This window comes from Capra hircus, chromosome 3 (genome assembly GCF_001704415.2).
Source record: "Capra hircus breed San Clemente chromosome 3, ASM170441v1, whole genome shotgun sequence".
In the NCBI taxonomy this organism is placed as follows: domain Eukaryota; kingdom Metazoa; phylum Chordata; class Mammalia; order Artiodactyla; family Bovidae; genus Capra; species Capra hircus.
Window position 1 is genome coordinate 15,856,241 of NC_030810.1, and position 1,118,995 is coordinate 16,975,235.

The 1,118,995-nt window shown below is 46.2% G+C and overlaps 7 protein-coding genes, 1 non-coding gene and 1 pseudogene across 12 annotated transcripts; 5 read left to right on the forward strand and 4 right to left on the reverse strand.

The window, feature by feature from the left end:
* On the forward strand, nucleotides 126,614-148,325 carry FOXO6 (forkhead box O6). Of its 2 annotated transcripts, none has more exons than XM_013962879.2 (2): nucleotides 126,614-127,484; nucleotides 146,125-148,325. In XM_013962879.2, the coding sequence occupies exons 1-2, from the start codon at nucleotides 127,071-127,073 to the stop codon at nucleotides 147,412-147,414; spliced, it is 1,704 nt and encodes a 567-aa protein (XP_013818333.2). In that variant the 5' UTR covers nucleotides 126,614-127,070; the 3' UTR covers nucleotides 147,415-148,325. The 2 variants fall into 2 exon arrangements, with proteins under 2 accessions (XP_013818333.2, XP_017898087.1); XM_018042598.1 differs by lacking the exon at nucleotides 126,614-127,484 and adding an exon at nucleotides 136,910-137,145.
* EDN2 (endothelin 2) lies at nucleotides 254,698-260,634 on the reverse strand. The gene is made up of 5 exons (XM_005678617.3): nucleotides 260,488-260,634; nucleotides 259,978-260,140; nucleotides 258,349-258,471; nucleotides 257,207-257,305; nucleotides 254,698-255,424 (listed from the first exon to the last, which is right to left on the reverse strand). The coding sequence occupies exons 1-5, from the start codon at nucleotides 260,540-260,542 to the stop codon at nucleotides 255,331-255,333; spliced, it is 534 nt and encodes a 177-aa protein (XP_005678674.1). The 5' UTR covers nucleotides 260,543-260,634; the 3' UTR covers nucleotides 254,698-255,330.
* On the reverse strand, nucleotides 287,342-803,295 carry HIVEP3 (human immunodeficiency virus type I enhancer binding protein 3). 3 transcript variants are annotated; one of them, XM_018042607.1, is made up of 10 exons: nucleotides 803,225-803,295; nucleotides 684,527-684,638; nucleotides 466,001-466,079; nucleotides 390,418-390,616; nucleotides 341,650-347,249; nucleotides 337,445-337,590; nucleotides 305,195-305,370; nucleotides 298,848-298,934; nucleotides 293,719-294,617; nucleotides 287,342-292,217 (listed from the first exon to the last, which is right to left on the reverse strand). In XM_018042607.1, the coding sequence occupies exons 5-10, from the start codon at nucleotides 346,708-346,710 to the stop codon at nucleotides 291,408-291,410; spliced, it is 7,179 nt and encodes a 2,392-aa protein (XP_017898096.1). In that variant the 5' UTR covers nucleotides 346,711-347,249; nucleotides 390,418-390,616; nucleotides 466,001-466,079; nucleotides 684,527-684,638; nucleotides 803,225-803,295; the 3' UTR covers nucleotides 287,342-291,407. The 3 variants fall into 3 exon arrangements, with proteins under 3 accessions (XP_017898096.1, XP_017898114.1, XP_017898104.1); XM_018042625.1 differs by lacking the exon at nucleotides 803,225-803,295 and having other exon boundaries at nucleotides 287,342-292,214; nucleotides 684,527-684,886; XM_018042615.1 differs by lacking the exons at nucleotides 466,001-466,079; nucleotides 684,527-684,638; nucleotides 803,225-803,295 and adding an exon at nucleotides 422,142-422,193.
* On the forward strand, nucleotides 607,071-607,142 carry TRNAC-GCA. Its single transcript has one exon. It is a non-coding gene; the product is annotated as a tRNA-Cys (tRNA).
* On the forward strand, nucleotides 799,626-814,940 carry LOC108635616 (translation initiation factor IF-2-like). The gene is made up of 3 exons (XM_018046484.1): nucleotides 799,626-799,663; nucleotides 802,665-803,316; nucleotides 814,823-814,940. The coding sequence occupies exons 1-3, from the start codon at nucleotides 799,626-799,628 to the stop codon at nucleotides 814,841-814,843; spliced, it is 711 nt and encodes a 236-aa protein (XP_017901973.1). The 3' UTR covers nucleotides 814,844-814,940.
* LOC102181183 lies at nucleotides 866,724-867,669 on the forward strand (annotated as a pseudogene).
* Nucleotides 894,273-897,470, forward strand: GUCA2B (guanylate cyclase activator 2B). Its single transcript, XM_005678616.3, has 3 exons — nucleotides 894,273-894,385; nucleotides 895,499-895,685; nucleotides 897,355-897,470. The coding sequence occupies exons 1-3, from the start codon at nucleotides 894,293-894,295 to the stop codon at nucleotides 897,414-897,416; spliced, it is 342 nt and encodes a 113-aa protein (XP_005678673.1). The 5' UTR covers nucleotides 894,273-894,292; the 3' UTR covers nucleotides 897,417-897,470.
* GUCA2A (guanylate cyclase activator 2A) lies at nucleotides 901,031-904,066 on the reverse strand. The gene is made up of 3 exons (XM_005678615.3): nucleotides 902,912-904,066; nucleotides 901,655-901,844; nucleotides 901,031-901,288 (listed from the first exon to the last, which is right to left on the reverse strand). Exons 1-3 carry the CDS (start codon nucleotides 902,984-902,986, stop codon nucleotides 901,224-901,226), a joined length of 330 nt encoding a protein of 109 aa, XP_005678672.1. The 5' UTR covers nucleotides 902,987-904,066; the 3' UTR covers nucleotides 901,031-901,223.
* On the reverse strand, nucleotides 913,286-1,064,419 carry FOXJ3 (forkhead box J3). Of its 2 annotated transcripts, XM_018042640.1 has the most exons (13): nucleotides 1,064,254-1,064,419; nucleotides 1,041,915-1,041,975; nucleotides 1,015,044-1,015,368; nucleotides 1,003,258-1,003,332; nucleotides 962,331-962,414; nucleotides 949,695-949,796; nucleotides 935,752-935,880; nucleotides 932,271-932,445; nucleotides 929,726-930,160; nucleotides 928,406-928,507; nucleotides 927,860-928,051; nucleotides 916,602-916,709; nucleotides 913,286-916,295 (listed from the first exon to the last, which is right to left on the reverse strand). In XM_018042640.1, exons 2-13 carry the CDS (start codon nucleotides 1,041,956-1,041,958, stop codon nucleotides 916,180-916,182), a joined length of 1,887 nt encoding a protein of 628 aa, XP_017898129.1. In that variant the 5' UTR covers nucleotides 1,041,959-1,041,975; nucleotides 1,064,254-1,064,419; the 3' UTR covers nucleotides 913,286-916,179. The 2 variants fall into 2 exon arrangements, with proteins under 2 accessions (XP_017898129.1, XP_017898131.1); XM_018042642.1 differs by lacking the exon at nucleotides 949,695-949,796.

The following is a 1,118,995-nucleotide window of genomic DNA, read 5'->3' on the forward strand; positions in this document are numbered from 1 at the left end:
AGAAAGAAGCTTATTTCAGGCAGAGGGATGGATGTGTGCAAGGGCTTAAAGACACATGATAGCGGATGGCTGGTTGGTGTAACTGGTGGCACGGGAATATGGGAGACTGTGGATATGGTGCTGAAGGAGGTTTTTGTGTACCTAGAATGACAATTAATGTCCTTGTATGTAATTTATTTTATAGGCCAGTGGTTTTCATAGTATGTAGTTCTGGTACTCCTTGGTGTCCCTGATATCTTTCAGAGGTCAGTGAGCTCAAAATTATTTTCATAATAATGCTAAATGTGATTTGCTTTTTTCACTGTGATTCTCTAATGAGTGTATGGTGAAGTTTTCCATAGACTACAGGACAGATGATATTTTCAACACATTAAATGCAGAAACAGATTTGAGAATCCAGCTGTCTTCTTTAAGCCAGGTGTTAAAAAAAACTTGTACAAATGTAAGACACCACTTTTCTCATCAATATTTTGTTTTAGAAATTACAGAAATTTTTAAATTAAAATGTGATTATGTTAACATGTAATGGGTTTATTGTAATTTTAAGTGAATTAATAAAATTTTAGAAATTTCTGTTTTAATTCCTAACATGGTAAGAGTTGTTAGAAGTAACAAACAGCACATGAAAAATCTCTTCAAGTTCCTCCATAATTTTTCGAGTGGAAAGGGGTCCTGAGCCCAAAAGGCTTATGAATACCTGCAATAGCCAGTAAGAGGCTATTGAAGTTGTAAGTAGGAGAGTGACTAAATCAGATTTTCATTTCAGAAAGAACTTTCAAGATCCAAGCCCAGCCTGGAGGGGTGAGCCCACGAAGCGTAGGCATGCTAGACAGAAGGGCAGAAACAGAGAAGTGCGGGGCGGGTAAGCAACAGAGCTAGGACCCAGATGAGACTGGTCTTTGTATACTTCATCTGGTACCCCTCACGCCCTGACAAGCACCAGAGGGAGTGTTTTATTGCTTCATTTCCACTGAGTGCTGTGTAGGGAGGCTTCTGCTCACATTTGCGATGGACATTAGGGCCCTTTCTGACCTCAGCACGCTGTTTCTGCTTCTATTGCCCACTTTCTAAGCAGTCAAGTGAGGTAGGCAGATGAGAGGAAAAAAGGAGGTTACCGATGGTCTTGTGAGTGAGCCTGAGAATCCTGGCAGAGGGTTCCGCAGAGCTACACAGCAGGGTATCCTTCACATACTTTGAGGGCTCACAGGTGAGGGGAAAAACAATTGTATCAAAACCTCTGCTGTCAGGAAAGCTATTTTTGAAGTGAAGTTCCCCAAAGTTTTGAGACTCTGTTCCTTAACATTAAAAAAAAAAAAGTGTCCATATCCGGTGAGAATCTTCTTTTTTTTTAATTTGTTTATTTATTTTTTTTATTTTTTAATTTTAAAATCTTTAATTCTTACATGCGTTCCCAAACATGAACCCCCCTCCCACCTCCCTCCCCACAAGATCTCTCTGGGTCATCCCCATGCACCAGCCCCAAGCATGCTGCACCCTGCGTCAGACATAGACTGGCAATTCAATTCTTACATGATAGTATACATGTTAGAATGCCATTCTCCCAAATCATCCCACCCTCTCCCTCTCCCTCTGAGTCCAAAAGTCTGTTATACACATCTGTGTCCTTTTTCCTGTCTTGCATACAGGGTCGTCATTGCCATCTTCCTAAATTCCATATATATGTGTTAGTATACTGTATTGGTGAGAATCTTCTAAAGGTATATTATAAACTTCCTGCTGCTGCTAAGTCGCTTCAATCGTGTCCTAGCCATCCTTATTTAAGAAACAGAAGTAAACTTAGTATTTTCTTGATTTATTATAAACATGCACTGGTAGCAATCAGGCTTTATTATTAAGGAGTCCTCTTGGACTATAGAGTTAAGGACTCTATTTCACCTTATTGAATGGCCCCAGAAGGCTGTGCTTTGGGGGTTCCCATGGGGGGTTCTTAAAGTTTCTGGCTTTCAGTTGCCACTTCTGCTGTGATTATGCCTATGCCTTTTATACCTGCTTCTAATTTGCTGAAGCCAAGAAGGTGCACAGTCTAAGCTTACTGGAGTTGCATCAGATAGCCTCTAAGCAAGGGTCTGAGGGACTGTCCTGAGATGAGGCACTAGAAAGGTCAACTGCACAGACAGTAAAGTGGGGTAGTTGATGAACTGTGGCCTTAGCGTTAACCTATTTGGTTTCACTTTCTTCCACTATAAGATGGGGACAGTCACATACAGTACCTATCACACTGAGTTGCTAAAAGGATTAACCCAAAGCATTTAGTTTGTATTATCAGTTCTGTTCACAGATCAATTTATTCTTAGCTCCAGTTCCATTAGATAATTCCATAGGAGTCCTCAAACTCTGTGGGTTAAAGACCAGAATCATGACTTTCCATCCTAAACCTTCTCTTTCTGTTTGTGCTCCCCATTTCAGACAATGCCACCACCATACGCCCAGTCACCCAATCTTAAAACCATAGTAGTGCTTCTTTTTAAGTCTTTTTTTTTTCTTCTTCCCTTTTCCAGCCATGCTGTGCAGCTTGTGGGATCTTAGTTCTCCAGTTGGGGCTTGTACCTGGGCCACAGCAGTGGAAGTGCTGAGTCTTAACCACTGGACCACCAGGGATTTTCTGGTAGTACCTCTAAAAATTCCTCCCTGTCCTCCACATCCAGTCAGTTTTCAAAGCACACTGCCTTTTCCCTAGTCAAGGTGCGGTTCCCTGGACTATCAGAGATGTAACCTAATTCTTGACTCTCTACTCTCTATTTGCCTTCCACAACTGCCAGATCCTGGAAGCATCATTCCTGCAGGACAAATTCCACTCTTTTTAGCCCTATCTTCAAGGTTCATTGGGCTTCCCAGGTGGCTCAGTGATAAAGAATCCCCCTGCCAATGCAGGAGACACAAGAAACGCAGCTTCTGTCCCTGGGTGGTGAAGATCCCCTGGAGGAGGAATGGCAACCCACTCCAGAATTTTTGCCTGAGAAAATCCTATGGACAGAGGAGCCTGGATACAGTCCATGGGGTCGCAAAAAGTCAGACACAACTGAGGTCATTATGATCTGGCCACAACTCTTTGTTTCTAAATTTATTTCTTTCCTCCTTTATTTACTCCTTGATTCACATGTAAATTTTCTACATTTTTCCTTAGCTGTCCTTTTTGACATATGTTCTTTGCTTCTCTGGGTTTTTCCATATACTGTTCTGTCTTCTAGAATACCTTGGTCTCCATCTCTGTGTGTCCAAACCCTACCACTCTTTAAAAACTTTGATTCCATGCTGCCTTCAAAAGCCTTACGTGATCCTCTAGCTTGTATTTGCCGTGCTTAGTTGCTCAGTCGTGTCCGACTCTGCAACCCTACAGACTGTAACCCCCACCAGTCTCCTCTGTGCATGGGGATTCTCCAGGCAGGAATACTGGAGTGGGTTGCCATGTCCTCCTCCAGGGGATCTTCCCAACCCAGGGACTGAATCCAGGTCTTCCACATTGCACGTGGATTCTTACCATCTGAGCCACCCAGGGAAGCTTCCCCTCCAGTTTGTATAATAAAAGCCAACAATTATGTAACGCCAAGGAAGAGCCAGGAACTCTTCTGGGTGCTTTATGTGCACTCTCTTATTTGATTTTTATGACAATTTAATTTTCACAGCAAATCTATGCAGTGAGAGTTGCTATGATCTGTGTTTTACAGATGAGAAAACTGAGGAACAGGGAGCTAAAGTGACTTGTCCAAGGTCACAGAGCTAGTAAATGGTGAAGCCAGAATGGGAATCCAGGCAGCCTGGCTCCTGCTGGCTCTCTGGTCAGGGCATGCAAACCTCTCTTAAGGCCTCGGTCACTTTCTGCCTCCTTATTGGTTAACATGACTTATCTTGTCTACTTGAAAGTGAAAGTACTAGTTGCTCAGTCGTGTCCACTCTTTGCAACCCCACGTGCTGTAGCTCACCAGGCTCCTCTGTCCATGGAATTCTCCAGGCAAGATACTGAAGTGGGTAGCCATTTCCTTCTCCAGGGGATCTTCCTGACCTAGGGATCGAACCTGGGGTCTTCTGCACTTCAGGCAGATTCTTTACCATCTGAGCCACCTATCTTGTCCACTTATACAGTAAACTTTTTGAGAGTAGATTGAAAAAAATGATCTATAACAGTATCTTCTGAAGTTCTTGAACTGGTAAGTATTTATTTACCAGTTCATTCTATACCAGAACATTCTATAGCAATAAAAATAAATGATCCAGAGCAGGATTGACAAACAATGGTCTCTGGGCTAAATCTGACCCAATTCCTATTTGTGTATGGTCCAAGAGCTAAGATCTTTATTTCCAAATTTTATTTTTTTAAATTATGGAAGTATGATAACATGTTTATAGGAGACTTGGAAAATATAGAACAAGGTTACATATAGTTCCACTGTATAATCATTTTAAGTAGATAAATTAAGACTTACAGTTGGAATTTCAATAACAAACTCTCAAATTATTGGAGTGAATATGTAGAGAAGTACAAGGATAAAGTGTTTCTGCTTTATTGACTATGCCAAAGCCTTTGACTATGTGGATCACAATAAACTGTGGAAAATTCTGAAAGACATTGGAATACCAGACCACCTGACCTGCCTCTTGAGAAACCTATATGCAGGTCAGGAAGCAACAGTTAGAATCAGACATGGAACAACAGACTGGTTGCAAATAGGAAAAGGAGTACGTCAAGGCTGTATATTATCACCCTGCTTGTTTAACTTCTATGCAGAGTACATCATGACAAATGCTGGGCTGGAAGAAGCGCAAGCTGGAATCAAGATTGCCGGGAGAAATATCAATAACCTCAGATATGCAGATGACACCACCTTATGGCAGAAAGTGAAGAGGAACTAAAAAGCCTCTTGATGAAAGTGAAAGAGGAGAGTAAAAAAGTTGGCTTAAAGCTCAACATTCAGAAAACAAAGATCATGGCATCTGGTCCCATCACTTCATGGCAAATAGATAGAGAAACAGTAGAAACAGTGTCAGACTTTTTTGGGGGGGCTTCAAAATCACTGAAGATGGTGATTGCAGTCATGAAATTAAAAGACGCTTACTCCTTGGAAGGAAACTTATGACCAACCTAAATAGCATATTCAAAAGCAGAGACATTACTTTGCCAACAAAGGTCCGTCTAGTCAAGGCTATGGTTTTTCCAGTGGTCATGTATGGATGTGAGAGTTGGACTATAAAGAAAGCTGAGCGCCGAAGAATTGATGCTTTTGAACTGTGGTATTGGAGAAGACTCTTGAGAGTCCCTTGGACTGCAAGGAGATCCAACCAGTCCATTCTGAAGGAGATCAACCCTGGGATTTCTTTGGAAGGAATGATGCTAAAGCTGAAACTCCAGTACTTTGGCCACCTCATGCGAAGAGTTGACTCCTTGGAAAAGAGTTGACTCTGATGCTGGGAGGGATTGGGGGCAGGAGGAGAAGGGGACGGCAGAGGATGAGATGGCTGGATGGCATCACGGACTCGATGGACATGAGTTTGAGTGAACCCTGGGAGTTAGTGATGGACGGAGGCCTGGCGTGCTGCAATTCATGGGGTTGCAAAGAGTTGGACACGACTGAGCGACTGAACTGAACTGAACTGAGACCTGAAAAGCACTGTGAACTGATTAAATATAATTAATATTTATACAATTTTTATACAACAGCAGGATACAAATTCAAGTTCCCATAGACTGTCAACTAGGAGACATTGGAACATATCCAGGAACATAAAACAAGATGTGAAATTTCATGGTCTAAAGGTATTGCAATCATACAGAGTCTGTTCTCATCACTGGAATTATGTTAGAAATCAATATCAAAAGGTGTTTGAAAGTAATCCACATATTTTCAAGTGCAATATGACATTTACCAAGAGAGATCTTTGACTTAGCCATTGAAAGCCTCCATAAAGTTAGAATGAAAAAAACAGAGGGTGATTGCAGACAAAAAAGCATTTACATAAGCAATTAGTATCAAAATGAGAAATTAATATTGAGGATACTTCCAACAAAATCCCATGTACATGGAAATTAAATTAATTTTACACTTTTTAAGTGGTTGAAAAAAGAATATGCCATGACGTGTGAAACTTTAATGCCAATAAAGGTTTATTGGAGTCCAGACAGGATTTCTATGGCTGCTTTTGTATCACAGTGGGTTTTATGACATGTAAAGCCTGCAGTATTTACTCTTTGGCCATTTATAGAAAAACTTGCCAACCACTGACCTACAGCTACATGTAATAGCATGAAAATGTCTTTGAAACAGCACTGAACAAAAAAGTATAAGCAGTATGCCACTTATATAAAGCTTAAAAATAAGCAAAACAGTACCAGTTTTGTTTAGGGACCCACATGCAGTACAAGTATAAAGACATGCATGGAAACAATAAATAATAAATTCAGGGGAAAGGTTATCTCTAGGGGTTGGGGTGGGCATGCCTTTGGAACAGAGTCCACAGGGAATTTTAACTGTTTGCAAGCAAGGTGGAGGGTATACAGCATTCCTTGTATTAAAAATTAAAACATAAGAGATGTAATACTGACAAAAATGTTTCATAAGAAATGAATAAATGAGGTTCAGGGACTTTTAACTTCTATTTTGGCTGATTGAAAATATATTTGGCTTTTACCTATAGCTAAGGTGTTATGGTTGGAGAAGGCAATGGCAACCCGTTCCAGTACTCTTGCTTGGAAAATCCCATGGACGGAGGAGCCTGGTAGGCTGCAGTCCATGGGGTCGCCAAGAGTCAGACACGACTGAGCGACTTCACTTTCACTTTTCACTTTCATGCATTGGAGAAGGAAATGGCAACCCACTCCAGTGTTCTTGCCTGGAGAATCCCAGGGACCGGGGAGCCTGGCGGGCTGCCATCTCTGGGGTCACACAGAGTCGGACATGACTGAAGCAACTTAGCAGCAGCAAGGTGTTATGGTAAAATATAAAACTGAAGTCTCCTGCTCAGGTGGTGTGGAGTTTTCTCAAATTCATGTCCACTGAGTTGGTGATGCTATCTAACCATCTCATCCTCTACCATTCCCTTCCCGCTTTCCCTTAATCTTTCCCAGCATCAGGATCTTTCTGATGAATCGGCTTTTTACATCAGGTGGCCAAAGTATCGGAGCTTCAGCTTCAGCATCAGTCCTTCTAATGAATGTTCAGTGTTGATTTCCTTTAGGATTGACTGGTTTGATTTCCTTGCAGTCCAAGAGGCTATCAAGAGTTTTCTCCAGCACCACAATTCTAAAGCATCAATTCTTTGGCACCCAGCCTTCTTTATGGTCCAACTCTCACATCCATACATGACTATTGGAAAAACCATAGCTTTGACTATATGGACCTTTGTTGACAAAGTGATGTCTCTGCTTTTTAATACACTATCTAGGTTTATTATAGCATTCCTTCCAAGGAGCAAGAGTCTTTTAATTTTATGGCTGTAGTCACCATCTGTAGTGATTTTGGAGCCCAAGAAAATAAAATCTGTCACTGCTTCCACTTTTTTCCAGGAATCTCAGGGGCCATCTTAAAATTCTGCTTCCTACACCTAGCGAGATGTGTTCTCTTAAACACTTCTCTATGAATTCTCTTGGCAGTTTGTAACTTTTTAATAGCACAGTATGCATTGTATCACCATTATTAGGGCACATTTAAAAATTCCTTTTCTAGGCTGAAAATGTCTTGAAATCAGGAAACTTGTCTATACCTGCAGCTCTAATGCTTCAGACGAGGCAGTTGCATGAAAAGGCTATTCCTACATGTTTGCTGAAGAATTAAAAGTGTGCATATTATCGTTTGAATCCTTGCTTCTTTTTTAGATCCAGATCAAAACTCCTCTGACACGTCTCAGGAAGAATTAATAGCTCCCTCCCTGTGCTGTCACTTGATATCATCTCTGTATGAAACGTGTCACCTTGAAGTATCTTAAATTAGACTTTAGTTTCTTGAAGGTAGCACTTCACTTTTATTCCACTTTGTATCCCGGAGCACAGCACATCATAGATTTCATTAAAGAAAGTGTTAAGGGCTTAAAACTGGAGGCAGGTGTAGAGTAGATTTGGGCTATGACCAGACCCTTGGAAAAGAGTCACAGGTGGGGAGAAGCCAAGAGATACAGAGACAGTGGCGAGGGAAGAAGACAGGCAGATCTGTCAGGATGTGCTACAAAAGGGGTGCTACAAAATCCCAAGTCTGCTGTTTTATATATCTCATTAAAGAGTAAACCTGAAGAGCGCTGTATAAAGGACAGCATGAAGGAGCAAAGATTATTCCGGGACTGACAATTGGGGAACAGTGTTTTATCAAGTTGCTGGGTGGATAGTGACCCTAAGGGAGAGTTGGTAAATGAAAAGGAGAAATGGCTTCTGGTGCTTAAAGAAAGTAGGGATGGGGCTTTTGGCAGGAGACGCTGAAAAAACCTGCAAGCTCTTAACCTACTCCTGGATTTGGAGTTTTTTCTCTTGCACATCTTCTTCTGGTTGTTGGCCTTCTGTGACTCCTATTCTGCTTCATGCCTGCCTAAGATCATTAAAAGGCTTCCCAGGTGGCTCAGTGGTAAAGAATCTGCCTGCAGTGCAGGAGATGCGGGTTCGATACTTGGGTCAGGAAGATCCCCTGGAGAAGGAAATGGCAACCCCCTTCAGCATTCTTGCCTGGGAAATCACATGGACAGAGGAGCCTGGCAGTCTACACAGCCCATGGGGATGCAAAAGAGTCAGACACAACTTAGAGGCTAAACAGCAGCAACAATAAAGATCATTAAATGGGGCAGTTTAAACAGATTTTATCTGGATACTAAGTTTGGGATCAGATGAATGGTTGGACATTTTCTGACTAATGCACCAGGAGCCCTGAATCTTCTGGAAACAGGAGGATGGGATAACAAGTCCGTTGTTGGAGTTAGAGGTGGGCTCGTTACCACTGAAAGGCATGCCTTGAGTGTCGGGGAATAATGCTGGAGAACCAAGGATGACGGAAGAACCCCAGTTCTCCTTAAATGATAGTCAAAGACAGGTTCATTTAGACCTTCCCTCCAATTCTGTTGCTCACAACCCATGTGTTTATTGGCTGGCTGGCGAGTTATACTCCCTGTGCAAGACTTGGGAGAGACCCCAACAGGGCACACTGCTTCCCCTCAAGGAGTTTACAATCCCACAAGAAAGAGGATTATCATACAAGGCAGGAAGTTAAAGTACCCTGAGGGAAATGCAGTCAAAATGATGCATGTTTGGAAGAGATTGTTTCATAGAGAAGGAGGACTTGAATGATGGGTAGGGGAAGTTGGAGATGGTGGAGAGAGTATTAGAGGAATGGGGCATTGTATGGAGAAGGTATAACGAGCTAAGGACAGAACACACTGAAGAAATGGCAAGTAGTTTCATATGGCTAGACCCAAGGATTCTTATTAGGGAGACACAGTCAAAAAGCTGGACAGAGAGAACGAGGCTTAGCTATGGAGAGTCTCAGCTGTCAGCTAAGAATCTTGAGCGTGTGTTGGGTAGGGTGAGCAGAGGATAGAGGGGTGGAGGGGCCTTGAGGGGTGGTAGGGGCAGATGGGGAGAGCAAAAGTACAGGTTTTGGTTGCTTTTGTCAGTCTCTAGCATTTCTTTGCCCAGAATGCCTCTGCTCAGCCTTTTCTCTGATGTTCTGTGCATCCTATGTCCATAACAAAGCCTTCCAAAAAGCCTTGCTTTGACCCTCCAAGATGACTGTGACCTCTCCCAATTCTGAGCTCCCCACAACTTATCTGACCCTTTCCACTGACCTTTGTCACAGCCCACCTGCCAGATAGCTATTTTAATCTATATCTATTTTATATCCTACCCATATTATATACTTAGTAAACATTTTTAAGTCTGATAGAATTAACTTCCCCTTGAGTGTTTGGCACATAACTTGGGAAGCAGGGTCGTGAAACTTGATGAACCTAGTATTTTGGTAAACATGGTGGACAGACCATAGATCAGAGTGCATTTCCGCTAAGGCCAGGGGCTGAGACTAGACAGGACCTTGGAATTCACTTGCACCTTATTTTACTAGTGACGCCCAGAGAGGTACAGTAACTTGCTCAAGGTTACACAGTGAGTTAATGATCAGAAACAGTGTATGTGAGGATTTTATCACAGCGCCTAACACAACAACAGGCACTCCGTGCTTCCTCTCTAGCCTCTTGAACTTAAATCAAACACCAAGCCACCTGTAATTTTTTTCCATCCTTTATGGAAACTTTATGCTGTTTCTTGCATTTGAGGTTCTGCTTGTACCTGGAGTGAGTGAAAGCTGCTCAGTCGTGTCCAACTCTTTGCAACCCCATGGACTATACCGTCCATGGAATTCTCCAGGCCAAAATACTGGAGTGGGTAGCAGTTCCTTTCTCCACGGGATCTTCCCGACTCAAGGATCAAACCTAGGTCTCCCACATTGCAGGCAGATTCTTTACCAGCTGAACATTTCCCTTGCTCAGTTGCATACGTATCCTTTGCATCTGTGTCTGTCTGCCACCTGAAGATAAACTCAGAAGGTTGGAGCTCTCTGTGTATTCTTTGGTACACACTCAGCACCTCACACCATACCTGGAACATAGCGGTGCTCAGTAGATCTTTATAGAATAAAAGTGCAGAGAGGGGCCATTCCAGGCCCAGGCCCCAGACCAGAGAGGCAGGCTCCTTATCATTCCTCTGTAACTCACAGGGCCCAGACTGGATGCTCAGATTCTAATGGTGTGAGGGTTTTGCAGAGGAGTGCTGAGCCTCAAACCTCACTGTTTATCTAAGACACTTCTACTCTTGTTCCTCTTATAAAATACCAAATAAAAATAGTTCCAGGAAGCTAGTGGCTGAGAAATTCCAGGCTCTGTCTGAGCTCCTAGATAAAGGCTGTTATTGTTAGGAAGTTGGTCATTAATCCAACCTGCATTCTCTCTGTGCTTTCGTTCCACATCCTTCTAAAGGCACTGATTCTTTTTGTCCTCATTTGCCCTTAAGCCTGGTAACTGGAAAAAAAATTAACTTGACAGCAGTTGATGTAAAAATGATCTAAAGGTATCAGTTGGCTACAAGCACACTTTGTGCTCTGGGCTTGTGGCTTTAACTTACTCTCAAAGTACTTTACCAGATGGCTAGCATCCTCATGTAAAAGATGAGAGAAATAACACCTACCTTGACAGATTAGTGCAAGAGTGAAAGCAAGTAAGATAGGCAGAGGTTCCTGGCACGTGTGCTCAGTGGTGTCCGGCTCTTTGCAACCCCGGGTACTGTAGCCCACCAGGCTCCTCTGTCCACGAATTTCCCAGGCAAGAGTACTGGAGTGGGTTGCTATTTCCTTCTCCTGGGGATCTTCCCAACTGAGGGATCGGACCAGTGTCTCTTGCATCCCCTGCATTGGCAGGTGGATTCTTTACCACTAGCGTCACCTGGGTACAATAGCAACGGTTAAAGAAATGTTACATCTTAATCAGAGGTTGTGACCCCCTTACTATGTTATGCTGTAGTCAGACTTCGTCTGGGCTATTAAGTTTTCTCGGTGAGGTTCATATTTTTGAAGAGTGATGTTGACAAATTATCACTCAGAAGCAAACAACGAAGATGATAAGAATCTAGGAATCAGACTTTATAAAAAACAGTTGAAGGAGTTGGAAATATTTAGCCTAGGAAAGAAATAACTAGGGCTAGAATGGCACAAGGCAAGGCTGTAGATGGGTCTTCAAATAATGGAAGGGTTAACACTTGGAAACATGAGACACGGGTTCGATCCCTGGGTCAGGAAGATCCCCTGGATAAGGAAATGGCAACCCACTCTAGTATTCTTGCCTGGAGAATCCCACGGACAGAGGAGCCTCACCAGCTGCTGTCCATAGGTCACAAAGGGTTGGAACCAAATGAAGCAACTTAGCATGCAGGTAACATTTGGAAAAGAGTTATACCTCATTTCTATTCCATAAATATTTATGGAACACAAGTTACATGCCAGGATCTGGGACTGCAAAAAATGCCACGCCTGCCTCAAGGATCTGAGACTACGAAGGACCGAGACAATGCAAAAGAGGCTGTTTTAAGAGGTGTTCAAGGTGCTGAGAGGAAGAACGGATTCTGCAGAGAGGCAAGGGAAGGATTCACCAAGGAGGTGACATTGGAATGAATGGTAAAAGCAAACTAGGATTTCTTCAGGCAGAGAAAGAGGGGAAGGGCATGCAGGCAGCAAGTGCAGCGTGTGCAAAGACAGGTTTCCTCCAGGAGAAGCTGGGATGAGCAGGAAGAGGAGAGAGAAACGAGCCTGTGCCGTCCTCTCAGGGCCAGATTGTCAAGGACCTTGGATATTAATCTAAAGAGTTTGGACTATTTAGCTTGAGTGGGTATTGAAGAGCCATCAAAGGCATTTAAGCAGGGGATTTTTATTTTAAAAGGAAAGCTCCAGAGTAGCGTGCTAAAAGGGCTTCATGGAAGAGAGAAGGCAGGGAAATGGGGCATCTCCGCGCTGCAGAGAGTTACACACTGGCTTGACTTTTCCACTTATTGTGGGTGAACTTGGGCACATTATTTGAACTTTTTTCCCTTATATTGGGATGATCACATCAATCAGTGCCTTCTCTTTCTCTTGAAGGACAGAGTAGACAGAGAAACAGAATTCTGCTCCATGAACCTTAAAATCATGGTAAAACAATGGAATAAATTCCCTCAGGAGAAATAGATATGTTCCCTGGATATGGTGGAAGGGGAGTTGAACCAGATAAAGCTCTAAAATCCCTTTCTACTCTAAGATTATGTCAATGTCAGAGTGGATGTACTAAGGATATGGTCCCGAACCTGAGTTTTGACATAACCTTTTAGTATGGAAAGCAGAGCATTGGACCCAAAGGAAATGAGTTGTTTGTTTGTTTGTTTGTTTTTTGGCCATGCTGGGTCTTTGTTCAGTCTTGCTCTAGTTGTGGAGAGCGGGTCTACTCTCTAGTTGCAGTGCACGGACTTCTCATTGCGGTAGCTGCCTCTGTTGCAGAGCTCTAGGCCGCGTGGACTTCCGCAGCTGAGGCATGCAGGCTCAGTAGCCGCAGCCCCCAGGCTCTTGAGCGCAGGCTCAGTGGTTGCGGTGCATGGGCTTAGTTGCTCCTCGGCAGTGGGATCCTCTGGAGCAGAGATCAAACCTGTGTCTCCTTCATTGGCAGGCAGATTCTTTACCACTGAGAGACCAGGGAAGCCCTGGAAATGAGTCTTTAAAATGAACATCTATTAACTGAAGTGTGCAGATTGAAAAGACCCAGCCTCAACTGACAGCAGTAAGAGCAGGTAGCCATAGGAGAAAGAGAAAGAGAAAGTTGGAGAAAGCGCGCTGGATATGAACCTTAGAGGTCTAGGCTCCAGTGTCAGAAATTAAGGCTTTTGCTCTATGGTCCTTGGCAGCTCATTCCCTATGTCTTGGCCTCAGCTTCTTCATCAAGAAGATGTAGAGGCTGAACCTCTGAGGGGTCTTCTACTACTAACAGTCTAGGATTCTTGGAGTCTTGAGTTATTAAGGCCGTGAAAATTATGGCTATGAAAATATTAAGAGATTCTAAGGATTCCCATAGCAGCCGTATCACTCACAGGTTATACACATGTCTCAATTTAACAGCATCAAACTCCATAAAATCTATTCAAAAAAGTGTCACATGCCCTGGGAATGAAACTCATTTAGCATTCTCCTTGGAATCAGAACTTTGGAATTCAGTGCATTTTAATGCTCGGCATTAACTTAGCTGCAAATTGGATTATTTCATATTTCTGGTTGAGAGAGAAGGCACATTCACCAGTATGGCACAGAAATAAAAACGTCAGTCATCTGTCACAGAAAGAAGAGATTGTTTGATCTCTGTGTTAACTTCAGAGCGCTGACGCAGCCTCATCTGGCAGCAACCAAAAATGAAGATCAGGCGCTTGTGTGTGTGCCATTTCCTCTGACCAGCATATCCTCCAGACCAACCCCTGCTCACCCTGTTTGAAGTTTCCCCTGCCTCCTTTCCTGGTCAGTAGAACAGGTCCCCTCCCCTCACTATGCTTCCTCCTCTAGCACCTGGTATCCGTCACAGAGGGCCTTCATCTTAGTGTATGGAAAGTGTTGCCTGCATGACAGCAGTTCTCTAGGCATGGGGACCGTGCCAGTTGCATACAGCTCTCACATTCCACACAGCAGCGTTTATGGAGCAGGCACCGTTATCCCCAGTGTAACTGAGGATACTGGGGTCAGAAAAGTTAAATCAGTCTCTCAAGATCATGCGACTAGGAGCCCGGCTTTGAATCATGCCTTTCTGACTCCAAAGCCCAGGTGCTTTAGATCTGTCATGCCCTTTCCTTGTGCTATTCATCACTGTAGCCTGAACTCTGAGTAGAGGCCCAGCCTTGGGTATACGTCAGTTGCAGTTGTCGAATGACTATCCAGTTCTGGTCAGTCAGTAACTATTTACTGAATGGGGCAAAGTGCTGGGGGCGGGTTTGGGAATTGTGGGGATGGAGCTACAGAGGAGAATAATTGGGTGGGACTGAGCTAGCCTTTCCTTGAGTTGCTGTGAGCTTTTGGAGACATCTGCTTTGAAATAAATACTCTCATTAGCCTTTGAGATGTCTCAGCTCAGCAGGAGAGGCTGTGGCAGTCTCTTGACAAGGGCAGCTGGCAGGATAGACCTGTTTAAACCAAATTAGTTTCACATCTTTCTAACAACCCTGCCTTAAGGTCCTGGTGTCATAGGAGAAACAGAACTCAAAAACAACTATTAATATAAGGCATACAAAAAGAGCTTTATGAAAGGTTGTCCAAGATTCTGAGAGAGCAGAATGGAGGACGTGATTAATTCTGCCTGTAAGAATCAAGGGGGCAATGAAAAAAACTTCAAAAAAAAAAAAAAAAAAAAGAACGGAAGGTTTTACAGAGAAGATGGCATTTGAGCTGGGACTCAAGGGATAAGTAGCTGTATTTGTTGGTTTATCTATTTTCTAGACACAGAAAGGGAATGGCATTCCTGATGGAGAATACGCCAAGGAAGGGAGGGACCCCACAGGAAGCTGCAGATGGTTCTCTGGGAGCGGGGAGGGAGTGGCAAGAGGTGAGACAAAAACCTCTCCAGGTAGACAAAGGGCCTTGCTGAGTACTGTGCTAAGGACCTGGATTTATTCTGTACGTATTCCAAGACATTCTAGTGTTCAGTGAGCTACATCTTCAGAGCCACCTTACCTTTTGTCTTTTGACCCCAAAGTTCTGACAATAAGCAGGAAAGCAGAAGTAGAGTATGGTGAAAATTAGGAGCCAGAGGACTTGGGATCGAGTCTGATTCTGCTGTATTCTTACTGGTGACTTGGTCTCTCTGGGCTCGTTTCCTCATATATTAAGCAAAATGGCTAGAAGATTTTTCAGAGCACGACTATGAGCCTGTCGGCCAGTTTCATAAGGAAACTCCTTCACAAAATTCAGGTCCTGTAGTGGACCGACCCTTGAGGCTGCCTACCACCCTGCTGATACCCATGGCTTTATGTAGCTCTCTCCACTTGACTATGGGGCAGGGCTTGTGACTTGCTTCTAACCAACAGAATACATCAAAGATGATCAGATGGATGGAGGCATGTTATTTCATAAGTGATTACATAGTTACACGACAAAATTATAGCACCCATCTTCCTGGAGTCTCTCTCTTACTCCCTGATTGGCTTTGAAGAAGCAAGCTGCCCTAATGGGGGGTGCCTATCTTGGGGGGCCCACATGACAGAAGGAACTGCAGGCAACTTTAGACAGCTGACAGCCAGCAAGAAAGTGACAGCCCTAGAACCGCAAGGAACTGAATTCTGACAACAACCCAAGAGAGCATGGGAACATCCTTCCCCAGTTGAACCTCAGATAAGACTCCAGCCCTGGCCAACACCTTGACTGCAATTTTGTGGAACTCTAGGCAGAGGACCTAGCTAAGCTGGGCTTGGGTTCCTGACCCATAGAATCCATGGAATAATATGGGTTGTTTTCAGCCTCTAAGTTTGTAGTAATTTACTGTGCTACAGTAGATACAGTTTCCCACTCTTAACGCTTAAAACTCCTGACCTCAGGCCCTGTGATCTACTCACAACTGCATGCCACCTCTCTGTGAGTAATCCCATACCAATATCTACGTGTATTTATGTGTAGGTGGTTTTATCTATGCCTACCTGTCCAATACTTTGGCCACCTGATGCGAAGAGCTGACTCATTGGAAAAGACCCTAATGCTGGGAAAGATTGAGGGCAAGAGAAGGGTGGGTGGAGGATAAGAGGATAAGATGGTTGGATGGCATCACCAACTCGATGGACATGGGTTTGGGTGGACTCCAGGAGTTGGTGATGGACAGGGAGGCCTGGCGTGCTGCGGTTCATGGGGTCCCAAAGAGTCGGACACGACTGAGCGACTGAACTGAACTGAACCTGTCGATCATACATTCATTTTCAATCACAGACCTTCAGGAAGTACTTATTATGTATGAAGCACACACAGAAATGGGTAAGTCCAGGGTTTGCTCTGAATCGCCCACACCCTGGTCAGGGAGACAGTCCACGGTCCTAGAGCTGAGGAGGGTCCACCTGCAAAGGGGTTGGGGGGAGGGATAGAGAGCTCAGGAAATAAATGTGCCTCTAGCACTGTATAAATGAGTCTGCTTTCCCAGTGTCATCTCATTAGAGTCTCGTAAACCTCTAGGGTAGGTGCTGATTTTACAGAGGAGGCAACAACCCCAGAGAAGTTAAAGGACTTGTCTTAGGTCACACACTTAATGTGGGTCAGATTCAGGACTTGAACCCAGTTCTGACTTCAAATCATTTGCATAATTAAGCGTTAACTACACATTTCCTGGGCCTCCCCCTGGCTCAGCCATAAAGAGTCCCGCCTGCCATGCAGGAAATTTAGAGACTCGAGTTTGATTCAATCCCAGGGCTAGGAAGATCCTCTGGAAGACAAAATGGTGACCCACTCCAGTATTCTTGCTGGGATTATTCCATGGACAGAGGAACCTGTCCATAGGGTCTCAAAGAGTCAGACAGGACTGAGCAGACACATTCACATACGTTTCCTGTGTGTTACTATATTCCAGTGGAGTGTCTAGTGGGAGTACTTACCTAGAACTGTCTGGGAGGTGCCGTGGTAGAATTCTGTCTGATTCCAATGCCGATGGAATAGTGAGCTTTCTACCATCACGTCAGGGATGCACAGCCAGGCCTGTCTTCACCCACGCTCAGTGAGCACTCAGAGCATTTTCTGTGAGGGCCTAAACTTGGCCTTCTCTGTCTGGAGTCATTTTATGGTGATGAGGATGCAGAACAGTGATGCTCAGGAACCAAGAGAATCTGAGACTTGGTAAAATGTAGATTCTATGGTCCTGCCTCCAGGGATTCTGATTCAGCGGGGCCCAGGAAATATCTTCAACAAGATCCTCCCTGATTCTGACACAGTCACAGCACAGAGCACATGGACCTCGACGATAAAATTGCAGCTATGCCAGGTGAGGTTCTGTTCGCCTGGATTCATGGGAGCTGGTCCTGATCATCACCCCACTAATGTTTATAATTTCCTTACAGCAGAAGGGAAGCCCACAGTGTGCTGGTAAATGTTTTAACAACTAGCTCTCTGGGGAAAATTTTAACTCAAACACAGAAAAATCCCTGATTTATAGCATTTGCCAATATCTATGGTGTAAATATTTATACTGTGGCCGATACCAAGGACCAAATTGACAGCACTGAGCCCTGAACTGGGAGGAAATACACACCACTGGAGGTGTACACCGTTGACCCTTGCCAATGGTGGGAGCCAGCTGGGAGAAGCCAGCTCCAGCAACTGCTGGAGGAGGCCCAGAGAGGAGAGAGGGCTTGCCTCGGGGACCCTCAGTTTCTCCACTTAGAAAATGACAACTCATGAAGGGCTTCTGGTCTGTGATGGATTATGCTTTACTCATGACTCAGTTATTAGGCCTTACCTGGAATGTTGGGGCTAGAGAGGATGAATTCAGGTGGCCAGGTTGCTAAGGCATGCAAGGATGGAGGGCAGAGAGCAGGCCAGCTCTGTTCATCCCTTCTTTCCTGGGAGAGTACAGGAGCTCATGGATTGGTGAAAGGAGTCAGCACTGCTGCAAATAATGGCCCGAACATTTACCCTATCTGTCAACTGGGGGGAATAATGTTACGCTTACCCCACAGAACAGTGGTGATGATTAACTGAGATAAAGTCTGGCATGTGGTTATATTTCTGTGAATGTTCATCTCTCTCCTTTCTCCATTTCTTCCTTCGCCCATGACATTAATTTCTCAAATTTTTCTTGAGCCCAGTTAGACCAAAGGGCCAGTTTTGTTCATAAGCAAAATAGTAAGTCACCCATACTATATAATTGAGGGAAAGATGCTTCAGACAAAAATTTATATGTATTGATGTACACACATGTACATTTTACATACATACGTGTGCGTTCCTCTGTTATTCATTCCGTCTATCAAGAGGGCTGAAATTTTGTACCGTTTAAATCTTGGTCAGTGCCCCGCAGCAGAAGACCACCAGGAACATACCTGTCGTCAACAGAGCTGGGTTTATTACTTGCTGCACAAAGGCCATGGCCCTCCTTGTGGAAGCCCACCGTGTCTCAGAAAGGCCAGCAGAGGGGGCTTGTTACCAACAGGAGTTTGCTCTGGGTTAGGTGCTGTCAGACAGCAGAGGCAATGGGGTGATTGGTATCTTCATTTTTAATCAGAGGGCCTGGCAGAGGGCAAAGGCTGTGATTGGTGCAAAGACTCATCACTCATGTTGCCCGGGGAGAGGGGGATGTCAGTCATTTTTGTGGTTCTGTTTTCGCCTGTATTTGAAGGTGGTGCTGTACTTTTTGTCTCACTGCATCACTGTTTTGATGACCTTGTCTGGTGTTGGTGTCCTATGAATTTTATGTTTGCAGGAGGATACATTGTCTAGCTGTAATGGCCAGGCTAGCTGACGGTTCCCAGGGCTGCTGTTGACTTTATATATTCACAAAACATTTACTGTTGTCTTTTAGGCACAGTCACAATACTATCTCACTGAAACCTTATAATCCTGTGAGAGATAATGATCTCCATTTTATAGGTAAGAAAACCAAAAGGTGAGTGAGTTTCCAAATTCACCCATTAAAAGACGAACATACACAGATGTTTCTGGAGACTTGAATCCAGAACTCTGAACTCTGAATCCAGGAGCTATTAAGCCACTGTGCCAGGAGTGAGTCTCTGAGGAGGCCAAGACTTCCTTTGCTATCTGGAAGTGGCTGCTGTTCCTGGCAGGACTGGCCTGTCCCGCCAAGGCCTTGACCACTCAGAGTGAGTGCTGGGCACAGCAGAGGGGCACATGCCTGGAATTCATGGGCACAGTGATTTGTAGAGTGGGGAAGATGGACACCTGGACTCTTTCCCCCATGTGACCTCAGATAAGTAATTTCCCCACTCTGGTCCTCAGTTGCTTTGTCTAATGTTCTAAGAGCCCCAGAGCTCAGAAAGCCTACAAATAAGTGTTTTTGAGTGAATGTGTGGATGAATGAATGAATGAGAGTCTACCCAGAAATGGATCTTCTGCAGTCAGTGTTCTGTTGCGATTTCCCATCTTTCTCCTTTGGTTGGTTCTATCCCCTGCTTGGTTTCTGCTTCTGCTGCTCTCCCAGACCTCCCTCCACTGTCTACGCCCCTTTCCTGCTGGCCCAGCAGCAGCTGCTGACACGACTGCATCTCCCCGCAGCCCCTCAGCCTCAGCGACCTCAGGCCTCATGTCCAGCTGCTCCAGCCATGGGTCTGTGGCCAACTCCAACCACCATTCCCTGCAGCCCCCTCCAACCCTGCCCAAGTTGCTTAGCCAAAAGTCTAAAGAAATTGTGGTACATATACACAATGGAATATTACTCAGCCATAAAAAGGAACACATTTGAGTCAGTTCTAATGAGGCGGATGAACCTAGAGCCTATTATACAGAGTGAAGTAAGTCAGAAAGAGAAAGATAAATATCGTGTACTAATGCATATATTCCGGAGAAGGCAATGGCACCCCACTCTAGTACTCTTGCCTGGAAAATCCTATGGATAGAGCAGCCTGGAAGGCTGTAGTCCATGGGGTCGCTGAGAGTCGGACACGACTGAGTGGCTTCACTCTCACTTTTCACTTTCATGCATTGGAGAAGGAAATGGCAACCCACTCCAGTGTTCTTACCTGGTGGCACAGAGTCAGACACGACTGAAGTGACTTAGCAGCAGCAATGCATACATTCAGAATCTAGAAAGATAGTACTGAAGAATTTATTTGCAGGGCAGCAGTGAAGAAACAGGCATAGAGAACAGACTTCTGGACACAGAGAGGGGAGGAGAGGGTGAGATGTATGGAGAGAGTAACATGGAAACTTACATTACCATATGTAAAATAGATAGCCAATGGGAATGTGCTATATGTCTCAGGGAGCTCAAACAGGGGCTCTGTATTAGCCTAGAGGGGTGGGATAGGTAGGGAGATAGGAGAGAGGTTCAAGAGAGAGGGGACATATGTATGACATGCCTATGGCTGATTCATGTTGAGGTTTGATAGAAAACAACAAGATTTTGTAAAGCAATTATCCTTCAATTAAAAAATAAATTAATTTAAAAAAAAAGAGAGAGAGTCCTGGGGAGGTTGGGGCCTGCCTTGGATCTGACCCCAGAGTCAGACACGACTGAAGCAACTTAGCAGCAGCAGCAGCAGCAACCCCCTCAGGCCCAGAGAGGGGACACAATCTACCCATAGTCACACAGCAGCTGAGCATGAGTCACAGTAGAACCCAGGCATCCTGATCACTAGTTACAGCCCCTTGTCTTCTGGGGAAGTCCTTTTGAATTGAAACCTGCAGATGGTTGTACATTCAGTACATCGATTTCACCCGCCTTTGTTGACTTGTCTCCTGTCGTGGTTCTGGAGATGGGAAGAAGAGAACACCGTCTGTGCTTCCAAGGAGATCCTAGTCAAGTGGGGAGACAAATAAACAGATCACTGCATTGTAAGTGCTCTGGTAGCTAAGCAGACAAAATGCTGCAGGAAGATGGGGAAGTAACAAGGATCTGCCGGGGACAGTAAGAAGCTCATGATATTTGAGTCGGGTCTTGAAGTATATGTGCAAGTTTACCAAGCAGAGGGGGTGAGTGTGGAGTAGAAGATCACGGCAGTCAAGAAGAAGTGCTTGACCTAAAGAAAGCATGGGGCCATTGAAGAGCGTGGCAGAAGTTACTAAGCATGATTCAGGGGGGAAAATGGCCTGGAATAAGAAGGATTTAGGGACTTTCCTGGTGGCTCAGATGGTAAAGTGTCTGTCTACAATGTGGGAGACCTGGGTTCGATCCCTGGGTTGGGAAGAATCCCTGGAGAAGGAAACGGCAACCCACTCCAGTACTGTCGCCTCGAAAATCCCGTGAACGGAAGAGCCTGGTGTCCGTGGGGTCACAAAGAGTCAGACACGACTGAGCAACTTCACTTCACTTCACTTCAGCCCTGCCACAGAGTCACTGGGTGCCTTTCAGCAGGGATCGTTTAGTCTCAGTGTCTCAGTCCCTCCTCATTTTGCCAGAAGGACACCCATCAAGCCTTCCAGCCGTAGAGCTGCTCTGCCCGACATGGTAGAGCACACTACCACAAGACACACGAGCCACAAGACACTATTTAAGCTTTAATCCATTTAAATGAAACGTGATTTAAAGTTCAGCACCTCAGTTGCACTAGGCACACGTCAAGGGCCCAAAAGCTACTGACAAAGTGGCCAGCCTGTTGGCTAGCACAGGTGTCAAATCCTTCCATCATCTCAGGAAGTGCTTTGGGCCGTGGTGCTCCAGCGCCCTGGGATCCTGACAGCGGAAGGGAAATTATCCTGATCTGTCGCAAAGCAAGCTCTCCAGCCTCCCCACCAGGCTGCTCAGGAGATCCCTGAGAAGACAATGGAGAGGACACACAGTTCCACTGCCCAGCCCTGGTTCCTGCCTCACAGTGACCTAGTGGGAAAGAATAGGGTCCTTGGTCCCTCTGTCAATACATGCTATTTTCTTTTTTAAAAATATTGATTCATTTATTTTTCGGTGCTGGATCTTAGTTGCGGCATATGGTATCTTTAGTTGCAGTGATACATGCTATTTTCTGATTGGCTACAGGAAAACATATTGGAGTACCTGACTTGTAACTTTGTATATGATTAGCTAGTCTATCCCCACCACCATTCCCTCATGAGGAAACAAGTCCAGAGTAGCCCAGTTTAGGACCCAGGCTATCTTGAATGATGGAGCTTATGTTATAATAATGGTCTTTGGGCCTCAATTCATCTGAAGCAGTTCAGATTTTAAGTTGTAGCCCACACAATCCTACGAGAAACCAGTGTGTCAGACAAATGATCGTTAGTATTGTCTGAATGGCAGCTGCATGTATGATTGTGTCCTGGAGCTTGCAGGAATTAAACAATGGAAAACCTTGTTTGTGATGCACAAGACTGTTATGTGATCTAGTTTAATTAGGTAGCAGGTAGAATGGATATCGTTTTTAAAAGAACAGGAAAATATTAAGTATCCTGTACCAAGCAGTGTTTTGAGAGATCCTAATAGATAATAACCCTTTGAGGTCAGGAGGTGAGCAGTCTCTTTATCTTCGCTTTACAGACGCGGAAATGGGGGCCAGGATGGGTGGCTCACCCAAGACCCCACAGCTATTGTGCGGCAGAGCTAGGACTCACCTGTGCAGTGACTTCAGAGCCTAGAATGTTACCCCTCGTCTAGAGCCCTCTCAGCTTGGCAGCTGTTGAACATCAGGACTTGAGGGAGGCTTTGGGACCATGTAGTCTTATCCTTGTCTTTAATTATGGGGACACCAAAGACCACAGAGGGGCCCTCATTTGCCCAAGGCAACTTGACAAACTTTTCACGGCAGACCCAGGAGTGTGGATCTCCTGACTCCTGTTCAGTGTTCTCTTTGCTACAGCACTTTAAAAGAGCCTAATAAGTAAAATGACCCCCCTGAGCATCTTGTGTACTCGATGCTTTGTAGAAAAAATTTGCTCAGGCGAAGAGAGGTCCCGGAATCAAATCTTACCTTGATTGTTTACCCAGTGACTTTATCACCTTTAATGTCTCGGCCTCGGGTTCTTCAGATAAAGAGTAAGGATGTAATTGCCTTAAGGATTAAAGCAGAGTGCCTGGCACAAAGTAGTTGCTCAAGAAAGAGAAATGGATTCTGAAGACCTACGTCCTGCCTTCTACAATCTGAATATGGAGGCAGGATTGTCATGCCAGGAGGGATTCAGAGAGTGGGCTTTGCTGGCAGATCAGACAATGAATGTTTGGACACTTACTGTGCTGTTGGCTCCATCTGGCAAAGGAGTCTTTAACCTTCAGGTGATTGATTCACAATGAAGACACCATCCAGGAAACGCAGGCCTGCAGGAACAAGACTGGACACTAGGTGGCGCTGGCAGCCCGTCTGGGAAATGAAAGACCAGCTGGCAGCCTGGGGAACTGGGTGAAAAGCAGTTTCACTCTTTTTGCTTCAGTCCTATGCCCTACGGAGGGAAGACCCTGGGGGACCAGAGGGTCAGGGCGCTGTGTGCCAGAAAGAAAGGTAAACAGGAATTTCACACTCTGCCTCATTACTCATCCCAGCCACCCTTTCAGGTATTATGTCAGTTCTATGCACAAGGCATCATGACTCAGAGAGGTTAAATAATTTCCCCAAGGGATGCTATTAAGAAGTGGATCTAAGGGACTTCCCTGGTGGTACAGTGAATAAGAATCTACCTACCTGCCAATGCAGGGGACACAGGTTCTATCCTTGGTCCAGGAAGATTCCACCTGCTGTGGAGCAAGTAAAGCCTGTGCGCTACAGCTACTGAGGCCTATGTGCCTAGAGCCTGTGCTTCGCAACAAGAGAACCCACTGCGATGAGAAGCCCTCTCCAAGCCTGCACACAGCGACAAAGACCCAGTGCAGCAGCAACAAAAGAAGACAACCGCGAGCCTAGGGTTTGAATGGAGCCCATTGATTCCAAAAGCCCACTCTCTTTCTAGGGAAATCAGTTTCTCCCAGCCAGTGGAATCACTCTATCAACAGAGGTTAACCAGACTGATAAGGGAGATCACACCAGAAAATCAGAAGAAGAAATTAAAACTGCTTCCTGCCAGTGAGCCGCAGACCAGTTCCCATCCCCTTTTCACCCCAACACAGCAATTTCTTCCTAATCTATTTCCCTCCTTCCCTTCTTGCACCCCTAAGCACTCTTCCTCAGAGATCAATGCAAAGAAATAGAGGAAAACAACAGAATAGGAAAGACTAGAGATCTCTTCAAGAAAATTAGAGATACCAAGGGAACATTTCATGCAAAGATGGGCTCAATAAAGGACAGAAATGGTATAGATCTAACAGAAGCAGAAGATATTAAGAGGTGGCAAGAATACACAGAACTATACAAAAAAGATCTTCACGACCCAGATAATCACGATGGTGTGATCACTCACACTCACCTGGAGCCAGACATCCTGGAATGTGAAGTCAAGTGTGCCTTAGGAAGCATCACTATGAACAAAGCTAGTGGAGGTGATGGAATTCCCATTGAGCTATTTCAAATCCTAAAAGATGATGCTGTGAAAGTGCTGCACTCAATATGCCAACAAATTTGGAAAACTCAGCAGTGGCCACAGGACTGGAAAAGGTCCGTTTTCATTCCAATCCCAAAGAAAGGCAATGCCATAGAATGCTCAAACTACCGCACAGTTGCACTCATCTCACATACTAGTAAAGTAATGCTCAAAATTCTCCAAGCCAGGCTTCAGCAATACATGAGCCGTGAACTTCCTGATGTTCACAATGGTTCCTGATGGTTTTAGAAAAGGCAGAGGAGCCAGAGATCAAATTGCCAACATCTGCTGGATCATCGAAAAAGCAAGAGAGTCCCAAAACACATCTATCTCTGCGTTATTGACTATGCCAAAGCCTTTGACTGTGTGGATCACAATAAACTGTGGAAGATTCTGAAAGAGATGGGAATACCAGACCACCTGACCTGCCTCTTGAGAAACCTGTATGCAGGTCAGGAAGCTACAGTTAGAACTGGACATGGAACAACAGACTTGTTCCAAATAGGAAAAGGAGTATGTCAAGGCTGTATATATTGTCACCCTGCTTATTTAACTTATACGCAGAGTACATCATGAGAAATGCTGGGCTGGAGGAAGCACAAGCTGGAATCAAGATTTCCAGGAGAAATATCAATAACCTTAGATATGCAGATGATACCACCCCTATGGCAGAAAGTGAAGAAGAACTAAAAAGCCTCTTGATGAAGGTGAAAGAGCAGAGTAAAAAAGTTGGCTTAAAGCTCAACATTCAGAAAACGAAGATCATGGCATCTGGTCCCATCACTTCATGGCAAATAGATGGGGAAACAGTGGAAACAGTAGCTGACTTTATTTTTTGGGCTCCCAAATCACAGCAGATGGTGACTGCAGCCATGAAATTAAAAGACGCTTACTCCTTGGAAGGAAAGTTATGACCAACCTAGACAGCATATTCAAAAGCAGAGACATTACTTTGCCACCAGAGTCTGTCTAGTCAAGGCTATGGTTTCTCCAGTGGTCATGTATGGATGTGAGAGTTGGACTGTAAAGAAGGCTGAGCGCTGAGGAATTGATGCTTTTGAACTGTGGTGTTGGAGAAGACTCTTGAGAGTCCCTTGGACTGCAAGGAGATCCAAACAGTCCATCCTAAAGGAGATCAGTCCTGGGTGTTCATTGGAAGGACTGTTGTTGAAACTGAAACTCCAGTACTCTGGCCCCCTGATGTGAAGAGCTGACTCATTTGAAAAGACCCTGATGCTGGGAAAGATTGAGGGTAGGAGGAGAAGGGGACAACAGAGGATGAGATGATTGGATGGCATCACCGACTCAATGGACATGGGTTTAGGTGGACTCTGGGAGTTGGTGATGGACAGGGAGGCCTGGTGTGCTGCGGTTCATGGGGTCGCAGAGAGTCAGACACGACTGAGCGACTGAACTGAACTGAACTGAAACGCTCTTCTCCGCACTGATCTTGTTTCAGTGAAACCACATCGCCTTGTTTCCTAGTTCAAAACCCTCTGATGGCTTCCCATTCCAATTAGGGCAAACTTCTCCCCACACCGACAAGCAGTGGTGTGCTGGGGAATGCTCGACAATGGGCTCTCAGGGATGTGGAGCCCTGATTTGCAACGTTTGCTAACTGCAGTATACGTTCTCCCTCCACGGCCAGTTTCAAGCTTCTAACATCCCATCACTGAACAACAAGCGCTCCGGGGCCAGTCTGAGCTGGCTCCACCCCGCACTGCGCCAAGGCCTCTCTGCCCTGGCTCACTCTGCTGGATCCCTGGCCTTTTCTTGGCTTCTTGAACATAACAAGCACACTCCTACCTCAGGGCCTTTGCACCTGCTCTTCCCTGTCGGGATGCTATCCACCAGATCTGTGCATAACTTGCTATATCTCCTCATTCAGTGCTCTGCTCAAATGTTACACAGAGGCCTTCCCTCATCAATCTGCCTAAGATATACAAACCCCCACCTATGCAAAGTCCCCCACTTTGACTCCCTTGCTCTGCTTTAGTTTTCTCTAAGGTCACCAATCACTGTCTGATAATCAATGATAGACTTATTTATACTTTAGGAGAAAAGGGCAGCAGGGTTAGATAGCATCACTGATTCAATGGACATGAACTTGAGCAAACTCCAGGAGGTAGTGAAGGACAGGGAAGCCTGGCCTGCTGCAATCCATGGGGTTGCAAAGAATCAGACACAACTTAGTGACTGAACAGTAACAATTTATACGTAGTTGTCTGTGTCATCAGTGTAACCCGTAGGACAGGCCTGGTTCAAAGAAGGCACTCAGTAAATATTTGTTAGATCAGTAAATGAGTAGCTACCTCTCCTCTACATATGACGAGCTCCATGTGAGGCCAGGGCCAAGCCTCATATGGTTCAGTGAAGGGACATGTGAAACTCCGACCAGCATCACAGGATGAGAGCCTTGAGTTATGGGCACCAGACCAGTTCTGGATGGGGTCCCAGGAGTCCAGGGAGGAACCAGCCATCCACTAGGCAGGGTGAGTAGGCAGAGAAAAATTGATCCCACATGAGAAAAAACTACAAACTAAAATTCTGATGTGCAGGGGAAAACTAGTGAATAAAGTTGAGAGTAACATCCATCTATGAAAAGATAATAATGAATTACAAATTAAAAATAGGCAGAAATGAAACAAAACCATTTAGAAACACTGGGAATGAGAAGTAAAGTTATTGAAATAAACTAAAGAGACAGACTACATCTAGACTGGATGTGATAGAATATAGGATGAATTATATGGAGGAGAAAACTGGGGATTTCACCCAGGATGCAGCAAGAGATTGAGAGATGAATTATGGGAACGAACAGTACAGACGTTAGAAGGGTTTTAACACAACAGGTATGTTGCAGACACTGTTGGTGCCTGACCAACACCAGCAGTCCCCTGGAAATAGAGCTGTGCAAAAGAACAGCTCCCTGCATCTCCATTTGAGTGCATTTTCTGGCTGCAGGGGCATGCTGGTACAGGGGCAGGAAGAGTTAGCCCTAGAAAAGACCCTCAGGCAGAAGGGGACAGTAGTTCAAGGATAAACGCTCCGGCTTCCTTGTTCCTTGGTTGGGTAATTACACAGACCGCTTCACGTAGTTTCCCATACCCAGCAGGACAGAGTCTGTAGCTGAAAGAAAGACTGAGAAGCGTAGTCTTTATTCCAAGTGGTCATGTGCCTAATTAAAAACCCGAGATTCTATTACTAAGGAAAAAGGGGGAAATGGACACTGAGAGATAACTGATATTCTATGCCCCAAGCAGTTAAGAGACATGGAATATCAGTTGGCAGACTGCTACGCAGGAGTTCCAGAACAGAGGGGATGCGAAAGAAGCAAGATGAAAGAATAAAGGCTGAGAATTTTCCAGAATTAAAGAGCGATGTGAGAGCTCAGATTCAGAGTGCATACTCCATGCTGAACAGAACAAATTAAAGTAAATTCACACCTAGGCATGCTGCAGTGAAACTAGAGCATATCAAGGGTAAAGGAAAAACACAAAAGCTGCTACAAAGCAGCCCCAGACTCCTGGGACCCCATCCAGAACCAGGTTTCATGCTGATGAGTCTGGCTCTCATCCTCGATGCTGACGGGGGTGGTCACACCCAGTCACTGAGCCAGCGTGAACCTTGGTCCTGGCCTCACACGGGCCTCATTTAGCCTTTTCTCTCTGAGGGAGCCTAAGTCCTGACTCCTAACTGCTCCCCCTGCTTCCGTGCCCAGATCTGTAGCTTTCATGCTACCGAGCTCTTTGTGTGCCTGTTGCATTTCTTGTCCATAAAGATGTTTATCCTGGTTTGAACGTGGTTATTTCTGCGTTGAATTTCTCTTTTTAGGTCATTTCTCTGAGTTTTGGGCTCCACAGGTGCTTCCCCAGTGGCTCAGAAGTTAAGAATCTGCCTGCAGTGTAGGGGCCACAGGGGACGTGGGTTCGATCCCTGGGTTGGGAAGATCCCCTGGAAGAGGGAGGGCATGGCAACTCACTCCAGTATCCTTGCCTGGAAAATCCCGTGGACAGAGGAGCCTAGCACACTCCAGGGGGTCACAAAGAGCCAGACATGATTGAAGCGACTTAGCACACGTGCTGAGTTTAGTGCGTGTAGGTGCGATTCAGAACAAAGACCTACAGAACCATCTTGACCAGAAGCTTCTGGGCCATCTGAATCCCCGTAGCGTGGAGAGAGTCTGCCTGTGATAGGACCGTATTCAGCAGCTAGAAATGCAGATATGGGAAAGGAAGGAGTCTGCCTTTCTAGATGCTTCTTTTTTCTTTTCCAAGGAGACACAGGCCCTGGAGGACCCCAAACACCCCTGACTAAAGCACGCGGGGCCTCCCGGCCTCCCTGCCTCCCGGTTCACTGCGCCCTGACTCTCCCAAGTCATTCCATCACGGGGCTTCCTGCCAACACTCCACCTCAAAGGTCTCCACTGACGTGGGGCTTGAGGTGTTCACAGCTATATTTGAATTTCAACAAGGAACTCATCAAGATGTTTTCATCTTTGAAACGTACAGGAATGGAATTCAAACAGTGGAATGACAGGCTGTGTGTGGGGTCGATCGGCTGGGTCAGAGACATCACACCTGGCTGGCGGGGAGAGCTTTCTGGCGACAGGAGCTGTCCAACAAGGAGTGGGCTGCTGTCACTGAGGGAAGTCAAGCGGGGGACAGCTGACCCTCCCCTGGGCACCAGGTGGGGCCCTGGATGTGGGGAGGATTCTGGGAGAAGCAAAGGCAACAGCTCCGCAAACCTTCCCATGCGCTGAGAGCCATCCTAAAACGTTCTTACTGTTCTAAGGAGCCATACTGCTACTCTGAAAGCCAGCCTCCCTCCTCATCCTCATGAATTTCCAAAAGCACACCCTCCACTGCCACCTGTGCGCCCTGAGAACTGGGTGTCTCATTTCCCTTTTGGGGGTCTCATCTGTGGAGGAACGGGTTGAACTCAACCCTAGCGATTCTTGGAGGCTCCACCAGCAGAGAGAGCTCAGAGTCTAGGTTTCGTGGTGCGTCCACACGGCTCCCGAGACCTTGGCCTCCTCCTCAGCCTCCTCCTCAGTCACCCCATGTGCCCCTCAGGTCACCCCGTGCACCCCTCAGGTCTACCCACCTGTGTGACCCACTCTGAAGAGGTGACCCCACCTGCCAAAGTGACTGTGCTTCAAAACCTGTGCTAACATTAGTGTCTTACAGTTACCATAGCACTGAGATTTACTTTCTCTTCTTTTATAATTTAAAAATACTAACGGAATTGCTGTTTTGGTCTGTGTTTTAAAGTCACAGCATTTTCCTCAATGCTACCACATTTGTGATGCCCTTAAATTTTACTCTAAAGGGTAAATACAATGCCAGAAAGACTTTCTTGGGGGAAAATGCATTTCCCCTCCCGACTGTGGTGGGGCTCAAAAACTTTTATAGCATGACTGATAGCATATAAGAGATTTTATAGCATGATTGGTGACATTTAAAAGGAGATCAGTCCCGGGCGTTCTTTGGAAGGACTGATGCTAAAGCTGAAACTCCAGTACTTTGGCCACCTCATGCGAAGAGTTGACTCATTGGAAAAGACCCTGATGCTGGGAGGGATTGGGGGCAGGAGGGGAAGGGGACGACAGAGGATGAGATGGCTGGATGGCATCACTGACTCGATGGATGAGAGTCTGAGTGAACTCCGGGAGTTGGTGATGGACAGGGAGGCCTGGTGTGCTGCGATTCATGGGGTCGCAAAGAGTCGGACACGACTGAGCGACTGAACTGAACTAGACTGAAAGGACTTTTCTTAAGGGCCTTTTTAGCATTAATCTCCCTTACTGGCCTCAGCAGGTGAAGGTTGGGTCCCTTGCAGGCCAGTGTCCTTGTGGCTATTTTGAGAAAGGAAGGGACTTCAAATTTATGGAGCACTATTTGCTTCAGAAATAAAGCAGAAATAGATGTTTTTCTGGAACTCTCTTGCTTTTTCGATGATCCAGCAGATGTTGGCAATTTGATCTCTGGTTCCTATGCCTTTTCTAAAACCAGCTTAAACATCTGGAAGTTCACGGTTCACGTATTGCTGAAGCCTGGCTTGGAGAATTTTGAGCATTACTTTACTAGCATGTGAGATGAGTGCAATTGTGCAGTACTTTGAGCATTCTTTGGCATTGCCTTTCTTTGGGATTGGAATGAAAACTGACCTTTTCCAGTCCTGTGGCCACTGCTGAGTTTTCCAAATTTGCTGGCATATTGAGTGCATCACTTTCACAGCATCATCTTTCAAGATTTGAAATAGCTCAACGGGAATTCCATCATCTCCACTAGCTTTGTTCATAGTGATGTGCAAGGAGGTCCAACCAGTCCATCCTAAAGGAGATCAGTCCTGGGTGTTCATTGGAAGGACTGATGCTAAAGCTGAAACTCCAATACTTTGGCCACCTCATGCGAAAAATTGACTCATTGGGAAAGACCCTGATGCTGGGAGGGATTGAGGACAGGAGGAGAAGAGGACGACAGAGAATGAGATGGCTGGATGGCATCACCAACTCGATGGACGTGAGTTTGAGTGAACTCTGGGTGTTGGTGATAGACAGGGAGGCCTGGCGTGCTGCGATTCATGGGGTCTCAAAGAGTCGGACACGATCGAGCAACTGAACTGAACTGAACTGATATGCTTCAGAGTGCTGTCTCTTGCAATATGTATGGGGATCCATTTTACAGATGAGGAATCTAGGCCCAGAGAAGTAAAGTGACTTGCTCACAGCCACACAGCTGAAGGGCAGAGAGCACTACCTTCTCAGCCATACTCTCTTCAAATCCTCCGGTTGGTTTCTGTTCAGGCTTCTATTCTGCCGGAGGATTTCTGCTTATGCAAGAATTTCTATTTGGATTGTAACCCATAGGTAATTACATAAACTGTAGGTAATGACATATGGTTTTCCAGTAGTCATGTATGGATGTTAGAGTTGGACCATAAAAAAAGCTGAGTGCTGAAGAATTGGTGCTTTTGAACTGTGGTGTTGGAGAAGACTCTTGAGAGTCCCTTGGACTGCAAGGAGATCAAACCAGTTAATCCTAAAGGAAATGGACCCTGAATATTCATTGAAAGGACTGATGCTGAAGCTGAAGCTCCAATACTTTGGCCATCTGATGTGAAGAACTGATTGATTGGGAAAGACCCTGATGCTGGGAAAGATTGAAGGCGGGAGGAGAAGGGGACGACAGAGGATTCTCAAGATGGTTGGATGGCATCACTGACTCAATGGGCATGAGTCTGAGTGAACTCTGGGGGTTGGTGATGGACAGGGAGGCCTGGTGTGCTGCAGTCCATGGGGTCGCAAAGATTCGGACACGACCGAGTGACTGAACTGACTGAATGGTGTATTAGGGCTTCCCAGGCGGCTCAGCAGTGAAGAATCCACCTGCAATGCAGGACACATGGGTTTGATCCCTGGGTCAGAAAGATCCCCTGGAGGAGGGCAGGGCAACCAATTCCAGTATTCTTGCCTGGAGAATCCCATAGACAGAGGAGCCTAGTGGGCTACAGTTCATGGGATTGCAGAGTCCGACGCAACTGAAGTGACTTAGCATAATGACACTTAACACTTTGAGATAGCTTTTCTGACTACAAGAATAATATGTGATCTGTTTCTTGCTAACTTTATCTGGGTAACTTTTTATGTCCAAATTATTACAGATTTATAGGAAGTTGCAAAAATCATACGAAGAGGTCACATGGCCCTTCGCCTAGTTTCCCACGGTGTTGCCGTATCAAAGTCAGGACACGGACAGTGCCTGTATTGTTTTATCTCAGGCCCAGGTTTCTGCAAGCACTGCTGCTCTCAAGGCAGAGAACTATTCCAGCACCACAAAGAAATCTCTTCAGCTACTTGTAGAACCACTCCTATCCACTTTCCTCCCACGATCCCTCGCCCCGGGCAATTATGACTCTTCTCCCCATTTCCACAATTTTGTCATTTCTAGGGTGTCATATAAATGGAATCATGCAGTAACCTTTGGAGACTGATTTTTTTTTTTTTCTTCACTCAGTGAAATGCCTTGAAATCCATCCAGCTGTTGCACGTAGTGATAGTTGGTTTCTTTTTATTGTTAAGTAGTATTCCATCTGTGGACAGTTTTTTTTTTTTTAATTGCAAAGACAGAAAATATGCAAATGTTTGTATACAAAATATACAAAAATATATACAGAAAAAAACCCCCAAACACCCAGATTAGGGTGGGGGTCGGGGAGGTCTCCTGACTTCCTTTTTGCCCAGATAACAGCCTGAGAAACCCAGGGCCAACTGTCTGCAGATGCGGAGGCCAAGACATGGAAGACAAGGCAGAGAGAAGACGAGCCGTCTACCCCAAGCCCTGCCGCTCCCTCTTCTCAGCTCTGTGGGACTCCATCTGGCTGCTGCTGACTCTCCCCTTGCATCTCTGTCTCTTTTCTTTTTTCCCTTCTCTTTCTCCTCGCCCTGTGTGTCTCCATCTGTCTCTGAGTCATTCTCCCTCTTTTTCTCAAACCACAAAACATGGCTAAATGCAATTTCCATTGAGTGCAGAATCTTGTGTCTGTACTTCATTATTCTGTCTGGCTTCGTACATGTTTTCAATTGCATAATTCCCCTCCTTCCTCATTTTCTCCCCAAGACTTTCTCCCACATAATATGAGCATTTGGGGGCCAGCTTTTGACAGTTCTGCCTTTGAATGCTGTAAAAAGTAGAGTGAGTGCCTCTTTCAGTCCTGCGCCACCAGGGAAGCTTGGTTGGCAAGTTCCCCGGGGTTCCTGCTGGGCTTTGTCCCTTAGGCCAGTCCTTGGGGAGGGAGGCCCCTTTATCCGCTCCTGAGAAGGCCAAGGCTTCAGCTGTAGCACTGGCCTTGGAAGAGCTCAAAAGAGCATCCTGATGGCCAGCTCTAGACCTTCCACCTGCCGGTGACCACGACATCAGGTTCAAACTCCCCTCTCTGCTCTTTAGGGCCTTTAACATTTGGGCTGAACCTACTCATTTATTCTTTCAGCCAGAAAGGCTGGGCAGTACACTAGCTTCTTGCTCCAGTAGCCATCACAGTTCTGAAACGGGTTGATAAATAATAACCTAAATATCTAACAAGAAGAGAGTAACTCAGTATGTTGTAAGATATCCTAAAGGAACAACAATTACAAAATCATTAAAAAGTCATAGCTTAGAGAGTTTTCAGAGTGGGGCGATACTCATGATATGCTGTGACAGTCCTAATGATGTAAAGATACACAGGCATGGAAAAATGACTTCAAGAAAAGGCACCAGAGTGTTAACAGCTCTTATTTCTGGATTGTGGGATTATAGATGACTTTTAAAATTTTTCTTAATGTTTGCAATAAGCACATTTTATCTTTATAATCAGAAACAAATATGCATTATTAAAACTACATGAACTCTGCTGGATAAAAAGTCATTTCCACAGCTTTCTGCTCAAGTGTTGGAGGGCTTCCGTGTCTATCCTACCCCGGAACTCCGAGGGGAGGGCAGACCCCTGTCCAGGCATCTTTCCTCCAGCTCACGCCTCCACTGCTGTGCCAGGGGCGGGGGGCGGGAGTGTAGGTAAAGTGGTCTGCATCATAACCATGTGGCTGCCCTGTTCCCACCCCAGCTGTGGTGACAAACGGAGTTTGCAGAGTGGGCAGGTCCTGCCTAATGTCTCTGCATCTCTGCATCGCACTTCTGAAGTCAGGTGCTGCCCCACTCCCCGGATGCAGTGTCCTTGGTCCTCCTCAAAGTTGATTAGACAACCCCCGTGGCCCCTGTGTACCCAGCACACACCCTTCAGAAGAGCAGCCATGCAGTCTTGACCTGGCAGCTGGGAGCTGGCAGGGACATGAGCCTTCCAGACGTATCTGGGTAGCCCAGAGGGTCCCTGGTTCTAGCTCATTGTACTGGAAAGAACACTCTAGAAATCCACAACTCTGCCATGAACCCCTGCGTGAGAGGAGAGAACCCAAGAGAAGGCTCCCATTTGCCGTATGGAAAGTTACCTGCAGTTGTGTGGGGCACAGTTTTTTGACCGTGGGATTTTTGAGCCAGTTCTGTGGGCAAGCCACTGTCACCTGTAGTCTGGCCGCCACAGGGACGGCTTGGGGCTGGGTTCCGGAGCCAGTCTGCCTTGATTCCTATCCTAGCTCCACGACCTCAGGCAAGTTTCTTCCCTTCTCTGTGCCTCGGTCTCTCCAACTGAAAAGCAGGGGTAATGATAGTACCCACTTCCTAGAGTCATTATCAAGGTTAAGCTGATTCGTGCAAAGGCAGAGAACAGTGCCTGCCTCAAAGTAGGCTGCAGTGAATGTTAGCTATTATTCTTATTATCCTGCCATGCGTTCATGGGGCATGGGAACATTAGACATCGGGGCTCTCCCAGGAAGACCCAGATGTAAGTCTCTGTGATGAATGCCAAATGAGGATTACCAACGAAAAGCTCTGCCTCCACTCCATTCCTGAGTTGGGTGGGGTATAGAGAAATACAGGCTGGGCAGGGAAAATGGACCAGGCTTCGTCAGAAATGGTAGAATCCTAGCCAGGGCAGGGAGTCCATGCATGGGGGTGGAACAAGAGATAATTTTCAATCTGTGCTTGCAATGCCTGTCCATTCACAGACGCTATTTTCTTATACCACCCTGCAGGGCAGATTCACATTAGGTGAGGAAACTGAGAAGGCTCAGATTGGGCCCTGACTTGTTCTGTACCCTGCACCTGGGACGGTTGGAGCTGAGATTTGAATCCAGGGCATGCCCGTTTATGTGGACCTTTGCTGGCCCTTGCCTGGGCCAAGGAAGCCTCTGTTCCAGGCTGGGGGTGGGCAGGGCTGAGGTCTGAGAGGGGACACCTGGTGGGGAAACCCAGCCCCAGGAGTGGTGCTGGGCAGCCCCAGGAGTGGTGCTGGGCAGCCACAGGGGGAAAGAGCACAAAGTAGGTCAGTCAGGCAGGAGACAGAGCGTGAAATTAACAAGCACATGGGGCTGGAGGAGTCACCTTCCAGGAGGGTGAGCAGGAAGAATGCAGTCCCTGGGCAGAGTGGGGATGAGGCAGGGGGTTGCTGAAGGGCTGGAGCAGGTGGGGGAAGTAGGTTACCCTACCAGTGTTTTCTTTCTTTGGCCTGACACTGGGGGGCAGGATGGGAAAATGATGGGGGAGTAGGAGGGTAGAGAGTGGCAGGCGGGGCCGCCAGATACAGGCTCCCTGAGGGCAGGACGATGTTTGCTTTCTTCATGGCTGACGGATCCTTTTTTTTGGCTGCATCGGGTCTTGGTTGCAGCACGTGGGTTTTTTTGTTGCATGTGCCAGTTTAGCTGCCCTGAGGCATCCTTGACCAGGGATCGAACCTGCATCCTCTGCATTGGAAGGCGAGTTCTTAACCACTGGAAGCCCCCTAGGGAAGTCCCCATGGCTGACCAACTCTTGCTGCCTAGGACAGTGGCCGCATACAATGAGCATATCTGAATGTATATCTGTTCAGAAATAGCTCTGCTATGTATACTATCAGTGACTCGGGGAAATAAGGCTTTTGTTCCTTGTTGGTACTGAGGAGCTTCACCAGAATTTGGTAGCATTTGCTGAGTACCTGCCGTATACTAGCCCCAAGCTAGGTGCTGGGGACACCAGCATGTACAAGATACACGTCTTCCCTTACAAACTTCACCATCCAATGGAAAGACAGGTTAGCAAACGATTGTAATACTATGTGCTAAATATGATGCATAGTTGAGACACAGAGAAGAGACAGTTCTGCTGGGAGTGTGCTCAGAGCACAGCTTCTTAGAGGAATGACTCAACAGGTGGATTGAAGGTTGAGGACAGGCCCATATTATGACTTTCATGGGTTCTAGGCACTTTTGTCTTCGTGTGCCTCTTCGTACACACACACACACACCTCTCTCTCACTCATGCGCGTGCGTGAACAAATGCCAAGTAAGCACTATTTTTTAAAACTAAATATTTATTTGGCTGCACAAGGTCTTAGCTGCGGCACACAGGATCTTTGATCTTAGCTGTGGCATGTAGGATCCAGTTCCCCTACCAGGGATCGAACCCAGGTCCCCCACATTGGGAGCACGGAGTCTCAACTAACGGATCACCAGGGAGGTCCCTATATTACTAAAATTAAATAATGCACAAATGATGCCCACACACATACAATTTAAACAGTGTATTTTGTGACCTTGCCGGCATAAACACAGATTATTAATGCTACATATTAAAGCATTTTCTTTGACCTAAAAGTTCATTTATTTCCTTCTCATTTTAAGAGAAGTGAAACATTTCCGTGGATCTCTATACGTGCTGTCCCTATAAGACATGATGGAGCCTGCCATGCCTAACAGGCCAGCTGGTCCAGGTTGAGAAGGACTTGGCTCAGCTCAGCAGACGGGCAAAGCAGGCACAGTAGAAGGAGCAGCTCATGCTCACAGATGAGCTCTTTCCAGCAGGAGCACGTTGTCCTGTGAGGCAGGACACTGAGTGTTTGGAAAGACTGGCAGGAGTTGGAATAAGAAATGTTGGGTGGAGGCACACAGGCTGGAGGCCCTGTTATGTGCATGTTCAGCTCAGGCTTGAAACAATTGCAGAGGTTCTGGAATAGGGCTCAGAGGTCGCCGGTGAGACCGGCAGATTTCTGAACCTAGATTCCGGAAAGCCCTGTTGGGAATGGTGATGGGTGCTGGCTAAGGTCTCTCCCAGCTCTGTGGACTCCCCACCCACACTGGCTAGGGCAAGGCAGGGCTGGGGTGGAACAGGGGGAGCAGTGAGAATTCAGCTGGCTCCTAGTTTCTCTCCACAGGGCAATTTGGGGGGCCTTTGGGCTGGAGTGACTTTCTAGAACTGCTTCTGAACCCCGGACAGAAGGGATGCAGGGTGGTTTGGTGGAGAGGCCGCGGGCTCTGATAAGAGGTTGACCAGAGCTCAAATCACAGAGATGCTACTTATGAGCCAGGTGAGCCTGGACACAAGGCTTCATTATGCGAGTCTCACTTGGCTCCTTTGTGAACAGAGGATGTAGCTCCTCCCTGTGGGCTGTTACAGGGATTCCATGGGGTCTGTAGAAGGCTAGGACGGGGCGCAGACACAGACGGGGCTCCTTCAGGAGAGTCAGTGAGCACACACTTGTTCTGTCAGTGTTCGCAGAAAGCTTCCGGGTGCCAGAGGTTACGGCAAGCACCAGGGATGTGGCAGAAACCGCACGGGCCCTGCTCTGCTCCCGAGGAGCTGCTTCTTCACCCTGCACATCTTCTCAAATCATCGTGGCCTGTTACTCACCTGGGCCGGATCCTGCTCCTCCAGCACCCCACTGGCTGTGGCCTACTAGGGCTATGGTTGACAGAGACATTCCAGGAAGCCATCCTCGCCAGTAGGGCCCCTGAAACTCTCCACCCAACCAATCTGTCACCTTCAATAGGAAGATTGTTCTATGTCTGTCCAGTACTTAACACGTGTTCACAAAGCCCCGTAGGGACTGGTCAGGGATTGTGCTCCTGGTTTACAGATGAGGGAGGGAGGAGAGGGGATATATCCCAGGACACAGGGAGTGAGTAGAGAGCTAAGACTTGAACCCACGTTGGTCTGATTCTAAAGCCCAGGGCCAGCTCTGATTCAGGTGTGATTGTGGTCTGTGACCCGAAGGGAAAAGTGGCCCCATGGGTAAAGGTGGTTTGAGCCCCTTCTCCTGGGGCCTTCTGACCTCCAGCCCCATCAGCCCTGCCAGCGAGAAGGAGGGTGGGGCCTGCAGGGTGGAGTCAAGGGTTTTAAACGATACCCTCCCAGAGTCAGGGGACCCAGGGGTTCCTGGTCTGGTCTTCATCCATCAACAAACACTTCTGAATGGCCTTACATGTGCACAGCGGGCACTGGGTGTGCACAGCAGAATCTGACACTTCTTACCCTCCAGGAGCTCACAGGTGCCTCACCACGGCACTCTTGACGCTTGAGGCTGGACAGTTCTCACGGGAGGCTGTGCATTATAGGGTGTGTAGCAGCATCTCTGGTTTCTACTCACTAAATATACGTGTGCATGCTCAGTCACTTCAGTCGTGTCCGACTCTTAGTGACCCCATGGACTGTAGCCCGCTAGACTCCTCAGTCCATGGCAGTCTCCAGGCAAGAACACTGGAGTGGGTTGCCATGCCCTCCTCCAGGGGATCTTCCTGATCCAGGGATCAAACCCATGTCTCCTGTGTCTCCTGCATTGCAGGCAGATTCTTTACCACTGAGCCACTGGGGAAGCTTCTAACATCCTCAATGTGACACCAAAAATGTCTCCAGGCACTGCCAAGTTCCCCCTGGTTGAGAACCACTGGCTTAAGGAGAGAGGGAGGCTGACCTATCAAGGCCGTGTGTCAGCTGCTATGCCAGAGGTGAGCGCGAGTGCCTTCTGACCCAGAGACAGGAAAGGCTTCTGGAAACCGGAGCTGACGGTGGCAAGGTCAAGGTCGTGCAGCAAGCGCCCAGGATCCCTGGGTCCTGCTCTGTGCTTCCCTCCTGGCCCCCTCACGGCTCCTCTCCCCCAGGCTCCTCTGACACAAGTGCTTTGGCTCTGGGAAGCAGCCACACTGGTCTGAGCAGTCTGGCTTTCTCGGTCCCCACTTGGTCTCATGGTCCTGCTGTCGAGTGGGTGCCCCATAAGCTTTCACACATGTTAAGAAAGACTCAACTTGTCCCCTGGGATGGCCCTCCGCAAGCTGACTGGGTGGCCACTTAAGTACTGTGCTTATGCTAAGAACAACTCTTCAACAAGCGCTTCAGCATAAGCACTTCCAGGTCCCTGGCTCCCTGGGAGTTGTTGAAACGTGGGAAGGAGAAAGCTCTGCGGCCTGCGAGCTAGCACAGCACACTGGGCTCACCCAGTTCGTCCCTGGAAGCAGCTGTGTGACCACCCAGATGTAAGCCCTTCCTTCTGCGGAGCTTCTGCTTCCTCATCTACCAAGCGGGCACAGCCACCTCCCCACCCAGGCTCCTCCCAGTGTTACCTTTGGGGGTAACATTGTTTCCTAGGAAAACCTTTAATAGAAAAGTCTTCTCCATGTTCATTGTCGTCTGAGTTTACAAGAGGCAACACAGGGTCAGTGTCCTGGTTTTGTTCTTTCTTTTAAAAATTGTGATTTGAATAGTCATCCATACATTTAACAGATTTATCGAGCCCTAATTGTATGCCGAGAACTCAGCAGTGGATGCATGGAACAGGAGAAAGGCTGAGAGGAGTAAGTCAGGTGTGTTAGGCGGTAACAGAATGCAAGAGGAGAGAAAACAGAATCGTGTGGGAAAGGTGGGGTGGGAGTGGCGGGGGGAGGTTGAAATTTTAGGTAGGGAAGACCCCTCTGGGAGGTGAGATTTGAGTAAAAACTCAAAGGCAGTGAGAGAGCGGGTTATGCCAATGTCATTCCAGACGGAACATCAGACCCTGCACCCAGATGTTTGGAAACAGTTAGGAGACCAGCGCGGTGGTGGGGGGCGGGGTGGAAGGGGAGGAGCGCGGTGGGGGAGGAGAGGGGGAGAGAGGCGTCCAAGTGGCTGCTCAAGGCCGCTGTGTGGACTTCGGCTCTTCCTCCAGGCTGGAGGCCAGTGCTGGGTTCTGGTGGAGGAGCGACGGGACTGCTCTGAAGGACTTGCTGAGACCAGACCTGCCTGGAATCAGGTGTTTCTCATACTTTGTTGCTAATCCCCTAAGAACCCAGTTTAAAAAGTTCATTCCACCTCGCAGGTAGTTCAGAGCTTCTCTTAGACGGGGTGGGGGGTGGCTTGGGATGGTCCAGCTGAGCCCCTGACAGAGCCAGGATTTGACCCCCCCACACTCTATCTGAACCCCCAGGGTTCCTCCAGACCATTCCGCAGTGCATGGCCAGACCCCGCTCCATTCTAAGGGTCACAGCGATTTAAGACTATTTCTGCCCCACTAAAGATTGGGGGCAGGAAGAAAAGGGGACGACAGAGGATGAGATGGCTGGATGGCATCACTGACTCAATGGACGTGAGTCTGAGTGGACTCCAGGAATTGGTGATGGACAGGGAGGCCTGGCGTGCTGCGATTCATGGGGTCGCAAAGAGTCGGACACGACTGAGCGACTGGACTGAACTGAACTGAACTGAAAGAGGGGTTGTTGAAGACTTACTCATCTCTTATGTGCTAATAATGGTCACTCCACCCAGACATGCCCTTGGGAAAAAAAGACAAAAAGACAAAAAGAGCTTGCTAGAATCAGGAGGCTGGACCGGAGCTCTGGTTTGGACTCTGCCACATGGTTGCAACTTGGCCTTCTTAGTTTCCTGGTCTTGAAAATCCCTGACCTGCCCTCCTCAAGGCAGCAGTGATGACAAAGAAGACAGATATGATCAGGAGCAGCTCTGATAGACAGACAGGGAACCCCCACATCCGGTCTGCCTCCCTCCGCAAAGCTGCAGTGGAGGCAGAGTGCCCCTAGGTGGCGCAGTTTTCCTAATATGAACCCCAGCTGCTGCAGTTTTCCTAATATGAACCCCAGCTGCTGCTGCCAAAGCTGGTAGGAAGATTTGGGGGAGACAGAGGGGCAAAAATGATACTGGTAATCTACGAAGTGGGAGTTGGAGGTAGGATTCTGCAGCTGGTGATCTCTGCTGTTCTTCCAAAGGGTGCCATGGGAGTTAGCGGGCAGGGAGGCCCAGCCACCCGTCCTGCTATGAGAGTCTGGAGGCTGCAGCCCTTTGGGTCGTGGGTCGAAGAGCTGAGGGTGTATGCATCCCTTTTCTTGTCCAGATGAGGAAGCTGAAGGCTGGAGACGAGGGGGCTTGCCTAGCCACCCTAGAAGTCAGAGGCAGAGCTGCTGCCAGCTGGCTCCTCTACTGATTAAATGCTCCTCGTTAGGACCTTTGGTGAAAGCCTCTAGTGCCACCTCCTGGGGTGGCCTCCATTCCTCCCAGCATTTCTTTCATTTCTCTCCTTCCTCTGCCTCCGTGGATGTTCTCAGGAAAGGCTGGGAGAGCAATCTTTAGCTCCTCTTATAAAAAGTTTGGTCTCCCATCCTGGGAGGTCATGTCTTTTTCCCTCAGTGGCCTCCGGGAGTGACCCTACAGACTGGGACTGTGGGCTCCCCAGCAGGACCACCCTCCTTCAGAGATAGTTCTGGAGGCATGAGGGAGAGAAGCTCTTCCTCCCGTTCATGGGGTTGAAATCATCTATGTATCCAAAGGGTGTTCCTTCCGGAGCTTGATTGCTAACCACCTGGCTCCCTGGTCAGACAAGCCTCTCAGTGACCTTGGGCTCTTTCCAAAATCAAATCTTCCTTCAAAGGAAACAGGAGGTTGATCACCACCGAAGAAATTCAGAGAATGACAGCTGGAAGGAAGAGTCTGGGGGGAGGTCAAGATGCACTGATTCATTGTTAGCCAGCCAGGTGAAGGCCCTTTCCCATATATTAGTTAATTTAACTCCATTAACCACAAATTAAGTATGACAATTCCCTGTTTTCAGATGAAGAACCATTGAGGACATGAGTAATTTTTTCCACAGTTGCACTGTTAGGGAATGGAGAAGTGGGGGTCCGATCCAGGTCTCTGAGTCCACAGCCCACCCTGGTGTCACTTGAAAATGCTGAGGGGTAACAGAGCCAGGGTCAGCAGGCTTGGACACTGGCCCCAACTTTTTACAGTAAAGTGACAGCTAACCTTGATATATTTTATAGTTTCCAAGTGTTAATCACGGAGAAGGCAATGGCACCCCACCCAATACTCTTGCCTGGAAAATCCCACGGATGGAGAAGCGTGGTAGGCTGCAGTCCATGGGGTCGCTGAGGGTCGGACACGACTGAGCGACTTCACTTTGACTTTTCACTTTCATGCATTGGAGAAGGAAATGGCAACCCACTCCAGTGTTCTTGCCTGGAGAATCCCAGGGACGGGGGAGCCTGGTGGGCTGCCGTCTATGGGGTCGCACAGAGTCGGACACGACTGAAGTGACTTAGCAGCAGCAAGTGTTAATCATGCAGAATCTTGTTGATTCTTAGGTTAGCTCATTGTACAGATGAGGAGGCTGAGACTTGTGTGCATCTAGTGGCCTACCCAACTGTGGTCACCCAGTGGCTGGGCTGGCTTTGGATTAGGTCTTTTGCCCCTTTGGTGTCTGTGCAACTCATAAAGAAAGCTGATTCTTTGACAAATCAATCTTTTTCTCTTGGATTCACTTTTCCAGTCTGTGACAATAAAGGATTGGATCAAATTATTAATAGTAGGCAATTAGTAGTTTCCAGACCCTTTTATTTTTTAAAAAATTGTGGATTCATAGAATTTTGCAACTTAAAATTTTGTCCAATAAGAATGCTTTAAAAAATAATATTTTACCTTCAAAAAGCTAGGAAGATATAATCTTACAGCAGGGAGAGAAAAAAAAAAAACAACACCAGAATTCCTCTAAGGAATTAACTAAGTTATGTTTAGCCTAACACTTTGAGGAGCCACTGAAGTAAGACCCATTAGTTGTCTGGGCCTGGCTAGAGTAGGCTGGAAGGGAAATAGAACCAGAATAATTTTCTACGAAAGAAGTGGTTTATAGTCAGCGGTTTGGAAGCATGAGCAAACTGGTGACCCCACGAGGAGAGGCTGAATGGAGAAGTCTAGACCCAGAGCAGGGGACTCGTAGCTCCAGAGACCACTGCTGAAAGTTCCCTGCCTGGAAACCACAGACTGACCAAAGCTCCCCAAGGAGAGTGATGTCTAGTACTTGATTTCAACCAGCAGGTGTCTGGTCTCCTGTACCAGTCATCCCGCTGATATCCCAGACCTTCCACCAAAGTGGCCTTGCTCAATTCATGGAACCCTGGCAGTTGAAGGTTAGAGGTCCCCTGGTTAGGGGTCCTTGGAGTCCAGCAGACCTAGCTCCATCACTTGGCAGTTACACAAGTGCTCTCAGCTTCAATTTCCTTTTCTGTGAAATAGATATAACATTCCTGCTTTGGAGGCAGCCATGAGGAGGAAGTGGGACCATGAACTTAGCCTAGTACTTGCTACTCAAGTCCTCAATAGTTAGCCACTAGCTGCCTGCTATCATTAAGCATGGTTATTTGGATATTTCCAATTTCATTTTCTGTTGGAGATTTTTGTTCGGGGAGGGGCTTGGCTTTTGCTGCTCTTCAGTCCAGCCAGGATCAGGCAGGAGTATCATCTGGAAACAGGGCGGGAGATGGGGTATCGCCTTCCGCCCCAGTCCTTCCTGCGTTTTCAAGGCTGAGTGCTCTCTGTGTCTGAGAGTCTGCTCCCTTGGCAATGACAGCATCTCCTCCCAGGGCTGAGCCCAGAGGGCAGGGCTCCCGCCAAGGACAGGCTGAGGGCTGACCGGAGTGGCAGAGGGGAGGGGGAGAGAGCAGGAGGAGATGCGAAGAGGAAGGAGAGGAGCTTCCAGACTGACAGTCAATCACAGAGGCGGAGGGTGGAGTGTGCTTGCACGCGTGCATGAATGCGTGACCACACTCGGGCATCAGGTAGCAGGTGCATGTGGTCGGCGTGTCTGGGCGTGACTGTGTTTGAATGAGTGTGTGGACACGTCAAGGTATGAGCATATCAGCGTGTGACTCTGCATGTGAGTGGCTGGCAATGTGTGTGTGTGTGTGAGGAGTTCACATGCACGTGTACCTCAGGCCAGCGTGGGCAGGCTGGGGTAGGGAGTGAGGCTGACTGCGTGACCCCCTTAGTGGGTGTGGGAGGAGGCTCTGTCCTGGAAAAGAACAGGGCTGGGTGTAGGAGGGGCGCTGACACATGGGAATGTCTAGAAGGAGGGACTTCCCTGCGGGAGCCCTGAACTCCCCACTCACCTCACCCCCACAATTGCCTGTGTCCCCCCCATCTATACCAGCATCCCTTGTACCCCACCGCACCTCCTGCTGGCTGCTGGCCTCCACGGTGGGGTGGGAGGAGAGAGGGAGGGAGGGAGGAGGAGGGGAGTGACCGGGCCTCCTAGCCCCAACCCTTGGTGCTGCCAGGGAAACATCCTCCTCCCGCCCCCACCCCCCAATCACCGTGAATCCTGCTGTGAGGGAGAGAGGAACCCTCCGTTTCCATGGCAACATAGCAGCCCTGCTTCTCAGCCTGAGCCCAGGCTCCTCTGAGCCATGGAAGAAGTGAGAAGAAAGCCCCTCCTCGGTTTTTGAGCCCCCACCAAGTGCTTCAGCTCACCCCGTATATCTGGTGCTCCTGACCCCACTGGGACTCCGGAAGCACCCACCTGCCCCCCCCAACCCCCTCCAACGCTCCCAGGGTCTGGGGACCTGTCTCGTCTGCACAGAACTGGATCTGAGCACGAGCTCTGGAGAGTGACAGGATGGGGCTGAATTCCGGTCTCTGCCTGTAAAATGGTACTCATGTTACTACCTCTCAGGGCTCTTGTGAGGAGCATTTAAAACAGTGCTTGTGGAAGTGCTTTGTGAATTCAGAGCGTGGGGTCAGAGTGGGCCACTGTGGAGTAGAGATTGGCCCAGCCTCTTCGAAGGGACGGCCTTTCCCCTTGCAACTCCACTCTAGTCCGCCTTCCTGTAGAAACGCATGTGTGCGGGCTCTCGGTGCACATGGGGAGGGGGCCCTGTAATCGTGAAAAATTGGCAACAACCCTTACGTCCATCAGTAGAGAAGTAGTGAAATAAATCGTGGGGTGTCCATGGTCTTACAGCTCCTCAGAAGGGCATCTGTGAGTCCTGCCGAGGCACAATCAAAAAAAATCAAGCTGAAGGATGGGTGCGCTCTGATCCCATCTGTTTAGCAATGTCGTCAGTGTGCGAGCAAGTGCTGGTGTGTAAATGCCTGGGAGGGGCTCCCATGGTCGGGCCAGACTGTTGGCCATGGTTACCTGGAAGAGGAGTGGGGAGAGAGGGCACAGGAAAGGGGAAGTTTGACTTTTGCTTCTTTATCTCTAATCTGTTTGCTGATATGGCAAATATAATTTTAAAAATAGTGTGTCACTGTTGTTGGAGTTGAAGAAAGTCAGGAGGGCTTCCAGAAGAAGGTGAGCTGGATTTCAGAGCAAGAGCAGAGCCGAGACTTGGAGCAGAGGGGAGGGCAGCCCCGGCAGAGCAGGAAAGAGCAGGAGAGAGGGCGTGTGTTCAGGGGAGAGGCGTCTCAAAACAGGAGAAAAAGCAGGGGAGCTGTCCTCGCATGACTTCAGGCAATTCCCATCTTGGCCGCACCCTGAAGCTACAATCGTGGTTATTAAATCACTCTCACTGTTGGTGTCTGTATCGTCATCTGGAAATGGAGGTACTGGTGCAGCCTTGCTAGATGGCTGTGAAGTCTGTTTGATGTCAGTATAGGGGAAACTGTATTCTACCGATGGGAGTGTGTTGTTGCAGTTTCCTCCAGGGGACAGCGAGAAGGCAGACTAGGTTGAAGTCAGGCTGTTTGTCAGTTCTTCACAGATCCTGGTCCACCCTGAACCAGCCTAGCTTGGTCAAGGCTCACACTCATAGTGGTAGGCAGTTTGGAGCCAGCATGGACTCTTAAGCAAGGCAAGGAAGGTGAGTTCCAAAAATACTATATGTCTTTAGGATTCACATTATGCCAACCATGACCTATGTATTTTAATATATTTATTCAATCTTCACAAGTACTTTATAAGGTGAGCATACCTATTTTTATAGGTGGGGAAACAGAAGATCTGAGAAGTTCATTCATTTGCTCAGCAAATACTGTTTGAGTGGCTCCTGTGGCTGACACCATTCTACTTACTGAGTAAATGAAAAGTCAGTGTCCCTATGGAGCTTACAGCCTGGTAGGGGAGATAGACATTAAAAAAAAATACATCTATGACATAATGTCAGGTGATAATGAATGCTCTGCAGAAAACAAAGCTGAGTAGATACCAGGTGGCTCTGACTTTTAAGCAGAGAATGGAATGAAGGAATTTTATGAACATTCTGAGCAGACACAACAGCCTGTGTAAAGGCCCTGAGGTGGTAGCATGTTGGCCGTAATCAAGTCGGGGCAAGAAGGCTGATGAGGTCATGATATGATGGGCAGGTAAAAATGAGAGAGAGGACGAGGTTGGAGAGAAGTGAGGGACGTGAAGGTGTAGATTGTATGGCGCTTTGGAGGTCAGGCAAGCACTAGGATTTAATTCTATGTGTGGTGCAAAGCCGTTGGTTTGACCTGGAAAGTAGCATAATCTCAGATTCATGTTTTAAAAGGACTACTCTGGCCACTGAGTGTAGATAAGACTATAGGGCCATATGTGGGAGTGACTGTATAAGTCCAGGTGAGAAGACAGACCCAGTTTGGAACTCAGTGGCAAATGTGGAGGTGGTCAAGAGCATTCAGATTTGAAACATATTTTAAAAATAGAAACAACAGAGTTTCCTGATGGATTGAGCATGTGCTTGAAATAACGAGAGGAGCAGAGGCTGATTCCAAGACTGTGGACCTAAGCAACTGGGTCAGTGTTGGTGCCATTCACTGGGATGGGGAAGATAGGGGCGGGGCAGGTTTGGGGACAATCAGGACTCATTTGATTTTGAGACATCATGAGTATCTAATTGGAGATGTCAGGTAGGCAGCAGGATGTATGAGATGGGAAGGGAGGATGTCAGGACTGAAGATGTAAATTGGGAAATTGCCAGCATAGAGATGTCTAAAGCTGGGATATAGGATGAGATCACGCAGAGAGAGAGTGTATAGATGGAGGAGAGCAAGCGTCCCTGGGTGCTGCAGCGTTTGCAGGGCTGGAAGTGCAGGAGGACCCAGAAGTCTCACCTGGCATCACCCTGGAAAAGCTTCTCCCTTGCCCAAGATGAGAGTGCTACGCAGCACAGTGCCTCTCAGAGTCTTTCAGGCTTGTTAGCAAGAGTGACCTCCCCACCCCCCAGGTAGGTCTGGAGTGGTGTCCAAGAATTGCAGTTCTAATAAATTGCTGGGTGACGATGCTGCCCCTGATGCTGCTGGCGTGGAGGCCACACCGTGCGGTTCTGCTGGTTAAGGGGAGGGCAGACTTACAGCTTATAGCGAAAGCACAGCTTCTGGGGCCAGGCAGAACTGATTTCAGATCCAGGTTCTACCTGTGTGATCTTGGGCAAGACAGCTTCTAGATTTGAGCCTGGACAAGCTGAGGTCCGGGAAGTATTGTCTCTATCCTGGGGAAGCTCTGGGACAGGCTCTATCCTGGCAGTTGTCTGCTGGAGCCAGGGGAGAGGCAGCGGGGGTGGAAGGCTTCTCCGCTTCGAATCTTTGCCTCAGGACGGTCCTGAGATGTGGGTCCCGCGGAAGTGGGCAGCGCATTGAAGGCCACCTCAGCCCTGGACTCCATTGTCCCCCAGGCACTTCCACCATCCCTTTCTCCTGTGCCTCCGGGATACTACCGAGGGGCCCTCACTGCCCTGGCTCTTGGCGAGCTCTTCTTTCCTTTCACCTCCTCCTGTCTCCAGTGACAGTGACCCCTGCTCCTCACTCTCCACCCTGCTCCCTGGACCTTGTCACTCAGCTTCCCCTGCAAGGGAGTGTGGCTCGCGGATGAAGGCACAGCGGTCAGGGCCAGGGGCAAGCTGTCATCTCCACGGCCAGTGAACCAGAGGTGTTGACGCTGTCTGCCAAGGGCTGCTTGGAGACAACACAAAAGAGTATGGGGAAAGCCCCAGATTCACATTCTCCCCGCCCGTCCTTCTCTCCACTCTCTCCCCACCTCATGCCAAAGCCTCCCTCTTGGGTAGCTGCAGAGCCAGCCCAGGCCTGGCTGTGCTGAGAGGAGGCTGGCTCCCCCCTCGTCACCCCCCATTGCTATTTAATGCCGTTAACAATGGATTCATTAACTGGGATTAATCTCATATACCAGCTCTCTATCCCCTTGGCTATTAATCACTCACTTCATTAACAGGACAGCATTAGCCAACCTGGGAGCGAGCCATGGCTCCCATACCAAGCACCTGTGTCTGCACCTTCTCAGCTCCTCCTCACCCAGCTCCTGTCCTCTTGGCGCCTTTCAGCTTCTGGCCAGTTTCTTTCTCAGTCAAGCAGAATGCATATGTCTCTGTCCCCCTCTTCTTACGCATTGTGGCCTTATCTCTGCCCCGATACCTTCTAAGTGTCCATTTCTCTCTTTTTCCTTCCAATCTGGAGCCTAATGACTCATAGGTTCTCATTACAGGTTGGCTGAACAAAGTGTGGAGAGATACAAATAAGGATATGCCAATTCCAGGAGGCTCATTTTTGAAAATTGTCTTTTCTGTTTACAAAGATAATATATGCTCACTGTACAAAATCCAAACAACACAAGAAAGGAAGAAAGGAAAAGATAAAAATTCCCTGAAATCCCACCATCTCAACATAATAACCTTTAACGTTTTGGTGAGCATCCTCTCAGATCTTGAGTGATATATATATAATTTTACCTAAATGGGATCCCACTATGCATGCTGTTTTGCAACCTGCTTTTCCACTCCACAATATGTTGTCGAAATCTTTCTGTATCAGTGAATATAAATATACATCATACTTTTTAATGGTTGCATAGCATTCTGTTTTATGGAAGGAACATAATCTATTCAACAGATCTCCTACTGATGGACATTTATATTGTTCCCATTTTTTTCCTCTGATATGTTTGACAAAGAGAACCACAGCCTTGTATATGCATCTTTGTGTGCTTGCCTAATTAACTCCTTAAGATTGATTCCCAGGAGTGAAATTTCTAGGACAAAGGATTTGCATGATTAGCATTTTTTGGTCTTGTATGACATAGTAGAGTTTAGATGCCTAGGATTTCATATCAATGTCAGTTTTGCCCTTTGCTAGTAAAGGTATCTTGGGTAAACTATTTAACCTTTCTGGGCTTCAGTTTCCTCATCTGTAAAATGGGGAGAAAAATACAATTTACTTTGCAGGAGTGCTGTTTGGAGGAAATTAGTTATTAAATGCAAAGCACTTAGAATGATGCCTGGTGTGCTGTGCTTAGTCACTCAGTCATGTCCGACTCTGTGACACTATGAATTGTAGCCCACCAGGCTCCTCTGTCCATGGGATTTTCCTGGCAAGATATCTGGAGTGGGTTGCTATTCCCTTCTCCAGAGGATCTTCCCAACTCAGGGATCAAACCCAGGTCTCCTGCTTTGCAGGCAGAATCTTTCCTGTCTGAGCCACCAGGGAAGCCCAATGCCTGGGATAAGCCCTGTATATATGAGCTCTTGCTATGGACACATTGTCTCTCTGGCCTCCAGAAACTCTGAAACTGTTCACATCTCTCTTACTAGCAGTGCAGGGGAAACCTCCTTTCCTCACACCACTGCCAATGATAGACACTCTGGGAATTTTTTTTTTTAAGATTTTTCTCTCAATTTAAAAATTATGACAAATATGTGAAATTTATCATCTTAATCATTTTAAGTGTATAGTTCTGTGGCATTAAGTACATTCATATTGTTGTACAACCATTACCATCATCCATCTGCGCAATGCTTTTGATCTTTAAAACTGAAAGTCTATACCCATTAAGCAATAAACTCCCTCCTTCCCTCAGCTCCAGCAACTACCATTCTACTTTCAGTTTTCATAATTTTGACTATTCGAAGTACCTCATGTAAGTGCAATCATATAATATTTGTCTTTTTGTGACTGGTTTATTTCACTTAGTAGAATGTCCTCACATATCAGAATTTCCTTTTTTTAAGGCTGAACAATATATTTTGTATGTATATACAACTTCTTGCTTATTCATTCATTGGTAAATGGACACTTGGGTTGCTTCCACATTTTAGCTATTGTAAATAATGCTGCTGTAAACATGAGTGGATCACATGGTAATTCTATTTTTAATTTTTTGGGGAACCACCTGACTGTTTTCCACAGTGACTCTACCAGTTTACATTTCTATCAGCTGCACAAAAGGCTTCCAGTTTATCTATATCCTTGCCAATGCTTGTCATTTTCTGCTTTCTTGATTGTGACCATACTAAAGGGTGTGAGTGGAGAAGGCAGTGGCACCCCGCTCCAGTACTCTTGCCTGGAAAATCCCATAGATGGAGGCGCCTGGTGGGCTGCAGTCTGTGGGGTCGCTAAGTCAGACATGACTGAGCAACTTCACTTTCACTTTTCACTTTCATGCAATGGAGAAGGAAATGGCAACCCACTCCAGTGTTCTTGCCTGGAGAATCCCAGGGATGGGGGAGCCTGGTGGGCTGCCGTCTATGGGGTCGCACAGAGTCGGACACGACTAAAGCGACTTAGCAGCAGCAGCAGCAGCAAAGGGTGTGAGAAAGTATCTCACTGTAGTTTTGACTTGTATTTCCCTAATGATTCTTGAGATGGAGCCTCTTTTCATGTGCTTATTGGCCATCTGTATATGTTCCTTACAGAAATGTTTACTCAAGTCCTTTGTCCATTTTTGAATTGGGCTGTTTGTTTTTCTGTTGTTGAGTTTAGGAGTCCTCTACATATTCTGGATATTAATCTCTTATCAGATATACAATTGGAAAATATTTTGTTTTGCATATTCTGTGGATTGACTTTTTAGCCTTTTTACTCTGTTGACATTGTCTATTGATGTGCAGTTTTTAAAATTTTCATGAAGTCTGAATTATCTATTTTTTCCTTTTTGGCCTATGCCTTTCATGTTATATCCAACAAACCACTGCAGCGTCATGAAAGTTTGCCCCGACTAAGAGTTTTAAAGTTTTTAGATTTAGGCCCTTGACCCATGTTGAGTTAATTTTTGTATGTGATGTTAGGTAAGGATCTCCATTCTTTTGCGTGTAGATATCCAGTTTTCCCAGCATGGTTTGTTGAAAAGACTGTTCTTTCCCCATTGAATCATTTTGGTGCCGTGGTGGTCATTTGATCTTATCCATGAGGGTTTATTTCTGGTCTGTCTACTCTATTCCATTGGTCTATATGTCTGTCTTTATGCCAGTATCACCCTCTTTTGATTACTAAACCTTTGTCGTAAGTTTCAAATTCAGGAAGTCTGAGTCCTCCAGTTTTGTTCTTTTTTTTTCAGGATTTTTTTGGCCACTTGGGGTCCCATGAGATTATGATGGCTTTTTCTATGTCTTCAAAAGCATCATTTGGAATCTGATTTGGATTATATGAAATATGTAGATTACTCTGGCTGGTATTGACATCTTAACAATATTAGGTCTTCCAATCCATGAACACAGTGTAAGAGACAGCCTCTTACCTTACACCTTCTTGTCAATTCTAAACAAAAAAACAAACAGAAAACTTTTGCCCACCTTATAGGTGACAGTTCATACCTGTTTTTCATTGGAAAGTCTTCGATCAGTATTAAACTGGAACATAGGCTTAATTCTTAATGGGCATTCATATTTCTTTTGTGAGTTGTCGTCATGTTCTTTGCTTATTTCTCTATTGGAATAGTTATCTTTTTTCTACTTCATCGTGACTTTCAATCTTATTTATTTTTTTGTCCTTCTTAAGTACTTGATTTTTATGTGGTTAAGTCTACCAGGCTTTTTCTTTATAACTTTAGTATTTTCTGTCATGCATAGAGAGGTCATTTTTTCTTTAAATAATAAAAATATTCACTTTGCTTTAGTACTTGTGTCATTTCACTTTTTACACTTTATGTTTTTCTCCCTTTGAATTTATTTCTGTGTAGAGTGAGTATGACTCCAACCTCTATTGTTTTCGAAATGGTTGATCAGCTATCTCAGCACAATTTGATTATTCGATCTTTTTCCCAATGAGGACTCATGAGGGAACAAGGGTAAATAAATAATCTTCCAAGACAGAAAAGGATGCCAATAGGTCAAAACAGTAGTTCTGACAGGATTCCCCAGAGTCTGCTACCAGTTAATCCCTGAGGAATCCTCTTCACTGTGGTCCTTCTTGCTCCTCATGGGCAGAGGCAGGCAGGATGTTAGCGGGACAGAGCCGGAGCCTGCACTAGCAGAAAGACCGCCTTCCAGAAGGCTCTACATGTGCAAGACACCTTGTTCCCAGCTCTCAGCAATCCAGGAAAAAATTCTTTCTTTTTTGAAGTTAACAGTGAATTGTCTTATAACTTCAGATCATTGTCAGCCTCCCCTCCTATTCCTCTCCCCTTATCATTACCCAGGTCCTCAGCACTGCCGTGTTAATATGTGAGTAATTCATCTGTGTTCTTCGTCTGCACCGCCACTGCCCTGGCAATGAGCATCAGCCTCAGAGGTGGCTTAGGAACTGCCTGTCCTCAGGAAGGTTGCCCCAGAGCTGGGGCAGTCTGTGTGTGTGTGTGTGTGTGTGTGTGTGTGTGTGTGTGTGTGTTTGGGGCTAGGGAGTAGGGAAGGTCAGTGATGGGAGCAGTAGCTTCCAGGTTGCTGGTGTGGCAGGAAGCCTGGATTCTCACCACTGATGCCTGTACCCCAGGTTCAGGCTGCTGGGGTCCTCTTTGCCAATTTGTTAAGGCAGGCAGGATTTGACTCCGGTCTGGGTGAAGAGAGATGTTTGTCCTGGAGCCCCTGGCCAAGTGCTCAGCCTAGGGCATACTGGAAGACACAGAGATGATAGAAACATCTTGTGGTCTGGGAGACAGAGCTTTTCTGTGACCTCCACTTCCCATACCTCATAGATGCAACTTAGCTCTGGGGCCAGGAGAACAGGCACAGACAAGCCTGGAGTGTATCAGGCAAAATGCCAGGCTGGGCAGTCATGTCGTGGGCACTGAGGGTGAATTATGGCCCCAGGGCCCACGGAGGTGGCACAAATCACGAGGCTGTCAGGTCCGGGGAAAAGCAGCGACTGCCCTCCTCCCCCAGCAGGATTGATGGGCGCAGGGCATGGGTCTGGATTCAAGATGGTTAGACTTTACGATGTTCCATTTCTCCAGAATTCTCCTGGTGAAATGCTTGTCACCCGAGACCATGTCTGCGTGTGTGTGCATGTCTTTATCGTAACACATGACTTGATGTCACTTCCCAGGAGGGTTTGAGCTTCTGCATAACTCTCTGTGTGTTCCCTCTTTCTCTTTTTAAAATTATTTATTTATTTGGCTGCATTGGGTCTTAGTTGTGGCACGTGGGATCTTTCATTGCGGCGCAGGCCTCTCTCTAGTTGTGGTGTGGGCTCAGTAATTGCCGTGCTTAGTCGCAACTAAGGAGGGCTTAGTTGCCCCGCCAAATGTGGTATCTTACTTCCCTGACCAGGGATCGAACCATGTCTCCTGCATTGGAAGATAGATTCTCAACCACTGGAGCACCAGGAAGTCCCCCTCTGGGTGTTCTGATTTTATTCCTGTGTGACTGACCATGCCTCCGAATTTTGTAGGAATTTTGTGAGATGTGGCTGAGTGACTGTTCACAAGGAGGCAGCTCTCATGGAGCTGTGGGATCTTCGAGTTTGTGTGTGGCTGTCAGATGGTGCTGCTGGGGGACGAGTCAGGGGTCTTGAGTCTCTGAGTCTGGGTGGCTGATGGGGCTACAGTCCTAGCATGGTGAAACAGGAAGGAAAGTAGGTTGGAAAGGATGGCTTTGGGTGTGATGAGTCTGCGGTCTTGGCAAAACATCAAGGGGAAACCTCTAGAAAAAAAGAGTGAGGCTCGGGGAGAGTAAAGGGCAGGAGGGCCTTGGCTCAGGCTGTCTTCCAAATATTTTCAGATGACAGTGCATTGGAAAATGTGGCTTTTGGCTAGAGAGCTGAGTGCATGTGCACACACACACACACACCCCTACCTCTCAAGGCCGAAAGGATTAACTGTGTTAATCCCAGATGGACAGAGTTCAATAGGAAATTTCCAAGGGTTGTTGGAATGGCATAAAATGTGCCCAGTGGTGAAAGTCAGGGAAAACATCCTTGCGAAGGAGAATATTCAGTGAAATCATAAGGAAAATAGAATGCAGATGGAAGAGGTGTTTTATCTTTAGGGAGGGGGCCTAGGGACAGATTCTCCAAGGCTAGGGGCTGGGACAGCAGGCGATTTTGATAACAATGAACTCCTGGATGGCAGGAGTTGCTGTATATTCATCATGGTATTTCTAGCACTCTGTGCAGGAGTAGGAATGTTGAGTTGACTTGGAGTCAAAGCCTCAACCCCTGTCTCTAGGGAGAGTCCAAGTAGCTTACTGCAGGGGAATCTACATAAGACACTGGGTGAGGACTGATCGGACAAGGAGGGGAATGCTAAGAAGGTGCCCGGCCCTGCCCAACTCCCAACTTGGCAGATCTGCTTACACACCTTGCACTGTTTTTTTGTCCAAACAAACAGGCCTCTGAACACTTGCTTCCTCTATGACCTGCCACCTATGCTCTTGATCCTAAGCCACCATCCTTCTTTCCCCTTTCTCACTGCTTCCTGATCATCCCACGCTCCGACCTGGACTGTTTCTTGATTACAGCCTTGCCCGTCTCAACACCTCTAACAGTTTCTACGTGATCTTTTGCTGAAATAGGCCAGGGGACCAGATAAAGGTCTGGGAATATGGGAAGAGCCTGTTAAGCCTCAGTTATAAGGATGTGGATTTAATGCAAAAGGTTACAAGTTATGTCTGAGGGGTTCAAGGCCTAGGACAGGGTATAAGGCCTACAACTGGCTTCCTGCGGCTGGAAGGAAAGAGGGCTACAGTGCCATAACCAGGTTGCCAACAAAGTGGGTGTCCTAGTAGGTAAGAAGGGAGCCTCACGGGTGCACATCAACAAGGGTCAGCCTCAGAGACAGAGGGGGTGCCTCTGACCTGAGGTTCAGCATGTTTTGGGGTACTAGTAACAGAAGACCTCAAAGTCAGAGATGATATGAAAACACATTATCTCACATAACAGGAACCCCCTCCAGAGATGGAGGATGAGCTCTTGTCCAGTAGTTCAAGGATCTGGGTTCTTTCTATCTTTTGCTGTTATCCTGAGCATGTTCATTTTGCCCTCAGAATGACTCCCTTCATAGTCACAAAAGGGCTGCCCCAGATCCAGGCCCTTCATCCAGGCACCACAATGCCCAGTGGAAGAAGAGACATTCTTCTGCTGGGGGTCTCTGAGTGAGAAACCTTTCCCATCAGGCTCCTCTTTACATGTCTGTGCCTAAGCTGATCACTAGCAGGGGAGTGGGATGGCCAAAAATGACTCATGGCACTCAGGATTTTCCCCTTGGACTGGGACCAACTTCTCTGAAGCACAGGCCCCATATAGGAAGGGGGATTCCTTGAACACACAGACTTCTGTTAGGGACAAGGGAGTGAATGTTGAGTAGGCAATCAATGATCTCAGTTCCAACAGGCCTCCATCAGTTCCAAAGGATAATGGGTACCAGACAGAGCTGCAAGTCAGTTGTCAAGGCAAGAGTTTCACATGAGAGGCCAATCTAGGGACTGATTATTTCAGATGACACCTTGTGTCCAAATGGAATCAGCAGACAGGTCAAGCCACTAATTAAACCTTCTCATCACTGTTTCTGCTCTAATATATCCCATGCCTACTTCAAAACCAAATTTCTCATAAGGTCTGAAAAGTCCTACATGATCTAATCTCTGCCTTTTAAGCCTCATCTGGAGTTCTTGTCCTCTTTTTGCGCCTTTCTGCCTCAGGCCCTTTGCACATGCTGCTTTCCCTCCACTTTTCCCCTTTCACTGCCTGCCTCCTTCATCTCACTCTTAACTTAGGTCATTTCCTTTTTTGTATATTCCCATAACTCCCTTCAGACCTCTTTGGTGCCCTTAGGGAGCTTGTCCATCTACACTGCTAGGCTGCAGGCTCCTTATGGCCCAGAAAAGTGTCTATCATATCATACACTATGCTCTTCTTCCCAGCACAGTGCTTGGCCCACAAGTAGGCATTTGATAAATATTTGTTGGATGTATGAACAAATGAATCCCTGTAACTTGGTGTTATCCTGAACTTTGGGCAGGGTGGGTGGGTGTAGTACTTATGAGAAGCCTGGTCTACTGGAAACTCCTGATGGTTTCAGAGCACAGAAACAGTAAGATCTCCAAGGGCTCAAGGGCAGGGAGGACACTGATGTGCACAGGATGGGTAAGAAGGCCAGCCAGGGCCCTGAGCTCATCATCCAGACACAAGATTCTAGCCACAGTACCACTGTCCAGAGAATTGGTAATGACATTATAGACACAAGAAGGGTTGGAGTCGTGGGTTACAGTTGGGGGTTACTGTTCTGAACCGTGGTGCCAAAGGCCAGGTGCAAAGTGAGGAGGGAAATTGTATCTACTTTACAGGGTTATTAGAAAGAGTGAACAAGATGAGGTGTATCGAGAGCTTAGTCTAGTGCCGGTACTTGCTGTTCAGTCTCTAAGTCGTGTCCGACTCTTTGTGACCCCATGGACTGCAGCACGCCAGGTTTCCCTGTCCCTTACAAACTCCTGGAGGGCCAGTAGGTGCTCACTAAATAATTAAGCCTTAACTGCCCTTACCAGCTTCTTAAATAATCTAGTATCCCCAGTCCCCGTTCCGAACCAGTTCTGATTTAGCCCCAGTCCTCTTTCTCATCCCGACAAGCGGTTCCGCATGAGATGTACCAGAGCTGTGCTCTCTACTACGCTGAGCCTTCCTGAGCCTCTGTTTCTTCTTCTGGTTAAATAGGGATTAGTAGTGCCCCCTCACCTAGCTGTCGTGAGGGTCAAACAAGATAACACATTTTAGGGTGCTTTCAAAACCGTGAAGAGCTGTGAATGTGTAAGGAATTACTATTCTTATTATTTTGTTGGAATTGGGCTCATTCCTCGTCCTGGCATCTGCTCTGACTTTCCCAGTTCCTGTTTCTTGCTCAGTCTCCGTTTTCTTGTAGCCACCCACGATTCTGGCACTGATCGTATAGAGACATAAGACGACATCCAGGGAGTTTGAATGTAGAAGGAAAAGAAGGAAGTGCAGCAACAACCAGCAGCCCCCTCTCTTATTCCTTGACTCAGGGATGACCTCAATGCCTTTCTAAGTCAGCCAGACCCCAGTCCAGGCATCATCCATCTTTTAGTTAACTGTTGCTGTGTAACAAACCACTCTAATACTAAATGACTTAAAACAAAAATTTACCCTGACCTCTCATGGCTCCAAGGATTGACTCAGATAGGTAGCTCTAACTTGTGGACTTTGGGAGGATTATACAGAGGGCAGCAGGGGTGGAAGTCTTCCAAGCCCTGACCAGATGGAACATCTGGGACGGCTTCCTTCACTCACATGTCTGGTGTCTGGGTTGGAAGGGCTGGAATAGCTAGGAAATCAACAGGCATCTCTCTCTTCATGTAGCCTGTCTATCTTGGGCTTTCTCATAGCAGAGTGGTAATGGCATAGTTAGATTTTTTACATGGCTTTTCCAAGAATGAGTATTCTAAAGGACCCAGGTGGAACTTATGGCTTCTTCTGACCTAGCCACAGAAGTCAGGAGGCGTCACTTTTATTGCATCTTATTGGTTATGGGGCCAGATTGGGTGTGGGAGGGGCATACACAAGGGCCAGGTACTGAGGGGGGTGTCTTGCTGGGGAGACATATTAGCAGGATCCCGGTCCAGATGGAAACATTGCAACGTGGAGTCCTGTTGAAAGTCAGGGACTGGGAGAGGAGACAAGGGTAGCAGCAGTGAAGGAAACTGAGCCACTAGGACTCCAGGCCCTCAGCTTAATATTTCATATTTATTTGTCATTTAATTTTGGGGATCCAACCAGTCCATCCTAAAGGAGATCAGTCCTGGCTGTTCACTGGAAAGACTGATGTTGAAGCTGAAACTCCAATACTTTGGCCACCTGATACGAAGAGCTGACTCATTTGAAAAGACCCTGATGATGAGAAAGATCGAGGGCAGGAGAAGGGGACGATTGAGGATGAGATGGTTTGATAGCATCACCGACTCAATGGACATGAGTTTGGGTGGACTCCGGGAGTTGGTGATGGACAGGGAGGCCTGGCGTGCTGCAGTTCATGGGGTCACAAAGAGTCGGACATGACTGAGCGACTGAACTGAACTGAATTTTGGACTTTTGCAAACAGTTAAATGTAAATTAAGTTTTGAGACTCATTTGCCAAGCAAGTGATATGGATGGTAAATAAGCATAAGGAAATGTGCTAAACAGCATCAATCATTTCGGGAAATGCACAATAAAATCACATGAGATCTTACCGCACACCTATTAAAATGCCTTAAGTAATAATATTTTTAAAAATCTGATAGTATCAAGTGCTAACAAGAATGAGACCAGCTGGAATTCACACACTGCTGGTGGGAAAGCAAAATGGTACAGACACTTGGGAAAACAGTTTGGTAGTTTCTTACGAAGTTAAAAGACATTGTTATGAATCTAGCAGCTTCAATCTCAGGTATTTATCCTAGAAAAATGAAAAGATATATCCACACAAAGACCTGTACGTACATTTTCACAGAAGCTTTATTCGTAATAGCCTCAAACCAGGGAAAAAACCCAAACCCAGGTGTCCATTAGCTAGTGACTGAATAAACTAATTGTGGTACATGTGTACAATGGATCTGATAAGACAGAGTGAACTGTGGATACACACAGCTTGATGGGTGAATCTTTAAAAGCATTATGCTGAGTAAAAGAACTAACCCGAGAGGCTATATACTGTATGAGTCCACTGTGATAATCTGGAAAAGGCAAGACTAATAGTGACAGAAAGCAGATTAGTGTTGCCAGGGGCTGGCAGTGAGGGAAAGGGATGGAGTACAAGGCGGCACTAGGGAATTTGTTGCGTGATGGAAGTGTTCTAAGACTTGATTGTGGTGGTGGTTACACAACTGTACACGTTAGTCAGAATTCATCAACTGCCAATGTAAAAAGTGTGAGTTTTCCTGAACATAAATCTTCTTGCAGGCTAGCAGTTTGAAAATGCAAGACTCCTCTTCCTGCTACCATCAGTCCCAAGCACTTCCCTGAACCTGTTTCCAGTCACCTGTGCACTCCACCCCGCTCATATCTTCCATCTTGGTGCCTTTTTGTGAATGCGCTTTTTTCCCTTCTCATGGCCTGGATAACTCTGATGCTTCAGGCTTCCCGCTAAATCTCACTTTCCCAAAGAGGCCTTTCTCTCTCTCCCATCTAAATCAGGCATCCTTTTAACCTGCAGATAATGTACTTGCTCTTCTTTCTTTAAGAGAAGTTATGCTCTATAAGGACAGGGACGATTTTTTTTTTTCCTCTCATGCATAGTTAGAACTTCGTTTCAAGAATTAATAAACGCGAGGAGAATGTTTTCACATCCTAGTTCTGTACTGCACAAATTTATTTTTTCTTTCTTTTTTTAAAAAAAAAAAAAAAACAACGAACCTTTTTTGTCTGCTCAAATTATGTATTTATTGTTCATTTGACTGTGTCAGGTCTTAGTTGCCACATGTGGGAGGATCCTTTGTTGAGGCGCACAGGCTCTTCCTTGCCGCACTCTTTTCGCTTTAGCTACGGTGCGCTGCTTAGCTGCCCTGCAGCATGTGGAATTTTAGCTCCCCCATCAGGGGCTGCAACCACGCCCTCTGCATCAGAAGGCATATTCATAACCACTGGACCACCAGAGAAGTCCCGATAAATTTTTTTTTCAAAAGTATGCCGTCCTTTTTCAGTTTCATGTATTTTTAACCTACTTGTTAAGAACTGATAGAATTTGAAAGTACATAGACTAAAAGGTGGAAGTCTTCCATATACAAAGTTTTTAAAAATAAAAATAAGGTTCTGTTTTTCTTCTCATTGGACATATATATTGCATTTCTTCTTTTTAGTAGCCATATAATACTTCACAATATGATTATACCATTTTAAATATTATTCAATCATCAATGGGCATTTAAAGGTTTTCCCTTATCATGTTTCAGTGTTTTCTTGTTTAAAATGCTGAATCATACAGCAGCACATACATGTGAGTATTGCTGGAGGATGGATTCCTAGAAATTTGAGCTGTTAGGAGAGAAGTTACATGCATTTTAGATGTGGGGAATGTCTACCCTGTTCCAAAAAGACGCACGCAAATACATGTTGTCACTACCGTCTATGAGCAGACCCTTGCCCACATCTGCAACCACCCTGGATAGCTTCAACCCTGCCAATTTCCACCAGTCAGCTGACAAAATAAATTTTCACATATTGAGGTATGAGGAAGTCATTCTGGCTTATATATGACTTAACTTAAATTTTATGCTCACTAAAACAGCCTCTTTGTGGCCTATCAAACATACATTATGCATCTGCTTTAACTGTTAAAGAAAAGGGCACGTTGACCAGAAGTAATGAATGTCCATGTTAAAAACAAAGATTAGATGCCTCCCTTCCTGGGATGCCAGTACTGGTCCTCCTTTTAATGGCACCTCCCTTCCCAGGTGCCAAGGCCATAGTGACCCACTGTGTATGTATGTGCTGTTTTTTTTTTTTTTTTAAACCTTGAAGGAATGTATCCCTGATTTGTTTAATGTTCTTTGTCCTGACAAGATATAAAACTGTGCTGAAAACCAGGCTTCTCTAGAGCAGTTTCACAGAATAATTTGGGAATCTGGCTTCTGGGCTAATGTCCTTACTTTGGCTCAGATAAAACTCTTTTCTATTCTTATTATTGACTATTTATTCATTAGTATTGTCAACACAGGTTAACATGCTCTCTCATCACTTATATTTACAATTCCCGCATCATTACTGAGGTTGTACATATTTTCATATGATTGTTAGCTATTTGTCTGTTTTGTACTGTGAATTCTTGGTTTCATCCTTTGCCCCTTTTTATGGGCTTGTACATTTTTGTCTTATTGGTTTGTAGAAACTCCTTGTGTATGTATGATATGGAGATAATCCGTTTTGAAGTTATAAATAACTTTTGATGGTGATGGATATGTTCATTCTTGATTGTGGTGATGGTTTCACAGGTGTATACTTATGTCAAAACTCATCAAATTGTACACTTTAAATATGTGCAGTTTATTGTATGTCAATCATACCTCAAAAAAGCTGTTTAAAAAAGAAAGTTATGTAATTATTAATATATTTTCTCCTAGTTGTCCTCTTTCTTCAAATTTTATTTATTTTCTTGATCATATATAAGTTTTCAAATAATATTTATTCATTTATTGGGCTGTGCTGGCTTTAGTTGAGGCACATGAAATCTACAGTTTTTACTGTGGCATATGGAATCTAGTTCCCTGACCAGGGATCGAACCTGGGCCCCCTGTAATGGGAACTCAGAGTCTTAGCCACTGGACCACCAGGGAAGTACCTCTTGGTCATACTTAAGTTTTATGTGTCACTTATTTATCTATTGTTCTGGAGTTATCTTAGCTGTGTGGCTTTAGGCAAATTACCTAGACTTTCTATAACTTGGGATTTCCTGGTAGCTCAGAGGGTAAAGCTTCTGCCTACAATACGGGAGACCCGGGTTCGATCCCTGGGTCGGAAAGATCCCCTAGAGAAGGAAATGGCAACCCACTCCAGTATTCTTGCCTGGGAAGTCCCATGGACCAAGGAGCCTGGTAGGCTACAGTCCATGGGGTTGCAAAGAGTTGGATACAACTAAGCGACTTCACTTCACTTCTATAACTTAGTATTCACGTGTAAAATGAGGCTAAGAGTACCTACTGCATAAGGTTGTTGTGGGGATTAAATGAATTAACATGTATTAAAGGTTCTTAGAATGGTGACCATCACAGGATATCATGCAATAAATATTAATTATTTGTTTGGAATCTCGTATTTTACTTAGAAAAGCCTTCTTCTTCCCAATATTATAGAAATACTCTATCTTCTTCTAGTAGTTATATAGTTTTTAACATTTAGGCCTTATAATCTTTAAAGTTACTTTCCTATATGGTTTGAAAGTGAAAGTCGCTCAGTCATGCCCAACTTTCTGCAACTCCATGGACTGTCTGGAATTCTTCACGCCGGGATACTGGAGCCGTTCCCTTCTCCAGGGGTTCTTCCCAACCCAGGGATCAAACCCAGGTCTCTCACATTGCAGGTGGATTCTTTACCAGCTGAGCAACCAGGGAAGCCAAGAATACTGGAATGCGTAGCCTATCCGTTCTTCAGTGGATCTTCCTGACCCAGGAATCAAACTGGGGTCTCCTGCATTGCAGGCAGATTCTTTACCAACTGAGCTACCAGACGGTTTGAGGCAAGGCTAAAATTTTATTTTTCCCCCTACTGGATAGATAGCTATCCCAATACTACTTATGGCATTACCATCTTTTCTGCACTAATTTGAAATATCATCTGACTTAAATAGTAAATTCTCATGTACAAACAGTTCTGTTTCTCAATTCCAGTCAGGCCCTTTGCGCTACGATTTTATTCCTCTGGAATATTTTCTACTGATAAATTCTAATAACTCCTTCCCAATTCTAATCCTTGGTGACTTCAACATTAAATCATCTTTCCACTACATTGGTCTCTCAGTTCCTTGATTTCCACCATGATCTAGTATTCCACGTACCTCACCCACTCATGCCTGTGGTCATCCATACGCCTAACCATGACCAACCACTGACATCTCCATAATCCAGCTGAAGCCATTCACCTTTCTGATTACCATTTGTCATGTTCCCAGCTCATACTTCATGTTCTTCTACTTCAACAATTCTACCGCTCATCAGGACCTACAATCTCCAGTGTCTTTACTTTCCACCCTGGCCAGCTTAGAGCCTATGGTTCATCATCATTATCCTCTAAACTCCCTTGCCCCTTCCTAGGGCAACTCTCAACCCTGATGAACTCCAGTTCTCCTTATACTCCCTGCTTTCCCTGGGCAACAGATGAGTCTGGGGAAAAAACCAAAGACATTCTGGCCATTCTCAGTTCAAATTCATGAACCCTAAGCTCAAGTGGACTCCTGGTGTTGCAGGTGAAAGTGAACATCCTACCCCATTCATTCTTTTTCTCTCCCATTTAACACCTTCTCATTTCTCTTCAAAAGACTTGAACAGCCACTTCATAAAAGAAAATGCCCAGATAACCATTAAATGTATGGAACTGTGCTCAGTCATATAAGCCATCAAGAGAATGAAGATTACAACTTTGATGGGGCATCATGACATACCCATAAAAAGGGCTAAAATTAAAAAGACACGTGACAGTACCAGGTATTGACAAGGATATGTGACAATAGGACTGCCCTGCTGGTGGGAGTGAAAGTGAATACAACAGCTTTGGAAAACTACTTTGCAATATCTACTAAAGCCGAGCACACAGTTTACCTATGATCCAGCAATTCTATACCTACTGTATATATCAAACAGAAATGCTCACACTTGTGCACCAAAAGACATGCCCAAGCATCTTCATAGTAGCATTAATATAACAACACAAACAGTAAACACTCCAAATGCCCACTCATCAAGAATAGAATGGATATAGAAGTTGTGAAACCGTCATAAAAGGGCCTATTATATATCAATAGAAATGAATAGACTGTTGCTACATTCAATATCTTGCAACCATTTGAGTGAAAGCAGTCATACTATGTGATTCTAGTAAATAAGATTCAAAAACAGCAGAACACATTTATGGTTAGATTAGTGGTTACCTTAGAGAGGAAAGAGCGAGTAATCACAGGGCATGAGGGACCTTCTGAGGTGCTGGCCGTGTTCTCTTCCCCAATCTCTGGATCAATGAGCTTATGAATACCTACTGAGTTTTACACTCATGATTTGTACACCCCTTTTAATGTATGCTATACTTTCACAAAAAGTTATGTATTGTGCATGTGTATGTGTGTGTGTGTGTACAAATGTGTATGTATTCTTCCCTTGACCCCACTTTTATTTCCAACTTTTACACAATTTATCTCCTGCACTTCTAGCAAAACTAAAAAAAAAAAAAAAGGTTTTTTTAATGTTTATGATCTCCAAGTTTTTAACCCCAACATTCTCCTGCAGTCGCACTTGTTAGAGTCACCAGTGACATCATATAGCAAACTGCAATGGTCAGTCTTAGACCTCATTATACTTGACCTGTAGGCAGAACTTGACATCTATGATCCTTCTCTTAGGCACATCTTCTTCAACTCACTTCCAGGACATTGCGCTTCTGGTTCTGTGACCTCTCTGAACACTCAGACTCCTTTGGCAGTCCCTCCTCATCTCCTTTTAAACATTGATGTGCTCCTGGATTTAGTTCATAGAACTCCTCTGTATGTAGATTCACTCCACTGGTGTTCACTGATGGGTTTCTCAGCTTTTTTTGCCTGTACATTGTTGATTCCCACATTTATATCTGCATTTTGTGTCTCTTTCCTGAAAGGCTTCATATATCCAACTGCCAATTTGATATAGTTGCTAGGATGTTTAATGGGGATCTCAAACTTAACACATCCCCCAAACTCCTGTCTCCTCCCATCCCTTCAATCTGCATATTCTCCTGAAATATTAGGCCTATTCTAGGTGTTCAGGTCCAAGACCTCCCAGTAATCGTCAACTGCTCTTTTTCTCTTACTTCCTAATCCCAGTTCAGTTCAGTTCAGTTGTTCAGTCGTGTCTGACTCTTTGTGACCCGTGAATCGCAGCACACCAGGCCTCCCTGTCCATCACCAACTCCCGGAGTTCACTCAAACTCACGTCCATCGAGTCCGTGATGCCATCCAGCCATCTCATCCTCTGTTGTCCTCTTCTCCTCCTGCCCCCAATCCCTCCCAGCATCAGGGTCTTTTCCAATGAGTCAACTCTTTGCATGAGGTGGCCAAAGTATTGGAGTTTCAGCTTTAGCATCAGTTCTTCCAATGAACACCCAGGACTGATCTCCTTTAGAATGGACTGGTTGGATCTCCTTGCAGTCCAAGGGACCCTCAACAGTCTTCTTCAACACCACAGTTCAAAAGCATCAATTCCTCAGCTCTCAGCTTTCTTCACAGTCCAACTCTCACATCCATACGTGACCACTGGAAAAACCATAGCCTTGACTAGATGGACCTTTGTTGGCAAAATAATGTCTCTGCTTTATAATATGCTATCTAGGTTGGTCATAACTTTCCTTCCAAGGAGTAAGCGTCTTTTAATTTCATGGCTGCAATCACTATTTGCAGTGACTTTGGAGCCCAGAAAAATAAAGTCTTCCACTGTTTCCACTGTTTCTCCATCTATTTGCCATGAAGTGATGGGACCAGATGCCATGATCTTCGTTTTCTGAATGTTGAGCTTTAAGCCAACTTTTTCACTCTCCTCTTTCTCTTTCATCAAGAGGCTTTTTAGCTCCTCTTCACTTTCTGCCATAAGGGTGGTGTCATCTGCATATCTGAGGTTATTGATATTTCTCCCGGCAATCTTGATTCCAGCTTGTGCTTCCTCCAGCCCAGCGTTTCTCATGATGTACTCTGTTAAATAAGCAGGGTGACAATATGCAGCCTTGACGTACTCCTTTTCCTATTTGCAACCAGTCTGTTGTTCCATGTCCAGTGTTAACTGTTGCTTCCTGACCTGCATACAGGTTTCTCAAGAGGCAGGTCAGGTGGTCTGGTATTCCCATCTCTTTCAGAACTTTTCACAGTTTATTGTGATGCACACAGCCAAAGGCTTTGGCATAGTCAATAAAGCAGAAATAGATGTTTTTCTGGAACTCTCTTGCTTTTTTGATGATCCAGCAGATGTTGGCAATTTGATCTCTGATTCCTCTGCCTTTTCTAAAACCAGCTTGAACATCAGGAAGTTCACGGTTCACGTATTGATGAAGCCTGGCTTGGAGAATTTTGAGCATTACTTTACTAGGGTGTGAGATGAGTGCAATTGTGCGGTAGTTTGAGCAGTCTTTGGCATTGCCTTTCTTTGGGATTGGAATGAAAACTGACCTTCTATAAGTAAATTATTTGTCTCTATCACTTTCCATCACCTCTAAAACTATTACTCTGGAGAAAGCCCCTTCGTTTCTCAACTGAATGATTCCATTAGCCCCCAAATAAGTTTCCTTGTTTCTGTCCTTATCTTCTTTCAAGCAAGATCTACTCAGGAAAACAGAAACCACTCTATGAAGCAAGGTGATACTAGAAACTGGTTACAAAGGTGATAAAAGAGCTGAGAAGACAAGTAGGGCGTTGGGAGGCAGCCCCAAGGCTATCAACAGCAGGAAGCTGTGATCACCCATAGATTGTAAGAGAAAGCAGGAAATGGTATCTGCACCCAGGGGCCAGAACTGCCCTGAAAAAAGCTGCAGCCAAGGCAGGCTTGTTTGTCAGGCGATGGCGGTACAGAGCAGAGGCTAACAATGCCTCCAATGGTGGGACGAGGACTTGGTTTCTCCCTTCTTCCAGCCCTCTAATCTCCCACCAGACCCCTCATCCCTTAGAAGAAACAGAATAGCCATCATAGGCAACAAAAGAGTCCAAAATGTAGTACTTGGATGCAACACCAAAAACGACAGAATGATCTCTGTTTATTTGCAAGGCAAAGCATTCAATATCACAGTAATCCAAGTCTATGCCCTGACCAGTAATGCTGAAGAAGCTGAAGTTCTATGAAGACCTACAAGACCTAGAACTAACACCCCAAAATGATGTCGTTTTCATTATAGGGGACTGGAATGCAAAAGTAGGAAGTCAAGAGATATCTGGAGTAACAGGCAAATTTGGCTTTGGAGTACAGAATGAAGCAGGGAAAAGTCTAATAGAGTTTTGCCAAGAGAACACACTGGTCATAGCAAACACCCTCGTCCAACAACACAAGAGAAGACTCTACACATGGACATCACCAGATGGTCAACATCAAAATTAGACTGATTATATTCTTTGCAGCCAAAGATGGAGAAGCTCTATACAGTCAGCAAAAATAAGACCAGGAGCTGACTGTGGCACAGACCATGGATTCCTTATTGCCAAATTCAGGCTTAAATTGAAGAAAGTGGGGAAAACCACTAGACCATTCAGGTATGACCTGAATCAAATCCCTTATGATTATACAGTGGAAGTGAGAAATAGGTTTAAGGGCCTAGATCTGATAGACAGAGCGCCTGGTGAACTATGGACAGAGGTTCGTGGCATTGTACAGGAGGCAGGGATCAAGACCATCCCCAAGGAAAAGAAATGCAAAAAGGCAAAATGGCTGTCTGAGGGACTCTTACATATAGCTGTGAAGAGAAGAGAAGTGAAAGGCAAAGGAAAAAAGGAAAGATATACTGATTTGAATGCAGAGTTCCAAAGAATAGCAAGTAGAGATAAGAAAGCCTCCTCAGCCATGAGTGCAAAGAAATAGAGGAAAACAATAGAATGGGAAAGTCTAGAGATCTCTTCAAGAAAATTAGAGGTACCAAGGGAATATTTCATGCAAAGATGGGTACAATAAAGGACAGAAATGGTATGGACCTAAGAGAAGCAGAAGATATTAAGAAGAGGTGGCAGGAATACACAGAAGAACTATAAAAAAAAAAGATGTTCACAACTCAGATAATCATGATGGTGTGATCACTCACCTAGTGCCAGACATCCTGGAATGTGAAGTCAAGTGGGCCTTAGGAAGCATCACTACGAACAAAGCTAGTGGAGGTGATGGAATTCCAGCTGAGCTATTTCAAATCCTGAAAGATGATGCTGTGAAAGTGCTGCACTCAATATGCCAGCAAATTTGGAAAACTCAGCAGTGGCCACAGGATTGGAAAAGGTCCGTTTTCATTCCAATCCCAAAGAAAGGCAATGCCAAAGACTGCTCAAACTACCGCACAATTGCACTCATCTCACACGCTAGTAAAATAAAGCTCAAAATTCTCCAAGCCAGGCTTCAGCAATATGTCAACCGTGAACTTCCTGATGTTCAAGCTGGTTTTAGAAAAGGCAGAGGAACCAGAGATAAAATTGCCAACATCTGCTGGATCATTGAAAAAGCAAGAGAGTTCCAGAAAAACATCTATTTCTGCTTCATTGACTATGCCAAAGCCTTTGACTGTGTGGATCACAATAAACTGTGGAAAACTCTGAAAGAGATGGGAATACCAGACCACCTGACCTGCCTCTTGAGAAACCTGTATGCAGGTCAGGAAGCAACAGTTAGAACTGGACATGGAACAACAGACTGGTTCCAAATAGGAAAAGGAGTACTTCAAGGCTGTATATTGTCACCCTGCTTATTTAACTTATATGCAGAGTACATCATGAGAAACGCTGGGCTGGAGGAAGCACAAGCTGGAATCAAGATTACTGGGAGAAATATCAATAACCTCAGATATGAAGATGACACCACCCTTATGGCAGAAAGTGAAGAGGAACTAAAAAGCCTCTTGATGAAAGTGAAAGAGGAGAGTGAAAAAGTTGGCTTAAAGCTCAACATTCATAAAACTAAGATTGTAGCATCCGGTCCCATCACTTCATGGCAAATAGATGGGGAAACAGTGGAAATAATGATGGACTTAATTTTTTGGGGCTCCAAAATAACTGCAGATGGTAACTCCAGCCATGAAATTAAAATACACTTGCTCCTTGGAAAAAAAGCTATGACCAACCTAGATATCATATTAAAAAGCAGAGACATTACTTTGCCAACAAAGGTGCGTTTAGTCAAAACTATGGTTTTTCTGGTAGTCATGTATGGATGTGAGAGTTGGACTATAAAGAAACCTGAGCACTGAAGAATTGATGCTTTTTAACTGTGTTGCTGGCGGAGACTCTTGGGAGTCCTTTGGACTGCAAGGAGATCCAACCAGTCCATCCTAAATGAAATAAGTCCTGAACATTCATTGGAAGGACTAATGCTGAAGCTGGAACTCCAATGCTTTGGCCACCTGATGCAAAGAACTGACCCATTTGAAAAGAAAGATTGATGGGAAAGATTGAAGGCAGGAGGAGAAGGGGACGACAGAAGATGAGTTGGTTGATTTGCATCACTGACTCAGTGGACATGAGTTTGAGTAAACTCCAGGAGTTGGTGATGGACAGGGAGGCCTGGCGTGCTGCAGTCCATGGGGTCGCAAATAGTTAGACATGACTGAGCGACTGAATAGAACTGAACTGAGACCTCTCATAGGCTAGATTCTGCCAGAAGGCAGATGACACAGGAACCCTGGAAACAGCTTGCAGGGTTCTTCCCTGCAGAGCTGAGCAGTGGCAAGAAATGGATATAAGACAAAGATGCCAAAGAGTAGCATAGCCCCGCCCCCTTTGCCTATTCACCCCCAGGACAGATCCAAGTCCTGTGGCGCAAACAGTATTTATGGGTTTTCATTATGAAGAAAATTAACAGATGAAAAACACTAAATTAGGAATGAGAGTAAATCTTTATTTAAATGAAAAACATCACATTAAAGTATAAATTTTTAAAAGGCAAATAAATACCACAAATATCTGACATAATTCAGAAAACAATAGCAATATTTTTATTAACGAATTGCCTGGCATACTTCTATATTACCTTTTTTGCTATATGTTTTGGCTTCATGTTCTTTGTCATATCGTTTCATGTGACAAGATGTCTTCATAAAAAGAATACACAAGTCTTCCCTACTAGAGTTGATTATTTTTTAAAGTTATCAGTAGTTTAGTAAAGCTTCCTCCACTTTCTATAATTTGTTACTGGTTGAGTAAATTTTTAGAATTGTTAAATCAGAGAAAGCTGTATCAAATGTCTTTTATATATGAACTCTAAAATTTCTAGGTCTTTCAAATTTTCTTTGTGCAGTGACTAATTTTTAATAATTCTGTGAGCTGACAATACTCAGTTAGACCTCTAATGTCAAGATCCTGGTAAGTCAACACAGTGGGTGGTAGTCTGATTCCTAGAAGCCATTCTCGCTCCAGGACAGCTGGCAATCACTCCCAGTAATATGGAAAGAACTGTGAAACACACAAACGTATTCTGCTAAGCTCAGACTAAAGGTATTGCCAACCCAAGTTTCCCTAGCTGGCTCCCCCAAATTCCCATGGTCATTCTAGCACCAAGAATTGATATGGTAGTAAAATCAAGAAAGAGATCAAGCGGTCTTAACCATGACTGTGGTCACAGCATCTCACTTATGTAAATTTTACAAAGCATATGACCATGTGATGAATTGCTGGGGTCTTGGCAGGGGCCGTTGCAAGTATAGAGTTCTGAAGTTTGAGTTTCATGTATGATAAAGCGATCTCCTTGACCACATTCCTGGTCACCAACAGCAGACAGAGTGGTCATTTTGAACTGTAAGGTGAATCATGACCTCTCTGCTGGCTCAGAGGTAAAGAATAAGTGGTAAAGATGGTGGAAAATCTGCCTGCAATGAAGGAGACATGGGTTTGATTCCTGGGTTGGGAAGATCCACTGGAGAAGAAAATGTCTACCCATTCCAATATTCTTGCTTGGGAAATCCCATGTATCCTGGTGGATCCCATGTATCCTGGTGGATCCCATGTATCCTGGTGGGCAACAGCCCATGGCAAACAGTCAGACATGACTTTGTGACTAAACAACAACTGCTCTAGGCACTCAAGAGGTTCTACATCTCAGAGTGAAGGCCAAAGTCCTTACAATACGAGGCCCACCCACCCCTCGCTGACCCAGCTCCCAGTCCCCTCGCTCTGGTTTCTCCTGCCCAACACACCCTGGCCTTTTGCTGTTCCTTTAGCATTCCGACCACAGGGTTTTGGCTCTTGCTTTCCCTCTATTTATTGCTCAGTTCTCAGTTCTCCCAGATACATGCTTGTTTAACCTCCTCTCTTCCCTCAGATCTGCCAAGTTAAGAAACAGTCACAGCTTAAAATTGAGAGTTCTGTCTTATTTGATGGGAGTTTTTAAGACTGCAAGCCTGGGAGACAACATCTCAAGTGACCCCAAGAGAATTGCTCTGAGGAGGCAAGGGGAAGAACCAGGTTATATAGAAGTTTTACAACAAAGGGCAGGTAGTCTTAACATCAAAAGAGTATTGTTAGTTAAAGAAAACCAGATATCCCAAATTAAGGAATTGAGTGCTTTTCTACATATGGGAAGATGCAAGAGTCTGGGCTCACTGAAATCATTCCTTTTATATGCGTCTCGGCTATCTGGGGCCAGTATCCTGTGTTGATCACATCCTGATCTCCATTAGGGCTCACCGTAGGGAGTGGCTGCAGCCCTGATGGCTGCCAGACCACAGGTATTCTTCATTTTCCTCAGTGCCCTTAGGGCTCACCAGCTTACACGGGAGGCTGGAATCGCTGATGACTGTGACATCCTTGTTTACTGATACGGCAGGAAATACTCTAATTCTCACTTGTAAGCATCCTTCTAATTATATTGAACCCAGTTGAATAATCCAGAATCATTCCTCCCTCAAGAACCTTAACATAATCACAAAGTCCCTTTTGCCATGTAACCTAACATAGTCACAGGTTCAGATGTTAGGACATGGATATCTTTATGGGGAAAGGGACATTGTTCTACATATGGCACCATCCCACTAAGACCCTCTCTGATCATCCTTTTAAAATGTTGGACATAGTGGGCATCTTGTCTTGTCCCTGCTTGAGAAGGAATGTTTCTTGTGGTCCACAGATATGTATGATGTTTCCTGAGGTTAGAAACCTGTATTAGTCAGGGTTCAACCAGAAAAGCAGAACTACTAGGAGATACATACATATGAAGAGATTTATTGCAAGGATTGGTTTATGTGATTGTGGGAGCTGGCGAGGCAAGGCCAAAGTCTAAAGGAAAGGCTGTCAGGAAGGGCAGGCTGGAACTCTTGGACATGAGTTGAATGCACACCCTTATGCACAAGTGGAATTTATTCTGAAAAGTTTCAGTTCTGCTCTTAAAGACTTTTAAGTAATTGAATCAGTTCCATTCAGATTGTCTAGAACAATCTATCTTAAAGTCACTTGATTATGGACTTCAGTTACCCTGCAAAATACCTTTGCAGCAACACCTAGATTAATATTGGAATGACAGGGGACCAAAGCCTCGCCAATCAGACCCATAAAACTGACCGTTGCAGGATTCTTTATCGGATTAAGGCAGCTCAAGGTAGTTTACAACAAAGTTTTATTATATTATGGACATGATCATTTAGCTCTCTTTCTTTAATGTACCACTAAAGTGAATTAAAAACTAAAGTTTAATTTATAATGTTAAGATCTGTGTGTGATTCTTGGGGTAAAACCTATTTGGTCATGATTCATCACTCTTATAATATGTTGGTCTATAACATATAGCAAGATTAAATTTGTTCTCATTTTCTTTATGAGTTTTACATCATGTAATTGTGGTTGGGCTATACTTGCCTGGGTGTCACTAATGGTAAAAAAAACCCCACCTGCCAATGCAGGAGGCATTGGAGCCCTGGTCAGGAAGATCCCTGGAGGAGGGCATGGCAACTCACTCCAGTACTCTTGCCTGAGAATTTCATGGACAGAGGAGCCTGGCGGGCTACAGTCCATAGGGTTGCAAAGAGTTGGACACAACTGTAGCAACTTAGGACCCACATATGCATACTTGCTTGTGTATGCTGTCTTCCTTCATTTTGGGTATGTCAAGATTAATGAGTTCTGCAGAAAATGACAGAAAATTCAACTCTAGCTGATTGAAACACTGGTTCAAAGAGCTGACGGGTACAGGGGGAAGGTGTACCTGAAGGCGTGGCTGCACTCAGGGCTTAAATTTGATAATCAATGCTTATTTTCTCTCCATCTCTTGGTTCCACTTTCTCCCTGTGTCAGCTTTAATCTCAGGGTCCACATGGCAGGCAAATGGTTGCTCCAGGATCTGCAGCCTTAGCATCAAGGACAACCTCTTCCCAGAAGTGACTGAAAATCTCTTGTGTTTCCTTGTCCTTGACTGGGTCACATGGCCATCCCCAAGTCATTCTCAGTCATTCAGCTCAGTTCAGTCGCTCAGTCATGTCTGACTATTTGTATCCTCATGGACTGCAGCACGCCAGGCCTCCCTGTTCATCACCAACTCCTGGAGCTTACTTAAACTCATGTCCATTGAGTCGGTGATGCCATCCAACCATCTCATCCTCTGTCGTCCGCTTCTCCTCTCGCCTTCAGCCTTTCCCAGCATCAGGATCTTTTCCGATGAGTCAGTCTCCGCATCAGGGGGCCAAAGTATTGGTGTTTCAGCTTCAGCATCAGTCCTTCCAATGAATATTCAGGACTGATTTCCTTTAGGATTGACTGGTTGGATCTCAGCCATTAGGGAGAAACAAAGCTTGATGACTTTTGGGCACAGGCCTGAAACTAAGGATGATGTCACCTTCCCCGGAAATACGTGGATTTAGAGTAGGGTGGAGAGGGCTCCCTCTGAGGAAAATCAGGATGTGTTTACTAGAAGGATGAATGAACTCTGAGGAACAAAATAACAGATGCCTCCTCTCTTTGCTGCGCAAGCCCAACAAAATGGATTGGGAAGTTTTCCTTCTTTGTTTCGTGCTTTATAACAAGTTAAATATCAGGAATTATTTGTTCCTTGAAGGTTGGATATAACTCACTGTTAAATCCATTCTGGGCCTGATGCCATTTTTAGAAGTATATCTTTGATGATCTGATTTCATCCATGGGTATTAGCATTTTTACCTCTTCTTCAGCCATTAAGGAAATAAATGAAAGGAGCAGCATTTGGTTTTATTTACTAAGTCTACATTTGTTTCTCATCTCATTAATTTCTGCTTTTATCTCTATTAATTCCTTATTTCTATAGAGGTTTTATTTGTTCCTCCTAGTTTTCCTTTTCCCAGCTGCTTGGATTCAATTCTCTTTCCAGGTTTGTGATAAATGTATTCAAGGCTATACATTTTTCTATAAATACTGTATTGGCCTTGAGAATTTGTTTCATTATATGATGCTCTCAGTGTCATTAGTGACTAATCAGTCATTTCAATATTGAGTTTCTCTTTAACCCAGGAATTATAACAGTGTTTTAAAATTTCCAATTTGCTGAGCTATTGTTATATTGTTTTGTTATCCTTTTGTCTGTTTCTTGTTTTTGTTTTTGTTTTTTTTTTTAAACACAGTAGTCAGAAAATGTAGCCCAAATGATTTCTGCTTTGTGGAATTAAGATTTTGCTTCTAAGCTAATTTTAAGTGATGGTTTATTTTTGTAAATGTACCATGTGCCTGCATGTACACTTAACTGCTCAATTGGGTCAGACTCTGTGACCCTATGGACTGTCACCCACCAGGCTCCTCTGTCCATGGGATTCTCCAGGAAGGAATACTGGAGTGGGTTGCCGTGCCCTCCTCCAGGGGATCTTCCTAACTCAGGGATCGAACCAGTGTCTCATTATGTCTCTTGCATTAGCAGGTGGATTCTCTACCACTAGTGCCGTCTGGGAAGCCCTAAATATACCACAGATACTAAAAAAGAACATATAAATGTGTATTCTCAGTTCAGTAAAATTTCCTATATAACTCTTAAGCCAAAATTTAAATTACAATCTTCAGATTCTCCTACAGCTTTTCTTATTTTTACTTGACCTATCAATTCTTGAACATGCATGCAAAAATCAAGTATCATTACAAGTTTGTCAGTTTCTCTTTGTAGTTATAAATCTTTTTCTTTTTATATTTTCAAACTCAGATGTTTAGTACAAAATTTACTTGATTGTTATATCTTTTTGGTAGATTATAGTTTTATGAGTACTTTTAGCTTCTATTTAATCAGATACTAATAATTCTGTGGCTTCATTTTTTGTTTTATTAGCATTTATTCATTTCCATTATTTTATTTTTAGTCTTTTTAGCATCATATTTTTAAAATGTGACTCTTTAAAATAATTACATTGTGTGAACATGTGTGTATGTATATTTATGTATGTTGTTGAGATTTCTTTCACCCATTCTTAGAGTCTCTGTCATTTAATAGAGCAGTTTAAACCATTCACATTTATTAATGTGAATTTTGATGTTTGAATTTCTTCCCTGCTTTCTGTTTGATTGATCAAGTTTCCTTTATTTCTAATTGTTTTTCTGTTCTTTTTTTTCTGCAAGCTATAATTACTATTGCTATTATTCTATTATTCTAAATTTTTAATAAATTTATTTCAGGACTTTTTCTTCCAATAGTATCTTAAACCTACTCCTATCTTTTATATTTTGTTGAAACTTTAGTTCCAAGTGTTATTAGTTTATTTTATTTCTATATTTTTAAAATAAATCATTTCTTTAAAATTGGATGATGTTTTATAAATTCATTTTCACTTATTCAGACTCTTAGACATTTACTGGTTTCTTTTCTTTAAAATTAAAAAAATTAACTTTTCTTTTTTGAATTCCTTTTTTGTTGTTGATCTTTCATAGTATAAAATTATTTGTTCAGAAGGAGTGAATGGGTGGTAAATTTCCTTTGTCCTTTATTATCAGAAAATATGTTAGATTTACTTTAATGCTTGGAGAAGGCAATGGCACCCCACTCCCTTACTCTTGCCTGGAAGATTCCGTGGACGGAGGAGCCTGGTGGGCTGCAGTCCATGGGGTCTCGAAGAGTCAGACATGACTGAGCGACTTCACTTTCACTTTTCACTTTCATGCATTGGAGAAGGAAATGGCAACCCACTCCAGTGTTCTTGCTTGGAGAATCCCAGGGACAGGGGAGCCTGGTAGGCTGCCGTCTATGGGGTCACACAGAGTTGGACACGACTGAAGTGAGTTAGCAGCAGCAGCAGCAGTCTTTTATCTCAGTCTGAAAATTCTTATAAGATAAATATAAGGTTTAATATTGTCTCATATTTTTCTTTATCTCTTTGTGTTTTCACTCTAGTTCCTAGGAGATTTCCTTAACTTTATCTTCATGTTTTTAATTTTCAGGGATAATTTCTCTTTATTTGATTGCTTCTTTTCTATAAAATCTACTCTTATTTCTTGAATGCAAATTCTTATGGATATCTCTGAGGATACAATACCTAGAGCCAACAGAGATACAACACCTAGAGCCAGACATCTTAGAATGTGAAGTTAAAAAGCTAGTGGAGGTGATGGAATTCCCGTTGAGCTATTTCAAATTCTAAAAGATGATGCTGCGAAAGTGCTGCACTTAATATGCCAGCAAATTTGGAAAACTCAACAGGGGCCATATGACTGGAAAAGGTCAGTTTTCATTCCAATCCCAAAGAAAGGCAATGCCAAAGAATGCTCAAACTACCACACAATTGCATTCATTTCACACGCTAGCAAAGTAATTCTCTAAATTCTCCAAGCCAGGCTTCAACAGTACACTAACCAGGAACTTCCAGATGTTCAAGCTGGATTTAGAAAAGGCAGAGGAACCAGAGATCTAATTGCCAACATCCCCTGGATCACTGAAAAAGCAATAGAGTTTCAGAAAAACATCTACTTTTGCTTTATTGACTATGCCAAAGCCTTTGACTGTGTGGATCACAGCAAACTGTGCAAAATTCTTCAAGAGGTGGGAATACCAGACCACCTGACCTGCCTCTTGAGAAACCTGTATGCAGGTCAGGAAGCAACAGTTAGAACTGGACATGGAACAGCAGACTGGTTCCAAATCAGGAAAAGAGTATGTCAAGGCTGTATATTGTCTCTGCTTATTTAATTTATATGCAGTATACATCATACAAAATGCCAAGTTTGACGAAGCACAAGCTGGAATCAAGATATCTGGGAGAGATATCAGTAATCTCAGGTATGCAGATGATACCACCCTTATGGCAGAAAGCAAAGAACTAAAGAGCCTCTGATGAAAGAGGAGAGTGAAAAAGTTGGCTTAAATCTCAACATTCAGAAAACTAAAATCATGGCATCCAGTCCCATCATTTCATGGCAAATAGATGGGAAAAGAATGGAAACAGTGACAGACTTTATTTTGGGGGGCTCCAAAATCACTGCAGATGGTGGCTTCAGTCATGAAATTAAAAGATGCTTGCTCCTTGGAAGAAAAGCTATGACCAACCTGGACAGTATATTAAAAAGCAGAGATATTACTTTGCCAACAAAAGTCTGTCTAGTCAAAGCTATGATTTTTCCAGTAGTCATGTATGGATGTGAGAACTGGACCATTAAGAAAGCTGGGTGCTGAAGAATTGATGCTTTTGAACTGTGGTATTGGAGAAGACTCTTGAGAGTCCCTTGGACTGCAAAGAGATCCAACCAGTCAATCCTAAAGGAAATCAATCCTGAATATTCATTAGAAGAACTGATGCTGAAGCCGAAGCTCCAATACTTTGGCCACCTGATGCGAAGAACTGACGCATTTGAAAAGATCCTGATGCTGGGAAAGATTGAAGGCCGGAGGAGAAGGGGACAACAGAGGATGAGATGTTTGGATGGCATCACCAGAGAAGTGAGGATATAAGTTGGAAGTCTTTCAAAGTTTCCCTCTGTCTCCTACATTATCTCCAGTTCCTCTAGAATGGATTATTTTGATTATTCATTTTGTTTCTTCCTCATGCTCCTGGTTTGCCTTAATGGTGATTCATGTTGGTCATTTCAGATTTGTAAATTTAAAATTAGGTTGTCTAATATATTCGGGAAACTGGTATGAATTTCTTTTGGCTGTGTAGTCTTGCTTCCAGGATAGGCCTTCCCTGGAAGGGAGACTCTCTGCAGCTCTGTGTAAGTGAGAGAGTGGGAGGGACTTGCATACTATTGGATTTCTTTTAGGAAGAGTGAGGAGACCATAGACAGGCTGGTGACCATGTGGTTACCAAAGTAAGGAAGACTTTCTCCTCTGTGTAAAGTACTTTAATAGACTTTACTGCTGAGCATGGCTGCCTGATTGCCTTCTCTTTCCCCTTCCCATGTTCACTGCAGAGATTTGACTCTATTCTTCTCTGGCCTCAATATCAACATAGTCATCCTCCCTGTATCAGTTATTGAGTGCCATATAGCAAAACTTAACTTAGTGCCTTAACCCCCATAACTTAGTGCCTTAAAGCAGCAATGATCTGTGAATTCTCATGACTCTATAAGTTGCTTTGGGTCATTCTTCTACTCACGTGACATTGGTTGGATCCACTTACACTGCTGCGAGCAGCTAGGCTGGGTTGGAAGGCCCAAGAAAGCCTCCCTCTCGTGTCTGGGGGCTCGGTGCTGTGTTGCTTGTCTGCTGAAGCCCCTAGTTTCTCCACCAGGTGGCCTCTTTCTCTACATGGTTTTTAATCCTCCAGAGCCTCTTTCCAGGAGGACAGGACCGACTTCCTTACAGAATGGTGGCCAGGGTCCAAGAGGGAGTATTCTATGCAGATAAGCCCCTCAAATTGCATCAGGCTTGCTGATATCCTAGTGGTCAAAGCAAGTTATATTGCCAAGGCCAAAGTCAGTGTATAGGGAACTCCACAAGGATATGACTACTGAGATGGATGCTTCACTGCCACCAAGGTAACAGTTTATCATACCTCCTAAAGTAGATCTTTCACCTTGTTTAGAAAGCAGTCTACCAAACTTCCATATCAGGGGCAAAATCCACAGCCAATCATTCTATACATGTTGGGAGAGGAAGGGGCTGGCCAGCCATTTGTTAATTCAACAGTTCTTTATCTGATGTTTGCACTGTGGCCTGCTCCCTACCCCCTGTACTTGGAGTCTCTCCAAGGCTCTGCTGGAAAGGACAGTTTACATCTCTTTAGCCAATTTCTTCTCAGCTGATTTAACCACTCTGTTTTTCTCCATAAATCTTCTGTCTGCTTTTTATCTTCCAGAAAGTGTTCCATTTTTTAAAATCTCCTATGATGCCATAATTTCCAGTTTTTTTGGGTTGATATAGATGTATTTTTTTTGCATATTGTTCTACTATTTCAATGGAACTTGAAGAAGAATGGGAGGATTTGTATGTGCTTCAAAACCCATCTCGGGTCACAAGAACAAGTAAAACCCTGCAAGGTGTATTCATTTTGTAAAAAGGAAAAGAAAGTAGTGAGATTCCTGCCACTATGGGTATGTATTCACATGACAGGAAGATACGTGGTGGTTGGAATACATGACCGTTTTGCCTTTTGCCAGTTCTGAGATGTTGGAGGTACTTCAGCTTTTTCTTCCTCAGGAATCAAGGTTGATGCGTTAATGCTGATTGTTGTGATACAAGGCCCTGCTGGGACCAGGACTGAGAACTTGTGGCTGGCTTTTTAAATGATATAGTTCAGACTGCTGTTTTGCTGTTAAAGAAACAAGGCACAGGGATGGGAACAAAAGCCACCCCACAGTTTAAAAGCAGAACTGGGATTTGAACTTGGGCCCCGAGGCACTTAACCTACAATCATTCCACCACACACTTTCCTGCATCTTGCCCCCATTTATACCTCTGAGCACCCTTAAGGGAAGCCCAGGAAGTCCCTCCACCCCAGAATACCCAGAGATGAAGGATTTGAGCCTAGAGGTGCCCCAAATGAGACAGATGTCTGTCTGACTCCTCCCCCCACCCCACCAAAAGGTGATTATTTGAGCTGGAGCTGACAGCATGTTCGGATCATACATTCTCCATCCCCCTCCAGCACCATCTCTCCCCAACTTGGTTATCTATTTACCTATCTATTTACGTGAGACTTTTTTTTTTCCCAGTGAATTACGTCTGCAAGGCAGTAAAATGTTATGTATTTGCAAGGCCCATAATCTTTAAAAGCCCAGTGATGCCAGCTCCAGACAGCAGCGAGCTCCCTCCAGTATGTTAATAGATAGTATTAGGGCAATAATGAAAACACTTGAGACAAGTAAGCTCCTATCAAAAGCTGAGTAATAGGGCTTCGCCGAGTGAATCACAATGCAGAAGAGATTAAGACGTCTGCCGTTGCGCAGTGTCTATTCAGACTAACAGCTGCTCCGTTTCTGATTAAAATGGGGTTGGGGAGACCTTTTCGAGCAAGTCCCCTTTTTATCCTGCTCTGTCCTCATCCTTCCCACCTTCACCCTCACGCAGAGGCACCTTCATTTGCACTTAGCCACGGCCGTTCAGACACACACAGACTAGCAGAAGAGACTCACAGACACAGCCTGCAGCGTCACACACACACACAGCCACAGTCGCACACACAGCCACCGGCACCAACACACAGCTAAACGGAGGCATCCAGGCACGTACACACACAACCACATCCTTGCGCACAGGCGCACATGGAACAGTCTCACACACTCATGGCCCCAGTCAGTCTCTCACACACATTAAATTACAATCTGTCACAAACATAGTCTCACATGTGCATTAAATTCCAATCTGTCACACACACGCTCTGCACACACGGAGTCACAACTACACACTCACAGACAATCTAACCAGAGCCACGAACCCACACATACCTGGCTGGACACCTCTGCACAGAGCCCTAGCAAGCTCTTCACATGCAGAATCACACTTGTGACCACAGTCAGTCATATGCACACAGGCAATGGCTGTGAACCTTCCTACCCACATACAGTCGCGGTCATAAATACTCACACGCAGTCAGGGGCTCACACACGACCCTAGCCTGGGCACGTAGGAAAGGAGGCTTTTCCTTACCTGCAGATGCAGAGCTGGTCTGCACCCCTGCAAACCCCCAGCTGCAAGTGTACACATAGTACAAGTCAAATATGCATCCAGGCACACGCTCAGGTGCAGATGCTGCTCTGCACACTCCAGATAGTGACCCAAGATGGAAGACTTGATCTGCAAGCCATGGGCTGCCTCCTGAGCTGGTTCAGTGGCCTCCTGAGAAAGAAAGTCCTCAGGGGGCAGGCCCCAGGTTCTGGCTTCTCCAGTCCCTGCAAGGCCGTAGCGTGAAGGGAGACCTGGAATCATTTCTGTGGTACCTAAAATATAGATCCTTGACCTTGAGTGGAACTGTAGGAAAACTCAGAGCTGTCCAACTGGCTACTTCAGGAGGCGGTGAGTGCTCCGTCAGTGGAGGCGTCATGTGCAGGCAGGCAAGGATGAGGAGGAGGGACTCCTGCACTGCACCAGGTGAAAAGGATGCTCTGAAGGTCCAGCCCAATCCTGATTCTGTGCCCCAAGTTTCTGTGAGTCTTCTTTTCCCAACCCCCATCCCACCAGTGACTCCCTTTCTCTGCCCCAGCTCTCCAGACTGGACCTTCTGCTTCTCTCTCTTGACATGGTTTCTCTTCCAAGATCACCTGTAAGTGATGATTTCAACCTCTTTCTTTAAACCTCTGAGACCCTGACTTTAGGCTCCAGGAGAGATGCAGGTGCAGGAACGTGGGGAATTACTCAGATCCTCAACCTTCATCTTATCCCAAGGGGCCAGGCAGGGCCTTTGAGCCTGACTTGATTGTCTTTTGGTTGGAAGGTGCTGAGTTCACAGAGCCAGGAACACCAGGTCTGGGCAGCTAGGAGGATCTTAGGCAGCTGACCAGCCTCGGGGCAGGCTTTAGAAAAATCAGAGGACTCTCTGCCTAATGCTGCACTTGGCAGGCTCCAGACTATAGCTAGTGGCTCTAGTCCACTCCCCTTCCAGCCTCCTCTCCTTGAGCACCCATCTCACCCTGGGTGACATCTCACTACACCTTTCCCCCTAAGAAGGCCATTCCCTCATATTGTGTGCTTTTGCTCATGCTCAGCCCTCCATCTGGGATGTCTTCCCCCAGAGCCTGCAGCGAAATCTGCACTTGCCCCAGATCCACCCTCCCAGCCTGAATGTACCGTACTCAAGAAGAGGTCTCAGAAGCCCTGGGCTAGAATCTATTCTGCCCACTCTCCATGCTCCTATAGCCAAGGTTTTACTCCTGTATCATTTGTCATCCACCCAAGGGGTGGGGCTAAGTAGAGTATGCATGCTGCTCAAAGGGGGAGGGGCAGGGAGGCCTCAGAGCTGAGTGGACAGGAAGGAGAATCAGCTCCTTGATGAACAGACTCAGGGCCTAGTTAGGAAAACAATGGTCAGATTCAATTATGGTGTGATCAGGGGGCCTGGGAATTGAACCTGAAGGGGCTTTGCCATAGTGGGGTCCATTAGCTGAAGCTGGCTGTAGTGGAAGAGCTTGTATGTGACCCAGAAAGTCAAGGTCCTGAGTTGCCCCACACAAAAGAAGCATGACTGAGATGAGGCTCATGTGTGAGCAGGTTCAAAACAAGCCAGTGGTGTCTGGGATGCTGGCCAGGAGCTCTACTGAGGTCTGCAACCCACCTTTAGGAGCCTGTAGGAATGATGGCCTCAAAAGGTCATGGCTTATACAGACCCTATGGGTCATATTCAGAGGGTGAGGTCAAAAGCAAGAGAATAAAGAAGTAAAGTTCATCCAAAATCAGAGACTCAAAACCGCGAGGGCTCAGAAGAGCCCTTCGGAAGGAAGATCTTCTTTTCATGGGGCCTGGGTTCCAGGAGCTTGTCTGGGCCCTTAAAGGAGTCGTGAAAGATTGGCACTGTCTACCATGCACCTGGAGACCTGTCCATTCGTCTCTCCCATTAGATGCGGGGCATCTCCAGGAAAGACTGTGATTTAGGGCTTTGGGTTCTTCCCTCTGTGCTTTGCACAATGCTTGGCACAGAACACATGCTCGGCAGGGTTTTGTGACATTTGAATTCTGCCTCGGCCTCTGAATCCGTGGTCTAGACTTGACTCTCAGTCCCCGCCTGGCCTCTGAGTCCTCCTCCCGCCGCAGCTTCCATCACCTGATTTACCTGCAATGGTCTCCTCCTGTTTCCTGGAACCAATCCTGCCTGACCTGAGACTGGAAGGGTTTAGGGCCTCCAGCCTGGATTTTGGAGGCTTGACCCCCAAGCATCCTTGGCTACTACTGAATTGGCATCATCAGCTCCTTCGCTCTCCATGAGGTCAGTCGCTACCCCAGAACCCCATCTAGCACTCTAGTTTATTCCTGATTTATTCATCCAACAAGTATTGATTCTACGTCGTCATTGGCCAGTTCTCAGCCCTCGTCTTACCCTTAATGTCGATGACCGCTTTCTCTTCCTTGACACTGTCTTCACTCGTCGTCTTGGGCACCATGCAGGCCTGGCTTCCCTCCTTCTAGACTGAGCTGCCCTGCTCAGCCTGCAGCCTTGGTTCCCCTTATTCCATCTCCTCAGTGTCTTAACGTTGCTGTGCTCCACGTTTAGTCTTTGTCCCTCTTCTCTTTTCCAGGGGATCTCCTCCAAGTTCATGGCTTTATCTACCTGCTGACAGCTCTCAAGTCTCAAGTGTATTTATTCAGCCCTGATCTCGGCCTTGAACTCCAGACTTGTGTATCCACCTGCATTGCTCAACATTTCTACCTGGACATCTATTAGGCATCTTCAACTTTAAAAAATCTATTCTTTACCACTTTCAACCTTCTTCCCTGACAGTTACTCAATCTTGACAAGTGATAACTCCATAAACGGTCACTTCCAGTTGCCCAGACCAAGGACCTTGGAGTCACCCCTCGACTCCTGCTCAAACTCAGTCCGAGTCACCCTCATCTCTTGCCGGGATCACTGCCATGGCTTCAGACTTGCTTACCTGCTCCTGTCTTTGCTGCCAGTTCCCAAGGTTTTGGTCACTTGCTTGGGTACCTACCCCCTCTCCTGACATGCCAGTCGTACTGCTATGGCCCTGACCCACCAGCACCTCTCTGTCTTCCTTGTGTCATCCCGACCCCTCATTCCCATCAGCCTGGCTTGGATTCCTCCTGTATCCAACTGCTGGATGGTGATGTCATCTAAGCTGAGATGGAAACAACTCTTCTGCCCCCACCTGCTCCATCTTTTCTGTCTGCACTCTAGCACTGTGGTCCCAGCCTTTCTGTGCCCACACTTAGCAAAGAAAGACCAGGCCTAACCCAGTCCCTTGACCAACAGCTTGAATCCAAGAGCATAGGGGTGGGGGACCCTGAGAGGTTGAAACACTTCTTTTGTGTTAGACCCTTACATTCCTCTCCTCATTTAATCATCACAGTAATCCTGTGAGGCATGAGTAATTGCCCCTGCCTAGAGGTGAGGAGACAGAGAAGGCAATGGCACCCCACTCCAGTACTCTCGGCTGGAAAATCCCATGGGCGGAGGAGCCTGGCAGGCTGTAGTCCATGGGGTCTTGAAGAGTCGGACACGCCTGAGCGACTTCACTTTCACTTTTCAGTTTCATGCATTGGAGAAGGAAATGGGAGCCCACTCCAGTGTTCTTGCCTGGAGAATCCCAGGGACGGGGGAGCCTGGTGGGCTGCTGTCTATGGGGTTGCACAGAGTCGGACACGACTGAAGTGACTTAGCAGCAGCAGAGGTGAGGAGATAGAGAAGGCAATGGCAACCCACTCCAGTACTCACTCTCGGCTGGAAAATCCCATGGGCGGAGGAGCCTGGCAGGCTGCAGTCCATGGGGTCTTGAAGAGTCGGACACAACTGAGCGACTTCACTTTCGGTTTTCACTTTCATGCGTTGGAGAAGGAAATGGCAACCCACTCCAGTGTTCTTGCCTGGAGAATCCCAGGGACGGGGGAGCCTGGTGGTCTGCCGTCTATGGGGTCACACAGAGTCGGACATGACTGAAGAGACTTAGCAGCAGCAGCAGCAGAGGTGAGGAGAAGGAGGAAACACTCGCTTGACCATAGCTACACAGCTGGTCCGGATCTAAACCTACGCTAACCCTGAGTTATCTGACACCAATGCTCGTGCTTCTTCCCCTCCACGATCCTTAGAGATCAAGTCACGCTTTCCCCTGTCCTTTCAGCCCATCTCATCCCATTTATAGGAGAGGGCACTGAGATCCAGAGGTGGGGAATGTCTTTCCCAAAGCCACAGAGTGACTCGGTCTCCAGGCTCTGCTCTCCCCAGCGGACCCACAGGAGGGACAGGCAAACAGAACAGACTCTGCTCGTGCGGCTCAGTCCCTGACTCCCAGCCTGAGGTCTAGAGGCCTAAATAGCACAAGCAATGCTATCTCCCTTCTTGGGGAGGGAAGACAGCTGTGGCAGTTGTGGCGGGTGGAGAAAAATTTCCCCTTTCTCTAGATTGGATCAGTCACTCTCAGAATTGATGGCAACGGCTTCATCACGAAGATCTAATGCTTTAATTATGTTGTGACATGACCTGACACGGGGGTGGCATTTGATGGATTCTCTGGTGTCATCAGCATGGCCCTGACACAGGGAAGCAGCAGAAGGCAGGGGATGGTGGGGGAGAGGAAGCGTTCCCGGTGGGAGATCTGTCCTCTCAGGCTGCCTTCACCTCTCCTTGCTCCTCGTTGTCCAGGGCAGTTCTAGCCACAGTGGGGACTCGGGAGAGGAGGGGGAACAGTTTCTGGGCTGAAGAGGGTTGATGCACCCTTCTGGGTGCTGGGGGGGCCAGTGGGAATGCATATATGTGTGTGCACACGTGAGCACGTGCCTAGATACAGAGCGATATGTCTGAGCAGGTGAGGGGATTCAGATCCCTGTTATAGAAGCAACAGCTGAATTGCTGTCTGGCCTGCAAAGAAGGTCCAGGAGGTGGGGGTAGGGGGGCAGGGCAGGGCACTGGGTTGGTCTGCAGGTCCTGGGACTGTCATGAGGCAGGAAAAGCAGAGGCATTCATGTAGCTTGGAGGGCAGAGCTGGAACCGAGAGAGGGAATCTCCAGGGAGGCAGGCTTCGCGCAGCATGTGCCAGGGCACAGAACAGGCAGCCTTGGGAGGCAGTGAGCAACCTGTTCTGGGATTCCCTGGAAGTCCAGTGGTTAAGACCTCACGCTTTCCCTGTGTCTGTTCCATCCCTGGTGGGGGAACTAAGATCCCACAAGCCACATGGCATAGTCAAAAAGAAAATAAAAGAAGGAAAAAGTGAGCAGCCTGTTCTGGAGGAGGCTGCCAGGGCTGCTAGGGAAAGCATCCCTGTCCTTGGTGGATGCTTCATGGCCCATGAGCTCCAGGCTTGGGTTCCCTGTTATCTGTGGGTGAGTCAGTGAATGTGTGTATCTCCCTCTCGTTTCCCCCAGCCCGACTGCTTGCTCAGGACCTCACCGCACCCTCAGTGTGGCAAGGATGAGGAGCAAGCTGCTCTGGTCAGCCCCAGCTCTGTCAGGATGCTGGTGTGCAAGCCCCTCCCCTGACCACTCTCTCATCTAGTTCCTATGGCCAGCCTTCCTCCCTAAGCCGGGCAGGCTCCAGGGAGTCCCACTTGTAGTAAAGGCCAGAAAGGGAAAGGGGTGGGGATGCCTGTTGCTGGGGATCCTCTGGGGCGAGTGCTGTCCCTTCTTACGCATGGCCTTGCAGGGTTTTCATGACTACCTGCAACCAGGAACAAGCGGTTATCCTGGTCTTGCAATGGAAGACAGTTAGAGAGAACTCAGAGACCCCAAGCTGCCTGCCCAAGGCTACGCAGCTAGGAAGGGGTGGATTGGATTGGTTTTCACAAATGTATGGTAAGTGACTCCTGTATGCCAGATCCTATATGCTTCAGATCCAAATGGAAATCCCTGCCTTTGAACTTGGTGTGTGCCCACAGCTTTATCTTTCTCATTCAAACATCACTGCTCTTTCTGCTCTGCCTTTGCCAGGGCCTGGAGTCACCAGCCTGGAGTGGAGTAAGAAGACGTAGAGCAGGTGGCAGGAGATTAGGGTTCTCAGCCAGGAGCCCTGGCCTTGGGGCAAAGCAGAGTCCAAGAAATGTGAGACTAGAGGGGGCCTTTGCAGCTCTCTTCAACACTTTCCTCCTCATCCCACCCCGCCCCATCCACCCTCGTGGTGCAGTAGGAGAAACAGGCCTAGAGAGAACAGATGCGCCCAAGGTGTCTTGGCATAAGCACCAGAACAAAAATTAGGGACCAGGGCTCCTGACTCTTGGGTCAAGACTTGACCATTCCAGGAATGGTCATGAAAGGCTTTGGGGGGCAGTCTTGAGTTTCTTCTAGAAAGATGAGTTTATTTCCAGCCAGAGAGGAAACTACCAAAGGCTGCTAGGATTTTCACAGTCCAGAGAAAGCTCCAAAAGTCCACGCCAGCCCTAAACCCACCCAACCGCTGCCTCCATGAAGAAGGTAGGGGGCCTGACTGGTTCAGTCTGAGGTTGGTTGCTGCCTGGCCTGTGTCTCAGAGATGTCAAGGTGGGAAAGAGGCAGGAACCATGGTTTGGCTTTTCTTGAAAATTCTGGATGCTCTGAAATGATGCTCGAGGAAGGCATGAGAACAGAAGGACCTCACAGAGACAGGGGCTGCAGCAACACACGTCTGGGCATGCGCAGAGATGGGCACTCGCCTGTGTGGTCCAGAACCTGCTGTCTGGGGGTGATGGTAAGACTTTTCAGCAGGCTCATGGGTATAGGATTGGGGGTCTGCACAGGTAAGGGTTTGTGAACAAGAGCTGGGTCAGAGAGGAGCCATACATTCTCCCAGAGAGGTCTGTGTCTAGACGTCACTGGTATTCTAGCATGACTGCAGTACCATTATATGCTTTGCTGTGCCCTGCCGGCTGACCACTACCCAGGACTTAGCTGTGGCCAGATATTGTTAGGTGCCTCTAACGGTGTGTGAAGGTGTTACCTTGCCATATCTTCCTGTCTGAGCACTCATGCATATAGCTGTGAATACCAGCCTGACTATGTGTCTGGCTGTAATTATGTGTTACAAGACCCACCAGGCAGCGTCTTGGCGTGCAACACAGCACTGCGCCCGGTTGCAGCCTCATTTGCGTGGAATTGTGAGGCCCAGTTTGACACTGTCTCTGGGATAGCTTTAGCCCTGAGGCCTGGGGCTCTGGGTTGCTGGGGTCTTCAGCAGGTGGTCCCCCATCACAAGGGAACCATTCATCTTCCCAAAGCTCACTGCCAGCAGGTTTCCAGTGTGTGGGCAAAGGGGCTGGGAACTGGACCCAAGACTCCCTTGGGCAGGCCCAGCCCCTTCTGCCTCTAGGCCCCTGGGAAGTCCCAGGGCTTCTCTCAGAGAGAGAGAAGGGAAAAGGTGTCATGAAAATCCTTCCTCTTGAGTTTCATGGGAGAAGCCCATAGCAATATCTCTTCCAACAGCCTCTTTGACAGATGGAGAAATTGAGGTTCGACAGGAAGTAATCTGCCCTGGATTGAATCCCAGGACTGTATGCCAACCCTAAGATAAAGTTGATGATACCAGTGTGCAAATCACATTTTACAGCTTCAATTCAGGCCTTAAAGTGCCCATTTGACAGATGGGTATTAACAGTACATATTAGAACTGCCCTGCCCTGGGATTCTGGTCATGACTTTATCACTTACCTGATGTGTGACTTTGGGTCATTCACACCTTTCTCTGGGCCTCTTTTTCTCAATTGTGAACTGAGGGAGTTGTCATGTTCGCACTTCAAATGCCCTATTTCAGCATGAAACTTCTCACTGCTGGAGGTTGGAGGTCAGTGCAATCTGGGGGGATTGTGTGCACCAGCTGGGTGAAATTACTCAGGGCTTAATTATATCTGGGTAGAAGGGAGAAATGGTGATTTTGTTTGTGTTTTTTTTTAAATATAAATTTATTTATTTTAATTGGAGGCTAATTACTTTACAATATTGTATTGGTTGTGCCATACATCAACATTAATCCGCCACGGGTGTACACGTGTTCCCCATCTTGAACCCCCCTCCCACCTCCCTCCCCATGAATTGGTGGCAGAGCCAGGATAAGAAGGAAGGTAGGCCTCCTGACCCCACTCAGTACCCATTGCCCCTACCCAGTAGTGCCCCGCCCACTCCCTAAGACGGTAGATGTTAGTGTCTCATGGATACAGCTTGCCCTCCCTGAAACTGTCTTGCCATTTCCTGAGGTTGTGTGCCTCTCATGTCCATGCCGGGCAGATACTATGCTAGAGACTGTCTTCCCCATTCCTTTATTTTGTTCTGCTAGGAGCCCCATTTTACAGATGAGGAAACTGAGTCCCAGTGGAATTAAGAAATAATAATTGCTACTATTTTTGAGCTTTCTTTGACTGAATGCAAGATTCCACACTGGACACTCATTGAGGTGAGCAGAAGGTGACTGGTCCAGCCTCCAAAATATCCCCTCAAAGAGCGCCGAGACCTGCCAGGGTTCTGCCAGCCTGATTTAGACAGCAATTTGCATACAATTTACCCAGAAAGCTGCACTGTGAAAAATATAATTACTTTTTTAATATTCTCACTCTGATGTGAATGCTTGCCGCCCGGTAATGAATTACTTGCTTAATGAAGATAAACCTGAATTGGAGATGCACTTCGGAGAGCTGCTGGGGCAGCCTACTTGATGCCATCATTTGCAGCTGTTAATCTCTGAAATTGATGCCCTTGTTGGTAGGATCATAAATCGGTGGGGGGAGGAATCTATGAGCTTCAGCACCTCCAGGAGCTTTCTCTGTGGTATGGTAGGACCGCAGAGCCTCACTGTGACTCAGTTTTCTCATCTGCAACAAGGGCATGGGGCAAGATAGAATCATAGAAATGTAGGCATGGAATGGATTGTTGATATTCAGGAATGATTAAGCATCTACAGTGTGTCAGGTGTAAGTTAGAGGGAGGAAGTGATATTTTTCAAAGACACATAAACCAAGGGGCTTCTTAACTAGAATGAGTAGACACTTCTTTGATACCAGGGCCTGGATCTGGATCACTTCTTCTAAGGTAGTTGACCCCTCAGCTATCTTCCAGCTGCTGGTGATAGAAGAGGGAGTTAGGCTGGAGTCAGACCTGGGTAGGAGAGAAAAAAACCCCATGGGCAAGGGTAGCCACCGGAAATTATCTGTTCTTATACTTGATGCTTGCCAATCCCAGGGACCAATCAGAGGAGAGGCCAAGATTCTTCAAGCCCCCTTTCCCAACAATTTCTCAACACATACACTCAGGTCAGGGCTAGGGATTCCAGGACGACAAATCAACAATTTAGTACATGTATCATCTATGACAAGGTGTTCTCTAAGGACACAGCTGTGAATAAGTCCAACAAGGGCACTGGCACAAAAGACCTGAAATTCTGTGTGGCAGATATCAGGTAGAAATAATGAGTTAACTAATAATAAACAGAACGTCAGATCATGATAAATGCTATACATTTTTAATGGCTAATATAGAATGATTGAGACTATTTTGATTTGCTGTGCAAAAAGACCTCCCTAAGGAGGTGACTATAGGGTGGTGTCCTCTGCATATCTGAGGTTGTTGATATTTCTCCTGGCAATCTTGATTTCAGCTTGTGCTTCATCCAGACTGGCATTTTGCCTTATATGTACTCTGCATATAAGTTAAATCAGCAAAGTGACAATATACATCCTTGACATACTCCTTTCCCAATTTGGAACCAGTCTGTTGTTTCATGTCCAGTTCTTGACCTGCATACAGATTTCTCAGGAGGCAGGTCAAGTAGTCTGGTATTCCCATCTCTTGAAAAATTTTCCACGGTTTGTTGTGATTCACACACTCAAAGGCTTTAGTGTAGTCAATAAGGCAGAAGTAGATGTTTTTCTGGAATTCTCTTGCTTTTTCGTGCCAACAGATGTTGGTGATTTGATTTCTGGTTCCTCTGTCTTTTCTAAATCCAGCTTGAACATCTGGAAGTTCTAGGTACACCCCCACCCCTTATGGCAGAAAGTGAAGAGGAACTAAAGAGCCTCTTGGTGAAAATGAAAGAGGAGAGTGAAAAAGCTGGCTTAAAAGTCAACATTCAGAGCACTAAGATCATGGCATCTGGGTCCCGTCACTGCATGGCAAATAGATGGGGGAACAATAGAAACCGTAACAGACCTTATTTTCTTGGGCTTCAAAATCACTGCAGAGGTGACTGCAACCATGAAATTAAAAGATGCTTACTCCTTGGAAGAAAAGCTATGACCAACCTAGACAGCATATTAAAAAGCAGAGACATTACTTTGCTGACATAGGTCTGTCTAGTCAAGGCTATGGTTTTTTCAGTAGTCATGTGTGGTGTGAGAATTGGACCATAAAGAAGGCTGAACACCAAAGAATTGACACTTTTGAACTGTGGTGCTAGAGAAGACCCCTGAGAGTCCCTTGGACTCCAAGGAGATCCAACCAGTCAATCCTAAAGGAAATCAGTCCTGAATATTCACTGGAAGGACTGATGCTGAAGCTGAAACTCCAATAATTTGGCCACCTGATGTGAAGAGTTAACTCATTTGAAAAGACCCTGCAAAGAGATGGACATGACTGAGCAACTGAAATGAACTGAACTGAACTGACGCTGGGAAGACTGAAGGCAGGAGGAGAAGGGGATGACAGAGGGTGAGATGGTTGGATGGTATCACCAACTCGATGGACATGAGGTTGAGCAAGCTCTGGAAACTGGTGATGGACAGGGAGGCCTGGCATGCTGCAGTCCGTGGAGCTGCAAAGAGTCGGACACGACCGAGCGACTGAACGACCACTACAAGGAGGTGACACCTGGGCTGAAATCTAAATGACGTTAAGGAATCATCCTAGTGAATATCAGGAACGTGGGTCCAGGTGAGGTCTGTAAAGCAGGCAGGAACCAGATCCTAAAGAGCCTTAGAGATTATGAAAGTGACTTTGGATTTTCTTCTTAGCACAAGGAGAAGTCATTGGAGGTTTCCATAAGGGAAGTGATATTATTTCTTGACATTTAAAATTATCATTCTTTTTAAAGAAAAATTAGAAAATCTGGATATCTCTAAATCTATTAAAGAAATTGAATTCATAATATAAAAAATTTCCACCTAGATGGTTTCACTGGTAAATTCAATCAAATATTTAAGGACTAAGGGATACCAATGGCACACAAACTCAGAAAATAGTGGGGAACACAATTCTATTCATTTATAAGCCCAGCATAAATGATTCTGCTAGTTATTTATTTCCTTTTAAAACATTTTTACTTATTTATTTGGCTAGTTGCCACACGTAGTGTCTTCGATCTCCAGTATGGCATACAGGATCTCCTGTGAGGTCTTGTAGTTGTAGCACATGGAACATTCGGTTGTGGCATGTGAACTCTTGGTTGTGGCATGCAGGATCTAGTTCCCTGACCAGGGACAGGACCAGGGCCCCTGCATTGGGAATGCGGAGTCTTAACCACTGGACTGCTGGAGAAGTCCCCATTCCTGTTTATTTCCAGAGACTGTTTGTCTGTCCCAGGCCTTGGGATCACTTGGCCCAAGGATCACAGTTCTTGCATGTGACACTTGGAGGTAGAGATGGGAGGAGGGCAAAATCCCTGATCCTCTCCCCTCTCATTCTCCCAGGCCATTGTCAGCCTTGAGACCGCTCAGGTGCAGGGTGTTGGTTCTGGCCTGAGGTGGGAGAGGCCTTGTGGGTCAGGAATGGCCCTTCCAAACCTGTGCTCCCAGCTGGGGTTTGTCCCATGGAGGCTCAGTATGCCTCATGCCATCTCCTACAGCCCCCACCCCCAGGGTTGCTGTCAGAGGCTGGTCTGGGGCCCCAGACTTCTCACCTGAAAAGACTGAGGTGAGCCTGGCCCAGTCTTCCCATCACCTGCCTCCTCTCCCTCCCTTCCTGCCAGCTTCAGGGCCCCTTCTCCAGGCTTCTCCAGACTCAGGCCTCTGTGATGGGACTGGGCTGTGGGAACAGGCTTCTCTCCACCGCCCTGCAATGGCCACTTGGCCTCTTGGCTCACACTCAGCAGCCTGCTGGGCTCAGGACAAAAAGAAATCTGGGTGGGGTGAGGCAGGAGGGTGTGTATGGATGTGAGTATGTGCTTGTGTGTGTGTGTGTATGTGTGTGGTTGGAGAATGCGAGGTGTATCAGAGAGCAAATGGCACACTGGTGTCACAGCCCCTGAAAGTGCTGATGGACTAAGTGTGTGCAGGACAGACTGCGTGAGAAAGGGTGTGGGGGAGGGGTGTGACTACAGGCATTTATCAAGGGCGCAGTGTTAACCAGGCAGGATACTAAGTGCTTTGCTCAGATTATCTCATTTAATAAGTGTGACAGCGTGTGAGAGGGTGAGGGAGGCAGGCGCAGAGGGGCGGGTGGTCAGGAGGCTGCTGGCTGGAAACTCTGGTGGAATATCCCCTCCCCCGATCCCAGCAGAGGGCCCCTCAGCTTCTCACCCTCTGGAGACTGTTGGAGGTAAGGGGTGTGAAGGTCGGGAACTATTCCCCAGGTTCTCAGCCCACCTCCCTGCCCTACCCTCATCCCCCAGGAATGAGCTGTTTCCCCAGGTCTTCTCTTTTATCTTGGCTGTGCTTAGTACAGGGCTGGGCATTCCACAGGTGCTTGGTCCATCCCTGTTCCTTAGCAGAGGACAAAGCAGACCCTAGGAGCCATCTCTGCATTGGCTCTGTCTGGTCCTTACTTTGTAAAGCTCCCATGGAGGAAATGAGAGCCCCCTGGGGCAGAAGGCAGGCCCCAGAAATGAAGGATGCAGTGTCTGAAGGGGACCGAGCTAAGGCTGAGACAGCTAATCAGGCCCATACATGTGAGAGAGTGGGACTTCTGTGCCCCAACAAAGTCTTGGTGGCCCACCTCCGACACTCACTGCTCTCCATCACTGCAACTTGTCATGGGGTTTCAGGAAAGCAGCAGTGCTTAGAAGTGAGGACTGGGGTTTCTTGTCACCCAGGTGATCACTTTTCAGGAACTGATGGCAAGGATGCCTTGGATTTCTAGAGGAAGAGTGACCAAGAAGGAGGGAAGGAAAAGCTGGAGGGAGAGAGGGAGACCACGGACATGGATGGAGACTCTCCTGTCGCTCGTGTCAGTAACCAACCAGGGCAGAACAGTTACTTGGAGACAAGTTATTGAAATGTCAGAGGGCCTTGAGCAACAGCAGCGGGGAGGGCTTCCTGGAGGAGGCAGGCTTGGGCCCTGAGGCACAGGATTGCCCCAGGGAGGGGAAGGGGAGAGCTCCAAGAAGCAACAAGTCTTCCTGGAGGTCAAATGCACGTCCAAGAGAGTACGTCACCTCCTACACGCTCTCTGTGGTTGTAATGACAACAGTAGCTACAATTATTGAGAATTTTCAGAAAACACTAATGTTAGATATCATTCATGGAGTATTTTGAAATAAACGTCACTGTGATTCCCACACTTCCCACGTGGCACAAGTGGTAAAGAGTCCACTTGCCAAAGCAGGAGATGCAAGAGACTCAGGTTCGATCCCTGGGTCAGGAAGATCCCTGGAGAAGGATATGGCAACCCATTCCAGTATATCTTGCCTGGAAAGTTCCACGGATAGAGGAGCCTGAGGGCTACAGTCCATGGGGTCACAAAGAGTCAGATATGTCTGAGCATGCACACGCTAGATGATTGCCACATGAGGAAATTGAGGTGCAGAAAGACTACAGCACTTGCCCAAAGCCCCATGTAGAAGCAGTGCTGGGATTTGAACCCAGGGTTTTGGCTTCAGGTTTCATATACTGACTTATTTGTATTATACTACGTCCCAAATCTCAAGCCCACTCCCTCCCAGGTCTTGGAAGCCTGGACACTACCATATGCTTTTCCAGTGGTCATGTATGGATGTGAGAGTTGGACTATAAAGAAAGCTGAAAGCAGAATTGATGCTTTTGAACTGTGGTGTTGGAGAAGACTCTTGAGAGTCCCTTGGACTGCAGGGAGATCCAACCAGTCCATCCTAAAGGAGATCAGTCCTGGGTATTCATTGGAAGGACTGATGTTGAAGCTGAAACTCCAATACTTTGGCCACCTGATGCGAAGAGCTGACTCACTTGAAAAGACCCTGATGCTGGGAAAGATTGAGGGCAGGAGGAGAAGGAGATGACAGAGGATGAGATGGTTGGATGGCATCACTGACTCAAAGGACATGGGTTTGGGTGGACTCCGGGAGTTGATGATGGACAGGGAGGCCTGGCGTGCTGCCGTTAATGGGGTCGCAAAGAGTTGGACACGACTGAGTGATTGAAATGAACTGAAGGGCTCAAAATCTGCCATGGTCCACATCCTCCTCTACCATTCACCACTTCAGGCAGGCACCAGATTCTAAATATCTTTGCTCCTTAGGGACGGAATCAGATCAACCTGGGTCCCAGTTACAGCTTTATCACTTGTTAGCTGTGTGATCTTGGGCGGGTCGCTTAACCTCTCTGTGCCTTAGTTTTCTGTACTGTACGGAGGGGCTGATAACAGCTCTTCAAGGATTATAGGGAGAATGCAACTAGTGAATGCGCATGAAGAACTAAGCACCAAGTCTGGCAGAATAGACAGGAAACATGAGCCTTTGTATTTCCACTAAACTATATGCTTCCCAGATGAAAGCTGTGCCTCTAACTTAGCACTGGAAATTAATTTTCTCACAGTCCAGAGGCTTGATGAGCACTGGGTGTCAGCAGATTTGGTTTCTCCTGAGGCCTCTCCCCTGGCTTGCAGGCGGTTGCCTCCTTTCTGTGTCCTCAAAAGGTCTTTCCTCTGTGTGTACACCCATCCCTACGGCTTCTTTGTGCATTCAAATTTCTCTTCTTATAAGAAACCAGTCAGGTCGGATTGGGGCCCATCCTGATGGCTTCATTTTAACTTAATTACCTCGTGAAAAGCCTTGTCTCCAAAATACAGCCACACTCTGAGGTACTGAGTTTTAAGGCTTCAGCATGTAAATTTGGGGGAAACACAATTCAGCTCATAATACTCTTCTCCTTCTCTGGTCTTTGCTCATATTGCCTTTCCCTCTGCCTGCAACACTGTTCACATTCTTTCTTCCCCCCACTGAAGACATGCTACTCATCATCTGAAACTCGACCAGAGGATAACCACTCGCAAGAAGTCTTCCTGGCTAGACCGCTGCCTCCTCGGGGCTCCCAGAACTGTGCCTGCCTATATGGCATGGACCACGCTCTAAGAATTGTCTGTTTATATTGCTTGTCTCCCCTGCTCAGGTGGATGCCTGCTGCTTTGATCTGTACAGTGTCCCTTGCCCCATTTGATAAAAGCATCCTTGAAAAAATGACATTCCCGCTGTGACTCCACTTGTTTTTCTGATGGGACATCAAATTGCAGTTCCTGCTTCTTGCCACCAGGATGAGCATGTGACTGAAGCCGAATGAAATAGCGTTCTTTGAGGTTTTTCGCTTTTTATCTAAAAATGCTAGGTGAGAAAATGCTTCTCTTTTTTCTGGAATCCAGAATGATATGAGCCAGGAACTTTGTGTGGCCATGCCTCACCCTCCTCCCATTTATAAAGGATGTCCATCTGTAGGGAAGAAAATGAGGCCTACATCACAAGCAAACACCTGCTAAGGGCTAGATACAATACTGAAATTTTGAACTTTTTGTGTGTCAGTCTTTAGTGTTTTGGGTAAGCAGCACATTTAAATGCTTCAAAAATCAAAATAATATAGAAACTATACAATAAGTATCAGTTATTCCTGTTCCTGTCAACAGCATTACCCATCTTCCACCATATTAGTAATCACTTAAAGAATTCCTAGTTGATTGCAGTATAAGCTAAGAATATATATTCTTATTTCTTCCTTTTTCTTTTAAAAAAGAATATATATATATCTTGTTTATTTTCCTTTAACAATATATCCTAAGGTACCTTTCATGAATTGCTCTGTGACCCTCTCTTTTTTATAGCTGCATAATATTCCATAATGTGGATGAACTACACTATTCCCAATGATGAACACTGAAGATTATTTCCAAACTGTTACAACAAACAGATTTTGTATGCATCATTTCCTATAAGAGTGTCTGTAGGCTTAACAATAAAATGATAACCAAGTTTTTAAAATTGGCAAAGTATTTGAATAGACATTTTTCTAAAGAAGATATACAAATGGCGGATAAACACATGAAAAGATGGTTACCACCACTAGCCATAAAAGAAATCAAATCAAAACTACAAGGAGCTATCACTTCACATTCACTAGGATAGTATAATAAAAAAAAAAAGACAGACAATAACAAGCATTGGGTTTTTTTAGCAAAATACCACAGACTGGTTGGTTTAACAATAGACATGATTTCTCAGGGTTCTAGAGGCTGTGAAGTCCAAGATCAAAGTGTTGGGCAATTTGATTTCTGGGGAGCCTCTCCTGCTGGCTTGTAGATAGCTGCTGTCTTTTATGTGTGCTCCCATGGACTCTGTGCATACGCACAGTCATACACACAGAGAAAACACTGCTGTCTCTTCTTTTTCTAAGAGTACTTACCAGTCTTAAATAATTAGTCCCCTACCCTCGGGCTTCCCCTGTGGCCCAGCTGGTAAAGAATCTGCCTGCAATGTGGAAGACCTGGGTTCAATCCCTGGGTTGAAAAGATCCCCTGGAGAAAGGAACAGCTACCCACTCCAATATTCTGACTTAGAGAATTTCATGGACTGTATAGTCCATGGGATTGCAAAGAGTTGGACATGACTGAGTTTTCACTTAATGACCTCATTTAACCTTTCACCTCCTCATAGGACTGTCTCCAAATATAGCCATACTAGGGATTAGGGCTTCAATATATGAACTTGGGAGTTGGTGGGGTTGGGCGGGGGCAAGAGACAAATATTCAGTCCCTAACAGTTGGTGAAAATGTAGAGAAATTGGACCTCTCATACATTGCTGGTGGGAAAGTAAAATGGTGCAACCACTTTGGAAAACAGTTTGGAAGGTCTTCAAAGTGCTAGACATGGAATTATCATTTGATTCAGAAACTCTGCTGCTATATATACTCAGGAGAAGTGAAAACATTATGTCCATGCAAAGCTTGTTACATGGATGTTTATAGCAGAATTGTTCCTTTTGGGCTTTTACTTACTTTATTTTGAAATAGTTATTGCAGTATAGTTGATTTATAGTGCTGTGTTAGTTTCACATATACAGCAAAGTGAATCAGTTACACATATACATATATTTACTCTTTTTTTAAGCATCAGGCAGGAGATGGCAAGAGTGAACATTGACATTTTAGGAACCAGTGAATTAAAATGGATGGGAATGGGTGAATTTAATTCAGATGACCATTATATCTACTACTGTAAGAATCCCTTAGAAGAAATGGAGTAGTCTTTACAGTCAATAAAAGAGTCCAAAAGCAGTACTTGGGTGCAGTCTCAAAGATGACAGAATGATATCAGTTCATTTCAAAGGCAATCCATTCAACATCACAGTAATCCAAGTCAATGCTCCAACCACTAATGCCGAAGAAGCTTAGAGTGAACCATTCTATGAAGACCTACAGGACCTAGAACTAACACCAAAAAAGATGTCCTTTTCATCATAGGGGATTGGAATGCAAAAGTAGGAAGTCAAGGGATATTTGGAGTAACAGGCAAGTTTGGCCTTGAAGTACAAAATTAAGCAGGGCAAAGAATAAGGGAATTTTGCCAAGAGAATGCACTGGTCATAGCAAACATCCTCTTCCAACAACGCAAGAGATGACTTTACACATGGGCATCACCAGATGGTCTATACTGAAATCAGATGAATTATATCCTTTGGAGCTGAAGATGGAGAAGCTCTATACAGTCAGCAAAAATAAGACTTGGCACTGACTGCAGCTCAGATCATCAGATTCTAAATGTAAAATTTAGGCTTAAATTGAAGAAAATAAGGAAAACCACTAGGCCATTCAGGTATGACCTAAATCAAATCTCTAATGATTTTACAGTGGAGGTGATGAATAGATCCAAGGGATTAGATCTGATAGACTGCCTGAAGAACTACGGATGGAGGTTTGTAACATTGTACAGGAGGTGGTGACCAAAACTATCCCCAAGATAAGGAAATGCAAGAAGGCAGAATGGTTGTCTGAGGAGGCCTTGCAAGTAGTTGAGAAAAGGAGAGAAGAGAAAGGGAAAAATATACCCATCTGAATGCAGAGTTCCAGAGAATAGTAAGGAGAGATAAGAAAGCCTTCCTCAGTGATCAATGCTGAGGAATAGAGGAAAACAATAGAATGGGAAAGACTAGAGATCTCTTCAAGAAAATTAGAGATACCAAGGGGGTATCATGCAAAGATGGGCACAACAAAAGATCAAAATTGTAAGGACCTAACAGAGGCAGAAGAAATTAAGAAGAAGTGGCAAGAATACACAGAACTACACAAAAAAGGTTTTAATGACCCAGATAACTATGATGGTGTGATCGCTCCGCTAGAGCCATACCTCCTGGAGTGTGAGGTCAAGTGGGCCTTAGGAAGCATCACTGCAAACAAAGGTAGTGGAGTTGATGGAACTCCAGCTGAGCTGTTTCAAATCCTAAAAGATGCTGCTGTTAAAGTGCTGCACTCAATATGTCAACAAATTTGGAAAACTCTGCAGTGGCCACAAGATCAGCAAGGTCAGTTTCCATTTCAATCCCAAAGAAGCGCGATGGCAAAGGATGTTCAAACTGCCATACAGTTGTATTGATTTCACATACTAGCAAGGTTTTATTCAAAATCCTTCAAGTTAGGCTTCAGCAGTATGTTAACCATGAACTTTCAGACGTATAAGCCAGGTCTCAAAGAGGCAGAGGAACCAGATGTCAAATTGCCAACATTCACTGGATCATGAAGAAGCAAGGAAATACCAGAAAAACATCTACTTCTGCTTCAGTGACTATGCTAAAACCTTTGGCTCTGTGGATCACAACAAACTGTTGAAAACTCTTGAACAGATGGTAGTACCAGACCACCTTGCCTGTCTCCTGAGAAACCTGTATGAGGATCAAGAAGCAACATTTAGAACTGGACACATAACAACTGACTGGTTCAAACTTGGAAAGGAGTATGACAAGGCTATATATTGTCACCCTGCTTATTTAACTTATATGCAGGATACATCATGCAAAATTCTGGGCTGGATGAAGCACAAGCTGGAATCAGGACTGCAGGGAGAAACATCAACAACCTCAGATAGTCAGATTATACCACACTAATGGCAGAAAGTGAAGAGGAACTAAAGAGTCTCTTGATGAAGGTGAAAGAGGAGAGTGAAAAACTGACTTGAAATTCAACATTCAAGAAACTAAGATCACGGCATCCATTCCCATCACCTCATGGCAAATAGAAGAGGCAACAGTGGAAGCAGTGACAGATTTTACTTTCTCGGTCTCTAAAAGCACCTCGGACGGTGATCGCAGCCATGGAATTAAAGGACACTTGCTCCTTGGAAGAAAAGTTATGACAAACATAGACATTACATTAAAAAGCAGAGACATCACTTTGCCAACAAAGGTTCATATTAGTCAAAGCTGTGGTTTTTCCAGTAGTCATGTACAGATGTGAGAGTTGGGCCATAAAGAAGGCTGAGCACCAAAGAATTGATGCTTTTGAACTGTGATGTTGGAGAAGACTCTTGAGAGTCCCTTGGACTGCAAAGAAATCCAACCAGTCCATCCTAAAGGACATCAATCCTGAATGTTCACTGGAAGGACTAATGCTAAAGCTGAATCTCCAATACTTTGGCCACCTGATACAAAGAGCCAACTCGTTGGAAAAGACCCTGATGCTGAGAAAGATAGAAGGCAGGAGGAGAAGGGGACGACAGAGGATGAAATGGTTGGATGGCATCACCAACTCAATGGACATGAGTTTGAGTAGGCTGTGGGAGTTGGTGATGGACAGGGAAGCCTGGCACGCTGCAGACCATGGGGTCTCAAAGAGTCAGACACAACTTAGCAACTGAATAATAATTCTTTTTTAAAAAGACTTTTTTCCCCCATATAGGCCATTACAGAGTAAACATTGTTCTTAAGAGCCCCCAAAGAGAAAGAATCCAAATGTCCATCAAGTGATAATGGATAAACATGTCATATAGCCACACAATGGAATATTATTCAGCAATAAACAGCAATAAAGTACTGATACATGTTACAACATAGATGAAACATGGAAGTGTCATGGAAAGTAAAAGAAGCCAGTCACAGAGGCTCACCTATTACGTGATTCTACCTATGTGGAATGTCCAGAATAGGAAAATCTATAGAGAAATTAGACTAGTGGTTATCTAGGGCTGAGGGAATTGGTAGGAAAGGGGAGTGCCTACTAATAGGCATGGGCTTCCCGGGTGGTGCTAGCGGTAAGAATCTGCCTGCTAGTGCAGGAGACGCAAGAGATGCGGGTTCAATCCCTGGATCAGAAGGATCCACTGGTGGAGGGCAGGGAGCCCAGTCCAGTGTTCTTACCTGGGAAATCCCATAGACAGAGGAAGCTGGCAGGCCACAGTCCATGGGGTCACAAAGAGCCGGACATAACTGAGCACTGAGCACCCTAATAGGCATAGAGTTTCTTTGCGGGGGAGGTAGAAGTCTTTCAAAATTAATTGTAATGGTTGCACAACTCTGTGAATAAGTCATGGAATTTTACATGTTAAATGGTGATTTGTGGGATACAGGAATTGCATCTCAAAAAACCCATTGAAAAACAGAGTTCCAGAAGCGGGATTGTTGGGCAAAAGGATAAATACATTTAAGTTTTTTATAAATACTGACAAATTTGTCTCTATGGGGGTACAGTTGTCTCTCAGTATCAGCAGGGAATTGATTCTAGGACCCACCTGGAAATCTGAGGATGCTCAAGTCCTGTAGTTGGCTCTCCTATCTGCTGGTTGCACATCTGTGTATTCAACCAATCACAGACCATAAACATAAACAGGCTCTGCAGTTGGTTCCATCTGTGGGTTGGAAGCTGTGAAGAGCCAACCGTGTTACATTTTTGACTACCACTAGCAATACAGGTGCACCTTGGAGATATCGCGGGTTTGGTTCCAGATCACCGCAATAAAGTGAATATTGAAATAAAGTAAATCATATGAATTTTCTTTTGGTTTCCCAGTGCATATAAGAGTTATTTTTACATTTTACTGTAGTTTATTAAGTATGTAGTTTATTAGTATGTCAAAACAATAATGCACATGCCTTAATTTTAAAATATTGCTCAGAAATGCTAACCATTATCTGTTGTTATTGCTGTTCAGTTGCTAAGTCTTATCTGACTCTTTGTGACCCCATGGACTGCAGCACAGCAGGCTCCTCTGACCTCCACTCTCTCCTGGAGTTTGCTCGAATTCATGCCCATTGAGTAGGTGATGCTATCTAACCATCTCATTCTCTGCTATCCCCTTCTCCTTTTGCCTTCAGTCTTTCCCAGCATTGGGTATTTTCCAATGAATTGACTCTTTGCACCATTATCTGAGCCTTCAGCTAATTATAACCTTTTTGTTGGTAGAGGCTTTGAAGTACTGTGAAAATTACCAAAATATGACAGAGACATGAAATGAACAAATGCTGTTGGAAAAACAGTGGCTATGGGCTTGATACAGCGTTGCCACAAACCTCAAATTGTAAAGAAAAGTGCAATGATGTAAAGCACAGCAAATCAAGGTGTACCTAGACATGAAAATGCAAGGCAAGTACCATTATCTCTTTTATTATGTAATACTTGAGGAAACTGTGATATGGACAATCCCAGATCACATAACTAATAACATCCTAACTGTGGGTGAAATCTGGATTATCAGACTCCAAAGCTTGTGCTCTGTTGCACCTTATTCACTGGTATTTTTCCAACAATCATTGCAAAAAATGATCTAAAAACAACAGCTTTTGCTTGTATAGATTTTCTCTATTATTTTTCTGTTTTCTACCTCACTGATTTATGCTCTATTCTTTGTTATTCTTTTCTTCTGTTGATTTGGGTTTAATTTACCCTTCTCTTTATAGTTCTTAAGGTAGAAGCTAATGACACTGATTTAAAATCTTTCTCTTTTTCTCATTATTAGGTATTTAGTCCTATAAATTTCCCCCTAACTTCTGTTTAACTGTGACTTCACAAATTCTAATATATTGTATTTTCATTTTCATTCAGTTCATGATATGAATGTCCCATCTAATTTCTTCTTTGACCCATGGGTTATTTAGCTGTATCTTATGAAGTTGCTAAATATTGAGGGGATTTTCCAGATATCATATTGTTGTATGGTATTGTGATATCATATTTTCCAGATATCAAATATCCTATGCGTGTACTCAGTTGGGTTCAACTCTTTGACATCCCACAGCCTGTAGCCTGCCAGACTCCTCTGCCCCTGGAATTTTCCAGACAAGAATACTGGAGCAGGTTGCCATTTCCTACCCCAGGGGATCTTCCTCACCCAGGGATTGAACCTGTGTCTCCTGCCTCTCCTGTATTAGCAGGCAGATTCTTTTCCACTGCAACACCTGGGAAGCCCTTTTTAATTTCCTTTTGTTAAATGGTTGATGAGAGACATGAGATATTGTATGGAAGGCACTTGAGAAGGAATGTGGTTAAGTGCTTTTTGCTGTTGTTCAGTCGCTAAGTTGGGTCCAATTCTTTTGCGACCTCGTGGATCAAAACCCCCTCCCCCCAGGCTCCTCTGTCCATGGGATTTTCCTAGGCAAAAATACTGGAGTGTGTTGCCATTTCCTGCTCCAGGGAATCTTTCTGACTCAGGGATTGAACCCGTATCTCCTGCATTGTGAGGCGGACTCTTTATCACTGAGCCACCAGGGAAGCCTGATCATTCTCAAACTCATGTCCATTGAGTTGGTGATGCCATCCAATAGTTCCAATAAATTTACTATTAGTCAAAGGCTGATCTATTTTTATGGTCAGAATATGATCTATCTTGATAAATGTTTTATATGCAGTTAATTCTACTACTGTTGGGTGAAGTTTTTATAAATATCAATTAGGCTAAATTGGTTGCTCTAGTTTACTGTATCCTTACTGATTTTCTGCCTCCTTGTTCTATTGTTTATTGAGAAAGGGATATTGAAATATTTCCAAATATAATTGTGTATTTTCCCAATTTCCCTTGCAATTCTACCCGCTTTTACAGAATTTAAGTTTATATTCTATTTAAATTTATAAATGGGTTTCTGCAGGCAATACATGGTTGGATCTTGCTTTAGATAAGCAGTCTGATCATCTTTTAATTGTGGTTTTTAGACCATTTACACTTAGTGTGATTATTGATATGATGAATTTAAATCTGTCTTCTAGTATTTGGTTTCTATTTGTCTCAGTGTTCTTCAATCCCTTTTCCTTCTTTTTCTGATTGGGTATTTTTTAAAAAAAATTTCATTTCATTTCCCTTACTGGCTTAATTAGCTGTATTTTTTAAGTGGTTACTTTTGGGTTTATAGTACACATCTTTAGCTCATGCTACTCTACCTTCAGTTAATATTATACCACTTCATGTTTGGAATAGGAATCTTATGACAGTATGAGATCTCCCATCTCCCAGCTTCTATGCTATTTTTGTCACACATTTTATTTATATGTATTTTGGGTTTATAATATAAAAATATCTTTGTTTTAACCATAAATTATGTTTATGTATTGGTTTAAATTTTAACCAATAAATTACGTTTTCTTATTTTAAATACAAAAAGTACTTGATATTTTCCCACATACTCACCATTTGCAGAGGTCTTTATTCTTTTGTGTAGATTCATATTTCCATCTGGTATCACTTTCCCTTCTGTTTCAAAGGGCTTCCTATAATATTTCTTACAGTGCAGGTCTGCTAGTGATTAATTTTTTCATTTTTTCATCATTTTGTAAAGAGTACTTTATCATTGTTTTTAGATAAATTTTCACTGGATATGATATGGAATTCTAGATTAATGGATTTGGTTTTGTTTTGTTTTTTTACATTCTGTACTATAAAGATAGTTGTACCATTGTCTCTGACTTGAATTCTTTCCAATGGGAAGTCTGTTGTCATTCTTATCTTTATTCCCTGGTATATCATATGTCTTTTTCTTTGACTGATTTTCAGATTTTTCTCTTTGTCACTCACTTTAAGCAACTCTATTATTATAAAGTTATAATAATAAACTTTCATTGGTAAAGTTTTATTCATGTTTCTTGTGCTTGATTTTCATTGAGATTTTTGAATCCATGGTTTATAGCTTTCATCAAATTTGGAAAAATTCAAATTATTTCCTTGGGTGTTCTCCTGCTCCCCTCTTCCTTTGAAAAATGAGAGTAAAAGTCACTCAGTTGTGTCTGACTCTTTGTAACCCCATGGACTATACAGTCCTTGGAGTTCTCCAGACCAGAAAACTGGGGTGGGTAGCCTTTCCCTTCTCCAGGGGATCTTCCCAACCCAGACATAGAACCCAGGTCTCCTGCATTGCAGGCAGATTCTTTACCAGCTGAGCCACAAGGGAAGCCCAAGAATACTGGAATGGTAGCCTATCTCTTCCCCAGGGGATCTTCCCAACCCAGGGATCGAACTAGGGTCTTCTGCATTGCAGGCAGATTCTTTACCAACTGAGCCATCAGGGAAGCCCTACTGGGGACTCCAATTACATGTAATGTAACTCCTCTTGGAGTTGTTCCACAGTTCATTGATAATCTGTCCATTAAAAAGTTTTTTTTTCCTCTCTATGTTTGATTTTAGATACTTTCTATTGCTATGTCTATGAATTTACTAATCTTTTTTTCCTGTGTGATCAAATTTGCTGTTAATTCCATCCTGTGTATATTTTTTTTCAAACTTTTTTTTCATCTCTAGAAGTTTGATTTGGGCTGTTTTTCCTAGTGTCTATTTAACATGATCAATCTCTAGCTTCTTGAGCATGTGGGATATAGTTATATTGTTTTAATGTCCTTGTATACAAGATCATGTCATCTGGTCCCATCACTTCATGGGAAATAGATGGGGAAACAGTGGAAACAGTGTCAGACTTTTTTGGGGGGCTCCAAAATCACTGGAGATGGTGACTGCAGCCATGAAATTAAAAGACGCTTACTCCTTGGAAGGAAAGTTATGACCAACCTAGATAGCATATTGAAAAGCAGAGACATTACTTTGCCGACTAAGGTCTGTCTAGTCAAGGCTATGGTTTTTCCTGCGGTCATGTATGGATGTGAGAGTTGGACTGTGAAGAAGGCTGAGCACTGAAGAATTGATGCTTTTGAACTGTGCTGTTGGAGAAGACTCTTGAGAGTCCCTTGGACTGAAAGGAGATCCAACCAGTCCATTCTGAAGGAGATCAGCCCTGGTATTTCTTTGGAGGGAATGATGCTGAAGCTGAAACTCCAGTACTTTGGCCACCTCATGCGAAGAGTTGACTCATTGGAAAAGACTCTGATGCTGGGAGGGATTGGGGGCAGGAGGAGAAGGGGACAACAGAGGATGAGATGGCATCACTGACTCGATGGACACAAGTCTGAGTGAACTCCAGGAGTTGGTGATAGACAGGGAGGCCTGGCGTGCTACAATTCATGGGGTCGCAAAGAGTCAGACATGACTGAGTGACTGAACTGAGATGATACTAATTCTATCCCCTGTTATTTGGGGGTCTTTTTCTATTGATTAACTTTTCTCCTCCTCGAAGGCTGCATTTTCCTGCTTTTTGGCATGTGTGGTAGTTTTCGGCTGGATGCCAGATGTTGTAAATTTCACCTTGTTGTATGCTGGCCATTTTAGCATTGTATATTCAGTATTCTTGAGCTTTGTTCTAGGATGCAGTCAAGTTACTAAAAAAGAGTTCAATTCTGCTGAGACTTGCTTTTCAATTTTATCAGGCAAGACAATTACCTTTTTTTCCACTACTGAAGCAATACTCTTCTGTGGAATCAACTTGAAGCCCCACATTTTATGAGGCTTTCCACTCTGGTTGGTAGGAATACAAACCATTCCAGGTCTTGTGTGTACTTTGGAAACTGTTTCCCTTGCTTCTTTGAGATGTTCTTCCTTCAAACTTGGGTAGTTTCTTCACATACAAGTGCTATTAAGTATTCAGTTGAAGGCTTGAGGGGACCTCTCTTCAGATTGTTGGAGCTCTCTTCTCTGCAATTCTCTGCCCTGTGAACTCTAGCTGCTTTGGCCTCCCCAGACTCCTTGCTCTGCCTCCTGAAAGCAAGGAGACAGCTGGGACCCTGCCCCCTGTGCTGCAGCCTGGAAACACTCCCCAGGCAGAAGCTGGCAATCGCAGGGCTCACCTCATTAGTTTCTCCTCTCTCAGGGATTGCTATTTTGTGCTGCCTGATGTTCAGTGTCTGAAAACTGTGGTTTTATTTACTTTATCTATCTTTTCAGTTGCACGAGACAGAGGGTAAACCCACTCCCTGTTGTTTGATCTTCCCAGAAGCCCTATAATTATATTTTCACATATAATTATCACCATAATCTTATATATTAAGTAGGATTATCCCCATTTTACAGATTGAGGAGAATTGGGACTTAAAGAATGAGTTATAGTAGAGCTGAGAGACAGGATAATATGATAGATAAAAAGATGGATTATGTAACCAAACTTCTGGCTTTGCCTCTCAGATTACCCAGTTATTAGTTGTGTGATATTGGACAAATTATTTAACCTCTCTGTGCCTCAGTTTCCTCACCTGTAACAATGAAAGGATAATAATAAAAGCTACCTTATAGCATTGTTACGAGAATTAAATGAGATAAAACTGGCTTATAGTTACTATATAAGTATTGAAGCTATTGTTACCAAGCAGAGTAGCTAAAAATCTAGAGCTGAGTGACAGACAAACATTTTGAATTCCAGCTGCATCGCTATATACTATGGAATCTTTGCCGTGTGTATCAGCCAGGGTTCAATTAAAGAAGCAGAACCATTGAAAGATTCTAACCAGGACTGAAGAGGAAAGGGAATTCTGGGAAATGTAGTCCAGCTGAGGCAAGTCGACGCATTGCAAAGCCACCTCCTCAGGCTGTTTACTTAACTGCTCTGAGAATCAAGTTCCTCACCTGTGAGACGGGATAATACTCATCATTGCCTGAAATGAGAAAACGCACTTGCAGCACCGGGCACATTGTCTTTCACAGGGTAGGGTTCAAGGAATGGTTCTTACCATAGCTGCTCAGGTCCTCACAGCTATTAACTGCCAGAGGCATAATCTACCCCTAAAGCCTGTTGCTCTTCAACTTCACCTGTGCTGGACCTAGGGGTGTGGAAATGAGCAGAGCAGTTCCTCCCCACAGTTCAGGAGAGAGTAGGCCAGGGACAGAAAGAAGTATAGTATGGAGTAGGACAAGGAAAGCAGTCATTATTTGTTGGGAACCTTCTGTGAGGTTATGTAAGTGCTTGTGGTTCAGATGGTAAAGAGGGAGACCTGGGTTCAATCCCTGGGTTGGGAAGATCCCCTGGAGGAGGAAATGGCAACTCACTCCAGTATCCTTGCCTGGAAAATTCCATGGACTGAGGAGCCTGGCAGGCTATAGTCCATGGGGTCCCAGAGTCAGACACGACCAAGCAGCTTAACATCCTAACTTCTGTGAGGTTGACTCTGAGCTGGATTCCCTACACAGAGAAGAGAGAGGAAGGATCCAGGATTTACTGCATACCTGCTGGGCGCCAGGCAGTCCATGTGACGATCACATTGAAGCACCACAATTGGAAAATGAGCTGGATGTTATTATTACCCCCAAAATGGAGATAAAGGAACTGAGACCCAGAGAGATTAAGTCATCTGCCTTAGGTCACAGAGTGGGCCAATGACCGAGCCCCTGGTGTTTCTGGAGATGGCCAGAATGGCAGCGGAAGCTGTGCCTTGGGGTGTGCCCTGGGACCGTTCAGAGACCGGGATTCCTCTGAGCTCAGAAGCCAGGGCGGGCTGGGCGCCCCTCCCAGGCCCATCTCTGCGCCTGTGGCTGCCCGTGGGCGGCGGGCTCGGCGGTGGCTGCAGTGCCGGTGGTGGTGGCTGCGGCGGGCGGCAGCAGGGAGACAGTCACACCTCGCTGTTTTGTAAACTGTTTCTCACAGCTTGTTTGTTCCGGGTTAGGGCTGGAGCGGCACCGTATGGAAGTGTGACTCATTGTTTAATGTGGCAGCTCATTAGCAGAGCTTGTTGCTGCCTCTGATTTCTCTGCTCTCACTAATTGGAGAGCCCAGTGGGGCCCTGGCTTCCCGTGAACAAGGAGCCAGTCCCCCGGCTCCGCTGGCCCTTGCCCCTCTGGCTCCCCAAGGAGGCCACCCCATGATTGTGGGCACTGCTGTCAGCCAGACCAGGTTCAAATCCCAGCTCGCCCTGGCAGTGTAACCTTGGACAAGGCTCTTGTCCACTCTGAGCCTCAGCTTCCCTACTCTCCTAATGGGGCAAGTAGTAGCCACCTCATCAGGGTGGGTGAGAGGGAAAGTAATAATGTGTGTACATAGTAGATGCTGGTACATAGTAGATGCTCAATAAGCTGTTATTGTAGTGTTATGTTTATTAGGTTGGAAGCCCAGCAACCCCTCTGTCCTGACTTCCCTGGCGCAGCCACCCAGCCCAGAGGTGCCTCAGAGCCTCCAGGTATAAGGACACATTTCTTTGTAGGTCATCGAACATTTCTTCCTTGCATGCTAAATCGCTTCTGAGAAAAATCCACCAGGCTCCCTTCACCTTCTGCACCCCTGGAAGAGGCCATCCAGTCCAGTTGAGGTCGGTCCTGGCCTGCCTGGGAGGAGAAGTCTGTGTTCCTGGAGCTCTTCCTGAGACCTCAGCTCTCCTCTTTCATGCCGCACAGAACACATCTGTTCTCTTGGCCCCGTGACTGTCCTTTGCTATTTGGAGACAGGGATCAGGTCCCCTCTCTAAGTCTTCTCTCCAGGTGGAACCAGTCCAGGTCCTTCAACTGTCCCTTCTGTGACATACTTTGTGGGGTCACTGAATACAGCCCCACTGGACTGTGACGTCAGAGATGCCCCTGGGGTTGTGCAAAGCTGTGGCCTCCTCCTGTGGCCCCTGCTCTCTCTGGATATGCCCCTCCCTCCCTTCGTGCCTCTTGAGATGTGCAGTCTAGAATTCTGCACAGAGAAGGGCAACCCCATCTCCTACATTTGAGACATGTGTGGTCCAACAGCAGTATAAGGTAGGCAAATTTTCTAGTAGCCACCTTAAAAAAGGTAGAGGATGGGAATTCTCTAGAGGTTCCCCCGGTTTTTAGGACTCCGCATTTCTGCACTTCTACTGCTAAAGGGCTCAATCCCTGGTTGGGGAACTAAGATGCCACAAGACCAAATAAAAAAGTAATGTGTATAGGTAACATGAACTTAAAACTATATTTTATTTAACCTAATATATTCAAAGTATTATTTCAACATAAACCATTCAGCATAAAAATCATTAATGAGATATCTTAAAATTTTTCTTAAAATTAAAGAAATCTTCAAAATCTGGTGTTTTCACACTTGGAGCACATCCCATTTGGGAAAAGCCACATTTCAAGCACTCAGTAACCACCTGTGGCTAGTGGCTGTGGTGGTAGACAAGTGTGAGGCAGGTCTAGACTTCACCTCTATTAGTGTGGTCTGAATGGGTTGGGTGTTGTATCTAATGCATCACCCCCACCCAGGAGGAAAGAATGTCAAGGGCTGGGGCTTCTGGCTCTCAGGAGATCTGGGTTCCAGTCTTGGCTGTGTCACCAGCTCACTTGATATGTGACCGTGGACAAGTCACTGCCCCTCTCTGAGCCTCAGTCTCCTCATCCAACAAGTATGAGATAAGAGGAAGAATCACGTGCTCTATGCCAGGAAGCCTCCAGGTGCCCTTTATGTGTTCTCTTACATATTTCTTGGGAAAACCTTGTGATGTGAATTTTCTTACGTTTATTTTTTTTTTTTAAGATATTTTTGATGTGGACCATTTTTAAAGTCTTCATTGAATTTTTTACAATATTGCTTTTGTTTTGTGTTCTAATTTTTTGGCTGTGAGGCATGTGGGATCTTAACTCTCTGACCAGGGATCAAACCTGCACCCTCTGCACCGGAAGGAGAAGTCTTAACCACTGGAGCTCCTGGGAAGTCTCAATGTAAGTTTTCTTATCTCTGTTTCCCTAGTGAGGAGACTGAAGCTCAGAGAGCTCTGACCTTCCCTACTCTGGAGAGCTTGTGTATTCACCTGGCTGGTGGGCAGGTTGCTCCTGGCTTCCTAGCCACCATAGATACCTACTGGCCCAGTCTCAGGCACGCGGCTCCCAACCCTGCCTCCTTCCTCGTCAGGACTCCCTCCCTAAGGAACAGACACAGGACAGGCGATTGCAGCATTTGGAGGTGTGTTTGCAGGTGGCGGTCTGCTAGATGGAAAACCTCCATCTGCTCTGATGTCTGGTCTGTCTCTGCAAAGCTGTCCCACCAACAGTAGGTGGCTGTGTGGTCGGGTCCCAGCCCCTCCCTGTGCTTATTCCCGCTCCACACGGATTTATTGGGGTAAAACCCAGACATCAGATTGCCCATGACTCCCTCCCTTCATCCACTGCCTTCCTAGCTTCTCAAATCCAGCTGGCCCCTCCTTCCTGTCCACAGACTTGCCTTCCAATCCCAGAGCCATCATCTGTCATCCGTGGGACTTTGAGGAAATCACTTTTTTTGGACAGAGTTTTGGTTTCCATGTCCCTTCTTCACAAGTTGGTGGGAGTAATGGCTGAGATAACCTATGTAATGTGTCTTTCTCAGTAATAGGTGTAAATGTTCATTGTAACCGAATATTTACAGGTCATTTTAGGAATGACTTAACTTACTTTCATAAACTTGTCCTCACCCAAGTGCCTCTTGTTAGGCTCTGCATGGCTTTCTTCCCTCTCCCTCAAGCCATTGGGCCTTTTGGCCTGGCCAGGCAGGCTCCCCACTGTTCTCAGAATGGAGAGGTCGATCACAGATGGCCACTTCTCTCGGGAGAGCACGGGGTAAGGGGGCTGAAGGGGAGCTTGGAGGTCATGCCTGGGGCAGCCCATCACCAAGCCTTCAAAAGTAAGACAGGTGTGACAGTGTGAATCTTTCTCAAGCATTCCCTGTGTTCTCTGAAAGAGGAGACTTGACTTGAACTTACCTTCTTCTTGATTTGGGATCATCATCAGGGATAGACACTTTTATATTAAAATAAACAGTGACAGTATGAACTTATGTTGGGTGGCCACGCTCTACCAAGTCTCTCGTAAAATGATGTCATCCAATTCTTACAACGCTGATGTAAAGTTTGCATATTATCCCCTTTACACATGTGAGGAAATGGAGGCTCACGGCTGTTTAGAGATGTGACGGGGCCTCATGCAGAGGGATTCAGCTCTCCTACGTCTACACTGCCTCTGGAGGGCCTCTGGGCTCCACTTTGAGGTCCTTTAATGCCTGCTATTTCTTATGTGAGCTTTAGAGGTTAGCCTTGCTCTCACTGGGGGCTGGTGGTGAATGCTGGGTGTAGCTGCTGCCTCCCTTTCTGGCTTGCCCAAGTCTGAGAAAGTATATACCGTGGCACATGCTTTAAGCTTGGCTTTCTTGACCCATGTGCTATATCTACTGTTTACCACTTGCTTCTTCTTTAACCTCTCTTTTCTCTTGGTTTTCCAGAGTCCACCATTTCTTAACTCCCCGGCTGCTCCTTCCCAGACTCCTTTGAAGTTCCCGGAATCCTTTGCAGTCTGCCCGTGCTCTGCTCCCCGTAATGTGCTTCATCACCCCCTTGGATTCTCTGCTCTCTTCACATCTTGCTCCACATCACCCATCACCTCAGTGTCTTAGCCCTTTCCATAGTTTCTCCATCTTGGTGCCAAGGATTTAAGACCACATTTCCTGTCCACACCTCTTCTCAGAGCCTTGGACTTCATATCAATGTCTGCCAAGCGGATGTCCTCCCTGGCTGTCCTACAGACACCTCCACCTCAGCACTTCCAAACCAAAATCCATCCCTTGCCCTCAAGTGCCCACACCCTCTTGTGATCCCTGCCTCAGTGAACGCCCTCCCTGCTGCGCTATGCTTTATGAAATATGGGCTTCTGTTTATCAGGGGCTTACAGAGTGTAGGCTCCAAGCTAAGTGATTCCATGGCTCTCCTTGACCCTTCATCAGCCGAGAGAGGTGGCCATTGTTTTATCGTCATCCCCATTTCACAGGTGAAGATGTAGTAATAGGAGTTTCTGGCACACAGCAAGCACTTGACAACTGCTGGTTCCCTTTTATGGCTTTCGTTTTTTCAGCCATCTAAGTTCATAAACTAAATCAGCTATGCTCAAGCCGTGCTGGGGTACACAGCCATTGTTCCCACCTGGGACATCTTCACACGTCCAGCTTGCTCTATGACTCCAGCTTGGCAAACTGCATGTCTTGTCCTGAAATATCTCATCCACAGATGCTCCCAGCAAAGCCCTAGACCTTTCTTCAAGAGGAAGCTTTGGTCTGTGAAGAGACTGTACAGAAGGTTACCCAGGAACCCAATTTTAGCCAGGCCCACCCCAAGCCTGCTCCCTTTCTCACCTCAAGTTACAGCTAAGGCACAGGTGACGGCAATGTTTTCAGGTGTGTTTGCAGATGATAAGTCTGCTTGATGGAAATGCCTCCATCTACCTGGGCATCTGGTCTACCTCTCCAGAGTGGGTCTATCTGGTGGGTGATTGTGGGGCCAGGTCCCTGCCCTCCCCTATGTCTGCTGTTACTATTGTTGTCATTATCATTCACACAATAACCCTGTGAAGTAGGTATTATTAATGTCTCTTTTGAAAAAACAGTATCTAATTGACATATTAGTTTTAGGCGTACAATATAATGATTTGATATCTGTATGTATTGCAAAGTGGTTACTGCAATAAGTTTAGTTACCATCCACACCACTCTAGTTACAATTTTTTCTTGTGATGAGAGATTTCAAGATCTACTCTCTGTTGTTGTTCAGTTGCTCAGTCATTTTCAGCTCTGCAGCCTCCTGGACTGCAGCATTGCCGGGCTTCGCTGTCCTTCACTATCTCCTGGATTTTGCTCAGACTCATGTCCATTGAGTCAGTGATACCATGCATCCATCTAATCCTCTCTCACCCTCTTCTCCTCCTGCCCTCAATCTTTCCCAGCATCAAGGTCTTTCCCAATGAGTCATCTCTTCACATCAGGAGGCTAAAATATTGGAGCTTCAGCTTCAGCATAAATCCTTCCAATGAATATTCACGGTTGACTTCCTTTAGGGTTGACTGGTTTGATCACCCTGCTGTCCAAGGGACTCTCAAGAGTCTTCTCCAGCACTATAGTTTGAAAGCATCAGTTCTTTGGCACTCAGCCTTCTTTATGGTCCAACTCTGACACCTGTACATGACTACTGGAAAAATCATAGCTTTGACGCTATGGACCTTTGTCGGCAAAGTGATGTCTCTTTGCCAACAGATTGACTCTCAGCAACTTGCTAAGATCTACTCCTGGCAACTTTAAAAATATACAACAATAGTATTAGCTAAAGTCATCACACTGTACATCACATGTGCAGGACTTATTTATCTTATAACTGGAAGTTTGTACCTTTTGAACACCTTTATCCATTTTGCCTACCCTCACCTCCTTTAGCAACCACCGGTTTGTTCTCTGTATCTGTGATAAGGTTTTTTAGATTCCACACATAAATGAGATCACACAGTATTTGTCTTTATCAGATTTATTTCATTTAGCATAATGCCCTTAAGATCCATCCATGTAGTCACAAATGGTAGGATTTCCTTCTTTTTATGGATAATATTCTACTATATATGTGTATGTCTCATTTTTTCTTCATCCATTCATCAATCTATGGACACTAAGGCTGTTTCTATGTCTAGGCTATTGTAACTAACACTGCAGTGGACATGGGGGAGCAGAAGTGAAGTGAAGCAAAAGTCGCTCAGTCATGTCCGGCTCTTTGTGACCCCGTGGACTATAGAGTCCATGGAACTCTCCAGGCCAGAATACTGGAGTGGGTATCTTTTCCCTTCTTCAGGGGATCTTCCCAACCCAGGGATCGAACCCAGGTCTCCTGTGGTGTAGGTGGATTCTTTACTAGCTGAGCCACAAGGGAAGCCCCGTGACAGCAGATGTCTTTTCAAAACAGTGCTTTGGTTTCCCTCAGATAAATTCAATGCCTCTTTATAACTAAGAGAACTGGGACTCAGGGAGATGAAGTGAGCTGCCCAAGGCTACAGGGTTAGAGCCAAAATCTAAACCAGGTCCTGATTCAATGTATGTGCTCTTCCTATGTTCAGTTTCAAGGTGATTAGTTGGTTAAGGAGAGTAAGATTGAGTTGTTCTTAAGATGACTTGTTAAATGTAGGTATATAAAAAAAAGACTGTTAAGATTCAGTCAGTGAAGTTTACTGAAAGTAGTGGATAAAGCACATTCACATATGTTCACATTTATTGCCTTGGTTGTTACTAAGTTGTCACAAAATTGCCTCAAACTTGTGAGGATGCAGGAATCTCCCCAGCCCAAACATGGAAACTGAGATTCTGCCAAGCACAGTGATTTGCTCAAAGTCCCACATGTGGGATGACCCAGACAGGTGATGCTCTAGGTCTGGAAGGAAAGTCTTTGAGACTCCAAGTCCAGTGCTCTGTTCTGGAGACTGTGAGATGGTGGTCAGGAGCGATGTGCTGGGGAGGAAGCAGATGGAGAGAGGGAGCCTTAGGCAAAGTAGTCTGGAGCTTTAATTTATTATGTTCTGGTAGGGCAGGAACAAGTATACCAATCCATTTGGGGGGATAAGGAAACTGAGGCTTGCAGGGGTGCAATAACTTGTCTAAAGCTACGCAGCTAAGGTAGTGATGCTGGTATTCAACTCAGATCTGTCTGACTCTTACGGCTTGGCCCTCTGTGCCACTCCACACTGTGGTTGCCAAAGCCTCATACCTCCTCTTTCTGATGGTCTCTTCTCCCAGCGATAACCTTGAGGCCCATTAGGAACTCTGGATCCTTTCCTCTCAGGTAGAAAGGCCTTGAGTGCCTCTATCTTATAACTCCAAAGACTGCCAGGCACTGTATGGGGTAATTTACCTGTATTATTTCATTGAAACCTCATGATAATCTTGAAAGGTTAGAATTACTATTATCCTCATTTTTGTGATGAAGAATGTGAGGCCTAAAGAGGGCATATGATTAGAAATGGGGGAAAATGGAATTTGTATCAGCGACTTACTCCAGACCTGAGTTCTTAACTGCTACCTCCCTCCACCTTTTTTTTGCCTGGACTGGTGTCGATTTCACTCTCTGAGATATATAAAGCCACAAGCCCTAAAGACCAGAGTCCAAATCTCCAACTACCCTTGTCCCTATCCATAAATTCCCATCTCTTCTTAAAGACGCCATTCACCCTGAATGCCACAGATAAAGTCCTGCTAAGCTTGTTTGTACCAAGTCTTCAGTTCTCACAATCACTCTCAGCTTGGTAGTACTGTCTCCATTTTCCTGAGGAGGTTGTTGAGGCTCTAGGGTCTCAAGGGTGGGCATCTAGGTCTAGAACCAGGTCTGTGTGTCTTTCAGACCCATGCTTTTTCTACCCACCATGCCCCTCCCACCCAGGAGGCTCTGAGGGAGCCTGGAAAATCTCCCACTTAGCATCATGATGCCTGCATTCTGGCCAGCTCTGCCCCTACCCAGATATCTCACAATGTCTCAGGGACTTGGTTCCCATCCAGTCCCAGACCAATAGGATGAGGCGGCAATGGGCTTGATAATTTCTAAGGCTCTTCCTGGTCTGAGAGCATGGGGTCTTGTCCATATGACTCCATCTCAAGGCCCACAGGGAGAACAGGGCTCAGCTCCAGCACAGGGTCAGCCTCCGAATACTCAGGGATCTGAGATGGCCCCTATGTCTCCAGAGGGGTCACCAGTCACATCCCTCCTCAGTGGCAGCTTAAGTCACCTGGTCTTCCTGGTTTCTGGAAACTTTGCCAAAGGTCTCCTCATTAGACTCTGTCTACCTGGGCTGTGCACCCAACAGGCCCGTCCTGGGGCAATGGAGGCAAAGAGACCAGATCGCTGGACCGCTTTACTGAGTCACTGTGCTTGTCAGCTAAACTTCCCAGGGCACTCATTACTCATGGCAGAATTTACCTCTTTTTTCCTTTACTGTTCTTCATTTGTTGTGTGTGTGTTAGTCGCTCAGTCGTGTCTGACTCTTTGCCACTCCATGGACTGCAGCCCACCAGGCTCCTCTGTCCCTGAGATTTTCCAGGCAAGGTTACTGGAGTGGGTTGCCATTTCCTTCTCCAGGGGATCTTCCCAACCCAGGGATTGAACCTGAGTCCTGCACTGCAGGCAGATCCTTTACCAACTGAGCTACAAGGGAAGCCCCTCACTTGTTGTAAAGCTATTTAACAATACAAAACTATATAAAGTAAAAGAGGGGGCTTTCCCTAATCTTCATTATTAGCTCTTGATTGGAACTAATTAATCTTAACAGTTTGGGCAAATCCTTCACACACACACACACATAAATACATGTATACACGCATATATATGTATAGGACTTCTATATACGTGGATCCATACATGTAAGTATCATGCACATGTATGGTATTGACAGAAACAGAATCACATATTATACACAGTGCCCAGCATGCTGGAGGCACTAGTACTCTTCTGTCACTTTTTTCGCTTAACGTGACATCATAGACACCTTTCTGTGTTAGCACACGGAGGTCTATTTACTCTTTTTAAGAGCTGCGTAGTTTTCCTCTGCGTGGTTGCGGCAGAACGTAATCTCCTCCAGGTGGCCGCCAGTGTTTCCCTATTATAACCGCGGCTGGCACTTTAGTAACCATCACGTGCCTGTCTCTGTAGGAGGCCCTTTAGGTGCATGTTTTCTGAATATGTCATTCTTGGAAACCTCGCTTGGCATCTAATAAATGCTCAGGAAAGTATCAGGAGACCCAGCTCAAGCGTTTCACCTTCGTGAAGGCTCTCTTGCCCCATTTCCCCACCCCCCTCCAGCCCACCATTCAGGTCCTGTGCAGGATCTGAGACATGAGTGGGAGAAAACCCAGTGCGAGAGGACCTCACAGACCAGTCAACAGATGTGGGAACAAATGTTCATAATGACAGGCCAGGGTGAACAGAACAAGAAACAGGTACCAGCAACCGAGGAGAAGGGACTGACCCGGCCTCAGGGGTCTTGGAGACTTCTCCGAGAAGGGAGGCTGGAAGTGTCAGGTGTGTGTGGATGATGCTCCGGTTCTGTTCTTACCCTTCCTGTGGCTTACTGCCTGCATCTGTTCTCCTCTCACTCACCGTTCCTATCACCTTGATTCCAAAAAACGGGACTCGGGGGCTAGCCCCGTATTTAGAAAATGGCTCATATGCCAACAGCAGCATGATTAATTGCAGGAAAAGAGTAAGAGTTTTGTTACAAAATGGGTGGAGTTGAACCATAAACCTACACTGAGGATAGTTACTGCAATAGAATACAAGGGGTAGCTATGCTTCCTGGCAGGCAAAGAGGGCCGTACCTGCTGCACTGTGGGGACCAGGGGCCTGTTCAGCCCCATCAGTAGCGCCACGTCGCCTCCTCTCCACACCTGACCCTTGGTTGGTTCCCAGGTTTGTGGTTCTCTTGTATATTGGGCTGGTCAGGATTTGGGGTTGATCCTTAACTCTGACTCATTCACATGACTAAACTGGATGGAGAGGTTGTGGACCAACAGTTTTGGAGTATCTGCTGTCTGCCACTCCTTTCCAACAACCCCCCTCTGAGACACAAACAAAGCAACTGTGGTGCAGAAAAGTTCAAAGAAACATCGGCAGGGCTGGCCCTGGGACCACGGCCCCTGATCCCAGCACACCCTCTTCACAGGTTCAGCTAAGCTGGCCTGGGGATGGTATATTTCAGAAGAAGGAAGCAGCCTGGACATGACGTTTGCCAAGCAGGAATCGCACAGCAAGCTGGACACATATAGATATCCCAAATGGGAACAACGGTTGTGTACCCTGGGATGACTTGAGTGTAGCTGCTTTAGTTTATGAATTTCACCTGTTTAAAAAAAACACACAATGCTGTGAGACAGAGCTTGTATTTGTCAAGTGCCTCCTATGTGCCAGAAACTTGTTACTACGTCTTCACCTGTGAGATAAGGATGACAATAAAAGCAACCTCTCCAGTTGATGAGGATCAAAGAGAGCCATGGAATCACTTAGCATGGAGCTAGCCCTTGTCAGACCCTTGATAAATATTATTATCTTTGTCATTATCATCACCATTCTCACAGTAGTTCTGTGAAGCAGATGTTGCCAAATCTGCCTGATGCCCGAGGAACTGAGGCTCAGGGAGAAGCACCCAAGGTCACCACCAGGACATTAAACCAGGGCTGCTGGGCTCAGCTCTTGTGCTCTGTTCATGCTGAGCTATAAAGGAGAGGCCAGGAGATAAAATGAAGGCTCAGAAGGAGCACATAGAAGGCAGCCAGGCCTGGGGCAAGTGTGTATGGCATTAGGTCCCTCTACTGGGCGAGGAGGCCTCTGAAAGGCAGGTGCAGAGAACATGGATAGAGTCAGCTGGCCTGCACCTACAGCCACAGTTACAGCCGCTTCATGTAGGCCGTGCTCAGGCCCTGCAGAGCACCCAGAGGACCAGCAGAGACAAAGTTGCAAGGCAGACTGGGGCTGAACCCAAGTCCCAGGGTGCTGGGCATGGGATGGCCAGGGCACCTGAAGGGGCCATCTCGTGGAACCTGGGTGATGAGAGCTTAGGAAAGCTTTATCATTTGCATGGACCACATTTTTGACTTGTTCTCACTTACTCTTATCTAAGTATCACATTGCAATGATTAAAAAGTAAAAATTAAGGAATTTCCCTGGTGATCCAGTGGTTAAGACTTCTGCTACGTGGGGCATAGGGTTTGATCCTTCACCAGGGAAATAAGATCCCACATGCTACATGGAGCATGGCCAAAAAATAAGTAGAAATTAAGGGTGTGGACTAAACACGTTTCACAAAACGTGGATGCAGATGATGGCCTATCCTATCTGCTGCCGTGTTGGCCACACTTGGCATGGGCAGTGTGTACCACCCATGTGACATCACTCATCTATGCAGGCAGCAACCAGGTGAGAGAAAACAGTTGCGGGGGGAAAGCATCAGCTTTGGGGCTGGAAAACTCTGGCTTGGCTCTTTGCTCTATGACCTGAGGGAAGTTACTTAACTTCTCTGAGCCTCTGCTGCCCCCTCTAAAATAATGCCAACCTCTTAGGATTAATTAAGGATCGAGAGAGAACCATGGAATTAATTAGCATAGAGGCTACACTTGATAAATAAGTAAGATAAGGAAGCACTTGATAATAATGATGGTGATGATGAGGGTGATGTTTATTAAATATTATTATTGTTATCATACTCACAACAACCCCAAAAGTTTTCTCCAGCAGATACTGCCCCAATTTCCTCAGCAGATGCCCTCAGTGTCCCCATCTGTAAAATGGGAATAGCACCAATGGCTCCAGAGTGTGGCCATCAGGATGAAATGAGCAGGTGCATACGGCCCAGTGCCTGGCACACAGGAGGCCTTCTGTTACTTAGCCTCTCCCCTCCTCCTATTAGCTGGCACATTAGTGGGGCTGGTTGCTGTCACTATTCTGACTTGCTGGGAGTCTATGGCCTTTCTTCCCAGCATGCTTCATTCCAGAGGGGCCTCAGTCTGAAAGTAAGGCTGGGGAGGCAGTGATGGGCCCAGGAGACAGAGGGCAAGGCCATGCTGAAGGCCACAGAGAGAGACTTCCTTACAATGCCCCAGAGGTTACGCAGCTCCTTCTCCATGTCATCTTCTTTCTTTCATTCTTCTCCCCCCTCTGGCGGTAGGTGCATCTCCATTTTGCAGGTGGGGAAACTGAGGTACAGGACCAGGCCCAGGTCCCACAGGGAGGCCATGATGGAGCTGGCATTCACTGCCTCTGTCCACAGCTCCCTGCCCTCCAGGGCTGGGCTGGGGCTGCAGCCGAGGTCAGAAGCAGCCAACCCACGGGGCTCTGGGTGAATGTCTGGGGGCTCCTCACAGGCAGAGGCTCACTGGCTTGGGAAATCTGCTGCCTCCCTGGCCTGGTGGGCCTTCGGGGACCTGGTGAGAGGGGGCAGCTGGAAGGTCCTAGAAACCTCATTCCTCTCCCTAGGAGTCTTCCCTGACCAGCCATGGCTCTACAGAATTCCAGACGACTTTAGTATTTTGTGAGGAGATATCAGGGCACTGTGAACGTTGGCTTCCAATGGAACCTTCGAGATCATCTGATGCAGGCTTGTCACCTGTTTGATCAGATAACAGAGGCTCTGAGGAACAGAGTAGTGGCTTAGCAGAGCCAGGAGCAGAACACTGTCGCCCAGCGATCTGATCGGATCACTGGGCCAGGAAGATGACAGGCCAGGCCAGGACAATCCCGAGGAAGGCCACGTGGGCAGGAGGGCCAGCCCAGGCAGGAGGCCACGTGAGATGCTGGGGTCTTCTGCCAGGCACTGCTGTCCAGTCTCCACTTCATCTTTTCCTTTCAACATCCCAGGGAGGTCGAGTTGCTGTCCTCATTCTACATGGTAAGAAACAAGACTCAGCGCAGTCTACAGTCCAGACTCAGTGCAGTCTACAGTCCAGCCTCCTGGTGAAAGAGGCAGAATCTGAAGCCATTCCTGCAGGTCTCCAAGCCCCCCACCTTTTCTAGTACACCTCTTGTAGTGGGTTGAATAGTGTTCCCCACCCCTGAAGTTTACACTCTTCCTGAAACCTCAGCTTTGAATTTTTTTTTTTTTTTGAAACAAAGTCTTTGCAGATGTAATTAGTTAAGATTAGGTCATAGTGGAGTAGGGTGGACCCTAAATCCAGCGTGGCTGGTGTCATCGTAAGGAGGAGACAGACCCAGAGAGGACAATGCCATGTGAAGACGGAGAGAAGGGACGGGAAAGCCTGCTGTGTGAAGACAGAGGGAGAGACTGGAGTGATGTGTCTATATGACAAGGACTGCCAGGATCACCGGCAAGCCCCAGAAGCAGGAAGAGGCGAAGACGGACTCACCCCCAGAGCCTTCAGAAAGAGTGTGGCCCGCCAGCATCTTGATTTCAGACTGCTAGTCTCCAGAGCTGTGAGACAATAAATTCCTGTTCCTTTAACCCGCTTAGGCACTTTGTTGCAGCAGCCCCAGCAAACAAATACACCTCCTTCCTGCTGTACAGAAAGAAGGGAGACTTGCAGTCATCATGGGTCCCAGGTGTGGTTGTGTGGAAGTTTAGAATATCAGGGCTAACTCAAGGAGGAGAAGGATGAAAGGAGCATATATTTGTCTGACATTTGACTTTACACAGATGGACTTAATCATCCCCAACATGTAAATATAGTCCCATTTCACAGATGAGGAAAGTGAGGCTCAGAAAAGGGAAACGATTTGCCTCAAAGCTCAGTTTTCCCCTATCTCTAGTGCTTGGGGAGGAGCAAACCCAGGCTCTAGTTTGAATTCCAGGAAAGCAGACTACTCACTTCCCTTCTCTGAGCTTCGTTTTCTTCATCTAGAAAATGGGAATAACAGTGTCTGCCTCTCAGGTGCTTGCGAGAACAAATGAGTTTATCCTGTTATCCAACAAATGTCTATTGAAAGTCTCTGTCCCAGACCCTGCTCTGGGTCCTGGGGGTACAGCTGCGAACAAGATAGGCAGGGTTCTTGCCCCCAAGGATTATCATGCTTGGCAGGGTCTCTGCAGGGGCTGGCACTGAACAGATGCTCATATATATATACATACCTATGGGTGATTCGTGTTGAGGTTTGACAGAAAACAACAAAATTCTATAAAGCAATTATCCTTCAATAAAAAAATAAATTTTAAAAAAATTGATGGGGATAAGGATACAGGATTGAAGGGGGACGATGGTTGGGACAGGTTTGGCTTATAAGAGTAGACCACTTCAGCACTACTTCTCTGCCACTGTCGGTGGTGGTCCAGCTCCCTGGCCCAGGAGGACACAAGGTCCTCTTGGTTGGAGTCTCATGTTTGGGGGCATTGAGCTGGTCTAAGTCGCCTCCCTTAAGCCAGCAGAACTCTCTGTCCCAGGCCGGCACTGTGGAGGCAACTGCAGGAGCCTCGGTCTTGTCACAAAGCCCTGCCCTGCTGTGCTGCCCCCCTCAGCCACACAGCCTCAGCTCAGCCCCACCCACTCTCTGACGCCGTCCCTGGGCCAGGCCCGAGCCTGCCCTGGAGGCTCTCCCAGCTGTCCTGATGTCCCCTCTGGCTCCTACAGACGCTCCCCCTTCCACCCCTGGAGGCCTCAGCTGGGCACCAGCCCCTCCCCCTCCAGAGGCGTCCCCAGACATCACCCCTGTGCTATTCTCTTTTCCTGACAACTGTAGCATCAGATGTCAACCAGGCTCTGCTCAGCATCAGCAGGCGGGGACAGGGGGGCAGTTCTTGATAACTGTGTGGTTTAGGAGGGGGTCCCCCAGGAAAGGCTAGGAAGGGCTGGTCCTGGTCTGGCTCTGCTCCCAACTCTCTGCTCTGCCTTGACCAAACTCCTTCCTCCACAGACCTCAGCTTCTCTGAGCCACGAAGGGGAGGCAGTCCTCTCTGGGCTTTTGAGGATAAAAGGGGACACAGGCAAAATCCTTCAGGGACTGGGAATGTGCTGGGCGAGTGGCAGTGGGTTCCAGACAGCTGACTGTCTTCTAGGTGGGTTCTGGAAGGGGGTTTCCAGGGGTGCAGAGCAGCTATGCCCGTCAGACCTCAGTGAAGCCTGCCCTTCTGTCCTCACTTGCCCCGAGTGAGCTGGGACAGCTGGCACTGCGCTGGGGAGGCAGGCTCCGGCGGGCCCTGACAGCTCAGCAGAGGCAGCGGTGGAGGTGGCGGCGGCCACAGACGCAGGGGCTATTCTGAGAGCTGGGAGGGCATGGGGAGCTGAGACTGGAGGAGGGGAAGCAGCTAGGAGACACAGTCCTGTGGGGGTGACAAGAGTATCACTGTGTGGACTGAGAAGGGGTCTGCCAAGGGCAGTGTGCCTCAGGAGAGCTGGGGAGTACGTGCTCATCGCTGGGAGGGATGGACCCGCTGAGGTACGAGACATCCCCTGGGATTGTTTGGTGTGTGTATGTACACAAGTTTTGTGATCCAAGTACGAGCTGACCCGGTAAAGCAGGCGTCTGAGTGTGACTGAGTGTGTGTCCACTGGAATGCAAGTGAGTTAAGTCCAAGGGAAGGTGTGAGCAGAAGCAAATGTACTTGTGTGTGGAAGGGGGAGGAGAGCAACGGTGAGCAAGTGGGGGCTTGTCTGTGAGCAGAAATGAATGTGGGAGTGGTAGGGAGGGTAATTGGGAGCTTGAGAGCAGGTGTGGGGGAGGGGAAGGGAGAGGAAGAGGGCCCTGGGGGTGGGACCAAGGAACATGAGGGTCTATGTAATTGGGACACATGTGTGAGGGACATAGACAGGTGTGCCTGCGAGCAAGCCCGAGTGTCTGAATGGACACCATCGTGTGTGTGGTGACAGCAGGTGGGACAATGTGACCTGGGACAAACAGGGAGGGAAGGTAACACCAACAGTAATAAAAAATGCTAGGATTATTGAGCACTTACTATGAGCCTGATGCCGACATTCATGATTTTACTGAATTCTCCAAACAGCCTCTGAAATTTGTGCTATGATGTTACTCATTTATAGATTAGGAAATAATGGATTTGGGCAGTTAAGGAACTTGTCCATACTTTAATCAGTAATGTTAGACTGCCTCACAATGAACACGTAAGCAGGAACCAAGTTGTGAGTAGAGAAAAATGAGTCTCCGTGTACATGGTGGGGATGTGTGTGTGTCTATGTGGAGTGGGGGCTGAGTGTGCCAGTGTGGGACCCAGACTAGAGTCCAAGCAGAAGCTGTAGACACCGGGCAGGGCAGGGGCCAGAGCAGAGCCTGAGTCAGCCTCTAGGGCATCTCTGCCAACCTGGCTTCCCAGTCCCGCAGCAGCCTGTGCCAGGGCCCCCAGCTAAGGATCCTCCCTGCTCTGGTATGGCCCCCAGCAGGCCCCGTCTCACAGAGCAGGCTAAGCCAGAGCTGAAGACTAGCAGGAGGCCTGCCTGGCTTCCAGGGAACTTGAGGGGGCAGCCTCCAGCATGGGCTCGCCAGGCAAGGAAGGCATATGAGAACTGCGGGAGGGAGTCCAGCAATGATTTCAGGGCCCTTGTGTCTCTAAACTGAACCACCTGGAGGGTGTGTATACGTAAGCAGAAGGGGGGCAGCCAATGGTTCCCATGCCCACCCTTGCCTTCAGAATGTGACTCAGGCAGATGACACGCCAGGCATTTGCAAGCTGGACCTGCTCCCGCTCTGGGGGGGTTGGCGAGGAGGGGCCTCTCCAGCCCCACCCCCATCCTCACCCTTGGCCCTACTCCTTGGGACCTAGGCTGAAAGGAATGAATTTTGGAGAGGACTGTCTCCTGTGGCCTGGGCCCAGTCCTGCACAGAGAACTTTCTCCAAGTTGCAGTGTCCAGCCTCTCCAGGAATGTGGTACTGGCTGGTTTGCCTGAGTCTAATCCTGGCCATTCCATCTGGTCAATTCACTTGCTCACTCTGGACCTCAGTTTCCTGATTGGCAAAAGAGAAATATTGTCCTAGAGGGACATAGAAATTACTGGCAGAGAAGAAAGTGATCTGCACAAGCAATGGACAAGGACAGTGCTGGGAGTTGCGTTAAAGAAGGGATCAGGGATGGGTTAAGCTGAGTTTTGAAGGATGGGAGAATCTCTGATGACAGCCTCTGAGCGGGGGAAAGGGTGTTTTAGGCAGAGTGGATACACAAAGCAAAGGCTGGCAGGTGGAGTATTGGCTGGAAACCTAGCCTAGGGCCCTGTGGGATGAGATCATGGGCTGCCCAACTGCTCAGCCGGCCTTTCTTCCTTCTGAGGCCATACAGTGATCTGACAACACCTGACTTCTTCACAGCCTATGCTGTAGGGGCCTCATCTATCTCCATTGCTGCTCTCGCCTTAGTAGCCAGAACAGTGCACATGCATCAAAGGTGCTCAATAAATATGTTAAGTGAACGAGAAACTTCTCTCCAAACAGGATGAAATTTGAGGCAAGTGTTTGTTCCAACAACCCTAGCAACAGCCTCCAACAGACTCTAAAATAGTGGTTTGCAAAGTGTGGTCCAGGGTGCATCACCTTGGACCTTGTCAGAAATGCAAAGTCTCGAGCCGCAACCCAGACTACTCTGGCTGGGGCCCAGTAAAACGTTTTAACAAGCTCTCCAGGTTGATTCTACTACACTTGAAACCAGGCACTCTGAATGCCTACGAAAAACAACTTGCAGATGGAGAAGCCAAAATTGTGGTCAAGCCTGACCCAGAACTCAGGTGTTCTTGACCCTCTCCTTTTCCCCAGTCCAGGGCACAAAGAAGAGAACTCCATCATCCACCCCACCAGGTTTCTGGAACGAAGATTTGGAAATACCAAGGGTCTAGAAACAGAGGGCGGGGCATTCCTCCCGGGAATAGAAGGCGGGGCCATGTGCTCTGAGCCCCGCCTCATCCCTGTTGCCCCGGGAAACCCCGGGTTGTAACAATAACCCGCTGACGCGCTCAGGGGAGGGATCCTGCCGAGTCCGTGGGCGGGACAGCCCTGCTTCGGACCAATGAGAGTGCTCGGGCCCCGCCCCCGCGCCCCCTCCCCTAGAGCAAAGCAGGGGGCGGGGTCGCGCCCGCCTCGTCTTCCCTGCTCCGTAGGCGGCGCTGTTGCATGCAGGGGCTGCGGCGGGGTCGCCCCCGGCCGGGAGCCCCGCGCCTCCGCCTCCAGCCCGCAGGCGGGGCACCCGGCCCGCCAGAGGATTCCGCGGCCGCGGGCGGGCACGCCCCGCCCTCTCCCGCGCCGGGCCCGCCCCCCTCCCCGTACCCCGCCCGTCCGAGGTGCAGCCGGCGCTGAGCGCGGCAGGCGCGGGAGCTGGCGCTGGAGCCGGAGCGGCGGCGGCATTCACGGGGCGGCGGCGGCGGCGCGGGCTCCGGCACGGGCTCGGGCTCCGGCATGGTGCAGTCCGGCTTCGTCCCGGGAGAGCGGGGCCCGCGTGCGGGGTCGGCGCCGGGGGAGCAGCGGCAGCGACGGTGGCGGTGGTGGCTGCAGGCACAAGCAGGCGGCAGGTGCTAGAAGCGGGGCTGGGCGAGGTGTGTGCCCGTTGGGCTCCGCGGCCGCCGCTCTCTCACTGCCCCCCTCTTTTCCTCCCTTCGGGCTTCCCAGCGCGTCCAGCCCCCTGTCTCCGCGACCTGGCCCATGGCGCCCCGCGGTTGAGCCGGCGCCGCCAGGGACCCCTCCCGCGGGCCTCCCCGGGGCGCGCAGATCCCGGAGCCGCCCGCCCACCCTCCGCGGAGCCCCCCTCCTCTCCTCGCCCGAGCCGGGCGGGACCATGGCTGCGAAGCTGCGAGCGCATCAGGTGGACGTGGACCCGGACTTCGCGCCGCAGAGCCGGCCGCGCTCGTGTACCTGGCCCCTGCCTCAGCCCGACTTGGTCGGCGACGAGGACGGAGCGCTGGGTTCGGGGGTGGCCGAGGGCGCCGAGGACTGCGGGCCGGAGCGCCGGGCCACGGCCCCGCCGATGGCCCCAGCGCCGCCGCTGGGCGCGGAGGTCGGACCGCTGCGGAAAGCGAAGAGCTCCCGGCGGAACGCGTGGGGGAACCTGTCCTACGCCGACCTCATCACCAAAGCCATCGAGAGCGCCCCGGACAAGCGGCTCACGCTCTCGCAGATCTACGACTGGATGGTCCGTTACGTGCCCTACTTCAAGGATAAAGGCGACAGCAACAGCTCGGCCGGCTGGAAGGTGGGGGCGTCCGGCTGGGGACGGGTGCTAGAGCCGTTGGCTGGGGCGTCCAAGGGCTGCTAGATGTCCCTGGGCACCTGGTGGGCGGTCTGGAGGGAAACCCTGGGGCATCCCCAGGGGTCACAGAGTGTGTGCCCAGGGCGTGGGGCCGGCTGGCCGACAGGCGGGGGCGTGCTGGGAGCAGCTGTGTGCATAGTCTGGATGCAGGGTGGGAGGTCTGGTGGGGTGACAAGCGACTGCCACTTTGAGGCACCTCTGAGGGATACCCTCACCCCATCCTTGGGGGCATAGCAGAAGAACCTATTCTCAGGCCTCAGACGTTGGGGACCCCTCTGTTACCCGCCCGAGTTTGCTTTGTGTTACTCTTGTTTTACCCTCTCCACCAGGGCACCCTCCTTAAAGAGCTGAAATAATGACTTGGGGCCAGTGGCTGCTTTCCTCCCAAATCTTTCCCGCTGCCCTCCCTGAAGCTGGCTTCAGGGTGAGGAATGCGACCCTAGGCCCACAGTTCTTTCTGTAGTGCCAGGAGTTCACTCTAGGGCACCAGCCAGTCTGAGGTGGGGAACTGGTCAGGTGATCTGAGTTCTCCATGGGGCAGCTGCTGTCCCCCCCTTGGCTGGATCAGCATGGTGGGCTGGTGATGACCCCTGCTGGTGTGAGGGCAGGGTGTTGAGACCTGGGGATCTGTCTGTGCCCACCCCAGGCTGTCTGTCTCCCACTTCCCTGATTTTCTGAGCTCAGATGCATTTGGGGTGGGGGAAGGGGGAGGGGCACCCCAGGGAGGCCTCAGTACCAACCACTGGAAAGGGGAGAGCCATCTTGGGAGAGGACGGGGTCTTGACTGGATTGTGGCCTCCCGACCCTTCCCTGGCTAACTTGTTGGGGAATGGGGACAGTCGATGCCTTTGGAGGAGAGGAGGCTGGGGGGTGGGAGTGGTCAGGCCATGCCTAGGGCCTGTAAGCTGCCAGGCTCCCTGTGGAAGAGGGGGTCTCTATGAGGGAGACATCCCTAAATGGAGGCAAGGGGCTGTGGCTGGTAGTGGTAGGCAGGGTCAGGGGAAGGAGGTGTGCCAGTGGAGGAGGGGAAGCTCGTGGACAGGAACAGCACGAGATGCCCAGCAGCTGTGCTGACCTGGGAGTTGACCTGGGAGCCCACAGCTCTCAGGCTTTATGCTGGCAGCTCCTCTGTCTCTCTGGCCACTGCTGGGTGGGGATGCAGGCTGGAGTGGCAGGCCTGAGTCTTCCTCTCCATCCTTTAGCTGGTCCCCCTTGGGCTCAGCCCCCAGCAGAACACTTGTTCCTCCTAAGTGGGTCCTGTACTTTGCTCCCACCTCCCTCCCCTGCACTGTCCCACCCTTCGCTTCTCCTTGTGGATAGTCCCTGTCGTCAAGGGCACAGAGTTCAGACACCTCTTCCAGGAAGCCTTCCCTAACCCCTTTTAGCTAGCGCAGGACTCCCTCATCTCTGGTCCTCTCCCTACCTGTCATAAGTCTTAGTCTTTTGTGTCCTGTCTCATTTCCCTTCCCCACCCTCTTTGGAAAACAGTGGCAGTAGTTAGATCAATCTCTGTGCCCATGGCACCAAGCATAGCGCCTGGCACCAGGAGCTACCAGTGCATATCTGGTAAAAGAGTAAAGAAGTGAGTGGATGGTGCAGAGGGTGCTGAGACCAGGGAGGATACTGTGAGTCAGAGCAAGCCAGGAGGGCTTCCTGCAGGAGGCAGAGCTCCAGTTGGAGTTGAAAGATTAGGGATGATGGGGAAGATGGCAAGAGGGAACATGAGGCTTGAACCCGGGAAAAAACTGCAGTGCACTGAGGGTCTCAGGGCCAAGCCTTCTGCCAGGCAGCTTCAGGCATCTGTGCCAGGTGTCACCTTTAATGCCCTCTGCACTGCCTGAGGTGGGTTTTACTGTCACTACTTATAGAACTGGGCCCTGAGGCACAAACTGGAGAAGCAAACTACACAAGGTCACAGTCAGGAGATGGGAAGGCTGGATTCCAATCGAGGTGTGTCTCCCTCCAGGGACCCAGAGCCTCTGGAATAGTGTCCTGCTTGCCCTGGTTGTGGGAGGGGGACACTGGCAGCTTTCAAACAGGGATGGATCTAATCTGAGAATGGGATTGGGAAGGTACTTGGAGATAATAGAGTCCCATGAGTTCATTTTGCAGACTGTGAGACTGAGGCCCTGGCAGGGAATGGGACTCTCCTCAGGTCATCAGTGAGTGGCAGGCCCTGGATGATGGCCCAGGCCTCCCGCCTGCCCGTTGGATGCAGTTTCCTCTGCACCACACTGCTGGGGACACACTGCTTCTCCCTGTGCCTGGGCTCAGGAAGGCTTGCCCTGGGCTGGGGCATTGGTGAGGGGTCCTCAGGCTCCTCACCTAGACCCTGGCAGAGACCCCCGCAGCAGCGGAGGAGGGCTGTTCAGAGAGGCCTCTGGCCTTTCCCATCTCATCCCCTCAATGGCTGTCCTCCTCCTATCCCACCCGCATCCAGCTCCCCAGGGAGCCTCCTTCCCCTCTCATTCCCGCCCCTCCCACCACCTGTTCCCCCATTCCCAGTCTGTCCCTCCAGGGGCTGGGTGGAGGGGCCATTCCCAACTCCCAGCCACCCTCTGGTTACAGAGCCTGTGGGACACCTCAGGTGCCAGGGTTGGGGCCAGGGACCCATTGTTCCTTCCTCCCTCCCCTCCCCCACATAAGGGTTGCCCTTCAGCCCCTGGGGTGTACTGAACCCTGTGATAGATAGAGTGGGGGGACCAGTGGGGGAGGCATTGGACCTACCTTCAGGATGCATCAGGGTTACCCAAGCCCTGTGTTTTACAGGCAGGAAGGGCTGGGGAGTGGGGACTCGGGGGGACAGGGCTGGGGGACAGGGGTGTGGTGAAAGCACGGAGATCCGCTGGGGAGCCAGGCAAGCCCTCCCAGAGAAGATGGCACTTGATCTGGTCTTTCTTCACTGGGTGGGGAGGGCGGGTAGAATTGGGGGGAAAGACTTCCAAGGGATATTGACTGCGTATGCAAAGACAGGGAGGTGGAATTCATACACTGGGTTTGGGAGACTGTTGGGCATGCCAGGCTGGAACTAAGGGCTCCTGGAGGTGGCAGGGCTGTGTTATGGGAAAGGCCGAGCGGGCCAGATCAGGAAGGGCTTGACCTTTGCCCTGTGGCCCAACCAGGGATGTGGGATGACAGTTAGAGGTGTTGCAGAGAGGAATTGGAGGAGGCAAGATCAACAGCAGGCACAAGGCACCGAGCAGGCTGAAGCCCGAAGAGAGACTGGGCTTGGTGCCGGAGAGGCTGGAAGAGTTGCCATCAGGGCATAGGGTCTCCAGGTCCGGGTCCGGAAATGTGGCTATCCCACCATCCAGGTTGTTTTTGTTGTTCAGTAGCTAAGTCATGTCGACTCTTTGCTACCCCCATGGACTGTAGCGTGCCAGCAGGCCTCCCTGTCCCTTACCATCCAAGGAGGGTCTCCCACTTCCTCTGATACTCTAGCCCCTCCTTCCCTAGTGCTGGACTCCTCCAGGAAGCCTTCCAGGCTGCTCTGGATCCTGGAGCTCCTTCCACTTCCACCCCTGGAGTTGCTCTGCCTGCTTTTGTGTTTCCTGACTGCCAGCTCCCCTGGGAGCTTTCAGGCCAGGCCTGGGTGCCTCCCATTCCTGTCCCCAGGACGGGTCGGGGAGGCGCCCAGTGGAGGGGGACTTCCCTTCTCCCTCAGTGCCTGGAGCACCTTGGCTGTTGTGGGGTGGGGTCAGGAGGGGTGGTGCCCCCCCCCCACTCCCGCCCAGATCCCACCCAGGCCTGCCAGTAGGTCCTAGGTGGGGTGGGGTCTAGAAGGGAGGGGCTGCTCCCTGAGGCCAGGAGGAGGGTCCTGCGACAGCCCGGCTGAGCAGTTTTTTGCTTGCAGGGCTCCCCCTTCTCTCCTCCCCGCAGCCCGTTCCAGCGGGGCTCCCTCCTCCTTCTTTGTCCTCCGGGGATCCCCAGCCCCGAGGGCTGGTGGGGGTGTGGGAGGAGGCGGTGTGAGCCCGGGTTGGGGGGTGTCCTCACCCCCCGCGCTGCACGAGCGGGGGGCTGGCAGCTGCCCGCCTCCTGGGCACAAGCCCGTGCCAGCCGCTCCTGGCACAGTTGCTGGCACGCCCGGCAGACTCCCACGGCCACCTGCTCACACCCACCCACGAGCGCTGGCGCGCGGCGGGCCCTTCCGGCTTCCCGGGCCTCCCGGCGCCCCTCCCCCGCTACCGCGCCCCGCCCCCCCACCATCCCCTCCCAGTCCTCTGCTCCACGAAGGCCCCCTCACTTCTGCCAGCCGTGTGCGTGGCCCCCCGGGCCGCCCCTCCCCAGCAACTTGGGGAGCTCGAGCGGCAGGGCCGCCAGGAGGCCCCTGGGATAGCTGCACCTCTGCGGGGAGAAGGAGGGGCGGACCCGGAGGCAGGCAGACAGACCGACAGACAGGGTGAGGGCCCCCGCCTGCCACCTGGCGCCGCTCCAGCGGGACGATGGCGGGCAGCGCCGTGCCAGGCGGTAATTGCAGACAGACTAATTTAAAGAGATGAGACGGTTATTTTTAACTCCTGTTAAGGTAATGAACGGCGCAGGGAGGGGGGTGTAGAGGTTCGAAAGTTCAGCGTCCCCCCCACCAGCCCCCACTTTCTGCGGGTTGGGGCTCCCCTGTCTGCAGGCCCTGAGGACCCAGCTTCAGGACTGAGTGGAGTGGAGGGGCTCTGTTAGGGAAGGGGAAGGGCTCAGAGGGCTGGGGAGCAAGCACCCACAGGTCCAGGCTAGTGTTAGCATCCCACTTTCCCAGGTGGAGAAGTGACTTGTCTTAGGATCACCTCCCTAAGAACTGGCATACCTGGGAACTGAACCCCCTTATACACCCCAAACTCACGTGTTTCCTCCTGTACCATTAGGGCTGGGGTCGGGAGGGATTTGGAAAGGGGGCAAGCTTGTTTCTAGCAGCCCACCTTCTCTTCTCTTTGAGTGGAGCTGGTGGTGGCTGCTAAATGGGGTCCAAAGAGCTTTGGAAGCCCCTCTGTGTCTTGTGAGGAGTGCAGGTATGGTCGCGGGCTTCGCGTGTGGGTGAGGGCTTCTAGGGTATGGCTGTAGCAGGGAGAGCCCCTCCGCCACTGTCTCCCTTACCTCGCAGCTGACTCTTCAGTACCCCTTCCCTATCTGAGCCTGTAGCCTGCCTACCATCTTGTGGATGGGTCCCCAAGAAACAGGTTCACGTTGGTGCCTACTCCTTTCACATCCAAGTCTGACTTCCGTCTCCAGGAGAACTGGGGAGTCATGGAGCCCATTACCTGCTGTCAAGCCTCCTTCCTAGATTACTCCCTTTCTCACACACTCCTAGGTGCTGGGAGCTTGCAGCCTCCAGCACTGCCCATTCTGTTGCCAGACAGACCTTTGGGTGGTTAGGCCTTTCTTCCTTCTCTCTGGCCATGGCCCATCTCTCTGGAGCATTGCTCCAGGTGTCCTAGCTCAGGCCTTCAGGGTCTGTTGGAGCTATGGAGTTGGGCGTGGGTGAGGGGTGGGGAGAGCCCCTGTAGGGGACCTTCATCTCGAGTGTGTTGAACTGGAGCAAAGCTCTCTCCCGTTCTGGTCCTCTGTGTTCTCATCCATAGCCAAAGGGCCTTAACTCACCCTGTCTCTGGCCCTTTTGGGGGCTGTAACTGGATAAACCCTCTGGTTCTAAGAGCCGTGATGGGTTAGTTGGGCCTGGGGGCGCAGAGTACTGATGGGGCTTCTCATGGGTGGAAGCAGGTGAGTAGCAGTGTGGATGCGCTCGAACTGGGGACTCCTGTTTGGGGCTGCCTACCCTGCCCCTGGCGGTACCCAGGTGGCAGACATACTCTGAGCACAGTGAAGGGAGTGCTCGTGGCAGTCCCAGCTGTCCCCCCAGAGCAGGCAGATGGGGGTCCAGGGTGTTAGGTGGGCATCAGTGGAGACTCTGGGGCCCGGGTAGGGTGCTCAGGGGGGACAGCTGGATCTGGAATGCCCCCCTTCCTCCTGGCACCCTGGTTACCATGGAAACCAACTCCTGTTTGGGAGGGTTTGGCTGTTTGCTGCCTCTCCCCACCCCTCAACCCATATGTGGAGGTGGGAGGGGGGCCAGGTGGCTTGTGCGGGAGGGGCCTCCCACACCCTACCCCCCCAGGGCCTCCATCTTTGCAGGGAAACCTTTCTGGTCTCTAAGAGGGATGCCTCTTGTGGGAAGGGGAACAAGAATTAAGAGAATTAACTCCTGGATGCTAGGCAGTCATTTGGGCACTTCACATAAATCTTCCCATTTCATCCTCCCTGGGTTCTGCCAGGTATGTGATAATAGCCCCATTTTGCAGCTGAGGAAATTGAGGAAAAGACGAAGTCTCTTGCCAAGGCAGCATAGCTGAAACGAGGCTGAGCCTGGGTTTAGATGCAGACCTGTCTGTTGCTACCATGTGTCACCATCTCCCAATGCCAGTGCAGTGTCAGCCCACATCCCAACTAGTCCTCCTGCCCCAAGGATCACTCATGCTCACTCCAGAACTCTCCAGAGTTGCTCAGTTCCCTTGGGAGCCAACCAAGCCCAAACTGCTCTGTTCGGGCCCCTGAGCCCTCTGCTGGCCTTGTCCAGGCCCTGCCCTCGGTCCCATTTTCCCTGCTGCCTCTGATCCCACACTGCCCTTGCGCTGCCATCTTTATACCTGATGCTGGAGTTGTCAACCCAGACCACTGCTGTTGTCACCTGCTCGCCAAGACTGCTGCCTGGGGCTCAGGGGAGTTTCATTTCTCAGCCACTCTCGGGGGCTGATACCTGGGGACACCCCTCAGAAACTAGGCAGGTGCTTGGGTAGTTAAAACAAAAACCTACCTACTAGGTGATTCTGAAACCCAGTGTGTCTTTCTGAGAATCCTGCCTCCAGTCCTTAGTTGTTGGCAGAGCTGGCTGATGATCTGAGTCACCTAGTAGCTTTTAGGTAGTACAGTCTGCAGCCCTTGTCTGAGACCCTCTGTATCAGACTGTCAGCGGGTGAGCTTTGAAATCTGTATTTTAACAGGTCTGTCTGGTGACAGGTCAGATTCTGAACTGATGCCTTAGATGGTATCTTCCCTGACTCCTGCTTGTCCCTCCTGTCTTCTGTTCCCAGGGTGGACCACCTTCTCCCCCAAGCAGGCTGCTCAGATTGAGCCCACACCTCTCTTCCTCACTCTTTCTGGGTCCTCCAGGGAGTTGAGCCCCATGCAGTCAGCTTCAAGGGACTGAAACCACTCCCACGCCTCCACCCCCAAGAATCCATTCATCCGCCCCGCCCTGCCCTCCTGTGCTCTGCCACAGAGCGTTTGGCTGCAGGAGGGAGGGGAACGGTCATCAGCACAAATCCTCAGCACGAATCCTCAGCAGGCAGGCCTCTTTGGCTCTGGCCCGTGAGGAACTGGAAAGTCGCAGTCCCTGCTCTCTGCTAGTTCCCTGTCTGGTGGGGGAGGTGAGACCACGTGTGCTGTTCTTACAGGGACCAGTCCTGGGGCCTTAGCCACACCAGGTCTTGACCTCCTGGCCCCAGTCAACCTCTCCAGCCACATCACTCACCCCTCTCGTCTTCTGACCTTTGCTTCAGCCACACACAGAACTCTTCCAACTGGAGATGCAACCACCACGTGCAGTGACACGCGTGCTCCCATTTAATTTTCACAGCAAACTGTGAAGCTGGTACTGCTACTGTCCCCAGTTTGCAAATGAGGAAAGTGAGGCTGAGAGACACAAAGTAGGCTCTCATAGTATCCCACTGGCAGTGACAGAAAAGAAACTCCCCTGGGCCATTCCTCCCTAACCCGGTGCTCCGTCCAGGCTAGTGCAGGCTGGCCTCCACCAGCAACATTGTCTCTCTGATTTATTTCCCTTGGAGTTTGGCCCTGAGGCTTCCAGCCTGGGGGTTGGCTCTGGGATCCTGACTCCCTTTCTGCAACCCAGAGCTCCCAGAGGGAGGGAGCTGACATCGGCCCCCTCTCCATCTGCAGGTCCTGGGGCTGATGGCTGCTTCCTCCACTCACTTTAATCCAGGCCTACACCCACTGGGCACCCACTGTGCAGCGCTGCTCAGAGGAACCAGACTGGCTCCCTGCCCTCGAAATGCCTGCAGGTCCAGCTGGGGAAATAAGATGAGGATAAAAATGACCCAGGGTCATAATGGAGGGACAGATAATACGCTGTGGGTATTTGGAGGTGAGAGAGGAGAATGAGGCAAAAAAGTTAAACCCTCAGGATTTTTTGGGAGCCTCACAGGGTCTGGCTATGTTAGCCAGAGCCCAGCAGGACTTGACTGGAGAAGCAAGCAGAGGCCGGCTGGTGGGTGGCCTTGAATGCCACACCAAGAAGTTGGCACTCCAAGCTGTGGGGGATGAGGAATGACATGGGCAGAAAGGATAGTATGGAGGGTTGGGGCAGGGGAAGAGACTGGCTCAGAGGCCCACTGTGGGCCTCATACTGGGATTCAGGATAGAAGATGAATCTGAGAAAGAGTAGAGGCCCCAAGACTCCCAAGATCCCAGGCCTGACGTGCCAGGCAGCACGCTTTGGTGCCTTGAAGATCTCAGAGGTAAGACAGTGGTGCGGGTAAGAGTCTCGAGGCAAGCAGGGAGGAGCAGTCCTAGTTTTGCCACTCACCCTCTGTGTAGCCTTGAGCATCCAAGCCTCAGTTTCCTTCTGCAAAATGGGATAATAATAAGATATGTCCAAGCTTTGCTGTGAGAATTACATCTGAGGAGAGTTACATGTAAAGTCCCCACTGAAATCTGAGCAAATACTGTTAGTTGCTCATCGCTCTGGCAAAGGAAAGGAGATAACTGTCCGTGCCCTGTGTAGGGTGGGGGTCCTGGGCCCTGATCCCTGAGAGCCACTGACTTGTATATGTGTCGGGGGTGGGGGCAAGACTTCTTCTTCTAGTCCCTCCCTTTCTGTCCCTGGGGTGTGAGGGAATCAGGAGGTTCCATATGCTGCTCTCTAGCCTACAGAGCTTTCCCTGAGGCCTTGAGGGCAAGAAGGCAGGTTTCAGGCCCTGTGTTTTCACAAATGAGGGCAGTGATTTACCCAAGGTCACCCTTGAACTCAGCACTGCTTGCCCCTAGATGCTGGCCCCTCTTTGCCCACTGGCAGGCTGTGTGACCTTGGGCATGGTCCTTCCCTCTCTGGCTCTGAGTCCCATCTAGGGACCTGAGCTCCCCTCCCCCAACACTCTGGGAAGCTGTGAGGCCTCCTCCACCCCTCCTGTCCCCTCCCCCTGTCCTCAGCTGGCCTTGCCTCCTTTTGTAACCTGAGCTGGGGCTGTGGGGGAAGGGGCTTGCCCTCTGCCAGCGGCACCTGCCAGCTGAGCAGATGTGAGGGGATGGAGGCCCCCATCCCCCAGGGGATTGCCTGCTCTTGGCTTGGCAAGACTGGGGCTGGGCCAGCAGTGCTCAGCACACCCAGCCCTGGCCTCTGGTCTCTGCCCCCGAGAACTTACCCCGAGCATTTGTTCATTTTTCAGTGGACATTCGTGCTCCAACGTGCCCTGCAAGGACCTCTCAGGCTCCGGGAGAAGACAGACGGCAGATGAGGGCTGGTGCCCCAGTCTGGGTGGGCTGCGTGGGCCTCCTGGAGCCCCTTGGCATGGGGACAGAGGGCCAAGGGCAGACCCTGGGGGTAAGGCCAGTGTCTGTGCGGGTGGCCATGCCCCTGGGAGAGCAGATGGTTCTCTTGGCACCATGCCCACTCTTCCTTTCCACCCCCCCCCCACCCCCAGCCAGCCTGCAGGGCTGGGGCACAGCTGCTGAGCCCTCCCCAGAGCCGGGCCAGGGCAGGGCTGGGTGAGGTCACTGCAGCTGCTCCCAAGGCCTGGGGCAGGGGTGTGGGAGGTGCTGCCAGCAGAGCGAGGGAGGGGATCAGAATGAGGAGGGGCTTGGAGGGGCCTGAATGGCTTGGCAATTGGGGATCCCCTTTAATCCTGGAAGAGAGAGGAGATCTGTGCAGGGGTTGCTGAGCCAGCGTGGTAGTTCCTGGTGCCCTTTCCCCAGGAGAGTTTCTGTCTGGCCTAGGCTCGCCTAGAGGTGTCTCAGGGTAGGCGGAAGAGCACAGACCTTGGTGTGAATTCCTGCCGCAACACTTACCCCCTGGTAAGTGGGTCAGTTGTTCCCTGAAGCCTCAGTTTCTCCTCTGTAAAATCAGAATAATAAACCAACTCAGAGGTTTGTTACAGATACTCAGTAAGACTTAAACTGCTGAGTGCAGCATGTGTGTGAATGCTCAGCAAATCGTAGTGTCTTTCTTTCTCCACTTGTTGAAGTCTCCAGAGGAGTCAGCAGAGAGTAGGGAGGTGGCAGAGGCACCAGGAACTGGAGGAAAAACCAGGAGGAGGAGGAGGAGGAGGAGCCAATACCTGGAACTTCAGCCTGAGGTTTGGTGGAACAGAAATGGCAAAGTTGCCAGGCCTGAGTGGTTCATGGCTGCTGAAAGTTCCAACCTATATGTTGACTTACCGTAAGCCAAGGATTGCCCACAAAGTTCTAGTTGGGAGGCAGACTCATCCACAATTACACTCAAGTGCACAGGTAGATTTTTGCAGTAGAAATGGGGAGGGAATAGTTATCTTTGGGGCTTGCAGAGGGGAAAGACACCACAAAGCTCGCCTTGATAGAGGAGGACCCAGTTGCACAGAGAGAAAGAGAAGGGCACAGGGAACAGTGTGCGAAGGCAGGAAATGTGAGATATCCAGGGTGGCTGGAGTTCCAGATGGGTGTAAGCAATGAAGGTGACAAGGCTGGAGAGCATCAGAGGCCCTTGATTGTCAGTCTGGAGTTGGACCCAAGCCCTGGGGGATGAGGAACCATGGGTCTTTGAGTAGGGGTGAGCTGGGACTTCTGCTGTTGGCTTGTTTGCTGTCCAGGCTGAGTGTGTGGGCTCTATTGTCTCTGGGGTGGCAGGGCTGGGGGATGCCAGGGCCTGTCTCTTGACCTCCTGCCTTGCTTTTGCTGTTTGGTTCCTCCTGGCCCCTGGCTGCCCACTTCTGTTCCACTAATGACTCCAAGCCATTCACCTGTCAACACGTGTGGCTCTGATGCTCCTGCCTGCCCTTCCACCCCTCCTTCCCTGCAGACCCTAGTACCAAGGGTTTGCATGTGGCCTCAGGGCTCTGAGGTCATCTAGGTCACTCCTTCTCCCAGGAAATCTGTCTGGACTGAGTACTCCAGGCAGCAGAGCAAGCGACCCTCCTCCTCACCTAGCTTCCCCACCCCCAGTTTTGTGGCTCTCTCTGAGTCAGGTGTGTTCCTGGGCCAGAGGTGGGTGGGGGATTTAGGATGGTACAAGAGTTGCTCCTGGGCCTGAGACAGGGACTCCATAAGATGTGGGATGTTGTGCAGTTCCTGGCCCCACTCCCTTTCCCATGGATGTTGGGATAGTTACTATCTTTTACAGGAGATGCTCAAGGTCACATGGATGAGGTTGGGATTCCAACTCTAGCCCTCAGTACTTCTTCATGCAGGAAGGGAGGGAAGGAAGGAGGGAGAGAGGAAATAGGAGTCACAGAGGGAATCAGAGCCCTCATGCAGCCCCACAGGTGATCTCGGTTCTGGGAGGCACCAAAGGGAGGAGCTGGGTCACATCCCCATTGGGTAGGTGGGGCCAGCTTCCTGAGGGCGGGGCCAGGCAGAATCTTGGACAGCAATGGAACCTGGAGAGGCAACCATACCTGGTTTTAGGTTGGATGGATGGACACAAGATCCAGGACTGAACTGGGAGAGTCCTGGAATCCCCTCGGTACTAGAGGCCAGGGGTAGCACAGGGCTTGTTATGGGTGGGCAGCATAACACTTGGGTCTCCTGTCTCTGATGAAAGCCAGGAAGCTTGGGCTTGAGAATCAAGGCAGGGATGGCCACTGAGATGGGCAGCAGGGCAGCATTCCCCACCTCATTACGGATGTGAGTGAGAAGAACCTTGGCTTTGGAATACAACAGCCCTGAGACCCAGACCTAGCTCCATCACTTCCCAGCTTTGTGGTCTCAGGAGTCATTTAACCGACTTGAGCCTTAGTTCCCCTCTCCACCCCGACTTCATAAAATAGCATTGCCTACCCACAGTGGTGTCAGAGAAGACTCTTGAGAGTCCCTTAGACTGCAAGGAGATCGGTCCTGGGTATTCTTTGGAAGGATTGATGCTAAAGCTGAAACTCCAGTACTTTGGCTACCTCATGCGAAGAGTTGACTCATTGGAAAAGACCCTGATGCTGGGAGGGATTGGGGGCAGGAGGAGACGGGTATGACAAGGGATGAGATGGCTGGATGGCATCACCGACTCAATGGATATGAGTCTGAGTGAACTCTGGGAGTTGGTGATGGACAGGGAGGCCTGGCGTGCTGCAATTCATGGGGTCGCAAAGAGTCGGACACAACTGAGCAACTGAACTGAACTGAACCCACAGTTTGGATGGTTTTTAGAATTCACAGAAGAAACCTATCTAAAGAACCTAGCTTATGTCTGGCATGTGGTAGGTGGTGCCCTTCTCCCGCTTTGGTATGTGAGTGTGTGCCAGTGGTGTGTGAGAGTGGGCTTGCACTGGCTCGTGAGAGCTGATCAGGGAGAACTTCTTCCCAGTGCTGCGCTCAGTGACATCATGCTGCCAGCTTAAAATTGGCTACGATGGGAATATCCATACCACAGAAACCAGCAAATGCTACAAATCGAATCAGGTGGAGTTTTTTCCTTGCTGGAGAGCTGGAAAAAAAAAAAGTCCATCCTGTGGGTTCTCTTTAGCCATCAAGGGGACCAAACAGGAGGTGGGGGGCAATGGTGGAGCACTAGCTGGACCATGCAACCTTGAACTCAAAGTCCAGGGGCCTGGGAAGATTGGATACAGTCATAGTGCCAGGCAGCCCTCCATAGGCTGGGGACAGCAAATGGTGGGAGCCGCCTTCTTGCTCCAAACCCCTCCTCTTCTCCCCCCACTCCCTAGCCCTGAGATCTGCTAGGCTCTGGCTGGAAAAGTAAGATTGGATGAGGTTGAGCTATCAGGGAATGAAGCTGTGCTGGGAGGAGAAATGAGGTTGAGCTGGAAGATAAACGAGGTTGTACTGTCAAGGAATGAGGTGGTACTTGGAGGCAAGGTGAGGCTGCATTATTAGATAAATGAGGTTGTACTATCAGGGGATGAAGTGTGCTTGTAGGAGAGATGACGTCCTGCTGGATCAGGCGGGTTGCACCATCAGAGAACACAGCCACACCACAGGAGGAAGGAGAGCCTCCGACTTGGAGGATAAATGAGGGTGTCCTGCTGGATAAATGAGGGGGCCCGTCAGGTGAATGGAGTGCTGTTAGCAAATGAGGTTGTACTTGCTGGATAAATGGGACTGGTGTGCTGGATAAATGGGGTTGTGTTGTCAGATGAATGCATTACTGCTTGTGGGCGAAGGGTGTCCTGGGAATAGATGAGGGTGTCCTGTTGGATGGATGAGCTGCCGCCACCAAACAGCTCAGACCCTGTCCACGGAGGAGACACCATCAGCAAGGACGAGGTTATTCTGTTCCCCTGGGGGCTCCTGAAGCATCTTCTGGCTCAGATGGTCCAGGCTGCGAGAGACCTTGGCTGCAGCAAGCCCTGGGTTACCCAGATCTGTTCGGGCAGCAGGAGCGAGCAGGGTAGGGGGCCAGGGCGCACAGCTGCCTTGTTCACGCTGAGAGCCCTACTTTGCTTCTCACCAAAGCCCTTCCTCCTCTCTGCGCTCCCCTCTGTGGCCCAGGATGCTCCTGCCTTTCTCTACCCCCTGCTTGCCTGCCATTCTGTCCTGTGTTCTCTCAGTTTGGAGCAGCCCCTATTCTGTGCAAGCCACTCTGCCAATCTCATTCATTCTCCCTGCAAGACGACGTTACCCTCCTTTGCTGTCTCTCATTCATTCACTCAACAAACATTTATGAAATGCCTGGCATATACCAAACACATGGGGTCTGGTAAGAAAAAGAAAGGGACCGAAATGCTTCATGGAACTTAGATTCTAATATAAGGGAAGCCAGATAACAAATTAATGAACATAATATAAAGAAATTATACGGTACTTTAGAAAGCGCTAATTGTTTTAGAAAACCTCGGAGCAGGGTTAGGGAGCCAAGAAATGGCAAGGCAGAGGAACATCTGTTAAGAGCGGGCACGATAGGTCTCATTGTATAGGTGACGTCTGAACAGAGTCTTGACGGAGCTGAGAGACAGACGGTGGGTATCTGGGCAAGGTGGGATGGTACCTGGCAGGTTCCCGGAAGGTTTGAAGAATGGGAGGGATCATGCAGGACAGTGTCAGGAGAGGACCCTAGGAGGTCACAGAGGGTCTTGTGGGCTATGGAAAGGCCTTTGTTCTCTACTCTGAGTGAGATGGGGGCATCCGAGTGTTCTGGGCAGGACTGGACCATGACCCAGGTTATTTATAGCATCCCTCCAGCTGCTGCCTGGTGGAAGGCTAGAGGGAAACAAGGGTGGAGGCAGGTAGCCTGTTTGAGGAAGTGGAGGTTCAAAGCGTGCGGCTCGATTGTTTGTGGGTGTCAGAGCCAAGACTGGAATCTGGATCCAACACCAGAGCCCTGCTCTTTGTCCTGTACCAGCCTCCTCGCCCTGCTGACTAAGGCCCCGGAGGCTGGCCTCTCACCCAGGTTCTGTAGGACAGTAGGCGGTGCTGGGATGTAACCCCTAGTCCCTTCCCTCTGTCCCCACCCTCAATGGTCTCTCTGAGGCACCAAGTCAGGGAGGTCCCATCCTGGAAACTGCACCAGGCCCGCATGGAGGTGTGAGGCCCCAGAAGCCCAGCTTGGGCACCAGGGGAGCCTGGGCATGCCGGGGCCTTGGCTGTGGTGGTGGGTTGCTAGGCAACTCTGAGAGGGAACCCTGGTTACTGCTACCTGGCAGAGGCGTCTCCTTGCCCTCCCTCCCTCATCTCCTCCATGGCCTCTGGCCTCCCAGGAGGCCTTGTGGGTGAGATGTGATCAGTGCTTGCCACAGGATCTTGGCTGGGAGCTCTGATGGGTACCAGGTGGCTGGGCCCTGAGGAGCCAGAATGAGCTGCAGGGCCTGGCCTGGCCTCCTGGGGCACAGCCTGGTGCACACCTGGTGAAGAGCCCTGCTCAGCAGACCAAGGCCTAAGTCTTCACCTAGCTCTGGGCCACCTCCCTGGGTGATCTTGGGCAAAGAATGGCACCTTACTAAGCTTCAACCCCATCCAGGTGGCCTACAGAATTCCTTGCCAAGGGCCATTTTTTGTAAAAGTGCCAATGGAGGCTGCTGAGCAGAAAAGGTTCCAGGTTACCCTCACCCCAGCCCCACTGGTTTGAGTGTGGAACACTCATGTTTTATGTTAGATTCCATTTACTAAAAGAGTTCCACTACTTTAAAAAGTTTGAAAACCCCTGGACTGAACAATTCCAAGAACTTTTCGTTGTCAACTCCAAAGGTGCCTAGAGTGCAGTGGCCCATCTCATCAATTTCTGGGGAAGGAAACTGGCCCAGAGAGGAAGAGGGAGTGGCCCCAGGTCAGGCCTGCTGGAGGACAGGGAGGCACCCCAAGCTGCAGGTCAGGAGGCCTGGGCTCAAATCCCAGCTCTGCCACCAGGTCCTGGGTGACGCAGGGCAAGTCCTTTTTTCTCTCTGGGTCCAACCAGCTGTGGTTTCAGGCTGGGGCTTAGGGGTACCTGGCTGGGCAAGGAACAGAGTGGGGAAGGATAGAGACCTTCATAGGCCTGGAACGTGTGTTTTTGACAGTGATCTAAAACATTTTTATTGATATTCAGAAAATTTTGGAAGTCTCGTGGAGTACAAGCCAAGATTCCCTTGAATTCTAAAAAGGAAATGCAAGACTCTTAGAGAATTTTGACCTTTTAACATGCCCCCGGCTTCCCAGGCTACCAGCTTCTAGGGTTGATTACATCATGGAAAGTTTGAGAAGAAATGGAGGACTGGTTTCCTAAGATTCTTTGGAAATTCTCTGACTTGTTCTCTCTCCCATGGTGGAATGTGAGGTCCTTTAGACTCAGAGTGAGTCTAACCTGAAATCAGTGCCTGGCTCTGGCACTTAAAACTGTATGATCTTGACAACTTACATAACCTCTCAGTCACCTCACCTTGACACAGTTGGTGGTTTAGTCAAGTCGTGTCCGACTCTTTGTGACCCCACAGACTGTAGCCTGCCAGGCTCCTCTGGCCATGAGATTCTCCAGGCAGGAATACTGGAGTGGGTTGCCATTTCCTTAGCACATCTTGAGATAGGGCTCACAGTCCCTGAGTTGTATGAACACTGACAGAACGATCATAAAGTACTGAGAATGAGATAAAATACTCCCAATACCAGGGCTGACCTGGCAGGTATCAGGAGGTGCCCTACTTGGTGACATCCTTCCTTCTCCTCCCACCCTCTAGCACTCAGAACCGGGCTGGCACATAGTGACATGGATAAAGAGGCGTGGCTTGACTGACCTCCAGCTGGAGGGGCTGCGAGGTGGAGCCTCTGGCTAGGCAGTTAGTCCCACAGGGGTTGAGACCTGAGGCCTCAGAGGCCCCTGAGCACAGGTGTGAGGGAGGGGCTGGGGAGCCAGGTGCAGGGCCGGGAGCGGGAAAGGGGGTTTCTACTCCAGGGAGCACCACTCCCTGGGGGTCTGTCTCCCCTCCTCTCAGGGCACCAGGAGGAGCCAGGCAGGGCAATGCTGGGAGGTGCCTTGGGGCCCCAGCCGTTGTCTCCCAAGACCAGAAAGTGCCAGAGATAAGGAACCTGGGGTCCTGAAGAAGTCAGGCACGTGCCTGGTGCTGGGGGTGAGGGGCACCTCAGCAGAGCGGACCCCTCCTTCTGCAATCAGGTGGGAAGGAGGCAGCAGGGAGAGCCCGCACGGATCAGAGGTTCTGGGGCTGAGGGGATGAGAGCAGGTCCGTATGCTGGGCAGACCTGGAGTGGTACCTGGCATTGCTGCCTGTGGGACCATGGGCAAGTTACATCATGCCTCTGGGCCTCCACTCCCTGGTACAGGAGATGGGGTAATGCCGGCTCCCCAGGGTTGTTTGTGCCCAGCACAGGTACACTCAGGGCCTGATATTAAGGATTGTAGAGAAGGAGTAAGTCTGTGGAGTGATCTAAGAAGTGAGGTCTTCTGGCCAGAGTAAGGGATTTAACCAACATTTATGAACACCAAACACTTAGCACGCGCATTATCTCAGGTAATGATCTAACAGCCTTCCGAGGTGGTTACTGTATGTTGCCCATTTTTTCAGAGCAGCTCACTGAGGCATGCGCTCCTAGAGATTGAGTCAGCAGCCATGGTCACATAGCTAGGTGGCTGAAAAGAGCCAGGCATCCTGCCCAGCCCTTCAGATACCCAAACCCCTGCTATCTCCACAACAGTGCCAGAGCCAGGAAGTCCAGGCCACCAGCAGGGAGGCCCCCGAGGTGGGGCGGGGTGGGCTTGGCAGAAGTCCTAGTCCTCCACGTTCTCTGTGAGGAGCCAGGTCAGTGGAGCTGTGGACTCCCCTGCCTCCCTCTGTCCCCAGCCCAGGCCTGGCAAAAGCAGGCGGTGATATGGAGCCCAACAGAAATTTACAAGAGGATATGTGTAGGTGTGGCTAAGGTGAGGCCCCAGGAAGGACCAGAGACAGCAGGAGAGCTTTGTGGCCTCAGGCAAGCCACTTCATCTCTCTGAGCCTCAGTCTTCTTGTCTGTAAATGGGCATGATGTCACCTGCTTTGTGGGGATTTTGTGCAGTTTCCATCAGGAAGGGGGTTGAGGGCAAAGCTACTTTGCATGAGGTGGGTGGAGAGGGAAAGGAACTGGGCTGACCTGAAGGTGGGTACTGAGCAGCTGTGGGGTTTGAGGTCTCCACGGCTGATGGATGTGCTTTGAGGGGCTTACTGGGATGGGAGGCCTCTGTGGAGTTCGCAGAAGCTCCAAGAAGTTGGGAGAAAATGTAGGCCTCTGCCCACCTTGGGGACCCCCAGCTGATTCTGCTTATCCTGGCCAGACCCTCCCAGCAAAGGGTTAACAGTCTTCTCTACCTGCAGTTGCATTTTAAAGACACGAAATTAAAGCAGGTAATTTATTCTCCCCACACACGAAAGAGCAATTAGTTCTAAACAGGGCTTAATCAGTCACCGCGAGATTGATTTCTGGAGCCCTGGGTTTTCGGGCTCCTGGCGCCACGCCAGGCTGGTGGGGTGGGGGGGCGGACAAATGAGCCACAGCGGCATGAGCCCTTACATAATCTGTTGGGGGCCCCTAGCAGCCTGGCTAGCCCCGGGCGGAGCTTGGCTGAGTGCGGAGGGGGGTCTTGCTCCCCTGCTGCAGGCGGCTCCTCAAGAGTAGCCTCCCTGGCAAGACTAGACCCAAAGCTCCGGCCCCATCCTACAGACAGTGCCTGTGCCGGCGGGAGCAGGGAGGGTAGGGCGGTTCTGGGGTGGGGGATGGATATTCTGAGTTTGTCCTACCTGGTACTTACACCTGTTCCCCCTTCTTCCCCGCTCTACCCTTTCATCTTCCCTCTTTCCTCCCCTTCTGCTTTTTGGCGTTTCTTCTCGCCTTCTCTCCTCCTCTCCTCGATTTCCTCCCACTCCTCTTCCCATCACTCATCCCCTCACTGCCACTCCCCCACCCCTGTCCTTGTCTCTGGCCACAGAACTCCATCCGGCACAACCTGTCCCTGCACACCCGCTTCATCCGCGTGCAGAACGAGGGCACAGGCAAGAGCTCCTGGTGGATGCTGAACCCCGAGGGCGGAAAGACGGGCAAGACCCCGCGGCGCAGGGCCGTGTCCATGGACAACGGGGCCAAATTCCTGCGCATCAAGGGCAAGGCGAGCAAGAAGAAGCAGCTGCAGGCACCCCAGCGAAGCCCAGACGACAGCCCCCCGGGCGCGCCAGCCCCAGGGCCCGTGCCTGCCGCGGCCAAGTGGGCCACGAGCCCAGCCTCGCACGCCAGCGACGACTACGAGGCGTGGGCCGACTTCCGCGGCAGTGGGAGACCCCTGCTCGGGGAGGCAGCTGAACTGGAAGACGATGAGGCCCTGGAGGCCCTGGCGCCGTCGTCGCCGCTTATGTACCCGAGCCCGGCGAGCGCGCTATCGCCCGCGCTGGGTGCACGCTGCCCGGGGGAGCTGCCCCGCCTGGCTGAGCTGGGGGGCCCGCTGGGCCTGCACGGCGGCGGCGGCGGCGGCGGCGGTGGCGGCGGCAGTGCAGGGCTGCCCGAGGGGCTGCTGGACGGCTCGCAGGACGCGTACGGGCCGCGGGCCCGCGCCGGGACGCCCGCCTACTTCGGCGGCTGCAAGGGCGGTGCCTACGGCGGGGGCGGGGGCTTCGGGCCGCCGGCACTGGGCGCTCTGCGCCGCCTGCCCATGCAAACCATCCAGGAGAACAAGCAGGCCAGCTTCCCGCCGGCCGCCGCGCCCTACCGCCCCGGGGCGCTGCCCGCGCTGTTGCCGCCGCCGCCACCCGCGCCCAGGCCCGGCCCCGTGCTTGGTGCACCCGGGGAGCTGGCCCTGGCGGGCGCTGCCGGCACCTACCCTGGCAAAGGGGTGGCCCCGTACGCGCCGCCGGCGCCCTCGCGCAGTGCCTTAGCCCACCCCATCAGCCTTATGACGCTGCCCGGCGAGGCGGGCGCGACGGGTCTGGCGCCGCCGGGACACGCGGCCGTCTTCGGGGGCCCCCCCGGCGGCCTCCTGCTAGACGCGCTGCCCGGGCCGTACGCGGCCGCCGCCGCCGGGCCGCTGGGTGCCGCGCCCGACCGCTTCCCGGCCGACCTGGACCTCGACATGTTCAGCGGGAGCCTCGAGTGCGACGTCGAGTCCATCATCCTCAACGACTTCATGGACAGCGACGAAATGGACTTCAACTTCGACTCGGCCCTGCCGCCGCCGCCGCCCGGCCTGGCCGGAGCCCCGCCCCCCAACCAGAGCTGGGTGCCAGGCTGAGGGCCGCCTGCCGCGCGCCCCAGGTGCCCTGCCCCGCACCCCGCCAGGGGCCTCTGTCTTCCCATCCTGATCCCGGGGTCCCCACTCCCATTTCTGCTCCACAGGGCGGATCCAGGAGGCAGCCCCAACCCAGCTAGAGACAGCCCGCAGAAGCTGACCGCTGAGGGAAGTGGTAGGGAGGCGCTGGAGCACCCTGCTAACCCCCAGAGGCCCGCTCTGCCTCCTCCCAAAGACGGAAAGCCCGCGGGGTGGATGCTGGGTTCCAGGCTGGGTGGGAACGGGGAGGAATGAGGTGGGACGCGCTGGTCTGGGAAGTAGACTGGTAGATGCGACAGGGGGGGCGTCTCCGAATCCTCAGTATCATTGGTAGGGCTCTCGCGTGACTAATCGCCCACCCAAAGTCGGGGCTGATTCCCTATTGACACTTTCCCACTGGTCTTTGCGTCACCCACCCCAAGCCAGGAACCCCTCTCCTGAAAACACACCCACACCTACCTATCGGCTGTTCACCTTGAGCTGTCCTTCAAGTCCTGAACCACCCTCCGACCTCCACCCCCACGGTTCAGCCCTTCCCACCCATCCTCGCCTGCCCTTGTTTCTCCCCTCCGGGTCGAAGTCCCTCTCCCCTTCCACCCCTGCCCTTCCCCCAGTACTGGTTTCAGCCTCTCCAGCTAGCCTCAGCTCTGGATCCACCCCCCAACCCACCACCCCTTTCTCTGTGCCAGTCCTGGCTCCTCTCTCCCATATTTATAAGTGTCCGGTCGGGGCGGGCTGTGGGCGCGGTGTCCCCGGCGCATATCGTAGGCAGTGTACCGTGGCCGTGCCGTCAGCGTGTGCGTGTGTGCCGTGTCGAGGCCGTGTAGAGTGCATTGTACAGCATATTTTCATGAATAAAATTGTTTTAAATATTTCCCGCGCCTTGGGCTAGTAGGAGAGTGGCGGCAGAGGCAGATAATTGGCGAGGATCGCGGAGGTGGGGGTCCCTGTCCCTGAGCCCATTGTGACTTTGTGTCTGCGTCTGCGTCAGCATTCACAGACGCTTGTCTGCTCAACACACATTGGTTAAGTGCCTACTGAGTTCTGGATGCTGGAGATGTGCCTGGGTGGACTCTCCACCTGTTTCTGTGAACATATGCCTTGCAGGAAGTTTCTGGTCTGGGGATATTCTGTCCCCAAAAAGCCAGAGTTGGAAGAGAAGGCACAGGTATTAACTGAGAGTATGTCTGTGTCAGATCCTGGATTAGGTGTAATTTTTGTTCCCATTGTACAGATGAGAAAACAGGGTCGGAGCAGGAAAACACACAGACTTCTGTTTGAATTTATCCTCTGTTTTCCAGTCGTGTGACCTTGGGCAAGTTTTCAACCTCCGTAACCTTGCTTTCCTGGCTGGCACACCTCGTGAGCAGTAAATGAGAAGAGAGATATAAAGTGGCAGCACAGGTCCTGTGCCCACTCACCCATCCATTCATCCATGGAAGATGTAGTGAGCACCTGCTATGTGCCAGGTCTTATACCAATCACTGGGGCTGCCATAGAGACCAGCACAGGCACAGTCTCTGCTCTGAAGGAGCTTAGAGGTTTGAGGGGGACGGAGATGAGTTCCTGGGCAATTTTAGATCAGAGACATAATGAATGGAGAACCCAGTGACACAGCCGCACACATCTTGGGCCTGAGGACTCGGGGAAGGTGCCTGGAGGGGGCGCTGTCTCAGCCAAGCCTTAAAGGCTGAGTTGTCACTGGGAAAGGAAAGAATTCAGAGGGAATGGCTTGATCAGAGATCCAGAGTCAAGAGATCATTTGGTTTCCAGAACAAAAAGCAATTTAGCGTGGCCAGAGCTCAGAGATAGAAAGATGACCAGTGATGGAGAGGCAAGTGGACCAGAAGGGGCAACAATGGGAGAGGGCCAGTGGCCAGGCCAGAGGGGCTGGTGGCGATTCACCAGGAGGGACAGGCGAGGGCAGTGGGGCTGGAGGGGAAAGGATAATTTCACACATATATTTTGGCTCTAGAGTCATTGAGACTTGGTTGTAGGTTAGACATAAGGAATGAGGATCATATGATGCCTGATTCTGGTTGGGCACTTGGGCAGACAGGGCTCTTTCCCTGAGAACTCTGACGCAGGAAGAGTCCTGGGGAAGACAGTATGCTCAGCCTCATGGGCTGACTTTTCAGTGTGTCCTATAGGACCCCTTGAGATTTGGGGGGGATGTTTGGGAACATATGTATTGTGTGAATGGCATTCCCTGGCATTGGGCAACATGGTGACCCAGTGATGTCCAGCTGGATAATGCGGTCAGAAGCCCAGGAAGGTGTGGGCTGGACAGGGAGGTCAGAGAAGCAAGAGCATGGAGGTTGTCACGGAGGTGCTGGGAATGGCCTGGGGGATGGTGCAGAGTGGGAGGATCAGGCCACCCCGGTCTGCTCAGGTGAACACCTCAGAACACCTTGGCACAGGGAGAGAAGGAAGACCAGGACTCTGTGGGCTCCTAGAGTTCGTGAAGTTGCATGGTCTTTGAAAGCTCCAATGCGCTTACTCTTGGAGCCTCAGTTTCTAGGTCTGGAAGATGGGGCAGTAGCACCTATCTTAGATTTGTTTTCAGGGGCATATGAAATTGGAATTATTCCCCAAGGTCAAACTCCTGGCAAGGGGCAGAACTGCCCAGGCTGTCCTGTGGCCCCCACTGACTGTGGAGGTGGCTGTGAGCAGAGAGTAAAGGAGATCGGAGCCAGCAGAGCCTGTACTGGTTCTGGTCTCGGTTCAGGGAGGCAGGACCTCCCTGTGGGGTGTAGGTGTCATCCTTGCTGGGTGGGGACCACCGAGATGAGCTCTCTCCAGGGACTGATGTCCCAGTCCCACCCCACACCCAGACTCAGGGACAGCGCAGCTGGGTCTGGGCTCCATATGGGTTGCAAAACTGCCCGCACCCTAGGCTGATGGAGTGTGGGCGGCTGCTGTGCGTGTGCAGGTCTGTGTGTGTCCATGAAGCACCATATGCATTTGTCTGTGTGGGCCCGTGTGTGTGTGTGTGTGTGTGTAAGTGTAAGTGTACTGGGAGAGGGGGTGGGCTGAGTGATGGTTGGGGTCTCCCTGTCTGAGTGTGCACACGTCTGAGGATTTGTATGTGTGTGCGCACGCATGTGTGTGTGTGTGGTAGGAATGACAGTGTTTCCATCTCCGAGTGTGCCCACATGTGCGCCCCGGGTGGTAGAGACCATGCCTGTGTGAGTTGTGTGCGCTGCCCGCCTCCCTCTCTGGGTGTGTCTTCCCGTCTTGGCGCACCCCGTCTCTCTGGGTGGATGAGAGCTGGTGTCCCCCTGCCAGGAGCGTCTTCTGGGCGGCTCTGCGGTGGGAGGGGAGCAGAGCAGAGGGACACTCCCAGCCCTGGGATAGGCTGGACTCCTGCGCAGGGAGCAGCAGGACCACCTCAGAGGAAGGGCTGATCTCCTCCTGGCTCAGGCCAGTGGTAATTCCAGAGACAGCTCTGTCCTGCTGGGCCCCATGAGGAGAAAGCGGGCAGTACCCCTGTAGCCGGGGGTCTGCAACCGGCCCGTCCCCGCCAGCCTCGGAGCCCAGCAGACGCGCCCCCCTCCGTGCCCACTCCCTGGGAGTCGTCTGACACATGATTTATTCATAAAAAGCCATTATTTGTGCCAAAGAAGAACTGAGCTGCTCGCTTTTTAAGTGCTGATAATGCTCTCAGCCTCCTTGCCTCTCCTCCTCGCCCCTCCCCTCCTCTCTTCTCTCTCCTCTCTTCTCTCTCACCTCCTTGGGACTTCCCATCCTTTCCGCCCTCTTCCCCTTCTGTTCTCCCATCCCTTTCTTGCTCCCCCCACACCTCTTCCTCTCTCCCTCTTCTCATTCCCCTCCTCTTTCACCACACTCACCTTTTCTCCAACCACCACTCCACCATTTGCGGAGGGAGGCAGGGTCACCAGAGCCTCAGAATCTGTGGTTCCCAGATTAGGCAGAGCCTCAGCCTTTGGACCCCAGTGTGACCTGCCTTCCACCTCAGCCCCCACCTCTTCAGGGCCACGGAAAGGTTGGGAGGAAGAAGAGCAGGCTGAGAGAGGCTGGGGATTTTGGGAGGCTGTCAGGATAGCTCCCCATACTAAACGATATGGCTTTAGCCCCCTGTCTTTATTAACACCAGCCCCCCAAATGAACATTCAGTCTAAATAAAAATGGTGTACTGGCTATGCAAATGCAGGTTCAAGTTAAGCTCCCGAGGCCTGCTTTTCCTACCAGATGCCCCATATAGAAATTATGGAGTCACCAGTATTTAGGCGGTGCCAAGGGAGGCTGGCTTCAAGGAGGCACGTGGGGCCTCATCGCAGAGCACCTGCAGAGCACAGCAGGCAGCAGAATGAGTACCATAGATGTGAGTGTGCACCCAGACACAGACGAGGTTCTTAGAAGCAGACAGCACAGATCCACATGTGTGTGTGCCCTTATGCCCACAAGTGCGTGCGCGCGTGCACACAAACACAGTCACACACACAACCACACATCTGTGCCTACAGATGGAGAGTCATTCCTCCCCTCATCACCTGCAGTGGGGGCTGAAGCTCTTTTCCCATTCAGACACTTCTTCATTCATTCATTCATTTGCTCCATCAACTTTGCTCTCACAGCCCCTTTGTGCCAACTCTAGTGCTAGGCACTGTGGTGGCAGAAATGAACAGGATTGAGGCACAGGGGGAGGAGACTGCAGCCTTGGACTGGGGGTTAGGCGCCCAGCAGGCAAGGGGTTAAGTCATTTGGCATCCAGAGCTGGAGCCATTAGGCCTCCTAATTATGAAATTATCGAGGTCCTCAGGTGACTGCTAATTTCACACACACTGTTCCTCTCACGGCTAATGAACGCCCGCAGAACCCACGCCTTGTCTTTCCTGCTGAACGGTGACCTGCAGTTAATGAGCTCAGGAAGGCAGACAGGCCGCCGGCTGGGTGGGTGGGGCGCCAGGCCTGGGGAGGGGGCCTCTTGGCCCTCCTGCCCCTCCTGGCTCCCTTGTTGGCTGCCAGCCCCCAGTGAGGCCTTCAGGGCCAAAGCCCAGCCCGAAGTTTCTGCAGGACAGGCGAGGCCAGGGGCTCAGGGGAGCAGGGAGGGTTACAGATCTGGGAAGGGCTTCAGGTCAGATGATCCTGGAATAAGCCCCGAGGGTGGGAGGAGAAATGAAATCCACAGGGTGGCAGAAGACCATTTCTGCTTGGTTTTGGGGCCAAGTCCGAGACACTAATGAAGGGCTGGGGGTAACCATAGTTTAAGGGGTGGGAATTGGTGGTGGGGGCACAGTCAGACTGATGCTGGAGATGGTGATGGCTCTGGGGGAAGGCAGTGTTAATGACAGAGGCAATGTTGACTGGCAAGGGAGCAGGGCTGCTGCTGCTACTGGTTGTGATTTTTTTTTTAAGTTTTCATGTTTCTAAAATTTTACTAAAAAGTAGCATTAAAAAATCACCCTGCAAAATATGAGGGGGGAAAAATAATACATAGTGGTTGCAGGAGCCCAGATCTAGAGGGGATGTTTCCCAAAATCGGGACACTGTGACCCAGGGGCTGACCTCTGGGTGGGTTTGAAGGCCCTATGACCTGCCCGTGGGGAGGACTTTGCCCCGACCCCTGATTCACCAGCCTGGTCGGTGCCAGTGAAGACTGTGTGGTGAAGGAGGAGAGTAAGAGATGAGAATCCCGGCCTGCCTGCTGGGGGCTTCTGCTCTTTTCTGTCCCATGTCCTTGAGCAAGCTTCTTCCCCTCTCTGTGCCTCAGTGTCTCAGTGAGAAGATGACATGGATCAAACACAACTAGAGCTGGGTTTACAGAAGGGACATGGCTGGGCACCTTGGGGGTGGCAGTACTCACCCTGAGTGCCCAGCAGGGAGGCACCCCAGGCTGGGACAGGTAAGGAAACCCCTTTGCTCTGAGTCATGTGTTGGTGCACAGGATGCACGGATGTGTGAGTTACTCCATCCTTCTGAAGCCGCCCCCTCTCCCTTGGAAATGAGGGACGCCCTAGCTTCCTGCAGCTCAGCTGTAGGCTGTCTTCTGACAGCAAGTTCCTGCTCTGCCACCAACTCCCACCTGCTTCTGCACCTCAGTTGCCCACCTATTCAAAGGTAGGTCATAAAAGTGTGAAATCACTTTGGATGTGATGAAGATCTCAGAGGTTGTAGCTGTTACTGTGTGGTCTGGGCCTGGCCATTTCTCTCCCCAAGTGCCCAGTGTCTCTCCTGGGCAGTCAACTCCGTGTTGAGGCCAGACGGGCTTGTGTGTATGTCTATACACTGTGGGTGTTCCTAGCAGTGAGAGAAAGATCGGACTAGCCCCTCTACGTGTATTATCTCATTTGATTCTCAGAACAGCAATATGAGATAGATGTTTTTATTATCCCCATTTTATAGATGAGCAGATTGATGATTAGAGAGGTTCAGTGGTCATCGCAAAGTCACACAGCTAGAAAGTGGCAGAGCCAGGTCTTGAACCCAAAGCCTGTGGGCCCTTGACTATTGAATTACACCTTTCCTTCACACAGCATATGCCCAAGTACATGCATGCCATGTAGATCGCCCAGCCAGAGATTCCCTCATCCCTCCATGCACACAGACGCACGTGTCTCCCCTCCCCTGCACTTAGGCATGCAAACCCATGCACCCATGGGTACATGAACATGTACCTTGCTAGTCAATTTGCAAAAATTCGCACGTACCGGCCTGCCTGCAAGCAGATATCCACGCACAAACATGCAAAGCATACGAGTGCATGCATAAACACATACAAGCTCTGTCACGTGGGTACACAAACACGCCCAGGGAAATGTACAGGCGCACAGTGCATACTCCCACAGGCACAGATGGTAGTGTTCACCCATGCACGTGCACTGACATACAAGCAAGAAGATACACAAGAGATATTCCGAAGGAGTTTTTATACCCACGTGCACATATATGTGCAGACATGTCCTCCACATATAACATAAGGCACACGGCCCTCTCCCGTGTGCGCACAGGAGCCGGAGCACCGAGGCTGGGCACCTTGCTGTAGGGAGGTGAGCCACCCTCTGTACCAAGGGTGTGATGGATGGACCCATGTCCTAAGTGACTATCAAAGTGTCGTGGTGTGTGAGGTGCAAACACCAATTAGTGGGGCCTTTGAAAGCATCAGCTCGTTAGAGAGGAAGCAGAAGAGGCAGGAATTGGCATAAAACATGGAGCTATTTAACTACTGTGGGGCTGGGGTATGTGTGCTGTGGAAAGGTCTTTGGGCACAGCTCCCCCCTCCACTCAGCACTTGTTAGTGGAGAAGGACCCTCACGAGGGGCCTTGGCAGGCGGCTTTGATGCTCCTTGAAAGCGGGGGGTGGGGGGGGCAGCCTCCTGCCAGCGCTGGGCTGGCACTAAGCGCGCGGGGGCCGCGCCAACTGGCGATCAATTTCATGCACATCGTAAACCTAAGTGCTTTCTGGAGAGTCGGGCAGATTGCACATAAAGTCCCCCTTCTGTCCCCAGCACACGGGTGGGCGGGTGAAGCAGAGGCTCACCCTAGTAGATAGACCCCTGCCAGACTGCAGGAGACCTGGATACCCTGGTTCCCAGTAGGAGGTACCCTTGGGGACATGGGGAATTCTCTCACGAGGCCTGGCACTTCTGGGGGCAGCTGGAGATGTGGACGTTGTATGAACCCTGGATCTGCCAGACTCTGCTACCTAATGGCCGAATGACTCTGGGCATTCAAGTTCTCTGATGCTGGTTTCTTCATCTGTGAAATGGGTTGATATAAGAACTAAATGAGTTCCTGTCTGTAGCATGATATGTCACAAGCTGAAGAGCCTTTGAGAATGTGAGAGGTCATATTTGCATTTATTATTATGCTCAAAGGATTCAGGCTCGGATTTGTCCTGCCCAAACTCCTGTTTATGCCCATTTGCCACCCTTCAACATGTGTGGAGAATCTTCCCTTCTGTCTCTCCCATCAATGCCAGGCCGAAGGTGTGGCCCCTGAATATTTCAAATGCCCTGCCCTTTGGATGCCACAGTGCTTCTGGGGTCTGTACCGAGGCCAAGGTAGCAGCAGGTGGGGGTTACAGGAATGGAAGTGGTGAAGGGGGCTGAGTTCCTGCTCGGCTCTGTGCCTTGTGCCCTGGGCCCCAGAGAGCTGTGCACATGTCCTCTCAGACACCCCCATAAAATCAGTTTCTTTAGCGTTTGCCCTCATCCTAACCCTGGAAACTCAAATCCAGGCCAGGTCCTAGGTAGGGGAGGAATTGCACATTATCCTCATTTTAGGAGCCCAAACAGGAGAGGGGTTAAGAGCAATTCTGAAACCAACACGCCCAGATTAAAATCCTGTGGATGTGTGCTAAGTCACTTAGCAGTCATGTCCAACTCTGTGACCCAATGGACTGCAGCCCACCAAGCTCCTCTGTCCATGGTATTCTCCAGGCAAGAATACTGGAGTGGGTTGCCATGCCCTCCTACAGGGAATCTTTCCTACCCAGGGACTGAATCCACGTCTCTTATGTCTCCTGCATTGGCAGGCGGGTTCTTTACCACTAGCACCACCTCGGAAGCCCCAGTTCAAATCCTAGCTTTGCTATTTATAAGCCACATGATGCTGGGTAATTTATCTCTGACTCAATTTCCTCATCTGTCTCATAGGGCTGCTGTGAGAAATGAATGAATAAATGTAAATGAAAGGCTTGGGGTAGCACCTGGCACGTAGCAGCACGATGTGAAATTTTCCTGACATTACTATTTTTTATTAATACTATGAAATCATAAGCATTGTTCCTGTTTCTCCTGTGCCTTTTTCAAGCCCCCTCCCCACCCCCAACTCTTCCTCTTTATAACTACAAAATTAGTGTCAATGTTTATCAGTGATTTAAAACAACACTCTAACTAGGAGTACGACAGGGTTACTAGAGTTCACAGCTCCAGGGAGTGACTTCCACATTATAATCCTTGCCAGTGCTCCTCCCCACTGGGATTGTTCAGTACCCAACCTGAGCAGCTGAATGCAGCTATCTTCTCTTCTCTTTCTGATAAATGGACCCCTGCTGTCTTAGTCTGCTTGGGCTGCTATAGCAAAATACCATAGACTGGCTATCTCAGACAACAAACATTTATTTCTCACACATCTGAAGGCTGGGAAGCCCAAGATCAAGGTGCTTACAAATTCGGCTTTTGGTGCGAACACTTCCTGGCTTGCAATGGCTTCCTTAAGATTTCCTTTTCTCATGAGCACACTAATACCATCATGGAGGGTTCCACACTTATGACCTCATATAAGCCTAATTATCTCCCAAAGGCCCACCACCTTCAAACACCATAGTAGTGGGTCTCAACATTTGAACTTGGGGGTGGGGGGGGGTGGTCAGGACACAAACATTCAGTTCATAATACTTTTCCAGCTAGGAGATCTCATAGTCAGGTACTTATACTGAGTCTGACATGCAGCAGGCACTCAGAAGCTGAATGTGGATGTTTTAATACTTCAATTCTCACTACCACCTGGTAAGGAGCAAGAGGTTATCCTCAGACAAGAGATGGGACAATAACACTCCAAAAGGGCTGTATTAGTCAGGATAGGAAAGGCTATGCTGCAGTAACCAACAACCCCTCAATCACCGTGGATAAATACAACAAAAGTTTATTTCTTGCTTATACAAAGTCTGCTGCAGGACCAGGCATCTGAGGGCTCTTGTCCTTCATGAGGGGACTCAGCTTTCCATGCTGCTTTGTTCTTGAGGCTCCACCATCTCAAGAGGTTGGTTGCTGTGGCAGCTAGAAGATTGCACACTAGCTCTTGTATGCTTTGGCCAGGAAGTGACCATTTCACCTTTATCTGTAGCTCATTGGCCAGGAGCAGTCACATGGCCCACTTACCAAGGAGCCTGGGAAATGTAGGTGACCATGTATATAGGAGGAAGAGCGGAGATGATCCTGTGTGTCCAGGCACGAGACAAGAAGGGTCCATGAGCTTAGGGTGGGAGAAGGTTTTGCCACCTGGGGCAGAGGGAAGAGACTGCCTTGCAGGGAGCTGCAGCTAGGCTTTTAGGAAGAGGGGCAAGATGGATTTGACATGGGTTAGGCAAAGAAGAGAAAGTGAGCATTCCATGTGGGGATAAAGAGTAGTAAACACTTGCAGGTGGAAAAGCATTAAGATGCCTCCAAGGGAACAATGAGAACATCTTGGCTTGAGCAGATCTGCCTAGGGAGGATGGGGAAAGTGAGGGTGGACTTTCAAGGCTTTATAGAAGAGAATATTTTGGAGGCAGACTCTGTCGTCTGTTATCACCCGCTGTGTGGAAGTGGTGGGGGCAAGGGGCTCTGGTTTTACCTCCAGGTTTCTGATTTGGGAAACTGGGAGATGAAAGTGCCAGTCATCCAATTGGGGAACCCAAAAGGAGAAACAGGCTTGAAAGGTCAGGGTTTGGGCTGCTCTGGGTTCGGGAGGGCCATGGAACATGCAGGGAGGGGCCAGGAGGCAGTGAATAGTTGCGTCCTAAGCTCAGGAGAAAGAGCTGGGCTAGAGCAGAAGGCCAGAGGTGTAGACACATGTGTGACTGAAGCCTGGGTCGGGGGAGCAGGGCATGGATTAAATTATTTAAGGAGCTGTACAGAGGGTGAACGGAGAAGAGGAGCTGGGCCAACTCCGGAGTGTGCAACTGTGAGGCCAGGGCAGAGGTGGGATCCAGGAAGGGGCAGGCCAAAGCGGTGGAGACAAAACCTGGAGGCATCGTGCGAATAAGGGGGAGTCAAGAAGAGAGGAGAAGTCAATTGTTCAGATGCTGTCCGGGCATCCAAGTAAGGTGTGATCAAGGGGGCTGAGTGATGAGAAGGTTGCTGGTGACCTTCCTGAGGGCTGTTTCTAGGGCCTGAGGGGTGGTACCGAAGCCAGCTTGGAGGGGGTCAAGAAGCAAGAGTAGATTGCTCTCCCAGAAGCTTCCCTAGAGGATGAGGAGAGAAAGGGGCGGTGGTAGAAGCAGTGGGGCCACGAAGGAGAGTATCTCTTTAAAAGGCATTTTATTATTATTATCATTTTTAAAACAGGAGAGACTTGAATGTGTTGACAGCTAACATGAAGAAGCCAGTAGGGAGGGAGATGTCAGAGATTCAGGGATCCCTGAGGGTGGGGGGCAGTGAGGAGGAAGCCAGGCTGGGGTAGGGAGTTCGATTTACCTAGCAGGTCAGCCTCAGGTGGCCTGGTGGGGCAGGACCAGCCAGGGACAGGGATGGGGAATTACAGATGAGCAGCTGAGGCTAGAGGGTCCCAGGAGACCAAGGACATGATGGGGGTGGGTGGGGGTGGTATAGGATACGGAAAAGGAGAGGTTGGGAATAAAGGAATGAGACTGAGGAAAGAGGTAGAGAGCGGGAAGAGACACAAAAACAGCCAGAGGAAGGAGAGGAAGCAACACGGAGGAGGGAGGAGAAAAGGCCAGGCTGAGGCTCGGGAGAGGACGGCTGGCTTGGAGCCAGCATGGGCGCGCCGGGCGGGGCCGGCGGAAAGAATGTATTCCCTTCTCAGGGGACCCTGAGCTAGCTCAGAGCTCAGACCCTCTACCAGGCCCGACGAGGGCCCAGCCCAGGAGTCCACCTGACTGTGGCCACACAGCTGCCTCCCCTTGGGGGTGGGGAGGGGGTTCTGCCAAGTCCAGGAGCGCCAGCCATGCCCCTTAGCTCCTCAGTGCTGCAGGTCCTGGGCAGAGAGGAGCTTGGTCTTCACGGGGGCCATCCAGGCGGCTGGCCAGCCCGCAGACGTTGGGCCAAGTCTGGACAGGCCCTGAGGGAGATGAAGGTGGCAGCCAGGCCCCTGCCCCTCACCCTGCATGGCCCCAGCCCCAGGCCCTGGTCACCCCGTGGGGCCTAGGCCACCCTGACATTCACCTAATTGTCTTCCCGCTTTGATGAGTGGCTCCGCAGAGGCGCCGCCACGGATCAAATTAAATGTGAGCCAAGCAGGCAGTCCTGCTGATGAGACACGGGAAATACCACATTTACATAGCCCAGCACCGGGGCGGGGAGACCCAGGCCCAGAGAGACAAGATCCAGGGACCCAGGGAGAGACAGAGGGAGTCAGAGAGGCAGAGAGACGGGAAGGGAGGGCGGAGATGGCACAGAAGGTGGGCGGGGTCCCAGGCATTGTTGCTGAATGAAGGGAGTGGGCAGGCGGAGAGAGAAACAGGTAGAGGCTCTGGCCACCTCTAGGCAGGTGACCTCCTCCCTGCCCAGCTGGGCCAGCTGGCCCCTAGAGGTAGAAGGGGGCCTGAAGCCAAGAGACAGCTGAGAAGCCCTCCTGCCCGACTCCCAGCTGGGTCTCCAAGCAGCTCCCCTCGCCCGCTCCAGACCCCACAGCTGGCCTGCAGGTGCCTCCCCCAGCGCATCCCCAGAGGGTGTGGCCAGGAGCTTCCCCTTGGTTCACATGGGGACATTCTGGCTGCATCAGGGTGTATGTGTGCGTGTGAGCATGTGAGATGCACATACAAACGTGACAGCAAGAGTGTGATCAGGGGTGGCACCTGCATGGGCGCTTCTGTGTGCAGGTGTGTTGACTGTCACTAGGCCTGGGCCCTGAGGACATTAGTGAGCTGGGTGTTCCCTCTGCTCCACGGGGAGTAGGTCCTAAAGGCCTAGGGCAACCCGGAGGCTCCCACCCTTGGTCCCTGACTCTGTGCAGGACAAGGGTGGGGGGTGAGGGATGGTGTTCCAGTCAGGGCGATTGTGCCTTAGCCCCTCCCACTCCTAAAACACCTACCAGGAGCAAATTAATGTCACAACCTCGGAACAACTCCTAGAGGAAGCCACTGCTGTCGTCCCACTTTACAGGAGAGAAAACTGAGGTTCAGAGAGGGGCTGTAGACACTGCCTGACTAGCTAGAAAGCGCACAGCCCAGACACAACCCAGAACTATCTGATCCGTAGGGTGGGTCCTTCTCTGCTTGCTTTTCTGTTCACTTCTCTGAGTGATTAGGCCCCAGAGGAAGGTTGGGTCTGGGTGGGCCCAGAACACTCTGCACAGAGCCCTGTGTCCAGCCCTGCAGGCCCTTCTGGCCTCCTTGGATAGTACTTTCACTTTACTGAGCACTTGCCGTGGGGCCAGGTCTGAGGCTAGCCCCCAACACGGGTGTCACTGAACCTTCGTTTCAGCCCAGGCGGAAGGCACCATGGGTAACCTCATTTGAGAGATGTGGAGATGGAGGCTCAGGGATCAGGGAGGCACACGCTGTTGAGTGAGGCTCTACTTGGGTTCAGGCCCCCTTTCCCTGAGTCCCCACCCTGTGTCACACACACAGACCCAGAGCAGCAGAGGGGGAGGAAGGAGAGACTTCCCCAATGTGTGACTATATGAGCTTGCAAGTCCACAGAGGCGTGTGTGAGTCGTGAGTTGTACCGGGGGCTGCTTCACCTCCTTGACTCCTCACAATTCTGCTACTTAGGGATGGTTATTCCCCCATTCTGGAAAGAGAAAACTAAGGCTCAAAAAAGGAGAAGTGCCAGCAAGTCCCACGGCTGCTGGTTCTGAGATCCAAGTGTCTGGATTCTCTGCCCTTTCCAGCCCCTTCCTGCCTGCCTGGGGAGCTCCCATGAGGCTCCCTCACCCCAAGGAGCGGGGCCCACAAAAGTGCCTGTTGGCTCCACTGAGAAGCCCTTCCCCCTCACCCACGGGGTCCAGGGCGGCTTTTACTGGGAAAATAATTAGAAATCTAATTCTTATTTCTCCCACTCCGCTAATTGTCTGTGGACAATTTGATTGTAACAGTCGTCACTGAAGCAGAAAAACCACCTTATTTCTGCCAGACATCCTCCCTGCAATTAACACCAGCAACTGCCCAGCTCCCCTCTCACCTGCAGAGATTCAGGGCCTGAGGGGGCCTCACCTCTCTTCTTCCCCTCTCTGGCAAAGACACACCTGGGAGCCAGGCCCGCCACCGGTGGGGGGGTGGGGGGGGCAGGGGGAGATGGAAGTAGGGGCAGGGGTGGGTGTTTAGAGACCTACAGGGCAAGGCAGAAAGAGAGACTGGGGGTGGGGAGAAAGAAGCTGAATATTTGAGCATCTGGGGAAAAGGAGAGAGAGACAGAGAGAGACCTGGGCTCAGAGAGAGACAGAGGGGCAGGGAGCCAAACCCAGTGCCCAGAGCAGTGTGGGGGAAGGGAAGGCAGAGGAAGGAGAAAATGCCCATTGGGAACCAGGCTGAGAGGGCAGGAGCCAGGACCCCTAGCCCAGACCAGCTCTCTGCCAAGGCAGGGGACACACCTCTGAGACAAAACCAGACAGTGTTTCTAGGAGGCGGCTGCCAAGGGCTCCCCAGAGAGCTCAGCCTCCTGTGGGATGTGGCTGATTAAGAATGGAAGGAGGGGATGGGGCAGGAGTGGTAGGGGGATGGGAAGGGTGAAGGACCGGGACCAGACAAGAATGCGGTAGGGAACAGATTGAGCAGGAGGCTGCCCGCAACCAGGACTGACCTGTTGATCAAAGCTGTGAGGGCTCCCATCTCCTACCCACCACCCCACCCCGCCTTCCTTCCCTGAGAGCACAGCCCTGGGGGGAGGGAGGCACCCTCCACGTGTACCCCAGTCCCTGCAGCCCCACACCTTATCTCCAGAGTCCTCATTGCCATCCCTGCCACCACCACCCTGCCCTGGGCGGGAGCTCTGATCCCATATGGACTGGCCCTTTCTCGGGGGTGCAGGCAGAAGAGCTCATGGTGACCCACCTTGGCCACACTGAAGCCTGCCAGGGGTGGGGACAGGAGGGTGGCCTGCTGGCTATGTTGGCACCACCCACTCTCAGATGTCCAGGGTGTCTGCTCCTGGGTGGGTGCCTATGGCTGGTTTGCTGGGTGCTCCCTGAGAGGCAGGGGTAGGCAACCCAGCCTCACCTCAAGGGAACCTTGGCAGCCTCCTCTGCCATTGCCCCGGGGGGCTTTGCTCCAGCCCCCTCTCCCAGTGCTGGGCCAGGAGGGAGAGTGAAGGAGGGCTGAGGGGCAGGCAGACACGTGGTAGGGCCTGGGGCCGGCACAGGGGTGGGAGAGAGAGAGAGAGAGAAAGGGAAGCTTCAGTGAGAGCCTCCTCCGCCTCTTCTTCCCTCCGTTCTCAGCCCTCCCCACTCCCCCCTTCCCAGGCCCGTCAGGGAAGGATATGGGGGGGCGCTGGGGGCTCCTGTCAGTCTCGAGCTGGAGAGCTCCCGAGCTTCATTAACATGCAAATTAGCAAGTTCTGACTGGCTGTGGCAGCAACGGGCAGCCACCCCTCCCAGCCCCGTGAGTGTGTGTGTGTGTGTGTGTGTGCGTGCATGTGTCTTGTGCAGCCGGTCTGGAAGAAGAAGCAGCTCTCATTGCCCTGGACTCCACAGACAGCAGTACACGTATGTCTCCACACACACACACACACGTATCTACACAAAGATACGCACACATGCAACTTACATGTATATACCTATACATACCATACACGCATATACTCCTGCTCACAGCCAGCCGGCTAATTATCTACACCTTATAGATACCCATGGACACACAGTCACACACATACAACTTCAGCCGCAGTGGTTGCCCCCTAAACCATCTCAGATAGGCATGCCAAGCTCCGCCCTCTTCGAAACACACTATTTCACACTGTCACACAGAGTCCCTCACAGAAACAAATCCACAAATACACCATCCACCACACAGCCAAACACATACACACACACACACACAGCCCCAGTCAATTACACAAAGTCACACCCAGACACACAGTCCTGTGCGAGGCAGGCCCTGAGGCTCCACAATCTGCCTTGGAGTGCAGCCGCCAACCCCCTGGGTACTCCCTGCTGTCTCCTGGCCCACCCTCATGGCTGAGTTTCTTATACAGTTGACCCCTCTGCTTGGACCTCTACCCTGAATCCCCTTCACCCAGCCCACCTGTACTAACTTCCAGTTGTCACCGGCCCCAGCAGCAGGCCTTGGTTTCCCTCCTTGGGTTGGGCCAATCCTGCGCACACTTGTCCGCAGGCTTCCCTAGAGAGTGGCCCTGGTCTCTCTGCACTGAGATTGCCTGCTGATGCAAATGCCTCCACCAGGGAGCGAACTCAAGGAGGCCAGGGTGGCAGCAGTCAGTCTGGGGCACCCCTCTGTCCCCAGTGCTTGGCTCACTCCTACCATCCAAGCTACTTCCCAGTGGGGTGGTCCAGGAGCCAACAGAGATGAGAACCTGAATAGCTGATACTTATAGGGTCCTAAGGGCTTCCCAAGCGATGCTAGCAGTAAAGAACCTGCCTGCCAACGCAAGAGACATAAGAGACGCTGGTTCGATTGATCCCTGGGTCGGGAAGATCCCCTGAAGGAGGGCATGGCAACCCACTCCAGTATTCTTGCCTGGAGAATCCTGGCGGGCTACGGTCCATAGGGTAGCAACGAACTGGACATGACTGAAGTGACTTAGCACGTGTGCATGGGGCCCAGCACAGAAACAGTGCCCCCAGCCCCCACGGGTCAGTTTCTGTTATAATTAAGCTCTCTGTTACCAATGAGGAAGCAGAGGCACTGAGGAGTGAAGGAGCCTGACCAGGATCACCTAACCATGAAGGCCGCTGCAGAACTGGGATCTGAACTCTGGTCCAAGCTCTGCACAGCGGCACATCCTCTTCTCCAGGCAGAGACTCAGAGGGTTGGGGGTTGGGGGGGACAGTCACAGGGGCTGGGGAGACTGAAGAGGGGAAGGTGAAGAGCAGCCGGAGGATTTTCCCTGTCCTGAGGAACAGAAGGGGACCTTGACCTCTGAGAGGAGGGTCTGTGGTTGCTCATGCCTGTCGTGGAGGCTTGGGGCCGTGGGATCCTGGGACATCAGGGCCGGGGAGATGAACCAGGACACCCACCCATTTTAGAGAGGGAGTGACTGAGGACAGAGAATTGACTCTCATTCCTTCTGTACCTGCTGTGTGCAAAGCGCTCTCGTCTGAATGGGCTCCTTTAATCCTCAAGATAGCCCAGTGGGGCTGGCACTCTCGTTACAGGTCAGAGAAGTGAGACTCAGCCTATGTCCACCTGCCCAACCAAGGTCAGTGTTGCGGACTTTGGTGGTTTTGTCTTCAGGGAACCATTTCCCCCCTATGCTCACCCTGCTCTGGGAGTGAGAGCTGCCATTGTTTATAGACCCCTACTCCTGGGCAGCGCTGATTGGCGTAGTGATGGACTTCTGATTCACACCAGGCCAGCTGGAGTCCTGGCTGGAGTTTTGAACTTGGGCCCAAGGTGAGTTTTAGAAAGGAGACTGGCCAATGTGTTAGGGGCAGGGAGGGGCAGCCCTGTGGCTTCAGCATGACCTTGGCTTGCTGGCAGTCTCCTCTCAGGCCTCTCCTCCCTTCCTCTATCATCCCCTGCTTGTCTAGGGCCCATCTTCACCCAGGGGGCTCACAAGTGTCCTGGGGATAGAAGCCGGGCAGGATGGTGCCATGTCCATTGGGTGACCTAGGGTGCTGCGGAGGCAAAACTCAGGGCACCAACAACCACCCTCCTGCTGGACAATTGCTGGATAAATGGCTGAGGACCACCACTGAGTGACTCTCATGTCCTCAGCCTCACCCTGCCCAAGGCCAGAGTCCTTGTCGCTCATCCACTGTGCCCAGAACAGTGTCTGGCATACAGAAAGCAGTCGCTGTCCATCTGTGAAAAGAACGAATGGATGGGTGAAGGTGCCTCGGGCCTTGCTGGGCCCAGAGCTCACTCTCCAGTGTCAGGGCTGGGCTGGCAGTCCTCCCTGCTGACTTATCCTCTCTGGTCCCTTTCGCCACCTTCTCCCAGCCTTTGGAGTCTTTTATCCAATCCAGGGGGTGGGTGCAGATGGCTCTCTCGACGTGAGCTGCATCTGAGTTTTTTGGTCTGAACTTAGAACCTGAGTATCTTTTGAATATAAAAAAGGCCGAGAGCACACACCTGTTTCTCTGTGACCCCAGTGCCGCAGCATATGGTGGATCAGGCTATGCATGGCAGTCCTGAGTCCGGTAAAGCAGCAGCTCAAACCAAAGCCTGACTGCTGAGGCGGGGCTGGGGGTGGGGCTGGAGTGGGGAAGGAAGCAGGGGGAACGGCGAAAGAGCCCTGGAGCACAAGTAAAGACTCTTGGTGAGAGCGCGTGGGAGAAAGGGTGGCCTATTGATTAACCACTCAAAATATCATCAGACCCCATGTCAGCTGTCAAGCCGGAACTTGAACTCAGGCCTCCTGAAAACCAGGCCCTCACAGTTGCCTGTCCAAATTCCTTGGAGAGGATTCTTTGACTGACCATTTGCTCCTGACATGTGAGGTGTCAGGGCTTCCTGAGTGTGGCCCAAGGCATCCTGCCCTGTCCCCTGGGCCCCTACCCTTTCCTAGACCCAGTGGGGGCCCCAGGTGAGGTTTGGCCGTGACCCACCCTCCTGGCCTGAACCTTCTTCTCAGTGGTTTTTAATTCAGGAGGGGGCCTGGGGTCTCTGGAGAGAAAAGAAAGGGCCAGGCCGGAGGCCCTGAAGATCCTTTGAGCCTGACCCCAGATTCCACTGAGGCTGAATGGAGGTGTCTGTGTTTCTGGCTCTGGTTCCTCAGCTGCTGCCAGCACTTGGCACAGACAAGGCAGGAGCATGGCATTCAGCTGGGGGCCCCAGGGCTGAGTGTGGTCGGCCAGCCAGGGGCAGCCCTTCCCGGCCCTGGCAGCGAAGGGTTAACAAGCTGGGGAAGGAGGGAGCAGCAGTCATTTGGCTAAGGAGCCTTGTTAATTGATTCCCTCATTCCCATTTGTTCCTGCTAAAGAGAGACAGATGAGAGGGAGCCCGCCAGGCCCGGCTTGGCACCCGGCAGCTTGGCTGGGCACAGCTGTGCTCCTGGCGTGGGTTTCTCTGTGGGGGAGGGGCCGGTCACAGGGGAGGTGAGGAGGTGGGGCACCTCACGGCCAGCCCAGTGCCCCTCTGCTCGCCCTCGGCACAGACACAGAGACCAGCTCGGAGCGCTCCGAATGCTCGCAGGGACAGGTCTCTGCTTTCACCTGTGACACTCCTTTGATCTTCTGGCCAGCCCTGTCACCACCCATGGCAGCAGAGGCAGCTCCCTCACCACGGGCTCACCGCAGGGCCCCGTCAGCGTGAGGTGCAGGCGGGGCTTCTGCCTGGAAGAAGGTCAGCCCTGGCCTGGCCTGGCCAGTTCTGTGGCTTCACGAGGCAGGCTGAAGTCCAGGTCGCCAAGCTGGAATCCTTGTCATGGCCACAGGCTCTGTCTGAATCCCTTGCTCCTGTGCTTCTTCCAATTCATCTCTTTATTTGCTCCTGCCCCACCCTCCCCTCAGTCAAGTCCTCTGGTGCCTGTTAGACTGGGCCCTTGTGGACTGTGCCAGACAAGGGCCTGTCCATTCAGAGCATCGAGTTTGCATGTCCCAATGCAGTCGTGCGTGGAGACCCCCTCAAGTTCAAATCCTGCATCTAGCATGCTTACTAGCAGCATCACTGGGGCAAGACATTTTTACCCCTTTGAGTGTCAATTTTCTCACGTGTGAAATGGCAGTGATACCAGTGGTATACTGCAAAGGAAGGAAAGTGAAAGTTGCTCAGTCATGTCTGGCTCTTTGTCACCCCATGGACTAAACAGCCCTTGGAATTCTTCAGGCCAGAATACTAGAGTGGGTAGCCTTTTGCGTCTCCAGGAGACCTTCCCAACCTAGGGATCGAACCCAGATCTCCTGCATTGCAGGCAGATTCTTTACCAGCTGAGTCACAAGGAAAGACTGATACTGCAAGATCAGCCGCATTTCTCCACCCCTTTCTGAGCCCACTTGATGCAATCTAACCTTGAAGCTTCTCCCCACCGGCTTGAATCTGGGATGTCCCTGTGACCTGCTCTGGCCAACTGGATGTGGTAGAAGCACCAGCGCCAGTTCGGAACCCGAGCCTCAGGAGGTCTTGCACACTTTCCACATGTTCTCTTGGAACCCTGCCCAGCTGCTCTGTGAAAAAGCCCGGGCTACTCTGCTGGGTGAAAAAAGACACACGGCTCAATCATCCCCATCACCCAGATGACAGCCAGGCAACCCCCAGAAGTGGAGCCACTTAACTAGCAGCTGACTGCAGATGTATGAGCAGGCCCACCAAGACCAGAAGAGACTAGCTCAATGTCCCAACCATAAAATCAGGAGCTTTGTAAGGGGTTACTGTTTCAAGCTGTGAGTGTGGGGGCGGTTTATTATGCAGCAGAAGCTAACCGATACACTGTCTCAAGTCATCGCTGGTAATGCTGAAGAGTGAGATAATAGAGGTAAAGTACCTAGCCCAGTGCCTGGCACTTAGCAGGTGAATCAGAGGGTAAAGCTGCTATTACAACTGCCTGGGGTGGAGTCAATGCCAGAAATGAAAGCCTCCTGTATTCCAGCTGTCCTCTAGGAGGCACTCAAAAGTTAAAGGAAGGACTTCCCTGGTAATCTGTCTGCCAGTGCAGGAGACAGGGGTTCAATTCCTGGTCAGGGAAGATTCCATATGCCTCGAGGCAGCTAAGCCTGTGGGCCACAGCTACTGAAGCCAGTGAGCTCTAGAGTCCTTGCTCTGCAATGAGAGGAGCCTGCATGCCGCGACCAGAGAGTGGCCCACGCCTGTTTCTACTAGAGAAAGCTCACCCACAGCAACAAATAAGTGTTTAAAAAAGTTTACGGAAAGCTCTCAGACTTACCCACTTCACACACCTCCTCTGTAGCACTGACGAAAGCATTAGATGGTATTATTGGGCACATACTATGAGCCAGGCTCTGTAGCAGGTATTTTCCTGGCATTATATCATCATCTCTTCACTTGGCCTTATGAGAGAGGCACTCTCCTTTATACATTATTTAATTTTACACTTTCACCATTTTCTTTATTTTAATTTGTGCACATTCACCATTTAAAATCAGAGCAAATGGAGGCTCAGAGATGTGAAATCTAACTTATCCAAGACTGCATGGCTAGTGAGGGGCTCGAGAGCCTCCCACTCATTAGCAGGCTATTGACTAACTTCCACTTTTGTCTGCTTTGCCAATTCAGGTTCCATCCGCAAGCTCTTTGACTGGCAACGGCAGTCTCTGGGGGGAGATAAGGGTTTACCAGATATTACAGTTGTGCATCATTAGAACCCTACTCAACCAGTTCAAGTCTGGACACTGTTCCTCTGGCTTCTCACACACACAGACAAACTCCATCAGGACAATGATTTTTATCTTCTGCTCTCAGTAGATAGCTTTGAGGGCCGTGGGGATTTCTCTGGCTGTCCTTCCTGGAACTCCAAGTAACAACTGCTCAGTTCTCCAAAATTTGCAAATTTTTCCTTGTTCTCATGGTTCCCTTTCATCTTTCTGGCTGGGAATTCTGCTGACCCGTATCATGCAAAAGAGCATTGTCTAATTATCTCTGTCTCTTGGGCATCATAGCCCTTCCTTAGTGTGAGCTGTGGACATAGTGTGAGCTGCCATATTCTTATAGAAACCCCACCCTTGGCATAGCTGATTGGCCCAACAGTGGCATATAATTCAACCCTAGCCAATTAAAATTCTCTAAGTTTTTCAACCGGAAATGAGAGTCATTGGAAGTTACAGAATGTAAAAACTGAGAGGATGTTTTATAAATTTTTTCACATTGTATTTGTCCTGTTTTAGACTAATTTTACTACTTTTGTATGTGAATCATTTATAGAAGAGTGAAAGTTTTTACTAAGTGTGCTTTTGGAGTAGTAAACAAACTATTCCATTTGTGTAGTAGTTTCATTCATAAACTTCATTGTCATGTTTCTTAATATTTTTAGACCAAAGGTGGTCTATTGAAGAGAAAAACAATTTTGAAAAAAGTTGATTCTTCTTTGTTAAAAATTCTGAGGATTCAGTGCTTCCTGCCTTGGGGAAGAAGTTGGTTTGTGGTTGGAATGGAAGAGCTGGGATGTGGGAAGAGGCAGAGAGGAGAACAGGCCCAGCTGCTCTCTGGTCCATTCCCATGGGTTAATTCCTTGCCTTCTGCAAGCCACTAAATCCTCCTTTGTGCCTATGAAATTCAGAGTTATGTTTCTGTCACTTTCAAAACAGAGTTCTCACCAAGGACCGTGGCCATGTAGCCCCTCCAAACACTGCTTCCGGAAAGGCTGGAGCACTGCCTGGGGACAGTGGAGAGGAATGGCCCATCCTGAAGGTTTCTCTGTTAGGAGTGTGGTTTCCACCCTGGAGAGAGGACTTTAGCCCCCTGGGCTTGTCTCATGAACATAAGCCCTGTCTTTACAGGTGATCTACAAACTAATCAGTCCTCCTGATTTTAGAAACTGATACCACTAATCACCCACTTTGGACCCCTGATGGGAAGAGGCAACTCATCAGAAAAGACCCTGATGCTGGGAAAGATTGAAGGCAGGAGGAGAAGGGGGTGACAGAGGATGAGATGGTTAGACGGCATCATTGACTCAATGGACATGAGTTTGAGCAAACTCCAGAAGATAGTGAAGGACAAGGGAGGCCTGGTGTGCTGCCCATGGGGTCACAAAGAATCGGATACAGCTTAGCCACTGAACAACAGCAAACAACCCATAAACTCAAACCAGAGGCCCACGTGTTATCTTTCTTTCTCTACTTTCCCTTACCTCTCTTATATGGACCAGAAACAAGTCCTGGAGTTTCTATCTCCAAGAGTTTTCTTGACGATGGCTATTTCTCTCCTTCTCTGTTATTACCCGTGGGTTCACAGCATCTTCCTCTGTGCTCTGGACTTCAGCAGCGGGCTTCTTCCTGGTCTGGCTGCAGAAGGCCCGTTCTCCACTCGGCAGCTAGAGCTTTTGTACTGGAAATCAAATCACGGTGCTTCTTTACTCAAAGTTCCTTGACTTTCCACTGCTCATTGCATTTGGGATAAAATCACCGTTCACACTTAACCTGTCTGCCCTACTGTCTTCACAGTGGTCCTCCTTCTGTTCTTCAACCACATCTCAGGATTCTTCTCTTGCTGTCCCTGGCCTGGTACTCTGTCTCTTTCATTTGAGAGTTCAGCCCTTGCTCATCACTTAGGTCTCAGCTGAGATGTCATCTTCTCAGAAACTCTGTTCTGATCATCCTTCCTAAAATAATCCCTTGGCCCAGTTGCTCTGCAGCCCAGTTCCTTGTCTGTGTTCTTCAGAGCCTCATCACAACCTGAGATATTTTGCTGGTCTGGGTACTTGTTTTGGATCTGTTTTTCCCACTAGAACATAAGCTCAGAGAGGGCAGGAAATGAGTCTGCCTCATTTACTCTTGTGTCCCTAGGACCTAACTCTGTGCTTGGCACATAAATGGAGCTGATAAATATTAAATGGCTAAGTGAAGAGTTGAATGCAGTGGGGGAGGCACTATTATCCCCATTGTACAGAATAGAAAGTTGGTGCTGGAATGGAACCAGAATATAGCCCAGGAGGGACTAGAACCCAGGTCTGCATGAGAACTGAGCCTTCAAGCTCACCCAAACATCTGTTGGTGTCAGGTTTGAATTTACAAAGCAAGCCCCTTGATCTTTATCATCCAATCTATTCTCCCAGTTTCGTAAATGAGGCAATAGGGGCTTGGAGAGGACTCATGGCTGGTTCAAGGGCCAGCCTCACCTTCAGTGGGGACCTTTAGGGTTTCATGAGCCTCTGGAGCCCCTAAACCTGTCACAGTTGGAGAGATTCAGCCTGAGCTGTCCCTGCCCACAGGGCACCACATCCCTCTGCCTCTGTGCAGGCCACCCGCCTGGGTCTGTCACATCAAGTTCAAGTGATTCATGTGGCAGCGGCTCCTGGTCTGCCTGTCGGCACGTCAGCTAGTCCTGGTTACCATGACAACGGGATACAAGGCACCAGGGCATCAGTGGGCTGTGGCTCTTGGAGGGCAGTGCCATAGCAAGGGAGGGGGCTTTTGCATCCTCCTCCTGTGGGAAACTTGGCAAGGGCTGGAGCCTCCGGGGGCTGGGTGGCCCCTCCCTACCTCCATGCCTTGGCATTTCCTTCCTGCCATCTGTGCTGGAGCTGGGGGAGGGGCTAGAATGCCATCTCTGGTGGGAGGGGTCTGGGAGCAGATGGGTGGGAGGAACCGCCCTTCCCATCTGAGCTGTGCCCCTACCACCCCTAACACTAAAGACTCTCTTCCAAGGTCCCCTCCTTAACCCCTCAGACTCCCACCTCTGTCTCACCACTCTGTGGCCTTTCCTGGACACAAATGGGAAGTTCAAGACCCATTTCTGCCAGGAAATTAGTCTCTGGGTTTGGAATGGAACCCTGGTGTCCTGACTGCAAGGGAGGGGTTCTAAGGGGACTAACCTGCTTTGTGCCAGTGCCTGACTAGGACCTTGTCTCCCTTACCCTTCCTGGCAACCCTCTGGGTTCAGTATTATCATAACCATTTTACAGGGGGGAACACTGAGTTGCAGAAATATGGGGCAACTTGCCTCTAATCAGCCAGCTGGAGAGTAGGAGCACCAGGAGTCAAACTCCCAACTTTGCTCTTGTGGGAACCACGGCTGCTGTCAAGAGGGGAAAGGATTCTTCCCTGTCCCAGCCGCTCCATCAGTCAGCTCATCTCTCCTGGAGAGAGGATGGCCAAGGGTTGAGCTGGTGGAAGAAGCATTGGCCTGTGAGTCGGCACCCAGGTTTGAGGCCTGGCTTTGCAGCCAGCCTGCTTGGGGCCACAGTCTCCACCCAGGTACTGCAGGATGGCTGGAGTGAATGTGCCTCTCAACAGTGGACATGAGGCTGTAGGGTCCTGCCACAGAGAGAGGGTTGGGGCCTGGGGTAGTGACAAGGACAGGGGTGAGGCCAAAGAAGAAGTCAGGGCCAGCTGGAGAAGCAGGGGCTTGCTTTCATAATAGGCTGTCTGAATGGGACACGACGTACTTGGAGTGCTTAGAGAGTAACTAGTGCCCAGAACTCCCACATTTTAAATGGGGATGTAGATCTCTTCCGGAGAAGGCAATGGCATCCCACTCTAGCACTCTTGCCTGGAAAATCCCATGGATGGAGGAGCCTGGTAGGCTGCAGTCCATGGGGTCGCGACGAGTCAGACCCGACTGACTTCACTTTCACTTTTCACTTTCATGCATTGGAGAAGAAAATGGCAACCCACTCCAGTGTTCTTGCCTGGAGAATCCCAGGGACGGGGGAGCCTGGTGGGCTGCCGTCTATGGGGTCGCACAGAGTCGGACACGACTGAAGCGACTTAGCAGTAGGTCTCTTCAAGCCTTGCAAGGTTGGTGCCCCCAAGTTGGTTCTGTGACCCTCAGTACTCACTTCCAGGCTACATAAAGGAAAGTGAGAGTGAGGAAGGTGAGGCAGGGGGAGATGGGCAGTGACGAGTGTGCCCTGCTACCCTCACTTTGATTGGGTGAGCAGTGGGAGCTTCAGGGGAAACATTTGGAAAAGGTGACATGTATCCCCAAGCATTGGGTTGGCACAGTGGCCAAGGCCTGACTCTGGCTTGAAAAGAGTCTAGAAGGGGGTGGTGACTTGAAGCTGTCTAGGATGGTCAGGGAGAGTCTGGCAAGCCCAGGCTCTTCTGTGGGTCGGGGCGACCACAGCAAGGCATGCTGCAGGAAGGGTCTGCCTGTCAAGGCCAGGTGACCTCTTGGAAACTGAGTGGGATGAGCCCCAGAAGCAGGAGCATCGTTGCACATGTCAGGGAATTAATAGCTGAAGGATCCCAGTGAGGGGGACTCCAAAGTCCCACCAGAAATGCTCCACGGAGAGGATCTGGTAGCCCCAATATTCTGGAGGATCAGACCTTCCATCCCTTTTGAATGCTTCTTAGCCTGGGTTGGGCCTGAGCTAGAGAGGGAAAGAGCAAATCTAGATTGAATGAGAAATTGAAGTTTTGATGCTAGATTAGATTGGAAATTTTAACTCATAAAAATGAGACTGATAGTGCCTGAGAGTGTCCAGAAAAATTATGGGATATGCTCAGATATGGTCCAAGAGGAGGGAAACAACAAAGCAAGCTCTGAAAAGAACCTCAGCAATGCTGAGAATCAATTATCCTCTGCTTTAGGCCCTGCCAGGCCCAGCCATTCCAGACAACGGGTCCCCTTGATTGGGTCCTGAGGCAGGAATGGGGGGTAGTGGTCTAACTTCAATCCAGGCCCCTCTTCTCTCCTCCCACTCAGATCACTCTTCTCTCCTGGGACAGCCTCCCATCCACTGCCCCCTTACAGGCTTCCTGATTCCTGTTAGCCTAGCCCCAGAAGCTAGAACCCACAGTTCCTCTTCTGCTGGCTCTCAAACTTCCCCTTGTCTGTTTCCTCCCCTTGCCCACTCTAGAGCTGATTCTGGCTTCTTGAAACTGAGCTGAGGAGGGGCTGGATCCGGTACACTCAAATGGACCCGTACATCCACTGATCTTGTATCCCCTAATATGGATTGGAAAACTGAGGTCCAGGAAAGCAAGGGAACTTTCCCAAGGCCACATGGCAACCCCACCAAGGCCAGATTGGAATCTAGGCCATCAGCGCCCTAGTGGAGCATCTGGGTCTCCCAGGGAGAGAGAACCAGGCCAGGCCAGGACCCTGGCAGGTCCCACTTGCCACCCCTCCCTAGCTTCCAAAATTATACCCAGGGGGGTCAGAGAGAATGAAGGGCTAGAACGATTCCTTCCCAGGGGAGCTCAAGCCCAATTCCGATTGGCAGAGATGTCAACACCTGGCAGCTACCCTCCCTGCCACACCCAGCCCTTCAGTGAGCCACTGAGACCCTCCGGGAGCTAGTGGTCACAGCCACTTCTGCCAAGGGCATCTGCAGTGGCTACTGCCATAGACTGCAGCAGGTGGGGTTGAAAAAGCATTGGTTCTGGAGTTAAACCTAAGTTCATGGCCTGTCTCTACTAATTAGTAGCTCATCTTTGGACAAGTCACGTGCCCCTTCCGAGCCTCATTCTCTCCTATGTACAACGGGAATAAGGCACCGGGATTCAGAGTGAGGATAATTTGCTAATGCACCCAAGGCACGTATCCCAGTGTCTGGCCTGCCAGGCTGCTTGCCATCCCCCGCCGAGAGCTCTGTCACCTCAGACTTTCCCCTCGAACAATGTGGTCCAGGCCAGGGCGGTGACCCCTTCTATTGCCCCTGCTCACCCTGCAGGAGCCCCAGAGTCACCCCATCTATTTTTATACTTTTTTCCTCCCTCCGGCCCACCATTTCAACTCTTTATATCCCCCTCCCCCTTTTTTTAGAAATGACATAATTAGAGGGATTTAATGTTCTGCTGCTGAAATCTTCATTTTCTTGGGGTAATTTCCACTATTTCATCAAGGAATAATTAATTGCATTGTCTTTAATCAATTGTTTTACAAATCCAGCAGCGGGAGGAATTCTCCCACCATCTCTGCAGCTGTTCTCCCCTCCTGGGTGAGGTGCCAGCTCCTGCCCGAGAGAGAGCTTGGCTGCCAGAACGAAGCTGGGGGGTGACTGTAGGGGAGGGACCCAGAGCTTCCCCAGCCTCCGCCCTGGGATAGAGGGCAGAAAGTGCAGGCAATTAGGAATCTGTCCTGCAGTGTGGGACCACCCACCTGCTGCGCAGGGCAGGGGGAGAGACTGTGCTCACCAGGGAGCTCCGGGCTCCATTGCCTAGACAGCTGGGGAGGGTTGGTCCCTCCTAGCAGATGTGGAGGCTGAGGAGAGGTGGGGAAAGACTCATGTCTGGCAGGCTCTGGGCCTCAAGAGAGGGAAGACGAAATCTCTGTTGGAGCTGGATCCTGGTGTTGGCCCTTTCCAAGCGGCGCTGTGCTAAAGAATCCACCTGCAAAAGCAGAGTTGGAGATGCGATTTGGATCCCTGGGTTGGGAAGATCCGCTGGAGGAGGAAGTGGCAACCCACTCCAGTATTCTTGCTTGGAAAATTTAATGGACAGAGAAGCCTGCTGGGCTACATACAGTCCCTGGGGTAACAAAGAATCAGACATGATTGAGTGACTACGCACAGCACAGCACATACATATTTTCCCTCCCTCTAGAGCCTCCCTCCCATTTTCCACCCCTCTAGACTGTCACAGAGCAACAGGTAGAGCTCCTAGTGTTATACAGCAACTTTCATTTTACATATCAGTTCAGTCGTTCAGTCGTGTCAGACTCTTTGTGACCTCATAAACTGCAGCATGTTAGGGTTCCCTGTCCTTCACCGTCTCCCAGAGTTTGCTCAAACTCACATCCATCGAGTCAGTGATGCCATCCAACCATCTCATCCTGTCATCCCCTTCTCCTCCTGCCTTCAATCTTTCCCAGCATCAGGGTCTTTTCCAATGTGTTGGTTCTTCACATCAGGTGCCCAAAGTATTGGAGCTTCAGCTTCAGCATCAGTCCTTCCACTGAATATTCAGGATTGATTTCCTTTAGGATTGACTGGTTGGATCTCCTTGTGGTCCAAGGGACTCTTAAGAGTCTTCTTCAACACCACAGCTCAAAAGCATCAATTCTCTGGCGCTCAGGTTTCTTTAGAGTCCACCCCTCACATCCATACATGACTGCTGGAAAAACCATAGCTTTGACTAGATGGACGTTTGTCGGCAAAGTAATGTCTCTGCTTTAGGTTGGTCATAGTTTTTCTTCCAAGGAGCAAGTGTCTTTTAATTTCATGGCTGCATTCATCATCTGCAGTGATTTTGGCGCCCAAGAAAATAAAGTCTGTCACTGTTTCCATTGTTTCCCCATCTATTTGCCATGAAGTGATGGGACTGTATGCCATGATCTTAGTGTTCTGAATGTTGAGTTTTAAGCCAACTTTTCCCCTCTCCTCTTTCACTTTCATCAGGAGGCTCTTTAGTTCTTCCTTGATTTCTGCCCTAAGGGTGGTGTCATCAGCGTATATGAGGTTATTGATATTTCTCCCAACAATCTTGATTCCAGTTTGTGCTTCATCCAGCCTGGTATTTCACATGATGTACTCTGCATGTAAGCTAAATAAGCAGGGTGAACATACTTCTTTCCCAATTTGGAACCAGTTTATTGTTCCATGTCCAGTTCTAACTGTTGCTTCTTGACCTGCATACAGATTTCTCAGGAGGAAGGTCAGGTGGTCTGGTATTCTCGTCTCTTGAAGAATTTTCCAGTTTGTTGTGATCCACATAGACAAAGGCTTTGGAGTAGTCAATAAAGCAGAAGTAGATGTTTTTCTGGAATTATCTTGCTTTTTCTATGATACGACAGATGTTGGCAATTTGATCTCTGGTTTCTGTGCGTTTTCTAAATCCAGCTTGAACATTTGGAAGTTCATAGTTCACGTACTGTTGAAGTCTGGCTTGGAGAATTTTGAGCATTACTTCGCTAGCGTGTGAGATGAGTGCAATTGTGTGGTGGTTTGAACATTCTTTGGCATTGCCCTTCTTAGGGATTGGAATGAAAACTGACCTTTTCCAGTCCTATGGCCACTGCTGAGTTTTTCAAATATGTTGACATATTGAGTGCAGCACTTTCACAGCATCAACTTTTAGGATTTGAAATAGCTCAGCTCAAATTCCATCACCTCCACTAGCTTTGTTTGAAGTGATGCTTCCTAAGGCCCACTTGACTTTGCACTCCAGCACGTCTCGCTCTAAGTGAGTGATCACATGATGATCGTGGTTATCTGGGTCATTAAAATCTTTTTTTGTGTGTGGTCTTCTGTGTATTCTTGCCACCCCTTCTTAATAACTTCTGCTTCTGTTAGGTCTGTACTATTCCTGTCCTTTATTTGCTCATCTTTGCATGAAATGTTCCCTTGGTATCTCTAATTTTCTTGAAGAGATCTCTAGTCTTTCCCATTCTACTGTTTTCCTCTATTTCTTTGCATTGATCACTGAGGAAGGCTTTCTTATTTCTCCTTGCTATTCTTTGGAACTCTGCGCTGAGATGGGTATATCTTTCCTTTTCTCCTTTGCCTTTAGCTTCTCTTCTTTTCTCAGCTATTTGTAAGGTCTCCTCAGACAACCATTTTGCCTTTTTGCATTTCTTTTTCTTGGAGATGGTCTTGATCACCACCTCCTGTGCAATGTCACCAACCTCTGTCCACAGTTCTTCAGGCACTCTATCAGATCTAATCCCTTGAATCTATTTGCCACTTCTACTGTATAATTGTAAGGAATTTGATTTAGAGCATACCCAAATGGTCTAGTGGTCTTCCCTACTTTCTTCAATTTAAGTGTGAATTTGGCAATAAGGAGCTCATGATCGGAGCCACAGTCATTTTCCCTCTGCTGCTGCTGCTAAGTGGCTCAGTCGTGTCCGACTCTGTGCGACCCATAGACCCATAGACGGCAGCCCACCAGGCTCCCCAGTCCCTGGGATTCTCCAGGCAAGAACACTTTTTACCTGTGGTAATGTATATATTTCAATGTTACTCTCTCAGTTCTGTCCCACCCTCCCCCCGCCCCACCCCGCCCCGTGTCCATAAGTCTGTTTTCTTGGTCTGAGTCTCTGTTCCTGTCACTGGCCCTGTTTTAAGCATTTTACCATCACAATAACCCCGAGAGATAGGTCTTTGCATTACCCTCTACTATTATGGAGAGGAAGCTGAGCTTCAGAGACAAAAAGTAACTTGCCCAAGGCCTTGTGCTAGTAGGGGATGGAGCCGGGCTTTGGCTACACGAATTCTGACACTAGGGACTGTGTGCCTTTTATCTACTAAAGGTACTGCTCATCTGCAGCCCCCTATAACAGCATCCCGTCTCACTCAGGAAAGACCAAGCCCTGGCTGACATAGTGGCAGTATGGTCTGCTTCTTTCTCTGAAAGACTCTCTCTTTCCAACACTGCCCCTGGCTCACTGCCCCAGCCCACTGGGCGCCTTGCTCTCCACCTGCCCCAGGACAGTAGCTCCTCCCTTGTGTTCCTGTGCTCTCCTCTGGGATTGCTCCAGATTTTGTTTACATATTTGTTTGAACGTGACTCCCTCATCCCCAACCACACATCTCTTTACACTATTTTTTTTTTTCATGGTGCTTAGCTAAGACTCTATCCATAATGGGCATTAGTGCTTTCTACCAAATACACTGCACTTACATACATCATCTGGGTGCAGAGTAGGACTGCGTTCCCCCACCCCTTGCAGAAGATGAACATAACCATGTTACTAGTTGGCGGGAAGTGAAATGGGATAGTTGTGTCTTGCGTACTTTCAGGGCTACGTTCGGGGCTTTTGGACTTTGGTGCCATTTGCCATGTGCCCTTTTAAGAGTCGGACAAGACTGAGTGACTTTACTTTACTTTTACTTTTGTGGAAGTTCTGGATGGAGCCTCCTTCAGCCTGGGTCCCCAGATGGGGACAGCTTGAAATGGGCTTACAGGGATTTTCTCCAAGAACATACAGTGTGAGTGAGAAATGACTCTTAGTGGCTTTAAGAATCACTGATGGCAGCAACAATTGTGCCCATTCTGACTGAGATACTGCTTAGTACATTATTATTCATTTATGCGTCTCCCGCCCCAGAAAGTCAGCTCCATGGGACTTGGGCTTTGTCACGTTTGTGGCCACAGCCCCAGGTCCTGGAACAGCTGGCTTGTAGAAGGTAATCAGTAAGTGTTTGTGCAATGGGTGAATGAAGGCCGTGTTCCCCTGGGCAGCACTTTAGAACTAAGTTCTTTCTTTTCACATTATTTTTGTTAATCCCACTACAACCCCATGATGTAGGGATTATCCCCATTTCAGGGCTTCCCTAGTGGCTCAGATGTTAAAGAATCTGCCTGCAATGTGGGAGATGTGGGTATGATCCCTGGAGAAGGGAATGGCTACCCCCTCTAGTATTCTTGCCTGGAGAATTCCATGGACAGAGGAGCCTGGCAGGCTATAGTCCATGGGGTGGCATAGAGTTAGACATGACTAAACAAGTAAAACTTTCACACATATCCCCATTTCACAGATTCTGAAACTGACACCTAGATTGACTAGTTGAGTTGCCCCTTGACATGCATCCAGTTAGTGGAAGCTGGACTAGAATCCTCATCTCTTAGTTCATTGCTCCCCGCTCTACCCTCATCTGTCTGCTTGCTGGATAAGATAAACAGAGCTATTCCCACCTATCCAGTCCCCCTTTCCCCAGCCCACCCCAGCGGCCCTGCTTCCTTTTGCCTCTGGCACCATGCACTTTGTCTCTGATGAGGGAGTGTGGGAAGGGAGCTTTCGGAGCCCAGGGTCCGAGCCGCCTCTTTGTCCTCCCCTGTGGAGTCATCTGCCTGGGCGTGAATTGCCTGCAGGATCTCTTGGTTATGCTGACACTTCCCTCCACTAGAACCACCCCAACACTTCAGTCTCTCCTTAGGACATCTGTCATATCTGGGGCACAGCAGAGGTAGGAGGGCCACAAAGTCCCATCGTCCCGCCACACTCCCCCGGGGAGCAGTGCTCCCAGGTCTCAGGCCAGGGCTGTAACTCTTCCTTTCCATGTGATTCCATCAAGTTTGGTCACCTGATCCTCCTGCCTCCAGTGGACCAGAAGTAACAAACTAGAGGGGTAAAGTGGGGGACAGGTACACTGGCCTAGTGCTGAAATGGGATGATTATAAAACATACAGAAACCTTAAAGGACATTGACTAAAGGGGCCATTTAGTGCTGTGGCAAGGCAAGGGCTTGAAATTCTTGAGCAAAGCAAGGAGGTCACCGTCTCGCAGCCCAGATGTTCATTAATGTTCGTCATGCAAAGTGCTTGGGCAAGTCACTTGATCTTTCCAGACCTGAGGTCCCTCCTCTATTGGATGGCCTCCAGGGCTCCCTCTGAAAAATCCTGGGTCTGTATTGACACAAACCATACACTGGAGCAAGGTTCAGTCATGTCCCATAAACTAGTTTAAAAAGGCAGGAGAGTCTGTAATACCTTTTAGAGGTATTCCCATCCAAAGTGGGTTTTAAATGAGTTGACCTTAAAGTTCAATCTAAAGGTCTTCCATTTTAAGAAATTTATGGATTCTGTATGCTGGGACTGAGCAAGGTACTAGGGATATAGAGATGAAAAAGACACATCCTGCTTTCGAGGTTGTCACTTTGTGGGCAAATAGACACGTAAACAGTTTGTTGTAGTCCAATAAGATGCAGTGAGAGACCAGCTCCTTACGGAGAATCAGATGGCTAGGGCTTGACAGATTAGTAGGAATTTTCCAGGTAAAGAAGGGGAGGGGAATCCAGGTGGAGAGAACTGTGTGAGCAAAGGTGTGGAAGCATGAAACTCTTGTCTTCCAAGAATTGCAGGTGGCTCAGTATCAGTGGAACACTGAGACAAAGAAAAACTAGAGATGAGGCTGGAGAGGTAAGGGGTAGCTGCTAAGTTGCTTCAGTCATGTCTGACTCTGTGTGACCCCATAGACGGCAGCCTACCAGGCTCCCCCGTCCCTGGGATTCTCCAGGCAAGAGCACTGGAGTGGGTTGCCATTTCCTTCTCCAATGCATGAGAGTGAAAAGTGAAAGTGAAGTCGCCCAGTCGTGTCCGACCCTCAGCGACCCCATGGACTGCAGCCCACCAGGCTCCTCTGTCCATGGGATTCTCCAGGCAAGAGAACTGGAGTGGGGTGCCATTGCCTTCTCCGGTAAGGGGCAGGGGCAGATGAAAAAAGGCCTTCAAAGCCAGGCCAAGGAGTTTGGGCTTTAGGTAACAGGGAAGCCATGGAAGATTAATGAGCAGGTGAACATCATGATCAGATCTATGTTTTAGGAAGTCCCTCCCTCTAGCGGCCAGTGTGGAGGATGGATGGGTGGTAGGAGCAGCAAGGATGGAGGCGGGGAGACCAGAGAGGAGCCACTGATCTGGCAAGAGAGGGTGTGGCCTGAGCTGGGGCAGGGCACCTGGGCTTGGTAAAGAGAGGGAGGATTCTAGAGATGGGCAGCAGATAAAAGAAGCCGGGTTTGTCAGTGGCTGGATGCTGGAGATAAGGAAGGCAATAATGCACACCGCAAAGGTCCATCTAGTCAAAGCTATGGTTTTTCCAGTAGTCATGTATGGTTGTGAGAACTGGACCACAGAGAGGGCTGAACAGCAAAGAATTGATGCTTTCGAACTGTGGTGCTGGAGAAGACTCTTGAGAGTCCCTTGGACAGCAAGGCGATCAAACCAGTCAATCCTAAAGGAAATCAACTCTGAGTATTTATTGGAAGGACTGATGCTGAAGCTGAAGCTCCAATCCTTTGGCCACCTGAAGCGAAGAGCTGATTCATTAGAAAAGACCTTAATGCTGGGAAAGATTGAGGGCAAGAGGAGAAGGGGGTGACAGAGGATGAGATAGTTGGATGGCATTACTGACTCAATGGACATGAGTTTGAGCAAACTCGGAGATGGTGAAGGAGAGGGAACCGTGGCATGCTGCAGTTTCTGGGGTTGCAGAGTTGAACCTGACTTAGCGACTGAACAGCAATGCACACCGCGTATCTGTCTTTGATTCTAGAGGAAGCCAGTTGGCAATGGCTAATTGTGGAAATAGATGAGGGGATGTGATGAGCTCCTCCCTGAACTTAGTTGAGTTTGACATTGGTGACACCAATCTGGGGCTTCTCTGAAAGACCAGTGATTCTGACCAGAGCTTTGGGGTAGGCAGCAGAAGGTGGAAGCATATTCGTTACTTTATTTTGTGTAGCCAGTAACCTTAAAACTTCGTGGCCTTGAACAATCAGCATTTATTATCTCACAGAGCTTCTAGGGATCAGGAATCTGGGATTGGCTTAGCTGAGTGGTTCTGGCTCAGGGTCTCTCATGTAGCCAAGATCTTGGCTGGGCTGGGGTCAGGGGCTGGGGTCGTCTGCAGATTTGCCCGGGGATGAAGAATCTGCTTCTAAGGTGACTAGCTCCCTCACCTGGCTGGTTGGCACTGTTTGTTGGTGGGAAGGCTCCGTTCCTCTCCACTGGGCTGCTTGAGTGTCCTTGCCACATGGCGACTGGGTTCCCCAGAGACTGATCAGAGGAGCAGCAGTAGCCTTCCTGTGCTGTGCGTCAGGAGCCCTACTCTCACATGCATGCCGCTCCATCTGTTACACTGATTCAGTCTCTTCAGCGAGTACACAGGGTGTGAACACGAGGAGGTGACACTCAGAGGCCTCCTTGGAAGCTAGACAGACAGAGATCACCCTTTTTAACTCCCCTGCAGTGCAGGTGAGGAAGCTGAGGCGGAGATGGGCACGGACTTGCCTGGGGCCACACAGCAAGTAAGGACCCCAGCCTGGGATAGAATCAGAGTCTACATGGGCCCAGAGGAAAGGGGCCTTGTCCCCTGGAGGTGCCAAGAGGAAGGAAGAGAGCCCTCAGGAGGCAGAGGCCAGGCATCCAGCCCAGAGCCGGGGCCAGAGGGTGAGGACGTGAGGCCAAGTGACCTCTCTGAGAGCTGGCTGGTGGGGTGTGTGAACCCCCATTCCCCACCTCCCCCTGGAGGATGAGCAATAAACCAGGGCTGCTTCTGCCGGACCCGGCAGCTCTCCCGACTCTCTCTACCCCATAGCTCTTTGTTCATGCAGGCGTGTAGGAGGAACATCCTGCCTGTTCATCTCTCCACCCTTCATTTATTCACCGAGGAGTTACTCACACTCTACTAGGTGCCCAGCATCTCTCCGACTCGTGTTGGACATACAGGGACATATGAGTTCCCGTGACCTCAGGCAAGAAGCTTATGCTCTAGTGGGGAGACTTATATGAGGCAAATAAAGACGTAAAAGGATGTATTCAGGCAAACTGGGAAACGTGCCTTGGAGACGAATAGCAGGGATGCTTAGTCTAGACTGGGAGTCGGGGAAGGTTCTCTGGGGCAGGGTCACTGAGGTCCAGCACTGAGGGGTCAGGCAGGCTAAGAGTTTCTGGAGGAGACATCGCAGGCCCAGGGATCTGAGGGTGCAAAATCTACAAGAAGAAGACAGTGGGAGTGATGAGAAGGCAGAAAGAAAGCAGAGTGGTCTGGGTGCCGTGAGTGAGGAGAAGGCAGAAGGTGCTGATGTGGACAGGGAGGGCGGTGGAGCGTGGGGTGTGGGGGTGATGCCAGCTCTCTGAGCTCCCACTGCAAGAGCAGATTGACATAGGTCTGACTGCTGTGTGACCACCGAGCTACTGGGGCTCCGGAAAGGCAGCACAGGGGACTGACATGCAGGCTGCACTGTTACCCAGGTGGTTCTGAGCAGCACCCCTGGCCCCAGGGGATGGACGGAGGCAAGGTAGGTCTTTCAAGAGTCAGATTCCAGGAAACCTGGGATGGTGGGTGGAGGCAGGAGGCAAACAGCCGGGACCCCCTTGGGGGGTTGGGGCTCCAGAGGAGCCTTAGGTGTGAGAGCGGCCTGAGTTGAGTGAATTCTGCCACTGACCTGTTGTGTGATCTCCAGAAAAGCCCCCTCCCTCTCCAAGGCCTCAATGCCCTTCACCATCAAATGTGCAGTTCAGATCCCCACCTCAAAAGAGATTGTTGGGACCAAAAGGGATCACAGCCAGGAAAGGGCCTTATTGATGGAGAAGTATCCCTCTCAAGCCCCAGTGAGGATTTGGGGTTCATTGTTACTAATTAACCTGCTGAGAGCCAGCTTGGGAGCCCATGAGCCTCTGCTGTGGTGCCCCCAGGCCAGCTGAGAGTGGGCAGGGGCTGCCTCCACCCAGGGGCCGGGGGATTCAGCAGGAGCTAAGAGGATTAGAGGGTCCTCGTGAGTGCACAGTGTGATCAGGTCCCACTCAGCTGGGCCTCCTGGAAGGAAGGAAGCAGGGAGCGGTAGGGGCTGAGGGAGACAGAGGGAGGGAGGAGGCAAGGAATCAAAGCGGGGAAGGCCGCAGGGGAGCCAGGAAGCCCCGCCTGAGGTGCCCCAACACGTTCCTTCACGCTAGCATGTATATGCTTGCACTCACACACGTGTGCATACAGCACGCCCATAGTGTACTCATATGACATAGACACAAGAGTATGTACACATGCTATGTGCCCACACACGTATGTGTGTACACAGCACACGTAACACACGTGTGCACATGCACACATGTATGAACACACATGTGAGCAATGCACACAACAGAAGCACACCACACACGTGTGCACAGAGACACACGTGAGAACGTGCACACACACTTGCATGCTTACGTCCCTCTTCCCCCAGCTGGCCTGCCCATGGCCTCCCACACTCTTCCATGGGCTCGCACAGACAGCCTGAGACTTAGGACCACAGTCTCCAGATCATACCTGCATCTCAGATGCCCCTTTGTCTTACATCAGCCCCATGCACAGCCCTGTGACTTGCACAATGTTGAATAGCTAGAAAGAGCTGAAGCCAGGCTTTGAGCTCACTTTGGAGGGTGTGCCTGTCTGGGGGGCAGGGAGGCAAAGCAGTGGGAGGTGCATCAGGAGCCCCCGAGACCCACATGCCAGACAGCAGGAGGGTGGGTGATGCTGGTTGAAAGTTCACCCAGGAAGCCATCCAGACACGTGGCTGACACATGTGTCCCCCTACTCCAGGTGGCTCCCAGTCCCCATCCCACCCAATGTCCCCTCTGGTTCTCTTTTCAGCTCCTAGGACCCATCTCCTGAGGCCCAGGCAAGGCATTTCTGGCCAGGGGCCCAGTGTCCCTGGAAAAGTATCCAGAAGGCTCCTGACCAGCCTGACTCTGTGCCCAGTGCCCATGGTGGGGAAGAGGGAATGGAAGGGAGCTGGCATCTGCGGATGGGCTCATCCTGGCAGCCTGGCGTGGTGCTGGCCTCTTTCATCTCATTACATTTTTAAGTGAAAGGTCAAGGAGTTTGTATGGTTCAGGGGGCCAGGGTAGGAGAGGGCTGGCCTCGACCTCAAGCGTCTATTTCCACAAAACCATGGGCCTGACTTGGAAGGCATGAAGCCAGAAATGCTCTCACCCCGTCCAACCCACACACTGCCTCGGACTGACACTGCTGAGGTCCGAGGCAATGAAGTGACACAGGCAGAGAACAGGCCCCAGGTCAGGGACTTTGGGCTGAATGCCCAGTGTGTAGGTCCTGGAATCCCAGAGTATCCTGGTGGAGCGCCGCCTTAGCTGGGGCCCAGTTCTTAGATCCCCCGCCCCCCAAGTGGGAGCTCCAGCTGGCTGGGGAAGGGACTCCTCTTGCTGGTGTGCTCCAGTGCTCCCTGGAGCTGCCCCCTGCCGCCTGCAGGGGCCTGGCCAGCACTGCAGCCTCAAATTTATCACTGAGGTGAGCCGCAGCCTGGAGGCGGACGGTAAATCAAAGCTGGGAGGCCCAAGCTGCAGCCTGGCCTTGAGCTGGCTCTGCCTGCAGCCTTCAGGGCATCCTCACTGGCCTGGCCCCGGAGCTGGAATGGGGGCATGAGGGGTGAGCCCAAGCCCTCTGTCTTCCCTCTCCCTGTGGGGAGCCTGACACCAGGGTTGGAAGTTAAGAGCTGGGCTCTGGAAGCCACCTACCTGCATCAGCTGCATCAGACATGCTGGTGAAAACTTGGGCAAAGGCACAACTCTTGCCTCTGTTTCTTCATATGTAAAATGGAGACAATGGTCAGACCTGCCCATGGGCCAGCTGGGCCTGGAAGCTAAGTTGCTTTTACATGCATGCCTGCTAAGGTGCTTCAGTCGGGTCTGACTCTTTGCGACCCTATGCGTAGCCTGCCAGGCTTCTCTGTCCATGGGACTCTCCAGGCAAGAATACTGGAGTGGGTAGCCATGCCCTCCTCCAGGGGATCTTCCTGACCCAGGGAGCAAACTCTCTTATGTCTCCTGCATTGGCAGGCAGGTTCTTCACCACCAGCACCACCTGGGAAGCCCTGAAGTTGCTTTTATCTAAGGCCCCAAAGCAGCACACAGGCCCGAACAACCATGTGGGTGTGGTTTTGCCTGGGCCCCTAGTGTTCATGTCTCCTGGTATCTGAGTTCCCTGGGAGGGTCTGGGCAGCCCCTCCCCCTGAGGCTGCTGTGAATCAGACTCTAGCCTGCTCAAGGAGGTGCAAAGGGGAGCCAGGGACTGCAGGGACTGCTCCCAGCTGCAGCCCAGGTGGCTCAGGGATGGAGCTTAAAACCAGTCTCCCATCCCGGCCGCTGTGCCCTCTTTATAGCTCTTCCTCCTCTAGAGGACCCTATGAAATGGATACTGGTATTATCCTTGTTTAAAGATGAGACTCAGAGCGGGAGAGTGACTTGCCCAGAGGCACACAGCTGGTAAGAGGCAGGCTGAAATTTGAACAACCTCCCTGCCACCTGCACCCAAGCCTGGGAATCCAGTGTGTCTCAGGAACGCAGCAGGCCCTGGGGCCTGGGGCAGGAGCCTGGGAGGCCTGGCAACTGGCTGGGTCACCAGGTGTGCCTTCCGTCTGCCAAGAAGATACAGGGCAGAGGCTGTCCAGGGCCAGGCAGGGTGAAAGCTGGGGGGAATCCAGGTCCCAGGTGAGCCCCCAGGTGAGGGTTGAGCCTTGCCCTAGGAGAGGCTCGGGGGACAGGCTGGGGCCCTGGGCTGGGTCTCCTAGCAACAAGGCCCCAGGGACCTGCCTGTCTGCCTTAGGTGCCCTAGGGAACCCAGCTCAACCACCTCCCCCAAGAGGCGGTGTCTATCTGGCAAGCCCCGCTGGGGTAGGGGGTGTGACAGAAACGCAAGGGCGAGAGCTCTGGCTGAGTGCCTGGGAGGAGGGCATGGGGGCTCCAGCCCGGAGTGCAGCCGCCTCGGGTGGCCCTGCAGGAGGACGGCTGTCTGCTCCCCGCCCGCAGGTCCTTGCTGCTGGGTCTGCCTCCCGTCTCTCTCTGTCGCCGTGACCCCGTCTCCATCTCTCTTCCTCCGTCGCTCTCTCTGCCTCTGTCTCCATCCTTCTGCCTCTGCTTCTCTCTTTCCCTTCTCCCTCGGGGCTCCCTGTCTCTGTGCCTCTCCCCTTGCCTGTCTCTTTCCACCCGTTCACTTTCGCGAGGGTCTCTCCTGCTTCTCCTGTCTTCCATGCCCACCCTGTTTCGCCTCAGGTTCCTTTGTCTCGTCCTCTCACCTCCAGCACTTTCTCCAGGCCCTCCGTCCTTGAGGTCTCCCCACCATTAGAGGTGCTTCTTCCGCTGGTGTCTCTCCTCTGCCCAAGGAGTGTTGGGTGGGCAGGGGTGCTGGCTCCCAGCCTTGGTTGTGGGGGTGGGCGCCACACCCATAGTGTTTAGTGGGGTGTACTGGGAGGTCAGTCTGAGCAGGAAGGCCAGAGTTCACCTCATGACCTGGAGCTGGCGTCTCTCAGGCCTCAGTTTCCCCATCTGTTCAATGGGTCTGATGGCTCTGAAGGGAAGGATTAGGGACCCTAACTGAACTGGGTTGCTGTTGGTCACAGACGGTGCTAGGAAAGGGCAGAATATCAAGCCAAGGAGGTGCGGGCATCTCCTGCAGAAAGAACTGCAGGTATCCAGGGTATCCAGGCCCCACCCTTGCCCTCCTAGCTGGCAGGCTTCTGGCTGGCACTGCCGCTCAATCAGGGAGCCCTCGGCTCAGCTGGGCGGCTTTGGCTGCGTCATGGTGCCCTCTGGTGGCACTAGTCAGGCACTGCTGCTACAGTTGGCTCCACCAGCAGGTCGCTGATGTGGACTCCCGAGCCTTGCTGAGGGACAGTGGCGCTGGGGGTACCACTCGGAGCTAAGTTCTCCTAAGTGCTAGCCAAGCGCCAGGGGCTCTTCCGGCTGCTTCTGTACACTATCTCACTTCATCCTCACCCTGCCCTACTGTGATCTCCATCTTACAGATGAGGAAGTCGTGAACCAGTGTTTCCAACCCAGGCAGTCTGAATCCAGCTTTCACCACCACTCTTGGAATTCTGCCTCTAAGCGGCCTGCAGCTGATGTCTACCGTTCCACCATCAGTGGTGACTCATTCTTTGGGGCTAGTTATTTATCTAATAAATTTTTATTTACACCAACCGTGGGCAGTGATCTGCAGGAAACATCCGAGCCGGAAGAGTCCATTGAATCCACATAGCCTGATGGGGCTCTTACAGACGGAGGAGCTGAGTCTTGGAGGGGAGGGGTGCTTGTCGCAGGCCACATGCGGGAGCCTGTGGGCATGAGGGAGCGCTGACCTCCTGCTAATAGCTCAGTGTGGAGGCTCTGGGTTGCTGTGGGGGCTGAGACAGTGCTGGGACAGGGACAGAAGGCCAGGACAAGTGAGGCCACAGTGGGTAGGGGCTGGAGGCACTGGGAGAGAGTGCAGAACCGGGAATTCTGTGTGCCTGTGATTCCAGGATTCTGGGAGCCAAGGCTTGGGGGTGGTGCAGGAGCCCTGCGGGAAAGAGGTGTCTGAGCATTGATAGAGGCCTAGCTGGGCTGGGTGGGGGTGTTGCGCCTGCGTGCCCATGTGTCAGGCGTCCTGCAGGGGGCTGGGGGCTGAGAGTGTGGTAGACATTGAAGGAAGCTGGAATGATGAGCCAAGGAGCCTCATCACGGCAGCAGTTGGAGCAGGGGTGCAGCCTGCAGCCACCTTGTCCTTCCTCCCACAGCCCTTCCTGAACGTCTGCTCTGTGCCAGGCACTGCCAGCCAGCAGGACAGCCCAGCTGCTGTCCTCAGGGGTTTTAGTCCAACCTGATGAGCACAGAAGAGCTGCTTAGAAAGAGGCCTCTCCCTTCTAATCTGTGGGGCTAGAGGTCTGCTGAGGGAGGCCGGGGAGGTGCAGTGAGTGGGGGGCTTGACTGGGGGCTCTTTGGGGTGAAGGAAATGTGTTAGAGCTCAACAGGGTGGCAGTTACATAGGGTCCACACGGGGCCTGTGCAGAGCTCTTCACTAAATCCAGTGTTCTTTATGGAGGCTTGGGAGGAAGAAAAGAAAAAGCAGGCCCCTGCTCTGAGTGGGAGGGGAAGCTGGAAGGGCCAGTAGCTGTGGCCTCTCCTGGGTGAAGAGGACCAGGATGGGGAGAAGCTGGTGGAGAATTCTATGGAGGAGTTGCTGATGGGAGCGAAGGCTGGATTCCAGCCCTGGGTGGTGGGGGGAGGAGTTCTGAGGACACTCAAGGGAGGAAGCAGTAAAGATTTGGGGAGGCTCAGGGATCCCTGGGCACCTTGTCTTGGGAAGAACCCCCAGCCCCACCCTCCCCTTCCTTCCCCCCACCCCCCCAGAAGTCAGCAGAGGTAGGAAGGCACAGACCCAGGGCACTGGGTAAATCTGCAGGACGCCTGGCTCCCCATCTGCTGATCTTCTGGGGGTGGAAGGGAGCCCCCGCATGTACATGTTCACAGGACTCCCCGGGGACCCTGACTTTGTCAGGCTGCAGGCCAGTGTAAGGAAATCACAGCCCGAAGTTCTCTCCAACACTTGGCTTCTGGGATTCCAGATCCCGAGATCCTCTGGATGTGAAGAATTGTTTCAGCTCACAGCTCAACCCTCCTCTGACCTGGAGAAGCCGAGTCCCAGAGATGGGAATCACTTGCCCTGGCCTCACAGGCAGCTCGCGGCCTGAGCTGTAACCGTGTCTGGGTGGCTGGGCCAGGATCCCAGCCTTGAGAGGCTGGCTGGGTCATGTGGCAGGAATTCCCAGCTGTCAGGGGCCTCGGGAGAGATGGGTGAGGCCTAAGGGTGGGCACAGGGAGGCTGGCAGCTGTGGGTGGAGGCTCCCCCCACCCTCCAGGTGCCCTAGGTCTTGAGGTTGGTTGGAGGTCACCTCAGGTAGGTGGGCTGTGGCTCACCTCCTGCCTCTGCAGCCCAGAATGGGAGCCCCTGGGTGGGCAGGGTGCTCCTGAACTCCAGGGGAGGGGGCTCTGGCTTGGCCCAAGGTGTGGGAGGCTGTTATGTAGATGGGCCACCCCCAAAACATCTGCCTTCAGGGCCTCACTAGGATGTGAGTGATGCAGGTTGAGCTGTCAAGGTCTCTCTAGTCACCAGAGAACAGGGTAAAGGTGAGAGTGCCCACTGCCAGCCCGGGCACCGTGCCCACTGACCCCTGCAGCCTCGGGCCCTCTGCCCCAGGCAGTAGCTTGCTCCTGGTCCCATCTCTGTCCCAGTAGCCTTCCCCTTTCTCTCCTCCTTCCCTCTCTCCCTGTCCCTGCCCTGGGGGCTTTGGCTCGGTGACTCCCCTTCCATCCGGACCCGATGGGGACAAGGAGACCTGGTTTGAGCCTCAGCTCATGCCCCGCTCACACCCTCCCCTGCCATCACAGCTCCTGAGCTCTGTGACCTTGAATAAGTGGCCAAACCTCTCGGATTCTCTGTTTACTTATCTTCAGAGTGTAAGCCATAGACCCTATCTCCTGAATGGATTGAATGCTGGTTGAGCACTTATCCTGTGCCAGGCACCACGTGGCTGTGTTGCATGAATTATCTTAACTGTTTGGGGTAGCTATCATCATCACTCTCATTTTGCTGAGGCTCAGAGGAGGAAACGGAGGCCCAGAGAGAGGGCACCTCCTTGTTCCTGATCGTGCACCTATTTGTGCAGAGCTGAGCTCTGGAGTTTCAAGATCTGTGTTCTTTGCCAGGTACCAGGGAATTGGCGGAGGGTGCAGGGCCGCGGGCAGAGGTGTGACCTCACCAAGCCAGACCTCAGCGAGACTGGGACCTGGGTCACATGCATAAACACAAGTTAAGATGCTGCATTTTGGAGTCAGGCCTGAGTCTTCTCACCTGTGGAATGGGCAAGGGGGAACCCTCCCTTGGAGAGGCCGTGATTGGTAAAGGGCAGAGCTTGGGATCAAATCCAGCCTCCCACACACTCGCCTGCCCCAAACAAGAAGGACTTTGGGGTTGCTTCCATTGAGATGGGGCACAATCCTGCTTTATGGAAATGGTTGTGTACATAAGCAAATATTGGCAAATTTAATCCCATTTTTCCTACAACACTATTACAAATCCTGAGATCTCTGCCCAAGGAATGAAAATGCCTGCACACATCATTCGAAGTCCCCACCCCAGGCCCTGAACTTCCCTCTTCTGAGTCATGCTTCGGAAGCCCATCAGAAGAAGTAGCAGCTTAGAGTGGGGCCCGGGCTTGGCCCAGATCCCACAGCCCAGGGTGGCCGAAGTCCCGTCCGTCTCACCCCACATGGCTTTCCCTCTCCCTGGGGCCTTAAGGGAAGGCAAAGCTGGCTCCCTGACCCTGAGCAGCTGCCTTCATTAGCATTCTGGGATGTACCCACCCAGGTTGCCATGTGTGGCTGAGGAGTTCACAGCTGCAGGTTCTAACTCACCCTAATTGACCCTGCAGAGAATCCTCCCAACTCCAGGGCTTTTACAGCTTATTGGAGCTTTATTTTGGCTTAAGAAAAATAGTGCATTTATGCCAAACGTGCAGTGTTATAAATTGATGCTGCTTTGACTTACTGCAAAAAGGCTCTCGTGCTGAGTGGCCAGGGCTGTAGCGCTCCCCTTGTGTGGCCAGGCCCTGGGCTCAGACATTCCCCCAAGAGCCCCATCTTCTAGAAGTAGCTGAGGTTTGGAGAGGACCATGGTGACAACAGCAGCTGGCCTGTACTGGCCACTTACTGTGGTTGAGCTCTGGGCTAAGTACTTCGCAGACAGAAAGTAAAATTGCCCACGATCTAGATGCTTGTCACCATCTGGTCCAAAGGCCAGCTTGGCCAGGAAGAAGACGTTCCAGGCAGAGCCCATGAGCTTGTTCTGTTTATGGTGAATTTGAGGCTCTCGTGGGATCTCCAGAAAGGAGACCTTGGCTCAGGGGCTGATCAGCTGTTCACCCTGGGCAACTTTCTCTGTGCCTTGGTGCCCCCATCTGCAAAATGGGGATAATAATAGTACTTCCTTCATGAAGTTACGTGTCATGATTAAGTGACTTGGATGGGGTTGACCCACACTGAAGAGGCAGTTGGATCCGTGGGCATGGAGACTGGCCTTGGTGAGTTTGGGAACATTGGTACCGGGGCAGGGGGGTGGTGGTGTGGGATGATCATGTGGGGCTAGAAGAGAGCTCCATCCTCTGCAGGACAGGATGGCAGAGGGACCTACCGGGGGAGTAAGGAGCAGCCAGGAGGACCTTCACTAGGGCGTGGGGCCGTGGAGCTGAGCAGTGGGCGGGAGAGCAGGGCGCAGCTGTCTGGCCCCAGCCTGGGCTGGGAGCCCAATGCTCTCAGGATGTACCATGAGTGATTGATGAGAAGAATTTTGGTGGACTATGGTGCAGAGGGCAGGGGGCTGAGGAGGCAGAGATGAACAGACAAGTAATGCTTGAAGAGCTCCACCAGGCTGGGGAGAAGGAATGGGGCCCAGCTGGAGCCATGTGCAGGGCTAAGAAAGTAGCTTGAAAGATCATTATCAAGAGGTGAGCGTGTTTGTTGATGAAAGGAAGAAGTGGGGAGAGACGAGGCAAGGGAGGGGGACCTTGGGGCCTGGGGACAGCTGGGATCCTCTAGGAGGAGCGCTGTGGGTCTGCCCCAGGCTGGGCCTTTGCAGAATGGGGTGGGAGATTTTTGAGGGCTCGTGCACTCAAGACTCTGGATGCAGAAAGGTCCCTCGGGCTGTAGGCTGGATAGGGAGGGAGTCCAGGAGGAGGAAAAGGGGGTGAGATGAGGTCAGAGAGTGGGGTCAGGAGAGTGAAGCCAGCCCAACCGGGAAGGGTGGAGGATGGTGGACAGAGAAGTGGGTGGGAGGGGGGGAAATATCAGGGGGCGGTGCTGGGGGCAGGCAGTGTCCGGGGTGGGGATGGCTGGGAGAGTGCAGAGGAGGAGAGGGCCGTTGGTGCTGTTGGACCTCAGAACTGAGGGGCAAGGGGTGGCTGGGTCACAGGGGTATGAAGAACATCACCTGGGGGTCCTTGAACGGGGAAGTCTGATTCTCACCACTACTGGCATGAATGAGGGGGAGAAGCCTCCTCCATGGCCCCCAGGCTCCCTCTGCACCCCACTGTCAGTGGCTGCTGGTGGAGAGAGGTGGCCGCCACAGCCTGAGTCCTGCTTCTAGAACTGCACAAGAGGCCCTGAGTGGCCAGGAGGGTCAGGGAGCACTGGGGCTGGCCTCTCACTGCGCCACTAGGGGAAGAGGGTCTCAGGGGGGCACAGTTAGGTCCTCGAGGTGCCTTGAGGCGCAGGTGCCAGCCCTGGGCTCGGCTCCAGGCTGGCAATGCAGAAGGCAGCAGGCTGGGACCCTGGCTGGTGCCCCACTCCCTCCAGCCAGGCTCTGCTCAGTCTCTGAGCTCTGGGCGCCAGGTGCTGCGCTGGAGGCCCAATGGACTGTGCCCGGTGTACCCAGAGGGTGGTGACCCCGCCGTCTCTGGTCCCCATAGAATCGAGGAAGCCCTAGGGGGTACCCATCCTGAGAGAAAGGGCAGGAAGTCTGGTGGAGGGCTTGGCTCCATGAACACCCATAACCAATCACGACCCAGTGGTGATTCCTTGATGAGCCCACCATGCCTTTGTGATGACCGGGTGCTAGAGGGTGCTGGGAACCGGCCTGGACTCGCCCTTGGGGTGCCCACTCCTCCTACCCACATGGGGCCAGTTTCTCCCAACTCACGAGCTCCCCCTGGGCCCAGAATGGGAGGCCAGCAAGGGCCACTGTGCTACATTTTTCCTTGCAGCTCAGCTCCGTGGTTACTCCCCTCAGGAGACCCTGACACCCCTGACTGGTCAGGGGCCACCGGCCCTGAATGAGTCACGGGCACCTTGTCTGTCTCCCCTTGGGTGGTGGTCAGTCCATGAGGCCGGGCCTGGTGTTCACCTCTGCCCCAACTGAACAGGTGGGAAAGCTATTGGGTGAACAGGAGAGGGACGGAGGTGGCCAGAAGCTCCTTTGGGAAAAACAGTTTCCCCAGGACACAGCATGGTGAGGGGAGGGGTGGATTCTGGGGCCAAAGTACTGGAACTAAGCTTTGTGGCCTCTGGCAAGTTCTTAACCTCTCTCATGCCTTCCTCCTTCATCTGTGAGTCAGAGGATGAGGCTGCCTCATGGGTGTATAAAGGGCTCACGGCTGGGACCTCTTATTCATTACTGTGATTGCCCAGAGAAGTGTCTGGTCTTTATGGCACAGGGTGACTTGGGGGAGCCAGAATCAGGCTTGGTCCCTGCCCTGAGGACTTGAGTGCTGCTAACCCCCTGTGAATTGGTGCCAGGACTCTCTCCAAAGCTCTGCCAGCACCCAGCACCAGAGGGAATAACTTGCTCCATGCCGACTGCTGTGTGATTTAGGCAAATCACTAAACCTCTCTGAGTCCATTCTCTTCATCGGTAAAATACATCACCATTGTCATTCAATTAGTGTGTTCCTGCGCTTGCTCTGCAGATGTATACTGAAGCAGGTAGTGTTGCCGTCAGATAAACAAAGAGCTAAAGTGCGGATGGGGCTTTGCCTGGGGGTGGACGCAGGTAGCTGCATCCCACGCCCCGGGATTCAGTCCCAGCTCCCAGGCCCCCTCCCAGGCACAGCTCCACCGCGCTCCCTGCAAGGTGAGGCTCGGGCGCCCTCTTGTGGCCGCAGACCTCGGAGCACCGCCCCTCCCGAGGGTCCAGAATCCCTGTTGCTGGGTGTTTCCAGCGGAGGGAGAAGCCCTGGGCACCATCCCCACCTCCCGCCACGCATGGACTGCCCAGAAGAGGCGCCGGAGGCCCTGGAAGTGCTGCAGCCTGTTCTGGCCTCACTGTGAGCGGAGGGTGGCCCTGGCCTCCTCCAGCCTGGCATCCTCACCCTCCTGCCCCTCCTCTGTCCTCTCCTCTGCCCAGACCACCCTCCTAGAGGCTGCCTCTTCCTGGCAGGACACCCCAGGGCAGCCCGGGCCCAGCATCCCGGCTAGCTGGTGGGCAGGCCCTGGAAACTAACAGCTGGTGCGAGTGGGCGATTGGCGGCACTGCCAGGCCCAGGCGCTCGCCAGCTGGCGGCCACCACTCCACCCCGCACCCCCACTTTAGGCAGCCCTGCCCAGTGGGGTGCTGTGGCCCCCTGGGCTGCTCCTTGCAGTCCCGAGTGTGTTAGGCTCAGATGCCTCATGATGCAGGCAGGGCACACACCCTCTTGGAACCTCAGAAAACAGGTCCTGAGCTTTCTTCTCAGGCTCAAGCGGAGCCGGGCTGCACCGAGGGGTGTGTAATAATGGGCCGACCTAGGGGCCCCTTCTGGCCCTCAGCCCGCCTGAGCCGCAGGCGGCTGCGTGTGTTGTGTGCTTCTCCGCGTGGCCGTGTCCCCTGCAGGCCCTCGGACTGCATCCATTCATCCATCAAACGTAACTCGAGCCTGTCCCGGGCTCTACTCCTGCTCACAGGGAGAGCCAGGCCAGAGAACCGCCAGGTGGAGAGCAAGTGTCACGGGGCTCTTGGAGCCAGAGGGAGGACCAGCTGCCGGGTCAGGCGGCCTGCAGCATGGGAGGCGGGTGTTGAGAGGCAGCCGGGAGCTGGCCAGTGCCCGTCAGTGCCATGTGCTGAGGCTGCTCTGAGCCGGGCGCTCAGCATGGCCCCACCCTGGTGCCCCATGGGGTCTTCTTGATGAAGGTCATGGCAACCTTGCTTCCTAGGTGAGGAAAGAGCTCAGGGAGGTGGTGTGACTCATCCAAGATCACACAGTCACCAAATGGCCCACCCAGGATGCAGACCCAGACCTGGCTGATCTGGAGCCCAGGGTTTAAGTTGCTCTGTTCCAACCTCAGTGAGGTGAGTGGGAAAATCCCCCCAGTCTCCAAGGCCAGGTTGGGGAGGGCAGTGGGGCTGACCTGGTCGAACTTGAGTTTTGGAAAGATTCCCTTGATAATTCATGGGGCGCATGCATGCATATGTGTGTGTGTGTGAGAGAGAGAGAGGGGGGAGAGAGAGGAGAGAGAGAGAGAGAGAGAGAGGGAGACAGAGACCAGTGCGTAGATCAGAGGAGTGGGTGACAAGGACTTGGCAGCGATCCAGAGGGGCAGTGGTGGCCTGGATTGGGAGGGATGGGGGACAGGGTGCGGGATAGGTAGATTACAAAGGTTCGGGAGGTAACTTGGGCAGGACTTGGGGGGTGAGCAGGAGAGGCAGCCAGTGTCTGACTTGGGAACCTGGGTGGTTGATGGAGCGTATTCTCTGAGGTGGGAGGAGCAAGCCGATGGGACTGGTGATGAGCTCAGCCTTGGAGCAGACACATGGGGCAGAGCTCCAGCTCACTGGGAGTCCCGTGTCCCTCTTTGGGCTGCCGTATACACAGCCAATCCCTTGCCTGTGTTCCTGGGGCAGTGCCCAGCCTGGCACTGACAGGGAAGCATCAGGGTCTGGAGGGCAGTGGCTGTGTGTCTGCCTTACCCTGATCACCCCCTATCACTGCCATGCCGTCTCCTGGGGGCTGCAGGGAGCAGGGGATCCTAGGTGCCACCCTATCAGAGACTTGGCTCTGGCCAAGCCCCTCTGCCAGAGGGTCAAGGACCCGCAGCGCTGGGACTCTCAAGGTAGATAGCTCTATGCCTCATGCCACCCACTCTTTTCTTCCAGATTAGACCCAGGTCCTTTCCTGCAGCCTCGAGTCCCTTCCGATGTCAACCTGGGATCCCTCTGGCTAGACGGTACGTTGCTGGCACCTTAATCTCTCTCCCTAGTAGACCCCACCAGCTTTTCTAGGGCTGAACTCTCCCCTCCCCCAGCTAGCATCACCCCACTTTCAAAGTGCCCATCTGCCATGAATACAGCATAGCGCATCATGGCCCCCTCTGAGCCTCAGTTTCCTCATCTGTCCAGTGGGCTCAGTGGGCCGGACCTGGCAGAACCATGGTGGGTCTAGTCCCTGTGATGAGGAAAGGGTACAGTCCACAGAATGGGGGTGCTCTTGTCTTCCTGTCAAGGTTCCTCCCTGCATGTTGGGGGGTGCCCTCCTCCTGCTACCCTTTCCCCATCCCACCCCGGCAGGCTGCCAGCAGCTCTTTCAGGCTAATTAAGTTATTTTGGACCGACTTTGGAGGGTGGATTGACATCTCAGCCATTGGCTGAGAGCTGTGATGGTACCAACCCTCGGCCCCCACCCTGGTGCCTGGCAGTTCTGGAAATGCCAGCGAGCCCAGGCCTTCCTCTTGGCACTGGGCTGTGACTGCCAGGCCGAGGTCACCCTGGATGGACCTGCTCATCAGGCCAGGTGGTGTCTGCTGACCCATCTCATGTCCTGGAGGCCTTCCACACCAGCCCTCCTGGTTGAGAAGGGGCACATGGCTCTCCTTATGGGTGAGGTCAAAGCTGAGGCATCCCAGTGGGGAGAGCCCAGGCCCCTCTGCGGCCATCCCATCTCTCTGCTTCGACCTTCCTGTGTGTCTGAAATGGCAATGAAAGCCCTGAGTCCTCACTTGCCACAGCCAGCTCCAGTCTGAGAGGGGAGGGCACCTGGGGGGTCTTGTTCCTGTCTGGTTAGTGGGAGCTGAAGCCGCCCGCCTTACGGGGCCGGGGGGAGGGGTGGGCACACCGACCCGCAAGCTGGTGCACAGCAGCGCCGTGGTGAGGGGCTCTGTGTGCCACACTCTGTCACAAACGGGCCTCAAGGCTCAGCGCTGGCTTGGGAGAATGGCTCTGGCACTTTTGCGGGCCTCAGTTTCTTCCTCTGTAAAATGGGGATGATGACAACACCGCCCTTGGAAGATTCTGTGAGGTTTCAGGCATAGAGGCTGCCAGGTCTGGAGGAGGTGCTCACGAAGAGCAGCCTGGGTCCTGGGGCTTCTGACTTTCACCCATGCCTGCCTGCTTGGGTCTTGCCTGGGGTCTCCCTGTGGTCCCTGGCCGTGGGGTGGGGGGAGAGCTCCCTGACCACACTCCCAGGGACCCCCAGGCTCTGGTAAGGTGTTAGGGGTAGGGTCAGGAGACAGGAGCAGGCCAAGTCGGGCTCCTTGGGAGGGAGTCTAGGCTGCCTTAAGCCCTTCTGGTCAGTTTCTGGCTTCTGGAAGGGAGCTGTGCAGCCACCACCAAAGGGAGTGTCGGGAGGGGCTTCCCAGGGCCCTGGAAGACACCCGCTCCCATAGATAGGTATGCCCTCCTCCAGAAGCCCACCTCTGCCTCCACACCCTGACCCCAGGGGCAACTGTCCACACCTGTCCCCTGAAACATTCCTGGCTGCATCTGGTTTTATAATTGCAGGTGGGTGACTCATTGGAAAAGACCTTGATGCTGGGAAGGATTGAAGGTGGGAGGAGAAGGGGATGACAGAGAATGAGATGGTTGGATGGCATCACTGACTCAATGGACATGAGTTTGGGTCAACTCAGGGAATTGGTGATGGACAGGGAGACCTGGCGTGCTGCAGTCCATGGGGTCACAAAGTGTCAGAGGGCTCACGACTGAGCAACTGAACTGGGTGCACACACACTCACACACACACACACGTGCACACACACACACACACACGCACACCACAACTCTCCACTATGAGAGCTCTTGTACAGGGCAGGGCTGTGTATCCCACCTCCTGCCCACCCCCCTAAGAGCTCTCTCATCCCAGGCTACACCTTCACCTTGGGGAAGGGCTTGGACAAACCTACATGTCTGGGTTCCCATTTGCTCTCCCCCTCTCTGTGGACCCCGAGCCCATCCACACCTCTGACCTTCACAGACCAGCCTGGCCCCCACTCGTCACATTAGGCATGGTGGGCAGAGCACCAGGAAGGTGCCTGGTGATTTCAGATGCACCCAGGCAGCTGGGAGAAGGGGCCCTCTGGCCTTTGGATCTGCGGGGAAAAGGAAACTTACGTAGAATGAGCACCCACTGGGTGCACTGTGAGTTCACCTGCTCTGTCTAACAAGTCCATAAGGCAGAATGGGAGCTCCCACTTTACAGAGAGAAGCCTGAGGGACAGAATGGCCAGTGGCCGTGGACACGCAGATGTGAGTGATGACTCCAGGGCTGGACCTCAGTGCTGCGTGAACCCCGATCCTGGGGGTTGGGATGGGAGGTTTCTGCGGAAGTTGGAGCCAGCATGTTGTATAGAGCTAGAGACAGGCTTTGTCTTCCTGGAGGAGGCTGTATTACCCAGAGCTGCCCCTGGGGCCCCATCCATAGATAGTGAGTTCCAGAAGATTCCAACAACGTGCAAAGTAAATGACTGCCACGCCCTCTGCAGTTGACAAGGAGTTCCTTCTTATCCCAGCGGGCTCCTTTGCTCCCTGGCAACTCTGGGAGGCAGAAATCATCCTCAGTCCCATTTAGCCCTGGAGAAATGAACACCCGGAGAAGTCAGAGGACACCTTTTGGACTGAAAGGGCTATGCAGCTAAAGTAGCCATCTCTAGTTCCAGCCAACAGTTCACGGGGTCACAAAGAGTCAGACACGACTTAGCGACTGAATAACAACAATGGTTCCAATGTGCTGACCACTTACAGTGCTGTGGCCAACTCTGGGCAGAAGGCCTTACCTACATCATTTCACTTCATGTGTACAGCCACTGGAGGAAAGTAGGTGTCATTATCATCTCCACTCTCCAGATGAGAATACAGGCTCAGAGACAGGAAGTAACTTGCCCAAAGTCACACAGCTAGTCAGTGACAGAGACAAGACCCCCATGTGTCTGACCATGAACCCCAAAGAGAAATCTCCAGTTGATGGGCTGCTTTTTCATACATGAAGCAAACGTGAACCTCTGTCTCCTCAGGAGCCCCAGTCCTCTTTCCAGGGCCACTGGGGTGACGCCCGCATCCTTGTGGGCCTTGAGCAGAAGGGAAAGTCTCGCAGGTATGTCCTCTGGCCATTTTGGGGACAAAGAACGTGGAGGGCTCCCAGGATGGGAAGCATGGTCCCCAGCTCTCCCAGGCTCCTAGAATCATCCTGTAAAGAGGATCTTCGGATGGAGCGCCTTCATCCAAAGGGGATAGTTCAGAACGTGGGAAAAGCTTCCGGCACACACACAGGCACTCATGGCAGGTGTATTCAGAATAGCAGAAGATGGAAACAACCTTAAGACTGTGAGCCAGGGAGTGGCCTTTGGGAAGAGGAAGGACTCAGAGCAAGAGGAAGATGCTCACGGAATCTTAACTGTGCTTAGGGAGACAGCAGAGAGTGTTCTAAAGTCCGAGGACAAAAGGAAGTCACTAGAAGGCTGAAAGTGTTGGGGGAGACAGGGCTGTGTGGTTTTGCTTTGTAGTTGCATTTTCCCAATTTATTATGTTAACCAGAAATAATGTTATACTGAGAGGGAAATACACCCTCTACACACACACACACACACACACACACACACACACACACACACACCCCTCCCTTTTTATGCAACTAAAATTGCTCCAGATGCAAACAAGAACCTCTGGCGACAGCATAGGTTTTCCAGCTGCCAGACCCCACCAGGCAAAGAGATGTTTAGTCACTGATCTTGTCCTTCTCTGAGGCACATTGGACGTCTTGGTGAAACATGAGGACACAGGCTTGCCAGGAATTCCTTCCTCGGCACTTGCGGTCTTACCTCAGGCTTGGCTGTGGGGCATCCTGGCAGCTCTCTTCCGCATCTGACTCTTCCTGTTCTCTCCCCAAAGTCCTTTTTAATGACAGTACCTTCCCCCCTGCTGGATCATCCTGCAGGCTGGGGAAGGGGAGCCGTGGGTCTGGCATTATAGCTGGCTGATTCCGTGCTCTTGTGAAGGCAATCCAGTTTATCTGATGGCTTGATCAGGGAATTTAATTATAATTTGGGCACCTCAGGTCTGGGAGTCCCTTCCAATTTCAGCTGAGCCTCTGACCTCCCTGTGGCCAGGGGAATCCAGCAGTGCCATAGACCAAGACATACGCCCAGAACAGGCCAGGGAAGACTTCAGCTCGCTGCGTCTCTCTGCCCAGACAGATGCAGGGTCTCCTGTGTTCCCAGATGCAGAGCTTCCTCAGCTGGAAGATCTGCTTCAAGGACCTGCAGGAAATCCTCAGGGGAAACTCAAGGGCATCTCAGCTGAGCTCCTGCAGCCTCAGGCCCGGGCAGGGGCTATGCTTCTGAGAAGCTGCAGCACCCTTCTGCAGAGCAGCTTCTTGCCATGCTTGTGTGGGCTAGTCTCATGGATTCCCTGGAGAGGGAAGCCTGGGGGTCAGTCTCTGTGATGGAGCAGGTGGAGGTGAGAAGCAGAGAAAGGCCCGGAATGCTCTGTGTCCGATGCTTAACTCCTCCCCCCACACCCCCATTTAAGGAAAGGGAGCTTGGTATGAGCCTTGGACCTTGACCTTGCTTGAGGTCATCCAGTCTGCAGCAGTGCCAGGGTTATCAACCAAGACATTAGGCTTCTGATGGTGGGGGTCAGGACCCCAGAAGGGCCCTTCATCACTGACAGCTTGCTGTGAACTGAGGACTCTGGTCTCAGATGAGCCCATTATCAAGAAGGAACAATCAACCTGCCCTGAGCTAGTCTGTGCTCTAGAAAGAATATAGGCTTTGGAGTTTGATGGACCTGATTTATATTATGTGATCTTGTGCAAGTCACTTAACTTCTCTGAGCCTTTCCTTTGCTGTAGCTGGGTACCAATACCAACCTCACAGGGTTAGTTTGTAGCAGAGGAGCTTTCTTTATGAAAGAGAAAGAAAAATCATGTATTGAATCATTTAAAGTGTTTCCTGTGTTCTCCTAGCAGGCCCAAGGGGTCCGTTTTCTAACTGAGGCATCTGGGCCTGAGAGGGTGGAAAGTGACTTCCTCAGGGTCCCAGGGAATTAAGTAGAAAGCCTGGATGTGAATCAAGCCTTGTCAGCTCCAGAGTCTCTGGAGCAGCGGCCTTTGCAGGAAAGCGCACAAGAGCGGGAAATGCCCTCCTCTGCCGCCAGCCCACTCCCTGACCTCCAGCCTTCAAGAGCCTTTAACTGCTAAGTCACAGGTCATCTTACCTGTGGTGGTAGTGGGGCCTTGTGGCTCAAGTGGCACCAGGATGTGTCCAACTAGTGCAACCCAGGACGGGCAGAACCCGGCCCCACCCGCCTGGGGCCACCAGGAGGTGTCACTGCCTGGGCTTGTGTGCCTTCTCTCCTGATACTTCTGTGCCTGGTACAGAGCCTGCCAGGGGGCAGGCGCTTGATGATCAATTTGTTGAGCAAATGAAGCAAACCTGGCAAGTGGCCAAGGTCCCAGCTCCATCCCTGGTGCGTTGCCTGGCATTCTGTCCCTGAGGGCCCTTCTTCCTGCACTGAACCCCCTCCGGCTCTGAAGGAAGTGGGTACCCACCCCAACCTGTATGGGAAGGTAAAGGACTCTGGGTCAGTGGCTGGGGGTGGCGGGGGAGGGCGGGTGTGGGCATCCTCCAGCCAGTCCTGATGTCTGAACGCAATTTTTGTTTTTTATGAAGGACTTTGTCCATTTGCTGGGGACTTACTGCACGCCAGGACCCCAGGCTGGAAGTGCAATGAGCATCTTCATGTTACGGAGGTGGACTGAAGATCAGAGAGGAAAAGACTTGCCCAAGGCCACCCAGCAGCCCCCAGGATTCTAACTCATCTGTCCTTGCGGATTCTGAAGGCTGGGCTTTTATTTATGACACCATCCTGGGCCCCTTATGCTGGGGTCGTGCTTCAACAGCCAGGTATGATAAGTGGGTGCCTCTTCATTCCCTGCTCTAGCGTCACGTTCTAGCCCTGGTAACCTCCAGACTTGCGTCAAGGCCTGCAGGCTCCTTGCAAACCACCTGCTTGGATTTCTGTTGCACCGGTGACCCCTGCTGGCCAGGACCCCTTCTGCTTCATCCTTGTCCCCAGCATCCCCCCACACATATTTGACCCTCGAAGCTCTGCCCCCTCCTTCCTGTCCCCTGGGGTCTGCAAGGAAGCAACTGTGCAGTTGGGCCTTCCCACCACACCTCCAAATCCCAAGGTTCACAGGACAGGGTTGGCCTTCTCCAGGGCATGGTTTCTCCAGGCTGGGCCAGCAGTCACCCTCCTGTGGGCCACAGGGTTCCTGTTCCCTCCCCGCTGGGACTGGCTGCTGCTTCTTGGTCTCGGTCCCCTTTGCTCAGATCTCTTCTGAACAAAGGGACCAGAGGGTCCAGCACCGACGGGACTACCCCAAAGGCCCCAAGAGGAGGATAGCTGAATAGACAGGCATGGTGGGGGCAGGGAAAGACCTCTGTCAGCCTTCTCCCTTCCCCTGCTTGGGCTCAAGAGGCTGCCTGGCTCTGGGGGTGAGGGCAGTTGGGAGAGTGAAGAGATGCTATTGGGGATGCTCAGGTGGCCACAAAGGCTCTCAGAAGCTTCCTGGCAGACCCAGTCCCATCCCTTCTCCCTATCCCCTCAGGTCTGCACCCTAGAGGCCCCAGGGCCCACTGAGGGGTTGATGGGGGATAGGAGGGACTGGGTAGCCCTTGAGCCCAGGGCTTCTCACTCTCTGCCTCCCCTAGCTGCTCACTAAACCCGTCCAGTCCTTGGAGAGAGTGAGCTGGGAACCTGGAGCCAGACATGCCTGGCTTTCTGCATTTGGCCATGAACTCACCTTGACTATCCTCTCTCTGGGCCTCTCTTTCCCCAGCTGTAAAATGGGGGCAGTAGCAATACTTTGGCCACATGATGTGAAGCCCCGATTCATTGGAAAAGGCCTTGATGCTCGGAAATATTGGAGGCAAAAGAAGAAGAGGGTGGCAGAGGATGAGATGATTGGATAGCATCACCAATGCAATGGACATGAACTTGAGCAAACTCTGGGAGATAGTGAAGGACAGGGAAGCCTGGCATACTGCAGTCCATGGGGTCTTAGTTCAGACTGAGCAACTTAACAACAACAGCACTTCTTCCTGGGTATGAAGGGCCCAGCAGAGTAAGTTTGTATAATGCACAGAAGGAGCGTGAGTTTAGTGGCCCTGACCACGGGGAGGGGGGGCCCTTGCTCATCTCCAGGCTGCCTTCCTAGCCCTTTTCTCCTCTGCACAGGAAGCTTCCCACCAAGGGCCTGTCAGATGCTTAAAGCTCCGTGTACTCCCAGCTGTCTATGTGGGTGGCTCTCCTTTCTCCTCTGGGCCAGGTTTGAGCCAGAGAGGCATCCTGGGGCAGCTTGAAGTGAGAAAAACTCAGGGAGGGCAGATCTTGGCTCTGCCCGGTCCTCACTGCGGAACTCTGTGTAACCAGTTTTCCAGTCTGAGCCTTAGTTTCCTCTTCTGGAAAGTGGGAGCAGCGGCACCTGTCGTGTTAAAGGAGCTACAGAGAAGATGTGGCTCAGAGTAGCTGCCTCAGGCCTGCACTCACCACACGATCCAGGTGGCGCCTCATTACCCCCTCACCTCTGGTCTCTAGCTCCAATGGACTCCAGTCTCTCAGAAGCATCTGCAGCTCAGCCTTTTCCCCTCTTCCCACACTGCCCCCAGCTTGGTGGTTAACCCCTATCTCATTGCACAAACCAGAAGCCTGGCGAGGGTTACCTTGACTCCTTCCTCTCCCTCCACTCTGTCCCCAGCTTGTCCCCCACCCGTCCTAGCACTCCCCCAGGAGATTCCATCCTCAACACATTTCTTGCTGGTCCCGGCCACCACCACCCGGACTGTGGAGGAGCCTCTCAGCAGGCCCCACTTTCACTGGCTCCCTTCCAACCCTTTCCTCATACTGCATATGTACACAGTTTCCCTGCTGAAAACTCTACAGTGGCTTTGCAGTGCTTTTAGAATAAAGATCAAATGCCCAAGCCAGAGGTCCTGCATCACTGGGGCCCTATGGCCTCCCTGCTGGATCTCAGGCTACCTCCTCACTCAGAGCTCCAACCATTCTGGACTTCCTCTGCTGGACTGTGCCCATGCCAGGCACCCTGTCTGGAACGTTCTTCCCTGCTCCACTTCATCTAGTTGCTGTCTTCCACTCTCCAGATTGCAGCCCAGGCCCAGCATCTCCAGAGAGGCCTGTCCCGGGCCCCAGGTGGGGTTAAATGTCTTTGTCACAAGGTTTCACCAGCCTGGGGCCTCTTTTTTGAAGGTTCTTCTTGGTTTATCTTGGAACATACCTCTGTGTGACCCTGTGGTGGGTCCTTAAACTCCCTAAAGGCAGGGCTGTGTCTGTGTCTGCTGGTCACAGCATTCCCAGTCCCAAGCAGCAATCCAGAGCAAGTAGATGCTGGATAAATGCGATGGGGTCCTTGACCCTTCTGAGGCCCTCAGTCTGTGTCTTTGGTTTGGCATGTGATGATGCCTGGGCTGGTTATTGGTTAGTGAGCTCACAGGGTGGTGTTGAAAAACCCAGTACTAGATGCAGGAGTCTCAAGTTCTAGTCCTGAGTCTGCTGTGTGACCCTGGACCAATCGTTGCCCTCTCGGAGTCTGTTCCCTTACTGTAACACAAAGGGGCTGTGTTATGTGAGCTCAGAGCAATCCCTTCCGACATGACTGGTCCAGGAAGACTTTTTGGAGAGCAGTCCTTTGCAGGGGCCGATGGAAGGGCAGGATCGAGTGAGTGGGAAAGGCCTTCAGAGTGGGAGGAACAGTTGTGCAAAGATGAGAATGAGTGAATCACTTGTGGTTGAACAGAGGTAGGGATGGGGCCCAGGGGAGACAGGAGTGGGAACGGAAGGAAGAGTGCGAGACAGGGCTGATACCCCCTGCCAGAGTCAGCTGGGGCCTCCGACTGAGCAGCCTCTCCATCCCCTTCCTGAGAACTCTGGCCCGGATTGAAGGCACAGTAATTGCAGGGCCCCTTAATTACCTGCCCCGCCCAGCCCCCCCTCCCCCTGTCTCTGGCTGGTGGGTTAATTTCCTGCTCCCTGGAGCTGTCCTGTGAACAGTCTTGCCTTCCTGTAACCGACAGCTCCCTCATCAGATAGCAGGGAGGACGAGTCCTCTGGGGGAATGGGAGGCTCCTGCCTGCCGCCCTCCATTGCCGGAGAGATGGCATCACCACCCAGGAACGCCGAGCCCAGCCCCCCTCCTCGTTCCCAGCTCTATCTAGTCTGGGATCTTGTGTCTGGCTCTGCCATCTCCCAGCCATGTGCCGCTCCTGACACCCCCCGCCCCACGCACTGTCCCCCAGAGCCGGCTCCTCGGTTGGTTTGGGTCTAAAGGGCTGTCCAGCTTGGTGTCTGGAGCCCTTTTGGACCAGGCTAGAACCCTGGCTTCTGGGTTGAGGTTGGAGTGGGTGCTGGGGTCTTGGCTGGGGGAGGACGGGCTGAGATGCTGAGCTGCTTATGCTGGATGCAGCAGGCTGAGTTTGCAGAGCTGACTGAGATGGGCAGAGGCTTGCTGCCAGAATGAACCAGGATCCTGAAGCAGTGGGGACTGGGGAGCAGGCAGTGAGTGTCTCACTCTGAACACTCAGCTGGCCTTGGAGGCCCAGTGTCCAAGCAGAAGGGAGAGATTGGGGCAGGTGAGACCAGCAGAGTACCAGGTACTCTCCCCCTACTCTTCAGCCACTCTGGCCACCTGTGTTTCTCTGTAATTCCAAGTTTGTCCCTGCCTCAGGGCCTTTGCACTTGCTGGCCTCTAGCTAGGAACTTCTTCAGCCTGCTCTTTGCATGACTATCTCTTTGCTGCTTTCAGACCTCAGCTCACATATCACTTGCTCAGAGAGGTGCTCCCCAATCACCAGTCGTTCTCCTCTGTGTCCCCTGGTTTTTCTTAACAGCATGTGGAACCATCTGAAAAGACTCCCCACACTTATTTGTCTGTTTCTTGTCTGCTCCCCCACTAGATTATAAATTCCATGAGAGTGGAGACTGTGTGTTTGTCTTATTTGCAGTATCTCTCCAGGTCCTACCCCCACGTCTGTGCAGAGTCTGTGCTCAGTAAATATTGGGGCCCCACGTTCCGGCCTTGAAAGTCAAGCTGATTTGTCTTTTTTGCAAACATGGGGGCTGTTTTCCATCTCTGTGCTTCCATACGTGCCATTCCTTCTGTCTTGAATGCCCTTCCTTCAGCTTTTACCTGGAAAAATGGCTTCAAAACCCAGCACAAATGGACAAGAGAGAAGGTTCACCTCAAAGTGCTCCCGTAAGTGTGGTTGTGTTACAAGGCAGACCTCTTGTCAGGTCTATACCCATTTCTACCATCGAGGAGTTGATTACCTACTGAGTTAGCCTGCTCCACTGCCATTAGGAAGGTCTGTCTTCTTTTGGGAGTGGTGGCAGTCTTCCTGACTGCCAGCTCTGCAAAATCACACCCTCTTGAGAGAGGGGATGGGGGAGAGGTGAGGGGTGGGAATCAGAAGCACGAGGACCGAGTGGACTCTGGTTGCTGAAGAAAGTTGGTAATGGAGGAGGCTGTTTCAACAAGTAATGAGCTCCCTGTCAATGGAGGTATACTTTCCCAAGGGTCTCACTTCCCCTCCCTAGCCCCTCGCTTTTCCCCAGGAGGAAGGAAAGCCTCCCTCGTCTCTGTCTCTCCCCTGTAGGGCTTAGTAAATAACATGACTGGGGAAGTTGCTGTTAGGGTCTAATTTTAGTGCCTCTTTCTGTGGGTTTAGGTCATTTCTTTAGACTCTGTCCTCAAGCAAAGACAGAGATTGGTTTTATAATTTTGAAAACAGGTAGTCATTCGTTTATCCATTTGTTTCCTAAACCTCCACTATAGGCTGGGTCTTGGGTCAGGTCCCGAGGTTCCAGAGGAGGAGGTGTAACTGCAGCCCTGGAGTAAGACCCGGAGTAGCTGGAGGCAGGGGGTGGGCAGACGACGCCCAGACAGTCTTAGTGCAGTGGGCCCCCACTGAGGCTGGTGTGCAGGTGATGGCGGGGACTCATGGGGACACTGGGCGACTTCCCCTGAGTGTAGGGGAAAAGAAGACACAAGAGTAGGGGGAGAGAAAGGGAAAGAGCATCTCAGGCAGGGACAGAGAGAGAATGGTACATTTATTGCACTAAAAATAATTCTGTGTGTCTGAATATATATAACTCAAGGGTTATAACAAAAACAATAATAGTGATAATTAAGGTCTCTCTAGGGCTTCCCTGAAAGCTCAGTTGGTAAAGAATCTGCCTGCAATGCAGGAGACCCCGGTTCGATTACTGGGTCAGGAAGATCCGCTGGAGAAGGGATAGGCTACCCACTCCAGTATTCTTGGGCTTCCCTGGTGGCTCAGCTGGTAAAGTATCTGCCTGCAATGTGGGAGACAGGCGTTCGCTCCCTGGGTTGGGAAGATCTCCTGGAGAAGAGAAAGGCTACCCACTCCAGTATTCTGGCCTGGAGAATTCCATGGACTATAGTCCATGGGGTCACAAAGAGTCAGACATGACTGAGTGACTTTCACTTTCAAGGTCTCTGGCTCCAAAGCACCAACACTTACACATGTGCGGCCCTTGACGATTTACAAAGCCCCTTCCTGATCCTTTACCTTATTTAGTCTTTCATTCAAATATTTCTTGGGCCCATGCTCCATTTCATGCAATTTTCTAGGTGCTGGGGAAACAGCACTAAGCAGGTAGATGAAGTCCTTGACTTCACAGAGCCTACCATCAGAGGTTAAAGCGTCTGCCTGCAATGCAGGAGACCCGGGTTCGATCCCTGGGTCGGGAAGATCCCCTGGAGAAGGAAATGGCAACCCACTCCAGTATTCTTGCCTGGAAAATCTCATGGACAGAGGAGCCTGGTAGGCCACAGTCCACGGGGTCGCAAAGAGTCGGACACGACTGAGCGACTTCACTTTCACTTTCACTTTCACCGTCTACTGGAGGAACATTAGTGGTACCTTCACAAATAAATGTCTCATTATACGTTGAACTAAGTCCTATCCATGAGAAAAGGGGGGTGTGGGAGCACAACACGTGAGGCTGGAAGAATGGATATTGTTCCCATTTTCCAGATGATGAAACTGAGGCCCATCCAGAGATGGTCAGAGAGTTGCTCAAGACAACACAACTGGGTCAAGTTGATGACAGAGATGAGATTTCAGCCTGGCATAGGTCACGTCTAATTTAGTGCTAATTACCCCACAAATCCCATAAGAGAGCTACTCTCTGGTCCTCCTCTGCTTCCTACCTGCATGCATGCTCCTGCGCGCGCGCGCGGGCACACACACACACACACACACACACACACACACACACACACTCTCTCGACTGCCCAACAGAAAGAGTGGCCTAAGGTGCAGCATCACTAAGGATCATTGTGGTGGGACAAGATGTTGGCAGCGACACCCCCGGAGCAGCTCCTGGGGCATCATTCCTGTGGCAAGACCTCATCTGTGTCTCTCTGGATCCTGCCTGGTCTTCTCTGGCTTCTGCACAGGCTTGAGGAACATCCTGATGCCTGTGTGATAAGTGTATTTTCAGTGTATGTCAAACCGAATTTCTCTCTGTTGTTTGCAAACAAGTACCCTGATTAGTAAAAATCTTGGTGCCGTAATTGGGGTGCAGGCACAGACCCTGAGGGAATCCTGGGAATCTAGGATTGGCACCTGCCCTAGTTAGGGCTGAAGGCTGGGAGACAACAGCTAGCACAAAAGGAGGAGACCCAGAAGCCCATGGTCCCCAGTGCTGAAACAGCTAATTAAAGTGTCCCTTGTGGTTATCTAAAATGAAGTACCCATGGAAGGCAAGCCATCAGGGGCTTGGACGACCTGTGCCACAGAGAAGAATAAAGGGCAGGAGGAATCTGAGGACTGTGGGGTGGAATGTTTGTTTTTAATGGCGCTGGATAGCTTAAGGAAAGGAAATAATGAACAAAAGTCCCTAGAGCCTTGGTTGAAGGCATGGACTGAAATTCAGGAACTTTCTATGACTGGGAAAGAGTCTCATCTTTTATTGAGGCAGGGCTGGTCTGTTCTGGTGAAAGTGAAAAGCGTTAGTTGCTCAGTCGTGTCCGACTCTTTGTGACCCCAAGGATTGTAGCCCACCAGGCTCCACTGTCCATGGAAGTCTCCAGGCAATAATACTGGAGTGGGTAGCCATTCCCTTCTCCAAGGGATCTTCCTGACCTGCAACCTGGGTTTCCTGCATTACAGCCAGATTCTTCACCTTCTGAGACACCAGGAGCTTCCCTAGTAGCTCAACAGGTAAAGAATCCACCTGCAATGGAGGAGACGCAGGAGATGTGGGTTCAGTCTCTGGGTCGGGAAGATCCCCTGGAGGAGGGCATGGGAACCCGCTCTAGTGTTCTTACTTGGAGAATCCCATGGACAAAGGAGTCTGGCGGGCTGCAGTCCACAGGGTTGCAAAGAGTCGGACATGTCTAAAGTGACTGAGAATGCTCACACCTGGAAAGGTTTGTTCTGGTAGTTGCTGAAGTCTAATGGTTGAATCCTCAGCCTTTGCAGGGTTCTTCCATAAAATTGAAAAAAATAATCCAAAAAAGGTGAGAACTGAGAATCAAAATGGAGCTAAGCCCGAGAAAGACAGACTCAACAATCCAGACTCCCGAACCCCAGGAAGCCCACCATGTTGGCCAAATTGGCCCTGCTCCCCTGGTAGACAAGACTGGCCTTAGTTAAAGACTCCTTGCCTAAGGGTGTTACCTTACAAAGGGAAACCAACATTCCTCACAGTCCCCCAGGCTTATGACTAGATCAGATTCCAGTATGTTCCTGGGGACAAATTACAAAGGCAAACCTTAGTAGAGAGAGTTTACTCCCTGACATTAGACTTTGCTAATGTATCTTGGCCAATTTCTAGGGAATATCCGTGGGGATGCGTTCTCAATCTGGATGAATTTCCTGATGTTGCTGAGCTCTGGATTCAATGTTCTGGTTTTAGGAGCTGAAAGAATTTCTTGATGTAAGGAATTCAGAAGAAAGAAGAGTCCTCTAAACTTTGACTCCGTAAGAAAGCCTAGAAGGACTCCCTTCAGCAAGACCTTGGGGGAAAGACACTGATGAAGGAAGTGCCAACCCCTTTGAAAAACCCCTCCAATGGCTGTGCTCTGTGAGCTGGGCATCCTGGCAGAGCCTGCCATAGCTGAATGGGCCCCTGGTGTCAATGGAAATGGGAGGATCGTAGTGTGGCAGAGACCATGTGGTAACTTCGAGGTTAGAGGCTGGGTGTGCGGTGACCAGCATAGTGAGCAGAGTACAGGCAAAGACCCTAGATATTTTGAGAATTAGTAGATACTAGCCCTGAATGAAGGGGCTTTCCTCGCGGCTCAGAGGTTAAAGCTTCTGCCTCCAATGCAGGAGACCCAGGTTCAATCCCTGGGTCGGGAAGATCCCCTGGAGAAGGAAATGGTAACCCACTCCAGTATTTCTAAAGAAATCAGTTACCCCTGAGACTGACCTGATTAGATTAGGGATTTATTTGGATCAGATGATAAATGGAACGTTGATCTGAGCCTCTTCCATAGCACACAGCAGTACTATCTGTGGTTATTTACCCAGATTCTAAGTGTATAGTTAGAATAGATAACCCCAGAATTGGCAGGTTTACTACACTGGCTCCCTGACCCATGGAACCTAAGTGAAAGCCGCTGTAGGTTTTCAAACAACATCAAAATAGTAAGTCAGTGCAATGACACTTCTTTAGTGGGACCACAAAGCTTAAAGCTAAGGTCAAAATTTTCTAGTTTGACCAATGCATAAGATAGATAAGTCTTAAAAATGAACGTGGGATTGTTATCATTAACATATATTGGTAACTCCAGTTATAGTTCCATGATGCTTCAAATACGGTTTTGTAGCTGTAACAACTTAATGCAAAGCTGACACTCAGAGGATACTTGCGCTCCTCTGTGGTGGTCGGAGGATGTCAGAAGCGTGTAGACTTCTCCAGGCAGGGACAGCAGTGCACCGTCCGCTTTGCCATGGCTGTGCCAACTCTAATCCCATGTCTGGCCCTCTAATGAGCTGGTTCATAGGGATGTCGGTCATGCCATCATTCATCTAGAACACTGGTGATTTTTTGGCTGCACAGTGTGTCATGTGGGATTTTAGTTCCGAGTACATCATGAGAAACGCTGGACTGGAAGAAACACAAGCTGGAATCAATATTGCCGGGAGAAATATCAATAACCTCAGATATGCAGATGACACCACCCTTATGGCAGAAAGTGAAGAGGAGCTAAAAAGCCTCTTGATGAAAGTGAAAGTGGAGAGTGAAAAAGTTGGCTTAAAGCTCAGCATTCAGAAAACGAAGATCATGGCATCCGGTCCCATAACTCCATGGGAAATAGATGGAGAAACAGTGGAAACAGTGTCAGACTTTTTTTGGGGGGGGCTCCAAAATCACTGCAGATGGTGATTGCAGCCATGACATTAAAAGACGCTTACTCCTTGGAAGAAAAGTTATGACCAACTTCGATAGCATATTAAAAAGCAGAGACATTACTTTGCAGACTAGTCAAGGCTATGGTTTTTCCAGTGGTCATGTATGGATGTGAGAGTTGGACTGTGAAGAAGGATGAGCACCGAAGAATTGATGCTTTTGAACTGTGGTGTTGGAGAAGACTCTTGAGAGTCCCTTGGACTGCAAGGAGATCCAACCAGTCCATTCTGAAGGAGATCTACCCTGGGATTTCTTTGGAAGGAATGATGCTAAAGCTGAAACTCCAGTACTTTGGCCACCTCATGCGAAGAGTTGACTCATTGGAAAAGACTCTGATGCTGGGAGGGATTAGGGGCAGGAGAAGAATGGGACGACAGAGGATGAGATGGCTGGATGGCATCACTGACTCAATGGATGTGAGTCTGAGTGAACTCTGGGAGTTGGTCATGGACAGGGAGGCCTGGCGTGCTGCGATTCATGGGGTCGCAAAGAGTTGGACACGACTGAGCGACTGAACTGAACTGAACTGAACTGAACCAGGGATGGAACCCGTACCCCCTGCAGTGGAAGCATAGAGTCTTAACCACTGGACTGCCAGAGACGTCCTGGTGATATCTTATTCATAGGACACAGAGATCAGAAGATCACAAGTATCTTGAAATACAATTGTATTTGGAGGGGCATGGTGAAGGAAAAATAGTCTGAGAAAATACAGGGAACTCAATTAAGCTTCTGAGAAAATATCAGCCTGGGAAATTCAGAATATCCCCTTCAAAGTGAAGAACAGGCTGTGACCCTCTACATTGCAGATCATTAAGACAGGGACTTATCACCTAGTGGGCTACTTTGGATTTTAGAGGCAACGTCTACCACACTTGTGTCTACTACTTCAAGCCAGCTCCTGAGGGAGCAAAAAAGCTGTTGGCTTTAAATGGGATCTGAGCTGGTTAAGACTTCAAGCCAAGTTTTTGTAATGCACTAGATTCAAAGGTACTGAAAGTTTGAGGCAGATTGAGATGCTGCATGGAGTCTTTTGGCAAGACCAGAGAGCAGCATCATGGTTGGAGATGCTTTGTTTTTGGAGCAAGACCATGCCTCTCTGGCAAATGTTCACCTCTTGAGAAACGACTCTTGGCTTGCCCCTTGGCTCTGACAGAGGCTAATCACCTGACCATAGACAGTGATGCAATCGTTTAGTCCACGAGAGCTGCCGAGCTATCAGCTCCACCTACCCACCAAATTGAGCACACTCAACAGTGCTCCCGCCTCCAGTGGAGATGCTGAAGTGGTCTGGACCCAAGCAGGTCCCGAAAGCACAAGCATGTTGCATAAGCGGTGGCTCACACTTGCTGGATACTACATCTTTCTCAGCTGACACTTAACGCTCTCCCAGGAATTCCCTATAGCCAATGTATGGAGGAGAAAAGCATTCTGAGCCTGCTTAACAAAAGGCTCTGCATGTTATGCTGGTAGAGTGTGATGCGGTATGATTACAGCCCCATTTAGAGGTATCCCTGGAGGACAGAATAGAGAAATTCCCCCCAGCGAGCAGCACTTTGGTGTGTCTCATTGTCTTGGTCTGGAAGAACAGAGGCTTACGTTCTACAGTGATTTATGGGAAGTGGCTAATGATTTGGTCAAAGGGACAGGGATTGGGAAGAGACAGGATTGAATGGTTGGTGAAAGAGAAGCTTGGAGAAAAGGCATGCGATTGGACCCTCAGAATGGATCCAACATCACGAGTTTACTTGTGTCCTATAACGCAGCTTGAAGACCCTGGAAGAAAGGGCTTTAAGAAACGGGTGGTCAAGATGACCTCCTTGTGGACGCCTGTTAGTGTCTTTTCCTGGTCACCCCAGGGCTTGCTCAATGGACTCAGTGACAAAGCAGCTGTGGATGTCACCTGGTGGTGGGGAGATGACATCAGATTCTTTCCTTCATGGGAGGAACAGCAATTTTTCTTCGTTGGAACAGCTACTTACTCTGGATTTGGATTTGCTTCCCCTGCCTGCCATGATTCTTCTAGCAGAACCATCTGCAGACTCTGTGAACATCTCATCCACTGTCTTGATATCCTGTGCAACGTTGCTGAAGATCAAGAAATCCATTTTACAGGGAGAGGAGTAAGCCAATGGACTGAAGATAATTGGATCCATTGGTCATCCCGGGTACCCTAGTAGCAAGAAATCAATGGACCTATAAAATTATGAAATGACCTAATGAAAATCTTGGTTCCAGAGCCAAAGGGAATTAAGAGACACTGTGATGTTGGTGGTGGGGAAGGGGCATCCTATAAGGTGCTATATTCACTCTTAATCAGCTGGCTATACATGGTACTATTTCTCCCAGAGCTAGAATACAGGGTCAGGGGCTGAGCAGCAGAAACAGCAGTGGCAGAGCCCACAATCCCGCCTAATGACCTGCCCCTCAGACTTGGGGTCAGAAGTTTTGGTGCCCAAGGAAGGAACTTTTTCACTAGAGGATGCAAGAATATTTGCATTCAAGTGGGAGTTAAGAATGCCAGCTGACCACTGAAATCTCCTTATGTCTTTGGGAAAGCAAGTAGAAAAAGGGGTTTTGGTGTGACTGGAGTTACTGCTTCTGTCATGGGGAAATCAGCTTTCTGATTCTCAGTGGGGGCAGTGAGTAACAGAGGTGGAAAATGTCTTAGGCTAAAAGTTAACTGAAGACTGCATCACTGATTCAATGGACATGAGTGTGAGCAAACTCCAGGAGATAGAGAAAGACAGAGATGACAGTGAAAGACGGTAAGCCTGGCTTCCTGAAGTCCATGGGGCCACAAAGAGTCGGACACGACTGAACAGCTGAAGACTGCGGTAGCCTTAGTTGGGCGGGGCCTCCAGGGTTTCAGATCCTTGGGTGATTTTTGTGGGTAAAGAATTCTGCCCAGGGAAGAAGGAAACTGATCAATCAACCCCAACTATTATCTCACGGCGAGCAGCAGAAGGAGACCTGAAGCATTTGCCTCTGCTCCCTTTGTCCCTCCACGTCAGGTGTATGTTAATGAGAGTTTCCTAATCTCTGATGTGGATGCAGATCCTCTAAGGACCTTGTTAAAAATGCAGATTCTGAATTAGGAGGTCTTGCTTGAGGCCTGAGTTTCTATATTTCCAAGCAGTCTTTCCTAACCTCTTTATGTAAAGTCAAGTCACTCTCTAATTATCCTGCTTTTTTTCCCTTTCATGTAAGTGATCACAATCTGCGATTATTTATTCATTTGTTTATTCCCTCATTTATTGCTTATCTTTTATGCTGCAGGTAAGCTACGTGAGGAAAGAGACCTTGAATTTCTTACTCTGTATTCTCAGCCCTGGGACAACACGTAGCATATAATAGGCACTCTGTAAATATCTGGAATGAATAAATGTATATAACTTATGTAATCACTTGGACTCCTGTGTATACCTAGAAATGCACACACACAAGGGCACACACACATGCATGGACACATAGAGTTGGAATTAGACCTAGTTAGAAGCAAACACACACAGAGGAGTATAGAGATTCACATACACAAACACACGAATATGCGATTTGCATATATATATGTACATTGCAGCATCATACAAATGGACATAAATGTGTACTCCCCTAGGTAACCCAGGCGCCTGAGTCCCAGGTACTGCCGGCCAGTTGCGGCTAGATTCTTCTTACCATCTTCCAGTCTCTTCTGGGTGGTCAGAGTTTCCTTAACAGGGGCAGAGAAAGAGCTTAAAGCATGGATCTTCCACCTTCTCTCTGGAAGTACTCTGCTGATCCCCCGACCTCCACTGTCTTTCCCTGACCCTGGGTCTGAACCAGTGTGTGTCAGTTGGTGCCACTGGGTACAGAGTGTGCCCTCCTTCCTGGGTGTCTGGGAGGTAGTGTCAATGCCTCCTTCTCCCCAGTGCTGGCCAGGTGCAGAGTGGATGTCCAGTGGGTTCTCAGTTTGCAAATGGGAAGCCTGCGGCCAGAGAAAGTCAAAGCCACCAGCATCATCACTGAGAAAGCTTCTGAGGCCAGAATCTTAGCTGTTCTGAATGGGACTGGTTCCTTGTATGACTCAGGGCCCTGCTGCCTGCTCCTGCATGCCCCATCCCAGGCCTTTCTCTAATATAAGAGGGGTTTGTAGCTGCTGCCCAGTCCCCGGTCTATTTTGTTTGCAATTATCTGACCAGGAAGCCCAGAAGCTGCTCTGAGCAAGTTTCAGCAGAGAGACCCATGTCTCTGCCCAGAGATCCTTGCTCCTGATAATCCCCCAGGAAGCCCTGCAGCTCACCTCCTCCTTGGAGCCCGCCCCCGACAACAACCTGCTTTGCTTTGAGCCCCTGAGCAGCCACCACTCAGGCCTGACAAGCCTCCTTTAGCTATGGCTGGAGTCCTGCCCAGGTTGGGTAGGTGGGGATATATGGTCAGGGCATGCTTGTACAGGGCAGGGAGCTCACCACCTTGCAAGGGGCTCAGTTTCCCCAACCATTGAGAGTCCTGCTTTCCAGCAACCCCAGTTTTGTGCCTCCCATCCCACCTGCTCCTATAGTTACAGGACAGCCCTTTAAAATTTGGAGATGGGGTCTTGTGTCTCTCCTGGATTTTCTCCTCTCTCGTGATCATCTTGACTTTTCATGCCATCCAAAGAGGACATGCTTTCAAGTACCCATTAACCATCTACTCAATCACTCCTTCAAGCAATATATTGGGTTCCACCATGTGCTCGGCCCTGTGCTGGGCCCTGGGGCTCAGTGGTGCACATTGCTCATTATGCGCTGTCTCGTGGGGCCAACGTTCTCCAGAGAGAAGCAGATTAAAGGAATTTTAAAATACAAGTACAAATGAGGTTATGATCATTATGATAATATTCTAAGAAAGGAAGAAATATTGTCCAGATGTATAGATGTCATGGGGGGGGTGGGAAACACACTGTAGGTTCTGGGGCTCAGAGGCCTCTTTGAGGAGGAGATGGCTAAGCTGTAATCTGGACAGGAAAGAGTCAATATGAGAAGGGCTGGCCCTGTGTCCTCAGGTTTCCATTCAATCTCGTGGGGCACTGAGCAGAGATCATCTCAGTCCCGGGTCCAACACTTCCCAGCTAAGTGAACTTGCACGTGTCTTTGACTCCTTGGAACCTCAATTTTCTCATATATTTATGCCTGCTTGTTGAGCTGTTATAAGGAACCAACGAGATCGTCAAGTTCTATGCTGTCACCAGAACCATGCACCTCACTAGTTTGGGAGGACTGGTCTCATGTCTCTTAATTTTCCAGTTAATTGCTCAAATATCTGCCTGTGCAACTTAGTAGAAGTGCAGTGTCTCCTGACTGAAGCCATTGCTGGCCCTTGTCCAGAAGGACCCAGAAGGTTTCTCTGTCCCCAGGGAAGACTCCTACTTCCAGTGTCAGGAAGAGAGAAACTACTTCTCACCAGGCCTCAGTGCTAACTTCTGCTGCTAACACATGGGGGTGCTGTGGAAGACATGCTCTGCTCAGCTTCGCGGACCCTTGTGCTTCTTTTCAGTGGAGCCTGTGCTCCTGCGATCTCCACACTCTGCGTCCAAGGTTAGAACTTTCTTAGCCATTGGCCTCAAAGCAAACCACCATGCCAGGCCACGAGAGGCTTCTACTTCAGCCACTGGAAGCCAGAACCAGCTCTCCTACCAATATCCCAGACCTTGTGCCGAGTCTGGTCCTCCTTTCAGACCCTCCCTTCCCTCATGGAGATGGGGGCCAGGTATTTGGAGTCTTTTCTAGACAATGGGTTATCCCAACTTTTAAGACACAGTACTGATCATACAAGGGTTTCCCTGATGGCAAAGAATCTGCCTGCAAAGCAGGAGACGTGGGTTTGACCCCTGGGTCGGGAAGATCCCCTGGAGGAGGGCATGGCAACACACTCCAATATTCTTGCCTGGAGAATCCCATGGACAGAGGAGCCTGGCGGGCTGCAGTCCATAGGGTGGCAAAGAGTCAGACACAACAAGTGCCTGAGCACGCCTGCCGCACGCAGGCCCTGATCGTGGAATCTGTTTGGGCCCCATGCAGACTTGCCCACCGATGCTTCTGAGGCCAGCTCTGTGAGCCAGTGGCGTAGTAGAAGCCTTTGTCAGGCCACGGGGACCTCCTGGCTTTGTGTTTGGGGAGTTAAGAGGAGTGTGCTTCCTCCACCCTGCCAAGGGAGATGTACCTGAATAAGGAAGGTCTGTTCTAAGGGGCACCTCTGTTTGTACTTCAACAGAGAACTAGCTGGCAGCCTCTCTCACCGTGCACCCCTAACACAAGCTCAGGTAGTCTGGTGTGGATGTAGCTTCCCACTCTGTCCTCACAAACCACCCAGTGGAGACGGAGCTATTGCCAAGACTGACTGGAATGATGCGTGATTTGGGCTGAGGAGAGAGTGGCTGCCTCCTGGATGGCAAGCCTTTCTGTTTTTCTCCCAGTGCTGTTGGGCTCCCCTTCAGCCCTGAGAGCACACCTCTTGAAGATTGCTGGAGACCTGCCTTCTTGACCCGGTGCAGTGGCCTTCCACACCTCCCTAAGACTTGCCCCCTGCCCAGTGTTCATCGTTCAGATGGACCAGCCAGGTCTTCCCCAGCCTCAGGGAGAGGGAGGGCAGCGGGGAAGAGGCATCTGGGGTGGGCGGAAGCAGGCATTCCGTTTGAAAGGCAGGTGGGCAGGCAGAGCCCCTGCACCAGGCTAAGGAGAGGCCAGAGTGCAGAACTCAGCTGGAGAAGGGGGAGCAGACAGTGCCTTGCCTCCCAAGTCCAGGCTGTTCCCATAGTGAACCCAGCCCACAGTCCCTTCCTCAAGGATGAATAGCAAGTAGAGGCCGTGCTCCGCCCTACAGCATGGTGTCAGCAGTGGCTGGGCCACCTCCAACGGGCGAGGGCCCATTTGTGAAAACAATGTCCATTTTTTTGGTTGTTGTTGGCTTCAAGACCCCCAAATCTGTGTTCTTCAAGTCAAGGTAGGGGACCAGCTCCAAGGTCAGGGGTAAGTGAGCAAACTCCCCTTGGTTCTCTGAAAGATGTCACGGAAAGAGGTAAAGAAAAAAAGCACTGATCTGTTGTATGTTTTAGCAAAGTCAGGCCACCTCTGCTGGCTGCAGTGTTCTCTCCTCTCAAATGACCTTTGAAGTTCCTTCTGGATCTTATATTCAATGGTATTATAATAATAATAACAAAAACCATCATAATCACAGTGATAGCCAGCCCTGTGATATCTTGTCTGATCAAATCCTCCTAGTACTAACATTGTCCCCATTCTATAGCCAAGGGAACTGAGCTTAGAAAGGGTAAGTCAATTGTGCAGCATAACCCAGTGGGTTAGGGCCAAAGCCTGGAATAAATCTGAGAGCCTCTGAGTGCAGAGCCCGACACACTTAACCCGTATACTATGCCATCAGGTTTGCCTTTGGAACAGTGCTGAGATGATCTGACCAATGCTGGTCCATTGCTGGCCTTTTGCTGGGGAAAATTGACCCATCCCTCACTCTGGCTTTGTGCCCTATGGCTTTAAGAAAACTTTTCCTCTCTTTCTGCTATAGTTTCTGAAGAAACTGGCTGAGCTGGCTCAGAACCACCAGCCGAAAGAACTCCATGTGTGTAAATCAAGCAGGCTCTTGCCTAAGAAAGCCGATGTGTGTGTGGAGGGGAGGGACCAGGGAGTAATTAGGGTGATATCTTGGAGGGGGAGACGTGCCTTCTTGGGGAATATGACAGGCCCATCTGTCAACAAGGCCTTCATGACTCCCTGCTCCGGGCTGGGCACCATGGGGGGTACAGGGATGTCAAGAGCTTAGAGATCCCTCCCAGTTCTGGATGCTCTGACATGAAGACATCTCACCACCTTCTCCCAGCATCACCTCCCCCATACCCTGAAGCTCAAACTCTGTTATGAGAGATAAGATTTATACACATGAAAGTGAAGAACAATGAGATGATTCGTGCCAAGTGTGTGGTCTATCTATGCATTAATAAGCATTTATTGAGTTTTCTTGGGACCAGGCACTGAGCTAGGCAAAGGGGAAACAGAGATGAAAGGCACCCAGACTCCCCTTTGAGCATAGGACCCATAGGAAGGACAGGTTCTTAACCAATTAGGGCCTTGATAGAGGAAAGGAGCTTGGAGCTTCTTGGTGCCAAGTGCTGGGCTAAATACTTCTTGCGGATTTCCTTATTTAATCCCTACAAAATTCAATGAGCTGGAGACTCTTAACTGTTCCCATCTTACATGTGAGGAAATTGGGGTTTAGCAGAGTACTCGCTCAAGATCCTGATGTTTGTAAGAAATGCTAGCAGGGCTTGAATCCAGAAAGGCCAAGAATCCTTTAACGGCTAAGTCCTCTCATGCCAGATTACTCTCGTGTGGGTGGTGGAGATCCAAGAGTGTAGGCCGGAGCCAGATTATGGAGAACCTCAAGTGCCTTGTCATTTCATCCTGAAGCTAGGGAGGATGTCTGTCAATCCAAAAGAAGATGGGCTGTGTGGTCAGGGAACAGAAGCATCATTGGAGAATGGCGAGCTTGAGGTGGCTATCGCTGGATGAAGATCATTAGAGAAAGAAAGATAAGAGGAAAATGGGGGGAGCAAAGGGAGGAGAGAAGAGGCTCCCCAGTGTGGATGGGGAAGGTATGTGTGAGGGGTTAAGGATGGGGAGTTTTGGAAGGGTGAGGCCTTGAATTCCAGCCTGGAGTTGGTCTCCGGGGAACTCAATGCTGGCTTTGTGGACTTGGGGTAGCTTAGGCAGGTGGGGTTCCGGGATGCTGTGGGCCTGGCTCAGTGTGGCTTTAGGATGAGCAAGACAGACATGGCCCCTGGCCTTCATGATTTGCAGTCCAGGAGCCGAGACAGACATGAATCAAGCAACCACAAGCACCCAGGGGTGAGCGCAAACAGCCTGGCAGCTGTCGAAATCCTAGAGGCCCTGGGGGAAAGGTGGGAAGCAACCCTTGGCCTCATCTCTTAGGGATGGGTTGGTGGGGTTGCTGAAGGAGAAGCATTCTGGACAGAGAAAACAGCAAGAGCAAAGCCTCAGAGGCAGGAAGAAATACAGCAGATTGAAAGAAAAGCTGAAAGGCCAGAGTGGTTTGTGCTCAGAGAGCTGGCGGGGTGTGGGGGGTGGGTGGGGAGGGTGCAACCAGACGCCAAACATCTGGAGGTTTCACTGGAGAACATTTGGCAGACAGTGATGAGTTTTAAGTAGGGAAATTACATAAAAAGATCTGTGTTCTAGAAAGACCCCTCTGGCTGCTGTGAGAATGCAGTGCAGGATATGTGTGGCTTTGAGAGACCCGTTAGGACTCTCCACTAGGGGAGAGGTGGGGTGTCTGGACTGAGGTCGAGGTTGCTGGACTCAGGAGGCCTGGACAGGTTGTACAGGCTTCTGGAAGATGGACCAAGCGGGACGTGGTGACAGATTGGGTGTAGGGGTGAGAAAGAGGATGCACCAGGGACTCCTAGGTGTTCGACTTCAAAGACAGGGTGGGTGGTGGGGCTGGATGTAGAGCTGGGGGCTCGGGAGGGGATTCACAAAAGAGAATCATGAGATGATTTGAGATGTGCTCGGTTGCCGCTGCCTTAGAGACACCCAGTAGGGACTAAGACTCTGCATCCCCAATGGCGAGTTTGATCCCTATATCGATCCCTGGATCAATCAATCAATCCGGGTTCGATCCCTGGTTAGGGAACTAGATCCCACATGCTGCAACTAAGCACTTGCATGCCTCAACTAGGTCCCAGTGCGCCAAATAAACAAATAAATAAACATTAAAAAGACAAGCGACATCCAGTAGAGGCAATCGGGTGCCCAGGCCTGGGCCTCAGGAGACAAGTTTGGGCTGGAGGTGGACTCTAGCAATCATTGGCTAGAGGTGGAACTTCAGCCTATAGGAAGGCCAAGGGAAGGAGCGTGGGGAGACAAGAGGACCCAAGATAGAACGCCAAGGTTTGGATGGAGGAGGAGCCCAACAAAGGGCGCTGAGAAGTTACTGGCAGGGCTGTGGGGAGACAGTGTCAGACAACCCCCAAGAGAGAGCACTCAGAGGGGAACCTGAGGCAGACAGATCAGGCAGATTGAAGGCTACCCAGAGCCCAGCAGACCTGGGGGAAATGGAATCACTGCAGACCTGAACAGAAGACACAGCAGAGGCAACCCCATGGGTTGGCGAGTAGGAGATGGAGCCAAGGAGATGGAGCCTGGAGATAACAGGTCACCACCGAGAAATGGGGCTAGAAGGAATGGGGCCAGATTGAAGGAGAAGAAGGTAGAAGAAGGTTTGCTTTGTCTGCTCCTTGGTTGTTTTTTAAGATGGGAGGAACTGGGAATAGATAAAGGCTTTGGAGAGGGTGATTCTGGTTTTCTCTTACAGAGTAGACCCTTGAGGCTAAGAACAACAACACAATTCAGAAAGCGAGAACAGGCAGTCAGCTTTTTAGCTGAGCAGCAAAAAGGCAAGCCGGCATTTGCCCTTTGGCTCTGCCAGGGAAGGTCAGATAAAGGCCTCTCCAGGGATGGAGAGAGAAAAGAGGTGGGGAGAAAGAGCAGCTGGAGGAGTGAGCTTTGCCCAGGAGGAGGAGGGGAGGGAGGTGTGTTCTCTGAAGGTACATAGGAATGTTCAAGGGGGGACATTAAAAGTGAGAATAAATAATAAAGGTTCTTATATGGAGCAAAGGTTTTTCTTCTTGTATACACTGAGACTATCAATTAAAGTCTGGCATCTGAACTTGGCTTTTAGCAGTGGCAGCTTGTAGGGAAAGAGTTCTGGCTTGGAAGTCAGGAGATGTGGCTTCTGGTCTGTTCTGCTGTTAGCTGGGCTTTGGGCTCCTGGGCCTCAGTTTCCCATATGTGAGTTGAGTTGGAGGCGAATGTTTCTCATATTATCATGTGAAGTTGGTTTGACAGACTTGTAGCCTGCCAGTTGCCTGGGGCTTAGGATGCTTGCTGTGTGGGACTGCGTGAGGTAATAACAGCACTGATTCTGATAAACAATAGCTAAAGTGAAAGTGAAAGTCACTTAGTCTGACTCTTTACGACCCCATGGACTGTACAGTCCATGGAATTCTCCAGGCCAGAATACTGGAGTGGGTAGCCTTCTCCAGAGGATCTTCCCAACTAGGGATCAAACCCAGGTCTCCCACATTGCAGGAGGATTCTTTACCAGCTGAGACATAAAGGAAGCCCAAGAATACTGGAATAGGTAGCTTATCCTTTCTTCAGAAGATCTTCCTTATCCAGGAACTGAACTGGGATCTCCTGCATTGCAGGCAGATTCTTTATCAACTGAGCTATCAGGGAATCTAATAATAGCTAAATAATAGCTAATAATAGTTCTGTGATCTGCACTGTGCCCAGACCTTTGAATCCCGTGGAAGGATCACCATTCCCATTTTACAGATGGGAAAATTGAGACTCCCTTCCCCAAGGTCACACTTCCAGGAAGTGATAGGGTTGAGATTCCCCTCTACCATGGCCCCACTGATTGGGGCAGACACATGGGTCACCTGCCATTCAGAGGAAACCATGCCCACTACCTGGAAGTCTTTCCTTGACCACATTGCTAAGGGCAATGACCAAACTGGGCTTGACAGACCAAATCCAGATTGGAATGAGCAGTTCCCATGGCAAGAACATCCCAAGACAGAGTCATGTTTGGGGCAAAGGGGAGCAGTAGGTTTGAGGTTGGAGAGCAGATCACAGAGATGCTGAATGTCAAGTCAAGTAGTCTGAATGGCACCTTGCTGACATGGGGAGCCAGGGAGGGTTTGGGAGGAATGGTGAGCACAACTGATGGGATGAGGCTGGAGTCCTACAGGGAAGGAGGGAAGAAAATAAACCCAGAGGGGATTTGCTGATGCATTTGGATGGGGAAGGAATAGAACTGGCCTGAGGAGGGCATTAGCCTCTCCAGGTCCAAGGCTAAGCTGCCTCTTTCTTGGAAAGGGATGAGGAATCTGAGCAGGCCAGCTCCAGCTCTGAGCCCATCAGAGAGATGAGTTAGGACATGTCTGAGGGTGTTGTGGGATTTTGTTGTCTGTTTACAAACTGATCTCCTGTCTTTGGCTGTAGCTGAACGTTTTTGAAAGCTCTTAACCTGCAGCTGGCTGTGTCTCTCAGCTTTGCTGCCTCCGGGGTATCTCGGTGGGTCACCTAGCCTCTCCTCCTTCTGCCACACCAGGCCTCAATTCCAAGGATGCTGCGGGCCTCTGTGCCACTGACTCGGCAGAGCTGGAGGTCGCTCAGACCCCGGTGGAGGCTTGTCCTGGGCTCAGGCTCCCTGGAGCCCCCAGATGCCACATCAGTGTATTCTCTGCCACCAGCCTCACCTGCTCAGAAGTCAAAGCTGTGCATCACTGAGGCCATTTAATGCTCTTCCAACCCGGGGAGACTCTCAGCTGAGCCGCAGGCCCTGAGCCCCGCCTCGTGGCTGGTTATCAAGCCAGAACCAGAGGCAGGAGTGGAGAAGGCAATGGCAACCCACTCCAGTACTCTTGCCTGGAAAATCCCATGGACGGAGGGGCCTGGTGGGCTGCAGTCCATGGTGTCGTGAAGGGTCGGACACGACTGAGCGACTTTCCTTTCACTTTTCGCTTTCATCCAGTGTTCTTGCCTGGAGAATCCCAGGGACGGGGGAGCCTGACAGGCTCCCGTCTATGGGGTCGCACAGAGTCGGACACGACTGAAGTGACTTAGCAGCAGCAGCAGCAGAGGCAGGGGTTCCTCCTGCTGCTGGAACCCTCCAGGGCTGGGCTGGAGAAAGGCCCGAGACACAGGACACTGGGGTCCAATTCTGGCCCTGACATCCCCACCGTGGAACCCTGAGAAAGTCCTTCCTCCCGTGGTGGGGGTGGGGGTGGGCGGCAGGTGAGGAAAGGTGGATTGGATGATGCTTACATTCTTCTCAGTGCAGAGCCTTTGGGAGAGTGAACCAAGTCCTCTGTCCCGCAAACATCCCTTGGCCCTTCTGCGTGGCCGCCTATGGGGCTGGAGCCGTGTGGGAGACCTGCCCTCAGGGCCAGCATGACTTCTGTGAAAGGCCTGGCTCCCAGGGTATCTGGTCACAGGACATAAAGAGGGGGCACCCGAAGCTCACCAGGGTTGGTAAAGGGAATCTGAAACATGTCAGAGACCCTCTAAGCCCCTCTGTTGACCTCTTCTCCTTCCTCCCTACCCTGTCCCAAGCCTTGTTCTCAACCCACCTCCACCATCCACTATGTAAAACCATACTCTTCAGCCTTCCTTCTCGGGGTGCTTTCTCCTCTTCTCCTGGTCCCCCCAGCCTTTCCTTCCTTGCCTTCCTCTGCTGTCTCTTCACCAAAGTTCAGCATCTCCTTGAGGGGCTGGCAGGGAAGGGAGAGACTGCGGCCACAGAGGCAGGCCCCATGCAGACGTACAGAGGACACGGAGCAGACGCTGCCTGAGTGGCCTTGGGCCAGGAGCAGGGGCTGCGTGTTAGGGGACTGAGTGTTGCGGCTTCCTGACTCAACCTCCGTTCCCCTGCCTAAGGGCTCCTTGTCCTCCTCCAGTACATGTGTCTTCAAGCCCAGACCCACTGTGTCCCCTCCGCCACCCGGACCAGTGTGTGATGAGGGGTCAGCAGGCAGAGCCCCCGGTTGCTTCCTGCACAGGGGAAACCCGAGATAACAGTGTTCCTGGACTCAGAGACCACCAGAACCAGAAACATCTTCAAGTGTGCCCTTCCCCCATTTTACAGATGGAGAAACTGAGGTCCAGAGAGAACTGAGATGTGTCCTAGCCGAGGTTTGCAGCCAGTCCTTCTAACGTTCAGGCACGGTTCCCTTTCATGGCAGAATGCTGTCCTGGTGACATCAACTATTAGTATTATTACCGGTGTAGCCACTGTTGTTAGTTACCACCGCTTACGGGTGACACCATATGCAACAGACAGTCTTACTCTCATTTTACAGATGAGGAGCCCAGGAGGCTTGGGATGGTAAATGACTCACCTGCAGTTTCCCAGTCAGTAGGTGGCAGTGTGGGGAAGCGGTCCCAGAGTGTGGAGTCCCAGTTCCTGTGGTCAAACTCCAGTTCTCTGCTTATCAGCTATGTGGTACTGGGTCACTTACTTGCTTTAGCTTCCTTTCTTGTAGAACAGAGCTACCTGGGGTGTGGCTGTGAACAGGCCTGGCCACACCATTCACGCCCCGGCCCATCACTGGCTGTGAGCCCTCAGCCAGTCCTTCACACTCTGAGCTTGGAGGCCTCACCCAGGATGCAGAAAGCAACATCCACTCTGCAGGGTTAGGGTGGGGGTTACCGTGGAGCAACTGGCAAGAGCTGGTGCTCAGTAAGCCACAATCTATCTGAGCTGCCTAATTTCTAAAGTGAACAGAGCCCTGTTGTTGGGCATGCAGATTTCTTCCAGTGATCCACCATATTGTAAATAGGCCCGCTGTGAACACGTTTTCGGCTCTCTTGGATTATTAGGATTTACTCGTAGGAACGAGTAAAGTCCTGGGGGTTGAGTGTTGCATGGGTCAAAGGGCAGGGCATCCATGCCTCATATGAGCTTTTTGTTATGAGCAGAGCTCTGGCATCAGATGTACCTGGGTGTGAATCCCCCGGGGGAGCCGTTTCCTAGCGTGTGGCCCTGGGCCAGTGACTTCACCTCCCTAAGCCTCAGATCTCTTATCTGTACATCGGGGATAATAAAATTGCCTGTCTCAAGGGATGACTGCCTGACATGGAGAATGTGCTCATAAACCTCACCTTTTATTGTGCTACCGACTTGCTCTGATCACTGTTTCCCCAGTTAATCGATAGGAAGACCAGGGCCGAGGGAGGGGGCCAGCTGCCTGACCACGATCACACTGCGCACAGTTGGTGGCACAGATGTATTTGGGGTCTGCTTCAGCCCCTCCTCTGGGAGACTCTCTGGGATTCAAGCAAGGGCTGGAATTGAGAGGAGGTGGAGCTATGGTGGCCTAAGACCCTATGCAGGGACAGGTGGTAGGAATGTGGGAAAAGGAAGGGGACACTTAGATGAGAGTTCCAGGTGGCTCTCCATGTCCTAAACATGACTGCTGACTCCTTGCCGTTTCCTTTCCCACCTCCATGCTTCTGCCTGCAGTTTGCTCCACCCAGAATGGTCTGTGGTGGGTAGAGTCACCTTCATCTTTTTCTCCATAAGATACCACAGTCCTCAAGGAATGTCGACAGAGTAGAATGAACTTGGGCATTTTGAAGCTGGTCTGGACCCTATTGTTTTCTCTAATGGAGAAATGGAAGCACTGAAAGGAGATGATGCCCAAGGCCCCATAGTCCACGCATCCATCTGCTTCTTATCGGCCTACTAAGTGCTCAGTGCAGGTCACATGCTCGGCCAGGAAGGATGGAGGTGTGGCAGAAGGAACACAGGTTTGGGGATCAAAAGACTCTCAAGTCCCTTGCCTATCATTCCTTTGCAGGGCCCTGGGCTTGTGATGGCCCCCCTGGGCCTCTTCTGCACCTGTAAGACTGAAGTGATAACCCCGTGAATTTCGTGAGGCTGCCGTGAGGAAGGGGTGGAGACGCTGTGCCAGTGGGTGGTGGCCTGGTGGAGGGGTGGGCCTTCTGGGAGACAGGCGCCCAGGTCAAGGCTGGAGGCAAGCCCTAGCTCCTCCACTTTCCAGCTGTGTGACCTTGGAAAAGTCACCTCTCCTCTCTGAGCCCAAGTCCCTCCCCTGTGAACTGTCACCTCCATAGAGAGAGCTTCCCCGATTCCTTTATCCCCAGCCTCCTCCCATCAGCCCCTTCACTTCCTCCACAGCACTGATCACAAGTTGCAGTTAAACTGTTTCTTTTTTGTTGTTGCCTGTCTTCCCCTTCTAGAACATGAGGTCCACTAGAGCGGAGATTTTTGTCTGCTGTCTTGGCTGCTGCGTCTCTGGGATCTAGCACAGCGCTGGCACATAGTAGGCACCCAATACATACATACCTGTCGGATGAATGGAGGGATGACTAAGTGGATGCAATGGAATTAGTCATTCCAGCCTCTCAAGGTCGGGGGTGGGGGTGGGTTATAGATGAAAAAGACAAGATGTGGAATGTACATAGCCCAGCACACAGTAGGTTCAACCTGTAAGGATGGTTGGAGCTGCCATTATCAAACTGAACGCAAACTTGGCAGCTGCCTCCCAAGGAGCTGGGCCCTGGTGGAGGGAGGCTCAGCAGCTCTCGCAGAGCGGCTTCCACATCCTGGCTTCAGCCAAGCCCTCTAATTGCTCCGTCTCCTTGGCAGCCTCGGCAGCTGTCTAATGAGTTTGCACCCAACTGGCCCCTGCCCATCTGCAGGCAGACAAAGGCCCTCTGTCCCTGGGATCTGCCTCCTGCCCACCCACTGCATCTCTCACACGCTGAAGTCCTGGTTGCTAAGCTCCGCATCTGTGGTGGCGGAGGAGCCCAGGACTCCTACATGGACCTGGGGCTCAAAGCAGAGTGGAAGGAACATCTGCCTGGAGAGGGGTGTTCTGGGTCCAAGCCCAGCTCTGTCCCAGCTGCTGGGTGACGTGGGAGACCATGGGATGTCATGATCAAGAGCACAGCTTTTGAAGCCAGACAATCCGGGTGGGAATCTTGCTTTCACCACCCACCAGCTGTGTGACCCTGGGAAAATCATATATGTCTTTAATCCTCATCCTCAAAGCAGGAAGAGATGATGTGAGTGAATGGGGATAGGTTCTCAGAACAGCTCCTGGCACATATGAAGAGCTACTTGAATTATTGGAGACCACCTTTTGATCCAGCATCCTCACATATTAGTCCTCCCACCTGTAAAAGCAGGTAGCTTAATCTTTACACTGGGCTTTCCCAATGGCTCAGTGGTAAAGAATCTGCCTGCAATGCAGGAGACCTGGTTTGATCCCTGAGTTGGGAAGATCCTCTGGAGGAGGGAATGGCAACCCGCTCCAGTATTCTTCCTTGGAGAATCCCATGGACAGAGGAGCCTGGAGGGTTACAGTCCATGGGGTTGCAAAGAGGCGAACACCATGCCACCATTGATCTTTTAGACTAGGTCATTCTTTGTCGTGAAGGGCTGTCCTGTGCACTGTAGGATGCTCAGCATCTTTGAATTGCTGGCCTCAACCCATTCAATTGGGAGGTTTCCTGTCAAATTCTGAAATTCCCTGATTTGCTTCAGAAACCCCAGGATCTCCCCCATGATCTGAACCATTATAAAACAATCTTGGTTTAAAAACACCCACTTGGAAGTGTTCGCACCAAAATAACCTCCCTAATTTGGGTGCTCCAAAGCCTCAAGCTGCTGGTGGTGAGTATCAGGGCTGGGAGGATGATGGTGACTTTGTGGAGAGAAGCCAAAAGCTCAGTTATGCAACAGCTATAGCAGGACACAGCCCTGAGCACCCTAGAAACTCCCAGACATGTTCCCTGTAGCCTCCCATCTTTCCTTCTGAGACACGCAGCGCCGCCAGACCATAGTCCTTGTGCCTCACTCTGCTTACACCCTGCTGTGTCCCCAGCCCCCGCTCTGCCAAGTCCACCACTCAGGCCCTGCGTTCCCCATGGCCCCACCTCCACTGCACCCTCCCCTTGCACTCCTGTGTCCATCGAGGCCACCGTGCTTTGGCTGCTGCCGGCCCTCCTGCCCCGGGTGCCCTTTCTCCTCCAGGCCTGGCCCTGTGGTCCCTCTTCCTGAGGCTCTCCCAGGCTCCTCCATCAGGCTGTGCCCTGCCGGCCCAGGCTCCAGAGCCAACCCTGAGCTCACTGCATTGCTGGAACACATGTCTGCCCAGCATGGCATCGGGTTTATTTACGAGGCTGTCTGCCCCGGGTCCCTGGAGCCCTGGGGCAGTGCCCTGTCTGATTCATGGCCCAGCGCAGGGGCTGGCCAGCATCGGGAGCGTGTGCTGAGCGGTGCTGACGGCAGCTGGCTCTGGGAGGAGGCATCGGGAGGTCTGGTTGGCACAGAGCTCAGGCCCAGGGGTGGTGGGGGCTGGCTGCTGCCAGGGTGCTGGAGTGAACTGAAACCCTCATGGCTCTCTCTCCTTCACAGGCTTACTCCCCCTCCCCCTCACCCCAAGTCACTGACTCATTCTGCTCATTCATGCATCCGCCTGCTCCTTCACGTATCCCTCACTAACGGCAAGCTCATCCATTCATTTCTCCACTTACTCCTTTATCCATCTGACAGACAGTTCCTGAGCTCTGATATTATACCCAGCCCTGCTCTCTGTAGAAGCCCTGGAGGCAGAGACCTGGGCCCCAGCCCAGTTCTGGAGATCTTCTGTTCAGCAGTGGAGGTGGTGGTTGGGGCAGGGGCCACAGACACATAAACACGTGGCTGCAGCGCCCAGTAAGATCACATGATAGGCAATGTGCCCACGAAGGGATCTGAGCTGGCTTCACAGAGGAGGTGACATTTGAACTGGGCCTTAGAGGTTAAGCGGAGAAGGCAATGGCACCCCACTCCAGCACTCTTGCCTGGAAAATCCCATGGACAGAGGAGCCTGGTAGGCGGCAGTCCGTGGGGTCGATAGGAGTCGTACACGACCGAGCAAATTCACTTTCACTTTTCACTTTCATGCGTTGGAGAAGGAAATGGCAACCCACTCCAGTACTCTTGCCTGGAGAATCCCAGGGACGGGGGAGCCTGGTGGGCTGCCATCTATGGGGTCGCACAGAGTTGGACACGACTGAAGCGACTTAGCAGCAGCAGCAGTTAGAGATCAAAAAATACCAAGGCAGGGCTGGGGAGGCTGGGCTTAGAGTCTGGGGAGGACGAGGAGGAGAGATGACAGAACAGGAGAAGAGACAGCTTCTGCAGGTCTTGGGGGTGGCTTGGCTCAGTGACTGTAGGGTAGGAGGGACAAGAATCCAGCAACCACCTTTCATGCACTAGGGAACCCACGAATACACGGTCAGTGCCCAGACAGCATCCCAGGATCTGGGTATAAAAATGACACAGATACTGCCCTCCGAGAGCTTACACTCCAGTGATGGGAGCGGATGACTGGAACAGCAAATCGAGCATGTAATGCTAGAGGGCGATAGGACCGTGGAGCAGGGATTACTGGTTAAATCCTGTGAACAAGGAGGACCTCTCTGAGCGATGCTGCATCTGGTGAGGGCGTCTGCACAGACCACTGCTGGGAACTTGACCTGCTTGTTGGGGAAGAGGCTGGTGACCATTCAGTATCACGTCCCCAGCTGGCGTTGGGCCCAGCAGCTGTGCAACCCATGGCAGTTACTGTGGCTGCTTTCATCTGGCCATTGTCCACCTGCTGTCCCCTGCTGCTCACTGTCCTGCAGCAGGGACCTGCCTCATCTCTGAACCTGATGCCCAGCACAGGGCCTGGCACATAGGAGTCTGACTGGGGCAAGAGACTCGGGGTATCTGCTGCTCATCCAGGCAGAGGTCAGGGCAGATGAGGAGGTTTGGGACATTTGAGGGTTCTGGAGACCCATGGGGAAGAGGTTGTCTTCTAGTGGGTGCCCAGCCCTTCATGGAGAAGGTGAGCATGAAGGAATCCCAGACCTACCCCAGGCATGTCTGGGCAGGGGAGTACTGAAGTCCCCTATACTAGCCTTTCTGAGAGTTGAGATTCTAGAATTGAGGCTCACACTGAGGCGTTTTTCTGATCTTGGAACCAGAGGCTATAGAGAGGGACGGAGTCCAGGGACCAAGCACAGGGACAAGATCCCGGGAAGAGAGGGTGGTGGACAGGAGTGAGCGGTGCTGGCAAACGGCCTCTTCTTCAGCCCTTTCATCTTTCTTCCTCCTCGCCCCAGGCTTTGAGCCCAGAGCCCAGCCTCTCCAGCTCTTACTGGTGGGTATGGGGTCAGCCCTGTGGCTTCTTCCGGTCAGGGCACAGGCTCTTTCCACTCACTCTGAGGTTCCAGGCTTCACCAGGTTGGGGGAAATGCCAGAGACAGGCCAGCTGAGCTTGGACGTTGCATCAGGACTAAGCCGAGAGGAGAACCCCTAGGGAGTGACGGGGACCCTGGGGCAGAGCAGGGGGCTCTTGGGGCACTGGGGTCCGGGCTGTGGTCTCTGGCCCCCAGAGCCTGGAGACCTCTCTGGAGATACTGAAGGTCCTCATCTCTGTCCAAGGAGGTGTGGCATCCTTTTTGCAGGAGGAGTTTGCAAGGAGGCCCTTCAGATCTCAGAGAGGCATGTGCGCTTTGTGCCGGAGATTCTGGGATGAAAGGGAGGAGCCAGACCTTGGCTGACTCAGAGCTGCAGCCCCTCTCCTGACCCCAGGAGACTCCAAAGTCCTGCTAACTACCACTTGGCAAAGATCTGGCAAGGGTTTCCTGTGGTGGGGAACATTCACTCAGCTAGATCAGTGTAAGTTGTTGAAAACAAAAATCTAACTTGTAAAGAAATATTGTAACTATTCTTCTTAAGTCATTGCTTTGTTCCACAAATAAACTTTCTGCAGGATTGACAGTTGAGCCATAGAAGGCATCTGGGGAATTCTGGATGCCTCGGATGACGCTAATCCTCAAGATTTTAAATTAAAAATATAATACATGCTTACTCTAGAAATTCAAATATTACAGTGATACCAGCCTAGAAAGGGAGACCCACATCCCCCAAGTTCTCTTCAGCTGCTCCTGCTCACAGTTTAGAAGTTCTTCCCCCAGGTTTTTTTTGTGTGTGAATGTTAGGGTAATGTGGATAATTTCTTTGAAATACAGTAACATGTATTTTTTCTCAAGCTTCCTTATGTGAATTTTCCTTCTATTGAGCCAGAGGCATCCATCTGCCTGAGGGAAGATTAAAAATTGCTAGAATAGTAATGTAAGAGGAATAAGGAACAATGCTTAGTTAGTTTTTGACTCCCAAAATAGGATCTCAAAATCCATAACAAGACAATAGTTTTAAAAAACTGGCTTTGGCAAGTGGTATATTGGTAAGATGCTTTGGGATGCAGGTAACAGTAAGTCTAACACACAGTGGCTTCAACAATGAGTTGCACTGGCTCAGGTAACCAGATTCCAGAGATAGGGTGGGCTTCAGGACTGGCTTAATCCAGCAACTCTGGCCTAGTACTCAGCAGTCCCTTGGCTATGCTCTGTCTGATGGCTTCATCCTGGGGTTGGCTCCCCTCAGAATTGCCAGATAGTTGAGGCACACATTCAGCACCAGGACACCAAGGGAAAAGGGGAACATGTCCCTTCTGGTGGATCCTTCTAACAGCAAGGAAATACCTGTTTCCAGCAGCTCCCAGTACATTTCCCTTTGCATCGCGGCTGGTGTTGCATGTCTATTCCTGCGGCCAGAGATGCGCCCTGCGCTGGCACTCAGGCTTGGGTTTCTGGACCACGTGGGAGAGATTCCATGACACCAGCTGGAGCAGCCCCCAGAGCTGAGGCTGGGGTTAGCCTCACCTGAAGCACGTGGGTGGGGTGAGGGCAAGATGGACTCCGGAATGAAAACTGGGGCATTTTAAAGAGATGGAGCAGGGAAAGAGAAGGGAGGTAGAGAATCAGCAGCACCTACTATAAGAGAGAGAAAGCAGAGTTGTCTGCTCCCAGGACTTCCTGCAGATGCCAGGCACAAACAGAGGACTGAACATGGAGTTTTACTGTAAGGCACGGGTAGAAAGAGCTTATGGTGCAGTGCAGGGTGAAAAGCCTGCCCAGCTCGGGACCACGTGGGCACTGCTTCCGTTTCTCAGAGGAAAAACAGATTCGTAGGAGGAAAGCGTGATGCAAGAGGCTGCCTGTGCCTCACCCTTCTCTCTGAGCCCCAGCCTGGGAGAGGTTGTAGAAAAGCTCGAAACCCCAGAGGGGACTTCTGCCCACTTCTAGAACTCTGTAGGATGCAGTCTGGAGGGACACTTGGTCCATGCCCACAGTAGAGTAGAAAGGAGAGCGGGAAGGTGCATGAGTTCCTTGGGCTGCCATAACAAGTGGTTTAAAAATTTATCCTTTCACAGTTTTGGAGGCCAGAAGCCTGAAATCTCAGTACTGGCAGGGCTATGCTCCAGCCCTGGGGGGCAGCCTGTTGCTTCCTCTTCTGGCTTCTGGTAGTTGTCGGCACTTGGTTTGGCTCTGTGATTCCAGTCTTTGCCTCTGTCTCCACACGCTCCTCTCCTCCGAGTCATCTCTTCTACGTCACATCTTCCTTGGACCTTCTCTTGAAAGGCCACTTGTCATTGGGTTTAGAGCCCCCACCCCTAGATAATTCAGGATGATCTCATCTCGAGACCTAATTTAACTATATCTGCAAAGAAAGTGAAAGTCACTAGTCGTGTCCGACTCTTTTCAACCCCGTGAACTCTGCAGTCCATGGAATTCTCCAGACCAGAATACTGGAGTGGGTAGCCTTTCCTTTCTCCAAGGATCTTCCCAACCAGGGCTTGAACCCAGGTCTCCTGCATTGCAGGTGGATTCTTTACCAGGTGAGCCACAAGGGAAGCCCAAGATACTGGAGAGTGGGTAGCCTATCCCATCTCCAGCGGGTCTTCCTGGCCCAGGAATTGAACCAGGATCTCCTGCATTGCAGATGGATTCTTTACCAACTGAGCTATCAGGGCAGCCCCATATCTGCAAAGACCCTTTTGCCAATTCACATCCACAAGTTCTAGGGGTTCGGATGTGGACATATCTTCTGAGGGGTCAGCATTCAAGCCACTACAGTGTTCAGTCTTCTCTATGGAAAAGGCAATGGCACCCCACTCCAGTACTCCTGCCTGGAAAATCCCATGGACGGAGGAGCCTGGTGGGCTGCAGTCCATGGGGTCGCTAAGAGTCGGACACGACTGAGCGACTTCACTTTCAATTTTCACTTTCATGCATTGGAGAAGGAAATGGCAACCCACTCCAGTGTTCTTGCCTGGAGAATCCCAGGGACGGGGGAGCCTGGTGGGCTGCTGTCTATGGGGTTGCACAGAGTCGGACACGACTGAAGTGACTTAGCAGCAGCAGCAGTCTCACACTTGTCTCCTGTGTGATGCGAAAGGGTTGCCTTGGTTTCCCAGCCCCTCAGGGGACACAGAAAGCCACTGAGTTCTGGTGTGTCACTTGCCAGTCAGGACCCTGGACAGGGTCACAATGTCCCCAAGTCCTAGCCACACTGCAGGGATCCTGATCAACACTCCTCTTCTGGAGCTTCTACAGTCTTTGCCAGGTTAAAACCAGCCCTGGGCTCTGCCTGCTGCATAGGTAATGGCAGCTGGGATGAGAACTGAGACTCAGAACCAATAGGATGAGACATTCTTACAAGAGAGATGTGAGGCCAGGGAGGGGCTCTTCCCTGAAGTCCTGAAGACACCCCAACTTTTAGTTCTTAGACCCCCAAGTTTCTAGTTCATAGACTCCGAAGCTTATACTTCTTTCCTTCTTGGGAAATAGCTTGTGAAGGGGAAATAGCTCTGATAGGGAACTAAAGTTTGCATGGATTGAATCGTCCAAGGAGATTGAGTTACTTTAATTGCAAGTTGTTTTTTCCATCCCTTCCTTCTGACCTCCCCCACCTAATCATATAAATGACAAACTTTTGCAAGTTGTAGGACTGTCAGGTATTATTTTTTAATGGGCATATGTTATACATATTATTCAGCAAGTTGATTTTTTAAAAACATCACTTTATTGAGGTGTGATTGTGCAAAGTGCACTTAACACTTCATACATTAGACATATTTTTATGATGGTATATTTTAGAGCTACCTTACTTCTTTTTAAATCCATATATTATAATTTATTTAACCAAACCCCTATGGTTAAATACATTTGGGTGGATTGTCGAGCTTCATTGAATTAAATAAGTCAAGTCAAGCAATGTGCAATATTGCCCATTCAGGCTGGAGTTGCAAAAATGCTCTATTTTCTTCCCTTTCTCCAAAGTCTATATAACTCTGACCCCTATATTTCAACAAATGAAAGAGTAATTAATCCTGACTGTTGGTCAGAAAAATGTACCTTCCAGAATGCTCTGAGGAGTCAGGCAGAGGGCAGCTTGCCAGGACAGGTCTTCCAGTGGGAGTAGCATTCTGAACTCGAGTGTAAGCTGTGGGCAGTGTTTACTCCACTTTGAGCCAGTCAGTTGTCATTTGGCAAAGAAGGGCAGCAGACAGGGATCTTGGCCTCATTGCAACATTCCAATTGCAAAGGCCCTTTTTAAAGAACTCCATGCACATCTCTGAGATATGAAGGTGCAGAAGGGGCTTGGTTGTGTTCTCACCCAGCATTTTCATCAGATCCTTCCAGACTGCAAGCATCAGAAACCCTGGTGAAAGATAAACACAGCAGGAAATGTGTTGGCTCATGCAAATGAGGAGTCCAGGAACTTCAGACATGCTGCACCCAGGTGCTTAATTGACACCACAAAGACTTCTCTCTCCGTCTTCCAGCTAGGCCTGCCTTTTTTTTTTTTTTCTTTTTTTTTCTGGGCAGATTTTCTTTATCTCACAAGCTGTCCACCAGCTGTTTCCATCTCTTCTTTACAGCTGAGGATCTTAGCATATGAGAGAGTTTCCAGACATCTCTAGTAAAAGTCTCAGGGGAGACTCCTATTGGCCTGGCTTGGGTCGTGTGTTTATCCTTGAGTCAATCACAGCACCTGGGGGTGGGGACATGGTTGGCCAGGCATGGTTCACAAGTCCCCCCAACTGGGTATGGGGAGACTGCCCCACCCAAGCCACATAGAGCAGGATTAGTAGGGGAGACATGACTTGCCAAAGTATGGCTGGACTGACAAACAGATACTCTTGATGCCTGGCCCCTGTCAGGTTACACTTCTGCAGATGAGATGCCTGTTATTTGGATACAAAACTGGATGTGGCTAGACTCCAAACTGATAGCTCTGCAGAGCAGTCAGAGCCTGCTCAGACCTGTCTTAGGTTCCCACTTCCCAGTTCCCCTCAGGTCAAAATGGTGGTTAGGGGGTTCTCATCCAAGCCCACACCCCTGGGCCCCGCCTCTCCCTGACCCTCTGCCTTCCTGGTTTAGGCTCTGCAGATCCAGGTTCTTAGGAAATTTTGTGGAATGTTTAAGAGTTACTGAAATTCATTTTTGGAATATTTTCATGGAGAAGGAAATGGCAATCCACTCCAGTGTTCTTGCCTGGAGAGTCCCAGGGACCGGGGAGCCTGGTGGGCTGCCATCTATGGGGTCACACAGAGTCAGACACAACTGAAGTGGCTTAGTTTAGCTTAGCTTAGCTTAGCTTAGCTTAGCTTAGCTTAGATAGTGTAAACACTCACAGCTTTTCTGACCTAGGAGGACACTGTAGAGGATCAGCACTGTCTGAATTCAGGTTGCATGGGGGTAAGTATAAGCAGGCCTTTCTCGGGGCTTCAGGACCCCATAGCTTAACTCAAGGTCCTTTGTTAACGTCGACCTTGAGATCTGCCTTGACTGCTCTGATTCCCATCCTGTGGCCTGGGTCTCTGTTGCCCTGGGAACGCTGGTCCCTTTGTCCTTGCTTCGGCCCTGACCTGGCTTGCAGCCTCTCCGCTGGGAACCTCATCTATGTCTCTGGCTGTGGGAGGCATTCTGGCATTCAGTGCTGCTTGCAGGACATAGTCAGGATTTGGGAGACTCAGAGGACTGGGGGCCCTGGAAGACCGCATTCTGAGATGGTCTTCAGGACATGGCCCAGCTTGGGTGTCTGAGCAGATATGCATACGGATGCTGCCTCATCTCAATGGACCCTCAGGGTACAGTTTCTGCTGACCCTGCCTCGGTCTCATCCCTCTCCCCTTCCCTGTACAGCCCCAGACTGGACAGCACGGTTTCTCTCCAGGCCTTTGTCCACAACGTTCCCTCTGCTGGAATACTCTCTCCTGTCTGGCCCATCAGGACACGTCCTTCAAAACTCAGCTTCAAAAGAGTAACCACTTCACTCAAGTGAGGATTCGACCGTTACTAGCATGTGAAGACGCGCCGTAGCCTATGTACCCGCAGCTCTGAGCCTCAGGGCTTCTGCGAGCCTGGGAGGCACCAGGGAGTTAACATCACTGCCCACCCCCCCGCACCCGCCCCGCACCCGCCCTGCACCCCATACCTTGAAATAGGCCTCAACCAATGACCGACAGGAGTCAGTGTATAAAAGCCCACCTCCCCGGCGCCCTGAGTGGGATAACTCTTGAAGGCATGGTTTGTGTGGTTTCTTAGAATCTCCCCGTGGGATTCAACTCTAGATGCCCAGGGTGGCGACTTGCTCGTGGACACACACTTCAAGAGCCTCCTCCTGCACGCTGTCACTTCTTCACTCCCTTGTGAGTTTTCCTAGGATCCCTGCGATGGACTGAATCATGTCTCCCTACCTTCCCAAGTGACTGTATTTGGCGATCAGGCCTTGAGGGAGACAATTAAGATTTAAACTAAGTTATAAGCCTGAGGCCCTAACGGTGTCCTTACATTGAAGGGGAGAGGAAGACACACTGGAAATATTGCTCTGCGTCTCTACGCACACACAGAGAAGCAACCATGTGAGGTCTCGGTGAGAAGGTAACCACCCGCAAGGCAGGGAGAGAGGCCTTGCCAGAAACGAAAGTGGATGGCACCTTGACCTGGACTTCTAGCCTCCAGAACTGGGAGAAAATAAAGGTCTGTTGTTATGACACCAGTCTATGGTGTTTTGTTACAGCAGCCTTAGGAGATGAACACACCTGCCAACAAAACTACTTGCTCTCAAATCCTTGTCTCAGGGTCGCCACCTAGGGAACCCAAACTAAAGACAGGTGCGCAACTTCGCTAGGCAGCACGGAAGTGCAAATTATCCCACATCTGCCCGAATGGCCAGACGAAGCGTGCTTGTGCTAGTGAGAATATGAGGCTGCCATATACAGCTGATGGAAGTCCAAAATGGTAAAACATGTTGGAAAATCATTCAGTTCAGTTCAGTTCAGCCACTCAGTCATGTCCGACTCTTTGCGACCCCATGAACTGCAGCAGGCCAGGCCTCCCTGTCCATCGCCAACTCCCGGAGTTCACTCAAACTCACATCCATCGCGTCGGTGATGCCATCCAACCATCTCATCCTCAATCGTCCCCTCCTCCTCCTGCCCCCAATCCCTCCCAACATCAGAGTCTTTTCCAATGAGTCAGCTCTTCTCATGAAGTGGCCAAAGTACTGGAGTTTCAGCTTTAGCATCATTCCTTCCAAAGCATTAGGGTCTAATAAAGCTGAAGATGTGTGTATCCTACGACCTAGCCATCCCACCCCTAAATATACCCCCAGCAGAAATATGTACATTTGTTCATCAAAACTCAGGTGCAAAAACTGGTCAAAGCAGCACTAATTTGTAATAGCTCCTAGACCATAAACAACCCACCTTCCATCAACAGTAGAATGGATGAACCCATTGTGGTCTATTCAGGTAATAGAATACTACACAGCAGTGAAAAAGAAGAACTCTTGTTACATGTCACAACATGGATGAATGCCAAAAATAACAATGTTGCACAAAAGAGGCCATCACAGAAGAGGGCATATGGCTAAGATTCCAACACAAGATTCAAGAGCATAATATTCATATAGAAAAGTGTACAGATCGTAAATGTACAACTTGAAGGATTTTCCCAAAACAAGAACACCCATGCAGCCTGTAGCTATATCAAAAAAGGGAACATGACTGCTACTCCAGAGGCTCCCTTTTCAGTCACTGCCTGCCCTCATTCCCCCAAGGGAAACCACTTTGCTGAATTCTGGCACCACTAAAACTGGAGATATATAGATATATATGGATATAGATATAGACATACAGAATCTTAAAGCATGGAATCTTGTTTTGTACATTTTGTTTGTAAGATCATCCATATGATTTTATTTGTTGTAGTTCAATTTGAAGAAAGGAAGTGTTAGCTGCTCAGTTGTATCCAACTGTTTTTGACCCCCAAGGACCCCACCAGGCTCCTCTGTCCATGGAATTCTCCAGGCAAAAATACTGAAGTTTGTTGCCATTCCCCTCTCCAGGGGATCTTCCTGACCCAGGGACTGAACCCCGGTCTCCTGCATTGCAGGCAGATTCTTTACCATCTGAGCCACCAGGGGTCAATTTACTCATTCATTCTACTGTTGATGCCCTTTTGCATAGTTTCCAGTGCTGCTATGAACATTCTAGCATATATTTAAATTTTAAAATTTTATATTGGAATATAGTTAATTGTATTTACTTCTAATTAGTTAATTAACTTCTAGTTAAGGGAAGATCCCTTGGAGAAAGGAAAGGCTACCCACTGCAGTATTCTGGCCTGGAGAATTTCGATATGCAGAGTACATCATGAAAAACGCTGGGCTGGAAGAAGCACAAGCTGGAATCAAGATTGCCGGGAGAAATATCAAGAACCTCAGATATGCAGATGACACCACCCTTATGGCAGAAAGTGAAGAGGAACTAAAAAGCCTTTTGACGAAAGTGAAAGAGGAGAGTGAAAAAGTTGGCTTAAAGCTCAACATTCATGAAACAAAGATCATGGCATCTGATCCCATCACTTCATGGCAAATAGATGGGAAAACAGTGGAAACAGTGTCATACTTTATTTTGGGGGCTCCAAAATCACTACAGATGGTAACTGCAGCCATGAAATTAAAAGACGCTTACTCCTTGGAAGGAAAGTTATGACCAACCTAGATAGCATATTGAAAAGCAGAGACATCACTTTGCCAACAAAGGTCCGTCTAGCCAAGGCTATGTTTTTTCCAGTAATCATGTATGGATGTGAGAGTTGGACTGTGAAGAAAGCTGAGCGCCAAAGAATTGATGCTTTTGAACTGTGGTGTTGGAGGAAACTCTTGAGAGTCCTAGTCCATCCTAAAGGAGATCAGTCCTGAGTGTTCTTTGGAAGGAATGATGCTAAAGCTGAAGCTCCAATACTTTGGCTACCTCATGTGAAGAGTTGACTCATTGGAAAACACTCTGATGCTGGGAGGGATTGGGGGCAGGAGGAAAAGAGAATGACAGAGGATGAGATGGTTGGATGGCATCACCGACTCGATGGATGTGGGTTTGAGTGAACTCTGGGAGTTGGTGATGGACAGGGAGGCCTGGCGTGCTGCAATTCATGGGTTCGAAAAGAGTCAGACGCGACTGAGTGACTGAACTGAACTGAACTGATAGTCCATGGGGTGGCAAAGAGTCGGACATGACTTAGCGATTTTCACTTCACTCACTAATTGTGTTAACTATAGTTAATTACATTAACGAGTTTTCTTCCCTCATAGGCAGTTGATAAAGAATCTGACTGCAGTGCAGGAGACTCAGGTTCAGTTCTTGGGTCGGGAAGATTCCCTGGAGAAGGAAATGGCAACCCACTCCAGTCTTCTTGCCTGGAGAATCCCATGGACAGAGGAACCTGGCAGGCAAGATTCGGTCACGACTTAGCAACTAAATCTACCTACCTACCTATAGTTAATTAACAATGTTGTGTTAGTTTGAAATGTAAAGCAAAGTGATTTAGTTGTCCATATACATATATCTACTCTTTCTCAAATTCTTTTCTCATTTAGGTTATTACTGTATTGAGCAGAATTCTTTGTGCTATACACAAGGTCCCTGTTGGTTATCTATTTTAAATACAGCAGTGTGTACATGTTGATGTCAAACTCCCCCCACAAGTCACCATAGTTTGTTCTCTAAGTCTGTGAGTCTGTTTTGGTTTTGCAAATAAGTTCATTTGTATCATTTTTTTCATCAAATAAGTTCATTTGTATCATTTGTATAAACAGTATATGGGGCATCACTTATACCCCATATAAGGAATATCATATATTTGTCTTTCTGTTTGTGACATACTTCACTTAGTATGAGACTATTATAAATAATGTTGCTATGAGCAACCTTGTATATATCTTTACATGAACATATCTAGGCATTCCTTTGGGGTAAATACCCAGAAGTGGAATTGCCAGTCCGTTGCTTGCTTTGAGTCCATTTTTTTCATCTTCTGCTGTCCTGATTCTTATGGAGGATAACCAAGGAGGCCCCTGGTTTCTTTTCCTGGATGAAATCAGTGGCTCTCAGTTTCTCTTTGTGGCTGGGCCATGCCTGCCTTGTCCAGGTGCTGTGAGGATTTAAGAGCTTCTCAGGATAAAGTCCAGGCCCTTTGACCTCTTGGCCCAGTTCCCAGCATTCCTGAGGCCAAAGATATTTATCCCAGAGGAATGTTGATACTGAAGACCCAGCCCTGGCTAACTGTGGGCCAGGTGCAGAAACCGGGCAGTGGGTGAGTCTCGGGTCAGGGCTGGGCCACACAGGGCAAGGGTGAAGCGGACAGGGCACAGCCCAGCCTCAGAGGCCCCTGGCAGGGGGCAGCAGGCTTCTGAATCACTCTGGACCCACCTGAGCAGGAGCTGGCCTCCTTAGTGCCCATCTGCTCATCTCTGGAGTTACTTCCTCACCAGACTGAGGACTGAAGGAGATTGAAGATGCTTACCTGGGGCCAGTGAAAGCGAAAGTCACTCAACCGTGTCCAACTCTTTGCAACCTCATGGACTATACAGTCCATGGAATTTTCCAGGCCAGAATACTGGAGTGGGTAGCCTTTTCCTTCTCCAGGGGATCTTCCCAACCCAGGCACTGAACCCAGGTCTCCCGCCAGTGGACATTGTCAACTTATTTCACAGCCAAGGAAGCCAAAGCTGAGGATGAGGGGCTTTTCTGTCTCCAAGGATTTGAGCCCAAGTCTGGCTCTACAGCCTGTGCTTTTTCTGCTTCATGATGCTGCCTGTCTGAGAGTTGACATGGTGTGATTTGAGGGAAGGCCAACCCCTAAAATCAAGCCATGTCTTTTCCAATGCTTGAGTTTCCACCGTTAGAACTTGATTCCTCTGGGTTAAGTAATGTGTGTGCATAGTAAGTCACTTCAGTCGTGTACGACTCTTTGCGATGTCATGGACTCTAGCCCACCAGGCTCCTCTGTCCATGGGATTCTCCAGGCAAGAATGCTGGAGTGCCATGTCCTCCTCCAGGGGATCTTCCCGATCCAGGGATTGAACCCTCATCTCTTTCATCTCCTGCACTGGCAGTCAGGTTCTTTAACACTAGTGCCATCAGGGAGGCCCACCTCTTCTGAAAGGCGTGGGGAAGCGAGATAGGCCACATCTAATGTTCTGTGTGCAAACGATTTTCCTGGCAGAGTCAGAGAACAGGGGTCCTCTGAGATGCTGGGATCCCTCCATTCACTTCCTCAGCCCTACCAGGGCCCTGTGCCATTTCTTGAATGGGAAAGACAGAGAGGCACAGAACTGTACAGATTTGCCATCTAGGACATTCCCCAGGCAGCCTCCCTGCTCTGCCAGGACCCAGGCCACAGGTGCTGAGCAGGAGAGGGCCAGCTGGGAGCCCTGTTGTTTTCCAGCCGGGGTCTACCCTAGGGCTTGCCAGGGCACAGGTGTTCCAGGCCCACTTCTGCAGAAGGGAGGGAGGTGTGGGTGTGGTCTCGGGCCCTGAGATAAACCCTATTCCCATCAGCTGCTGTGCTCACACCCGTGCCCTCTTTACCCTGGGGCACCTGCGTCCTCATGTGCCAGCCTGACGCTGTGCACAGCACGGGAGCTGCAGTCAGGCTGGCCTCCCGCCTGCCAGGGCTCCTCCCATGGATCTGGACCTGCATGCGTCTCTGGGCCTCTGTGGCCGAGGCCTCTTTGCAAGAAGGTCCTCCTGGCTTTCCAGGACTCACAGTCCCCGTGGCTGCTGCCCCTTGGTCTCGGGTTGGGGTCCCCAGAGAAGACCTGGCCTAAGATTCGAGGGCATGGAGTTTATTTTCGAGGTGATTCTAGGAATCCATAAAAGATGTGGAAGGGAGACAGGGAGGGCAGCCAACACAGACAAGTTAACGAGCAGCAGGCGGAAACAGGGCTCAGTCCCTCCAGAGACCCCCGGGAGAGGGTGTGGAAGCAGCCTTGGAGTAGCCCCACCCATGGTGCAGGTGAGCTGGTGTGTCTACCCACCACCCCAGTCCTTTCTGATTAAAGGCTGCTCCTGAGAGGGGCTCCGAGGGCATCTTCCAAGCCCTTGGGACAGAGCCACAGACACCTAAGTGCCAAGAATGTGGGCAGGGCTTGTGACAGAGAGAAAGAACCTGGGGGGAAGAGCCTGTAAGAAGTGCTGAGTCAGGAAGGCTTGAGTCCCAGCTCTGCTGCTGACTCACCTTCTGTGAGGGTCAGTTGCTGCATCTATAAAATGGGAATAAAAATACTGCTTACTTTTCAGCTGTGTGGTGGGGATCAAGTGCGTGGCTGATGCTGGCACCAGGTGGAGACTGATAAATGACGCTTTTCCTTCCTCCTCCAGGGCAAGGGTCAGGCTGACTCACCCCGTCTTGGGGCACCCAACGACCTGCCGTGTTTACCAAACGTTGCTGCGCCCAGGGGCTCTCCCTTCCTTCTCCTCTTATCTCAGTTTCTAAAATCAGATAGTGAGTGATATCTAAGCTGTGCCAGGTTGAGGTGGGCTCTGGGGACCCAAGAATGTCCGAGCCTTCCCTACCCCAGGAGTTCACAGTCCAGCTGGGAGGACAATTGTATAGCTGGGTGGTGGCACAGGCGTGGTTTTGGACCAATGGGTAGAAGTCTGCGGGTCAGGCCTGTGGCAAGGAGGCAGTGCAGGCCAAGAGAGAAGGAGAGGAGCTGGGGGTGGGAGGCAGAAATTGTTCTGGGAGGAGGAAGGAGGTAGGCACATGTCGGAGGTTATATTTTGAGGTTCTGTGAGAAACCCCAGGTAGGTATGACTATCTTAGAGTTATAGGCCACGGAAGGGAGAATGAGAAGGGCCTTGCCTTGACAGGTTGCTGTCAGAGCTGGTCTGACATACTCACTCCCTGACTTCCACTCAGGCCAGATTTGGGGCCCTCTGGGCCCAGAATGATGTCTTGCTGGATGGAGGTAGGGATGGAGGTCAGGTGTGGACAGCCTTGGGAATGGAGGCAGGGCTCTCTGTTCTGGCCTCTCCCTCCCTTGCCTTCCTGAGCCCTGTGTGTACTTGGGATTGAAGCCCTCCCACCCAGACTGGGGTGGAAAATCCTGTACTTCCATGCTTCTTGTTCAGATTCCATATGCATTTTGCATCTATGATATAGCCATTTTTGTTCTTAAAAGCAGTAAGCTTTACAATGACTTACTAATTACTAAAATAATTAGTCTTCCTGTAAGTAAAGCAATGACACTGTCCTTCTGTTGGCTCTTCAGTGTGGGTTGAGGGGAGAGGTCCTGGCCAGGTGGGATGGGCCCTGAGGAGATGCCATGGTTTGCAGACGCTGAGGTGGCCCCTCCTGGGTGCAAATGCAGTCTCGTGTGTATTCACTTCAACAGAGCTACACTGTGATAGTTCCGTACATAGCTATGCCCACATGCACACTGAAGCCCTTCTAGACCCATACATGTGGACGCACTCCATCCACACTGTGGATACTCTACGCACGTGTTTCGAGATGTGCTCAGACACAAATGCACACATCAGTGTGTATGCTTGTGTCACTTGCACACCCACACACCTGTAATCTCTAATCATAGCCTTGTGCGCACATCCTGCAGGCTCACTTGCACCCTCACCCATGCACACGGGTTTAGGCCCATGTGTGCACACACGTCTAGGCTTCCCTGGTGGCTCAGATAGTAAAGAATCCACCCCCAATGCAGGAGACAAGGGTTCGATCCCTGGGTTGGGATGATGCCCCAGAGAAGGAAATGGCAACCCACTCCAATACTCTTGCCTGGGAAAGCCCATGGACAGAGGAGCTGGGTAGGCTACAGTCCATGGGGTCGCAAAGAGTCAGACATGACTGAGCAACCAACACTCTCACAGGTTCATGCAGACACATCTGGGCAGCCACAACCAGGTGAAGATTTACGCGCTCAGGGCACTCAGGCACGCATGCTTGTATGTGTTGACATGCACAAGAATGTGCACACACATGGGTTGTGTATGGACACTCATCACCTGAGCTGCGAACCTGAATGCCCAGACTTGAGCAGGAGGATCCCCGGTCGGTATACAAGAACGCACTTCACACGTCAGTGTGCCCTGTGTCTGTGCTCACACAGCCTCACATTAGCCAGGCAGGACTCCACTGTGCCGAACTCACCATGTGGCATCAAAGTCGTCCGAAGGGAGCCTCCCTTTTCCTGCCTCCATGCCCCTCCCCTGCCCTCAGCCTGCCAACTTGGGGGTGACTCATGCTCGTGGTGTGGCAAGTATGGAGTCTCCAGAGGGAGCAGATTCGGCATCTACCCTGTAAAGGGATTCCTCCAGCCTGGCAGCCGGGAGCCCGGAGTCCAGAAAGGACAGTGACCTGCCTGGGTCTACACAGCAAGGCCTGGCAGAGGCAAGACCCAGATCTAGTCTTTTCCAAAACGTGAGTTTGGATGGCAGGCTGAGAGGCAACCAGGATGTCCCAGGCTCCCCCATTTGGAACATCTGCAGGTTCAGGTGCCAGAGTCCCCCCCTCGCCCCACACACACATGCTTTCCCATGATGACGCTGTCCCCAGGAGTGCCTACTCAAAGACACATCTATTAGGGGAGGCTGGGGCCAACTGAGCAAGAAGACTGGCCAGCCCCTCCTCCATTCTTGGCTCCCTGAGGGCCAACCCCTGAGCTGGACTGAGAGACGGGGCCCTAGAGCCAAACAGAACCCTGGAGAGCCGTGCTGGAAGGCCCTAGAGGAGCTCTTTGCACCAGGGGGCAGAGTGAGACAGTGGAGCACCTCCAGGCCCCTCACCCTCCTCATCCTGGGTGGCATCAAGCAAAGCTCTTTCGCACATCGTATTCCTTATGAAGAAGTGGTTTTGCTATCAGGGCGGCAAACAGTAAGAGTCGGATAAAACCCAGTGCTGGAAGGCTTGTGAGGAAAACGGCACTCACACCCATTGGGAATAGGAATGCAAATTGGAATCTCATTCTTGGCAGAATACTTAAAATGTGCTCATCCTTTGACCTGGAAATTTCGTGTCTAAAAATCTGTCCTCTGCAGACAAAGATGTATAAACAAGGTGCTTACTGTAGTGTGTTCATGAAAACAAGAAACGGAAGCCATCCCAAAGGCTTCAGTGGGTGGATGGTCAAGTAACAACTGCCTGTCCATGACAAGGGCCACGTGGAGCTGTTAAAATTAAGAGGGGGGGGTAAAAGCCTTGTATTGGTCTGGAAAGATGCCTTTGATGTGAGAAAAAAAGGTTGTAACATAGAGAAACTTATGTTGTTGCGCATAATTTTTAATACCTCTAAAACGTGAGATAGAAAACATACCTGAATCCATAGAAAAAGCCTATTTACCCCACTCTCAGAGTTGTTGCCCTGGAGTAGGGGCCCTAGAAGAGACACTTTATTTCAGATGTTCCTGCAGTCTTTTCATTATTTTAAAGCCACAAGCCTTTGTGTATATATTGTCCTATTTAAATTGCTTTGTAATTAAAAAGGAAGTGTTGAGATTTCTTGTCTAATTATTTAGTGGATGGAGGCCTGAGGAGACAGAGGCCCATTCAAGGTTCCATGCAGCCTCCACGGCAGCTCTGACCTTGACCTCACCCAAGAATGCTGCCTCAGTTACTCAGTGTCAGCGCCTTGGGGCCAGGAGGGCAGCCATGACTCTGTAGGTGGGGGTGGGAGGAGAGATGGGCTCTGGGATGCAGGCCAGAGATGTGCAGCAGAGGGGTCAGTGCCCACCACCCCCCACCAGGTGTGGAGAGATGTCCCCATTGCTGGAAGAACCACCCGTGTGCTGAGATACTCACTTTTTATCATTGGGTGTCCAGACACTCTTGATCTAGCTTCAGGCCCTGCCTGGCAGACCCTGGCTCTGACACTGTCAGAAATGCTGCTGAGGAAAGCCACCCTCTGTTAAGTGCCCTGTGGGTACCACCTTTGGCACAGTTGCTGTGGGTGCTGACCTACACTATATTACTTTGACTGAAGAGGAAGTGATGCTCAGTGGTTAAGGCCATTGTTTCTGCAGCCAGACTCTTGGGGCAAAGCCCACCACTGCCGCTCACTAGCTAAGTGACCTGCATGGGTTACTTGACCTCTCTGGAAGTCAGTCTTGTTGTTTATATGATGATAAGAGAGCACCTCCCCATAGGGTCACTGAAGGCTAAAGTAAAGTGCTTAAGCCAAAAAGTGGAAACAACGCAGACAAATGGATAAACAAAATGTGATCTGTGTGTGTGTGTGTGTGTGTGTGTGTGTGTGTGTGTCTGTGTGTGTTCAGTTGTTAAGTCATATTCAACTCTTTGCAACCCCATGGACTGTAGCCTGCCAGGCTCCTCTGTTCATGAGATTTCCCAGGCAAGAATACTGGAGTGGGTTGCCATTTCCTTCTCCAGGGGTTTTTCCCAACCCAGGGATTGAACCCACATCTCCTGTATCTCCTGCATTGCCAGGTGGATTCTCAACCACTGAGCCACCTGGGAAGCCTGATCTGTTTCTATCAGGGATTATTCAGTCATGGAAAAGCATGAACACCTGCTTCAACATAGACAGACCCTGAGGACATTGTGCTAAGTGAAAGAAGCCGTACACAAAAGGCCACATATGTTATGATTCCATTGATAGAAAATGTCCAGAACAGGCAAATCCATAGGGACAGAAAGTAGATTCGTGGTGTACAGAGGCCGGGGAAGTGAGATCTGGGGACCAACTGCTGAAGGGTGAGGTATTTCTTTTTGGGATGATGGAAATGTTCTGGAATTAGATAGTGGTGATGGCTGTGTAACTGTGAATATATTTTTAAAAAACCCCACTGAATTGTACACTTTAAAAGAGTGAATTTTATGGGGTGTAAATTATGTCTCAATAAAAGATATGCAGCAGAAAAGAATTAGGAATGAATATAAAATTTGTGCATAAATGTAGCACACAGTGTTTATTGCATTGGAGGGAAGTGGGACAAACTAAAACACACACCTACGGAGGAACAGATGCATATGGTGCAGCCTTATGGTGATATGTTCTAAAGCCATGAATAAAACCTTGCTTTGGAAAATTTTTAAAAATTAAGTAAACTACTTTGGACAGTGCGTGACACATGAGTGAACTCCAGGACATGACTATGGGGCTTCTCAGGTGGCCCTAGTGGTAGAGAACCTGCCTTCCAATGCAGGAGATGCAAGAAATGTATGTTCGATCCCTGGGTTGGGAAGACCCCCTGGAGAAGGAAATGGCAACCCACTCCAGTACTCTTGCCTGAAGAAGCCCATGGACTGAGGCGCCTGGGGAGCCACAGTCCACAGGGTCGCACAGAGTCGGACAGACTGAAGCAACTTAGCCTGCATGAATGCAGGACAAGACTATACAGTTAGTGCTCTTACGCCCATACAGCCGATGAGAAACCGAGGCCCAGAGAGGGGATGGGATGTGGCTGCACTGCCCTTCTCCCGCTCTGCTGCTGAGGAAGGGCAGAGTCTTGGCTTCGGGCTGATCTGAGTGCCCATCTTGTCCTGGGTCTGCCACTTTCTAGCTGGAAGGCCCTGGTTCAGCCATACCTGCACCATTCTGAGCCTGCCTTGGAGGGGATGTGCTTCCGTGGAGCGGATGGATAGGGGGGCTAGGAGGAAGCTGAGAGCAGGTCGCCCAGCTGCCAGTGCTGCAGCGCCACTGGGATGAAATGAGCAGACACCCCAGGGAGACGGGATGCCTTCCTCCAGCCCCATCTGCCTGGAGTAGCGAGTCACATGTCTGCGAGGATGACCTATAGGCTGCGACAGGAAAAGCCCTATGAGAAACTTCAGGAGGAGGCAGTTCAAGCAGAGGACAGGGGTGGGGTCTTTCTTCCCTAGTCAATGTCCCAGGGCCTGTTTTCAGTCGGCTGTCCCCGGGAAAGGTATTGCTCCGCCCTGGGCCTCCATGTCCACGCTGGGCTGGCTCAGCAGTGCTTATGACAACATGCTTGCGGGGCCCAGGCTGCCTACATCCCTAGCTTCCCTGCTTGTGCTTTTTGATTGCAGGATCCCGGCCAGGGAAATTCACCCATCTGAGCCTCAGTTTCCTCATCTGCAAAATGGAGATCGTAACAGTTCCCCTGTCACTGGTCCTTTGTAATGAATAGATGAGAAGTGAGCATAACAGGCTTTGCACAGAGTCTGACACACTTTAAGCCCTCAAGGGCTGTTGGCTATTATTACTATTATCTCACTATTTGCTGTGAAGGGGCTGGAGGACACGTGTGTACCTAGAGGCAAGGGGCTGGCCCCCTGGGCCCCTGTCTCCAGGCTTCCAGCCTGCTGTCCCCAAGCACTGAATGATAGACGGGCTAGGCCCGTGGCGTCCTGGCAGGCCTGTCCTGGCAGCTGCTCCCACAAGGCGAGGCCCTCTGAGCTTTGGAGAATTAATTAGGCCACATTCCTCTTCCAGGGTTCCTGGCGGGCCCGCACATGGCCCCCTTCCGAGCTGCTGAGGGCTCTTGGCTCCGGTCCCTGGCAGGCGGAGGCAAGGCCCACACTTTGTCTCTCCTGCGAGGGGCTGGGAGGGCCCCCTTGAGCTGGAAACCCTGGCCGGGGAGGCAGGAAGAGCCAAGGATAAGCCAGCTGCCCAAGGCAAGCTCCTGTCCTGGCTCTCTCCCCTGATCAGCCACCTTCACTGGCTCCCCATCACTCAAGTTCAGATTCCTGGCACTGGATGCTGTTCCCAGCCTGGCCCTTGCCAATCAGGCTTGCTGCCTCTTTTCGGATTCTTCTATGCTCCGGCTGTTTCCCTCATCCCAGGGTGTGCAAACACTACTCCTTCCCCAAGCTTTCCCTGTGAGCCCACAACAGCACTGGGATGAAATGAGCAGAGATCCCAGGGAGACAGGAAGGGCACACAGCTGGAAGGAGAGCCCGTAACCTACCCACCTCCTGTCCCTTCACTTTGCCTTGTCTGTCTTTCTTGCCAGTCTCGGGAAACCCCAAGGGGCACAAGCGCGGTTTGATCCAAAGGTGTGCTTCAGGCATGGCAATATTCTCCAGGAGGACATTGTCTGAGGCTGTCACGGGATTGAGGGTGAGGTGACAGCAGCTGTGGATTTCCCTGCTTGTAGCCACCCCCCACCCCCGCCCTGCTAGCAACCCCTCTCCAGCCTTCCCCATGCCCCTCCTTCTTTTGTCCCTGATAGGGTCTGAGAATAGGCTTCCTGGGTAGCTCAGCTGGTAAAGAATCCACCTGCAGTGCAGGAGACCTGGGTTCAATCGCTGGGTTGGGAAGATCCCCTGGAGGATGGCATGGCTACCCACTCCAGTATTCTTGCCTGGAAAATCCCATGGGCAGAGGAGCCTGACGGACCATGAGGTCCCAAATAGACAGGATTGAACGACTAAGCACAGAGAATAGCTCCCTTCCTACACACTGTTCCCCCTGCCTGAACACCCTTGTCCACCCCCTCCTTCACTTGATCAACTGTCACTTCCTCCAGGAAGCCTCCCAGACTCCCCCACCCGAGGTGCTCAATCATACTGTGGATCTATCTGCTTAGAGCAGCAGGACAGCATACAGGCCGAGAGCCTGAGATTTAAATCCAGCTCAGCCACATGCTAGCCATGAGACTGGGTGAGCTGCTTAACCTCCGTCATCTCTTTTCTCAGTTGGGAGAAGCAGTGATAGAACCTGCTGTGTAAGCTTGCTGCAAGGATCCAAAGAATCCATGTGTAAGAAGAACTTGATGAGCACTCAATAAATGTGCTTTCACTTCTGCCTTCATAGAAACAGTGCTTTGTTGAAAGGTTCTCCTCTTGGCCTGTGAGGGCAGGGGCTGTGTCTGCCTTGTTTACAGGAGTCTCTGAACGGTGATTGTTCATAATTGTTGAACGCATGGATGGCCACACTCCAATGATTCATTGCCCTGATAGGCAAATGACTTTTCTCAATTGAAATCCCTGAGGTTCAGAGAGAAAGAGTGAGATGGCAAGAGTGAAACTAATTCCTTGGGGTTCTTTGTTGAGTGAGAGGGTGGAGGGAGAGCCAGTCCAGGACAGGAAAGGGCCAGTCTGTAGCCTGGATATGTATCAGGCTGCATGGTCCTGGACGTGGAACCCCACTCCCCTCTGACTCTGCTTCCATGCATGCACATAACCCGAATAAATCTGGGTCACCCTGTGCCCCCTTCTGGCCTATCTCTGCCTGGTGTTCCAGTTAAGAGGAACACAAGTTTGACTCAGAAAGCCTTAACCAAACCTGTAAGTATTTATGGAAAAGGCAGAAAAAGGCAGGAAAAAGGGACAATTTTGTCCCATAAAATCCAGATACACTTTCTAAAATGTTGACGCCTTTCTTCCCAGGATTCAGTTTGATTTGGCAACAGTTCTTCATAAATTTTCCTCTGCTTCTTCCAAACTCTATCCCACCTTCCCCCACACTTCTGAGGCCCCTGCTACGTGGAATGTGGTTTAGAAGCAGGCTCAGACTTTGGGTATTCATGACCCCTCACCCTGCAAACTTCTCATTTGGGGAGAAAGATATGGCTGGCAGAGGGCTAGAGTGCAGGGCCCAAGCCAGGGGCCCCCGTTTCCTGAGAATAAGGATCCTGGGGGTTATGGTATCGCCTTGCCTTTACCTGCCTCCTGGGCCTCCCTCTAATTGTCTCTTACTTAATCGTTTGGTTGCTTTATCTCTGAACTCTGACCGGGACAGTGAATGCCTAATTCCCTGGGCCTCCGACACACCTTCAACCTACATCCTCTACCTGGTCTCGATCACTCCTGCCAGGCTGGGGTTGCCCCACACTGCTGCCTCGCCGGACCATTGGCTGTTGCTTTGGGATTTCCATGGGGGCAGGGTTATTTTGAACAGGATGCTGGGGAGTGAGATTCACCTGGCATCAGGCTCAGTGAGATTTGAGAGGTGTGCTGGAATCCTGGGTAGGAAGTGACTGGGTAGCTCCATCGCCAACCCCAGCCACCCAGGCTGGATACCTAAGGACCAGCGGTTGACTTGCTTCCCTTCCTTCTGTCTCCCCATTCAGGCTTCCCTTGTGCGGCCCTCTGGCATTTTTTCGAAGTCTGGCTTTACCAGGTCCCTGCTGCCCACAGACCTTTTGAGGGTCCCCATGGCCCATGAGAGAAAGCGCAGGCTCCCTACTTTGGCCTCCAGAGAGTCCTGGTTTCATTTCCTGTTGTTCTCCCCCCACCATGCGCCAGCCACATGGGGTCCTCCGTGGGAAACGCCTTTGTCACTCCCATTGCCAAAATCTTTTACCCTTCCTGTCTGCTCTGTCTGGGGCTCCCTCTTTACTTTCCTTCTATTGATGGGAGTCTCACTCTCCTTAGGCTATGGGAGTGGCATCTTAGTCATGCATCTTTCTCTGACCATGCCTCTTCACACCAACCAGCCCCAATCTCCCCCCAACTCAGGTCCTGCAGCTTTGTGCCTGTCCCTCTTGCTACATCATCACTTCTAATGGCCTGGCTTTCAGCCTTTGCCTCTCATCAGGCCCAGGACTGAGCCCAGCACCATAACTCATCCATTTAGGGTTCACAACCAGCTCTACAAAGCGGAAACTACTGTTTTCCATTTTATAGGTTAAAAAACTGAGGCTCAGAAAGAGGAAGATTTGTTCAAGGTCATACTACAATGGTGATCCATGAATTCAATCAACAAATATTTAGTCCGCACATATAGACATGTGTATTATACACTCTGGGTTCAAATGCTGATGCTGCCACTTACGTGCTGCGAGACCCCAGGAAAATTAGTTGCCTTCTCTGTGTGTTAGTTTCCTCATCTGTAAAATGGGAATAATAAAAGTACCCATATCGTGGGATTGTCATGAGGATGAAGTGAGTTTATCTGCATTAAATGCCAGCAAACAGTAGGAGTTCAATATGCGTCAACATGTTCTTCTCCCAGGAGGGAGCTGGGGCTGGCTCCACGGACAAGGCAGGTTTAGAGTAGTGTGTAAATAATTATTTTTCAATAACTGGCTCAGGCCACAGCGTACCATTCCCAGCAGAGGCTGGCCAGGGGAAAGGGAACAGCTTGTTCGCAGGGGTATTTGGCAGCAGTGGAGGCTGTCGGTCTCAGGAGCTGCCAGCGGGGGTAGCTCTGGCTTCTGGCTGTCCCTGGGACTCAGGTGAGCAGCTTCCTGGGGTCTTGGCAGGATCGGCCAAGCCAGTGCTAGAGCCCTGGGCTTCTTGAGTGAGAGAAGTGTTGAGTGCCCCCAGCAGGGTCTGTCCAAGCCCAGGGTGAGGGACAAGGACCAGCCTATGACTCCATCACAACAGCCATCCCTGGCCAGTAGGGCTGCACACAGCCTTGGAACAGCACACAGCCCTCACTGGACAGGTTTGCTCTGAATCTCAGGGGTGGCAACTAGAGCAGAAGTGGGTCCTCGTAGTCTTGGCTCCTATGAAACATGCTCTGGGGAAAGGCCTGGCCAACACTTACTGTCCTGATAGAAACACAGGTCCTAGAACCCTGGATATCAAAGCTGCAAATGGCTGTCTAGGCACACGATAGGCAAAAGTCCAGAGAGGGTGGGTCAGCAGCCAGCGATGCCCAGCCGGGGTACAGGGGTGTGGAACTCAGGGCTCCACACCTGCCTCAGGCTCTTTCCCCCCCGTCCCTTTGTTTCCTCCACTTCTAAGCAGCCCCTTCCTGAAAAGTGCCTCCCAGCTCCTGCTCAACCAAGACCAAATGCTAGAGCATTATTTTGTTGTTTATTACAAACATAAGTTCGCAGGTAAATAATTGAGAGTCTAAAAAAATACGTTAAAATAAATAATCGGAATCATCAAATTTCTTAGAGCAAATAAGTTATATACAGACAGGTGAAGTGGCGCAGGCCCTTCTCACCAAGAGTGTCCCGAGGGTATGAGGGGAGAATAAGGACATTGGAGAGGGAGGGCTGGAGGGGAGAGACCAGGGGCGGGGGGTAGGGGGCGGCCGGGACTTCAACCCTGGAAGGACTCGTTCGGCCTCTGCGGCTGGCTGAGGTGTGAGTGCCCACCACTGCACATTGTTTCTGGTTCACAGCCACCAGACAGGACACCTCCAGGTTAGCACCTTCCGCATGCCATTCCTTTCAGCAGGGCCTTGGAACTGGAGCCAGTGTGGGAGGCCACGCTGCAGCCTGGGGCCTGATGACTTGCCTGGTGTCACGGAGCTGCCTTGAGCGAGGCCCCCTCCCCAGGGCGAGGAGGCCAGAGCTTGTGCCTGCTCCAGCAGCTGGGTTTTCTGGCCCAGGAAACAGGTCGGAAGGTCTCCCAGCTCTGGGATGCCCCTCTCCTCCTGTATCCACACAGGCTTCCTTCCCAAAGTTCTCCCAGAGTCGAGAGCTATCTCTTCCTCTGCCTGGAGTGTGTAGATCTGGTTTCCCTCGTCGTCTTCTGCTGTTGCCTAGCAAAGTGGATCTTGGTTGCAGAAATAACCCTGAAATGGAAAGAGGTCACTTGAGCATCTCTGGAGATACAGATCACTTGAGAGTTCCCCATGAGAGGCAGCGGTCATAGGGCTTGGATCCCTTATTCATGGCCAGGAGGTCAGAGGGTGGTCACAGCTGACCCTGAAAACAAGGCCTGAATATCAAGGAGAGGCCAGGGCGGGTTAGAAGCTTTTCTGCCCACAAGGAGCTTTGACAAAACTGATGTTCAACATCAAGCGCCACCAGGGTGACTGGACAGCCAAGAGTAGCCCAGTGGCTCTCCCCTGGTTGCCCTCTCACTTCCACACCTCTATCCCTGCGGCTCCTCAGGCTGTTGACACCCCATACTCCATGTCCTAAAATTCCCATTCTTCAAGGTCCAGCTCAAGGCGGTCCAATCCAGATATGGGTCCTAACAGTCCTTTGAATCTGGCTGAGACCCTGGTGGGGACTCTGCCATCATCTAGGTGGCCTCACTCTGGCTTAAGGCATTCTAGCCTGGGAACTGGGAGGCTGGGTCCCAGCTTTGGGAACTTGGGCAAGGGTCTCAACCTCTCTGAACCCCTTTCTTGGTCTGTAAAATAAACGCAGGCCTGAACTGGTGTGAGGGTGAGTACAGACTGGCAAAAACATGCTTTGCTGATTATGGAATGCCAAGTACTTGCAAAGTCTTATCTTGAAGTTTTTCATCTTAAGACATTTCCTGGCTTTCCCTAGTGGCTCAGATGATAAAGAATCTGCCTGCAATGCAGGGCATCCAGATTTGATCCCTAGGTTGGGAAGATTTTCTGGAGAAAGGAATGGCTACCCACTCCAGTATTCTTGCCTGGAGAATTCCATGGACAGAGGAGTCTGGTGAGCTGCAGTCCATGGGGTCGCAAAGACTCAGACAGGACTGAGTGACTAACACTTTCACCTTATTATTTTTTTTAGAAGGCAGTTCCTCAGTATATCCTGGGTCCTGCCCAGCTCGCCATCCTGTCTTTTTGCCTATGTTTCCGCCTCCTCACAGAGATGTGGACCCTTGAGGGGCTAGGCTGCACCCCAGCACTGGGAAGCCCTGAGGAACCCTCAGGTTGGGGATGGCTAAAACCTTCAGAGCTCCCATAGGGCCTGGGCTTTCTTGAGGCTCTTCATGCATGTCAGCTGCTCTAACCTATAACGAGCCTGTGAGATGGATAGCACCGGTGTCCCTGCCTCACAGAAAAGAACCAGAAGCACAGAGAAGTTTAGTGAGCAGACCAAGGTCACAAAGCTTGCTCGTGGCAGGGCTGGGGCCTTCTAGCTCAGATGCTGCCCCTTCAGCCACCCTGCCGCATGACTGGCTATTGGTTTCTGTTCTCAAGTCAGTTTGGTTGGACAAACGCTCATGGGCACCTCCTGGGTGCCAAGACTTGAGCTGAGCCATGCTGTAGCTACCAGGGAGACAGCCCAGTCTGGGACCCAGGGAGGAAACAGGCTGGGTAGCATCTGTTTGGACCCCAGCATGTGGGAGATGCTTGATTCAGACACAGCCTGAATGAACACCTGGGGACCTTCCACAGTCACAAGCCCTGAAACCCTCAATAAAAGTCCACTTCCAGGCCTGGTGGTAACAAAGAGCATAGTGGTTAAGAACACAGGCTATTGAGTCAGCCAGATGCTGTAGCTTGCTGTGTGACCTTGGGTAAACACCTTCACCTCTCTGAGCTTCTATTGGGTGCCCCATAAGGACCCAAGGCGTCATATGGAGAATAAGGGAAATGTGCAAGGCGTACAGAAGGCACTCAATCAGTGTAGGGGCCCCTCACCTCAGGCGCTGGAGGAGCTCTCCTGCCGTGGCCCTCGTCTTGCCATCCTGGAACGCAGCTGCAGGGGACCCGCTGCGTGGGACTGCCACCGCATCCGTCCTGAGTGAACAGCATTAGGGCCCAAGTGAGGGGCTGTCCAGGGCCCCAAGGCTGCCTGGCTGCAGGCCCAGCCCAGCCCCCCGCCCCAACCCGCCCTCAGGAGCAGATCCATTTCCACCCTGTGCACCTGGGATCCTGCTTTTCCCAGGTGGGGTGGGGCCTGAGGAAAACTGAGCCACGGGGAATGTGTTCTCAGCCTCAGAAAGAGGCAGCGGGGTGGCTGGCTTTCTCAGAATCTGGCCACCTGCAGCCAAGCAGAGCCCTTGGCAGGGAAACTGAGGCAGGCTGCAGCCACGGCTAAGGTCTCAGGGGAGGAGTTTCCCATAGGTCGTCATGGGAATGGGAGGTAGGGGAGGGTGATGTCACCATTTGCTTTCCCAATGCTCTGTGTGGAGGGAGGGAGGTCCAGAGGGCTGAAAGGCTGGCAAGGCGCTTTGTGACAGCTCAGGGACGGTGCCATGGCCTCCTAACTCCAGCTATTGCTTCTCCACTGAGAAAGTTCCAGAGTTCCCTGAGCCTCAGCGACTAAGGCCCAGCTCTCGTCTGACTGGCTGTGTAGCCTGACAGGACAAGTCCTGTTTCCTCTCTGGACCTTTGCTGCCTCAGCCGTCACCTGGGAGGATTCCTCCTGCCCAGGAGTGGGGACGCAATGCTCTTAGAAGCCCCCAGAGCTGGGGGTAGTAGCAGGGGGAAGACTCAAGGGTGACTGGCTCCCTGCAGGAAGGGAGGCTGCCCCACAGTCCAGGGCAGCCTCTGGGCCCCCAGGACCCTGCTCCCCTCACCCCTTCTCCACCATTTAGCCATGCCTCTGCTGGCCTCCCAGACACTCTGGAAAAGGGAATGGTAACTCACTCCGGTATTCTTGCCTGGAGAATCCCAGAGACAGAGGAGCCTGGCAGGCTACAGTCCATGGGGTCACAAAGAGTCGGGCATGACTGAATGACTAACAAACACTACTGCTGGCCTTCCAGACACCCTGCCCTCCAGAGCAGGCCCAGGCCAGCAGTCACCTCTGGCCCCTTGCAGGCTGGGTGCCCACTTACCAGGGCCTTTGATGGCAGAAGGTGGCACAGGCGGGGTCCCTGGCACTGTAGCATTCACAGCGTCTTGGCAGAGAGCGGCGCCGGCGTCTTGGCGGGTTTCCCAGGCCGTAAGGAGCTGTCTGTCTGTGGGCGGGCCGCCAGCAAGGTAGTGGTGTAGGGTGGAGAGAGACAGAGAGAGGATTAGATAAACCAGGACCATTGGCAAGCTGGGACTGTCCACACTGCGCACTGGAATAGCCATCCATGCCGCCAGGGTGGCAGCAAAAGTAGCCAGCTCCTGCCCTCAAGAATTCCCACTGCAGCTTCCTCCTTACATGCCAGGGAGCCTTGGGCAAGACCCTTACCCTCTCTGGGCCGCTGTTCCCTCCCAGCTCCCCTGGTCCTGCTCAGTAAGACACTCAGCATGGGGAGGAGGGGTGGAAGCTGTCCTCCCTGCCCCTCTCCACTCCCAGAGAGCGATTTGAGCTGACGGAGTCAGGCTGGTCCCCCTCTTCTCAAAGACGACCCCCAGCTAATCTGGAAGGAAGGGAGAGAGTACCCTCTCACAGAAGTGAACACTCAGGCTCACAGCTCAGCTCACAGCTCCAGTCACAGCTCAGCTCACAGCTCCGGTCACCACTTGCCTGGAAGGGTGACCCAAGTGTCTCTTAGAGTTTTGACTTTAAAATGGTGAGTGTGCCTGACCTGCACGTGTGCGTGTGTGTGCATAGGTATGTTAGATTGAGCTGAGATCAATTTCAGATTCAGTCTGAGGCGGGCCAGGTGAAGGGCAGGGCCCTGTGGCCGGTCGGACCAGCACCTCGGATGCCCGAGCTAATTTTAGACATTGTGGTTGGAGCTGCAGAGACTCCAGGTAGACCCAGCACGCAGGGACTGGCAGGGTTCCCGCCCTGAGCCAGTGTTTGGATGCGGATTAGCTCCACACACGCTTACGTGCCGGGCTTCTCTTGTCTTTTGCAATTTGGAGAAGGAAAAAAAAAAAATACAAACACACAGAGAAACTTCAGCTTGAAGTATGCAGTGGCCCGGAGGCAGTGCGGGTGCAGACAGCACAGACAGCCCTGGGACCCCACCCTAGCTCTGCCAGGTGACACGGGACAGGTTTCTCGTCTGTCATTTGGGGACAGCAGCAGTCCCCGCTTCATTGGGGAGGATGGGGGTGCGTTCACGAGGTGATAATGCACCAGCAGTGCTTGGCATAGGGCCTGGCACAGTCAAGACATGGGTGCTGTCATTAATCATATTATTCTTGGAAGATTATACAGAGGCAGCATGGCAGAGCTGCTGTGCGCTCTGGCATCTGCAGACCTAGGCTGGAGCCTCCTACCTACCACTTACTCCTTCCTGTGTTACCTCGGGAAAGGCACCTAACTTCTCTGAGCCTCAGTACCCTGATCTGGAAAATGGAGCCAACACTTTCTGACCAGGCTTTTTGTGAGGATTCTCATGAGACAGCCCTCTGTCTGGCTCAGGCAGCCCCCACGTGGGAATTGAAGCAATAGCTGATTGCTATTGTTGTTAGCCCCACACTCCCAAGAGAGAGCTGCAGTGTGCCAGGGCTGCCCCAGCATGCCAGCATCCCCCACCCCTGGCCCCTGCAACCCCTCTTGGATCCCTCCAGCAGCTCACCCGGGAGTGTTCACCCAGATGATGTCCAGGTGGCAAAAGTAGACGCACTCCTTGTCGAGCCAGGAGCTGCAGGAGCAGCGTCGAGTCCGCAGGTGGGAGCCTCGGGCCCGGGGCAAGGGCGCTGGTTGCTCTGGGATGGAGGTGGTAGCGGCCTGGCTCTTGCCTGCATGCACAGGAGGGAGAGAAAGTGAAGAGGTGGGTCAGGGCGCCTGGCACAGCGGGGATGGGGGACCTGCCGGGCTCCTCCTCTTGCATAATCGAGGAAGTTGGCATTCTCGGGGCTCAGGAGCCCTGGGCCAGCCTGGGGAAGCCCCAGCAGCTCTGGGTTGGAAGGACCGGCAGCTGCCCTGGGACGGCAGCACCTCTAGTAACACAGCCTCCTGCAGCCCCCAAGCCGCCTGACTCCTGCTCCTGAAGGCCCCTGGCTGGCTTGGGGGGCACAGAGCCCCAGCAGGAGACACAAACAGCCTCGGGGCTGCTGCTGCTGCTGAGGCCGTGGGGGGTGCTCACCTTCGTGCAGGGCCACGAGCAGGGCTAGAGCGATGGAGCACAAGGCGGTAGGCATCGCGACCACGGCGGTAGAGGGGTGCTCAGGCTGGGCTGGAGTGCGGAGTGTGCCTGCTGCCAGCGTCCTGCTGCCAAGCTGAGCGATAGCTCATTGCCTCGGTGCCCTGGCTGCCTCTTATAACACCAGGCATGGCTCCGCCCCTGCCCGTCCAGCCCTGCACCGGTGGGCAGGGAGCCAGGGACACCGCCTCCTCCCAGGGCGCCAGGCCCGCCCCAGCCTCTGCGGTAGGGAGGAGGGCAGGATGAGGGAGGAAAAAGGGGGGAGGATGCTCCCTCTGAGCCTGGAGTACCTCCTGGAGTCCTGAGGCTCCTCTGCTGTCCCCAGGGACTCCTTTCAGTCCCACTGGATCCCCTCAAGTCATCCTCCAAATGCCCCGAGCCCCTCCCCCACTCTCCATGGGTCTTGCCCTGAGCTCAGAGTTGGGAGGGAGAGGTCCCATGGGCAAAACTCTCCCTTTCCTTGGAGGAGACCCTGCTTTCCTGTCTGCCTACTGCCAACCAGGTGGAGGGTGTCCCTTCTGCTGTGTGGGAGGTAAATGACCTACTTGGGGCTGTGCGGACTTGGGAGAGTCAGAGCCTTCTCTGGGCCTGCTTTCCTCAGAGAGGGACACAGTTTACCCCTGACCAGCCTGGAGCCGCCTCCTTCCCCCCTCTCCCAGGAAGTGCCCTTCTTTCCTTCTTCTTAACCTATGTGGTCCACAGATTTCCTTGATGCTAAGAAGGGGCCTTCAGAGCCCTTTCCAGAAGGGTAGCTTGTGGGTATGTACACCAAAAGCCCCTGGGAAGACCTTCCATCTTGGCCAGGACAGGATGTCTTGGCTCACCTCTGCGACTTTCTGCAAAAACGGCATAGTGATGGAAGGCCTCCCTGGGGGCCAGCATCCTGCCCCTCCCCCTCAGCTGGCTCAGAGTCCCTCCTTCTCAGGGACCCTGTCTCCAGGCACAAGAGGAAAGGCCCTCTCATTTCTCGGAACTCCCAGAACCCGTGCTCTCATGCCTGACTCATGACATTGGGCTTATCTCCCCAACAATCTCGAGGTCCAGAGCTCCAGAGAAGGCCGGCCCTGGAGCCCTTCTGGCACACAGTAGGAGACTCTGAGTGAGTGCTGTCCGAGGGAGGGGGCGGTGAATGAATGAAGGCCTGGATTTGAACTGGAGAAATTCAGGAACCCACTAAAGCCCGAGTTTTCGTTCCTGTGTTCAGTTGGGATTTTATCATTAGACATTTAGGAAGGGAGAAATAGATGATGGTGAAGAAACAGCTTTGTTTCTTCCCAGGGCATGTGTGTGTGTGCGCGCATGTGTGTGTGTGCGATCCCTGTAGAGCACAGCAGAACCAAGGAGGGAGATACCAGTTAGCATCCCCTTCCTTCCCTCCGACTGGCTCAGGCTGCAGTGGAAGCAAGGAAAACATTTCAGAGCACCGACTGTGTGTGCAGGGCACCAGCATCCTCTCTCCTTCACAGCCTCACACACAGCTGTCCTCATCTGGGTACCAGCTTCACTGCTGGCCGGGAGGAAACAGAGACTCTGACCGGAGGCCAGCTGGGTCAAGGTCACACCGCTGGTGTACGCAAGAGCCCACAGCGGAACTTGGGTCTTGTTCTCTCCAGTAAACCACAGTGACTCCCCGTCCAGTGCTCACACCCTCCCCCGTGTGGTGCCTCTCTAAGAATTTAGAAGAGTTATTTCTGGAATGAGGTGAGCAATGCTTTCAGTCATTTCTATGAGACTCCAGGAGAATATAAATACGGAATTAAGCAAGGTTAGGGTTGTGGTGGCGGTGGTGGAGGGGGGGAGAAAGAGGATTCAAACTGCTGAACTGTGAAGAGATGACAGAGGAAAAGCAGGTCAGCAAGGAGAAGGAGGGGGTCAGGGAAGGGAAGAAAATAAACAGGGAGGCTGATAAAGACAGGTAGGGAGAGAGAGAGAATAAGGAAGCAGAGCGCAGCGAGAAAGAAAGAACTCGGATTTGAGAAAGTAAAAGAGAAAGACCATCGGAGTGAGAGCGAAGGTTCTAACCTGTCTAATCTTTACACAAATGCAAAGTGCCTGCTCAGGACAATAGGCAACCAGAGGCTCCAAGTCTGGGAAACACAATAGAAGAATTAAAGAGACCAGGAGACAGGATCCCTCTCTGCTGTGAAAGGAGGATGACGACAGGACAGGGGCCACCGCCCGGCCTCGCAGGGTCAGCTCAGGAGGCTGCGCCCAACTCCAGCTCCCCTCCTTCCCTGCCCGCTGCTTCTCGAGAGCTGGGCGAGCAGGGCTCCTGTGAAATGGAATCGCCGGACCTGGGAACCTGAGCGAGCCCAGGTCTTAGCGGGTGAAAGTGTTCCGGGAACAGCACCACCTCACTGGCAAGATTGGTTTCCAGGTAGGGAAAACTAAGCTGAGTTAAAAACAGCAGTTTTCTTTATTCCCTCTTCCCTTGCCTTTGACATGAGCATGGTTTGTCTGCACAAACCAACTGCTCTGACACACACATGAATTTCCTTTAGTTCCTGGCCCGTGGGCTTCCCAGAGGGTTCAGTGGTAAAGAATCCGCCTGCCAATGCAGGAGACATGGGTTCGATCCCTGGTTTGGGAAGATCTCCGGGAGAAGGAAATGGCAACCCACTCCTGTATTCTTACCTGGAGAATCCCATGGGCAGAGGAGCCTGGCAGGCTTCAGTCCATGGGGTCACAAAAGAGTTGGACATGACTTAGCAACTAAGCAACAACAAGAACAACGAGAATATCCAGCCCCAGCCCCCTAGGTCTCTTAGCCTGGGCCCCGACAGTCACCTCTATGCCTCCTGGCTGACCTGGCTGCATGGACCCTCAACCCCTTTGCTCTGGCTCCTACTGACTGTCCCTGCCAGCTGCTCTGCTGCACTGCCTCAACCCCACCTGGCCCCGCTCCCTGCCTGGGCTGGTAAAGGCTGCAGACTGAGGGACAGGGATTCACAGGAGGTCACCCTGTCAGAAGCTGGAGGAATTGTTTTGCACACAAAATAATTTGCTCCACTTACACTTGGCACCAGCCTAATGCAAGAAGCAGAGATTTGTGGGGAGGGCGGACTGGCAGAAGAGGACAATTGGGGTGTATTTTGGGGTGAAGAAATACACCATGCTAGGAACTGCTTTCTAGAAATTCTCTCTGGTTTTCACACCCTTTGGGCAGATGAGATAACTGAGGTCCAAGAGGGGGAGCAACTTGCTCAAGACAGTGATGGGCTGGACACGCTCTCTGGGCTACTAATCCAGACTCACCTTTTCCTGCACACCAGTGTAGTTCCCAGGGGTCCAAGCTGAGCCCCTCTGGGTCCCTTTGAGAAGGGCTGTCAGGAAGGATCCCACTGGCAGGAAGGCAGGGTCATTGGGATGGGCCTAGGCCACCTTCCTGGGGACCCCAAAGCTCCTTTGATCGCCCCTGTACTAATGATAAATTTGGTCCCATCGACTAGCTGTCCAGTGGCATGGGATGGAGGATGCGCAGGAGTGAGGGTTAAACATCCTTCTGGTGATGCCCAACAGGGCAGGAACGGGCTGGAGCGGCTCCCTGATGTAGTAGCAGTGGGCAGCTTTGTCCCCAGCTTTGCTATTCATGCTGTGTGGCCTTGGGCAAGTCCTGTCCCTTCCTTGGCTTCCCTGGACAGCTTTCCTCTCTTCCCATTGACTGTGAGGGGCCTGCTCAGCTCAGATAGCCTATGACAGGCAGAATCAACCTGCCCTGAGTTTCCAGCTCCCAAAATGCAAGCTCTGCAGACTCCGTGACTTCATTGCTATCACTCCTGCTCCCAGCCCGGAACCCTTTGCTCTTTCACTTTCTGGAAAACCAGTCACTTCCCTGTTGTCACCTGGCCCCACCAGCTTTCAGGAAGCTCTCCTGTTTGCAGCCCCAGTGGAAGGGACACAGAGTCTCAGTCGCAGGCACACACCGTGCAGGCAGCGTAGCAGAGCGAGCAGCTGGGCAGATGGGGCTGGCCAGGGGGGATGTCTGGACCCTGCAAGGAACGGGGTCTGGGGAGGGCTTGGCCCCGTAGCCAGCCTGAGTTGGGGATTTCGGGACTGAGGGAGCTTAGACATTCCCATAATGACCTGTCCTAAGTTATGTCCTCAGGGCTATAGGTCAGGACTGCCCCCACTCAAGCCTCAGGGCCTCCTTCTGGTGGGTGGTCTGGGCCTCCTGCCATCGGCCGCAGCTCACCCTGAGCTGGCAGGGCCTGCTGCCACCCACGGCATCGTCCCCATGCTGGGTCTCGGTCCTGTGGGACCAGCTCTCCTGGTCCTCGCAGCTTCCCTGGGAGGACACCCCCTTCTAAATTCTCCTCCTCCTTACAGCTCAGCCCATTGGAAAGATTTGTAGCTCCCACATGAACTACTTTTAAAGGAATAATTCATGTGCCCAGTCTGCTATTAACCTAAGGGTAATCAGAACAGGGTCAGCGAGGCCCATGGAACTGCTGGAATTGCAGCCAAAACCAGACACTGTTTAGTCAAGGCACACTTGTCAAGGAGAATGTCAGTTCCACTGAACTTTTTGAAATAAGGAAACTAATCCAGGGACTGAGCATTCAAGATGGAGGTCTCTAGACTTGAAGTTTTGGACTTTTCTTCAAAGTGCTAGGGGCCCAATTCTGCACTTGGGTACACATGCATTTAATATATTCTCTATGTTAGGTGGTTACCTACATTATGTTCATTAATTGTCATAACCTGCCTAAGGGGTAGGTACTATAATTCGCTACTATTTTATAAATGGGGAAACTGAGGCTCATACCTTGTCCAATGTCAGACAGCTAGGAAGGCGTAGAGCCAAGGCTGGAAGGCAGATCTATGTAACTCCAAAGCCCTAATCCCGAGCCCTGGGTGCTCCCTTGGTGAGCCTATTCTAATTACCCTGAGATGAATAACAAACAGATCAATCACTCCTTGACAAGTACAGCGTATGGGGAGCCTCTGGCAGCAAGGCTTCTGCAGAGGTCACCTCCTTTGCTCCTAACCAGGGAGAGAACTCTGTGCAGCCTGGAGGAAGTGGGAAGCCTAGGTACACACCTGCATCCATAGGGGGGTCACTCCCACAGCAAAAACACTTCACATTGCCTGTGCCTGCGAGGTCACTGACTGAGGACTAGTCACTGCCGATATGTAGGCATGGGCAGTCCATACCTCTCTCACCGGACACTCACAACAAACCTGGGATGCAGGCTGGGCTCATGACTCTCACTTGACAGGTAAGATCTTTCCAGACAAGATGATCACTCTGCAGCTAAAGAAGTGAATTCTTCAGGGTCACACAATGAACAAGAGGAAGGACTGGAACTTTCCCCTTATACTCATCTGCTGTGGGACCAAGAGCCTAAATCACGCATTCAATGATTCCCCCCCGCCACATCTATTCACCTCCTCATCCATTCATCCCTCCCTCCCTCCATCCATTCAACCTCCTATGTCTACAGCCAGCCATCCATCCTTCCATCCATCCTTCCTTCTATTGATCCATCCATTTATCCATTATCTGACATTTTGTCCATCCTTCCGTCCATATGTCTATACAACCAATCTCTCACCCATCCATCCTCCATCATGACAGATGTGGTTAGAGAGATTGGAAAAGTCAAAGAGCTTTGAAAGTTATGTTAAATTTGTCCTGGAAATATCTGGTTATTTCTGGGGGAGAGGTGTCTCTCCCCCAAAATGATGAACTCACTGAGACACAGTCTTCTTTGCAATCCCAACCCCAGGGCCTAGCACACAAGCATGGGCACATGGTCCAGGCCCAGGCACATGGTCCAGGCCCAAAGCTGGAGTGAATATGCAAGATGACTCAATCTCATCAGACAAAACTGCCCTTGCAGGGACACCACTTAAGATGAAGAAGATTTATGTCCCCTTTTCTGCCTGATAACATCTTCAAAATGCTCTAATGATGAAAGCTGGGACATAACTTCTAAAAGCAAAAGACAAGCAGCCAGAGAGGGAAAGTCCCTTGGCCTACACCTAGATGAGGAAACTGAGGTCCAGGGAGAAGGAACAGCCCGCCAGAGATCCTGGAGATCCAGAATGCCTGGATTCTCCTCTCTGAGGCCCCTGCACTTGGAGGGGCTGGAACCTCAGCCTTCTCCTTCCTCCACTACCACCAGCCAAGACACGCAGCTGGTGGTTTTGCAGAGTCACACCCACCCTGTTGCTTAGAACCCATACTTTCCGGGGCACACCCAGCGCCCCACCAGGCGGCTGTCTTCCCTCTGGGAAGGGGTGAGCCACCCGGAGGCCAGGCCATGCAGAAATACAGTATTTCATTCTTCATTTAACAGCTATCCCCAAGTGCCTAGTTGCCTCTGACATCAGGCTGGTGAGGTCCGGGGTTCCCACTGTGACTCTAGGCCTACATTCCTGAGCAGAGGTGTGCCTAGGATACCTCCTTGCCTCAAGGCTTTGGCCCTGCCCGCCTAGCTCCTGGGAATCCTGAGCCATGAAAGACCCAGGAGGGGCCTCGCTGGGCTCTGGCAGGCAGGAGGGCGGCCAGGAGCTGAAGCCACCGCCTGGGGCAGGCTCAGGGTGTGGGGGTGAGTCAGGGGCCAGCCCACCCCTGGAATCTCTGAGGCTCCGCTGCCCTGGCTGTCAGCTTCACAGCCCTGTGCCTCAGACTCCAATCCTCCGCTTACCCCCAGTGCCCAGCACTATGTCAGGCCCTATGGAGCTCAGGGCAGGGGCAGCCAGTCTGCGCTTTCATTTTGCTGCTCCCCAACCTCGTGGGCAAGGGCATAGCCCTGTTTAATTTCCTGAGTATCGGAGGCCGCATCCATCCGAGACTCCTAAGGACAGAAGGCCTACCTCATAGCTGCGAGGAGGCCTTGTGGCGGAGCCCGTGGAAGGCTCGGCCCATCGCCTGGCACAGGAGCTTCTGTCAGCAAGCCTCTGCTATCCCTCCCTCCCTCACCTCGGGCTGCAGGGTGTGTGAGGGCCTCTTGGTGTGGACACACTCCTGCAAAAGAGTGATGTGTGCATGTGTGTATTGCGGGGATGTTAGTAGAACCTGCATCTGTACACCATGCTCCAGCTGCACTGTGAGCGTCCCTTCCACTGCCCGGGTCACACTGTCCCTCCAAGTGCCCGAGGCCAGCCTGGCTTGCTCCACTCACCCACGTTTGCCTTGGCACAGTACCTGATGCCACAACAGACCTGAGGTGTATGGAGACTTGGGTCAATGTTGCCTTCCTATGGAAACCAGGCTTCTGGAGCCAGGACCTGGCCTGGTGTCAGCGTGAAGCATCTTGTTCAGTCCAAATGCCCACCCTGGCATCAGGCCTGCTTGGGACCTGTCTTGGACCTATTTTTCCTTCCTTTTCCCACCAGTGCTGACCAGAGTGCCCACAGCCTACCAGCCCCAGAGGCCTGTCACTTCCTGAATACACTGCATGCTTTCTTGCCTCCCAGCTTCTGTGCAAGGTGGGCTTCTCCTCCTCCTTCTGTTCTTATTTGATTTATTTTGCCCAACCTCAAGGCCCATCACAAAGGTGGCCTCCCCCAGGTGTGTGCGTGCATGCTCAGTCATGTGTGATTCTTTGTGACCCCATAGACTGTAGCCAGCCTTCCCAACTCCATCCAAGACATGAGATCTAACTCATCTCTGAACACCCACAATATTCTCATCCATAGCCACCTTTGCAGATGGCACTAGTGGTATAAAGAATTTGCTGCCAATGCAAGCGACATAGAGATGCAGGTTCGATTCCCTGGGTCAGGAAGATCCCCTGGAGGAGGGCATGGTAACCCACTCCAGTATTCTTGCCTGGAGAATCCCAGGGACAGAGGAGCCTGGTGGGCTACAGTCCATGGTGTCACAAAGTGTTGGACATGACTGAATCGACTTAGCACACACGCACATAACCACCTCTGGCTAGGCTTTATTTCACGTTTCTGAGGGCTGGCTAGTAGCCAAGGGCTCTGATTCTGGTGTCAGAACCCCTCTTCCCCATCACATATGCCCTTTCTTCCTTTTTTGAACTTCAGTTTGCTCATCTGTAAAATGGGTATAATCACAGTAACGTGGCTGTGTAAGGATTAAATGAGGAAGAGCTCCATCGGTGGTAGCCATCATTATTACTGACTATAACTATTTATGGGCTTCCCTGGTGGCTCGGAGGTTAAAGTGTCTGAGGGTCGGGAAGATCCCCTGGAGAAGGAAATTGTAACCCACTCCAGTATTCTTGCCTGGAGAATCCCATGGACGGAGAAGCCTGGTAGGCTACAGTCCATGGGGTCACAAAGAGTCAGACATGACTGAGCGACTTCATTTCCACTTTCATAACTATTTACAGAGCCTGGTCACACTTTTGCTCTCACTTCATCTTTACAGCATAACCCTTTGAGGCGTGTCAATGCATCTGCTTTCAGATGCGACTTCAGATTCTGAGAAGTTAGAGAGCTTGACATGTAATGGTTGGGGTTTGAATTCAGGTCTGTTTTACCCCAGGGTCAGTGTTTTTTCTGTCCCCTCACCCTTCACGTATGCGACTTCCCCCAGCCTCTGTTCCCTCATTCAGATCACATGCTCAACACATCACCCATTGAACTGGAAATGAGGAGATCACAGAAGTTTTCTCCTGGGTCCACTCCTCCTCCACTGGCCCCATGGCCCAAGGAGCTGCCTCTCAAGCATTACAGGGAAAGACAGAGACAAAGATAGTCTCCAGTGTGCAGACAAGCTCTGAGACTCCCCCAGAGTGCTCTCTGAGACTGGGAGGTGAGGGCATCTCTGGTCCAGGGAGGCAGCTCCCAGGCTGGGAAGAGGGGGACACAGAGGTGCAGGCTTGGGCTCAGCTTCCAGCGGGGTGGCTGCAGACAAGCCCCTTCTCTTGTCTGAGCATCAGCTTTGTCCTCTGTAAAGTGAAGTGCTTCTTGGGTGGCCTGGTAAACTGTGAAGCCAGCCCCAGCCAGAAAGACCTCTTCAGAGAGCCTTCTGGACCCACTGAGGGAAGTGGGGTGGTCAACCTACAGAGGGGACGCTGGAGCTTTCCAACCTGGGAAGCCCTTCCCTGATGCTACTCCATCATCCAGCGAAGAGCCAAACCATTACTCTCCATCTCCCCATCATTCATTAAAACCATCCTGGGATCACTTAACGCCTGGCACTTTTTTTTTTTTTAATTGAGGTATAATTGCTTTACAATGTTATGCCAGTTTCTGCTGTACAATGCAGTGAATCAGCTATATGTATGCATATATCCCCTCTTCCTTGAATCTCCCTCTGCCTGCTCCCTCCATCCCAGCATCCCCCCTCCGTCACCGCAGAGCACTGAGCTGAGCTCCCTGTGGTATATAGCAGCTTCCCATGAGCCCCCTGTTATACACGTCACTTTAAGATTTAATTACATCTGCTGTTTATCCACATAAACATTTACCCATGTTTGGTCCCTGGGTGCCAGACATGGCTTGACCTTTTACGTGTCTTATCACATTTAGTCACCACAGCAGGAGGGCTCTCTTCTTGTTCCCATTTTGCAGGTAAGGAGCCTGAGGCTGAGAGAGGCAAAGTGGCTTATGCGAGGCCATACAACCATCTGAATCTAGCGCCACCTGCATTTTTAAGCAGGATCCTGGCCTCGGTGGTGCTGTAGGAAATCTTCATGGGATGCAGCTGGTTTCACTGTTGCCCTCCTTCAAATGGAGGTATCTTGTACAAGGTCACCCATCTAACAAGGAAGGAGCTGGAATTTGAGCCCAGGTCAGTCTGAGCCCTGGGCCTGAGGCCTCAGTCTCAATTCTAGATTTTCCTGTCAAGGCCAGAGAGTCCCTGAAAGCAAGTTCTGGGGATGGACCTCAGGGCTGAAGTCTGGGGACAGCAGGAAAATTGCCCTCACCCCTCAGCCTGGCTCCTGGGCCGTAGGGAGCGGAACCTTGGGAGCCTAGGGGAGGGGAATAGTCTGTTTACGCAGTGAGCATTGTGCCGGGTGGTGAGGTGAGCAGTGACTCAGGGTGGGAGGCCCTGAGAGGGTGGGCAGGCAGCGGGAGCAGCTCCGGCCAGGCCAGACCATTGCTAGAGTTCCCTGGAGGAGGAGGTTTGGGGAAGGCAAGGCTGAGTCACAGCAGCGAGAGCCGACAGGGAGCAGGGATGGCCCAATGACCTCATGCTTCCATCTGAGCCTGGCCAGGAGCGTTGCGCCCAGGTGGGTCTGGTAGGTCCATCCTGGCAGGATGGGTACCCTTTCTCTTTGGCCACCCATAGCCAGGGGGTGTCTGTGAAACCAGAGGGCTGCCCTGCAGGTTTCCTGAGGCTTGGTGTTGCTGGAACCCCGAACCCCTACCATCCTGGGGAAGCAGCTGTTATAGGGCACAGACCAGGGTACGGGAGACTGAGCCTCACACAACACTGTGCTGTGTGACCAGGCCAGAGCCAATTCCAGCTCTCGGAGCTTTGACTTCCTCCTCTGTCTTACATTCATGTGAAGATCTCATAAGCTGGTGACTGTTGTCCAAGCCTTGGCACAGAGCTGGTGTCCTAGGGTGTAGGGAAAGAGTGTTAGTAGCTCATTCATGTCTAACTCTTGCGATTCCATGGATTGTAGCTCACCAGGCTCCTCTGTCCATGGAATTTTCCAGGCAAGAATACTGGAGTGGGTAGCCATTTCCTTCTCCAGGGGATCTTGAACCCAGGTCTCCTGCATTGCAGGCCGATTCTTTACCCTCTGAGCCACCAGGGAGGGAAAGAGAGAGGCAGCCGTCGCCAGCCAGGAGGCCACAGGAGAATGGAGGATTGCAGTAGGTGGGCCCTGAAGACCGTGGCAGGGTCACATGCCTATGTCCTGGCTATTGACTGTGCTGCCTTAGGTGAGGGCCTTTTGATCTCTGGGCCTCATTTTTCTCATGCATCAGATAAAAATAGTAACTCCAGACTCTAGGGAGGATACTGGGAGTCCCACCACCTTAGGTCAGTATCAGGGAGGGAGAGAACAGGAGCCATCCCTCTGGGGCCCAAAGCAGTGGGAGAGTCCCCCCACTAAGCACCTGGAAGACACACTGGGAGCCTTTTGAGGTCACTACCTGCCCCCCACTCCGGAACTCCCCAAGGCTGGTCCAGAGAGGGTGAGTGTTGCCAACGTCACACAGAAGCCAGTTGAATGGATCCACCATTCAAGGGGAGGGGGCCTTTATCTCCCCAGATAAGAGGCCCTGAATGGGCCTGGAAGGCCTTGTGGTCTCAGATTTGGGTGACGCCTGGGGGTAGGAGGAGAGGGCCAGAGCTGGGCTGGCTCAGGCTGACCATAAAGCACCCACTTCTCCCAGTGCCTCAGCCTGAGTCAGCCTGGGGCTGCGGCTGCTTCTGAGTTCATCGCCTGCCTGCCCGCCTGCTGCCCAGCCTTGGAGCTCCCCCCCAGGCACAAGGCAGGTCCGTAATAATGACTCGGTGATAATGACAGCTGTGTGGGGAGCTGTGCCCACGCGCCAAGCATTCTCTCTGCCTTCATTCATTTGATCTTCCAAACAGGCCTGGGAAGTGGGCAAGGAAAGACCTGGGAATGAAGAAGTTCAGAGAAGCTATAGAAGTTGCCCAAGGCCACACAGCCAGGAACAGAAGAGATGGGTCTTCAGGCCCCAACGCCGTGCCTTTTGCCATCGTGCAGTAGACAGGCTGAGCCTGCTCTGCAAGACCTGGGCTGGGTCTGTGGGTCTCTATCCCAGCTGGGATTTGGGGGGAGGGCCCTTGAAGGCATTTTCTTGGAATAGGGACCCAGGAGTGTCTGTGGGATAAGGGCCAGTGTGTGTTCTGTGTCAGTCTTTGTGTTGGCCAAAAGGGGAGGACAGACAAAGAGCTACAGGACCCCAGAGGAGTGAGTGCCTGCCTCTGCCTGAAAGGTCAGGATGGCTTTCCAGCAGGAGACATCCAAAAGAGGCTATGAAGGTGAAGAAGGCATTCCGGGCAAGAGGTATGGCGTGGGGAAAGGCTGGGAGGCCTGAAAGAGCATGGCATGTACTAGGAGCTGGACTGAAGAGTGTGAAAGACCCGGGGATGAAAGGAGCTTGGAGGCCAGTGTACAGGCCTTGCACACCCAGCCGGAGCTGACCTCTTCCTGAGTTTAAAGTGGAGTCACTTCCTGGCTTCCCAGGTGGTGCAGTGGTAGAGAATCCTCCTGTTGATGCAGGAGATTCAGGAGCCATGGGTTTGATTTCTGGAATGGGAAGATACCCTGGAGCAGGAAATGGCATCCCACTTCAGTATTCTTACCTGGGAAGTTCTATGGACAGAGGAGCCTGATTGGCTATATATAGTCCATAGGGTTGCAGAGTCGGACACAACTGAGCAACTGAGCACGCAGAGCGGAGTCCTGCGCATCTCTGCCGTGGCGGCCCAGACCCGCTGGGACCCAGACCAGGCCTGGCTCTGGTGGTGGTGGTGGTGGGGGTGCTGAATTCCTTCTAGGGCCTTCTCTGGACCATCAGACAAGCCTCAGATGGCAGACACCACAACCTGGGGAAGAGCTGCCCAGTTTATTTTGGTACCTGAGAACAAAGCCACCTGGTGGCCACCTCATCCCTACAAACTCAGGGCAAGCCTCTGACCCTGACACAGGACAGATCCAAAGAACTCCACCTTCTCTGAAATCAGGCTGTCAGGGGAGAGAGGCCAGGCTGGCAGAGGGAACATGGCAGGGCCCCTCCTGCTCCCTTACTTTCCCAAGGAGTACAGGCAACTCCGTGCTCCCCAGAACCCTGGGGAGGCCCAGACGAATATGGCTTGGCCTGGCTGGTGACCCCAGGCATAGCTCGTCTCCTCTCGGTACTTTGGTATTGTCCTAGATGACCAAAGGTGGTTTGAAGGCTTGTTGAACCAAACCTACCTTTTCTTCCACAGATCACACTTGAACTTTCAGTGTAATTTCCCTGACAATCCCTTGAGGGTGTCCTTCACAGTCACCCCACCTTACAGGTGAGGGATTAGAGGTTTAGTGAGGTGATGTGAGGGACCTGGGCTCAACCACCAAGGGTCAGGGCACAGTGAGAACACCTGCTGGGCACCAGACATTTCAATTGGCACTTTAGCATATAGAGGATACATGCAGATTCTGGAACCTTACAATTCGTATTTAAATCCCAGCTCTGCAGCTGGCTAGCACTTGTGCCTGGGTGAGTGCTCAGTCGTGTCCGACTCTTTGCAAACCCGTGGACTGTAGCCCACCAGGCTCTCTGTCCATGGATTCTCCAGGCAAGAATACTGGAGTGGGTTGCCATGCCCTTCTCCAGAGGATCCTCCCCACCCAGAAACTGAACTCATGTCTCCTGCCTCTTCTGCACTGTGGGCAGATTCTTTACCACTGAGCCACCAGGGAAGCCCACTAGCTCCTGACCTCAAGCAAATCAGTGTCTGTGCCTTAGTTTCCCTACCTGTGAAATGATGATGATAACAGTATTTCCTCATAGGGTTGGTGTCAGGATACGGGGAAAGAACTCATATCAAATGTTTAAAATGGTAACTGGCACACACCCATTTTGCAGATGGGGAAACTGAGGCTCAGAGACAAGCAGTGCCTGCATTTATGCCTTATCCCCAGCCTGCCACCTGTGCCTGATCATGCGCCCACCCCCATGGGGTGGCCCTGGCTATCGCGGGGACTGACGTGTCCCCCAGTGCCTCTTGCTTTCCTGCCTGTTTCGGGAAATCCTGGGACTGGGGGCCCCTGGAGAGCACGGAGCAGGTGAGTGAGCAGAGGACCCCAGGCGGCTGTGTCTGGTCCGCCCCCCGCCTCCCGACCAATTTTGGGCAAAGCAGCGGCTGTGGCTGCGGCTGTACGTGCAGGCGATGAGTCAGCTCGCAGGAATGCGCAGGACGCTTTGTTCTCTGCTCTGCCGGCTCTGCGAAGGAACGTGCTGGGGCCCGGGTGTGGTGGGCCTGACATCACCGATGGGCAGCGCCGCCACGTGCCGCTGGGGACTCAGGGCTGAGCTGCCCTGCTGGGGACCCCAGGAGACCTCAGGAAGGCCAGCCCCCTTCCCAAGTCTCAGCGGCTCTGACTCTAAAAGGCCCTGGCAGCTGGAGCTCCCTGTGTGGGTCACAGGACAGCAACCCCTGGGGGCAGGGCCGGTGGATGGGACGAGAGGTCGCTTAGCCACAGCGAGACCCCCAGGGTCCCCTGGGGACACTACGTGGGGTCCAGGGCCTGTTCTCTACATGAAGCTGGTATGGGAGAAGTCCTGCCTCCTTGTGTGCCTCCCCCAAGTCACTCCCCCTCTCTGGACCCAGGTCTGTCCAGCTGACAAGTGGGGTGACGCTGGCTTCTTGTTTTTTTTCCTTCTCTGAGTCCTGTGCTGGACGATGCGGTCTCAAGTCCAGGTGTGCCTTGGGAAGGAGTGCAGAGGCCTAGAGAAGTCTTTGGAAACTTCGGCGGGAGGTGGGGGGGGTGGGTGGGGGTGGGGTGGGGGGGGGGTGGGGTGGGGGGGGTGGCACCTGAGAGGCTTTTTGTGCCAGGTAATGCTTTGACCTAAGTTCGATGCTATTGGATGATGAGAACAGCCTTGAGTGGAAGGCACTGCTGTTTGAAGAACCAGAGGCACAGAGAAGCGCAGTCATCTGCCCCGGGGGCAGTGTGCCTGGGTCCCTATTCTTCCTGAGAGTTAGAGGGCAGGCTCGGCTCCCCAGGGCAGCCCTGGTGAGTGTGGCATGACGCCTTGAGGCTACGCATCTGGTTGTCCCCAGAAGCAGCAGTGGTGACAAGTCAGAACCCTTCTGCCCTGTGTGGCCTTGGGCATGTCACTTGCCTCCTGGTCCGCCCATGACGGCACTGTCATTTTCCCATTTTTCCCTCAGCAAGTAAATGGCCAAGTCTGTAAACAGAACCTGCAGGGGGCAGGCAGCATGGCCAGTGGAGTATAGGGAAGGTCCCCACATGGAGTTTTTTCAAGCACTGACTCCCTTTTTCCTTCCCTCATCCATGAGGTCCTGAGCACCAGGGCCTAGCCTGTTCCTCTCCAGCAGTTCCACCCAGCAAATAACTAGAGCTGGAGGGTAAGGGACCTGGTTGGCTCGGGGCCCTTTCACAGGAGGCCGCCGCTTGTCACCCTGGCCTCGGAGACTCAGGAACTGGAGGCCGGTCTCCGCTGGGGCCCTTGCCAGTCCCTCCCCCTGCTCAGTCTCATCTGGAACCCTTTGGTCTCTGCTCCTCTTAGGCCATGTTTTCTATATGCAGGTGGAGAATTACCTCTCTCCACCCCAGGGCTGAACTTGCAAAGGCCATGTCCCACCTTCATGCCTGCCATTTCTTGGAACCCTGACATGTTCCCCAGCTTCAGCTGGTCCCCAGGGATGGCTGCTGCCAGAAGAGGCCAAAAGCCCAGATGGCTCTCAGCCTCCCCCTGCCATCTCTATATAGCCGTGACCTGGGAGAGCCCTCTCTGCCACCTGGGCTGGAGATCCCTGCATGTGGGACAGTGGCTTTCATGTGCCAGCAGTGCTTCAGCCTCATTTGCAAACCTCTCCTCCAGGGTGTGAGATGTGCCCCTTGACAGAGGCCGCATGGCCCAGTGGTTACATACTGGTGTCTGGAGTCAGCCAGCTAGGGGATCTGGGTAGGTGACGCCGCCTCTGCCCCTCAGATTCCCCATCTGTACATGGGAGCAGGGGCCCTTTTGTAAGCACTCAGGGAGTTGCTAGATGCAAGCGCCTTACCTAACATACACTGGCTGCTGAGTCAGTATGAGTCCTGCCTGAAGAGTTCTGGTGACTTCCACATTGTCTCCGTCATCTCTGACTGGAGCCAATGATGACAGTAGAGGCTGTCATACAGAGTGAAGTCAGAGAAACAAATATTGTATATTAACATATATGTGTGGAATCTGAAAATAATGGTGTAGGTGATCTCATCTATAACACAGAAATAGAGACACAGATGTAGAGAACAAGCGTAGGGACACCAAAAGGGGGAAAGAGTGGGGGATGATTTGGGAGATTGGGACAGACATATATACACTATCGATACTATGTATAAAATAGATACCTAATGTAGACGACATCAAGAGAAACACTGGGCTGGAGGAAGCACAAGCTGGAATCAAGATTGCTGGGAGAAATATCAATAACCTCAGATATGCAGGTGACACCACCCTTATGGCAGAAAGTGAGGAAGAACTAAAGAGCCTCTTGATGAAAGTGAAAGAGGAGAGTGGGAAAAGTTGGCTTAAGGCTCAACATTCAGAAAACTAAGATCATGGCATCAGGTCCCATCACTTCATGGCAAATAGATGGGGAAACAGTGAGAGACTTTACTTTTTCGGGCTCCAAAATCACTGCAGATGGTGACTGGCAGCCATGAAATTAAAAGATGCTTACTCCTTGGAAGAAAAGTTATGACCAACCTAGACAGCATATTAAAAAGCAGAGACATTGCTTTGCCAACAAAGGTCCGTATAGTCAAGGCTATGGTTTTTCCAGTAGTCACGTATGGATGTGAGAGTTGGACCATAAAGAAAGCTGAGCACCAAAGAATTGATACTTTTGAACTGTGGTGTTGGAGAAGGCTCTTGAGAGTCCCTTGGACTGCAAGGAGATCCAACCAGTCCATCCTAAAGGAGATCAGCCCTGAGTGTTCATTGGAGGGACTGATGTTGAAGCTGAGACTCCAATACTTTGGCCACCTGATGTGAAGAACTGACTCGTTGGAAAAGACTCTGATGCTGGGAAAGATTGAGGGCAGGAGGAGAAGGGGACGACAGAGGATGAGATGGTTGGATGGCATCACCGACTCAAATGAACATGAGTTTGAGTAGACTCCAGGAGTTGGTGATGGACAGGGAGGCCTACCATGCTGCAGTCCATGGGGTCACAAAGAGTCGGACATGACTGAGCGACTGAACTGAACTGAATGAGAATCTGCTCATTATTAGTAGCACCATTCAGTGCTCTGTGGTGACCTAAATGGGAAGGAAATCCAAAAAAGAGGGGATATGTGTATACATATTGCTGACTCACTTTGCTGTACAGAAAAACTAATGCAACATTGTAAACCAACTATATGTTAATAAAAATCAGGGAAAAAACAACAACAACCCACTCCTCTTCTGTTGATCTCTGTGGTCATAGATTCTTCTGGGTCATAGATTCTCCCCATAGATTCTTCTGGGGTCATAGATTCTTCCCCAGTGAGGAAGAAAGACCCCAAGCCAAGAATGACCCCTTCCAGCTGTGACCAGGCCACCGCAGCCCAGAGACCCAGTGCTCTGCCAGGCAGCAAGGCTGTGCAGGTGGAGCCAGCTGGCTGCCTTGGATGGAGAACGGTGGTCTGTGCAACCCTTCAGCCTCTGAGTCCTAGAGGCTGAGGACACGGGGTGGTGAGAGAGGAGACTGGAGCGAGTTAGAGTCTGCACATGCCTCCCCGCACTTCCTGGCACCCTAGGGCTCCACCTCGGCCTGGAACGCCTGCCTGGATTCCTGCCCGTGTGGTTTCCCCTGGGCCTCTCCCTCACGTCCGCTGGCAGAGCATCCCCAGCTGTCTGCATTCCTCTGCTGTGAAGACGGCCACCTCAGGGTCAGGCCTGGCTAGGACACCCCTGACTGTGGGAGCGTGCGTGCTGGTGAGGTGCACAGGGACACACCTGTGGGCACCAGCCTCTCCGAGCTTGCACACAGCTGTGCCCTATGTGTCCATATATGCATGCATGCGTGTGTGCAGGAATGTGCAGAAGTGGCCTGTGTGGATACGCACGAGTGCATGAAGAGCACAGGGGGAACTTGTGGATCTCTGATGGCCCCAGGGACCCGTGGGCGTGAGCTCGTGCATGATGTAGGGGCTGGTGAGTGTTTCCCATAACTGAGAACTCTTGCATGTGTGAGGGTCATGCACCTCTCCTGGGCTCAGCTCATAGCCACTGAGAGAAACTGGAGGAAACAAGAGACGGGGCTCAGAATGAGCTCAAGCGTAGAGTCCATTTGCCTGGCTGAGCTGAGAGTTTCGCACTTGTTCCCCTGTTTAACCCACACACCAATCCCAGGAGGGATAAGAGGGGAATTTGAGGCTTGGAGAGGACCAGTTACTTGCCCAAGGTCACACAGTCTGTAAGTGGTGGCAAAGTGAAAGTCACTCAGTTTTGTCCGACTCTTATAGTCTATGAAATTCTCCAGGCCAGAATATGGAGTGGGTAGCCTTTTCCTTCTCCAGGGGATCTTCCCAACCCAGGGAGCGAACGCCTGTCTCCCACATTGCAGGCAAATTCTTTACCAGCTGAGCCACAACGGAAGCACGTAAGTGGTGGAGCCAACCTTCAAATCCATGTCTGCCTGACTCTTGAAGCTTTCAGGCAGAGCAGGGAGCTGCTGCAGGGGTCACAGAACAGGAGAGACCAATGCACCAGGCAGCTCAGGGCTGAGCTCTTCCCTTGGAGGGCAGTAGACTTTGAGACACCCACCCATGCCTCTTGCGCCCAGGCCTCCACCTGCCCCAGTGAGTGTATCATAATAAACATCGCGTGGAGTCATTGCTCTGGGTCAGGCCCTGGGTAAGTGCTTTGTACTAATCTCACCTAATCCACCCCAACACTCTGAGAGGTTGGTATTATTATTAGGCTATTATTATTATAATGACATGTAAATAATACATCTACATATATGTGCCTGTGTGCTCCACCACTAAGTCATTTCTGACTCTTTGTGACCCTATAGACTATAGCTCACCAGGCTCCACTGTCCATGGGATTTCCCACTCAAGAATACTGGTGCCTATGCGCATGGTAAGTCACTTCAGTCGTGCCTGACTCTTTGTGACCCTGTGGACTATAGCCCACCAGGTTCCTTTGTCCATGGGATTCTCCAGCAAGAATACTGGAGTGGGTTGGCACTCCCTCTTCCAGAGGATCTTCCCCACCCAGGGAACTGAACCTGCATCTCATGTCTCCTGCATTGGCAGGAGGATTCTTTACTACTAGCGCCACCTGGGAGACCCAAATGTGGGAAGACACACATGTCTACATGTATTAATACATTTGTGTATACACATATATGTACATGTATATACGTATACATATACATGTACGTACATACAACATCATACTTGTGTTCAACTCTTGCGACTCCATCGACTGTAGTCCACGAGGCTCCTCTGTCCATGGGATTTTAGTATTATAGACAGTATTATTTGGGCTTCCCTGGTTGCTCAGTAGCGTTAAAGAACCCACCTGCCAATGCAGGGAACACAAGGGACATGATACAACCCCTGGGTCAGGAAGATCCCCTGGAGGAGGAAATGGCAACCCACTCCAGTATGCTTGCCCCCAAATTTGCATGGACAGAGGAGCCTGGTGGCCTACAGTCAAAAGGGTTGCAAAGAGTCGGACACAGCTGAGTGACTAAGCACAAGAATCCTGGCGTGGGTTGCCATTTCCTTCTCCAGGTAATCTTCCTGACTCAGGGGTCGAACCCATGTCTGCACCACTGAGCCATCCAGGGGAGCCCAAATAATACTGTATATATTATTTATTATATAGAATAATAATTCTAATTATTCTCATATTAGAGATGAGGAAATTGTGGTGCCAACATGTTAAGAAACTTGCCCCAAATCTCATGGCTGAAAATGGTGGAGGGGGATATTGAGCCCAGGCAGTTTGGCTCCAGAGTCCCAGTGCTGAAGCCCTATACGTGCGGCTCGGGTCGGCATTTCCTAGTGCTTGAGCCGCCCGCTTCATCCCCTTTCTACTGGGTGGCCTCCAACTCTACCCTACATGCAGGCTGAAGGGCGTTGAGGGCCGGGGGTACCAGGTCCCCATCTCACAAATATGGAAACTGAATCTGGGCTGGTGTGGTGCCTGGGCCTGATAAATTGACTCCCCCAGTGCAGCCCTAGCGTCATCAGCTCCTAACCTGCTGTGGGATGTGAAGTGGGTGCCCTGCTCTCTCTGGGCCTCAGGTTCTGCCCTGCCCCCAGAGGGCAGGCAGGAAGGGCTGTCCTGAAGTTTGCAGGCGGGGTGTCCTGGGAACAGGCGGGGCAGGCCTGGCAGCAGACACCGAGGGGGCAGGCGGGTGAAGGTGAGACCGGGCCAGGGCTGAAGTCGAGGTTCGGAGCCGGTTTTCCCAGGCTGTGTCTGAGTAATCCTGTGTCTATATTTATCTCTTCCTTTCTTGGTTGAGCAAACAGAGACCGATGCCAGCCTGGCCTGCCACCCCCCAGGCCGGCACGTTTCTCTCACCTGCCGGGTGGCCCTGGGGAGTACCGCAGTCTTGGCTTTGAGCTCGGCTTGGCCCACGTAGGACACACAAGGATGTTGGAACCCAGTGACTTCCGTGACAAATCTAATTGACAGTAGTGGCCTGGGATGCTCTGCAGGGGCCGCAGCATGCCTGAGCAACCCTGACCAGGGCCTGGGCAATGTCTGTGCATGGGGCGTCTGGGAAAGCCCTACCCAATTCAGGAACAAAGGGCCCCCTTGGACTCCCTGATGGTCCAGTGGTTGGGAACCTGCCTGCCAGTGCAGGGGGTGTGGGTTCGATCCCCGGTCCGGGAAGATTCCATATGCTGCAGGGCCACTGGGCCTGTGCACCACAGCTACTGAGACTCGTGTGCTCTAGAGCCCGTGCTCCACAACAGAAGCCACCGCTATGGGAAGCCCATGCACCGCAACGAAGAGGAGCCTCCAGTCGCCACAACCGGAGAAATCCTGTGCACAGCAACGGAGACCCGACACAGCCGAAAATAAAGAAAGAATAAACAGACACACAGTTCAAAGAACGGGTCCTCTTATCTCAGACAGTGACTTTCTCGCCTCCATTCACTCTTCAGTGTAAATGGCAGCCCCTGGTCCCTCCAGGATCTGAAATTTCTAGGGCTCTAGAGTCAGACCACTCTGGGGCTGAATCCTGGCACTCTGGTTTCAGACAAATAACCTCTCTGTGACTTGATTTCCTTGGTTGCCAAACAGGGCCAATAGTTTCTACTCCTCAGGGGTCCTGTGAACTCATAACACTCAGGTGTTATGCACTGACAGATGGGATGGGCTCCACTGGGCAGGTGTCACCGGTCCCTACCTGCTTCCACCATCCACGGCCCAGACCCATGGCAGTGACAGTGGACCCACAAAAGACCACCAGCGGGGCTGTACGTGCCTGACTCTCACAACATGCACTTAGTAATGGATGCCCCAACTCTGAGAGGCGCGTGCAGCCTTAGACCCTGGATGCGTTAGATGAGTTGGGACTTGGACCCTGAGAAGACCTCAGAAGGGACCAGGTACTCACTGCGCTGAGCCCCGTCTCCATGGTCAATGGGGATGGACAAGCAGCCAGTCAGGCCAAAGGGATGATGGGAACAGAAGAGCATCTTACGGAGAGATACAGCTCAGCCTGGACCAGATCTGGGCTCCATCCCTGACCCCAGCCAGGATCTCTGATGGCTGGCTAGGTCTTTGCCCCGATTCTGGCCTCTGCCCTGGCAGTGCCACCTTCCTGACCCTGGGGAACCCTGGGCCCGGTGCACGTGCGCCGCAGCCCTCCCTGCTCCCAGGTTGGATTAGGCAGAGTCCGAGGACGTGCCGGGCTGGCAGGCTCCCGGGCGGGGCGGCCGCCGACGCTGGGGCTGCCCTGTGGTGGCTCGAGATAGGGCTGCAGCAAAGCCTTGTATGGCTCTGGCAGAGTAGCTCAGCGGCAGCACCGATTGGCTGGGCTGGCACTCCCAGCCAGGGTTGCCCGGGCCCCAAACCACGGTAACCAGAGCCGCTGCCGGGAGCTAGTGGATTAGCATGGTTGCCTGCCCACCCCCCTGTCCGCCACTGGGGCTGCTGTTTTCCTTTCCTAAAAAGGCGAGCTGGTCAGGTGAACTCAGACCTGGGGTAAGGAGGGGTGGGCGGGGTGGTCCAGGTGGCTCTGCTGAGGGTTTCGGAATCCTAGCTCTGGCCTTGGGCCAAGCTCTTCCCGGCTCTGGACATCAGCTTTCTCATTTATAAAAGGGGGAGGTTGGTAGCTGGGTCTCTGTAAAGTGGCTGAGGCTGTGATGGAATTAAAGGATATGTCTGCTGGGGTCCCCCAACCCAGATTTCAGGACTAAGAGGTAGCCAAGAGGCCCAGATTCGCTTTCCATAGTACCAACCACTCCCTGAATGTATGGGCCTGGTTTTAAGTCCCTGCTCTGCCCCTGACCACTGTGCCCTTATGAGCAGCATCACCTGTCCAAGCCCCAAGCTTCCTCCTCTACAAAGTGACGAGGTGAAAAGTCTCTCCCTGGGCCAGATGGCAGTGACGAGCCCCATGCAGGGCAGCCCTGGGCTGCTCCCTCCTCAGTCGCCCCCATCCTTACTTGGCTCTTCTTGCTTCCGGCTTCTCCCTGCTCCTGCCCATCTCAGGCTAGCCTGCCTTCTGAGGCCATCCTGCGAGCCGTGATTTGTCCCTGGGAATCTCTAGGAGTTCGTCTCCAGGTCCTAAGCCCAGAGAGGGTCTAGGCCTAGGGAGAGGGCCCAGCCCCGGATGGGGAGTGGCAAGGCTCGGCCCAAGCCTTCCTGAGGTTCTGGGTCAGGCGTGACCCAGGTCAGTGGCCCTGCCATTTGCCAGGGTGCAATCTTGGGCTCTACTCTTCTGTGAAGTGGAGGTAGGTGCCCTATCTCCCTCACTTCAAAAGGGAAATTGCCTCATGAATTCCAGAGAGGCCATGGGAGGCCTGGTGTGAGTGACAGGTGGGCCTGGGCACCAGCAGCAGGCTGGGGAGTCAGGTTCTTCAGAGAGTTTGCATGCACTTGGCATGCTCTCGAGCACTGAAATCCCAGCCCCTGTGTCTGATGGTCCATTCCTACGCCTTCAGCCTCAGACGTGGGGACCCATGGGGCTGCCCTGGATGGCTGCTGAGAAGCCAGGCAGCTGCTGGGAAGAAGCCTTGGCCTGGGCCTACCTCCTCCCCTGGGTTCCTGGGGAGAAGGAGGTGAAGAGTCTGAGATCCAGGGCTCCCCTGGGGCCAGAGCACAGGGTGGAGATGGGAAGGAGGAACTTGGGGCTCCCAGAGGCGCTGCACTAGAGTCAGACTAGAGTCAGTCTCACGTAGCCTCTAACCAGCCCTGCATCTCTGGTTGGTGGGGGTCCTTTTGTTTTTAATATTTCTTTCTTTCTTTATGTTTATTCATTTGGCTGCACAGTCTTTGTTGTAACTTGGAAAGTGGATCTTTCCGAGATCCACTCAGGATCTTGGATCTTCTTTGCAGCTTGTCGGATCTTTAGTTGTGCCATGTGGAACCTTTAGTTGTGGCATGGAGACGCTCAGTTGGAGTGTATGGGATCTAGTTCCCTGTACAGGGATCAAATCTGAGATCCCTTGCGTTGGGAGCACAGAGTCTTAGCAACTGGACCGCCAGGGAAGTCCTTGGTGGGGGCTCTTTGGAACTTCCACTTCCTTCTCTAAAAACGGGGACCGTAAGTCTCATCTCCCTGGGTTGTCATTGGGGACTGTAAATTGTTGTTTAGTCAGCCATGTCTGACTCTTGTGAGACCCCATGGACTGTAGCCCTCCAGGCCCCTCTGTCCATGGGATTTCCCAGGCAAGAATACTGGAGTGGGCTGCCATTTCCTACGCCAAGTGTTCTTCCAAACCCAGGAACTGAACCTACCTCTCCTGCGCTGGCAGGTGGCTTCTTTACCACTAGCCACCAAGGAAGCCCAAGGACTATAAACAGGGCTTGTAAAATGCTGGAGGCGGGACTTGGCTCCATTCTGTGCTCTTCTTCTTCTGGGCCTTTTTGAGATTCCGCTTTCCCACTGGTCTTGACTGAAATTCAGGATCTCCCCAAGGACTCGCTCCCAGACAGCTGCTCCTTGCCTTCCACACCCCATGATCAAAATGCTAGGGGCCATCTTTCCTTCTGGGCCTCCTTCCACACCATTATTTTTTTCACTCCCTGTAAAAACCCAGCACCTTAGAGGCCGATGCCATGAGGCCCTGTCCCTGCCCCCATCCCATCGTTGACATCTGCTCAGCCCTTGGGTGTTTCTGACACTGAGAAGTCGTATCCTCGTGTGACTGTTACACATATTCCTCATCTCTGTCACTAGGCACAGCCATATGACCTGCTTTGGCAGGTGAAATTTGAAAGGAGAGATGTCTTCTCCTGTGTAGAGCATTTAGTCGTCAATGCAACATTTCACAGCTCTCTCCTTTTTTCTGCCTCTGAGGTCACAGGTACATGGGATAAAGCATCCATCAGCCTAGGTCTCCAAATGATGAGGATGAGTACAATTCAGCTGCTGACCCACATCGGACATATGGCAGAAGGGAAGAGTTCAGCTTTTACTGTTTTCAGTTCCTGAGTTTCTGGGTTGGTTGTCTCTGCAGTGTGACAGCCCATATCCTGGATTATAAAGCCTAGCTCACAGCCTGCGTTTCCAGTCCAGCCCTGCAGTCAGCAGAGACGAACATACAGGTCACTGGCACCATGGATACTTGCTTCCCAGCCTTTTCATCTCTTGTGCCCAGCACCCACGCCTGTGTGGTCCACACTGCCTTCACCCACAACTGTCCTGCCTCTGGAGTAATGAACAATTTCCAACCTTTTCTTCTCTGTTCTTATCCAAAATCCCGTCGCTTGACCACTGGCTTTTTTCTGTGTCAGCCACCCCTGTTTGCATCCTTCCCAGCCTATGAATTCAGGGCTATCTGTAACCTCACCTCTTCATCAGCCAGCTCTCTCACCTCCCATACTCCACGCTTCTGTCCCGTGGTGGGGTAAAACCTCCACCTGGAATGGATCTACTTGGCTGCCCTCTCCATGCCTTTGAGCACTGCTGAACAAACCACACCATTTATCAGCAGCAGTGCCACGCTGGTGATTCTCTTTCCCTGGCCAGCTTTCTCCTGCTCCCCTCTCAGGCCATTCACACTTTCTCAAGTATTCGGTCCACACACCCACCCTCCACACCCCGCTACCCGCTACCCCGTACTGGAGCTTCCTCTTCCCCTCTCGGCAGGTGACAGAGAAAATTCCTTGGCAGAAATGTTCTCAACTTCCTGTCACTGTTGTCACTTGCCCCTCTTCCTTTGGGTCACACTGGGAGAAATTTCTGCATCTGATACTTACATCTCCTCCTGATCAAGCAGGCTGGGGTCTCACCACCTCATTCCCATCTCGCTTCTTCCCTGGACTCCTTGCCGCCCTCCAGCTGCTGCCCCAGCTCTCCCCTGCCCTCCCGCAGGTCCTGGGAGGATGTCTGGGTCTGCCGCCCCACTTCCCTCTTCTCCTTCCTCCCCAGCCGCCACCCCCTGCCTCCACAATCCATTCAGCACTGGCAGTGTTTACAAAGGGCCTGCAGGCCAGGCGCTGGACTAGGCCGGCTTTTCCCCAAGTCAGCAATGATCCTTCTGCCGCTGAAACAGGCAGGTCCTCTTAGGTTCTTAGTGCTAGACTTGCGTCCAGCATTTTACCCCGAAGCCCTCTCGATTCGTCCACGTACCTCTTCTTCTGTCTGCTCCTATCACGGCTTCCCCTCCACTCCACCTCCACCTGCAGCCCTCCCCACAACCCGCCCAGGCTCCAGAGCCCACAGGAGTTTTAGGACTTACTCTGTATGAGAGCTTTGTTCTCTCCTGTAGCAACAACTATGGCCACTGGGACTGAGGAATTAATGATGTCATTATTTGCTTAAGGATGGCCTCTCCCATTAGAATGAAAGTTCTTTGAAGGCAGGGTTGTCTGTTTTGCTCGCTGTTGTATCTGATGATTAGTCCCTCACTGGTGCAGAGCAAGTCATTGTTGCATACAGAAGGTGGGGACTTATACCTGTCTTTTTCATCCTTGTAACCACAGCACCCTGTGTGAGGTCTGCTCAGAGGACATTTGTTGAAGCCTTACCATGTTCAAGTTCTATTAACCATGCTGTATACATGCCTCCCAGGTGGTGCTAGTGGTAAAGAACCTGCCTGCCAATGCAGGAGACATAAGAGCCGCAGGTTTGATCCCTGGGTCAGAAAGATTCCCTGGAGGAGGGCATAGCCACCCACTCCAGTATTCTTGCCTGGAGGATCCCCATGGACAGTGGAGCCTGGTGAGCTATACAGTCCATAGGGTCGCAGAGTTGGAAATGACTGAAGTGACTTAGCACTTAGCACATACAGTCTCTCATTTAGTCCTCACAGGAAACCCTCCACTTCACAGAACAGGAAACAGAAGCCCAGAGAGGTTGTGTAACTTGCCCAGTGTCACACAGGAAGTGAAGAACTGTCATGATCAGATTACCTTGCAGTGAGCTCAGTGGTGGCCCCTCAAGGTAAGTCCATGTCCTAACCCCTGGAACATGTAAGTGTGACCTCTTTTAGAAAAGGAGTGTGTGCAGATATACTTACGTTAAAGATCTAGAGATGAGATCATACTGAATGAGGGTATTCCCCAAGTCCAATAACGAGGACCCTTAGATGGGACACACAGAGAAGGCAGAGGCAGAGATGAGAGTGATACTATGACAAACCAAAGGTCAAGGATGGCCTGCAGCCTCCAGAAGTGAGGACAGAGGTCTGGGACAAATCCTCCCTCAGAGCCTCCCAAGGAACCTTGATTTCAGACCTCTGGCCTCCAGAAATGTGAGAGAACACATTTCTGCTGTTTTAAGCCATTTAGTTTGTTCATTTGTTCCAGCAGCCCTAGGAAATGAATATAGACCCCAAACCACATGGCCGTGTTCCCGTGCCTCCTGCCAAGCCTGGAAGGGAGGGCCCTTGGAATCCCAGGCTGTGTGACTATGGCCTGGCCACTTGCTTTCCCTGGCCCTGATTTCTCTGTAGCAAAAGAAGCACTTGGGACTCCGAGTGTCCTTCCAGCTCTGACATTCTACAGCCCTAAGAAAAATCATGAGCCAGGCAAGCAGGGCTCTGTTGGGATTTTCAAATTTATTCCAACGTGCTGATTTTTTTTAAAAAATATCCTCAGGCTGAACACTCAGCCAGAGCTATAATAAAGGCAATTATTATACTTGTAAAAACTTCTCATTCACAGTACAGATGTAATTTACAACAAAGGTCACACATCAATACTGAGCAGTATTTTTTTTTGTACATCAGACTCTGTGCTTTAGACCTGTGGGAGTTTTTGTTTTTGTTTTTGTTTTTCCTTTTGCACTGATATATATACCATACCGACATTGCAAGATGCAAGTAGAGAAACTGGAGTTTAAATAAAATTACAGGCAAAACTACCCCATCCCAGTGTGGTTGCTGTACATATCTACAGTACAATTTTTGGAATGTATTGCCATTTAAGAACATAGAAACTCTCTACAGACAATTTCACATACGGAATACATACACCTTTTAGGGAAAAAAAAAAGGCAAATTTCTATCTTACAGGGAGCGTGTTATCTTACATTTGCCTATACATTTCTTTTTTCTGTTTCTTTTCTCTTCCTTTTTTGACACTAGGCTTAGTAAAGCGATCATAAGTGCCGAAGCAGTTTTCTGATGGAAAGCAGACAGGATTCGCGACTCAGGAGCAGAATTGGTGCGACAGGTCTTTGGGAACTTTCTCCCCTTGATCAGTGCTGCAGATCTGTCTCCAAGGATGGCTGCCCAGGCAGGACTTTTACTTTGAAGAGGTTTTGTCTGGAGAAAGGACTAGAAAGCAATTCAGCTCAGTTATCTTGCTTATTCCTATTCAAAAGGGTTGGGTGAGGATGGAGCAGAAATTAAATCTTTTAGACTCGTTAACACAGAGAGAGGTGGAGGGACTGCTGGGTCTGGAGGTGATGGAGGTGGGAGAGTGGGCAGTTCGCTGCTGTTGACTTCCTGGAGGGTCTTAGTGGTCGGGGCCTTGGCGGGTGGTGGGGCAGGGGGAGTAGGCTTGTAAAAGGTGCCTTGGAGAGGAACAGGTTAGTGCCCAGAATGACCCTGAGCTTGTCCTGAGGGTGAAGGGCATCCTGGAGGGTAGGCCTGGGGGCCAGCTGGCTTGGAATCCCCATGACAAGGGCTGGCTCTGAAACCCCAGCAAGCTGGTCTCCAGCCCCCAAGGCTGCCAACACCCAAGGACCAGAGCCGGCCTGTATCCAGGAATGACTACCCTGCACATTTTGGCAGAACAAGCGACAGGTGTCTGTGCCGACAATTAGCACTGCTTTCTCCACTGTGTCCCTTAACAGGGACAACAGTGTCACAGCAAGCTGGAAGTGTGCACGTGGCTGGGAGCAGGGCAGGAGGAGAGGAGGATGTGACGTGAGAGTCTGTCCCTTATCATGCAGGTGTGTGTGTGGGCTGGGAGCTCTGTGTTTGGGGGAGCAGGAGTGGAGTGTGGCAGAGGGAGTGAGAGCCATGCCCAGTGACACACAGCCCAGACGGGTGGCATCAATTCCATTTCTCTGGGTGCCTGTGTAGGGCAACCGCCTTTTGGCTAGATCGCTTGCACATTGTGTCTGTCATTGAGAAATGGATCTCTGATGACTCCTGGTCCCCATCCCCTCTGCCTGTGCCTGACTCTCCCCTGCTGGCCACCACCAGCCATGACTAGGCCTCCAGGAAGGAAACCTTAGTAGTTGGCTGTTTGAGTACCAGAGGAATGATGCCCTGGGGAGAGCTGTGGGGCAGGGCTTGGAGGAGGGGCCTGGCTACCCCCAAGGCCAGGGGCTGCTCTGGCAGAGCCCCCTGTTTGCTGCTCTGTAGGTTGGGAGCTGGAAGATCTTGCCCAGGAAGATTTCAAGCCTGGGCTGAAGCAATGCCCTTTATGCAGCTCCTAGGCCTCGGCCCGTGAAGTCTCCAGTCCTTAGGCAGCCACCTTCCCATGCCCCTCACCTCTGCCCAGGGGTAACGTTGGAAAGCAAGGGTGAGGAAAAACCCAGCCTCTGGTCAAGTCTGTGACTGGGGCCCAGAGCTCCTTTCAGCTTTCTGCCAGGACCCACCAGCGCCAGCATAGCCAAGGCTGGGCTTGTTAGCCTTCTTCCAGGGGGACCAAGAGCTTCAGACCCTGGGTTAGGCAGCCAGGAAGTGCTGGTTAACCCTAGCCTCAGCACCCTGGAGCCCAGCTGCCGGCCTCCCAGGGAAGCCCTTCCCTGTTGTCCCCTTTTTGTCTTAGCCAGAGGGAAATGAACCAGGTGGCCTGGCTAGCTGTCCTGGCAGCAGAGTCCAAGAGGGGAAAGGTCCTGAACTGGTGGAAGAGGGAATTACGCCCAAGGGTAGGAGCCCACAGGGGCGCCTCTGCACCTTATGGTGTCCTGTCTAAATAACTTCAACAGCCCAGGAGCCCCCTCTGGCCACAGGAGTCATATAGCCTGGCTGAGGGATGAGGACCGGCCAAGGAAGTCCCTGCTCTGCGGCATTAGCACCTAGACTGGCTGGGCTATGACCGTGGTCCTTGTGCTTTCTCCTCCTGGTAGAGACGAAAGAAAATCATTTCTGGAGGTTGTGGAAAACCCCACCTATCCTAGGGCTGGGTAAACGAGCTAGAGTTCAAGTTCTATATTTCAACTTGGGATTTTAATTTCTAGGCATGTTATTATTATTTATTATTATTTCTTACAAAGCAGGCTTTTGCCCCAGAAAATAACAGGGCAGCTTCTTAAAGGAGGAGATGGGGATGAGGAATGAGGCACTAGTTATTCTTGATTGCTTTGGAGAAGAACTGAAATGACCTCGGACAATAGGAGGCTAGGGGAAATATCAAACACCATTCTCTTTCTAGACATATATATATATACATATATATATATATATATGTATATATACACATATATAATTTTATTTTTTAAAAGAGATTTAAGCCAACCAATAGGAGGCCTGGGCAGTTCCCACCAGTCATGGTTCTGGGTACTTCCTGGGGATAGCAGAGGCCTGACAGTGTGTGACACAGCTATAGGAGGACCGGTCCTGCTGCAAAGAGGTCCAGAAGTGAGTCCTTGGAAACTTCCAGTGCCAAGTACCGGAAAAGCCCAGTCATGGAGGAAATAGAGCCCTTTATACCCCAGGGACCAAATGTGAAATGAAGCCCAAGCCTGGCCTTGGGAATGGCAAGGCAATGCACCTTGGATCTTGACCCCCAGGGGTTAGGCCTTGTCCCTTCAGCCTTGCGGGTAGTTACTAGAACAAAGGCGCAGCAACAGCTGGGGCCCTGAGAGCAAGGCCGAGGTCAGGTGCTCAGGAACCGGGAGACGGGTGGTCAGGGCTCCTTCCCCAGTCCAAAGGTTGAGGGCAGGGTGCAGAGTAGAGGTGCCAGGGTGGGGGGATTTGTCTACAGGTCAAATGCCAGAATGGGATTATGATTCAGACCACCAGGGTGTCTGGGAGCCCTGGGGACCCAACCAACTACTACCTTCTACCTGCTCCAAACAGTTTGTGTTGAAATCCTAGGAAAATTTACCTTGTCTTTGGAAAAGGAAAGTTGGAGTTTTCTGGGCCTGCCCATGGAGTCTCCCAGCCTGTCCCTCTGCCTTGGGCCGCTGACCCTTCTGCTAGCAGCCAGGGGAGGCCACTAGCTGGGGTGGGATGAAGCAGCAATAAATAGGAACCATAAACTCTGTACATAGGAGTGCTTGCTTTTACATTTACTTATATATTTTTAAAAGTTTCTTTTTTTTTTCCTCTGTCTCTCCCTCAGTGCATCCCCTTTCTTTCAGCAACTGACTGCCTCTTGCCAGCTTTGTGGGTGGCTACTGATCGCAGTGGCCCAGGGTGAGGCCCCATCTAAATATTCACAGCCTCCGTCTCCTCATGGGGTTTTTTTTTTTAAATGTCTGTGTGTGTGTTGTTTCTTTTCAAGCAACAAAAGGTCATAGAAAAAGGCACAGGTAACTGCATACGAGGTGGGAAGATAAGACAGACGGGGGCTGAGCAGAAGCTGCTTGGAAAGATCAACAGATGGGACACGGAGCCCGTGACAGCAAGATGACTCGAGGAAGTCAGCTGGAAATGTCTGTTGCCAAACACCAGAAACCAGATGCTGAAGTGGTCAGGGAGAGGCTAAGTGCTCCGGGGCCCCTGGTCCTCGGGCTGGTGTGGAGGTGCCCCGGGCCCCCCACTTCCCAAGGGCTGGGGGGAGCCCTGACTGGTCCTGGGTTCCCCGGAGAGGTTCCTCCTCCGGGCTGGGAAGCGAGCAGCGGTCTCGGCCAGGCAGCCCACGGAACTGCTGCGGTCCAGCGGTGGGGTGGTGGAGGCCGCAGGGTTGGCCGGCAGCCGCGGTGACTCCAGGCGGGGGCTCCGGGACTCTGCCCGGTGGCCTGGGGGTACCCGGGGTGAGGTCTCCGGTGGGGTGCAAGGGCTGTGCGTCAGCGCGGGCTCTGTGGGCACTTGGGCCACACAGGGCTCCCAGTCGGGAGGTCTGCCCAGGCCCCCTCTCGTCCTCCCCCTCTCCATGGGGTAGTCCCTGGGCTCCAGCTCCGAGGAGAGTGTGAATTTGGAGACCTTGGCCACGGGGGACACAGAGGCTGACGAGCTCTCACTGGGGCTCCAGCGGCCTCGCTCCTGGGCCTCCCGGGACCCCGTCAGGTCGCTTCCGCCCCCTGAGAAGCCGCTGACCCAGGCTGTGCTGGGCCCGGGGAGCAGGATGGGGTGGGCCCCCGGCCGGGCCTGCACCATCTGGATTCCGCCGATGGGAATCAGGGGGCACGGGGCGCGGGTCAAGCGCTGGGAGTGCAGAGGCAGGTGGCTGAAGATGTTCTCCGTCCGGGCCGGGCTGTGGCCGTGGAAGTCATGGGGGGCCGAGAAGGGTCGGGAGAAGAGAGGATGAGCGGGGGCAGGTGAACAGGACGGACTTGGCGACTCGGCCTTCTGCTAGGGTCAGAAAAGAAGACAGAGGAAGGCGAGGGTTACCTGCTGGGCACCTGCAGACCCTGAGGACTAGAGTGAGGAGGGGGCTCAGTGAGATCACAGAGCAGGTCCTGGCTGAGCTGGGCCGCCACTGAGTCCCAACCCTTGCCTACGGTGGTGCCCTGGGTGGGTGCCCTCTCTGGAATGGGCCATCCCCAGCCCTATAGTGACCATAGGCACACTCAGGAGCCAAGGTCGCCCCGCTTCTGGCTGGCGCGTTCGTCTTCAGAGAACGGGGCTGCCCGTTCTGTTGGCTCCCATGTGCTGGCCCTCTCTCTTGGTTCTGCCACCTCTCTTGTTCCTCAGACAATACTGACCCAACTGCACCCTTGAACATGAGTTCCCACCCAGGCTCTTAACCTCCTCCCACCACCAAGAATCTGCCTGCAATGCAGGAGAATGGGTTCGATCTCTGGGTCGGGAAGATCCCCTGGAGAAGGGAAAGGCTACCTACTCCAGTATTCTGGCCTGGAGAATTCTATACAGTCCGTGGAGTCACAAAGAGTCAGATATGACTGAGCGACTTTCACTTTTTCACCACCAAGAATTTTAACTTGAGCCCCAAATTAAAAAACAAGTTAAGATTCCTGGATGGTGCTACTCCTGGAGCTCGAATCTCTTGAGTGATGGTGCTGATGCTGCTGGCGGTCGTGACAGCCAGTGACAGAAAAGGTGTTGGGAGGGGAAAAGTAAGCCGACGATGGTAGCGGGGTCGGTGCTGGGGATCGTGACTGTGGTGGTGACAGCGATGTTGTGACAAGGGTGATCAAGCTTATGGGGGGGGGTGCTGGAGGGTACTGACAGCAGATGGCTCCGGCGATGTGACGGTGATGGTGTTGGCTGAAGTGACTCGGAGGGTGCTGGTGGCTCATGGTGGAGATGTGGAGATTTTGGTTGGGCTCTGCCATCTGCTCAGAGAATACGTGGATATGGGGTGGGAGGAGATGGCATGAGTATTTATACCCACATCTAAGGCCACACTGCTCGTAAGTGACGGAACCTGGATTTAATTCTGGGTAGTCCAGAATTAAAAAACTACCAGGTAGTCCCTGGTGGCTCAGACGGTAAAGAATCTGCCTGTGATGCCGAAGACCTGGATTCGATCCCAGGGTTGGGAAGATCCTCTGGAGAAGGACATGGCAACCCATTTCAGTATTCTTGCCTGAAGAATTCCATGGACCGAGGAGCCTGGCCAGCTACAGTCCATAGAGCTGGACATGACTGTGCAACTAACACTTCCACGTTCACTTCCTTTTAGTCCAGCTCCACAGTCCATGCTCTGCTGCTTCTGACACACGACTGACTGGTTTCAGGCACCCAGCACAGTGCCTGGTGTAAGTGGTGCCCAATGCACGCCTTATTGGTAACCGCTGAACTGGCAGGGGTGCAGCTCCGGCAGTGACCCTCAGCGAGGTGTGAGCTCGTGGCCCCCCACCCATCAGCCACTTGGGGGACAGGAACTCACCCACGTGGAGGTGCAGGTCTCCGCTGGGCTTCTGCCGAGAAGCTTGTGAGGTAGAGGCGCGGGCGGGTAGAGAGCCCGGGGGGCCAGCCCTGAGCCTGGGCCACGCTCAGCACCCGAGGGGCTGCCCGGCCCCACCAAGGCCCACTTCCCTGGCAGCGCTGACCGTGGTGGTGACTCGGCCTGGCCTGGAGACCATCTCCTGGTGGGCGAGTGTCTGGGGGGGCCTGGGTCTGCAGCGCCCTTGCGTTCGGGGGGCAGGCGTGCTCGAGGAGGCAGTTCCCTTCCCAGGGGGTGGAGGGCAAGAGGAGACAGCTCGAGTCTTGGGGACCTGCAGGGGAGAGGGCCCGTCTGGGGGCCAGGCGGGCTCGGGGCTGAGGCCAGTGGCTCGCGGGCCGGTGAATGTCGCTGGGGAGACAAGTCGCTTTTGGTTAGTGAGTGTTTTGGGGTGAGTGGTAGGTGGCTGCCTGCTTCTTTGCTTGGGGACCACGGCCTCCTCGGGGACAGGGCCTGGGAGCTCAGGGCCGAGCCTATGTCCTTCTCCACGGGGCCCCGGGGAGCCGGTGCCAGCCGGGGGAGGCACAGGATGCTTTGGCTGGATGTGGAGCAGCTGCCGGGTGCCGAGCGCTCGGCTTCTGAGACCGAGCTGCCCCGGGTGGCCTCTGTGGGCTGAGGGCCCTGAACAGGTGAGGAGTCTGCCGGCAGCGTGGCTGGCGGGCCAGGCGGGGGCGCCTCCGAGGACGGGCCTGATGGCTCGTCCTGGCTCTCCTCCTCGTCCTCATCCTCGTCTTCGTCCAGGTCCGAGTCTGAGTCCGAGTCGTCCAGGTCTGAAAACTGGTGCTCTGCCACGGCCTCTGCGCCCTCTCGCCCTTCCGAGTCCTGGAATGGGTCATCACTGGTTCCTGAGGGACAGACACAGGAGGCCCGAGGTTACAGCCAGCCCCCATGCTGTTCTGTGCCACAAACCCCACCTGACAGCCATGATCGTTGAGGGTATGGGAGCGCTTTGTAAACAGAGCAAAAATGACCTTGTATCTACCATGTTAAGGTTCAGTTCTAGGGCCTGCATGTGCATTAATTCACCTAATCCACAAATAATCCTGCCCGGTCGGCACTATTCCTATCTTCATGTCACAGACAGGGAACTGAGATGAGAGGGTTTACCTTACCTTGCCCAGGTAAAGTAAGTAATAGGGCTGGCATCAAACCATAGCAAACAAGACAGGCCTTTTCTTTCTTTTTCTTTTTGGTTAGTATTCAGTCCTGGCTTCACCAAGAGCAAGTTAAGTCACTCTGCTGGGCCTCTGTCTCCATCTTTGTCAAATGAATATGACAGTCTCATCTCATAAGGTTTGCTAGGAGGAGGAAACACAAGCCTGGCGCATATCAAGGGCTCAAATATTAATAACTGTAGCCACTCAACGCATTCATGGAGACATCTATTATTCTGGGACACAGCAGCCATGCTGGCAGGTCCAGCAGCACTGGGCACGGTCAGTTTACTTACACACCTGCCACTGGGGCCACGCTGCTGATGCCTGGCACAACAGCATCTGGCAGGTGGCAGGCCTTGTTCTCTGGGAAGGTTTGGCTAAGCTGACCTCAGCCTGCAGAGAGGGCCTCTTCCCAGCCACTCATGTCCAGAGAAGGTGCTTGTAGAACCCCTGGTGCTCCCAGCTGGGGAGGAGAGTAGAGCTTTGAAATACCAGCCTCCTGGTCTGACTTCTGGTGGGGCAGCCCCACCAGCGGGGTCAGCTATAACAGGACACAGGCCAAGTTTGGGCATCTCTGAAGTTGGCAGCAATCAGGACTCTGGGGAGAGCTCCACTAACATCTTGCCCACTTGGCAGGCTCCTGAGGGTTTGGGTCCTGCTGGCCCAACACTAAGCTCATGTCAGCACCCACTCAACTATTAACTAAGAGAGCTGGACACACGAGCTGACTTGGGTCACTGGTACAACCATGCTTCTGGACCCCACTATGCCAAGCTGCACTGGGACCAGAAAGCCCAGCATTTGTGCTTTCAAACAGCTCAGCGCTCAGCAGTAAAAGGCACACAATGGAAGACAGTCGGCATGCAAGGGGATGTAGATCAAAGCCTGTGGGGTGGAGCTGGAGCTGTCAGGTGAAGGGAGGCCAAGGGCATGACTCCTGGCAGCTGGGAGCAGAATGGCCAGAAAGGGGGAAGGGGCTGGGGACCAGAGAGCGGGGTCGCGAGGGGGGAATAAAACGTACCTTAAAGCTTTGCCCTAAGACTTCAGCCCCAGGAGTTCACCTAGCCTCACCTCTTGTCAACCTGTGGGGAAACCCATGCCCAGAGCAGGCAAATGTTTCCCCAAGGTCACCTAGAAAGCAACGGCTGAGTCAGGACTAAGGTTTATAACCCCTACATCATTACACTGCCAGTTTAAAAATGTTTTTATGCACCAAGAAGCAGGAAATGGTCTGGGTTTGAATCTCAGTCCCACCCCTTCATTACTGTGCAATGTTGAATAATTTACTTTTTCTCTCTGGGTTCAGTTTCCTTGTCTGTAAAATGGGTGGGGGGAGGGGTAATAAAAGCCATCTCATGAAGCTGCTGGGAGGATTGTGAGGGTCTGACATCTAGTAAGTACCCAATAAACCTCAGCTCTTGTCACCCCAAGTACCCCACAACCTCAACACACAGGCAGCACGGCGAGCATGTCATGCTGCAGTTGAAGGTCAGAGGGGTAGTGCTACCAGTTAGGGAGTCAGGATCAGCGGCTCCTGATACTAAGCAGGGAAGATCCTAAAGTCTCTTTGTAACAGATGAAGACGCTGCAGGACAGAGGGCTGATGCCCTGCCCTAGGCACCCAGCTCAGGAGTGACGGAAGCCAAGAGCCCCCTGCCCAGCACAAGGTTCGCCAGGCCGCCCACATCTGGGCTCTTGCAGAGCTCTACGGGAGGCCCCTGCGGATCAACCATTCGTAATGCCCCTCACTGTCAATCTCCACAAAGTCCCGCCTCTCTGGGGCCAAGGGACGGGTGGAACGAAGCGCGCCGGGGCGCTGAGGGGGTCTGGCCACACGGTGGCGCTGGTGCTCAACCTTCTCACCCTCAGGGGCGGGGCTGCGGCGCCGGCCTGGCCACCTCCCAACCACTTCGCGTCTAACAGACAAGCTCCTCCCCGAATCTTCATTATCGCGGGAAATGGCAACTCCATCCTTCCAGTTTCCTAGGCCATAAACCTCGGAAATCATCCTTGGCTCTTTTATTCCCGTGCGTTCACCCTCCACCTCCCCCCGCCCCGCGCCCTGATGTGTCAGCAAAACCTAACAGCACGTTTCTCCACCTCCCTCCGCCCACCCAGTCCAACACGTGCTCAGCCTGCATCACTGCCTCCAGCCGCGCCCCCTACCGGCCATCCTCTGCACACAGAGTCAGGGCAGTCGCTCCAGCAGGCGGCTAAATCCATCCCTTGACCTTCACAGCCACAGCGGTCTCTGACTTCCCCGGACTCTTGTCCTGAGGGGCTCTGCACCTGCTGCTCCACCTGCAGGGAGAGCCCTTCCCCAGGCTCCACTTGGCTTCCTGACCCCCTGCCTCATGTTCGCGGCTCACATCACCTGAACATTCCCTACCTGTCGTGGATGCTTCGTTTCCTACCCAAGGCCCTCGCCCTATTCCACATTTGTTCACTACCCGGCTCCCCTCTAGAATGCAGGCTTCCTGAGGACAGGAACTATATTTCATTCATCGAAGAATCTCTAGCACCCAGAGTAGGACGCAGAATAGGGCTGGTGCTGGCAGGAATTATTTCTAGAACGATTGCACTGATTTCATGCATTCTCAAATAAGATCATCTGGTCATCATTTTTGGCCTCACTGGGAAAATGAAGCTGAACATACCCAGCGGACCCCTGGTGCGGTGCTAGAGGACACACCCTGCCTCCCACCCAGGCAGGGCTCTGGGCTTGGGTGCAGCTACCCTGTCCAGCCCACCAGGCACTGGAGTGCCATGGTGCCACATGGAGTGGTTTCTGTCTGACCTCAGGCAACTTCCATAATCTGTTTGAGCTTTACTAAATGTCTTCAGTTTAAAAAGGAGTGACACAAGTTTCTACCACAGTTATGAGGACTTAATAAGACATCTGTAAATGGCTTGATGTACTTTCTTGATCAACTCAGTAACCCCACATTCTCATTTTGGAGGCCACAGCTCCGAGTTCACTGTATTCTGTTCAATAAAGCTGATTCATTTCACCTAAAAGGAAATATGATCTAACTTGTTTTTAAGACTGCACATACATTCCCAAATCAGATAAACAGAAAGAAATAAGACACAGGAACACACACCTTTTTTTTTCCACACTCTCTTGACTCTGATTTTAGGGGATCTGGTCAAAGGTTTGCTCACTGCAGAAGGAATATCTCTGGTTGCTTATCTACCCCCAAAGCTGCTCTGGCCTCCTACTTGGATGCTGAGGCCCGACAGGGCCCATCCAGATATGCTGGCTTGGACTCACCTTCCACTCTGCCTTGTCTTCACAGAAAATGGCCCTAATGTGGCTCTAATCTTGCTACTGGGGACTGAGGCTGGGGTGTGGGGCTGGGATGTGGGATGGGATTGAGAGGTGATAGGGGGCTGTCAGGTCTGCCTGGCTTTAGGTTTAGCTCTAAAAGACCTGAGCATCAAGCCCCTGTCCAGAGTGTGGAGGTGTGAGTGTGGGGTGTGGAGTGTGGACCTCACTGCGTCACTGTGAGGATTTGCCAAGATAACCACGGCGTGTGTCTAGAGCATGCCTGACAGAGTGGATGCTCAATCAATGTTGACCATAGTTACTCATGTATTGATGTAACCACCACACATTCACTGAGCGCCCACTGGGTGCCGGGTGCTCTACCTCCGTGACAGACAGTGGCGCAAGTGCTCTGGCTCCAGGCACGTGCTGTAAGAAGGAGGGGCGTGGGTGCCATCATTCTGTAAACTTAGCCTTTGCCTCTTTGATTTGGGAAGACTGGAGAAGAGGGTGAGGAAGAGGGTGAGGAAGGAGAAGGGGAGTAGAAGCAAGGAGGACAGAAAGAAGGGGGAGGGAGGGTGAGGGGGGCAGGGGAGGGAGGGGAAGGTGGGCAGAGGGGGAGGGGGAGGAGGGAGTTGGCAATTCATTACCTTCTTCGGCTTCCAGCTCCTCCAGCACCCCCGTCTCTTGGCACTTTTTGCTGTGGGCCTTCGACTTCATATGCTTAGTCAGATTCCCTGCAAAGGAATGAGAACAGACTCAGGCATTGCTGGAGGGCTGGGGGCCAGGGTGGACAACGCTCTGCCCGGGTGCTCAGGTCGGGGGGCGGGTGCAGCCACGGCCGCGGTGCAGGATGGTACAGAGGAGCTGGGTAGGGTGGGTGAGGGGCTGTGAGCAGACAGAGGGTATAATGAGGAAGTGAGATGCTGGTTAAAAAAACAAAAGGAGATTAAAAGACAAGTCATATGCAAAAGTTTTTTCCTGCCTTTGATTTAACCCTGGGCCCAGGAGCTGGTGACAGGATTACTGACCATTTCAAATGCTGGGATGAGAGCAGGAACCCAGCCCACGAACTAGCATGGGAGTGGGTGCTGAGGATGTCCTTCTGGCTGGGGACACTGCTAGGCCAGCCCACAGGGAGGGATCTTAGGGTTTGGGGGGAGGAACCAGGACAAAGTTACTGCTGTTAATAGACATAGAGAAAGGGCAGAAGGAGTAGCGAAGTCTGCTAGACAGGGACCTAGGGGCCACAAGGCTGGGGTCCAAGTCCTGACTTCCTTAGAGAGTCATGTCCCCTTCCTGGGCCTCCAAAGTCACTGCCATGCAGACATGGCCAAGGGTGGTGGACACAGGGAAGGCTGAGCAAAGGCTCCGTCCTCCCCATGACTACAAAGCCCTCGAGGGGTGGCTGTCTCTGTCCACAGTGGGCTGAAGAGCAGAGGCAGCAGCTTGTGGAATCAGGGGAAACTGCGACACCGATTCTTCCTGACGTGTGCACAGCGCTTCACAGGTCACAAAGCCCTATGGGCAGGAGCGCTCTATGAAGGACCAGAAGAGGAGCCCCAGCTCGCCTCAGGATGCAGGCCAGATGCCTCAGGATGTCCCTTTGGGCTCACCAATTGCCTCCAACTGTGATGTGCTCACTGTTGCTCTAGAGATTGCTATATTTCCAAGTGGTCCTTCATATAATAAATCACAAGGCCCTTGAGTCAGGAACTCTGTCTCACTCATCTTATTAGCAGGTTTGAACAGAAGGATGGAAGAGAGAAGAATGGACTCCAGGAACAGATGCATAGAAAGATTGGTGGACAGATATATGGATGGATGGAGAAGTGGGTAAGAGGGGATACAGAGTGACAAACAGGATGAAGAGGAAGAGTCCAGACAGATGGGTAGGATCCTCAGTGAGCAGATAAGCTGATGGATAGACAGATGGAGGATAAAAATAAACAGAAGGATAGATGGAAAGTAGATCACTAAACATACAAGAAGATGGAGAATGGGCGAGGAGACCTGGGCAAGTGGGAGAGGGCTGGTCGGATGGAGGGATGGAGGCAGCACACCTAAGTGGGAAGGCGGACAGAGTGGAGGACGAAAGGACGGGCAGGACGAAGGGTGGATGGTGGGAGAGGCGGAGAAGCAGACAAAAGGGGAAGACGGGAAGGCAAATGGCGAGGAAGACAAGCTCCTAGGATGAGAGGATGGGAGAAATGGACCAACGGGAGGATGGGTGGGTGACTAGGGAGAGAGCACCCACGCAGGAACCAAAGGGTTTTTCTTAATTATTCTGAGAATTTTAAGGAACAGGAGCCTTAAGTTGAGGCTGCCTGAGGTGTGCAGGTCAAGGGCAGCAGCAATGGAGAGAAGCTGTTTCCTGCCTCTTCCCTCCTGCTCGTCCTAGTCTCCATCCTTCCCTCAGGTTTTCTTCCTTTAACTGGACAGAAACCTGAATCTTCTACTCCTGGCCAAATGGGGAGCAGCGCCATAACTTCCAGAGTCATCCCAGGGCCGGAGGACCCCCAACGTCCCTGTCCAACATCATGGGCCTCTGGCCCCACTGTTGTGAGTAGGCAAAGCCTGAGCAGGATGTCAAGGGGCGGTCAAGGCAGCTGCGGTGTTCCATAGGCCAGAGAGACCAGATGTCCCCTGAGGTTCTGAGATCAGCCTGCCATTCCCTGAATACCCCAGACCCCAGGGGACTATCCACACTGCTCATTTTGGCTATGACGTTATTGTTGGACTTGTTCTGTCTGGAAGGGTTGGGTCTCTTACTCAACCAGGTTAGGTGCTGAGCACATTATGGGCGCATAATAACCATGAGTGGGAAATGTTCTTCTCATCACAGAAGTAAAGTGATGGGAGGAACCTCACAGACCATGTGACCCATCCCCTACCAGGCCCAGGGTCTTCCTGCTTCTGTTCTGACTCCTGGCCCAGGTCCTAATGATGCCCCTGGACGAGATAATCAGCTGTCTCAGGTGACGGGATGCTCTGGGACAGCTCCTGTTCACCATCACGGAGAACCAAACAGCCAAAGCCACATTGCCAGCTAGTGCAGAGCCCCGTCTGGAGCCAGGTCTCAGGACTGTAGATGCCTTGCGTGCTCCATACTGGTGGAACAGGCCAAGACATGTAGGAGCTTGGTGGCCTTGGGTCTGAGTCTGGGCTCTGTCACTTGCTAGCTATGTGTTCTTGGGCAAGTGTCTTAACCTTTTGAGACCCAGTTTCTGCAACTGTAAAGTTGTACCTACCTCATGGGGATGCTGGGAGAAGCTGACAAACACCTGTTGAGTGGCAGCAGAGCATGCCTGGCAGAGAGCAAATGCCACTGTGTGGACCCTCCTTCCTTCCCATACTGTGTGTTCCCCACCACCCGTGCCCCCCAACAATCAGTGTCTACTGAGCACCTGGGAGACTCTGCCACAGCCATGCACTGGTTGTGGAGGAGAGAGAGATGCTGAGATGATGGCTGAGATGTAAATGCCTTCACCAGTCTGTCTGGGCTCAGCAATCCCAGGAGAGGGCGCCAGGCAGCCCCTGGACGCCAGCTTCTCCTCTGCCCCTGCCCCGGAGGCTGCAGGGAGGAGCTGGGAGTCCGCATGGCTGCCCGGACAGGCCATGGGGACACAGGGGCGGATGCGCAGCCCTGAGTGTTACCCAGCACCCCCCTGAGTATCCCCTCTGTAGGCCTGCCTGCTCCTCTGTGAATTGAAGGAGGCGAACCAAATGGCCGCAGGTATCTTTTTTTGGCCTGGACACCATTTCCTTGTCAAGGGTCAGAGCCTCAGCTTTCCAAGCAGAGTTCACAGCTTTTCACATCACCCCAGCCCTCTCACCCCAAACCTGACCGTCCTGGAATGAAGGAGGAAAGGCAAGCGGATGGAAATGATGGGCGTCTGGAACACAGGTGGATCCTCCACCAAGAGCATCAGCTGAAGACCATGTCTACCCCATTCGGTTTTGGGCTTTGACCAACTACCCTCCCTCAGCCCCTGAGGGCTGCTCCAAACTGCCAGCTCTGTCCGTAGGCGATCGACGCAAGGGCCTGTACCCAGCACAGCCCTTCTGCTGGCCTCGGGGAACCTTCTCAGCAGAGGACACAGGGCCCCAGACCTCCACAGGGGCATCCCAGTGGGTCTTCCCCGGCCTCACTCACTGAGACAAGCCGGTGCTACACCCAGGACCGGAGCTGCTGTCACAACGTCTGACACGGAGACGGAGACACAGACGGGCAGACAGAGACGGACAGGAAGGCTCCCTAGCCGGTGCCGCCAGGTAGTGGCGACGGAGGGCCCTGAAGACCACCGGGCCCAGCTTCATCTCTCATGCAGCCTGGTGAGTCTGAGCCCGGGGACGAGGGGAGGGAGGAGATGGAGGCAGCTGGACAGAGGCAGGAGCCCTGAGAAGAGGGTGGCTCCTCTGGTATCTGTGCTGATGGCTGAAGGGTCTGGGGAGCTTCAGCGTCTCGTGGCTTCCCTCACTCTCCTGCCTCGTGCAGAGAGAGCCAAGAGTGAGCTGGCTCTGCTTCCATCTGTTCACGCCCATATGAGTCCCTCTCTACCTCCCAGAGTTTGAGATTCCACTATCTCAGATGCACTCACTGCTCTGGCTCTGGAAGGCTTTTGTCTTTCAGAAGGTTCTAGGAGCCTTGGCAGAGAGCTCAGCACATGCCCCATCACAGGGGGCGAGGAAATCCTCCTAGGCGGGGCCTTCAGAGCTCCACCCCCAGGTTTCATCCCAGGCTCTGCCCCCTGGGCACTCAGAGGGCCCACTGACACTCCGTGGGCCCACTGAGCCCTCCAGGGCTCAGGGGGCACCCAGGAAGGGGCTGCAGATACCTCAGCTATGTGGCTTCCAATGCAGAAATCTCCTGGAAAAGGGGTGTTCCTGCCAGAGACCCAGACCTCTTTCAGACTTGGCAGAAAAAGACCAGGCCTTTGCTCTCAATAAAACCAGAGAGAATTGAATAGAGGTTGCTCTGGGAGACTGCTCTGGCTGGGGACTCGGCTCAATGGATCTTTCCAGTCTCACATAGAGGATGATGGCTCCCCGAGGTGGTGGGCAGCTCTGCGTGGCCTTGGGCTGGGGGTCGGGGGGAGGGGGCACTCTCAGGACTGGGCTCCTCACGCTGAGAACGGGATGGTATGGTCCCCTGGACAGCCTGGGAGTTGGGCCAGCAGTGATCCACTCTGGAGGCCACCTGGTTGGCCACCTGATTTTGCCAGTCCCTCCAGACAAGGGGAAGAGAGAAACGTGGTGGGGGTTATGCCCCAGAGGCAGGGGTCCCAGCTGATAGTTACAGCTCCAGCTTTAACAGTCATTTCTGGCTTGGGCGGGGTGGGGAGGGGACTCATTTTCTTTACCTTCATGGCGGGGCTTGGACAAAAGGCTTTTGGCGTTCAGAGTCAAAGACCATTCTCTGAATTGTTGGTCAATGGCTATCCAATTGTTGAATTTCCACCTCTCTCCTCCAGAAAGTCCCAACTGGCCCCCTAAGGCCAGAGGAAGTGTGGCTGAAGGGGGCGTGTGGGGCATGGAGCCCACGACTAGGACCGAGGCCCGCTAGGTGACCTGTCCTGCACATGGCGGGCTGCAGGCCTACTGGTCCTCTCTGGGCCCTCTGGGCTGCTGTTGATGAGACACCAAGAAAGAAAAGGGTCAGGGCAAGGAAGGAGGATGGTCGCCTGTATTCAAACCAAAACCCTGGCGGAAAGGTTAGAGTTCCACTCGGGAATGATGGCGCCGAGGACAGAGGAGGACAGGCTAACGGGGTCAGGAGACCAGAGATGAGCACCCAGTCAGAGAGGGGGCTGTGAGCGAGGGGGTGAGATAAACTGCCTCCAACCTAGCACTGAGAGAATGGAAGGGATCAGGAGGAGGAAGAAGGAAGACTCAAAGTCCAGAGGGGCCTCCTCAAAGCCACTCAGCCTCTCTCTCTCGGAGCAGCTATACCCACAAAAGGAAGGCTAATGGGCACCAAAGCCAAACCTGCTGTCAAGTTGCATCCACTGAAAAACCACGTGGCCCTGGAGGGGGCTGTCGTGGAGGCCCCCAACTTGCCCGAAGGAGAAGGCAGGACCTTCGTGCCCAAATCCTGAGCCAGGAATCTGCCAAGCACAAGAGGTTGAAGCCACCAGGGTTACTGAGAGCCCAGGCCTCCCTCTGAGGCACCTTGGTCTACTCGGCTACCAGGAAAGAAGAAGTGGGTCACAATGCCTTTTCTGCCCTGTAGGAGCAGCCGGTGGAAGGAGTAGAGAATAGCTCTGTCCAAGTCTCACGGACTCAGCCTCACTGGTTCACGCCTGGGTCCTGGGTGGCTGCTCGCATCATCCAACACAGCCCTCTGGATTCACACCCTCACTGGCCAGTCTGCCTTCCTCTCACAGGTGACTGCCAGAGCCTGAGCTGACCCTGAGGTGCTGCGTGGCCTGGGCAGGAATGACAGGGCTGCCAGTCAGGGTGAGGGGAGAGCCGGGCCCAGTGCTGAGGGCTGCGGAGAAGCTGGGCAGAGCCGGAACTCGGTCTGAGTGGTGAGGCGAGGTGGAGGCAAAGTCTGGCATGAGAAGTGACCATGCGAGTGTGTTAAGTGGCTCGGGGTGGAATGGATTTCCAAACTCAAGAGTGGCAGTGACCAGTGTGGATGCTGGAACTCATCAGGCCGGTGGATACAGGGCTAAGGAGGCATGCAAAAGGAAGCGGGGTGATGAGATCAAATACAAAACCAGGAGCTGTGCGCTAGAGTGCCACCGCCTGGCCGTGGTGGGAATCGCATGGGTGGAGGGTGGGTGGGGCCAGTGTGGGCTCTAAGAGGACAGGCTGGGCAGCCGATGGTGCCATTGACCCGTCTGCAGCGGGCTGCTCTGTAACTGCGGAGCCCGGAAATCAGGGCTGCTCAGGCCCCAGGCAGAGAGGCCCAGGCCCCGGGCTCTGTGCTGGAGCTCCCAGAGGGGAGCTCCCTGCAGCGGGCAGGGCCAGTGCTCCGCTGGCCGTCTCTTACCTTTGGTTTTAAAAGCAAAGTGACAGTGCTTGCACGCATAGGGCCGGACGTCAGTGTGGGTGCGGATGTGTTTCTTCAGCATGCTGGGCTTCTTGCAGCGAATTCCACACTCCTCACAAACATATTTCCCTCGGCCGCGGCCTCGCACATACACATACTCTTCGTTTGATTTGTACCTATGAGCAACAGGCGTCATGGTAAAGGAACAAAACAGGAGGAGAGGAGGCAGGTTCCCACCTCAGAAGATGCACGCGCTTCCTGGCCACATCCGGCTCTTAGGGGCGGGGGAGAGGGGGACGCGGAGCAGAGAGAACCAGGGGTGGGAGCAGAGAGAACCAGGGGTGGGGGATCCGCCGTGGAGCCCTGCACCTGCCCTGACCTCAGACGGGGGCGGGGGGCGCACCCCCTCCTCTCCCTCAGAGGCAGCAGGCCCTGGTGCTCCCAGCCGGGAGGGAAGCTGCAGGGGCACAGGGGCACAGGGGGTCTCTGGCCCAGATCCAGCCTCAGCACCAGCTTCTGCTTCCAAAGAGTAGCCGCTCTGGGCCACCGTGTAACAAAGAGACTAAAACAGACGACAGCCACAGCTTCGGCAGCCACCGCTGAGCCAGTGCTCACCCCTTGCCGGACACCTGCCCACACTCAGTCACAACCTCCACGGAGAGCCCGAGGCTCCCACAGCTAGAAAGGGACACAACTTCTGAATCTGCCTGCCCCAGAGCCTGTCCATCCCCCCCGAGGGGCGACCAGCACCGAAACAGTCCGCTCGCAGGCCCGCCAGACGGCGCACGGAGGGCGCTTTATTTCCTGGTCCTCAGAGTCAAGACACCCGGGGCCCGAAGCTCTCTCCCCAGTCTTTTCCGTCTTGAGGCGAGCGGGAAGCTCTCAGGACCCAGATTCCAGCCACCTGGCCTCTCTCCGGGGATCACCTGGGGTCCTAGCAGAAAGTACCGACAGCTTGCAGGAGCCTCCTGGGGCGGCCTGCCTGCCTGCTGGGCCTCAGGGCCACTGCGCTCTTGGCTGTGGATCAGAATGCTCTTATTTCCACTTAGAAGGAACCCATGAGTCCCACAAGCTCACTCGATACTGTCCTTGTCCGAACGCCACGTTGGCCTAACACTGTAGATGTGCGAGTGTCTTGACAGGGATGGGAAGGCTGCGGCAGGGCCCATGGAGGGAATCCTGGCATAATTCCAGGAGAAGAGCTTTCTGACTGTGAGACCCAGGGTCCGAGGGCATAGGTGCCTTAGGAGAGGTGCGGCTTTCTCAGCCTGCAGAGTCTGCCTCCTATGCCAAGCAGAAGGCCTGCCTGTGCCCACACTCACCGGTACATCTCCCTCCCACCCAGGAGGTTTGGCACCCAGCCTCTAGGTGCGGCTTCAGAGAGGCAGGGCGGGGACTTGGGGTAGGGGAAGGCGAGGAAGTGACAGCGGCTGGGACTCAGTCCTGCTCTGCTGGGACCATCAGCTCACAGCTGAGAGGATGTCACCAGGATGGGCCTGCAGGAGGGGACTCTGAGCGAGGGAGCTGGCAGGCAGAGGCACAGTGATCACCAGCACTCACGCTCAGATACACGCACACACCACACCACTTCCACTCTGCCCTGCTCAGAGGTTCCGTGACAGCCTCTCCCCTCTCACTTCCAATCACGATGGAGCCTATGGGTCCCCTGTCTTTCCCCCCTCCCACCCAGGCCTACAGCTGCCCCAATCTCTACCGCATGTGCACTTCCCTCTGTACATAAGACAGCTCGGAAGCAGGCAGACAGTCCATCGACCTTGGCTACTCTCAGCCCCTTCCTTCTCCCTCAATAGCGAGTTTAAACCACAGGTGGGCGCCCAAAGGGAGACACACATGTACACAGAGGAAGGACTCTGCTCGAGCCCCCAAGGGCGGTGCGTGACTTGGAGGGTGGGGTGAGAAGGCAGGTACGCAACCCCGGACGCCACTTTGTCACACTGCATGGAAGGTGCCAACCTGCTGGGGACACAACGTTGGGTTGGGAGAGGCTAGAAAGGACGCTGAGAAATGGGAGGCAAGAAGGGAGGACCCCAGGCAGGGACCCCAGCAGCACAGGCATGAGTGTTAAGATGCCTGGAGAGTTTGGTGGGCAGGGCAGACTGGATCACCATCAGCCTTGGATGCCATGCCAAAAAACTGAGACTTGGTTAAAGCTGTCTTAAAGGTAAACGTGAAGTCTCAACAGAAGATACTTCCTTGGTGCCATGAGGAATGGTCTGCAAGAGGAGAAACTGGGTACAGGACACGCATGTTGTACGACAGGGATTCGAAGCCTTCTGGATGTAGAATCCATACACCCTGGTGGCTGTCTGGATGATACAGGGGGCACCAGGCAGGAGGAACAAAGATTTCAACTTAGCCAGCTCAGGTGGTACCAGCCACGGGCTTCGAGAGAAATGGTACAGGATTCTAGTCCTTAACTACTGAATGTGAGATGCTCATGAGAGAATTGAAGAAATGTCCACACACAACCAGAATTCCATGGGACTCAGGATGGGACGTGTAGCTTTGTGAGGAGGCAGGTGACTATTCAAGGGAGTATGAAAACAGAAAAAGGATAGTGAGAGGGCCCAGAAAGCACCCAAAGGTGAGGGTGGGTAGAAAGATGGTGCCAAAAGCCACCCCCAAGCAGAGAGACCCTGATAAGGAACCAGAAGAGAATGTGATTGGGGAGCCAGAGAAAAGAGGTGAGAGAAGGAGGCAATCAGCAGGGTCCAGGTGATGGAGATCAGGGGAAGGTTGGCCCCTGGGCTCCCAGGACTTGGATAGGGCAGTTCTGGTTGGCCAGCCTGGAGCCTCTGACTTCTCTGCTCCTCAAAGGCCAGTACTGGGGTTGTGCAGCTTGGTGGTTCCCAAAGGACCAAGTCCAGGGACAGGTGTGGGGCAGCTGTCCGGTGTTGGCTGGGCCCTCCTCCCCTTCCCAGCCCGGGCTCAGTCCCTCCAGTCGGCGCTGGAGGTTGGATGGTCCCTTATAGGGATCACCCTATAAGATCCCACCCCTTCCCCAGCAGCTTCAGGTCTCCACCTTTGGACACATCCACCACTGTGCACATGAGCGTCCTCTTGGTACCAAGCAACAGCAGCTCCCGCCCCCCAGGCCCCAGCCGGCTCCAGCGACCACTCCATCTGCTTCCCTTCTCAGCCCAAGTCTGGAAAGGGCTGTCCTGCTGGCAGTCACGCCTCCTCGCCACCCCATCCCAGCTCCCCTGCTGACTGTTCCTGTGACTGTCACGGGCTGCTAAATCTGACTGACAGTGGCTTTATCCTGTCAGCCCTGTTGTCTACCATCTGGAGATACCTGCTGGCTTGGTGACCGGGTCTCCTCGGCAAGTTCCTTCTCTGCACCCCCACGCTCCCTGCCGGTGCCAACCTGCACGCTTCTCCCCTCACACCTGCCTCCAGGTGAGCTCCTCCACACACACCTGACTTTCCCCCTGGATGCTGAATGTCTCTCCAGCTCTGACCGCCCTGCTGTACATCCAGCTGCCCTCTCGGAGTCTCCCGAGTGGTCTTCAGGCACCTTGCAGCCCACGTTCCCAGAATCCTGTTTCCACGCCCCCAACATGTACCACTGCCTCCTGGGTCCCCGCATCAATAAATGGCAGGCACACCCAGTGGTGGCCAGGCCAGCATCCCTAGTGCCCCCACATCCTTCAGTCTTGTCGGTCAGTCCATCACCACGGCCTGTCAACGGCACATGGGACATGCGTTCCAGGGAGGCCCACCTCCCGGCGGCCACAGGCCAGACCACCATCCTCTCTCCTACCTTGCTGCGTACTGTCTTCACAAGACAGCCAGAGGGGACTCTCCCCAAATACCGCCCATCCTGCCGCTCCTCCCAGCCCAAGGGCCCACCCACTGCGCTCCGGATAAAGCTCCACCCTCACTCAGCGGGTGCTGAAGGCCCCGGGGCACCTCCTGGTCCAGCTACCCCTCCAGCTCTTCCCTTCACAGCACTTCTCTGCCAACCACAACAAGTGTAATCCTGTGCCTCTGAGCCCCTTTCCTCTGGCCTTCCACCTCCCCCTCCTCTTCCTCCCCCGACCCTTGCCACCACCTGCTGCTGTCTGTCTGTCTCCTTCAGGGCTCTGCCAATAGGCCCCTTCCTTCAGAGCCCTCTCTCATACACCCATGGGCCTGGGGGTCCCACCCACTCCTCCTTCACAGCACTGTCAAGCTGTGTGTACTGTTGTGGCCTCTGGCAGGGTGGTCCCCATTAGCCCCATGGGGGGGCACATCTGCCTCATCCACTGGTGTATGCCCCGGGCCGAGCACGGTGCCTGATGCCCCGTAAGTGCTCGGTAGGCACTGCTGGACAGACGGGAGCCAAGCCAGGGCCTTCTTTCCTCATGTCTGCTGGAGACCCTCAGCCAAGATGCTCTCATGAGTCCCTGAGCACAAGTTCAGCCTGACACTGTGGGCTCCCCACGGACGCAGCACACAGCCAGCCCCTCCCAATCACAGTGGACTGGCTGCCAGAACACTCCCCACTTTCTGGTAGGGACCGCTCTGTGCATAGAGAGGTCAGCGTGAGAGCCAGGTCTGAGTCCTGGCTCCTGCGTGAACGTGCTGGGCGACCTTGGAAAAAGCACTTCCCTTCCAGCGAAAACAGTCAAACTTTGCCCTTAGGTGCACCAGTCACTGCCACAGGCCTGAGGTCATTCAGCCCTCCCACCAGCCCTTGGCCACTGTTCCCGTTTTATTCAAATGTGAACCAAGACTCAGGGAGTTCAAGTGATGTGGACAAGATCACACCACCAGGGACTTTTCCACTTTGTCCCCCTATCCCTGCACAGACGCTGCCTGGATGCTTTTAGGTGATGCTGACCAAGGTTTCCTTAGCACCTTCCTTCTCTGGGGTGCCCAGGGGCCTGCAAGACTGCAGACAGAGGGAAACAGCACTGCTCTCCTGCAGCCCTCCTGAAAGGCTGCCAGCGCTGGGTGGGACCGAGGGTGTTGACAGCTGCAGAAAAATGCCCTGCAAAGAGCCAGGGAAGGAAGCCAGAAATGCATGGTGGGGCGCCCAGGGGCATGCTCCTGCTTCCCAGGTCTGCTGGCCCCTCCACCCTCCAGCTGAGGCAGCCCTTCGGCCGCAGAGGAAGTGTCCTCCCAGCCCCCTGCCTGTGCCTAGCCTGCAAGACAGTTCGCTGCCTGGGTACAGCTGACTCACGGCTGTCTGAGCCCCACCACCTGCCTGTCTTCTGCTCTGACGAGCCAGGGATGTCAGCCAGTCTGGAAAATGCTTGGTTTCGTCTTAAAAAAAAAAAAAAAAAAAGCTGTTTCTGCGGATTCCAAAATGTCTTAGAGAGACCTTGAGCTTGACTGCCTGAGGCCCAGGGCTGTGGGGGCCTGAGGTCACTACTCAGCACCAGGGGTCCCAAACCATTGCCTGGAAGCAGGTTTCCTGCTCCACTGCCCTGGGTCAGGAGGGGAGTGAGGCTTCCAGGAAGGGAGTGGAGCTGCCAGAATCTTCTGGGTCTGTTTTCATTCTTATGCTGCAGTTCTGAGACTCACGGATTCAAAGGAAAAGAAAGAGAATCTTGCACAATCCCTTCTTCAGGGGAGTCTTATTATTTTCATCTGAAGGAGAAGGAAACAGAAGCAGAGATGTTGTGTATCTTGCCCAAAGTCACAAAGGCAGCTTGAAAGTGGCGAAGCAGGAACCGGAACCCAGCTCTGACCCCAGTGTTCTTACGGACGACACAGTCTGACCCCCTGCCTTCAGCAGCTTCCCCTCCAGTCCTGCCACTGGAGATGCTGAGCTGCCTGACTCTGACCATTTAGCACGTGACCCCTTGAGTTGTGGCTCCAGCCTTTTTGTAGTCATTTCTGAAACCTGAAGTTTTCCCCAAGCACTTGAGAACTCAGCGCACAGCTCTGAAAGGAGATGGCATATCCCTCTGCTCTGGATTCCAGGAGAGGGGATTGGTGGAAATTAAATGGCATCTCAGGCAAGGTGATAGGTGAGTTGTTCTTGGACTCTGCATAAGATGAAGACTCAGCAGTGAAACAGTGAGCGGCCTGTCGCTAGTGCTGTTCACCCAGAAGCCAGGCCGGGAGGCCCTGGAGCAAGAGAATGAGTGGTTATGGCAGCTCAGAGACAGAGGGGCTTTCGGGGCTGTAAAATGGGTATATTTACCCTCTGAAAAAAAGCAGAAGTCCCTCAGTTGTGTCCAACTCTTTGTGACCCCATGTAGCCCACCAGGCTCCATGGCAGCTCAGAGACAGAGGGGCTTTTGGGGCTGTAAAATGGGTATATTTACCCTCTGAAAAAAAGCAGAAGTCCCTCAGTTGTGTCCAACTCTTTGTGACCCCATGTAGCCCACCAGGCTCCTCTGTTCATGGGATTCTCCAGGCAAGAATACTGGAGTGGGTTGCCATCCCCTACTCCAGCGGATCTTCCTGACCCAGGGATCAAACCTGGGTCATATGCATTGCAGGCAGATTCGTCACCATCCAAGCCACTAGGGAAGCCCCGTTTATCCTCTAAATTTATCCAATAAACAGAAATACTGCTTCCTGACCAAATAGGGGGCTCAGGGCACTAGAAGGGAGGGAGCGTGTTGAGGAGGAGCGGTGAGCTGGCCACACGACTGAGTGAGACAGAGGGGGTACAAGGAGGAGGGAGAGGTTGGGGCTGAAGTGAGCTAGAAGGCAGGGCACAGTGTCTCTAAAGGGAAGGTGGCTACACTTTTCCAGCCAAGTGTTGTATGAGGCTGTCAGATCTTCTGGGTTTTCAAGAAAACCACCAATCCAGATTAAAAATAATAATAATAATATTAGCATACCCTTAGATAGCTCCTACTGGGTACCGAACACTATTTTAAATGCTTTGCATACCTTTCCTCATTTAAACCACAAGGTAGCCCCACGACACACGGAATTTAATATCCTCCTATACACATAAGAAAATGGAGTCACAAAAGCTCAGTAACCTGCCTGAGGTCACAGACAGCAAGTTAACAGAATCAGAATTTGAACCAAGGTCACATGTTGCAAAGCTCAGGCACTTAAATGTTATGAAATTCTAAGACTTAAAATCTCCTCTTTAAAAAATCAGTTTCAGGCAAGCAAAATGGAAGATGCAGATTTAGCCCAGAGCTAAACTTGTGGCTCAAAGTAAATTCCCCAAGGTCATGTGGCTAGTAGATACCTGTCTTGACCTTTAAACCCATGACTTCTCTTTCCACCAAGCTTCATTTTTCTCTTGAATGAGGGGGATAAACTCAATGACCTCGGTGTGACCTTCCTAATTTGAGCTCTGAGGAGGCTGTTCTGAATGTATATTATTGATGTTTTCATATATTGTTAATATTTTATCCTAAAAATTCTCAACTCTCCTCCAGATTTGGATATTTTAAAGTCTTGTCAAAATTCTGATTTTATTATGACCTTGTAGCCAAATATGCTTTCCCCCAGAGGCACACAGCCTGGGTATGATCATGCAAAAGGAGAGGAAGACGCACCAGAAATGTGCACCCTGTTCCTCTGAGGCGACCCATGTTTGCGGGCAGCCTGTGTCCCATGAAGCGAGGCTCAGGGTTGGTTCCTGGCGGTCACTGGCCCCCCGGAGGTCCGGCCACAGTGAGCCCACCAGCTTGTCTGCCGTGACTCGTTGCTCTCTGGGTGAGGCTCAGAAAGGAAGGGATGTCTGTGGGAAGAGGAGCAAGTGCCAGGTGGCACTGCGCTGTGTATCTGCTAAAAATATTCTGTTGCCAAGAGGTTGGGAACACACCCTTTGGTGACAAGTATACTGGGGAAGCTGAGCTGTGGGTCATGGGGGAAGTTCACGCCGGGTTCTGGGCACATTACAGACTCTCATTTTGTCAGGGTTCTGCAGAAATCATGTCACACCACTACATCTGGGGTGGCTGTTGTTTAGTTGCTAAGTCATGTCTGACTCTTCTGTGACCCCACGGACTATGAATTTCCAGACTCCTCTGTCCATGGGGTTTCCCAGGCAAGAACACTGGAGTGGGTTGTCATTTCCTTCTCCAGGGATTGATTGAGGGTCTCCTGTATTGGCAGGCGGATTCCTTACCACTGAGCCAGTAGGGGTGGGGGGGCATTTAATGCGGGGTCCAGGGACAGACCTGCTGTGCCAAGAATTCCTCGGCACATGTGTAATACAAGCATAGGCTCAGAGCCTGACAGCACAGGGTCTATTTTAAGCAGCATTCTGTGTATTTACTCGATAATACTTACAAAGGCCTGGTCTGAGCCTGGCTCAGAAAGGCAAAGCTAAATAAGACTCTGACTTTGGTCTCCAGAATGAATAACAGGTACTTAAAAGATGGCAACATAAAGACAGAGAACCTGTAATGCAAACAGCTCACAAAGTGCCACGGAGGATCGGGTGGGTCTTAGGTGGCTTTTGTGAGGGAATTGGGTCTCACTGGGGAGACTCCTGTTTTGGGAGTCCCCATCTGGTGCAGGGTTGGGGATGGAGTGGGCTGGGAGGCCTGGAAGCTGGGGGATGGTGTTGTAATTGTATGGAGCCCAAGATGGGGCAGAGGCAAGGGCAAGAGGAAAGAGGACACAGATTCCAGGAGTCCAGGCCGCCTGACAGAGACATGAGGGGAGGGCAGGTCAAGAAGCCTTCCTTTACACTTTTCAGAAGCACTCCCACCACGGAGGCCAGTCCATGTCTATTTTGCAGGCTTGCATCTGTGCCGTTTGGGCGGTTTTCTCGATTTTTCTGGTCTGATTTGTCATTCTAGGGGGACAACAGCAAACAGCATCAGCTGCCCTGAAGATAGCAGCTCAGGGGTCTGCACACAGCACTCAGGCCTAAAGAGAGGAGGCGGCTTTTATTCTAAAGGAATCAATACGATAACTTGAGATGCTGTGCAATGAATGACTGAGGCAGAAGCCTAAGAACCACTGAGCAGGCACCCAGCCTGGGCTGAAACCAGCTCAGGCCCAAAGAATGCAGCCAAGGCCCTGTTTCCGACCAGACAGTGACATTAGGGAGGGAGGCAGGACGCCAGAAACTGGGCCTGTTCAGAGAAGTGAAACTACCACCAAGGAGCGCACTTCTTAAAGGTGCCCATTTACATGGGGGAGCCCCAGCCTTCAGCAGGCCCTGACTTGCAGGGCCTTTCATGCTGTGCTCAGGATTTATGCAAGGGGAGGCTGAGCAGCAGGGCTCTGGGCCCCCGTGTCCTCCATCGCATTGAGCTGTTTTTCAGAATAGGAATCTATTTGTAAAAAATAGTTCTGTGAATTTAAAATCAATTTGAAAATCACTGTTAAAGCACATTCATGCTGGGAAGGACCTAAAAACCTTCAACTTCCTGGGTGGGAGGGGCCTTGTGTACCCTCTGATGAGGTCATTCTGAGGGCAGCCCATCCACACCTTCCTTGGGCGCTGGCACCTGGGGTCTCATGGTGTCCCAGGTAGCACCTTCCACTCTGGGCAGATCTCCCCTTAACTAAGCTAAAGTTGACCTTCTGTAGTCTGAGCACAGTTCAGTGCAAGCCCTCTTGCACATGAGGGTCCCTAAAGGATGCTGCTCTACCCAAGATTCCTCTGCTCCAGGCCTCAAACAGATGTGCTCAAGATGGATTCCAGATTCCTCCCCAGACCTTCCCAACCCCTCCAGGTTGTCCCTCTTAAGATGGGATGGCCCAGAGCACCCAGAGGCCTCCTGTTGTGACTGGAGCCAGTCCAGCCTGATGCAAGACTATGGTTGGCTGGCTCTCCCAGCTTCACTTCCTTGTTCCCCAGACAGGAAGCAGGTCAAGACTGGGGAAGTGACCAGATCCTGGAGATTGGATGCATGTTTTACTCTTTACTAAAAAGCACAAAAAGAACGTCAGCCAGGATCAGAGGTGTTTCTTTTGTTAGGGAAAAAGAAACAGCTAGCATTTGTGGCGTATTTACTCTCCGGTAGGAATGTATTATAGGAATTATAATCAAGCCTTGGTGTGACTCTATATGGCAATTCTGTATGGCAAGAAGCAGGGATGGAAGCTGGTTTAGACAAACCTCAGGGGCCAGTACAGAAGCCTGGCTTGTGTCTTGCAGGCAGAGGGGATGGGGACGGTGTTCTGTTACAGCCGTGCTCTGGAAGCACCCCCTGAGGCTGGCATGCAAGGGCAAGTTGAGGGGAGCCTGACCAAGGCCATCTGTGATAGCAGCTGATGAAATATGTGTAGACACTGGGCACCTGATCAATGCCTACAGGCCAATGGCTATGAGGCGCCGTGCCACCATGCCCTGGGGAGCCTCAGGGTTTCCTCAGTACTCAGAGATTTGTATGCCTCAAGTTGCAAATAAGAAAAGGCAGTGAACTATACCAGATTCCCACAATGAATGTCAGGTGTCTCTGTGCTGGGGAATAGCTGCGAGGTAATGACAGCAAGTTGCCAACATCCGCTGGATCATGGAAAAAGGAAGAGAGTTCCAGAAAAACATCTACGTCTGCTTTATTGACTTTGCCAAAGCCTTTGACTGTGTGGATCACAATAAACTGGAAAATTCTGAAAGAGATGGGAATATCAGACCACCTGACCTACCTCTTGAGAAACCTGTATGCAGGTCAGGAAGCAACAGTTAGAACTGGACATGGAACAAGACCGGTTCCAAATAGGAAAAGGAGTACGTCAAGGCTGTATATTGTCACCCTGCTTATTTAACTTCTGTGCAGAGTACATTATGAGAAACGCTGGGCTGGAAGAAGCACAAGCTGGAATCAAGATTGCCGGGAGAAATATCAATAACCTCAGATATGCAGATGACACCACCCTTATGGCAGAAAGTGAAGAGGAACTAAAAAGTCTCTTGATGAAAGTGAAAGAGGAGAGTGAAAAAGTTGGCTTAAAGCTCAGCATTCAGAAAACTAAGATCATGGCATCTGGTCCCATCACTTCATGGCAAATAGATGGGGAAACAGTGGAAACAGTGTCAGACTATTTTGGGGGGCTCCAAAATCACTGCAGATGGTGATTGCAGCCATGAAATTAAAAGATGCTTACTCCTTGGAAGGAAAGTTATGACCCACCTAGATAGCATATTCAAAAGCAGAGACATTACTTTGTCAACAAAGGTCTGTCTAGTCAAAGCTATGGTTTTTCCAGTAGTCATGTATGGATGTGAGAGTTGGACTGTGAAGAAAGCTGAGCGCCGAAGAATTGATGCTTTTGAATTGTGGTGTTGGAGAAGACTCTTGAGAGTCCCTTGGACTGCAAGGAGATCCAACCAGTCCGTTCTAAAGGAGATCAGTCCTGGGTGTTCTTTGGAAGGACTGATGCTGAGGCTGAAACTCCAGTACTTTGGCAACGTCATGTGAAGAGTTGACTTATTGGAAAAGACTCTGATGCTGGGAGGGACTGGGGGCAGGAGGAGAAGGGGATGACAGAGGATGAGATGGTTGAATGGCATCACTGACTCGATGGGAGTGAGTTTGGGTAAACTCCGGGAGTTGGTGATGGAGAGGGAGGCCAGGCGTGCTGCGATTCATGGGGTCACAGAGTTGGAGACAACTGAGAGACTGAACTAAACTGAACTGAATGACAGCAAGGCTTTCCCAAATATTTGAAGGCACGAAGGTAGCTACTGCAACCCATCAGACCCCTTTTCAAGAAGGGGTCAGCTGGCATTACTGGCTGCTTCAACCTGCAGAGCACATAAGGGGGCTGTGTGTTCGGGCCCCAGACTTACAGACTCAAATCTTACAGGGTAAGAGAAGAGAGTTCCATTCTAGTTGTCCCATGATGGCAGGCACCTTCTTGGCTCTTGTTCTGAGATCTGCTTTCTACCAGCTAGGAGTAGAGGAGAAACCAGGCTCATAGAAAATCTGTCCACAGATGCCTCGGGTCACAAGTACAATTAATGCAGTCTCCTGGGAGGTGGTTCAGTCCACAGGCAAAACCAAGACAGGCAGGAAGATCTGGGTTCATTTTAAAAAATAATATTCCAACCCCAGAGCTACAAACTTGGAGCAAAGCAAGCTTGAGTGGTAGTGAGCCCCCCACCATGGATAATGTGTAAGCACAGACTAAGAGTCAGGTTTGGGGCAAAATAGATTCCTATGGTAGAAAGGCTGGATTTGAGGTGGGCCTAGTTGGAATCTAAATGGACAGTACCCAACCTGGTGTTCCAGCTGCAAACAGCCTGCAGGGGGATAGGGTGAGAAAACAGGAAGGAAGGATGTGGTCATGGCTCAGAGGGGGAAAGGACCTGTTTGAGGCTGCACAGCTACAGTGTGGTAAAGTTGGGATCCACTTGCTTTGTTTGGGATGCTGCAGAGTGCAGTGGTTAGGCATGGGTTGGGGGGTGGGTAGGGTCAGACTGCTGGGGTTCAAATCCTGCCTCATTGCCACCAGCTGTGTGGCCCTGAGCATGTTCCTGCCCCATGGCAGGGTTGGTGCTGATGACTCAGCAGCCCGCTGTGGCTGTGGTACGGCTTTATCATTATACCTCTTGGCTGAACCCCTAGCTGTGTGATCCTGGGCAGGTTACTTAACCTCTCTGTGCCTCAGTTGCTTCATCTGTAAAATAAGGATCACGTACTGTTTCTTGACTTGGGGGTAACTGGACATAATTTGTATAATTATACAAAATTATACATCATTTTCTAATAACTCATAGAATGTACTTTTATGACTTGGATTGTTTTTGTGTGTATGGTCTGTTTCAATTTTTAAAATTACTGAAAGTAATAGTATATACTCACAGGGTTAATTTGAGGTTAACTTTGTTAGTCTAGGTTACGTGCTTTGAACTGTGCTTAGCACATAGCAGGGGATCAATCTGTATCTGATCTGCTGTCTAGCGCTCTGCCTTGAGAGCGCTCATCACAGTTAGGTTTAATTTTCAACAATATAAGGAGGGACTTCAGTGCTTAAGACTCTGTGCTGCCAATGCAGGGGGCGTGGGTTCGATCTCTGGTCAGGAAACTAAGATCTCACATGCTGTGTGGTATGGACAAAAGATTAAAATAACGTAAGGAAAACAAATGTCCCCAGTTTTGATAGACTGAAGCATGGAGATGTCCTTCCCTCCCAACTCTAAGGGGAGGTCATGGTTTGGGGCTAAGATGCCAATGGAATGTCCATCCCCGGCATATACCGACCAGCTGATACAGGAAGCAGTAGGGCTGAAGCTCCATCATCCCCTCCTCTACCCCAGCCACAGGTAAATTTACAAAGGAATTCAGAACATGCTGATGAGGATGAAGCCCTTGTAAGCCCTCTGAGACCACAGGCAAGAGGAGGATGGTGAAGACTAAATTTCAGTGATGAAGATGGAATTGCTGACTTGGAACATGAAGCATTGCAGCATCCATACATGGATACTGAATCCATGGCTGAAGGCATCATTTGGTCCTCCCACAACACATGATCCACCAGACAGGGAGTTTGTACCACTCATACTCCAGTAGTCCATGCGAGACAGCATTTGAAGTGGAAATCAATGTGATGAAAGATCAGTTCAGTTTAGTTCAGTCGCTCAGTCGTGTCCGACTCTTTGCGATCCCATGAATTGCAGCACGCCAGGCCTCCCAGTCCATCACCAACTCCCAGAGTTCACTCAGACTCACGTCCATCGAGTCAGTGATGTCATCCAGCCATCTCATCCTCTGTCGTCCCCTTCTCCTCCTGCCCCTAGTCCCTCCCAGCATCAGAGTCTTTTCCAATGAGTCAACTCTTCACATGAGGTGGCCAAAGTACTGGAGTTTCAGCTTTAGCATCATTCCTTCCAAAGAAATCCCAGGGCTGATCTCCTTCAGAATGGACTGGTTGGATCTCCTTGCAGTCCAAGGGACTCTCAAGAGTCTTCTCCAACACCACAGTTCAAAAGCATCAATTCGGCGCTCAGCTTTCTTCACAGTCCAACTCTCACATCCATACATGACCACTGGAAAAACCATAGCCTTGACTAGATGGACCTTAGTCGGCAAAGTAATGTCTCTGCTTTTGAATATGCTATCTGGGTTGGTCATAAATATCAAGACCCAATAAAGAAAATGCAGGGTCAATAAAAGCCTCAGTGAAGTTAACCAAACTGTCAGATTCATATCAGGATGATAGCAGTGCAAGATGGCGAACAGATTTAGAAGAAATTCTGAGTTTAAGAATAAAGAGATTTGGTTATTTGTACTTGAAGAATAGAAAACAAGGCTTCCCTGGAGGCCTGGCAGACTGGACCATGTGAGCTTTACGTTTACAGGTAGCCTTTCAACAACTTATCACCTTCAATGACTGACCAAAGCTGCAGCCAAATGAGGGTCCTCACCACTGGAGGGTGGGGCTGAGGTCACAGGAATGGTCTCTGGACGGCTTGAGCGCCTGCTGGCTGATCACATCTCATCTTCTCTATGGCTAAAAGCTTTGAATGCTTTGGATAGTTCCTAGCATGATAGAAGGTATGGGCACTTTGCATAGAGGGAGGCAGGGTGAGAGATGTGGCTGTTGAAAGCTTCCAGAGCTCATACATTTAGTTCAGACTGTTGCCACCACTGGCTGAGTTATCCTTCAGAAATGCCATGTCTATGAAAACTTGTCAGAAATTTAAAAATGTGCTGACCAGTTAGCAGAGAACATCTCATCTGCTTCCAGTCCAGTGAACCTGGCCATGATCAGGCACTGGACGTGAAAAAGCAAACCCAAAGAACGAACGTGAGGTGCTGGCCGCCAGGGACATGGCTCTTCTGGAATCATCTAATGTAAAGGGGAAGTGGACGCTTCTGAACTTCCCTGAAGATATTTTTCAAGGACTGGGAGTTACACCCCAAGCACACAATGGGCCATCTCCTTGAGGTCTTCCTCGTGTTCCACTCTCCTTGGCCCTGCCCAGCCCTCACCTTTTGGAGCTGGTTTCCTCACTTCTGTTCATTCCACTGCTCACCCTGGGGATGCAAGTCTCAAAAGATTACAGCTTCTGACACAGCCTCCAAAGAGTCTTCTTTATGAGAGGGGAGAGGATACCTGCCCCTGCCAACTCCATCCTTCACCACGGGCCCTGGGGTAGCCCCACCACCACCAACACCACCACCATCACCATCATCTCTATCCACAAACATTGAGTGGGGTTCACTCAGGGCCTGGCTAGGAGCAGGTGGAGGGGCAGGAACAGGATTCAACTGGGATTTGCCATGCAGGTGACTGAGAAGCGGAAGATGCAGAAAGCAGGGTCCCCAGTTAGTGGCAGGGGGCTGTGAAGGGAAGAACCCAGGATCTGGAGCCACAGAGGTTTGAATTTGAATTATAGCGCTGTTTCTCACTACCCAAGTGACCATAGTCAAGTTCCTTCGCTTCTCTGAGCCTCAACCCCCTCATCTGGAGAATGGGTGTATGTGTGTGTGTATGTATATAAATAAATAAATAAATATATATGTACACTATTCAGCAAGGGGTGATGGAATTAGAAATTATATTTGTGAAGGGTTTAGTGCTGAGTTCTGTACCTGGGGCACAGCAAGCCTTCAATAGGCCACGGCTGCTATTATTGCAGAGAGGGTGGGAGAGGTTGATGGGAGGGTAGGCGGGTGCAGGGGAAGGACAGGATGGCAAGGGGACTGTTGGAGGGGACAGGGCTCAGTCCAGGCGGCCACGTGCTGCATTTCAATCAGTGGTCACCAGAGGTCAGTAAGTTGCCTGAGGTCCCCCCTCAAATTCACACAGGCATTAACAGCAGAGGGCTTCCCAGGTGGCTCAGTGGTAAAGAATCTGCCTGCCAAGCAGGAGACTCTGGAGACAGAGGTTCGATCTCTAGGTCTGGAAAATCCCTCAGAGAAAGAAAAGGCAATCCACTCCAGTATTCTTATCTGGGAAATTCCACAGTGGAACTTGGCAGACTTCAGTCCATGGGGTGGCAAAGAGTTGGACACGACTGCGTGACTAACATTGACAGCGGAGCCAGGACCACTCCCATCTCCAAAGTGGGGCTGGGGCTGACGGAACTGGGTGTGGCCTCCTCAGAAAGGAATGCTCCATCCCGATGAGTCCACACCTCCCTGCACCAGGCCCTGCGCCAGTAGAGAACTGAGTCAGCGCACAGCCCCTCCCGGAGGCCTGAGGACAGCTCTCTAGCATGCTGGCCCTGGAGCATCACTTACGCCTGCCGTTCACAGCGCGTGAAGCGCCTTCCAGAGCAACCGTCGGCCAGAAGGCAACCCTGTGGTCAGAATGACACCCAGATGAGATGTAGAATCAGCTCAGAGCGGCTGGATGAGAACAGAGCCTGCTAAGGTTTCCCACAGCTCTCCTCGGTGTTTGCTGAGACTGGAGGCAGGTACCACACGTGTCCTCCAGCCTTCTGGCTTCACAACATCCTGGGAGGCAGAGATGGCTGTCTGTGCTCCAGAGATGGAGAAACTGAGCCCAGAGATGCACAAAGACCTGCCCTCAGCCACACAGCTAGTGAGTGGCACCACAGCATGCCAAAGATCACTCTCAGCAGCCCACTGCCTACATTTCAAAATTTACAGCTGTGAACTATAAGTGCATTTTATGAAAAGGATTTCCCCTGCCCGTGGGCTCTAAGGCTGGCCATGAGCGGGAACATGCATTTTTCTGAACCAAACAGAAAATAATGCAAGTCAAGATAAGGTGAGACAATGGGTCTGGGGGCTTCGGAAGAGGAGGCAACATATGGCAGGCAGCAGCAGGGTGGGGAAAGGTCTGGGAGACTCCATGGAACAGGGCCATTTGACCCGAGCTCTGAGGACAGTCCACTGTGGGGATATGGAGCTAAAGAAGAGGAGAGGTTCCTCCAGGTGGAGGGAACAGCAAGATTAAGAGCAGAGGCAGAGAAGTCTGGGATGTCTGGAAGGTTGGGCTGGGGCACTTAGGGAAGTAGTCTGGGGCCTAATCAAACACGGGGTGCTCTGGAGGGGACTGGGGAGCCAGTCAGGGTTCTTTCTGAGCCAGGCTTTCTGGCCAATTGTCTAATGGAGTTTTGGAATAACAGGGGATTTTAAAATAGCCCCAGTGCATGGAGTGTCTATAAAATTTATAGTTACTTTTTCATTTGTGCGTTCCCATTTAAAAAAAGGGATGAATAATATGGCCTTTTCCATTTAATGGAAAAGCGACAGAGGTCCTTCCCCATCCCCACTGACACCTGTGACCCCATGACCCCATCACAGGCCCCTCCACAGCTTACTCATCTCCCACTCACTGCAACTCCTGTCCCTCTCCAGCCTTGCCAGCACCGCAAGCCTCTAGCCTTGGGCCAGTTTGTCCATCTGGAAAAATCTTCGCTCCTCCACTCTCTGCCTTTGTTACCTGCCCCTCATCCTCAGCTCACTGCTGCACCGAGCTACTTGTGCAAAGCCGGCCCGGAGGGGCCAGGAGCGGAGCTGTGGGACTCGCCAAGCTGCCACGTTTATGTGCTCAGTCCTCAGAACAGCCCTTGGTTGTGTCGGCAGAGCTCTCCGCACTCAGCAGATGAGAAAGGGGGCACTGAGGGGCTGAGCAACTGCGCCAGGTCACACACCCAGCAGTGATGGAGAAGGACCCGGCCTCAGAGGCCACACTCCTGATCCCTCCCCGCCGCCACCATTCCTGCCTCTGTCCTGCCTGACCAGCGTCCTTCCAGGCATGCCAGACTCCATCTCTGGACACACTGGTTCCACGCCGCTGGGGCAATGCGATCGAGGCTTTCTCATTTAATCCTCACCTCAACCCCAGGAGGCGGCGCTGTTCCAGTCACCGCCCCCCCCCCCCCCCCCCCCCCCCCGAAGAGGAGCAGCTGCACAGGTGGGCCAACAGTTTGTCCCAGATCAGACAGCTCATCGGGGCAGAGCCAGGGTGGCTCCTGGGTCTGTCGGGCACAGTGATCTTCCTCGAGACCATAGACGACAACCCAGACCAGCATGCCCAGTCTCCCTCCCAATTATCCCCCCACCCGACCCACCCACCAGAAGTGATCTTCCCATGAACTGCATAAAGGCCTGCAGTAATGCTTCTCCAAGCCAGGTGCCTCGGGCCCTCCAGGCATGTGAGCTCAGAGACAGGCTTGCCTGAGCAGAAGCCCAAGGTTCCTGCCCCAAGGGCTCACAGTCACAAAATCACAGGTTTCACACGCTGGTTACGTCTTCCTGACACACATTAGCATAAAACATGACAAATGTAATAAGGAGCATTTGTGGGAGCCGCCTGAAATCACCCTGGTGGTTTGTATTACAGCCTGCAGGAGGTTCTCATCGGGTAGCGGCTATGCAGTGGGCCAAAGTGGGTGGGAGCCAAGGGCCCAAGAGTCCAGGGAGGGGACAAGACACAGGAAGGATTCTTGCGAGGATGGAAGCAACCTTCCCAGCGTGGTGTGGGTGAAAGCACCCTGATTCCTTGAGAGGAAAGGGACGGCACCCAGGCCCACCCAGCAGGTGGGGTGTAGAGAGGGGTCCCTATGGTGCATGGCCAGGTCTATGTGCACTGTGTGCCTGCCGGAACCCCAGCCTCCTCCTTACTACTTCCTGCAGGACCCAGTGCTTGAGCCCATCCAGGAGTCTCATGGATGTACTAGGGAGAAGGTCCAACACCTGGGGCGCCCAGCTGGCCGCTTTCAGTGTATTATCTCTGCTGGGATGGCCCTTCCTGGCACACTGGGCAGAGGAGACCCAGGAAGAGGGTGAAGGGGGAGGATTCTTTGGTGAGGATTTGAGCAAGCATGATGGATGCCCTGTCCTGCCGGACCCCAGGTGAGGCCCCACTGCGTTCACAATAGCCTCTCCCCAGCCTCAGGTAAGGGCTGGCTGACTAAAGGCACTCTGGCCCCTAGAACGGGGAAGGAAAAGAGCCTGGACCAGCATGGGGACATCCGTGGGTCACTGCTGGGCCTTTTCCTACAGCAACAAGACTCCACGGGCATCCTGCTGGAGTCCAGGTGGGGGACGGCCCAGCCTGTATGAATCCACAGCACGCTGGCTCCTGCAGCCTCAGCTGGAGCTCCTGGGTCACCGCTTAGCCTATGGCTGGCTCCTCAGGGACCCTCTGTTCCCCTGGTCCAGACCCATCCAAACCACCACCTCCTCTCAGCCCCTTCCCTCCTCCCTCCCGACCCCTGACCACCCAGGAGGAGGAGGACACGTCCTCAGCTGCCCTCCTCATGGGAAGGGTTCGCCACTCGTCGGCGAAATCAGAACCGACAGAGGGCGGACACTGGGAGGTGACGAAGCTCAGAAAAATCGTGGCTGGTAGGGTCTGGGCCCGAGCTCCCGAGCTAAGCAGTCTCAGACGCTTCCGAGAGACAGCCTGACTGCTCCGTCTGCTGATGTTTAGAAAGTTGGTGGGAACTGGTCTCTTCCTCTCTGCTAGGGGGCGGCTCCTCTTCTTCCTGAATCAGCCTGGGCTCAACTGGACCGGCTGGGTGAATACAGTGTCCTCCCAGGCCCCTGGAGGTCCTGCCTCCCAGCTGAGCAGCATAGCCGGCGGACCAGCCTCTCCACCCTCTGCCCTGCTGGCCGTCTCTACTCCTTGCAGCCTTCCCCGGGGAAGCGCCCTGTCTGCTCCTGGCTCCAGTTCCCAGAAGCCCGGCCTGCCCCTGGCTGGCCGCCTCCTGGCCCCAGTCTGCCAGCTGTATTGCCAGTGGGTCCTAAGGCCTCGCCCACAGCCTGGCTTCTCCCTGGCTGCCTTGGGTTTGTTTTGCCTCCTGTGTCCATCCTGTCTGCTGTCACCATGCTCCTGGGAACCGGCCTGCCCAACACGCCCGCCCCCTGGTACCCAGGCTCCAGCTGTCTGCCTTCTGCTGGCTGCTGTGCCCCGGGACCCACCTCCCACCAGCTGGGCTGTCCTTTGGTCTGCAAGCCGCCTACGGTGACAGAGGACGCCCGTCCACAGCACAGATCCAACATTCTGCTTGGAGTTCAGGCCCGGCTCTTTCTTGGCCTTGGCTGATTCTGCTTGTTCGGAGATCTGCCCGGCGGCCCCTGACAGCCTCTGCCCTTTTAAACTCTTTCCTCAATTCCTGGCTTCCCTGGCCTCCTTTCTTCTGAACCAAACTACTTCATTCTAGAATCTTTTTAAAGTATTTATTGTGAAATAATCACAAACGTGTTGAAAGTGTAGTTCTAAAAAAATTCTTTTTTTCCGGAACTGCTTAAGAGCAAATTGCCAACCCCATGAATCATCAGCCCTGAATTCTCCAGGGTATGCTCCTTCTGGCCAAGGCCACATCAGGCCTCTCTGTCTGGTCGGGCTCTAACTCTCCATGTAGGGTCCAGCCCATGGCAGAGGGAGGCCCTCCTTAAACCGCTAGGGTGTGTCTCCCCAATCAGGCCACCCTGTTAGCTCTTGAACACAAGGGATCCTCTGGAGTCAAACGTCTCTTTTCATGGGAGCTGAAAGTGCGTCAGAATCCCAGCCTAATTCACCACAATGCCACCTCCCTGCCATCAGCATGGCCACGGCGAGATGGCACAGATCCTGTGGCCTCATCCACACTCAACCACACAGCCTTCCTCCCTTCTTCCTGTTGGCGTGTTCTGAGTGAAGGCCAAGAGGCTGGCTTCTATTATTCCTGTGCTGTGTTAATGCCTCCCTGGGCTGTGGTTTCCTCATTGGCAAAGTGAGGAATTTGGATCAAATGATTTCTAGGGACCCTTTCAAAATAATGATAACAGTGGACTTTGATTAAGTACTTACTACGCACCAAGCACTGTCAATTCTTTACATGTGGCTTCTTAGTTAAGCCTCATATGAACTCTTTGAGGTGTAATTGCTATTATCGTCCTCTTCCTGCAGATGAGGAAGCTGAGGCACAGAGCAATTACCTGACTCACTTATGATCAACTGGTTGCCGTGTTAGAGCCAGGCTTCCCATGCAGGGGGTCTGGCTTCAGCACACCACAGTGTGCTTGCAGAAGAGGGGGACACCAGCTGACTCCTTACTGGAAGAGGCGGTCATGTAAGTGAATACTGACCATTCACGGCAGATTAAGAGGTCCAACACTATGCTGGGTACATGATACACAAACATCATTTCCTTTAATTCTCAGCGTTGCTCAACAGGTGCTGTTATTATTCCCATTTTTCAGATGAGAAACCTGAGCCATAGAGATGTTATGTGATTTTCTGATCAGTGGCAGAACCAGAATTTGAACCCAGGTCTGGCTGATGCCAAAGTTATGCTCTCGTCACCATGTTCTGCTCAACTGAGATACAGGGCTCTGCTCATCCCCTCTGTTTGGCAGTGCAGCGGGAGGGGTTGGGCCAGACCCTGGACAGCTGATTCTATTTAATGTGTCTGATTCTATTTAACATTCACAGTGGCACGAAGAGGTACCTCCGCTTCCAGGGAGGCACTGAAGAGCATGATTGAAGATACTCAGGTGGGCAGGCACAGGTGGCAGGATGTGGCCTCTGGAGGGTATCCCAGAGGCTGGGCCTTCCCCACTGTGGGCAGCAAGGAGCAGCTGATACTTGCGAGGGACAGACCACAGCAGGGACCCCGCCTCCAAGAGACTCCGGTCCAACTCTGTCTTAATTTTTCTAAGCTCCTCATTTTTCTGGCAAGCCCTAGAGATTTGATACGTCTATTGCCCCCCTCATCTCCTCACCTGTGTGTGTCCAGGCAAAGCAGTACACAACAGCCAACTCTGGGCTCCGAGAGGAAATTCTTCCCAACAGATACCTTATCTCAGGCCGGGGCACACTGCCAAGGACTCCTGCCCAATTCGGCTTAGGTTTCCTGACCTTTAGAGAAGGCAGCTTCTCTGAGGGAGGGACAAGGACTTGCGGCAGCCCGCATAGGCCCTTCACTCAGACCCCTCCCTGTAAACTGTCTCCGAGCAACATCTTCCTCAGTATTGAGTGCAGAGCTGAAACAGCTCACTGACTGACAAGAGCTGGAAAGACCCTGCACATCACGTCATGAGAGCCAGAGATGGTTCACCCAAGCCACACAGTGACCACTCATGCTACAGAAGAGAAAGCCAGGCTCACAAAGAGCAAAGGCCTACCCAAGGCCTCAGTGCTAGTATAGACAGAGTCAAGATGCAGCCCCCAGTCCTGGACTCCAAGACCCAAGCCCTTTCCCACATCCTCCAGTTACCAAGGGAGAGACTGCAGTCCAGAGAGAAAAGATGATTTGCCCAAAGTCTCCAGCTCTGGGACTCACCCCACTTACCTCCCTCCCTCCGACAAGGAGGCCTCATTTCAAACAACGCCCAAAGATGGAAAAGGTAAAATTTCCCATGATTTGCAGATAATAAAATGCAGGGGGACCCATGCTCAGCCCCGGAGTCAGACTTTCCACCTGCCCAACCCATGTGTCATTTCTCTTTTTTGATTTCACTTTCATTGTCCACAGATTAGCCTCCAACTCTCACCTTCTTGATACACTGTTCACACACCGCTGTCAGAGACAGAGCCTGGCTTACACCTTCAGCAGCTCTTAGTGCCTGGGGAGAAAGGCCACGGGAGCCTGGGGAAGATCACAGTCATGCTGGAGAGGGAAGGAGGTGGGAGCAAAGGAAGATGGAAGGAGGGAAAGAACAGTGAAGGGGGAAGGAAGCAAGGAAGGCAGCAGCCCCTTTGCTAAGCACTTCCTATATGCCACAGTAAAGAGCCCATAGAATCTTAGCATTTAGTTCTCACTACGGAGCCTACTTTAGGGACTAGCCAGTAATTGCCAGAGGTGGGCCTAGAATCTCATTCTGTCTCAGGCCAATACCCAGAGACTTCCCAGACTTTCTGGAACACCAACACCTTCCCCCCTGTGCTCCTCTGAGCCCAGAAGTTCAAGGAAGTGCCACAGGGGCCCCAAGGACCTATAGGAAAGGCTGTAGGGTGACCTTCTCAGAAGAGCTATTTGGAAAAATGAGTTCTGTGCTTGAAACATTCTAAAAAACAACCCTATTAGTCGCCTGTTTTAAAGATGGTGGGGAAACAGTATTTATGTTTCCTTTCCCTTTGCTTCTGTCTCTTGGCATAATAAACACACAAAGAAGAGAAGAGCAGGAGAGGATACTGGCAATGCAGTCTTGGAAACTGGAAAGAGATGGATGACTGAACAAGACTTTGCAGACTCAACAGAATGGAATCTAAGTTGACAGCAGGTTATATGAGAATAAACTCGACTTATGCCCCAGGGCCCCTCAAGGACTCTAGAGGTGCATACGGGGAGAACCAAGATAAGGACAACTGGTGGAAAGTCCTACTAGAAGCAGTCAGACCTCACCCCTTTCTCAACTCCAGCAGCCAGGAGATCACTCCTGGAAATGCCTGGACGTTTGTTTTCTGCAAAGGGTGAGATGGAAGGCCTTTGCGGGGGTTCAGGCCAGGTGATGGCAGGATGGGGAACTGCAAACAAATGAAGGGATGAAGTGAATGCACCACTGGAGGCTGAGATTCCCCTTCACTCTGCCTCCCACCTTTTTCCTTTCTGTGGCTCTCAGACTACGGGAAATGAACCCTGCCACCTTCAGATGGGAGGCTGGAGTCCTCATCCAAGAAGCAAGACACAAGACTCTGCCACTGCAGCCTCCCCAGCAGAACAGCCTAGTCTCAGGGAAGCCTTGCTCTCACACTCAGGTGCCCAGGCAACTTTGAGCCTCCCACTCTTAACGTGCGAAGACACCAGAGGTTATCAGATACCGGAGAGGAGAGACTAAACAAAGACAAGGGTGAAGGGAACCTGAAGGACACAGAAATCAAGAGGAAAAGAGCACTGAAGACAAAACAGCGAACATTAACAGCTTCCGAGCGGCCTGGAATCAGTCAAATAAGAACAGGATACTTGGTACAAATGGACTTATCTACACTACAGAAATGAGATGCTACATCTTATTACACGGCAGAAATAAGATGCTACACTACATCTTCACCGGTGTAGAAGACAAACTTATTGCTACCAGGGTGGCAAAGGGGAGGAGGGATAAACTGGAATATTGGGACTGATGCATACACAGTACTATGTATAAAACAGATAACTAGTAGGGACCTACTGTATAGCACAGGGACCTCTTCTCCACACCCTGTAAAGACCTAGATGGGAAAAGACTCTAGAAAAGAGTGGATCTATGTACACGCATCACTGATTCACTTGGCTGCACAGCAGAAACTAACACAGCACTGTAAATCAATTATACACCAATAAAAACGTTTAAAAGTCATTCAGCTTAAAAAATAGAGAATATTTTAACTAACAAAAGTACATAAATAAAGATATTCTCAATAAAAGAGAATAGGCTACTACTAATATAAGAGGAACATGCAAGGAAAATTAAGAATGTGATAGCTGAAATGAAAACACGAATGGTTGGAAGACAAAGTAGAGGTCCCCAGAAAGGAGAGCAAAAATACGAAGAGATGGGGATTCTGGCAGAGAGGCACAGACATGAGAGGAACGAGCCAGGACTTACTCAACGCCTGAATAACAGGAGTACCACAGAGAGGAGAGAGAAAACCAGAGGAGAGAGAATCCTCAAGGAAACCATTCAGGAAAGCTTCCTAAAGCAGAAGTCCTTGACTTGCCAGATTGAAAGCATCAGCGAGTGATGAAAACTGCTCCACACCGAGACCCAGGCTTGAGAAGTCGCCACTCTAAGCAGGAAGAGAAGACCCTCAGACAGTCACAGAGGATGGAACAAGAATCAGGATGGATCTGGAATTCTTGAGAACAACGCAGAAGCTTGAGGAGAAGGGAGCAATGCTTTCAAAACTCTAAAGGAAAATGACTTCCAACACAGAATTAGACACTTGAGCCAACTGAGGAACACAATAAAAACACTTCAATCCATTCACTCATGCAAAGCACTGAAAAGGCTCACCTCTCACAGGCCCTTTCTCAAGAAGATCATGCTGAAGGATGGTCTCTGTGAAAACGAGGATGTAAACCAGGAAAAAGGAAGATGTACGGCTATGAGGCGATCGAGCATAAGAGACAGGAGAATCTCTAGGGTGAGAGTGAGGGAGCCGTGGGGTGACAGCTGTGTTCCAGGCTGAGGGAGCAGCCTGTGTGGCCTGGAGTCCACAGGATCCCTCAGGGAGGGACTGTGTCCGCAAGATGATTTACAGAGGACCCGATGCATCGGAACGTCTTCAGGGGAGAGTTGGGAAGTGAGAATTTGGGGGTTGAATTAACAATAAATATATAGACAACTGGGGCTCCCCTGGTACCTCAGCTGGTGAAGAATCTGCCTGCAATGCAGGAGACCTGGGTTTGATCCTCAGGTTGGGAAGATACCCTGGAGAAGGGCATGGCAACCCACTCCAGTATTCTCGCCTGGAGAATGAACAGAGGAGCCTGGTGGGCTACAGCCCATGGGGTTTGGAAAAAGTCAGACATGACTAAGCGACTAAGCACAGCACAGCATATAGAAAACTGATGAAGTTAACACACATACAACTTTTACTCCTAGAGAAAATAAAAGTTGTATATGAAAGCAAAAGTATCATATAACATAGCTGTGAAGCATAGATGGTATGACTCTGATGAGAGGGTGTGGGATGAGGGGTCATGTGTGGACCAGGGAACGGCTTGTGAGTCACTAGCTAGCACCTAAAGCTGAAAAGCCCAAGAGTAGCAACCCAGGCACATTATTCAGAGATACAAAGGCTAACCAAGATAATCAGCTAGAAGAGATGAAAGTTATTGCTTCTGGGGTGGGGGTGGGGCAGGGCAGAAAATGTAGGGAAAAGGAGGGTACTATCGTCTTCCATAACAAAGTTTATAGAGATGTTTGGCTTTCTCAACTCTGTGCATGTACAATTTAGATAAAAATAAACACAGGGGCTAAGACTCAGCGCTCCCAGTGCAGGGGGTCTGGGTTTGATCCCTGGTCAGGGAACTAGATCCCACATACCGCAACTAAGAGTTCATATGCCACGATGGAAGCTCTCGCACACCACAACTAAGACCTGGCACAGCCAAATAAATACGTGAATAAAAATGTATTTTAAAAAATAAATAAAAAAATAAAGACTGAAAGAAAGAGGGAGAGTGTGTGCCACTGTTTGCTAAGAGGCCGCTTCCCTCACAGGAGAGAAGGGGATCCCCCAGGACAGGGAGGAGGCAGGTGGAGACTCAGGCAGATGTGGTCCAGGCCCAGGGGATGCCCAGTTCTCACTGCAGCCGCCGGCGGCCATCGCATGCTAGGGTCGGGGGGGGGACTCCACTTCCCCACCCCCACCCCCTCAGCTGAGTCTCTTGCTGCCTTAGACCCTACAGCTAAGGGCCAAATTAGCTTGAGAAACGGATTCTCCTTTAAATTTTAATAGGATGCATTTAGGTCTTCCCTGACCATCCTCAAGACTCTGGGGATTCTGGCCCCAGCAGACTCAGACACTCAGTCTGCCCCTTGATCAATATGTCTTTTCTTTCCTTTTTTTTTAAACTGTCGGTGACTTGGGTTTCATAGAGACATAATCAGTTTTGTCTCATGCCTGGAGTGAGTGTTCCCTGTGAAGTCCTTTGAGTGCTCAGTAGAATGATGCTAGGCCAGCATGGAGAGTCAACCTAACTAGACTGCTTTACATCTGAGATAGCTTTTCGGAGGATAATCTTTACAAAGGAATAACTTTCCCAAGAATCTAAGTGGTTTCCTAGAAACAGACATTTCCTGGTGTTTCCCCCCCGCCCCCCTCCGCCCCCCGCCCCAAACAGCCATTCACAGATCTATTGTTGAGAATGTAGGTATCTAGGAACAGTGAGAAGAGGTCTGGATGGGGGCTGAGAGGACCCTCCCCTCTTCCCCCATCCAAACCATCAGTTCTGCCTGCAGTGTGCCAGCATCTGTCTCCCCTCACCCCGCACCATTACTCTGGAAGCACCCCTTCTCATCAGTGCTTGACCCCAGGCCTTGCACCTCCTCTAGGACTCTGCCTGCCCTCAGCCCCTTCCCTCCCAGCATCATCCTCTGCCAAGCCCTCCCCCGCCCACCACTACTGTCAATCATTCCTAGCAGCCCAAGCCGAGGGAGGATCTCTCCACGTAAATATCGTAAATATCGCCTGCTCAGCCTCACACACGTGTCCAGGCCCCGCCTCTCACCTCCTTGTGATTCCCTCCTTCCCTCCATAACCAGACTCTTGGGACAGGTTTACACGCGCCACCTTCAGAACTCCATCTCCCAAAAGAGCTCCCGTCAAGGTCACCAGTGAACCCCACGTGGCTATATCCCATGGACACTTGCCTGGCTTCCCTGTCCTTGGCCTTTAAATGGCCCTCAGCACAGCTGACCTTGAATTCCCTCTGCCCTTGTCTTCCAGGATTTCTCACTCTGCCGGGTCTCTTCTATTCTTTTGGCTTTTCCTTCTCAGACTCTTGCAGCTTCATCTCTACCTGTCCTCTGGCACATCCCAGCTCCGTCCTGGATGCCCTATTCTATTCTTTCCATTTCCCCAAGTGATCCCCCATCCAGTTGCATCCTCCTAAATAGCATCCATGCACTGAAAAATGTGAATATCTACGCATATCTCAAATGTATCTTTCCTGTCCTCTGTAGGCCAGGCTCAGATATCCAATTGCCACATGCCTTCCTGAACACTTGGATGTCTGACTGGCATCTCAAAGTGAACGCTGTCCACCAAGCTTTAATCCCTCCTTCCCCAAACCTCTTTCTTACTCTCCTTCCCATCCTTGCCCATCTCCGTAAATGGCAGCTTCATATATCCTTGAGCCAGAAACGTGGCAGCCATTCTCCACTCCAAGCTTCTCATCCTCACCCTTTGTATTCGATTCACCAGGTGTCCTCTAGCTCCACTCCCATCTCCACCGCCACCTCCCTGGTCTGGGCAGTTGAACGTCGCACCTGTACTTTGCAATATCCCACCCTCCTCCTCTGCGTCCACAAAAGCCCGGGTCATATTCCCTAGGAGAGATGGAACAACAGGGTTTGGGAGAAATAGAAAGAGAACTAAACCCAGTGTGGGCACATGTGATAGGAGCTGGACAACTTGCTCCTGGCCCACAGGAGCAAAGCTGGCCACACGCAAAGCTGCACTTCTACACTCCAGGGAGAAGCCTGAGGATTCAAGAGAGATCAGGGCACTGAGTCAGAAAGAAGACATGGCCCTGATGACCTGGACTCACCCAGGAAGACAGTGGCCTGTCTCCAGAGTTGGGTGCCCAGGACCACTCCTCTCTGGCCCCCAGGACAGAAAGGATCTACTCAGAGCGGGCACTGGCCAGGAAGCTGGTAGCCCATGAGCCAGCCCTTTTAGGAATCATGTTTCATTTTTCACCTGTAACACTTGCAAGGCAGGTCAGCAAACAAACAGCCTTGGCTCCCAGCCCCAGGTGCTTGCCCCATAGCCGAAGCCACCTGACTTCACCTTCCCAGGCCAAGTCTGACTTCAGGTTGGTGGCTTGGCCCTGACTGTCTGTCCTTCCTCCTTCCTGAGACCCAGAGTCTCCACTGCGCATGGATTCTAAGGGCTGCTGAGTTCAGGGACACAGCCCCTCATCTGAGGTCTCAGGTAAAGAGAGAGTCCTTCAGTTAATAAACATTCACCAGCGCGGCCTACATGCCAGTCAGCATTTTCAGCACTGGGGATACAGCAATGAATAAAGCACAATGCCTGACCTCTCACAGGGTGTATGTTCTGGAGGGGGAAACAGAAGTAAACTAATAACTGGGGAAAAATAAGGCGGGGGAGGGAAGCTGGGTAAGAAATGCTGGAGGAGGGTACACAGGGGATGATCTGGTTAAGGCTTCTCTGAAGGGTGACGGAAGGAAGTGAGGGAGCTGCGGGACTCCGAAAAAAGTGTTCAGGGCAGAGGGTGCAGCAAGTGCAAAGGCCCTAAAAGCAGCAAGTCAGACAAAGAGATCTTAGGCTGGGGCACAGGAAGCAAGGGGTAGGAACCTGCCGATGCAGGGACACAGGTTCAATCCCTGGTCTGGGAAGACTCCACACGCTGTGACGCAACTAAGTCTATGCACCACAGCTACTGAACCTGCACTCTCGAGCCCGTGGGCCGTAACAGGAGAGGCTACCACGGGCAGAAGCCTGTGTACTGCAACTAGAGAGTGGCCCCTGCCTGCTATAACTAGCGAAAGCTCATGTGACAACCAAGCTCAATCAATAAGTACGTAAACATAAAAATTTTTAAAGACCTATTTAAAAGAAAAAGGAGAAGCAAGGGGTAGAGGGGCAGGCAGAGGTCAGGGAGCATCTGGAGCTAGAACACACAGGCTGCTGCTGCTGCTAAGTCGCTTCAGTCTACTGGAGGTCTTTGAAGGGCGCAGAGTGGGAGTGACAGGGTCTGCTGATGTTAAACTGGATCGCTCTGGCTGCTGGGTTAAGAATACATGATAGTGGGTAAGAATGGAAGCAGGAGATTCTAGCAGGAGACTGTGACGATCCAGATGAAACTCAGCAGTGGTTTGAGCTGGGACGTGGGAGAAATGGGCAGATTCTGGATATGGTTTCACAGGGTGAGTTGACAGGATTTGTTAATGGAGATGAGACAGAGCTGTTCTGAGACTAAGGATCTGGTTCCCAAGGTGGAAGGAGATGCTGTTGGTGGTACCTGTAGGGCTTGGTCAGCATATACCGAGTTTGAGGTGCCCTAGTCTTCCAGGCAGAGGTGCCCATGAGGCATCAGAAGCAATGGTCTACAGTTCAGGAGTAAGGTCCTAGCTGGAGATTCACATTTAGCATCCTTGGTGCAGGGATGAAGTTTAGCCAAGGAAGCGGACAACACTGACCAGGGAGACCATTCAAGGCCACAGGAAACTAGTCCGACTGATGAGGTGCGTGAGTCACCAGGACACCCAGACTGCCGTCTGACTCACCTTTCCTCTCTGCCGGTCCCAGTCTCATATACCCTCCAGGCCTAGCCCACCTCCTCCAGGAAGCCTTCTCTGGCTACTTTGGGCCCAGGGGTCCCTGCCTGCTCGGAGCATCTGAACACTGATGGTCCACACCTCAGCTCCAGGCCTTCTGCTACCCCTGAGGCCAGCCTCCTTGAGAGCAGGATCATAGATGACCCTCTTGGCTCTGGCTATCTTCTGGTACAGAGCACTTGTAAGTTCTGTGACAACCCCAAACTTTCAAGTCCACATTTGCAAACCCTCCTGGAGGGTGACACCAGCCCTCAAAGAACTGTAAATATTGAGAGGTCACCAGAAGCGAAGGTGGGAGGTACAGTGGGGGCCCAGATGGGACAGCGGGGCTGTGGGAGAAGATGACCTGACTGGTGGCATTGCATAACCCCATTCCCCCTACCAAGGTGATGAAATTAAATGTGACAAGTGGAGAGAGTGAGGGTGATGTTCTTCACAGTCGACAGAGGGAGATTATCCTGGAGGGGATCAAAACAATGGACACAAAAATGAAAAAATACTCCGATACCCATTTTTTTAGCACCATGAAGTGTGCTGGTCTTTACATAGGGCAGCACAGGATCCCCCAACAGCCCATAAAGTATGTAATTATCCCCTTTTACCGATCGGAGGCAGAGCTGGAGAGGGGAGGAGACTGTCCCAGTGGAACAGGTTAGTGGGAGAGCCACTCTGGGGCAGGGATGCTCGACCTGGCAAGACAGGGAGATTCTGAACAGAGAGGGTGGGACTAAGTGATGACCTGGATGGAATGGTGGGGATGGGTTAGAGTGGGGACCCCTGGCCAGACCGCAGGAAGAGAAGAGGACTCAGACGTGGCCTTCACCTCTCAGCTGAAGGTAGATCGTGGGCAGAGACTCTGGGAGGCGGCTGGAGCTGTGAACTAACTGGGCTGGGGAGAGGCTCCTGCCAGCTGCCCTTTCGGGGCTCAGAACAAGGGAACTGCCTCGGGGAACCAGATCTCCAGTCTGGGGGCTGTTGCCTCTCAAGGCAGAAGCAGACCCCTTTGTTCACACCAGCTGACATTCAGCCGCCCCTGGGACCCTACAGATGGTCCTTGAAGCTGCGGGGAGAAGGCTGTGACTGATCCACCAATCCTGGGGTGAAGTCTTACGTGGCCTTTGGAGGATCCGATGATGTGCGAACACGGAGACACAAGGGGGCGCTCTAACCAAGTAGCAGAAGAGGAAACCCGCCAGTCCCTGGGTGGAAAGACAGTGCTTGGAAAAACCCGCTGGTCTAGTGTTTCTCAATGGAGCAGTTACAGGAACTCTGGGCAAGATATTTCTCCCCTTTGGGGATGCGTCCTTGCCACTGCAGGAAGCTTGCCATCCCTGACTCCCCTCCCTATTGCTGTGACAACACAAGCCCCCAAGTTCAGTTTTCAAACACCCCTCCTGGGAGACCCTGCTGGTCAGTGCCGAAGGATGCCCACCAGTGGCCTCGGGAGCTGGGCGTGGTCTCATCTCCCAATGCTCCAGAGGAACCTGGCACCTCCCACTTTGATCTTGTGAGTTGCACACTTGCAAGTGCTGGAGGTCTGTAAGCCCCAGTGACATTCCATGTTCCTGGGGACATGGATTCCTGGGGACCCTCCTCCCTGGGAGGCAGGTTTTCCTCCATGCTGTTCTCCCTCAGGACTGGGTAGGAAGAGGGCTGCATTGATGACACTGGGGACACAGACACAGGACCCTGAGACAGACACCACGGGACCTGCATACAGACACCCACATCCCAGGGAGCACACACGTGGTCACACAGAACACAGCTCTCACGACACTTCCACAGAGCAAGCCTGGAACCAGGCAGCCTTCTGGGAGCCCCGAGAGCCCCACAGCTGAGAATTCTGAGAAGTTTCAGTCCTTAGGTTTATGAACACAAAGCACCAAAGGTGAAAGACTAGGGGTGTTCCTCTAAATGTTTACAAACCAACGAGTCCTGGACCCAGCCAGTCCAAGAAGAGACCCGGAGACTGGTATGTACAGCTGATGAGTGCAGTGCGCCACCAGCCCTGTAGACATCCCAGCTGGCAGAGCCCATGGACACCAGACCTGTCACCGTGGCTGCTTAGGCAGGACAGAGGTGACTTCTGCAGAACATGCACCAACGTAGGTGGCAGTCCGCACAGAACCCGGGAGGGTCACTATCAACCCCAACCTGGGGTCTAGGAACCCAGCCAGCATCTGAGGCAAGAGGGGCTGGGGGAAGACCCAGACGGCTCCTGTCCCCAGCATATACCTGGTGTCCCCGAGCCCCCACCAAGGAGCCAATATTCCTTAACAGAAGTGGCCAGCAAGTCCCACAAAGATGGCACTTCCTGGGAAGGTGGAAAGCCCAGGGCTCCTGTGGGCACAGTCTTGCCCAATGAGATGCTCACCACCTCTGAACACAGACCACCATTCTGAACACGGAAGGCAGGCACCACCCCCAGCCTGCGGGCGGGCGCGAGCACTTACTGCATGGAGAGCAGACTCTGCAAACCAAACATAATTCTTACCCTCCTTCGAAGATTTTGATCCTCGCCGGCTCCCCTCTCTTGGAGGCGGGAGCGTCCTCCTCCGGCTTCCCTCTCTTCTCCTCTTCTTTCTCCACTCTAGCTATCTCTTTCTGTCCTTCCGGGGAAACCAGCGAAGGGAGGCGAACCTGGCCCACCGCAGGAACGACAAAGTCACTGCTGGTTAACACGTCGTCACAGAATGATGCCCACGCTTCCCCGTGGCCCACTTCATTCATTCTCCCTCTGCCCAGTGACAAGATGCTACTAGCCCCGCTTTACAGAAGAAGGGAAACGAATCCCCAGAGGGGAAGTCAGAACTGGGACTCTGCCCAGGCCTTCCCACGAGAGCTGCGTCTCCTCTCTTTTTTCACACTAGTCTCGGGGCTTCTGGGGACAGGTCCTCGTCTCGGTCTCCCGGGCCACGCCAACCTCAGAGAAGGTGTGTGAGGAATGCTGCATACGGAAACAAAGACTTCACCTTTGAAGATTAACTGGCCCAGTTCTCCTTTATACATCAGAAAGTCAAGGCCACACAGCAAGTCAAGGGCATTTCTAGGAGCAGAAAGCAGGTCTCCTGAAGGCCCGGACCCCACCCCCGACTGCTGCCAGAGCTGGACACAGAGAGGCTGTGCTGCCCACTGATGGGCATGTGTCTGGGGGATGGGCATTTTAGGGAGCCCATTCTCTTCATGAGCTATAGGCCTTGGTGTTAAGGGCTGGCTGGATAACCTGTCCCCTAGATCCTCTGATGGTGGCAGGGATGGGTGCACCTTTAATAGGGAGCAGTGATGCTGGGCTGGGGGCTGGGGGCTGGGGCTGGCAGTGATATTCTCATCCTACTCCATGCCATTCCATTAAGGTCAGGAGGAACTGCCCTGTTTATAGCCAGGAGGAGCAGCAACTGTGTCCCCTGGTGCTGGAACAATCTAAGGACAGAAGTCCCTGCTTCAGCCACCACACCTGCTCCTACAAGCGGCTGAACAGAAAAGTAGCTGATTGGAAATCAAGGAATCTGAGTTCTTGCATTACATAGGCCACTGCAAACTGAGCCAAACTTGGGTGGATTACTTCACCTCTCTGAGGCTCAGAGTCGAGATTAGACCATCTTAAAGATTCATTCCAGGGTCAGCTTCAATGATTCAGTGACTCCTGACAATCTCTTCAGAATTGGAGATGGGGAGTGGCAACCAAGAGAGGGTATGGTATGCCGCTTCAGCAGAAGATCGCTGATTTTATGCAATACTCAAAGGTTTTCAGAGCCTGCTGTTTCCACTTCCATGTCAGCCTGGCATCTGGGCCACCCATGGAATGACCACGAGGCCTCCCTCAGGCTGATAAGTGCCTTCTGTCTTACAGCCGGCTGTGATGTCAGAACCAAGCTGGAGGAGGCTGGTGTTGGTGGCAGCAGACACTCTACCAGGAAACATGGTTGGACTTGAGCAGGGGACCAGGGATCCACTTTAAGTTTTAAAGATGATAATGTGAGTAACTGCAGATAGTGATTATCAAGCTTCAATGTGCCAACCACTGTTCTAAACACACCTTACATATTTTAACTCATTTAATTATCTCTGCATTCCTATGAGCTAAGTATTTGCTGTCTTACAGCTTTTTATCTCTGTCTTACCAATGAGGAAACCAAGGCACAGAGAGGTTAAGTAACTGACCCAAAGTCAGTTAGTAAGTAAGTGAGTGAGATCGGGGAACTCAAATTCGGGCAATCTGGCACTGAAGCCCTTGTTCTTAATCTCTTTGCATTAGTGCATGCGGTTGTCAAAATTATCTCCAAGGAGAAAAAAGGAAGGAGAGACGGGGAACGAAACGTGGCTGCAAAGTGAACTCTTGTATAAGCTTGGGTTTCTCCAAGGTTTAGATATGAAAAAAAAAAAAAATGTATGTGACCAAACTCAAACCTGACTGGGTGGTCTATTCCTGCATAAAGATGGTTAGGAAGAGCTTTGAAATCGTGGTATCACCCAAAGGGCCTTTTCAGAGCTACTAACAGTGAATGGAAGCTATGGGATGACAAATGTCAGGTCAATATAATAGGGAACTTTCTTAAGGCACTGTTCAAAGATGGGTTGGGTTGTACTAAGGGGTGGTGAGCAGCCTATCACTGGAATGCAGGCAGAGACCAGAGAGAGGGATGATTGCAGAAAGGCATCAGACCGTGAGCTGTGCAGTTACAGTAATGTACCAGACTGGTGAGCTTCTGGTAGGAAACACGCTAAGTTTACGTGTTTAAGTGAAAGTCTTCAATCATGTCTGACTCTTTGCGACCCCATGGACTATACCGTCCATAGAATTCTCCAGGCCAGAATACTGGGAGTGGGTTGCCATTCCCTTCTCCAGGGGATCTTCCCAACCCAGGGATTGAACCCAGGTCTCCTGCATTTGCAGGCATATTCTTTACCAGCTGATCCAAGTAAACCAAATGAGATAGTCCAGGAAAAAGTTGCAGCTTATTTTAGGAAAGCAGCATTTTAAACAAATGGTTGTCAGACCCAGTTAAGCCAAATTAATTCTTTGTTTTTCTTAAACCACCTTTCAGTGTTCAGTCATTAAAACAGAGGAGCAGTTCAGATCATCCAAAAGAACTTTAGAGTGAGATCTAGTTTTGAATCCAGGCCATTTAACTATGTTTGGGACCTTGTGCAAATTGCCTGACTTCTTCATGCTTTGGTCTCTTTATCCATCAAATAATGATGTAGAAACCTGCCAATGTGGTTGTGAGGAAAAAAGTCATGTTGGGCATAGTACTTGGTACATAGTAGGTGCACAATAAGTTCTAAGTATGACTATAATTACCACAGCATCTTGGGAGTAGCCACAGCCAGTAAGAGACACTGGAGAGAAAATCAGTCGTAATGTTTATAGCAAAAGTGGAAACCTCATTTAAGGATGTCTATAGACTGATGAGGATATTTAGAGAATAAATTTGGGAAACAGTTTGGTACAGAATATCCAGGCGAGCTAAGGAGAAATTCAATGCACAGGCATCACTCACTCAAAGAGGAGGATGCAAATATAGAAGTTAATGAACATAGTTTGTTCATTTATCTACAATCAGGATTTACTTGGTCAAAGGATCTGTTCTAAAGACTTACTAATGAAGATCTTTAAATTTGCAGTCACTTTTACAGTCTTCTTTCCTCAAATAATTGAAAGAAGAAAATAGACTCTCTGGAGTCAGACAGGTCTCGGTTCAAATTCTGGGTTTGCCAAATACTTGCCATGTGCCCTGGACCTCTCTCACCTTCTGACTCTCAGTTCCCTCATCTACAGAATGGAAATGGTACTGCTACCTTACAGGGGGCTATGAACATCAACTGGATTCAAGTGCCCCGAACAATGCCTGGCACAGTACTCAACCAATAAGACCAACTGTTATTCCACAAATATCAAGTCAGCATAGAACAGCATGACTTGAATCCTTACGCTGGCCTTGTCACCTGACAAGGTGACACCAGGATATGGAGGCATCACCAGTCTGAAACAAACTTGGAATTATCAAATATCAATCTTCCTGAACTTACAGAGATCAAGATTTCATGCCTCCTATTGCAGCCTCAAGTCAGAGGCAAAGGAGGAGAAAACATGAGCATAGCCAGTGTTGTGCACTACCATCAGCAAAGATGAGTCAAGCTGTGGAACTGTCACCTACTGGTAAAGAGGGATACTACAGTTAAGGTCTATTTGCTCTTCTACTCACAGAAAAGAAAAAAAGAATATTTCAGGAGTCTTTTTTGTCAAACTCTAGACTCTCTGAGAAAATCTCAAGTGGCACCAGAGAACAGAAATAGTAGATGCAGAGAATAAGAAAAGCAGGAAAAGACTAACACTGTAAGGAAGAAATATATGTTGGAGTGGCATAAAATTCTCAAACTGTTGCAGGCATTCCCATCAGCAAGGTTTACCAACTCAGTCTTTTGGATGAGATTGTTTCTTTGATAGTTCAATAGAAGCTAATGGGAAAGTGGGTCCCTTTAAAGTTCACTTTATTGAAATGCATCTAGTCCAGTGATTTGAGGGACATTGACAAAGAAGCCCAATAAGTAAGGTGGCCAGTCACAGCTGATAGAGAAGAAATCTGTCCACTCAGTTGGCTCTCGTTTTGTAAATGGGCCTTGAGGAGAATGTGGCTTTAAAAGCTCAGCAAAGGCTTTTACAATCAGGCAGTAGAAGAAAAACAAGATTGAACTCACCTCTGTCATGCGGGGCTTACGGGAGCTGGATGGCACAAGCCTTCCTGTCTCAGGATGTGGAGCTGTGGCCATGGTGTATGTCTCTTTGCTCACCTTCTGCTTAGACCTCAGGAGGGACAAAGCAGCTTTAGTGGAAACCCCTGGAAGGTTGGGGTTGTACAAACTTATGCACCAACCAGCGTAAACAGAGGACCTCCTATCTGCATGCTGGATGTGATTTGGCTTAATGTAGTTTAAATAGCACCAACTGACATTAGTGGTTGTGTGGAGGCTGGGGAACTGCAGTACCTTCTTTGAGTCCGTACCTTCTTGTAACTTGGCTGGTCTGGGGGATGTTTCTGACAGAGGTTGTGAGCTGGGAGGTGCCAGTGGAGGGAGGTCAGCTTGTTCCTTGGAATCTTCTTTCTTCACACTTGATGGGAGTAATCCTCTTCGGTGAGGTTTACCAGATGGTTGGGCATATTCTTTCAAAGCCTCTGAGCCTGAGGCTGTCACATGGGGCAATGAGGGCTGAGGAAGGGGAGGAATTTCCTTTGGGTCTGATAGATCTGAAGACAGGCTGGAGAGTGTTTCTAGTTCCCTCCTGCCCTGGCCCTGGCTGCCCAAGTGGGACTTCTCTGATCTCTTGCTATCCTCGGTGCTGCTAAGCACCACGCTACATGGTTTCACAAGTTCAAATTTTTCATCTGCCTTAGAAGCCTCCTCTTCCTTCACCCTTTTTTGCTGCTGGGTTTCCATGGTAAGTTCAAGGCTGCCAGCTGGTGAAAGGACACGTTTGCTTCCTCCCACTGTTGATGAACTCCCCTCCAGGCTCAAGACACTTTCTGATGCCAGGGAAGTGCCTTTTCTTTCAGGTAATGTCACAGGCACTCTCAGGAATGGAGTCGGGAAACCTCTGCTCTGTTCTTCACTTACTCCAGCCAGTCTGGGCCCGACCTCATACACATCTGCCCCACACACAGACGTCCCCTTGCATGAGGGCTCCTCAAACTTGGGAAGAGCCACAGTTGCTGAGCTGCCTTGGGACTGGGTAACCAGGATCTGGGAGAGAGTGGTGTACATGGCACTCCCATAGGATGGCATGTTGGTCTGGATGCGGACGGGCACAACTAGAGACACCATGGTGTCTGGACAGGCAGGCAGGGCCAGTGGAGGGGCTGATGTGGGTGCTGAGCAGCTGGATGGGGGAGCCACAGTGGGCAGCTGGATGTCACTGCTGTACTCTGTGCTGGGGGAGAGGCCAGGGGTTCCTGTTGCCAGTGTGGCCAGGCTAGTTTTGATCTGGGGCACGTGGCTTTCCACTTCACTGGGGAGCTGAAGGGTGAACTGGGATTGCAGAGGCAGGAAAAACCCAGAAGAAAGTGCTGAGGAGGCAGGGTAAGGCATGGGGAGAAATGAAGGGGGTTGTCGGAATGGGATGTTGGCTGGGTGAGGCATGAGCTGGGGGAGGTGGAGTTGGCCCGGGTGTAGAACAGCAGGTTGGAGAGGAAGTGGGGGAGCTTGAAATAAGGAGGGAGGAAGCGGGGGCATGGAGTAAGGTGTGGAGAGCAGGCTGGACATGGCCTGGGTGGGGAAGAACTCTGAAGACTGTCCTGGCTCATGCTGTAGCAGGTGCTGGAAGGAGAGAAGGGAGACGGGTGGGGGCAGGTAGGGTTTCTCCTGCAATGGGAGCTGAGCAATGGGGTGGGGGAACACCTGCAATGCTTCTGTGTAGGGCGGGGTGGCCCCCAGCGCTGGTCTGTCTTGCACCTGGCTCTTGCCTCCCGGGTGCCCGCTGTGCGAGGTGGCTGCAGAGGAAACTGGGGGCAATGCGCCTTTGGCCAAAGATTTACTGGATGAGGGTTTTGGTTCCTCACTCTCCTGTCTTCCCTTGGGGGTGGCCTCTGGCTCGGTTTCGGGAGGCCTGCTCAGAGAAGCCTGTCTCACCAAAAAGCATTTTCTTCTTTCTGGTGGGGCTGCAGAAGCCACTGGAGCTGCCGGAGTTGGTGCCGAAGGGCCTGTCAAGGACAAGCTGCCATAGTCGAAGGATTTGCTGCGTGTCTCGGTCATATGGGTGGAGTGGGAGACGTTGGGGCTCTGTTCTGAGGCTGACCTCCGCATCTCACGGGCATGTGGGTGGTGGCTGGGGACGGTCAGCATGTGAGTGCCCAAGGGTTTGGAGCGTGTGTCTGACGAGGGCCCAGCGGCTTCAGCTTTCCCATGGTCATCTCTCTCAAAGGAGGCAGAGCGGCTGGACCCGCTCAGTGAGACACTGCTCTCCTGGCTCGGGCTGCGAGACAGAGGCACGGAGGACTCAAAGCTGGACTCCCCCGATGACTGGGCCATCTCTGCCAGGCGCAGCCTCTTCTTCTTGGGTGGCAGCTTCTCAGCTGGGAGCTGGGCAAGTGTCTGGCTGCGCTGGGGCCACTGGAACTCCTCTGTCTTCTCCGGCTCCTTAGGGGGTGGCTCCGGCTCTGTGTCTGGCCGGTCGGGCTCCTCGGTCACCAGGATTTCAGGAACTTGAATATTGGGCTGGCGGACCAACCTGGGCTGCAGGGAGTGGGCCGAGCGTCCGTGTGGGGTGGGCGGGGGTGATGAGAAGGGGGCCGCAGACTTGTCTTCCCCTTCCAAACCACCAGGCTGCTCCAGAGAGTCAGATTTCTCAAAGGAGCTGGTGTGCTGGATGACAGAAATTTCTTTGGACGTGGTTCTCCTCTCCTTCCCTGATTCTGAACTGGACCCTGGCTTAGGAGTCCTTGGCTGGAAGCCTGCGGATCCCTCCAGGGAGGGCACTGACTTACTTGGCTCTGCTGGTGACTTGCTGGACTCCAAGGGAAGGTTCCGCACAGCCTCTGAAGGCCCAGGGCTGCCGAATTGACTCTTTGCGGACTCAAAGGCAGGCGGCTCCTCCTCATCCCCGAGGCTCTTCTCTTTCCTCCTTTTCCTCAGTGGAGTGAGTTCCAAGGTGGTCCCCAGTTTGTAATGCATCATCTGGGACCAGGGCTCATGCTCAGCCTGGCTCTTTTCAGCCTCCGAAGACACATGAGCACCCACGGTGACTGGCTTTGCCATCTGAAGCTCTGAGCAGTAGTACTTTTTATGGGCCTCATAGTTGTCCCTTTTCTTGTACCGAGCACCACATATGTTACATTCATAGATCACCCCTTTCGTTTTCAAACCCTTCTTGGTCTTTTTGGTGAGGTCGCTTTCCCTGGGTTCCGGTTCATCTGCAGGCTTGGAGGCTGTGTCTTTGCTGCTGGGCCCTGCCTCCTCAGAACTGTATTCTCCGCCCAAAGGTAGTTCGATGGCCGGCTGGCGCTTGAGCATCCGGGGGTGGGAGGTAAACAGTTGACTGCTGCGGCTCAGGGCTTCCGAGTCGGCGACGTGGTCGTCGAAGGAGTAGCTGCCTCGGAAGGTGTGGTGGGGGGTACTGAGGGTGCAGGTGGCAGAAGGCATTGAGTGGCTTCTCAGCAGAGGCACAGGGGGGGTGGTGCTGGGCGGGCGCTGGAGGCTCAGCAGTGATTGTTCGGGCTTCGCTTTCTCGCTATGGGAGGCCAGTGGCTCCCGGTAGAGGCTGGATTTGGGTGACTCCATGCTGCTCCGCCGCGACAGTGAGCTCCTCCTGGGCTTCACGCTGTCTATCTCGCTGGTGTCCACCACGGCCTCATTGATGGTGATGAGTTTGGTGATATGCTCAATCACCTGCGTCCGGGGCACGGACAGAGGTACCAGGCTGGGCTTGTCTTCGGTGGACAGGGGCAGGAGGGGCTGGGTGGAGGTGGCCGTCAGCATGGCAGTCCGCTGCCCGATCCTCCCACACTTGCCAAAGATGATCTCGGCGTAGGACCTGGCGTTGGTGTTTGGGGGGCTGACCTGCTGTTCGGCACTCTCAGAGCGTGAGAAATATCCAGATTCGGTGCTGCCTTTGCTGCCCGGGCTCAGGAACGCCTGCTCGTCAATCACCTTCTTCCTCTCGCTCAAGCGGAGGGCCAGCTTCTGCTTTATCGTGTGGGTGTCTTCAGGTTTATGGCTCAGGGGGTGTTCGGATGAGGGTTCCACAAAGGGAGCTGGGTCCTCGAGCGATGGGGCTGAGCTGGACTGGGACAGGGAACAGCGTTCGTGGCTGGAACCCTGGCTCCCGGAGCTATACAAACTGCTGGACAGGAGTGGGTGTTTGGGCCTCGGGGAGAGCTCTGTGGGGTGTGTGGAAGTGGTGCCCGTCTCCTCTTCTGAATCTGTGCTTTCTCCCTCCGTCGGCTCCTCAAACTCTTCCCCAGGGATCCTCTCCATCTCCAGCCCTGGGGGATACATCTCGCCACCCATTCCCGAGGCCAGGCCGGCTTTGATACGGTGAGCATGGGACTTCCTGTGCTTGTAGAGGTTACTCTTGGTCTTGAAGGAGAAGCCACAGGGGCCGCAGGGGTAGGGCCTCTCGCCTGTGTGTGAGCGGATGTGTTTCTGGAGCACACTGGGCTTGGCACAGGGGCGGCTGCAGTATTGGCATATGTACTTGCCGGGCTTCTGTGGTTTCCTCTCCTTCTTGTGTGCCTCTTCCGTGGGCTTCAAGGAGACCTGGGAGGGACGGGGCACAAAGACTTTGGGGATGCCAGGCAGGTCCTCGGGAGGAATGATGGAAGCATGGGAAGGGAGGAGCTGGCTTTGAGGATGGAGCGCAGGGGTCACAAAAGAGCCCGAGGGTCCAGGTCTCATTGGGTCGACCAGCTGCCATGTGGACCCCTCCAGGAGATGCTCGGGTTTGCCGGGCGACATGAATGCTGGTGTCAGAGGGTGCTGCGGAAGCTGGGAGATGTGGACCGAGGCTTCGATGGAAGACCTCTTGGGGGGCTTCTGCGGCTGGCTGGTTTTCTCCTGAGAGCCTTCCCTAAGAACCGATGAGGGGCCTGGGAAGGGCTGCGGGGCTAGTAGCTCTTGGAGGGGGCCCTCTTGAGTGGCGGCTGTGCTGCTGCCAGGGTACGGGGCGCTAGATGAGACACTGGTCTGAATGGCCTCTCCTTTGGTCAGCCGCTTTCGGGGACTTCCCTCAGCCTTCTTGGTGCCCTTGACACTTTGTTCAGGATCCATGACCTCCACAGGACTTCAGATGCTATTAAGGGAGGGTCGGAGCAGGCTGCATTTATGAATACCCCAAACGTCCCAAGGAGGCGTCTGGCTTGGGTAACATTGGTCGAGAGCTACGGAAGTCAAACCCAAGGTGGTTTGGGGAGTTAAAAAATTTTTTTCCAAGTGTCACTGGCTGCAAGTGGACTCAGGGCAGGTCATCAGGGCCCAGACTATTCGCATCGGTGAGGCATGGCCCTCTACTTCACAGACAGAAAATGCACCAGCACTTTCTGCCTGAATGTCTGTCGTGGAAACGTCATGAAGGATGTCAGAGTCGCCATCGTATTGTTTCAGTTGGCAGTGGCAAGTGGCCCCCCACAAGTCCCCCGTGTGCTATGCGATCCGTGGACGGCTAGAGACGGCTGTGTGCCTGGTCCAGGCATCCCTGGTCCCGGCACGAGAGAAGCCACGCTGGGTGCCGTGGGCAGCTCCGTCCCGCCTCTTCTGCCCTTTCGTCCGGTGTTGGAGATGATCAGTCGCAGAGGGGAAGTCACGCTCTTCTACTTGACCAGAGCACACACAGAGAAATACACAAAGAGAAGAGAAGAGAGGGTTACTGAAACTCATCCACAGCTCATGCAGCTCTGGTGAGACCTGGTGCGATCCCTAAAGGTTCACGAGGGAGACGCAACCCAAACCCATAGCCCCGGACCCTGTGCACCAGAGCACTCTTGGCACCTCCTTTGCCCACATTTCCAGAGGCGCTGGTGACTCTGAATGTCCACTGTTGTTCTGAGGACTGTGGCTCTGTGGGGCGTCAGGAGCACAGTAGGCTCTGGGAACGATGGGGCACTTAGGAATGGCAGGCTTGGATTCCAGTCTTTGCTCAGAGAGCAACTCTGAATGGGTTTCAGCTCCCTAAGCCTCAGTTGCATCACGTATGAAATGAAATAATGTCTATGAAATAATAGCAATTCCTGGCTCAACTCCATCTCGAGCTGCAGTGCATCCAACGTGAAGATGGACATGGATACCACTGGGTGAATGCTGGCTGGCCCCGTGGCCAGCGCAAGAGTTGGGGCTGATCGGTTATCTGGAGATGAGTTTTCTAACTGTTCTCAGGTTAGTATCTCTCTCTCTATCTGGCCCTGGGTTCTGAAGGTATCCAGGCTTATGGCTTTGCAAACCGTTGCTAACCCACCTCCCAAGCCTGGTGTTTAATGAAAACGCTGAAACCACCATCCCTGCGGTGGTTCACAGTGTAACACAGGGTGACCACCACAGCCACTAAACAATAGCTGGAAGGTCATTCTGGAAGCTTCCTCCACTTTCCAGCCTCTTTTTGTCTAGTCAGTGGCCCAGGGATACCCTAGAAGTGGCTCAGAATAGAGGTCCTTGTCAAACTGAGGGGTAAAGCTGGTCAGAGTGGAGCCCCAAGTGTGTCTGCTCTTCCAGGGTCAGCTAAAAGTTGGCCAGCCATGGCTTCCTGGGCTCTGAGGGCGTTGCAGGGCCCTTTTCCCCAAGAGCACAGCCAGAATTTCAAAGCTGGAAGTCGCTGTGAACTTTGTCCCGCCAGCCATCTTACTTTCCAGTGGATGACACTAAGGACTGCAGGGGGAGGGTGGCCTGTTAAGTTCCTATGTTCTTAAGAGGTAGGGCCCGCACTTGAATCCAGGCTCTCTACTGCCAGATTTTATTCCCAGCCACCTCGCAGGTGTCCATACCCGGGGTGAGGGTCTGGGAGAGCGACCAATGTGTCTCTATAACCTTCTTCCCTCTCGTGTAGGCATGCTCTGCCCTTGGAAAACTGACCACAGGCACCTTCCATGACCTCACCTTTATTTTCATTGGGTGTTTGCTGATACAGTCTTGAAAAGTTCCCACTTTCTACTTTCCTAGAATACTCTGAAAGACTCAAGTAATTGTTGCTCAAAGGACCTCAGACGTAGTGACACGCCATGGAAGGGCAAGGAGTTCAACAACCAGCTGAAAGGTATATTCTACAAATTTATTCCTTTTTTGTTTCCTTTTCATCTTGGTTCTACAAAAAGTTCAATATCACTATAATAAAATTTCATAAATATTTTTAAAAGAGTGACAAGCTATAAATCCAGATTTTAAAAATCTGTAAATAAGAATGACAAATCAGAACATAGGAAAGGGAAGATAAGGTAGGAGGTCAGGACTGGTGAGATGGAAAGAGCGCTGATAGAGCAATCACGAGGGCTTACAGTGCTTCCACAGTTCAGCTATACACTGATATCTGAGATTCTTGGCAGCCAATGAGAAAAGGGAGACATGGTCCATTGTAGAGTCATTATAAACCCACTCCAGTGCTCTTGCCTGGAGAATCCCAGGGACGGGGGAGCCTGGTGGGCTGCCATCTATGGGGTCACACAGAATCGGACACGACTGAAGCGACGCAGCAGCAGCAGCAGCAGCAGCAGAGTCATTATAACCAGCAAAGAAGAAAATATGTAAGTTCCTTGCATGAGGCAAAGCATTAACTTTTTCATATGGTACTTCAGACAGGGTCAGCGAATAATGCATGAGATCACCTATGTCTTCAAATAACATCCCTCCAGCAAATGCTATGACCAACCTAGACAGCATATTAAAAAGCAGAGACATCACTTTGCCAACAAAGGTCCGTCTAGTCAAAGCTATGGTTTTTCCAGTAGTTGTGTATGGATGTGAGTTGGACTATAAAGAAAGCTGAGCGCCAAAGAATTGATGCTTTTTTTCCTCCAACTTTGGTGTTGGAGAAGACTCTTTAGAGTCCCTTGGGCTGCAAGGAGATCAGACCAGTCAATTCTAAAGGAAATCAGTCCTGAATATTCATTGGAAAGACTGATGCTGAAGCTTAAACTCCAATACTTTGGCCACCTGATGTGAAGAACTGACTCACTGGAAAAGACCTTGATGCTGGGAAAGATTAACGGCAGGAGGAGAAGGGGACGGCAGAGGATGAGATGGTTGGATGGATCACTGACTTGATGGACATGAATTTGAGCAAGCTCTGGGAGTTAGTGATGGACAGGGAAGCCTGGCATGCTGTAGTCCACGGGGTCACAAAGAGTCAGACACGACTGAGCAACCGAACTGAACTGAACTGAACTGAGCAAATGCAGTGATTGAGTTTCTTCAGTGGAAGGTCACAACTCAGCAAAGGCTATTCTTTGAGCAGGCAAAGGCCTCCTCTGACCTAGGCAGAGAGCATCCTCCCAAAGCAGGATGAATGTGGGAAAGACAGGGAAACTTCATTCCATCATATTACCGTCAATAAGGTGGCCATGTAAGATGTCACCCAAACTAGGGCACTTTGGAGAGTAAAAGGGGTACAATTAACTATTCTGGAGGAGCAACAGGAATAAACCAGGTCATCTCAGGCAAACCAGAATGAATGGTTACCCTTATGACCAACATTTACCTTGTGATCCAAACCAGGCACAAGCGCCATCTCTGGAGTCTGGCATAAACTCTGATCTCTGCTATGAGGACTGAACTGACACCATGGTCTCCTGTGGATTCTCAAAGACTGGGCATCTAGTCTCATTCCCTCACTTGACAAATGAGGAGACTGAGGCCTAGAGAAATAGGATGATTTTCCCTAAAGACTGCAGAGTGATGGTGGACGAGGCAGACCACCCTGGGCCACCACCCGCTTGCTGGCCAGAGTTCACCCCCTCCTCCGAGAATAACTGGGCACCATAGCCTACGGCTCTGTAGCACATCCGACACCACAGTCTATGGCTCCCTGTTCTGTGAAGGCACCGGCTTGGCCCCACAGGAGGTGGCTATATCCCTGGCGAGGAGTGACCACAGTGTCTGGAGGCTTAACAGTCAAGGGGGGCCTTTCAACTTATGTCCTAACCTCGCTGTGGCTCTTGGATGGCAGAAATGGGGAGAAGACTGAGGTTGGGGAGTCCATCCTGGTGGCATTACCCCAGGCCTTGCTTATCCAAGCTAATGTGGGCAGAAGCTCGGAGTCATGGAAAAGTCAGATGAGGCAGCCAGCACCTGCAGTGTAGACAGAGAACTGTGCTCTGGGCTGGTCTGTGACTCCTGCGCTTGGCTGTACCTGTGTGAGGGGAGGAGGCCCCTGGGTGCTGTGGATGGATAATAAAGCATTGACTCTACTTACTATGTCTATTGACCCTTTCATGCAAGGATCTCAATGTACCCCCCAAATACTAGCTAGTGGTGAGCTTCGCTTCTCCTGATGGATGGATGGGCCCCTCTGCATGACTGAAGGGGAGTAATCAGCCTGAGTGACAGTCAGTTGGCCAATGAGGGCCCTACACTGTCGAGTCCTGTGTTTCTCCCTTAACCGAGCCACAGGGGTGGGTGGGGAAGTGCCCAGAGGCTGGGGCTTGGAGCAGTTCCCAGGCCAGGCAGGAGGGTGGGGTGGATGAGGGAGACAGCCAGGTAACTGTTGTGTCATTAGGTGACTCACTGGGCCAGCACCACCTGCCTGGGGTCAGCACCTGCCTGGCTGCACCTGTGAGCAGGGCCCTCCTGCTGGCAGCCTCTGGGGCAGGAGCAGGCAGGACACGTCAGCACCATCGGCCACCTAGGTCATGGAGTCAGGGAGGCCTGAGAGCCGAAAGGCCCACCCCTTCATTCTGCACAGAGGGCACCTGAGCTGCAGGAGACAATGACCAGCCCAGGCAACACAGATCCTCAGACTACTGGGCCAGTGCTTTCTGCTGCCTTGTTCCATACCTCATGACACATCAGAGGTCCTTAACACAAGAGGCAGTGGGAGGGGGCAGCTGGGACCGGCTGCAGAACTGGGGAAAGCCTACAAGAACTAAGAAGGCTTCAGGCTTGGAATGGGTTACAATTCACAGTGGCTTCAACATTCTTTTACTTAACTCTTTAACCCCTTTAGAAGGACCATTTCCAATCTCTGTGACCAAGTGATGCTAAGAAAATGGCTCTTTTCTACATTCTATGCTTCTGAAGGTGTGTGTAAAATTTTAATACTAGATAGAAGTAACAAAAGGAAAAGTTGCCTCTGCAGAGAACTGGTGAGCATACCTGTAAAAATCACCAGTGACATGAGGTCAGAGGTAGGGGGCTTTCCCTACAGGCCCAGAAGCTGGGCCAACAGGAGTCTGAGCCTCAGGGCAGGGGAAAGATGGATGTCCTCTGCTGATGGTGGCAGAATGGACCTGGAGTCCTCCTTGCCTGCTACTAAGGTCACAGCCCTCAGAGCTCTGGCTTAGAAACCAGCTTAGAACCATGAGAAGAACCTGAGTTTTAAAAGCCAGCTGGCTAACAGACAACTTGGCTTTCATTTCTGGAGGCTTCCATAGGTCTAGCTAGTAGGATATCCCAACACGGAAGAGAGTAGGGTGCTGGGGCTGGAGCCACGAAAGCCTCAGGGGAGGGGGATGAGGGGCAGGCAACAGGACTGAGGCCTGAAGTTCTGCGACCAACTGGACACCTCTTCTGGATCCAAGGCGTGGGGACAACAAGGCTGTTGCCCAGAGTGGAGCCCCACAGAGGGAAGATAGGAGATGGGCTCTAGCAGGTGGCCAGCTTCACTAGTCCTGGCAGGAGGCCAGCCTGAGTCTGCATGAGCTGTAAACTAGGGAGCTTGAATCACCAGCCAAGATAGATGAGACTCAAGCAAGACAGGGACAGAGGCCTGGTGTTCAGAAGGCTATTGGGTCAATCTGTCCCAGGCCTGGGGCATAAAGTTCTTATAATTTAGTTACATATACCCATGGATGCATGCACCCCAATATCCCAAAATCAGGTAAAAATTTTACTGACCATAAGTAACAAAACACACTGATGTTAAAAACACCAGGAAAGTAAACCTTTTGCTTATTTTCAGAAGCTGAAACCCAGCACAGAAGGCCACAGCCTAGATGGAAGGCAAGCAGCGTTTTCATTTAAGAACCCAACATCAAACCAGTGGCTCTTCTGAGAATCTGCGTGTATGACACTGTGTTTGCGTGTGTAGGAGATGGGGCAGAATTCTTATGCAGCAAACAAAAGTCAAAGTGGCTGGGGGCTCAGATGGTGGCAAGAGAGGGTAAGTGTGAAGGTGTGGGTCTGGAGCCTAACAGGAGAGGTTGTCAGAGAGCCAGTGAAGGAAGTCTGGACAGAGTGGCCAAAGCCAATGGTGGGGCTCTGGCTGGTAACGGGGAACAGGGCGGAGCCTGAAAACATCTCCCACTAGCCACTCCCCTTTTTGTTTTAGCAACTGAAGCCCCTGAGCATCAGCTGAGTCTCTCGTCACCCACCTAGGATACATTTACCAGCATCCTTTGCAGCTAGTGCTGGTCAACAAGTGTAGCTTGCAGGTCATGGCCGGAAGGAACAGTGTCTGCCCTCCACATCCTCATTTGCTCAGGAAGGAACCTGGAGGCAGTCGTGGAGGTGAACCTGACTATATTTCACAAGGCGCATAGTGATTCCTCTAAGGGGTGTGAGCAAAGTAAGCTGAAAACCTTCTGGAAAGGATTCACCATTCTAGATGCCATTAAGAACATGTGTGGTTCATAGGAAGGGGTCAGAATATCAATAGGAGTTTGGAAGAAGTTAATTCCAATCCTCGTGGATGGCTTAGACTTTATGGAGAAAGTAACTGCAGATGAGGTAGAAACAGCAAGAGAACTAGAATTAAAAGTGGAGTCTGAAGATATGACTGAATTGCTGCAATCTCATGAGATTTAACAGATGAGGACTTGCTTCCTAGGGATGAACAAAGAAAGTCGTTTCTTGAGATGGAATCTACTTTTGGTGAAGATTTCGTGAGGACTGCTGAAACAACAATAAAACATTTAGAATATTACATAAACTTAGCTGATAAAGCAGCAGCAGGGTTTGAGGGGACTGACTCCAATTTTGAAATAAGCTCTATTGAGGGTAAATTCCTTTCAAAGAGCACTGCATGTTACAGAGAAATTGTTCATGAAAGGAAGCAGTAAATTAATGCGGCAAACTGCATTGCTGTCTTACTTTGATAAACGGCCACAGCCACCCTATCCTTTAGCAACCACTACCCTGATCAGTTGGCAGCCACCAATATCAAGGCAAGACCCTCCACCAGCAAAAGATTATGAATCACTCACTGAAGGCTCAGAAGAGGGTTGGCATTTTTTAGCAATAAAGTATATTTTAATCAAGTTATATACATGGATTTTTTTTTGACATAATGCTATTGCATACTTAGTAGATTACACTATGTGGTGGTTTAGTCACTAGTCATGTCTGACTCTTGCGATCCCATGGACTGTAGCCTGCCAGGCTCCCCTGTCCATGGGATTCTCCAGGCAAGAATACTGGAGTGGGTTACCATTTCCTTCTCCAGGGGATCTTCCCAATCTAGGAATTGAACCCAGGTCGCACTGCAGGCAGATTCTTTACTGACTGAGCTACAAGGGAAGCTACAGATTATACTGTAGTGTAAACATAGCTTTTATACGCACTAAGAAACCAAAATATCTGTGACTCACTTTATTGTGGTGATCTGGAACCAAACCCACATCTTCAAGGTTTTCCTCTAACTGGCACACAGCTGATGCTCAAGAAATAAGAACAGATGTTGAATCTAGAGGTCAAAGCAGGGTCTGCAAAGAAGTCAATATGATGCTGAGCCACCCAGCTAGTGGTACAGCCTTTCTAATTTCCCCAGACAAAAAATACATCGGTTCCCGAGCGGGGCAGGACAGTGGGGTCAAAGGCAAAGGCAGGAGGTGCTGCCACGGATGGTGGCAGATTTCAAGGACCTGACGGTCTGGGACACTTATCAGCTTGAACCTTTCTTACCAACCTAGGGCTTAAGCTAGAACGGAAGACACTCATGGATTAAGTCATTACAATCTTGACACGCAGATTGGCTGGCCCATCCCCCTGCCTCCACGCTGCACTAGATGGTTCTGCTGAGGCTGGAGATTCTGGAGCCTCCAGTGTACCTTGTGGTCACTGGTTTCCTGTGAAATGATGACAGGTCAGTGAAACCCAGGGCAGGGAAGCTCTCAAGGGGCCTGAACCCGGGCTTCCATTACGGTCAAAAGGATGAATTGCATGAGTACATCCTGTCTTCAGACTCACAGCACTTTGTACCCATCATCTTCATTTGCTGTTGGGAAGAAACTGAGGCCCAGAGGAAAGATGCAATCTGTTCATGGAGAGCCAGCAAGGAGGTGTTCAGGCCAAACTGGAGAAAATTCGTGAGCCCTCCAATTTTCTGTTTGGGGCCATGTACTCTGAATGGCAGGGATGGCTTGATGCTGATTAAGCTTCCCTGGGAGCTCCCCAGGGGCAGACAGATCTAGGCTGCAGGGAGGATGGCAATTAAGGCACTTGAAGAGAACCAGCGGGCAGAACACCAGGACTCCTCACCATGGCTGGCTTGCTTCCCAAGATACTCCCCACCTTTCTCAGGATCTGTGAGTTCCCTCCAGCAAGGGCAGAGGAAGAGGCCTGGGGTCAAGATGCCTGCCATGGGACCCCGTTACTTGTAGAGGAAGCCCCTGACACAACTCTGCTATGTCCCTAGCATTTTCTTGCTTTGTCCACCTGTGAGAGGTTGCCTGCACCCCTTGGCACCTGGCCCCTTCCATCTTCAAAGCCAGCAGTGGCTGGCCGCATCTTTTCACACTGAGTAACACTGACTGCCCTACCTCCCTCTCACCCATAAGGGCTCTTGTGATTATGCTGGGCCCTGCCTAGATAATCTATAGGGCTTCCCTGATAGCTCAGTTGGTAAAGAATCTGCCTGCAATGCAGGAGACCCCAGTTCAATTCCTGGGTCAGGAAGATCCACTGGAGAATGGATAGTCTATCTACTCCAGCATTCTTGGGCTTTCTTTGTGGCTCAGCTGGCAAAGAATCCACCTGCAATGTGGGAGACCTGGGTTCGATCCCTAGGTTGGGAAGATCCCTTGGAGAAGGGAAAGGCTACCCACTCCAGGATTCTGGCCTGGAGATTAGATAATCTATAAAAATCTCACCACTTTCACATCCTTGATTTAATCACATCTACAACATGCCTTTTTTCATGAAAGGCAACATGCTCATAGGTTCCAGATGTTAGGATCTGGACATCTTTGGGAATCATTATTCTGCTTATCACAGTGTTATCTCAGTATTTTTTAAATCTGTATTGTTCTTTAGTGAGGCTTAGAACTTTGCATAAACTTATTAAGCAATTATTTCATTCAGTGAATTATTTTTCATATCCTTTGCTTATGTTCCTAGTGAATTATATATTTATTTATTTATGCAAACTCTTTCAATATTGGGGATAGTAATCTTTTCAATATGAACTGCAAATACTTCTATCATTAGTCTTTAACTTTGCTGAACAGGAAAATTTTGTTTCTATGTGGTCAAAGGCATCATCAATCTTTCCTTTTATGACTTTTAGGTTTTGTGTCCAAGATTATTTTTTTAGAATGTTGCCCACTTTTCTTCTAGTCCCTTTATGATTTTTTTCTTTCCTCTCTCTCTATCCCTCCACCCCTTTGTTCCTCTGTTCCTCCTGCCATCCTTCCCTCCCTTCCTTTCCATTTCTATCGTGGCTCCATCTGGCATTTATTTTTGTGTAAGGAGTGAGGTAGAGATAAAGCTTAGTACTTTTTTTTTTAATATAGCTAACCAGTTGTCCTAACAGTATTATTGAATAGTCCACCCTCACTCTGCTGAAATATCCTGGGGCATCTAAAAGCACAGGTTCTAGCCCCATTCAGATCCACTAAGACAGTATCTATGGGAAAAGGGCCCCAGAACCTATATTTTTACAAAACTCCCTATGTAAAAATCTGACATAAGCTTCTCTACAGTCCACTAAGCTTCTTTACAGTCCACTATTTGGGGAAACTGATGGAACTCCTCTAATTGCCTCCTCTAACTGATCACCTTGCCTCTAGGTCCTCAGAGTTCCTCCACTCCACCCCACCATTTATTGCAGAATGTGAAATCTCTTTGATTGCCAATCTCACCAGGCCTCTCCCTCTGTCAAGAACTCTCAATAGCTCCCAACCACAGGGAGATGCAGCCAATGGTGTTTCAGCCTCATCGCAATCAGGCCCCTTCCAGCCTCCTCTCTCCACCCTGTACTTTGACTTTGCATCAGCTCAAACCCACATGCTCTGGACCTCTCTGCTTAATCACATTGCTATTCCCCAGAGAACTGGCAAAGAAGGGAGCCTAGGAGGCCAATTCCACAGAGGAGTCAGGGAATCCTTCCTGAAAAAATCAGTGCTTGAACTGGGCCTTGAAAGATGGGGACAGTGTTGAAAGAAAAGGATTCTAGTCTAAGAGAGGGGTACAGCACACGCAGAGCTCAGGAGGCTGGAATGTGGTCACAGGGACTGCTGCATTTGCGGCCTCTCTTTCCTCCCAGGCTTGGGGCTCCACATATGCAGGCAGGGGCTGCACACCATGCTAGACGTGGGGCTCAGGGCAGGGGCAGAAGTTTTCACAAGTTCCCTCCTAGGCCCTAGAATGACAAGAAAAAGCCTCAAGCTATGGACACTTGGTGCTGCTAAATAGATCTTCCAGCTGAGCGGGGGTGAGTGCTGACCCTCAGAAAGCAGGTAGAAGGCACAGTCTGGTTCTATGGGGGTGGCCAGGAGCAGGTTACTGGGCTGGATCAGGTTTCCAGGATGACTAGTCCCTCACAATAACTCTCCAGCCCAGATTCACTCATGGAAAAACAGGCACTGCCTCGAGTCTGATGGATTGCCTATGCTAGGAAAAGAAAGTTTTCCACTAATCCAACAGGTCAAATAGTGCTACTTCCCTGAGAAGCCTGAGACATCTGCCTTGGATCAGACCTGTGTCTAAACCAGTTCATCAGCACCTTCCTGGGAAATTTGTCTCTCTCTGGACTGGGCAAAGGCTGGGCCTTATTTACCTTTGAATTTCAGTGCTGGGCACTGGACTCAGCCTTAATAAAATATTTAAAATACTTTAAAAGTACTTAAGTGAGTATCTGCTGCATGCCTAAGCTATTCTAAACATGAACATATTGATCCTCATACAGGTCTCCTTTTGCAGAGGAGAGGCCTGAGGCTTATAGAGATGAAGCTATTTGCTTCAGATGATACAAGAAAGGGCAGAGGTAAGATCTGAACCTTGAGTTTAGACCACGGCCTAGAAAACCCCCAAGAGTGCTGACCTTGGTCAGAAGGGCCCAGGTGGGTTCTGCCTTCCTTCCCAGCACCCCAGTTCCTCCAGGAAGTCTTCCCAGTTAACCACAGCCATCTCCACTTGCACCAGTCTCCTCCCTATGCGCAATCACTCTGCATGACCCTGTAAAACTCAGGGCTGAGTTTCTTGATACATGCTTTTTATCAGCTATGAGTGGTAGATTATTCACTGTCTGGGCAGCTCCTAAATCATTTCCTTTGGATGACTGTCTATGTTCCTACTTTCCCTTCTTCTCCTCCCTTCCAATTCCAAGACCCAGACAAGGTTTGAAATTTATGCACTCTGGTTGAGAAGCAAATTCTATTTATAGCGAAGAGAAACCTAGGTAACTCCAGGTGAGCTGTATCTGGCTAATATTTGTCTTCCTGTTAGAAAGCCTAGGGATTGAGGGGGAATTAACATCATGGGGGAAGCACTGGGCTCAAGAAACATCCCCAAGAGAGGAGAAACAGGTTAAGACCAAGCAACAATGCAGTCAGAACTCCACTCTGCCCGACCTGAGGAAGCCCAGACTTAGCACTGTTTATTTATGGTTGTGATGAATAACGAAAGGATGGTCCTAACAAATGCCTTGTATCTAAACCAAACAACTGAACTTTTAATATGTGTCAGGGCCATTCTTAGTGTTTTACACAATAACTCTTGTCAGGCAAGGATCATTATCATCTGCATTTTACAGATGAGGAAACTGAGGCACAGAATCACAAAGTTGGTAATGGCAAAACTGGAACCTGAGCCTGGGCCATCAGTGACCTCGGCCACGGAGAACTTCAAGGCAGCCGGGGCCATGCCAGCCTTGTGGACAGGACTCAAGATTGAGTCGCTCCCTCCCAACACTTCAGGTCACCAGACACTGTTCCTAGCGAGTCCCTCCCATCCTGTGCACTAGCCTTAAGGAGAGCTTTTTTCTCCCCTTGCGCTTAAAAAAAGTATCTACTGTGTTTAACTCTTGTTCCCACTGAGACTAAAAATGAACTAAGGTCAGGAACTGTAGCCTGAACTCAGCAAGGGCCCAGTGAAATCTAGATGATTGCAGTTCATTAATCTATGAAGATATCTACTGTTAAAAGTCTAATTATCTATCCACCCACCTATCTTGTTATTTATTTATGACCTCCTTGTTCCGGTAAGGATTAAAAGAGCCTCCTGGACACCTGTGAGAACTTCCTGAGCTTCTGAACTTAACTAAACCTGCTTATCTTCAATGGTCCAGGAAGTACTTACGGGTGAAAGAGCCTGAAATGAAAGCTGAGCACAGTCAGGCAGACTTGTGTTCCAGCCTTTCACATCCTGCCAGTCGCTCATGGATGCTGCTTAAGAAACACCGGCACTCCACGTTTGTCCCAGTGGCCTCTCTCTCATCGCCATCCAGCGGGTCTAGCTGTTCCTTTGACGTCCTCTTGTTTCTACACAAATGTCCACGGTACAAAAGGAACACCTGCCTACAAGCTTCCTAGGTAGTTAACTAGGTCCTTTGGTTCACTCTAAAGGGTGATACATAGAACACGCTACAACACACAATACACCTTATAGAGTAAACTCTATACGGACAAATGACCGGAGGGACTGGGCAACCTCCTCACAAGTGGACAGTGATGAAACAGGGGCTACCTGTGGCCTCCACCGCTCCTGCCCACATGGCAAGACGGCCATAACTGCGCTAGTAATGATAGAGCAGTTACAATGGTTGCTTTGAAACTCATTTATTCATTACTCAAGTACTACGTGGGCCTTCTCAATGCCAGGCCAGTAATATGGAAGCAGACATAAATTATAGACCTTAGTATCCATATGAAGCTACAGTAATCAAGATGGTGTGGTCTCAACCCCAGAGAGAGAACAACACCACCACAATCAATGGGAACAACAGAGGAAGAAAACAGACCCCAATATACACAGTTACCTGATTTATAACCAAGGTACGACTGCATTTGCTGAGGGAAACGTTAGTCTTTTCAGTAAATGGTGCTGATGCAATTGGATCTATGTGGAAAAGAATAAACCTTGGCTATACGATATACAGAAATTGATGTGGAAAAGATGACTGGTCTGAATGCAAAAGATTGAAAAATGAAGCTTGTAGAAGAAAACACAAAAACATACCTTCATGAACTTGAGGCCAGCAAAGATTTCTTACACAGTTCACAAAAAGCAAAATCACATAATCATAAAAGAAAGGATTGGTAAACCGGGCTTTATTAAAGTGGAAAATGTCTTCTCATCAGAAGATAAGAATAACAGAGTAAAAAGACAAGCCAGAGACTGGGAGAAGATATTTGCAATACATATTCAACAAAGGACTCATCCTTTTAGAATTTTAAAAAATCCTAAAAATTAATTTTAAGAAGGCACACAACCCAACTAAAAATGGCCAAAGTTAACCCCAAATGTAGGAGCTAACTGCTACAAATCTCAGAAGAAAACATTGGGGGAAATCTTCATGACATACCAACAATTTCTTGGCTATGAGACTAAAGCACAGGCAACCAATGTGAAAATAAACTGGATTTCATCAAAATTTAAAACTTTTGTGTACTGAAGGACATAATTCAGAGTGATAAGGCAGTCTACAGAATGGAAGAATATATTTGCAAATCATATATGTGATAAGGGGTTATATCCAGAATATATAAAGAACTCCTACAATTCAAGGAAAAAAAAACCAAACTACCAAATTAGAAAATGAGCAAAACACTTGAGTTCCTCCAAAGAAGATAAACTAACGGTCAAGAAGCACATGAAAAGATGCTTAGCATCACTTATCATTAGGGAAACACAAATCAAAATTATGAGATACCACCTTACACACATTAGAAGGGTTACTATAAATTTTAATAGAAACCCAGAAAATAATAAGTATTGGCAAGGATATAGAGAACATATATAATACATATACATAACAATCCTTATGCATTGTTGATGGGAATCCAAAATGGTACGGCCTCTACAGAAAGCAATCTGGTGGTCCCTCGAAAATTTTTTTTATGTACAATTAGCATGTTACCCAGCAATTCCACTTCCAGATACATACTACAAAACAGATTTTCAGGAAGATACTTGTACACCTCTGGGCTATTCACAGTAGCCCAAAGGTAGAAATAATCCAAGTGTCCACTGATGAATGAATGGATAAGCAAAATGTGGTATATATACATGCATAGACTATTATCCAGTCTTGAAAGGGAAGGAAAATTTGATCCATGCTACAGTATGAATGAATCCTGAGGACATTATACTAAGTGAAATAAACCAGCTACAAAAAGACAAATAGTAAACAATTCCACTTATATGAAGTACCTAGAAGAGTCAAATTTGTAGAGACAGAAAGAATGGTGGTTATCAGTGGTTGGCAGAGAAGGGGCAAGCAGATTTGTTGCGTAATGAGTACAGAGTTTCAGTTTTGCAAGATGAAAAGAGTTCTCGAGATTCACTGATATTGCACAACCATGCAAAAATACTTAATATTACTGAGCTTAGAAAGGGTTGAGTGAAAGTCACTCAGTCATGTCCGACTCTTTGCGACCCCATGGACTGTATAGTCCATGGAATTCTCTAGGCCAGAATACTGAAGTGGGTAGTTGTACCCTTCTCCAGGGGATTTTCCCAACCCAGGGATCGAACCCAGGTCTCCCACATTGCAGGCAGATTCTTTAGCAGCTGAGCCACAGGGGAAGCTAAAAAGGGTTAAGATGGTAAATTTTACGTTACGAGTATTTTACCAGAATTTTTTTAAATGGCAAAAGATTTCAACAGGCACTTTTTAAAAAAAGATTTTTTATGTGGGCCGCTTAAAAAAAAATGCCTTCATTGAGTATTTTACAATATTGCTTCTGTTTTATATTTTGGCCATGAGGCATGTTGGACCTTAGCTTCCTGACCAGGGATCTAACGCTCACTCCCTGCGTTGCAAGGCAAAGTCTTAACCACTGGACCACCAGGCAAGTTCCTCAACAGATAATTTACAAAGAGGTTATCTAAATGGTCAACAAGCATATGAAAAGGTGATTAACACCATTACTCATTAGGGAAATATATATCAAATCCGCCACACATTCACCAGAGTGACTAACAGGAAGCAAAATGACACAAAATGTTGGGAAGAATGTGGAGCAAATGGACCTCTTCCAGTACATTGTTGGTGGGAAGGTAAGTAGATGCAGCCATCTGGACAATTGAATGGCAAAATCTTCAATGGCAAACACACACCTACCCCATGACCTAAAAATTCCACTCCTAAGAATATTTCCTACAGAAACGCATATATATATATCTGCTAAAAAAAAAAAAAAACCACAAGAATGCTCATAGTAGCTTTACGTTATGAAGCAGCAAAAATCCGGAACCAACCCAATGCCAACAACAAACAGAGAAGATAAATAAATTGAGGTATATTTACACAAGGATTATCACACAGTAATTAAAAAGAATGAAGTACTGCTACAGACAAAAATGGCTCTCACAGATAAAATAATCAGCAAAGGAGTTCAGATACAATAAACTATATACTGTATGATTCCAGTTTACTTAAGAACTGGCAAAATTAATTTTATTGTACTAGAAATCAGAATAGTGATTAGTTCTGGTGGGGCAGGTGCAAGTATTGATGAGGAAGAGGCACGTAGGAGTTTTTGGGGTGATGATAGAAATGTTCTACATCTTGATTTGGTTATATATATTATATGAGTTGAACCTTTTTCAGCAAAGGTCCATATAGTCAAAGCTATGGTTTCTCCAGTAGTCATGTATGGATGTGGGAATTGGACCATAAAGAAAGCTGAGTGCTAACAACTGATGTTTTTTAACTGCGGTGCTGGAGAAGACTCTTGAGAGACCCCTGGACGGCAAGGAGATCAGACCAGTCAATCCTAAAGGAAATCAACCCTGTATATTCATTGGAAGGACTGATGCTGAAGCTGAAGCTCCAGTACTTTGGCCACCTGATGCAAAGTGCCTATTAACTGGAAAAGATGCTGATGCTGGAAAAGATTGAAAGCAGGAGGAGAAGGGGACGGCAGAGGTTGAGATGGTTGGATGGCATCACCGACTTAATGGACATGAGTTTGAGCAAGTTCCAGGAGATAGTGAAGGACAGGGAAGCCTGGCATGCTGCAGTCCATGGGGTCACAAAGAGTCAGACATGGCTTAGCAACTGAGCAACAAAAATATACGTAAAATCTATTTGAGTTGTAACTTTGTGATATGTGTTCAGAATTATATATGTTATGCCTCAATTTTAAAAAAGACATGGACTTTTGCACTTGAAAAATACAAAGCCTATGAAAAGAGAGACACAAACAAAAATAGATTATAAGGTATGGTAGGCACTGTGTAGAAAGAGGTTCTGAATATGGGCTGGGGATGGGGAGGAAGGACTCATTGCAGGGAATCTTTAGAGGAGGTACACTGGACTCTGAAGGACGCAAGAGATTTTACCAAGCAGAACAGGGGACTATGTGAGCAAAGGCAGGATGATGAGGGGGGAACCTTGAGTGTGTGAGAAGGGCGCTCAGAGTGGTTAGAGGGCTGGGGGTGTACAGCACCGTTAGTGGCGGGAGAGGAAGCTGAGGACATGAACCAAGTCAGTCTTCAGATTTGTTCATTTAAACGAGCTCCCCATAAACACTTGCTGAGTGAATGAGTGAATGAATGAACCTTCCCACAGGTACAGCACATCTGATGCCTGGGGTAGCGGACATGGCATGTTTGCATGGCAACAAGTAGTCATGAGATACATCCCTCGTGCGGTTGTGCAGCCCATTTCTTCTAAGATTGTTAACTTCCCCGAAGTTCAATATCTTCTAGGTCCCAGAATTAGAAAACATCCTCACTCAGTTAACAGTACTGACTCTGCTGTGAACACTGAGGGATTTTTATTTTTTTTTATAATTTACACTCTCCTCCAACTTCTTTCCATACCATCTCACCATTTTTGATAATTATATATTTTAGGTTGTTTTGGCAGTTGCCTTTAACATCTTCTAATGATACACTTAAATTGCTATTTCCTGGTCTGTCAACTTTTGACAGTATCTATTCATTTCTATGAACAATGAAGAAATTTGAGCATAATCCCTCCTTCCTACCTGGTTTCTTCTGTCCACCTTTAAATTCCTGTTAGTTTAAAATTTATTATTTTTACATTGTCAAGTTTCATAACATTTACATTCTCTTCTATATTATCATTGAGCCTAGTCTATAGGTTAATTCCTATAGTCTTTCCCTGAATAGTCACTGGAAGAACTGATGTTGAAGCTGAAGCTCCAATGCTTTAGCCACCTGATGAGAAGAGCTGACTCACTGGAAAAGACCCTGATGCTGGAAAAGATTGAAGGCAGGAGGAGAAGGGGATGACAGAGGATGAGATGGTTGGATAGCATCACCAACTCAATGGACATGAGTTTGAGTGAACTCTGGGAGATGGTGAAGGATAGCAAAACCTGGCATGCCGCAGTCCATGGGGCAAAGAGTTGGATATGACTAAATGACTGAACAACAGCAACAACAATAAGTTAATCCTAAAAATTGAAGCTAATAAACAATACAATTGCAAAGAGATTATTTCCTGAGGAACCACTTAGTATGAATAGTCCCCAGAGAAGGAAATGTAATTCTGGGGTCGGACATGACTGAGTGACTTCACTTTCACTTTTCACTTTCATGCATTGGAGAAGGAAATGGCAGCCCACTCCAGTGTTCTTGCGTGGAGAATCCCAGGGACGGGAGAGCATGGTGGGCTGCCGTCTCTGGGGTCGCACAGAGTCAGACACGACTGAAGTGACTTAGTGGCAGCAGCAAGACTTTGTCATAAGAAGAAAAGTCTTCCACAAGTAAGAACCAAGCAATCCTCCTACACAGTAATATATGCCTTCCTTCACTTCTTGAAATCACATCATCATCTTTTTGGATTGCTTTTTTGATTGACAGAAATAACTCCAGCTTTTTTTCCTTTCAGTAAAACGGATGACTGAGTGATAAACTTTCTGAACACTTACACATAAAAAGTCTTTATTTTGTTTTCAGAGTTTGAGGAGATAGGATTCTTAGTTCAAAATCATTGTCCTCCAGAATTTTGAAAGCACTGGTAGACTCTCCTTGGGCATCTTTTTCTTTTTTTTTTTTGATTCTCTCTGGAAGCTTTTTGTTTTTTCATCCTTAATGTTCTGAAATGTCAAAAAGATTGAATGTCTAAATGTTCCTTATCACTGATTCCTGTCCTGCATTCAATGTGATTTTTCCATTTTAAAAATCTGTGCATGTTTCTTCAACCCAGGGAATTTTCTTTTGTTACATCTTTGTAACATCCTTCTCTCTCTGTCACTGTCCATCACCTTTGTTTCCACATTTCCTATTTAGTGGGTCCTGAACATTCTGGATCCATCCGCCAACTTTTTCCCCTTGATGTTTTGCTCTACATCCTGGGATATTTCCCTCGTTGGAACTTCTAGATTATCAATTTGGTATTCCTCTATATGGGCTTTCCTTGTGGCTCAGCTGGTAAAGAATCTGCCTCCAATGTGGGAGACCTGGGTTCGATCCTGGGTTGGGAAGATTTCCTGGAGAAGGGAAAGGCTACCCACTTCAGTATTCTGGCCTGAAGAAGTCCATGGATTGTATAGTACATTCATCTATATTGATTGAGTCAGTTCACCCCCTGTGTTTTTGTAAAAGTCATATTTTAAAATTTCAATAATGATTTCTTTTTCTCTGATTGCTCCATCTTCATAGCAACTGATTCCTTTCTATTAAATGAGATGAAATACGATGATAATTTATTTTAGGGTTCTCTTACATTTGAAGTCTCTGTTGCCCTTGGAGTGAGCTCTTCTTTTTCTCTTTTTTCCATTTTCTTCTTGGTTTTCTTCTAAAGCTTGGTGACCTTGGTTGTCTATGCTTAGTTGCTCAGTTGTGTCTGACTCTTTGCAACCCTATGGACTGTCGACCTCCAGGATCCTCTGACCATGGAATTCTCCAAGCAAGAATTTCCTCCTCCAGGGGTGGGTTGCCATCTCCTCCTCCAGAGGATTTTCCTGATCCAGAGATCAAACCCCTGTCTCCTGTGTCTCCTGCATAAGCACGAAGATTCTTTACCACTGAACCACCAGAGATACAGATTTATAAATGAAGAACTGCGTTGTGAAAATAGTGTATGTGTTCAGTCAGTCAGTCAGTTCAGTCGCTCTGTTGTGTCCGACTCTTTGTGACCCCATGGACTGCAGCCTGCCAGGCTTCCCTGTCCATCACCAACTCCTGGAGCTTGCTCAGATTCATGTCCATTGAGTCAGTGATGCTATATAATCATCTCATCCTTAGTCATCCCCTTCTCCTCCTGCCTTCCATCTTTCCTAGCATCAGTGTCTTTTCCAATGAGTCAGTTCTTTGCATCAGGTGGCCAAAGTATTGGAGCTTCAGCATCAGTCCTTCCAGTGAATATTCAGGACTGATTTCCTTTAAGATTGACTGGTCTGATCTCCTTGCAGTCCAAGGGTCTCTCAAGAGTCTTCTCCAATACCACAGTTCAAAAGCATCAGTTCTTTCTGGGTCCTCCTTCTACAAAATCAGCTACTATATGTGGCATTTCTGGAAAGCTGATTACAAAATTCTTTACACAACAGTTGAGTTGTAACTGGGATTCCATTCTTTTTTCTCATGCCTTTCTGATAATACCAGAAAGTCCAACCCCCATCCTAGGAAGAGATACTCTATATAAAATGTATGCTTCAAATTTCCCTTAAGCAGGCTCTTGCCCGCATCCCCAGCCTCTTCTCTTCCTTCTTTCCTTTATGTATTCTGGCTACTGGGAGCTGAAAAGTTCTCAGAACACATGTCTTTCCTGTCAATCCAAATGCCCTAACACTTCTAGACATGTGAGAAATTCCTTCAGATGTCCCCTAAAACCACTGTAATGGTGCCTTGGCTGGGCCATTGTACCCAGATGTACGGTCAAACATTATTCTAGAGGCAGGTCTCTTTTAGATGAGCTTATTATTTAAAGCTGTAGACCTTGAGTAAAGCGGGTTACTCTCCATAATGTGGATGCTGCTGCTGCTGCTACGTCGCTTCAGTTGTGTCCAACCCTGTGCGACCCCATAGACGGCAGCCCACCAGGCTCTCCCATCCCTGGGATTCTCCAGGCAAGAACACTGGAGTGGGTTGTCATTTCCTTCTCCAATGCATGAAAGTGAAAAGTGAAAGTGAATTCACTTAGTCGTGTCCGACTCTTAGTGACCCCATGGACTGCAGCCTACCAGGCTCCTCTGTCCGTGGGATTTTCCAGGCAAGAGTACTGGAGTGGGGTGCCATTGCCTTCTCTGTAATGTAGGTGAGCCTTACCCAATCAGTTAAAGGCCAACCAGAACAAAGACTGACCTCTTCCAGCAAGAAGGAACTCTGCCAGCAGATAGTCTTAGGACTCCGACAGCAGCTCCCCTGGGTCTGCACTCTCCCAGCCCACCCTGCAGATCTGGGACTTGCCAAGCCTCCACAATCATGTGAGCTGATTTCTTAAAATAAATATCTCTCTCTCTCTATTTAAGTCCTGTTGGTTCTTTCTTTGGAGAAGCCTGACTAATACATCACCCCAGACAGCAAATCCTTCAGCAAGCTTTCTGCGACCCTTGTGCATTCAGTCAAACACTTCTGTACTTCTCACACCATGTTTCAATTTATTTATGAGCTTTTCTCCCCGTAAGAGACAGACTTCTTTTAGGCCAAGAGCCTTTCTCATTCACCATTGTATCCCTGGTACCTACTGCAGTGGCAGGCATACAGATCAATAGTTCTTAATAATAGATTAATACTTAATAATACTTAATAATAATTAATACAGATTAATAGTTCTTAATGTTGGGCAAAGGGTAGGTAAATTAGTGAGAATAAGAGAGGGTCGAGGCAGGTGGAAGTCTTACTGGATAAGGGAATCAGGTCAGACTCTTGAAAGAGACCCTGTAAGATGGGCCAGAGAGGGACAAGATAACTAGTTCCCGAAAACCAGTCTCATTGCACTACTCCTAAATATAGGTCATCACGAGGGCCTCTATGAGTTTAACCTATGGGAGGACTCTGTATGGCAGCGTACAACCAGCCGAGCTTCTCCAGCCCCAGGGAGCTCGGCTTAATTTAATACTGACTAAATTCTAAACTTAATCTCTTGTTAGAAAGTCTCACTTTGGGGCCTGATCTGAGTCTTCCTTTTTTGATGACAGCAGAACTCTGCAAGCACTGGTGGAGGGGCACTGTGGCGTCCTGGAGGGTCACCTTCTCTAACCCATCCCTAGATCACTCAGGCTCTGTCCTCACCAAGCAAGAAGATGTAGTCAGGTATAATTTTCTGAGACCTCATTGCAGAAAAAAAGGCTTTTACAATCTGTACATCCTTTTCTCCATCTGCACCAGATGATTTTGAAAATTCCACAGAAGATCATGGACCGAGGGTGCAAGACAGGAGGTAGATTCTTTGGGAATCTGGACTCTGTGTTTCCCCAAAGTCCAAGCACAGGTTGCTGGGTCCCCAGTGAATCAGGTACAAATGAATAAGTGAATGTATAGAACAGACAGATGCTAAATTCAATGGATTATAACATGTCCCAAGTTCCTCCCCATTAAACAAGCTCAGGCCAAGAGCATTTAACTCAGGAAAAAGGAAAAGAGCCAGAAGAAAACATAAGTTGGATATCGTATCAAAGGGATTGGTGGTTTAAGAAAGATGAATCAGATCTTGTGACGAAGAGACAAACTGGGGATCAACTTGGATAACTTCAAAAGCTGACGTTACTAAATGCTATGTACCAGGCACTCTGATAAGCACTTGAAATACACAGTTCCGTGAGGTAGGAATGTTTTTAAGTCCATTTGACAGATGAGGCAACCAAAAGGCACATATTCAATAAAGGGTGGGCTGGGAGTCCAGGCAGACAGGTGGCTCCCAAGCGTATGCTCTGCTTGTAACTGCCTCCCCATATAAGTTTCACACCAGCACATTTAATCGAGGAAGTAAGGAAAAAATAGAATTCTGCTCAGGCTGGGGATCTAGAGACACGACTTTGTCCCACCTCACTGAGCCACCAGAGTAAGTCATCTCAGATCTGTGCTATCTGTTCCCATATTTGAAAAAGAGGATATAGACCATAGTTGGGCTCGGGGACCTTACCCACCCTGATATTCTGGATGCTTCTGCTCCCTAACCTGGGTCTGCCAGCTGCTCTGAGGCCCACTGTCCCAGAAGGTCTGAGTCTGGTCCTTCCCGAGCCTTCTGACAAGACCTGTGTGGATAGAGACCAGCTCCTACCCTTTCTGGACACTCGGCTTCTTTACAGCACCAGACCCTCCTGCTGGCCGAGATGCTCCACCCTGAGCCCTATGTCCTTCACCTCTTCAGCTTCCCAAACCCCTACTTCTACTCCCTCTCACCTCTGTCCCCCTCCCCCAGCTCTTTCTGCCTCCTAGCTGGGGCTCAAGGCTCCCCTCAGCCCTGCTGGCTGGTTCCCCTTCTTCCCTTCTTTGTCCAGTCAAATCTTATTTGTCAATATTGCCAGCTCCTCCCTGGGGTCTCCAGGGTCCCTGACACAACCAGATCCCCCCCTTCCTCTGAGTTGTGCTTACACCTCTACTTCAGATAATAATATGAATAATGCCCCCTTTATGGGTGCCATGATTATAGCTCAGTAAAGATTTTTATAGTCATTCTGTTTTCTGATTTTACCAGGTTCTTCCTTGCAGAGATGACCTACTGTTTATGCTACCTCTCCCAGCTTAGACTGTAAGCACAATGTCTGAGCATCACATCACATCACAACAGAAAAGCTCCTCAAGAGCGCCCTCTGGTTAGGGCCTTATCATCGCATTTTGCAGATGAGGAGATAGAGGTTCAGTGAGACCACTGGGCTGGAAAGTAACCAGGAGGGATCCAGAGCCCAGGCCTCTCATTTTCAGACCAAAGCTTCTCAGGGGTACCTTACTCCCGGATATGCACCCAGGATTTGACTCAGTCTCATATTCCTATCTTGTCCCCTCAGCTCTGACAAAATGCTGGTGTTCTGAACTCAGGAACCAGGAGCAGTGTGTTGATATGAAAAATTAATTCATGAGGGCCTAGAATCACCTTCCAAGTAATTCCCTCCAGAGCCTTATGATGCTAGCACCACCCCCTCTCTTCTCTTTACACCTTGAGAAGACGGGCAAAGGTGGGACCTTGAGAGTCTGACATCCTGGTCCCTTTTTACTTCACCCAGAACTTCAGGAGACCCAGGGAGTGGCATTTCTTGTTTGTCATGCAGAAATAGGGCGGCTTCTGTTTGTTGTTCCCTTGAGTCTGGCAGGATTTATACTATGTCCCCTTCCAGGACTCAGGCCGAGAGGCTCTGGGGTGCCTGGAAGGGGGAACTACAGGGATGCCCTGGGGAGGGAGTGGTGGAGGTCAGCCAGGACCACTGACTGCTGAGTCACCTCCCAGGGTTCCAGGCAAGACAGAGCCCAGCTCACTGGCCTGCAGGGACTCCCCATTCCCTTCCCAAGAACTCCAAGTCCTTCTAACGTGCCGCAAACCTCTCCAAATGGGTTTCATAATCGGTTTTGGCCCAAGTGAGTGATTTCTTTTTCCCAAACAGGATCATATCCCTGTCTCCCTGCCCAGGTCATTCCTAGCTCCCTTTGCCTATGGCAAATACTGCTGCCAATTCTTGACTGCTTAGTACGTGCTGGGCTCAAGACAGTTTCTGTTGTATCCGTCACTGTACTGATAGTTTCACATGTCATATCCCCAGCTATAGATTTTAGGGAGCCGAGCTGTGTTTTAATCCCCTTGATGTTCTCTGCGCCTGCCCAATGGTAAACACTTATGGGTGTTCATAAGTGAAAGAACAAACAAATGAATGAAGTTTTAATCATGGAAAACCTTAGCTAATGGATAGTTTACAGAAGTCACTTTGATTCCTTTCTGGAAAGAGGGGTATATTCATTTTCAAGACTAGAGAATATAGTCAGGCCTATCTGTCCATGGGATTCTCCAGGTAAGAACATTGGAGTGGGTTGCCATGCCCTCCTCCAGAGGTCTTCACAACTCAGGGATAGAACCCGTGTCTCTTATGTCCCCTGCATTGACAGAGGGGTTCTTTATCACTAGCAGCACCTGAGAAGCCCAGAGAATATATTAATCTATTAATAAATAGAATTTTCTAAACTCTGAGTGTCTCTGTCACGAACATGTTCTATTTGGAACTTGCTTTTTGGAACCTACTCTATCAGATGATCTCTAGTATAATTCACATACTGTAAATTTCACCTTTTAACATGTACGATTAAGTGGTTTTTAGTATATGCACGAGGTTGTGCAACCATCATTGTGCAATTTCAGAGCATTTTCACCATTCCAAAAAGAAAGCTCATACCCCTTAACAGTCAATCCACCCTCCCCTCCCCTCCACTCCCTGGCAACCACTAATTTATCTACTTTCTGTTTCATATAAATGGAACCATACAGTATGTGGTCGTTTCACCAGCATAATGCTTTTAGCCAACTGCTTTAAAAATATTAGCAGTCTATGGTGCTTCTCAGAGCACCCTGGCCCCCAGAAGTTCTGAGGCCATAATGCCAGGTAGATTATGAAATTTGGAGGGGGCACTGTGGGCCATCAGGACAGCATGGGGCCTGACAGCAGATCTGTGGAGACGAGAAGTGTGGGAGTCAGGCAGAAGATGGTGTTACAGCCTGCACAGTCTGGGGTCAGCAGCAGAACCGGTGGGAAAAAGCCAATTACACAGGGGGCTTGAAGCCCTGCAGTGTACTCAGGGATGCCTAAGGGAACAGTTGCCTGCAAACTCCACTCTCTGGTGGGGAGAGAGGGGTGTCCAGCCCTGAGTCTGGAAGGAGAGTCTCACTTCAGAGGTGGCTTCAAAGCTGAACTCCTTAAGGTGTGAATCCCCAGGCCTTGGCTGGTTCAGATCGAGGGGTGCAGGACTGGCTGTGGCCACCGTCTCTGTGTAATCCAGGCAGAGCTGGGAAGCAGCGCCTCTCGGCAGGAAATCCCAACAGGGTAGGTAGAAACATCAGTGCTTTGGTCTTAAGCAGCTTGTATAGGAATGGATTAATTCATTAACTAGTTGTTTCATTCAATTTTAACTTGCCCCCAATTTTAACTTGCTTTATTCCACAGAGGACCTGAGGTAGTTTCAGTTCAGTTCAGTTCAGTTCAGTTACTCAGTCGTATCCGACTCTTTGTGACCCCATGAATCGCAGCATGCCAGGCCTCCCTGTCCATCACCAACCAGCTCCTGGAGTTCACTCAAACTCACGTCTGTCGAGTCGGTGATGCCATCCAGCCATCTCATCCTCAGTCATCCCCTTCTCCTCCTGACCCCAATTCCTCCCAGCATCAGAGTCTTTTCCAATGAGTCAACTCTTCGTGTGAGGTGGCCAAAGTACTGGAGTTTCAGCTTTAGCATCATTCCTTCCAAAGAACACCCAGGGCTGATCTCTTTTAGAATGGACTGGTTGGATCTCCTTGCAGTTCAAGGGACTCTCAGGAGTTTTCTCCAACACCACAGTTCAAAAGCATCAATTCTTCGGCACTCAGCTTTCTTCACAGTCCAACTCTCACATCATACATGACCACTGGAAAAACCATAGCCTTGACTAGACGGACCTTTGTTGGCAAAGTAATGTCTCCGCCTTTCAATATGCTATCTAGGTTGGTCATAATTTTTCTTCCAAGGAGTAAGTGTCTTTTAATTTCATAACTGCAATCACCATCTGCAGTGATTTTGGAGGCCCCAAAAACAAAGTCTGACACTGTTTCCACTGTTTCCCCATCTATTTCCCATGAAGTGATGGGACCAGATGCCATGATCTTCGTTTTCTGAATGTTGAGCTTTAAGTCAACTTTTTCACTCTCCTCTTTCACTTTCATCAAGAGGCTTTTTAGTTCCTCTTCACTTTCTGCCATAAGGGTAGTGTCATCTGCATATCTGAGGTTATTGATATTTCTCCCGGCAATCTTGATTCCAGCTTGTGTTTCTTCCAGCCCAGCGTTTCTCATGATGTACTCTGCACAGAAGTTAAATAAGCAGGGTGACGATATACAGCCTTGACGTACTCCTTTTCCTATTTGGAACCAGTCTGTTGTTCCATGTCCAGTTCTAACTGTTGCTTCCTGACCTGCATATAGGTTTCTCAAGAGGCTGGTCAGGTGGTCTGGTATTCCCATCTCTTTCAGAATTTTCCACAGTTTATTGTGATCCACACAGCCAAAGGCTTTGGCACAGTCAGTAAAGCAGAAATAGATGTTTTTCTGGAACTCTAATTTACACAAACGAAACTGGAGCTTAAGTTAAAATTGACACATGGACTAAGGGAAAATGGAATATGTAAGGTCTAGAGCAGAAGGGGGGTGAAGAACATAGATTAGAAACTTAGGAGCCCCATGTGCTGGCTCTGTTTGGGCCCCAGGTCAGGGCAGGGCTTCCTGGCAGTAAAAGAAGTGAGGACGACACAGTGAGCCGTACCTTCCCAGGGTCCTGACAATAAGCACAGCAGTTTCTCAGAGAAAGCGCAGCCCTTCTTGGCATTAAGATCTGAAGGGAATTTCTCTCGTGCTGTTTCAAATAGGGAGCCATTCATGGAGTCATTCCTCTAATACTTTTTGGGCTGTGACGCACCAGCTCCAGGCTAGCTCTGCTGGCCTCTAAAGATGCCAGGTGGGCCCCACCCTTTACATCATTAGCTCTTGTTTGGGAAATTCTGTGCCATTTGGTGTCCACTGTGCCCCATTTCACCAGAAACACACACCATCCGTACCTTTATTTGTATAAAGCTTTAATTTACATTGACTTGAATCTGACTTGTTAAAACACAGCCTCATCATAGGAATAGGGATCATAGGTGTAACTGCCAACTCTAGGTTTTTACTGAACTGTCTTAATACTACTAAGAAATTACTCTTAAAAATAAGGGATTTCATGGTGTATGATTTGTCTAATGTGCTGGTGGATTCTGTTTGCTAGTATTTTGTTGAGGATTTTTGCATCTGTGTTCATCAGTGCAATTTCTGTTTTGTGATATCTTTGTTTGGTTTTGGTTTCAGGGTGGTGGCCTCATAGGATAAGCTTGGGAGTGTTCCTCCTCTGAACTTTTTCGAAGAGTTTGAGAAGAGTAGATACTCGCTCTTCTCTAAATGTTTGATAGCATACACCTGTGAAGCCATCTGGACTTGGACTTTTGTTTGTTGAAAGATTTTTCTTGGAAAGATTGTAAAATCATAGTTTCGATTTCATTACTGATTATTGGTCAGTTCATCTTTTCTATTTCTTTCTGGTTCAGTCTTGGGAGATTGTATAAAAACTGTATGATCATCTCAGTAGATGCCGAAAAAGCTTCTGACAAAATTCTATACCCATTAATGATAAAAAAAAAAACCTCCCCAGAAACTGGGCATAGAGGAAACCCACGTCAACATAATACAGGCTATACTCAACAAATGTCAGGAAACATCATTCTCAATGGTGATAAGCTAAAAGCACCTCCTCTAAGATCAGGAACAAGATAAGGATGTGCACTCTCATCACTATTATCCAACATGGTTTTGGAAGTCAGGCCACAGCAATCAGAAAGAAAAAGAAATACAAGGAATCTAAATTGAAAAAGAAGTAAAACTGTCACTGTTTACAGATGACATGATACTATACATAGAAAATCCTACGAATGTTACCAGAAAACTGCTAGAGCTCATTAATGAATTTGGTAAACTCACAGGATACAAAATTAATACACAGAAATCCCTGGCATTCCTATACACTGACAATGAATGATCAGAAAGAGAAATTAAGGAAAAAATCTTGTTTACTATTATATCAAAAAGAATAAAATACCTAGGAATAGAAACCTACCTAAGGAGGCAAAAGAACCATACACAGAAAACTATAAGACTCTGATGAAAGAACTCAAAGACAACATAAACAGATAGAGAGATATATCATGTCTTATATTGGAAGAATCAATATTGCAAGAATCAAAATGACTATACTGCCCAAAGCAACCTACAGATTCAATGTAATCCTTATCAAATTACCAGTCGTATTTTTCACAGTATTAGAACAAAAATTTTTACAATCTGTATGGAAACACAAAAGACCCTGGATAGCCACAACAATCTTGAGAAAGAAAAAATCGAGCTGGAGGAATCAGGCTCACTAAGTTTGGACTATATTACAAAGTTACAGTAATCAAAACAGTATGTTACTGGCACAAAACCAGAAATATAGATCAATGGAACAAGATAGATAGAGATAAACCCACACACCTGTGGTCACCTAATCTATGACAAATGGAGAAAAGACAGCCTCTTCGATAAGAGGTATTGGGAAAACTGGAAAGGTATTAATACATGTAAAAGAATGAAATTAGAATACTCTCTAACACCATGAACAAAAATAAACTCAAAATGGATTAAAAATCTAGTTAGGCAGAATACCCTTTGACATAAATCACAGCAAGATCTTTTTTGCTCCACCTCCTAGAATAATGAAAATAAAAATAAAAATAGACAAATGGGATCTAATGAAGCTTAAAAGTTTTGCACAGCAAAGGAAACCATAAACAAACACACAACCCTCAGAATTGGAGAAAGTGCTGGCAAAAGAAGCAATCAAAAAGGGATTAATCTCCAAGATATAAAAACAGCTCATGCAGTTCAATATCCAAAAATCAAATAACCCAATCAAAAAGATGGACAGAAGATCTAAATAGAAGTTTGTCCAAAGAAGACATATAGATGAACAAAAAGCATATGAAAAGATGCTTAATATCACTAATCATTAGAGAAACACAAATCAAAACTAGAATGAGGTATCACCTCACACCAGTCAGAATGGCCACCATCAAAAAAATCTACAGACAAGAAATGCTGGAAAGGGTGTGGAGAAAAGGAAACATTCCCACACTGTTGGTGGGAATGTAAATTGGTACAGCCACTATGGAGAACAGTACGGAGGTTTCTTAAAAACCTTAAAAGAGAACTACCACGTGACCCAGCAATCCCACTCCTGGGGTATATACTTGGAGAAAACCATAATTCAAAAAGATACATGCACCCCGATATTCACTGAAGCATTATTTACAACAGCCAGGACACGGAAGCAACCTAAATGTCCATCAACAGATGAATAAATAAGGAAAATGTGCTACATATATATATATACATATATATATGTATATATAAATATAAATAGAATATTAGTAGTAAAAAGAACAAAAAAATGCCATTTGCAGCAACATGCACGGACCTAGAGATGGTCATGTTGAGTGAAGTAAGTCAGACATAGAAAGATAAATAACATGATACTGCTTATATGTGGACTCTGAAAAAAAAACAGGGTACAAATGAACTTATTTACAAAACAGAGGTAGAGGCACAGATGTAGAAAGTAAACTTATGGTTACCAAAGGATGGTGGGGAGGGATACATTGGAAGATTGGGACTGATATATACATACTACTATATATGAAATACATAACTAAAGGGCCTGCCGTATAGCACAGGGAATTCCACTCAATACTCCGCAATAACCCATATGGGAAAAGAATCAAAAAAATAAGAGTGGATATACGTATATGTACAACTGGCTCACTTTGCTATATACCAGAAACTAACAGAAACTGACTGTATAGAGCTTTTCCATCTTTGGCTGCAAAGAATAGAATCAATCTGATTTCAGTATTGAACATCTAGTGATGTCCCTGTGTAGAGTCTTCTCTTGTGTTGTTGAAAGAGACTGTTTGCTATGACCAGTGCATTCTCTTGGCAAAATTCTGTTAGCCTTTGCCTTGCTTCATTTTGTACTCCAAGGCCACATTTGCCTGTTACTCTAGGTGTTTCCTGACTTCCTACTTTTGCATTCCAGTCCCCTATGATGAAAAGGACATCTTTTTTGGTTGTCAGTTCTAGAAAGTCTTGTTGGTCTTCATAGAACTGTTCAATTTCAGCTTCTTCGGCATTAGTGGTTGGGGCATAGACTTGGATCATTGTGATATTGAATGGTTTGCCTTGGAAATGAACAGAGATCATTCTGTCATTTGTGAGATTGCACCTAAGAACTGCATTTTGGACTCTTTTGTTGACTATGCTGCTGCTGCTGCTGCTGCTGAGTCGCTTTAGTCATATCCGACTCTGTGCAACCCCATAGACGGCAGCCCACCAGACTTCCCTGTCCCTGAGATTCTCCAGGCAAGAACACTGGAGTGGGTTGCCATTTCCTTCTCCAATGCATGAAAGTAAAAAGTGAAAGTGAAGTCGCTCAGTTGTGTCTGACTCTTAGCGATCCCATGGACCACAGCCTACCAGGCTCCTCCGTCCATGGATTTCCCAGGCACGAGTACTCTGAGGGCTACTCAATTTCTTTGAAGAGATTCTTGCCCTCAGTAGTAGATATAATGGTCATCTGCATTAAATTCACCCATTCCAGTCCATTTTAGTTCACTGATTCCTAAAATGTCGATGTTCACTCTTGCCATCTCCTGTTTGACCACTTCTAATTTACCTTGATTCATGGACCTACCATTCCAGGTTCCTATGCAATATTGCTCTTTATAGCATCGGACTTTACTTCCATCACCAGTCACATCCACAACTGGGTGTTCTTTTTGCTTTGGCTCTGTCTCTTCATTCCTTCTGGAGTTATTTCTCCACTCTTCTCCAGTAGCATATTGGGCACCTACTGACCTGAGGAGTTCATCTTCCAGTGTCATATCTTTGTGCCTTTCATACTGTTCAGTAGGAACAGTACTGTTCATACTGTTTCATACACCACCCTTATGGCAGAAAGTGAAGAGGAACTGAAGAGCCTCTTGATGAAAGTGAAAGAGGAGAGTGAAAAAGTTGGCTTAAAACTCAGCATTCAAAAAACTAAGATCATGGCATCCAGTCCCATTACTTCATGGCAAATAGATGGGGAAACAGTGGAAACAGTGAGAGACTTTATTTTCTTGGGGTCCAAAATCACTGCAGACGGTGACTGCAGCCGTGAAATTAAAAGACACTTGCTCCTTGGAAGAAAAGCTATGACTAACCTAGACAGCATATTAAAAAGCAGAGACATTACTTTGCCAACAAAGGACCATCTAGCCAAAGCTATAGTTTTTCCAGTAGTCATGTATGGATGGACTATTAAGAAAGCTGAGTGCTGAAGAATTGATGCTTTTGAAATGTGGTGTTGGAGAAGACTCTTGAGAGTCCCTTGGACTGCAAGAAGATCAAACTAGTCAATCCTAAAGGAAATAAGTCCTGAATATTCATTGGAAGCACTGATGCTGAAGCTGAAACTCCAGTACTTTGGCTACCTGACATGAATAACTGACTCACTGGAAAAGACCCTGATTCTGGGAAAGATTGAAGGCAGGGGGAGAAGGGGATGACAGAGGATGAGATGGTTGGATGGCATCACCGACTCGATGGACATGAGTTTGAGCAAGCTCCGGTAGTTGGCGATGGACAGGGAAGCCTGATGTGCTGCAGTCCATGGGGTTGCAAAGGGTCGGACACGACTGAGCAACTGAACTGCACTGAACTGAGAAACTAACATAACACTGTAAATCTACTCTACTCCAATAAAAATTAAAAAAAAAAATAAGGATTCCACCTGCGTTTCCCTAAAACCACCTCATGTTCTACTAATGATTTGTGTCCGGCACAAGAGCCCCTCCTCCCTTTACATTCCCAATGCACTGCGGTGCACCCCTTTCAAGAAAAGCAAAGCTGCCCATTACCCACTCTGCCTGCCAGAGTGATGGAGCCAGTCCTCAGGCAGATGTGATTTAGGTTCCCCCATCACATCCCATAATCACAGAGCTGGAAGGACCCAAGAATGTAATCCTATTATAAGCCCATGTGTGACAGACAGACATGCAGGGGCCCAGGGAAGACTTGCCACTGATCACAAGGCTGGTGATGGCGGTTGTCAGGACTTCTTCCAGCCTCGCCTTTATCACTGCCACAGATGGACAGGTGACCATTTACATAACAAAAGATTGATGCTCACTGAAGGCCTCTATAAGAGGGACCGGGGTCTCACCCAACTCCACAGCAAGCCCTGTGAAGGTGGGAACCATGTCTGTTTTGTTCCCCAGGGTGAAGTCTGCTGGGCACATAGTAAGCGCTCAGGGAACAACCCTGAGATGTTAACACCAAGGTCTGCACGATCGTCTCCTCTAGGGGATTTGGTCAGGGAACGGTCTGCAATTGCAAAGAGATATGCAGTACCTTCTGCTATGTTTGTTGAAGTCTTTTTAAGTGGGATGATGAGTTTACTGTTGTTTTTCCTATTATTGTGTGCTTTGTTGCTGTTTGAAATATTTTTAAAAAATTAAATATATTTGTTAAATATTGATACATGAATAAATCAGTACTAAATGACAACCCACTCCAGTATTCTTGCCTGGAGAATCCCATGGATGGAGGAGCCTGGTGGGCTGTGGTCCTTGGAGTCACAGGGAGTCGGACACAACTGAAGTGACTTAGCAGCAGCAGTGCTTTGTAGCAAATGTGCCTTCTCTCTGCTAATATAATGCTCTGTGCCCACCTCACACCTCTGACCCCTCTTTTCCAAGATGACCCTGGGATGGTTGATGACAGTCCTCTTTCCCAGTTTTCCCAAGTGTTCCTCTGATCACTGGAGAAGGCAATGGCAACCCACTCCAGTACTCTTGCCTGGAAAAGCCCATGGATGGAGGAGCCTGGTAGGCTGCAGTCCAGGGGGTCGCTGAGTCAGACTTGACTGACTTCACTTTCACTTTTCAGTTTCATGCATTGGAGAAGGAAATGGCAACCCACTCCAGTATTCTTGCCTGGAGAATCCCAGGGATGGTGGAGCGTGATGGGCTGCCGTCCCTGGGGTCGCACAGAGTCAGACACGACTGACTTAGCAGCAGCAGCCTCTGATCACATGGTTGGTTGTCCCCTATGGCTGGTCCGGATACCTCTTAAAGTGAAGCATCCTCTAGAATGACCTCCTCCCCACTGAAACACACACAAACACAGAGGGGTAGCATTTTTGCTGGTGTGAACAGTGCAGGAGGAGAGATCCAAGTCAGTGGGGGTTCAGAGTTCCTATTTCAGTTTCCCCCAATTCACACACATGCCTTCCTGAGAAAGAGGCCCTTTGTGAAACATTAAAGGACAGACCAATTCTACCCTCACCCAATGAGAAAATGGACTTATTCTTCGCTTAGAGAAAATGCCAATAATTTTGGAGCCAGATAGAACTTCACATATCTTCCAGCTCAATACCTTATTTTATGAAAGAGCCCTGGAGGGCAATGACCAACCCAGGTTCACACACCGGGTGTGCAAAAGCATCTCTCTGAGCCAGGAGCAAGGTCACTGGGGGGCACTTTTCTCTAGCTTGTCTGCCTGCTGGTTCCTAGGAACCGTCTTACTAGAAAGGCGTAGTGTAAATATTTTGCTAAGCAGCCAAGAGAGGAAACTTACCCAGGCTGAGCTGCCCTGCGCTGGGTGCTGGCCATAGACACAATGCTCAATGAGGGCCATTATCTGGGAAGGGAGGCTGTTTGTTCCGCTACGGGTCGGTGCCAGAGCCCGGAGCCACCAGGCTTGCCACTCTGGCTGCCACACAGAAGAGTCTCCTTGCGCTCAGCAGACTCTGCGGTTATGCAATGCCGGGCCAGGAGGTGAACTCTCCCCGGACAGCAGCCAAGCCTTGTTGCTTCCTGCCTGAGTGTATCCATCTGAACAGGCTCAAAATTGAGGGCCTCAGTGTTTGCAGAAAATGCTCGGGCCCTGAACCTGCTGGTTTATTCCAGAGGGCATAGCTTGCCCATCCCTGTAGCCCTGGCATCCTCCTCACGTGGTCCTGGGCCCCAGCACCACTCTCTGGCCTCATGACCACGCTTACTAGTCTGTGTTCCAGCCATTTCCTCTGCCCAGAACTCCCCTCTCCTTTCTCTTTCTCGATCAGTTGTGTCTGGTCTAAGCCCCCCTTTTAAAGCCCAAGTCCCACCTCACATTCTCAAAGCCTTCCCTGATCACCCTAGCCACCAGTGACTTAAGCGGAAATGGTGAGTTTTCAAGCCAGAAGAGACCTGGAAGTCATCGATTCAATGGCCCCATTTTCCAGATGAGGAAAGTGAGGCTTAGAGAAGCTGAGAAGCCTGAGAGCAACGTGAGCAAATGTGAACACCAGCAGGGCTCTCCTGCCTAATCTCCTTTTCTCACACTACACCTCCCATCTGTTGGTGTATCATGTGGGCTCTGCCTCCAGACTGCACGCAGAATCCAATCACTTCCCAAGGCTGCCACTCTGGCCACGCTATCACCTCTTGATGACAGCACCAGCCTGCCACACTAACCTGGCTTCCTGCAGTGTGGTCTTCACACGTAGCCAGGTGGCCTTTCTAGAACATTCAGCAGACCAGGCCACTCCAGCGCTTGGACCTCCAGTAGCGTCTCAGTTATCTGCACGCGTTCACCCTCTGCCGTCACCTCTCCAGCCTCTGCTCCTCCTCTTCCCCCACCCCTACCCCTCCAGCCACACTGGCCTCCTTGCTGTTCCCATCTGGCAGGTTCCCACCTCTGCCCAGAACACTCTTCCCCAGATGCCCCAGGGCTCGGGCCCTCACCCCTTCGCTATTGTTTGTTATTTACTCTCTAAGTCATGTCCAACTCCTTTGGAAGCCCAGGGACTGTAGCCTGCCAGGCTCCTCTGCCCATGCCCAGGTCTTTGCTCGATGCCACTTCTCAGGCAGGCCCATCCTGACCACCTGATTCCTTTCCTGATGCCATCTTGCCACTGTCACCACACACTTCATATAAGTAAAAGATAATGTCTTTGCACTTCTTTTATAGACAATAGATTCGTATCCTTAATAGCTCATAAATCAGTGTGTGATAAGGTGACAACATATTTGTCTATTTTCCCCCTGCAAGAGGCAGGCATTTGTGTGTTTTGTCACCTTAAATGGTTGTTGCTGTTGTCCTTGTTCAGTCTCTCAGTCATGTCCAACTCTGTGTGTGTCTTAACGACTTGATGACTCTTAAAACAGTACGTGGCAACTTCTGTCCAGGCAGGGTGGGTTTTAAGGATGATACACCCCTGTTAGGGTAGATACTGGTGACGGAGGTCCTGGTGGCCTTGTGGCATAGTGTGTGTGAGTGTGTGTGTGTGTGTTAGGAGTCAGGGGAGGGGATGAGTTTAGGGGCACATGCAGGATCAGCGAAATGAGAGACTCTGAAGGCTCCCGGGAGGCCAGCTGGGAGAGTGCCCAGATGCTATACTTACAGGGACTTATGGGGGAAACACCCAGACACCCGGGCCTCAGTGCTTCCCCAACCCGGCCCAGGCAGAGCTGACCCAGAATGGCTCATTCACAGAGGCGGCCACACAGAGGCTGCCCAGAGGGGGGTGTGAGGGCCCAGGCACGACTGGCTCCTCCCTGCTTTGAGGCAACTTGAATCTGCAAGCCCAGGAATCTTTCTGTTTCTTGAAGCTCTCTAGTGGGTGAGTGGTAGGCCCTACTGGGGTTGGGGGCCTCAGCTAAGATCCTCTGCACAGAGCTCTATTCCCCCAAAGAAATATCTGTCGAATGACTAAAGAGGAAAGTGGAAGGGAAGGGGAACAGTTAGGCATAGGAGAGGAAGGTGAAGCCTCCGAGCAACAAAGGGATCCCCAGCAAAAACACGCCAGCCAGAACCGGCAGAGCCCAAAGGGCAAGGCTTGTCCTGACAGGTGGGACAGGCGGGCCCAGGATTCACTCGCTCGCCCATACCTGCAGCTCCGCTGGCCGGGAGCACAAATCCCAAGCAAACAGAAACTCGTGATTTGGGTTTCATTTGGGTTGACATTTTTATTTACCTATGGCACAGTTTTTCTGAGGTTGGCTGGTTTCATTCTAAAGAGGGGCCCAAGCTGAGCTACCCAGGTGACTGACTGTTGAAATCTCTCTTTTCTTTGTCCTGGCCCATCCTGACTCTGCCCCTGGCCCTCTGAGCACTTCTCTGACTCTTTCACCCAAGCCTTTTCTTCCTGGATGCCTGTGCTCAGTCCTCAAGCTTTGGTCCTTAATCCCCTACTTGTCTCTCTCGGCATTTCTCACCTTATCCCACTGGCAGCTTCCTTAGCTGCGTAGAACACCAACCCTATTCCTGGAATTCCCCAACCCTGCATTTCCAGCGGCCATCATCTTCACTTGGCCTCCTGCTGGCCTCTCAAACTCAATATACTTAGCACCAAACTCATCTTTTCTCCTCCTCTGCCTCTGGTATGACCATTCTCCTAAACCTCCAGGTTTGCAACATCAGAACTACCTCAGAATTCCATTCTCCACTGCCCCCTTATTGTCCATCCATCCACCTGCCCCACCCATTCCCTCATTTGTTCAACATCTGGGGGCTTCCCTGGTGGCTCAGATGGTAAAGGATTTGCCTCCAATGCAGGAGACCCAGGTTCAATCCCTGCGTTAGGAAGATCCTCTAGAGAAGGGAATGGTACCTACTCCAGTATTCTTGCCTGGAGGATTTCATGGACAGAGGAGCCTGGCTGGTGCACGGGCTCACATAGAGGGGTGCACAACTGAGTGACTAACACTTTCACTTTCTCGCTAACTTGACACTGGAGACAGACCCCATGAGTCCTCCTCCCTCTGCGAAACCTCTAGGATCACCCCAGGCCATGTTCCAAAACTAGTCAGGCCCATATCTGCAAGTAATTTGCAGTGTGACCTCGGGCAAGTCATTTGCTGTTTCTGAGCTTGGGTGTCCTCCTCTGCTTTGGGAGAAGATAAGAGTTCCCAGCTGGCCTCTCCTCAGCCTGGCAGTGATACCCACAGGTGATATCCATGTGAAGATCATCAGTTTATGACCATCACCCCAAAACGTGTTGCAGCCTCTTACAGACCATGGCCTAACTCCCCGCTGCAGCTCCTAGCCTCCAGTCTGAGACAGAATCCCGGAGGCTGCAGTTTAAAGTAATTGCCCAGGAAATTCTGTTCAAGTAGAGAGAGAGAGCTGTGGATCACACTTAGGGAAATTCTGGCTCACAGGAGAAAGCCCAAACTCCCTCACGACCCACCCCAGCCCCTGATCAGACCCTCACCCTACTGGTCTGTCCATTCATCACCCTGAACCCAAAACTGAGTCTGATCTTCTCCTGCCATTTCCCCAGCACAGAAAGCCTTCCTGACCTCCCTGCCTCTGATAGTCTTTTGTCTACACTGTAAGGTCCGACTCAAATGCCTTCTCCTTCCTCTGATTTGTAATCAGTACCCTGGTTGGCTTTTCACCAGCTCACATTCTAGCTTCCTATCCAGCCCGTAAGCTCCCCGAGGGTACCCATCTGTCTCACAGATATTTGTGTTCAAACACAAATGCTTATTGAGCATCTACAAAGACCGAAGCTTCACTGCAGTGTCATAGGAAGGAGGAAAGCAGAGTCCTTGACTGGGGACGCCCTCTCCAACAGTGAAAACAGAGTAGAAGTGAAGACAGGGGACCACAGGATCCCAGAGCAAAGGTTCCTAATGTCAGGAGGGAGGGTCACACTGGAGGCAGAGGAGGAAAGTCCAGAAAGAATGTGCAAGGGGTCAAGCATGAGGAGTTCCACCAGAGCCGGGGAGGAGGAGTAAGCTGGATGGAGAAGACAGGAACTGCTGGGCTGGGAATGCTGAGCTAAGGAGTTAGACTCGTCCTGTAGGTCAGGGGCTGGCAAATCCAGCCTGCTGCCTGCTTTTGTCCATGAAGTTTTACTGGAATTCAGGCACGCCCATTCCTCTACACATTGCTCATGGTTGCTTTCGCGCTACAGTGGTGAAGATGAGTAGCTGCAAAAGGCTGTACGGGCAGCCGAGCTTGAAAGATTTACATTTGGCCATTTTGAGAAAGTTCTGCAGATCCCGGCCATAGTGGTGGAAAACTGTGGGTGGATTTTAAGCAAGAGGCAGCATGGTCAGATTGGGGCTTCATCTTTGTGTTACTCTGGGCCAGCACAGGGATGGGCTGGAGCAGACAAGCCAACAGGAGGGGAAGACAGCTGCGAGGCTGCTGTGACGAACTGTCCAGGTGAGGGGATGGCTATCACAACTGCTGTTGTTGATTAGGAGGGTTATTAACAGTTGCTGCATGCCTGCCTCAGGCTAAGCCTTTCACATGCACTCCCTTACTTAATCTGCACAGCCACTGCAGGTAGTGCTATCCCCATCTCACGGATGGGGCACAGAGAGGTGGAGCAGCTTGCCCAGAGTCACACAGCTGAGAAGCAGCAGAGTTGGGATGCAAAATGCCAAGCTCAAAGTCTCTGGGCTCCAGCCTGTTTGCTTGTTGATGGATCCCTTCAAGCTTAGCTGAGAATTCATGGAACACAAGTCCTCAGCAGGAGAAAATCGATCTGAGTCGAGTCAGGCAGGAAGTGGGAGGCAGGCGTGTGGCTATTTTGGAAGAGCGACACGAAAAACCACGAAACTTCCTACCTGTCCCGTTTTGCTCCCATCTGTCCTCGGAAACAAGGCTGCCCCTCTCTTAGATGAAAAGGTGTTTCTCCCCACACAGTGGCTCTGCCGCTGGTGGTGGGAGAGAGCACTAAGCTTAGCACACGCTGGCTATTTTTAAAGGGCTATATAAACAAACAGGGCTATGTAAATAAGAAAAAAAATGAGGTCATCCTTTTAAAATCTAAAAATGTTCTTTTTCTATGGGGTGAGCAGCAAAACCTCAGAAAGAACTCATGCTTTTTTATCTCTGAGAGGCCTTCTCCAGCCCACAGCCTCCCAAAGCCACCAGCCTGCCCCTCCCTTCTCTGCGCCCACCAAGGGAAGGCAGGGGGCCCGGGAGCTGGGACTCCTGGGTTTTATTCCTGGCTGTGTGGGCTTTGCCTCGAATGCCCAAAGCCACTGTCCAACCCCAGTCACCCCCTCCTTGGGGCCTTGACATCTGTCCCCATTCTGGTCACTGGCAAGTATTGCCCATGCTCACGTGTCTGCTGCTACTGCTGCTAAGTCGCTTCGGTCGTGTCCGACTCTGTGCGACCCCATGGACGGCAGCCCAGCAGGCTCTGTCTGCCTCCTGCATAAACTGATTTAGTGAGCTGACCCAGAGGACCCCTCTGTCACCCCTTTTCATCTCCCTGCTCCCTTCCCCTGTCTTGATCTGCTGACTGGCCTCAAAGGTTCTCAGCATGATGATTAGAAGCGATTTGTATGTGCCTTCCACATCCTCCCCTAACATTTCTTGGAGCATATTTTAATCTTCTGCACCTTTTCTTCCAAGCCTATGGCTGGAAGCTTTCAGAGCAGCCCTGGAGAACTGTGTTTAGGTCATCAATTGTTAGGGGACACCTCCCAGCTTCAGCAGGGGCTCCTGGGACTTCTCTGTGTTTCCCAAGTACTTTTTCCATTACTGATGCCCCTCCCCTGCCCCATGAGCCTCTCTGCCATTAACAGCATCACCTCGCTTCTGTCCTCGGCCATCTTTCACTACTTTCTCCTCAGCCTTCCAACCCCAACCCTCAGCATCCTTGGCTCCACCGTTGTCCTTCAGCACAGAAAAGAGAACCACCAATATTTGCCAAAGGACCAGTTTTCAAATCGTGTTCTGCAGAGGGGTTTCAGAGTTCTTCAAATGTCATGTGACAATTTTATCCTAAAAATATAGTTTGAATCCATTAAAACTGTTAGGGAAAATGGACCTGCACATCCAAAGGTGTTCAGTGGCACACTTAACAACGGGTGTGGCCAGCTGAATGTGGTTTGTGCGGATCTTGGTGGATCTGGAACTTCAGGATCCAGAAAGATTGGAGCTCTTTACTGGGCATCTTTATGTTGTTGTTTTTGAAATTCAGGATGATACACACCTTTGTAAAACCACACAAACAAGTACATGCTAAAGCTTTCAGTGATATGAGAATGGATTACATGGATTACCACGAAGATGTCACAAATGACTGTATGCTTCCTGAGTGTTGTAAGAAGAAGGAATTCAAGCAAATGTTTGATACTGTGAGTGATGCAAACCAGAATTCCCGTCTCTTCCTCCCCAAATGTCCACATAACATTAAACGAAAGGCCCATCCTGGCTGCACGGTCGGCTGTTACAAATCTGTTACCAATTCACATCGTTTTATTGACATGATTTAGAACTTTCTTAATACCGTGCAACCAAGCCAAATAAAACAAAAAACGACACAGAGATCCTGGATGTTACAGCTGATACACCGATTCAACGACCATCTAGAACAGACACCAGAAAACTTCTTCTATACAGGGCCAGAGAGTAAATATTTTTGGCTTTGTGGGACAGACAGTCTTTGTCACAGCTCTTCAACTCTGCCATTAGAGTGGGAAAGTCGCCGTAAGTGATGTTTAAACGCGTGGCATGGCGGTGTTCCAAAAAGATTTCATTTACACAAATCAGGCAGCAGCCTGCGTTACGTCCATAGACTGTAGTTTGCTGATGCCTGATCTAGACCCTGAGCTTCTAATGTTTTTATGCATCAAAGCTGAATCATTGCTCTGTTAATGGATGCTCATAATAAATAGATGTTAAAATTCTGAACTTAGAAAATAAATGGGTGTTAATAAACTACCACTTTAACTTGGCATTCCGTGCAGGATTTGACTTTTTTAAATGGCTTCTAAAACTCTGAAAGCTTGAAAACTACTAGCAGAAAGCTTTGCTGCTGAGAAAATGCTTTCATACCCATTTCCAAATTAGATTCACCCTCTAATCACTCATTCAGAAATCACATTTATTCTGGAGAGAGCCCCAGTCCAGGACTGTACTAAATGTGAGGGGCCACAACTCCACAGATACGTAATGCAACATATTCATTTCCAAGCCTCAAATGGTGCTAATTACCAACCCCCATGACCCCCGCCACCCCCCACCGCCCCCGGCATGAGGGATTCTGCAAGGCCCCTGAAGGCTGGCACATGGTTGGCTCCTGCCTGGCACCCCTGCCAGCCTGGGCCTGAGCCCTCCACCTCACTCAGATGCCAGGTATTCTAGCTTCCCCGCTGGTGGCTGGGTGAAGCTGTGCCAGCAGTGGGCCCTGTGTGCCTGGACACTCCAGGAGCACTGAGTCAGTGCCCCATTAGTCAGTCACATATGCTTGTATTCCCCAGAGGGAGCACGGGAAGGGGTGGACCAGATTTCTCGCTGGAACTGATAGCTCGTTTCCCTCTGGGTCAGTCCCGTCTCCTAAAGATTCTTCCATGCAGCTGGCAGGGACTCCGTGGACAGAAAAAGAGTCTGTGAGAGTAAAGTAGGAGAGGGCTAGTGCCAGGTCTGGGGAGGATTCTCCGTCTGCATTCTCCGCGACAGTGTCCCCATCTCTCTGCCTGCAACTCTCAGAAGTTTCTATTTCCAGCTTAGTTTAGATATCTACTGTACACCAAGCTGCCTAAATCCAGACCCTGCCCCGAGACTGCCAGTGGAGCAGACCATGTACAGCTAACTGCGATGGATATGAACGGAGACAAATGCTAAACAAGGCACCACAAGGTATCCCAGGATGCCGAGGAAGGGGGCCCCATTCGTACGTATTATGGTACTACTGATTTCTATTAAAACACGGATATCCCTGGGGCAGGAGTCAGCCTTGAAGCTGTTACTGCCATTCTTCAGGAAGCAGGTTAGTGGAGAAGAAAGTACTGTACCTTTTGTAGCCAGAGGCTCTGCTCCTTGCTAGACTGTGTGACTGTCTTTAAATTACTGGACCTCTCTGTGCTCAGTTTCCTTATCTGTACAAAAGAGGCAATAGAACCAGCCTCGCTGGGGTTTCTGCAGGACTAAATCTTGTCTGCGATGTGTCCAGGTCCTGTGTGCAGCATCGGCCCTTAATTTCACCCTGACTCTCTCTGAGGAACTCAGGCACTGGGGCCAGGTGGCAGAGCCTGGCTGACTCATCACAGGGCTACAGTGAGGAGGGCGCAGTGGCAGCAACCTGCTTGCGTGAGCTGGAGGGCTGCCCATCTTGGGGAGCCCTGGCTAGGTGTCTGGGAACATTCCAGGGCCTCACCAGTACCTCCCCACAGCCCTGTGTGGCAAGGGCCACGACTCTCCTATCTTCCAAGCAAGAAACATGAGGCAGAAACTAAGCGACCTGCCTCCCAAACCAGTAAACGCTGAAGCTGTGATTGAACTTGGGAAGATCCAGAGCTTTCACTATTAAGTTCCACATTTACATATCCCCTCAAACTGGGGCTCACATGCCAGGGCACCCTTCCTTAGAGTCCGGGGGATGATTCTTCCACCTCTGTTGGAGAATCCTGATCATAGTCTGGGTCTAGGAGGTCCAAGAGGCACTGCTGAGGTGTATGCAAAGGCCCAGGCCCAGGCCCCTCGCAGTTCAGGCAGCTGTTTCTGAGAGTTGCCAGAGGCCCTATCCTCCTCTCTGTAGGTGGGAAAACTTTTGCCTAGAGGAAGAGAAAGAGCACCGCTCATGGCACATCAGGCTGGGAAGCACCGGCTAGGACTCACAGCTGAGCCCATAGACCCAAACACAGGACAGACATCTCCAGGGGCCCCAGAGAGAGGCCCGAAGCACCCAGACCTTGGCTAGACCAACATAAAAATACAGATCCCTGTGTCCCCAGCCCCCAAGAGCCTGATGCAGAGAGCATGTCTGGGTGGGCCAAGAAATCTATTTTCTTCCTTTTTTTTTTTTTTAAACCCAGGTACTCCCTCACTCCCTCTTCTTCTCCCTGGATGATTCTGATGTACTCCACGGCCAGACAAAGCATCCAGAGATTTATATTCCTGACCCAAAGAGCTTCTAACATTACACACCTAACTGAACCACAGCCTGAACTTATAACCTGAAATCACAACTCATACCTGAAGATCTAAAAATGAATTAAATGGATATATATATATATATAGATAGATAGATAGATAGATAGATAGAGAGAGAGAGAGAGAGAGAGAGAGAGAGCGCCTAGCCATGCTGGGGCCTTTCCCAGGTAGTCAGTCTCTCTGAAGGTGGGGCCCTGCCATTGGAATCTTTAAAAACTCCAGGTGATTCTCATATGCCGGCCAAACCGAGAACCCAATATCCTTTCATTTCTCCACATCCAGGAGGACCCTGAAAGACCCTGCTCTGTTGTGATCCTCTGACTAGGCAGGGGGTTTTTTAGGCAAGAGCCATCGGGGGGTGGGGGGCACAGAGAAGTGGGTGGAGCTCTGGCAGCAGGAGATACAGTGAGGCTGGTACATAGGGAGGCTGTGGTCCCTTAAGAGGAGTTGTTGCTGAGGACAGACTGGAAACTGAGGGGCTGGAGGGACAGCACTGCATCTCAGGGGAGACAGTGTGTGGAGCAAAAGAGTGTTGATTTTCAAGGTTTCTCCTGTACTCCTGACCAAGGAAGTCCCGAGGAGGCCCAGCTTTCACAGAGGCTCAAGGGAGGCTTCATCATCAAACCTCATCACCACCATCATCCATTTTGCCATCGTCACCACCATCATCATAACCATCATCCATCATAAAGAGGAAGGACTCTAGCAAGCTCAGCAAGGAAGACCACATGGAGCCCCCAGCAAGGGTATTTGAGGACCACCCATTTCCTACCTGTGTTGAAGGCACCACTTGCGATGACCAAAACTAAAACGCTGTTCTCTTTGAAAACCAGCGTTCATGTCCACTCCTGTGGAAGCTGCCTCCTCTCACACTCTGTTCTTCCCTCTGCAAGGGATAGCTCGCCTGGCCAGTATCTCTCGAGGCTCCTCCATGAACTAGTTGGAGGCTGGCCGGGCTCGTGTTTCGAATCCTGCAGGGGATGGTCAAGAAACATGATCAAAGAGTTGCCCGGTCAACTTCTTTACACAAAGAACAATGTCTGCCTGGTCCCAGATGGCCCAGGCCCCCGGCTCCTCCCAGCCTGCTTGTCTTGGGGCAGGGACAGATTCCCAAGTGGCCTGGGGAGATGGTGTTAGCCCCGGTGCCTACCATGTTCTACCTCGTATCAGACACCGAACTTCTCTGAGCCTCTATTTCTTCATCAGCAAGCAGGCAGAATTCTAAGATGGTGCTTAGGTTTCCCATCTCCCTGGGGAACACATCCTGCATGATCCTCAGGACTGTGAATATGATGAATCTTACTCTTACAGTTACATTCTGTTATAGGCACACTTGACCTTAAAACAGGGAGATTATTCCATGAGCTTGACCTAATTGAGAAAATCCTTTAAAAGCAGAGTTGTCTCTGGTTGGTCACAAAAGAGGAAGTCATAGGGCTTAGAATCAGGGGAAGGATTCGCCATGCACTTGCTGACTTGCAGATGGAGGAGGCCATCTGGTAAGGACCCAAGGGCAGCCTCTTGGAGCTGAGAGCAACCCCCTGCTGAACCCCGGCAACTCCCTAGGACATGGATTCAAACAAGCGAATGAGTCTGGAAAAGTGAAATTTCCCTCTGAGCCTCCAGATGAGAATTCAGACTACAAAATACCCTGACTGCAGCCCTGAGCAGAGAACCCAGCCACTCTGTGCCGGACTTCAGAACGATAGGACTTCGAGCTTACAAAGGAGGCTTGTCTTTGGCCACTGGGTTGGAGGTAATTTGTTACACAGCAAGAGAAAACCAAGACAACATGCAAAAGTGACTCACAGCGGGGCCTGGGTGAGAATTAAACACAATAACAGACATAAGAGCTCACTGTATCCCCCAAATCACCAAACAAAACAGAGCACTGAGGGCCAAGGGAGGCAACGTTTACCGCATCAGTTTTTTTTTTTAATTTATTTATTTTTTGCATCAGTTTTTAATTACCAGCTTACCAGGCTGATTTAAGAATCAAACAAGAACATGCAGAGGAATGTGTTTCATGATCTAGAAAGCCTAGGCATTCTAGCTGAACCTAGAGTCACCACTCTGTACGCCGGTGTGCTTGCGGGAGGCAATGTAGACTGGCAATTGAGAACGGGTACCCTGGCTCCTAGGGCCGGGATACCTGGGTTCTACTTAAGGCCTTCTCCTCGTTACCTCTGCTTTGCAACGTTGCTGAGCCTTGCTGTGCCTGATAAGAGGGGCTAAGAATGACAAGTGCCTCCCAGGGGTTTAATGATTCCATACACCTGAAAGGTCTGGACCAATGCCTGGCACGTGGTTCAGTCCATGTCATACTACGGATACTATTGCGTTATTCTAGTAATCTAGGTCTGGGGCAACCTGCATGCAGGGCTGGGCACTGCCACCTTCCTTCTTCCGGGCACCATGTTTTTATTGACACAGCTTTCGGGTAGCTCATGCTTTGGCGGCTACATCCTACTGCTGATTCCTATGAAAGCACAGCTAACCGAAGCCCCTCTGCTGTCCCCTCCCTGCTTTACCCACTGCTCTCAAATCCAGCCCGCCCCATCCCGCACTCCAGAGCAGCGTCACACCGCCACACGGCAGTGCAATGGAACTTGTGCTGGGGCTCCTGTCCAGTCTTTCCTGATTCTGTTGTCCAAGTCATCTAAACTTTTCACGACTTCACATTTTTCTACCATCCCCAGATCCGACCTCATGCCCTCCAATAGATCTCAAATTATTAATAAAAAGAGCTAGCTCTATCCCTCCCAGTATAGAAACACCAAGGTCTCAGAGCACGTTATCCTGTAAACACAGTCCAGGCTCCCCCACCTCTGAACCTGGTTCAGCTCACATCTACTCTCCTCCCCATAACCATGTCTACCTGGCCAAATCCTCCCCACCTTTCTCAGAAAGCTCAGCCAGCTCACCCCAAACTGGACTCAAGCCCTGCCTCCCCAGAATACCCACAGCACATTTGCTGGCCTCTCGGAATATGTAACGGCACCCTCTATGCCCACAGATTCCAGGAGTCTTAAAAAGCCTTGGTAGGGCTTCCCAGACAGCACAGTGGTAAAGAACCTGCCTGCCAATGCAGGAGTCACAGGAGATGTAGGTTCAATCCCTGGGTCAGGAAGACCCCCTGGAGGGTGGCATGCCAACCCACTCCAGTATTCTTGCCTGAAAAATCCCATGGACAGAGGAGCTTGGCAGACTATAGTCCGTGGAGTCAAAGAGTGGGACAGTACTGAGCAACTGAGCTTGCATGCACGTGTAAACACACACACACACACACACACACACACACACACAGCATACACCTGGGACGGGCCATCTGACTCATTCCCCTACCCCTGGAACTGGCATGGTGTGTCACACACAGTCAGCATAGAACAGTTCTCTTTAGAACCTGATTTGGCTGTTCATTCATTTAACTGATGTGCATTCAGCACCTATTTGGGGCCAGGCTGGGTAGCAGACCCTGGAGATTAAAGACAGAAAAGATTCGGTCCCTCCCTTCAAGGGGATCACAGCTGGGGGTAAGGACGTGGGAGGGGCAAGAAGTCAAAGGGACGCATTATAGCAACCCTGGTTCTAAGCTGCTACGCGGTAAAGGTGTACAGGAAGGAGCAGTCAGTTCTGACGACGTGGAATGTGGGAGAGAGAGGGCGTTTCAAACAAAGGGCGCGCCCCCAAAGTGACCGAACGTTCAAGAAATTGCACTCTGTCCCTCTGGTTAGAGGTGAGGGGCAGTGATAACTCATGAGGGGAGAGTTGGGAGGGAAAGACCTTGGTATAGGTGAGAGTCTGGCCTTGATCTTGTAGGGGAGTGAGGTCACTGAACCGTTTTAGTCAGTGAGGTAATGCGGTCAGGCCCAAGGGTGTGGCTGGAGGAGAAGATGGGGTGAGGCGGGAGGGCTGAGCCACAGCTCTCCTCTGTCTCATTCAGCGTCACCTCAATGCCACTCTGGCCTCTGGTGACCCGTGGGAGAGGTGGACGCGCCTGCATCGGGGTCACCAGGAATGTTACACACACCTAAGGTTCTGTAGCGCAGACCTGGCACATCCATCCACCTCCTCTCCCCCAAACACCACTGAAATGAAGAGAGACATGTACAAGAAAGAGCAGGTTCATGGCAGCATCAGCTGGCCAGCAACCCTGAGGAAAAGTGGATGAGCAGGAAGGACAGAGAATCTAATCAGAGCTCAGTCGGTCTCACCCAGCATGGACAAGGGAAGGCCCCCCTGCCGAACACCCAGGAAACTGGCACAGAGGCAGCGGAGCCAGGGCAGGGCGAGAAGGATGGGATTCCTGAGAGCCAATGATAATGAGTGAATGCTTCCAGTTGCCAGAAACACCAAAGTTGGGGCACAGGGCAGGGGACAGAAACCACCAGCCCAGACACCTTACTGCCTTCGTGAGCATGATTTACTTCCACGAGACTCCAGCCCTGGCAGATGGATTGACTGTTCATTACAGAAACGTGCTGAAGGCTCCATCAGCTCTTCTCTGATTCTCTTGCCTCATCTCAACATTCCTTCTCACTGTTTCCACTGGTCTGAGACTGCTGTAGTGTACTCCTTACACGATCCTAGCCAAGCCCTACGTTGACATACCTGTTTTAGAGACTTCCAACCGTCAACAAATCCCGATCTTGCCTCTTTCCTCCAGACATGCCAAGACGCTATAGAAGAGAAGTTCTCCCTTACCCAGTGAGTGATGAACTCAGCTTCCTCTCCAATAGCGTCTATACAAAGTTTGAGAATCAACTTGACTTTGGCCTTGACATCTACATCATTAACTGCTAGAGGGCAACAGAGCCAAGACTACAGAGATCGAGGGGAAGCAGTTACAACCCTGAGAACTGTTTCTCAGCCGAGTGTCAAAGCCAAACAGAGAAGCACTAAAAATAGCATGCCACCCACTTATCTTTTCTTTAAAAAAAAAAATTACTCAAGGAATTACTCCAACAAAATAAAAACTGTATCAGAATAAGTAATTCAAGAAAGGTCAAGGCAGGATATGCAGGAAACAATGATGAACAGTAAGAGTAGAAAAATGTACAGTCGAATCTAAACAAATGTGGGTAATATTGGTCTCATCTTGTTGGAAACTAGACAACACTGAATTCCTGACATTGACATAGAAACACGGGTTTTAGTTTTTTATTTAAGGGTAACCTGGGAGGGATTGGGGGCAGGAGGAGAAGGGGATGACAGAGGATGAGATGGCTGGATGGCATCACCGACTTGATGGATGCGAGTCTGAGTGAACTCCGGGAGTTGGTGATGGACAGGGAGGCCTGGAGTGCTGTGATTCATGGGGTCACAGAGAGTCAGACACGACTGAGTGATTGAACTGAACCATTTCTAGAAGGAAGATAAGATACAGACCTTTTTAAACCACTGTGGGGGAGGGGGGATAAATTCAATTAATCCAGCAAGAGTTGGTAAAGGGAAAAGAACACAAGAAAGGAAAAGTATAGTAAACAAAAGATATAAAGTAGGAAGAAACATCATAAATACAAGAATGTAAACAAATTAAATTACTTTAAGACAAGAGATTATGTAGGGGAAAAAAATCTGGCCGCATGCTATTTATACAAATTAATAAAGATTGAAATCAAAGAAACAGCAAAAAAGACATCAATAGGCAAAATAGTGACAAAAAGAGTGCAGGTAAGTCAGTATTGATATCTGACAGAAACGCAAATATGTTAGAATAAAATGGGGCATTTTATATTGCTAATGAGTCTTTCTCCAAGAAGAAACAAAACTCCTGAACCTTCACCTTCACCCTGGACAACAGAACCATAAAGTATATAAAATAACACGTTCTTAGCACTACAAAGAGAAGGCAGAACAAAACCAAAGCAAAACAAGCTCATGACTCAAGATTTGATGGTACAAGTAACCTTATATAAGAAAAATACAGAGGATTAGCAGATAGTAAGCTCAGCTTCATATATACTCAAGAAGCAAAACATCGTTTTCTTAAATGTTCTTGTACTAGACTACAAGAAAATCTCAGATTCCAACATAGGTATCACAAAGTCAGTTCTCAATACCATAGAATGAGAAGCTAACAAGTAGCAAATAAAAAAGCAAATTACACAGGACAACGTTACAGCGCTTTGCTAACTAAATCTGAGTCAAAGAGGAGAGCAAAACTGAAAGCGCAGAGTATTTATAAACACACAAGATCGAGAATCCTACTTAAAAAACCTGTGGAATGTAACCAAAGCTGCATTTAAACCTTAAATGCTTTCACGATAGAAGAAGGAAGACTGAAACAGAAGGAATCAAGCATCTAATCCAAGAAGCTGAAAAATAATAAAATAAAGCAAAATAACCTAGAAGGAAGAAATGAATAAAGTTGAAAGCAAAAACGAATGAATGAGAAAAGTACAGCAACCACAATGAAAGAAATTGGTTCTCTGAGACAAATAACACGGACAAACCACAGGCTAATCTGACTAGCAGTGAACAGTAAAATCACAAATAAGCACTGAGAAAGACATTATTAACACGTATATTAATATGGCTTTAAATCTAAGGGGATTTAAGAGTAATTATTTTAAGTTTCAATGCATAATTTGATGTCAATGAATTTGAAAACTGATGACTTTTTAGAAAATTATAAATTGTATAACTAAAGAAGAGGGAGACAATATGGAAAGGCCAATAACAATCGAAGAAACAGGAAAGGCTACCAAAGACGGAATTCCAAATTAGTGAGAAAGAATGGAGTATTTAAATAAGATAACGGTGACAACTGGCTGGTTGTATATTCGTTTGACAAACATTTACTTAGTGCCTACTCTGTGTTAGGCACTATTCTGGCACTGCATATGCAGCAGTGAACGAAACAGAAAAGGTCTCTGCCTTGGGAGGTGCTGAGGGTCTGGCCAGGGCAGATGAGCAGGAAAGAAACATGCAGGCAAAATAAAAGGTGTGACGATAAAGTGGGATACAGCTGAGGGAGGATGGAGGATTCTATTTTAAATAGAGTACATGCACCACAGTTACAACAGAATTAAAGACAGAAACAAAATATATAAGCAAATCCATGAAAACACCAGAACTATTAGAATATTTGTATAATTTAGTGCTGGGGAATAACATTCAAAGCCTGAAGCAGATCTCAGTGCTCTTAAAGGAAGAGATTAACAAAATTGACTACACACAAAAACATTAAGCACTACATATAACAGAGGACCCTGCTGACGGTTACCAAGTAAATGACAGATAAATGTCCGCAACATACATAAAACAGGGTCAATATCTATAATATGTAAAAAGCACCCATAAAGCAATAAGATGAACAGCTAATGAAACGGAGAGAGGAAAGAAACAGATCATTAGTCAAGAAATTAAAATGTGTAATAAGTACATGCAAAGATGCTTGGCCTCATTAATAATCAAAAGATATACATTAAAAGTCAATATCACCTTTTGCCCATTTGACTGGCAAAGAGGAAAATGACTGCTACCACCCAGTGTTGGAGAAAAGCAGTGATTACAATTTATGTTGATCTAGCAGCTTCACAAGTGCACACACACAAACACACACAAATCATCTGACAGAGATGCACACACGATGGCGGCATTATCGGTGAGTATGGAGACGACCTTAATATCCGTCAGCAAGGAGTTGGTCTAATAAGTAAATGATGAATCCACCCAGTGGTATAATAATGGGACAATATTTTTTCTTAATTAAAAATAAATACACACTCTGACTGATGACAGAAATTCATCGTGACTTTATGTGTTGAGTATTGGGTGACCTCCCTTACTTGCCACGGCCTGCTGGATGGAAGGCACTATCGCTGGTCCCACTTTCCACGTGAGACTTAATGAGGAAAAGAGACCTGACAGGTGGTGAACCTTGGTTCCTGTCTCACTCCAGAGCCTACACACTTAGCTGTGACACACACTTTCCCTCAACGCGTGTGTGTGTGCGTGCTCAGTCACGTCTGACTCTTTGCGACCCCATGGACTGCAGTTCGTCAGGCTCCTTTGTCCACTGAATTTTCCAGATGGGAACACTGGAGCTGGTTGCCGTTTCCCACTCCAGGGGATCTTCCCTACCCAGGGACTGAACCTGCATCTCCTGTGTCTCCGGCATCGTCAGGCAGATTCTTTATGACTGCACCAATGGTATGGTGTGCAAAAAGGGGGAAAGCAGCATCACAGACACACGTGTATCTGTGTAGCTGTTCATGCTACAGAGGGCCTGCAGGATGAAGTTGTCAGCACATCCTAGGGGTGAGACTGCATGAATGGGGCTCAGACCATGCATTTTCTTCCTTACACATTCCTATACTCTTTTCCCTTTTTTTTTTTTAAAAAAAAATCACATATGGCTTTTAGAATTTAAAAAATTGTAATTTTAAGATGATATAAAACTGTCTTCCTTTTAGAAAGCAGCTGAACAAGGCAGGTCTTCCTAGGGCAAGAGGGGCCCATCTGCAAGGTGGTATCCACCCAGGGCAGGAACGACCAGGGCCAGCTCTTCTGCCAGCCCCACCCAAAACCACAAGGAGGGAGGCCCATCCTCTCCCCTCCCCACCCTCCTTGTGGAACCAAAGCATCAGAGCATAGCCTCTGCCGGCAGGTGGAAGGCACCCCACATCCGGCCTGGGCACTGGAGGTGCGTCCCTGCAGGGGAAGTTCAGCTGATGAAGAGTTAAAGAAAAACCCCAGATGCCCACAGGGGCCAGCCTCACTAGAGCACAACAAAGCCACTTTCTAAGGGCTGGCAGGAAAGCCTGGGGGCCTGGGATTCCAGCAAGGGGCCTCACACCCCGATCCCAGAGGAAACGGACAAGGCCAGCTCTGAGGCCACGGCTGCCCTCCTGACACACAGCCTGTCCTCCGCTGTGAATCTGCAGAGAGGGCTGGCACATGGATAAGCTGAGTCTGATCTGCTTGGGGCAGGGAACTGCGGGATGGATCGTTGTTATTTTTATTTCTGTTATGGTGGTCTGTAAATCAATAAGAAAACCCCAAAATCCAGGACACTGGGACACACATGCAAAATCCCGTGGAATAATCTTGGGAGATCATGAGGGGCTACTTAGCAATTGGGAGGGGAAATGGAGAGAATTACTGCCTCATTTACCTAACATTAGAGAAGTAGCACAGGAAAATCTCAGAGGAGCTTGGTTTCAGACAGACCCTGGTTTCATTCACAAATAGCTGTGCAACCTCGGCTAAATTACTTAACCTCTCTGAGCCTCTTTCCTCGTGAGTGAAAAAGTGAAGAGCATCACCCCTCCCAATGTTTGTTGTGAGGTCTGGATGAGACAAAGTGTGAGAGATCTAGCGTGGACCCAGCTTACGAGAGGCACTCGGTTAACACCTGTGCTCTTCTTCAGTTACAGTGGGAGACCTTCCAAGCCATCCTCCCTGTTGGCCACCTTTCCTCGTTCTGGATCCTGTTTTGAGATCGGCTCCGCAAGGTTTCCTGCCTCCTTCCCTGTGGTCAGGCTTCAGGCTTTAGGCTGACAGACTTCAGGCGCAGCTCCCTTTGCTGAGATGCACACCTTTGCTTCAAATGCGTGCTTTCCAGTCTGAGAACAATGCCACATACACTGGGCCACCCCTGGATCCTTCCTGGCTCCTGACCCCATTCTCCAGACAAGAAGCAGATTCTCTCTCTCATGGAGTAATGAGGTGACCCCAAACAAGGAAAATGAGCAGAAAGAAAGGCAGGGGAGCTCAGAGCCTTTGAGATAGACAGGACATACTTTCAGAAGACCTAGGAAATGTTTTCCAGTAAAAGCAGAGTTTATAAAAATAGAGGACGGTGATATATTTCCACTTGTATTGGGGATAGAGAAAGAGGAACTTCAAGTGCAGGGTAATGGAGTCCGTTTAGTGATAGGTGGGACTATCTTGTCCTACAAACTATACGGGGATTAGGCAGGAGAAACACTCAGGGTTTTCAGACACTGCAGGGAATGGGGAGAGAGGGACACTGAATGCATGTGGAGGACCCTCAGCCCAGGAGTCTAGGAGAACAAAGTGCGGCAGGAAGAGGAGGTGCAGATGAAACCCCAGGGACTGCACGTGAGGCTGGGGTGTTGAGAGCTGCCAGGGATAGAGGGGTAAAGGGCTCGTTTCCTGCCATACCAGGCCACACCTAGTGGAGGCCCTCTTTCACCGGAAGTCTCCTGCAGCTGGGTACAATAGACAGCCCATTGGACTGGTCCACACTCGAGGGCCAACCGCATCCAGCCACCTTGGACAAGACGCTCCCTGTCACTGGGCTAGACCCTAGGGTGCAAAGGTGAAGAAGGACTGGCCCCTGCCACAGGGTATTCTCCAACTAGTAGGGAAGCTGGGCCAGAAAATCAGTGATGACCACCCTTTCTCCCAAGGAGCCCCACATTTGGGCTGTTTCCCGCCTTCTCCCCACCTGGAAGGCTCATCACATACCTCTAGTCTGCAGAGACAGAAAAAAGGGGCAGGGAAGGAAACTCGCATTTGTTAAATGCCTACCACGGGCCAGCGTTAGTCCTATCACCTTACTGTCACACTGATGCTACCCCATCTGACAGCTGAGGAAACACAGGCAGGCATGCGAACAGTCCTGCACAGCCGAAAGAGAGCCCTAGGCTTTGGTGTTAGACTAGAACCAGGCACCACTGGTCTCTGTTGCTGTGTGGCTTGAGGCAGGTCACTTAACATTTCAAGTCTTAGTCTTCTCATCTCTAAAACGGGAGCAATAGTGCATAGCCCGGGTGGGTGTAAGAACTGAATAAACTTTCCAAAAAGTGACCTTCTCTTCTTCCTCTTTCGGTTATTACCGATCTTTTAGCTTTACTTATATTGACAGTGATTTTGTGTGCTAAGTTAAGATGATTTCAGATTCCAAGACTATGGCAACTTATTGACAGGGATGGCACAGGAGGGAAAAAAAAAAAGCAGGTTGAGGCCCTGGGAGACCTGGGGACTGTGACACCCCAACCACGGGCCCACAGTGGGAAGGCATCACAATCAAGGCCCTCGGGGCAGAATGAAAAGCAGGGTGTGTGTTTGGAGGAATTATTGCTTTCTGCATTCACATGGCTGCCCACTGAGCTAAGAGGGGAAGTCTGATGACCCCAGACCCTCCAGGGATGGGGCCGAGCTTCTGGTCTAGCTCTCCATCAGCCCAGTGCTGCTGATCCCCTCCCCCCACCAGCTCAGGAACTCAGGCCAACAGAAAGGCTGTGCCAAAGGAAGCTGTTTGCTACAGAGCCCTCTGGGTCTGCTCTGCTGTTCTTCCTTTTTTTGGACTTTGTGGCTGTTAGAGCCGGTACCTTTTTCCATAGAAAGTTTCCATTGCATCAGTTATTTACATTGTTACCACCTATATACGTAGGCTGTTTCGAATCGGTGAACCAAACAACACCCAAGCCCAGGCTCTGCCCTGCCCCCAACAGAGGGATGGGGAGCGCCAGGGTCAGCCCTCAGAGCCAGAGACCCCACCTGGCTGGGGGTGTGACAGGTGGGAGGACCTGTCTCAGCCCCAGCTGGGCCACCTTTCATTGGCTCCATCCCCTTGGGAAGCTATTTCTAAGGTGGAATTTAAGAGGACAGGCCCCAAGTTCAAATCTCTGTCTCCTCCACATCCTCGCTGTGTGATCTTCCTAGAGATAGGTTACTTACCTAACATCTCTGAGTCTCAGTGAACTAATGTGTAAAACAGGAAAAACTGTAGCACCTGCTGGACTAAGGGGAGGCTCAGTTTATCCACATAAAGTGCTTAGAACAATGCCCAGCCTAAAGCCTCAATGAAAGTCAATAAATATGGATAGAGTCCTCTTTTTCCATCACTCTGTAAAGACCTCAGTGGTCATCCCCTCCTCTGGACCAATACATTGCAGCTTCTGAACTGTCACCCTCTCCATAGGGTCATAAATTGTCCCAACAATCAGCTCTTACCATGCCCTTTCCTGTCCCAAAGTTCTCAGTGGTTCTTCCTATAAAGTCTATACTTGGGATCTCCTCCACTAATAGCCTAGTTGCCCCTGACATCAGTGCTCTCCTAGACAACCCCTGCTCCAGCCAAACTATTATGCTCACAGTTTGTCTGTTTCTGTACAGCCCTGTCTGTGTGAAATGCTCTTCTCCATTTCACTGTGGCCAAATTCAACCACAATCACCCAAGTGAGCCTAGCTCATATGCCACCTCCTCCACGAAGCCCTCCATGCCCTTCCCTCTCTGGCCAGAAATGACTTCTAATTTACAGCACGTGGTCCCTTTCCTGTGGCCTTTCCCTTTTCTCCCCTGTGTTTGTGGAATATTAATACTGATACAAATGCTTGTCAGCATCACACACAAACCACACGACCTTTGGGGACAGGACTAGAATGTGTGTGATTCATCTTTGTATCACACACAGAGCTTTGAGCATCATTCATGAGAATGAATGAGAAGATATACTCTTGAGTTCTCTCACTTGACCGCCCCTGGGTGTAGGTGTGCTGGTGAAGATGAATCAACAACTCCACAGCATCCACATGTTCTTCTTGAGGGAACCAGCGGACAAGCCGTCAGTCAGGACCTCCATGGGCTCACAGCTCCAGCCCAGCCCTAGTTCCACTGCTGAGTCCCAGGTAAGCAGTCCATCGCCCTGGACGGGACCCTGAACCTCAGCACAGGGACCCCACGAGGCATCCTAAGAAGTCCAGGAGCCATGGCTGACTTCTTCCTTTTCCACACCCCCGATTTTCCCCAGGTTCCCAGTGAATTCGCTTTGTAAGAGTCTCTCAAGGCCCTGGGCTCCTGTGCACCCACTGCCCCTGGCTCTACGCTCCATGCCATGCAGAGTGGTGTTCCTACATTGCAGAGTTAGTGGGTATCACGGTGTGCTGTAACCACTTCTGATGCTTGCTGACCACCCTTAGAAATCCAGATTCCTTAAGAAAGTGTCAGACCCTCTTCTCCACGGTGACCATGACCTTCCAGCCTCACTCACCACATGACACTCTTGCTCACTCCTTACCCTTCAGCTACCTAATACCTGGACATGCCACCTTCTACCCAGGTTCCAAATTCTGTTCAGGAAGGTCCTCCCTCCCCTCTCCGCCAGGCACACTCCCACCCATCCTTTGAAAGCTCAGCCCTGGCAATGCCTCCTTTTCCCTTAGCCCTTCCAACAGCCAGGCACTGGGCTGGAACCTCTTCCTCTCTTGCTACTGACTCTCCACCCAGAGCTGTGGTGCAACACTGATCCCATTACGCTGTGATATTATCTTCCTGTAAGTCCGTCTTCCCCGCAGACAGCGAGTGCCTTTAGGGCAAGAACAACGTGTACCATCTGTGTACCTCCGTGCTTGCTAGCACAGCGCTCGGTGTGCAGAGTGAATGTGATGAGAAACAGCCAGTAAACAACCCCTACTGGCCTGCCTTCCAGGGTGTTGCCCCTGACATCATCACATTCAGGAACTCACTTTCCAGGACAAGCAACAGGTGACTCTGCCAAACCAGCAGGCTCAGGGTCCCCCGAGACCAAAGGGCTTTCCCAGGGTTCCCAATACCTCCGTCTATGCTGCAGCCCCAGACCTGGACAGCCTAAGGCTTGCCTTTGTGGCGGCTGCACATCCTGGGAACCTGGAGTTGGGCTGAGGCTTTGGGGCGCTTCCAGGAGGAGGAGACTCTAAAGGGTGTTCCACCTCTGGCTACTCAGAACCGAGACTGTCCATGCTGTTGCCTCCCTCCTGCCCAGCCTGAGCACTCCTGTCCAGACTGTGCCCACTTTCTAGTCCTCTTGCTCCTCACGGGGGCCACCCTCTTGTTTCCCTGCCAGGCTGAGTCTACCTACCCATTCTTTAAACAGCTAAACTCACAGAATATAGGGGAGGGTGTGGGGCGCACAGGAGGTGGGCAGGACCTCAGCTCTGCCTTTAACTGGCCATGTGACCAAGGAGAAGCCATGTTCGCCCTAAGCCCCCAGTTTCCCCTCTGTCAAAGATTAGAACAGGCCCGCCTCTGAGGTCCCCTTCTGTTTCAGCTCCCTACCAAGGAGCTGATTTATTTACTAGTCAGAATAACTCTTCCCAGTTAAAGGAAAACAAGCAGAGAAAACCATGTGCCTTTCTCAGCGTCCTGTAAGGCAGGATGGATCTCTCACTCTGGAAATACATTATATGGTCCTCTGATTCTTGAAGGAAAGGCCTCACTGGGTGGCAATTTCTGGGTCCATATAAACCAGGGATTTATATGGACCCTTACACACATCGGTTCTTCCTTTTGAATTTGACAGTTTGGTGAGATGGGTCTTTCTCACTTATCTAACAGATAAAGTGAGGCTCAGAGAGGTGAGGAGATGGTTAAAGTTCCCCAGCTCATGTGGGAAAGGAGTGGTATGGCCCCTAGGATGTCACAGCACAGCTGCCCAGGAGCTGGCCTTGCCCGACAGACAGCCAGGACAGCTTAGAAAAGCAACACCCAGCGGCATGCTCTTCCGTGTGCTTCCTTCACACACGTGGACACATCCAAAGGATGTGTGGAGTACAAGGCCACGCAGGACGCTGGTGGGAGGGAGACGCCGAATTTCTAGAAGCCAGGCCCCTTCCAGGCCCACTATTCTAGAAACCAGATGATGCTGAGGGCTGGACAGACAACTCTTCCAAGCAGAGAAACCTTTATTTCTGAAGATTCCAATCCCACCTGCTATCACAGGCCTCCATGCCTTTGAACCCTGTCCAGGACAACAGAATCTCTGCCCCCCAAGATCGGGCAATGCCTCAATCCTCCTGGTCTTCCAGGCCCTCTGGATGCAGGGCTCCTCCCCTGAGACTCCCAGTGAGGGCTTGACTGCATGTGATCTGATTATCAAACAAGGTGGGAGAAAAGGCCCAGAGCCCTGGGGAAGAAGGGACAAGTGCTGCACTTCTGGTCCCTGCTTCCAGCCTGCTGTTCCCACTCGTCATCCATGATCTTGTACTGGTGCTTTAAGCACTGGTCCGGTCTTCCAAATTATACTGTAAACTCCCTGTTGGAGGCCCCATGCAAGGACCGCTATGCACAGTTGTGCGGTACGCAATCTGCACAACCATCCACAGCTCACAACTTCCGCTCAGTCCCTGCGTAGCATTCATCACCGTGGTAATTAAAGACCTACCTTATTATTCTTTCCTCACAGAATATACGTTCTCACGGAAGGACCAGACTCTGTCTTGGTCCCAAGCTGAAGCCCAGACCCTAGCATCCTATTAACACAAAATAAGTTCTCCATAGATAGGTGCTGGAGTAATAAAGTCATTCAGCCACTCGCTGGTGCATTTAATTGGAAGCAGAGTGGACCTGCCCTGGAGCTGAAAGTGAGAGACGTCCGTTCTGGTCCCAGCTCTACCACCAGCCCCCATGTGCCCTTGAGCGAGGCCTCAGTTTCCTTGTCTGTTAAGGGAGGATGGGGTTAGCTGTCCCTGCCTCATTCACCTGATGCTGAAGGTGAGGATCTCTGGAAATTTTGCACTCTGGGCACCTCACTAGCCTCACCTACATCCCGACCCTGGTTCTCTATGTATTGTGTGGGCTCCCCCAGGGGCAGGAGTGCAGGAAGTGTCTAAATCTAGTGGAGAAGGGCTCCAGGCAGGGTGGAGACAGATGCCATAATGCGGAGGGGAGCTATACCTGCTGGATTCTGCCTCTGACAGAAAAGCAACACTGATCGCCACACTCACCAAGACAGCAGTGTTGTCAGAGGCTTTCACACCAGCCCTCTTTACCTGCCCATCTGGGAGGAAGGAGGGAAGTGATCTGGCCAGGGCCGAAGGTCCCGGGCACCACAACCAGGACCGAACCCCGGGCATCCTGTGTTCAAGTCTGGGCCCTTTCAGCACACGGCACAGAACACAGCTTCTACTAGTAGGGGGCACAACTGGTTTCAACAGGCAGAAGTCACTCATTCTCTTTTTTTTCAAAACTTTTTATTTTGTATTGGAGTATAGCTGATGAACACTGCTGTGATAGTTTCTGATAGTTTCAGGTAAACAGCAAAAGGTCTCAGCCACACATACACATGGATCCATTCTCCCCCAAACTCCCCTCCCATCCAAGCTGCCACATAACAATGAAACTAGGCTAGAAGTCACTTATTCTTCACCTAGGTTCTGGCAATGCCCTAGGCCTGTGGCTGTTGGGGAGCGTGGGGGTGGTGGGGAGAGGGGAGGGTAGAGTGTGGGGGGGGCAGCAGCCTGCTGGTGGTTAAAACAGACAATGCAAGGTCCTCAAGTGAGTGACATAATTCTAAAGTGTGTTAGCTGCTCAGCTGTGTCTGACTCTTTGCAACCTCATGGACTGCAGCCTGCCAGGCCCCTCTGTCCTTGGAATTCTCCAGGCAAGAATACTGGAGTGGGTTGCCATTTCCATCTCCAGGGGATCTTCCTGACCCAGGGATTGAACTTGGGTTTCCTGCATTGCATACGGATTCTTTACCATCTGAGCCACGAGGAAAGCCCCATGAGTGGCACTAATGTCAAAGGAAGGAGAAGTCAGTTAGAGAAGACAGGATAGGGGGCCTTCAGGAACTGGAGGGCTTATGGAGGGACATGGGGGTGGCATTCTGGACTGAACAGATGGGCATCTGCACAGGCCAGTTGCAGGACACCTTACTCTGGGGTCTGAAGAGCTGGGTGCTTACTGAGGGGACAGTCACTTTCCCCTCAGAGAGCAAGCTAGTCAGAGGGGACCTGTGTCCAGAGTAAGGCAACAGGCAATGATAAGACCCCAAGAAAACAAAAGATCATGCCTGCAGCTTTCCTCTCTGAGTACCTTTCCCCATGATAGGCTCCGTCAGCCTCCTGGGTCACTGCCTGCGGCCACTGTAACAAACACCCATCAGTGGCTTAAAAAGCACAAATGTATACGCTTCCAGTTCTGGAGGTCACAAGCCCAAAATGGACCACTGGGCTACAGTCAAGGTGCTATCAGGCTCTGTTTCTTTTGGAGCTTCTTGGGAGAGTCCACTTGCTCACCCTTTCCAGCTTCTGGGGTCTGCCTATACTCCTGGTATCACAGCCCCCTCCTCCATCCTCAAAGCCAGCCAGGGCAGTGGAGCCTTCCTCCCATCACATCCCTGACACTGAGTCTCTGGTTTCCCTTTCCACACTTAAATCCCTTTGTGATAGCACTGGGCTCAGGTGGAGTGTGTGTGTTAGTCACTCAGTCGTGTCCAACTCTCTGCAACCCCATGGACTGTGCCCACCAGGCTCCTCTGCCCATGAAATTTTCCAGGCAAGAATAGTGGAGTGGGCAGCATTTCCCTTCTCCAGGGGATCTTTCTGACCCAAGGATCGAACCTGGGTTCTCCCACATTGCAGGCAGATTCTTTACTGTCTGAGCCACCAGGGAAGCCAGGATAATCTCCCTACCCAAAATGCAGCTAATTAGCAGTTATATTTCCCTGTGAAATCTTAATTCCTCTTTGCCAGGTAGAGTGATGTATCCACAGGTTCTAGGATGAGGACACGGGCTTCCCAGGGTGGCTCAGTGGTAAAGAATCCACCTGACAATGCAGGAGCTGCAGGAAACGTGGTTCCGATCCAAGAGGAAATGGCAACCCACTCCAGTACCCCCTCCAGTATTCTTGCCTGAAGAATCCCATGGACAGAGGAGCCTGGTGGGCTAGAGTCCGCGGGGTTGCAAAGAGTCGGACACGACTGAGCACACACATGCACAGAGATGAGGCAGACATTCTCTAAAGTTCCTTATTCTGTCTACCTATCACGCTGCAAGGAACACATCTCCCCTGAATACAGCTCCAGGAGAAAGGCGGCCCAGGCCGAGAGAGAAGAAGGTGGGGAGGGGAGAGGCGGGCAGACACACACACACCCTGCCAGTGGTGGCGGCAGCTTCCTGGCCGGCTGGTTAGTTGCACATCACCCTTGAAAAACTCGTCATGTTTCTGCACTGAACCAGGCACGTGCAGTTTCCACAGTGACTGCAGAAGCAGAGCCAGAAATAGCCCCACTGAGATGGAAAACATCCCCTCCTCAGAGCCACTCACTCTCTCATACTCACAGTCCCCACCCCGTGGCACCGTGGGCACAGGAGGTTCCAGCAGGCCCCTCCCTGCAGTGTCCCAATCTTTCCTTCTCTGACCTCTTGCCACGAGCCACTAGGCACCCCCTTGGGCCTGAAGCCCACTGCTCCTATCTGGCCCCATCCTCAGGCCTCTGGTATGGGGCTGGGCCCTGCCCCAAGATAGCCGGGTCCACAGAGGCAAGTGGCTACTCACACCAGCCCGGCCTCTGCTCTGGGGTGAGCCCCGCCAGGCTGCTCTGCGTTCCTGCCCTGTGACTCCCACTTGGGAATCTTGATCGAAACCCTGCCCTCACCCCCCAGGGAGTTTCCCCTCTTAGAAGAGCTCACCCCCTTCATGGGCTCAACATTTTGCTGAAATACATAGACCCACAAATATGCAGGCCTCAGCGTCCACACCACTCACTCATTCACATGGTATTTTTAGGGCCCTGGGAAGTCTCGGCCATGCTGGTTAATTTCTCATGTGGTAGGTCTTATCCTGTCAAAGGAAAACAAAACTCACCACATCTTCTACCTGCAAGGCATGGTGCTAAGCGATCTGTGTGCACCAGTTCATTTCATCCTCACCTCAACTCAAGTACTATTCCCCCCACTTTGCAGAGAAGAAACTGAGACTCAAAGAAGGGGAACAATTTGCCAGGGTCACAAAGCTGGAAAGTGGTGGGGCCCAGTCTGAGCCCAAGGTGCCAGACCTCAAACCTAGGCTGTAGCCACCTGTCACATCTAGGGGTGGGGTGAGCAGAGGAAGCACCCAGATGATGCATGCTAATGCGACATGAGGTGTCCCAGGCTGCCTCCTAGAAAGCTCTGAGCCACTCCTGGCACCTCCAGTTTTGTCTCTCTGTACATAGTAAATAAGATTTTATTGGGGCCATGAAGAAGTGAGGGTGAGGGAGGTGCCACTGGAAATCACTGACTGTAGCCAACCCTGTCCCATATTGATAACTAGCCCAAGGCTCAGGAATAGAGGCGACTTGCCCAGAAGCAGGGCAGGCCTCCGGGCTGAAAGCAGAGAGGTCCACGTTTCTCCTATTTCGGGGGGGGGAATCATCCATTTTCTTCCCCTCAGCCCCCTGCCCTCCTGGCACAGAATTTACAGTCAGATGTGCTGTGGGTTGTGGCCCCTGCTTTGACAACGTGGCAGACTTGCTGGCTGGGTGGTGAGATCGCGGTCTCCGTCCCCTATTCTGTGAAGCAGGGCATATGTGGATGCACGAGGGCAGGGACAGGCCTGCGGTGAACCCGTCACGGTGGAGAATGACAGCTTTTGGCCCTGAGACACCGCTACCCAAGATGGCAAGAGTCCTTCACTTCCAACCAAAAGCCTCAAGCCAAGTCACATCCTGCTTTGATACTCGCCACTGTGGATACTGAACCACCCACACAGAGAAGATGGACTTTTCTGAGTCTTAGCTCTTGGAGACTACAGTGTCTCGGTAAGGGGTCGGTAGGAGTTTGAAATGAGACAGCACGTGGTAATGCTGGGGGCACAAGCATTCCCTCGGTGGTGGAATGCAGGCTGGTGATGCTACAGCTGGGGGGCAGGACCCAGGAATATGCATTCCCCGCCCCCTCCACCCCTACGGTAATTCCACTGCAGGTAATCTACAGACCACGCTTGGAGAAATCGGTCTAGAAAGCGCTCAATGTGTGTTTGTAGAAGACAGGGATCTGTGAACATCTGTTGAGCTGCACATGGCTGCTGGAAGACATGGGCTGGAGGAAATAAGTAATTTTCTCCAAATACACTTCCTGTGAAGCCCAAATGATGGGAACTAGGTTGAGGATTCTAGGACTGAGAAGATGACGCAATAACTCCCTTCCCCGAGGAGCAGACTTGAGTGCTTCCTGTCAGACGAGAGAGACCTGGCTGGAGAGTCAGGCTGGGGTGGAGTAGGGGTAGGCCGGGGGTGGGAGGGTGCTCAGGGTCAAAGGTAGGGAGGGGTGATCCCGGGGGCCCCCAAAGGACTCATTCCACAGCCTGGTCTCTTCAGCATCTTCATGCAGACAGGAAAGAAAGAACTGAAAATATGCTCATTAAATCTGCATCTGGCACCCAATTTGGCAGGGTTGCCAAAATTCTGTAAGACTAGAATTAAATTAGCAAATTGGAAGTAAAATGATTTTAAGCAGACATGATGGAATTCATCAGAGCCAGGTGGAAGCTAGTGGGGGAAGGGACCCAGGAAAGCCCGCACACCCGCCTGAGGGTGGGAAAGCCTGGCCGTGAGAGGAGACAGAGAAGAAACAAGCCTGTGAGCAGACCTGACTCAGGTGACTAGATTCACCCTTGGGATGTGCTCGGTGACAAAGCCAGCCCCATGCTGTGAGGCGGTGAGAGGCTCCTTCCAGGAGACAGGAGGTATGGCCGGTAGCAACCAGTGACGGAAAGCAGCCTTTCACAAGAAGACCAAGAAGAAAGGACCCAGGGGATGGCTAGGAAACGAGACAGGCTGGGGTCCCCAGACCAGGGGTCCCGGGGTGGTGCACACAGCGCCCTGTGTGCTGTGCAACCTGTGATCCCCATTGTGTGTTAACTGAGCTCATGGTTTGCAGAAAACACCAGGATGGACTTGGAGGGCCAGGGGTGGCACAGAGTCTATGCAGGGATAGAAGCATTGGTTGGGTACTTAGTAAGCATCAGACACCATGTTAGATGTTTGCCAAGCATGACCTCATTTCATCTTCTCAATAATCCTGTGCTATAAAGATTAGTCTTTGCTCTTTATTTTCCTGGGCTTTCTTTTTTGCTCTCTTTGTTCAAAAATAACTTTTTTAAAAAATACAGAAGTACATCAAGTAAAAACGTGGACCAGTCACCTTTTACCCTCCCAATTTCTCCTCCCCAGATAAAAGTACCGCTAAGAGTTCCCTGGTATTTTCCCATGTTGTTTCCATGAACACAGAATCTCATCTACACATGCACACACATATACAACTGTTTAGCAATTTCTGCATAAAAATGGGATCAGGTAACACATATCACACAGAAAACCTTTTTTCCAGTTAAGAATATGTTGTAAACGTCCTCCCGTGTCAGGACCTACAGATTCATTTCTTTCTTTTTAAATGGCCAAAAAGTATTCCGTGGTGCAAATTCACCATAATTTTCTTAAGCATTGCCAATGCTGGACACTGAGGTCATTTCCAAGTTCTCTCTATTGCCAACAATGTGCAAGGGAACACCCTTTGTGTGTGTGTGTGTGTGTACACACATATACACATATATACATTTGCGCCTGCGTGCCCAGTTGTGTCTGCCTCTTTGTGACCCCATGGACCATAGCCCACCGGACTCCTCTGTCCATGGGATTTTCCAGGCAAGAAGACTGGAGTGGGTTGCCATTTTCCTTCTCCAGGGGAACTTCCCAGGGATCAAACCTGAATATGTGCCTTTATCATTTTCACTGACACCAAATTAAGCTCAAAGTGCCCTTGACCGTTACCAGCACTAGCTTGTCTCTATTTTTTCACATTTTTGCCGTCTAACCATTTTAATTTATAATCCTTTGTTTTTTAGTAGGTAGAGCATCAATCATACGTTTATGAGCTGTTTTCACTTCTCTGAACTACCTGTTTACATCTTTACATCTTTTTTAAACTTGGCTGTATTTTTAGTTGATTGATGGAATTTTCATCATAAGAATAACAACTAACACTTTCTATGCATCCAGCGCTGGTCTAGGCTTTCTGCAAGCTTCACAGCATTGAATCAAAACTCCAACAGGGAAGTGGTAGTGTCAGTCCACGTTTACGGTGGGGGAAAGAGAGGCTCGGAGACTTCAAATGACGTCTGAGGTCATGCACGTCCAATGAGGAACAGGCCAGTCTGAGGAACTAGCAGAACCAACCATTTCATCTTCAAATGAGACATTTGAAAAGCTGCTCCCTAACCTACAGAGAAAGAAAATTCCCTCTTTAAATTTTCCCTCTCTCTGTTATTTGTTCTTCACTTTATCTGTGGAATCTAAGTGCATATTGATTTACTATTCCAGGTAGGAAACTGAAGTTCCGTTTCTAACAGAGGCAATAACAACATGGAATTGGACCATGTACCTTAGGCGGGACAGGGAAATGCTGAGAACAAGCCTGAAGTGAGGAGCAGGATTTGGGTGGGGGCAGGACTTATGCATAGGGGTAAGTGTCATGGGACGTGGAGGCTGAGGCAGGACCCCCTTCTGTGAAAGGCTCCAAAGGGCAGGCAGGCAGTTTCCAGGACTCTCCCTCAGGGGCAACATGGGGTGAGAAAGTCTGGGACCAGGGAATAGGGTGAAGATTAGCTTAGCTAGAACTCATCACCTAATCAAAGGGCGATCTCACCTAGCCCAGCACATCCAGTGACCTGGCACTAGGAACAGTAAAGCTGCTCATATTTCAGAGTGACAGACATACCTGTGTATGTGGAAGTGCTGGGGATCCCTTGTGTGAAGTCCACGCTTGACAGAGGCAGACATTTGGGTTTTAGTGGCACTTTTAATGAGGCTCTTTTTTAACTCCCAAAATACCAGTGTTGCATATGGGTTTCTGGGTTAGAGACCTACCACCAAGCTGTCACATGGCTTGGCTACCCTCATCTCAGGGAACACACGCAATACTTTTGACTTCCTTGGATACAACACACAGTGGAGAGAGAAGGATCATTTGCATGCCATTTGCCATTTTTCTTCTGAGAAAAGAGAAATTAAGTTAACAAAATAGGAAAAAATGTGGGAAACTGACTTGCTAAAACTAACATGCAGAAACAAGTTTTAGAGGCACAAATTAGCATTCTTTTTTTGTTGTTGTTGTTACTGTTGTTCAGCTTTGACCTCAGATAACTTTATCATTCCCAAAATATTTTTGTATAGAACTCGAGCTCAGCAATCTTATATATGTGTACATCTTCCTTATATACACACACACACATAAAGTCTATTCCTTAAATGTACAGATAAATGTATATATTAAAAAAACCACATAGATACTCATATGTATGGGCTTCCCAGGTGGTGCAGTGGTAAAGAATCCACCTGCCGGTGTAGGAGATACAAGAGACATGGGTTCAATCCCTGGGTTGGGAAGATCCCCTGGAGTAGGAAAGGGCAACCACTCCAGTATTCTTGCCTGGAAAATTCCACAGACAGAGGAGCCTGGCGGGCTACTGTCCATGGGGTCAGTCAGGTGTGACTGAACATGTACACACGTACTCGTCTATATATGAGTTCTTCGATTAATCAAGCTTGGAAAACTGCACACAATATCTACCTCTACAAACACACACACACACACACACACACACACACACACTTTCGGGGAGATTTTCAATGCTGTCACGTATTAAAGACTCAGAAGTCCTGCAGTGTATAAGGGTCTATTGATTTGGCTATTGCACTTTTATTTCTTCCCATCCATGGCACTTGTGTTCTAGAAAACACACTACAGGAAACGCCAGACTTTACTTCACAAGATCAGAGCCTGCTTTAAAATAAAGAGTCTATCTTGGAGTGACTGCCCTACTCTTTTGAACATTAGATACTTTCTAACAGACTCATGGTGATGGTTTCCTGTTCATTTGAGCATCTTCTGCCTTTCCTGTATTTCAGGGTGACACCAAATCCCACATGCCAAGGCACAGGCCTTCTGGAAACTGTAAGGAGATCAGGTCACCCAGACAGGTTAAGCTGTGTCTCCCAAGCGGTTGCACAGAGAAGCTGGACCAGTCGCTTGCTCTGGACTCAGTGGTTTTCAGCTGGAGACTCATCTAAGTTAGGTTGCTTGCTTTGTGAGTGCAAAATCACTGAAAGGAAGCTCTTGACCCTGGTCTCTTTCCTTCCTTCCAAAAGACACTATTCCCTGACCCTGATGGTTTTTACCATGAGAGAAAACTAGCTTAGGATTACACCTTCCCGCTCTGATTCTGTTCTCACTGCCTCACACCACTGCTTCCATTACTCACTCCGATTCATATAATCACATGAGGCAGCCCCTACAGATAAAGCTAGGTTCCCATCTGTCTGCGACAGCATCAGTTGAAAATGAGTTAGTGAACTTTCATCACATGTGAAGGGCATACTTGGTATAGCCTAAATACATGTTATGTGGTACGGGAGACATTCACCTGGGAGCAGTCTCCGGGGGAGATACCTCCCAGGGAACATTCCTCCTTCATCATGGTCATGTGCTGCTGCTGCTAAGTCGCTTCAGTCGTGTCTGACTCTGTGCAACCCCATAGACGTCTCCTTCTGGTGGCCTGGTCCCTGGGATTCTCCAGGCAAGAACACTGGAGTGGGTTGCCATTTCCTCCTCCAATGCATGACAGTGAAAAGCGAAAGTGAAGTCGCTCAGTCATGTCCGACTCTTCGCGACCCTATGGACTACAGCCCACCAGGCTCCTCCGCCCATGGGATTTTCCAGGCAAGAGTACTGGAGTGGGGTGCCACTGCCTTCTCTGACGCATTGGTTTATAATTTTGCTCCTTCTCACACAGGCAACTCTAGGGGTGACAGTAGCCTTAGGGATTCAATTACCTGATGACCCTTTATGACTCTCCTCATTAACCTCGAGGAGGCCAGCTAGTTGGAGTGTATGTGGATTTACTCATTTATTTTTCCATAAAATTTTCACTTTGGAATAATTCTATATTAACAGAAAAATTGCAAAGACAGAGAGAGTCCCCATACACCCTTCATCCAGCTTCCTTTAACGTTCACATCTTACATAACCAATGCAGGTTTATCGAGTGGAAACTGACACTTGTAAGTTACTATTAACTCAACTACAGACTTTATTCATATTTTACCAGTTTTTCGGCTAATGTTCTTTTTCTGTCCCAAGGTCCAATTCAGGATCCCATATTGCATTTAGTAATCATATCTTCTTAGTCTATGGATTTGCTTTTGTTTTCAAAAAAATAAATATCATCCTCCACTGCACGCAAGGTGGTATACTGGGTACCCAAATGCCCTGTCAGGAGAAACACAGATCTGCTGGGCAGCAATGTCTGGATTTGAGTGCCCACTTTATCCCTCACCTGGGGAATGGTCCTGGTCTTGTCACTCCATATACAGAGTTCTTGAACCACAGCTGCAACGTGGAGACAGTACCTTTTCCTTGTTAGAAGGCTGACAGTCTATGTGGACAGGCGTTTTGAAGGTTTAAAGCCCAATTAACTTAGAGTTCTATCCAGCCTACTGTTATGACAGGGGGATCATGAATTAGGTTTGGTATCCTGTATCTACAGCAGGGTCCAGAGTCTGAGCTGCCTGGCTGAGCTGACCATTTCAGCCGCAAATGAGATCTTTCCATAGGCTCTCAGGTACACCATAAAGAAAGACAATTCTGCTTAAATTAGTCTATTCATTTCTATACTTCCTTCATGCTGCTGCTGCTGCTGCTAAGTCACTTCAGTTGTGTCCGACTCTGTGCGACCCCACAGACGGCAGCCCACCAGGCTCTGCTGTCCCTGGGATTCTCCAGGCAAGAACACTGGAGTGGGTTGCCATTGCTTTCTCCAACGCGTGAAAGTGAAAAGTGAAGTCGCTCAGTCATGTCCGACTCTGTGCGACCCCATGGACTGCAGCCCACCAGGCTCCTCCGTCCATGGGATTTTCCAGGCAAGAGTACTGGATGGCTGTGCTCAAATGTCACCATAGTGATAACTTCTCCAACCAGCCTGCATACATCCTGGTATCCTTCCCCTGGCATTCTCTTACTTCTTAGCCTATTGGTTTCTCCTTCACGGCACTTGTCCCGTTTGACATATTACACATTCGTGCACTCCTTTGTTCATGGTGTGCCTCCCTCTGCTGGTCTATAAGCTCCAGGAGAGCACTGACCGTCATCTGTTTTGATCACTGCTTCATCCCTGGTCTGAGGACTTGGGAAGCATTCGACAGATATTCAGTAAATGATTGGATCTCCAGGGTTCCCCTGCAACATTTTGCCTCCATCCCAATCATCTGTAAACAAACTGGTCCCCATCCAAACATACTGTTAATTCAAATGGGAAAAAGCTATTTGGGAAGCAGGTGGCTTAGAGCCTTCTGGGTCTTCTTTAAGGGGAGGAAGAAAGGAGTAATACCCTTCCTTTAATATAATTTCATGCCATTAATGTCCCTTCACCTACCTCCCCTCCCATGAGCAGTTCTGCCAATTAGAAACCACAGTCTCTTCCTTGTCCAGAGTCTGTCTGCTGGCTTCTCCACACAATCAATTCCTGTGGAGCCCAGGCTGGAAGAAGCTGGTGAAACCCCCACAGCCCGCTGTGGTGCTCCATTATTGAGGCTGTTCAGCATGTACATCAAAGGCCCACAGGCTTGTCAGGGCAGAGAGATGCCAGGGGATCTGGAAGACTGGCCTTAGTGAGGACAATAAGATTCAGTGAGGAGCGGGAACTGGAAATTGACACACAGTGACCTTGTGGCAGGTTCCAGACAGAAGCCAGGACTCCTGACTTTGCATCCTGGTCCTGCTTCCTCTTGGGCTGGAACCACCTCCCCAGTCACCACGAGGGGCAGGTGCTTATTTCCTTGAGCACCAGGCTGGCTGTCTACCTGCCCCTGCCTGACCCTGGGGACCTGATGAGCATGGGCAGTGGTGGGTGGAGGTCTTGTTCCAGAAGCAGCAAAGCACAGGACAGTCAACAGCCAGATAGAAAGGAAATGGGGGTCACATTTGCTGAGAGCCAGGTTCTCTTTATCATCGTCTCACCTCATTCTCACAGTGCCCTGCGACATAAGTGTCATAACCACATGAGATGAGCAGGGAAAAGGAAACACAGAGAAGCTGAACAATGCAGCGAACTGCACAGCAAGCACATGGCAGAATCTGAAGCAGAGGGGAGGTCTTCCTGGTTCCGAAGCCCTGGCCTTCGCCCGCCAGCTCTAGGAGGGACCCTGAAACCTCAACAGCACTCCAGTGAGGGCCAGGGCCTCAAAATACCAAACTATGCCCCTGGTGAAGGAGCCAGAACAATCCCATTCTGGAGATGAGGAAATTGACATCTGGAGAGGAAATGCAACTTGTCTGTGGCCACGTGGCTAGGGAGTGGTTGGATCAGCTAGACTCTTGAGTTTCAGGAGGACGCAGGCACACTCCTAGAGCTTAGGCCTGCGCTGAGCCCTCGGAAGGACTCCACCCACTGTCTGTGAATACATGAATGAATGACAGAGTTGGTATAGCATCCTGTGACTCCCACATGCCATGTGCTTGCCCCTCAACTGTGACCTCAGGAACTCAAGACCAGGCTGATGTAGGCAGGCACCACCTGAACTCAACAATGACTTTCAAACCCCACGTACCCGTGTCTGGACCCACACATCTACCAGAAGCATGGTTAGTGATGCTGGCGCTGGTCCCCATGCAGCCTGTGGCTCCCCACCAGAACTGGAACCGAGCCATAAAGAGGGGCGGGAAGACAGCCAAACTGGTCATTCTTTGGCCTAAGCACTGATGTTTACAATGTGGACTGGACCCTCTTTTCAAAAGTCTGGTATTTGCAGCAAATCAGTCTAATTTTAGTGAAACTTTCTGTTGGTGTTTAGTCGCTGAGTCATGTCCGACTCTTTTTGTGACCCCATGGACTGTAGCCCACTGGGCTCCTCTGTCCATAGGATTTCCCAGGCAAGAATACTGGAGTGGGTTGCCACATCCTTCTCCAGAGGATCTTTCCAACCTAGGAATGGACCCTGTGTCTCCTTGGCAGGTGGGTTCTTTACCACCAAGCCACCAGGGAAGTTCAGTGAACCCTTTAGTAGCAACCAATTCACAAATACTGCAATTGGTTTTATTACTGTAATTCATTTATCATAATAATAACCAAAACTATTGTTTCCTGTTCACCTACTATGTGCCAGGCACAGATCTCTCATAAGATATCTGATGTAAACGGTCTCCTGTAACCCATTCAGCCACCCTGTAGGGAAGAGTGAGGATTCCCATATTATAGATGAGGACACTGAAGCTTGGGAGAGGCAAAGGAACTTGGCCAAGGTACATAAAACAGGAGATGCAAACTCAGGTCTGTGGGGCTCCATAGCAGTGCTCCTGCCACGTGGCTGATATGAGCTGGGGACTGGGGGGTTAGAGCCATAGCTGGGGAGGCAGACGCAGGGCCTGCCAGGGTGCCCACACACACAGCTGGCCGAGCTTCTCATCCCCAGGCTGAACTTCTAGCGCCAGGGGGCTTCTGCATATGCCCAGAAACCATCCCTAGAACCTCTCAATCAGACAGTGCGGGTATAGCTAGGAATCCTTATGTTACAGGCCCTCAGGTGACAGGAAAAGACACTCATGGTTAAACCACTGCTTTCAATTCTCAGGGGGTCATGCTTTCACATCTACACACTCTTCCAGAAGGTTCCAACATGTTTCTTAAGATGTTCATTGCATTATTTACAAAGGATATCACGCCTCAGAACCCAAGACCTTACAATTCTTGAATTCTCAACAAAGCAACAAATAATTCTGATCATCCACAGATGGGGTGTGAAGATCTTTGTTAACCACGACAATTATTCCCAAAGAGTGTGATGCTGACAAAAAGGACTTGGGAGCCCAGAGCCTTGGGTTTGAGTCCTAGCTCTGCCCTTTATTACCCATGCAGCCTTAGGCAAATCAGTTCAACAAAATAGTTATTCAGTGCTCTGGGCTGAAAGAATGAAGACACAGGAGTGGGCCAGAAAAGACACAATGCTCTCAGCTCTGAGCTCCTCATCTGTAAAATGGGAACCAACAGCTACCAAGTGTATATGACAGCATGCAGGCCCCCACATGCCAATGGGTTCTCACTCACAGCCCCAGGGCCTCAGGAAGCAGGCTGTCCTGTGTCCTGCTCTGCAGGTGAGGAAGCAGGGATTCACGGGTGAAGTGGCTTGGGCTGAGCCTACAGCAGCATCTGTGGCGCTATCTGTGGTCTCTCTGCCCACCGCCACCACCGCCCCCCCTCTTACCCATTTTCCACTTGGCAGATGAGTTCCCAGAGTGAGTGGATAACAGGAGAGAATGCTCTGCAGTCCATCAGGAACCGCACAGATGTATGACATCATGGTTATTAATAATGGAAGTGGCACAACAAATTCGCCATCCCTGCAGAGGGACCACCTGAGTTGCTGCAACCCTCCCGCACACAGAGCATCAGATTCTGTCATGGCAGAGCTGGGAGGGGTCTTAGGAGTCCAATCCTTTCCTCATTTATAGGGGTGGGGAGTGGGTAAGATGGGAGGGCAGCCCTCTGAGACAGCAGACGCAGCCCTGCCTCCCAAAGCCCCGGGTGTTTCGAGTTTGGCTTCTGTGACTGAACCACCCAGATAACCCGACACCAGCACTTGCCCACCCCGAAGGGTGCTGGTAAGCGAATCAGCAGTGGCTGTAACTGCGGCCTCTCCATCGACCCTCAGCCCAGCTGCAGGGCCTTTGTACCTGTTGTTCCTCTGCTTGGAGTACTCTTTCCCCAGATCTTGACATGACATCACACGTTCATGATTCAGGTCTCAGGTTAGCTCCTCAGAGAGGATGTCCTAGACCCCAGCTTTGGTTTTCCCAGTTCCTCCCTGACGCTCCCCATCACACAGCCCTGTCTTCACCGTGTCTTCACGGTGTGTATTATCTTGTCCATGACTATTCATTCTCTCTTCCCACTGGAATGCAAGCTCCATGAACAGAGGATTCACTCACTTTCATTGTCTTAGTCCCCAGAATGGTGCCCAGGTCCCAGTAGGCACTTAGCAAACATGCTCAGCGAGTCCCCCTGGACACCAGCCTGGGTCACCGGCATTCTAGCAGCCAGCAGTCCTTCACGCGCTTGCTCACCCACTCACTCACTCATTCACTAAATGCTTATTGAACGTCTCCTCCGTGCCAGGCATTCTCCTAGGAGCTGGGGATTCCAATCCAGCTGAGACAAAGCCCTTGCCCTAATCAAGCTTTGACAGTTGATTAAAACAATCGACACAATAGAAGGCAGAGCTGTTTTGGTCACATCATGTGTGACCAGACAATAGCTGACCGAAGGAAAGTGGCGGGGGTGGGGGGGAAGTATGGCAGAAAACAGGAGAAACGAGAAAACACTGGGGAAATGCAAAGAGACTGGCCTTGCCAGGGCCTCCCATGTGCTCAATACAGTACTCATCTTGGGGAGCTGGTGCCAGGCAAGCCCCCACCACCCCAGCTTTGGGGGCATAAGGACAAGGGCACATGCCCATTGCCACAGGTGCCTCCTGGCTGCAGCCTGGAGCACAGCAGGATGGCTACACGTGACAGCATGGACAGGAGTGGATGTGAGGGAGGTGAGACCGGTGAGTGAGGGTGTGTATTCATGTGCAGTGGCACATGTGTGAGTGAGTGAGTGAAGTGAAGTCGCTCAGTCGTGTCCGACTCTTTGTGACCCCATGGACAGAGTAGCCTGCACCAGGCTACTCCATCCATGGGATTTTCTAGGCAAGCGTACTGGAGTGGGTTACCATAGTATATGGGGTCAAGTATGTAAGTGTGTGGATGGGTTGAGTATGTGAGAGTAAACATGTGTGTGTGTGTGTGTGTGTGTGTGTGTGTGTGTGTGTGTGTGTGTGTGTGTGTGTGTGTGTACTCTGGTACCATTACTCTTCAGCACAGTTTCCACATCTGGTAGAACTTTACCTGCTCAAGATCGCCCCTCCACCCTGCAAATGACGCATAGTAGGGACCCGATCATCATCAAATCCATTTAAGTCTCTATGTTTGTCAAATATATTCCACAGAGGGTCCACATCAAGCAGCAAGACTGGTTTCAGAAGAGAATAGTCAACTTCTGGCCATAACTGAATGGAATGAGAGCATCGGATTAGGAGTCTGGGTTTTGTGGCCTGCTCTACTGCTAGATTACTGGGTAATCTTGGGTCACTGTTAGGCTGTGATCTCAGGTAAGGCACTCAGCTCCTCTGGGCCTCTGTTTACTCTTCACTCAAGAAGGCAAGTAGAGCTCAGCGACTGGATGAAAACACATCATATCTACGGGTAGCTACAGAAGCACTGTTTCCTGGGAGAGCATGTGTGACCCGAAAAGAGCAACAGGATCAACCAGAGGAATGCTGGGTCTGACAAAGCTAAACAGGTTCTTTTATTGCAGCACTTCTCAGAGCCTTCAACTTGCCAGTATGGATTGTGACTGGCTAGCAGGGTTATAGAGAGCTTGCAGAATTTGCCGGACTTACTAGCACGGGGAAACCTAACTCGTGGCACAACTTTTAGAACTAATGTTCCACAGAACCTACTTTGCGGGATCTGCTAGCAGGCACATGGGACATTTCTCAAATGCCCCCTTTCTTGCAGATGACACAACAGAAATGGTGTTCAGTCTCCCTAAATCAGAGAGCACAGCCATGGCAAATATCAGCCCAGAATCATCCAAACCACAGCAACTGGCTTGTACACAAGGCTTTATATCTACAGAACATTTCCACTTATATGATCTCAGTCTTCCCTGACAACATTCCACTGAGGACCTTCATCCCCATTTTGCAGATGATACAATGCAGCCTGAAAGAGATTAAGGAATCTGCCCAGAGCCACTAAATGATGGACCCAGTACTTGCCTTTATCATTTTTCCCTATGACCTTAATCAAGCTGTCAATAAATACGTCCTACATTTTATAGGTAAGCAGTTGTAGCCACTTTGCAGAGCCCCTGCCAGAGCCGAGGCTGACACCCTGCACCTGTTCTGCAGCAGCCACCGCTGCTGTCCAGGATCCCAGGCAGCGGGTCCTGGTTGAGAGGGGTGGGCAGGGCGCTCACAGAAAAGCCCAAGGAATGAGAGCCGCTCTGGAAACACCCAGGCTGGGAGGCCGGGAGTCACTCCCTGCCGGTGGCCACACCCTCCCCACCATGCCAGGTACATTCCCCTCAGGGCTGTACACCCCCCGCGCCAGGTGCCACTCTGCAAGAGGGCAAGAAGAGCCAGATCAATGCTAATTTCACTCACTCCCATAAGCCGGAGAAGCCCAAGTCCGATCTGCTCTGACAGTCTGAAACTGCCAGCGCCTCCAGGGGGAAGCGTGGCCAGGACGGCCAAAGCCATTCAGCGGTTCACACCGGGGTGCCTTGTCCCGCCTTGTCCGGCAGTGAGAGGCCCGAGAGGCGGGGCAGGCTGCGGGGCTGCTCTGGGCACAGGGGCCGAGTGAGGCTGTGCCAGGCGCTGGTGTGCGCGAGAAGTGTGAACGCGGGAACGCTGGTGTCACCCCGGGTTGATGACAGAAGTCGCGTCTGGGAAACGCAGGCGAAGAGCGCGTGCACCAGGCAACCCCAGGCTGCGGAGGAGTCCCGGAGGTCCGGGGAGTTGGCCCGACGCGCTCCTGCACGCGCCCGCGCCCAGCCCTCTCTCACCCGCTCCGCTTCCGAGGGTGGCCCCGATGCGGGCCGGTCGGGCTGCTGACGCGCTTGGCGGTGCCCGGCTCCCGGCTGCCAGGCCGCGGCGGGATGGGGGGCGCGGGCGCTCGCTGCTTACCTGCGGGCGGCCGCGACTCCGCGGCTCCGGGCTGCGCTGCGCTGGGCTGGTCTGGGCTGCGCTGGGCTGCGCGCCCGGCCTCCGCGCGGCTCGGCAGCGCCCGCTCGCTCGGCTCCGCCCGGCTCGGCTCCGCCCGGCGGTGCCCGGGGCTCTCGCTGGCGGCCCACGCGGCGCGGGGTGGGCGCGGGGCGGGCTGGCGGGCGGGCGCCGGCGGCGGGCGCGGCTCCGGGCCGCCCCGCGGCCGCTTGGAAGCTCCTTATTTGGGCAGTGATGTCAGGGGAAGTCGCAGGGGCCGGACCACCCACTTCTTTCCATTCACTCCCCAGAGTTTCCTGTCGCCGAGCCCGGGGGACCCCGGCGCCCGCAGCGGGCGCCTCTCCGGCCGGCTCGGCCCTGGCGTACCCGGCTTCACTGTCGGCCGCTTTGGGGTCCCGGCGCGGCCGGGTCCAGGAGGGCGGTCGGGCAGGCTGCTGCCCGGGAGGGTCTGCGTCTGGGGAATCCCCGGCTCCCGGCGGCCGCGGGGAGGGTCTGTGCAGCGGCCTCCGCGGTGACAGGCCGTGTCACTCCGGGCGCCGCCCCTCCCTCCGCGCCCGCCCCGGCTCCCGCGCTGTCATTTCCTCCCGGGCCCTCCGGGAAGGGCAGTCAGGGAACCCCGGTCGTCGCCGCCGCCGGGGCCGTGCCCCTCCGGGCCCCGTCTCGGCTGCACCCGGCCCGGCGGGCGTCCATCGCCGTCTCCAATGTGCCGGGTCCCCGCCTGCTCCCGGGTGCCAGCCCGGCTCCGGGAAGCCCGTGCCTCCCAAGGCGGGAATATGCCTTCGCGAGTGCTGGGCGGGGCGGGCCTGGCCGGGCTCCCTGGGCTCCAGCCTGGGGGTGGGGGTGGGGATGGGGGCTCCCCGGGGCTTCCCAGTGGCCTGACTTGGCAGAAGAGATCGGATTCCAAGGCTTGGGACCTGAGTCGCTCTGGTCTACCTTTGCACCAGCGCCCACCAGGGCCCCCACTGGCCTGCTTCCCGAGGGAGCAAAACTGGCCACCAGGATCTGTATTTTACAGACGCGGCACACTGAGGTTCTGACTTGTCAGGTGACTTGCAGGAGGTCAACTCTGCTGAACCTGGGCTGACCCGGGGCTTGACTGGCTCCAGGGCTGGCCTCTGCTGCCTGGGAATACGTTGTGGGGCCTGGGACCAAAGTCAGGACAACTGAGTGCCTGGAGTGCCAGCTGAAGAGGCACTCCCTCTCCAGGTCACAGAAGTTCAAGGACCCACAGGGTGACTGACAAGCTGACCTGGGCGAAGCTGATCAGGGCTTCCAAAAAGGCCTTGGAGGCTCCAGGCTTCCTCTGGCTCTGAAGTGATGGCCTAAATTCAAGGCCCTGCCTGTCACAGGGAGTGGGCTTCCTCTAGGCCCAGGGGACAAGCTAGTGGCTCTGGGGATTTCTGTGCCTTCCTCATACAGCAGCTTTCAGCAGAGCCTCTTCCCTCCCTCCAAAGCCAGGGTAGAGCAAACAAGCCCCTCCCAGACCACCAGCTTTAGTAGAGGGATGGCAGCTTCCACAGGGGAACCTCACTCCTAGGTGCCTGCAGAAGGAAACCACAAGGCCATAGCTTGCAGGGGGTGGAGGGAGGTGTGATCACAGCTGGACATTCACTGTGCCTGCGCACTCATGCATACAACTGCACACCCGCTGGCCTGTTGCCAAGGCTCCCAGCTGTTCTGTTGATCACCGGCCACTTCAGTGCCCCATCCCCCATCTTCCAGTAGCGCCCAGAGCTCCATCTCAGCTCCAATTGGGTCATCCTGTTTCTGACAAAGCTCCAAAGGGAAGGACCACACTCTGATCTGGCACGCAAGGCCCCTCAACCAGCTGCACCTCCCGTGGTTCAACCCTCCACGTCCTTTTCCAACACTCTCTTCGAACTTCCACCAGCATTCACTTTTGGAGAGGGCTTTGCATAGATTTTCCTCTGTCTGAAATGCCCTCTCTATCAGTCCTGTGTCCTTTACACCCCAAATCAAGCCTGCCTTTGATATAGTCTTCCTCTTAATTAGAGCAAGTGAGACAGGGTACCCCGTGGAATAAGACCTTTCCCTCTCACTCCACTCCTGTCCTTCCCTCTCTGCCCAGCTTACTGTCTCTGGCTGGGAGCAACTCCAGGTGGGAGCAAGTGGGTGTCTTGTTATAATTCATATGCCTGGAGGGGTGACATTTTGTCATAGGCAGAAAGGCTCAGGTGACAGGCTTGTTCCTACCCCAGGATGAGTATCCTCTCCACCTTTGAGGGGTGGCCCTGACCCCACCGCAAGCTCCCAGTGGATTTAGTCACCCTTCTTTGTTGCCACTGGCAGCTCAATGCTTCCTGCCTCTAAAGACGTGCCCATCACCCCAAGCTGCAGTCAGCTGAGACAGAGCTTCTCTCTTTCCAGTCTGGAAGCTGCCAAGAACTTTCCATCTTGGTTCTTCTCTCCTGCCAAGACTAAGAGGTCTACAAACGTTTGTTAAGTGAATGAATGATCCTGGGGGGTGGAGGGAAGCAAATGGAAAGATAAACTAACCATAGGAGCGGCAGAATGATCCAATTCAGAGCTGCAACTGAGGTTCAGGGGCCCTGGCTAGGGTCCTGGCTAGGTGGGTCCTCAGACTGGACTGGATGCTTAGGAAGTGGGCCGGTGTGCCAGCCCTGCAGAGGCTGCCCTGCCAAGGCCCTTTCCTTGGACTGCTCCTTTGTTCCAACTTTCTGTGGCTTGGGATTTGTCTTCCCCGCCCTTCTCTCAGTAAACTTCTGCACCGCCCCATCGAGGCAGGCTGGGACATTCCCATCCCAACCTTCAAACATACAGTCCAGACTGGCTATAGCAAAGTAGAAAGGAAGGCATGAGAAAAGTGTTTTATTGAGTCCTTTCGTTGTGCCAGACACAGTCACTCTGGATTTTCTGGAACTCCCCCCAAAGACCCTGCTTTTTACCCCCTAGGTCACACTTCCCAGCTGGTAGCCATCCTCCAAGCCAGGAGTGTCGACCCAGAAGCCCTCACTCAGCTTCTCCTTCATCCAAAGCTCCCAATTTCCTGTCTTGAGATTCAGCCTCCATCCCAGTTCGGTGCCAGTTCTCACCAAAGGCCAGAAGGCCTTCGAGGCTCCAGCCTCAGAGCTCAGGGATATGGGATGCAGGCAGGCAGCGCTGCTTCAAGGCAAGAAGCCTGAGCCCAACTCTGCTCCGTGAGCCATCACCCCTACCCTGGGGCCCCAGGCACCTTTCCCACCTTGCAGCTGGACGGGCCCCAGGTGAGAAGGCAGGTGGTGCCAGGTGCCAGTTCCTTCCTGTCAGCCCTTCCCCTGCATATAGCTGGGCCAGGTCTTGAGAAATCCCCAGAGCTTGGCCCTGGGGGCTTTCCTACATTCCTTCATTCCTCAAACATGAATCAGGCTCCTTCTCTGTTCTGGGAACGTGCAACACTCACACAAACCTGTGTGCTAGGAGCTCCATCCAAGGATGGAGACTAGCAGGTAAACAGATCATCCCAGTGCAACTTGCTAAATGCTACAGCACTGTTTGCCAAGCCTGGGGCAGAGCAGGGGCATATGAGGTGAGAGATAAGATTTATTCTACTTCTGGGGCTACAATTCAGGGAGATTGTGGTCCAGGTGTCCCAGGCTAGATTGCTGAATGCTTGTTTCCATAGAAACAGTACACTACACACACACACACACACACACACACACACACACACACACACACACACACTGGGCTTGGTTCTGCTGTGAAGCCAATATCACGCTGTAGAGAATTTATAGACTAAAAGAGATTGGAGCAGAGGAGATGGTTGGCATCGGATCTGTCATCTAAGAGGCTGTCTCTGTGAAATTTTCCTTCCAACTCCTAACAACCAAATTACAGATACAGTTTTGGAACACACCACGATTCCAAAAGGTTGGGGACCGCCATGGTCTTGGGAGAGCTTTCAAGGTGGAGCTAAGCAACCTGCCCAGTAGGCTCTCCAGGTACTTTATGTTTGGGTTTTGCACTTACTTACCAGCCACCCCTTCACCTCCTTTCCTCCATGGCTCTGAGTCCCTGGACTCGCATGCTTTGTGTCGTTTTACTGTTTGTTGGGGTGTGTGTGTGTGTTTGCCGGGTGCTCTCTTGATAGATCTGTTACATCAGTCCTCACTTCTCACAGAGGTAGCCATCTCTCTCCTAGTACAGAGGCTGAGGGACTCTTACCGTTTACGGAGATCACCTCCAGGGGTCCCAGAGAACTCAGCCCCAACCTCCCTTCCCAGCCTGAGAGCTGTGTTTCTGGCTTCCTGTCTCGGTCAGGCATTCATTTCATCCTTCATCTGATGCTGTGGGTAACAGCATGGGCCTCAGAGCCACATGGATCTGGCTTCAGCTCCCAGCCACACTCACTGTGCGATCTTGGGCATGTTACATGATGTTACTGATTTTGACTTCCTTATCCTAAAGAACTGCTGTGAAGATGTGACAAGAAACCTCAATGGAGCTCTTGGTGGAGTACCCAGCACCTAGCAGGTGCTTAATAAATGGAAGTAACGGTTGCTTTATATTGTGACCCAGAATCCTGCTCCTCCCTTATTGTTTATCTTCACCAGTGGGGACACCCATCATCCCAAGCCTGAACCAGAATCCCTTCTCCATTCTTGCTGCCCCAGTCCAGGCTACCATCACCTCCCAGTTACAACAGCCTTCTGCCCAGTCCCCCTGCCCATCTCCTGCCCTCCCCCTGCCCTCTGCATCCGTTCTCCACATAGGCAGAACTCTCTAAGACAAATTCAAGTGGGTACCTGTTCAGCTAACTTACCCTGTCTATTAGCGCCTCTTTTAACAGCTTCAGTTCACCTGCCCAAGCCTCCCTCTTTCTGCACAACCCCCATGCTCCCATCATACAGAACTGCTCACTGTTTCTGAACCTGCCGAGTGCATTTTGAGCATTCAGTCCTCAGTACTGTTCCCCTCATTCATATTGCCTGGCTGGCTCCCATCCAGCCTTCCAGGTCAGCTCAGAGGCCACTTCCCTTGTGAAAGCCTCCTGGGTCCTCCAGGTGGCATTGGCTGCTTCCTTCTCCGTGAATCTCCAGCATTTGGAACAGATGTTCTGGCTTGTGCCCCATTATGTGCAGTCATTGCAATGATGTATCTGTTGCCCCTTTAGTTTCTGCAACTCCATGCACAACCACGTCTTATTCGGTGTCGGGAATGTCACAGGTATGCAGAGCACGCCCAGGGTAGACTTCTGTGCCACTGGCCATCCTGTCCAGTAGGCAACTACAAGAGGCCACATGGCCTCCAGGCCACTGACCAGTCTCCCCCAGATGACAAAAATGTCCTCTTTTCCTACACTTCAGACTGAGGCTCTGGCTCAATCTGAACCCCAGGTCTGCCTCATTCTGGCTTTCCACCAGCATTTCTGGGGACTCCCGCCGGGCCCACTGAATCCCAGGTGGGGAGGGGGGGGCCTTTGGTTCCAGGAAATCAGATTAGTCACTCCCCCTGGCAGCTGTGAGAACAGGTTTTCCCCAAGCCTAGGGGCCGACTTGCAAGATCACCAATAAGAAGCACTATTTACTCTGAGTATGGCTTCATGTCTGCCAGTGGGAGGTACATCAGGAGAGCATCAGCTTCTGAGGCTTGGATTAAGACAGCCTGTGTGCAGGTCCTGGCTCTGACACTTACTAGCTGCTTAACTCCCCTGAGTCTCAGTTTTCACAGCTGTAAAATGGGGAGGATAACGCATCTCAGGGAAGGATCATGAAGAGCAAATGAGAGCTGATGAAATTAAAGGAGTCAGTGCATTCTGAGTATCAAGCAGCTGGCTGTAGTAGATGCTCAGTAAAGGGAGCCCCTCCCACCACCTCCATTCAAGCTCTTTGGAGGGTATCCTGATGCATGAGACTCAGTCATTGATAGTAGCTCATAAAGTGAGGGAAGGGAGGAAATGAGAATTTAATCAGGCCCCATAAACATTAAGACAAGATAAACCGTAACAGATCTGACAAGAAAAAGTTTCAGGAGCAGCAAGAAGAAAAGGGAAGTTCTGGGATGCCATAAAAACATCTCCCCTTGTGTGAATTTTATCCACCCTATATGGCCAGCAGAGTCTGAGAGCCTGAGGATGGGCAGGGGGTGGTCAAGAAGAACCCCCCAGGCAGGACCAGTGAGGTCTGATGGAGCTTACGCCTCTGCCATCTGGTTCCCGAGAGGACTTGCACACTCAGAAAATAATTGCAATAACAGTGAATAAAAGCAATGGATGGTGCAGAAGGGATGGGAAAGAGCTGCGTATAAGAAAGAGTGGGGCCTGTCCTGAAAGCCTCCACTAACAACTATAAAGAAATCTAGCAATGGTCTCACTTCACCCCTGTTCAGGCTCCCTCCCGCTGTGGTCTTTCTGATCTCTCAGGGCAGGTGGTGAGAACCCCAAACCTCCATCCTTTGGTCTTGGAGTCCTTCTGCAAGGAGAGCCTTTCCTGGTCTAGGTCATTCACTAGTTCCGGAAATGCAACAGGAATTTTCACATCCCATGCCTTGGCTCATACTGTTCCCTCTGTCTGGAATGCCCTTCCTTCCTCCCCTAGACTGCCATCCACCCTTCCCCCTCAGCTGTCCTATTAACTCTCCTTGACTATTTAGCGAACTCCTCCTATAAGGCTTCCTTCAAATGTTCTATTTTTTAATTTTTTTTTTCTGACCAGCTCCTACCTTCAGTAGAATTAAAAGACCACCTCCCTCAATGTTCCTGTAACTTGCTTTGCACGCATCATCAGAGTATCTATCACATAATAACAAAGCATTTGTGTCTCATGCCCCAACTAGGTTGGAAGAGCTCCAGGGGTCTATGCCTGGCAGTGCTTGACATACAGCACCTGGATGGCTTCCTTCCACACCTCCCAGAACTGGGGAACACGGCAGCATCTTCTGTTCTGCCTGGGTGTGTGGACAGAGCCCTGCTGATCCCTTGAGAGCTCCAGACTTTTAAAGCAATCAGCCATGCTCCTTCCAGCCTGAAAATGAGCCCTCTGAGGACTGTCCCCCGCCAGGACTTCCTGTTGACTTTGTGCAGTCCACTCTCAACCCTACCCTGAATCTGACTGGATGAGAATCCCAGCAAGTATCCTGGGGCACCTGGTGGGTGCCACATAGAAGGAGCCGAGTCAGGGGAGTGTGGGAGCAGAGGCAGCGTCTTCAAGGGCGGCAGACCGGAAGAGCTGGGGACCTGGGGAAGGAAAGGTGGGCACGTGGATTTGGTGGCTGGTTCTGAGCTTGGGGTGAATGGTCAACAGCGATCTGGAAGTGGGGAGGATGATGGGATGGTTAATTTTATGTGTTAGATTGGCTGGGCCATCAAATTCTGGGGTGCCCAGAATTTGGCCGAACATCAGGGTGTTTCTATAAGGCTCTTTCTGGATGAGATTAACATTCAACTCAACAGACTGGGTGGAGCAGGTTGTCCTCTCCAATGTGGGGGGCCTCATTCAATCCATTGAAAATCTGAATAGAACAAAAAGGCTGAGGAAGAGGGAACTCCTTGGCTGCCCGACTGATTGAAATGGGACACTGGTTTCCTCCAGCCTTTGGACTTAGACTGAAACATCAGCTCTTTTTGAGTCTCCAGCCTAGAGGCTTTCAGACTGAAACTTATACCAGCAGCTCTCCTGGGTCTCCAAGTTGCCAACAGCAGATCTTGGGACTCCTCAGTGTTCATAATCACAGTCAATCCTTATAATAAGTCTCAGTCTCTCTCTTGTATGTCTGAACTTTATATGAAAGAAAGTTGCTCCCTCAGTCATTTGTGTCTGGCTCTTCGATCCCATGGACTGCAGCCTGCCAGGCTCCTCTGTCCATGGAATTCTCCAGGCAAAAGTACTGGAGTGGATTGCCATTTCCTTCTCCAGGCAATCTTCCTGACCCAGGGATTGAACCTGGTCTCCTGCTTTGCAGGCAGATTATTTACCCTTTGAGCCACACTATTTCTGATATATATATATATATATGTGTGTATATGTGTGTGTATATCTTATTTTCTGATTCTCTACAGAACTCTAACTACTATAGAAGGTGAAGGTATAAATTTCCCAAATCTCAGGAGGGTCCCACAATTGCTTCTCTTTGTCCAACAGCTCTCTAATAATGGGCATTTCCTATCTTCCTCACGTTGGAGTTGGCCTCATTAGCCTAGGAGAGCTTCTTTGCAGCTGGGGATACAAGCTGGCACTCCTCTGGGGACTCCCAGCACTCAGTACGGGCCTAGAGCCCAGTGGGTTCTCCGTGTACTAGCTGAACAAAACAGATACCTTACACTGATTTTGGTCAGGTCAGTTCAGTCACTCAATCATGTCCGACTCTTTGTGATCCCATGGACTGCTGCATGTCAGGCTTCCCTGTCAATCACCAACTCCCAGAGCTCGCTCAAACTCATGTCCATCGAGTTGTGATGCCATCCAACCATCTCATCTTCTGTTGTCCCCTTCTCCTCCTGCCTTCCATCTTTCCAAGGATCAGGGTCTGCTGGGTAACTTTTGATAGATTTGGGCACAATCACACCTGGTCCTTTATGTCATGGCCAAGGCTCTACAAGAGGCAGGAGAGGGACCATCAACCCCTGTTGCTGGATGAGCAAATGGAGGCCCAAAGAGGGCCTAGAGGTACCCCAGCAGCAGAGGGCCAAGGAAGGATGCAGCCCTGGGTCCAGGTGCCACTGCCTCATCTGAACACATGCAGCCTCTAACAGATGCTCAGTGAACACCTAATACAGGCTAGGCCCTATTCTGGGGACTTGAGAATAAGTACCTCGGTGAACAAAACAGACGAACAGCCCTGCTCTGTAGAGCTTACATTCTAGAAGGAAGAGCCAGACAATAAAGAAACCGAATAAATAAGTGAGTCATATAACATGCTAGCAGGAAGCATACACTATGGAAAGTACAAGGTAGAACAGACTTAGGGAATCAGGAATGCAGGGGTGGAGATGGGCCATGAATTTAAATAGAGTAGTTAGAGTAAGCCTCATTGAGACGGTGGCGTTTGAGCAATGACTTGAAGCAGGTGAAGGCTGAGTCCTGTAGATATTGGGGGAAGATCTTTACAGGCAAAGAGAACAGCCAAAGCAGACTCTGAGGTGAGAGAGCGCCAGGCATATATGAGGCCTTGTAGGCCACTGTGAGAACTCTAGCTTTTGGAGAAATAAAGGCTATGGCTGGGGGCTGGGCCCCCTCAGCAGGTTTCCAATGGTTACCCCTCTTCCCAGAGAGCAGGACCCAGCTTGGGATGGCAATGAAAGGGTTTGAGGATGTCTGTAAGGAGGAGGGAACAACAAAGAAGAGGCCCAAAGAGGTTTTCCTTGATTATCACCTTCCTCGGCTTCAGCCAGACAGCTGGTGACTTTACTTGCATCATCCCTATAGGCCTGTCTTCTTGCTGCTGGAATTTGATGTTGGGTTCCAGAGCAGCTTGGATTCTCCCTGGTGGGGATGGTACTGGACAGGTTAACCTCCTAGGGGAAGCATTCAGAACCAAAGTCAGAGAGACCCAGCTCCTGAGGGCTGTTTGCGAGGGGACACAGCCCTCTCAGGGGATGTGGGAGGAGTCAACCAGCGAAGGGGCGGGAAGCACTCCAGGCAGACTGGACGGTGCTGGCCCCTGGCTGGCTGTCACGTCGCCACTCAGCCTCGACGGGGAGGCAGGGGCTCCGCTTTGCCTCCACTACACAATGACAGATGTAAGAAGCAGATCCATGCATGCAGCCTAGATGGGAGTCGCAGTCAGCAGCCTAATTTTAGATGGAGCATCTGCTCTTCTGTCCCGGAGACTCAGCTCTGTCTGGGATTCACTCCGTCTGGAATTGCCAGAGAAACAAATTCTGTTCTATAGGTACAGACATGGGTGGCGTCCAGATCAGAGCTGGCCAATGGGCCCTTGCCATGGGGAGGCCCCAGGAGCTACGCCGCACCAGGGCGTCTGTGTCCTCCTGCTGGTCTCACGTCACACACCGACAGCCGTGGGGTCCTGTGATGCCATCTTGGATTTCCAGGCTGCCTCCCAGCAGGTGCATCAAGTGTGGGTCTGCCGACCTCCTGAGGCTTCCTGGACATCCTCCACCCACTGCTCCCAGCTTAGGCCCTCAAGGGTTCAGCCCAAGTACATACAGACTAGAAAGACGAAGACCAGGAAAAGCGCTAAGGAAGGCGCTATTGTTTTGCAAATCTTCCCAGAAAGGCTTCTCAGAGGAGGTGATTTTTAAGTTGGACTTTGAAGAATGGGTAGGTATTTATCAGGGGAAAAAGCCACCATGACAGGGGAAACAGGTGAAGAAACAAAAGCTCAAAAGAGCATTGAATGTTTGGGAATGACCCAAGGGAGAGAGGGAGGGGAAAGTGGGGATTCCGGGCGTGTTGGGGACCCTGGACTGCACTCCAGGCTGAGGAATTGGGCTGGTGCCTGCGTGTGGAGCGTGTGGAAGAGACTTGGAAGGGGCCTCTGGAGCCTGGGCTCCAACAGATGAGTGTGGCAGCCTTCAGGGGCAAAACCCAGGGCCTCCGAATCTGGGAGGGCCACCTTCCTTGTCCCCTTTGTTATGGCCTGTAGGGTCCTCCTCTACGACCTCCCCCTCACACACCTAAGCAGGGAATGCAGGGCGTGCCTCCTCCCCTCCCGGACTCCCACCTGAGCGCTGGGCTGAGCCTCTCCAGGCATCATTTACTGCCTCTACTCTCGGGCCACTATGGTCATTGTTCCATCCTTGCCTCAGCCCCCGAGTCCCGTGGGCAGGTTCCCCCTTGGTTTCTCTGGACTCAGCTTTGCCACCCAGTGCTGCCATCTGAGATTCCTACAGAAGGACCCTGCGGTCTGACATGGCCTGCTCTAACCTCAGTAATGCAATGTGGCACACGGGACGGCAACCCATGCTCTCCAGGCTACGGGCATTGTGTGCGTCCTTGTCTAAGTTCTCTAACAACCTTTTCAGATGTTTATTACGTATCCCTTTTTGCAGGTGAGGAAAAAAAGCTTTGATGAGGTGAACTAGCAGCTGATCACATAGCCAGGAAGTGGTGGAGGTGGGGACGGATCCCAGTCTGTCCTTCTTCCTTTCCCACCAGCATCCTCCCAGCCCTGAGGGCAGGACCTGGGCAGTCGGTGCCCAGAGCATAGGCGGTCACAAGACCTCTGGCCAACTTGGGTGGAGAATGGAAAGCTGGCATTAAAGGAAGCCTCTCTCAGAGATCCCACCTTGATGCCCTTGAGAAAGAAGGAGTTAAGAGCTTATGTAAAGACATTTGCAAATAGAATCTACAAAACAACATTTGGATGATTTAAGTGTTAAGGAATCAGAACCATATGGATTAAATGTCCCTGACGTTACGTATGGTTTTAAAAAATTAGAAGGAAATGTACTAGGAACACACACACACACACACACACACACACACACACACACACACACACAATATGTAAGGCCAGACCACATGTTTAGCTTTGTGAACCTGGAGATGTTTGAAAACCATGAAACAGCGCTTACCTAACAGCTCCGCAGCTGGCCCTCCCCAGCTTCTGTCTTTCCCACCACCAAACAGGGTTCAGTCCTGCCCTAGGATCCCAGCCTGAGAAAGAGGCTTCCCAGAACGGCCGGCCTGTTGCTCTAACCACAGGACAGTTAGTGCCAAACAGCTGGGCCGGGAGTGGCTGGGGTCTCCCAGAGACCAGATGGGTGGTCACAGGTGGCAGGAGGCAGAGGGGTTGCCAGTTTCCCAAGAGGGAAAACCGTAAGTGCTTTCTGAGAAGACGCTGTGAAGCGCCGGGGAGACAGGCACTCTGAGGTGAGGTTTCCGTTCATAAATGCTTCTGTACCTCACTCAATTCTCCCACCCCCACTTCACAGGAGGGGAAACTGAGGCTCAGAAGGGCTGGGTGCCCCACACAGCTGGCAGGCAGGAAACCAGACCGCAGCCTGGATTTCCTTGTCACACGCCCAGGGCTGGTCCCACTGTACCTCGCTGCTTGAAGCAAACCAAAAACGGGCGCCTGGGTCCAGTTTAACTCTGCAAGTTAAAAAAACACAAAGCAAATCCTGATTGTGTCAGCTGCTTAAAGTTGAAGGGTGTTTTGGGGGACTCCCCAGATACAAATATATCAGGTTTGGTTGTGACTGTAAATTGCACGTGGTGTTGAGCTGGGGGGAGAGGGTCTGTGATGCTCAAGGGGAAAAATTAGACCATCAGAAATTGCCAGGTCTGGTTCTAGGGGAGAAGAGAGAGGATGAAAAGGAAAGCCGCTGCACACTGTGGTGGATGCCAGGAGCGTGGCACCTCCCTGGAGCCTCACCCTGTCTAGAAGGCAGAGTTGATTTTCTTCCCCAGAGAAGGACACCCAAGTGCAGAGTCGAGGTAAGGCTCCCAAGAGTGCACTGTTGCATTCCTGAACCAGGCCCCTCCGACAGTAGGCCAATGCCCTCGTCCTAAACTCTTACTCTTACCTCCCCCAAGCCAGCCAGGGCTTAACCAGAAGCAGGCTTGTCAGGAGAATCAAATGCTACACAGACACAAGCCTGGCCCAGCATCAAGAGGGCTGGCACCGAGTCTGTCTCATGCACGGCCAGGTCCCTTGTGTCCAGTCTCACTTCAAATGCTTGTTAAATGAGCATTAAACATATCAGTGGGCAGAGAGGAAGGGGGCATCCTCACCCCTTCTCTTTTCTCCATCCCTCACTCACACCATTGTTATGTGGATGTAGGTGAAGGCCTTCATGCTGATGTATTTATTTAGCTGACACTTTAGCCTCTTCAATGGGACACATACTTACATCCTGCCAGCTTAGCTCTAGGGGTGCTGATTTTAGGCTTAGGATATTCTAAGGATGTGGAATAAATTCTCAGGGCAGGAACCAGGGAGAAAAGGAGAAAGGGCTCATGGATGAGGCAGAGAGGGTATGACTCTCCATTCTGGAGCTTCCTCACTCTCCTATACTCAGCACTCTCTGGAAAGTCTGCAGAAAGGTCTGTTTATTGATGGGTTTCTTATAATGGCCTGATACCAGGTATCTTTATAACTTGTCTCATCCCAGGCTGACCTGGCCACAGGCCACAAGGGCTGTGTCCTCCTCTCAGGATCAGATCAGTCACTTTCCAAGTATCTCTGGGGACTGTCTTTGCCCTCAGCCCTTCTCATGGTCAAATATGTTGGGGAAACATGATAAAACTGATTATTACACAGACCTCCTGGAGATTCCCAGCGTACACCCACTGACAGATGAAAATGCAGAAGGGAGCAGGTAAAGAAAACTGCTCATCTTTAATCTACTCTTATTAGAAAAAGATTCCTCTTCTCCCCACCAGAGTTTCCATCCTCTGCACCTGATTTTTAAGCACACAGGGTTCTTGCAATTCTGGGCACGAGTTGCCTAGAAGGCCCCTCTGAGATCCATCTTCCCATGGGCATCCCTCTTCTCCCGCCAAAACACCGAATGTTCTCTCTTCCACATCCTCATGTTCTAATCCACATCCCTCATGGGCCCCAGACCTGACCTGCTTAAATCTTCTCAGTGGCTTCCTTTTGCTCTTGAGACCAAGACCATGTTTCTTCCTTCAGGGACCCTGCCTGCCCTTGTTGCCTCATCTCCCCCTTACTTTGCACAAGGCATAGGGGTATTCTTTCAGTCTCCTCTGCCTCAAGGCCTTTGCATGTGTCATGTCCATTGCCTGGGATGTCCTTCCTGAACATCCCTTCTTTACCAGTTAACTCCTCTCCAAACTTCCAATTTTACCTTGCACATCAGCTCCCCAGGGAAGCTCTCCCTGACCCTATGTTCAAGTATACACCCTCTCTACATGCTATCACTTCCTGGATCTAGCCATGCCTGATGTTCACCCACTTGTCCGTCCAGTACACCTGTGTACTCTCATACCTTGCATACGCTTGCTCAGCATCACATGCTTCCTCTTCAGAGCCCAGCAAGTATCAACATTTGTAACTTCTTTTTATTCCTGTAAGTTTTTGTCTGATGACAGTTCCCTCTCCGAAATATAAGTGCCATGATTTGGGTGATGGGTGTACTCTGCTCACCACTAAATCCCCAGAACCTGCCATGGTAGCTGCTGGCCCACAGGTTTTCCCAGCATGGCCTGAGGGCAGCAGGGGATGGTGAGAGGGTCACAGTGACCTCAGTCTCCTCCCCGTGCCGGGTGAGGTGGAAGAATAGGGGACCCAGACTCTAGCCTTGTCTGTTTCAGAAATTCACCATGAGAGAGTGACAAGGTTACAGAATGCTTCTGAGCCTGTTTCCTAATCGGCAAGATTCAAAGGATGTGCCAATGCGGAATGACTCCCATTTTTGTATCACATTATTAACTCAGCTCTTTCTTCCAATCCCAGGGTAAGAGGCACCACTGCTGGGTGTCTGTCTGGTATCCTTTCCTCCCTTTCTCCTGGTAAGAGCTCCTCAGGGAACTGTCTTCCTCAACTTCAGTCGTGATTCTGGCAGGGGTCCACATCACAGGACCCCACCACCCTGTCCATGGCAGGCAGCAGCCTACCTACTTGGCCAAACACTGTTGTCTGCTGGACCAAGAGTAGTCAGATGACCCAAGCAGGGCCAGTCAGAGCCACCTCCCTGGGATTCCTCCCCCTGTAACCGCTTGGAGAAAAGGTTATGTTTCTATCTGGAGTCACCGGCTGGGATAGTGAAGGCCAGAAGCCTCCCACTGTCATGCTACGTGGAACAAGAAGCCCAGAGGCAGCAGACACGATTGAGGTCAGCACAAGGAGGAGTAAATACAGGAAACATAGGGAAAATAGGAGTCTGATGACCTGATGACATTGTATCACTTCCTGGATCTAGCCATGCCTGATGTCACCCACTCATCCATCCAGTAAAATGAGACGGTCAGGCAATACCCAATCTCTTTCCTCCTCTCTCCCAACTCTCTATCTTTTAAGGCAGATGGAATTCTGTATCTATTGCGTTTGAAAGAACGCTGCCTAATACACCCAGGTCCAAAGTCATCCCATAGTACCAAACGAACAGTCTCCGATAAGGACAGCAGTAGTGAAGACGAGCGTGCATTAAGAACTCTGTACCACTCTAACATGGCTCATGTGTGCCATCCTGTCCAATCTTCACAACAAGCCTACACAGTAACAGAGAGGCACCATGGTGCGGTGGGCATTAGGGACACTGGAACAGGGTGTTACAGACCTCAGCTCTAACCGCGGCTTTGGCGTGCACTAACTGTGATCCGGAGCTGGTTTCTTGAGCTCTCGGAGTTTACCTTTCCTCCCCTATGGGTAGCGATGCCTGTGTGGAAAGCTGCCATGAGGAATGGTGAGACACAAGACAAACAGACAGCGTTTCTGACTGGGAGAGCCTTCACACACATCAGCGGAACCTGGCACACCCAGAAGTCGTTTCTAGAAGGATAGTTCTCCATGCCTCACTTATAAGAAGCAGTGTTGGTCATGGGTAAAAGAGGAGAGGCATGTGTGGGACCCTCCCAGCTAGAGTTCAATATCTGGAGAACCTCTGACGTTGGCCACTGGCTGCCAACTGTTGGGGACACAAGGTTGGCTGATGGGTCTCCTTCCTCACATGCTGGGCACTCAGACGTGTCCATAGCGGTGGCAGCTCCAGCTGAGTGGTGACAGGTCGCCAAGGCAAGGAGCCTGGTTATGGCTTCCACATGGGTCTAAGCTGCTTCCAGTTACTCTGGATGGTGGGAAACGATGGTCCAGGGCTCTGCAAAGGCTGAATTGACCCTGATTCCCCATCTAATGGGTTGTCGGCTTTATTGGAGTGAGGGTAGGGTATGCCCCTTTGGGCTGGGCTGTCTGGGAAGCTGGACAATCTGTGTCTCCTTCCAAAGAACAATTCTGAAAACTGCTGCTCCGAATAAATATTTTGGTTGCATTTTGCGATGTGACTGTGGGGGAGATTTCCATTGAATGTGGTTTGCAAGGCAATTCTCTTCGGTTGTTTACTCCCCGAGATCCCCACGGCTGGTTCCTGGCAAGCAGCTGTGTCTGCTGCACTCCTGGGCCGCTGGGACCTGGATACTCCTCCTCACAGAGGCTGTACTTGCTGGTCCTTCCTGGGGGTCAGATTACAAAGATGCCCTAGGCACCAGCCACCAGACCCTCCCCACCTTCGGTTCCACCTTGCCCTCCTTTGCCAGCGCTGGCCAAGGCTGGTGCTCTCCTAGGAGCCTCGTTCCCACCAACTAGGGGGAAACTGTAATTAGCTGAGCTGCTCTGGGCCAGGGGCTTGGAATTCCTGTGGGCCTAGAGATGTGGCCTCGGCCGTTTCCTCTTCCCAGGGTGGCCTCCTGCTCCTGCTCCTCTCCTCCCACTCACCTCTTCCCTGGAGCCACAACCACAGAGCAGGCACCGTGCAGTCTGAGCAAGGCCACTGTCTCCCACCCATCCCCCACCCGTCCAAGCCCTCGAGGGAAAACCCATCCCCGAGGGGCCAGAACATACCATGTCTCCTGGATACAGTGACTGTGACAACTATCCTACCCCTCCGAGGCCAGGTTCCTAGGGCTGCGGAGACCCTGCATGCCCGGTGTTTGTGCCCGCTCAGATCACGAAGTCCTCCAGCCAAGAGGTCATCTCTAATTGCAAAGAGGAGGTAGGTAAAAGTGGAGGCATCAGGCCTGCTTCTGTGCCTGCTCACCCTAGGGCCTGCCCCCTGCTCCTGCTGGGGCTGGATTTCTGGGCAGAGAGGAATTCGTGGGATCAGGGTCTGGCAATCAAAAGAGAGAAACAACAAAAGTGGGGGGAAGGGACATTTCTGGGGACGAAGTAAGGTGTTTGTAGTACAGGACCCAGGAGAAGATGCTTCACCAGGGATGGACCGTGAGGATCCTGGTTAGGGGACCTCATGGCACGGCTAGGCATTTGGAACGTTAAAGATCCTTGTAGGGGAGGCATCCTTGAGGCTGGGTGGATATTGTTTTTTCTCCCACTAATTTTTTTACCTCTCCAAAGCCGCTCCCCAATTCCTTTGACATGCGTCCATTTCTGGACGGTCCAAGAGTTACCGTGATATGGACCTCTTAGAACTCCACCTCATTTTGTGGGTGAGAAGCTGAAGCTTCCGGAAACCTAAGTTTACACCCAGGGTCCCAGAGTAGGATGAGGCAGAACCTGGATTTGGACTCATGTATCAGAACCCCTAGACCAGGACTCCTGCCGTGGCACCGTGGCTGCTGTCAAACAGAGAAAAGACAGAGTCTGTCTCCCCAGCTGGGTGCCTTGGGACTCTTGGGCCTGTACTTGCAGTGAAAGTTGCTGGTCTCTCCCCACCTTCTCCTAGTGGTCCGGAGACCAGTTGCAGGCATTTAGGAAGGGGGCTGGTGGGGGTGGGGGACAGTCTGCACCCCTGGAGCGGCAGGGAGCTGACCAGCCCACATGGCACTGATGTTCTGCCGGCACTCTGCAGACCAGGGTGCCCCTTCTTCCCCGCTAGCGCCACTCAGCCCCAGGCTCTGGGCTCAGCACCTGAAGGTCCAACCCCGCCCCTCGCTGAGCTCATCCTGCCCCACTCTGGGAGGATGTGGGAAACCCAGTTCCACCCAGGGCTAGAATTAATTTTCTCACCATAAGCCACATGACCTGTGGGTGCCCTGGGCTTGCCTCGGCTCACCTGTCACAGTCTTATTTTAGTGCCTTGGGGGGCAGGGGCAGAGCATCTCCCTGGGGTTCTGACCTGAGGCTGGTCCTGCTGCCCTCATCATGACTTGAGTCCAGCTCACTTCACGGAAAGGCTGGCACCTGGGCCTCATACTCATGGCGATGAGGTCTGGACGCTGCCGTGAAGGGAGAGGGGCCAGGACTGCTGAGTCCCCTTCTAACAGGCATCGACTGTCACACTTGAAGCACACACACAGGCCTGGACAGTCACGGCTGTGACACCAGCATTTCTCTGCAGGCCACCTTGGAGAGCAGGCCAGAGACCAGGCCATGCCTCTCTGGCCTGGGGAGGGGGAGACCCCCCTACCCACCGGGTCTCCTCAGTATTGAACAGATCCACAGTGACAAAGGGGTCACTCTGGCCTTGGCCTTGGCCCCGTGCTCTAATTTCCATCTTCCAAACTCTAACTGCAGCAGGGTGTCACTCAGAGTGCCAACACGGCGGGAACAGCCGGGCACTAAGCTACACCCAGGCATGTAATGTGTACAGGGTCTCAGCCTAGTCACCTGGTCTGGCTCAGCCTATAGATCAAGGCCATGTTCCATCTTATTTCTCTTTGAACTGACTGCCGGGCTGTCTGAGTCCCAGCCTGGAGAGAAGGGATGTCTTTTCTGCTGGTCCAGGAGGTACAACTTGCCTTTCTGCCCAGAAATGGCTTTGTGCCACCTCATTCTTACATTGGTTACTTACCCCCACCCCAATCTTTTAAAACAGTATGTCAGTATGCAGAGAATAAGTCAAAAAGGACAAACCCTTCATGGGCTTGTCTTTTATAGAAATAATCACTGCACCAATTATGGAGCGCTTACTATGTGCCAAGCTCCACGTGAAAATTTCACCTGTATTGAATCCTCACAATAATCACCCCAGGAAGCAGTACTAACATTATTCCCACTTTACAGGTGAGGAAAACAAAGCTCAGAGTCCATATTTAAAACTCTGAAGTCCTGCCCATCCCCCAGTAGCTGAGTACTGACCTATGTGTTTTATCAATGGCCTTTGGGAGCTGTTTCTTGGGAACCGGGTGGTCATTCAAAGTGATGATGCTAAATTGTGACATGCCCTCCCCCAGCAAGCAAAGCAGAAGTGCTCAGCCGGCACGTACCTGCTTCAGGCCGCCTGCCCACCTGACCCTGGGCTCAGGTTAGGAGCCACGGGAGACAGGAGTCCTCACACTCGGCCACGGACACAGCTCGCTCAGCACACATCTTCTGGGCCAGCCTGGTGCTGAGTTGGCCTCTCCCCACCCACTGTGCCCAGAGACCACCCTAATGGGATGGGCAGAGGCTCCAGCTGGCTGGGGCATCTGAGAAAGGACGAGCCAGGAGAGAGATCCTGTGTCTCAGTCCACGCGAATCCCATTGTCACAACCTGTGGCTGATGTGTACGCTCTTCTTGACAAGGTCTGGCTGCCCCAGCTTGCATATTCTGACTATCTGCAAATCTGGCTCATTTACGAATCTGCTCCCAGCTCACCTCTGGGAACGGTGGAGCCCTGCTCAGACACATCAGTTTTCCCTCTCAGGCTCTCCCAGACACTATTTCCCGAGCTATTGCATAATCCGGGGAGCCCAGCCCCCACCCACCAGGTCTTTAATTGGAAAGCTCTTTCCCAAGGGTGTTGGGTAAACTTGTGCCAGCCCAGGCCTTCCTACATCTCAACCCCCACTGTGGTCTCTCTTTCTCTCTCACACACAGACACACCCAGGCACCCTGGAGCAGCTGAGGCGGCATCTTCTGTCCACGCAATCGGCCATGCCCAGTAGCTTACATGCTTTGGCTCACGGTGAAATACGATGCGCTGGGTCATTCAGGCCCACTCGCACCAGGAAGTCCTCTCTGACCACTGGCTCATGGCTGGTCTCCTGGCTCCCACAGCCCTGTGTGCTCCCCATGTGCATCTGTCTGCCTAAGGAGGCTATGACCTCTCCAGGGAAGGGACCAAGTCAGATTCCTCCCTGTGCCCCCAGCACCTGAATCTGTCTGGTCCTGAGTGGGCACTGGCAAAGTGGACGAGGGGCTCAGTGAATGAAGAGGATACCCTGTAATAGGCGACCTGGGGAGCAGTGTAAAAGCAGCCTTACAGACTTCCCAGAAGCACCATATAACATCAGCTCTAGAGAGACTGAGAAATCAATCCACTTTTCAGGGCAGAAACTGAAGCCCAGCTGGGGACAGGTGGTGGCTAAGGGTGCCACCTGTTCGTGGCAGAGCCAGGGACTCGTCCCAGCTCCCCCCAGGCCTCTCCGTACTACCATGCTGCCCCTGAACCTTGATAACAGGCTCTGGGGGATTCATTTCCTCAGTAGTAAATCCACCATCCTGGGCTCAACCTGGGACACAAATGCCACCAAGACCCAGTCTGGTGTTCAAGTTGCTGTGCAGACATATACCTAAAGAGCTACAAAGCAGGGTGAAAAGGAAGCAACAGAAATTCATACAGAGGGATCACCCAGGGGGATGCAAGAGGTCAGGAGAGACATCTTGGAAGGAGAGACATCTTGGAAGGAGTGATATCCAATTTGAGTTTTAAATGAGAATTTACGAGGAGGACTCAGTTGGAGATGAGAGAGAGGAGAGGAAGTGGTGGTTCAGTGAAACAGAAATGTGCAAAGATACAGAAATGTGAAATGATACAGCAGGATGGGGAACTGCACAAGCCCAGGGTGAGGCTGAAGCCCTCAGTACAGAGGGAGCCTGCACTCGGAGGCTGGCACAGGGGTCAAGGCCACATCAAGAAGGGGCTCGAAAGCCATGCTCACCCAACTGGACTCCAGTTTGCAGGTAAAAAACCTTATCTCTGGAGTTCATATACCCCACAATCCCCCTTCCTTTGTCCTTCCACCATCTCCAGTGAGGTAGGATGCTATAACCTTACTCGGCCATTTACCCAGGCAGTCCCTCAGTTCAGTTCAGTTCAGTCGCTCAGTCGTGTCCAACTCTTTGCGACCCCATGAATCGCAGCACGCCAGGCCTCCCTGTCCATCACCATCTCCCGGAGTTCACTCAGACTCACGTCCATCGAGTCAGTGATGCCATCCAGCCATCTCATCCTCGGTCGTCCCCTTCTCCTCCTGCCCCCAATCCCTCTCAGCATCAGAGTCTTTTCCAATGAGTCAAATCTTCTCATGAGGTAGCCAAAGTACTGGAGTTTCAGCTTTAGCATCATTCCTTCCAAAGAACACCCAGGGTGGATCTCCTTCAGAATGGACTGGTTGGATCTCCTTGCAGTCCAAGGGACTCTCAAGAGTCTTCTCCAACACCACAGTTCAAAAGCATCAATTCTTTGGGGCTCAGCTTTCTTCACAGTCCAACTCTCGCATCCGTACACGACCACTGGAAAAACCATAGCCTTGACTAGACGGACCTTTGTTGGCAAAGTAATGTCTCTGCTTTTCAATACGCTATCTAGGTTGGTCATAACTTTCCTTCCAAGGAGTAAGCGTCTTTCAATTTCCCGCCCTGGAATAAGCTCTTCTCAACTCACAGGCCCTCTTCTTGGCCACAGAGAGCTTTGCATCTTAGATGCTGGAGGAGCTGTGCTATGCTAAGAATTGCTACTAGCAGAAATGAGTTGATTTCAGAACATGGTGTTCTTAGGAATAAGCCTGCCAGGCTCCCCTGTCCCTGGGATTCTCCAGGCAAGAATACTGGAGTGGTTAGCCATTCTCTTCTCCAGGGGATCTTCCCAACCCAGGGGTTAAACCCAGGTCTCCTGCATTGCAGGTAGATTCTTTACCATCTGAGCCACCAGGGAAGGCTAGGGATAAGCCTCATCAACAGGTTTGGAACTTTAGCCAAAGCAGCTTCTCTTGAGTCTGAGTGAATGAAAGGGTTTTGCATGGCCCAGGGCTCCAAGGGGATTCTGTTTGGAGCTGAGAGAAGACCCATTCTGGCCGCGCATTTCCCTACAAGACTGTACCTACACAAGAATCCTGGAGGAACTACTTGGACCTTCACCAGGCTCCAGGACTCAGAAAAACTCAGAAGCATTAACCACAGAAGGCTGGCAAGGGATGGAGCTAAGGAAGAAGAGGCTTCGGTAGCTTTGTGGCTGGTAGCCCGTGTGGCTATCACCATGCCAGCGTTTGGAGGGTCTGCCCACTACTGCCCTCTTGGCCCCAGCACCTGAGGGTGACACGTGGGCTCCATGGCAGAACCCAGAGAGTTGTATGGGAACCAAGGGCTATTTCCATGAGGCCCCATGGCTCCTTTTTCTATTTTATTTACTTACCTTTAACGTGGGTTATTGTTAAAAAGTCTATACTGAATTTGTTACAATATCACTTCCGTTTCATGTTTTGGCTTTTTTTGGCCATGAGGCATGTGGGATCTTACCTCCTCCACCAAGGCTTGAACTTGCTCCCCTGGCTTGAAAGGTGAAGTCTTAACCACTGGACCACCAGGGAAGTTCTTCTTTTTTAAAAACTGAAGTATAGTTGATTTACAATGTTGTGTTAGTTTCAGGCATGCAGCAAAGTGATCCAGTTATATACACACATATATTTTAAAATCACATAGTGATTATCCAGTCCCTACCCAATCCTTAACTGATCACCAGCTGAGTGACCCTTGGTCCTAAAACGTCTTCCAGGAGGCAATGCCCTCGGAAAAAGCCCTTTTCCTGACTTGGGAGATGCAGTGAGGCCTCCTGTGTGACAGATGTGGAAACTGAGCCCAGGCAAGGGGAAGTGGTTGCCTAAGGGTCACGCGGTGAGGCGACTGTGAGGGTGCAGGAGGACCCAGGGCTCCTCACTCCCCACCTCACCACCCGACTTCCTGGAGGTGACTCAGCAAGACAGTCGGCACAGGAAGGAAGTGGGGAAGGGAAGCCCAGCCCGCTGGATTCCAGGTCACCACTCTGTTCGTCCAAAGCCACCAACCACCTTGGCCTTGCGGCTCTGCCTGGTGTCCGTGGCCTTTTAGCCCTTCCTTCCCAAGGCCACAGCTGCTGACCATTTCCTCCAGGGTGAGACTCACTTGACCTCTCTGGGGTCTCCAGGGACTCCCGTGGTGCTTCCCTCTGCTAGGTCAGGGGGTCACTTCCACAGACTTGGCGAGTGGCCGAGCCTGTGTGGGTCAAAGGCTCATGAATGAAATGAAACCAGGAGGAATTACAGCCTCATGTTTCGTAACTGGAGCTCTGGAGCCAGTATCCTGGGCGCATCGGTTGCTGTCTCTGGGTGCTTTGGTTAACTCAGTTTCTTTGTAAATCTGTTAAGAAAAAGTGATCCCACCTACTTTGTCAGTTGATTGGAGGATGAACTGAGATCTTACATATGAAGCCTCCCATAAACTAAGCCATTCATGGTAGCCCCTGTCATTGCTGCCTTTGCTAGGTAGATTGCCACACATCGTCTCATTTAATCCTCATGGCAAGCCTGGGAAGTAGATCAATTATTCTCACTTAACTGGAGAGACACCCAAAGCTCAGGGAGGAGTGGGCACCTGCCTCATGGGTGGTAGAGATAGAATTTGAATCTGGTACAATCTGATTCCCGGGCCCAAGTATTTCCCCATGAGTTACAGCACCTTCTCTTGATGTTAGGTGTCCTTTGCTGGTGTTTGCACTCCTGGCTACAGGCTTGCGTGGGCAGGGCCTCTGTCCCCTCCCCCAGGACTAGAGTCTTGGCTCTGCCACTTTCTAAGAGTGAGACGGGGGGTCTCCGAGCCTCTATGGTCCCATCCACTGCCTGGAAATTGGCTCTCTCCTGGCCCTCTTCACACAGGAGGAAATGAAATGCCCCAAGCTTGCAAACCATGCTGTCTGAACTCACAGTGTTTTTCCTGCAACCAGAACAACTACTGGAACTGTGATCAGTGCAGCCTGAAGCTCGGGGTTCAGGAAGACCAAGCCTCAAGGAGAGTCTATCTTGGTCACCAACAGAAAATGCCACAGCTTCTTTAGCCTGGGGGCTTTCCATATGCTGAGAACAGGCCTCCGAGAACAAGGAGGAACAGACTGTAAATACATCACAAGCCTCTCTGCTTCACTGGACTAGAAGTTCCCCAAGGGGCAGGACCAGCTCACAGCACAGGCCTTGGATGTTGGATGGAGGACAGTCTGCCCCCAAGCTCCAGCCACATGGGCCACCTGCTGGGTCACCAAGCAGACCATCACCACCACCTCTAAGATCCCCTGACTCCCCAGGGAGAAGATAGCATCCCCTCCTTTGTGAGTGCCCATCCCCACCTCAACTGCAGCATATTATCATACCATATGTCCTATTTCAACCTAGACTTCTTGTTGGATCAAGGGAAGGATTTGAATAAATAAATACACTTAAGCTTAATTGTTTTCCATCTGTGTCTCTTGCTGGATTGCAAGTCCCTTGAAGGGTCATTCTGCATCATATTTATAATTCTCAAAGACCAGCAAAGGGTGCCTGTGGGGGTTAGTGGTGTGGTTCTCCTTCCATCCATGCAGCCGGTGTCCTGTTTCACCATCTTCCCATACCCCCAACTCCCACAGGCTGCGCATGTATCAGAGTGATGAATAAAACAGATACTGATAGATTCCACTACTAGCGAAAGAGCTGGTTTATATATATCTATCTTGACACATTCTGGGCTTACTTTTGGGATCTGGGCTATATTTTCAAAGAGCAAAGTCCTTGTTTAAGTAATCTTTTGCAGAAAAGTGAGCTGATATTGAGGATCCATTGTGGGATGGCAATAAGGAGCAGGGGCTTCCCTGATGGCTTAGTGGTAAAGGATATGCTTGCCAATGCAGGAGATGTATGTTCAGTCCTTGGGTCAGGAAGATCCCCAGAGAAGGAAATGGCAACCCATTCCAGTATCCTTGCCTGGAGAATCCCATGGACAGAGGAGTCTGGTGGGCTACAGCCCATGGGATCACAAAAGAGTCAGTCACGAGTTAGCAATGAAACAACAAGGAGTAGGGATTCATCAAAAGCCCTATAAAGTTTTCTTTTCTCTTTTACTTTGCTCCTGAGAAGAATGACTGGCCACTTCTGGGACATACCAAACACTGTCTCACCTGCATACAGTTGGATTGTGAGAGTTTGCTGTGGCCTTTTAACTACTGACTGTACCATGCACAGACCCCGCCTCTTGTCTGACTCAAGGAACCCTGGGAAAAGCAGTATCAAAGGCTTCCAGGGGTGGGGGTTGGGGAGAGCAAGCAGAGAGCAAGAGTTTCTTAGACCCCAGAGCCAGGAAGTGGTTCCAAGCTTCTATGAGTCTCTGGTTGTCACCTGGGAAGAGGGAGACTCAAACCCTCCCTGCAGAGTTCCTACAGGACCAGTATGAGATGATAGGATGTTCAAACAACTAGCTCAGAGCACAGCAAGCATCAATTTAGTCATTCCACAAACATTAATTTAGCATCCACTATGGGCCAGGTGGGCTTTCCAGGTGGCACTAGTGGTAAAGAGCCCGCTTGCCAATGCAGGAGGAGGAGATGCAGGTTTGATCCCTGGCTCAGGAAGATCCCCTGGAGGAGGGCATGGCAATCCACTCCAGTATTCTTGCCTGGAGAATCCCATGGACAGAGGAGCCTAGCGGGCTACAGTCCACGGGGTAGCAAAGAGTCAGACAGGGCTGAAGCGACTTAGCATGCATGCATGGGCCAAGTGGTGCTCCTGGCACCAGAAATAGTATACAGACAATGGCATGCGAGTGCATTAAGACAAACAAAGTGGGGAATAGGATGCGGGCAGCAGGAGGCATGGCCATTTTAAATAGAGGCCAGAGAAGTCTTTACCAAGACTTCTTTACATTTCAGTAAAGCCCTGAAGGAAATGAGGGCGTGAACCTTGTGTACATTTTTCCCAGAAGAGGAAACAGCAAGTACAAAGGCCCTGAGGCCACTCTGAAGAACAGTATAGGGGCCAGAGGATACGGGGTATTAGAAGTTATTGGTGGCTGCATCACTGGGGCTGTGGAGCCATTTATAAGACCTCTGGCTTTTACTCAGAGACAGGAAATCACTGGAGGCTTTCCAGGTTGACATAACCTGACTCTTATAACTGATCAATACCTTTCTGCCACACCTTCCCTTCAAAGTCTTATTCAATACTCAGACCTCTACCACTCCAGCTAATAGGCTTTCTCCTTTCTTACATTCTTCCAGTTTTCTAAATCGACCCAAACCAGGAGGACCTCTGCTCGTTCTGCCAAATGTGGGCTGGAAAGGGGCCTTGCAGGGACACTGTGGTTGGAAAGAGAGAGAAACAGAGAGAAGCCTTCATCAGGGGATCCTGCTCTCCTTCGGTGCTTGGAAGCCCTCTGGGCCTGGTTCGGCTTCAGTAAGCACACACACTGGGTGCCCACTGATGCCGGGGACACTGGCGGAGTCCCCATTGTCACTTCATCATCTGAGACAGCTTGGCACAGAACTAGGAATTTCATTTAGTACTTCCTTGCCCTGTTTGTTTACCAAAAGGTGAAAACAATTATTCTAAAATGAAACAATTCCCATCTCTATCAGTGGTTCTTAACCTTTTGTGGGTCACCTGCCCCTTTGAGAATCTGCTGAAAGTTAGGCACTGTCTCTTCAGAAAATGAACGCAGAACATAACATTCATTCTCTTTTAACTTCAGGGCTTTCACAGGTCCCTGCAAACTCAGCAATGAAACTAATGTCTATGCTGACAATTTCTCAGTCTGTAGTGCCAAGGGAATGAATGAATGAGGCAATGAATAGACAAGTGAGGAATAAAGAATTTGCATGCTTGGGGGCACTCAAGGCAGGACGAGGACAGACATGCAGCACCTCTGGACACCTGGATTCTTGCTGATAGCTCCTGCAGGCTTCAAAGAAGCCAACTGAGATGTACTAATAGCATGTGGCAAATATTTACTGGATAGGTGTCCTCCAGAGAGAGCACCTCGTTTCCTTTGTTGTTGCTAAGTCGCTAAGTCATGTTGTCTGACTCTTTGCAACCCCACGGACTGCAGCATGGACTCTTTTCCTTCAATTTTATCCATCACTCTCGTCCAGCCCTTCCGAGTGACCATCTTTCTCAAAGGTATCACACACTTTCCTGCCATTCCCAGGGTGCCCTACACAAAGCAGAATCTTTTCTGGGTAACTACGGAGCAACACGGTAAGCATAAATTCAGACATGTATAGGTAAGCCATTTCTTCTTCCTGATATACAGCTGAGCCAGCTGAGACCTGGAGCCCCAAGTCAGTCCTTCCCCATCATCACCCTCCTGCTGGGACCCAGGCTTCCAGCCTCCCTCTTCATTTTATTATTCTGATACGTGTCCTGAAATGCTGGAATGAACTTTCAACTCATTCTTAATAGCTGCATCTCTCCCTGTGAGGCTTTTAACATAATCTCATTTTCTTCCAATCACTGTACTATATTATGACAGAAGGAGACCTTCAGATGTGACTGGAGTGAGTGGGGATCTCTGCCCAAACATGCAACAGCCCCAGAGAGTTCTGCTAGAGCAGTCTCCAAGGCCCCAGGGACAAGGCTCTGAGGCGCCTCCCACTTCTCTCAACGGTCTCCCTCTCTGCCCTCCTCTTGCCCCCGCCCCACCCCACCCCTCAGCACCAGGCTCTGGCCGCCTGAAGCTGGGAAGTCCCCAAACAAACCCGCTGTTTCCCAGCTCTCTTCCTTTGCACGTGCTGTGCCTGCCACCTCACACAGAGGCCACCACCTGCTTGCCTTCCAAGAGCTCCAGTCCTTCTGCGCAAGCCTCACCTTCCCAACCTCCTCAGAAGATCTGTTTCCTCCCTTTGCAAATCCAGGGTCCTTTCCTCAACTGTGGCGCCTGTGACATTGTATTTCTGAACTCAGCGCTTCTAACAATGCATTTCCAACCTCTTTTTTGAAACTTTTTCAGGAGAAACAAAGGTAGAGCTTAGATAAACACAACTGTTTACCTGTCCATCCCGTGACCTGTGTCTTATTTATCTTTATTTCCCCAGCAAACAGCACAGGGTACACACTGATGCTTCAGCACATATTTGTTAATAAATGTGTCCTTTGTAGAGCTGTTCTCTCTTTACCCTAAGAGCTGGGTTGTCTGTTGTAATCTCAACCTCCTGCCCTCCCACCGCCTCCACTTCCATTCTGCTGGGAACTTGTTAGAACTGTGTGCAAACCATGAGGAAACAGGCACTAAGGGATTCTCTTAGGAGGAAACTGATGGACTTCTGTTATGGACTTAGGTTATTGCACCTTAAATGATGGCCATTCTGGTGTAGTTGTGCCTTCTGAGATCCAGTGGGTGAGGTCACTGGATGGGAAAACTCCTCCAGTCAGTTGTCATAGTAACCATGACTTTAAATTTCATGCAAGCAAGTCCCTGAAAGGAAAACACACCAAGGGGTGGGGGAGGAGTGGTAGGAATCCATCAAAGGCGTCCTAGCATTGTCCTCTCATACCCTTTTCTTTGCTTCTTGCTGGTTTACACGTTCAAGGTAGATGCCATTATGTGTGGGCATCTGAGTAGAAGCCGCTTAAAATAGCCACCCGACTATTTCAGGGAGCAGCTGAATATGCATGAAGCTATTTTAGAAAAGATGTGCCCAGCCCAGCCAATCCCAACCCCATCCTTTCCCTTGGAAATGCCAAGAGGAGCTGAATGGGACCTTTCTTAGTCTTCCCCACTGGGGTGGGGGTTTGTCAGAGGCCGCAGAAACAACACCTGGGCTAATGTTGGTCTAGCAGCCCTGTCAGCTCTGCCTCCCGATCCTGCGGTCACAGAGGCTCCAGGCCAGACAGCTCAGCCCTCCAGATCCTCCAGAGCCTTGGCAGCCTTCAACCACAACCGTGCTACAATCCAGTTGGCCTATATTTGTTCATTTACTCCTTTAATACACTTTTATGGATAGATGAAATGAGACAAGTTCATTTGAGGGGGTAGATGGACAGGTGAGTGGGGACGACGGCCTTGTGGTTCCTAAGCAGAGGGGTGACCCGAAGAAGGAGCCCTCAGTTCTTCCCGATGACTTGAGAGAGAGGGGGATGGTTGGATATAGCTCGGGGTGGGATGCCCTGTTGGGAGGGAGGGTGTGCCTGTAAGAAGGCGAGAAAGAAAGGGGAGCCAGACTGTGGGGGAATGGAGTGCTAAGCTAAAGCATGCCAATTTCTCTGAGCCCCCGGGCTGGGCCAGGAAGGCTCCATTCTAAGCCAATGGGGCTGTTGCACCCCTGTTGCTGTGGTCAATACAGACCGGAAGTCCCTTGGTCAGATTCTCCTTGGCATCTATGCAACCCAGAGCCAGGCTAGGCACTGAGCAGGTGCTCAGGATTTTGGTTGAAAGCGTGGATTCTGGAACCAGACTGCCTGGGTTCTGATCTGAACTCTGCTTCTCACTGGCTCTGACCTTGGGCATGTTATCTGCCTCTCTTTGCCTCAGTTTTCTCACCTTAAAATGAGGATAATAATAGTACCTATCTCTTTTGGTGAGAAGTACATGAATTAATATATGTAAAGGGCTTAGAAGTCTATGGGGTGCCTGGTAAGAAACATCTAAAATTATTAGCTGTTTTTATTATTCTACCGAATCTGGCTTTTATCTTGACAATGGAATGCCATCAGGAATGCTATTTTTATTTTCTTTCCGAAATAAAAATAAGTTTACTGCTTTGCCTGATTTTACTTACACATGTCTACCATAAAAGCTGAAGCGTTATAAGTACAAGGTAGAAAGAGGGAAACTATCTTTCACGCTGACCCGCAGATAACTATCATTAACATGACTATCTAGGGACTTCCCTGGTGGTCCAGTAGTTGAGAATCCACCTTCCAATGTAGGGGACTCCGGTTTGATCCCTGATAGGGGAACTAAGATCTACACGCCTCAGGGCAACTAAACCACTTGCCACAACTAGATAAAGCCTGAGTACCACAAAGAAAGATTCCCACATACCGAAACAAAAGATCCCACATGCCGCACCTGAGACCTGACACAGCCAAATAAATAAATGAATATTTTCTTAAAACATGACTAATTTTTTAGAGACAGTTGACTGTCATTATTCAAGGACACTGCAAATTCACTGACTCACTGAAGTTGGTTTATAATCTCGAAATCAACACTCACCGTGCCTTTGTGCATTTGCAGACACACACAGAGCAAAAGATTTGAGTCTCTCCACGTGCATGTTCCCAGCTGAGGCCGAAAAGGTGACACTGCCTGTTTCAGCTCCCCTATGTCAACAAGTGTCCTTTTTACAGTCTCTTTAGTGCCATTTTTGTGCTTTTTGTCAGTGATCTCACTGTGATGTGCCTCACAGAGACAACACGTGTGTTAGATAAGCTTCTTCCAGGCAAGGGCCATTCGCCATGAGTTCAATGTCTTAATATTTATATATATATATATATAGAGAGAGAGAGTTCAAAAATATATATTCAATAAACTGTATTTGATAGAAACACACATAAAACAAGGTTATGTATTGACAGGTTGACAAAAATGTCCAGAGGCTCCCAGGCACCTAATGTTATATTTCCCCTAGGAGCAATGGTTCAGTGCTCACTGAGTCAGTGTCTGTGGAACTTTATAGAACTTAACAACTGTGAATAACAAGAATCAACAGAACTTTTCTAGATACACAGATGTATACCATTTGGACCATACTTTCCACATTATTTTGACAATCTAAAAAAAAAAAACTAGTAATCAGGACATCCCTGGTGATCCAGTGGTTAAGAATCAGCCTGCCAATGCAGGGGACACAGGTTCGATTCCTGGTCTGGGAAGATTCCACATGCTGCAGGGCAACTAAGGCCTCGAGATGCAACTACTGAGCCCACACACCGCAACAGTCGAAGCCTGTGTGCTCTAGAGCCTGTGCTCCATAACAAGAGAAGCCACCCCAGTGAGAAGCCATGCACTGCAACAGAGAGCAGCCCCCGCCCGACGCAACTAGAGAAGGGCTGCCTGCAGCAGTGAGCACCCAGCACAGCCAAAAATAAATACATAAAATTTAAAAACCATATCCTATTATGTGAAAAGCAGCTTTCTGGACCCATAAATACATACAGGTCTCTAGATGGGTGCATTTCCATGGCCATTCCTTTACTTATTAACCTACTGATGGACGAATTGATTGCTTCTGATTATTCACTATTATAAACAACATTATGATAAACAGTCTTATTGGACATTTATTCAGCGCTTACTCTGGTATGCACTCTGGTATTCAGTGCTTACCCAGCACTCTGCTATGAGTTTTATAAGTATTATGTCATTGAATTTTATTTATAATAAGTATACATGTAAATTTATATATACATATATAAATTATACCTATGGTTTTTATAAGTATTATCTCATTGAATATTATCTCACAACAAGCCTATGAAGGTGGTATTATTATTATTATAACCACTTTACAGATAAGGGATCTGATGCTTAGAGAAGTTAAGTAACTTTACAGGATCACAGGGCTTAAAACCAGGTCTCTCTGACCTCTGATGCCTCTTTCTAACCAGTATGCTCTGCTTCCTTCTTATACACACGATTCCAGGCACTTTTGACTATTTCCTTAGGATATCTGTTTAGAAGTGGGCTGATGAGTTGAAGGCTATGCACATTTGAAAATGTTGATACATATTGAACAGCGGTGATAAGGAGATACCCCTCGTCCAAGGTAAGGAGCAGCGGCTGCGCTGTGCTGGAGCAGCCGTGAAGAGATACCCCACACCCAAGGTAAGAGAAACCCAGGTAAAATGGTAGGTGTTGCAAGAGGGCATCAGAGGGCAGACACACTGAAACCATACTCACAGAAAACTAGTCAATCTAATCACACTAGGACCACAGCCTTGTCTAACTCAGTGAAACCAAGCCATGCCCGCCGGGCAACCCAAGACAGGTGGGTCATGGTGGAGAGGCCTGACAGAATGTGGTCCACTGGAGAAGGGAATGGCAAGCCACTTCAGTATTCTTGCCTTGAGAACCCCATGAACAGTATGAAAAGGCAAAATGATAGGATACCAAAAGAGGAACTCCCCAGGTCATTAGGTGCCCAATATGCTACTGGAGATCAGTGGAGAAATAACTCCAGAAAGAATGGAGGGATGGAGTCAAAGAAAAAACAATACCCAGCTGTGGATGTGACTGGTGATAGAAGCAAGGTCCAATGCTGTGAAGAGCAATATTGCATAGGAACCTGGAATGTCAGGTCCATGAATCAAGGCAAATTGGAAGTGGTCAAACAAGAGATGGCAAGGGTGGACGTCGACATTCTAAGAATCAGCAAACTAAAATGGACTGGAATGGGTGAATTTAACTCAGATGACCATTATATCTACTACTGTGGGCAGGAATCCCTCAGAAGAAATGGAGTAGCCATCATGGTCAACAAAAGAGTCCGAAATGCAGTACTTGGATGCAATCTCAAAAACGACAGAATGATCTCTGTTCGTGTCCAAGGCAAACCATTCAATATCACAGTTATCCAAGTCTATGCCCCAACCAGTAACGCTGAAGAAACTGAAGTTGAATGGTTTTATGAAGACCTACAAGACCTTTTAGAACTAACACCCAAACAAGATGTCCTTTTCATTATAGGGGACTGGAATGCAAAAGTAGGAAATCAAGAAACACCTGGAGTAACAGGCAAATTTGGCCTTGGAATGTGGAATGAAGCAGGGGAAAGACTAATAGAGTTTTGCCAAGAAAATGCACTGGTCATAGCAAACACCCTCTTCCAACAACACAAGAGAAGACTCTACACGTGGACATCACCAGATGGTCAACACCGAAATCAGATTGATTATATTCTTTGTAGGCAAAGATGGAGAAGCTCTATACAGTCAACAAAAACAACACCAGGAGCTGACTGTGGCTCAGATCATGAACTCCTTATTACCAAATTCAGACTCAAATTGAAGAAAATAGGGAAAACCGCTAAACCATTCAGGTATGACCTAAATCAAATCCCTTATGATTATACAGTGGAAGTGAGAAATAGATTTAAGGGCCTAGATCTGATAGATAGAGTGCCTGATGAACTATAGAATGAGGTTCGTGACACTGTACAGGAGACAGGGATCAAGACCATCCCCATGGAAAAGAAATGCAAAAAAGCAAAATGGCTGTCTGAGGAGGCCTTACAAATAGCTGTGAAAAGAAGAGAAGTGAAAAGCAAAGGAGAAAAGGAAAGATACAAGCATCTGAATGCAGAGTTCCAAAGAATAGCAAGAAGAGATAAGAAAGCCTTCTTCAGTGATCAATGCAAAGAAACAGAGGAAAACAACAGAATGGGAAAGACTAGAGATCTCTTCAAGAAAATTAGAGATACCAAGGGAACATTTCATGCAAAGATGGGCTCGATAAAGGACAGAAATGGTCTGGACCTAACAGAAGCAGAAGATATTAAGAAGAGGTGGCAAGAATACACAGAAGAACTGTACAAAAAAGATCTTCACGACCCAGATAATCATGATGATGTGATCACTCATCTAGAGCCAGACATCTTGGAATGTGAAGTCAAGTGGGCCTTAGGAAGCATCACTATGAACAAAGCTAGTGGAGGTGATAGAATTCCAGTTGAGCTGTTTCAAATCCTGAAAGATGATGCTGTGAAAGTGCTGCACTCAATATGCCAGCAAATTTGGAAAACTCAGCAGTGGCCACAGGACTGGAAAAGGTCAGTTTTCATTCCAATTCCAAAGAAAGGCAATGCAAAAGAATGCTCAAACTACCGCACAATTGCACACATGCTAGTGAAGTAATGCTCAAAATTCTCCAAGCCAGGCTTCAGCAATACGTGAACTGTGAACTCCCTGATGTTCAAGCTGGTTTTAGAAAAGGCAAAGGAACCAGAGATCAAATTGCCAACATCCGCTGGATCATGGAAAAAGCAAGAGAGTTCCAGAAAAACATCTATTTCTGCTTTATTGAGTATGCCAAAGCCTTTGACTGTGTGGATCACAATAAACTGTAAAATTCTGAAAGAGATGGGAATACCAAACCACCTAACATGCCTCTTGAGAAATCTGTATGCAGGTCAGGAAGCAACAGTTAGAACTGGACATGGAACAACAGACTGGTTGCAAATAGGAAAAGGAGTAGGTCAAGGCTGTATATTGTCACCCTGCTTATTTAACTTCTATGCTGAGTACATCATGAGAAACGCTGGACTGGAAGAGACACAAGCTGGAATCAAGATTGCCAGGAGAAATATCGATCACCTCAGATATGCAGATGACACCACCCTTATGGCAGAAAGTGAAGAGGAGCTAAAAAGCCTCTTGATGAAAGTGAAAGAGGAGAGCGAAAAAGTTGGCTTAAAGCTCAACATTCAGAAAACGAAGATCATGGCATCTGGTCCCATCACTTCATGGGAAATAGATGGGGAAACAGTGGAAACAGTGTCAGACCTTATTTTGGGGGGCTCCAAAATCACTGCAGATGGTGACTGCAGCCATGAAATTAAAAGACACTTACTGCTTGGAAGGAAAGTTATGACCAACCTAGACAGCTAACTTGCTGTCTTATAGTATGTTAGGGATCATTTGCCTTTCTGTCTCTAATTTTAAACACCGTGCTCACTTCCACCTACTTTTTTTTTTTTTAATATTTTTTTTTAAAATTTTTATTTATTTTTTTATTTTTTAAATTTTAAAATCTTTAATTCTTACATGGATGCTCTGTTCTTGTCCATCAATCCACAAGCCTATTCCTTTACCAACACTGATATTTTTTTCTCAGCTATTATCCAAGTTTATCCTTCCAGATATACTTTATAATTATTTAATGGAAACACTTTATTGGAATTGTGGTTGGAATTTCATTTAACTTATAGACTAATTCACAATGCCTTCCCAAGTTTATTCCTGGAATTCTGTGTCTTTGGAGACTGGAGTCTTTTCCCTCTATGCCTTTCCCAGCTGTCTCATTCTGATGCCACCTTCTTCAGGACCCTGTTCCAGCCAACCCTGCAGGAAGCAACCACTCTCTCCCCCAACACTTCCCATGTCATTCTTACATTTTCACCCCGAATGACAGTTATTAGTGAGACAGCGGGCTCTCGGAAGGCAGGGTCCCTGCATGGTCTGTTTGTGCACCTATCGCCATATGTTGGTAGATGGTCAAGGCCATGGAGATATTTGCAGAATGAATAAATGAATGAATCAAGAAGTGAATGAGGACTCCCCTGGTGGTGCAGTGGAGAGGAGTCTACCTGCCAATGCAGGGAACACCAGTTTGATCCCTGGCCCAGGAAGATTCTATATGCTGGAGAGCAGCTAAGCCCACACGTCGCAACTACTGAGCCTGTGCACTGCACCTATGGTGCATCTACAGCTTTTGCTCTGCAGCAAGAGAAGCCACCGTAAAGAGAAGCCTGTGCATGGCAACTAGAGAGTAGCCCCCACTCACCCCACCTAGAGAAAAGCCCACACAAAGCAATGAAGACCCCATGCAGCCAAATATAAATAAACAAAATTATTTTTAAAAAAAACAAATGAAGGAAAGACATATTTCTAGAAAACTGAAAGTGAAGTAGATTTTCTATCAAAAAAAAAAAAAACCCTCTACTTTTCCATAGACTTTCATCAGAAAACAAAAGCTTTGTCTTCAGCTAAATTCCTGAGACCATGCCAGAATCAGAGAAGTGGTGGCGGCTAGGGTGATGTGCCAAGTGCAGCCTGCCCCAGCACCTCTCCCCAGAGACTTCCACCCTTGCCGAGCAGCCTAGGCACTTCTCAGGGAGGCTCTCAAGGCCTTGGGACTTTCCAGAAGGAGGAGCACAGGCGTTCATGCAGTGCCTGCTTGCACTTTTCTGGAAGATACAAAACTTCTAAAAGGTTGGTATCACTAGTCCCATTCTGTGGTTGGAGAAACTGAGGCTCAGAGAGATGGAGCCTTGATCTAGTAACTTGACAAGACTGGCAAGAGCTGAAGCTGTGGAACTCTAAGGGCCTGGCCTCTCCCACAATAATATCCAGAGCCCAGAGTCTGGGAGGCTAAGGGGCCCAGAGAAGAGTCTCACATGGCGTTGGAGAGAGAGGGTCCTGCCTTCACTGGCGAAGATAGTCCCTCAAGAACTTTTTTCCTCCAGAGCAGCAGTGATGCCTATGGGCTGTGCCTGAAGAGCATTGAACTCCAGTCTAAGAGCCAGTGTCCAGGCTGGGGATGTGTTCCACTGGTCACGCTGTCACCCTGGGACTGGGGAGGAGATCTGGGGTGGAGGTGGAAGATTTGCCATGGGGGAAGGGGCTGGTCTCCAGCACACATCTGGGGACGCCCTTCCGTTCTCCTCCTCCCAGTCTGCCCAGGGTTGACGTTTCTCAACTTGGCCCTGCAGGCCCCTCCTGGGAGTCCGGCCAAGCAGCCACTTCCTTATGGGGCTGGCAGCTGCTGGGCCAGTCTCGGCTCACTTCTAAGCCTGGATCAAAGCTCCAGTTTCTTATGAAGGACTGTGGGTTGGGGATCGATACATTCAACTGTCTTGGCACTGTGTCTGACCCCATGTGAGCCCCAGGGACGTGGAGATGAGTAAGCCACTGGCTTCCTCCCTTGTGGCTCCATTCTACTCAGGAGGCAGAGTGTGCAGAAAGTTTCTAGCCCTACCTTGGTGCCATGGTAGAGATATCTAAGTGCTGGGGGAGTCTAGATGGGAAGAAAGTGGGGAGACGATTCAGCAGGCACCAAGCTGTGAAGGTTAGATGTCAGGCTATGGCACGTGGACTTTACTTTGAGGACAAAGGGAGCTGTCCCATGTTTTGAAGCAAAAGCCTCCCACAAACAGGTTTGTGCTTCAGAAACACACCAACCCGATAAGTGTGTGTGTATATATATGTGTGTGTGTGTGTGTATTTCATCTTAACATAAATTACCTATTTTAAATTAAAACAATTATATTTTCCAACAAAACTTTAGAGAGTGGCATTATTTTATATTTATATATTATTTTATATTTTGGTAATGTCTTAAAAGAAAGCTGGATTTTTGTATATGCCTCTATACTTGATCTTTATTTTCAATAAACATGTATAGTTTTTAAGGTGAAAATTAAAGCATCTCCATTTTGCAAAAATAATACCAAACCTAAGAGAACACAGAGCAGATGGATATGAACCCAGATGAACCGGTGACCCATATGGTGCCTGGGAATGGAAAGAACCCTAGACTTCTGGTTCACAGTCAAGTTCCTGCCGCTGACATGCTGGATTACTTTGACCAAAGTACTTCCCCATCTCAACCTCAGTTCCTTTGCCTGTAAAGTGGGGATTCTCTTACCTCATAAGGACTGCCATCAGGACAAAATGGGGTGTCAGAGGACACTGTATGTTTGTACACATTTGCCAAAGGTAAAACAGAGATGTGAGGGTCTGGAAGGCTCTCTCTACATGCCCACAGATGTTTTAGATACCCTGCTGCAAACTCACCACCCATCCATCTCTTGAGAAGTCTCTCTCTCAGCTGTTTCAGCTCAAACTCAAGCCTGTCCCGTGAAAACGTGGCCCTGTCCTGAGAAGCGATCGTTCACACGTTCGCTGGGCCACCTGCCCGCCAGGTCCGGCCTACTGGGCTGGGAACGTCAACATCGGCCCCTTCCTGGTGAGAGAAGGAACAGGGAGCCGGCTTGTTCTCCGAGAGCAGAAGACGGGCCGGCGAGGAGGAACATTTTAAGGTGGGACGCTTCCTCCTGCACCGTTGGCAGCTGTCTACATAAGGCATCCATTATGCGCTGCCCCTAAGGCCAGTGGGCCTGAGAGGCTAGGCTAAAATTAGTGTAAAAATACGCTCCTGCCAGAGACACAGAACATCCGAAGGTCAGATGCCTCAGCCAGCCACCCGGGCAGGAGCTGGGAGCGGGCACAGAACAGCTGTGGCAGCATTGGCCTCTGCTTCCTCTCGGGCATGGGGACGACAGTCCTGCCCAGAGTCCTGCTTCCACAGCTCGGCTTGAGTTGAAAAATAGGATGCAGAGTACAACCCCAAACATGTTTTTCAAAAAATCTGTGTACATTCATAGGAAAAAAAAGGTGGGAGAGGAATTCACTAAATATCCAAGAGGAAGTATTAAATATGGAATAGTGGCTGAATTGTTTTTCTTTTCCTGTACTTTCCAAAACATTCTCAACAAATACATACTACTTTTTCAATCAGAAGAAAACACAGTTGAACTACCCTGGTGGTCCAGTGGTTAGCAATCCACCTGCCAATGCAGGGGACACAGGTTTGATCCCTGATCCAGGAAGACTCCACATGCCACAGAGCAACTACTGAAGCCTGTGCACCCTAGAGCTCATGCTCAGCAGCAAGAGGAGCCTCTGCAATGAGAAGCCCCCACAACTAGAGAGTAGCCCCCACTTGTCACAACTAGAGAAAGCCCACGCACAGCAACGAAGAATCAGTGCAGCCAAAATAAATAAATAAATAAATACATAATTTTTTTTAAAAGAAGAAAACACAACAAAAGATGTCATCTATTATATGTTTATATTAAATATAATTTTGCATATATCTTAAATTTATAAAAGTGATTAAATTGTATACATTTTTAAGTCATATAGCAAGGGCTTCCCTGGTGGCTCAGACTATAAAGAATCTACCTGTAATGAGGGAGACCAGGGTTCAATCCCTGGGTCAGAAAGATCCCCCTGGAGAAGGGCATGGCAACCCACTCTAGTATTCTTGCCTGGAGAATCCCATGGACAGAGGAGCCTGGTGGGCTACAGTCTATGGGTTGCAAAGAGTCAGACATGACTGAGTGACTAACACACACACACACACACACACACACACACACACAGAGTCATATAGCACATGTGTATGTAAATGTGTTTAGGTATCTAGTCCACTGATGCTCATCGCTTTGAATTCCAGAATATCAAGCCTGACTGGCATTAAAGAGAAACATTCTCCAAGTCTTCTTTTATGGAAGAAACTGAGGTTGCAGAAGCAAAGCAGGATGCTGAGAAACATTCACTGATCTTCATTCTGACAGGAGTTTCCCCAAATCTTGCCCACTTTAATTCTGTGGTTGTTTTCACTCCCACTTTATGGAGATAGAAACTGAGGCACAGAATTGATTCACCCCACAGCACCCAGCTAGGAAGCCACAGAGCCAAGTCCCAGCCCTGCTTTCCTATCCAGAGCCCATGGAGCTGGGAGGAAGGACCTGTGGAAAACACTGGCTCCCTACTGTAAGTAGAGCTTCAGTGAACGCTGGGGTGCATGTGTCTTTTGGAATTATGATTTCCTCCCAGGATTAAGATTGCTGGGTCATATGGTAGCTCTATTTTTAGTTCTTCTTAAAATTTTTTTTTTATTAAAGGATAATTGCTTTACAGAATTTTTTTGTTTTCTGTCAAACCTCGACATGAATCAGCAATGTAGGTATACATATATATCCCCTCCCTTTTGAACCTCCCTCCCATCTCCCACCCCATCCCACCCCTCTAGATTAATACAGAGCTCCTGTTTGAGTTTTCTGAGCCATACAGCAAATTCTTGTTGGCTATCTATTTTACATATGGTAATTAAGTTTCCATGTTACTCTTTCCGTACATCTCTCTTCCCTCTCCTCCTGTCTCCCCATGGCCATAAGTCTATTCTCTATGCCTGTTTCTCCATATTTTCAGTTTTTTAAAGAATCTCCATACTGTTCTCCATAGTGGCTGAACCAATCTACATTCTCACCAACAGTGTAAGAGGGTTCCCTTTTCTCCACACCCTCTCCAGCATTTATTGTTTGCAGATTTATCGTTGATGGCCATTCTGACCGGGAAGGACATGGAAACAAGCTTTCTGTCCATCATTAGAGGAAGATGTGGTCCATATAGACAATGGAATACTACTCAGCCATATAAAGGAAAGGCATTACGCCATTTGCCAAGAAGTGGATGGACCCAGAGCCTGTCATACAGAGTGAAGCAAGTCAGAAGGAGAAAAATAAATATGGTATATTAACACAACTATGTGGGATCTAGAAAAATGACACGGATAAACATATCTGCAAAGCAAAAAAAAGAGACACAGAAGTAGAGAACAAATGTATGGGTGCTAAGGGGGCAAAGGGGGAGGGCCGGATGAATTGGGGGATGGGGATTGGCCTGTATACACTACTATGGATAAAATAGGTAACTAATGAGAACCTACTGTAGAGCACGGGGAGCTCCAGTGCTCTGTGGTGACCGAATGGGAAGGATTTAGGGTCCAGAAAGAGGGGATATCTGTGTACATACAGTTGATTCACTTTGCTGTGCAGTAGAAGCCAACACAACATTGTAAAGCAACTAGACTCCAGTAAAAATTAAAAAGCAAAAAAAGAAAAACCACTAGCTCCCTGAAGCCTCAAGCATTCAGTAAGCCATCCCACACAGGAACATGTTTTGACCGTCCTTCCTGAGACCTTTGGGTGGGGCAGGCCTCCCCAGCCTCTGGAGCCTTTGAAGGAACAAGCGCACAGAGTGGTGTGGGGACACAAAGGTCACGGTGCCCCCGCTTTCTCCACGTGGGTCAGGTTGGGTGGGGAAGGTTTGCAGGGGAAGGCAGGCAGGTGCCAGGTCTTCAGAACGGGGAAGCTGACCCTCAAGCTCTGCATCCCTTCACTGGCCCCCTCCAGCTTTCCAGTGTTCCAGCTCTGGAAATGCCTTGAAGCCACTTCACGTGCTGGTATCTGAGGCTTCTGCTCCAGCTGCAACGTCTGTCTGCAGTGCCTGTCCCTGTCTCCATCTACTGTCCCTGCTCTTTCAGGGTTTGGCACATCCCTGCGTTTAAGCATGCTTCTTAGCAAACACATTTCACTGAGTGCCTACTGGAAATGGCAACCCATTCCAGTATTCTTGCCTGGAGAATCTCATGGACAGGGGATGCTGGTGGGCTACTGCCCATGGGGCAAAGAGTCGGACACAACGGAGTGACCAGCACTGACACTATGCATTAGAGCAAGACACAGTCCCAGCCCTGCCGGCGCCCTGAGTTCTTAGAGAAGGCTCAGTGTTCAGGCTGCACCAGGTCATTCAAGCGAGGGCTCTGAGGTCAGACTGCCCAGGTTTAGCCTGGCTTGGCCACTTCCCAGCCGTGTGTGCCCAAGACAGTCACTCGGCCTCTCTGCATCAGCTCTCCTCGTCTGTAAAAGAGGATGATAACTACCTGCCTCATAGCACTGTTGTATAGGTAGAGTGTGAATCTATATAAAATTCTTGGAGCCTATTATACAGAGTGAAGTAAGTCAGAAAAAGAAACACCAATACTGTATATTAACGCATGTATATGGAATTTAGAAAAACGGTAACGACAGTTCTATATGCAAGGCAGCAAAGGAGACACAGATGTAAAGAACAGCCTTTTGACTCTGTGGGAGAAGGCGGGGGGCGGGGAGATTTGAGAGAATACCACTGAAATGTGTGTATTACCATATGTGAAATAAATGACCAGCGCAAGTTCGATGCATGAAACAGGGCACTCAAAGCTGGTGCTCTGGGACAACCCAGTGGGATGGGATGGGGAGGGAGGTGGGAGAGGGGCTCAGGGTGAGGGGACATGTGCACCCATGGCTGATTCATGTCAATGTATGGCAAAAACCACCACAATATTGTAAAGTAATTATCTTCCAATTAAAATAAATTAATTGATATAAAAAATAAAGGATTACCTCTTAAAAATATTCTTAGAGCAGTGCCTGGCACATAGCAAGTGCCCAATGATCATTTGTTATTATAATTTTTCTTCTTATTACTAGCATATTTCTCAGGTTCCCTCCTTATGATGGCCCCGGCTCCTGCCTTCTAGCTACATCTCCTCCACAGCCCCTTAGAGCATCAGTAGCGCTGTGATACGGGCCTTTGAGGACGATGCATCCTCATATTCCTGTATGTGGTGCAGGGACCATATTTACTCATCTCTATCCCAGGCCCTGGCACAAATACAGCAACAGTGTCTCCAGGACTACTGTCAAGTTGGTGGGTAACACATGCCCTCCACTCCAACCAAGAAGTTGGCTGGAGGTGGGTGTGTGGGAGATGAAGACCCCCAGGCATAGGCGGTTACACCGCTCCCCAGGGGAGTGACAAGACAGGGCTGGAGCCCAGTGCTCTGGCCCCCAGAGCCTACTCTTCCGTCTCTCCCAGGAGACAACAGATGTGAAGGCGTTTCGAGTCCTGCCAAGAGAGGAAACTGCAAAACTACACAATTGCAGAGTGTTACCCGCCACACAGAAGACGACTCCAGGGCGGGAGCCACCTGGGTATGTAGTGGAGGGGGGAGGGCTGAGCAAGAAGGGCTTTAGTAACAGTACTGCGTTCTTTCTCTCTTCCTTTCTTTTAAATATTTATTCATTTATTTGGCTGCGTGGGGTTTTTTGCTTTGGCACATGGACTCTCTAGGTGTGGCATGTGGGCTTGGTTGGCCCACGGCCTGCGGGATCTTACTGTCTGGACCGGGGATCAAATCCACGTCCCCTGCATTGCAAGGCAGATTCTCAACCACTAGACCGCCAGGGAAGTCCCTGAATTCTCTTTTTAAACAAACAGTTCTTTTTTTGCATTTTTAAAATTTTTGCTTTTAATATTTTTGGCCGCATTGCATGGCATGTGGGATCTTAGTTCCCCAACCAGGGATCGAGCCAGCACCCCTTGGATTGGAATTAGGGAATCTTAACCATTGGGCCACCAAGGAAGCCCGACACTGCATTCTTACAGGACTGCTGTCTGGGGGGAGGCGGCCCAGCGTTCTTCAGCGGCGGGGGAGGAGGGGAACCAGGTCGGGTGGGAAGAGAGGTTCTGATGAAGTTCAGTAGCCCTGCACTAGAGAGGCTGCTCTTCACTAGGAGATCTGAAAGGCCCCAGTGGGGCACAGACAGCTCAATGAGAGGTTCCTGCACTGGGCCTCCCATGGCTGATGTTCAAGGTTCTGACACAAGCATCTCCTTGCTGCTCTCAGCCTCTCCCAGGGGCCCAGAGTCTTCCCCTGGCACCCCAGACTGACCATCTGCTTCCTTCCTCAATCATATAGGGCCCAACCTGAGCTCCTTAACCTGGCATTCAAAGGCCCACCTGCTTCTCCCAGGCTCACTTCTCCCCACTCTTTCTCTGCGCCTACTAATCCCAGTTATTCCACCTTTGCATGTGTTGTCTCCTTACCCTGGAAGGCCCTTCTTCCTGTTTTGCCTGGTGAACTCCTATTCATCCTTCAAAGCCCAGTTCAAGTTTCACCTTCCAATAGTCCTCCCTGAACCACCCCCACAACCAAACCCAGACAGAACGGACCCCTCCTGCCTTCACAGGTTTCCTCTACAGTGGCTATTTACACATTGTCTCCTCCTTCAGACGGGAAGCTTTTTCAGAGCAATGATGTGCTTTATTCTTCTCTGAGCCTCAGTGCCCTCTGGTCTTATCTCCTGGGCAGCTCTCCTGGGCTTCCTCGCAGATCAGCCGATAAGCTTTGGCCTTGCGCTCACTCCCACACAAAGAAAGGCCCTGCTCTTAGGTTAACCTGCTCTCCCACCCTTTGTTGCCTTTCACCCAGCTTGATCTTCACACCCACACTCTGCTGCGGGCCTGCCCACGCTCTCCGCATGTGTGGGCCGCCTTCGCCCTTCCCGTCTGGGCACTGCAGTCTACCGTGACCATGATGTGCTGTGCAGCCGTGACAGGGCCCATGCAAGGCTGGTGACTGTCCATGTTTGAATCTGACTTCAAGCACAGTTCGCTGGAAGGTCCTGGCCCCCAAAGCACACATGCATACACAGGGCACACGCGAAGCCCAACCCAGGCTCCCCGTGGACGGGAGGTCCACAGAACAATCAAATAGGAGGTGAGCCCTAGGGCAGTGGCAGACAACTGCTGTGCCCTTGGTCCCTCCTCCCAGCCCAAGCCCTTGATCAGAGCCTGGAAGAGCTGACTTCTGGCCTGCCCCATTCACTGAATCCTATTCCCTCACATTCACACAGAAAAACAGAAACAAAGAAAGGCAGGTTCCTGTCTGAGATTTTCCTGAGTAGTGAAGGCTGACATGGTGTCAGAACCAGTTCCCTGGCTCCTCTCCCAGGACACGTTCCTAGCGCCATATGCTGCCATGGGTAGAAATGCCAGCTGCAGGACTCTGGACATTTGGCAGCGTTTTCCTGAAGTCTTGGTAGAGTGCGGGGCTCCATTCTCCTGCCAAGGCTGGAGGCAGCACCACCTCCCTCCTGGCCACACACACGCCCATGGTCTTAGGGTTGTGCTGAAATGGCTCCACGTCCCATGGTGGGAGGGAGTGATGGGGAGCTTACCTGCTAAGGGCCAGCCGTGGTCTCATGGTCGAGATATGTCAGTTTTTTAAGAGCGTGCAGGGCTGTGCTGGAGGGAGGCCTGTGGGAAGCAGAGAATGTGAGAATATTATACCACCGCCATCTGTCAACTTGCACTTGAGTTTGAAAAATGCATCCCCACATGGTGAGCACAGCCTTGCTGAGAAGAGCTTCACAGCTGAGCTCCAGCCACCACCCCTTCTCCAACAGGGTCATCCCAGGGTCAAGATCAGACTCCCCGGGGGTGCCATCGTAGCCTCCTGACCCCGCTCCCAGAGCTGGAAGTCTGGAGTCAACAAGCCCCCGCTGGTGCATCTGTGTTCTATTTCTGCTTCCCAGTGGAGGAACTCTCGCTTTCGAGCACTCCTTGAGAAAAACCTCCCCTCACGGGCTCCCAGAGCACCAACCGTTGTAATTCACTCATTCTTTCTCCCATTATCCATTCATTCATGCCAGCACTCCCTAGCCACTTGGGGAAGCTCTTAGTGTTGCTGTGAGGTCTTATGGAAGCAGTCACGGAAAGGGACAGCTCAGGTCTGGTAAGTCACTTGTATACCCAGCGCAAATGCCACAGCTCCCAATCCCCAGCCTGGTGGGCTCCCCTCTCTGAGTGATCCTGTGCTAGACATTGGGCAGAGCCCTTACACTCCATGCAGGACCACAGGATGCTTCCCATCAATTTTAGCATGAGGACTCCTTTTCATGCGCAAGTATTCCTCAAAATTCCCCACCCCTTCACTGTGCACTTAGTATCTTTTCTTTGAAAAAAAATACAAAAGCTACAGGAATGTTCTAAGTCCTTCCAGTCATGTCCGACTCTTTGAGACCCTATGGACTGTGGCTGGCCAGGCTTCTCTGGCCATGGGATTCTCCAGGCAAGAATATCGGAGTGGGTTGACATGTCATCCTCCAGGGTATCTTCCCAACCCAGGGATCGAACCTGTGTCTCTTACGTCTCCTGCGTTGGCAGGTGGGTTTTTACCACTGGCGCCACCTGGAAAGCCCTACAAGAACATAACGCCTTACAATTAACTTGTATTTTAGTGATCACAGCACCACTACATCTAGTTAGATAATGGTTATATACACTCGACACATGTTATTTCTGTCTTCCATGTTTAAGGCTTTGACCCCTTGGAGAGCCATTCATGCAATATTTGTTCAATGGGTATTTAAGGGGCATCTCTGGGATGCCTGGCTCCGGGGCCACACTTAGGAGTCCAGGAGGGGAAAGAGCAGTGGCTCTGCATGGTGGGGTGCTTAAGCTTTAACCCAGCACAGACTGGACACGAGCCCTAAGCAGGCCACGTGGCCTGCCTCTAGCCCAAAGTCCTTATGAGTAAAGTGGAGATGATCACCCTGACCCTGGAAAGTCATAATAGGATGAAGTGAGGTAGAAAGCACCCAGGTCAGGGCCTGGCATAAAGCAGAAGCTCAACAAATGGGCCCCAGAGGACTTGTATCATCATCGACCGTCAGCCTCATCATCATCATTGCCTTTATGATCGCCACCACCACCATCGCTGTGAATATCCTCATCGTCAGACCTCCACCGCTGCCACCACCACATCATCCTTTCCATCTCCTGCTGAGCCCCAAGAGGCCTGTCCTTGCCCCTCCAGTAGGATACACTGTAGTCTCCACCTTATAATAGAGAGGTGTGTATGCACATTTCCTTTCTCAAAGTCATGTGCTGCTCTATAATTTCAGAGCTGTGTGAAGCTGGGTAAGGTACTTAACCTGTCTAAATCTGTTTCTGCATGTAAAAATGGGACACATTTTAGTAACTCATGGAATTGCTGCAATGTAAATGCATATAAAAACTCAACACACTATCTGGGATTTGGTAAATGCTTAATAATTGCTGGTCATTATTACTGTTATTATTACACTTCTCCTCCTAGCCTCTGAGCCCCTGCGAGCAGAGACCATGCCAAATTCATCTCAGTCTCCCCACAGAGTCTAGCACAAGGCTTTTCTCCCAACAGACATTAATGAATGTTTGCTAAAACAGTCTTGGAGGCCTACACAAAATGAGATGTAAAATAACTCAAGGGCCAGGACATGGAATATGGTCAAGGAGAGAGAAGGATAGAGCCCTGATGAGACTCTGAAAACTTCCAACAGATCTCCTGAAGGGAGCCATTTGTTACCCGGGGAGCCAATCGGCAGACCTGCTAGGACCTTCAGCCATTCATTCATTCATCAAGCTGACCAAACTCTCATTTGGTTCAATAACAAATCCTTGCCCAGTGCCTTTCCCCCCCTATTTAAAACCTTGCTTCCATCTGGCACACCAGTTGGTCTTCACAGAAATGCTTGGAGGCAGTTAGAACAGGTAGGAACAATCCATTTTGTAAATAAAGAACTGGAGACTCAGAGAGGCGATGAGACTTGCCAAAGGGCACATGACAGTCAGGGACATGGTGGAAAGTAGACCAGGGTCCCATTCACTACATTGACTCCTTTCCACTGGCCCCATGACATCAAGCACTCTACAAACCCGGAATCGCTCATTCTCACTGCCCACTTTGCTTCTCAGCAAACAAACCTGAATTAAGTTATTTTGGCGCTATTTTAACATGCCTGTTGGAAAAGAAAGACGAGCAGTTCCGTGAGTCAGGGACTATGAGAGCCACAACAGTATAGGGGCAATGAAATGTATGGGTGCTGACCCCAGATGGCCTGGGTTCAAATCCTGACTCTGACATTCATTAGCTGTGGGACATGGGACAGAGCACTTAAGCTCTCTGTGCCTTGATTTCTTCATCTATAAGGAAAACTCATTCCAGCTCTCTGCAGGACTGTGATGGTTAAATGAACTAATTTGTGTGCAGTATCTAGAACAGTACCTGGTACATAGAAAGGGTTAGGTGTAATCATTATTTTTAATACTTTTTATGTTATAAGTTTCTATCTTAATATTTTAAATTATTTCGATGTTGATGTATGACGGCACTGAGTCTGTTGCTGTGCACAAGCTTTCTCCAGCTGTGGTGAGTGGGGGCAGTGCACAGGCTCCTCATTGCAGTGGCTTCTCTTATGGCAAGACACAGGCTTTAGCTGTGTGGGCTTCAGTAGTTGCTGCATGTGGGCTTAGTTGCCTCACAGCATGCATAATCTTCCCAGACCAAGGATCGAACCCATGTCCCCTGCATTGGCAGGTGGACTCTTTACCGTATCACCAGGGAAGTCCTGTAATCATTATTACTTATGATGCATGCTCTGCACCTTGAACAAGGCCTGGCACAGAGAAGATCCCTAAAAAACATTTGTTGGATGGTTTAATGCATGAAAGACTCCCTGGAAAGAGGTCGGTAGCTGTGCCTCCAGGATGGATAAGTCAGTCACAAAGGGAGCTGGAGTTCCGGCCTCAGAGAACCTAGGGTCCCCGAGTTCCTAGGCCAGACAAAACCAGGAGGAAGGAGATTGGTTCAGGAGGCTTTATGTGCAATGCACCTCAGGCTGTGCATGCGCTGTGTGCTCAGCTGCTCGGTCGTGTCCGACTCTTTCCGACTCCATGGACTGTAGGCCACCAGGCTCCTCTGTCCATGGGATTTTCCAGGCAAGAATACTGCAGTGGGTTGCCATTTCCTCCTCCAGGGGATCTTTCCAACCCAGGGGTTGAACTGGAGACTCATGCATTGGCGGGTGGATTCTTTACCACTGCACCACCAGGGGATCTCTTATGAAGAGCAGTAAATATGACTAATGATAGTTAAGAATACGGGCTCCAGAGTCACTTAAATTCAAGTCCTCACTCTCACTCTGTTACTACTAGTTGCGTACTTACTTCCTAATATTGCCTCAGTTTCCTTATCTGTAACATGAGGATGCCTACCTTGATGGAAAGTTGGGTTGATCAGATGTCCTATGGAGGAGGTAAAGCCTCCTATACCCAGCCCTGGTTCAAAGAAATACTGATGATGAGCCTAACAAGGTCAACAGCAGCTGACCATGATGGCACTCGTCCCAAGGGCCAGTTCATCCTGTGCCAAGTGCTGTTTCTACCATGCTGTCCCTCATGTGGCCTTTGCATTCCTCTGCTACAGCTGTGACATGCTAGAAATTCTTAAGCTGCAGCCTCGGCCAAAAGGCTGCTGAGAAAAGGCAAATTCTCTATTTGGTCCCAGCGCAGATTGGAATCCATGGAGGTGACATGGCTCCTTGGGAAATGGTCCCCTGGGAAAGGTGGTCTCCAAAGAATCCACCTGGGGTGTCCCTCCCAAGCACCAGTGCAAGCATCTCACAGTCACCATTCAGGGGCCTCCAGGGCAGTCCCAGTCCCTATGGGGGGTGCAGACCCTGCTGTGCTCAGTGTCTCTGTTCAAGACCCCCAGACTCACCAGTTGGCCTGCTTATGGGAAGGAATGGACATTTGCTGAGCCAGAAACTTTACAATCTTGATTTCATGTAATCCTCACAGCAAGCCTGCAGGTGGGCACCCGGAGGTCTCCGTGGACCAGCTACAAGACCCTGAACAAACTACTCAGTCACCCATGCCTCCGTTTTCTCACCTGTGAGCACTAGGCAAGTATCCTTATTCAGTAAACCTATTTTGCAGAGGACGTTGAAGCACTGTGGGAAGGGAGGTGCTCTGTTCAAGGTCATATAACTAACAAGTGATGAAGCTGGAGCTGCATGACTTCACAGTTCCATCCATTCACTCATCATCAATTCTGTTTTGAAGGCCCACCCGGTACTGCGTACTAGATCCAAACTCCCTCTCTTTTAAAAAAACATTCATAGATGGTTTTATGGTATTATACTGAAACTGCATTTTTAATTTTCTAAAACCACAGTGACTTAACAGAAGTCAATATATTTTTTATCTTTGAATAAAATTGTATTGACAGGTTCTAATAAGTTTTTGCTTATATATTTGTTATTCTTTATTTCTTTTTTAGATTTTTTTAGAAATAAATAATAAAATAGAACCATTTGGAGAAATAAAAAATATTCAAGATGCACTGGGACAGAAACAGTATAAGCCCAAAAGACTAAATTGTTTACTATCTGGCCCTTTATAAAACACGTTTGCTGACCCCTGATCTACTTGAAGCGACAAACAGATTCAAGGGATTAGATCTGATAGAGTGCCTGAAGAACTGTGGACAGAGGTTCATGACATTGTACAGGAGGCACTGATCAAAATTATCCCCAAGAAAAAGAAATGCAAAAAGGCAAAATGGCTTTCTGAGGAGGCCTTAAAAATAGCTGAGAAAAGAAGAGAAATGAAAGGAAAAGGAGAAAAGGAAAGATATATCCATCTGAATGCAGAGTTTCAAAGAAGAGCTAGGAGAGATAAGAAAGCCTTCCTAAGTGACAATGCAAAGAAATAGAGGAAAACAATAGAAAGGGAAAGACTAGAGATCTCTTCAAGAAGATTAGCAATACCAAGGGAATGATTTCATGTGAAGATGGGCACAATAAAGGACAAAAATAGTATGGACCCAACAGAAGCAGGCAGCATGGGCCACAGCCTGGTCTAACTCAACGGAACTGTGAGCCATGCCGTGTGGGGCCACCCAAGGTGGCCGGGTCACGGTGGAGAGTTACGACAGAATGGGGTCCACCGGAGAAGGGAATGGCAAACCACTTCAGTATTCTTGCCTTGAGAACCCCATGAACAGTATGAAATGGCAAAAACATAGGACACTAAAAGATGAACTCCCCAGGTGGGTAGGTGCCCAGTATGCCAAGGGAGATCAGTGGAGAAATAACTCCAGAAAGAATGAAGAGATGGAGCCAAAGCAAAAACAACACCCATTTGTGGATGTGACTGGTAATGGAAGTAAAATCTGATGCTATAAAGAGCAATATTACATAGGAACCTGGAATGTTAGGTCCACAATTCAAGGCAAATGAAAAGTAGTCAAACGGGAGATGGCAAGAGTGAACATCAACATTTTAGGAATCAGTGAACTAAAATGGACTGGAACAGGTGAATCTAACTCAGATGACCATCATATCTACTACTGTGGGCAGGAATCCCTTAGAAGAAATGGAGTAGCCATCACAGTCAACAAAAGAGTCCAAAATGCAGTACTTGGGTGCAATCTCAAAAACGACAGAGTGATCTCTGTTTGTTTCCAAGGCAAACCATTCAATATCACAGTAATCCAAGTCTATGCCCACTAATGTCAAGGAAGCTGAAGTTAAATGGTTCTGTGAAGACCTACAAGACCTTCTAGAACTAACACCACAAAAGATGTCTTTTTCATTATAGGGGGCTCAGGGAAAAACTTGTGGGGAAAAGCATCAATGGATCCAATAAACCCATACACTTCCTGCAGAGAATTTTTTTCTCGGAAAACAAAACTTACATTGAAGACCAGTGTGTAAACTAGATAAAGATGAGGCGCCGGCAGAAGTTGAGCAGGGCATGTTTCAGGTCGCCCTCACAGCTTTCTCCAAGACTGCCCCAAATGGGGCTCTGCGTCACCCCTCGGCATTCTTGGAGCCCAGCTGGCAAACGGCTCCATTCGACCACCCCCTGGAGACCTGTAGAGCCCTTGGTCCTTTGCCAGGTTGAGGGCACTGGTGAGAGCACCAGAAAGGATGCTCTGTGCTCACAGAAGGCAGCGCCATGTCCTGCGGAAGACACAACTGCGAGCGCAAAGACAAGGCTTCACTGTGGGTGTTAAAAAGTACAAGTCAAAACTGTGCTTCCATGAAGGGTGTTGGGTTGGGTAGGAAAGGACTCAGCATTCTGCAATGGCAGTTCTGGAGCCATCTGAGGCTCTGACGGGTGGCAGGCTGATGCCCCAGAGGAGGAGGGTCTTTGGCAGGTGGATAAGCCTACAGGACAAATACATGAACCAAGGCTACAATCTCATTTCTGTTTGAAACCTGAAGAACAAAACATAGCTAGCAACAGGATGTGGGACAGTACAGTGAAGTGGTTAAGAGGGGGCTCTGGATCAGATTTGAATCCTCCTCTGCCACTGACTTGCCCATGGGGAAATCACTAACTCTTCCCAAGCCTCAGTTCCCTCTCCTGTAGAAAAGGAAAATGGCAGCCATATGAGAGAACAGTTGGAAGGATTAAATGAAATAGTGTCTGCCAAGTGCTTACCGCCTTACCTGCCCCATAGTAGATGCTCTGTCATGGTTTGCTATTTGGCCCAAGGGACCTAGTCAAGCCTGTAACCCATCCTTCCTGGAGTTTGGTTAACCTGGGCATGGACCTCTGATTCATGCAGTCTTGAGGAAAGCCTCAGGGATGTTCTGGGGCTGTCACCAGTTCCCTGTAATTGATGAGTAGAAGAATGTGGAGAGCAGATGAGAGGAGCCAGGAGCAGCCATCCCTCAGGTGAATGTCTCAGGTTGCCTCTAGAATGACTTGACAGAATCCTCTGCTTGTCAGGGTGACGTCAGAGGGGGCTGCCTTCGTGGGGTCATGACGGGGTGCTCATGCGTCTCCTGCTCTGAGTGGCCATCCCGATGCAGTCAAGCTCTTGCAGCTTTTCCTCCACATGATGGACATGAAGCGTGCCATCTCTGCTTTGGCTTTGGGTCAGGCATCACGGGCTACTGTGGACATTTGCTGGGTTTTGGCCACGCAACTCCCCCACTCCCTACTTCTGCAATAGCACTGTGCTTTCATTTTGGAGGAATGAGCTCTCCTGCTCTGGATGGACAGTTAGGCAAGGCCCCCTGCAGCCCAAGGGATGACGTGAGGCTGAGCTAGGTATTTTGTTTGCTCCTCCCATGCCTCTGAATCTTCCACCTCTGCAGCCAGGACAGGACTGCCAGTGATTCGTTCCCGTTTTCTGCGCCTCCAAGGGGCCCTGGATCCTTTTCTGAGCCTGGTTCTCCAGCCTTCCTACAAATTCTGTGAGAGTCTCATTATCCTTCCAACTTAATCCTTTTTCAGTTGCGGTATCTAGTCAGCTTCTGTCACTTACACCTAACAGCCCTAACAGATGCAGAGAGGGAGAAGTCAAATGGCTTCCCTGGCTACAAAGGGCTGTGACCAGGGGCTCTGGCACCAAATGCAAACAGGAAAAGTTCAAGTGGAATCCAGAAGCCTTCCTTTGTTGGGGCCAGCCCTTCCCCATGCCCACAGGGTAAGCCATCAGTCCAATTCTGTAACGGTAGTTTCATTTCACTTTCTCGTGAGTGGTTCGGGCATAGGCATATGACTCAATTCTGGCTATTGGGGCCTTTTATTACCATGTTATAGCTAAAAGAAGGATCTCTGGGATAAGAAAGAGATTTTGGAAAAGATGATTCTTTTCTGCGCCATCCACCATCGTGCCTGCAAATGGCCATGGGACCATCTTATGACCTGGGTGAGAGAATGCTGAGTCGGTGGGAAGGTGGGCAGAGCAGGAAAAGCAGGGAAGGGATGGGTCCTTGTCATCATTGGGCTGCTGGGTTATTCAGATCTGGAACTGCCCGTATCTCTAGGCTTCTGGAGTTAATAAACCCCTTTTATTAAGCTGGGGCTTCCCTGGTAGCCACCTGCAGTTGGATTTCTGTTATCTGCAGCCCACAGCACACTTGTACCCAGCTAGAACTTCAGATCTGGGAGCATGTACCTACCAGAGGGCTGGGGTGGTAGCATCAAGGGCCAGTGGCAGGAGGAAGCCTGGGGAAGGGAGTATCCAGCGGGTGGGTAGGTCCAAGGAGGGCTACTCATGGGTAGGTATGGGTAGCCTCTGGCAGTGACAGTCTCTGAAGTTAGAAGAATGGCCGTGCCGTTTCCTGACCGTCTTCTTAGTTTGGGGCAAGAACCCAGCCAGAAGCTTGAGGGCATAATGAATAAGGTACAGCCCAACATATGGTTTGGGTGGAATAGTAAGAACTAGCCAGAATCTCATGGTATGAAGTTCAAATGGGGCTTTGACCCTTGCAGGGAATTGAAGGTTAAGACAGGGAAGCAGAGGCAGAAAGAAGCACACCCAGTTATGTAGAGTCACCAGCAGGGCAGGGTTTAGTGGAGGCTGAAACTCCATAAATATTCCCCTTTCACCACCTCCACCCACAGGAATGCCAGCAGAGCTCAGGGCAACCATGCCAATTCCAGGCCAGCCCCCTGGGCACTCCTACTGGCTTTGGCTCAGGCATTGGACTGGCACCTTGGACGGATGGCGCCTAAGAGAAGCAGGGAAGGCAGGGACTAACAGAGGCTGAGTTCAGGAAGCAACTTCCATCAGGAGCTGGGAGATCCCCGGTGAGACCTCCAGCTATGCCACTCTGCTTCTGACAGTGTGTAAGCAACCTCATGCCTCAGAGACCCAATCCTGTTCTAGTCTAAAGGCCCAGCAGCTGGACCACACTCCTCCCGCCATCCTGTTCTTTATGCATTAGCCAGGGATCAGGCGCTTCCTCCCGTTGTATCCTCATCGGCGTCTTCAGAGCTCCCACCATCCTGAGCCAGCACTGAACAAACCACAGAAAGTCTTTAGGGGCCATTTTCCTGGCTGCAAAGATCTTAAAAAGGTCATCTGGAGTGCCAAAGGGGAAACAGAAGCGCAGAGAAGAGGGGCATGCTCTTAACCTGCTGTGTGACCCTGGGTGGTCAATGACATTGCCAGCTTGCCTGTTCCATGGTCCAGCTTCAAAAGGACAAGCATGTGTGAAATGGTAAATTAACTCTTCAGAGCCAGATGGAATGGCCCCTCCCTCAGCCCGAAGTGAAGGCTGACTCCTCCCCCTCATCTCTCCTCCTCCAACAGCTGGGTCCCCTTCAACATCTGAAAGCTTAGTCCCACCCCTTGTTCCACCCCATCATGAGTATCATCTAAGGAAACCCTGGCTCAGACTTTCCTGCCCTAACACTGCGCTGTATTTCTGAAACTGTCTCCGCCTTGCTCCCAAGACCCGACACACCTTACTTCTCAGCCTTGGCTCAGCTCCCAGTGCAGCCCCACGAGCCTGATGCTGAGACTGCTCAGAAGGGCTGTGAGATGGCAGTGGCCGGCAGTGCCGGTAAAGCACGTGCTCCCTGCCAGGTGCCCATATGAGCATTTTGCAGAGATCACTTTAACAAATCCCCAAAGAGGGCCACGTCTGGCAGTTGCTATCATTCCTCCCATTTTATAGAAAAGGGAGCTGAAGGCCAGCTTACCAAAGGTCACCTGGCTGGTAAGTGGCAGTGCCCTGATGCCCCCCTGACAGCCCGCGTTGGCGGTTTCTCTGGTCCCTGCTGCAGGCCTGGAATGGGTTTTCCCTCTGCCAACCCCTGGGCTGGCCTTGAGTGCCTGCCCAGCCCCATGGGCGTGGTTGATCTCAAGTCCCAGGCCTCTCTCTCCCTAGCATTTTAGATTGCTGTCATGTCCTTCAGAGAGGACGTGAGATTTCACAGGACCTGGAAGAACACACAGAGGGCATGGAGGTAGGGCGAGAGGTGAGACCAAAAATCAAGTCTGGTTACTTGCAAATGTAGACCCCACGAGTATATCCATGAGTTGGTCCCCTCTTTTACCCACTCACCTGCAGTCACTGGGCTAGAGCTTCAGGGTGTTGATGGCACCCACCAACCAGGGAAAGCCGAGCAGGACAGCGAAAAAGCTCGATGACCCTGTGTTCGGACCCCAGTCCTGTCCCTCTGTGTTCTGTGAGCTTGAGGCACACCCAGAGGGAGGGTGCCCTCTCAGCGTCCGAGCCCCATCCGTGACATGAGGCTGATGACACCAACCTTGCAAAGCCTTCCTGAGAGATGTGAGATGCCTTCCACAAGCGCCGGGCTCTCAGAGGTGCACGCTCCTCTTGGCTCTCTCGGGGCTGAGAAGTCCGCGTGGTCCCAGTGATGCCCGCCACATGGCTGGCAGCGCCCTGAGAACACTGGGCATGCACGCTGGAGATAAATACAGGGTCCAGGCACCTGTTCCTGAACAAAGGGCTATTCTGGGGTTTTAATTGCTCATCAGGGGGAAGTCAGGCTTTGGCCAGTGACCAACCCTGGGGTGTTAGGACAAGCACTGGGGCATCACACACACCCGGGGGCAGGTGCAGAAATGCCAGCCAACAGGTGACAAATCCCAGACTGTCACCAAGGGAGGGCGCTTAAAAGGCCTCTGAGCATTCTCACAGTCTACAAATAGGGAAACTGACGCCTGGGCCGGGGGGAAGGCTTCCATTCACCGCTTCCACGAACACTCATCAAGCACCTCTTTTAGGCTTGGCTCTGTGCTCAGACCCAGGAACCTGACAGCGTAGGGGAGACAGAAGGCACACATGCAAACCCAGTGCCTTGTGACAACTGCCAGGAGGAGGCACGGACAGAGCCGGCGAGGCAGGAAGGAGGGACGCCACCCCGATCACGTGGTCAAGCGTTCATTCATTCATTCACTGTGTGCCTGGGGCTTGTCTGTACCAGGCGCTGCTTAGGTGCTGGAGACACGGCCCTGAATAAAGTTCAGTCCCAGCCCTCGTGGGATGTACAGTTTCACAGCAGAGAAAGGTAGTCACAGATAAATGAAGAGGAATATGATAGAATGTCAGGGTGCTACAGAGAAAACAACCAGGATAAGGGAACAGTAGGCACTTGCTGCTGGCTGATGTTTCAGGTAGAGACAGTCAGATTGATGCCAACCATGAAAAATTAACTTGACCGCAAGAGATACACAGGGTAGTGAATACTTTGCCTTCGGAGTGAAGAGGGGAACCAAGGCCCGGAAATAACCTGCCTCAGGAGTCACAGAGGACCAGCCATGGACTCAGAAACTGCCCCAGGTCTCCCCTCCAGGGCATGGCACGCCCTCTGTGCCCACAACCTCTTTCCCCACCTCTATCCTCCCCCAGGGTTGGGGAAAGCGCCACGCAGCTCTGCTGGGTGGGGGCCAGGCCCCTTCAGTCACCACCTCCTGGCTCACCAGTCGCCACATCTGAGACAATGAAGACTGACAGCCAGACCCTGGGCCATCCAGACACCGTAGGCTTGTCCCTCCCCCGTCACCTCCCACTGATGTCCGTGGTGCCTTGGTGTCAGACGCACATGGTGCCTGCACTTCTGAGTTGTATGACCTTGACAAATTCAGCACAGCATCTGTTGTACTGCACTCACCGAGCAGAGGGGGATTAAATAAAGTGAGGTGCTAAACGTCCACAGGAATCTGTGGCCCACAGGGGCCTAGAGAGGGCGGCCACCTTCCCTTCCTACATTTGCCCCCTCACAACCTGTACCTGGGCTGTATCCCAGAGCATCTCTCCCTCCTCAAGGCTCCCACAACCCTGAAAGTGCTCATGGTCTCTTCCTGTGTCTGCTGTTGGTCCCAGCTGGAGAGAAAGATCTCCAGCACCTGGAGCAGCCTCTGGCTCCTGCATGTCTCCAAGCCACTGGCTGGGGACTCAGCTTAAAGCCACACTCAGCACTGCTCCATAAACAGCCCCCACCATGCAGCTTCCAGCATGGAAAACTGAACTTGAAGAATCATGAGGAAGATAGACAGGCAGATTCAGAGTCAGCTTCTTATCAGCCTAATGACACTGGGCAAGTTAACTTTTTTTTTTTATGAATGAGGATAATAATCAGAGCAAAGGTTCTGCAAAATTATATGGTGATTTTAATATTATTGTTTTCATTATAGGATCATAGGTTGAGGCCAGAGTTTATTCTACTTGTAACCTAGTACTACAATCCTTTCCACAATGTCCTGACCCCTGGGCAACCTCTTCTAGTTGACCTCTCCAATGATGGGAAACTTACTCCCTGATGGGCAGTCCCTACCATATTTTGACTGCTTCTGAGCATCAGAAACATTGATGCCTGTTTTTCGAAGCCCTGTCATGCTGAGCTCTGGAATACAAAGAGGTGAGTGGGTGGTGAGAAAGCCTGGGGGAGGGTCTGGGGAGAGGTTTGAGATGATGGTGGGAGTGAGTCAGGAGTCAAGGGCACCTGGAAATAACATTTCCTGCTACTGGGCCAGAGAGCACTCTCTCATGTAGCCCCTCCACCGGAGGTCAGCTCCGCTTCCCAGGTAACCTCCCACTAATGGTGTCTTACTCTGCCCAAGGCTTCAGAGCCAGCCCGGCCCTTCCATAAGACGTCCTGCCTGGGCTGCCTTCTGCCTGGGATTGCTCAGCAGCTGGACCACAGGGCCCTGGGTTCTCCAGCCATGATGCATGATTAATGACTCTGATGAGCTCACCAGCCCACGGAGGGAGGGTCGATCGAGGGGAGGCCAGAGGCAGGCTGGTTATGGATTTTAACCCTCTGATGTTACTGGCTGGGAATTTAACATCAATAATTCAAAGCAGTGGAGAGTAGGGGTTGAGAAAAATGCAAAAGAGAGAGGGAGGTAAGGACAGAAACAGAGAAAGGAAGAAAAGGGATGGGGGAAGGGAAGGAGAAAGGAAAAGAAGCACAGATGATTTACTGAGTGTCTCCCAGTGCCATTTCCACCTCTTTTAGCACCTTCGAAGCCCCACTGAAATCTGGGAAGCATATACCATTCCCGCCATCACCCAGCCCAAGAAACTGAGGCATAAAGAGGAAAAGTGAGGGTCTCAGGGGTTGAGGGGCTATAGAAAGAACCTGGGTTCTGTCTGCTACACCTTGGCTCTGGTAGTGCCACCAGGTGAGGGAGCACAGAGAGGGTCCCTGCCAGTTGGAGGACAGTCAGCCCCAGCTTTACTCTGGGGCTGACATCCGGTGAGATGAGTCTGGAGGACTCTGTCCCAAGGAGAGAAACCAGTCGTCGGCCTTCTGGACAGCACCAGAACTTTGTTTCTGGAGCTGAAAAAATTAACTGCTATATTTAAAAGCATTGTTCGGTTGCTATGGCAACAGAGGGGCTAAGAATAATATAAAAAGAAGATGATATGCCAGGTTGTCACTGGCAACCCAATTTTAAGGGTGTGTGTATGTGTTTTAAAAGAGGGAGGGGGTGGGGAGGAGAGGGGAGACAGCATTTAGACCGTCCTCACTACTCCCTCTGGCACCAGCTGCCTCCGTGATATGTCCAAGATGCAGCCAGGCTGGGATCTCACAGGTCTGCCCGCGTCAAGGGAGAGCTGGCATGGCCTGGCCCTGAGCCTAAAGATAAAGGTGGTTCTCATTCCCAGATTGCTGTCCCCTCCTGACAGCCCCCCACTGCCTGGGCAGCTTCCCTCAGCTGTGGAACCCCAGCCGGAGGCACCTCTCAAACAGATGGCCCCAAAATAGCTTCTTCCCTCCAACCTGGGAGATAGCAGCCAGCCTGGCAGACTCCCTGGGGACCACCAGGGAGAACAGATGGTCGGGAGAGAAGAGCAAGAGACGGATTTATTGATCTGCAACGTGGATGTCAGGCTTGGGCACACGTGGGCACAGGGTGGCCCTGGCTCTCTGAGGAGTCCTGCAGAGAAACCCTAGGTCTAACCTTGGTCTGGAGCCTGGGCCCAGGTGACCTGGAGGATCCCAGAGCAAGCCTGACCAAGGACAGGAAGGTGGATGGGGACTGTGGCCCCTTGTACATCAGCCAGATGCTTGTCAGGGCTGAGACGGACGCACCCATGGGAGACATGGAGGGACTAGACAGCCCAAATCCCCAGGTAGTTCATTAGCAGTCACGTTTTGGAAAGAGATCTATTATTTTTACCTCTGCCACGATCATGTACTTTGGAGGGAACTGTGAAATCAGTCAGCCAGGATCCCTGTGCCACATCTGCGGCATGACCTCGAGCCAGGCCCTCAGCATCTCTGGACCTCAGTCCTGCCATAGGTAAAAAGACAGTGACTTTTTTTTTTTTTTTTTTCAGGACAGCAGGTAGGCCTAAGTAAACTGGAGTTTATACAGCAGTAGGCCTGGCTCACAGAATATCTTCAGCGGATCACACCTCCCACCAGGAGAAACTCTTGCTTTAGCACTTCTCCCTTCAAGCCAACTCTGAAGACCATGGAAACATCTGTGCGAATGAATGAGGAATGAGGCACAGCTGGGGAGGTGCCATCACACAGAGATGGTCACAGAGGCCCTCAGGGCAGCTGGATGTGCCTGGAGGGTCAGGAAATTCTGGAGGAAGGGGATGGTCTCATAGAACAAGGAGGAGAGGGAGAAGGAAAGACATTCTGGGCAGAGGGATGACTTGAACAAAGGCAAGGAGGAGGGTCTGAGAGCAGGGGACAAGCTCGTGGGGCCGGAAGCTACTGGCAAGGAGAGTCACTAGAGGAGGGAAATGATCAGATTGGTGTTTCAGAAGGGCCCTGTGTCTAGCTCAGCAGGGATGCTAAATGGGCCAGGTGACTGGAGGCAGGGAGGCCCACAGAGATGTTGGTGGAAGAGTTAAGGCAAGAGATAAAGGGGCCTAGGCCAAGGTGGGACAGGACTTTACAGTTTACAAGGCGCACCCATGACCTCATTTGATCAAGCCCAGGAGGGACAGAGGGAACAAGTCCTTTTCCCTTCCTGCCTATGGGGCTTCCTACAGGGGAAGGGCACCCACCATGTAGGGAATAGCTACATATTGACTCTCAAGCATCCTCTAGAAGCAAGCAAGTCCAGGAGAGCTGGAGAAGCCCAGACAAGGGATAGGTCTCTGGGTGGGTGTGGTCAGGGAGGGCTTCTTGGAGGAGGAGCAGTGGAGAGCATTCTGGGCAGACAATATGGCACAAATAAGTAGAGTTTGGCGAGAGGACTGGTCTAGTGCATTGGGGAAAGTAGCTCTGGGACCCTCACTGCAGCTGAGACCTCTCCTAGGAGAGCTGGGAAAAAACAGATTGGCGATCGTGGCAGGGCTAGGTCACAGAGAGCCATGAATTCCAGGTTGAGAGTCTGCATTCTCCTGTGGGCAGTGAAGACTTGTGTGGAGCTGAGAAGAGTCGGGGAAGGATGAGAAGACGTGAGTAAAGCAGTTTCAGGAAGCCCAGAAGGGTCAGATATGTTATTCCTCCTTACTCTCCTGACTCTCAAATATAGGACCCTCCTTCTTCTCTGGCTGTGTGAGTGACAGCAACAGACACCAGACCTCAAGCAACACACCATAAAAAATGGGTATATTTTCCACCTGGGCCTCATGGGAGTTCAGGCTAAGTTAGCCCCTGGGCAGAGAGCTGTCCCAAGCGGCTCAGCATCTGGGGACCAGAACTTGGGCAGAGGTCTCAGGGCCAGGGCAACTCCACAAATCTTGATCTCTGCCTTTTCTCCTTCCCTCAACAAATATTACTGAGCACCTATTATGTGTCTTCTAGGCCCTCTTCTAGGCACTGAATCAGGTAAATGAAACCCCTCTTGGAGTCCAAATTCCAAGGGGGGAAATAGACAACAGTAAATGAATATGGGGAAGAGTCTTTCAGGCAGAGGGAGTGGTACGTGCAAAGGCCCTGAGGCAGGAAGGAGCTTGGCATCGCTCTGACTCTTCATCTAGTCTTCATGGGGGAAAGAGATGCTTAGGAGGTTAGGTGACTTGCCTGGAGTCATGTTGCTGGTTAGTGGCCAAGCAGGGCTGGAGGGCAAATTTGTTGCCTGCTGGCCCAGAGCTAGTGCATCACTGGCTAACTGGAAACATTTCAGGACATAGGCTCCAGCCAGAGTGTGGGCACGGACTACTGACCATAGCGGGAGGCAGAAGTGGGGGTGGGTCAGTCATTCAGCCAACAAATACTGACTGATGTCAAGTGCTGGCTGTGCTGGGCCCTGACTTGTAGCAGGGGATGTACGGATGGACAGAAGTTAATGTCCTCATGGAACCTATATTCTAATGAACATTGAAGGGTACGGGGATCACAGGATTCCAGGATCTTAAAGTCTATGGCCAGAATCCAGGAATCACAGAATGAAAATGACTGCATCTTAGCGTCAAGAATTCAGAATCAGTTTCTCAGCATGTGACAGTTGGCGGGGCCCTTCAGCAGCATTTGGTTCATTTTAAGGAGGGAGAAACTGAGGCCTGGTGCAGTGAATGTCCCACAGATGGAGACTAGCGGGAAAGCCAGGACCTTACACCTAAGAGTCCAGGCTCCTGAGCCATAGGATTCTTTTGGGCAATGGAGATGAGCGTGGGCTTGAGGGGCAGACAGACTGCTGTGGGTCTGCACCCTTTGCTTGCTGTGGCATGGAATCTTTCTGAACCCTGACTTCCTCATCTGAAAATTCAGACTAACAAGACATCTACCTCAAATCGATCTTGGAAAAATTAAAATAACACATGTAAAATGCTTAGCATGGTAAATGCCCTAGATACCTGCAGCTGTTGTTATAATTATTAGTGAGCCTTTAAGGACACTGGTATTTGTCTTTATAGGTGACAGAGATTGGACCCTGCTGGAATCAGAATGGCTGGCCTGCTCCAGCTCGCAGACTTAGCATCCCACAGAGGATCTGTGGGGCGTGTTAGCTGATGGAGAAGAAGGATTGCTTCACTCTCACCTCGAAACAGAAACATGGCCTGTGTGGCCTGGCAGGAGCCTGCTCCCTGCTCCAGCCGCCCCCCTCCCTTCCCACTCACTCTCTGTCTCTGTGTTTCTCTGTATCTCTTTCTCCCCTCCACTCCCCCCCTCACCCCTCAACACACAGAGGCATATGCTGCAATTATAACCATAGACCTTGACCCACCCTAGGGCAGTGGGAGCTGAGACCAAAGGGAAGCAAACAAGCTTCCAGCGGATTCTAGTCAGGGATCTAGGTGCGTGTTCCAACTCTCCCTCTTGACTGTGCTGAAACTAGCCTTGATGGTACCAGGACCTACCCGAAGATTGGGAGGGCAAGAGCGCATAATTAAGTGAACTGATAAGAAACACACCCTTGGCATGGTGAGAGACCAAGGCCAGACAGCTGCAGCAGAGGGCTCAGAATGCGCTGCAGCAGCCGTGGAAAGCAGCTGCACAAGGGCTGCTGCTGCTGCTGCTGCTAAGTCGCTTCCGTCGTGTCCGACTCTGTGCGACCCCATAGACGGCAGCCCACCAGGCTCCCCCGTCCCTGGGCAACCAGGCCTATCTAAACCCAGAGGACTTCCTCAAGGAGGAGGAGGAAAAGGAGAAGAGTTTCATTTGAGCTTTAAAGAATGGGGAGGATTTGGCTAAACAGACTTCATTGCTCAATATGGAAAACAGTGACACAAGAAGAAAACAAAATGAAACGAGACAAAAGTAGAGAAGCACAGAGGCTGGAACTTCCAGGGCAGAGAACAGCAGCGAGGCTCCACTGACGACCTAGACTTTTTCTAAGTTGGAACTAAAATGTGAGGGGGAAGGTGAGCAAGAATTTTGCCTCTAATTTTCACGTTTACCTTGAGTGAACAGTGGTTCTTTCATTCATGTGAGGAACTCACCTACCTAGACAGAGTTGAGGCAGTCTAAGTGAGTCATTTTTCCTTCCTGTGCCTCAGTGTTTCCATCTCCCAAATGGGCGTGTCCTTGTCCTGGGAGGGAGACTGCCCCAGGGCACTTGTTCCTGACCAAAGGACGGACCTCACTGGCCCGCGCTGCTCAGGAGGCCTGCAGCAGAGTCCCTGCTGGAAGTCTTAGCTCATCTGAAAGCCCTGGACTAGCTGGGACATCCATCTTCCTGGAGCAAAAGCCACAATATCAGAGAAGGATGAGGCAGTGCTCGGACTCAGAGGGACACAGCATCCTTCCTAAGCTTCATCTCAACCTCATGCAGCCCCAGTTGGGACAACAACTCACATTTGTACCACATTGGGGAATGGAATCTTTGAGGAGCTCCATGTCTCGCCTGGGTCTTCCAGCCAGGTCAGTAGCAGAGTCAGGATCCGAATCCAGGACAATGTGACTCCCAGCCCCCAAGTCCTTTCCATCATGTCAGGCTGTCTCTTGCCTTAAGCTGCCCAGGCTAGGGGCATCCACCAGGTACAGACAGAGTAGCCTCATATCTATACCCAAGCATCCCTTAGAGGAGAAGCTAAGACAGGAAGCAATTTACTCTGAGTCACACAGGACTGGGATTTGCAGGCCGACTGGGGCCCAGCCACACCTGCCATGCTGGAGGCCCAGCCTCTCTGAGACGGCAGACTCTGGCCCTGCTTTCAGTCAAGTGTCCTTTCCAAGCCACCATGGACCCTCCTGTGCTGCCCCTGTCCACACTCATTCATCCTCCCAGACCCTCCTCTATGGCCCAGATGCTGAAAAGTCTCCAGAGAAGCCAGGAAATTCTCTTCCCAGAGCAGCTTGCTAAACCCCATGGGCTCGCAACACCACCTCTGTGCAGTCTCCTGGGGCTGCTTTCAGGTTCCAGACAGGAACTCTTGAAGGCCAAGAGGAAGGGAGATGCTGTAGTTTTCTTCACTGGGACCATCCCACAAATAGGATGGTTCGTTCATAGGTTGATTCCATTTGGACACACACAGAATAGCTTTGAATCCATCTAGAAAAACTGTGTTCATTCAGTCCTGGCTCACCCAATTCAAGCACTGAATTATTATTACTAATCCACCTTTCCAAAGCATATGATGTGCAATTCCTATGCCAGGTGTTGAGGAACCTGCCTACAGAACCAGAATCAGGCTCTGATGCCAAGAAGCTCATAAGTAAGGAAATTGGAACCCTTGTCTGCTGGTGGTAGGAATGTGAAACGGCCTGGTCACTACAGAAGACACTATGGCAGTTTATGAAAAAAATAAAAATAACTACCATATGATCCAGCAATTCCATGTGAGCATTTATCCCAAGAACAGTGAAATCAGGATCTCAAAGTGGCATCTCACTCTCATGTTCATTGCAGCATTACTCACAATAGCCAAGAGGTAGAAACAACTAGGGGTCCACGGACAGGTGAATGGATAACAAATAGGTGGTGTCTACACATGGCGCCCCACTCCAGTACTCTTGCCTGGAAAATCCCATGGATGGAGGAACCTGGAAGGCTGCAGTCCCTGGGGTTGCTGAGGGTCGGACACGACTGAGCGACTTCACTTTCACTTTTCACTTTCATGCATTGGGGAAGGAAATGGCAACCCACTCCAGTGTTCTTGTCTGGAGAATCCCAGGGATGGAGGAGCCTGGTGGGCTGCCATCTATGGGGTCACACAGAGTCGGACATGACTGAAGTGACTTAGCAGCAGCAGCAACGCATGATGGAATAGTACTCAGCCCTAAAAAGAAAGGAAATCCTGCCGTATGCAACAACATGGGTGACCATGGAGGACATTATGCTGAGTGAAAACAGCCAGTCACAAATGGACAAATATTTAGGATTCCACTTCCACGAGGTACTAAAATAGTCAGACTCGGAAGCAGAGAACAGAATGGTGGTTGCCGGGGGGAGGGGGAGGGGAGAAGTGGGGCACTGCCATTCAACAAGTATAAAGTTTCAGTTCAACAAGGTGAATAAGCTCTAGGGATCTGTTGGACAACATCATGCCTGTAGTAAATGATAATGTGCTGTAGGCATAAGATTGTGTTAAGTGTACTAAATGCTCTTATGAGGACTTCCCAGATGGTACAGTGGTAAAGAATCCAACTCCAATGTAAGGGACACAAGAGACGTGGGGTCAATCCCTGGGCCGTAAAGATCCCCTAGAAGAGGAAATGGCAACCCACTCCTGTATTCTTGCCTGGAAAAGCCCATGGACAGAGGAGCTGGTGGACTACAGTCCATGGGATCCCACAGAGTCAGACTGAGTGACTGAGCTTATGCGCACAGAGCTCTACAACAGTGAAAAACAAAGCTCGTAAACTAGAACAAGAGATTCATAGGTGCACAGGCTGATTAATAATGCTGGTGGAAAGATTTATACAATCTGTATCCTGTGCCAGGCATAGTTCTGAGTTGTTAACTGTATTAATTCATTTAACACTGGCAATGATACTATGGAAAATGGATTACTATCATCTCTATTGTACAGATGAGGAAACTGAGGCATTGAGAGGTTGAGGAACTCGCCCACCATCACAGTTACTCTGCTTACAGGTGCAGAGCTGGGATTGGAACCCAAGCAGTCGACTCCAAGGTCATGCTCCCAGCCCTACATGGGGCAGTGGCTTGGTAAGCGGGATTATATTCCCAAACAGGGCTGTGCATTGGGCAGTATAGTGGCATGAATGAATGATTCCATCCAGGGAGTGATGCCTGACCTCGACTCTCAAGAGAAACCCATCGCCTCTGAAGACTAATGGAGCCAGCAGAGACACATGAACGCAAGAGGAGTCTCCGCTCCCTCGATCCCCACCTTCCCCACCCTGATGTTGGGTCGCCTCCCTCCAGATGCAAGTTCCCAGGGCTCTTGGTGTGTGTAGTTTGCAGCATGGACACAGTCTGCTTTGCTGTAGCTGTAGGCTCGTCTCAAATCCCTCCAGAGCAGACCCCTTGTCCCACCCCCTTCTCCCTCCTCCAGCACCCAGCGCAGACCTGGGGTGTAGCTGTGCTCGTGAGCTATAAGTTGAACTGACATGAATTTCTTACAAGTGACCACGCTGGCCCTGTCTGGACTGTGAGATTAGCCAAATAAAGTTGAATTCCTCTTTCTTTCTTCCTTCCTTTCAAGAGGTATTTGCTGAGTACCCACTACATGAAGCAGCTGGGATATGGCAGGACAATCCTATTCTCCAGGTACTCACAGTCCAGTGGAGGAGAGAGACCAGCAAAAAGATGATGGTAATGTGACTAGTCCTGGCATGAGTGAGTCCATGGGGCATAGGAGGACACTGGGTGGGCAATGTCAGGTGTTGGCAGGCAGTCAAGTCACTGGGCATCTAAACTGAGATCTACAGGAATTAGTCTAAGTGCTTGTGTATGTGCGTGTGTGCATGCGTGTATGTGTGTGTGTGTGTGTGTGTGCGTGTGTGTGTGTGCGGCATTGCCTGCCAGATGAGGGGAGTGGTCAAGTCCAGAAATTTCCAGGAAGAGGGAATCATATTTGCAAAAGCCCTGAGACACAGAGTTGGATCACATTTTGGGGTAGGTATAGCACAGAGGTGGAAAGGGAGAGGGAAACAGTGGGATAAGATCCCAAGGGCCCTTGCAAATCACACTAAAAAGGAATCTGGTGTTTATCCCTGGAGGCCACAGGGAGCTACTAAAAGACTTTATGCGTTTATCCATTCTTTTTCAGATTCGTTTCCCCTATAGGCAATTACAGAGTGCTGAGCAGAGTTCCCTGTGCTATACAGTAGGTCCTTGCCGATGATCTATTTCACACATCGTAGTACGTATATGTTAATCCCAAACTCTTTTGTTGTTGTTGTTGTTTGAATATTAGATTGTGTATTTATTGAAAAGTGAATGCAGAGTTCTCCTTTTACATAGTTTTTTTTTTCATTTTAAATAAATATTTGATTTGGAAACAGAGAATCCTTAAAAATTATGTTGAAATGGTACATCAGAGAACTGCCCCTGTAGTTTACAAGCATTAACCAATCCTCAAGAATTAAACTAGAACTGAGTGGTTTCTTAGCAAGGAAGTTTGGAGTTTTCCAACATACCTTTTTTCTTTTACCTCATTTGCAAATACTTATCTCTGATTCATTTATTATTATTTTTTTAATTTATCTCCCTCCCCTTCCTTTCCCCTTTGGGAACCATAACTTTGTTTTCATAGTTTGTGAATCTGTTTCTATTTTGCAACAGAACCACTTTGCTGTATACTTAAAACTAACACAACATTATTAATCAACTATATTACAAGATAAAATAAAAATTAAATTAAAAGATTGTTTACAAGGGACAATGTAACCAGATTGGTGTTTTTGCAAGATTCCTCTGGTGTGCTGTGGAGAAAAGACTGGAGGGCCACAGTGGTGGTGACAGAAACAGCTACAGAAATCTCAGTGAGACAAGGCTGTGAGAAGCAGGAGAGGGAGGGGCAGACTTGAAAGATCTCGAGCCACCAGGACCTGACAGCCTAGGATGGGGTGGAGGGTGTGTCGGGTGAAGTCCTGAGTTTGGGGCACCCCATGCCTCCTGGGGCCCTATCTTCTCTTTGCCACTATGTCCATCCTCATCCCGTTGCCCAAACCAGAAGTCATGGAATTCTTGGGGGAACTCTACACAACACCAAACATGAGCTCCATCCCGTGAACTGGAAACAATTTTACCAGCAGAAAACGTACCCACACTGTTAAATCATAACCCGCATGTGCACATACACCCTAAAAATATGCTGTGAAACTCAGCAGAACTGGCTGACTCTGATAGTTCTCATTAATATTTGTTTGTGACTTGTACATTTCATTTTACTTCCCGGGAGCACTCACTAGCCGTCAAGCAGGTGCCAGGAGCTTAAGAAAAACCAACAGGAGAAAACCGAAAAATTGAGATAATTCTAAGTAGTCATTTTGTTCTTTAGTGCAAACTGGGAAGAGATAGATAACAATTTAGTTTACTAGTGGGACATCTCAGCACAGTTTTCAGAGTGTGAGGTGAAGCCCTCCGATAGGTTTCTCCCAGTCATCATTGGACAGCAATCTGATTAAGTAGTTCATGCCAAAGAATGAATTACCAGCAGGGTACCTGGGCCCCTCCTGGAGGTACTAGCAGCTTGGTTAAGGGATGGAGGGCAAGTAGCTTTCCCTACTTCTTCAAATGCCATCATCGGCCTGTCCACCCAGAGAACACAGCCTTTAGTTTCACCTGGGATTACAGCAGCCTCAGGGAGCCCTAACATGAACCTTCCTCTCCATGTTTGCAGGGGTAGCATCAAACAGTGTCTCGGGGTGGACTTTCGCTTCCATGCCATCGCCACTGTCATCTTCCAAAGCCACTCCAAGAAAGCAAACTGTCTCGGTTCCTCCAGACCACTATAACAGAAATCTATAGACCAGGTGGCATATAAACAACAGAAATTTATTTCTCATAGTTCTGGAGACTGGGAAGGCCAAGATGGAGGGGCTTGCACACTCAGTGTTCGGTGGGGACCTACTTCTTGATTCACAGACAGCAGTCTTCTTGCTGCGTCCTCACATGGCGAAAGGGACAAGAGTTCTTTTGGTAAAGAATCTGCCTGCAGTGCAGGAGACCCAGGTTTGATCCCTGGGTTGGGAAGATCCCCTGGAGAAAGAAATGGCAATCTACCCCAGTATTCTTGCCTGGGAAGTCCCATGGACAGAGGAGCCTGGAGGGCTTACAGCCCATGCGATTGCAGAGTCAGACATGACTTAGCAACTAAACAATAACAATCCTGCTCATGAGGGTTCTACCCTTATGACTTTAGCACCTTCCAAAGGCCCCACCTCCTAATACCATCACATTCATTAGGTTTCAACATACGAATTTGGGGGAACGCATTCAACCTATAGAACAAACACAAAATCTAGGTTAAAAAGTATGCTGACTCTGCAAATGCAGCTTGAAGATAAATCAATAGGCTCTCACTTCCACCAGAACACTGCTTGCAAGATCTTCCTCTGAGAACAGCTGCTGGGGCAGGGGGAGACTGGTTCCCCCTGGGAGAAAGAGGCTGCCTTCACATGTAAGGTCTAGGGCTGAATGAACAAAAGAATGGGCTCTTTTCCTTTACGAGGTATAATTGCTGCCAACTAAAGTAAATAAGGGCTTCCTCGGTGGCTCAAAATCTTCCTGCAATGCAGGAGACCCAGGTTTGATCCCTGGGTGGGGAAGATTCCCAGGAGAAGGGAATGGCAACCCACTCCAGCTTTCTTGCCTGGAGAATTCCATGGGTAGAGGAACCTGGTGGGCTACGGTCCATGGGGTCGCAAGGAGTTGGACATGACTGAGTGACTAACACACAAAGGGAATAAAACTGTCCATTGAAGAACAGTCACTCTGCAGATGGGAGACGATGACCAGAAGGAGTCTCACAGCTGTCTCTTTGAAGTGTAGAAATTCACAATGGCACATAGGTAGCAAGGGGCTATGCAGGGATCTGAACTGGGAGAGCCACGCTCTAGAGTTCAAGATCTCAACTATTCCACCACACTGCATCTCAGACTAGGGCAGAGGGATTTGAGGGCAAGACTGGAGCAGTCCAAGGGCAACATTCAAACATCTGGAACAGTGAGGGCAGGAGGGAGTGGTCCTGTGGGGATGGCCAAAATTGGAGATTGAAGTAAAGACGGGCAGGTCTCTGCTCACTGGAAGGAAGAACTTTCTAACAAGCAGAGCTATCTGGCAGTGATGGGCTGTCCTGGGCAGGACCAAGCTCCTTGCCATAGGCAGTTGGCAAGGAAGGAGGCCTGTGTGCCGCACAGGGTGGAGGGAATTCCTGAACTGGAAAGAGGGCTGTACTTAGAGGTCAAAACTGATAATACTCTCTTCCTTTCCCAGACTGTCCCTCTGTGCAGGCCTCAGTGGCTCGTACAGAAGGAAGAGATGGCAATTTCTGCCTCCAGCCAGATGTGGGGCCCCAGCGAAGTCGTGTTTGTGGGAGAGATGACCACAGACACAGAGGAGAGAACTCAGAAGCAGACCCTGGAGACACAGAACGGGCATTTACTGAGTTTTCCTAAGTGCTAGTTATCTGCGTGTTGTCCGTGTCACATTCTTCTCCCCTCACATCTTCTGAGGTTGGTATTCTTACTCTCATCACACAGAAGAGGAGCCTGAGACCCAGAGAGGCTAGGCAGAGAGCCCGGGGGGCCCAGGGCGCCTGAGAGCCACCTCGGTGTTCCCTCTGTGGGAACAGAGGCCCAGGCAGGCTTGGGGCCACTGGGGATCCCGAGGGGGCAGGAGGGTTGGGTGGGGGGGGGGGGTGGCGGGCAGCCGAGTAGAAAGGATGGGTGGGGGTGGGCTGGGGAGACACTGCCAGACGGAAATGAAAGTGGCCTCGAAAAAAAGGAAGGAGGGAAGAAAAGCAGAAACTAAAACAAGTGACAAAGAAAACGAGAGTGTCCAGAGGAAGTGGCCGGGGGGCGTGGCGCCGCCAGAGGAATCCCCCACTGCCCGGTGTTTCCTCTCTTCTCAGAGACGGGGGGCAGGGGGGGCCCTGACCAACGGCGCCGTCTACCGCGACACCTTGGGACAGAGGCTGCCAGGCAGCTTTGGAGAGGAAGGCCTCCTCCCGCCAGCCCAGAGGCGAGCAGCGACACCGAGCCCAGAACCCCAGGCGGAGGCTGGGCTGACCACGTCCTGTTGGCCGCTCTGGGACATTGATTAGACCTCACTGGGCCTGTGTCCTCTCTATAAAGTGGGTACAGCCTCCCAAGCTCACAGCACAGCCGGGAGGGCTCACTGAGCCCGGAGCAAAGAGAATGGCACGCAGGAGACAGCGTGTGGCAGGATGTGCATCGGCACTCCTGGGAGGCGCGCGCGGAGGGGGCGCTGTGGAGGGAGGACCCATCCTCTCATTCTTGAACATGTATCTATTGGACGCCTATGGGTCCTTAATCTCTCTCTGCGCTGTTGGCCCTGGAAGCAAAAGGCTGAGAAGGGTGAGTCTATCCCCAATACAGGCTCTGCAGAGGGACTCCCAGCTCCTCCCGACTCTTCCACTTGTTAGCTGTGCTACCTCGGGCAGTGACTTGACCTCTCTGAACATCCCTCCTCATCTGTTAAGCGAGAACAGGAAGCCTACCTACCTCCTAGGTGGTGAGGATTCAGTGAGACTGTGCAGAAAACACTCAGTCCAGAGCCAGCCACAAATCCATCAGCCTCAGTGGGGCACTGCCCAGCCCGGTGGGAAGCTGGGTGCTCTACAGGGACACGGGCAGCTCTGTAATGGCAGGTACCACCGAGGGCTGGAGCACTCAGGGCTCTGCAGGGAGGCAGGGCTGGCTCTGCCAAGGTGTCAGAATGGACAGAAAGGAGATGGAGCTGGCTGGGCGAAAGCGTCCAGCAAAGGGAACAGCGGAAGCAAAGGCCTGGAGGCCAGGCAGAGGGTGAAGCGTTTGGGTGCAGCGGTGATAGATGAGGCTGGGTTTGTCCAGGGTGAGAAGCTTTCTAGTCCAAGGATCTCCAACAGTACCCAGACCAGCCCCAGAAGTGAAACAGACATGCAGCTGGGGATGCTCTGGTCAGAGAGGCTTCTAGGGCTGGTTCATTCAGCCAGACGTTTGCTCAGGCGGTGACTGCCTCCAGATGGACCCAGGGAATTCCCCAGGGGGTGCACATGGCTCTTGTCAACTGGTCTGGCCTGAGATTCAAGGCCAAGAATGAGGGCAGCTGCTGTGGTGAAGGTGTCACACGGCTGGGGTCATGGGGGGTAGACAGAGGGGCTTTCTCAGCCATGCTTTTGCTCCGTGCTCCAGGCCTTGTTTGCATAGAGGACAGCTGCCCCTCTGGGGCCACATCACCTGCCTCCATATAGCTACGTTCTCACTCTCAGTCACAGCCCCCACTGAAGGCCTGGGGGTTATTCAGGCTGCCTTGGCCATGTGGCCTTCCAAACAGCCATCCAGGAACAACCAGAAATCAGACCACTGGCTCTTCACCCTTCTGCTCACTTGCCCAAGCATCAGGGTCTCCATCTGTGAGATGGAGATAATAACCAGACCTACCTCCCAGGAGGGCTGTAGGAATGAAAAGAGGTCCTGAAGGAAATGCACTTTGCAGAGAACCCAGAGAGGGGATCAGCCATTGGGGGCCCCTCCCTCTCTCACCCATCTACTTCCTCCACCACATTCGAGGGACTGGCCAGACCCAGGCCCATTCTCTCCCTCGCTCCAACTCTGTGACTTGAGGCAAGTGTATATCCACTATCTATATATCAGTCTGTTCACCCGCGAAGTAGAGAAGAAACAGCGGCACTGTTCCTCAGGCAAAAATAGACAGTTGGAAAGCTCATCCCCTCAAGCCCTCCTTCTACAGGAACCAGGTGCTTCCCAGGACTCTGATCCCCCTTCCCAAACTTGCTGTTAGAAAAGGACCTAATGTTAGTCATTTACCTTTTAGTCTAAATAAGCCTCTGGTACCTTTTAAATTGGAATACTTTTTAGAAGGACTCTAATCTCGCCCCACTCCCAACTCCAGACTCATTTTACAGAAGGAGAAACTGAGAAGAGGGGGAGAAAAAAGGCTGTGACTGGGGTCGGTGGCTTGTAAATAGCAGGTCTGCACTTGAGACCAAGGCCTCACGAATATTACAGTCCTTGTAGACTCACAGCCACTGTGCTCACTCCTCTTGTTATTTCAACGCAACTATAAGCCAAGTAGCCCAACAGTTGATTCTGCATTGACAGGTACGAGGTGCTGGAGACCAAGAAAGAGAAGATGTGTTCTTGCTTTCGATGTGCAATCGTATGTTACATGAGCTCCAGTCTCACCACTCCTGAACCTCACACCAGCCCAAGGAGGGAGGCAGGAATTATTGGGCCCATTTTCCAGATGAGGACACTAAGGCCAAGAGAGGGAGAGCGATTAGGCCAAGGTCCTACAGCCAGTTGGTTTAAACCTTAGAAAATCCAATGGCAGAGTAGGGTGCTTTCATCTTACCTCTTCATGTGGAAAGGAGGAAGCCCCCACCTGCCCAAAATTCCCCTCTGTCCACTCGAGGAGGCCTGGTCTAAGGCTCAGAAGTTGACAAGGCTCTGCTCAAGGAAGGCTCAGTGTGGGGAAAGCGCCAGGAAGTTGGCTTCTACCCCACCTTGCCATGACCTTGGACAGGCTGCTTCCCTCCTGGAGCCTCTGCCCTCCTTCCCTGCAGAGGTGAAGAGTAGATGAGCTGATCCTTCAACCTGCTCCCCTTGCTGACCTGGATGTGCCAGGCCTGCCCAGGCTGCAATCCCTGGTGTCAGTCAATGCTCCCAGCTCCTGCTGCTGCAGGTACTGGGTACCCAGAAAGCTAGTTCCCCCATCTGCACTCACTCCTGGGGCCAGTCTAGGAAGGGGGCATTACTGGACCACCAAAAGGATGCTACCAATGCTGAAAACTAATGTACCGGGGACGCCAGGGTGTAATACATCCACGTGGCTCTCTCTGCTCTCTCCACATTAATAATGCACGCACAGCCGGCATGGGTCCATCACAGGCCTGAGGTCAGGTGGCATTAGGAGGCTCCTAATGGTCCTGATTATGTGGGGAAGGCTCCCAAGTGGAATGTGGGCAGCATGGGCGGGAAGCCAGGATTCCGGGCACTTAGATCCTACAGGTGGGAGGCAGGGGGTGTAAGAGGGCAGCTTCCACAGCCCATAGCTCCATTCAGAAGATCAAATGGGGTGAGCTGAAGCTTCCCACAGGGGGCTGTTGATGAAGAGGAGGAAGGACCCCAACCTCTGTGCACAGGTCACAAAGAAAGGGAGGAGTCTTAGAGATCAGGGCTGAGAGAAGCCCAGTCAGAATCTCTCCCTGGTGGCCCCTCTGCCCAGTAGCTCTGCAGCCAGTGCTTGCATACCCCTAGGCCCAGGACACTCACTACCTCCAAGAATGACACACAGCCTATCTCTGAGCAGGTCTGACTGTGGAAACAGAGACAGCTGTACACTTCAGTCCAGAGCGCAAGTGCCACTAAATATTGATTGAAGAGTCAGGAAGCTGGATAAGAGCTGACAAGAGAGACAGAGGTCCTGAGTCCTATTCCTGAGACTCCTCTTTGTCCTCAAGTAATTCCAGGCCACCAACCTGGCCAGTTTTCTGGCCTACCCTAGTGGCGAAATCCCTACCAGAAGCCCTGAGCCCATGCAGGGCCCCATGAGCCCCTGTGAGCTCTGCAGCCATGAGCAGATGGGTGAGGAACTGAGGGCTGGGTGGGCTTGTCCCCAAGCACAACCTCACCTGCGGGCTGAGCCCCACTTCTCAGAAGGATGTCCACCATTTATTCCTATGGAGCTTTATGCCCAGGCTGAACAAATCTCTTCAAGCTCCGCCCCCTCCCCATCATCCAGCTCCTGGACCAGGAAGCTCCACCCTCTAGGACCGACCCCCAGTTCAGGCCTGGTTGCCCCTCAACAGCACCACAAACATACAAAGCCAGAGACACTGTCCAGAGCCCTGTCTTCACCAAAGAGCCCCTGCTGGGGGGTTAGATGTAGCTAGGTCCTGGGATGGGCAGGAGAGCACAGGACATCCAGGTTTCCAGCCCCCATAGAAAGTGAGAGCGTTCCAGCCGGCCAAGTTCAAGTGTTCGGAGCATTCTGGGAAATCACAGGGAGGAAATGCCGTGGCAATGAATTTTCATGTTGACCCCTGGCAATCCAAGTCTCTTCTGTCATCTCCCCCAGGGGCCACTGGTATCTTCCTGGCTGCATGGCCAACAGGCCATATGGGCTGTGCTGAGACCAAGTGGTTGGGGTGGGAATGCGGAGGATGAGAACACAGCCAAGGAGGAGCCAAGGGATGGGATATCCTTTGATTCTGAACTCCCAGTGCTGACAGCCAGTTGCCTGACACCAAGGTACTGAGTGGTAACTACTGTAAAAAGCCAGGACAGTGAAGAGTGGAGCAAAATGCCTTACTCCATGTCCCCCACCCCCTGCCTTCACATCACAGGCCTTGTGCTGGTGGGAAGGGCCCTCTGGGGCCACCACCCAGCTCTCCCTCAAGAGGAAACTGAGGCCCCGCCAGGGCAGAGGCTCCTCAAGGTCATGTGAGAATTGGTGATGGAGCCAGATGTGGAAGCTGGAACTCCTGTTTCCTGTTCATCACCCAGCAAACATAGATGGAGCCAGGAACTGGGACCTATGACGGCCTCAGCCCTGGTGGGGAGGCAAGCCTGTGCCCAGAGAGTCTGGCCACTGTGGGGTAAATGATACAGGGCAGATTGTGCTTGCAGAGAAGGTTAAAGCCCCAATACTTGGGACACCTCGGAGAAGGCAATGGCACCCCACTCCAGTACTCTTGCCTGGAAAATCCCATGGATGGAGGAGCCTGGTGGGCTGCAGTCCATGGGGTCACAAAGAGTCGGACACGACTGAGTGACTTCACTTTCACTTTTCACTTTCATGCATTGGAGAAGGAAGTGGCAACCAACTCCAGTGTTCTTGCCTGGAGAATCTTAGGGACGGGGGAGCCTGGTGGGCTGCCGTCTATGGGGTCGTACAGAGTCAGACACGACTGAAGCGACTTAGCAGCAGCAGCAGCCGCAGCTTGGGACACCTGATTGAAAGAGCCAACGCATTGGAAAAGACCCTGATGCTGGGAAAGACTGAAGGCAAGAGAAGAAGGGGACGACAGAGGATGAAATGGTTGGATGGCATCACTGACTCAATGGACATGAGTTTGAGCAAGCTCTGGGAGTTGGTGACGGACAGGGAAACATGGTGTGCTGCAGTCCATGGGGTGGCAAAGAGTCGGACATGGTTGAGCGATTGAGCAACTCTCCAAGAGGTGAGTTTGTGCAGCCAATGAAAGAAGGACAGTGGCTGTGAGGGATGCTTCAGAGAGGACACGGAAGTGGAGAAGGGTGGGGAGACCTCCGTGGCGCCTCACTCTGTCTCTTTACTGTCCTGTCATATCCTACTTGGCCACCAAGCGGGTGTCCCACAAGTACGCTTATCCTCATCATCTCCAACTGTCCCCTCCATCCTGCTCCTGGCTCTTGGTGGGTACAGAATCTACACCTGCCCCCTCCTCTCAGCTCACGCCGTCACCCCCACTCCTCCCTGCCTGGCAGCTGATCACGCGTGCATGCAAAGTTGCTGTGTCTGACTCTTTGTGACCCTATGAACCCTAGACCGTCAGGTTCCTCTGTCCGTGGGATTCTCCAGGCAAGAATACTGGAGTGGGTTGCCATTTCCTTCTCCAGGAGATCTTCCCGACCCAGGAATCAAACCTGGGCCTCCCACATTGCAGGCAGATACTTTGCAGCAACGGTACCTGGGCCCCTTGGTCTGGATGGGGTGGGGGAAGCAGGGAAGAGAATATCCATCGACATGGGTGGCTGCAGATACTGCCAGGTGAGATGCAGAATGTAGCAGAAAAGCAAATTGAGGGCTATGGGCAGCAAAAATGATGCAACGGTGTGTTTGGCGTTGGGAGTGTTAACAGGATGTTCCTAGGGCGTTCAGGGTGAGTTGTGGCCTGCAGGCACAATGTCTGTGACACCAAATCCTACATTCCCTCTCCGGTATCAAGTGACTGCCTCACCAATATGCTCTAACACTAGTGAATAGTTCACCAGCTCTCTGACTTCTTTCAAGCATTCTATGTGTTTCAACACATTTAAACCTCTAATAACTCTTTGCCAAAAGCACTATTATTATCTCCATTTGACAGATGAGAAATCAAGGCCCAGAGAGGTGATGTGATCTTGCCCAATAAGTTACCGACCAAGCAGAAAACTGGAGTCAGTTACAAATAATTGTTACTGAGCACCTACTGTGTAGGAAATCCTTTCATTTTATAAGGACTTTGACAGTGCCTGGCACATAGTAGGTGATCTATAAATGCTTGCTATGTTGGGGATGATGATGGTGAAGAAGATGACCGTGCTGATGGGGGAGAGCTGAGAATTCTCTTCTATTTGATTTAATCCTGTGAGGGAGAAGGGTTAGGGTCCCCTAACTGAGGAAAGAGCAGCAAAGGCATGTGAGATCGTGGGTCATGAGGAGGTGAGCTCAGATTGCACAGACCAGCATCATCTTTGGGGCTTGCTCCTTGCTCTAAAATAGGAGCATCCCTCCCCACAACCAGCAGCCTGCTCCCGCTGTGCCCTGCTCCCACCAGGGGCTGCCTGCTGGGGCCCTCTCTTCCCAGCCCCATACCTGGGACCCAGGCTTCACCAGAGGATCAAACCCATCTCCCCTTCTCCACCAACACTAGGCAAGCTCCGTGACAGGCGGCTGAAGGAAGTCTGCGTGCTCCCCGCCACCCACGTGCTATCTAAATTCACTGCCAGACAAAGCCTTCTCTTTGTCCTGGCGCCTCCCTCCCTCCCTGCCATTCATGCGCTGAGAGATTTCATTTCCAGTAAGTGGAGGCTGGAGAGAGAAGAAAGCAAGCAGGAGAAGGAGGAAGAAGAAAAAAAAAATCTAGAAGGGAGGCGGGAGAAAAAGGCAACAACACTGAATCAGGGCCAAGACTCAGCCCCATTGTCCAAGTGACAACTCATTAAAAATGATTTGTAGGTTGTGCGGGGGAGATGCTGCCTCCGAGGACCTACGTCTCCCTGTTCAGTGAGGCAGCATCAGAGCCAGTGCCTGCCCAGAGTGTCTGGGAGCCCGTGGTTATCACACCAACCCTCATACTCCCATACAGGGGGACAAACCGAGGGTTCCCCCATTCTGATCCCATCTTGCTTAGAAGTAAGGAGCTCCTGGGCTTAATGCCTAAGAACTGTTCAGTTCTGGGCTGCCCCCACCCTCCATGGTACCCAGAGCCTTGCTCTCCTATAGCACCTCGGGAGGTGCATCTCCCACAGATGAGACCAGGCCAAGCTCCCTGGGCAAAGTGCCAGATGCTCAGCTCCTCCTGGAAGGGGTGGGGTCCTGGGATGACAAGGCATCCTGGCTTGGAGAGGAAGAAGGTGGTCCCACTGCTCACCCAGCTCCTTCTCCCCTCAGGGAAGCAGGGCGACCCCGGGAACAAACATTCATCTCTCTGGACCCCAGCTTTCTCACCTGTGAAAGGAAAGGGATGAACTACAGACATGCCGTCCTTCCATGCCCTGCCGCACCGCACCCCCCGATTTTGTGAGCATTCACCACAGGCAAAGGCAGTGCTGGAAACCACTGCATACACCTGCGGCTTCCTTCAACAAACATTCATTGACTACCCTGGAGGCCCAGGGCTAAGACACGGAGGTGACCACACGTGTGGACTGCAGCAGTTCAGACACAACAGCCCGTCAGAGGTGAGGCCTTGAGGGGAGCAGTGAAGGGCCAGAAGGAGTTCTGGTTCTTTCTCTCCACAGAGAGGCCAACATGGCTGCCTGAGGCCCTCTGTGTCCCCAGGGCCAGCCCCTCCAGACTCCAGCCACCCTCTGCTTCTCAGACCTCAGGCACTCTCCCCACTCCCGGCACCAAGCACCGAGTGAGGCCTTCTTCACGTTCTCCTTTATCTGCTGAGAAACCCCAGTCCCTTGTTCCCAGCTCGCAGGAGCCCCCAACTCTGGAGCATCTGGGATCTCAGTGGTCTGCTCTGAAGCCCATTGGAGCCGCTCACAGGCTAGCTGGCCTCCAGCAAGCTGCTTAATGGCTCTCAGCCCAGTTTTTTCATCTGCAAATAACTACTGGTGGGTTGCGTGCAGCCTTAATTAAGACGCTGTGCACACAGGGTAGAGCTTAGCACGGCGCCTCAACTTCCTCTGTGTCCGCTGTCTGCCATGTCCCAAAGCCCTGTTTTGGTTGGCTTTCTCCTGCCATCCTACCCATCTCAGAGGAGACCCCATCTCAGCTCTGAAAGGTCTCTGACTCTACAAGCCTGGTTGGTATATCTCTTTGTCCCCAAAGGGCCCATGACATACCCCTGGACTTCCTGTCATTGGAGTTCCTGTCCCGGCTGCAGCAGCCCCTTGACTCATCCATTGGTCCCTAATCTTGGGCATCTTGAAAAGAGCCTAGTTTATAGTGACTCGTTAGCTCTAGAACTTTTGGCTTATGAATGAAGAGGCAGAGGTTCAGAGGAGTGAATGACCTGCCGAGGTCACGTGGTTAATCACGGGGATGGTGGGGCATGGAACTTGGCCCCAGCATTTCTTTGTCACAATTGCATTTTAACAAGAGCTGTCCAGGCCTTAACCCAAGGCCTCGGTGACCCTGAGAATCCCAGACTGGTGATAAAACTGGGGAGGGAGATGTTTTCGGAAAAGGGGCTTTTTATGGGGAAAGGGTTACAGATTTGTGGGACTCTGCAGTCCTAAAATATAACAGGCATCCTAACCTGTCCTGGCACATCCTTCATGCCAGGCTGTGATGGGACCTCTCACACCTCTGCCTCTTTCGTGCCACCATAATCCTATGATGAAGGATCTGGATCCATGTTCATATCTACAGAGGACCAGGAAGTTTGTGTATGTGATTTGCCCAAGGTCATAGCTGGTGGCTCAGATGGTAAAGAATCTGCCTGCAGTGCAGGAGACCTGGGTTCCATCTCTGGGTCGGGAAGATCCCCTGGAGAAGGAAAAGGCTACCCACTCCAGTATTCTTGCCTCGAGACTTCCATGGACAGAGGAGCCTTCTAGGCTACAGTCTATGGGGTCACAAAGAGTCGGTCACGACTGAGCAGCAAACACTACTGCTACTACACAGCTAGTAACACTGAGACTCATATTTGGTGCTGGCCACCCTTGAGAGAGTCCTCTCCCATCCCACTCTGGCCCAGGCCTGAGTCCCGCACTGCTGCTGGCTGGGATGGATGCCCAGTGCAGCAGACCTGCCCCAGGCCTTTCCCTCTAGGAAGGAGGAGCTGGTCAACCTCAAAGGGAACCTTGGCGTTGTGCCTGGAGCATATGACGCATCTCAGAGCACCATGTCGACATGGACGTTTAGCGAAGAAACAAACACAAGGTCTTAAAAAATTAAAACAAACTCATAAAGTCGTGGCGAAGAACACAAAACATGAGCATGCTTACGGGAAAACACAAAACTTTCAAGAAATTCATTTTAACCTTCTCTGCGGAAAAGCTTGAGAAATACTGAGCTACTCCAATCTTCACATGAGACAGAGAAAGAAACCGGAGCCCAGAGATGTCAGGTGATGGGCTCAAGGTCACACAGCAGTTCTCTCCCAGGACCTGGATGAGCCCTGGTCGTCCAACAAGTCCCCACTGAGCCCAGTGGATCTGTGGCTGGATTCCAGGTAAGGTAATGCTGCTTATGAACTGTCCTGCCTGGGGTTGGTCAATTCTCTCCCCCATGCCTCAGTCTCCTCATCAGAAAAGTGGGGCCACAGTCTCAGTGGCATATGTACCAACACTGTAAGGATTCATAGTCTCGCTTCAAACAGCCAGCCTGCCCGCCCTCCTTTGTCCCTGTGAACAGTGTAAAGAAACGTGTGAGCAGAGAAGTGCAGGCATCAGCACTCAGATCCCCAAGAAGGGGGATTCCGGCATCCTGCCTCCTTTTGTAATGGACTGTGGCACCATCACACCACAGCCTTCCGTGTGGGCCCCCAGATCCAGCCTCCCTAGGATGATACTGCGCTCAGAATAATCTCAGAGCCACCGGAAACCTGAGTCCCCTCAGACGCCTGCCCGCTTCTCCTCGCGGGGGAAACAGGAACTTCTGACAGCAGTATCCGCATAGACGTCCCATGTGGCAATACCCAAGGAGTGTTCACCGCCCCAGCGCCATTGGCCCGGCCGACAGGGGGTTTCCGGGGAGCCTGGAGTAGGGTTTCGACATCTTGAGCTGGAGATCACATGAGCAGAACATCGGTAGCGACCAGGGAACTCCAGGAAAGCAGGCTGGGGGCGCACTTGAGCAAGAGCTGAGTGAGGTCAGAAAAGCTCTGCTGTCTGCGGTGGCCAGAGGGGCCAGCCCCGGGCCAGCCAGCCACTTCCTCCAGGAGCCGGGGCGAGCAAGACAGGCTGTCCTAGAGACCACCCTCCCAAGCCCTGGGCACCTGTACGTCTTGTCAGATGGTGACAGGGAGGCTTGGGGTGCGTGAGTAGTGGAACCTTGGGAGATTCGCAGCTCTTGAGAGAAAGAGTCAGGGTTCCCCCTTCCTCCATCTGCCCTTCTCAGAAGGAAGCCCGGGCTTCTTCAGACCCTTCCGCAACTGGGCCCAAATCCAGCTACTATTTCGAAAAGTACTTCTCAACCACAGATGCCCAATCTCATCTCACATGGTTACAGATGACCCTGGAAAGGCAGACAGGGTTGTCATGTCCACTTGACAGATGAGAAAACCTGAGGCTCTCAGAGACTCTGTGGCTCGCTTAAGGCCAAGATTCAAGTTCCGGCTCTCTAATCCAGCCACCCAGCTCACTTCGGAAGAGGGGCCACCAGCACAAGGGCAGCAAAGCCACATTCCCACATGACCGTGACTCAAACGTCTCTAAAGTGTTTTCACAGCCACCCCAACATCCAGTCATGGACAGCCCTTTCTGACCCACAATCCCCATGGAAGTGGGAAATTGTCTGTTCCCATATTAAAGATGACAAAAAGGATCAGAGAGTTATAATGACTTGCCTAAGGTCACACAGCTAAAAAGCGATAGGTCTGGGTTTTTTGGGCTCCAAAATCACTGCAGATGGCGACTGCAGCCATAAAGTTAAAAGACACTTGTTCCTTGAAAGAAAAGCTATGACAAATCCAGACAGCATATTAAAAAGCAGAGACGTCACTTTGCCAACAAAAGTCTGTCTAGTCAAAGCTATGGTTTTTCCTGTAGTCATGTATGGATGTGAGAGCTGGATCATAAAGAAGGCTGAGTGCTTGAGAACTGATGCTTCAGAATTGTGGTGCTGGGCAAGACTCTTGAGAGTCCCTGGACAAGACTCAAGACTGCAAGGAGATCAAACCAGTCAATTCCAAAGGAAATCAACCCTGAATATTCACTGGAAGGACTAATGCTGAAGCTGCAATACTTTGGCCACCTGCTGTGAAGAGCCGACTCATTGGAAAAGACCCTGATGCTGGGAAAGATTGTGGGCAGAAGGAGAGGGCGGTGACAGAGGATGTGATGGCTGGATGGCATCACTGACTCAATGAACATGAAGTTGAGCAAAGTCAAGCAGATGGTGAAGGACAGGGAAGCCTGGCTGGCTGCAGTTCATGAGGTTGCAGAGTCGGACACAACTTAGCAAGTGAACAACAACTAGGACTCAAACCTACAGCGTCCAGCTCCCCCATCTCTGTTCACCAAACCATACTCCTGGCCATCTTCATACTAGGGGGATGAAGATATGGACCCTGGTGACAGTGTGGCCCCGGTCCCCTGTTCTCCCAGGCCCCATGGCCCTGAGCCACTATCCCCAAGGCCACCAGAAAGCAGCCTTTGCAAGACCTGCTGGGGGCAGGGCAACCAGGAAGCCTGCAAGGGCACTCAGGTGGGCAGGACCATCGACAACACTCCCTGCCCTCTGCAGCTTGGCCATTGCCCACACATAGCCACATTCGGAGAACCGGAAAGAGACTTTTGGGCATTCAACAAGGTTCTGGAGTGACACTGCCCACTTGTCTCTCCATTCCCGGCAGGGTGACACGCCAACAGCATTTTAGGGGGCAGGGAGTGGGGAAGGAGAAAACTGACCTGGACAGAGAGCTCAGCTCTGGATGAGGTATCCTTTTCATTCATTCACTTATTCTACAAATATTAATAAACACCCTGAGTAGGAGCTCTTGCACTTCCTCTTTCACTGATTCCTACAAGCAGCACCAAGGAAGCCTTTCACCACACCGATGCTGAGAAGGCAGAGAGGTGGGATAACTTGGGAAGCAATGCTGCAGGAGGGAGGAGTCTGTGGTCCTGGGGCTGGCCTGGCTCTGCCACTCATTGCTTGCTGTGTGATCCTTGTAAATCTTGTGCCCTTATGGGGCCATGGGCTCATCTCTGAGGCTTCTGGAAGGTTCACTTTCAGAGTGCATGAAGTAGCCCCTTCTCAGACGTCACCTGTCATGACTCGTGGTCTCTGCCCTTGGGTGGGCAGAAGCATCCTTGGTGAGGACAGCCAGGCCCATGAGAAGGAAAGAAGCAGTAGGGGCAGCTGGCCAGAGAGAGGGCTCATTCTCCCTGACCCCAGCCAAAGACGGGCACTTTTCTCTCTCATCAGACTCAGCCAGAGAAGGGAGAGGAGAAAGAGGAAGGAACTTCTGGGACTACCCTGGGTTAGCCCTAACCAAGCATTTTCACAGAGTATCTTGTCTAGTTTCTAAGATAACCCAGGGAAACCCAAACTGAGGATCAGAGAAGGAAAGTGACTTGCCCCAGATCACACAGCTAGGACAGGGAGGGCCTGCAGTAGGGACACAAGTCTGTTTGCCTTCAAAGAAAGAAGGTAAGCCGCCTCTTCTCTTTCCTTCGTCCTTGTCCCCCAGCCCTCCCCCTCTTCCCTCTCTAAAGCTTATCTGTGTTAGACGGAACTGGAGGAGCAGTGGAGTAACCTGAAGGGAACCCACTATCCCCCACCCCTGCACTCTCCAAGTAGAATCTGGGTCCCTGACTGGCTCTCCGTGGTGGGAGTCTGCTCACCCCCACAACCCTGACCCCTCCCCCCAAACTTCCACCCACCCCTGCCTCAGTGACTAACCAGCCCTGGGGCTGACAAAGCCACCCTCTCTGGGCTCCCCAGTGGAAACAAACCCAAGCTCCTTCCTTTCTCTTTAATCGTCACCCCCATCTCCTTGACCTTGGGTCTCTGGCAAGGCCCTGCATTGCGCTGGGAGATAACCCACAAAACAGGTGAGTCACAAGAGGCTGCAACCACACCACACGGGTCTGCTGCTTGAAGAAACGTTGCCTTATTTGTCTGCTTTCCTGTGCACGCTGGGGGAGGGGGAGGGGCTGTAGAAATGGACAACCCTGGGTTTGTCCATTGCTTGGGTTATCTGAGCAGCCTCAAACTCCTGGTGTGCCAAATGCAGGGCTACTTGGAAAACCAAAAGCCACAATGTCTGTTAAATGACAGACACATAGCAGGTTCTCAGCAAGTCTCACATCTTTCCTTCAACTGCCTGAGATGTCCTAAGAGGACTGAGGGGTCTAGGCATTCATTTACATTGGCCATCCAAGAAAAGTGATAGAAAATGCTCTCCTTATGCCTGATTTTATTTGAGAAAAGATAAACAAGTGCTTTTTAGAACTGATCTTGATTCGTAATTTAGCCCTTAATTCTAAATCACCTTGAATTGGTCCCTGAACACATCTGGCCTCTGAAATCAGAAGTTCTGTATAGGCACCAAATTTCATCTGTCCAGTCTCTGACCATCAATCTATCTACCTGTCCACACATCCGCCCACTTACCCATTCTTACATCTGCCCATTTATTTATCCATCCATCTTTCCATCTGTTTGTCCACCCATCCAACCACCCAACATTTGAATACCTACTACACGCCAGTCATAGTGGAGGCTATAAACAAAAAGGAGCTTCTAAAGCTTCCCCATTACTGTTGGCTCAGACCCACACCATAGGACAGTCAATTACTTTTCCACTGGTTGGATATGGAGACAGAAAAAGGACTGCCTCCCTTCCCAGAATCTGGCTTGCTCGACATGGCCTTCCTTCTGTTCCCCATGGGAGTCTCCTGGTAAGAGTCTTTCACGTGAATAATTATTTCTCAGTGAGCAGGATATTCCCTGTAAGGGAGAGGGTTTCACTGAAGTAAACATCACTATGTATGCACACACACACCACATAAACCTACCAGCTCCCAATTTTCAGTGGCATGTCCAGAGTACCTGTGTGCAAAGCACAGCCAGGGACCCGCTGCTGGTTCTCATTACTCCTCCTTATCGCCCCGCTGGGCTCAAATAATGCTTCACAGAGGAAACACTCCATCCTGCTATTATATCATCTTCATTTATTTTCAGCATAGCCTCCCTCCCAGCTTAGAATCTCCAGTTTCTGTGCTTATTTGAGAGGCTATGTGATAGAGTAGTCAAGAGTACAGTTCTGAAGCCAGGCTCCTGGGGCTCGAATCCATCCCTCCAACTGTGTGACCCTGAAGAAGCTGCTGAGCATCCCTGTGCCTCAGTCTCACTACCTGTAAAAATGGGCATCAGTAACAGTGCTTTCATGAGGTGGTTGGGAGGATGAAATGAGATCATGTCATATTTCCACTGGGGGGCAGGATCACATCCTGATAAGGCATATTTAATCGTGAGTGGGTACTTGGGTGTTCCGATGACTGGAGTGGGGCACGGGGAAGAGTGTCACTGACAACAGGGCGCAGAACAAGAAATACTAAATCTTGCAACATGCTAGTCAGCCTGAACAAACAAACAACTGCCCTGAAAAGTGCCAGCTGCACCCCACCCCCCGAGAAACTCTGTATGGAAAGTGTATGGTAGACGTCACCACGATGGGAGCTGTGACTTGTTTACTGTGCCCTGCCATGGAAGCTCCATGAGAGCAGGAAAGGCCCTGGTCTGTCTCCTTCCATGTTGCCAAATTTCAGCACTTAGGACAGGGCCCAACATATGGCAGACACTGGATGTGAAGGAATGGTATGCGTTCAGTCAATAACTGGTGGGTGGCCAGTTGGTGAAACATCAATTCCAATCGCAATTTGTGTTTTCAGACTAGCTCCAGACCACAGGAAATGGGGAGGTGGTGGAGGAACAGCTTCCCCCTCCTGCACGTCTTCTCCCAGCCTCCTTTGAGGCCTGAGCCTGCTGGAGATGGTCCCTGTGGGGCTGGCAGCTGCCTTTCACCAGTGAATACTGTCTGCTCATAAAGGCTCCTGACTTCTCCCCAACCAGAATGTGCAGTAAGGCCCTCCTTGCTTCCCCCTCTGTTCCTGGACACAGAGGACCTAACCCTAAGTAAGGCTTGGCAGATATCTGAGCAGCTGCATTTTCCTTCTCTTCCCTGCATGTGTGCAGTCAGGCACCATCACGTTAATGTGGACGCACCTGATCAAGCCACGTCTTTAGGAAATGGAAAGGGTAGAGATGAGAGGAGGGAGCCCCTGAATATTCTAAGCAGAAATGGATTAGCCAGAAAACTCCCATCAAACATTTTTCCATCCTTAGTCCCCTCTCCTCCTTGGTAACAAATAGAGTCCTTCCCTATCGTGTGGAACTCAGAGGCCACTGAGCTTTTGCTAAGTGACTGTTGATGCAGTGGAAAGAGGTTCCTGCTATTGTAGGTTCCCAGTCTTTGGGGAGACAGCCAGATGCCAAGAAAGCCATGATCTGAATGTGCTGGCCAGACAGGCAGGATGGAGAAGCTCTGAGAGATTATGTCAAATGGGGGCTGAGTCCCTGAAACTCCTCGGAAGGTATGTTTTAGGGGTAGAAAGTTTAATAGGAACTTGAGTCTTTGCATTTAGTTGTATTTTTCTTGTTCATTTTGATTTTGGTTTTCTGCAAATTCTGTTTAATAGATGATATTGATCAGTAAGATCCTCGCTAATCCTGGTTTTATATGGTATCTTCATTCAGTGAGTGAACAAGAAGATAGTCCATGCCCTCCAGAGCTCAAATCCCAACACACGCCTACCTAACCTGTCAGGTCCTGCCAAGTGCCAGAAGCAGGCCAGCTCTGTTTGAGGATAATGGGGCAGATGGTGGGGGGGGGGTGGGTGGGCAGGGTGAAGGGGGAAGGGTAGCCAGGGAGGCTCTCTCTGATCAGGTGCCATGTGAGCAGGGGCCTGAAGGAAGAGAAGGAGTCAGCAGCATAGATCTCAGAAGAGCTTCAATGTCAGCCAGAGTCTCATGAGTCCTAGTTCTGGGAAGTGCTCAGCTCTGGTCAAAAGCTAGGAGCTCCATGGATGCATGCTACATGTTAAGTTGCTTTTGTCATGTCCAACCCTTTGCAACTCCATGAACCATAGCCCATTAGGCTCCTCTGCCCATGAGACTCTCCAGGCAAGAATACTGGAGTGGGTTGCCATGCTCTTCTCCAGGGAATCTTTCCGACCCAGGGATTGAACCCGCGTTTCTCACATCTTCTGCATCGGCAGGAGGGTTCTTTACCTCTAGCGCCACCTGGGAAGCCTCACCACCAAAGAAGAAGATGGATATTTTCCCTGTGTCTCCTCTCTGTGTACTTTCAGCCCAAATGAGCCCTAAACAGTGATTTCCTTCCATTCTCTCACAAGTCTGGCACCCTCCTTCCATGCTCACCCCAACAAGGAGGTGGAACACAGGGTCACCATCACCTGAATATCACCCTGATGATGTTCCCAAATCTTTCCATCAAAGAAACCCTAAGAAGGGAGGACACCAGCAGGTCTCCCTTGGGGAGGTCTGGCGACATGGGCCAAAGCAGGTCCCACAAGTCAAAATGCCCTTAGTCTCTTGTTTATCCGTAAATGCACATATACAATTCTACTTCATGATCTATGCATGTGACTCTCCATGTGATGAAATATGCCTGCACTTAATCATTCCCCTGAAAGATGAGCTGAGCTTACATGTGATTCCCCAGGCCTCTGGCATCCTGCATGGACTCCAGGGACATGGGCACCCAGAATTGAGACGCACAAAGCAGAGGAACCCCAGCCTCGGGTTCTAATCATCACTTGCTGTGGACACACTGTGTGTCGTTGCTTGAACACAGAGAGGGGCTGTTGTGCCTCTTGGTTCCACCTTTCTAGGCAGCTCATGACTCCGAGGATCCCAGTGGAGGGAAGCACGAGGTGGATGACCAAAAACCTGAGCTAGAGGTGTGGGTGCAAGAGTGGGGATCTGGGAAGAATGTTCTGGCCAGAGGCTCTCCCCTCTCCAATGGAAGGAATCTAGCAAATCCCCTAAGAAGGGGGATGTAGAACCTGTGTCAAAGGCCTCCTGGCTGGGGATCAACAACTGCCAGTAGCTTCTAGGAGATCTGGTACCTAGCACAGTCCTTGCACATAATAATCCTTAATCAACACTTGTTAAATGGATGGATGAATGAATAGTGAATGAGTGAGTAAATAGCTACATCACAGAGAACTAGTGACTCCCGCCAGCCTAGATGATGCCAATCCTTTCTGGCTCTAAATAGCGTATTTGAGGTGCCCATACCACCTCTCCTGTCCCCACTCTAAATAAGTAATTTGATGCACTGCCTGCTGGCCCCATGGTTTCTCTCTGTGGCTAATGCAGTAAAAAGAGCAATAGATTATAAACCGCTAATTATATTTAGACAAAAATCACCTTCCATAAAAACAACAGTAATAATAGGTACCAAATGCCTGGGCCTCTGCTAATCTCCTCACATCCATTATCCAGTTATTTTTCACAACAACCTGTCATCAACACCATTTGGGGGTTAGAAATCAGGGACTTCACAAGGTGGCATGTTTGCCAAGGAAACAGGGCCCTGAACTGGCCATGAAGACCTCAGTCTGTCCTCGGTGGGAAGCCAGGCGGTGGAACTGGCTCCCCTTCCCCTTCCAACCTCCTGGCCATGGTCCTCCTGAGGAGAAGAGTCTAAGGGACTTAGTACTATTTAAGCCCATGAGCATGGGGCACAAAAGCTGTCCAAGGAAGCCATGCATGGAGGTGGCAGGTCCTAGTTGGGCTGCACTGGCTCCAGACTCAGGGTACCTGTCCCCAGCTTGCTGTAACCCAGGAAATCTCACGCAGGGGGGCCATGTTCCATGGGGGTGATGGCACTGGGTTAAGCCCACCAGCAGCAGATGCTGTCGGGGCTCTGTCCATCCTACTTGGCCCCCTGGTCATTTCTTTGCACACCAGCCTGACCTCCGCAGCCAGCACTGCGCCTCAGTCTCTGGAACTCACTTTCCCGCCTGCACTGAGGGCTGAAAGGGCCTGGGAGCTGGTGCGTTCCCACCCAGGGGCCAGCTTCTATCTACTGGCTGATGGGTGCAGGATATAAATACCCTGGCTCTCTCACAGACACTCATACCAGGTAATGAGAAAGTCAGGCAGGGCCAGCCTGCGACCTGGGGCAATGGCACAACCATGGGCCAGGGGCAACACAGACCAGGATGAGCAGTAAAAGGTAGAGTGCAGACCTCAGGGTTAGGAGGAGGAGGAAAGATAAAATGAGGAGGAGGACCTTTCACAGCTCCTGAGCAGTAAAGCCCTGCTCATGAGAATCAGGGCCAGTTACGGGGAGGAAACCCTGAGCAGGCAAGACGTTTGATTCTGAGGACACACAGGGCCAGCTGGGACTCAGAGGGCACTGTGCAAGGCACCCCCAACCCCAGACTGAACTCACTAGCTTCCACCAAGTACCCACGTCAGTGCCGCTTACCAAAGACTCATCGGGCAGCTGCCTGCCACCAAGGCCACTGGCAACTCCCACCCACGTAGAAATGGCAAGGGGATGAGGAAAAGGGATGTAATCCATTGTTTCTTAATTATAAAAACAGTACACATTGTATTTCAGAAAGTATAAAGAGAAGGCTAAAATGATTTATAATCCTACCCCAGAGATCTGATCACCATGGTTCTCACTTGGTGTCCTTGATATACTCTTTTCTAGGCCGGGTGCAGTTTGGGTTTACTTTCTGTCTATTCAATTTACCATGTTTTTCATTTATCCATTTCTGTGCCTTTTCAAGTCATGGAATGTCCACATGTGTCTTCAGTATGTCCACCCCCTTCAGTAGCTGTGTGGTACTGTGTTGTGTCAATTGATCACATTTAAAGCAAATAACCCCTTACTGATAGACTATTGCTGGGTGTACAGTAAACAACACTGGAACAAACATCTTTAAGATGGTGTCTTTCTGGGGCCAATTAAGAACGTGGATCAAAACTCTTAAAAAGATATTATTTCCTTTGATCCAGTGATCCACTTGAAGTGTTTGCTCATCCTAAGGAAGTAATCAGATGAGAGAAGGCTGCTGGCATGGAGAACCCAGAAGACCTGGAAAACCAGGCACATTATCAAGACGGGGAGCAATGCAGCAATGCAAGGATATACCATTCTTGAGGATGGGGCCAGAGTAGGAACAGGGCTTCTATGCAAATATCATGTGTATTTTTGTCTGGAGTGCCTGGCATGGAGTTGGCACTTAATGGATTCGGAATAAAGTGTGAGATTGGCTTCAAATGCAAGGGAGGCACCTAGTTAAAAGTCTGCGTCTTTGCAAAAGTTGGCACAACAGCAAGACCAAGACATACTGCTCTAAGGTCCCAAGCAGCCTTTAGGATTAGTGACCCTGGCAGACACTGGGTATAGACCCCGGTGATGCAGCCAAGGAGAGCAGTAAAGGGTCTGGGGGCCAGGCAGGTGACCAGAAGACCTGGCTTTATGGAAACATGACTCAGTAAAACCAAATGCATCTTTGTTTTGTCCCTGATCGTTGAGAAGTCACTCTCCCTCTCCCTGCCCCACTTCCTTCAACTGCTGCATGGGAAACGGTGGTCCACCTACCGACAAAAAGCCATCAGGGAGGTAACATTTGAAGACAGCTCTTTTTCAGCTTATGATGGGATCATGTCTTGATAAACCCATTGTAAACTGAAAATACTGTAAATTGAAATGCATTTAATAAGCCTATTCTACTGAACCTCATTCCATAGCCTAGCCTACCTAAGACATACTCAGAACACTTACATGAGCGTACAGTTGAATAAGGTCACGTAACACAAAGCCCATTATTATAAAATGCTTAATATCTCATGTAATTTACTGAATACTGTATTGAAAGTGAAAAACAGAATGGTCATCTGCAGTGTATCTGTGGTTTGTCCTGGTGATCACATGGCTGACTAGGAGCCGCGGCTGTCCCTGCCCAGCATCATGAGAGAGCGTGCGCTGTGTATGCTAGCCTGGGAAAATATCAAAATTCAAAATGAGAAAAACAGCTTCTACTGAATATTTCTTTGTATCACTGTAAAGTCAAAATATCATTAAGTTGAACCATCCTAAGTCAGGGACCACCTATATAGACTTTAAGGTAACAGAATCAGCCTCATCACCACAGCAACCTTAATAAAGGCTGTTAACATTTTCGTTACCCGCCAGGTACTATTCTAAGTGCTTTGGCTATGTTAATCTTCATGCTAGCCCTCTGGCATCGATGCTATTACATGGCATGGATGATGAAGACATGAATCGAGATGTCACACAGCTGGCCCAACAGCTGGTTGGCTGCATCACCGGGGTCTACACCCAGTGTCTGCCAGGGCCACTAATCTGAATGCCACATGCCCTCTGCCATCTACCAGCTGGCTCCTCTGGGCTGCTAATTCAGCCTCTTTGAGACTTAAGTTTCTCTATCTGGAATTCATAGACACTGATTGGTGAGGACTCTCTGTGGACTGATGTGCATAGGAGCGTCCCAGGCGGGGGTAGGGGGATCACTGCTTAGCCCTCAACCTGCCCAGAGTAGTGGTTCTTCTCCCCGGAGAGAACCTGTGATGGGAGCAGTAAAGAGGCTGCCTGCTTTAGCAAAACCTGATGTTCGTGCAAAGGTGATGTCCTCTGGTCAACACACGTGGCCCTTCTCTCCTCCACTCAGGCCAGAGATGGAATGAGGGTTCTATTTTCAGGCCCGCAGGGGCTCCCCTTTCAACCTTCCAACAAGTCCGAGGCAGGGAATGGCATCATCTGGGAGGCGTGAGTGCAAAAAGAGGTTTGTTTGAAATGTGACTTTCCACTTGGCACTATTAGGTGGTTGGGGTGTTAGCTGCCCTCCGGGCTCCATGGGTGGCCCTTCACCCAGTGCCTCTTTGAGCCCCTCTCATGTCCCTCTGCATGGGTTTCAGCGAAGACAAAAACCTCAGATAAAGATTCTTGACCCTAGAATTCTGGGTTGCTTCTGGGCTTCAGGAGCTCTCTGAACATTCTTACTCTTAAGAAATATCTTATGTGTGTGTGTGTGAGAGAGAGACAGACAGACAGAATAATTCTGGGGGAAGAGCCTGTAGTAGTCAACGTGATCTTGTTAGGGTTCCTTAATTTCTCATGCAATTCAGAAATGCTCCAACAGAAGTCAGCCACGTGCTCTCTGAAAGAGATTGGCCCTTGTGTGGAACGGAGCTCACCTTTACCCCACAAAGCCCTGGCTCACTTTGTCTCCATTAGCTATGTGATCTTGGACAAGGCATCTTGTCTCTCTTGCTCCTGTTCCTGCATCTACAAAATGAAGAAGTTGGCCGGTGAGCAGCTTTCACCCTGCGCTCTGTGGCACTCCAGAAGGCACAGGCAAAGGTGGTGGCCTGGGGGCAAGAGAGGTACGACCTGGGGGCCACCTCCACCCAATCAGAGCAGCTCCATCTCTCATAGAACCTGCAGGAGATGTTACTCAAGTAACTGGCTCTGAAGCTTAAAGCCAAACTTCAGTGAAAGCCCCAGCACAATGGATTGCTCAGGTCCTTCCTGACTGAGTCTGGGCTCTGGCTGGGCCATGTTGCTCTGATTCTTCTTTAATCCATAGATGTGGAGAGGCCTCTTGGTTAAGAGCCAGATGCCCAAGTGGATACTGGCTCTGCTACCTACTAAGCACCATGACCTCAAGCATGTTGCCTAAAGTCTCCTGCCGCCCATCTACGAACTGTACACACCCACCTCATAGGCCACTGTGATGATTAAATAAACTCATACAAGAGATAACACATGTTGATGAGGATGTAGAGAAAAGGAAACCCTTATGCACTGTTGGTGGGGATGTAAATTAGTGCAGCCACTATGGAAAACAGTATGGAGGTGCCTCAAAATATTAAAAATAGACCCTTCGTATGATCTAGCAACTCCATGTCTGAGTATTTATTCAAAGGAAATGAAAATAACTCGAAAAGATAATGCGCCCCCATGTTCACTGCAGCATTATTCAAAACAGACAAGACAGGGGAGCAATCTAAGCATACATCAATAAATAAATGGATAAATAAAGTGTGATATATACAATGGAATATCATTCAGAATATTTCAAAGAGAAGGAAATGATGCCATTTCCGACGGCAGGGATGGACCTTGAGAGCATTATGCAAAGTGAAATAATCCAGACAGAGAAATACAAATACCATATGATCTCACTTACATGTGGAATGAAAAAGACAGAAGACAACTCAAATGGTACTAATATATACAGAAAACAGATCGGTGGTTATCAGAGGCAGCTGACAGAGGGGCAGGCAAAATGGGTCAAAGTGGTCAAAAGATACAAACATCCAGCTGTAAAATAAATAAGTCCTGAGGATATAATGTACAGCAAAGTGACTATAGTTAATGACACTATATTGTATTCTTGAAAGTTGCTAAGAGAGTAGATCTTAAGATATTAATGATTTTTGCAGAAACTAACGCCTGTGGCTGGCAATTTGTTATGTAAGTGAATATTGATACATCTCCGGTCAATAATGTTCAGGTAACATAAGATGTATGAATATATCTCTGGTCAGTAAGTTGTTAGACGTTTCCATCACAAGGAAAAAAAATTGTAACCATGTGTGGCGACGGATGTTAACTAGACTTACTGTGGTGATCATTTTGCAACATATCCAAATATTGAATCATGTCTTACAGCTGAAACTCATACAATGTCATGTGTCAATTATATCTCAATTAAAAACGCAAAAATGAAAACAGCTCTCCAAACGCACAGCAAGTAATCATAAGGGTTAGCAGCAGATTCTTTATCCTCTGAGCTACCAGGGAAGCCCCCAGACTCTAACACAAGGCCTCAGATGTGGAATTTAATCAATAGATGGCAGCTGAATAAATGAGACAGTAAAAGAACACATTTCTAGAGTCTGAAAATCCCATGAATTGATTCTTTAAGTGGGCACCACTCAGAGCACTAGGCTAGAGCTTCATCAACCTAAATATGTACACGAGTCCCCTGGGAACCGTATTAAAATACAGACTCTGATTCAGCAGGTCTGGGGTCTGGCTGGGCACTGACATTTCTGAGCTCCTAGGTGAGGCCAACACTGCTGGGCTGCAGGCCAGACTTTGAGTAGCAAGGCTTTGGTCCATCCCTGGTCATACTCTTTAGTGCGCCAGCTTTCCACCTGTAGTTACCAAACTGCTCAGAGCCCTGGGGAACATCTGCAGGCTGGGGTGCTATTTATCAGCCACTGGACCACCAAGCCCAGAGCACTTTTGTGCTAGGTTCTCAGGAACTGAGAGGGGAGTCAGGGTGAAACCCTGAGTTTACGTCTGGGCTCTGCCGGGCGATGATGTTGGGCAAGTCCCCCGGCCTGTTCATTTGTGAACTGAGATCAGCAACACCCTCCGTGCCCAGCTCTCATGACTGCCGGGAGGGTAAAAAGTGATAACAGATGGGACCATCGAGGGGCGGAGGGCCATGATTAACTGGCAGGCTTCATTGCCAAGTTCTCGTCTTCAGCCCTTGAAGTCCTCCTCAGCGGGAAACTGACAAGCATCGGTGTTTGCATAATGGCTTGTAAGGGGCCAGAAGAGGAAGTCAGGCCGCTAAATTTAGCATGTGCTTACGCCCCCTCACCCGAGGCTCGGCCCACGCATTTCACCATGAGTAGGTGCCTTTCTATATTTAACTTCTGCCTGCACCTTCCACTTGAGCTCTGACACCGAAAACCCCAGGAGGATGTGGTGAGGCGGGAAGGGAAGTTGACAAAATGTGATCGGGGGCTGACATCACATGAGGTCCCATCTGCACCTTCAGGTGTGCGTTCTTCCTGGAAGAAACTGGAAAGGTTCTTCAGCTTCTCCCCCGTCACCTTCACGGAGCAGAAGACTCACAGGGTCAAAGTGCAGCCAGAGGCCACACCGCCCTTTAGAATCACAGCACTGAGTGAGGGTGAGGGGCCCCTGGAAAGTCCAGCAGAATTTACTTGAGGCAGGGAAGTCTCAAACACCCTCCATGTGGCAGGTACAGTGCTAGGTCCATTCACAACAGTCGGCCAAGTTCAGTTCACCCCAAGGCATCACTGGGTTGGCCTCATACTCAGGCTACAGAGGAGCAAGTCGAGGCCCAAAGGGCTGCAGGGAGGTGTAAGAGGCCTGTGATGGATGGGGAACCCTGGCCAGTTTCTAAGTTCATTCTCCGAGTTCAGACCACCCTTCGCTTCCCACCCTACCTCCTCTACAGGGGGCTGTCAGGGAAGTCAGAGGTTCAAGTCTCACCTGTGTCATCACTCAGGACTGTGACCTTGAGTTAGTCACTCCCCTCTTGGGGTCTTCAAGACCTCACCTGTAAAACAAGTCCACTGCCCTTGTTTTCTGTTTCATGTCTGAGTATCTTCTTGATGACATCAGAATCTGACTGTCAGAGGAAGTGAGACTGAATCCTGGGATAATTCTCCAACTTTCGCACCACAGGGGGACCTCCACCCTTCGCCTCTTTACTGACCAGCGTGCACGATTCTTACATAATCACCTGCAGAGATCACTCGGTCCCTCTTCATTCTCCTGGGAAATTTTCAGTGAGGCCTCTGTGCTGAGAAGTTCAACAGGCCCTGGAGGGGCTGAGATAAAATATGACCCCCATTCTAGGGTCCATCTCTAAGTAGGGGAGAAAGACTCAGGAAAGACTGCATAGCCTTATAATGTGGTCTATGCCATAATGGAGGTTCCATGGGGCTGGTGGCTCTCTAGCCTGAAGGGAAAAGAACCAGCAGAAAAATATAAAATAAACTCTAGGCCAGCAATTCTCAAAGTATGGTTCCTGGACTGGCAGCATCAACATCATCTGGGACTTGTTAGAAATGCAAGTTCTTGGGCCTCATCTCAGACGTATTAAATCGGTGGTCTCTGTTTGGTGCAGGTGATTCTGAGACTGTCTCAGTTTGAGAACCACTGGTCTGAGGCAGGCCTTTGGAAGAACAGCAGAAGTTTGAAATGTCAGCTCTCTAGGTCCTGTCCAGAGCTTGGCTGGGAAAAGCCACAATTCAGAAAAATGGCACATAAAACATATGCCACCCATCCTCTCACCCAGACCCCTAGGTGCCACCTTTACAATGTGTCAGACACCTCCAAAGCTCTGTTTCTGGACAGCTTGTCACACTTCCACTGGTTACATCTCTAGGCTCTTGCCCTTGGCTGATACCAGGGATGGTTACAAGAAACATCCATACAAAGACTGTCTCTGAAATGCTGTAAAAGGGCGGATTTTGATCCAGTCATACAAAACTCTTTCTTTAACTCTCACATGGAGAATACAGTAGCAAGAAACAGCTTGGCAAAGGCTTTCTAAAAATGACAACACCCCGTGGTGGTGAGTAGGGGAAGAGGCACACTCACACATTGCTGGTAAGTGTGGAAATGGATCCTGCCTCCCTGCAGAAAAACAACTGCCAAAAGCTTTTACAAATGTACATCCTCCAACTCAGCAATTGGATTTTCAAAATTAATCCTGAGGAAATAATCATGACTGCGTATGAGCATGTTTGTGTGCTTGAGAAACAGCAGGGACACCACGGTGGTTAAAGCAGAGGGACCAAGCAGAGGTCCTGGAGGGGGTGGGGCACGGCGAGCGGGCAGGTCATCTGGGAACTTTGGCTTCACCCTGGGGGAGAAGAGAGGGTTTAGCATAGGAGAGATCTGTATTTTAGACAAGCCTCTGGCTCAGGGGTTGAGAACAGATGCTGGGGGACAAGTGTAGAAGTCAGGACATGGTTGGAAGACTATTGGCAATCATCCATGCTAGAGATGGCAGCATATGAACCCCAGCAGGAATGACGGAGGTGAGACGTGGTTAACTTCTTTTTTTTTGCGGGGGGTGGGGGGGGCGGTGCTTATTTTATTATCTATTTATTTATTGGCTGATTGATTTTTACTGGGGCATAGTTGCTTTACAATGTTGTCAGCTTCTGCTCTACAGCAATACATGGTCAATTTCTGACTATGGTTTGAAGGGACATTTGGGCTTTTCAGTGGAGGGAAGCCTGCCTGAAGAGGAACAGGTATGGCTGCTAAACAGATGATTTCCTCTCCAGAAGCCAGAAGAACGAGAACAAACTAGGAAGAGGGTGTGAAATGCCTTCATCAAAGGAAAAGGCGTCGCCAATGGATGCCGCACAAACCCGTCTGCTTTCTCTGATGGACATTTCTGAAGTCTTCCATGTGAAGCTTCATGTCACAAGGATACCAAACTTTTATACCTAAGATCTGGAGGCCCTGGCTGCCTTCCTAGATTGAAAGGTAACCAAAGAAAATGCAATTGAGAATAAGGATGTGATATAATTTTTCAGTTATCAGATAGGCCAAGATTTAAAAAGAGTGATAACAGCCAGGGCTGGTGTGGGTGTATGGAAACAGCACCTCCCCACACTGCTAGCGGAAGTTTAAATTAGCACCACCTTTTGGGGGCACTTGGGCAATATGTTATCAAGGGTCTTCAAAAGTACACGCCAAAGGGACTAGAACAGCTAAAACAATTTTGAGAAAAAATTATGGTGCGAGAAATCACTCTACCTGATTTTAAGGCTTATTATATAATCGGAGTCATTAAGACTGTGTGGTATTGGCAGAACACACATCACTGGAACGGAGGAGCAAGCCCAGAAATAGTTCCGCACAAGAACAGACCTTTGACAAAGGATAAAATGCAATTCAATGAAGAGAGGACAGTCTTTTCAGAAAGTGATGCTGGAACAATTGACTAGCCACAGGCAACAACTGTGGAACTCAACACAAACCATACATGTTATACAAAATTTGACCCCAAATGGGTCACAGATTTAAAAATAAATTGTAAAACTATAAATCTTTTAGAGATGGCATAGGAGAAAAATCTTCAAAACCTAGAGCTCAGTGAAGAGTTCTTAGATATAACATCAAAAGCATGATCCATTAAAAAAAAAACAAATAAAAATCAATACACTGGACTTCTTCAAAACGAAAACGTTATTCTCTGCAAGAGACTCTATTAGGAAGATGAGAAGACAAGCTACGGACCAGGAGAAAATATTCGCAAACCACATATTTGACAAAGGACTAGAAAACATATAAAGAACTCTCAAAATCCAGCAGTAAAAATAAATAAATAAACAGTCCAATTGAAAACAGGTAAAAGATATGAACAGACATTTCACCAAAGAGGATATACAGAAGGCACACAAGCACATGAAAGATACTCAATATCATTATCCATCATCCAGATGCAAAGTAAAACCTCACTGAAATATCCCTACACAACTACTGAGACGGTTAAAATAACAAATAGTGATAATGCCAAGCGATGGCGAGGATGTGGAGAAACTGGTCTTCCAGGCATTGCTGGTAGGAAAGGAAAATGGAAGACTCACTGAAAAAGTTTCAGTTCAGTTCAGTTGCTCAGTCGTGTCTGACTCTTTGCGACCCCATGAATTGCAGCACGCCAGGCCTCCCTGTCCATCACCAACTCTTGGAGTTCACTCAAACTCAACGTCCATTGAGTCGGTGATGCCATCTAGCCATCTCATCCTCTGTCGTCCCCTTCTCCTCCTGCCCCCAATTCCTCCCAGCATCAGAGTCTTTTCCAATGAGTCAACTCTTCGTGTGAGGTGGCCAAAGTACTGGGAGTTTCAGCTTTAGCATCATTCCTTCAAAAGAACACCCAGGGTGGATCTCCTTTAGAATGGACTGGTTGGATCTCCTTGCAGTCCAAGGGACTCTCAAGAGTCTTCTCCAACACCACAGTTCAAAAGCATCAATTCTTCGGCACTCAGCTTTATTCACAGTCCAACTCTCACATCCATACATGACCACTGGAAAAACCATAGCCTTGACTAGACGGACCTTTGTTGGCAAAGTAATGTCTCTGCTTTTGAATATGCTATCTGCTGCTGCTGCTGCTAAGTCGATTCAGTCGTGTCCGACTCTGTGCGACCCCATAGACGGCAGCTCACCAGGCTCCGCCGTCCCTGGGATTCTCCAAGCAAGAACACTGGAGGGGGTTGCCATTTCCTTCTCTGATGCATGAAAGTGAAAAGTGAAAGTGAAGTCGCTCAGTCGTGTCTGACTCTTAGCGACCCCATGGACTGTAGCCCACCAGGCTCCTCCATCCACGGGATTTTCCAGGCAAGAGTACTGGAGTGGGGTGCCATTGCCTTCTCTGAATATGCTATCTAGGTTGGTCATAACTTTCCTTCCAAGAAGTTTGGCAGTTTCTAAAAACTAAAGATACACTTAACATAGGATCCAACAATAGTATTCCTGGGCATTTATCTCAGAGAAATGCAAACTTTTGCCCACATAACTTGTAGGCAAATATTCACAGCAGCTTTATTTTTAAAAACACCCAACAAATGCTTTTCAATAGGTGAAGGTTAAAACAGCGGTACATCCAACCACAGAGCACTACTCAGCAATGGAAAGGAGACTACTGGCACACATAACAGCGTGCATGGCTCTCAAGGGCACTGCGCTGAGGAAAAAGCTTCTCAAAGGATCACATAATGTATGATTCAACTTGCAAAACATTCTCAAAATGACTGAATTAGAGATGGAGAACAAATCAGTGGCTGTCAGCATCTGGCAAGGTTGAAGACAGAGGGATGAGAATGACTGTAAAGGATGAGCAGGAGGAAGGACTTTGGGTGATGGAACAGTCTGTTTGGTGATTTGGTGGTGGTTACAGGAATCTATGTGTAATAAAAATCACATAGAACAATACTGCACACGTTGTCACTGTGGAAATTTCTGGTTTTAACATTGTACTATAGTTATGTAAGATGTAACCACTGGGGAAAACTGGGTGAGTGGTACATGGAACCTCTCTGCACTATCTTTGCAGCTTCCTGTAAATCTGTATTTATATTGCAAAATGAAAAGTCTTAACAACTGTCCTGAAAACAGAAAAAGAAGTACATGCCCTTTGACCTCAAAATTCCATTTTTATGAATTTATGCTAATAGTAATATCTAATAGCGTCTAAAGGCATCAAGATCATTAGACAAGTATGATCATCTCAAAATTGTTTATAACAGTGAGAAACTAGACCAAGTCACTTTATGTATAATTGGTTAAATATTATAAATATAGCCAATGGAATCGTGTATGATCATTACAATGATGATATCAATCTACATTCATTGATAAAACATGGAAAGACATTTGCAATATACTATTAAGGGAAAAAAGATCCCTTAAAAGTTGCATACAGTTCTTTTTTCTTTTTTAAGTTTAAACAAATGTATACACTGCAAGCTCCTTAAAGGCAGGGATTTTTGTGTGTATCAGTTCAGCTCAGTTCAGTCGCTCAGTTGTGTCCGACTCTTCGCGACCCCATGAATCGCAGCACGCCAGGCCTCCTTGTCCATCACCAACTCCCGGAGTTCACTCAGACTCACATCCATCGAGTCAGTGATGCCATCCAGCCATCTCATCCTCTGTTGTCCCCTTCTCCTCCTGCCCACCATCCCTCCCAGCATCAGAGTCTGATGAGTCAACTCTTCACATGAGGTGACCAAAGTATTGGAGTTTCAGCTTTAGTATCATTCCTTCCAAAGAACACTCAGGACTGCTCTCCTTTAGAATGGACTTATGTGTATCATTTGACCACTATTCTTAGCTCCCAGTACCGTATCTGACAGAGTAGGCAATCCATAAATATTAGTTGAATAAACACATAAAGCACACAGAGACCCACACACATACACACACATTTGTATAGGAAAAAGTTTAGAAAGTTATACAAGAAGATACTAATAATGGGCATAGAGGGATTAAGTGAGTGAAGTCACTCAGTCGTGTCCGACTCTTTGCGACCCCATGGACTGCAGCCAACGAGGCTCCTCCGTCCATGGGATTTTCCAGGCAAGAGTACTGGAGTGGGGTGCCATTGCCTTCTCCAATATTAGGAATAACTAATTAAATCCCCTTTTGCCTATTTATATATTTTTCTCTTTAATAACAATTATGTATTTGTTCATGAAATACTTTTTTTTAAAAGTAAACGAAGTGTAGAATGTCCTGTGAGGCCCTCCAGTCTGAAGTGGATAAACCAGGTGTTGATACAACTGGGTCACCTCCAGCCAGGGCTGCCTGCCCAAGAATGCACAGGCTGTATGAGGCCCCAGGACCATTCCCAAGGACTGGGGGGATACTGTGTTTAAAGTGAGGACCTTCATAAGACATTTGAACACCAGGGAGGGCCCTAAGAGCCAGAGAGTTGCTGGGATGATGTTCGAAGCAGGACCAGTGCCGGATATGGGGTCCACGGGCAAGTCTGCTCACCAGAAGGCTGAGGGCGGATGCAGGATGGCAACCTGAGAACACAGCTCTCCAGCAGGGTCTTGTTCAGGCATGGCGTTGTGCACCTCAGTGGGCCAGGACGGTGGGTCTCAAATGCCCACTGAAAACAGGCTGCACCACAATTTCCAGGAAGCTTCGTAAAACATAGTTCCCTGACCTCAGCCCGCGGAACCCGAGTCTTTGGGAATGAGGCCCAGGAATCTGTCATTTCACAAAATTTCCGTAGTGATTGTGATGCACAGTGGAGTCTGGGAAACTCCAGGCCGGGGGCAGAAATCCAAAACAGAATCACACTGGACAAATGGTTAGTTGTAATGCCATCTGTGATGAAGTGACCTGGGACCTAATGACTCCTGATTTGTAAGAAGCCTTTTCTCTAAAGAGTTCAGGGAATTTCAAGGACATTCCCTGAATTGTAGACACCTCTCCTTTAAGAGGACCTGAGCTACTGTCTCCATCGCTCCTCTTTGTTGTCCTGTGACCCTCTGCTTTCTCAGAAAGAAGTCCCTGGTGATGCTAAGAACCCCTTCTTTATTTATTGTGGTAAAACACATACAACATACAAGCTTTAACCATGTTAAAGTTAAGTACACTCATAGTACTGAGCAACCATCACCGCAATGAGTTGCCTGCAACCATTAGCAGTCACGCCCTATTCTCCCCTGTGCCCAGTCCCTGTTAACCACCTGTCTGCTTTCTATCTCTATGGATTTACCTATTCAGGATATTTCATATCAATGGAATCATACAATATATAACCTTTTGATGTCTCACTTCTTTCACTGAGTATCATATATTCAAGGGTCATCCATGTTGTAGCATCTGTCAGAATTCCATCCCTTTTTATGGCTGATGAATATTCCATTGTATACCGCTTTTTGTTTATCTGCTCATCTGTTAATAGCTATTTGGGCTGTTTCTGTCTTCCAGCTGCTATGAACACTGATGTACACATTTTTGTTTGAACAACTGTTTTCCAATATTTGGGGTCTATGTCTAGGAGGGGAAATGCTAGACCACATGATAATTCTATGTTTAACGTATTCATGAACCTCCAAACTCTTTTCCACCCTTACTCTCTCTTATAAGGCACCTGGCATCCTAGTCTGTGCCCTGGCAACCTGGGAGACTGTGTCAGAATTTAAAAATATGTGGGGGAATCAGGAGACCTGGGTGTAGGTCAGACTGTGACCCCCTAAGAGCTGTGAGACTCCGTGCTGGTCATCCACTTCTTTGTGTACAGTCTCATAGGGTGCTCTGAACAGGCTGTTAGACATTTACTGAGGCTGCAGATGAGAGGAGAGGCAATGAGGCAATGAGGCAATGTATCAGAGCAGTGGAGGTGAGAGTTACCTGGCCTTGTCACTCAGTGATCGTAGATCCTTAGCAGGATCTACTTAGCCCCTCTGAGCCTCAGTCTCACCATCCAAAAAATGGGGCAAGTGAATAAGAGTACCTGTCTCACAGGACTGTTGTGTTAAATTAATCAATCCAAGTAAAACATTAACTACAAAGCCATACCAGTTTAGCTGCTGTGATAAAATGCTGCCACCGCTTAGCAATACTGGTAGGGAGGGGCGTGCGCTCACTTTCTCTGTCCGAACCCCGTTCATTCTCTCCCTTCCTCCCCTTCTTTTCTTCTCTCTCTAGGCATCTCTGCTGGGACCCTTCTCTCCCAATGGACAGGGTGGTGCACATAGATTAATTAATCCTAGATTAATCCTCCCCCTCCCCCTAACAAACGTTGCTACATTCAATGTGAGCGTAGACTCTAGCTTATTCTTTTTGTGCATCTTCTCAAGGGCTTATTATATGGTAGGTACATATCATATGCTTGCTGATTGAATAAAGGAAAGAATGGATTTCCTTTCCATTGAGGCATTGCCCCAGGGGCTGATTATGGCAAGGGGACCTGAGGCTTGGGGGTTCTTTTCCACAGCTGGACCAGGAATGCACCAGAATCCTCCCACAAGGCCTCTCCCCAGTCTCGCAACCTGGCAAACAGCATAGTCAAAGTCATGGACGGAGGACACGCAGAGCAGAGCAGTGACAAGGCCGAGCCAACTTTCCCCCCAACCTTCCTTAGCTCTCTTGTGGCTCAGAAGATGGTAAGGAGCAGGCAGGGGCTCTCCTTCCCCATCCTCAACCCTGCCCCATCTGTCTCCAAGTTACCTCCCTTGGAGAGGGAAGGTCATGCTTTTTGTTGAAGATAAAACATGCTCTGAGAGGCTGTCTATATACCAGACGTAGAGGCCCTAAAACCACTCTGATGGGGGCAGGGATGGGGCAGGGGGCATTATAGGGAAAAAAAAAACATTGCTGAAGGTGTATTAACAGAGAGAGGTCCCACCTGGTGTGTGTGTGTGAGTGTGAGCATGCGTGTGTTTGGGGCCAGGGCATTAGCAGAAGCTGCCTCTTGTTCTCAGAGCCCAACCAGCTCCATTTTGCAGAAGCAGCTTGGTCTGAGCAGCTGGGGCTGCAGGCCTGTTGATGGTGACAGGGGTGCCTCCCCGAGAGTGTGAATGCTAACACACAAACTAGAGGCCAAGTGTGAAGAGAGTTCACACATCATCAGCGCCACGGTCACCTTGGGCACCTTCCCTTGGGCTCCAGTTTCCTGTCCATCAAATACCGTGGGAGTCACATTGTGTTAGCATCTCTGCTTAGAGCTGCCATTGTTGGCTGAGATGCAAGTTTCAAGGGGACACAGTGCTGACAGCCCACCCCATTCCCCTGAGGCCTCTGTTCCCCAAGGACATGGCCTGGCATCTAAAGAGGGCCTGGAATTCCCAGGCAGCCACTTCGCCCAGCTGCTGTTCCTCTCCTGCCCGGGGATCCTCTTCATCTGCTTCCAACTGCCATGCTTGGTTGGGTTGCCACGGTTTGCTGAGCCTTTTCCTGGAGCCAGTGGGCAGGAGCAGCCATCCAGAGAACACCCCTCCTCTCCCAGAACTGCTTGGCTCTCCCACCTGCTTCTCCTCCCCACTGGATGCTTCACCCCATGAGCAGCCTCAACGTCATGCCTCTGCAGTCTGAGTCCTTCCCCACCAGACCGGTGGTCTCCAAAGTGCAGCACACACAGAATTCTGGGGGCACAGGTAGAAGACACCAGGCTTCTGTATCAACTATTTTCATCACACCCTTCCATAAATTCCTATTCTTATTGTGTTTCGGGTTGTACAAAATATATTAGTATAATGGTCCAATTTATAAGTAAATAAAGAATGTACATGTTGGCGTGCATTTTCAAACTTTTACTAGTGGAGTAAGAAAATCAATGAAGTTTGGAGACTACTTTAGGGGAGGGACACAATGATATCAACACTGAATACACAAAGACATACACAATGATATCAACACTGAATACTCATTGGAAGGACAGATGCTGAAGCTGAAGCTCCAATACTTCGGCCACCTGATGCGAAGAGCTGACTCATTAGAAAAGACCCTGATGCTGGGAAAGATTGAAGGCAGGAGGAAAAGGGGACAACAGAGGATGAGATGGTTGGAGGGTATCACTGACTCAATGGAGATGAGTTTGAGAAATTTCTGGGAGATGGTGAAGAACAGAGAAGACTGGCGTGCTGCAGTCCATGGGATCACAAAGAGTCAGACACAACTTAGCTACTGAGCAACAACAGCTATAATTTGGTGTCTGGTGACCAGTGTCACAACAAGGGTGAAAGTTAGATGTTGTGGACATTCAGGAGGGATGTGATCACTACCAAAAGAAGGCAGGCAGAGAATCAGGAGGGCTTCTTAGGAGGGGTGGCTTGGGGGCTGAGTGTTGAAGGATAGGATGAGACCTGTGGCCATAGGAAGGAAGGGCTTCCCCAGCGGAGGACACTGCAGGAACAAAGGCCCAGGAGTTGGAAAGCACAGAGTGGGCGCTGTGCCCAGACCTCAGGGTCCAGGGACACAGCGGAAAATCAGGAGGAGACAAGACGGAGGGTGGGCTGGGGATAGATGACAGAGAAGGAGCTCTGAACAGGAGAGATGTGCAGGGATTATGGGGAAGGTACTGAAACGGGGACAACAGGAGGGAACCCACGGAGGCTCCAAGAAGGGAAGAGGTGTGATCCTACTGGGCTTTGGAACTTGAATGGAAGGGGAATGTAAAGATTTTTGAGGAGACTAGATAACAACTGGAAGATGTAAAGTGAGCATCACACCCGACCTAGAGGGCCTGAACTAAATCAGGAGAATAGAGAAAGGAAAGAAGGAGGCAGGTGTCAGAGATATCAGAGAAGCCAATCCAACTGAACACATAACAAGGTGGGAGTGAAGTGAGGACAGGAAAGGCAAGAGACGACTCAACATTCAGTGCAGTGTAAACCAGAGGGATGACAGCAGGGGGTGCCCTTGAGAGAAAATCCAGGTGCAGGATAGCCTCTGTTGTCTGGAAGGAGATTCTCAGGTTACAGGGTCTGAGTTGGTGGTCTGTATATAGCAGATGAATTCTACAAGGGCTAAAGCTTTCATACGCACCTTTTTGATGGGACTAGGTTTCCATCTTCATTCTACAAACACCTTTGCATCCCTCCTACGGGAACGACCCTGTGCTGGGCAGGAAGGACAGAGAGGAAGCAGAAATTCTGTTCCTGTCCTCAAAGATCCCCAGCTCCGTAGGGAGACAACCACATGAAGAAGTCTTTGACAAGCTGTTGGCTGAGGGCTCTAACATGAAGCCAGAAGAGTTTGTGTGGAGGTGGCCTTTCACACTGGTGTTTGGCTCAGTAGACAGTCATGTCCTGAGAGCAACCTCAGCCTTTCTTCATGACTCAGGGTCATCATCATGACCAGTTTTTAGACCGTCATCACAGGTGTGGCTGGCAGGGGACAGTGACTGAGTTGGCATGGGTGCTGGGTGCCCATGACCTTGCGTGATGTCAACTGTGTCACCCTCTGCCAAGAAAGCCAGCCTCAGAGCGTGCAGTGTCACGGCTTTTGGATTTTACAGTCCTCCTCCGCTCTTGCCTCTCAGGCTTCTTGGACATCCCTTTGTTTGTTTCTGGATTCGGGAGTGCCTGGAAATTTCAAGGAAGGAAGATCCCAGGCTTCTAAGGACTGAACAAGTATGTCTGAGCCGTTTGGCTTGCTGTAATGAATTGATTACTTTCCCTCCCTGGTCCCAACAGCCTTCTTTCTTTTCTTTTTTTTTTTTCAGCCTTCCTCATCCTCCCAGATATTTATAAACTCTTCTTCCCCCAGTCTACATCTTTGTTCCTTTCTCACTCTTGAGTTTTCCTGCCATAAGTTCTCCCCAGAGAGGGAGATCCCCATCATCCAACCCCTGGGTCATCCCATGTTGCTTAAACTCTGACAAGTCCTAAAACTTAGCCCTGTGGGAAGGGCCTAAGCTTCTGAGTCAGTTGGAAATCGGTCAACACCTGGCTTCTCCACCTGGTAGCTGAGAATCTTTGGGCGGGTCTCTGAGCCTCAGTACCCTTAAGAACAACATGGTTCTCCACCAGATTGTTTGCTGAGGAGTTAACAGTTAGTGTTGATTCATTTTTTTATTGAGTCTCAAATGTTATGCCAGTAAATTTTGAGCAATGAGCAAACTGACATTGAACTTCTAGCACTAGATCTCAAGGCTCTTGCTGACCACCGTATATACTATCACAACCCCAGAGCTCCCCAGTTCCCTTTCCCATCTTCCCTATGGTTCTTATCACATATGGCAGGCTGTGCACCAGACTCATTTTCTTCCTAGTGTTGTCAGTTTCTCTCCCTAGAATGTAGGCTGCATGAGGGCAGGGAGTTTGTTTCCTGTAGTATCCTCAGCACCTCGGACAGTTCCCTGCGTGTCATAGCCATTCAGTAAACATTGGTGACTGAATAAATAAATGGTGTTATGGGGCTATCTGAAAAGTCAGTGAGATAATGCCTGGTACAATGCCTGGAATACAGTGGGTGCCCATAATGACAACTCCTTCCCTCTTTTCATCCCATTGCCTTTCCCAACCTGTTTGGCAGTGAGGACCCATGCTATGGCTTCTCCTTCGGGGGAATGCCCTTGCCTGGGCAGTGCCTCTTGCTTCTTTCTTCACAGGTGTCTTTCTGAGCCTGCACTGATCCATGGTAGCTGGGATACAGCTCCTGGACTGCTGACAGTTTGCTTCTACACGTACCACTAGTGGGGCTCGGCCGCTGCTGCACTCTGCCTCAGCTTCCTACAGTGGCCTCCTGTGATGCATCCCTTAGCCAGCTCAAGGAGACCCTAGGATCTGAGCAATCTTGACCAGGACATGCGTGGTCTATACTCACTACTGCAGCCCCATCAGAAAAATACTATCTGAAGACCAGCACCTGGCAGGCCCAGAGTTTGTGCAGTAGTTCCAAACCAGGGATTTTTTTTTTTTTTTTTTTTGCTCCAGACATCAGCAAACCTGATAATGTCTGGAGACATTTTTGATTTTCATAACTGAAATTTGCTACTGGTATCTAGTGGGTAGAGGCCAGGGATACTGCTAAACATCTTACAATGCATTGGACATCCCCCACACCAAAGAATTATTCTGCCTAGCATGTCAATAGTGCAAGGTTGAGAAACTGTGGTCAGTGACATTCATTGAGCATGTACTGCGTGTTAGGGGCTGTGCTAAGCACTTTACATGCACTTTCTCATTTACACTCACCACCATCAGGTTATAAGCTCAGTCGTTTCCTGTTGCATAGATGAGGAAACAGAGACACCTAAGGTGAAGTCACTTGCACAGCAATGCCCAGCTAGCAAACGGTGGAGCCAGGATTTGAACTGGTCATGCTCTTAAGTGCCAACCTGGGCATACCTGGAGCATTTGTACCTTGGTGCTCCCAACTCCTTCCCCATTGTATTGGCTCAGAATAGTGTCCAGCAGGACATTTACTCTGGTTTTCCTGCCCAGAACTCCATCCTCTGAAGTCCTGCCAGATCTGCTTAATTGACTCTGAGGAATCTCCATAGACCTTCAGCCTTGCTGGGGCCATGTCAGGATGAACAGTCTCTTGGAATCGTTATGGAGCTCCCATCTGCTGACTTTGGGTTACCTGTGGTTTCCCTCTTGCTGCCAAGTTTTGCCCTCAACCAACCCCCCAGATATAAAAGGCTCCCCCAAATCATTCTGCCAATGGACACTCTGCACCAACCCACCCACCAGCTTTAAGTGTGGCTGCAGCTTTGACAACTGGCTGAGCTCCCAGCCTTGGTCCCACTCAGCTCCAGATCCCACCTCCTCCACACCAGCCATCTGGGGTCCATGATGGCTCTCATTCAATCCCCTCGACCTTTGGCCTGACACCCGCATGATATTAAGTGAATCATCGGGGCATCCTTATACACCCTGATCCCTCTCCTTTTTATGCTCCTTCCTCCAGACTCAATTTCCTTCCGGATTTTATGCTCAGCTCCACAAAGTTCCACTGAGCCTTCACTAGGAAGGAAGTTGTGTGCTGAGTGTTGAAGAGGACATGGAGACAAAGCAGAGATATCCCACCCCCACCCCATGCACACACACAAGAGGCAACACAGGGACTAGGAACTGTGAGCCCTTCCCTGCCTTCCTCGGGGATGGGCGCAGAGAGCAGTGTGGGTCTGTGCATAGGACAGGCTTCCCAGAGGGGGGACACTTTACATTTTTCCCCAAACTGTGAAGAATTGGGGTGTGGACCTACTAGTTCTGATGTTCCAGAATTCCATTCCAGGCTCTGTTTCCCTGTCTTTTGTCCAGTGAGCCTGGTTGCCCCCAGACTCTGCCTCAGGACCTGTGGCATCTCAGCCAGTGTTGTCTGCTGACCTTCCCAGAACTGAAGGAATCTCCCTTTCAAATACTGCGTTACTGGCTCCCCTCTCACTTCCTTCATTCAGCTGACACATCTTCATTGAGTGCCTGGTGTGTGTCAGGAACCCAAGAATAGCCAGGATCACAGATGCTCTGAGCTAGTAAGACTTATGTTCATCCGGTCTCAATTTTCCCAACCTTAGTGAAGTCTATTTTCACTAAATTATGTTTGTCAGGCAATAAGGAGGAAGCTTCAGGCTGAGTTTGCTCAGGATTCATTATTACTTCTTCTTAGTTCAATATATGTTCTTGATTATAATCTTTCATCCTCACGAGGGTAAGTCAAGAAGAAAACAGCAAACACCGCTCCACTCATTCTCACTTTGAAGATAGAGACACTGAGGTCAAAAGGCTAAAACAACCTGCCCACTAGGCCCGACTCTGAGCCATGCTTCTCTCTGTCCTCTCACATTGATTTTGTCTCATGCAAACTTCCCACGGAGACCAACTGGGCAATGCTACCAAACTGTACATTGGCAGAATCACAAAACATGGGTGCTGGAATTACTCTTCAAAGTCAAATCATCTGTCTTCTTTGAGGTACAGACGCTTGTTAATCAGCTTCCCTTCTTGTGAAGTGAAAAATCCTCTTCTCGGGGGTGAGAGGAACTCCTCTGAGGGGCCAGGAGGAAACCCACCAGTTCCGAAGAGGGAACTGTCTTTGTTTCATCTCAGACAAAGAGCTGCTGCTTCTGGTCATCAGAGAGGAAGCGGGGTGGGGGTGGCAGTTCTGTTTGTGCCATTACAAACATAACTTAGTTCACTGGAAGTCTAAAACCTCTCCCATTGGCTTTGCTGAGCCTGACCAGAGAGGTTCCAGTGAAACTTGACGTCTGAGCGCAGGGCTTTTCCTTAGGGCTATGGACCAGTGTCACAGCCAGGTGTCCACCAGATCTCCCCTAGAGACTCCTTGTTCCGTCTCTTAGATGAAGAGCAGTCTTGTGATGTTAGGAAGTCCCGCTGACCTCATGTCCATTCTGCTGCCGAAGCACTTGGCCAGGGTGTTGCAATGCCAGCCCTTTCTGGTTAGCACCTCTCAGCATCATGACCCCAAGAGGCCAAATAACACAGCAAGTGGTTCCCTTTTGTGGCAAGAGTCATTTCTTCTACTTGATATTCAGAGACCTCAGGCCCTGAAACAACGGAGTATCCAAAGCTGACCACATGTCTCAGCTTTTGCACTCGTTAAGTGTTGTCCACTCTCCAAAGGATGCCACATCCATCAGTCCAACTGGTCAACCCTAGGAGGGACAGTGACTCAGGGTTACTGTTAAATTGGGCAAGGGAGTATGCAGCATACAATTAAGAAGCAACTTCATTTTTTATCTCCCACTGTCCTATCAAACCTGTGCTGAAGACCTGGTTATTCTTTGACCTTTGAAAGAAACCTAGAGTATATTCCATGATTTTTCTGGTCACTCTTGGGTAATTAAAAGTTTCTAGGAGGACTTTCTTAATGTTCCAGTGGTTAGGAATCTGCCCTGCAATGCAGGGGACATGGATTCGATCCCTGACCATGGAGCTAAGATCCTACATACTGCGGAGTAACTGGGCCCCGGAACCACAACTACTGAAGTCCATGGGCCACAACTAGAGAGTCTGTGCTCCCCAGTGAAAGATCCCACGTGCCGCAACGAAGACCTGACACGGCCAAGTAAATAAATAAATAATAAATATATTTTTAAAAAAGTTTCCAAGAACCAGGATTCCTTGGAGAAATGTCTGATGCCAGGGCTGGGGTATAGAAAATACAAGTTGAGCTTGCAACATTTTGTGGAGCCAGAAAGTAAGAAAGTGATTTTTAAAAGAAAGAAAAAAGGAAGGGGAAGAAAGGAAGGATCGGAGGCATGTCAGGAGGACAGAGGAGCCAATATGAAAAAGCTTCCAATCACCAAAGCTGGAACAATATGAATAACAAAACAAATAATGATAGTATTGTATTAAAACTCAAAAAAAAAATATCCAGGAACCCATGCTAATATAAATAACTTACTGAATAAACAAATAGAAGGGCTATCTCTTTCTTACAAAAGGATTCCAAATAACAAATGAACAAATGAGAAAAATAAAAATCACTATTAGACACCACAGTAATAATTGCTGCAGGCAGGATCCACCTTATGAATGCTAAAACTGGTGAGTAAAACTCAAAGGAGAAACAGGACATTGGCATAGCCTCAAAGCATCTCCCCCCAGTTACTTTTAAATTACTGTGGTGACTTTAAAAGAGGTCCACAGATTCTTTGATATTCCTCCTTCCTTTAAGCTGGGGCTTACATCCCCTCTCCTTGAGTTTGAGCTGGATTCAGAGACTTGCTTCTCATCGAGAGAGTACGGAAAGGGAAAGATAAGCTCACAGTGGAGAAAGTTGTCAGACACCACCTTAGCCAAGTGACTGAGGTTAACATAACAAGCAATAAGCTATGCTGGTGTCATGTATCCCCGATATGATGAAACGAGAAGGGGGCATTCCCCCCCCCGCATATGGTATTTCCCAAAAAATCCTTAACTGCAATGTAATCATGAGAAAACCTTAGACAAACCCAAATTGAGGAAATTCAACAGTATACCAGATCAGTACTAATGTTCAAAATGTTAAGGTCATGAAAGACAAGAAGAGCTTGAGATATTGTCTAGAAAAGCTTGAGAATGGAGGCAACTGAAGGAGACACAATGGCAAAATGCAATATGGGATCCTGGACGGGATCTTTGATCAGAAAAAGGACTTTTGTGAAAACTGGAGAAATCAAGATATACTCTGTAGTTTAGTTAATGCTGCTGCACCAATGCTAGTTTTGCAGGTTTGACAAACATACTGCCGTCAGGCAACATACTGACATCAGGGGTGTTGGGTGAAGAGTGTGCTGAAACTCTCCAGAGCATACATTTGCAATGGAAGGAGTGCTCGCAAAGGGTGAAAATGGGTTGCTGTACAGAAAAAAAAAAAAAAAAAACTTAGCTATTACCATGGTTGGTGGCCCTCTAAAAGGCACAGCACATACATAGATACACAACACACCTGTGGTATTAAAATTTCATGAGGGAACAATGACAGAGATGAAGATCTACAAAGGCTCCTGGGGTGGGGTAGGGTGATAATGAAGTAAGAGGTTGAAGTTTAGAAGTTCTCGTGACAAGAAAAAAAAAAACTGTAACTCTGTACAGTGATGGATGTTAACTAGACTTACGGTGGTGATCATTTCACAATATATGCACAAGTATTGAACCATTATGTTGTACACCTGAAACTAACATAATGCTATACATCAATTGTACCTCAATTCAAAATCTTTTAAAAGAAGAAAAAGGAGGTTGATAAATTCTACTCTAGAGGTACTATCTTTGCAACTCTTCCATAAATAGACGAGTATGTCAAAATATTTCTTAAATGTTACTAATAGTAGGTCTGCGAGGTCCTTACCACAATAGATAGATAGATAGATAATCTATCCATCCTCTGGTCACTTGTATACATAAAACAGTTTCAATTAGGTAATTAATAAAGCCAATAATAATAAAATAAATAGTTTTTAACCAAATTGGAGCTTCTCCTCTCCCCAGTTCAGGCCTGCTTCAAGATAGCCAGGGGTGACAGGAAAGCATTTGGTTGGCACCTGCTTTCCTCCCTGCCCAGCGTGTCTATTTGCCCTTCTTGCTGTGTCTCTGGCCGCTTCTTGGTCTGGGTGGGGGTTGATGGACAAGGTAAGGGGCAGGAAAGGTTGCCTGTCCCATGCTCTCAGGAGCTGATGGTGCCTCTCTTCTGGGCTTACAGTGCTAGTCACTAAGTTGTGTCTAATTGCTTCTTTGATGCTCTTTTCTGTCCTAAACACTTTCGTGGTCATTAATGTACAGAGATGAGAAACCTAAGGCCCAGAGAAGGCTGCCTGGCTCGTTGAGAGTTGAGCTGCATCTAAGCCTAAATCCTTGGACTCCTGGTCAAGTTCTTTCTGTATTATATGGCCTTTAGTCACTCAACTAGAAAATTTTACACTATGTAGAGTTAATTAAAAAAAAATAGATTAAATTAGAAAATGTCACAAATTAGGGATGAATCTTTTTGAAAGAGACTTGTTAGTTAATAAATTCAGTGCTATTGGCAAAGCTTCATTAGGTCTGAGACTTAATTGAAAGATCAAGAACATATTACACACACAAGCAACTGTAGTGGATGCAACTAATATTCCCCACAGTGTACTCCCTCTGGGTTCCACATATCTGCCAGTTGTCATGTGACCTGCCCGAGTGTTCTAGAAACATATGTTTCTGCCTCATTGGCTTGGTCCTGGTTTATCATGATTTGTCACTGAGACGTGATTTGTCTCTGAAATGATTGGGAATGTGATGTTTTCTGGGACTAAGGAGAAGCTTTTCGAATGAGCAGGCCTCTCTGCCCTCTGCAGGAGGAAATCAGGATATCTCAGGTTCTGCTGTTCCTTCAGCTCGGGTCCCAGGATAGAAAGACAGGCCCTGAAGGGCCTCAGGGCCCAGAGGTGCCACAGTCTTCACGTAAAGGGAACAAGAAATGAATGTTTAGTTTTGTATGTCAATATATTGGGATGTTTGTCACTGCAGTATAAGCTGACTGATGCACTAGGAGAAAAGAATGCTTTGAAAATTTTAAGAATAAAAATGAATTGAGTCTTAGATTTTAAAGCTCTGTTACTTCCAGTTAAACACCGTTTCTGAGAGAGAATTTAGGCACACAATGGACACGTACTTAGCAGCTATTTGGATTGTCCAGAAATATTTTTACGTAAAGTTTTCAAAAAGTCTTATAATCGATAAACCATGGACTGTATATTTTATGGAACTCCAGAGTTTCTGGGTAGATTATTCAGAAATGGGTGGGGGGGAACACTTCTTGCCTAATAAAAGAAATGATTCAATTCAGAGAATGATAAAAGAATACATTTTAGAGATGGAATCTTAGGAGCACTGCATCTAACTCAGATCATGTGTGAATCTTCCCATAGTTAAGTTTCACAATTACTTATTTTTGTTAAATAGAATAACTAAAGCACATTCTGTTTTCAGGTGTGGAAGCATGAAAACTTTGAAACAAACTCACTCACTGCTTTTCTCTCTCTCTATCCATCCACCCACCCACCCTGTCAGCTAGACAGCCAGCCAACCATCATGTTCTTATACAAAACAAACATCAAAACCCCCTCTTAGTTGTCATTGTGGGAGAAGAAATTTCTGTGGAGCATATAAATCTGAGTTAGGACAGATTCCCATGTGAGGAGCTTTAGACATTATATTGTTCTTTCAGGCAGAGTTGTTGGCTTCAGAATCTAAGTTACCAGAAGCTGGCATTCTTTCAGATCACCTGAGGACTCCAGGGGAATGGAAGGAGCAATTTTGATACCTGAGCTTCCAACATGGACATTTCACAATTTCATGGGTCCGCTGTGTGGCAAAATAAGCCACATTGCTCCTGACGTCAAACCACCAGAAGGACCAGCAGGTTACTCTACAAATAACCTGACATCCCCAGACTCTGCCCGCCTGGTTTTGGAGAGTTCCTGGAACTGTCCCAGGAGTTGCATGGGGACGGAGTTACATGGGGACACAGTTACATGGGTCCCATGTGTCCTGCACCTGGTGCCAAGTGCTCATTGTCAGCAATGAATAGATCACAGAGGATGTGGTGCAAGGGGAAATCTACATGTTTAGGCTTCTTGCAGTTGCAATAACAACAATGATAAAGGGATGAGCCCCTTGGCATTTAAACACAGTCTTCAGTCAGAATGTGGACAAAAGAAAAGAGGCTGCCCAATCAGGCTCTGCCCACCTGGTTCACAAAAGAAAAATCTAATGGACTCTAGAGTTTTCCAAGGACAAGAATTGTCCTGCCATTGATGCTGGGGACTCAGAACACCTGCCACGTGTCCATGGAGAAAAGGTCAGAGCCTTGAGAGGTGATCAGCTCAGGTGCACGGACATTTCCTGAGCAAGCCCTTTGTGCTGGGCAACACTGGGCTGTGTCCCCACTTGAGCCGGAGTTCAGGGCAATGGGTGTGCCCACGGGGGTGTGTGAGCACATGCTGGGGGACAGGACAGGCTGATTTGGACCAGAGGTAGTCTCCTCCCACTGCTGGCCCTGGGGGATTGGGGTCTGTCTCTGAGTCTTTCTGCCTGTGTGTTTCTGAAAGGTGACCTGTCCTTAGCAGCTGAAGAAGATGAGGGTGCAGGTGAGGCTGTGACAGTCATCCAGGCTGGTGCTGGCTTTTCGGTGCCCTTGCCACTTCACCCAGATTCCATTGCTTCAAGACAGCCTCTAGGGTTGGGGCATGAGGCTGTCATCTGCTTGCATTAAAGAAGGTGTTTCCGTCTCCATTTCTGACTCTTGTTCATTCAGAGACCATCAGGCACTCACTCTGCCATTTTTCTGGAAAGCACCCCAGCTGCTTCACATAATTAGGGAGTGTATGCTATTCGTGCCCCTCTTCCTTTCTTAACCCGAAACCTAATTGTGTGTGGCACATACACTAGGCAGCAGATGTGTAACTAAGTCCTTTCCTGAGCTCCAGGGCAGCTCTGGGAGGACACCCAGGGGGCAGGAGAGAGGCGACCCACCCAAGGCCACATGACATTGAGCAGCGGCACAAGGACCATAGCTGGGGACTCAGACTCCTGGTTCGGGTTCTCTGCCCTGCACCCACCCCTGAGCCTGCCGGAGGGCTGTGGGAGCGAAGAGGCCCTGACTCAGGCTGGGCAGTCTGGGCTGCTGGTCGCCTGCCAATCTCGGTGCAGAAGCTGAGCTGGGCTCTCCCGGTGGCTCTCCTTGGCCAGCGAGCAGGAAGCTCTGAATCCTGGGCTGCGGCCCAGAGGGAAAGGAAAGGGGCTTCTCTATGCTTCTGATAGTCCCCATGACCATTCAGGAACAAAGCGGGGCCTCACACTGCCTCCTGCCACCAGCCTCCGCCCAGCTGTTCTGGCCACGCAGCTCCATCTCTGTGGCCTGTCTGCAGGAACACTGGGTGTTTGTCTGCTCGCAGAATTGAGGCTGTGTGCCCAGGACTCTCTCTGGCCCCTCACTCCCGGCTCCAGGCCCAGTGGGACGGGCCAACAAAGCCACAAGACTGCTTGTTAATCCCCAAACCCATCACCCAGGGAAGCCGGATCCCTGGTCCCTAATAGTTCACTATTAATATTTTGTAGCTGAAAATTCCACTGGGAACTGATCAAGTAAGCCCAGATGACAGGTCACCATTCAAATGTGTGCATTTTCTGGACATGCAGGGGAAAGAGCTTCGGGGTGGAGGTCAATGCAGGTCACTTACCAGACCTCACCAAGTTCAATGTCGTTATCCTCCAAATGTGAGCAGTAGCTCATTAGTTAATGTCTGCTGAGGACCCCTCCATGTCAGACATTGTACTACACACCACGTGCATCTTCCCTTACCCTCTGCGAAGAACCCAGAGATGCTGGGCATGGGTAGAAAGTAGCCCCACAAAAGCAGTGGGCACCAGGGTTACTGAGAGCCTCACTGAGGACCACATCATAGTTTAACAACCCGTTTATTCGACAGGTGGTTCCAGAACAGCCACTGCATGTCAGTCACTGTACACAGCCCACAGAATCCCTATCCCCCTAAAGCTTACATTCTAGAACATTCAGGAAATGCTCAGAGATGGCAGATGATGCTGTCAGGCAGTGACACAAAAGATGACTTTTCCCTCATCTTCCATAGCTAGTACAGCAGGGGAGCCGAGCCAAGGGGGTGCGTGTCATTCCCTGGAGTTCGAGCGGACTGGGGCTATTCCGCCCCCGTAGTGACCAGGGCTCCTCCTGAGTGGCCATTCTCAGCCTGCAAGAGAGGAGGACGCACTTCCCTTTTGCACTGTTCCAGATACGCAGTGCGGTGCAGGCGGCCTGGCAGGCCCTGGGGGGAGTCCCAGACACCCACCACAACAGCCTCTTGAGCTCACACTGGCCTGGCTGCTGAGGGTCGCTGGTGAGAACACCTGAAGTGACAGTGAATGCCTGACAGTATCGCTGGGCCCCCCTGAACCCCAGATATGGGCTCAGCCTTGCTCCCGGCTCAGGAATCTAATCACATTGCTTGGGGTGGGGCAGGTCAGCTGACAGCAGGTCCTGCTCCGACACTCGATCTCAGTTCTAGGGACTTGTCTCATTCACTCATTCATTCATTCACTCATACAAGAAATATTGCCCAATTTACTGTGCAGCAGAGGGAACTATATTCAATATCTTGTGATAAACTATAACGGAAAAGAATCTGAAAGAAAGAATATAGACATATACATATGTAGCTTGCTGTACACCTGAAACTAACACAATATTGTAAATCAGGGCCAGAGGTCAAGGGAGGACCTCATTTCTTCCATGGGAAGAAGCCTGGCAAATGGCTCTTTGTGACTTCAAAAAAAGAAATATTGCCTAAGCAGGAATAGGAGCTGGGCACTACTCTAGGGACTGGGCATACCCTAGGGAGCAAAAATAGGTCCCTGCCCTTAGAGAGTTTATATTCTAGCGAAAGAGACAAATGAATAAATGTCAACAGGTGCTAAGTGATGAGACAACAAATACAACACGAAAGGGGATGGAACGTGATAGAAGCCCCATGTTGGTGTGGTAAGAAAGATCTCTTGGAGAAGGAGACACCTGAGAAGATGCCTAAAGGGTGAGAGGGAGCAGGCCAGGTGTGCGTCTGGGGGAAGAGCATCACAGGAGAGGGAACGGCCATGCACGTGGCCCCGAGGCAGAGGGTGCTTGGCGTATGTGAGGAATACGCCCATATTGACAGCTGAGCCCGTCAACTCCCTCCTGCGTCTCTGTGCCTGGGTCTCTGCACCCTGCTTCAGACTCTCCAACACCAGAGGATGCCCACATGCCAGGGTCACTCCAGTCACAGCCCAGACCCTGCTGCCTGGCTTGCCTTCCTCCCACCCCCACCTGCTGGGATCTTCCCGAAGGGCATGGGTTGCCCAGATGCATCTGACTCTTCCCCACATCCCCATGTCCTCCTAGTGCCAAGGAGAGGGGCTTGCTGGCTTTGGAGTCAGACTGCTTGGGTTTGAATTTTAGCTCCATCATTTCCTACCTGGGAAGCCTGGGCAAATGGCTCTTTGTGACTTGGTGCCTTTAACTGGGAAATGGAGATACAGTGGTATCTATCACAGGGGCTGCGGGGACAGCAAATGAATTACATGTGCAAAGAGCACATGGAGCAATGCTCAGCAAGTAGCAGTGGAAAATTATTAAGGTAAGGAAGTCTTTTCTCCTACTTTCTCCTCTGATTGCTGCATGGAGAGGAAATGAAAATGGCCCAGGTTTGGGGTCAGACAGCTGTAGGTTTGAGCCCCTTCTGGTGTTCTTGGGCAAATGACACAACCTCTCTGAATCTTTTTCCTCATGTTAATATGGAGATAATGGTTTGCCCCTCACAGGCTTGGAAAAGAGTACGTGAAATGACATAGCAGGCCCGGAGACACACACAGGACAGTTTCCTGATGGAGAACCAACCTGACTCTGGAGCTAGTGACAAGGTTTCAGAACCTTCAGCACAGAGAGAACCAGACTGCAGAAACAAAAAGAGAAGCAGCAGCTCTGAGACTCAATGGAGGGGCCCAAGGAGATGGCAGCCAGCTCACACTGTGCAGAGAGGCTCCCCCGAGCGGCAGAGCCGGACCAGTCACAGGACCTGGGGTGATGGGGAGGTGGATGAGGCTCGGCCAGGTCACCATCTGCCAAGTGGAGGCATATGCCAAAAGGACCGGGTGCCAAAGGCCAATGCCAAGGGGGAGCGGCGGCCACTAGGAATCCCAGGAAACAGTCAGGGCACCCACGGTGGGACCCAGACAAGCCACAACTTAGCCAGGTGAGAGTCAAATCAGGTGAGGGCCAGGGGGCCAGGGCAGGTCTGAGACTGACTCTGGGGCTGTGCTGCGTCTTTCTTAAAGTGGCCAAGTCAGGGGTCAATATAATAGTCTAACAGTGTGTATCAAAGCAGGTCCCTTTGATAACCCTGCAGGAAGTGCTAGGGGAAGTATAGAGATCGTCCTCCCACCCAAAATCAAACCAGAAGAGAAAGCAGGGGCAGATGCAGAAAGGAGCTGAATTCCTACATGGGAAAAGAATCTGAAAAAGAATGAATATATGTGACTATATACCTGACTCCGTTCCTTGGTGGCTCAGCAATAAAGAATCCACCTGCCAATGCAGGAGAAACAAGCTGGATCCCTGGGTCAGGAAGATCCCATGGAGAAGGAAATGGCAACTCACTCCAGTATTCTTGCCTGGGAAATCCCATGGATGGAAGAGCCTGGCGGGCTACAGTCCATGAGGTCACAAAGAGTTAGGCATGACTTGGTGACTCAATAACAACATAACCGAACCACTATGCTGTATAGAGAAGGAAAAGGAGGAGAAGCGGATGACAGAGGATGAGATGGTTGAATGGCATCACCGACTCAATGGATGTGAGTTTGAGCAAGCGCCGGGAGATGCTGAAGGGCAGGGAAGCCCGGCATGCTGCAGTCCATGTGGTTACAAAGAGTCAGACACAACTGAGCAACTGAACAACAACAACAATGCTGTATACCTGAGGCTAATACATTGTAAATCAGCTGGGCTATGCTTAGTCACTCGGTCGTGTCTGACTCTGCGACCCCATGGACTGTAGCACGTCAGGCTCCTCTGTCCATGCGGATTCTCCAGGCAAGAATACTGGAGTGAGTTGCCATGCCCTCCTCCAGGGTGTAAATCAGCTATACTCCAATAAAATTTTAAAATAAACAAAAATAATAATAATAAAAAGAAAAGGAGCTGGAGGTGCCACTTGACCCCAGAGAGGTCAATTGGATTCTGCTGGGTCCCTGGGGTCTGAACAGCCTGGATCAGCAACCACAGTGCCAGAACACACACCGAGGGCTTCCCATGAGCCAGGAGCAGCTCTGGGTTAAGTAAGGCGGGAAAAGATAGCATTGGGTTGATTCTCAAGACAGAAGCAAGGGCCTTCTCCCCAGAGATGACCAAGGCAAGTGCCTGTGCAAGAAAAGTGTGCTGGCTGGCTGAGCTCCACCAAGGTTTAATGAGGAGCAAGGATAACAAAACTGAGAATTTTAATTACAAGTTCTTGCTTCCCCATTGTTTGTAATTTTGCTAAAGACTTTGGATCTCCCAGGGGTGACTGGCAATAAAAAGCTCTTAAAACAGAAGGGGTGTGTAGTGGAGAGAGCCATTTCATGTGGCTTTAGAGCTAACCTGAGGGAGGAGATGGGCTGGCTGTGTGCATTTGGGTAGATCAGACACCTCTCTGAGCTGTTCTCTTTATTGTAAAATCAGAACGTGAGCCAGACCATGCCTAAGGTCCCAGATAGCCAGGGAGTCCCTGCAACCAGGCAGGGAGCGTTACCCTCATGACAATGGATGATCCAAGTCAGATACCAAGTCACTCTCAGTTCCACTCTCCTGCCCATTCCACAGTAAGCCATAAATGCCATTTCACCCAGCCCAATGAATGCTGTTGACACCAAAGGAGAACCCATCCAATGACTCCTGTTTCCACCTCTCTTCCTCCTAAAGAAAACCTGCCTCATCCTCCCCACCCAACTGCTTCCATTCAACACTCCTTTTTTCTCACCAGACTATGGTAGTAATTTTTCCTCCAGCCTCTGATGTCTTTTTCACACTCAGGCCATCTTCCACCAGCCGCAGGGCGGGCACTTCCCGCTCCGAGGGCTCCTGACAATCCTCCAGCGGTTCCTCAAGGTCAATGGGACACAGGAAGGTGTGCCAGCGCCTAGTGATGGGCTCCTCTTCCTCCCACAACCCCAGTCTCCTCTGCTGCTCCCCATACCTCCTTGCCTGAAGCCAGGCCCCACTACTGGCAAGTCTGGAAGAAATCAAGATTTTCTTTCTTCTGATCATTTGCACGTGCTCTTCCTTTTGCTGCGATGTCCTTCTGTGACCACCCCCCTTTAAGTCTCAGTTCTCTGGTCTTTTCCTGCTATGTCTTAGCTCAGCCCTCTCCTCTGGCCCCATGATGTTCTCTGCTGCAGCCATGTCCTGTTCTATGAGTGTTCAGCCTTCCTCCCCTACCCTGGAAACCCCTCAAGGGCAAAGAATATCTGTGCACCTAGATACACCCAGTATCAAGAACAGTGTGACACAATAGCAAAAAGGTGTAAGCAACCCAAGTGTCCATTGATGGGTGAATAGATAAACAAGATGTGGTAGAGCCATACGATGGAATAGTATGCAGCCTTAAAAAGGAAGGAAATTCTGACACCTGCTACAACATGGATAAACCACAAGGCCACTGTGTTAGTGAAATAAGTCAGTCACAAAGGACAGACACAGTGTGATTCCACTTATGTGAGATACCTAAAGTCCTACATAGAGGCAGAAATTAGGATGGCGGATGCCAGGGACTGCAGGGAGGTGGGGGAGGGAGAGGCAGTTCTTCAGGGGACAGAGGTTGGTTATGCAAGATGAAAACCATTCCGGAGATGAACAGTGGTGTGGCTGTCCATCAGCGGGAATCTAGTTAATGCCGCTAATCTGTACACTTCAATGTGGTTAAAAGGGTACATTTTAGGCTATATATATTTTATCACAATTTAAAAAAAGAGCAATGTGAGCACAGAGAGAAATTTAATGACTGTTTATTGAGTGAATCAGTGAGAGGATGAGTAATTAACCAAGGGAAATCATTGGAGCCCCCACAAAGCACTTAGGGGATTATGTAACTAGGTCAGAATGAAAAGCCTAGACATTGGTGGGAGACAAGGGCGGCCTCCCTCTCTAACACTGTCCCTTCCAGCAAGGGGTCTTCCCAGGGCCCAGGACATGGTTTTCAAACCTAGACTTCCCAAACCAAGTTGAACTTTTGGGGCTGCAGCTGGATGTGAATCAGTGTTTGTTCTCAGGGACTTGCCACATCCTCCTAGGACCCAGCATAGAAAAACACGCAGCGCAGAATCAAGGGAGGGAAACTTCAGCGCTTTGGCAGCAGCTGCCCCGGGCTGGGTGTTTGTGTGGCGTGGGTGCTGGGGTCAGGAGAGCGGAGAGGAGCCTGAGGGGGCAGGCTGCTGGCAGGAAAGGCTCACTCCACACTCATCCCTGGGGTGAGCCGCACGCTTCGGAAGTATCGCATTAAAGAGATGAATCACACACTGACTCAAAGAGAGGAGGCTGCAGGGTTGTAAATCAGAAGAATGGCTTTTATTTGTCAGAATGCTACAATAAATAATATCTCTGTGTGCCACATGACAAAAGGAGAGTGGGAAGGAGGGTGGCTGGGCACTGCAGGGCGAGGGGCTTGCAGAGCAATATATGGTGATGGCAGGCAGGGTGGGGGAAGCAATCCTGCAGCCACCAGGCACGTTCAGGACACTCTCCAGTCACTGTTCTTTAACGCAAAGGGAAAAAAAAATACAGGATGGTCTTTCCCCGAAGCTTCCTGAGAGCACGGGCGTCATGAGAATAACAACATAAGGACGCTGGGGATGGAGGAGACCCTCAAGGTCATGGGCGTCAGCCCTGCTTTGTAAATGTAGCAGGCTGCCTTGCTGGAGATGGCATTTACGGTTGTTCTTCAGAATGACAGGACCAGAAAATCATCCACTGAGGGCTTCTCGGGTGGTCCAGCGATTAAGAATTAGCCTTGCAATGCCAGGGACACCAGTTCTATCCCTGGTCCGAGAAGATCCCATGTGCCTCGGAGCAACCAAGCCCGTGCACCACAACTGCTGAGCCACTGGGTTCTACTCCTCTAGAGCCACAATTATTGAGCCCGCCCATCTAGAGCCTGTGCTCCACAACAAGAGAAGCCTGCTCACCACAGCTAGAGAGCAACCACCTCTCTCCAAAACTAGAGAAAGCCTGAGCACAGCAACAAAGACCCAGAGCAGCCAATAAATACATACATACACTTTTTTTAAATGAAAATCATCCACTGAGGACAGAGATCCCTTTAAAATGGGGGTGAGGGGATGTAAGGCCCTCCAGAATTGATGAAGGTCACTGTCCTTGCATTTGTCAATCAGGTAAATGGTCATGGCAGAATTATGGAAGGAAGCTCTTTGCAAACAGAGGTGCAGGATGGGGCAAGTAGCCCATTACCTGGGGAAGGGCACAGAATCTGATCCTTTGGCTTCCAGGGCTTAAGAGTGAAAAGCTGCCTGGGTCTGCATGTTCCTGCAGAGGAAGGATGGGGACTCTGGGTCTGCAGAGGGGCAGAGAGACACGTGATCAAATCAGGCCGAGTTGCCCCGGGCAACCTGGAGCCTGCAGAGGCAGCTGTGCTTCTGGAGAGCATCATTCTATCAGGAAGCCCCGATCCTACCCCCCTAAATCCCCCGCCTGCCCCGCCCACCTTGGGTTGTTACTGCGAAGGGTGAACTCCAGGCTGTAGGGCTATGTTGCCTGATATGGAAGCCACAAACCACCTGTGGCTTTTGAAACATGGCTGGTCCACACTGCAATTTGCTCTAAAGGTAAAAAACACACTGGCATCTGAAGACATAGTATTAAAAAAAAAAAAAGAATGTCAAATAGCATATTAATTCTTTAATATTGATGATGTTGAAATGATACCATTTTGGATATGCTGTGTTAAAGAAAAGGTATGATTAAAATTGATTTCAACTTTCCTTTTACTTTTTTTAATGTGGTGACCAGAAAGTTTTAAATGATATGTATGATTCCCACTGGGGGCTCACATCATGTTTCCATCAGTAGGTGCCACTCTGGAAGAATTCTTGGACACAGAATAGGCAGAGAGATCACTCCAGACCTACTGCTCTTAACGCTGGCTGGGTGGGGGCAATCTGGGGATGCTGAGGGGTGCAGTAGCAGCACCCCACATTGAGAAAGGCTAGGTTAGGCCAGCTGCTGACAGAAATAATGGGACAGAGATCTGAGTGATTCCATGACTCGCCCAAGCACATTAATCAGATCTTGGCTTACAATTAAGCTTCATAAATTCTAACGTAGTCTTCTTACCATCACATCCTAGTTTACATAGAAACTGCTCTTGAGAAATTATTAGTCATTTTAGGGAGGGTATCATGAAACAGGCTCCTGATTAGAGCTCAAGTTTTTACAATTTTGGGGGGAGAGCTGGTAAATTAATAATCTCTGTCAAAGCCCTGTAACTTAAATAAAACTGTATCTGAAAGCCCACCTTGGCATGGTGTTCCATCCAAAAGAAGCGCAAACTGAGCTCCCCAAGTTTGGAAAAGTATTCTTCATTCCTGACTGAGCTCTCCCAAGAAAGTAGCAAATGGAAATTATCCAGCATGAGTCACAGCCAAGTTTCTTCAACACCTGCAGCCCTTCTTCTCTCGTGTGCAAGGATCACTCCATGGGGCAGCTGCTCAGGTGGCTCCCTTCTGTCTCTTACACCTGCCAACTCCCTTCTTCAGTCCCCCTCCTTCTAGTCAAGCTCTTCTCAGCTCGTCTTTCCTCTGGGACCTCTCTCTTCTTGCTGTACCTCCAGACCCTTCTGCATAAAGATCAGTTCAGCTCCTTCTGCTGCTTTCTCTTCTCCGGTATGTCATCTGCCATTATCTGATCAGCCCAAGGGGCCCTACGACTGGCTGAGGAAGTAAGGAGTGAGTGAGGAGACGGGGCTCCACATGCAGAATTTTACAACCTTTGGGCAATTCCATTCCTAGGAATCTAAAATGGATCAACAGCAGAAGAGATCAATGATTCAGGTTCAAAGGCAGGGACCACAGGATTGTTTATAACAGCAAAAAAACTGGCAACAACCTAAATATCCACCAAGGAGTTGTGGTTAAGTAAATGATTAAAAACTCTACAAACTGGAATATTGGGAGGATGCAAAAACTTCTGTTATTGAAAATATTTATTGGTGTGGGAAACTGCCCCTGATAACATTAAATGAGACCAAAAACTAGAATATAAAGCTGTATACAAACTGCGATACCAATTTGGTTTCACTTACATTTGTATATTGAAAAATGCTTCTCTGGTGTCACGTATTCCAGGCTCTTTGTGGCTTCTTTGAATCAGTTTAAGAATCCAGGAGAAAGTAACTGAAAAGAATGAAGTCAAGGGACTTTTTCAAGTGGGTTATCAAGGTGTAACCTTCCTTTCTTTGGCCCATGATGAGGACAGGAGGTGACACGGAGCCCAGCCAGCTCCCAATCCCCCAGGGGCTCCCACCAGCATCCAGGAGGAGCAGGAAGAGCGTGACCCCCACCCAAAGACATCACCTTCACCACATGGGCCAGGAATTCAACGCCCTGAACAAGGAGGCATGAAGACCTGGCTTCACAAACAAGAGCATTCCTTGCAAGGAGACACACATCAGAAGGAGTATGGACCCCTGGAAGGCAGGTGACCTAGGACCAAGGATAGACTCAGGTACAGATGTGGAGGTCAGGCAAGTTCTGGTCCTCACTCAGCCGCAGGTGCTCATCTAAAATTAGGTTACTAACACCCACCTCATAAGAGTGTTGGGAAGGACTTCCCTGGTGGCACAGTGGATAAGAATCTGCCTACCAATGCACGGTACACAGGTTCCATCCCTGGTCTGGGAAGATCCCACATGCTACAGAGCAACTGAGCCTGCGCTTCACGACTGCTGAGCCTGCACCCTAGAGCCTGTGAGCCACAGCTACTGAGCCTGAATGCTGCAGCCACCAAAGCCTGCATGCCTAGAGGCTGCGCTCCACAACAAGAGAAATCACCACAGTGAGAAGTCCATGCACCCCAAGAAAGAGCTGCCTCTGCTCACTGTAACTAGAGAAAGCCCACACAAAGCAACAAAGACCCAATGCAGCCAAAATACATAAATAATTTAAAAGAAAAAAGAAAGAATGTTGGGAGATGCAATGAGGAAAGGACACAGCACACACGAAGCAGGAGAGAGCACAGGCTCTGAGCCAGGCTTCCTGGGCACGCATCCTGGTGCCTCACCTAGGAAACTAATTATCGTACTGGTAAGAGCCTCTGTACGGATGTGAGAGTTGGACTGTGAAGAAAGCTGAGGGCCGAAGAACTGATGCTTTTGAACTGTGGTGTTGGAGAAGACTCCTGAGAGTCCCTTGGACTGCAAGGAGATCCAACCAGTCCATTCTAAAGGAGATCAGTCCTGGGTGTTCACTGGAAGGACTGATGCTGAAGCTGAAACTCCAATACTTTGGCCACCTCATGCTAAGAGTTGACTCATTGGAAAAGACCCAGATGCTGGGAGGAATTGGGGGCAGGAGGAGGAGGGTATGACAGAAGATGAGATGGCTGGATGGCATCACCAACTCGATGGACATGAGTTTGAGTAAACTCCGGGAGTTGGTGATGGACAGGGAGGCCTGGCGTGCTGCAATTCATGGGGTGGCAAAGAGTCAGACACGACTGAGCGACTGAACTGAACTGAACTGAACTGAAGAGCCTCTTGATGAGAGTGAAAGAGAAGAGTGAAAAAGCTGACTAGAAACTTAACATTAAAAAAACTAAGATTATGGCATCTGGTCCCATCACTTCATGGCAGAGAGAAGGGGGAAAAGAGGAAGCAGTGACAGATTTTATTTTCTTGGGCTCCAAAATCACTGAAGATGGTGAGTAAAATATAAAAATGCTTATTCTTTGGAAGGAAAGCTATGACAAACCTAGACAGCATATTTAAAAGCAGAGACATCACTTTGCTCACAAAGGTCTGAGGAGTCAAAGTTAAGATTTTTTCAGTAGTCAAGTACAGATGTGAGAGTTGGACCATAAAGAAGGCTAAGTGCCAAAGAACTGATGTTTTTGAACTGTGGTGTTGGAGAAGATTCTTGAGAGTCTTGGACAGCAAGGAGATCAACCAGTCTATCCTAAAGGAAATCAATCCTGAATATTCATTGGAAGGACTGATGCTGAAGCTGAAGCCCCAGTACTTTGGCCACCTGATGTGAAGAGTTGAGTCATTGAAAAAGACCTTGATGTTGAAACAGACTGAAGGCAAAAGGAGAAGGGGGAAGCAGAGGATAAGATGGTTAGATAGCATTACTGACTCGATGGACATGAATTTGATCAAACTATTGAAGATAGTGGAGGACAGAGGAGACAGTCCATGGGGTCACAAAGGGTTGGACAAGGCTTAGCAACTGAAAACAATAACAATCCACCCTCCAGTTTTATTGAGAGGATTAACGTAGTCAATACAATCAAATATGTGAAAAATGCCCAGCACACGCTCGGCACTCAGCAGCTGTGAGTTTCCTTTCCCGCATTACCTTTCAGGAGGACTTTTCTCACTCCAGCCTCTGCTCAGGGCCTGTCCCTCCTTCTCAGCCCATTCTTTCGGATGCTCCTTTAACCCTCACCAGTTCCAGTTTCACATTTCTACGTCACTTCTTATTGCCTACTATGACTCTAGAGCTGGTGTCTGCAGATGAGAGCCTCCAGGTAAAATTCAACCCGCCACCTGCTTTTATAAATAAAGCTTTATTGGAACACAGCTCACTCATTCACTTCTGTATTGTTTATGGCTGCTTTAGCATTACAACGGCAGAGCTGTGCAATTGTGCCAGAGACCAGATGTCCCACAAAGCCCAAAATATTTATTATCTGGCCTTTTATGGGAAAAGGGTGCCAATTTCTGCTCTAGATCCACACTGTCCAATAAAAATACAATATGAGTGATACAAGTAAATGTCTCATAGACACATTAAAAAAGGGAAAAGAAACAAGGTGAAGCTAACATTAGTGACATATTTCACTGAACTCACATATCCAAAATATTTCATTGAGAAAAAAAAATGATTAATGAGGTACTAGAAGCAACGCTGGCATCTGACATACACACTGTATACAACAGTAACATCTTGCTGCTGCTGCTGCTGCTGCTAAGTCGCTTCAGTCGTGTCTGACTCTGTGTGACCCCATAGACGGCAGCCCACCAGGCTCCCTTGTCCCTGGGATTCTCCAGGCAAGAATACTGGAGTGGGTTGCCGTTTCCTTCTCCAGTGCATGAAAGTGAAAAGTGAAAGTAAAGTTGCTCAGTCACCTCCAACTCCTAGCGACCCCATGGACTGCAGCCTACCAGGCTCCTCCATCCATGGGATTTTCCAGGCAAGAGTACTGGAGTGGGGTGCCATTGCCTTCTCCGAGTAACATCTTACCAGAGGTTAAAAAGTGCACTGTAATACTTCGAAAACAATAAAGCTGTATTTCATGAGAAAGTGTGCTATCTGCTCTCTTTTCTCCTTTTCCTCCTCAAATATTCATTTATTTATATATTTTCGGCTGCATTGGGCCTCAGTTGCGGCACACAGGCTCTCTGCTGCAGCTCGTGGGCTTAGCTGCCCCTTGGCATGTGGCACCTTAGTTTCCCAACCAGAATCACACCAGCATCCCCTGCATTGGAAGGCAGATTCTTAACCACCAGACCACCAGGGAAGTCCCTATGCTGCTTTATTTTCTAAATTCAAATGTAAATAAAAACTTAAAAAAACCCAGTCCCACAGTTGCACTAGTTACATTTCAAGGGATCACCATACTGGACAGCACAGACCTGGAAAATAACCCCTCCCCACATATGCTTACGACCCTTCCGCAGAAACAGCACATCACTTCGTATGTGGTTCCACCCATATGCAAGGGGATTTTCAAGCTGGAAAGGAGAATTTGGGGTGAGGATCGGAGCAGAGGTAGTGAGAGAAATAAGGGGCAGGGTGGATACCCCTCAGTCCTCTGGCCAGTTCTTAGCTCCTGCAGAGACAGAGGTCAGAGACAGAAGCCAAAAGAACTACTCGAGAGAGGCTTCCTGTGACTTTGGGCCCAAGCAACGATACTTTGGGACTCAGGGGAAAAAGTGCCACCTCTCTTGCTACTAGCCTCTCATCTCTGTCCAATGTCTGGACTGTCCTGTGTCTGAGGACTGGAGCCCTTTGGACTGTCCAGACCAAGCCCCCTGGCAACGTGTGGCCACCATCTGCTAGGTGGAGGCAAGAATGAAGTGTCTCTGAGCAGCTTCAAGGTGGGTAGATGTGCATAAATGGAAGCTGAAGCAGGAGGAGAGGAAGGGAACAGATGCCTGTGGGGACCACAGCTGATGAGCAGGGTGGTGGGTATACGGGAGACCCCTTGGAGAATGCCTCAAAATCATCAGGAGACTGTTTGGGCTGCAACCAGATGAGCACTGACCCCGAGTGGCAAAGTAACCCAGCCAGCGACCCCTCACAGGTCAGGAGCCAGCGACCCCATGGGGACGAGGGAGAGAGAAGCCTGAGCGGCAGGGAGTGGCCAGGTGGTTCCCCTTCCCAGCTGGGAACAAAGCACAGTGGATCCCACAGCTCTGATGCGCTCTGGGGCCCGGCCAGGTCCATTTGTTACAGGGAAGCACAGGTGAGTCACCAGGCCTCCTGCTAGCAACGGCGTCCTGGGATGTGGTCCAGGTAATTAGCGCCCTGGGCACAAGGGTTTCTCCATATCGTATCTCATCCAGGGAAGTGACATTTGAAGAAAGCTGGGAATGGTGTAAATCACTCTGCTAGAAATGGATGGCTAATGGCATAAGGAAAACTCCAAGTAAGTGCCTATAAACTTGCCCGTGGGAAGGAGGGCATGTCCATCAGCTGCTTCTTTGTCCTGCATCTCAGCTCGCACAGCAGCTGAGCCCAGCCTTCTTCTCACGTCAGCAGAATCCCCTATCCTCTGCCAATCCAGCCTTTTCCTCTCAGGCGTCCCTCCAGCTCCAGGGACACCGGAGCAAAACCCCGGAGCCACCGCAGCTCTCTGCTCCCTGTCCCTCGTCATCCTTCCACTCCTTGCCTATTCAGGTGCCACCTCCTTCCCTGGACTGTGGTCACAGAGGGCTAGCTCACTTCACATGCACATCACCAACCCCACTGCAGCAAAATCCACTGGAGTATTGCAGCTCCTGAGACAGAGCCAGGCCTTGCCTTGAGCTTCCTAAGATGGGGAACAGGCACCACTGGCCAATTAGAAAAGTATTTGAGGTTGATCTAACTGTGTGATCTTGGGCACATTACACAGTCACTCTGTGTATCAGTTTCCTCACCTGTGAAATGGGACTAATAAAGTTACTGACCTCACAGAGTTATTTTGAAGATGAACTGAAGACGAACTGAGCTCATGTATTACTCTGCTTAGGCAAGTGCAGTTCAACTTTCCTTAGCTGTTATTATTACTATTGGGCTTCCCTGGTGACTCAGATGGTAAAGAATCTGCTCGTAATGCGGGAGACCCAGGTTCAATCTCTGGGTAGGGAAGAACCCCTGGAGAAGGGAATGGCTACCCATTCCAGTATTCTTGCTTGGAAAATTCCATGGACAGAGGACTCTTGAGGGCTACAGTCCATGGGGTTGCAAAGAGTCAGATTGTTAGGAAGACAAACTTTTGTGTTTTATTTATAGTTATGAGTTTATTTTAATGTTACTCAGAGAAAATCAAATAAAAATAAACCCATGATTTTACAGACCCAAAAGAAAAGAAAGAAAGTGAAGTCGCTCAGTCGTGTCCAACTCTTTGCAACCCCATGTACTGTAGCCTACCGGGATCCTCCGTCCATGGAATTTTCCAGGCAAAAGTACTAGAGTTTCCATTTCCTTCTCCAGGGCATCTTCCCGACCCAGGGATCGCACCCAGGTCTTCCACATTGCAGGCAGATGCTTCACTGTCTGAGCCACCAGGGAAGCCCTTTACAGACCCATGTTTAGGTCAAAACTGGGTGAAAAAAAAACAATGTAAATATATTCAAAGAAGAATTTAAAAAACATGTAGGGGACAAGCTAACGTGATATGAATTGTGATGGTGGAAAACACAGACAATTTGGGAAATACTCTTCTAGTCTGAACCCTCTAGTTTACCAAAAAGGAAACTCTGAACAGGAACCTGGCTCCTAGGCCATGCATGTAGTCAGCGGCTGGGACCAGACTGTCCTCCCCTGTCTTCCAGGTCACACTGCCTCAGCAAGAGACTCATCTGTGTTCACTTGATTAAGTATATGTAAAAGAAGCTCTGAATACAAGGCTTGTCACCAGATTGGATCACACATGACATGTGGGTCAAATCCCATGTCATGTAAAACAAAATAACCCCGCAGAGTAAGAGCCACCAGTCTATGACACAGAGTCAGGTGTTCCTCCAGGGTCAGAGGTAACTGTAGAATTGGCTTCTCTGGTTCTGCCACTTCCTAGCTGTGTGACTATGGGCTTGTTGCTTAACCTCTCTGTGTTTTAATTCAAAGATCTGCAAAAGGAGATAAGAGGCAGTCACTCAGTCATGTCTGACTCTTTCAAGACCCCATAGACTGTAGCCCTTCAGGCTCCTCTGTCCATGGGATTTCCCAGGCAAGAATACCACAGTGAGTTGCCATTTCCTACTCCAGGGGCTCTTCCTGACACAGCGATCCAACTTATGTCTCCTGCGTTGGCAGGTGGATTCTTTACCACTGAGCTACCAGGGAAGCCCAGGAGACACAGTACTCAGTGAAAAAAGGTAGTTTCCTTTTTCCTTTCCTCCAAAAGCCAGAGCAAGCACCCCTGCTGAAGACGTGTCCCTGCTAGTTGTGGGAAAATCCTCCTCCCAAATCTGTAGTGGCTCCCTGTTTCTCACCGCAGCAGGTCTCTGTGCTCAACAGCACGGGCCCTTCCCTCCAAGCCAGCTTCATTCCCTGACCCCAGCACCCATCCTAGTTTGTCGAACACTCCCTCGCCGCCTCATGAATAAGATGCATGCTTTCTGACACCAGTACCCCCAGCCCCGCCTTCTCTCCCTGTCCTGAGTGCTCACACTGACCTTCCTAAAACCCATGTCTGGATATCCAGTTAACATGCCCCCTGAAAGTCTATATGATTTTCCCTTTCCTGCAGAATCAAGTCCAAACTCCCTCCAGCCCCTCATACTTGCCCCATCCTCCCTCTCAGAACCCCTCCTAATCCTTCCTCGCATATATGACACACATATGTACAGGCACATGTGTACATACACATTTTGTGTACCCACAAACACACACACACAGTCTACCCTCAAGCCAGTCACACCCATTCACTGTCTCCAAAAGCATATGCTCCTTTATATGTGCACATCTTTGCACCTGCTGCTGCTTCTTCCTGGAACACCCTATTGCCTTTCTCTGATGGGCAAATTCCTACTGACCTTTGAACACCTTGCTGAAATGAAGCTTTCTGTTCTACAAACTCCCACCTTCCCTCATTTCTTGCAGCTAGGTAACTAACCCCTGACCAATAAGATGTAGATGCCAATCGCTGAGGGGGAAATCCCAAGAAGGTTCTTTGAAAGGAGCACAGAGGACTTTGCATCCCTTCTGCCTTTCTCTTGCTCCTTTATAGAAAATGGATGTGATGGCTGGCACTTCAGCAGCCATCTTAGAACATGAGATGGCCTTCACCATGAAAGCCAGGCTCTGTGGATGGAAAGCCTGAAAGAGAGGAGTTTGGGTTCTGTTTATATTGTGGAATCTCCATACAGGAAGCCTAGGCTGGCTACCTTTGGAAAAATAAACCCTATGTGCTTAAACCACTGTCATTTTAGTTTGTTGTCATTGGTTTATATGCAGAAAATCTAATCCTATTCAATACAACAGCCATACAAGCCATTGCCTGATTTGGCTCCTATTCCTCTCTCCAGGAAGCCCCTTTCTCCAGACACACATTTCCCTTCCCTGCTGCAAACCTACTTATTCATTTTCAGTTTCCTCAAGCATCATGCTTTTCTCAGGTATCACACCCTCTGCCCTTTCTTCAGTGCCCCTCCTCCAGCTACCTGTCTCTCAGCTTTCCAGACCCAGCTCGAGGGACACCTCCTCCAGGAAGCCTGTCGAGAAAAGCTTGCTAGCTGGGCGGGAGTAAGCACTCCCCCTGTCTGTATGCTCCCAAACCACCACTATGGTACCTCTGCCAGGTCATCATTGTCTTGTCCATCCCAGGTCCTGGATTGCTCGAAGCAGGAGCCACATCATCTATCTTTGTCTCTGGCATCTAGCCCAGGACCTGGCAACACCAGGCATAAATGAAGTTGTTCAAGGAACATTCTCCAAGACAGGATTCATCTTTTCAAGGCTGGGAGGTGGGCTTAGGAGCAGAGCTGTGTCCTTGGGGGAGAGTGGGGGTTCCTGCTGGGCAATAGGGCCTGGTCTCAGGCACAAGACCCCAGAAATGTGTGCTGAGAGGATGAATGAATTTGCAGCTCAACCTCCCTCTCAGCTTCTCTGGTGCTCACAGAAACTTTGTCTAGAGCTCTGACTTCTGTCCATGGTGGCCCTGCCTGTCACCATCTGCCCCTCCCCTGTTCCTTCTCTGCTGCAGGCACTCACACTCTAAGGCAGGAGGCTCAAGAAGTAAAGGGGAAAACACCCAGATTCTTGAAATCTACCCTCTTGGGGCCACCTACTGCCCAGGGGCATGGAAAAGCAACAGACATTTTATATTGGTTTTATATCCTGCAACTTTACTGAATCTGTTCATTACTTCTAACATTATTATTTTCTTTTCTTTTTTTTTTTTGGCGGCGTCTTTAGAGCTTTTTATATATAATATCATGTCATTTGCAAAGAGAGAGTTTTACTTCTTCTTTTCCAATTTGATCTTTTATCTCTGATTCTCGCTTAACTGGTCTGACTCGGACTTTCAATTACTATGTTGAATAAAAGTGGCAAGAGTTGGCATCTTTGTCTCTTTCCTGATCTTAGAGGAAACACTTTCAACTTTTCACCACTGAGTATGATATCAGCTGTGGGCTTGTGGAAGTTTGTACCCTTACAAGTGGTTGGCGGCAATGCCCAGGTACCTCGTACCCTACACAGCGCTATGAATGTTTAGGATTTGTAATTAAAAAGTTGTCCAAAGTGACAGATAAAATCTATCTCTCATTATTGTAACTTGCACCTTTTTTATTATTAGGTAAACTCAACTTTTTCTATGTTTATTGGGCTTTTATATTTCTTTTGTGTACCACCTATTTTATAAGGGAAGAATTTTCAAAACTTATTTTGAAATAATCTTAGATTTACAGGAAAATTGCAAAGATGGTACAGAACGTTCCCCTACACCCTTCACCCAGCTCTCATTAATGTTAACGTCTTCCATAGCTATATGCTGTCAACACTGAAAAATTAACTTCAACACAATGCTATTTACTGAACTCCAGAGTCTGTTTGGATTTGACCAGTTTTTTTCCACTAATGTCCTTTTTCTGTTTCAATATCTGATACAGAATCCTACATTATAATATAGCTGTCATACCTCCCCACTCACGTGACAAACTCTGTGACAGGTTTTCAGCTTTCCTTGCTTTTCGTGACCATGATATTTTTGAAGAGCACGGGTGTAGTATTTTGTAGAATGTCCCTCAGTGTGGGTCTCTGATGTTTCCTCATGGCTGGATTTGGGTTATAAGCCTTTGAGAGGAATACCCCAGAGGCGATGTGCCCTCCTCCTTACATCAGCTCTGGGGTCACATGATAGCAACATGACTTAGAACTGAGGATGCTAACCTCAGTCACTTGGGCAGGGTGGTGTCTGCCAGGCTCATCAATTCTGAGTTACCATTTTCTCTCTCCACAATCTATTCTTTGGAAATGAGTCACTAAGTCTAGCTCACCCGCAAGGGAAAAGGAATTAGGCTCCACCTACTGGAAGGGGAGTAGCATGAATTAATTGAAATTCTCAAAAAGAAGACATGCGCTTTCTTCCCTACCTATTGATTTATTTATTCACTTGTTTATTTGTAATACATGGATTCCAGGATTCTTTCGGTTATAATTCAATAATATTATCATTTATTTTATTGCTTCAATTGCTTGGTTTTGGTCATTGAGCGTTCTTTGCAGTTGGCGTACGTCCTTCAGACATACTTGTATTTTTTGTTTGGTTTGGTTTTGGTTTTAAGCACTGTCTTACTTTCTAGAGCTATAAGATGTTTCAGGCTTGTGTATTTTCCCTGCCCAACTCCAGAATCAGCCATTTCTCCAAAGAGCTCTGGCTCCTTTCACTGGGGAATGGTACTCAGAAACTAGGATCTGTTAGTGGAGTGTGCTCATTTCTAACTGGAGTATCATTACTAATGGTCAAAGCTAGGAAAAAAAAAAAAATGTGTGTCCTAACCCAAGCATAAGCACACATCTCTCTTTATTTCTGTATTTTGTTGTTGTTCAGTCACTAAGTCGTGTCCGATTCTTTGCAGGCTTCACTGTGCCAGGCTTCACTGTCCTTCACTATCTCCCAGACTTTGCTCAAACTCATGTCCATTGAGTCGGTGATGCCATCTAACCACTTCATCCTTTGCTGGCCCTTTCTCCTTTTGCCTTTAATCCTTTCCAGCATCAGGGGCTTTTCCAATGAGTGGGCTCTTCAATCAATCTTTCCAATGAATATTCAGGACTGATTTCCTTTAGGATTGACTGGTTTGATTTCCTTGCTGTCCAAGGGACTCTCACGGGTCTTCTCCAGCACCACAGTTTGAAAGCATCAATTCTTCAGCACTCAGCCTTCTACATTAAAAATATGTCCCAGGTGGCACAGTGGTAAAGAATTTGCCTGCCAATGAGGGAGACACAGGAGACGTGATCCCTCAGTCAAGAAGATCCCCTGGAGTAGGAAGTGGTAACCCACTCCAGTGGTCTTGCCTGGGAAATCCCATGGACAGAGAAGCCTGGTGGGCTACAGTCCATGGGGTCGCAAAGAGTCAGACACGACTAAGTACTTATGCTCAAAAAAAAAAAAAAAAAAAAAACCCAGCCCTTCCATTAATTTCATCTCCTGACAGATTCTTTTCTTGTGAAATTAAATTAGATAATGTTTTCTATGATACACAGAAAGTGCTTAATCACTGGCAGTTGAGTGAATGAGTGGGTTTGTCACATGCTGTGGCTTCTCTCTGGTTCAAATCCACACTCCATCACTTACTCACATGGGCAGGTGAAATACTCTTTCCAGTCTCAGCACTTGCTGTTTCCTTCCTGGTAATTCTAAATTGTCTAAAACAAACATGTTTTATAAACAATAAGAGAAAACAATTAAAAAAACAACAAAATAGCATCTCTCACACTTTCCCTACAATTAATATTCATAAACTTTTCAGAGGCTTGCACTCTGAACGACACTCTAAGGACAGTATGCATGTGTAGATGAAGACAAACACGAGCTGCATGTTCTTGGCATAAAGTAGACATTTAATAGGCATTGGCTGCCATTTTCTTTCTTATCTTTTACTGAGCCTTCCAGATGCTATGTGTGAAATGGATGAAGAAAGTCTTCCTCTCCTTTTTCCTCCAGGTTTGAGCAGGGATGACCATAGCAAAAAGTCCTCATCAAAGGAGCCCCTTTCTTCATCACGTGGAATCCTATCAGTGTACTCCCACGGTGGAGGTCTCTGGTAGGAATATTCTTAAGGACAAGGAGGGTCCACTCCCAAGGTCCATGCCTAGGTGTCTCCCAGCCCAGCATGAGGCCCCAGTTAAAACTCCAGGCTCCTCTGTTCATCTGCAACCAGAGCTCAGCTGCCATCACTCTCCTGAGTCAGCACTGGAAGGCCACGGGTCACAGGGTTTGCAGCCTCTGAGCAAACACAGCAAAGCACCCAACCCTCGGGTGACATGTCACCATCCAGCAGTCCTGGCTTAAAGAAAGTCCTTATTTCTTTTTCTACCCTCGACGAATTCTTCTGTGAAATTTTCCCTTCCTTTCTTCCAAGAGGAAGCAAGAAAGAGCATTTTAATTTCTATACCTTTTTCAATTTAAAAAAAAATGAAAGAGAACCACTCAAAAGGAGAGGGAATATTCTGAATTTTTAGAACCGAGAACGCAGAGATGTTCAACCAGCAAAGGTTGCAAGTCGGAGAAAATGCATCATTTTCAGCAAAAGCCAAAGGGAACTGAAGGCTTGTCATGAAAATAAATCTGGAAATACCAAGTTTGTTAAAAAAAAAGTATAGCGATTTTTCAGAGAGCTCACACTCCACATGAGCTTCATCCCTTTCGAATGGATTTACAACCAAGTTCCTCTCTGCTGCCTCTTCCATTTTCAAAAGAATTAAGGTGTTTTGCTCTTGTACCATCCCATAGAACAGGTAGGGAGGGAAGAAGGCCTCCTTTCTAGCTTGTGGACAGAGAACACTTAGCAATTCTCACCTGGAGCACCACTTCAGCCTCTCAGTTGGCCTCCTCCTGTGTTTTCATTTTTGTTTTTTTACTACAGAACTTCTCAGAGCCTTTCGTATCTTGATGATCAAGCCAAGAGAGAAATATTAACACATAATAATATACAGATTTCCCAACCTTATGTGCTCATGGAATCCTTTATTCAAGGAGCATCTACTAGCATCTCTCAGGTCACCATCACTATGGTTCCAGAAACCCAGTGTGGAAAACTCTGGCCTACAGGATACAATACCAGTTCCTTAATAGTCACTAAAGGCCTTCCCTTGTCTGGTGAGTACCTCCCATTCCAGGCTCATCCTCTGTCTCTCTCCTATACTTTACCTGCCACTCACCTGCAAGTCCCTAGACAAGATCACCTTGCTTCAAGGTTCAGTGCCTTTGCGTATGCTGTTCCACCAGCCTGAAATGCTTTTCCTTGCTTGTCCTCTGAGGTTGACACTGCTTATTCTGTGAAATGCCCCCAGGTCCCTCAGGCTGATAGAGACATACCAGCCCTGATGCTCCAGCAGCTCTCTGCCTGCCCCCTGTGAGCATGCCCTCAGACTGTAAATGTATATTTCCAAACTGACTCATTGGAAAAGACCCTGATGCTGGGAAGGATTGAAGGCAGGTGGAGAAGGGGATGACAGAGGATAAGATGGTTGGATGGCATCACTGACTCGATGGATATGAGTTTGAGCAAGCTCTGGGAGTTGGTGATGGACAGGGAGGCGTGGTGTACTGCAGTCCACGGGGTCACAAAGAGTTGGAAATGAATGAGTGACTGAACTGAACCTATCAGTCCTCTGCTTTGCTTCTTGCTCTCTCCTGGCCCAATTCTTCACCTTCCGTTCAATTCCATGAGACCCCATTCCACTTTAATACACTCCTTTTTTTCAAGTTAGTGAGAATTAGTTCCTGTTGCTTATGATTTAAAAACAAAAAACAAACAAAAAAGCAAAACTAACTTCTATATCCAGGAAGAAGAGTTTTACAATATATTGAGCTCAAGAAACAGATATTGAAAATGGCAAAGAATAATAATAATAATAATTCAGGTCTATTTTCACATGGGGATTAACGCTCACAGGACTCCAGGGAAAGTTTAGCATGGTCTGAGTGGTGACCGAGGTCCCCACTGTGACTCTTATCCTGAGAAAGCCCTTTGTCCAGTGCTGGTTGGGAGTAGGGGGGGATGTGCCCCAAGGTGCTGCTCCTGTTAATCAAGAGGGTAGGTGCCCACATTCCTTAGAAGCAGCCATCCCCAGCTCCACTATGCAAATAGACTCTTCCAGAGCTCTGGGGCAGGCAGAGACCAGCATCAATTCCTGAACCTGACCATGCCATATTCAGAATGCTTCCCTAGAAACCACTTCACAAAGGTTTCCAAAAAAGGGGTTTTATCTTTCAAAGCAAACAAAGTGGGGTGCAGCGGATCGTTGCTAAACACTCCCTGAGCCTTTGCAATGTGATTTTGCTGCTCCTTTCAGCAAAGGGTGGGTCTATTTCCCCTCCCCTTGAATATGGCCACCCTTGATTTTTGCTTTAACCCAAAGAATGTGGCAGAAGTGCTCTTGTGTCAGTTTTGGCCTAGGCCTTCAGAAGCCTAGCAGCTTTGCCTTCACAACTCTGGGAACCCTGAGACCATCACACTGTGAAGAAGCTGGATCTGGCCTCCTGGAGGATAAGAGGCCACATGGAGGAGAACTGCCAGCCCCGAGACCCTAAGCATGGGAGTGAGGCTCTCTCGGACCTCCCTGCCCCACCATGAGCTGAGTGCAGCTACAAGGGTGAGCCCCGCCAAGCCCAGGGGAGAACTGCCCACCCACAGCTGTGAGAAATAAGAAATCACTGCCCAAGCTACTAAGTTTTTGGGTAGTTTGTTATGCGGCAATAGAGAGCAAAAAAATGGAAGGAAGGTTCCGGATGAAGGATAGAGCACAAATGTGGCCAACCATGCAGAGAAGATGCAAAAGCAAGGTAGGTGCGCCTTTTCCACAAAATCTCCACAGAATTGAGATATCAGAAACCCAAATGACAAGACTGCCTCCCCAAACAGAAAGATGACAGGCCCAGATGTGGAAGGAGGGCTTGACCTGGGGCTGTCTGTCTCTGCCTCTCCCATAATGTTCCAGCAAGAGCTTACCCTGAGGCAAAGGAAGGAATGAACAACCTACCTGCCTAACTGCCCTGCCTCCCTTTTTTCTACATTCTCAGGGTCGGAACCATGATGTGGAGAGAATAAACTCTAATCAGAACACCTTTACATGCAAGGAGCTACAATTGCCAAGTGGAGTTAAAGTCACAAATAACTTAAAAGCAAATACAATGAAGGCAGGTCAGAAGAGAGGCATTATAACCAAAGGTTTAGCAGGATTTGGAGGAAAGAGAAGATACAAGGCATCTTCCCTCTGTTCTAAGCATGGAAGGAAGGGAAAACTCAGCAGGAAGAGATGCAGATGAACCAGGAGGGAAGGTGGCAGGGCACGACCTTTAAAAGAATGACACAGCCGGAGGACACAACATAAGCTTATTAGAACCAAACAGGTCCAAGATGTAGGACGAGTCACCTTCCACTAGATCTTGAGCCTCAGTATATTCTCTCGCTGGAGAAGACTCGCGAGAGTCCCTGGGACAGCAAGGAGATGAAACCAGTCAATCCCAAAGGAAATCAGTGCTGAATATTCATTGGAAGGACTGATGCTGAAGCTGAAGCTCCAATGCTTTGGCCATCTGATGCAAAGAGCTGACTCCTTGGAAAAGCCCCTGAAGACTGAGGACAGGAGAAGAAGGGGGCGACAGAGGATGAGATGGTTGGATGGCATCATTAACTCAATGGACATGAATCTGAGCAAACTCTGGGAGACAGTGAAGGACAAGGAAGTCTGGTGTGGTGCAGTTTATGGGGTCACACAGAGTCAGACAAGGCTTAGCGACTGAACAACGAACAGCACATCGCAAGCTACAGGACGCACCTACAGGAGCTAAGACAGTTCCAAGGCTGAAAATGCAGCTCAAAAAGTGGGCGGTGGCCCAGTCCCTTCCCCAGACAGCTGGAATACTCCTCCCACTCAAAAGTGAACTCGCTCAGTCGTGTCCAGCTCTTTGCGACCCCATGGACTGTAGCCCGCCAGGCTCCTCTGTCCATGGGATTCTCCAGGCAAGAGTACTGGAGTGGGTAGACATTTCCTTCTCCAGGGGATCTTCCCAACCCAGGGATCGAACCCGGGTCTCCCGCATGGCAGGCAGACGCTTTATCCTCTGAGCCACCAGGGAACTCTATGAAATTACCCAGCCCTATAAAAACTGACAGCCCCACACCCTTGTGCCACTCTTGCCTCCTGACATGGCCCATACTCTGACTATGGAGTGTGAAAGTGAAAATGTTTGTCATATCTAGTCGTGTTCAAATTTTTGTGACCCCATGGACTCTAGCCCACCCATCTCCTCCGTCCATGGAATTCGCCAGGCAAGAATACTGGAGTGGGTTGCATTCCCTTCTCCAGAGGATCTTCCCAACTCAAGGATCAAACCCAGGTCTCCTGCATTGCGGGCAGATTCTTTACCTTCTGAGCCACCAGGGAAGTCCCGATGGGGTGTGCTTCTCTTTAAATAAATCCACATCTTGCCTATCACTTTGTCTCTCACTGAATTCTTTCTGGGATGAATCATCAAGAATCTGAGCTTCCTGAGACCAGGTGTGTGATCTCAAGTTAAAAGTCTCTAGGTTCAAGTCCCAACCTGAGTTACACAGTCTCAGAGACAGGACATTATCCAAGGCAGAGAGAGTGGGAAAAAGGCAGAAAAGTAGGGGACACTGTCAGGAAGCAAAAGCGCCCCCAGGCCATTCTTCCCCCCAAGCTAGTCTCCCTTCTTCCCTCTCCAGCACCCCTCAAGGCAATGCCCTCTTGGATGATGGATTGTACTCTGCCTCTTCCCCACCCTGTGCCCAACTCTGGGCTGAGTCCATCGGGAAAACTAAGCGTTTGAGAAGAATCTGAGAATGCCTCCAGGTACTGGTTCTAGCTCTGGGAATTTAAGAATTCCTGCAAGAAATCAGTGGTAACTGTTAGCATCTGTTGCTTGAGAAAATATACCTGTGAAAATAGATTTCAATCGTCTTTACAATAATGCCCCCAGGAGTCAAGAGGGAGGTTGGGAAAAAAAAAAAAAAAAACTGTAAAAGGAAAATAGCCAGCAAATAAAACAGACCTACACTTTCAGAGGGATTCCCTGGTTGCTCAACAGGTAAAGAATCTGCCTGCAATGCAGGAGACCTGGCTCTGATCCCTGGGTGAGGAAGATTCCCTGGAGAAGGAAACAGCGGCTCTCCACTCCAGTATTCTTGCCTGGAGAATCCCATGAAGAGAGGAGCCTGGGCAGTCTAGAAAACTAGTAGTCTAGAAATCATGAATTAACTTTATGATTCTGCTACTAACTAGCTATGTGAGTTTCTATGAGTTGTTTGTTTGGTTTTTGTTTTTTCCCCTTGAAATTTCACTAAGAAGGGATGGGGGCAGGTGGAATCGGTGAGGAATATTGAGCTTGCTTCCCAAGGGAGGTCAGACTGCCAGCGCCTGAGTAAGTGACTCTAGTCAACAGAACATTTCTGAGTCTCAGTCTTCTTATCTACAAATGGGAATCATATGTAACAAGTGAGAGAGGAGTTGTGGAAATGACAGCCTCTTACAATTAATGTTAGGTTTTCTCTCTTCTTCCCTGATCCTTCTAGTGATAGCTGCTCTTTCTTCCAAGTCCCACCCTCATGCTCTTTCTGAGTCTGTCAGTTGACCCTTGAGAATGAACTGTCCCCCTTTTTGTAACACAGAGCTAGTCTTCCCAGAGAGGGGCACTGCAGAACTGAGCGTGGTGACTTCAAACCTCTGGGTGTCCCAGGAAGTAGCTGGCAGGGTGCCCCGGCCCCTTGCCCCCACAATCCTGGGTTCCTCTTTGGCTCCTGCTCAGAAGGTAACTGGCTCAAGGGAGAACGAAGGGCCTCAGTGGGTGAGGCCACCTCCCTCCAGGCCAGGCACAGACAGTGACAACCACCCATTTTGCAACAAACAGGAAACCAGTTTACCAGCCTCAAAAATAGAACAGACAAAAACCCCAAAATATGAGGCTCTGACAGTGGGGCAGCTCAGGTTTCTCACACTGCTTCCTGACAGCCTGCAGAATGTGTTTTCTTTTTCTTTTTTTTTAAATTTCACCCGAGAAAAGTCTTGCAATGTCTTTATAAAGGCAGCTAGCCTCTGGGCACCCAAGCCAGGAGGCAGCCCAGGCAATCAGGCTTCTTGCGCCATCGCCAAGGCCCCGCCTTCCGAGTCTCTGATATGATTGTAAATGGTCAGACCACAGGGCCAGAAAAGCCCAGATCCCTGTCTTGTCCAAGCAGTCTCCACACTCCAGCAATGCCCTTCCTTTGCAGCTTCCCATGGAATCCCATCCACCCACTTCTTCCACAGGTACCTGGAGGCCCCACTGGGTCACCCTAACTGAGAACCACGCTGAGAATTGGCCAGCAGACATTCCCTCCAAAGAACCATAAAGCCATGGAGCTGAGCTCATGCTGTTCCCTCTGCCAAGAACACTGTTCCCTGCCTGATACACTACCCCTCAGAGACATTCACATTGGAATGATGACTCGATTACTGCAGTGATATCACTAAGGACAGGGCTTCCCAGATGGCTCAGCAGTAAGAATCTGCCTGCCAACACAGGAGACTTGGGTTCAATCCCTGGGTCAGGAAGATCCCCTGGAGAAGGGAAGGGCTCCAGTATTCTTGCCTGGAGAATCCCATGGACAGAGGACCCTGGCTGGCCACAGTCCCTGGGGTCACAAAGAGTCAGACACAACTTAGTGACTAAACGACAACAACCTTGTATCACACAGAGTTCCCTTATCCAGCGGTCCCGAAGGAAAGGTGTCTCCGTTCTTGGCCTCTGGAAAGCTGTGCATATCCTGGGCTCTTGATCTGTTTCTACCCTGTGAACACAGAGATTAAGAATTGCCAACTTGATCATGTTCCTTTTCTGTTTTCATGGCTAAGAAGCTTAGTGCCAAATGTGTTAATCACTTCCACAAGTTTCATGTCTTAACCTGCCCCATGGTTTTATTTTAGTTCTTTCTCCTTATTTCCTCATTTACCTTATTTTACTCTCACGTAGAATATCTGTAAATCATTTAAAATCTTTATGCAGAATAAGATGTGTGTGCATGCATGCTCAGTCGCTCAGTTGTGTCTGACTCTTTGCGACCCCATGGACTGTATCCCACCAGGCTCCTCTGTCCATCGGATTCTCCAGGCAAGAATACTGCAGTGGGTTGCCACGCCCTCCTCCAGGGGATCTTCCCGACCCAGGGATCAAACCTGGGTCTCTTGAGTCGTCTGCTTTACAGGCAGATTCTTTTCCGCTGAGCCAGCGGGGAAGCACTGGAATAAGGTAGAGGATACATACATAACCAGTTAAACAGCTCCTAGTTACTTTGCAAAACCCGCCTAGAAGGTCCCTAACTCTGACTTCTCCCTAACCACTCCATGAAAGCGGGGCTCCCCTCCCCAGGGGCCCCATAGGCCCTGTGTGGACTTCCCTGGACTGGCATTCAGCCACAGCTCTGTACTTCCTCTCTGCCCCATTCTCACCACCTTCAGATTAGAAGGTTCTTGGATGTAAAACCTGAGCGCGTACCCTCTGCCAAAAAAAAAGGTACCCAGTGCTCCATATACGTCAGCTTGTTTACTCCCTAAGACAAAACTGCCAGATAGGGAAGGCTGTGCCCATTCTACAACTGAGCAAACCAAGGGTCAGCAAGACAAGATGCTTAGACGGGGCCGCTGAGGGCAGAACTGACACCAAGCCTCGGTGTTCTAACCTTGTCTTGAGTTCATTTCCCCAAGTTGACCCAACATATGAAAAAGAACTTTACATAAAAGAAAATAAGAGAGAGAGAGAAAAGGGAGAAAGAGGGAAGGAAATTAGATTTCCTTAGATTATTAAATAATTTACTATGGACTCCAAACTCATCCGCACCACTTGAACCATTTAAAATATGGCTTGGATTATAAAAATCCATTCTCTACAACTGTCTGGAAAATTTTACACACATTTAATTGTGGTTCCCTCATGCTTACCCTCCCATAGGCTGCTTAGAACAAATAGATTAGAGAATTTAATCACATGCTTGACTGTTTTTGAGTATCCCTATCCTCACTACACCCCTCAAAACATACACACACATTTTTAAATTCTGGGAAGTGGTTACAGAATAAAATGAAACCAGAAGCGAGAGCTAATTCTGCAAGAAGCTTCCAGAAGACAGTAAGATCAACTTTCCTGATGAGTAGGGGCACGTGAACCATGAGGCCATTCACTCCTCAGCTCTACAGTGGCCAGACTGTAACTAAACTCTATGAAAGAATTTTAAATATTTAATGTTCCAGTTGGGAACCTAATTGGTCTGATGCTTTTAAATTAAAATTCCTACTACATAGACTAGTGCATTTTCATTCAACTTGGGAGGCAAAACCGCAGAAGGCTGCCTGGATCTGGGTCCAAGTGAACCTATACAAGTCCAGGTCCCTCCCTCTAAGCCTCAGGCTCAGATGGTAAAGAATATGCCTGCCATATCAGAGAACCCAGGTTCGATCCTCGGGTTGGGAAGATCCCTTGGAGAGGGAATGGCAACCCACTCCAGTATTCTTGCCCTGAGAATTTCATGGACAAAGGAGCTGGCAGGCTACAATCCGTGGGGTCACAGAGTTGGACATGACTGAGCTACTAACACTTTCACTTTCAAGGGAATGAGAAAAGTATTGCCTCTCAGGGCCAAAGAGAGGATATGCTAGCACAGCAGGGAATTATCACTGGATTCCAGGCAAAGCATATGCAAGCAAGAATGGGGAGCCTCTTTTCAGACCCTGTGTTCCCTTGTTTTAAAGTGAGCAAAGTTGAAAAGAAAACGGAATACGGCATAAGATGTGCATAGACAGGGAGGAAAAGGGTTTCTGAGCCACCTCTGTAGGAGCATTCCAAGTCCCAGTGGAGACTGTCTCTTCCAAGGGTTATGTTTGTTTTTCCCTTGGGCCATTTTATATCGTGTGTGTGTGTGTGTGTGTGGTGTGTGTGTGTGTAGTGCCTCTCCTATATGGAACTGTGGACTCTGTGCACCCAGCTGCCGTGCCTAATTCACCCAGATCCCCCCACCCCCACCCCCAGCATCTGGCATGCAATTGAGATCATTATTCGCTGAGAGCAGCAGCTATCTCAGAGCTGGGGGAAACCACAAGCCTGGCAGAGTCCAAAAGCTCTAAGGTCAGAGGGGCTCAGCGTGCAGTTCCAGCTCATCAGCCAGGTGCCCTGGGGGTAGCTTATTCACTCTCTCTGACCCTCCAGCTTTTCATCTTAAGCGTGAGCAGAAGACATCTGCCTGGCAGGCAAAGCGCCCAGCCTAGGGTCTGGCACAAAGCAGGCCCTTGACAAGTTCATTCTGGCCTGTGTCCTCCTGCCTCCATCTGCAGGATCCTGGGCCACCCAGCTTCACCTTTTCCTTGGTCAGCACCCAGGAGCAGGGAGCCAGGGTGCACACCTGCCCCATTTGACATGCCCAGATTCAATGTGGTGGGATGGGCATCACGTGTAACTGTTAGCAGGACTCCCCATCTGTCATCCTCAAGAAAGGATCTCCCAGCCTCCCCATCAGTCCCAGCCCCGACACTTGTCCATCTCCCATACTGACTGCCAGAGTCACTTCTCTGATACCTATCAAGGGTTTATCTCAGTCACTCCTCAGCTTCACACTCCACTGACTCTTGAGCCATGGGATGAACCCTGTGGTCATTCCGCACCGGGTTCACTCTAACCCTAACCCTCTGCTGCTCCTTCCAGAGGCCCAGCCCGTCTGTCCTCCTCCTCCCTGCCTTTGCCCAGGTGCTGTCCCCACCTCCCAACAGCTTCTCCACGCTGCCTGGTGAACTATTGCTCGCCATTCAAGATTCAGCTCAGACAGGAACTCTTCTTAGTCATTCCCACATCCTTCCCAACCCACGCCCACCACCCCTCTGCGCTACCAGTCCATCTTATACACGTCTGTCTCTGGCAGTGCATCTTGTATTGCCCTGATGCTATGGACCCTCGCCTGCCTCCCCCACTCCACGGGGCTTCCTCAGGCTGAAACACATCCTGATCTGGGTGCCCGGCTCCCAGCACATAACTCGGCACATGGCAGGCATCTTCAATAGATGTCAGTTCTCTGTCCTCCCTACCAGATAGGGCCTGGGCACCTGCCCACTCCCTCCCTTCCTGAAGGTTCTGGGGCCTCGGGCCGCTCCCCTCTGCTTTCTGGGCCAGCTTCCTCACTGCCCCACAGTTGTTTCTCAGACCAGATCAGCTGCACCTCCCACATCTGCCCCACTCAGTTCAGTTCAGTCGCTCAGTCACGTCCACTTTGCGACCCCATGGACTGCAGCACGCCAGGCCTCCCTGTCCATCACCAGCTCCTGGAGTTTACTCAAACTCATGCCCATTGAGTCGTATTGCCATCCAGCCATCTCATCCTCTGTTGTCCCCTTCTCCTCCCACCTTCAATCCTTCCCAGCATCAGGGTCTTTTCAAATGAGTCAGCTTTTTGCATCAGGTGGCCAAAGGATTGGAGTTTCAGCTTCAGCATCAGTCCTTCCAATTCAGGACTGATCTGCCCCACTCAGGTCTCCCCAATTCTTATTGACAGCCTTGGGTGCCATCCCCTCAGGAAACCCAGCCGTGGTGACCAACCTGACCACATGGGGGGACAGATGATCTTCCTGGTGTACCCCTTCCTCTGCTCCCCTCATCACTGCCCCACCACATCAGTTTCAGAGAGAGTGCCATGGTGATTAACTGTGTTGGGGGCCCACAGACTCAGGAATGAGTCCCCGCTATGTCAAGGCCCTTTCAGAACTTGGTCAAGTGAGTTCACCTCCGTGAACCTCTGTTTCCTCATACGTTAGGTGGGGCTGGAGGGCCCCTGCCCCCAAGGGTTGTGGTGAGAAAGTGAAATGCTTACGCTGCACCTGGCACACAGCCAAGGCCAGTGAGCGGCGGCGGCTTCCGTCACAGCATGGTTCTGAGTAAAAGCTGAGCAGGAAGGGACATGTCTGGGCTTCCCTTCTGAAGAAGGGGCAGGGACAGGGCCAGCAGGGTGGCTCAGGCCTGACTCAGACGCTGGAGGGAAGGAGCATCTTGAGGGGAATCCAGGGGTGGGGGACTCCCAGCTGAGTGCCTTTGCTACTTTTCCCAGGAAAGGTCAACCCGACAGAATCTAGACTGTGACATGCTCACCACCCCCACTCTCAACCCGACTCCCACCCCCACACCCCCTACACCACCAAGAGCTCAGAATGAGTCAGCCCCGGGTCACCTGGTCACTGAGCCAGCAGCTCAGGCTACTGGGGCTCAGTTTCCTCTTTTCCTCCTGATGCACTGGATCCCCCAGCTCCCCGCGCCCCCCCCTCATCCCCTGTCCCTTCCCTGTGTTCTCTGATGTGGGAGGGATCATGCCCATTGAAATGCTTCAAAATTAAAAGTAGAGGGCATTTAGAACTGTAGACCAAGGCTCAGCCAAGCACAGAGTCCGGGCCTGGCCCCCAGAACTCTCCCCCGGCTGCTTGGCCTCTGTTCCCCCCACTCCTCAGCTTCACACTGAGGGACCCCTCCCCACTATTTGATAGCCCTGTGCTAGAGAACGAGGGCTTCCAGGTGGCACAGTGGTAAAGCATCTGCCTGCCAAAGCAGGAGGCTCAAGAGACACGGGTTTGATGCCTGGGTCAGGAAGATCCCCTGGAATAGGAAATGGCAACCCGATCCTGTTTTCTTGCCTGGGAAATACAGCTACAGTCCATGGGGCCTCAAAGAGTCAGACACGACTGAGGACTGAGCACACACATACAAGAGAATGAAGACGTGAAATGAGGGGAGAAGGGAAAAAAATACAAAGATAGTTGACCCCTCATGCTTTAGACCTTCAGATGGATCCCAGACGCCCAGAGGATACAGAGGAAGGATGCTTAGAAGCCAGCGTGTGTGGGCTCTTGCTAGATCAGGGAGACTGAGGTGAGAAGGGAGGGAGGGAAGGGGCTCAGTGATGGTCCAGACACAGTCTCTACACACCCTGCCAGGTGGCTGCACCCACCTGCAAAGACACCGGGGGCAGGGGTAGGTGGTTGCCCAGTGTCTCACCCCTAACAAGCTGGGAGTCAGAATGCACATCCAGGTCTGCTGCCTCCAATGTGGTGGCTGATGGATACACACGAGGAGCCAGATCACTGGGGCAGGAGTGAAAGGGCTCACAGTACAGGTGAAAGGTGCTCGGAGAGCTTGGAGATGGGCCGACAAGCCCTATGGGGGGAGCTGGAGGACCCGAAGGATTTCATGACAGTCCTGATGTTTGGTCTGGGTCTTGAAGGCTGCATGCCTGGGAAAAGGTTAGGAGATCAAGAGGGCAAACAGCAGAGGCAAAGGCCCAGAGGTGTCCAGTAGTAGGGGCTGCAGCCCAGGGCAAGGTGGTGGAGGAGGCGTCCAGCATTCCCTGCTGTCTTCCCTGCTCACCTGGACCCCAGAAGTCATTCTGTGTTCAGATAATTAGAGCTATAACTCCAATAATAATAACATCTAATATGTACACCATCTGCTAGACATGGTATTCAGCACTTGATCAACAGCATCCTGTTTAATTCTCACAGTAACTCAAAGAGGTAAGTGTGATGATTAGCCCCACTTTACAGGTTAAAAAAACTGGGCCCTGAGACTCCCCTGACGGTCCAGTGGCTAGGACTTCAAGCTCCCAGTGCAGGGGTCAGGTTCCATCCCTGGTGAGGGAACTAGATCCCACATGCTGCCACTAAGAATTCACATACTACAACTAAAGATCTGTATCCCCCACCTGCATGCTGCAGCTAAGACCCGGAGCAGCTGAACAAATAAATTAAAATGAATTTTTTTTTTTTTAAAAAAGGAATTGAGCCAAAGAGGCTAAGTAAGGTCAAGGCATGTGCCCCTGGGAGTGGTGGGGCTGGATTTGAACTGACCAGCAGGGTCCAGCAGGCAGCTCTGTGGACCACGCTGCTTTGCTGCCTCCACAGTCCAGCCCTGCCTTCCCTCTCCCCGGCAGGTCCATCTCTGCTAGTCTCATCCACCCAGGCTGCAGGCACCTCTGCAGCAGGCGCTGTGTCTCCTCCTCCTCCTGGCTGTCTCCCCTGACACTGCACCTGGTCTTCCTAAAGGAATTTGACTGGCATGTCCGGACCTGAAGATTCCAGCAGCAGAAAGCCCTTGTCGCTGTCTGGTTGGGGTTGGGAACCAACAATTTGTTGACTTAATCAGGCAGATGCAGAAAGGTGTTGTCATGGTGGCAAAGTTTCTATTCCAGGATGCCAGGCCGTAATTAAATGTCCCAACCTGCACACCTCCAATTACTGCGCAAGAGCCGGTTTCCCGAGCCTGTTAACTAGCAATTATAGAACCTTCCGCTGAAATTCCAAATCACTTAGTAAAGGTCATTTCCTTTATTTATTTTTCGGATTTGGGAGTAGCAGTGAGATGAAATTACTGCCCAAAGTACAAGTGACATCCATTAATTAAAATAGGTTTATCCAAATAGCCAATCAGGAGCAAATGATATAGTCCAGGGTTCTTACAATTTGTTAGAAGGGCTCCTATTTAAGGAGTACCTACTCTGTGCCAGGAACCACTATAGGTGCTTTAAATATGTTATATGATTTAATGCTTATAATAATAAGATCATCACTTCAATTCAGTCGCTCAGTCGTGTCCAACTCTTTGTGACCCCATGAATCACAGCACGCCAGGCCTCCCTGTCCATCACCATCTCCCGGAGTTCACTCAGACTCACGTTCATCAAGTCTGTGATGCCATCCAGCCATCTCATCCTCAGTCGTCCCCTTCTCCTCCTGGCCCCAATCACTCCCAGCATCAGAGTCTTTTCCAATGAGTCAACTCTTCGCATGAGGTGGCCAAAGTACTGGAGCTTCAGCTTTAGCATGATTCCTTCCAAAGAAATCCCAGGGTTGATCTCCTTTAGAATGGACTGGTTGGATCTCCTTGCAGTCCAAGGGACTCTCAAGAGTCTTCTCCAACACCACAGTTCAAAAGCATCAATTTTTCGGCACTCAGCCTTCTTCACAGTCCAACTCTCACATCCATACATGACCACAGTTCAAAAGCATCAATTCTTCGGCGCTCAGCCTTCTTCACAGTCCAGCTCTCACATCCACACATGACCAAAGGAAAAACCATAGCCTTGACTTGACGAACCTTAGTCGGCAAAGTAATGTCTCTACTTTTGAATATACTATCTATGTTGGTCATAACTTTTCTTCCAAGAAGTAAGCGTCTTTTAATTTCATGGCTGCAGTCACCATCCATAGTGATCCTGGAGCCCAGAAAAATGAAGTCTGACAGTTTCTACTGTTTCCCCATCTATTTCCCATGAAGTGATGGGACCGGATGCCATGATCTTCGTTTTCTGAATGTTGAGCTTTAAGCCAACTTTTTCACTCTTCTCTTTCACTTTCATCAAGAGGCTTTTTAGCTCCTCTTCACTTTCAGCCATAAGGGTGGTGTCATCTGCATATCTGAGGTTAATGATATTTCTCCCAGAAATCTTGATTACAGCTTGTGTTTCTTCCAGTCCAGCGTTTCTCATGATGTACTCTGCATATAAGCTAAATAAGCAGGGTGACAATATACAGCCTTGATGTACTCCTTTTCCTATTTGGAACCAGTCTGTTGTTCCATGTCCAGTTCTAACTGTTGCTTCCTGACCTGCATACAGATTTCTCAAGAGGCAGGTCAGGTGGTCTGGTATTCACATCTCTTTCGGAATTTTCCACAGTTTATTGTGATCCACACAGTCAAAGGCTTTGGCATACGCAATAAGGCAGAAATAGATGTTTTTCTGGAACTCTCTTGCTTTTTCCATGATCCAGCGGATGTTGGCAATTTGATCTCTGGTTCCTCTGCCTTTTCTAAAACCAGCTTGAACATCAGGGAGTTCACGGTTCACGTATTGCTGAAGCCTGGCTTGGAGAATTTTGAGCATTACTTTACTAGTGTGTGAGATGAGTGAAATTGTGTGGTAGTTGGAGCATTCTTTGGCATTGCCTTTCTTTGGGATAGGAATGAAAACTGACCTTTTCCAGTCCTGTGGCCACTGCTGAGTTTTCCAAATTTGCTGGCATATTGAGTGCAGCACTTTCACAGCATCATCTTTCAGGATTTGAAACAGCTCAGTTGGAATTCCATCACCTCCACTAGCTTTGTTCGTAGTGATGCTTTCTAAGGCCCACTTGACTTCACATTCCAAGATGTCTGGCTCTAGATGAGTGATCACATCATCATGATTATCTGGGTCGTGAAGATCTTTTTTGTACAGTTCTTCCGTGTATTCTTGCCACCTCTTCTTAATATCTTCTGCTTCTGTTAGGTCCAGACCATTTCTGTCCTTTATCGAGCCCATCTTTGTATGAAATGTTCCCTTGGTATCTCTAATTTTCTTGAAGAGATCTCTAGTCTTTCCCATTCTGTTCTTTTCCTCTATTTCTTTGCATTGATCACTGAAAAAGGCTTTCTTATCTCTTCTTGCTATTCTTTGGAACTCTGCATTCAGATGCTTATATCTTTCCTTTTCTCCTTTGCTTTTCGCCTCTCTTCTTTTCACAGCTATTTGTAAGGTCTCCCCAGACAGCCATTTTGCTTTTTTGCATTTCTTTTCCATGGGGATGGTCTTGATCCCTGTCTCCTGTACAATGTCATGAACCTCATTCCATAGTTCATCAGGCACTCCATCTATCAGATCTAGGCCCTTAAATCTATTTCTCACTTTCACTGTATAATCATAAGGGATCTGATTTAGGTCATACCTGAATGGTCTAGCGGTTTTCCCTACTTTCTTCAATTTAAGTCTGAATTTGGTAATAAGGAGTTCATGATCTGAGCCACAGTCAGCTCCTGGTCTTGTTTTTGTTGACTGTATAGAGCTTCTCAGATTATTTCCTTCTTTGAGAAGAATAAACTGAAAACCAGAAAAGTGGTGTGTGTGTGCGCATGCTCAGTCCTGTCCAGCTCCTTGCGATCCCATAGACTGTAGCCCGCCAGGCTCCTCTGTCCACGGAACTTTCCAGGCAAGAATACTGGAGTGGGGTGCCATTTCCTTCTCCAGAGGATCCTCCCGACCCAGGGATTGAACATGAATCTCTTGTGTCTCCTGCATTGGCAGGCAGATTCTTTACCACTGCACCACCTGGGAAGGCCCCAGAAAAGTTAAGTAATCTTTTTAGGGTCATACAACATACCTGGAACATTCAAGATCTACAGCCAAGTCTGTGTGCTTCCCAACAAAGTGGTCTCAAGGTAAGAACTCAGTTTAGGATTCAGAACCAGGGCTGGCTATGTGTTTGGCAATGAGTGCTGAGAAGCTACAAAGTATCCCATTCTCCAAGCCTATCTCTGGAGGCTCAGTTGAGACATGAGTCTCTTCCATCCTCTGGCTGTGGTTACACATTAAGGTAATAATTCCTTACCTCTGATGACTAAGCCAGCTTTTTTCTGTTGACAAGAGAGACTTGAAACAGCCTGAGAGCAGGAGGACCTTGGAACACAAATGCCTGGTGCCAAAGACAACACCAGAAGCCATATGACATAGACATCACTAATCAATCATGACCCTCTTTCCCAAGACAACAGCAGAAGCCATATGACGTAGACATCACTAATCAATCATGACCCTCTTTCCCAAGACAACAGCAGAAGCCATATGATGTAGACATCACTAATCAGTCATGACCCTCTTTCCCAGTAGAGCTTCAGGCTCCTCAACACAGGTGATTTCTCCAGTGGATTGAACTGACCCAGGAGATGAAACTTATTTTCACGACATATGGTGACCATATTTCCTACATGCAAAATTCGGATGCGTGGTTTGACTGAAGGTTATTTTCCTGATTTGTTAAGTCATTTATGTTTTATAAAAGCATAAAATGAAATCACATTCAGTTATACACTTAGCAAATCACTTTTAATGAACAGAATGAAAGTACCCATAACCAGCAATGTCCCTGAGAATCTAGGTCATATGGTTGCCACAGGTGACCACGGGTACATACCTCTCAGCCTTGCGCAGAGAAGACAATAAATGCCCAGGGAAAAGTGAAGAGGAAACCATCTGAGACGAGGAAGTGGAGGAGCAGTGAGGATAAAATCCGTGGACATCACCATCTCACCAGGGTCCGCACCTGGCTGTGGACTGAGCCTATAAATTATATTTTAATGCCTTGTTTCAGAAGAAAAATATCCAAACCACATGCCCATCTGCACACACACAACAGATGCGTGTGGGCGCATCTTCCCAAACTGCAGTCAACCAACTTTACACCAAACTTAATCAGGGTCCACTGTTCAGGGCCAGCAGTCAATCACAACGTGCGAAAGCCTAGCTTCGCCCTGCGTCTTGCAGACAGTCCCCAGCCACCCACAAGAAGTGAATGGATTCACTGGAGAAATCCACATATCCATGAGACTGAAACAGCACAACTGCCACTGAGCTTGTCCCAGTTCTTTGGTTCTGCCTTCAGGCGGCAACAATCCTTTCAATTTCTTATTTCAAATAACTAAGTCACCTCCATTAGAGGAGAAATGCTACCAACTGCCTTTAAGCCAGCAAAATGCCACAAACACCCTAGTGTCAGGAACTAACAACTGACCCCAGGATCAGGGCAATGATCTCTCCTGGGTACCAGGAAGACTGCAACCAGGGAGAGGGCAGATGCCCAAACTCCACCTTGCTCCCCATCTGTCACCATCCCGACTCTGGGATCTCCATCTAGAGAAGCACCAGCCTTCACAAATCAATGCCCACAGTACCTTGGCGGTCCAACAGCAGGGTTCTGCCTCACGCTGAACTAAGTTGTCTTCCTCAGCTATTTGGAACCCCTTGGAACTCTCCAAGGTACTGACCCTCATTCCTGGCTGGGCCCCTAAAAACCATGCCCTGGTGAACAGTGGTTGTTCAGAGTTTATGTACTATACAGGCACACTTTGGATATTGTGGGGTTGGTTATAGATCACTGAAGTAAAGCAAATATTTCAGTAAAGCAAGGGATGTAAACTTTTGTTTTCCCACTACATATAAAAGTTATGTTTACACTGTAATCTGTTGAGTGTGAAATAAGATTATGTCTTAAAAAAGTATATACCTTTATTAAAAATTACTATTGCTAAAAAATGCTAACCATCATCTGACAATCCAGGGTTGCCATACCTTTTCAATTTGTAAAAATCACAGAATCTGCTAAATGCATTAAGGTGAAGTACAATTAAATGATAACATTATTTTTAAAAGGAATCAATTTAAGATAAATTTAGCTTCATTGCTGTCCTATTTGTGTCTCATGGGCTTCCCAGGTGGCTCAGTGGTAAAGAGCCCGCCTGCCAATGCAGGAGATGCAAGAGGTCCAGGTTTGAGCCCTGGGTCAGGAAGAGCCCCTGGAGGAGGAAAGGGCAACCACTCTGTATTCTTGCCTGGAAAATTCCATGGACAGAGGAGTCTGGCATGCTAGATGGACAGATGGAGTCCATGGGGTCATGAAGAGTTGAGCACAACTGGGCACCCACATTTGTATAGCCTATCCCTTCTCCAGTGGCTCTTCCAAACCCAGGAATCAAACTGGGGTCTCCTGCATTGCAGGCAAATTCTTTACCAGCTGAGCAACCAGGGAAGCCCTGTGTGTCTTATAGTGGGAATAAAAGGTATGTTCTTATCACTTTGAGAAGTAACTTTCTAATTTTTTATCTTCCATTTATAGTGTGAGTCTTTTTTTGAAACCAGGAGGCCGGTGTGGCATGTGCGCCTGGGTTTGCCTACAATTGCCTTGAACCTTTGATTTAACCAAGTTTTCACTGTCTTGGATCTTGCCTGTTCTATTATCTTGGCCTTGGATACTTTGCACCCCCTCTCTGGGAACTCCAAATTTCTAGGATGCTGCTTTTAGCCCTTAAAGGGCACTCCATTTATCTCTTCTACTGGTTTGCGTCTTTCCATGACCAGATGCATATTCATCCCCACTGTACGGAGTGGTCCTCAGGATCGTCAGTTAGTGTTCACTGCCTTATAGACAGATAATGAATAACCTCCTGACTGTGACCCCATCTCTTAAACCCTTGTCTTGACCTGCTCTCTGTGGCCCATTCTGCCGACCAGACAGCTGGGCTCTCCTGATGGTGGGGACAGCGGCCTGTATTGGTCTTGCACTCAGAACAGGCATCACTGGCAACCTTAGGGTCCATGTTTTCTGTTCATTTGCTTGTTTGTTTGTTGTATATTCCAGATGAAAAGAGTCTGATAGTGACCGGGGTTACACTTCCCGTTTCATCCCATAAGAAAGCAGCCACGACAGAATCACAACAAATGTATCTTTGGAACGCTATTCTAAGCACTTTACACGTGTTTGTGTATAAGGCCCTGGCATTACCCACAGCCCCCACCCACGCCGCTTTTTTAAAAAAGATAATAGAGTAGACACAGAAAGATTATGTGATGCACCCCAGGTCACCCAGAGGGTCAGTGATGGACCCAGACCATACATCCAGGCTGGACCCCTCCAGAGACACTGTCCTTAACCACTGTGCTACGTTGCTCTTCCTGCTGAACTCAGAGCATCTTCAGGTTAGGGGAGTGGGAAGTGGCAAAGCATCAGGAGGAGGTGATAAACAGGTAGAAGGTTAGGGAAAGGATGAGTTCTTAGTGTTAGTTGCTCAGTCGTGTCTAACTCTTTGGGACCCCATGGACTGTAGCCCTCCACACTCCTTTGTACACGGATTTTCCAGGCAAGAATACTGGAGTGGGTAGCCATACCCTTCTCCAGGGTGTCTTCCCAATCTGGGGATTGAACCCAGTTTTCGTCCATTGCAGGCAAATTCTTTACCATCTGAGCCACCAGGGAAGCCTTTTCCTTTTTCTTAGGGTCACAGTAAATTCTAGCAAGAGAAGTAATACTCCAAAAAAACAGCAGCTACTGTAGTTATAAAGGCAGATCCTATCTAACTCCCCAAGTGTCATATAATTTAGAGCGAGACAAATTGCCTTATTTTAAAGCTGGGTAAGCAGAGGCCCAGAGAAGCTCCTAAGTGCCAAGTTACAAAGAGAAATACCCAGAGGCACCTGCTTAAGAAGAGAGATAGATACTCAGTCAAACCTGCCTTATGAGGGTATAAAGAACCCCCAAGATGATATTTTAATAAACAAAACAACCCAGGTCATAAAAATATCTGCTGCCTTAGGACAGACAGCAGTGCAGGGCCAAGGCAGTGTGTGAGGCTACCTATCCTAATCGCAGCCAGCTGTCCTCCAGGGGGAGCCAGAGTCGGTCCCTGTCTCTAAATGGAGCCTTCACACACACACTTAGAAACATGAGAAACAAACGGAGAACTGTCTCAGCCCGAAATGGGCAGATGTCTAATAGGATGCCCTGGATCTGGCACAATCTGAGGATGAGGCCAGCTGGGGAAATGTCTCAATTCCAGACACTGCTCAGCAGCTTCCGAGCATCCCGTCTGTAATAGCTGGGTCACATCTGTATTGTGTTCCCATCTGGACACCTCATTTCAGGAGTGATAGTGACGAGTGTCCCCAGGAAGGGAAATTAGCAAATACCAGAGCTGCTGGGAGGACTTGTGGTTCCTCAGCTCAGCAAAGGCAAACCACTGGTCTAGGGACCCACTGCCCCATCTGAGAATGAGAAGCATCCCTGCCCGCCCCCACCACCCCCCGCCCCCCCAACCTCAGACAGGTGAGACAGAACAAGGCTCTCTGCAGTACAGATGCAGCCTGTTAGGATCGGCGCGGAGGAGGGAAGGTGTCCCCAGCAACAGTTTTCTGGACCTGGGTCAGCCTGGCCATGCCCATGAGCCCGTGTTCTGCAGGGCCTCGGAGACTGTTAGAGGAACCACAAGCCTTCATGGTCTCCAGGTCCTGGTCCAACGTCCTTATTCTAGAGATGAGGACTCTGAGGTCCCAGACCCCACAGCCAATAAGAGACAGAAGTGGGCCTGGAATCCAGTCATTGGGACCCCCATCTAGCACTTTCTTAACTTCTGGCATGCAGCCTCTACCAGCACGGGCAGCCACTATATGTCAAGCACATCTTGTCTCTCTGGTGACCCAGAAGCAGCACTGCTGTGGCAGCCCCCAAACAGTGACTCACACGTGTGCCGGACAGTCACCGCCAGCTGCTCCTCCTCCCGAGCACCGCGGGCAAGACTCGATGACCCGGAGGGAGCTTCAGAGATGCTCTCTCCCACCTATCTCCCTCTCACCATGAACCGAGGTGCTATTTCTCTCCCCAGGACCACGGTCAACGGAAACTGCTATGGAAATCTCTTCTTTGCTGCTGACCATAAAGAATGTATCTTCTAGGCCGAAAGGAGATGGCTTAGAGTTACAGAGCCATCAAATAGGAATGGCTGTCAGAAGTCAGCAAGTGCCCTCCAACTCTGCATGATGTCCAACAAGTAATTCTCACACATGAAAGATGATATTAAAACTGGAAAGCTGACATCAGGCCACTTAACACCTTCCCTTTAATTCTAGGTCAGAGCAGCAGGTCTGCACATGGGGTCTTTCCTAGTCAGCCCCTACCTTTGTCCCCCAAAAGAGGCACAAATAGAAAAGAACCATCAGTATCTGTCTCCCAGATTCCTTAACAATTTGGATGGCGACCTGGGCCTTCCCACGTAAGGGGTGTTTGGGACTTCTGTGCCTGCCTGCAGTGACCCATGACAGCCGCCTGCTGACCCCCACTCAGCTCATCCTCCCATGGTGGGGCGCTTCATTTCTTAACAACTTTGTTCTAAGAAAAATCCCCAGAAGACACAGCAAGAGCCTTCTTGACCTGGATTGTCTTTTCAGCCATGAATAAAATTCAAGCCCCAAGATGTCATGTCTATGAAGTTGTGGAAAGCTGGCTTTGGACCTCGGAGGGTGGAGAAGAGTGTCCTCAGCCAGCACTCAGCAGACACTTACCTGGCATGACCTCTGAGCTCACACTGCCAGGGCCAGAGCTGCCCAGAGCAGGGTCATGTGATCACAATCCCTGCTCCCTCCCGATGTTTGTTGCACATGCACCATATCCATCACTTTGCTCAGGATGTCAAATTCTGAATTTGGCAGAAATTCAAATTAGAATGCTCCCATTTCGCAGATGAGAAAATACAGGCCCCCAAAGCTGAAGGGAAATGCTCAAAGCCATACAACTAAGAAGATACGGAAGCGGAACTTCAACTTGGGCCTTCTTCTCTAAGGCCAGTGCCTCCCACCACATTACAGCCACAGAGCTTATATAACCTGGGTGAAACACTTTCTCAAACTCTATTTCAGAATGAAGAGTTGTCCTAAAACATGCTAGGCTCAATCCCCAGTGCCTCCCACAGCATGCTAATCTGGTAATTATTACTCATTTATGATCACTTTCCATGGTGCTCTCAACCAAAAGCTTTATTAAGCATTAATGTGTTTCAGTTCCACAAATATTTATGTTTCAATTCCACAGATACTGATAGGCACCGAAGAAGTTAGTTTCCATATTTTTTAAATGGACAGTTGCTTCTTCTTACAGTAAGTCTATGTACTTCATCTCCCATGCATTCAAATTTTATACATTTATTGAGTAAATAGTGTGTATACAGCACTGTTCTGGGGATATAATAGTGATCAAGACAGATAAGATCCCTGCTCAGGCAGAACTTACATTCTAGCAGAGGAGACAAGTGAATAAATAAATAAGATGATTTCAGGTAATAAGTGCTACAGTAAAAACAGGTGACCAGGGGGGCAGCAAGAGACAACATTTGAACTGATAATGAAGAAGAAGCAAACCCTATAAAAATCAGGTGAAAGAAAGTTGTAGGCAGAAGGAACAGTAAGCACAAAATCCCTGAGGCAGCAATGATCTTGGCCAGTGTTAATGGGACTTGGAGAGCTCAGAGAAAGCAGTGGAAGCTGAGGTAGGCTCATTCACATAAGGCTCTGGGCCAAGGGAAGAGGCTTGGCGTTTCTTCTTAATTAAATGTAGCATGTGTACCCAGAATTAAGGAATAAAACCATCTTCAGAATTAAACCATAAAACCTACACACAATTGATGTAACCAGCCACCTGTTGGTTCCTGGAGTACCCAAAAAGCTGCAAAGCACCCCAAACTAATCAAGGTGGCCTTGGAGGCAGAGTCAGAACTGGTAAGTTTAATAGAAAGTGGCACACCCATCATCTGAGCTCCCATTACCCTGACTCCAACATCTTGAGTCTTTCTTTGCTCCAGGCTCCCATGTAAAGTTTAGATGTGGAACACACATAAAGATAATCACAACACTGAATCCAAAGTGTAGTCTTATGTAGCACATTCCTTATGTACAGTTGGGATGGGTACGTGAAAGCAGGCCACCCAAACCTGGTGAGACAGGAGTCCAGCATTTCTCTTACTTCAGACACCCCAGAGGCAAATTTTTAGTCAAATAACAACTAACAACATCCATCCCTACAGCACTTGTTGGCAACGCAATATCACCCCTCAGTATCTGTGGGGTCTTGGTTGCAGGACACCCTGAGGACACCCGTATATGCAGGTGCTCGAGTCCCCTGCTGACATTCTGGGAAACAACATGAAAATTCTTCATGTAAGCCAGTGTTCATCTTCCTTGTGACCCAGAGAGTTCACCCCCAGCTATCAATCCCAGAGAAACGTTCATGTAAGAGGTTCCATAAGAGGTCATCTATGAAGAAATTCCCAAGTATTGTTTCTTGTGGCCAGGAATTAAAGGCAATCTAGGTTCCTGAGACTAGGGGAAAGGGTAGGAAGAGGTTGTGGCAGAATCTGGCTCACCACTAAAGTATCGCACAGTCATTAGAGGCCCTAACTGGATGCATGGCTGCACAGAGATAACTTGATGAGTAATGCCAGTGAAAACAAATACAGCCAGTGGTAGATAACAGTTATCACCTTTCATAGGAGGAAGCAGGTGTTCACATCTAGCACACCAGCTGATGCACCGTGGGGTAAATACTGGTTCTTTACCTGGACTATTCTGGTAGCTCAACTGGTAAAGAATCCGCCTGCAATGCAGGAGACCACAGTCCAATTCCTGGGTCAGGAAGTTCCCCTGGAGAATGAACAGGCTACCCACTCCAGTGTTGTTGGACATCCTTGGTGGCTCAGATGGTAAAGAATTCGCCTGCAATGTGGGAGACCTGGATTCGATCCTTGGGTTAGGAAGATCCCCTGGAGGAGGGCATGGCAACCCACAGTATTCTTGCCCACAGAATCCCATGGTCAGAGAAGCCTGGCAAGCTGCAGTTCATGGGGTCACAAAAAGTTGGACACAACTAAGCAGCTAAGCTCTTGGCAACTTCCCAGCTCTGGTTCTCCTTCTACAGCCTCCCTTAACAAGCCCTCCCCTTCCTCCCAGGTCAGGTCTAGCGCAACAAGAGAACTTCCTAAAGTCTCCAGAGTAGTTTAAACATTCTTGTCTCAAGGTGAGGAAGATGGGTTAAGTGATTCTTGGGCAAGCTTAAGACTAGAGAAAGAGTTTTGAAAATCAGTGTCAGTGAAACCTTGGCATGAAAGCCCAGCATCTCAAGGAGGGCATGTGAGCAGATGTTGGGATTATCACCATTTTACAGACAGGAAACCGGAGGGGATGGAAAGGATTTAAGAAACTTGCCCCAAGGCACTCACTATCAAATTCTGGAACTGGTCTCAAAGCTCAGGCAGTTTGAATCCAGAGCTTGCACTCTCTTTGTTTGCACATTTTATGTGTGCGCATGTGTATAAAGAAATCTCTCCAACATACAGAAATGTACAGAGACTAATAAAAAGAATACATTGTGCCTGTCTCCCGGGTTTATCCAGTCCACAGCCATTTGACTACAAAGCGTTTCATTCTCGATAGCGTTTATTTGTTCTTGTCTTTCCCCCCGCCCCTTGGTCTGTCTTACTGAAGGATTCTTTATCTTTTGTTTTCTGATTTACTGGATCTTTTCTATTGGTTCTTTATTTTCGATTTTATTAATTCAGTCTTAAACATTTCCTTTCCTCTTTCTCTGAGTTTGCTCTTCTGTTCTTTCCCTTACTTTTGGACTTAGATTCTTCTTTTCAAATATAAATAATGATAGTTCTACCTTTTCTTCTCAGAATTGTTTCAGCCGTTTCCCACTTAATTTTGAAACACAGCTTTTTCACTCTCATTCAGTTTAAATATATAATTTCTATTATGGTTTCTTCTTTGATTCACTATTTAGAAAATTTTTGAAAATTTCTAACTTGACAGGGTTGGTTATCTTTTCATTATCAGATTTAATTGCTTTGTAATCAGAGATTATATGATACTGGCTTTTTTCCTGTGGTTAGAGATATATATGCCACTTTTTTTTAAATTAGTCAATATTCGCTACCTTATCAATTTTTACAAATGTTCATGCATGCTTGAAAAGAACATGTATTCTTCAATTGTTAGAGGCAAGATTTTGTTAAATGCTTTCTATCAGAGGTCAAGAAATGTCCAGTAAAGGGCCAGCTAGTAAATATTTTCAGTTTTGCAAATACTGTCTGTCACAGCTATTCGACGCTGCCGTTGTAGCACAAAAGCAGCTGTTGTCAATACTAAATAGATGAACAAGGCTTCTTCCAATAAAACTTTATTTATAGAAACAGGCAATGGGCTGAAATTTGCCCACAGGTCATAATATGTCAATCTTTACTTCAGACCAAGCTTGCCAGATGTGTGTTAAAATATTCTGTAACCAACCTTAATAAATTCTTTGTCTATTTACTCTGTCAGTTACGGAGTTATGAGTGATGTTTAAATACCCCTTTATTATACTGGATCTGTTCATTTCTCCTTGTCATTCTGCAAATTTTTGCTTTATGTTTGCTGAAGTTATGTTATTAGGTAGAAACAAGTTTAGAATTGTTATAGCTTCATGAACTCTTTTTAAAAGTCCTTAACAACAGACTGTTTTCTGATCATAATATACTTTCTTTTGGCAGTATTCGTCTGGTAAACAACCATCCATTAAAATTCAAATGTTTATTTTATATTTACTTACCCCCTCAAATTTCTATTTTGTTTTGGGTAACAGACAGTTTTGTGGTCACTTTAAATCACAACATTAAATATCAACTTTAAAATGTCTAGTCCTAGATATTAATCCATTAAATTGTTAGCTCCATGAAGGAAGATATTTTTATGTCTCTTGTTCACTAAGAAATCCCCAGTGTTGAGCAATACCTGGCAGAGAATAGGCACTCAATACATATTTATTTCAAGACTGAACTTTTGAATCTCCATTTCAAAGTAAGAGCTCTTCTGTCCCCAAATTGGCTGGTTAAAGGTGATTTCTCCCTTCCCTTAACAGGGCCTGTGATAGGTGGGAATACAGGATCAGAGAAGGAAAGTATGATGAGCCTCTTTTTCCCCTCACCCTCTTGCCCCTAGCCTATTAAGCAGGGCTCTAAGCCTCAGAAGGAGTGGGGTGCCGAGGAGAGAAGCAGGGGCAGTGACTCTCTTACTTGGCTACTAGGTGGTCCGAGAAACCTGACACTCTCTGAGCCAAGCAGAAGTTACAGCTGGGTTCCTCTGGCTGCAAGTCCCCTGAGGTGGGGGCTGCATCCCATCCCTCTGACTGCCCCACCCCTCTGCCCCCAGGTCTCCAGAGGTCCATATCACAGGATCTCACTCTGTCTTTTCCAGTGGGTCTTAAATGTTAAGACTCCCATCCGACTCTCTCTGCCTGATCTATATCTCATCCGTGGAAGCCATCCTCAGCCCTGTAGTAGTGTCTTAGGTACTTCCCAAACACAATCCTCTACACTCTCTTCCTCGCCAAACTCCACTTTGATGTCTCAGTCCAATGTCAGACATCAGAGCAGGTGCCTCCCACCTGCAGGAGAAAAAGTCAGGCTCTCTGAGTTGTCTGGTTGAAGTCTCCACCCTACCCGCATTCCAGCACCATAGATACTCAGGTTGAATTGATCCTTAGGGGATGGACTTCAAAGCCACCTCACAAGATCCCCACTCCTAAATCTTCACCCTCTGGGTGAATCCTGGGTCTTGTTCTTGGGTCGCAGAGTCATGGAGTGTGGGATCAACATTTCCACTGGAAATTCTGCATCTTGCTCAAGCACCTTGTTTTGAAAGGAACATATTATTACTTCTTGGTGCCTCTGTCAAAACTTCCATTTAACATCCTATTTGATTGTATTTCCTAATGCCTTTTTTTTATTATTTATCTTAAGATTTTTTTAATGTTTTTTTATTGTGGTAAAAGTCACATAATATAAGACATACTATCTTAACCATATTTAACTGTACATTTTAGTGGTTGCATTGTTGTGCAGCCCTCACCATCATCAATCTCCCCAATTTTTCACATTCCTAAACTGAAACTCTGCCCCCATTCAACTCTAAGTCCCCATCCCACCCACCCTCATCCTGCCATACCAGCCCCTGGCATCTACCAAAGTATTTTCTGAGTCTATGAATTTGACCTATGACTTATAAGTGCCTCATAATAAATTAAGATTTTTTTATGCACAAAAAGACTTAAGTTAGCTCTATTCTTCTGCCAGATATTCACTAGATGGATATTTAAACTGCAACCCAAGAGATTAAGTTTTCAGCTTGGAGCCAACCGAGCTAATTGCCTGCTAAAACCGCCCAACAAACAAATAAAATTGACACAATTTTTAGAAGAATACGGAAGGGCCAAGTCTGTAAAACATTAACAATGTCTAGGATTCTTGATACTTGTTCAGAATTACCTGATATATGAAAGCAGGAAAAAAAGTGATCCATTTTCAAGAGAAAAGGCAATCAACAAGAACAACATCAAGATAAGCAAGATGCTGGAACCAGCAGGCAAGAATTTTAAAGCAGCTTTTATAATTACACTTGATAACGTAAAAGAAAATGCAATCACGGCGAAGAAGATAGGAAACATCACTGAAGAAACATGAGCTACAAAAGAAGGACAAAATGAAAACTCTAGAACTGTAAAACCCAATATCTGCAATAAAAATTCATTGCTAAACTTGGCAGCTTCTGGAGATGACAGAAGAGACAGTGAATTCAAAGATAGATCAACAGAAAATATTCAAATCTCAAGAATAAAGAGAAAAAGATTTTTTTTAATGAACAGAGGGAACTGATAAATGAATTCGGTAAAGTTGTAAGATAAAAATTCAATATACAAAAATCAGATGTGCATTTATACATTACTACCAAACTATCAGAAAGAAAAATTTAAGGAGCAATCCACTTACAATTGCATCAAAAATGAATAAAATATCTAGGAATAAATTTGACCAAGGAGCAGAAATACCTGAAAACTCTAAGACACTGATAAAAGAAAATGAAGGTTCAAAGAAATGGAAAGATAGTCATGCCCATGAATTGGGAGAATTAATATCCATACTACCTAAAGCAATATGCAATATAATCCTTATCAAAATTCCAGTGACATTTTTCACAGAAATAGAAAAAATAATCCTAATATCTGTATGGAATCACAGAAGACTTTGAATAGCCAGTGCAGTCTTAGAAAAAACAACAAAGCTGGAGGCACCATACTACCTGCTTTCAAACTATATTACAAAGCTATAATAATCAAAACAGTATGGTATTGGCATCAAAACTGATGCAACAATCAAACAGACACAAAGATTGATTAGGGATCTCAGAAATAAACTCATGTATATATGGTCAATTAACTTATGACACAAGAGCCAAAAATATACACTAGGGGAAAGGATAGTATCTTTAATACAAACTCTTGCCTGGAAAATCCCATGGGTGGAGAAGCCTGGTAGGCTGCAGTCCATGGGGTCACTAAGAGTCAGACATGACTGAGCGACTTCACTCTCACTTTTCACTTTCCTGCATTGGAGAAGGAAATGGCAACCCACTCCAGTGTTCTTGCCTGGAGAATCCCAGGGGTGGGGGAGCCTGGTGGGCTGCCGTCTATGGGGTCGCACAGAGTCAGACACCACTGAAGTAACTTAGCAGCAGCAGCAGCAATGGGAAAACTGGACAGCTACATGCAAAAGAATTCATCTGGGCTACTCTCTTACATTATACACAAAAATCAAATGAAAATGGATTAAAGACTTGAATATAAGACTTAAAACCATAAAACTCCAAGAAAATTTAGTGGGAAAGTTCCTTGACATCAGACTTGGCCATAATTTTTTTTTTTTTTTTGCATTTGATACCAAAAACAGAAGTAAAACTAAACAAGTTTTGTGGGTTGTTTTTTTTTTTTTTCTGTAGGGGAAAAAAAAAATCATCAGCAAAGTGAAAAGGTAACCTACTTAGTGGAAGAAAATATTTGCAAGTCATATATCTGATAAGAGGTTAATATCTAAAATATAAAAAGAAGCCATATAACATAATAGCAAAAATGAACAATTTGATTAAAAAATAAGTAGAGGATCTGAATAGACATTTCTATAATAAAGACATACAAGTGGCCAACAGGTGCATGAAAAGGTGTGCAGCATCACTGATCATTAGGGAAATGCTAATCAAACCGTTATCAAAACATTAAGACATAACAAGTGTTGGTAAAGATGCGGAGACAAGGCAGACTCTGTGCACTGTTGGTGAGGATGCAAACTGGTACAGCCACTATGGAAAACTGCATGGAGTTCCCTCAAAAAATTAGAAATAAAACTGTCATATGATTCAGCACTTTTACTTCTGGGTATTTATCCAAAGGCAATGAAATCACTGTCTTAAAAAGACATCTGTATCCCATGTTCATTGCAGCATTATTTACAATAGCCAGGACAGGGAAGCAACCTAAGTGTTCATTAAAGAATGAATGGATGAAGAAAATGTGGTGAATATATACAGTGGGATATAATTCAGTCATAGAAAAGATGGAAATCCTGCCATTCACAACAGCATGGATAAAAATGGAAGGCATTATGTTAAGGGAAATAAGTCAGATTTAGAAAGACAAATACTGTATGACATCACTTATATGTGGAACCTAAAAAAAAAAAAATCAAACTCACAGATAGAATAGATTGGTTCCCATAGGGTGGGGGTGGGGGGCGTGGTGGTGGTGGTAATGAAATGAGTGAAGGTGGTCAAAAAAATACAAACTTCCAGTTATGAGATGAATAAATCCTGAGAATGCAATGTACAGCCTGGTGACTACAGTTAACAATACTCTATTGTTTATTTGAAAGTTGCGGAGAGTAGACATAAAGGTTCTCCACACAAGGGAAAAAATTGTAACTAACTGCTGTCTAAACTTATTGTGATAATTACTTCACAGTGTATACATATAACATTTGTTTTGTAGGCCTAAAACAAATATAATATTATATGTTAACTATATCAGCTAAAAAATTCCAGCCATGGTCAGCTGAAATTTAAAAAAAATTTAATAAAAGAAATGCCAAAAAAGGAGAGCCTCAGGGGCCAGAGGAACAATATGAAAAGATTTACGTATATGTATTTGGAGTCCAGGAAGGATAGAAGTGAAATAATCAGGGTGGGAGAAACAGTTTGAAAAAATATTGGCTTAAACGTTCCCAAATTTTGTAAAAGACAACATTTTGGACTTAAGAACCTCAGGCAGAACTCCAGATAGGTAGAATATGAAGAAAATGATGCCTCGTTGTGTCATAGAACAACTGCTGAAAACCAAAGATAGAAAATCTTATAAGGAGCCAGAGAAAAAATGGCACATCTCATACAGAGGGTCACACTTCAAATTCCAGGTAACTGTTCATTAGAAAAAAGTGAAATGGCAGCCAGATAATGGAACAGCATCCTTAAAATACTAAAAAAAAAAAAAAAAAAAAAAATTAAACTCAGAACTCTGTATCAAGTGAAAATATCCTTTTAGAATGAAAATTACCCAAACACGCTATGTTAAGTAAAAGAAGCCAGCCCAGACAGCATGTACTGTATGCACCCATTTAAACAAAATACCCATAAAGGCAGATTTATAGAGCCAGAAAGTAGGTTAGTGGTTGCCGAGAGCTGGGGGTAGGAACAAAGATGAACCGCAAATGGACAGGAGGGGTGTTCCAGGGGGCGGGGTAGGGAGGAAATGCTCCCTGACCTGGAGACTTGGCCATCTCCCCAATCTCTCCCTACAATGTGTTTCCAGAGCACCTTGTCCATTTCCCACAGTCACACTCAGTGGGTACTATAATCATGTTTAATATCAACACAATTCATGAAGACAGGCTCTGGCTCCAAATCATTTTTCTTGGTATCCCCTGAGCCCCACACAGTGCTTGGAGCTCCATACATACTTGATGAATGGAATTAAGTTTCTCATTTCCTATTGCCTTTCCTGGTGGCTCAGTGGTACAGAATCCGCTTTCAATGCAGGAGAGCAAGAGATGTGGGTTCAATCCCCTGGAGGAGGAAATGGCAACCCACTCCAGTATTCTTCTTGCAGGTAAAATTCCACGGACAGAGGAGCCTGCTGGGGTCCACGGGGTCGCAAAGAGTCGGATACAATGGAGCAACTGAGCAGCAGCGGCAGCAGGGCAGACAGCGGCATTTCCTGTCGACGAGCCCTTTCCACACACCGTGGGCCCTGGGTTCTCCTCTGCGTGGCCTCTCTCTCTATGGGGCTTCTTTTCCTCCAGGGCCTTTCTCTCTAGCAAGAGAGCCTGGATTTCTTCACCTTGCGGTTGAGTTCTGAGAAAACAAAGGTAGAAGTTGCCGGGCCTCACTTCTACCGCATCCAATTGAGCAAAGCAAGTCAAAAGGCCAGTCCAGATTCATAGGACTGGCTTCTGGACGGGAGGAACAGTGGGTACACAGGGGCTGGGAGAAAGTGCAGACAGCCAGCTAGAATTAGTGCCGGCCTTCTGCTCATACTTCTTGCTAATTCCTTAGAGATTACGTCCCATCCTTTGCATGGGACAAAGAAAATAATGGTGTGGTTAGAGGTTCACCTGGCCTAGGCCTTAGGATGTTAATATTAACTGGAGGAGGGGCCTCCAAGAAGGCTGCTCTGCATTTTTCTGCTACACCACCAGAGGCCCCATATTTGGGAGTAACAGTGGGGTTTTCTCAAACTTTCCTGCACTTAGTTCTCATCACACAAAACTGCTTTTTGTGGAAGAGGAAGCTCTCCGTCAACCCAAGCATCTTCCTACCGTTTGGTCCACAACTGCTCTGAGCCTGAAAGAGGTCTGCTAATGTTTGCGGAATGCAGTAGAGACTTGCCCTTAGTTCAAGCATTTATATTCTCTTCTTTGCCATTTTCACATCCTTTCGATGCTCTTGTCCAGTTTCACTTTCCCTGATGCTAAGGACTGATTTATGTCCCCCAAATCAATGTGTTAAAACTCTAACCACTGGGACTTCCCTGGTGGTCCAGTGGTTAAGACTTCACCTTTCAGTGCAAGGGGTGAAGGTTCAATCCCTGGTTGGGGAACCAAGATCCCACATACCTTGTGGCCAAAAAAACAAAACATAAAACAGAAGCAATAATGTGACAAATTCAATGAAGACTTAATAAAATGGTCCACCCCCCCCCACACACACACACACAACTCATAAAAAATAAAAACAATCCTAACCCCCAATGGGACCGTACATGGAGATAGGGTCTTTAGGAAGTAATTAAGGTTAAATGAGGTCAGAAGTGCCATCCTTAGTTGTTCAGTCGTGTCTGACTCTTTGCAACCCATGAACTGTAGCCCGCCAGGCTCTTCTGCCCACAGGGATTCTCCAGGCAAGAATACTGGAGTGGGTTGCCATGCCCTCTTCCAGGAGATCTTCACAACTCAGGGATTGAAACCAGGTCTCCATGTTGCAGGTGGATTCTTTACCATCTGAGCCACCAGGGAAACCCAGGTCAGAAGGGTGGGGCCCTAATCAAACAGGACTGGTGGTATTCCTAGAAGAGGAAGTGAAAGAGATCTTTCAGCCTCCCTAATTTTTAGGGAAAAAGTGTCTGCTGTTTAAGCCACCCAGTCTGTGGTATTTTGTTAAGTCAGCTTGAGCAGGCTACAACACTGCCTCAGTGGCTTAAATCTCCTCACAGGGATCCGACAAGACAGGCATCACATCTCACAGATGAGAAATGAGACCTGTTTTAACTGCTGTAAGTTGGCCAAGGTCACCTGATGAGTGACAGGTCAGAACCCAGAACGCCTGGTCCCAAGACTCAAGCGTCACCTTTTTGCCTCTAGTGCGTCTCCTGGTAACTTGTAGTTTAGGGAAGGAGGTGGAGTCCTGGACTTGTGTGGCTGGAGGCTGGTTGCTTCTGGCCCTGCCCTCTGCTGCATTCTACCCTCTTCTTAGGCACAGGCCATCCCAGAGTATTGACCTTGGGGGGACAGAGAGAAGAGGAATTCTGCTTGGGCTGCACATTCCTTCCCAGCCTTTGGGGAGGGCAACAAAGAAGCCCAATTAGCACGGAGTATGTAAGTGGGCGGGGAGACAGCGGCTTTTGTCTTCCCTTCTGGGGAAGTACACACACAGCTTCTTTCTAGGTCCTGGTCATTCCAAGAGGGCGCTAGGACATCAGCATACACACTCATGTCAGTGATTCAAAAGCCCTGGAACCAAATATTTTTAAAATCCATTTATTTCTCTCTTGGCACATAAAAGTCTGGTTACTTGCTATTTCAAAGTAGGCAGCAGAAGCAAAGAAGCTGGTTTGTGAGCTCTAGTGACAGATTTAATCTTCAGTAAAAACCACCATTGTATAAGACTTTTCAGTATTCGGGGCATGTTTATACCAATTGAGCTTTATGCTCCCATCAGGCATGAGTAGGGTGAGTATTTGAGTATTATGATCCCCATTTCATAGGTAAGGAAATGAATACATAGGAAGTAAGAAGCTATTAATAGCCCAAGAAAGCACCAAGAATCCACCCCAGAGCCTCTCATTCAGAGTGCAACACTCTTTCTATCTCAGAAGGCTCTAACATCGAGATGGTCATCACCTGTTTCCTAACTACTTCAAACAGAAATCTCTATTACTTTCCACTAATCATCATCTTGCTTTATCGAAGCTACCACCCACCATCTTGTAACTTAATCATCAGTTCAGTTCAGTTTAGTCACTCAGTTGTGTCTGACTCTTTGCCACCCAATTGACTGCCGCACCCCAGGCTTCCTTGTCCATCACCAACTCTCAGAGCTTGCTCAAACTCATGGCCATCGAGTAGGTAATGCCATTCAACCATCTCATCCTCTGTCATCCTCTTCTCCTCCTGTCCTCAATCTTCCCCAGCATTAGGGTCTTTTCCAGTGAGTTAGTTCTTCACATAAGGTGGCCAAAGTATTGGAGCTTCAGCTTCAGCATCAGTCCTTCCAATGAATATTCAGGACTGATTTCCTTTAGGATGGACTGGTTTGATCTCCTTGCTGCCCAAGGGGCTCTCAAGAGTCTTCTCCAACACCACAGTTCAAAAGCATCAATTCTTTGGCACTCAGATTTCTTTACAGTCCAACTCTCACAACCATACATGACTACTGGAAAAACCATAGCTTTGACTAGATGGACCCTTGTCAGCAAAGTGATGTCTCTGCTTTTTAATATGCTGTCTAGGGTGGCCATAGCTTTATTTCCAAGGAACAGAGCAAGTATCTTTTAATTTCATGGCTGCATTCACCATCTGCAGTGATTTTGGAGCCCAAGAAAATTAAGTCTGTCAGTGTTTCCATTGTTTCCCAATCTATTTGCTATGAAGTGATGGGATCGGATGCCATGATCTTAGCTTTTTTGAATGTTGAGTTTTACACCAGATTTTTCACTCTCCTCTTTTACTTTCATCAAGAGGCTCCTCAACTCCTCTTTACTTTCTGCCATAAGGGTGGTGATATCTGTGTATCTGAGGTCATTGGTATTTCTCCTGGCAATCTTGGTTCCAGCTTAAGCTTCATTCAAACTGACATTTTGCATGATGGACTGTGCATATAAGTTAAATAAGCAGGATGACAATATATAGCCTTGACCTATTCCTTTCCCAGTTTGGAACCAGTTCATTGTTCCATGTCCAGTTTTAATTAACAATTAAAACTTGATGTGCATACAGATTTCTCAGGAGCCAGGTAAGGTTGTCTAGTATTCCCATCTCTTGAAGAATTTTCCAGTTTGTTGTGACCCACACAGTCAAAGGCTTTGGCATAGTCAATAAAGGAAAAGTAATACCCCTTTTCAGTTAAGGCCAGGATCACACAGCTAATGTTATAAGTGGCCTAGACTCCAGTCCTGCCATTTTTCCATGCAATCCACACAACCCACCTTCCAATTAACCTCAACAACCCCAAACCTTCATTAAAAATCCTCTCATACCTGAGCAAAGTCACTCGGTCATGTCCAACTCTTTGCGACCCCATAGACTGTAGCCTACCAGGCTCCTCCATCCATGGGATATTATCAGGCAAGAATACTGGAGTGGGTTGCCATTTCTTTCTCCAGGAGATCTTCCCGACCTAGGGATTGAACCCAGGTCTCCCGCATTGTAGGCAGACACTTAACCACCAGGGAAGTCCATTCACACCTAACCAACTAGAAAAGACCTTTTGCACCAGTCTATATTGTTTGTGACAAGCTAGTCCTTCTCATGAACATGAGGAACAGTAACTCGAGTTAACGTGTATTGGTGATCACCAGATTCTGTGTCCCCTGTTTCAAATGCTTGATATGTAATAACATTTAAATCTCACTACTTTTGATGTGACCTCCAGAGACCCCTTGGTCCCATTGCGGTTTCACCTTCCTGAAACCCTAAAAGAGTGATGGACTGTAATGTGAATGATTCACCCTTGTCATGCAGTGCACAGCCTGTACAACTGAACACGATTGCCCTGCTGGCCTATGCCAGTTACCCTCCTTGCTCTGGTATAGGGCTTACTCTAGGCCTTCTCTCTCACAAATAAGGCTGCTTCCCTTCTTTCCCAGTCTGTGAGCCATCTGCATATTTTATCATTCATTAATAAATATTTTGTAAAAGCTTTATTTCTCTTTTGCAGTTGCTTTCCCAGGAGTCACCATCACAGCAACGAGGGTACACTCCCCCTGGGAAAGAATGAATGAGGACTTTAGGGACTTAAGAAAACAGGAGATTCTAAACAGAGTACATGGCCTTGGATGTGTAGCAACGCTTATTCAGTATGTGTGCAAGGGTATGAGATGTCCTAGACTTTTAAGGAACATGGAATTACAGTATGATTTATCTCACACAATAATTAGGCTGAGCATTAGAGAAGATAAAGGGAGAAGGGTACAAGGAGAGGGACTTCACTATTCATGTGACATTCAAAACCATTCAACACCAAAGAAAACACTGCCTAGTTCATACCACTGTCTACATTTTACAGAGGAGGAAACGTAACTTCAAAAATGGCTTATCCTTCAAAACCCAGCTCAGCGGTGTGAACTGATACAACCTTTCTGTTTGGCAACAAATAGCAGGAGTCGTATTTTCCTTTTGATGCAGTAATATACTCCTTGCAATTTACTCCAATAAAATAATGAGACTGGCCTAAATATGTAGAGGGAAATTCATTACAACATTAATCACTGATATTGTTATTAACTATAATTGAGAATGGCAAAAAATAAGGAACATCTTAAATGACCACTGGGGAAATGGCCAAGTAAATTACGGTGGATCCAAATAATAGGATATCATGCGGTCACTAACACTCAGATTTTCAAGATGATTGTGACATGGGAAAATGTTTGTGATATAAGAATCTAAAACTATATATAGTAAAAAGTTATTTAAAAGTATATGTGTGGATACACACCAGAAACAGTAGAAAGAAATGCACCAAAACATTAATAGCAGCTGTCACTAGGTGGTAAGACAATGTATTTCTTCTGTATTCATGTGCATTCTTTTCAAGTATTCTATAGTGAATACGTATCACTTTAGCAAGGAGAAGTGTCACCAGCGAAGGTGCCCCAAAGCTCAGGTGCTGCCGACAACAGATTAGGGAATTCTTCCTGAAATAGGCAAGAGACATAAGCCCGGATGGATGGAGAAGTGCTTTCTTGTCTCAGACAAAGTCCACATGACATTCAGCTTTTCCACCAGCTTTTTAAAAAAGTATTTTCTTTATTATTTATTTGGCTACCCCAGGTCTTAGTTGCCACATGTGATCTCTAATCTTCATTGCAGCACATGGGGTCTTTTCAGCTGCACATGCAAACTCTTAGTTGTGGCATCTAGCTCCACGACCAGGGATTAAACCCAGGCTCCCTGCGCTGGGAGTGTGGTCTTAACCACTGGACCGCGAGGGAAGTCCCCCACTAGCTTTTTGACCAGGAGCACTTCACTGCATGTCCTCACTGACAACACCTAAAACCTAAGAACAACTCGATTTTTTTTTCTTCTGAATCAGTGTCCATGCCTTTCCCTCTTGGCTGGCTTTGTGACACCTCTTCCTCGTTGCTGTTGCCAACTTTACCAATTTACCATCACCTGCAAATGAATACCCACTTTTGCCTAATCCTAAACAAGCTTTTTTTTGCATTGTTTCAGGGTACCATACAGGTTCCACATAGGACGTCCAAGACACCACTGGGAAGGTATGGGCTGGGAACAGTGACACAAGGGCTAGCTTGGGCCTGCTCTCCCCTCCCCGACCCAAGCAGAGCAGCCATTATCCATCTTTGGGTGAATACTGGACTTTGTTTGCAAAAGGGACCTGAGAGTGATTGGAGGCTATATACAGGTCTAGATCATTAATAGATCAGTAAACACTCCAGTAATTGAACTATTCCTGTAAAACTATATCACAGTACAGAACATAAGGATGGTTCTTTTCAAGGCTGCACTTAAACCTCATTGATTCTAATTCACTGGACAATGACAGCAAGGCCTACTTTTTCTAAAGGCTTATTGGGGAAAGTGTGTGGGGGGTAGAGGAATGGGTGTGTGTGTGCATGCTCAGTCGTTCAGTCACGTCTGATTCTTTGGGACATCATGGACTATAGCCCGCTAGGCTCCTCTGTCTGTGGAATTTTCCAAGCAAAATACTGCAGTGGGCTGCCATTTCCTCCTCTGGGGGAATCTTCCCAACCCGGGGACTGAATCCACGTCTTCCACACCTCCTGCACTAGCAGGTGGCTTCTTTACCACTGTGCCACCTGGGAAGCCCACGGGGGATGGCAGGTGAGCAAAACGAGGGGGAGGGTGGAGAGGACCAGGAAGGAGAGAGGAGAAAAGAGGGAGGGGACAGGAGGGAAGTCAGGGGCCTAGGAGAGCTTCTTCAAACACTGATACCAAAGAGCACTTTTAAGAAGGTCCATAACTTTTATTTGTAATTTCTCAAAAAGCCATGACTCTGACCTCTCTGCCTTTGTAGGTGCTATTTCCTCTGCCTAGAAAGTCCTTTCTGCACTGGTTCAGCCAGTAAACTGCTCAGACCTCACCTGGCTCAGATCCTACCCCCAACCCCCATCCCCAGCTCCGTGGGGGCCAGCTCCCTGTGCAAACCCCAGTGGAAATGGTCACAGTTGCGAATTAGCTGGATGACCCTCTGCTTGTTCTCCATGCTAGACTGAAGTCTCCTTGAGAACATGAGTCCTCCTTGTCATCTCTGCACTCCAAGCCCAGATCCAGGCCTGACACCTGGCCATACAGCTTTCTTGCAGAGTCAGACAATCCCGGGTTTGAGTATGGGCTCAGTTACTCATTAGGTGCAGGACCTTAGAATGTTGCTTAACCCCCCAGAGCCTCAGTTCCATTACCTATAAAGTGGGTATAATGCCACCCATCAGAGGGTGGTTGGGGGGACTGACTGGCCTCTTCACCTTTATTTATCTCCACAGCACCCATCACCATCTGACAGATGATATATTATCTTGTTTCTTCATTGGCTGCCTTCCCTCACAAGAAGGCAGGGATGTCATGCAACAGGAACTGGCACCTCGTAGGTGCTCCATACATGTCATTGCATGAATGAATGGATTGAATATATACATGGGCAGCCCCTCAAGTAATGCCTGACCCTGTGACCGTACTCACAAAAGAGTGAGAGAGTGTTCTAGCTAATGACCCTCCAGCTCCCCCAGCACAGGCAAACTGTCACCAGAAGAGGGAGGAGGAAGTTGGTGGAGCAATTAGAAGTAACCCACGTAAAATCAGAAGCCTGCACGCCATCAGTGGGAATGCAAAGTGGTATGGCTGCTAAGGAAAACAGTATGTAGTTTCCTCAAAAAAATTAAAAATATAACTACCATATGATCCAGTGATCCTACTTCTGGATATCTATCCTAAAGAATTGAAAACGGGATCTCAAAGAGATATACACATACTCATATTCATTGCAGCATTATCCACAATAGCCAAGAGGCAGAAAGAACCTACATGTTCATCCGTGGATGAATAGATGAGCAAAATGTGATATATACATACAGTGGACTACTAGTTAGCCTTAAAAAAAGAAAACCCTCCCCTATGTGGCAACATGGGTGGACCTTGAGGACATTATGCCAAGGGGCAATAAGCCAGTCACAGAAGGACAAACACTACATGTTCCACTTATATGGGATATCTAAAACAGCCAAACTCATAGATTCAAAGAATGGAATGTTGGTTGCCAGGAACCTGGGAGCGGGCTACAGGGAGTTGTGGTTCCACAGGTGCAAAGCTTCAGTTAAGATGAGTAAGCTCCAGGGATCTGCTGCAGAACACTGTATCTATAGTCAATGATACTCTATAAGACACCAAAAAAGTGTTAAAAGGGTAGACCTCATGTTAAGTGTTCTCACCACATTGAAATAAAATTTAAAAAGTGGTCCCTGAATTAGAACTCTTACAAATCAATAATAAAAAGAACAATAAAGCTTAAAATGGGCAAAACTAAAAAAAAAAAAAAAAGAAGAAGAAGAAGAGCAATAACAGGAGCTGCTCAAAAAAAAGAAGAAAAGAAAGTGATTCCCATAGGAATAGGGCTTCCCTTGTGGTTCAATTAGTAGAGAATCCACGTATAATACAAGAGACTGCCTGCAATGCAGGAGACCCCTGGGTTGGGAAGATCCCCTAGAGAAGGAAATGGCAACCACTCCAGTATTCTTGCCTGGAGAATCCCATGGACAGAAGACTCTGGCAGGCTACAGTCCACAGGGCCATAACGAGTCAGACACGGCTTCGTGACTAAACCACAGGAATAGCATTCTCCAGATCCACAGTTCTTCAGCCACTCCCGTCCAGCCAGTTTGTGTGTCTCAGAAACACTACTGGCCTATATGGTCCTCTCGGCAGTTGTGTTGACTGGAAGTGCAGGAGAAACCGGGCAGCTCCATCCAGACAGCAGTTCTGAAGAGGGAGCCCTCACTAACAGGTGAACCTGCCTGGCCCAACCCAACCATCTGGCAAGACTGCTGAGACCCAAGAGGGGCAGAAGTCCCAGGCTGTAAAGCTAGTGAGAAAGAATGGGAAGAGGGGAGCAAGTGAATGCAGGGGGTGATCTCTACCCAAAACTCACCCTGTCCACATAATGCCCTCCTTGAGATCACACTCCCTTTTCATAAAGCTCTTTCCACTTCACGGAATTCCTCTATATCCCAGACCTCTCACCCCACTGTACATAGCAGGAAAGAATGCTTTTAATTTTTTGAAGTGCACTCTGGACTCTGATAAAGGCAGCTGGCATGTTCTGGAGCTCAGAGGTTTCTCTGGAGGTCAGGGAACCCACTGGGTGGGCATAGACCATGCCCCTCACTGGACTGGGGGACTCCTCAAGGACCCTCATTAATGCTCCATCAGGCCTGCAATCCACAGATGCTCACAAAGGTCTCTGGAAGGAACTGCCTTCATCAGAGCTAATTCTTAACCATACTAGGCACTGACTCTCCTTATTTAGAAGAATTCCTAACTCATATTTTGAAACAATCCAAAGAGCTTTACCAATTTGATGGACTTTTGCCTTTCAACCATTTCCAAAACATGACCATTACTTAAAAGATATAGAATGGCCTTCCCTGGGGAATCCTAGGAAAGGACCATAGACTCTGAAGGCATTTCTGGGAGGTAATTAAGGCAGTGATTCTCCTCCACCTTGTCCAGCATTGGACCAACTGGGAAGACTAAAAAAAAAAAAAAAAAAAAAAAACAGATCCAAAATCTTACTCCCAGAGACTCTGGTGTAGGAAGTCTGGGGCACAGAGTGATTGAAGTATTTTTACTCCCCAGGTGATTCTAATGTGTAGCCACGTTGGGGAACCGCTGCTTAGCACTGGGACTGTAAACACACAAGCTGGGTTCCCCACTCTGGTGGTGTTAGATGCCTATTTGAATGTTATGAATTTTGTAAATTTGCAAAGCCCTCATTGTAGAAGCTGATCAAGAACAGATGACTTGCCCAAGGTCTCAGAGCTAAAAGTGCCAGTTAAGGCTCCTTCAGGGGTATTTGTTCAGCACCTGAGCCCTGGTCAATCTCCTAATCCCCAACCAGGATCCCAGCCACAGTACCAGAGGGTACATCCAGTGCACCCGGGCAATCCAGTCTGTGCATCTGTTTTATCTGACATTCACAGGCTTTTATAAAAGTCTGAATTCATTGGCTCAGAAAGAGATTTTACATTAAAACTCTGGATTTGGGGCCACCACTATGCAGCACCCCCACAAGGCAGAGCTCACCTGTTGCTGGCTTGCTGGTCCCCTCCTTGGACAGCCCCCCTTCAGGCTCTCTGAAGGCTACCCTCTCCCCATCCTGTATGGCCGCTGATCTGACATGTCTGTTCATGTCACATCCACTTTTGTGACCTCTGCTTTATATCATGAATAGAGGTGACGCTTCACAAAATGGGAAGATATCTTAGATATCTCATGATTTCAGGAAAAATCAGTCTTTGCTTTTACCTAAATAAATGGGAATAAGACCCAATACACAGAAATTCAGATTATAATGACAGAAGGAAAATACCACAATGACAGAGTATTTTATCATTCTCAAACTACTTTCATGCACCTTAACGTCCTTGAGTTACAAAAGTCCTTCCCTCTCTCTCTCCATCTAACTCTATTGCTTAACCACGTCCTGAAAACGGTCTGGATGTAAGTCCAGATCAGTGGCCACTAGACAGAACAGAAACCCATGAGCATAGGAAGCGTTGGTCCTATTGCTTCTCAGAATAATCCTCAGAGATGCAGAATTAAAAGAGAAAATATGATTCCAACATATAATAAGGATATCAAGGGGCAGCATGTAATCTCACACATACAGATAGAAACTATGAAATATGTTCGTATACATTCAACAAAAGTCAGAAGGAAATTTGAGGGATCCACATAATTTTAGATTGGTTAATTAGCCTCTTTTAAAAATGTTGCCTTTATGTTCCTATTTTTTTTAAGTGACTCAAGAATCCCTAAATTTCTTGCAATTTTCTCCCATGTAAAATGGAATAACAATGGTATCTGTTGTGCAGAAATATTGAGAGAACTGACAGAGTTAATGCGTATGCAACACTGAGAAGAGCACGAGGACAAAGTAAAGGACTCAACTAATATCTGCAATTATTATCATTATTCAGGTATCTAAGGCAGCATAGCTCTCCCTTTTCTCCTCCCTTTGCCCAAAAGAAGCTAATCAAATGGGTCTATGGAATGCCCATGACTTCTGTCCATTAAGTAAGGGTGAACATGTTCCCATGGGGCACACTTTGGGCAAAGTTCTTGTTGAACCCACAGATTTAAACTTTTAAGTGACTATAGTGTCTATTACAGAAGAAGCATTTGTGTACAATTCACTTGTTGGAAGAGCTACATGGAGGTACTTGTTTAACTCTCTCTCTGTCTACTTTTCTTTCTCCCCACAAAGGCCTATAAACTCCAGGATGGGAAATGTGCCTAATTCCTTTCTGCACCTTCAGCATCCAGCCCCATAGTTGGAAGTCAGTAAACATTGCCAATGTTGAGATACAGAAACGAATATTCAGACAAGGCAGATATAAACCAAGATAAAGATTCTTTATTTTGGTTTGTGGGACAGTCTTGCCAGCAGTAAGTCTTGGTGCCTGAGTGACAGGCTGTGACACTGCTCAGATGCCCCTTAAAGATAAAGGTACTCATTCTCCCAGATGCCAGGAGTGTTGCCAGCTGACAGCTCACAGTTGAATCCCTCCCTAGGAACTGCCTTTACCAAAGGGAACTGCATTACCTAAAATGACCCACCACAACCCTCCCCACGAGCAGCCTGAATCCAGTGACCGGTCAGTTGCACAGGGACAAAGCCTGGCCCCTTGGCCTCCACATGGACCAACTCTGTGAAGTTCCGTTTCAGCTCCAGAACGAACTGTATAGAATAGACCTTTGTTGCAACTGCATCACAGTCTACCTTTTCCCTTGGCCTAACCCTGCTCCCTCCCTCCCAGCAAGCCTTCTGCACACAGATCTCCATCTCCAAGTCTGTTTCCTGGGGAGCATGGCCTGTGACAGTTGGTACCAGGGTTAAGAGCTCGGAGGTGGGAGCAGGCTGGCCCTTCCAGGAAGTTTCTCATCCCCATACTCGCACGACTGACTGCCTCACTTTATTCATGGTCATCTCAGATGCACCACCTCAGAAAGACTTCTCTAACATCCTGTCTAATGCTTCCCCACCTGTATCAACTGTTAGCACATTATCCCACTTTATCTCCTCTACAGTCATCACATCTGAAACTGCCTTGTTCTTACTCTTTGCTTTCTTACTTGGTCGTGGTCTTTCCCCTGCTCTCCTGCCAGATGTAAGCTCCAGAGGACAGAAACCTTGCTAGGCTGCTCACCAGTACATGCCCAGCTTCTAAACTATACCCAGCACAATGTAAATGCTTAATAAATATTTGCTGTGTGAATGAATGAATGAATGAGAAGATGTATACACATTCACAGTGGAAAGCACTGGGCTGAGAATGAGCAGCCCTTACCTCTAGCTCTGCTTCTGCCATTAACCACGTGTGTGACTTCAGTCAAGTGCCTTGACCTCCCTGAAACCCAACAGTCTCATCTGTAGAATGAGCTGGCCGAATGTGGTAATCACTAGGGGTTCTGGCAGCTCTAGCATGCTATAATTTTATATGATCATGCAACTTGGAATTACTCTGTCTATAAACTACATGGAAATCATAGAATGTTTTAGCTGGAAAGGAGCTTCCCAGAGCATTTCACCATATCCGATGACTGCTGCTGCTGCCGCCGCTAAGTCACTTCAGTCGTGTCCGACTCTGTGCGACCCCATAGACGGCAGCCCACCAGGCTCTGCCATCCCTGGGATTCTCCAGGCAAGAACACTGGAGTGGGTTGCCATTTCCTGTGCTTTCAAATACCAATTTCATGATTTTATAAGTGCTAGAGAAACTTCCATGGGAGACTCTGCATTAAACAATATACTTAACATACGGGTCATCAAAGCATTAAACACCAGGAAATAACTATTTTCCTCTTTCCATAAACACCAGGAGAGAAGTGTGAAGTCTCTTTTTCAAGTCCTATGAGGTAATGGCAAAAAGAAAGCAGTGCAGGAGGCTGCCTGAGAGCCAGTGGGACTCTGTGCTCACATGAAGCCCTAGGAGTAGCGCCTGGCCTGGAGCAAGCCCTCAAGGGATGCTGGCTCTCATAGGCTAGTTCTTTGAAGGCAAACAACAGTCATTTTGAGGCAGGGACTCTTATTAGGCATCCTGGAGTTACAGAGACTGAAGCACAGCCATCCATGTCATACAGCCTGTAAGCAGTGGAGTCAGGGTTTGAACCTGGACACTCTGGTCCAGAGCTTTGCCATTTAGCCCCAGAACAATATTGTCAGCCACAGGAGGCTTCTTCTCTTTTTTAAAGACAGGAATCCTGGCCTGGGGATAAGCTACTACCTGACTCTCAACTAGGGGTAATGGGTCTGTTCTAGAGACAACTTTCTCAAACATTTATGTGCACACGAATCAGCTGAGTGATCTCAAAAGGAAGGTTCCGATTCAGAAGATTTGGGGACTGAGACCTGCATTCCTAACTGTTTCCAGGTGCCCCTCATGCCACTGCCACCAGACTTTGAGTAGCAAAGGTGTAGAAGAAGGAACTCCTTCCAAAAGTCAGAGACTAGCTTCTGGCCCAGCCCGGGCAAACCCTGGTGATGAGACCAGAGCCAGGAAGCACCTCACCTCTCCGGGACTCAGAATCCTTGCCTACAATGTAGAGATGAACTCACCTTTGCACCCACAGCCCAAGATGCTCCTCGTGCCCAAAGCATAGGGTATGTTTGTGTGTGTGTGTGCGTGTGCGTGTAAGCACATCATAAACCAGAAAACTCCTAAGAATAAGCTGGGGGCAGGAATGTGCTTGCCTACTAGTCTCTAGTCCCCTAGGACACAGGTCCTTGAGGGGTCACCAGCAGAGTGCCTGGCACATAGTACGCAATTAGTGTTCAATCAGAGAGCCAAGCACTTTAAGAGATTATCTAATTTAATCTCCCCAGCCATCTTTGATGCCCATTTTACAGATAAGGAAACAGACATTACTGACTACACCCCAAACCATCCATGCTATCAAATGCTGAATCCTGGATTCAAACTGAGGTCTGCCTGGTTCTTATACCAAGGCTGTTTACACCCTCACTCCTATTACTCCTTTAGCTGAGAGGCTTGGCTGAGCCTTCCCAATGGACCCAGATTTTACTTCTGCACCTAAGTCAGTCAGATTTTACTTCTGCCGTCTAAGTCACTTGGTCACATAGAACAAACGAGGACCCGAAACGGTGGGCTCTGACCTGGGGACAGATCCTACAAATACAAGTTGAGGCTTTTCATTTTAGGGGTTGGAGAAGGCATAGAACAATTATCTGGTTAAAATAAACTCTTTCAGTATTCTGCAATGAGAAACCAAGTTAAAGGCTTCTTATTATCAGGGACCCCAAAAGCCAATGTCCAGACTGTGAGAGTTTAACAAGTTAAAAGGTTAAAAGGAGCAAATGCTTGAAACAGTTGTTCTTAATGTGGGGTCCATCAGGGTCTCCCAATGGCCCCACTGTCCACAATATTTGTCCTTGACACTGATATAAAGCTCTGGCCCTGGCAGGAAATGAAGAGGTCGCTGAGTCCAGCTTCCCACACAAGACAATGCCACAAGGGAGGATGGTTTTGAGGCCAATCGTCCACTAACCAAATATATTTGAGGCCCAGCGGCTTAAGGAAGGAAGAAAGTAATATGAGAGGATGACATTATCCTTATTTTGTGTGTGTGTGAAAGTGAAAGTCATTTAGTCATGTCCGACTTTGTGACCCCAAAGACTGGAGCTCACCAGGCTCATCTGTCTATGGAAATCTCCAGGCAAGAATACTGGAGTGGGCAGCCATTCCCATCCTTATCTTAGAGGCAGGGAATGGATGCTCGGAGAGGCTAAGGAGTTTAGTCCAAAGCACAAAGGGATGAATGGCAGAGATGAGACTTGAATCCAGGGCCACATGACTCCAAAGCCTATGTCCTTTCCTCTGTCTCCCTCTATCTGTAAAAGGGCAGTAAGACCCCGGAGCCCAGGAAGGAGCTGGGCGGGGCTCTAGAGGCTCCCCCAAACATGGCAGGCTTCAAGTATGATGGTGACCAGTACCTCGCCTGTGGCCGCAGTGAAAAGCTGCTTCCGCTTCCATGACTCCTTCTGCTGGGGCCCCCAGCGCCTACGGACAACGACTAAACCCAAGAGAGCAGTCCAAGACCCGAGGAACCCTCAGAGAAAACTACTTCAGAGGAGATGCTGCCGAACCCACTCAGCATGGGAGCCTCCAGCGCATGCACCAGTGGGGCAGTAAGCCCCAGCTGGGGACATGACATCAGGAGCGGGAAGCGGTGCTCTCACCCAGAAAGAACCCTGATCCCAGGGGGCTGCTGTCCTCTGTGGCAGAGGTGTGGCCAGCAGGCCCGGCACAGTCACAGAATAAGAAAGGTCAAGAGGCTGGAAGGTCACGAGACCAGCTGACCCTGCTCCTCTGGGCCTTACATGGAGTGAAAGGTGAAAGCTGCTCAGTCGTGCCAACTCTCTGTCCATGGTATTCTCCAGGCTAGAATACTGGAGTGGATAGCCATTCCCTTCTTCATGCGATCTTCTTCTTCCCAATCCAGGGATCAAACCCAGGTCTCCCACACTGCTGACAGATTCTTTATCATCTGAGCCACCAGGGAAGCCCAAGAATACTGGAGTGGGTAGCCTATCCCTTCTCCAGGGGATCTTCTGGATCCAGGAATTGAACCAGGGTCTTCTGCATTGCAGGCTGATTCTTTATCAGCTGAGCCCTAGGACCTTACACAACACGTCCCCTCATTTAACCCTCCTCACAAATGGGTCGGAAAAGCCTGAAGCCATGGAGGACAGGCTGAGTGGTGGCCATCTGGGAGCCCTGTCGGCCTTCTAATATTATCAGAACCTCTCTTGTTCTACCTAGAACCAACTGCTCCTTGCTCAGCTCTCAGCAGAGCTGGGGACTCTTCACCAACACCCCCACTGCCCTGCTCGGAACCAACAGCTCCCTGGCCCCTTCCCCAGGGTGCCTTGTCATTGCCTTTGTTCTGTGGGCTCTGTGCCCGTTACCCATTTACCCTATTAAATACAGAGAATGAAACGCAGCTTTCATCAGCACCTAGTGTATTCAGTCTCTGGCACAACAAGTGCTCAGTAAATGCTGGCTCAATGACAGCAACAGTGTGAAGAGTCTGACTCAGGAGAACTCTGGGGAAGAAACAGTTCTCCAGCCTTATCAGCACGAGACGATGCTGGAGCTCCTTCACAAAGCCAGGCTAGAATTCTCCTGGGGGCATGCACCGATCCATTAAGTACTTACTGATCATCTGCTATGAGCAGGCATTACGTGGGGATGTGCAGCCTACAAAACAGACACTAGTCCTTGTCTTCATGGCCCTTACATTCCAGCGGAAGAGATAGACAAAGATGTTATATAGTGTCAGGTAGTAACGAATGCTCTAAAAAAATAATAAGGGAAGGTAATAATGGTAATAAAGTGACAGTGTGGCTCAGATGGTAAAGAATCCATTTGCAATGCAGGAAACCAGGGTTCAGTCCCTGGGTCGGGAAGATCCCCTGGAGGAGGGCATGGCAACCCACTCTAGTGTTCTTGCCTGGAGAATCCCCATGGACAGAGGAACCTGGCGGGCTTCAGTCCATGGGGTTGCAAAGCGTCAGACACTACTGAGTGACCATGCACACATGAGAATAAAGAGTTTTAAGGAATGCTATTTGAAGTGGGATAGCCAGAGAAGGTATTCCAGACAGAGAGAAGAGCAAGTGCAAAGGGCCCTGAGCTGAGAATGCTCTTGGAGCCAGAAAGCAGTGATAAAAGTTGAAGGGCTGGGAAGTGAAGCTGGCGCAACATGCAGGATTATACTTGCCCTAGTAAGATCTCTGGATTTTACTCTAAGCACCATGGGAGATACTGGAGAACCCTGAGCACAGCATTGATGCTATCCGATCCACATGGTTTGGGGACCAGAATAACTGATCTCCTGTGTGAGCTCCAAGGACATCTAGAGACGTTAGAGGAACCCTCGTACAGAAAGCAATTTGTTTTGAAAATAAATTGTCACAGTCTGCTTAGGCTGTCATAACGAAACATGACAGACTGGGTGGCTTAAACAACAGAAATTAATTTTTCATGGTTCTGGATGTGGGAAGGTCCAAGATCAAGGTGCCAGCCAATTTTGTTTCTGGTGAGAGCAGATGGTGACCTTCTCACAGTGTCCTCACACGGCCTGTCCTCAGTGCATGCACTCCAGGGGGTGAGCGAGAGGGAAAGCAACCTCTCTGGTATTTCTCAAGGATGCTAATCCTATCAGATCAGGGCCCCACCCTTAGGACCTCATTTAACCATAATTACCTCCTAAAGATCCCACTTCCAATACAGTCACAATGGGAGCTGAGGAGTACACAGTTCAGCCCGTGGTAACTGTACTCCTAAAGAACTAGAGGGAAAAAAACCCTTTCTGCTCCTTCATGGTTAGCTTCAGAAGAGCTGATGAAGAAAATCAATGCTAAAGCCAGAATCAGCCAAATACAGGGAGAAAGGAAGCAGATCTCTGCAGTAACCCTAGGGCAGAAGTTCTCTACCTTGGGGTGGTTCTAATTCAGAAGCACAGACGGGGCCCAGGGAAAGTACATGTTAACAAGCATCCTCAATGGACTGATGGATGGTGGATGATGACAACTCTCCCTGGGCCACGCTAAGAAGCAGCACCAATAATAAAGTTAATTCCAAGTCCCTAGAGACAGAGTATGCAAATAAAAGGTGATTTTGTGTCCCTCATACTTTCAACAAAAATGCTTTAACCCAACCTGCCATGTTAACTGCTCCTCATCCACCTGACACTTGTCTCTCTAGATTGTATGATGTTTGTATATAGGATAATCCATGAACCAGTGAGCCTACAAACACTGGTGCCTACATGTCCTCACAGGGCCATAGCTGGACCTTGGCATCTATGCTGCCATGTTTCATGTACCATAATCCTCTCCCCAGGACTAGGCCAAGAATATGTGGAGAAGCTATAGACAATGACCTTCAGGAGAAATTCAAGGACTCCAGCTGCCTGAGCCCTCTGCCCTGCAGACGTGCCCTATGGTACACCAGCCAATCCAAGTAGATGCTCCCAGGAGCCATCATGTAGAGATGTACTGGTTTGGAGAGCTGCTGATGGCCCTGGGTGATGAGGAACATGCTGTAATTCTCCTTGGTGCTCAAGGGGCAGCTGCCAGGATGTTTTCAGTAAACCTCACCATCATGAGGCTTCCCTGGTGGCTCAGACGGTAAAGCGTCTGCCTGCAATGCGGAAGACCCAGGTTCGATTCCTGGGTCGGGAAGATCCCCTGGAGAAGGAAATGGCAATCCACTCCAGCACTCTTGCCTAGAAAATCCCATGGACGGAGGAGCCTGACAGGCTACAATCCATGGGGTCACAAAGAGTTGGACACGACTGAGCGACTTCACATTCATCTTTCACCATCGTTACAACTAACCCCATCAACAAGACAATCTGAGTGTGTTCTCTGTTCTCTGCAGCAAGAATGAGCCTAAGAACCAAGACCAGTGAAACTGGTGGCGTAGACTCCCACACCACTGCAAACTTACTGAGTCTCAGCTGATCCTCACCCTCCTCCTGTGCTGTGCCCTGATGGCAACTCGAAAGATCCAGAAGAATGTGACCAGGTCCCTGGGGTCAGCTGTGGTAGGATGTGACTGACATACCTAGGAGGTCACCCTGGCTTCTTTCATTTCCACTCCACCCACGTTCAGACTACCAGGAAAGCCCTGATGGCCTTACTTCCAAAGTATCCTCAAACCGACACCGCTTTCCATTCCCACTGCCAAAGCCCTATCACACAATCACCACTTGCCTGGACTACTCCAGTAGCATAGCATGTTCTCCTTTTTTCTACTCTTGCTCCTCTGAAACCCATCCCCACGTGGCAGATCATGTCCCTCATCTACTTAGAAACTTCCAGGGGCTTCCCAATACCAACTCCTGAGCCCAGCCTACAAGAACCCCAGGATCTCACCCTTGCCCATCTCTTTGACCTCTTCATTCAGGTCTTCCCTCAAATGTCCCCTCCTCCGAGGAGCATGCCCTGACCACTCTAGCTAAAGCAGCCCCTCAGTCACTTAGTCACACTTTGCTTTTCCATCTTCCTCAAAGCACCTGTCAGCAGCTGACAAGCCGGATTCACTTTTTCTGTGTTTAGTGCCTGTCTCCCATTCTACAATATAAAGCATGCTGGTTTTCTTACTGCTGAGTCACCGGCCCTGGAACAGGGCCTGATGCCTCAGAAGGTACTCAGTGAGGGTTTGTTACTGCCTTACTGGTATTGACCAAACATCTCACCACCTCTGGGGGTTATGAGTGGCCTTCATCACTCTGTCTTATTCAGTTCTCTGGGTCATGACAGCTTCCACTCAGGGGTGGCTCCATTGGCTCTGCAGCACCCAAACCAAGCCTTAATGCCTCTGGTACAGATTGCTGCAGAACAAAATGATCAGGTTTTGCTTCCAGGGAATGAAAGGCCATCAGGATTCAGCTCCTTTGACACAGATGGCCCCATGAACTCCTTGCTTTCTTTGTTTCAGGATTTATATACATAAAAAAATTTTATTGGCATATAATTGATTTACAATATTGTGTTAGTTTCAGGTGTACAACAAAGTGAATCATTTATACATATACATATACCCACTCTGTTTTAGATTCTTTCCCCATGTATGTCATCACAGAGTATTGAGTAGACTCATTTTTAATTAAACTTGTTGAGATCATCGTAGATTTACAGGGAGCTTAAAGAAATAACACGAAGAGATCCCACATCTGCTTCACCCAGTTTCTCCCAGTGGCAACATCCTGCAAAACTATGTCATAATATCTCAGTGTCTGGATATTGTCATCAATACTGCACGATACAGAGCCTTTCTGTCACCACACAATCGCTCAGGTGGCCCTTTCAGAACACAACCACTGCCCTCTCCAACTCTGACAACCACCAAAGACCCCTTTTCTATAATTTTGTCATTTCACTCCTGGTGTTCTTACCACACTTTCAGACCCCACGTCATTGCTGCTGGATGTTGGCTGTCTCGCATCCGCTTGTGGTCAGCCTCAGGTCTGGCCCCCTCTTCCTCCTGAGTCACACTGTCCAATCTTCACCCTTAAATGGCACTCTGATTTTTTTTTAGCAACTTCTTTCTACTGTATTCAGGGTATTTGACATGTATCTCCATCTTTCTGGGTGGATAGTATATCTCTGTATAAAAAGCAGGAGCTTTGAATACTGTCTCCACTCCTTTCAGCCTCAGTTTCCTCATCTGCACAATGGGGTCAGTAATACCAACCTCCTTGAACCATGGAGATTAAAGGACATAAGGAAGGAACTTCCCGTTACCTAGCACACAGTGGGCATTTAATGCCTGGTAGGTGGGAGGGACAATGGTATGTAATTTATAAATTACACTTATAAATCTCAGCCAGTCTGCAAAATAAAAATAGCAACTAAACAAAACTCCATTTCCTATGGGATTAAAGTCAGAAAGGATCGTCCTGGTGCACAATTCCTACAGTTTACACACCGTAGCTGAAAACTGGGCTAAATTATCTTCTCCCAAAAAGGGTATCCAAGATTTTGGAAAGAAATACATTAGAAATCCACCGATAAATAACATTCATCACACACACACCTGCTGTGTGCCCTTGTCAAGTTTCTCTACTTTTCTGAACCTCCACTTCTTGGTCTGCCACAGGGGAAGCCAGCCTTGACCAGTGGTTTCCTCAACCTGTGCTTCAGACTCCACAGGGGAGGGCAAGGCAGTGTCCTACAAAGAGCTCTGGCCTCCTGCTCCCCTCACCCACCAACCCAAAGCAGCCTTCTATTACTGATCCTATGTGTTAGTTCTGCGGAGTTTTCCTCTTGTTTTAATTTTAATTTTTAATTTTTTTAACCTATTATTATTTTTTCTACATTTATTCCTTTGTCTGCCTTTCCTACTGTTCTTTTCTCCTTGCAGTTAACCTTTAATGTATATAAATCTCCTTTATCTACCTCTATTTAACTCTGCATATCTATTCTTTCTTTCTTTTCTTCCTCTCTTTTCCTCTCAACATATTTGTTAGCTTTATTTTCATTGCTTTATTCACCAATTGGCACCTTGATTTAGTTTTGTTTTCCAATTTGTGCTTTAATTAGTTTTATTCTGGTAGATATAATTTTTAGTTTCCTTTGTTCGCCAGGTCAATCTATTGTACGTATTTTTGCTGGACTGTTTTGATTTTGCTTAGGAGTGTATATGTACATGTCTATATTCAGTCACACTTTCTATTGTTGTTATAAACCTCTGCATCTACATTGGGCTTTTGCAGTTCTATGGAGTTTTTCTCCCCCCCCTCCTTTTTTTCTTTCTTCTTCTTTTTTTTTCTCTTTATATTTTTAATTTTTAAAATCTATTATATTTTTTCTGTACTTATTCCTTCGTCTGCCTTTCCTACTATTCTTTTCTCCTTGCAGTTAATCTTTATATAAATCTTCATCTACCTCTATTTAACTTTCCCTATCTATTCTTTTTTTCTTTTCTTTCCTTTCCTCTCAACATATCTGTTAGTTTTGTTTTCATTGTTCTTTTCCCCACTTGGCACCTTGCCTTAGTTTTGTTTTCCAGTTTGTGCTTAAGTTAGTTTTGTTCTTAACTGGTAAATACAATTTTTTATTTCCTTTGTTTGCCAGATCAATCTACTGTACTTTATTTTTGTTGGAGTGTTTTCACTTTGCTCATGGGCATATATGTATATGTGTATATTCCGTTATTTTAATTATTATTTGCCTGATTTTGTAACTGCCATTGGCCTGGGGTTCATCTTTGGTTTCTTATTTTTGGATATTTGTTTTACTCTCCCTCAATGCCATAACAAACCACCTGTAGAATCTTCATTCTTGACCAGAGATCAAACCCTGAGCCTTTGGAGTGGGAGCACTGACTCCAAGACCCTAGACTGCCAGAGAACTAACCCTAGGGGGTATCAAATAGTGAGAACTCACACAAAGGAAACCACTTGAATACAAGACCCGGCATCACCCAACCACCAATAGCACCTTGTGCAGGACACCTCATCTAAACAACAAACAAAACAAAAATACCAACCCAATCATCAGCAGACAGAAGTACCACCTCACTCAGCCTTGCCCATCAGAGGGAAAACAAACAAACAAACAAACAAACAAAGTCTCAGCACAAATCTCACCCTGTACAAAGCTCACACAAACCACTGCACCAACATTAGGAAGGCAGAAACCAAAAGGAAAAAAGAATTCAACTTTCCTTGAAGCCTGGGAAAAGGAGACCTCAAACACAATAACTTAAAAAAAAAAAAAAAAAGGCAGAGGAATACTACACAAATGAAGGAGCAAACGAGAAACACAGAAGTCCAAATAAATATAGAGGAAATGGGAAAATTACCTGAAAAAGAATTCAGAATAATGATAGTAAAGATGATCAAAACCTTGAAAACAAAATGGAGGAAATGCAAGGATCAATTAACAAAGACCTAGAAGAATTAAAGAATAAGCAGACAGAGACAAAGAACACAATTACTGAGTTAAAAATACTCTAGAAGGAATCAACAGCAGGATATCTGAAGCAGAAGAACGAATCAGTGAGCTGGAAGATAAAATGGTGGAAATAACTTCTGAAGAGCAGAATAAAGTAAAAAGAATGAAAAGAGTTTAGGACAGTCTCAGAGATCTCTGGGACCATATAAAACGCACCAACGTTCGAATTATATGGATCCCAGAAGAAGAGAAAAAGAAAGGGTATGAGAAAATTTTTGAAGCGATTATAGTTGAAAATTTCCCCAACACGGAAAAGGAAATAGTCAATCAAGTCCAAGAGGCGCAAAGAGTCCCATACAGGATAAACCCAAGGAGAAATGCGTCAAGACACATACTAATCAAACTAACAAAGACTAAACACAAAGAAAGAATATTAAAAGCAGCAAGAGGAGAAGCAACAAGTACATGCAAAGGGAAACCCCATAAGCTTAACAGATGATCTTTCAGCAGAAACTCTGCAGGCCGGAAGGGAATGGCAGGATATATTTAAAGCACTGAAAGGGAAAAAATCTAAACCAAGATTACTGTACCCAGCAAGGATCTTATTCAAAATTGATGGAGAAATAAAAAGCTTTTCAGACAAGCAAAAGTTAAGAGAATTCAGCACCACCAAACCAGCTTTACAACAAATTTTAAATGGACTTATATAGTCAACAAACACAACAGAAGAAAAAGATCTATAAAATCAACCCCAAACACTTAGAAAATGGCAATAGGAACATATATATCAATAATTACTTTAAATGTAAATGGATTAAATGCTCCAACCAAAAGACACAGACTGGCTGAATGTATACAAAAACCAGACCCATATATAGGCTGTCTACAAGTAACCCACTTCAGACTTCAAGACACATATAGACTGAAAGTAAGAGGATGGAAAAATATATTCCATGCAAATGGGAAGCAAAAGAAAACTGGAGTAGCAATCCTCATATCAGGCGAAATAGACCTTAAAATAAAGAAGATTAAAAGAGATAAGGAAGGACACTACATAATGATCAAGGGATCAATCCAAGAGGAAGACATAACAATTGCAAATATCTATGCACCCAACACAGAAGCACCTCAATACATAAGACAAACACTAACAGACATAAAAGGAGAAACTGACAGTAACACAATAATAGTAGGAGACTTTAACATCTCACTCACACCAATGGACAGATCATCAAAACAGAAAATTAATAAGGAAACACAAGTCAAAAGTGATACGTTAGATGAGATGGATCCCATTGATATCTTCAGGACATTCCATCCAAATGCAGAAGAATACCTTCTTTTCAAGTGCACATGGAACATTCTCTAGGATAGACCACATCTTGGGTCACAAATCAAACCTCAGTAAATTTAAGAAAATTGAAATCATATCAAGCATCTTCTCCAACCGCAACACTATGAGACTACATATCAACCACAAGAAAAAAACTGTAAGAAACACAGACATGTGGAGATTAAACAACATGTTTCTAAATAATCAACAGGTTACTGAAGAAATCAAAAGGGAAATCAAAAAATTTCTAGAAACAAATGACAATGAAAACAAGACAACTTAAAACCTATGGGATGTAACAAAAGGCAGTTCTAAGAGGGAAGTTTATAGCAATACAATCCTACCTCAAGAAACAAGAAAAACATTGAACAGACAACCTAACTTTACACCGAAAGCAACTGGAAAAAGAAGAAAGAAAAAAAACCCAAAATTAGTAGAAGGAAAGAAATCATAAATATCCAAGCAGAAATAAATTTAAAAGAAATGAAAGAAACAATAGTAAAGATTAATAAAACTAAAAGCAGATTCTTTGAGAAGAGAAACAAAATTGACAAACCCTTAGCCAGACTCATCAAGAAAAAGAGAAGAATCAAATCAACAAAATTAGAAATGAAAAAGGGGAGGTGACAACAGACAATGCAGAAATAGAAAGGATTATAAGAGATTATTATGAACAACTATATGGCAATAACATAGATAACCTGGAAGAAATGGACAGGTTCTTAGAAAAGTTCAATCTTCCAAGTCTGAACCAGGAAGAAATAGAAATTAAGAACAACTCAATTACTAGCACTGAAATTGAAGCTGTGATCAAAAATCTCCCAAAAAACAAAAGCCCAGGACCAGATGACTTCACTGGAGATATCTATTAAACATTTAGAGGAGAGCTAATGCCTTTCCTTCTAAAACTCTTTTAAAAATTTGCAAAGGAAGGAACACTTCCAAATTCATTCTACAGGGCCACCATCACCCTGATACCAAAATCAGACAAAGACAACACAAAAAAGAAAACTACAGGCAAATATCACTGATGAACATAGATGCAAAAATTCTCAACAAAATATTAGCAAACACAATTCAGCAACACATCAAAAAGCTCATACATCATGATCAAGTTGGGTTTATTCCAGGGATGCAAGTATTCTTCAATATATGCAAATCAATCAATGTGATACACCATATTAACAAATTGAAAGATAAAAAATCATATGATCATCTCAATAGATGCAGAAAAAGTCTTTGACAAAATTCAGCACCATTTATGATTAAAACTCTTCAAAAAATGGGCATAGAAGGAACCTACCTCAACATAGTAAAGGCCATATATGAAAAGCCTACAGCAAACATTATTTTCAATGGTGAAAAACTGAAAGCTTTTCCCCTAAGATCAGGAATGAGACAAGGGTATCCACTTTCACCAATATTATTCAACACAGTTCTGGCAGTCCTAGCTACAGCAATCATAAAAGAAAAAGAAATAAAAGGAATCCAGATCGGAAAAGAAGTAAAGTTCTCAGTTTGCAGATGATATGATTCTGTACATAGAAAACCCTAAAGATAGTATCAGAAAATTACTAGAGCTAATCAATGACATTATGCAAAGTAGCAGGATACAAAATCAATACACAGAAATCACTTGCATTTCTATATACTAACAATGAAAAATCAGAAAGAGCAATTAAGGAATCAATCCCATTTACCATTACAACAAAAAGAATTAAATATCTAGGAATAAACTTACCTAAGGAGAAGAAAAAACTGTATACAGAAAATTATAAGACACTAATAAAAGAAATCAAAGACAACATAAACAGATGGAGAGATATTCCAATTCCTGGGCAGGAAGAATCAATATTACAAAAATGACTATACTACCAAATGCAATCTACAGATTTAATGTGACCCCTATCAAATTACCAATGGCATTTTTCACAGAACTAGAACAAAAAATTTCACAATTCATATGGAAACACAAAAGACTCCTAATAGCCAAATCAGTCTTGAGAAAGAAGAATGGAACTGGAGGAAGCAACCTTCCGGACTTCATGTTATACTACAAAACTACAGTCATCAAGACAGTATGGTACTGGCACAAAAAAACAGAAATATAGACCAATGGAACAAGATAGAAAGCCCAGAATTAAACCCATGCACCTATGGGTACCTTATTTTTTTACAAAGGAGGCAAGAATATACAATGGGGCAAAGACAGCCTCTTCAAAAAATGGTGCTGGGAAAACTGGACAGCTGCATGTAAAAGAATGAAATTAGAACACTTCCTAACACCATCACAAAGATAAACTCAAAATGGATTAAAGACCTAAATGTAAGGCCAGAAACTATAAAGCTCTTAGAGGAAAACATGGGCAGAACATTCCATGACATAAATCAAAGCAAGATCCTCTATGACCCACCTCCTAGAGTAACAGAAATAAAAACAAAAGTAAACAAGTGGGAACTGATTAAACTTAAAAGCTTTTGCACAGCAAAGGAAACTATAAGCAAGGTCAAAGACAACCCTCAGAATGGGAGAAAATAATAGCAAATGAAACAACCGACAAAGGATTAATTTCTAAAATATTTAAGCGTCTCATACAACTGAATACCAAAAAAACAAACAACCCAATCAAAAAATGGGGAAAAGACCTAAACAGACATTTCTCCAAAGAAGACATACAGATGGCTAACAAACACATGAAAAAATGCTCAACATTGCTCATTAGTAGAGAAATGCAAATCAAAACTACAATGAGATATCACCTCACACCGGTCAGAATGGCTCTCATCAAAAAGTCTACAAACAATAATTGCTGGAAAGGATATGGAGAAAAGGGAACACTCTTGCACTGTTGGTGGGAATGTAAATTGATACAGCTACTATGGAAGAAGGTATGGAGATTCCTTAAAAAACTGGAAATAAAACCACCATATGACTCAGCAATCTCACTCCTAAACATATAACCCGAGGAAGCCAAAACGGAAAGAAACACATGTATCCCACCATTCACTGCAGCACTATTTATAATAGCTAGAACATAGAAGCAACCTAGATGTCCATCAACAGATGAATGGATAAAGAAGTTGTGGTATCTATACACAATGGAATATTCAGTTCAGTTCAGTCGCTCAGTCGTGTCCAACTTTTTGTTACCCCATGGACTGCAGTACGCCAGGCCTCCCTGTCCATCACCAACTCCTGGAGTTTACCCAAACTCATGTCTATTGAGTCGGTAATGCCATCCAACCACCGCATCCTCTGTCGTCCCCTTCTCCTCCTGCCTTCAATCATTCCCAGTATCAGGGTCTTTTCAGATGAGTCAGCTCTTCACATCAGGTGGCCAAAGTATTGGAGCTTCAGCTTCAACATCAGTCCTTCCAATGAACACTCAGGACTAATCTCCTTTAGGATGGACTGGCTGGATCTCCTTGCAGTCCAAGGGACTCTCAAGAGTCTTCTCCAACACCACAGTTCAAAAGCATCAATTCTTTGGCACTCAGCTTTCTTTATAGTCCAACTCTCACATCCATACATGACTACTGGAAAAACCATAACCTTGACTAGATGGACCTTTGTTGCCAAAGTAACGTCTCTGCTTTTTAATATGTTGTCTAGGTTGGTCATAACTTTCCTTCCAAGGAGTAAGCGTCTTTTAATTTCTTGGCTGCAGTCACCATCTGCAGTGATTTTGGAGCCCCAAAAAACAAAGTCTGCCACTGTTTCCACTGTTTCCCCATCTATTTGCCATGAAGTGATGGGACCAGATGCCATGATCATAGTTTTCTGAATGTTGAGCTTTAAGCCAACTTTTTCACTCTCCTCTTTCACTTTTATCAAGAGGCTCTTTAGTTCTTCTTTACTTTCTGCCATAAGGGTGGTGTCATCTGTATTACTCAGCCATTAAAAGGAACACATTTGAGTCAGTTCTAATGAGGTGGATGAACCTAGAACCTATCATGAAGTGCGAAGTGAGTCAGAAAGAGGAAGATAAATATTGTATTCTAACGCACATATACGGAGTCTAGAAAAATGGTACTGAATAATTTATTTACAGGGCACCAATGGAGAAGCAGACATAAAGAACAGACTTATGCACATAGGGACAGGGGAGGAGAGGGTGAGATGTATGGAAAGAGTAACATAGAAATTTATATTACCATATGTAAAATAGATAGCCAAGGGGAATTTGCTGTATGGCTCAGAAAACTCAAACAGGGGCTCTGTATCAACTTAGCGGGGTGAGATGGGGAGGGAGATGGGAGAGAGTTTCAAAAGGGAGGGGATACATATATACCTATGGCTGATTCATGTTGAGGTTTGAAAGAAAACAGCAAAATTCTGTAAAGCAATTATCCTTCAATAAAAAAATAAATTAATTTTTTTTAAAAAGGAAAGAAAATCCATTACATTAGTACAAATAATTTGAAAATCGTGTATATTTTGTCACAGTTTTATCCATATTATACATACTTAAAGTTTCTTTGTGATTTCATTTAATGTTTCATCATAAATATTTTAGATTTTCCTATAGAAAAACTGTAGTTATGGCTTATAATGTATCATTGTGTTGATGTCACATTATTAACTCAGTCTGTAATGCTGAATTCTAATTTTTTCCATCATTCATAATATCAAAATAAACATTTCTTTACTTAAAAAAAAAAAAAAGAGTCCAGGAGAGCTTTCCTTTGAAAAAAGCTTTGGTGGTTTAAGAACTTTTGAGACCACATCCTGATAATTGCTGAAGTTTCTCTATCTGGGCTTCCCTGGTAGCTCAGACAGTAAAGAAATCTGCCTGCAATACAGAAGACCTGGATTCAATCCCTGGGTTGGGAAGAGCCCCTTCTATTCCCTAGAAGGGAATAGCTACCCATGCCAGTATTCTTGCCTTGAGAATTCCATGGACAGGGGAGCCTAGCAGGCTATAGTCCATGGGGTTGCAAAGAGTTAGACATGACTTAGTGACTAACACTAACACTGCTTCTAGCTCTAAAGGCATGTGATCCTGAGCACTTGCTCTCGCGAACAAGCACAGGGTTCTCTGAAGAAGAAACAAGTCTCAGCTTCAGCACCAAGTCTTCCAGGAGAACTTCTCTGACTCTGCAGATAAAGGTAGGGTCACCTGTGGCCACATGCATGGCAATAACTTGCCCACCGGAGCATTCTAGGGGTAGAACTAAGGAATCTCAAGGTCCAGAGCCTGGGCACCTCAACAGCAAGGTGATGGGGATGCTCTGTGTGTGTGTGAATACCCGTGAGGGGCTGACCCAGCTCCGACTAATGGGCACCACTGGGGGTGAGAGGACCCCACGTGAATTGTAGCATGGCTTACTTTGTGACATAGTCACTGCAGAAGACTTTGTGTGACATCCTTTCCTAACCCAGGAGGGCAAGGACGTAACAGTCCATCTTGCTCAACTTTGTAAACACTTGGTGATCATCATCGACGCAAATGACTGCCCATGTCTGTTAGGGCAGCCACTTGTCATTTTAAATTAAATTTAAATTAAAGACAATTTAAAATCCAGTCCCCCAGTTGCATTAGGCCTATTTCAATTGTGGCTACTCTAGTAGACAGTTGTAGAACATTTCCATCATCACCCTAAGTTCATCTGGACAGTGCTGCCTGAGCTCAGCCTTCTCCAGATTTCCTCCTATGAATCCGTCACCACCATGGTCCCCACATCTTTACCACTCATTCGTAAAGGGCTTGGACTGGGGTGAATGGTGCCCCTCTAAATTCATGTTCACCCAAACTATGACCTTATTCTGGAAGAGGGTCTTTGCAGATGGAACCAGTTGAGATGAGGTCACAGTGGATTAGAACGGGGCCCAAATCCAAGAGGATTTATAAGAAGAGACACAGAGCAGGAGGAGGCCATGTGGTGACAGAGGCAGAACCTGGAGGATATCTACAAGGAAAGCCAAGCATCGCCTGCAGCCACCAGAAGCTAGGAAGAGACTGCTTCTCCTGATACCCTCGACCTTGGACTTTCAGCCTCCAGAACTGTGAGAGAATAAACTCGTTGTTTAAAGCCACCCAGTTTGCAGTAATTTATTACAGCAGGCACAGGAAACTAACACAGGACTCTCCCTGGAGACCTCCACATTCTCATACAACTATCCCTCCTTCCCAGACATCTCAGACCACTGGCTCCTTCAGATATTAACCTCTAGACATGACACCCACAGAGTCAAACATTTCCTCAACCACGCCAGCCAGCCAGTCACTGCACAAGGTGAGGAAGGCTGGCACTGGAGGGGCGTGGGCTGGTGGGACTGGCAGGGGCTGCCCACGAAGGAGCCAGGAGACTCCTGTAGAGCCTGCAAATCCCACATGCTCACTCTTTTCCATTCTAAAACAATATCACAAGGTTCCCAGAAAGCAAAAAGCCCCAGGCGATCCAGTCGGTGGTTAAACAGTGGAGCCTGATAGCTTACTTTATTAACTTGCTAAATCAAAGGGCTGTTATAGTCTCTGTCCAGTAATAAAAGTCAGGAAGGAGCTGAATCACCCACCTATTAGCGTGGGGTTGGCATGGTTAATGGATGTGACCCGGCCGGACCACAACAAAGCTGGCCTGCATTTCCACCTACCTCCACCTGCCGCAGTCCCCTGCCTGTGGATGAAGGCTGCAGCAGGCTCTGTTTGCCTTGGCTTGCTTTTTAAATACACCCAAAATTATTGCTCTCAAATACACTCCCACCCAACTCTTCCACGACCCCAAACAAACACAAAGAAACCAAACATCCAGAAATCCAGGGATCATTGAATTCATCCTTTAAGGAAGCAGCCAGCCCTAAGTTTTTACAACACATTGTAAACAGGTGCAAGCCCCCCAGAGCCCAATGCTAGGCAGCATGGATAAGCTGAGCCCTGATCCAGCATCGCCCTCTGACCACACAGGGCCAGAAAACACCCCTGGCTCTTTCTGCCCCTCGCCCTACCTTCCTGTGGCTATTCTCTGGAGCGCTTTTTCCCACTGCTTTAAAATGGAAAAGAAGGGCTCTGCTCTGAACAGACAGGCCTGGAACCACTGTTTTCCTTCCTGGAGCTTACTAGCACTGCTGCTCTGGATAGCTGATCAAATGCTTGGTGCCTCAAACTCTTCCCATGTAAATGATGACTCCAATGGGACCTTCCTTCTAGGAATACCTAGGAAGGTAAGTATCTAAAGTGCCTAAGTTTGCTGTATTAATGTTCCATTAATGTTGCTTGTTAATGATTTTGATGAATAATGTGCCCAGCATACAGTAAGTACTCAGCAAAAACAATAATTACTGTTATTATTTCTAAAGTAACATCTAGCAAAACCAGGCTCCAAGTGCAATAAAATCTCATTATAACAGATTCAATTCAACATCTATCTAAATTACATCCCTAAAAACGTTCCAAGAACACCCCCAAAAAGACTGAGACTGAATCGCCCACTCATGTTAAAAGCAGGACCCACAAAGATCCACAGAGTCCCAGGGAGCCAGGTTTGGCAGATCGCTCCCTACCGTCACAATACCGGCCCTTCATACAGGCCATTTGATTTATGACCACACTAGGACTGACTTCTTCGACCAGGAGCTCAGGTCCATTACGCTCCATTACTCTCAGCCTCGTTTGCAGGCAGCCTCTGGGGCTTCATCCACTTCCATCAGGAAGTCTTGGTGGGAAGAGTTCTGTGCGCCCCCATGATCATATAATTCTTGATTCCCAAGGCGCAGACCCACTGAGGATCCAGAAGAAGCAACCCAGCGTGAGTTCATTCTTCCCAAGAGGAAAGAGAGAAAAAAAGAGGAGCATTCATTCTTGTCCTCTCCTGAGAGGGTAACGTTCCTTTGCATTTGCTTCTGAAGTCTGCTAACTGGATGGGGATTTTGGCACCATCCTTCTTGCCAGAGCATCAAGAAGGTATTAAGGCCAGTAACCTCTCCTTCACCTGCAATAGGAACTACAGCTGGGATCTGTCCGCCTGGCGTTGATCCTGCGTGGTGACCTCAGACCCAGTCTCTGTGGCTCTCCAGAATGGGACTTAGTGGCGAGAAAGTTAAGGCTTTTCTTACACTGGAAAACGATTCACCCTGGAAATTGTTGCTATGAGAACAGGAAGGAAGGATGCGTGCATTCAGCTACAAAGTCAGTACTCCATTCTCACTCACAAAGCACCTCGACTTCCTCCCAGACCAAAGAGCTGGTGAAACACTAGAGTGGGCACACGCCCTACACAGCAAATCCCAAATTTCATGGCATATGTGCCTTTCCAGATGACTGCATGGATACACTCCATAACACATTGTTAAAGTGATAATTAGCGATAGACTTGCTATGAATATTCCAAATAACATTTCTCTGCACGACAGTTGATAGAGACAAAGGGCATCACAGGAAATGTAAGAAGTGACAGAGGGATTTTTGTATTTATATGTGTGTATGTGTATACATACATGCATACATACATATCTTAAACAGGCATTGGGAAAATAGCATAAATCCGAAGTTCAACAAATTAAACAATCTCAGAATCCATCCTCAATGAAAGGCACGTGGGTGTGTACATTTCTCACACAATGCTGAGGGAACATGGTCCTCCGTCATTAAAAAAAAAATCCAGGTGGCACTAGTAAAGAACCCACCTGCCAATAAGAAATGCGGGCTCAATGCTTGGGTCAGGAAGATCCCCTGGAGGAGGGAATGACAACCCACTCTAATATCCTTAATTAGAGAATCCCATGGACATAGGAGCCTGGTGGGCTACAGTTCATAGGGTCACAAAGAATTGGACACAACCGAAGATACTCAGCACACACACACAAGAGAAGAGAAACCCGGTTTTGGACGCCGCTCTTCCAAAAAGCCCTGCTTAACAGCAGCCAAGGGTGCTAATAAAGATGGGTAGTTCACGAAAAATCACAGGAAGCACTGAGGAATAAGCAAGGAAGGAACGGCAACCAAGGTGACTCACATTTCAAGAGTGAAAGAGAAAAGGCTCCTATTCATGTTAAACATTTTTCCTCCTAAGTGAGGAGGAAAGATTGCTCCTTAAGATTGCTAAAGACTCTAGCTCTGCCCCCACAACCTTTAACACACATTCCCACTTTGAAATTCACAGCGATTTTGCTCCACATAGAACAACGGTGATGTCGACGACACACTCCCTCTCCTCCCCACTGCCTAATTCAGCAGCACAGACGAAAGACTCCAAGCATCCAAACTGATGAGAGTGAGATGGGGAGAGGACCTCTGAGGTGAGAAAGAACGAAAGAAGGAGCCCCGGACCCTGCCCCGGTCACGTCCACTGCAGACAGAGAACCAGTGCAGCTCAGGGGCGCGGGGAACACCAACCCTTCAAGGGCGCAGAGGAAACAAGGAGAGAATGCAATTAGCAGCGTTGCTGTATCTCCCCTGTTATCATCAGGGATTCTGGACTTGCTCAGATGGAATATTCTATTTTAAGGGTGAAGTTAAGCTCTTCTAGTCCAAGATGGAAAATCGGTGGCAGCACACATTAGCACGTGCACAGAGTCCTCCGCAGGCAGAAGCCCCCGCCGCCCCTCCTGCAGTATCACTAGACATCACCCAACACCACTCCCTATCTTAACTGGTTACAGAGTCTGAGGACAGCCCCAGAGCCATCTAAGTATGCCCCCTGCAATTTCTAAATGAGGAAACCGAGGATCAGAGAGATAGAGAAGTGTGTCCCAAAGGCTTTAAACTATGTGGCAGGATCTGTTTATATAACCCAGGACCCTGGGAGTCTTAACCTTGCTTTTTCTACTACAATGATGCTATTCCCCTTCTTTCTTTATTTGGACTAAATTAACACCCAAACCACAGAATTATCATGAAAGGAGTAAAATTAAACATTAGGATCAGAATTTAGATAAAGGAAAAGTTAACATCCAGTGTACAATAATCTCAGCACTGCAGACAGAACCCACCAGTCTGACCTTTGCCTCTTCAGGACCTGAGGGAACCCAGCGTCAGGGCAGAGGTCTCCAGGAACAGCCTGGGAGCACATGCTGCTGACAACTGCCAGGACTCACTCTTCTGCCTCGGGGCCTTTGCACTGCCTCTTCCCTCTACAGGTGCTCCTTCCCTGGATGTCCACAGGGCTCACTCTCTTGCCTCCTTCAAGTCTGCACTCAAACGCTATCTTCTCAAGCCCACCCTGACCACTCACTTTTAAATTGTTCCCTGATACTCCCAATCTTCTGAACCCTACTTAATTTTTCCCATAGTAATTTCACATTCTAACCAGCTATACAATTTACGTATTTATTATATTTATTATCTACCACCTTCCATTTTTAATAAATATGCATGAGGAAGAGGAATTTTGTCTTTTGGTTCACTCCTGATTCCCCTGGGTCTAGAATAGTATCTGGCATATAATAGATGCTCAATAAATACTAGTTGAATAAATGAAAGAATGCTTACTCTTTCCCTCTGCTCCTTGTCCCTTCCTTTTCTCCTTTAGCAACAACTACCTACTCCCCTCACACCCTCTCTCTCTCTCTCACACACACACACACACACTCACATACACATACACACACATAACCCAGTCCACCCCTTTCTCTTCTTTGCCAGCTGTATCTCAGGCTTGCCACTAAGAGCCACAGGATAGTTTAGACTAAACTTACAACAGTCAGTAAAGATACTGATATTACCAAGTCCTCCATTAGAAATTCATATTTTATATGCATATATGGTTTTGTATGGACGTCCCATTGGCTCAGTGGTAAGGAATCTGTAATGCAGGAAATGTGGGTTTGATCCCAGGGTTGGGAAGATCCCCCTGGAGGAGTGAAGGGCAACCCACTCCAGTATCCTTGCTGAGAAAATCCCATGGACAGAAGAGCCTGGCAGGCTACAGTCCATAAAGTCGCAAAGAGTCAGACAGATCTGAGCAACTGAGCACACACACACACACGGTTTTGTATGCATGAAAAACCTCTAGAAGGATATGTAAGAAACTGATACTCTTGGGTCTCTCCAGGAACCTAGGTGGCTGGGGCATAGACTTTTCATTCTCTATACTTCTGTACTATTTGAACTTTAAACTACATGAATATAATTAACTCTTAAACATGTTAAATTAAAAATTAAAATAATAAGAAAACTAAAAAAACAAAAACACCTCACATATTCCTCCACTCTTATCCTCAGTATCATCTTAATACACATTTTTCTGGGTGAAGCTGACCGAAACACCACCAGCCATGGGTTAGGATGGTTAGACAGGGTGGAAAGTGGTCCTTTTCTCTAGTTCCCATATTTTCTTAAATGAGATTGTTACTTTCATAATGAAATATTTGAAAAAGTTTCCATCAACAGAAGGATATGAATTAATGCAAATTTCTCTGCATACATAAAACATTGAGACTCTGTTTCAATTCATGAATCCCTTTACCTTTAATTTTGTTTCCTCCCATTTGGATTTCACATAGAACAGATTTCTGAATAAGCTGTCTAAGATGGTGCCAGAGTCTCTGGAGGTGCAGATGAAGAATAGACAATGCCTACATGGAGGTTTCACCCAGTGAGGACGATCACAAGCAAGCAAGACTCAAAGGACACACTTGCAAAGGACAGCTGTCATGAACAGGCCAGTGGCTTATGTGCAAATTTCATGTTTTCCCTTTGGGGTTTTCAAATTGTTCCAAATGTTCTGCCCTGAGATGTACAACTGAACTTACAACTTTTCTCCCTTGCTATACTGTGGAGTGAAAGTGTTAGTCCCTCAGTTGTGGCCAACTCTTTGCGGGTACCATGGACAGTAGCCCACCAGGCTCCTCTATCCATGGAATTCTCTGGGCAAGATTACTGGAGAGGGTTGCCATGTCCTTCTTCAGGGGATCTTCCCGACCCAAGATTGAACCCACGTCTCCCACCCTGCAAGCAGACTCTTCACCATTTAAGCTTCCCCGGGAAGAGTATACTGTGGAGTTAATATGTTATTCATCACTGACCTTCCCTAGGCTGTGATCTGAGATGAAAAATAACAACCAAAGTGACTTCTAATTGAAAAAAGAAAAGAACAACTACCCTGGATTAAGAAAGACACTAAAAGGTGAGAGTAAGAGTTAAGAGGAACATGGAAAGAAGAACCAGCCTCGCTGAAGCTGCCTTCTCCCAGAGATAAAGGCCTGCTCCAGTCACCTCCAAATTTACAAAGATATCAGTTCCACCAGACCACACTTGCCCTCACACCTCAAGTCAAAGCACATCTACCACACATGTGGTCCTCACCAGGAGTGGCAGGATCACTACTGAATCTCCCTTGGGACAGGGTGGGGGAGGGGAGAAAGGTACCAGGGAGCTGGCAGGAGACACGTTGCCCAGACCAGGCAGTATCTGTCAGAAAGGGACCCCTGTTCACAAATGAAACAACTGTGACATACCCATGGCAACTTCTGAGAAACAGGAATGTCCAGAGGTGCTTCTAGCCTAAAATAACCCAGTTGCAGGTAAGAAGTGGAGAAGGCAACAGCAACCCACTCCAGTACTCTTGCCTGGAAATCCCATGGAGCCTGGTGAGCTGCAGTCCATGGGGTCACTAGGAGTCAGACATGAGTGAGCGACTTCACTTTCACTTTTCACTTTCATGCACTGGAGAAGGAAATGGCAACCCACTCCAGTGTTCTTGCCTGGAGAATCCCAGGGACAGGGGAGCCTGGTGGGCTGCCGTCTATGGAGTCACACAGAGTCAGACACGACTGAAGCGACTTAGCAGCAGCAGCAGGTAAGAAGACAGTTCAATCCAGAATGTGGAGGGACGGGAAAAAATTAACATTTTCTCATAGAGATGGTTAACCAGAACTACCACAGCTGAAGCAGGAACCATATGCTTCAAGGTAGATAGGAGATCAAAGTCCATAAGGAAGGGCATCCAGGTAGGGTGGAACCCAGTGGTGGAGGGAAGATGTCTTCTCATACTATCCACCCACACAACTGGTTGTAAGTCAATAGATACTTTTCTCAGGGTTATTCTGAAAGCTTCTGGACTCCTGCTGCTGCTTCGGCTTCTCTGGCCTTTGTTCCAGCTTTTGTGGTTGCTGGTGAGTATGTGTGAGTACGTGACCTCCATTCGGTGGGTCCTGGGTAGACGGCCAGGGAACTGTTATGGGTGGCCCTTGGTCATTGCTGGCGTCTGTGAACAGGGAGAGTGCTTATCACGATGGGACTCGACCATTCTGCCATTTCCATCATGTCAATGGTGCACAGGCACGGACGAGGAGGATGGAGTGGGCAGTGGGCAGGGTACAGCAGGAGCCTGGGGAGGGAGCCAGGCAAGAGGTTAACAAGGGTGTCAGGGCTGCCAGGATGGCAGGAGGAAGGAAGGACCCCAGGATGGAATGACATGGTCAGAGATGAAAGAATTCGGGAAGAAGGGCAGAAGGCCGGAGGATCAAGGAGAGGGGCAGAAGGCAGGAGGAGAGAGGCAAGGCCAGCTTGGGCTGGAAGGCTCATCACACTCCTTGCCATGCCCTTGCCACCTCCTGCTTTGCCCATCTGCCTCCCATGCCTTGCCTTCTGGTCAGCAGAGGCCATCCCAGCCCCACTCCCAACCCCTACCTAGTACTAACCCTCCTCTATGCCCTACCGGGAAAATAAACTTACTTCTGCCCTTCTTGGGCCTGTGTGCCTTCAACTCCAGTATCCTTGATGCTCCTCTTGGTGTGGAGGCAATCCCTCCAGGCATCAGTTTCCTTGGCCTCTGGCAGAGTATTGCAATCTGCGCTTTCAAAATCTCCTCTCTTCCCATTCTTCAGGAGGGCGTCAGCACTTTCTGTCCCTCGACAGGACAAGATCCAGCAGGAGTGGGCAACGTGGGGTCAAATCCGAGACACCAGACTGAGAGGACAGGAAGGGGAAACATGGGACAGTCCCGGGTGATCTGGACCATCTGGTCACCTCATTCTAGTTTTATGAGTGGACATTTAGACAAGGAGACTAAGGGGGATCAGAATCCTAGATCCAGTGTATAGGGTCACCAGATTACTTTTTACTTTGCACCCAAGACCTTTCATCACCATGGATCTTCACAGGTGCAAGCAGGACAGTTTCATGCTTTAAAACCATGCGAACACTAATGTAATCAACAACCACCTCAATTTGAATCAGCCTGCATGGAAGCAGGTCCAGCAGTCTCTCTGCCAAGGCTTCCTCTAGGATGAGCATGCCCCCTTGCCAACACCCTCCTCTTAGCAGGCCCTTGCCTGGAGTAGTGGACAGGACACAAGGCCAACAGAAGACCTTGGACCCAATCCCAGCAAAAGCCATGAGCTTTCCTTCTGCCTTTCAGCCACAGGACTGTTTGCTAAGCCAAGTTGGATAAACATCTTAGAAACGCAAGCATTTCCTGTGGCCACCAGAATGACTGAAATGTAAGAATCCATTACTGGTAGCCCCCAAATCTTAGAATACACACTTTATACCAGACTTTACCAAACATCAGAATCAACTGGAGGCCTTGTTAAATCTAGATGTCGGGGTGACACACCCACAGTTTCTGATTCAGTAGGTCTGGAGCGGAGGCTGAGAATCTGTATTTCTAACAAATTCCCAGGGGCCGCTGCTCCAGGGACTACATTTTGGGAGCCACTAGTCTACACCAAGAGAAGTTAACAGTAGCACCTGGCTTACGTTAAGGAATCACTACCATCACAAATGACTCAGACTTAGTACTCTAACCTCACCCAAAGCAGAGGCACCGAAAAGCCTGAGACAGAGAAAGCTACTGCTGGTCAGTGCATTCATTTTAAGGCAGCAAAAGGGAAAGAAGTACCTTAGAGTTCATTTCATCTCTCTCCTTCACTTCATTTAATAGTTCTAAGTTTATGGAGATTAAATGACTCACCCAAAAAACAATAAAACACAGATAATCGAAAGCAGAACCCAAACTTGAAACCCCCGCAGCACAAGGTCAAATCATAAACATGGAGTCTCAGAAAACCTGGACTGCAGGGATCAAGAGTTTCTACAATCGCTGAATTTGGGCTTTCTTCCCGTCCTCCCCAACAAAGCGCTCATTCCATGCTATGGTCATTTCTTGGAAAACCCATGACAGAAGCAGTTCCTGGGTCTCCAAGGTCAACCATGAGTCCACTGTCTGGCACTTAGACTGGTTTTCTCACAGAAATCTCCTTATTATATGTGTAGGGCCTGGGGATAACTCCTCCCAGTAGGCACTGTATTACTGAACCACAGTGATCTAACACCATGAAGAATATGATTTCCTTAAAATCTCTTTCTGAGCTCCCACGTGGGCCTTTGCCCTTCCTGGTCCCTCTTCCTGACCCACTTTTCTCATGCCAGGCTCCTTCTGTCACCCAAGTCTCAGCTTATATGTTTCTTCTTCAAGAGTCACTCCTGAAAAACTAATCCAGGCATATCTCACTCCCACTCTTCCTATCCCATCACCTTCCCTATTTTCTTTACAGGCCCCAGCATGGTGTGAAACACTGTATTCATCATTCACTAGCACGTGAGCTCCAAGCGGGTGGGGACTTGGCCTGTCTCATTCACCACTGTGATCCCAGCACCTGCAACTCTGCCAGGCACACAGCAAGTTCCTTATACATATCTGTTAAATAAATAAGTGCACAGAGAACAAAAGACCCTAAAGCACTAGGAGCATCTTCTTCCCAAGTGGGTCCCAAAGTTGGAATCTGAGATTTTCCTTTTCTCTCCCTTTGCACAGTAGGAGTTGGACCCCTTGTGCTCCAACAGGATGCGGAGGAAGAAAATGTTCCCTTAGGCTGGTGTCTTCAGTGACAAGAGCAAAAAGACAGGAAATTCCAGGGATCAGGGCTGATGCTGAATCACTTCCCAGCGCCGGTGCCCCTTCACATGGAAAGGATGCTGGTGAGTCTGTCTGGGCACAGGATTTGGGAGGCAAAAGGTGTAATGGAAGGATGAGACGCATTGGAGTCAAGGACTTTGGGCTCCAGCCCGAAGCAAATCATTTCAAACTCTGGGCTTCATTAGTTTCTTCATCTGTTAAATAGGAATAGTAAAAATACCAGACAGGACTTCTCTCGTGGTCCAGTGGTTAAGATTTTGCGCTTCCAATGCAGGGGTGCAGGTTCGATCCCTGGTTGGTGAACTAAGATCCCACATGTTGCATGGTATGGCCAAATTTTTTTTCAAATTTTTAAATAAATAGATTTTAAAAATATCCAAGACACGGGGTACTTGTGAGTTTCAAGGAAATTAGCCTAAATAGAAACTCTCTGTAAACAGTAAAAGACTATAACTTGCTATTTGCTGATCAATAATAAGACCAGGTAGTCTCTGGAGGGATCCGAGCTGATGAAACGTATCAGGGCAGGAATGTCCACTGGTTCCTGCTCTGTCCCCTCATAGTTCTCCCCAGCGCCTCCAGGTCTCAGGCTGCTGGGTGGAAACCCTGGCCCAACAGTAGCCGTCTTGGGGTGCTGGCACGGGCCACTCAAAGCCCTGGTGCAGCTGCCAGCAGCATCGCAGCCACAGATGGTGTGGCCAGAAGGAGGCCCAGGAGAAGACCACTGTGGGAAGCCGCAGAGGAGCCTGGGGAAACCATCAGTGGAACTGAACCAGGGCAAGTGGTAGAAAATAGTCTGAGATCCCTGGCCAAAAATCTCTGGATAACCTAGAGTCCCATAGATGGTGACTTCAGAGTAGCCAAGATTCCCTCTTATCACCCTGACTTCTCGACATCCTTGGTGGGGGGTGGGATGGGGGGTGGTGCAGGGTCTACACTCCTTCCTTTCCCCAACCCTATATTAACCTGGGTGATGCATGAACCAATTTCCCATTAGCCACTTTTTTAAAAAAAAATTTATTGGAATGTAGTTGATTTACAATGTTGTGTTAGTTTCAAGTGTATAGCAGATTGAATCAGTTATACATACATGTATATCCACTTTTTTCCTAGATTTTTTTCCCATATAGGTCAAATTTTCACACTGCAGGCAAAGAAGTTCTTGGCCACAAGGTGCCCTCACATTGCGAGTGTCACCTTCTCTGACCCAGGCACTCCCAAATCATTAATCATTCATCCTCCAGTGATTACCTTAATGACAAATCTGCAGGCAAAGAGTAATTTCTCATCCCTTCTACCAAGAATTCAATTCATGGGGCAACTGGCTACCAACCACATACAACTGGGCATATTTGTCACACAGCAGTCAGTACATCTTCAGGAAAACACACACAACAGCCAGCTCCCACCTTGGAGCACTACATGACCTGGTTGCAGGCACAGAATTCATTACCCTCACTGTGAACCACTATGTTCATCACCAGGAGAAAGCCACACAGGGTGGGGAATAAAGCCAAGGGGTCATCTTCAGTGGCTGAGTTCTCTTTTGTCTCTGAAATGCTGCATTGATTGTGTCATCTGGATCACAGGTAAATTCTTTTATTTCTGGCAGTGTTATGAAGTGATTGATGCTGGTGGATCTCAAATCAGAGATGTTCAGGGAGGCATCATACACCAAGGGGCTTAAAGAAGGAAAGATTTCAACAAGTCAAAAGGGCGAGAAAGGGAGGTCCAGGCAGAGGGAGGTGAGCAAAGCAAAGATGGGGCGAAGAGTGTGCCCAGGGCAAAGTCAGGACTGGGATGTGGAGGGATGAGAGCTAGTAGAATGGGAGGCTCTTATGAACTCTCTAAGGAGAATCATACCGAAGCTATTGATACAAGTCTCCCCCACCACTCCCCACTCTAGGTTGAGGATGCCACCTGGGGAGACACCAGACTACTATAAGTGATGATGAATGTGGGAGTGCCAAGGGAGGACCAAGGGAATGCACATGTTGAGGTCTCTGGCTTTCAAGGGGTGAGAAGAAAAGGGAGGGGACCACGGAGGCTTATTCAGTCTGTCCACTTCCTGGGCCTGTACCCAGGGCCATCTACTGCCCCTGGGGGTGGAGACAGGCCTGCCTTGTTCTCTCCTTCTCTCCCTCCCCTCCCTGAGCTCTGGTCTGGGGCGGAGAGAAACAGCAGGACTCTGCTACTCCAAATTTTGGTGGGCAGGTTGGGACCTGCTCACAGGCCACCCAGCTATCTGGGACAGGTGCTGGGGGAGGGATGTCTGCTAGTCAGTGTGAAGGGTCCTGGGGTCTCTGGTTTGGGGTTAGGCAGGGCTGGCTAAGGAGCATCCCACTGGACTTCTACGTTCTCTGAGCTGCTATAGAGACTGAGCCTTGTGTCAGGGGTGCCCTTCACAGCTACATCTTGGCATACTCGTACTGTATTTTCAAAGTGAAAGTCACTCAGTCATGTCTGACTCTTTGTGACCCCATGGACAGTAGCCTACCATGCTCTGTCCATGGGATCTCCAGGTAAGAACACTGAAATGGGTTGCCATTTCCTCCTCCAGGGGATCTTCCTGACCCAGGGATTGAACCCAGGTCTCCTGTACTTCGGGCAGATTCTTTACAAGGGAAGCCCGAAGTCAGGGTCTAAACTCACTTTCCCCATCAAGTCCCTGACTCTTTTCATCAATAACAATTTTTCCTTTTCGACATTCTCCCAAAGGACACAGTTCTTGTAACACTCTTCATCTCTTAAAATTACTTGTGGATCTGTCTATCTCCCCCACTGGACCAGAAAATCCTTCAGATGAAGGTCCACATCAGATTCAAGTGCACAGGCAGCCAGGCGGATCCCATAAATGGGTGATGCAGTTCATTTATGGGGCCAGGATGGTATTCATCCTGGTGTGGGCCAGAAAATTGGGAGTTTCAGGATCTGTGATGAATGGGGGAGGGGACCTGCCTCATCTTAAGGGGTAGCTGCTCTTGTTGAAAATACTACCATGTGGGAGTGTGGGTGTATATTGCCAGAACTTCAGATATTCAGGGAGAAGAAGGTGTCAGCATTCTCATGTGAAATCACCACATTTTTAGTGTCAGCAGTAAATTCAAATTTAAGACACCATGTTGTGAGCCGAATGAATGCATCTGCAGGCCAGGCTGACTTGAGTGCCACCCATTTGCAGCCTCTAGATTTTCTGCACATTGCCAGTGCCTGGCACATTGTAGACGCTCAATAAATGCTTGTTGATTGAAACGCAAATGAGCAAATGAATGAATGACTAGAAAAGAAGGAGCAGATGGCTGAGAGAGGGGAAACAGGACGGATGCCCAAGAGTCAAGATGCCAAGTGGCAGGTCGGGCAGCTCAAGGTGACCCCAGTGCCAAGCTGTCAGTGTGAACATCATGGTGGTCTTGCTGGCTGACTGGGGTTGGGGGGGCGGGGATGAGAGACTTGGACCCTGTGAACTCAGAGTCAGCATCCAGTTCTCAGATGGCACTACATTAAGACACTCTCACTGCAGCCAAAACAGACACAGCAAACAAACTGGTGTGCACACACTCACTTGTACAAGGTGTGCAAAAGTGGAGGCTCAGGCATGGCACAGATTCCACACTCCCAGAGATGTCCACCTTCTGCCAAGAGAAGAAAGAAGAGATTTTGCGATTTGAGGGCAGCAAGGCGGAAAGAAAAGAGTCATCCAGCCAGAATTCTGCCTCTAGCTAGAAAACTCCTTCTCTGCCGCCTGTGGACCGCACTGAAGGCTCGGGTGGGGGTGGCCGTGAGTGAGCCTGGCGTGGACCCTCAGCCTCCAGGAACTCTGTCAGGAGGGAGTGGTGCGCAAGCTGCCTGGGTGGAATGCCTGGGGTTGCAAAAGAAAAGTTATTTCAGGTTCAACTGAGTTATAATTTATTTCTTCTAACCGATCATTACTGCTGTCGGCTCTATAAATAACCGCCCAGGGAGGCTGCTTCTCTGCTCCCAAATCCTCCAGAAGCACTGCCAGTTTCTCTGTGGTTTCTGGCCTGCCAAACATACAGCACATTTCTTTTCTGTGCAGCCCTTCAGGGAATCCTTCTGCAGTGCCTGCCAAGGAATCTGCTGAGTTCTGCCCGACTCAATCCTCCCCTTCCTGATCCAACTCCTCTCCTCCAAACAGGCCACTCAACCCCCACCCGCACTCCACAAGGGGCCTCACTGCCTGGACACAGGTGGTTCCCCAGCCAAGGTCCCAGCTTCTCTCTATTTACTCTGCTTCAAGCCAACAGCAGTCCTCCATGCGCAGAAGACGGGAGTTATTTGTCGTACAGAAGCCCAGCTGCCGCAGCAGCCAAACTTCATCCCAGGAAGGAAAAGAAGGTTAGCCTGATAGCATCACCAGCAAAATATCAAAGGTCAATACAGCCTCAGGAAGGATGGCTGTGGCTTACAAGAAGTCAACTTCAATTATTTAAAGAAGAACATATTCAAGCATGACTCGGTTTAATCAAGTACAAAAAGAAAAAAAGTATGTTCTTGGTGGTGTTTGGAAGGATGGAAAAGTCCTTTCTAAGTGCATGGCGCCTTCTCTTTAAACAGAGGAGCTAGGAAGGAACTGATATTCAGGGAGACCCAAGTTTGCCAGACTCCAAAGCTCACGTTCTTCCACTGCAGTGCCCCGTTGCCTCTCTAGCTGGGAGACCAGAGTCTGAAGACATGTTTATTTTTCTATTCTTCAGGTTAATTTTGCAGCTCAGAAAGCAAGGACAACTTGGATATTTAACCACACTCATTAACAGCTATATTTAAACTCCTTGGAAACTACTCTCTCTAGCTAGTCGACTGTGAACTCCTCGGCGGTCACTCTTCCACCATCTGTTAGGAAAATGACCATAAGCGCCGTGGCCGCTGGTTGCTCTGCTGCTGTTTATTCACTCAGTCTTGTCTGACTCTTTGCGACTATGTTGCTTTAATGGTCTAATAATAAGAGCTTGTGTATTCTTGAATAATTTCAGAAACAATCATTACTGAGACTTCCTCAGTGGTCTAGTGGTTAAGACTTTACCTTCCAATGCAGGGGGTGTGAATTCAACCCCTGGTTGGGGAGCTAAGATACCACACGCCTTATGGCCAAAATACCAACATAAAAAAGAAGCAATACTGTAACAACTTCAATAAAGACTTAAAAACAATCATTACTAATATTAACAAAGCGATTTTTGAAAATGTAAGTATTCACAATTATTCAATCCCCCGAAACAAGTTAGGTAGCCCTCTATATGTTGCCTTGACAACGCTCCATGCTCACACTGTCAGGAACACTAATAACACCATGTTGTTGTTTAGTTGCTAAGTTGTGACTGACCCTTTTGGTGACCCCATGGACTATAGCCCACCAGGCTCCTCTGTCCACAGGATTTCCCAGGCAAGAATACTAGAGTGGGTTGCCATGTACTATATCGTAATACATTGTATTAAATACATGACATTGATAAATAAATATTAATAAATAAATTAAATGAGACCTCTCATATTAAAAAAAAAAGGACAAGGATCCTGTTTTCCATGGCGCTTACAGTGCAGTCCATGAAACAATGTCAGACAATGTCAGCTAGGGATAATTGCCACAAAGCAAATAAAACAAGGTTTTGTGATAGAAAACGATAGTGAATGACTATGGGAATGAGAGGAAAGACATATAGGAACCTCAAGGAAGGTCTCTGCGAGTTGCATGATGAGGAGGCCACCATGCTAAGGTCTACTTGGAGAGTAAGTGCCCTGGGCAGAGAGAATGTCAAGTGCAAGGTCCTAGGGCAGGAGAGGAGGCCAGTGTGGCTGGACTACAATGAGTTTGTAGTAAGAGAGGCTAGAGAAGTTAGAAGCTAAGGGTAGAAAGTCCCTGCCAGAGACGAATCCTAGCCACAGTGCCTGCTAACTGGGTGAGCTTAGAGATGAATGCACATGCTGCTCAGGGTTATGAAAGGACTTCTGTAAAAGACAGGCCTCCCTGGAGGCTCAGACCATCAAGAATCTGCCTGCAATGCAAGAGACCCAGGCTCAATCAACCCCTGGGTCAGGAAGATCCTCTAGAGAAGGGAATGGCTACCCACTCCAGTATTCTTGCCTGAAAAACTCCATGGACAGAGGAGCCTGGCAGGCCACAGTCCATGGGTTGCAGAGTAAGACATGATTGAATGGCTAATACACACAGGTACAAGATGAAAAGAATAAACATATGAAGCGTCAGTATTAATCAGAAGCATGCACAGCACACAGTTTACGTCAATAAATGGCAGCCTTTGGTGTCTGCTCACTTCTGTAACATTGATCTCCCCATAGCATGGAAGTTCTGTACCAGCTGGGCACAGCCAGTCTTCTACTCTGCTGATCCATAGCAGCTGTCATCATGCTTTGCCAATTGAAAGAGCTCAATGAAATCTAGTAAATGAATGAGTTGAAAAATGGGAAAAGGCTATAGCATATCAGACCTTGGCTGAATACAAAAGACAGATTTTGTTTTAACTAAACTTTTTTCTAATTATAAAAATAATGTCATGTATATTCTGTAAGTCTATGATATTTGAAACCAATATAGATGCATATTCTACACACCATTTAAGACATATTTTCTGCTTCATATGTGATATGAGAGGTAGTGGATCATATGGGTTAAGAATGTGTGGGCTCTAGAGAGACTGCTGGGATGGACATCTTGGCCCCATCATCGGCCATCTATATCATTTCACTGAAGTTACTTGCCCTCTTCATGGCTCAGTTATTTTTATCTGCAAAACCTAACAGGCCAACCTTGTAGTAGTATCATGAAAATTGAGTTGATACAAAATGCCTAAGTACTTCTTGGACTGTGGCACCACTGACTTAACCAGTCCCCTTTCGTTAGAGGCATGACTACTTCTCAGGTTTTATAATAAACATCACACTAGAAATATCCTTATAGCTAAACTCTTGTAACATAAACAGGATTTCTCTCCTCAAGAGAAAGCAACTAGAAATGGCATTGCCAAATCAAAGGTTATACAGATTTTCAGGCTTTTAACACAACTGCCAAATTGTCCTCAAAATACAAGTATGGATCCATTTCCTCAAATTTCCGTCTATGCTAAGTACTAAACTTAAAGAAAATCTGTGCCAATTGGTTGGGGGGAAGAAGGATATTTTATTGTTTTAATTTGCCTTTTTTTTAATTACCAGGGATGTGGAACAGTTTTCATTTGTGTTGCTTCTCTTGTGAACTGCCTGCTAATGTTTAAAATGGAAGTCCATTCTAGTCATTAGAAGCAGCAGAACAGGCGGCTTAAAGTGAATTCCCTGCTACGGGGAACAGTCACACTGAGCCAGGTGGCTGTATGCTATGGAACTTTCACATCTCTTTATCTTGTGGCGAGTCGAACTAGGTGAGCTCCGCAGTCCTCCCTCAACCCTGAGATTTAACTCTGGTTCAAACCAGCAAGGGGAGTCACCAAACCTGAGACCAGTAGCCCCCATGTTTTCCCAGGATAGATTTAATAGCTAAACTTCCACCAGGAGCCTCTGCATTAAGATGCCCACATTACATCAGAAAGAAAAGTTCAGGTGATGAGGCTATGCTTCGAGTAGATGAGGACACGCCACAATGGGGGAAACTCCCTAACTCTCCCTCTTGCCAAGATGGAAACCTTGGAGGGCCACAGACCAAACCTTGCTACAACACACACCTTCACAGTCCAGGGTGATGGAACATGAGATTTCCACGGTGTGGCTGTGGCCTGCTTATCTCAAGCCATATCTGTATAATTTTCCTTGTTGCTCTGCATTGGCTTTTGGGACAATAATTAGACATATAACCTCCTCCGTATCTCACCCCCCGACAGGTATTAATATTTACACAGCAATTTTCTCCTAAGCTGGCCAAAAATCCACCAGACTTGGAGAGTCTACTGTGTTTGCAGTAAGCAGACACCTGGACCCAGACTGGCTAGTTGTCTGCTCTTAGAGCACTACTGTTCTTGGATTAGAAATGGGCCTGAAAGTATCTGACTCCTCCAGCCAGAATTCTGCACTGTTTTCAGAGGACCGTCTTCATTTTCACCAAGGGGACTTTCCTCCTCTAAAACCTCCCTCATTTCTGCCGTCACAGTTGGAGCTTCTTGCTGGGTTTGGCCCCACCGGCCTAACGGCAGTTGGAAGCAGAACACTCACATCTCTTAAATGACTGCTCTGCGGAAGGAGTCATGTGTGGGGTGAAAACCCTGGCGAATTTTCCTGCGGGCACATGGTAAGCCCGCAAACCTGAAAGCTGCAGAGTAGTAAAATCAGCAGCCAAAATAAAGCAAAAAGAAGACCATCTTCCAGGAGAGAGGTGGAATCAGATGGAGGCAAAGCCAGGACTAGGTTCTTGGCAACATGAGTGAAACCCCAAACTTGGAGGGGAGTGCTTCTTGCCAGCCTCTTACTTAGCACACTCCTTGGAGGGGGCCAGGGTGGGGGGAACTGGGTGCTGTGCATGTGACCCTCAGAGATGGGCAGACTGGCTGATGACCCCAAAGAAGACCCTTCTCCCTCCTCAGTCTGGGATCACATTGTAGCAGAGGATAGAGTCACTTGGTAGCTTGCTTGAGCACTGCATGTTAATCCACCAAAGCCGTATCTGGCGGCGAGTGTGCTACACTGGGCCAAGCACTGGGGCTGATAAGAAATCAAGTTGCTCTAAGGGCTTGTGATTTCACCAGGGAGATGATGTTCATAACAGTAGCTCGCAAGTCAGGTGCCAGAAAGAGATCCCAGCAGTGGGTACCACTAAACACCCCTGAGGGAAGCTGGCAGACTCAGGAGGAGGCTGCCTGGCCTTTCTGGGAATGGGTGCTTTCACCTTAGAGTGCAGGTGGGGTGGAGTTCAGGCCAGCTGATAAGAAGTGAGCTGGTTTGTGGGGGAGAGCGCAGACGGGGAGAGCAGCTGAGCAGGGCACAAGCTGCCTGCATTCTCGGCCCTTGGAGGGGGGTTCCTGCAAGGCAGACACAGGGAGGGAGGAGGCCAGATTTCAGAGAGGCCTGAATCCACACAGAGAAGTCTGGGTTTTATCCAGTAAGCAGTAGGGAGCAGTTGGAGACATGTGAATAGCAGATTAACACACTTAGAGGAGAATCTTAAAGGCTTCAAGCTTTCTGTGGGGCTGCAGAACAGTCTAGGGTAAGGAGTATGCTAGAAATTTTTTCACAGTGATCGAGCTGGACCATGGGAGAGAAAGAGATCTGAAAGGTACTACAAAGCAAATCTCTAAGGGAGAAGAGTCTGGCAAGATGGCTTGAGGATGAGTCAAAGGCAGTTGTGAATTTTGCAACTTGGTAGCTGTGAAGTAGAGGTGGCCTTGTCAAAGGCAAAAAACAGGTTGCAGCCGAGGAGGTAAGAAGTGATGGGCTCAGCTCTGGAGAGTAACAGCCGTCTTACAAGAACTTAAAAAGGTCCAAACGTCCAAAAGACAGGCAGCAAAACGGAAGCAGGAGGCCACAGATTTTTGTAATTTCTGTTCAAGGGAATTAAAAATATGACTGAAGTTTTATCCAGTGTCAATGAAACAGCTGTCTGTCCAAACAAATAACCAAGTTAGTGTAGGTTCTGCACACTCTTTCTGCCTCCCCTGCCCGCAAGCCTCCCCAGATAGTTTCTCAGACTAGAAGCAGTGATCGGCCATAGAGAACAGGACTGAGAAAATGCAGAAATCCAGATTTCTAATCCTCTTTTCTGCTGACAAACCCCTCTGAGATCAGTGGTCCCCATGATTTCCCAGGATAGATTTAATACCTAAACTTCCACCAGGAGCCTCTGCATAAGGATGCCCACATTACATCAGAAACAAAAGTTCAGGCTATGCCTCCAGTAGATGAGGACATGCCATATTTTCACACTTAGGCCCATGCTTTCAGTTCAGTGTGTAAGTACTGAGTCACTTCTTCCTTTTCCCTTCCCCTCCCGGCTCCCTCTTCCCCTCCCACCAGTACCACCACCTCATCTTCCACCCCCTAAACCACTGCACATGGTTTTCTCCATCACATTGCAGTGCAGCTCTCATTCCCTCCAAGCTTGTCTTCTTCTTTAGAAATGCTGGGAGTCTAGTAGGACATGAACTCCAGACTCGACAGGACAGAGAACCACAGATTTCAGCAAAGACAGGCAGCTTGTTGTGAAAAGAGCATAGAGACAAGTCAGGAGACTTGAGTTTGGGGAGTCAAGCAAGGGAATCAGATAAAGATCCTTAGGGACCAGGGGGCTCATGATTCCCCAGCTCTGCTGACGTAGACAAGTTTTCTCACTCCACAGATACAGATGGGTGATAAGCAGCTCCCTTTCAGGAGGTAACCCCAAGTGCAGTGCTCACAGCTGCAGTCGCTCTGAATGACACCGGGAGGGAAGGAAACAATGAATGCAAAAAAAAGGGCAATGCTTAAGGTGGAATGGATGTGAACAGTCTGAAACGTACACCTCCTCCAGTTCCTGGAAAACAAAGATGAGTCAAGCAGAAGCTTAATTTCACAGGCTTTCCTCCTCCGCTCGTCACACACATTCCCAGACACAGACTCATCCGTCCCCATGTCACCCAGCATCCAGAGCTACCAGCCACCGCCTCCTTATAAATTAAGCTGAAGGGACAGATCCACCGCCTCTGGGGAGTTGAAAACAAACTAGGCCACGTGGGGATGATTCTAGGGACCTGAGGGCAGGTGAGCTGAGCGCAGTAGAAAAAGCAGAGAAGGCTGGTCTGACGCTGTTCTGAAGGAGCCGAGCATCACTCGAACTGCACAGCCTGGAACACGCTGTTATTTCTAGTTTCCTAGACAACTCTGCCTAAACCAGGTAGAAAATGGAACTCCTGCTTGGAAAATAATACAGGTCCTGGGAATGGGACAAAATAGGAAGGGCAAGGAGATGATGCCACGTGCCACTTCAGGGGGTGAGGACAAGCAGAGAGAGGGCGGCTTTCCTAAAGGGAAACTGAATTCCCATTAGCTTCGTGCTTTCAGTATTTTTGCATTTGTGGCCAACAGAATGATTCTAATTCTAGTTTGCTGCTGAGGGTGTGGATTACACAGGTGCATGGATTTGTCAAAACTGATCTGTACATTTCACTGTACATTCCGTGTCATTGTTGTTCCGTTGCTCAGTCATGTCTGACTCTGCAACCCCATGGACTGCAGCCTGCCGGGCTTCCCTCCCTGTCCTTCACCATCTCCCAGAGCTTGCTCAAACTCATGTCCATTGAGTCGGTGATGCCATCCAACCATCTCGTCCTCTGTCATCCCCTTCTCCTCCTGCCTTCAATCTTTCCCAGCATCAGGGTCTTTTTTACATTCCTTAGATACCAGTAAATCTGGCTCTCCCAATTAACTGATTATGTGACCTTGGATGAGTCATTTAACCTTCTGCGGTCCAAAGTTCCCCATCTGTCAAATTGAAACTAAGAAGCCAGCCTCTAGGTGCCACGTGGCTGTAAAATTTATAATTGTAAGAGCTGGTTGTGGCAGGAAATGTGCAGTACATTCAGATTAAGAAGCACGACGATCATTGATCCAAGCTAGGAAGAATTTATGAATGAGATTTACTGCCTGCAGAAAACTCCTCCAACATCATCCATCCTGGAACCAAATGTGGATAGAGGTCCAAGGAAAGAAGAGGTCCAAGGATAGAGGTCCCATCAAGGAAAGAGGCCAACAATCACTCCCTTTGTAGTATCACCTGCCCCTACAGGTTCTCTTAACCTCTTCCTCCTGAAATTCCCTAGTGGCCTCAAGATTGGGGCACACAGTTCTCTTTCATTGCTTCCAAACTCCCTCTGGGTTTGTGATGTCCAGGTGCCTGCAGCAGGGCTCGTCCCAGGAGGGGAGGAGAAAAACGATTCATGCTTGGGTGCAGACACCATCCAGAGAGAGCTGGATGGTTGCAAAGACTTTGAGGATCTGAGAACCAGCCAGCCAATATCCCTATCACCATTCTTATGGATAAGAAAATGAAGACCCAGAAAAGTGGTATCACTTCTTACCATTTCTAAAGCCCCCGCAAAGAACAGAACAATGAAGCGGCCTCTGGCTAACCTCAGGCTGGTCTTCTCACAGTGAGTTGAATCTCTTACTCCACAAATGGGTGACCTCTGGATAAAGGGACTGGATCAGCCATGACTAGGCACTGAAGCATATCCAGGTGATTATGCAGCTCACCTGATTCTCTTCTCAGAAGGACTTTGAAGAGAGCTCAGATATACAGGACGGAGCAACGGCTTCTGTCAGGATGGAAAAGAATTCCCAGAAGATGTCTTGATAGCAGCTACTCTCAGACATAGCTGAGTGGCAGCTGATCCCTGGAAAAACTCCGTATAAGAAAAACTATCAAAGGAGCATCAGATCCAGATTGCAAATTGCTTTAGCAGCTAAAACAGGCATAAAGATAGAGCAACTCACACTAATCCAAGGGGTTTATGCTTCAGTGCTGGCTGCCTCTGACTCTCACCCTTGACCCAGACCATTCATCAGTATTTTGATAAGTAGATTCCCTTCACAGAGCTACTTAATCTGGGTTCCCAGAGAAGTCTTGCAGAGATTAATGAAAGCAGTGTGCCTCCTGCCAGCTCTGGAGGCTGGGGCAGTTAAACAGCAGAAGGGGAAGGATGTGTCATAGGTACACAAACTTTCTTATCTCTGGACTTGACTCCACAAGAGGTGAGCTCAAGTATCTTTTCCATTTAAACACTTGGATCTATTTTTTTTTTAATCCACTTTTTCCTAGGTATCCAGGGAAATTAAAGCCCTGGCTCATACCCTCCTGGACACCAGCTTTTAGTGCAGAGCCATAACAGCATCTGGAGCTAAACAAAGATTAGGAGACAAGAGGGTAGGAAGGACAGTGACAGAGAAGAGATCTGCTGGGACCAAAGGCACAGCCAATGAGTTAGACCCACCTTGTGACCCTCCTGCCAAAAGCTCTCTGGCTATGCCCTCTTAGGTGGTGGTAGTAGGGAAGCTGGGGCTGGAACCCAGAACCCTGTGGCCTTACAGAAGTGCAGCCAGCACCGGTCACTCAGGCCCTGCCCTCAGAGGATGCTCTGCAGAGTTGCCACACCCCAAACCGCAGGGATGGTCTGCTCTGGGCATTGCCACTGTCTCCTCCAATCGCCTTTAAAACAGGGTGACTCTGGGTGCTGTGTTCCCTGTTAGAAATGATCCAGGAACATTTTCTGGATTGTACTCTGGAGAGATGGGAGTTATTTTAAAGCAGAGTAAGACATGACCAGGAAACTTTAGACTCGAATTCAGTTTGTAAATTATTGTACGTGTGCTCCGTCGCGTCAGTCGTCTGACTGCAACCCCATGGACTGCAGCCTGCCAAGCTCCCCTGTCTATGGAATTTTCCAGGCAAGAATACTGGAGTGGGTTGCTGCTTCCTACTCCAGGGGATCTTCCTGACCCAGGGATTGATCCCACATCCTGTATCTCCTGCATTGCAGGCAGATTCTTTACCACTGCGCCACCTGGGAGACCCTTGTGGATTATCAGACAGGAGTAAAATCCGTCTTGAGTAGTTGGTAGAACCTTATATTTGCTAGGATAAAATAGTCTTAAAAATGAAAAGTTACAGCTGGGGCAAGAAGGAGGTGGATGAGCAGGGGCAGCAGCTTCTACTATGGTGAGTGCCGATGCTGACAATATCTGTCTGTCACACGTCACTTCACGATGTGGGAGAAAACATAACACAGAACTCTGGGCTCACAAACAGGTCTGAAGGAGCTGACAAGTCAACTAACAAAGGCTTCTGTGGTAGAAAAGACAGTCAAAATCTGAGCCCCTCTGTGCCTGCCCTCCTCCCTGCTGTGACTGCAGCTGGCATCTCAGCCCTGCTGCCTGTGAACAGGCAGGAAGATGGATAACTACCCAGCTGAGTCAAAGTTCACCATCGGAGGAAGACACAAGGCCAACTGTCTAGGAATCTTCAGTCCCTCTAACACCGACCGTTCTCAGAGTATGGGGTGCAGATGCCCTAAGTCTGTGGACAATGAACTGGGGGGATGGGGGAGGAACATGCCTTGGTCAGGGGAGGGGATGAAGATCCCAGCCCTTCCATCTAGGCCACTGCTCTTCAGAAGCTTGTTTTCTGGCCAGTCCCCAGGGCTGGGGGTCGTGGGCATACACTCTGAGAAAACCATAATTCAAAAAGACACACGTATCCCAATGCTCACTGCAGCACTATTTACAATATCCAGGACATGGAAGCAAACTAAATGTCCATCGGCAGAGGAATGGGTAAGGAAGGTATGGTATATCCAACCATAAAAAAGAATGAAATTGGGTCATTTGTAGAGATGGGAATGGACCCAGAGTCCGTCCTACAGAGTGACACAAGTCAGAAAGAGAAAAACAAGTATCATATATCAACACAAATATATGGAAGCTAAAAAAATGGTACAGATGAACCTACCTGCAGAGCAGGAATAGAGATGTGGACGGAGAGAACGGATATGTGGACGCGGGGCGGGGAAGGGGAGGGTGGGACAAACTGGGAGATTAGGATTAACATACACACACAAGCGTGTGTAAAATAGCTAGCTAGTGAGAACCTGCTGAATAGCACAGAAAGATCAGTTCTTGCTCTGTGACGACCTAGAGGGGTGGGATGGGAGGTTGGGATGGAGGCTCAGAGGGAGGGAACATAGGTATACATAGAGCCAATTCACTTCATTGTACAACAGAAACTAACACAACCTTGTAAAGCAATTATACTCCAATAAAAACAAATAAATAGAAACCACTGGTGCCACTGCCTCAGCAGTAGTAGGTGCAAAAGACACTCCCTTCTCGATCCAGAGCTGGACACCAGAGAGGTCAGGCTGATCTGCAGCTCTGGGTCCAACCCAGAGTGCCTGGCCTGCCTCCTGGCCTCTGAAGCATGGCTGGTCCCAATAGCAGGCTACTTGCCAAGAAGTCACAGCGAGCTTGGCCGCTCCTTGTGGGGTTCACTGGGTCTGGACCCAGAACCCCTCCGTCTTGCCTGAGGTAGAAGGTCAAGCAGGTTCTACAAGGTAGCCCCTGTCCCCTAATTTTTCCCTCCCCCACTACCTTTTCAGCTCCAAATCAGCCTTTCGATCAGTTTCTCTCTGACTTTGACTGGCCTCTGGGGTGCTGGGTATTTATTGGAGGAACACAGCTGATCCATAAGGCACTCTGAGAGGCAGGAGGCTGGTCTTTTCCCCCAGCTGACTAACCACCCCTGGACAGTCAGCAGCACAGTGGGTTCCTGATGTCTTACGGTTCATTCAGAGGTCACTTGAAGGGCTGGACTAGACTCTAAAAGTCCTGGCTCACCATCTATGTCCTGCCTTAAAGGCAGACTCTCTCTCAAGGGTGATCACTGCTAGGAGACCCATGACAGGAAGGGCAGCCTCTGAGTATTTTTAAACACAACGGGCCAAACTATGACCTGCAGAGTTTCTCCAACACTATCTCCCCCAGATTCGATTCCTCACAGCCAACCTGACGGAGAGTAGGGATGGGTCTTTCTAATAGGTCTTTTTATATATGTATGTATGTATTTATTTATTTTTGGATGTATGGCTTGCTGCTCATGGGCTTTCTCTAGTTCCAGCTGGGGACTACTCTTCATCGAGGTGCTTGGGGTTTTCGTTGAGGTGGTTTCTCTTGTTGTGGAGCACAGGCTCTAGGGCACAGGCTTCAGAAGTTGGGGCACATGTGCTTAGTTGCCCCGTGGTATATGGGATCTTCCCGGACCACGGATGAAACCTGTGTGCCCTGCATTGCCAGGTGGATTTTTAATCACTGGACCACCAGGGAAGTCCCAATCATTCAGTCTTTAAATGCTACTGAAGATTTCCTCTTAGAGAGGGGTGGTCAGCAGAGACACCGGGGAGCACACTGTTCTGTATTGGGTATTCTTGGACCAGATGAGCCCCCAGCATCCCGGAACACCATCTTCCTAGAAGCTGCAAGAAGTGGAATGGATGGGGCATTCCTGTCTTGACCCCAGTTTCTCCAAGCCATCATCTGCCTACAACAAGCTTTTCCTATAAAGGGCCCATAGGAAATATTTTAGACTTGGCAGGGTCATATGCCACTTCTGCTGCATATTCTATTTCTTCAGGGTCTTTTTTTTTTTTTTCAGAAAACAACTCTTTGAAAAATGTAAGGACCATTCTTAGCTTGAGGGACTGAGCAAACACAGGCAGTAGGCAGATTTGGCCCACAGACAGGCTGCAGTTTGTAGACCCCTGGCAAACAGGAAGAAGCTGGAACACTTTTTTACTGGTCTCCACCCAGCAGCCCCTTGCCACCTGCCCTCCCTGCCCGGATGTCTCTAGACCCTCCCACAAGCCGAGAGACTAGCCCTGACACTGCTCCAGCTGCACCTGGCATCTGTGCTCCGACTGAGGGTAGCCTCTCTGCAGCACGCACTTCACTGAGAAAGCACATTGTACAGATGGGATGGTAAGCTATCCTGTCCTCTGTGTGGTTAACACCAAGATGCTGAAGGCCCAGGCAGCCCCATCCTGCACTGTGCAGTCTCACCTGATCACCCATGTTCATCCATCTCCCTGCCATGGTGGTGCCATTTAGTAAACGACTTAACTCGGGTTCATTCTACTCTACCTCCTATATAGCACAGGACAGGCAGACCCAGAGCATGGCAAATCCCACCAGTTCCGTCCTGGAGCATGGTCAGGACCCATCACTTTCCACGTGTCCACTGCTGTCAACTAGGCCATGCCACTTCTCCCTGGACCGCTGCCAGGCTTCCATCTAAGCCCACTCCTTCCATCCCTGCCCTTCGCCCTCCCCCTTTCTTAAAGCCTTCAAGGGTTTCCCATCTCATTCAGAGAAAAAGTCGATGCCTACGAACAATGAAGGGGCTTCCCAGGTGGCGCTAGTGGTAAAGAACCTGCTTGCCAATGCAGGAGACATAAGAGATGTGGGTTCAATCCCTGGGTCCGGAAGATCCCCTGGAGGAGGGCATGGCAGCCCACTCCAGTATTCTTGCCTGGAGAATCCCAAGGACAGAGGAGCCTGGTGGGCTACAGTCCACAGGGTCACAAAGAGTCGGACACGACTGAAGCGGCTCAGCACGCACACATGAACAGTGAAAATAAACCCAACGTCGAGGCCCTTCCACTGGCCCACTAAGTCCCCTGGGTCTGCATGGCTACCTGCCTGGCCTCACCTCCCATCTCCTCCTGGCTAATGCCAACTCTAACTGCGCTGGCCTCCTTCCTTACCCAGGTTTTCTTTTTCCTCTTAGCACTGATCACCAACCGTTCACATAATTTTTCATGTTTTTTTCCCTCTTTAGTCTTACTTTTTGCTTTTCTCACTAGAATATAAGCTCCATCAGTGAGAGGTTTAACTTCTACAATGTGGTACCCTAGGGCAAAGTGCTCACCACAGAGTAGGGGCTCCACAAATACACAAATATCTGTAGCACGCACGGGGACAGGTCCCCTGCTGATGGGGGAGAGATGGCAGCCGTGACACCACGCATTCAGCCGCACTTGGATACCTTCATGCAAAGAAGCATCTGGCTCTGAAGCCCCCTCAGGACAAAACAATGAAAACCGATCCACCCCTGGAGCCAGCAGTCTCAAACTGTTTATATTCAATCCTAAAGCAGCAACAAACTCAAATTTCAGCCAAACTAACCAACTATCCACAGGAAAAAACAAATGATTGCTTCAGGTTTAGAATACACATGCTCGTGGCTCTTCCTCACCCACCACAACCATACGGTAGGACCAGAAAGAGCAAGGGGAGCTCCGGTTTTGGTGGTAGGTTAGATTTCAAATCCTAGAGTTGCCTGGTCAAGTCTTCTGATCTGGATGCAGTTCCAAGCTCTCCAGGCCTCACTTTCCTCATCTGTTAAATGGAGATGTTGTTACCACTGTTCAGTTGATAAGTCATGTCTGAATCTTTGCAAGCCCATGGACTGTGGCATGCCAGGCTCTTTTATCCTCCACTGTCTCCTGGAGTTTGCTCAAACTCACGTCCATTGAGTCAGTAATGCTATCTAACCATCTCATCCTCTGTTACTCCCTTCTCCTTTTGCCTTCCCAGCATCAGGGTCTTTTCCAGTGAGTCAGTTCTTTGCACCAGGTACCCAAAGTACTGGAGCTTCAGCTTCAGCATTAGTCCTTCCAATGAACACCCAGGACTGATCTTCTTTAGCATGGACTGGTTGGATCTCCTTGCAGTCCAAGGGACTCTCAAGAGTCTTCTCCAACACCACAGTTCAAAAGCATCAATTCTTTGGCGCTCAGCTTTCTTTATAGTCCAACTCTCACATCCATACATGACCACTGGAAAAAATTCAACAATCCTACCTATAAAGTAAATTTTTATACTGTACTAGCACCAACATCATAAATTTGAAAACGTGTTCCTTCTGGAGAAAAAGACAATTGGCCTCAGAAACTATGAAAACGCAAATTATTAAGGAATAGACATTTTAGGTAAGAAATTTAGAGAACAAATAATGAGGAGACAGCCCAAACAACATCTAAACAGCTTCGAAAAGAAGCAGAACATGAGTATGGGTGACAGTAAGGCAAGAAAGCTTTGCTTAAGATGTGAGTCGAAAGTCCAAGACCTGAGGGTCTTGCTATCCAAAAGCACTGTCCCTACTCCTCCAAGAAGGAAGATGCTGCTCTCCTAATATCACTCTCCACTCCACCATCCCCCCCCCACTGACCCCACCCATGCCTCAGACCTTTGCCAAAACACCCCTTCTTCAAAGAAGCCTCCCAACACTAGATCAGGTCATTCATTCATTGCCTCACTCATTCAACAAATAATTACTGAGCACCTACTATGGGTCAGAGTCTCCTTATTACTCCCTGCTTTCAACTTTACAATTAAATAATTTCATGCACAACCCTCCAATTTACTTGCTCTCCCTTTCACTAGATTCTCATCTCCCAAATTTCATCCCCAGCACCTGGCACAGTGCCTGGAACAGAGTAGGCATTCTATAAGCATTCATCACATGAATGTATAAGTGAGTCAAAGCATTCAAAAACTCCCCTTCCTATGCCCAAACCAAAATGCATCCTGCTGTCTGCCTTACACAGCTATAACTGATAATGTAATCAATGGGAATTTTCTTTATTTTTAACTTGAGGACAATTGCTTTACAATATCGTGTTGGCCTCTGCCATACCACAACATGAGTCAGCCACAAGTGTACATATGTCCCCTCCCTCTTGATCCTCCTCCCTACCACCCCCGCCCCCACCCCATATCACCCCTCTAGGTTGTCACAGAGCACTGGGTTTAGCTCCTTGTGTTATACAGCAACTTCCCATTAGCTCTCTGTTTTATATATGGTAATGTATATGCTTCAATGTTACTCTCTCAAGTCCTCCCAGTCTCTCCTTCCCCTGTTGTATCCAAAGTTTATTCTCTATGTCTGTGTCTCTATTCCTGCCCTGCCAATGGGTTAATCATTACCATTTTCTAGATTTCATATATATATACTTTTATATATGAAATTTGGTTTTCTCTTTCTGACCTACTTCATTCTGTATAATAGGCTCTAGGCTCATCCGCTTCACTAGAACCAACTCAAATGCAGGAAGTTCCTTTTTATGGCTGGGTAATATTCCATTGTATATATGTACCACAGTTTCTTTATTCATTCATCTGTTGATATACATCTGGGTTGCTTCTGTGCCCTAGCTATTGTAAATAGTGCTGCTATGAACATTGGGGTACATGCGTCTTTTTCAATTATGGTTTTCTCAGGGTATATCCCCATTTGTGAGATTGCTGGGTCATATGGTAGTTTTATTCCTAATTTTTTAAGGACTCTCCATACTGTTCTCCATAGTGGCTGTATCAATTTGCATTTCCACCAACAGTACAAGAGGGTTCCCCTTTTTCCATATCATTTCCAGCATTTATTGTTTGTACACTTTTTGACAATAGCCATTCTGACTGGAGTAAGGTAATACCTCATTGTAGTTTTGATTCACATTTCTCTAATAATGAATGGATTTCCCTGGTGGCTCAGATGGTAAAGAATCCATCTGCAGTGTGGGAGACCCAGGTTCAATCCATGGGTCAGGAAGATCCCCTGGAGAAGTTCATGGTAACCCACTCCAGTATTCTTACCTGGAGAATCCCATGGACAGAGAAGCCTGGTGTCCAAAGAGTTGGACATGACTGAGTGACTAATACTTTCTACTTTTCTAATAATGAGTGATGTTGAGCATCTTTTCACATGTTTGTTGGCCATCTGTATGTCTTCTTTGTAGAAATGTCTGTTTAGGTCTTCTCCCACTTTTTGATTGGGTTGTTTGTTTTTATGGTATTGAGCTCCATGAGCTGCTTACATATTTTGGAGATTACTCCTTTGTCAGTTATTTCATTTGCAATTATTTTCTCCCATTCTGAGGGTTGCTTTTTTATCTAGTTTATAGTTTCCTTTGCTGTGCAAAAGCTTTTCAGTTTAATTAAATCCCACTTATTTATTTTTGTTTTTATTTCCATTACTCTAGGAGGTGGGTTGAAGAGGATATTGCTGTGATTTATGTCAAAGACTGTTTTTGTCTATGTTTTCCTCTAAAGAGTTTTATAGTTTATGGCCTTACATTTAGGTCTTTAATTCATTTTTACTTTATCTTTGTATATGGTGTTGCTGCTGCCGCTAAGTCGCTTCAGTCATGTCCAACTCTATGCGACCCCATAGATTGGACTATGCAGCCCACCAGGCTCCCCCGTCCCTGGGATTCTCCAGGCAAGAACACTGGAGTGGGTTGCCATTTCCTTCTCCAATACATGAAAGTGAAAAGTGAAAGTGAAGTCGCTCAGTCGTGTCCAACTCTTAGCAACCCCATGGACTGCAGTGCACCAGGCTCCTCCGTCCATGAGATTTTCCAGGCAAGAGTACTGGAGTGGGGTGCCATTGCCTTCTCCAGTATATGGTGTTAGGAAGTGTTTTAATTTCATTCTTTTACATATAGCTGTCTGGTTTTCTCAACACTACTTACTGAAGAGGCAGTCTTTTCTCCATTGCATATTTTTGCCTCCTTTGTCAAAGATAAGCTGCCCATAGGTGCATGAGTTTATTGCTGGACTTTCATTCCTGCTCCATTGATCTATATTTCTGGCTTTGTGCCAGTGCCATACTGTCTTGATTACTGTGATTTTGTAGTAGTCTGAAGTAAGGAAAGTTGATTCCTCTAACTCCATTTTTCTTTCTCAAGATTCCTTTGGCTATTTCGGGTCTTTTATGTTTCCATACAGATTGTGAAATTGGTTTTAATTCTATTGTTTTATAATTCTATAAAAATGCCATTGGTAATTTGATGGGGATTACATTGAAACTGTAGATTGCTTTGGGTAGTATAGTCATTTTCACAATATTGATTCTGCCAATCCAAGAACACGATACATCTCTCCGTCTGTTTGTGTTGTCTTTAATTTCCTTCATTAGTGTCTTATAGTTTTCTGTATACAGGTCTTTTGTCTCCTTGGGTTTATACCTAGGTATTTTACTCTTTTTGTTGCAATGGTGAATGGGATTGTTTCCTTAATTTCTCTTTCAGATTTTTCATTGGTAGTGTATAGGGATGCCAGGGATTTCTGTGTATTAATTTTGTATCCTGAAACTTTACTAAATTCATTTATTAACTCTAGTAATTTTCTGGTGGCATCTTTAGAATTTTCTACGCATAGTATCAAGTCATCTGCAAACAGTGAGAATTTTACTGCTTCTTTCCCCATATGGATTCATTTTATTTCTTTTTCTTCTCTGTTGTGGCTAGGACTTCCAAAACTATGTTGAATAGTAGCAGTGAGAGTGGGCACCCTTGTCTTATTCCTGAACTGAGAGGAAAGGCTTTCAGTTTTTCACCACTGAGAATAATGTTTGCTGTGGATTTTTCATATATGGCTTTCAGTTTTTCACCATTGAGAATATTTGCTGTGGATTTGTCATATATGACCTTTATTATGTTGAGGTAGGCTCCATCTATGACCATTTTCTGGAGAGCTTTTATCATGAATGGGTGTTGAATTTTGGCAAAACCTTTTTCTGCATCTACTGAGATTATCATTTGGTTTTTATCTTTTAATTTGTTTATATGGTATATCACATTGATTTGTGCGTATTGAAGAACCTTTGCATCCCAAGGATAAACTCCACTTGATCACGGTGTGTGATCCTTTTAATGTGTTGTTGGATTCTGTTTACCAGTATTTTGTTGAGGATTTTTGTGTCTATATTCATCAGTGATATTGGCCTGTAATTTTCTTTTTTGTGATATCTTTGTCTGATTTTGCTATCAGATAATAGTGGCCTCATAGAATGAGTTTGGGAGTGTTCCTCCCTCTGCAATTTTTTTAGAAGAGTTTGAGGATAGGTATTAGTTCTTCTCTAAACATTTGATAGAATTCACCTGTGAAGCCATCTGGCCCTGGGCTTTCATTTCTTGGAATATTTTTTATCATGGTTTCAATTTTGCTGCTTGTTCATGATTTCAGTTTCTTCTTGGTTCAGTTTTGGAAGGTTGCACTTTTCTAAAAACTTGTCCATTGCTTCCAGGTTGCCCATTTTATTGGTATAGAGTTGCTCATAGTAGTCTTTTATGATCCTTTGTATTTCTGTGTTATCTGTTGTAACTTCTTCATTTTCACTTATAATTTTATTGATTTGAGTCTTCTACCTTTTTTTCTTGATGATTCTGGCTAGTGGTCTGTTAATTTTGTTTATCTTCTCAAAGAATCAGCTTTTAGTTTTATTGATCTTTTCCATTGTTTCCTGCATTTCTTTTTTATTTATTTCTGCTCTTATCTTTACAATTTCTTTCTTTCTACTAACTTTGGTTTTTTTTGTTGTTGTTGTTATTTTTCTAGTTGTTGTAGGTGTAAGGTTAGGTTGTTTATTTAATGTTTTTCTTCATTTCTTGAGGTAAGTTTGTATTGCTACAAACCTCCCCCTTAGAACTGCTTTTGCAGGACGTTTAAATCTACTAAAGGAGGTTAATTTATGTATAAATTTAGGAATAAAGGAAAACAATAGGCTCTATAGCAACTGGCAGAAGGTAATTTTCCCTGAAAGGCAGCCCCATGGGAAAGACTAGAGAACAGGACTGTAGGTGTTCTCCGGGGATTGGCAGAGGTAGTGAAGAGTAGTCGTTAAGGGGAAGGTGGAAAGAGCCAGATTGCCTGGGACAGGGCCTTGACCCCACCACTGACTAGCTGTATGACTCTGGGCAAGCTATGGAACTTCTCTGTCTTCCAGTTCCCAAACTGGAAATTGGAAATAATAAGAATATTATCTTCAGATAACTGAATTAATAATGAAATGAGTTTGAACATATGAACTGCTTAGAACAGTGTCTTGCACAGGCTAAGTACACACAATGTTGGTTATTTTTATGCTTTTGAAGAATGAGCAGAAAGGTAGGTTAAAACCAACGAGTTTGATGTGCTTTCATTAAGTCCACAAACCACTCCGAACAAATCTCCAAGATACCTTATTACTTAAATTAAGTAAGTCAAGGGCAAGTGATGGTTTATTTACTCCAGCTTTTCAGCCTCAGTTGCAGTCATAGTCAAGCTACCATAATGAAATACCACAGACTGAGTGGCTTAAACAACAGGTGTTCATTTTCTCACAGGTCTGGAAGCTGGAAGTCCAAGATCAAGGTGCAAGCAGGTGTGATTTGTTCTGAAGCCTCTCTCCTCAGCTTGCAGGCAGCCACCTTCTTGCTGTGTCCTCGTGTGGCTTTTCCTTTGAGCGCTGCAGCCCTGCTGTCCCTTCCTCTTAAGAACACCAATCCTACTGGACTAGTCCCTGCCCCCTCGTGACCTAATTTGACCTTAATTACCTCTTTCAAGGCCCTATATCCAAATACAGTCGCCCAGAGGCTAAGGCTTCAGCACACGAACTTGGGAGGAGGGCACAATCTAATCCGTAACAGCTGAAATGGTGAGAACGCCATGTGTGTGTTTGTGTGTGTTAGTCACTCAGCCATGCCCGACTCTTTGAGACCCTTTGGATTGTGGCCCACCAGGTTCCTCTGTTCGTGGGATTTTTCAGGCAAGAATACTGGAGCAGGTCACCATTTTCTCCTCCAGGGGATCTCCCCAACCCAGGGATTGAAACCATGTCACCTGTGGGCAGATTCTTTACATACTGAGCTGTCAGGGAAGCCCTAAGAATGCTGTGCCCATCTAAAATGAGAGCTGAGCCAAAGAGCCCCTCAAGGTGTTTCTAGACCTAGAGTCAAAGATTTTATTTCGCACATCCCAAGGTGCCCAGTACAATGACAGGCATATGTTTAAAGTATAGAAAATGCTCACTGTGTTAATTTATAATGAACACTATTTAAGGCTGCGAAAACTGTGTACCTTCCAAAGTCTATACATCTTATTGTTCACCGTATATGTATACGTGGGCGTGTGTATAGATACACACACACACGCACACTCCCAGGAGAACAAAATGCAGTAGTGAGGAAGAGCTGCTTGATGAAACTGAAGCTAACTAAACGTAATTATCTCTGAGATCTTCAGACGTTAAGCGGACGACAGAAAAGTGAATGCAGAATCCCCCTGATGAACATAATCCCCAATGATGAACATAATCCCACAGAGGACAGCATCAGTCTCACCTGCTGAAATAACCAGCTTTCAGTGATCTGTGCTTTATCTGACAACTCAAGCAATAAAATAAGTCTTATCAATGATTTCAGAACACCTTCAATGAGTTGATAGAAAATATTGCGAACAGACAGGCGAGACTCAAAGTCAAGAAGCTCAAAATCCTCAACTGCTAATATGGCAAAACCCAGGCAAATCAGTGAAGCCAGACTGTCAACAAGCAAATATCTATATACTAAATAACTTCTAAAGAAAACTTTTATATTATACTTATGGGGTCCTTTCATAAAAATCAACTTTACTGAGGTATAACTTCCACATAATACAATCTATATATTTTAAGTGAACAGCTGGATTTTTTTGACAAATGCATACACTGGGGAAACTATTGTCTGCAATCAAGATACAGCAATTTCCATAATCCCAGAAAATTCCCTGATACCCCTTCCTTGTGAGCCCCTAGTCCTATCTCCCCCACCCTACATCAGGACAACCATTCTTCCACTCTCCCCTCACAGAGTAGTTTTGACTATTATAAGATTTCATATAAGTAGAGTTATCAATATACACTCTTTTATATCAGCTCTTTAAACAAAAAGAAAACTCATGTCTGTCCTTGCCTGTATCCACAGTTTATTGCTTTTATTACTGAATTGGATTCCTGCATGTGAGTGTATAGTAAGTTGCTTATACATTTCCCTAGTTGATGGGTGTTTGGGTTTAGATTACTTCCAAATTTTGGATTATTGTGAATAAAGCTATTATGAACATCCATGTACCAGTCTTTTTGCCAACATAAATTTCTCTTGAGTAAATACCTAGGTGAAAAATTGCTGGGTCATGTGCTATTAGCTGTTTAACTTCATAGGAAAATGCCAAACTTATCCTGAGTAACAGAAATCATCAATAGATTCACTCTTAAAGCTCTAATTAAAGAGATTTTGGAGAAGGGACTGGCTACCCACTCTTGCCTGGAGAATTCCATAGAAAGAGGAGCCTGGCAGGCTACAGTTCATGGGGTCACAAATAGTTGGACACAAAAAATAAGAGAGGAATCTAGGGTAGGGAAGGCCAAGAAGAGTGTTCAAAAACACATTCAGCTGCTTTGCTGGGGGAGCTGGCAGGGTCTTCTCTGGACAGCTCTACTGGCCACCTCCCTTGTGTCCACTTCACCCCAGGCTAATGGCTACTTTTGCCCCACCTTCAATGGACGTGTGGTCCCCCTCAGTGTTGTCTCTTCACTCTGTCTTCAGGGGAAGTCCTGATTGGTATGTCACTGACAGAGTCTTCTAGCAGCGTCAGGACTTGGAGGGGCCATCAGACTGGCTCACCCAGGAACTCCTACCCAGCTCCACTGCTGTAACGGCAACAGGCTATGGAGCCCTCTCGTTAGTGTAAAGCATATGCAAGGGGTATTCCCCCACTTCTCCCCCTTGAGAGGCGCCAGGCAAAGCTCACAGTGGGGACTCCAGCATTTCCCTCTGCCTGACAGGATCCAGCATGGGCCACCTGTCAGTGAGGCCTGCCCACAACCTAGCATGTTCTTGAGAACACGGGGGATCCCAACAACTATATCCCTAGTCAGGCCAGGAAATGTCTCATTTAATGTCATGTTACAAAAATTGCATCTGAACTACAAAAACCTATATGTTAACAATCAGGTGCCTGTTTTTATTATTTCAGAGGCATTCATTCTTCTATACAAGATAACTTCCCAAGACACCAAACTGAAATTTGATAACTGTAGGTTTTCTATTTGTTCACTGACATATATTTTTCACACAGGCTTTATCTTGTTTTCTAAGAGATAATAAACTCCCCTTAAAATCCTACCAGAATTCCCATCACCTTCAGAAAGGAAGAAAGAAGAGAAAATGACAAGGGGGTGGGTTGTAATTCCCCAAAGGCAGGGAATCTTGGAGCTTTGAAGCTTAAAAAAGTCAGGATACTCAGGGATCAAAGAGATCAAATTGCGGGTCCAAGGGGAACAAAGACCCCTTGGAATGTAAAGAAGCTTCTCAGGCTGCTGGCTCTGGGGACCTCATATTGGCCTTGTGCTGGGGTCAGGAACCCCATTCCCATCCTCCCCTGCCTTCTCCTATCCCTGTCTCAATTCACCACCTCCTGAGCCTGTAACAACTATTTGTTTGGCAGACTCCCGCTGGCTTCACTGAAGCTGTTCTTTCTTGCCTTGCTAAGTAACCAGAAATGTAGTTAAGGTGCCTTAAAATTCCCTTGTCTCTGAAATGAGCAGATTGCAAAGTACCTATTTGCAATTTTCATCTTCTTCTCTGTGTTTTTAAAGGGGAGCCAAATATACCCAAAGAAAAACATAATTTGAAAAGATATATGCATCCCAATGTTAACCCTCCTTCAGCATTTCCTCCATGTTGTTTGTACTGTCTTCAACACTGACACCAAGGATCGTGACACTTGCTTTTTTTCTTTCCCTTCCAGCATCTAAAAAATGGCAAACATTCAAACACTTCCATTTCCCCAAAGCCAGCAACACCAACAGAAATGCAAACTGAGCTCTAGCCAGGCTGGCATTAACACACTCCAGCACAACGTTCCCAAACATTGTCATGGCTCAGCACTGCAGGGTCACTGAGAAGGACACTCCAGACATGACATTGCTCTCTGCCAGCCCCCTGGTTCCTCCACATGTTGGCCTTAGAAGGTCCCAAGTGTGCCTCTTTGGAAACACACTGTCAGATGCCATCTATATTTAACAGACAAGCAGTCCTTCCTAAACAGTCTGAAAAACACGCTTTCAGGAGCACACTGTCAGGGCACCCAGGCCAGCCACTACACAGAAGCAGAAATTCAGCTTGCACAAGCAAGTTGGGACACACACACAAAAAAGGTCAGAACAAGTCTGAGTATGGCCAGGTCTGGAAGCACAGCAAATGAGTAATTAGCCAAGCCAAACATTGGACAAGTGGATACTTTTATGAGAGGACAGACAGTTTCAGCTGATTCATGTGGGAAAGAAGCACAGGGCTCCCCCGCCTGCACAGACCCCTCCCATGAAGGCTTTCCTCTTTCCAGCTCTAAGCCGTGGGAAGGATGCTCCAGGACTCCACCTCCTTCTCCTCCACATCTGGATTTCCTTCCATCTTCTCTTACTCTCCCCCTGCACATCCCATATCTGGTCCAAGCCTTCATTCTACCCCCTTTCATTAGAACAGTTCCCACATTATTTAGATCTGTAAGGGCCAATCTTAAAAGATGCTGTAAAAGTGCTGTACTCAATATGCCAGCAAATTTGGAAAACTCAGCAGTGGCCACAGGACTGGAAAAGGTCAGTTTTCATTCCAATCTCAAAAAAAGGCAATGCCAAAGAATGCTCAAAGTACTGCACAGTCGCACTCATCTCACACGCTAGCAAAGTAATGCTCAAAATTCTCCAAGTTAGGCTTCAACAGTACGTGAACCGAAAACTTTCAGATGTTCAAGCTGGATTTAGAAAGGCAAAGGAACCAGAGATCAAATTGCCAACATCCGTTGGATCATAGAAAAAGCAAGAGAGTTCCAGAAAAACAACTACGTCTGCTTCATTGACTATGCTAAAGCCTTTGACTATGTGGATCACAACAAACTGGAAAATACCAGACCACCGTACCTGCCTCCTGAGAAATCTGTATGCAGGTCAAGAAGCAACAGTTAGAACTGGACATGGAACAATGGGCTGGTTCCAAGTTGGGAAAGGAGTATATCAAGGCTGTATATTGTCAACCTGCTTATCTAACTTATATGCAGAGTACATCATGCAAAATGCCAGGACAGATGAAGCACAAGCTGAAATCAAGATTGGCTGGAGAAATATCAATAATCAGATATGCAGATGACATCATCCAATGGCAGAAAGCGAAGAGGAACTAAAGGGCCTCTTGATGAAAGTGAAAGAGGAGAGTGAAAAAGTTGACTTAAAACCCAACATTCAAAAAAACTAAGATTATGGCATCTGGTCCCATCATTTCATGGCAAATAGATGGGGAAACAATGAAAACAATGACAGGCTTTATTTTCTTGGGCTCCAAAATCACTGCAGATGGTGATTGCATCCATGAAATTAAAAGACACTTGCTCCTTGGAAGAAAAGCTATGACCAACCTAGATAGCATATTAAAAATCAGAGATATTACTTTGCCAACAAAGGTCTGTATAGTCAAAGTTAAGTAGTTATGGTTTTTTTAGTGTTATGTATAAATGTGAGAGTTGGACCATATAGAAAGCTGAGTGCCAAATAATTGACAATTTTGAACTGTGGCATTGGAGAAGACTCCTGAGAGTCCCTTGGTCTGAAAGGATATCAAAATTGTCAATCATAAAGGAAATCATCCCTAAATATTCATTGGAAGGACTGATACTGAAGCTGAAGCTCCAATACTGTGGCCACTTGATGTGAAGAACTGATTCACTGGAAAAGACCCTGATGTTGGGGAAGATTGAAGGCAGGAGGAGAAGGGGATGACAGAGGATGAGATGGTTGGATGGCATCACCAACTCAATGGACATGAGTTTGAGCAAGCTCCAGGAATTGGTGATGGACAGGGAAGATTGGCGTGCTGTAGTCCATGGGGTCGCAAAGAGTCAGACACAACTGAGTGACTGAACTGAACTGAACTGAAGGTCCAGTAGTTATTCTGAATATTTCACATGACCCAACCTTTACCTGTAATGAAGAAGTTCACGTGAATCAGTACTCAGGGTTGGACTCTTAGCACCCACCACATGCTAGCTCACCCACCCACAGGCAAGCTCACGCCAATCAGGAGTGCTGACTGGCAGAAAGGCACATCTCTGATTAAATTAAAATATACCTTTTTTTTTTAATGACTTGGAAGATTGCAATTGGTTTAGATGTACAACTGGATGAGAATCTTTCATTCTGGGGTACAGAAAAGGACAGAATCAAACTGGGTGAAGAGCTGCTACCCTTGCCCACTGACAAATGACACTGTCCTGGGATGCTGAAGGGGCCAGCCAGCTGAGTGTGACTGCTGATCCCTCCCCATGAGGGCCTCACAAGAAGCCAGCAGCCTCAAGGCAAGGCAGTTCTGGGCAATGGTAAGGAGGGGATGGAAGTCAAGGCTGAGGAAGTTCTGGGCATAGAAAGTCAGACAGCAGGACAGGGTGTGGCTGCAACCATTTTCAAGGGACACTGCAGGTGACTGATAAACATACACTATATCTTAGATTAGGAGAATGAGCACATGGTGGACAGAGAAATGGAAGCACTGGGGCAAGAAAAAGGGTTAAAGATAGGCTGGGTTTGGGTAAAATGAGAAAGACAAGAAAGGCAACATGGAACTTTTCTTGCTGTAGCAGGTCCTTAGAAAACCATTCCCAGGAGGCGGTTCTAAGACGGCAGAGGAATAGGACAGGGAGACCACTTTCTCCCCCACAGATTCATCAAAAGAACACTTGAACACTGTGTAAATTCCATAAAACAACTTCTGAATGCTGGCAGAGGACATCAGGCACCCAGAAAGGCAGCCCATTGTCTTCGAAAGGAGATGGAGAAGTCTTGAGGCTACTGTAAGAATAAGACTGAAAACCAGAGGCAGGAGGCTTAAGTCCAAATCCTGAGAACACCACAGAATTCCTGACTCCAGGGAACATTAATCGATAGGAGCTCATCAAATGCCTCCATACCTACACTGAAACCAAGCACCACCCAAGGGCCAACAAGTTCCAGAGAAAGACATACCACGCAAATTCTCCAGCAACACAGGAACATAGCCCTCAGTTTCAATATACAGGCTGCCCAACATCACACCAAATCCTCTGACATCTCAAAACTCATTACTGGACACTTCACTGCACTCCAGAGAGAAGAAATCCAGATCCACCCACCAGAATACCAACACAAGCTTTCCTAACCAGGAAGCCTTAACAAGCCACACGTCCAACTCCACCCACAGTGAGGAACCTCCACAATAAAGAGGAACCACAAACTGCCAGATTACGGAAAGGCCACCCCAAACACAGCAATATAAACAAGATGAAAAGGCAGAGGAATACCCAGCAGGTAAAGGAACAGGATAAATGCCCACCAAACCAAACAAAAGAGGAAGAGATAGGGAATCTACCTGATAAAGAATTCCGAACAATGTTAGTGAAAATGATCCAAAATCTTGAAAACAAAATGGAGTTACAGATAAATAGCCTGGAGACAAGGATTGAGAAGATGCAAGAAAGGTTTAACAAGGACCTAGAAGAAATTTAAAAGAGTCAATATATAATGAATAATGCAATAAATGAGATAAAAAAACACTCTGGAAGGAACAGTAGAGTAAGGGAGGCAGAAGATAGGATAAGTGAGGTAGAATATAGAATGGTAGAAATAAATGAAACAGAGAGGAAAAGGGAAATACGAATTAAAAGAAATAAGGACAACCTCAGAGACCTCTGGGACAATGTTAAACACCCCAACATTCGAATCATAGGAGTCCCAGAAGAAGAAGACAAAAAGAAAGACCATGAGACAATACTTGAGGAGATAATAGTTGAAAACTCCCCTAAAATGGGGAAGGAAATAATCAGCCAAGTCCAAGAAACCCAGAGAGTCCCAAACAGGATAAACCCAAGGCAAAACACCCCAAGACACATATTAATCAAATTAACAAAGATCAAACACAAGGAACAAATATTAAAAGCAGCAAGGGAAAAACAACGAATAACACACAAGGGGATTCCCATAAGGATAACAGCTGATCTTTCAATAGAAACTCTTCAGGCCAGGAGGGAATGGCAAGACATACTTAAAGTGATGAAAGAAAATAACCTACAGCCCAGATTACTGTACCCAGCAAGGATCTTATTCAAATATGAAGGAGAAATCAAAAGTTTTACAGACAAGCAAAAGCTGAGAGAATTCAGCTCCACCAAACCAGCTCTCCAACAAATGCTAAAGGATCTTCTCTAGACAGGAAACACAAAAAGGGTGTATAAACTCGAACCCAAAACAATAAAGGAAACGGCAATGGGATCATACTTATCAATAATTACCTTAAATGTAAATGGGTTGAATGCCCCAACCAAAAGACAAAGACTGGCTGAATGGATACAAAAACAAGACCCCTGTATATGTTGTCTACAAGAGACCCACCTTGAAACAGGGGACACATACAGACTGAAAATGAAGGGATGGAAAAAAATATTCCATGCAAATAGAGACCAAAAGAAAGCAGGAGTAGCAATACTCATATCAGATAAAATAGACTTTAAAACAAAGGCTGTGAAAAGAGACAAAGAAGGATACTACATAATGATCAAAGGATCAATCCAAGAAGAAGATATAACAATTATAAATATATATGCACCCAACATAGGAGCACTGCAATATGTAAGACAAATGCTAACAAGTATGAAAGGGGAAATTAACAATAACACAATAATAGTGGGAGACTTTAATACCCCACTCACACCTATGGATAGATAACTAAACAAAAAATTGACAAGGAAACACAAACTTTAAATGATACAATATACCAGTTAGACCTAATTGATATCTATAGGACATTTCACCCCAAAACAATGAATTTCACCTTTTTCTCAAGTGCACATGGAACCTTCTCCAGGATAGATCACATCCTGGGCCATAAATCTAGCCTTGGTAAATTCAAAAAAATTGAAATCATTCCAAGCATCTTTTCTGACCACAATGTGGTAAGATTAGATCTCAATTACAGGAGAAAAACTATTAAAAATTCCAACATATGGAGGCTGAACAACACACTGCTGAATAACCAACGAATCACAGAAGAAATAAAAAAAGAAATCAAAATATGCATAGAAATGAATGAAAATGAAAACACAACAACCCAAAACCTGTGGGACACTGTAAAAGCAGTGCTAAGGGGAAGGTTCATCGCAATACAGGCATACCTCAAGAAACAAGAAAAAAGTCAAATAAATAACCTAACTCTACACCTAAAGCAACTAAAAAAGGAAGAAACGCAGAACCCCAGGGTTAGTAGAAGGAAAGAAATCATAAAAATTAGGGCAGAAATAAATGCAAAAGAAACAAAAGAGACCATAGCAAAACTCAACAAAGCCAAAAGCTGGTTCTTTGAGAAGATTAATAAAATTGACAGACCATTAGCCAGACTCATCAAGAAACAAAGGGAGAAAAATCAAATCAATAAAATTAGAAATGAAAATGGAGAGATCACAACAGACAACACAGAAATACAAAGGATCATAAGAGATTACTATCAGCAATTATATGCCAATAAAATGGACAACTCGGAAGAAATGGACAAATTCTTAGAAAAGTACAACTTTCCAAAACTGAACCAGGAAGAAATAGAAAATCTTAACAGACCCATTACAAACACGGAAATTGAAACTGTAATCAGAAATCTTCCAGCAAACAAAAGCCCAGGACCAGATGGCTTCACAGCTGAATTCTACCAAAAATTTAGAGAAGAGCTAACACCTATCCTACTCAAACTCTTCCAGAAAATTGCAGAGGAAGGTAAACTTCCAAACTCATTCAATGAGGCCACCATCACCCTAACACCAAAACCTGACAAAGATGCCACAAAAAAAGAAAACTACAGGCCAAATTACTGATGAACATAGATGCAAAAATCCTTAACAAAATTCTAGCAAACAGAATTCAACAACATACTAAAAAGATCATACATCATGACCAAGTGGGCTTTATCCCAGGGATGGAAGGATGCTTCAATATCTGCAAATCAATCAACGTAATACACCACATTAACAAATTGAAAAACAAAAACCATATGATTATCTCAATAGATGCAGAGAAAGCCTTTGAAAAAATTCAACATCCATTTATGATAAAAACCCTCCAGAAACCAGGATTAGAAGGAACATACCTCAACATAATAAAAGCTATATATAACAAATCCACAGCAAACATTATCCTCAATGGTGAAAAATTGAAAGCATTTCCCCTAAAATCAGGAATAAGACAAGGGTGCCCACTCTCACCACTACTATTCAACATAGTTTTGGAAGTTTTGGCCACAGCAATCAGAGCAGAAAAAGAAATAAAAGGAATCCAAATTGGAAAAGAAGAAGTAAAACTCACTGTTTGCAGATGACATGATCCTCTACATAGAAAACCCTGAAGACTCCACCAGAAAATTACTAGAGCTAATCAATGAATATAGTAAAGTTGTAGGATATAAAGTCAACACACAGAAATCCCTTGTATTCCTATACACTAATAATGAGAAAATAGAAAGAGAAATTAAGGAAACAATTCCATTCACCATTGCAATGAAAAGAATAAAATACTTAGGAATATATCTACCTAAAGAAACAAAAGACCTATATATAGAAAACTATAAAACACTGGTGAAAGAAATAAAAGAGGACACAAATAGATGAAGAAATATACCATGTTCATGGATTGGAAGAATCAATATAGTGAAAATGAGTATGCTACCGAAAGTAATCTATAAATTCAATCCAATCCCTATCAAGCAACCAATGCTATTTTTCACAGAGCTAGAACAAATAATTTCACAATTTGTATGGAAATACAAAAAACCTCAAATACCCAAAGCAATCTTGAGAAAGAAGAATGGAACTGGAGGAATCAACCTCCCTGACTTCAGGCTCTACTACAAAGCCACAGTCATCAAGACAGTATGGTACCTGCACAAAGACAGAAATATAGATCAATGGAACAAAATAGAAAGCCCAGAGATAAATCCATGCACCTATGGACAGCTTATCTTTGACAAAGGAGGCAAGAATATACAATAGAGAAAAGACAATCTCTTTAACAAGTGGTGCTGGGAAAACTGGTCAACCGCTTGTAAAAGAATGAAACTAGAACACTTTCTAACACCAAACACAAAGATAAACTCAAAATGGATTAAAGATCTAAACGTAAGACCAGAAACTATAAAGCTCCTAGAGGAGAACATAGGCAAAACACTCTCCGACATAAATCACAGCAGGATCCTCTATGATCCACCTCCCAGAGTAATGGAAATAAAAGTAAAAATAAACAAATGGGATCTAATTAAAATTAAAGGCTTCTGCACAACAACAGAAACTATAAGCAAGGTGAAAAGACAGCCTTCAGAATGGGAGAAAATAATAGCAAATGAAGCAACTGACAAACAACTAATCTCAAAAACATACAAGCAACTCCTGCAGCTCAATTCCAGAAAAATAAATGACCCAATCAAAAAATGGGCCACAGAGCTAAACAGACATTTCTCCAAAGAAGACATACAGATGGCTAACAAACACATGAAAAGATGTTCAACATCACTCATTATCAGAGAAATGCAAATCAAAACCACAATGAGGTACCATTTCATGCCAGTCAGAATGGCTGCTATCTGAAAGTCTACAAGCAATAAATGCTGGAGAGGGTGTGGAGAAAAGGGAACTGTCTTACACTGTTAGTAGGAATACAAACTGGTACAGCCACTATGGAGAACAGTGTGGAGATTCCTTAAAAAACTGGAAATAGAACTGCCTTATGACCCAGCAATCCCACTGCTGGGCATACACACCGAGGAAACCAGAATTGAAAGAGACACGTGTACCCAGTGTTCATCGCAGCATTGTTTATAATAGCCAGGACATGGAAGCAACCTAGATGTTCATCAGCAGATGAATGGATAAGAAAGCTGTGGTACATATACACAATGGAGTATTATTCAGCCATTAAAAAGAATGCATTTGAATCAGTTCTAATGAGGTGGATGAAACTGGAGCCTATTATACAGAGTGAAGTAAGACAGAAAGAAAAACATCAATACAGTATAATAACACATATATATGGAATTTAGAAAGATGGTAACAATAACCCTGTATGCGAGACAGCAAAAGAGACACAGATGTATAGAACAGTCTTTTGGACTCTGTGGGAGAGGGCAAGGGTGGGATGATTTGGGAGAATGGCATTGAAACATGTATATTATCATAAGTGAAAGAATTGCCAGTCAGGGTTCGATGCATGATACAGGGTGCTCAGGGCTGGTGCACTGGGATGACCCAGAGGGATGGGATGGGGAGGGAGGTGGGAGGGGGGTTCAGGATGGGGAACATATGTACACCTGTGGCGGATTCATGCCAATGTATGGCAAAACCAATACAATATTGTAAAGTAATTAGCCTCCAATTAAAATAAATAAATTTACATTAAAAAGAAAAAAAAGAAAAGAAAACCACTCCCAATTCTGGAGTGATTTTTCCAGAAGTTAAAGACAGCAACAGGCAACATTCCAAAGGAAAGACTGTTCATTGGTCAAAATGCACCCTCAGTTGTTAATACACAAGCATGCCACTAATCCCAGCACTGCCCCAGTGAACATTGATTGACTATATAATTCATTATACACTGAATTTCAAAAGTTGCTTCCTGTACCTATTAATACATTTGAACATATTTGAAAATAAGGTGTGGTAAAAGAGGAGGCTTGTTCTGGAACCAGGCTTCCTGGATACAAATTCCAACTCTGCAACACTCTAGCTGTGTGACATTTGGCCAATTCTTCATCCTTTCTGTGCAGCTCTTTTCCCCTCTGTAAAATGGAGACAAGAACAATGCCCATCTCAAAGTGAACTCTCAGTAAACATTAGCTGTTTGGGGGGGCTGTGCTAGGTCTTTGTTGCTGTGAGTGAGCTTTCTCTAATTGCAGTGAGCAGGAGCTACTCTCCAGTTGCTATATTGGAGCTTTCCTTGTTGTAAAGCTTGGGCTCTGGGGCAAGTGGGCTTCAGTAGTTGTGACACACAGGCTCAGCAGTTGTGGTTCCCAGGCTCTAGAGCACAGGCTCAGTATTTGTGGCATGTTGGGTTAGTTATTCCTAGGCATGTGGCATCTTCCCAGACCAGGACTCAAACCCATGTCTCCTGCATTGGCAGGTGGATTCTTTACCATTGAGCCATCAGGGAAGTCCATAAATGTTAGCTTTCATTTTTTAAAAGCCTTAGGATTAAAATGGATGAGTGAAAGACGTGGGGTGTTGACCAGTTTATGACGATTCCTTTTCTTCTCAAGTTAGTGCTGAATTAGCTTGTTCTTCGTTGATCATGGTGAGCTTGAGTTACATCCAGAGACACAGCCTTTCCTGTCTGTCTGTCTGTGGAGGCAACCATATCAGTTGCTTGGCCCACTGTTCTTCTGATCTCTATTCTGCTAGACCTGAATTCCCCTCAAGGCTCTCTTTCAAGTCCCCTGAATACCCCTACAAAAGTCAGGCCTCTTAGTTACATTTTACTGTTCTGTCCAAGGTCCCTCAAACAGTCTTCAAGAAGAGGTGACCCCACCATGACAGACGATCCTGACAGCACCCTTGTAGGGCCTGTTGGATAAAAGCTATTTAATGACACCTGTCAAAGCATAAAAAGCAAACTTTTATTAGAGGGCCATCATGATAGATGTAGGGACCACTGTCATGGGGTTCTGCAGTAGGTGAGAGAGGTGGGACTCAACTCTGAATACAATAAAGTAAAGGGGAAAGTTATAACCACAGAGCAAGGCATGGGGTTAGTGGATGGAGAATTACTAAGAGGAAACACCAAGGGTCAGGGGTGTTCTGACTAACCCAACCCAACAGGTTCCTGCTGAAGACAGGCTGGGGTGATGAGATACCACCAGGGGAAGGAGATGGAGGAAAAAGAGCCTGATCAGATATTGAGGGTGATCAGACATGCAGAATGGAGGGTTCTGATTAAATCAACTTAGCAAGACTCTGGCTAAAACTGGACAATGCAGAAACAAACACAGAGGCTCAAAAGGCAAAAACTAATTGAAAAAGGAGGGCCTGCCTAAAGTTTGGTCACCAAGAGAATCTTTGTCAGGCCCTGCCTCCAGAACAGCGTGTTTGTGAATGAGGCCCACATTTTTAAGGAGATATGAGTCTTTGGATAAGCTACTTTTGTGCTGGGAAAAGGAGGAACAGGGGCTGGGAAGAAGGGGGTGTGGAAGGAGGGGGGAGGGGTGTGGCCATGGGGAAAGGGGTGTGGCCCTGGGGAAAGGGGTGTGGCCCTGGGGGAAAGACCGAGCCTAAGTGCTTCCAGCAGCATGGACACAATTCTGCTCTTAACATGGTTCAACTCCTATATAGGATAATGCAGTCATTCAGCCTCCTAGGATCCTAAGACCAGGATGGTTTCATCCTTTGGTTTCATGTTTATTAGTTTCCTTCTTGGTTTACGTTGGAATCAAAGGTTTCACTGTATGGACACCAAACTAATTCAGGCTCTTTTAATCCAACATAAGAAAGAAAAATGTGGTTTCCAGTGAGTCAATGTCGATGGACACAAAGCCAAGAGGACAGAGAAAAGGCCTCTCCTCCCCAGATGGCCTTTCTCTGCAGTGGAGTGGTACGGGGGACAGGGCGGGGCGAGCGAGAGGAAGGAGTGAGCTGGAGTCTCATCCCATAACTGCTGAAACCGTGTCAGCAAAAAGCATCGCCTTGCACCTGTCTCAGCTTAGTGCCTTTCCACAGCCCTAGAGGAAAGGCTCAGAACCGTCCCCAGGATTTCTGACATTCTCCCCCACATCCTAGACCGGGCTCAGAGGAGAACCCTCTGGGATTCAGGGCTAAGCTGTGTCTTCAGGTCAGCCTGCCCACACAATCCAGGCCACATGCACACACACACACACACACACACACACCTCTGCACACTGAAGATGCACAGGAGAAGCAACAGAACCACTCTAAGAATTTACAAAGGCACTGGACCACCATCAGCAGCGGTGCACAGAGCTGTGTGTATGTCTGACTCTGAAAGTAACTGTCTCCAGGCAGGAAGAGACACAAATGAAGCTGCCTTCCAGCTGGAGCAAATAGAGGCTTTGTTTTCTCACTGGAGTGCTGTAGGAATTGACAGTTTGGGGGAAATAACATAAAATCTAAGAGTCCTGGTTCCCATGCTAGAAGACAAACCAGATCTATTCATTCAACAAGCATTAAATACCCACTGCTTAATTAATACAGCAACCATGCTCTCTCTGCAGAGATGCAGGGCCGGGCAATCCCGTGGGGTGGCATCCTCGCCACAGAGACCTCTCTAGACAGGGAGGATGAGCACACAGCTCCTGTCATTGTGGATGTTTCCTTGTATCACTGGTGAGGGGATACAAATAAAAACTGGGAAAAATCAAACCTCTGCCATGATGTCTTCATTTGCATCAATGAGTTCCTTTTTTAACAAAGTGCTATGTTCAGGGAACACATCCATTTACTGATTGTTCCTACAGAAAGACCCTCTCTCCACGAGGAGACTGCTTCAAGCAGAAATCTGTTCGCTTGTTTGATGGGGTTTGTGCATTTTTAGTTCCCTACTGTCTGTTTCATGACCCCACTGAGGAGGGGTGTCTTCCTAGGAATATGGATGTTGAAACTCCTCCTAATGACTTCTGTGTGAAAGGAAAACATGTATGTCCCATGTCCCTTACACATCATTTACTCTACCCTGAGCTTGATGTACACGATAGAGTCTAAAATCTAATGAGCACAGTGGTAAAGGCTTCACCCTCACTGAGTCATTTGGCTCTCCCAAGAGCTCTGTGAAGTAAGTTTTATCCCTGTCTTACAGACGAGGAATCTGAGGCTCTAAGAACAGTCTTCCCAAGGTCCTATAAAGCGGTAGGGCCAGAATTCTAATCCAGCCCAAGTTTCTCCAAATCTAGGGTCTTGGGCCTGTACCAGAAATCTTCCAGGCCATAGTCCTCTCCCCGGTCAACAGAACCTTGGCATCCTGGCAAGGCTGGACCATGTCAGGAGTGTTTCTGGGTTAGTTCTGAATTACAAGCCCTTCCCTAGAGCAGATTTCTTGGAAGTGCAGGCCTTGTGAGACCCATGAGGAAAAAGAACAGAACAAGATCAGGAAGCCTACTTTGCATCCGGCAAAACACAGCCACCTGCTTCAGGGCCAACTGCCCTTGCTCAGGGCTTCTTCACCAACAGTTCAAGAGGGGCCTTTGCCAACTTCACCTTTTCTGTCTTGGTGTGCCTGCCTTTAAACATACAATCATGCCTATCCTATAGGGCTGCCATGAGGAGTCAGCATCTTAAGAATCCTTCCACATCTGACAAGATGCCTAGCACACTCTGGTCGGTAAGTGATGCAATTATTGCTATTATTTCTTGGTGGAGTCCCAGACTTATTTCTAGATCCACCTGAGGGAAGAGGAGAGCAGCCCTCCTCAGTGAGGGAGAGTGTTTTGTCATCAGCACTTTTTAGAATTTCTGGTGCATGGTGAGAGCAAAAAGCAAACAGACTTTTAATGGGTTTTATTATTGCTTTAAAATTCTCTACAGACAATATACCTCCTTCTTGCCTGCACCTGTGGGAGATTCCTCCCATTCCCTCCCTCCCGCTCCAAGTTCCTTCCCCACCAGATGCATGCCACAGCCTAGATGGCTTCCAGTTTCCCTAGAGAGGGAATAGAGAGATAGTGGCCATATCTCCCACCCTCCCCCCATGGCAATCCTAACACTTCAGGGATAAAGAGAGCAGATCCTACATGCACATGTGAGCCTGTACACAGAGGGCCTCCCTGAAATGCTATCAAGGAGAGGGAGAGGCTCATGCAAAGCTAAGCTCATCACTGGGAGAGAATATGCTGGTTAGGAAGGCTGGTGGTGGCAGGGTGGGGTGGGGGCCACAGAGAGACTGGGCTGGGGAAATAGTCAATGGTCAATCTTCTAGGGCTGTGTAGCTCATATTAAGAATTTTCCATCATCTTTCATTCAGCAAGAAACCACAGACATGATCAGGGCCAGGGCAAAGAACAGTCTGGAAGGATCAAGGTAGGGCTTGGGGGACCAGTTAGGAAGATTTGGCCAAAGCCAAGCCTGGACAAAGGGGTGGAAGTCAGAATAGACAAACCCATGGCCTTAAGAAGAGGGATGGAGAGGATGTGGTGATGGGTGTGATAAGCAGTGAAGACGAGAGGGGGAAGTCTGGGTTCTGACTCAAGCGGTTGGAGGTGCACCTTCCTGATAGGGGGACGTCAAAGAGGAGAGACTCAAAGGCTGAGGGTGGGGCTGACAGGGTGGGGGAGTGGGTGTGAGCAGATATTGAGCCATGTTGTGCACATGTGGGGTCATCCAAACGGAGATGTCAAGAAGACAGTTGTATAGATAGTCAGGTGTTCCAAAGAGTGGTCTGGATGGAATGTTTGGAAATTGAACCCAGCAGGGAGTCCACAGGAAGAAGAGGTCCTGGGCTACTTTGGCTCTTAATGGCCAAGCAGAGGGGGTGTGAGCCACGGCAAAAGAGACCAGGTAGAGTAAGCCAGGAAAATGGGACAGAAACCAGGAGGGGCTGGTGGCTCAGAAGTCAAGGGCAGAAAAGAAGATGCAGAGTCTTTTAATGCAACTTAATAAAATGCTGCCCAGAAAGCAAGAAAGATGAAGTCTGACCTCCACCGGTCGTGATGGGCATGCAGGTCAGAGGTCTTCTTATGAGGAGTGGGTGTGATTCATACAAAGGCTGAAGAGGGAGTGGGTGGGAAGACAGGCACTCAGACCTCAGGCAGCTGCCCCAACATTACCTTCCTTCAGCACCACTCGGCATCTCTCCCTCCCAGCCTTGATCTCAATGTGTGGTTATCCCGCTTATTGATTTGTTTGCTTGCTGCCTTCTTCCCTCCCAGAAGGGTAAGGTCTGTTAGGACAAGTGCTTACTTTTCTGCACAGTTGTATCCCCCAACACCTAGCAGAATGCTTGGCGCCAAACAGGGATGCAAGAAATAGCTGTTGAATATTGAATGACTGAGATAGAAACAGACAGTAGTGATAGTTTGGTAAATAAAAAGTGAGAGGGGGATCTGGAAAAGGAGTGGGCTGCATGCAGAAGCTACTGATGGAATTCGCCTTTGGTGAGAAGGAGAGAGAGGGATGGGTGCCCCTGAGACAGTGGGGTACCAGGGGTAGGGAGACAGTGCCTTGCATTCACCCTCACCACCATGAGAGGTAAAACAGAGACTGAGAGGTATCTTTGGGGTCTAAATGACATCTAACCCATAGCCCTGGCCTGAGGACATGTTCCCCCAGAGTAGGACAAGGATTCCTTGTGATTCATTAAAGAAATGCTCCCAAGGGACTCAGGAAAAGAGTCGGGGGAGAGACAAGCCACTCTAACCTCAGGTGAAGTCCCAGCTTCAGCCTGACCCCAGGAGACTCCTGGAGTACAAACTTGGCCTCCTCCTGAATCTGCTCCCTCCTCCCCAAGGCAAGGCAGCTACGTTTCTCATTCCCACACCAGTTAATACTGGCTACCGAGATACCGAGATATCAAGAGGTCAATTCTTTAAAGGGGCAGCAAAGGCCATAGCAGCTGTGGGGTGGGAGCACAAAGTGATCCCAGGGTGTCCAGGCAGAGCACCAACAAGGTCTATTAAATCTGTCCCGATCACCCCAGAAGAGCCACCCAACAACCAACCTCATTCCAGGAGGCGGGAGGGCACAGGGCTAGTTACCAGTTAGAATCACTTTTGTTCTGGAAAACAATCCTACAAAGAAAGATACCAAGGCTGCTTGTTGTTGCTGTTGTTAGTCCTAAATCTGACTCTTTACAACCCCTCCAGACTCCTCTGTCTATGGGATTTCCCAGGCAAGAATACTGGAGTGGGTTGCCATTTCCTTCTCCAGGGGATCTTCCTGACCCAGGGATCAAACCCGTGTCTCCTGCATTGAAGGTAGATTCTTTACCATTGGGCCACCAAGAAGCCCTTATCAAGGCTGCTAGAGCACACAAAAGTGTTCTTCTTGGAAAATGATAAGGACATGAATTAGTCCTGCTACTAATACTGAATATGATGTATAATTCTCAAGAAAGTATGTAGAGTGTTCAGAAATACTTAAAAGTCGAAAAGGAGGAAACTGTAGAACCTGCATTACAATCCTCGGACATATTTACTATCATCACAGAATGTGATATTGTGGCATCCTCAGAAATAAAATCAATTGAAATAAAATCAACCAACCAATATTTACTGAACACCTGCTGTACATCCAGCTCTGTGCCAGAAAAGGTGATGTGGAAAAATGACTTCTGTGCTAGAAGTTCATCATCAGGCCAGGGAGCAGGTGATATTCCTGAAATAAAGAACAAGGTAAAACAGGACCTGCGGGAGGCAATGTAGTTTGATGGTTAAAAGTGGGGCCTCAGAGTCAGATTGCTTGGGATTACTTCAGTTTCTGCCTCAGTTTTCCAATCTGCAGAATGGAGTAATAATAGTACTTCCTTCACAAGATTCTATTGAGAATAAAATGAAGTCATTTGTGTAAAGCCCTTAGAGAAATGCCTTATGCATACAGCAAGCACTCAGTCCTTGGGAGTTTCACTGCTGCAGGCATTATCAGAGGTGAGGAATGGAAAAATCACCCGATTTGTCTTCTATCTGGCTCTGTTCAAGAAGGACCCAGACATTTATGCCTGGCGAGGGGCCATACCAGATAAGAAATCAAGACATGAAGGAGGCTCCAGAGGAAGGAGATATATGCATACTTGTGGCTGATTCACATGGTTGCACTGAAGAAACCAACACAATTGTAAAACAATTATCCTCCAATTAAAAGTAAATTTAAAAATAAAAAATCCATTTCTTAGGGAGGAAGATGGGAGGGAGGTTCAAAAGGGAGGGGATACATGTATACTTGTGACAGATTCATGTTGAGGCTTGACAGAAAGCAAGAAAATTCTGTAAAGCAATTATCCTTCAATTAAAAAATAAATTAATTTTAAAAAAGAAAAAGAAACATCCATCCTTGTTTTCCTGGACACAAGTGCAAACTAAGCAAGGATCAAGAGTTGGGACACGGCATGTACCTCTCCTGGGCTGGCCTGGGGTGGAGGCTGGTGGCTTTCCATCCTGGGAGCCTATCAGACATGAAGCACATACATGCTCAGACTCTAGAGAGCACTGGGTCAGTAAGGAAGCACTGGGAAAGTCATCAGCATCTTTGTATCCTTATCAGTGCTTTCCTGCCCAGCACCTGGGAGCCAGTGCTGACAGGTTCCTGATCAGCAACAGAACGGGTCGTTCAGGCCCAAGCGATGCAATCACACATGTGTTCCATCCTGCACCTCCACTCCAGTCGTGTGACCTTGGGCCAGTGACTTTGACCTCTGGAGGCTCGAGTCCCTAGTCTGTAAAACAGTTCTCAGACTTGGCTACACTTTAAAATCACTGCAGGAATGTTTAAAAGTCCAAATGCCCAGGACTTACCCCAGACCAATAAAGTCAGAATTCCCAGGAAGGGAAACACTGCTGAAAGGCAAATGGCCATCATCTACTCATCAGAATGAATTAACTGAGATTAATCATGGAAATGTTTAATACCATGTTTTGCACAGTGTCCGAGCAAAGGTGGTTAACACATCATACCACTCAGAGTTCTCTGCCCAGACCCACAGAGGATCATACTCTGGGAGCTTCATTCTTTCCACAGAAAACTTCTGTTCAGATGCCTCACTTTGGCAAGTATCAAGGATCAAACTCACATTTTGATATCTCTAGTTCTCTGATCATCCTGGCCCTGAATCATCTTATTCTTCAAGAGAGAAAAGGTCAGACCCAGAAAGAGTTTCTCTGGATGTAGCGTTGTGAAGCTAAGTCCTCATTTCCAATTATGCACTCAATGGCCTCTTGTCCCTCATCCTAATAAGAGAGTCACCATCGAAAGGAAGCCTGAGTCCTTGGCTTACAGGGGTGACAGGGCCCAGGGATGGGCATCCACAGCCCTGGCTGCCCTGGAGGCTGCCTGTACACTTACATCCTTAATAGAGTTGCAGGAAAAACAGTTCTGAGCCTGTGGCTCCCCTGCCGTATCATTCATTGACACAGGGCTTCAAACCTTGTAATACATGAAGATGTGTGCAAACCTGGGTGTGAGGATTTCAGAGCGTAGCAGGGGCTTTCCCTTCCAGGCCTTGTTTCCTGCCTTACTGGTGTGTCCAGAAAGGGAACTGGGACAAAGCAAACAAGTGGGATCCCTTGCAACTTATAGTTATACAGTTATGTTTTTTCTGTAATAAACATTTGGGAGAAATGAACAGAGCTCCAGTTCAAGGAGTAAAAAGGGGGCAGCCAGCATCCTAGCTGGAAGAAGAACTGGCGGGTGACAAGGGAAAACAGTGCTGCCCGACAGTGGAGAGACAGTGTTTGCAGTTTAATGAGAGCTAGGATGCCAGGGTGTCAGGCAACAGAGCTGGATGGAGACTGTTCCAATCTCACCATGAGTTGAAAAAAAAAAAAAAAGACAGAGATCTGATCATGTGTGTACCAGATTCTGAGATCCCTTTTTGTCAAGCCATTCAACAACACAGTATTTATTTATTATTTTTATTTGATTTTATTTAGCTGCATGGCTTGTGGGATCATAGTTCCCCAACCAAGGGGAACCCCAAACCTCAGCCCTCAGCGGTGAAAGCATGGAGTTCAAACCATTGTACTGCTGGGGAATTTTGAACATTGTATTTACTATAGGATAAGCATATCCATCTATCTATCTAGCAACTGATCAATATTTCACAGCCCCATTCAATAAGTACTCTGTCTCACTTTGCAGATGAGGAAATTGAGGCATGTAGAGGTTAAGTGATGTGTCCAAGGGCATACGGCTAACCTGTGACAGAGTAAAATATAAACCCTGGACTATGCACCTGGCAGCCTGGCTCCAAGGCCTGTGCTCTCAGATCCTATTCCGCACTGTCTCTAGGCTAGTAAGGGCGTCAACAGACAATTAGAATAACATGTCTCCAGGATATACTAAGGATGAGCATAGGTGATGGTGTCCAAAATCCCACTATTTAATGCTCACTCATTAGAAAGAAAACGGAAGGAGCCACCTGGTGACAGCCTGGCAGTCACAAAGGCAGATAAAATGAACCTTCCAATTGCTGGAGCGACAAAGAAGAAAAGAAACTTGATTCACTCAAGAGAAATGAAAATATACGTACACAAAAAGATCTTATGTGATTGTTTGCAGCAGTTCTTTTTACAGTAGCCAAAAATTTGGAAGCAACCTGAGTTTCTATCGAGAGATGAATGGATCAACAATTTGCAGTACATCCATACAACAGAACGCTACTTGGCCACATAGAAGAGGAATAGCTGATGCTCCCATCAGGAGTGAATCTCAAAGCCTTGGGCTGAGGGAACAAAATCAAAATTAAAAAAAGGGGGGGCCTTTATTTTATGATTCCATATAGGGAACAAAATCAAGAGCAAAAAAATAAAAGCTTTATTTTATGATTCCATCTATATGGAGTTCTGTGTGCGTTAATCACTCAGTCGTGTCCAATTTGTTACGACCCCATGGACTGTAGCCACTGGGCTCCTCTGTCCATGGAATTTTCCAGGCAAGAATACTGGAGTGGGTTGCCATTCCCATCTCCAGATATGGAGCCCTAGAAAAGGCAAATTCCAGTTTCAGGAAACAGGTCAGTGCTTGCCAATGGAAGAGAGCAGGAGGGAAGAAATGAGTGAAAGGGGTCCAAGAGAACTTTGGGGAGATGATGAAAATGTTCTATATGTTAACTGTGATGTGGCTACATGGGTGTTAAGACATTTTTCAAAACTCATTGAATTGGACGTGTAAGAGAGCGAATTTTATTATTTGTATATTATACTCCATTTAAAAAAGAGATCTGATGTGATACAGCCCCCTCTGAGGTGCCAGGAGTGAGTGTATACGTTCTGCTTCCTTCGCTTCTTTCTTTTCTTTTCCTTCTTTCCCACTTTCCTTCCCCTCTCCCCTCCTTCCTCCCCCTCCCTTCCTTCTTTCTTCCGTCCCCCTCCCTCTCTCCTTCCCTCCTTCTCTCCATCCCTCCTTCCTTCCACCTTTCCTCCTTCCCTTCCTTTCTCTCTCTCCTGAAAGCCTACTCTCTAGAGCCCTTCCCAAGCCAAGCCTCGTGGCAGGCTGCTGAGTTCTGAGCATTCCCAGCGCTGCCATTACAAATTAGTGGAAGTGATCAGACACCAGGCAGACTGATTCGCAGCTGACCTCAGAGGGGCAGATGTTCAGCAAAACCGGCCAGTGACCCACAGAGAAGGCTGGCAAGCCCACGAGGCTCTCCTTGGGCTCCTCGGTGACTTTGGCCTCCCAGGTAGAAACTATGCATATATTAGATGAAAAAGAGGAAACACCTTTCCAAGATTCACTTGGGCTGGGGAGGGAGGGAGATCATTTGTCTCTGTCCAAGAAAAAATGTTCACTCACCCTTGAATTGTTATCTCCAGAACATTCAGGACTGGGGGGCAGGGCTGAGGGGCTACAGCATGGGAGAAAGGGCAGTGGAGAGGGTCATACTGCTCTGAAGTGGCAACAAGATGAGCTCTTAGCATCCCAAACCCTGAAAAGGGTGGAGGTAGAGGAGGAAACCTGCCCCCACCCCGTTCTCACCTGGCTACCTAAGTAAGACAGCACCACATCGGGGTACCCCTTCCCCAGGCTGGATGAGAAAGGACCAGAGACATCGACAGGGCAGGGAGGCAGTGGGCATGGGACCAGAACACGAGACTGGCAAGGGTCCCTCCCCTGGGCCCGCAGGAGGCTCGAGGCAGCCGGAATGTCCATCTGCTGTGCCCTACCACCAGCGGCCTCACAGGAAGGGACGGGGACAATGACGACCTGAAGGCCCTTTGCTCAGAAGTCATACCAGGAAGTGAGAAGCAGGGCCCACCGGCCTAGGGTAAATCACATCGCAGGCATCCGTCAGGACTCTCCAGGACGAACCCATCACAGCAACAGAGAGCTGTGAAAGCCTTTGGCCAAAAGGCCTGAACGTTGAGTTCAGCGAAGCACAACCAGCCACACGGGCAGTGGGAGGGGCAGGGGATGCCAGCTGCCATCTGAGCCTTTTGCTGGAAATGGAGCGAGCCAGTCTTAGAGAACAAGATGACAGCACTTTTATTTTTCCCCAAAGAGAGCTGGTCTCCAGGTGGTGAAACCTATCATTCAACAACAAGCTAAGAATAGAGAGATAAGGGTGGCATGAAGGTAGAACTCCAGCCCAAGACGTGGGGAAAACACACACACACACACACACACACACACACACACACACACACACACACACACACACACACAGGCATCCAGAGAAGAGGTGAGTGATTTTAGGCACCTCGTTCTTAGTAAATAAAAGAAGGCAGAGGCAGTCTCTAACCCAAATTCACTCTGTTCTAGGTTTGGAACAGAACTAGATCTCGGGGAAATGTTCTATCAAAACAGAACTGTCAAGATGTGGAACTGGAAAGCAACCAAAAACCCATCAGCTCCTCCAGGTTACCAAGAAAGAAGAACAAATCCCTAGTAGCTGATGTGCTTCTGCATTTACAAGGCTAAACTGTCTGTCATCTCTTCAATACCACTCATTTCTACTTTGCCAGGCTCTTACTGGCAAGTTTAGAATATTCACACTCAGTCCACTAGCACCAACTCATCGTCTATCTTAGGAAAAAAGAAACCTGGAAGAAACCTGTCTAAGTTATACTATTAAGAGCACACCATCCTACCTATGGAATGAATCATGGAATAAACTGAATAAATCATTGTAATACAGTGTTAGTCGCTCAGTCATGTCTGACTCTTTGTGAACCCATGGACTGTAGCCCACCAGACTCTTCTGTCCATGGGATACTCCAGGCAAGCATACTGGAATGGGTTGCCATTGTCTTCTTCAGGGGATTGACATGTGTAAATATATACATCCTGTAAAAAGACTCAGCACTGCCTTTCATAATTAACAAGAGTTAAGGTTTACTGTGGTATTTGAGAAAACTCTGTAGACTTTGATTTTCAGTGCTATGGTGGGTCAAGTATACAGGCAACTCTACTGAAAACAACTAAGAAAACTGGATACTAGAGAGAAAACATCTTTTTAAATGACTCACAAGCTGAGAAACTGATAAGAAATTTTTTAACAAGGTGATATTCACATAACATGATGGAAATTAATTTTCAGTTATTCTGGAAGCTTTGGAGATGTCCATAATTGAGACTAGTAATTCTACTCCTGTGTATATTCTCTAAGTCACCTTCTATATATGCTCACTGGGGGAAGTTCACAGCAGTACCATCTACAGCAGCAAAAAACTGGAAATAATAATAATTCGTGTTCATTGGTAACAGAATAGATACATATACCATACTATATTCACTCCATGGAATTACAGTTCAGCAAAATGAACAAACGCGCGATAGTCAACGATATGGACAAATCTAGGAGTGAAATTACTTTGCCAGCAAAGGTCCATCTAGTCAAGGCTATGGTTTTTCCAGTGGTCATGTATGGATATGAGAGTTGGACTGTGAAGAAAGCTGAGCACCAAAGAATTGATGCTTTTGAACTGTGGTGTTGGAGAAGACTCTTGTGAGTCCCTTGGACTGCAAGGAGATCCAACCCGTCCATCCTAAGGGATAGCAGTCCTGGGTGTCCTTTGGAAGGACTGATGCTGAAGCTGAAACTCCAATACTTTGGCCACCTCATGCGAAGAGTTGACTCATTGGAAAAGACTCTGATGCTGGGAGGGATTGGGGGCAGGAGGAGAAGGGGACGACAGAGGATGAGATGGCTGGATGGCATCACTGATTCGATGGACATGAGTCTGAGTGAACTCCGGGAGTTGGTGATGGACAAGGAGGCCTGGCGTGCTGCGATTCATGGGGTCGCAAAGAGTCGGACACAACTGAGCGACTGAACTGAACTGAGGAGTGAAATATTTAACAACTAGTTGGCACAGGGATTGGTAGTCAGAAGGGACCCCAACTGTAATATCAGAGATGACCAACACCCACTGCTGTGCCAGGTGTGATCCCTTTAGGAAGGTGAAGGGACTTGAAGTCTCATGGGAGTACACAGGTAAGCAGCAATTCACCACCAACTAACATGGAAATATTTCAGTATTTCCGTTGTTTGTCATTCAGTGCAGCCTCTGGTATGCATGGCTAACTAGGAACACAAGTTTATAAACAGTAAGATTCCGCTGATGTAATGTTCAAAAACAAGTACAACTAAAGCTCTGGTCTAGAGATGCAAATATAAAGGGTGAGACAATAAAGAAGAGCATGGGGAAACGATACAAACGCGTCCAGAAAAATGGCTATCCCTAAAAAGAGAGAAGTAGGAAGGGATGGAGAGAGGTACCACTCTTCCAATGTAAAAGTAACTGTCTTTTTTTTTCTTAAACTGAGTGGCAAGGACATGAGTGTTGGTCCTAATATAATATAAAGAATGATTATTCTTTGTACCTTTATATATAGTATACAAGTGTTCTTTTGTATCCAGTGGTTATTTCATTAAAATCATTTAAAAGGAATTCATTCGGAAAAATTTAATAAGAAACTCTCATATCATACATATCTCTATGGTTCCTGCCATAACTATTCTAGGGCCTTGGCAAAAATGATCTCCTCAGTTGTAATTATAGTTGGTGGAACTCTTAAACCCACTTAAAACTCTATGAGCTTCTTCCCAAATCACTCCACAAACATTTTTGTAAGAATCCCTCCAATGAGAAGCAGCAAAGTCCAACCTCCAGAGTACATCCTGCTCTGGCTCTTATTTAATATAATCATTAGCAGAGTGAGCTTTGTTGTTTTTTTTAAATCTGGAATCTTCTCAAATTTTGAAATCTTTCAAATGAGGGCACGGTGCAAATGACTACATTCTGTCTCTCTTGCTTAGATTTCAAATGGTGACGCTCTCATTTTGTCTTTTACCATACGCTTCAGCTGCGTGATGCCCCAGTTCTCCTCCTGAAATACGCTGACAGTCAGGGGAAGTTTCTAAGAGGGTATTAAATCTATATCGAGGGCCAAAGAGTATGTTTGGGAGGTTGCAGACATGTGTGATTTTTTAGCAACTCGGACAGCTGCCTGGCATCTGTAGACTCACCATTCGCTATTTTCAGTTATTTGTGAACCACTCCTAAGAGCATACCACATGGCAACTCTCTCTTTCCTATAACACAAACGTGAACTGTGTAGCAAAACTAAATAGCACAAGAGCAAGACACTTAGAGAGGGAGTCTTGTCAAAGCTCCCCTTCCCAACACACCACCAGGGAAACAGAAACTCCCTGGAGGTGAAGTTACTTCCTTGAGTGCAAGTTGAAAAGGCAAATCACTGGAGGGCTGTGAATAATTCCGGGAACCTCTCCTCTCTGGACAGAAACCTGATTCAGAAGGAAGTCAAGAGCCTATGCAAATTTTTTTTTTACATTTGCAAATTTTGGAATTTGAAAAGGGTCTGAGGGACATCCATCAAGAATGTCAAGAGTCTTCTGTATAGAATCTTGATTGAGGAGGTTTTCAGAATTCTTCTTCTAATAAAATTGTTGGTTCATTTTTATCAGGGCTCCTCTGATTGAAAGACAGCTTCAGCATCTAACACTGAGCCTACAAGTCCTGAACAGACCAAGTTTGGTTAACAGAGGCTCAGCAGAGCATCCCATGTATTTATAACCCTGTTTTTCTTTTTTTCCATCTCTATTTTTTTGTTTACCAGTTTTTCTTTGGATCCCAGTCATGTATAGTTCTCTCTTTTTTTTTTTAATGTTGGCCCTGACCTCCAATTCAAGGACCCATGGACATCCAGACAGCTCCAAGATTCTTGAGATTGACCTCTGTATGCTTTTCCCTGGCTTTGCTACTTGAATCTAAGAGGTATTCTCAGTTCACCTCTACTGAACATCTAGATGGAAAGCTCCATCCTTCTTTTTTTTTTCAGATGGCGGCCAGCCACACCTGCTATTTTTTAAAAGTAACAAAGAGGAATCACATCACTCATGCAGGCATGTTTTCCATGGACAGACCAGATCAACAGCCCAAGCCCAGTTCCCAAATGTGATCCTCCTAAGCCGGCAGCCCCTTGGAGAGAGTGATTCCGTTACCCCACCACCAACAACTACAACTAACTCCTACCTCCTCTGCCTTTCAAGCCCCTAGGAATTTCAGAGAATAGTATTTTATCCATCTTACTACATCAGTATCCTTTTGCTTATATACATAGACACTTTGGATAGTTTTGAACATTTCTGATCATATTCAAAGGTCTGTTACTGACAATTTCTTTTAACAAGTTCAAAACTTTTTTCAAATAATTTACCAGAATGATGCATTTCTGTGTCTAGAAACCAAGCGAGACGCTTCTGCTCCTTTTAATTAGGGTCTTCACATTTGCAACCTATGCATTAAACTTAAAAACCAGTACTCTTTAAAAAGTGTCAGCATTCATCTTCTTCTACTTTTGTTTTTCCTGTTGCCTTCGTCTTGGAATACATTGGTAACTAAGCAAATTGGCAGAGGGTTGGACAAAGCTTAGCACTGCTTGTGTGACTCACACATCCTTCCAGTGCTGAGCACCATGTCTGAACTGAGCCAACACCACAGTTTAACATGAGAGTGTTGTCATGACACCTTGAACTTTTTTAACAGCACACTGGTGGTGCGGAGTCCACACTCCCTACATTGACGTAAGAAACACACACCTCTCCTACTTCATCTCTTCCACTATTCAGTCTCTTCCAATTATTCCCAGCATTAAAGTTGCCAAGCTGGAAAGTTCTAAGTGTGTCTCTGGCCACAACAAGACAGCCTGCGGCTCCCATGCCTTCTTCTTAGAATTTTCTACAACATCAAATGTGAGAACATAAGCACTACTAATTCTAGCAGAATGTTTCCTGCCAAATTTCAGCAAAATATCATACAGTTCTCAATTAATTTCAGTGAAGTGGGGGGGAGGGCTTATAGTTATAGCATAATTTTGATCAGTAAGTCCTTGGCTGTCCAGAAAACTCAGATATTCTGTTGTCCTGCATAAATGAAGTTTTTTTCTTTTAGCATCATGTTGAAAAAAGTCATTTGGGGTATACTTCAAATTCTTATGCTTTTTGAAACTGGGCACACAAAAAGTCATTTAAACTCCTCTTGGTGTATATAGGTCACTGTAAGCATCAGTTTTTAAGCTACAAAACAGAGTTCTGAAGACCTATCAAAATGCATAAAATTTCACTGAATTGCTCCCATTAAATACTTATATTAAATACTATGCTTTGAATTCCCATGCCTTTTAAATTTTATTTTAAACTTGTTTAGTATTTCTATCTTACATTACTAATACTTCTTAGTGATATTTTACAAAAGAGCTATATAAGAACCCTTGTACACTACTTTATCAATATTGTCCAATTTGTTGGGTGTATTTGCAAACTAATCACAGAGCCTCTTAGAACTTTGTGTAAATGAATCCTGCAAGAGGGTATGAAATTTTCTGCAATGAAATTTTCCAGTGGCTATAATACCTGACCTGAGCTCATGACTTATGACATCTCTCTTGCTTTACCACTTAGGTCCCAACTGGATAAGTGACACTCTGTCAATGTGCATTCCAGATGGTCACGGTATCATCCTAACACCCAGCAGCTACAGGGGACATGTTTCTTCTTAGCCCACCTCGTTTTCTTCTCAAGATATTTCGGTGCACTTGGTAAGGCTATGATGGTGACACCCATTTTACAGAATGAAGAATGACTTTGGTCAAGGGCTTTGTCTAAGTCTGATCTGAAATACCAGTGCTGTCTATTCATATAGCCAGCATTTCCTGCCCTGCTTGCCCAGTTTATCTGATGATTTATAAATATGCTTTGATTTCACCAGAAAAAGAATGAAGAACAGCATGTCTGAGCCTCCTTGATGGGCAGCTTGGAGAGCAGAAAAGGACCTGAGAGGCATCAGGGAACTCACAAAGCAAGATAGAGACAAGTTAAAAGCTATCCAGTTGTCACACAGCTTTCTTAACATTATCTTCCATCAAGTCAGGGCCTGGAATCTGCCAGGATTTCAGACCAAATGCATCTTCTGCTTGCTGGTATTTTTCACACATTGAGTGCCTCAATGGCTCACTTGGCAAGAACCCAAAGGCAGCACATGCTTCTCCACTCTAAGGAGGGTGGCTGCCACTGAGACAGTGGGTGGAGACAGTTCAACAGCAGCGCCCGTGGGGCACATCATCCATTGCCAAGTGCACACCCTTTGTCATTGGCCCTTAGAGCAGATACAGCGGGGTGCTGAGGACAGTAAAACCATCTGAGGCTGAAGAGGCCAGTCCGTGTGTGTGTGTGTGTGTGTGTGTGTGTGTATGCATGCTCAGTCATGTCCGACTCTTTGTGACCCCACGGACTGTAGCCCGCCTGGTTCCTCTGTACATAGAATTTCCCAGGCAAGAATACTGGAGTGGGTTGCCATTTCCTTCCTCCTCCAAAGGAATCTTCCCGACTCGCAGATCAAACCCGAGAATCCTGCATTGGCAGGTAGATTCTTTACCAACTGTGCCACCTGGGAAGCCCCTGTAGGGGCCAGACTTCCCATTAAACTAACGTCTGCCCAGGAACCCTAGGCTGAGGCACTAACGGGTGTGATAAGAACTTGCAACAGTTCTATGTCCTGTGAGTGCCTTAGCTAAACAGACAGAAGGAGAGAGAGCTAAGTGTCATACCCACCTTTCCCCCTCTGCCTGAAGATATCTCCGTGAGACAGTTGTTCTCCTACCTTGCAAAAAGTAATAATAGTCCCACAGTATTTAAGGCAAGAATGTACAGGGCCTCCAGCGTCTGCAAGTTATCAGAACTTTAAAGAGCATATGTCAAGCAGCTCAGCCAGCATCTGGGTTCTGCTATTCAGCCACACAGCATGGCCCAACCCCAGAGCAAAACTGAAACTCTAAGCATGGCAGAAACTCTTTCCCTTAGCAGGAAGCAAGAGGAACAGCTGGGACCTAAAACAAATGAACCTGGTGGTCACCCTGGATTCAGGATTCCGGTTGTGCATCGAGCTAGTCACCCAGGGTTCTTGCAGGGATGACGGTCAACCTTCTCCCAGGTTCAAGCAGGGGTGAAGTGACCACATGAAAGTCCAGACAAGCAATGACTGGCCAAAAGGGATGTGGGAGGATCTTTAGATCAACACCAACCCAAAGCCAATTCCAAGCTCATCCCAATGGACACGTGATTTTTGCCTCCCACCCCACCCCCGTTTCTCACATAAATTGCTCAAATCATTCCCTTTCCCACACTCTCCCTGCCCCCTAATATATAGTTACATAAAAGCATCTTAAACACAGGACCCAACTTCTTCAGTCTGGGGGAGGACCAGGAGATGGTGGGAGCTGCTGGGGCGCACGGTCTGATCATTAGTTGAAATTACATAATCATGCAAACAGGGGCTGGAGAACCGCTTAGGTGGAGATCAGTTTAGCTCACACCTCGGGCGCCCCTTTCCCCCTCCCCCAACAGCCCGAAAGCAAGCAAGTTTTAACACATCCACAACCGAAGCACCACACACGGCTGGGGGGTGGCGAGCAGCCGACTGCTGAGGTTACAATTCCAATGGTGGCCCGAAACTTGAGGCGCATAGCAAAAAGAGGGCCAAGCGGCCGCTCACCCAGCAACCAGACCCCGAAGACCTTCCTGCCTGCACCCTCGACCCCCAAAGTTCAAGGGCGGGCCGAGACAAGGAAATCAGCCAGACCTGCGAACCTGCAACATGAACCAAAGAAGCCGCAATCAACCAAACGTAAGCCTGGCCCCCAGCGCCTCGCCACGACTTCTGTCCAAGTCTCGGCGAGTTCAGGTTGTCTGACACGCTCAGGGAAAGTCCTCCAGCAGCTCCTACCGTCTCAGCGGGAGCCACTCAGCACCAGCGGTGTTTCTAATTTTGAAGGATAGTAAAATGTGGGGCATAACTGAGAGAAGGGGGTACTTGCTTTGCTAGCGGTAAGGCAAGACTCCCCAACAGAAGACGACTTTGGGTTTGCTTTGGTTTTCTTGGGGTGGGCGCGAGGTTGTGCTTTGCTTTGGGAACATTTGCAGAGGGGCGCTAGGATTTCAGAAAGCTGGAGATCTCCCGTCTGCCTGGGCACCTAGCATCCTCTGATCGGATTTCATTTTCGGTGAGGGCTCGCCCGGGGGCTGGGGGTTCGGGGTTGCTGAACAATCCTGGAGCCACAGCCAAGGCAGCTGAAGAAACTGCAGGTTCTGCGGCGGACTAGGCATCCGCTGGACCGCTGACGTTCAGAGCAGAGCCTGCCGCCAGTGCGCGGCTGCAGCGGGGCCGCCAGGAGCTGGGAGCGCGCGGCGCGCACAGGGTTACAGCCGCCGCCGCCGCCGTGATTGACGCGCGGGGGTCACTTGAGGCTCCCGCCGCTCCCCCGGCACCCGGCCGGGCAGCCCGCTCAGCCCACCGAGGGCAACGCACGCCCCGCGGCCGCCCACCCGATCGTTCCCCGCGCCTCTGCCCGCGGACACCTCGCCCAAGAAGGGCCACGACAACATGGAATCACAGCTCGCTATTTCACTTGCCCGTGGCGGCCGCCGGCAAAAAACAATAAATAAAATGCGAGGCAACCATCAGCCGAATAAAAATCCAGAGTCCCCTACCTTCGGCCTTGGGATGGTACACCGGTCCTGTGCTCTCTGACCCACGGATCCAGCCCCTTCTTCATGAATTATTCCGGTCAGTCAGGATTTTGTGCATTTTTTTCCTGAACACCTGTTTCAAGTAAGGGGTAAAGACCTTATTGAAAGAACTGTCCTTAAAAAATAAGCAGTGCACACATATGTCCATCCAGGCATGCATGCGTGTTTGTATACACACATATGCACACGAAATATACATGTACATTGAAGCACCAAACTAGGCAGTTGGATAATGGGAGAGTCGGCTGGTTGTGAGCATGCTCGCGCCGGGAACAGATCCACCCTCTGTTATTCCTCTGAATAAATATAAATCACGATCAGAAACCCAAACAGCAGCATCCCTCTTGAATTCCTGCTGCTGAAAAACACAGAATAAACGCAGCCCGGAGACACGGCATCTAATCAGCAGCTGTTTTCTGAATCCAGAGCCAACCCCTGCCTACCCTGTCTTTTCCACTATGAGTTCAGACCTTTTTTGAAAGGGGTTTTAACCTTTTAAAGATACAGTACACCAATTATCACTTCTGAATAGCTGTCACTCCAAGAGCAGGAAGCCAGTCCCATGCCTAAAGCCACAGGGCAGGCTTGCATGCAGAGATAATGATTCCATTCATCGGTGCCTTTTTACAAACATATATATACACACATATACACACACAGAGAACTAGCAAAGGCAAGCCATAAAACTAGACACATATTTGTTGCAGTGACGAGTTCCTCAGTGACTAATCAGCATGTTATGTAAACACCACCATCCTTCACTTCGGAACACACATGTTCATGGGGTGAGACAATTCCAGGGACACTTGTCAGCACGAGTGTCACCCCTCAGAAGCCCCTACCTGGTGATAAAGGACCAGGAAGCCTGGCAGGGCAGCTGAAGGAAGTGGGGGGCCCTGCCAGCTCAAAATTAACCACAGGGCAGTGCCATATCCTCAAATTAAAGAGTCCTCTAGCACTACTTATAATGTAATCTAGAACCAGATCTTGTTCCAACACACATTTTTTTTTTCCAACCAGAATCTGGAATCAAAACTACAACCTGAACCTTCACCATCTCTAAGATCCAGACTTACATCCTTCTTCTTCAAGATTTTGTTAACAAGAGGGTTTTGTTTGGTTGTTGGGTTTTTGTTTGTTTCTTTTTTTTTTTTTTCTTTTTCACCAGGGCTAGATTAAGAATGAAGGTAGAAAAATGGGTGCTGGGGATTGAGGATAGACAACCCCCACCCTGCCCTAATTTTTTTTTTTTAATTAAGTACTTTAGCCACCCAGGTGGTGTTTATCAGTCCAGTTTTGTTTTGGCTTTTAAAGAAGCAGCACTGAGAAGAAACCAAAACTCCCCACCTCATGTATGTTTGGAAGGAAGGAAAATGCCTTTTACAGTTTCTTTTTCACCCCAAGAACCCCAGGGCTTCAGAATGGCGCTGGCTGTTGGTCCCTTGGTTCCCGCCCAGCAGCAACAGTAGCAGCTTACCTGAAAAGCCACCCTGATGTTCCCACAGCCACTCCTGGGCAGTCCCTCTAGCCCTGGCCTCAGAGCCCACCATCCCTGGGCAACGCACTAAACTGTCACCCTCTCACCTCAGCACAGCCACTGCCTGCACTGCCCTCTCCCAGACACACACACACACACACACACACACAAACACACACACACTCCCTTCTCTCCCAGCTTCCAGGGCTCTTTAGCAGAAAATTATCATATTTCATGTGTCATCACCCAAGCTAGCTGGGCCTTTCACTGATTGGCTGGGCACCCGTAGCCGGAAATGTCAACAGCCACACAGCTTGGAACTGACTCTCCTGCGGCCACCCCAGACCTGAGCCCAGGAGGCTCTGTGACAGGCGAAGACCTCCCACCGGGGGCTTGCCACTCTTCTCCCCAGTCTGCCTCAGGCTTCTCCTCCCCGCTGGTCTCCCTACACCGCCCTGGGGGAGGGGACCACCAGGCGAGGTGGATCCAGTCTCTCCAGCCAAGCCAGGAGCTGAACTGCCTCCAACTGCAGGGAGGAAGGGAGCCACTGAAATTCCTGTTCTTCCCAGCAGGAAGATGTCTCCACTCGGTTTTAAAGATTTGGAGAAAGTGTTCCTAATAAAAAAAAACTATCTCTCCTCACACTGACAAATAAAAATTATCAGTAAGGCTTGGTGAAAACAAGATTGTTTATCCTCGGCAGTTGGTCTGTTGCTGCTCTTTATCCCACATCTAATATCATATGCACTAAGGTATCATAACCATAATATCCCAAGGGAAACCGGAAGACAATTTAGTCCATCCTCTTCCCTTAAATAGAACAGCTCTTAACCCTCCAAGAAAACTCACCACAAAAAGAGCCTTCCTAACTTGGCTACCCAATGCTTTGTGATGCCACACAAGTGTTTCAGAGTCTTTGTAGTGACCAACCAGAATCATTTTGACTGTAACTGAAGCACAGTCTCTCCGGCTGTATCTTTAGCAGGTTCAGTGTGACTCACCATTTCAGTCTCACCTCATTGTGTTCTCCTGGTTAAATTAAACCCCATCTCTCTGGACTGTGGTGTAAAAGTTGTTTCTCAAACCTTTAATTATGCTGCTTTATTCTTTAGACTTCAGAGACAAGCCTCCCAGAGCTGATGTAGTTCAAAGGTCATTCCATTAAGCCATGCGTGAGATGCTTCACTTGTGTCGGCTGTTTCTACTCTGGAGTTTTGGGTTTGGGGGAGAGAAAATTGGGCTCAGACATGTACTCCTTCCTTCTCTCCAAAAAAAACAAAACAAAACCCCATATGTACAGGACTGAAACAGCAGTGGCAGTGCTGGGACCCAGAGAAAGATGCCATCAGCAAAGCCAACATTTTGAAGAAGATGGGGAAGATATGAAGTAGATGAGACATCTGTTAGGAAAGGCTGACTAGTGCTGATAAGTCCACGCATGATTCTGCCTAGGCCCCTTAAGAAAAAAGTGCACAGACTTCCAGAAAAGGGTCCTGGAAAACCCCAAGCTCAGAGGATCAAAGGTCACATGAGGGTCACAGGCATCAGCCCAGAGGCAAATGAAAGGACGTTAGGAACTAGGAAGATTCTCTCCACACAGAACAGCAATTATTCCCTAACATCTTTGGAAAGTGGGAAGTTTGTCCCTAATACAGGAAAAAGTCAAATTCTCAAAAGAGATAGCACCCCATTTTATTTAGGTATCCCACACATACACACACACACACACACACACACAGATGAAGAAGACAGAAAAAACAGAAGAAAAAAATATTGATAATCAAATAAGACACAAGTCATAACAGAGAAATCCAGAACAGCCTATATTAGTCTAATAGAAGTACTGGAAGGAGACGACATCATTAAGAAAGGGGAAAAGCAACAATCGAGGGAGAAATAGAAGAACATTTCCTCGAGCTGATGAGACTGGAGGCCTTAGATTATATGGGTCTATCAAGTGCTGAGTAGCAGGATTACCGAAAGAATACACAATTCTAGATGCAGTCTCTGACTCCAAGAACAAAAGGAAACAACTACAGGCTTCCTGATGGAGGAGAAAAATCAGGGTGCTTAGAAGGAAAGAAAATCAGACTGACAGCAAACCTCACATCTGCAACACAAGGCTAAAAGACAGTGGCACGATTTTTATAAAATTCTCAGGAAATCTTATTGTAACTCAAGAATTCAACCATCTGCCAAATTATAATTTCTCTCACATGTGATGACAAAAGAGAGGCATGTTCAAAGACACAGAAATATCCTTTATTAAATTAAAAAAGAGATTACTTGAAGATCTGTTCCAGACAATGGAAAAAAAAAGCCAGAAATATAAACTCAAGAAAAAAGATATTATATAAGAAAATGTAATGAATAAAGCCAATAAAATGTATGGTTAAGTACAAATACAATTGATAATGTGGTAGTAAAGTTTAATTTAATTGTTAACATAAGATAGACAGAAAGAAAGTGAGGACTGGAGAAAGAAATCAAGAAATCTGGAATTAAATTTCCATATGATTTCATCCAAAAAACTGGAAATCTCAATGGAGATGGGTAAGTAAAATCACTAGAATAAAAAAAAATAGGGTGGGAGGATCATTATGGAAGGCAATTACAATACCATTTATCACCTCTCTTCCCAAGACCACATTAAAATGTAATAAAGAATTTTTTAAGTTCAAATACACTGAGAAAGAAAACAGTAGAAGAGCCATTAGCCAAGAAAACTGAAAAAGAAGAATAGAGAGGAACTGAATTTATCAGTAATGAGTATCTACTTAAATGCTACCATAAATAAAATAATATAGCACAACTGCAGAAACCTAAAAATGGATGATGGAACTGAATAAAGTTAAGAAACAGCTTCAAGTATAGTGTTTGCTATGTGATAGGTGATAAAAACTGAATTTTAAATCAATGGGAGGAAAAAATGTATTGTTCAATAAACAGTGTCAATGTGGTATTCAGTATTGCTTCTGACTCATACCTTATACAAAATATATTCTGTTTCCACACATACACACACACACAATACTGCAAGGAAAAACAGGTGCTATGACTGACCAATAAATCATAGAATGTTATACAGTTGCTGGATTTTTTTTTTTCCCTAATAGTGCAAAGAATAGGAAAATAGTGGTTATTCAATCTATTTAAATACCATTGTGGTAGGTTACATAACGGCCCCCCCCAAGACATTCACTTATGGAAACTGAATATCACCTTATATGGTGAAAGATGTGTCTAATTGAAGACTCTGGAGATGGGAAGTTTATCCTGGATTATCTGGAAAGGTACTAAATATAGTCAGAGTAACCTTATAAGAGGGGGGCTGAAAAAGGAAACAATAATCAAAACAAAAAGACAACCCACAGATGGGGAAGAAATGTTTGCAAATGTCATGACCAACAAGCGATTAGTCTCCAAAATGTACAAACAGTTTATGACACTTAACAGCATCAAAACAAACAGCCCACTCAAAAAATGGTCAGAAGAACTGAACAGACATTTCTCCAAAGAGGACAGATAAATGGTCAAAGACACAAAAGATGTTCAACACTGCTAATTACTAGAGAAACGCAAATCAAAACTACAATGAGATATCACCTCACACCAGTCAGAATGGCTATCATCAAAAAATCCAGAACAAAAGCTGGAGAACATGTGGAGAGAAGGGAATCCTCCTGCACTGTTGGTACAGGCACTTTAGAGAACAGTATGGAGGTTCCTTACAAAAACTAAAACCAGACTTACCATATGCCCTTTCAATCCCACTCCTGAGCATATATCCAGGAAAAAAAACATGATCAGGAAGGATACTGCTGCTGCTAAGTCACTTCAGTTGTGTCCGACTCTGTGCGACCCCAGAGACAGCAGCCCACCAGGCTCCCCCGTCCCTGGGATTCTCCAGGCAAGAACACGGGAGTGGGTTGCCATTTCCTTCTCCAGTGCATGAAAGTGAAAAGTGAAAGTGAAGTCTCTCAGTCGTGTCCGACTCTGTGCGACCCCATGGACCCCATGGAGCCTGCCAGGCTCCTCTGTCCATAGGATTTTCCAGGCAAGAGTACTGGAGTGGGGTGCCATCGCCTTCTCCTCAGGAAGGATACATGCACCCCAATATTCATTGCAGCACTCTTTACAATAGCCGAGAGATGAAAGCAACTTAAGTGTCCATCAACAGAGGAATGGACGAAGATGTGATACATATATACAATGGGATATTACTCAGTCATTAAGAAGAATGAAATAATGCCAACTGCAGCCACATGGATGGACCTACAGAGTGTCATACTGTAATGAAGCAAGTCAGGAAGAGAAGGGAAAATATCATATGACATTCCTTATATATGGAATCTAAAAAGAAATGATGCAAATGAACTTACTTACAAGACAGAAAAGAGACTCACAGACTTAGAAAATGAACTTACGGTTTCCGGGTGGGGAGGATAGTTAGGGATTTGGGGATGGACATGTACACACTGCTATATTCAAAATGGATAAGCAAAAAGGGCCTACTGTATAGCACATGGAACTCTGCTCAATGTTATGCGACAGTCTGGATGGGAGGCGGGTTTGAAGGAGAATGGATACACATATATGTATGGCTGAGTTTCTCTGCTGTTCACCTGAAACTACCCCAACATTGTTAACTGGCTATACTTCAGTACAGCATGGGCTTCCCAGGTGGCTCAGACGGTAAAGAAGTCACCTGCAATGCGGGAGACCTGGGTTCGACTCCTGGGTTGGGAAGATCCCCTGGAGGAGGGTATGGCAACCTACTCCAGCATTCTTGCCTGGAGAATCCCCATGGACAGAGGAGTCTGGTGGGCTACAGTCCATAGGGTTGCAAAGAGTCAGACACAACTGAGTGACTAAGCGCACACACACACAATATAACATAAAAAGTTTAAAGTTTCAAAACATAAATAAAGCACATGAATAATAAAAAAAGAAAAAGAGAGAGGGAGGCAGAAGGCAGAGAGGAGGAGGAAATGTGACCACAGGGGCCAAGGCTGGCATGATGCGGCTACAAACCAGGGAAACCCAGAAGCAGCAGAAGCTGAAAGAGGCAAGGAGCAGATCCTCCCCTTAGAGGCTCTGGAGGAAGCGCAGCCCTGCTGACACCTTGATCCTACCCCAGTGAAACTGATTTCATAGTTCTGGACTCCAGAACTCTAAGGAAATAAAATATTGTTTTAAGCCCCAAAGTCTGTGGTCATTTGTTATAGGAGCCATAGGGAACTAATACATCCACCATGATGAGAGACAGTACTTCCTAGGGATTACAATAATTATTATCACCAGCAACAATACTTACTGTGTACCTGGCATTGTTAAATTATATACAGATCTAATCTCATTTAATTCACATGCAAGGTGGCAATAGAGAGCTGTCGTTAATATGGCTCCACCATGTAGTAGCATGTATGCCTGGGCAAGCTATATAAACTTCTAAAGCTGCTTTGTCTCATCCATAAAGTAGAGGTGGTACCTAACTGTCGGGGTTGTTGAGGATAAAGTGAAACTATCTATGTAAAGGGCTTAGAACACTGCCTGGCAATAAAGACTGCACAAATAATAATTATTAATGAGAAAGTTCTTCCTTATGGAGGCAGCAGTCTGTCTCCCAGAGCATCTCTCATTGATTCTAGTTCTTGGATACTTACAGAACAAAAGTCTCCCCAAACCATCTAACTGTCAATCAAATATCTAAAGACAATGATCATCTCATTAAGAGTCTCAGCTTTGGGAACTTCCCTGGTGGACCTCTTCCAGTGCAGGGGCCCCATGTTCGGTCCATGGTCAGGGGACTAACTGGATCCCACATGCCACAACCAGAAGACCTCGCAAGCGACAACAAAGACTGAGGATTCTGTGTGCCACAACTAAGTCCTGGTGCAGCCAAATAGATAAATTTTTTTAAAAAAATTGTTTTAAGAGTCTCAGCTTCTCCAGACTGAAATTAACCAATGCCCTCAATCACTGCTCTTGTGAATTCATCATAGTTCCTTTCTCATCCTGACCACCTCCTCTGGACATATTCTTGCATACCTTTAGATAAGATCCCAGACTTATCACCATTCTTGTTCTAGAACAGCGGTTGGCAAACTAGCCCTCAGTGCAGGTTATATTTTTTAACTGTCTATGAGCTAAGAATGGCTTTTACATGTTTTAAGGATTGTAAAAAACAAGAAAAGAAGAATTTTCAATATAAACTATATATGGCCTGCAAAGTTTAAAATATTTATTATGTGCCCTTTTTCAGAAAAAGTTTACCAATTCCTGTTCTATAAGATCTTTTATTTCTATCAATGCAATGTAAGATTACCCAAGACATTTGTGCAAACAAAAAAGTCTTTTGCACTTTGTATCATACCAACTTAACTGTAAGGCTGCTAATTATTCAGTCAGTACCCATTCTCTCTCCCCTTCTTGCTGCTGCTGCTGCTAAGTCACTTCAGTCATGTCCAACTCTGTGCGACCCCATAGATGGCAGCCCCTTCTTAGCTAGGAATAAAAATCTTAGCTAGGAATATGGCTACCAGTTTAATACTACATTTCCCAGTCTCCCTTGTCATAAGGTGTGGCCAGGAGGCAAAGTTCTAGCCAATGGGATGTAACCAGACTTGACTAGTGTAATTTTCTAGTCCCGCCCCTAAAGGGGAGGATCATGCCCTTCCCTTTCCCCTTTCCCATTGGGTGGAATGTGGATCTGACAGGCATGTGATGAAGTAGCAGAGCAACAACACAGAAGGATCAAGGGTCTCTGGTGCTACCATTCTACCCAATACTGCTTGTTCTCAGTCTGAGAGAGAAATATACGTGGTTTACTTAAGCCATTGTTATTTTAGGTCTTTGTGACAGCAAGCGAATCTATGCCCTAACCAATACAACTATCAATTTTAACTCCCAAGTATTTTTTATATTTGTGGCTGCTAAGATACACATCTCCTCCATTCTGCAATCATGCAGTTAATTTTCTGGACACCATCACAAGACCTTGCATTGACCTTGTAAGAATCAGTCTATCATTTAACCCTGACATCTGGGACCCAATTCTGTCATCCAAAGTAGCTACTGTCCTTTCTAATTTCATGTCATTTTTCAAGAAGCACTTTAGGTGTAACACTCTAACTAAACACAGTGCTTATCAAAGTACCTGATAAATGTTAAGTATAATGTAATGGAAAAGACTGTGACCTCAGTTTGTGGGGGAAGAAAATAACAGATTAAACTGAGGTCAAATGAAGGAGAAGGTGTGGAGGATGGAGACAAGCAGCGGTGAAGAGCTTACTGTGTTCCAGGCACTCTTCTGTGAACTTCCTCAGCGTTCAGTTCAGTTCAGCCTCTCAGTCGTGTCTGACTCTTTCAGACCCCATGACAAATGCTGGGCTGGAGTTGGTGATGGACACGGAGGCCTGGCATGCTGCGGTTCACGGGGTCACAAAGAGTCGGATATGACTGAGCGACTGAACTGAACCGCAGCACACCAGGCCTCCCTGTCCATCACCAACACCTGGAATTTACCCAAACTCATGTCCATTGAGTCGGTGATGCCATCCAACCATCTCATCCTCTTTTGTCCCCTTCTCCTCCTGCCCTCAATCTTTCCCAGCATCAGGGTCTTTTCCAATCAGTCAGCTCTTCGCATCAGGTGGCCAAAGTATTGGAGTTTCAGCTTCAACATCAGTCCTTCCAGTGAATATTCAGGACTGATTTCCTTTAGAATGGATTGGTTGGATCTCCTTTCAGTCCAAGGGACTCTCAAGAGTCTTCTCCAACACCACAGTCCAAAAGCATCAATTCTTCGGCACTCAGCCTTCTTTATAGCCCAACTCTCACATCCATACATGACTACTGGAAAAATCATAGCCTTGACTAGACAGACCTTTGTTGACAAAGTAATGTCTCTGCTTTTCAATATGCTATCTAGGCTGGTCATAACTTTCCTTCCAAGGAGTAAGCATCTTTTAATTTCATGGCTGCAATCACCATCTGCCATGATTTTGGAGGCCCCCAAAATACAGTCAACCACTGTTTCCCCATTTATTTGCCATGAAGTGATGGGACCAGATGCCATGATCTTCGTTTTCTGAATGTTGAGCTTTAAGCCAACTTTTTCACTCTCCTCTTTCAGTTTCATCAAGAGGCTCTTTAGTGGTTCCTCACTTTCTGTCACAAGGGTGGTGTCATCTGCATATCTGAGGTTATTGATATTTCTCCCGGCAATCTTGATTCCAGCTTATGTTTCTTCCAGTCCAGTGTTTCCCATGATGTACTCTGCATAGAAGTTAAATAAGCAGGGTGACAATATACAGCCTTGACGTACTCCTTTTCCTATTTGGAACCAGTCTGTTGTTCCATGTCCAGTTCTAACTGTTGCTTCCTGACCTGCATATAGGTTTCTCAAGAGGCAGGTCAGGTGGTCTGGTATTCCCATCTCTTGAAGAATTTTCCACAGTTTATTGTGATCCACACAGTCAAAGGCTTTGGATAGTCAATAAAGCGAAAATAGATGTTTTTCTGGAACTCTCTTGCTTTTTCAATGATCCAGCATTATCTCATTTATTAAATATTTCACTCATTCATTCATTCACTCATTCATTTTTAAAGCACTAATTTCAGTTTTTTGAAACAGTAACTACTAATACCCCATTTGGGGCAGAAAACTATTATCCATAAACACTGATGAAAACAGAGCCCATCCAAAGCTCTCTTTATCTAAGACCATGGGTACCCACCTTCTTTGGACACCTGAAGAGTTTATTGCTGGCTTTCCTTGCAAGATTTAGAGTCAAAGATAAAAATACCCCAAGCACCAAACTCAGGAATTGTTCAGTGTAGAACAGTGAACAGTATTTTCAGAAACCTCTACGATCTTAAGACAGGTGAGAAGTAAGTACATGTTGGCCTTCTACAAAGCAGGATGGCAGAAAGAGTGTGCAGGCTCTGAGTAATGTCAGACTATATGGATTCAAAACCTCTGGGTTTGAGACAACTGCTTAATCCTTTCCTGCCTCAGGTTTCCTTATCTGCAAAATAGGGACGTGTTATTCTTACCAAACCACCTCCAAGGCAGACTCCCACCCCCTTTTTTGCAGATGATGAATATGATCACGAGTATGTCCTTGTCTGAAGGTAATCATCCAGTAAAATGTCAGCATGAGGCTTAAACCTTAGGTCTTTCTGATTCCTACCTTGTGCCCATATGATCAAAGAGAAAGACAGAAAATAAAGTTACTGAATCATGCTGAAAAAGATAATTTGCCCACCAGAGGGAAGGTCAGAAAACTCTTAATGTGGTACTTGAGATGAGAGACAACTGAGGATAATGGGGGTTTTCTTCTAACTTCCTTCAGAGCTTTCATCACTTAGGGTGGAACAACACCCTAGAACGGTGTTTATAAAACAGAGTGCTGGCTCAAGACCCACTCCCTTTTTACAGTCATTCACCCTGTCTGGGATCTTGGTAGGGTGGTTTCCAATACATAAAAAACCAGCCAAGGTCAACGCGCGTCTCCTTTCTTGCTTCTGGTTACCTAAAAGTGCATTTTTTAGAATCTAAAGGCACACACAGGCCAAACAAACAAAACCTTAGGGCACTGGTTCTTAACCTTTCTTTTACCTCTTACACCTAAGATATGAGAGGCACCATCTGGGACCTCGGTAACCAGGGAAGAATGTTAGAAAATTGCTAGCACAAAAGGAGTGTAATATAACACAAAACAAACTTCTCAGACCTGGTGAGACCCTACTGTGGGCAGCCAGTGACATGGCATCCAGGTGTCCCAAATGGGTACTCTGAGTGCCGACTCTGCACTGAGACAGACCTCACAGCTCCCATTCCGTGTGACCACCTGGCTTCTGTTTGCATATCCTGGCAACATCAACTCTACAAGTGTGTACAGGGTACAGGGTGGGGGAAAGGCTGTCTTTCAGCAACTCACAGCCCACCTAAGAATGCTGCAAGAACAAACAAGGGAAAGTCATAATAAAAAGCAAGTCAGAGTCTACAACCCCACAAAAGAATCTAAAGAACTATAGGAGCAGGATGAGATATTTTGTTTAGACTGGAAAGAACTCTGACTAGCACAGATCATGAGTAAACACCAGAAATCATATGCAACTTATTACATTCACCTGGGGTCAAAAACTCACATGCTTTCAGGGGCCCAGCAAACAACATAAGTGTGTGAAAGTATGGGAATAAGAGATCAGGATTCCTTGCAAATCCAACTTCAAAATAAATAAACAAAAGCCAGGTAGGCTAGCATTTACATCAGAAGACGGACTGCCAGTTTGCAGCCCCTCCCCACAATGATCAAGTCTGTAAAAGAAAGAAGAGAAGGAAAAACTTTTCATCCCTCTCTAGAAGGATAAAGAAAATTAGCTTTTCTCCCAAAGCAGTTTTCTAAAAGTGATTTTAGGTCATCATCACTTCCAAGACCTAGTTAAGACTGGATAAAAAGCCAAAGAAACAGAAAGAGTTAAAGAACACCCCTCAAAACTGAATGTCTCCAAATGAGTTGAGTTAGATGGTCTGATCAGCAACTCTCAGACTAAGAGTTCAGTGAATCCCTTGGGGGCCAACGTAGCGATGAAAGATGTTCATCTACAAGTCTCATTTACAGTTGAAAGGTGTCTCCATGCTGAAACAGAAGGAAGGGCACGAGGAATGACATAGCCCAAGGACATGATATAAACTGCTTAGCACCAAATAAGTTCAAGATGGCAGACAAGTCAACTTCCACTAGACCTTGAATCCTCAGGGTGCACTCTTCATAACCCATCAGTAAGCTAAGTGACACACCCACTGACACCATGACAGTTCCAAGACTGACAACCAAAGACCAAAAAGTGAGTGGTAGCCCAATTCCTGGAAATCTCCACTTCTTCCCACAAAACAGCTGGAATAATCCTCCCGCTCATTGGCCTATGAAACTATCCAGTCCATGAAAACCAACCATGTCGTATTTTGGGGCCATACTCACCGTCTGAGCTGACCCACACTCTGTTTGTGTAATTTATTTCTCTCTAAATAAACCCACTTCTTACCTATCACTTTGTCTCTTACTGAATTCTTTCTGAGGTGAGACATTAAGAACCTGAGCTTCATTAAGTGCTGAAACCAGGTATGTGATCTCAGTTAAAAGACTGTGGGCTCAATATTGTAAAGCGATAATCCTTCAACTAAAAATAAAAATTTTTTAAAAAGACTATGGGTTCAAGTCCCAACCTGGGTTTTGGCTGGGTTTGAGTCTTGGCCCATGGCTTCAAGTACCAATCTGAGTTACACTGTCTCAATACTATTTTCTTATAACATAAAGGAGCCTTTACTCCTTGGGTTATTTCATCAAAAGCTCTCCCAACTTTTGTTTTTAATTATTTTGAAATAATTTTAGACTTATAGAAGAGCTGTGACAATTACATAAAGAATCCCCATATCCCCCTCACCCAGCTTCCCCTGACGTTAACATCTTATATAACCATAGTATCATGATCAAAACCAGAAGGTGGATATGGGTATGATACTATTCCCATTTTCTGTTCCAGGGCTCAATCCAAGATCTGACACTACATTTGGTTGTCATTTCTCTTTGATTTCCTCTGACCTGTGACTATTTCTAGCCTTTTCTTGTCTTTCTTTCCTTTGACACTTGAAGAGCAACGATCAGGTATTTTGTAGACTCTCAAAGTAGGTTTGTCTGATGTTTTCTCATGTTTAGACTGGAGTTACAGGGTTTTGGCCAGTGATGTGCCTTCTCAGTACATCAAACTGGGGAAAGGAGGCAAGATGTCAATATGTCTTATTACCAGTGATGTTAACCATGATCCTCTGGTAAAGTAGTATCTGCCAGGTATCTCCACTGTAAAGTTAATATTTTCCCCTTTGTAGTTAATAAACATGGGGGGAGGGTACTTTGAAACTTTGGAAATGGTCTTGCTACTCCTTAAAACTATCACCCACTAATTGTAGCATCCTTCGGGTGAGCTGTCTACAACAGTTATGACTATGGTATTCTAATGTGATTTTCTATTTCCCTCATCCCTCTATACCTAATAGGAATTCTTCTGTAAGGAAGAGTTGTCCTTTCTACCTATAAAATAAAAAGCTCATCCAACTTTTATCTTTATCAAATATGGCCTCATGGATAGCTATTTTATTCTTTGAGTTATGACCAAATTTTTAAATTTTATTTCAGCTAAAATTGTCTCAACTTTGGCCACTGGGAGCTGTTTTATGTTGCTTCCTGTATTTGACACAATCCTGCTGTGGTTTTTTTGCTATTGATTAGCACCACAAGATGCTCCACGATCACCTTGTATTTTCCCTGCTCAGTCCTGGAGTTTGTTTTTCCAAGAATAAGCTTGGATATCCTCTTCTTGGATAAGGGCATTTAGAAACCGAGACTTGAGCACTGAGTATGCTCACTGCTACCAGGATGCATTCTTTCTAGGCCATCTGAGTGGCTGTCAGTCTGGCTAGAGGTTTATTAATTTCACTTATCTTTTCAAAGAACCAGCTTTTGGTTTGATTAATAATTCTGAATTGCTTTTCTGTTTTCAATTCATTGATTGCTGAACTTATTTTTATTATTTCCTTCCTTCTGATGGCTTTAGTTTTAATTTTTTCTTATTTCTCTAGTGTTGCTTTTTTAAGACAGATATTTCTATTACTAATTAGAGACCTCTCTTCTTTTCTAATATAAATCATTTAACACTGTCATTTCCCATCTAAGCACTGTTCAGATGCATCTCACAAATTTGACAAGTTATATTTTCTTTTCATTCAGTTCAAAATATTTTTAATTCTTCTTCTTTGATACATAGGATATTTAGACCAATGTTGTTTGTTTTTCATATATTGGTGGATTTTCCAGACATATTTCTATTTTTATTAATGGTTTAATTCCACTATGGTTCATGAACATACTTTCTGAAATTACTATTCTTTTAAAGTTGTTCAGGTTTGTTTCATGACTCAAAATATAGTATCCAATGGTGAATATCCCATGTGCACTACAGAAAGATGTGTTACTGGGTAGTATTATATAAATGTCAATTAGGTCAAGTTGCTTGATGATGCTGTTCAGATCAATATACTTTTATTGATATTCTTACCATTTATTCCATAATTAACTAAGGAAAAAAAGCACTGAAGTTTTCACGTTTAACTGCGAACTTGTCTAATTTGCTTTTCAATTCTCTCAGCTTTTGCATTATGTGTTTCAGAACTCTGTTGTTAAGTACATGCATATTTAGGGTTACTACTTGGAAAACTGGGGCCTTTACAATTATTTAATGTCCCTCTTTATCCCTGAGAATAGTCCTTGTTCTGAAGCCTATTTTGTCTGATAATACTGGAACAATTCCAGCTTTATTTTAGTTAGCATTTGCAAAGCATCCTTTTCTATCCTCTTACTTTTAACCTGTCTTTATATTTGAAGTGAGTTTCTTATAGACAGTGTATAGTTTGTTCTTGCCTTTTTTATCCATTTTGACAATCCCTGTCTTCTAACAAGTGTGTTTAGACCATTCATATTCATAATGACTTTTTATATGGTTGGACAAAAACCTACTAATCTTGTTGTTTCTTTCTTTCTTTCTTTTATCTGTTCTTTCTTCTCTTCTTTTTCTGCATTCTTTCATTTGCCTGGTTTAAGGGTAGAATAAGGGAGGAAACACTGCCTGTTGTTCTGATTGAGACTTAGTCTTAGACAAGCACTGTATCACTGAGCATTCTCAGTGATCCCACCCTTCGTCTGGGTTACTTCTGAATCCAGCATTTATACCTGCTGTTTTCCCAGGGGTCAAGAGTTGTTTTCCTGTGCCCTTGCTCCAGAAATGACAGGATTTCACCTGTACCCTAAGGGTAATAGTGTCCATCCTGTTACACACACACACACACACACACACACACACACACGCACCACACGCACACACACACACCACAATTTAAGGCTTTTGTTCACAGAAAAGAAGGGTCCAGGCAGAGTTTTCTTTCCCTCCCACAGCAGCTTGGTTCCAGGTGCAGCACAAGGGAGACTTTCTGCAGATGTTCCAAATCATTTCAGGGAGCTCATGGCGGGATTCATGGAAAAATGCCTATAAGAAGGCATGTCCCGCTTTATTTGTGACCCCTAGATTCATCTTCTCTTGCCAGTGTGCACTCAGCCAGACTCCGTCTACTCAACCCTAGCTGAATTCTTACAAGGGTCTAGCTGCTTCTTACCCAGGTAAATCAGGGCTCATGTCTTATTTCCCCCTGCAGATACCTGTCTCTTCCTAAATTCTGGTTTCCCAGCAACCTCAATACTTCAATATGTTCAAGAAAGGATGTGAATCCGCTGTTGGTCCTTTTTTTTTTTTTTTTTTTGCATCGTAAGTTTGGAAGTAATTCTCTTTCTAGCTCTCTGCATCTTCGAGTGGAAACCACAATCCTGCTTTGTTTAACGAAGTTCTTACGCATCTTCTGCAATAGCAAGCAAGAGATGATATAGCAGGTAGTCAGAGTAAATCACTCTCCTCTCAGAAACTTCCCTAAAGGACCTTAGAAATGGCATATGTCCCCGAAACACTTCCCTGTTTTTTGAGAAATGTAAGGTTTAGGAAAATATCCCATAGCGGTTAAGTAAAACATAAACGATGTACTGATTTTTCATGAAGTATAAACCATCGATCAGTCAGCAGTAACCCAGGACAACTGCCTGGCTGAAAGCATCTACCAGTCTGCAATTGTCTGGCAAAGAATATGATGGTATACAACAAGCTGCATGGATATCTAAGAATAAAGTAACTCAAAAAGATTTCTAGCCAACTATGCCAATTTTAGAATTTTTCATATATGTCATTATTCAGTGAGAAATATGACAGGTGACTAATTACTCAAAATGAGGCCAATGGCAAAAATATCATGCCTTGTTTATTATTTATTATATTTTCCCCAAAGGTAACTCATTCCATTAACCATTAACTCCAATTATTATTATTTTTAACAATGATAGCAATGGAACAATATGATTAGTGATCATTTATGACAAGCCAGAGATATTACAAGCTTTTTCTCATTTCATCATCACAAAACTCAATAAGAGAAATGGAACTCGGAGGGATTAAGAAAGTTGTCCAATACACAGGGCTAGTATGTGCTAGAACCAGAATTCAAACCCAGGTCATACTTCAAAGATCTTGCTTCTAGCCTCTGAGTGAGTCTGCTTTAGAATGATACTAGTTAAGATTTTGTGTGTCCCAATGAGTATTTCCTTCTCAAGGAAAAGGTTGGAAGACGTCCACTCTCGCATAAAAACACAAAAGCAGCAGAAATGCCAAACAGGCTAACAGCAGTTGTCCAATCAGAAAGTTATTCTGTTTCAGAATGGTAATAAGGGACCAGTTCTTGACAGAGGATGACAACTGACCTTTATGCAGTTAGTTTGAAAGGACAGTACAACTGTCCTCCATGTTTTTTGAAATTCTCCCTAGCCACCTCCTTATTCATGTGTGTGTGTCTGTGTGCGTGTATTGAATATTCCTCTCTTCCACATAACACTGCATTACAATGCTGTCATCAGTAATTTACTTATAGTCTTCTTGAAATTACATTTATCTATCTCAACCACAACTATCTCTTAAGAATAAAGAGCTCAAAAACAAATAAAACATACAAAAATTTTAACTAAAAATCAATTGGTTCATTCAACAATAAAAATAAAAAATAAAGAGGCTTCCCTAGTGGTCCAGTGGCTAAGACTCCCTCTTGCAAGGCAAGGACACCCTTTCAATCCCTGGTCTGGGAAGATCCCACAGGCTGCAGAGCAAATAAGCCCGTGCTCCACAACTACTGAGTCCACATGCCGCAACTACGGAAGCCTGCATGCCTCGAGCCTGTGCTCTGCAGCAAGAAAAGCCACCACGACAAGAAGCCTGGACAGCACAAACAAGTGCAGCCCCTGCCCACCTCTGGAGCAAGCCTGAGCGCAACAACGAAGTCCACCACGGCCAAAAATTAAAATAAATAGACTATTTTTTAAATGTATGAAAAAATAAAGAATAAAGAACTCTTTATGGGACATCTACCATCTCTAATTCTCCAAGCCAGTCTTCAGCAATACGTGAACCATAAACTTCCAGATGTTCAAGCTGGTTTTAGAAAAGGCAGAGGAACCAGAGGCCAAATTGCCAACATCCGCTGGATCATGGAAAAAGCAAGAGAGTTCCAGAAAAACATCTATTTTCGCTTTATTGACTATGCCAAAGCCTTTGACTGTGTGGATCACAATAAACTGTGGAAAATTCTGAAAGAGATGGGAATACCAGACCACCTGACCTGCCTCTTGAGAAATCTGTATGCAAGTCAGGAAGCAACAGTTAGAACTGGACATGAATCAACATACTGGTTCCAAACAGGAAAAGGAGTACGTCAAGGCTGTATATCGTCACCCTGCTTATTTAACTTATATGCAGAGTACATCATGAGAAACGCTGGACTGGAAGAAGCACAAGCTGGAATCAAGATTGCCAAGAGAAATATCAATAACCTCAGATACTCAGATGATACCACCCTTATGGCAGAAAGTGAAGAGGAGCTAAAAAGCCTCTTGATGAAAGTGAAAGAGGAGAGTGAAAAAGTTGGCTTCAAGCTCAACATTCAGAAAACGAAGATCATGGCATCTGGTCCCATCACTTCATGACAAATAAATGGGGAAACAGTGGAAACAGTGTCAGACCTTATTTTGGGGGGCTCCAAAATGACTGCAGATGGTGACTGCAGCCATGAAATTAAAAGACACTTACTCCTTGGAAGGAAAGTTATGACCAACCTAGATAGCATATTCAAAAGCAGAGACATTACTTTGCCAACAAAGGTCCGTCTTGTCAATGCTATGGTTTTTCCTGTGGTCATGTATGGATGTGAGAGTTGGACTGTGAAGAAAGCTGAGCACAGAAGAATTGATGCTTTTGAACTGTGGTGTTGAAGAAGACTGTTGAGAGTCCCTTGGACTGCAAGGAGATCCAACCAGTCCATTCTGGAGGAGATCAGCCCTGGGATTTCTTTGGAAGGAATGATGCTAAAGCTGAAACTCCAGTACTTTGGCCACCTCATGCGAAGAGTTGACTCATTGGAAAAGACTCTGATGCTGGGAGGGATTTGGGACGGGAGGAGAAAGGGACGACCGAGGATGAGATGGCTGGATGGCATCACTGACTCGATGGACGTGAGTCTGAGTGAACTCTGGGAGATGGTGATGGACAGGGAGGCCTGGTGTGCTGCGATTCATGGGGTCGCAAGGAGTCAGGCACAACTGAGCAACTAACTGAACTACCATCTCGAATGAGGAGGCATAACTTGACATCCTAAACTTATCTTAGATATATGGAGTACAGCAACAGCACAGAAATGAGTTAGTTACAAAGATAATAATGCAAACAGCCGCTACTAAATCTTCAGCTGGAAGAAGCAAGCTCCACACATCTTTACCTAACAAGCTTGTATAAAACAAGATAGCAAGTGAAATACAAAAAAAAAAAAAGTAAGAAGTAGTGACAATCACCAGACAAGGAAAGAAGAGTTCCCAAAAATATAAGAGCAGTAGCCATGTGGGGAATTTCACCCATCATGGAGAACTTCACCAGGTGGCCCTGCCAGGATCTCTGAGTGAAAACGCAAAGCAGTAACTGGCTCTTCCTGACCTTTCACAGAGACGCACATGGAAAATGAGGCTTCCCAGGTGGTGCTAGTTGTAAAGAATCTGCTTGCCAGCTCAAGAGATGTAAGAGACACAGGTTCGATCCCTCAGTTGGGAAGATCCTCTGGAGAAGGGCATGGCAACCCACTCCAGTATTCTTGCCTAGAGAATCCCATGGACAGAGGAGCCTGAAGGGCTACAGTCTGCAGGACTGCAAAGAATCAGACACAACTAAAAGAATTAGACACGACTGAAGCGAATTTTCATGCATGCATGGAAAATGAGTCTATTTAGACAACACAGTGGGGAAACAGTCAGAGGCAACTGATTCAGGGGCCTCTGTCACCCCAGGCCCCACCTGGCTTCCCTGAGAGATGAAGATGGTTGGGGGCGAGGAGGAGAGCATATCTCCACACATCTGTAATCCATTCATGACACACCAGTGAGCAACTGCCCACCAGGAGAAGCTCTGCAATAGCGTGTGTCAACAGGTACTCCAATCATGTTTGATTTACTCTACTAAAGAAGTTAGGAGAATATATAACACATCAGAGCAATATTTTCATCAAAAGAAATTAATGTTCAAGCATTTTGTTCAGTTATTAGAAAAATTAACTCTTGGAATGCCTCCCTCCCTGAGGATGCAGAAACACCAGATATAAATACTCTGCCTTTTATTGGGCTGTCTGTCAAAACGGCCTACTATCTCAAAATACTGTTTTAAAATCTGAATCAACTTTATCAGTACTCACCGTGGAGTTAAAGCATTAGATTGAATGACCATATGCTTCAATGCTGGGACCTTTTAGAGGTGAAGAGAGTTCTATTAGTAATTACTCTGTAATAACAAGAATAAGCCAGGACTCTCCTAGGCTTCCCAGGTGGCTCAGTGGTAAAAAAAAAAAAATCCTCCTGCCAATGCAGGAGACACAGGTTTGATCCCTGGGTTGGGAAGATCCCCTGGAGAAGGAAACAGCAACCCACTCCAGTGTTCTTGCCTGGGAAGTTGCATGGCTAGAGAAGCCTGGTAGACAACAGTCCATAGGGTTGCAAATGAATCAGACATGACTTAGTGACTAAACAACAACTCCTAAGTAACCAAAACACTCGGTCACTCAGGTATGAGACCACATTTCCATATCAGAACAAGGAAACCTAAGTTCAGCTATCTTCCTCTTTAAAAATAAAATCATAGCAAGAAAGTAAAAACTGAAATAAATAAAACAGAAAATAAAAAGTGTGCTCTTTACAACCCCTAGAATCTCATCCTCAGATACAACTTCCACTAACAGTCTGTCTTCCAGTCCTCCTCCACACAGAGAGGACAGAATTCCCAAACACTACTATCTGAGACCAGATGAATGAGTATCAAATGGCCCAAAATGGCAAATGTCTACCCCATATACTGAGGTCAGATGGGACCTACCCTTTTCCTGCACTTCCAGCGTTCAGCATATGATTTGGGTGATTTGAGTTCTAAACCACTGGGTGAATCACTTTTTTCCCTGGGCATAAGGGCTTCCCCAGTGGCTCAGAGGGTAAAGCATCTGCCTGTGATGCGGAAGAGCCAGGTTTGATCCCTGGGTTGGGAAGATCCCCTGGAAAAGGAAATGGCAACCCACTCCAGTATTCTTGCCTAGAGAATCCCATGGACAGAGGAGCCTGGTGGCCTACAGTCCATGGGGTTGCAAAGAGTCGGACATGACCGAGTGACTACACTTACTTACTTACTTTTACAGTTGGTTCAACTGTATGGTTCAACATGGTCACAGAATTCTTTTAGAGCCAACGAGATACAAAGAAACTTTTACTTGGGCTTCTTTGAAGACTCATTCTCTAGCTCACTCTCACATGTATTGAAATTGAAAGGATCTAAGGCCTTGACTTGCACTGTCCAAGATGGTAGCCACTAGCCACATGGAATGACTGAGCGTTACATGTGCATTCCATGTCCAACTAGTTCCTTGGAATGGGACTAGTACAGAGTGAGACATGATGTAAGTGTACAGGACACACTGGGCTTCGAAGACAATATGAAAAAGAAACATAAAATATCTCACAACTAATTTTTGTTGATTACATGGTGACGTGATGATGCATGTGGCTCACAGTAAACTACTAAACAGGGCCGGTCTAAAATGTTTGAATTCCCGATAAAGCCAGGCCTAGTGGTAGCCCTGTCCGTGGATTTTTCAGCTATGGGAACTAATGCATATTATTTTGCTTAAGTAAGTTTTGATTAGGCTTTCTAGGACTTGCACTTGAAAGTCTTAACTCATAATGCATAGTCATATGAAGAAACATACTGCACATTTAGGAAACTTCTTTTTTTCCATACCACATGGCCTGTGGGATCCTACTTCCCCAGCCAGGGATTGAACCTGTACCCTTTGCACTGGAAGCACAGAGTCTCAAACCATTGGACCAACCCTACTACTTAACCCAGAAGTCTCCAGGATACCTCTCTTCATTGACTGAAAGATCATGGGCATTTTTGTGCACAAAGTATTCCATATGTGGACCAATCAGCCATTTTTTTTCTGTTAACACCACTGGATGTGCCCAGCGTATGGTACCAGCTTTCTTACAGGTCCCACAGCATCAACGCTCTTTTTTGTTTTGGGCCTTTGCACACACTTTCCCTTCTGCCTGGAACATGCTGTCCTCTCATTTGCCTGTTCCTTCAGGTTGCAAATTAAGTGCCATCTCCTCAAAGGTGAGTTCCCTGGTCATTCAATTTAGAGAATATACCCTGTTCTTGCCTCTCACAGCACCTCACCTTCTCTATGTCTATAGGGCAAAATATATGTTAATTTCTTAGATGTCTGTTTGACATCTACTTTCCCCCTCCCTGTTACACTATAACCTGCATTAGGGCATGTCATGGCTATGTGGTTCTTCTTTCCATCCCTGGCACCTGGACACATAGTAGGTGCTCAATAAACATTTTCTGAAGGTCAGGCATGAATGTTAAAGGGAGCAGGAGAAACAGGAAGGCCAGGAGAAGGTGAAGTAATGCGGTAAGGGAGCCAAGATAACCCAGTATAACCAAGCTAAGGAAAGTTTCTTTATGGTTCACACTGTCTAGCGGAACCATAAAGAAAGTAAGGATGAGAACTGACAAAGGAACAACAGGTCTGGAAGGATTTCAACAGTTAATAGCTCCCTGGACCTACCTCCAAGCATAAAAGTAAATGATCAGAGACTCAAAACGTAAAGCTTGCAGTACAAAGCATTCCTGAACTTCACACAATAAAAATTCTACCTAAGGTTTTGTTCTGTTTTAGAGACAGTGTGATTCTTAGGCTCCTTTTTATAAACTGACTGAAAAAGTATGGAAGGATGTAGGGTCTGCTCTAAAAGCTCTCATCTGACTGCTCTAAGGGCAAGATCACACTCTTGACCTCTGCTTTGTGGAATTTCTCATGAGCCTGGTTGAAATGCTGACCTGGCCATATCCCAACCAGCCTTTTTGGGCTCCATAAAAGTAGAAAATATCTGCTCTTTTTCTGTTCACATTCTTGTTCTCCCATGGGATCTACCTTGCTTGGCTTACTCACCTTACTTTACTTGTCAGGGAAAGAGGATGGTTAGTTACTGAAACTCTTTAAGATTGATATATAAGCCTCTTAATTATTCCTTTGAATACGAGATCTCTCTTTAAATGAGAATCTCTCTTCATTTTGCTTTAATTAGATACATTTTTAATTTACTTTTTATTGAAGGATAATTGCTTTACAATATTTTGTTGTCTTCTGTCAAACTTCAACATGAATCAGCCACAGGTATACATATATCCCCTCCTTTTTGAACCTCCCTCCCATCTCCCTTCCCATCCCACCCCCTCTAAGTTGATACAGAGTCCCTGTTTGAGTTTCCTGAGCCATATTTTTAATGGATTACTTTTATTATGAAAAATTGATAGACACAACAGAATTCATGTAATGTATGTTATGATATAATCACAAGAGAGAAATGACATTCTTGAACCAAGCACCCAATTTAAGATCTAGACTACTACCTTTGAAGTCCTCCGTATGGCCCTCCCTGGTTTCATATATTTTTTGAAATAATGCAAACCACTTAATCAGTGAACCCCAGGAACCTAGGCTTAGATTAGTGGGGTGAGAACTTTGGAAGAGATTTGGTGCTGTCCACCCTGTAGGTGCTGATGAGTCTTCGGAAGGGTGGGAGAACTACCATCTCTTAGAGGAAAAAGGAAGTGTTCCTCTTCTTTCTCTCTTTCTCCTCTCAACTTTTTAAAATTACATACCTCCTTTCTCTGCTGGAAGGACCAGGAAAGTCTACTTATAGAAGAAGCAGGTACAAAGCCCTGCAATTCTGTCTCCTCCCTTTTCTACCAGTTGGCTTTCATTAGCGTTTACTCGGTATTTTTTCTTAATAAAATCAGATATGCACTAGGAAAGTAAACATCAGGATCATAGAGCTGGTCACTATTTATTTATTACAGAAACACACAGATTTGATAGCTAGAAAATATTTTAAAGAGAATTAAATCCAATCTTCTCATTTTATAGCTGAGAAAACCAAGGTATAGGACTTGACAAAATCATTCAGCTAAATATATGTCTTTAGTCTCTAAATAATTATTTTTATTTCCTATTATTTAATTCCCATCATTGATAGATTTTCATTATTAAAACTTGATCACATTATTGACCATCTTACTTTAGTCTGGCTGGAACAAAGTATCAGCGTTTTCACTTAGCAATATTAATAAAAAATAAATTTTGAGTGGTATATTAAAAGGGGATATATATTAATGTCAATGCAAAACATTTTATCTTATTCATAAAAGCATTTCTGCTTTCAATCAAAAGTCAATGAATATTCTATCATACTTTTTTTACATCCTTATATTCTTTAACCTTATTTCTACTTCTAATAAAATAAAAAATTGAGCTGAATCTTCAAAAATAAAGATACTTTAGCGTACTTTTAAAAGGTGGAGATGATAATCATTAAGTATTTTGCCATATCAGGAACCTACCTTGCTACTATTTAATTATTTAACCAAACATTTTGAATGCCTATCAGGTGGCCAACATTGTTCCAGACATATATCTTCTTGAGGATAAAAATGTTTCCAATTTAAGATTTTTAAGAATGCCTTTATTTATTCATTTGTTTATTTACCTTATTCGACACATTTTACTTCTATTGTTCTCCAGGCATTTTGGTAGGCGCTGTTGAGAATAAAGCAGATACAGAAACAACTCTTAGAGAACAATCAACAGGTAGAGGGACATGTTTACCTAAGTAACTACAATATACAGAAGCCAACCAGACGGTGTAAATGCATGAAGCAAGCTGAGTGTAAGGCAACAAGCGACGAAGAAGAGGATGTTATTCTTTATTTTAGGAGAAAGAATGGAGAAAGAGAAGATACAGAATGCGAGGAGAGGAGGAAGAAGGGGGGGTGGGCAGAAGAGTGCAGAGGGAGAGGAGGGAAGAGAAGAGAAAGGGAAGGACCAGGACTGCGCCTCGAGGAGCTCCAGAATTCCAACACTGAGAGGCCACGCAGAGGAAGCAGTAGATGGAGACCACTGTGATGGGAGGAAAGCCAAGAAAGCACGGTGGCCCCAAAGCCACAAGGTGTAAATGTTTCAGGATGGAGTAGAAGGCCACCTGTGTCAAATTTTGCTGAAAGCATCTACTGGACCTGACAACACTAAGGTCACTGGTACCCTTGACAAGAGCAGTTTCAGCACTGTGGTGGAGCTGGAGGCCAGGCTGACATGTTTTGAAAAGAAGATAGAAAACAGAAAAATAGAGGTAGCATAAAAGCAACTCTTTTAAGACGTTTTACTCTGAAGGGAGCAAAGAAATCGGGCAGTCATTAAAGTGGGACAAGCAATCAAGTAAGGTGTTTTTTTAAGACAGTTGATATTAACAAATGCCAATAAACACATGAAATGATGCTCAACATCATTAATCATTAGGGAAATACAAATTTAAAATACATTGAAGTACTATATCAGATACTTTAGGATGGCTACTATTAAAAAAAAAAGAACAGAAAATAAAAAATGTTGGAAGGGATGTGGAGAAAATGGAACACGTGTGCACCATTGATGGGGATATAAAATGGATGGTGCAGCCACTATGGGAAACTTTAAAACAGAAGCTCTTCAAACACTTTAAAATAGAAGTATCATGTGACTGGCAATTCCACTTCAGCATATATGCCCAAAATAAATGAAAGTAAGGTATCTAAGAAATGGTTGTATATCCATATTTTATAGCAGCACTATTCACAATAGTTACAATGTGGAAGAAACCAGTGTCCATTGATGGATGAATGGATAAGCCAAATGTGGTAAACACCTACAATGCAATATTATTCAGCCTTAAAAAGGAAGGAAATACTGACTTATATTACAATATGGATGAAACCTGGGCCTACTATGCTAAGTGAAATAAGCCAATCAGAAAAAGACCAATGCAGTATGATTCCAATTATATGAGATACTGAGAGAGTAGTCAAAATCATAGAGACAAAAAGTAAAATGGCAGTTTCCAGGAGATGGCGGGGGAGGGGAGAATGATGAGCTATTGTTTAATAGGACCAGAGTTGCAGTTTTATAAGTACAGAGAGTTATAGAGGAGGGTGGTGGTGAGAGTTGCACATTCTGAACATATTTAATTCCACTAAACTTCACACTTAAAATTGTCAAATGGTAAATTTTATGTTATGTACACTCTACCACAGTAAAAAATGAAAGACAAAAAGACAGTTGATATCAGATCAAGTTTGCCCACTGATGGGGATAATCTGGGAAAGATGAAGGTATTGATGGGCTAGAAAGAGATGGACAAAGAAGGCAAATCGGCCACACCCTAGAGAAGGAGAATGGAATCCAGGCAGAGAGAGGGAGAGGGAAAGAGGGAGAGGTCAAGGCGGGGGAGAGAGAGACAAAGGGGAGGAGGAAGAAAGAGAGGAAGGGAGGGAGGGAGAGCAGGAGGAAGGAGGAGAGAGAAAGAAAGCGAGGGAGAGAGGAGGGGGAGAAAGAAAGCGAAGGAGAGAGGAGGAGAAAGAGAGGGAGCGAGGGGGAGAGAGGGAGAGAAGGGAAGGAGGAGGGAAGAAAGGAAGGTAGGGAAGAAGAAAGGAGGGCGGGATGGAGAGTTGACCTAAAGAGGGACACTTCTTCCAACCACTGTGAACAAGAAGGAAAGCATGGTGATAAATTCCATGGTGGAATTATGAGGGAGTTCCCATTGAACGCCTTCTATTTTCTACCTAGCATAAGGGAGGACATCATCTGAGAATAAGGAAGGAGGGTGAGTGAGAAATGGGCAAAGGCAGGAAAAGATACGAAATAGTCCCTGCGGAGTGTGAAAGAAGAAATCCCTCCAGAGAAACATGGTAGAAGTGCAGAGCATCCAGCTGTGATTTGGGATTACAAAGTTTAGGCACAGTCAGTCAGCTCTATTTTTATTGACTCCAGCAAAGTTCAGCTACATGGAGAAGCCAAAAATCACCTGTGCATTGTAAGACTCTGAGTAGAGCCTGAGCTTCCGGGTTTCTAACAAGCTTGCAGGTGACGCCCTCCTACGGGATCACCAAGTCACACTTTGAGTGGCAAGGGACTAGAGCCCATTCCTTTGTCATTTACTTCTCAAGCACTTAAGTAGAGAGCAGGTCTGTCACCCTTAAGTCTGAAAATGATTTTAAAAACAGTTAAATTAAAATGATAATAATTTAAAAGGAGGGAAGCATGGAGAAGGTGGAGGAGTGTCTGTATTGGAAATACCTTTTCTTGCCCCTCTTCTCTTCTACATTTCCAGGCTTGGCAACATCATACAATCTCACAGCTACAATCACCATTTTTATGTGGATATGATGACTACTTTCTTGGCTCCAAAGGCCTAATGGACACATCCATGTAAGTGTCCCACCAGCAATTAAAAGAACAAATCGCCCCCAATATTTGCTTCTTCTTGGTCTTTCGATGTATTGATTCTTCTTACTCTCTGGCTTCCACATTTAAGAAGTTGTTAAGACCCATTGATTTATTCCTAAAGTATTAGTAACTTCAGTGAATGCAAATTAGAACTACACCAAGATACCACCTCCCCTTAGCTGACAGGCAAAAATTCAAAAGTTTGACAACACACTCTGCTAGCATGACTGTGAGAAACAGAGGCTTACATGCATTGCTAGTGAGAATTAAAGACAGCACATCCCTACGGAGTAGATTTTTGCAATAATATAGCACAATTACCTACACCTTGACTTTTGACCTAGGAATCTATCCTAAAGACACATTGGCAACACATAAAATGATATGTACGCATGCCCATTCACTGTACCACGATTTATAATAACCAATGATTCAAAACAACCCTCAATGTCCATCAAGAAGGGACTGCTGAATAAGTTACAATATGTTCATATGATGGAGTATTATGCAGACATAAAAAGGAATGAGAAAACTCCCTACATACAGGTAGAAGAGAATGTAAGTGAAAATGCAAGACACAGAAGAGCATACATAGTATTTGCTTTTTAAATAAAAAAGAGAAAGAATAGTAACACTTATACACATTTCCTTATGTTTTCAAAAAGAAGAAATGTAAGGATAAATCAAAACCTTAAAAAAAAGGATTACCTATAACAGAAAGCAAAGAACAATGAGGAGGGGATAAACATGGAAGTCGCGTGCCATATTTTATAGTTTTTACTTTAAAAGCACTAAAATGTTTTATATAATCGAAACATAATATTAAATAGAAAAACCACAAAGCAATCAATAAACATCAAACAATGTGAAATCTTCAGTGGCTTCCCACTACCTACCCACTAGGTCCAAACTCCTCCGTCTTGTCTCAGCGCTCTGAGGCTGATCTAGCCAGGCATTCCCATCTTACTTTCTGATGTTTCCCACCCTGCCATACCCCTGGCATCACATATTCACATACTAACCACTAACATCCAAGGACGTAGTTTATTTCCCCAGTTAGATCATACACCTCTTGAAAATGAAACCCACCTCTGATCCATTTTGGAAACCGTCAATGTTCAATCTCTAGAATTAACATATGGTAACATAAATTGGTGATAATTCTGGCATCTGAAAGCTATTGGCTGGAAATTTTGTATTTATTTTGGAGAATTCAAGGAAGCCAGAGCTCCTTGATATTAATAGTATATCAAGTATCTGGCTAAAGTGTAACTTTCTGGTTATAAAACAAAGACAACAATGGAGCAACCCAAGGGTCCTATGGGTGAATGAATAAAAATATGGTATATCCATACAATGGATGATTCAGTCTTAGAAAGGAAGGGAATTCTGACACCTCCCACAACACAGAAGAACCTTGAAGACATTATGCTAAATGAAATGGGTCTCAAAAGGACAAATACTATATGAGTTCACATGTAGGAGGTTTCCAGAGTAGTCAAATTCATAGACACAGAAAAGAGCATGCCAGTTGCCAGAAGCTTGGAGTAGCAGGCAGTAGGGAAATGTTATTTAATGGGTACAGAACTTCAATTTTGCAAAATGGAAAGACTTCTGGAGATGGATAGTGGTGATGGTTACACAAAGTGAATGTACCTAATGTCACTAAACTGTATACTTAAAAATAGACAAAACAGTATATTTTATGTTATGTATATTTTATCACAATTTTTTTTTAATTTTAAAGCAAAGAAAATGAGCCATAAGAAAACATTTTAATGGTGACCTTTTAATACCTTGTGCATGGGTGCATGCTAAGTCACGCAGTCATGTCTGACTCTTTGCAACCCTATGGACTGTAGTCCACCAGGCTCCTCTGTCTATGGGATTCTCCGGGAAAGAATACTGGAGTGGGTTTCCATGCCCACCTCCTCCCAGGATTGAACCCATGTCTCTTATGTCTCCTGCATTGGCAGGTGGGTTCTTTACCACTAGTGCCATCTGGGAAGCCCTTTAATACCTTATATTAATATAAAAACAATTTAGCCAAATTTCCTAAAGGAAATCAGTCCTGAATATTCATTGGAAGGACTGATGCTGAAGCGGAAACTCTAATACTTTGGCGACCTGATGCAAAGTACTGACTCATTTGAAAAGACCCTGATGCTGGGAAAGATTGAAGGCGGGAGGAGAAGGGGACAACATAGGATGAGATGGTTGGATGGCATCACCGACTCAATGGGCATGAGTTTGAGTGAACTTCAGGAGTTGGTGATAGACAGGGAGGCCTGGCATGCTGCAGTCCATGGGGTCACAAAGAGTTGGACAGGACTGAGCAACTGAACTAAACTGAACTGATCCCCTCCAGGGCCATTAAAGATTACCTAGGGAAGAGAAAGTTGGCTTTTTGCTTTAAACTTGGTACCATGTTCTCCCCTTAGAGGAGTATTTCCAGCAGAAACATCCTGCCTGTGGACTGCTTTCCCCCATGGGCTTTGTATAACCAGAAGTTACACACAGCTGATTACTTTAAAAGGTGTTTCTAAGACTCTGATAGTTGTTTCTAATCAAAGCTTTGTATTGGCATTGATCCATAATATTTGCTTTGATGCTTCTGAGTAGAGAAATGCTCTATCCTTCCTTTCCATTCCCACAGAAAAAAATCACTGAACAGTGAGTTACTGCTGAGGTTGAGAAACCCCTTGGGAAGAATTTACCTTCACAAGGTAAAACTCTGCATCTTGCACCATACTTATACAAAATGCAAATAACAGGGGACATTGTTGGTGGGGGGGATAAGAGGCATGTGGGAAGGTTCTACACTTTTCAATCAATTTTTTGTATAACTAAAATTGCTCTAAAAAACATAGTCTGTTAATTGAAAACCTAAAGCTCTGCATCTTAAGTTCCCTGTGCTGTTGGTATAGCAAATAATCACATTGATCCATGTAAGTAAAATGATGCTTTCTTAATAAGGAAATACATTCTCCTTTAATATGCAATATAAATTAAGGGATATTTTGCTAGCCAGTCATTTTTCAAAATATATTTGAACATTAGGAGAGGAAAAAAAAGAAAAAGTTGTAAGAATGCAATCAATCCCCAAGTTATAACTCCATAATTTCTGCTCCTGTCTGCATTGGAAACTCTACATTTCCAACTCTTGGCTTTCCTTTTCTCTTGCCATTTAGAGAATATAAACAGACATGTTGAAATTCTTGACCTTAGAGGCAATTAAATACTGGAAGGAATAAGTTATTGAAATGCCCTTCTAAGAGTTATTTAAAATGTAGATAACAAGCTTACACTTTCAGCTATGATGGCATAGCTGGTATCGGACTAATCTTCCTGCTAAGAACATCTATAAAAGCTGGCGGAAATATCTCTCTCACACACACACACACACACATACACACACACACACACACACACACACACACACACACACACACACACCTCAACTGCTTGAAGATAATGAAGAACAAGTAAAACAGCCAATACTAGGGGGATAAGAGCAGAAATGCTCCCTGAAGAGAACCCTTTCTCAGAGCCACATTTTTCCATCAGGACATTTAATACTATACAATGCAGAGCATGGAGATCAGAAATTAGCAGCCTAGAGACTATGCAGTCTCATTGGGCTGGAAAGATAACACCTGGGATTTATGGACCACTGAGGAGTAAGGGGGGTCATTAAACAGTAGGCTTTCAGGTGAGACTCTAGAAGAGCCATGACCTATGACCAAGAAAAAACTAGAAATAGACCAGCCTCAACTGGCTCAAGGTGATTTTCCCATGCTCTATCTGGGAAAATTAAACTCTAAGGAAGATATTATGCAGAGACTCTATAATTTTTCATATATAATATCCAACATTCAAAGAAAAATACCAAACATTTCAGTTAAAACAGAACCAAATGACTGAAAACCAAGGAAAAAAATAGACAGAATAAACTGATTCAAAGGTGACCCATATACTGGAGTTACTAGACATGGGTTTTCCACTAACTGCCAAAATACTTAAACCAATACTTCACAAGAAAAAGAGAATACTTTAATGGCCAATAAGTATATGAAAAGAAACTCAGTATCATTAATAATCACAAGATAACACTACAAATCTTCCAGATTTGTTTAAAAAATACATTAAGTATTGATAAGGACATAAATTAATTTGCACTGCAAAAACTGCTGGTGTAAATATAAGTTGATGCAAATACTTTGAAATGTTGTTATGTAGAAGTTATGGAAGCTAAACATACATATACCCTGTGATCCAGTAGTCCATTCCTGGGTATACACATAACAAAAAAATGAGTGTTTCTATCAACTGAAAGATAATAGATATGAATATTCATAAAACCTTATTTATGACAGTCTAAATTGCAAATATGGACTTCCTAGGTGGCTCAGTGATAAAGAATCTGCCTGCAATGCAGGAGACATAGGCTCGGTCCCTGGTCAGGAAGATCCTCTGGAGAAGGAAGTGGCAATCTGCTCCAGCATTCTTGCCCAGGAAATCCCATAGACCGAGGAGCCTGGTAGGCTACAGTCCATGGGACTGCAAAGAGTCAGACACGACTTAGGGACTGAGCACGTGTACAAATGGCAAATAGACCAAATGTCCACCAACAGCAGAACGGTCTCTTCCACTGTATCCAATGCAATAATATAAGAAAACAACAAAGAACAAACTTCATTCACCCAACCCATGATGATAAAGCTTATAAATATGATATTGAGGTAAAAAGCTAGACAAAAAAGAGAGCAAGCTATATGAGTCTAAAGATTAAAACCAGGTAAAATTAGACTACTGTGATATGACCCAGGATAGTGGTGATGTTCAATGGAAGCAGATAATGACTGAGAGAAGGCACAGGCAAGATTTCTGATATCAGAATATCCTAGTCTTCTTTTGGGTGGATAGTGGAGAAGTATGTTCATTTTGTGAACTGAGCACTACAAACCGTATACCTAAGATTTGTGTAGGTATAATACGCCTAAATAGAAAGTAACCAAAACACTCACAGTGGTTAGAAAAATAAATTATCCAGACAACTAAACATTCCATAACAATGGGGCAAAGGGCACCTGGACTACAAGGTTCTAGAGACAATGTTCGACTGTGATTCACTCACAGCAGCTCCTTTTGGAGCTATCTTATCTCTCTCTCTCTTTGGTCGCTGTCTTCCACATCCAATTTGGATTTGCAGCAAGTGGTTAGATTTTTTAACAATTTAACCCCAAAGTTAACATATTTAAGACTAAACTCTTCACCATTTGCCATTTCTCCCTTCATGCACTCCTTCCCATAGTCTCTATCACAAATATGAGGGTCACCAACTTCCTGCTGATGAAGGCATTTGGTTGGTGCAAAAGTAACTGCGGTTTTGCATTGTTAACCTTTCTCGTTTGAATAAATGAGAACTAACTAACCTCTTGCAAGAAAATAACTGGACATGATGAAATGTTCAGGTAAATGAGATAAAAACTTTTGGATAAAAGCTTTAAAGTAATCATGTTTTGGTCTACTTAAAATGATCTTTCCAGATGTTTGGTAACTTAAGATTCTAAAGCTGTTCCAATTTAAGCTAAGTGATGCAAGTGTATTTATATAAAAGATACTAAGACATCAATTACTAGAAAAAAATTAAAAGTATTTGAAAATATTAATGAAAATGTTTGGTATCACCTAAGACGTTCTCTATAAGAAAACAGGGTTTCTCTGGTGATTCAGATGGTAAAGAATCTGCCTGCAATGTGGAAGACCTGGGTTCAATCCCTGTGTTGGGAAGATGCCCTGAAGAAGGGAATGGCAACTCACTCCAGTATTCTTGTCTAGAGAATTCCACGGACAGAGGAGCCTGGTGGCCTACAGTCCCTGGGGTCACAAAGGGTCAAATACAACTGAGCAACTAATACACATTGGAACACATTCTTAAATAAAGATGGTTATGTTATACATCATTTTAATGCATACTTACTGCTTTATGGAATGATGCTAAAGCTGAAACTCCAGTACTCTGGCCACCTCATGCGAAGAGTTGACTCATTGGAAAAGACTCTGATGCTGGGAGGGATTGGGGTCAGGAGGAGAAGGGGACGACAGAGGATGAGATGGCTGGATGGCATCACTGACTCGATGGACGTGAGTCTGAGTGAGCTCCAGGAGTTGGTGATGGACAGGGAGGCCTGGCATGCTGCGATTCATGGGTCGCAGAGTCAGATGCAACTGATCGAGTGAACTGAATTGAACTGCCTTATGGTTTTTTTGCTAATGACTTATTACTTGCTGGGTTTTGTTCGTTTGTTTGTTTGTTTTGGTTACAGTTCAGAGTTTTATTTGGTAAACAAGAGCTGACTCATTGGAAAAGACTCTGACGCTGGGAAAGATTGAGGGCAGTAGGAGAAGGGGGCGATAGAGGATGAGATGGTTGAATGGCATTATCGACTCAATGGACATAAGTTTGAGCAAACTCTGGGAGATAGTGGAAGACAGAGAAGGCTGGCATGCTGTAGTCCGTGGGGTCACAGTCAGACACAACTGAGGGACTGAATAGCACCAACAAGGATAGTACTTCCCCAAGGTGTGAGGGTGGGTGAATTCAAAGGAGTGGCCTCAACCGCCTCGGCTCCCTCTTTTTATACTTTTTGTCTCCTCCCCCTCCCCAACCCTCCACCCCAAGCCTGCCCTACGCCATTAAGGCTAGTACCCATACCCATCATCCATCAGGAAGGATGGATATTTGCCTTTTCTTCCTTTTTTTTTCCACCTGAGGTTCCCATTCCAGTCCTAGGATTTTTCCTTTGTCTCCTTTTCATGGGCTTTCCCCTTTCTTTGTCTGTCTTTTAGCAGCTGCCATTTTGGACTCCTTTTTCTATTCTGTCTACCTAACATTCCCCCCTCAAGAGACGGGAGGCCCAGTCCTTTGAGAATAGGGGCATGAGGTCTCTCTGACTACTTCCTGTACTTCCTGGCTACTTCTGAGCTGGGATGGCGAGGGGCATTGGGCCTCCCCCTGTTGCTAGTCTCAAGCCTCAGAGTCTTTATAGCAGTGTCAGTCTAAGGGTATATTTACTTTAGACTACGGAAATGATGTTAGACAACAAGCAAATTCGAGCAATTTTCTTATTCAAGCTCAAAGTGTGTTATAAAGCAGCAGAGACAATTCACAACATCAACAATGCATTTGGCCCAGAAACTGCTAATGAACGTAGTGCAATGGTGGTTCAAAAAGTTTTGTAAAGAAGACAAGAGCCTTGAAGATGAGGAGTGTAGTGGCCGCCCATTGGAAGTTGACGACCAATTGAGAGCAATCATCGAACCTCTTAACAACTACACAAGACGTTGCTGAAGAACTCAACGTTGACCATTCTACAGTCATTCAGCTTTTGAAGCAAACTGGAAAGATGAAAAACCTCGATAAGTGAGTGCCTCGTAAACTGACCGCAATTTAAAAAATTGTCTTTTTGAAGTGTCATCTTCTCTTATTCTGCAATGACAATGAACCATTTCTCCATCAGATTGTGACATGTGACAAAAAGTGGATTTTATATGAGCTTAGTGCCTGGACTGAGAAGAAGCTCCAAAGCACTTGCCAAAGCCAAACTTGCACCAAAAACAGTCATGATCACTGCTTGGCAGTCTGCTGCCAGTCTGATCCACTACAGCTTTCTCAATTCCAGTGAAACCATTACATGTGAGAAGTATGCTCAGTAAATTGATGAGATGCACCAAAAACTGCAATGCCTACAGACAGCACTGGTCAACAGAAAGGGCCCGATTCTTCTCCATGACAACACCCAACTGCACATTGCGCAGCTTCAATGCTTCAAGCGCTGAATGAATTGGGCTACGAAGTTTTGCCTCATCTGCCATGTTCACCTGACCTCTCACCAACTGCTACCACTTCTTCAAGCATCTTGATAACTTTGTGCAGGCAAAATGCTTCCACAACCACCAACAGGCAGAAAATGCTTTCCAAGAGTTCACTGAATTCTGAAGCACAGATTTTTATACTACAGGAATAAACAAATGTACTTCTTGGTGAAAATATGTTGATTGTAATGGTTCCTATTTTGATTAATAAAGATGTGTTTGAGGCTAGTTATAATGATTTAAAATTTAAGGTCCAAAATTGCAATTATAATTGCACCAACCTAATAGAAGCCTCATCCCTGGGACAGCGTTATGCAGTTTCTAGAGGTTCTCCCTCAGAAGCCTTCCTCAGGTCCATGCCCTCTTCTCCAGCCACATTGCTTTCATTTTTCCTCTTTTGTCCATTCATTCATTCATTGACCTACTGTGTGTTTGTGAAATGTGGAGAGCATTCTGGTCCCTTTGAGAGGGGCTGATGATTGTGGAGGCAAGTCAGACATGGCCTCCATTAACCAAAGCCTTTGACTTTCTTTTTTTTAACTTTCTATTTGCTATTGGGGTATAGTCACTTAACAAACAATATTGTGATAGTTTCAAGTTAACAGTGAAGGAATTCAGCCATACATACACCTGCATGCACTCTCCCCCAAACTTCCCTCCCATCCAGGCTGTCACATAATATTTAGCAGAATTCCGTGTGCAATACAGTAAATCCTTGTTTGTTATCCATTCCAAACATAGCAGTGTGCACATGTCCATCACAAACTCCGTAACTATCCCTTCAACTATCCCTCCCCTCTGCCAGTAATCATAAGTTCATTCTCTAAGTTTGTGAGTCTCTTCCTGTTTAGTAACTTCATTTGTATCATTTATACTCAGATTTCACATATTAGGATTTCACAATATTTCTCCTTCTCTGACTGACTTATTTCACATGGTATGATAATCTCTTTGTCCATTCATGTTGCTGCAAATGGCATTATTTCATTCTTTTAAGTGGCAGAGTAATATTCCATTATATATATATACACACACACACACCACATCTTCTTTATCCAGTCCTCTGTCAATGGGCATTTAGGTGGCTTCCATGTCTTGGCTATTGTAAACAGTGCTGCAATGAATATCGGGGTACATGTATCCTTTTGGATCACCTTTTTCTCCAGATATATGTCTAGGAATGGGATTGCAGGGTAATGTGATAGCTATATTTTTATTTTAAGGAATACCCATATAGTTCTTCATAGTGGCTGTACTAATTTACATTCCCATCAACAATGTAGGACAGTTCCTGTCTCTCTACACCCTTTCCAGCATTTTTTTTTGTGGATTTTTTTATGAAAGCCATACTGGTTGGGGACATTAAAGAAAAGGTATTAAGAAAAGGTGGCAAGAATCCACAGAAGAACTAACGAAAAAGATCTTAATGACCCCGATAACCATGATGGTGTGATCACTCACCTAGAGCCAGAGATCCTGGAGTGTGAAGTCAAGTGGGCCTTAGGAAGCATCACTATGAACAAAGCTAGTGGAGATGATGAAATTCACACTGAACTATTTCAAATTCTAAAAGATCATGCTGTGAAAGTGCTACACTCAATATGCCAGCAAATTTGGAAAACTCAGCAGTGGCCATAGGACTGGAAAAGGTCAGTTTTCATTCCAATTCCAAAGAAAGACAATGTCAAAGAATATTCAGACTACCACACAATTGCACTCATCTCATACACTAGCAAAGTGATGCCCCAAATTCTCCAAGCCAGGCTTTAACAGTACGTGAATAGAGAACTTCAAGCTGGATTTAGAAAAGGCAGAGGAACCAGAGATCAAATTGCCAACATCCGTTGGACCATAGAAAAAGCAAGAGAAGTTCACAAAAACATCTACTTATGCTTCATTGACTACACTAAAGCCTTTGACTGTGTGGATCACAACAAACTGTGGAAAATTCTTCAAGAGATGGGGATACCATACCACCTTACCCACCTCCTGAGAAATCTGTATGCAGGTCAAGAAGCAACAGTTAGAACCAGACATGTAACAACGGACTGGTTCCAAATTGGGAAAAGAGTACGTCAAGACTGTATATTGTCACCCTGCTTATTTAACTTACATGCAGAGTACACCATGCAAAATGCCAAGCTGGATGAAGCACAAGCTGGAATCAAGATCGCCAGGAGAAATATTAGTAACCTCAGATATGCAGATGACACCACCCTTATGGCAGAAAGTGAAAAGGAACTAAAAAGCCTCTTGATGAAAGTGAAACAGGAGAGTGGAAAAGCTAGCTTGAAACTCAACATTCAAAAAATGAAGATCATGACATGCAGTCCCATCACTTCCTGGCAAATATATGGGGAAACAATAGAAACAGTCACAGACTTTAATTTCTTGGGCTCCAAAACCACTCCAGATGGTGACTGCAGCCATGAAATAAAAAATGCTTGCTCCTTGGAAGAAAAGCTATGATCAACCCAGATAATATATTAAAAAGCAGAGACATTACTTAGCTGACAAAGATCAATATAGTCAACGTTATGGTTTTTCCAGTAGTTATGTATGGATGTGAGAGTTGAACAATAAAGAAAGCTGAGCACCGAAGAATTGATGCTTTGGAACTGTGGTGTTGGAAAAGACTCTTGAGAGTCCCTTGGACTGCAAGGAGATCAAACCAGTCCATCCTAAAGGAAATCAGTCCTGAATATTCATTGGAAGGACTGATGCTGAAGCTGAAGCTCCAATACTTTGGTCACCTTATGCGAAGAACTGACTCATTTGAAAAGATCCTGGGGCTGGGAAAGATTGAAGGCAGGTGGAGAAGGGGACAACAGAGGATGAGATGGTTGGATGGCATCACCAACCTGATGGACACAAGCCTGAGCAAGCTCCGGGAACTGGTGATAGACAGGGAAGCCTGGCATTCTGCAGTCCAAGGGGTGGCAAAGAGTCAGATATGACCGAATGACTGAACTGACTAACTGATTCTAGCTGGTGTGAGGTGATATCTCATTGTAGTTTTGATTTGCATTTCTCTAATAATTAGCAATGTTCAACATCTTTTCACATGCATATTGGCCATTTGTACGTTTTCTTTCAGAAATATCTATTTAGGTTTTCTGCCCATTTGTTGAGTTGGTTGGTTGTTTCAATGTTCTTAAGCATCATGAGGTATTTATAAGTTTTGGAGACTAATCTTTTGTCAATCACATCATTTGCAAGTATTTTCTCCCAATCTGTCAGTTGTTATTTTGTTTTGTTTATTGTTTCCTTTGCTGTGCAAAAGTTTTTGAGTTTAAGTAGGTTCCATTTGTTGATTTTTATTTCCATTAGCCTGGGAGATGAATTGAAAAAGATATTGCTAAAATTTTTGTCAGAGAGTGTCCTGGCCTGTGTTTCCCTTTAGGAGTTTTATAATGTCCAGTCTCACGTTCAGGTCTTTAATACACTTTGAGCTTGTTCTTGTGTATGATGCTAAAGAATAATTTAATTTCATTTTTTACATGTAGCTGCCCAGTTTTCCCAGCACCATTTGTATTAGAGATTCTTTTCAACATTGTGTAGTCTTACCTCCTTTGTCATAGATTAATTGTCCATAGATGCATGGGCTGGGTTTCCATCTTGCTCCATTGATCTATATTTCTATTTTTCTGCCAGTACCTTGCTGCCTTGATGACTGTAGCTTTGTAGTATAGTATGAAGTCAGGGAGCCTGATTTCTTTCAGCTCTGTTTTTATTTCTCAAGATTGTTTTGCCTATCCAGGGTCTCTTGTGCCTCCACACAAATTTTGAGATTTTTTTGTTGTTCTAGTTCTGTGAAAAAAATGCCACTGGTGATTTGATAGGGATTGCACTGAATCTGTAGATTGGTTTGAGTAGTATAATCGTTTTGACAGTAGTGATTCTTCCAATCTGCAAACATGGTCTATGTGTCCATTTGTTTGTGCCTTCTTCAGTTTCTTTCATCAGCATCTTATAGTTCTCAGAGTACCAGTCTTCTGTCTCCTTAGGTAGATTTACTCCCAGATATATATATTTTTTGATGCCATGGTAAATGGAAGTGTTTCTTAAATTTCTCTTTCTGTCTTTCATTGTTAGTTTATAAATATGCAACAGATTTCAGTGCATTAATTTTGTATCCTGAAACGTTACCAAATTCACCTGGACTCTAATTGCTTCCTACATAGAGAAGACTTTCTAGACAGTCTCACCAACAAGCTTCCTCCTCAATTCAGTCTTCCCTCTGCACTGCCACCAGCTCACAACTCCCTTCTCCAACATATATGGGCACATTGCTAAAATACATAAACACTGTTTAAGTAAGCAAGAGAAGCTCATTAAAGAAAATTTGGAAAATATATAAAGGACTATCATTCACACTCCATATTTCTAATACTCAAAGATTTTTAATAATGTAACCATTTTATTTATAACTTTTGAAATGATATATCTCTCTTTAGTACACAAATCTGATCATTTTCCTCTCTTCTTGGAAGGGATCAAGTTACTCCACCCCCTAAGGGACAGTGGTCATGGCCTGTGGATGCAGATGTTCTGAGCCACCCTGTCTCTAGCCACACCATTCCCAAAGTCCACAGTGCCCTTCCCTCTTCATCCTTCAACACTCCATCCTTAAACACCTTTCAAGGCCAGGTTAAAAATCACACTTGTACTAGACTCTACTTACGTGACACCTGTCACAGCATGCTGTAACTATGTGGGAAGCAGCATTAATGCTGACTCTGGAGTCAGACGGCCTGGGTTCAAGTCAGATCTGTGACTTGCCAGGTATGTAACTGCGTCAATTATTTAATCTGTCTTTGCCTCAGCCTCAGGGATAAAAGGATAAAAATCTAGAACTCCACTCAGAGTAACTTTATGAAGACTAAATGAGGTGATCTTGTCACTTAGCACAATCCCAGGCACATAATAAGTCCTCAGAACATTACTTATTATCATTGTGAAATGTCTGCCTCCTCCCCCTACACCAACCACGCACATCCTACAGGAAGGAGTTCTTTTTTGTCTTTTTACCTCCTGCCTTTAGTTTGAAGTGATTTATAAATGTATGAGAAATAAATGAATGATCTGTCAAATCTGCCTGACATATACTCTTGCTATACATACTCTCATAGTGAAAAAAAGAGGGGAAGGGAGATGGGGAGAAAAAAGGAAGAAGAAGAGACAAAAGATGAGAAGAAGCGGGAGAGGGAGAGGAGAAGGGAGAGAAGGGGGAGAAGAAGGCGGAGGAAAAGAAGAAGGAAGAAGAGGAGGTGAGGAGGAGAAGCGGGACGAGGAAGAGGAAGGAGGAAAGAAAAAGAAATAAAGCGGAAAGTAGGAGGAAGAAACAAAGGCGAGCAAGGAATTTTTAATGAATTTATGAATTAATCAATTTATTTATTTACTAATATTTTAATTGGAGGATAATGACTTTACAATACTGTGGTGGCTTTTGCCATATGTCGACATGCATTGACACTACTAACGATGGTATCTGAGTTTCGTGCGCACAGAACACAGGCAGCAGCCATCACAATACTCCAACTTGCCTCTTGCTGCTAACCCCTTGAAACTCAGGAATACATTCGTCCTTAAGCTTAGTACAAAACTCAGCATTACACTCTGGACCCTGGGACAACCAAATTGCATAACCAGGACTCTTCCCAGAGAGCGGGCCCTTAGATGGGTTCAAGTCTACCACGACTGAACAGGGCCTCCCAAGGAAACTCTGGGTCAGCTGGGGAAGAAGAAGGCACACCAAGCATCCTGTGTAGGGCATAATCTCATCCTCTCATGACTGGAGATGGATATAGCGCTGTATGTGCAAAATACTTCAAGGTTCCCTTGCAGCAGAAGTATGTTGGCAAAATCTGCTTTTACTGAGTCCAGATATCCTGGCTTCTACTTCTATTCCAGATTCAGTGATAAATCCCCAAGAACTCATAAGTGGTTTCTAGCATACATAAAAGTACAGAAAGCCTTTGTTTTCCTGATTAAGGAGACTACATAAATTTTTAACTGATTATTAAGAAATAAATGCCAACCTTTGCAGAAAAAATACATTTCTTTCTGTCTCTGACTGAGTATCAAAGAGGCCTTCGGGGCCTTCAGCCCGGCTGAGGCCTGATGGTTTCATGCCAGGTCTGGGGGCCGGTTCCACCCCAACAGCTGTTCTCAAGGGCAGTTCACTCATCACCAGAGGCCCGGAGTCTCTGAGCCAGGGGTCACAGTCCTCAGGGGTCAAAACCCACAGAAAGAACACATGCCTTCCTGGTGGCTGGCAGCACCACTGGCTTGCAGATTTTTGCAAAACCATTAAGCCGTGGACTTGGAAGGCAGTCAGGCCTGAGTTTGAATTCCAACTCTACCACTTACTAGCTATGTGGCCCCGGGGCAAGTTGCCTCATCTCTCTAAATCTGAGTTTCCTCATTTGTGAAATGGGGATAATAATAGCATTCACCCTTGAGGGTGGCGGTTAGGATTAAACAGATAATGCATAGAAAGGATGCTGGACAGCACTTGAACACACAGGCTACACTCGCTAAGTGACAGCTATTGTGACTATTATTTAGGACTCATTTTCTCAGCCTCCAGATTTTTTCCTCTAGTGCTTCCACTGAGAGAGAAAGTCAGATCTGAGGCTGAGGATGCAGAATTGGAAATGATAATAATAGCAGACCGTTAGGAGCGTTGACAATGTTCCAGGCACTGTATAGGTGGCATTTACATATTTTCTCTGGGTTAATCCTCACAACAATATATCATCCAAGCACTACCAAGGACCCCATTTTACCGAGGGGTGTAAGAGGCCCAAGGGCATAAAATTACTCACCTTGAGGAGAGGGTGAGAGAGGAGATAGTTCCCTGGGCTGAGTGGTAGTGGGCAGGGAGGTTGGAGTAGTTCTTTAAAAAACTGTAGTGGAAAGGAAAGGGAATATTAAGAAGTGCCTCTGTGGGTTATGAATCAGTTCCCTTTAATGCTCTTTCAGAGTCACAAGTTAAGATTGGAATTCCTTTTTAACTAGTGGCTCCATCGTTGTTTTGAGACCACCTAATTCCAAAGGGCAGAGTTAAGCAGGAGGGAAAGACTTTCACCAAAACTGTAAGTAGTCTCCTACCATAGTAAAAACTCAATTTCAGGCCAACCTGACCAATGACCTCCCTACAGTCGGTACAGTGCCCCGCAGTGCAGGGTACATCCTAGACGGGAGAAGAGCTAACTGAGGCCTCCAGAGACTCAGCTACACTCAACCACAGAGATCCTCCCCAAGTTCCTCCCAGGGCACAGCTCCTTTCCGTTCTTTCCTTTCCCCACCTTGCCCCCTCTTTAATAATGAATGCGTGACTCAGAGGTTTAATGAGTTACCAGGAGAAGTTCACCAGAAGGCAGGCCCATTGAGTAAACGCATAATTAAAATTACGAATGGACAGAGGAATACGATCACTGCAGGAGATGGGGAGCACACAGGAGTGACTCAGGGGTCAGCCTGCTTAGAAAAGGGCCTCTGGGACTTAAATGATTTCTGATGATCATCTGGAAATGAAAGGAAAATTCTGGAACCCTTCCACACTCCAAAGAGACACAGGAGCCACCCGGGATCCCTTCCTCCCCTCCTCAGATGATCTAGGTTGGTAGCCAGGAGTCACTTCCAGCAGAAGTTGAAAATAGCAAAGGCTGAATTCACCAAGGGAGTCATTATCACTTTGGTGCTAACAGCACAAGGCTCTAGCATCAATTACTTCCCTGGTGTAAATATCCTGCGGGAAATTATAAATTAGGAGAACGTGAAAAGCTAAGGCAGTATCACACTGGATTTTCTCTCTTGAGCTCAAACCTAGAAATATTCTGTATCTGTGGACGCCTGGCTGGGGAGAGAGACCAGGCAAGACGACCATGCTCTGTCTTTAGGAGAAGGAGGCTGGGCTATGGTAGTCTGCAGAATTATACGCACCATTGTGCAGCCATGGTTAGGATGAGACAGAGTAGTCCAGGGGGCTATGAGTTCCTAGGAGAAATGTGGGCTGATCCAAAACAAGAACTCCAAGACTCCTTGTGTCAGGATCTCTAAAATGAAAGCAACAGAAAGCAGGTTCTGCCTTTGCCTCTGTTCCAGGAGCTTCTGTAACTGCAGCCACTACAGGTCAGCTGTGCTAATACACCAGCAGTACAAATTCATGCCAAACATCAAACAATCTAAGTATGGTATCTTGGTGTCTTCTTCCCATCCAGGTGTGCTTGGTGTTCACAGAGGGCCAAGGCTACCCTATTTTTTCTTCTAGAACACAAGCAATTGCCTTGGCAAGGTGGAGGGGCATTGAACAACTCAAATTATTTCCACTAATGGTAATAAAATGAGACATGGTCCCAAAAGTTATGTATAGAGTTGGAAAGTCCTTTTTATTTTTGTTTGATTTGAGACCCCATGGACTCTGCAGTCCATGGAATTCTCCAGGCCAGAACACTGGAGTGGGTAGCCTATCCCTTCTCCAGGGGATCTTCCCCCAGGAATCGAACCAGGGTCTCCTGCATTGCAGAAAGATTCTTTACCAACTATGAGCTATGAGGGAAGTCTTGATTACAAAGTGACACAGTTTTTAAGTGGTACTGGGAAACAAATTACTAAAGCTATAATATCAGCTATGAAGGAAAGGGAAGGTCCTATTGCTTTACATACATTTTCCAAATGGCTTTCTCTGTGTTCAGGTTGACAAGAAGTGAATCCCTCAGATTGTCAAAAAGCCTTACAAGGGGTGGGGAAGGGGGCTGAAATTTTCTTTTAGTCAAAAGAAACCTATATCCATTTTGTAAAAGAAAAATAAAACATATGTACATATACATATGTGTGTATACAGATATACACACACATATGTGTGTATATGTGAAACTTATATGTGAAATTAATTATATTAGCATGGAAGGATCCAGTGATTTTTCTTTACTCAATAAAGGGAAATCATTTATGTCTTTACCATCCTTTCTAAAAATTTACCTCCCAATAATCAATAAGCCACTATAAATGAAAGTCAAAAAAAACAGTCTTACATTCCAAGAAAAGCTAAATTTTTGCCATAAAAATCTTTATGCAAGTAACTAAAAGTCCATTCCATCAAAGCAAGTGGAATACTATCCAAAATTGTACTATACTAATCTTGATCCAATCCCCAAACAGTTATTAATTCTGTAAAACACTGCTAATAAATATGAAATATATTTTGCACAACCCTAGTCTGATACAGCGGAACAAAGGGTGGGCTCTGGAGCCAAGCCATTTGGGGTCAAGTCCTGGTTCCCACATACAAACAGCTCAGGCAAGTGAATGAACCTCTCTGAGCCAACCATGTCCTTAATGTTCCAGTCCATCTGGAAGTACCTGGGAGAACTCACCATTCGAGGACAAACTGGGCAAAGAGAGAAAAGTTCAAGATGCAGTCATCCCTATTGTCTAGATTGGACACAGAAAGAAAACTCAGAGGGTAGTAGAGGAGAAGGATTTCAGAAGGGTTCGTTCATGGTCCAGATCTATTTTTAGCTAAGGGATAAGATGAATACCTAAAAGTTTATAATACAATGAAAAAATCCTCCCAGAGTTAGCGAGCTCATGGTCTGAATCACTCCCTGAGTCAGGGCAGGACACAACGCCCGCCCCTGTCCTTGAACAGTAGTTACCTGAGTCAGAGCCTATTTTGAAAAGCTAAAACTTATCTGCATCTGGCATTTCAAGGGCAAGCCAATTTACCCACATGCAATCACCCACAGGTGGCTTTTCCTTCGGTTCATAGGTGCCGTGGAAATCAGTCTGAGAGCACATAAGAGGCAACATGGTGCCGTGGAAATGGCACCTACGAACTCCTGAGCCACCGTGCACTGGCTCCAAGACCTCGAAAAATTATTTACCTTCTCTGAACATATGTTTCTCATCTGTATAATGGGTGGCATAGAAGGCTGCTAGTTTTGAGAGTTGCCCAGGAATGTGCTGGGGCAGTTTCATGAATGGAGCCTCCATGATGACAGGCACACAGGCTACACATGTGTCCAACATACAGGCTCCCACTCTCCAAGCCTTCTCTAGCTACTCTGCTGCTAAATGTTCAACCTGCCAGACATAAAGGCCAGTACTGGGCCCCCAACATGGTACATCCTTAGAGGAGAACAACTGGCTAGTTGGCAATGAGTTGCTTCCCTTTATCTTGAAAAGGGTAATATTTCAACTTTCAGATTGTCAAATATTCTAGATATGAATCTATCTTTCCTGCCTGTAGGCCTCAGCCATCACCATCATCCAAGGGCTGATAAAGTGTCTAACTGACTGCTACGCTGAAAGCCTGATCCTGCATTAATTCACTTTGGACAAAGAAATTCACTCTGCAGCAAAGAAGGCGCACATGGGCCCAGGACTGCATGATCCTCTGGTCCTACTACTTAGCAGTCCTTCAGAAACCGCTGGCTTGCCAGAACACTGCAATAACCTTGACAGCACAGCTAAGGTGTAAGCTTAGACATGACGCCTGCACAAATGAGACACTGTTTTGGGGGAGGCAGCATATGGTGGCAGATTTTATTTCCTTGGGCTCCAAAATCACTGTGGATGGTGACAGGAGACATGAAATGAAGAGACGCTTGCTCCTTTGAAGAAAAGCTATGACAAACCTACACAGCACATTAAAAAGCAGAGACATCGCTTGGCTGGCAGAGATGCACAGAGCCAAAGCTATGGTTTTCCCAGTAGTCGTGTATGGTTATGAGAGTTGGACCATAAAGAAGGCTGAGCACTGAAGAACTGATGCTTTCAAATTATGGTGCTGGAGAAGACTCCTGAGAGTCCCTTGGACATGAAGGAGATCAAATCAGTCAATACTAAAGGAAATCAACCCTGAATATTCATTGAAAGGACTGATGCTGAAGCTGAAGCTTCAATTCTTTGGCCATCTGATGTGAAGAACCAACTCATTGGAAAAGACTCTGATGCTGGGAAAAATTGAGGGCAGGAGGAGAAGGGGGTGACAGAGGATGAGATGGTTGGATGGCATCACTGACTCAATGGACATAGGTCTGAGCAAACTCCAGGAGACAGTGAAGGACAGGGAGGACCAGCATGCTGCAGTCCATGGATTCACAAACTGTAGGACACAACTGAGCAACTGAACAACATACACTTTAAATGAGAGCCATAATATGGGGCTTGATCCCAGTGAACAGAATATAGGTCTGGGAGCCAAGAGAGGCGGAGTGAGAGTAACCTTACTCACTACAACTCCCAGTAGCACTTGTGAAATCTGTGTTTCTGATATTTAACAGTTAAGGCTTTGTGGGTCTTAGAGATGCTTCCTTCACAGGACACAGTTTCTGCTAAAATTAAAGCTATAAACAAAGCTATAGCTGCTGCCTGCCTAGTTACTCTTGGTTATGCATTCCAACAGCAGAGAAAGAAATTGAGTTGTGTTACTGGCAAGGGGGTTTGACCATGACCATCATAAGAAATTAGTGATGCTGCTATATAACAGGACAGAAAGGAATATGGATGACGTGTGATGGCCTGACAGGTGATCCACAGGGTGTGTCTTGGTATGTCAATGCCCAGCCTTAACTGTACGTTGTCAAGTACATCAGCCACTGCCTGATAAGGGCATGGTAACCAGAGGCTCAGACCCCTCAGGGATGACTCACTTTACCAGACAAGCAACCTTAATCAGCAGATGTGCTAGCCAAGGGAGGAAATTTTAGAAAGGAGATGATGGGTCCAAGTTATGGTCTCAGGACCCACTACTACAATGGAAGCTGTAGTTTATCCCACTAACCCCAAAATTCTGACCAAGAAGAATCCTGAACAAGATGTGAGAGGACAGAGTAAACTTAAAGTAAGAAACCAGCGGATCTGAATGGTGCAAGGTGCAAGGGTCTGAATGGCACAGTGCGGCAGATGCTATTGGCGTCCCCTCCCCATTCACCAGCAGCTCTACCCACCCTCCTGCTACAGGTGTTGGCTGCTTACGGCTCACACCTGTACCCCTCTCTAGAGGATTCTTCTTAGCTAATGGGAGCTGCCTTTTCTAGAAATGCATTTCCCTGCTTCTCCGAAGGAATACCTGTGATTGAATGATGCAGGGAAATAAAAGTTCAACCCCTTTGCCTCAAGGTAGTAAACACTCTATAGTACAATTCACACTCTAGAGCTTCTTCCTCATGGAATTAGGCTCTTAGCTCAGGCTGATATAACACGGTCCCATAGACTGATAACTCATCAGTTCAGTTCAGTCGCTCAGTCGTGTCTGACTCTTTGCAACCCCGTGAACCGCAGTATGCCAGGCCTCCCTGTCCATCACCAACTCCCGGAGTCCACACAAACCCATGTCCATCAAGTCGGTGATGCCATCCAACCATCTCATCCTCTGTCGTCCCCTTCTCCTCCTGCCCCCAATCTTTCCCAGCATCAGGGTCTTTCCCAATGAGTCAGCAATAACTTATAAACTACAAAAATTGATTTCTCACATCTCTGGAAGTCCAAGATCAGGGTGCTATATGGTTGTGTTCTGATGAAACACAACTTGTAACTCCCTTACAAGTTATAGACTGCTTTTTTCCTATATCCTCATATGGCAGGACAAAAAGCTAGAACGCTCTCTGGAATCTCATTATAAACGCATTCCCAACCATGATGATGATGATTAAATTACCTCCCCTCCCCAAAGCCCCATTCCTAATATCATCACATTAAGGGTTAGGATTTCAACATATGAACTGGGCATACACAAACTTTCAGTCCTTAACATAAGCTGAAGCCAGACTTCTAAATCCACCACTAGTTTCCTCCTGTCCTACACTGCTTCTCTCATCCCATTAGGTGTTTCACAAGAGCAATCCCTCAATAAGTCTCTTGCACATGCTCCCATCTCGCCATGCTTCTGGGTACCTAACCTAGTAGAGCTATCCAGTGTACATTTCTGTGCATCATTCCACATGCTTGCAGGCTAAGTCGCTTCGGTCGTGTCCAACTCTCTGTGACCCTATGGACTGCAGCCCTCCAGGCTCCTCTATCCATGGGATTCTCCAGGAGAGAATACTGGAGTGGGTTGCCATGCCGTCCTCCAGGGAATCTTCCCAAGTCAGGGATTGAACCTGCATCTCTTATGTCTCCTGCATTGACAGGTGGGTTCTCAACCACTAGTGATACCTGGGAAGCCCTGTGCATTCCACATAAATTCCTAAAGACATAAGATAGTCTAGGTTTGTGTTTAGCCAATATCTACTCTCCTCTCCTCCACTGTGGGCAGAGAATCCCATCTGCTCCACTGCAGCAGACTATATTTTCCCAAAATAGCTGCAACACTGTATCCCATCCCTCATGTGCTTCTTACAATGTAACCTTAACAATGTAACCTTGAATCAAGAGTTGGGAACTGTGTCTGTTCCCCTTGAATGTGGGCAGGCTCTTGTGACCCTTTTCACCAAACAAGAGTGGCAGAAATGATGCTATGTGACTTCCAAGGCTGGTCTGAAAGAACAATGTAACTTCCATTTGGTTCTTCCGAACAACTGTGCTAGAGTTCTAAGCCTCCTTGCGAGCAGTCTGACAGCCCTTCAGTCACCAAGCTGAGAAAGGCCAAGCTAGTCCACGGAGGAAGATCATGTGGAAAAGCCTAAGAATATTGTCCAGCCTCCTGTTATGCCAACCCCAAGCATCTTCAGACTGCAACTATACCGGTGACACTGAGCCAGGACCACCCAGTGGAGCCCCTCCTGAATTCCTGACCCAGAGGAACCATGAGAAACAATAAAATGATTGTTACTACTTAAGCCACTAAGGTTTAGGAAATTTTTTTCCATAGCAATAGTAACCAGGATACCTACTGATACTGAGCTTAGTCACATCATTTGTTTTGGCCAATGGGATTTTGCATCTTGTACTTCAGCCATCATCATCAGAAGAGCATGTCTGGGTGCAAACAAGCCACAGACACAAGAAAAGTGAGAGATATGTGTAGCAGATAAACAAAACATGCAACCTGGAGCCAGTCCAGATTAGTTTAACTTTAGCCAAACTGACTTGCGGATGCATGAATGAGAAATAAATGCTTATAGCTCTAGGCCACTGAGATTTTGTGGGATTGTTGTTGTTATATAGCATGATGGCAATAACTGATCCAAGAGGAAATAGGAAATAATTCCCTGTTCCCAAGAATAGGATACTTCATAATTTATAATTAAAGGGGCTTCATGATGATTATTAAAAGTGAAAATAGCAGCATTTTCCAATAACACATTTATCCTGAAATTTCAGTATTCCTTTCCTTTCGTTTCAACTAAGCCCAATTAGTGATATAGGTCCCTTTTCTGAGGCCCTAAAGACATGTAACAAATGACCTCATGGGCTTTCATTAATCAGCCTCCATAGAATGAAATGTTTTCAGGTGCCCTGAGTGCCTCAAAAAGAGGACAATGGATAAACAGAAAATCTCAGCAGCCATTAACCAGAATGAGAGGCAACAGAAGCCAAGAGTTAATTTATAAGTCCCTTGAGATAAGAGATCAGAAATCCCTTCAAAAAGGGACAGATAGTGATCCATCCAAGAAGCATATTAGAGTTATAAGTAAAAAGCACCAATGATTCATGTAAGCCAGGAATATAGAAAATAAACTTAAACCTATAAGAGAAAGGACTGTAGATATTCACCCAAACATGCTCAGGACTAATGTGAAGAGCCATGCAAAACAACAAAAGGAACCAGGGCCAGGTGTCCAGATGAAAGCAGACGTCAAATCGGGGGCTTATTCAGGGTCAGTCTTGGCCATAAGGGCTCAGCTTTCCTGGGTCCAGTGACCCAAATGAATATTTGAAGATAATTCACAATATACAAAGAATAATGATTATCTAGTGCCTTTTTAAAATGGAATATAAACTGATTGGGAAAGGAAATTTCATATCAAATTATTCAACAACTCATGTGTTGGTGTTAATTTCACATTAGCCTTGTCGTTAATCAAAACTGTATTTCCTGAGCATCCCTGGGGCTTCACTGGACCATGAGTATATGAAAGTAATTATGTATCTTTCTGCTTCCCTGGTGGCTCAGAGGTTAAAGCGTCTGCCTCCAATGTGGGAGACCCGGGTTCGATCCCTGGGTTGAGGAAGATCCCCTGGAGAAGGCAATGGCACCCCACTCCAGTATTCTTGCCTGGAGAATCCCATGGATGGAGGAGCCTGGTAGGCTACAGTCCACGGGGTTGCAAAGAGTCCGACACGACTGAGCGACTTCACTTTCACTTTTCTCCATTCCATAAAGTGGGACCAGATGGTATACTGAAACTCTTACTCATTTTTGAACAACTTTAGATACTGACTCTGGGATACTGACTTGAGTCTACATTCAAACTCACTTCATCACACTAACCAGACTGGTAAATGTATTGAGACTATCAGAGACTCTTAGAAAGTCAACCTTGAAACATTTCTAAGAGAAGGAATCACCAGAGCCTGATCTAATTCAGATCAAGCATTTTATTACGACCACCCTAGATGTGGAGGCCCACAAAACCCACCGTTTCAGGATTTCTCAACACCAGCACAACTGACATTCTGAACCAAACAACCCTTCATTGTGGGGGCCTCTCCTGTGCACTGCATAATGTTTATTTACTAGTATCCTTGGCATCTACCAGCTAGACGCCAGTAGCCCTTCACCCCAGCCACTGGTTGTCAAAAATGCCTCCAAACATTGCCAAATATCCCCTGTCGGGCAAAATCTCTCCAGTTGATGACCAACGCCTCAGTGTGGTTTAGCCATAAAGGCCCAGCTTCCTATAGATGAGAGAGAAGCAAAAAGTCTTTAAGATTTAAGGGGATAATCAGTTAGACAAGGTTATATTATATCACCGGTTCTCAAAATTTTTTGTCTGCCTGATAGATTCAAATTCACAAGGGTAACACTTGCATGGACATATTCAGAGTCTGACATACTATGACTCTAGGTGAAATGCAAAACTCTACCAGTTTATTCTGACTAAAAAAAGAATATTAAAATGCAAATTGGTAAAATTTTGTTTCTATGGATTGAACAGTGTCCCTCAAAAAAAAAAAAAAAGATATATGGATACAGATGGCCAATAGGCACATGAATAGATGCTCAACATCACTAATCGTTAGAGAAATGCAAGTCAAAGCTACAACGACTTACCACTTCACACCAGTCAGAATGGCTGTCATCAAAACACCTGCAAATAATACATGCTATAGAGAGTATGGAAAAAACAGAACCCTTCTACCTTGTTGGTGGGAATGTAAATTAGGGTGGCCACTATGGAAAACAGTATGAAGGTTTTTAAGAAACCTTACAGTATGGAGGTTTCTTTAAAAACTAAAAACAGAGTTGCCATCTGATCTACTAACAGCAATCCCACTCCTGGGCATATATGCAGAGGAAAGCCTAATTTGAAAAGGTACATACACCTCAATGTTCATATCAGCACTGTCAACGATAGCCAAAACAACTTTAATGTCCATCAGCAGATGAATGGATAAAGGAGATACAGCATACACGACTTCTCTAGTTGTCTAGTGGTTAGGACTTCATGCTGTCACTGTCAAGGGTGCAGGTTCAATCCCTGGTTGGAGAATGAAAATCCTGCAAGCCACGAGGTATAGCCAAAAAAAAAAAAAAATATATATATATATATATATATATATGTGAGATATATACATATATCAGAATACAACTCTACAGGTTTCAGAGGGAGCATGACCCTCTTGACACTTTGATTTTGGACTTTTAGCCTCCAGAACTTTGAAACAATACATTTCTGTTGTTCTAAGCCACTCGGTTTGTGATACTTAACTACAGTAGCCCTAGGAAACCAACACGATTTGATCTAGGACAAATTGTAAACCTGATTTAATTTTTAAAATTTAGTGATTTCCACACGAAAACCTGCACATAGTTGTTTACAGTAACCTGATTAATAATTGTCAAAATGTGGAAATAACCAAGATGTCTTTTGGTAAGTGAGTGGATAAATTGTGGTATAGCCTAACAATAGAATATATTTATCAGATAAAAAAAAAAAAGAGAGCTATCAAGTCATGGAAAGACATGGAAGAACATTAAATGCATATTTAGGTGCGAGAAGCCAATCTAAAAAGGCCACATACTGTACGACTCCAACAATATGACATTCTTCCTAGAAAATGCAAAACTATGGAGACGGTGAAAAGATAAGTGGTTGCCAGGAGTCAAGGGAGCGGAGATGAACAGGCAGAGCAGGGAGGATTCTTAGGGCACTGAAAATACTTTGCATGATAGTATAATGATGAATATATTTCCTCATGCATTCGTCCAAACCCACAGAATGTACGAGAGTGAACCCTAAGGTACACCATGGACTCTGGGTAATTATGCTGTGTCAATGCAGGTTCACCCTTGGTGACAAATGTGCCTCTCGGGTGGGGGGTGTCGATAAAGGAGGCAAGGAGTATGTGGAAAATTTCTGTACCTTCCTCTCAATTTTGATGTAAACCTAAAGATGCTCTAGAAAACATTAAGTCTTAAAAAAAAAATTACGGCCTACTGTGAAAACATCAACAACGTTTTACTAGTTGCAGTAAATTATTGGGTTGGCCAAAAGTTCTGTAACATTTTATGGAAAAACCCGAACTTTTTGGCTAACACAATACTTGTGTTAATAATACAATCATAGCTGATCCAACGTACCAACGTGTCACCACACGAGAGGGAAATTTGCCACAGCACAGGATTTTGGTGTTGTGCCCCTGAGAATTAAGAGGTAAAACTTATAACAGTTATTCGTTTTGGCCACGTTAATTTAAAATCTACAACACATATACAAAGTCTAGGAATAATCTTAAGAAGGTTGAGGAGGAGACTGGAAGAGAGAAGATCCAACTGCTACTGTCTCACCACCTCCCACGGTGCAAAATCCAAACTTGTGAGCAGAGAATGGACCCACTCTGCAGTCCACTCACAGCCTTTTCTCTAGGCTCATCTTCGCCAAATCCTACATCCTACCTGCTCTGTTTTATCTGAAGCTGATCCAGTGCCTCCCAAACTTTTTCAGGTCAAGGTACACTCAGAAAATAATAATCTTTGAGGGTACACGGGGATAAATAGACAAGGGTCAATAAGGCGGCAAACCTGTACCTCTTCAAGGCACCCCGGGTGACCACAGCTCACACTGTGCTGGGAAGTTCTGTTCTAATCCACCAGGATCGTCCCCACCTTTGTTCTCGTGTAGGAAAGCCCCACCTCTCACTGAGTCCACCTTCCTCCGCCTCACAAACTGCTGGTTCTACTTCAAAACCCAGCTCAATGACCATTTCATCTCTGAAGTCTTTCATAGCTCAGCCTTGCCATCCCCCCACCCCCACTGCACCCAGTACCAAGACCTATGTCACGCCTCTTGCCATTATGCTGGACTGCCACTGGAGCCACCCCACCCAGAATGTGATCTTCTGTGGTCCAGGGCAAACTGGGTCAACAGTGATCCAGCAAAGATTTATTAGCCTCCTATGAGAGGCAATGCATGGGACCAAACAGTCATAAAGATTCAAGGATGAATGAGGAGAGGGAGGGTCCCTGGCCTCCTGGAGCCCACAGTCCAGTAGGCATGATGGATGTTAAACTTTCCCTCACACAATTAATTATTTAATTACAACGGAGGGGCATGTTTCCAAATCAATGAATGCATCTAACAAGCAGACCTGATCTATTTTGAGAGTCAAAAAAGAAGTGCCTTAAATGGGAGACACATAACTGATGAGATCTGAAAGATAAATAGGAATCAATCAGCTATGGGTTGAACGTGTATGAAAGCAGCACTCCACGTTCGAAACAAAGCTTCCTGGTTCTTGACATCTCATATCCATAGGACCTGACCCAGGCAGATTCTAAATAAATACTTACTGATTTTAATTTTTTTAAGTGTTTGAGGACCTCTAAGCACTTTGTCTGTGTGTGTGTGTGTGTGTGTGTGTGTGTGTGTGTGTGTGGTATGTTTAGTCGCTCAGACATGTCCAACTCTTTGTGGCCCCACTAACTCCACCCGAGAAGCCCCTTGTCTATAAGTAGGTTCTTCCAAATAATAATTGTTACTTTTGAAATCCTTTTCAACAATTAAAATGTAAAAGCATTTATTGAAATATTATGATATGCAAGCGTCTAAGTGCTTAAGACATAAAGACAAACAAGAATTTTTCATGTGAAGAAGACAGATGAAAGCCTTCTAAGTAAAGTCCACAGGAAAATCATGGAGGCAAAAAGCAGATAGCATGGACTCTACTTCCAAAGATGTATGAGGCCTTGGTAAGGGACTAAGGCATTAGAGCGTATTTTAGTTATCAATTGTTGAATAAGAAATTACCCCCCAATCTGAGAAATTCACAACAATACACATTTATTATTTCCATTTCTGTGGGTCAAGAATCCCGGGCAGGTTTCGCTGGGTCTTCTTTATCAGCTTTAGGGTCTCTTGGCTGCAATCAAGGCCCTCACCCTGGGTCTCTCATAAGGCCACCATCAAGGCACTTGCTGGGGCCCTAGTCTTTTCAAGGCTCAAGCGGGGTGTGATCTGCTTCCAAGTTCACTCAGCAGTTGCTGGCACTCACAGGCTGTTGGCAGGATCCAGTGCCTTGCTGGCTATCAGCCAGAGGTCATCCTCAGTTTCTTGCCACATGGGCCTCTCTAACAGCTGACTTCATCAAAGAAACAAGACAGAGAGAAAGAGAGTCTGCTAGTAAGACAGAAGCTACAGTCTTTTGTAACCTAATAATGGAAGTAATACCCATCACTTTTGCCCTGTTCTATTCATTGGAAGCAAGTCACTAGGTCCAGTCAGCATAGGGAATGAGGAGATGGGGATCACTAGGGGGCATCTTATGTCTGTCTGAGATGGCATCATACTGTGCAGACTCTTGAATACCAGTGAGGGGAACTTGTATTTTACTAGGCAGTGGGGATCCCATGACACTTTTAGGGGCACAGGAGTGACAAAAGCAAAGTTTCTCTACAGAGAGATTACACAGTCCTGTGTGGGAGGGACTGGAAGCAGAGAGTGTGTTTGGAGTTGGGGAGATCAGTTAGGAGGCAAAGACAGAGGCAGTGACATTTGCAGGCGTGACTTCTTGGAAGCATAATTAGAACAGACCAGAGCCTGAATGGTCCTTTAGCTGCCTATTTCAGGGCAGCATTCTGGAACAAGCAAGCCCATCAAGTCTGGCTATGAATTGGGAGCTCCCAGTTGGGTTTCTGGTTTCAAATGCCTCCACTTGAGGCAACTGCTATCCTCTCTGAGCTTTAGATGACTCTGTCTTGGGGGAGGATCTCCTAAACACATAACGCATTCATTCCTGTTGCTCCTCTCCAAGACAGTGTTATTCCATCCCCTGAAATCATCTGTTCTAATTCTGTCTCCAAGATGTCACACCTGCAAATGTCACGGCCCCTTTCTCTGCTTCCTAATGTAAATAAGATGTAACTTTCATCTCTTACTATCTTAAAAGTAAGGATGATATAAAAATGTAGGAGGCTTATTTACAAGCATATTCTTAGAAACCCTGACTCAGCCTATCTAAAGTTATTTCTCATAGTAAATCAAAACTGCTGTGAATATAGGGTCATTGACAATGTAGTTTGTTAAATTAAGATGTGATTATGCTGGAGCAGAGTGAGCCTCTAATTCAATGTGACTGGTGTCCTTATAAAAAAAGGGGAAATTTAACTATTTACAATAGCCAAGACATGGAAGCAACCTAAATGGGCATCAACAGATGAATGGATAAAGAAGATGTGAGGGATATAGACAGATAGATAATGGAATATTACTCAACCATAAATAGAATGAAATAATGCCATTTGCAGCAATAAGAGGGGCTTCCCCAGTTCATGGGGTCACAAAGAGTCGGACACAACTTAGTGACTAAAGCATCACACAGGAACATGAATGGACCTAGAGTATCAAACTAAGTCAGGTAGACAGAGAAAGACAAAAATCATATGATATCACTTACAAGTGGAATCTTAAAAAATGGTACAAATGAACTTATTTACAAAACAGACTCATAGACATAGAAAACAAACTATGGTTACCAAAGGGGAAAGGTGAGGAAGGGGATAAATTAGGAATTTGAGATACATGTAAATACCCTACTATATATAAGATAGATAACCAACAAGGACCTAGTGGATAGCACAAGGAACTATACTCAATATTTGTAATAAACTATGAGGGAAAAAATCTGAAAATATATATAGAGAGACTATATAACTGAATCACCTTGGCGTGCACCTGAAACTAACACAACATTGTAAAAACCATTTATACTTGAATTAAAAAATAAAAATTAAAAAATATTAATAAAGAAGAAAGTTGAACACAGACACGCACACAGACGCCATGTGAAGACTGGAGTTACACTGCCAACAAGCCAAGGAATTACAGAAGCTGCGAGAGAGGCCTGGAACGGATCCGTCCCTAGTGCCGTCAGTGGGAGAATGGCCCTGCCAACACCTTGATTTCAGACTTCTGGCCTCCAGAAACAAGAGACAATAAATTCTTGTTGTTCTGAAAAGCTCAGCCACCCCATTTGTGGCACTTTGCTCCAGCAGCTCTAGCAAAAGAATATGACCATAGTACAGAGCGTCAAAGTTACAACTTTAAAACCCTGATGGTGCTCACAGCTACCTGTTTAGAACTCAAGGATCAAGGAAGCAGGTGAGCTGAGAACTGGGAAGAGGGAGCTTGGGCAGGTGGAGTCTATAAAGTAGGGTGAGTTGACCCAAGTAGAAAAGGAGAGAGAAAGAGGCAGGGCAAAAGCAAAACCAAATAGGGGCATTCGGGACAGGGCCTGGCAGGGACAGTATGAGAATGATCACCATCCTTGGCTCCTGCAACTGTACGATCCAGAGGCGCCAGCTGGTTCTAGCTGGCACCTGCTGCTACCACCAAGGGAGGGAAATAACCATGCTAGGAGAACGAAGCGACTCCCACCTCCCAGCTGCCTGCCTTCCTTCCTCTCTTGACCTCAGGAGGTCCCAGTCTGCCAGTCTGGGGAGGAAGCAGGTGCCTGCAAAGAAGTGAGCACTGTCCCTCCTGTAGCTCCCAGATGGACTGATGCTCCTACGGAACATGAACAAGGGAGGGAGAGCAGGCAGTTCCGGAAACATCAGGCTGTCACCCCAGTGATACCAAAGTCATTAATCATAACATTTGCAAATAAACTAGAGGCCTCCAGTTTAATGGATTTGATAAGAACCTGCAATGTTTAGCGACTACGCTGTAGGGGGACTGGAGGCTGAGAGACTCAAAGCTTAAGTGACAAATTCCATGCTTCCTCCCTCCACCCAAAGACAAAACAGTGAGACTCCCTGCTGTATCTACCCATCGTCTGATTCCTCCAGGAAGCCGGCTTTCCCTAACCGCATTCAGGGCAAGACACTTCTCCTTAGCTCTACAGTCAAATTCTAGAAGCATGGGAAGATCTGGGGTTGTGAACAACGTGTAGCTGAGGAATCATCTCACAGTCTCACGTTGTATAGTTAAGAAAAATTAATTATACTTCCCATAGGCGATGGCTCTGGAATTTTAAAAATGAGTGGTTTGGGGCTGCCGTGGTGGCCCAGTGGTTAAGAATCCACCTTGCAATGCAGGGGACACTAGTTCAATTCCTAGTTCAGGAAGATCCCACATGTGGGGGGCCAACTAAGCCCATGAGCCACGACTACAGAGCCTGAGCTCTGGAGCCCACCAGCTGCAGCTACTGAAGCCCACTCATCCTAGAACCCATACTCTGCAATGAGAGAAGCCAGTCCAACAAGAGATCTGCACACTGCGACAAAGAGCAGCCCCCGCTCTCCACAACCAGAGAAAGCCCATATGCAGCAACGAAGATCCAGTGCAGTCAAAAATCCATGACTTTTTTTAAAATGAGTGGTTCCCCACCAAAACTTTGTCTGTTGGTACTTCTATTTCTTTTTTTCAATTAAAACCCAAGTTTATGTCTCTACTCAGTGTTTCAGTAAGAAACAAAGGAATCTACTAGATTGGAGGTTCTCAACCTTTATGGAACCCCAAGCTAAAAATATGACTCCTCCAGTCTGCAGCTGTGGTTCATGGTGATATAGACAAAATTCTGTCCCCCTGAAATTCATATGTTGAAGCCCTACCCTCTAATGTGACTGTATCTGGAGAAGTGAAGTGAAAGTCACTCAGTCGTGTCCAACTCTTTGTGACCCCATGGACTATACAGTCCATGGAATTCTCCAGGCCAGGATACTGGAGTGGACAGCCTTTCCCTTCTCCAGGGGGTCTTCCCAACCCAGGGATCAAACCCAGGTCATCTGCATTGCAGGTGCATTCTTTACGAGCTGAGCTACAGGGAAGCCTTAAAAGAGATAATTAGCTTAAATAGATCATAAGGATGGGGCCCTAATCCAACAGAACTGGTGTCCTTATAAGAGGAGCACAAGACAGCAGGGACACACACACAGAGGCGAGGCCATGTGAGGACACAGTGGCGACCAAGGGGCTATCTACCAGCCAAGGAGACAAGCTCCACGAGAACCTAGACTCACTGGCACCTTGATCTTAGACTTCCAGGCTCCAGAAAGCTGAGAAAATAAATAAATATCTGTTGCTTGAGCCCCATATTCTGTAGTATTTTGTGACAGCAAGCCTGGTAAACAAATAACAAATGGTAGTTCTCAACCTTCATTCATTTATTCAACAAATATTTAGGAGCACCTACTAGGTGCCAGGCACTCTTCTGATTACCAAAATCCAGCAGTGAGCAGAAGAGACAGCGCTGTAGGGAAGGGGATGTGGACAGGTGGCGTTGGGAAGGGGCCCCAGGAAAGGTCTCATACGGACATCAGGAACCACCTTCCCAGTCCTCCCTCCAGCCCCCAAGAATCATGGCACATAAACAACAAGGGCTGACTGCACAGCACAGGGAAACTGTATTCAATATCTTATAATAAAGTACAATGGAAAAAAGAATAGATATAGACATACATACATATAACCGAATCACTCTGCAGTATACTGAAACGAACACGATACTGTAAACCAGCCACACTCCACTAAAAAAATCACAGCACTAGACTGGCAGGTCAGGGACAGGGACGGTGTCTGACTCATCTTTTTAAACAGTCTGGGATGTAGATGGCATCAGGAGGCACCCTCTCTTCCCTGGGAACAGGTACCTGGCTCCCAGCAGCTCCTCCTCTCTGCACCTCTGGCTCTCAAAGCAGCATGTGCACAGCGGCCTCAGCGGCACTCGAAGCTTATCAGAAATGCCCATTTTTGGGCCCCACCCTGACCGCCTAGATCACAAACACTAGGGGTGCCACCTGAGCCTCCAGGTGATTATTAGGCACATGGAAGTTTGAGAACCCCTGGTCTACACTCCTTAGTGTTCACCTCCGCAGTCCTTTTCCAGCATTCCTGAGGGCCAGGCTCTGCAAGGTACTCTGCAGACTGGCCCTACGCTGTCAGGGCCCACAAGGTGGACACAGTCACTCCAAGGTCTTGAAGAGGAAACTGGGGTTCAGGGAAGACTCCTCCCTTCTACAAGACTCACAGTCAGGGTACCAAAGCAAGGGCCAGAATGCAAGCATTTCCTCAGGCCTTTCACCATCCTGTTCTCGCTTCCTATTACTATCAGTACATTTTTTTCTTCTTTTCCTTTCTTTTTTTAGGCTCTTGCAGCACCCTACAGTCAGATTCCACTGACCTAATGAGATTCAGCTCACCTTTCCTTGGTTTAGCCATGTCTGCATTTTGAAAGTAACTCTGATTGGTGTCTACACACTCAGAATGCTCATCTAAAATTTAATATGAAAATTTCCTTTCTCATGCACAGTATATTACTAAGTTCACTATACTATTCAGGAAAATGGGATACTTTTCCCTTCTTTACAGGAGAAAAAGGACAAAAAAAAAAAAACTAAATTAAACTACCATAAAGGAAAAAAAAAACTAAATAGAATCCACTACTAGTTAGGGAAGCAAGAATAAAAATGTTGGGAAGTTTTATTATCCCTGGCCATTTTAGACTTGCTTTGGGGGAGCAGAAATGCCTGAATGAATAAACCTTTAGTCCAGCAAGGGAACAATGCCCAGAAAAGGAACCGACTGAGTAGCAGGCTTTCAAAATGTGTCTGAGCCAAAAACACAAGGGAACATATTGGCAAGGATGGGGAGAAACAGAACCCTTCCTATATTGCCGATAGTGACATAAAATGGGGCAACCACTTGGGAAAACAGTTGAGCAGTTTCTTAAAAAGCTAAACATAAACTTATCCTATGACCCCAGCCACTCCCCCTCTTTAGTATCTACTCAAGAGAAATGAGGACGTGTCCACATAAAGACATGTGCATGAGTGTTCACAGCAGCATTATTCACAATTGCCAAAAGATGGAAACAGCCCAAATGTCCATCAGCTGGTGAACAGATAAACAAAATGTCGGCTTGTCATACAGAGGAACGCCATTCAGCAATAAAAAAGAAACAGACTACCGATACAGGATACAGCATGGACAAATTTCAAAAACCACATGCTTATGCAAAGAAGCCAGCTGTAAAACAATATATACTGTATGATTCCATTTATACGAAATGTCCAGAAAAAGCAGCTCTGCACAGACACAAAGTAGACTGGACTCTGTGGGAGTGGGATGGAGATTAACTGTAACTGGGCACAACAGATCTTTTACGGGTGATGGAAACAACCTAAAACTAGTTATAGCGATAGCTGCGCAACTTATGAAATCATTATGTTGCACATTTGAAACCGGTGAATCTTACGGCATGCAAATTGCATCTTGATAAAGCTGTTTTTACAAAGGGTGCTGTCAGTGGGACACTTGAGGTGCACAGGCGTGAGCTGCTGGACTTGGTACAACTACGGCTTATTAACGCTAACACACAGGTAAGCCCCAGGGAGAGGAAAGGCTGTCATCATTTTCTTCTCTGATATATGCCTTGAAAGATAACCTGGGGGAAACAGTTCCACGGAGGTGGAAGCTCTGTGGCTGAACAAATATTCCAGAACAAACACAAGCAAGGTAGGGACAGACCTGCTGGAGTCTCAGGTGAGCTGTGCCCAACCAGGTTCATGCCACATGACTGAATTGAGCAAGTCTTGGAGAAGCCTGGGTCGGAAGCACAGGCAGGATCCACTGCCTGCAAAAGGGGGGGCACCCAGTGATCACAAGGTGCAGGTGGGCCCTGGCAGGCAGGGCCCAAGAGCGAGGGGAGATGGGAAGCACTTCCCTCACAGGAGCAGCCAGGAGGGTGGAACGCAAACAGCAAGTGACAGGAAGCTTGTGGTCCCCAAGGCAGCAAGCTCTTTCAGGGAGCTTGGCACCACCTCAGACTTCTCTTGGGCTGGGTAAGATGTTGCAAAAATACCTGGAGAAAGCTCATGGGAGCCTCATCAGAAAATAAAATCAAAAGATCACAGGCCCTTGGACTATGGGAAGAGGGGAGGAAGGGGAGAGGAGAAGGCAGAGGCTTGGCTGAGTCAGGCCTGCTGGGCTGGGTGTGGAGAGAGGAGTCAGGACTCAAATGGCCACCATGAATCCTCCTCCACACCTGACTCATTCTGGGACCTTCCCCAACTTACAGGGCCATTGGAGCCCACCCCCCACCATCTCCTCAGATGTGCAATGGAGATCTTATCCACTACAAAAAGTCTTTGTGAGGATTAACAAGGGAATATAAGGCACTGAAAAAAAAGGGTATTGTATCTTAATGAAAACATAAAGAGTTTTTCACGGTTCCATTGCTGGATTCATCATGCTGGGACTCCCATTCCTCTACATCCCCGTAAAGGTAATGGAAAAGACAGGAAAAGAGGAAGGGAAATAACACACTTCACATTATGCCAAGTTTATCATGAACCAATATCCAGGAACAGTTAGAAAAGCAAGCATGAAGCGAGTGAGCAAGTAAAATCAACCACTCTGGAGGAAGAGAAACCTGCAGTGGGTCAAGATGTCATTCTTAGGCCTATAGTCCAGTGAGGGTAAAGCCCATTGTATGGGGCTGCAAAACATGCTGAACACTTGGTATTTCTTCTTCAGACAGTATCCCCATCTCAACTGGCTTAGCACAGTCCCTGGCTATAGAACCCATTCCCTGCTGAGATTCCATACTTAAAACTTAAACATCTTAATTTTAGAAGACTCCCAAAAGGCCTCTTTACTATAAACTATGACTTTAATTCCATGTGGGGAATGCATGGAGGTCCAGGATCAACGAAGAGTTCCCTCCCATCTTTAGGGTGTAAACTTCTAGCAATTAGCAGCTGTAGGAGAAACGACAAAGGTGCCTCTTACCTAAAATTTAAACAGAGGGAGGAGCAGGTATTTCTGAAAGTCAAGAAATGCTTGAGGGACGAAAGGATAAGGGGATGGGGATTTATTTACTCCTCTTGTGAGTACCCCCACACATACATCAAAGCATGTACCTCCAAAGTGAATTGCCTCATGGTAGTATTTTACAAGCTTTCCTTGTTTGCTTATTTCTAATTAGCAACAAATGCACAGCACTGAAATTGGAGCCTAATATGTCATTCATGTCAAAGGGGCTGGAAAGGTCAGTATTGACTTGAGTGATGATTATTACTAAAGTTTTCAGAATGGAAATTTAAAAAGGGATTCAAAGATTAAAAAAATCCTCCTTATAAACATCAACAGTGAAAGGCATTGGTGGAACTGATTCCTTGCCTATTATAGCACTCAAAGTCTGGAAAAAAGGAAAACCGGCTCTTTTTTTTTAATATAAATTTATTTATTTTAATTGGAGGTTAATTACTTTACAATATTGTATTGGTTTTGCCATACATCAACATGAATCCGCCACAGGTATAACAGCTCTAGCTAGAGTGAAAATCAACATGGTCTTGAGAATAAATCTGATGATTCTTGCCCTTCAAGGAGAGAAATTTAGTTAATGCCGAAGGTTTTCTCTCTTTTGACCTACACATTATGAAACTGGGAAACTATAATTTATGTATCCAGTGAACGCAAAATTGATTAACAGGTCAGTGCAAATGTCAGCTTGAGGGAATTTAACAAATGTAGTTCCACAAGGGTCAGTTCTTGCCCAGTACTATTTAACATTTTCATTAATTACTTGCTGACAGAATAGGTGATAGAATTGGAGGTATATCATTAAACATGTCAATTTAGAAAAAATAGTTAAAATAAAAATAGGTGTCAATAAATTGGCAGACAAAGAGGGACCATTTGGTTCTTCTAGGGCTCTGCTTGGTACAAAGCCGGTGTCCAATAGACGTTGGCTGAATTGAATAAATGCCAACAAAACAAAAGATCAACACGAGTGATTCCCTGAAGGAGGAAATGATACTCTTTAAGTTTTCATAAATACCTACCACGCATTTGTGGCTCAGCTGGTAGACAATCCACCTGCAATGTGGGAGACCTGGGTTTGATCCTGGACTGGGAAGATCCCCTGAAGAAAGGAAAAGCTACCTACTTGAGTATTCTGGCCTAGAGAATACACATACTATACAGTCCAACTATATAGTCCAACTATACAGTCCATGGAATCACAAAGAGTCGGACACAACTGAGTGACTTTCACTTTTCACCATGCTTTTATTTAATTTTTTTTTTTAACTTTTGGACTATTTTTGAAGTCTTTATTGAATATGTTACAACATTGCTTCTGTTTTATGTTTGGGACTTTTTTGCTTTTGTTTTTGTTTTTGTCAGCAAGGCATGCAGGATCTTTGATCCCTGACCAGGGGTCAAACCTGCACCCCTGACACTGGAAGGTAAAGTCTTAACCACTGACCACTAGGCAAATCCCCTTGGTTCAGTTCATTCACTCAGTCATGTCTGACTCTTCGCAACCCTATGGACTTCAGCATGCTAGGCTTCCCTGTCCATCACCAACTCCCTGAGCTTACTCAAACTCATGTCCATTAAGTCAGTGATGTCATTCAACCAGCTCAGCCTCTGTCATCCCCTTCTCCTGCCTTCAGTCTTTCCTAGTATCAGGGTCTTTTCTAATGAGTCAGTTCTTCGCATAAAGTGGCCAAAGTATTGGAGCTTCAGCTTTATCATCAGTCTTGCCAATGAATATTCAGGATTGATTTCCTTTAGGATTGACTGGTTTGATCTCCTTGCTGCCCAAGGGATTCCCAAGAGTCTTCTCCAATACCACAGTTCAAAAGCATCAATTCTTTGGCACTCAGCTTTCCTTATGGAACAACTCTCACATCCATACATGACCACTGGAAAAACCATACCTTTGACTAGACAGACCTTTGTCAGCAAAGTAATGTCTCTACTTTTTAATATCCTGTCTACTTTTGTCACAGCTTTTCTTCCAAGGAGCAAGCGTCTTTCAATTTCATGGCTGCGATCACCATTTGCTGTGATTTTGCAAACCAAGAAAATAGAATATGTCACTGTTTCCATTGCTTCCCCAACTATTTGCCATGAAGTGATGGGACCAGGTACCATGATCTTCGTTTTCTGAATGTTGAGTTTTAAGCCAGCTTTTTCACTCTCCTCTTTCACCTTCACTAAGAGGTTCTTTAGTTCCTCTTCTCTTTCTGCCATAAGGGTGGTGTCATCTGCATATCTGAGGTTATTGATATTTCTCCCAGCAATCTTGATTCCAGCTTGTGCTTCATCCAGCCTGGCATTTCACATGAAGTATCCTGCATGTAAGTTAAATAAGCAAGGCAGCAAACAATATACAGCCTTGACGTACTCCTTTTCCAATCTGGAACCAGTCTGTTGTTCTATGTCCAGTTCTAACTGTTGCTTCTTGACCTGCATACAGATTTCTCAGGAGGCAGGTGAGGTGGTCTGGTATTCCCATCTCTTGAAGAATTTTCCACATTTTGTCGTGATCCACATAGTCCAAGGCTTTAGTATAGTCAATGAAGCAGTAGATGTTTTTCTGGAATTCTCTTGCTTTTTCTATGATCCAACAGATGCTGGCAATTCGATCTCTGGTTCCTCTGCCTTTTCTAATTACAGTTTGAACATCTGGAAGTTCTAGGTTCAGGTACTGCTGAAGCCTAGCTTGAAGAATTTTGAACATTACTTTGCTAGCATGTGAGATGAGTGCAATTGTGCAGTAGTTTGAACATTCTTTGGCATTGCCCTTCTTTGGGACTGGAATGCAAAATGACCTTTTCCAGTCCTATGGTCACTGCTAAGTTTTCCAAATTTGCTGCCATACTGAGTGTAGCACTTTCACATCATCATCTTTTAGGATTTGAAATAGCTCAGCTGGAATTCCATCAGCTCCACCAGCTTTGTTTGTAGTGATGCTTTCTAAGGCCCACTTGACTTCGCACTCCTGAATGTCTGGATCTAGGTGAATGATCACACCACCATGGTTGTCTGAATCATTAAGATATTTTTTGTATAGTTCTGTGTATTCATGCCATCTCTTCTTAACTTTCTGTTTCTGTTAGGGAAGTCCTCTACGATGCATTTAAAACTCAGTGTAAAATTTCTTATAACAATATACTGATGACCCACCAAAAGCAAGAGCTAGATAACAAAAATGAACGTGTATCAATAAACTGATACAGTTTGCAAATACTGTATAGTGGGGGACACACTCAATAGTTCAAAACTTGGTGCACACTGCTATCCTTTTCCTTAAGTATAGACACATGGATAGATAGATCTACCCCTGTCTGGAAAGTGAATGCGAAGGAAGGAAAGGGATGAGAGAATAACCAAGAAAGATTAATGATCTCAGTAGAAAACAGCGACAGCAAACCGAGGTGCAGCTGGGTGGAGAAAAAAATACAGTCACACCAAGCCAAGCCTCGGAAACACAAGCTCCATACTCCTCCGTGGCTAGCTCACCCCCAAGTAGGATGGGACAGGACACCATTATTCACCTCCCTCTGAGTGACTGGGTAGCTCCTGGAGGTTTTATTTTGTTTGGGGAAGGGGGAAGCTTTATTTTTAGCTAGAGAGAAGAACAGAAGCATAGCTTACTGATGATGACGACCCTATCTAAAGGCTCGGCCCTCAATCCACTTTCCGTGGGCAGTGGAAGGACTTAACAAAAATATACAGACTCTCACATGCCAAGTGGAGTACTCCAGCATAGCCAGGTAAGCAAGTGGAGGAATCAAGAAAAAAACTTCAAACTATTTTTCAGACCAAATATTAGGTCTTGGTAGAATTTTCTTTGGTTAAAAAAAAAAAAAAAGAATAAGCAGACAATAAATAAAGGTCCTTCAAAACTACAAGAAAAAATATAAGAAAGAATTTAAATAATGTTTTGTTCTCATAAGGAAACTTAAAAGGAGTATCACCTTAGCGGAGGGGCTTCCCAGGTGGTGCTACTGATAAAGAACCTGCCTGCCAATGTAGGAAACCTAAGAACAGTAGGTTTGATCCCTGGGTTGGGAGGATCCCCTGGAGGGCATGTAACCCACTCTAGTATTCTTTCCTGGAGAATCCCGTGTACAGAGGAGCCTGGAGGGCTACAGTCCATAGGGTCAGAAGCGACCTGGCATGCACGCACCTTAGTGGAAAAGAAAAATGAAGATATCAATGCTGTAAAATCAAAGTTGACAAGCTAGAGCTAATGAGAAATGAAGAAAAAAAGCAATATGAATTCAGAACTGAAAAAATGCTGGAGAAACATCCAGAAGCAGAATTAACATTGCAGAAAATTAAATCTATGGTAAGGAGCCTGGCTTCAGAGGAGGGGGGAAAAAAATCACCTGAAATGCAGAGGAGACGGATAAAGAGATAAAGGATAAATAGAGAAACTATGGAGGACAAGATGACATAGAGGTTTTGTTTATTGTGAAAAAGTATATTCACTTCTAACACATCAATCTGATTTTGCTTCAGGGAAAGTTCCTTGCAAGCCACAGGATAGAGAGTTCAGAGGTAACTCTAACTGAGGTCATTTAATTATATATTCATTCATTCAGTAGGTGTTTACTGGTTGCCTTTTATATGCAAGAAGCCCATAGGCTCACTAAATCAAACACAAGAGGTTCCAGTCCTCCTGGGGCACATCACCTAGTAAAGGAGCAGAGAATGAATAAATTCATGAATGGATAATACAGAAACAAATAAAACAATTACCAACTGTCACAGGTAAGAAACAAACAAGGTGCTGAGACAGAAAACAAACCAAAAAGAAGAGCCTACTTTTGACAGAGCAGCAACGAGGGTCCTTCTAAGGAGACAACTTTAAGTTGGGAAATCATGGGTGAGAAGGAGCCAGGCCTTGGAAGAATGGAAAGCTAACGCCAGGCTATGAACTATGAAAAGCATGGTGAGTTCCAGGAGGAGCTAGATTGTAGTAGCGTAAATTAATATGCAAGATGTAGGTAGGGGCCAGACTTCCCTGGTGGATCAGCGGTAAAGAATTCACCTGCCAATGCAGGATAGTGGGTTCAATCCCTGGGTGGGGAAGATCCCCTGGAGAAGGAACCCACTCCAGTAAACTTGCCTGGGAAATCAACCGGACAGAGGAGCCTGGCAGGCTACAGTCCATGGGGCAACAAAGAGTCAGACATGACTTAGTGATGAAGCAACAATAGGCAGGGGCCGGGTCGTATGGAATCTTTGGGGGATTTTTTTAGCATTCGTTTATTTATTTGGCTGCACCAGGTCTTCACTGTGGCACATGGGATCTTCAATCTTCATTGCACCATGAGGGATCTTCAGCCATGGCAGGTGAGATCCAGTTCCCTGACCAAGGATCCAACCTGGGCCAACTGCACTGGAAGAGCAGTCTTAACCAGTGGACCACCAGGGACGTCCTGGTCACATGGAATCTTGGAGGCCACTGAAAGAATTTGAATGGTCTCCTTAACGTCTGTTCTGAGAAATGCTGAGTTCCCCCTGCTTGTTGGATCAGGAGGATGACCAATAGGTAGGAGGGGATTCTGTGCCATCCCACCTAGCCACCAAAGACAGTGGTTCAAAGGGACCTGTCTTAAGATGTTTGTCCCTTTGCCTGTGTTAGATGCAGTCAGCTATAACTTTGCCTCCTAATACACTAGCAGCTTCCCTGGTTGCTCAGTTGGTAAAGAATCCACCTGTAATGCAGGAGACCCCAGGTCAGTTCCTGGGTTGGGAAGATCCCCTGGAGAAGGGATAAGCTACCCACTCCAGTATTCTTGGGCTTCCCTTGCGGCTCAAATGGTGAAGAATCCGCCTGCAATGTGGGAGACCTAGGTTCGATTCCTGGGTGGGGAAGATCCTCTGAAGAAGGGAACAGCTACCCACTCCAGTATTCTGGCCTGGAGAATTCCATGAACAGAGAAGCCTGACAGGCTACAGTTCATGGGGTCACAAAGAGTCGGACATAACTGAACGACTTTCACTGTCACACTAGCAAAACTTTCAGCCCAGGGCTAAGGTATCAAATCACTTCTATGAATACAAAAGTGAATTTAGAAAGCAATCCTTTCTGGACCTAGAGACTGTCACACAGAGTAAGTCAGAAAGATAAAAACAACTATCATATATTAACACATATATGTGGAATCTAGAAAACTGGTACAGAAGTTTTCTGCAAAAAACACACACACACACAACTATCTGCAAAGCAGAAACAGAGACAACAGATGTAGAGAACAAACGTATCAGCACTGAGGGGGAAGGGGAGGGGTGGGTGAAATGGGATTGACACGTGAGACTGAGACTGACATATATGGGCCTTCCCTGTTAGCTCAGTGGTCAAGAATCCCCCTGCCAAGGAAGGAGACGCAAGTTTCATCCCTGGGTCCAGAAGATCCCCTGGAGGAGGAAATGGCAACCCACTCCGGTATTCCTGCTTGGGAAATCCCATGGACAGAGGAGCCTGGTGGGCTACAGACCATGGGGTCACAAGATCTGGACACAATTTAATGACTAACCCACCGCCAACCATGTATAAAATTGGTAACTAGTGAGAACCTACTGTAGAACACAGGGAACTTCATTCAGCGCTCTGTGGTGACCTAAAGGGGAAGAAAACCCAACAAAGAGGGGATATATGTATGGCTGATCCACTTTGCTGCATAGCAGAAACTGACACAATATTATAAAGCAACTATATTCCAATAACCATTTTTTTAATCGATCCATTCATGCTAACCTTGTCACAGACATAGTCTCGCTAGTTCGAAGTTAAGATCTTTACAGAAGAGGAGGCAGCCGTAGCAGATGAGAAGTCTGCTGAGCTGAGACCTGGATCCTTTATCCCATTCTTGCTCTCTTGTCTCTGTTGCCAGACTGTATCTTTTCTGTATCTTAATATCCTCTCTTAAGCATGACCTTGCTCATGTCATACTACCTGTGCCTCAGTTTCCTCATCTGTAAAGCCCTGAGGAGAGAGAACAACCTGGTCTCTAAGCCCCCTTTTGAATTTAAAACATAGGAAATCTCTGAGAGAGGAGAGCCCACTTGTATATAAACAGCTATTGCTGACAGAAGTGGAGGACAATTTTAATGCCAAACTGAAGTAATCTGCTCAGGTTTTTCCTTGCACAAGATACCGAATATTATTTTAACAAAAACATTATCATATTAATTTCCATAATAGCAAGTCTTCCATGTATAACAGAGGTTCTATATTTGTTGAACTAGTGATATAGCTTTCCTATATTGAACAGGAAAATTTTAGCACAAATATATTTATTAAGCATTGTCCATTTAAGAAACTATTTTTTAGAATATGCACTCAACTTCTGGCAGAGTATTCAATGCAAACTATTCAGTTATATTTAAAATGTGATGTTTTAAAAACTGAGTTAGTAGTGGGGAGATTAAGAGATTTTATTTTTTAGTTTAGCAGATCTATGGAGAAGGCAATGGCACCCCACTCCAGTACTCTTGCCTGGAAAATCCTATGGACAGAGGAGCCTGGTAGGCTGCAGTCCATGGGGTCGCCAAGAGTCGGATACGACTGAGCAACTTCACTTTCACTTTTCACTTTCATGCATTGGAGAAGGAAATGGCAACCCACTCCAGTGTTCTTGCCTGGAGAATCCCATGGACAGAGGAGCCTGGCGGGCTACAGTCCATGGGGTTGCAAAGAGTTGGACACGACTGAAGCAACTTTGCACGCACGCAGGCATGCTATATTATATTAAATCAACTCTAAAAGATTCTGAGTATCTGAATGTTTATTCACTCATACGTGGTAGGGAAAGGAGAGCCTCAACAAACACATAAATGAGTAATTCCAAAGCATTCTCTATAGCAAAGAGTACCCTGAATAAAATAAGGCAGGACAGAAAGTAGCACAATCCAGGGATAGTATTAGGTTGGTGCAAACACAACCGCAGTTTCGGACTGTGAATTGTAAATCATTATAACTAGGCTCAATGCATCTTTATTAATCAAAATAGGAACCATTACAATCAACAGATTTTTCCCAATAAGAAATATGTTTGTTTATTCCTGTAACATAAAAATCCGTGCTTCGGGATTCGATGAACTTTTGGAAAGCATTTTCTGCCTCCTGCTGGTTGTGGAAGTGTTTTCCCTGCAAAAAGTTGTCGAGATGCTTGAAGAAGTGGTAGTCAGTTGGCAAGAGGTCAGGTGAACGTGGCGGATGAGGTAAAACTTCGTAGCCCAATTCATTCAACTTTTGAAGAGTTGGTTGTACAACATGGTCAGGCGTTGTCATGAAGAAGAATTAGATGCCTGCTGCAGGTGTAGCCATTTTCGGTGCATCTCATCAATTTGCTGAGCACACTTCTCAGGTGTAATGGTTTCGCTGGGATGCAGAAAGCTGTCGCGGATCAAATGGGCAGCAGCCCACCAAACAGTGACCATGACCTTTTTAGGTGCAAGTTTGGCTTTAGAGAGTGTTTTAAAGCTTCTTTTCAGTCCAATCGTTGAGACAGTTGTCACTGACTGTCACCTAAAATCCACTTTTCATCACATGTCACAATCTGATCAAGAAATTGTTCATTGTTGTTGTATAGAATAAGAGAAGATGACACTTCAAAACGATGAATTTTTTATTTGTGGTCAGCTCATGAGGCACCCTCTTATTGAACTTTTCCACCTTTCCAATTTACTTCAAATGCCAAATAACCATAGAATGATCAACACTGAGTTCTTCAGCAACCTCTTGTGTAATTGTAAGAGGATCAGCTTCGAGAGCCTCTAAATTTGTCGTCAACTTCCAACGGCCGGCCACTCTGTTCTTCATCTTCAAGGCTCTCATCTCTTTGCAAAACTTCTTGAACCAGCACTGCACTGTTCATTCGTTAGCAGTTCCTGGGCCAGACGCATTGTTGATGTTGCAAGTTGTCTCCGCTGCTTTATGACCCATTTTGAACTCGAATAAGAAAGTCGCTTGAATTTGCTTTTTGTCTAACATCATTTCCATAGTCTAAAACAAATATAAGTAATAACTCATTAGCAAAAAAAAACATAAAGCAAGAAATGTGCATTAAAATGATATATAACATAACCACATTCTAGAATGTGGTTAGAATAACCACATTTTAGAAAGTATTTTAGAATGTACTCCAATATCAAAGGCAAATTTCAATAATGTAAAAACTGCAATTATTTTTGCACCAACCTAATTTTTTAATATTTTATTATTTTTATTTATTTATTTAGCTGCACGGGGTCTTAGTTGCAGCTCATGGGATCCTCAGCCTTCACTGTGACATGTGAGATCTTTAGTTGACGCATGTGGGATCTAGTTCCCTGACCAGGGATTGAACTGGGGTCCCCTGCCTTGGGAAAATGAAGTCTTAGCCACTGGACCACCAGGGAAGTCCCAAGAATAGTATTTTATATTGAGTGGTTAGGGAAGGCTCCACTGATGTGATATTTGAGCAGAGCTCTGTGGAGAGTTAAGAAATTAGTGGAAAGGAGAACTAGAGAAAGAGAAAAAGCAGTACTTGCAAGAATTCACTGCCAAAATGTATTTCCCCTGTGTAGGACTCTATCCCCCAAAAAATCAAGCTGTAAATTTATTTTTAAATTATATTGGAGCAGAAATAATCCTAGGCACCTGAGAGAAACAAACAAAAAAAATCTCTCTGGAGAAAAGCATCTTCATTTCAAAGGATTCCCACAAACAATTTTTTAAAGGACAATGAGAAACTCACAAAAAAATCCACCAAAGCACCTTAGTAAATAATATATTATAAGCAGACAACATCAGCAGAAACACATAAGCCAAGATTATCATTATTGTAATTATGAAATGCAAAGTATACAACAATCATGCTTACTTTGTTTAAAGAAATAAAGCACAAGTCTGACAATATCTGCAGGGAACAAGAATCTGGAAATGACACGAAAGAGCTGGAAAATAACTAAAGAGAATCTCCAAAATAAAAGAAATAAAAAAGCACAAAAGATCAGTGTCTGGGTTTAACATTGGATTAGACATTGTTGGAGAGAGATTAGTGAAAAAGTCCAAAGAAACTACCCAAAATACTGCAAACAAAGAAAATACAGAGAAGATATTAAAATATAGAGAGGATAGAGTCCTACATGAATTCATTTCAAGTCCTAGGTAGAGAAGAGAGAATGGGGTAAAAGTAATATTTCAAGAGAATTACTGAGAATTTTGCAGAACAAATAAACAATCACAGATTCAAAGGGTTCAGTGAAACACAGTCTGAAAATAAATCCACCACCAGACACATCATAGTGTAACTTCATAAGATTAAGACAAAGAAAACATCTTAAATATAGCCATCTTAAATATGATTACTTTGAAAGACTGGCAGTTGTCTTCCCAGCAGCAACCATGGGGGTCAAAGACAATAGAATGACGTTCTCAGTGTATTAAGAGAAAACAATTGCCCATCTAGAAATACAGCCTCACTGAAAACACCTTTTTAAAATAGGAGTGGACTTGCCTAGTGGTACAGTGGATAGGAATCTACCTGCCAATGCAGGGAACACGGGTTCCATCCCTGGCTCTGGGAAGGTTCCACACAGAGCAAATAAGCCTGTATGCCCCAACTACTGTGGAGAAGGCAATAGCACCCCACTCTAGTACTCTTGCCTGGAAAATCCCATGGACAGAGGAGCCTGGTAGGCTGCAGTCCATGGGGTCGCTGAGGGTCGGACACGACTGAGCGATTTCCCTTTCACTTTTCACTTTCATGCATTGGAGAAGGAAATGGCAACCCACTCCAGTGTTCTTGCCTGGAGAATCCCAGGGACGGGGGAGCCTGGTGGGCTGCCGTCTATGGGGTCGCACAGAGTCGGACACGACTGAAGCGACTTAGCAGCAGCAGCAGCAGCAGCAGCCCCAACTACTGAGCCCATGCTCCAGAGTCTGCTCTGCAACAGGAGAAGCCAGGCAGTGAGCAGCCCTTGCACAATGGGAGAGTGGCACCTGCTCCCTGAACTAGAGAAAGCCCACACGCAGCAACAGGGATCCACACAGCCAAAACTGATAAGTAAGTACACTGATTAAATGAGAGCAAAGTAAAGGCTTTTTCAAACAAGAACTGAGAATTTGCTACGAAGAGTTACTCGCTAAAAAATTCTAAATGATGTTTTTCTGAGAAGAAGGGTAACCCCAGGTAAAAGATGTGAGCAACAAAACAGAAGGAAAGCTGAAAAAGTAACAAAGATATAAATAAATCTAAATTAACACGATTCGCCTAAAACTAAAAAAAATTCTTGGTTTTTTTAAGGAGAAAAATGCATGATAACATGATTTATAATCAAGAGGGAGGTAAATGAAATTAAAAGGTTCTGGGGTCAGTGTACCATTCAAGAGAATAAAGATATTTATTAATCAATTTTAGGCTTTGATGAGTGAAACATGTATAACTTCATGAGGAATCACTAAAAGAATAAAAATGGAGTGCCTATACTCAGAACCAGGAAAGGGGAAAAAAATGGAATGATATGAAAGCCAAAGTTAAAGTGCTAGTCAGTCATGTCTAGACCGAGTGGCCCCATGGACTGTAGCCCACCAGGCTCTTCTGTCCATGGGATTATCCAGGCGAGAATATTGGAGTGGATTGCCATTCCCTTCTCCAGGGGATCGTCCCAACCCAGGGATCACACCTGGGTCTCCTGCACTGCAGGCAGATTCTTTATCACCTGAGCCACTAACCAAAATGAGGCAAGAAAGGAAAGAAAACAAAATATAGAAATAGGTAGAAAAAATAGCAAGCCCAAATAAGAGATGTAAACCTAAACAGATCTGAGGTAAAATTAAATATACATGAGCTAAATATTCCAGCTAAAATTCAGACTGTCAGATTGAACATAAAAAAAACTGCAGTATATATGCCATTTGCAAAATAATTATAAAGAAATTTGGAAAAGATATACAAAAGATATATAATTCAAATACCAAAGGAAACTCGATCTCAATATATAGATATAGATACATACACAAGAGCAGACACACACATCATTCAAAATATGCAAGTATCAAAGGCTTTAGCTTAAGCAAAAGGAAAGATGGAGGTGGGTTTAATGAAAGATGAGAGAGATTATAATTTCTGGGTTATAGTTTCAGAGGTCAGAAGTCCCAAATGGATCTCACTGAGCTAAAACTGAGGTTCTGGCAGAGCTGAATTTCTTCTGAAGACTCTAGGGGAGAATTTGTCCCCTTGCCTCTTCCACCTTCTAGAGACCACCTGCATCCCTTGGCCCATGGCCCCTTCCACCACCTGCAAAGCCAGCAGCCTAGCATCTTCAAATCTCTTTTTACCTCTAACACTCTTGCCCCCCTCTCATAAGGACCCTTGTGATTACACTGGGCCCACCAGGATAATCTCAAAATCCTTCCTCACATTGACAAAGCCCATTCTGTGAATAAGGCAACATATTCACAGATTCTAGGGACTAATTAGGACATGAACATCTACAAAGGGATGGGGGAAGGGCATTATTCTGCCTACTACACACTGGAAGTCACACTGTGTCCCTCCTGCTCTACCCTAGTAATCAAAGCAACCACAGCTGGTCCCGATTCAAGAGGAAGGGGCACAGACCAGCCTCTCAATGGAAAGAGTGCCAAGGACTCTACGGCATGTCTTTAAGATCCCACCACCACCCTTGTGTGGCGGCTCCATGCTCCCTGGGCAGGGAGGAGCTCCATTACTTTCTTCACTCAGCAGCAGCAAAGAGATGGACAATCTGACGATTCCACAGATATGTGAGAGAAGACGAAAGATACACAGTGCAGTTGCAGTTTGGGGTAATTTTAAGTAGCATCATATAAAACAGTTAATCCCTCTGCTCTTTATGCACAGTCAAGCAAATCCTAGTTCAAATGTATTCCTCTGTAAGAATCAGACTTGAACTGTGTGAGTTTTGAATTATGGGAGTGCTTTCAGAATGCATCCCTTACATAAACTCTGAACACGCTGTACTTGTTTTGATTCTGTGAGGGTCCAAAACATAATATCACACAAAGAAAGAAAACAGGAGATGTGACAATTACAAGCAACTTTCAACATAAGGATTAAAGAATCACCAAATGATTAACTTCCTTCAAAATACGAGTTTCCCATGTGTTTGAATTGAAGGAATGTTTTTTGCTGTTGAAATCAAGCATTATTAGTAAACAGCAGTTGTGAGAACTCGAAGTGGCTAAATTGTAGGCTTTGTTGGAAACAGGCCTGAATAGAACATATTAGCATAAATTGTATTTTTTATGGTTAAGCTGCAGTGTTAAATATCAAACTGTGCTAAACAATTGCTCTCCTTACAGCAGCTAAATTGAACTACCTGTTGTATCAGTTTAGTAAATTGTCAAAACTGGAGAAGTCAGCAATTTCAGTGGATGTGTTTGTAAAATATCCTAAGGTCCTCTGGCTTAACTTCAGTGAACAAAATGCTCCTTAGGGTGTTAAAAGCCTGTCTATTAAAAATAAGGATTAGCAATGGGGTAAAATATAAGAATAATGTTTAAAAGGAAAGTCAGTATACCATAAAAATAATGAACATAATACATTCAGTTCACATTTCACATCAAAAAAGTCTTTATTCTGTCTTAATTTTCTCTAAATTAAGTATGGGATTCATTCATTTTTGTCTCACTATTGTACCTTCAGGAGACAGGACACTGAATTTTGCCCCATTAAATGGAGTATCCCTGTTTCCTTCCACTTTTGACCCTGGCTATTTCACACAAATGAGAAGGGGAGATCAAGCAAAATGTATACCCTCTTGACTTCATGGTTTTTGCTCAATTTTATGTATTCTTTGAGAATGCTAAGTATTGCAAATAGGCCTCTGTCTTCTGCCTTAAGTGAATGTTGGTATACTACCCAGCAGATATTAATCATCCTGAGAGTTAAGTAGTTGGTATATGGCTTAGTTCTGTCAAATGTAAAGTTGAGCATCTACATTAGAGAGTGTTAGATGCCAAAGCTAATAGTTGAAAATAAGATCATAAACCCTTGTCTGAGGTCTGACCATTCAAAACCACCTGAAATATTTGAAATAATCAAGCATTAGCTCATAAATGGTTTTCTTATGACTCCTGCAGTACAAGAAGATTGCTAGAGGATCAAACAAGCTGTCCTTAGCACTTCCCTCAGGCTATTTTGCCACTTTTATTTTGATCTCATCTACATAATTGGGAATCATTTTTCATGTTTTTAATACTCTTGTCTAATTATAAAAGCAACACATGCTCATTGTAGAAAATTTAGAAAACATAAACCAACTAAATAAAAAAGTAAAAATCCTCCATAATAATTTTTAAAGCCCCTGAATTCAAAAGAAATTAGAATTGGAGCAAAAAGGTAAATATAAAAATTAACTCATAAAAGTGCTGGAGGGAGATACAGGTGGATTTTTTATGAGTACCTCCCCAGCAATCCCACCCAAGGATCTTATCAGCATTCCCCCCTCCCCACATCAGTGGGCATTCAAGGCAGTCCCATCAGAATCTCAAAGCCAGGAAAACTCCAGAGGACAAATGGGACATGTGGAAAATTCATTAAAACATAATGCAAGTTGAGATAGATAGAGAAAAATTAGAACTCAGAGAAGAAAGAAAAGGGATCTGACTAGCAGGATCAGAGACTGTGTCAGAAAAGAAGCATTTGAGTGGACCTGTGAATGGTGACCTTAGCTATCAAGAAAGAGAAGTCAACAGGAACTCACTCCAAAGGACAGGGAACGCAATGGAAAGCACAGAGTTAGTTGTGACATTCAGTAAGGATCGTGATCAAGGCACAGAAGAAATGCCCTGGTGACCCACTCTTCAGTCGTGAAGAAAGTCAGACCAGACAGCAATTTGATCCATCCTTTTTTTTTTTTCAGTGTTTTCTTATGAGTCTATGTCAGGGCACTCTAGAAAATCTAGCGTCTTCAAACATTTCTGAACTCTGCTAGATGGGGTTATTCTAAAGGCAGTTAACAGAAACTCAGTTCAAACTAGCAAAAAATAGGAATTTATTAACTCACATATTGAGAAGTTTAGTGAGCTGACTGGTTCAGGTAAAGCTTGATCTAGGTGCTTATATGATGCTCCTGTTTCAGTCTTTCTCTGTTCTGCTTGTTCCTGCTTCTCTCTGCAGACTAGCTCCATTCTTTACTGTACTCCATTCTTTACTGCTGTAAATGGACTCTTCCCATTTCACAGGACAGAGAATTTCTAGCAGCCCCAGGCCAACATCCTTACCACTTACTGGCACAAGTGAAGAGAACAGTCTTCCTCCCTGTGTCTGGTAGAAGAGTCTCAGGGAGGCATCTTTGTGACCCATCCCTAAAACCACCCACCATGACTGGAAGAATGTATAACACTACAGTTGGCCCAGCCAACTGTAGGTCACATGCCCCACGTGAGAGTCGGAGGTGGTGTATGTCACCTTCATAGTCAGCCCCACCAGGACCCATGAAGTGAGGGAGCAGCTTCCCAATGGAAGAAGAGAAAGACGGGAGAGTATGTCTGGCACATAGCAGCTTTAACCATCATAGTCTATCTCCCAGATATTTGGGAGGATTTCTTCCTTCTCAAATATCTTCACAGCCCCCCAGACTTGAGTGTGAGTGTGCCTCACTGCTGGTGGATGGTGGCTCTCCTACAATACATGCTACTGAGAGGTATACTAAAGACACACTCAAGCTAGCACCTAAACAATTCCCCTGACAAAGATTTTCATGAAATACTCAAAACAGAAAGCTTCACTGAATTGCAAAATGGAGAACCAAAGGATCCAATCACTCCCTAACCACATCCCCAAGTATAAGAGATATCTGTGTCCAGCTCTTGTGTCTTCGGTTAGAATATTTAAAATATGGTCATTTAAATCAGATCAGAGATTGAACAAGCATTCATATTGTTACCAGCCAGGGTTCCGGCCTTCCCCCATCAGCAGAAATTGATAAGAGGCCAGATAAGAAATTCAGGCAAGGGTTTACTGGGGCTTCTGCCACAGCACGGGGGAATGAAAACAAGTAGCAGGTTCCCTTGCTTGCTGGCTCTCTGAGTCAGAGTGAGCTGGTTCCTTAAATGGGGTAAAAGTAGCAGTGTATCAGGGGTCAGGCCAGAGGGCTGGCTTAGGTGGTTTGCCCGCCCTTATATGGTGTTGAGTGCAGCAGGCATACACAGACTGCTGCTTTTGCTCCTGACACCCTGGTTTTGCTCCTGGCTTTTCAGAAGTGGCAGCTGAAGTTTTTTTTTGGTCTTTTTCTAACATGTTGTCCATACTTTGCCCCAACTGCAGGGGCACATGGTTCTTTTTAGTTTCTTATAGTTTCTTTGTATTTTGTTGCTAGAGGAGACATCCGTCCTGATGCAAGCATTGCCCCACTGCAGGAAAGGGTCCCTGGCCTCAGGTCCCAGCCTGTCTCAATATGTCCCTTCATATGTGCCAGGCCCTGTCCTAAGTGTGTTACATACAGTAATACTTTCAATGATCCACGAGGCTGGATCTATTATTATTTCCATCCTGGATGGGGAAGCCAAACCAGGGAGAGGCCACACTCATACACACCTGGATATGAGCCCAGGCAGTCCAGTTCCAGAGTCCATGCTGTTAATCCCAACCCTAGAGTGACCCCACTCAAGTAAGGTAAAAATGAAGATCCAGGGGACAGAAAGAAAAACAAACAGTGATGAATACTATACTGAAAGAAGTAATCTACAAGAGAACAAGCAAGCAGATGTAATAACATAATCTAGACACAGAACTATCAGCTCCACAGCATGAACCCATGGGCATGGTCCCAGCGCTGGCTAGGACACCAGGACACACTGTCAAGAGAGGCTGGAAGCAATCTGCTGTAACTAATCCAGAGTAAGGCTCCTCCTACACCAAAGGCATGAAGACATCCTCTCCCTGCCACAGATGTTGGGCCCACAAACGCAACCTCGCATGTAGGGATAGCCTTTTTACACAGGACCCAAGGCAGCTCATTGCCACGTGCAATAGTGTTCCTTGAATATTGTGGTCCCTATTATTAGGAGAGTCACAAGGGCAGAGAGACTAGGTTCCGGGATCAAGTATGCATTTATTGAGCACCTATTATGTGGCAGACATGGGCTAGGTTCTGAGGACATAGGACAATGACCAGACAGATACGGCCACACCCTCATAATACTTTCCACCTAGCCCCGATCTGCTTCACATTCTAGCTGAGGCTAACTAGAGTTTCCAGCATCTTTTACAAGCAGACCTGGGATCTGGACAGTATGCACCTGATAAGCATACAGTTGGTAAAATACTGAATTTGTTACTGTTGTTTAGTCTCTAAGTTGTATCCAACTCTTTGCAACCCCATGGACTGTAGCCCACCAGGCTCCTCTGTCCATGGGATTTCCCAGGCAAGAATACTGGTGTGCGTTGCCATTTCCTTCTTCAGGGGATCTTCCCCACCCAGGGATCGAACCTGCATCTCCTGCATTGTAGGCGGATTCTTTACCATTGAACCACCAGGGAAGGCCAGATATTTTTCACTGTTTAGTAAATAGCCATTACCTAAATCTCTTAACTGCCCCACCATTGCACACCCTAACCTGGCCTCCTTCCCAGGACCCCCTGGAATGTTCTCACAATCCATTAACTAGAGGACTAACCCAGGCCGGGCAGCGGGTCTCCAGGATGCTCTCCAGCACGTGATCTGCACGCAGTGTGATAGGTGGGTACCCATGCCTCTGTTCATATGCACTAAAAACAGCCAAATTGCAAAAAGTGTCTCCCCCCTCTAGACAAGCTTTAAACGCACACTTTTCTGGTTGATTTCCAGTTCTCTTTAGAAACAGTAGTTCTTTATGTTTAAAAAAAAAAAAAAAAACGAAAAGCATCAGACACACAATGTGACAATCAGCAACTGTCTGAGTACCGCCTGTTGATTCAGAGGACGTCTTGCCAAGATGAGACCAAATTACCTCCTCCGCCCCTGCCGCCCACTGCAGCTCCTCTCAACAGACACCTTCAGAACAGAGACTTTGGTGAGCCAGACCCAGATGGCCCAGCAGTCAAGGTAACCAGAGGGCCCTCTCACGGCTCAGACTCCTACTGGCTACATCAGTCACAAAGGGATGCAAATCACACCTGTCAGGGAGTTTTACCTGTCTGTTCACGTGACAGCCTCACTCACTGGGATATCCCCCTACCTGCCCAGTGCCAGAAAACATGAAGACTGGCCCTGAGAGAGGTCTGCAAAAGGCAGTCAGGTTCCCCGTTATTACTATGCTCTCAATTCTGGCTGCCCCTTAAAAGCACCTGTGTTCATGTGTTAGTCACTCAGTCGTGTGTGACTCTTTGCAACCCCATGGACTGTAGCCTGCCAGGCTCCTGTGTCCATGGAATTCCCCAGGCAAGAATACTGGAGTGGGTAGCCAGTCCCTTCTGCAAGGGATCTTCCAGGTATTGAACCAAGGTCTCCTGAACTGCAGGCAGATTCTTTACTGTCTGAGCCACCAGGGAAGCCCATAAAATCAACTAGGGGTGCTTTAAATATAGAGACCAGGCCACAGCTGGGCACCACCATGTTGACCACCAGTCCACTGGGACCTGCTGTGGTGTAGGAAGCTCCAGACCTGTGAACTGACTCCATGGATCAGTTATACCCCAAGAATGCCCCTTTGCTACAAACAAGCCTGCAGTCCAGATGGAAAGTGTTCAGATGTCATTCCGGCTGCAGGTCTTCCCCGCCCACCCTGCCCATCATACAGCAGATTGAGCCATGGGCCATAACAGGGGCCCTCCTTCTGCCTGGTCAAGGTCTGGAGGCTCCCTGATTCTGGCATTTTGCTCACACATGGTGGCAGGACAGTGAAAACAAGAAAGATACTTATTTAGATCCTAAGATGAAAGTGCAAATTTTCTGTGCCACAAATTATTTATCCATCCTAATGTTTAAGCAAATTTGGGTGGCTTCCAGTTTGGAGTTATTAAAAATCTTCTTGTACTTATATTTTGTTGAACAGATGTCCACACTTCTGTTGGATATGTATCTAGGGATGTAATTGCTTGGTCATAGAATCATATGCATATATTAAGTTTTGGTAGATATCACCAAAGGGATTTTCAAAATGGTTGTACCAATTTATTATATGCTCTCACCAATGGTATATGAGAGTTCTACATGTTCTGCATCTTTGCCAACACTTGCTGTTATTTGGCTTTTTAAAATTTTAAACATGAGTGGGTACATGGGTATTTGAATTTCCTTGATGACTGATGCCATTGAGCACCTTTCTTAATGTCTACTGGCCATAGGGAAAGCCCTTATTTTGAAGTTCTTGTTCAATAATTTTGGCCATATTTCCATGGTTTTCTATCTTTCTTTATTGATTTGCAGTTCTTTATATATCCTTGTTGCAAATCCTTTGTCAAATATATGTTATCTTCTCCTACTCTGAGGATTACATTTTCATTCTCTTAATGGTGCCTTTTAATGAACAGATGTTCTTACTCATAATGAAGTTAACATTTCCTATCACGGTTAATATATTTTGTGTCCTGTTTACTTATCTTTGCTCACTGTCAGGTCATAAAGATGTTTTCCTTTGCCTTTCATATATAAAACTGTAATTAATCTGGATTGTCATAGTACACATCAACCATATAGACTGATAGGTAGGTAGGTAGATACCAAGTGGCTTATGAATGACCCAGCACCATTTACTGAAAAGACTGCCATTCCCCACCACACTTAAGCGTCAGTTTTGTCAAAAAGCCAGGTGATCCTTCGTGTGTCAGTCTAGCTCTGAACCATTCTGTATCAATGGTCTCTGTGTCTTTTCTAGTGCCATACTATAGCTTTAAAATAGATCTAGATACCTAGCACAGGACTTCCCACTTTGTGCTAGTGGTAAAGATCCCACCTGACAATGCAGAAGACCTAAGAGACGCAGGTTCGATGCAGGGGTTGGGAATATCCCCTGGAGGAGGGCATGCCAACCTACTCCAGTATTCTTGTTTGGAGAATCAATGCCACAGACAGAGGAACCTGGCAGGCTACGGCCCATAGGGTCGCAGAGTGGGACACAACTGAAACGACTTAGCATGCAGGCGTGCACAATACCCAGCAGGGTAATTACTCCAACTTTGTTCTTCTTCAAGACTGCCTTGGCCACTTTTATATAAATATTGGAATAAGCTTGTCAATTTCCATTACAAAATACAGCTCTTTTTAAAAATTATAACTGCACTAAACCTACAGATGGGGCTTTCCTGGTGACTCAGTGGTAAAGAATCCTCCTACCAATGCAGAGAGGTGGGTTCCATCTCTCGGTTGGGAAGATCCCCTAAAGGAGAAAATGGCAACCCACTCCAGTATTCTTGCCTGGGAGATCCCATGGACAGAGGAGCCTGACAGGCTACAATCCACAGGTTCGCAACAGAGTCAGAACTCAGCAACCAAACAAAAAACAACAAAAACCTGTAGATCAATGTGGAGTTGACATCTTTAAAATACTGACTTTATAATCTGTGAACATGGTCTAACCCTCCATTTATCTAGGTTTTCTTTATTTCAATAATGCTTACAGTAATTTCATATAGAGATTTTATATATCTTTTATTAGATTTATGACCAACTACATTATGGTTTTGACACCATTGTAAATGATACTGTTTATTAAATTCAACTTTTATTTATTCAAGGCTTGCATACAGAAATATAATTGCTTCTTAAAATATTATCCTTGTATCAGTAACTTTGATAAAGTTCTATAATCCTTTTGAATTATCTAAACATACAATTATTATATTATCTGGAAATAATGGTGGTCTTTATGCTTCCTTTCCAATATTCGTGCCTTTTAATTCTTTTTAACTTTTTTCTTTTTATTTATTTTTTGGTGATGCCATGCAGCATATGGGATCTTAATTTCCCAATCAGGGATCTAACCTATGGCCCCTGCATTGCAAGTGCAGGGTCTTAACCACTGGAACATAGGGAGTCCCTAATTCTTTTCCTTGTTTTATTTTACTGGGTAGGCCCTCCAGTAAAATGTTGAATAGAATTGGTGGGTAGCAGGCTTTCTTGTAACATTTCTGATCCCATCACTAAGGAAAATGTTTGCTAGAGGGTTTTAGTACATACTCTTTACCACAACAGGAAATTCCCATTTATTGCTAATTTTTTAAGAGATTTTTATCATGGGTAGGGGTACGTGCTAAGTCACATCATTTGTGTCCAACTCTTTGTGACCTTATGGACTGCAGCCTGATAGGCTGCCCTGTCCATGGGACTCTCCAGGCAAGAATACTGGAGTGGGTTGCCATGCCCTCCTCCAAGGGATCTTCCCGACCCAGGGATCAAACCCACGTCTTTTATGTCTCCTGTATTGACAGGCAGACTCTTTACCACCACCACCACCTGAGAAGTCCTTATCATGGGTGAGGAGATTGCAGATTTTAACAGTATCATTCATTATTGCCTTCCAGGGATTTGGAGGTTTTTTTCCTAACCACCAACTAATATTTTAATTTTTTAATGTTAGTGATCTATACAGAAATTATAGTTGGCATCTAAACAGGCTTACAGATATAGAGAATAAACTAGCCATTAACAACGTAGAGAGGGAAGGGGGAGGAGCAAGACAGAGGTAGGAGATTGACAAGTACCAGCTAGGGACTTCCCTGGTGGTCCAGTGGTTGCGAATCTGCCCGCCAGTGCAGGGGACACAGGTTCGATCCCTGGTCCAGGAAGATCCCACATGCCTCAAGGCAACTATGCCCATGCACCAAAACTCCTGAGCCCATAAGCTGCACCTACGGAAGCCCATGTAACCCAGAGCCCGTGCTCTGCAACAAGAGAGGCCACCACAAAGCCTGCACACAGCAATGAGGAGCAGGCCCCACTCACCACTGCAACTAGAGAAAGCCTACATGCAGCAACAAAGACCCAGTGCAGCTAAAAATATTTTTTTTTAATTGAAGATCAGAAGGAGAAGGGGACGACAGAGGATGAGTTGGTTGGATGGCATCACCTACTCGATGGACATGAGTCTAAGCAAGCTCTGGGAGTTGGTGATTTACAGGGAAGCCTGGCATGCTGCAGTCCATGAGGTCGCAAAGAGTCAGACAAGACTGAGCAACTGAACTGAACTGAATACAAAAAGAAGTGCCAACTAGTATGTATAAAATAAATAAGCTACAAAAATATATTGTAAGCACAGGGAACATAGCCAATATTTTATAATAACTACAGACGAAGGATAACCTGTAAAATTTGTAAATCACTCAGTTGTACACCTGAAACATAATATTGTACATCAACTATAAATGAATAAAAGTAAATAAATAAATGGTTTATCAAAGATAATGTGATACAAAAGGGGAGAAAAGAACACATAGTGTAAATGAGCCCTCGTTGTCTTCTGAGCCCCTCTGCCAAGCACACTGTACTTAATTCAGCAAAGGGCTCCTTGTTGACACACCCTTGATGCCAATGGATTCAGAGAGAGGGCGAAGGCAATGGAAGAGAACCCGCTCTGGGAAGCGAGTCTTTCAGGCACTCCTTCCTGGCACAGATCCTGAAATCTTGCCCCTCCCCTGAGGCTGCCCAGATTGGCAGGGAACCCTAGCCATGGTGCCCCAGAACCTTCAAACGTCTCCTTTCTAAAGAAAGATCATGTTTCTTGCTTTGCTGACAAGGAACCTAAGGTTCAAGGAAGCAAAGGGACTGATTCAATGGGCAAATGTCTTTTTAGGGTAAAAAGTGTCACCTTCAGCACCTCAAGAGCACAGGAGAGAAGAAAACCTCTGTCATGTATTGGGCAGACGTAAACTTGAGATTTCAGTTAAATTAAACTGCTGTTTTAGAAAAGGCAGAGGAAGCAGAGATCAAATTGCCAACATTCATTGGATCATTGAAAAAGCAAAAGAGTTCCAGAAAAACATCTATTTCTGCTTCATTGACTATGCCAAAGCATTTGATTGTGTGGATCACAATAAACTGTGGCAAATTCTCAAAGAGATGGAAATACCAGACCACCTGACCTGCCCCTTCAGAAACCTATATGCAGGTCAGGAAGCAACAGTTAGAACTGGACATGGAACAACAGACTGGTTCCAAATAGGAAAAGGAGTACACCAAGGCTGTATATTGTCACCCTGCTTATTTAACTTCTATGCAGAGTACATGAGAAACGCTGGGCTGGAAGAAACACAAGCTGGAATCAAGATTGCCAGGAGAAATATCAAGAACCTCAGATATGCAGATGACACCACCGTTATGGCAGAAAGGGAAGAGGAACTAAAAAGCCTCTTGATGAAAGTGAAAGTGAAATTGGAGAGTGAAAAAGTTGGCTTAAAGCTCAACATTCAGAAAACGAAGATCATGGCATCCAGTCCCATCACTTCACACCAAATAGATGCAGAAACAGTGGAACAGTGGCTGACTTTATTTGTGGGGGCTCCAAAATCACTGCAGATGGTGACTGCAGCCATGAAATTAAAAGACACTTACCCCTTGGAAGGAAAGTTATGACCAACCTAGACAGCATATTGAAAAGCAGAGACATTACTTTGTCAACAAAGGTCCCTCTAGTCAAGGCTATGGTTTTTCCAGTAGTCATGTATGGATGTGAGAGTTGGATTATAAAGAAAGCTGAGCGCCGAAGAATTGATGCTTTTGAACTGTGGTGTTGGAGAAGACTCTTGAGAGTCCCTTGGACTGCGAGAAGATCCAACCAGTCCATCCTAAAGGAGATCAGTCCTGGGTGTTCTTTGGAAGGGCTGATGTTAAAGCTGAAACTCCAATATTTTGGCCCTGATGCAAAAAGCTGACTCATTTGAAAAGACCCTTTTGCTGGGAGGGATTGGGGGCAGCAGGAGAAGGGGACAACAAAAGATGAGATGGTTGGATGGCATCACCGACTCAATGTACATGAGTTTGGGTAAACTCTGGGAGTTGGTGATGGACAGGGAAGCCTGGTGTGCTGCGGTTCATGGGGTCACAAAGAGTCGGACACAACTGAGTGACTGAACTGAACTGAACTGAAACTGCTGTTAAATATGTGATTTTTCTGTCTCACAAATCTTGCCACCAAAAGAGGGACAAACCAATGCCAATATCCCAGGTTGGGCACAAACACAGGGCAGAGTGACAAGGCATCCTGTGTGGCAGGCTTCCTCTCCATACTGTCAGCGCTGATGAGGCCAGTCACAGGATACAGCCTGGCCACCCCTCCTAGCCAGAGGACATCCTTCACAGAGAGGACGACAAGCAAGGGAGGGGACAGGCCCCAGGGTGCAGCCAAGGAGGACAGAGAAGTAAACCTAGGATGTGAACCCCAGGACCAAGGGAGAAATCCAGAAGAACACGAGCTCCAAACAAGCAGAGCCTGAAGTGCATTCCAGGCCTAAAAACGTGGCAAAGAGAAAGCAGGGAGTTTGGAGCTGTGGTTTTCTCCGTTAAAACCAAAATGTGTCCCTTCCCCAACTACAAAGCAAACCTTAAGCAGGTTTGCATTTCCTGGTTCTAGAAACAAGGCAGGGAGGACTTTAATTTTCATTACTTTTGCATAAGCAACTTCTATCTTAAAACTTAAGTGTGTGACTTGGGCAAGCCATAACCTCTCTGGATCTTGACTGCCTCGTTAATAAAAATGGGGTTGTCATGTTATCACGCTCAGTTGTGCCCAGCTCTTTGTGACCCTATAGACTGTAGTCTGCCAGGCTCCTCTGTCCATGGAATTTTCCAGGCGCAAATACTGGAGTCCCAGTTGCCATTTCCTACTCCAGGGGATCTTCCTGACCCAGGGATTGAACTCACGGCTCTTGCATCTCCTGCACTGGCAGATGGGTTCTTTACCATGTGCCACCTGGGATGCCCTAAAATGGTAAGAATGATTGCCATGGTAAATGATTGCCCAAAAGGCAAATGGTTTGGCCAGATGACCCACTGAGTTTCACAACATATCACTGTACAAACTACCGAGGTATTGACTTTATTCATGTGAAAGATATATCCCTAAACATATCATCAAGAGGTTATACCTAAAACATACTGCAGCCTTCACTATAGAGAAATCCCTTTGTCCATGGAGCAGTGGTTCTCTAAGCATGGTGACGAAAGAAGCAGCATCAGCACACCTGGGAACTTTCTAGAAAGGCAAATTCTGGAGCCCTCCACCCAGACCCATTGGCTCAGAAACCCTGGGGATGGAGCCCAGTAATCTGCAATTCCTGATGCACCAATATAGTGATTCACTTAGCAAACATGTGCAATGTGCTAAGTTGCTTCAGTCATGTCCGACTGTTTGCAGCCTTATGGACTGTAGCCCATAAGGCTCCTCTGTCCATGGGATTCTCTAGGCAAGAATACTGAAGTGGGTTGTCATGCCCTCCTCCAGGGGATCTTCCCAGCCCAGGGATCAAACCTGTGTCTCTTATGTCTCTTGTATTGGCAGGCAGGTTCTTTGCCACTAGCACCATCTGAGAAACCCATTTGTTTCAAGTATTAGCTTTATCTGCCAGCATGTCTGTCATATATAGTTCTAGAGTCTTTACCTCCAACAGTATCTGTTTTAGGGAGGAAGAGAAACCTCCCCACAACAGTCCTCCTTGCTGTTCTGGATGCTCCCAACTTAGGGCCTCTCTCCTGGCCATTCCCTTTGCTGGAGAACTGCCCTCTCCACCCAAACCCCTACAGCACTTGACTCCAATGTCATCTTCTCAATGAGGCCTACCCTGTACCTCTGATTCCCCTCACCCTGCTCTACATGTCCCAAAGTTCTTATCTCCTTCCAAAGAACAAAACATTTCCTTATTACTATATAGGGTTTTCTGTATGTTGTTGTTCAGTTGCTCAGTTCTGTCCATGGACTGCAGCACAACAGGCTTCCCTGTCCTTCACCATCTCCCACAGTTTGCTCAAACTCATGTCCATTGAGTCAGTGATGCCATCCAACCATCTCATCCTCTGTCGTCCCTTCTCTTCCCGTCTTCAATCTTTCCCAGCATCAGGGTCTTTGCCAATGAGTCAGCTCTTTGCATCAGGTGGCCAAAGTACCAGAGCATCAGCTTCAGCATCAGTCCTTCCAATGAATATTCAGGCTTGATTTCCTTTAGGATTGACTAGTTTGATCTCCTTGCTGCCCAAGGGACTCTCAAGAGTCTTCTCTACAGTTCAAAGGCATCAGTTTTTCAGTGCTCAGCCTTTTTTATTGTCTAGCTCTCACATCTGTACATGAATACTAGAAAAACCATAGCTTTGACTATATGGACCTTGTAGGCAAAGCAATGTCTCTGCTTTTTAATACACTGTCTAAAAAGTAAGTTGCATGACTATAGTTTGTTTCACCTATCAGGAGAGCCTGGAATAGTGTCAGGCACATAGTAGACCCTCATATATTTGTTGAATGATAAATGAATCAAGCAAGTCCCAGCACAAACCTTGGGGGTGCACAGCCTTCCTTTATTTTGTAAAGATTCAAGTGAGAGGCTACCTTTATGAATGCAAGAGGTTTCTATTTCCCATGGAAGACTGGAGGACTGGTACTGTAGCACCTCACCTGAGGTCCCAGTATTGGTGCCACAGTGTATCTTTCTGAAGTTGATCCTTCTGATTTTTCAGCCAATATTAAGAAAGAGGGAATTGTTAGAAGCACACTATGAATCAGTAGTTGAGGTGCTGAGTGTAGAAAGCTTTGCCATCAATTGAATGCGCCATGCATCTGACAAAACTTTCTCTTGAAGCATTCTCCAGTGTTTAAAAGTTAAAAGACTATTAGCTAAACTGCACAATCATCAGAGTTAACTGAAATTCAATGCTCTTGCTTCTAGCTTAGAGTGGGAAATGTGACACAGTGTCAAATGCCTATGATCTTTTCTTGGCTGGTTCAACAGGAATGACTTGGAAGTAGGGTATCGTCTTTCATAACTAACTTATTTTTTATTATTTTCCTAGGAATTTCCAGATCTAGATATTGTTCTATAAAATTATTTTACTCAGATAGCTTTAAGGTCACCACAGGGTAAAAGTGAAAGTTTACCAACTAGGAAATATCACTGGCTCATTGCTAGATGTTTCCATAGTCTTTCCATTCCCCATTTGCTTCAAGTGATCAAACCATAATAAACAAATTTTCCATAATGTATTTTAGTCTGGAAACCAAGATCTGATGCACTAGTACATCTCACAATATTCACAAGCTTCCACTCCCACACTTTTCATAATAGACTCTTCTCTTATGCAAGGTATCCTCCTTCTTCATGTATCCACCAGGGGTACTTCCTCACTGGTCTAAATCAATTATGGCTATCCTATTACCTAATGATTAGCTTTAGAATACGTGTGTGATAAAATTTTGGTCAAAACATGAAGGAAAGTCTGTTGGAGCTTCTGAACAAGAAACATTCTCATCTTCCTCTGGAGATTGTTATTTCTGGATGTGAAGCTTGGAATGACTGGACATCTTGTCAACAGAAAGGAACCAGCCTGAGTACAAAGCTAACAAGCTGAGGATGACACAGCAGAATGAGAAGAATCAGGAATCTTGATTGTTATTTGCCATTATTAAGCTGATTAATTTACCAACCCTGGTGTTATCCTATCTCTGAATTTCCTATAATGTAATATAATACATTTCCTTCTTGTTCAAGGCACTCAAGGTTTTCTTTCTGTTCCTTACAGTCAAAAACACCATAATTAATACAGCTGGGTATAGAATTCTTGGTTCACTCTCCTTTAGAACTTTGAAAGCATTATTCTATTATATACTAGCATGTACCACTGATTACTGAAATGATATGCAATCTGTTTCTCATTTCCTTGTGAATAATCTGATTTTTCCTCTTTCTGTGCTACTGTAGTATTTGTTTTCATTCTCAGAATAGTAAAATTTCATCAGAATGTGTCCTGGTTTGGATCTTTTCTCCCTTAATACTCAATGGCCTCTTTTAATTGAAGAATTTGATTCTTCAGAGAAAGTTTACTTTTTCTTTGATTGTTTTTTGTATCAGTTATATAGATGTTCAGTTCAGTCGCTCAGTCGTGTCCGACTCTTTGCCCCCCCATGAATCGCAGTGGGCCAGGCCTCCCTGTCCATCACCAACTCCCAGAGTTCACTCAGACTCGCGTCCATCGAGTCAGTGATGCCATCCAGCCATCTCATCCTCTGTCATCCCCTTCTCCTCCTGTCCCTAATTCCTCCCAACATCCGAGTCTATTCCAATGAGTCAACTCTTCGCATGAGGTGGTCAAAGTACTGGAGCTTCAGCTTTAGCATCATTCCTTCCAAAGAAATCCCAGGGCTGATCTCCTTTAGGATGGACTGGTTGGATCTCCTTGCTGTCCAAGGGACTCTCAAGAGTCTTCTCCAACACCACAGTTCAAAAGCATCAATTCTTCGGCGCTCAGCCTTCTTTACAGTCCAGCTCTCACATCTATACATGACTACTGGAAAAACCATAGCCTTGACTAGATGGACCTTAGTTGGCAAAGTAATGTCTCTGCTTTTGAATATGCTCTCTAGGTTGGTCATAACTTTTCTTCCAAGGAGTAAGCGTCTTTTAATTTCATGGCTGCAGTCACCATCTGCAGTGATTTTGGAGCCCCAAAAATAAAGTCTGACACTGTTTCCACTGTTTCTCCATCTATTTCCCATGAAGTGATGGGACCAGATGCCATGATCTTCGTTTTCTGAATGTTGCTAAGCCAACTTTTTCACTCTCCTCTTTCATTTTCATCAAGAGGCTTTTTAGTTCCTCTTCCCTTTCTGCCATAAGGGTGGTATCATCTGCATATCTGAGCTTATTGATATTTCTCCCGGCAATCTTGATTCCAGCTTGTGTTTCTTCCAGTCCAGCGTTTCTCATGATGTACTCTGCATAGAAGTTAAATAAGCAGGGTGTCAATATACAGCCTTGACGTACTCCTTTTCCTATTTGAAACCAGTCTGTTGTTCCATGTCTGGTTCTAACTATTGCTTCCTGACCTGAATACAGATTTCTCAAGAGGCAGGTCAGGTAGTCTGGTATTCCCATCTCTTGCAGAATTTTCCAGTTTATTGTGATGCACACAGTTAAAGGCTTTGGCATAGTCAATAAAGCAGAAATAGATGTTTTTCTGGAACTCTCTTGCTTTTTCCATTATCCAGCAGATGTTGGAAATTTGATCTCTGGTTTCTCTGCCTTTTCTAAAACCAGCTTGAACATCAGGAAGCTCCCAGTTCACGTATTGCTGAAGGCTGGCTTGGAGAATTTTGAGCATTACTTCACTAGCATGTGAGATGAGTGCAATTGTGCAGTAGTTTGAGCATTCTTTGGCATTGCCTTTCTTTGGAATTGGAATGAAAACTGACCTTTTCCAGTCCTGTGGCCACTGCTGAGTTTTCCAAATGTGCTGGCATATTGAGTGCAGCACTTTCACAGCATCATCTTTCAGGATTTGAAACAGATCAACTGGAATTCCATCACCTCCACTAGTTTTGTTCGTAGTGATGCTTTCTGAGGCCCACTTGACTTCACATTCCAGGATGTCTGGCTCTAGATGAGTGATCACACCATCATGATTATCCAGGTCGTAAAGATCTTTTTTGTACAGTTCTTCTGTGTATTCTTGCCACCTCTTCTTAATATCTTCTGCTTCTGTTAGGTCCATACTGTTTCTGTCCTTTATCGAGCCCATCTTTGCATGAAATGTTCCCTTGGTATCTCTAATTTTCTTGAAGAGATCTCTAGTCTTTCCCATTCTGTTCTTTTCCTCTATTTCTTTGCATTGATCGCTGAAGAAGGCTTTCTTATCTCTTCTTGCTATTCTTTGGAACTCTGCATTCAGATGCTTATATCTTTCCTTTTCTCCTTTGCTTTTCGCCTCTCTTCTTTTTACAGCTATTTGTAAGGCCTCCCCAGACAGCCATTTTGCTTTTTTGCATTTCTTTTCCATGGGGATGGTCTTGATCCCTGTCTCCTATACAATGTCACGAACCTCATGCCATAGTTCATCAGGCACTCTATCTATCAGATCTGGGCTCTTAAATCTATTTCTCACTTCCACTGTATAATCATAAGGGATTTGATTTAGGTCATACCTAAATGGTCTAGCGGTTTTCCCTATTTTCTTCAATTTGAGTCTGAATTTGGTAATAAGGAGTTCATGATCTGAGCCACAGTCAGCTCCTGGTCTTGTTTTTGTTGACTGTATAGAGCTTCTCCATCTTTGGCTGCAAAGAATATAATCAATCTGATTTCGGTGTTGAAAATCTGGTGATGTCCATTGTGTTGTTGGAAGAGGGTGTTTGCTCTGACCAGCGCATTTTCTTGGCAAAACTCTGTTAGTCTTTGCCCTGCTTCATTCCACATTCCAAGGCCAAATTTGTCTGTTACTCCAGGTGTTTCTTGACTTCCTACTTTTGCCTTCCAGTCCCCTGTAATGAAAAGGACATCTTTTTTGGGTGTTAGTTCTAAAAGGTCTTGTAGGTCTTCTTAAAACCGTTCAACTTCAGCTTATTCAGCGTTACTGGTTGGGGCATAGACTTGGATTACCGTGATATTGAATGGTTTGCCTTGGAAACAAACAGAGATCATTCTGTTGTTTTTGAGATTGCATCCAAGTACTGCATTTCGGACTCTTGTTGACCATGATGGCTACTCCATTTCTTCTGAGGGATTCCTGCCCACAGTAGTAGATATAATGGTCATCTGAGTTAAATTCACCCATTCCAGTCCATTTTAGTTCACTGATTCCTAGAATGTCGACATTCACTCTTGCCATCTCTTGTTTGACCACTTCCAATTTGCCTTGATTCATGGATGTTAGACCTTCTCAAACTATATCTTTGTCTTTCTCTCATATCTCTTAATCTTGCCACCTTTTTTTGCTCTAGATTCTGAAAGATTTTCTTAACTTTATCTTCCTGTTCACTCATTTGGAAACTATCAGTGTCCTTTCTAATATTTAGACATTTTTACTGTGCTTTCAAATTTTCAATAACTATATTTTTAATTTCTGAGAACTTTTTCCTGTCTTCTCTGTCATTGCTTTATCTGTGTGAAATCCCTGAATTGTTTTTTACAAGTTCACATTCTCTCAGGTGACGTGTTTATTTTCTTCCTCGCCTTTTATGATGTTGATTTCCCTCAGACATTCAGTGGTCCTCAGTTAACCATTTTTATTTATTGGTGAAGGACTTTGTGGGCTACTGTGAGTAACACGTCTGACTTCCTTTCGTAGTTAAGGTCTGTTTGTTCTGAATGTGAAGGCAGACTGAACCTTGGTGTAGACAGAGGCCCTTCGTTCCAGTGTATCTCGGCAGGAAACAAGCAGATGGATCTGGAAACCTCACCACTGTCAAAGAAAAGTGCATTTCCTTCCTAGTCTGAGATGACTTTCTTGTTTAACCTTCTAGCTCTTACCCAGAATCTCCACTTTATCCCATGGATCTCCTTCAAATATCAGCCTGCCTTGCTGCCTTGTTCCAACTTCATTACTTGGACTGTCCTTTTGCAAATCTTTTGCAAGTTCAGAAAACGATTCTTAGAATTCAGATTGCCCTGTGCACACCTAAGAAAGGAAGGAGCTACTTAGCCAAAATGTCCTGAGGACATCCTTCTAGTTAACCACCCAGATGCTGCCTCAAAGTTTACTCACCCTCCATATGTAACAATTCTATTGACTCTATGAAGAAAGGCTCCCACTCCAGCACAATTTCCCACTTGCGATCTAGGCCATGGATTCCTGTTATACATTGCACACGTGAAATAACAGAATGCAAGCCCATCTCACTTCTGTCTTCCAGAAATTTGATGAAATTTCTTATCTACCCATGGCACACATTCCTATTTTCAGAGCTGTCATGGATTCATTTTTTTCTACATTTCTTTAATTGTCATTTCAGTGGGTCCTAGGAAGGCAGGGAAAAAAAAAAAAACAAATGCACTCAAGTCTATCATCTTAAACCAGAATTATTAATATATTTCTATTAACACAAACCAATGTTTTATTCCCATTTTTGACAACGTGAGAGATTTCAGAGTATCTGGGAAGTCCCTGAAATTGTATGCCAAATTTGATATGTACATGCGTATGTGCATTTTTCTCAGGAAAGCACTCAGTTTTCATCACATTCTCAGTGGCCTGTAATCCAAAACAGATTAGGAAACCAAGAGGAAATGGAGGAGACAAATAACTGAGTGTTTTTGGTGCAAGTGAAACTTATATAATGTGGGAGGTAACAGGTTAGAAGCAAAATTAATGCTCTGTGTAAAAAAATTTTAATCTAAATTAAAATGCATGAAACCAAATATGTCTTTCTCAAATAAATTTTAATCAGAATTAATTTATCTTGAGATACCTCTCTCCTAGTTCCCTCCAAAGTCAGAGATTTAATCTAGGTTATTTCCAGGTAAACCCAGTCACTTCTGGGTAAAAGTAAGCATTTCAAGCTATAACTTGTCAATTCAAAATATCACACCATAATCATCCTTCTTGCCAGGGTTCTGCCCAGCATGGCTCAAGCATTTGGGAACATGGTGCTTGCTCTGGCCTCCATCACACTTACCTTCTTCCACCTGATCTTTGGGTACTGGTCTCTCTCCTCACCAAATCCTTCACTAATGTCTGGTCCTCATGTTAGCCTCTAAGCATCAAGTCCAGAGGGCTTATCAGCACTCTTTTAATCTCAATCACAATTTTCAGGTTCACAGGCTCACAGGCTCACTCATACTCCATCTCTTAGTCCACAGCTCTGTTTGCTACTTCAAAACTACCTCGAAGACCAGGAGTTTTGGATGCTATTGTGAGCTACACTCTCATATCAGACTTAAACATCCCACCCTGATGTTTTGTAACTTGCTGGTCCTGTACCATGATGATACAAAGAACTTCTCTACCGGGCTTTTACCCAGGAAACAGCCAGAATGGGACGTAGAGTAGTAACAGTCTTGCTCTTGGATTCACCTCAAGCCACCTTCAAGGCTCAGCCTTACTGCATCAAGGTAGGACACTGGACCTCCTTCCCTGAACCCATGGCAAGATAAGCTCTATCACACCTCCTCCAACTGATGACATCTTGACTTCGATGAAACATGAAATTTCCAATCTGTTGCTTCTAGTATAACTATTACATCGTGTGTCTTACATTGCGAGGGCTCCCATAAACTGTCTTAAACAACAGAAAGTTATTGCCAACAGTTCCAGAAAAACTGTAGTTTACAGTTCATAGAAAAGGCAAGAGAATTCCAGAAAAATATCCACTTCTGCTTTATTGACTACACCAAAGGCTTTGACTGTGTGGATCACAACAAACTGTGGAAAATTCTTCAAGAGGTGGGAATACCAGACCATCTCACCTACCTCCTGAGAAATCTGTATGCAGGTTAAGAAGCAACAGTTAGAACCAGACATGGAACAACAGACTGGTTCCAGATTGGGAAAGGAGTACGTCAAGGCTGTATATTGTCACCCTGCTTATTTAAATTATATGCAGAGTACATCATGTGAAATGCCGGGCTGGATAAAGCACAAGCTGGAATCAAGATTGCTGGGAGAATTATCAATAACCTCAGATATACAGATGACACCACCCTTATGGAAGAAAGTGAAGAGGAACTAAAAAGCCTCTTGATGAAAGTGAAAGAGGAGAGTGAAAAAATTGGCTTAAAGCTCAACATTCAGAAAACGAAGATCATGGCATGTGGTCCCATCACTTCATGGCAAATAGATGGGGAAACAATGGAAACGGTGAGAGACTTTTGGGGGGTTCCAAAATCACTGCAGATGGTGACTGCAGCCATGAAATTAAAAGATGCTTGCTCCTTGGAAGAAAAGCTATGACCAACCTAGACAGCATATTAAAAAGCAGAGACATTACTTTGCTGACAAAGGTCTGTCTAGTCAAAGCTATGGTTTTCCCAGTAGTCATGTATGGATGTGAGAGTTGGACTGTAAAGAAAACTGAGAGCCAAATAATTGATGCTTTTGAACTGCGGTGTTGGAGAAGACTCTTGAGAGTCTCTTGGACTGCAAGATCAAACCAGTCAATCCTAACGGAAATCAGTCCTGAATATTCATTGGAAGGACTGATGCTGAAGCTGAAGTTCCAATACTTTGGCCACCTGATGCAAAGAACTGACTCATTGGGAAAGACCCTAATGCTGAGAAAGATTGAGGGCAGGAGGAGAAGGGGATGGCAGGGGATGAGATGGTTGGATGGCATCACCGACTCGATGGACATGAGTTTGAGCAAGTTCAGAGAGTTGGTGATGGACAGGGAAGCCTGGTGTGCTGCAGTCCATGGGGTCGCAAAGAATCAGACATGACTGAGCGACTTAACTGTACAGTTCTGGAAGCTAAAGTTCAAGATTAAGGTGTCAGTGAGGGGGTTCCTTCTGAGGAATTAGGAAGAGATTTGTTTTAGCCTCTATCTTTGGCTTATACATGGCCATATCTCTATGTCCCTTCACATCACCTTCCTTCTATGAGCATCTCTGTATCCAAATTTCCCCTTCTATAAAGACACCAGGCTTACTGGGTTAGAGCCAATCCTAAAGATCTCATTTTAACTTGAATACTTTTATAAATATTCTATTTCCAAATAAGGTCATATTCTCAGGTACTAGGGGTTAAGACATATGAATTTTGGAGGGATATAATTTAAACCATAACACCATGATTCCCTCAAAGATTTGCTTTTGATGCTGAAATGCCAACTCTTACAAATCAGAATTTACATTTATTTATTTATAAATCTCAATAGGATCTCTGATTGTCTCTTTATCCTTACATTCCTGCTATAACAATCCAAAGTTAAAGTCACTCAGTCATGTCTGACTCTTTGAGACTCCATGTACTATACAGTCCATGGAATTCTCCAGGCCAGAATACTGGAGTGGGTAGCCGTTCCCTCCTCCAAGGGATCTTCCCAACCCAGGGATCGAACCAAGGTTTCCCATGTTGCAGGCAGATTCTTTACCAGCTGAGCCACCAGGGAAGCCCAAGAATACTGGAGTGGTTAGCCTATCCCTTCTCCAGGGGATCTTTCCAACCCAGGAATCAAATTGGGGTCTTCTGCATTGCAGGTGGATTCTTTACCAGCTGAGCTACCAGGGAAGCCCCACAACAATCCAAGTGCTCCCCAAACAATAAATTAATAACAGAATAAGCAGGACATAGGAAAACTTTAAGGGGTGGGAAGAAAAGAAATCTCTATTAATATCTCAAAACTTTCCCCAACTTCAGTAAATCAGGCCTAGGTGCCAGATTCACTGGGTCAAACCCATAACAACCCGCTACTTCCAGGGACTGCCTTATGTGCTGCTCAAAATTCTTCATAGAAGTGCTTCCTAACAGCAGAGGAATAGAAAGACACCCCAAGAATCTTGAAGACATAACCCAAAGCAGCTTACTCAAGCAAAAAATTTTTGTATCTTCAGTTTAATCTTTAAATGCCATTGGAATTTTATGTTGCCCTCCAGAATATTCTTCAACTCATATGTGGCAATCGTTTTTATGAGGAAGAAAAATGCAAAAACTATTTTCTCTCAAAGTTTCAAGTGACAGCCAGGAAGATGTGCCCAGTTTATCCTACGATTCCATGTGCCCCTGGCTCAATGCCCCATGTTTGAAAAGCACAGCTTTCAGTGGAGGAAATAGGAAGTTCCACAGATAAAGGGGTTTTGTTTGTTTCCAGGGGAGAAGGAGCTTCACGCTGGTACTGCCAGGAAGCCAGTCCTTTTCCACCAAAGGACAGCATTTCCTGAAGAGCAGATACATGTTCCTCCCCAGCTGGGGGAAGAGTCTGTGAGGTGAAGAGAAAAAGGCCAGCCACAAAATTAACAATGGAGCTGCTCTTGAGCAAGGATGAGTACATCACAGGGAAAGAATGGCACCGACCAGGGGACAGAGGGGCCAGAGGCAAATGGGGTAAGAGTTCAGGGAGGAGAAGAAAAAGCAAAGCCCAGCACAAAGCAAAGAAGTCAGCAGAGTGTGCAAAGCATACGCAAGAAGGCAGAAAGGGCACGGGAAGAAGGGTTGAGTAGATTAGACTTTGTGGCAAAGGTCAGCAAAGTCTGAAATGGTAGTGGGACAGCAAAGCACAGATACAGCTGAGCCAAGCAGAAACATCCTCGGCGTGAGCTTCGGAGAGTCCCCAGAACTGCTACAAAGAAACAACTTCCTTGGGATTTCCCTAGAAGTCCAGTGGTCAGGACTCTAAGCTTTCACTGCCTGCTAAGGCCGTGGGTTCAATCCCTGGTTGAGGAACTAAGATCCCACAAGTTACAGGGTGGGGTGAGGGACAATCCCCTCTACCGTGTGTCCAGTGGTGCTAGTCTGTCTTCTTTCCATTAGCTCGTTGTCTTGTGACATCTACTTGAGTGAAGATTCTGGGCACTGACGATGCTGAAGTTGCCAGGTTCCAAAATTAAATTCTATGAATTAGTGCTGAGTGTAAGCCTGAAAATTACTCAACCAACCCTTGAATTAATGTTAAGTCCATGACAAGCACTGCCCTTCACATTCTGTAAGTTAAGAAATGATTCCTTGTTGGTTTTCATTTGCATCTCTTGGATTATTCAGCAAGTGCTTTGAGTATGTTCCAAGCTGGGTTCCTTTATACTCTTGCCCTAAAAAGTCCCGTTCCACTGATTTCATCTTTCCCTGCTTTGCTCGTGTACAGATGTGACAGAAAAGACATCTGTGACTGTCAAATCAGTGTCGGCCTCCGAAGGTCCATGGCAGCTCCCCCCACTAAAATCAGCAAATCAGGACAAAAAGTGAGACAGCCTCCACAGGCCATACTTAAGGAAATCCCTGGGATCATAGCCAGTTACATCAAAACCCAACAGTACCAAAATGAAAGCAAAGAAATAAAACTGAACCTCTTCTATTTATAACAGAGATAATTCTCTGTTCTCAGACTCAGGTATGTAAGGAATGCAACTTTACTGTTCTCTAATAATCTGATATACTTTGAAATTCTCCATTTGGTAATTGTACGCAATTCAAAGTCTCTGCCCAACCCCATCTTCCTAGAGTAATGTCCAAATTCCATGGCCTTCCTTACTGCATGCCAAGATGCCAGAGGCAGAGAGGCACCTGGTCCTACAACTTATCCCCAACTCCCATCTGCCTACAGAGGGTAGGATCACTGGTCCTCTCTGGGTCCTCACTGGTCCTTCTCTCCTAACCACAGGGCTTTCTCTGCCACTAAGCCAACCTCCAAGCCTTCCATGCCCCTTTAGAAGCACTTTCCCCTGTGCTGAGCAAGGGCCCTGGGAAGTGCTGGGGGCTCCTCTGCCTCCCTAAGACTGGAAGCCATTTCTACTTGAATCCTCCAGGGCCATATTGGTGATGGGAAATGGAGTCATACCTCCTCTCCAGACTTTGCCTAAACACAGGGGCACGGGTTTCCACTGTACTCTGGTTTCCCAGGCTTGTGAGCATCTGGTACTCACTGTCCTTTACGACTCATCCCAGACGCAGGGCACAGCCTGCCTCCTCAAGGGCCATAAACATCGTCCTCTACTCCTTGCTCTCCACCATCCCCACCCCTCACCAAGGGCATAATGAGCCCACTAGGAGGGGGGATGTCTGAGGAGCACTTCTCTTACTCATCAGGCATCCTTCAAAATCTGTTGTCTATGTGCTGAGTTCTTTGGTGCCCCCAAGAGGACCAGGCTTTGGAAAAGCAAGAGTCAGGCACTGATTTCTAAATTCCACTATGTCACTTGTCCCCTGAGGCAATGAATGTGAAATGCCCTAGCCGCCCAGGCAGGGGGATGCGTCTTGACTAAGAGGAACCAGAGGAGCAAAAACCTCGGTGAATAGCTTGCAATGGTATCCTGCCACCTTCCCCATCGTCCTTCAGCTGTCCACAAGGCTAGGGCTCTGTCTGCTTTCCTTTCATGCTTTGTCCCTTTTGAACCCTCCCATTCAAAGTTCTTAGTGAAAGCATCAAAATAATTAGGTGTTGTAATTGCTGTTTGCACAGCAACTAGAGGAAAGGGCAAAGGGGGCTTTCGGCTAGTCATGCAGGGGTGAAACAGCAGGAACAGTTCAAGGAACAGCAAGCAACAGAACATGGTTAAGAAGTAGGGGGCAAGTATCTCCTTTATGCTTTAAAAAAAGACTGTATTTGTACATGGACATACATACGTGAGTGAAGCTACAGAAAAACATTTGGGAGGGCAGTGGAATTGGGAAGGGAACTTCCATGCTTTTTCTCTGTATGCTTTATTTTCTTTACATTATTTCCAAAGAGAAAGAATCTGTGTTCTGTAGAAAAATGAAAAGCGGGATGCATGTGGAAGATGAGTGGCAGATAAAGATGCAAAGACAGGCAGGAAAGATGAAAAGAAATGCCTTCACAAGGAGTTTGATCATTATTGTAAAGCTGGTAAAATACAGACAGAATTTGAGGGCCCTAATTAGTATCTTTTGATTATTAAATCAACACACACTTACTCTAGGGGATTTGGAAAATACAAAGAAATATGAAAATAATTAGTAATCTCATTCCCAAGAAATAGCCAATGTTGTACAACATTTTAGTACATTATCTACCAATTTGAATACATGTACTTAAATATTTTTACTTTTATGGGGTCATTCTGTATAGATAATTATTTTGCTCTTCTGTGATTTTTATTTACATTGTTTACTGCTTACAGAAATATTATGCTCATCACTATTAAAAAACTCAAACAGATACCTTAGGAAGTGAAATTTCCCCAAATCTCATCATCATAGTTAATAGTTTGGTGTAGATTTTCCCAGACTTTTCCAATGAAATAGATGTTTATTGAAACAGGAATATACTGTACAAATGGTCACCAACTTACTCTTTCCATTTCACAATCAATTCCCCCAGTCATCTGATTTCTTCAGTTGATAGAGACCAACCTCAGTTTTTCTACCAGACATAATATGTTTTATTACATGGGATGTATCTTATTTAACTGGTGCCCATTGATAGACATTTAAAACATTTCCGGGTTTAACTATTACAAAAAATGCTTTAGAGAATATTTTTATATGTATATATGTGTGTACATATGGATAAATATATATATATATATAATTCCATGCAGTTATGAAAATATTTCCTAAGATAAAATTCCTAGAAATGAATTGTTAGGTCAAATAGAAAGCACATTTTAAATGTTAAAGGAACAAATAAATAAATAAATAAATGTTAAAGGATGTTGTCAAACTCCTCGAAAAATGCTACAGAAATAGACAGTTCCAATAGGAGAGTACCTTTTAGCCAAATGTCAGCAATACTTGCTATTATCGATCTTTTAATATTTAATATGATTGGCAACACATATTATTATTTTACAAATGCTTTTATCAGGCTGACACTTGCTTTTGGTATTATTACAATTTTAATTTTGCTTTACAAAGAAAACTTTAATTGTATGTAGCCCAATTTACGGTTCTAAGATTGTAAAAATGTTCATCTATTTTTAATTGTGTAACTTTTGTTTTATATTTAAATATTGCATCTAGCTACAATTTCCTTCAGTTTAAGAAATGAAGCAAAGATGCAGGTTGCTTTCAGTAAAAATTTTAATGCAATACAAGATACATACAGAGACGTGTGCAACGCATAAACGTACAGGTTGATGAATTTTCACAAGTAAACTCCCCCGTGTACCACACCATCCAGTTCAAGAGACGAAACACAATCCACACCTCAGAAGATCCCTCCTTTCTCCTTCCAGTCATTATCACCTCTGGGTAACCACTATCCTGGTTTATATACCCCAGATATTAGTTCTGCCTGTTTTGGTGTCTGGCTTCTTTGAGTTTCTGCATGTAGCTTAGATTACTTATTCTTATTTATACACATACTGCTAGAGTATGAATATACTACTATTTATTTACCCTTTCTACAGTTTGACTTGCTTCTAGTTTGAAGCTATCGTGAATAATATGAGTGCTATGAACATTCTTACACATGTTTTTGGTAATCATATATATATATATATATATACATACATTTTTGTTGGGTACAGAACTAGGAATGAAATTTAGGGTAGGGTATAGAATGTTCACGGAGAAGGCAATGGCACCCCACTCCATTACTCTTGCCTGGAAAATCCCATGGACGGAGGAGCCTGGTGGGCTGCCGCCTATGGGGTCGCACAGAGCCGGACACAACTGAAGCGACTTAGCAGCACCAGCAGCACAGTGTTCAGCCTTTGGTAGTATATACTACCAAAAGTTTTGCAAAGTAGTTGTATCAGTTTTCACTCCTACCAGTAATGTTCTTGTTGTTTGGTCACTAAGTTGTGTCTGACTCTTTGTGACCCCATGGACTACAGCACGCTAGGCTTCCTGTCCTTTGCTATCTCCTGGAGCTTGCTCAAATTCATGTCCATTGAGTCAGTGATGCTATCTAACTATCTCATTCTCTGCCATACTCTTTGCTATTCACCTTCAATCTTCCCCAGCATCCGAGTCTTTTCCAGTGAGTTGGCTCATTGCATCAGGTGGCCAAAATATTTGAGCTTCAGCATCAGTCCTCCCAATGAATATTCAGGGTTGATTTCCTTTAGGATTGACTGCTTTGATCTCCTAGCTGTCCAGGGCTTTCTCAAGAGCCTTCTCCAGCACCACAGTTCGAAAGCATCAATTCTTCGGCACTCGGTCTTCTTCATGGTCCAACTCTCACATCTGTACATGACTACTGGAAAAACCATAGCTTTGATTATATGGACCTTGGTCAGCAAAATGATGTCTTTGCTTTTTAATACACTGTCTAGGTTTGTCATAGTTTTCCTTCCAAGGAGCAAACATCTTTTAATTTCATGGCTGCAGTCACCATCTGCAGTGATTTTGGAGCCCAAGAAAAAGTCTGTCACTGCTTCCACTTTTCCCCCTTCTTTTTGCCATGAAGTGATGGGACAGGCTGCCATGGTCTTACTTTTTGGAATGTTGAGTTTTAAGCCAGCTTTTCACTCTCCTCTTTCACCCTCATCAAGAGGCTCTTTAGTTCCTCTTCACTTTCTGCCATTAGAGTGGAGAAAGGAATAGCAAACCACTCCAGTATTGTTGCCACGAGAACCCCATGAACAGTATGAAAAGGCACCAACAATATATGCGATTCCAATTGTTCCACATTCTTTTCAACACTTGGAATTGCCTGACTTTTTAATTTTAGCCACGTTGGTGGCTACCAAGATATACTTATTGTAGCTTTAATTTATATTTCCTTGAGAATTAGTGATGTTGGGTACTTTTTATTAACCATTTGAACATCTGCTATGTAAAGTTTTTTGTCCATTTTTCTATTTAGTCTGTATTACTTGCCTTTCTCTTATTGATTTGTAGTTCTTTGCAGTATCTTCTACTCTGTTGGAGAAGGCAATGGAAACCCACTCCAGTACTCTTGTCTGGAAAATCCCACGGTCAGAGGAGCCTGGTAGGCTCCAGGGGGTCGCTGAGAGTTGGACACAACTGAGCAACTTCACTTTCACTTTTCACTTTCATGCACTGGAGAAGGAAATGGCAACCCACAAGAGTTCTTGCCTGGAGAATCCCAGGGACGGGGGAGCCTGGTGGGCTGCCGTCTATGGGGTCGCACAGAGTCGGACATGACTGAAGCGACTTAGCAGCAGCAGCAGCAGCAGCTACTCTGTGGCTTGTTTTGTCATTCTCTTCATGATGTCTTTTGATGATGAGTTCTTAATTTCACTCTAATCTAGTTTATCAATATTTTCCTTTTTGGTTAGTGCTTTGGTGTCTTACTCAGGAGGTATTTGCCCATTCTGAGGTTGCAGACATTCTTTTACTTTTTCTTCTAAAAGCTTTATTATCTCACTACCATATTTAGATCCACAATGCATCTGGAATTGAATTCTATGAATGGTTTGAAGAAGGGGACCAAGATTCCATTTTTCCTACATGGCAATTAAATTTGAACCAGCACCAATTTATTGAAAACATATCCTTTCTCTACTACATTTCGGCATCACCTTTGTTGTAAATCAGTGAGCCCATGAGAATTTCTTCCTGAACCCTCTACCATGTTCCACTGTGCCATTTGTCTATTCTGGTATATACATCACAGTCTTAATTACTATAGCTTTATAATTAGTCTACATATCTGACAGTTCTCTTAATTTTGTTCTTTTCCTTCATGTTTGTTTTGGCCCCTTTCCTTTCCACACAAATTTTATAATCAGTTTGCCAATGCCCATTTTAAAAGTCTACTGGAATTTTGAATGGTGCATGTAATTTATAGAATGATTTGAAGGAAACTGACATCTTTACAACATTGAGTCACCCATTCTATGAACATGGTATATCTCTACATTTCTTTAAGTCTCATTTCTCTCAGTATGTCTTCTTGTATTCAGTGTAGAGATCTTATATATTATTATTACGTTTATTCCTATAAATGTGATGTGTGTGGGGGGATAAGCGGTATCATTTTTTAATTTTCATTTTCTATTTTTGTTACTAAAACATAGAGTACAATTGATTTTTATATATTGACCTCATATTCAGAAGCCTGCTAAATTTTCTTATAAATTCTAAGAGTTTACCTTTGGTTTTTCTAAATACACAGTCATGTTACTCCTAATTATCACAGTTTTATTTCTTACTTTTCAATGCCTCTTATTTCTTTCTCCACCCATGCTGCAATAGCTAGGACTTCCAATGCAAAATTAAATAAAAGTGGTGATAGCAGATATCCCAGGGAGAAAACTTTTAACATTTCACTCTGGGATACTCCAACTTCAGAAACCGGGAAGAGAGGATCTATAACAAAGAAGATGGAGGAGCAAGCAGTAGGGTGAAATTCTCATGTGTATTCTGAGCCTGTTTCTGAATTCTCCACGCTGTTCTCCTGATCTTTTTGTCTGTTCCTGTTACAGTTTTCATTCTTCTTAATTCCAAATAACAGACAACCCAACTCAAATTTATATCAGCAGTGAAAGCAAAACCAAGTGTGGCGCCAATAATGTCTGCTATGCTCTTCCCCATGGGGGCCTCGTCCTCAGTTTCATGTAATAATTACAGAGCTGGAGTCCCATGAGCAGGAAAAGAGTGAATTCTGCTGGGCGCAGAGTCCACAGATGTCCACCACAATTACAATTCGTCTGCTAACACCAAAGGGGTTTACTTACTTTACCTATGGATACACTTTTAATAACTAGCAAAGCTTTTAAGTTAACATCATTATGGTTCTTTAAAAAAAATTTTTTCCAGCTATTCCCTCATATTTATTCTGAAAGAATCTATACTGCTAATCTGTCTCCTTCCAATCTTGTCATAGGGGTCTGCTTCCCCAAAGCACCTTAAGTTTTTCTTGCCTACAAGCATGCTTCATCCTCATCCCTCCCTTAGAATACCTTCTCCTTTTCTCTCTTCCTAACCCTAAGTTGACCCTCTGTCAATACACAGATCAAATCTCCCCTCTCCATGATATCTTTCTCAATTACCGCATCTGGAATTGTTATCTTTATCTTCCTATGCACTTAATAGCATAAAAAACATTTTTTTAATGATCCAGATTTGTCAAGTACCTTTTCCTATTTGTCAGTCTCCCAACTAGACTATGAATTCATCCAGGAGGAAATCCTCATTTTCATATTTCTATATAAGCTTCTCAGCAATCTACCCAACCCTAAACACAGTTTCTATACTGAATATTTTTAAACCATGGGCTGGTTAAGCTATCACCCCAATTTTTTCTCCTCTTCCCTCTCAAAAGAATGAAGAGCAGTAGAAGAAAAGTAATAAACAATGCATGTGGTTTATGAAGTGGATTCTGCTCTGCAGGTGAACCTCTTCATTTGGGAATGGTTGTAGGTACTTAGTGAACTGTGGTGTTGGAGAAGACTCTTGAGAGTCGCTTGGACTGCAAGGAGATCCAACCAGTCCATTCTGAAGGAGATCAGCCCTGGGATTTCTTTGGAAGGAATGATGCTAAAGCTGAAACTCCAGTACTTTGGCCACCTCATGCGAAGAGTTGACTCATTGGAAAAGACTCTGATGCTGGAAGGGATTGGGGGCAGGAGGAGAAGGGGACGACAGAGGATGAGATGGCTGGATGGCATCACCGACTCGATGGACGTGAGTCTGAGTGAACTCCAGGAGTTGGTGATGGACAGGGAGGCCTGGTGTGCTGCGATTCATGGGGTAGCAAAGAGTCGGGCACAGCTGAGCGACTGAACTGAACTGAACTTAGTACACAGCACCCTAGGTGCTGAGGTCTTGGTTTTAGATACCGTGCAAGGTGCTGGAGTATAGTGATGAATAATATAGACATGGTGCCTGTCCTCATAAAGCTCAAAACTTTCTTTTCCAGTACTGTAATTAATTATTACATTCTTTTCATAACAGTTTTAATTAAAATAAATTTTTCCTTTTAACCTAATCAATTTTCTTAATCCTTTCTTAAATTTAACACTCTGCATCTTATTTAAGAAGTCCCTCCCATGCAGAGATTATAAAGGCATTCTCTTGTTTATCAAAATGTTTATAGTTTTTCCTTTCATGTTTAATTTTTTTAAATCTCCTTGAAATTTATTTTTACATATTGTAAAAACATGTGATAGTCAGACTGTGTTTCTCCATGTGTATATCCATGGGTCAAATACCATTTATCAGAAAATTCAATGCTAACCTGTAAGGCAATACTATGCAATACATAAAAATTCCATAAATGCACAGTTTTGTTTCTGGGCACCCTATTTTGTGCTAATTGATAAGCTATCTTTGAATCAGTTCCACTCTTTCGATATTACTACAGCTTTATAATAAGACTTGATATCCATAGAGCAAGTCCTCTGACCTAGTTCTTCTTCAAAATGTTTTAGTTATGATTGCAGATATTTCTATTGCTTCTTATAGTTCTGTCATCCTTTTCATTATATATTGTGCTTTGCTATTAGCATATATTTAATATTTCAAACTGATATTTTTCCTGGTAAAAATAACTTTTTATCCCTAGTGATGTTTTTAACCATAATATCTGGTTCACCTGATATTGAGCTTATTGTTTGACAGTATACATTTTACCATTCTTTCCCTTTCATTCTTTGTGTAGTTTTAAGCTATAGGTAAGTCTTTCTCAACTAGCTAGGATATCATACACTCTGTTTCTATTCTTTCCCTGGTTATTCTATAAAACGCAACATACATTGTTCACTTGTCAGTCTAAGAATAATTATTAATCTTTACTTTCCTTAAAGGAAATACCAAGGCCTTAGAATGCTTTCTTAACTTATATGCCATTGTTGTCTTATATTCAATTTTCCATGTTTTAAAGCATAAGATATTAAATTCTATTTTACATTTCATTTTTCTTATGTTTACCTACATATTTACCTCTTTACTATCTCTCATCTTTTACCACTGGAATCACTTTCATTCTGCCTAAAGGAAAAAACATCAGTGAAATTTGTGGCAGGCAAACTCATAAAGTGGTAGTAAACTACATTTTCTTTACATAGAAATGTCTTCATATTGTCATCTTCTTGAAAGATAGTTTCTCTGTGCATAGAATCCTAGGTTATCAGCTTCTTCATTACAGAAAACATTCCACTGCTTTCTTTCTTTCATTGTTGGGAAGTGTGCAAATCACTGTCTTCAAGGCAAGTTGTCTTTTTCTCTGGATATTTTTAGAATTTTCCCTTTGCCTTTAGTGCTCTTCTTGTGAACTTTTGGCTTGATATATTTTATTAATTCTGGAAAAACAGCAGTCATTATCTCCTCAAATAGTTGCTTCTGATCCATTCACCATTGCCTTTTGGAACCTCAATTAAGAGTACATTAGAACTCCTCGCTTTATCCTCCATGTCTCTTTTTCAATTGTATCGCAGTATAGTTTATCTATCCTCTAGATGTCTTTTAACGTCTCTTCCATATTTTCTGTCTTTTTGTCTCACTATGCAGCATTTTGGGTAATTTCTTATAATATAGCATCCAATTCACTATCTCTCTTTGCTTTGATCTAACATGTTGTCTAATGGTAATCCATTTGGTTTTTAGATTTCAGTTTTGTATTTCTATTTCTAGAAGTTCAATTTGGTCTTTTCCTAACCTGTTAAGTAACTTTTAACTGCTAGTCATTCTCTGAAGACATTTATAAGTTTGCTTTAATTATTACGGACATAATAAGCATAGTTATTTATTCGTCCCTGATAATTCAATACATAAAAAAACGTAGGAGTCTTTTTGTTCACTCATCATGTTTTGTTTCTGACTGTTACTGCTCACTGGCCCTGGAAAACTAGAAAGATTACTTCCTTTAGAGAAGATTCATCTTCTGCCAGGTTAGGGGAGGGTAGGGGAAGGGAGCACTAGCAACCTGGAAGTATCTTAAAGCTAATTCATGGTTTGAAGTTCTCTGAATCAAGGTGATATAAAACCATCCTCAAAATCTGTACAAAGGCCAGCCAGTGGCTGCAACCTACCCTTTCTTTTTTCTCTCACTCTTCTCAGTACCTGAGTGCCTTCCCTGTTGCCACTTAGGATAGGGAGACATGGTTTTACTTCTGGTTCACCTCTACCCTGAAGAGTCCCAGCTTTGTTTGGAGACAGTCTCCTATGAGACTATCCACCTTGAGTAACCCCTGAACTTTGACTAAATTCCTTGTCTTCAAGGCTGCCAAAACCAAAGCCCATACTTATTAGGATCAACAAATCTTCTCAGGATAAAAGCTACTTAAGTGCTCTAGTGATTTGTACATCTCTCTCTATGATTTCACCTGATAACAGATTTTGGCCTGACAGTTCTTTTTTCTCTTCTCAGCTCTTTAGAGTTTTTGTCTCAATTTTAAATTTTAAAAAATACCTCCAACATTTTAAGATTTTTTCAAAGGGAACCGCGGTCCAAATAAACTTACCTATCATTATCAGAAACAAATGTCTACCATTTCCTTTTTTCATGATCACTGAATTCGTTTTCCTTAACAGCTACAGTATTTGCATGAGGTTCCTCTTGGCAGGCGGAGAAGGCAATGGCACCCCACTCCAGTACTCTTGCCTGGAAAATCCCATGGATGGAGGAGCCTGGTGGGCTGCAGTCCATGGGGTCGCCAACAGTCGGACACGACTGAGCGACTTCACTTTCACTTTTCACTTTCATGCATTGGAGAAGGAAATGGCAACCCACTCTAGTATTCTTGCCTGGAGAATCCCAGGGACGGGGAGCCTGGTGGGCTGCTGTCTATGGGGTCGCACAGAGTCGGACACGACTGAAACGACTTAGCAGCAGCAGCAGCCTCTTGGCAGGAGAGAGGAGGACGACTAGGATACCCTTTCAAATTACCTGTTTTCACACCCCAAAGGCTCTCTTCCTCCTTGCTACCATAGAGACAGAATAGATATGGCTACTTTCCTATGTGATTATTTAACAATCATTCTTTTTCCTCTTTGAATCAAACTGTCAGGAGACTGCTTCTACCAGCTATACATCCAGTTTCCACAAAAATTACTGCAAGCAAGGGATATAGCTTTTACACATCATGGTACACTTTTCACCTTAAAGAATGTGATGTTTATGGTACTTATTAAGATCTGATCTTTGTTGCTCCTCTCTCTCTCTCTCTCTCTCTGTACTGCCTCCCTTCACTTCTTCCCACCTGGCTTCCCCCGATCTCATCTATTTGGGACAGTCCTTACACACATTTTGAAGTCTATAGATTAAATTTCTCTCCTAGTTGAGCTGGAAATGGAGATTGCAAGATTTTCATTATTACTTTTTCACCTTTCTTGTTATTTTTGAATGTTTTCAAGGGAGAGAGGGGAAAATGCTAACTACTGAAATAATGTTTATCCTCAAAGGTCGGAATCATCTTGATTCCTGTATCTCATATGCAGTACAAAAAAATACATCATTGAGTCCTCTCAACTCAGTCTTTGAGATATACTCATAACTTGTTCACTTTGACCTCCTCTATCTCTACCGTAGTCCAAGTCACCCTTGTATTTTATCTGGTTTATTGCATAGCCTCCTAACTAGCTGTCCTAAAGATACCTTAGGTGCTTTGTAGTCTATTTTCCATAAGGTATTTACATTTCTAAAGTTTTTAATTGAAGTAGAGTTGATTCACAATGTTGCGTTAGTTTCAGGTATCCATCAGAGTGATTCGGTTATACTGAGAATACATACATGCCCTATTTCAGATTCTTTCTCATTGTAGCTTATTATACAATATTGAATTGAGTTGCCTGTGTATGCAGCCCTTGCTTACCTATTTTCTATACAGCAGTTTGCATCTGCTAATCCCAAGCTCCTAATTCATCCCTCCCCTCGCTCCGTTTCCCTTTAGTAATCCTGTTTATTTTCTATGTTTATGAGTCTGTTTATGTTTTATAAATAAATTCATGCATATTATTTTTAAACTCCACATACAAGAGATATCATATGGTATTCATCTTTCTCTGTCTGACTTCATTCATTTAGGATGATAATCTCTAGGTCCATCCATGTTGCTGCAAATGGCATTATTTCATTCTTTTTTATGACTAATATTCCACTGTATATTTATATACCAAATCTTCTTTATCCTTTCATCTGCCAGACATTTAGATTGCTTCCATGTCTTGGCCACTATAAATAGCAACATTTACATTTTTTAAGACATAAGCCAAATCATGCCACCTATCCTCAAAATCTTCCAATGGCTTCCTATCTCACAAGAATAAAATTCAAAGTATTTAACATAGCTGTGAAGCCCTAATCCCCTCTCTCCCTTCTCTCCTCTCCCATTATTGTTGCATTCCAGCCACAATATCCTCCTTGCTGCTCTCCAAACAGGTCAAGCATATACCCACCTCAGGACCTTTGCACTTGCTAAATTGCTACAACCTTAGTTCCCTCATGGTTCACTCCTTTTCACTTCTTTCACATCTCTGCTCAAATATAACTTTGTCAGGAGGTCTTCCTTGAACAACTGCTCTCACACATCACTACCCACACATCCACTCCACGTCTCCTTACCCAGTTTATTTCTCTTCTTGGCACTTATCACCACCTTATTTTTCTTATACTTACTTGCTTTTTTGTTTGGAGTTGTTTTCTATAACCAAAATATAAGCTCTATGAGAACAGGGCCTCTGTCTGTTGTTGTTCACTGATGTATCACAAGCATGTAAACGGTACCTGGAGCCATAATAAGCACCCAATAAATGCCACTGAATGAACGCTATGGCTACAAAGGAACCCAGCTGCAAGAAGCGCAGTGCGAGCAGAAACTGCGCAGCTGTCACGCTGGCTCTCACTACTTGCCGTCCAGCTTCTCTGCTCATCAGCCACCTCCAACATCCTTGTAGCTGAGTCTACAAGTCTTTCCCACCTGAGGTTCCTCAGCTCAGTGTCTAAATCCCAAATATCTGACTGGTCTGCCTTAGTCCAAGAACCCACCCAGAATCCAATTAACCACTGTTGAGGAACAGATGAGGGGTCGCGGGGGTGCGGGTAGACATGTCTATTCACATGCCAAGTAGAGTCACCTTCTCCAAACTCTCTAAAAATGGGGAACATGCTGGCAATCTTTAACTCAGATGCAGAACAAGCCTCCACTAACACATCCCTGACAATGGCAGAGAGAATGTATGTGAATTCTACTGATACAAGGGTGCCTCCAACAAGTGTCCTCAGAGTCCTGCAAGTAATATAAGTGAGTGAAGAGGGCACGGTGGTAAAGATGGCAAACTCAGGAGTCTCTGCAACATCCAAAGAAGTGCAGCTACTAGAACTAACTCCTGCCAAGGAGGAATGTGGGTCTAGAGTTGCCAGATCTTCTGATGGTTCAAGAGAAGCCAAGAAATTTGGAAATTTGGAAATTGTAGTATGAAATATCCCACTTTAAAAATGACAACTAATCCAATTTTTGAAAAACAAAACACCATGCAGACCAAATAAAACACATCTGCTGATCAAATCTGGCTCAGGGCTACTCGTGAGCAATTCTGTTTTATACAGTCAGCTCAAAAATAGGACACAGGTAATTTATCACACTCAAGAGCAATGTTTCCCAAGGGGTTCAGTGTGAAGATTTCATTAGCTGAAGTAACCAGAACTCTCGGTCCCCTTTTACAGCACCTGCCCTATCTTCTCTGCCAGTCCTGATACAAATGCCCAACTTTTACCCACGAGAGACATGGCTTAGTGGAAAGAATTACAGCCTTGGAATCAAACAAATTGGGTTAAAACCCAGTGCTACCTTCTAGCTTTCCTTAACTTCTCTAAAATTCAGTTTCCTCATCTGCAACCTGAGAATACTAATTCCCACCTAGAAGCATTCTAAGGAATGAAATTACTATAAGCAAAGTGCCTGGTACATAATAGAGGCACAGAATAGGTAACTTTTATTAATAGAGTAGGAGCCAGTCTTCCCATAGAAAGGCATGATAGCTGAAAATCTACAGTTGTGATACAGGATGTTCACAAGCTCACACCACCTAAATCTTTTGTGGGATAAGTAGAGGGAAAAGATGCATTTAATAAATAAAATGCAGATAAGAAATACAGTCATGCAAGGGCCCAGGTCTTCACACTAATGGAAATACTGGTGAACTTGGTCCAGAATGAATACATTTGTAGAAACCAGCACTAATTAAAATCCATAGACATCAATTATCTGATTATTCAAGAACTCTCTCAACTTTTGAAGCCAGGTTTTGTATGCATATTACAACACAACACTGAGTCAAGTAGATGCATGCCAATTCTCCAATGGCCTAAAAATTTAATCCTGTAGCTCAAGGAGACATAACCAGGAGAAAAAAATCCCTGCAGGCCAGGTGTAAAGGGCAGTGCTGACTCCAGCTGGTATGGGCTGCCAGGGGGCTGGAGCAGGACTGTCCAACATCCACCATCAAATTCAGGGGAGCGACTGCTATGGGAGAGTACCCAAAGCCATCAGGAGGAATGCCTCTCTCGCCCACCCTGCCGTGCGCTTTCCAGAAAGGAGCCAGGTGCAAGCTGGAGGGCCACACAACGCACACCTAAAGGGTCATGAAACAGGAAAGGGGTCATCCTAAAATGAAACATGTAAATGAAGCTCAATGCAGGAACTGAGAGCACCCTGGACTACAGAAATCAGAAACACCTTTCTCCTGGCAGGGAACTCTAAATAGGTTTCACCCTCCATGAGGTTTAAAAAGAGTTTTGTCTCTGATTAGCTGTGCTTCCCCACCAAGGAAACCTGACCTCCCCCATCCCAGATCTTCCTGGGCCTATTCCTATTCCTCAGGCCCTCATGGCTGCTATAATCATCCACATCCATTATCAGCTTTCCTCCAGGGGCTACCAAGCACCGGAAAATCACTTATCTCCTTCACTGTCAAGCCTCCCCTGATAGGCAGGCCATCAGTAATTATTTAAGCTATTTTCTAGATTTAAAAGATGGGGGTGCGAGGTAGTCTAACATGGGTGGAGTATAGATCAAGATAGACAGGAATTGGCAATCGTTGAAGTTGGGCATTGGGCAAATAGAAGCTTATTATACTCTTTTTTTTCCATTTTTGGGTATGTTTCAATTTTTCCATACTATAAAAGTTTTGAAACAAAGGTTTCAGGAGAACACAGCTACAGCTGAAAACAAAATCAGGTGCTCAACCCTCTCCATTCTGTGTCTGGACATAGAGGAATCTGGAAAGTGCTCAGATCAACAGCCTCCAGGGTTCCTGCACTCCCAGGACAGAGATAGTATCTTCGAGGCATACACTCAGTGTCCTCAACAAACCACCTTTGAAAAACTCCCTAGAACTTTTCAGAATTATTCTGGCAAGACCCAGCTTCCCTTCTTGGCCTATAAACCCTTGTGCCTCCACAAATTACCCTGACAACCTCAACTCACTCCAAGGGCCTCTACTTCCTGTTCCAAACTACCGTGTTGAGCAATCCAGTTATTGAAATAGCTCCTGGGTGGCAGACGAGCGTCTGTTAAGCTGCTTCTCCCTCCTGCAAGTCAGAAGCAAGGGTGCTGTTATCACTTTCAAGGAGCCAAGGAACACTTTATACTTTCTTCTTCCTCTTCCTTCTAACCTCAATTTGCTCCTAATAAGAAACTGTTTTCATCATCTAAAGTGGAGTTTTTCAACCCAACCCTATGAGCATCTCAGCGTTTCCTGTTTGGCGGGCCAGCCTGTGCATTGTGAGCTGTTCAGCAGCTTCCCCGGTCTCTGCCCACTGGATGCCCATAGCATATACACTGTCCCCAGCTGCCACAACCAAAAATGTCTCGAGACATTGAAAGAGTTCCTTAGGGGGCAAAATCGCCCCTGGTTGAAAACCACTGGTCTAAAAAATAGTGAAAAACCAAGATCGTCGTCCTGGCGAAAAAAAAAAAAAAGAGAGATATACAGTTTATTTCCACATACACTATTAGATAACATATTTCAATGTATATATTTATAAATAGAATAAATATCACACCCCAAGTCAGAAACACATAAAGGAACAAGAGAAAAATGAACTCATAATGCTTGCAACTATTTCTTCTGTCTTTGTGGCTTCCTGTGTAAATCTTATTTGTTTCCTCCAGATTATTCTGTTTCCAAGCCAATGCAGACATCATTTCACAGCAAGTCCTCTCTGAAGTGCCACACCATCCGTGTTGGGAGGGGAAACTCCTAATGAGGTGAGGTGTGCTGGCCTTCCAGCACATAGTCGACAGGTGTCACTGGAGAACAGAAGCCCCAAGAGAAGACTTCCCCAAGAAGTCAGAAGAAAGCACCCGGAACACATCCTCCCGGTAGAGCTTCAAATATCAATAGATTGCCATCATGGCCAAGAAGCAAAGGCTAAGCAAGCAGCATGCGAGGTGACAACACCCAAGGGGAAATACTATTCTATTTCTTCATTACACAGAGGGAGTTTCCCGTGGTACACTCCCCTCCTCAGAAGAAAGAAAATCTGCTCTGTGCTCTCTGTTCTGCACAGGCCTTACACTCGTCAGTCTATTATTCAGCTTCGGAGGATTTACGGACAAAGCTGTCTCTCCCAGCTCCACTCCCAATGGCCCCCTGACCCCAGGGAGATGTTAACATGTTCCTCCTCTCTGATGCTATGGACAGGCAGGTGCTGGGCGCAGGGGATGCTGTCTTTTGGGCTCCATTCCTCCTGCAATCCCACTTCACTGCCTGTCTCAACCTGGATCCCCTCAATCCTAGATTCTGGCCAAGGCCTCCTAACTGATCTCCCTGGTTGAGAGTTTCCGTTCTAACCCAGGTTTCACATGGACGATGATCTTTCAAGGGCACAAGCCAGAAGAGACCAGAATCCTTCTGCTGTTTCTCTCTCCCTATCACTGGATACAATCCCAGCTTCTTTGGTGCACATTTTCCAAGTACACCAAATGGATGGCCCAGGAGGTCTCCAAGCAGGAGCAGGATGAGCATTGAGTGTGAAACAGGTGTGCACCCGTGGGGGATTCATCCACTGGATAGGTGGTGAAGGGAGGAAGGGAAGAGGGTGTTAGATGCAAGGACCGTAAAGTTTCCTTTTAATCCTGACTTGCCATGATGCTGGGAACTCCTAGATCTGCCATTCAGGTCCTGCCATCTGACCCCAAGCCTCCTGCAATGTGATACTAAATGATCATCCATGAATGCTCCTGAAGTAGTCCAGCACATGGTACCCCACTTCCATAAGATAACTTCTTTTCTGCTTGTCTTTTTTTTTTTTTTTCAATTACAAAGGAATGGTTTGGGCAGTAACAGAATTAAAACAGTCCCGAAATATTTTAAGATGAAGCGTCTCAACGACTGCACTCCCATGGTGACTGCTTCCAAGCATACGACATGTGCCCTCCACTCCTTCTCCATAACACATACACACACAGGTACACACCTCACTCATTTGATACTTGATCTTATACTGTGCCTTAGGGAGGAAAAGATTTAATTCTTACATGCATTGACTCATCTCTCTAGCTCCCCAAGCGGTTAAGCCTGGTTAGTTCATCTGCTTCAGTTGCAATTATCCCACCAATGAGGAAATGGGAGGCAGGGAGCTCAGGTACCCGCTTCAAAATCACAGATTAGTTGGCAACAGAGTTAAGACCAGAATAAGAACTCCTTTCCCAGTGTTCATTATTACACTGTAAGTGCTCTTCTCCACACAGTGCAGAGCACGTTCAGGAAGCAAGTAGAAATATTGCTTGGGAAAAAAATAACCTACAGAGGCAGGATAGCACAGTGGTTAAGTACCTGGACTCTGAACTCAGGCTGCTGTCATTAGGATGTAGCTGTCATTTATGTGGGGCTTCCCTGGTGGCTCAGACAGTAAAGACTCCCCCTGCAATGCAGGAGAATGGGAGTTCGATTTCTGGGTCAGGAAGATCCTCTGGAGAAGGAAATGGCAACCCAGTCTAGTATTCTTACCTGGAGAGTTCCATGGACAGAGGAGCCTGGTGGGCTACAGTTCATGAGGTTGCAAAATTTACTTAAGTATGTGACCTGAGTCAATCAACTGGGCCTCAATTTCATTTTCTGAAGCTGGGGTAATGATAGTACCTCCCTTACAGGGTTGTTGCGAGAATTAGATAAGTTAATACCTATAAAGCACCCAAAACAATGCCTGCTACCCATGCTAATAAAATCAGCATCATAGTTCTAATATAGCCCCCAAAATACAGTAAATATTATCTTTCTTAAAATTAAGTCTGGAAAGTCAAAATTAAATCTTGTTAACTTTGTTCCTTGTTCAAAAAGAAATCAGCATGGGGGGAAAACTCATATGCTATTAGTCCACAAAAATTTAAGTGACACAGAGACTGAAATCATTTCTACAAAGAGAAATGACCTCATAAAGACCTCATAGATCAAACGCATTGTAATACCTACCGTGCCAAAGAAAAAAAAACCGTAACAGCCTCTAGCAGTAATTATCTAAGTAAAGTAGGCTGCAAATCTGTTGGAGAATTGTTTTTGCCATGATAATATTTCGAGTAAATTGGTGCTTCTATACTAAAAGTACTGGTGTTGCAGAACTGGCATACTAACAGAAAGATTATTAAAGAAACACTATTAAAATGAATTAGGTATTATTAAAGATTCAACACTACAACAGTGCCTGATTACAAGAGATTTCAAGCTATATTGCTTAATGGGCAGATAAAAGTGCTAATTAAGCCCGCTCTTAGAGGATGTCCCTAGGCAGGTCTACAAACCACAGGCAGCAAGAGGTCTAAGGACTAAATGAGGAACCAGTAACACCAGCCCAGTTGGATACAGTCCTACCAGGAAGATGGGGAGAAATCAGGAAGAGCCAAGGTTTTCTGCACAGAAGAGACAACCTGGTAAAGCACACAACCATCCAACTTTTTGAATCTCAGGATTTTTGTTTGTTTTTTTAACTGCTTTGTCAGCAACACTTCTAATTGCTCCTTTGCTTAGGTGAAGAGATCCAAATAATCCACCACAGATTGGCGACCCTTAATAAACAGTATAAGCAGGGAGAGGCAGAGAAAGCCTTGCCGTGATCACCAAAGCCTTCTCAGGCAACCATAAAACACTGACCAGCTCTCACGGCAGCACCTGGCCGAAAGCATCTCTCACCGCAAACAGCCTAAAGCTCTCAGTGGTTCTTAAAAGAGTTGCTAAACTAAAGGCATTAGCCATGTGTTTCAGGATCTATTTTGCTTTCCCACCTTGTTAATTAACTAATCAGGGATGGCAAAGCGCCTCACAAATATAAAGTGTCAGGGAAATGCTAAGTAAATTCACCTACATGTTCTATCAACGCTCAATTAGGAAAGGCGGAAGAGCTAGAGGCTCAGCTGTCCCCAGAATGCTGCAAGCCAAGGGCCAGCTAACGTGAAGGCGGAGAGACCCGTGTGCCCTGCAGCAGCCTCCAGCCCAGAGCAGGGCTCTCGGCAGGACTTCTGGAAAGGAAACCTGGGCCAGGGCCACCCGGGGCAAAGCCAAAGCTGATGGAGAGGCGCATCCTCACCGTTCAGCCTCCATCTCCCCGCATCGCTCAGATGTCAACAAACCCGGACCACAAAGTGAAACTTTCCGGGTCCCCACTGTCTTGCTGGGTGTCTGCCCTCTGCCTGCGAGAGCGGCGCGGGGACAGGTGTGGGGCCGAGGCTCAGGAAGGGACCCCCGCTCCCAGCCCCAGCGATTGTGTAATCGACCTGAGAAGGGGGTTCTCGGGACCAGCCCCACGCCGGGATGCGGAGGCGCGGCCCGGGGACCCGTCTGCTGGCGCGGCGCCGGGAGGTGTGAGGGGGATGGGGAGAACGGTCGTCCCGCCCCCCGGGACCGCCCCCGGGAGGCAAAGGGAGCCGCGGAGCTGACACAGCCCGGAGGGGGCGCCCGCGCTGCGGACCGCTGCCGAGCTTGGGGACGCGATGGCTCGGCAGTACGGCCGGCCTTACCTGCGCGCCGGCCCGGCACGGCGGAAGGTGGTTCGGGATGCCGAGGCGGCGGACGGCGGTCGGCAGCGCCGGCAGCCACCGGGCCACGGCATGTAAGTAACCGCGAGCAGCAGCGGGCGCGGGACTGACAGCCCCAGGCCCCGCCTCCAGTCCCCGGGCCCCGCCCCCTCCGCGGCCGCGAAGCTGGCCCCGCCTTCTCCGCCCACCGCCGGGGTCAAGCTCGGTCCACCGGCCCGGGGGGGCGGGGACCTTCGCTTCCGATTGGTCCGGGAGGTAACCGCCCCGCCCACTCCCCCGCTCCATCCTTGGCCTCGAAGCGGCGCGTGCGCAGTGGCTACGGTGTGCAACGCAAAGCGCCGAGTGTTGGCGTAGTTGGTCCCCCACCTCTTGTGCTGGGCATGTTACTTTATCCCGCACGACTGGGAGCCGTGGGTAACCTGAAGAACCAGAAGTCAGACTCAGACTCCACGGTGAATTGTCTTTATTCACCTGTGAAGGAATCTACGAGAAAAAAACCCAAAATGGGCCAGGCTCTAACCAAACGAGACCCCTAAACTAGAAACTACTGCAAAAAAAAAAAAAAAAAAAAAAAGGTACCACTGGCTCGGATGCATCTGCGCCAGGTCTGTGGGTGCTTTATTCACGCGCTGGATTCTATCCCTGGTCAACAAGTATGATGTGTGTGCGGAGGGTCCAGCAGTTGTGAAGCGAGGTTAGGGCATTAAGGTTGTACCAACAGAGAAAGTGAGGGATGCTGAAGAAAGTAGCCCTTCTCCAGCGCCAGCTTCCTTCTCCCCAGCCCCTCCCTATATCTGTCACCGCTCCATCTGCATCACCCTCAGCCTGTAAACAAGACCAGGTCTCTCCCAACAAGAGTCAATTTTGACCCAGCCATTTCACCCCAAGTACTACTCAAGGGAATATGTCTACCTGATAACTTGTACACAAATGTCATAATGACCCAAAATCATATTCATAACAACCCAAAAGTCAAACACTCGAACAACCATTGTTTGATGACTGGATAAACAAATTATAATTTATCCATACGGTGAAATTTCTCTGGGCTATGAAAAGAACTGAAGTGCTGATTCCTGCTATAATTTGGACGAACCTGAAAACTAAGTGAGAGAAGCCAGGCACAAAAGATCAGATTGCATATAAGTCCACTTGTATGAAGAATCCAGAATAGGCAGATCTATAGAGACAAAAAATAGGTTGGTGGCTGCCAAAGGCTGGGGGAAGGGAAAATGGAGAGTGATTGCCAATGGGCATGGAGTTTCTTCTGGGGTAATGAAAATGTTCTGGAGATAAGAGTGATGATGGCACAATTTTGTGGATATATTTTTAAAAACCACTGAATAATGCATTTTAAAAGAGTGAATGTTATGATATGTGAATTATCTCAATTTTTTAAAAAAAAACGAACTACAACTTTAAAAAACCCACACCTAACTACCTTGAGGCTGTACGCCTTCCAGTTACCATGCACTTTCCCAGCCTTTCTCATCCAAGATTCTTGCAAGCGTGGTCTGCATGTTTTTATTCCTACTTCCTTATCTCCCATTTATGTTAATTCCATAGAATGTGCCTTCTGCCTGCACTAGAGCTCAAAGCTGTTCTCTCCCTAAATTCTGCAGCTTTCAATGACTCTGAACATTCCCAGTTCTCCCCCTTCTCTCCTGACCTTTTCTTTCCTTGGCAAACCTATTTTAAATATTGATGTTTTCCGTGGCTCGTCACAAAATCCTTCCTAGGTTCTACCATCCACATCCATGAGTTCAGTTGCTGTGCTTCAAATTTGTCCGTGCGTCTGATGTCCCACAGGTTTCTCAAACTCGATGTGTCCTAAGTAATTTAGGAAAACCCCCAACCCCCAACCCCCAATCCCCCACGCTACTGTCTTTCTAATAATGATATCTATTGCTGCGTGCTGGGACCTGGAAATCATCCTGGATTCTTCCCTCATTCTTCTAAAGTCAACCACCAGTCTTTATCCAGTTCAGTTCAGTTCAGTTCAGTCGCTCAGTCGTGTCCGAATCTCTGCAACCCCATGAATTGCAGCAGGCTTTCCTGTCCAACACCAATTCCTGGAGTTCACCCAAACTCATGTCCATCGAGTCGGTGATGCCATTCAGCCATCTCATCCTCCGTCGTCCCCTTCTCCTCCTGTCCCTAATCCCTCCCAGCATCAGAGTCTTTTCCAATGAGTCAACTCTTCGCATGAAGTGGCCAAAGTACTGGAGCTTCAGCTTTAGCATCATTCCTTCCAAAGAAATCCCAGGGTTGATCTCCTTCAGAATGGACTGGTTGGATCTCCTTGCAGTCCAAGGGACTCTCAAGAGCCTTCTCCAACACCACAGTTCAAAAGCATCAATTCTTCAGCACTCAGCCTTCTTCACAGTCCAACTCTCACATCCATACATGACCGCTGGAAAAACCATAGCCTTGACTAGACAGACCTTTGTTGGCAAAGTAATGTCTCTGCTTTTGAATATGCTGTCTAAGTTGGTTATAACTTTCCCTCCAAGGAGTGTCTTTTAATTTCATGGCTGCAATCACCATCTGCAGTGATTTTGGAGACCCCCAAAATAAAGTCTCACACTGTTTCCACTGTTTCCCCATCTATTTCCCATGAAGTGATGGGACCGGATGCCATGATCTTCGTTTTCTGAATGTTGAGCTTTAAGCCAACTTTTTTCACTCTCCACTTTCACTTTTAGTGAAAGAGGCTTTTTAGTTCCTCTTCACTTTCTGTCATAAGGGTGGTGTCATCTGCATATCTGAGGTTATTGATATTTCTCCCAGCAATCTTGATTCCAGCTTGTGTTTCTTCCAGCCCAGCGTTTCTCACAATGTACTCTGCATATAAGTTAATTAAGCAGAGTGACAATATGCAGCCTTGACGTACTCCTTTTCCTATTTGGAACCAGTCTATTGTTCCATGTCCAGTTCTGACTGTTGCTTCCTGACCTGCATATAGGTCTACTTTATCCAGTAGATGTCCTTAAATCCCACCGTTCTTCTCTGTTGCTACTACCATAGCACCGGCCCACATTCCCTCATAATTTAATTCTCTTCGTCTTTTGTCTCCTTCAAATTCAGCTCCCAAACAGCTGTTAAGGTAGTTGCCCACTGCTGTAGCTGACATAGTGAGCATTCCTCTTTCTTATGATGTGATTAGTCGCTCAGTCATGTCCAGCTCTTTGCAACCCCATGCACTGTAGCCTGCCAGGCACCTCTGTCCATGGAATTCTCCAGGCAAGAATACAGGAGTGGGCTGCCATTCCCTTCTCCAGAGTATCTTCCAGACCCAGGGATTGAACCTGGGCCTCCTGCATTACAGGCAGATTCTTTACCATCTGAGCCACCAGGAAAGCCCTCTTATGATACTAATACTCTGATTTTGCTTTAAGAACTCACCCTTAGCCTCCCTTGGTGAGACTGCTAATCAAGATGCCTACTTTACCTGGTTCTGGCTGGATGTGCCCTCGAGCAATACAGCATCCTTCTTCTAAAATTTGAATAAAATAATAGTAAAAAAAAAAAAAATGAAGGTGTTTGCACCTGATTTTCCCTGACCAAGGAGACTGCCAGTCAATTCCTGACAATTCTGTCCTGGGAAGTCCTTTCAGAGCCTGGGTGCTGTAGCTTTTCCTTCAGTTTTCTGAATGAATCCCATAGCTCTCCAATGAATTCCATTTTTGGAGGTTAACCAGCCATAGAACCCAGGGCATACAGTAATATGTTTAAGACACAAACCATGCCTTTCCCTACCTAAAACAGTCTAGAGGCATCCTACCCCCAAGGGATAGACTCCAAGCTTCTTGACCCAGTCCCTGCCTGCCCCTCGTCTTCTTTCTCTGCTCCCTGTCTGACCCTTCCAAATTACTTGGGGTTTCATGAAAATTTGCTGTAAGGCTTCAGGGCTCAACATTTTTGAGTCCCCTCTGTAGAATAGCCTTTCCTATTTTCCCCCAGTTAACTTCAACCATTCTTTAAGGAGTTCTTCAGAAAGCCTTCCCTACTCTCAAGATTCTGCTTCCTTCATGTCCTCAAACATCCTGTTCTTCCAGCTGTTACTACACTTAATGCTGTAGTATTTTACTTACCCATTTAATTACCTTCCTCTACCACTAAACTTGGCATTCCTAAGGGCTATACCCTTCTCTGTCATATCCTTAGTGCCTGGCACTAAGTGCCTGGCATGGCAGGTGCTCAGACCTTTCCTTTCTCCTTCTTTGCTGCTGTAATTCCTGAATAAGTGAAATGGATCTCACTGAGGGACATTAACAAGCATTTTCCCCAGAGACATGAAAAGCAGAAATTCGGGCCTAAAGCACTTCATACAGTTGCCCCCAAACTGTATTCCAACTCCAAAAAATGTTCCAGAAGGTGGCTAAAATCTCAATATGATTGAAGTGTATTTATTTAAATAACACAGCTCTCATCTCTAAAATCTACTCGGTTTCTCCTGAAAGCCTTCATGGCTTAATGAGATGCAAAATTAAGTAACCTAGACAATTGTATTCATTATTGTGACTAAATAGCAAGGTGGTTTTTCTTGTAATCATAGCTGAAGAATAAACAACATGAAATGCAAATCCATAGTTCCATCTTGAGGTCTACTGTGAAACAAATACTACCTTAAGAGGAATTATAGAACCAGCCATATGCTGATGTTGACTGAGAAGAGTTGGGTTCTAGTTTCAACTTAGCCATGGCCATCTACTTGACCTTGGGTAAGTCATTGCTCTTGGATGCTTGCAGTCAGACTCTCCAATATCTACTCCTCCATTGTCCCACCACCAGAACCACAAAATCTCTTTGGAAAACCACTTTTTCTCCATTCAAATCCATAGGGTCTCCCCTAACCTGACCCCGGGCTTCCCTGGTGGCTCAGACGGTAAAGAATCCGCCTGCAATGTGGGAGACCTGGGTTCGATCCCTGGGTTGGGAAGATCCCCTGGAGGAGAGCATGGCAACCTACTCCAGTATTCTTGCCTGGAAAATCCCCATGGACAGAGGAGCCTAGTGGGCTACAGTCCATGTGGTCGCAAAGAGTTGAACATGACTGAGGGACTAAGCACACACAACCTGATCCCAAACCCCAGGAGCTTAAATCTGTCATTACACATCATTTAGCTACAGAAATAAGTTCAAAGGCAGACGTGAAGTTCAGTCAAAGCAATGAGATTTGAGAAGATAGTTTCAAGGACTTCTGAAAAAAAGAAGATTCCTCTCCTCTATAGCTCCTATCAATTATATAAGGTCTAGATTTCATGCACTGGAGAAGGAAATGGCAACCCACTCCAGTGTTCTTGCCTAGAGAATCCCAGGGATGGGGGAGCCTGGTGGGCTGCCGTCTATGGGGTCGCACAGAGTTGGACACGACTGAAGCGACTTAGCAGCAGCAGCAGCAGAATTAATGAAACCACATGTGACAACAAGGATAGAGACTAGATTGCCAGACAGTGAATGAGTATTGAGAAATGCATAATGGGAAAATGGAAAATAAACGCAACCTCAGCTACATTGTTGAGTAGAGAGCAACTAGATCAAGCCACACCTGAAACTGTTAGCCCAAACTTTCCAGTTATATGAATAAATTCCCTACATTGTTGGAGTTTGGTTTTCTGTCTATAACATAAATTGTCCTAACAATAACACTTAACAACCTCTGTGGGTCTCCATATTCTCATAAATAAAATAAAAGTAATATGAATAATCTCTAGGAATTTGCCAGCTCTTACATCCTGAGTCTCCAAAGGGTTAATATATTTATAAAGATGTAAGTGCGTTATAATTTACTAGTAAGCACTAAGGAAATTAAGACTTTATAATTTAACCCAACAAAAGATAGCTGAGGCTAAAAATACAAACAAAAATCCTTAATCTTTAACCTATGCCGAGGGTTACCCTGATCTCCACCCTCTCCCACTATACTTCAGCCACGTATTCCTATACTCTGAGAATACCTATCGAAGAAGGGGTGATCTGGAAAGAAAGCGCCTAGGTGGCCCTGCTTTAGAATACCTCGGATTCTTATTGGTGATGCCCACGGCCTTGGACCCCTTGTTCAGATTCTAACCTTTTCTATTTGAACTCTTGGACCTGAGCCCTTCCATGTGCCTTCTCTCTCTTCCCAGATCTGACCTCTGAGTCATATTTTTCACTTGCCAGCCTTCCCTCACGTCTGCATTCCCATCCCTGACCACCTTCAATCAGCCGGAAGTGGTGATACATTAACCAACAATTCCAGAGCACAGATTCATTTATTTGTAGAAACAGGACCTAGAGGAAGGAGACTGGGATGCTTATTTAATGGAGGAGAGTCACTTAATAAAAGAGATTAAGCACCTTGGAAGCCCAAAGGGTTGAGGAAATTGTTTGATACACTGCACCAGCAATTGTGTGTGAAAGGTTTCACGTACAGGATATGTAGCTCATTTACAATAATGCATTTGGACATGCAATTGTAGTCAACATCCTAATTTGAAAAAGCATTGTCTGGGTCCTTGTTAGGTATGGCACTGGGGCTAAAGGCACTGGGAACCCCAGGAAGAGGCGATGTGGAAAGAATCCAGGTTGCTTTTCTGGAAATGGAAATTAAGAGCATGCTGCTAATGAAGTTTGTCCTTTGTTCTGGCTTTTCAAGATTCATGGGGAAAGGTCTTCAGCACAATTTTTATTGATTCCTTTAACATTTTATGACCAGATCACCTTTGTATACTGAGACGACTAAGACAATGTTCCTCTCTTCCAGGAGCTGAAGAACTGGGGCAGGAAATGGCCACTGGATCAGACAGGTTACAGCACGGGTTCATTTGAACAGAAAACCCGTCAGCAAGGGAGTCCAGAGGATACAGTTTATAGGGATCAGCCTCCCGGGAAAAGAATAAACAGAGAAGGTGGCTAGCGATGTTATTTAGTCACTAAGTCTTGTCTGCTCTTCTGCAACCCCATGGACTATAGCCCGCCAGGCTCCTCTATCCATGGGATTTCCCAGGCAAGAATACTGGAGATACTGGAGTGGGTTGCCATTTCCTTCTCCAGGGGAATCTTCCTAACCTAGGATCAAGCCTGTATCTCCTGCATTGGCAGGCAGATTCTTTACCAGTGAGCCACGAGGGAAGACAGGAGAATGGATATAGCAGCATAAATATAGAATAATCAGTTCACTCTACCCCACTTACCATCCAGCTTCCATTTTTGCTTTTCATTTGAGTGATAAAAATCTCATCCCAAACACAAGGAAACACAAGTGTCATCAGCCACTGTATTATCACTGGTGATGTCTAGTTTACTCCCACCTGGGATCTAAAGTTTGTGGTTAGGTACCACCAGTATTCTTCATATAAAGTAGTTTGGAAGGAGGAAGAGAAAAAAGGAATAAATTAACATAAATATGACAATTAGAGTCACCACTTCTATAACTTGTCTTGAAGCCAGAGCTCATAATAAATCATGACTTCCTTCTTCAATTATCCGTTCTGTGTTCATCTTACCCTCTACCAGCAGCTCAGCTGGTAAGGAGACCCAATCTTCATCTCAAAGTAACTGAACCCTTACTAATCCTCTCTGAGATGGGTTGCCAGTTTTCCACTGAACTTTATTACTGGAATACATTCTATAATGTGACCCCATGAACCCTTTGGGTTCCAAGCAGTTTTTTCAGCCCTAGCACATAGCAGAAACCTGATTTCCTCTTGACAGTCAGGACAGTGATCCACTTCTTTTCCGGTTGATTCAGTGGCATGGGGAGTCCCCAAATGGTCAGGGACAAGCTCAGCTTCCAATTCATCAGAACCAATGCTGCATTGCGTGGTGGGAATACTCTTCTCTTAGAACCGACACCCCAAACCTGTGAAGTCCAAGATCACAGAAAAAGAAGTTCTATTAAGTAGAGTGTTCATTGTAATTGTTATAAGGACCACTCCTAACCCTTCCCTTTTGGTTCCTAGCCCATGTGCTTTTTGTTGCCATGGTGACAGCGCCAGCTATTGATAGCTGATTTAAAGCCTATACTGCATCCTACAGGTAAGCTCAAGCCTTGCATGGGATCACATCCCAGATGGCTTACTGGCCCCTCGCTACGGACACCTCAGAAGCCTTCTATTGAAGATGACAGAGATGCTGTCAGTCTTTTTTCCTGTATGACAATATGGAGCAGAGTTGCCTGCAGATTTCAGAATAATTATACATGAAAGAAATGCGTGCCTGTGTTCTTTAAGCCATTCTCTTTGCGAGGGGTAGTGGGGAGGGAGCATCACTTTGGCTCTAACTACGATAGCAATCATGGCTGTTAGCACAGCCCCAGCTTGTGCTCTCTCTGACTGCATTGCAGGGGTAGGGGTGATGGGGGGCGGGGGTGGGTACGGGGCAGGGAGTGTAGAAAGAGGAGAGCCTCTGACACTGTAACCCGTGTTCAAATCACCTGTTTGCTGTACATTCCCCACAGGGCAATGCTATGCCTCAGCAAACCTCCCGTGGGCTTCAGTTTCAGGCACTGCTGTTGCTCAAGTGTTTTCCCTCAGTGTCAGAGGGAAGACTGGGATACTCAGATGGTGGTATGACTGCTTGAACCTGCTCTGACTCACTCCTGTCCCATCCAGTCCACTGACTCTCCACTCTCAGCCAGCACTACTGGGGTCCTGCTTTTTCTCTGTCTTGAACAGATGAAGGGATGGGCAGTGATCTGCCCCGAGAGAGAGAAAGAATTCAACTCAGCTAAAAGGCTTTCTCCTCACCTATCCCAGCCTCCTACCTAGCCCTCCCCCGTTCTGTGTGGTTGTTAATCCTTACAGAGACACCCAACTACGTTCTATCTCCCTAGGGGAGCCTCACCATCTTTCTGATAGTTTCTCAGATACATCATCCTCCTTCTTCCTTCTGTGGCTTTGTCGGGGAAAAGCTGAGTAACCAGTGCTGGTTCCCTGTCTTGTGCTGAGATGAGGTTTCAGAGGTAGTGGGGAGACAGGTCATGAAGAAGGAGGTGGTGGGAGGAGAAGGAGGTAGCAGAAGGAGGTGAAGATAAATAGGAAGGTGTTTGCATAGCATATGATTTCATTTATATGCAATTTCCAAAATAGATCAATTTTGGAAAGAGAAAGAATGCATGCCGACGAACGGTTTCCAGGGGCTCCAGGGAGGCAGGGATGGGGAGTGACTGCTTCATGGGTGGGAGGGTGGTGAAAATGTTCCAGAACTAGACAGCGGTGATAGTCGCACAACACTGTGAGTATACTAAATGCCACTGAATTGTATACTTAAAAATGGCTAAAATGGTGCATTTCGGGTTATGTGAATTTTATCGCAATAAAAATAATAGGCTGTTGGACTTTAATTGGACAGAGAAGACACACTCAAGAGTTCCAGGGTGACTCTGATGGAGACCAGAGTAAACAGAGCTGTAAGAGAATTATTTGACCTTGGAGTCCTTCTTGGAGCATCTGTTCCCTCGAACATAGGGACCAATCAGGATGAATGAGAGTTAGGGAGAGAGCGGGATGAGTAAAGGATGCTGACTCCAGAAAGGGGAGAAGAGCAGACATCTGGGCCAGGCACCTTTCCTGGACTCTCCTAATGTCATGAATTTCTGTTGTTTTTGTTCATTTGTTTGTTTCTGATTCCTCAGCATTCTGTCACCTCCTTATCTGGGAAGAATTCAAAGCAAGCAAGCAGGAAGTGGGTGGGTGGACTCCTCCTTTGTAAATCTTGGCCAGAGGCAGGGACCTTCCTCCTAGTCCTCAGTCTGAGAAGGTCCAAGACTTTTCTTCTAAGCCTCATACCCCTGCTAACCATGCTGAACCTCAGACATCTCATCCAGCTCAGCTGATGAGCTATTCCTTCTGGAACTTCAAATCATGGAGAATGATGCAAAGACACAAAAGTAGGAGACTCACAACACCAAGCTCAAGGATGAGAATTCACTGGAAGCAGCACTGGACTGAGTGTGGGGCTTTGGCATTGAAGTCCAGGGGCATCCGCACCAAGCAGCATCTCCACCACACTGACCTTGAGGGTGACCTTGACTGTGGTAGCCACGGCCCACCCTCTTGCCATGGTTATCTTCCCAGACTTGTTTGCCAGCCTCCCTTCAGTTCTCAAGCTACCTGACACCCTTCCAGTAAATCCTTGACTGCTGCAGTTAGCCAGCACCTGTTTCTGTTACTTGTAACTAAGAACGGTGGAACAAGGATGTAGCGTTACTGCCTCCCTTCCAAACAGAAAACTTGGTGTGTCCCAATTAAATGCAGACGGCTTCTTGCAAAGCCGAAGTGCTCTCTGCACCTTGATTGCTGTGTGTGTGTGTAAGAGTGTGTGTATTTCACTTTAAACATTACAGATGTGAAAACAAAATGCATTTCCAGGCACTGTAACTATGGTGATGGGCAGAAAGAGCATTGCTCTAGCAATTAGAAGACCGGGCCACACCAGTAACGCATCCTCAGGCAAGTCAGCTTCTTCTTTATGCGGGCTGACGTGATTTGTGAGCCCTTCTTCAGTACTTGAGATTCTGTAATTCAGGAAATGCAAAGGAAATCATTTATATTAGCAATGTGCCTGGGAAAACAAAGCATTCTTTCTCACAAAGAGGTTCCGTCTGAGTCAGTGTCATACGGTGAAGACAACCTCAGTTGTCAGTCTTGACTTCATCTGTTAAATGAGGCACAGTCTTGCAGACAAGCAATAGAAGTTGATAAAAGTCTCATCTCCCTGTGGGGCAGACCATCTGCAGTAATCATACTAGTGAGAGTTCTCGCGTGGAGCTCTCATTTAATCCCTGTGATAACCCCGTGGAGGAAGTGCTGTTTTACAGATGAAGTAGCAGAGGCGCAGAGAGGTTAGGGAATTTGCCCAGGGTCCACACAGCTAGTCGGTGACAGAACCAGGATTCAAACTCAAAGGTTCTGGCTCCAGAATCCAACTGTGTGTGCATGTGTGTGTGTGTGTGTGTGTGTGTGTGTGTGTGTGTGTGTTAAAATACACATAACACAAAATTCATCATTTTAGCCATTTCAAGGTGTACAGTTCAGTGGCATTTAGCACACTGATAGAATCCGTGCTTTTAATGTGACACTATGCTGCCAAAACCATGTATGTCATATTACTAAGCCATAAAAAAGGAATAAAATAATGCCACTTGCAGCAACTTAGATGGACGTAAAGATTATCATATTAGGTGAAGTAAGCCAGAGAAAAACAAATATATGATGTCACTTATGTATGGAATCTAAAACAATGATACAAATGAACTTATTTATAAAACAGAAATAGACTCACATTCATAGAAAACAAACTTATGGTTACCAAAGCGGTAAGTGGGGAGGCATACATTAGGAGCTTGGGATTAACAGGTACACATTAATATATACAAAATAGGTAAACAACAAGGATTTACTGTGTAGCTCAGGGCACCAAACTCAATGTCTAGTAATAACCTACAGTAGAAAAGGAGGGGTAGATATATATGTGTACATATAACTGAATCACTTTGCCATACATTTGAAACTAACACAACGTTGTAAATTAGCTATATTTTAATTTTTAACAATGATATATGTCATCAAATAAATAATCCCAATTTCTCTTCAGTTTTACAGACGGAGAGACTAGGAGATGCCGCACTCAGTTCTTTGACCCACTCCCCGAAGTTGGATGGCAGCAGTGTGATTTCCCAGTGACAGTTACAGAGCTGTGGTGTGGTTCGTGGTATCAGGTAGCTTCTACTTCTAATCCACTCTTAGCCTCCGTAAAGGCAGCATCTAGTCTTTCTGGATAATTGTATTTATCTTTTGGCTGTGCTGGGTCCTCATTGCTGTGTGGCCTTCTTTCTAGTTGCAGTGAGTGGGGGCTACTCTCCAGTTATGTGAGGACGTCTAATAGCAGTGGCCTCTCTTGTTGCTGAGCACAGAGTCTAGGGCGGGCAGGCTTCAGTAGTTGGTGCAGTCGTCGTGATTTCCAGGCTGTAGAGCACCAGTTCAGTAGTTGTGGCTCACATGCTCAGTTGCTTCGCAGCATGTGAGATATTCCCAGGGATCAAACCCCTGTCTCCTGCATTAGCAGACAGATTCTTTACCACTGAGCCACCAGGGAAACCCCGGCTGCATCTAATCTTAATAAATCGCAAAAGATGAGCTTCCTTCACACTTTAACGTTTCAGTGGAGGATCTAGCAAGAGAACACTTCCTCTGAGGGCTGGTCCCACCTTTTAACAACATTCCTTCTTCAAAAAGTCCTGACCTACATCCTCTTTCACATTTGGAAACTTCCAACTTTAATCCTGACCTTGGGGACAGAGGGGAAGGTGTTGAAAAAAGATGATCTCTCTCTGCAGTGATCCTGCATGTTGATAGAATATCTGAATCACCAAATCTGACTATGTGCAGCTTTGGGCAAATGATCGAGGCTTCTCGGTAGTCACTGAGAAGCTGTGACGCTCATTCACTCAACAGCTATTGATGGCATCTGTTCGTGGCAGTGCTAAGATGAACCCTGGAAGCAGAGAGGGTTGGAGGGGTCACCGGGAGCAGGGAGGTAGTGGGTGGGCAGCCAGTGGTTCTCAGCCTTGTTGGGCTAAGAGTCACCTAACGGAGCTTCTCAAAATACAGTGTTCACTCTCACTGGATTCTGATATCTGAGTGGAGGCTGAGGTGGTAAGCGAACTTGAGGGACACATGCTTCAAAACCTCTGTCGCATGAAAGGTACCAACTTCCAGTTATAAGACTAATAAGTACCAGGGATGTAATGTATACCTTGATAAATATAACTAACACTGCTGCATGTTATTCATGAAAGTTATTGAGAGTCAATTGTAGGAGTTCTCATCCCAAGGAAAAATTTTTCTCCATTTCTTTAATCTTGTATCTCTATAAGAGGATGGATGTTCACTAAACTTATTATGATAATCATTTCATAATATATGCAGGTCAAATCATTATACTATACATCTTAAACTTATACAGTGCTACATGTCAATATTATCTCAATAAAACTGGAAGAAAAAAACAATTCAAATTTTAAAAAGTCTCTCCCAGACTTATTTCATCTTCCTTATCCTGCCCCCTTGCCATCCACTACTGCCCAACATCTCACCCCAAATACATTTATTCTTTCAGAACCATTGGAATTCGTGATCTCTGAAACTGCTTTGAGCTCAGAGTAAGATTCTGTGGTTCATTCATTAATATACTTCTCAAGTCAACATTTACTGAGTGCTTTCTGTGTGCCAAGCACTGGAGATACAGGGTAGATAAGACCCAGGTAGATACCATCCTTAACCCCAGGAAGCTCTCCATCTGGTTGCTGCAGACAGACAAGCAAACCAACAGCATGTATATAACATGAGGCTCCTGGAACACAGGGGAACAAAATTTTATGAATTGAATGCCCCTCAAATTTCATTCTCCAGAATAAGTGATTCCTTTGTCTTCTTTTCAGAGTTCCTGTTTGCTGATGATCAAACACAATCAGGTAAGAAACATCTGACAAGCCCTAACCCTAATGCATCTACCTTCCTTCTGGTTTCAGATACAAGGACCAAGCATCTCGCACCAGTCACAAACCCTGCATGCTAACACTCCTCTACCCAAAGGCCATTTTAATGAGGAGCTCAGTTCAGGCATCACTATAGAACATTAATATTCATGGTTAGTATTTGTAAAAAGCCTTTATTTCAATCTTTTTTTTTCTGTTGAGGGGGAAGTCTTAAAGTAGCCAGAAATTCCCAGTTCCTCTATATCCTCCCTGGGCCTCTATTTCCAGAGGGTTTTTGTTTTTTTGTTTTTTGGCTTCCATTATTTCATCAGAGTTGGCAAGGAAAGTTAGTTCTGCTCCTGTCCAAATGTTAAATGGACACTCATGTGTCTCTTTGCCACATTGGTATAATTAATTTTATTGCAAATAGGATTTTTCTTTTTTTCCCCTTTGCATGCAAATGCGGTACCCTTTCAGTGTTTGCATAATAGCAGTAATTCTTTCATTTGTACAAAAGGACATGCATTATTTTGGCAGATAGATGGAGCTTTGATGGAGAGATTATTACATTTCCAAAAGCAAAGAGAATAAATCAGAATTTAGCCAGACGCTGACTACACACCCCCTCCCCCCAGCTGCACTTTTCATCCACTAAATGTCTGACACACTACACTTTCCTCCCAGATAATAAACCTTCCAGCCAGCAAGTAGTTCTCCACCCTTTGCCTTGCTCACCTGGGTTTTCCTGCAAGCTGGCTTCTGTTTGGGTTTGGCCAATGGGAGGCAGCAGTATGAAAAGGGAGGGTGGAAGTAGAGAGAGGCTGGGGCAATTACTCCTCTTCTTCTTTCCTTGCTTGCTGGAGCTCGGGCAGTGGCTGTGCTCCCCTTAAGACCACAGTCCAACTCTCACTGGACTTTGGTAACCCCCTTCCTTCTTCTCACTGCTCCAGCCTAGCCCTGGGAACCTCACTACCCTACGCTGGCTAACCCTGCCCACATCTAAATGATCGTTTACTCTCAACCCCTTAGAGTGAGCCATCTCCTTGCTTCCAGGACACTGAGAAAATCACCGCATTCTTAAGATGTCACTTAGCTCACTATGAACACACTCACACACACACTCACACACAGATACACACACACACGCATAGCACAGGGAAGCCCCAAACCACTGAGGTAGGTCTGGAGGCATCTGTAGGACTTCACAGAGTTTTTAGGAATCCCATCAGGCAGAAGAGGCCTCTTCCCTTGATGTGTCCAGATTCACTGAAGTCATGTAGAAACAGGCAATATCTGTTGTTTTGCCTGCCTGTCACTGACCCCCTTTTTAGGGTCACAGTCCCCTGATTTTCCTTGAGGAGCCATCTCATCCCTTCTCTCGATACATGTGATTGGGTGGGGCTGTTCTCACCCTCAGCTCAAAAGAAATAGAGATCTTAGCTTGGCCACTCAGAACATCACCTCCCTCAGGCCCTAGTGTTGGTTCAAGGATGGGCATGGGATCTAAGCCAGGCCAATGAAAACCACTAGGATGAAATTCTGGGAATTTGCCGGGGGCAGCTAGGGAAAAGGATGCTTTTCTGCCTCTGAGGTTGCTAGGGACATAAACCGAAGCTTTGGTGGCCATCTGCCATGAGGCACAGAGCCTGCCTGAGAAGTGAACAATCACAGAGGGAGCACAGCTAGCAAGTGAAGAGAGACAAACTGGGCTCCGAGCACATCATTTGAGCCCTGGATCAAGCTAGCAAAATGTTCTGTTTTTTAATTTACTTAGGCTGAGTTTCTGTCACTTGCAACTGAAAGGATCCTAACAAGCACATCACAGATAGACCTTCTTTATAAACTAGGGACCATTGTGGACTAGGTATAGAGAAGAAAACAGAATTGACTATTGTGTGCCCTAGAATAGAGCACATATAAGTGTAGGTTAATCTATTTAATTCTCAAAATAACTGTTCAGCTAAGTTGAGGAACTTACCAAGTGCTGCACAATTAGCATATGGCAGGGTTAAGTTCAAACCGAGGATGGTCTACTCGCAAAGTTGCACATCTACTCTGATGTGATGCCGTCATCATCATGATCTTTATCTTCCTCCTCACTAGCATCATCCTCTGGAGGAAGCAAGCTGCCAGGATCTGGACTACAGAACAGGAATTTGAGTCTCCTGGCCACTAGAAATCACAGACCCTGACACATATGTTGTTATTGTTGTTGTTGTTCAGTTGCTAAGTCCTGTCTGACTCCTGTGACCCCATGGATTGCAACACACCATGCTTCCCTGTCATTCCCTGTCTCCCAGAGTGTGCTCAAATTCATGTCCATTGAGTCGGTGATGCCATCCAACCATCTCCTCCTCTGTCGCCCCCTTCTCCTTTGGCCTTCTATCTTTCCCAGCATCAGGGTCTTTTCCAATGAGTCAGTTCTTCACATCAGGTGGCCAAAGTATTGGAGCTTCAGCTTCAGTATGAGTCCTTCCAATGAATATTTAGGGATGATTTCCTTTAGGATTGACTGGTTTGATCTCCTTGCTGTCCCAGGGACTCTCAAGAGCTTTCTCCAACACCATAATTTGAAAACATCATTTCTTCGGCACTCAGCCTTCTTTATGGTCCACCTCTCACATCCATACATGACTACTGGAAAAACCATAGCTTTGACTAGACAGACTTTTGTCAGCAAAATTATGTTTTTCTTTTTAATACACTGTCTAGGTTTGTCATAGCTTTCCTTCTAAGGAGCAAGCACTTTTTTCCAGTGATTTTGGAGCCCAAGAAAATAAAATCTGTCACTGTCTCCACTTATCCCCTTCTATTTGCAAACAGTGATGGGACACGTTGCCATGATCTTGGTTTTTTTGAATGCTGAGTTTTAAGCCAGCTTTTTCACTCTCCTGACACATATATGTAACAGTACAAATAACTTAACATGAAGGAGACAGTAATCAGTACCAATAAAGAGGAGCAGATATCATGTTGAGAAGGATTACTTCTATCCGAGACACTGGAAGACCAACATTTAAAAATGGTGGTAGGGAATCCAAAGATGAGGAAAGAGTCTAAGCAAAGACATCAAGGTTAGGAATGCCAGACCATAAGAAGATTTGTTTTGCACCTGTACAAACTTAGGTTGTTCTCTAGTTCACCAAGTTTCTCTCTTTGGATCCTTTATTTTCTCTTATTTTATTTTATTTTTATTTTGGTAAGAACATTTAACATGAGACCTTAACAAATTAAATTGTTAATCCTCTTGACACGTTTTCCAGTTACAAGCCAGTATTGTTGACTCTAGGTACAATGCTGTGTAGAAATCTCTAGAAATTTTCATCTTGCTTAACTGAAACTTTGTGTCCCTTGACTAATAACTCTTCACCCTCCCCTTCCCCAACCCTGGGCAGCCACCATTCCTCTCCTTGACTCTATGAATATGACTGTTTCAGAGACCTCATACGAGGGGAAGCCTGCAGCATTTGTCCTTTTGTGACTACTGTATTTGATTTGGAATACTGTCTTCAAGGCTCACCCATGTTGTTGTGTGTTGCAGAAGCCCATCTCTTTTAAGGCTGATGGTGCTCCATTGCGTACATATGCATCACATTTTCCTCATCCATTCATCTGGCAACGGCCATTTAGGTTGTTTCCTGAATGTCCTTGGTTATTGTACAGTTACATTGAGCACAGGAGTGCTGATAGCTCTTCAAGATCCTGATTTTACTTCTTTGGGATAAATACCCAGAAGTGGGATTACTGGACCATTTCATGGTTTCATTTTTAATCTTTTGAGGAGCCTCCATACTGTTTTCCGTAACAGCTGTACCATTTTGCCTTCCCACCAACGGTGCATAAGTATTCCAATTTATCCACACCCTCACCAACACTTGTATTTTGGTTTGTGATAATAGCTATCCTGACATGTGTGAGGTGCTATCTCATTGTGCTTTAGATTTGCATTTCCCTGATGATTAGTGATGTTAAGCATTTTTTCCAGAAAGGAAATAATTGACAGAGTGAAAACACTGCTTGTGGAATGAGAGAAAATATTTGAAAACCATACATTTGATGAGGGTTTAATCTCCAAAATATGTAAGTAACTCCTACAACTAAACAGCAAAAAAACTAATAGCCCAATTTTTTAAATGGGCTCAGGACTTTACAGGCATTTCACCAAAGCAGATATCTAAATGGTCAACAAGTATACAAAAAAAAAAAAAAAAATTCAACATCTCTATTTTTTCCCTGATATTCTTCCTTGTCAATAACAAAACCAGAGGGTCAGTAACTCCGATCTCCCATGTACTGTGGTGCTTGTACATTCCTTCTGACTTTAAGCACAAGGAGAAGAGAGTATGCCTACTCTTCAATGGAGTTCATGTTGGAGACACAAGAAACGGTTAACTGGTAACCATGCTGCCAGTTTTAAAGGTGAACCTACACAAGCCTCTGAACATGCCCTTAAAATCCCAGTATGTCAAGACTCCTATCCAGGTCCCAAAAAAGAGGTGTTTTGTGTTCAAACACTGACACTCACTCCAAGTATTGTACGAATTCAGCCCTAGAGACACAACTCTTTTTCTCCTCATCAGAAACCATGCTCTTGACCTCTCCTTTCCCCTACAGTTGTCTCACTCCTCTGCGAACAAGTGACAAGCTTTCACACATGCACCAATGCCTCGTTTTAGCATACTTCCTGCTTACATCCATTAACGAAAGGTGTTGCACTGATGCTAAACCAGGCAGACAGACCAACCCCACCCCCAGTCAGTGCGTCTGCCAAGTAAAACACATGAAAATATGGTGTGCTATTTTTAAAAGCAAGTTAAATAAGGTGCCTTTAAAGTTGAGTCTCCTGGGATTGTATTGAGTCCCTTGGTTCTTAGTATTGTGATCCCAAGAGACCAAGCAGGTTAGCTTTAATTGTTTAACTAGGCCACTTAAGCCACTGAGCCTTTGTCTAATAGGACAATATTTATAGGCATTGCGTCATTGCATAGTTGAACTGCTCTTCTCAGACTGAGATCATCCTTCAGTTTGTTGGGATCTTTTTTTTTTACTCAGGAAGGATGTAATAAAGAAGGTCTCTTCATTAATAGAAACTACTAATAAAAACAGACAAGTACAAAAGTGTTGAGATGCTTACTTTTTAGATTTTCCCCTGGCAAGGGTTTGATTCATAGCCATGGGAAATTTGAAGGTGATATTTTGGTCCTTAGAGGCTAGGACATAAATATTTGATTAAAATTACTAGTCTGGAAAACTCAATTTAGTCAAATTTTCTTTCTAAAACTCGTTACTATGGTTTGATATAATTTTATTTTTCATGGGGAGACTGATGTGGTTTTTCACTGTTTGGACTATACAGAATCCATTGTAAAAGAGTGAGCTGCTTTTACTGTTATATTTTTCAGGTGAACTTTCCAGTTATGCCTTAACCTCACGATTTGGTTGTTTTATTTCACAAAACTAACCGACACATATGTCTTTATCATAATGATAGCAATGGTTAGCATCTATGGGGCACTGACTATGTGCCAAGTGGAAATACATCACGTGCGTTATGTCATTTGATCCTCAGGAAACAGTTCTATGAGTTTCTATTATTACCAACACATTGAGGATGGGGAAAATGAAACTTAAAATGTTCTGTAATCTGCCCAAATCATACATCTAGTAATCACTGGCCAGGACTAAGGGATTCCCAGAGATTCCCAAGGTTCTTAGCCACTGCAGTAGGCTGACTTCCATCAACAAGCAGATCATGCACTTTTTCCGTGTAGTTCTGCAGGAGTCATAGATTTTCTAGATGGTTTAGCTGGGGGAGGTGCCATGTTAATCTGAAGAGCACAGAAATCCCCATCAAAACAACAGATTTTAAGTTGCTTTATTCTCATGAAAGCAATGGAAGTGCTCACAAATTTGTGAAAACTTTTATAATATTTATAAGTAAAATTATTTAATAAAATGTTACTTCAAGCATGTCACTATACAGCTATAATGTATCTTTCAGAAACTAAAATGGATTTTCAAACAAAACAAAGAAGTTTGCAGTGTAGGCTTGCCTTCCAGCCGAGATGAAGCATCCAAGATGAATGCTTTGATCCACCCCCTTTCCTCCAAATACAAAGCAAGAGAGGTGGGGGAAGATAAACATCTCCATTGACCAAACCTGGCAATGAATTACCAAGTGTTGAGTGGGTTTGAAGGCACAGGTCTGTTTTGTTCCGAGTCTGCAGACAAATGGTGACAGTTCAAATTTTGGCTGCTACCATGTAATGGGAACTAAAAGTGCTTCATACACAATAGAGAATCAAAACCAGGCTCACCACTCGAAGCCAGAGGCTGGGATGGGGCTCTTCCCTCTACAGAAAGAAGTCTACTGAGAAAAAGCAATTATCAACTCACTTCTTGAGACTACAGTTTCACAGGGAATTCTTGGCTGAGGAAAGCAGGCTGTAGATATAACTTCCTGGGCAGGAAATGAGCCAGCCACCTGCTGCCTCATGCTGTACTGGGGACATGGAGGAGGGTTAGATGGAAGCAACTGCAAGTCCCCCAAACTGCTAGACAAATGAGATGAGAGAAACACACACACAAACACACTCACATTCAAAATGTGGCTGCCAAAACAAATGAAAGAGCAGAATACTACAGAAGATAGCCTACAAAACCATCAGAATCGCTCAATGAAGCACGAAATGCCTAGAGAGAAAATTAATTTAATGAAATTGTCTTACAAAGACTTTAAAGTAAGTATGCCTAGAATGTTCAAAACCATAAGCCAAGGCATCATGTCCATTAACAATGAGAACTTCAGAAAAAGAAAAGAGATATGTATGCAACAAAACCAGGTATACACATTGGAACTAAAAAAAAAAAAAGTTTCCAAAATAAGAACTTGAAAGACTAAATAAACTACAGATTAGATCCAAAGAGCAGTGAACTAAAAGTGAGTTGTGAGATGGATACACAGAATATAGTCTTGAGTGACAATGAGATTATTTTTAATATAGTAGCCTGTTAACAGACATGGAAGATACCTGAGAGGCTCCAACCCATACCTGAGAAATATTCCAAAATAAGAGAATGGAAAGAATGATGGAAGAGTAATATTTAGAGATTAGAGCTGAGAATTTTCATGATTGCAAAAGATATGTGTCCTCTGGTGAAAGGACACACTGTGGACAGAATCTGACATATTATGTGAAAGTGGAGATCATTAGTGATAAGAAGAAACTCCTAAAAGCTACCAGAGAGAAAAAGCAAGAAATACCCAGAAGGAACCATAAGACTGACAATGACTTATTTTCAGCAATAATTGTGGCCAAAAGACAATGTAGTAATATCCTTAACATGCAAAAGTCAAACAGCTGTCAGTCTAGAATTGAAATTCAGTTAAGTCATTATTTAAGAGTGAGGGCAAAAAAGAGACATTTTCAAAGGCACAAAGACTGAATGAGTCTTCCCACATATATTCCCACGTCTACACACTTAGTGAAGTATTTATTTCAATACAAAGAAATGTGAAATTACTAAATAGAAACAGTGAAGTAATGGTGAGAAAAAAATAATTAAACATATTTTAGGATTAATTAAATATTAATTGTACACATGCTCTGTTTAGAAGCATAGAAATATTTTTTAAAAAGTATGCTTGTTAGAATATTTTAAATTCCTACAGGATATGCTAAAATTTTTAGGAAAACCTCTTAAAGAATAGATTTATAGCCAACAGAGGATAAAATAAAATAAGTATTTGAAAAATAATATGCCAATCTAATAAAAAGTCGAAGGACTGGGATGGAGGGTGAGGAAGAACACAAGGAAAATGCCAACAAAAAGAAATCAGAAAATAAGTTAAAGTATGTCAGTAATTACAATAAATGCAATTGTAGTAAATGAATTTATTACAAAACAGATCAACAGATTGGATTGAATGAGCTGATAAAAGTTATATCCATATAAAACTAGTAAGGTGATGTTAATGCAAGAAGTTAATAAGAATAAGAGGGGAATTACATAAGTATAACAAACCATCTACCAGGAAGACATAAAAGTCATGCACTTATATGCATCTAAAAACATAGCTTCAAAATATGTAAAACAAAATAGAATTACAAGGAAAAGGACAAACTCATAATTAGACTCCAAAAATTTCAAAGACTTATTCACACAGGTAGAATCAGATAAATCAAGCAGGTGAAATATTAGTAAAGTTATAGTAAATTTGCAGAACAAAATTTTGTCTGTTTGTTTTGGCTGTGCTGTGTGGCATGTGGAATCTTCGTTCCCAGCCAGGGATCAAACCCATGACCCCTGCAGCGGAAGCACGAAGTCTTAACCACTGAACCACCGGAGAAGTCCCTTGAATAACAACATTTTAAATAATGATATAGAATCTCCACATTTTTAAAAGGTAGTCCCTTTAAGAAATCTATTTTATGTAAAAATTTAGTAGACAAATGCACATATATGCACAAAGAGAGACAGAATTTTACAAGCAGTTCGCCTTTAATACAAATGATGTACACTGATACAATCTGTTGCATTCTATTCTACTTCTTTTTTAAAAATGTGAGTTGCAGTCAACTAAATTGACAGATCATGAGCTTCTTATTGCAAACTTCAGACTTAAATTGAAGAAAGTAGGGAAAACCACTAAGCCATTCAGGTATGACCTAAATCAAATCCCTTACCATGATGTAGTGGAAGTGACAAATAGATTCAAGGGATTAGATCTGATAAACAGAATTCCTGAAGAAGCATGGACAGAGGTTTGCAACATTGTATAAGAGGCTGTGATCAAAACCATCCCCAAGAAAAAGAAATGCAAAAAGGCAAAATGGTTGTCTGAGGAGGCCTTACAAATAGCTGAGAAAAGAAGAGAAGAGAGAGGCAAAGAGATAAGGAAAGGTATACCCATGTGAATGCAGAGTTCCAAAGAATAGCAAGGAGAGATAAGAAAGCCTAAGTGAACAATACAAAGAAATAGAGGAAAACAATAGAATGGGAAAGACTAGAGATCTCTTCAAGAAAATTAGAGATACCAAGGGAACATTTCATGCAAAGATGGGCATAATAAAGGACAGAAATGGTATGGACCTAACAGAAGCAGAAGATATTAAGAAGAGGTGGCAAGAATACACAGAAGAGCTATGCAAAAAAGATCTTTATGACCCTACTGCTGCTGCTGCTAAGTCACTTTAGTCGTGTCCGACTCTGTGCGACCCCATAGACGACAGCCCACCAGGCTCCCCCGGCCCTGGGATTCTCCAGGCAAGAACACTGGAATGGGTTGCCGTTTCCTTCTCCAATGCATGAAAATGAAAAGTGAAAGTGAGGTCGCTCAGTCTTGTCCGACTCTTCGCTACCCCATGGACTGTAGCCTACCAGGTTTTCCGTCCATGGGATTTTCCAGGCAAGAGCACTGGAGTGGGATGCCATTGCCTTCTCCACTTTATGACCCAGATAACCACAATGGTGTGATCACTCACCTAGAGCCAGACATTCTGGAGTGCAAAGTCAAGTGGGCCTTAGGAAGCATCACTATGAACAAAGCTAGTGGAGGTGATGGAATCCCAGTTGAGCTATTTCAAATCCTAAAAGATGATGCTGTGAAAGTGCTGCCAAACAAAGTTCAAATGGCAACACAGTTGCACTCATCTCACACACTAGCAAAGCAATGCTCAAAATCTTCCAAGCCAGGCTTCAATAGTTTGTGAACCATGAACTTCCAGATGTTCAAGCTGGATTTAGAAAAGGCAGAGGAACCAGAGATCAAATGGCCAACATCAATTGGATCGTCAAAAAAGCAAGAGAGTTCCAAAAAAAATCTACTTCTGCTTCACTGATACACCAAAGGCTTTAACTGTGTGAATCACAACAAACTGTGGAAAATTCTTAAAGAGATGGGATCACCAGACCACCTGACCTATCTCCTGAGAGATCTTTATGCAGGTCTAGAAGCAACAGTTAGAACCGGCCCTGGAACAACAGACTGGTTCAAAATTAAGAAAGGAGTATGTCAAGGTTGTATATTGTCACCCTACTTATTTAACTTACGTGCAGAGTGCATCATGCGAAATGCTGGGCTGGATGAATCACAAGCTGGAATCAAGATTGCTGGGAGAAATATCAATAACCTCAGATATGCAGATGACATCACCCTTAAGGCAGAAAGTGAAGAGGAACTAAAGAGCCTCTTGATGAAAGTGAAAGGGGAGAATAAAAAATCTGGCTTAAAACTCAACATTCAGAAAACGAAGATCATGGCATCTGGTCCCATCACTTCATGGCAAATAGACAGGGAAACAATGGAAACAGTGACAGACTTCATTTTCTTGGGCTCTGAAATCACTGCAGATGGTGACTGCAGCCATGAAATTAAAAGACACTTGCTCCTTGGAAGAAATGTTAAAAAGCAGAGACATTATCTTGCCCACAAAGGTCTGTCTAGTCTAAGCTATGGTTTTCCAGTAGTCATGTATGGATGTGAGAGTTGAACAATAAAGAAAGCTGAGCACCAAAGAACTGGTGCTTTTGAACTGTGGTGCTGGAAAAGACTTTTGAGAGTCCCTTGGACTGGAAGGAGATCAACCAGTCAATAAAGGAAGTTAACCCTGAATATATATTGGAAGGACCAATGCTGAAGCCGAAGCTCCAATACTTTGGCCACATGATGCAAAGAGCTGACTCATTAGAAAAGACCTTGATGCTGGGAGAGATTGAAGATGGGAGGAGAAGGGGACAACAGAGGATTAGATGGTTGGGTGACATCACTGACTCAATGGACATGAGTTTGAGCAAGCTCTGAGAGATGGTGAAGGACAGGGAAGCCTGGTGTGCTGCAGTCCATAGTAGGGTCACAAAGAGTTGGACACAACTGAGTTGACTGAACAACAAATTGACTTCACAACATAAGAATGCATTGTAACCCTCAATGTACAAGCTCTGATCTTATAAATATATACAGCTCTGTACCCAACAAGTAACATTTATTCATTCTTTTCAACCTGAAGTAAATAGCATATACAATGGTGAACCACAGAAGCATAAAAACTGCCAACAAGCTAGGATGTTTCTATCCCTCAGGTCAAAGTCAATGTACAAGGGAAAAAAGGAATCAGAGGTACATGAATTTGAAAGATTGAATATGACAAACTACAGCTGATTTATTATTTGCTTAGAACATCTAACTGGAGAAGGAAATGGCAACCCACTCCAGTATTCTTGCCTGGAGAATCCCATGGACAGAGGAGCTTGGTAGGCTACAGTCCACGGGGTCACAAAGAGTCGGACACGACTGAGTGACTTCACTTTCACTTTCACTTTAGAACATCTAAGAGAATCACAAATGTTTAGTAGTAATAAGAGAGGTCAACAAGATTCTAAACACAAGAATAACAAACACTAATAATAATTTTCCCGAATACCAGTAATGGTCAATTAGAATATGTAATAGAAAAAAAAAGTTATCATTTATAACAGCTACAAAAACATATCGAATCTAGAAGTAACTCTAGCACATTGCGTGGTTTTTATGAAGACTATTGCAAAGCATTTTAAAAGATATAAAGAAAGACCACAGTACACAGAGAGGAGTAACATGTTCAAGACTAATGAAGACTTGGCATGTTGAAGGTGGCTAGTCTCTCCAAAATACTCTGACAGTGAATTCAATCAAAACCCAGATAGATAAATATGAACTTGAAATTTGTTTGGAAGAGCAAGGAGAACTTAACAGTTGACATAATTTGGAAAAAGAAGGTAGGAGGACTTACGTACTAGAAAATTTGCATTTAACTGAAGGCACAATAACTAAGACAATGTGAAATTGGCTTAGGAATGAATGAATCAGTACAGCAGGACAGAGAATGCAGGAACAGGCTACCAGGGGCATGAAAACGTGATATTAACATATGACAGAGGCAGCATTATTATCAATGCAGCAAAGATGAGTTGTTTAATGATTATGCTGTGATATAATCAAAAGGAAAACTTACAATTCAATCCCTAGGGCACAAAGAGTCAATGTTAAATTTAAAATTAAAAGTTTAAGATTTCAAAAGAAAATATAAGCTATCTTTAGGGTTACGGAGAAAGAAAAATAAGATTTCTTAAATAAGAAGTGAAAAGTACCAACCACAATGTAAAAGATTGCTATTTTGTCATTAAAATTAACTTGATATATCCAACAAAAGTATTCATGGACAAGGTTAAAGATAAGAGGCAAACTGAGAGGAAATATTTCTGATGCATATAATTGACAAAAGATCAGTATTCATTCAGATAGCATGTCTACAGTTTGATAACAGAATGACTAACAATATAATGAAAAAGTGAAGATGGGACCAAAACAGACCAATTCATAGAAGAGCAAACTTGACTGAACCATAATTCAATGAAAACATATTTGCGCACACTGGAAAATCAGGAAGTTAAAATTATATATAATATTTTGCAGCATCAGATTGTCAAAATTAAAAATTTTGACAACACAAAGCACTGGGTCTGTTTGTAGCTATAACACTGTTTAGAAAGTACAACTTTGTACAACCACTTTGGAAAATAATTCGACCTTATCCTGTAAAGATGAGCTACTCTGCAACCCAGCAATTCCAGTTCTAGGTAGGTACTTGAAGAGAAGCTCTTCCACATGTGTGTAAACAGACAAGGATAATCACGGCAGCACTGTAATGAGAGCATAAAATGGAAACAACATAAACGCCCACAAATAGAAGAAAGGATAAGCAAACTGCAGCATGTTCCTTCCATGGACTATTCTACAAAAGTAAGTAGAGAAACTAAAGTTGCATGCATCCAGGTGGATAAATCTGAATACATGATGCTGAATGCAAAAGTAAGTTGCATGATGAGGAACTCAGGATGATAATACTGGCCACAATAAAATATGATGAAAACTGCTGCTAATTTATGAATATGTATAAATGTAGTAATAGTATAAAAATATGCATGGAAATGATGAAACCAAAACTATTGATTATCTCTGAGCAAGAAAAAGGAAAAAGGGATAAGAACAGATTGTCAGGGTCTTCAACTCAATCCTTAATGAAATTCTTACTAGATGCCAAAAAGGAAAATATTAGGTTTTGACAGAGCTGGGTTCAGGGTACACAGGTGTTTGCTGTTACTCCCATACTTTTCTGGATTTCATCAGATTCCATCATCACAATTAGCTCTGTCCACTTTCCCTTTTCATTTATTTGTAGATTGTGATGTTGTCTATTTATATCAATTCTGAATTAACTAATTGAAAATTCTAAGCAAAATAAAATATACCTGGTATTATCTGTTCTCAAATATTCTTTGTTTGCAAAAAATGCTGTTGCTATAAAACCCTGTATTGTCACCTCATTTATGTCACTTCAATTCAGATAATTATCACAGGTTCACAAAGGTGAATTTTTAATCTCATAAGAAATTAAATTTTTTAATTCGTTCTCTCCTTTAAAATAAAAGTATAGAGGTAATATAACTCAATTATAGAAACTTGGGGAAATAAAATTTTCAGTCACTCAAAATCCTCCTCTCCCCAAAACTCCATATGGGACTAAGTCAGGATTTAACAACAAACAACAATTAGGATTTAAGTATATCTCTCACTAGACTTTTATCCTTGTATATATTTGAATGCCGTTGTAACTAGTTTGCATACATAACTTTGTAGCCTATGTTATCCTCTCAGATCAATATTGCTACATACTCTTCCTACTCTTCCTAAACTTCCTTTATAATATGTACATAATAGTTCATCAAATCTTTCTATGATTATTTAACCTTTCTCCTATTTTTGAATATGTAGATTTCCTTCAATTTCATATTTATGTAAATAAAAACCCATGACAAAATTTTTAAGTGTATTTTATGTATATATTTTGGATTATTTTAGAACTGGAATGTCTAGGTTACAGAGCACGAGCCTTTCCATAAATTGCTTCCCCAAAGTGACCTTGCTGATTCCATTGCCCTATGGTAATGTTTGAAGGCTCTGAGTGGCTGATGGAGCCCTGGACTCAAGCTGGAATTCTGTGGTTAATTCTTTTTTTCCTAAAAGTTTAACCTTTATCTATGTGTCTATTGCAAGCAGACAAGCTGACAAGTGCCTCTTTCAACCTATTTATAAAATTTTCTAAAAGGTGATCTGGGACAATATCATCTCAAATGCCATCTATATAATTAGGAATAACTCTTAATTCATGGTCATACCCTTAAATCTGCACATCTTAAAACTATGTTCAAAATTTGGGCTGCAAGATGGGAAGGTTTTATTTTTTAATCTATATTATTATAAATAAACTTCTTGAAGATTGACTTTTTAAGGATAACACTGTGCTGAGGGGCCCTGTATCTTTCCTTAAGTATAAAAGGAACATATTGGAAAATAATAAAATATGAGAAATTAAATATAAGATCATGAATATTAAATCTGTTTAGGGTGAATAATTAAATAAAATTTTATTTAAAAATCACAACACATTTTGTTTTTTCTACCAAAGTAGGTGAATTGGGCCATATTTGTAAGTAATTAAGTGGTAGTAAGTCTTGCAGGGACATATGTACAAGGATGTTCTTTGCAATACTATAGAGGAAAAAAAAATCTCAAAACAGAGTGAAAGCCTATCATTAGGGACTGGGCGAGTAAGTGTTGTCACATACATGCTATGGAATACGAGCAGCAGATAAAAAATGGGCTGCTTCTCTGCCTACTTCATTGAAGAGATTTCCATAAGGTACTGCTAAGTGGGAAGCAAGTTGTAGGGATTGTATAATAAAAACAACAGACAAAAATATCATGTGTGTTTATAATTATAAATAAGCAGATCATTAACATGAGTTATCTGTAGGTGGGGGCGGGGTAGGAGGCAGTTGGAAAGGAGAAGGAAGAAGGAGCAAGAAAGGGAAAAAGAGTCCATTCTTACAGACAACTTGGGCGATTAAGTTATGAAAGGGCCATTAAGGAAGCAAAAGACACACACACACACACACACACATACAAAGGGAAGCAAGAAGACATGCCACCAGAGTGGGAGAAGTTCAGTCCAAAACCTCACCTGAATGACACGCCCTGCCCACCGACTGTTGCAGCACTTAAATCTCACCACTGTCAGAGACTGGTATCACATTCCACTTTCTATCCTTCCTACTTAGCTGTATATAAGGTAGTACAAGGCCTCAGGGATTAATGCAAAGAAATAGAGGAAAACAGAATGGGAAAGACTAGGGATCTCTTCAAGAAAATTAGAGATATCAAGGGAACGTTTCATGCAAAGATGGGCTCGATAAAGGACAGAAATGGTATGGACCTAAAAGAAGCAGAAGATATTAAGAAGAGGTGGCAAGAATACACGGAAGAACTGTACAAAAAAGGTCTTCACGACCCAGATAATCACTCACCTAAAGCCAGACAGCCTGGAATGTGAAGTCAAGTGGGCCTTAGAAAGCATCACACGAACAAAGCTAGTGGAGGTGATGGAATTCCAATTGAGCTATTTCAAATCCTGAAATATGATGCTGTGAAAGTGCTGCACTCAACATGTCAGTGTTATGACCACAGTCCGGTTCCCCAAGACTGAGAGAATAAGACACTCACAGCAATGCAAAAGCACAAAGGGGTTTTATTGCTAGCTCGAGCTAGGGCTCATGTCTCACCCAGCGCAGTGGCGTTTTGACAAGAGCCTGGAGCTCTGAATCACATCTACTTTTATACAGACGGTTCTTTGTTCCTGTAACAGCATAGCTGATTGGCTAAACTGTACAGGCGCCGGGGACTTTTAAACCTCGCATCCCTATCTGGATTGGCTTGGGTCTGGCGCGGGCAGGGGGCTACGGGGATTTTTTCTGATTGGTCGAGTACACTGCCTGCAGGATTTCCCAGTGCCTCAGCTTTCCTAGAGACTAAACCTCAGGCCTAGCCTGCCCCTTGGAGCCTGTCCTGGTTCCAGTTTGGTCCTAACACCAGGATTTTTGGAAAACTCAGCAGTGCCCACAGGATTGGAAAAAGTCAGTTTTCGTTCCAATCCCAAAGAAAGGCAATGCCAAAGATTGCTCAAACTACCGCACAATTGCACTCATCTCACATGCTAGTGAAGTAATGCTCAAAATTCTCCAAGCCAGGCTTCAGCAATACGTGAACTGGGAACTTCCAGATGTTCAAGCTGGTTTTAGAAAAGGCAGAGGAACCAGAGATCAAATTGCCAACATCTGCTGGATCATGGAAAAAAGCAAGAGAGTTCCAGAAAAACATCTATTTCTGCTTTATTGACTACGTCAAAGCCTTTGACTGTGTGGATCACAACAAACTGTGGGAAATTCTTAAAGAAATGGGAATACCAGACCACCTGACCTGCCTCTTGAGAAATCTGTATGCAGATCAAGAAGCAACAGTTAGAACTGGACATGAATCAACAGACTGGCTCCAAATCAGGAAAAGAGTACTTCGAGGCTGTATATTGTCACCCTGCTTATTTAACTTATATGCAGAGTACACCATGCAAAATGCTGGACTGGATGAAGCACAAGCTGGAATCAAGTTTGCTGAGAGAAATATCAATAACCTCAGATATGCAGATGACACCATACTTATGGCATAAAATGAAGAAGAACTAAAGAGCCTCTTGATGAAGGTGAAAGAAGAGAGTGAAAAAGTTGGCTTAAAACTCAACATTCAGAAAACTAATATCATGGCATCTGGTCATCATTTTATGGCAAATGGGGAAACAGTGGAAACAGTGACAGACTTTATTTTGGGGGGGCTCCAAAATCACTGCAGATGGTGACTGCATTCATGAAATTAAAAGACACTTGCTCCTTGGAAGAAAAGTTATGACCAACCTAAATAGCTTATTAAAAATCAGAGACATCACTTTGCCAACAAAGGTCCAACTAGTCAAGGCTATGGTTTTCCCAGTGGTCATCTATGGATGCGAGAGTTGGACTGTGAAGAAAGCTGAGCGCCAAAGGACTGATGCTTTTGTACTGCGGTGCTGGAGAAGACTCTTGAGAGTCCCTTGGACTGTAAGGAGATTCAACCAGTCCATCCTAAAGGAAATCAGGTCTGATTATATTGGAAGGACTGATGCTGAAGCTGAAGCTCCCATACTTTGGCCACCTGATGCAAAGAACTGACTCATTAGAAAAGACCCTAGTGCTGGGAAAGATTGAAGGCAGGAGGAGAAGGGGACGACAGAGGATGAGATGGTTGGATGGTACCACTGACACGAAGGACATGAATTTGAGTAAGCTCCGGGAGATGGTGATGGACAGGAAGGACTGGTATGCTGCAGTCCCTGGGGTCAGAAAGAGTTGGACATGGCTGAGCGACTGAACTGAACTGAAGGTAGTATACAGTGGGCTTCCCTGGTGGCTCAGATGGTAAAGAAACTTCCCTCAATGCAGGAGGCCTGTGTTCGATCCCTGGGTTCGATCCATGGGTTGGGAAGATCCCCTGGAGGAGGGCAAGGCAACCCATTCCAATATTCTTGCTTGGAGAATCCCATGGACAGAAGACCCTGGCGCACTGCAGTTCATGGATTCGCAAAAAGTCAGATATGAGTGAGTGACTAACCAATGAGATAATATAGTAGAGAGCGTTGAGTTTTCTTTTAAAATAAAAACACACTTCAGAGGATGAAAGTAGACACACTGTATTAGACTTCTCCATAGAAACAGAGCCAGTAAGATCTGTATCTCTAACTAATACATATATATTTTTAAGAGCAATTTTAAGTAATTGGTTCATGCAGTTGTGGAGGCTGGCTAGTGTTGAGTCCCAAATCTGCAGGGTAGGACAACAGGCTGAGGCCCAAGTTTGTTTCAGTTCGAGTTGAAAGCTATCTGGAGACAGAATTCCCTCTTCCTTCTGAGAAGTCTTTTTGTCTGTTGGGTTCCAACTGGTTGGATGTGGCCTACCCACTTTTTGGAGGGTCGTCTGCTTCACTCAGAGTCTACTGCTTCAAATGTCTATCTCATCTAAAAAAGCAAGCAAACAAAAAAGCCTTCATGGCCACAGGCAGCCTGGTATTTGCCCAAATATCTGATTACTGTGGCCTAGCCAAGTCAACATATGAAATTAACCAGCACACGGCACAAACAATATCATTGCAAAAATATCAAGCTCATCTCACGTACCATTTTTAACCGGACTAGATGAGACAACCACATTTTCTCTTAAGTTACATTAGAAAATACGATCAGAACCACCCCAGCATTCAAGGTTCCTGAAACTCTGGCCCTGATTCCAGTTTCCTTCATTAACTAGGCTGAGTAAATGTCAGTGGGCACGTGTATGAGAACTCGATGGTGTGCATATCAGCAGATGTCCTAAGTATGCTGTACAGGTTTACTTAGAGTAGAAGCTCTATGCATGTGCCTTTTTTATGGGATTAGTCTGATTTCTCTGATTTACTCTTCTCATTTCTACTCGCAGACTCAGAAATCCCTTGTGCCCTTCAAGGCTCAGCTTAAATATTTTGGCTTCCTAGAGACTGCCCATAACCTCTCCCTCTCCCATCTCTCTAAGTCCTGCTCCCCACCCCAAGTCTGGTGGGGTGCTTTGGCGTTCCTGTTGCCCCCATCACATCCTTCCCTCCCCAGTGGACACCCTTCCAGCCTAGCACCTCCCATGCTGTGTTTTAGTTTCCTGTTTATGCATCCGTTTTACCCCCAATAGACGGTGAGTTCCTTGATGGCAGGGATGATATTTCACCCGTTACTGTATTCCCAGTGCTTCAGCAGTATTTATTAGAAAGATTAATAATTAAATTCTGAATGCATTATAAAGTTTTTCAGAAAATCTTGCCCAGCTTCTCCAGTCCCGTCATAGCTGAAGGTGATTTCACCTTGAACTTTGAAGGATCAGGACCACTTCTTTTAAAGGGTGTCCAGGCAACATAAAGGTATAGCTGCTACTAACGCTATTTACACATTGTGAATATTTAGAAAGCAGCGGAAGGACTGGGCAGTCTTCTGAGGGAAGAGCCTGCTGTGCTATTTTGATTAAAGTGAAGATTGATGTCCCCAAGGCAGCCCTTAAAGAGGCCTTCAGCACTCTCATAAAATCTCCATCTAAAATAAACACTTTGGGAGTGTTTGGCCCAGCTCCTAATCCCCCATCCCCTTTGTCTTGGAACTGCCTCTGATCCCCCAGGGCAGGCTGCTGGCAGCCATGTTTGTGCCATGTGACTGTAAGACTGAACCAGGGGTGAGCATCTGTCCCTGGGGCAATCCGATTCTCTGACCAGCTCCGAGAAACCAGCAGATTAGTCAGCCTGTAGCTGAAAGTGAGAAACATAGTCTTCCCCGTGAATGGAAGAAATAGAGAAAGCTGCTCTCCAGTGATAAACACTAAAACAGAGACGAGGGGTGGAGTGAAAGGAGGCTGGACTTTCCAGCACCTGGTTTCAGTTGCCCCTTGGGTGGCTGTGTGCCCACTCAGAAGTTCCTTGAAGCCCTCCTCTGTATTTATAATAAAGACCCCTTTCCCAGTTATGCTTACTCAACTGGATTTTTTATTTTTTTACAACCAAAAGAGCGCTACTGAATTTTCCAGTTCATGAAGAGCAAGAGCAGAAAGACTCTAGGTGCCCTGACTTAACTGGGCAAAGGAGATGGTTACACAGCATCCTCACACTTTCTCCCCTGAGCAATGGGCCAAGGAAGGGGGAAGAGGAAGTGAATGGCATAGCACCCTAGGTCTCCTAGCTTCACTGCAGGGACCTGACGTATATCCCTGTAACTTCATCGTGCTTCCATTTGTTTGCACCTGTGCAGCAAGACAGTGTTTGCGAACCTTCCTCACGTAAGCGATAGAGGCTTAAGTAATAGATGTTTACTATGCATGTTGGATTTCTCAGATTAAAAAAAAAAGGCAAATGATACTCAGTCTGACTTGGAAATTCACCATTCAGGGAAATAGATTTTCCTGTGAGCTCTTGGAATGCCCAGCTACATGTTTCACCTAAATATGAGCTAGCACTCTGGGCCTATCTGTGTGACCCCTTGACTTATAATTTGGCCACTTGTGAAATCGAGATTTGACACTTGCCATAAACTCTGAGTCACCCACATTCATATCGGGGAGGGGAAAATAATGAATTAGTAGAAGGTACATACTTTCCAGAGCTTTCGTTTCAGACAGAATCACTGACTTCCTCTCTAGCAAATGCTAGTTTCAGTTTTCCTTCTTCTTCCAGGGAAAGCAGGAAGGGAACAGAAGCCTCTGCTTTAAGAGTGTGGAACCATCTGGGATATGAAGGGTCCACAAACAAGATACACCGACAGGAACTCATAGGGGGTCATAAGGTAGCTCTATTTTTAGTTTTTAAAGGAACCTCCATGCTGTTCTCCATAGTGGTTGGATCAATTTACATTCCCACCAACAGTCTACGAGGTAGCACAGGTTGTTCAACCCCATACTGGGAAGGGGTTGTTGGGAGGGAGGTCCAAGAGGGAGTGAATATATGTATATATATTGCTGATCCAATCCATTGTACAGCAGAAACTAACACAAGATTGCAAAGCAATTATACTCCAATTTAAAAAAAGAATTCATAGAGGGATCACTGTCCTGGAGTTTCATTACCTAGAGTTAACCAGGAGAAAATCTGAAAAGACTTGGCAATGAGAAAGAAAATCATCAGAAGCTTAGTTACCATAAAACTGATGAGACTTAAACTTCAAGGTCCCTGATATGGATAAATCCCCATGAGAGCTGGAAGGTATTGAAGTGGTAGAGGGTTCCAGAAGACAGGTGATAATCAGAAACTATTTAAAGGTATTGGTGGTGCTGGGGGTAAAGAACCCACCTGCCAATGCAGGAGACACAAGAGACTCAGGTTCGATCCCTGTGTCAAGAAGATCCCCTGGAGAAGGGCACAGCAACCCACTCGAGTATTCTTGCCTGCAGAATCCCACAGATACAGGAGTCTGGCAGACTACACAGTCCACGGTGTTGCAAAGAGTTGGACACGACTGAAGCGACTTAGCACACACACAAACCCTGGTCAATTACCTGTAGAACTCTTAGAAGAAAGGGACCTAGAACTCCCGAGCCCAGTAATTTCTTGATTTTTATTTACTTCTAAGAAAATACTTAGCGTTTTTAAAGTACTTTTAGTACGTAATTTGTAAGTCCTTTTTCCTGACGAGGGCATCCTAAAGTTCTACAAACACAGGCTCCTCCTCCTCCCTGGGTGCTCGAGCTGCTGTGTGTGATGTTTCCTTCGTGTGTATTGAGGGTCCACCATGTGCTGTGTGTGGCTCAGGAAGCCCGTCACATGGCCCCTGTGCTCTTAGCCATGAGGGCAGGGAGGGAGCTGACCCATGCAGGATGGGAGAACTAGACAGCCCTCTCGCAAATGGAATTCTGCCTCTCAGAGAATGAAGTCTGAAGTTCCCAGCACCTAGTGGTAATACAAGGATTTCATGTTTCTTTTTAGTAATATAGTGAGCATAGGTATGTAAGTGTTTAGAATTGATACTAAAAGTTGAGGGGCTTCCCAGGTGGTACAGTGGTAAAGAATCTGCCTGCCAATGCAGGAGACGCAAGAGACACAAGTTTGATCCCTGGGTCTGGAAGATCCCCTGGAGGAGAAAATGCAACCCACTGCAGTATTCTTGCCTGGAGAATCCCATGGACAGAGGAGCCTGGTGGGCTACAGTCTATGAGGTTGTAAAGAGTTAGACATGACTGAGAGACTTGGCATGCACGCCACAAATTCTGGATGTGCACTGATGATCCAGACTCACCATAAACAAATTGTAAAGTCCTTCTGCCAACTCTTCCAACTGCTACCTCCCCACCCATTATCCTGACTTCTAACTGTCCAGACATTGCCAAGGTCAAGCACACCCGACAGTCACATCTCACAGTTCTTTCCATTTCATCTCATCAAAACCAACCTGTCCTTTTTAGTCCTCTTAGGACCAAGATGGCCCACTTCCTTGTTTCCAAGGTGAAATTAGTTTTCTAATAGACTGGAGTTCTGTCAAGATGATACAGCCTGAAAAAAGGGTTGAAATCATGAGTTATACTGAAGATACAGAGCCTTACCCAAATGAACAAACTTCAGCCGAATTTTTTAAAAACTTAAAAAAAAAAACTGTTTATTTCACATTATATAAGTGGCATATTTAATTGAGAAATATTTAATTTAGTAAATACAGAGAGGTTCAAAGAAGATTATAAAAATCACCCTGTAAAAAGAAAGACAAAACAAAGCACCAATAATCTCATTACCCCTTGCTAATTCCTATTAACCTGTTCTTCTGGACTGCTTTTCCTAAACATATAGATGTATAATATATGATTTCTGCAAAAACAGAACCAGAATGTAATCATATTTTGAAGCCTAATTTTTTTCACTTAACAATCTACTGTGAATATTTTTCCTCTCACTAAATACTTGTTTACAGAATCATTGTTGATGCCTGCTCAAAACTCCATTGCATCAAGGATCAGCTAAGTTTGAGGATAACCTAGATGAAATGGACAAATTCCTAGAAAGATGCAAACTACCAAAACTTACTCAAGAAGGAACAAAAGATCTGAATAAACCTATAAGTAAAGACATTAAATTAGTAACAATAATTAAAAAAAAAAAAAAGACAACTTCCCACAAAGAAAAGCACAGGCCCAACTGATTTTACTGGTTAAATCCACCTAATGTTTAAAGAGAAATTAATCCCAATCCTCCTCAAACTATTCCCCAAAACATGTGAACTAAAGGAAATAGTTCCCAACTCTATGAAGCCAGCATTACCCTAATACCACAGCAAGATAAAGACATTACAAAAAGAGAAAATTATAGACCAATATCATTTATATGACTATAGATACAAGTGTTAGTCACTCAGTCATGTCTGACTCTCTGGCTCAGATACAAAGAATCTGCCTACAATGCAGGAGATACAGAAAAAATGGGTTCAATCCCTATGTTGGAAAGATCCCCTGGAGGAAGAAATGGCAATCCAATCTAGTACTCTGGCCTGGAAAAGCTCATGGACGGAGGAGTCATCAGACTACAGTCTATGGGGTCCCAAAGAGTTAAACACAACTGAGCGAGCACGCCTGCATATACACACATACACACACACACACACACACACACGCATACACACATACATGCACACACATACACATACACACACATACACACATATACACACATACACATACACACATACACACACATACACATACACACACATACACATACACAATGGAATACTGCTCAGCCAAAAAGACTGAAATTTTGCCATTTGCAGCAACATGGATAGTGCCTCAACACCTACCTGCAAAGGCAGATAAAGGGCTTGATATGTGATACCTTTCCTTTCCTTGCCCCAAAGCCCTCTGAATGTATGGCCTCTTGCTTCTCCAAATCTGCCTCTTCCAGTCCTAAAATCACACATGATTTTCCCCCAGACCATCTGAATTTTTTGGGCCATGTGCCTGAAAAAGCTTCCTACCTCATTAATAAGGAGAGATTATTGTAGATCCCAAACCCCATCTCCTAAGCAGATTCATCCTCTTGTTGAATCCCACCTTGATAACTTACTAGCTGGGGTAATGGCCTTGAGTGAATCATTTAACCTCTCAGAAGTTAAGGATTAAAAATAATACCTGCTTTACAGGTTTGTCCCAAGGATAAGAGATAAAGATAACACTAAGCACAGAGATTTGCACTTTGCTCAATAATTTCATTTTGGCCACAAATCAAGAGTAGAAACAAAAACACATCCTTTCTAAAATCTGGGGCTTATCCCGGACTTAGTGTTAATTTGTTATTGGGAGGGTGGAAAAGCTGTGTCAAAGCTGAGAACATGAAATTGGAGGCAGGAAAGAAACACAGCCACCAACTGCCCAGTCTTTCCAACAAAGTGGAGCCCCTCTGCCAGTCCACCTCGGGGACCACCTGCTTCCATCCTTCTCATCACAAGAAGTTCACCCCTTCACACTGAAGCCTGTGCTGCTTTATTAATATTCATTGATTCATTCAACAAATATTATGGAATATGTGCCATACGCCAGACCCTGCACCAGGAGCTGAATATACAAAGTGAGCAAAACAGGTGTCACCTCTGAGCTCTTGGCACTTAGGACCCAGTAGCAAAAAGAGCTCTCATTTGTAGAAAGTTCTTTATGTAACAGTGTGTTGAACGAGCAGGATCTGTGTTCAAAGCAACTGAATTTTTGTTTCCACTGTTCCTTTAGATTCTGACCACTCTTAAGTATTATAAGAGTCCTTATCAGTAGTGGGCATATATATATATATATATATACACTTATCATAAAAATGGAATCTTTCTATGTATGCTCATCTCAAACCTGCTTTTGTACTTACAAATATAGCTTGGACATATTCTGCATCAATACATATTGATCTAGTTTATTATTTTCAGTGATGGCATGATACTCTATTATACAGATGCTTCATCATTTTTTAAACTTGCTCCCTCGTGATGGGTCATTGGTTGTCACTGACACTGTTTCCATGAAGATCCTCATCAGTAATTATCAAAGTATGTTGTACAGTGCTTCTGTGGGAGGAGTTTCTGGCAGTGTGATTGCTGGACCACAGAGTATGCCCATCTGGATGGAATGCTGGATGCTGCCAGCTGCCATCTAAGACGCACCTTACTTTACACTCCTGCCAACAATGTACAAGGGGCCCATTGCCCTGCACACTCACCCATATTAGATGAAATCACTTTAATTTTAACCACTCTAATTGGTGGGTTTTTTCTAATTTTTGTTGTTGTTAAATTCAGTGGAGATCAGAGAATGCCAGTTCTTCTCCTGAATCCAATCCCTTTAATCCACTCTTCCAACCCAGTACAATTCCTAGCTGAGCATTTGTTCACTCACCTAGAAGTATTCCTTGGAGTCTCTTGAAGCTGAGTGTGTAGCCATGTCACTGAGATCTGGCCATACATGTGGCCAGATGTAGGCATAAGAGAAGTGTGTGATTTCCATGTGGTGCTCTTAAAGGAAAGGGGCATTCCCTCCCCTTCCCCTTTTGCTGGACTGTTGGACCCAGAAGACTGTGCAGCTGATTATGGATGCAATGGCAGGAACTGGGGCAGCCATCCTAGACCATGAGAAGGAATCTGAATGTTCAGGATGCGAAGAAATGAGATAGCTGATATCTCACATTCTTGATGCTCCAGAATCACCATATACTAGCTCTGAACCATCCAGCTGTGTTTTTATATGAGAAAGGGAAAAAGTATTCCTTCTTTATGCCACTGTATTTTGAGACCTCTTTATTTCAGGCCCAAAACTTGAGATAGGAATTGGGAAGACTTTTTAAAGTGTGCTTACATTGACTTTCCCCCCCAGAAATCCTGCCAGCTTCTTTTCCCAACTAGGTTTAAGATCCTTGAGAGCAAGACCTTATCTCACTACTTATTTAATGGTTGATTGCGAGTGTCCTGCCACTTTTCTAGCCAGTCACAGTGAATACAATCTACCTTTACGCACTTGCCTTACTCCTGTACCATGCTTAGTCTTCAGTCCTGGCCAACTTTTTGCCATCCCACAGACTATAATCCACCAGGCACCTCTGTCCATGGGGATTCTCCAGGCAAGAATACTGGAGTGAGTAGCTTATCCCTTCTCCAGGGGATCTACCCCACCCAGAAATTGAACTGGCGTCTCCCACGTTGCAGGCAGATTCTTCACCAGCTGAGCTACAAGGGAAGCCCTGCCTTACTTCCAGAGATGACCTATTGTCCAGATACTATGCAACACTGCACCAAAACCAAAGGAAAAAGAGAAAACTGTAGCCAGAATGTGCAGCATAACAATCACCGTGCTTTATGCAGTTTAAAAAGTCTCGTAGAATTTGTGTGATTTCTCAGAGTTGTATATTGTTTAAGTTAAAGATTCAATAAACAGTGAGCACCAATACAGCAAACTTTTATTATCTACATTTGGGGCTTGCATATGTTTCCTAAGTAAAGGGGTGGGGAGGGCCAAGGGAGATGGACAATGGTAACAACCACATATGTTGATGTTTTAAGTCATTCTTGAGATGATTCTTCTAAACCCTGGTCAACTCTCAGCTGCCAAACAAACCAGCTGCGATAGAATCCACGGAATCTGGGGGAAGTACCTTGGAATCTTCTGGAGCTTAAAAAATTCTAAGTCACAGCTCTTGATGATAAATGACAGGAAGGGTCAGAGTTGGAATAAGGGTTCAGGGTGAGCTCGGGAAAGGTGATTTACCAAAACTTAGAGGAAAATGAGGGCTGAGTGAGTGAGAGCAGTTAAAAAGTTGACGCAAATTGTTGGGAGGTTGGCTTCAGCTCATTCTGAGAGTTTCATATAATTTACAGGCTGCCCTTGTAATGCGGTGAGTTTGCTGGAAGTTTTTAAGGAGGAACTGGGTGATCATTTTCAAGGAGACCATCAAAGAGCTTGCCTCACTTGCTAATGATCAGGACATGTGATTTCCATAGCCACTTGTAATCATAAAATTCCACATCCCAGTAGAGTCCCTGGGATTGCAAAGAGTCAGACATGACTGAGCTACCCATCCTTTCACTTTCGCATGAATTACCTAGGGACCTTTAATTTTTTTGTTGAAGGATAGCTGATTTACAATATTGTGTGACTTCCTGGTATACAGCAAAATGATTCAGATGTGTGTGTGTGTACTCTTTTTTGGATTCTATTATAGGTCACTATAAGACATTGAGTAAAGTACCCTGTGCTATACAGTAGGACCTTGTTGTTTATTTCATACATAATAGTTTTACCTATTAATTCCAAACTCCTAATTTATCCCTCTCCCCTTCTGCTTTGGTAAACATAAATCTGTTTTCTATGTCTGTGAGTCTATTTCTGCTTGGTAAATTAGTTCATTTGTATCAATTTTTAGATTCCACATATAAGTGATATCATATGATATGTGTCTTTCTCTATCCAACTTATTTCACTTAGTATGATAACATCTAGGTCCATCTGTGATGCTGAAAATGACATTATTTCATGCTTTTTATGACTGAATAGTTTTCCATTGAGTATATATACCCCATCTTCTTTATCTGTTCATCTGTTGATGGACATTTAGTTTGCTTATCTTGACTAGAATAAGTGGTGCCGTAATGAACACTGGGGTACACATATAAGATTCTGGTTTTCTCCAGATATATGCTCTAGAGTGGGATTCCTGGATCATACCACAATTCTATTTTTAGTTTTTTAAGGGAACTCCATACTGTTTCCACAGTAACTGCACTGATTTACATTCCTGCCAACAGTGTAAGAGGGTTCAGGGACTCTTACTTTTGACCAAGGCCTTATGAAGATCATAAGAAACACCTTTGTGTGTCATTTGTATTCTTTTCTAAAATGTCTCTAAACCTCCCAGGGCCTTCATGAGCTAACACCCATCATCCACAGGTGCCTCACTGTAAAACATAAAGTCTTTTAAAGTTCATTTGTATTTAGATTGATGGATGATTGAAAATATCAGTGATGCTTCTTCCATCTCTCTTCCCTATACAATTTAGAAATGTCTCCCTTAAATTTATCAAGGTAAATACTCCACCAGCATTACAGAATCAACCATGATCCCCAAAAAGCAGAGCTGTACCCTGTGTTGCTTTGAGGCCAATCATAGCTATAACTGGCCTCAGTAGATCCCATGCACAATCTCATAAATTCGGGAAGAAATCCATAACATGGCTGAGACCACATATAGCAGGTAATCATAGTCTTTGCAGAATGAGCACGTCTCTTCAAGGGCTAACTGTGGTTAAGGTTTTCACCTGGAGCCTCCCTCACCCCGCCTCCATGCCCCAGGACCCTTTTCTCAAACAATTTAACTTAGACTTTGAATGCACTAAAATACCACAAAATGTAATAAGTAAGCATACTTAAGGTGGACCCCCGCTCTCAAAGGACAAAATACACTCCCTAGAGGGACAAAATACACAATATTCCCCTAGGACAAAATACACTGGCAGATGTCAACAGAAATGAACAAATGGCTTTATCAATATGAGGTCTAACTGCCCAAACCCATCAGCTTTTCTCCTCTACCTGGAGGCTGCATGGTTAATCTCCTCCCCACCTTGTCCAGTAAAGCCTGTCATTGAGTCATTAAATTCCTCCCATTCATGTCTCACTTCAGGAAAAGAACCAGAGAGTCTAGGTGGTTTTCTATAGCTGTACAGCCCTCACAGGTGGAACAAGGCAGGGAGCTGGTCACTGCATCCTTGATCACAGTCTCTCTCTTGTCACCAAATAGGTGCATTTTCTCCGGTGCCTCCACAATTGCTTAGTAAAGGAAGCTAACCCACTTCTGCCAAAGCTTGGGTGAAATGATGTGCAGTAAAGCCTTTAGATGCTGTTATAGCAGTTTAAATATCACACACTTCAATTCCTATTGATTTGACCTTACATGCCTGCATAAACTAAAGAATGCATACTAATAAGAAGAAAATCTGGCAAAGAATTGACCATCGATGTGTTAAGTTTACATAACATTGCATCAAAAGGGGAAAGGAAATATATAGATGTTAAGGAGAAACTCTCAGAAATCAGATCACCCAGTGGAGAGCTGGTCAGTGTCTTAAAGACAGATGGCAGGGTGGGGGCTCGGGAGGGGAGCAAAGGAGGTCTGGCTCATAGCAGTTGCTGATTTCTGTGGTGGAAATGCTGCCACCAGGGCTGATTTCAAGTTATTGTGACATCACTGAATGCAGAGAAGGGGGAAGTTGTGGACAAGGGGCTCCATGAGTAGGTATGAAGCAGCTCCAGCACACACCATAATGAGGTTTCCGCTACCTTATTGTTTATTTATTCTTTCTTATTTCAAGTGCCTACTATAAGCCAGGGTGTGCGTTTGTGCTAGGTCACTTCAGTTGTGTCCGACTCTTGGCGACCCTAGGGACTGTAGCCTGCCAAGTCGCTCTGTCCATGGGGATTCTCCAGGTGAGAATACTGGAGTGGGTTGTCACGCCCTTCTCCTGGGGATCTTCTGAACCCAGGGATCGAACGCATGTCTCCTGCAGCTCCTGCATTGCAGGCAGATTCTTTATACCACTGAGTTACTGGGGAAGTCCCACGATAAGCCAGTCATTGTGCTAGATACTTGGGGATAAATAGGAAGGAAAAGGAACCTTGGTCCTCATCCTCTTGGAACTCAGTCTAGTGGTGAGGTAGACATTCAATCATAAAATTATGAAAAGATGCAAAATTATAACTGTGATGAATGCTAAGGAGGGGCAGTATATGGTGCCTAGAGGTCACACAGCTGGAGTACAGACAGGGTCAGCTTACCTGGGGGAGTGAGCACTGGGTGGAAGCATCACCATGTAGAGTGATAGAGACCTGATCAAGCCAGAGGCTGAGGCATGTGCAAAGGGCCTGTGGTGAGAGGAAAGTTGCCTGTCACGATCACTTTTCTTTTGCATATGTCCTTACCTGTAAAGGCTTCAAAATCAGTCAGAAGCATCTTGGGTTGCTGCAAACATAATTAGGATTTTCATGTGAGGAATGCAAAGATAAACATTTAATGTTCTATTTTTCAATTTCTTAAAATAGGCTTCTGTGTTGAATCCCATGTCAGAAATTATAGTTTTGAAAGCCAAAGTTTTGAATTTGATTGAACTAGGTTTCATTGAGAGAGGCAAGGAATATCTCTTTAGACTCCAAAGGAAAAGGATGTCGAACTTAAGCCTTAGCTGCAAAATGGACAGAGGATAGAAGAGATCAAACACACCCTCCCCTGGGCCCTGGATGGGGAAATTGGATGAGATATCCTCCAGGAAGAAAACTGACAGCGTCCTGGGCAAAGGGAACGGCAAGGAGAGGAGGAGATAAGAGCACGCCTCTCTCCAACAGTAGGAGGCAATGTGGAAGGCATAGCAATGCTCAGAGACCACCATCTGGGGAGCCCCAGGGCTGGAGGGGTCTCCCCAGCTGAGGGGTCACGCAAGCAGTGCCATCACCACTCTCTGGAGAGGACCTTTGAGTGCCAGTTCCTGCAGATCACCCATGATGAACCAGAAAAGTGACACTCTCCCAGACCCAAAGTCGTGTTCAGTTTCATTGGAGATGCCCCATGCTCCACAACCCGGGTCATACACAAACTCCCAAACACAGGGCAGTGTTCCTGCTCCCAGCGAGGCTGGGGCAGGTGTCGAAGGCAGAGCCCATGGCAGCGCTGGGATGGGACCAGGAAATGACAAATCTGTCTCCAGTGCACTCCTTTGAGAAACACAGAGGTGGAGAGTGCCTGGAGGAGTGTGCAGGTTAAGGATGGAGGGATAGAGGCCACACCAGAGGACCTCGGAGACCCTGCTCAGGAATGTGTCTTTCAGTAAAGTAACAGGCCCCTGCAGGATTATAAACGTGAGAGAGCTGTGAGCTGTGGTGTGGAGAACTTAGAGGCGGAGCACTTTCTGTGAGGGCTGGGCGATAGCCAGGTGGCCTGCCAGCACCTCCTTGCTCTCACACTCCCCCTCAAATGTCCTGCCCAGCATTGCCCACATCCCTGCCAAGGCTCCCGAGTACCCTGAGTCCCCCGATTCTCCTGACCTCAGGCTGATCCCAGAGTCATAATTCTCTTCCCACACTAACACACGTTATTGGGGACAGTATGAGGAAATGGGCTTTGTCTACATGATGGCAAAAATTAAAATTTTAAAAATGTATAAAAGCAAAATTTCCATATTTTGGAAGTTTATCGAAATGTAAGTGTCCACTAGTAGGTCATGTCTTAAAGTATGGTACATGGTACATCTGTATATGAAATACAATGCAACAGTTAAAATGAGGTTGTACCATTTGTTGGCATGAAAAGATTCTCAAAAGAGACTGTGAGGTATAAATAGCAGATTACAAGATTATACATGTAATATGACTCATGTGCCTGTAAGTGTGTCTAGAGCAAAAATGTGGAGACTTAGTTCATGATGATGGTGGCTTTCTTTAGAAGGGAAATTAAGGGGAACTTTCTCTTTTTATGGGGTGAATTTATCAAATATTTGAATCATAATGTGCTGTTGCATTTGAAGACACAAAAATCAATTTAAAAAATTAAGGCAAATTGGATGAAAGGTAAGTTCTAACAAATGACTGAGAGACTGCTGAGGAGAGTGACCTCACCTGGGTTTACTCTTCCCTCTGACCCTGGACAAGTCTTGCCATCTCTCTGGGCCTCAGTCTCCTTATCTATAAAAGACTCAAGGCAAGTATGAGGCTCCTGGGAAAAGCTCAGACCTGCTTTCAAATCCTGACTCTTCCATTCACTAGAGGAGTAACTTTGGGTAAGTGGCCCTCTTTGAGCCTGTTTTCCCTGAATGTGAAATGAACCACCTCACGCCTCTCCAGGTGGCCATGAAAACAACCCAGCAGCCCTGCACCACCTTGGAGTCGGGTGGGCATCTACCCAAACCTGGTTCCCTCATCCCTGGCATCTTCAGAGCTTCTCTACCTCTGATTCAGTGATTCCATCCCTCCTAGTGGTCTTGCTTGAAAGCGTGACCTTAATCAAACCATCCCCCTGCTGCAAGAAAGCTTTAACTTATCACCATGCAGTCAAGCTACAAAAACTCTTTATGCTATTATGTGTCCAAATTCAGGAATTCAAGTAAAATATTAATTTCACCATTCTTTCCTTAAAACAATTTGCAACGTAAAACAGGATTTGAGAAGGGAAGAACTCTTATTTCATTAACTTAAAGTGGTGAACACTTACTCTATGAGATTACAGAGTTTATTATAATCCTAGAGTAATGAAGAGAGTGTGATATTGGTACAAAACTAGATAAACCAATGGAAAAGATTAGAGAGCCCAGAAATACACATGCCCACAAACATGTGCGTGGGCACGCATGCACGCACACACACACACACACACACGTGATTAATGACAATTACAGAGACAATCATAGTGAAGAGAATTAGAAAAGGAATAGCTTTTAAATAAATTAATTGGATATGCATGTGGAAAAAATCATCCTGATCCTTACATTATATTGTACACAAAATAAGAATTATAGGTGGATTGTGGATCTAAATACAAACAGCAACAATAGCACTTTTAGAAGATGATACAAGAAATCTGCATAATATCTGAGTGGAGAAAAGCTTAATAGGACATAAGAAGGGCTAAATAAAATAAAATATTTATAATTTGGCTACATTTGTTTAGGAACATATCTTCCTTGTTGAGGAGGAAGAAATTTTCCTCTATCCTTTGAGGCTTTTCTAGTTGACCTAAGAATTAAATTTACAAGAGACAGATGAGCAGGAGAAAATCAAACAAAAGTTTAATAACAGGTATACACAGGAAAGATCCAGAAAAACTGAGTAACTTGTCAAAATGTCCAAAATCTTCACTTTAAATACTAATTTCAGCTAAAGACAGAAGGGGATATCTGGGGTAGTGGTTTAGGATGTCCTGAGGGAAGAAGGCAATTAACAGGAAGATGGAAAAGTAAAAGTTTGGTAAATAAATGTTTGCTGAGCCATGCAGAGATGATGGGACACAGCAGACTCTGATCTCTGAAAATTTTCGCCACCACACCTAGCCCATATTCATTGCAGATATCTCTGGTTATAACTCTATTCCAGGGCAGGCCCTCTATATAAACTCTTTTAAGCAGTTATGGGGAAGGTGCAAGTTTCTCCCTGAGTTTTTTGGGCCTTGATTGTTTTTAGCTCAAAATAATCTGCATGCAGAAGAGACATTTTAGGGTGGTAAGTCTTGCTCCCCACATCCTCAAAGGACACCATCAGAAAAGCTGAAAGTACAAACAACAGGATGGGAGAAATTATTTGCAACAGTATCAGTGGCAAAATGGCTTCCATCCAGAACATCTACAAATTAATAAGAAAAAAACTAGAATCAACAAATGGCCCCCCAAAATTTGTCAGGTACATCCCAAAAGGGGGGAAATGAGAAATAACATGTGTAACAGTGCTGAACATCATTGATAATCAGGAAAATGCAAATTATTACAATAAGATGTCCCTACCAGCCCTGTGACTCAAAACTTTTACTCTGCCTACATATGTACCCAACAGAAAACATATATGGTTATTATATATATATATTATATATAATATTTATATATATATAAAATATAATATATATATATAATCAGTGTTCCTGGCAGCTTTACCTGTAATGGCCTACAACTGGGAACAACCTAAATTCAATCAGCAATAGAATGGATAAACACATTTGGGGTATATTCAAACAATAAAATATTACCCAGTACTGAAAAATGAAAAAACTTTCCACGACATACAAGATACATAATCTCACATAAACAATGTCAAGTGAAAGAAGCTATGACTCAAAGAAATCTTTCTTTTCTTCTATACTTTTAAGTTTTTTACTTAGGCAAAACTAAACAACAGGATTTAGAGACATGAGTTTAAGTGGTAAAGTTATAAAGAAACAAAGACGCAATTACCGTCCAAGTCAAGATACTGATACCTTTGGTGGAAGGAAAAGTAAAAATGTGCAAGTGTTCATTGCTCAGTCGTGTCTGGCTCTTTGAAAACCCATGGACTGTAGCCCGCCAGGCCCCTCTGTCCATGGAATTCTCCAGGCAAGAATACTGGAGTGGGCAGCCATTCCCTTCCCCAGGGGACCTTCCCGACCCAGGGGTGGAACCCAGGTCTCCTGCATCGCAGGCAGATTGACTACCACGTGAGAAGCAAGGAAGGAGTAGCAACTGGTGAGGGGAGGGGTTGGGCAGAGCAGGTGGCAAGGGACACGAGAGATGTTTTGTTTTCCTGATAAAGCCAGTAGTTACACAAGTGTTTGCTTTGTGATAAATCTCTGAATTCTGTACTCTCTTTTTTTTTGCTTGTGCATTATATTCTATATTAAATAATATTAAGTAACTGAAAAAGAGTAGCCTCAGACTTTCCACCAGCAAGTCTGGATGCAACAGAGTGATACCTTCAAAATGCTAAGAGATCAGATTGATTATATTCTTTGCAGCCAAAGATGGAGAAGCTCTATACCGTCAACAAAAACAAGACAGGGAGCTGACTGTGGCTCAGATCATGAACTCCTTATTGCCAAATTCAGCCTTAAATTGAACAAAGTAGGGAAAACCACTAGATGACTAGGGTATGTCCTAAATCAAATCCCGTATGATTATAAGTGGAAGTGAGAAATAGATTTAAGGGCCTAGATCTGATAGATAGAGTGCCTGATGAACTGTGGAATGAGGTTGGTGACATTGTACACGAGACAGGGATCAAGACCATCCCCATGGAAAAGAAATGCAAAAAAGCAAAATGGCTGTCTGGGGAGACCTTACAAATAGCTGTGAAAAGAAGAGAGGCGAAAAGCAAAGGAGAAAAGGAAAGATAGAAGCATCTGAATGCAGAGTTCCAAAGAATAGCAAGAAGAGATAAGAAAGCCTTCTTTAGCGATCAATGCAAAGAAATAGAGGAAAACAACAGAATGGGAAACACTAGAGATCTCTTCAAGAAAATTAGAGATATCAAGGGAACATTTCATGCAAAGATGGGCTCGATAAAGGACAGAAACAGTATGGACCTAACAGAAGCAGAAGATATTAAGAAGAGGTGGCAAGAATACACGGAAGAACTGTACAAAATAGATCTTCATGACCCAGATAATCATGATGATGTGATCACTAATCTAGAGCTAGACATCTTGGAAAGTGAAGTCAAGTGGGCCTTAGAAAGCCTCACTATGAACAAAGCTAGTGGAGGTGATGGAATTCCAATTGAGCTGTTTCAAATCCTGAAAGATGATGCTGTGAAAGGGCTGCACTCAATATGCCAGCACATTTGGAAAACTCAGCAGTGGCCACAGGACTGGAAAAGGTCAGTTTTCATTCCAATTCCAAAGAAAGGCAATGCCAAAGAATGCTCAAACTACCGCACAATTGCACTCATCTCACATGCTAGTAAAGTAATGCTCAAAATTCTCCCAGCCAGACTTCAGCAATACTTGAACCATGAACTCCCTGATGTTCAAGCTGGTTTTAGAAAAGGCAGAGAAACCAGAGATCAAATTTCCAACATCTGCTGGATCATAGAAAAAGCAAGAGAGTCCCAGAAAAACATTTATTTCTGCTTCATTGACTATGCCAAAGCCTTTGACTCTGTGGATCACAATAAACTGTGGAAAATTCTGAAAGAGATGGGAATACAAGACCACCTAACCTGCCTCTTGAGAAATCTGTATGCAGGTCAGGAAGCAACAGTTAGAACTGGACATGGAACAACAGACTGGTTCCAAACAGGAAAAGGAGTACGTCAAGGCTGTATATTGTCACCCTGCTTATTTAACTTCTATGCAGAGTACATCATGAGAAACGCTGGACTGGAAGAAACACAAGCTGGAATCAAGATTGCCGGGAGAAATATCAATAAGCTCAGATATGCAGATGACACCACCCTTATGGCAGAAAGTGAGGAGGAACTAAAAAGCCTCTTGATGAAAGTGAAAGAGGAGAGTGAAAAAGTTGGCTTAAAGCTCAACATTCAGAAAACGAAGATCATGGCATCTGGTCCCATCACTTCATGGGAAATAGATGGGGAAACAGTAGAAACAGTGTCAGACTTTATTTTGGGGGGCTTCAAAATCACTGCAGATGGTGACTGCAGCCATGAAATTAAAAGACGCTTACTCCTTGGAAGAAAAGTTATGACCAACCTAGATAGTATATTCAAAAGCAGAGACATTACTTTGCCGACTAAGGTCCATCTAGTCAAGGCTATGGTTATTCCTGTGGTCATGTATGGATGTGAGAGTTGGACTGTGAAGAAGGCTGAGCACCGAAGAATTGATGCGTTTCAACTGTGGTGTTGAAGAAGACTCTTGAGGGTCCCTTGGACTGCAAGGAGATCCAACCAGTCCATTCTGACGGAGATCAGTCCTGGGATTTCTTTGGAAGGAATGATGCTAAAGCTTAAGCTCCAGTACTTTGGCCACCTCGTGTGAAGAGTTGACTCATTGGAAAAGACTCTGATGCTGGGAGGGATTGAGGGCAAGAGGAGAAAGGGACGACCGAGGATGAGATGGCTGGATGGCATCACAGACTCGATGGACATGAGTCTGAGTGAACTCCGGGAGATGTTGATGAACAGGGAGTCTTGGCGTGCTGCGATTCATGGGGTCACAAAGAGTCGGACACGACTGAGCGACTGAACTGAACTGAACTGAACTGAATGCAGATTATTACATTATTACAATCAGACAAGTTATTTATCAAATGTATGGGTACTATAAAAATATTTTCACACATAAATGAACGAAAATGGCAAGTAGATGGGGAAACAATGGAAACAGTGATAGACTTTATTTTGGGGGGCTCCAAAATCACTGCAGATGGTGACTGCAGTCATGAAATTAAAAGATTCTTGTTCCTTAGAAGAAAAGCTATAACAAACTTAGACAGCATGTTAAAAGGCAGAGTCGTTACTTTGCCAACAAAGGTCCAACTAGTCAAAGGTATGGTTTTTCCAGTAGTCATGTACGGATGTGAGTTAGACCATTAAGAAAGCTGAGCACTAAAGAACTGATGCTTTTAAACTGTGGTGTTGGAGAAGACTCTTGAGAGTCCCTTGGACTGCAAGGATATCAAACCAGTGAATCCTAAAGGAAATCAGTCCTGAATATTCATTGGAAGGACTGATGCTGAAGCTGAAGCTCCAATACTTTGGCCACCTGATGTGAAGAACTGACTCATTGGAAAAGACTCTGATGCTGGGAAAGATTTGAGGCAGGAGGAGAAGGGGATGACAAAGGACAAGATGGTTGGATGGCATCACCAACTCAGTGGATATGAGTTTGAGCAAGCTCCAAGAGTTGGTGATGGACAGGGATGCCTGGCATGCTGCAATCCATGGGGTCACAAACAGTCAGGCATGACCGAGTGACTGAACTGAACTGAACTGATGAACAAAAATAAACTCACCTTCTACAACCCTGTCTAGGAAGTTTCTTGAAGAAATGCTTCAGCAAGGCAGGAGTAAAACAAGAAGAAATATTAGTTTCTAGAAATAGTGATATAACCCATAAATACAGAGAAGAGAAGTTCAGAATGATATCAGGACAAGCACTCTAGATTGGAGAAAGGGGACAGAGGTCCCAGAAGGGAATTTTCTAGAGAAATATTTTCCTTGATAGTATGTTTATTATTGTAAATAGTTTCAAAAGATAAAGTGAAAGGCAATTTTTAATATTTAAATTCAGGTGAGAAAATTAAAATTATAATACATCACTTAGCTGTTCTGGGAATAAGATCTTTGTCATAATAGTATAAAGCCTTGATATGTAAACAGTTTGTTGACCTTCAGTTACTAGAATCAACCTAGGGCTAAAGCATGGGTATTATAATTAAAGAACTTTCCATTGACATCAGTGCCTTTGACAATATAAACATTGAAGTATATCAATGATGGAACATGAGGTGTAAAAGAGGGAAAGGGGTTGGAGGGATGAGACCCTGATATCCTCATCAGACAAAGAAGAGAATCAAAAGGTGTGGCCTCTATTTGTTAGAATAGGAAATAAAGATGCGCCCCTTCATAATCTAGTTCTTGTCTACCGTCTTAATCTAGTCCTAAACTTTCTTGCAGTGTCTCCTGATTTCCTTCAGCACCTCAGTTATCTTCACCGTCTCTGCTCAAGTGTGAGTCATGGACAACTGGGACACTCTGTCTTCCTCTTTGTTCACTGAACAGTCTTCATTGCCTAGATCTCACTTCAAGGATCACTTCCTTAGGAAAGCCTTCCTTTGCTCTCCAGACTAGATCAGGTTTTCCTATTCAATATTCCTCTAGTTCACTGTACCTTCAAACGATGCAAAAAGTTGCAAAAGAAGGTGAAAACTCATTGCTCTGATCATAGGTACTCATGTTTGTATCAGTCACCCTTGACACAATAATGCTGCGTAACAACCATCACCAAATGTAAGTGGTATGCAACAATAAATACTTGTTCTCTAAAGTCTGTGGGTCTCTCAGGCAGTTCAGCTGATGTGTGGTGGGACTCACTCATGCATATATGGTCAGTGAAGATCAGATAGACAAGTGTGCTGATCTTGGCTGGACTCTTTGTCGAGTTTCGTGCCTTGGCTAGGACAGCCTTTCTCCAACAAGATAGCCCAGAATTATTCTTAGTGTCAGCTTTCCAAGAGAATGAGCAGATAGTCATAGGGCCTCTGGAGATCCGGGCTCAGGACCAGCACACTATCACTTTTGCTTCACTCTATAGGCTGAAGCAAATGCAAGGCTAACTAAGAAGTGGGAAATAGACTTCATATGTTTTGGGGAGGACTGCAAAGTCATATATAAGGGGTTAGATACAGAGAAGGGTGGGAATTGGGCCCTGGTTTTTTTCCTTAATTTTGTTAAAACGCACAGAACATAAAAATTACCATTTAACCATTTTAAAATATATAGTTCAGGGGTGTTAAAGTCTCATCAATGTATAACCACCATCACCATCCATCCCCCATGACTCCATTCATTTTATAAAACTAAAACTCTATACCTACTAAACAATAACTTCCCCTTCTCGCCTACCCCAGCCCCTGGCAACCACCACTATACTTTCTGTCTTTGTGATTCTGACTCCTCTAAGTATCTCATATAAATAGAATCATAAAGTGACCTTTTGGTATGTGACTGGCTATTTTACTTGCTTTAAAGTCCTCAAGATTCATCCATCTTGTGGCATATTGCAGAATTTCCTTCATTTTTAAAGCTTGGCAGTATTCCTTTCTATGTATGTACCACATTTTGTTTACCCATTCATCTGTCGGTGGACGAGGGTAGCTATTATGAATAATGCTGCTATGAACAAGGGTGTATAAATACCTCTCTGAGATCCTGCTTTCAGTTTTTGGTTTTTTTTTACCATATACCCAGAAATGGAATTGCTGGGTTGTATGGCATTTGGAAAATCCCATGGAAGGAGGAGCCTGATAGGCTGCAGTCCATGGGGTCGCTAAGAGTCGGACACAACTGAGCGACTTCACTTTCACTTTTCACTTTCAAGCATTGGAAAAGGAAATGGCAACCCACTCCAGTGTTCTTGCCTGGAGAATCCCAGGGATTGGGGAGCCTGGTGGGCTGCCGTCTGTGGGGTCGCACAGAGTCGGACACGACTGAAGCGACTTAGCAGCAGCAGCAGCAGCATGGCATTTCTAGTTTTAATTTCTTCCACAACAGCTGTACCATTTCACATTCAGAGCTGGGCCCATTTTTGCAATCAATCTACCACAGGACAATTTATTTAATTAATGTCTGTCTCACCCAGGAGACTAGAAAGCACGATAAAGGCAGGAATTCTGTTTTGTTTGTTCACTATTTTATCCTCAATGCCTAGCACATGTGCTTGGCATGTAATAGTTACTTAATAACCATTCTAAATCTGGGTCTGATCATTTTAATATCTGAGCTTCTGTGTTTCTATTTTGTTGTTGGTTTTTTCCTGATGAATGTCAGTCATGATATTACTAAGTTTACTCTGATGCCTAGTCTCCTTTGATGTCGAATGTTGCATTCTAAAAATTGTTTGTAAGTATAATATAAGGTTTCGGATGATGATAACTTCCACTAAGAAGGTTTATGCTTGCTTTCGCCAGGTGCAGGGGCGAAGGAGGAGGGGTACCTGGAATCCAGGACCACCTTAACCCACTTGCAGGAGCTGAGATTGTTGGGGCCTTAGAGAGGGGCTACAGAGCCCAGGCAAGAGCTGGTTTAGCTCTCAGATACAACAGACTAATTTTCATGTCTCTAGTTTTTCTTTCTGTCTTCAGCAAGAGGATTGACCCTCTATTACCAGAGGTGAACACTCTCCCTCAATAAATATTTATTCAATGAGACACTGAATAAATTTAATGGTCTTCATTCTTGGCCTTTTTGCAATATTTAAATGTGATGGGAGGAATGAAAACGCTGCAGTTTTCAAAGGTGCCTGCAGCTGTTTCTGCATTCTAGTGGTGGCAGCAAAATTCATCTTTGGGAAAAGACTGTTCTTTTGTTTGGGAAAATGTTTTCATAAGCCTCTTGAGTATGCAAAGGTGAGGCCCAGAAATTAACCTGGAAGGAAAGGTCAAGACAAGGAAGAGATAACTGCACTGCCAGCAAACGAAAAATATTCCTGGATGCAGAATTTATAATGATGCAAACTAAATATTTCCTTTCTTGGGTGCGAATAAATGGGGATTTGGGGTCCCGGAACTTGGAGAAGGAGGGTTCTGGGTTTAACAGACTCTGCAGTAGGAATGGCTTAGCAGGTAAAGAATCTGCCTGCAATGCAGGAGACACCGGAGCCTCACATTAGGTCCCTGGGTCCAGACCATACCCTGATCCCCTGGAGGAAGAAATGGCAGCCCACGCCAGTATCCTTGCCTGGAAAATTCCATGGATGGAGGACTGAGCACAAGGCACAAAGGAAGAGCTTTAGACGCCTCAGTGAGGGCACAGCCAGTCCTGAGCTATAATGCCTCGCTGTTACATCCATAGCCTTGCTTCTTTGTTATTTCTGCAGCCTCCTGTCGGCAACCCTGAGGGAACTGACTGGTCCACAACTGAGACAGCCTCGGGTGTAGCAGCATCTCAGTAGGGGAATGTACCCCCACATTCCACAAGCCCAGAACAGCAGTTCAGAGCTGGCAGCTGCAAATGGCGCCTAAGTTACAAGCCTCGGTCATCAACAATTCTGGTCACTACTGACCCCACCGTGCAGTATCCAATTGCTCTCCTAATCCTGGTCATTTTACTCCTTAAATAGCTCTTAAATCTTTTGCTCCTTTCCAGCCCATGGCTCCTGCCCTTCAGGCCTCACCAATCTAACCTAGACAATTGCAGTAGCCTTAAGCTAGCCTCCAGGTCTTTCTGCCCTTGTTCATCATCACAGCTACCAAGGTGATTTTTCCAAAGACCAGATCTAGTTGCAAACTCTCTTATGCAGAATGCTTTGCTATAGGGTCAGGTTTCAGTTCCAAAATCAGGCAGACAAAGCTCTCCACCACTCAGGCCCAGCATATGTGCCAATCACGTCTATTGGGCTTCCCTCCACCTCTGTGTCACACGGTGACGCGGTGTGGTGAGAAGAGTACAGACTCAGAGCCAGCCTTCCAGGGTTTGAATCCCAGCTCTGCTGCCAATAAACACTGATCCTGGGTAAGTGACTCGGTCTCACCTGTACCTAAGGCTGTTGCGGGGATGAAGTGAGCCAATAAACCTAAAATCTAACAACAGTGTGAGGATGGGGCTACGTAAGTCATAAGTGTGAACTGGTGTTTTCATCATTACAGTTATTCCCAAACTCTCCAGCTCATGGTTGCTCTATGTTTTTCCCTGCCGGCTGCCCCACCCCAATGTCCTTTCTGTTTCATGTTCCTGACAAATTCCTATCCAGCCATGGATGTGGAGAAAAGGAAATTCTCATGCACATTTTTTGGGGAATGTAAACTAATGCCTTCACTATAGAGAACAGTATGGAAATTCCTTTAAAAAATTACTCTATGATCCAATTGTCTCGATTCTGGGAATTTATCCAGACTATGACAACACTGATTTGAAAAACAAATATATATGCCCCTAGCCATAAAAACTTTTTTTCGCTCTCCTCTTTCATTTCATCAAGAGGCTTTTTAGCTCCTCTTCACTTTCTGCCATAAGGGTGGTGTCATCTGCATATCTAAGGTTATTGATATTTCTCCCGGCACTCTTGATTCCAGCTTGTGTTTCTTCCAGTCCAGCGTTTCTCATGATGTACTCTGCATAGAAGTTAAATAAGCAGGGTGACAATATACAGCCTTGACGTACTCCTTTTCCTATTTGGAACCAGTCTGTTGTTCCATGTCCAATTCTAACTGTTGCTTCCTGACCTGCATACAGATTTATCAAAAGGCAGGTCAGGTAGTCTTGTATTCCCATCTCTTTCAGAATTTTCCACAGTTTATTGTGATCCACACAGTCAAAGGCTTTGGCATAGTCAATAAAACAGAAGTAGATGTTTTTCTGGAACTCTCTTGCTTTTTCCATGATCCAGCGGATGTTGGCAATTTGATCTCTGGTTTCTCTGCCTTTTCTAAAACCAGCTTGAACATCAGGGAGTTCACGGTTCACGTATTGCTGAAGTCTGGCTGGGAGAATTTTGAGCATTACTTTACTAGCATGTGAGATGAGTGCAATTGTGCGGTAGTTTGAGCATTCTTTTGCATTGCCTTTCTTTGGGATTGGAATGAAAACTGACTTTTTCCAGTCCTGTGGCCACTGCTGAGTTTTCCAAATGTGCTGGCATATTGAGTGCAGCCCTTTCACAGCATCATCTTTCAGGATTTGAAACAGCTCAATTGGAATTCCATCACCTCCACTAGCTTTGTTCATAGTGAGGCTTTCTAAGGCCCACTTGACTTCACATTCCAAGATGTCTGGCTCTAGATTAGTGATCACATCATCATGATTATCTGGGTTGTGAAGATCTTTTTTGTACGGTTCTTCCGTGTATTCTTGCCACCTCTCCTTAATATCTTCTGCTTCTGTTAGGTCCATATCATTTCTGTCCTTTATCGAGCCCATCTTTGCATGAAATGTTCCTTTAGTATCTCTAATTTTCTTGAAGAGATCTCTAGTGTTTCCCATTCTGTTGTTTTCCTCTATTTCTTTGCATTGATCGCTAAAGAAGGCTTTCTTGTCTCTTCTTGCTGTTCTTTGGAACTCTGCATTCAGATGCTTCTATCTTTCCTTTTCTCCTTTGCTTTTCGCCTCTCTTCTTTTCACAGCTATTTGTAAGGTCTCCCCAGACAGCCATTTTGCTTTTTTGTATTTCTTTTCCATGGGGATGGTCTTGATCCCTGGCTCGTGTACAATGTCACCAACCTCATTCCATAGTTCATCAGGCACTCTATCTATCAGATCTAGGCTCTTAAATCTATTTCTCACCTCCACTGTATAATCATAAGGGATTTGATTTAGGTCATACCTGAATGGTCTAGTGGTTTTCCCTACTTTCTTCAATTTAAATCTGAATTTGGTAATAAGGAGTTCATGATCTGAGCCACAGTCAGCTCCTGGTCTTGTTTTTGTTGACTGTATAGAGCTTCTCCATCTTTGGCTGCAAAGAATATAATCAATCTGATTTGGGTGTTGACCATCTGGTGATGTCCATGTGTAGGGTCTTCTCTTGTGTTGTTGGAAGAGGGTGTTTGCCATGACCAGTGCATTTTCTTGGCAAAACTCAATTAGTCTTTACCCTGCTTCATTCCGCATTCCGAGGCCAAATTTGTCTGTTACTCCAGGTGTTTCTTGACTTCCTACTTTTGCTTTCCAGTCCCCTATAATGAAAAGGACATCTTTTGGGGGTGTTAGTTCTTAAAGGTCTTGTAGGTCTTCATAGAACTGTTCAACTTCAGCTTCTTCAGCGTTACTGGTTGGGGCATAGACTTGGCTAACTGTGATATTGAATGGTTTGCCTTGGAGACGAACAGAGATCATTCTGTTGTTTTTGAGATTGCATCCAAGGACTCTTGTTGACCATGATGGCTACTCCATTTCTTCTGAGGGATTCCTGCCTGCAGTAGTAGATATAACGGTCATCTGAGTTAAATTCACACATTCCAGTCCATTTTAGTTCGCTGATTCCTAGAATGTCAATGTTCACCCTTGCCATCTCTTGTTTGACCACTTCCAATTTGCCTTGATTCATGGACCTGACATTCCAGGTTCCTATGCAATATTGCTCTTTACAGCATCGGATCTTGCTTCTCTCACCAGTCACATCCACAGCTGGGTATTGTGTTTTCTTTGGCTCCATCCCTTCATTCTTTCTGGAGTTATTTCTCCACTGATCTCCAGTAGCATATTGGGCACCTAATGACCTGGGGAGTTCCTCTTTTGGTATCCTATCATTTTGCCTCTTCATACTGTTCATGGGGTTCTCAAGGCAAGAATACTGAAGTGGCTTGCCATTCCCTTCTCCAGTGGACCACGCTCTGTCAGACCTCTCCACCATGACCCGCCCATCTTGGGTTGCCCCGTAGGCATGGCTTGGAATCAAGATTGCCAAGAGAAATATCAATAACCTCAGATATGCAGATGACACCACCCTAATGGCAGAAAGTGAAGAGGAGCTAAAACGCCTCTTGATGAAAGTGAAAGAGGAGAGTGAAAAAGTTGGCTTAAAGCTCAACATTCAGAAAATGAAGATCATGGAATCTGGTCCCATCACTTCATGGGAAATAGATAGGGAAACAGTGGAAACAGTGTCAGACTTTATTTTTGGGGGCTCCCAAATCACTGTAGATGGTGATTGCAGCCATGAAATTAAAAGACGCTTACTCCTTGGGAGAAAAGTTATGACCAACCTAGACAGCATATTCAAAAGCAGACATTACTTTGCCGACTAAGGTCCGTCTAGTCAAGGCTATGGTTTTTCCTGTGGTCGTGTATGGATGTGAGAGTTGGACTGTGAAGAAGGCTGAGCACTGAAGAATTGATGCTTTTGAACTGTGGTGTTGGAGAAGACTCTTGAGAGTCCCTTGGACTGCAAGGAGATCCAACCAGTCCATTCTGAAGGAGATCAATCCTGGGATTTCTTTGGAAGGAATGATACTAAAGCTGAAGCTCCAGTACTTTGGCCACCTCATGTGAAGAGTTGACTCATTGGAAAAGACTCTGATGCTGGGAGGGACTGAGGGCAGGAGGAGAAGGGAACAACAGAGGATGAGATGGCTGGATGGCATTACGGACTCAATGGACGTGAGTCTGAGTGAACTCCGGGAGATGGTGATGGACAGGGAGGCCTGGCATGCTGCGATTCATAGGGTTGCAAAGGGTCGGACACAACTGAGTGACTGAACTGAACTGAGCCATAAAAAAGGCTGAGCACTGAAGAATTGATGCTTTCGAATCATGGTGCGGGAAAAGTCTCTTGAGAATCCCTTGTACAGCAAGGAGATCAAACCAGTCCATCTCGAAGGAAATCAGTCCTGAATGTTCACTGGAAGGACTGATGCTGAAGCTGAAGCTTCAATACTTTGGCTACCTGATGCAAAGAGCTGACTCGTTGAAAAAGACCCTGATGCTGGGACAGAGTGAAGGCAAAAGCAGAAGGGGGCGGCAGAGGATGAGATGGTTTGATGGCATCACCGACTCAATGGACATGAATCTGAGCAATCTCTGGGAGATATTGGTGGACAGAGGAGCCTGGCATGCTGCAGTCCATGGGACCACAACTTGGCAACTGAACAGCAACAACAAGGACAAATGAAAACATTGACTTGAAAAAATACGTGTCCCCTTAGGTTCCTTGAGACATTGTTTACAATAGCCAAGACACGAACGCAGCCTAAGTGACCGTAAAGAAATGAGTGAGCAAATGTGATGTGGCCTATGAGTGCACTGGTATTCACGCCTCACTTGAAATCACAGTTCTCTGCTCACATGTCTCTCTCTCAGGTTATAGGCTATAAGTGAAGAGCCTTCTCCCATCTTGTCCTCTCTGTTTCCCTAATGCGTGGCACACAGTAGATGTGCAATAAACATTTCTCAAGTTACTGTCCATCTCCCATCCAAAATTGTAGGATGCTCAACATAGGACCATGTCTCAATTATCTTTATGTTCCTCAGCTCTTTACCCAGCATTGGATATCATCTTCCATTCCCATCAACACTTTTCAGCTGACCCTGTGAGAGCCCCAGATCTCCAGCCAGTCTCTGAATAATTCTGAACTTGGACATTGATTCTTGCCTGGTGAAAGTGAAAGTGAAAGTGAATGTCACTCAGTCGTGTCCAGCTCTTTGCAACCCCATGGACTATACAGTCCTTGGAATTCTTCAGGCCAGAATATTGGAAGTGGTAGCTTTTCCCTTCTCCACAGGATCTTCCCAACCCAGGGATCAAACCCAGGTCTCCCACACTGCAGGCAGATTCTTTACCAGCTGAGCCACAAGGGAAGCCCTCTTGTCTGGTCACTGCTTGACCTGTCATCCACTCTTGCTATGGAAAAGCCTTCTTATCCTTTGCTGATAGCTTGCAGCCACAGCCAGAGAACTCAGAGAGTGTTTTGAGGATTGGCAGGAGAGGAAAATGGGCAGCTTTTGTTGTGACCCCAGTTTCCACAGAATATCAACATATATATGATTTATTCATACTGGGTCTGGGTTAGCAGGAGTCTAGAGAATTCAGTGGGGGTATGGAAACAGAGCCAAATGGTCATTGTCCACAGAACACTTCATTTCAAAGGAAAACATCCACTTTAATAGAAGATAAAACAAAGCAGCTGGCCAACTTTATAAAGTTGAATGTTTCTTATTTCATTATACATTTGAGTTAAAATACTGTGCATGATCTCAAAAGGATGGTCAAGGATATCTGTTCCCAACACATCTTCTCGGTCCTATTGGAAATGAAGAAAGAGATAAGTTCAGTAGACGCTGAAAATAATAACTGCTTTGTCCTGCCAAATGGCCTGACAGTAACGTAAATCAACCCCATCCCTGAGCTTGTGGAATGCACACAAGCCCACCCAATCCCAGAAGATAGCTTATTGTTGGTGAGTGGAATCCATCTGTATATTCTAACATGTAAGATTCAGAGGACAGATTACCTTGGGTTTTTTGCCCCTTTTTCCAGTTTTTACTCTATTATTTTAAATTGAGATAACATTGGTTTATAAGATTCCATAAATTTCATATGTATATTTCTATTTCTGTATACCCTGCAGTGCGCTGACCACTGAAAAGTTAGTTTCCATCCTTCATCATAGAGTTGATCCCCTTTATCCATTTTACCCTCCACCTCTGCCCCTTCCCCTCTGATAACCACTACTCTGCTCTCTGTATTTACCTGGATTGGCTTGTTCATTTATTGTTTGTTTTTTATATTCCATTTATTAGTGAAATCATATAGTATTTGTCTCTTTTCGACTTATTTCACTTAGCATAATATCCTCAACGCCCATTTATGATGTCACAAATGACACGGTTTCATCTTTTTATAGCTGAGTAGTATTCCACTGTATACACATGCCACATCTATTCATTTCTTTGTAGGCACTTAGGTTGCTTCCATATGTTGGCTATTGTAAACAAGCCTCAGTGAACCTAGGAGTACATAAATCTCTTCAAATCAGTGTTGTCATAGTCTGGGAAAATTCCCCAGAGCAGGACAGCTGGATCATATACTAGTTCTATTAGTTTTTTTAAGGAATTTCCATAGTGTTCTCCATCGTGGCGGCACCAATTTGCATTCCCACCAACTGTGCATGAGAATTCTCTTTCCTCCACATCCTCTCCAACACTTGTTATTTCTTGCTCTTTTGATGACAGCCATTCTAACGGGCTTGAGGTGATATTTCATCGTGGTTTTGATCTGCATTTCCCTAATAACTAGTGATGTAAAACATATTTTCATGTGCTTGTTAGCCATCTGTATGTCTTCTTTGGAAGAGTGTATATTCAGCTCCTCTGCCTATGTTGTCATTATAAATGGGATTGTTTTCTTAATTTTTCTTTCTGCTAGCTCATTGTTAGCCTATAGAAACACAATAGGTTTTTACATGTTGCTCTTGTACTTTGCAAATTTACTATTTCTTTTATTATTTCTAATAGTTTTTTTGTGGACTTGAGAGTTTTCTGGCCTTCGCTAATGGCTCAGATGGTAAAAATCTGCCTGCAATGCACAAGACACAGTTTTGATCCCTGGGTCAGGAAGACCCCCTGGAGAAGGGAATGTATCCCACTCCAGTATTCTTTTTTTAAATTAGTTTATTTATTTTAATTGGAGGCTAATTGCTTTACAATACTGTAGCAGTTTTCACCGTACATTGACATGAATCAGCTACGGGTGTACACGTGTCCCCCATCCTGAACCCCCCTCCCACCTCCTTCCCCACCCCATCCCTCTGGATGGTCCCAGTGCACCAGCTTCGAGAGCCCTGTTTCATGCATTGACCTTTGACTGCTCATCTGTTTCACATATGGTAACATACATGTTTCAGTGCTATTCTCTCAAATCATCACACCCTCACCTTCTCCCACAGAGTCCAAAAGTCTGTTCTTTACATCTGTGTCTCTTTTTGCTATCTCGCATATAGGTTGTCTTTACCATCTTTCTAAATTCCATATATATGCATTAATATACTGTACTGGTGCTTTTCTTTCTGACTAGCTTCTCTCTGTCTATTCTTGCCTGGAGACTCCATGGACAGAGGAGCCTGGTGGGCTACAGTCCACAAGGTTGCAGAGATCTGGACACAACTGAGTGACTAACACTTTCACTACTAGAGTTTCCCACATATAAAATCAATGCCATCCACAAATGGTGACAGTTTTATTTCTTCTTTACCAGTCTGGATGCCTTTTATTTCTTTTTCTTGCCCAGTTGCTCTGGCTAGGACTACCGTGACTCTTCTTAAAACCAATAGCTCTTAATATTTCAAATGTCTCTTGCCTGAATAAAAACTGGATTACAGAGAATCCCAGTGTTTTAAAGAGTCGTTTGTTGAACAGTAGCCAACACCAACAGAGAGGAGAACTTGCTGCTCACAAGAGCTTAAAGGACTTAACAATTTTAAGCGGTCCCTCCATTCCTGGGTCTTGTCTGCTGTTGTGGACACTCTTGCCTGGGCACCAGCCCCAAGGTAGCACTTAGTAAACCAAATCACAAGACCCCAGAATGTGGTGCAGAATATCAATCTGTTTCCCGAGGGGACTGTTCTTCCTAGCCATTGGCCATGACTACCCAGAGGTTCTGAAATGCAGGCCTCATGGAAAGAAGTTGACTCAAGTAAAGGTAGTTCAGTCCAAATTGAGGAGATAATTTAGGATCCCCTCACACTTTGGCAGCACAGTCTTTGGCGCCTCCGAGTAAGTCTCTCCATATTTCTTATCTCTAAGCCTGGCCACTCCATGATATCTCCGCTCCCTTTAGCTTAGACTCTTCCCAAGATGCACACACGTGAAACAAGGAGGTCCAGGAGGAGAACCCGGGTGTCTGGGGACAGGGTGGGAAGGGCACTTTTCTCTCGTAAACCTTTTATTTAACTTCTGGAACTTCGTGCCATGTGAATATATAACACACTCAAAGAAAAAAAATATAGTTATAAAAAGAATACCCACACCCTTGGCCTTGGGAGCAGTTCTCAGAAAGGCACAAGCCCCAGCCAGGTGCTGCATTTCCCAGCATTTCCCAGAGTCCAGGAGAGAGGCACGCTGGCCGTCTCAGGATGGCCACTCGCTGGGGTCATCCTTGTGACCACGCACCCACCATGCAGAGTCCTGTTGGAGTAGGACGCTGGCCCTGGGAGTGTCCTTGGGACAACTTTGGGGCACCTCAATCCAGCCTCCCAGCACTTTCCAGCACATCAACATTTTCTTCTTTAAAATAAGAAAAGAAAAATAAAGAATTTTTATTCAATAAGACTTCTCTGATTGCACAGTGGATAAGACTCTGCCTGCCAATGCAGGGGAATGTGGGTTCAATTCCTAGTTCAGGAAGATCCCGCGTGCTGAGAAACAGCTAAGCTCGTGCACCACAGCTACTAAAGCCTGAGTGCCTGGAGCCTGTGCTCCGCAACAGGAGAGGCCGCCGCAGAGAAACCCACTGAAGGCTCAGTGCAGCCGAAACTGAGTAAATGAATAATGAAAATAGTAAATCAATGAAAAGAATTTGTTATTAAAAAAATAAGGGTTGGGGAGGATGGGTATGAAGAAATTGGGATCTTTGTTGTAGACTTTTGGTGGGAATGTAAAACGGTAGAGCCACTATGGAAAATGGTATGGAGCATCCTCAAAATATTAAAAATAGATCTACCAGATAACCCAGCAATCCCTCTTCTGGGATTGAACTGAAATAAGGATCTTGAAGAGGTGTCTGAACTCCTGCATATATTGCAGCCTTATTCACAACAGCCAATAAATGGAAATAACTCAAATAGGCAACAGCAGATGAATGGATATGAAAACTGTGGAATATTCATACAATGGAATATTATTCATACAATGGAATATTAAAAACAGAAGGAGCCCTGGTGTGATTCCGTCCTGCGCGGCTGCTGGTTCGAATAGTAGTCGTTTAATTCCGTCTGGCTTCTCTCCCACATAAGTGCGTGCCGCCAACCCATGGAGGATTCAGTGGACATGGACATGAGCCCCTTGAGGCCCCAGAACCATCTTTTCAGTTGTGAACTAAAGGCTCACAGAGATTATCACTTCAAGGTGGATAATGATGAAAATGAGCACCAGTTATCTTTAAGAACGGTCAGTTTAGGGGCTGGAGCAGAGGATGAGTTACACATGGTTGAAGCAGAGGCAATGAATTTTGAAGGCAGTCCAATTAAAGTGACACTGGCGACTTTGAAAATGTCTGTACAGCCAACAGTTTCTCTTGGGGGCTTTGAAATTACACCACCTGTAGTCTTATGGTTGAAGTGAGGTTCAGGGCCTGTGCACATCAGTGGACAGCACTTAGTAGCCGTGGAGGAAGATACAGAGTCAGAAGAAGAAGAGGAAGAGGAGGTGAAACTCCTAAGTATATCTGGAAAGCGTTCTGCCCCTGGCAGTGGTAGCAAGGTTCCCCAGAAAAAAGTAAAGCTTGCTGCTGATGAAGATGAAGATGACGATAACGATGACAATGAGGAAGGTGAAGAAAAAGCTCCCGTAAAGAAATCTGTACGAGATACTCCAGCCAAAAATGCACAAAAACCGAACCAAAATGGAAAAGACTCAAAACTGTCAACACCAAGATCAAAAGGTCAAGAATCCTTCAAAAAACAGGAAAAAAGCACCTAAGACACCGAAAGGACCTAGCTCTGTAGAAGACATTAAAGTGAAAATGCAAGCAAGTATAGAAAAAGGTGGTTCCCTTCCCAAAGTGGAAGCCAAGTTTATCCACTATGTGAGGAATGGTTTCCGGATGACCGACCAGGAGGCTATTCAAGATGTCTGGCAGTGGAGAAAGTCTCTTTAAGAAAATAGTTTAAACAGTGTGTTAAAATTTTTCCTTCTTATTTGATTTCTGTAACAGTTGATATTTGGCTGTCCTTTTTATAATGCAGAGTGAGAACTTTCCCTACCGCGTCTGATAAATGTTGTCCACATTCCACTGCCAAGAATGTGTTGTCCAAAATGCCTGTTTAGTTTTCAAAGATGGAACCCCACCCTTTGCTTGGTTTTAAGTATGTATGGAATGTTATGATAGGAATAGTAGTAGTGGTGGTCAGACGGATGGAAATGGTGGGGAGACAAAAATACACATGTGAAATAAACTCAGTATTTTAATAAAAAAAAAAAACAGAAGATCCTTCTCTTTTCAATAACACTGAAGACATAAGAGAAATAAGTCAGTCAGAGAAAGACAAATACAGCATGATTCCTTTCGTATGAGGCATCTATATAGTCAGATGTATAGAAGTATACACTATAATGGTGGTACCCAGAGATGGAGGAGGAAATAGGACAAAGTGTGTAAAGCTAGTTATACAAGATGGATAAGTCCCAGAGATGTGCTTTAAAACATGTGCCCAGAGTTAACAATAAAGTATCATGCACTCAAAGTAAAAAAGAATGTGTCTGTATCACAATGTACTGAAGAAATCCTGAGCTGGTAGAGAGGGCTATCTGCCCAACATTTTGGGAGGAATCAACACGAAGGAAATGCATGGTGGAATGGTTAGGAGTTTTGGAGTCAGAGATATCTGGAACTGCATGTTGACCTAATCAATTGCTGAAAATGAAAGTGAAAGTCGCTCAGTCATGTCCTACTCTTTGCAACCCCGTGGACTATACAGTCCATGGAATTCTCCAGGCCAGAATGCTGGAGTGGGTAAGCCATTCCCTTCTCCAGGGGATCTTCTCAACTCAGGGTTCGAACCTAGGTCTCCCGCATTGCAGGCAGATTCTTTACCAGGTAAGCCACCGGGGAAGCCCAAGAATACTGTAGTGGATAGTCTATCCCTTCTCCAGCAGATCTTCCTGACCCAGGAATCAAACCAGGGTCTCCTGCATTGGAGGAGGAGCTACCAGCTAGACACAGGATTTGGGCAAATGACTGGCCTCTCTAGAATCTCAGATTTTAAATTACAAGTTGGGGCTAATAGTGGTCCCTATCCACTGGAATGTTAGCTCCATGAGGGCAAGGACCTGTCTCTCTTGTTACTGCTTTATCTCAGGAGTTGGTCAATGCCTGGCACAAGGAGGTACCCAGAACCTAATTTTGCAATGAATGATGAATATCACATAGGGTTGTCATCAGGATTAAACAGGAAAATGCATGTCAAGTGCCTAGCAGAGCATTTGACCCTTGTTGACTGTGAAACAAATGTTGTCTTTTATCAGCATTATTGATTGGGGTAGTAACTTGTCAAAATTATTTTGTTTTCTTTTTTTCACTTCTTGTTATCGAAATTTAACCTGTGTACATAAAACACTACATTATTTGAATTATTGGGCAGCACCCCCACTCCACTTCTGTTTGTCTAAGGACACCTCTGCCACCTGATCCATCCTGCAACATACTGTTTCCAAGCATCTGTGCTGTGGCCACACCTTAGGTTAACTGGCTCAGTTAGATGGTGGTCTGTTGGTTTCATTTCTCCGACCTAGAAACTGAAGTCGAAAAGCCTCATTCCCTGCAGGTACCTACAACAGCCTATTGGAGCATCCAGGAGTGGGTATATGTCAACGCAGACACTTCAACGTCAAGAGCACATTTTAGCTCTGAGGCCTTCTGTGGTTTCTGAGGGCTGCCTGCAAATGAAGCCACAATGTTAATGGTTTTCTCATCTCCTCTCTTAAATGGGGATCCTGCCTTTCCTAATGATGGTGCCAAGAGCAACTAGACCATAAAATACCAGACAGGGATGAGCTAGGATGTGGTCTTTAGAGTTACTTCCTCATTCATTTGGTGGCCTCCCAGGTGGCTCAGCGGTGAAGAGGCAGGAAAGGCAGGAGATGCTATTTGGGTCCCTGGGTAGGGAAGATCCCCTGGAGGAGGAAATGGCAACCCACTCCAGTATGCTGACCTGGATAACCCCATGGACAGAGGAGCCTGGTGGGCTACAGTCCATGAGGGTCACAAAGAACCGGAGGCAACTGAGCGCACACCCGTGCTCATTCATTCATTCATTTCTCATTGCTCACCACTTTGCTCAGTGTGATCACTGAGTTGCATGACGACACTAGAGCCGTAAATAGTTATAGGCCCCACCTTGTAGAATTAATGATCCGGTCAGCTAAATAGATACTGGGTTAATAATTACAGATATAAAAGTGTTCTGGAAGGGGAAGTCTGGAGTTCTCTGGAAGTATATAAAAGGAGGAGCTAGCTTCATGGAGTGGGGCAAGGCTTTCCTGAAAGGTCAAAGTTGTCCAACAGAGACTAGAGTGTGGGAGGCCAGGGGAGGCTGCTCTTGGACAACTTTTTTTTTTTAATGGTTGAATGTTTTTTCTTTTCTTCTCTTTCCTTTTTTGTTTTTTTGTTTTTGTTTTTTTTTTTTTTTTTTTTGACTGCATTGCGTTTGCCTTAGTTGTGGCACTCAGGCTTTTCCTTGCCACATGTGGGATCTTTAGACTTGGTATGCCAACTCTTAGTTTCAACATGCGGGATCTAGTTCCCTGACCAGGGATCAAACCTCAGTCCCCTGCACTGGGAGTGTGAAGTCGTAGCCACTGGACCACCAAGGAAGTCTCTCAGGCACCTTTCTAAGAACCAAAACCCACTGTCACTGAACCATATTGGCACCGCACCATGAAAATGCAAGACTTTTCTGGGTACCTTGAAGCTCCCAATGCTATGAGCCTGGACAGCTGGAAGTCCTGACCTTGAGGGGAAGCCAGGACAGTCACATCTACAGTCCACCCGCCCTGCCTGCCTCAGCACTAGAAGGATGTTCCACAGTCCTACGTGGTCAACACTTCCCTCTCAGCAGACCCTCGTTCTTCCTACTTCACAGTGTGTCTTCCAAGCTTTGGCTCCTGAGAGGAAGTATTTAGCTTCAGATGTTCCAAGAACTTGCCTCCTCCCAGGACTTCCCTGGTGGTCCAGTGGCTAAGACTCTACGTTCCCAGTGCAGGAGGCCCAGGTTTGGTTCCTGGTCAGGGAACTAGATCCCACATGCTGCAGCTAAAAAAGATCCCGCATTCTGCAATGAAGATCAAAGATCCTGAGAGCCGTAACTAAGACCTGGCATAGCCAAATAAATAATTTATTTCAAAAATTAATATATTTTTAAAAATACGTCCTCTTTCCAAACTGTGCCTTTCTAGACTAGAGTTGACAAACTTTTTTCTCTAAAGGACCAGACGGTAAATATTTCAGACTTCCCAGTCCTCATCACTCTGCTTTGCTGCTGTAGTGCCAATCAGCCATAGGCAGTTTGTACACAAACGAGCACTGCTGAGCTCCAATAAAACTCGACTGAAAACAACCGCCAGATTTGGTTCAAAGGCTGTAGTGTGCTGACTGCTGCCCTAGACTATTGTCTGTCTGTGGATTTAGAAAGTCTAGTTTGAAATTTACAGCTTGCGAGGACTCCTTTTCCTAGGTAGCATTCCTCCTCCTCTCTCCTGGGGCAATGAACTTGGTCTCCTGGCTCAGCTTTAAGGGCAGTGAGACAGCAAAGAGTAAATTACTAAGAAGGGAAAATATATCAGGAGGTTTTTCAAAGCATTTTCCTGCAACATAGTAAAGCCTTTTAAAAAAGTCTTTATAGCAAATAGAATGAAATCCTATCTGACTTGATTCATTGTTATACAAGCTTGGACAGCTTGGAACTAATCTCCTCACTTCTATTCTTGCCTCTTTTCAACCCATTCTCCACTCTCTTGCCAGAGCGTCTTTGAAAAACACAAATCTGATCATGTCGCTCCCTTGCTTAAAGCTCTACAATAGCTCCCCATTGCTCTCAGGATAAAGGCTCTGCAGGACGACTGAGCTCCTTCCCAGCTGCAGCCCGGCTCTTCCTCGTCACCAAGCCCAGCGTGCCTGCAGGGCGTGAACCTGCTGGTCTAAGCCAATCACGGCAACCCTACACCAGTGGCTTGGGCGGATCTGTGACATAGTTCCACCAAGACTGAAGGAGAGGCGTGTCAGGGATTTTGGGAAAACCTCCAACCTAAGAGACAGCATGTGAGAGAAAACTATGTTTTCCTCTACTCTCAGAACACTTCTGACATCAAATCTGTGGGGGTTTCCATACCAAGCATTGGGCACTGATTGGATCCCCTACATCTTAACTCAATTCTGACCCTAAATGCCAGGGATTAGTGCAGACCTCACAGGTTAAGGGCTCAGGCCCACAAAACCACACCCCACTTCTGACTCAGTTTCAATCTCCCTGTATTTCTAACCCTGCTGATAAGTGCTCAGTCATATTCCAACTCTTTGCAGCCCCAGGGACTATAGCTCACAAGGCTCCTCTGTCCATAGGATTTTTCCAGGCAAGAATACTGGAGTGGGTTGTGATTTCCTTCTCCAGGGGAGCTTTCCAACCCAGGGACAGAACCCAGGTCTCTTGCATCTGCTGCATTGTAGGCAGATTCTTTACCATCTGAACCACCAGGGAAGCCAACTATAAATCAGGAGTTCCCACAACTCCCTCCATCAGGATCAATAATTTTCTAGACCATCTCACAGAACTCAGAGAAACATTTACTCATGTTCATTGTTTATTAGCAAGGATATTGCAAAGGATATGGATGAACAGCCAGATGAAGATGTTCAAAGGACAGTAAATGTGGAATTGAAGTGGAGCTCCCATGCCCTCCCTGGGTACACCACCCTCCCAACCACCTCCATCAACCCAGAAGCTCTCCAAACTCCATAGTTTAGATATGTTGATGGGGGCTTCACCATGTAGGTATAATCAATGACTAATTCAACCTGCAGTCCCCCAGCCTCCTTAGAACTTGGGAGATAGGGCTGAAAATTCTAAGCTTCGCATCATGACTTGATCTTTCTGGTGACTTCTGAAGCTATCAAGGGACCCTCAGTCACCCTCACCTTAGCGTCCAAAGAGACACTCATCACGCTGGAGATTCCAAGGGTATCTGAAGGTCTTACATCAAGAATCAGAGTCAAAGAGCAAATATTAGAATAAAAGATGTTCCTAGTCTCCCATCACTCAGGAGATTACCAGGGTTTTAGGTGCTTTGTACTAGGAATCAGAGACAGAGATAAATATATCTCTTACTACATCACAGCAAGCAAGGAGAAGGTTTGTCCATAGCCCCTTCCTTTCTACTTGGTAAACTGTCATATTGGGGACGTGATGCCTGGAGCTTCAGAAACACACTGGATCATACCACCCCTAGGTTCTACCTTAAAGAGAATGAAGTTGATCTAGAATCCCCTGGGATTCCTGAAGGGCCCAGCGCCCAAACTTTAACCCAGAGTGAGCTAAGTTCTTAAGAAAGCTGGACCAAATTCAGCTCTTAACTGTGTCGGGAGCAGGAAGATGGATGGCCGAGCCCAAGTCTTCCTGGGTCTTGGCTGCAGGAGCCTCTCTTTCCTGCCTCACTGCACACAGCAAGCGCACCCTCCTCCCAGGAGACAAGTTGAATGGATTGTCATCAAAGCTGTCCACTGATGACAGATCAGGCCCGTGACCCAGCACTGTTCAGAAACTTCAGGTTGAATTAAAATGTAGAGCTGCAGAAGAACTTGGTTTTATTTACCCAGATGGCTTTTCAAGATTTTGAGCTCCTCTGTATACCTGTCACGCCGCCAAAGCTGCTATAAACCTTTGGGTAATTTGCAGCATATCCTAGACCAGTCTTGGCTCCCAGGGGTCACCCTCCAAGGAGGCACTGCTGGGTTCTTGGAAGGTGGTCAAAGAACTCAACAATCAAGGACTTTTCCAAATATGTGCATAAAGTTGTGGAAGCTGTACTTTCTCCCCGCCTTGGCCCAGCCGCTGGGACTCTCCAATGGGCAGGAGCCAAGGGAAGCTCACTTTTCTTTTCCTTCCTGCTGGGGTAGCACCTCGTTTTCAGACTAACTTTAAAAGGAAGCAACACTGGGAAAAGATACAAGGGATCCTGCTACTGGGGAGAAGTTGGAATCGTGGCCCTGATCGACATCCTCTCCCTATGTCCCTCGACAACCTCTCAACTGCTTTCTTCACATTCTCTGGGCCTTCATGTGTCAAGATCCAGGAACAGAAGGCAAAAATTCCAACAGCTGAGATTTCCTCCTAACAGAGGAAAAAGGCTCAAGGGAAAGAAAAACATAAAAATACAAGACATGGAAATTCCCTAGCAGTCCAGTGTTTGAGACTCTGAGCTCTCACTGCTGAGGGCACCAGTTCCATCCCTGATAGGGAAACTAAGACCTCAAAAGCCTTGCAGCCGCTGTATATATATAGATGGTGTATTTGTACTCACACCCAGAACAAAGAAAGGCAAGATTTCTAAGATAGTTTTCCCAGCTCAGGAAGTTAATGTTGAAAAACTCCGAGTGATTATTGTGTGTCCAGCCCAGTTCTACTGTGTTTTTCTCATGGTAACTTACTTAATCGCCACAGCAACCCTATGAGGTAAGTGTTCTTAGCATCATCATCCCATGTTCCAGATGTGGCAGCTGAGGCACTGAGCATTTGAGTTCCCTGCTGGTGATTCCTGAGCGAGTGAATGACGGGGTTCAGATCTGGACCCAGAAGTCCCTGTCCGGAGCCTTCTGTGACTTCTTCAGAGTGGAGATAAAACATCAAAGATGAAGTGAACTTTTTAAAAAGCAAATCAGATGGTGTCACCCCACTGCCTAAAATCCTTTCCGTGGTTTCCCACTGCCCTAAGGATGAAGACCAGCTCCTCATCCAGCGCACAAAGTCCAGCCCTGGGCTCCGCCACCCTGGCTGCTGGCCGGGTCCCAGCACAGCGCTCCCTCCCACCACAGTGCGCCTTGGTGCCGGCTGTTTCCTCTGCATGCATTTCCTCTTCCTCCTTCTCCTGCCCCTCTTTTTCCCTCCCACTCCCCCTCACTCTCCTTCTGGTTTTCCTCCTTCTCTTCCCCTCCTCTTCGCTCAGATCTGCTACCCTCACTGCCTCGGGTGAGCCTTTCCTGACCCCTGAGCGTCTCACCTGCCATGTCGCTTTCCGCATCAGAGCCTCTTCACGCCGACTGAGTGGCTCTTTGATTGACGTTTGTCGCTTCTCCCTGGTGGCTCAGTGGGAAAGAATCCGCCTGCCAGTGCAGGGGATGTGGGTTCGATCCTTGAGCAGCGAAGATCCACTGAAGAAGGAACAGCAACACACTCCAGTATTCCTGCCTGGACAGAGGGGCCTGGTGGGCTGCAGTCCCTGGGGATGCAAAAGAGTTGGACTCAGCTTAGTGACTAAACAGCTCCTCCACGCTAACACTGTCTAATAGGAATGGTAGGAGGAGCATGGGTTGTTTCAGATTTCCTCAGAGACACATTTAAAAAAGTAAAAAGGAACTGGTGAAGTTATAATTTTAATAATATATCATATTTTTCCAAATATGTCCAAAATATTATCGTTTGAACATGTAAGCAGCACAAAAATGAGTGAGATGTTACCTCATTTTTATCCTGCTCGTGCTATTGTGCTAAGCTGCATTAGTCATGTCCAGCTCGGTGTGACCCTATGGATTGTAGTCTGCCAGGCTCCTCTATCTAGGGGATTCTCCAGGCAGGAATACTGGAGCAGGTTCCCATGCCTCCTCCAGCGGATCTTCCTGACCCAGGGATCAAACTTGTGTCTCTTATGTCTCCTGCATTGGCAGGCAGGTTCTTTTCCACTAGCGCCCCCTGAGAAAGCCCTAAATCTTAAAAATTCAGCCTGTGTTTCACGGGTGCAGCACATCTCAAACTGGCCACATTCAAGTGTTCAAACCACATGTGGCTTGTGACCAGTGCATTGGACAGTGCAAATCTAGTCCAATCTCCCGCCCTCAGGGAGGCCAAGTGTGGCCATTTCGCAGGTGGTATAACTGAGATCCAAAATGGCTAGTCCTGTGGCTCTCAGCAGGGGTGATTTCTCCCCCAGGGGACAGCCAGGGACAGTTTTGATTGTCATGACTTTCCCAGGGTGGGATGTTAAGGTGGAGGCCAGGCATGTTGCCAAATATTCCACAAGGCACAGGGCAGCAGCTCACAATAAAGAACAATTCAGCCAAAGACACCGATAGCACCCCGGGTGAGGCGAAGGACTCTGCGACGCGTGCACGCATTATTCACTGATCATCCCCTCATTCCCTCCGGAGCCTGTTCCTCCTGCTGTCTACACTCGCAGCTGTGCCTGTTTGAGATTCACAGCCTCCATCCCTGGTTAGCCAGCCTTTATCCAACAGTCCAGCAGGTCCTTCCCAACAGACTGCCAAACCAGGAGAGGAGGGGCTTTCACACCTGTATCATGGGAGGAGGTAGGGAGCCAAGTTGCATTTGCCTCGGGTTTGTGCACACACACACACACACACATGCATGTATGCACACGCACACACACACACACACACACACACACACCAAGACACTGGGGCTGGGATTCAGCAGTGATTTCCATTGCAAACCATCTCTGAGCATCTTTTAAAATCTTCACTTGAGTCTGTGAAAGGAGTACGAGAGCACCAGGCCGTGAACAGATGCACCGTCCCTCCCTTTCCTGGTCTGCCTGCCGAGCCTGCCTCCTCAGGAGACAGCTGGAATATGCATGAGACAGATGCTTGAGCATCCCCAGGGCTGTTTCAAAAGGATGAGCCTGCAGCCTGGGGCAGAGACGACTCCAGGGCCCTGCCCTCCTCGCCTCACTCAGCTCTGAGCTGGTAGGCTGGTGCTGCCGACAGAGAGCATCCTGGAAACATACCGATCCTTCCTCCCCCTCCCATTGTTCCAGGGGGAAGTTTAAGGAACACAGCTCCACAGCGATAGCAGTGAGCCATTGGGAAAGGTGCCGGGTTCAATGGAAGTACCAGCCCTAAAAGAGCCAAAACCACACATTTGGAAAGTGGAAAGCTGGAAATTTGACGGGATCTCCCCAAGCTTTCCCCATGTGAGCTCTAAGCAGCCATCCCCACCCCATGCCCCTTAGAGGGACACTGGCTGGCATAGGCTCTGATCAGGTCCTGAGAGAACAAAGTGAAAGTGCCTAGTACAGGGCCTGCGCTTCACTGGAGATTTAATTTAAAAAAAAAATAACTCCCCAGGGAATTCCCTCGTGGTCCAGTGGTTAAGACTTCATGCTCCCAACGCAAGGAGGCACAGGTTTGATCCCTGAGGGATCAAACTGAGATCCCCATATGCCTTGCAGGCATGGCCAAAAAATTTTTTTAATTAAAATTTTTTTTAAAAAAAGGAATTTCTTAAAAGCATCAGACCCTGAGTTGAGTCAGTCAAGGTATCTAGTAACTCTTCAAGCCTTTATTCATCACAGTTAAATCTCACTTTCAACAGTTTTATTGAGGTCTACAGTGAAAGTCGCTCAGTCGTGTCTGATTCTTTGAGATCCCACGGACTATACAGTCCATGAAATTCTCCAGGCCAGAATACTGGAGTGGGTAGCCTTTCCCTCCTCCAGGGGATCTTCCCAACCCAGGGATCGAACCCAGGTCTCCCACATTGCAGGTGGATTCTTTATCAGCTGAGCCACCAGGGAAGGCTTATTGAAGTATAATTAACATTAAAGCCTGAAGATACTCAAGCTTAGAATTGGGTAGGTTTTGACAAACATATACACCTGTGAAACCACCCCAGACTTGAGATGGCAAATATGTCCTCCTCTAAAGTTTCCTCTTTATGATGAAATCCTCTCACCTGAGGAGGGCCAAGCGGCTGACCTGGTGACCCCCAAACTTCCTTCCTTCTTGAGCCTGTGGGCCTATGTCTTGGGAATATGTCTTCCTAGCTTGGGAATCCATCCCTCTCTCCCCTCACCCCCAGGCAACCACTTGCCTGCTTCCTATCATTGTGGATTCATTTGTATTCCCTGCTAAGTCAATTCAGTCGTGTCCGACTCTGTGCGACCCCGTAGACGGCAGCCCACCAGGCGCCCCCGTCCCTGGGATTCTCCAGGCAGGAACACTGGAGTGGGTTATCATTTCCTTCTCCAATGCATGAAAGTGAAAAGTGAAAGTGAAGTCATTTAGACTCAGCGACCCCATGGACTACGGCCCACCAGGCTCCTCCGTCCATGGGATTCTCCAGGCAAGAGTACTGGAGTGGGGTGCCATTGCCTTCTCCCTGGAACTATATAAATGGGACTTTAGAGATCTACTTGTTTTTTTCACCAGGCTTCTTTCACTCAGCCTAACTATTCTGAGATTCACCCACACTGAACAGCGTTTGCGGGAGAGTATGCCATAGCGTGCGTGCGCCAAAGTCGGTGATCCATCACTCGATGAGCTGTGGCAGCTGGAGCTGCTGTGAGCATCGAGATACAAGTCTTCCCATAGACTTGTCCCTCCCTTTCTCTTGGACAAATGCCTAGGTGTAGTTATCTAGCAGCGGCTGGAATCATAAGGTAGGTGTGACTTTTACTCTTTGAGAAATTGACAAACTGTTTTCCAAAGGGATTGTACCATTTCACACTCCCGCCAGCAGTATTTGAGAGTTCCAGTTGCTCCACAGCCTTGCCAACATATAGTGTAGTTGGCCTTTTAAATCCTAGCTATTCTAAGGGGGTGTAAAGTAATATCTCAGGGTGGCCCTAATTTGCACTAACACCATGCCAACTGATATTAAACACGCTTTTCATGTGCTTACTTGCCATTTGTTTATCTTCTTTGGTGAAGTATTTGTTCGAATCTTTTGTTCATTGTAAAATATTGCGCTGTTTTCTTAGTATGGCCTTTCACAAGTTGTTTCTTTAATCCAGATTCAAATATTTTAACACATATAGGATTTGCAAATATTTTCTCCCAGTCTGTTACATGTCTTTCCATTCTCTAAATGTGTCTTTCAAAGGATAAGAGTTCTTAATTTGTAACTTAAAAAGACACTCACTTTACTGTGAGGTGGTCTCACAGATATTGGGGAAATCATTAAGACTGTTTTGCTAGGGAATTCCCTGGCACTCCAGTGGTTAAGATTCTTGGCTTTCAACACAGAGGGCACAGGTTTGATCCCTGGTTGGGGAACTGAGATTCCACATGCTGTGTGGCACAGCCAGAAAAAATATTTTTTAAACATAATAGAGTTTTAAAAAGACTGCTCTGGTAGATGTTAAGAATGGGTTCTCCATCTCAAACCAAACCACCCTCCTGTTGAGCAGCCTATAGCGTTATGGAACCTCCTCAGAGATTTCCAGGACAGACCTCTCTGTGCCTCAATTTCCTTATCTATGAAATGAAGATAATAATAATACTCACTTCGTGAAGCTGACATAGGAATTAAATGACTTAATATAGCTAGAACTCTTACAACAGTGTCTGGCACCTAGTCTGTGCCAAACAAATGTTATCAAGATTATTACTTCATGCTAAGGATTTCCACGAAGGCCAAAGACACCACTTTGGGCAAAATACCTGAACAATTCTGGTTGTTTTGGTAAATATTCATCTCTGTGATGAGATGGCTGGATGGCATCACTGACTCGATGGACGTGAATCTGAGTGAACTCTGGGAGTTGGTGAGGGACAGGGAGGCCTGGCGTGCTGCGATTCGTGGGGTCGCAAAGAGTCAGACAAAACTGAGCGACTGAACTGAAGTGCACTGTGCCAGTCTTGGACTAAATGCATTACTCATTCACCCATCATAACAACTCAGAGGAGAAGATACAATTTGTTATCCCCATTTCACACAGGAGGACCAACACTGGTTAGGGAACAAATAAGCTAAAATTCAAACTTAGATCTGTTGGGCCTCGAACCTGTGCTATCAACCAAAGGATTCCTTGCCTAGGAGTAGAGCAGGCTGTTTCTAAAGTCATGTGGGTCTTCCACCGCTGACCTTGCTTACAGGACAGCAAACCAGCTCCAGGACCGTTTCAGGGCGGGGAGCCTGCCCCTGTGGGTGCCCCTTCCAGACGTGGTTCCTTTCTAGAGCAGAAATGGCATAGCTTGAAGGGGCACTTGGATACAAGTCAGACATAGGTCCATATGCTCAAGAAGGAAGGAACTTTGGGGGTCCCCAGGTCAGCCACTTGGCCCTGCTCAGGTGAGAGGAAGGCCCCAGCCTCCCAGGAGGCCTTCCACTCCTCCAGCTTCAACTGTTAGACACCTTGCCTGCCTCCCTGCAACCTCCTCACACAGGGAAGGCCCTCAAGCAATGTTTCTGGAACAACGGGTGTCCGTGAGCAGGGTTTCTAGTGCAGCATCTGCCCAACATTTTCAACAAGACACGTGACCTATAGAGGATACCACGCCTGCCCCACGTGGCACTCTGGAGTTGGGCCCTCGCTCTACCAGTTCCTGCTGTACCAGCTTGGCACCTGGCTCTATCTCCCAGAGCCTCAGCTTATCCATCTCTAAAGTGGGAGTGGGGCTTCCCAGGTGGCTCAGCAGTAAAGAATCCACCTGCAATGCAGGAAACGTGGGTTCAATCCCTGAGTCAGGAAGATTCCCTGGAGGAAGGCATGGCAACTCGCTCCAGTGTTCTTGCCTGAAGAATCCCATGGAGAGAGGAGCCTGGTGGGCTAGAGTCCACGGGGTCGCAAAGAGTCAGACACAGCTGAGACTAAACAACAGCAAAGTGGGAGTGACCCCTCACAGAGGCGTTGAGAGGATTAAAGGACTCACCACTGCCTGCACAGAGTAAGTGCCCAGACCCCCGCTGACAGACGATATGATGACGACAATTTCCAGAAAGAGTCCAACATCCAGATTTGCTGTCAAGTCTTCTTCCAAATCATGATGGAAGAGGAACTGGGACAATGTATGTTTCAGTAACATGGTGCATTTTTAAACAAACAGGTCAAAAGATGTATCGAAGGACACTGCCCCTTCAAGTGTACCACCTCGGACTAGTGTGTTAATCAACGATGCTTGAAAACTTCAGGCAACACTGTCATTCGTGGGAAGGAAGGCAGGGACCAAGCTGGGGTGCCACTGAGGTCCAAATAAGCTGTAGTGAAATACGATGAGAATGGTGCTGATTTAAGCCATATGGGACTAGGAGCCAAGTCTGGATTTGAACGGTTGCTTCTTATTTTTTCAATGTATTTTATTGAAGTATACAAAGTTGTGTTAATTTCTGCGGTATGGCAAAGTGATTCTGTTATACAAATATATATATATTATTTTTCATATTCTTTTTCATTATGGTTTATCGAAGGATATTGAATATGGTTCCCTGTGCTGTACAGCAGAACTTTGTTGAACAGCTGTTTCAGCCTATACGTTCTGATCTTTTTATCCCAATACTATTTTCAAGACTCTTTTTTTTTTTTTGATTCATTCATTCAAAAAGCGTTTACGGCCTTTTAGCCGGAACCACCATCTTCCAGTAATTTCACCAAAATGACCAACATGAAGGGAAAGAGGAGAGGCACCCACTAAATGTTCTCCAGGCCTTTTAGACAACAGGAAGTTTTTCTTTCGGCCATGTACACGTGAACCTTCGAGGAAGGTGATGTTGTCGACAACCAGGAACAGGACTGTTACGAAAGGAATGCACTGTGTCACCACAGCAAAACTGGAGGAGCCTATGACCCGGGCCTACGTGTTGCTGACGTCACTATAAACAAACAGGACAAGGGCAAGACACTTGCCAAGAGAAGGAGCGAATGTGCGGAATGCGGTAAGCACTCTGAGAGCCAGGATCGAAAGGAGACAAGGAGGAAGGTGCCGGGTTTAGTGGAAGTGCCAGCCTGCTCCAACCAGAGAGGCAGGCTTTGTGAGACCCATGCAGAGGAGCCTGAGCCACTGGAACCCATTTCCTAGGAATTCACGGCATGATGGGGGCCTCCCAGGTGGCGCTAGTGGTACAGAGCCTGCCTGCCTGCCAGGGTAGGCGACATCAGAGATGCTGGTTCCATCCCTGGGTTGGGAAGATCCCCTGGAGGAGAAAATGGTAACCCGCTCCAGTATTCTTGCCTGGGAAATCCCGTGGACAGAGGAGCCTGGCGGGTACAGTCCATAGGGTTGCAGAGTCAGACACAACTGAAGTGACTTAGCATACAAGCATGGCATGATGGGGTTAAAAAAAAAGAAAAGCAAAATAATTCAACGAAGATGCTCTGTACAGTATCATAATGATGGATGGATGTCATACATTTGTCCAAACCCACAGAAAACACAACACCAAGGGTGAACCCTAAGGTAAACTGTGGGCTTCGGGTGATCAGGACGTGTCAATGCAGATTCACTCTTGGTTTTAAAACAGTAACACTCTGGTGAGTGTTGTTGATCATGGGACAAGCGATGCCCATGTGGGGCCAGGGGAAATCTCCTTTAGTTTTGTGGCAAACCTGATTCAAGAAAATAATGAGGGAATTCCCAGAGTGGTTAGGACCCTCTGCTTTCACAGTTATGGCCCCAGGTATCTGGTTGCTGAACTAAGATCCCACAAGCTGTGAGGCCGTTGATTTGACCAACACGCTCCACCTTTACAGGGTTACTCCGAGTTCACATGACAATAGCTACGGGGAGGGATGAACGGTGGAATGCCCTCCACTTACCGGCGCCTAGCCTGAGCGTGGGTGATTCAGGGACTCTGGCTCCTCCCATCTGTGAGCTCATCCTGCTGAGCCTTGGCATCACCCGAAACCACTTAGTAAAGGAGGGAAATTGGGGTGGAGAAGGTGTACAGCCCCTTAAGATCCCTGAACTATGAGTAGCCCGCATCGCCACCTCTCACAGCTTTAGTGATGCAAGCCAGCCTTGTGACCAAGACTGCTTAGGCTGGCCAGGCAGCTGCTTTCCAGCCAGGACTGTGCAGCTGACAGGTAAGAGGACACTGTGCCGGACGGTCCGCCACCTCTGCCACAGGGAGTGGCTCACCACTGCGCTGCCCTCCGTTCCAAGAGGAATCAAGAGGGAAACGCCTCCTGTATCACAGCGCCGTCCCAGGTCAAAGTGATGGCAAACCCTCTATTATGACCCAAGTCACCCAGCCACATGTTTCAAAGGGGCGTCGGAAAGCAACATGTGTATTTGGGCATCAGCCTGCAGGGTGGCAGCCAAGCGGGTAGCCTTTGCAGATCCCAATGCAACAGACACATTCCTTTGTCCCTGAACCGGAATGACCTTCCTGAAGCCAAAGCCAGGCTCCCAGTGGAACCAATGTGAAGGTGTCCTCCTCCCTTCCCGGAGACCACTCTCTCCTACAAAAAGGCTGCCATACAGGCACTTGGGACACCCAGCCAACATCAGGCTCAACCGACTCAGCCAAGGGAGCCGAAGACTCCCAGAATGCCTTGCCCACTCCCTCTCTAAACGGTGCCCCCAGGAGCACGTGCCTCCAGACAGCAGCGGGTCGGCTTGTCAAGCCTTTCTCCAGAAAGCTGAGACACACAGAGAATGCCAATGATCCCCCATACCCGCGAGGAGGGGGACGCAATTATGGCAAATTCTGCTTACAGTTCAGATTCAATATTTGGAAGGGATAATCCTGAAATAAGAGATTGCCTGATTTCTCTCCCCAGCCCGTGAATGGTTCATTAGCTCCTATTTGACATTTGATGGTGGAGTCTGATTGGCCTTATTGTGAGAGTTGGACTTTAAGAAGTCCCCAAGACCGAGCAATCAAGTTTCACAATGATCCGCAACTGCAAATTTCAAAACATAAATGGCAGCTGCGCCTTGGACATCAATCCCATGAATGCTGCGGGGAATTTGTATTTCATCCTCACTTAATGAAACTCAGTCCTGCTTGGCAAAGCGGGGGCCCCTGACTCAGCAGTTAGGATTTCCTCAGCAGCGCAACCCTGGTGCTGCAAACAAAGAACCCCCAACTGGGGCATCGGTAAAGGTGATGTGCCCTGGGCTTGTGTGGAGCCACCTGAGCACTGAGTCTCTGAGGAATGTGAGTTGAAGGCTGAGCCCTGGAGAGGATGCTGTCTATCTGTGGAGATGGGTCCCTTGCACCCAAACCAGAAACAAGGTAGCAGAAGCTAGATTCCATGGAGGGGGCACAAGGACCGCGGGAGTTCCCAAGAAGGAGAGGAAGGACATGGTCTGGGCTGGCTTCCTGGAAGAAGGGTGCTAGGCTGGACATTGGAGGGGACTGGGGAAGCATCCCAGGCTGAGACATGAGCAAAGGGCTGGAGGGGGCCAACAGCTCCCCCACTTCCTCGTTGGAGGCAGGTGGTGCCTCCTCGGGGTTCCTGCCACCTCCTGAGCCTCTCCACTCCCCACGTCTGCCACACGGTATTGAGCTCACCTGTCCTCACCGACCATGATGAGCCCTGTGAGATCAGGGACCTTCTCATCCATTTCTGAGCCGTGAAAGTGAACGTGTTAGTCGTTCAGTCATGTCTGACTCTTTGCAACCCCGTGAACTGGAGCCTGCCATGCTCTTCTGCCCATGGAATTCTCCAGGCTAGAATACTGGAATAGGTAGCCAGCCCCTTCTCCAGGAAGGGATCTTCCCAACCCAGGGTTCAAACCCAAGTCTTCCACATTGTAGGCAGATTCTTTACTGTCTGAGCCAACAGGGAAGTCCCTTATTTCTGAGCCCTGATGTCCAGCAAAGAACTGAAGCTCAATAAATGTCAACTGAATGAAAGGCTACATCAAACTGTTACTTATCAGTATATATAACAATATGTTGCTATTATCACCTTGCTGGTGGTGGGGTTATAGGAACCAACATCCCAGTCATTTCTTTGATCCATCAGGATTCCACCACTCCCAAGAACTTCTGTAAGGTTGCATTCATGAAGAGGACTTACCCTTTCCTCCAATTGTTGCCCTGAACTCTTAGGAGAGACAGAGGGCAGAAGGGACAAGGAGACAGCTATCGAGGGTCTACAATGTGCCAAGAACTTTGAGGGATGTGTTATATCCACTCACCGCTCATACATGTCAGTATAGTGCTTGTGACACCAGCTCAGAACTCTGCCACATACAAGCTGTGTGTTCTCGAGAAAGTTAATAAGCCTCTCTGTGCCTTTGTGTTCTCTGTAAAAGGAGAGTTTTCTACCACCAAGGTTGTGTGAAAAAGCTACATGTTTGTACTTGTAAAACCCTTAGATCAGGGCTGGCTCATCATCAGCCCCCAGTGAACACTCGCTGGCCTTTCTATGCCCTCATCACCCCACTGCTGTCACCAAGCTGTGCTGTTTCCATCTCACTATCGAGAGAACTAGGCTTCAGTGAAGTGAAAGATTTGCCCAGGAGTCCACAGCCGTGTGACCTCAGCTCTACCCAACTTCAAAAGCCACAGCACCCGAGCTTCTGCTGGAGGGAGCTGGGAGAGGTGAAGAAGCGAGAACAGTCCGATCCGGCTGCCCTGGGCTGGACGCCTTCCCGGCTCCTCCATTAGTCCCCCAGCTTCCACGCAGCTGTGTGAAGGCTGCTCCCCCAGCCCCGGCCTCCACCCTCCACCCTGGAACCCCCACCCCCCGGCCCAGGCCTGCCTCAGATGGGACCCTGGCCACCACCCAGCCCCTGTGCACATCCAGGTGACAGAGGCCTCCCTTCCAGCACCTGGTACACCCTGGGACACCCCCGCTTACATACAGACACACATGCGTGCTCACACGCACATGCCTACACGCTTACGTCTGCGCATGTACCCACACCAACATGCAGATGCCTACACAGACAGCCTACTCGTGATCATGTGCTCTCACACACGCATGCACGTGTACATGCACACTCACCTACCACACGTGCACACACATGCTCCCCTATACACACAGAGCACCCATATACACACATGTTCACAGCCGGCAGGCATGCACACACGTGCTCACACACACCTTTGACCCCAAGGGGAGGAAGGCAGAGATGTGGGCAGAGGCCAAGTTCAGAAGCACACCGTCCCCTCCCAAGAGGGCAAGACTCAAGTCTTCTGTCTGAGCCAGCTTCTGTCTACAGCTCAGGCGGCCCCAGAGCCCGGGCCCAGGGTCCCCCGCCTCGCCACGGTTCTCCTGCTGCCTCGGGCTGCCCCTTGGCTGCCCCCAAGCCCTGCTGTCAGCACAGGGTCCTGCCTGTGGCCTGAACTTTCTCCTCCCTCTCCACCCCACTGCGGCCCTCTTGTTCACCTCAGCATCCACTATCTAGAGACCTCAGAACTCAGACAGCAGCAGGCAAGCAGGGCCTTTTTCCTGACGACCTCACAGGCTTCCTTCTGTAGACTGTCATCATCACGTTTGCAGGACACCCCTCGCAGCCGGGCACAGACATGCGGACTGGGGCTTCCCACTGCGCCTCAAATCAGACAGTCTGTCTCCTCACCCTTTACCTCTCAAGGGTTGGCTGAGAGAACGAAGCCCTAAGGAACAAGGACAGTCGGCTTCCTCTGCCTGCAGTGTTCCTTGACTGTCACCAGGGGGCAGCCCTGATCCACTTATTTGCTTTTTTTAAAAACATACCCAACCCAGTTCATCTAGACAATGAAGCTGGGGAGAATAGGAACAGACTTAAAGGGCTGTGTGTGTGGAGGTGGGGAAGGTGAGGGGGGTGCGGCAAGGTCGGTTCAATATGGGTAGACTGGCTGCTGCTGCTGCTGCTAAGTCGCTTCAGTCATGTCCAACTCTGTGCGACCCCATAGACAGCAGCCCACCAGGCTCCCCCATCCCTGGGATTCTCCAGGCAAGAACACTGCAGTGGGCTGCCATTTCCTTCTCCAATGCATGAAAGTGAAAAGTGAAAGTGAAGTCGCTCAGTCATGCCAGACTCTTAGCGACCCCATGGATTACAGCCTACCAGGCTCCTCCGTCCATGGGATTTTCCAGGCAAGAGTACAGGGTGCCATTGCCTTCTCCGGGTAGACTGGGGAAATAGATAAACAGATCAAAAGGGAAGCCACTGGTTGAACGAGCTTCAGTGTCATTACTAATGTTGGGGTACAAACTTACTCTGAGTCTTCCACTGACCAGAGGAAAAAAATGAAACCACTCACTAGGTCACCTACTTCTTTAGGGAAAGGCCAATATTTCATTTGGGAAACTGGAAAACCACCTGGAAGACCACCACACTTCGGTTTAAACAGTTCACCATACAGGATCTTCTGCTAGACCCAATACACTGATTTTTCTTTAAATTTTGTCATCTCTCCATTTCACGCTTTAATTTAAGGTCAACATTAAGAACTCCGGCTCTAGAACCAGACCTCCATTCTCACTGTGTCCACTTCCTGTCCTCCTCTCCTCTCTCAATCCCACTCCAATCAGGTTTTCGTCCACTACTTTCCTGAACCTGATCCTGTCAAGGTCACCAGCCACTTCCATGTTGTCAAATCCCGGGGCAGTTCTGTCTTCATCTTACCACAGCGAACTCAGCACTTGACCCCACGGATCAGGCTCTTGTTCCTGAAATGCTTCTCAGTTTGGCTTTGAAGACTGAACCCTCTTTGGGGGACTCTACCTACTGCTTCTTCTCCGTCTGCTTTGCTGGTTCCTCATGCTCTGCTTTACCTCCGAATGCTGCAGGACCCTGTCACAGTCAGCCCTGGGATCTGGCCTCTCTCCTTCCATTCCTCTCTCAGTCCAGTTCCAAGACCCTAAGAATCAGATCCTCCCTGGTGACCACAGCGTGTACGTCAGTGGCCCACATCTCTACCCAGAGGTCAAATAGGCATTTCATACTTAACATGTTCAAACTGAACTCTCCGGACCCTCATCTGACCTGCTCATCACTCCTTCCCATCTCGGTAAGTGGCAGCCCCATTTGATGTGGGTCAACATTAGAATTGTCCTTGACTCCTCTCTTCATTCACCGTTCACATTCAAAAGAACAGAAAATCCTGTGGGCTCTGACTTCAGTGAGTGTCTAGAATCCAACCTGTTCTCAGCATCTCCATTTTGACCCTCCATCCAAGTAAGTGGCACCGCTCTGTGGACTGTGGCCTAGTCTGGTTTGTCGGTGACTGTATCTGTTGTGCCTAGAATAGTGCTTGGAACATAATGGGCCACCAGTATAGGAAAAGGAGTATGTCAAGGCTGTACATTGTCCCCCTGCTTATTTAACTCCTATGCAGAGTACATTGTGAGAAACGCTGGACTGGAAGAAACACAAGCTGGAATCAAGATTGCCGGGAGAAATATCAATAACCTCAGATATGCAGATGACACCACCCTAATGGCAGAAAGTGAAGAAGAACTAAAAAGCCTCTTGATGAAAGTGAAAGAGGAGAGTGAAAAAGTTGGTTCAAAGCTCAACATTCAGAAAACGAAGATCATGGCATCAGGTCCTATCACTTCATGGGAAATAGATGGGGAAACAGTAGAAACAGTGTCAGACTTTATTTTGGGGGGCTCCAAAATCACTGCAGATGGTGACTGCAGCCATGAAATTAAAAGACGCTTACTCCTTGGAAGAAAAGTTATGACCAACCTAGATAGTATATTCAAAAGCAGACATTACTTTGCCGACTAAGGTCCATCTAGTCAAGGCTATGGTTTTTCCAGTAGTCATGTATGGATGTGAGAATTGGACTGTGAAGAAGGCTGAGCACTGAAGAATTGATGCTTTTAAACTGTGGTGTTGGAGAAGACTCTTGAGAGTCCCTTGGACTTAAAGGAGATCCAACCAGTCCATTCTGAAGGAGATCAGCCCTGGGATTTCTTTGGAAGGAATAATGCTAAAGCTGAAACTCCAGTACTTTGGCCACCTCATGCGAAGAGTTGACTCATTGGAAAAGACTCTGATGCTGGGAGGGACTGGGGGCAGGAGGAGAAGGGGCCGACAGAGGATGAGATGGCTGGATGGCATCACTGACTTGATGGACGTGAGTCTGAGTGAACTCTGGGAGATGGTGATGGACAGGGAGGCCTGGCGTGCTGCGATTCATGGGGTCACAAAGAGTCGGACACGACTGAGCGACTGAACTGAACTGAACTATGTGCTGATTAAATTATTGTATGCCCTAGAATTTGCAGAGCGCATATGACACAAAAAGGATTTTGTTTCTTGATAAAAAAATTCACAGCTAAGAACACTAGTTCGCAATGTTTTCACATTTTTCGAATAGTCACCAGGCCCCTTGCATATGACAGGAAGATGCTAACAAGATGAATGAGGCTCAGAGCAGTAGGACGTTTTCCAAGCCCAAACATTTAGTGCTTAGTGGAATTAATCTTTGAATCCTATTCATTTATTCAGTTCAATAGGTATTTATTACGCACCAATTATGTGCCAGATATGTGCCAATTATAGACTTCCCTGATAGCTCAGTTGGTAAAAAATCCGCCTGCAATGCAGGAGACCTTGGTTCAATTCCTGGGTCTGGAAGATGCGCTGGAGAAGGGATAAGCTACCCACTCCAATATTCTTGGGCTTCCCTTGTGGCTCAGCTGGTAAAGAATCTGCCTGCAGCGTGGGAGACCTGGGTTCGATCCCTGGGTTGGGAAGATCCCCTGGAGAAGGGAACACTCTAGTGTTTTGGCCTGGAGAACACCACGGATTATACGAGGTCGCAAAGAGTCAGACACAACTGAACGACTTTTGCTTTCATGTGCCAGATATTGTTGGCGGAAAACAGACAAATTCCTTTCTAGTGGCAAGAGAAATGCAAGAAATGAAATGTTCATATATGACAGATGCTACAAAAAAGTAAGGGGACCAGAGTGATGGGGAAGCTTTCTGAGGTAGGATGGTCAGGAGGGATCTCTTTGGGGAAGTGGCATTTGAGCAGACTTAGAGGAAATGGCAGGAGAGCCATATAAGTGTGTGGGTGAAGAGCAGATTTCCAAGGCAAGCTACCTTTAGCATGTTTGGGTGACAGCAAGGAAGCTAGTGTGGCTGGAACCCAGAGGGTGAAGGGCAGAATTTGGCAATGAGTTCAAAGATATGAAGGGGGCCAAAGGGACCTTCAGGGCCAGTGGAAGCCTTTGAATTTTACCTTGAGTAAAGTGGAAAATCATTAGTGGGTTCAACAAGCAGGGGCGAGACATGGTCTGACTTAGATTTCGACAGGATCACTGCAGCGGCTGCTGCAAGGAGGCCTAAAGACAGGAAAGAGATCTGTTTGGAAAGCTCTTGGCCAGGTTGTGGTGTCCAGATGTTTGGTCAATCATGAGTCTAGATGTTGTGAAGATATTTTTGTCAGATGTGATTAATGTTTACAGTCAGTAGAGTTCAAGTGAATAATGAGTGAGGGCTGCATCCAATCAGCTGAAGGCCTTAGAAAGACTGAGATTTCCCCAAAAAAAGAGAAGGAATCCTTCCTCAAGATTGCAACCTGGAAATCCTGCCTGAATTTCCCACCTGCTGGCTTGACCTTCAAAATTCAGACACATGACTGCATCTAAATTTCCAGCTGCCAACTGGCCCTACAGATTTCAAATTTGCCAGCTTCAGCTGGCAATCTTTTAAAAGAAATCTACACAGTTTACCTACAAAACAGAAACAGTTGCAGGAGTAGAAAACAGTTTTATGGTTACCAGGGGGTAAGAGGGAGGGAGGGATAAATTGGGAAATTGGAACTGAGATATACACATTGTTGTTGCTGTTTAGTTGCTAAGTTGTTTCTGACTCTTTGCAACCCCATGGACTGTAGCCCACCAGGACCTTCTGTCTGTGAGATTTCTCAGGCAAGAATACTGGAGTGGGTTGCCATTTCCTTCTCCAAGGATCTTCCTAACCCAAGGATCTTATGTCTCCTACATTGACAGGCGAGTTCTTTACTGATGAGTCACCAGGGAAGTCCAACGTATACACATTACTATATATAAAATGCATAACTAATAAGAACCTGCATGAAAGTCATTCAGTCATGTCTGACTCCTTGCAACCCAATGGACTATACAGTCTATGGAATTCTCCAGGCCAGAATACTGGAGTGGGTAGCCATCCCCTTCTCCAGGGGATCTTCCCAACCCAGGGATTGAACCCAGGTCTCCCACATTGCAGGCGGAGTCTTTACCAGATGAGCCATCAGGGAAGCCCGTATAGGACAGGTAACTCTGTTCAATACTCTATAATAACTTTTATGGGGAAAGAATCTAAAAAAGGGTAGATATACGTACGTGTACAACTGACTCATTTTGTTGTACACGTGAAACTAACACAACACTGCAAATCAAGCATTCTCCAATAAATTTTTTTAAGTAAATAAAATCTAACGGCACCCCACTCCAGTACTCTTGCCTGGGGAATCCCATGGGCAGAGGACCCTGGAAGGCTACAGTCCATGGGGTCGCTGAGGGTCGGACATGACTGAGCGACTTCACTTTCTCTTTTCACTTTCATGCATTGGAGAAGGAAATGGCAACCCACTCCAGTGTTCTTGCCTGGAGAATCCCAGGGACAGTGGAGCCTGGTGGGCTGCCGTCTATGGGGTCGCACAGAGTCGGACACAACTGAAGCGACGCAGCAGCAGCAGCAGCAGCAGACAGGTAGAGATGGAAGATGGAGAAGGAAATGGCAACCCACTCCACTATTCTTGCCTGGAAAATCCAATGCACAGAGGAGCCTGGCAGGCTACAGTCCATGGGGTCGCAAGAAAGTCAGGCATGACGGAACAACTAAGCAGAGATAGAAGACAGATAAGAAGAGAGAAGAGAATATATATGCATATTTAACAGAATCAGTTCTGTTTCTCTGGAGAATCCTGATACAAAGCGCTTGCAATAATCCATGAGACCAACAATCCATGATGATCGTTTGCACCTTGGCATCAGCAATGGAGATGGTGAGACATGGTTGGGGTCCAGAAACATTTCAGAGGTAGAATAAACTGGATTGGTTAATGAATTGAGTTTGGCAATTAAAACAAAGACAGGCGTCAAGGATGACCCCTAGATTTTTGACCTGAGAAACTTGATGAGTGATAGCACCCACACCTGTTCTGGGAGATGCTGAGGAGGAAGATAAATGAGTCTGGAGCTGAGGGGAGAGGTCAGGCTAGGGTACTTATGACATTAAAGTCCTTAAGATTGGAGAAGATTCCCAAGGCGGTGATTACAGACAGAGGACAATAATCCAAGGACTGAGCTCTGGAGCCCCTGGGGGTTCTAAGCTCTACAGGTCAAGAAGAGCAGGAAGAAATGGCCAAGGAAACTGAGAAGATGGACCAATGAAACTGGTAGAAAAAGTGAAGAGCGTGTGTCCTAGAAGCCAAGTCAAGAAGAGGCTTTATTCCAAGAAAGATGGCGTGGTCAGATGTGACAAATGCTGCTGGGAAACGCTCAGTTTGGGGGCATGGAGGACCGTGGCGGTGGGCACTGCTCAGGGGGTCCATTGTGGAGAGAGGAGCAGCCCCAAAACACACAGGGGCAAACTGTCACTCACTTTGTCTCCATGTTTGAGGCTTCCACACGGGGACCGGAGTCCAGGCTGGCCTGACAGTCACTTCCCATGTCCCTCAAGAAGGCAGTGCCCTGAGAAACATCAACACACGCCGGCTGACAGGGGTAGTGGCAGGGCTGTGCGTCTGTGGCATGATGGATTGGTGAAGAGATTAGGAAGAACAGGGTTGAAATATGAATCTGAGTCAGACTAGGCAGATGGGGAAGTTGCCCCTTGTTCCCAGGGAAAGAATGACATGGGATGGTCCCTGGCTGGCAGAGCGGGAAGACAGAGAAGGGAAGGAGGCCACGGACACAGGGTCCTCTAAACCCTACAGGCTTGGCCCTTGTCTCTTGGGGCCAGGCCAGGGAGGCTGAGCTTGCCCGCTGGAGAGAGTGGGGACGGGGGATTCGAAGATCGGAAGTGTCGCAGCTGCAGGTTCAAAGGTGGGGCCTATCAGGGAGGCCACCATAGGGAAGAAGAGGCAGGCGGGGAAACCACAATTCACAATGTGGGCCCCAAGGGCCATGCACGTTCTGGGGAAAGGGAGAGTCATGGGCTCCTTTGGGATGGGACTGTCCAGGTTTTCCTCCCAATAGCCACTGGGAGGTGGTCCATTATTTCATCCACTTACTGGTGAAGACTTGGAGAAGCTGCCCAAGCTCACACAGTTCAGAAGTGCTGGGGTCTGGGTTTGAACATGGATCTCCTTACCTCCAAGGCCCATGTTCCTTATTTCTCCCATAAGCTGAGCAGAGACGAGAATTCCAGAGAGAAAACATGCTGCACACACCATGTGCTTGAACTCGCTGGGCCGGTAAAATGAACTTCATCTGTAAAAGGAAGACAACAATGATACCTGTCGCAGCAGATTGAAGGGGATTCTGCTCACAGAACAGCGTGGCGCCTGCGTATTTGAGAAGAGAGTTATTGTTTCTGACGGTTATTTCAGTTTACAGATAAGAAGTCATGTAAGAGTCTATCAAATTCTTCGTACTCAGAAGAGTAGGCCAAAGTCTGGATTCAAAGCAAGACAATGGGAATACCAAAGTTCACTCAAGCTTTTTCCATTTCATCCCAAGATAAGAAAGAAGGGGATGAGCAGGCAGGCTGGTGGGGAGCAGCCCCGAAAGCATGAGATGGGATTAAGCTTTTGCAGAAAGAATCAGCCTTAGGAAACACAGTGACATCAGATTTTAGCCACAAGTTGGAGAGTGGGCCTGGAATACCCAGATGGGCTATCTGGGCTTCAATTCAATGTTAAGCATGGAGTACCTACTGCATGCCAGGCTCCGTGCCTCGCAGGGCAGAGCCATGGGATGGGCACTGTTGACAGCTGTCCCGGCTGGCGGTGGTAATGACTCCCTTGCGGACTTTGACCCAACCTTCAATCACAGAGATGGTAGGTCACACACTGCCTCGAATGGCAGCTGTGAGATCAAGGGACCTTCGGTGGCATGCGTTACCCCCAGACAAGGACGAGCTCAGGAGGAGCCAGCCTCATCACTCTCATAGCAGCCTCATGTGGTGGGTCCTGTCACAACGCCCCTGTGATGGAAGAGGAAGCTAAGCTCAGGTAGAGTTGATGTGACTTGACAAGATCACTCGGCTGCAGCAGAATCAGGATTTGGACCCTGGTCAATCTGTTCCCAAAGCAGGTGCTCTTTCCTCCAGGCCAGGTTAGGCTTTTGGCTTTTAAAAGGCATCGACAGGTGGGATGGACGATACCGGTCCCGGGTGTACCCATCACTTGGGAGATGGCAGGCAGAGGCAGGTTGAGGGGCTGGGCAGGCACTGATCACGAGGATGGTCTTTCAATAAAACTGGGGAGAGGAGATGGGAGACACAAGGATCTAGGGATGGAGAACCCTGAGGTCAGCCTGATATCTGCCTGCCTGTCTGCCTGTACCTTTTGACCTGAGGAAAAACCCTAGGCTCAGCTGGGGCAGATGCCCGAGCCCCCACTGTACTATCGACTGGCCCCGTTGCCTGAGACCAGGTGCTCTACCTCCGGGGCCTCGCTCTCCCTGGCTATCAAAGGGTCCCCCTCCCTCCACCTGCACAATGCCTTGCACACATGGCAGGCGCTCAACCCAGCATCACGCTCCCGTGTTCTCAGGGCCTCCCTACCCCCATCACCCCCAACCCCCTTCCTGGGAGTGGGCCCGGGCTTGTCAGGGTGCCAGCCAGCTGTCAACCCCGCCCTGGCTGACCAGTTAATGAATGACGGGTGCTGGAGGCCAGCCTATAAAAAGCTGCCAGATGAGGAAGCAGGTGGGAGCCAGGTGGACGGCGGCGGGACACAGAGAGAGCGAGATGGCCAGCAGGGCGGTGTCAGGGTGCCTGCTGTGTGCGGTTGCCCTGGTCTTCCTCGTTCTCCTGCAGGGCACACAGTCAGTCTACATCCAGGTTTGTGCTGAAGGTCCCCACGGCGAGAGGCTGGGATGGAGAGGGAATGCTGGGAAAGTCATTAGAACAGTCCAGGACCCAGGGCTCAGCCCAACACCCAATCACACCACAGGGGCCAAAAGAGCAGGTGGGTGGAAGCAGCTGGAACGCCGATGACAGCGACGACAGTAATGATAACAATAAACTATGGTCATTCTGCGTTGCTCTCCTCAAGCACCCATCCCGGTCAGAGGCCAGATGGGGAGTCAGACATAGTGCCTGCCCTTGAAGAGCCCAGAAGGGGAGGGAGACTTCTTTAATGCTCCCACAACTCTGTATTCTCCCACGTGTAGGCGGAGAGGGGATGATGGCCACCAGAGAAGCTTGCTTGGAGAGTTAACTCGAGCTGACATTGCAGGATGAGCAGGAGGGATCTAGGCACAGGGACCGGGACTGCCCAGGCAGAAAAAGGCCCCAGCATGCAGAAAGGCCCCAGGAGAAGGCAGCAGGGGGTGCAGGTCTCCTCCCAGGGTGGCTGTGAGGCTACAAGAAGTCCATCGATGGAGGCAGGGCCTGCCTGCAGTGTGGCAAGCTGCCACTGGGCTCCTGGGTAGCACATTCGCCTGGGCATCCTGGGGAAGGAATAAGGGAATTCTGAGGTGGGGTGTGCCATCTTCCCCCTGCAGCCTTGGCCTTGGAGCCAACCAGCTAGACTAGGCATTGCCATCATTTTGCCATGTTAGTTCAGGGGCAATCACGCAGTTACGGGGAGGGGGGCGGTGCCTGGGTACCAGGCACCTGGGAGGAGTGGAGTTTGACTGTCTCTGTCAGATGAGGTTCAGAGTGGAGAAGAGACAGACAGCCGGTAGAATTTGAATCAAAGTCCCCCCCACCCCGTCTCCAAAGCCTATGCCTTGAACCACCATGATCACAGCTTTGCTCAACCTCATCTCCCAGTTAGCCTGTGGCACAGGGGGATGTGAAGTGTCAGACAGCACCTCCCACCTGCCAGGTGGTCTTCCACGCCTCGACTTTTCAACTCCATGAGAACAGGGATGCTCCCTGGTCTCCTGGCAGCACCCTGCCCCCTTCCCTGCTCAGGCTGTGATGCCTGAGGTCTCCTTCCTCCTCTAGTACCAAGGCTTCCAGGTCCAGCTGAAATCGGTGAAGCAGCTGAATGACCTGGCGGATCAATGGGTGCCCAGCCCCGGCCTGCAAGACCAGAGTCCCCAGCCCTCTGTGTGCCATCACCTGGCCCTGCCGCTGGACCTCCGGCCCATCTGTGCCTCTAAGGATGCAGCTAGCATCTTCCAGGCCTTGAGTGAGTCCCCCCGCCCCCACGGAGCCACCTGACCCTCATGTTCTCGCCTCCCTGCACCCCAGGTCCTCTACCTCGTGTGGCTTCTGTTAAGCACCTAGTGGCTGAGAATAGGGAGATTCAAGAAACTCAGCCCCTGCCCTTCCTGGCTGGGGCGCTGAAATCAGCCATGCCAGGAGCCCCTTCAGTCCCCAGCAACCCTGCCGGGATAATCAGCCTGCCTCCAAGACTTCACAGGTGGGGGGAAGGGACGCTGGAAACGGATCCATAAAAATGACTGCAATACATGGGCGACCAGGGAGGCCCAGCGGGGACACAGGAGCGAGATGGCTCCTGTCTGGGGACATGAAAGGGAATCTGAAAGGCTTCCAAGAGGGGCTGACATCTAAGCTGAAATGCGAGGGATGAAACAGCTGATCAGGAGAATGCAGGGACTGGCTAGCACTTATTTTTTTTTCTTTCGATTTTATTGGAGTATCATTGATTTATAATGTGTTGGCTTTGGGTATACAACAAAACGATTCAGTTATATATACACATCTACTCATTCTTTCTTTTCCGGATTCTTTTCTCTGTAACCTTAATTTATAACCTATATCTATATAGGTTAATCTATAACCTCTTAATCTATAATCTATAGATTCTCATATAGGTTATCACCGAATATTGAATAAAGTTCCTTGTGCTATACAGCAGGTCCCTGTTGGTTATCTGTCTTATATATAGTGGTGCTCAGCGGCAAAGAGTCCACCTGCAGCGCAGGAGACAGGGACCTGGGTTCAGTCCCTGTGCGGGGAAGATGCCCTGGAGGAGGCCATGGCAACACTCCAGTCTTCTTGCCTGGAGAATCCGGGGGGCAGAGGAGCCTGTCGGCCTACAGGCCCCGGGGCCACAGAGTGGGACACGACTGAAGCAGCTGAGCGCGCAGGCACATATGCTAGCGTGCACATGCTCGCCCAAGCTCCCGATTGATCCCTCCCCACATCATTCCCCCTTTGGCAGCTATTCGCTTGTTCTGGGTATCTGTAAGTCTGTTTCTGTTTTGTGAAGAAGTTCATTTGTATCATTTTTAAAAATTAGATTCCACATAGAAGTGGTATCCGCTAGTCCCTTAGTCCTGTCCAACACTTGTGACCCCCATGGACTGTAACCCACCAGGGTCCTCTGTCCATGGGCTTTCCCAGGCAAGAGTACTGGATTAGGTTACCATTTCCTTCTCCAGGGGATCTTCCCAGCCCAGGGACTGAGCATTTATCTCCTGCACTGGCAGGGGGATTCTTTACCTCTAAGCCGCCAGGGAAGCCTGACTTACTTCACTTAGTATGCTCATCTCTAGTAGCCAGTATTTACTGAGCACTTGCTAAGTACCAGGCCCTGGGTCAATCCCTTTGCCTGCCTGCTATCCTCACTACCCCTTGGCCAGGTTGATACTGTCAGTTGAGCAGGCAGGGTTTGAGTGACTCTCCCAGGCACTGCTAGGAGGGCAGGACATGGGACTTGAGCCCAAGCCCCTCACTCTGCCTTTAAACTTTCTTGCTCTCAACCTGTGACAAAGATACCAGGCCCCTCCCTCAGACCCTCTCAGAGGCAGGCCTTCTCTGGCTGCCTGGTCGGTGGCTCTCTGGACCACGGATGTTTCAGGTTCAGCTGACAAGTGTTTTCCTCCACCCAGGGACCATCGCTGACGACGACTGTGAGCTGTGTGTGAATGTTGCCTGTACCGGCTGCAGCTGAGATGGCCTGGGTGCCCTGAGCTCACCCAGGAACCTTGCCCCCACCAGTCCACTGCCTTCAGAGCCTCTACTCCCATCCAGGCTCCGGGGGTCCCCACCACCACAGTCATCCCCTCTCCTCCAGGGCCCGACAGCTGGATCTGGTGCAAAGCAATTGGACCCACAGCTGGAGAAGAATTTGGTTCCTGGAGCAGCCCTGATGCTGAATAAAGATGCTCCACCTACACTCGGAGCCAGGTGTCCATTTGTTCATCACCAGGAGACTTGAGCAGAGCTTCCCGGGAAGCTGGCTGGGTTGGACCCCTGAGTTAGGCGTTTTCCTGGTTTCCTTGTCTATGGAGTTGGTTCATTAAGCTCTGTTTCATATCGGAAGAGTGAGGCTGTGAATGGAAATGAGTTGCCTGGGATCACAGAGTTGGAAAGCCACAGAGCACCCAGACCCATCTGACCCCCAAGCTAAGCTCAGGGCCTGGCCCAGCGGCAGAGCCAGAACTTCTGTGCTCCTGATGGAGTTGGGGGGACGATGAGGGGAGAAGACGGGAGGATAGGGGAGAATGGGAGGAGGAACGGGGCTCTCTCCTGAAGGTGGGAGTGGGGAGGGACAGGTGGAGAGAAGAACCACTCGGTGCCCCTTCTGGGCTGATTGTGCCCACCCTCCCAACCCCCGCTGCCTTAGTGCACCCTTGTCCCCCTTCCTGGGCTCCCCAGGACCATCTGGCCAGCTCCAGGTGGGAGGCCTTCCTTCTCTCTCTTCACCCTGGTGGCCCTGAGGAATATTAATGATACCAGCATCTCCTGAGCATCTGCTACACCCTAGGCACTGCTCTGAACTCTCTGCGGATATTAACTCACTGAGTTCTCACAACAGTCCAGTGCAGCAGGTACTTCATTATTACCACATCCACTTTACGAATGAGGGACCCAGGTACAGAGAGAGCTAGTGAGCCCAGGATCACAGGCTCAGCCAAGTGGCAAAGCAGGCTTCTTCCCAGGAAGTCTGGGTCAGGGTCTCTGCTCTGAAGCACCATGTCACTGCCTCCCTGTGGCCCCGGGCCCTGGCCACAGCTGAGGACACCCAAGGGAGGATGCCCTGCAGCCACTGCCTTCCTCCAAGGGCCTTCCGAGCTCTTCTGGAGGCTGGGGATTCCTGGGAGAAGGGCTTCCCAGGGTGGCTTCCTCCTCAGCCTCTGTCTCACGCTACCAGAGAGGAGAAAATCCTTGGGCCGTGCCCTCTGAGCACAGACCCCAGGGCCATGGCCATGGTGAATTCCTCCAGACTAGCTGCCCGGAGGCCAGCAGCCACTCCAGCTCCTTCCTCCGCTCCCCTCACAGGGGCCTTTGCAAGGCCTCCTACATCTCTCTGGGCTCCTCTCCTTCCTCTGTGACCACTACCTCCCAACTCCTACAGCGCCTGCCAGGCCAGAGATTCCTCCCTGCCCTGCGCCCTGCAGGCTCTCCATGCCCACCATGCCAGACGTACACCACAGTGCTGCTCCGACAGTGCCCCTTACCCTTCTGAGGCTCCCCAGTACCATCTCTCGCGTCTGAACTGAGCCCAGCACCATCTGGCCTCGTCTCCCATTTGCCTGGGGAGGAGGCAGTAAAGGCAACTGCCACTGAGTGAGCACCTACTATATGCGAGGCACATGGTGGAGCCATCTGCACAGAAATAATAATAACAGCGTCAGCAAAGTGTTCACATTGGCCCCCAGGGACCTCTAAAAGCGTTTCCTCTATTACTCATTTTAATCTTCACTCAACCCTACAAAGTAGGGATTCCTGTCACTCCCATTTTACAGATGAGGAGACTGAGGAAAAAATAGGCGACCTAACCTGCTGAAAGTCACACAACTGGTAACAGGCAATGCCTGAACTGACAGAGTTTGGCTTCAGAGTGGGAGCATTAAGTGTTTGTGACCCACCACCATTCTCATCAAGTGCCCCTGCAACCTTGGGAGGAGGGATCTGTTATCAGCTCCATTCTCAGATGAGGAAACCAAGTCTCGGAGAAGGGTACAGAGCCTATCAGTGACAAGGTCAAGCTCAAACCCAGCCCCGTGCATCTCCTGGGCTCTATGTCGGCCAGGCTGAACCGTGCCAGTTCCGTGAACCTTCCTGATTCTGTGTCTGCATTAAACCCCATCCATTTTCTGAAATGCCTTCTATGTCTCTCCCTTCACTCTGATTTTGAAATTACATCCATCCCAGTGCAAATTCCAAGGGCTAATGCAAACGCCCTGCCTTCTCTCCCCATTCACAGAGCCTTACTGACCTCTGCCCTGAAGATGCCTCACCCTCTGAATCCTGAAGCCTAGGGAATCCTGCCAGAATCACCCTGGGGCACTTCCTCTTCCTTCCCTAAGAAGGACCCTGGTTGCCTCCCTTTCCCTCATTCCCTCTACGGTTCTTTGTTCTTTGTATTTTATTTTGTTGTTTTGACCATTTATTGAATTCTCTCCTGTTTGCATCTGAACTTTTCTTGCATTACACACACATTTACACACACTATTTCACCTTGTCTGGGTGTGTGCTGTGTGTGTGCATGCTAAGTTGTTTCAGTCATGTCCAGCTTTTTGCAACTGCATGGACTATTACCACCAAGCTCCTCTGTCCATGGGATTCTCCAGGCAAGAATATTGGAGTGGCTTGCCATTTCCTTCTCCAAGGGATCTTCCTGACCCAGGGATGGAACCCAATTCTCTTATGCCTCCTGCACTGGCAGGAGGTTTCTTTACCACTAGCGCCTCCTGGGAAGCCAGTACAATTACAATCCCAGTTTTACAGAGGAGGAGATGAGGCTCAGAGTGGGAAAGCGACTCTCCAAACATCACACAGGACGTGGAAGACCTGAGCAGGACCACAGGGCTGCAACGGTGTAGCTGTTGCTTGCCCTGCCCTGTATGTACAGGATCAGCCCCGTAGCGGGCCTCACCTGCCCCGGGGCTCAGAGGGCCTTCCCCAGACTCTGAAGCCATTGATTCACAGGGAGGCCCAGGGAGCAGCAAGGATGAGGGGGCATAAGGACTTCTCCTGGAAGGGTGAGGAAAGGCTGCCCTTTGAGAGGAGGCACGGGGGTGAGGACTTGGCCCCTGAGCAGGAGTGATGTGGTCAGGAATGTGGAAAGTGGAGCACAGGATATGGTGAGAACTATGGCTTGGGGTGTGGGCCCTGGGGGCAAGGGGAGCGCGGCTGGGCGAGGGGAGCGGCTGGGGTGGGGGTGGGGGCCAGGCAGGAGGCAGCGCTTAAGTGGTCAATGCGGGGCTAGATCCTGAGGCCCCTTGAACACTCTCCAGCCAGAGGCTGACCTCATAGCCCTTCCGTGCCTGTGTTGGTCATCCAAAGCAGCTCAGGTGCTCTCCTGTGGTTTCGTGGCCTTGATGCCCCCGAGGATGGTGAAAAAAAAAAGCAGAGGTTCCACCTCCCCATTGATGGATGGTGGATTCAAGTCCCCAGCGTCTGTGCAAGGAGGCAGCCCGCGAGGGTGCTGGCTTAGCAGAAAGAGTGGATGCTTGCACATAGCACGCTGAACCCTGAGCTGGTGAGGGCAGGGTAGGCATCCCTAAAGTGTGATGAGTAGGCTGATGGATAAAAGAAGGAACAAACGCAACACAATGAGGGCTCTGGAATCTGGTTTATTAGCCGCGGGTGGGCATGGATCTTGGGAAGCACAGCAGCTCCGGTGGGGGCAGGGGCTGGGCACCCCTCAGGCTGCTCTCTCCTCACTCCTGCATTCGGGGTAGGTTGAGCTGTGAGGAGGAGGAGGAGCGCCCTGCGAGGGAGGGACAGGAGGCAGAGAGTACCATCTGTTCTAGCATCCAGCACAAGCCGCGTAGGCACAGATCTCACACGTGCTTGGATCCGCTGCGATGGCCCCTAGACGGGAGAGACGGAGCCCCGTGAGAGCAGCTTCCCTTCCCCAAAACTCCCTTCCTCACTTGAGCCAGAGTTTGGACATCCGCCACCCGGGAGAAACCCAGGCCTGTCCTTTCTGACCAGCCGGGCTTTCAGCAACAAACCAGGACATAAGTACCACTCAAGCCAGCCAATTAGAAGAGTCTACTCAGACAGGTGCTACGGCTGAGACCAGAAGAACCCGGAAGCACAACAGGGCTTAACAGACCCACCAATCAGAGTTGAGCTCGTCCTCGGAATCCCACCAATCAGAACACACTTCTCCCTCAAGAGCTACAAATCCGGGAATCCATGGGCCCCCGGCTCTTCAGAGAGAGGATTACTCACCCAGCCTGTCCAGGATCTCCTGGGCGTTGGGCTCCTTGCAAAGAGGCTTGAGTTCTTCGGGAAAAGTAGGCAAGCTACAAAGGTTGGAGGCGATGGGTCCAACAGGATTTCTAGGGATTCTAGGCTCCTGGATCTCCTGGAGGTCCTTGAGCTTCTTCACCGACTCCAGAGAAAAGGAGAAGTCTCCATCCTAAGAGAGATATGTCCGGAGTGTGAGGCCAGGCTGCAGCCTGCTCCCTGACTGCAGCCTGCTCCCTGACTGCCTCCCCCAGGAGTGACCCCTCTCCCGGCCCAGAGGCGCTCAAGCAGTGTTTGCGGCATATGGGAGCCAGGTGCTCCGCCACGGGGCAATATGAGGTAGTCAGAGTTCAGGCTTTACAGCCAGACACTAGGCTTGGATCCTGGTTTTGCTTTGGAATCATGAACAGGTCATTACATGCCGGGAGCCTAGGTTCTGCATGTTATATGAGGCATGGAGAAAACAGACACGAAGTGTCAGGGACACAACAGGTGTCTACGAGTGGGTGCGGATCTGTGGGGAGAGACCCGGAGCTGGGACCAGATCCAGGCTTCCTGATCCACGAGGCTGCACCCAGGTAGTCTTCACCTCTGCCTGAGAGCAGTGTGGGCTGATCCCCTGGGCCCCAGCTCCAGCCTGGTGCCTGGCTGATGTTTGAGAAGCAATAAAAGGCCTTCCGGGCCTGGCTGTGGAGCTAGAGTGGGGCCCCTAATGGGTGCCAGGCTGGCTTCTTAGCTGGCATCCACACCAGTAGGGATGCCCTCCCGTCAGGACCTTCAGGGTGTCCAGGTGATTTCTGAGGCCCAGGTCAGGGCTTTGGCTGAGAAGTAAGGTCTAGAATGAAACTGAGCTCCTTCACTTCTGACCACATGCCCATGACAAATTACAAACTCTAAGGCTTCATTTACCATCCCCCCCCCCCAAGAAATGGGGCTAGCAATCCCTTCTTCCCAAAGTGATCCTGGGGCCCCAGTAGAGCCTGGTCATAGCAAGCACTCTGTAAATTGGCTAGTCACTTGCCTTTCCCTGACTGATTCTCTTCTCTCTTCCTGATCTTTCTATGAGTTTTAAAATGAAAGGTGTAAGAGGCAGGACTGAGAAGGAGATCCGTGGGGCAGAACCAATCCTTAGACATACCCCACCCTCAGTCCCCAGGGAGGGGTTGCTTTATCAGAGGACAGGCCCTGGACCCTGGAGGTGGGGAGTAGTCTGGGCAACGGTGGGGAAAGAGAACTTACCTTCACGATGACTCCTCCTGTCAGGGTGGCCCAGGCTCCAAGGAGGCACAGGGCGGACAGCAGGAAGGTGTTCATGGCAGCAGCACCCAAGAGAGAAGAGTGACTGGTTCTGGATGCCAGGGGGAAACAGTGGGACTTTTAAAGGGGCAGGGTTACTGAGTAACTCAGGAGTCTTGATGAGCATCTCAGCTGCTTGCTGGTCAATTCAGTCCTAATCAGATAAGGCTCAAGACCGCCCTGGCAGATAAGAGATCAGTCCAGGGAATCGTCAGAGCCCCAGCCCCTCCCTGGGCTCCCACTTTAACCCACGACTGGACTGGGTTCTGCATTCATTCACCAACTACTCACACTCACTGATGGCTCGGGGCCAGGCCATGTGCCAGGGTGGGGCTGCAGACTGCACCCAGCCCTTAAAGAGGGAGGCCCAGGCAGGGGCAGTGCAGGTTATTAGGGGAGTGGGTGGGCAAGGGGAATGGAGGGGCCATTCACCCAGCCCAGGGGCAGGGCAGTTCAGGAAGTTTGCCCAAAGGAGGTTGTGCCAGCGCTCAGTTTTAGAGAATGGGTGAAAATTTTCTTAGAGAAGGGGCCAAAGGTAGAAGGCCATTTTTTGCACAGAATGTCACATGTGGGATAGCAGGGAAGTAAAATAGGCCTGGTAGAAGCGGGGAAATGTGAGTAATTCAGCCTGGGGGGAGGAGGAGGTTTCAAGGGGGCTTCAAGTCATGAGGGATGAGACGACCAAGGCGGGTACTAGGTTTGGCCACTGACTTTGAGAAAGGACTCAGCTCTGTCATCCATAGGCCTGGGTTCAAGCTCCATCCTCTGCCCCATTTTGATGCAGGTGAATTTGGGCAAATTGTTTCCATCTCTGAACTTCAGAGCTCCCTGTGTTCTCTCTGGGGACCAACATGATAATGCATTTCTCATGGGGGTGAGAATTAATGAGGTTAGAAAGACGCTCACCTCAGTGCCTGGCACACAGAAAGCACACAGCACAGACCGCTGAGTTAGTGCTGTTTTGGTCAACAGCAACAGCAGCTTCTGGTTCCCTTTGGCCCCTCTGGGGAGCAGCCTCCTGGTCTGAGCCACAGTCTGTTCTCATCCTGTGCTGGGTCTGCCCCCTGTCCATCCAGCAGGTTCATATCATCCTCGAATGTGTTTTTCTCCTCCTTCCTGATTCCCTTTACCCCAGCTTCTCTCACCATCTCCCCTTCCCTTCGCTGTATCCCTTTCTTTTATTCTGACCCGCCCCCCCCCCCCGCCCCCGCCGCAACTAACTCAGCCTAATCTCCTCCATCCTGGCCTTTCCTGCCAAGCTCAACTCTGACTTCGAATACGTGGTTCCATTTGCCTTGGAAAGTTTTTCCTTCCTCTTCACTAGATGAACTCCTACTTAAACGTTAAGGCCCAGATCCAGTAACCCCCACTGCATCCTCGGCTAAATAACCTCTCTTTGTTCTCACAGAACCAGACAACATTCCCTACCTGGGATCTTGTCAAGTTGAGTTACTTGGGTGTGCATCTTTGCCCCTCTAGACTCTGACCCCCATGAACTCTGTCCTCCAGCAGAGTGCATGTTTATTATATTCTTTTTGAGCAGAGCCTCCTGGACACAGGGGAAGGGCAGCCCCGGGAGCTGCTTTGTTCTAGTCTACAAATCAATCTGGCTGGAAGCCAGGGAGGCTCCAAACAAAGAGGTGGGGGTGGGAATCCCTGGGTGGGGAGAGTCAACACTGAAGGGGAAATTGAAGGGAACTTCAAAGGGGTTCAACCCCAGGGAGGAGCAAGAAACACTTGGTTAACCTGCCCTCTCAGGCTAATCCTCAGAACCAGACTAAACTTCCCTCCTTTTCGTGTGTGTGTGTGTGTGTGTATGTGTGTGTGTGTGTACACAGAGGTGTATGTGTGAACTGAAGTGTGTTAGTATGTGTGAGGGGTGTGTATATATGCTGAAGTCTACATATCCAGAACAGCCATGTGGTGGCCTCTGCTAGCTGAGAGTTGGGTGGATGTGAACACCAGTGGAGGGTTAGATATGGACAGGGTACAGTAGGGTTAAGGATGGAGTTTGGGTTGAAGGTAAGGCTAGAATCAGGGTAGAATTTAATGTGACTGGGATGGAGGTGAGCACAGGTACAGACCAGGAGGAGTGTAGCTGAGGTTGCTGCTGCCGTTGGAATTGGGGTTGGGTGGACTAGAGCTGGGCTAGCGTGGAAGCTGGCTTAAGCCCACTCATAGGTTTCCAGGTGGGGCTGGAGTTACCTTAGGGCAAGATGAAGTAGCAGAGAGTGGTAGGAGTTCAGGTTAGGACTCGAATTCAAGTTTGGGTCCGGGTCAGGGTGGAGCTGAGCCTGGGCATGGGGTAAGGGTCAGGGTAAGGGTTAGAATTGGGAGTGCGGCTAGGATGATGTGGGGACTGTCCCTGACATGGAGGTTGGTTGGAGTCAAGTTCAGGTTCTGTGCTTGGTTAAGGCTGGAGTTGAGTCTGCAGTTGGAGATGGGTGGGGGTCAGGTCTGTGACTGGGGTTGGATCTGGAGCTGGACTGGGATTCAGTTTAGCATCAAGGATGGAGTTGAATAGGCTGCTGTGAGCTGAAGGAACCCTGTCTCTGGTTCCCTTTTGTTTTTCAGCCCTTTCCCTCCTGAGGCACCATGGGATTCGGGGTGAAGGGAGGGGGCTTTGGTTCCTGAAGCCTCTTTCTCCCATATCCCCTTAGCCAGGGCTGACCTGGTGCACACCAGGGGTGGGGTGGGTGGGAGTCTAGGTGTGTGGGAGTGACATAGCTCCACACTGTGGGAAAGAGGAAATGGCTCCGAGGCCTCAGCCCTTTGGGCCTGACCCTACCCAACCCTGCCTCTGACATCTGCCCTGGGAAATGGAAACCAGTACCCTCCCTCTCTCTCCCCGCGAATTCCCTGGCCCAGCCTGGGCCCAGATGTGGATTCAGGCCCCCTCCCTCTTCTCCTGCATTGAAGCTGCTGGATCTTGGGGCCCTCTTGGAAGCCTGGGGTTCTGGACCACCCCAGGCCCACACCTGAGTCCTGTGGTCTTGGTTCCCCAGCACCCCAACACCCCTCATCATTCCTTACAGGCAGCAAGTGGGTCAGTCTGGGTTGTTTGGGGCCGCTCACATCCAAGGCCACCTCTTCTGACAAACTCCTGAACCTCCATAGCCTTCCAGGCCATACCACCTCTGCCTGCCTCCCCACGTGAAAACCCATGAGTGGCTCCCCAACACCTTCAGAAGGAAGCCCAGACTTCCTGTCCTGGCATTCAAAGCTCATCATGGTCCGCTCCCTGCTCACCTTTCACCCAGGATCCCAAGTCGCCCTAGGATCGGGCCGGAAAGAAGGAGCCCAGACCTGGGGCCCTGTAGGTCAGCGGTCCCAACCTTTTTGGCACCAAGGACTGGTTTCGCGAAAGACAGTTTTTCCATGGACCAGGGTAGGCGGGTGGGGAAAGGTTTCGGGATGATTTGAGTGCTTACATGTACTGTGTACTTTATTTCTATCATTATCACATCGTCTCCCCCTCTGATCATCAGGCATTAGATCCCAGAGGTTGGAGATTCCTGATGTTGGTAGAATGGCTCCAGTTTTGGAGCCAGGCGGCCCTGGGGTAGAGTCCCCGCTCATCAGTGAATAGTTGTGTGCTCTTTCTGAGCCTCAGTTTCTACATCAGAAAAATGGAAACAATGACAACTATACTGTGGATTTTGGATTGCCTGGAAAACTTTCCTCATTGGCTTCCAGCCCCAGCAAGCCTGTGTTAAGACCATATCTGCCCCCTGGGCTCCACCAGCTTCCTATTCTTTCCCCTGATAAAACCTACCAATCTGTCCCACCCGCTCTTCTGCGAACTCCTGAGAGCAGAGCCTGTGTCTTGCTCCGCGGTGGCCCCAGTACCCACACAAGCCTTGGCACTTAGTGGCTACCCCTGATCCCGCAGGAGACCCGAACCAGTGAACCAGTGAAATCGCTTAGTCGGGTCCGACTCTTTGCGACCCCATGGACTGTAGCCCACCAGGCTCCTCCATCCATAGAATTTTCCAGTCAAGAGTACTAGAGTGGGTTGCCATTTCCTTCTCCAGGGGATCTTCCTGACCCAGGGATCAAACCCAGGTCTCCTGCATTGCAGGCAGACAGTTTACCATCTGAGCCACCAGGGAAGCCTGGAGACCAGAGAGGCTGTGGTATTTGAACTAATCACAACATGAACAGTAACAGGGAATGAGGATTAAGCACTCAGTCTGGGTACGTGCTTTACGGGTGTGGAAACCAGACCCCGGCCTGCAGCCCAGCCACCCCTTACCCACTCTGGCAGCGGCCGGGATTCCCCCCGTTATTGGGGTGCCCTCTGGACTCTGTGAGGTTGCCGACTGCCATCGTTTTTGGCCTAGAGATTGTTGAACTCTTGGGTTGGGGTGACCTCACCATGGTTCCAGTGTGCCTGTTAAAGTTGGGTGCCCTGAGGCCCAGTCCTCCCAGGCCTGGCTCTGCTTCCCTGAGGGCGGGAGGCCTCAGCTGACCCCAGGAAGGAAGGCCTGGAACAGAGCCCAGGTGGGAGGCTGGAGACTCCCATATTGGTCTGCGTGGCCATGAGCAGGGTGCGGCCCACAGTTCACAGCCTCCCCATCCCGCTTGTAAACACGTCCTGGACATTCTTCTGAGAGCCCAGAATTGCCTGAGGAAGACATCCCGGTGTATGTGAGCCTCCTACCAGCTCTGGGAATGCATGAAGAGTCACTATAGAAACCCCACTTTATAGGTGCACACACGGAAGCTCAGAGGCCCGGAGAGGTTAAGACGCCACGACTTTCCCGAGGGCGCAGGCAGAAGCTTCGGGCACAGTTGCCCTGATGGTGCTCGGCATGAGGGCACCTAGCCAACAGAGAGGGAGGCCAGCTCAGCCTGGAGGGGGGCACAGCTTTTCAGACTCATTGCCAAGGTGGGCTTGGCAGCAGCTGCGGTCACAAAGCTGTAAATTCCAGAGCAGAGGCCAATTCTCACAAGCGCCAAAGAAAAGCTGAAACTTCTACTTGGTTCGTACCTCCTGCCCTGTCTTCCTGGCCCTCAGACTTCCATCCTTGCAGAAGGAGGAGAAGAAAGGTGAAGTCACTGAGTCAGACCCTGTTTTACAGCGACAGCCATTTCACAGAGGAGGAAAGTGAGCTGAAGTCCAGGCGGGGGTTCAGGGCCCCTTCCCCTCTCCCAGGTGCTGGGGTGGGCAGGATCTCTCCCGTGATGCTCTGAGGGGCAGCTGGGGAGTGGACAGAGGGTGTGTCTGGTTGTTTGCTTGGCAGTGTCATCTCACTTCCCCGTGGCCTGGTGAGGATGAGGCACCTGGGGAGCTCCATTCACCATCTGCTCCCCACATGGCAGCCCAGCTGCTGCCTCATCCCCCCAGCAACTACCCCCCCAACCCTGGCCCCCTGTGGGCATTGACCACAGAAGCAACCACTGCACCCAAAGGCTGTCAGGGAAGGAAGGAGACCCATCTGGAGCTCCTGCCGTGTGCCCCAGAGCCCGCAGGCTAGAGGGAGGAGAGGACACAGGCACGGTTCCCCTGGGGCTCCTCGGGGAAAAAGGTGCCCCTGGGACCAGGTCTGGGGACACTTACCAGACCAGGTGGTGTTTGAACTGGGCCTTGATCTATGGGAGGATTTGGACCGACAGAGATGGGGACTGCACAGCAAAGGCTGGCATCAGAAAGCCCAAAGAAGGATGGGCTGAAGTAGAGTGTGACACCCTCTGGCGGTGGGTGAGCAGTCAGAGGAGGCTGTGCACATCAAGTGGAGGCATTTTGCCCTCGACTTGGTGACAGTGGGAAGCCAGGGAGGAGAGGAGAGCTGTGATTTAGAAATACCATCATGGCCCTTGGTGACTGGTCTAGGAGAGAAAGGCTGTGTCCCACCCCCATGGTGCCCCGAGAGGGCGAGGGGTAATTGGAAGTATGGTGTTGCAGGGGAATGATGAGTCTTGGCCTGTGGAAGAGAAGCAAGGGGCAAGAAGGGGAGGTAGATGGGCCCTTGGGATCTGCAACATTCCAGGGCCTGGGCTGGCTGCTTCCATCTGACTGCTCATGGATGGTCTCATCAACACTTTAACCCCATTATACAGATGAGGAAACAGGCTCAGAGAGGGCAATGTCTTGCCCAGATGGAATTATAGGTTCTTCTGACTGCAGAGTCTATGTTGTTTCCATGGTCTCAGGTGTGATTCTGGCCTTTGAGGCCTGCAGGGAATGTGCTCAGGCATAGGCCAGCAGCTCACAGTAGGCCAGTTTCTGGTCTGACCAGGAAATCTGCGGGTGGGGGAACAAGGAGGAGGGTAGGAACTGCCCGGGGGCAGGAACGGATAGTATAGATAGATCTGGGTGCCTGTCCAAAGGGCCACAGCAGGGAGGAGCAGTGACAGGGGCCAGGCCAGGAATATGATGAGAAAGGGGGAAGAACAGATCTGAGGATCCTAACCCCAGCTCTATCCCAGGCAAGTTGTCTCCCAGGACGGGGGCCACAGGGGAAGACACGAGTGGCTGATGAGGTTAGGAGCCATCCGGCCCTCCCTTCCGACAGGATGCTTTCTCTCCTGTCTGCAGTTCGTGATCACACACAGGCACACCAAGGCACACAGTCACAATTATACAAGCAACACACATACCCAGGCACAGACACACAAGCACACACATACAAGGTCTTGAGCACATGCTCGGAAGGCCACACAAGCACAATCAGCACCCGCAGTTACCCTGACTTACGGGACCTCCACACACACGGCCCCCGCCCCCACCCGTCACACAGCTCACACACTCACACGCTCTCGGAGGACCGTTCCCAGGAAGGCCTCTGCCTGTGGACGTCACTCAGGGGTGGGAAGGGTGAGAAGTGTCCTCGGACGTCTTTATTGCCATTGTTGAGACAGGAAGTTGCCTCTCTGACCTTCTGGGGGCTGCGTCCTGAGAGGGGTGGCATTCACCCAGTGACGTCAGCTCAGGCTAGGGTGGGGTGCGTTGGGATGGGTGTGGAGACTGGCCCCGAGGAAGGTCAAGGGCAACCAGGGAGTGTTGTGGAAGAGGTCATAGGCCTTGGTGCCAAGAGCAGACCAGAGTAAGGCAGCTCTGGGTTCCCATCCCCTTGCCAACCTCTCACGACGGTGACCTTGGGCAAATGACTTCACCTCTCTGAATGGCAATGTCCAGCAGTAAAAGGGAGATAAATGGCATCAACCTCCAAGGCACTGGGAGTGCTAACTCAGATAACGGCTGTCAAGTGCTGGGCATAGGGCCTGGCAAATAGTGGCAATAATCATAATGTTCGTGATGGCCAAAGGGGTTGATGTGTGAGTGCGGGCACGGGGCGGGAGGTGCTCGGAGGGAGGGGTGGGAGGACAAGGGTGGATGTACAGTGGCAAGGCTTGTGGCTGGCCTGACCATGGCCCTCCCCACACCTGCCCAAATAATGCATCAGCTGAGGTCCCAGAAGAGCAGAGCCTCAGGAAACTCAGCTGGGGTGGATGCGGGGTGGCCTTCCCCACCCTAACCTTGGAGTAGGGGACAGTGGGCACCACTGGGGCTGAACCAGGGCAGCAGGCTCAGGTGTTGTTCTGTAGCTAAGTTACGTCCGACTCTTTGCAACCCCATGGATTCCAACACATCAGGCTTCCTTGTCCTTCACTATCTTGCCCAGAGTTTGCTCAAACTCATGTCTTTTGAGTCAGTGATGCCATCCAACCATCTCATTCTCTGTTGCCCTGTTCTCCTCCTGTCCTCAATCTTTCCAAGCATCAGGCTCTTTTTAATGAGTCAGCTCTTCACATCAGATGGCTTAAGTATTGGAGCTTCAGCTTCAGCATCAGTCCTTCCAATGAATATTCAGGGTTGATTTCCTTTAGGATTGACTGCTTTGATCTCCTTGCCGTCCAAGGAACTCTCAAGAGTCTTCTCCAGCACACTGTTGGAAAGCATCAATTCTTCAGCACTCAGCCTTCTTTATAGTCCAACTCTCACATCCGTACATGACTACTGGAAAAGCCATAGCTTTGACTAGATGGACCTTTATTGGCAAAGTGATGTCTCTGCTCAGAGGCTGCTCTAGAGTGGGCCCCACTCCAGACTAGAGGGGGCTCCTTGGCTCCCTCCAGAAAGCTCTCATGATGAGAGAACAGATTCTGAGAGCTGGGCCCTGGGGGTCCCTATCTATCTGGAGGAGCACACAGCTCTGTGGGGGCTGCAGAGGAGATAACACAGCACTTGTGGTAAAGGAAGCCTTCCAAACAAGTAAAAGCACACAGCTGGTGGCCCTGCGCCCTCTGGCGGCCTCTGCTCCTTACTGCAGCCTCATGGCTTTGTTCTAAGGCTCCAGTTCCTTGCCTGGTACGGACCGACATAGCAGCACAGCAGAGTCCAGGCATTGGGGCTGGACGGCCTGGGTTTGAGATAAGGGGCTGGATGGCCTGGGTTTGAGACATTAAGATATCATTATTGAGATATTAAGTCACCCAGGGCAGGTGACTTAAATCACTTTGCGGCTCAGATTCTTCCTTTGCAGGAGGTGGATAACAAGAGTATCTACCACACAGCTGAAGGGGAAATCTGATCATCTGCATCAAGTACTCGGAGTAAGTAATGTAAACAAGGAATACATGGTGACTTCGCTACGCTGACTTCTGGGGTCAGCGCTGCTCGGGGACACAGCTTGAGAGCAGCGCCAAAGCAGCCTTGACCTGGGGTTGGACTCTGGCTCTGGTGCACTCCCTTACCAAATGTGTGGTTGACTAGCTGCTTATCATATGGAGGGAGAGATACCAGGAGGTTAAGTCCAAAATCCTCTGGAAAATCATGTCAGAGATAAACACAGTGCCTCAGTAAGCCCAAAGTGAAAGTGAAGTCGCTCAGTCGTGTCCGACTCTTTGCGACCCCGTGGACTGTAGCCTACCAGGCTCCTCTGTCCAGTGGATTTTCCAGGCAATAGTACTGGAGTGGATTGCCATTTCCTTCTCCAGGGGATCTTCCCAACCCAGAGATTGAACCCGGGTCTCCCGCATTGTAGACAGACGCTTTTGCCGTCTGAGCCACCAGGGCCATTTTTCCTAATTCTTGGTTACAATCTGTCTTAGAAGTAGCTGACTTGCATCCAAGGGCAGTGTTTTACAGAGCATGTATCTTTAGCCAGTAGAATGACACTCAGTGCTGAGATGCTCAGACAAAAGGGAACCTGAAGCAGACAGGGTTGTATGGGTTAAGTCAGAAGCAGGGAGAGGTCTCGGGCAGGATCATGGGATTGGTAGGAAGTCCTCCCGTTCCTGAGACAGACCATAGCTTCAAGTCCATTTCCCACCAGTGCTGTTGGTCTTCTATCAGTGTCGTCCAGCATGTTTCCATCATCAGGTTCGGACACTACCGCTCATCCCATAGATCAGTGGTGCTTGACTCTTGACTAGCAATCCGTCACGTCTCTGGCTTCAACCCCACCCCTTCTCCATGCTACTCTAGCTTCCCAGCCTGGCTCAGGATAGTGGTGTAAATGGAAATGCCTTCCCTGTCCATCTACAACCCTACAAGGACTCAAAATAGCCCATGCCCACTCCAAGGTTTCCCTAAGCCAATGCCCCAGCCTCAGTATGACCTAACTGCTCACCCCCAGAATCTTCGTGCACCTGCAGAGTAGCTTCCCTGGGCAGTGTCTCTGTGCTGGCATTTGCTCCCTGTCACGGGAAGTCTGCCCCCCCTACAGATAGGAACTGTGGCTTTCTCATCTCTGGATTTCTCAGGGGAATGCCTGACTCTGGGCTCCACAGATATTAAGAAGCTCCACTTTCACCTTTTGGAAGGAGCTCTCTGGGAAGGCAGTGCTGGGGGCAAGACTAGGGTCCGGGGGAATTCCCCTGGAGTGATGCGGATGGTGTGAGAACATGAGGTTGGAGTCAAATGATCTGGATTCTAACCTTAGCTCTACTACTTGTCAACAAAGGATCTGGGGATGCCTTCACACCTCTGTGTGAGTTGTTCTCACAGGTAAGATGATGAGAACAGACTCTACTTAGCATAGCACCTGGCATATACTGAGTACTTTTTATCTTCCGGGTACTGTTCTAAATGCCTTAATCAATTTAATCCCTCTACAACTCTAGGAGGCAGGCATTATTCTCACTTTATAGGAACTGTAAATGAGGAAAAAGAGGCTGAGAGGAAATAATTTTCCCAAGTTCACAGAGCAAGTGAGATGGTCAGCAGACAGCAGCAATGACTGTTCTGAGGCAGCAATACGTGGGACACAATCTCCGAGACTCCAAGGAAGGACAGACTGCAGGCTTTCTGCTTCTGGACGAGCTCCAATCTTGTTCCCTCAACTGCAGCAAATGACACAGACCAACTGGTGTTGTAAATAGAGTTAACATAATATATTTATTTTAAGTGCCATTCATGCATATCACTTCTGGCAGCAACAATCCTAATGACACTTGAATATTTCTTTACAGCACTAAACAGTTACAAAGAGTGGGTGCCGTTCATCATAGAGGCAAAATATGAAATCGTGCAATAGCAAAACTGTAGAAACATTAAAACACTGACTGGCCAACAGCAGTACAGAGAGCAGATTGTGTTTGCACAAAAAGCCAATGCATTTCATCACATATATACAATATAGATATGTACACATCACCCTCTGAATGAACAATATCAAAATACTCTATTCCATTTGAAATAATCCCCAGATTGATTCCCTCCCACTTCAAAGGACATCTGAGAGACATGTATTTACAAGAACACACATGAATACATTTACATTTCAAAAACTGCCACAAATGCCAGTCGGATTATTCTCCTGGACAGAGTGCCCCCATTTGATTATATGCATTTGATTCTTTTCCCCAAGTCTTCAGTCAATTTAAGCCCAAGACAGAACTTGCTTTGCGTTAACAACTACCCACTGAGACAGCCACTAGAGGGATGCGGAGCACCTCGCCAGGTAGCTGTGTCTGGCCAGAACTGCCAGGAAGCCTGTCCTGGGCTTCCCAGTCGTGTGCATTAACTAGAGTGGGAGGGGTCTGGGTGGAGGCTCTGCCTCCAGGGCCATTCATGGTAAGTTTAAATTCTCACAAAAATATTGATCACTGCAAATCAGTAAATGATTGCTGAATGGGAAATTAGCTTCACACAATTTGTAAAATCTTCATCTGTGGTTTCTATTTGAATCACTCAGTATAAGCTACTGCATTCCAATACTCAAATTATTTAAAGTGCACATTGATACCCACACAATTTAAAGTTTCAAAACAGCTATTTTGGTATCTAGAGAACAATGACTTGAGCAGACTAAGAATCACCCTCATCCCTTTTTTTCCAAGCTTTTTCTCTGCAGGCTGCTATCTCATCTTGCCTCTGATCCATCTAAGAGGGGCCTATTGGCTGCCTTTCCAGAATCCCCCTATTTTTACTGATCCAAGGGGCTGGAACTGAATTTCCTTTTTCATGCCAAGCAGGGTCCAAACAACAGGAACATAGAGCCCTTCCTTTCTCCCCAACCTCACCAGCCCTTACCATGGCTGGCTTCCCAGTAATTCATTCAAGGCAACACTCCATTAAAAAAATACCCACAGACGTTCACAAACACTCTCACATACACACAGAGAAATAAAGATGTTTTGCTTAGTCCAAGTAGAGATAACTCAAATCACAGAATCAGTAAGGGTAATTAAAGTGACTTAAGCATGGCTGACAGAGACTAGCAATGCTAAAGAGCAACCAGTGAGCAGTTAGTACTCCTTGATTTCATCTAACATTTTATTTCCCCATTAGAACTGAAAGAAAAAAAAAAAATCTGTTTTTGGTCTAAAGAACCAATTCAAAATATATTCATTGAAAAAAGAAATCTCATTTCTCTCAGTTTCATTATAAAACTAAGACAATCAATCCATGCAAAATAACTGTGATATAAAACAAACAAAGAAAACAAACTAATAAAAAATCCTAAGATACAGGCTGCATTCAAAGAAAGGAACCAAACAGCATGCATACAGACACACAGGACAAGAGGAACAGCAGGCCATGCGACAATAACTGCACTGGAGAGTGAGGCAAATAAAACCCACGTGTGGCTCTACGCTCCTTTCAGTGCTCCCTAAATGGAAAGAGAATGGGGGGAAAGTTGCTTTATAAGCACTGCCCTCCTGTTCTGTTGCCCAAATGAGCTCAGATTCAAATTCCAGAAAATCTTACTGAGCTAATGTCTCAATCAGCAGGAACACAAAGATGGAGAATATACTCACAAGGCAGGAATAATGACAAAGAGAAAGACACTCTCTCTCTGATTGTCTTGTCTGTAAACTCTTACCAAGAAAACTAATTCTGTGCTTGCAGACACTGCGTTTCTTCTTAATGAACCCACCAGGAGTTGGGCATTCACAGAAGATAGCAATAAATATTAAAATAACACTTTTGAATAATAAATACATAAGTGAATGTGGAGAGATTGATTTGTTTAAAAAGCCGAGAATGCCCAGATTCTAATCAATCAAACACATTTAGAACTGGCAGACAGCGTAAACTTAGATAGAAAAACAGATGCTGACAAGGTACAACATGAACTCTAGAATCCCCCAGGCATCAAAAAACATCCGGTCAGTCCTTCCTGCTACTCGGGAACAATGTGCCCCTTTAGATTGTTTGGAGAGTATCAAACTCTGGGTTCTCTATGACTTACTAAGGAGAACTCAATATTCACATTTCCAAAAGCGATTTTAAATAAGGGGAACTGGGCTTTGAAAAAAATCTATTTCCTTTCAGTTGCCTACATGAGTTAAAATCATTCTGCATAAAACAGCCTAACAAGGAATAAAAACTCACAGTAACTTTCTTCTCAAGACATAATAATCCAATTAGAAAAAACTGAAGCCTTTTAGTAATTTTTGTACACATATTTATACATATGCATCTATAAACTGCTTGCAGCAAAACAGGCTCTGTCTGAAAAATCAGTCTGGCACTTGTGGTCAACATCAAACTGACACAATATGCAAAAGCCGTTCAAATCACACAACAGTTAGGAGCTACATAGGGCAGCTGGCAGGGAGACAAACATGTAGTACTCGTCTGGGTCAGATAAAAGCAGTAACTCATCCAGCTAAAATCTTGATTGTCTTCAAAAAAAATTTTGATACACATTGGTAAAATGATTAGCAACTTTGTTTTCTCAACTGGATTCTCTTAAACCTTTCCCTTCCACTGCACAGAAAGATGACACTGGGTCTGGTGCCTTGAGAAACAAGCTCTACACAATTGAATCCCAATCAAAGTCATCCTGGATGTCATCTGGAGGCAGAGAGCGCCGCATCTGGAAGGCTTGGGAAGGCATCATGTGCTGCTGGCTCATGGCTCCGTGATGGCCTGGAAGGAACCAACATCAGCAGTGACTCACGAGAGAAGAAAGGAAGAAGAAACAGACACCTACTGAACACTTCTTCATGCCACGAACTCAACGCACATGCTCTCACTAATCCACCCAGAAGGCTCTACAAGGTTCCCTTATGATCCTCATTTTATACGTATTCTGCAACCCACCCACCCCCCCCCCGCCCGAAACAGGGAGTTCACTCCCTCCTGAGGTAGCTTCATTCACTGCTGGAAAAGCTAAAAAAGCCTTTCCGTATTAAACTCTGAGCACCAACCCCAACACCTCACACCTCAAATTACCTGCAATCGTTGTTCCTGGAGTGCTGAGTGCCTGTGGGATGTGAGGATAACCAGGGGGCGGCATCACTGAAGGAGGGAGATTTTGCCTGGAGTCTATGTACAGATTTCCTAATCAGATTGAAAAGAACAAAGAAGGAAAACCTATTACCATAAGTAAAACAAATCAAGCATAAAAATCTTAATAGAACTGTCACCTAAACCTAAATTAAGCTGGTAAAGTGAAGATGAAAACGGAAGGGAAAAGCTCTCCTTCTGGATGCTAAAACTCCTCCAGAGGTAACGCTGGATTTTCAGACAGGGTGCCGGGATGGGTGGATACACTGGTACCAACTCTGGCACTGCCTCTAATGCTCTGGAAGCTTGCAGGCCAATTATGTCTATTGTTGTTACATACCTTATCATAGTTCAAAAGCATTTTCAGATCCATTAGTTCATCTGAGTTTCCCTCTAGGCCCCCAGTGAAGGCAAGACAGGGATTATCCCATTTTATGGATGAGGCAACTGATGCTCAGAAGGTTCAGCTGACTTGTCCAAAGACACATCAGTCTGACAGAGGCCAGGCTACAATTCAGCTCTAACTCATAGGTTCTTTCCAGGAACAGTTGCCTCTACTGCCCTGATTTTCTCATCCTAAAGGCACAACTAAGTGTGCCCAAGCTGATTCACAAAGTAACTGAAGGTGCACTGCCGGGGCCAGCGTGAGGAACTCCGCCCATGGCAAAGGTCATGAGGAAGGAGGCTTGGCATACGCAAAGGCGTGATCAAGCCTCAGGAAACCCCCTGTTCCCGAGCATCTACCCCAAAACCAGAGTCTGTTTTATGCTCTCACCTACACCTCTGACTTTACAGGGGGCTCTCCCCCATAACCGTTTCTCTCGGAGGAGGAGTAAACATGCAGCTCCAAGGCAATAAAAATTCTTGGGCGTGACAGGAGTGTTTCAGCTCTAACCTCCTCTGAAGGTTATCTAGCCCGCCTGTATAGGTTCGTCCGGCCACATGTGATTGTTCACAGCCTCCCAACCTGAGAGGCACGAGATGTTTTAGACTTACTAAAGGCAAATTCTTTTGGTGAGTTAGAAATTATTAGTATAGTGGGTTGGTTAGGAATTATATTGGTGAAGAGTTTTTCATTTGTTGTGTCAATAATTGCTGCTAATTCCCTGCTCTGGTTGGGACAAGGATGTCTCAGGTCAAACCTCTCTGCTGACAGACCAGCTTGTGTGACAGGATTATCCATACTGCTGCCACTACCACATGATTGTTTACTACCTCTCAACCATAAACAGCACAGAGAGTTTTGGAGTATTTTGAAAGTCTTAATTAGCATAGGGCTTTTTCTTCTTGTTGAGTCAATGATTGCCGCCAGGCCTCCATATCCTTAGGCACCTGGGAATATATTAATCAATGTATTTGGAATATAGAAAAGGAAATATAGTAGTTTTTAAGGTTAGCAATACTAGACTTTTTGAGTTAATGAATTTTCTCTTTTGTAATAGATCACTGTACTTTGTTATAAATCACTGTTTCCTTGTTATGTAAAAATGTAACTTTATCACTATCTTAAGACTAAATAGATCTTAAGGGGAGCATTGGTGAAAGGATTTTCATTTGTTGGGCTGATGTTTGCTGCTAAATCTCCATATTCCCTGCCCTTATAATGAATATAACTAACATATAGGAGAAATAAGTATTAACCTTTAAGATTAATCATGTTAACCTTGGGTTAAATAAATTCCCTTCTTGATTGTAACTCACTACACCCTCACCCTATAGGAATGTAACTTTATTTGGAGGGTGGTGCCTGGTTTAAGAAAAAACACCCTTGGAAGAAATAAGTTTTTTGGTTATCAGAAAAAAGGATCATAAAATGTTAGCAGGTCTCACTCATGGCCAGAAGATGATGTAATATCCCTAAGACCTTTTTTTTATACATTTATGTGAAGCACCTGATTTTGATAAAGGTCAGGACTGCTGACCCCCGTGTGACTCTGTATTCATCCCTATGTGTAACAAAAGGTATATAAGCAAACCCAAAAATAAAGAAATTGGATCAGTTTCCGGAAAGACTGATTCCCCCATGTCGCTTCTTTCTTGCTCCCGTTTCTCTGGCTGAATTCCCATCTGGATTCAGCCTCCTTTTCTCTACTACACTATCTCCTACTACACTATCCGTTTCTAATCTCTCTCTATATCTGTAATTAAATATGTATTTTTCCAAAGACGCCAACGCCGTCCCCACCTTCGAATTCCCTGGATCCACCGGGGCTGGACCCCGGCAGCGCACATTGATAGGAAAGATTTATAGAAAGTAAAAGAGCCACCACAAAAGTGGTTAACAATGTATTACTTAGAAGTGTGAAGATGGGAAATATAGATCTTATTTAAACAGCATTTCAGAAGGTTCTTAAATTAATATGCTTTCATTGATAGCAGTCATCAAGTGTGACAGCTCCAAAATGTCAATTACATTGCATCCTAATGCAAAACAGAAAGGGAGGGGAGGAAACATCACAGGCACCCACAATAATTCCTGGGGCAGAACCACAGTAACATCGGTTTTACATTATGAAACATCTGGAGTATTGGAAAGGCTTTTCCCCTAAGGTACGCTAGTGTTTCACACAGACTACACCTGTACTCTAGGAATACCGTAATCAAACTAGCAAACAGTGATCATTTTTTCCCAGAGAAAACAGAAAGAGAAAAGTCTTCCTTTTGTATTCAAGGTAGGGCACACTATCTTTGGCCACTCCGAGTTTCCACCTGCCACTGGAAAGTCAGACTGTTCCAGCTTGAGACAGTCTCAGAGATAATCTAACCCAGCCCTACTTCTGTTCATGTAGGTGAGAAAGTGAGATGAGGGAAGATGGGAAAGAACCAGGGAGAGAACCCAAGACTTCTGACTTCCAGCTACTGCCTCCCAAGATGACACGCTTTTTTATAGAAAAGTTCAAAGTCCGAACTGAGGTCTTTGACCAATCTGCCATACCAAAGACTTCAGAAGAAGAGAAAAGTTATATGAAGCTATAGCACTAGTATATTTTTGCAGGAGAAAAAGTTCTGCCAAGTGCTGACCAGCCTTCACATTTGTGGCTCATGTTCTTTCTTAAGGTTGAATCAGGCTACAGGTCTCCACTCCTCTGGGTAAAGGAGGACACAGGTGAGAATTAGAGAAGAATCATGAAAATAAACAGTCGATGGGCATAAACTGACACCCACATTAAACAAATGGCTTTAACTTTTTGAAACTGTCACATTCATAACGCTTTTATTTGCACATAGATTCTCAGTACTTCTCATCTCCCCCGCCCCCGCCATGTTCTCATTACAGACTGAACAATGAGAGTGTACTTGGACTTTCTAAGCAGGAAATTAACTTACAAAGCAGCTTCTAAAGATTTCTGAGATCCTGTAATATTTAGAATGTAGTCATGAGAATTTTAAACTCTACACTGTGCTGCACACCTAAAGCTAATATTGCAAATCAACTATATTTCAATAACAAATCTAATCATAAAACATATTTCTTGAAAGCAGACTTTTGTTGAATGACCATTCATTCACTTAAGAAGTATTTGTGCTAATAAGCATAAACGAAAAATAAAACTCCCAGCCTTTTTGGAACTTGTTTTCAGATTATTGGGAAGGATGAAGATGGGAGGAAGGGAGGGAAATAAATTAAATAGTACATTATATACACTATGGAGAAAAATAAGGCAAGGAGGGGGAAAAGGGGTGCTGAATAGTAGGCGTTATTTAAGTAAGATGATCAGGGAAGTCATCACTTGAGTAGGTGCTTTTTTAGGGAAAAACTTGAGTCATGTGTCTATCTGGGGAAGTCACTCAAGACAGAGGAAAGAGCAAGTGGTAGGTGGTGTGTGTCTGGAGTGTTCAAGTAACAGCAGGGAGGCCAGCAGTGCAGGAGCAGGGCTGTGACAGGAGGGGTAGGGAAAAGGAGACAAGGTCAGAGAGTAATGGGGAACAATGGGAAACAGATGGAGAAACAGTGATAGATTTTATTTCCTTGGGCTCCAAAATCACTGCAGATGGTGACTGCAGCCATGAAATTAAAAGACGCTTACTCCTTGGAAGAAAAGCTATGACCAACCTAGACAGCATATTAAAAAGCAGAGACATTACTTTGCCAGCAAAGGTCCGTCTAGCCAAAGCTATGGTTTTTCCAGTAGTCATGTATGGATGTGAGAGTTGGACCATAAAGAAAGCTGAGTGCTGAAGAATTGATGCTTTTCAACTGTGGTGTTGGAAAAGACTCTTGAGAGTCCCTTGGACTGCAAGGAGATCAAACCGGCCAATCCTAAAGGAAGTCAGCCCTGAATATTCATTGGAAGAACTGATGCTGAAGTTTCAATACTCTGGCCACTGATGCAAAGAGCCCACTCAAAGACCCTGAGACTGGAAAAGATTGAGGGCAGGAGGAGAAAGGTGTGACAGAGGATGAGATGGTTGGATGGCATCATCGACTCAATGGACATATGAGTCTGAGCAAACTCTGGGAGATAGTGAAGGACAGAAGTCTGGTGTGCCACAGTCCATGGGGCTGCAAAGGGTCAGACACGACTGAGCAACTGAGCAACAACAAAAACCAGAACACAACAGATCCAGAACAAATGATCCTTTTGATCAAGGATCAAACAGAAATGACCACAGAAGTCTAGGAACAAAGGGTTTTAAGAAAATAATCCGGGATCTCAGTCTAGAGAGAATCCATAAGAGATGCCTGGCCACTCTGACAGGACAGCAGTGGATGGGACTCAAGAAGACCTGAGCAGGCAGAGGAAAATAATCAGCAGGCTTGAAGAGAGGGCAGGACAATGAAAATTACCGAGACAGATTAACAGAAAGAAAAAAGACTGAAGAAAAGCAAACAGAGCCTAAGGGACCTAATTGGGACTAGCAAGCAGCCCAATTATACATTCTGGGAGTTCCAGAAGAAGAGAGAGAAAAGGGGGTGAAGAGGGGGTAGAAAGACTATCTGAACACAAACCTTCCAAATTTGATGGAAGACAGGAATATAAACACCCAGGAAGCTCAATGAACTCCAAGTAAGATGAAGTCAGAGGAACCCACACCAAGACACACTGTGAGCACATTTTCAAAAGCCAAAGATAAAGAGAGAATTTTGAAAGCAGCAAGAAAGAAGTGACTTGTCACATACACGGTATCCTCAATTAAGACAATAAGCATATTCCTCATCAGAAATTTCAGAGGCCAGAAGGTCAATCTATTCAAAGAGCTAAGAGACAAAACAACAACAACTGTCAACAAAGAATCCTACAGCTGGTAAAAGAGTCCTTTCAAGAGTGAGGCAGAAATTAAGACATTCCCAGATGAGTAAAAGCTAAGGTAGTTTGTTACTGCTAGACCTGTCCTGAAAGATAATGGTCAAGAGAGTCTTGCAGGAAGAAATCAAAGGACGCTGATAGTGACTTAAAGCCCTAAGAAAAAATAAAGATCTCAATAAAGGTAAAACATGGGTAATTATGGAGATAGTATTATCATAACAATGACTTTTAACTCCACTTTTTGTTCTATATATCATTTAAGATGCTAATATGTTTTCTAAAAGCTATTAGTATAAAAGTTCATATTACTGTAACTTTGGCTTGCAGCTTCACATGTTTTATACCTAATTTAAGAGACTAACACATTAAAAATAATTATCAGTATATGTTTTGGGCACACAATGTAGAATCATGTAATACTGAGACATTGACAACCAACAGAGGCAGAGGTGAAGATGAAAAGGAACACAGTTTTCACATTATAGAAGTTACACCTCTAATTTTGATATAAATTCAAATTAGTGTGTTGTAATTTTAGAATGTTAAACTCAATTGCCATGGTAACCACAAAGAAACAGCTACAGAATATACACAAAAAGAAATGAGAAAGGAATTTAAACATTTCACTACAAAAAAAATCAACTAAACACAAAAGACAACAGTAATGCCGGAAATAAGGGACAAAAAAAGCCACAAGGAATAGCAAAGAAATAGGAAAACATAAAAGTCACTCCTTACCAATAATTCTTTTAAATATAAACGGATCAAACCTCTCAATCAAAAGATGGAGATTGGCAGAATGGATAAGAACACATGATCCAACCATATGCTGACTATAAGAGACTCACTTGAGATCCAAAGACACAAACAGATTGAAAGTGAAAGGATGAAAAGATATTCCATGCAAATAGCAACCAAAGAAGAGCAGAGATTGCTGTACTAATAACGGACAAAAGACTTTAGACCAAAAAAGGTTATAAGAGATATCTTTTAAAGCCTTACTCCCTGTAAAGGATATATCAACAAAAGGTGCAAAACAGCAAGAAGACAGAACAATTATAAACATTTATAATCGTTTATGTACATTTATGCACCTAATAACAGACTGCAAAAATCATGAAGCAAAAACAGAATTGAAAGGAGAAATAAACAACTCTACAATTTTAGTTGGAGACTTAAATACCCATTATTTCAATAATGGATAGAACAACCAGACAGAAGATAAGCAAACAGAGGATTTAACACAATAAACCAACTAGATCTAATAGACCTTTATAGAACATTCTACCCAACAATAACAGCATAAACAATCTTCTCAAGTGCATCAGATATTTTCCAGAATAAACCATGTTAGGCTATAAGTCAAGTCCCAACAGATTTCTAAAAAATATTTATTTATTTGGCTGAACTAGGTCTTAGCTATTGCATGGAAGATCTTCAATCCTAGTTGTGGCATATGGGTTCCCTGACCAAGGATTGAACTTGGGCCCTCTGTATACGGTACATGGAGTCTTAGCCACTAGACCACCAGGGAAGTCCCTCAATAGATTTTAAATGATAGATACCATACAAAGTGTCTTCTCTGACCACAGTGGGACAAATTAATCAAAAACAAAAGTAAAACTGGAAAATTATCAGATTTGTGGAAATTAAATAATACACTTAACCAATGGATTAAGGAAGTCACAAGGAAAATCAGAATATACTTAAGAGATAATACAAACAAAAACAGAACATACCAAAACCTATAGGAAACTGCAAAAGCAGTTTTAAGACAGAAATTTATAGCTATAAAGACTTACATTAAAAAACAGACCTACAAAAAGAAGACGCCAAACCCAAAGCCAGCAGACAAGAAGTAGTAGTACAGGTTAGAGCAGAGATAAAAGAAATAGAGAACAGTAAAACATTACAGAAAAATCTGTAATAGCAGAAGTTAGTTCTCCAGAAAAAAAAAAAAAAGCTGACAATGCTTTAACTAAATGGACTAAGAAAGATAGATCCAAATTACTAACATGAGAACTGAAAATAGTAACATTACTACTGATTCTACAGAAATAAAAAGAATGAGAACTCTTTGAATAACTGTATACCAACAAACTGGACACCCTAGGTGAAATAGACAAATTACTAGAAACACAAAATCAACAAACAGTGAATAATGAAAAAAGAAGAAACCTGAACCAGACTTATAACGAAGAAGAAGATTCAATACATTAAAAACAAAAACAAAAAAACAAACCCTGTACAAATAAAATCCCAGGATCTGATGGTTTCATGGGTGAATTCTACCACATATTTGAAGAAGAACTAAAACTGATAAGTGTAATATAACCACATTAACAGAATGAAGGGGGGAAAGCCCTCACAATCATCTCAATTGATGCAGAAAAAGCGTTTGACAAAAGTCAACACCTTTTATGATAAAAGTATGAAGGTGTTAGTTGCTCAGTTGTGTCTGACTCTTTGAAACTCCCTGGGATGTAGTCTGCCAGGCTCCTCTTCGCATGGAATTCTCCAGGCAAGGATACTAGAGTGGGCAGTCATTCCCTTCTCCATGGGATCTTCCCAATCCAGGGATCAAACCCACATCTCCTGCATTGCAGGGAGATTCTTTACTGTCTGAGCCACCAGGGAAGTCCTTTAATGATAAAAACACTCAACAAATTAGGAATAGAAAGAAATCACTTCAACATTATAAAAGCCATGTATGAAAATCCCACAACAAACATTATATTCAATAGTAGAAGACTGAAAGGTTTTCTGCTCCTATTAAGACCAAAGCAAAGATGTTCACTTTCACCACTTCTGTTCAGCATAGTCCTGGACATCCTAGCCAGAGTAACTAGGCAAGAAAGAGAGACAAAGGGCATCCAAACGGAAAAAGTAAATTTATCTCTGTTCACAGATATAATTTCACGTGTAAAATCCCTAAAGATTACACACAAAAAAACTGTCATAAGAAATGAATTCAGCAAAGTAGCAGGATACAAAGTCAACATGAAAAATTTAATCACATTCCTATATATGAACAATCTGAAAAGGAAATGACAAAAAAAATCCCATTTTCAGTGACATCAAAAAGAATAAAACACTTAGGAGATTAAAAACTTGTACAATGAAAACTACAACACACTGATGAAAAAAAATTAAAGATGACATAGACACACACGTCATGCTCATGGACTTCAAGACTCAATATGTCAAAGCAATCCACAGATTCAATGTAATCCATATAAGAAATCTCAATGACCTCTGTAGAAATAGAAAATCCCATCCTAAAATTCATATGGAATCTCAAGAGACCCTGAACAGTCAAAACTATCCAGAAATCCAGAAAAAGAATAAAGCTGATTGACTCACACTTTTTTTGTTGTTTTTTAGCTTTTTATTTTGTATTGTGGTATAGCTGATTAACAATGTTGTGATAGTTTCAGATGAACAGTGAAGGGACTCAGCCATACACATACATGTATCCATTCTCCCCTGAATTCTCCTCCCATCCAGGCTGCCACATTACATTATGCAGAGTTCCATTACACTTCTTACTTCAAAACTTACTACAAAGATACCATAGTTGGACAATGTACTGGCATAAAGACCAATGGAACAGAATAAAAAATCCAGCAACACATATATATATATAGTTGAATGATTTCTGACAAGGTGTTAAGACCATTCAATGGGGCAAAAGACAAGTCTTTTCAACAAATGGTAACAGGCAAACTGGATACACACACACAGAAGAATGAAATTGGACTGTTATATAACACCATATACAAAAATTCACTCAAAATGGTTAGACTTATATGTAAGACCTAAAATTTTAAAACTCTTTTAATAGAGCTTCATGACATTGAATTTGACAATGATTTCTTGGATATTATACTGAAGGTATTCAGAACAAAAGAAAAAAAACCCACTAACAGTAAAAAAGGAAACAAAAGAATGGGAGAAAATATATGTAAATCTTACAATTCATAAGGAGTCAATACCCACAAATACAGAGAATGCCTCAAACTCAGCAACAAAAAAGCAAACCTGATCAAAAAATGGGCAAAGAACATTTCCCAAAGAAGATTAAAAAAATGGCCAATAAGATGAAAAGACGCTCAACGTCATTAATCATACAAATCAAAACCATAATGAGACTCTACCACACATCCACTGAAATAACTACTATTAAAAAAAAGAGAAAATAACAAATGTTGGCAAGGATGTAGATGAATTAGAGCCCTTAATGACTGTTAGTGGGAATGTAAAATGGTACAGTTGCTATGAAAAACAGTATGATGGTTTCTCAGAAAATAAAACATAAGAATTAGCACAGGATCCAGCAATTCCACTTTGGAGTATATACCCAAAATAACTGAAAGCGGGGCCTAGAAAATATTTGTACTTTCATGTTCACACGTTATTTACAATAGCTAAAACATGGAAGCAACCCTAGCGTTTATTAACAGATGAACAGATAAATGTGATGTGTATAGACACATAAAACCACCATATGACCTAGCAATCACACTCACAGGCACATACCCCAAGGAAGCCAAAACTGAAAAAGACACATGTACCCCAGTGTTCACTGCAGCACTATTTACAATAGCTAGCACATGCAAGCAACCTAGACGTGCACTGACAGATGAATGGATAAAGAAGTTATGGTACATACACAGAATGTAACATTACTCAGCTATAAAAAGGAACACATCTGAGTCAGTTCTAATGAGGTAGATGAACCTGGAACTATTATACAGAGTGAAGCAAGTCAGAAAGAGAAAGATAAGTATCATATACTAATACACATATATGGAATCTAGAAAAACGGTACCAAAGAATTTATTTACAGGGCAACAATGGAGAAACAGTCATAGAGAACAGACTTTTGTACATGGGGAGAGGGAAGGAGAGGGTGAGATGTATGGAGAGAGTAACATGGAAACTTACATTACATATGTAAAATAGACAGCCAATGGGAATTTGCTTATGTCTTAGGAAACTCAAACAGGGGCTCTGTATCAACCTAGAGGAGTGGGATGGGGAGGGAGATGGGAGGGAGGTTCAAAAGGGAGGGGATATATGTATGCCTATGGCTGATTCATGTTGAGGTTTGACAGAAAACAACAAAATTCTGTACAGCAATTCCCTTCCATTAAAAAATAAACAGGAAAAAAAAAAGAGACAGAAATGAAGAGTCACAAAAAGGACTAGGGTTCTAGAGAATATGGAAAGATCAACTATGTGAAATAAGCTAGGATAACAACTGAATGAAGCAACTCAGGATAGAAAGAGAGGGCTTTTCAGCATCAAGTTTTAAAACAAGCCAACGAACAGGAAAGAAGTCAACTTGGAGATAAAAGACATCAAGAAATTAAAACAAAGAGAGAAAGAACCTGGATATTAAACATAGAATATAAATTTGAGAAAATTGTAGGCACTGCAATCTCACAGAATAAATGAGATGGCTATAAGGGGAAAGAATAAAAGAAGAAAGTAAGATGAAAAATGCAGAGCACAAATTTTGAGTTCAGAGTAAAACTTAAATGAGACTTCCATTATGTATACACTCTAAATAAATTAACTTTAACATTCTTAGAAGATATATAAGATGTGTTTTCATTGCAAGTCTATACAAATTTAAATCGATAACACCTTAAAACTATGTTCTTATTACAGTTAAAATATACATATCTTTAAGACATTTTCTTGATTGGTAACTTGAAAGGTTAAAGACCACAAACAATAAAATAATCAAGTAAATCACGACATAAAAACATAGTTTCTTTTATCTTCCTTTGTCTAAGATAGACCTTAAATAAATTACTTGATTTCATTTATTTCTTAGAAATAAAAAGATATAAATGGATCACTTCTATCATTAACAACATATCAAGTTGCCCTAAACAGTTGCTGAATGAGAAAAAGAGAAAATCAAGAAGAAAACTAAAGCCATACCTGTTCCAATGTGTTGGGAAGCTTTTGCTGGATGCATGGCACCATGACAGACATTCTGCTGGACATTACTCTGTGAGTGGATAAGGCCAGTTTGGGTAAAGAACTGATTAAGGGAAGAACAGAGATCAGCAAATTGAACCTGATCTAAAGACCAGTTCTTGAGATCTGCCTGTCTCATACTCTCCATCAAACCTATGAGGAAAACATTAAAAATACTGTTAGCATGGTCCTGCAAACATTGCAAAAAAACCAGCAACCTTTTTCCAGCCCTCAAAACTTTCACTGGTAATCTTTTGCTTATGACATTTTCTAAATTATTCAAAGACTGATTCTTATTTCCCTCAGATCTCTTGTCTGTGACCATCTACTACATCAACTGGCCAGAAGACTTAATTAAGAATTTTACAAAGTGTGGTTTTTAAGCATATTACCAACTGTAAAAGAAACACTATATAAGGACACATGTATTTCAAAGAAACTTACAGTGTACTCAAAAATACAGAGTCATGTGTATTTGGTTATAAGGAAGAAGGAACCAATACTCACCTTGGAACTGTGAGAGGTCTACATCTGACCAGTTAACACTGCTGGCAATTCGACAGCTTTCTTTGAGCATATCAAGTGTTGCATACCAATCACTTGAAACACCTACAAAAATAATACTGACAATATTATAAATCAAGGATAGCAAAAGTTTGAGCTAGCCTTATTCCTGGTATTGGATGATCCCAATCCAGTTTTACAAATGGACTCAAACCCACTATATCTTGTGTTGGGGCAATCTGTTCTGTGAGACAGGAAGGAAAGGTATTATTTACAAATAAATGAAATTGAACCTAGAGGTGACATAACTTAACAAGGCCACTGTGATGTATCTAAGAACCCAGTTGTATTCTGCAAAATTCCAAGAGGCCCCATTCACCTTGCAGAAGTCCGTGGCACCCTTTGGAGTTCTGCAATGCGAGACTGCCTGGTCTGTGAGCAATGTCAGTTAAGCATCCCACCAGAAACCATCAAGACCTATCTTATGAGCAGCAGACTTAAAAAAAAAAAATTCAGGGTATGAATCTATCATTATAAATGAAACACTTGGCAGGAATATGCAAAGAAAGAAAAAGTAGGAACATTCACCAAATACATAAACACAAAGTACTAGACCTCCGTAGTGGCTCAGGGAGTAAAGAATCTGCCTGGAATCCAAGAGACCAGGATTTGATCCCTGGGTTGGGAACATCCCCTGGAGAAGGGAATGGCTACTGACTCCAGTACTCTTGCCTGGAGAATTCCACAGACAGAGGAACCTGGCAGGCTATGGCCCACAGCATCGCACAGTCGGACATGACTGAGTGACTGAGCACACATGCCAGACTAGGCATTTTAAACTTGTATTCCCAATACGACCCTCATAACAGCACTGTGTACCAGTGTTGTTTTATTTTTATAGGTAAAAAAATAACAAGACTAAAAGAGTTACCGCACCTAAGATCTAAGAGTCATAATGAGGATTGAAATGCAGGTCTTTCAGACACAAATCTATACCCTTTCTTCTATACCACACTGAATCACAATAGATTGCAGACAGACTGTGCATTACATTCTTCTTTAAAATGCTCATTTTCCAGAAGGACAAAGAATTAAAAACCAAAACCTGCAAGGGTTGCTGAGTTTGCTTATGTTATACTAATAAATTGTAATCAAGACAATAATCCAGGTTAATCTATGGATTAAACGATTTACAATTATAGGACTACAGCAAGGAAACATAAAAGAAGACAGATGAGAATACGGACAGAAAACATATATAAGCCCCAGATAAGAGATTGGAATTCACAGCCAAACACAACAAGTCAGAAGACAAAAACTTACCAGAATTACAGGATACCTGTTGTGGGGGTGGAGGCGCCTGATGTGTCAACGTCTGATGCGTCTGATGCTGGTGGTTCGGATGGTGCTGTATGTGTTGGTGTGGAGAGGGGTGTTGGGGGTGAGGGGACTGGAGCTGGTTGTGTTGCTGTGGGTGTGGTGCTGGGTGCTGGGGACGCTGTGGATGCTGCGGATGCTGCGGTAAACCATGCGGTCGATGGGACGGATGTGGAGACGGCTGTGTGTGCATCTGGGGATGTGACAGTGAGACCTGTGCAACCGAATTACTGCCCGTGGTGTTGAGGCCACTGCCATGACTGTTGGTCAGGCTGCTTTGGTTGCTGTGTGGGTGAGAGCTCACTGTACTGCTGGGAGAGTGCTGATAGGAACAAGAAGTGTGGGACTGCTGGGAAGATTCAGAAGGGATATTCATCAAACCTGAGAACAGAGAAAGCAAGATCTGATGGTCAGATTTCAGTTGTATTTTATGACAAACGTTTGCAAAATTATTTACAGAGCAAAAGTATATGCTGTCAGGAAGCAATTCTGGTTCAGTTTAACAGTGCTGATGTAATATCCACCATACCCTGGGCTCTGGGGTTACCGAGAAGAAACATCATACTCTGTCCTCAATAGCTCATGGTCAAGGGGAAGAGACAAACACTTGAAGAGATTATGTCCAACATTGTAAGTACTAAAGCAAAAGTAATCAGAAGGAATATAGAATCTCTTCTTCTTCCCTGTTCTACCTAGTAAGGGGCATCGAAATACAAAGAAGCCCTCCTTGAAAAGGTAATATCTGGGTTCTTGAAAGAAGTCCTGTGCTGTCCTTAGTCACTCAGTCACGTCCAACTCTTTACAACCCCATGGACTGCAGCACTCTAGGCTCCTCCGTCCATGGGGATTCTCCAGGCAAGAATACTGGAGTGGGTTGCCATGTCCTCCTCCAGGGGATCTTCCTAACCCAGGGATCCAGATCTCCTACGCTGCAGGCGGATTCTTTACTGACTGCACCACCAAGGAAGCCCCTTGAAAGATGACTAAATGTTAAGGGAAAAGAGGAAGAGGTACTGAGTCACATTCAAGATGGTTCTCTACAGGTCTGCAGACCTTCGGCAAAAGATGAGTAGAAATAAAGCCCGTTGATTTCTGATCTCTTTCTCTCACTACTCCAAAAACTTTAAGTCCAATATGGCAATTTAAGGGTTAAGATTATATATTTCTTAATGCCAGAAAAGAAGAATTAAAATCTCTGCACTACAATTTAAACACTTGGTAACTCTGGAGAGTTATTAACCTCGCCAAGTCACAATCACCTCAATTATAAATAGGAATGACAACAGTACGTGCTTCATAAGAGTTGTTGTTAGGATTACAAGCCACTAAACTGTGTCTGTCTCAAGAATGTTCCATAAAAGTAATGAAACAGAGCAGTGGAGATGGCTGGTTGTCTGTCTGTCTTGCTTAGTCTTCAGGATTCTAGTCATTTTGGGCTCAAACATGAGAAACTGTTACCACCGATATTTCAAAGCCAGTATTTTTGTACTGAGATCAGCAAAGCTGGATCTGCTTAGCAAAGTCTTGCATGGGGTTTTTTATCTTGGTACTTATAGAGAAAAAGTTTTAATATAAAATCTGAGAAAACACGTGACTCTTACTTTAACCAGAAAACTAACTTCCTATACAAACTACTGAAACTCACCAATATATGTAATATTTACGTATAACATTAACTTTGATAATATTTGTCAGCAATATGTATTAAAATGTGAAGGAAGGGATTTTTGTCTATTTTGTCTATTGCTGTGAACAGGTATACTCTCTGACCTGGAATATAGTTAACCTGCCAAACAAAGCAATGCTTCGATGTCTGGGTTCCCGACAATTTCTGACTAGTGTTCCATGGGCGAATAACGATGAGACATCTTGATTCTATCATATGACTCTGGTTAAAATTAAACCAGCAGCTGACAGGACAGTAATACATAAATGCACCTGAGAAACCCCAACAAAAATGCAATAATCTAGTATTTGGTTGAAATATCATACTGTATCTCAACCAGTATCTCTTTTAGCGTTAAATCTGATTTAAGTATGTTGTACAAAATAATGACCACCAACTACGATGTTTACTTGTAAGTGTCATACATGAAATCGCAGATTTGGTGCTACCATACTCTTAATAGCTATCTCTTTGATAACAGCAGTCAGGACAGAAAAGCAAGGCACATCTACTCTTGTGATGCCACATTTGCCACTCAAAACACTTCACATGCTAGACATCACTACTAGTCATGACAGGCCTTCCCATATGCCATAAATGCAGTGTCAGAGTTCTTGATCACAGTGCTCCAGGATACCAGTAGTAATCAAATGAGGGAGGCACGCAGGACGAGATAGATTTCTTATATATACACACTATAGTAAAAGCATTCAATCCTTATCATGATGGTAATATTCTAAGATTAAAGAAATATAACAGTGTAATCTGAAAGTAATTCTTTAAAAAATTTCAATAAAATATTAACAAAAAAGTATTAAAACTCACCTTGTTGACTAAGTGACTGCTCAAAAACTGACTTATAAAGGCTCCGAAATGAGGCACTGAGATCTTCAAAATTATATTCTGAGAAAAGTAACTGTTTGTCTCGTTCTGGAAGGTTGTACTGTGGCTGCTGTTGAGGCGTTAATGACTGAGAAACCGGTTCCGGGTGATTTGTCACCTAACAGTAAAAGAAAAAACCTACTAATTTAGTAGCTTTATATCTGAATTGGTTTGTTACACACAATATGTAACTAAAAATACTAGAACTGAAAATAGAATCCAAAGGAATTAACTTCCCTGTCTTTGGCTTTCCTATCGTCTATTGAGTTGCATACACATAAAGGGCACACCATAAATTGTTAATCTGTCTCTTAAAGAATCACAGAAATCTAATCCAATCTCCACATTTCACAGTAGGAGTTAAGCATTCAAAGGAGTTAAAGGAGCTTCCCAAGGTCATAATAAGTGTTAAGTCAAGCCTGGACCCCTTCCAGTTTCTGTGAAATTTTCACCAATTTCCACAGAAGCAATCTCATCTCAAACACACTATACTCTGAAACTAACATTTCTCATTTATTCAATTAACCTTTAAGTATTTATATACTGTGAGTATTGCTGAGTCAGGTTGTATGACACTGCCCAAAGAAACCAGGAACTTCAATTCACCTAACTCTTCATTTGTAGGTAAATGTTTCTTTTTTAAATGAAACTTAGGGGAAATGAGAAGTGAAGGATAAAAGAAAAAGGAGATGCTGAGAAAAACAGAACAGGGCCTTGAGCTCTGAAAGGGAAAAAGAGTACCATGAACACTAAAGTAAGAATTATCTCTGAAAATAGTACAACTAGAAATAAAATTAATGAAACATGATCAGCAATCTCTCTTAAAGATTATATCAAGCAGTGACAAACTACCATATGTTTTAGTTTTTTGCAAAATTAAATAAGACATGAGCAGTGACTATAAGTGGGCTTCCCTGGTGGCTCAGATGGTAAAGAATCTGCCTGCAATGCAGGAGACCTGGATTTGATCCCTGGGTCAGGAAGATCCCCTGGAGAATGGAATGGCAATCCACTCCAGTGTTCTTGCCTGGAGAATCCCATGGACTGAGGAGCCTGGTGGGCTATATACTGTCCACGATGTTGCAAAGAGTCAGATACAACTGAGTAACTTTCACTTTCAGTGATCATAAGTTTATGGAGCCTATCAAAATGATACTCACAAGGAGTCTACAATAACCTGAAAAAATATGAATTTTGTGTAGGGCAATGGCTTCACCAACTGGCATTCTGGTGATGTTAAATGCTGTCTCCACACAGGCCACGTAAGCAAGTCTCAATGGCAGAAATGACCTAGGCCTTTGAAAATCCTGTGATTACCCCAGAACAAGGGATGATGAGTGGCCTTACAAGGAGCAAATTATTATCTGGTATTTTTCATCCATTTTCCTACTTGAAGGAAAATAGTTCATCTCTCTAACTTGCAGGCATCTGCCAAGAGATGGTTTCTCATCTGCCTCCTTGTTCCCAGATGGGGCGGGGTAGGGGGGAAGCGGGGCAGGGGAGACTTTCTAAGGTACAGATGCAAGTTGTGTAACAATTTAGGTACAGAATGGAATTTACTCCTCCACAACAGGCACCCATCGCTTGTGTAGTTTCTCGTCTGGTTCCTTTGGTTTAGTGTCATCCTGTGGGACCCAGGGAGCTGACACCATAGTGATCTGGCTTACACAGTATGCATAAGTAACAAAACTGTCACAGTGCATTAGTCTTACTGTGTCCTTAAAGGCTCAATCTATGGATACGTGATAAGCCCAACCACAAGTTCACAATGTACTGTTGCTTTAGGAGCTCTTGATGACTAATTATCTTATTAAATGAAGGAGAAAAAAAAAGTAGTCTATAATGTCTAGTTTTTAACAGGGGAGTTTAACCCTCTTACATGTACTGGAATAACAGACATGTCTGTTCTCACTTCTGTCACCTGTTTCTATAAAGGCTTCTTTTTTTTCTTATATTCTATAATACTGAATTCTGTGTTCTTTGATTTCATTTCACAATTTTCTACTCTAATTATTTTAAAACAACTTAAAATTACTAAATCTTTGCTGAGTTTGCTTCAGTGCTCCCAATCAATAGTCCTTTTCTATCATGACTTCATCATTACTGAGTGATTTAATTCACCACCCAATCAGCTAAATATGTAATTTTTTTTCTGGAAGGGTGCAAGAAAACAAGGGTAGAATGCTTTCCAAACTCTGTATTAAAGAATTAATGTCTTTTTTTGACTTCACAACTGAATGAAAATTTGGTGGGCATAATATTTATAATTCCAAATCTATTCCCTCAACACTCTGTATAAAAGTGTTCCATTATCTTCTGGCATTTAGTATTATGGAAGAAAAGTATGAGTTGTGTTTCTCTGAATACACCTTATTTCTTTTGCTAGACTATCTATGATTACTTCTGAAATTTAAAAATTTGTCATGATGTGTCTAGATAGTTTTTTCCATTTTCTTTTCTTAGAGCTCATTAACCCTTTTATTCTTTATTTCTTTTGAAAACTGCTCTGTACCAACTATTTGGGGACACCTATAATTTGAAGTTCTTCATACCTATTATATTCTTTTACATAATTGTTATTCTTTTATCTGTTTTTCTTCTGCATTTTTGAAAAATATTTTCCCCCCCAGAGCACTGTTAATGGTTTTCAGTCATCTTTTTTCCTACATTCAACGTGAACTGTAAAAGTTTTTGTTTCCCTCTTGTTATTTTTAAAATTCAGGTCTCCTCTGTCCCTTTTACCTTTTCCCTGTATAGGCTATTATCTATTTACTCATCTTGGAACAGAGTGATTTGATGAGATCAAATTTGTACCATGAACAGTGTGGCTGGTGTGTGATTCTCCTGGGTTCCCTTCTGTCTACTGGGGAAGATAGTTGCAAGATGACTTGAAAAGAAATACCAGATAACAAGGGTCAGCATAGGAGCAAGAAGACTCACACAGGTCCCTTTATAGCATACCTTTAGTTTTCTAGACCCAATCTAAAAATACAAGACTGGTAAGCAACTGGGTACCAGGTCATCCTAACTTTTGGGGTTTGTAGAATGCTGTTCTCAGATCCACTTCTGGGAAACAAGGTGATATACATATCCTCTAAGCTCTTTTAACCAAGGGCTATAAAATACCATCAAACACAGCTTTAGAAAAGTAAAATGAAAATTCTTTTCCTATTCTAATTTGTTTTTCACTTGGACATGTAACAGATTAAGTAGACCAAAATATATAACATAGTACAACAATATGTTTCTATCTAACTTGCTAAAGTATAATAAAAATCTGTTTTACTTATCTAAGTTAATGATCATTAACTAACCAATGAGAAATATTCATATTCACTTTTTATTAGCATTATCAATTACATTTTGTTCAGTTTTAAGCACTAAATGAGTACTCAACAAAGGAGTTAACTTCACCAAGACTTACCGGTGTATAACTATGCACACTTCCAACACTGTTCAAATTCACGGATGCCAAACTCTGATCTGAGAGACTGTTGTTAAGGCTACTGCGTGGGCTATCACTACCATCCTGATCAGTGTTGTACAATGTTACCTACAATGAAAAGAACAGCAACATTTGAATGAGCAATTCCCAATATAAAAATTACATTTTAAACAACTCTACAAAAATACAACTAACTGGGACTACAGAAGGAAGGCAAAATATTACTGGTCTTTCCTTTGGTGTTTACCTACCCCCAGATCTGTGCTCTATACTCACTAATTCCATGTTCACCACAAAATACTTTCAAACTGAAGGATATATCCCATCTAGAGGTACATAAATTCAACTTTCTAAATGGTATAATTAGTTCATCAACATTTAATAAGGGGATTATAATAGATTTTTACTGTTAAATATTTCTATAATGCATAAACTTATTTTTACTCAAGGTTTAAGCAAAATTGCTCTTTCCTTCTTTCAAAATCTTAGGCATCAAAAAAAGAATACAAAAACCAGAATTTAGGCATCATGGTGTCTATAATATTGAAAACCAGAAACTTAAACATCCAACGTATTTGCACAATCAATAAATATGTGATCTGATTTTAAAATAATATGCTAACATGTACATTAGACATGAAAGAACTATGTATCAAACTGTTACCGATGGTTAACTGGTAGGCAGCTGGGTATCCCTTAAGACTTTCATCACTGACAGTATACATTTTCACAATGCTTAAGTCTGTATATAATATGTACTATCATTTTTAATTAGAAATAAGAACAAAAAGGTATTTTTAAAAGAGGAAATTAGCCCAACTATCCTTTAAAGTTCTATTCATCTGCTACTACTTTCCTTTTCTATGCTCCTGCTTTCGTGGGAACAATTACTTCTGCCCTGGCAGGCAATAACTCCAGTGGCACCTAGGAAGCCCTCATTTGATTTTATGGTCTAATTAATTCTTGTTAAATGAAAACACACAAACACACACACACATATATATATATATATTTGGCTGCGCAGGGTCTTAGCTGCAGTATATAGGATCTTCAACTTTAACATGGCATGTGGTACCTAGTTCTCTGATCACGGACCAAATCTGGGCCCCCAGTACTGGGAGTTCAGAGTCTTAGCCACTGGACCACCAGGGAAGTCCCCAAACGTTTCTCCAACAGGAGACTGTTAGCAACTTGAGTTCCCCCCAAAATAATCCTAAGCAGTGTAATGCTTTCTACTCAGTATACAAATGATAATACTTGCTGAATTTAATGACCAATTGATCTATCACCACTCTTTAGTCTGTACTAAAAATGGGGTCAAGCCCAATGCTCATCTGTCACAAGTTGAAAGTGAAGGTCTTTCAGTCACGTCCGACTCTTTGTGACCCCATGGATTGTAACCTGCCAGGTTCCTCTGTCCCTGGAATTCAGGCAAGAATAAAAAAAAAGAATACTGGAATGGGTAGCTGTTTCCTTCTCCATGGGACCTTTCCAACCCAGGGATTGAACCCAGGTCTCCCACAATGCAGGTGGATTCTTTACCTTATGAGCCACCAGGGAAGCCCAAGAAAACTTAAGTGGCTAGCCTATCCCTTCTCCAGGGGATCTTCCCGACCCAGAGACTGAACTGGGGTCTGCTGCACTGCAGGTGGATTTCTTACCAGCTGAGCTACCAGGGAAGAGAGACATATATGCCTCTATACTTCAGGTAAAACCAAACTGTCTCACCTTCACATCAGCTAGGAATAATTATGTGTCTACGAACTAATGAAAGTGAATAAGGGAAAATGAGAGGAAATAAAACTATGGCAAAGATTTTTCTGGTATTTCCAGTATAAATTTCATTTTTTAAAAAAATAAACCTTACAGCCTCTTAAACAATAAAATATCAACAAATTACAACCATCCTATCTACAGTCATTCTGTTGGCTGCTCATTCTCTCCTGTCCACGCTGTTACCTATTACTCAAGCCAGAAATACTCCCCATCATCTTAGACAAATCCTCACAACTAAGGATGATAACACTGTTACTAAAATGTAACAGAGAGTAAATGTACAAATTATAGTTCCTTAATTTAAAACTGGGCATATTCATGGAATCATACTCATGTAATCAACAGCAGTTCTCAAACTCTGATCTTAGAAGCCGTTTACAGTCTTAAAAATTAAGCAGTCAAGAAGTTTTTTGATATATTTATCAATAACTGGCATATCAGAAATTAACAATTTTAAGTATTTATTAATCTAAAAATAACAATCACAAACTCAACTATATAACATAAAAATATTTTCTCTCAATAAATAAGTAAAATTAGAAGGGTGTCACTGTTTTACATTTTTGTAAATCTCAAACCCTGGCTTAAAGGGAGAACAGCTAGATTCTCATATCTGCTTCTATGTTCCATTTGTTGCAATATGTTGTTCAGGTGGAAGGACAGGAAGAAAACCCCGCATCTCTCTCACACACACTCACACACACACACACACACACACACACACACACGGAAAAGGGAAGAATATTTTAATAGCTTTTCAGATAACTGTAGTCTTTTTTGATATGACACAAAAATATGACAAGTGGCAATTTTTAAAAGATTAGTTGCAACAGAGAATCTGAAACCACATGAATAAACTATCAAACTCTTCTGCATTATAATCCACTTTCCACTTTGTATCCTGAATGCATCATTTATGATTTTATAACACTATACATTGATCATTTGAAAAATACTGTTCACGAAGCTTTGCAGATCTTTCAAATACTGATGTATTTCATTACACAAAATCAAAACATCACTCTTCTTAACATCACCAATAATCTCACTGTGAAGCTATCAGAAAAGATTTCACAGAAAAGACTGTGAAGCTATCAGACTCACTGCAGTGGATATAAGTTTTCCAAACTTACGTGTTTTGCTTAAAAGCTCAAATTTTACCACTGGCAAAAGATAGTTAATTCTTTTCCTTGAAGTGAGAGGCTTATTCATTTTCAAAATATCTGCCAAGTACTCGAATCTGAATAATAGTGCCAGTTGGTCTTTCAAGTAAAATCACACCTCCATGAAGAGAGCAGCTAGTTCAACACAAACGCTCTTCCCTGAGGCCACCACACTGTGTTTCACAAATACTTCTCATTCCACTGCACACTCTTAAAAAGATACGTACTCAAATGTCACAATTCAATAAAATTATTTTTCCTGCATCACCAAGGATATTCTGAGGTAAAACGTTATGTCCCCCCCCCCACAATCTGAAGGGCGTGTGGCTGTGAAGAACACAGTGAGTACTAGCAGTCAGTACTGCCTTGACTTGCGCTAATGTTTACCTGTATTGCTTCTGCTACATCCATGAAAACACAAAAACAAAGAAAAAGGTAAATAATATTTTAGTGTTATCATGGAATGCCACAAAGAGTACTGGTTAGTCAGGTGTCCACAGATCACAGAACCACTGAACACAGAGCATACTGGCCCACCAAAAGGCCTGCTCATAAACTCCCCCAATCATCATTCATCAGCCAGTCATTATCCACATTATCTCCTGTTACAGGTAACCTTTATACAGACAGCTACCATTAATGATTAGGTTCATACAATGTATATATCCTTTTCTATCCTTTTGCAGCCTAAAGGATTACACAAGCTTTGTTTCATACTGCATTAGTATCAGCTCTTAATCTTTATTACTTCATTCCATTTTTTAAAATTTGGGGTTTTTTTTCCACACAATTGAGAACTTTATATGAAGGTCTCTGATCTATCCAAAATTGATTTTTGTGAACGAAAAATCTCACTTTACTACTGATTCAGCATCATTTGTTGAAAGACATCACTGAACTGTGTTCCACAAGTCTGTCTGTTCTTATGCCAATATTACACTTTCAATTATTATAGCTTTACTCTTGATATCTGGAAGTATAAATCCTCTAACTTCTACCTTCATCTTCAATATTTTCTTCAATTACTGTTTCCCATCTGGAGTCTCATTTATATTTCGAAATTAGCTGTTCATTTTCTACTAACTTCCTTTACCTAAAAAAAGCACTGTGGAATTCTGACTGGGCTATTAAATCTACTGACTTCTTTACAATAATCTTTACGAAAACTACATATCTACTAATTCATACCCTTTATTCTCTTAGGAATTCTATATAGTTTTTTTGTGTAGAATTAATCTTGCATTCAATCCTAGCTCTCTGAGATATTGTGGGCTTGGTTTCAGACCATTGCAATAAAGAAAGTATCAAAATAAAGTGAGTCACACAATTTTTTTTGGCTTCCTAGTGCATAAAAAAGTCATGTTTATACTGTATTAATTCTATGAAGTGTGTTAACAGCATTATGTCTAAAAGAACAATGTACATACCTTAATTTTAAAGTACTTTATTAGCTTAAAAGAAAAAACTAACCATCAGCTGACAACACAGTTTTGCCAGAAAACTTCAATTTGTAAAAAGTGCAGTGTCTGGGTAGGGTAATACAGCAAAGCACAATAAAACAAGGTATCTCTATACTTGCTGTTTTTGAGTGCTAATGTAAGCATTATCTTCTAAATTTTGTTTTCTGTCTATGGCTAATACAAAGAAATACAAATGACTTCCAAAATCCAACACGGATCTAATATTGACACCTTTGTAAATTCATTTTTTAATTCTAAGAGTTTATCTATGGATTCGAGTTTTCCGTATGAACAATCATGTCATCTGTGAGTGACAGCTTTACTTCTGACTTCCCAAATTTTAAACTTTTTCTCTTTTCATAACTAATTTCTCCTCTCCTCTCCTTGCCTGAACACTATGACTGTCATATATTTTACTTTTATGTGTTACAAATCCACAATTTGTTTTTGGAATTTTTGCTTTACACAGTTATATCTTAAACAGATTGACTCCGGGTCATAACTTCAGTTAATACTCTCCCATCTAGCTTATTATTCAACTCAAAAATAATTTTTATCCCTAAACATAAATTTTATCCCTAAAGATTTTGATTTGGGTTTTTAAAATGTCTTCCATGTGTCTATACACATATTCAACCTGAACTTCCATAAAATATAATAACAGTTCCCCTAACTCCTAGCCTCAGGCTTTATTGAGATATAACTGACATATGACATTATGTAAGTTTAAGGTGTAGTTTGATATATTTTACAAAATCACTACCATCACAACATGAGCTAACACCTCCATCACCTCACAGGATCATCATTCCTTTTAATGGCAAGAACATTTAAGATCTGATTTCCCAGAAACTTTTCTGTATATAACAGTGCTGTATTATCATGTATGTAATCACAAAGCTATATATTAGATTTCTAAAACTTAATCATCTTATAACAAAAAAAACTCCCTGTGACCATATCCCCATTTCTCCCCACCCCCTAGGCCCACAGTAACCACCATTCTATTCGGTTTTTCTGAGTTTGGCCTTTCAAGACTCCACATGTAAGTAATATCATCAAATAGTATTTGTCTTTCTCTACCCGACTTATTTCACTAAGCCATAAGCCTTCAAGGTCCACCCATTTTGTCACCAATAGCAGGACTTCTGTCTCATGGCTGAGCATTATTCCATTATAAACTGCGTACCACCTTTCCTTTATCCATTCATCTGCTGATGGACACTCAGGTTACTCCGTATCTTGGCTCACGGTAACTGTTCTAACATTCTCTCCCACCAGTTCTATCACGTGTGTCCTTTCTGGGTCAGTTCTGACTGACTGATAATTCTCATTATGGACTGGTTTTTACTGCTTCTTTGACGGCCTGGTAACTTTTTATCGGAATGCTGGACTACTGTGAATTTACATTATTAAGTGCTATATTTTTTTATTCCTATTAATGTTCTTGGGCTTTATTCTGGGACATAGTTAAATTATCTGACAACAGGAATGAAATATGGTTACATGCTGTATCATGAACTCTGAAAATGTATTTAGTGAAAGAAGTTGGACATAAAGGTCATATATTCTGCAATTCCACTTATATGAAAGGTCCAGTTTAAGAAAATATATTAGTGGTTACCAGGGGATGGAGGAGATGGGGAATGAACGATAAGGGGTATGGAATTTTCTTTTGGGAGTAATGAAAATGTTCTGGAACTAGATGATAATTAATGGTTGTACAACCTTATGGATATACCAAAAACCACTGACTGTAAACTTTAAAAGGGTGAATTTATGGGCTTTGAATTGTATTTGGAAAAAAAATTAATTTGAAAAAGGTTATTACTTTAAAACAGTTTGAGCCTTCTGGGTTTTTCTTTTAAAGTGTATGCTGCTGCTGCTGCTAAGTCACTTCAGTCATGTATGACTCTGTGCAACCCCATAGACGGCAGCCCACCAGGCTCCCCCGTCCCTGGGATTCTCCAGGCAAGAACACTGGAGTGGGTTGCCATTTCCTTCTCCAGTGCGTGAAAGTAAGTCACTCAGTCATGCTCAACTCTTAGCGACCCCATGGACTGCAGCCCACCAGGCTTCTCCGTCCATCGGATTTTCCAGGCAAGAGTACTGGAGTGGGGTGCCATCGCCTTCTCCCTTTAAAGTATGTAAGTAGGGCCAGATCAGTATTTTAAACTAAGGCCAATTTTGTCCACTACGAGGGCAAAAGACTGAATTACAAAGCATCTCCTGTGGTGGGAATAGGAATTACTTCTGGGCCTATGAATCTCAATGACTGCCAACACCAATACTTTCAGGTGGTTCTCTCCTTAGTCTCAATAATTACCTTCAAATACCCAGTTGATAGGGCTTCCCTGGTGGCTCAGACAGTAAAGTGTATGCCTGCAATGCGGGAGACCCGAGAGACCCAAGTTCAATCCCTGGGTTGGGAAGATCCCCTGGAGAAGGAAATGGCAACCCACTCCAGTACTCTTGCCTGGAAAATTTCCATGGACTGTGGAGCCTGGTAGGCTACAGTCCGGAAGACTCAAGAGGAACCCTCTATCTAACTCTGTAATTCCTTCTCTGTGCAGCTCTCTCATCTCTAACATGCCGCCCTGTGAACTCTAGCCACCAAGTTCTCCTGACTCTACCCCCTCAACTCAGGGAGACCTGTGTGTCCTGCAAACTTTCTCCAGGCAGTAATCTAGTACACCACAGGACTCACTTTGTTCACCATTTCTCAGGGGATAACTGTCCTTATGGCCCAATCTCTTGAAAACCATTGTCTCATATACATTGTCTGTATTTTCAGTTGTCTGAAGTAACAAATTAAGTCTGGACCCTGCTCTTCCACCTTGGCTAGAAACAAATTATCTACTTTATTAACCTTTTATAAAGAACTGAATTTGTTTGCTGACTCAGGCTTCAGTACACGTGCTTTCTATTTCACTGACTTCTATTTTTATGTCCTCCTCCTTCGAATTTATTTTGCCCTTCTTTTTCTAGATGCTTAAACTGTTAATATTCCATCTTCATTGCATTCTACTACATGTGACTGAAGCTAATATTTTGTATTCTACAGGCTTTGATATTTCATATTTCTGTTTTTCATCAATCCAACTACTTTCTAATTTCTGTAATGACTCTTCGTTGATCCATGGGTTGTGTAACTATATTGCTTATTTTGCAAACTTTGGGTGATTTTCTCATTACGTCCTTGCTATTTCTACTTTTAACTCCACTGCATTTGAAAATACTCACCGTATGTTGTTGGTTTCTGAAATTTGCTGAGAATCACTTTAATGCTCTAGCACAAGTCAGTATAACATGATCAATTCTGCTAATTATTCCATGCATACATTAAAAAAAAGTCTATTCTACAACTGTTGGATAAGACATTGTATATATCAGTTGAGTCAAATTTCCTAATTTTGTAGTTCAATTCCCTTAAATATCTTGAATAGGATTTGTCTGATTTTTGTGTTTTGGTATTGATCTGCTGTTTTATGATTTCTAGAGACATGTTATGGAGAAGGAAATTGCAACCCACTCCAATACTCTTGCCTGGAAAATCCCATGTATGGAGGAGCCTGGTAGGCTGCAGTCCATGGGATCACTAAGAGTCAGACACGGCTGAGTGACTTCACTTTCACTTTTCACTTTCATGCATTGGAGAAGGAAATGACAACCCACTCCAGTATTCTTGCCTGGAAAATCCTAAGGACAGAGGAGCCTGGTGGGCTGCCATCTATAGGGTCGCACAGAAATGGACACAACTGAAGCAACTAAGCAGCAGCAGCAGAGACATGTTAAAACCTACCTCACTGGTCAAAGATCTGTCCATTTCTTCTTTTAGACCTGCCAGGTTTTGAGGCTGTTACTGCCCCTACTGCTGCTAAGTCGCTTCAGTCATATCCGACTGTGCGACCCCATAGACGGCAGCCTACCAGGCTCCCCCGTCCCTGGGATTCTCCAGGCAAGAACACTGGAGTGGGTTGCCATTTCCTTCTCCAATGCATAAAAGTGAAAAGTGAAAGTGAAGTCGCTCAGTTGTGTCCGACTCTCAGCGACCTCATGGACTGCAGCCTACCAGGCTCCTCCGTCCATAGGATTTTCCAGGCAAGAGTACTGGAGTGGGGTGCCATCGCCTTCTCTGGAGGCTGTTAATAAGCATATGCAAATTTAGCAGGGTTACAGAAGGGAAAGACTACCCACTCCAGTGTTCTGGCCTGGAGAATTCCATGGACTGTGTAGTCCATGGGGTCGCAAAGAGTCAGACACGACTAAGCGACTTTTACTTACTTCACTTACAGGTAATTACTGACATGGTCCTTTTCCAAAAATAAATCTTTGTTTTTAGTGATGTGCCTTCCTTCTTTTACAATCTTTCCTTATCTTTTACAAGCAGAACATAGTTTGAGTTTTGTATTTCCATCCAGTCTGACAATCTTGAGCATTTTTTAAAAATTGAAGTTATTTAATTTTCAATGTTGTATTAGTTTCTGGTGTGCAGCAAAGTGATTCAGTTATACACACACACACATATATGCTTTTTCACATTCTTTTCCACTATACTATTGGGTATTGAATATAGTTCCCTGAGCTTTACAGTAAGATCTTGTTATTTATTTATTTTATACACAGTAGTGTATATCTGCTAATCCAAAACTTTTGTTTTATCCCTTCCCCACTCTCTTTTCACTTTGGTAACCATAACTTTGTTTTTCACATCTGTCAGTTTGTTTCAAATATGCTCATTTATGCCATATCTTAGACTCCACATCTAAGTGATATCAGGATACTTGTCTAGAACTTTCTGACTTACTTCACTTGGCATGATAACTTCTAGGTCCACCCATGTTGCTGCAAATGGCATTATTTCATTCTTTTTTACAACTGAGTAATATTTCACTCACGGAGAAGGCAATGGCACCCCACTCCAGTACTCTTGCCTGGAAAATCCCACGGATGGAAGAGCCTGGTAGGCTGCAGTCCATGAGTTCGCTAAGAGCTGGACATGACTGAGCGACTTCACTTTCACTTTTCACTTTTATGCATTGGAGAAGGAAATGGCAACCCACTCCAGTGTTCTTGCCTGGAGAATCCCAGGGACGGGGGAGCCTGGTGGGCTGCCGTCTATGGGGTCACACAGAGTCGGACACGACTGAAGCAACTTAGCAGTATTTCACTGTATGTACATACCACATCTTCTTTATCCATTCCTCTGCCAATGGACATTTAGGTTGCTTCCAGGTTTTGGCTATTGTAAACAGTCAAGGAACGAACACTGGGGTGCATGTATCCTTTTGAATCACATTTTTCTCCAGATATATGCGTAGGAGTGGGATTGCAGGGTCACATGGTAGCTCTATTTTCAGTTTTTAAGGAACCTCCATACTGTTCTCCATAGTAGCTATACAAATTTACATTCCCACCATCAGTGTACAAGGGTTCCCTTCTCTCTACCCCTCTCCAGCAATTACTGTTTGTTAAATTTTGATGATAGCCATTCTGGGTGATGTGGAGTGATATCTCATTGTAGTTCTGATTCACATTTCTCTAGTACTTAGCAACGTTGAACATCTTTTCATGTGCCTAATGTCCATCTGTATGCCTTCTTTGGAGAAATGTCTATTTAGGTCTTCTGTCCATTTTTTGAGCGGGTTGTTTTGATGCTGTTGAGTGTCATGAGCTCTTTGTAAATTCTGGAGACTAATCCCTTATCTGTCACATCATTTGCAAGTATCTTCTCCCAATCTGTGGGTTGTCTTTACGGTTTAATTATTGTTTGCTGTGCAAAAGCTCCTGAGTGTAAGTAGTTCCCATTTGTTTCCTTTTGTTTTTATTCCCATTATACTGGAAGATGGAATGAAAAAGATATTGCTTCGATTTATGTCAGAGAGTGTTCTGCCTATGTTTTCCTCTAATTTTACAGCATCCAGTCTTATAAATAGGTTTTTAATCCATTTTGAGCTTATGTTTCTGTATGGAGTTAAAGAATGATCTAATTTCATTGCTTTACATATAGCTGTCCAGTTTTCCCAGCACCATTTGTTTGTTGTATAGTCTTGCCTCCTCTGTCATAGATTAATTGACCACAGGTGCAAAGGTTTATTTCTGGGTTTTCTATCCTATTCCATTGATCTATACTTCTGTTTTTGTCCCAGTACAATATTATTTTGATTAGTTAACTTTGTAGTATAATCTGAGTATAATCTGAGTCAGGGAGCTTGATTCCTCCAGTTCCATTTTTTCTTTCTCAAGATAGAGCATGCATCCTTTAATTTCATGGCTGCAGTCACCATCTGCAGCGATTTTGGAGCTCCCCAAAATACAATCTGTAGCTGCTTCCACTTTCCCCCCATCTATTTGCCATGAAATGATGGAACTAGATGCCATGATCTTAGTTTCTTTATTGTTGAGTTTCAAGTGAGTTTTTTCACTCTCCTCTCTCACTCTCATCAAGAGGCTCTTCAGTTCCTCTCCACTTTCTGTCATTACTCAAGAGACTATCTTTTCTCAATTGTGTATTCTTGTGTCCTTAGTCAAGATTAATTGACTACGGTGGGCAGATTTATTTCTGGGCTCTGTGTTCTGTTCCACTGATCCATATGTATGTTTTTCTGTCAACATCATGCTGTTTTGATTACAACCGCTTTGCAGTATTGTCTGAAGTCTGGGAAGGTCATGCTTCTAGCTTTGTTCTTTTTCCTCAGGTTTACTATGGCGATTCTGTTTTTTTTTTAATGGTTCCACATAAATTTTAGGATTATTCTAGTTCTGTGAAAAACATCATAGGTAATTTTAAAGGGATCCCATTAAGTGTTTAGACTGCTTTGAATAGTATAGCGATTTAAAAATTATAGTGCATATACCAATCCATTCTTGTGACCCTGAGATGAATCTGACTTGATCATAGTATCATCCTCAGTCGCTTAGTAATGTCCAACTCTTTCACAATCAGGGACTGTAGCTCACCAGACTTCTCTTTCCATGGGATTATCCTGGCAAGAATATTGGAGTGGGTTGCTATTTCCTTCTCTAGGGAATCTTCCCAATCCAGATAAAAACCCATGTCTCCTGTGGCTCCTGCATTGGCAAGTAGATTCTGAGCCAACTAAGAAATTTTATGTATTCTTCGATTTGGCTTGCTAATATTTTGTTGAAAATCTTTGCATCTATATGAATCAAAGATATTGTCTGTAATTTTCTTTTTTGTTATTGTCTGTGTCTGGTTTTGCTATCACAGTTATAACAGCTTCATAGAATGACTTTGGAAGAGTTCCCCCTTTTCAATCTTTTGGAAGAGTTTGAGAAGGACTGGTATAAATTCTTGGTATGGTTGCTAGATTTTTTCAGTGAAGCCATCTGGTTCTACACTGTCTGCAGTGATTTGTTTTTGTTTTTTTTTTTCAGATTCTATTTCACTTCTGGTGTATTATGTTATTTCTTCTTGATTCAGTTTTGGTAGGCTGCATTTTTCTAGAAACTTGTCCATTTCTTAGTTCAAAGTATTCTCTTATGGTTTTTTGTATTTTTGCAGTATCAGTTATTACTTCTCTTTCATTTCTTACTTTATTTGGGTCCTCTCTTCTGCTTGGTGAGCCTGGCCAGAAGTTTGTTAATATTGTTTTTACCCTTTCACAGAACCAGCTCTTGGTTTTATTGATTTTTCCCTACTTTTAAAAAATCTGTTTCTCCTTCCTTTCCTCTGCTGCCTTTAGGCTTTGTGTACTTTCTCTCATTCTTGCGGGTGGCAGGTTGCTTGAGCCCCCTTGTTTCTCCGAGGAGGCCTGCATCACTCTGAACCACCCCACTAAGAGCTGCCGTGCTGCACCCCATACACTGTGCATGCTGTCTGCCATTTGCCTCAGGCGTTTCTAAATTTCTCTGATTTCATTGTGGATGCATTGGTTGTTTAGCCGCCATATAATATTTTTTTTTTCTTTTCTTATTCCTCTTTCTATAGTTGATTTCTAGTTTCATGCTGTTGTGGTCAGAAAAGATTCTTTGGCTTTTAAATGGAATATTCAATGTATTTACATTTAACATTATTTCCTAATGCAAATAGATTTAAATACTATTTATTTTCCTGTGTTCCCATTTCCTCTCTGTTCATTTTTTCTCCTCTCTTGGCTATTCTGGATTAATCAAGGATTTATTATTTTTCCTTACTTGGTAATATTCTTTTACTATTCTTGTAGTAAGCTAGAGCAGTGGTTTATAAGGTAAGGAACCTGAACCAATACAAGACCAATACCTGAGAACTTGAAAGAAATGCAGTTTTTCAGATCTCAATCCAGACTAAGAGAATCAGAAATTCTCAGAGTAGGGCCCAGGAATCTGAGTTTTTAACAAGCCTTCCTAGTTATTCTGATATATACTGAAGTATTAAGAATCAGTACCCTCTATTTTGCTACATGTCTTTGAGTTAGTACTTTTACTACTTGCCACACAATGTGAAGACATTAAGTAAATGTATTTCCTATTTTACCCTAGTACTGTCACGTACTTTTTAACTTCTGCAAGTATTTTAGACTTCAAATCATTGTGTTATACAACAGCACTGCTATTGTTTTAATCACTCAATACATATTTATATTTACTGACATACATATTCTTTTGGTTTTCTTCATTCTTTTCTGCAAAGGACAATTTTCCTTCTATGTGAAAAATTAACCTCCTTTAATAAGTCTATGGCATATAGCAATTGGTATGTGCATGTGTTTGTGTTTACGTAGGTGCATAAGAGAGTACAGAATGAGAGACAAAAAACAAAGAGCAAGTGAAAACAAGGGAAATAAGAAGAGAGGGTTAAAGCAAGATGACAGATTATGAGTACAAGTGTAGGAAATATATGTCCTCAAGGTGCCCATCATGGTCCAGTAAGGAGGAAACAAATGCACAGAACTGAGTTACTTCATGAACCTCCCACAGCCTTTATAGGGTTTTAAGATATGAGGTTAAGAAATTACCTTCATTTCAAATATCTCTTGATACAAATAGAGCTGGCACAAAGTTTTGACCCTTGTGTAAAAAATAAAAAATTGCAGTAGACTACCTCATATTATTTCTGGGTATGTACCTAGACTTGAATATCATGAAAGATGTTGACCAACATTCAAATCAACTCTAGAAGTTTGCCTGAATTATTTACCTTATTGGATTCAGCTGATGCCCTGGGATTTTGTCAATCTTTTTTAAAATCACATATTTAGAGGGATAACCAGTGATTTTGAAACAAACTGATTCAATAAAATGCTGTACTCAAAAAGTTTTTGGGACCGGAAATGTCAAGAATTTATATTTACTATAGAGCTTCCCAATAAGTATCTTTCAATTTTCCAGAGAATTATTTATTTACTTTTAACTTATGTAAAGCTAAAAAGCATTGAGGATTCAGCTTTCAAACTGCCATGTATGGTTTGGTCAAACTGGTATCTTCTTGAACCTCAACCATAAAAAAACCTGTTGTTACTATAAAAGCAAATAAAATGTATTACTCAATGACATTTCAAAAGTGTTCAAAAAAAAGAATTACTTTGTTAGTCACAGTGTTGATTGCCAGAGTTGGAGAGGCACTTCCCGAAATAATACACTCCATTCCCAAAGAATCTGAATCTATGCTATATGGAGTTGAGGCCTAAAATACAAGAACAAAATAAATAATTATTAGCTCATAAAACCACCAAATTTAACACAATTTGAAGTTATTTCACAAAATTCTCCAACATCCAGTTTTGTATTTTGTTTCTGAAAATAAACTCCTTGCTGAATTATCTTCTACTATATTTTAATAGGCTACTACTAACCTGATATGGAGAAGGAAATGGCAACCCAATCCAGTATTCTTGCCTGGAGAATCCCATGGACAGAGGAGCCTGGTGGGCTATCGTTCATAGGGTTGCAAAAAGTCAGACACAAATGAAGTGATGCAGCACATACCCACTGACCTGATAATCACCATGGGCTATGGAGTGAGTTTACAAATATTAGAGACAAACTTCTGTAGCTGATACCACTAATATTCCACTAATGCCAATCTCTCCCTCTTCTACCTTTTAGTAATGGATCTCTGTAGTCATTAATTCATCAGTGCCCAGCTAAAGATCACCTTTTCCAGCCTCATTTACAACTATTTGCAGTGATGGGACTAAGGTGTGACAAATGGGATTTAAGCAAGAGTGATGTGTGCAACTTTTGGGTCACGTCTTTGAAAAGAATTTGCTTGTCCCCCATTCTCTTTCCCTCTCGCTGCAACCCTGGGACACAGATGTGGTGGTAGTGATCCTGTATAATTAGAAAGCTGAAGTTAATACCCTCAAAAACAATCTCAAAAAAGACAGAATGATCTCTGTTCGTTTCCAAGGCAAACATTCAATATCACAGTAATACAGGTCGATGCCTCAACCACTAACGCTGAAGAAGCTGAGTTAAATGGTTCTATGAAGACCTACAAGATCTTCTAGAACTAACACCAAAAAAAGATGTCCTTTTCATCATTGGGGACTGGAATGCAAAAGTAGGAAGTCAAGAGATACCTGGAGTAACAGGCAAATTTAGCCTTGGAGTACAAACTGAAGCAGAGGAAAGGCTAACAGAGTTTTGCCAAGAGAATGCATGGGTAATAGCAAATACCCTCTTTCAACAACACAAGAGAAGACGCTACACATGGACATCACCAGATGGTCAATACTGAAATCAGACTGATTATACTCTTTGCAGTCAAAGATGAAGAAGGTATACACAGTCAGCAAAAACAAGACTGGGAGCTGACTGTGGCTTAGATCATGAACTTCTTATTGCCAAATTCAGACTAAAATTGAAGAAAGTAGGAAAAACCAAAAAGCATTCAGGTTATGACCTAAATCAAATCCCTTACAATTATACAGTGGAAGTGACAAACAGATTCAAGGGATTAGATCTGACAGACGAGAGCGCCTGAAGAACTATGGATGGAGGTTCGTGATACTATACAGGAGACAGGGATCGAGACCATCCCCAAGAAAAAGAAATGCAAAAAGGTAAAATGATTGTCTTGAGGAGACCTTACAAACATCTGAGAAAAGAAAAAAAGCTAAAGGTAAAGGAGAAAAGGAAATATATACCCATTTGAATGCAGAGTTCCAAAGAATAGAAAGGAGAGATAAGAAAGCCTTCCTCAGCGATCATTGCAAAGAAATAGAGGAAAATAACAGAATGGGAAAGACTAGAGATCTCTTCAAGAAAATTAGAGATAGCAAGGGAACATATCATGCAAAGATGGGTTCGATAAAGGACAGAAACAGTATGGACCTAACAGAAGCAGAAGATATTAAGAGATGGCAAGAATACACAGAAGAACTGTACAAAAAAGATCTTCAGGATCCAGACAACCACAATGGTGTGATCACTCACCTAGAGCCAGACATCCTGGAACATGAAGTCAAGTGAGCCTTAGAAAGCACTGCTATGAACAAAGCTAATGGAAGTGATGGAATTCCAGTTGAGCTATTTCAAATCCTAAAAGATGATGCTGTGGAAGTGCTGCACTCAATATGCCAGCACATTTGGAAAACTCAGCAGTGGCCACAGGACTGGAAAAGGTCAGTTTTCACTTCAATCCCAAAGGCAATGCCAACAAATGTTCAAACTACCGCACAGTTGCACTCATCTCACACGCTAGTGAAGTAATGCTCAAAATTCTCCAGCCAGGCTTCAACGTACATGAACCATGAACTTTCAGATGTTCCAGCTGGATTCAGAAAAGGCAGAGGAACCAGAGATCAAATTGCCAACATCGGTGGAGCATCAAAAAAGCAAGAGAGTTCCAGAAAAACATCTATTTCTATGTATGCTGAAGGCTTTGACCATGTGGATCACAACAAACTGTGGAAAATTCTTAAAGGGATGGGAATACCAGACCACCTGACCTGACTCCTATATGCAGCTCAAGAAGTAACAGAACTATATATGGAACAACAGACTGGTTCCAAATTGAGAAAGGAGTTCGTCAAGGCTGTATACTGTCACCCTGCTTATATGCAGGCTACTTCATGAGAAATGCCAGGCTGGATGAAGTACAAGCTGGAATCAAGATTGTGGGAGAAATATCAATAACCTCAGATATGCAGATGACACCACCCTTATGGCAGAAAGTGAACAGGAACTAAAGAGTCTCTTGATGAAAGTGAAAGAGAAGAGTGAAAAAGCTGGCTAAAAACTCAACATTCAGAAAATGAAGATCATGGCATCTAGTCCCATCACTTCATGGCAAATAGATGGGGAATCAGTGGAAACAGTGAGACTTATCTTTTTTTGGCTCCAAAATCACTGCAGATGGTGATTGCAGCCATGAAATTAAAAGATGCTTACTCCTTGGAAGAAAAGCTATGATCAACCTAGGTAGCATATTAAAAAGTCAAGACATTACTTTGTCAACAAAGGTCCATCTAGTCAAAGCTATGGTTTTTCCAGTAGTCATGTAGTCATGTAGTTTTTCCATATAGTCATGGACTATAAAGGAAGCTGAGTGCCAAAGAATTGGTCTTTTGAACTGTGGTGTTGGAGAAGATTCTTGGAGAGTCCCTTGGACTGCAAGGAGATCCAACCAGTCCATCCTAAAGGAAATCAGTTCTGAATTTTCACTGGAAGGACTGATGCTAAAGCTGAAGCTCCAATACTTTGGCCACCTGATGCGAAGAGCTGATTTATTTGAAAAGATCCTGATGCTGGGAGAGCTTGAAGGCGGGAGAATAAGGGGACAACAGAGAATGAGATGTTTGGATGGCATCATCGATTCGATCGACCTGAGTTTGAGTAAGCTCCAGGAATTGGTGATGGACAGGGAAGCTTGGTGTGCTGCAGTCCATGGGGTCACAAAGAGTCTGATAGGACTGAGCGATTGAACTGAACTGAACTGAGAAAGAAATAAAAAAGAAGTAAATGATAAAGATAAAAATAGAAATAAAAACAGAAAACCAACAGAAAAAAAAATATTTTTAAGACAAAACCCGATTCTTTGAAAAGACTCACAAAGTTGACAAACCTTTAGCTATACCAATGAAGAAAAAAGAGAAAACAAATCATCAATACCAAGAATGAAGAGTTATTACTACAGACTCTATATATATTAAAGAGAATATTATGATCCACTTTACACTAACAAATATAACTACTTAGATACAAGGGACAAAATTCCTTTAAGAACATAATTTACCAAAACTGGAATAAAAAGAGAAAATGTGAACAGTCCCATAACAAAGTAACTATCAAAAGAGAAACTGAAGGAAATTTGCTCAGTTATGTCCAACTCGTTGCCACCCCATGGACTATACAGTCCATGGAATTCTCCAGGCCAGAATACTGAAGTGGGTAGCTTTTCCCTTCTCCAGGATATCTTCCCAACCCAGGGATCGAACCCAGGTCTCCCGTATTGCAGGCAGACTGTTTACAGGCTGAGCCTTCACACACACATCTTCAGCTTCAGGTCAAGATGAATTCACTGATGAATTTTCTCAAATACTCAAGGAAGATATACCAATTTACCAATCAAGAAATTTTTCAGAAAATAGAAGGAATACACCCCTATCAGTTTTATGAGGCTAGCATAACCCTAATATCAAAACCTAGCCAATATTACTACAGATGAAAAAGTGTCATCTGTCAAATAAGTAAACAAAAGATGATAAGGCCATCAAGCCATCAGCCACTGCAGCCACCCTGAGGGGATTCAGGATGCAGAAAAACAGGATATGGACCCTAGATAGTGAAGGTGCATAATCTATCAAAGGAATGATTTCAATGAGCCCAGACTCTTGCATCTTCCCATACATAGAAAAGTGCTAAATTCATTAACTTGAGAGGTCTTTTCATGAACATAATCTTTTTATGTTCTGACTACTTGATTTTTGTTGTGTCCACATCCCTCATGAACACATGCGAAAATCCTTCAGATACTTTCAAAAGGAATCCAACGATATATTAATGGGATGATAACTGATGCTTTTGAACAGTGGTGTTGGAGAAGACTCTTGAGAGTCCCTTGGACTGCAAGGAGATCCAACCAGTCCATTCTGAAGATCAACCCTGGGATTTCTTTGGAAGGAATGATGCTAAAGCTGAAACTCCAGTACTTTGGCCACCTCATGCAAAGAGTTGACTCATTGGAAAAGACTTTGGTGCTGGGAGGGATTGGGGGCAGGAGAAGGGGATGACCGAGGATGAGATGGCTGGATGGCATCACTGACTCAATGGATGTGAGTCTGAGTGAACTCCGGGAGTTGGTGATGGACAGGGAGGCCTGGCGTGCTGCGATTCACGGGGTCGCAAAGAGTCGGACACGACTGAGCAACTGAACTGAACTGAACTCAATATCATGACTCAGTAAGGGTTCATCTAAGGAATACAAGGTTCAACATTTCAAATGCAATCAATGTAATTCAACACTCAAACAGAATAAAAGAAAAGTCATATAATCACTTCAATACGAACAAAAAGAGCAGTTAAAAAAATTTACACCCATTCATGATAAACTTAAACTGGGCTTACTAGAGAACTTCCTCAGTCTGACAAACAGCATCTACAAAACCCCTACAGCTTGTGTCATATTGAGGGGTGAAAGACTGGATACTTTCCTCCTAAGAATGGAAATAAGGCTGGATGCCCACTTTCTCACTTCAAGTAAGGACTTGAAATGAGAGATTCTCATCACTGCAGTAAGGTTCTATGAAGAGACAGAGGAGGAGGAAAGAAAGACACAGGAAAAGTGTCTACTTGCAGATAACATAATTATAGAAATCCCAAGGCATCTTTAAAAAATACTAGAATTAACAAGATTGTAGGATACAATTTTAATATACAAAAATTAATTACATTTTTTTTACTAGCAGCAAAAAACTGAACTTTAAAACATAGAGCATCCAAATCCAAAACATTCATGATTAAACTGAACTGGAAACATCCAAGTCCTCTACACTGAAAACTAAACATTCCTGAGAGAAATTAACAATGTAATGAATAGAAAGATATCACACTTTCATGGCTTGAAATAATACTGTTAAGATGTCAATTCTCCCCACATTGGGTTGTCTGGGATAAGAGTGGCGAGAGGCACAAGTTACAAAAGGAAATGAGCAAACTTTTGGGTGTGATAGAAACGTTCATACTGTCAACTAGTAATAACTTCACATGACAAAAATCCTCAAACTGTAAATTTTGAACATTCAATTAGCTGTACACAAACTATCTCCAACAATACTGTTAAAAAACAAAAAGTAAATCTTACCCAATGATCAAAATAATCCCTTATGAAACACTTTCTAGCCTACAAAAATGAGTAGCATTTCTCAAGAAATTTTATTTTAATGTATCTCATGGAGGCAACACAATGTACACTCAGTATATGTTTGCCCAATTGAAATGTTTTTCAGTTCTATGAGTTCTGAGAGTATGTAGACTGCATTCCTTCCTCTGCCCATATATACCTTTAACTAAAGCCTCCCTCATTCAGACTCAGTCTCAGAGAAGAAAGGCAAGTGGTAAGAGTTCACTTCAAGCAACAAAACCACACTGTCTAACAATTCAGGATCTTAGTTTCCCAACCAGGGATCAAACCTGTGGCCCTTGAAGTGGAAGTGCGGGGTTTTAACCACTGAACCAACCAGGTTAGTCCCCGATCTTTTACTATTTTCTATGCAAAAAGTTATACTTCTGCATCAAATTTCTAAGTTTTACTCCTCTTCCTATAGGCTTTCCCACAGAAGCATTTTCTACTTCGAGTCACTTTAGTTACCACTGCTTGCTCTAACATGTTGCTTTAATTACACAGTAATTTGTTGTCATTTGTAATAGTATTTATGAGAATTATATATATATGTGTATGCATATATAGATATAGATTAAATGTGGTGGGTTCTCTTAAAATGAGATCTGGTTAACTAAAACCGGGCAAAGACACTACAAAAAAAGAAGATGACAAGCCAGTATCTCTGATGAATACAGATGCAAAAATACTCAACAAAATATTGGCAAGCCAAATTCAACAAAATATAAAGACACACAAAAAAAGCATGTGACAAAGCTAAACATTCACTTATGATAAAATCTCTCATCAGAGTTAGTATAGAAAGAATATATCAGCATAATAGAGGCCATGCACGACAAACTAACAGCCAATACTCAATAGTGAAAAGCTGAAAACCTTTCCTTTAAAATCAGGAATAAGCTAAGAATCCCCACTTTTGCCATTTCTTATATAATATAGTACTGGAAGTCTTAACCACAGCAATCAGATAGGAAAAAATTGGAAGGTTATAAGTAAAGCTGTCACTATTTGCAGATATCATCATACTATATATAGAAACCCTAAAGTCTGTAGCAAAAAAAAAAAAAAAAACCTATCAACTAGGAAATGAATTCAGTAAAGCTGTAAGATATGATATTAATATATAGACATCTGTTGCTTTTTTTACACCAATAATGAACTATCAGAAAGAAAAAGCAAGAAAACGCCATTTAAAATTGCATCAAAAACAGTAAAAACACCTGCTGCTGCTGCTAAGTCGCTTCAGTCGTGTCCGACTCTATGCGACCCCATAGGAATATACTTAAATAAGGAAGTGAAATACATATACTGTGAAAATTATGAAATGCTGATGAAGGAAACTAAGGATATATACAAAGAAAGGCAAAGATATCCCAGGTATTTGGACTGGAAGAACTAATATTGTTAAAATAACCATACTACCCAAAGCAATCTACAGCCCTAATGCAATTCTTATCAAAATACCTATGACATTTTTCACAGAAGTATAACTAATCTTAAAATTTATACAGAACCACAAAAGATCCTAACTTGCCAAAGCAATCTTGAGGGGGGAAAATAAAACAAAGCTGGGAAATCACACTCCCTGGCTTCAAACTATACTACAAAGCTCCAGTCATGAGAATGGCCTGGCACTGGCACAAAAACAGATACACAGATCAATGGAACAGACAGAGCCCAGAAATAAACCTATACTCCTATGGCCAATCAATCTATGATAAAGGAGGCAAGAATATGCTGTACATAGATCAATGGAACAGACAGAGCCCAGAAATAAACCTATACTCCTATGGCCAATCAATCTATGATAAAGGAGGCAAGAATACGCTGTACATAGATCAATGGAACAGACAGAGCCCAGAAATAAACCTATACTCCTATGGCAAATCAATCTATGATAAAGGAGGCAAGAATATGTGGTACATAGATCAATGGAACAGACAGAGCCCAGAAATAAACCTACACTCCTATGGCCAATCAATCTATGATAAAGGAGGCAAGAATATGCTGTACAATAGAAGAGTCTCTTCAATACATGAAAAACTGGGAAAACTGGACAGCTACATGTAAAAAGAAATTAGAACATTTCTTACATCACATACAAACTTAAAATCTATTACAGAATAAAACTCAAAATGGATTAAAGACTAAATGTAAGACCAAAAACATACATCTCCTAGGAAAGACTATATGTAGAACATTCATTGACACAAATCATAGCATTATTATTTTGGGTCTGTTTCCTAAGGCAAAAACAAAAGCAAAAGTAAACAAACAAGACCTATCAACAAAACAAAAAGACGACCTACTAAATATGAGAAACATTTGCAAATAATGTGACCAATAAGGAGTTACTACCCCAAATATATTAACGAGCTCAAACAACTCAACATCAAAAAATCAAACAACCCAATTAAAAGAATGTGCAAAAGATCTAAACTGACACTTTTACAGAAAAGATAAACAGATGAACAACAGGCACATGAAACAATGCTTAACAAGTAATCAATCATCAGAGTAACATAAATCAAAATCACAGTATCACTGCGTACCTGTAAATACGGCTATCATCAAAAAGTCTACAAACAAATGCTGGCAAGGATATGGTGAAAAAGAAACCCTAGTATACTGCTGGTGAGATTATAAATTGGTACACCACTATAGAAAATAATATGAAAGTTCCTCAAAAAATAAAAAAGAACTACCATATGATCCAGCAATTCCACTCCTGGGTATATACCTGAAGAAAATGAAAATGCTAATTTGAAAAGATACATGCACCCCAACGTTCATAGCAGCATTATTTACAACAGTCAAAATATGAAAGCAACTTAACTGTCCCTCAACAGGTGACTGGATAAAGAAATGAGATATATATATATATATATATAAATGTGTGTGTGTATGAAGGAATATTAGTCATAAAAAAGAATGAAATTCTGCCATTTGCAGCAATATGGATGAACTCAGGGGGTATTACGCTGAGTGAAATAAGTCAAAGACAAAGATAAACATTCTATGTCATCACTTATATGCTGAATCTCAAAAACAAACAAAAATAAATTACAAAAGAGAAACAGACTCTTAGATATAGAGAACAAACGAGTGTTACCAGTGAGATGAATGAAGAAGGTAGGGGCAGGGTAAGGGTATGGGATTAAGAGATAGAAACTACCATGTATAAAATAAATAAGCAACAAGGATATGCTGTATAGCACAGGGCAATATAGCCATTATTTTATAACTTTAAATGGAGTATAATCTATAAAAATATTGGATCACTATGTTATATACCTGAAACTAATATAATGTTGTATATCAACTTATTTAAAAATACTATTAAATAGCATTAAAGAAAAAAATTAGTATTCAGATCCAAAAATAAATAAAGCCCTTTATCTCATAATAAGATATGTATACTACTACTAAGTCACTTCAGTCGTGTCCTACTCTGCGCAACCCCATAGACGGCAGCCCACCAGGCTCCCCCGTCCCTGGGATTCTCCAGGCAGGAACACTGGAGTGGGTTGCCACTGCCTTCTCCAAAGATATGTATAGATGAAAAGAAATCTGATCAAGTGCTGTGATCTTCAGCACGGCGGCAATATAGTGCAACTGTAAACAGCAGAAACTCTTAAGGCAGACTGAGTTCATAATTCTGCCCTTGGTACTTACTACTGTCCTTTGTACCCTTGGACAACTTAATATCTGTGTCTATCACTTTCATTATTTGGATTTACTATAAAAATTAATAATTTAATATACATAAAATTCTTAACTTCTACACATAAACTCAATTATATTTTTATTATGCTGTTATCTTAGTTTAGGTTGCTATAACAAAATACTATAAACTGGTGGCTTATCAAAACAGAAATTTATTTCTCATAGTTCTGGAGGCTGGAAGTCCAAGATCATGGTACCAGCATGGTGAGGTTCTCGTGAGAGCTCTTTTGCAGGTATCCTCATTGGTATTCTCACATGGCAGAAAAGAGCTAGCCAGCTCTCTGGCCTATTCTTATTACGATGCTGATCCCATTCATGAGGGCTTCACAGTCCTGATCCAATTACCTACCAAAGGCCTCACCTCCAAATACCATCACACTGGGATTAGGGTTTGAACATATGAATTTAGGGGAACACACTTAGTCCATGGCAGCTGTTAAGACTTCTATCCTTTTCCTTTACAGTTGAGGATTCTGAAGCTCAAAAATTCTAACAATTTGCCAAAAGTCACAAAAGATGTAAATAGTAAGGCCAGAAGGAAAACACAGGAATCCTAGTCATGGAGCCCATTCATCTTCACCATGCTAAACTTTATTAATAATTCTTTTTAGGTATTCATGTCTACTTCATGATAAATAAAGAAAACATGGTAAGATGATGAAAGAAAACAGAGAAAGGAAAATGAAAGGCACTTATTGATATCAAGGATTAAGAAAAGAAAAAAGTAATACCACAATGGACAAAAGAGAACAGAGGTTTATTCAAGTAAATGGAGGGAAGAGGAAGACAGTCCAGACAATTGTGTTAAGAATACTAGGCTGGAGATAACAATCAGGCTTTACATTTCCTTTAAGACATGAAGACACTGTTACGTGCATTTTTAAAAACTGCTTCTCTTACATTAAAAGCTCTTCTTTCTTCACAAATGTGTGACATATATTAATATTTCACATAGAACTCTGATGTTTACACATGGACAAAGAAATAACATCTCAGAAGTTTAATAAGCTTTCAGGGATGTCAACATATTTACCATCTACATTTTAAAACTCTTTCAAGTTTCAACCTATAGGTCATGTTTAGTTTTTGACAAAAAGTTCTAAATGTTTAACAATCATACTCACACTATTTGACTATCTTAGGCACTCCCTTAGATAAAACCCAATAACTACTTAAATACAAACTGTGTCCTAATAAAAATACTACCTGCTCCCCCAAAACCCTCTAAATAAAAAAGTACAGACACAACAGTTTATCAGGGCACAAAATTACGTTTTGTAAAAATATTACCTTTCAGAGTATTTGTGAGAGCTTGTACTCTGTATTAAACAACATCTGTCTCCCTGATTAGACATACTCTGCTTACAGTTGTTCTCTTTCTTTAGGCTCCTCTCCTACAGTAGCAACCAACACATAGCTCAGGCAAAAATAAGTATCAGTATACTATACTACGGAGAAGGCAATGGCACCCCACTCCAGTACTCTTGCCTGGAAAATCCCATGGACGGAGGAGCCTGGAAGGCTGCAGTCCATGGGTTCGCTGAGGGTCAGACACAACTAAGCGACTTCATTTTCACTTTTCACTTTCATGCATTGGAGAAGGAAATGGCAGCCCACTCCAGTGTTCTTGCCTGGAGAATCCCAGGGACGGGGGAGCCTGGTGGGCTGCCGTTTATGGGGTCGCACAGAGTCAGACACAACTGAAGTGACTTAACAGCAGCATACTATACTAACTGAAAGGCTCTGGTACTGGATATTTTATGGAACTATATTACAAAGGCAAATTGTTGGATCTTTTAAATGCTTTAAATTTAAAAGATAAAAATATAAACAGAAGATAAATATAGAAAATACATGTTCAAATACACATGCAAAAACATATACTTAGTATATAAAATATAATTCTGTAATCAGAATACTATATTTTCATAGACTTCCATTATAAAACTGACAATATGGTTGGTCTTCAGAAAATAAAAAAAAGCGCTCTTAGAAATAAAGAACTATTGCTATGAAACAAGGTAACAGAATAAAAGCCAGGCTTCATATCCAAACAGAATGCCCAGTTGTCAACCCAACTACCAATTCAAATTTCCAAAAATATTCAAGTTCCAGGAAATTCAGAAGGAGAGAGCAAATGGTAGAGAACACAATTCTTCAGCCTCAAAATAAAATCATCGGTGCTAATGCTCTGGGTTAAATGACATGGACTCTTCTCCCCTTCCTTCAAATTCTGGCAATAGATGCTAAACACTGTGTTCTCTACATTTTCACATAATTAAAGTCCGTATTATCCTCTAACAAAAAATAAACTTAAAAATAGAATACAAATTTTTAAAAGGATACAAAAAAAAGTCACTTTTTTTTTTTTTTAAAAAGCTGGACAGCAATAACTGAAGGTCATTCCCTCTCAAACCATTACATACAGAGCTCATCGTCTCAGCCTTAAAACTCTACTACCAGAAGACTATACCATCAATATAAACCTTTTTAAATTTTGGTTTATAAAAAACCAAAAAGGGTTCTAACCTGAGAGTTCACTTTTAATTTTGCAAAGCTTAGTAACTGGAGTACTTGAATTCCCTCTGCTGGCACCATAAATATGCCTGACTAAATCCCATTGCTGCCCTACCTCATGGCTCATCCAATCCCAATTTAAGCCCAGCTTGAGGTCCTTACAGATTTGTGTACAAAATAATTATTACATAGTTGGAATCAGGAAAAGGCATTTTGAGGATAATCAGGAAAATTCAATATAATCAGACTGATTATCTGCAGTGAAAGGGAATGGTTTTGTTACATAAAACCAGTCCTCAATGATGCAGAGAGGGAAGAATAGCAAATTAAGAGCCCTGGATTTAACCTTCAGTTAGATAGCTGTGCCCTAATTACAAAACAAATAAACAAACAAAAACCCTTTTACCTGATGCTAAACTGCCCACCTCACTCAAGGGCTGTCAGGATCAAATAAGTCTTAAAGTGTTTTGAAAAAACAGAAAATGTCACCCAAGTAAAATATTACCTTCATTACAGTTATACTTAATGTAATACTGGAAATTACAGTATTATACAGAAATGAATTTTTAAGATCTATATTTCCAAAATAATAACCCCATCACACTAAGCTAGTGATAAAGAGCTTTTTACCCGTTCTACAGATCGTGCTCTCTTCTTTGGCCGAGTAGGCAGCGCGTCTTCCTTCGGATTGGTGTCTATTGCCCAATAGGACCCCTAAAGGTAAAGAAACAAACATTAACAGTATATTACAGCAATTCTGTAACATTAAAAATGGACTTTCACAATCCTGTGCTTCAAAAGAAAACATTCGGCAGATACAACAATGGAGAGTAGAATGATAGGAAACAGTAATTTTCAACTGGGAAAAGTAAACGTTTACATAAGAAAAGAAGTCCATTTATAACTAATCATTAAAGATTAAAAAGATCACAATCTGAAGAAGCCAAGTCAAAGAAATATGTCACAGCCAAATAAAAACAGGAAAATGACCATCCAAAGACATTTAAAATGTACATATACTAAATCTTATTTGAACATATGTGATCATTACCACAGTACATGACATTCAAGGGTAAGAGAATGTTTCTTTTAATTTTCCCCCTTAATTTTACTTTTTAATTTGCTATTTTATGGTCTTTTCCCTTCCAGCTTCCTTGCTTTTCCCTGCAGTAATAACTTGCAATGCCTATAGAATTTTTAAAAATATTTATTTATTTATTTGGCTGCATCACTATCTTTTCATTGCAGCGCACAGGCTCCGCTGCAGCACAAGGCCTCTCTAGTTGTGGTGTACAAGCTTAGCTGCCCCATGGCATGTGCGATCTTAGTTCCTGACAAGGGATCCAACCCACGTCCCATGCACTGGAAGGAGGATTCTCAACCACTGGACCACCAGGGAAGTCGCCAGAATCTTATGTGTAGTTTCTGCAACCTGGGACCTCAGGAAAACTAAACAAGTAAGTGAAACATTTCCTAAAACAACTTTCTTGATCACATTTTATACAATAAGTGTACCCTGGGAAGCAGTGGTCTATACATGTATCTTTTATTGTTTATTCTAATTTTAACTATTCATTCTCTCTTACTTTTTGATACAAGTTCTCAGACCACTCTTTCAAAAATACATGTTGATGACCTACTGTATTCCAGCCCCTCAAATTTTGACTTCCTTGAAAAGTATCTTGAAAAGCAAATATTATATAGTTTCCACATATACGAACAAGGAGATCCAAGCTCAGAAAAATAAAAGTCTGTTCAACCAAGAATTTGAGAGCCAGGACTAGAATCAGGCCTCTATTATTTAATTAGTCTTCCCAGGTTGCTTTTCCAGGCAATGTTTGACAATGATAATCGAATGACAACATTCCAATCCCAAAGAAAGGCAATGCTAAAGAATACTCAAACTACCACACAACTGCACTCATCTCACAGGCTAGTAAAGTAATGCTCAAAATTCTCCAAGCCAGCTTCAGCAATATGTGAACTGTGAACTTCCAGATGTTCAAGCTGGTTTTAGCAAAGGCAGAGGAACCAGAGATCAAATTGCCAGCATCCGAAGGATCATCGAAAAAGCAAGAGAGTTCCAGAACAACATCTATTTCTGCTTTATTGACTATGCCAAAGCCTTTGACTGTGTGGATCACAATAAACTGTGGAGAATTCTGAAAGAGATGGGAATACCAGACCACCTGACCTGCCTCTTGAGAAATCTGTATGCAGGTCAGGAAGCAACAGTTAGAACTGGACACGGAACAACAGACTGGTTCCAAATAGGAAAAGGAATATGTCAAGGTTGTATATTGTCATCCTGCTTATTTAACTTATATGCAGAGTACATCATGAGAAATGCTGGGCTGGAAGAAGCACAAGCTGGAATCAAGATTGCCAGGAGAAATATCAATAACCTCAGATATGCAGATGACATCACCCTTACAGCAAAAAGTGAAGAACTAAAGAGCCTCTTGATGAAAGTGAAAGAGGAGAGTGAAAAAGTTGGCTTAAAGCTCAACATTCAGAAAACTAAGATCACAGCATCTGGTCCCATCACTTCATGGCAAATAGATGGGGAAACAGTGGCTGACTATTTTTCTGGGCTCCATAATCACTGCAGATGGTGATTGCAGCCAGGAAATTAAAAGACGCTTACTCCTTGGAAGGAAAGTTATGACTAACCTAGACAGAATATTCAAAAGCAGAGACATTACTTTGTCAACAAAAGTCCATCTGGTCAAGGCTATGGTTTTTCCAGTAGTCATGTATGGATATGAGAGTTGGACTATAAAGAAAGCTGACTGCCGAAGAATTGATACTTTTGATCTGTGGTGTGGAGAAGACTTTTGAGAGTCCCTTGGACTGCAAGGAGATAGAACCAGTCCATCCTAAAGGAGATCAGTCCTGGGTTTTCATTGGAAGGACTGATGCTGAAGCTGAAATTCCAATACTCTGGCCACCTGATGCGAAGAGCTGACTCATTTGAAAAGACCTTGATGCTGGAAAAGATTGAGGGTGGGAGGAGAAGGGGACGACAGAGGATGAGATGGTTGGATGGTATCACCGACTCAATGGACATGGGTTTGGGTGGGCTCCAGGATTTGGTGATGGACAGGGAGGCCTGGCGTGTTGCAGTTCATGGGGTCGCAAAGAGTCAGATGCTGAGCGACTGAACTGAAACTGGAATTTGACAATGAGGGGAAGTGCAGCTTTCATCTATCAATTGTGGTGTCCCACATGAATTATCTGCATATTCCTTCTTAAATACACCATGTTCTTTCATGCGTCTGTGCCTGTCCTACATGCTGATCTCCTTACCTAGAACAGCTACCTTACCACTGACAAACTCATATTCCACCTTCAAATGTTAGCTCAGATGTTATCTAAAGGAATCCTTCTCTGATCCTTTTACAATACTCAAGAATTCATCTCTCTCTCTCTACAAGATCTCTCTATAGTATTTACGGGGCTTCCCAAGTGGCACCAGTGGTAAAGAACTACCTACCAATTCAGGAGACATAAGAGACTCAGGTTCGATCCCTGGGTTGGGAAGATCCCCTGGAGGAGGGCATGGCAACCCACTCCAGTATTGCTGCCTGAAGAGTCCCATGGACAAAGGAGTTTGGCAGGCTCCAGTTCCTAGGGTCGCAGAGTCACATACAACTGAAGTGACTTAGAGCACACATACATATGTACATACAGCACATCCTTTTTAGGCTAAAAATTCCTTAAAGTATAGAAACTCATTTCTATATCAACAGTGCCAGATACCACATCAGACACAGAGCAAATACTCAATAAACATGGGTTAGAATGGGGGTAAAGAGAAGATAATGCACAAACTGTGCCAAGTACAGGGTGTAACATCAGGCTTCCCCAGGCCCTAATCTAGGCAGTGTATCTCACTTCACATACATCCATACTGCAGCACTGCTCCACAGCCATACTGTGGCATTCTTCCACATTATCTTTCTAAGTGGTCACTGCATTTCAGCTAATAAGCCTACCAGACCTGATGTAAACTTGCCAAGAACCATGTAAAATGTAAAATACAGAAATTAAGCACTAAAAATTAAAACAACAATTTCATAACTATGGTTCAGGCTGCTCCTGCTGCTGCTGCTGCTAAGTCACTTTAGTCGTGTCTGACTCTGTGCGACCCCATAAACGGCAGCCCACCAGGCTCCCCCGTCCCTGGGATTCTCCAGGCAAGAACACTGGAGTGGGTTGCCATTTCCTTCTCCAATGCATGAAAGTGAAAAGTCAAAGTGAAGTCGCTCAGTCATGTCTGACTCTTAGCGACCCCGTGGACTGCAGCCTACCAGGCTCCTCCATCCACATTATCCATCCACATTATGGGATTCTCCAGGCAAGAATACTGGAGTGGGGTGCCACTGCCTTCTCCGATGGTTCAGGCTGGCAGTTCTCAAAATAAGCAAAGCAAGAAAAAGTTCTACACCCAGCTGTTACTAAAGTTGAAAGTGAAGCAGAAAGAAAAATACTCAAATTCAATGGACAACAGTTTAAATCACTGTTCATGGAAATGATAAATTTCAGTGTTTAGTTTGTTTTGCATGAGTATGTATATTTGTATTAATCTGAGAAACCACTTACTGTCCAAACATTACATTGATTTGTTATTAAACATTTTAATAAAACTACAAAAACAAATATGTATCTGTCCTTCCACACAAAATATGACTGGCTGTAATTTATCACAAATAGATCAGCAAAAGAGAAAACAACTTGTTCATAAGCCTAACCCTATCCACTATGTATTTATCAGGTTGGTGCAAATGTAATTGTGGTTTTGCACTGATCAACTTTGCCATTTGATATTGGAATACATTCTTAAACAAATGTGGTTATGTTATACATCATTTTAATGTGCATTTCTCTATATATTTTTTTACCAATGATTTATTACTTGCTATTTATTTTACATTTATTTTAGACTACAGAAATGATGCTAGACAAAAAGCAAATTCAAGTGATTTTTTTATCCAAGTTCAAAATGGGTCATAAAGCAGCAGAGACATCTCTCAACATCAACAATGCAGTTGGCCCAAGAACTGCTAACATATAGTGCAGTGGTGGTTCAAGAAGTCTTGCAAAGGAGACAAGAGCCTTGAAGAGGAGGAGCACAGTGGCTGGCCACTGGAGTGGACAATGACCAACTGCAAGCCTAGACAGCATATTAAAAAGCAGAGACATTACTTTGGCAACAAAGGTCCGTCTAGTTAAGGCTATGGATTTTCCAGTAGTCATGTATGGATGTGAGAGTTGGACTATAAAGAAAGCTGACCACCAAAGAATTGATGGTTTTGAACTGTGGTGTTGGAGAAGACTCTTGAGAGTCCCTGGGACTGCAAGGAGATCCAACCAGTCCATCCTAAAGGAGATCAGTCCTGGGTGTTCATTGGAGGGACTGATGTTGAAGCTGAAACTCCAATACTTTGGCCACCTAATGTGAAGAGCTGAAACATTTGAAAAGCCCTGATGCTGGGAAAGATTGAGGGCAGGAGGAGAAGGGGACGACAGAGGATGAGATGGTTGGATGGCATCACCGACACAATGGACATGGGTTTGGGTGGACTCCCAGGAGTTGGTGATGGACATGGAGGCCTGGCGTGCTGCAGTTCATGGGATTGCAAAGAGTCGGACACGACTGAGCAACTGAACTGAACTGCAAGCCATCATCGAAGCTGATCCTCTTACAACTACTCAATGTCGACCATTCTACATTTGAAGCAAACTGGTAAGGAGAAAAGGTTCAGTAAGTGGGTGTCTATGAGCTGACTGCAAATCAGAAAAACCAGTTTTGAAGTGTCACCTTTCCTTATTCTACAAAACAACAATGAACCACTTCTCAAATGGACTGTGACATGCAACAAAAAGTGGATTTTATCTGACAACCAGCAATGACCAACCCAAGAAGAAGCTCCAAAGCATTTCCAAAGCCAAACTTGTACCAAAAAACGTCATGGTCGCTGTTTGGTGGTCTGCTGCCTGTCTGACCACTACAGCCTTCTGAATCTTGGCAAAACCATTACATATGAGAAGCATGCCCAGCAAACTGATGAGATGCACCAAAAACTGCAACACCTGCAGCCAGCATTGGTCAACAGAATGGGCCCAATTCTTCTCCATGATAATGCCCAAAAGCATGTTGCACAACCAACGCTTCAAAAGTTGAACTGGGCTGCGAAGTTTTGTTTTGCTTCATCCACCATACTCACCCAACCTCTTGCCAACTGACTACCACTTCTTCAAGCAGCTCAACAACTTTTTGTAGGGAAAACATTTTCACAACCAAAAGGAAGCAGAAAATGCTTTCCAAGAATTCCGTTGAATTCCGAAACATGGATTTTTACACTATAGGAATAAACAAACTTATTTCTCATTGGCAAAATGTACTGATGATTGTAATGGTTCCTATTTTGACTAAAAAAGATGTGTTTGAGCCCAGTTATAATGATTTAAAAAATCATGGTCTGAAACTTCAACTACTTTTTCAAAACTTAAGACAAAACCCTGAATGCCCATATATCCAGAAAAAGTCTGAAAAGATACATGCACCCCAAATTTCATAGGAGCACTATTCACAATAGCCAAGACAGGGAAACAACCTAAATGCCCACTGACAGATGAATGGATAAAGAGGATGTGGTGTATATGTACAACAGAATATTACTCAGCCACACAAAAAAAGAGTGAAATAATGCCATTTGCAGCTACAGAGATGGACCTACAGATTATCATTCTAAATGAAGTCAGAAAGAGAAAAACACCGTATGATATCAATTATATGTGGAATCTAAAATATGACACAAATGAACTTATGTACAAAACAGAAACAGACTCACTGACATAGAGAACCGATTAGTGGTTGCCAAAGGGGCGAAGGGGAAAGGAAGAGTTAGACTGGAAATTTGGGACTAGTAGATGCAAGCTATGACATATAGAGAATGGGGGCTTCCCAGGTGGGTTAGCAATAACAGCCAGCCGATGCAGGAGATGTAAGAGACATGGGTTTGAACCCTGGGTCAGGAAGATCTCCTAGAGGAGGGCTTGGCAACCCACTCCAATAATCTAGCTTGGAGAATCCCACAGACAGAGGAGCCTGGTGGGCTACAGTCCATGGGGTCGCAAACAGTGGAACACGACTGAAGCAACTTTGCACATATACAGAATGGGTAAACAACAAGCTTCTACTAGATAACACAGGGAACCATATTCAATATTCTGTAATAAACCATAATGAAAAAGTTTATGCATAACTGAATCACTTCACTGTGCACCAGAAACTAACACAACCTACAATCTTATAAATCATCTATGCTTTATAAAACCAAAACAAACAAAAAATCCTGAATGCTCAATGCAAAAACAACTGAAATGATTCACAAAAGAAGTTGCAAAATCTTCTACCCAGTGGCTCTTGCTAACCTATTATCTGAGTTTCATCTATGAAATCACCAGTTTGAATTAAAGGACTGAAAATTCCCCTTTGCAAATCAAAACTGCAAGACACCATCTGACACACATTAGGATACCTATCATCAAAAAACAATATAATGTGTTGGTGGTGATGGGGAGAAACTGGAACCTTTGTGCAAAGCTAGTGGAAATGTAAAGTGGTATACCTACTGTGGAAAATGGTTTGGCAACTGCTCAAAAAATTAAACAAAATTACCATATTATCAATCAATTTCACTTCAAGGTGTTATATATACCCAAAAGAATCAAAAGCAGGGACTTGAACAGATATCTGTACCATCATGTTCCTAGCAAGCTATTCCCAATAGTTAAAACGTGAAAGCAACACAAGTGTCAGTGGATACACATAAATAAGGTATATACATGCAAAGGAACATTATTCACTCTTTAATAAATTCTGACATATGCATCCTATAAGTAAACCTTGAAGACATGCTAAGTGAAATAAATCAGTCAAAAAAAGGAAATACTGTGTGATTCTACAAACAGGAGGTACCTAGAGAAGTCCGTGTCACAGAAACAGAAAGTGGTGGTGGTTGCCAGGAGTTGGGGGAGGGAAGACATGGAACTATGTTTAACGCGTACAGAGATCAGCTTGGGAAGATGATTAACTTCTGGAGATGGGTGATGGTGATGGTACAATATTAATGGACTTAATGCCACTTAATGCCACTTTAACTACAATGGTAACCTTTGTTATATTTTACCCTACACACACAAAGATCCCTTTCAGCTACCTTTAAGAAGCAACTACCTTTTTTCTTCCTTATTAAACAATATTTCTCACAAAAAATAAACTGCTTATATATTGCCAATCAACACACATTCTATCAAATTTCTTCCCACAGCAGGGCCTACTTCTACAGGTTTAAGTAGAGCAAGTAAAATAAGAACTTTTAGTTTCCTGGTTTTATTTTTTAAATCAAGTTTACTGAAGTGTATTTTTAAAAAAACAAAGTGCACCTATTTTAAGTATACAGCTAAAGAAGTTTTGACACATGTATATACATGCACACAATACCAAAATAAAGAACATTTTCATCACCCTAAAAAGCTCCTCTACGTGGCTCAACAAGCAATCCCTCTTCCTACGTTCCCACACCTCCATCCCATACAGCTACTCATCTGCTTCCTATTATTATAGGTTTGCATTTTCCAAAATTTCACATGAACTCAAGTTGTCACACTATTTTCTACTACTATTAGCAATATATGAGTTGAACTGCTCCATGTCTTTGACAACACTTGGTATTTAAGTCTTACCAATTACAACCATTACAACCATCTAGGGGATGTGCAGTTTTCCCTCAGTGATTTTTATGTGCATTGCCATCATGAATAACGTTGACAGGCATCTCTGCATGTGATTACTGGCATCCAGGTATCATCCTTTGCAAAGCAGTCATTCATAAATGTGACCATATGGTTTATTTAGGTTATATAAGACTTTTGATTATTTTTAAGAATTTTTTATACTTTTTAAATAACAAGTCTTTTGTCTGAGATAGATATACTGTTAAGCTTCTGTGGAAGTGTGAGGTTAAGGATCAATATAAATTTTTCTTCCACCAAGATATAAACAGTTCTTGAAAAAGACTATGTCCTTTCCCCAGTGAATTACACTGGCATCTCTACCAAAAATCAGCTGGATATACATGTAAGTCTACTTCTGAACTCAACTCTGTTCCATTGATCTACACATCTACCCCTGTGCTAATACCATTTTGTCTTGATTACTATAGCTATATAGAAAGTCTTGAAATCAAGCACTATAGTCCTACAATCTTCCGCCCCCCAAAATTGTTTTGCCAATTCTAGGTCCTTTGTATTTCCATATGACTAAGAGAATCAGTCTGTCCATTTCTAAAAAAGAAGCTGCTATGATTTTTATTGGGATTGCATTAACTCTATAAACCAATTTGGGGAAGACGGACATCTACAAGTCCTTTGTTCCACAAACATGCTATATTGTTCCATTTACTTTGGTGTTGCTTTATTCCTCTCGAGTGTTTTACAATTTTCAATAAATAGGCTGCATATATTTTGTTAAAATGTATCCCTAAAGTATTTCACTATTTTGGATGCTACTGTAAATTGAATTGCTTTTCTTTTAAACTTCATTTTCCAACCATCAATTGATAGCATTTTAGTTTAATTTTTATTAAACTAAAAAAAACTGTACTGACTTGTATCTTATGACTTGCGAAACTCACTTATTAGTTCCATAGACTCTTTAGGATTTTCTACATATGCAATAAAGTCACTTGCATACATAAGAAATATTCTTTTTCAACCTGGATGTCTTTTTCTTTTTTCTTTGCCTTACTCCATTGACTTGAACTTTTTACAGAACAATGGTAACAGTGAATACAAGCATTTTTATTTCTCAATCTCAGAGGAAAAGCATTCAGTGTCTCACTATGAAATATGATATAAACTGTAGATGTCTTTAGATATAGGAAATTCCTTTATATACCTAGCTTGCTGAATAAGTATCACATTTTGTAAAAATTTTCTACACTTGAGATATGATTTTTCAGTTTTCTTCTACTCACACGGTGAGTTAATCAATTGGTTTTTAAATTTCAACCTGCAACGCATTCTTGGGACAAATCCTTCCTGCTCATGATGTATTTTCCCTTTTATATATCAATGAATTTAATTTGCTAATATTGTGTTAAAGATTACTGGGTCTAAGTTCACAGAGATACTGGCCTATGGATCTGTTACTTCTCTGCCATCATGGTGATGCTGACGAAATGAACTGTTTCTTCATTCATGTTTTTTTTGGTAAGAATTTTGTGTAAGAATGGCATTGTTGCTTCTTGTTTCATTGCTTTTTGTTTATTTTCTATCTTATTTATTTACCTTTATTATTTCCTTCCTTCTACTTACTTTGGATTCAACTTGTTCTTATTTGTTAACTTCTTAAGAAATATGCTCAAAGTAATGGGTTTTGGACCCTTCTGATTTTTCAAATAAAAATATTTAATTTTTTATATTTTCTGCTCCCATCACTCAGTTCAAATATTTTCTAATATTCTTATGATTTATTTAACCCAGAGATACATGAGAACTACATTAATTTCTAAATGTTTGGAATTTCCTAAGTATCTTTTTGTTTTTTCTTCCTAATCTAATTCCTCTAGTCAAAAAATATACACCTCGAAGATTTCATCATTTAAAAGAGATTAATGTCAATTTAACAGTTCACACAACATCGCTAATCATCAGGGAAATATTGACGGGATACCACCTCATACCCAGAATGGCTATCGTCAAAAAGACCACAGATAACAAATGTTGAAAGAATGTGTAAAAAAGGGAACTCCTGTACACTGCTGGTGGGACTGTAAACTGGTGGCGTCACTGTGGAAAGCGGTTAGGAGGTTCCCCCAAAAAACTAAAAATAGAACTACCATGTGATCCAGCAATTCCATTGCTGGGTATACGTGTAAAATAAATAAGCTACAAGGCTATATTGTACAGCACAGGGAATATAGTCAATATTGTATAACAACTATAAATATGACCTTAAAAACTGTGAATCACTATTATTTATGTGATACACTTGAAACATATAATACACTACATCAACTACACCATAATTAAAAAATTGTGGATTTGTTGATTTCTCTTTTTAGTTCTGATAATTTGTTTGATTTCTTAAAGCTCTATTTTTGGACACATACATTTATAATTCTCAGATGTTCCTGATCAACTGATCTTTTCTTCTGGTGTATCCAATATTTTGTTAAGGCCATTCAGTAAATTACTCATTTAGTTATTGTATTTTCAGCTCTACAATTTTTCTTTGATTCTTTTTCTAGTTTCCATCTCTATTCAAATTCCCTCTCTCTTCATTCATTAATTATCAGAGTATGTTTTAATTCTTTCAACATATTTATAATGGCTGTTTTGAAATCTGTGTCTGCTAAATCCATATTTGTTTCACCTGATTCAGGAGCTGAGACAACTTCAACTCTTATCAAAGTCACACTGACATCAGTCTCTTTCACTTCCTTCACTGACTGCTAAGCAAGCTCCCTATAAAATTTTCTCTAAGTAATACACCATGTTAAATTCCAACAAAACTACTATAAGCATACCTCAGCAGTATTGCAGGTTCAGTTGCAGACCACTGCAATTTAAAACAAATATCACAATAAAGCAAATCATGAATTTTTTAGTTTCACAGTACATATAAAAGTTATGATTAAACTATACTGTAGTCTATTAAGTCTGCAACAGCATTATGTCTAAAATAAACAATGTATAACCTTAACTAAAAAATACTTTATTGCTAAAAAATACTAACCATCAATACTGAGCCATCAGGTAGTCATAATCTTTTTGTTGGCAGAGGGAGGGTCTTGCCTCTATGCTGATGGCTGCTGTCTATTCAACGTAGTAGGTGCTAAAAGTTGAGGTAGCTGTGTGGCAATAAGACAACCATGAAGTCTGCCATATCAACTGACTCTTCCTTTCATGAACTATTTCTCTGTAGCATGTAATGCTATTTGATAGGATTTTACAAACAGAATTTCCTTTACAATTAGAATCAATCTTCTCATACCCTGCTGCTGCTCTCTCTGCCAAGTTTATGTAACATGCTAGATTCCTCTGCTGTTGCTTCAACAATCTTCACCTCCACCAGCAGTAGATTCCATCTCAAGAAGCCATTTTCTTTGCTCATCCCTGAGGAGCAATTCCTCAACCATTAAAGTTTTGTCAAAAGTTTGCAGCAGTTCAGGCTCCGCTTCTGATTCTAGTTCTCTATTTCCACTTCACATCTGCAGTTACTTCTCCACTGAAGTCTAGAACGCCTCACAGCCATCCATGACGGTTAGAATTAACCTCTTTCAAAATTCTCTTAATGTTGATATTTTGACCTCTTCCAATGAATTCGTGTTTCTAACACCATACAGAATGCTGGGCTCTTTCCAGAACACTTCCAATTTCCTTTGCCCAGATCTATCAGAGGAATCACTATGGCAGCTAGATGCTTTCAAAGCACACTTCTTTCTCAACAGTGGGTTTAACATACTGAGTAAATCATGTTGTCAGACGTACTGTGGTGGTCAAAATGATAAATGAGCACTGGCTTCAACTTAAAGTCACCAGCTACATTAGCCCCTAACAAGACAGTCAGTCTGTCCTTTGAAGCTTTGCAGCCAGGCACTGACTTCTCTTTAGCTACAGAAGTCCTACATGGCATCATCTTCCAGTAGAAGGAAGATGTCACACATTTTCAGTGTCGACACTGAAAATCTGTTGTTTAGTGTTGCTATCACAAAGAATTATCTTAGCTAGACTGTCTGGATAACTTGCTGCAGCTTCTTCATCAGCATTTGCTGCTTCACCCTGCACTCTCATGTTATGGAGACAGCTTCATTCCTTAAACCTCATGAACCAATCTCTGCTAGCTTCAAACTTTTCTTCTGCAGCCTCCCTATAGCTCTCAGCCTTCATATAATTCAAGAGACTTAGGGCCTTGCTCTGGATTAGGCTTTGGCTTAGGGGAATGTCGTAGCTAGTTTGATCTTCTATCCATACACTAAAACTTTTTCCATATCAATATTAACACTATTTTGCTTTCTTATCATTTATTTGTGTGTTCAGTGAAGGAGGACTTTAATTTCCTTCAGGAACTTTTCCTTTGCACTCACAACTTGGTTAAATGTTTGGCACAAGAGCTTTCATTCTATCTCAGCTTTTGACATGCTTTTTTCACTAAGTTTAATCATTTTTCTTTCAATGTGAAACTTTTTAAAAATTTTATTTATTTTTGGGCTGCGCTGGCTCAGGATTTTCTCTAGCTGCAGCAAGTGGGAGCTACGCTCTAGTTGCCGTGCACGGGCTTCTCACTGCAGTGGCTTCTCTTAGAGCTGGCCACAGGCTCTAGGGAGCACAGGCTTCAGTGCTTGTAGCACGAGGGCTCAGCAGCTGCAGTTCCCAGGCTCAGTAGTTGTGGTACAAAGGTCTTAGCTGCTCCGAGGCATGTGGGATCTTCCTGGACCAGGGACTGAACCCGTCTTCTGCACTGGCAGGAGGATTCTTTATCACTGAGCCACCAGGGACGCCTTAAGCTTAACCATTTTTAGTTTTTGATTTAAAGTGACAGACATGCAACTCTTCCCTTCACTTGAATACTTGGGAGCCACTGCAGAGTTATCAGTTGGCCTAATTTCAATATTGGCGTCTCAGGGAATAGGGGTGCTCAAGGAGAAGAAGAGAAATGAAAATTGGAGAAAACTGCAATAAGTTTAACAGAACACAAACAACATTTATCAATTAAGTTTGTGGTCTTACATGAATGTGATTCATAGTACCCCAAAACAATCACAATAGTAACACCAAAGATCACCAATCACAAATCACCATCACAAATAAAGTAATAAGAATAAATTTGAAATACTGCAACAATTACCAAAATGTGACACAGAGACATGAAGTGAACACACGCTGTTGGAAAAATGGTGCTAAATAAACCTGCTTGATACAGGGTTGACACAAATGTCAATTTCTTTAAAATGCAGTATCTGCAAAGCACAATAAAATGAAGTATACTTATACAAAATTTAGAAGGTTATGTGATATCCAGAAGAGAAGATCTATCAACCCACAAACCTGAATTCAAATCCCAGATCTGGTTCAATAATCTTGGACTAATTAACAAATCTTTCTCTTTTTTCATTTCTCTTTCATAGAGTTATCATGACAATCAGCCCTAAGTATACACCAGGAAAACTAGTGTCTACAAATGAATCATAACAAGTGAATTTTGGTGCACACACATCTTAAAAGATGAAAAATATTGTAACATGACTTTCTAAGGGCAAAATGGGATGATTCACATTCTAGTCACAAAGTGCTGCATGATGAAGACCTTCTCGTTGAAGGATAAAATGGGTGAGAATAGCATATATGCTTTTGTCCTTAAAAATACTGGATTGGCCAAAATGTTCATTCAGGAATGTATTGGAAAACCCAAAGGAACTTCTTAGCCAACGCAATATAGCACTAACTCAGTATTTCTTGGGTTTGGGAAGACTAATCTATAATATTATCAACTCAATTTCACCATCATAATTAGAGTGCTGCTATCTGTCTTTGTATTCATCTTCTGACTTAACTGATAATAGTAAACAATTTTCCTGTGTCAATTTTCATCTGTCAGTATGAGCAGAAAAAAAAATACCTCAACTCGCAACTATGTTCAATGAAAACGGAAAGAAAAAAAAAGACTAGACTTAAATGGCATCTACAGACTTTTATTATATCTTTTTGGAAGATGCAATACTTTGGCCAACACATAAAACTGAAGGATAATAGTGATATTCCATTACTATATCCTCCTTATTATTACTACATCCTGCTTATTTAACTTCTATGCAGAGTACATCATGAGAAACGCTGGGCTGGAAGAAGCACAAGCTGGAATCAAGATTGCCGGGAGAAATATCAATAATCTCAGATATGCAAATGACACTACCCTTATGGCAGAAAGTGAAGAGGAACTAAAAAGCGTCTTGATGAAAGTGAAAGAGAAGAGTGAAAAAGTTGGCTTAAAGCTCAACATTCAGAAAACAAAGATCATGGCATCTGGCCCCATCACTTCATGGCAAATAGATGGGGAAACAGTGTCAGACTTTATTTTGGGGGGTTCCAAAATCACTGCAGATGGTGACTGCAGCCATGAAATTAAAAGACACTTACTCCTTGAAGAAAAGTTATGACCAACCTAGATAGTATATTCAGAAGCAGAGACATTACTTTGCCAACAAAGGTCCATCTAGTCAAGGCTATGGTTTTTCCAGTAGTCATGTATGGATGTGAGAGTTGGACTGTGAAGAAGGCTGAGTGCTGAAGAATTGATGCTTTTGAACTGTGGTGTTGGAGAAGACTCTTGAGAGTCCCTTGGACTGCAAGGAGATCCAACCAGTCCATTCTGAAGGAGATCAGTCCTGGGTGTTCTTTGGAAGGAATGATGCTAAAGCTGAAATTCCAGTACTTTGGCCACCTCATACGAAGAGTTGACTCACTGGAAAAGACTCTGATGCTGGGAGGGATTGGGGGCAGGAGGAAAAGGGGATGACAGAGGATGAGATGGCTGGATGGCATCACTGACTCGATGGACGTGAATTTGAGTGAACTCTGGGAGTTGGTGATGGACAGGGAAGCCTGGTGTGCTGCAATTCATGGGGTCGCAAAGAGTCGGACACGACTGAGCGACTGAACTGAACTGATCCTCCTTCTAGGTTATTCAATAATTCTGCTGTATTCTTGCTATTTCAGTGCTCGGGCACTGAATCTACAGCCAAGATTACTCTACCCAGCAAGGATCTCATTCAAAATTGATGGAGAAACCAGAAGCTTCACAGACTTGCCAAGCAAAATTTCAGAGAAGTTAGTACCATCAAACCAGCTTTACAACAAATTTTATTTTTATTTTTTTTTTTAATTTTATTTTTTATTTTTTAAATTTTAAAATCTTTAATTCTTACATGCGTTCCCAAACATGAACCCCCCTCCCACCTCCCTCCCCACAACATCTCTCTGGGTCATCCCCATGCACCAGCCCCAAGCATGCTGCACCCTGCGTCAGACATGGACTGGCGATTCAATTCTTACATGATAGTATACATGTTAGAATTCCCATTCTCCCAAATCATCCCACCCTCTCCCTCTCCCTCTGAGTCCAAAAGTCCATTATACACACCTGTGTCTTTTTTCCTGTCTTGCATACAGGGTCGTCATTGCCATCTTCCTAAATTCCATATATATGTGTTAGTATACTGTATTGGTGTTTTTCTTTCTGGCTTACTTCACTCTGTATAATCGGCTCCAGTTTCATCCATCTCATCAGAACTGATTCAAATGAATTCTTTTTCACGGCTGAGTAATACTCCATTGTGTATATGCACCACAGCTTTCTTATCCATTCATCTGCTGATGGACATCTAGGTTGCTTCCATGTCCTGGCTATTATAAACAGTGCTGCGATGAACATTGGGGTACATGCGTCTCTTTCACTTCTGGTTTCCTCGGTGTGTATGCCCAGAAGTGGGATTGCTGGGTCATAAGGTAGTTCTATTTGCAATTTTTTAAGGAATCTCCACACTGTTCTCCATAGTGGCTGTACTAGTTTGCATTCCCACCAACAGTGTAGGAGGGTTCCCTTTTCTCCACACCCTCTCCAGCATTTATTGCTTGCAGATTTTTGGATCGCAGCCATTCTGACTGGTGTGAAGTGGTACCTCATTGTGGTTTTGATTTGCATTTCTCTAATAATGAGTGATGTTGAGCATCTTTTCATGTGTTTGTTAGCCATCCGTATGTCTTCTTTGGAGAAATGTCTATTTAGTTCTTTGGCCCATTTTTTGATTGGGTCGTTTATTTTTCTGGAATTGAGCTGCATAAGTTGCTTGTATATTTTTGAGATTAGTTGTTTGTCAGTTGCTTCATTTGCTATTATTTTCTCCCATTCAGAAGGCTGTCTTTTCACCTTGCTTATATTTTCCTTTGTTGTGCAGAAGCTTTTAATTTTAATTAGATCCCATTTGTTTATTTTTGCTTTTTTTTCCAGAATTCTGGGAGGTGGATCATAGAGGATCCTGCTGTGATTTATGTCTGAGAGTGTTTGGCCTATGTTCTCCTCTAGGAGTTTTATAGTTTCTGACCTTACATTTAGATCTTTAATCCATTTTGAGTTTATTTTTGTGTATGGTGTTAGAAAGTGATCTAGTTTCATTCTTTTACAGTGGTTGACCAGTTTTCCCAGCACCACTTGTTAAAGAGATTGTCTTTACTCCATTGTATATTCTTGCCTCCTTTGTCAAAGATAAGGTGTCCGTATGTGTGTGGATTTATCTCTGGGCTTTCTATTTTGTTCCATTGATCTATATGTCTGTCTTTGTGCTAGTACCATACTGTCTTGATGACTGTGGCTTTGTAGTAGAGCCTGAAGTCAGGCAAGTTGATTCCTCCAGTTCCATTCTTCTTTCTCAAGATTGCTTTGGCTATTCGAGGTTTTTTGTATTTCCATACAAATCTTGAAATTATTTGTTCTAATTCTGTGAAAAATGTGGCTGGTAGCTTGACAGGGATTGCATTGAATTTGTAAATTGCTTTGGGTAGTATACTCATTTTCACTATATTGATTCTTCCGATCCATGAACATGGTATATTTCTCCATCTATTAGTGTCCTCTTTGATTTCTTTCATCAGTGTTTTATAGTTTTCTATATATAGGTCTTTAGTTTCTTTAGGTAGATATATTCCTAAGTATTTTATTCTTTTCGTTGCAATGGTGAATGGAATTGATTCCTTAATTTCTTTTTCTACTTTCTCATTATTCGTGTATAGGAATGCAAGGGATTTCTGTGTGTTGATTTTATATCCTGCAACTTTACTATATTCATTGATGAGCTCTAGTAATTTTCTGGTGGAGTCTTTAGGGTTTTCCATGTAGAGGATCATGTCATCTGCAAACAGTGAGAGTTTTACTTCTTCTTTTCCAATTTGGATTCCTTTTATTTCTTTCTCTGCTCTGATTGCTGTGGCCAAAACTTCCAGAACTATGTTGAATAGTAGCGGTGAAAGTGGACACCCTTGTCTTGTTCCTGACTTCAGGGGAAATGCTTTCAATTTTTCACCATTGAGGATAATGTTTGCTGTGGGTTTGTCATATATAGCTTTTATTATGTTGAGGTATGTTCCTTCTATTCCTGCTTTCTGGAGAGTTTTTATCATAAATGGATGTTGAATTTTGTCAAAAGCCTTCTCTGCATCTATTGAGATAATCATATGGTTTTTATTTTTCAATTTGTTAATGTGGTGAATTACATTGATTGATTTGCGGATATTGAAGAATCCTTGCATCCCTGGGATAAAGCCCACTTGGTCATGGTGTATGATCTTTTTAACGTGTTGTTGGATTCTGATTGCTAGAATTTTGTTGAGGATTTTTGCATCTATGTTCATCAGTGATATTGGCCTGTAGTTTTCTTTTTTTGTGACATCTTTGTCAGGTTTTGGTATTAGGGTGATGGTGTTGAATGCCCCAACCAAAAGACAAAGATTGGCTGAATGGATACAAAAACAAGACCCCTCTATACGCTGCTTACAAGAGACCCACCTCAAAACAAGGGACACATACAGACTGAAAGTGAAGGGCTGGAAAAAGATATACCACGCAAATAGAGACCAAAAGAAAGCAGGAGTGGCAATACTCATATCCGATAAAATAGACTTTAAAACAAAGGCTGTGAAAAGAGACAAAGAAGGCCACTACATAATGATCAAAGGAACAATCCAAGAAGAAGATATAACAATTATAAATATATATGCACCCAATATAGGAGCACCGCAATATGTAAGAGAAATGCTAACAAGTATGAAAGGGGAAATCAACAATAACACAATAATAGTGGGAGACTTTAATAACCCACTCACACCTATGGACAGATCAACTAAACAGAAAATTAACAAAGAAACGCAAACTTTAAATGATACATTAGATCAGTTAGACCTAATTGATATCTATAGGACGTTTCACCCCAAAACAATGAATTTCACCTTTTTTTCAAGTGCTCATGGAACCTTCTCCAGGATAGATCACATCCTGGGCCATAAATCTAAACTTGATAAATTCAAAAAAATCGAAATCATTCCAAGCATCTTTTCTGACCATAATGCATTAAGATTAGATCTCAATTACAGGAGAAAAACTATTAAAAATTCCAACATATGGAGGTTGAACAACACACTTCTGAATAACCAACAAATCACAGAAGAAATCAAAAAAGAAATCAAAATATGCATAGAAACTAATGAAAATGAAAACACAACAACCCAAAACCTGTGGGACACTATAAAAGCAGTGCTAAGAGGAAAGTTCATAGCAATACAGGCATACCTCAAGAAACAAGAAAAAAGTCAAATAAATAACCTAACTCTGCAACTAAAGCAACTAGAAAAGGAAGAGTTGGAGAACCCCAGAGTTAGTAGAAGGAAAGAAATCTTAAAAATTAGGGCAGAAATAAATGCAAAAGAAACAAAAGAGACCATAGCAAAAATCAACAAAGCCAAAAGCTGGTTCTTTGAAAGGATAAATAAAATTGACAAACCATTAGCCAGACTCATCAAGAAGCAAAGAGAGAAAAATCAAATCAATAAAATTAGAAATGAAAATGGAGAGATCACAACAGACAACACAGAAATACAAAGGATCATAAGAGACTACTATCAGCAGTTGTATGCCAATAAAATGGACAACGTGGAAGAAATGGACAAATTCTTAGAAAAGTACAATTTTCCAAAACTGAACCAGGAAGAAATAGAAAATCTTAACAGACCCATCACAAGCACGGAAATTGAAACGGTAATCAGAAATCTTCCAGCAAACAAAAGCCCAGGTCCAGACGGCTTCACAGCTGAATTCTACCAAAAATTTCGAGAAGAGCTAACACCTATCCTCCTCAAACTCTTCCAGAAAATTGCAGAGGAAGGTAAACTTCCAAACTCATTCTACAACAAATTTTAAAAGGACTTCTATAGGCAGGAAACACAAAAGAAGGAAAAAAATCTAAAAAAACAAATCCAAAACAATTAAGACAATACCAATAGGAAAATACATATAAATAATTACTTTAAATGTAAATGGATTTAATGCTCCACCAAAAGACACAGACTGGCTGAATGGATACAAAAACAAGACCCAAATATTGTCTACAAAAGACCCACTTCAGACCAAGAGACACACACAGACTGAAAGTGAGAAGATGGAAAAAGATACTCCATGCTAATGGAAACCAAAAGAAAACCAGAATAGCACTCTTCATATCAGACAAAAGAGACCTTAAAGAATACTATAAGAGATAAGGAAGGACATTACATAATGATCAAGGGATCCATCCAAGAAGATAAAGCAAATATAAATATTTATGCACCCTACGGAGGAGCACTTCAATATATAAGGTAAATACTAACAACATAAAAGGAGAAAATGACAGTAACACAATAATAATACGTGACTTTAACACCCCACTTATACCAACGGACAGACCATCAAAACAGAAAATTAATAAAGAAACATAAACCTTAAATGACATATTAGACCAGATGGCCCTAACTGATATCTTCAGGACATTCCATCCATACAGAGAATACACTTTCTTTCTTCACAAATGCACATGGAATGTTCTCCAAGATAGACCACATCTTGGGTCACAAATCAAGCCTCAGTAAATTTAAGAAAATCAAAATCACATCAAGCATCTTTTCTGACCACAATGCTATGAGACTAGATATCAACTGCAGGTGGGGGGGATCTGTAAAAAACACAAACACATGAGATTAAACAATATGTTTCTAATTAACCAACAGGTTACTGAATAAACAAAGGAAAGAGAAAGGGATAGAGTAGGTCACTCAGCCGTGTCCAACTCTTTGTGACCCATAGGCTGTAGCCTGTCAGGCTCCACTGTCCACGGGATTCTCCAGCCTAGAATACTGGAGTGGGTTGCCATTTCCTCCTCCAGGGGATCTTCCCAACACAAGTATGGAACCAGGGTCTCCTCCACATTGCAGGCAGATTCCTTACCATTTGAACCACCAGGGAAAAGGAAGAAATTAAAAAAAATCCCTCTACGATTCCTTGCTAAATTGTTGCTAAATTCCTTTTAGCAACAAGACACGGGTGCCCACTCTCACTGCTATTGTTCGTTGTTTTGGAAGTCCTAGTTACAGCAGTAAAGAAGAAAAAGAAATAAAAGGAATCCAGATTGGAAAAGAAGTAAAATTCTCACTGTTTGCAGATGTCATACTACACATAGAAAACGCTAAAGATACTATCAGAAAACTACTGGAGCTAATTAGTGAAATTTCATGAAGCTGCAGGATACAAAATCAGTACACAGAAATCACTTGCATTCCTATACACTGACAATGAGAAATCAGAAAGAGAAATTAGGGAATCAATCCCATTCTCCACTGCAACAAGAAGTATAAAATACCTAGGGATAAACTTACCTAAGGAGACAAAAGAACTGTATATAGAAAACAATAAGAAATCAAAGATGAAAGAAATCAAAGACAACATAAACAGATGGAAAGATATACCATGTTCTTGGATTGGAAGAATCAATATTATGAAAACAACCATACTACCCAAAGCAATCTACAGATTCAATATAATTCTTATCAAATTACTAATGGCGTTATTCATAGAACTAGAACAAAAAAATTTCACAATTCATATGGAAATACAAAAGACCCCAAACAGCCAAAGCATTATTGAGAAAGAAGAATGGAGCTGGAGGAATCAACATTCCTGCTGCTACTGCTAAGTCACTTTAGTCGTGTCCGACTCTGTGCGACCCCATGGATGGCAGCCCACTGGGCTCCACCGTCCCTGGGCTTCTCCAGGCAAGAGTACTGGAGTGGGGTGCCACTGCCTTCTCCAATGCATGAAAGTGAAAAGTCAAAGTGAAGTTGCTCAGTCGTGTCCAGCTCTTCATGACCCCATGGACTGCAGCCCACCAGGCTCCTCCGTCCATGGGCTTTTCCAGGCAAGAGTACTGGAGTGGGGTGCCATTGCCTTCTCCGACTCCAGACTATATTACAAAGCTATTAAATTACAGTCATCAAGACAGTATGGTACTGGCACAAAGGCAGAAATAAAGACCAATGAAACAAGAAAGCCCAGAGATAAACCCATGCACCTATGGGCATCTTAACTATGACAAAGGAGAGAACATACAATGGAGAAAAGATAGCCTCTTCAGTAAGTGGTACTGGGAAAACTGGACACCTATGTGTAAAAGAATGAAATTAGAACATTTGCTAACATCATACACAAAGATAAACTCAAAATGGATTAAAGATCTAAACGCAAAATCAGAAACTAGAATACTCTTAGAGGAAAACATAGGTAGAACCCTCTTTGACATAAATTACAGCAACATCCTTTGTGACCCACCTCTTAGAGTAATGGAAATAAAAACAGAAATAAACAAATGGGACCTAATTAAACAAAATCTTTTGCACAGCAAAGGAAATCATAAACAAGATGAAAAGACAATTCTCAGAATGGGAAAAATAATTGCAAATGAACTGACAGAGGATTAATCTCCAAAAAATCAAGGAGCTCATGCAGCTCAATATCAGAAAAACAAACAACCTAATCAAAAAACGGGCAGAAGACTAAACGTGCATTTCTCCAAAGAAGACATACAGATGGCTAATAGTAAGTGAAGAAATGCTCAACATCGCTTATTATTAGAGTACTGTAAATCAAAACTTCAATGAGGTATCACCTCACACTGGTCAGAATGGCCATGATTTAAAAAAAAAAAAACACAAAAACCTGCAACCAATAAATGCTACAGAGGATGTGGAGAAAAAGGAACCCTCTTGTACCATTGGTGGGAATGCTAACTGATTTGGCCACTTGGAGAATGGTATGGAGATTTCTTAAAACACTAGGAACAGAACTACCATATGACCCAATAATCCCACTACTGGGCATAAACACTGAGAAAACAACCATTCTAAAAGACACATGTACCCCAATGTTCATTGCAGCACTTTACAATAGCCAGGACATGGAAGCAACCTCCATGCTCATCAACAGAGGAATGGATAAAGAGGTTGTGGGACATATGTACAATGGACTACTGCTAAGCCATAAAAAGGAACAAATCTGAGTCAGTTCCAGTGAGGTGGATGAACATAGAGCCTGTTATACAGGGTGAATAACTAAGAAAAAGAAAAACAAATATCATATATTAACGCATGCATGGAATCTAAAAAACAGAAACTGGTACTGAGGAACCTATATGTAGGGCAACAATAGATATACACACACAGAAAACAGACTTGTGGACACAGCAGGGGAAGGAGAGGTTGGGACGAATTGAGAGAGTAGCATGAAAACATACACTGCCACATATAAAACAGAGAGCCAGTGGGAATTTGCTGTATGATGCAGGGGGCTCAACCTGGTGCTCTGTGACAACCTAGACGGGTGCGCTGGGGTAGGAGATGGGAGGGAGTTTCAAGAGGAAGGGGTCATGTGTATACCCACAGCTGATTCATGTTGATATAGGACAGAAACCAACACAACACTGGACAGCAATTATAACTCCAATTAAAAAAAATAGCAAGAGAATTAATGTACAATTAGAAGTTTCCTTGAGAAGACTACAACGGCTACTTCTTAGTTAACTAGGAAAAGACAAACATCACTCTTTGCAATAAACATTTATTAATCATCTACTATCTATCAAATATTATGTTAGCTGCTATGGGCCTATGAAAATGAAAAACACAGAAGCCTTGTCAACAAAAAACTCACAACTGGGTGTAACAGATCAAAATACAGATAGCTACATCATTCAGGAACTGTAATAGTGGTATATTCAAAGAACTATGGTAATAAGAAAAAGAGGTGAAAATAGGAAGGGAGGAAAAAAAGAAGGGATACAGGAAGGGAAGGAGGAAGGAAAACAGTGAAACAGAAAAAGTAAGGTTACCTCCTTTCAGATAATGCTGACACCTGAGCTGGGCATTAAAGAATGAGTAAAATAGAAAGACTGCTTAGATACAATGCAGAGTATGGGCAAATATGACTACATCATAAATCCAAGAAAACCGGTGCAGTATGGCATCAGTATGAAGCTCAGGGACACGAAGCTGAGGGCTAGAATTGAAAATGTGGTATTAAGATATAGATTTGCACATTTATTTCTGCACCACACCTTAAAGCAGCAATGAATAGATGAAGCAGAAGTAAGCAGAGATTAGAGGAAGGAGATCAATTGGAGGTGACACAGTAATCCAGATGATTTATCATTAAAATATTTTTAAAATCTCATTTACTCTAATCATTGGGTTGGCCAAAAAGTTCGTTTGGGTTTCCCTTAAGATGTAAGAAAACCTCAAATGAACTTTTTGGCCAACTCAATACCTACTTTTATAGAAAAACCCAGGATCTCAAAACATCAAAGATGATGCAAGAAATCAGAAAAAGAATGAATTAGATTCAGGGGGTTCCTAAACCCTGTACAGATCAAGACAGTATTACATACCTTCTTAATAAGGGACTTCCCTGGTGGCTCAGACCATAAAGCATCTGCCTACAATGCAAGAGACCCGAGTTCAATCCCTGGGTTGGGAGGATCTCCTGGAGAAGGGAATGGCAACCTACTCCAGTACTTTTGCCTGGAAAATCCCACAGACAAAGGAACCTGGTAGGCTACAGTCCATGGGGTCGCAAAGAGTAGGACACAACTGAACGACTTCACTCTCACCTTCTTAACATAAAAATTTACAGTGAAACAAAAACCTGTAGTCATGTTTCCTGTCTACAGACTGCCGGAGACAACACAGAAGCCCTAATATTCCAGCATCAAAGTAAACGGTTAAATTCATTTCATCAATTTTCTCTTAACACACACAAAAAAGGACCAAATGAAAATTCAAGAATCAGAAAGTCCAATAATTAAAATGCTCACCAAATATGACAGAATAAAGTCAGGGAGCCAGAGATCTTAAAGACAGATCAGTAAAAATGACCCAATCGTAGGAACAAAAAGGAAAAGAACAAAGGAAAACAAATAAAGAAAGCAAAGATCTACAATGGTCTACAAAACAATGTCAGTCTATCATACTTTAATTGGATACTAAAAGCAAAGGAGAGAAATTGGGACCATGCGTTTTTTTAAAGAAACAATGACCAAAAATATCACACATTTGAATGAAAACCCTTTATTGACCCAGATTAGCAAATCCCAAGCAGAATAAAGAAAACCACACTAAAGCACATCAGTCAGACTATTTAAATCCAAAGAAAAATTCTTAAAAGCTACCACAGAGGAGGTGAAGTTGGGGTAGGGCAAGTTACAGAGATGTAAATATACAAATGACAGCTGACTCTTCTCCGGAAACAATAGAGGCCAAGGCTGATGGAATGTCTTCAAAGTTCTGGAAGGTGGGGAAAACCACCCCCCAAAAAACTCAATTCCACACTCCAAAAAAGTATGAGAATGAAATAAACTTTTCTAGTAAACAAAAGCCTACAAAATGGGTTGCCTGTGGTTCTATACGACAAGAAATGCCAACAGATGTTGTTAGGCTAAAGATGGAAAATATCAAAAACAGAGCATATAGCTAAGAAGTCACCAAACAAAATACAATATTATATTTGATTAACCAGAAAGATTGCAAAAATGAGGCAACAAAGAAACAAAAGAAAAACAGAGCAACTAAACCAGTCATGTATTAAGTACAGACTGCATGGGTGCTCAGTTGCTACAGGTGCATTTGTAACATCATGGACTACAGTCTGCCAGGCTCCTCTGTCCATGGGATTCTGCCATTTCCTACTCCAGGGAAAGACAGACTAAGCACTCCAATTACAAGGCAGAGATTGTTAGACTGAATTTAAGAAGCAAGGGTCAGTATCTATATGCTGTTTATAAGACACACACTTTAAATACAAAGACATTTATAGACTAAAGCAAAATATATACTAGAAAAACAAATACCATGAAGGTACATAAGAAAGCTGTAGTAGTTATATTAATATCAGATGAGGTTTCAAGACAGAGTATTTGAAGAAATTAAGAATATTTCATCAAGATACACAAAAAAATTCAACAGGAAGATTAAACATTTCATATATAAATATTATTTTGAAATGGCTCATATACCTAAATGTTAAAACTAAACATATAAAACCAACAGAAGAGAAAATATTTATAACCTTGGTTGATTTTCTGGACAGGACACACAAGTTGTTAATCATTAAACTAAAAATAAATTAGACTTTATCAATCTTAAACATCTGCTCTCTTTTAAGACATTATTATGAAAACAAAAAGGCAAAGCACAGTTTTAAAAAATGTTTACATAATATAAATCCAAGAAAAGACATATCTAGAATATACATAAAACTCTTTGAACTCTAATGATGACAACCAAATTTTAAAAGAAAACATGCAAAAAGTCTTAAAAGAACTTTCAGAAAAGAAGATACACAAATGACAAGTACATAAAAAGATACTCAAAATCAATGGTCATCAGGAAAATTAAAGCCATAATGAGACACTATATCATATCTTCTAAAATGACTAAAACTAAAAAGACAGGGGGAAACTCTACTTAATACTTTGTAATGACCTACATGGAAAAATAATCTTAAAAAGAGTAGATATATGTATAACTGATTCACTTTGCTGTACAACAGAACCTAACACACCACTGTAAATCAACTATATGCCAATAAAAATTAATTTAAAAAAAAGACAGGTAATGCCAACTGTTGGTCAGGATATGGAGCAACTGGAACTCACATGCCTTGCTAATAGGAATGTAAAATACACAACCACTTTGGAAGATCTGGCAGTTTCTTATCAAGTTAATGTTCCACCTACCCTTTGGCACAACAATTTTTCCATTATTCAAGAGAAACAAAAGCATATGTCCACAGAAAACTTGTATAAAACCTTGCTCAAAGTAACTCCACACTGAAAACAACCCAGATGTCCACTAACAGATAAACAGACAAAAAAAACTATGGTATATTCATACAATGAAATACTACTTAACAATAACAAACAAGCAAACTGACATATGCAACAGCATCCCAGACATTAGGCTGAGGGAAGGAAGCCGGACACAAGCGAAGAATGTACCAAATGACTTCCATTTATGTGATGTTCCATCATGTGAGATTTGTGTGAACTAATTTGTTATGGAAAAATCTACTATGGACTTAAAGATCACTATCTGAAAGTGAGACTCAACTACAAGTTTGTTTTAAACATTAAGATAATGCATGTTAAATTAGTTCTCTAGTCTGTAAAGCAGTATACAAATGTAGACATTATTATTTATTTGTTTCAACAATTCTAATATAGCAAGTTAATGTTCTCTTTCCTGGCAGAGAAGACAGCAAAGTCTTACTCTACAAAATCCCAAAGAAAGATCACAAACTAGAATTGTCCAGCTCTGAACACATCTTCCAAAACTGAATCACTTGTCAAATTCAAGATATCTTAAAACAAAGAATAATTCTAGAGGTTGGCAAGGGAGGGGGAATGTGGCACCCAATTGAAAACTAGCCAGCAATCTTCAATAGAAATTATCTAACCAATAATAAATACAATAGGAAAATTAAGAAAATCAAAGTATAGAAAATTCATCAAAATTAAGATGTGTCAAAGATGAACAATGGACTTAAATGCCTTTATTTTCATTATTGCAAAATATTTACCACTTCAAATAACGTGTATCTTACTTATTCCAATAATTTCTGACTGAAATTTTATGTCAACAAAGTTCTCTGCTCTATCACATACAGATATGACCATTCTTTAATAGCCCTCAGATTAAAAGACTAATAACAATGCCATTATCTGATTAAATATAAATAAATACAAGATAATATCAATCTCATATTCCTGGGGAAAGCAGTCCCTATCATAAATAATAGCCATCCCAAATGGCCAAATCTGTAACTTCTGTGTTTTACTATATTATCATGTAGATATTGGTAAACTGAATCATCACAGACTGTTTTCTGCTCTTCCTTTCCTCTCAACGCACACCATTTGAAGAGGCTCAGACATAGTACTGAATCCTTTTTGTCCCTTTCTTTGCCTTCACACCATGTGTCTCAGTGTTTTTTCCTATCCCAGTTTAATCCAATTTTAATTTTTTTTTTTAAAGCCCTCCATCCTCCTAGGATGCTGCTCCTGCGTAGCTGCCCACACACTGTGGCACAGCATCTGCATGGATCACATAGACAGCTACATGAACAACATGCCCAGTTTCAGTCTTAGGTTATACCTATTTACTAAACAAAATTAAGAAAAAAGCCCTTTCATTCTCACAAGTTTTTAATTTGGGCAAGAAGTTAAATAATCACTCTACTCAGACAATAAAAATAGGCTATCAACAGTCAAACACATAGTAGGCACTCAAAGGAAGAAAGCTTGGCTGGCTAACTGGCTGAGTGAATGTATGGACAAAAATTATTTCAATGCCAGCTCAGGTCTCTGGAACATTCTAACTAAACAAATACAGTCTTCTATTCCTTTTAACCTGATTATCAAATAAATCTAAGTGCTGTTCAGAAAAGATTATTAAGAAATTCACTTTTAACAGATTAAAAATAATATGTAATTAGCATACTGACTGTAGTATAGCAAATGGTTTCTCTAAGTGTTAAAGATACTTCAGTTTAGTTTAGTTCAGTCGCTCAGTCGTGTCCGACTCTTTGCGACCCCATGAATCGCAGCACGCCAGGCCTCCCTGTCCATCACCAACTCCCAGAGTTCACTCAGACTCACATCCATCGAGTCCGTGATGCCATCCAGCCATCTCATCCTCTGTCGTCCCCTTTTCCTCCTGCCCCCAATCCCTCGCAGCATCAGAGTCTTTTCAATGAGTCAACTCTTAGTATGAAGTGGCCAAAGTACTGGAGTTTCAGCTTTAGCATCATTCCTTCCAAAGAAATCCCAGGACTGATCTCCTTCAGAATGGACTGGTTGGATCTCCTTGCAGTCCAAGGGACTCTCAAGAGTCTTCTCCAACACCACAGTTCAAAACCATCAATTCTTCGGTGCTCAGCCTTCTTCACAGTCCAACTCTCACATCCATACATGACCACAGGAAAAACCATATCCTTGAGTAGACAGACCTTAGTCAGCAAAGAAATGTCTCTGCTTCTGAATATACTATCTAGGTTGGTCATAACTTTTCTTCCAAGGAGTAAGCGTCTTTTAATTTCATGGCTGCAGTCACCATCTGCAGTGATTTTGGAGCCCCCAAAAATAAAGTCTGACGCTGTTTCTACTGTTTCCCCATCTATTTCCCATGAAGTGATGGGACCAGATGCCAATGATCTTTGTTTTCTGAATGTTGAGCTTTAAGCCAACTTTTTCACTCTCCTCTTTCACTTTCATCAAGAGGCTTTTTAGCTCCTCTTCACTTTCTGCCATAAGGGTAGTGTCATCTGCATATCTGAGGTTATTGATATTTCTTCTGGCAATCTTGATTCCAGCTTGTATTTCTTCCAGTCCAGCATTTCTCATGATGTACTCTGCACAGAAGTTAAATAAGCAGGGTGACAATATACAGCCTTGATGTACTCCTTTTCCTATTTAGAACCAGTCTGTTGTTCCATGTCCAGTTCTAACTGTTGCTTCCTGACCTGCATACAGATTTCTCACAGTTATCCAAGTCCATGCCCCAACCAGCAACTCTGAAGAAACTGAAGTTGAACGGTTTTATGAAGACCTACAAGACCTTTTAGAACTAACACCCAAAAGAGATGTCCTTTTCATTCTAGGGGACTGGAATGCAAAAGCAGGAAGTCAAGAAACACCTGGAGTAACAGGCAAATTTGGCCTCGGAATGCAGAATGAAGCAGGGCAAAGACTAATAGAGTTTTGCCAAGAAAATGCACTGGTCATAGCAAACACCCTCTTCCAACAACACAAGAGAAGACTCTACACATGGACATCACCAGATGGTCAACACCAAAATCAGAGTGATTATATTCTTTGCAGCCAAAGATGGAGAAGCTCTATACAGTCAACAAAAACAAGACAGAGAGCTGACTGTGGCTCAGATCATGAACTCCTTATTACCAAATTCAGACTCAAATTGAAGAAAATAGGGAAAACTGCTAGACCATTCAGGTATGACCTAAATCCAATCTCTTATGATTATACAGTGGAAGTGAGAAATAGATTTAAGGGCCTAGATCTGATAGACAGAGTGCCTGATGAACTATGGAATGAGGTTCGTGACACTGTACAGGAGACAGAGATCAAGACCATCCCCATGGAAAAGAAATGCAAAAAAGCAAAATGGCTGTCTGGGGAGGCCTTACAAATAGCTGTGAAAAGAAGAGAGAAAGGAGAAAAGGAAAGATATAAGCATCTGAATGCAGAGTTCCAAAGAATAGCAAGAAGAGATAAGAAAGCCTTCCTCAGCGATCAATGCAAATAAATAGAGGAAAAGAACAGAATGGGAAAGACTAGAGATCTCTTCAAGAAAATCAGATACCAAGGGAACATTTCATGCAAAGATGGGCTTGATAAAGCTAGTGGAGGTGATGGAATTCCAATGGAGCTGTTTCAAATCCTGAAAGATGATGCTGTGAAAGTGCTGCACTCAATATGCCAGCAAATTTGGAAAACTCAGCAGTGGCCACAGGACTAGAAAAGGTCAATTTTCATTCCAATCCCAAAGAAAGGCAATGCCAAAGAATGCTCAAACTACCGCACAATTGCACTCATCTCACATGCTAGTAAAGTAATGCTCAAAATTCTCCAAGCCAGGATTCAGCAATACGCGAACCGTGAACTCCCTGATGTTCAAGCTGGTTTTAGAAAACGCAGAGGAACCAGAGATCAAATTGCCAACATCTGCTGGATCATGGAAAAAGCAAGAGAGTTCCAGAAAAACATCTATTTCTGTTTTACTGACTATGCCAAAGCCTTTGACTGTGTGGATCACAATAAGGATACTTAAAAACAGTATATTCTATTGTTATTAATAGCTGGCTATATCTTGTTTTTATTTATTTATTTATTTATTTTTTATTTCTTGTTTTTAAATCATCAGTGCCTTAACCTAATCCTTTTAGAAATTAAGTTGTGGATAAGGTTTTACTATACCACAATTGATTTCTGAGAGATAGCTCAAATATATTTTAATATATAACACATATAAGTCATATAATGTTTACTGTAACCCACAGAGACTGAGACAGAACTGTGTTTAGCATCTCCTGTGGACGTACCAGTCAGCAGTGGACTGTCACAGGGATCGGGCTCTGGGTGCAGCCGACCTGGGTATGGAATAAGCCCTCTGGAGGAGGTCGCCATTAATCCCACCACAGGGCTGTCAGAACTTGCACAACCTGGGAAATAAGACTTTTGAAGGGCACAAACAGAACCTTGTGTGCACCAGGACCCAGGAGAAAGGAGCAATGAACCCAAAAGAGACTGACCCAGACTTCCCTGTGAGTGTCCAGGAGTCTCCAGCGGAGGCGTGGGTCGCTGGTGGCCTGCTGCAGGGCTGGGGGCAGTGAGTGCAGCAGTGCCTGCATGGGACCTTTATTTTATTTTATTTTTTTTAATTTTAAAATCTTTAATTCTTACATGTATTCCCAAACATGAACCCCCCTCCCACCTCCCTCCCCATTAGAAGGAGGTCGCCATTATCTTTCTTACCTCCACCATAGTTTGGCCCCAGGTAAGTAACAGGGAGACCAGGGTTCAATCCGTGGGTCGGGAAGATTCCCTTGGAGAAGGAAATGGCAACCCACTCCAGTACTCTTGCCTGGAGAATCCCATGGAGGGAGGAGCCTGGTAGGCTACAGTCCATGGGGTTGCAAAGAGTCAGACTGAGCAACTTCACTTCAAGTAACAGGGAGGGAACTCAGCTCCACCCATCAACAGAAAATTAAAGATTTACTGAGCATGGCCCCGCCCATCAGAATAAGACCCAGTTTCCCCCCCTGTTAGTCTCTCCCATCAGGAAGCATCTATAAGCCTCTTATCTTTCTCCATCAGAGGGCAGACAGACTGAAAACCACAATCACAGAAAACAAACCAATCTGATCACATAAACCACAGCCTTGCCTAACTCAATGAAACTATGAGCCATGAAGTAGGGCCACCAAAGGGTCATGGTGGAGAGGTCTAACAAAACGTGGTCCACTAGAAAAGGGAATGGCAAACCACTTCAGTATTCTTGCCTTCAGAACACCATGAATAGTATGAAAAGGCAAAAAAATAGGACATTGAAAAATGAACTCCCCAGGTCAGTATATGCCCAAAAGCTACTGGAGATCAGTGGAGAAATAACTCCAGAAAAAATGAATAGACAGAGCCAAAGCAAAAACAACACCCAGCTGTGGGTGTGACTGGTGATGGAAGTTAAGTCTGATGCTGTAAAGAGCAATATTAAATAGGAAACTGGAATGTTACGTCCACGAATCAAGGCAAATTGGAAGTGGTCAAACAGGAGATGGCAAGAGTGAATGTCGACATTCTAGGAATCAGCGAACTAAAATGGACTGGGATGAGTGAATTTAACTCAGATGACCATCATGTCTACTACTGTGGGCAAGAATCCCTTAGAAGAAATGGAGTAGCCATCATAGTCAACAAGAGAGCCCAAAATGCAATACTTCAATGCAATCTCAAAAATGACAGAATGATCTCTATTCATTTCCAAGGCAAACAATTCAATATCACGGTAATCCAAGTCTATGCCCCAACCAATAACGCTGAAGAAGCTGAAGTTGAACAGTTCGAAGAAGACCTACAAGACCTTTTAGAACTAACACTCAAAAGAGATGTCCTTTTCATTATAGGGGACTGGAATGCAAAAGTAGGAAGTCAAGAAACACCTGGAGTAACAGGCAAATTTGGCCTTGGAATACAGAATGAAGGACAGCAAAGGCTAATAGAGTTCTGCCAATAGAATGAACTGGTCATAGCAAACACCCTCTTCCAACAACACAAAAGAACACTCTACACATGGACATCACCAGATGGTCAACACTGAAATCAGATTGATTATATTCTTTGCAGCCAAAGATGGAGAAGCTCTAAACAGCAAAAACAAGACCAGGAGCTGACTGTGGCTCAGATCATGAACTCCTTATTGCCAAATTCAGACTTAAATTGAAGAAAGTAGGGAAAACCAAAAAGCATTCAGGTTATGTCCTAAATCAAATCCCTTACCATTATACAGTGAAGTGAGAAATAGATTTAAGGGAGCAGATCTGATAGACAGAGTGCCTGATGAACTATGGAGGGAGGTTTGTGACACTGTACAGGAGGCAGTGATCAAGACCATCCCTAAGAAAAAGAAATGCAGAAAAGCAAAATGGCTGTCTGAGGACGCCTTACAAGTAGCTGTGAAAAGAAGAGAAGCCAAAAGCAAAGGAGAAAAGGAAAGATATACCCATTTGAATGCAGAGTTCCAAAGAATAGCAGGAGAGATAAGAAAGCCTTCCTCAGCGATCAATGCAAAGAAATAGAGGAAATCCATAGAATGGGAAAGACTAGAGATCTCTTCAAGAAAATCAGAGATATCAAGGGAACATTTTATGCAAAGATGGGCTCAAAAAAAGGACAGAAATGGTATGGACCTAACAAAAGCAGAAGATATTCAGAAGACGTGGCAAGAATACACAGAAAAAAATCTTCATGATCCAGATAATCACAATGGTGTGATCACTCACCTTAGAGCCAGACATCCTGGAATGTGAAGTCAAGTGGGCCTTAGAAAACATCACTACGAACAAAGCAAGTGGAGGTGATGAAATTCTAGTTAAGCTATTTCAAATCCTAAAAGATGATGCTGTGAAAGTTCCACACTCAATATGTCAGCAAATTTGGAAAACTCAGCAGTGGCCACAGGACTAGAAAAGGTCAGTTTTCATTCCAATCCCAAAGAAAGGCAATGCCAAAGAATGCTCAAACTACTGCACAATTGCACTCATCTCACACGCTAGTAAAGTAATGCTCAAAATTCTCCAAGCCAGGCTTCAGCAATACGTGAACCGTGAACTTCCAGATGTTCAAGCTGGTTTTAGAAAATGCAGAGGAACCAGAGATCAAATTGCCAATATCCGCTGGATCATGGAAAAACCAAGAGAGTTCCAGAAAAACATCTATTTCTGCTTTATTGACTATGCCAAAGCCTTTGACTGTGTGGATCACAATAAACTGTGGAAAATTCTGAAAGAGATGGAAATACCAGACCACCTGATTTGCCTCTTGAGAAATCTGTATGCAGGTCAGGAAGCAACGGTTAGGACTGGCAGTGGAAGAACAGACTGGTTCCAAATAGGAAAAGGAGTACATCAAGGCTGTATATCGTCACCCTGCTCATTTAACTTATATGCAGAGTGCATCGTGAGAAACGCTGGACTGGATGAAGCACAAGCTAGAATGAAGACTGCCGGGAGAAATATCAATACCCTCAGATATGCAGATGACACCACTCTTATGGCACAAAGTGAAGAAGAACTAAACAGCCTCTTGATGAAAGTGAAAGAGGAGAGTGAAAAAAGTTGGCCTCAAGCTCAACATATAGAAAACTAAGATTATGGGATCCGGTCCCATCACTTCATGGCAAACAGATGGGGAAACAGTGGCAGACATCTTGGGGGGGGGCTCCAGAATCACTGCAGATCGTGACTGCAACCACGAAATAAAAAGACACTTACTCCTTGGAAGAAATGTTATGACCAACCTAGAAAGCATATTAAAAAGTCAAGACATTACTTTGCCAACAAATGTCCGTCTAGTGAAGGCTACAGTTTTTCCAGTAGTCATGTATGGATATCAGAGTTAGACTATAAAGAAAGCTGAATGCTGAAGAATTGATGCTTTTAAACTGTGGTGCTGGAGAAGATTCTTGGGAGTCCCCTGCACTACAAGGAGATCCAACCAGTCCTTCCTAAAGGAAATCAGTCCTGAATACTCACCGGAAGGACTGATGCTAAAACTGATACTCCAATATTTTGGCCACCTGATGTGAAGAGCTGACTCATTTGCAAAGACCCTGATGCTGGGAAAGAGTGAAGGCGGGAGGAGAAGAGGACGACAGAGAATGAGATGGTTGCATGGCATCACTGACTCAATGGACATGAGTTTGAGTAAACTCTGGGAGTTGGTGATGGACAGGGAGGCCTGGTGTGCTACAGTCCATGGGTTCGCAAAGAGTCGAACATGACTGAGCAACTGAACTGAACTGAGTGACTCACATATAATAATATAACTATTACATATACACTACTAGTTCAGGTCAAATTCAACATTGTCTTGTGTCTTAGATTCATCAATTATTGTATCTAAGTCTAAAAGAAAACTTCACATTCAAATGAACTTATGACTGGCAATAACCCAGATGTTCTTCGAATGGTGATTGAACGGTGGCAAATCCATAATACGGGCTATATGAAACAAAATGGAACTGCCGATACTCCAAACAATAAAGACTGATCTCAAATGCATTATGCTAAGTGAAAGAAGCTAGACTCAAAAGGCCTCCCACTTATTTGAATTTCTGGATAAAACAAAATTATAAGAACAGAAAATAGATCAGTGGTTGCCAGGGCTTGGGGTGGGGGGCAAGGCGGTGCTGACTACCAAGGGGCAATTAAAAAATTAATCTGAGGGCAAAAAATTATTTTTTAAGAAAGTAGATATGGAAAGGAGACCACCACCAACAAAATGTTATATCCTGCTCCTAAGAAGACAACAGAGAATACTGTATGTGCAAATAAAACGCAGTTCCTAACTAAACTGCTTTGATTAATAGTGTCTTGTCAGCACTGTATGCCAGCACTTCTGTTTCTGCAGTGCTATCTCTTTGAATCAGACCCTCACCTCCTATCTATCCCAATCTTTCAGACCCTCTCTGAATACCCCTCTCAACGCTTACTCTGGGCTTTCTAACCTTGGTTTGTCTAAGGGACTGTCTTACATTCATAATCCATTCTTGTCTTAACATGCACCCTTGGTACCAACGCATTTTCTTCACTCCTGACTTCATGTTAGTACTTACATTATTTCCCTTAATTCCTTCCTCATTCTATCTCAACTGTGTTCTGATGTGTCCCTCAGCTAAACCCAATCAAGTCCTCTTCTCAGTCTTCAATTGGTGTTCTTACCTATCATGAGTTAAAGCTACTATGAAGGCTGATAATTTCTTCTCTCCTTGAGGTGCTTTAAAAGCGGCAAACTCTAAAGCCTCCCTTAGGAACCCTGTTTTTTTTTTTCACTCCAATAAACATAACGTCCTTATTTGTGTCCAACAAAACTTTTGCCTATCTTTAAATTCCACTTCGTGTTTGGTTTTATTCAAAGACACAGATAAGAGGTCAACTTCTTCCTCACAAAAATCATGCATCTATTTTAAGGCTAGTATTAAAATTATACTATCTTCCTTCTTCAAGGTACATACCTATAATTTTCGCAACACTGCTGCTGCTGCTAAGTTGCGTCAGTTGTGACCGGCTGTGCGACCCCATAGACAGAAGCCCACCAGGCTCCTCTGTCCCTGGGATTCTCCAAGAACACTGTTTATCACTTAATGCTGTATCTTATGTTCTCTCAAAACCTTTCCAGTTTTTCTACAAAGCTTTACAAATGAAATGACCCAAACAGGATTCTAATAAATAAGAGACAATTTACAAATAAATACAAAACAGTACTAACAGGGCCAAAAAAAAGAATACACTTTGAACAAAAGCAATCTGTCAACTATGTTATGGTCTCCTATACTATGACAGAGGATAGGAGTAGAAAATAATCACTATCTCAGAACTTTAAAAAATTAACCCTCTAGTAGTAAGTTTGCTGTTTCTTTACAAACCAGGAGATCCCCAATCTCCACAGCCGTTGAGCATTTTACAGCCTCCCCAATCCAGGTAAAAAAAAAAAAACAACCAAGAAACAAAGAACTCTTCTTACAATGAATTCATTGCAGTTATCTCTCCCACGCCTGGCAGGTGGCCTTAATGGGGTCTTAATTATCATCTCATTTCTCCTAAAGCCCACTCCTGCTATTAACTATACAACTGCTAAAACTACCTTCTGTAATCTCTTATCTCCTTTAAAGTCAAAGTATCATTTTCCTGAGTTAGAGAAGAAGAAACAAGGTTGAGAAAAGATTAAGCTGGAAAGCAAAAAAAGAGAACTCTATTTTTTTAAAACAAAATTTAGCTAATACAATTTGTCTTTTCATAATGTGAGCAAAAATACTTACTTCTAAAATAAAGAGGCTTTTTTTTTTTTTTTTTTTTTAAAGGGAGAGAGACAGATTACAGGATGCAGAAACAGGGCTGTCATCAGGGGAAAGAAAACAGAAATCTGTCCCAAAAAAGGCAGCAAAGTTATGTATGCAAAATACAATTTCATTTTGTTTTTCTTTTCAAAGAGAGCAATAAAGTAGCTGTTTGCATTTAGTTTCAGGGAACTAAGAAAAATGGATTTCAGACCATTAGGGTATATTGGGAGAGTATCAAATATTGAGGACTTTTATGACAAAAATTACTAGAAAATAAGGATTGAGTCAATAATAAATAGTCATATAAAAGCACCTGTAATTCAACAAGAACTTTTCAAGTTTAAGTTGGTCACTACACCTCTCTGGTGATACACTGAACAGAGTTATATACCACAGAATGATGGGAAAGAAGCTGTATGAGCTACTTCTAACTCGACCTCTTGGACCCATCTGGATCGTGGCAGCAGCTTGCAAATCCTAAGGGGTTAAAATACACCCATTACCGAAGACCAAAAACTACTCCCACCCCACCTTGGCTCAATGGTTTTCTCCCACTGTGGTGAGGGTGGTTTTGGAAAAGCTCCTCAAATGCCAGGAAACACTGTAATACAAAAAGAAAAAAACAATTCATAAGTACCAAAACTTAACTAACATTTTGGCTTCCCTTTCAAGGAAGACTGACTGGTAGAATGGAAAAGGCACCAGTAATAGGAACCAAGAAACCAAGTGTAGTCTCCTTGTTGGGCATTCTTTCTAAGATGCTTGCTGTACTCCAGGGATTTGGTAGGGTGGGCACCAAGCACTGCTAAGGGTTACTGAACTAGGTGAATATGTGCCAGAAGCTGCTGACGGCCATCTCTGCCACGAATTTGGCTAAAAATGAAGCCATGAGAGAAGCTAGTAGAACTAGCAGGTATACAGAGACATCCCCAGTGATATAACTGAAGAATCTGGCTCCTACTCCAGTCCCTCCTGCAGATATATTCTCCCTTAAGTTAGTCTGTAATAGGTTCCTGTGACTTGCAAGTCTAGCCAATACACCTGGGTTCTAATTCCACACTGAACTTGGGCGAGTCATTCCTCATTTATGGACCTTAGTTCCTCATCTATAAAATGGGCTAAATCTAACGTTTTCCAAACTGTTTTAAGCAACAGAACTTAGTTTTAAAAAAATCTTATTTTGATATTAAAAACTAAAATGATTTTATTCATATAAATCTACTTTATAAGATGAGATTTACAACATTTACTTCTGACCAAAATCAATTAAGAACTGGTATTTAAATCTCACCTTGAGACTGAAAATAAAAATGATTATTAGTATAAATATACTATCAAATGTATGATATTTATCATATCAAATGTGGATTTTACTACAATGACTAAAATCAATAAGAACAATGATGTATTTGTGTGTGTTAGTTGCTCAGTCGTGTCCGACTCTTTCCAACACCATGGACTGTAGCTAGCCAGGTTCCTCTGTCCATGGGATTCTCCAGGCAAAAAACTGGAGTGGGTTGCCATTTCCTTTTCCAAATGATGTATTTGATAAAAACAAAACTTTAAAAAGACCACTGCTAAAAGTTAAAAGCTTTTATTAGTCTACCAGGATTCAATTTATTTCTGTACTGTTTTGGTTGCATAATAATAAGACAATCCTGATTCAAAAAGAATGGTTGCAAAGAATAACGTGGTATTACTTAATCACCTGCCATACCCCCATGATATTATTTAATTAAAATTGGAGAAAAGTGTTTGAGTTCTGCACAAAAGAAAAGCTGACAGCGCAAGACTTACTAAATAAATCTCCAACTGGTTAAAATTTAGTACATAATATAGTTAAGCTTCATGGGTGTTGGTTTTTTATTTTTTAATGATTTAAGTATCATTTAAAAATTAAATCTGATTGCAATTACTAGCTTCATAGAACTCTAATAACACAGATAATCTAGAAACTCTATTAAGACGACTTTTAGTCTGATTCATATACCCTCATTACTCACCAGAAATTGAAATGAAGCAAATATAAGTTATAATTCCTCTTCTTTTATAATAAGCCTGCTTTAAAGCTAAGAAAAATTTTACCAATTCTTATTCACAACCTTAGAGAATTATGAACACAAACAGTAAACTGTGTCAAACAAGACTATTACAATAATGTATTCAATCTTATTGAGAATCAACTTGATGGGGCAGGTCACAGAAGATGCCATAAAGCATTCATTATTTGAGAGTGCCTGCTTCACAGCTGAGATGAGTAACTCCATGTCCTAACCTCAAGAAGTCAACAGTCTAGCAGAGGATACAATACAGCTAACAACACAGGTTTGAACTGAACGGGTCCACTTATACACACATCTTTTCAATATTAAATACAATATTACATAATTGCAGTTGGTTGAATCTGGGAGATGTGGAACTGTGGATTCACAGAAACCATGTAGACCAAGGGCTAACTATAAATTATACTTGGCAGAGTGTCAATGCCTCTAACCCATGCATTGTTCAGGGGTCAGCTTTACATTCATTCATTCAACAGGAGTGTCTCCTCAGTGCCACTAGTCACTGTGCAAGCAACTGGGGCTAAAAAAGTGAACTATATACAAACTATCCCCATCCTCTTCACATTTAGACTTTAACCTAAAGGCAGTAAATAAACCAATGAAGATTTTTAAACATAGACCATACGACCATTTTTGAAAGATGGCTGGCTACTATACACTGGAGATAGTAAGCCCTAGGATAGAGAAATCAGTTAGAAGCTACTATAGTGATGACAAAGTAACAGGAACTCAAAAGATGGAACAACAAACTCAACTGAAGTATGTGAAAACAAAAAAAACTTCACAGGGTAATGTTGCAGCTCAATCTTAAAAGACAAGGAGTATGAAGACAAATAGAGGGAGTTTGTGCAATAGGAGAAAACTATATGAAAGGTATGTCTGGAAAACTTCAAGCAGTTCCTCACAATGGATCTTGAATAAGGTGAAATCATAGCTAGAAAGGAAGATTAAGGAAAAGATAGTAACAGATGTAAGAAACACCTCCAGGACACTGGAGAATGCTTTTTAAAACAGGGTGATAACATGATCAGGCTTACATTTTAGAAAAATTCTTTCAGGGACAGTAGCCTGAAGAAGGTGACAAGGAGTCTGCTGCTGCTGCTAAGTCACTTCAGTCGTGTCCAACTCTGTGACACCAGACCCCACAGACGGCAGCCCACCATGCTCCCCCGTCCCTGGGATTCTCCAGGCAAGAACACTGGAGTGGGTTGCATTTCCTTCTCCAACACATGAAAGTGAAAAGCGAAAGTGAAGTCGCTCAGTCGTGCCCAACCCTAAGCGACCCCATGGACTGCAGCCTACCTGGCTCCTCCGTCCATGGGATTTTCCAGGCAGGAGTACTGGAGTGGGGTGCCATTGCCTTCTCCGGACAAGGAGTCTAACCAACCAAAAAAGAATGCGTGCTTGCCAAAAGACAGACTATCTCAAAAGTCCTAATCTATCAATTTATCATGACAACGAGAAATGGTCCAAGCAAGTACTCTGAGCTTCAAAAACCAAACAACTAGTACCAAGTTCCGGCCACAATTCAGTTGATAAAGTTTGAAACTCAAAAAAAAAGGACGTTTCTGCAGATAAAATACTAAAAATGCAACAATGGCAGAAGATAAATGGAATGAAGAGGAAAAAATGACAACTAAGAAAACAAGGATGAAACAGAGAAAAATTTTACTTCAGGGTAAGAATTACTTCCACTAGTCAATTACATATAGATTCACTCCTTTCCCCCTTGACCCAGATTCACTTCTTATATGCAACAATAAATTGTGGTTCCAACAAGAAATTCAAAAGTCATGTTTAATTTAAAACATAACACTTAAAAAAAATAACCAAACAAAAACTAGATTAGAAACAGCAACATGGAACAGAAGACCAGCTCTACAGTAGCTAGCTAGCTTCTTACTGCTTGAAAAGAAATCTCTTCCTGTCTGCTGTTTCCTTGAAGCATACAAACTAAAATAGGGTAAGGCGAGGTGAGGTAGAATAGGAAGTATAGGGTAATGGAGGACTTGCTATTTCACAAAGGTTTCTTATCAATGAACTAGACAAGGTCCTGAAGCTTTCATCACAATTCTTTTTCTTTATATAACAGGTGTAACTCAGATTCAAACATGCCAACAGATACAATGAGGAATCCAATTATTTTATCTTAAGAAAATGAATCCTACCTTTCCAGGGTCATCCTTGGATCGAGGCACTTTAAGGAAACATTTGTTCAGTGACAAATTATGTCGGATGGAATTCTGAAATTAAAAAAAAGAAAAGCTATAGCGTCATTGGAATCCAAAAATCAAAACCCTCCATTAAAAACAGAATCAGCAACCTAAATATCTCTATATGGTGACATATCATTACAAATGGAATAAGCTTTTTAAATGAGCTTCAAATTTAAATCTTTCTGATTTTTAAATTATGAATGCTGCAAAGGGAAACAGTTATTGGAAAAGACAGTTCCAGTGAATCTTACGAAACTCCAAATAAGGGAGTATATGTCCCTTTTTAAATGTTTAGTAAGATCTTTTAATGATGCAGGAATATGTCTATGATTAACGTTAACCAAATAAAAAATTATATGCATATTGTGATTTTAATTTTGGTATCTATTTATTAGCTAATTTATTTATTCTTAGAAACAAGGCAGAATGCAAAATGCTAGGAGTTATTTTACACGGAATTATAAGTGAAGATTATTTTCTTCCTTTCACTTTTCTATCATGTTCAAATGATCTACAAGGCACATATGTTACCACTTTTTAATGAGTTTAAAAAGTTGTAAATTAAAAAATTCCACTGCTCCATTACAAGAGTACATAAAAGCCAACTAGGTTCTCACTATGATATGTAAGAAAGAAAACCACATGGGAAGACATGGGTTACAGAAGTCAGCAGGAACATGTAGGTTCCTCAAATGCAGCAGGAAAGAAAAACCACCTTGGACAGAAGGAAAATACACTCAGAGACCTGGAGAATCTGTCAAACAGGTGATCTTTCATGAATAAGCAGGACTATGCCTCAATTCTTAAAGAAAACACCTACAGGCCATTTCTTCTTAATGAAATGCTCCAAAATTTCCAGGAGACAGTGAAGAACAGGGAAGCCTGGCATACTGCAGTCCATGAGTTTGCAAGGAGCCGGACAAGACTGGAAGACGGAACAGTAACGGCAACAATGGGCCAAGTGTCAGAAACTGCCCTGGGGCCAGGATTCTACTCCAATACACCACACTGAGGTAGAGGTTGACTATAGCTTGGAAAGGGGCACAAAACTCCCACCCAAATGTAACTGGATAAACAAGGATAACTGATCTCGCTGAGGGGGTAAAAAAACACTGAAAAAGGACACCCCTCCCCAACAGGTCCAAGGGCTTGAGTAAGACTAAGTCTGGATCAAGACCAAAAAAAAGAACACAAAACCACGAGACCCTAGCACAAGCCTGGCAGGAATAACAAGTAATAATCCACTGATAGAGGAGGGGCAGAAGCACGGAGATCCCCATCTGTAGCAAGGGGGGCAGAGACGACTAAAACTTAAAGAGGAAGCAGGAAAATTGAGAAAGCTCTACAGTACCCAAGCCTGTCTCCAAGCACAAGGCAACAGGGGTCTACTGTGGAGGAATGTAAAGTCTGGTATACTAAAGGTAAAGGTACCAACAACGAAACTCAAATCCAGCTCAACTACTGGTAAGAGTAATTCAACTCCGTCACAAATGGCCTGTGAAAAAAGATGACTGTCCATTTACAGTTATAAATGCTATTTACCTCTATCTCAACCATTCTTCTACACATGTAGCTAAAACTGTCAAAAGTTGCAAGAGACATGGAAAAGAAAGGGCGGGGGGGGGAACCCACTGTCAAAAGATAAAGTAATCAGCAAAAACCACACTGAGAAATGACGCAGATGTCAGAAATATCAGACAAGAACTTTTAGAAAACTATAGGTTCAAGCAACAAGGAGAAAAAGTGCACAACTGCATTAAAAGATGGGGAATTTCAACAGAGATGTGTAAACTATAAGAAAGGGTCAAATGTAACGTGATTATGTTTCAAAAAACCATGGTCAAAGATAAAAAACTCCCTAGATGGTTCATCAGTAGATGGGACACAACTAGGGAAAGGCTCAGATATCTTGAGGATAGATCAGTAGAAATTATCCCAACTAACACACATGCATGCGGGCATGTACACATGCACAAATACAAAAACGTTCATCCAAGAAGTATGTAACAATTCATGTAATTAGGATCTCAGAAGGAGAAATGAAAAGGAATGGGGCAGAGAAGAATTTGAAGAAGTAACAGTCAAGAATCCTCCAAAAATAATACAGGACACATCGAATCACAGATGCGTGAATCTCAGAGAACATCAAGCAGAAGGAATTAAAAATCCACACACCTATATTCATTATAGCCCAAATGCTGAAAATCAAAATGAACATCTTGAAGGAAGCAAGAGAAAAAAAAAAGATTATGTACAGAGAAAGAAACATCAGAATTATAGCAGATGTCTCAAAACACTGTGCAAGTTAGAAAAAAACAAAGCGACATCTTTAAAATAATAAAAGAAAAAGTCAATTCTATATGCAGTGAAAATATCTCTCAAAAATGAAGGCAAAATAAAGACTTTGCAAGACACAAAAGCTGAAAAAATTCACTTTTTGTACCACCAGTTGGCTGGCAATGTTAGATGGAAGTTCTTCAGGCAGAAGTATGACACCAAATGGAAACTTGAAACTACAAGAAGAAATGAAGTTCCAGAAACTGTGAAAATGAAGGCAAATTTTTAAAAATCACTTTTTCTTATTTGTAATGCCTTTAAAAGATGACTATCTAAAGCAAATATAACAGCTTATTATGAGGTTTTTAACATGTAAAGGGAAAACATGGCAACAACATAAAGGCTGGCTCAGGGGAATCAGAAGTACAGCAGACCCTTGAACAATATGGGTTTGAATTGTACTGGTCCACTAAACATACTTTTTTCCAGTAAATACATACTATAGTGGGCTTTCCTGGCGGCTCAGTAGTCAAGAATCCGCCTGCAATGCAGGAGACATGGGTTTGATCCCTGGGTCAGAAAGATCCCCTGAAGAAGAAAATGGCAACCTACTTCAGTATTCTTGCCTGAGAAATCCACGGACAGAGGAGCATGGCGAGCCACAATCATGAGTTCCAAGAGTTAGACGTGACTTGGTGACTAAACCACCACCACAATACGCTACAGTACTATACAATCCAAGGCTGGTTGAATGTGCAGATGTGGAACCACGGATACGGAGAACCAACTGTAAAATTATACATTCGACTGCGGAGGAGTCAGCCTGCACTGCCTGGGCTATTCAAGGATCAACTGTATAAGGTTTATAAAGTTCTCACTCCATACATAAAATAGTATAATGAAGGTAGAGTGTGATAAGTTAAAGATATGGGTGGTAAATTCTAGAATAATTACTTCTTAAAACAAAATTTAGGAAGAGATATAACTAATAAAATCATAGTGAAAATAAAATGAAATCACAAAAAGTACTCAGTCCAAATCCAAAAGAAGACAAAGGAAAGCAAGAACTAATCAGAAAAACTACCCATCTAAAAACATCAGGATGGAAAGAAAACATCAAGATGAAATCAAAATGGTCATGTTTTCTAAATGGCTCTGGAAGAACACATCTCTACTTGGGTCTTCCTCCTCTATTAAAAGCTTAAAAGCTGGAAATCTTCCAGATTCTGCCACTGTTCTTTTTTCATTTCTACATTTGCTGTGTAGGCAATCTCATCCACAGCCATGGCTTCAATAACCATCTGTTACAGACCTTTCTCCTAAATTAACATAAATTTTCAACATTCTACTAGACATCGCCAGAAACTCCAACCAAACATGTTTAAAACTAAACTCAATCTTTATTTCCAATGTGGTCTTCTTTCAGTTTCCTTTTCTCTGCTTATTCACATAACTGCTCCAATCAGATACCGGTCAAGCTTCCTTAACTCCTCCTTCCTCCTTACCATCTAAAAAAAATCTGTCACCAAATCTTGTAAGTCTGCCTTCAATTTACCTTCTTTATTCCATCTCTTCTGTTACCATCTCAGTCTAGGACACCAGTCGCACCAAAAACTAGTACAATAGCTTCGTTCCTCTCTTTACCCCTCTCCAATATTCTCCACCCAGCAGGCAGTTACTTCCTCACAAGGCAAATCTGACTTTACTGCTTCAATTAAAATCTTTCAGTAAATTCCCACTGCCCTTAGGATACAATCTACAATCCTAAAGCCTCCACAAGAGTCTTCATGACCTCACCCTACCCTGCTATCTCTAAATCTATACTATCTGTACTCTACCCTCATCCTCTCCAATGTTCTCTCTCACCTGTAGGCTTTCCATCTACTACAAAAGTTATGGCCTCCAGCCTTCCTTCACTCCCTTCACCTGAGTCTCCTCAATCTCCAATTCATTCTTAGTTTAAATGTTAGTTCCTGAAGGAAATCTTTTCTGACTTTCATAGATGCTTAGGTCAGGCAAAATGTACATTTCACATTACGCAATGATTTGTTTAATGTTCTTCCTCCTCTATATTGTATTCTCTATCAAAAAAGCATTCTCCATAAGGGTAAGCATCTTTTCTACCAATTCAGAAAATGGAATATAATGCTTTTCATATGGGAATCATGAATCTTCTGGAAAAAATACCAAGAGCATATTCAGAAAATAAAAACACCCAGGGAGCTATGAGAGCCGTGACATGTATTTACAGCACACAATAGAGAAAAGAGATTACTTCAGATCTCACAACTTGGAGACACACTACATCTAACAACCCTAAGAGAAAAAACTCAAAGAGCAGAGGCAGACATAATTAGGATGGCCAAGTTAAAGGTGGAGAAAAATGGCCCAGGTTAAATAACTGATGGATTTTTCCAGTAGTCACATATGGATGTGACAGTTAGACCACAGAAACCTGAGCGCTTAAGAATTGATGCTTTTGAACTGCGGTGTTGGAGAAGACTCTTTAGAGTCCTTTGGACAGCAAGGAGATCAAACCAGTCAACCCTAAAGAAAATCAAACTGGAATATTCATTGGAAGCACTGATGCTGAAACTGAAGCTCCAATACTTTGGCCACCTGATGTGAAGAGCCGACTCCTTGGAAAAGACCCTGATGCTCCGAAAGACTGAAGATAGAAGGAGAAGGGGATGACAGAAGATGAGATGGTTGGATGGCATCATCCTCCAGGAGTTGGTAACGGACAGGGAAGCGTGGCATGCTGCAGTCCATGGGGTTGCAAAGAGTTGGACACAACTGAGCGACTGAACTAAAATAACTGTTAAAGGAAAACTGCTTGGCCTTGAAAACCACATCTTCAAAAGCAGTTTCTCAAAAGTACAGCCTACTTACCCTAGAATCAGTTGAGATGAATATTAATGCAGATTATTAGGCTCTAAGATGGCTAATTTAAAATCTCTGGACTTGTGACCCAGGAATCTAAATTTTAAAAGCACTCTCACTGATTTTTATTTTCAACTTGAGTTTAATCTGGCATCTCTAATTCCATCAATCACCATGTTCCCACATATATTTCTCTTCTCCCACTGTGAGAGCCGGTACTCCCAAAATACAAATATCTGTAGTCATTTGTTCTATCCTACGATGCACACTGATCACTGAGGAAGGCTTTCTTATCTCTCCTTGCTATTCTTTGGAACTCTGCACTCAGATGGGTATATCTTTCCTTTTCTCCTTTGCTTTTACCTTCTCTTTTTTTCTCAACTATTTGTAAGACGTCCTCAGACAACCATTTTGCCTTTTTGCATTTTTCATGGGGATGGTCTTGATCACTGCCTCCTGTACAATGTCATGAACCTCTGTCCATAGTTCTTCAGGCACTCTGTCTATCAGATCTAATCCCTTGAATCTGTTTGTCACTTCTAACTGTGTAATCGTAAGACATTTAATTTAGGTTATACCTGAATGGGCTAGTGGTTTTCTCTACTTTCTTCAATTTAAGTCTGAATTTGGGAATAAGGAATTCATGATCTGAGCCACAGTCAGCTCTCAATCTTGTTTTCATTGACTGTATAGAGCTTTTCCATCTTCGGCTGCAAAGATTATAATCAATCTGATTTCAGTATTGACCATCTGGTGATGTTCATGTGTAGAGTCTTCTCTTGTGTTATTGCAAGAGGGTGTCTGCTATGACCAGTGCATTCTCCTGGCCAAACTCTATTAGCCTTTGCCCTGCTTCACTTTGTGCTCCAAGGCCAAACTTGCCTGTTACTCCAGGTATCTCCTGACTTCCTACTTTTGCATTCCAGTCCCCTATGACAAAGAGGACATCTTTTTTTTGGTGTTAGTTCTAGAAGGTCCTGTAGGTCTTCAGAACCATTCAACTTCAGCTTCTTTGGCATTAGTGGCTGGTGCACAGACTTGGAATACTGTGATACTGAATGGTTTGCCTTGGAAACACACACAGATCATTCTGTCATTTTTGAGACTGCATCCAAGTACTGCATTTCAGACTCTTTTGTTGACTATGAGGGCTACTCCATTTCTTCTAAGGGATTCTTGCCCACAGTAGTAGATACAATGGTCACCTGAATTAAATTCGCCCATTCCTGTCCATTTTAGTTCGCTGATTTCTAAAATGTTGATGCTCATATCTTGCCATCTCCAGTTTGACCACTTCCAATTGACTGGTTCCAAGTTGGAAAAGGAGTATGTATATTGTCATCCTGTCACAAAGGAGTTAAGGTGTCTACTGTCACCCTGCTTATCTGACTTATATGCAGAGTACATCATGTGAAACTCCAGGCTGGATGAAGCACAAGCTGGAATCAAGATTGCCGGGAGAAATATCAATAATCTCAGTTAGGCAGATGACACGCCCTTAAGGCAGAAAGCGAAGAGGAACTGAAGTCTCTTGATTAAAGTGAAAGAGGAGACTGAAGAAGCTGGCTTAAAAGTCAACATTCAAAAAACTAAGATCATGGCATCCGGTTCCATCATTTTATGGCAAATAGATGGGGAAACAATGGAAACAGTGACAGACTTTATTTTCTTGGGCTCCCAAATCACTGCAGATGGTGACTGCAGCCATGAAATTAAAAGACGCTTGCTCCTTGAAAGAAAAGCTACGACCAACCTAGACAGCAAATTAAAAAGCAGAGACATTACTTTGCTGACAAATGGGTCCATCTAGTCAAAGTTATGGTTTTTCCAGTAGTCATGTATGGATATGAGAGTTGGACTGTAAAGAAAGCTGGGTGCCGAAGAATTGATGCTTTTGAACTGTGGTTTAAAGAATTGGAGGAGACTCTTGAAAGTCCCCTGGACTGCAAGGAGATCAAACCACTCAATCCTAAAGGACACTGACCCTGAATATTCATTGGAAGATACTGATACTGATACTGAAGCAGAAGTTCCAATATTTCGGCCACCTGATGCAAAGAGCTGACTCATCAGAAAAGACCCTGATGCTAGAAAAGACTGAGGGCAGGAGGAGAAGGAGGTGACAGAGGATGAGACAGTTGGACAGCATCATCAACTCAACAGACATGAGTCTGAGCAAACTTCTGGAGATAGGGAAGGACAGGGAAGCCTGGAGTGCTGCAGTCCATGGGATTGCAGAGTTGAACACAACTGAGCAAATGAACAACAACAAGAAAAACCAGAACACAATAATCAAGGTCAAGGTGAAGAGATGACCACAAAAGTCTAGGAACAAAGCATTTTAAGAAAATAACCCAATATCTCAGTCTAGAGAGAATCCAGAAGACCGACTGCATGACAGCTGTGTGTATGTGCTGTGTGCTTAGTCACTCAGTCGTGTCTGACTCTTCGGAACCCCATGGACTGCAGCCTGCCAGGCTCCTCTGTCCATGGGGATCTTCAGGCAAGAATACTAGAGTGCACTGCCATGCTCTCCCCCAGGGGATCTTCCCAACCCAGGGATTGAACCCAGGTCTCCCGAACTGCAAGGAGATTCTTTATGGTCTGAGCCACCAGGGAAACCCAAGAATACTGGAGTGGGTAACCTATCTTTTCCCCAGGGTATCTTCCCAACCCAGATATAGAACCACGGTCTGCTGCACTGCAGGCAGATTATTTACTAGCTGAGTTACAACTAATATTACTTTTATTCAGTTTTAAGATTTTCTTTAAATCTTTTTTATTTCCTTACACATAGTTTTTGAATGTGTGAAACACTTAAGATGTTTTAAAACTCAAAACTATATAAAAAGGTACATTCAAAATCTCATTCCCCTCTTTCTCTCTCTTCTACCTCAGTTCTATACATACCTATAGATAACTATGTTTACTGTATTTCTAGTTTATTACTCCTAAATTTCTTTTTACAATAAGCAAATACATACTCATTTCTTTTTCCTTCACTCAGGAAAGTAGAATATACTCTACATACCAATACTACTCTTTCATATTTTTCTTTTTACTACCTTAAATTCCAATAACAGGTTAATTTTCTTCAGTTAAGGTGGATAGCACAAAAATCTGAATTCCTTTTCCTCTAGTTCAGATTACAAAATCATTCAATTATAGAAACTTACATAATTTTTTGTACTCTGATGGATTATTCAAAGGATTGTTTTTAATATGTAATCTCCCTTCAATGCCTTGGCACAAAATGAAAAGGAGTTTACCTAAATACTGCACTTCCCTTGTGGCTCAGCTGGTAAAGAATCCGCTTGCAATGCGGGAGACCTGGGTTTGATCCCTGGGTTGGGAAGATCCCCTGGAGAAGGGAAAGGTGATCCACTCCAGTATTCTGGCCTGGAGAATTCCATGGACTGTATAGCCCATGGGGTCGCAGAATCGGACACGACTAAGCGACTTTCACTTCACCTAAATATTAAAATTCTATTTGAATCTTTTAAGCAAGCACAGCAACATTTTCTCCTCTGGGTAACTTTAACTGGCTCTATGTTTCTGGAAAGATGGATGACAACTGCTTTAAGATCTTTATTCAACTCTCTTTTCATCGAATACAGGCTAATTTCACAAATTCTACATGACCTTCCATTTTCAGCTAACCCATCTCCTCCACACATGAAGAAGAAACAGTAAACAGAAAATTGCACAAGCAATGTTAAACAAATCTAAGGACAATGAATGGGAACTTTTAAACATGAAAAGAGAGATAAGACCTTGGCAAAGGAGAAGATAAATCACTTTCCATGTATCTCCATTTATGTTCAAAATATTACATTTCTATGTTTACAAAAATAAAACTTAAAAGTAATTATGGCAAGTTCTAGGCTCCTAAAATTGGATGGAAGAAAACTTTTTTAAAAAGAATAATTATGAAATAGCAATCCCTGGAAATATTAAAGGGCTTCCTAATGCAACAAAATGAACGAGATAATCTCCTTGGCATATCTTTTAGTTCTAAAAAGCAGCATTATTTCTCCACCTATTCCCATTTTTCTCCTTCATTACATTCAAACCATGTATCTTCCAAGTGAAACACCACTATTTCTAAACCAGTTTCAGACCATAACTTGGGCTGGCCAGCAGCAAGAAATACAACAGACCGAATCTGGCACTCACGGGTGGACTCAGATGAAATAAGACCTCTGAACAAAAAACTGTAAGCTCTATAATAGTGTTGTGTGCTAAGTCTCTTAGTCGTGTTCAACTCTTTGTAACCCCACGGACTGCAGCCCGCAAGGTTCCTCTGTCCATGGGATTGATTCTCTTCCAAGCAAGAATACTGGAATGGGTTGCCATTTCTTCCTCAAGGGGATCTTCCCAACCCAGGGATCGAACCGACGTCTCTTGTATCTCCTGCACTGGCAGGCAGGTTCTTTGCCACTGGTGTCACCTGATAATGGTTATTAATAAAACATACAGAAACACAAAAGATGAATTCTACAGGGAGAAAAGAGGTTACATATGAGCTTAAAGAATAAACAGAATAAAGCTAACAGAATAAAGGGCGAGAAAGTCTAAGGACAAGTAAGAGAAAAAAGCAAGAAATCAAAATATCTGTATCTAGACAACTAATAGGTGGGACTAAGATACAAGAAGAAAGAATATATGAGAGGGAACTAACAAAAAATAAAGCTAGGAAAGAAAGGTGGGACCAGGATGCTGGCTTTCATTCAAACTGCATTTATTAACGCTTATTAAATGGAAGTACTATGCTGGGGCATGGGAGAGAGGAAGAGATTAAAAAAAAAATCCCTTCCCGTAAGGCACTTGGTTATCTGGCACAGTACAGAGCACATCATTAGTACACAGTAATTTACTAAATGCCTTTAATAAATATATTCAAACAAAAAAAAACAAAGATCTTAAGACAGGAAAGATTAAGAGAAACAAGTTTAACTACCAGCTGATGGCAGCTCTGTAAACTCCCTTCTTCCACATGCACATAAACAAATGCACACACCTCCACACAGCACACACTGGATCACTCCTACACAAGAATATGAATGCAACATGTGTAGATACCAAAGAAAGTTGAATTATCTGTTGTATAACGTAAGTTAGGCGGGTTAACTACTTTGAAGGTTGTAGCTGATTCTAGAGCTGGGGCAGGAAAGATATAAGATGAGCCTGGAACATCTTGTGGAGGCACAAAGTTAAGAAGTAAACAAAAAAATTGAACCATATATCAATGGTTACAGGAGCCAACTTGTTAAGAGCTCCCAATGGCAAAAGCAGCACCAATTTGAAGAACAAATAACAGCAATACAAAAAATAAATATCCATGAGTGTCGACTGTTACAAACAATGATTGAATGAATGAATAAATAAACAGAAGGGGAAGAAGGGATAAGGTTTTTTTTTTTTTTACAGAAGAATCCCAATTAATATGGAAGGAATAAAGGAAAAGAGAAAATCACAGCTAGAAAACAAAAACTGCTGTAATGATCTACCAATGAAAGCTGAAATGAATAAAGTTTTAAGGAAAAAACAGGGTACTTGCATGCCAAAATATCTCCCCCAAAACATAATTTACAAAGTCATAAATAGTAACTCCATAGTGGAGAAACCTGACAGACACCATCTTAACCAAAGAACCAAGGTCAACATTACCAGTAATAAGATATACTGACATCAAGTTCCCCCTGATGACTGATATACAGAGGACACATCACTTCTGCATCATCCCTCCCCAAAATGCACTACCCTCAATCTAATCAAGAAAATATCAGACATATCCAAACCGAGGAACATTCTACAGAATACCAGACAAGTACTTTTCAAAAGTGTCAAGTATTCTTCAAAAGTGTCAAGATCATTACAGGCAAAAAAAGATGAGGAACAGTTACAGATTGAAGAAGCCTAAGGAGACATGACAAATGACGACAAAATGCAAGGTGGGATCCTAGATTAGATCCCAAAATGAATCCTGGAACATAAAAAGACATCAGTGGAAAAACTGGTGAAATCTGAAAAAAGTCTGTAATGTACTCAGTTTAGTAGCTAACAGTACTGCTAAGTCAAAAGTATTAATTTCTTAGTTTTGTTAATGGTTGGTTATATAAGGTGTTACCATGGAGGAACTGGTTGAAGGAGATACAGGAACGCTTTGTACTACTTACGTAACTCTTCTGTAAACCTACAATTCTTTCAAAGAAAAGGTTTTTAAAAAATCTTGGGTCATGAAAACAACACTAATTGCAATACTATGTTGGTTTTCTTGAACCTTAGACTCTCAACTTACCTGAACTGTGGGTACTGTTTTCCAGTGAATGCTACATTCTCTCTACTCCCACTTTATGCTATGTCAGTCCTCTAATACAATAAAGTTATAACAAATTAATATTCTACCAGCAATAGTTATTCATCAAATTAAAAATGTTTCTTTTACATCCTAAAAATGACTAGTAATCAGAATTTCATCTTTAATTACATAAACCTCCACAAAGCTTTACCTTCAGTAGAAGCCAATATTGTTCTTGTTCACAGTATAAAAATAAAAACTTAAATAAAATCCTTACCTTCCAACCACTGCCAGCCTCTCTATAATATGGGAAGTTATCACAAATCCACTGGTAAATCTCACTCAGAGTCATTTTCTTTTTGGGTGAGCTATTAATTGCAAATGTAATGAGGCTGGCATAACTGTATGGAGGTTTCCCATCTTTGTGCTGTTGGACTTCTTCCTGGTCCAGGGTTGTATTTGGATCAAGGAGTGCATTCTTCTTGGAAATTCCTGTTCCATGCGCATTTTGTGCAGCATCAGATTTTTGGATGGCTGCTCTCATGGTGAGCTGTGGTAACCAGTCCATAGATGTTAGGCTGCTCTCCAGTTCAGATGTCATCCTGAAGGTAAATAGACTCCTTAGTCAATATCAAGGAAAGAACCCCTGCTTCTCAAAATATCCAATATTCACAAATCTAGGAGTTCCAAAGTGAGGGAAAGCCTGAGTTACATCTGGAGGAAAAAGATTGAGTATATTAATGACAAACCAAATATTTAAGGGATTAACATTTCCAAATGTTTTCTTAATTTCTTCCTCTCCAAAACACAACAAATTTGGTTTGAAACTATACAAGAGACAGAACAACGCATACACACAAAGTGATTTTTATGTCAGTTTTCTTAAAACGACTGTCACTTTGAACAGACAGACAGGACCACAGTATGAAAAAAAAAATCTGTCTGCAGTCCAGCTCTTTACTCATCAACACCACAGGCCCTTTTAAGACTTAAGACTACATATCTGGCATTTCTTTTACATAAATTTTAGGGAAATCATACAAAAGAATATCAAAAGTAAAGTGTAGGCAAGAGGTCAGAGAAGTAACTGAGAAACAGGCACAGGAATTTACATGAAGAAAGAAGGTATAGCTGAGCAGGTGGGAGGCAGGAAGAGTCAAGCCGGGTAGACAAGGATAGCAAGGAGACAAGCTGGCTGGGGGAGTTGACCGAAAAGAGGAATGCAAACTCAAGGACACTGATGAAATACAGAAATGGAGAATAGACAGCACCATGCAGTTTAAAAAAAAAGTCAAAGAACAAGCTTTAAAAAACTAAAATCTGGGAGTACAGGATATAAGAGATAAAGTCACATAAATGAAAAGCAGGAAAAGAAGCGTTAAAAATTCAAGGAAAGGCTTACAAAAACATCCAGTAATCTGAATTCTGTAATCTATTTCCCTCCAAGGCCGAAAAATTTCAAACCATTACCACTCAAAGAAAGAAAAAAGAAAAAACAACACCTGCCAGGTTAACACATATTCTGGAGAGAGAAGGAAGCTGCTCTAAGAATGAAAGATAAAATACAGAAACAAAGCTTGACACTTCACACTAGCATGGCTAACTTTCAACAAGAGGTATAAACTTTCCTATCCTGGGATCAAAGAAGCAGGAAAAGTGAGCCTGACAACAAAGCAGAGAGGCATGAAAGACTTCTAACTGACATGAAAATAAAGGAAAAAAGAAAATAAAATAGGAAACTTAAAATATCTCAGTAAAAAGAAAAAAACTGTGGCAAAGAAAATCCCACATATATCCTTCGTTCCAAATGGCCATAGGCAAAAAACAATCTACACTTTGTGCTTAGGATCTGAACTTCTGGAAGGCAATGTAGAAATGATAGAGAACACAGATTCTGGAGTCAAGCAGACTGGAATTCAAGTACATAATCTACCAGTTACTATCTGTGAGACTATGAAAATGTTAGTATCTCTTAACCCCATCTCATCTGTGATATGAAACAATAATAATACCTATGGTTAAAATACTACTTTGAGAATTAAAAATTAAATGGGTAACTTATACTAGGAAGAAACATTCAATAAGTGTTAGTTAATAATACTGCTCTACGGGTATCTAGGGAGGGTACTAATGAACCATAAAGTAAACAAAATTAAGCAATAGCAATAAAATCAAGAGACAGCCATGAGGATTCTATCTGCATTACCAGATATTCTTTTTCTTATGTTCTGATTAACAGTTTAACATTTTTCATTTTCCCTTCCCATCTCTCTGAAACCTGAACTTTAAATTCCTCTATACAGCACCTTCAGAGATCAAAAAAAAACCTCACCCTCCTGTTCTACAATCTCAGCCAGAAATGTCTGTTTCCAGAACGAAATAAGTTATAGAAACCTGTGGAATAAGGAGCCAAGATAATTTAGAGATCACAGAATGTCAAAGAGTAGGCAAAGTACCGTACAGGTCGGAGAACAATTGCTTCAATCTAAAGATGAAAAACTAACTCATACAAATAGCTAATAGTAGAACTAACACCAGAGCTCAGAGCTCCTGATGCCCAATCTAGCAGTTTTTCTACCATACTTATTTGTAATATTAGAATAACAGTATCTACCTCTCACTGACATAAAGTACAGTGACTGGCAAACAATAAACAGGCAATAAATGTTAGCTCTTGGTGGTGGCGATATTGATAGTTGCTGCTATTATTCACATTTTATTCTGCAAGCATTGGCTATTTTACCAGGCTGTCATCGTATTGGCCTCAATTAAGTCTCTACCAAATAGCTTTATTTTGTTCAAATTCCCCATGCAGCTAGTCACATACATTTTCAGAGATATTGTAAAAGTACATTGCAAACTGGAATATAACGGATATTGTGGATGCTCCCTATTGAAAATCATCTTTAACTTCTGTTTCTTCCACCAGTGCCACTGACTTTATGAGAATCTCAGTAATAAAACATGAACATACACTAAGTAGGTACTTAATACTGTTATAACATTTAATAAGAATTTATAATTACACGTGTACAAGATTATTGTAGAGTAAAATTTTATACACACAGCAATTAAGATAAAATTTTTATCCTCTAGGAACTATACTCCAATTAGGAAAGTCAAATACAAGAGTCGAAAAAGAGCTATGAGTTCTGTAATGGTTCAGAAAAAAGTAGAAGACAACATGGGCTGCAGCCTTAAGAAACAGAAGGAAGTAGATATCCATCAGCAGACGAATGGATAGGAAAGCTGTGGTATATATACACAATGGAGTATCACTCAGCCATTAAAAAGAATACATTTGAATCAGTTCTCATGAGGTGGATGAAACTGGACTCAATTATACAGAGTGAAGTAAGCCAGAAAGAAAAACACCAATACAGTATACCAACGCATATATATGGAATTTAGAAAGATGGTAACGATAACCCTGTATAGGAGACAGCAAAAGAGACACAGATGTATAGAACAGTCTTTTGGACTCTGTGGGAGAGGGAGAAGGTGGGATGATTTGGGAGAATGGCATTGAAACATGTATAATATCATATAAGAAATGAATCACCAGTCCAGGTTCGATGCAGGATACAGGATGCTTGGGGCTGGTGCACTGGGATGACCCAGAGGGATGGTATGGGGAGGGAGTTGGGAGGGGAGTTTAGGATGGGGAACACGTGTACACCCGTGGCAGATTCATGTTGATGTATGGCAAAACCAAAACAATATTGTAAAGTAAAAAAAATAAATAATAAACTCAATTAAAAAAAAAGAAACAAAAGGAAGAACTTTAGCTAAGACTTGAAGGAAGTAAAGATCTATACAGGCTGGAAAGAATTTGTGCCTAGTCAAAGACATCATGAGTAAAAAGCATTCCATTGTTGTGCTTATGTTTACTAGTTCTATTATAATTTGAAGAAACCTATAAAAATCTCTCTTAAATTTAAAATCTGAAAAACTGGGTTTCTGTTTTCTTTGCTGTTTGTTCAATTTTACATATTCCTGGTGGGGAGATAAAACGTGTCTCCATTGTTGCTGCTTAGGCTGGTTGCTGCAGTGGTTCTCTACTGAGAAGACAAAAAAATGATTAGATTTGGCCAGATCATCAAGTAACTTTAGAAAGAAACCTCTCAATGGAATGGTGATGACAGAAGTCCACTTGTATAAGAGAACAGATGGTGGCAGATTTAAAAACAGCATGAGAGGCTCTGAGGAATCTGGCTATGGAAATCTGGTTAAGAAATGTCAGGCCCTCATTACCTCACCTCATTCCAAAAGCTTCCTAGCTGGCCTCGTAGGCTCTGATTCCTCCCTGCTAAGCACCTCCAGGGTCCATGCATATACTCCAAGAGAAACGTCAGCAACGTTTTCCTGCCATTGTGCCCAAAAACTTTCAATGGTTTCTCTTCTCCTATTATACTAATTCTAAATGCCTCATTTTCAACTACTTTAGCTTTCATTTACTGTTTATTAATCCTTCTCGATAAATTCCTGGAGCAATTATAACCTCAGTCTGGCTCAACCATGCTGTTTTCACATGTACAATTACATCATAAGCTTTCTATCCTCACTCCCTTTCCCACCTCCCCGCCCAGAAAGTCTTGTCAATCTACTCTTCTCACTCTCCATCTCCTTATTGAACTAGATCTTATCCCTACAGATTATAAATACTTCAATTACAGAACTTACACAATTAAATTATCTTTAACTCTTTCGTGAGGCTATGAGCTCCTTAGAAGAAGGAACTTTCTAATTCTTTTCTGTTCCTGCAATGCCTAGGTATACAGTGAGTGGGTAAAGGGTGTTTAAATGATAGGAAGAGTGACTATCCAATGAAGTTGTGGGTATGCTCCTCCCCAAACAAGATCAAACATGTTTATAAGCTAAAAGCAAGAGGTAAAAGAAAAGAGGATTCAACAGTATGAGGAAGGAAAACCACAGGACTGAAGTCCTTTATGAACTGGAAAAAAGCATGACTCAGCACAGACTGCCAAGTAGCGCTACACAGAGACAGAAAGGTCTACTAGAAGAGGAGAGAAAAATGGGGAGATGGAAGTAAAGATAAGAAGATAATGTTACTTGTAGGATAAAGCAAGGCATGAAGAAATTATGTCTGAAGTTCTTAAATCTATAATGGTATCTATTGCTTAAAAGGAGTTGCATAAGGAATTTTCTCTGCATACAATGAAAAGGTAAAGAGTATCAAGATCTAACAACTCCACCCTAAGCCATGACACAGGAGGAGGAAGGGAATTCTGACCTCACTTAATGAAATACTGCCACTGACAGGATCACAAATTCCCATTTTAGCTACTTCAGCCTGTTGCTTGGCTTCCCTCTGTAATTTCCCTAATACCTGCTGCTGCTGCTGCTGCTGCTAAGTCACTTCAGTCGTGTCCAACTCTGTGTGACCCCACAGACGGCAGCCCACCAGGCTCCCCCGTCCCTGTCATTCTCCAGGCAAGAACACTGGAGCGGGTTGCCATTTCCTTCTCCAATGTATGAAAGTGAAAAGTGAAAGTGAAGTCGCTTAGTCGTGTCTGACTCAGCAACCCCATGGGCTGCAGCCTATCAGGCTCCTCTGTCCATGGGATTTTCCAGGCAAGAGTACTGGAATGGGCTGCCATTGCCTTCTCCCTCCCTAATACCTGAGGAGTAATCAAAGCTTATAAAGAAAAAGTTCAAGACTTCAATAGGATTGAAAAAGTGGGAAATGGGTAGAGATGTTGTTGGCTTTCCCAAATGGACCTAAGAGGAAGGCATCAAGGAAAATAAGAATAATGAGGGTTATGATGTCGTGACCTAGATATGCCTGAATCTTCCCCCTCCATTCCTAGCCCTTGCCATTTTATCTTAAGACTTGGTATCATGTGAAAAACTGAGCAACTGGGAACTTAAAAGAAATCCTTGTAATTACCACAGCAGTCATTCTGATCACATGCATCTCAGGGGGTCATATATATACATGTATATATTTAAACATTTTAAAACATAATTCCTGTTACTGCATCTCAGCACTCAAGGTAATCAGAAGCAAGATTGATGGCAGAGACCACTAACTACCACCTAACACCTATTGTGGCCTTCTTCCTTAAGACTACAACCCAAATTTTATTCTGGATACTATTACAACTTTTGCCCTATCCTGAATGTGGATACAACAGCTAGTGTGCCAACAGTCATCTTCGGCCATAAAGTGATGTGTGGAAATGGAAGTCATATGCTAAAGACACGGAGCCGAAAGAAGGGATCTGGGTCCCTGATTTTTTGGTGAACCAACGTGAAGCTGCCATCCTAGTCCTGAACTGCTACCTTCCAGACTTTTTATATGTTGGCTGTTGCTCATCTGCCAAGTCATGTCTGACTCTTGCGACCCCATGGAGTGTAGTCTGCCAGGCTTCTCTGTGCATAGTATTTTCCAGGCGAGAATACTGGAGTGCGTTGCCATTTCCTTTAATGCCAAGTGAGGAATCGAACCCGTATCTCCTGCACTGTAGGCGGATTCTTTACCGCTGAGCTACCAGGAAGTTTTACGTGTTTAACTACTATAAAAAGAACTCCACCAGCAGGTGAGTGCAACTACTAACAAACATGGAATGTGGGACATGGGAGTGAGGTGATACAAGTAACAGGACCTAAAATAAGACACTCTCTTAGAGGAGCTGATGAGTAAACATTAAGAACTCTAATACTGCAGGATGGAAAGTTGGTAACACTTATTAAAGTGACAAAGGATTTGGTCAAATTGTCACCCACTGTACCTGGAAAACAGATCATATGCCAACGGAGACTATATATATAGCAAGTAGAGATGTACTATAGGAAAAATTGAGAGTACTGGCATGTGCTGCCTCCTTCTAGTTAATTAAAACAAAGTCCTAAAAGAAAAATTAACTTCAAATAGAGTTGCAAGCAGAGATGGAGAAAACGCAGATTTGCTAAGGGAGGTACTCTCTGCTTATGGCCTGCAGGTAAGCTAAAAGTCCTATAACTTGAAGCCCTACATGGTTGAAAAAAAAACACAAACTGCTTCTGAAAGAGCAAACTGAAGTAACTGACTAGAGAAGAGCGTTGTCTTGCCACAAAAAAGCAATGTTGTGAGGGTGCTGACTTTCTACTAAAGACTATTACACTTCAATGGCCTCACCAGAGCCATCATTCCCTCAGGAGGTGAAAGAACTTGGATGGGGGAAAATATAGCCTTTATTTCCACTAACTTGTAACTGAAACTAAGCAATTTCTTTAATCAGGACAGTAGACAACAAATCACAGTAGCATTAACAGTACCCATGACTCTGCCATCAACAAAAATCACTAATATATTCATATAATGTGATAAATGTTGCAGAATCTCAACTTTTTAACTTCACTACTTCAAATTTATGACAGTGTATTGATTTGCCATTAGATTTTTTATTTATTTAATGTGTTAATTCAAAGATACATCTATTACTGTTATAAAGTTAATATTTTGCTAATATAAAGTGGTTTCTTTTATAATCCTAAGTATATTATTTTATGCATTTTGAGACTTTATTCTGAGAAGTGTCCACAGGTTTCACCAGACTTTGAAGGGATTCCATGGCACCAGAAGGTTAGAAGTCCCTGGGGTAAGTTCCAAGCACAGAGGGCAGAGTCTTCACATTGAAAAATTCTGCCTAGGCATGTCCTTTGGCTCAAAGTAGCAGAAAGTCTAAATAATTAAGCTTTTTAAAATAACTGTATGGGGGCAGGGGGGTGTCTAGACTGCAAAAGTCTCTTAGGCATCCAAAATAATACCCAAGCTAATCAGTAAGAAGTGAGCTATAAAGTTGTGCATTTCCCAGAAAGGGCATCTTCACCCATACCCACCTCAGATGTGGCCACAGGGGATACTACACAAGGTGAGCCCCTTCAGAAGGCACAGGGAACAATGCAGAGCCCAACAGCAGAATCAAGGAACTTATTATACTGTCATGGAGTGAGGCTCTCCCACTGCTACCCAGGAGGATTTTATAACCAATATGGCCTAGAGGCTATATTGTGCTTCTCATTATCCCATTTTCTAACTAACAGCTTTTTTATTGCTTTTATTCTATTCCTTCTCCTCTACCAAAAACCTAGAAGCCACTCTGGGATCTAATGAAAGTGTGCACCAGAGAGCTTAGAATTTCAGCTGGATATAATAAATCCTTATTGCCAAAATCAGACTGAAATTGAAGAAAGTAGGGAAAACCACTAGATCATTGAGGTATGACCTAAATCAAATCTCTTAAGACTATATAGTGGAAGTGAGAAATAGATTTAAGGGAATAGATCTGATAGATAGAGTGCCTGATCAACTATGGACTGAGATTCGAGACACTGTACAGGAAACAGGGATCAAGACCATCCCAATGGAAAAGAAATGCAAAAGAGCCAAATGGCTGTCTGAGGAGACCTTACAAATAGCTGTGAAAAGAAGAGAAGCCAAAGGCAAAGGAGAAAAGGAAAGATATAAGCATCTGAATGCAGAGTTCCAAAGAATAATAAGAGGAGATAAGAAAGCCTTCCTCAGTGATCAATGCAAAAAAATAGAGGAAAACAACAGAATGGGAAAGACTAGAGATCTCTTCAAGAAAATTGGAGATACCAAGGGAACATTTCATGCAAAAATGGGCTCGATAAAGGACAGAAATGGTCTAGACCTAAAAGAAGCAGAAAATATTAAGAGGTGGCAAGAATACACTGAAGAACTGTACAAAAAAAGATCTTCACGACCCAGACAATCACCATGGTGTGATCACTCACCTAGAGCCAGATATCCTGGAAAGTGAAGTCAAGTGAGCCTTAGAAAGCATCACTATGAACAAAGCTAGTGGAGGTGATGGCATTCCAGTTGAGCTGTTTCAAATCCTGAAAGATGATGCTGTGAAAGTGCTGCACTCAGTATGCCAGTAAATTGGGAAAACTCAGCAGTGGCCACAGGACTGGAAAAGGTCAGTTTTCATTTCAATCCCTAAGAAAGGCAATGCCAAAGACTGCCCAAACTACCACACAACTGCACAAGTAAAGCAATGCTCAAAATTCTCCAAGCCAGGCTTCAGCAATACGTGAACCGTGAACTCCCTGATGTTCAAGTTGGTTTTAGAAAAAGGCAGAGCAACCAGAGATCAAATTGCCAACATCCGAAGGATCATCGAAAAAGCAAGAGTTCCAGAAAAACATCTATTTCTGCTTTATTGACTATGCCAAAGCCTTTGACTGTGTGGATCACAATAAACTGGGAAATTCTGAAAGAGACGGGAATACCAGACCACCTGACCTGCCTTTTGAGAAACCTGTATGCAGGTCAGGAAGCAACAGTTAGAACTGGACATGGAACAACAGACTGGTTCCAAACAGGAAAAGGAGTACGTCAAGGCTGTATATTGTCGCCCTGCTTCTTTAACTTGTATGCAGAGTACATCATGAGAAACACTGGGCTGGAAGAAGCACAAGCTGGAATCAAGATTGCTGGGAGAAATATCAATAACCTCAGATATGCAGATGACACTACCCTTATGGCAGAAAGTGAAGAGGAGCTAAAAAGCCTCTTGATGAAAGTGGAAGTAGAGAGTGAAAAAGTTGGCTTAAAGCTCAACATTCAGAAAACAAAGATCATGGCATTTGGTCCCATCACTTCATGAGAAATAGAGGGGGAAACAGTGTCAGACTTTATTTTGGGGGGCTCCAAAATCACTGCAGATGGTGAGTGCAGCCATGAAATTAAAAGATGCTTACTCCTTGGAAGAAAAGTTGTGACCAACCTAGATAGCATATTCAAAAGCAGAGATGTTACTTTGTCAACAAAGGTCCATCTAGTCAAGGCTATGGTTTTTCCTGTGGTCATGTATGGACATGAGTGTTGGACTATGAAGAAAGCTGAGCGCCGAAGAATTGATGCTTTTGAACTGTGGTGTTGGAGGAGACTCTTGAGAGGCCCCTGGACTGCAAGGAGATCCAACCAGTCCATTCTGAAGGAGATCAACCCTGGGATTTCTTTGGAGGGAATGATGCTGAAGCTGAAACTCCAGTACTTTGGTCACCTCATGAGAAGAGGTGACTCACTGGAAAGACTCTGATGCTGGGAGGGATTGGGGGCAGGAGGAGAAGGCAACGATGGAGGATGAGATGGCTGGATGGCATCACTGACTCGATGGACGTTAGTCTGAGTGTACTCCAGGAGTTGGTGATGGACAGGGAGGCCTGGCGTGCTGCAATTCATGAGGTTGCAAAAAGTTGGACACGACTGAGCGACTGAACTGACTGATAATAACTGGATAAAATTCTAGGTTGTTTCTCTTGGGAAAGGGGGAAACGGGGAAGTGAGTTCTACTTATAGGAAGAAAAGTACATGTAGATATTTGGGTACCCAAGGCATACTGCGGCAGAAACCTAAAAAGTGAAAAAATAATCTACTACAGATTGACCTTACATTTTGGAAGAATGTGACATTAAAAAAAAATTTTTTTAATGTATAACTGAAGCAATTTAAGTTGCAAGCAAAAGGAGCTGTTGTTATTTTTCAAAATTTGTTATCATATACCAGCAAAGCCGAAGTTTCTATTCTTAGTTCAATTTCAGCAAAATAATATGGCCAACATCCTACTTTAGAAAAGATATGGTGATCAAGAACACAGGCTCTGTTTTATGGCTGAAAGAACTCAAACCCAGGCTCTGTGACAACCTAGAGGGGTAGGGTGAGGCAGGGGGTGGAAGGGAGTTGCAAGAGGGAGGGAACATACTATACCTATGGCTGATTCGTGTTGATGTATGGCAATAACCAACACAATACTGTAAAGCCATTATCCTTCAGTTAAAAATAAATAAATTTAAAAAAAAAATCACAGGCTCTGGAGCAAACTGCCTGTACTGAAATCCAAGTTCTTTCACTTTTAGTTATATGACCTAAAACAAGTAAATCAGCCTCGCTTTGCCTCAGTTTCCTCCTTTGTAAGGTGAGGATAAAAACAGTACTCACTCCAAAGAACTGTTGTGAGGATTAAATGAGGATTATATATACAAACCACTAAGAAGACCTGATGTGAAGAGCTGGCTCATTTGAAAAGACCCTGATGCTGGGAAAGACTGAAGGCAGGAGAAGAAGGGGACGACAGAGGATGAGATGGTTGGATGGCATCATTGACTCAACGGATGTGAGTTTGGGTAAACTCTGGGAGTTGGTGATGGACAGGGAGGCCTGGAGTGCTGCAGTCCATGGGGTCTCAAAGAGTCAGACACGACTGAGCGGCTGAACTGACTAACTGAAGAAGAGTTCTGTAAATAACCATTCAATAAATATTACCTATTATCATCAAATTCCTACTCTTCAGAATTTTCTAAATTTTAAATGACTGTCACTCTTACTCAGTGGTTTTAATCTGACACGCCCTAAATCATACAATAATCATTTAGCAACTTCAATGGAAATGAGCCCCTCATTCAATTATTTACTCCAAAGAAATGACCCAGAAAGGGCTGTGTTTTTAAATCTTGTTTGTAGACTGCATATGAGAATTGAAAACATGCTTTTCTGTGGGATTCTACGATGATGATTCCTGAAACAGCCCACAAAATCTTATTTATTCTATAAAGGAGTTCTAAAAATCCAAAGTTCTAAAAGTATAAAAGCCCCAGCTGGATATTTTGCAGCAGAGAGACAGAAGTATAACAAGGGAAAAAAAGAAATAAACTTTTCCATTTTCCTGGTATAGAACCAGTTTGTTCCTGATAAAATTCAATGTACATGGTTTATATCAAGCATACTTCTAAGTAGCATCTTTATCCTGGCTCTCCCATCTCACACTGACATAAGCCTCCAAAATTCATCCTTGAAGTTGGTATTATAAGCTCCAAAATTAATAACTTGCTCTTCTCTTCCAGTAAACACTCTCACCTTTTCAAAGCAGTTGATCTCTGCTCTATTTAGGAGGAAAGTGGACAGCATCAAACTAATCACCACTAAGGCATAAGTGACTGAGCCTTTAAACTTCCAATGAATAATGATCTTTTTAAAAGACAAGCTACAAAAATCCTCACTGGTTGAAGTGAGAATACAAGTGGAAGAATCATAATTTAGGATAAGAAATCCAATACACAAATAGTACAAGTTCACAAGTCAAAACCCTTGACCTTCACAACTTTTGTCTCACTCCTATAATTCCAAATATTCACAACAACTTATGCAAAAACTTGAGGGATTTAGTGAGGCAACTGCCATTTGCAAACACAATAGTCATTTCAGAGATGTCTATCATAAAATCAGAGATGAAAAAGAACTTCATTATATCATTTTTAAAATCCCTGGTTTGGAGACCTGTTTTGGAGACCAACAATATTCTTTATCTCCAAGGGAAGAAAAGTTCACAAAACGTATGTAGTAATTCATTGTGTTTGAAATAACAATATTTTAATAGGCTATTCTATATATCCCTCACTACAGAAGAAAATTTCTTTAAAGTCTATCTTGGAATATGAGAACTGGTCAAATTGTGATGATGACGCTAACCAGTCACCATCACAATGAAGCTTCATATTATTTACAGTATTAAGACCATTTGGGTTCCTTCCCAAAGTTCAATATCCAAAACTCCAACAGGATTTGAATTAAGAACCATAATATAGTTACTGCTCTTCTCTAGATTCTCTCCAAATTACTCTATTATTCAAATATATAATCTGAAATTCATAAATTCATACAAGCCATACTCAAAGTTAAAAGGCCATCTGAGCTAAAGCTTAGGGATCATACTGTCAAAAGATACCTTTATGCCATATATGTAATTTTCACCTTAAAAATATTTTATTCTACAATTTAAGGAGGAAAAAACAAATATTTCTGGACATTAACCACTGAACTACATTCAGTCATCATGTAAGTACCGTATTTTGCACTTATATTTCATTCTACATATTAGAATCTCTATGTGTCTTGAGCAGCTAGAAAGCTAATGAACAAGAATCCCTTTGATATAAGAATACTCAAAGGCATCTTTACATGTTACTTAAAAACCAAGACAGAATCTGCTATCACAATAGTTCTTATACTCAGTTCTCTAAAAATATGTGTACATGCAATAATGAAGGAGAAGGCAATGGCACCCCACTCCAGTACTCTTGCCTGGAAAATCCCATGGACGGAGGAGCCTAGTGGGCTGCCATCTATGGGGTCACACAGAGTCGGACATAACTGAAGCGACTTAGCAGCAGCAGCAGCATGCGATAATAAGGGCTTCCCTCATATCTCAGTTGGTAAAGAACCCACCTGCAATGCAGGAGATCCAGGTTCTATTCCTGGGTCAGGAAGATCCGATGGAGAGGGGATAGGCTATGCACGCCAGTATTCTCGGGCTTCCCCTGTGGCTCAGCTGGTAAAGAATCTGCCTGCAATGCGGGAGACCTGGGTTTGATCCCTGGGTTGGGAAGATCCCCTAGAGAAGGGGAAGTCTACCCACTTCAGTATTTTGGCCTGGAGAATTCCATAGGGTTGCAAAGAGTTGGGACACGACTGAGTGACTTTCACTTTCATGCAATAATAACGTCCTCTGAGTCACATGTATTTATTCATTTAAGTGTTTATCCTGACCTCTCTGCAACCATACTGCTTCAACTCACGATATACAACATTTACTGGATATCTCCATACACACTGCCTCCATGACATTATACCAATAATATGGCATCCATGTTAACAGAAGGTTAAAATCATGGAACGTGAGCACATTTAATTTTTAAGTGTTGAGTGTGATACACAGAAAATGCTAAAGAAACAGCTTAAGCTGCTACATATGATGTTTATGGCTCAGTGGTCCTCGAGAGTAGTCCAAACCCCTTCAGGGGATCTAAAGGATCAAAACAGTTTTCAGAGTAAGACATTATTTGTCATTTTCATTGTCATCCTCTCAAAAGTGTGCAATGGAGCTGTTCAGATGCTATGTGATGGGTGCTATCAAAAGAGACTGAATGATGAGGCACAGAATATAATCCAGCTATCTTTATGAAGCCAGACATTTTAAAAATTTGCAAAAATGTAAAGCAACACCAATCTTCTAAATTTTTGTTTCGGAAAATACAGTGATTTTTCATACAATCTTATCTATGTTAACATATAATTAGTTTACTATATATATGTAAATTAACAAATATTTTAATTTTGTTTGTTTTAACTTTTCAATACAATTTTTTGATAGATAAAATTCACAAACACATGCTCTTTGAACACTAAATAATTTTTGATACCAAAAAGTTTAAGATGCTACCCATTAGTTAATATATAAATAAGACTTTCTTTTCTAAGTGCCCATGAATCATTATCAATTAATATAATACATTAATACTGATTATCATTCTGTGGTATGAAGAGGTCTGAAGAGGATTAATTTTCATAGAAATCGCACACAATGTAGGGTGAAACATTTACTAATAATCTGTTCAAGTTGTTGCAGCTTAGACTCCAGGGGAGAATTATCTTGCTTATTTCACTACTGGCTCATGCTGCTGCTGCTGCTGCTAAATCGCTTCAGTCATGTCCGACTCTGTGCGACCCCAAAGACGGCAGCCCACCAGGCTCCCCCATTCCTGGGATTCTCTAGGCAAGAATACTGGAGTGGGTTGCCATTTCCTTCTCCAATGCATGAAAGTGAAAAGTCAAAGTGAAGTCGCTCAGTCATGTCCAACTCTTAGCAACCCCATGGACTGCAGCCTACCAGGCTCCTCAGTCCATGGGATTTTCCAGGCAAGAGTACTGGAGTGGGGTGCCATTGCCTTCTCCACTACTGGCTCATAAGGACCTTACAGTCTTTGTTTCTACTTCTTGTTTCTTGCCATCATCACTTTAAAGCCTATCTTCGCTGTCTTTAACATAGACTTTATCTTCTTCTCCTTACAGAAACTTCTTCTATAAACGACCACCATCTTTCCTCAGTGGAACTATTTCCTCTCCTGTGCTCAAGGAAGCCATAGTTCTTTACCATCTCTGAAAAATTTAATTGGTAATTCATATATATGAACGTCTGTCTTTATCTTAATGTTTAACCCATCACTAAGAAAATACAGGATTATCGAGCTCTTTCCTCAACTTGTAAAGCATGAAGTACTTAAGACTCAGAGTTCAAGACTTACTGCAAAACTACAGTAATCAAGACAAGTGGTTTTGGTGAAAGGATACATAAATCAACAGAACAGAATCCAAAAATAGACCCAACATATACAGCCAAGTGATTTTCGATAAATGTGCCAAGACAAGTTGGCAGGGAAAGGAAAGACTTCCAAAAATTGATGCTGAAACAACTGCCTGGCTACCTGTATGGGAAGAAAAGTTAACAACGACCCCTTACCTCACATCATACACAAAAACTTGATAAATGAATCCCAGAACTAAATGTAAACATTAGAACTATAAAACTTACAGAAGAAATCATAAGAGAAAATCTTTATAACATTTGGTTAGGCAAACATTTTTTAGATATGACATGAAAAATTACAATTCATAAAACAACTGACAAATTAAACTTTATCAAATCAAAAACTTATATTCTTCAAAACACACTGTTAGAACAAAAAGACAAGCCACAGACTGGAAGAAAACATTTGCAAAGCATATATCTTAGGAAGAACTTGTATCCAGAATATATAAAGAACTCTCAAAACTCACTGATAAAGAAAATTCAGTTTTTAAAAATGGGCAAAAGATTTGAACAGATACTTCAACTAAGAAAGTAAGTATGTTATGGCACATGAAAAGATACTCAACGTCATTAGTAATTAAGGAACTGCAGATTAAACTACACTGAGGTATCACTGCACACCTGCTAGAATGGCTAAAATCAAAAGACTGGCCATACAAAGTACTAACAAAGACATGAAGCAAATGGAACTCTCATACATTGCTGGTGGGAACATAAAATGCTACCATGATTTCTAAAACAGTTTTGACAGTTGCTAAAGTTATACATGGGAAGATCCCTTGTGGCTCAGCTGGACATGCACCCACCAAGTGCTAAGAGTCATTTCACTCCGAGGTACTTATCTAAAATAAATCATATGTCCACACAAAGACATATATACAAATGTTCACAGCATTTTTATTTGTAACAGTTAAAGCTGGAAACAATCGAAAAATCCATCATCAGGTAAATGAATATGCAAATTGCTATACATAAATCCAATGGAACAGAATAAACTATTGATACTTGCAGAGACACACATGAATCTTAAAATAACTGTGCTGAATAAAAGATGCCAGACCAAAAAAGAATACAGACCATATGATTCCATTTCTATAAAATTCTAGAAAATAGAAACAAACAGTAAAGCAGATCAACTGTTATCTTGTAGAGACAGGAATAAGAGGGAAGAATCACAGGGACACCAGGTAACTTTTGAAAATGATGGACATGTTGTGGTAATGATTTTATGGGTATGTATATATGCCAAACATCAAACTGTACCATGTCAGTTAAATCTCAATAAAACAAAAAAAAAATTTTGCAATTTGGAGTGGGTAAGGATTTATCCCTGGACAGCAAGAAGATCAAACCAGTCAATCCTAAAGGAAACCAACCCTGAATATTCACTGGAAAGACTGATGCTGAAACTGAAGCTCCAATACTTGTGGCCACCTGATGCGAAGAGCTAACGCATTAGAAAAGACCCTGAGACTAGGAAAGATTGAAGGCAGGAGGAGAAGGGGGACAACAGAGGACAAGATGGCTGGATGGCATCACCGACTCAAGACATGAGTTTGAGCAAGCTTCGGGACACGGTGAAGGACAGGGAAGCCTGGCCTGCTGCAGTCCATGGGGTCACAAAGAGTCAGACACGACTGAGTAACTGAACAACAACAAGGATTTCTCAGCTAAGACATAAAAATAAAACACTATGAAAGAAAAAATTGGTAAACTGGATGCTATCAAAATTTTACTTTTTAACAAAATAATTTGCATCCATAATATATAAAGAACTCTTACAATGCAATTTGAAGACAAGCTATACAGTTTTAAAAACAAAGGCATACAAGTAGTCATTAAGTACATTAAAAAATGTTCAACATCATCAGTCATCAGGAAAATCATAATGAGATACTACTCCATACCCAGTAACATGTCTGAAATCAATCTGAAAGGCAGTTAATAATCTTCCTTCATGAATTTATATCCTTTTAGGTTTCTTCTTGGTATCAAAAACAAACATAACTGATTTGTGTGGCAAGGAAATATGAATGATTATCCCCATTTTATATGGCTTCCAAACCAGCATTCCTCTCATTACATTACACGGGCTTTTCTTCTTGGTTTTTTTTTCTTCTTCTTGTTTTCAATTTTCTACAGACCTACCTGTAATATATTAAGAAGCACTATATTTATCTCAGTCTCCATTTACTCAAATAGTCTCATCTTTCCATAACCTGCATGGATTGTGCTTTTTTACACAGCTAATCACTTTAAGCTCTCCCCCACTTTAAGCTATGCGGGAGGTGGGAAGGAAGAATGTTAACATACTACGAAGAAATGGGTTCCTCTGCTTAAAATCCCTATTTGGCGATATAACCTTCCACAGAGACCTGTCCATAGCACCTATCCCTCAGGTTCTCAAGTAAGCCCTACTATGGGCAGACTAACCTTTTTTCCCTGCTTTTGTTGCTTTTATGAGAATCTTGAATACAAATAAGCACATAGTAAGTATTCAATATACATGTCAAACTCGGGACTTCCCGAGCAGTCCAGTGGTTAAGACTCCAGGCTTCCACTGCAGGGGACAGGGGTTCAATTCCTTCAGGGGACTAGGATCCTGCACCCTGAGCAAAAAATATATATGTATGTGTGTCTGTATATATACACATACACAAAATATACATACACATATATACGTCAAACCGAACAAAACTGAAGCAGGAGTCCAATTTCAAATACATAATCCTAAGGATACTCTGTTCTGATATGAAGATATGAAGATGGGAATCAAGTTTTTCATTCACTACCAATGTTAACAGTAAGGAAAAGCTCTAAACACTATAAATATCCTCTCTTGAAATCCTAACTCTTATCACCCAACACTGAATACATGTTCAGCGCTGCTTTGTATCACAAACTTTTTGTCGAGTTCTGCCTAGCTCACCAAGCCCTTTCTCAGCGTTGGCTCCATTTCCAGGGCCCTATAAGTCACTACCACAACAACAGATTAAAGGATTTGTACCTGACCCAAATTGCTTGCCTGAATTTTCTTCTTCAGGAAATTCAGTATCAGGACTGAAACAGTTTGGGCTGGTCTCCTGAATGAACAAGCTATGTACTTGTGAGGTATGGGATAGCCATGTGCCAGAAAAGCAAAGAAAAGTTGGTTTGTAAAAAATGAAGAAATAAGTTACACTCAGGGAAAAGCAAGAGAGAAGAAAATACACTGCCTAGGTTCCTAAGAATGTAAGTTCTATTATGAGATCCAGCTATCTCTGGATTCCATGAAATACTGCAGTATTCACCAAATAAATTCCTTTACTTTTGGATATATATCCGGTGCTGGCTTCCTTTACTTGTAACTAAGCAAAACTTGACTAAAATATGTTTTACGGAATCAAACCATAAAATTTTTTTATTGCTCAGTACTATTATTTTATATTGTGTGCACTGTTGGCAGGCACAGATTTTAAATTTAACAACTGCTTTATTGTGCAAGTATATTCAGTGATGCTTTGTAGTCTCTATTACCTCTGATATTATTTCCCTCCATGTATATGAATTCATGACAATTTAAATTTCTCCACCCACCTTTTAAAAAACTGCTGCCTTTCAAGAAAGGTTTCTTCAATTTTAGATAATGTGTTTCAAAATTAAATCACTATTTTTCTATCATTTTTCCTTGTGTCCTGCATTGGCATTTTCCCTTTGCACTTACTCTTTAACAGTATCTTCAATTAAGCAGAATATTTTTTAGCATTTCTCATTTAAGAGAAAGCCTCAAATTATGATAAATACTGAGAGCCAGGAGGTAGAATTTAGTGAGTAAGAGCACTGGCCCTGGAGCAAGACCTGTGAATGAAACCCAGCTCTGTCCCTTTATCACTGTATGTTTTGAGTTGTTTTTTGCTCACTTTCCTCATCTGTGAAATGAAGATAATAATCAGACCAACCTCAAAGAGTTGTGAGGGGAAGTTTAATTAATGTATTTTAAAATGCTTAAATGCCTGGTTGACTATATTAGTAAGAATACCACAAAGTAAGCTATCAAAGTCAATATTTCAGTTCAATCAGTCGTGTCCGACTCTTTGCGATCCCATGAATCACAGCACGCCAGGCCTCCCTGTCCATCACCAACTCCCGGAGTTCACTCAAACTCACGTCCATCGAGTTGGTGATGCCATCCAGCCATCTCATCCTCTGTCGCCCCCTTCTCCTCCTGCCCCAATCCTTCCTAGCATCAGAGTCTTTCCCAATGAGCCAACTCTTCGTATGACGTGGTCAAAGTATTGGGAGTTTCAGCTTTAGCATTAGTCCTTCCCATGAACACCCAGGACTGATCTGCTTTAGAATGGACTGGCTGGATCTCCCTGCAGTCCAAGGGACTCCCAAGAGTCTTCTCCAACACCACAGTTTAAAACCATCAATTCTTTGCTGCTCAGCTTTCTTCACAGTCCAACTCTCACATCCATACATGACCATTGTAAAAACCATAGCCTTGACTAGATGGACCTTTGTTGGCAAAGGAATGTCTCTGCTTTTTAATATGCTATCTAGGCTGGTCATAACTTTCCTTCCAAGGAGTAAAGCATCTTTTAATTTCATGGCTGCAGTCACCATCTGCAGTGATTTTGGAGCCCAAAAAACTAAAGTCTGACACTGTTTCCACTGTTTCCCCATCTATTTGCCATGAAGTGATGGGACCAGTTGCCATATATTAGTTTTCTGAATGTTGAGCTTTAAGCCAACATTTTTCACTCTTCTCTTTCACTTTCATGAAGAAAATTAGAGATACCAAGGGAACATTTCATGCAAAGATGGGCTCGATACAGGACAGAAATGGTATGGACCTAAAAGAAGCAGAAGATATTCAGAAGACGTGGCAAGAATACACAGAAGAACTATACAAAAAGATCTTCACGACCAAGATAATCACAATGGTGTGATCACTCACCTAGAGCCAGACAGCCTGGAATGTGAAGTCAAGTGGGCCTTAGAAAGCATCACTATGAACAAAGCTAGTGGAGGTGATGGAATTCCAGTGGAGCTATTTCAAATCCTGAAAGATGATGCTGTGGAAGTGCTGCACTCAATATGCCAGCAAATTTGGAAAACTCAGCAGTGGCCACAGGACTGGAAAATGTCAGTTTTCCTTCCAATCCCAAAGAAAGGCAATGCCAAAGAATGCTCAAACTACCGCACAACTGCACTCATCTCACACGCTAGTAAAGTAATGCTCAAAATTCACCAAGCCAGGCTGCAGTAATACGTGAACTGTGAAATTCCAGATGTTCAAGCTGGATTTAGAAAAGGCAGAGGAACCAGAGATCACATTGCCAACATCCGCTGGATCATGGAAAAAGCAAGAGAGTTCCAGAAAAACATCTATTTCTGTTTTACTGGCTATACCAAAGCCTTTGACTGTGTGGATCACAACAAACTGTGGGAAATTCTGAAAGAGATGGGAATACCAGACCACCTGACCTACCTCTTGAGAAACCTATATGCAGGTCAGGAAGCAACAGTTAGAATCAGACATGGAACAACAGACCAGTTCAAAATAGGAAAAGGAGTACATTAAGGCTGTATATTGTCACCCTGCTTATTTAACTTACATTCAGAGTACACATCATGAGAAACGCTGGGCTGGAGGAAGCACAAGCTGGAATTAAGATTGCCAGGAGAAATATTAATAACCTCAGATATGCAGATGACACCACCCTTATCAAAGTCAATATTTAGTCCCATAATAATTTTTATACAGCCTTAAGTCAATGAATACTCAATGGTACTCTTCAATACCTGATGCTCAGAAAAGGAAGCCCTAGAAGTCAGCTTAGACCAAAGATTAAATTACATTTAGGATACTCTAGACCAGCACTATCCAACAGAACTTTCTACAACAATGGAAATGTTTGTGTGTTAGCCAATATGACAGTCAGTGGCCATGTGGCTATTAAGCACTTAAAATGTGGCTAGTATGACTGAGGAACTGATATTTAATTAATTAATTTAAACAGCCACATCACCCTACTGACTACCACATGAGATGCAAGCTTTAGAAGATCAGCCAGAAAGTTCAAAACGGATTTTACAGAAGTTTCTGTAATGGTCAAAATTAACATGGCTTCTCATTACTACTCTTCATTTAATTGGAACATGTCAGAATTAAGCATTCAAATTAATAGATTTCAATTACAAAAAGTTTGATAAATATAATGGACTATGATAATGCAAGTTATTCCTGCCACTGTGTGGAACTGATATAAAAACATGAAACTATATTAATTATAAATATGATAAAAATCTAATATTAAATGTCAGCAACATCCTTAGCCTGAGGTCAGTTGCAAACCTGAACACTACTGGTAAATTATCAGATTAGAGAGTACCAAACTAACTGAATTAAGCTGACAGGAAGGCAAATATATATCATTTATATGTACAATTAATAAAAAACATATAAAATTTACTTAACAAAATAGAAACAGACTCATAGACATAGAAAACAAACCTTATGGTTACCAGAGGGGAAAAGGTATAGGGGAGGATAAATTAGCAGCTTGAGAATAACAGATACACACTACTACATATAAAATAGACAACAAGGTCCTACTGTAGCAAAGGGAACTACATTCAATATGTTTTGTAATCAACTATAGTGGGAAAAATATCTGAGAAAAAATATACCTACATATGTATGCATTACTGAATCATTTTGCTATATACTAGAAACAACAACATTGAAAATCAACCATCCTTCATAAAAAAATTTTTTTTAATTTTAAGAAAATTTAAAAATAAGAATTTAGGGAAAAGGGTAAATAGAAGGAGGAAAGAAATTCTCTTCTATCCCATGTTCTTGAGCTGACAGCAAAGGATACAAATATGTCCTCTTTTGTTCTAAAAATAATGATCCCTTTTGCTTTCTACTATTGAGGGTTTGAATGCGTGCTCAGTCACTCAGTCGTGTCCACTCTTTGCGACTCCATTGACTATAGCCTGCCAGGCTCCTCTGTCCATGGAATTCTCCAGACAAGAATACTGGAGTGGGTTGCCATTTCCTTCTCCAGGGGATCTTCCTGTCCCAGGGCTCAAATCTACGTCTCCTACGTTGGTAGGGGGATTCTTTACCACTGAGCCACCTGGGAAGCCCTTTCTACTACTGGAAAACACAAGAGAGGAAAAATTATGCCAGATGCTTTATGTATGTATCCCATGAACCCAAACAGGCCAGTGAGGTAAACATTAACAATTCTATTACAAAAAAAAACCTAGGAAAAGTGAAGTAACTTATCCAAGATCTTATGAATAATATGTGGCAGAGATCAGAACCTGTACCTACCCAATTCTACAACTATATACCAGAGCTGCCTTAACAATACCAAGTCTGAGACTAGAAACCAGGCAGCAAGAAGCCTTAAAACAAATCTACCCCTCTCTGGTATGTCTAAACAGCACAGTTATCAATATCAAATGGAGGGCAATGAGAAGACGGATGGCCAGGAAATTCATTCACTAACACACAAGCTTTTTCTAGTGCTAAGAATCCCTGTTGATTCCCTCACATCATAAACAAACAGCCTGGATCAATAATAAAAGGCATCTTCAAAGGAGAAGCATAACAAAAAGGAAAAGGTTTAAGTATGAACCATAAAAACAGAAGAGATAATGAAAGGAAAAATCTCAGGCAGAAGGTCAAAAATGACTGATGCTTGAAAGTATTACTGATAACCTAGTGCCTAGGCTGAATGCACATGTGAACCAAAAAATCAATCCTCATAAACGCTAGGCAATTCAGATATGCTTTAACAAGTCCAAAGAAATATCAAATTTTGCTTTAATCAAACCAAATTATAAAAAATCTAATGTTATGATATGTAAAAGTAGTATGTTATATACATATATGTGTTTACCTATCTACATAAAACAAATGTTCAAGGGAAACTTTTGCTTTTTCAGTAAGCTTTTGCTATTACTGAGTCTGTACCTGGAAATAAAAAGGAGATTCATCTCAGGATTCAAAGCCTCTTATTATAAACTCAGTAAGCAAACAGATTCTGCTAAATTTTTAAGATTCTATTGTCTGACAGAAACTATATCCATCATTACCTGAACTCTCACTCTTGCTATTCAGAACTCAGGACTTAAATAATGCATATGACTCAGTATTCACTATCCAGACTCCTACTATTCAAACTTAGGGTATGAATGCAGTAGATTCAGACTGCAAGGAATACCTGTGACTCATATATATCACATGATTTATAAAATTAGCACTTTTTTAGCAACATGCAAACACCTTACTAAAATCACATAAACAATGGCTGCAGAACAGAGCTGAGAAAACATTTTTTAACACTGTATTTCTTAGTAGTTTGCTGAAACAAGTTATTAAGTTACTGCCCCTCAGTTTCAAACCCTCATTGCTTCTTCCCACCTGCCTTAACGATGCTGGAAGTGGGACTCTGCCTGCAAACCACATTTCTGCTTTGCCAGCTGATCTCCTCTAAGGGTCTGCCAAGAGGGAACACTAAAGATGGACTGCAAGCCTGGAGAAGAAAAAGAGATCCTGTGCTTTCCCATCTCTTCTTTGGGCTTCATAGGAGCACTACCCCAGCAAAGGTTTCTTCACCCCTACAACAGAAAGTCTTCCCCATAGCAGTAATAAAGTTTTCAGTTTTTCTAACACTCATGAAACTAGTTTAATCATACCCTACTCAAAGACCCCAGCACCAGCCAGCACCCTTTCCCCAAATTTCTGGGTTTCAAACCTATGGGATTTCTAGCCTGAACTCAACACAAGCATCAGCATGTAGTACCTTCGCCTTGGAGATCTGAATTGTTTCCACAGGACCCTTCCTCGAAGTCTCTAGGTTTCCCCTTTGGTGCCCAAGCTCTTAGGGCTCATAGCTGCTTCTGGAAGTATCTATCTCCATGATAATTTAAGTAGTTTTATTTTTATCCATTCTATTATCTAGTTAACAACTTCAAATCTACTCAGTGACTCTATTAAAGTCTCTGTTTTACAACTGGTGTGGTTTCTGCCTCCTGACAGAATCCTGATAAAAAGAAAACAATCTTGTTATACTGTAAAGTATATGATGTTATTATAGTAACTTTTGTGAAACTGCAATTTACCTACACTATCAAGTAAAGAACAAAATGTTAGTTAAGAGCAATCTGACTAAAATTGAGTGTATTTAGCTATCATAACACAAAATCTTTTGCAACCATTCTTTTAGAGAAAATTTGGGGCACCTTTAAACACACAATATCTACTGGAATAAAATTACATGATAAGACATTATCAACAATGACTATCTCTGTTTTTCCAAATTTTCTACAATAATTGATTTATGATTACTTTTTAATCATAAAAATACAGTTAGCATAATTTTAAAAAATAATTCTAACATGCTCAAATTCAACAGGGATCAAATATCATCTATAGAAAACAATATTTAACTTGTTTACCTTAAAGGGCAGAGGAAGAGTTTTAATTCACTTACTAAGCACCTTCTCCTACCTAACAAATTTTTTAGTTGTCACATGACTTCATTCCACCCCCCTATCTTTACTTCACACAAGTAATCCACTCCCACTCTCATCTAAGCCTACAACCCTCCCCACCACCTGCTTACCCATTTTCTCATTCCCAGCCATATGGTGGTTCTTCTCCAACAACTCACATGCTTTCCTATCTTGAAGTTAGTCACTTTCTAGATAGACAGGTAGCATACGAAGGTATATACAAGACATAAAGGTAGTATATACAAAAAGAGTTATGGCAATCAAGCAGTGTTTGCACTGGGTTTGAGTTTAAGACTTCTTACTCTACTTCTATTGGGATAGTGTAGTTGGAGGCCATTTCTGGCTTGGAAAAGACTATGCAAAAGCAGACAAAAATTTATTGCGGTTTTAAGTAATTCAGTTTCTCTTCCCATCACCAAAAAAATGGTCATTCTTTTCTTCTCCTCCTTATATCAAACCAAAGCTGGCTTTCAGTTAGAAGAATCAATGACAAACAATGGTCTACCCATATATCTGAGAATGTGAATTCTCTGCCTCACAGATGGACTGGACCATACAAAATATTACAAAAAATGAAAGATTAGGATAGAAGAATCCTAAGTATCTCAACTCAAATGTCACAGAACTTCTCAGTTTACTAATTGCTAAATTTATAGCTATATCCATAAAAATTTGATTATAGAGTATTACACACAAGCATTATAACACAGTGAGCAAGTTATAATATAATTCATGGTATCTTTTCTCTTTCATCATCACTTCCAATAATATAATTCTTTCAAGCAAAAGAAGTTAGGTATCTATTATTCCTAATCCAATGTCATATATAAGCTTCACCTAGATAGAACTATTCAAATAGAGGGATATAAAATCTCAGTGAATGACTTTAATACATGATTAACATAACCCACATAACAAGTATCTTTAAGGAAATCTATGATCAGTGGAAGATCAAAGTCTACAAAAATAACCTGATTTGGTCATACCTAAAGTTTTAAATATTCAAAAAAGGGTAAAATGATTCTCCCCAACATATTAAGCAGAAATCACTCTTAAGTGAAATCAGTTCTACAGCAGCTTTGGAGATTAAAGATAACAGTCCTTTTTTTTTTTTAAGTTCTTTTCAAAACTATACAGGTATCTGTTGTGGGGGTGTGGGGGCATATGGACTCCAACAAGGTAGAAAAGCATCACTCCACCTATTTCCATTATAAGCTGGAAGATGTATTCTTAGGGAAATGCCAAAACAGCATAGGGTAAAGCTTTCCCACTGAGGAAAAAGGATATCAGCCTTAGTCTGATAAACATTCAAGCATATGAAAACAAAAAAGGCAACTTTATTTTTCTTTTGTGGCATTCTAAACCACCAAAATTTCTTTTCAAGCCCGAAGATTCCATGACTCCACATTAACGACTCTTAACAATTTTGTATCCCTCTTCTCTCTTCTCCCCTCCAAAGCTGGTTAATTCCAACTCTCTATCACTTGCTCTGTTCCAGCTATAATGGCCTCACTGTTCCTCCAACATACAAAGCAAGTCTCCTGCCCTATGCCCGGAATGTTCATCCTCTACTATCCAACGAAAGGTTTGTTCCATCACTCTTTCAAGCCTTCGTTCAAATGTCACTTTTTCGGTAAAGCTTTCCCTGGCTACCCTATCTAAAATAACACATTATCTCTGAATTTCCTAATCCCTTTCTCTATTTTTCATTTAGCTCTTATCACTATCAGTATCTAACACTTCTTATTTTATTAATTATGCCTTCACCAAAATATAAATCCAAAGATTACAGGATTTTTAATCCATTATGTTCACTACTCAGCCTCAGCATTCAGACAGCTCCTGACACTATATTAGGTGATCAATATGCTGAACAAATAAATGGTAGCAACAACACATGGTAGCTAGCTGCAACACCACATGCAACTGGTAGGTGCTGCCATCAACAATTCACATTCCAGTCTGAAAAATTTTAATTAACAGGTTAGATTTATGTTATGTTTTCAGACTGTGCTCTGAGAACTACAGTAATCCCTCAAGGGCAACTATGGGGGTAGAACATGGAAGTCTAAGCCCAGCATTTATCTATTTTATTCACAGGATTTCACTTAAGATTTAATTTGAAGAAAGTATTTAGCAACTTCAAAAAAATATAAAACCACTGGGTTGAATACAACTTAGTTCTTACTCTTTTACATTTTACTTATTTATTGTAAATGAGGATAATTTAGGTATCCTGTTTATATCATCCTTTAGAAAGGAATTTCCATTACTACTAGTCTTTCTCTGTAAGCAAAAGTATCTCCCTATCTCACAAAACAGCACTACTTCCCAAAACAAACCACAGTGTTTTACTGTGAGCCTTACAATGAAACTGATTCTAATATGACTTGACCAGCATAACTTTTTAAATGTTACATGTGCCAATAAAAAAAGAAAACAGCACTCACCTTAATGAAGTTACAGATGGACAAGCCTGTCCATACAAACCCATCTGGCCACAAAGAGAATCTGGAAAGTAAAGAAGAGTTAGTTATCAGATGCTCCAAAATAAATTAAACTATAAATCAAAATAAATTAAAAATGCTGTTGAGCAATATGATGAACTACATTAAGGAAGACTGACATACCAAGAAGCACAGAAAAAACAGGCACATTATAACTGTAACACCGAAGGAAGCTAAAAACTCACAAAATTTAACAAATTAAGCTTAGTTACAGATAAAGAGTCCAAATGGTTTAGTAGAGTCTAAGGAGATCAGTACTGGGTGTTCACTGGAAGGACTAATGCTAAAGCTGAAACTCCAATACTTTGGCCATCTCACGAGAAGAGTTGACTCATTGGAAAAGACCCTGATGCTGGGAAGGATTGGGGGCAGGAGGAGAAGGGGACGACAGAGGATGAGATGGCTGGATGGCATCACCGACTCGATGGACATGAGGTTTGAGTGAACTCCGGGAGATGGTAATGGACAGGGAGGCCTGGTGTGTTGCGATTCACGGGGTTGCAAAGAGTGGGACACGACTGAGCAACTGAACTGAACTGAAGGAGCCCAGAGAGGTGCCTAAAGGCTACCAAAGAGCTGAGCATGCAGGTTCCCATCCTCACAGGTTCCCATCTCCCACTTCATCGACCCTTCAATCAAAGCAGTGATATCTTTGTTGGTATCACAGAATGGACCTCACTAAGACTTGATTTGAAGAATAATTCAACTGCTTAATTAAAAAGTTAAGAATAACATTGAACAGAAAAAGCTTTGTTCAAATTCTAGCTATGACACTATGAAACCCTGAAGAATTACATATCCTCAGAGAACCTCCCGGAGAAGGCAATGGCACCCCACTCCAGTACTCTTGCACGGAAAATCCCATGGACGGAGGAGCCTGGTGGGCTGCGGTCCATGGAGTTGCTAAGAGTCGGACACGACTGAGCGACTTCACTTTCACTTTTCACTTTCATGCACTGGAGAAGGAAATGGCAACCCACTCCAGCGTTCTTGCCTGGAGAATCCCAGGGACGGGGGAGCCTGGTGGGCTGCCGTCTTTGGGGTCGCACAGAGTCGGACATGACTGAAGTGACTTAGCAGCAGCAGAGAACCTCCATTTTTTCCATCTATAGCTTGGGGATAGTATCACCTAAAACTTTATCAAGAGATAAACTGCAGGTTTGTTATTAGAATTAAATCATTGAACAAATGTGAAACTATCTATTAGCACTACTATCCAGCGCAAGGATCATTCAGTGTCTACTAGTAATATGAATGAGAGAAGCTGCAATGGGAGGGTATAATATGCATACAACTGTTTGCAACTAAAGAAAACAGGTTCACTCTAAAAGGATCGACTCCTTTTCTAGTTCTAGCCAACTGCTGCTGAGCAGGATTGTAAGCTCGATACTGTTCGATTCAGTCGCTCCGTCGTGTACGACTCTTTGTGGACCCCATGAATCGCAGCATGCCTGGCCTCCCTGTTTATCACCAACTCCGGGAGTCCACCCAAACCCATGTCCATTGAGTCGGTGATACCATCCAACTATCTCATCCTCTGTCATCCCCTTCTCCTCCTGCCCTCAATCTTTCCCAGCATCAGGGTCTTTTCCAATGAGTCAGTTCTTCTCATTAGGTGGCCAAAATACTGGAGTTTCAGCTTCAACATCAGTCCTTCCAACAAACACTCAGGACTGATCTGCTTTAGGATGGACTGGTTGGATCTCTTTGCAGTCCAAGGGACTCTCAAGAGTCTTCTCCAACACCACAGTTCAAAAGCATCAATTCTTCGGCACTCAGCCTTCTTTACAGCCCAACTCTCACATCCATACATGACTGGAAAAACCACAGCCTTGACTAGACGGACCTTTGTGGACAAAGTAATGTCTCTGCTTTTTAATATGCTGTCTACGTTGGTCATAACTTTCCTTCCAAAGGAGTAAGCATCTTTTAATTTCATGGCTGCAATCACCATCTGCAGTGATTTTGGAGCCCCCAAAATATAAGAATATCTAATTTTTCAAGAAAAGCAAAATATCCAAGATTTTATTTGAAATCTCCCGATTTTTATTTTCTAAACACTATGTGGGCCAAACAAAACACTGGTGGTTATCCCAAGTTTATAACTTTTATTTTAGAGGCTGACTGCACTCCCTGCATCTATCAGTAATTGTCAAGACATGTTCTGCTTCCGCCAGAACAACAGAATAGATAGCTTGATCAACATGCCCAATGAAAATAACAAACACTGGATAATTTTAAACCTTTATATATTAATCAATAACTTGAAAGAAAATAAAGTATGATCAAGACTAAAAACTAAGTGAAAGAGGGAAACTAGAGAAGTATGCAGAGTACTGAAACCAGCTTTCATTCATCTTCAGAGCATTGCGCCAAACCCTGAATTTCAGCTTGCAATTCCAAAGCTTGTTAGGGCTCAAGGTACAACAGGCAAAGTCCAGATGTTATCCAAGAGAATCTCAAAGAAAATTTCTTAACCTTGGCATTGAGTGTTGGTGAGGGACTGGGGGCTACAAGAGCAGTTCAACAGTGTCTTCTCAGATACAACCAGAAGCTGACCCTCACCTAGATTATGGTTTAAACAGCTTCATACTCAGAATTTTAGAGTGGTCCTAGAATGGTGTTATCTGCCCCCCAACCTTGACAGATGCAAATGCAAATCCTCTCTGGCAATCTGCCTTCGATCTAGGCTTGGAAGAATTCTCAAGGATAAGGTCCCAAGATAAATAAATTCACAATCAAAATTCACAAAACCAGTAGGAAACAAGCCACTCAAGAGTAAGATACAGCTGAAACATCAGGTGGCAGACTGAAAAACTCAGACTTCAGATACGGAAGTTATGAGACTTTTCCCTATTGTTTTTATTTTATTAAACTAACACCTTTCTTTTTCCTTGTTAGAGCTGAACACTTCAACTCTTGATTTCTACGAGGAATGACTTCTAAACACCCCTGGGCTCTCAGGCCATTCCTCACCAAGTGGGTAGAGCTAACTCCAGGACTCTACATCCAGGATTCTGCAAGGTAGTTATCTGAGTATGACTGCCCTATTGACTCCAACAGTTAATCTAGACATCAGGTAAGCTGTCTATATTGGGTGGGTAGGGACAAGAGAGCGTGGAAAGTTAGCCAGCACATTTGGCTCTTAAACCTAAACCACATTCTACATTATCAGCTTTATCAAAAACAAAGGTTAATTCTTATAAACATTACCATATGACCCAGCAATTCTACCCTTAAAGAGATATCTATTTTTACATATATAAATTATATATACACACAAATATATACATACATGAATATATATAAAATGCTCTTGGGAATACATAATATACACTCATATAATGTACTCATATAATATACACTCTCCACCAAGATAACTTAAAACATACGTTCACACAAAAACCTTCACACAAATGTTCATAGCAGTATTATTTATAAAGTCAAAAAGTGTTAAGAAACCAAATGTCCATCAACCGATGAACACATACACAAACGTGACGTATCTGCACAGTATCCATATACTATGGAATATTATTCGGCCATAAAAAGGAATGATACAGTGTTACATGACACAACATCAATGAACCTTGAGCATCTTAGCATTAAAAAAGAAGTCAGATACAAAAGACCACATACTGCAAGACTCCATTAATATGAAATGTCCAGAACAGGCAAATCTTAGACAGAAAAGAGATTAGCCAGTAGATAGGGGGATGGGAGGAGGGATGCAAACAGACAGTGACTGCTAAATGGTTTCTTTCAGGGTTGATAAAAATGCTCTGCAATTAGAGAGGTGAGGGTTGCACAAACTTGTGAATAAAATCCTTTAGTATAAGATTACCAAATTTGACACTTTATCTTTCTAATCTACTGCAGCCTTGATGCCTTAGTTTCAGTTTTCTTCACTCTTAACTTAAGATTATTGCTCCTACATGGTGTCCTGAACAGCAGTCAGGTTAGCTGAAAGAACAAATACACCAATATTCTTCTCCCTATCCAGGCAAATGTCCCGAAACATGGAATGCTCACAGAAGGCTAAGATTCACAGTGAAATCAGTCTCCTCCAAATCACAAACTCACATTTATGAATTCAAATATGTTGAACAATTATATTAATTCATTCAATTAATTAATTCATCCAAAATTTATACAGTTTAAGTTGGTGCCAACAGCACCAACTAGCATTTTCTGCAAATCCTTTGAAAATCAACAAACAAGAAACTTTGTGTAGCATGACATAACCAGAGTACAGGGAGTAAAAATCAGTCATGCACTGATGCACATGCTCCAATAGAAACTACTGTATTACACGCCATCACTAACAGAAGAATATAGAATTTCTTTTAATACAAGCAGTCATAAAGTGTACATTAAACCGAGTTACAAACTATTCACATCTAGGAAGCAGATGTTTAACAAACTAACAGGTCTATAAAATACATTATTTGAGAGGAGGAGGTGAAATGGAAGTATTTTTATTTATAAAGAACTTGTAACATTCATGATCTTGAGCCAAGACCTTGATTGCAATCCCAACTGTAATTTTGGGTATATTGTTAAAAGGGAAAATTCATGCATCAAGTTACTGTAACAGGAGCTTTAATGAAGCCACCACCATGACATATAAAAGAATTTAAAGTCTGTTGAAAATAAATTCTAGAGCACTGAAAGTCGAGAGCATTCCTTAAAAAAAGTAAACTTCTGAATTCAGCTCTATCTTTCATAAGACTTGAAAATAAAAATTTACTAGCATTCATGAAGGAACAACCCTGCTGAGTCAGGTTCCTTGACTGAACATTGTGAATTGCTATACCATTACTCACAGGTAATCATTAAAGCAGTCATGGAAATAACCTGTGTGTTAATCATCCTAAACAGGAAAAATCTGCCAGAGGAAGGAGTAAAGGGAAAGAATCCTGCTGAGTGAGTAGCAATCAGCTGTTCATCACAGTTCCACTCACTGAACCTAAAGGCAGTGATGCAGCTATAGCTAAAAAGCGAGAACTCAGAGTCACATGCTCTCAGAAAGCAAAATCATGTGAGAATGATCAATTCACCATGGTAATGTTAGAGGGAGAAGAAAGGCCAAAACTTAAATTTGGAGAACTCAGATTTAGAGAAGAGGAACAAGTTTTCAAAAACACCCTTGAGAAAACTGTACTGGAGATAGCACCAAGTGATTTAATGGGGAAAAAGGCAAGCGTTACACACAGATTAAAATGGACATAAACTGAAAACACAAAACAGGCTTTTAACGGAAGATCATTTAATACTATAGAGGGTGGGGTTTGCAGACTAGAGGGAACAAAAATTAGACTGGAAGGGTGTTAAGAATCAGGAAAGAGTGAAATAAAAATTTAGCTACAAACTACATAAAATGAAAATAAAGTGCAATAAGGTCAAACAGAGCAGAGAGGAATGGATTAACACATCAAGAAAGGTGAATAACATATTAGAAAGCTCATCCATAACACTATATCCCCATTAACCTGTTTTATTCTTCATAGCTCTTGTCATCTGATACGACTTGATAATGACTTTTGTTTTACTGTCTGCTTCTGTTGCCTGGAAAATCCCATGGACGGAGGAACCTGGTAGGCTATAGTCTATGGGGGTCGCAAAGAGTCGGACACGACTGAGTGACTTCACACTTCACTTCACTTCTGTCCCACTAGAACGCAGATTTAAGTTTCTGTTTCAGTCTCCGTTATATCCCCAAATCCTAGTCTGCGGTCATATTTGTTCATATGAATGAATAAACCATGTTCCTATAGATTGGAAAGAGAATAAACCCAAAAGAAGTACAATTAAGATATAACTGAAAATTCACCAAATTTTTTTTAATGTAGTCTTTGTATCCACTAATTCTCTCTGCCTCTGAAGTGAATAATTTAAGACAAATTCACAGTTAGAAGAACAAGTTGGGTATCCAGAATACATAAAGGATCCCTGCAACTCAACAAAAACAACTCAAGTTAAAAATGCCCAAAGATCTGGAGATAGAGCAAAGGGGTAGAGCATTTGACTGCAAAAAAAGAAAAAATGGGCAGAGACTTGAATACCCATTTCTTCAAAAAAGATATTAAAATGTTCGATAAGACGAAAAGATGTTCAAAATCATTAGTTATTAGGGAAATGCATATCAGAATCACACTACTACTTCATCTAGGTAATCAGATACTAAAGTATCAGATATTACTTCAGCTCGGATGGCTATAATCAAAAAAAAAAAACCAGACAATAACAAAAGTTGCAAAGATTTGAAGAAATTGAAGCTCTCATACACTGGTAGTGGAAATGTAAAACAGTGTAGCCACTCTGGAAAAGTTTGGCAGTTTGTCAAAAAGTTAAACATAGAGTAACCATATGACACAGCCATTCTACAGGAATATACCCATGAAATGAAAACATACCACCACAGAAAAGTCTATACACAAATGTTCATAGCAGCATTAAATAACAGCAAAATAGTGGAAACAACCCAAGTGCCCAATAACTGATGAATGGATAAGTAAGATGTTATAATCATACAGCAGAATAATGTTTGCCAATAAAAAGGAATGGTACATGCTATGACATAAAGGACTCTTGAAAACATACTAAGTGAACGAAGCCAGTAACTACACTATAATATTACATGATTTCATTTATATCAGATGTCCAAATCAGACAAATTTATATTAAATTAGATTATGGGTTAGTAGTTAGATTAGTAGTTTCGTAGAGCTAGGGAGGCAGGTGGCCTTGGTAGGCAGATGGTAAAGAATCCGCCTGCAATGAGGGAGACCTAGGTTCGATCCCTGGGTTAGGTAGATCCCCTGGCGGAAGGCATGGCAAGCCACTCAGTATTCTTGCCTAGAGAATCCCCATGGACAGACGAGCCTAGTGGGCTATAGTCCATGGGGTCGAAAAGAGTTGAACACAACTGAGTGACTAAGCACAGGGAGGCAGCTAGAGTGGACTTACTGTTATTAAGTGTGGGGCTTGTTTTAGAGGGAGAGGAAAACATACACAACCCTATGAAAATGTTTAGAAAAAATTGAATTTTATACTTTAAATAGGTATATTGTATGGTATGTGAATTTTATCTCAATAAAGCTGGGGGGGGGGGGAATCCTTTGTTTTTTTCCCTAAGTTTCTTAAACTTGCCCACAAGTTTAAGCACATACTCACACACAAATATTGCCTTGTTCTGTAAGTTCCTGCTTCTTTCCTCACTAGTGCCATAGGAACCTCCCCCCCCCCCACTCTATTCCACAAAATGGAAAAGGGCAGAGTAAAAGTAATGACTTCATCAGAAAGCAACTCTATTATAGCAATTACTTTGAAATCTATAACCCCTTCAACCATTAGTGGTTTAGGAAAGTTCATTTTCTGGTGGCCTCCACCATTTCCAAACTACACTCTAATTAAACATGTTTAACAAAGATACACTTAGGTATACATCTGTATAAACCCTGAAAAAATGCTACAGGAAACCACTCTAACATTACCTATAAAACAACTACTTAGGCTATACCACCTCTCCCCCTTTAAAAAAAAACAACAACACTAGGGCAAGGTGTTGTTATTCTCTAATAACAGAAGATGAAAAAAAGCAGGCAAACCAACAATCAGCTTCAGCTTTACAAGACTGTTTTAGAAGTAGGAAGTGTAAATATGAACTGTCTCTTTACCCTCTATAGCGTAGGATTAGTGTCAATAAAACAGGTGGTAAATGTGGGGAGGGGAGCTTCTTGGCTAAACATCACAGAACTATAACTTCTTCCAAACCCCTAAATTTATGTAAACAGATCACAGGCTGCCCTCTTCAAACCAAATCATAACCCAAGCAAATAACACAGGATTCTATTTCTGGGTCTGTTATTAACTCACTGGATAATCTTGAAACTTCAGTCTCTCTACCTTGCTCAATAACTTAACCACAATTTCCAGTCCCCAAATCAAATCACGTGTTCTAAAAAAGAATGTTTCCCCAATTTGTAGATTTACTTTCACAAAAAATCTGACAAAGGTATATGAAGCTAAATCATATTATATGTTTAAATCTTTAAAGAATATACACAAAATATGAAAAAAATTCTAAAGACCTGTTCACTCCAAAAATGTTGAACTCTTTCACTTTAAACTTCTAAAGGTATTCACTAAATAAAGAAGCTCTGAGGACTGAACAGTTTTGAGGCTTCAAATTTATGCTCAGTTATATTTAGAAAACTAAGATGCCACCTCTCTGGCTCCCATATCTTTATCTCAGGCATTTGATTCATGTGCTTCGCCTGGTATAATTCAAAGCAAGAGACCCACCATACCCCTGAAACGTAAATTGAACACGTCGGAACATCATGATTATTAGAGGAAATGAGATACTGTACTACAACTGGGAAAGATGGCAAGCTATAGTCTCCACTGCTACAGCTTTTTAACAAAATAAGAATTGCCTATCTGGTCCCCAAAGCCAGTTAACAAACCACTGCCAACTTTAAAGAATCGTTTCTATCCTATTCCTGGAAATCCTGATTCAAGAGTCTAGGGTGAAACCTAGGGAATCTATTAATTACAAGTATCACGTGATTCTGGTTGCACAGCTTAATTCAGGAACTACTGCTTTATGACTGGGATAGCAGAAAGGTTTCCTATCACTTGCCAATTATGTTCAATAGGTAGTAGTTGCCTGAAGGGCTACACTGAGAAGAGAAGGTCATGTCTGAAAAAAACAAGAAATTAGTAGTTCGCCGTGGACATGATGATTGGGAAGTGACAACATGCAAACCATGTATCTGCCGTCTGTGACTCAGATCACTGACTGAATGGGCTTTTTTAAAGGAGGCTTTTGGGTAAGAGATCCAGAATTGGATTATTTACTTTTAACTGGCAGAAGCTCTCTCTGGGAAGGTAGTAGGCAGTAAGAGCAGGCCCACAACGTTATGTGCCAGAACTCTTCAAAAGTAATTATAAAGCTTTCCAATATTATACAAAGACTTTTGCTCTCAAAATGTCTATAATCTTGCTTGAGAAATGAAAAATTCTACATGACAATATAAACTTGGTCTTTAAAAAAAAAAAAAGGTATTTGTGCTTTGAGGAGTTTCACTTTAGGTAAAGGTGAGAATTAGTGGAGCACTGACTGCCAGGCCCAAAACAGTATAGTTTAGATTGAATCAAGAGACAAAAATCAGCTGTGGGTTTCTGATCAGGGCATGACTGAAGTAATGTCCACTAGCAGCACTTACCAGGAAAATAAATGGGAGGTGATATAATCAAGGCATGCTCCATGTAAAGGCAAATAATCTCTTTCCTATTGTTTCCGTATGTACCTGTCTCTGCCACTGGATTGCAGGCCTCCTAGCAGGCCAGGGACACGTCAAATTAACCATTCTACCTGCCATAATGCTGAGCACATATTTTGTACATAATAGTCTAAAATGTTTACTAAATTGCTATAAATGAAGGAAAATTCTTACAGCTATTTCCAAAGTAATAGTAACACAACTTGGTACAGAAACATGAAAATCCAAAGAAGTAGACAGGATAAAATTATGCCAAAAAGAAAGGGGGGAACTCAGGTTAAAAGAGACAACAGTAACAACTAAATGTAATGTGTAGACCTTGTCTGAATCTTGACTCAATTAAAAACTGTAAAAAGACACAATCAAGGATATTTTTTACTATGAACTGACACCGGACAACACTAATAGGAAATACAGTTAATTTTGTTAGCTACAATGATAGCATATGGTTATGTAAGAAAATGTCTATATTTTTTAGACATGCATACTAAGCTTTGTAGGGGTGAAAAAACAATGTCTACAGTTTTCTTTAAAATACTCAAGCAAAAGAGAAAAAGGAAAAAAGGCAGTTGAGGCAAATATGGCATACAGCTTAATAATTATTAAATCTGTAATAGGTATAGAGGGATTCATTACATTTTATCTAGCTTTGAGTGCACTCAGCAGTACAGCTGGACTTCAATGTTACTCCAGCAGCACTGTACAATCAACTCTTTTTCTTTTTTTCCTCACATTTCAGGAAGCTTAAGAATGACTAGTACTTCTGAGAAAACAGCCTAGACTCAATCAGAAAAAAAAAGGGGGGGATGGCATTCATTTGTTAGCTCTACTAATAGGAAATCTCTCTGAATTGACTCAAAGAACTTCTTGTAAATTAATATGAGGACTGGGTATGAGCCAAGACAGTGACTCAGCTGCTAAAAAGAAAATACAATCTTAGGGTTCATTAGAAGAACAGTATCGAGATCAAGGAGGGAGCAGTCCCATTCACTCTTCACCGGTTAGTTCACAACTGGAGTATTGTGTTCTGTTTTGAGTACCACATTTTAAGAACACTTACAAGCTAGAAAGTTTGCAGGGAGGGATATCAGACTGGCAAGGAGTTTAGAAGCCAAATGTAGAATGACTGAAGAAAATGGGTGTTTTTAGCTTGGGGGGAGTGCGGGGAACACTTTCCAGCCTTCCATGTCAGCTCTAACATAGAGACCCCAGTATAATATTTTCCAGAGGGTTTTAAAAATTGTTAACAGGCATTCCATAATCAAGAAAGTCTGAGTCAAATACTTTTCTAAGGGACTTACCAAAGTATTCTATATCCTAGAGCGCTTTATGACTCAAGAAATTCTGTATTTCCCAAATGTAACCATTCATTCAACAAATATTTACTGAGCCCCTATTACCCGCCAACACTTCTCCAGGCACTGAGAATACAATAATGAACGTTTTCAATATCCTTGAGAACAGTTTGTGAAATAGCCAGGCTGAGCCTTCTTGCTACTTCTCTAACTTGCATTGTTCCGCCTCACCTCTAGATTTCTGATTATGTGCTCACAGTAGACTACCCTCTCACTATCTTATTTCAAACATTATTGTTTCCAAGAAGCTTTCCAGGTCATAAGCAAAACCATTCTCTTCAACAAAACCCTGACTCTTTCTCTACATCAGTTCTTCGAGAAGAGACTATGCCTCTTAACTACCTTTGGATCTCTCACAATGCCCGGAACTATGTCTTGAATGTGTAGGTGCTGAAAAAATATTTGCTGGATGAATAATCACATTCAAATATGTAAAGAGTTATCTTGTTAAAGAAGGCAAACTAGGTCTCCAATGTTGCACAGAAAAGGAAAAGGAAAAAAGAGATGAAGTTAGAAGCAAATTTTGCCCCAATTAGAGCTAGTAACAAACAAGCTACCTTACAGCTACAGTGACTACAGGTATTCTAAGAGTAGGTGAATGACTGTATCAAGCATTTTAGTGGGATATCTCACTGGCCTGAATAAAAGACTAACTCAAGATGTATGTCTATATGGATATCTATATTAGACAAAAGGTAACTTTTGATACAACATTAAATTCTTAAAATTAAGCTCAAATATGAAATATCCTTTCATTTATTAGTACAGCTGATCCAAATAATGTAAGGTTTAACCTGAATATAACTTACAGCTGCCCCTCCATATGTGCAGTTCCTCTGCATCTCTGAACTCAAACCATGGACCGTGTAGTACTGCAGCAGTCACTATTGAAAAGTATTCACGTACAAGTGGACCTGTGTAGTTCAAACCCTTATTGTTCAAGGATCACCAGTAGAGAGAATAACAGAAAAAAAAAAAAAAAAAAAGACACTGTATCCATTCAGGAAGAATCAACACAAGGTCTCTTAATTATGCTCCCAAAGCAGAACAGATACAAACACGTAGGTCATCCACCTCTGCAAGCAAAGCTCCTTAGATAAGGAAATTCTTTAGGTCAATGATTTTCAGTATTTTGCAGTAAGAAAAAATAATTATGAAGCCATCAGCTTCTCTTAAAGTCATCTAACCAAACCACTAAAAGAATTAAGTTCTTCAAAGAAATAAGCTAGTCATGCAGTCTTTTTAGTTAAAAACTAGAAAACAGGAAAAAAAACAGATGTCTCCATATGCCTAGGAGATCTCTCTGATGTCTCTCCCAAACCAAAAGTGGTCATCTTTGCCGGCAGGGACCCTATCAGTTACTTGTGTCCCCAGCTTTTAGTACAGTACCCAGGACATACTAGACGCTGAATAAATGAGCAAACAAATGAGAAAAACTGAGTCCAATGTTGCTGGATGAAAACAAGTACTTTACAAAGTATCACTAACAGTTTTGTTTTTCTTACTAGAAATCTGCAAAGGAAATGAAAGCTAATGAGTAGATTCTTAAATCTAGTTTTTCACTTTATAAAAGTGCTATTTTTATATCATTTATTTATATGTAAATCCAAGTTCTTGGTTGCTTGGGACTAAAATTAATTTATTGATCAGCAGAGCTAAATGACAAATTTCTAATGCAAAGAAAAACCCAAAACATTTAATACACCCACAACTTGACCTATAAAAGTATAATCAAATAATTTATAAAACTGATTTATTAATATAACTGACCAAAAAAACAAAATACTTTTATAATACCACTAAGTGCTTAAACTATTCTTCAAAAGTGCCATGCTTCACATTTTTCAAATTCTCATTTGAACCATAAAAATCAGGTTGTTTTTAGTTAAAAACTAGAAAACAGAAGATTATAAAAATGATTATCTGCTCATGGTAGAGAACTTAGAAAATATAAACAGGTTCAAAGGAGAAAATAAAGACTACCTAATGTAAAAATACTTTCTTTCCCAGTCTTTTTTTTCTATGGAGTTAAAAATTCTTTATGTACTGTAACTCTCCCTACCCACTGCACAAGAGAAAACAGATTCACACTATGGCAGTAACCCAAGTATCCTGGGTAGAATCATGTTCCAGGTACAATTTCTCAATCTCTAAATTTTACAGATGTATACTTTCATAAAAATAAGACCAAATCTGCTATTTAGTAATCCTTTTATGTTTCCCTTCTGATTCCATCTCCTACTTACCTTCAGAATTCACAAAGAATGCAAGATGAAGTAAAAATATATCCAACTACTGGAAAAGGATCCAAATTTAACAAAGGAAAACACTGCTCCCAACAGTTTTTGTCCTTCAGTCTGACATCATCAGAAGTTCTACTCCAAGTAGCCCAGGTCCTTTGATGTTCTTAAACTTGAATTTCTACCTTAAAAATCCAAGTATGTTCTTCATAAAAATCTTGTCAGCTTTCTACTGCAGAGTACAAGACTAGAGACAGAATGCAGGATCCAGGCCACTGTCTCTGCTCTATATAACTGAGTAACACTATGTCAGTCTCAGCGTGTGTCTCATTTTCTCTATTTGTCAAAAGAACTATTAGTTGCCTTACCTACATCACAGGACTGAGTAAGGCTCCAAAATCTAACAGATCAGAGAAAAAGCTTTTCATAAAGTATTATTCACATTAAGGTGGATATCTTTCCAACACACATATGCCCTATAACAAACATAAAACCTGACCTGCCCTGATGCACACAGATGCCACTCTGACAGTGATTCCTATCTATGTACATACATATGAGACAATACCATCAACAGCCCCTTACACAGGGTAGACAGGTAAAGCACGTCACAAATTTACAGACCCAATCACATATATGGTTTTCCTGCCATGACAGTCTGCTCCATCTTCGTTCAGAAAAGCCAACCTGCTCAGGACTGCAGCATACTTGACTGCCATGTCTCTAATTTCCCAAAGCTGCACAGCCAAGCCACAGAAACATTTTAGTTCCCATATACACACCAGCCAAAATCTAGGATCTCACTGCACCCCACTCCCAATCCTATCTCTCTATACGCAAACAGAATTTGAAATTGTTATTATGGAGTTCTAGCAGTCTTCCTCCACTCATCCATTCTCTCACAAATCTATGTTCCACAGTAAGGCCAGGTCTCAGCCTTAGGAAAAAGCCAATTCCAACTTCTGAAATCTTTAATAAGGTCACATTGGCACCACATTTTACCAATCAATCAGAAGATCAATCTTATATCCTTGACACCACTATACACCTCTGGGCAGGACTCTGTTTAGTAGAATTCATTTACAGGTTTCAGCTTTGTACTCCAGGTAAAAACTTCATCTAAAACCCAGTTTACTGGGTAAAGTCTCCTTCAGACACACAGTCATCCTAGGATCATCAGTCAATTCTTCAATAGAATCCACGACATACATATTATTTGAAAATAATGAAAAAATAGCCAATGCTATAGCTTAAATATTTGTGTCGCCCACAAAATTTCTATGTTGAAATCCTAACCCCTAAACATGATATTAGGAGGTGGGGTCTTTGGGAGGTGGCTAGGTCATGAAGGCAGAGCCTCCATAAATAGGATTAGCCTCTTATAAGAGAGGCTCCAGAAGGGATCCCTTGCCCTTTCCACACAGCATGAAAGCATCAGTTATGACCCAGGAAGGAGACCCTCACCAGAAGGCACTTGGTCTTAGACTTTTCAGTTTCCAGAACAGTGAGCAATCAATTTCTGTTGTTTATAAGTTACCCAGTCTGTGGCATTATGTAACAGCAGCCCAAACAAAGACAGTCAATATATCAGATTTCTACAGACTCTCTCTAAAAACTTCCACCCAAGGACTTTCTCCATCTCCAAAATTACTAGCATTCAATTCAAAAGAGTTTTCTAGGACTATGTTCTAAGCAATAGTGTCTCTTACTGCATCCTGTAACAGACTTCTTTACCTGGGAAAGTCAGACTAGGGCAATGTTAATGTAGGTCTGATCATACCAAAATGAAGTCACTTAGATTACAGTAAAATTCTGAGAGCAACCAGAGTAGTTTCATAATTGTTGGAAACTAAACTTGACAGTGCCAGAGTTCTTACTGAATACGGTCCTAATTATCTTATATCAAATTCGTATCTCCCCTATATTTTCTCTTGTTACAGTACTAGACACCATACATGAGTCTCATTTGCTCTCCATTTCAGTTGTTTTTTCTCAATTCTATAGAAAATAATCACTTTGAAAAACACTGCAGTCTCAGGTTATCAGCTGACATGCCAAGTAAAACAGCAGCCAAAGGTACCTAACTAAAAAGATTACTTAAAATAAGTAGAATTCCATTGTTATAAATACATCTGGTTCCAAATAACAAAGCTATTTCCATATCCCAGCAGATGGCCCACAGTAATAATGCCTTGCTGATCTGGTTATAACAAATTCTATTAAATCCAAAATCCTGTATAGCAGATGCCTTTTCCAATTTCAGTATAAGTCAATCTCTTTAACCAAAATATTAAGCTTTGGTTCTTGTTATTCGTGCACTAAAATCCATTTATGCCAATTAAGATGGTCAAAATTTTTGACAGTTACTATAAAATGCCTCCGTGGTGTTTCCTGAGTTTTGGGGTGGAGGAGGCAAAGAATACCTCCATTAAGGACTGAAAGGCTAACTGTTCAAAATGAAAGATTCATAGCTAAAGGAAGGCTGAGGAGAGTAGTTATAGTAAGCTTCAGCTGTCCTAAGCCAAGGTTTCTGAACAGTGGCAATGTGGAAAGCTAAGTGACTAACAAAGCTGACAGTGAAGAACACTGAAAATACAATTTCTGATTTAAGAGGCTATTATATTAGCAGGGATAAACATGAAAAAAGGTACCTGGATGCCTACCAACATGTATCTCTGTACACTGAAGTGTGACTGATGTTTATTAATTTTTTTTTGGGGGGGGTGTTTTAAAACATTTATTTTTCTTGTCCCTGTCAAACTGGCTGTTCATTCTCTTCTGTTCTTTGAAATTGTTTTTTTTTTTTCTTTTTTTAACTTTATTTTACTTTACAATACTGTACTGGTTCTGCCATACATCAACATGAATCCACCACAGGTGTACATGAGTTCCCAATCCTGAACCCCCGTCCCACCCCCTCCCCATACCATCCCTCTGGGTCATCCCAGTGCACCAGCCCCAAGCATCTTGTATCCTGCATCGAACCTAGACTGGCGATTCGTTTCTTACATGACATTATACATGTTTCAATGCCATTCTCCCAAATTATCCCACCCTCTCCCTCTCCCACAGAGTCCAAAAGTCTGTTCTATACATCTGTGTCTCTTTTGCTGTCTCCTATACAGGGTTATCGTTACCATCTTTCTAAATTCCATATATATGTGTTAGTATACTGTATTGGTGTTTTTCTTTCTGGCTTACTTCACTCTGTATAAGAGGCTCCAGTTTCATCCATCTCATTAGAACTGATTGAAATGTATTCTTTTTAATGGCTGAGTGATACTCCATTGTGTATATGTACCACAGCCTTCTTATCCATTCATCTGCTGATGGACATCCAGGTTGCTTCCATGTCCTGGCTATTATAAACAGTGCTGCGATGAACACTGGAGTACACGTGTCTCTTTCAATTCTGGTTTCCTTGGTGTGTATACCCAGCAGTGGGATTGCCGGGTCATAAGGCAGTTCTATTTCCAGTTTTTTAAGGAATCTCCACACTGTTCTCCATAGTGGCTGTACTAGTTTGCATTCCCACCAACAGGGTAAGAGGGTTCCCTTTTCTCCACACCCTCTCCAGCATTTATTGCTTGTAGACTTTTGGATCACAGCCATTCTGACTGGTGTGAAATGGTACCTCATTGTGGAAAGACCGATACTTAAAAGAAATGTGGATAAAATGTCAACTTAACTTTCCTGTTTATTTCCCCAACCACACTCAAAATCACATCTTCATATTCTGGTCATATCCTTATTTGACACATTACCCTCTGTTAATTCGTAACACAGTAACGGCACACTGCAGTGATTAAGAGTCACTGAGTCCTGCAGGGGTTCAAATCCTGGCTGTTTCCATTCCCAGCTACATATGCTTAGCCAATTTACCTACCTCTGTACCTATATCATCTGTAAAATTTTGGTAATAATAAGATCTACCTTCCAGAGTTGTTGTGAGGAATATATGAATAATAAATATAGTCAGAACACTTTGGAGCCCATAGTAAAGCCTCAGAAAATGTTAGCTATCATCACTACCTGTATCATCATCATCATTACATTAATCCCCGGTAAAGTTCTGAAAGAAAGGCAGAAATATGAAATGACTTATCTAAATCACAAGCGACAAAATGCAATAAGAAAAATCTCATTTTAAATCCTGAAGTTTAACATTAAGTTACTCATTCCCTAAGCAACGGGATTTTCCAACCTAATTCTCCAGTAATTCACATGAGGCTCCTTTAAGTTAGAAGAGCAGCAGTGGAAATAGCAACAGACATGCACTAAGATGATCTAACTGCTCCATCACTGACTTCATCTTGGGCAAGTCACTTAATCTAAACTTCAAATTGCTCACCTTAAAAAACACTTTGCCTACCTCACAGGGCTGTTGCCTGATACACCGGTAACACATGAGAAAACATATGTAAGCCAAAAACACTAAATGAATGTTCACGAGCCATATCCCCAGTGCCTAGCAGAATGCATAGCAGAGGTTACAATCTAAAAGAAAGCCATAAGCAGGATGGAGTTGACAGGGTGAGGATTACAATGATAAAAGAGTCAGAAACTCAAATGTCCATCAACTGCTAAGTAGAGAAATAAAAGGCGGCAGAGTCAGAAGATGAACTGTGCTGATGCTTAGTCATGCTCAACTCTTTGCAACCCCGTGGACTGCAGCCCCCCAGGCTCCTCTGTCCAGGGGATTTACAGGCAAGAATCCTGGATTGGGTTACTATTTCCTCCTCCAGGGGATCTTCCTGACCCAGAGATTGAACCCACATCCCCTGCACTGGCAGGCAGATTCTCTACACCGCACCACCTGTGAACCCCCATACAATGGAATATCTAACACTAAAAAGGAATGAGACATTGACACAATACAAAAATGGATACCCCGTGAAACACTACGTTAAGTCAAAAAAGTCAGACACAAAAGACCATGAGTTGTATGATTCCAAGTACATTAGCACTTGCTTAGGACTGGGGAATGAAGGGGAAATGGACAGTAACAGCCAATGGACACAGACTTTCTCTTTTGAGATGATGTCTGTGATGACGGCTGCACAATTTGGTGAATAAAATAAAAGCCACTGAACTGTACACTTCAAATGGGTGAACTGTATAGTATGTGAATGATGTCAATAAAACTTTTTAAAAAAGAAAAATAAGTTTGAGAGAACCTTTAAAGTATAAAATCACTGGCTTTAGAACACAAGGTTGTTTCCTTTTTTAAAGAAAAAAAGTGAGTTTTCTAATATTTGAGCAGCTCTGACACGTGGACAAGAATGAGACTGAAGGAAACAATAGGAGAAAATACTAAGAATTACCACACCAGACCATAACATCTCTACAACACCTTCTGTAGAAAAAAAATATGGACTCTCTTATCCTTCCTTTCAAAATTCTCAGGTTACAAATCACCTCCTGGTCCCAGTTCAATAGTCTTTTCATAACGATCATTGTTTCTGAACTTAAAGTCTGCATTTGAAATTAAAACACGCTTACTCCTTGGAAGAAACGTTATGACCAACCTAGATAGTATATTCAAAAGCAGAGATTGCCAAGAAAGGTCCGTCTAGTCAAGGCTATGGTTTTTCCAGTGGTCATGTATGGATGTGAGAGTTGGACTGTGAAGAAAGCTGAGCACCAAAAAATTGATGCTTTTGAACTGTGCTGTCAGAGAAGACTCTTGAGAGTCCCTTGGACTGCAAGGAGATCAAACCAGTCCATTCTAAAGATCAGCCCTGGGATTTCTTTGGAAGGACTGATGCTAAAGCTGAAACTCCAGTACTTTGGCCACCTCATGCGAAGAGTTGACTCACTGGAAAAGACTCAGATGCTGGAAGGGATTGGGGGCAGGAGGAAAAGGGGACGACAGAGGATGAGACGGCTGGATGGCATCACTGACTCGATGGACTTGAGTTTGAGTGAACTCCGGGAGTTGGTGATGGACAGGAGGCCTGGAGTGCTTCAATTCATGGGGTCGCAAAGAGTCGGACACGACTGCGCAACTGGACTGAACTGAACCATATTACCCTTCCTATCCTTGGCTTCTGTGGCACTGAAGTACTTTCTGGTTCTTCTCAGAAATGCTTTATCTATTAGCCTATAATGTCACCCACAGTTCCAAACCTCAAAGCTCTTTCGCCATCATACTACTAACCTTCCAACACTCATCTACTCATGTGTTTTTTTTTTTTTTTTACTACCAAATACAGCCCTGCTTAATATACAATCTACATTTCATATCATCTTACAGTGATACACTACAGGATTCAAATCTTGATTATCTTTGCTAAGGTTGGAAAGCGGTGATATGGCTCAACCAAAATAATTCCTATACATTTTTTCTTTTGAGCAGATCTGTTTTTCTAATTGTTTTGCTTAGACTAATACTAAACGAGCCTACCCTTCCAGAGTCAAACCAGCAAGCAGAAAAGACCATCAGGAGTTGCAGGAGGCTAATCTTTTATTGAAACATTGACTGTATACAATCTAAGTGTTGACCATTACCCACCCTGGCTCATTTATCTTTATAGTGACACTTTCCTAATTTCCTCATCATTATCAGCCGTTCTCCCAAAATTCTAGCCTTTAATCTTTTAATGTTTAATTTGCCCTCTTCCCTTGACACACATCCAGATATCACTAAGTTCAAATTAATTTTTACTCAAACATACACTCTCATATATTCTATACATTGTTTCACAGGACAATATAATTTAAAGACTAAATGCATAAGCTCAAAGGTAGAACTGCCTGGATTCAAATTCTGGCTCTGCTGCTTACTCTCTATGGGATTTAGGGCAAATTACTAAACCTTTCTGTAACTCAGTTTCTTCATAGTGATAACAACACCTTATTATAAAGATTTTAGGAGTTAAATACATGTATATAGTTTATAACACTGTACCTGGCATTCAGTACTCTATAAATGCTAGTTACTGTTTTATTCCAAACATCACCATTTTATCTCAGACCCTCATCAGCTTATTCCTAAAATTTTTCAAGAGCCTTCTAGTCAGTCTCCCTCCTCCAGAATGCTCAACTAATTATGAAAATCTTCCTCAGGAATAATATGCTTCATCTTACTCCCAATCTTTAGAACCCACGGTAGTACCCCACCAAATTAAACTATATATCCTTAATAAGGTCCTCCATCAATACCTACTCTACCAAGCCTAAACTCATTTATTATTATAATTCACCAATAAGATGCTCTATGCCAATCAAGTTGCTTGATATCTTCTGTACTGATACACTGTCAGTGTATGTCTTGGTAAACACCCCTTCACTCTCCTGGAATACATCTCCTGCCTTTTGAAAATTTCAATTTCTCCAAATCTCACTTTATACCTTTGATTTTGGCTGCACTGTTATCCCAACTAGGAGCTTGATGATGTATGGAATTCTGAATAATGCATGTTATATGTTCTTTCCCCAACAAAAGTGAGAGCAGACGGCATATTTTATTTCCTGTGTCTCTTCATACATAGCACATAGACTACTTCACATATAGCACAGTATTTTGCAGAAGTACACAAATACTGACTTAATAAATATGCCTCAGAATGTATCAGAACACTCTTTATCTTCCACTGCCCCACCCATACTTAGCATAGTGAGGGCAGATAGAATCTGTCTTTAAGTATTTTCATTTTACATACACAGAAGGAGACTATACTAACAATTGTACCAGTTTTTTTTTAAAAAGAGAGAGAATCATCGAAATCACCCGACCTCATCCAAAAACATACCTAATAAAAGCATGAGGAAGCCCTCATATCTTCAGCAACACAAAACCAAAAACAAGATTCGACTTCAAGAAACACAAAAAGAAAACCGAAACCTAAAAAAAAAAAAAAAAATTTAAAAATTCAATCAAATCTCTAGATGCTACCCAAACATAAAAATGAAGAGGTGCTCACTGCTCCTCTGTAAGTATCTGCTTCTAGCCTAGGAGAAATAAAAGGCTTCCTTCACTGCTACTGTGGCCTGTTCCCTGTTAAGGGAGCAATCTGTGGCCATAAAAGAGCAAAACACAGGAAGATGGAAACCTTAACCTGGAAGAGACATTAAGGAAAAGAAATTACTCAAAACACACGTTTCAAAAACCAGAGAGTACAATGATACTCAATAGCAAGAGAGGGAAAGTGAAATAAAAAAGCACCCACGAAATGAGTGACTCACTGAAACTTATCTAGTGCTGCCTTGCAAGTAAAGAGTTATGCATATAACATATCCATGACATGCACGCCTGTTTCACTGGCAAACAAAACAGAAAGAAAAAATAAATGTCAGAAAAAGACAAGGCAGATGCCCCATCAATCTCTAACGCCCTGGTCAATCCAACTCAGCTCATTCAGGAATCCAACCAGGAACAACAGAGACGTGGATTGCACAATACAGAAAAGAAAAATCTTCGCCAACCATACACAAAAAAGTACAACGGATAAGTAAAAACTATACACCTCAATGAATCAGCATCTAGAGCTTATTCTTCTGTTTAGGATTAAACTGTAGAGAAAAGAACAAGAGCAGCTCAAGGAAGAGGGGAAAATGTCAATGAAACTAAGTCCCTTACTGGTCTCAATCTCAGAGAGTACAAGTCTTGCTTCTTCCAGCTGACCAGCCGTCGGCCTCGGCACAGCAAATTGACCCTAACACCTTCCACGCCACCCGGAGGAAATCACAGAGGAAAAAACCAGCCCGCTTTAACCTCCCTCCTCATCAGCTGCAAACTGGAGGGGGGTTGGGGGGTGGGGGAGACACCCTACCACGTGGGCAGGATGCAACACACACAGGACAGCAACACGTCCGCATGGAACTGCTGCCTCTGCCCAATGCCGACAGAGGACGGCGACAGGATGGGTGGGAACATAGGCCCCCCACACGGGCCTCCCCACCCCGAAGGGCACCCCCGACGCGCGAGATGCTGGCCGCCTCGCCCGCCAAAAAGCACCCCGGAGCTTGAAGGGAAGAAGCTGCATCGCGCTGGGGAAGGGGGGCTAGCCCAGGCCAGGATCAGGTCACGGAGAGAAGACGGAGGGCACTGTCCTCGGACTCGACGCCCCCGGGAATCCCGTCTAGCTCCCTCGGGCCCCGCCTGGGGGAGGGGCAGGAGGCGCGGAGCCGCCGCTTCCCTGCTGAGGGGCAGCAGCAGCTGAGAAGCGCCGCGGGGGAGGGAGGAACCCAGCCCTAGCCGTTCGCCGGGCCTCAGCCTGGGCCCAGGCCCCCTGCCCCGCCCGCCGCCCGCCGCCCGCCCCGCGACGCGGCCGCAGCTGAGAGAACGGAGAGGGCGTCTCGCGGAGGGCAGCCCCTGCCTCCGTCCCGGGAGATGCCCCGGCCCCGCCTCCTCGCCCGCCGCCCCAGCCCGACCGCCCCGGCGGCGGGCGCTCACCTCAGGCTGCGCAGGCCGGGACGGCCCGGCCGAGCCCCCGGCCGCTGTGTGCGTCTCCGCCCCCCGGGAAACGTCCCAACGGCGCCTAGTGCGAGCCGCTGAGGCCCGGAGCAGCGCCGAGAGCGGCGGCGGCAGCGGGACCAGCCAACATCCGGGGCCGCGCACCCGGAACTACTTCCCGACCAGCTCCCCCGCCCCCGCCTCCCGCGACGTCGCTGCGCCACCGGTACGGCGTCGGCGGCGTCACTGCCCCTCTGCGGTCACTGCCGCGACTATGCGCGCGAGATCCTTCCGCTGGGGCAAATAGTACCCTGGGACTCCGAGAGGGGCCCCGCTTCGGTGAAGCGGGTGTCAGGCAGCCGCAGACAGCTCCGAGCGACTTGTTGAGGCGGGGAGTAGCGGGTTCTCTGTCCCTCAGAGTGGCGGCCAGGGAGTGAAGGCAGTGGGGGCGGCCCTTTAGTTGAGGACCAGAGGAACCTCCGCCTTGAACCCTCCCCAGGGACTCCGGGACCCTGTGTCCCGGGGGAAGGGCGCCTTGCGACTTTCCCCCAAGCTCCCTTCACCTCACCGTAGCAACAGGTACCTTAGCCTCTCCGGGACACCGGTCACCGCGGCTTCTACGGCCCCAGCAAAGGCACCTTGGACCTTGAGGACACCTCTTCTTCCAGAACGCCACACGTCCCGGGTTCTAGACCCATCTCTGCTGGGACCTCTCCTGTGCCTCGCCTTGGTTTCCTTCTCTTGAAAACAAAGGAGATGAAACACTAAAGGCCCTTCTGATTGTTAAGCAGCTGCTCAGGTTATGGTCCTTGCTATCAACAGGTGGAGCATTTAGAAGAGTAGTTGGGCGTCTTGTGAACTTTGGAATTTACTTCTACGTCAGTCTTTCTCTAAAGTATCTGCCCTGTAATTTCACGTTTAATTACATTCAGACATCTTATTATTTGCTATTGCTTCCTTCGCGTTAGTCACATATAGCACCAAGTATGCTTTTGAACTTGCAGTAAGTGTTCAATATTTGGAAACTCAGATAACTTAGATGAATACTAGGTTGGTTGGATGAGATGAAAAGGAGAGACCTGAGTGAATTGACCTTGGGAACATCTTTTGACGGACATAGTCTTATGGTAATCAGATAAAGACTGCAGGTAAAGAGCTGAGTACCCAATAACTTCAGCAAACATTGAACACCTGCCATTTACCAAGCAGTACTAGGCCCTAAGGATTCAAATTACTCCTATATGCCTTTTATACCTAAGATTCCAGCAAGATTCTGAAGATTAAAAGATTCATTCACTCATCCATCCAACAAATATTTGCTGATCAGGTTGTCAGACCGCATTTTAGTGTTTGGGTTGGATCAGTGACTAGAAGCAGGAAGAGGGTGGGAATACTGTTCCATCTTAGAGCTATCATCTTAAGTATGGAAAGATGATCAACACAAGAAAAGAATCTGGTATGACAGAAGGTGTTTAGTGCTATGGAGGGGAAAAAAAATAGACCAGGGTAAGAGGTATCAGAGAAGGCAATGGCTTCCCACTCCAGTACTCTTGCCTGGAAAATCCCATGGATGGAGGAGCCTGATAGGCTACAGTCCATGGGGTCATGAAGAGTCAGACACGACTGAGTGACTTCACTTTCACTTTTCACTTTTATGCATTGGAGAAGGACATGGGAACCCACTCCAGTGTTCTTGCCTAGAGAATCCCGGGGACAGGGGAGCCTGGTGGGCTGCCGTCTATGGGCTCCCACAGAGTCGGACACGACTGAAGTGACTTAGCAGCAGCAGCAGCAAGAGGTATGAGTAAGGTATGAAAAAATCTGGAGGAGGAAGAGAAGTGGGATTTTTTTTTTTTAACATCAAGCATTTCTTCATCAATAATTAGTTCATTTACTTCAACTGGACTATGTTAGGTGCAGGGGGCTTCAGTGAACAATAAGCCAGGTTTCTGCCACTGGTAGAGACCACACACCAGGTGCTTTCACTTGCCCTCTCATTCAGTGTTTTCACCAAGTCCCTCAGTTAGAACTCCTGTGTTCATCTTTACAGCTGATGAAGCTGAGAACTGGGACTCAAACTCAGTGTCTTCTGAGTCCAGCTCCCTTTCCAGCTTCACTTCAGTTGAGAACTCATATTTTCCTATTTCATGCCTCACCTCTTTCATCAAGAAGACTGATACATGAATATAGATGAATGACATTAGATCTGCGTTGGGGCAAAAGGGAGGGAGATAATAAAATATTTAGAGGAAAAGAGGGGGGACATCAAAAAGTCTAGACATGTAAAACAAAGAAAAGGGGTAGCAAAGAAGACTTCAGTTCAGTCGCTCAGTCATGTCCGACTCTTTGTGACCCCATGGACTGCAGCACGCCAGGCCTCCCTGTCCATCACCAACTCCCAGAGTTTACCCAAACTCATGTCCATTGAGTCAGTGATGCCATCCAACCATCCATCCTCTGTCTTCCCCTTCTGCCTTCAATCTTTCCCAGCATCAGGGTCTTTTCAAATGAGTCAGATCTTCACATCAGATGGCCAAAGTACTGGCGTCTCAGTTTCAACATCAGTCCTTCCAATGAATATTCAGGACTGATTTCCTTTAGGATGGACTGGTTGGATCTCCTTGCAGTTCAAGGGACTCTCAAGAATCTTCTCCAACACCGCAGTTCAAAAGCATCAATCCTTCAGCACTCAGCTTTCTTTATAGTCCTTTATAGTTCCTTTAAGAAGATTTAGTGGAAGAAAAATAAAGGTAGATTCATAATAGCTTATTCCAATTCCAGTTTTACAGAATGAGGTTTTAAATAGAACTATCAGGGAGAACCCAACTCATAAGGTGACTTTAATGAGAAACTTGAAAGAGGTTAGGGAGTGAGTCATGTAAAAAAGTGTCCCAGGCAGAAAGAACAGCTAGGGGAAAGGCCCTGAAGTGAAAGTATTTGTGGAAATGTTAGAGAGAGTGGAGGCCAGGACAACTGGAACCAGGTAAGCAAATGAAAGAGGAATGGGAGATAAGGTCAGAGAGTGGGGTCTTGTCGGCCATTGTAAGGATCTTGGCTAAAGTGGACACACTACAGGGCTTGGAACAGAGAAGTGATATGATATGATTCATGCTTTCAGAAGATCACCCTGGCTATGTGCTAAGAGTAGATAGCAAATGGACATTGATGGACGCCAGAGGCTCCATTACCAGGTGCAGGATAATAGCTTGGACCAAACTGTTAGCAGTGAGTAGGTTAAATAAGATACAGTTTCTATATTTTAAGAACTCACAGTGTAGTGGAAAGCAGATAAGTAATTACAATACACTGTGATAAGGGAAATAGTATCCTGAAGAAGAGGCCACCGTTGCCAGTTTTTCTGACAGAGTAGACATTCCCTCTTCTACCAGGTTGCCAAGGGAGTTGAAAGTTCCGTGTTCTTTGTTGGGTCACTGGATGGATCCTTGATAACATAGGTAACATGTGTCTTCTTCCCAGAAGCCCACTATCATCTGAGTGGTGCTATGAGCAGAAAGTTACTAAAGAACAGTCTGGGTCATGCATTTAAGGAGATGGGCAAAAATGGGATTATCCCTTATAAAACAAGACCGATAGTCAAGGTTTTAACCTGAGACTTGGAATCAAGGTCCTCAAACCAGGAATCTCTCTGAGCCACTTGAGTTGAGTCAGCCAAATGATGGAATAAAAGAGTAGAAAGACATTTTGGATAGCTGCCAGAATGGGACTGAGGGCTTGGGAATCAGCAGCCTTTGAGAAGGAAAGAATCACAAGCTCCAGAATGTCAAAGGCTGAGGACCACCCTATCCCCTTCTCCAAGCTACAAAACCTTAATTCAGCACTGGCAGTGTGTCAGTAGCAGGGTGTTCAACACTTCACATGACCCACAGCCAATTAGACAAATGAGGTTTACCTGATCCTTTCTCCCTCTTTATTATATAACAAAAGCGGAAAATAAGGAATGAATTGGTGGTGCTAGTAGTAAAGAACCCACTTGCCAATGCAGGAGATAAAAGAGGCACAGATTCGATCCCTGGATCAGGAAGATCCCTGGAGGAGGGCATGGCAACCCACTCCAGTAGTCTTGCCTGGAGAATCCCATGGACAGAGGAGCCTGGTGGGCTGCAGTCCATAGAGTCACAAAGAGTGAGACACGACTGAAGCGACTTAGCACACACATGAGACCTGCAAAGGGGGAGAGCCCTTCTCATCATTCCCAGTCCTGGAGGAGCTTTCCAGATTCCCTGGGTATCTTTATATAATACTTTATATTTCATGTATTAGATTTTTTTAAAAAGGCTATACAGAGGCTACTAGGAAGGTTTTAGCACCATTAACTGCTATTTAATGGGTGTTTGGTGTTGGTCACTATGCATACTTAAATAGCATTCAATAACCATTTATCAAGCAACTACTCTATAACAGGTATTAGGCTGAACACTACGGAGTCAAGAGGGGATAAGTAAATTCTGTACCTTCAGTGGGCTCCTAGGCTTCTGGAAAAACAGACATATTAACAGTCAATCCCAGTGCAGTTTGCAGAGATTTGTACTTGTGCCGCAGGAACAAAAGAAAAGCAAGACTTAACTCTGTCAGGTTGGTTGGGGAGGGGAGCACCAAAGAGAGCTTCACTCTCATAGGTAAGATTAAGGCCACGTCTGAATAAATAGGTAGGAGTTTGCCACAGAGACAGAAGCAGGGCTGAGGGTAAAGAAAGAAAATTTGGAGTAGAGGAAAGCCTGTGCAAAGTCAGGGATTGGGGGGATACAAGAAAAGTAGGGGCCGCAGAAATTACAGTCTTAAAAGTGGTCATTAAACACTAATGGCTAATGAAAAGAGCTAACTCGTGAATCTAGACCATATCGCTCTATGTAAACCATCCATAAATTAAGTTCCTGCCCTCTAGGAGCTTGGTGTTAACCTCAGATTTTATCACTAAGACAAAATGTGATCCTTCCCAAACACTCTACTGCTTAATCATTGTCACAAGAAAGGAGTGACTTAAACTACATCTCACCAATAGAAAGTGGAAGGCTAAATCTTTTTCTCAGCAACGAATTTACACTAGTGCGCTCATACCACCTACCTCCCCCATACCCTCCTTCCAACAATCTTCCTTGTAACCACCTGGTTTAAACCTTGGCTTCCCTCCATTCTCAGAATCAACCGACCTAATTAAAAGCATAGTGAAAGACACAAGGGCACTGAAACAGCTGAACAAACAAGAAAAAAATGCAAAGATTAAACAAGGTACATACATTACATACAAGCAATGGTGAAGATGAAGTTTGGGTGATGCTAGAAAGGGTGAGTCAGAAGATGTTCAAGTGGAGTGGGGGCAGAGGAACCTTCCTTGCTTCCAGTGACTTAGGAGCATCTCTTGAAATCATAGAAGGAAAGGAACCTGGTGAGCAGAAAAGAGCAGGCAAGATTTGCCGCCCAAAGGATCCTGAAACTCTGGGTACAAACATGATATTTAGGAAACTATTTGATTTCAAATTGTGAGCTTATTTACCTCTCCATGTCTGATAGGCTAAATAAGAATGATCAAGAAACCCCAATGCTAGAGGGATAGTTGTAGGGAGTGGCTAATATTTATTGTTTCTTGTGTGATTAGGAATGTGATAGACCCTTTGCCAATATTTTCACTTAATCCTTAGAGCAAAACTATGAGGTGGGTCATCCCCATTTTAAAGAAGGGGGAAAACAAATGCTCAGTGGTTTGAGAGTGATGGAGTGGGAATTTGAACCTAGGACTGTGGCTCTAGGCTCACCTTCAAAGACCCTCTAACCTGTCAGTTTACATTAATATGAGAAATGTAACCTCTAGTCTCACCTTCAAAGACCCTCTAACCTGTCAGTTTACATTAATATGAGAAATGTAACCTCCTCGGTGCTATCCACTGCAGGAGGGTGTATTTCATCCAAGTACCACTTCAGGAAACCTTTCAAACCATATCAGAGACACAGCTGAGGTGGGAACCTCTACACGAAAAATCCCAAAGAATTCTCTTCATTTTTCCTATTGAAACAAACAGTCCAAATACTCTTTGCTGACAGAGGGGGCAGGAGGCTAAAAATCGGTTTGTTTTGCAATCAAGAAAGGGTAACGCGCCCAAACATTATTGTTCCCAAACATTTCCTGTGTCTCTGGGAGGGTGGATTGTACTTCCCCCGCTCCCTCAGCAGCAGGTTTGGTTTTGTGACTTGCATTAGTCAGTGAAATGTGATCGACTGGATAGATGAGCCACCTCCAGGTGGAAGCTTTGCGTCAACCTGAAAGCTTTGAGTCAGAGCACTTCACTTCGTTTTCTTTTCCTGCTGCCCTGATGACCAGCAATGTTCAGGACAGACAGTGATCCATCTGCCTTCGTCCTAGAGGGAAGACCACATGCAGCAAAGCTGACCTGGGAATGACACTCAGCCTAAGTGAGGAAACTCACTTTTGCTGATAGTGCCATTGGAAACTGGGAGTTGCTCCTGGAGCGTAACCGAGCCTGTCCTGACTAATGCAGAGCCTTGTTGCTGCTGTTATTGTTTAGTCAATAAGCCACGTCCTCTTTGTGACTCTCTTGGCTGCAGCGTCCAGGCTTCCCTGTCCTTTGTTATATCCCGGAGTCTGCTCAAATTCAGGTCCTTTGAGTCAGTGATGCTATCCAACCATCTCATCTTCTGTCATCCCATTCTTCCCCTGCCCTTAATCTTTCTCAGTATCAGGGTCTTTCCCAATGAGTCGACTCTTCATATCAGGTGGCCAAAGGATTGGAGCTTCAGCTTCAACATCAGTCCCTTCCAATGAATATTCAGGATTGATTTCCTTTAGGATGGACTGGTTTGATCTCCTTGCAGTCAAAGGCACTCTCAAGGGTCTTCTCCAGCACCACAGTTTGAAAACATCAATTCTTTGGCATTCAGCTTTCTTTACGGTCCAACTCTCACATCCATACACGACTGAAAAACCATAGCTTTGACTATACAGACCTTTGTCAGCAAAGTGATGTCTCTGCTTTTTAACAGGTTGTCTAGGTTTGTCATAGGTTTTCTTCCAAGGAGCAAGCGTCTCTTAATTTCATGGCTACAGTCATTTTGGAGTGACTGTATATGTGAACCACCTCCACAGTGATTTTGGAGCCCAAGAAAATAAAATCTGTTGCTGTTTCCACTTTGACTGGATGCCAAGATCTTAGTTTTTTGAATACTGAATTTAAAGCTAGCCTTTTCACACTCCTGTTTCACCCTCATCAAGAGGCTCTTTAGTTTCTCTTCAGTTTCTTCCATTAGAGTGGTATCACTGCATATCTGAGGTCGTTGATATTTCTTCTCGCAATCTTGATTCTAGCTTGTGACTCATCCCGCCCAGCATTTCGCATGATGTACTCTGCATATAAGTTAAATAAACAAGGTGACAATATACAGCCTTGTTGTATTCCTTCCCCAATTTGGAACCAGGCCGTTCTTCCATGTCCAGTTCTAACTGCTGCTTCTTGACCCATATACAGATTTCTCAGGAGACAGGTAAAGTGGTCTGGTATTCCCATCTCTTTCAGAATTTGCCACGGTTTGTTGTGATCCACGCAGTCAAAGGCTTTAGCATAGTCCATTAAGCAGAAGTAGATGTTTTTTCTGGAATTCTCTTGCTTTTTCTATGATCCAATGGATGTTGGCAATTTGATCTCTGTTTCCTCTGCCTTTTCTAAATCCAGCCTGCACATCTGGAAGTTCTCAGTCCATGTACTGCTGAAGCCTAGCTTAACGGATTTTGAGCATTACCTTACTAGCATGTGAAATGAATGCAATTGTATGGTGGCTTGAGTATTCTTTGGCATTGCCTTTCTTTGGGATTGGAATGAAAACTGACCTTTTCCATCCCTGTGGCCACTGCTGAGTTTTCCAAATTTGCTGGCATATTGAACGCAGCACTTTCACAGCATCATCTTTTAGGATTTGAAATAGCTCAGCTGGAATTCCATCACCTCCATTAGCTTGGTTCGCAGTGATGCGTCCTAAGGCCCACTTGACTTCACACTCCAAAATGTCTGGCTCTAGGTGATTATCTGAGTCGTGAAGATCTTTTTTTGTATAGCTCTTTTGTGTATTCTTGCCACCTCTTCCTAACATCTTCTGCCTCTGTTAGGTCCATACCATTTCTGTCCTTTATTGTGCCCATCCTTACATGAAATGTTCCTTTGATATCTCCAATTTTCTTGATGAGATCTCTAGTCTTTCCCATTCTATTATTTTCCTGTTTTTCTTTGCTTTGTTCGCTTAAGAAGGCTTTCTTATCTCTTCTTGCTATTCTCTGGAACCCTGCATTCTGTTGGCTGTATCTTTCCCTTCCTCTCTTGCCTTTCGCTTCTCTTCTTTTCTCTGCTATTTGTAAAGCCTCCTCAGACAATCACTTTGCTTTCTTCTATTTCTTTTTCTTTGGTATGGTTTTTGGTCACCGCCTCTTGTACAATGTTACAAACCTCTGTCCAGAGTTCTTCAGGTACTTTGTCTACCAATTCTAATCCCTTGAATCTATTTGTCACTTCCACTGTATAATCATAAGCTATTTTATTTAGGTCATACCTGAATGGCCTAGTGGCTGTCCCAACTTTTTTTCTTTTGCTCATCCAAATTTCTGGAGTCATCCCCAGGTAAAAGAGTTTGTTTGGGAATTACTTGAAAATAGAGGAAATGGATGGTTGATGTAATGTTTCTTGATGTTCAGTCACTAAGTAGTGTCTGACTCTTTGCAACACCACGCACTTCAGTACACCAGGCTCATCTATTCTCCAGTATCTCCTGGAGTTTGCTCAGATTCATGTCCATGGTATAATATAGTGAACGGTTTTAAAATACAGGATGTGAAGCTCCATCCTGATCTGCGGGCTTAGACAAGCCTTTATAAGATAGGTTCCATGGACTGTGTCACACCCCAGAGGAAGTTACAAAGAGGGTTATGGTATAGTCCCTGTTCTTGAAGCAAGAGCCACCTCATTCATTTTTAAACCTAGCACCCTACTGGGTACCTGGCACCCACTAGGCATTCAATACATTTTTATAAATTTTTAAAACTAATGCTAAGGAATTATCTGGAAAAAGTAACTAACGTCTCCTAACTCCCCACAAAGGCTCTTCTATGTTGTAGTGTACTGCCCACTTGGTTAAGGGATCTCGAGGGGATGGCTGTGGCAATTTTATTAGCCAATTTTTATATAATACTTTACAAGTGATACACACCTCATTTATTTGAAATGCCACATACCTGAAAAATAGCTGGGACATTGAGATCTACAAGGCTGGAGTAAGATAGGCAGGTAAGGTGCACAAATCTCCTGAAGGATATTATGAAGAGTAGAAAACTTTGAAGAAGAGCCAAGCAGACTTGGCAAGGAGAAATACAGCTTAAAGTGTACTGTGAATCAAGTTTCTTAATGGGCCTGATTAAGAGAATATACAGGTGAAGGTTAAACTCAGGCAAATGAAGGAGCATCTCCAAAGAGTATAGGACGGTAATTGGAAAACCTCCCATGAAACATCTTCGAACCAAGCAGTTAAGAAAGCCTGCAATGACATGCAGCTGATTCCAAATTATAACAGCATTCAGCATAATTAGTTTATTCAAAGGACATACACAAAGCAGAGAAATGAAGAGTGATCCAGTGAACCTGTTAGGATTAAACTTAACAGGTAAACCAAACTTGGTAACATGTACAAAAAAATTTTCTTTTTTTTTTTGTTCAGGAATTTACATTGGGGTTTCTTTTGGTAAAAATAACAGAAATCCTTGCAACTGAAATACTTAAGGTGAATTGACATGATGACTGAGATTTGCTTTGAAATACTCCAGAAAAAATGTGTGGTAGACCTATGAAAGAAGACAGGCAAAATGCTGATTTCTATAGACGTTTCAGTTCAGTTCAGTTCAGTTCAGTTCAGTTCAGTCGCTCAGTCATGTCCAACTCTTTGTGACCCCATGAATCGCAGCATGCCAGGCCTCCTTGTCCATCACCAACTCCCGGAGTTCACTCAGACTCACGTCCATCGAGCCAGTGATGCCATCCAGCTGTCTCATCCTCTGTCGTCCCCTTCTCCTCCTGCCCCCAATCCCTCGCAGCATCAGAGTCTTCTCCAATGAGTCAACTCTTCTCATGAGGTGGCCAAAGTACTGGAGCTTCAGCTTCAGCATCATTCCTTCCAAAGAAATCCCAGGGCTGATCTCCTTCAGAATGGACTGGTTGGATCTCCTTGCAGTCCAGGGGCCTCTCAAGAGTCTTCTCCAATACCACAGTTCAAAAGCATCAATTCTTCGGCACTCAGCTTTCTTCACAGTCCAACTCTCATATCTATACATGACTACTGGAAAAACCATTGCCTTGACTAGACGGACCTTTGTTGGCAAAGTAATGTCTTTGCTTATATGCTATCTAGGTTGGTCATAACTTTCCTTCCAAGGAGTGGTAATATTTTACCTTACTTAAATCCCCATAATGATCCTAAAACGTGGAGATCACTGTCCCCATTTTACAGGCAAAAAAACCCCACAAAACCCCAAAACAGGTCACATTCCTAGCAAATAGCAATGTAAAGACCTAGGCCTTAGGGCTCCCCTGATGGTCCAGTGTTTAAGATTCCATGCTTCCAATGCAAAGGACCTGAGTTTAATCCCTGGTCAGGGGACTAGATCCTATATTGCTACAACTAAGATCTGATACGGCCAAGTCAATTAAAAAAAAAACAACAACCTGAGCCTCAATTCAATGACTTCCAAATTTTTCCTTTTCCTAATTTTCCACCCTGATTTTCTAAATATTTTTCTCAGATTCTAATATTTTAATGGAAAAGGAGAAGAGTTGTTTTTCTATATAATAGAAACATGTATAATTCATGTATCTTCTCCTTATAGGTTCTCATCTCCACTTTTGAGCAACTATTTTACATACTTCTTGACTCAGGAAGTAGTTTTAATTTTGTTTAATCTACATTCATGCTCTACCTGTGACTTGTTCCCACTATTCAGCATAGTGGAAGGAATGTGGAATGTTTCTTTTTGTAATGATTCTCAAAGCAAGAGAAGACAAAAGACCTGCATGTCCAAACACAAAGCCTTGGTTCAAGTACCTAAGTACAGTTTTTCCTTTTTAACCACTTGGCAGTTAATTTATGGCCTACATGCCCACTCCCTTCACCCAATCTCTTTTTCTGCCATATTGGGTATAGACAATCTTAGTCCTTAAAGTGGGATATCTTGTTCCTTGTTACCTTGAAATATGTCATCCTCCTTGTGCCTATAAATTGCTTCTGGATTTGATTTGTTTCCAAAGTGAAATTTTCTACAAATGTTGATCAGATGGCTATCCATTTATTCGGTAAACATTTATTAAATGCTAACTCTAGGTTGGGTAACTGGGCTCAGGGCTTGCAATACAAGGATAAAAGCAGTAGCTAGGGGGCAGTCCAGCACAATAGTGATTGAGTATGAGCTGTGATAAGTGAGTGATGGTGAAAAGTGAATGAGTATGGATGGGCTCCTTTGTTAGGCATTAAATCACCCTCACTAGCCCTGTTCCTCACTACTAGTTCAATGGCTTTAGCTAGGTAAAATTGCTCAGCTTCTCTGAGACTCAGTTTCCTCATGTGGACATGGGAATAATAGAACCAACTGCAGCTGCACATTTAGAGTCCTTAACGCCGTGCCTGCTGCTGCTAAGTCACTTCAGTAGTGTCCGACTCTGTGCGACCCTATGGACGGCAGCCCACCAGGCTCCATCCCTGGGATTCTCCAGGCAAGAACACTGGAGTGGGTTGCCATTTCCTTCTCCAATGCATGAAAGTGAAAAGTGAAAGTGAAGTCGCTCAGTCATGTCTGACTCTTAGCGACCCCATGAACTGCAGCCCACCAGGCTCCTCCGTCCATGGGATTTTCCAGGCAAGAGTACTGGAGTGGGGTGCCATTGTCTTCTCCGTGCCTAGCTCATCATAAATGTTACAAATATGAGCTCTTCCTATTCCCCTGTATGGTTCATAGAGAAAGGAGTGTGGAGGAAGGAAATGAATCTGACTGGGGATGAATGCTTTAAGGAAGAGTTTGCAGACACAGAAACATTTGAGCTCAGCCTCAAAGGACGATCAGGTTTGTTGGGGCAAGGTAGGCAGGAGGATGATTCCAAGTATAAAGGCCGGCCCCATTGATCAAAGTGGTACATCTGGAAAGGGCCCTTCCATCTCCTGAGCTCCCAGGGGTTTGGGAGGCTGATTCAGATGAAATCTGCTTGACAACCGTATCACCACCATCCAACTCCTTCCTCTGCCCTCTCCTCTTAACTCCTCGACTAGGACTGATCAGAAAAGCACACCTCTCTATCTTCCCCCTAAAAAACATTTTGTCTACCCCTTCCTTCTTAGGGAATTTTTTTTCTGGGAATGTAACCTACAACAACATGAGTGGTTACTGATTGTAATTTGAAATAGAAAAATATTGATGTGTCCAATGTAGAAATGGCACTTTGGAGGATTAGCTAGGTGAAATATCCATGAATTTATTCATTAAGCCATAAAAATGCATTTGTCCACCACTGTACCAAAGAATATTCTGTATTTTCTTACATTTGAGCATCTTTATTGCTCACGTGCTGTGGGTGCTGTGCTCAGTCGCTCAGTTGTGTCCAACTCTTTGCAGTCCCATGGACTGAAGCCCACGAGGCTCTCTGGGCTTTCTCAGCAAGAATACTGGAGTGGGTTGCCATTTCCTCCTCCAGGGAATTTCCTGACCCAGGGACGGAATCCATGTCTTCTGTGTCTCCTGCACTCCAGGCAGATTCTCTACTGCAGAGACACCAGAGAAGCCCTTATTGTGCCTACAATCTTGGATAAATGCGCTTAATGTTTTAAATATGATTCCTTAATGTTTTCCAAACATCTTTATTTTCTGTGAAAAACTTCAAGCAGTTGTGCAAATAGATAAATAGCACAACGAACCCCCATAGTCATCATTCAGCTTCAACAATTATCAAGCAGTAGCTAATCTTTTTCCATTTTGATTCCTACCCTCACACTGACATTGTCCCATCAATGTTATTTTGAAGCAAATTGCCAACATTATACTTCATCAATACACATATATTTTAAACCTGTATTTCCAGAAGATTTGTCCGACCCTTTGAGACCACATGTGATCCCATGGCCCGCAGCACGCCAGGCTTCCCTGTCCTTCACCATCTCCTGGAGGGTGCTCAAACTCATGTCCATTGAATTGGTGATGCCATCCAACCATTTTGTCCTCTGTCGCCCCCTTCTCCTCCTGCCTTCAATCTTTCCAACATCAGGGTCTCATTTCTAAAAGATAAGAGCTCTTATTATACCAAAATATATCATTCTCTTATCTAAAATTAATGAGAATTTCTGAAGTCACTGTTATTAAGATATATCTTGGACCCATCCTGTCAGTATTTAAATTTTCAGTCATCTTATGAATTTTTTAAATGTTTGTTTGAATCAGAGCTCAAGAAACACATGGAAATTAATGATACATCTCTTAAATCTTATGAATATATAAGTTCCCTCTCTGCCCCTTTTTTCCCAATGTGTTTGTCAAAGAAACATTATTTTTCCTATAGTATTTCCTACAATTTGAATCTTGCTGATTGCTTCCCTATGGTGGTTTTTAACATGGACTCTGCCCTCTGTGGGCTTCCCAGGTGGTTCAGTGGTAAAGAATCCACCTGCCAAGGCAGGAGACACAGGAGATGCAGGTTCGATCCCTGGGTCAGGAAGATCCCCTAGAGGAGGAAATGGCAGCCCACCCCAGTATTCTTGCCTGGAAAATCCTGTGTACAGAGGAGCCTGGTGGGCTACAGTCCACGGGGTTTCAGAAAGTCAGACACAGCTGAATATGCACACACACTGTCCTCTATGTTTCTTGGAAATCAGTAATTAGGTGGAGAGGCTGAATTACATCCATGTGTGATGTTTTGTTTTGTTTTAGACATAATTATTCATAGTTCATTGGTTGCATGTTCTTCCATCAGGAGGCACATAATATCTGGTTATCTCTTCCCTCATGTTTTCTAACTACTTTAAATTCTTTTCTCCCAAGATGTTACAACCAACATAACTTGGATTAACAGTTAAGACTGTAGGTGATGTATAGCTGGACTATCATAGGACAGCTGATCTTTAAGAATCCTGAAGATTAAACTTAGTCCTATTGTTATCCTGTCATCTGTCATTATTATCTTATTACTCATCAAGTATTACTAAGTGCTCATTATAACATGGGCTGGACATGATATTACAATAATTAAGACCATTTACTGAGTCCCTACTGTAAGCCAGCTACTTTATGTGGGTTATCTGTAATCATCACAACAATCTCACAGCGCAAGTTTTATTATCCTCATTTTATAGACTAAAATCTCAAGAAGATGAAATGACTTTCCTAGGCCACGCCCTTTGCAAATGGCAGAAGCAGAGATGGTATGTTTGTCTGGCTCCCAAAAGTCTGTCTTTTCCACTAACCCCCAGTCTTTTGAAAACACGACTGAATTATAAGAATGATCCCTACCTTCAATAGGATTATATCTATGGAGGAGAAAGAGTTAAATTAACAAACAATTAAGGACTCTCAGATACTGAAGCACCATATAAAGCATGAACAATGAAAATGTGTGCATTTCACAAGCAATAGTTGTTGTAAATGAACAGGAAGGAGGGAGGATCTCAATGTTGACTGGAGTTCCTGGGGGAGGTTTTGTCAAACAGTGCAGAAATTATTGCAAACATAAAAGCTTTACCAATGAGCAAAGGGTCCTTTGCACAAGCATCGTCTCCCTTGGGATCCATGTCACACTGACACAAAGATTTTGTCACCATAGCAACTGGTCATTGGACCAATGAAATAATCAGTTGTCATGGCAACATGATCTTCATCTTACTCCCACCAGGCACCTGTTCCAAATCATCACATCCTCCAACCACCTCATACCACCTTAGTGCGCCTTTCTTCTTTCTGCTAGTCACCCTGTTATCCCTAGCCATCTGTATCTGAGCCCCTAAATTTATGACTACATGTATATAATGTATATATATGAGACCATTAAAGGCAGAGAAAGGGAAAATGTAGTGCAAAACTTCACTACAGACAGGGGGAATACTTCTGAAATGGAAGAGGTGAATGAGCCAGAACACTGAAGAAAGAAATCATGTGATGCTTTTCCGCCACCACATTTTCCTAAGTAAAATTCCCTTGGATTTTGAAACATTGCACTACCTCTGTCCATTCCTTCCCTGGCTCCTTTTCCTCCTCCTAGAGAAGTCTCTCAAGTCTCCACTCTTTGTGCACCTTCTCTAAACTGCACTGTCCAATATTGTATCCACTAGCCACATGATGGTTTGGGCCCTTGAAATTCATTATAGATGTTGCAAACAGAGATATGTGGTCAGTGTAAAATGCTCACCAGATATTAAAGACTTTAAACCAAGAAAAAGAGTGTAAAATGTCTCATTAATAATTTTATAGTAATTACATGTTGATAATTTGGATATGTGAGTATAAAATATATTATTAAAATTTAATTTTATATGATTTTTATATGTTTTTAATGTGGTTACTGAAAAATTTACATTGCAACTCTGGCTCACATTTGTGGCTTATGTTTTATTTCTATTGGGTACCACTGCCTTAAGCTTTCTCCTGAAAGCCATCACAGCCATGCTGTAGCTGTCAAGTATCTCCTTGATGAAATGATTCTAGAATCTCAGATCCCAACCTCTTTTCTCAGCCTTCTGGCCCCTTCGCAGATAACCGCCAGCTCCTCAGCTCAGCAACAACAAAGCCAGAAACTTACTCTCAAAATCTGTTCTTTCTCCTGATCAGTTTTATTCACGTTTTGTATTGCTTTCTCGTTGCTGCTGTAACAAATTACCACAAGCTTGGTGGCTTAAAACAAAATGTCTGATCTTCTAGCTCTGCAGGTCGGAAGTCTGCAACCGGTTGCACTTGGCTAAAGTCCAAGTGTCTCGCGGCTGCAGTCCTCTGGAGCCTCAGGAGAGAATCCACTTCCTCCCTTTTCCAGTTTCTGATGGCTGCCACCATCCTTTGTCTCATGATGGCCGGTCAAGTCTTCCTCACGCTGCATCGCACTGGCTCTGATTCTCCCACTTCCTCTTTCACTCTAAAGAACCCTTTTGATTACACCAGGCCCATCAGGATAATTCAGGCTAACTTCCCAATCTTAAAATCAGCTGATTAGTTTTTTTTTCCATCTTGAGTCTTCATTCTCCATTGTCATGTAAGATAACACGGCGGCAGTTTTCAGGGACTAGGAAGTGGACATCTCATCTCAAAGGGCCGGACAGAAAGGGAGAATCTGTGTGCGAGGCCAACAAGAAAAGAAATGGTCATCAGAGCAGATCAGAGGGTAGCTCTGCTTTCAAGGCAATTGCTGACAGGGAGCAGATAGAGGGGCCAGTTGGTGTGGATATCAAAGGTCCAACTCCTTTCATAGCTCACAGTAGAATCTACCTCCTCTTAGACTCCTTTCCTGATCACTGTTTCCTCCCAGTTACACCTTACTTACTCCCATGATAGCTTTTGTGCTTCCTTAGACATCTGTCTCGGAGAAGGCAATAGCAACCCACTCCAGTATTCTAGCCAGGAAAATCCCATGGACGGAGGAGCCTGGTGGGCTGCAGCCCATTGGGTCGCTAAGAGTTGGACATGACTGAGTGACTTCACTTTCACTTTTCACTTTCATGCATTGGAGAAGGAAATGGCAACCCACTCCAGTGTTCTTGCCTGGAGAATCCCAGGGACAGGGGAGCCTGGTGGGCTGCCGTCTATGGGGTCGCACAGAGTCGGACACCGCTGAAGCAACTTAGCAGCAACAGCAGTCGCAGACATTTGTCTTACTCTTTCTATCTCTTCATGATGTATACAAGCACTTAGTCTTAACCTTTCTACTAGACTGGAAAATATTTTGTGAACAGGAATGACCTCCTTCACTTTTGTGTGTAACCATGATGCCTAACGTGGTACTTAATGTATAGTGATTTCTCAATAACCATTTCTTGAATGTGGTTGAATGGAGACAACTCATGTTGACGTACAGAGCATGAGCTTTGTCACCACAGCCGCTGATTTCCTTAAACAGTGAACACTTTGCTAACTGATTTCTGCTTAACTGATGCTCCCCTTTCTGTCATTTTGTTGCTCTTGCTGGGTCTTTGTCACTGCGTGGCTTTTCTCTCGTCGCAGTGAGCGGTGGCTTCTCTTGTTGCATAGCGTGGGCTCTGAGGCACGTGGACTGCAGCAGCTGCAGCTCCCAGGGCCTAGAGCACGGGCTCTAAGTTGGGGTGTATGGGTTTAGTTGCTCTACGGCGTGCGGAATCACCTTGGATCTGGGATCAAACCCATGTCTCCCACACTGGCAGGCAGACTCTCCACCACTGAGCCACCGGGGAAGCCCCCCATCCTGTCTTGGAAGATCAGTGTCATCCTGCTAGGTAAGGGGCTATTGTACACTTTTCTGCTCATCCAGGGTACATTGTATTTTAGTTCACAACCTACTGATGCAAGGTGCATTTGATATTAGAGTTACCTAATTTAAATTAAAATTATGTAAAACAATGTAATATGAATATCAAAAGAACTGTTTCTACAAAGACCAAGTTGATTATCCCAGAAATACTAGGAAGTGCAGCATCCTAAAATCTACAGACCATTTAAACAGAGTAAAGGAGAAAAATTTATCATTCCAGTAAGTTTCAAAAGTACATCAACAAAATTGAACACCGATTCGTGATTTTTAAAGATCTTTAAAACTGGGATCTGAAGGCCACTGTCCTCATTTACAGATAATATAACTGACTACATGCAAATTCCAAAAATAATACACAGAATAGAATCTATTAAAACTAATAAGTTTAAAGTTCAGAAAAAAAGCTAATAAAGAAGTTTAGCAAATTTGCCCTACTCAAGATCAGTATGAAAAAATCAGTAGCCTTTCACATCAGTAAATAATCAGAAATTGTAGGAAGAAAGAAGATCCCATTCACAATAGTGACAATAATAACAAGATTTCTAGGAGCTAATCAGTAAGTGTGTAAGATCATCATGAACAAAAGTATAAAAATTGAAGAAAACACACACATACACCTGAATAAATAAAGAGATTCATCATGTTTATGAACTGAAAGATTCATCATTATAAAGTTGTAAATTCTTCCCAGATTAGTTTACAAATTCAATACAATTCTAAATAAAACCCAAGTATGACTATTTATGGAACTAAACAGACTAATCTTAAAATTTATATAGAAGAGGAAAGGGACAACACAATTTTGAAGATGAAGAGCAAAATAGAAAGACTGTCCTACCAGATGTCAATGTAAAAATATAGGTTTCAAGATGGCCTCATATTGCTATAGGGACAGACATATTAGTGAGTGGAACAGAAAAGAGACCCCAGAAAGAGATTCATGAATATACCAGACTTGATATATTCCAAGGGGGCATTTCAGTTCAGTTCAGTTGCTCAGTCATGTCCAACTCTTTGCGACCCCATGGACTGCAGCACGTCGGGCTTCCCTGTCCATCATCAATTCCCAGAGTTTACTCAAACTCATGTCCATTGAGTCGGTGATGCCATCCAACCATCAACTCCTCTGTTGTCTCCTTCTCCTTCCACCTTCAATCTTTCCCAGCATCAGGGTCTTTTCAAATAAGTCAATTCTTTGTATCAGGTGGCCAAAGTATTGGAATTTCAGCTTTAGCATCAGTTCTTTCAATGAATATTCAGGACTGATTTCCTTTAGGATGGACTAGTTGGATCTCCTTGCTGTCCAAGGGACTCTCAAGAGTCTTCACCAACACCACAGTTCAAAAGCATCAGTTCTTTGGTGTTCAGCTTTCCTGATAGTCCAACTCTCACATCCATACATTACTACTGGAAAAACCATAGCTTTGACTAGATGGACCTTTGTTGACAAAGTAATGTCTCTGCTTTTTAATATGCTGTTTAGGTTGGTAATAAATTTCCTTCCAAGGAGCAAACGTCTTTTAATTTCATGGCTGCAATCACCATCTGCAGTAATTTTGGAGCCCCCAAAAATAAAGTCTGCCACTGTTTCCACTGATTCCCCATCTATTTGCCATGAAGTGATGGGACCAGATGCCATGATCTTAGTTTCCTGAATGTTGAGTTTTAAACCAACTTTTTCACTCTGCTCTTTCACTTTCATCAAGAGGCTCTTTAGTTATTCTTCATTTCTTGCCATAAGGGTGGTTCAGTTCAGTTCAGTTCAGTTCAGTCGCTAAGTCGTGTCCGACTCTTTGCGACCCCATGAGTCGCAGCACGCCAGGCCTCCCTGTCCATCACCAACTCCCAGAGTTCACTCAGACTCACGTCCATCGAGTCCGTGATGCCATCCAGCCATCTCATCCTCTGTCGTCCCCTTCTCCTCCTGCCCCCAATCCCTCGCAGCATCAGAGTCTTTTCCAATGAGTCAACTCTTTGCATGAGGTGGCCAGAGTACTGGAGTTTCAGCTTTAGCATCATTCCTTCCAAAGAAATCCCAGGACTGATCTCCTTCAGACTGGGCTGGTTAGACCTCCTTGCAGTCCAAGGGACTCTCAAGAGTCTTCTCCAACACCACAGTTCAAAACCATCAATTCTTCGGCGCTCAGCTTTCTTCACAGTCCAACTCTCACATCCATACATGACCACAGGAAAAACCATAGCCTTGACTAGATGGACCTTAGTCGGCAAAGTAACGTCTCTGCTTTTGAATACACTATCTAGGTTGGTCATAACTTTTCTTCCAAGGAGGAAGCATCTTTTAATTTCATGGCTGCAGTCACCATCTGCAGTGATTTTGGAGCCCACAAATATAAAGTCTGACACTGTTTCCACTGTTTCCCCATCTATTTCACATGAAGTGATGGGACCAGATGCCATGATCTTTGTTTTCTGAATGTTGAGCTTTAAGCCAACTTTTTCACTCTCCTCTTTCACTTTCATCAAGAGGCTTTTTAGTTCCTCTTCACTTTCAGCCATAAGGGTGGTGTCATCTGCATATCTGAGGTGATTGATATTTCTCCTGGCAATCTTGATTCCAGCTTGTGTTTCTTCCAGCCCAGTGTTTCTCATGATGTACTCTGCATATAAGTTAAATAAGCAGGGTGACAATATACAGCCTTGATGTACTCCTTTTCCTATTTGGAACCAGTCTGTTGTTCCACGTCCAGTTCTAACTGTTGCTTCCTGACCTGCATACAGATTTCTCAAGAGGCAGGTTAGGTGGTCTGGTATTCCCATCTCTTTCAGAATTTCCCAGTTTATTGTGATCCACACAGTCAAAGGCTTTGGCATAGTCAATAAAGCAGAAATAGATGTTTTTCTGGAACTCTCTTGCTTTTTCCATGATCCAGCAGATGTTGGCAATTTGATCTCTGGTTCCTCTGCCTTTTCTAAAATCAGCTTGAATATCAGGGAGTTCACGGTTCACGTATTGCTGAAGTCTGGCTTGGAGAATTTTGAGCATTACTTTACTAGCGTGTGAGATGAGTGCAATTGTGTGGTAGTTTGAGCATTCTTTTGCATTGCCTTTCTTTGGGATTGGAATGAAAACTGACCTTTTCCAGTCCTGTGGCCAATGCTGAGTTTTCCAAATTTGCTGGCATATTGAGTGCAGCACTTTCACAGCATCATCTTTCAGGATTTGAAACAGCTCCACTGGAATTCCATCACCTCCACTAGCTTTGTTCGTAGTGATGCTTTCTAAGGCCCACTTGACTTCATTTTCCAAGATGTCTGGCTCTAGATTAGTGATCACATCATCATGATTATCTGGGTCGTGAAGATCTGTTTTGTAGAGTTCTTCCGTGTATTCTTGCCACCTCTTCTTAATATCTTCTGCTTCTGTTAGGTCCATACTATTTCTGTCCTTTATCGAGCCCATCTTTGCATGAAATGTTCCCTTGGTATCTCTAATTTTCTTGAAGAGATCTCTAGTCTTTCTCATTCTGTTCCTTTCCTCTATTTCTTTGCATTGATCACTGAAGAAGGCTTTCTTATCTCTTCTTGCTATTCTTTGGAACTCTGCATTCAGATGCTTGTATCTTTCCTTTTCTCCTTTGCTTTTCGCCTCTCTGCTTTTCACAGCTATTTGTAAGGCCTCCCCAGACAGCCATTTTGCTTTTTTGCATTTCTTTTCCATGGGGATGGTCTTGATCCCTGTCTCCTGTACAATGTCACGAACCTCCGTCCATAGTTCATCAGGCACTCTATCAGATCTAGGCCCTTAAATCTGTTTCTCACTTCCACTGTATAATCATAAGGGATTTGATTTAGGTCATACCTGAATGGTCTAGCGGTTTTCCCTACTTTCTTCATTTTAAGTCTGAATTTGGCAATAAGGAGTTCATGATCTGAGCCACAGTCAGCTTCTGGTCTTGTGCATATCTGAAGTTATTGATATTTCTCCCAGGAATCTTGATTTTAGCCTGTGCTTCATCCACCCCAGCATTTCTCATGATGTACTCTGCATATAAGTCAAATAAGCAGGGTGATAGTATGGAGCCTTGACGAACTCCTTTCCCGATTTGGAACCAGTCTATTGTTCCACGTCCAGTTCTAACTGTTGCTTCTTGACCTGCATTCAGATTTCTCAGGAGGCAGGTCAGGTGGTCTGGTATTCCCATCTCTTTCAGAATTTTCCACAGTTTATTGTGATCCACACAGTCAAAGGCTTTCGCATAGTCCATTAAACAGAAGTAGATGTTTTTCTGGAACTAGCTTTTTCAGTGATCCAACAGATATTGGCAATTTGTTCTCTGGTTCCTCTGCCTTTTCTAAATCCAGCTTAAATATCTGAAACTTCATGGTTCACATACTCTTAAAGCCTGGCCTGGAGAATTTTGAGCATTATTTTGCTAGCGTGTGAGATAGTGCAACTGTGTGGTCATTTCAATATTCTTTGTCATTGCCTTTCTTTGGGAATGGAATGAAAACTGACCTTTTCCAGTCCCATGGTCACTGTGAGTTTTCCAAATTTGCTGGCATATTGAGTGCAGCACTTTCACAGCATCTTCTTTTAGGACTTGAAATAGCTCAATTGGAATTTCATCACCTTCACTAACTTTGTTCGTACTGATGCTTCCTAAGGATCACTTGACTTCACATTCCAGGATGTCTGGCTCTAGGTAAGTGTGAGTGATCACACCATTGTGATTATCTGGGTCCTGAAGATTTTTTGTATCGTTCTTCTGTGTATTCTCACCACCTCTTATTAATGTCTTCTGCTTCTATTAGGTCCATACCATTTCTGTCCTTTATGTGCTCATCTTTGCATGAAATGTTCCCTTGGTATTTCTAATTTTCTTGAAGAGATCTCTAGTCTTTCCCATTCTGTTGTTTTCCTCTGTTTCTTTTCATTGATTGATCACTGAGGAAGGCTTTCTTATCTCTCCTTGCCATTCTTTGGAACTCTACATTCGCATGACTATATCTTTCCCTATCTCCTTTGCCTTTCACTTTTCTTTCCACAGCTATTTGTAAGGCCTCCTCAGACAACCAATTTGCCTTTTTGCATTTCTTTTTCTTGGAGATGGTCTTGATCACTGCCTCCTGTACAATGTCATGAAACTCCATCCATCCGTCCAGTTCTTCAGGCACACTGTCTATCAGATTTAATCCCTTGAATCTGTTTGTCACTTCCACTGTATAATCAAGGGATTTGGTTTAGGTCATAACCTGAATGCTTTTTGGTTTCCCTACTTTCTTCAATTAAGCCTGAATTTGGCAATAAGGAATACCTGATCTGAGCCACAGTCAGCTCCTAGTCTTGTTTTTGCTGACTGTTTAGAGCTTCTCCATCTTTGGCTGCAAAGAATATAATCAATCTGATTTCAGTCTTGACCATCTGGTGATGTCCATATGTAGAGTCTTCTCTTGTGTTGTTGGAAGAGGGTATTTGCTATGACCAGTGTGTTCTCTTGGCAAAGCTTCATCAGCCTTTGCCCTGCTTCATTCTGTACTCCAAGGCCACATTTGCCTGTTTCTCCAGGTATTTCTTGACTTCCTACTTTTGCATTCTAGTCCCCTATAATGAAAAGGACATCTTTTTGGGGTGTTAGTTCTAGAAGGTATTATAGGTCTTCACAGAATTGTTCCACTTCAGCTTCTCCAGCACTACTGGTCAGGCCATAGACTTGGATTACTGTGATATTGAATGGAATGCCTTGGAAATGAACAGAGATCTATCATTTTTGAGACTGCTCCCAAGTACTGCATTTCGGGCTCTTTTGTTGATTATGATGGCTACTCCATTTCTTCTAAGGATTCTTGCCCACAGTAGTAGATATATTGGTCATCTGAGTTAAATTTACCCATTCCAGTCCATTTTAGTTTGCTGATTCCTAGAATGTCAATGTTCACTCTTGCCATCTCCTGTTTGACTACTTCCAGTTTGCCTTGCTTCATGGACCTAACATTCCAGGTTCCTATGCAGTAAGTATTACTCTTTACAGCATCAGACTTTACTTCCATCACCAGTCTCATCCACAGCTGGGTGTTGTTTTTGCTTTGGCTCTGTCTCTTCATTCTTTCTGGAGTTATTTCTCCACTCATCTCCAATAGCAGCTTATTGGGCACCTTCCAACCTGGGGAGCTCATCTTTCAGTGTCCTATCTTTTGCCTTTTCATACTGTTCATGGGGTTCTCAAGGCAAGAATACTGAAGTACTTTGCCATTCCCTTCTCCAGTGGACCACGTTTTGTCAGAACTCTCCACCATGACCTGTCCATCTTGGGTGGCCCTACACGGCATGGCTTGTAGTTTCGTTAAGTTAGACAAGGCTGTGGTCCATGTGATCAGATTGGTTAGTTTTCTGTGATGCGGTTTGCAGTCTGTCTGCCCTCTAATGGAGAAGAATAAGAGGCTTTTGGAAGCTTCCTGGTGGGAGAGACTGACTGAGGGGGAAACTGGGTCTTGTTCTGATGGGTGGGGCCATGCTCAGTAAATCTTTAATCCAATTTTCTGTTGATGGGCGGGGCTGTGTTCCCTCCCTATTATTTGACCTGAGGCCAAACTATGGTGGAGGTAATGAAGATAATGGCGACCTCCTTCAAAAGGTCCCATGATGCACTGCTGCACTCAGTGCCCCCAGCCCTGCAGCAGGCCGAAACTGACCCACATCTCTGCCGGAGACTCCTGGACCCTCATGGGCAAGTCTGGTTCAATCCCTTGTGGGGTCACTGCTCTTTCCCCTGGGTCCTGGTGGCATTATGGATTAGCTATTAAATAAGTAGAAAATTGGGTGTTAAGGATCCAAATAAATTACCTGGACCCACTTCCCCACTGGGAGCCCCAGTCACTACTGGTATTTCTTCATCTCCTAATCCTCCCAGCTGTCCCAGTGTTACCATAGAGTGATAGCCTGACTTTGGAGTGGCCTCCACTGCTCCCAAAAGGGTGGAAGACACAGTGGCTCTGGTGTTCAGGTCTCACCCTACCGGACTCATGCGGGATATGGCTCTTCCATCACTATCAGTTCAAACAAAGCTTCAAGTACCACATAAGAGTCCTGGAGACTGGCTTCCCCATTAGGTTGGTATAACAACCCAGAAGTGACAACTTCCAAAGGAGTAATCTTCAACCATGAAGAGGAAGGAGAAAAGAGGAGGCAGCAGATAAACTGTTGCCCCTTCCTCCTCTCTCTGACTGACAGTTCTGAGGTGTGGTGCCTCCACAGAACGTGCTGGGACAATGTCCTGGGTGACCAAGGGTGGATTCCCTTGGGAAGCCGTGACCAGCCTGGTAACATATCAAGCTTGTACTTGCGTTCTTTTCTCCCACACCTCACTTCTCTTTTCCTTAGTTATTGCTGCCCTAGGATTGCCCCTCTCAGTACCTCAGCACGTAGGTGGTACCTCAGGCTCTGTTTTTCAGAGAACCTAGGATAAGATGACTGTATGTGTATAGAGAAGCGAAAGAAAGAGAAAGGAAAGATGGAAGGTCCCTATCCCCACACCACACCGAAAACCATATCTAAGTAAAACAAGCCACCTAAATATGAAAAAATAAAGCTTCGAAACATTTTGAAGAGTATGTAAGGAGAATCTTTCTCTCAGGTAAGTATTTCCTAAACCTCAAAAGCATAAACCATGACAGAAAAGACTATTAAATGTGATTACCTCTATTTTAAAAATATTTATGCAACAAAATATGACACGAACAAAGATAAATTACAAGCTGCAATCTGAGAAAGACACTTGCAATTCATTTAAGTAACAAAGATAGGTATCTAGAATTTAACAAAGTTTCTGCAGATCAGGAATAAAAGATAAATAGCGGAGGGATGGGCAAAGGAGAGAAGCAAGCAATTATGAGAAGAGGACATCTAGATGGCCAACAAATGTACGGAAAGATGATTCATCTCATTATAGATAAGCCAGATCAAAATAAAACCACCTGGGATACCATTCCACACTCACCTAAATGGGAAAAAACTTTAAAGACTGATAGCATAAGTATTGGCTATAGAGCAATGAACTCACTCACTACTAGTGAAAGCATAAATTGTTACAACCATATTAGAAAATAATTTGACAATATATGTGAAGATATGCATGCCCTTTGACACCAAAATTCCATTTCTTTTTAAATAAATTTAAAAAAATATTTATTTATTTATTCATTTTATTTGGTTGTGCTAGGTCTTAGTTACAGCATGTGAGATCTTTAGTTGCACCATGCAGGATCTTTTGTTTAAGTTGCAGTATGTGGAATCCCGTTTCCTGACCAGGGATGGAACCTGAGGCACCTGGATTGGGAGTGTGGGAGTCTTAGCCATTAGACACCAGGAAAATCCCGCACATTCCATTTCTTATTATATTTGCTAGGGAAACTTTCACATATATATACAAGGAGATGTATGAAGGAATGATCAGTGCAGTATTGTTTATCGGGGGGGGGGGATGGAAATAACCCAAATAATCAACCAGAGAGAAAATAAATACGTTTTTGGATATTTGCAAAATAGAATACAATGCAACAGTTCAAATAAGTAGACTAGAGCTACAAATAGCAACAAGGTTAAAGCTCAAACACATGATGATGAGAGAAAAATACAGTATGATACAATTTACACAGAGAGTCAAAACATGTAAAACAAAGCTATATAAATATATCTATTTATTGGTACATGTATGTATAAGTATAAAAACACATAAAGGAAAGCTAAACAGTGAATTCAGGATGATTGTTAGAGATGGGAGAGTGACGTAGAAATAAAATCAATGTGGACTGTGCAGAAGGTTCCAATTCTATCTGTAATATTGATTCCTTTTTGAAAAATCTGAACGAAGTACAGCAAAATGGTAACATTCATATAGCTGAGTGTGGGAACAGGTGTCCTTTCTATTTTTCTTCTGTGTTTGCGTCATTTCATTAAATTGTTTTTAAACTTAGTGGAATGCTTTGAAAAGATTCAATAAAGACTGTGTTAGTAAAAAAACAAAAACTACCATTGAAATAAGTGTGGGTAAAACAATTGTAAGAAGTTGGGTAAATAATTCTAAGTAATTTAAAGTCCGGTACACACATTTCTTTCCCAGGTGTGTTTAAGTTCTTGCTCCACTTTAGAGAAAGCCAAACTTAAATCATAAAAAATGCATGCTGTGAATGTTGTATGTTCAAGAAAGTTAATGCAGGGATTCAGTCCTCCTTCTCAACCTTTCTTTACATTATAACATTGGTGAATGAATGTATAAATATGCTTGAAGTCAAAAATATTTAATGTAAATATAGATCACATTTTGTGATTTCTGACTTTAACTGAATTATTCCATTTCTAGTCCTGAATCCTGTTGGATAAGATTTCTACTGCAAAGGAAAAGAAAGAGAGATTTCTACTGCAGTCACTGCAGATTTATTTGTAGCTGTTGTTCAGTCACTCAGTCACGTCCGATTCTTTGAGAACCCATGGACTATAGAATGCCAGGCTTCCCTGCCCTTCACCATGTCCCAGAGCTTGCTCAAACTGATGTCCATTGAGTTGGTGATGCCATCCAATCATCTCGTCCTCTGTTGTCCACTTCTCCTCTTGTCTTCAACCTTTCCCGAATCTATTAACACATGTTAAAGGCCTGCATGCTGTGTATCGATTAGGTGCAGATGGTTCCCCGAAGGACTGAGTGAACCAAAGAAGTGGGGTGCAAACATCTTGAGCAGAGGATAAAATGGGAACTCAGCACAACATGGGCAGGAAATGGAGCATGGATTTCTCCTATCACTTGTAGGAGGAGGGAAGGGAAAGGTTGGAAAGATAGTTTATGGTAAGAAAGAGGTGCTTAAATTTTGTCTGAATCTCAACTGTAACATACTATAGTTCCCAAATTACGAGCATTTTATTCATTGTTGTGTCAGAAAGTAGTCATCTCCAGTTTTCAAAGCATTCTAAGGTAACGCTTATGCCTTTTCTAAGAATAATGAATTAAGTGGGATCAGAGTTCTCTCTCTAATCTGCTATAATCATTGGTAAATTGTCATATTTCTTTCTAAGTGAATTTTTATTAACACAAAAAATTAACGTGCCTTCTGCACACTCCACATCGATTTTATTTCTAATTCACTCGCCCCATCTGTAACAATCATCCTGAACTCATTGTTTAGCTTTCCTTTATGTGTTTTTATACTTAGTACAAAATAAAGACATTGCAAATTAGGCCATGGTTGCCTTCAAGCATACCCCAATTCCAGTCCCGCTTCCCACACATAGCCAAAGTTAAGACTGATAACTCTTGGAGCTAGAATGTCCAAGTGTGAATATGGATTTTGCAACTTATTCATGACTCTGGCCAAGTTATTTAACCTCACTTCACCTTACAGAGTTGTTGTAGGCTTGAGTGTGTTAAATGTGACAAAGGGCTTAGAGCAATTTCTTTACTAGAAAGCATTCAATATCATGTTAATTTAAGCAACCATTCGCTATTATTTTCAGTTCAACAGTATCAGACTTTCTCTTACGTTTTAAATAAGATAAACCTGCAGATAACATTGTTTTATGTGAGTTTGCTTTTACTAAATCTGGTAGTTCTGGTAGCTCAGTTGGTAAAGAATTTGCCTGCAGTGTAGGAGACCCAGGTTCAATCCCTGGGTCAGGAAGATCCCCTGGAGAAGGGAAAGGCTACCCACTCCAGTATTCTAGCCTGAAGAATTCCATGGACAGAGGAGCCTGGTGGGCTACAGTCCTTGAGGTTGGAAAGAGTTGGACAGCACTGACTCACTTTCACTTTCACCTTCATCATAGCAAACATTGTTCCCTAGCTTTGTTTTGTCACCCAGTTATAAATCCTGGAGGTCATTCTCTATAGACAGAAATCAACCTTTTCTTTTAAATTTTGCATAGCCAGTCCACTTCTGATAGACTTCAGATTGTTCCCAGTTTGTCCTATGAAGGCAGTGCTACAGTAAACTCCTTTATTCAAGCATTCTGTGCACTTGGGTAAATGCTTTACTCTGGTAGATGCCTAGAGGCGTGCGTGCATGCTTAGTCATTCAGTCGTGTCTGACTCTTTGTGACCCTATGGCCTGCAGCCGACCAGGCTCCTCTGTCCATGGGGATTCTCCAGGCAAGAACACTGGAGTGGGTTGCCATGCTCTCCTCCAGGGGATCTTTCCAACCCAGGGACTGAACCCAGGGCTCCCGCACTGCAGGTGGATTCTGTACCATCTGAGCCACCAGGGAAGCCCTAGAGGGGGATTTCCTAAATCAGAGAATACACACATTTAAAACTTCAGTCTGTGCTGCCAGTTTGCCTTCCAAAGAGGCCGCACCAATTTATATTCCTACCTGCAGTCTTTTTGAAAATTACCTGTGACCTCTGTGAAATTTTTTTCATATTCTTCCTAACAGTTTTAATAATCTTTTAAATTCCTCAACAATCTGATGGGTGAAAATTTTATTTATTTACTTTTTGGCCATGCCATGTAGCTTATGGGATTTTAGTTCCCCAACCAGCAATTGAACCTGGACCTTTGGCAGTGAGAGCACAGAGTCCTAACCATTTGACCACCAAGAAAGTCCCCAAATTTTTTATTTTAAATTCAATTTCCCTGATTCCTAGGAGAGTTGTTCAAATGTATATTTTAGTATGTATATTGGCCACCTGTGTTTCCCCATTTGTAAATTGTTGGTATCCTATTTTCTTTACCTTTTTAAATTAATGATAGCAGTTTTTTATGCATTATTAATCTTAATTCTCAGATACTTAAAACTATTTTCTCTTGGTCTATTATATACCTTAAGCTTTAGATATCATAAAGGTATTTATTGTTTTAAAGTTTTTATTACTGATACAGTCAAATGTATCACTTTTATACATTTTTTCTCTTTGAATCTTCTGTAAGATTTTCCTTACTCCTAAGGCCATAAACATTTTTCTACAATTTTTTTTCCTAATAAATTCATGACTTAAAAAAATAACATTCTTTTTTTTTTTTAATTTATTTTTTGGTGGCACCTAGTGGCATATGGGATCTTAGTTCCCAGACCAGGACTCGAACCTGCACACCCTACGTTGGAAGTTCAGAATCTTAACCACTGGATCACCAGGGAAGTCTCTCAGCTTTTTTTTATATTTAGGTTTTTAATTTATCAGAAATGTGTATTTTTAGTGGTATTGTAAGAATTCAACTTGACTCTTCTATAAAAGGATTTCCAGTCATCTCCAACAATATTTTTTGGGTATTAACTTTGTTGAGAGAGAATCTACATCTTCACTGAGAGACAATTCACATTTAAAAAGTACAATTCAATGTTTTCTAGTATATTCACAGAGTAGCAAAATCATCACTATAATAAATTTTGGAACATTTTTATCACCCCCAAAAGAAACCTCGTAACCCTTTTTACCCCAACTCTTCATGCAGCCTGAAGTGAGGTGAAGTGAAGTGAATTGAAGTCGCTCAGTCGTGTCCGACTATTTGCGACCCCATGGACTGTAGCCTACCAGGCTTCTCCGTCCATGGGATTCTCCAGGCAAGAATACTGGAGTTGGTTGCCATTTCCTTCTCCAGGGGAATCTTCCCGACCCAGGGATCAAACCCAGGTCTCCCACATTGGAGGCAGATGCTTTAACCTCTGAGCCACCTACTTTCTGTCACTACAGATTTGCCTGTTCTGGACAATTCGTATAAATGGCATCACACAACATGTGGTCCTATGTAACTGGCTCCTTTCACTTAGCATGATGTTTCAGTGATTATCCAGGTTGTAGCATGGGGCACCCCACTCCAGTACTCTTGGCTGGAAAATCCCATGGATGGAGGAGCCTGGAAGGCTGCAGTCCATGGGGTCGCTAAGAGTCGGACACGACTGAGCGACTTCACTTTCACTTTCCACTTTCATGCATTGGAGAAGGAAATGGCAACCCACTCCAGTGTTCTTGCCTGGAGAATCCCAGGGACGGGGGAGCCTGGTGGGCTGCCGTCTATGGGGTCTCACAGAGTCGGACATGACTGAAGCGACTTAGCAGCAGCATGTATCTGTGTTTTATTCCTTTTTATTATCAAATAATATGCCACTGTATGGCGATACCACATTTTATTTATGCATGCATTAGCTGACGGACATTTGGGTTGTTTCTATTTTGGGATGATTATGAATAGTGCTATGATGAACATTGTAGCCCCTAAGCAATCACTGATCTGGTTCCTGTCACTGTAGTTTGGTATTCCCTTTTCTAGAATTTTACGTCATGAAATCATATAGTACCTATGCTTTTGTGTCTGGCTGTTTTCACTGAGCGTATTGTTTTTTTGATTCACTCATATTACTGTACCTGTTATTTAGTCGCTAGTATCTCACACGCTTTTTTGCTGAATAGCATTCTATTGTGTAGATACATTCCCCAAATTTTAAATTCTCATGAAATCTAATTTACCGATTTTTTACAAAGTTTATGCTTTTTGGATCTGATTCACAATGTGCCTTTAAATCTTTTTCATTGGGGAATCTTTCCTCTCTGTTCCAATAAATCTTGGGCATACACATGACTCAGATAATAAAAGTTCTCATGGTCATGACAGTCTCTGTCATAGATGCTTTACCATCTGAGCCACCAGGGACGATCTGGTTGGATCTCCTTGCAGTCCAAGGAACTCTCAAGAGTCTTCTCCAATACCACAGTTCAAAAGCATCAATTCTTCAGCACTCAGCCTTCTTCACAGTCCAATTCTCACATTCATACATGGCCAGTGATTTTGGAGCCCCCAAAAATAAAGTCTGACACTGTTTCCACTGTTTCCCCATCTATTTCCCATGAAGTGATGGGACCAGATGCCATAATCTTCATTTTCTGTATGTTGAGCTTTAAGCCAACTTTTTCACTCTCCACTTTCACTTTCATCAAGAGGCTTTTTAGTTCCTCTTCACTTTCTGCCATAAGGCATTAGAATATCCATTTCTAAATACTGATCAAATTGTCAAACTTCCTTTAAAGTAAAAACTCCTTTCCTTCCCTAACTTGGACCTTCTGCATGAATATTTACAGCAGGAATGGAAGGAGGTAGGGCCATGGTTATATTCTCATTTTCTGCCTAGAGTATCTATTTCCTTCTCTTCCAGCTGGCTCTGTCAGGTTTGGGAGAGAAACCAAATAAATAGTATTTAAATAGTTAAACAGTTTCAAGCTCTCTGGGATTGGCAAATATTCAAAGCTGACTCTCCTGAAGTAGCTTTGAGGATTTCTGCAAAGGCCCCCAGTGGGAACGTTTCTGTTGTTCCTACCACAATGCAGGTGACATGATTTCCCTTCTACTGGCTGCTCCCCACCTCAGCATTTGTTTTTTGGTGGTCCACCCTACACTGGGTCTTTCTGTGGGGTTCCCATGGCTCCTTCAGACAGTTCTCTTGGGCAGGACTTAAAAGGATTTAAGCCAGTTCTCCCTCCATGCAGCCCTCTTGATTCATTACCCCTTCAACTTTGTGACAGGATCACCTAGCCAGGCCATCTCTGCCTCTTACACATTCCAGGCATGAGTCAGAGACTGGTCTACTACCTGGAGGAGTTACACCAAGGTATCCAGATGGTCCCCGTGAAATAGCTCTCTCCTGACTTGAGAACAGGAATGAACGCCCTACCCCTACTCACTGAGAGAGAGGAGGAGAGAAATAGCACAGATCTCTCCAGAAAAGTCCTCTTTAAAAGTCCTGCACCAACAGCCTTTACACCCTGAGGGTGAAGGAGTTGGAAACTATGAAACTGGTTTTTCACTCTACTCTGAAATTCTTATGAGATAGTCTACTGACAACAATGTCATTTAATATCTACCGCCTCAGGGTTTCTGGCTGAAACTTCTAATTTAAAATCCTTTTACACTTGCATTTGTTGGATGTGATTTTTTTTTTAAACTATCTTCATGGATTAAATTTGCCAATGTTATAAGATTATGTAATCCATATTCATAAATGAAATTGACCTACAATAGTGGGGTTTTTTGTTGTTGTTGTTAACCTTGTGTCATCTAGCAGGATAGAAATTTACATGCCATGATTCATGTGTGCAAACGAATATAATGTTCATTGTTGTTGTTCAGTCGTTAAGTTGTGTCAGACTATTTGTGACCCCAGTTATTTTTCACAACTAATTCTATCTTAGACTCAAGCCTCTACTCCTGCTAATAGCAGAGAAAACAATGTGTTTGTCTTTGTAAAAGTTGCTGTCCGGCTTTGTAAAAGTCATGGCTGATGCTTTGCAACCCAATGGGCTGTAGCCCGCCAGGCTCCCCTGTCCATGGAATTCTTCAGGCACGATTACTGGAGCAGGTAGCCATTACCTTCTCCACAGGATCATCCCAACTGAATTTAAATTAAATTTTTGTCAGTTCGGAATTCACATTTCCTGCTTACTGTTTTTCCCCCTCATAAGAGCAAAGGAAGAAACCCACACTGTCCTGAGGCTCCTTCCTGGATCCCACTTCTGGAGCCTGCCAAGGGAAGGCTGTTTCCACCTTCTCTTTTGGAGCATCAGTCTGGTATCTACTACTGATTCATCCTCCAAGCATTCTGTCCCTCCCTCATGTCAGCCTCAGGCAGGGAACCAATCCAAATTGCTAGGAAGGGAAAATGTTTCAGGTAGTATTTCTAAATGTTCTAACTAGCTTGCTCACATTTAAATTCAAGGCTTTTATTGTTTTTATGCTTTTGTTGCTAAATCAAGATCCAATCACATGTAATCGGTCTCCATTACACTGGTACTATATCCTCCCAAGTTCTTTAGTCACCTCTTCAAAACTCTCTTGTGAAACTTGTCAATATCCATCACATATAATAACCACAGCCCAGGTGTCATACTTATATTTCTTTCCTCACAATAACTCAGTGGAGAACATAATTCTATTGCTATTTTACAGAAAAATAAATTGAGGCACAATAGGATATAGGCTAAGTTGCTATAGCAAAGAAATACCAAAATACAGTGACTTGAACAAAGTGGAGGCTTATTTCTCTCTCATAAAACACAACATAGTTACACCAAAGGTCCAGGATAGCAGGCGGCTCTGCCTCACACAGTTATCCAGGAACCCAGTACTTTCTTGCTACTTGATCACCGTCAAGAGTGTTATCCTCAGCTATATCGTAAAAGCTGGCTCACCGCTACCCAGGCATGTCCAAGCCTGTGGGAAGGAGGAAGAGGAAAGTTGAAGGACAGGAAGTTCCTTTTCTCAGGAAACTGCAGATAGACACTTCAGTTCACGTGGTCCAGAAAGGTCATGGTCACATGGCTACAACTAACTGCAAGAGAGGCTGAAAAATATAGCCTCTACTTAGTAGCCACTAGCCAGGTAAAGGAGAAGGCAGTGGCACCCCCACTCCAGTACTCTTGCCTGGAAAATCCCACGGACTGAGGAGCCTGGTAGGCTGCAGTCCATGGGGTCGCTAAGAGTCGGACAGGACTGAGTGACTTCACTTTCACTTTTCACTTTCATGCATTGGAGAAGGAAATGGCAACCCACTCCAGTGTTCTTGCCTGGAGAATCCCAGGGACGGTGGAGCCTGGTGGGCTGCCGTCTATGGGGTCACACAGAGTCGAACACGACTGAAGCGACTTAGCAGCAGCAGCAGCAGTAGCAACCAGGTAAAACCAGTGGTGGGTAGGTATGGTGGTGATTCTATTACTAAAAGAAGAAGGAAATCATGGGTGTTCGGGGTTGTTTAGGCATCTCTGCCACAGAACCCAATGTGATTCTCTTCTTCCAAATTCTGAGCAGTCTGTCCAGTTAAGAAACTATGTTTTCCATTGCCTTGCAGAGAGGAGCAGCCAGATAGACAGAGGCAGAAGTCACTGGGCGGGGCTTCCTGAAACATTTTGCCTGCTCCTTATCCTTCCTGCTGCTTGGAAAGCAGATGAGGTGGCTAGAGCATCAAAGGCCACAGCAGACCATGAGTGACCTGGAATATGGAAGCTGCGTACTAAAGATGGTGGGGGATGCAGAAAGGAAGAACCTAGAAACTTCATGATCAAAGAGACATCACACCAGTCCCAAACCGCCTACCTCTTCACTCTCTATTTTGAGGAAGAAATAAGCTGCTTTCATATTTAAGTTGCTCTAATTGTGATCTTCTGCAGATAACCTAATGTAATTCCTAATTCAAATTGTTCAGTTAAGCAATATATTTGAAGTCACGCAGCTGGTAAGATGTTCATACTCATATTGACCTAGTTCCAAAGCCCATATTCTTGCCTCTCCAAATTATATTAGTTTTTTACAAGACAGAAATGGCTTCTTTGTATAAAGACTCTTCAGTACAACGAAGAAATAGTAGATGGCTCCATCATATTTAGGGAAAGATATTTATCCTTTACACACAGAGTTCTGTACATAAGAAAGCATTTTGACTAGCAAAATATTTCTATGTATGCAACATAAAATTATTTTTAAAAAGCACTATGTGCTATCAATCTAGACATGATTTGTTATCTCTTATCTCTGAACTTTTCTAGTAATATTACTTGGCTTCTTGTTCATTTCTTTTATTGTCAGCCAACAGACAGACAGTAGGAGGTAACAGTGTTAAGGAAAATTAATGAAAAACACTTAAATTCTATTCATTACTATAACTTCTTTCCATGTGAAAAACTCCACAATTATTTAAGTCTAATATATTGGGGCCATCTTATAGGACATATAATTGAAATTCTCTGATCCATATAATTGACTGATGTGGCTTATACTTGGAGTATGGAAAAGATGCAGAAATAATAAATAGGCTTTGAGAGCCTTCATGACCCTATCATCATGTGTAACATGTATACAGTGTGCACATGTGCATGCGTATTTACTAAGTCAAGTCTGATTCTGTGCAACCCCCTGGACTGTAGCCCACCAGGCTTCTCTGTCTATGGGATTTACCAGGCAAGAATACTAGAGTGGGTTGCCATTTCCTCCTCCAGGGGGTCTTCCTGACCCAGGGATCAAACCTGAGTCTTCTTGTGTCTCCTACATTGGGAGGAGGATTCTTTATTGCTGCACCTCCTGGGAAACCCCCAGATGAATGTATTTCATCATCTGTAAAGACCCTGTGCACTTGGATAAAGGCTTTAGCCTTTCTTGTTGAGAGATCATTTGGTCAGAGTAGGAAGTCACTCACATAAACTACTTAACCCACGTGTTCTACATTTCTACTGGGGAAAACATCACTGGAATTAGTGCGGAAAACTGTGCTACTCTTTTGGGAAAAACACCAAAAGTGACACAAGTTTTTAGGAAAGTTTATTAAATAATATTAACAACATTATTAGCTCTTTGGGGGAAAAGGAGAAATGATTGAAACTGTTGAAAATGTTTAGATTTAGAATATCTTGCGTGGTATAAAGGAAACAGCTAAAACTGTGATTCATCAGCAAATGTCACTTTTTGCTTTTAGGATTCTGTGTTAGACAGAATAAAGACCCTCCAAAGATGCTCATGTTTTAATCCTCAGAACCTGTGAATATGTTATCTTATATGGCAGAAGGAACTTCAAAGACTTTAAAATAGGAATATTATTCTAGATAATCTAGGTGGGATCAGTGTTACAGCAAGAGTCCTTAAAAGATGGAAGCAGAAAGCTGAAGAGAGAGAAAGAGGAGACTGGCTAGCGATTACGCAGAGGTTAGCGAGATGCGGGAGAAGGCAGTGGCACCCCACTCCAGTCCTCTTGCCTGGAAAATCCCATGGACGGAGGAGCCTGGTAGGCTGCAGTCCATGGGGTCGCTAAGAGTCGGGCACAACTGAGTGACTTCACTTTCACTTTTCACTTTCATGCATTGGAGAAGGCAATGGCACCCCACTCCAGTACTCTTGCCTGGAAAATCCCATGGACAAAGGAGTCTGGTGGGCTGCAGTCCATGGGGTCGCCAAGAGTTGAGCATGACTGAGAGACTTCACTTTCACTTTTCACTTTCATGCACTGGAGAAGGAAATGGCAACCCACTCCAGTATTCTTGCCTGGAGAATCCCAGGGGTGGGGGAGCCTGGTGGGCTGCTGTCTATGGGGTTGCACAGAGTCGGACACGACTGAAACGACTTAGCAGCAGCAGCAGCAGCGAGATGCCATTGCTGGAAGTGGGCCATGAGCTAAGGAATGCAGATACCCATGAAAAGTGAAAAAGGCAAAGAACTGATTCTCCCCTAGAACCTTCAGAATAAACACACCCTGCCAACATGTAATTTGTTACACCAGCCATGCTGCTGCTAAGTCACTTCAGTCGTGTCCGACTCTTGGTGACCCCATGGACTGCAGTGCGCCAGGTTCCTCCATCCATGGGATTCTCCAGGCAAGAACACTGGAGTGGGGTGCCATTTCCTTCTCCAAAGTATGAAAGTGAAAAGTGAAAGGGAAGTCACTCAGTCGTGTCCGACTCTTGGTGACCCCATGGACTGCCGCGCACCAGGCTCCTCCATCCATGGGATTTTCCAGGCAAGAGTACTGGAGGGGGGTGCCATTGCCTTCTCCGAAAGCAGCCATAAGAAATAAACATATGTTACAGCAACACTAGGAAACAAATACAGGCTTCAAACTTTGGCAGGGGGTTAAGCAAGGTAAAATAGTTAAATCAGTAAGAAATAGGGTCCTACCCATTCTGCTCCAAATCTCTCTCACCACTTTCCAATGAGTTTGTTGTAGATGCAAATGTGCAAATCAAGAATGATCTCTAGCTCTTTGGAAAAATGACTCGTTCTAGGATTGGAAGAGGATACACAAGGTGTGACTGCAGCATCTTGTAATGCCAGAAAGTAAGGAAGTGCTAAAATGCAAAACAAGCAAAATACACCAGAAAAACACAGTAAGACAAAGATGGGGATACGTCAAAGAGACCATTGGGAGCCGACTGAAAAAGACCCTCAGGGTCAGAGTTGGAACAATTCAAACAACAAAACAATCAAATCAGTACAACCAACATATAACACAGATATCCAGTAGAACCCAATTTGAGTTTCCTCCTTCTAAATTCTAAGCATGCAGCCAGGTGCAACAGCACATGTAAGCGGACACACATACACCTATGGCCGATTCCTGGTGATATATGGCAGAGGCCATCACAATATTGTAATTATCCTCTAATTAAAATAAATAAATAAGTTTTTAAAGATACATGTAAGCAAAAGTCACGGGGTAATATAAATAAGTGACTGAAAAAACAAGTAAGTGAGAGAGATGAGACATCTCCTGGGCAAAAATATCCCAAATACTTTATGTAGATAATCTGCCCTCAAGCAGGTGGAGCATAACTTCCCACTCCTTACATGTGAGCTGCGCACAGTAACTTCCTTCCAAACAGAAAAACATGGAAGGGGTGGGGGGGGGGAGAGTAATTTTATAGCGGAAGAACCTAGCAAATATTACCTCAGCCAAGTGATGAAGGTTAACATCAGTAGTGATAAGTTGTGTTGATGGTATGTACTCTTGAAGTGATATGACAAAAAATGGTAACTTACTTCTCTGGTCTTCATCCCCAAAGGCCATCATCCCTGTCTAATTATGAGAAAAACATCAGACAAAGCAGGTGAGAGACATCCCATAAAACACTTGACCAATTCGCCTCAAAATTGTCCAGGTCACCAAAAACAAGGTAAGTTCTGAGAAAGTGGCGCAGCCAAGAGGATCCTAAGGAACTATAACAAGTAAATGTAACGAGGTATCCTAGATGGAATCCGGGAACAGAAAAAGGGCATTTGGTAAAAACTAAATATTCATGGGGTCGCAAAGAGTCGGACACGACTCAGCGACTGAACTCAACTGAACTGAACTGAAATTGGAAGGACTGGTGATGAAGCTGAGGCTCCAATACTTTGACCACCTGATGCGAACAGCTGACTCACTGGAAAAGACCTTGATGCTGGGAAAGATTGAAGGCAAAAGGAGAAGGGGGCGGCAGACAACGCGACGGTTAGCTAGCATCACCAACTCAATGGACATGAATTTGAGCAAACTCCAGGAGACAGTGGAGGACAGGGGAGCCTGGTGTGCTATAGTCCATGGGGTGGCAAAGAGTCAGATATAACTTGGCGAGTGAACAGCAACAACAAACAAATCCAATCGCCTCATACCTGTTAGAATGGCCATCATCAGAAAGGCAGGAGAGAATAAATGCTGGCTTGGATGTGGAGGAAAAGGAACTCTTGTTCACTATTGGTGGGAATGTAAATTGCTGCAAACACTATGGAGGTTCCTCAAAAAGTTAAAAATAAAACTACCAAATGATCCAGCAATTCCACTTCTGGGAATACTTCCAGAGGAAATGAAGACATTGACTCAAAAAGATATCAGCCCCCAATGTTCATTGCAGCATTATTTACAGTTGCCAAGACACAAAAACACCCCGAGTGCATTCAGCGGGTGAATGGATAAAGAAACGGTGATATACATACACAGTGGAATACTATCAAGATATAAAAAACAAGGAAATCCTACTATTTGTGACAACATGGATGGATCTTGAAAGCATTATGCTCAGTGAAATAAAGACAAAGAAAGACCAAAACTGTATGATCTCATTTATATGTGGAATCTAAAAGATCAAAATAAACAAAACACCAAATTCACAGAAAAAGAAAACGGATTTGTAATTACCAGGGGAGGGATCGGAGAGACGGAGAATTAGAGGAAAAAGTGGTCAAAGATACACACTTTCAGTCATAATCTAAATAAATGTTAGGGGTGTAATGTACAACATGATGACCATAGTTAACACTGCTATATGATATATAGGTATGCTGTTAAGAGAGGAAAGCCTAAGAGTTCTCATCATCAGGAGAATTTTCTTCTTTGTTTTTATCATATCTGTATGAGATGATGGATGTTAACTAATATGTGGTAATCACTTCACAACACATGTAAATCAAGCTATCATGCTGTACAACTTAAACCTAATACAATGGCATACGTCAACTATTTCTCAATAAAACTAAAAGGAAAAAAGCAAAACAGGTTTGAATAAGGTATTGCTGTTATTTAGTCACTCATTCCCGACTGCCTCTTTTGCAACCCCATGGACTGTAGCCTGCCAGGCTCTTCTATCCACAGGCTTTCCTAAGCAAGAGTAGTGAAGGGAGTTGCCATTTCCTGCTTCAAGGATCTTCCAGACCCATGGATCAAACCTGCATCTCACGCAAGTCTCCTGCATTTCAGGCATTTACTTTACTGCTGGGTTTCCGAGGAAGTCCATGTAGACTTTAGTTAATAATAATGTATCATTATTGTTGAGTTAATTATAACAAGTGTACCACACTAACATAAGTTATTACTAATAGGGGAAACTGAGTTTGGAATATATGGGAATTCTATTTACTACCTTTGCAAATCATCTAAAATGTTCTATAAATCTAATACTATAAAATGTAAAGCTTATTTAAAAAAACAAAAACAAAAAAACAAAATGAATTCTAGTTTCTGATGTAATATCCATGAGGAGAATGGACCAAAGATAAACAAGTTCTTTTCTGTCAACTGGCATGTGAATCCGATACTCTTGGATGGTCCCACTCTATTTGGTTTTTCCCTAAAATAAACACCACCCTCCCGCAACCCAAGAATCTCTGGATAAGAATTCCGAGGCTACCAAGCACTTCTTCAGTAATAGTTACCATCCCCATATGCTGTGCCAGCCACAGATATCCCAAAGGAGGAAGGGCCCCTGGATGCAGTGTTACAAGAAAGCAGGATGGATACATTATTCCCTTCTTTGTTCACTGAACCCTAAATGAACAGTTTTCTGCTGGGCATTATGAGTGCTTAATTTGTTTTGTCTGGGGGGGGGTGGATTAGAATGAGGGGAAATGTGTCATTTTACTGCTGAAACTTTAGGCCTCCCTACATGCCTGGGAAAAAGTTGTTGCCTTTGTTAGCAGGGAAAGGAGGCTGGGTGGAGCACTACTTCCTCTCAATTTCAAATATCCCTTCAGGGACTTTCCTAAAACAATAGAAAGGGAAAGACTAGAGAACTCTTCAAGAAAATTAGAGATACCCATGGAACATTTCCTGCTAAAGCTGAAACTCCAGTACTTTGGCCACCTCATGCAAAGAGTTGACTCATTGGAAAAGACTTTGATGCTGGGAGGGATTGGGGGCAGGAGAAGAAGGGGACAACAGAGGATGAGATGGCTGGATGGCATCACTGACTCGATGGACTTGAGTCTGAGTGAACTCCAGGAGTTGGTGATGGACAGGGAGGCTTGCGTGCTGCGATTCATGGGGTCGCAAAGAGTCGGACACGACTTAGCGACTGAACTGAACTGAACTGAGGGAACATTTCATGCAAAGATGGACACAATAAAGGACAGAAATGGTATGGACCTAACCGAAGCAGAAGATATTAAGAAGAAGTTGCAAGAATACACAGAAGAACTACCCAAAAAAGATCTTCACAACCCAGATAACCATGAGGGTGTGATCACTCACCTAGAGCCAGACATCCTGGAACGTAAAGTCAAATGGGCCTTAGAAAGCATCACTATGAACAAAGCTAGTGGAGATGATGTAATTCCAATTGAGCCATTTCAAATCCTGAAAGATGATGCTGTGAAAGTGCTGCACTCAATATGCCAGCAAATTTGGAAAACTCAGCAGTGGCCGCAGGACTGGAAAAGGTCAGTTTTCATTCCAATCCCAAAGAAGGGCAGTGACAAAAAAAATGTTCAAACTACTGCACAATTGCACTCATCTCACATGCTAGCAAAGTAATGCTCAAAACTCTCCAAGCCAGGCTTCCACAGTATGTGAACTGTGAACTTCCAGATATTCAAGGTGGTTTTAGAAAAGGCAGAGGAACCAGAGATCAAACTGCCAACATCTGTTGGATCATTGAAAAAGCAAGAGAATTCCAGGAAAACATCTATTTCTGCTTTATTGACTATGCCAAAGCCTTTGACTGTGTGGATCACAACAAACTGTGGAAAATTCTGAAAGAGATGGGAATACCAGACCACCTGGTCTGCCTCCTGAGAAATCTGTATGCAGGTCAAGAAGCAACAGTTAGAACTGGACATGGAACAACAGACTGGTTCCAAATCAGGAAAGGAGTACGTCACCCTGCTTATTTAACTTATATGCAGAGTACATCATGAGAGATGCTGGGCTGGATGAAGCACAAGCTGGAATCAAGATTGCCAGGAGAAAAATCAATAACTTCAGATACACAGATGACACCACCCTTATGGCAGAAAGTGAAGAACTAAAGCACCTCTTGATGAGAGTGAAAGAGGAGAGTGAAAAAGGTGGCTTAAAACTCAACAATCATAAAACTAAGATCATAGCATCTGGTCCCATCATTTCATGGCAAATAGATGGGGAAACAGTGGAAATAGTGTCAGACTTATGGTGGGGGGGTGGTGCTCCAGAATCACTGCAGATGGTGACTGCAGCCATGAAATTAAGACACTTACTTACTCCTTGGAAGAAAAGTTATGACCAACCTAAACAGCATATTGAAAAGCAGAGACATTACTTTGCCAATAAAGGTCTGTCTAGTCAAGGCTATGGTTTTTCCAGTGGTCATGTACAGATGTGAGAGTTGGACTATAAAGAAGGCTGAGCACCGAAGAATTGATACTTTTGAACCATGACGTTGGAGAAGACTCTTGAGAGTCCCTTGGACTGCAAGGAGATCTAACCAGTCCATCCTAAAGGAGATTAGTCCTGGGTGTTCATTGGAGGGACTGATGTTGAAGCTGAAACTCCAATACACTGGCCACCTGATGAGAAGAGCTGACTCATTTGAAAAGACTCTGATGCTGGGAAAGATTGAGGGCAGGAAGAGAAAAGGACAACAGAGGATGAGATGGTTGGGTGGCATCACCAACTCGATGGACATGGGTCTGGGTGGACTCTGATAGTTGGTGATGGATAGAGAGGCCTGGCGTGCTGCGGCTCATGGAGTCGCAAAGAGTTGGACACGACTGAGCAACTGAACTGAACTGAACTTACTAACTCTACGGTGTGCTTGCGTGAATGAACGACACACCCTGCGTGAAGCAAGTGATGAGCCCTGCTCCGCGATTTCATGGTGCCTCATAATGACTGAAGGCAGCCCCCCAAAGGGGAGCCTTGTTGGAGGTTTATACCCACCTGCCAGGGCCAAGAGACATGCAACGTCCCTGCGAGGGGAGCAGCCAGAAATGGGCGAAGCGTGTGGACTGAACTTTCCTTTCTTGGTCAGTTTTTCCTAGTCTCTTTGACTGTTTCTTAATTGCATGTGGAATTAGAAGTACTAACCTAATCTGTTGGATCATAGACTTTCAAGGGACTTATGATCCATGCTGTTACTATGTAGTTTTACTTAGACCCCATGTATGAAAGGGCCTAGCCTTGCTAGGAGTACATTTGGGAGCGATACAGAACTCTGACTCCAGGAACATCTCTCAGGTTAGAGGTCACTCTCTTGGCTGCCTGCCTCAGGGGCCAGAGACCTGAAAGTGAGTCTTTGTCATGGCTGTGCCTCCAGTCTATGTGGATAAAAGCATTGCTGGTCACCATGAGGTTTTTGAGGACACAGATTGGGAATTTCAGGATCTGGTCAGACTGGAAATGAAATGGGTTTCTTCTTTTGGTAGTACTAGCTCTTACCAGACCAGAGAAGGCTAGAGAGCTTGTGTCTCAACTCCCTAGATGGTCTTTTTGAGGAATCTGTGAACTGGAAGGGTTGGTCCTAGTAGCTTGAGGGCAGAAATCACTTTTTCCTTGCAGGCCAACCCTCCACAACCCCTTTTGCTCTCACATGTACTGGTGTGGTGACACTCAGAAGAGACATCTAGGGTGTTTTTGTTCATCCCTTTGAAACTCAATGGTTCTATTGTGTTCAGGACTGTACTTGGGAATGTGCATAGGCACACAGAACATGGATGCTTCCCCTAGCAGACCTTCCAGAAAGCGACTCTGTTACACTCTGGGTGGCATTAGAGAAAAGGGCAAATCAAACAAAGGTCTTGGCGGTAAGGAACTGGAAATCAATCTGGGATGCCATCAGGTCTACCCCTGGCGCATCTCCACCCCACCTCGGCGGTAGAACTGGGAGGGACAAGTACGGTGCTTGCATCAGTAAGGGACAGGCTTAGTCTGACCAGGGAAGGAAAGCTTTGGTGGAGAGTCAGTGTACACCCCCATCTAGAACAGGAAGGGACGCTTCCGGTGGGAAAAAAGTTACAGCTGTGGATGCCGCTTTTTTCTATTTTACAGATGGGAGCTAACAGTTCCAGAATCACTCCTTTAAAATGTATCTTTAAAAGCTGGGACAGGTTTGATCCCCCAAATTTTAAAAGACACACCTGATCTTCTTCTGTGATACCGAATGGCCACAGTATCCTTTGGAAGACGAGAAATGCTCGCCAGTTGAAAGGTCTCAATTAATACTGTTTTACAATTCGACCAGTTCTGTAGAAAACAAGGGAAATGGGTAGAAGTGACATAAGTGTTGCTCTTTATCTCCCTGTGAGACATGCCAGACTTGTGTCCTAAGGGTGCAGATCTGGGTGTGAAACCGTCAGCTCCCTTCTATCCTCTTACTTTGCCCCGTATCTGGGGCTCCTAAATGAACAGGCTGAAAATCAGGGTATCCCTCCAGGAGGGGTTGCCTCAGTCTTGGTAGAATTTCAAACAGTACCAGTTGCGGTCGAGACTATCAAGAGGATTCAAAAAGTACATAGAAGCCTTTACGGGACTGACTTTACTTTATGACCTTACTTGGAGAGATATAATGCATGTCTTCGGACAGACAATGACTCCTAACTCTAGAGCTTGAGTCTGGGGGGAAGCTACTGCTTTAGGAGATGAATGGCTTGAACTGAGACAAGGGGAAAGAGGGAACACGAAATAGCCCTCCTTCCTACAGGGAGCCAAGCGGTTTCCATAACAGAGCCAGTTTGTCAGATGTATTCTTGAAGGATTCAAGTGAGCATGCATGCTGACACTTTAGACTGCTAAGTTGACTGACATAGAACAGGGAGAGAAGAAAAACTCCGGGTAAATTCCTAGATAGACTACAGAAGGCTCTCCACAAGTTTACTGATGTTGATTCCAAAAGTTCAGAGGGAGAAATAATCTTAAAAGGTAGATTTCTCACTCAGTAGGCTCCAGATATCTGCCATAAGTTACAAAAACAGGTGTTTGCACCAAATCAGTCTTTAGAAAAACTGTTACAGCTGGCTCAGATGGTATATTATGATAGAGAATACAAGGAGGAAAACAAGAAGCAAAGAAAGAACCAGACGAAAGACTGAAGCCCCAACAATGGCTGTTAGAGCTGCTCTGAAACAGCCTGAGAAAAATGCCCAGAGAAACCCAGGTGAAAAGGGATGGACTTGTTATTGCTGAGGAAAGGAGGGGCATCTCAAGCAGGATTGCCCTCAGGCATCTAAGCCGCCCTCAGCTCCAAGTCCAGTCTGCAAAGGACCATACTAGAGAAGAGACTGCTCTCCAAGGTATAAGCCCCAGGGGGTGGTTTCTTAAGACAATCAGGACTCACTGAAGGTGTCTGGGGGTCCCTATACAAGTTCCCATCCTAATTACACCTGAGGAACCCTGGGTACTAACAACTGCGGAGGGCTAATCAGTTAATTTTTTTTCAGACACAGGGCAACTTTCTTCGTGCTCACTGAAGTCCCTGGGCCACTTTCCTACTGTAATGGGGCTGTCGGATGAGCCAAATGCTATTATTTCAGTCATCCTTTAAGCTGCAAATGAGACTCTATGCTGTTTTCTCATGAGTTTCTGATTGTGCCAGAGTCTCCCTCACTCCTTCTGGGGAACGATGTATTGAACAAGGTCCAGGCCTTTGTTTTCATAAATATGGAACCTACGCTTTTAATTGAACAAAATGCAAATCCTTAAGTGTGGGCTGATGGAAAAACTGTGAGTCAAGCACAAGATGCTGTTCCTGTCATTATCAAGCTCAATGAATCTCACTTATTTCCACATCAAAAGCAGTACCCACTAAAGTCTGAGGTTAAGGAAGCGTTAAAATCTTTTTAACCTATCATTGAAAATTTAAAGGAACAGGGGCTATTAATTCCCTGTAATAGTTCATGCAACACTCCTATTTTGGGTGTAAAAAAAGTAAAATGATAAATGGAGACTTCTTCAAGATATACAAATAATAAGTGTCTAATCCTTATACTTTATCATCTGAAATTCCTAAATGAGCCAAACATGACTTTAAGACAATTGAGAGGATTCTTGGGCATTACAGGTTACTATAATTTGGATTCTGGGTTATGGGGAACTTGCCTGGTCTTTATATAAAGTTATAACTGAGTCTCAGTAGGCCCAAACCAACAAGTTGGTCCCCAGAGGCTCAAAAGTCTTTTAACACTGTTCAAACTGCCCTCTTGCAGACTCTTGCTTTGAGCTTGCCCACAGGATCAGAGTTTTGTTTTTTTGCTACTGAAAAAAAGGTTATGACCACAGTCCTTAAAGGTAATTGCTACTATTGTTTTGCTAATACCTAAAGCTCTAACTTATATGCAGAGCACATCATGAGAACAATAAAGCTCTGTCTAGTCAAGGCTATAGTTTTTCCAGTGGTCATGTATGGATGTGAAAGTTGGGCTGTGAAGAAAGCTGAGCACCGAAGAATTGATGCTTTTGAACTCTGGTGTTGGAGAAGACTCTTGAGAGTCCCTTGGACTGCAAGGAGATCCAACCAGTCCATTCTAAAGGAGATCAGTCCTGGGTGTTCTTTGGAAGGACTGATGCTAAAGCTGAAACTCCCATACCTTGGCCACCTCATGCGAAGAGCTGACTCATTGGAAAAGACTCTGATGCTGGGAGGGATTGGGGGCATGAGGAGAAGGGGACGACAGAGGATGAGATGGCTGGATGGCATCACTGACTTGATGGACGTGAGTCTGAGTGAACTCCGGGAGTTGGTGATGGACAGGGAGGCCTGGCGTGCTGCGATTCATGGGATCGCAAAGAGTCTGACACGACTGAGTGACTGAACTGAACTGAAAGCTCATAAGTTTACTAATGGGCAAAATCTTACTGTACTGACTTCTCATGATGTAAGTGGGGTCTTAAACTCTAAAGTTCAGAGCAACAATGCTCCACCTTTAAAGCTGCTGTAACTCAAGGGGTCTCAGAAGCTCTAGGAATAGAATATCACTTATACTGTTCCTGAAGACCCCAATCCTCAGGAAAGCTGAAAAGGCTAATAACATTATTATGAGGCATCTGTGTAAGCTAACTCAGGAAACACAAGACTGTAGATTTAAAGTTTTACCCGTGCATTTAATGAGGGCTCGAACTGCCCCCCCCCCAATATGGGATTATCTCAATGACAGACTGTTTTTGTACACAGATACTGTCATAGATCCTGAAGCCTTAGAATTCACTATGTGCCTTAGCTTTCAGCTTTTCAACCTTCTCATCGATTGAAGGCTTCCCATGGTGGGTTTCTCCACTTCAAGGAAAGGGCTTTCTTCAGCTCTGCAACTACCTTCACCAACAAAAATCATATGTGACGCTTCTTCTTGATCTGATGACATCTAACAATTCTCAAATGGACTAATGTAACCATGGACATAATGTAACTTTTAATTTTGATTATGTTTTAGCTTGGTTTAATGACTATTTTGCCTTACATCTGTAACTGTGTAACTGGATTTATTTCTGAAAGCTTTTAAGTTACAAATGGTTGTCTAGGCCCCTAAGGGTGCCACAACTTCCTCCAACTATTACTTGGGGCCGCTGGATCAGAGACCCTCAATATGAGAGTTAGGAGAATATGTTGCCTCAACAACTTAGGGACAATGCCCCTCAAAAGCAGGAAGTAGTTGTGGAATGAAAACAATGCCCCGTTCCCTTGGCAACATAATTATCCTAAAAGAAAAGGGCGGGATGAGAGAGTCAATTCCTAGGCAGGTTGATAAGAAGTCTGGGGTTCCTTAGGAGGAGAGAGGGATTTGGAGGAGATAGGGGTCTGGAATTCTCAAGGAGGAGGGAAGGACAAACGTCATTTTTTTTTCCTCTCTCTACATTCCTTAATCTTAGTCACATAAAACCTTTTTTTCTTTAAGCCCAGAGCTAATGATTGCACAGAAAAAACCCTCATCTTGCTCAGTTCAGTTCAGTTTAGTTGCTCAGTTATGTCTGACTCTTTGCAAAGCCATGGATTGCAATATGCCAGGCTTCCCTGTCCATCACCAACTCCCAGAGCTTACTCAAACACATGTCCATTGAATCGGTGATGCGATCCAATGATCTCATCCTCTGTTGTCCCCTTCTCCTCCTACCTTCAATCTTTCCTAGCATAAGGGTCTTCTCAAATGAGTCAGTTCTTCACATCAGGTAGCCAAAGTATTGGAGTTTCAGCTTCAGCATCAGTCCTTCCAAAGAACACCCAGGACTGATCTCCTTTAGGATGGACTGGTTGGATCTCCTTGCAGTCCAAGGGACTCTCAAGAGTCTTGTCCACACCACAGTTCAAAAGCATCAATTCTTCGGCACTCAGCTTTCTTTATAGTCCAACTCTCACATCCAAACTTGACTACTGGAAAAACCATAGCCTTGACTAGATGGATCTTTGTTGGCAAAGTAATGTCTCTGCTTTCTAATATGCTGCCTAGGTTGGTAATAACTTTACTTCCAAAGAGGAAGCGTCTTTTAATTTCATGGCTGCAATCACCATCTGCAGTGATTCTGGAGCCCCCCAAAATAAAGTCTCTCACTGTTTCCACTGTTTCACCATCTATTTCCCATGAAGTGATGGGACCAGATGCCATAATCTTCATTTTCTGAATGTTGAGTTTTAAGCCAACTTTTTCACTCTCCTCTTTCACTTTCATCTCAAAGCTCTTTAGTTCTTTGTTTTCTGCCGTAAGTGTGGTGTCATCTGCATATCTGAGGTTATTGATATTTCTCCCAGCAATCTTGATTTCAGCTTGTGCTTCATCCAGCCCAGCATTTCTCATGGTGTACTCTGCATATAAGTTAAATAAGCAGGGTGACAGTATGCATCCTTGTCATACTCTTTTCCCCGTTTGGAACCAGTCTGTTGTTCCATGTCCAGTTCTAACTGTTGCTTCTTGACCTGCATACAGATTTCTCAGGAGGCAGGTCAGGTGGTCTGGTATTCCCATCTCTTTCAGAATTTTCCACAGTTTGTTTTGGTCCACACAGTCAAAGGCTTTGGCATAGTCAATAAAGCAGAAATTCATGTTTTTTGAAACTCTCTTGCTCAAGGATATGTTTTTCTTTAAACTGTGTGCCAATGACTATATAACAACAATGTATCCTGCTTGAGGACATGTTTCTCCTTCTTGAGAACCTTCTGAATAATTCTGTCATTTTAAAACGTATATTATTGGAGTGGGTCTGGTAAGACCTTTCTATAGTTAGTCTTAATCCCATTATCTTAAAATGTATATTGTGGGAGTGGGTCTGGTAAGACCTTGACAACCTTGAGACATTCTTTTGATTTATTGTAACAACCAATTGAAAAAGTGTATAACTCCCTTTTCTAAGACTAGCGAGGGGGGCACTCTCCATCCTCCTTCCGATGTCTGTGTTAGAAGCTTTCTCTGTCCATTTTTTTCTTTAATCAAACTCTGCTACACAAAAGCTCTTGAGTGATCAAGCCTAGTCCCTGGTCCTGAAGCTAAATCTTCTTTCTCGGAGATCATGAATCCAACATCATTCACCATAAACTATCAATAGTGTAGATTAAGAAAGGCCAGGAGGTCTTGGTAAATTTTGGGCCACATTTTGGTACATCCAGAATGGCCACAACATAATTACTACATTAGTGTTACCACTGACCTTTGTACACCACCTCTATAGGGACCACAAAGAACTTTACTGAGTGGATATATTTCCCCTGAAATGTGATAACAGACCAAATATATACACACATATATATGAAGCAAATCATGGGAAATGTTTAGTTGTATCTCAAATCTCACACCTAGATTGAAAGGCACATTTGTTGAGCCCATGGCTAAATCATTTCACAGTGCTATCTGCCACTGCCCCCGTGCCAGCCATCACACACCTTTCTGGAAAACAAGTGTGAGCTTTGTAGCCACACCTCTGGTCTTCCACCAGCGTGGGTACTTTAGCTCACGGGAGTTGGCTCAGTTCAGCTAATTAGTGCCTGATTCAGGTGTTTGTTGATGAGTTTCTTAAACACACTCTGTGACACTTCCACTGAGACTATGGGACTAGCATTTTAGAGTTGGTGTTATAAGTTATTTAATTTAAAACAAGAGACATACAGATCACAGGAAAGCCCAAAGGAAGCTAAAAAATTTCACCTCTGGGAGGAGCTTTTCCTAATAAGAGAAAGTAAAACTGTTTAAAATAAACAGACACCAATCTCAAATGATACAGGCAAAGAGACACAGTTTCCTGATGACTTTTAGAAAACATACTTTTTAAAATATAAACTTATTTATTTTAATTGAAGGCTAATTACTTTAAAATATTGTATTGGTTTTGCCATACATCAACATGAATCTGCCACAGGTGTACATGTGTTCCCCATCCTGAACCCCCATCCCACCTCCCTTCCTGTACCATCCCTCTGGGTCATCTTAGTGCAGCAGTCCCAAGCATCCTGAATCCTGCATCAAACCTGGACTGGTGATTCGTTTCATATATGATATTATACATGTTTCAATGCCATTCTACCAAATCATCCCACCCTCTCCCTCTCCCACAGAGTCCAAAAGACTGTTCTATACACCTGTGTCTCTTTTGCTGTCTTGCATACAGGGTTATCGTTACCATCTTTCTAAATTCCATATAAATGCATTAGTATACTGTATTGGTGTTTTTCTCTCTGGCTTACTTCATTCTGTATAATAGGCTCCAGTTTCATCCACCTCATGAGAACTGATTAAAATGTATTCTTTTTAATGGCTGAGTAATATTCCATTGTATATATGTACCACAGCTTTCTTATCCATTCATCTGCTGATGGACATCTAGGTTGCTTACATGTCCTGGCTATTATAAACAGTGCTGCAATGAACACTGGGGTACACGTGTCTCTAGAAAACATACTTTTAAAAAACGACAAAGTAATTCTCTTAAACCAGCATCCACCTTTATACCTAATGATTCCCCACAAGAGACATTCTCATTAGAAGCCAGACAATGTAAGAATATTTACTCTAACAATCCGATCAGGCTATTGTTTCACAGAGCTGAAGCAATCAAAAGAGAATGTTCACAAGGTCCCACTACCACAAATTTGCTCACCAAATTGTAGGTACGACTATTACTGTTTCTTGTTTTCAATTACTAGTTCAGTTCTGTTCAGTTCAGTTCAGTCGCTCAGTCATGTCCAACTCTTTGCGACCCCATGAACTGCAGCCTGCCGGGCTTCCCTGTCCATCACCAACTCCCAGAGTTTACTCAAACTCATGTCCATCGAGTCGGTGATGCCATCCAGCCATCTCATCCTCTGTCGCCCCCTTCTCCTCCTGTCCCCAATCCCTCCCAGCATCAAAGTCTTTTCCAATGAGTCAACTCTTCGCATGAGGTGGCCAAAGTATTGAAGTTTCAGACAGCATCAGTCCTTCCAATGAACACCCAGGACTGATCTCCTTTACGATGGACTGGTTGGATCTCACTGCAGTCCAAGGGACTTTCAAGAGTCTTCTCCAACACCACAGTTCAAAAGCATCAATTCTTTGGCACTCAGCCTTCTTCACAGTCCAACTCTCACATCCATACATGACCACAGGAAAAACCATAGCCTTAACTAGATGGACCTTCGTTGGCAAAGTAATGTCTCTACTTTTGAATATGCTTTCTAGGTTGGTCATAACTTTCCTTCCAAGGAGGAAGCGTCTTGTAAGTTCATGGCTGCAATCACCATCTGCAGTGATTTTGGAGCCCCCAAAAAATAAAGTCTGACACTGTTTCCACTGTTTCCCCATCTATTTCCCATGAAGTGATGGGACCAGATGCCATGATTTTCGTTTTCTGAATGGTGAGCTTTAAGCCAACTTTTTCACTCTCCTCTTTCACTTTCATCAAGAGGCTCTTTAGTTCCTCTTCACTTTCTGCCATAAGAGTGGTGTCATCTGCATATCTGAGGTTATTGATATTTCTTCCAGCAATCTTGATTCCAGCTTGCGCTTCTTCCAGTCCAGCGTTTCTCATGATGTACTCTGCATATATGTTAAATAAGCAGGGTGACAATATACAGCCTTGACGTACTCCTTTTCCTATTTGGAACCAGTCTGTTGTTCCATGTCCAGTTCTAACTGTTGCTTCCTGACCTGCATACAGATTTCTCAAGAGGCAGGTCAGGTGGTCTGGTATTCCCCTCTCTCAGAATTTTCCACAGTTTGTTTTGGTCCACACAGTCAAAGGCTTTGGCATAGTCAAGAAGGCAGAAATAGATATTTTTCTGGAACTCTCTTGCTTTTTCCATGATCCAGCAGATGTTGGCAATTTGATCTCTGGTTCCTCTGCCTTTCCTAAAACCAGCTTGAACATCTGGAAGTTCATGGTTCACGTATTGTTGTAGCCTGGCTTGGAGAATTTTGAGCATTACTTTACTAGCATGTGAGATGAGTGCAATTGAGTGGTAGTTTGAGCATTCTTTGGCATTGCCTTTCTTTGGGATTGGAAGGAAAACGGACATTTTCCAGTCCTGTGGCCACTGCTGAGTTTCCCAAATTTGCTGGCATATTGAGTGCAGCACTTTCACAGCATCATCTTTCAGGATTTGAAATAGCTCCACTGGAATTCCATCACCTCCACTAGCTTTGTTCATAGTGATGGTTTCTAAGGCCCATTTGACTTTACGTTCCAGGCTGTCTGGCTCTAGGTGAGTGATCACACCATCGTGATTATCTGGGTCAGGAAGATCTTTTTTGTACAGTTCTTCCGTGTATTCTTGCCACCTCTTCTTAATATCTTCTGCTTCTGTTAGGTCCATAACATTTCTGTCCTTTATCAAGCCTATCTTTGCATGAAATGTTTCCTTGGTATCTCTAATTTCCTTGAAGAGATCTCTAGTCTTTCCCATTCTATTGTTTTCCTCTATTTCTTTGCATTGATCGCTGAGGAAGGCTTTCTTATCTCCTTGCGATTCTTTGGAACTCTGCATTCAGATTCTTATATCTTTCCTTTTCTCCTTTGCTTTTCACTTCTCTTCTTTTCACAGCTATTTGTAAGGCCTCCCCAGACAGCCATTTTGCTGTTTTGCATTTCTTTTCCATGGGAACTGTCTTGATCCCTATCTCATGTACAATGTCATGAACCTCTGTCCATAGTTCATCAGGCACTCTGACTATCAGATCTAGTCCCTTAAATCTATTTCTCACTTCCACTGTATAATCATAAGGGATTTGATATAGGTCATACCTGAATGGCCTATTGGTTTTCCCTACTTTCTTCAATTTAAGTCTGAATTTGGTAATAAGGAGTTCATGATCTGAGCCACAGTCAGCTCCCAGTCTTTTTTTTTGCTGACTGTATAGAACTTCTCCATCTTTGGCTGCAAAGAATATAATCAATCTGATTTCGGTGTTGGCCATCTGGTGATGTCCATGTGTAGAGTCTTCTCTTGTGTTGTTGGAAGAGGATGTTTGCTATGACCAGTGCTTTCTCTTGGCAAAACTCTATTAGTCTTTGCTCTGCTTCATTCTGTACTCCAAGGCCACATTTGCCTGTTACTCCAGGTGTTTCTTGCTTCCTACTTTTGCATTCCAGTCCCCTATAATGAAAAGGACATCTTTTTTGGGTGTTAGTTCTTAAAGGTCTTGTAGGTCTTCATAGAACCGTTTAACTTCAGCTTCTTCAGAATTACTGGTTGGGGCATAGACTTGGATTACTGTGATATGAATGGTTTGCCTTGGAAATGAACAGAGATCATTTTGTCGTTTTTGAGATTACATCCGAGTACTGCATTTCGGACTCTTTTGTTGACCATGATGGCTACTCCATTTCTTCTAAGGGATTCCTGCCCACAGTAGTAGATGTAATGGTCATCTGAGCTAAATTCACCCATCCCAGGCCATTTTAGTTCTCTGATTCTTAGAATGTCGACGTTCACCCTTGCCATCTCCTGCTTGACCACTTCCAATTTGCCTTGATTCATGGACCTGACATTCCAGGTTCCTATGCATATTGCTCTTTACAGCACTGGACCTTGCTTCTATCACCAGTCACATCCACCACCGGGTGTTGTTTCTGCTTTGGCTCCATCCCTTCATTCTCTCTGGAGTTATTTCTCCACTGATCTCCGGTAGCATATTGGGCACTTACCAACCTGGGGAGTTTCTCTTTCAGTATCCTATCATTTTGCCTTTTCATACTGTTCATGGGGTTCTCAAGGCAAGAATACTGAAGTGGCTTGCCATTCCCTTCTCCAGCGGACTACTTCTGTCGGTTATGAAGATTATTATTTAGGACCTGGCTATGTTTCCACCAATGTCAATCCTGCCACCTGGGCATCACAGCCCACTTACTCTTGCCTACTCCAGAATATTGCTCAAGCAATTTTCCCCATCTTGCATCATTATTTCCCCCTGTATACTTTATTATTCTAATTGGCAGAGAAATATGCTATTCTTTTCCCCATTAAAAACATTCTCTCGATTTTAAATCTCAGTATCATAAAGATGTTATTGTTTAGTCACTAAGTTGTGTCTAACTCTTGTGATCCCGTGGACTGTAGCCCATCAGGCTCTTCTGTCCATGGAATTTCCCAGGCAAGAATACTGGAACGGGTTGCCATTTCCTTCTCCAGGGGATCTTCCCTACCCAGGGATCAAACCTCCTGCATTGGTATAGGTTACCACTGCGCCACCAGGAAAGCCATCATAAAGATATTAATTCTTTCCAAATTGATGTAATGATTCAACATAATTCCAATAACAGTATTCTCTCTTTAAAAAAGAAGTTATTTAATTTAAATAACAGGTTATATAATTTTAAATCCTTCATGTACACTAAAGGCTAGTGAGGTTTAAGTGACCTTCCTAACGTGACATTGCTGGCTAGTTGGCAGCGTGAGACAGCACATGAACCAGGTCTCCTAGCTCAGTGTTTTCCCCCACTTCCTATGCTGTCTCCTCCACACTCCAGCTGATACCTGCTATGTACGTTCATTTCCACTGAAGATGACCAACTTATTTGATGCTGTCAAATAAAAACCATTCCTAGGAACCTGTACCTGGCTTCAGGATTTAAAAAAAAGATCTAAAGTCTTCAGCAAGACATGACAAGATAAATACCAAACACTGACAATACGTTGTCAGCTTTC

Coding starts and splice junctions, on each gene's coding strand:
- GUCA2A (XM_005678615.3), bottom strand. CDS start 902,986: ATGAACACCTTCCTGCTGTCCGCCCTGTGCCTCCTTGGAGCCTGGGCC. Junction 901,845..902,911: donor CAGGAGGAGTCATCGTGAAG/GTAAGTTCTCTT, acceptor TATCTCTCTTAG/GATGGAGACTTCTCCTTTTC. Junction 901,289..901,654: donor GGAGATCCTGGACAGGCTGG/GTGAGTAATCCT, acceptor TCTCCCGTCTAG/GGGCCATCGCAGCGGATCCA.
- EDN2 (XM_005678617.3), bottom strand. CDS start 260,542: ATGCCTACCGCCTTGTGCTCCATCGCTCTAGCCCTGCTCGTGGCCCTG. Junction 258,472..259,977: donor ATCTGGGTGAACACTCCCGG/GTGAGCTGCTGG, acceptor GCCCGCCCACAG/ACAGACAGCTCCTTACGGCC. Junction 255,425..257,206: donor GAGCTCCTCCAGCGCCTGAG/GTGAGGGGCCCC, acceptor TTTCCATTTCAG/GGTTATTTCTGCAACCAAGA.
- FOXJ3 (XM_018042640.1), bottom strand. CDS start 1,041,958: ATGGGTTTGTATGGACAGGCTTGTCCATCTGTAACTTCATTAAG. Junction 962,415..1,003,257: donor CCAAGGATGACCCTGGAAAG/GTAGGATTCATT, acceptor CTTTACCTTTAG/GGGTCCTATTGGGCAATAGA. Junction 916,296..916,601: donor TCCAGGAACAACGATTGCAG/GTAATTTGAGGT, acceptor GGTTCCTTCCAG/GCCATCACGGAGCCATGAGC.
- HIVEP3 (XM_018042607.1), bottom strand. CDS start 346,710: ATGGATCCTGAACAAAGTGTCAAGGGCACCAAGAAGGCTGAGGGAAGT. Junction 298,935..305,194: donor CTTTGCTTTTAAAACCAAAG/GTAAGAGACGGC, acceptor ATTCCTTTGCAG/GGAATCTGACTAAGCATATG. Junction 294,618..298,847: donor GGAGCTGGAAGCCGAAGAAG/GTAATGAATTGC, acceptor TCTGTCCCTCAG/GAACCAGTGATGACCCATTC.
- LOC108635616 (XM_018046484.1), top strand. CDS start 799,626: ATGGCCAAGAAGCAAAGGCTAAGCAAGCAGCATGCGAG. Junction 799,664..802,664: donor CTAAGCAAGCAGCATGCGAG/GTGACAACACCC, acceptor GCTAACGTGAAG/GCGGAGAGACCCGTGTGCCC. Junction 803,317..814,822: donor CAGCCACCGGGCCACGGCAT/GTAAGTAACCGC, acceptor ATTTCTCTTCAG/TTTTACAGACGGAGAGACTA.
- GUCA2B (XM_005678616.3), top strand. CDS start 894,293: ATGGCCAGCAGGGCGGTGTCAGGGTGCCTGCTGTGTGCGGTTGCCCTG. Junction 894,386..895,498: donor CACAGTCAGTCTACATCCAG/GTTTGTGCTGAA, acceptor TTCCTCCTCTAG/TACCAAGGCTTCCAGGTCCA. Junction 895,686..897,354: donor TAGCATCTTCCAGGCCTTGA/GTGAGTCCCCCC, acceptor TCCTCCACCCAG/GGACCATCGCTGACGACGAC.
- FOXO6 (XM_013962879.2), top strand. CDS start 127,071: ATGGCTGCGAAGCTGCGAGCGCATCAGGTGGACGTGGACCCGGACTTC. Junction 127,485..146,124: donor ACAGCTCGGCCGGCTGGAAG/GTGGGGGCGTCC, acceptor CTCTGGCCACAG/AACTCCATCCGGCACAACCT.